The sequence below is a fragment of the Pogona vitticeps genome, chromosome 1 (genome assembly GCF_051106095.1).
Source record: "Pogona vitticeps strain Pit_001003342236 chromosome 1, PviZW2.1, whole genome shotgun sequence".
Taxonomy (NCBI): Eukaryota; Metazoa; Chordata; class Lepidosauria; order Squamata; family Agamidae; genus Pogona; species Pogona vitticeps.
Genome location: NC_135783.1, coordinates 231,140,136 through 232,276,490, shown reverse-complemented (window position 1 = coordinate 232,276,490; position 1,136,355 = coordinate 231,140,136). Strand labels below are relative to the sequence as shown.

Sequence of the window (1,136,355 nt, the reverse complement as noted above, 5' to 3'; positions counted from 1 at the left end):
GCGCTGGAGACGCCTGGGAGCCGGCTGGGTCATTCTTGTCCGATCCCTCCGCCTTTCGTGAAGGTGCCCGGGCTACGGACCGCTCCGAAGATCCGCCTCTGCTCTCGCGGCTCTCCCTTCTCCAGCCGAGCACGACGACGACGCTGCTGCTGCTGCTGCTGCTGCTGCGACGGGGGCGAGGAAGCCAACCGTGCCCCCCTCCGCCTCCGCCTCCCACCGAAGCCTCGGCTTGCTAAAGGCATTTATTGGGCGCCCTCGCGACCGGCGGCAGCCCCCAGGAGGAGCGCGCGGCCGAGCGAGCCTCTCCGGCTGCTCCGAGCGGCGGCCAAACGGGTGGGCGGCCGGAGGCTGACGGGGGGGCAAGAAGGCGGCTGCTGCTGCTGCTGCTGTTGCCGCCGCCGCCGTTTGCCCTTGGGAGGGAACATTGAAGGAGCCGTAAATCAAAAGCAGCGGGAGCGATTCAAACGAAGGGCAGCGCGGAAAGAGGGAGAAAGGAAGCCAACGCGGGGAGCCTGAGGGCGGCTGAGGCGAGCGAGAGGAGGAGGCACATACAGAGAGAGCAGGGTGCCCGCGCCTCGACCTTCCCTCCAGCCAGCCGAGATCCACGGAGCGAGGAGTGCTTCGTCCCCCCCCTCAAAGAAAAAACTCGAACGATGCGCCGCTGCCTGCGTGGGAGAACGCGCGGTCTCCCAATCTCTCTCTTTCTTTCTCTCTCTCTCTCTCCACTGCAGGGAGCAGCACCAGCGACCACAACCAGCGCCAGGGACGGCGGGCTCGTCTGCGGAAGCAAGCGATGCAGGCGAGGAATACAATTACATGATTCCCCCCCACACACGCACCGCTCTTTTTTAGGCTGGGCTGGCTTTTCTCTCTCGTTGCTTTTTTCTGTTTTTAAACAAACCCCCCGAAGGACGCCTCTGTGCTGCTTATCCACAGCCTCCTCCCATGCCTGCTGCTCGGGGTCTGTGTATCACGGCGTGCGCTGCGGCGCGCTAGGGGGCCGTGGGGGGAGGGAGGGAGGAAACACCTTGCCTTTCCCCTCCAGGCAGGCAGGCAGGCAGGCAGGCAGGCAGGCGAGCTGTCCTCCTCGCCCTGCAAAGAGCAACGGTCCCGGCTCCACTTTGGTGGAAGACGGCACGACCCGGCTTCCCTCAGCAGAGCAAAAGCAGCAGCAGCAGCATCCGCGGTCGCCTCCTCTGGCCCCGCGCGCCCCGGCGCGCTCCCTCACACGCTCTTGTTGCGGCGAGGCGCGAGCAATTCGCCCCTTTCCAAACCGGCCTCTTTGTACGGCCTCTCGGTCTGGCCCGGTCGGAATCCGCCCCACGCTCGCTGCTATTGGTTGACTGTAAGGCGCCGATTTATACCATTGGGCCCTTCGGGGAGCCGATCAGCTGAATCTCTTTCGTTTCCAATAGACGGCCCGGTTAGGAGGCAAGAGGCGGGGAATGGGGAAGCTGGGCAGCAGCTGGGCATCTGCAGTAAATAAATAAAGCGGGGGGCGGGGGCGGCGGCGGTTTGTTGTATTTTAACTATCTCGGGGGGAATCACTGTCGCCCATCCTGTGAGGAGAGAGACACAGTTCATGCGTGCATATTTGTTTGTTAAAAACCAATAGGTTTTTATCCTCCATCAACGTCGTCATTGGTAGCACAGTGCAGGGAGGCTTCTGCTAAATAAAACTGAAGCGGCTTAAAGATGCAGCAGAATTCTTTGTTTGCTGCCTCTGAACTGTCCCTGCAGCCCCCGTTTTGGAACTTGCTTGGGACGGAGGTAACCGGCCCGTACAGCTAGCCATGATTTCTGAAATTAGTGTGTTTTGCTTTTCTCCCCCCCCCCCGCCAGCTCTGTAAAGCCCAGGGTGTTGAAAGACTTCTGTAAGAGTCCAAAGCTACCGTAGCTTCTCCTTGTGATGGTTCAGTGGTCTAATAAAGGCCTAAAGCAATGGCTGGTGATACTATTTTAGACTTGTTTTTTAAAAAATCAGAAACATAAACTAAATTTTTACCCCATACAACAGGTGTGATTTTTTTTAGTGCTCTAATAAAATCCATGCTTTATAGACTACAGCAAAGCCTTGGGCAGTGTCAGACATTAGAAACTATGAGTTCTTCTGAAATAAGGGTGCACACCTCTGCAGTGTATTGTCCTGATGCCTAACAATGGTGCAGCTAAAAAATTGCCACTGGCAATGGTGCGGCTAAAAAATATTGTAAATAAATAAATAAATAAACTTGTGTTGTGGATAAGAAGCTACTATTAGGACAGAATACAGAGAGACAGAGTAGTTTCCTACAGGCAAAGGTGTCAGAGAAGGATGCATTTTGTCTCCTTACCTGCTCAATTATGCAGAACATATCATGCAGAAAGCTGGACTGGATTTAGATGAAGGTGGAGTGAAAATTGGCGGAAGAAACACCAGTAATTTAAGATGGGCAGATAAGACAGCAATTACTTTACCGGCAGAAAGCAGCGATTAGTTTAACCAATTTTTAGTGAAAGAAGAAAGTGCCAAAGGAGGACTGCAACTGAACATTAAGAAGACAAAAATCGTAACTACAGAAAAATTACACAACTATGCTGACAAGTAATTGAAATAGAGATTTTATATACCTTGATTAAACCGTCAGTCCAAATGGAAAATGCAACCAAGAAATCAGAAGACTGAAACTCAGGACAGCAGTGAAGGAATTAGAAAAGATTGTAAAGTGGAAAGATGTGTCACTGGAGACCAAGCCAAGATTATCCACACTTGTATTAACAATCACAGTAAAGCTATTGCCCACCCTTGCCTTCAGAATCTGACCAAGGACCACAGAGCTTTTCATCCTTTTCTTCTTTTTTGTTGGTGTAATAAAGGAACCACTCACCCTTGTCTGGATGGCAAGATTCTTTGTTGTTCTTGCTGCAACAGACTAACAGTAAGTGCCCTGTGTTGAAGAACAACTGAACAAATATTATCACTATGTTTGGGATCTACATATAGGAACATGTGAAGTTACTGTGTTTACTGAGGAGCCCATCTTAACTCAGTGTTGTATGTTCAGGCTGGCAGTAGGTCTTTCCAGCACCCTTTCTTGTTTTTTTAACTATAGGTGCCAAATTCTGGATCTGGAACTTTTGACATACCAAGCAGCTGCAACTCTTCTGCTGAACTTTCACTCCTACCCAGCTTGGAGTGGGACTCATTCCTGGGCACTCATACAAGACTGTCTGTGTATTGATGGTGCATACTGTCTGCTTCCAGGATTTCTATTAGCCAGCTATGTTATATCAGTTCACCAACATACTGAAGAGTTCTGGGTACAGTATTTGATAACACACCACTTATATGGCAGCCATATAAAATTATCAGATTAAGTATACCAAACTGAAGTCTTCCAGTAAACAGTGGTGGTTTGTGCCCATCACTAAAAAAAAAAAAAGGTATGCTGCTTATATACAGTACCACCTCATAGCACTATTTGGGTGGTTTACAATTTATGCAGGTTACACATTGTTCACCCCCCTGCAGTGAGATACATAATCAATTTACCTATCTCAGAAGGATGGAAGGCTAAGCGGACCTTGAGCAGGCTACCAGTGATTGGACTGAGGCTGTGAGCTGAGTTTTGGCTGCAGTACTGCAGTTTAACACATTTGTAGGAGGCTTTCTCCCATGTGTCAAATGCAAAAATAGCTTGCATGAATGCAAGAGTGATAACTGGGCCATTCATCTGATGAACAAGTGGAAATACAACTTATTATAGGTTTTTATCCCCATCCCGCTAGCTTGTAAGATATTCCAATGTTAGCATGGCTGTGCAAGATTACAGTACAGCTTGAAACCTGGTAGCCACCATGAGAACTAAGATCAGAATCACCCACATAACCTTTGGGTTCACCTCCTCTTACAATATGCTACCAATCTCATAATTCTTTTAATTTCTCTCAATATTTATGACATTGATTGTATGTATTGTGTTTTTTTCATTGTCCTTCACTTTATTTATGATATTTTAATTTGCACTTTAACTCTGATGTGGTATTATCTTGTTATTTTATGGTTTTTGTTATTGCTGTAAATTGCCCAGAGTGGCCCTGGCTGCCAGATTGGGCGGGGGTAGACATATATAAAAATAAATAAATGATATAAAATAAAATATTTGATGCAGCTTCTGTTTGCCAGTATCCACTACCCAATTAGATCCTGTGGAATCTGGACTCTCTCTCTTCCTTTCTTTGAAATACAGCTGCTCTTTTTCCCAGCCTGTACCAGCTGCTTTCAATTCAGAAAACTGTTCTATTCAAATTTGGGAATCTTCCATACACAATATATGTTCCACATTAAGGATTGGGTTGCAGATGGATCTTTGCTGGCATTCTTGGGACCAGCAGTGATTTATAGATAGCTAGTGTGTCAAAATTATCCACAGAAAGGCCTTTATTTCCTCCAGCAGTCATCACTAACTCCTGCAAAGCTGGCTATGGAGAATAGATCTCTGAATTCACCGTGATGTTGTCTTGTTGTTACACATTAGTGCTGTGTAGTGCAGTGTGATATGTAGCTTGCAGGTTCATATCTAACCAAATATTCTCTAAATGTTTTGGATGCTCTTGGGAATATTATAAATTTACAAAATGCTATTTGAAGTCACTGAACATGGCTACAAAATGGTAATATTTGATTTAACTATTTGGCTAATTTATTTATGCCAGTTACATTTCTGTTTTATATGTTTAAACAGAAGACGAAAGAATCCCATGGAATAGGCTATTAGGATACCTCTTGCACAGATAAACCTAGACTCATCTGGCACTCCCAGTGTTGTGCCTGATAATGCCAGGAGATATTTTGTCTCTGCTGTGGGCATTGGATTAAAACCAGGTGGTGAGGGCAGCAGGTGTGGATTTGCATACTCAGTATTTAAGGACCCCCATAAGGCAGTGGTCCCCAACCTTGGGCCTCCAGATGTTCATGGACTACAACTCCCAGAAGCCTTCACCACCACCTCTGCTAGCTAGGATTTCTGGAAGTCCAAGAACATCTGGAGGCCCAAGGCTGAGGACCACTGCCATAAGGGACCTGGGAGCAAAGGAATGGGCAGTCTTAGCTTGGAGGCTCAGCCTCACCCCTGGCTGGCATAGAGTCTGTGCACCTATGCTGTCTCTAGACGACTGTCACTCTTGCTTGAACTCCAGTTATTGGTGGGTTCGGATGCTGGAGGCATTTGTATTGTATTGTATTTACCTGATCCTTGAGGGAAAGTGGTCACCATGGTTTACTGTGTTTTTTATTTGTACTACTTGAATAAATTTTTTGGCACATGGGAAGCATAAGACCTTCTTGGTCATATGAGGCACAAACATGCATACACTTTTCAGCATGCCCCAAAGATTTACCTTTGTTGCAGGAAAAAGGAGTACAGTGGTGCCTCGCTTAACGAGCGCACCGTATAACGATTAAATCGCATAGCGATCCGTTTTTTCGGATCGCTAATGCGATCGCACAACGTTTTTCCTATAGGGAAAAATTCGCTTTGCGAAGACCGGTAAGCGTTTCGCTTACCAATCTTCGCAAAACGACCCCCGCCGATCAGCTGTTCGGCGGCCAAAATGGCTGCCGGAAGCCGGGAAATGGCCTAAAATGGCCGCACGCAGCGTTTTCGCGCCCTCGTTAAGCGAGGCGAGGGCGCGAAAATGGCTGCCGGCCATTAGAAAGCTTCGTTGAACGGTGAGTATTTGGCTCATTTGGAACGCATTAAACCATGTTTAATGCGTTCCAATTGAAATCCCTGCCCCGTTCAACGATGCTTCAGCATAGCGAAGGTTAATCCGGAACGGATTAACCTCGCTATGCGAGGCACCACTGTAGTTTAAAAGTTGCCTAGAATTTGCAACATGTTACTTCTAAGCTTCGTACATGTTACAATAAATGAGTAGCTTGGTCATATGAGTTTTTGAAAGCAGCCCCCACCCACTTGGATCAAAGTCCTCCAGTAACAGTTTATCCCGCTCTGGATCAGATCCTGACAAAATCAACAGGTGTGGAAGCTGTCATCTAAAACCTCTGGAGCTTCAAAGGTTTGCCACCCCTGACTTACTCAAAGCTGCTACTTGACATTGGAAGGGAAAACTGCCGGCACTAAATGGATTTTCTTCCCATCTCGTCACAGACAGCATTTTTGTCTGGACTACACAGCATGGGACAAAGAATTAATCCTCTTCTGTATGTTCTGATACACACACATACACAGATGCCCACAACACACAGTTATACTACTTGGGCCGGGGTATCTGAAGGTCCATATCACTCCATATGAGTTTTTGTGGCATTTCAAATCTTCTGGGGATGAAGCTTCTCTTGCTCTCCTCACCCCTTTGATGAAGATGCAAGTAGGGCTTTTCCAGTGTCATGTGAATGCACTCCTTGGGAAACCAGTTGATCATCTCCCTCTTACCTTCCATCATCAAACAGGTAGTTTTTTAAGTGATTTGGACAAGTGGAGGTATTAGGAATGCTGCATTGATTGAATTCAGGAAGGTGAATTTTATAACTTAAGAAGTGTTCTTAAGGGTGCTTTTAATATTAATATGTTATTTGTTTTTAATATATCTTAAGATATTTTCAATTATGATTATTGTATTGATTTAATTGATCCTGAGCCACCTTATGGGGAAAGAGGTGTAAAATATACAAACAAATGCTTAGAACACTATTGGTAAAATACATTGCCAAGTGATGCACTTAGTTTGATATATAGCTGGGTCCTCCGTTAAGGCTCAGTCTGGGACTGTGCTAAGACTGTTCATGTTTCCAAAACTGTTTATATGCCCCCAACTAGTAAAACAACTAGGATTTATAGATTTAACCATATCAAAGCAGGAGAAGGAAGTTTTATACAAACTGGAGCTATAACAACAGGACAATATTAATAGTAAACTGTAGGCAACCTTCAGTCTCGAGAGACTATGGTAACGTGCTCTGAATAAAGGTCTCGGAACAGCATCTAGTGTGGTTGAGAAGGCTAATTTGAGAATGAGTCCCTTCCACACTGAAGACAAATACAATCTGTCCCCTGTCCAGCTCCCTAATTTTGCTAGTTTCAGGAGTGCCTCTTTGCCTCGGCTTGCTGAACAAGGTCTCTTCAAATTGGGAGAGGCCATTCTGCACCACCTGCCTCCAGGCTGAATGCTCAGAGATCAAGGTTTCCCATCTGTTGAGGTCAATTCCTAAGGCCTTCAAATCCCACTTTCAGATATCCTTGTATCGCAGCTGTGGTCTCCCTCAGGGGCGCTTTCCCTCCACTAATTCTCCATACAGGAGATCTTTTGGAATCCAACCATCAGCCATTCTCATGACATGCCCAAGCCAATGTAGATGTCACTGTTTCAGTAATGTATACATGCTAACAATTCCAGCTCATTCTAGGACTACTCTATTTGGAACTTTGTCCTGCCAGGTGATACCAAAAATGTGTCAGAGACAACGCATATGGAACGTGTTCAACTTGCTCTCCTGCCATGCACAAAGGGTCCAGGACTCACTGCAGTAGAGGAGTGTACTCAGGACACAGGCTCTATAGACCTGGATCTTGGATATATGCTGTCAGCTTATTAAGCCACTCTCTTTGTGAGTCTAGAGAACATGATAGCTGCTTTGCCAATGTGTTTATCCAGCTTGGCATCTAGGGACAGGATGTCAGAGATCACTGAGCCAAGGTACACGAAATCATGAACAACCTCCAATTCTTGTGTAGAGATGGTAATAGAGGGAGGTGAGGCCATAACTGCTTTAGAAATAGAATACAATTAAATATAATTTGTTTTAATACTAGCCTTCAGTTTAAACATCAAGATTATTCACAAAATAAGCACATTATAATTTTATAAAACTGTTGTCAGAATGAAAGAGGTTTGTACGAAGGAAGGTTGATGGGGCTGCAAGTATTCCTGGTAATGTCTTTAACAGTTCTGGCAAAGTTCTCTCCTTCCCTCTCTCCATCTTGCATACTGCCCCATTGGTGCAAATGATTTCTGGGCAGTTCACAACATCAAATCACATTAAGGGAAAACAGTGAATTTACTAAGTATTCTTTACATCCTTACTTGCCACTCACAAAACTATTTTTCTCCTGGAGATGGATTTGTGGGCTTCTAGAAACATGTTTACAAGCACAAACCCTTCTCCAGAACTCCACTGAGGAGGGGAGACAACTGAAGTGAGAAGTTGACAGGAGAAATCACCAGAAGATAAAGAGTTAAGCCTCCTCCTCTTCCTCTCCCACCTCCCAGGGCTGCTGCTCCCAAAGTCCAGCTTTTGGGAGGTATGCTGAACAAGGTCATGCTTCCACTGCAGGACAGGCCCTGCCTGGGTGTTTTGGAGAATGGCTGTTTGCCACCCTAGTGCCCCAACCACCTAAGGTGATGACTGCTTGAGTCAGGTTAAATGGTAAGGTCATACCAGCCCTGATGATACAAGATACAGAGACAGTACAAAATGAGAAAAATAAACTTACCTTTTGGCAGGATGGAAATATTGCTTAGAAAGTCCAGGAATAGGGATGTGGTGGCGCTGCGGGCTAAACCGCAGAGGCCTGTGCTGCAGGGTCAGAAGACCAAGCAGTCGTAAGATTGAATCCACGCGACGGAGTGAGTGTCCGTCGCTTGTCCCAGCTCCCGCCAACCTAGCGGTTCGAAAGCATGCAAATGCAAGTAGATAAATAGGGACCACCTCAGTGGGAAGGGAAACAGCGTTCCGTGTCTAAGTCGCACTGGCCATGTGACCACGGAAGATTGTCTTTGGACAAACGCTGGCTCTATGGCTTGGAAACTGGGATGAGCACCGCCCCCTAGAGTCGAACACGACTGGACAAAAAAATTGTCAAGGGGAACCTTTACCTTTACCTGAGTGCTCATTTTGTCACCTACCCCACAAAGCATAACATAAAGTTTAATTTTTAGGATTGTACTTTTATTTTTCACAGATGTGATGGACAAAATATTTAATTGTGTAAAAAAATACAAAAAAAACCCTTCAGGTGATTAGGGAGAAACCTAATGGGGAACAGGTGTTCCCACTGTCTGAAAACCTCATTCCTCAACTAACTACATTGCCAGAAAATCACCTAAAGTCACACACCCCTAGTCCTTTTATGGAACGAAACAATCACACAGGCAAAATGTCTCAACAACTGCAGTTAGGAAAAAAATAGAACCCCAGTGGCAGGGGGAAAGAAGTCTAGATTGGAAGGGGAAAAGGATGGGCTCATTTGCATTGACCTTTACATTGCATGATCATGGGGGGGGGGGCGGACGTCAGATTCACCTATGGCAATTTCAGAGCAAACTGAGAAGTATTTTCCAATGTTGCCACATGCTCAGTCTGGCTAATAGGTATAAACTGGAAAAATATAATACACATAGAATACAATAAATAAATATGATTTGAGATAAATCATATATATCTTGGAGAAAATTTCACATGATACAGGGGAAAAAGATCCTACAGTATTCCAAAAATTAAAAAGGGATAGTTAACACCAGTTATTTGGAAGCTGTAAAGGGTAAAAACAACACAGAAAATAAATCATTAAAAAACTATACAAAAACAGAGAGACCCCATGCAAGGAGATACTGTACATTTATTAATAACTGAATTTAACTGAGTTCATACAAATTATTATACATATATTAATATATTACTACATTCCAAGTCCATTCAGATTACTTTATTTGGAGCATATGACATTTTACCCAAATTCAGGCAGACACAACTAATTTATTTCACAAAGCTACACACACTTGCAAGCCATTTTACAATATCAGGAATATCTGCTAAACATGCATACAAAACTTCTCTCTCAAAAGCCTCATGTAATATTAGATTGCAAAATATATGAAAACATTTACATTATCATAAATTACTTATAAAAAGTAACAATTGTATTTTGCCACAACATAGAAAAAATTACAAAAGACTACAATTTTATCAAATTCAATCACATGAATATGCATAAAAATCTTGTATATCAATTAACAGTATATTTGAAATGTAATCATTTGTAACCTGGCTTGCATGCAAATGCTAATATCTTCCGTTAAATGTTTGCTTGACAGAAGCATTAACATTTGTCATATTCTGAAGTTTGCTCATAATAATAAAATACTGTGTTTTGTGTGTGTCTGTATCCCCATAGCCCCAGGACTGAGAAATCCGGATACGACTTGGCATGGGTCTGGCAAAAGTATGCACCTCATAGTTATTTGGTTTTTAAAATCCATATATCAAATAAATTTAAATCTTCCTCTAAGTTGCAGTACCATTTCAATTACTAGATGGCATACCTTCCTAACTATGACATAGCTAATATTCAGAAGAAGGACTCATAAAGGAATTCTATGAGAAGCCAGTCTGCAAATAAGCTATGACCAAAAGATGCAATAAATGTGACTAAAGAGCAGCAGACAGAATGGGAACTGATACTCCAGAGCAGGTCAAGCAAGTTCATTGGGAAGGTCTGCATCCACAGCAGCTAAGATTTCAGAGATGAAACAGGCAGGACACAAAGCAAGCACAATAGTAATGGCTAAGACCCTGGGGCACCTTTGGAGATGGGAATGTATAGCTTCACTTACACTGGATGGAGACAATGTGTCCTGCTTTGACAGTGTCATAATATTGATTGAAATCTTTCTTATATTAAACTAGAACTATTCTAGTGAACTATTCTAATGCATGCGAAGATGCTTAATTTTATAATTAACTTTTGCTTGTTTTGTAATGAATAACAGGTGTCACAGACCTAACCTGAAAATAAGCCCTAGTATGATTTTTCAGGATGCTCGTAATGTAAGCCCTACCCCGAAATAAGACCCAGTTAAGTGAAATTTCACCCTCCACCATTGTGTAGCAACCAGAAGATGACATGACTGTATTTGAATAAGTGTTGATTATTGTACAGTAATGCCTCGCATTACAACGTTAATTCGTTCCAACGAAATCGCTGTAGAACGAAAACGTCGTAAAGCGATTTTAAAAAGCCCATAGAAACACATTAAAACCCGGTTAATGCGTTCCTATGGGCTGGAAACTCACCGTCCAGCGAAGATCCTCCATAGCATGGCCATTTTTGCTGCCTGTGCAGCGAGGAATCCGTCCCAGAAAACAGCGGGCGGCCATTTTTTTTAACCCGGAGGCCATTTCGAAACCGCCGATCAGCTGTTAAAAAATCATCGCTTTGAGAGAATTGGTTCCTGAAGCAGGGAACTGATCATCGCAAAGCAAAATTCCCCCATAGGGAACATCGTTTTGCAATCACTTTTGCGATCGCAAAAACATCGACGTCAAGTGGTTTTGTCGTTAAACGGAGCGCCCATCTTGCGGGGCACCACTGTATATGAAAAAAAATCCCCTGAAAATAAGCCCTAATGCAATTTTTGGAGCAAAAACTAATATAAGACCCTGTCTTCTTTTCGGGGAAACATGGTAGAAAGGTGCATACTTTGCCATATTATCTCATCCTAAACTTAAGCTAAGCATAAACAGGAACTCCTATTAATGCCACTGATGTATATACCATAGAAGCCATCATGGCATAAGCAAATGGTTTCTGTTAAGCATTTGCCATACATGCAGAAGATAAATTTATAATCAGTATATGGGAAATGTTCTGTGTTACAGAGTGATATAATACAATGTTCATTCTTGCTTGAAGGGAAAAATACTATTACTAAATGTGTTAAAACACCAACATTGCAGCTCTAATCCAGATTCTAAAGACTGTCTTCACAGAAAGTGAGAATAGGATAGATATGAGGAATAAATCAAATCATCTTAACAGCCACTTTGTCAACTGAGATAAAAATTATAAAGTGTGATGGGGGAACCAAACCTTTGAGTTAAACCTTATTTATGTGTGGATCAATTAATAACCTTGGATTTTCCTCTCCAGAGAAACATGCCAGAAATTGAGTTTATCTAATTAAGCAGTTGGTAGGATAAAGCCTCCCACTTCACTAATGCACACCCTAAGTTCCATAAACTCCACATTGCTTTGAAATTTCATTCACTGAGCCACATAACAACATGTACAAAAAATAAACAGCCGTGAACACACAGATGTCAGTAGCTGACTGCTTGCGTCACTTGATCAAGATGCTACAGTGTAAGGGAAGCAATTTTAGTCTTTTCCTTGCATGTACTGCATTTCCATATCTTCACAGTAGTCTAAAGCACTGGTTCTTAACCTTGGGTTACTCAGTTTTGGACTGCAACTCCCAGAAGCCTTCACCACCAACTGTGCTGGCTGGGGTTTCTGGGAGTTGCAGTTCAAAAACATCCGAGTAACAGGTTTAAGAACCACTGGTCTAAAGTACCAGTAAACAGTTTTGACTTAGTGCGCTAAGTGATTCATTTCAAGCCTGAAATGTAAATCTTAGTACAACTTACAGTTGTCTCATATATGTCCCCCTTATTCCAAAATCCTGGAAAACCAAAAATTTGCCAGTGTGAAGTTGTCACAATAAGACTAATCAATTCTGCTGTGGTGATTAAATAACATCACATATCAAAAAACTAAAGAGAAGCCACAAATTTAGGGCAGATAGCATAAAAAGTTGATAATGCAACTTTCTTAGTTTAAAAAAAACCCCTAAAAGCAGCTACTTGAAGGAAGACACCAGAAGAGATTAACCTTTATCCGTGGATCATTACTAATCAAAATGGTCTTCACTGGTTGCTCCTCTAACATGGGAAAAGACACAGGTGCCTATAGCTTTTTTTTCAAGAAAAAAAATACTTTCTCACACACACCACACACATACACACATTATGAGTAGACAGCTGAGTAAGGCAAGAGTCTTTTGCTGCTTTTTCAGTAACATCTGATGACAACTCAACCATGAACTGCATCTCACTTGGCAGCATCTATTTATGGGTTGCTGGCACAGATGCACAGCAGTCAAGCATGTGGAAGCAGTGCATAGAAACAACAAATGCCAACTTTTAAATAACTCAGCAGGTCAGCGCAAGTCCTAGTAAACTATTATACTTTCCAGGTTCCTGAAGCCTTCTTAAATAGCCCACATTTTCCCACTTCCATTACAGATAATTCTTGTATTTCATTGCTAGTCAGTTTGTTCAAATAACTGTCTAGCACAACTGATTGCTGACTAATCCGCCCTCGGCAATGGAAGGGTTTACACCCCCACCCGCCTTTTTCTATCTGTTTGTGTCATGATGCATTTAAAGGTCCTACAAGAACAGCCCACTCAAAAGCCCAGCCAAAGTTGTTGTGATTTCCCTGCTCAAGTAATGGGATACAATCTCCCCAGTAAGTTTCATCTGTGATATTAAATACTCAGGGACAAGGGATATTCAATTGGGGGGGGGGGGGGGACTAACTGGAAATTGCTCAGTTATAGTTTTAGGGCGAGATGGGCTACACCCAGCTTGACCCTTTGAATTGTCTCTACAACAATGCCAATTCTCCAGCAAGGATGGTTTATGGCTTTAAATATCCTGTCCTGAGTCAGTGAATGCATTACAAGGAATGAAGAGATAGTTTTAGCAGCAACCAATTATTCTGCAAGGTTTACCGTACCTTCTGTAGCCTGTTCCCTGTCTTTTCCAAATCTCCTTTGGACACAGCAGGAAGCTGAAGTAATTTCAAATTAACGAAAAACAGACCAGCTTTATTTTAAACGTAAAGCATAAATTGCTGTTTATAGTCCTTTTATTGAAACGGGGACCACATTATCTCTCATGGCCAACGATAGTGTTAAAACTAAAACAATTGTTTCTACAGCCAGACTCTTTCATATCTATCTATCTATCTATCTATCTATCTATCTATCTATCTATCTATCTATCTATCTATCTATCTATCTATCTATCTATCTAACCAACCTACCTACCTACCTACCTACCAACCTACCTACCTACCTACCTACCTACCTACCTACCTACCTACCTACCTACCTACCTACCTACCTACCTACCTACCTACCTACCTACCTACCTACCTACATTTTAGGCCTGGCACCTTTCCATTTCAAAAGTTGAGTTTCACTAGCAGCTGAGACCAAATGACCTACAGTTTTGGCCTTTACAACCCAGAAAAAAACAGGAAAAAATGAAGTAAAGGCAGATTAATGATCAAACGATGGCCAGAGCTAAAAATATCAAAAGGCATGATTCATTGAGCAAATGTAGGAAATGCAGAATTCCCTTGAAGAATGCACAAAATCCTCCTAGAATCTCCATACCAGAAACTGGCACTTCAAGCAATTTTACAAAACTTACTTGTTGGAAGTTCAAAGCTGTTTGCTAGTTGGATAAGGTACTCAATTAGCCTGCAAAAGATGGGCATTTTTAAAAATGGAAAAAAAAAAAAACCAGGAAGAAGAGAGGAAGTTTGTCATTGTGCTGACTTATAAATTCTGTTGTTCATTTTATTTTTCTCAAGCCTAAGAGTTCTGGAACCTGGACTGGCAGAAATCCGTAAAGAGCAATGTAAAAAATTCACGTAAAGCAATACTATGATCTTATATACAATTTTAGAGCCAGATTAATTATTTTTAATTAAAACTTATTTAATTGAGGATCTAAATATGTTTTACAAAATTTCCCCATAATTGATCTCCTCCCAAATAGCCATTCACAAAGTTTCACAAAGCAAGGAGCTACTGCAGGATCCTAAGAGGCCAGCTGCACTTACAAGGCAGAATGCTGGGAACAAGTAAAATGGGGGCATGTGATAACTGTGTGCATTCAGCCATACATTAATGACTACATGGGCCCAAGAAGCATGGATAAAACATGCTTGCTTTCATGTACTGTATGAAGCAGTCTTTACCAGCTGCTGCTTGGAATTAACCTGCACTGTGGTCATTGAACTGGTAATTAATAGTTAGTTAACCACAGAGTTAATCCCTGCTGTGATATATGGATGGGAGTTGTCCGATCCTTGTCAAACAATGAAGAATTCTGTCATCTGTTTCCATTCCCTCCCTCTCCAAAGCATCTAAGCTGAGGAAAAGTCTAAGAACCGCTACTGATGTACCTAAAGCCCTTTGTGTGCAAACATGGAAGTGATACTGCATAGTCCTGACATGTTTGTAAATCATAGCTGCTAAAACTATGTTAGATCATAGCTGGCAAGGCTATACCTTTTCCTAACATGATGTCTGGAGTCAAACACATTTGGATGGAATTTCTTGCCCTGTTATGAGGATTTAAAAAACAGAGAGGTTTTGGGTGGGGGATCCTAGCATGTTATTTTAAATTTAAGCATTATGAATACAAACTAAAAATTGTCTTGAAAGCTCTCTAAAAGGTACAAGTTCCATACAGATAATACGCCAGTTATTAGCCAACTGTCTACAGATCGCTGCCAGATTCTACACAAGTTACAGAACCTATATATATGTATATATATTCAAAACAACAGAAGATAAGTTATAATCTTACTGTCATAACTTAGATATGTTCAGACAATACTCTGCTCTTTTAAGGCATAGTTAGTATGCTATACTGAAAGTAAGCAGGGGGGGAACTATTGATCCTTTCTACATTTTTGCTCATTTCTTGCTCTTCAGACTGCAAGATTTGCATCAATCTGTAAATCACAGTCTTGGGCACCTGGGGTGAAATGAGTTCTTGAGGGCACATGTAATAAAGGTGCTAATGAGAAATCATTGTTCTTCTTGAAATTTGCCATTTTGATGTGTATATTACACAGTCCACACACATTCATCTACAAATGGCACAATACAAGCTGCTGCCTTTTCCTGTGTTGTTTATACACAGTGAGACGAACTCTTGGACTAAAGAGATCTGCAAGAGGAATGCATCTTTATAACCAACATGAATGCCAAAAGAGTTCAGGGAGTCAAATAATTGTTTCTGACAACCAAAATGAAAGATAGAAAATGACAGCATAATGTGAAATTAATTAGCATATTAGAATGAATGAGAAATAGCCTGGATGTCACTTTCAGAAAACATGTCAGTGAACACAAAGTTCTTTGGTGATAATCTAAACTAGAACATAATGGTGTTCATAATTAACTACTGAAAGAAGGGTGCCCAAGGCTAATGGTTTAAAACAAGCTCATGGTATCTTCTTTGTGGTTTCATAATCACGTAATTTGAGTTACAACCTTTTTTCTGTTATTCAGTACCAGGTAGGCTAATAGTAATATTAATATTAAAAATGAGGTTTTTTCCCCCAAGAAAACACAATACTTATGTTAAGAAATTATAACGCTTCTCTCTCTTCCTAGTATAGCTGGTAATCATGGAGCCTAAAAGGAGCAATCAGCATTTCCCACCAGACTTTCCTAAAGAGGTTACTTAATCAAACCAAGAATTCTCATCTGGTTCCCTTATAAAAATGTCATTCTCTGAGTGAGTAAACTTTGAAGTAAATTGGACTTGCCAGCATTAACAATGCCTTTAGGCACAACATTAGTAGTGCTGTTAAAAACATTTTGAATTTTAAGCAAACTTGTTTTGAAAACAGGCTGAGAATGTTTGTGAATGATGATCACTGAAAGCAAGTATTATCACCTTCATTCATGTTTACAAAATGCTACTTATGTTTAGAGAGTTAATAATTCTCCACTGACATCAGTTTCAGTTATAAATTATTTGTTATATGCATTTCAGTAAAATTGAGTGCCAAGTAAAAAATAAGTCAGCGTATTAAAAAAAAGAAGCAAGAGAACATCCATGTTTGAGGTAATAAGATTAAGTTGCACCTTTCAAATGGACACTCTTCTGCAATGTTGCACTATTTAAAGGCCCTATTCTTTAAAAAAAAAAACCTAGCTGTGTAGATTATGCAACCAATTACTACTGCCATCATTGCAATGGGTCCCTCCCTGTGGTTGTTCCCTGAATTCCAATGAATACAACCTTATCCAGAGTGAAAGTCAGCAAAGTCTTTTCATTAATCTGTTCCAGACAAATTCTTAAAAGCATTCCACATAACAGTTACAATATACAGAAGTATGTGACATGCAAACAAGTCTGTAACTAATAAAATAATCCAAATTCAACCACCACATTTACTCTATCCCTCATAACTATCAGCAAAAATATGTTCTACTAGAAGCACTTAACAAATAAATTAAAAGAATGATAATATGTGCAATTGTAAAAGGGCATGCTGAAAAGGTAGATGATTTTGCTGAAGAATTACCAGTGCTGAAAGATATATTTAGGACTCACCTAAGCTTTTCATTATGACCTTTATATTTTAGTACTTCTGAAAGCTTGCTTACATTTTGTATATGTGTGTGTGTAAGTGTGTGTGTGCGTGTGTGTGTGTGTGTGTGTGTGTGTGTGTGTGTGCGCGTGTGTTTGCATGATTACAATTGCATGTGCATCTCTATGAACAAAAGCTGGAACTACTCAGATTTCTTGTGTTCTTCAGGAAGGGAAAGTACTTTTCTCCTCTGATGCAGCATATGAAAATACAGCTGAGGGAAGACTGAAAAACAAAGTAGAATTATGTTAAAGGAAATTAGGATTTCATCTACACACAGTTTAGCTAATATCAAGTATTCAACATCATTCACACAATCATATTAGTATCACCCAAGATACTTTAATGCCTAAAGGAAATGACAAAATAGTACTCCTCTTTGCCTCCTTCCATATAGAGAAATTGACTGACCTGGCCACCCAATATAAATTCTATGTCGAAAAAAGGACAAGATATTTCACCACAGCAGAGGCAGCAGCCTAGATTTGAAAGTACAGGAAATGCATAGCAGCGCAGACAACTCCACCATATAATACTTGAATATTATATTCAAGGCACCCAGCATTTACTGCCTGAGGAAATTATTTGCTTTGCCTTGTGGCAGGACCAGGCTTCAAAGGCTAATTTTATACCTTCTGCTCATTATTAAAAAGACATCCTGAAAAGATTCTAAACAGCTGATTTTAGATCACCATGGAACAATGTTGTATCTGTACATCTTTTATTTAAAGATTTAATGTGTCATATAGATTTAATGTGTCATATTTCTGTTTTTGACATGCTTGTACAGTTTGTAATTATATATCTTGAATTACAAACTGTACATGCATGTCAAAAACAGAAATTGATCTACTTAATGCCAAACAGATTTTGTCAAAAAGTTATTCTCGAGAAAATAACATTTTTCCTAATATGCAGACCAAACCAAATCTTTGGCACATTTTCTCCCTTTCTACTGAAATATACTGTATTGCTCTAGGCAAAAATGACCTTAGCAACAGCTGAGCTATGTTCGCTAATAATAAGCATGTAACATTTTGTTTATACACTTTGTGTAACTCTAGCCAATGAAAATCTATGATATAATAAGTTTGATAAATCTTTAAAAAGCAAAAGCAACATGTACTGTTTATATACGGCCCCACAGGCTTAAAGTTCTCTTTGGGAGGCTTACAACATAATTATGCAGGCTACACATTGTCCCCTTCCCCTCAGCTGGGTACTCGACTTACCAGCCTCAGAAGGATGGAAAGTTGAGTCAACCTTGAGCCAGTTACCTAAGCACGGGACTGAACTCAGGTCAGTTTAACCACTGCACCATGAGACTCTTCATGCCAAATGACTCATCTAATTGGTTACTATTTTAAGATATAACTGAATTATTGTAATCTTTCGTGTTCTATTCCACCATTCTGTATTCTATCTTGTAACTTCATTTCTGAGGCCTCTACTGCATAGTTAACATTGTTTAATATACAGAGAAATATTTTATACCCAATATGGTCTAGTGGATAGAATGATAGACAAGGACTCAGGAGACCTGGGTTCAAATCCCTGGTCAGCCACAGAAGCTCACTGGGGGAGTAGAACTAGCAAAATCACTTTTAAATATCTCACTTATCTTGAAAGCCCTATTAAAGGTAAAGGTTCCCCTTGACATATTTAGTCCAGTCGTGTCCAACTCTAGGGGGCGGTGCTCATCCCGTTTAGGGTGGCTATAAATTGATTCTGTCTTGACAGCACATAAAACATTTAGTTGCATGTATTTTCTATTCAAATAACTCACTGTCTTTTTCCATGAGAAAGCACTGCTTCTGGAGAGGACTGGTGTATCAAAAAACAGCAATATCCCATAAAAAAGGGGGGGGGGGGCTCTCAAGATCATCCCTTTTGCTGAAAGCAAGCAAATTCTACAGCTTTCATAGGACAAGCAGTGCATGCAATTTTTTTATAGCTCTAAGCAAACTACTCCACAATATGAAACTTGTGTGCTCCAGGGCTGCTAGGGACTTTTTTTTTTTTTTTTGCAAATGTATACATTTGTCATGTAGGGTCAACAGATTTGAGTTTTAAAACATCATAATCACCTTAAGAATCCCAACACAAGCAGATATGTCAGCCTCCCATTATTTTGCATATGCAACAAATTTTATTCAAAACTTCCATTTTCACATTCATCGCTGCAGTTATACTTAAAAACTAAGCTTCTAAACTTCATTATCCATTAGCAGGAAGATGAATCAAAACTGAAACCAAAAGGCTCTTTTATGAGCATGTGTCTTTCAAAACTAGAAACAGGTCACTTATAACAATCCCTGTATTTATTTTCATCTCTTATTACGCCTACATGAAAAGACAAAAAGAACCAAGGCTCCTACAAATGTCAGAGCAAACCTGTTGTGTGACACTTTTACAACTGGAGACACTGTTCAGATAAGCTCTTGTGCCTCTCTCCTTGATGTAGAGGTAGGCATTTAGGTTTAACATCCATTTTCAGTGTTAATCACCTACCATTATTTTTAATGCTTATTCATTTTAGATTATTGAAAAACAGCTAAACAATGTAATACCAAATTGTTTTCAACCATTCTAATCTGCTCTGGCAGAATTAGTTTCATGGGCAAAATTAACTGAGTAGTACACTTACTTGGAATATAAGATATCATAGTCAGGATCAGGAATGTATAGTAATCAAATGAGAAATTGTATTTGTTGGGTAAACGAATGGAATATAAACCAGACTGCCTGACAAAAGGCAGAGCAGCATATATTGTGAGCAATTCTCCTGAAACTCCCATTGGATACAGTACAATGAAAAAGGTGTATCTAAAGAAACAAAACAAACGTAGGTAAAGACATTCATAACATTATCCGAGGTGCATTCAATCAGAAATAAGTCTAACTGAATATAACGGGACCATACTGTGTGTGAGATAGGACTTCCACATTTAGTCTCTGAATTCTTGTGAAATGTCTAAAATTTAAGCACTTGAACTGTGGTTTTTCTACTCATAACAAAAACACTCAAAGCCAAAGCCAACTTTCAGAAGATTTACATTGCTTCCTATTTCTGGGAACTATGACTACATTTCTGTTCACACTGGGCTAGGACCACATCCCCCCTGAACTCTCTTACACCTGACTGGAGATGTGCAGCATTACACTGTCACTTTAAACAGCCTGAAACTACACATTTTCCTTCAAGTGGCCTCCACTTGCCTGAAATCTGACCATATAGTAAGTGACTTATAAATAACATATTGCACACTGCTGGCCCGTTGTTGGACTCAATTCAAAGTGCTGATTATGACCTATGAACCTCTACATAGCTTGGGCCCAGGCTGCCTGAAGAAACATTTCTCCTTGCATGAGACTTTTTAGCTTTTAAGATATTCAAAGGAGGCCACTCTCTCAGCACCCTCTGCTTTCACAGGCATGCTTAATGAGAATATGAGAGGGGACAGTCTCTGTGGCTGCTCCTGTGTGGTGAAGTGTCCTCTCTCTTGTTCTTCTAGTATCAGGTAAAGACATTTTGGGCATCTGTCTCCGTCACGGTGGCTATGATTATTTAAATGTGCTTTAATGTGTGCACTTTAATGGGGTCGATTATCTCCCCAATGTTGTTCAACATCTATATGAGACCGCTGGGTGGGGTCATCAGGGGGTGTGGGGCATCGTGTCATCAGTACGCTGATGACACCCAGCTCTACATCTCCTTTTCATCAGCTGCAGAAGAAGCTGTTCTGTCCCTTCAGCACTGCCTGGGGGCTGTACTGCAATGGATGCAGGAAAATGGGCTGAGGCTGAACCCGGACAAGACGGAGGTACTGAGGGTGGGCGCCCCCACAGTAGGCAGCTTGGGAAACTCTCTCTCTCTTTTGGCGGGGTGACTCTTGCCGCCAAGAGTGGGGTCTGCAGCTTGGGATCCATCTGGACCTGACACTCACTATGGAAACTCAGTGGTCCTTACCGCCTTCTTTCACCTTTGGCGGATAGCTCAGCTGCAACCCTACCTCAATGTTGGGGCGTTCACTACCCTGGTGCATGTGCTTGTAATCTCAAGATTAGACCATTGTAATGCGCTCTACGTGGGGCTACCTTTGAGGCTGATGCAGAAACTCCAAGTGGTGCAGAATGCGGCGGCCAGACTCCTTAGTGGAGTGAGAAAATGTCAGCATATCTCTCCTACTCTGGCCACACTGCACTGGCTGCCCATTTGGTTCCGCATTGACTTCAAAGTGTTGATGCTTATGGATAAAGCCCTAAATGGTTTAGGGCCTCGATATGCCTACTCCCACCAAGATCTACCTGTATCACTCGTTTGAGTCAGGAAGGGAGGCTGAGGAGGCCGACGCCGAGGGAGGCCCGAAAGGAAAGGACAAGGAATCGGGCCTTTTCGGCGGTGGCTCCTCGCCTCTGGAACAACCTCCCTCCAGAGATTCGTGTGGCCCCGTCACTGGGTATTTTTAAGACTCAATTAAAAACTTGGGTGTTCAGGCAGGCCTTCCCTCCAGCTAACATTTAATTTCTTTTTCTTTATCTTTTGTTATCTCTTTATCTTAAAGAATTTGTTTATTGTTTCTTATTTTATACTTGCTACTTTGGTATATGCACGTTATTTTTTATTTGTCTGAAAGCTGCCTAGAGTGGTCGTAATGACAAGATAGGCGGGGTATAAATTTAAATAAATAAATAAATAAATAAATAAATAAATAAATAAATAAATAAATAAATAAATAAATAAATAAATAAATAAATAAATAAAGGTTGCTTTAGTGTTTGTATAAACAATTTTAAAATTATACTTTATTTCACTGTTTTCTAATTATATCTTTATTGTTCTGTTTAACTTTATTTGTATTTTAATTATTGTGAGCTGTCTTGCCTCCCTTTATGGGAGAAAGGCAGTACTGAAACCAAACAAAACCAAATGGATACTATAATTCACTCAATTGTATCCCAAGATATAAGAGATTATAGAAGTTAGTAATTTTTAGAACATACACATGGATTATTAGTAAGGAACCCAATCATCATAATTATTATTAGTATCAGTAGTGGTAATGAACTTGCATTTATGTGCAGGACACTTAACTATCATCTTCATTTTTAAGAAGTAGTCCTTCTCTTTCTTATAACTCTTATGACAGTTTTTCAAGAAGTATTTAAATTTAATATCCCTACCTGGCCCATTTGATGAGGTAAGGGAGGTGATTTAATAAGCTGAAAGTATAAAAGGAGTAACGAATTATCTCTGTCACTGTCCAAGCAACAACAAAGAGGAGGACACTGTCTTCACTTTGCACCTGTGGAAGGAAAATGTAGTTGGTGAAAGCTGAAAGTACATTGTAAGTAATTAAAAATGCCAAGCCAAACTTATAACTTTCATCCCCAAGCAGATGCACTGTTTATCATCAATCTATGGAAGAAGAACCATAAGGCCCACTAACACCAGAAACAATTTAAATACTATGAACCTTTTTTGTAAAACAAGTACATGAAAATCTTCCTCAAATGTAAATGATTTTTAAAAAACAATCCAGTTTACTGCATTCCAGTTAAGGAAATACAAAGTGTGAGCAGAATAACAATAGTTGAAAAAGCACTTAACTCCTCTTCAGTTGAAATATCTCAAAAGTTGGGCCCAAATAATATGAAATTATTTGAAAGAAGTGGTTGTGATTACACTGTAAGCTATGGATAGTTAGAAGAAAATTCTTAATTGTCCACGTGCCAAGTAAACTCTCTAAACATAGTCTTAGCTTAATGGAAGTCAGTACTCCATTAGAGGCTTTTGTGCAGTTGAGGTAAATGTCAAACTATCCAATCACCGCCGTTTTCATAGAGGTTGCACACGACTCCCAAAGGAATACTGACCAAATGTTCAGGATCCAACTGACCAGCTGCTACAGCGGCAGTCAATAGGAACTGAGATTAACTGTCAGGCGGAGGAATATGAACCAGGTGATAGGCTAATCAGTTTTTTTCTAGGCTCCGGGAGACTCCAGTGACATCTGCGCCTGCACAGAACAACACCGTGGTGTGAATCACAGAAACCACGAAGAGGAAATTGAACATAAGTTCAGTAGCATGGGTCCCTCGCAAAACAGTGGCTTCCATGAATCTAAGCAATGCTTAAAAGCCTCTCTCTGTCAAGCAGTAAACCAAGTATCTTAAGGAAATATTCAGATTCAGACCTCTGAGCAAGTAGAAAACAGCAGAGAAGTGAGAGTCTAATAATTAGACTAATTTATTCGCAAAGGTTTTCACGGCCGGGATCCAATGGTTGTTCTGGGTTTTTCGGGCTCTTTGGCCGTGTTCTGAAGGCCAAAGAGAACACGGCCAAAGAGCCCGAAAAACCCAGAACAACCAATTAGACTAATTCCTTTCTTGTTAGGTTCTGGTTCGTGTGATTTTTACAATAGTAGTCTAAAACATCAATACAAAGTCCATATAAATGGACAGACTTGTTGATATTTCTGTATATCTGTCTACTGAGTCTGAGAGAGAAAGAGACGATGGTAGACATGTGGCTGCAAGGCCACAGGAGCCTCCACAAAGCTGCATCAAAGAGGTAGTGCAAGAAGCACTGTTCATCTGGGAGAAGTGTACAAGCTCACTCTTCCTGAGACCTTGATCCTCCTTACTGGCATGGGAAAGACCTGCAGCATGGGCTCCTTGCACATGGCCCAAGGTGCTCAAGGGACTCTGGCTGAAAGAAATAGTACTCCAGCTACTCCTTTAGCACCAGAGTCAAATGACCATAGATCCTAGGAATCCACTTTCACCATTTCTGGTACAAGTAAATATAGTGTCTCTGGGTAGTAAACAGAAAGTCGTAACTGCATCACTGATATCATCTCCAAGGTAAATAACATGTATTGCATTGTTTTACTTGTCCACCTCCAGTTTTGAAATCAGAGAATCAGTAAGAATCATGTACCTTGGGCAAAATGCAGGTGGAATGCATGAAGGTGGAATACTGGAAGCCGCCTAGAGTGGTCTTTTAGGCCAGATGGGCGGGGTATAAATCAAATAAATCAAATAAATCAAATAAATAAATAAATGAATGAATGAATGAATGAATGATAGGTGGTACTTCCTCTCTTTTCACAATATCTTTAAATAAGTATTTATTAACTTGCTGTTTAGATTACATTGGCTTAAACCCAGTTGCTAGTTCCAGCTAGAGGAGATCAAGTGAATTCTAGCTGGGACCACCAATGAGATTCAGGCTGTATTTGTTAAAGTGTCTCCTTCGAAGCATTAATGTCACGGACTGTTGTAACTTACTGCTTTGAATGCATTTTGGTGCGGCTTATGCTTTTAAATGGATACTTATACCTTATTGCTTTGACTGTGTTTTGGTGTTGCTTATATTTCTTAATATGTTATTTGTTTGATCTTTTTGGATTTTTTGCTTTTACTGTAGTTCCTTTCAATACTGTCTTCTAATGATGTAAGCTGCTTTGGATCCTTTTTAGGGAGAAAAACAGGATAAAAATATTTTAAATAAATAAATCAATAAGTACATAAAAGCTGACTAGTGTGTGTTGGTGTTGCCCTCTCTTTAACAGAAATGGCAAGTTTAATGACCTATTTTTTTTTTCCACTAAAGCAAAATAATTTAAAAAAACAGCCTTGTGGCGCCTTAAAGACTAACACATATTATGTCACACGCTTTCTGGGCCCAATTCATCCTCTCACACACTTGATATCCTGGCTGGCAAGTTCACATTGTGTACAAGTTGCCCCTTCCCGCAAACTCTACACATATGAATCCACCACAACAGCTTAAGTTGTACACATGTCTTAGTCTTTACAGGGCCACAAGACTTCCCATAGCCCTCTCTGCAAAACATTAACATAGCTGGCCTTCTGTGTATTCAAAAGGGGAACAAGTGCACTGCAGCACAGGAAAAATGAAGGAGGGAGAAGTTGTTCCAATTCTGGCTGCTTCCAGACAGACAACATCTAGTGCTGCCATCAAAAAGCATTGTACAGCTATTTTTACACTCCTCTGCAGATTTCGTATGATAAGCAAAAAGGATGAAACAAGTGGTGAAAAAATATGAGGAAGTACAAATGTAAGGAATCTGGAATTCCCATAAAATCTGACATCTCATGGCCAGGCACACCTCATCTGGAGAACCTCTGCTGTGGCTTAAGTTACAGAGACAGCAAGCTAATCTTTTCTCACTAATGCCGAAGCTCATATATAGGAGCCTCGGCTGCCATATCGGACTAGCCTGTCTCTTTGAGAATGACTTGCACATTCCATTTCTATTCTGTTTTCTCAAACATGCTTTCTAGTAGGGCTGCGTGCAAATGCACAGCATTCATATTCAGCCCTCAGTCATTTCAGTCTAGTTTTAAAAACTTCACACTAGAGTGTACTCCTTTTGCCAAGTTGCAAACCACAGATTTGCGGGATGTAAACAAGCTGGAAGAACAGCACCAAGGATAATTATACTTGGGTAAATTCTGTTCTCTCTAACAAAATGGATTTTTCTGCAATCTGGAATAAAAAAAGAAAAATCACAGGGAAAACAAAGGACAATGATCACCTGACAGCACACTCATACCCCATAAAAGCGAGTAAAAATATGCTAATGTCTACTCTGGAAGCATCACTAGCTTAGTTAAATAGTGCATGTGCATGCCTTTATCCATTTATAACCCTCTCCATTTATCTTCCTGTTCAGAAAGATGCATGCCAGCCAGCTTAGAAAAGAAAACTGTGCCTATCAGTTCTCAGGCTGCAAAAATCATTATGTAAGAAGACAGTGTCATTGGAGATTGCTGCTAATTCTTCCCTTATCCTGCAAATTACCCTGCCTTCTCAAGGAAAACTGTAGCAATTCGTCTTGACTCTGCAAGTTGGCCCTAAACTGTATTTATGTTTTGAAAAGATATATAAACCCAAGACAGCAATCCTACACAGCTTCTGAAGTAATGGGCCTTAATCCTCATAAGTGCTAGTGTTGCACTCTGCGCTATTACTGGGGACACAAAAGAAAGCTGACAGAATGCATAAAGTTGTGCTCCTCAAAGAATCTTAACAGATATTTAGCTGAAGTAAATTGGTAAAGCTTATGGCTTAACTACATTTGTTAGTATGCCCAGCATTTTGTGGAGTTTCAGAACTTTTAATAGTGAACATGTACAAATGAGTGCATCTATTTTGAGCACAGTGTGTTTCTAAGGGAAGATTTACACTTTCATTCCCCTGCCATAAATCTAACAAAAAGTTCTCACCATCACTACAATTAATGACAGGAAAACAGCACCCATCAGCACTCTGGCCTCCTCTCCCATCTGTTCTTTTACCTGTATGCTTCAATCCAGATTCAAATTTGTCCTCTTAATGCTCATAATTAAAATTTTAAGCACACACAGACACACAATATTGCAGGCAAGTCACCTGTAGTTAGAGCCTTATGATCAGAAGACAATTTTGTAAAAAAACATACATTTTATGCTCCTTAATGTCACCTATTGGCAATATCAAGAGTGCTCTTTTGTGTGTCCAGTTCCCTATTTGAGAGAAGAATTTGGCAATTGAGATTTAGATAGCCAACAGCTTGAAAAACCACCTGTAATATTAATAGAAGCTATAGATGTTAGGCTTTTATCAGGCCTCTGGAGCTATTAATCAGTGGAATGCTGCTGAATTATCAGTGCTATTAGGCTTAGAGATAGCCAACTGCTCAAAACAAAACACAGTCCTCTTTCTGCTCACAAGCAACAGAGAACTTGATAGCTATATTTGACACAGAGGCACTCTTCCTTTCACAGACAACTGCCAACTAGTACGCAACTACAGAATAAACTGTAACTTCAGAACTCAGAAGGCATGAGAATGTCTTGACCTAGTTACTGCTTACAGCATCATACACATTTTTCCTTCTTCTGCATGTACCTGATGAACCAGATTAACTTGAGAAAATTATCTTAACAGTGCAACCCACAGAATCGTGCAATTGTAAAAGGAACTGCGAAACAAGAGCAGTCGAAAACGGTATCACTGAGACTCATCTTCTTTTCTAAATCTTTCTGCAACACCTGGTGAAATTTAATTACGCTATATGGAACAGATATGAATGACTTGAAAGATTCTCTCTCCTTTTTTGAATTTTTAAAAATCACAGGTAGTTCAGTTCACACCTGGACTATGAACTACTGGTTGGTCATTCTGCAGGTAAACTGTTCAAAGGGGCCAGCATCACACCTATGTCCAGAGAAAGAACATGGGTGTGTTTGTTTAATCTGGCAGTGCTGAAGAAATGCCTGATACATCCCGGGGGGGGGGGGGGGAGATACCTAAGCCTAATTGTTATTTTTTAACTAAGGTGGATTTCTTTCAAATACAGTACATCAAAAAGTTCTAGCTGCATTAAGATTCCACAAACATAATCCATTTGTCACTTGAGGAAGTTCAAATAAGGCACAAAGGATGTTGTACTATTCTGACAGCTTTCCTCACTAATTTGTTTTTGTTTTCCTGACTTTTCCAGCGACAGACTATTTCCCCCTTTTCTAATGAAAGGTAAGAAAGCAATATGAAAACTGAAGCTCTGAAGATTCATTTGAGAGATCAGTCAAGGGGATTTCAGGTAACAAGGAGCATAAAGGCCACTGCATGCTAAAAACGTGGCCATCCCAGGACTGAAAACAAGCATTACTGAACTACCTCATGCACTTAAATATTAAACACTACACACCAAGAAGCCGAGCTAAGACAAAATGTGTTATGGATTGCAAAATAATACAATCATTTAATTAGATTGATAAAAAAAAGTTAAAGGAAGACAACTACTGTTTTTAATCTCATTTCGAACTGCCTTGAATTCGGGTTTTGGGAAACAAGCAGGATAGAGAGTCAAATAAATAAATTGTCTTCTGTAAGAGACAGTTAGTTCAAGAGAAATCAGAAGTATGAAGAATTTCCCATTAATGAAACTGAAAATATAGGGAATATTCAACCAAGAGACTGAACATATTATCCATGCATCCATATGTGATATCTTACAAAATCTTTAACAGCGGAATTTCTTCAGTGAGCTTGGGTGTGCAGATATCCTTACAGGAAAAAGCAAACAACTTTCACAACAATGTAGATAACTCTAATCTTTAAAGAGGATCAATATTTAACAGCTTATTAGCAGATTCTTAATTAGAGCTGTTCATTTTCATATAATTGTCACTGCATGTTAAATACCACATATAGAGGTGTTTATAGAAATCATAGATTAACTGGACCCACATAAATCCATTAAACTTTGTTTCAAAGGTACTAAAAAGCTGCATGAAAAATGTTACCAGACAATAATAGCAACAAGGAATTTAAACAAAGTTGTAAGCCTTGGATACTGAAAAGGAAACTACAGTAGCAACTTGGCAGAAGAGTCTACTGTGTATTTACTACCTCCCTACCCAGTTTCACCCCCATATAATACTCTTTTCTCCCCAAAGTCTAAGGGTTCCATGAATTCTTCTTAACTGTGGTGCAGAACCAGCACAGAGCGACAGTACAAATTTAATAAGAGTGCTGCATACATCTTTTGAGGCCCCAAAACTAGATTATATAGAGGTGTTCATAGAAATCATAGTGAAACCACTACAAAGGAACAACAAATTTATAAAAGATGTCAAAGATTTTGGTACAAATTAAACATACTTTTTCTTCCCACTTACCTCTTTTACACTGTGGGTTACAGCCCAAATCAGAAAAACTCTTGACATCACTTGGAAAGCTGTCAGGACAACAGAAGAAGGAACGATCCCTGCAAATACAGCTTAGAGTTTGTACAAATCCTCAGTTCTAGTGTTCCTAAGAAGTTCTATTCCTTCTTATGCATAATCTGGAGGATAGTGCCAATTGAGGCTGGCCAGCAAAAGCAGAATTATTTCCTCTATTTTACATTAAACTCAACAATTCCAAACATAAGTGTTCTGGCAGGCCCTGTCACATACAGTGGGGTCTCTACTTAAAAACTTAATCCGTATTGGAAGGTGGTTCTCAAGTTGAAAAGTTCTTATGTTGAATCTGCATTTCCCATAGGAATGCATTGAAAACCATTTAATCCGTATCTGCTCTTTTCCGTCCATAGAAACTACAGTGGAACCTCTACTTAAGAACTTAATCCGTTTTGGAATGGTGTTCTTAAGTTGAAACGTTCTTAAGTTGAAGCAAAATTTCCCATAGGAATGGACTGAAAACCAATTAATCCGTTCTGGCTGATTTTTTGTTATGTAGAGGTGCGTTCGTACACTGAAGCATTAGTTCCCATAGGAACTAATGCAAAACTGGTTAATACGTACTCTACCACTAGGGGGAGAATTTTTTTTAACCTAAGATGACCTAAGGTTAAAAAAAGAGCAGGAAAGGTTTTTTTCCTGTTCTTATCTTGGATTTCTGTTCTCAAGTAGAAGCAAAATTTAGCAAATGGAGCTGTTCTTAAGTTGGATTGTTCTTAAGTAGGGACGTTCTTAAGTAGAGACCCCACTGTATCTGATCTCACAACCAGCGGAAGACTGGTTACCCAAAGGGAGGCCTGTTAGAGCAAAAGGAAAGGTTACATGACGACCCCTCCACTCCACATTTTCCAAATAGGCTACTGGTTGATGCCTCATAAACTAGATAAGCAGATTGTCTGTGGAGGTGCTATTATAATTCAAAGCACTCTTTCACTACAGTAGTTAAACACTCCCATCAGCCTCAGTCTGAGATATTGGATGGATTTTGTTTTGTGACTTATTTATGGCTTATTTTTTGGAACAACCTTCCCTATCATCTTTTTAAGTACAATAAACTGCTACAATCAGGAACAATACGCCGAGTCATAGTGAATTTTTGAACCAACTGAATTTCCTTTTGAATGTTTTATTCATGACTGCTCTGGTTAACAACCGTATATGAAGTTGAGAATACTCCTGACATTTGCCTGGTTTGAAATATGAAATATGCTAATGGATGATCTCAGGCAACTGGTCTGTTCTGAATTGATTTGATTCTTCTTTGGTGACAATGGCGAATGATGGTCCTGTACTTACTGTAATAAAGTTTCTGGTTCCTCCCAACTCAGATTCTACACTACAACAGTTTACTATTGTTCAGGATGTTCCTGGGACAACCAATGTGGCTGTTATAATAAACTGGTAGTTAGGTTTCTGAAATGATTTACTAGCTATTCATTGTTTTGTTTCTGGGCCATGCCAAATACCCTTTGGTGATACATTTGAGATTTCATTAATAAAAAACTGAATTGAAAACTTACCTATCATGCAATGCAGGATCTAAAACAAAAAAGATTAAGTCAATATTAACCAGTATTTTTCATGCTACTGATATATATTTGACTACAATACTGTAGCAGCCTATGATGTCTAAGAAGAACATTTCTTTAATCTTATTTGTTATATCTGCATATTTAATCTGTTCAGAAACAAGGACTATCACCTATACCTTTTTGTCAAAGAGCATATTCTTTTACACAGAATATGCTCTTAGAAGAGATTATTATTATTATTAATTGTATTTATACCCCGCTTATCTAGTTATTTCGACCACTCTAGGTGGCTTACAACATAAAACATAACAAGTTTAAGAAAAATTTGTAACAATTAATTAATTAAATGATTTTGCAATGGGAAAAATACAAAATAAATCAAATAAAGAGAAAAAAAAAGGAAAGAGGACAGGAATCAACTGTAAGGGAAGGCCTGCCTATACATCCACGTTTTTAGTTGGTTCTTAAAAGTACCCAGCGAGGGTGCAGCACGAATCTCTGGAGGTAGGTTATTTCAGAGGCAAGGAGCCACCGCCAAGAAGGCCTGGTTTCTAGTTCTTTCCTTCCGGGCCTCCCTCGGTGTCAGGCTCCTCAACCTCACCTCCTGGCTCACGCGGGTGACACGGGTAGAGCTAGTTGGGAGTAAGCGTTCCGCCAAGTATTGAGGTCCTAAACCGTTTAAACCCTTTCAGCTTTCTCAAAATACCACGGGTATTGTCACATATTAATTTTCTCTCCCTAATGAGACCATTAGAGCAGGTTCTTAGCTTCCAAAACTAAAACAATCCCTACTCTATTCCCATTGCCGAAGACATAAGTGAATGACAGAACCGGGGGGACAAAACTGAGAGATAAAAACTCATTTATGAAGAGGATTTGATTTTGCAGGGTCAGGTGAGTTCCAATAAGCATAGGATCTCTTGACTTGATAGTTTACTGCTGCACATAGTAGGGAAAGAATATATGATTCCCTAATTCAAAAATTCTACCATTCAGCTAAAACAAGTAAACCTATTTCTCATTTTAAATCGACTATCACTAAATGACATCAGAAAACAGATTAAATTTAATAAGCATTATTTCATCATTTAAAATTATCATCCTTTAAACTTTACTTTCTGATGTACAATGAAACAAACCTGCATTTACCAAGAACGTACCTACAAAAAGGGCTAGTATTAAATGCAGCACTATAGGAACAAGTTAATGACTGGAACAGATTTTAAAAAACCCTCAAGAAGTAATATTTAGAGGAGCACCTTCCCTGTAACTCACTTACCTCAAGCAAAGCACCAGTTTGGAAGAATTTCAAAGGCTTTTCTATTGAATAGTAAAGATTGTGATAGCTACCCTTGGCGAGGTATGCTCTAACTAGCCCAACAGCTATAACAAGCCACCTAGGGAAAAAAAGAAAAGAAACATTGTCAGATGTTTTATTAATATCTTTTAAAAAACAAAACCATGAATAGTCCTCTCTATACAACATGAAATGATGCACTAATTAGAAACCAACATTTTAAAGCTTATATATTTAAACACTTAATTCTCCTCTCCATTGGTATAAAGTAATGATAAAGAAGAAACTGTTTCTAATTAATTAAATAACGGCCCTAGTCCAAGGAGTTTGGTATCTGGATGTTAAGCCTATATCCTGATGTTCTCTCACTTCAACTGTTCCTATTGCATAACTGACAGATCAAGTGGGCTGTCATGTTCTGAAGTGATTTTGTCAAGATTGCAAACCTATGGTGCCATGGGGTTTGGGGCATTTTTCCAAATTTCAAGTGCCCTAAATAGAGTTTTGGGGCTGGCAATGGTAAACCATGCCCAGAACATCTGACATACCTTGAAAACTCCGACTAGGGCCACTATAAGTTGGAATTGACATCACATAACAAAAACAATAGAGCATTCTCTGATTTATCATGATTCCTTGACTTCTATTTAATAAGTAAGACTTTTAATATCCCTAGGGATCTCAGGGCAAAGTGCCTGGAAAACCTTAATTACAACTTGTCAAGATTATCTAATATTATAGTGACATTCATTCATCGACGCCAATATATTTATTTATTTATTTATTTATTTATTTATTTATTTATTTATTTATTTATTTATTTATTTATTTATTTTATACCCCGCCTATCTGGCCCACCGGACCACTCTAGGCGGCTTCCAAATATAAAATCAAATAATAAAACATAGACAAATACATAATAATCAGACAAGAACAGCAGTAAAAATAAAAAGGAAAAGTAAGAAAAAATCAAGAGTTGGCTGGAGGGAAGGCCTGAATAAACAGCCATGTTTTTAATTGGGTTTTAAAGGTGCCCAGCGTGGGGGCCACGCAAATCTCCGGAGGGAGATTGTTCCAGAGGCGAGGAGCCACCGCCGAGAAGGCCCGGTTTCGTGTCTTCTCCTTCCGGGCCTCTCTTGGCATCAGGCTCCTCACCTCCTGACTCGTGCGGGTGATCCGGGTAGACCTTGTTGGGAGGAGGCGTTCCGCCAAATATTTATGAACTAATAATTATTTTAAATGGAAAAAATTCAGCTGAAAAATGAAACATTATTTTTTAAATGCCCCATGACACCCCCTGGTTCCTAAAGTGTATGCATAGGTCAATTGTTGTTTTACTTACATTACTACAAAGACATCCTCAGTGTCTGGCTTCAACAATATAAATTAAATTTCATGACTCAGATGTAAATGTTCTTGTTTACATTAGGCCACAGAATTAAATTATTGTCCTTTAATACAATCCCCCCCTAGGACATCCTCTGTAATATATATGTAGGCTACTCATGCACACTCTGAAGAAAGCACAAGTGTGTGGCCTTGACAAACTAAAAGTATAATGACTAGTGACAAGGCACTTAAATTAAATGTTTAAAAAATTGTATAAATACTGTTAATAATAAATGAGAAAAAGAGCTGCATACTAACTTGATTAAAACAATGCAGAGTTAATTTTACATTTTAAATGTTATCTTAGACTGTGTGTTGCTCTGCAACACAGAGAAACAAACAATAAGAAAGCCAGAGTGCTGTTTTCCCATTCTAAGTGTGTCAGTGGAATATGGGGTATACGCAGGCTGGTCCTTAATCCTCCATGCTTCTCCACTTTTCCCCATAATTTACCACTGTAAAAATTGCTTCTCACAGCAATTCCGAGGAACATATCCAACATGTTATAGGGAAACAAGATGGTTTCAGATCTGAATACAGTACTTCCACCTAAATATTTCCCATCTTCCTCCATGGCTTTGCTGTCATGGTTCTCAGAACTACATTTGTTACTAGAACATGAGTAATGCCTGGAGACTTCTGTTCTAATCTGAGGCCTTTGGTTTATGTATGCTGTGAAGTTCTATCACATATCTCATGTTTTTTGTATTCACAAGAACTCTGGAGGAAGTCCCTGGATGTCTGGATTGAAGTATGTGGATGATACATTAAATCTACTTCTCATTTCTATCTCTTAGACCCAAAAACGCTTGTGGAATCCCTAACCAGATGTCCAGAGGCAGTTTTTGGATAATGGCAAAACAAGCAGAAACATATTCCATACAAGATTCTATGAGTGGCAAAACCCATTTTTCTGGATTTTCCAGTTTGGAAAGAACAAATTTTACAATGTGGGAGTCGTTCTGCACTTGTTTTTAACTCTGGGAGTACAGATGGTAATTACAAGTGATTTTTATTAGCTTGGGTTGATATGCCAGCTGCAAGACTTTTAGATGGAATCTCAAATTGGGCAGTGTCTGATGATGAGATGCGTTGGAAGCTCAACAACATCTGGAGGTTCCCAGAGTCCCCACCCTTGCCACAAGACAATGCTCCTGTTCTAGGATCCATTCAGCCACAGACAGGCCCCTGGCAGTCTTCTTAAAATACAAATAAGGAAAGAGTATTATGGAGCACATAATAAAATACTTTTAAAAATCCCCTCCCCTCTGCTCTTCCCCCTTCTCATGACGAAAGACTCAATTTACAGATTATGGGAAAGCCCTCTGCCCAAATCCTGCAAAAGCGCTATCACAGCATATCAGTTTTCTTCAACCTTGTGTCCCCCAGATGTTCTAACTAATTATGATAACTCCCATAATTTCTGACTGTTCCATGTGTCCCTTCAGTGCTAGAGGTCACAGAACAGCATTTGTTACCTAGAAAATCTTATAGGTAATACCTAGCATTTTATAGATATTGAATGAAGGGTGGTCTTGTGAGTGTAAAGGAGAGAAAAAAGTCCTCTTTCCTTTACAAACATCCTTCTATTGTATAGAAAACTCTTTCTGAACCTTGTAATACACATTCCCTCAATCATAATCTGGCCCCTCTTGTTATAAGCCTCAATAGGCTAAGCGGCACCCTCACCCAACATCCCCCCCCCCAAAAAAAGCTCAAAGGTTCCCCTCCTGCTCTGAACTGACACCTATTCTACCATGAGGGGGACAGCCTAGTGTCCCTAGAGGGCTGTCTGCCTTTGCTCCATGCCACATCCCCAGGTAGGCTTGATGGAAACATCAGCAACTGGCACCCTGTAGGGCTGAGAAAGGGAGATGGAGGCTCAAGGTTGGGAAGATGAGCTGGGGAATGATAGGTCACACCTGGGAAAGGAAGCAGAGGGTGGGTCCAGCCAGCAGAAAGCAGGTAAAAAGAAAAGTCTCCTTGCCCTACATTGAATCCAAAGGAGGAGAGTGGAGTGAAGCCAAGGAAAAGCTGGACCTGGTGTTCTGTGCCCAGGGAGATGAGAACCACCTGAAAGTACAGAATTCCTGGACTGGCATTTGGGTCTACTTCCTGGGGACATCTAAGGAGAGAGGACATGGTGGTCGTGATGCCCCAATCTCCAGCCCACCAGCATCCCTGAACCCATGGGGATTGTGACAACTGGTTGGGCACCTGACCCCCACCCTGACCCAAAAGATCTAGTGGAGACAAAAGTACTAAAAGGAACAGAGGTGGCAGCAAAAGACCGGGACACTGGTGAGAAGCTGGCACTACAGACCTTCCTTAAAAGTTGTGAACTGGCTTAGAGCTCTTCTGAAGATCCAACATGATCAAAAGACTGAACCCAGTGAGCAGAATTCAGGTTCAGGCAAAGATTGAATCTGATGGAGAGCTTGTGCTGTCAACTCTCACACATACCCAACAACCTGGCAAGATGGGTGCCAGCAGTGCCCAATCATTTCTTGTACCCTGTTCCCCTAGATCAGCGATGTCGAACCCATGGCACGTGTGCCACAGCTGGCACACAGAGCCCTTTCTGCTGGCACGTGAGCCATGTCACCAGATCGCTACTCCTCCCTGCCCAGCCAAACCTCAGGAGGTGGCTGCAGCCGGTGCTGGCGTTTCAGCAGGCAGATCCGGAGCAACTGGTGCTGGCAGCGGAGGGGTCTTGGGGCACTCCGTGCTGGGATTCCCCTTTCTGCTGCCACTTCCGGTTCCTCCGGGTCCACTGTCACAGTGGTGGCACACTGCCTGCTGTTTTTTGTTTTCCCAGTTTGGGCACACAAGCCCAAAAAGGTTCACCACCACTGCCCTAGATTAATAAATTCCAGTTTCAGTAGCTCTGGGAGTCATGATTACATAGAAGCCATGGTAGAAAAGGGTCTCCCTCCACCTTGGGAGGGGGCATCACTGCTCACATCCACCTACCCTGGAAGCTCAACATTCTTTGTCCTATTCGGTGTGTGCATACAAAATAAGTACTTTTAATTTACAATAGTATACTGCATAGTTGTGCATATCAAAGAAGTCTTCAATCTATAAAGAAACTACTATTCCTGGCCCCATTTTGCTGCTAGGCTGTTAGAACTTAAACACACATACAGTATTTACTAACAGTAAGAATAAGAAGCAACAAAATACTGCAGTGCCGAATGCTCCTGCTTAGGACTGAGCCAGTCATGCCTCCTTTCATGACACTATCTTTCCCCTTCATCTTCCTAGTTTCTACACTATTCCCCCAACATTCCAAATTCTATGATCAAGACAGTCTTCACTTAGTTATCTGGGGATTTTTCTGCTCCTTTAGAATTTTTGCCACCAGTTCTTATACTTCTATAATCATCAAATTTATTGATTTAAACAAATACGGCAGATAATAGATGTAGTAATCCCAGAATGAATAACTATACATACCTAATACGGGACAATTTTAAATATAAATGACAACTTACTTTTAACTTTGTCATCTGGCATGAATAATATACACAAAAGATTTTTGCCATTAGATTATGTTTTAACTTTGGTACTTTCCCCCCACAAATACTGCTTTGTAATTCAGATAACAACACTACACTGGCAACAGTGTTGGATTAATGTATAATATTTTTGTTCTCTGACAAAATGCCAATGCATTAAGTTTGTTATAGTTTATCATTTCACAGGAAGTGCTGTAATTCCAGACCTAAACAGGAAAGCAATTAAGTAAGTTTTAATAATACCAAAAAAGCAACAGAAACAAGGGGAAGAGATGGTAGTACTGAAATAAGAAATCTTGCAAGCACAAGTTTTAGTGTTCCATATTATTTGATTGCACTACTTTTTAAAATACATTTATTATTTTGATACATTCTTCTATTATTCCGAATGCAAACTTAAATCTTTGCGCATGCACATACACAAGGTTATAACTTAAACTTCATCTACTTTCCTCCAAGCAGTGAAATCTCCCTTCTCGTGATGTATATGGGAGCCATGGAGTGGAACTGCAGACTATTTTGACTAGCAGCAACAATGGCATAATCTGCCCTACTTCTAAACTTCCCTGACTTTGCAGAGCTTACTTTCAATCCTCACAGTAGCGGTGGCAAAATGAATGGTCATCTGTATACTGTTGCTGGCATTTACTGTGGTTAACACATAATAAATGGAGAGAAGCCAGCACATGGCAGAGATCGAGGCTGAAACCATGGAAATGATCAGTAAGAAAATGCCACAAGGCTACATACATTCCGCACAGGACAAACTGCAATAAAAAAGAAACCACATTCAAAAGGGGTCAGAAAACCACGGAAAGGCATGGATTTTGTACCTGACCACAGAGAGATAAGCCTTGTATTATCTTGACAAGACAATCAGCCATGGGACAGACATGTGAAACTCAGTGTGGTGTAGCAGAAAGAGGGTGGAAAAGGACTCAGAAAATCTGAGCTCTAGTCTGTCCTCAGCCACAGACGCTCACCCAGGTGGGGTGGAGTGGCAATGGCAAATCTGTGAACATCTCACACACCTTAAAAACTCTGTTATACTGGAAATGAGTTGACAACATAGAGCAGTATCATAAGCACACTACATCATTCGAGCATTTTCTTTTAACGCAAAGCATGGAGTGTCCTTGACAAAAATATTCACAGTAACAACAGAACCCATGTTCAGAAACGATTACACAGACCCCCAAGCTGACCCTTAACAAAGGCCTGACCAAGAGATTCACGGGGGCCCCGCTCGCTCCCCTCCTCTAGTGGTGGGAAAGGACCGGGGGGGGGAAGGTGTGACCCCTGCGCTGACAACACCAACAACCAACATTCACTCCGGATTAAAGTTCCTGTCATAAAAGGAGTGACCCGACCGACTAAACCAAGTAACGAAGGACGCGGGAGTGGAGGAAAGCAGCCCGCAGAAAGGGAGAGGAAGCGGCAAAAGGGGGAAGAGGGGGGCGAGAGGCCCAGCCGACAGCTCGGAAACGGGGAGAAGCGAGTTTAATTCCCCACCGCCCCTGAGGCGAAGCCGCCCCTCTAGCCTAGCCGGCCCCGGCCCTCTCCCGCCCACGGGGCCCTCGCTGGCTCACCCGGCTGTCATGACCACGTTATAAATGACCAGGTAGGCCGTGGCCAAAGCGCCAGGGCTTTTCCGCCGCCGGAAGCCCGTCTGGGTCTGCGGTTGCTGCTGCTGCTGCGGCGACTGCGGTTGTCCGCTGAGCCCGCAGCCATTGTTATCGGGCCGACGGCTGCTGCTGCTACTGTTGCTATAATGGCTGCTGCTGGAGGCGGCCATGGCAGCCCTTCCGCGCCCTTCGCTCCCTGCCGGCTAGAAGAAGCTGCGGCGGCGCCTGAGACCGAGAACCAACCCCCCTCCCAGGTTAGCCCCCGAGGGGCGGGGATGGGGTTTTTTTTTTGACGGAGCAGCGAATCAGGGAGAGGGCGGAGGACCCGCCCTCTTCCGCTATAGGGCCAGTGGGCGGCTTATCACTCCGGGTCATCAGCGCCTCTTCAGCCCAAGTGACCGGCGGGAGCGCGCCCAGATCAAAAGCTGACAGGGCAACGGTCGGGTTATTCATAGAGAAACGATGCTGCGGATGCCGTAAAGCAGGGCAGCGCCGGATTGTCCCTCATTAAACGTTAAGCCGTTTAATGAGGACATTAAGGAAATGCGGTCGGAATGAAAACAAGTTTTCAACCTTTATTTTTATTTTATTTATTTATTTTTGGACTTATATACCGCCCCATAGTGCTACAAGCACTCTCCAGGCGGTTTACAATTTCATTATGCAGGCTACACATTGCCCCCCCCCCCCCAGCAAGCTGGGTACTCATTTTACCGACCTCGGATGGATGGAAGGCTGAGTCAACAGGCTGAGTCAACCTTGAGCCGGCTATCTGGGATTTGAACCCCAGGTCGTGAGCACAGTTTTAGCTGCAGTACAGCGTTTTAACCACTGCGCCATGAGGCTCATATAGAAGGAAACTGGGAAGGATCTAATCGGGTTTTTGGGGAGGAAAAAAGGGATGGGGAGCCTGGACCCTTTCCCCTGCCCGCCGCGAATGGGGCTGGGCTCCCAGGTGAGAGGCTCCCCCCCTGTAGAGTCCGATTGTGAATCAAAACTACCCTTCCCATAAAACACTGGGGCGGCTCCAGAGAAGCCGTGAGCCTGAGGAGAAAAGGGTGTGTGTGTGTGCATGTGTTGTCTTCCTTTCTGTTTCTTGACCGACGGGCATGGAGAAAAGCCTAAAAGGTGTTAGTGGAGCGACCTCTGTGTTTGCCTTCATGGTTTCTCTTCTCTTGGTCCAAGAAGGCTCCCTGGGCGATTTTAGGTGACTTTTGGGACTGGATCGCCTGAAATTCCATAAGTCTCTGCCATTAAAAAAAACTATTTCATTTATTTAAAATATTTTTACCTTGCTTTTCTCCATAAAAAATAAACCAAGGAAGCTTACGCCATTGTAAGGCGATGTTTTAAAGCTAAAAACAGTGCAGTACGTATAAAAATATTTAAAAGAATCAAATGGCACACTAAAAAGGTTAAACAAATCAATACTTAAAAGCAACAAGGCACAACACTCCATTAAAAAAAAAAACCTTCTCAAATAACCCTTAAGGGAAAGCTTCTCTGAAGAGAAAGGTCTTTGTTTGTGGAAGGACAGCAAAGATGGGGTCAGCCTGGCCTCTCTTGGGATGGAGTTCCAGAGTTTGGGAGCAGAGACAGAGAAGGTCCTCTACTGTGTCCCCACCAAATGTACCTGGAAGAGTGATGGGACGAAAAGAAAGGCCTCCCCTGATGATCTTAACGCTTAACTGGAGAGCTGGCTAATTGGTACACTAAAAAGGGTTTTATTTATTTTATTTTTATTTTATTAGATTTATACCCCGCCCATCTAGACCAAAGGTTTTTCAAGACTCAAGTATGAAAGAAGTTTCATTTTCAGGGCTACTTTTCTATAAACCCCCCCCCCCAATCATTTTAGCACTTCATACACACATTTTAAAATTTGACAACTATTTCTTTTCAATCAAAATATCTCTGTAAGATATAAATTCTTTTTACCTTCAAATAAACAGTAGGGAATATATAGGAAATAATATCCCAATGGAAGCATGGCCCATGACTCTTCCCAATGTGGTGCCTTCAGTCTCTGCGGCTAATTTTTCCCTGTGCAATTAGATAGTTTCATTCATGGAAGTTTATGGGAGATGCAGGACTCACTAGAGGAGGTACTGATTCCATATCTAGAGGCAGGAAAACCTTAGCAGTTTTTCTTTTTCTAATTAACTTACATAATTCCACATTAGGTAAATCAGCATTCTTTTGTTGGTTTCAGTTGGTTTATTTTACACATTGCTAAGTCTACATACAGTGCATTATACATGGGAGGCAGGATATAATCTTCTCTTAATAGTAACAATACACAAAGCCCCGTCAAGGTTTCAGACAAACAAGTGTTTCTTCACTGCTGGTACCTGTACATCAAGAACTCTATTTCAGAAGAAAACACCCGGCTGAACTACCTAACAGATAACTACATTGACAAAAATACGAAAAATGCTCTAGGACCTGGAACAAACAGATTAACATTATTATCTGTTTACAACACGAGGTACAATCAAACTGGAGTTTTCTCCCTCCAATCCTTAGTTTTTTTTTCTTTCTCCATCACTGGAGCATTTACTTTTTGGAATCAAATGCATTCGCATTGTTTCAGGCACTGTGATCACTTGCGCCAGTGTGGACGGTTTTGTAGCTGTTCTGTTCGAAGCCCCACTAGAGCAGCAACGAGCAAGGCAGAGATCAGGGAAACTGGCTGTAATTTGAATGGTACCTGAATCTGCTTGTTTTCCTCTCCCTCTTCCATTTCTTTTTTAGTATTTTCTCTTTTAAGGCTTGCTGTCCTAGCACCACAACAGCTGGTGACCAAAGGGGGAGGGGGGAAGATCAAGAGTCCAGTAGAAAGAGAGGAGGAAGTTATAAATCAGCCTGGTTTCTTGTTTTTAAGATAGTTCTGCAGGAGGCAAGGTTGGAGCAGTTACCTAAGCAAGCTGGAAACTAGGCTGATTCATGATTTCCTTCTCCTCCCTGTCGATTCTCTCCTCCTCCTCCCCTTACCAGCAGTACTAGTTTATTGAAGCAAGCATTTAAGTTAAAAGAAAAGAAAGGGAAGGGGAAGAGGAAAACAATTATACACAGGCAACAGGTTTAAGGAGGAGAGGTTTTAAACTGCAATCATCTTTGCTTGCAAGATAATAATCCTCCTCCATCTTTGCTGGTCCTGTGTCGTCAGCTGAAACAAATTAATCTGGGAAACCCAACTGCCTGGGTGCAACTTCATAATAAATCCATTCACATTTTCCCGGTTGCATTGTTGCATCACAACAAAGAAACACAAGTCTCTGTTCTCTTTCCTCCTGAGTCAACCCAACTCCCATCTGATGAGGAACCTTTGGTAACTGATCTCACTGCCTAGGAGTTATATAATTTATTCTGTTGGTATGTTTTAAATCCTTTCTATTAATGTTATGTTTTATGCTTTCATTCTTTTTGTTCCGTTTGATTTCTGCTATAAGTCACCTTCGTAAACACAATGGATAGAGCTGAGATGTCCAGCGCTCCGCCTTGCCCGGCAATTATCGATTGCTTTCAGCCTATGACACCAGATTTGGTGGACAAGGCGCTTGATCGCTGTCGGGCCACCACCTCCTCTCTTGACCCTCGCCTGGCCTGGCTAATCAAAGCAGCCAGGCCTGTAACAACTGAATGGGCCACCACAATAATTAATGGGTCTCTCCAGGAGGGCAAGGTCCCCCTTGCCCTGAAGGAGACACTCATTAGGCCCATTAGGAAGAAACCAAATTTGGCAGCGGATGACATTGGAAATTACAGGCCCGTTGCCAATGTGTCCTTCCTTAACAATGTGGTCGAGAGGGTGGTGGCAGACCAGGTTCAGGCACTTTTGGATGAAACCAATGCTCTGGGCCCATTTCAGTCGGGCTTCAGGCCACGCTATGGTACAGAAACGGCACTGGTCGCACTGTTGGATGACCTGTTGAGGGAGGCTGATGGGGGCAATATGTCCTTGTTGGTCCTCCTTGACATCTCAGCTGCCTTCGATATTGTCGACCACGGTATCCTCCTGGGGAGGCTCTCTGAGTTGGGAATCAGTGGCCTGGCGCTTGCCTGGCTCCGATCCTTCTTGGAGGACTGTCCCCAGGGAGTACAGCTTGGGGAGAATGTCTCAGCCCCATGAAGCCTCAATTGTGGGGTTCCACAGGGATCAATCATCTCTCCAATGCTGTTTAATATCTATATGAGGCTGCTGGGTGAGGTCATCAGGGGGTGTGGGGCATCATGCCATCAGTACGCTGATGACACACAGCTCTACATCTCCTTTTCACCTACTCCAGTGGATGCTGTTCTGTCCCTTCAGCGCTGTCTGGAGTCTGTACTGCAATGGATGCAGCTGAACGGGTTGAGGCTGAACTCAGACAAACGGAGGTCTTGAGGGTGGGTGGTCCCTCTATTAGCGGGTGGGTGACTCCCTTTCTTTTGGGGGGACAATCCTTACCGCAAAGAGCGAGGTCCGCAGCTTGGGGATACATCTGGACCCGGCGCTTACCATGGAAACCCAGGTGGCGTCTGTGGTCCATTCCGCCTATTTATTTATTTGATTTATATCCCGGCCATCTGGTCTATTCGACCACTCTGGGCCTACTTTTATCTATGGCGGATTGCCCAACTGCGACCATATCTTGATGGGGGGGCTCAGTACTCTAGTCCACGCACCTGTAATCTCGAGATTAGACCATTGTAATACACTCTACGTGGGGCTGCCTTTGAAATTATTGCGGAAACTTCAGGTGGTCCAGAATGCAGCAGCCAGGCTTCTTAGTGGGGTGAGAAAATATCAGCATATCTCCCCCACTCTGGCTGCACTGCACTGGTTGCCCATCCGTTTCCGCATTGATTTCAAATTGCTAACGATTACGTACAAAGCCCTAAACGGTTTGGGACCTCGATATTTGGCAGATCGTCTTCTTCCACCTAGATCTACAGTAGCCGAATAACCTGATATAGCTAGCAGGGACGGCTGGGGGGCCTAACGCCGAGAGAGGCCTGGTAGTGGCCCCTCGGCTATGGAACACCCTTTCAGCTGAAATTTGACTGGCACCCTTGCTGGGTGTTTTTAAAAGCTATTTAAAAACTTGGCTCTTCAGGCAGGCCTTTCCTCCAGTCAGTTAATTGATCCCCATCCTTCTTGCTTGAGTTATGACATCTTGGTTATATGCTGCTTAGAAATAGGTGTTAAAACTGTGTTTTAGATGATTTTATATTGTTTATATTGTTCTGTTTTTATTCATGTAAGCCGCCCCTCTAGACGTTGTCTAGAGGGGCGGGGGTAATAAGTCTAATAAATAAATAAATAGATCTCTTTCTTGGAGGAAACATAAATATCAGCCAAGAAAAAAATAATTTGTTTTATTGGAGTGAAGAAACTGACAATAATTGTTACTTGTAGGGAGAAACAGATAAAATGTGAAAGGCAGGTATTCGTGAACACATGGCAATAAATGCAAAAAACTGTTACAAGTATCTGTTGCTTGTTTTGGGATGTGTGTCTGTTGTTTCCACATAAAGAGCAGCTCAATCTGTTGCATCTTTGCTTGGAATTAAATCTGTGTTCATTGGACTTCTTGTCAGTTTGTTTACAATTGAAAACGTAACTAATTTCTGTGTAAACAGGGCAGCTATACCAGATTTAATTATTGTGAAATGGCCTATTTTTGAGGATGTGTTTAGGTTGTTACAGTGCGGAGGTTTTCAACCTCTTCCAAACAGACTAACCTTTACTCCCAAAACAGATACTGTACTTGTGTTGAACAGGCTGGGACTCCTATGTCATTTCCAATATTTTTTACTACAGATCTCATCATCCTTTGCTACCAATTGGCTAAATGTTTGTCTCGAGGCACAAATATGACCTATAAAGCCCTATAGGACTTGAACCTAGGTCATGTGAATGATGGTAGCTTCCCATACAAGCCCATCTGTTGGAGAGTGTCTACCATCTTCAAAGGCCCATTTAGTGGGGATTTAAGAGAGGACCTTTTTGGTGGCTGTTCCAAGAAAACTCCTTGTCAAGAGAGACCAGGTTTGGCCTCTACCTGCTATCTTTCCAGTGACAGGTAAAGACTTTTTTATTTAAGCAGGCCTTTGGACACAAGATACCTCAAACACTTTTGCTGGTTCCCTTTTTAAAGCTAAGGCCAAGTTTTAGGAAGTGGCCAGCAGTATATTTGCACAGTTAGAACTAGTGCACCATCTGCACCCATTCCTGAAGAGATCTGATTTGGCCACAGTAACACATGCCTTAGCTGCATCCTGGATGGATTACTGCAACATGCTCTACATGGGGCTACATTTGGAAAAGTGTTTGGAAACTTCAGCGGGTCCAAAATGCTGCAGCCAGATTGTTAACTGGGGCTTATTACAGAGATCCCATAAACCCCATTACAGCAGCTTCATGGGCTTCTGTTCTGGGCATAATTAAAAGTGCTGGTTTTAAAAGTGCTTGGTCATAAAACGAGTGTCCTTTTTCTTTTAAATGAAGGACAAATGATGACTAGGGTCATCAGAACACTAAACCACAGAGCAAGAAACATCCTTACCTCCACAGAAGCCAAAAAGAAGGAAGATGGGCATCCCTTAAGGGGTGTGGATATCCAAAATGGGCCTTTAACAAGGCAATGTCCCGACCCAGGAAGACGATGGAACAGTCTGAGACCCAGAGCCGAAGGAAGAACCTGGTCATTCCTTACATGTGTCTGAAAAGCTCAAAAGGATTTTTGGTAAACACCACATACCCATTCACTTCAAACCCACACCCACACACTAAGGCAGAGACTCATCCACCCAAAAGACCGGACACAAAAACACAACAGGGGCAATATAGTGTATGTGGTCCAATGCAAGGAGGAGTGTTTGGAGCTCCACATTGAAGAAACAAAACAACCACTAAACAGGAGAATGGCCCGGCACAGGAGGAGCAATGGCTCAGGACCACAATCATCAGTGTTCCTTCATTTGAAGGGCAAAGGACACTTATTTGATTACCAAGGTGTACTCATTTTAGACTAGAAGATAGATGGTTTGAAAGAGGGGTCAGGGAGCCCATACATGTGCATATAGAAAATCCCTCACTCAACTGGGGTGGAGGCCTTAGATACAATCTATCTCCTGTTTATCATGCTGCCTTTTCATCAGTCCCCAGAAGAATTAGGGACACACACAAGAAAGATCACTGTTAACGACCATCAAGGTCCCATGACAATGGGTGGAGAAAGAAGGACTGTAGAAGTGAGATTATCCCTCACTCCCAGTCCTTTGTCCATCTAATAAGCCTATTCAGACCAGGGAGACTTGAAGCCAATTTGGAGGATATATCAGGGATCTTCTACAAACTCTCCTCAGACTGAAGAAGCTGCTTGGATGAATAGCGAAATGTTTCAAGAAAGAAGTCCAGTTGCCATGACTCAATGTCCAGCTAAAGCAGCAGTCATTATAGACTGGTAACAGAGAGATGCAACTAATCGAACTGAAGAGAACAAATTACAATTTATGCTAGTATGCTTTGTGGTATTTGTTTATTGAGAAATTGTGAGTAACTACAGTTGTAGTGTTCTCATATCTTGCAGCTCATACGGTTTAAGAAACCAGGAAAATATTAGCATACTTTTAATTAAGGTATGCAAAAAATACACCCCATTGTTTTTAACACATTGAAAAATGTGAGAAAATACTTTGTATGCGCTACATAATACTAAAAAATATATAAGTATGTGTGGCAAACTGGAAATTACTGTGTTTTACTAGAAGAAAAATTCTTTATTCATTTTGAAAAGAAAAGACATGCCGATAACCTTAACCTAGCAGAAACAGCAAAAGCAGTTATAAAAAACCCACAGCAACTGTGAGTGAGTTTCATATACAGCATTTTGAAGGGTTGCATTCAAACAGGCCGATGAGCAAAAAGAAGAACACATAATACTAGGTAATATCAAACAATCTAAAGATGATAACAAATACATTTGTTTGAAAGTATACTTAGTTTTCTCCCTCTGCCTTGATGAGCTAAAGAAAGCTTTGTTGTGTATACCTTGTTAAAAAACTGTTAAAATGTTTGCAGCTTACACACAAAGTGGGGAAAAGCCATACAATCAAAATGAGAGTAGACAGGTATTATTTGCCGGACTGCTGTTGATGTTTTACATGTGCGTAAGTTAAATTGCATAATTTATTGTGGCATTTTTTCTCCTAACATAACCAGCATTTCTTTGGTGGTGCATTGCTGTGGTGAGTTATGCAATTTAACTTACAGAGAGGTAAATCACTAACAGAAGTCTGGGAAGCAATTAATTACATATAATGTTTCACAGCCTCTGAACAGCAACTGATTATGAATGAAAAGCAAAACTAACAAATCTGGAAGTATTACATCACTTTAGGAAAGAGGTAATTATTTACTATTAATTCTGCTGATTTTTAACCTTTATTTTATTTCTTACTTTAAGGCATCAGCCTCACAGATATGGAGCAAATCTGTGGGCTTTTTAAAAAAACATTCCAGAGAAGCACTAGGCTCTTTCCTTAGTTACTCCAGCTTTCGGCCTCTTACCAACAAAACAAACTTTTATAATAGCCTAATAAAATTACAAATAGGTTAAAAACCCAAGTTATAGCACACAGGCACTGACTTTATGTAACATATGAGTTTGCAGCAGCACACATGCCAAAACTCTGATTTCTTAATTTAGCTGCAAAATTGCTTTTCTGTATCTAATGTAGTTGTCCAGGCAGGAATTGGCAGTCAGATAAGTAAAATGGAGATCTGATTTTCTATCACTTTTTCTGTCCATGGTAGGTGCAGTGAAAAACTGTTTGGTATCATATCAGGCCATGGTGAGGCATTCAGGAGAAGCCACTGACATGTACAGAATACATTTTCCATGATATTGATGTGAACAACATATATTTGGGGTTTCTAGTGGTTTGCGGAATCCTACGTGCACCAGTCTGCTTTGGTGGAAGACTGACAGAACCTGCTTTTTTCCTCGTGTTAGTAACATGGTGTAAGAACTGGCATTTATGGAAAATGATTCTCAGTGGAGGAGGAGGAAGAATATTCACTGCCCAACTATGACAGAAAGAAATTAATGGAAAAGTTGCCTTTAAATTTATAGACTAGGGCAATTACACTAAACTTGTGAATCACGAAACAGTCCAGAGGAACTGCTTAGATACTGTACAAGCTCAATTAGTTCCCTTTATTTAAGTGATAATTATATTGGTTTAAACATAGGCATTCTGACTTAAAATTACAAATTGTAATGGCTGAATGTAAACTAGTAAAACAGAATGCTTTCATGAAAATTATGAAAGTTGAAATGCTGCTGCAGAAAAAAAACTCCTCACATAACTATTTGCAAATGTTATATGGGGTGGTCACAAATATACACGTACTTATGTTTGGCAAGAGAAGTCAGAGTCAAAGACATACATTTGCATTCAAGCAAGTTCCGCCAATGTCATGGAACATCAACAGGACTTGTGTAACGTGCAGATGTGTTTAAGACAATTGGATCCCAGGTATCACAAGTATTCCATTGTTCTGATTGATAAAACAATTAGTGCACTTAACCAATCCTACTCTCCCGGTCTGTAAGGTCAACAAATCAATTGTTGACTGTGGTTAGAATGGCAGATTGCTTTCATATGGTATATTCACTTTCATTTATTGGGCTATGTAACTGATGCTTCAACTTAAACTAAATCCAAGCACAACAACCACTTAAAGTGCTTGCTAATTTAAGTTAATGCCCATAAATAACACAACCAGGTATCATCTTAGTATGTTGTTGAAACAAACCAAGAACCCATGACTCAATAACACATTTCATGAGCCTCAAAAAGTCTTTAGGTAACTTCTCAAATCTTTCATTCAGTTTTATTTCACTCCTCCTCCTCCTCCTCCTCCTCCTCCTCCTCCTCCTCCTCCTCCTCCTCTCCTTCTTTCCCCATTGTTTCCACAATGAGTTCTGCAGTACAAGTCACTTCTCCAAGGCAGTTGATTGCCTTGCAAGTGTATTTGGCATCATCGTCCCCACAAACTTCAGAAATAGTCAAAGAGCAGTTGCCGTCCTCATCATAGTCTATCTGGAAGTGCCGGGACTCCTTGATAGATTGTTCGTCTTTGTACCAGATCACCTCTGGGTCAGGGTAACCTGGGAAAAGGGTGAAAAAGAACAGATGCCACAAACCAAGCCATTAAAACTATTGTAGTGTTCTTTTCTTTGAAAATCCTTGGCTTGACCCACTAGAGGAAGTAAGTACATTCAGCTGTGTTTACCATAGCAAGTAATGTTAGATGAGAATGTGTTGTGTGTGTGTGTGTATATATATATATATATATATATATATATATATATCCTTGAATGTGATTCTAGCAAAACATGGTGGTGGCAAAGCCATGTACTCCCCCCAGATTCAATCTTTTCTTAGAGCAATTAAGCTTTAAAGAATCCTCCCTTGGGAATCAATGGAAAACTTAGAAGACTCCCACTGGCTCTCATAGAAAGCTTTTTTTCAGTCTTCACTGCTGCTGGAGTGAAGGATGGGAGGCACCTCTGATTGCATGTCAGTTGGTTGGGAAGGCCTATGTGTTGAGGCTGGCTCATGGGCCATCAGTTCTCCACTCCTGCTTTGAAATTGCTTGTCTCCCTTTGTACAGTCCCCTTGGAGACATTGGTGCCTATTTAGCAGATACAGTGGGGTCTCGACTTACGAACTTAATCCGTATTGGAAGGCAGTTCTCAGGTCGAAAAGTTCTTAAGTCGAATCTTCATTTCCCATAGGAATGCATTGAAAACCATTTAATCCGTATCTGCTCTTTTCGTCCATAGAAACTAATGGGAAGCTGCTATTCCGCCTTCTGCCACTAGAGGGGGGTATTTTTTCTTTTTTCCTTTTAACCTAAGATGACTTAGCTTTAAAAAAAAGGGAAAAAGAGAGTTCGTAACTCGAATCTAAGTTCGTAAGTCGAGTCCATATATTCCTATGAGAGCGGTTCGTAAGTCGAAACGTTTGTATGTCGAGCCGTTCGTAAGTCGAGACCCCACTGTATCTGTAATGTGACATGAAAACTAGCCTTTACAGAGGCCCTTTAAAGTGTGTTTTAAGCATTTTAAATGCACATGTTGTTTCAGCTAAACTCAGCCTTTCACTAGATTCATCCTTTCACATGGAGCCATCTATGGCTACACCTATGCTTTTGTGCTCAGCACACTGAACCTATACATTCAGGGAGCTTAAAAGTACAACTGTTTTAAAAGGTGGTTTATTCTAATTTATTTTTATTTTACTCATAGTATGAAGCTATTGGGGACAAATAAGAAACAACTAGGTTTTTTTTTACAACATAGTTAAGGTACATTGGCTACTTGCATTGACATGATTCTTAAATACATGTGTATGGCTTTGAAAAGACTAAGGCTATAATACTACACCCATTTATCTTGCAGAGAGTTCCACTGAATACAATGGGCTTTATAGGTGTGTAAAGGCTTCTGCTATAAAGATATGTCTTTAGGGTACATTTAAGCTTATGCAGTGCACCTGCTTTCTTGGCTCAAACTAAATCTTGTGCTGAAATCCAGAGAAACTCCCTTGAGCACACGCTGAGATTCCTCTGTTCCACTTAACGGAGGTAAATCTATTCATTTCAAAATGTATTCTGCAGTGTGTCTCATGAAGAAGCATTGCTTCTTGAAGTTTAAAGTGGAGGCAATTGACAGATAAGATTTAAATCATCCAAAGGCAAATAATACTGAAGGAGCAATACAGAAAGAAAACTAATGTCAGAGCAGCTAAAAACAAAGCCATCAACAATGCATCTCTGAAAACCGAGTACCTTCAATTTTGCAGTCAAATCTAGCTGCACTGCCTTCCACAACTTCTATATCTTGAATTGTTTTAGAGAAATATGGCTTCACATGGGACCTTTCTTCATCAACTGCTTCCAGGAGACTGTTGGCAGTGTCATCTAGAGGAAGTAAACAATGCTCTGTTAATCTTACAGAGATGCTCCTCTGGTAATGGCTGTGATATCTCACAGTTTAATTATTGCCAAAATATTCCCTCCAATAAATAACCCCACACAAGCTGACAAAGTTCTGCTTTGTGTTATTTTTTTCATGTTAGTTTTTAATGGATTATTTTAATGAAGTACCGAGTCATTGCTTTGCTTGTTTGAGTGGTCAGTCATAAAGAAGCTTACTTGACAGAAAGCTTGAGGTCAGTGGGACGTATTTCTTGGGAGGAATTACTCAGGGATACCGCCTTCAATGCTCACAATCAGATAAACATTTTGACAATGTTGTGACAGGAGTAGGTTCTTCCACCAGTGTCATTCACTTCTATTGGGGAACCTCTTTTTGAGGGGTGAGGAACTGGTGACCCTCCAGATGTTGGCTGGGCCTGATGAGTATTGGAATCCAACAGCATCCAGGCCCTAATATGTACCACAGTTGATTGCTGCCTAGATATGTCTATAGAGCTTGCACACCAATAGTGGCAGGAGTAGAAGGCTGTATTATATACCTGGTTATCAATTCATACTGTACCTTTTCTAGTGATGATAAACTTTCGAAGAATGTGCACACAGCCTTAGTAATAAGGTCAAACCTTTCACCTGCACTGCAGTCCTACAGATCCCTAATCAGATGTGAGCCCCACTGAACTCAGTGATGCTTAGGTAAAGGTAAAGGTTCCCCTTGACATTTAGTCCAGTCGTGTCTGACTCCAGGGCGTGGCGCTCATCCCTGTTTCCAAGCCATAGAGCCAGCATTTGTCTGAAGACAGTTTTCGTGGTCACGTTGCCAGCGTGACTAGACATGGAATACCGTTACCTTCCCACTGAGGTGGTACCTATTTATCTACTCACATTTTTACATGCTTTCAAACTGCTAGGTTGGCAGGAGCTGGGACAAGTGACGGGAGCTCACTCTATCACGTGGGTTTGATCTTACGACTGCTGGTCTTCTGACTTTGCAGCACAGAGGCTTCTGCGGTTTAATCTGTAGTGCCACCACATCCCTCTAACAGCTTACATTATTTTATTTCCTTTATCTGATCTGGAAGCCTTTCACTTAACATACTGCTTCCTCTTCTCTTGGCAATGCAGCTGGCAAGGAGAGTTTTTTTGGCATGAGCCTGATCATCACTAATAATTTTGCTTAAAGAAGGTATCCTTGCCAGGTAACATTGCCAAGAGAAGGGGTATGTTTGCAGACAGAGCACTGTGGTACACAGTCAAAGTCACAGAAAAAGACTGCACCTGAAAATGAGCCATTCAATATACATGATCATAAGCCAGGTAGGAGGTTAGGCACCATTGTTCTGTATTATTTAAGGCGTCTGTGATCCCTCAACTGGATGCCAATTGAAAGCCCACTAGAGGAATATAAAAAAAACAGTCATTTCCTAACTTTCTGCTGTTGTTCCCCAATAATTTGTATTCAAAAGGATACATGTGTGTACCAAGTCCATGACACTTCAAAAAGAGTGTTAAGAATCTTTTGAAGCTTGCCATATTGTTCTCCACTGTCATACAGAGAGTTAAATGCCAGCAAAGAATGCCTTCAAGATGATGGTACAGTAATTCTCCATGTGCTCAGGAGGATATATAAGGTGAACAGCAGGATGGAGACCAAATTGGCCATCTGTGGCCTGTGGGCCACATAGAGGCCCAGGGGCCCAAAGACAGTCCCCATACTCTCACCACCCTGAGATTTAATTTTTCAGTAAAAACAGGGTAGGTGTGCATATATTTTAAGGGAGCCACCCTCCACGGTCCTGAGATAGGTGCTTGTAGACTCCAGTAGACCTCTGGAGATTGCTCACTCCCAATGTTGATACTCAGATACAGCAGTGTGAAAACAATCACAGTGCAGATATAGGCTTCAATATCAATGAATAAACATATAATGTCCTTTAACTTGGGCTTAGCAAGGCTAGGCCCCTCTGCAGATGCCTTGTATCTGCACTCCATTAGAAGTACAGTACCTGATTGTAGTTTCAGACTTTATCAAAATATCTGTACCTTCTGCTTCTGTCTTTTCTGAATTAACAGGACTGGTTGGGGAGCTTGAAGAGGACTTCCTCCCACTGAGGCCAGAAATCATTGCCATAGAGGACAGTCTTCCTATGGCACGAACAGCATTCCCAGTTTTCTGTAATGTAGCAGAGAAATGCTTATGAATCCATTCTCACGATTCCTTATCCCAAGAATGCCAATAAACTGAGAAGCAGGCTGAGAAATCACAGAATTGTGCATAGCCTTTTAGTGCTATAAGAGTCAGTACAGGAGGCCTGGTGGCAAAGAGAGAGGAAGACTGATTCTTCATGAGGATTTCCACCATTGCATTGTCAGGCCAGCCTGCACTACTAGGCAGCTAGGTGAGGGCTTTTTAAATTATTCTTTTTTAAAGACAGCTGCATTTCCCATTCCCAGCCCCAAATTGAGTGCCTTGGTATTCTACATTTTTCAGAATCATCATTTAATGAAGAAATCCTGAGAGATAAATCACCAGGAAAATTCACTCATAATTCAGAATGGCATAATTCTCCCTTCCTATTCCTTAGACTGGTGTTTCTCATAAAAGCAGTGCAATTTCTTCAGCCTTCTTCATTTACCCAAGTGGTCTCAGAGGAAAAAAAAAATATCATGAGATATCTAGCCTAACAACTCAGGAGTTCTTGTGCACAGGCTCTGTGCAAAGAGATGTATATTTTAAAACGCCACCAAGATTATTAATCTGAATTAGTTCAGTCCGTATTTCAGTACTGTGTAGGACATGGAAGGAGAATAAGGCAACCAAGGCTCTATTTACTACGTCCTGCAAAAGGTTTCCTGCAAAGCGGTGCATGTTTCTTTGCAACCAAAGTACTTATGTCCCTCCCCCTCCCCAAATGGAAGACACAAAATCTGCAGCCTGCATTCCTATCCACTATATTACCTGCCATTTTCTTCTAGCCATGTACTTTTTCATCCTGTCTTTGGACAGTTTTTTGGCTTCCATGTGTTTGGTGTCCTTTTGCAACCAAGGATGTTGAAGGCATTGAGAACAATCTAAGCGGTCCCTATAAGTTTAGAGAGAACAAAGTTAAAAGTTGCAGAGCACGTGCAGTTATATTAAGATGTAGACAGGAATGTGTTTGCTACTCTAGTATCACAATGTGGATCATCATTACACAACCTCTTCTAGGCAGCTGGAATCTGGCATGCTCATTTTTTTTTTAATGTGGAAGGCACACATACTCTTTGCAAAGAAAAACACAATGTCCTAGAACCAGTCCATGACACTGCTCACCCTTTCCTACTTTAGGACAATTAATCCGTGATTCAAGAAGCTCTTGTCTATCACTTGATACATGCTTCTCATTTAATCTTCATCCAGTCTACTCTAGATCAGAGGTAGAACCAAATAGAACTTGTAAAAAAAGGGACACTGCATGAGACTTTTGTTGTTGTTGTTGTTGAGATGGTCTTTCATTGTTCCAAGGGTTAACCCACCCACCTCCATCAGGCATTACCAGCTCATCAAATATTTGAGATAAAAGTCCCACTTATCCTATGGCTACCTCTAAGTTTAAGACATTCTACTGTATACTGTAAAACCAGTAGCACTAAATGATGAGGAAAAATCCAAATTCCACAACTGGGCATGTCTAACTATGACAGTAAGTCATGACAATAAGGCTGGTGAGTTTCAGTTGAAAGAGATTACTCCGACTCATTCTAGTCTCCTTCAACCTGGGCTCTCAGCCTGGAATAATTTGGTTGCCATGAGGGATGAAATTTTCTGGGAAAAAGACAGAGAGTGCAGCCCTTCTGATCTAGCATCTTGCCAACACCTATGGTATCTTACTGCACTGGTTATTTGTGGTGGGAGCTGGAAGCCCATTGCTGTGGTAATTTCACTCCTACATGCAGAATCAATTGGTGGAGGGATTCCTGTTCAGCCCTGGGGCTATTTAGCAGGTTCCCAAGTTGCTTACCATCTATATAAAGCAGCAGGGTGAACTCAGCAGAGGTTGAGAGAGGATGCTACCAATGCACTTATCATATCCAATTCTATTTTTGTCTGTCAAAGTCAAGGTATGCAGGTGCTCCCTTGATGCAGTAAGGGGTTGGATTATGGCCAGTAAACTGGAGCTGACTTTTAACAAGATGAGGACTCTGACTGTTCTTGATTCTCAAGTCTGGGAAATGGGTAAAGGACTGGTTCTGAATGGGGTTCGATTTCCCCTAAACCTTGGATCTATCACTGTTCCTAGAGACCTATCTGGACTTAGAATCTTTAAGATGATTCAGTTGGCTCAGCAATAACTATTTCTGGACAGTTATAACCTGGCCACATAACTTTAGACAACGGTAACTTCCCATTTAGATTTCTGCAACAAACCCTGTATTAAACTATCCTTAAATATATTAGTGCAAACTGCTGAAGCTAGTCTGCTGGCAGGAACATCATACATAAGCTATATAATATACATTTGTAAGGAACTGCACTGGGTGCAGATATGGTTCTGTTCTCAAATGCCCATGTTTAACATGTTAGTTATGATGTTTAAGGCACTGAACAGTTTGGGAACTTGATATATGAGGCAGTGCCTCTTCCTGTATATACCTGATCAAGTATTAAGGGAGCTTTCCTCTGTTTAACACCTCTGGAAGTGACCCGTTGCATTTAGATGCAACAGAGATTCTTCTCATCTGTGGCTCTCCAATTAAGGAATGCTGTTCCCCGGGGTCTGGCTGGCCTCTGTGGTGGCCTAATTTCAGCACCACGCTAAGATCTGACTATTTGATCAAGTGTTTATGTTTTATTGACCATAACTCAATTGTGATTTATTCTTCTCAGTTTGGGATTTTTTAAAAAAATTCAATGTACTCTGCCCTAAGATACATTGATAGAGGATGGCTTTGTTGTTGTTATGTGCTGTCAGATTGCCTCCAACTTATGGCAATCCTATGGATGAGTGACGTTCAAAATGTCCTGTCATTGACAGCCCTGCTCCACTCTAGCAAATTCAGGCTGTGACTTCCTTTATGGAGTCAACCCATCTCATATTTTGCTTCCCTCTTTTCTTGGCAGCTAGAAATATTTAATGGTTTAGAAATGTTTAAATTACCGTATTTTTCGCTCCATAAGACGCACCTTTCCACAAGACGCACCAAATTTTTAGGAGAAGAAAACAGGAAAAAAATAATTAGTTTTCTTCTCCTAAAAATTGGTGAGCCTTATGGAGAGGTCCATCTTATGTAACACACCCTAGGACCCTTTGGAGGCTCACCCTGTCCCCCGGGGGTCAGAGGGGGCAACATTGCCAGTTTCTGGGACTCTGCTGAAGCTTCCCAAGCCTCAAAAGAGTCTGAGAAGCTGGTGATACCCCCCCCGGCCCAGCGGGGGGGGGCAGGGTGAGTCTCTAAAGGGTCCTAGGGTGTGTTCCAGGACCCTTTAGAGACTCTCCCTGCCCCCCTCAGGGGTCAGAGGGGGCAAAATCACCACCTTCTGGGACTCTTCAGAGGCTTCCCAAGCCTCAAAAGATTCCCAAAAACTGACGATTTTGCTGGTGCTGGCCCCATGCAGGGGTGGGAGGAGCGTGCCAAGTATCCTGGGAGGCTCCCTCGGACCCTTGCCAGGCTCCCTCCCACCCCCCCACGGGGCCAGGGGGGGTAAAATCGCCAGCTTCTGGGAGTGTTTGGAGGCTCCCCAAGCTTCCAAACACTCCCAGAACCTGGCGATTTCGCCAGGGCTGGCCCTGTGGGGGGTGGGGGTGGGGGGAGCCTGGCAAGGGTCCTGGGAGGCTCCCTTGGACCCTTGCCAGGCTCCCTCCCACCCCCCCACGGGGCCAGGGGGGGGTAAAATCGCCAGCTTCTGGGAGTGTTTGGAAGCTCCCCAAGCTTCCAAACACTCCCAGAACCTGGCGATTTCGCTGGCCCCGTGGGGGGGTGGGAGGAGCCTGGCAAGGGTCCTGGGAGGCTCCCTTGGACCCTTGCCACGCTCCCTCCCACCCCCCCCACGGGGCCAGGGGGGGGTAAAATCGCCAGCTTCTGGGAGTGTTTGGAGGCTCCCCAAGCTTCCAAACACTCCCAGAACCTGGCGATTTCGCCAGGGCTGGCCCCGTGGGGGGGTGGGAGGAGCCTGGCAAGGGTCCTGGGAGGCTCCCTTGGACCCTTGCCACGCTCCCTCCCACCCCCCCATGGAGCCAGGGGGGGTAAAATCGCCAGCTTCTGGGAGTGTTTGGAGGCTCCCCAAGCTTCCAAACACTCCCAGAACCTGGTGATTTCGCCAGGGCTGGCCCCGTGGGGGGGGTGGGAGGAGCCTGGCAAGGGTCCTGGGAGGCTCCCTTGGACCCTTGCCACGCTCCCTCCCACCCCCCCACGGGGCCAGGGGGGGTAAAATCGCCAGCTTCTGGGAGTGTTTGGAGGCTCCCCAAGCTTCCAAACACTCCCAGAACCTGGCAATTTCGCCAGGGCTGGCCCCGTGGGTGGGTGGGAGGAGCGTCACAAGGGTCTGAGTGAGCTTTCAAAGACCCTTGCGACGCTCCCCCCCACCTGGAAGCCGGCGATTTCGCCGGCGCTGGCCCCGTGGGGGGTGGGGGAGCCTTGCAAGGGTCCTGGAAGGCTCACCCGGACCCTTGCGACGCCCCCCCCACGGGGCAAGCAGCGATGAAATTGTGCCTTTGTTCCATTAGACGCACGGACTTCCTGCCCCACATTTTGGGAGGGAAAAAGTGTGTCTTATGGAGCAAAGTAATTTTTAAAATCACCAAGGAGTACAAGATAGGTGATATTCACCAATGATAATGATAATAGTTTGCCCTAAAACATAACTTTATATATGGTATTCTTCATGAAATGTAAGCACTCATGAATTAGTAAAATAGTCAAATTAATGTAATTTGACTATTCAAATTACATTCAAATTACATTATTCCTCTTGTTCTTCAATACTGGGTAAGAACTGGACATAAACTATTTCTCCACATTAGTTGCTTGTCATTGAAAATTCCATGGTGATGGTGATGAATAGCAATGTAGATGAATAACAGGGATTAGTATTATAGTAAGAGGTAATTTATCAACACTGTAACTTAACATTTTAAAACCTTTTAGTATGTTAGGAACGATCTTTACCTACAATTTTTCAATTACACAATGTTATGCAATATTAGTAATTAGTAAGGCATTGTATATGGAAGAGCTTTACTTCATGTCTTTCTTTAGAAGGTTGCTGATGAAATCCTTGGCATCATCTGAGATCTCATCAAAAGCTTCATCATCAAAATCCCAGGTGGCTGAGGTAACATTGGCTAAGGTTTCATTGTCATTGTCACCCATGAAAGGAGAAAGCCCACTGACCCTGAGAGTTAAAATAAAAACAAGGTGTGTCAGAATTAACAAAGATAAGAGTTGATACCATCTTAGGAAAAGATGTAAGGTATATTATTAGCACATTGATATATCCAATAGATGAGATCCCAGAAAGTTGAACAAGCTGGTCAACCAAATACATATACAAAAGAAGGCACTCAGGGATGAGCATAGGTTTTTTTGTGTACAGATTACACAAACAAAGAGTATATGCAGGAAGCAACCCACTGTATATTTCTTTACATCCAAATGTACTGGAGTGCAAAGGGAAAAAAAATCTAAGTAACTGAAACCTAGCTTCTTGAGATGGAAGTAGAATTTTGCTTCTCTGAAGGCATTGTTTTGTCTTCTTCCAGCTCCATCCAGTGCTTTTACCAGCCATTTCCCTACCGGAGCTGGCGGACTTTGTCTCCACGGCGATGTTGAGATTCCCAGAGCTACTGGTTCTGGGTGATTTCAATATTCATGCGGAGGCAGAGACTTCTGGGCCAGCTCTTGAGTTCTTGGAAGCCATGGCTTCCTTGATCATGTCCCAACATGTCAATCTAAGTATTCACTCTTTTCAGTGTGTTTAAAATCTGGCAAACTAGTAGACAAATTCTATTATTTCGCCACAAGAGGGAACCAATAAACTGATACAATCCCAGGAAAGAAGAAATGTGTTTTTATGACAGTGTAATCTTTTTAATTCAAATTCTATACACTTCACTTGGACTTTTCTCACAAAGGAATGAAATAATTTAGTACATTGACAAACTCACGTTAGGCCATAACTGTGGCAAGTCAATAATACACAGTCTAAGCAGAATTAATGTTTATTTAGTGCGAAAGGGTATCAGACAGGATGGCCATGAAGCCTATGCTACAGAAGACAATTCTCTGCTTGAAACATTGTCAGAGAACAGAAGAGCTGTCTGGTCCAAATCTGGCTGAAAGATAACCATAGCCAAGGCTATCAGGGTAATTAAGAAGTTGCCTCTGGGCGCTTAGGGGCCAGACAACACTAAGGAAACACACATATCACCCACACAGAATCTTCCTCAGTATGCTTAATAAATGTTTTCTACACATAAGACTATGCCATAAGCAATGGAGATGTTATGCTGGTTCTCAGGGATACGGTATACACAAAGTATTCAACCATATATTTTAGTGAATATGTGCTGTTGTGGGAATTGAATTAATCTGAAGATTATATTCAAGCAGGATGAAAAATATATCTATATCCTTTCTCAATTCAGCTACGTTGTGTTGTCCTTAACACAACTAAGGGTGCAAAAATGCAGGGAATACTACAGGTTTTGGCTGGCTGATTCACATATTTTCTGTTGATCACTGATGCAAAGGAAAATGTGAATCAACCCAGACTCCCCCCTCCCTGCAGTTTTCTCCTCTACCACTGCAGCTTCTACTTTTTTGGGGGGGGAAATCACATTGGTTCAGATGATGTGATCAATTGATCTGATGCAGAAAAATATGGAAGCTTCCCTCCCCCCCCCCCGATTCAGCTCTCCTATGCTGGATCTTTGCAAATAATACTACAGATCCAAACACTTACTGCAGATCTAGCTACACCTGTGTTTCAAAATAAGTGTGTGTGTGTGGGAAATCCTGGACTGGATCTTTGCAAATGATATCCTTTATTTCTTTTTTAAAATAGCTTGGTGCCAGTGCTGAAGTGCTAGAGCACCTAGATGGTGGGAGAGTGAAACAGAGAGCAAGCAAAGGAAATGGCCAGAAAATCAGTACTCTCTCCTTGTTTGTACTTTATTACAGCGTATTAAATAGCTCTCCTGAAACTATGCCACTTGATGGGCTACAAGACAACTAAATTAACAAACTGCAAACAAAGCTTTCTTTTCTCTCCCTGTGTGGCAAGTTAATTCAAATTGACCTGGGGAAACCTGAACTCCCCAGTGCAATTTCACAGCAAGCGAATGCACATTCTCCTCACTGTGTAGCACCCTAACTGCCATTGGGAGAGTAGACCTTAACATTGACTAGATACTGGGGGAATTTAAATTACTGTATAAGAGTTTCTACCAGCATGAAAAGAATGGATTGCTATTATTGAAAGAGGTCAAATTAGCACAGTAGGTAAGGTAACTAGTAAAGAGCAATTCCATGACTTAACAGGTCATGATGTACAACACCATGACTGTACAACAAAGTTGAACAATATTCCATAAAAATTGTATTTTCCCACCAGTATTTCTACAGCGTTTGAGTGGATCCAGAGAAAGTTCTTCTCAGTAACTGTGCTTAAGCCTCAAAACACCCATCCTAGGATGATCTTCCTTGCCCCCTCTTGGATAGGCTTTAGAGATTACACAACGTTTTTTTTAAAATGCATATTTGACCTACTAAGCTTCTAAGCCTATAATATTTTATTTGAATGATGCCTGCTCTTTACCTTACATTTGCTAATAGGACTGCCAGTATAGCAGCTTCCCACTCCCCAGATTTCAGGGCCAAAACCTTTTATCCCTTTTGAATATGCCGTGGAACTGAATGCCCAGGTAACTGTCCCACAGCATAAGAGACAAAGCAGGTTTATTTTTAAAAAGTATTGCCGTGAATACATTTCTAGGGAAAATATTAGTGCTTAAAAAAATATTGGGGATGAATCCAAAATCCAGAAAGAACGAACCCTGGAACATAACAACAAAATTTATCTGTAGAGTGTCTTCATTTTTTACCACAGATTTTCTTGGCTCAGTTTTCTGATATATACTTTATCTACTGGCCATATAAAGGAATAATGGAACAGTATTTTGATAAATCATGGAAACTATTTCCTTTCTGCAGTGCTGAAGTCAAAGTGACAAAGATTAGTAGCATCTGCTAAAAAGAAAGTATTGTGGAGTTGAAGCTATGCAGTTCCTATTAAAACCTGGAGTTGTTTATTGGAAAGGTTTTTCCAGGTACTCAGACAATGCATCCTCCTGGCAAGGAAACCTTAGCCTCTTACAGATTCCATTTTTATAGCAGCAGAAGAAAGTTATGTATCACTATCAGCAGTGTCATAGTGAAAGCCAGGCAAGACACCCTACCATCAGAACTGCACAATCTCAAGGGAAAAGGCTGGTTAGACAAGTACCACCTGAGAATGCTTGAGCACTGCCAAAAGGTATGAGAAAACCTAGGACCTACCTAGGTGGCCTCTTCATTTATTTGATCATTGACCTGAATCTAACATCATGTTAGTGGGGGGAAAATCAGTGTGTCAGCAGAATGATGTTGACTTTCTCTTTTGTACTTGTGATCCCTAGATGTGTGGCTAGTTGTTTAGAAGAGGTTGTGGGAAGTGAGAGCTGGACCATAAAGAAAGCTGACTGCCGAAGAATTGATGCCTTTGAATTGTGGTGCTGGAAGAGACTCTTGAGAGTCCCCTGGACTGCAAGGAGAACAAACCTATCAATTCTAAAGGAAATCAACCCTGAGTGCTCACTGGAAGGACAGATCCTGAAGCTGAGGCTCCAGTACTTTGGCCATCTCATGAGAAGAGAAGACTCCCTGGAAAAGACCTTGATGTTGGGAAAGAGTGAAGGCAAGAGGAGAAGGGGACGACAGAGGATGAGATGGTTGGACAGTGTCACCGAAGCAACCAACATGAATCTGACCCAACTCTGGGAGGCAGTGGAAGATAGGAGGGCCTGGCGTGCTCTGGTCCATGGGGTCACGAAGAGTCGGACACGACTAAACGACTAAATGAAACGAAACAATGGGAAATAGAGTAAGTAAAGGATTAAAAGTCTGACCAAAGGGTTGTTGTCTGGAAAAACCTCTACTGATCAATCATCTGGATTAGACAAGATATACCTCACAAAGAGCAAACAGTCTGTACAAATGTCAGGAACACCCTGTAATAAAGTGGAACATTTTACAAGCGGTAAACTGACTGCAACAAATTGATAAACAATGAAGAAAGAAAGCATGTGAAGAAGACGTGATGTGGAAGCAATGATGAAATTGGAGGCTTCCTAAAGTTGTAAAGAGTGTAAAAGAAGGGGTGCAGTTCTTGTTTTGAGAGATGTCCTACAAGGATAAAAATGGAGCCCTGTTTCTCTCACCACACCTTTATCTGGCCTAGCCATCTAGATAGTGGGATATGTAAGCATGAATGTTGGAGTGAATGGACGTGCATATGATTTCTGAGTACTCAGATAAACTAGTTAGCACTGGAAATCTAACTGGTCGCTGTGGCATTCTTTTTTTTCCCTGTGTAATACCTCAATAAGCAGCTGCAGAAAATCTAGAAGGAATTTATCACATAGTCACACAATCAGTTGTGCAAAGATTTTAAGTTTATGAAACTGGAAGCATGATTAGATTTCCCTTTGTACACATTCTGGATCAAACATTATTGGCACTAGTGGAAATGACATGACTAAATGCTGGCTAGAATGACCTCTCTCTCTCTCTCTCTCTGTCTGTCTCTGGGTGCCATCTGAGGGTGTGCCTAGACAGGGAGGAACACCAGATGAAATTGGTTTGCTCCACAGTTTTCAAAAACCATGTCCCTGGTAGCTTCTGCTGCTGAAATAACTCTAGCCAGCCAAACCAGGAAGATAAATTTCCCCACTGCAAGGGCTCACACCGTACATCCCCATTGGTACAACTTTGCCTGGAATCACAGATCAACCCTATTAATGCTGCCTTCTTCCTCATCCTTTCCCTTCTGTCACTCTCCCATTATCCCTTCTCTCAGGTCATCTACTGCAACTATCAGCTACCAGAGCTTTAAGTACACATGACAGGAAGAATAAAGCCCCATTTTCCATATGAAAACAGTAAAATTTGTGTTTCCATATGGCGAGGAAGTATAACATTCATATCCCTTCACTGTACTACTTGGGCACTGGTTTTTTTTAACTTTTAACTTTTGAAGCAACATAGGGCTGCACATTTTAGTATCCTAGTAAAATGGACTACATTTCTCCATTTTGTCTGGTTTCCAGTGAAGCTCTCCGATCACATAAGAAGGCTAGGGATGGTTGGGGTGGGGGAGAAACAAGAAGTTGTTAATAAGAGGCAGAAAACATTGACTAGCTTGGTCAATTTCATCAGCATCTCAGGAAGGCTTTTTGCAAGAAAGTGTTTGGGGGGGGCGGGAAGGGAGAGAAATGGATAAGAGGTTGCTACAAGTGGGCAACAAACATTGACCAGCCTGCTCAACTGCATCTGCATCTCAGCACTTTCCCACCAAGGCAAGAAGGCAGGGGGAGGGGAGAATAAACAGACAGTGACTAACTTATCTGGCTGCCAGTGAAACTTTCCCATCAGGGCTAGGTGGGAAAGTGGCCGCAGTACTCATCTGACAATGTGCTAAACTTGACAAGCATATTTGTGGGGAAAAAAGTAGAAAAACTACAGTATTCAGAGGAGAGACAGTGGGTGCTCACTGGAAACAAAAAGACAAGAATATCATTGAAAAAAGTGCTAGCTTCCACACAATTAACTTTATACAGTATCATGTAGGTGCAAAAAAAATATCATTTTGAACTGCCTGATATTTTGCAATGTAGTCACATTCTCAGTTGCTGAAGTTGACAGTTCAGTTCTTAAAAAACCCACAACAACATTCACCATGTAAAGGGGTGTAAATGAAAAGGTCATTAAGCTAAAGCGGGTATTAGAAAGCCAAACAAGAGAAATACTTTAATAATTAGTACTGTATTAACAATGAAATTTTCAGTAAGGACATTATCATACAGAGATTATAAAATAGGGTATCCTCCATTACACTGATACTGAACATTGTTAATATTTTACTCAGCGTGCATAGTAGTCATAAAAAAAACCACATTCATGCAGAAAAATTAATGAAAACAGAAACATGCCATGAAATGCAAATAAAAACATTCAAACAAAATTCAATGAATAAAAAGTTAACCACAGCTTAGAACTGTGGCTAGATCATAAACTGTGCTGGCCAGTGCGATGGAAGTCTGCCTCCCTTTCCTCCTGTGCATCCAAAAAACTAGCTCCTGAAGGAGTATCAAGCCACTGAGAGTTTTGGAAGTGGAGGGACTCAAAGTGGATGAGGGATTGGCGATGTGGATTCTGAACAGAATTTGGAAAATGCTAATAAAATAGAGGGGCATAGATTATGTATACAGCACTGGTAATTGAGAGGGCGTGAAGATCCAAAACTCTGCTGTAACATCTAATGTCTCACTGCAGACTCCAGATCTTATATATTCTAATATATTTGGCACAGGGCATTACTTTATAGATACTGGTATTGTTGTTGTTTAGTCGTTTAGTCGTGTCCGGCTCTTCGTGACTCCATGGACCAGAGCACGCCAGGTCCTCCTGTCTTCCACTGCCTCCCGGAGTTGGGTCAAATTCATGTTGGTAGCTTCGATGACCCTGTCCAACCATCTCATCCTCTGTCATCCCCTTCTCCTCCTGCCTTCACACTTTCCCATAGACAACAAAAGAAAATCAACATTAAAATGAGAGAAATAACTGGAAGTTCTTCCTTTGGCTCAAAGAATTGGGAAAGGCTACATTACACAATAGCATGGGCAAAATAATACAGCTTACAAATTTTGGAAATTCTTTATCCTTTCCACAAATCTCCAAGCAACAAGGTGAAACAGTACTTAACAGCAGAATTCTAGGAAGCAATGAGAGGACTTGTGAATGGATATCTCTTGAGGAATACATTGAAGCTTTGGGTACAGAATAAGTGAAAATACAACATTATTTGGTTCATGAATGTCACATTAACATGCCAATGGTCCAGATTTATTTACATATTCTGTGGTGTTTCAAATAAAAAGAGGATTTGAAGGAAGAGCTGGGGTGTTGGGGAAAGTACAATCCAGAGCCTCTTGCATATGCTCTCATTTACTGTACTATATACAGAAACTTAGGAATGCAAGTAAGGAGTGTTAGTGTGCATGTGTATGTAAATTCAAGATCAATATACACAGCAGATGACTTACAAGATGTAGCAGATGACTCCTATGCTCCACATGTCTGTAGCATACCCAATAGGCTCATAGTTTATAACTTCTGGAGCCACAAACTCTGGTGTCCCAAAAAGGACCTTCAGAGAACCTGCATTTTCTGTCAAACACAAGGAAAGAAAATACTGAGTGTTAGCATAGAAAACAATCCCATTTTCTGGTATTTCATTTCCAGCGACACTTCCTTCACTGTACAGTACTGTGCAGGTTTAAGCACACTATTTTCTTCAAGAGGTTTGGAGGTTAGGTGAGGGCAAGAGACCATCTGGACCCCATAGGGAACTTCAAAGTCAAGAGGTCTATGACAATAAACTAAAGAGTTGCGTGGCCGCATTATGTCCTTCCAGATGCTGCCTGATTGTTAGATCCAACCAACACAGCTGGTAGGGACTGATGGTGGGAATTACAGTCCAACAACCAGAAGGCCTCACGTTTGGCCACCTTTTCCACACACCATTTTGCTTCTCAATAATTCTGAGGTAGTGAACTTGAATGGTTCTAGATTCTTCCCCCTGCGGCTCAGATTTCAGAGGAATTAGAATTTGGGCTTTCCCCCAATACCAATCAGCAAATAACATACATATCAAAAATTATGGGTCCATTTGTTCAAACATACTTGAATATATGTGTGTGTGTGTGCACAAGGATAGAGAACGTCCAGCCCCCACTACCTCTGATCACTGGCCAGGCGGGCTGAGGCTGATGGAAGTCAGTGCGATAACATCTGGAAACTAACAGATTTATAACCGCTGGTATAGTGGCATATATGTCTGTAGGTAGGTGGGGCTTGTTAGCCATGGAAGGCAGCCCGTCTAGGAGAAGGAAAACTCTGATTTTAAACCTCCACTGCCCTGTGGCTATATCCACTCATGGAAAAGGCTTCAGGAGTTAACCTCAAGGCAAAATCCGGAGCTGGAGTCCCGAAGGCAGTTCGTGTCGTTCTGCCCAACTCCTGCGACGTTGCTGGAGCCAGTTGTATTGGCCCTTGCCTTTTCATTGGAATAGTTCAGCGACATGGAGAGGGGGGATTTGCTGCTTGGGTAACAGCCTATCCTCCATATTATTTTACCCAGGCTTTGTGTTCTGGAGAGGACACTTCTTGATACAGAGCATCTTACCATAGTCTCTCGAGACTGAAGGATGCCTATGCTACGCCTGTTTCTGAGTCAAATCAATGCTACCTAGTTAACCTTAATACATTCCCCCCCCCCATTTCTTAAGAGTGTCATCGGGCAACACCAACCTTTTCTGATTTTTAAACCAAGCCCTCCCTCCCTTTATATGTTAGGATCTTCAGACTACGAAATAAGTCTTTTTCTGTTTAACAGCAGACTTGGAGACCCCCATTTTCCCAGCCTAAGACACGGCAAGTGATGTAATTCAGCCTGTAACAAAGGCAAAAGTGAGCTCTTCATTCCCATCCACCTATGGCAAAACTACCAACTGTTTTTAGAAGATGACACTTCTAGTACACCATGCAGAACAAATCAATTTCTGATATTTATTTATTTATTTCTTATTTTAAAAATGTTTCAGCAAGTCACCCCACACAAGGAAAAAGCTCTGCACTCCTCAGATGTGTAGTTCGAAACATACCAAAAAAGGTCAGGAAAAAATATCTTGCTCCATCTTTGACATTCCCTGGCAAAACAGGACACCTAATTACTTGCAGAAACTGACCACAAAAGGATTGCTGGTCTCAACTAATTGAAATGACATCAAAGCTTGGGGAGTTTAGCTGTACTAGACATTTATTATTAGTAGTAATGGTGACAATACAAGGAGAAGGAAATAAAGATTTGAGTTTGGAGAGGACAAATTCATAGCCCTTTCTCCATTATCATACCCCTGGAATATTTGAAATGAATGGACTGCACAATTTCTGCTTTTAACAAGCCAGGATCAGAACCTGTGCATAGGGATGTAGCAAAATGTGAGAATTAGTATAGAATAGTGCAGTGATTCCAAACCTTGGGTCCCCAGATGTTCTTGGACCAAAACTCCCAGGAGCCTTCACTACTAGGTGTGCTGACCATGATTTTTGGGAATTGTAGTGTAAGAACATCTGGGGACTCAAGGTTGAGAACCACTGGAATGGTGGTTAGACTGTCAGGATTCTGAGTGGTGGGGGAAGATCCAAATTCAAGTTCTCCCTCAACAAGAAGCAAGCTTCCCATCTGAAACTACTGATAGATAAAATGGAATATAGAAGAGATGGGCAGCATCTGGCCTTCCAGGTGTTAAGCGGCTCTTTCTATCATCAGTCACTACTTGCTGTGTTGACAGGAGCTCACAGATGTTGCATTTGAGGAACATTTGGTGGAACATAACATGTCCACACTGATAGAGAGGCCTGTTTACTGATATGCGCAACCAGGTTAATATCCTTGGCTTGCTTTACCTTTCAAATAAGGGTTCAAATAGTCTTAGCTTAACTGACTTCACAGGACAGAGTAGGTGGAACAATAATATTAATGTATTCGCAAAGGCTTTCACGGCCGGGATCTAATGGTTGTTGTGGGTTTTTCAGGCTCTTTCGCTTTGTTCTGAAGGTTCTTCTTTCTAACGTTTCACCAGTCTCTGTGGCCGGCATCTTCAGAGGACAGCACTCTGTGCTCTGGTGTAGTTGCACTCCCAAACCAACTACACCAGAGCACAGAGTGCTGTCCTCTGAAGATGCCGGCCACAGAGACTGGTGAAACGTTAGGAAGAACAACCTTCAGAACACGGCCAAAGAGCCCGAAAAACCCACAACAACCAATAGTATTAATGTTCAGATTTCTATTCACTGCTATATTTCTTTATGAATTATATGTCCTGTGTCATTTTGTTGTAAGACATCTTCATTAGAACTGGTGGAAAGTTCAGAGGTTAGGTATCTGGCTGTGGAGCCAGAGGTTGGGAGTTTGATTCCCCATAGTGCCTCAATGATCCGTATGGTCCCTTCCAACCTTGCAATTCTAAAATGATGATGATTTGGGGATCTAGCCCTTTATTTTCAGTCCATTCTAATTCTGGCTGTGTTCCTCATTCTGCTCATTATGTGATCATGTATGATTTTTTAAAAAAAATGTGCACAAAATTGAGAGCATAAATATATATTTAAACAAGCATATATTTTTTACTGTAGTGGTTAGTATCCATTTGGCAATGCATATTTAAATTGACATGATACATCACAGTGGAAAATGGCTATTTATTAATGAAGTCCTGGGCATGCACCTGATTGCATGATGAGACAGGCAACCAGGAACACAAACAGCACCTTTAAGGGATTTCACTTAAGCAAGCATCAGTTTTGGTTTGCACTGGAGTTCACAAAGAACTGTGAACTTTGTATACCTAACAACAACAACAACAACAACAAAAATCCTCATTTGAACTTGCTTTATTCTGTCCCTTCCCCATATATCTCATTTTGCCTGCTGAAGCCTAATGTGACAGTCCCCATTGGTGAATAAGAACAGTGATGGCCCAGAGTAAAACTTTCATCATGCAGCTCTGGAATCTCAGGATATGCAAATCTAAATGAATGGGGGAGATCCAAAACGCAGGACTCTGTAGCTTTCTAGCAAGCTTTGAGCATCATGCAAACTACACAAGAGGAAAGACATGCCAGTTTTGAATGAAATGAAATAGTCCTGAGGACTTGAGATATCTTCACATGATAAAAATTATTCATCAAGTTGCCCACTCTTCTTTTAGATAAACTCAGGGGTATTTTTACCTAGTCGTCGTGCAAGTCCAAAGTCAATCAACTTGATTCTTGTACCCGTCTTGTTGACACACATAATATTTTCAGGCTTCAAATCCAAATGAACAATCCCCTGTTTATGAATGTACTGTACACCTTCTGAGATCTGCTTCATGTATTTAATGCACTCTCTCTCTGTTAGCTCAAAATCCTCATCAATGATTCTCTCAAAGAGCTCCCCGCCAGAAACACTAAAAAAAATAAATAAATAAAAAGAGAGTTTCTTATGGATTTTAACTTTTAGATACATTGTCTTGCATAATGCAGTGAAGAGACATACATAAACTAGAGCAGTGCTTTAATGTCAAAAGGTCCTCCCACCCAATATGCATGCATATATATAGGAATGAAACTGTACAATATCCATAAATCCATAAACTCCAGTGTAAAAAAAGAATTAAACATAAACAGCAGCGTTAAGAGACTTAAAGTTATCAACAAGTATTAAACATTCAGATTTAAATTAAAATATAACAGCTTAAACATTTTAAAATTTCAGCGCAAGTTGAAAGGTTTTAATCTGGTAAATTGAATATTGTTAGCCTCTCACAGGGGGGCATTCCAAAGTCAATACCACCTCCAAGAAGACATTTTCTTCTATAGATTTTAAGTTCACTTCTCTTATGGAAGGTGTTAAGAAAAATTCTGCTCTGACTACCCTATTAGTAGGCTGATTTAACACAACTTCACCTAGGTATGCCAACTTTAGAATCTCAACAGCTGGGTTCTGTACTACCTGTTCATGCATCATTTTCAAGGATGGCTCCATGTTTCATGCAAAGTAATACAATTGTGTAGTTATTAATGCAGGTACCACTGTTTTTAAACTATTCCTGCCAAGGAAGAGCCACAGTTGATAAACCAAACAGAACTGATTAATAAATTGTCAGAAGTAACAGAGCAATACTTGCTCTGATTTACATATCAACTGGTTAAAGGAAAGATACATAATATGATCTGTGTGAGAGATACAGTCCATCCCAGTCACAGCTCAGAAGATCTCTTTTGCTCTACAGGATATAACTTTTCATACTGGCATTCCTACCAGCCGAATGAATAAAAATTCTTTTAAAGGGAAAGGGAAAGCCTCTGCTCTTTCCCAACACTTCCTCTAATGAAAAGGGTCACTTCGCTTTGTTATCTATCTTTTGTCTTCTTAGTAATGACAATACAGCAATATTTTATATGAAAAGATTCTGTACACAGAATACTATTGGGGATTTATGCCAGTGTTTCTGTAATTACCGGTATATCAACCATGGCAGCAAGTTGCCACTGATTAGTGTGGTGCTACTTTGCATTCCTCTCCATGCCTCTGGTTCTGTGAGTGGCATGTGACAAGGAATGTAAGCAACAACTTGTTAATTAACAACAATTCACTGTCAAGATTTACGCAATTACACTTATGCTAGCATAAATCCCCAGTAAGAGTCTGGCCTGTGAGTAAGATACTGCACCTGCATGGTGGTGGTTAGAGTCCTGGACTATAAATGGAGAGACCTAGATTGAGATCCCTCAGTTGTGAAGTTAACTGGGTGACATTAGGCCTCTTAGTCATGCCTCTTAGTCTGACCTACCTCACAAGACAGCCCGCTACGTTTCACAGTTGAAAAACAGCCCTGACTATTGCTTTGTGTTTGGGTGAGATGTAGTTAACTGATAAAAAACAAGAAGTCAGCTTCTAGAATTTTCCCTTGTGTGGCATCACTTTGTGAATGGTACTGAGCACTAGAGAGAATCTTAGAATCTTGATTACTGCCATTGGTGTTGTCAACATTTAGGCTGCCCTTTGCTATGTAAAGCCTGACATCCTTTTATCTGTTGGCAACACGGGCACGATACTGAGCCATTTTCTGGCTTTCTGAATCATGGGTACAAAAACACAATATCCCACATTCATAAATTGGAGGGTTTTTTGAAGAATTGAATTACTGCCATGTTAGTGTATAGATGGCTACAGCGTTATCCAAGAAAGGTGTGGAAGGATGTTTACACAACACCAGAGTCTGACAACAATGAATTGCTAGTTTCTCATTTAAAATTAAACTGTACTTAATTATTCAAAATTCCTGGGTTTATTGGAACCAAATGAAAAGAAATCCTGTGCACTGCAAGGTCATGCTTAGAATAATTAATGGTTAATTTTCCCAGCACAGGTTTCCTGTCACTATGGTCAACAATATTGGGAGGTCTTGCTGTGGTGGTGTAAGGTGCCCCCCTCCTAGCGTGAGCCACTGATGGTTAAAAGATTCCAAGTTGCACAACAGTCATATCCATTCACACTGGGTGTAATTTAAAGAAATCTTCATAATTTTAAATTAATAATATTACTAGATGAATTAATTATTTAACTAACTAATGTACAGTATTAATTACAGCTGCATATGCCTAACCCACTGGTTTTGTTTTTAGACTTGTCATTGTAGCCATCTTCTTAGAAGAAGTCTTTTGTCATGCAAAAGAAAAGAGGGGATTCCTCTTAGAAATCATGTTTTCTATCAGGTGTTTGTATCCTTACTTGGATAACGCTGTAGCCATCTGTACACTAACATGGCAGTTTGTTCTAGGCAGGCATTAAAAATAATAATAATTTCCTTCAGAAAAACAAAGATATATGAATTTTCTTTGGCATTCAGTCTGACCTAAAATGACTGTGCATAACAAGCTAATATAGCTGAAATGCTTTTTAATCTTCATGTACTCCATTAAAATTTCTTTTTGCAGGGTCAGGAGGTAGAATAAATTAATGCTGTACCAAGTTGTATGCAGTCCAACACATGTCATACATTCCTCCTGTTTTCCATTAGCACTGCCAGTTCCCAATTCCAGGCTAAACAGGATCACTTTATAAATATATATACACACCCCACTATCACCAACCTGGTCAAATTTAAAACCTAAAAATAAAACAATTCATGGACATTACATAACAAAGATATCATCTCTGCATCATGTCGGTATTGCTGTATCTTGTATACAGTTTAGATATGTGACCAGGTGGTGGTGGCGAGGACATGTACATTATTTCTGGCGTCTTCCATATATTCTGGGCTGCAGCCATATCATTCCAGACCAACATGTGTGTAGTCCAGTGATTCTCAATCTTGGGTGTCCCAGGTTGTAACGGGCAGCCATAGCATCACCTGTCCGTCACAGCTGGGCAGTGAGTCATCAGCCAATGGTGTGACGGAGGGTGGAACTTAAGGGGAGGAGCTGATATAAAAAGGAGGGGTGAAGAGTGTGTGAGAGCAGATGAGAGTTTTGAGCTGAGAGTTTAAAGTGATTAGTAGTTAGAGTGAGTGAGTGAGCCTGTCAGTGAAGAAAAGTCTGTGTGAGCCAGTGTTTTTATTAACAGTGATTGACTACTTGATTTTTACCTGTGATTTACCATTCTTATTTTTGTAATCAATAAACCAGATTTTGTTTTGAAAAGTTACACTTGTCCTTTTTTGATTTTTCAAGGATAAGTTGGTGGCAGCAGAGTTTTAAAGTAAAGTAGCAACCACTCTTTGAGGTTTGAGAGTGGCTGTTACACAGGTGTTCTTGGACTGTACGGTAATTCCCAGAAGCCACCACCACCAGCTGCGCTGGTGAGAGTTTCTTGAAGTTGGAATCCAAAAAAACCCTGAGGTACCCAAGGTTGGTGACCACTGTTCTAGTCCAAAATATTTGGAGGGCATCAGGTTGAGAAACAATGTTTTGGAGTTACCTGAACCCCACACCCCAGTGACCAGGCAACAACAACATTGGTTTATTCATCCTTCTATTGAACCAGGTAAAATAGAAAGCAGCATACGGCAGCTCCTTCTGGTCCAAATCTTTGATAAATTAATAAGAGGAGCAAGGGTCCCTCCCCAGTGCTGCTGCTGCTGCTACTCCAAAGATGGGAACGTGTGAATAATTACATTAATGAGGTTATGATCTGAGTACTCCTGGGACGTATGTGAATAGGGAGGTCTTAACCACCTGTTTCTAATCCCCAGATACTCTGTGCTGGATTGGAAAAGGCTTCCAAAATATTCCTCAGAAAGGGCCTCACAAACATTTGAAACGGAGCACTGGCACTCCCCAGTTCACATGCTCACAGGCCATACTGAGTCAAGCAGAGAAATTCCTGCTCACTCCCATTGTGACTATCCTGACGTCCCAATAATTTACCTTGGGGCACAAGTATGGATGCAGGTCCTTGTCATTTACCCTGAGAACTGAGCAGCCACAAGATGAGACTCCAGTATCTACAGCATCATTCTACCACTACTCAGCCACAGCCTCAGCATTTTGTTCTATATATTCTTTTTATAAGTAACTTTCCAAGCTAGCTAGCTAGCTACAGAGACAGGCAGATGGAGAAGCAGGGAGACAGATATATAACTCATGTGCACATCTCTTGGGGAATTATGGACTGTGAGTGGACATTTTAGCGGATGGTAGTAGAGAGATGAAATTAACCTTTAATGGCAGGAAGTGAGCACAAAAATGAAAAACAGACTCCACTGTCAGGGGTTGGTAGATAAATAAGGTGTGCTTTGCCGGTTTCTTTCCATAAGGGCCAAAAACCCAAGGAGAACACTAACTAGACCCTTCTTAGCTTTAAAAGGTAATGGCTGAAACTCGGAAGTAAGCCACAGCTAGAGTAAGCCCATTGATTCAGTGAGCATAGTCAAGTTGCCACTTGCTATTTCAGTCAATGTATTAAAAGATTGGAAACATACTGTAAAATATGAGTTTGTTCCTGCTATGGTCTTTATTTTTATGTAATAAAGGCCTTGAAACTGTCCTTATTGTTTGAAAATGAATGGCAACCTTTTTCTTCTTTTCTGTTTTAAAAAAGGATAGTCCTGGAAAGGAAGAGTATGAAAAAAAGGCCCAACTTATTTTCATAAAGCTACAAAATAAAGTCAAAGGTTAGACTGATCTCATTGGACAGGTTTTTAAATTTGGCTTCCTACTCAACCTATTAAGTCCCATATGCCTAAATCAACACACACACACACACAATTAAGTAAGACTCTGCATTACATAACAGTGGTAGAAATTATTTGCTTTTTCATAGATTCCATTGCTTGTAGTCTCCACAGAGAACCTGCAATAAAACCCAAGATTTGGAACACAAAAAGCAGATCAAAAGAGAAAATTGGCTACATACATATGCATTCAGTGACATATTTAAGTAGAATTCATATATACTTATAACAATGACTAATAAACAGAAATATTTATACGTATTTACTGCTTAATTGTTTCTGTTTATTAGTCATATCTTAGTGATTAAGTGCACCCCTCAAATAGATCCAGAAAAGGTTTGATATAAGTGCTGTCTAGCTCCCATTATCTGTTTAAATACATAGAATGTTTATTTGCATTTTGAATTATGTGGAACTTAGTAGCAAAAACTAAGTACAACTGTCAGTATGAATACATTAGCTTATTTTGGACTACTCAAAGGAAGTATGATACATATCTCAAACGTTTTAAGTGAAATGAAAGACACAACACCACTGCAAATTCCTCTGCAACAGCAGATAATCACCTTTGATTGCTACTACTGCAAAGACAATTAGTCAACACTGACAGCATGATGATCATGTGAAATGAGGCTAGACAGTACAAGGTACCTCCCTGAAGGCAGATACATACTTAGCACCGAGAAAGCCAATGACAGAAAACTAAAGGATCCCTGAAATCACCAAAGGGGCTGATCTCAAAGAAAGAAATGGCAATCATGGATTATTGTGAGTAGGTCAAAATCAAGTCAGTCAAGTCACATCTCGGATATTTTCTCCTTTGCTAAAAGAAATGGTGCAGTGTCCTAAAAGATGTACAGGTCACAAACAATGGCTTAATTCTATCATACCAAGATATGTTTTAAACAGAAGCTGCCCTCTCCCCTAAGACATTTAGCATTTTCTAAACCAAAATCAGAGAGGAAAAAAAAATCTTAAAATAGCAAGTCAACTTGCTTCTTTAACCATATATTTCATTTTCCATTTGTGTTATTTGTATTTGAGGCCAGGGTGGTACTTTCCAGATGTTTTGGGCTTCCATCAGCTCCAATCAGTATGACCTATGGTCAGGAACACAGCAATTTGCAGTAAATATATCCAGGATATAGGAGATATATATATCTGGGATGCACCAGGTTGAGAAAAGCTGTTTCAGGCAGTAGCTGGAAACATCAGGATACCAACAGTAATGATCAACAGGCATCATGCAAGCCAAATCTGTCCTGCAGACTTGTGACATCTAAGATGCTCACATACTTCTTTGCACTCATTACTTCTGCTGCTAGTTGGGACGAATGGATCCATGCCAACCAGTGCAGCAACCAATGGAGAGGGAATGGGACAGAGTGGAAAGAGAGATCCAAAAATAACATGCAAGTTATCCCAAGTCAAAATCTTCACAACTTATTTCCACTTTTGGCAGAATGTGGTATCTGCCTTCCAAGGGCAAGTAACATCATTAACAACAAGTAGCAGAATTTGCAGCTTTGTTAGAGAACCAGGGAGCCTTCAAATGAGTTCCAAAATATTAATGCTGCCACTTTTCCTTCTACAGTCTCATTTGTACTTACATTTCCAAGACCATGACAATGTTAGCTTTCTCCTCAAAAGCGTCTACACATTGGACAAGCTTTGGATGGTGCAGACAGTTCATAATGCTGATCTCTTGCCGTATGTTTTCCTTATCCTTAGCTGAATAAGCTTTAAAAAATTTTCCTGCCCACACTTTTCCAGTTTTCTTCTCAACAAGCCGGAAAACTTGTCCAAATTTGCCCCTGAGAAATACAGAAAATCCTCATGAAATGAGTTAAGCGGTTAACGACCAGTTAGTAATGCATTCTGAAAACAATATTGCAGAACATGCTTCCTGGTGCTCTGGAATTATTCACGTGATAATTCTGGTGATCACTCTGGTGATGGGCATTGAGATACCTAAACTGAGCTCAGTGCTGGGAGACTCTGGCAGCTAGAATTTTAAAAAGGAATGACTTCAACCTCTGGCCCCAAGTCCAATGCAAATAAATGATAAAGCACATGGTGCTATAGTCACATGCATGAAAAATCAGCTGCATACCAAGTCAGACACCTTCTCTGTCTGGCTAGTCCAGTTTTGTCTACTTTGATAGGCCATGGCTCTCCAGTGTCTCTCTCACATAGGCATTCCATAATACCAGATATATGAGTTTTAACAGGATGCCAAGAATTGATCACAGAGCCTTTGGCCTCTCCCATATTAAAAAAGTCAGATTTTATTAAAAATGTGGTTTGAATTTGTGTAAGATTACTTGCACTGGGGAGGTATGGAAGAACTAGACAGAAAGACAGCTACAACAATACAGTGTTTCAGACATACTTAGCAAATCTCCTTATATGAACTAAAAGAGAGGTAGTCCCAGGTACGACTTTAGGAAGCATTAGAAGCAAGTGAAGAATATATTTGTGAAGATTCTCATCCAGGTGAGGTTATCTGGAAGTTGAGTCATCGCACCTGGATTTCTTTCTTATTAGGCTGAAACGTTTCACTACTCATCCAAGCAGCTTCTTCAGTTTGAGGAGAGTTGGTAGGAGACCCCCGATATATCCTCCATGTTGGTTTCACTTCCCCTTGGTCTGAATAGGCTCGTTAGATGGAAAAGGACAGGGTGTGTCTCCCATATATCATGCTGCCCTTTCATCCATCCCCAGAAAGATCATGACCACACCCACCAGAAAAACCACTGTTAATAATGACCCATGACAATGGGTGGAGAAGGACTGCTGAAGTGGGATTTCACTCACTCCCCCTTGGTGAAACCAATATGAAGGATATATCAGGGGTCTCTTACCAACTTTCCTCAGATTGAAGAAGCTACTTGGATGAGTTGTGAAACATTTCAATCTAATAAGAAAGAAGTCCATTTGCCATGACTCAACTTCCAAAGCAAGTGAAGAACTTCTGTTAACATAGAGAAATATCTCAAAATGCAATGTGCCAGTGCAGTTTCATGTTTTTGTCTTTTACAGCTGTTTTTTTCCTCCTCTCTAAATGTTATTATAATTTAAAGCTACAGAAAGTCTCTGAAAACTCTTGGTAAGATACATAACCTTTCTGAACCATCTTCTCTCCTGTGAGTCTACTTGCTCTCTAAATCAGGAGTGAGGAATATGAGGCACTCTAGGTATTGTTAGTTTTTTTACTTCCATTGGCCCTAGTTGATGGACAAGGATTGGTGGATCTGTAGTTCAGCAACATTTGGAAGGTCACATGTTCCCAATCTACTCTAGATCCTTAGGTGAGGTCCTACTCTTGTCTTCTAAATTTAGACGCCAGAATACCGGGGACAGAACCTTCTTGGCTACTGCCCAGACTGTGTAGTTCTTTCCCCGGAAAGATTTATCCATTCCCAACACTCTTGAAGTTCTGCCAGAATGTTAAAGGATTTCTGTTTCAACAAGCATTGAAAAGAAGAGTTGGGTTGATCAGGTAATTTTTTAAAAAATCCTCACTCTGAATCTTTTTTTTTTCCTGTTAAATTTCATTCTTTACCATTTTCATGGTAACATTTCTGGCCATTTTTAGTATATTTCTCACTCTTCCATCCAAATTCCTATAAGTAAATAAATAAGTAAGTGATAACTATCAGTGACAATCAAGTGACCTTCAACCTCTAAATAATAATTAAGAAATGAATCTTCCAAAGCTAAGTGTATACAAGTGTTCTGCATACACATGGTCTGCAATATTGCAAACAGGATTCTATCCTATATTAACAACATGACCCTATGTATGTTTACTCAGAAGTACATTCCATTCATTCCATGGGTCATGCAACACATATTCATTCTGTGCACTTGAACAGACCAGATTTAATGGTTATACCCATACTTTTTATAGTTGAACCTGAGACCATTAGATTCAAGAATAAAAACTTTGGGTATAACCAATGGTACTAATGATAGTTGGGTCACCTATTACAGTCTTGTACATATGTACCTGAAAAAGACATGAGTGGCTTAAAAAGGTATTATGGTTTGAAAAGAAGCCATGCTTTTGAGAAAATGGGAGGCCATCTCTGACAAGAAATCCATATGAGAAATGTGCTATTGCATGACAGGTAAGCTGCATTCATAGAATCAAAAAGTGTGTGTGTGTGTTCTGATATATCATTTGTTCTATCTTGTTTTGTATCTTTTTCATCCCTTGGTGATGGAGAATCTTGGAGTTTACTGGGATTCCTCTGGTATCTGTTAACTGGTGCCAAAGTACTTCTACAGCATTACCACCATAGACACTGGTGACTTTGAGCTCTCTGCATATATATCTCCACTACAGGACTATACAAGGAGGCAGTTCCTGACTGCAGTTGTGCCCAGTTTCCTGTCATACATTAGCACTAAAATGACAGGAAACCCTATGGCACTTAAAAACTTCCTGGTCATAAAGTGGCCCATTTTTTTAAAATAAAAATTTAAACCAATTATTTTGGGAGGAAAAAAAGGCATGGAGACTCAGAAAAAGCTCCTAATAAAAAGTGTGGTAAGACATTTCGATACCAGAGACATTCCAATAATATCAGTGCAGGACTCAGTCCTTAAGACAGAAAAAAATTCTACAACTGGGTGAGGCCAAAGATAAGCAATTTATAGTTGACCTTCACTAAGAAGGTGCCATTAAATTAAGGCTTGTATCCTTTGAGGATTACACCCACTCCTAGCAAGGGATTTCTCCTAGTTGCAGTGGGAACCGGTTTGATATAATGAACCTGTGAAGCAGTCTAATGAGTCAGACTGAACAGCATAACTTAAATTGGATTTCTATTTCTGAGCTTTGAGTTGCTCTTGACACTGCAGTAATTTCTGGAATCATTGCCGGAGGCTTTAAAGAAAGGGAGAAGTTCATTTACAAGATTAGATAAAATAAAGCTGACTATTTCTTGTTGCAACACAGCAGTACGCTGGCCACGTGAGAGAACCACATTTGAATAGCTGCTGTTTCTTCCTGCGCCATCACAACGGGGCCAGGAAGAGTACATAAAGACTTTAAGGTCTGGCCTCGTTTTGCCTTTGTTTTTCGCCTGTATTTTCCCAATCCCTCTTTCCTGTGTCTCTTTTAACACCATGCACGAGAAGGTTGTGACCACCCCAAAAGATCACATGTATTTTGTGCCTTTTTTAAAAAAGTAGGCCTAATCAAGGAATCATGTTGATAAGAAATCTATTGGTAACAGAATTAGAAAAATATAGAGAGTGAGGCTACAAAAAATTCAAAAGGCATTTCTGTGCCTTCATGTAGGGAATTAACTAGATGGGTACTATACGTTAGATTTCTGAAAAATAAATTATGGCATATATTTCACATGAATACTTTTTAGATTCAGTCTTACTGATACACTCAGAGAACTAACTACAGTACTAAGTAATAGTGCAATAAGGTGACTGGAAAGGCGAATGATCAACTGCACCGGAAAGACCATTTTGCAGGGAGCGATCTTCCTTCAAGCAACCCTTCCATCTGTTGGGGAATTTCAACAGCCCAGCCCCCTAAAATAGTAGCTGTACAGCTGAACCAAAAAGGGTTAAGGTTGGGCTCAAGCACAATTCCTTGTACATCATGTGAAACAGACCACACTGGACCCTTCCACAAGCAGTCCAAAATGTGATATATTTTCCTGTGTGACCACACCGAGTGTGCTTAAGACTGCAACCTAATTTTATTTCCAATATAATTTCAATTGTAATTTGCACATTAAAATTACTTTTCCTTCAAGTAACTACAGAGATCCATGAGGGAGGAGGCTGATACTTATCTGGGATGATGCTTCTTTCTTCACAACACCTGGTGCCACATAGGGTAGCCACACAGGGAAAGAAAATGGAAACTAGGAGAAGGCCAAGAAATGAGAATTTGGGATCTCAGTTTATCCTACCTGACGGGCTGCCTCAGCTAAGGATGCTATGAAGCATGGCCCAGAAGACTAAGGAGAACACAAGACAGTACTATAATGTATGTTATGTTTTATTATTTTATTATTTCATATGAGGAAACCTTATATTTTGGACTCTAATATAAGCTTCTCTGTGACAGAACCAGCTGTCAAAAGAGAGCTGGAAAGTCAAACTGACTAGGAAGGAATCCTAAACAGAGATCAAGAAAAGGCAAATTTATTAGATAAATGAAAAGTGAGACTGAGCTCCATGAGAAGGGATATTTGGCTTCTTTACATCCCTAGGCAGAGACCAGGATATTTGTTTTCTTTGTTATTAACAGTGTGTGTCAAATACCATACTATATGACCCAGTTTAGTATAAACTGCCTTCAGGCCCATGTCTTAGGCAACATGATGGTATATTTTCACCAAGACAACGTAAAATCCCAACCAGAAAAAGGGCATAACATGGTTTATTAGTGTTACACTTACGAGCCTAATCTTTCTTCAACGTTGTAGAAGTCTGTAACTTTCTGTTCTGTATTGATGGTCACAGTCCGATATTCTACTTCTGGTTCTTTCTCTTCTAGAAGTTGGCAGGAAAAAACATTTAGTTACAAGAAAGGCCACAACCAAGAAATTTAACATGGTGAAATAGCAAATTTCTTACCATTATCAGACACTTCTGCTTCTTCTTCCTCTTCTTTAGGGCCTAAAACAAACATTGATTGATTGATTGATTGCACTTCTATACTGCCCATCTGTCCAATGGCCACTTTGGGTGGTGTACAGTAGAATGGAATATAAACACATAGCAAATAAATCTATACCAACAACAACAAAGCTTACATTTACAATTAAAATTACAGTAACTACTTTTACCCCTTAATCAACCATTCTTTATGCCTTCTTTAAAAAATATCCCATCACAAAGCCCAGATTCCATTGTTTATCCATATTCAACCCTAAATATGTTTGCAGATGCATACGTATCATTAAACAACATTATCATTGCTTTGGGATCTGCCTAATTGCCAGTGTAGGTGGCACTGAAGGAACTCATGGCTGCTAAGAGTCCTGTATTGCAGCACTAGAAGGACAAGACTGTACTGTAACAACCTACCAGAAGCATCCAGATGAAGCACAACATGTCTGACTGCCTGAGAAGAATGGAGAGGCCCAGCTGTTCTCAACAAGGTAAGTACATTTCCTCCATGTTTAGCTAGAAAGCTACAAGAAGTCTGGGAGGATAATGATGGGGGCAAAAATGCCATTCAGCGCTCAGTGCCATGCCTGATCACCCTTGTTTTCCCCACCTACCCCATTCTACACTTCATAATACAAGAAGCAGCGGCTGAAAAAATTACCTTTTCTGTGTTATAAATAACTTTCATTACCATTTGCCAACATAAACTGTTTGACACGATTAAAGGTTAGCAAGGAATTTGTTTCAGCAGTGATAGGGAGGGGGCATTCCAGTCCGTGTTTTTCCCCCTGGGCCACTATGAACTTCCAGCTCTTCTATTGTCCCTTGTTTAAAAGTAAACACTCCTAGGGTATTTTCAGTGTCTATAAATGAGAGGCATTCTGATCTTCAGCAAGATGTCCATTGATATCCTCAGTGAACAGAAGCTGGAGGACCTGAACTTCTGAATATCAAATAGCTCTGAGCTACTGCAATGTTATTCTACTTTTGGATAATATTATGAACTCTTTGTGGTTATACTGGAGTCAGTTAAACCTACAAAGGCATATGTATAGAATGTATTCAAAAACAGGAAAAGGGTTTTGGAACACATAATCCATTCCCCATGGGCTGGATGTTAAAAAGCTGGGGTAAAAGGACTTAATTTCTTAAAGTAAGTAATGTTTTTTTTTTAAGAGATGAAACCTCTCAGTGCTACGTAGATGGATATATACAGCAACTCTACACACTGATAGTTCATAGACTCTGAGTTTTTGCTTGAAGATATGGGCAAGTTTCAGGATGTGATCTGTTATATTTTTGTGCTTAACTCTTGCAGAATTCAACATGATGTGCAGCATCCATATCATCAGCATTTCTACTGGCTCTGTTCTCTGCTCCTCCCTGTACTCACCACCTCTGCTAAGAAAAATTATTGAAGCAAGACGATGCAAAACAACTAAGTAGAAAATGGGGAAACAAATAACAAATTCCTAACTTCTGGCTCCACAGATACCTATCTCACTGAACTATCGAACAAGCCCTTTAAGGAGATACCAAGCACGACAACAAGAATCTCCAAGATGTATGTTTTGTAGACAATCACCATATGGGATGATAAGCTAATGTTTGACCTAGGACTTTTTAGACAACACATCATGGCACTGTGTCCCATACCACACAGTCTCCTCCATAACACACCACTGATCCAATAGCAAAATGTTACTAGTACCTGAGATGCAATAAGAGATCATAAGTCTGAGACAAATAATTGCTGTGGTGTCTGTGAAGCCACAAGTTGAGAGTCTTTTCAAAGCACTAAAACTCATAGTATTCCCCTTCAATCTCTTTCTTTCTCTGTTAAATCAGATGCTAAAGAGAACAAATCATGAGAAGTTCACAGCACTTTCACAGAATTTTGTGCCTGAGAAATTAGATTAATAAATAAAGTCCATGTTTACCTCTTGGTGACCAATCACAAAACAAAGTGAGCTAAGTTGCAAGACAGAAAGATAAGAAAGTTTGTGTATAGGAACATTAGACTTCTTGTATCATTCAAGGAATTCCTGATTCTGACGATGTACTATCTGTATCATGCAGTTTGACTCAAACGCTCAACCATTCAATCAGACTCCAAACCTAGATCTTCCAATCACTGGTACCATAAGCAGATGCAGTAGCATAAACATACCAGTTTTTAATTTATACACATCCACTTCAAGCAGAGTGATCAGTTTAGCTTGAAGAATGCGAATTCAAGGTCAGATAGTTTAGAAATATATTTTATTATATCTCCTATTGTGGTACAGACTTACCTTCTTGCTTCTCTCCAACGTTTACTAGATCAGATTCATGACTTGGTTCACTTATCCCATAAACATTAGCAGCTCGCACCCGGAATTTGTACTCCCTGTCAGGTAACAGGTCCTGTACATTGTAAGAAGTGCTACGACAAGTTGTGAGATCTGTCCATTTCTTGTCTACTGTGTCCCAGATTTCCACTGTGTAGGACTGCACTGCACTTCCACCATCATAGGAGGAGCCATACCATGAGATGGTAAGGGAAGAACTCCTGATGTCTGAGGCGCAAGGCGTTCCTGCTGGAGGATCAGGTTTATCTGTACAGAGAGAAAAACACACACACACACACAAATAGGCAGATTGTTGGAAAAACCACTCTCCTATTTCCCTCTCATGGAGGCAGTCATGTGCAAGTAGATCTAAAGTTGAATCCAATAGGAGTTTGGTTGTTAGCCTAATAATGTACTTCCTCACGTGTTTTAATTAGAGGTTTGATCAAATGTTTCTACAATTATCCTCTCCAGAAAGCAGCAAGAACCAGAAGGTGGAAGTGATTCGGCTAAAAGGGAACCCCTGGTCATTCCTCACTATGCCTCCTTGATAGGAGCTGGACTCAATAATCCACAGGGTCCCTTCCAGCTCTGGAATTCTATGATGATATTGAAGTTGCTGCTTTGTTATGTATTAACTATTGTATATACAGTGGTGCCTCACACAACGATGTTAATTGGTTCCAAAAAAATCAATGTTCTGTGAAACATCGTTCTGTGAAACACCATTTCCCATAGGAATGCATTGAAAACCGGTTAATCCGTTCCAATTGGAACGGATTGCCATCGCTGAGTGAAAATCCCCATAGGAAACATCGCTGTGTGAAACAATGTTTCCTTCATTGGAATGTATTGAAGCCGACTCAATAAATTTCAATGGCTTTGCGAAGTCCTTCTTTTGCTCCTGTAAAAGTGTCTTACAATGTTTGGACGCTGTTTTAAATGATTGCAATGGTTAGCCCACCTCCTGAAACCTAAGCAAACTGATTTTGGTGTTGTTCTGACACTTCGTTAATTTATGATGATTTTTTGTTTTTTCCATTGGAAACCATTGGATGGTCTGTCTAATGGTTTCCAATGGAGAAAACAAAAAATCATCATAAATTAACAAAGTGTCAGAACAACACGAAAATCAGTTTGCATAGGTTTCAGGAGGTTGGCTAACCATTGCAAGCATTTAAAACGGCTTCCAAACATTGTAAGACACTTTTACAGGAGCGAAAAGGGAGATCGTTGTGTGAAAATCCCCCATAGGAAACATCGCTGTGTGAGGCGGCAAATTTAACAGAAAAAGGCATCGTTGTGTGAATTCATCGTTGTGTGAGGCACCCGTTGTGCGAGGCACCACTGTATTACAAGAAACTATGCTACACTACTTCGCTTTGACTCCAGACTTCCAGTAGTCCTGTCAGTTTGTGATTACGGTTGAATATGGCTTATAGCAAGGTGGTTTGGGTCACATTTTTGTATTTCTGCCTTTATTTATATACTGTAGGTAGGGGAATAATTAGAAGAAACAACTTAGAATTAACAAAATTTGATACAACTGTGATATCTCTGAGGTATGACCGTGTAAACAACCATGTCAGCAATGTTGGTTCTCCACAGATCTCTGTTCAGTATAGATCCACAGCCTATCCACATCTTTGTATTTGGGCAAGACTGTAGACTAGATGTTTAGATGTTTTAAGATGAATGTTGATTGCTTCAGACAAACTTTCTATTCACCTTATCACCCCTAAGTGTTGTACTCATTCACCTCTGCAGTTCTATTGCTTTTAAAACACATAATCCCTTTTCAGATTGGTCGCCATGTGCTAGTCCTCATCTTCTAAAGGAAAAGGAGAAAGGAATATAGAAAGACAACAAGAAAGGTTCATCCAAAACATTATCATAGACAGATTTTATGTTCACCAACCAATGTAGAAAGACACCAGAGAAACTCTTTTAGATACCAACATCACCTGGTTGAAATCTGTAAGCTCCTGCCTCTAACTAACTCCACAGTAATGCAACCTCCATTTTGGAACTTGCTTTAAAGAAATGAGCCTGGCCTATACACCTGGCCATGATTTTTGATCCTCACTAGACACTCTAGCCTTCCTAGTATTATGATCACACACAGTTATCAGGGTGCTGACTGGGATACTGATCACTCCCTGGTGTACAGCAGAGTAAAACTGAGAATAAAGAGATTGTATCACATGAAAAAGGAAGACCACGTATTGACATCAGCAAGACTCACGATCAGAGAAAAGTGGAGGAATTTGCTCAAGCAAGGCCCAGCTGGTGCAAATGCACCAGAACAATGGGAATATTTCAAGAATGCTGTTTATAACTCTGCCTTGTCCACATTTGGCAAGAAGACCAAAAAGACGGCAGACTGGTTTGAAGCCCATTTGGAGGAGTTGATGCCAGCCATCAAGGGTAAGAGAAGAGCACTAACAGCACACAAAGCCTGTCCTAGCAGTACAACTTGCAGGCTCTTCGAGTTGCTCATAGCAAAGTCCAAAAGACTTCCAGGAGATGTTCTAACGATTATTGGCTTCAGCTCTGCTCTTGGATACAGATAACAGTGCACACAGGTAACATGAAGGGAATGTATGATGATATCAAGCATCTGCTCCTTTGAAGACTGCTACAGGCATGATCATCCAGGACCGAGCACAGCAGATGGAACGCTGGGTGCAGCACTACTCTGAGCTATATTCCAGAGAGAATGTAGTAACCGAGGAAGCATTAAATAACATCGAGTACCTGCCTGTTTTGGAAGAGTTGGAGAGCGAACCAACTTTAGCAGAAATAAAAGTGGCCTTGGATTCCCTTGCCTCCAGCAAGGCACCTGGGAAGGATAACATCTCTGTTGAAGTGCTGTAAAGAGACCATCACCACTGAGCTGCATGAAATCTTTTGTCTTTGCTGGAGGGGAGGTGGAGCACCACAGGACATGAAGGATGCAAACACTGTCACATTGTACAAGAACAAAGGTGACAGGGATGACTGTAATAGCTACTGTGGCACCTCTCTTCTCAGCGTTGTAGGGCAGCTGCTTGCCCGTGTTGTGCTGAAGAGGCTCCAGGTGCTTGCAGACAGAGTCTATCCAGAATCACAGTGTGGATTTCGAGCTAATAAATCCACCACTGGCATGGTATTCTCCCTCAGAGAGTTGCAGGAGAAATGTAGGGAACAACAACAGCCACTCTTTGTGGCCTTCATAGGTCTTACAAAGGCCTTTGATTTGATTATTAGGGATGGCATTTTTAAAACACTTCCCAAGATTGGATGTCCACCTCGACTCCTTAACATCATCAGGTCCTTTCATGAAGGCTCAATATCATATCCCTTTGACATCCAAAGTGGAGTGAAACAGGACTGTGTCCTCATGCCAAACCTGTTTGGGATCTTTTTTGCTATCATGCTGAAGCACGCCTTTGGAACTGCAACAGAAGGTGTCTATCTCTGGACTAGATCAAATGGAAAGCTCTTTAATCTCTCTAGATTAAAAGCGAAGACCAAAGTCCAGCTGAAATGCACTCAAGACTTCCTATTCGCCGATGATGCAGCTGTTGTTACTCATTCTGCTGAAGACCTCCAACAACTTATGAACCATTTTAGTAAGGCCTGCCAAGATTTTGGACTAACAATCAGCTGAAAGAAAACACAAGTCATGGGGCAGGGTGTGGACTCATCTCCCTCTATTACCATTTCTAAACAAGAACTGGAGGTTGTTCATGATTTCGTGTACCTTGGTTCAACGATCTCTGACATTCTCTCTCTAGATGTCGAGGTGGATAAACACATTGGCAGCTACCATGTTCTCTAGACTCACAAAGAGAGTATGGCTCAATAAGAAGCTGATGGCATATAGCCAAGATCCAGGTCTATAGAGCCTGTCTTGGACCCTTTATGCATGGCAGGAGAGCAAGTTGAACATTTTCCATACGCGTTGTCTCTGACGCATTTTTGGTATCACCTGGCAGGACAAAGTTCCCAATAGAGTAGTCCTAGAACAAGCTGGAATTGTTAGCATGTATACATTACTGAAACAGCGACATCTACATTGGCTTGGACATGTTGTGAGAATGGCTGACAGTCAGATTCCAAAAGATCTCCTGTATGGAGAATTAGTGGAGGGAAAGCGCCCCAGAGGGAGACCACAGCTGTGATACAAGGATATCTGAAAGCGGGATCTGAAGGCCTTAGGAATGGACCTCAACAGGTGGGAAACCTTGACACCTGAGCGTTCAGCCTGGAGGCAGGCGGTGCAGAATGGCCTCTCCCAATTTGAAGAGACCCTTGTTCAGCAGGCCGAGGCAAAGAGGCACTCCTGAAATCAGCAAAATCAGGGAGCTGGACAGGGGACAGATTATATTTGTCTTCAGTGTGGAAGGGTTTGTCACTCTCAAATTGGCCTTCTCAGCCACACTAGATGCTGTTCCAAGACCTCTATTCAGAGCACATTACCACAGTCTTTCGAGACTGAAGGATGCCTCCTAGTTTTTTTGATATTATTCTTTTTTAATGTACTCCCTCCAGCTGTCAATGCAGTGTGTGGCAGGAGGCAACACAGAGTCTAAGAACATATGGCTAACTTGTCTTCGTTGGATGATGTTGAGCTCCAGTTCTCCAGTCTTGCCAATGGTGAGGTATCACAGCACAAAGAGTCCCCCAACATTGCTATCAAGGAGCACTATATATCTGCAGCAGAGGCCATCTGAACAAAGAGAGAGGTGTCCATAGCTGTTAACAATGGTATCTAAAGTCTGTTGGAACAAAAAAAAAAAAAAAAAAAAAAAAAAAAAAAAAAAAAACCAAGGGACTATGGCTTTCTTACCCTGCTTCCGAGAGACACATGAGTGTTCACCATGCAAAGGTGGTCTCTTCTTCTGTCCTCTTAAATAGATCCTAGCTGGCTTTAGTGGAACTTGCTTCCAAGAACATTTTAAGGGAGTGCACTTTAATTGTTAATCTGCTAAATTATGTAAAAACAAATCTTGCTCCCAGTAATAAGGAAGACAAAGACTGGACATGTGTAATCAGAGGAAGTATTTGCTGATTTAATTTTGTAATAAAAAGCTGTGCGAATATTTTACAAAAAACTATTTGGGGCGTGGTATAATTTCAGCACAGATCTTGTATATGTAGATAAGATTTGCTGACAATAATGAAGATAACTATGATGATAATAATGAAAAATAACGAATTAATCTGCTTTAGATAAAACCAGATGCTTTTAAAATCTCAGGGATAATTCCACATTTCCCCTGAGTCCTGTCACCCGCTTTCTTGTTTTATTGTCAATATACAGTTATTTGAATAATATTCTCTTACTACCTAATAAAGGAAAGACAATACTGAGGGTGAATAGCACCTTCAAGAGGGTCTCAGGCAAAATGAGTAACAGTAACAGAATACAGTACAGGCTATCCTCCTTCCACTCACTATATGTCTAAGGCGGCAGTGGGTAGGGATTCATTATTCTTAACATTTTTTATGAGGGTGGTGCACACACAATGAACTGCTGGGCATGACTGCAGTGGCCCAATATTTTCTTTTCTGAAGGTCTGTTTAACAGAGTCCAGAGTCATTCCAGTGGGAAAAAAATTTGGCAGATGGCTACAGCTTTGTTTCGCCCATTGTTTCCAAGCATGTTCAGCACTTTAATAAATTGGGAGGGGTGGGGTTCGACACGACACCAACCATTATGGATTCTTTTTGAGGGGCCTGTTAGGTGACCAACCATGCTGAGTGCTAATGTCAGAGTTTATAACCATATGCAGACGTTCACTGAAATTCTCTTGCTTAGTGTAGACCTACTGAATCAATTGTGATTTGGTGAGCCAATTCCTTGAAAAATTCCAACGCTCTTCTGTAAGTTGCATTGATTCAAATGGGCCTGCTCTTGTTGCAACTTACTTTAGTGTAGTAAGTCACAACAAGAGTAGGACCACTGAATCAATGAAACTTTTGGAGGAGTTGACTCACCGGATCCCATGGTTTCAATAGGACTACTCTAGTATGACCTACTACAAGTAACAGGATTTCAGCCATTGTTATAGAGATAGGAGTCTAGGAATTTTATACTGTTTGGAAAATGTAAATAATGAATGGTGGAGGGCACCCACAGTACTGTTCATCCCTGTCTAGATTTGTTTTCAAATTGCAAAACTCCTGAAGTATAGAGACAGATATTTACAGCTGGAAAATCACAAATATATTGACTAATTGCAGTTGATATTTTTGTGACCATTTTCTATTATGGAAGGGCACTAGGTGACCTCCAGGCAACCAGTGGGCTCCTCTCTAGGACCCACTGATTGCTTCAGGTCAGCTAGTGCCCTTTCTTCTGTTCGGCTAGTGCCTTTTCTTTTTCCTTCTTTTAAAAGGGTTTGATCTGTAGCACTAAAACCCAACATCAAGTTTTATATTTAAAGTTGTCTTCTTCTGTCCTGTTCCAGTGCCCTTAAATATTTTCATTTTTAACGTAGAGCACAAAACCTCAGCTGAATGAAAAAAAATATATACACAGACGCAGGAGGTAATGTTCAGGCTATCTGACAGATATCTGTACTCCCCTTTGACAGAAGTAGAGAACTACCTATTCATTACAATTCAGACTGGGCAGAAAGAGTTTCATCTCTATGAGTACAAATGTTGTGTGCAGGCATCCAAGACTGTAATAAATATACTGCAGGAAATGGGGGTTACAATGCACTTCCTAAACCAGTCTCTTTCTTATGAGGAGACCAGCAAGGACAAGAGTTATTCCTTCCATGGAATGGGAGAAATGGTCTCCAAATTATATTCAGGAAGGGAGGAACAAAATCCATCTTATGCCCTAGATGCTGTATGATCAGATCTAAATTTGTCTTATGTTGGAATGCTTTAAGTTGACTAACTGAAGTACTTTCAAAAGTTTCCGGACCAAGCAAACTTTTATGTTGACCTCACACTTAAGTGTTCATGTCATGCCAATTCCTCACTTCATTTTATGAAGCATTCCAACTTCCTAAATAAACATCAGCATGTGTTCTTGGTGTCCCATAATTCAATACCTGTGGAGTCTCCAAGCCACAGCTATGGTGTGAAACAAAACAAGAGCAAGAAAACAGAAATGATACCCAGTCATTTTAAAGTACTCATTTTTCTTCAGTCAATCCAAATATTAGGAAAGAAGATCTCCCACTTTAACATATATACAAGATAAGTTGGAAATTTGGATGCAAACTGTGTGCCAGAGTCTCCTTGAATACAAAGAAAGAAACCCTTCCTTTCCACAGGGCAGCAGCAGGAGGAACTTTGGCTAAGGGGGTACTTTCAAAATGACCAATAACTTGGTTGCATTCTGAATGTGGTACTTACCTGTGTGCCATGTTTCAGGCCTCCCAGCATCCTTAGAATGGCTCACATTAATTGACCTGCTGATTGTAAGGGCCCACAGGAATGGGAAAAGGGCTAAGATGGAATTAATTCATTGGTTCTAGACAGTGGTTTCCTTTTATATACTCTCTAGATCTTGGAAGGAACTAGTTACAAATACTTGTTGTAATTGATTCATTTCCTCAGAAATAAAGGTTTACCTAAGTTGCACAACATCTGTGACTTGTAGCCATGATGGGCAACCTCTTTCCCTTTGTGGTGTAGCTGTATCTTTTCATGACAAGTTAAGCTAAACTTTATGCCAAATAAATCTTGTCAAACAAAAATCAACTTTTCTTGGGCTGATCTCCTTTAATTTTTAGTTTCCCTTATTATTATTTCAACTGTGACATTATAAAGCATTTTTACCTAATTGTGCTTTAATATTATACTGATCTAATTGCCCATCATCCCATTGTGTAAATCACAGTAGTGAACTACTGCTAATTAATGAGTTATCCTTCACATTCCTAACTGCCTGTCAGTCAAGTGGTCGGGCACACAAGTAGCAATATGAGTGGCAACACGTTAATTAGAGAAAATTCACTGCTATAATTTATGCAATGTACTCAATGCTGGCATAAATTCACAATCAGATTCTAGCTACTATATTTTAATATTTATAATATATTGTGTTTTAGTGATACTGCTTTTTAATTATATTGCATGCCATCTTGCATTTCAGTCCCGGAAGAAAGATGTTTCATGCAATATAATCCAATGCAATACAGTAATAATGTGATAAGACTTTCTTATTTTTTTCAGTAGCAGATTAACACAATTACTGTATATTCACGGAAATGCTTGCAATGGAATGCACCAAATTTAGCTGTATAGAATGGAGGTGGGGTGAAGTCTTATAAATAAGCATATATATTTTTAAGGAGCTATAAGGCTCTTCATTGTTATAATTGCAGAGTTCTTTTTATAGTTCACAGCTGTTTATAAAAGTGTGGAATGGTAATATAGTAACATAAAAAGTAGCTGAAGTATCTAAACGGCTTAAGACCTGACCTGGTGACCTCATTACATGGTTGAGGAAGAATATTACTGTACATAGTTTGAGCTGTACCACATGCTGTAGTCAGATTCCACCCCCCCAAAAAAAAGGTTCTGTTGCTAGTTTTGGGGAAAGGGAAAGCAAAACTTTAGTGTTTAATACTTAATATAATATAGTATAATTTAATATATTAGTAATGAACTGTGAGGGTCTTCAGGCCTTGGAAGTATAATGGTAACAAATTCTATTTAAAAAAACCTTTCTAAGCTCTGAGGCTCTTTTTCTGTCCTAGCTAGGAAAAGGTCTGAATGCCTTGACTGCTCAGCTCACATGGTGTTTGATAATTCAGGGATTCTGCCCCAAGACAGAAGATCTGCTTCAGAAAGGAAGCCACACTCACAAGGTAGTCCCTTTTTAGATACCTTAACCACTTTTTAATTTGGAGGCATCGTGCTACCTTTCCATTCTATTATTAGCTATTGCAATATTCACCAGCTGGAGAAAGAGAGAACACGAAACAACACTTAATTCCTTTCCATGGGCTAAGCTGTGTAGCCAGAGAAGGTATTTAATATACTACTAAAGCCTGTTGGATAATATCCATGCCGACATTGCTGGCAAGGGTTGCACTTGAGATTCATCTCTGGGAGAAAAATGAAACCATAAAAGGCCATAACTGAACTCTATGTTACCGCTCTCAGGGCTTGGGGGTCACTGTAAACCATTCTGCTTTCACTGGGAAAAAACCACTCTGTGCAGCTTATATTTCCAAGGGAGGAAAGGGCTGTAATTTAAAGGCACTATTCCATATAGATATTAATGAATTCTATCTTTAGTATAAACATGGCCTTGGAGGACGGGAAATTGGCATGTTTTATTTTTAAAAAATTGAGCTTAGGATGTATCTTTATACAGCTATCACGTTCTACAGTAAACAAAACTTCTCCCTCATAAAACCACATTGCCCTTCTAACTAGAGTGAACTTTCCACATTTCATTGTCCAAAACAGCTTCTGTGTGTTATTTCAATCCCTTCCTTTCTTTGCTCATTAAAAACATCCCAAACTCTGCTTTCCCATCACCGTCAGCAGAAATCAGGCATGTTTTTAGCACAACCCTGAGGGCTAGCAACTTTTTAAATTATTACAGTTGCGCATAGTCATAACCCTCTGTTTTTTAAAACCAGTGTACATGATGTGTACATCTGTCATGCCCTTCTGAGGGTGGATCAGGTGGGGTGGGGTTAGATTTCTGGATAAAATATATTAAAAACCAGAGTATGCCTGCATTGTCATTGTGACACCAAATGAAAGTGAGGACAATTGAAGATAGTTGGCAGAAAGCTCTCGGTAGCTCTGATAAAAACTGCAAAAAAACATGTTTAACATAAACCCTGGTGAATGAGTCTGTTGTTTATCGATATAGCTAAGACGGTATTGGTAGATGAAGCTTTGACAATATTTTAGAGAGAAAGAAAAAACTGATTCTCTCCTCGCACTAATGCTTATCCTTATATCCATCTTTTTTGATGCAACACAGCCTTACTTACAAGAGCTAGTATGAAACACAATGGCTGAAATCTTGTTTCATAGTTACACAAATGGCTTCACTTTTGGAAGGGAATTGCCATAAGTTTAGAAATCTCCTCAGACATCATCTGCTGCACACTAAGCTGCATGTCTCAACATCTAACAGGCAATTTGCGTATAAAAATCACACTATTTGTGTAACTGTGCAACTCAATTTTAGCCAATGTCTATTAACTTCCAACGTGGTGTACTAATGCTGCATAAGTACAGATATGGTAGGTTTAAATACTGTTCAAATGGGAAGCATATCCTCTTGTCATATTACTCCTATGTTAATATCAAATACAGGATTAACATGATAAGAGGGTGTATCTGCCAATGTGTGACTTTCTGACTTGGCAGTCATGAGTATGACTGACAAACTAATACAAGCCTGTAAAAAAAGACTTAAAGGATGCTAAAGTGGCAGTCAAGCATGCAAAATTAAAATTTTCTTCATCTTTCTATTAAAAAGATATTCCTGTACCTATTCCTCTAAAAACAACAGTTGTGAATAAAATCAAACATATTTTCTGAAATCATGAACTCGTCAAACTGACCAAAGAGAGAACAAGTCACAATGAAAAGTTATTCTTTGAGCTTGTTAAACAATTCAGGACAATTTTATACTACAATCACAAGTTATTACATAAACATAATAGTTCATTCATTCAGAGTGTTGCATAATTTAAAACTATGGATGTACATGAAATATAGTTAAAATTAAAACAAATTGAGATAGACTATTTTTAATTGGAAGCAGACTACTTCAAAAGCCTTATCTCAGCCATTTGCTAGATCTCATTTTGTACACATGGTGGGGCATAAACTGCATGCATATACATGTTGCATCAATTGATGGCAAAAAACCAGTGCAAAGACATTGATCAGCTGAAGACATTACTTGATTTGAAGACACTGGTAAGCCTTCTTAACTGAAAACATGATTCATATTTCTAATTACTGCACTCTTGAGTTGTTTACTTTCTTGCAAGCTCATTTATGAAATATTACCATATCATATAAAAAGCTCATGTATTTTAAACCAGGACAAAGAGTGGTTCCAGAAATATAGAAATTTAAGATAAAATTGTATTGTAATGTACTTACCTACAACAGTGAGATTAACCTGGGCTTGCCTGCTGCCTTGCTTGTTTTCTACGACTAAAGTATAACACCCACAATGTTCCTGCTTTGTGGAGCAGATAGTTAGCTTACTGCTGTTCTCAGCATTCTCAATTTTGATGTGCTCATTCTCTTGGATCTGTCAAGTCAAATTGAAATATTAAGATAGGAGCCCTGAAAACATAAGGTAACGGTCTCAGCCAGAACTTGCCAGACAGAATATAATTATAAGAATGTGTTTTGTTGGGTCACCAATCCTTCTTACCTGTCAGCCCATCCTTCAATTTGTTCTCACATTGACATTTTCACATTTAAATTTGCCGCACTTCCATTGCCTCTCATACACCATTAATTAAACACACACACACTCACACTGCATTGAGTGAACTGCATGATATTTTTGGACCTCAAAGGCAATTCTACTGTATTTTGGGGTTAATTGTGAGGTTTGCAGTGGTTTAGGGTAAATTTCACTTCTCATATTCTGTGAACTCCATGTGAGTGCCATTGCCTCCCCTCTGAACAGCACAATCCATTTAGAACCAGAGTATATAATGTGTGCTTCTCTGTACCATAGTTTGCCATGAGAAGTCATGAAATACTTTTTAAACCCAATAAATTACTTTATATGGGACAAAAAATAACACAATGCCAAAAAACAATACACTTACTGAGACTTTTTCTATCCCAGCTGTCATATACTGCTGGAAAACCACCCAACATTGAACCTAGAAAAAGGCTGTATCTTGCTGTAGAATGCCTAGACTGTAGATCTCATTCTCAGTATTTATTATATTCCATAAAATGTCCCATTCAGGTGCATGGGAGCGAGAGAAGGATGATGCTCAAAGGAATGAAATCTAGATCTGCAATGTAAATCTTGCAAACAGAACCACTCCTCTACACAACTAACATATGAACTAGAGAACAAAATGTCAAGAATGTTTAGAGTGGGATATTTGCAAAGTTGATCCATGGGGCGGCCAGTGTGAAGGCTTTTAGTTAATTGTAATAAAGCATTGTATGCTCTAAACAGGAAAATATATAGTAGCAGCAGTAACCTCCTCACCATCCCCCTTCCTTCCCATTAGAGAAGGATTTGTCCAGCTCCCTTCACAAGGTTTTCATGTAAATGAAGGCTATTTAGTTCGCCTGGTTCTGCCATACATCTTCAGACAATTAAAAAAAAAATCAAAATGGAAGTCTAGGTTACATTGTTTCTTTTGACACAAGACCACAAAAAGTAGCCTCCTGCAGCTGTTCCTTCAAGGCTAGTAACAGAATCCTAGCTTCTTGAGATGGAAGTAGAGTTTTGCTTCTCTGAAGGCATTGTTTTGTCTTCTTCCAGCTCCATTCAGTGCTTTTACTAGCACTCTGCAAATCTTAACACTCTTCCTTTGACTATGAAATCTAGCTGTGAATCTGTGCAATAGAAAAAGCCTGGATTAGACATCACAGACTATTATCAGGGAACACTGCCATAGATACAATGTTTTCGGATGGTAAATTCATTATCAGCTGACTGGATAGCTCAGTGAGTTACGCGTCTTGCCTGAGGAGCCAGAGATTGGGAGTTCAATTCCCCACTGTGCATCCCAGAAATATCAGCCTATGTGGCCTTGGGCAAGATGCACAGTCCCAGGTTTCCCCCGGAACAAGGGGAGGCTAAACTATTTCTGCATACTCTACCTGGAAAAGGTTACCATGTCAAAATTAACTTGACCACACCGACACCCATCAGACTTCCCTATCATCACCAGCTGACAATGATACATACACTGAGATGGTTCCACTGCAGTGGTTCTCAACCTTTCATACCTTATGTTTCACCAATCAGTCAAAGAATCAATATTCCATCATATGAGAAACAAAACAGGACCACTTTCCCTAGAAAGGTCATCCGTATGTTCACAGGCATTATGTTGTCATACATATTTCCTATGTTAGTACATAGTTCCCGATCTTGCGCAACCCAAGTGTTACTAGCCCATACCAAAAATAAGGAGAGAGGCAAAAGCAAACTAGGGAATCCTTGACAGGACACAGCACCACACACACTGATGAGTCAGGAGGAAGACCAATTGTCCTGAGTTGCTATAGTGCTCTTACTATTCCAAAAAATGGCTGATAATGGCCAAAATCCTGTTACTTAGTGGAGTAAATTGCACTAAAAGTAGGCCCATCAAATCAATTGGGATTTACTAAGCTCATTTGTAAACTCCATTGAGTCAAATGGTCCTACTCTAATTGCAGCTTATTTTAACATAGTGTCACAACTGGAGTAGGCCCATTTGTATAGATGAAGGCATTTACTCACCAAATTGCCATTGCTTTAATGGGCCTAATCCACTGCAATTTACCATGCTAAGTAATGTGATTTTGGCCAATGTATGATAGATAGGGTCAGTAAGAGAAAGCACATTACACTTTGAGAAGACCATGGGGAAAGCAAATTCCTATTAAATGTTACAAAAACCCTGTGTCCCACCTATATTGCTTTTGTTACCCTTTAGTGATACACATGCCACTGGTTAAGAACCACTGGTTCTTTGGAACATAACAATATATAGTGAGATCATAAGATCATGCGACAATTCAGGTTGGTCAGCTTTCCATTTGACAGAACTGACTATTGTTATCTCTTGTCTACCATCAGCCTTCTGGTAATGTAGAGGATACTGGAAATAACTAACTGCTGATCTGCCACAGCTTGCTTAGGACTCTACAAGACACCCACTCAATTAGAAGGCATCTTCCATTGCTGTGTGGGAGTCAGCATCCTCCTCCTTAGAACTTAAGATTTATTTAGTGTTATTATAAATATTTTTATCCTTTCTAGTTTAGTAACTAAAAATTATAACTATAGTCTTTTTCAAAAAAGGATTTAAAAAATTAAAGTATACAAACAGCAAATAAAATACTATGTTTCCCCCAAAATAAGACGGGGTCTTATATTAATTTTTACTTCAAAAAAAACCACAACTCATTATGGCTTATTTTCAGGGGATGTTTTATTTTTTCATGTACAATAATCTACATTTATTCAAATACAGTCATGTCATCTTCTTTTGGTTGCTGCACAGTGGTGGAGGGTGGAGTTTCACTTAACTGGGGTTTGTTTTTGGGCTAGGGCTTATATTATGAGTATACTAAGGCTTATTTTCAGGTTAGGTCTTATTTTCAGGTAATCAACAAAACCGCAGAAACTATTCAAAGAAAGAGACATAGAGGGGAAATATGTGCTAACCAATACACAGGCAAACGTTTGCCCCCCAAAATATATTTTCAGATGTAGTAATATATTAGAAGGAACCATATGGGTTTCTCACGGTGAGGAGACATTCTGTACCAAAACTGACTCTGATCTCATGTATCTCAGACCTGTTGCTGCTAAGAAACATTTTTAATTAGTCTTGTTCCCATCTCCATCTGTATCTGCTTTGGGTTTTGACATCTTCTCAAAGAAACACATAAGAGACTTTCTCATACTGAAGATGAAATGAGGTGAGTGACACAAAAACAAAACTCATATCCAAGTATTTATCACTGTGCTCAACTGGCCAAAGGATTCAAGACTCTCAAATTAGCACTGATCTGAACATTACAACACTCAGCATCATAGCATATACAGAATAGCATTCTTTTGCTATCTGATAGAAAAGAAATTTCATTTGAAACAAATTTCAAAAAAGGAGTATTTTGGATAAATTCTTGTAGATGAGGGTCAGGATTTGTGTGACTCTCTTACTCATTAAATGACTAAGAGCTTTGTTTGTATGTCTTGTCTTTTACTAAAGAATCATCTGTGTACATCTGGTAACTCCCCCCCAACCCCACTATTCTAATTTCCTATGCCTCAAATAAAGCCCATGGGTTGTTTTTTTTTAATTTTCAAAACAAAATCCATTTGTATACTGTCCCATTAGTGCAAACCCACTACTCTGGGTGGTTTGTAGAATAAAGTATTATTCCACCCTTATATAATAACACAATCAATATGGCAATACAACAAATTCAAACACAAAAGGTTTTTTAAAGGCCTAAATTTAAACAATGGTATTAACAACACCTGGGGATCACATAAAGTAACTCCTTCCATGATTTTTTTTCAGATACATAAGTGTGACCAGTCATGGAAGCTATACAATTATGGAGGGATGCGTAATGTAAATGAAAAAAAAAAAAAACACAAGTTTTCAGATTTTATTGTTTGTCATGCATGCTATGATCAGTAGAAAGAAAAAACTGATTTTATTACCTGTTTTCGGAATTTCATCCAGGTGCATGTTAAGGGAGGTGTTCCTGTCACTTTGCACAAAAGTTCCACAGACTCGCCAGCCCGCACTTTTTGATCTTCTGGGAACTGAACAATCTGAGGTGGGAGAGCTGGAAAGGAAGGAAGGAAGGAAAAGAAAGAAAAGAAAAAATTTTGAAACTTGATTTTCAGAAATTTATATTGTAAGTTCAAAGTAAGAAAAAAAAACAACCGGTTTTCTTTGCCAATCAGTGTAACATCCCAGCTGTATTGATAAATGGTGCCCAAGGTCTTGACATTGCATTTTGGAGCCACCTTTTCTCTCTCTGCACTTTTCTACAAATGTTTCACTTTCCAGTACACATGTAGATAGATATTCGAAAGTCAGCATGTGAATGCATCCAGGTGGACAAATTAGTTAGGAACAGATTATCTATCCAGCAATCTGGAGATGACACTTCTGAACCACTTCACTTAGGCATTTATGAAATATTTTAGACAGTTCTTTAATGCAAGCTTGCACATTTTATTTCCCAAGTATGGATGCTGGTGATATGTACCACAGACTTGAAATAGCTGTCACCCCAACAGAAAAGTGAACTTTATGAGTCTTATGTTTCCCCTCTTTCTTTCCGACAAGGAGAGGGACTGACAGTTTTCTTAGCTGACAAGGTCCCTCTTGTCTGAGAAAACCTGCTTCAAAAACTGGATCGTCTCTAGAAAACACTGAATGGATAATTGCCAATATTAAACATGGTGTGACAAAGATACCACTCAGCAGACATTTTACAGACCAAGGTTAAGAAAGTTTGGCAAGTCTCAGGCTCAGGGCAAATTTTTCTTCCTTGAATCTGTCACATTGTGTGACCTCTCCAAAAAACAAGACTGGAAGTGGAAAGAAGTCCACTTTTGGGTTTTTTAAAACTTATTTTTGGCCAAAATAATGGGGAGGTGGGGGCAATATCCCTTGTTTTAAGAAAGCACTAGACTTGATGGAAGCTTCCTGTAGCATAATTCTCCTTCATTGGGTGGTGGGTCTTCTCAGAATCACAAAACGGGGTGGACCTGAAAGCAAGCTGTGTGTTGCTCACTGTGCCACATGCATTTTCTTCCCAACTGCATGTCTAAGCAACCAGACTTGAAATTAAGTCTGCTTACTTCCTGATGACCAGTCACAAAATGAAGCAGGCCGCTTTTGCAAGATAGCAGAGGTGAGAAGAGCTCATGCCATACAAGCAAGTGGGGTACTCAATGTTGAATACTGGTTAGAGTAATGTACTAGGACTCAGGGGAGGTCACTGGGGTTATGGAACTGGTAAAACCACTCCTTAAATGCCTCACTGAAGTCGAAAGCCCTATTTGGTTCATTATAAGTCAGTTCTGACTTGACAGCATATAACAGGAACAATATTAATAGGTATATATCAGTGGTTAAGGAAGCTCTGGTTCTCATGATATACAGTACATACATACATATAAACTTTATTGTTTCTGGCCATAGACCTTTACAATATTGTGACTACTGTAGCATATAAAATCCAAATAACACAGGTATTTACCTTAAAACCAATAAAACCCGGTCTAAAAATATTGTCATAATGTAAAACGCCAATCCACTGTGTTCAGCATTTATGTGGCATTATGATCCCTGACAAAACGAAGCCTCAGCTTCTTAGCTGCTAGTGCAAATTGTGCTATAGCATATGTAATGTGCAACTGTGCATCAGCAAGCAATCCTACTACTGCTTCAGTGGTGTTACAGTTAAAATACATTTTAATGATGGGTGACAGAAATCTTTCTCTAGGATTTTTATAGAGAGGACAGAACAGTAGGTAATGAGTTAGATCCTCAATCTGGTTGCAGCCAAAGACACATTTTCGTTCCTTGACTGGGATTCCTTTATATCTCCCTTCGAGGTATGCTGAGGCCATCTGTCCAAATACAAGTTCTGTAAAAGCTCTGTGAATCTGGGGAAAAGTCAATGACTCGAAATAATTTGGTTTTGCATGATTCACCTGAAGTTGAGGATACCAGGTAGAAAAATGGGACCCAACAATAGCCGCCCTATCCTGGCTAGCATCAAGATCAAAGATCCAATTCCTAAGGTCGCGAGAGCTTAAACTAAGGAACTTTTCCATCAAAAGGTTGTGGACCTTTAATTTTTGGTGACATTGTTGTGCCCATCCACCAGACTGTAGTTGTTCTAACCAACAGCACTTTGTCAGGGAGGAGTCCTCCAAACTGTTCAGTCTATGCCAATATCTAAGATAAGCCAGATCAATTCTAGCGGCAATTGAGGGTAGGCCTAACTCAGCTCTAAGGTGAGCTGAGGGAGTTCCTGGGGGGGGAGACCCAGTATCAGCCTCATAAATTTGTTCTGCAGGATTTCTAATTTGGGCTTGGCTGCCTCTCCCCATAGTTCTGTCCCATAGAGCATTTGTGCTAGAATTTTAACAACAAACACCTTGAGAACAGGATTTACCAGCTGGCCTCCTCTGCTGTAGAAAAATCTTTTAAATTGCCCTATTGATCTGGTACTCAGTAAGATTGTAGCATTTAAATGCTCTCTCCAGGAGAGTTTCTCACAAAATTGAAGGCCCAAGTATTTAAGTGACTGTACCTGCTCAATAGCATGCCCATCCAGAGACCAGTTATGCTTAGGGGCTCTCTTCCCACAGACCATAATTTTTGTTTTGGTATAATTGATTGTTAGCCGTTCCTCTTTACAGAGCTGCCCAAATTTGGACAGCATTCTTTTAAGACCAATTTTATTCAAAGATAGCAGAACCAGGTCAACAGCATAAAGCAGTATTGAGATCTTCCTACAGCCAATGGCTGGAGGGAAGAATGTGGGGGAAGCCATTTGAGGGATAAGGCTGTTTATATAAAAGTCGAAAAGAAAAGGTGCTAAAATACAACCCTGTTTCACCCCTTGGGTAATGCGAACCTGTTGTGATAGAGCTCCCTGTAAGCCTATACGCACTTGCATCGTATTTTCTTTATGTAGTAGCTGTATAAGCCACAGGAGTCTCTTATCAATGTTTGTTTTTTCCAATTTATACCATAGACGTTCTCTATCTATCAGGTCAAAGGCTGATGAAAAATCCACAAAGGCAGTGTAAAGATATTTGTTTGGAGGTTTGGTGTATTTACTAATTACATGGTGTAAAACAAAGGCTTGATCTATTGTATTTCTGCCTTTTCTGAAGCCTGCCTGTTCTTCGAAGATGACAGCAGCAGAGTGAGAGATGGGAAGTAGATCCATTTGCTGAAAAAACAGCTCTCCCCTCCCCTCCCCTGAACTCTTAACATTCCAGACGCCATTAAAGACACTACAAGTTTAAGTACTGGTGCCTAAGAGTCCTTTAATTGCCATCTTTTCTTCTCAGTCTCCTCTTCTGTTGTGTCATTTAGACTGTGAATCTATGGACAAGGAATGTCTTGCTCTTATTGATCCCTTACAAGGCACTATTTGAGAAAGAGCCTTCTCTGTTGCTGCACCCAAATTTTGGAACTCCCTTTCACTGGAGCCAGGCTGGCCCGATCTTTGCTGTCCTTCCACAAGCAGACAAAACCTTTCTCTTCAGGCAAGCCTTCCCGCAGTAAGCATCTACCTGTGTGTGATTTTTAAACAGACCGTTATGCATTGCTGCTTTGACTGGATTTTTAGTAATACTCGTGTTTTCCATTTCTCAGAGTGGCATTTTAAAATTTTTGTATACGTACTGATCTTTGCCTTAATATTGCCTGATTTAAGATGCCTCCTTATTCATTTTTAAATAGTTTTAAATATTGTCTTTTTATGATGTTAACCACCATTGTATACTCATTGTTTTCAATTTTAAATGTTGTCTTTCATTGCAAGCTGCCTTAGGTCCTTTTCAAGGAGAAAGGTGGGATAAAAATATTTTAAATACATACACATAAAATAAAAATAAATTGTAACCTCCATAGCTGAAGAACAGGGTAAAAGTGCCTCAGAAAAAATAATTGTTGTTCTGAGTTGTCAGTGCACACCTCACAGTCTTCTCAAATGACCACAAATAGTACAGGTAACTAAAAGGAGCAATATAAATGTTCTGAATTTGTATATTACCCTCTGTATTTCTATAGCAATAAACCAACAATACCTGCTTTGGGTGGAGTCTTTGGAGCTGGTTTCTTCTTTACTGTTGCCTCATCTAATTGACAGAGAGAAAAAGAAATAAGCATAAAGTTTAAAGTTTTTTAAATGAAACACATGAACTTATATGAATGCCTGCCTTTTCTTTCTGCAGTAGATCTTCCTTTCACTAAAACTGCCTCCATAAAGATGCTGCAAAAGCTAAGCTGCTTAAACGGAAGGGAACTTTATGAACAAAACAGTATAACAAAGTGAGATTCAAATGGGAACTATATATTATTTTTGACCACTCAAATAACCTTGTTTTCATTATTGGGGAGGGCACAATCTCCATTGTTTCTTGCTAGGCATAGAACAGGAAACTTGCATTGTTGTTTTTTTTTTTAAACAGATCCATGAGCTTTCTTTAAAAATTAGCAGTAACAGATGGAGGCGGGAAAGTATTTGGATCGAGGTTTCAGAACATAAGGTGAAAGGGTTAAATGCTGTCTCCAACACCATGACTTAAGGCCAAACCAGGGTCATGCAGCACTGTTTTTTTTATAGAAATGGAAATACTTTGGGAGCTCTAGATAGACAGTTCTGATTCATGGGTAGTTTGGTCCTTGGATGGAAATAAAATTGTCCTCCTGGTGGTGTTAGCCCAAAGATTTGTGGAATAATTTGTGCCAGTAGGTGAAACTCATTATGTTAGCAATGCTTTCTGCCAGAGAAAAGGGGTCACTAAGATACTGTCCTAGAGCCACAGGCTGACTGATGTGAATACCCATTTGATGCAAAACACAGTTGAGGACCACCATAATCCAGATAAACCTAAAAACAGAACAGTTGTACCAAGCTTATTTAGGTCCTTGATCTGATTCTTGTTTAGCTTCTTGTGTACTTTACACAAAAGCTGAATTCAAAGGAGATAGAATTGCCTGTCCCTTTTCACTTAAACCAAAACATGATGGTGGTGGTTGACTGAACACACACAATCACGGTGTACTGGAGGAAAGCAAAGGGCTTTCAAACATCAACACAGGGCAACTACATATTAAAAGCACTATGTTTTTCCTATCTCCCCAAATATTTGACATGAGGATGATAGTTTTTGGATTGGATGGTTCCTAAATGCCCCACTCTTTTCTCCATTACTTCCCACCAGTAGCAGTGTTTCCTTTTCCTCATGCAAACCCAGTCCATAACTGGAAGGAAACTGCCTTATACCTGATTGGTCCATCTGGCCCAGTATTGCCTATCGTACTGGGCAGCAGCATTCCAGAGACTTAAGCTAAGTGGCTTCTCCTATTTCTACCTACTTAGTCCTTTTAATGGGAGATGCCCAGCATTTAATCGGAGTCCTTCAGTAGGCAAAGCATTCTGTCTACTGAGTTACGCATCCCACTATAGTGGACCATGCTGATTAGGAATGGGGACCATGCAGGCCCTCTAATGATATTTGACAGCCCTACATAGGACTGGGATCCCACCTAGTACCTTCCACCCTGCCCCAAAATTAAATAATTGTTTTAAATATATATTTTGTTGGAAAAGTGCTGCCTAGGGGCATGGGAGTTAAACTTTCCAATTTGAAAGGTAATTTTTTCCCCACTTCCAATTTACCAAGTTTTTTTTAGTGCTTCATGAGAACCCCTGGGCCCCTCTACTCCTCTCAAATATTTTTGGCCAATAGAAGTCACAGCGGGTCATTTTCAGTTTAATTTTTTTTTAAAATTGAAATCGTTTTCCAGGTAACAAAACCTCAGTGTAGCAACCTTTAAAATAAAATAAAACACTATAAGTAAAACAAAATACAGTAAAACAAAAACAAAAAAATGATGCAAGCTGGCCTCTTTGATTATATCCCTTTCTTGTAGCCCTGTCCCCTTAGAAGTATGACCCTCAGATTTCTGGCAAATCTGAAAAAAGTTCCTTAGCCCTACCTGCTTTTGATGTACAAGGCAATGATTCCCAAACTTCAGCCCTCAGACGTTCTTGAACAGCAACTGTTAGATGCTTAGATCACTGGCTATTCTGGGCAGGGCTTCTGGGCATTGTAGACCAAGAATATCTGGGTCCCAAACTGGAAAGCCACTGATGTAGGGCAAAGTAGACTGTCCTCCCAATCTACTTACATCCTATTCATGACTTAAACCTACAGCTCCCAGAAATCCTGTCCAGCAGAGTTAGTGGTCAAGGCTCCTTGGAGTATTAGTCCAAGAAGATCTAGTGACCCAAGGTTGGGAACCACTGGTTTAAAGAAAAAAAAAGGTCAAACATTTCACCCCACTTTGAATAAATTAGTATTGATTTTTAAATGATCTGAAATTTGCAAAGCATCAAAAGACTGCCATGAGAGAAGCATTATCTGAATCATGAGAAAATTCTGCTTTATGCATGGAAAAGGCTCTTTTATGAGTCTGCAGCCAGAGCATAAGCAAGTTACCGTTTTTGGATTACAATTTCCACAGTCTTTCAACCAGTGTTGTCCTTACTTGCCGCAGTGGAACAATTTGCCATGTTATTTCCGTGGCTCAAATACTTAAAGAGTCCCATAAGCAGAGATGGTTAGAAGCATCCGTATTTGTCTCTACCCCAGCCAGCCTCTTATTTCCCTTTTCAGGCATTTTACTAAAAATAGCAACACAGAACTCCCAACTGCTTCTGCTTCTCAGTAAATAGCTCTCTGAACAGAGTGTGTCGCTGTAAAAACTTCAAATGGAAAAAATCTCATGTCACTTGCACCAAAGGCTGGGGACTGGGCAGAAACAGCATCCCAAGCCATTCTGTTATTATTCAGAATTGCTTCCCAAAGGGAAAATTTCATACATGAGCATCACATCTGTGGAGGAAAAATATATATCCCATATACATTTCACCCATGTGTGCAATGCATCAGGTATAGTCACTCACAGACTCAGGTGCATGTAGTTTCATACCCAGAAATTAATTTCCTACAGCAAAGTTAGATGCAGTCCTAACTACAGTGGTGCCTCACTTTACGATTTCCCCGCATTACGACGAATCCACTTTACAACAATCTTTTTGCGTTCGCAATTGTGATTGCAAAACGATGGTCTAAATGGGGGAATTTCGCTTTGCGATGATCAGTTCCCTGCTTCGGGAACCGATTCTTCGCAAAACGATGATTTTTCAACAGCTGATTGGCGTTTTCAAAATGGCTGCCGGGTAACTAAAATGGCTCCCCACTGTGTTTAAGGATGGATTCCTCGCTATACAGGCAGCGAAAATGGCCATATGGAGGATCTTCGCTGGACAGTGAGTTTAAAGCCCAATGGAACGCACTGAAAGGTTTTCAATGCGTTTCAATGGGGTTTTTATTTTGCTTTACAATGTTTTCGCTTAATGGCAATTTTCCTGGAACGGATTATCGCCGTTAAGCAGGGCACCACTGTATGTGTTTCAGAAACACATGAGTCAGTGGCCCTTGCTGGAAGGCTTGATAGTTTGAATGAAACCAGGTAAGAGTGAAAGCTGTGAGAGAACAGGATGGATTGGTAACTGGCAAATGTCAGCACAGGCTCTACAAGAGGTTATAGTTACAACAGCTTGAAGATCAAAGGAGGAAGGAAAAAAACCTTGTGCTTTCTTGACTTTGGCAGCTTGACAAAAGATGCTGTTTGAGGCAAGACCATAATCGAAGAAGTGCACATTGACCAGTCATCACCCTTACCTCAGTTTTAAGAGTTGCCCATCGTTAGGCATCCCCATGTTGCATTTTTACTTTTTCCCAGTTGAATTAGTTCTGTGAGCTTCCCTAGGAAAACGTGGTCTAACACAGGAGTGCATATCTTTAAACTCTCATACATAGACTTTGGCCTACAATGTAAGATGTACCTTATGAAGTAGGTTTCAGCGCCCAAAGGCTTATGCCAAATAAAATGTGATAATCTGTTCATTGTTTTAGAATAAGGTAATGCCACCCTAATATAAATGATATTGTATGTGTAGTCGCCACCTTCTCAACTGTGGCCAGTTTGCGGTTGTTTTCCTCTTTCAAGGAAATCCTATCTTTGTCTATCTATGGGTTTTAGGTAAAGGTAAAGGTTCCCCTTGACAATTTTTGTCCAGTTGTGTTCGACTCTAGGGGGCGGTGCTCATCCCCGTTTCCAAGCCATAGAGCCAGCGTTTGTCCGAAGACAATCCTCCATGGTCACATGGCCAGTGCGACTTAGACACGGAACGCGGTTACCTTCCCACCGAAGTGGTCCCTATTTATCTACTTGCATTTGCATGCTTTCGAACTGCTAGGTTGGCAGGAGCTGGGACAAGCGACGGGTGCTCACTCCATCGCGTGGATTCGATCTTACGACTGCTTGGTCTTCTGACCCTGCAGCACAGGCTTCTGCGGTTTAGTCTGCAGTGCCACCACGTCCCTATCTATGGGTTTTACTTTCATATAAGTAAACAGAGGGCTGCCTTAGTTTTGGTAGCAGGCAGTTAATAGAGGCTAATCCATGAGGTGTTGACAGGGTGCTTGGTCATGTGGGGGTTACACAACCAGACAAGTAACAGGAACCTCTCTAATTAACTTCAACTAGCCAGCACCATTTTGCTTCAATGCATGTGTGTGTGTGTGAAACCCAACAGGATTGTGGTCAAAGATATGGATTAAATAGCTTTAGTGAACTAGGACTATAGGTTTGACTTTCATCATAAGCAGAAGAACTGCAGGTTCCCTTATAGCTTTCAGTGGAGACAGAGGAGATGCGGAACACAACCGACCTGCTCTCTATATCACCTCCAACTAACCCCCCCCTCCACTATTTTGTGCTAACTAAAAATCATATTAGGCATCTCATACAACTAACATATCACCAGCTGTACCTTCTTACAAAAGCGGAGATATTCAATCTGGGTAACTAAATATTAGGATATCAAACATAAAAAAGGGAAGGGGAGGGATAGGTTCCCACAACATAAATGAAGAAGAAAAATAAAGTATGTAAGGATAACATATTTTTACCATGAGAAAGAAATACATCTAAAAGTCTTGCATGCTTACCAAAGCTACTAGGAATGTTACCAATATGTTCAAGTACCAGCAAAAAAATCAGTATCATTATTCTCTTATTTTCCCCTAAATTCCCCCCCCCCAATCTGTATCATTTGTTCTTTACAAATGTGCTCCAGTGGTTTCTAATGGCTTAAGCAGCAGGAGCCTTAGCCTTTCCCTGCACTGCCCAATGTGCCACCTCAAAGCTTTTCAAAACAGAAGCTTATAGTCTAAGCTTCTAAAGCTTCATACTTAACACTCTTTAATGAGCAGTCTGATATTTTGAAATGCTAGCCATTTAACAGTTCAAACTTCAGCTGCATTCCCTGGACAGCCGGCACTATGAAAGACATCAAACCCCTCTGTTAGAAAGCAGCAAATTAAGGAAGAGATTAGTCCAACAGACCTACAGAGATAACTGTGGTAGTCTGTTGCAACAAAAACAACAAAGATTCTTGTAGTGCTGTTAAGACTATCAGTTTTATTTGGCATGAGCTTTCATTGACAGAGACACCTTCAGAAAGGGCTAAAGTCCCCTGAAATTCATAACAAATAAAACACTTTAGTTTTCAAGGTGTCATAAGATGCTTTGCTGTTCTTGAAGTTCCAATTTTTGGGTTAACTAATAAATCTGGTATAGCTTCCCCATCTAATCATATTCTAAGGTTTCCATATCTGAGGTGCTATTTCAACTTGCCAGTTGACTTACTGCAGTGATTCCTCTATGTTGACCATTACTGTGGCATCTTTATAAGCTAAGGTACCACAAAAAATTCAATATGTAGAAAGTGTTCATTTGCCATGATCCTCCATTCTGCAATTGTCCTCTACTCCCAACATGCCTACTTACTAGAGAGCAGCTGTTGACCTACCCTGTTTTCCCCAAAATAAGACCTAACCTGAAAATAAGCCCTAGTATGATTTTTCAGGGTGGTTGTAATATAAGCCCTACCCCAAAAATAAGCCCTAGTTAAGTGAAACCCTGCTCTCCACCATGGTGCAGCAACCAGAAGAAGATGGCATGACTAGATGTGAATAAGTGTGGAATGTTGCACATGAAAAAAATAAAACATCCCCTGAAAATAAGCCCTAATGTGTTTTTGGAGCAAAAAGTTAGAATAAGACCCTGCCTTATTTTCGGGGAAACAAAATAAGGCATGACAAAAGGACAGGCTTCACAAACATGAGTAACTGAGGGCTTTCTTATCATCCTGTATTACCTCTATTCCATAGGTCGGGGAACAGGGGTAAATTACCCCAAATGGGGTAAAAGTGAAAATCCTGGGGGTAATGAGCAGAGTGTTACCCCCTTCCCTCCCTCCCACCCCCACCCTCTGCAGCCAAACCTCAAATTGTAAGCCATCTCTCCCTGTTACTTCTTTGGTTGCAGCAGGGCACCTGTAAATCCTCTGTTAGTTCAGAGATCAGAGATAAGCCTCCTGAATTGGTTGCAGCTGTGGATTAGCCCCAGGTAATCAATCAATCAATCCGGGGCTTCTGAATGACTGCTTCCTCTGGAAATGACTGCAAAGAAGCAGCAGGAGGGAAAGGAGCAAGCAAGGGAAGGAGGGAAGAAAGGTGCAAGAGACCGAGGACTTTATCAAGCTTATTTAAATGTATGTAGAAAACTGAGGGAGAAAATGGAGGGAGGGAGAAAATGGTGGGTGGATGGATGGATGTGTGTGTGTGTGTGTGTGTGAGAGAGAGAGAGAGAGAGAAGGAGTGAGAGTGAATGAGAGAGACTGACTCTAAACTATGAAAAAGAACAGTCAAGAAAAAGAGAAACTTTGAATTAAGGCAGGGGGGAAGGGTGGCTTTTTAAGGTGCTGTCTAGGTTTATCATTGCTTTCCTTCCAAGAAGCAGGCATCTTTGAACTTCGTGGCTGCTGTCACCCTCTGCAGTGATCCTGGAGCCCAAGAAAGTAAAATCTGTCACTGCCTCCATATCTGCCCCTTCTATTTGCCAGGAGGTAATGGGGCCAGCGGTCATGGTCTTAGTTTTTTTGATGCTGAGCTTTAGACTGTTTTTTGCACTCTCCTCTTTCACCCTCATTAAGAGGTTCTTTAATTCCTCCTCACTTTCTGCCATGCTTTTGTGTAGTCAATGAAGCAGAAGTAGATGTTTTTATGGAACTCTCTGGCTTTCTCCATAATCCAGTGCATGCTAGCAATTTGGTCTCTAGTTCCTCTGCCCCTTTGAAATCCAGCTTGTACTTCTGGGATTGCTTCTAACATGAATGAAGTAGAAGGGCCAGTCAAAGATTTTGCTGCCTGAAATAGATGTTCTCCCCAATAGTAAATGACCAATTAAGCACCTGAGATGGAAAATACAAAAATGATCCCCTCCCTGACAACAACAGCAACAATAATAAATAATATTTAAAAAAACAAACAACACTTTGATGCCCTGGTAGTCTGAACTGGCTAATTAGGATAGTCAACTCACTGTGCCTATTAGTATGGATAGTTCTGCAAAGGAGACAGTACTACTGATTGTTAAATTTTATATTATGGAATCCTACTGATTCTGTATAACAAAAGAATGCTGAATATCTTTGAAGAAAAATCCATGAAAAGATAGAGAATGAATACATTATAGTACCAGATAATGGCTTATTAAACTGTAAATATATAAAATATGGTTGCAAATTTTATGTCAGGATGTTGTTATTATTAATCTATAATACTACCTCAAATAAGGCATTCTATATATTTATGATAGCAAATTACGAACAGCAAATGATTAAAAAATAAAATAAAATCCAGGGGTATTTAACCACAGGCTTACATATCTATTACAGTTTCCAAGTTGCCTGGAGTTGCCACCTTTGCACCCAGGTCTTCCTGAACAGACAGACAGACAGACAGGCAGGCAGGCAGGCAGGCAGGAAGGAAGGAAGACACAGCCCAGATTCCACTTCGCAGCTCTGCACAGAAAAGGAACATCCAGAAGCTAGCAAGGAAGGTGTTTGGGAATGGAGATAGAAAGCTGGAAAGGATTTGTCAAATGTAAGATGCTGCTCACATCATGCTCATACAGTCAAATATTGTATGAACATGAATTCTGTTGCACTTTCCCCATGTTATCACCCCTCTCTGTTGTCATCCATATGACTTGACTCACTCAGGGCTTATGCTGGCATGGGTCATCCTTCTCTCCCTGATGAAAACATTAGGCACCCAAGTGGAACAGCATGAACATAAGGCCTGTAAGAACCAACCAGCAGCATTCCCCCAAGGAATTTGCTCATTTCTGCACCCTCACTATTTATGCCTCTGATTACAGAGTGGAATAAAGCAAATTGAGTCCTGCTGGGTCAAGAAAGGTCCAATACAACCTCAGCACCTGACGTCTTGGTATGCTGAGACCCAAATAATTCCAGGCAGGGAATGTTGATAAGTCTTGGGACCCAAGTCTGAGTCTCAAGTTGCTTACCCTGCTGCCCCGAGGCTTGGGACTCAGGACTTGGTATGAAAGACTTGGGCCTCCCACTGCCCGCCTGCACTGCCATTGGCCTATCTGCTGCTGTCTCTGTTTGGGAGCCAGGCCACTGCCTCCCCCAACGCATGTGCTGACCAGCTGATAGGCCAGGGCAGGCAGACCTTCTGAAGCAGGAGGAAGGCAGAAGGCCTTTCATAGTGATGTTCTGGCCTGATGTACTCCAAGGGCAGGTCCTCTGACCAACCTCTTCCTGTAAGTCACCCTGGTGGCACTCTATGGCAGGCTAGAGCATCAACAGGGCTACTTACAAGAAGAGGCAGTTTGGAGGTCCTGCCCTCTGACTACGGCAGGCTAGAGTGTCACCATGAAAGGCCCTCTGATGTGATGCATTTGAAGATGATGGTGGGAGCAGCAGGTAGGCCAATGGGGGGGGGGGCACAAGGACTTGACAACGTGACTCAGATAAATGGATATGAGTTGCAAACCAAATTGTAAGTTGCCCCAGAAATCCCCAAGTTGAGTCCAAATCAAGTTGCAGGTGTGACTTAAGTCCAATTCAACAGCAAGTCACAAATCACAAATCTCCATCCCTAATTCCTAGAGACCCCATTGTTGGCACTGTTGACAGGTCAGAACAATAATGGCCATTTCAGTTTTTTGTGAGCAATACAGTATCTGTATCAAGATGTTCTGGGATATTATGAGAAATCCAAAACACTGGATCTGGAGGAGGAGCAAAACAATTGTTCTTGTCCATATCTTTTTTGTTTTACAAGTTCCACCAGTTATAGCCTGTATAGCCAATAGTGATGGATTATAGGATCAGTAGACCAGAAATATCTTGGAGAGCCACACATCCGCCAGCCCTGGGTGCTGCTGAGGTCTCTTGAAATCTTAAGGTGCCCAAAGTCATGTGAATGCTGGGCCAGTAACGGCAAAATACAATACCCTAACCAATTGTCTCCTGTTATCCAAAGCATCTTCTGGCTTTCATCCTCTAGATCAAAAGGTGTGCTGTCAGCAGTTAAAGGTAAAGGGTAAAGGTTCCCCTTGACATTTTTTAGTCCAGTCGTGTCTGACTCTAGGGGGCGGCGCTCATCCCGCTTTTCAAGCCATAGAGCCAGCGCCTGTCCGAAGACGGTTTCTGTTGTCACGTGTCCAGCATGACTAGGGAACGCCGTTTTACCTTCCCACCAAGATGGTACCTATTTATCTACTCACATTTACATGCTTTCGAACTGCTAGGTTGGCGAGGAGCTGGGATATATATATGGGGACTTTACATTCTGCTTATCATTTTGGAGGTATTTTCCATGTTAACTTTCCTATTTATATAAAAAGATTTTTAACAAACATTTTTAAATTATATAAAGATTGGTTGGCAATATTTGAGATAAACAGGAAAGTTAATAGAAAAGGTTTAACAGTTTATTTATCTGTTAGGGAGTAGAGGTAAAAGGTAAAGGTAAAGGTTCCCCTTGACAATTTTTGTCCAGTTGTGTTCGACTCTAGGGGGCGGTGCTCATCCCCGTTTCCAAACCATAGAGCCAGCGTTTTGTCTGAAGACAATCTTCCGTGGTCACATGGCCAGTGCAACTTAGACACGGAACGCTGTTTACCTTCCCATCGAGGTGGTCCCTATTTATCTACTTGCATTTCCATGCTTTCAAACCGCTAGGTTGGCGGGAGCTGGGACAACCGACAGGCGCTCACTCCGTTGCGTGGATTCGATCTTACGACTGCTGGTCTTCTGACCCTGCAGCACAGGCTTTTGCGGTTTAGCCCGCAGCGCCACCACGTCCCTGTTAGGGAGTTCAACCACTATCTAAATAAGAACTAAGGGTATACTGTTAGCCTTTACTTAGTTTTGCATCTCTGATTTCAGGAATGCTTGCTGCTAAAAAGCTATAAAGCCTTCTGGAAACACCTCTATGATAGGACCTTCAGATGACATTACAACTCCCAGAACCCCTCAGCCAGCATGGCTGGTATTCAAAATAAAAGCCACTTTTCGAAGCTTGCTAATCAATAACCATCACCCTTTCTGCCTGTCTGTCCCCATGCAGAAAATAAACTGTAAATAAAGCCCTCATGGAAAATCCTGCTCTTTGCCAGTATCAACTCAGTCACAGCATGTGTCCAGATGGCATAAACTATAAAGCATAATAATCTGGCTAAGACTCAAGTAGCATACCTAGCATAAGTTTAACTGGGTGCCAAGGCAGAATGGCTTGTACCACCAGAACAATTTCCCTACTGCTTTATATATATAATATCTGAATTTCCACTTGTATGCTGATAGCTTTTAGAAAACATTTGCATATAAGGACAAGAACATATACACTCTATAGTGGGAGAACAAAAAGGTGGCTTAATTTACGGAAATCATACATTAATAATTAATAATTAAACAGTCATGTCACTCAAGTTTAGAATCTTGCATGGGGAAACTGAAATTAAATCCGACAGATCCAGTCCTGTTACTAAGCACAGCCGGGCAGCTGACTCAGGCAACTGATTCTGCATATCAAAAATAGGTGGCAAATGGGCAAATATACAGTATTACGGCTCCACCTTTACTTTCAAGAAAAAATGATAGTGAGATTTTCTGGCCTTAGGTGCTCAAATAACTTGATCAGCCTCAAGGTCTATTCATATCCATGGTTTCTTTATTTTACTCTATTCAAGCTGTCTTAGGTTACTCTTCAAACCTGAAGCCTTTTAAAATGCAAATATTTAAACCTACTCAAAGGCATAGGTGGGGTCAGGCTCTCTCAGAAATTCTCAAAAATTCCTAAATTGTATGTTTGGCTCTCCCCACAAATTTCGAAGTTGAGGTGCAAATAGAAATCATTTAGGTATAAAAGCATTTAAGCAGATTTCTCCTTGGGAATCACTAAGAAGTAAAACTTTGCCTATTTCACACAATGAATGCAAAATACAATGGACTAAGTTTCTGGGCATCTCAAATGGCATTACAATTCCCAGAATATCATCATCACAATATTTTCACAAATCAGGATTTCTTAAACAAACTTAAATGTTATATATTTTAATCCTATTCCTTTTAATATTTTCAGCTGTCTTGGGTCCCCTTATTGGGAGTAAGTAAGTAAGTAAGTAAGTAAGTAAGTAAGTAAGTAAGTAAGTAAGTAAGTAAGTAAGTAAGTAAGTAAGTAAGTAAGTAAGTAAGTAAGTAAGTAAGTAAACAGCTATTTTGTGATTTCTGTTATTTGACACTACCATCAGAGAATCCAAATGATGGATTACTAGATGAGATGAGGGGGGTGGAAATACAGTACGCTTTCTAACTTTATGGAGTTATAGTAGATTGTCCAGGGCTCTACTTTTCCCACACAATTTTGTTGAAGTAATTATTTTTTCACCATTCTTTCTTTGTTTCAAGTATCTAAATTTAATCATATGTTAAAAAAATATCTTGCCTTAAAATGAACTGTATTTATATGATATCTCAATAACAAAGACATAATGGAATTGATTAAGTAATTCTTTTAACTAAAACAATACGAACATTTTTCCAGCTCAGGATTGAAATACCAAGACATACATAGCAAACATTTGTGTACAATATTTGCTATGTATGTCTTGGTATTTCAATCCTGAGCTGGAAAAATGCAAATACGAGACATGACCAGATCTAGAACTCTGGAAGGAAGAGATGATACTGTTAAGTTTTCTATTTTTATAGAAGAGGTTTGAACCTTGCATGATAAGCAATATCCTTCTTCAGCAGGAAAAGGGCTGAGGCAAATTTTGCAATATTAATTGAGGCTATATCTATTAGGTGCTTTTATAATATAAACCTATAAAAACTGATCTTTCATTGAGAAAGATATGGGAAAATGGAAAATAAATTAAGGAACTTTATGATTTGGTTACATACAGTCCTACTGAGGTAACTTCTACCAAAGTTTCTAGAGTGATATTAATACAAAGTCACTCTTGCAGCCTACATTTTTACCTGGCTGGGTCTTCATTTTACTTTTAAAGAGCAAACACCCAAGCAGTGCATGCATGATTACAGTGACAGACAGATGATCCCCATCCTAAAATACAAAGCAAATAAATGCTTTGTGTATCTTCTCCTTTATGGAAATAACAAAAATGACAAAAAGCTTTTGACATGTCTTTTTGGATTAAAAGCAAAAGCTTGCTGCTTATATACCGCCTCATAGCACTACAAGCAATCTCTGGGCAGTTTACAAGTTAATTATACAGGCTACACATTGCCCCCCCCCAGGAAGCTGGGTACTCATTTTACTGACCTCAAAAGGATAGAAGGCTGAGTCAACCTTGAGCCGCTACCTGGGATTGAACCCAGGTCATTAGCACAGTTTTGGATGCAGTACAGCAGTTTAACCACTGTGCCACGATTAAATTCTTTTGCACTGGTGCTGCTAAAACTTTCTATTCCATTCTAGAAAAATGTAAAAATTCTGTGGCTAATAGCCATCCCTTCCAACACTTTCATGGGAATATCCACCCTTCTGTAAAAAGGAAATGCTAGTGAGTTTTGGAGAAGGATTGAAGAAATCAATAATTTCAAGGCCAGTCTTCTGGCTTCCTTCAGCAGTCCACTGGTGCTTCCTCTGAAACTTGGGACGCAAAAGCCCATGGGCTCAGGTAGTCAGCTCAAGGTTGATTCAGGCTTCCACCCTTCCGAGATCGGTAATTTTAGTACCCAGTTCACTAGGAGTGGGGGAAATAATATGTAGCCTGCATAATTAAACTGTAAACCATCCAGAGAATCCTTTAAGAGCTATGAGGCAGTCTATAAGAAGAACACATTGCAAATCACGATGCAGCTTCATCTCCACTGACATTCTGACCCAAAGTACAAAAGGAATACCGCAGGGCTGCTAAGAGCACATGGAAAGTGGCTTAAAGTAGTAATAAACTTTTCCTTCTTTTATGAATGGAAAAACAATACAAAACAAAGCAGCGGTATTTTTCAGTTTCACCTTAGCAAAATTGGTTGAACCAATTCTCTTTTCCCATCTGCACCAATATTTGCAGGGCCAAATACAGTGTACTTTAACCCAGCACTAAGTGGTATATCAAGTAAAAGAAAATAACCAAAAGCATTTTCCATAGATTTTGTTCTGGACAATGTCAAGGATGATGTTTATTAACTTCTCTCAGCACAAGAACAGAATAACCTCGCCAAGACTTTTGTTTGACATAAAATCAGACAGATTTCATGCAGTAGCAGACAAGAAGATTTGTTTCCTTAAAGATTCAATAAACCACAAAACATTTTGAACCACTAGAAGGGGGCAAGGCAAGGCAAGGAAGGAAGGAAGGAAGAAGTTTCTAAATGTTACTCTAATACATTTCCTTGAAGAAAGAATACAGGGCTAAAGGGAAGCATGACGGGAGAAGGAAATAACTGGAGAGTGAAATGGAAGGAGCAATACATCCAGAGAGAGTGACAGGAAGTTATGTCAATAGAGGAATACAGCTAATTAGTAAAAAGCCACAGGTCTGTTTGGGTTTTAAGCTTTAAAAGGGTATACCAACACACAACTAAGAGCAGAGAGATGCACCCACAAGCACTGCCTCCCATATCCATGTGTGTTCTTCCCGCACCCTCCTCATTCCTGACTTTGTCACACCAAGGAGTATTTTGAAAAGTTGGAATGCAGTCTCAGAAGAATGCAATCAGACCTCCTGATATGACTGGATAGTCTGCTTTACCTGTGTTTGAATCTGGATTATTAGCAGATCCAAATGACTTCCACCGGCCAGGGCTTATGAGCTCCCCTCCCCACGCCCTCAAAAGACAGAGACAAAAATAACACTAAACAACATTAAACAAAGAGTAAACTGTTCAAAATAGTTGAGAGAGCATTTGAGGTGAGCACCAAGGGGAATTTTTTCTCAATCTTCAAAGGGTTCTCTTACATCTGTTTAGATATCTCTAGGAAAATTATTTGGTGAAACTTTGGTAGAAAAATGAATTAAGGTCACAATTCATTCAAATTATTATTACTATGCCTTTCTCCTTAAAATGGACCCATCATTACATTATTTAAAAACAGTATTTAGATCTAAAAACAATATTTAGAGCCAGTAAGTATACAAATACTAGGAAGGGTCAAATACCACACTACACACTACAACACAACAGACAAAAACAATACTAAAAGCACATTCAAAGCAGTAAGCTTCAACAATCTGTTTAATAGGCTCATTAAATAACTCATTCAAGTAGTCATTCACCGAAGAGGTCTTTGCCTGCTTGTGGAAGGACAGCAAAGATGGGGCTGTCCTTAACTGAATTTACTGAAATGAATTACAGTTCAAAATGCTACATGACTTTAAAAGTTTCCCTTGGGCAAAATGACTGCTAATTAAGTGTTTAGATCAATTTAAATTGTGTCAGATGGAATTTCACATCAACATACCATACATATCATACTTCTTTCATTCAACTCTCTCAGTTTTGTTTCCTGTCCTATGAGGTTTTTCTCTCAAGACACTAAGCAAAGAACTGAAAAGAAAGCTATCGATGCAATGCAAATGTTGCAGAAATGAGTGTGATACACAGGATTCTGAAAGAATTACATGCATGTCAACAAGACTGCATTTCTACCATACCATCTTGTCTACAACTCTTAATAAAGAACTACCTCAACTGTTGCTCCTTTGTATAGTGCAATTGGCTCTTCAGGAGCTGACTTGAATTGATGCTATTGCTTCTTCACACCTCATGGAAGTGTAGGGTTATCCACTGAAATCAGGATAACTATGCAATCCACATTCTTGTTATTAATCCCTTATGTCAGTAGTGCTACTGTCACCTTAAGACATTTTCTGTGCCTGTTGTGTATATTTCTATGGTTTTCCTTCACTCTGAAATGTCTGAAGAAGTGTATGTACCCATGAAAGCAGCTACTTTTTGAGAGAATATTTTTATTTTGTTATTAATTTATTTTAAATTATTTTTAAATTTTTATCTGGGTATACTTCCACAATGAACACAAAGGCAAAACTCTCCAAAAACCTGCCACTTGAACAACTATATCACTTACATCCTTCTATTGAAGAGCAAGGCTAGTTAGACAAAGTTCTAAAAAGGCTTGTTACTTCTCGCTCCAGGATTTTACACATATCCTTATAGAAAGTCTCCAAATGCAAAGGGATCCTCTGATTTTTTTCACTGCTGATTATTATAGTTATTATCGGCAGATTCCCTCTGGTTGAATTGGCACTATCCCCAACTTTGGGAAATAAAGCTAAATACAGTTAGTTTATCTGTTACTGTGCTGTCTCATGGGACAATTAACTCCTACTTCAAATGAAGGCACAAATACTCAAAGCAAACCAAGTATTTTGGCACTTGAAGGTCAAAATCCCACAAATACCTCTTCTACCTAGCAGTAAAAATAAAATAATAAATTAGTTAATAACATATAGTTAAAAGCTTTGATGTCCAAACATGGCATCTGGAAAGACTGCCCACTTTTTCTTGATTGTTTTTGGATTGCTGTAAATCTTTCAAGCATTTTCTGCAACAATCTAATGTCTGACATACCGGTACTTCTCATCTCACCTGGAGTCACATGCCTAAGCTTTAACATAGCTGGTCTTCCTCAGGCTTGGTCAAACAAGCTTAAAACTACCACAGAGCCATGGCATCCAAGCGCCTAAGAACAGCTTTGAAGTCATAGCAATTCCTTGGAGTCTTGATGGATTTTCCATTTTTTTTCTAATGATCAAGACTGTGAGTTTTTTTTTAAAAGAAACTTTCATACAATTGGAAGTCTTGAAAAAAATATGTGGAAAAGCAAGCTGCAAAATGAGCTTTTATGTTTACACCAACTCCAGAAAGACATAACTTTAAGGTTTTTAGTAGCAAGATTGTATAAACATTATTGAACTCATCTCACTATGAAATGCTTCACCTTACATAAATCTAAAAAGAGGAAAATTTTAACAACATTTATTTCTATCCAAACATGAACACCCATAAAACTGGGCAATATAGTAACTTTTACCTAAATAATTTCTCCTATAATTTTTTTTATAAAACTGCAGTCCAAATAAGCTTTAGTCAAAATTCCAAGAAATTTAAAACAACTGACAATAAATAGGCAACAGCACCAATAAATTAACGGAAATATAAGCTTAGCATCTATATCTGATACTGTCCAATCAATTCACCCTCGTCAATGAAAAACTATATCTTTGGAAAAACAACCCCCTTCTGATACAAGATGCTGATGGCAATAAGTCTGGCATAAGTAAGAAAGAGATCCTATAAACACACAAATGTTCTACATGTATAAAACTGCACATGTAAAGCAGTTTTTCCCGGTCTGGACCCTTACAGATGTTTTAGAATACATATCCCAGCATCACTGGCCACAGGCCATGCTGTCTATTGCTGATGAGAGATGTCACCCAAAATCTCTGAAGGGATACAGTTTGCAATGACAAATCACAGGATTGCTTTGCCCATTCTGGACTTTTGATTAGTCAGAATTCAGCATGAGTGTAAGAGCTGTGCAATTGTATGGCCTTTTCATTTATTTTATTTATTCAAAATGTTTTCAACCCACATTTCTTCTTAAAAAGATGGTTTACATCATTAAAAGACAATATGTAAAAGCTAAAAACAGTAAGAAGAATTAAACAAATATTATATTGTTAACAATAAATAAAATCAATACTAAAAATACACTTAAAGAAACAAGCACAACCATCCATTTAGAAACCCCTCTCAGACAGACAGCTACGAAGGGAAAGCTTTCCTGAAGAGAAAAGTCTTCGTCAGCTTGCACAAGGACAGCAAAGATGGGGCCAGCCTGGCCTCCTGTAGGGAGGGAGTTCTAGACTCTGGGAGCAGCGACACAGAAGGCCCTCTCCTGTATCCCCACCAAATGCACTTGGGATGGTGGTGGAACCAAGGGAATGGCCTGCCCTGATGACCTTGACAAAAAGGCAGGCACATAAAGGGAGACACGATCTTTGAGATAGGGCTTTATAGGTTAAAATCTGCACTGTGAATTATGCCCAGAAACAATGCATGACTGTCAAGGATGATGGCTAGCAGAGAAATTAGAATGGAAAGGCATGGTAATCAAGCACGATTCCTATCCATCCATCTATTAAACATCTAAAAGCATTCCTTTTACACGAGCCAAGAAAAGTTACACTTTTGGAGTACAACTCCCAGAATCAGCATGGTGAGTGGGTCATTTACTTAATATTTGAATAATTCACTATTTTTAATTTTAATATTATGTTTTAATGATGTACGCTGCTTTGGGAACTTTCTTAGTACAAAGGTGAGGTAAAAATAGTTTAAATAAATAAATAATAGGAGGGAATTATAGGCGCAATCGTCCAAATAAAACAAAATTTTAGACTATAGCACGGGGAGATAATTCATTTTAAATGACCATTGTTAATAAAACTACCCACTTAGGGGATACTCTTCTCCCTGCTCCCTATGTTTGGAATGTGAAAGAAGACACTTTTTGTGCCTCTCGCTCATTCTCAGCTCATTTCCTTGATGGAATATTGATCTGGAAGTCTTCCATTCTTAACACAAAGCAAAAAGAACAAAAGACAACTTGAAATTTAGCAGCACCTACAGTATCAAAAACACAGAAGTATGCAGTAGTGAAACACATGTTTCTCTCTGTTATTCAATAGTAATATTACAATTCTGCCTTTAATATTAAACTGAATAAAAACACATCACTTGATCTTCACAAGATTTGGAAAAAAAAATTGCTATAGAAATCCTGTTTACACAGCTACAGATTCTGGAGCTGCTTCAAGACTTTGATTTAGTCCTTTTACTCTAGTGGTAAGTACATCACCTCTGACTGATTTATACTAACACAGGTTTTTAATTCTGATTCTTGGCAACATTCCTCAGATTGCAGCCTTTCTTAATAGGAAGAAGGAAGTTTATTTCAAGCAGTAAAATCAGCAGGCCAGCAAAACTGGAGTTAACCTGCTGTCTTAGCCAGAATACAGAGTCAGGTGAACTGAAGGCTCCCTTAACTTTTAAAGTGAGTTTTCCAAAAACCTATGGTTGGGGCGGAGAACAAGCCTAATTCACACATTATCATTAAACGGGAGTATAAAGCATAAGGTGTGAATAGGATAAATCTTCTTCACACTGTCTTTCCAATGTTCATTAAGTAATAAAAGACACTTACGCAGCAATTCACACATTCTGTTTGCATGCTTTCATTTCCTGCCGCCACCCCCCACTCACAACATTCATCTCTTTAGCAGGAAAAAAGTGCATGAATTTGTAACATAGTGAGAAAAACTGGAAAGTGGGGAAGCCATAACAACCACTATCTTTATGATGCTTGTTATACTATAGTTAGAAAGTAATGATCAAAAGGTCACATTGCTTTGCTCTCAGTGGAATCAGCAGTCTGATGTACTTTATGGCAAGAAGCAGAATGAGTCAACACATACGAGCTGCCTAGTTGCCATAAAGCACATTAGACTGTGCAACTATGGAAAAACAGGAACCTTCCTTCCAAAGAAGTGGTTCAGAAAAATAAGGACAGTAGATCAGATCCAGAATTTTTATGAGGGAAACTCTACACATAGGATCTTCCCATGGAATGGAGTGAGCATTCTCTCCAGTTCTCCTTTCCCCTCCAACCCCCTAATGCCCCTGGAAAAGCTGCACTGGGTGGTTGGGTACCCTCTTCTTAGTCTCGTTTCTACCCTCTCTAATTCTTAGATCTCACTCCTGCATACAGATGGAAGCAACCATTTTGATTGTGGGAGTGACAGTCTGGCTTTAACACAATCTGTGACAATCAGGCTATGCACATGTAAAGAGGGGATGGGTTTCATGCATTTGGATACAGTGGGGTCTCTACTTAAGAACGTCCCTACTTAAGAACAATCCAACTTAAGAACAGCTCCATTTGCTAAATTTTGTTTCTACTTGAGAACAGAAATCCAAGATAAGAACAGGAAAAAAAACCTTTCCTGCTCTTTTTTTAACCTTAGGTCATCTTAGGTTAAAAAAATTCTCCCCATAGTGGTAGAGTACGTATTAACCAGCTTTGGTTAATGTACGAACGCACCTCTACATAACAAAAAAAACAGCCAGAACGGAGTAATTGGTTTTCAGTCCATTCCTATGGGAAATTTTGCTTCAACTTAAGAACATTTCAACTTAAGAACACCATTCCAAAACGGATTCAGTTCTTAAGTAGAGGTTCCACTGTAGTTTCTATGGACGGAAAAGAGCAGATACGGATTAAATGGTTTTCAATGCATTCCTATGGGAAATGCAGATTCAACATAAGAACTTTTCAACTTGAGAACCACCGTCCAATACGGATTAAGTTCTTAAGTAGAGACCCCGCTGTATGTCAAACAATTCTCCTGCTTGAATAATAAATCCCCCCCCCCCGCCTGCTTTACTGACAATACTATGGCAATTCCCTGTGGAATTATTCTGGTTCAAATGCACAATAATTTAACCTGGGGTACACTTTAAGAAGACAGGAGGGCTTGGCGTGCTCTGGTCCATGGGGTCACGAAGAGTCGGACATGACTTAACTAAACAACAACAACACCCTAGTAAAATGGGCCATTGTACCAGTTAATTTTTACAGTTTGAGACTCTTTTACATGTACACGTGAGAAAGAAGAGTCTTGTTGGCATCTTCAGACAAGCATACTTATCATGGTTGAAGTATCTATGGGCCACAGACATCCTAACCATATGATTCTGCCTAACGATGTATTTATATGATGCAGAAATGATGCAGAGAAGTCTTGTGAAATTCAATTTGTGCGTCGTGCAAGCCTAGTATCAGGAAGAACCACATGAGCAGAAGTCTCTACATGTGCTTTGCTCAGTGTAGGAAGTTAACAACCGTCCATACACAGTTTGCTGCAGTCAGTGTACAAAGTATCAGAGATGCTATTCCCTTTATGTCTAATCTTAGCCATACTCACAATCATGGAGAGCACCTTGGGAGCCAGACGTTCCTAAGTCTTGGTGTAAAGTTAACAAAAAACAAACAAACAGTAAAAGCAGAATGACTTACTTTCTGTTGCGAGTGTAGGAGGAAGTGAGCTCTTTGGCTTTTTACTTTTCTTTTCAGTTGGTCTTGAAGACTCTGAAACAGGAGAAAAGTACAGTTAAGAATCGGAACAGTCATTTAGAGCTAAGGAACAATGGGTGTGGTGAAAAGAGACCTCAGATTCTGCCTTTGATTAATTTCTGATTGATCTGGAATGTAGGTGGAAATTGTTGGCTACTGTTATGTTTATACAAGGTTTATTGTGCACAACCACTTGAGCAGATTAAATTCTGAAGGAAACAATAAAAATAGCTTTCTCTGATGCCCAGGAGATATTATATTTAGAATTCTTTAAAGGATCCATGGATAATCTTAATACTTCAGAAAAAGTAAGTAATATTGTTCCACTCAGGTCAAGCCCCAAGTGGAGGATTCTGTGCTTTGAAAACACAGGGATCAAATGGAGGCAGCTTAGAGGAAAGGAGTTCTTAAAAATAAGAGCATCAAGCTGAAAGAACTGAATTCAGGAATAAAAGTACAGAGGTAAATAAAGGTAAATGCAGAAACCAGCCCTGGAAACAGGATCTTCTGAAAGTCAAAATGGTCTGACAGAAGGATCATTGCAGTATGCTCAATTAGTAGACAAGATTTGTGAATTTTTGTTATTTTTTTTTTTAAAGCTTTTAACTACAATCAACTGGGGGACAAAAATGTTGCAAACTCCATAGGCAGATATGGTCTAGAAATGCATGTATTATAAGCTCACAAGATGTTTATTATTCTCCTATAGGAATCTTACACCTTTGCAAGCCTTTGGTTCATTTATCTGTAGAGAGTAACTATTACACAATTAAGTAATAGTTAATAACTTACAAAAAAGCAAATATCTATTTATGAAAACTAATTCCACTTTTCCCCTTTAGTTGTTTAAGCCAGTGGTCCCCAACCTTTTCTGAGTTACGGACCAGTTGGGGAGGTCTGTTCGTGGGGGGTGGGAGCACCCCTGTGCTTGCGGGGGGGGTCGCGGAGGAGAGGGGTGCACTTGGGTGCATGTGCAAAGGGGCAGGGTGCACTCACACACATGCACAAAGGGGCAGAACATGCTCGCCCGTATGCGTGAATGGGCAGGGCATGTTCACATAGGGCCGGAGCTCGCTCACGGAGGAGCGGAGTATGCTCGCAAGTGGGTGGGGTACCTCTGTCTGTGGGTGGCGGGCCGTGCATGCGGGTGTACATGCAGGATATTTGTTCCATGGCCCAGTCCTGCCATGGTCACGGATTGGCACTGGGCTGGAGAACGGGGGGTTGGGGTCCCCTGGTTTAAGCCACAAATCACCAATGCAGGTATGTGTGGACAAACAAGATACATTATGCAACAAGCTTGCTAAAATTAAACTGATCTGGGTATAGATAGGAAACCATGTGGAAACCAATCATAAATAAAATGTAAACACATGAACAGATTCTCCTTGCAAAACTACACTGTTGCATACCAGAGACAGGGCCTCTTTATGTCCATAGCACCCTTCCTGTCCTACCACTGGAATCTACAGCCATACAAGCGCATGTGGAGCAAAACAGTGGGTCACAATTTTCCTGACTTGTCAATATATAGATAGCTTCTGAGTGAAAGAATGAAACAAAACAAAACAAGTGGCGTTTAACTGTTCTACAAAGAATCTGAAATAAGAAAGATGTTTATCCCAGGGCATGAACTCTTAACCTCTATGATGACTCTGGGGAAACTGGGCATAAATCTGGACAATGAGGTACTTAAGTCAAAGAAGCAACTAGAAAACATTCCCATCTGTAGCAACATTTCCCAGTGTTTAATGATTATCTTACAGAAGTATGTGGGTTCTTGCCTCAGGGTAAGAAAAAAGATCTTGAAGCTTTCCAGTGCCCACAAAACTACCTAATGGCTTTAAATGAAGAATACTGGAGAATAAAGATGCCTCAGTGCTGTCCCAGCATCATGATGATCAGAAGCAAACACAGAGACGATGGCACCTCTGAAGGTTCCTGAAAAAGCTGACAAGCTCTATGTAAACTGGCTAAGCAGCTGAGGGAGTGGAGGCCTTTCCTTATATGGTCTTCAAGTATCCTGGCTCATACATCTCACAGAAGCCAGGATCCTGTTTAATGCCCTTTGCCAAGCTCTCACCTCTTCAGGAATTATCTGTAAATGACTGAAGGGCTATGTAATAGGGAGGTAGACTCCGCAAAAGAATTAATGGCAGAGGCTGCCTATGAGGCCTTAATCCTCTTGACTTTTAAATGGACACCAAAAATTGCCATGCCATCAATCCCTTTGATATTCAGCACATAGCAGGTCTCTGTCCCATAACGAAATAGGTGGGAAGAAGGCCAGTTCCTGTGATAAGACAACTGGAGAGATGTTGACTGATGCAACACCAGCAGAGAGTTATAGCTCCAGCCATGAGCTATGCCTGAACAATTTCTTGCAAACCAGATAATGCCTGAAGGAGGCAATTTATTGGGGACTCCTGTTGATGAGACATTGTAATTAGGTTAATAGAGAGAGCGAGAGAGCATGGAGGAAGATTAAGGAGCTTTTAAAACTGATTTCTAATTCAGTGTTGTTTTAATACTATAACTGGTTTGATTATGTTTCAACACTATAAACTTTTGTCATAAAATTTTTGTTTTTATATTTTTGTTTTTTGTTATCTGTGTCACTTCCAGCTTGCCATGAGCTGCCTTAAATCCCAGCTCTAGCGGAAAGGTAGGACATGAATCATATAAATGAATATGTACATAGCTCAGGAAAAGAAATGATGGAAATTTATAAAATGATGCAAGATGGGGGGGGATTGATATACTGATTTTCCCTTTCTTCCATAAGCAACTGGAACCCAGCTCATCTATTGAAATTGAGATGAGTCTAGTTGAAATCGAAATTGGACTACCGACAGCTGGCTGCGCTCACTGAGAATGGTAGGAATAATAGTCCCAAACCATGTTAGAAGCCCAAGATCAGGAACTATTATAGATGGACCTTTGGTCTGATTTGACAGTATTTTATGCTATTATACAGTGGTGCCTCGCAAGACGATTTTAATTAATTCCGCGAAAATTGTCATCTTGTGAAAAAATCATCTTGCGAGGTTCCCTATGCATCAGTCTTTTAAAAATAAGTCTTGTGAAGCACGGTCATAGGAAAAAAAACACGTATTGCAAGGCACCAAAGTGATCGCAAAAAACAACCATCTTGCGGGTTTTTCGTCCCACGAGGCAATTGTCTAGCGAGGCACCATTGTACTCTTCAATGTTCATCCAAAAGAGCAAATGTATAAAACTGCATTCAAAAATTATTCCAGCTATGAAGACAAGTGCAGATGGGAATTGTACTCTATTTTTCCTACCTAACCAGCTATACTGATGGACAGTTGCTTCCTGGAAGCCTCAAGAACAAGGGGAGCTCAGAAAAGGTAATTTTTTTCCTACCTTTCCCAGCCACATTAGCTGAGGGATTATGGGACTCTACTCCAAAGAAACTAGCATTTCCAAGTTGTGCTGATTGGTCTTTTCCTCATCTGCACAACAATTTTGGGTGGGAGTAAGCATAGGACAGCAATAGTTAAACACAAATTACTAGCACAGTATAGGGTTCTACTCACCACTACTCATTGTTAAATTCTGTCACAATTCTAGCACAAGAGCATGAAAGCAAGTGCAAGAACAGAGCATGTGTATCTGTTTTGTTTATTTATTTAATTAAAAACTGACCCAATGGCTTAAAAGCCCCAAAGGCCCTTGTCTGCAGGAAACTTCAGAAAGACACAGAAACTCTAATAGTGGTACTACAGAAATTATCCTGATATTACTGAGAAGGCTTTTAAGCCAATTCAGAAGGCTGGTTTCATCAACCTGAGTGGCCACACAGGGTCTCTAGACACATATTGATATGAATGCAGTGTTTAGCTTGTATGGCTGGTTTCACTGTTTGTTTTAGGGACTGAGTTACAATATTTCCATGGAAGGAATGCAGGAGAAAAAAAGAAACAGAACATCTCGTTCCTTCACAATTGTACAATTGAGAATCAGATGAAGATGAGCTTACAGAAGGTCAGAATTACATTAAGTTGAGTTAGGGTAGGAGAACACTACAAGGGGTTATCAGCTTAGGACAGCATACTTGCCTTCCACTGAAACACTGCAAGCACACTCCGACCGTCCTGCAGCATTCTCAGCTATGCATCTATACTGGCCCGAATCTTCAGGAAATGCCTTATCGATGGTTAGTGAGAGCAGTGGTCCTAATGGAAAAGAAGAGAGGTTTAAGATTAAAAAACAGCAACTAGGCCTTATAAGCTGTAGAAATTTAGCTCTCTTAAACATCAATGTATTCTTATCCAAGCAGAATAATATGCAAGGCAAACTTTTAAAGATCTGTCTTCTATCTTACCAAACCATAGGCAGAGACATCTTGAGAGAAGTACCAGCTGCCTCTCTCAAGACATATTCTTATTTGCTAGCATCCTTCCAATGGTTAGTTCAGGTTCCCTTCCAAATGATGGCATGACAAATGACTGCACTTTAACTCTCCATGTACTGCAAAACCATGAAAATAGTTCCTGTAATGTGAGAAATAGCTAACTCACATGGCATGCCTCCCATTAAACCACTGGTTCCCAAACTTCACATATATTCTTGCTCTAGAACTCTCAGAATCCCTCAGTATTGGCTGTCTTGTCTAGGGCTTCTAGGAACTGTAGTCTAAGAACATCCAGGGAATCAGGTCTGGGAATTATTGCCTTAAACTGTACTATTGTAGAGTGCTGAGTATAACTTAATGGCAAAGCACCTGCTTTGCACATAGAAGGTCCTGGGTTCAATTTGTGGAATGTTCAGAGAGGGATGGAAAATGTTGTCTATCTGGAAGATCCTAGAGAGCCACTGCCAGTTAGTATAGTCAGTTCTGAGCTAAAAAGAGCAATAGTTGCACTTGGTATAATGCCTACTGACAATGAATCATGAATTTTGTAAACTTCCTGAACACATAGACAGCCAATACATACTTCTCCCAACACCACGAGCCTTAAAATACAAAGAGCCACAACAGCATGCCCACCTGCTTCTCCTGATTGTAAATGGACTCTGCCATCTTGTACAGCCATTTACATGCAGTTACACATTTAGACCTACCTCTACAAAATGTAAGTGCAGGAGCTTTAGTGTCTCATTCTCACATGGGAACTGGACACTAAAATGAAATGACATCCATGTCAAAGAAGCTAACTTTAAAAGTCACGGTTTCTGATCCCCCCCTCCAAAATGATTGAATAACTATCGCAAGAAACCCCTGTGAAAATGAGGTGGATGTGTGGATATGTGAAGACTTCAGCAATGTAGAAGAACATATCAGAAAGCAGAGTAGACTCAAAGAATACTTGCTAATTAGAGATGGGGTCATTGAGCAATGCCAGTATTGTTTCAGATGTTGTGACCCTCACTAATACCATGGAAAACTTGCAGTTGTTCAGCTGTCACACTGTTTGGTTGCCCATTAGGCTCACAGTATCAGTTGTCATATAGTTAATATTCAAAGCTAATATGTACACACTCATATCACATTTAATAAGAATCTTTACAGGGCGAAACAGAAATTTACCTGAGGCTGGGAGAGAACTCATATCATTGAATCTGATTTGAAAATAGATTGGGAGATTCAGAGCAAACTTGATCTGATTCAGTCTTCACTCACTCTACAGCTGCCTTCCAGATGCTGTTGAACTGCAGTTTTCAGTATTTGTTTCTGTTGGCTCTACAGGCTAGAGTTGATGGAAGATGCAGTCCAGTAACATCTGGACGGCTACACTCTGTCCATTCCTACTCAAGAGTTATGTGAACATCCCACATCCTAGCTTTAGTTATATCTAGTTAGAAAGTCTCTCTTTGACTGCAATTCAACAATGCAGCCACCTCTCTTATAAGCAGTGTTCCCTCTGTATTTATTAATTCCTTGCCAAATAATGTTATGATATGACTAAAACGAACCATGTTCAAAGAAGTGTTGGTGAGAGCAAAACAACTCAAATGTGCATAAAAGAAAGTGTTGACATCATAGAAGTTACAGAACTCAGACATTTTTTGCAAACAGAAAGGATAAACTCACTTGTGAGTCAGCACACCCCAAGCTGTGTGGAGATGTGTTTTTCAGAAATTGAAATTGACCTTAGCCCTCTTCAGGCATCCGCCTTCACCATCACCTTCCTCGCATGAAATTGATGTGTCTCAAGAGGACAGCTTGTTCTATCTGCAGAGGCTGTTATGTATGAGCTAGAATGCAGAAAAATCAGGGTCTGGTTCCCATGGAGAGCCTCCACTGAACCTGCTGAACTCTTCAGAGACATCACTTTCCTGAAAAGGTGGGAGGTAGGGTGTATAGAGCAGACATGTGTCAATAACTTCGAATGGACCTTCTGGGACCCATTTTTATTTGTTCTATTCTGGCATGATCTCATATCAAATGTTCTTTCCAAAAACCTGAAAAAATATTCAACCACATACCACAAAAACAATTTAGGTATGTGCCAGTGGGCACTCTGAAAGACCACTGACTATAATGGGTACATAATATAAAGCTGAGTGTTATTTTACTGTTTTTGCAGACATTTGCAATAAGAGAAGACAAGTTCACTAAGAGCCAATTAAAGTGTTCATGAAGTGCAGCCATTTTATTTTAGGTTACAACCTTCAGTTGTACATTTTAAGAAAGAACATAACTACCCACATAACGCTCATTACGTAATCAGCTGTAGCCTTTTTTTTAGAAATAAGAAATGGCTGCAGCTGTTGGTGTAATTAGTCTTATGCAGCATAGCTGCATGAACAGGATTTCAGCTTTTACGTTCCTTCAAAAAAAACAAACAAACCACAACTAAATAAATCTGACCCTGCCCTGAAGGTTCCAGAAAGACTTCCCCTGCCACTCCCACAGGCCTCAATGATTCCCCCACAACAAAAGAGATTTCATAGGAGTGTTGGGACCTTGAGGGTGGGGGGTGGGATTGGAAAACATCTACTTCTAAAAAATGGCTGTGTCTGATGACATCATCAGCCTCTGATGACATCATCAGCCTTACACAGCATAAATTATGGAAGAGAGTTTCGGCCAGTGCTTAACTGCATAAGAAAATAGCATATGGGAAGACATTTCCCAAGTGAATCAATAGCAGAGGTAAAATTTTAAAAAAATCAATGTATTCACGAAGGCTTTCACGGTCAGGATCTAATGGTTGTTGTGGGTTTTCCGGGTTCTTTGATCATGTTCTGAAGGTTGTTCTTCCTAACATTTAGCCAGTCTTTGTGGCCGGCATCTTCAGAGGACAGAGTGCTACTCCTGTCCTCTGAAGATGCCGGCCACAAAGACTGGTGAAACGTTAGAAAGAACAACCTTCAGAACACGGCCAAAGAACCCAAAAAACCAACAACAACCATAAAAAAAATCAAGTTGCACATAGATTGTTCCTCAATATGTGTCTCCATCAGTCCAAGCCGATGTTGAGACATCTTGTTGCCTGAGGTGAAAGGCAAGTTCGTGCCCAAGCTCTGGTACACATACAGAAGCTGGCAGTTGAACTTCAACAACTGGTGATGGAATAATATCCAGTACTCTTCACCAAGCCTAAGGCAGCAGGTTAATTAGTGAGAGGCACAGGGCAGATCCGTTAGTATACACAGGCATTTTGCTTCAAGGGAGAGGGACAGCCAGAAAGTTTATGAGGAACAGCTGGGAGGCTTTCCACTTCTGTCTGGCAGCATTTGCTGCCCGAGGGGGTTGCCTCTTTCTGCTCTGGTCTTAACTTTCTTGTTCTTATGTGGCTCTGATCCTCTCAATAAACCCAACACTGCGAAGTTAGAGTCATTTTTCAAATAAAAATATCTGTACAAATACCATTCCTCTATAAACAGAATTCAGCCATTTAAATTTTTTAAAGAAAGATGATCCAAACTAGACAATGTTGCTCTTATTTGAGAACATCAGAGGCCCTTACGGATGATAAATTGCAATGGAGACGAGTGACTGATATGGAGAAGGCAACTCACACAGAACCCGCTTCACTCAGGGATGCTGGGATCCTGCTTTCAAGTTTTGCTTTGTCTAGACACTGAAAAAAGTAGGCTCCTTCTTTTCAGATGTGGAACTTTTCAAATTGGGATAAGCAACTGTTTTGGTCCACATGGCCAGACAATAATATCAAAGGGGAGAGTCTCTGCCAACAAATCCCTGCCCTGTTGCCATCTGGTTCAATCCACCTTAATACCCATTCCCTGCTTCTTCAGGATTAGATAAGCCCAGAATTTTATGCCCTTCTCCGATTCTCCTTCTGTCACCTCTCCTTTGTCGTCTAAAAGCAAAGCAAAACAACAACAATAAAGTGTGTTGATCATATACAACCCCATAGTGCTTGTAGCGCTCTCTGGGCAGTTTACATTTTAATTGCTCAGTTTAGTTGCTTCACCTTGGAGAATAATGGGAGGATGAGTCAACCCTGAGCTGACTACCTGAACCCAGGATCAAACTTCTGCAGTTTAATTACTGCGTTATGAAGCTCTCTGGTGATGCATAACTTCTCAACTGCACTGCTTGACTTCCCTTCCCCATCTGAGGGGAGGAAGGAGCAGAGCTCTACAGAACGCCTCCTCTGGGCCACATGGTCTGCTGGATTAAGTCTACATTCCAGGGCACTAATTTGAACTCTATTCTGTTTTACAAAGAGATTTTCATAAAACCACAAACCCATCACTGACTGCCCCATTTTGGAGACTAATATGGTCAAGTTCACACCAATTGCATACAACCAAACAACTGCCAACAAATCTGAAGGGGAAATATGTTATCTTTGGGAACAAAAGTATTTGGAGCTAATGTCTTTAATTTTGCAGAAGTATACCTCTCAAAAACCTTTAAATAGACATGCAAAAAAGGAAGCAAAGCAGACTTTCCAAAAAGGCTTTTTGCTTTCTGTGACCCAGGCAACCACTTCATTCCTTAGGCTGGAAGGCCAAATGTCTCTCAATGAACCATTTGGTATTTCCTCCACAAAAGCCCTAACTGACCTCCAGAGATGAGATTCTTTTCTCATAGTCCTACAAGAGCTCTGTCTGGAGACTCTAGTTAGGAATTTTGAATTTCTTGGCACCTTACAAAATGAAATCCCAAGAGGGAGAATAATAAGACTGATGTGAACGTTGACCTCCCCCTCTCCCCCCCCATGAGTTTATATAGCTGTCTGCCAACTAACAGTGTGTTGTGAAGTTTTTATGTCTGTGTGAAGAAACCTCTGAAATGCTTTGAGTCAGCTGCACTTCTGCGTTTGACAGAAAACCACAATCAAATGTTTATAGCTAGAAACATACTGAAATATGTGTTGCAAAGTTGTGGGAAGGCCCTGGTCTCCCTGGAGTCCATCGAGGGGGAGTTAAGCTTAAACATTCAGAAGGGCCCTCTCCCTGGAGTTTTATTCAAAGATGATGTTTAGCTTATCCAAAATAGCACAAACTTGGCAAAAGAATCTTAGTTCTTGCCAGCTTGATAGTCAGAGAACTTCAAAACAAATACATAAAGCATCAAAACAGGATAGTTCTTATGTTATGCTTTCCTATCTTGGTCAGCAAAACATGTGTCCCTTGGCCCCAGCTGCGATACTTCAGATTGCATACTTCATACATTGAGAAGGGCAACCTATGCTGAAAAGGATGCTGAAAGCTGAAGACCAAGTTTGGATTCTAGAATTCAGCTTACGGTAGTTATCTCTCCTGCCTTGGGGCCATACTACATATTACTCCCAAAGTTGCATGTTTCAATTTAGTGTGTACTTTCTGTAATAGTACAGAATGCAGCTACATGCCATTGCTGAGCTTAAACACACCATGGTGAGTACCACTATGGAAACGTGTCAAAAATATTTGTAGCAGCCATTCCAGTACGAAGTGTATCTGTCTTTACAGGAAAAACAAAACAAAACAAAACAAAACCCACCATTTGTTAGTAGGACTCAGAAAGCGGGAATGATGAAGTGATGGGAGAAGAGCAAGTAGGAGCATCTCTCACTTCACTAGTCGATTTAGGAAAGGTTAAACCACAGAAATAATGGCAGAAAGTGAGGAGGAATTAAAGAACCTTGTAATGAGGGTGAAAGAGGAGAGTGCAAAAAACGGTCTGAAACTCAACATCAAAAAGACTAAGATCATGGCCACTGGTCCCATCACCTCCTGGGAAATAGAAGGGGAAGATATGGAGGCAGCGACAGATTTTATTTTCTTGGGCTCCATGATCACTGCAGATGGAGACAGCAGCCACGAAATTAAAAGACGCCTGCTTCTTGGGAGGAAAGCGATGACAAACCTTGACAGCATCTTAAAAAGCAGAGACATCACCTTGCCAACAAAAGTCCAAATAGTCAAAGCTATGGTTCTTCCTGTCGTGATGTATGGAAGTGACAGCTGGACCATAAAGAAAGCTGACCGCCGAAGAATTGATGCCTTTGAATTGTGGTGCTGGAGGAGGCTCTTGAGAGTCCTCTGGACTGCAAGGAGAACAAACCTATCAATCTAAAGGAAATCAACCCTGAGTGTTCACTGGAAGGACAGATCCTGAATCTGAGGCTCCAGTACTTTGGCCATCTCATGAGAAGACTCCTTGGAAAAGACCTTGATGTTAGGAAAGTGTGACGGCAAGAGGAGAAGGGGACGACAGAGGATGAGATGGCTGGACAGTGTCTGCGAAGCAACCAACGTGAATTTGACACAACTACGGGAGGCAGTGGAAGATAGGAGGGCCTGGCGTGCTCTGGTCCATGGGGTCATGAAGAGTCGGACATGACTGAATGACTAAATGACGACGAAACCGCAGAAGCCTCTGTGCTGCAAGATCAGAAGACCTGCAGTCGTTCCATGTCTAGTTGCGCTGGCCATGTGACCACGGAAGATTGTCTTTGGACAAATGTTAGCTCTATGGGTTGGAAACGGAGATGAGCACCGGCCCCTAGAGTAGGACACAATTGGACAAATTGTCAAGGGGAACCCTTACCTTATGCTCTCCATTGTATCCTGGATATTTTAGCAGTAGCTACTTATTTTTACTGTAATATGGGAAGCAGTACCAAGAACAGTTTCTCAACAGAAGCTATTCCCAAATCTACGTAGAAGCCCAGTGTAGTGTGGGATTCTGAAGAAAGAGGATTTCTAAAGCAATCGAGTTGAAGAGAAGAAACAATCTATGCAGTCCTACTAAAAGTATCAAAAGCCTTTGGAAACCATAGTTCCAGGTGGGGTGGAACCACACGATAACATAAGCATGATTCTGAGAATGGGTTTCTACTGTTCATTATTGTTTATATCATCAACAATTTAAAAACTCAGTTGTCCTTCTGAATGTGCAAAGACCTTGCCCACTGATACCCATCACAATGAAAGGCAACAAGGAACAACTCAGAAGGATGTATAATATATTTAGGGGATATGCTTTCTAAGGATATTGGTAAACACTCACTTGATATAGATTCTAGAGACAATAAATTAAAAAATGTTATACACAGATGACAATACACTCCCATACAGAATTATCTTATTAATATCAATACATTTGGGAAATGAGAAAATTACACTGGAACTTTCTTTCATATTTGCTGGGATTTGCAAAAACGTAAGAAAGCAATACTGGAAAGTATCCAGATAATTTCATGAGAATGACTCATTTCTCTGTCTATCTTTAATTTTACTAAATGATTTCAGTCTTCATATTAGAAACAGACATGGAATTCTAGTTGTTCAATTACTTAAAGCAGAATTTTTACAGATACTCAGAAGGTATAACGGATAGAGTGGTGGATCAGAACTCAGTATGCTTGGGTTTGAATCCTTACTCAGCCACTAGGGGTGTGGAACTGATAAAACCACTCTTTAAATATATAATTTACTTTGAAAGCTCTATTAAGGTCACAATAACTTAGTTCTTATTTTATAGCACACAACAGACTTTACAGAATACTACACCCACAAATGGTAGTCTTCAGTGGAATTAGTTACAGAAGATTTAACATATGCTACTGTAGAAGGTCTCCTTCATGGATTGCTGCCTTGTCGTGGCGAAGGGGCTTGAGTAACTCAGAGAAGCTATGGGCTATGCCGTGCAGGGACACCCAAGACGGACAGGACATAGTGGAGAGTTCCGACTAAATGCAATCCACCTGGAGTAGGAAATGGCAAGCCACTCCAGTATCTTTGCCAAGAACGCCCCATGATCAGAAACAAAAGGCTAAAAGATATGACGCTGGAAGATGGGCCCCTCAGGTCGGAAGGCGTCCAACATGCTACTGGGGAAGAGTGGAGGACAAGTACAAGTAGCTCCAGAGCTAATGAAGTGGTTGGGCCAAAGCCGAAAGGACGCTCAGCTGTGGACGTGTCTGGAAGTGAAAGGAAAGTCCAATGCTGTAAAGAAAAATACTGCATAGGAACCTGGAATGTAAGATCTATGAACCTTGGGAAGCTGGAGGTGGTCAAACAGGAGATGGCAAGAATAAACATCGACATCCTGGGCATCAGTGAACTAAAATGGACAGGAATGGGGGAATTCAGCTCAGATGATTATCATATCTACTACTGTGGGCAAGAATCCCGTAGAAGAAATGGAGTAGCCCTCATAGTCAACAAAAGAGTGGGAAAAGCTGTAATGGGATATAATCTCAAAAATGATAGAATGATGTCAATACGAATCCAAGGCAGACCATTCAACATCACAATAATCCAAGTTTATGCACCAACCAGCATTGCTGAGGAGACTGAAATTGAACAATTCTATGAAGATCTACAACACCTTCTAGAACTGACACCAAAGAAAGATGTTCTTCTCATTCTAGGGGACTGGAATGCTAAAGTAGGGAGCCAAGAGATAAAAGGAACAACAGGGAAGTTTGGCCTTGGAGTTCAGAACGAAGCAGGACAAAGGCTAATAGAGTTTTGTCAAGAGAATAAGCTGGTCATCACAAACACTCTTTTCCAACAACACAAGAGGCGACTCTACACATGGAAATCACCAGATGGGCAATATCGAAATCAGATTGATTATATTCTCTGCAGCCAAAGATGGAGAAGCTCTATACAGTCAGCAAAAACAAGACCTGGAGCTGACTGCGGTTCTGATCATCAGCTTCTCATAGCAAAATTCAAGCTTAGACTGAAGAGAGTAGGAAAAACCACTGGGCCACTCAGGTATAATCTAAACCAAATCCCCTATGAATACACAGTGGAAGTAAAGAACAGATTTAAGGAACTAGATTTGGTGGACAGAGTGCCTGAAGAACTTTGGATAGAGGCTCGTAACATTGTCCAGGAGGCAGCAACAAAAACCATCCCAAAGAAAAGGAAATGCAAGAAAGCAAAATGGCTGTCCAACGAGGCCTTAGAAACAGCAGAGAGGAGAAGGGAAGCAAAATGCAAGGGAGATAGGGAAAGTTACAGAAAATTGAATGCAGACTTCCAGAGAATAGCAAGGAGAGACAAGAGGGCCTTCTTAAATGAACAATGCAAAGAAATAGAGGAAGATAACAGAAAAGGAAAGACCAGAGATCTGTTCAGGAAAATTGGAGATATTAGAGGAACATTTTGCGCAAAGATGAACATGATAAAAGACAAAAATGGGAGGGACCTAACAGAAGCAGAAGATGTCAAGAAGAGGTGGCAAGAATACACAGAGGAATTATATCGGAAAGATTTGGATATCCCGGACAACCCAGACAATGTAGTTGCTGACCTTGAGCCAGACATCCTGGAGAGCGAAGTCAAGTGGGCCTTAGAAAGCCTGGCTAACAACAAGGCCAGTGGAGGTGATGGCATTCCAGTTGAACTATTTAAAATCTTGAAAGATGATGCTGTTAAGGTGCTACATTCAATATGCCAGCAAGTTTGGAAAACTCAACAGTGGCCAGAGGATTGGAAAAGATCAGTCTACATCCCAATCCCAAAGAAAGGCAGTGCCAAAGAATGCTCCAACTACCGTACAATTGCACTCATTTCGCACGCTAGCAAGGTTATGCTCAAAATCCTGCAAGGTAGGCTTCAGCAGTATGTGGACCGAGAACTCCCAGAAGTACAAGCTGGATTCCGAAGAGGCAGAGGAACTCGAGACCAAATTGCTAACTTGCGCTGGATTATGGAGAAAGCCAGAGAGTTCCAGAAAAATATCTACTTCTGCTTCATTGACTATGCAAAAGCCTTTGACTGTGTGGACCACAGCAAACTATGGCAAGTTCTTAAAGAAATGGGAGTGCCTGACCACTTTATCTGTCTCCTGAGAAACCTATATGTGGGACAGGAAGCAACAGTTAGAACTGGTCATGGAACAACTGAGTGGTTCAAAATTGGGAAAGGAGTACGGCAAGGCTGTATATTGTCCCCCAGCTTATTTAACTTATATGCAGAATACATCATGCGGAAGGCTGGACTGGAAGAAACCCAAGCCGGAATTAAGATTGCCGGAAGAAATATCAACAACCTCCGATATGCAGATGATACCACTCTGATGGCAGAAAGTGAGGAGGAATTAAAGAACCTTGTAATGAGAGTGAAAGAGGAGAGTGCAAAAAACGGTCTGAAACTCAACATCAAAAAAACTAAGATCATGGCCACTGGTCCCATCACCTCCTGGGAAATAGAAGGGGAAGATATGGAGGCAGTGTCAAATTTTATCTTCCTGGGCTCCATGATCACTGCAGATGGAGACAGCAGCCACGAAATTAAAAGACGCCTGCTTCTGGGGAGGAAAGCGATGACAAATCTTGACAGCATCTTGAAAAGCAGAGACATCACCTTGCCAACAAAAGTCCGAATAGTCAAAGCTATGGTTTTTCCTGTCATGATGTATGGAAGTGAGAGCTGGACCATAAAGAAAGCAGACCGCCGAAGAATTGATGCCTTTGAATTGTGGTGCTGGAGGAGGCTCTTGAGAATCCCCTGGACTGCAAGGAGAACAAACCTATCAGTTCTAAAGGAAATCAACCCTGAGTGCTCACTGGAAGGACAGATCCTGAAGCTGAGGCTCCAGTACTTTGGCCATCTCATGAGAAGAAAAGAGTCCTTGGAAAAAACCTTGATGTTAGGAAGGTGTGATGGCAAGAGGAGAAGGGGACGACCGAGGATGAGATGGCTGGACAGTGTCTGCGAAGCAACCAACATGAACCTGACACAACTCCGAGAGGCAGTAGAAGACAGAAGGGCCTGGCGTGCTCTGGTCCATGGGGTCACGAAGAGTCGGACACGACTAAACGACTAAACACACACACACACTGTAGAAGGTAATACATTCTAAAAGACTTCATTCTTAATAGAATTGCTAGTCTCTTCCCTTCCTCCCCCTCTCCAAAAATAGAGTTAGTGAATCAGTGAGATTTGCTACAAGATTTAACTTGCTGTTCAAAAACTGGATCTACTCTAGTTAGCATCAGCAACAGGATTGAGACCTTTAGTGGGAAACTCTACTCATAATATTCAGAAGGGGATTAGACTGAATGATTTCCAACATCCCTTCCATGTCTATGATGCTATGAATATGTTTCAAAAATCATAGGGACCATTCTTAATGGTTCAGAAGCAGATTAAACCAGTGTGAAATTTGATTCAAGAAGTAGTGTGATGTAGTGGATAGAGTGACGGACTAGGTCTCACAAGTCCTGAGATCGAACCCCAGCTCAGCCATTAAAACTCACAGAGGGTGTGGAACTAGTTAAACCATTCCTTAAATATCTCACTTACCTTTAAAGCCTGATTCATGTTGCCATAACTCAGTTCTGACTTGATGACACATAACAACAAAAATTGGTTTAGAGTGCGACAACACAGCAAGGGAAATACAAATTAACTCACATTCTCTTCCCATGAAGTTGCACTGAGATGAGGAGGAAGGTGCTTTATCAAAGCACTGCTTTTTGTCTATGTTTGTGTACTCACCTGGGGCTTTCCTTTTTCCATTGTTTCAAAGTAATCACACACTTTGAACTAGAGCAAAACCATTCAATTTTTAAAAATGTAGAAATGTCTCTGGTGGGGAGGAAAAACTATGGATTGGGCCTGTGGGACTCTGGGCTGATTTGCATTGTCTGATCAAAAAATTGGGAATGAGCCTGTCTTAAATCCGCAGCATTTCCAGGATTTTTCCCCATGTGGTCATGTTCTTAGCTACTTGATATAAACCTTAGCTATATTTTAAATCCCTTTTTTTTGAACTGCAATGTTTCAGATTGATATCTTTCTTTTCTTTTATGTCTGTCTTCCTTAAATTAAAATAATACAGTTGATTCTATCATGTTAAGATCATGTACAATGTTACATAATGTATGAAGATCGTGTAGCATCCATTTGTTCATACAAGTGGCAAAACAGAAGCTCATGTTATTTTCATGTGAAACGCTGCCTTTCCCTTACTCTTGAATGGGCAAAGTGTAGTCTGGCAGTCTGCCTGCACAGGCAACCCTCCAAGGACCAAGATGGCCCCTACATCCTCTCCTAATTTTTTAAAAAAGCTTTTTTTCACACAGACAGGCCTGTTGCACCTTCTAGGAGAAACAGGGCCTTTTTACCTTGTTTGGGTGCTCTCTTGAACTGCTTCAGGCTTAAGTGGTGGCAGAGAGGTCCACAAGTTTGGGATAGGTGTACACAGCTGCCAGACCTCTTGAATTTGCCCATCCCTGCGCTACACAATAAATCACCAATGTGAAATGTTCCTTGAGTAATTAATTACATTCCAATTCAAGGTGCACAACACTCTCTGCTACATAACAGGGTACTGACTCAGTGAACAAAGTATGGTTGGCACAGGCGCAGTATTTGTGTATGAAAGAATCTACATAAACAATCAATAGAGCTGTTTTACTTGCTCTACCTCCATTGAAGATATAGTAGGGGATATAGAAACCACATTCCAACCATCCTCTTCCCTCTAGAACCACTGAGTGCTGATTGTGGGCACTTCTACGCCAAGGTGCTTAGCTGGATTGAACTCAGCCAGTCTGGATTGTGGATTTGTCTTTTTCACACCACACTCCTATACAATGCTCAGCATATTGTTCACAAATACTTCCTGTTGGATACCTCATACTGGCCAAATCCAACTTTTGTAATTTGGCCTACCACACATCTTGTTTTTTTATTTATTTCCAGGTACATAACTGTTGAGAGCTATATGTGATCAACAGCCCATGATTGCAAAAAGGACTTCCTCGTCTGCTGAAATGTGCCTGAGAGCACGGCAGGAGCTTTTCCTACTTCACATAACTGGCTTTGTTTTGTGACTGATCTTCAGTCACAAGACTCCTTTGAAGCCTGGTTTTTCAAACACCAAGTCTGCCTTATAGATGTACTTTTCAACTCTATTCATAGATTATTTATAATGTCTTCAGTGGCACCAGTAAGGAGTGTGGGCACTGCCACTCTCACAATTTGTGTTCTGTTCATGCATCAAGAAAATAATTGTGCCACATGTAATGCCAAACAGGAATTTTCCTGCCTCAACACCACCTTTTGCAGGAAAATGGACATATGCAGAACCTTGATTTCTGCATTTCTAGCATACACAAGAAAGGCACACAGAAAGGTACCATATACTTAGTTGGAATATTGGTCTACCCACCTACCTACCTCAGAGCTATCTAATCACAGGCCATGATTCTCTAGCATCTCAGGGTATGTCCAGACAAGGGAAGCTGGTCTGGTTCACATGGAGCGGGGGGTGGGGATAATGTATAACTTGCATAATAAAACTGTAAACCATGCAGAAAGTGCTTTATGCATTACGGGACAGTATATAGGCAGCCTGCTTTGCTTAAAAGGTTCTTATTTTTAGAGTGATCTATTTTATCTTGAGCAATCCTTCCATTCACAATAATTGACATGTTTCTCCTATGAAAGGGGTCCAAACAGGCATTTTGTTCACCCCAAGTTGTTCCCTTTTCAGTTAATCACACTCTCCTTCCTGCACTCTTCCTTGCATTTTCCAATAGCCATCATTCAGCCACAACCACTTCCCTTTATTGTTAAATAAAGTCAGTCACGTAGCGAAACAGTAATGAATTTACCTAGCATGCTACACATACTGTAATACCACCAATGCATCTTGTTTATCTAGAATAGCACTGTATCAATAGGAAATATATATTTGAAATTTAAAACTGTAGAATAGATGAAAATAAAGGAGGGGGCGCCTTAACTCGCCAAATACATCACAGGGTTATCTCCTCAGATAACATTGCCCACTGCTCTATTTTGATGCAGACTAATCATCTGCATGAGCTACAGAACAGGTTAATTAGGAGTGCTCTGAATCATGCCCCCCCCAAAAAAACACATGTAGCCTTAAACTAGTGTACCATTTATAATCTCAGGTATGTTACTCACAAATAAAAACTCTCCATTCTTGACTTGAAAGAAGCAGTCTACTAATTCATTATTGTTTGAGCTAGGATTGTCACATGATTAACAAAATCTTTATCAATGTGATCTATGATCATTCAATCAAATAACTTGTTTAAAATTAGGTAAATACAAAGAAAAACATGGTGTGTGGGTTTGATCCAGATTTAGACGCAGTTTAGATAACCCACTGAAATCAATGGGAATAATTTAAGAATTACAGACTTCAATGGACCTGTTTGAACTCTGTCTGGATCCAACCAAATGTTTTTCAACATAAACATGTGCCACAGCAGTCAGTGCTTTAGAAGGCATATTCTGTGCTCCCTCTTCCACCAAGGAAGAAAAGTTTATTTAAGACAGTTATATATCAGTTGTAGCTTTTATAAACCTTACTGGTGTTAAAAATGTCTTTCTAAAATCTATTGACTAACTATTATCTCCCACTGATAATCAGGGCCATTTTTTACTTATCAGAATTAACTTATGTAACTGATTTATTATAGCCCCATTTAAAAACCACAGAAAACTCACACTAAAAATGGCAGTGACTAGTTTATGCATAACCCTAAATAGACCTAAAGCCAGATCCTGACTCTTTTTTTTATACTACAATACATGGACTGGTCAAAAATAGGTCTGAAGGAATTAAGTCCATTAAGGTGAGTTATCCTCAAGTAACATTAGCTCCCTACCACACCAGCCTTTTTTTTTTTAGAAAAGGACAACCAGGCAGGATTAGATTCAAAGCTTATTAAATGTTGCTCTTAGATTGGCTGAAATACCAGCCATACAAGGCATGAAGTCTAGACATGTTTCCCTTTCACCACACCTAGTATGAGCTTGGATGTAAAGGGCCACAAATTGGTGGAAATTCAGATATTTGCAGACAGAATGTCCACGGCTCGGTTCCTGGTAGTTCTGGGAACACGTCCTGTCTCAGATCTTGGTGAGCCTCTGCTGGTCTGTATAAACAGAGCTGACTTTGATGTGCCCAAAGGTCTAATTTGGTAAAAGTATGTTTTTAGAGTTGGGGGATTTACAGTACAATCTTATGCACCTTTGCTCAGCGATATGTTTAGTGTGTAAAATGAACCTTAAGGTAAAGGTAAAGGTACTCCTTGACATTTAGTCTAGTTGTGTCCGACTCTAGGGCGTGGTGCTCATCCCTGTTTCCAAGCCATAGAGCCAGCGTTTGTCTGAAGACAGTTTCCGTGGTCACATGGCCAGTGTGACTAGACACGGAACGCCGTTACCTTCCCACCGAAGTGGTACCTATTTATCTACTTGCCTTTACATGCTTTTGAACTGCTAGGTTGGCAGGAGCTAGGACAAGTGATGGGAGCTCACTCCGTTGCGTGGATTTGATCGTATGAGTGCTGCTCTTCTGTCCCTGCAGCATAGAGGCTTCTGCGGTTTAACCCACAGTGCCACCACATCCCTATTGCTGGGACTTTACTCCCAGCTAAATTGGTATAGGACTACAGCTTTAAAAGTCATACCATATAGTTGCTACATAAAGTTGTTAAGTAAATTATTCATAAAGTGGGTACAATGTTTGGCTTTTTTGGACATGGTTATATTTCTTTGTCAAACAATTAGTAGCTACTGTTCAAGGGTATCATTATTTGGATTTTGATATGGAAACTTGGTCACTTTATATAGGACACCCTACACGTAAATGTCACACTCGTGCATAACTACATGTACTAGCTAATCAATGTTTTTCTCATTTTCTTTCACAGCACAGTTCCACATAGGTAATTTCAAGGTAGGAACATTTTTAGAAAAAGCTAAGATCCAAATTAAGGGATTAAAAATGTTTATTTACACAAATTAAACCCTAGGCATCTCCTCCAAACCTAAAAATTGCAGAAGGTTATGCTTCCTAACTTATCCAAAGAAATATGGGGATACTGACCACACTGTGTGCTACAGGTCATACAAAGTAAAGGCACTGAAAACCATGGCTTGGCCAAAAGATTGGACTTTCAAGGATATACTTGAGTAATCTTACTGTTTGAACAAGGGCAGGGCAGGTACGATCCCCCAGGAGCATAAATGTATCCCCAGTACTCCAACCCCCCAAATTACTATTTCTAATAAAGCACAATTTTTAAAATTCAGTTATTTCCCCCTTGTGCGACACTGTGCAGAGGCAATTCTACCATATTTTAAGGCCCCCCCAATCCCCTGGCCCCCATACGTAAATGTATTCCTTTTTTTAAAAAAATGACTACTAAATGGTGCAAGGATGATTTTCAGTAGCCCTGCCCCCTGCTAATTTTTGTAAGAAAAAGCTTAGAGTGGAGGAAGCAGACATAGTCCTCCAGGCATGGGTGCCTATGGCTTATGGACCCCTGCTCTAGAATGACAATCACTGAACATCTGAAGCAAATTTAATGGATCAAACAGTGATCAATGTGTGATTGACCTTTTTTGATCCTAATTTTCCTCTTTTCTCATCAACATCGATAATTGCTAAGAAGAGTCTCTAGATGTGAAAACACTGCAGTTTAGGGGTTTTTTTTGTACGAAGCAGCTGGCTAAGGGAATAAGGAAGTCAGAGAAGTTAAAATGTTCTCATTGAAAGCAAGAACAGGACAGCAAAGATCTGAAATCTAGAGGAGAACAGAATTTTACTGAAATGTTTGCCCCCAGTGCATGAGAAAAAGAGGAACACCAAACAAAAGTAGCTATTAAATACAGAACATCACTTAAATGAAGAAAAATAAAATGAAGATAAATGCTTTGTGTGAGAGACTGGGGGAGCAGAGAAAGTGTCAGCAGCAGGCCAACACGCTTTGCTGCCTGAGGCAAAAGACAAGAAAACGCCACCCACTCCAAGTCACAGAAGCTGACTAAATGGCCAACTAAAACTCATTTATATGATACTGACTATGGGATAGGATCCTTCACTACATTTGAGGGAAGAAAGTCAATTTAGAGGATGGAGACAGGATATATCTCTATTCACTTCTGTTCTCCAAAGGAAGGGAAACAGCAGGAAAAACAGCCAGTGATCACTACTGCTGCCTCCTCTCAGCATCTTTCCCTGAGAAGATTTGTTGCCTCACACTGCCTGATATTAGGAATGGCCTCCATGTTTCCATGTCTCTTAACTGGGAGTTGACTGACATGCTGGCCCACAGGGAGGTCAGCAAGAAATGGGGTGAATACGCACGGGTGAGCAAGGTCTTGAATCTGGGTTCACAAAGAAAATTAAACCTTGGGCTGAGACCCTACATTGGCAGTCAGGGGAGACAACACCTGTACAGGTAGACAAATTGTTTGTTCTGGTTCAAAGCAACTTCAACCCTCCTATGGTATGCTGACACTCATGCTGCAATCTGCTTTCCCTGGGCAAGGCTCTAAAATCTACCAGAGATGAAAAAGGATTGAGGAAGGATTTCAGAAGTGATTGCAGTAAGTTTTTTTTATTTTAATGATTTGAAGGCAATTTTGTTTTTATTGCTTCAGAAAGATTACAAGCTGCCATCAGCACTACTTTTAGGGGCCTAAAAAAGATTCATACCTTGCCTCTTGATGAGAGGGACCTTAGAATATGAATTGTTATAGTCAACATTTTCATTCTTAGCACTTAAGATGGCTTTTAAAAAAGACTGATACCTATCAGAAATAAAAGGAGATATGTCGTATCGCTTTCTTCTGAATGCTCACGCTTCCCCTCCCCACCTCTGACCCTGCACTGGATCAACAAGTCCGGGGGGGGGCTTCATTCTGTAGAGCAGTGGTCCCCAACCTTTTCTAAGTCACAGACCAGTTGGAGGGCTGGAGTCCATTCACGGGGGGGGGCAGGGCACATACCCCCGTGCTCACTGTTGGGCAGGGCATGCTTGCAGAGGGGTGGAGCACGCTTGCAGAGGGGCAGGGCATGCTCACGTGCATGCACAAAGGAGTGGGATGTGCTTGTGTGCATGCACAAAGGGATGGGGCACACTCATGGAGGGGTGGGGCACCTCTGCATGCAGGTAGTGGGCTGTGCATGCAGGTGTGGTGGGTAGGGAGAGTGGGGGGGGGAGATCTGTCTCCGCGGCTCGGTACTGCCATGACCCATGGAGCGGCATGGGCTGCGCACGGGGGGTTGGGGACCCCTGCTGTAAAGGATATATATTCCATCAGGAGAAACCTGCTAGGTCTACTTGCTGGTAGTGAATGGGTCTAAAGCAGTGGTTCCCAACCTTGGGTCCCCAGATGTTATTGGACTACAACTCCCAGAAATCCTGACCAGCATAGCTAGTGGTGAAGGCTTCTGGGAGTTTTAGTTCAAGAACATCTGGGGATCCAAGGTTGGGAACCACTGGTCTAGAGTCAAAAGTGAGAAGGCCATCCTTTTTTCTCTTTCTTGCTCTTATGCATCCCTGTACTCTCCTTCTTCCATTCTCTTTCTTCCCCATCTTTCCTGGTCCAAGAAAGAGAACAATTCCTTTTGCAAGAAGTATCCCTCTTTTCCTTCGCTGCTGTACCAATTTGGGCTCATCGCACCATTTCATGACCTCTTTGCTAATCAATCACCCATTCATAGTTTTTCCTTAGTTTAGATGATTTAAAATGGGTAGTTTGAAATCTAACATTACAGATACATAACTGTTTGAGGTTTTTTGTAACCAAACCAGCTGATATTTATGACTTGCAATATCCTTAAATTTTGTTTTACTTAATCTAGATGGCCAAAAGGAAAAACCTAAGTTATGTTTTGGAAAGTGAGAAACAATGTAACATTTTAAATTGTTACAAATTCAGCCAATTATTCAGCTTAATTTGCTACTGTGTAGTCAAGTTATATCCCCTATGAAGTGCATTTTCCATGACTGTGATAAAAGGAATCCTCATTTTATAATGAATAAAATTTCATGCTCAGAACAGCATGATGGAAAAAAGTTCATTTTCATAACCACTCCACTGCTTCTTTGGTTGCACAATCAGATATAATTTCAATCCAAACAAATCCTTCACTAAAGACTAGCTTAGCAGCTACATTATCTGCTTATTTACAAATTTAGGGGGAAAAAATAAAAATAATTCAGCTACACTACTAAAATTAACTGAAAGAGCTTAATTACGGAAGTTTGATTACTTTAAGAAGCAATTAACAGATGCATCAGTGAAGAAACCTTGTGATACAAGGCAGATGAATCAGTTAATGTTTAATAACAGGTGATCTTTTGTAACAGCTAAACACTATAAAAATCAGGCTCCAATAATAAACAATTATGCATAAAAAATATTTTCGTGTCATTCTCTTGCCATGATTTGTGGCTGATGATGAGATAGAACCCTAAGTAATACACAATTATAGGTTCACAGATCCCAATAGAGGGGTAGAATGGGGCCACTTAATGCTGTGTACACAACTGGCAATTCAGTCCAACCTAGCACAATCAGAAGACTCTTCTCGCACCAATAGTTATGAAAATTACTTTAACACCCCTCTTTTTCTGCTCCTGGGTGCTGCGATCATAGCAGGAGGAATGTGTCCTGCCATCAATCGCCCAAAAGTCATCTCTAGTGTTTAAGCGTGCAGCTGGGAGAAATAAGGAAGGCAGCATCATCTGTTTTCCTTCTATGCACTGGAGCTCTCCTGAAGAGTCAAGGCTCAATCATCCTTGAGTGAGCAGCATCCACAAAACATATTCCTCCCCCACCCCCAGTAATCTTTCTTTGTACTTGCTCATTGTTTGCTCAGAGGTTAGTTTCTCTCAATATGTACTTCAAGCAGTGACAGTCTAGATTCAAGTGGCCTCAACTGAGATACAGTATAGGTCAGAAAATGTGGTACTTGTATATTAATACGAACATTTTAAATTTTAAATGTACAGTATTTTTTTCTTCCCCAGTTGCAGTGACAGCATAAGTAATGAACATAAAACTAGACTTAATTTGGTGTAAGTTTCAAACAGGAGAAGTAAGAGAGAATATAAAAAGAATTTGGTGGAAAACCTATAATTTATATTATGGAGAAACCCAAATGCAGGGGAGTATTTCTTCCTCCTATCTTTTTGCCTGCATGAAGATTGCTTTTGGCGTAAGATGTTCTAGGCTTCTTTCAAAAAGGAGAAAGAAACCCATCTTTTGCTGTTTTACACTTAGATCAAAAGAAGTTTCTCACTTTTTCCAAAACAGAGCTTATTGTATAACCTGTGTTTTTCTATCCTTTTATCCCTGAAATTCTGTTTTGTTTTGAGTTTTCTTCTTGATGTTCATATGAATTTTCTCAATTCTTCAACTTCTAGGCTCATTTAAATACATCAGAGGGGCCATGCTGGGGCAATCTGAGAGCCCATGTAATCCAGCTTCTGGTCCTGCAGTAACCAACTAGCAGTCTATAGGAAATTGAGCAGAAAGGCATGAGCCCTCCCTGAATATATCTAATCACCTTTTAGTGCCATTCAAGCTAGCAGCCATCATCCCATTTTGGGGCAATGAATTCCACAGTTTGTCTTTTTTTTATTAATCAATAAATGAATAAAGCAGGCCCAAACACTGCAGCCTTTTCTCACAGGTGAGCAACTCCAGTCTCTTTGGCTTCACTTTTTCAGTTCCACAATGTACTTTTTTTAACGTGACGAGCAGAACTGTACTTTATATTCCAGATGTGACATACCATAGATTTGAATAAGGGCAGTATAAAATTGGCAGGTTTATATCCATTTTTCTCCATAACCTTTCTATATTTTTTTTTACTTCAGTCAAATATATGTAGGATTGTGATATGCAAGTTAACAATATTGACTGGAGTATGACAGGGTGTATTCTTTATTTAGCCCATTAAATAAGCAGATATAAAAACACATCTGCAGGTAGGCAAAATTGATAATGCCTGCCAGCCTTGAGCTTTCCTACTATTGAGAAACAGTTCCAATGTCTTTGAACCCATTGTACTCATTGATCTGTTTCAGGCATTGGGCTGGAAGCAATTTTGTGACTGCTCAACTGAGCTACACACAGATGGCCAAAGAGTTAGATAAGCTACCTCAGACTACTAGCTGGATTGCTCATGACAGAATACTCTGCCATGTAAGAAACACTTGCCCTTCGTATAGATACAAGCATGCCAGAAGAAAGGTTAGGTACCCCTTTTGTATGCGGGGTGTCTGCAAGGTGATAGAGTAGCATCATGTAATTCCTCACCTACAACTTGAAGTGGTATGATCCTAATGAAGGTCTCCCACTTCAGGGAGAAAAAGGTTAAGAAAAGGAAAACTTGTCATGATTAAAAAAATTTTTTTTTAAATGTTATGGTTCCATAAAATTTAAATAAAAGAAATATTGTGGCTAATACAACAATCGCTGCCATTGCAACTAGGTTATACAGAGTCAACATGGTCTAGTAGTTAAAGTATTGGACAGGAACTTGAGTGAGCTCATGTCCAATGGTTTCCACTGAGCCATGAAACTCACTGGATGATCATGGGCCAGGCAGTCCTTCAGCCTGATCCACTGCACAGAGTTGTGGTGAGGATAAAGTATGGAAGAATACACTGCCTTGCAGTCCCTGGAGAAAAGGAAGGATGTGAATGGAACAACTTTTTTTTTTTTAAAAAAAGTTGTGTTTCCATTATAAATAACTGAACTTTTAAGAGAACTGATACTTTGAGGGATCTGTTACCATCAAAGCATAAAATGCATACAGGAAAAATGAAGGGAAGTAGAGTTTACTACTACAATTTATTCTAGACAATGTCTACAGATTCTTTTCCTTGAGAGTAGTCTAACTGTAGAACACAGTGAGAAAAATTTCAGGCTGACACATTGAAAATGGTTTTTGTCAAGCCCAGCAATTCACTGTGTGCCTTCCATTACACTTTCTCACAGTATGGCAAAAGAGTTATTTCCAACGAGGCTTAGGTAGAGCAGCTTTCAGGTCAAATTAAGCAACGGCTGAAATCCATTAGTAAATTGCAGCTAGAAAAGGCCCATTGACTCATTAGGGATATGGCGAGTCCATTCCTCCACACATTCCACTCATTCAGTGGGTCTCCTCTAGTTTAGACTTATTACTGGATTTCAGTCAATGCATATTCTCAATGATTAACCCATTTCCCCTCCCATAACAGGATTTTCCAAGAGATACACGCTTCAGGAATCAGACTTGCAAATTAAGCCTGTGTCTACTTTCCAGCCACTAATCACAAAAACCACATTAAATGCAAGACAGATAGCTGAGTTAAAACACATGTTATAACAGATACATTCTACCACTTGAGGAAGCACATCTGCTTAAAACATGATACACATATTGGCTAACAGAGCAAATGAAAGGGACAGCTCTAGCATTTTATTTCCACAGCACTGCCTGCAACTTTCTGACTCAGAAACTGCCCTTATCTGACTCGTCCCTACCATTTAGGGATGGAGATTTTCTGGGATATCCCAATGCCAAAGCCCATCTCTCAGAAACCCCAAGCTGAGCTCCTGCTTTTCAGTATCTGACCGCTTAAGCACTTGCCCTCTCTCTTGACACACTATCCAGTGCTTCCCAACCTTGGGTCCCCAAATGTTCTTGGACTGCAACTCCCAGAAATCCTGAGCAGCACAGCTAGTGGCAATGGCATTTTAGTCCAAGAACATCTGGGGGGCCAAGGCTGGGAACCACTGGTATAGACAAACAAGTGAGTACTCAACAGTGAGGATGAGAGCCTGCTGATTTCATCTTCAGATTTCTCCTTGACTTACAACCAAGAGCAACGGAGAGGCAAGACAAAGCCTAGTGAAAGGGGAAAGACTATGGTGAGAGTATCTTTCCTGAGGACTCCATTCATCCATACAGTGAATGTCAGTGGGGTGGCAGGGCTGCAACGAGGCTTAGACACTGCACATATTTTTAGAATCCCATGTTTGCTACTATTTCTATAATTTTCATTTTGTAACACATTTTCTCATACCCCCCATAATTTGACATATTTCAATGCTGAATTATGGGATTAAATTGAGATGTGTGATTAGGTGATGAAGAGCTCAGAGTTAAAGAACTGCTGTTCCCTCTTTTAGAAAAGTACTGTAATTAAAGGGTATATAACCCAGATCTTCTGGACTACATTCCTCAATCAGTGGACTTGCTGGCTGAGGCAAATGGGAATTGAAGCCCAAAACATGTGGAAAGCAACTGGCCGATACACTATATCTAACAGCTTCAGACCTACAGGCATCTAGATTTATTATGTCTGTTCTATGTGGTCCAGACATCTCTGTCACTCAGCACAACCATTTATCTATCTTACTGAACATTGCAGAACATATATTCAGCATGACGGTATACTCCTGACTCTTGCACAGATAGCTGGTTTGAATAGCTTGGAAGTCATCACTGCTCTTATGAGTTTTACGAAAACAGAATATTATCTTCAGAAATGAATTTCCTGAATTCTGATAAACTCCCAGTGTTATCAGAAGTTAATGCATCAAACAATATCAATATAATGTGAACATCCTGGGGGTTAAATGGCTCAATTCTTCTCTCGGAAGGGCTGGAGTCCTACAGCATGCTCAAACAGCACTCAAGCCCATCTTCTTTCTCCCTGGAGTTTTTGTGGAGTCAGCAACACCCGCTATTTACTGTGGGAATCATTCCTGAACTTAGGCACTGAAAGTGATATAGCCCTCCTATATATAGACCAATTCTCAGTTAAACCTTCATTTTTAGTACTCGTAAATAACATTTTCAAGTATTCTTAAAAACTCAAACAAAGAACTGAGATGTTAAACTTTATGAAAAACTATGCATCTGCAAGCTGTTAGAAGTGGATCTCTATGAAACATGTTTAATAAAACTATCTCTTGATTCCTGCAAGCCAACAACAGTCACATCTGGAATCAATTATACAGATAGCACTAAAATAAAGTATACGGCTATGTAACAAGTTGGGGAAAAAAGGAAATCAAGTAAGGAGACTACAACAACAGCACGCCATACAGCTAGCTTGTTGTTTGCTCCAGTTTACCTTCTTGTGAAAGGACAATGAACTTGGATGATTTGATGACTTTTCCATCCAGAGTCCAGGTGACAACAGGAGCAGGATCTGATGAAACCTGACATTGCAAGACTAATTTTTCACCTTCTACTACTCGGGTATCTTGTAGCATTTCTGTAAAGGATGGTGGTGTTCCCTTAGGTTCCGTTTTGTTGCCCTTTACCGTTTCTTCAATTAACTGTCCATCCACCACTGGGAGGCAACCTCCTTGACAATTGAGGTCATTCTTCTGCTCTTTCTTCCCCAGGTTGTCATGTGGCACTTCAGAGTTGGTGCTGGCCATCTGGGTTTCAGAATTACTGCCTGCATTCTGGAGTTTAGATCTGGAGCCGGCATTCTGAGCTTCCAAGTTAGTGCTCACATTCTGAGGTTTAGATCTGGAGCTCTCGTTCTTGGCTTCTGAAATAGTGCTTGTATCAGGTGTTTTAGTGCTGGAGCTCTTGGAGTCCAACTTGGACCCTGGTGGATTCTTAGAATTGGCTCCAACATCTGATGCTTTGGAGAGGGTGCTGAGTTTCTGCACCTCTGAGCTGGCGTTGGCATTCTGAGTTTGGGCACCAGGGCCTCCATTCTCAGTTGGAGCTTTCTTCTTTGCACCAAGCACAGATCTGAAATCAGGGGCAGCTGGCTTAGGGGCTGGTGCTTTCTCTGACAAAGGAGGTTTAGAGGCACCCTTTTTAGCCAACACAGCCCGGAAGTCCACTTGTTGGGGAGCATGGACTTTTCTTTCCTCTTCTGACAAGGTCTTGGGCTTGACCTGCCGCTGCAGGTTAGCACGGAAGTCCATTTGTTCAGCTGGAATTTCCTTCAGCTCCTCCTCAGAAACACTTTTAGTGTTGACTTTCTTGGCCAAAATGTCACGGAAGTCAATCTGTTCCACCTCTTGTTGCCTAAGCTTCTCCTCTGTACTCTCTCGAGTTTCTACTCGCCTTTTAAGCACCCCACGGACGTCCTCCTGTTCTTCTTCAACTTGCAGATCTTCGCTAGTATTCCTTCTGAAGCCACCAGAGCTTCCAAATGTCAGTGCATCGTGATCACCAGCATCTCTTCGTTCTGCCTGCCTCCCACTGCAAGCAGAGAAGGGATGGGTGTTGAGGAGGGGGAAGGGGAGGGAGAAGAGAAAGACAGTGAGCAAAGAGTTGGTTTAAAATATGCAGGAACCACCTCAGAGCTAGAACAAAACATGTTTATAGAAAGGAAGGTTGATTAGGAGAACATGCTCCATTTGCTTATTGCATCAGTGATGACTTCAGGAACCAAATAAGGGCACCAGAATAAAAAACAAAAAAAGTTCCACACTGGCATGATAGTGTTTGCTTCAGCTGTATGATGAAAAAAAAACTTTGTTGAGTCACATTTGGAGAATAGGTTGAATATCAGCCAACCCCAGTCTAGAAGGGAAGAGAATTAGCAGAGCAAAAAATAGAACCCACCCATGTAAGTCCCTGGGAACTGTACTCACTCGCTGTGTATTTCTCCTCTGGAAACTGAACTTTCTCTCAGCATCAAAGACACCTGACAGCTGCATTCTCCAACTTGGTTCCTAAAAAAAGATAAAACAAATCCACAATCTGTATGGAAAACTGCTCTCTCTCTCTCCCTCCTCCCCACTCCACCTCTGTGAGAAACAGAAGAGCCTACAAAAAAGAGCCACCCTCTTGCTAAGCTTAATTATTGCCTCACCCAGCCCAGTATTCCAGTAGAGAGCTACTTTCAGTATCACTGGCTAAAAAGGAACTACATTCCGCAATCCAAACTTTTCACCCTGTTTTTTATGGAGTTCATTGACATTTGTAAAAAGCACACAGAAACACAACTAGTCAGGGCGGCAGGGTGGATGGGTGGGAGAGGACACCTCCAAACAAGCAGCTTGGAAGAAAATAAATATCAGAAGCTGAAAAACCCCAGCAGAGGAAAAGAAATATTTTTCCAAATGTTTAACATCTCTCCAACCCTTGTCCCAGTATTTGTTTATGCAACAGCAAGCTTTTAACTTTCTTAAAACGAAGGCATTCAAAGCAGGGGCCTTTGCTTTCCCTTGCCTGCCCCTTCTTTCCCTTCCTCACCAAACACAGCCATCAATCCACATGGATTGTTTCAGCCTCTGCATGTTTATATTAAAAAAAAAAATTAAAAAAATTAGAAGTGTCACCATATATGGTGCTGAGCACTTATTCTTCCTTTTGCAGAGGAATGCCAGAGATGCCTGCTGGAAATGACTCCCATTAAATAAGTCATTAAAATACTTTCCCCCTCCCCCGCATAACATGTTATGCTTCACAGCAGATATATTTTCGAATGTATCCTCTCCCCCAAGAGATGGCAAAAAGGGGTTTGGGGGGGGAGAGAAAAAGGAAAAGGAAAAAGGAAAGGAAAAGGAAGGAAGGGGGGGGAGAGAGAGAAACAGTACAGATTTAATATTTTCAAGCAACTGTATAAACACTGCTACTGCATTCTAAGGGGTTCTTCATTTAATAAAAAGATGGATTGATGCCTTGCCAAGTGTAGAAGAAGAGGGAGATACTTTATCAGATGGCAGATTTGCAAGGGTTCCCCAGCAGAAGCCCAAAGCTTCTGGACCAGAAGTTTATATATATATACGCATATGAGAATGTGTTCGTGTGTTTGTACACATCGTCCTAAAATAACTGATATTCTATAAGAGGCATCTTGGCTACATCTTTACTGTATTCTGAACTGTTACCCCTGAAAATGGGTTCTTTATCTCCGGCGAAGAACACAGACCAAGATGCAAAGACCGGCTGTCTATTATGCCAATTTATTAAAATACACAGCCAGGGCCCAACCTCTTAAAGGCAGAGATGGACCCTGAACAATAGGAGGCATAAACATTATATAGGTTTTGAGATACAGCGTTGGGGATATAGGGGTTTTGACCTGATTGGTTCTTTGGGTCTTTGACATAGGATCTTCCTGATTATTGGCCAAAGAAGTTCCAGAGGTTATTCTAATTGGTCGGACTACAATGTCCATGTTATGCCCTCGTGTCCAGTTGACCTAGGATTGAGGTGTTCTCTTGAGGAGTCAGGATGTCTGCAAGGAGTGCATCTGAATTACTTTTATCTCCCTTCCCCATGTTGATGTTACTTTCTTTGTATATGTAAAATAACCCAAGTTGCTAGATCTAGTGGTGTTTTGTTTTCTTCTCCTCGCACATTAGGGTCAACTATCTAGGGTATTTGTCTTCATAAATGTCCTTGATGACTCTGCCTCTGAGTCAGATGGCCCCCTTTGTTGTTCTTTTGGGGAGGAAGATAGCTGAGGATATCTCCTTATATTACTCTTATATTGTTTCCTCTTGTAGTCTGGTTTATCTCACAAGTGAAGCATGTTGTAGCTTTTGAAGTGTAAACTATCCCCTTCTCCCTGTCTATTCTGTTCGTTTCTCTGGCCAATCCTCAGGATATGCATTTCAAGAATAAAATGTTACATTTCTGTTGCAATGATCAAAAGTAAAGTATTACATTGCTTACAAGGTACATGCATCAAAAAGTTAGCATTACATACATATTAGTAAAAGGTAATACAGAGGATTCTGGGATTACATGATATGCAGGAATACATTTAGGTATATTTGTAGCCTCTGAGCATGTTAAATATATTATGTCTGTCGGTCTACTAACACTCCCCCCTTTTTAAATTCTGACAGCAATAAGATGGCGGAATTTAAACTCTAACCCACAAATTGCAAAAACAACAATTAAAGACATAACACATTTTGAAAGGATGAAATTGGAAAAGTCAGGAAGCCAGGACTGGTAAAAAGCAGTTGCAAAAACATATATTTCACAGAGAGTAAACTTAGAAATAATATAAGCAATTAAACCTTAAAATAATAGCACAATTCCCATCAGGATGATACATATGTAAGGAAAAGAAATCCTATCATTTTTATTACAGCACTAAATTTCTTTGCTCTATGGTGTAACAGTGAAGATCTTCCAACTGCTGTCTGTTTTTCCATCCACTGTGTGTGTGTGGGGGGGGGCAGTGATCCCTTCAACCTTTTTTTTCCTGCAAATGAGAAACTCCAAGCAAATAGTTAAGCTAATCCTATCCACCCGCCTTTTTAAATCTCCTTTGTCAGTCTTGAAAGTAGTGTAGTTCCTTTTCATAAACATTTCAGTGTGTGAGTAAGTATTTTCAACAAATTTTCATGCAGACAGTACAGTTTCAATTGTCCAGATGTCCAAGAACACAGATTATCAAGTAATGCAGTAATTTTCACATGTGTGTCTAAGGAATTCCCACAGAAAGTGCCTATGTAACAATCCTGGTAAAACAAGCAGGCCATTCCTGGTATGAAATCAACCCCCCTTGTCTCTCCAGCTCCCACTTTGTGCATCTGGAGAAGCAAGGAGGTCTGAACATTCCCGGCAATTCTGCTTGCTATCTCTTATCTACTAACCTATTTCTTTCTCCTGTCTTCAAATTCTCTTCCTTTGCATTTTTCTATACATGCATCACCGCCAACATAGCTCTCTTTCTTCTCCTTCTACTGTCCTGAAGTCCTTATTTCTCCAAAGTTCCCCAAAAACAGGCAACATCCTAAAAGCATAATGGGAGTCTGTAAAAATTTATTTTCCCGGCCCTGGGCCAATATGAGGGCACGGGTAAGGTCTCAAGTCTGTAGTGGAAGGGCTTGTACTTCAACGAGTTCAAACATAATGAGTTAGTGGCTCCAGGCTAACCAGAAGTAAAGTCAGAGGGCCCCCCTTTTTGCTCCAGCACCGGACTGTTACCAGCACTCCCATAGATAATCAGCATGCCTCCTTTATGAGAAAGACAGCAGCTGCCACAGCTTGTAACCATGAGTGCCAGCCCTTGGTCACTATGTCCAACTTTTGAGAGATAAGCTACAGGCCTTCGCCAGTTGCCAATCATCTGCATGGTGACTCCCAGTGCCATGCTGTCTCACTCATGAACAAATAAGTGGCTGTTCTGTGTCAGGCAGCCCGTTCTGGGGCAGAGAGTAGCCTCTGCTTCAGGAGCTGGAAAGCCTTCATCATGCATGGAGTCTTTTCCCACTCTGCCCTTAGCCCTTTAAGTGCCTCATAGAGAGAGAAGGCCCAAACAGGAAAATTTGAAATCCAGATATATATTTATTTCAGAATCCCACTACACCTAGAAATGTACACCAGCCCCATTTAGTATCTGGGAGGGGGACTTGGGAAATAGAAGGAAAAAAATTCCAGATAACTCACCTCTGTGGTTTCAACTTGCGCTTCCCAACTCTGAAGCCTTCCTTTCTCAAACACGTACTCTGCCAACAATCCACATACTGCATCTTCCATTGTCCTGCATGTTTTTCTGTGGGATTCCATAGTCAACAATTCCCCTAGTGTCGTGTGTGTGTGTGTGTGTGTGATTCTGTTTTTTTTTCCTGATTGCTGGAGGTGAAGTCAAGAAACCTGCATCCTCCGGCCTGTACTGTTGGTGTGGCTCCCCCCCCTTCTGAGGCTGCTGAAGAGGAGGGAGGGGAAGTTCCCATGTCTCTCCTGTTACTGAATCTGGCAAGTTTTTTTCTGTCTCACTTGCTTCGTCTTTCTCTGCTTCCTTATCTTTGTTAGGACCTGCCACTAAAACTTTATACTTGCAGGTCGGTGGGGGGGAGGGCTACCTAATCCATAGAACCATACAGGATGTTGTTGGTCTCAGAGGGACCAACTTTAAGTTTCCCTTGTATCTTTTCAGGCTGGGCTGATACTGAAGCAAAACAGCCTACTATCTCAGATGATTTTCCTTCCCCCCTTTGTTGCATCCTCTGCCAGAAACTGCAATAAGTAAAATTTGAGTGCATAATTTGATCTTGCGTCTCTTGCAGCCCCAACATATAATGTAGGGTCTTTGGCGATGCTTAGGAAGCATGAAGCATAGCGGGCATTGGATTGCTCCCCCTTCTTGAGCTCCTCTTCAGCCCATTGTGCCAGCGCCTTAAGGGCATCTGGCGAAAAACTTCCCGCCTCCAGCCAAGGGGGGTTGACTGGAAGCACGGAAGGCCAAACTTTGGTGCATAATTTAATAATGCATCTCTTTTTAAGCCCCGATCTTTTGCCTACAAGCCCTCTCCAATTATTTAACACGCAAGCCAAGAGCGTCCCCTTATCGCTTGGTGCCTTACTGGCGCAACGGCCCATAACTGGTCCTTGCCCAGCAAGTTTTACTCCGCCCGGCCGGGTCTTACTTCTAAAGAGCGTCTAGGACACAAGCACTCCCAAACCCTGATGAGTTTGGCCCAGATGAGCACACTCACAACCCACCAATCGTATCACACTCAGGTCCTGTTCACTACACACTTGCGTTCACCTCAAAGCGTCACAGGCACAGCCTCAGCAATGAAGTGGGGCGTCTTTGTAGTGAAGGGTCTCCTTCAAGCACTTCCCCAGACCTCTTGGGATTACCGTCTTTCAGGAATCTCCCTTATCCTATAGTTCACGAAGAGCACCTACTCCCGGCACTCACCGTGGAGAGCGGGTGGCAGGCCGAAGGCTGGGGCTAGGTAGTCTGCGTCTTCCTTTGAGGAAGCCTCAGCTTCACCGGAAGGCCTTTCCCGGCCAACGCACCAGAAATGTTACCCCTGAAAATGGGTTCTTTATCTCCGGCGAAGAACACAGACCAAGATGCAAAGACCGGCTGTCTATTATGCCAATTTATTAAAATACACAGCCAGGGCCCAACCTCTTAAAGGCAGAGATGGACCCTGAACAATAGGAGGCATAAACATTATATAGGTTTTGAGATACAGCGTTGGGGATATAGGGGTTTTGACCTGATTGGTTCTTTGGGTCTTTGACATAGGATCTTCCTGATTATTGGCCAAAGTTCCAGAGGTTATTCTAATTGGTCGGACTACAATGTCCATGTTATGCCCTCGTGTCCAGTTGACCTAGGATTGAGGTGTTCTCTTGAGGAGTCAGGATGTCTGCAAGGAGTGCATCTGAATTACTTTTATCTCCCTTCCCCATGTTGATGTTACTTTCTTTGTATATGTAAAATAACCCAAGTTGCTAGATCTAGTGGTGTTTTGTTTTCTTCTCCTCGCACATTAGGGTCAACTATCTAGGGTATTTGTCTTCATAAATGTCCTTGATGACTCTGCCTCTGAGTCAGATGGCCCCCTTTGTTGTTCTTTTGGGGAGGAAGATAGCTGAGGATATCTCCTTATATTACTCTTATATTGTTTCCTCTTGTAGTCTGGCTTATCTCACAAGTGAAGCATGTTGTAGCTTTTGAAGTGTAAACTATCCCCTTCTCCCTGTCTATTCTGTTCGTTTCTCTGGCCAATCCTCAGGATATGCATTTCAAGAATAAAATGTTACATTTCTGTTGCAATGATCAAAAGTAAAGTATTACATTGCTTACAAGGTACATGCATCAAAAAGTTAGCATTACATACATATTAGTAAAAGGTAATACAGAGGATTCTGGGATTACATGATATGCAGGAATACATTTAGGTATATTTGTAGCCTCTGAGCATGTTAAATATATTATGTCTGTCGGTCTACTAACAGAACAACAGAAGATGATAAAAGGGAAAACCTTTTGCCGTTTTCAATTCTTTGGCTATTCATCCTGTTAAACACCCATTTTGTATTTATAGAGAGATTAACTACATGCTTCCAGGCTCTAGAAAAATGTATTTGTAGTTATGCTTGATGCTCCCAAAAGCCAACCTCCAGCCCATTAGCTGTGGGTCCGATGGCAATTTTATATATATTTTAATTGTATTTTAAATGTTGAATTTTTATTGTATTTTAAATGTTGTAAGCCACCCAGAGACCTTTGGGTAGTGTGGGCGGCATATAAATAAAATAAAATAAAATAAAATAAAATAAAATAAATAAACCTTAGAACTTCAGAGCTGGAAGGGATCCTACGGATCATCAAGTCCAGCCTTTGTCATGGAGGCACAATGGGGAATCAAACTCCCAACCTCTGGTTCACAGCCAAGATACCTAAATTACTGAGCTACATATGAACATGTTGCAGCCAGCACAGTATTAGAAGAGGCATTCCCTCCAGAAAGGAAGGGGGGAATGCTTCTCCCATGAAGGTACTAAGTTTCCTTACCTTTTTAAAAAAGCTATTGAATTAAATGAAATACACTTCCTCTAAGAAAAATATGTTTTGATGATGCATCTAATGAATCAACTAAATTAGCAAAATGCAAACCGAGAGCCACATCTAGCCCTCTAAGTCTGTTAGTATGGCTTCCAAAGCCCCTCCTGGACCTTCTTGCTGCTCTGCAGCTGTCAGAGTCCACCACTGCTGAAGAGAGAAAAAAGCAGCAAAATGTGTCTGTTTGGGAGGCAGACAGACCTTATGGCCCATATGTGGGCCTGGAAAAAAGATCATACAGTATACCTATTTCAGTGAAGATGTGACATTGGAGTTTTCAATGCAAGTGGATAATTAGTTGTACCTAGACCATATTTTGGCAAATGCTAGATTTTATTTAAAACAACAGCCTCTAATTTGCTTTTTGATTCAAATGTAAACTTTCTTCTATCCATTATCACATCTCATTCATACTCAACATCCTCAAGGACAACTAGTTACTTTTCTCTCTTAATATGAAGAAAGCATGCAGATTAACACCTTTTCCTAGAAAGCTTAGTCCATGTGTTACAGATGCTGTGCTTGTATGAAAAAAAAAATCAGTGAGCATTTACAAAATCTGGATATTCAGACAACAGGTTCTTAAAAGCTAGAAATTTGTTGCAAGCAGTTTGAAAACTTTCTTTTAAGAAAAATGACTATAATAACAACGTGAAGCCACCCACAATGGAACAGTAATAGGATGATATTCTGGGCTCACTGTTCATTTAGCTTGGAAGTAACTTTCCAAGTTCTGATGGCAAGATATGCAAAACAGTGGCATTATTCTCAAGATCCTCATAAATCTATTCTCATTTAATCCTTAATGGATTAAAACAATCTGTCAGTCCTTAATAGTTATATAGGTTTTTAATACCAATTTTAGCATCTCTCCTTACCACAACAAAAAAATTTAGCCTCCAAATACTGGTGAAGTGCAGATACCAGATTTGCTGTGTGAATCTCTGCCTTCACCCATAAGAGCTGCCTTGCCCTCATTTGGCGAGAAAGGAGTCCACTTCTGCCCTGAGGTTACTTCAAATGTAAACCTGACTGAGATGCAACATCTGCAATGGCTGAATCTTTTGCTACAAGTCCCCGAAAAAACTGACACCAAGACATGCCCTTACTGTATAAAGCTTAAGTGAAGCTCTACTAGAAAACCAAGAACAGAGGATAATAAAATGTAAGAAGTGACCACAAGGCTGCAACAGACACACAACTTCCTGATTACCCTACCATTGACTTTTCAAGTGGTTTCACGGATAGGATCAGAAGTGCAATCCTTTTTAAAAATTCTTCTCTGACCAAATGAAAACTGAAAAGGTATCACATGAGCCTTTTTGTTTAAAAGTGTCCCAGGCCCTCAAAAGCCATGGAGGTTAAATAAAATCAAAAGCACTAACCGAATAAGGCAATACATCTAAGCGCAGTAAATAGCATGTAATGATATTATCAGTACGGAGTTGTACAAGTACATTTATTAAGACCATACCAGGGAATATGGTTTTATATTTGTTCAGACTTGCCTGGAGGAAGAAAAAAATTAAATAAAATATCATTTAAAAATAAAAAAAGAACAGCAACTGCTAGTTAAAAAGTACTAGTGGATTGTTGGTATAACCCAGAGTCAGAAATCTTCAACAACGGCAATGCCAAAAAGCTGTACACCACTTGGAAAACAATTACGAAGTTGGAAAACACTATAGATCAGGAATTATAAATCAGATGAGAAACATTGAAAATAAAGAAGAATGAATATTAGGGCTTACTGAAGATAGCCATTACTTAACCAATGATGGGATGATGCTCTGGATCCCAGAGCATCATCCTACCACAGCACCATCATGGATGGCTTCAGCATATGATTGTACTTGCTGTTCTTTAGCAAAAGTAATTTTCAAAGCACTGTGTTGTATTTGTACATTCCTATCATCTCAACAAATGGCTAACATGAGGCTTCACCTTCTATGTTGACTCCACCCTCCAAGCCAGTGGTTCCCAAACGTTCTTGGACTTCAACTCCCAGAAATCCTGGCCAGCACAGCTAGCGATGAAACCTTCTGGGAATTTTAGTACAAGAACATTTGGGGACCTCAAGGTAGGGAACCACTGCTAAGCCATTCTTCTGTCCAGGTATTTGTTGCTGAATGTCTGAGTGAGGGGGGAAAAGGAAAAAAAAGCCATCTAAAATAATATACCTCCCCGCCCCCTCTTCAGGATTTGGAGCTCCAGATCTTCTTACAACCAGATAAATTATTCTACTGAGTTCCAAAAAAGGTTTCAGAGGTTTTTGAGTCCCTGAGAAATTTATAGCAAGCTCCTCAAATTGAGCTGAATTTTGCACTGTTTGAATTTTTACTTGGGTGTGAGACAGGAAAAGGAACTACAGTACTTGGAAATTTCATAGCCCATTATATGCCACTGCACCCAGTTGATTATGCAGTTGCACACTGGATTTTTTGGGCTTGAACCATAAAATGAATCCCTGAGTCTATATAGATAAGAAGACTTCTAATTCCAGAACTGAGACCACTTTTCATTGTATTACAAAACAGAGGCTGGTTTCAAAGAGGGATTAATGAAGAAATAAAAGAAACTATTTTTCTTTTTGCCATTGTTTCCAGGTCTTAAAAGTAAATGTAAGAAATGAATTGCTGTTTTTATCAAGCGTACTATGTGAAAGAGACAGAAACGGAAGACCTATTCTTTCAAGATCTTTCTCGTCCACTTCTAATAATAACCAAGGATTAGACTGATAATTCTCTAGAACTTTTAGTAATCATCTGTTCCGCAAAGCTGAAAAATAACAGCACAAATGTGGAGACCCATATGGTACCTGTTTGGAACTAATTCAAATTATATTTCAAACCATTTCTCAAGCAGTGAATCTCCCTTTTATATTCTGGACAATTACCACATGCAGAATGGCCCTTCAACCACTTTTTGGCAAAAACTTCCTCTCCCAAAGACTTTTCAGCTAGTGTGGGAAAGACGGGGGGGGGGGTTTCCTCATTTCTTCCCTGTTTCTTTTTTTGTCATATGTGACAAAACAGCTCCAGGAGAATTATCCTGATTTGAGAAACGACAGAAGAGGAAAGGAGGAAGCAGCTTCTTTTCTTCACTTTGCTTGCTTCTGGGAGAGAGGGAATGAAAACATGGAAACCGAAAGTGCCGTTTGAACCTTAAAAACAGGGAAATTAAGAGGCTACCAATACCCAAAAACAGCAACTTCTTGCAACAGAGTACCACGCATTCAACAGTGGCTGATCTAGATACTGACATGAAATACACCTGTCAATCATCCCAAGACCCAATGTTAGGAAATGCCCATTGCTAACTGGAGAGATTGGATAGTAATGTGGAAAATACACGTGTGATTAACTATTAAATGTTGTTCCTGATCCTGTTTAAGGCTACACATCTAATTATGTAGTAGCACCATAAATATAGGGAGACTAATATGTACTACTCATGCATGTGACCTACCTGAGTTGTATTTCATACTGGCCAGCATGGCGGGGTTGCACATTCCTTATAATCAGTGTGAAGATGTCCTCATTCTGCAGGAATTCACAGCCTGCTCCTGGCGTCACTTCCTGCCCATCTTTGAACCAATGAACAGCGGGGAAAGGATCTCCAGCAATGGCACAGGAAATAAGGACATTCTGTCCAGCTACTGCTATCACTGATTTGGGTTTGCTAATGAACCATGGCTGAATGCCATCCTGAGGTTCTGTAGAACAAAACAATAAATAATAAGGGAATAGAAAACTTAACATAATAGGTAAGTAACTAAGTCTGAAGTTACAAGGTCCAGAATGGTATGAGGTCTCCTCCCTTGGGCAGGAGTTTGGACTAGAAGATCTCCAAGGTCCCTTCCAACCCTACGATGATTCTCAATAGTATTTGCAATGTCTAGTATTCACGCTCCCCAAATCACACGCAAAATTTTACATCGGTTTATGCTCTCCCCCACCCCGCAATGTGAGCTAGAGGGGAAAAAAGCAAGAAGTACTCTCCTCTGTCAACCAAGGCAGAAAGTTTTCACAGGACTACACCTTCGAAATCTGCAATGGAGACTGGGGTAGCAATTTTAACTTTAGCAATATTAAACCTTGATGGGTCTCTACATCAAAGGGCATTTGGCCTATCTTCAGCAGTGGACTTCTAGGAGCTTTTTTTTCAATCACTTAACATGATCACCCCTCCAAAGAAGTAATGGGCCCAGGCCAGTTATTACTGTATTATTATTACAGACACTCAGACTTCACTATAAGATGAACTGAACAATTGGTGGAAAAATGATAGGTACCTGGGTGTTTGATTTTATAATTGTTCTATATAACACACACACTTAGGGCTTACAACAGGAATGGAAGAGAGTGGCACAAATGTAAGGTATCAAGCTGAAGGAAGTGAACACTGAGCCAAATTTAGTAGTTCCTTGAACATATAGTTTCTGCAATATACTAGGCCAAAATGTAACAAAACAAAGTTTAACATTTAAGCCCCCTCTCTCTGCTTCCTTCCCCTTCCTCTGTTGCTCTCTGTTCCTGGGGTGTTAACAACAACTGGGGTTTGATTGTTTCTTTCCCCTTTCCCATTTGATGTCATTAATTGTAGATGAAAATCAAAAGAACACAACTTTAATTTGCTAGGTTTTGCCATTCTGCTTGAGACACACAACTCGGCAACTGCAAGAGTGATCTGAAGGGCTGGCACAGAAGGCATATATGTTTTGGGCAGCCTCCCATCCAGATAGTAGCTATTTTGTACTGGAAAAGCTTCCAACTGCAGCAGAACAATAGGCCCAGGTGGTGAACTGTGCATATATCTTGCTCAGACAAAAAAGGGGGAAAGAATTATGGAGACCTCAAGTTAAAAAAAGGGGCGGGGGAACCCTTCACCTTCTTTAACTCAAAGGAGTTAAAATATATATAACCCCTCTGAGTGATATAGAGAGAGGATATGCAATGTGGTATAGTAGATAGAATGAGGAACTAAAACTCTGGAGAACAGGGCTCGAATCTCTGCTCCGCCATGGAAACTAAGTGGGGGTGTGGAACTGGTAAAATCTCTCCTTAAGTATCTCACTTACCATGAAAGCCATATTAGGGTCACTATAACTCAGTTCTGACTTGATGACACAGAGCACGCACATATACAAAGTTCATTATTTTCAAATTTGTGAAGGAAGTGGGATTAAACCAGTTACCCCTAAGGAATCACACACACACTTTTCTTATTATGCACCTGAAGGTCTCCTTCCTCTCTCCTGCAAATGGTACCTCCCTAGTTCTGCTCTCTCTCAGGCAAGAAAGAGGAAACCAGCTGCTGGCCACAATCACAGAGATGGTCTGAACTTGATCTGACTTGGCAGGTGAAACAGACTGAAGGGACAGGATGTGTCTTCAAAACATAATGTGAAAGGAGGTGAAGCCACATTCATTTTGGTGTCTAGCATGAATTTGAGCATAATTAATTAGCATTTTAGTAGAAATATATGGAATTCATTGACATTCTGTCCTCTGCTCAGAATGGTTAGAGAATATGTGTACAAAAAGATTGGCATTTGAATTACTTTTCATCTTTAGAATTCCCTAAGCATCAATCCATACATTTCAAGATCTCAGTACTGTTAATCCTAAAACATTTGCTCCATTTTCAATAGGTATATGGAAAAACATTATTTAAAGTGCTTCAGAAATTACACAGTGGCACACGAAGTTCCAAATTATAAAACAGAACCAGGACTGGCCCTCCCATTAAGCAGAGCGAGGCGCATGACTCAGGTGGTACAGCATGATGGGTGGCAATTTGTGTGCTGCCTAGCTTTGAGGGGTCCTCCAAGCAAGATATTGTGAACAGGGTATCTCAGAGCTTTTTAAAAGGAGATTTTACAAATTGCATAAATGCCTAGTTAGATCCCATCTCATGGAAAGCGAAGCTCAAATTTTCAGGCTGAGCAATTGCTTCAGTGTCTGCTGAGTACAGCTGTATGTTCCCACATTCCCCATCTTTCTTTCTAATTGTCTGTGAAGCACACAACTCAGTTGGTGGCTTAAAATGGCCCATTTCGCACCGTGCCCTATAGAGCTTGCTGAGTTTCAGGACTGATGACAGTGAAGAGGAGGAGGTTCTGACCAAGCAGAAATTGTTGTTTCAATATGGTTTGGGCCATTTGATGTAAGCATGGACACCAAGCACGTCCTGGTCTATACAGAAAGTGTGTTTCATGACACTATCTGTTTAAGTTCTTAATAAACAGATACACACAACCTGTCATTTTTCCCTGTTTTTCCAACTGCAGATTTTGTGTCCAGCTGCGCATAAGCACAAAACCTTTAGAGAAACTACATGTGCCATGCATCTAGGACATAATACTCTATATTGGATAGAGTAAACCTTAGAAAAGAGATTCATCTTCCAGAGGAAATTTCTTTAAGAATCAAAGGGGTAGTTTTCTTTGCAAATACTAAGTACTATTAATCAACTATTGATATGTTTCTAGTAATAAAAAATGCCAGAAGAACTTACATTTTTGAACAATTTTCTAGAAGTCCAGATAGCTAGAAAGAAGATCTACATGATGTATATGTGAGCTCTGAATTCAAGTGGCATTCAAAAGAACTAGTATACTGCATATACACCTGTTCAGAGTACAGGAATGTATTCACTGGAAAATCCAATTACTGACAGACTGGGATTTCCTAACTATCATATAATTAACTAGTTATTAATTTATTGGCAAAAAATCCTGTTGTGTTTTTACATGCCCTAATGCAACTGGTGTAAATCTCAGTGGTGAACTGGTGCAAGTTATGAAGATAGCATAGGTATTTGCTGATTTGTGCTATGTTGCACCATTTTGAGCACAACAGTGACTGCTTCCTCTAGCTTCTTAACCCGCAGCAAGAGATTTATGCTAATCACTTTATGACAGTGGGCATATTTGATCAGACTCTGACCGTTGATGGCTATTTTCCAAAACACTGAAGTCCACAATTTATATCTTATGCACTTTATGCCAATTTAACCCTACATAAATAGGCACTCCTGTTTGAAGTCCAGACACTTTTAAGAATCATCATTCTCCCCTATACCTGTGTTCATTTAAAAACATAACAACTGTTCGATAATTTTACATTTGACCTCTGAAATTCAGTGTGTGGGCAGGTAATCCCACAGTCCTAGCAGGAGTATACATCCTGTACCCACTGGCTTCATTTCAAAGTATTTCCAGATGTGATCTGAACTTTCCCCAGCAGCTCACTAAGTGGGGAGAGGAAGATGGAGAAAGGAGATGGTAGAGAGAGAAAGCGAAAACAAGACAGAGAAAGAAGAGTACCATGAGAGAGGCAGAGACAGAGGAAAAATGAAAGACTTGATCCACCAGTTATCTGTGGTCCCTGACAGACCTATCTCCAAGAGAATTCAGTCCTAGACAAAGAAATAAAATCTTCCCGAATCTAAATAGTGTCCCCACCCTTGATCTCAGATGCAGTGGTACTTCCGTTTCAGAATTTAATGCGTTATGTGGGACGTTTCATATTGCAAAAAATTGTTAAACTGAAACGTGGTTTCCCATAGGAATGCATGCATGGGGGCAGCACTATAAACCTCCCAGGCGCAATGCATCCTGGAAAAACTTGCTTAGTATTGCGAAAAAAAAAATCATAGGTATTATTTTCAATGGATTTTCCTTCATAAACTGAAAATTATCTTAACTGAGGCGTTCGTAAACTGAGATACGCCTGTATCTGTATCCTGAAGGGGTAGAAGACAAAGCAATCTCTGACTGATTTAAACATAAGGAACATCCATGTGGACTACCTCTTCACTCCTACCTTAGGTTATATTCTTTGCAACAGGCTGCTTCCCTCCAATTACCTTATAAACCTTGAGTTCTTTTTAAGGAAAAAGGCGGGAAACAAAAAAACAAACAAACAAACAAACAAACAAATCCATCTATCCATCCATCCTTCCATCCTTTTGGCTTCTTATTCCCTTCTGATCCTGTAGCAGGGTCTAGTCTGGTTTGGTTTGACTGTCTGCATCTTTCTGTCCACAAAGATTCTTAGTAACCTCTCACTATACTTTGTCTGGCTCAGCTACACTTCTCCTTCGGTTTAGGTCCTTCTCACTTATACCGATATTAAGGTCTCCCCACCCCCTCAAGTGCTGGTTCAATAAGCAATTTTTAGAACTTTAACTTTGAGCCGGGCCCTGACCAAATCCTATCAATCACAGTGAGCACAGACACATCAGGTAACTATTGTAATAATTTGAAATGTGGGGGGGGGATGAAAAGGGGTTAAACTTTCAAAATAAGCAGGGAGGTGGGGGTGGGGGTAAGGAGTCGATGTTCTTTTTCTTCCCAGGCTTATTTAAAAATCAGAAGGCAATCCTCACATTTCCTCCCGTGAGACAAATAAATGTTATGCCCATGAGCATGTGCATCTTTCTGCATGAAGAGATGGCAAGAGCTCTAGGGATATCAGCAAAGTCCCCTTATGCCAGGCTTATTAAAAGGACGATTTCAAGGAAAAGGAAAGGAAAGCTTTTTAAAGCCTTCCTCTTCCCCTCCCACTGGGATTGGGGGATTTCTTCTTCTCTGCCTGACAAATGGTTTGCATCAGGAGACAAGAGGCTCTGCAGCTTTGGCAGCTGAATTGGATCTCAGGTCAGCTGCCAAAGCCCCCGCTGGCTTCTTAAAAAGCATCCCTATGCACTGACACAAGAGCTAGATGACAGGAGTGAAACTAGGTGGGGAAAAAAAAGCACCCACTGGGGATGTCCTGCAAAGAGGCTGGCCTCTCCTCCTTCCCCTCCCATAAGATCTGATGCAGTCATTTTTAACGACAAGGTCATTTTTCTGAGCTTGGGAAAAATCAACCAGCATGCTTTCAATTTCCTGCTTCAAGAATGTGAGTAGTTTCTGAGTTACACCAAAGGATATTTGGAAAGTGTACCCATCAATAATGAACCCAGTGTTTGACATTCTATAGAATTCTGGGAAGATGAATTGCAGTCTATAAGCACTTCCCTTCTTACGACCTGCATTTATCTCTTCTTTTTGATGGGCTGCATTTATCAAAAACATGTGAGAACATCCAAACTAAGCTACAGCAAATACAACTTGAGTATCAAAGGTGCCTAGATTAGCACTGTTTTAATAAAAGAGCTAAAGAATTCTTATCTAGAGTACTCCATTTTACTCCTTTCCATAGGCAGTCTATAACTCGCAAATACTGTACTGTTTTGCTTACTGAAAAACCGATGCATTTTGATCACATCCCATAAAAAACAACCACCTTCCTAGACTTCTGGCATTTGTGTAGAAGGACACCCGCAACTTTTTCAAAATAATTAATGGTGATTTAACACTCCATTATCCCTTTCCTCATCCATAAATCACAGTAGATTTTTGCTGCATCAGGACCGATACCCTTGGGAAACTGCTATACAAGATGAACCTAAAAGATAGTTTCAATTCTGGTTTTCTCTTTGAAATGGATTATTTTATGTTTCTATAAATATGTCACATCATGCAGATTATTAATTTACTTTTTCATTTTTACCTTGCACAGTCAGTGTTGCTTCAGTCTGAATTTCTCCTAAGTCATTCCAGGCCTCACAGGTGTACTTTCCAGTATCCTCTGGGAACACCTCCTGGATATATAGGCTATATTCATTGCCCTTCTTCTCAAAGTGAAAATCCTCTGTTTCCTGGATTTCTTTCCCATTGTGCAGCCAAATGACCTCAGGAGGTGGGTTAGCTGAGCCACAACAAAACACAAGCATTTGAGATAAACCATAAGAAGTAACGGAAGCATGTGGGCTATTCTACTAGGCCAACTGCAACCCTAAGATAAGGAGGAACAAGCAACTCACTTAGACTTCCTGTTGCCTTAGATGGTTTTTGTTTTGTTTTGCTCTCAAGCAAACCTCCTCTAAGCTAGATGCAGGCACAAATTTCACTGAGGGAATGTCTGCATGTTGGCAAATTTTATGAATGTACTGTTGGCTTTGGTCACCTACCGTCCATATGCTGGTGGACTGTTATCTTTATGCTTCCTCCTGAATGACCATAATGTGCTCTAGAGCAATTTGATTCTGGACCAACTTCCATGTTCTCCATCTTCCATATATTCAGAGGTAGTGACCACTGTGACCTTCCTCTCTTTTCGGTTTCCTCTCTATGGAACTCTTTCATTTTAGCCCATTGTAGTCCCACTGTAGTTGGCTGTATAGCTCAGTGAATCTGATACCTGTCTGCAGAGTTAAGAGGTTGATAGTTTGATTCCCCAATGTGCCTCCTAGAGGAAGAGCTAGTCTGCACAGCCTTAGGCACGTTTCATAGCCTAACGCCGAGGGAGGTCCATAAGGAAAGAACAAGGAACAGGGTCTTCTTGGCAGTGCCCCCCCCCCGCCTTTGGAACAACTTGCCAGTGGAGATCCATCTGGCTCCCTCTCTGGGTGTTTTCAGGAATAAACTTAAAACCTGGCTATATGGGCAGGGTTTCCCTCTTGCTCTATCTTAATTTCGTATACTTTCGCCACTTTGGATCTATAATATATGTTTTTGGTTTTACTGTTTTTAAATATGTAAAGCATCCAGAGTAGACCTTTGGTCTAGATGGGTGGGATAGAAATAAAATCAGATCAGATCAGATCAGATCAGATCAAATCAATCAATCAATCAATCAATTAATGTCACAGAGTGCTCCCAGAAGAAGAGTATGGTAAAGAGTTGCCATACATCAGGATTGACTTGATGTCACATAATTAGTCTCATCAACAATCCCTCTAATTCTCAGCTCTGCCCCTCACACCCATGGCTCCACTCCTCCCATGTGGGGTTCTGTCCAAAGGGGCTGGAAACTATTCCTGTGGGTGTGCAGTGGAAGGCCCCTGCACAGAGGGGGGTGGGGCCATCCACACTCCTGCAGCCACGCAGCTTAGAGGGAACCTTGAATCCCACTGATTTCCATTCTTCTGGATTCCCACATGCCTCCCCAAAAAATATCACTAATTCTAGATTCCTAAGCATACCATGGCTGAAACTGCCAGAAGTTATCCTAGGTAAGTCTGATCATACCATCAGTTGCAGTAATATTTCATAATAATAATAAAAAAATACTGATCCCCTTCCTGCAAAGGTCCTAAGATCCTCCTGGGATCCCTTTTGCTCTAGGGAAACAATAGGGGCCATGAGATGGTGGTGGTGGTGGTATGTCTTTAATTTCTGAAAATTGCCACCAGTATAAGTTACTGAATAGGATTTCGGACAGTATATGAAGATTTCACATGGGGATTTGTTTATTATCTCCTTTTGTTCCATTTCAAATGGCTTATAATTGTCTTAAAATGTTGGGCTTCTATAAATATGAACAGATTTCTGTAGATTTCTATGTGGTACTTCCTCTGCCACTCACTGGCCTTAAAATATAGCACATATGGCAGATAATGCCCCGATACAATTAGAATTAGAATCCCAACTACAACTACGCAAATGTATCACCTAAAAAGGACCTGTCATCTGCCCTATTCTTAAATCTGAAGACAGACAGAAGCAAATATGCTTAAAGTAAGCAAATTTCATGGGAAAAGCCAAGATACATTCTAGCCGATAAGAGTCTGTTCAAATACTGACTTTCCAAATTTAAGCCAATTAAAACTAAAAACTTGACCATGCAGAAGAAGCTAGAAATTAGGGACCAGAAAGGAAACTGCTTAGTTAGAGAAGCTCTATTGAAAAGAGTTTTCTTTTCCATCCTATCAGAAGAGGAATAAAAAGAGACAGGAAAATAATGTGGGTGAATGACTGGCTAGGAAGGTGGTGGTGATGTGACAGAGTTGGTTTTTGGGACCATGGGCTTCATGGAAGCTTAGCAAGAGACAGCTCACATCAAACAAGGACTGGGAAGAATGTGTTTGCCCACAGCATTAAGAACTTCATCAGGAGGGCTTTAAACTGAATCGGAAGGGGGGGTGATATGCAAGCTCAGAGGTGAAGATAGAGGAAGGCTTATGTACAATAAAAGGAACAGATCAGGCAGCTCTAATGGTGTCAAATAACAGTCTTCATAAAAGTGTATAAAGGAAAATAGGCTACAAATCACATTAACTCCAGTGTACCAGGAGTATGGGAAACAAACAAGAACTGGAAATCTCAGTTCAAGAGGTAAATGTGACTTGATATAAATGGTTAAAAAAACCCAGGAAGAATAAAAAGGGATGTGTGTCACAGTATATGTCAAAAATACACATTCCTGCAAAGAAATACAGGAGGATGAGCTTGGTTATCCCATCGAGAGTGTCTGGATTGATATTACTGGGGCAGGGGAAAACATGGAAGTCTACTACTGACTGCCCAGTTATGGGGAAGATGCAGATAAAACCTTTGAAAAACAAATTGCAAGAATTTCAAAAAGACACTTAGGGGGGAAAACCCCAAAATGTATAGTTACAAGATGAGGACACTTGGCTCAGCAATACTATGAGCAAGAAATATCTTGGAATTATTGTAGAGCACATGCTTAATATGAGACAAAAGTGCAAATGTGGCTGCAAAAAAGGTAAATGGTATTTTAGGCTGCATTAACAGAAGTCTTCGAATCCAGTAAAGTACCACTTCCCATCTATTTGGCATTGGTTAGACCCCATTCAAATACTTTGCCCCATTCTGCACATGGCGCTTAAAGATGGATGCTGACAATTGGAAGAAATTGAGAGGACAGCAACAAGGATTATCAAGGAATCAGGAAACCAAGCCCGGTGAAGAAAGACTGAAAGAAATGGATATGTTTAACCTTGGGGAAAGAAGATAGTATAGCACTTTTCAAATACAGTGGAACCTCGACTTACGAACGTCCCTACCTGCAAACGATTCAAGTTACGAACGGCTCCAGTCACAAAAAGTTGCTTCACCTTGCGAACGGAGCCTCGACTTACGAACCGAAAAAAAGAAAAAAACTTTCCTGCCCTTTTTTTGACCTAAGTTCACCTTAGTTCAAAAGAAGAAGAAAAAATCACCCCCTAGTGGTAGAGTACGGATTAACCGGCTTTGCATTAGTTCCTATGGGAACTAATGCCTCTACCTATGAACAGCGCCTCGACCTGCAAACAGAAAACAGCAGATACAGATTAAATGGTTTCCAATGCATTCCAATGGAAAAGTTTGCCTCAATGTACGAACTTAATTCCAATTATGGGTTAAATTTGTAAGTCGAGGTACCACTGTATTTGAAATATTGTCATAGAGAGAAGTTGCAGGATCTATTTGCAGTCATCCATGAATACAGGACACATAATAATGGGCTCATGTTATAGAAAGCCAGATTTTGCTTGAATATCAGGAAAAACCTCTCAACTGTTACAGCAGTATGACAAAGGAACCAATTACCTCAGGAAGTGCTCCAACACTGGAGGCATTTTAGAGAAAATCAGACAACCAGTTAGTCAGGTATCCTTTAGTTGGATTCCTGCATTGAGGAGGCTGGACGCAATACACTTATAGACCTCTTCCAACTCCCTTATTCTATGATTCTATGAAAATATTTAGTAAACATTGAAACCCACCTGAGACTTCGACTGTCATGATCACTTGGCTGCCATCCATCACCTTGAGATCAGTTAAGCCTTTAAGGAAGACAGGAGGGAACGTTTTCTTGGCTAATACAGGATGGGTACTTTCCAATTTATGTCTGCTTCTTTTTTCTACATGAATCAAGAACACAACAGATTCTCATTAGAACATCTTTAAAGAATCCAACTGCTTAAAAATAATTTCTTAAATTGCACTGTTGATCAAAAGTTAGGTGGAAAGATAAGGAATGGATACAATATGAGTTAAACTAGATGGTGTATACATAGAAAGAGAGTTCAGTGCACACAAAGAAAGGTGCATTTATTTATACAAGATTATTTTAAACAGTTTTGGATGCCTTTATTTTTTGCTTTAAACATAAACAAGGTAAGGGAGACACAGGCAGGTGATACCTTTACAGTATCAAACCACTAAAAATCCCTACAAACATAACCTAGCTTTTGATTTTGTATTAGTCTGAACATTATGGAACTGGGTTGGTGCAGAGGAAGCACAAAAGTTCCAAAACCTCTTGCCAGATGGGCAGGTTCCTCTTTTTGCTTGTTTGTTGTTTAAAGCTCATTCCAAACTGAGGGCTGCAGAAGACACAGCAGATTTTACCTTTGGCAGTGGGCTTGGAATGTCACTCCCAATCTTCTTAGAAAGAAGGCAGCTAGTCACTCCTCTCTCCCCACTTTCAATACTATCAGATACTTAGGAAATTTGAGTCTAGGTCCACAGGTCAGAAATCTGAACAAAATCTATCTATAATAGTACACACCTGTATAAGACATGTACAGTGCTGCCTCGACTTATGTACCTCCTTACTTAGAACCATTTTGAGTTATGACCAGCTCTGGCCGCAAAATATTGCTTCGACTTGTGGCCGGAGCTTCCAGTTACGATCAAAAAAAGGCAGGGAATTCAAATTGCTAATGGTTGGTGGCAAAGAGGCTGCTTCTTTGTAGCTGTTTTGCCCCAGCGGTTAGGGCAGTGGTTGGGGAACAGGGGTAAATTACCCCAAATGGGGTAAAAGTAAAAATCTTGGGGGTAATGAGCAGAGCGTTACCTCCCTCCCTCCCACCCCCACCCTCTGCAGCCAAATCCTCGAATTGTAAGCCACCTCTCCCTGTTACTTCCTTGGTTGCAGCAGGGCACTTGTAAATCCTCCGTTCTTTCAGAGATCGGAGATAAGCCTGCTTGATTGGTTACAGCTGTGGAATAGCACCGGGCAATCAATCAATCTGGGGCTTCTGAATGACTGCTTCTGCCGGAGATGACTGCAAGCAAGCAGGAGGAGGGAAAGAATCAAGTTAACGTGGAATGGAGGGAAGGAAGGTGGGAAATACCAAGGGCTTCATCAAGCTTATTTAAATGTATGTACAAAATGTATGGAGAATATGGACAGATGGATGGACGGAGGGTGGGTGGGTGTATATGTGTGAGTGTGAGAGAGTGTGAGTGTGTGTGTGAGAGAGACTGACTCAAAACTATGAAAAAGAACAGGCAAGCAAAACAGAAGGCTTGAATTGAGGTGGGGGAGGAGGGTGGCTTTTTAAGATGCTTCGGTACATACCCTGGCAGCCATTGATACTAATGATATATCCTGCTAGTTTGGTACACAGCCTGTGTAGATTCAATAAGATTTTGAATAAAAATAATGTATGATTTCCTTCCTTTCAAATCAGGGGGGTAATGTTGGCGTATATAAATTTTTAGGGGATAAAAGGTTAAAAAATCCCCTGACCCCTGGGTTAGTGTGAGTGCAATTGGAGGAGGCTTCGGACTGCCTGGTAAGGTAAGGTGCTGTTTTCTGCTTTTTAAAAACTGTTCTGGGTGGGTTTTGCAGGGTGGGTTTGGGCTGGGGGGGTTATGTTTCTGTGCTGTGGTTTTTTTTGGTGATTTTTTTTTTGCAACCCCAATGCCTTCCGATGGGGCTTTCTGTGTGCCTTATTTTTGGTTTGTTTGTTTTTTTAAGCCCCAGCACCTTCGGGGCTTGCTCTGTTTATTTTTGGTTGTTGTTGTTTTTAAAGCCCCAGCACCTTCTGATGGGGCTTTCTGTGTGCTTTATTTTTGGTTTGTTTGTTTTTTAAGCCCCAGTGCCTTCCAATGGGGCTTTTGTATGCTTTTTTTAAAAGTATTTTTTAAATGCTGTAATGGATTAATTATATTCCAATGCATTTCAATGGAAAATGGTGCTTCGACTTACGACCATTTCGAGTTATGTCCATCTTCTGGAATGGATTATGGTAGCAAGTCAAGGCAACACTGTAGAATAGGTCTGGGGACTTCCAAAGCAGATTATGGCCAAGGTCTAACAACAATCTTAGTGATGTAAAATTTGTAGAAAAACAACTTGGACGTGAGTGAAGTAACTTTTGGCCCACCACGCCTTGACAGCCATTGGCACAGGGAGAAATATGGTGACAGGAGAGGAAACAAAGATCTTCTAACTTTGGATGTAACTAAATTAAGTTACGAAATTAGGAGACGGGACTTTTGCAAAATAAATAAATAAATAAATAAATAAATAAATAAATAAATAAATAAATCACAGGATAGTTCTCACACTACCCAACAGTCCTGTGTGATATTCTTGTATTATAACCTACATAACATATGAACAGACCTCCTCAACAAAAGAAAGTTGTTGGCAGGAAACTACTATATATGTTATTGTTATATAGACAGATTTTTTTTAAAAATTACTCATATGATCAAGGCAATCACCACCAGGAAATGAAGCTACCTTTTGGTGAAAATAAATGCTTTTACCAGCTTCTTTATATTTTGGAATAACAAAAAATAAGTGAAGGAAATAAACACAAATCTGTAGCCTCCAGACTATAACCTAGGATAAAGTAATAAGTGTCAAACCATATTTATTAAATGCTTTTACTTGATTAAGACACTACTTTTGCTTATTATTTCACAAACTTTACTAGCATTGGGGGGGGGGGAAGAGAATCCTGAATTCCCAGAATAGAAGGCAGGCAATAGCATTTTTTTAAAATTAGAACAACTGTCCTTATCATCTTCAACTCGAGCTCATGGAGAAAAACTGATGAACATCAAACATTCTGTAGGTCAAGATCAAGTAAAGAAGCAAGAGAAATTAATCTCATTTCAGTTCTGGTGTGGGGATATAAACGGGTATGCCCTGTAAAAGCAACCAGATTTGTCATAAATATATGTGAATCAATTGGACCTACAGTGGGGTCTCTACTTAAGAACGTCTCTACTTAAGAACAATCCAACTTAAGAACAGCTCCATTTGCTAAATTTTGTTTCTACTTGAGAACAGAAATCCAACATAAGAACAGGAAAAAAAAACCTTCTTGCTCTTTTTTTAAGGTCATCTTAGGTTTAAAAAAAATTCTCCCCCTAGTGGTAGAGTACGTATTAACCAGCTTTGCATTAGTTCCTATGGGAACTAATGCTTCAATGTACGAACGCACCTCTATATAACAAAAAAACAAAAAAAAAAAAAAAAAAAAAAAAAAAAAAAAACCAGCCAGAATGGATTAACTGGTTTTCAGTCCATTCCTATGGGAAATTTTGCTTCAACTTAAGAACGTTTCAACTTAAGAACACCATTCCAAAACCGATTAAGTTCTTAAGTAGAGGTTCCACTGTAGTTTCTATGGATGGAAAAGAGCAGATACGGATTAAATGGTTTTCAATGCATTCCTATGGGAAATGCAGATTCAACATAAGAACTTTTCAACTTGAGAACCACCTTCCAATACGGATTAAGTTCTTAAGTAGAGACCCCACTGTACTAAGGCATATATCTAACTAGGAGCTTCAAGTTGATTAAAAGAGCAATTATATTTTGGCCTGTTCATTCTTGTTGTACTAAAAGGAGTTAGAAGCGGGGGGGGGGGGGTAATGAGGCTTTCATTCTGCTTGGTCATACAGGACCTTCTAAGGAACTTCTAAGATTCCTAAAAACAACATCTCTTGTTGTCACCTTTTGTCAGTTCAGAAATACTTAGAATGTAGCCACAGCATGCATTGAGTTAGAGAGCCAACTGGAAATCCCCTGAAGTCTCCTGTCAACAGTCAGAGCTGAGGCTGTGAGCTCTGGGTTCTAGACACTGTTACTATGACAGCACTTCCTTCTCAGCCACTTGGCACCATTCCCTATTCCCCCCCCCTTTTTTTTTGGTAAAACAGGGGCAAGTACCATAGTACTGAACCATTGTACCCTCCTGCATGCGGACATAGGTGCTAAATTCCATTTTTAAATGAACAAAAGAAAGGTAAGTTTCAGGCTGGGAAGGGAAGCACCACAAATGGGAACAAAATTAACCAAGGGGCTTTGGAGGGGCACAACAGTGCAAGAACTGAAGGGGTGGCCCTTTTTTTTACATCTGCACATACCAGAACAAGCATATCAGCTGGATCTCAGATTAAGATTGGTATTTAGTGGAAACCTTAAAGGGATACAAATGCCCTGTCTGGATAAGTCATTTTTTTTCACTCTCTCCACATTCTGGATCCATATTTTATTTATTTATTTTTATTTATTTATTGTATTTATACCCCGCCTATCTAGTCATTTCGACCACTCTACCTACCAACTTAAAATATACCACTTAATAAATCTCTTAAAGTGGGCGACAAACTATGAAAGATTATGTCACAATAAATTTATTACTGTTTAAGATGCCACGAAACTCTGTTGTCTTTTCTGTTACTAATACAGATGCTTCCTTGGCATTGGTAGCAAAGTGAATTTTCCACCAACCATTTGTCATTATTCCTTTGCCTGCTCCAGTTGAATTAATATGGGAATGTTACTACTTCCAGTTTCCCAAGTGCTCTAAATGTAAGACTCTTCTTATTAATAGATCCAGCTATCACGTCTTTGTTTTAATTCAGTGAAGCATTTCCCAGCAAAAAAATCTTTTCAGGATTAAGCCCACCACCTGGACATGGTTCTTGTTAAGGGCCAGAGAAGTGTTATGACCAGCATCTCTATATCATTAACATGGCACACACTGACACAAACTAGGTTCTATAGTAGAACATAAAAAATGTTCAAACATGTTGCTGTCTAATGCTATATATTGTGCTTCCTGAGAATCAGCCCCATTCATTTCAGTGCGATTCATAATGAACAGACACATATAATATGACATAAATACTTCTTTAACCTCTATCATGATACCCAGTGTAATGTAGTGGATAGAGTGACAGACTAGGGCCCAGGAGGCCTGGATTCAAATCCTGGCTCAGCCATGAAAATTCACTGGGGGATTGCACTGGTAAAACCATTCCTTTGATATCTCATGTAGTTTGAAAACCCTATTAAGGACTTCAGTTGAACTGTCTCTCTCTCACACACTAATGGACAAACACAAGCGCCAAATGAAAAAAATTCTGTTTTGTTTTTAATAAATTCACATCATGTAGTTGTACGATGCTCTACATTGCTTTTACTGATTTTATAGATAACACCAAACAATACCAATAATCTCTACATGCATCTCTTCCTTCTGATTATATTTTTCCTTCAGATCCTTGGGAAGCTACAATGACACAGGATGTAGATTCCAATGGGAAAATCAAAAACTGAGTCTCCAGTTACCAATCTAAAAAGGGTCATGCTTAGCGTGAGAGATTAGGAATAGAAAGAGGAAGCTTTTAAACCTCAGACTATATAAACCGTTTTTCTTACAGGCAAATGCTCACAAATAATTTTCCCACAGCACTTCGTTTTCATTGAATGTAGTAGCTTCTTCGTAAATGAAGAGGCATATGCCCTACACACAGATTCTAGTGCTTCGTCTTGAAAATAGCGTTCATGTTTAAAGTGAGGCTCATTTGTAGGAAAAAACAGTTAGAATTCTGTTTCTCTTTACTTCACCACTCTAAAAGCATGTCCACACAAAGGATTCCCAGCCACCCTCTAAATATTGGTTGGTTTGTTAGTTTTAAAACAAAAGCAGATGTGCCAACTCCAGGATTCCACAGGTGTGTCTTGGGGGGTGGGTGGGAAACAATCTGTCTGATGCAGGAAGGAATGTGTTACAATTAATACATAACTTTTTGTCTCATTCAGAGCAACTTTGGCTTTGAACACTTGGCCTAGCAGTATTCCACTATTTCTCATGAAGAATAATGAATACACACATTCTTTTCATCTGCATTGAAAATGAGTGCTTTACTAGCTTCCTTATGTATATTCTCACAAAAAACCTACACATTCAGACTGAGCAATCACACCATACTCCACAGCTACCTAGAAAGCCAGGGCCACGCATACACTCACAATGTGGCACAATGTAGGAGTGTAGTTGCACTGCTAAGCTGAACCAGAGTCCTCCCATTCCAAGGGATTCTTGCAATGTCTTGGTAGTTTGCCATGAAAATAGAATCAAAGTTTGTACATGATATACAGAAATTCAGATGGGGTTGTCTTATGTTACATGGGTGCGTGTTCATGCAATGATCTGTACTTGTTACTTTATCCACGAGTAGCTATTGCATGTATTTTAATATCTTCACCTACAGGCCTACACAGGTGCACACAGTCCCTTCACACACTTGGCCAAATAGATTATCACCACTCTCAATCACTGGCAGCATCGCAAACAACCACCTCCTTCTGTCCTTCAGCCCTCTGTGTTGGCAGATCAACTCTTTATCAGACAGAATATTCATTAGTATTCCATGACTCCACAGCACAGCCCTAAACCAGATACTGCAATTACAGTAGCATGTCATTAGGAGCAAAGCTTCTTGAAGGAGTAACAATATCTGATTAAGCTGGCACAACCTTGCCTCATTTTGCATTGTGCAAATTAGCTTGCTTTTGTGTAAGAACTGGCCATCGGGAAATGAACACAGGCTTCCTTTGCTCGTGTGATTGTGCTTTGAAGGGACTGTGCGCTTGAAGAAAAAATATACCATAATAGTAAGAAATATTCATTTCACTTAATTTGGGCTTTGACACTCAGCCAATATGGAGGGGTGCCAATTTTTCCCTCTACTGCCCACGGTATCACAGGATCTCAGACGAGAAGTGAGGGTAATGCCAAAGTCTGTGCTTTCATCATATTTTGTTAGTTTCTCCTGCAACATACCAGCAACTTAAGGTAGACATAGTGGCAACAAATGATTTCCTATCACATCACCGTGGCTAAATCTGATCCATTTATAGCCATATAAAGTCCCCTAAAATAGCATCCAACATGTATGGCACGCTTCTCCACACTCGTTAATCCAGCGATTGAACAAACGATAGAGTGGTCACTGAAATAATTTGTTTGAATCACCTCTGCGATTTTTCTCAGATCTCAGAAACTGCCCATAAGCCACTGTTGTGCCCAGAAATGGCAACATTTCTAGTCTCCTGTGAAACTCTGCTGTCACATCATCAATATAAACTAGGTCAGCTTTGGGCACTTCCCTGAATGCTACTCAACCTTTGAACAAAACTACTGCTGCCAGCTCCTGCAGACACCAGCTCCTGAAATGGGGGCGGAGTATACAGTACTTTTCTTCTCATTAAACTACAGCTCTGGACCCAAACCATAGCATAGATTTCACTGTGGTCTCTTGAGGTGATTGGGGGGAGCAACTATTGGCATGCATCTATTATTTCATTTAAATGAATTAATACCACAGGATATAATGACACTAAATAGTCCCATCATTTCAGAAGAAAAACAGCCCATTCACACACTGAAGAAGCGTATGGTTTTTAAAAAATCAAACAACATTTCTATTTAGTTGTCAGTAAATTCCCATCAAAATTAAATGATTTTAAATTGAGTACGACGAGAACCATAATCTACAGTGTTTAGTTTCTGGAAAATATTTAAAATATATCAAAGGAATTTGTTTGCCAGAGCCTTATAATAAGGGAGCCAAATAATGCCTAGCCTGGATTTTTTGCAGACACACATGCTCAGCAACATTGACCATTTATGGTGATTAAAATATTGTGTTGGATCTGAGCGTAACAAATCAACTGAACTGTAGAAAAGACTTAACTCACAAAGTGCTGGTCTGCTAAATGTACAGCCAAAGCTTGCAGACATGTATATATGCCTAAATCATCGTACATAAGTATCTAAATGAGATTATATACTTCAGAGAGTTCACTTCCATTCTGGTTTACATCCAGCCACCACTTTTTAACAGTATCTTTAATGCTGCCAGCTCAAGAAGACGAATAATTTGGTTCACTGAAAATAAATGTGATATGCAAGGTTATCTGATTTGTTTTTCTCATTACAAAGTATATTTTTAAACTTCAAGCTGACATTTCAAAGAGGAGAAAGCGAAAGCCTTATTAAGACAGCACAAACTATGTTTCTTTGCCTTCTTAATTCCCTCTCTAGCTTTCAATTTCATGCATTCAAAAATACATCTGAAACCATTTTTTGAAGAAAAACTGCATAGTGAATCAGCTCACAAATCCCCGTCCATCACCAAAAGTTTGAATTGGGACAATAGTTTTATAACACACTGTATATATTAATAGCCTAGTTTTCACAACAGTTTTTGTGTTGCTAGATTTGTTTTTAAAAGACTATGAAACACCACAGGGTACTCAGATTTCGTCACAACAGGGTAAATGACCAAACACTCAGCTAAAAGCAAAAAAATCACTACTTCTTGTGGCACCTTTAAGATACTGTCATATCTGGAGGTCTGTCCTTTGATGTCTCACAGATGCAACACAGCCTGAACCCTCTCATACAGTCCCCTCATTTTGACAACTGGCAAAACCAGTGCTGACTTTTGTTCACAGTAGATTCTACAGAACCCAGTGCCTGAACAAAGATCATTCACTCTAGACATGTTGGCCGTGATAAGCTACATGTTCAGGAGACATTAAAAAGGCCTTTCATCTTTTGTTTCTGATTTCATACTGCAAGTTTTCCATATGCCCAGGACACTTTGTTTTGGGCAAAGTGAACAAACACAGGGCCTGTGGAGGAAATGAATATTAAATTCAATATAAACTCAGCTGGAACTGTTCCAAGTACCAGTGTTTTAGAAAATTGTTATACAGGGTTGTTTTCCTGCATTTGTCCCTCTTTTAGCACTGTTTTCTGCATGGCAATTCTGCACTGAAGTGGCTGGAATTGTCTCTAACATCCATGTTACATTCTTCCTATCTTGCATTCTTCTATGTTTATTCCCTGTGTCTCCCAATCCTTTTTATTCTATCTGAAACTCAAGGGTTTTGGCACTGGGTTGACAGTGGCAGCAGCAGCTTCAGGATCCTCCACTAGATGGACAAAGGATACAGGTCCAGACTTCATGACAGCTTCAGCTTCTTCATCCACCATCATTGCCACCACCACAGCAGACTTGCAGTGATGCTGCTTGGAAGCATTTACTGCTGCAGTGAGAGTTGCCTTGCTCCCAGAGAGCGCTGGCAGGTGCCACACCCCATTGCTAGAATCTTGTTCCATGCCCTAAGTTTCTGAAATCATAGACGATCTGTGTCTTTAGGACAATGTGGTACTGTAGTACAAACCTCATTATGGCAGGGAAGGAATGTGGCCAGGTAGGTTGCCTTAAGGCCACTGGGTTGAAGCAGGAAAGGTGGCTCAGAAATGTAACCAGTAAGTAAATAAGAGGACTCTAGCTCATAAGCTCAAGCCATTAAACCTAGTTTATGTCTGAGATGAAGGGACAACTTAAAATAACCAAAATAAGAACCTTCATCTCTTTTTTAAAAATCTCAATGATCCGGCATAAAAAGACTGAAGGTATAATACAATTATAATGTTATGATAAATTGTATGAGGGTCTGTCACATGGTTAGGCCAATTTCTTTAATGAATGCATTGGATCTAGGTTTAGTCATGGTTAGAGCAGAGATAGTGAAATCAGTGTGCCATATTAATAATGATGACTAATACACACAACACATTTGGAAGGCATCAAGCTGTGGAAGGCTGCACTACATGGTCCTTTACAATGTCATGTTGTTTATATGTTACAATCTGTATATATACAGATTGCATACAAATGAAATGTCTGTGCATTTTGTCCTCAATTTGATCCCTTCAAGTCCGCTTTGCAGCAGGAATCAGCTGCACAAAGCACTGAGTGGCTCAGCCTTGCATATCATGGTCCATCTCCCCATCTTAACAGCCTTGCAACATTTTTTTTAAAAGGCGAAATGTATGTCTAAGCGAAATAATATATTGAATGGATCCAAATGCAATGATTTCAAAAACAAACACCCACATTACCTAACTGAAGACAGGAGAAGAGTATAGAGTTATAACTGAATCAGCACTGGAATCACAGGTATGTGTATCTATCTCTATCAAGATGAGTTCAGGATTTTGACCCACCCAGGTGTGAGGAAAAACAAACAGCAGCAAGCTGGTTTGTTTTATGGGACATAGATACAGAACAGAAGCGTATCTCCCTGAAACCAAGGATGGAATATTATATACCTCTCTATCAAGAACATTCAAATGCATCAAAATGTGTTTGGTGAGAACCAACTGTCACTAGAAAACACATGGAAAGCTGTCTCCCAATGGCACACTGCTAACGCATACCAGTTTTTCACATGTATAGTTGTCAATATTAGGGTCTCATCGGCCACTGACACAGAGGTGAAAACAATGCAGCCTCAAGAACCAGCTCAGATGGTTTATGGGACAGTGGTCTTCCCTTTTCCAAACCATAGTTGATACAAATGTCATCATCTGTAGGAGCTGCTGTCATACAGTACACTGGGGTCTGTGATGACACATTTAAATTTTCTGTAAATGCTAGGCAATAAGTTTAAAGGCCAGGTGCCATTATGAGAAGGGAAAAAGCCAGCTGCTGCCAGAAACTGACCACTTAATGGCAACATTCTCCCTAAATATACTTACTTCCCAAAGAACATGAAACAAAATGTTCTGCTTCTAGATGATGCTTGAGCAAATAGATCACAGAAAGCACAACACTCTTGGGCCTTTCTCTTTATCAAAAGATTTAAGACTAACAATGACACTGCATCTACTTTTAAAAGGTGTGCAAGCTGATTTACAGTATCTGCACATAATAATTTGCTTTAAGGAGGCCACCAAGACAGAAACTGATTGTTATCAACAATAGCAATTCTTAAAATATACACATCCAGAAAGTATTATAAACACCCATGGACAGACACCAAAAACAATTCTCTTCTCTTTAACATCTAGAAAGGAATCTAACCTGAAATTGAGAAGTTGTAATCTGTTCCCCCCGGATAGAGGAAACTTGTTTTGCAGCCAGCATCTCTCTTCTCTGCTGTGATAAACTAGTTGCAGCAGCCGCTCTGAAAAGCTTTCAGGAGCCTCTAATCTGCTTGCCTGCTGACCAATGAATGGCTGCCATAATCAGCTTATGAAGACTATGGCTACCCGACACAAACATTCAGTTTTGGCTGGCTATATAAACATCAGTCGGCAGTTCTTTGTCTTTTGACTTTAAGGGGTTAAAAGGTTAGGAGAAGAAAGTGTTGAACAAGCAATATTTGGGCACATCCCAGCAGCACCTTTCCTCACCAGAAAAATGAAGGACGGTACGTTGCATTACTGCAATATTTGTCTGGGTGTATAGGAAAAAATCATGATGGAAGAGTTATATAGTGAATGTATAACATATAATAAAATCTGCTTTATTCATTACTTCAAGAAGATGGGCCACCTTCTTAGACAGAAGGGACTCCATCCATGTGCAGCAAATGCCTCAAGATTGTCTTCCTTCAATTCATATAGTCAGTGTGGTACCGCAAACAGAGGGAGAGGCATAGACGGGGATATAGTACCTGGATTGAAGTAATTGGCTGGCTATGAAATTCACTGAGTAGCTTAGGAAAAATCACTGTCTGACCCTTCTCAGATGTCTTTGAGGGTAAAAATGGGACAAACCCAGCACATGATCTTAAGCTCCTCACATAATACTAAATATATGAACCCCCTGACTCCATTTTCCCATCAGAAGATGGGAAATTTTTCTTTTTAAACAACTTTTCCCATTTCCCCCAGGCTTTCTCACTTCTAGTGAGGCGACACAGTAACACATGCATATACATGCACACGAAAAGAAAGTGTTTCCCTTCCATCCATCGCATGATCTATCCCAGAATGCTGCTCTCTCAAACTACTGAATAGCCTGGACACTGGATAACCAGAAACATGCCTTGTCCTATGTTGAGACACACAAAGTCACACTGTGAGCAGCAGCGAACCTAATGTTTGTTTGTTTGTTTGTTTGTTTGTTTGTTTGTTTGTTTATTTATTTATTTATTTAATTTAATTTAATTTAATTTATACCCCGCCTATCTGGCCCACCGGCCATTCACTGTACTGTCTCAGGATGAGAGCTTCCTATTGCTTGGTACATAAGTACAGTGCACACAATTGGTCTGAGCCAAAACATGCTTCTCAGGTTTGATAAGGGCTACATCATTTCTAATTTCCACACACTGTCATACACATGAACTCATGTGTATAATGTGGACGTGTAATGTACAGCGGGCCATTTTCCTAGAAGAGCAAGATGGGTGAAGGGAGTTCTTTAGACACAAGCTATTTTATACGCTGTTGTCAGAACATCTCCCTTTGTGCTGATAAAATGCTTTCAGTTTTAGAACTTGATCCTATAATCCAGTGGAATTTAAAAAGGCAGACTTGGAGGGGGGATTTTATGTTATTTTCCATTTGGTTTACAAGCTGCTTATACAGGCCCTTTACAAGCCAGTTAATGTCAAAGCCCTTGGTTTAATTCAGTAGTTCTTGTTCTGTTTTATAATTTTTTTTAAAAAAAACCAATATGTGAAAAGCTTTGGAGGATTGGTGGTGAAAAAATATGTGAGTCACTGTGAAGACACAGGTAAACTTCTTTGCAGATGCTGCTGATATTGTTTCTTCAGAATATGCTTGTATCATCCCCAAGCCAAAAGATGGATGACAGACTGGAACTCTCCTGCAGAGCCAGGATTAGAAAAGTTGAGGATATACAGGCAGGGAGGGCATAAAACTGAAATAAACAGAGTAGTATCTTCCAAAAACAAACAAAAAACAAACAAAAAAACAAAGCCAACCAACCAACCTAACAAACAAACAAACAAACAAGTACTGTATTGCAAGATCACTGTAACTGTTAATTCAAAAAGAAAGCTCTTTCAATATAAACCTGGATCCCTGTTCAGCCAAGTCCTCCATTTGTGCCCTGTAAGGTCAGAAAAGAGTGCTGGAGGAGACCAAGCTGTTTTCCAGCCATGCAACACCACAAGGTAACATGATGCGCTGGGAACAGAAACCCTGGGGGACAATCAACTACACTGTTTGGCTGCTTGAGGGCAAGAAGTTGGGTAGTAGGCCTACAGGAAATACAGTGGCATCTAGATTTACGAACTTAATCCGTATTGGAACGGTGTTCGTAAATCGAAGCACAATTTCCCATTGAAATGCATGCGAACGGGATTAATCTGTTCCAGCATTTCAAAAAAATACCAAAAATAATAATAAAAATACAACAGAGCAAGTCCCACTCTGGGACTGGAAAAAAAACCCACACAAAAATCCAAAAACAAGATAATACAGCACAGAAACATAACCCCCCCCCAGTCCAAACCCACCCTCCAAAACCCACCGAGAACAGTTTTTTAAAAAGGAAAAAGGAGCACCTTACCTGTCCGAAGCCTCCCGGGCTTCCACCACTGCTGTGCCCGCCGCCGCTGGGAGACATGAGCCTGGCTGGGTTTCTTCGGCCACTCGCCTCCCAGCTCACCTTCCACTTGCTCCGCGCCACCTTCCATGGGCCAGTGGCAGAAAATTCAAATGGTAGAGGGCAGTGAGGAGCGAGCAGGAGGCAAGAAGCCGAAGAAACCTGGCCACCTCAAGCCTCCCAGTGCTGGGTGACCGCTGCCTCTGATTGTGGCAGCAGGGGACCCCCGGGAGGTCTCCCAGGTGGCTTCCCCGCCACCATCAGAGATGTCCTGGGGGCTTCCCCGCCACCGCGATCAGTGCCTTCAGGCTTTCCCGGGGGTAGACCAGGCCTACCAGGGGAAGTCCTCCCCTGGTAGGCCCGGTCTACCAGGGGAGGGCTTCCACTGGTAGGCTCGGTTTACCCCCTGGGAAAGCCTGAAAGCGGCGGCGGGGAACCCCCAGGAGGTCTCCGATGGTGGTGGGGAAAGCCACCTGGGAGACCTCCCGGGGGTCCGATTGTGACGGTGGAAAAGGGCGGGAAATTTAAAATTGCTCCCCCACTGCTGCGATCAGACCCCCAGGAGGCCTCCGGAGACCTCCGAAGGTGCCGATCGCTGTGGCAGGGGACCTCCCTGGGTCCCCCGCCGCCATCAGAGATCTCCTGGGGGTCCCTTTTCCTAACCAAAGGGGTGAAAGAGCAGCCTCTTCACCACCAACGGTTTGAATGGAACGAAAAAAAGGCAGGGGAAATTTGAATTTCCCGCCCTTTTCCCCTGCCTTTTTTTTTCGTTCGTAGGCCGAGGCTCTGTTCACAAGTCAATGCAATTTTTTGCGAACGGAGCCATTCGTAGGTCGAAATGTTCGTAAGTAGGGACGTTCGTAAGTCGAGGTTCCACTGTAGCCTCATCTCTCTGGTTCATCTCTAGAGTACATTTTTAGGTTGCCACACAATTGGGCTGCAGTCAAAGTTTGAATAAAATATAACCAATACATCTGTGGTCTTTTTTTATCAGATCAAAAGGTATGGCTGCTCCTTCTTTCTCCTCCCCTCCCAAAGCTGAGGGTAGCACAAGCTCTCATGAAGTGGGGAAATAAGGGTTGTCCCCCCCAACATCTATGGGGACCCTGTCTCACTTAAACACACACATACAAAAGAATGGGTGGGAAGCAAGGATAACTGCAGTGGCATCTGCTGGCCCAGAGGGCTCTCATTGCTCCACAATACTTCTCTAGCACTTGCTTTTGAGCTCAGTAGTTGAAGAACACCAGGCTTGGAGAAGAATACTCACAGACCAGGCACTGTGGGAAGGATGGCCGCAAAAATTGAGTGTACCACCATTCACACAATACCCTTTCTTGACTGTACATTTTAAATAGTTTGGCCCTCAATCCTGGCAGGACTTAAGAAGCCTAACACCAACTGAAAGCAACTTTTTCTCTAGCACCACTGGGCTGGACCCAAGACTTTTACTGAAAATAAAGGGTTATTTTTTTTCTGACTCCTTCTTTATTCTAAGGCTGCCAGCCCTGCATGCCATGTTATTCTTGGGGGGAGGCAGTACTGGGGGGCTGCAGAGTGAGGGAAAAATTTGCAAAAATCTATTCCCCGCTTCCACTGGCAACATGCATCTGCCAGTGGAAGCAAAGACTGAATCCAACACGTATCTCTAGAAAATTCACATACCACACACTTGCTTAAAAAAAAAAAAGCTTGAAAAATGTATGATCAAAATACCATGTCCAGAATTTTATGTGGAAGCAGCAATAAAGAAACATGGATCTCAGGTAAGGGTTAAGCCATGGTAAAGAATAAAACTGGTCACAGCTCCATTTAATTAAGATGGAACATATCCTAAACAGTGAAAGCAGACATTTGATTAGGCAGAAATGCTGTCCCACCTGGATATAAAGCAGGGAAGTGGGCACGTAAAATTCTGATGCAAAGGTTCTGATGCTGCTTCAAATACAGTAATAAAACTTATTCTGTGTCACATTAGTTACTCTTAGTAAAAAAAAACCCCAACAGTTTCATATAATACAACCCATGCTCGCTATCAAAGTGTACTCAAGAGTTTTTGCCACTGAGGATGCCTCCATGGTATATTATTATCTTCATACTCTGACATGCTCCACTTTTGAACTTAAGTGAATATACATCTAAAAATAATGAAATATGTAAGACAGAAATGTATTTTTTATCCCCAAGCTATGTGTCTGTACTCTCACCAGTTTGTGGATACTGTACTCAGTTTCCCTTTAGTTATAATATTTTTTCAGTGGCTTTGACAGTACAGTATTATGTGTTACATTATAAAGCACTGATTCCACAGCTACTATATAAGGTTCTTTAGAGATAGTGGTTGTATGGGAAATGTAAAAAGATATCTTTTGTAATTGCAATTTAAAATTCAGAGTTATTTGCAATACAAAATCCATTTTTATTTCAGAGACTACAAAAATCACATCCAAGTTCAAACTAATGAGGCTTTAACAGAATGCCCTCAATTTGTTAATATGTTGAACATATGGCTCTAGAGACCTCTAAAAATTTTATGTCTATCTCTGTAATATATACTCCATTTAGTCTATGCATCCCTATATCTTAGCTGCCATACAAAGAACAGCAGAAACAGTAGACAAACCCTACCCCAAAAGAAGGCAAATTTGTAGTTAGTTGACTGAATGCACAAGTGACAGACCTTTACTCAGGTTTATCCTGCTGAAATGAATCTTTGTCTGTCTTATTCTTTTTCGTATTTGTAGTGCACAAGTGGTGTAGATTTAATCAAAACAGCAACAAATACACTGAGGACAAGGCAGAAAACTTTGAGGGCATCTGATCTGTTCTTAAAATTAAGCAGGTTTCTACCCATTCATGGTCTTGATAACAAATGAATAAGTCTACATGTATAAAATTAAATCTTCTAATGTGACCTCACAAAGAATGTGGAAATAAAAAGAGATAATGAAAGAGACTAATACGTTTTCTTCAATCAGAACACTAGAACAATCTTACACAAGCTACTGTTCTTGATCATTATTTCTCCTGCCACCATAGTGAAGTACAGAAAATAGAGCTGGGGGCCGCTGGAGGCAGAGTCTGGGTGAGGCTGGGCCACATCAGATTTTCCACCAAGTGGAGCAAGAGCCCGAGGAAGCCGCCCAGGAGTTTCCTTAGCCTGGCTGGGGCTCCAAGGAGGAGGAGGAAGGTCACGCGAGCCCTCCTCACCAGCCATGACCCCCTCCGGCTCCTTCTTCATTACCACCAGCAACAGCAGCAGGACAAAGAAGTGGAGAAGGGAGGGAGCGCCGGCAACCGCCTAGCCGGAGACATAATTTTTTTAAAAAAACCCTCACAGAATCTCCTTGCCAAAGGAGAAAAACCCCCATTGGTACCTGCGAAATTAAACAAAACGGGGCGGCCCCCCAGGTGTGCACAAGTGCACACAAACAAACACACACACACATGGAGGTCCAGCAACCTTCCTCTGAGGGCTAAATTCAAAAAAAAGGCGCACTCAGCAGCAGCAGCTTCCCCCACCACGACGGAGGAGCAAACTTTGCGAGGCGAGCCCAGGCAGCCTCCATAGCTGAGGCGGCTGAAGCAGGACAAAGAGGAGGAGGAGGAAGCACCGCCGGGCGCTGAAGTGGCCACTGGCCGGGCTGGTGCTACGGGTGCCGAGAGAGAAAGAGAGCCAGAGAGCCGCTTCCCTGGAAGAGGCAGCAGCAGCAGCTGTTGGCAGCTTGGAGGCGCTCTTTGAAGACGGGCTAGGAGCGAGCTCTACTCTCAGGCATCGTTGGCGGTGGCTCAGGCGCTCGGGGAAAAGGGCTGGCAGCGCGCCTCGCTCACCGGCTCTCTCCCAAGACAGTGCCTCTTGCACCCTCCATCCGGAACTGCAGCCTGCCAGCTGGCAGACAGGTGGGCCGGCTGGCAGGCTGCAGTTCTGGATGGAGGGTGCAAGAGGCACTGTCTTGGGAGAGAGCCGGTGAGCAAGGTGAGGCTTTTTTTGACTCTTGACAGCAGAGGACGCGTGGGCATTTCAGGGGGGCCAGGCAAGGCGGGGGCCACAAACTATCATCCAGTGGGCCGCATATGGTCCCCGGGCCGCATGTTTGAGACCCCTGCAGTAGAGTATCATCCTTCAAAATACTCACCTTTGACGGTAACTTGAGCACTGCAGGAAGCCCTTCCAGCATTATTCTCTGCTAGACAGGTATACAGCCCATCATCTTCTGGTAAAGCATCTTGAACAGTCAACTTTGCAATTCCATCCTCAAAGACTGAATGTGCATACTGAATTGGCCGATCTACAGAAGAGAGAAGAAAAACTAAGAAATGGAAGAACATTTCAGCTGGCCACTAATATACCATCCATTCCTCTGCTTTATAAATCATTTACTTGCTCTGCTATTAATTTACAGTAAAGAAATAAATCCTACTCATTGTTTCACTCCTCCTTTACTTCTTTGAAGATGATCATCAGTCCTTTAGCTATGACTTTACCCAATTCAGATGTACTGTACACCTTTGCTAAACCATTGCAACAATACCCATAGCGAATTCTTATGGTGAACTCCATTAGGCAAATACTTTACATACTTTCAAAATCATGTGCAGGAGCCTGTATGTTGGTGCTCCAGCCTCCTACAAACAAAACATTCCTTTATTTAAAGCAGTGGTCCCCAACCTTTTTGGGCCCGCAGACCGTTTGGGGGTTGTGGGCTCCATGCGCGGGCCGCTTGGGGGGCATGCTCATGGAGGGGCATGTCACGCTCATGTCTAAGATACAAGGGTGCTTCTGAGGAGAGATGCCTGCTCAATAAAATACTATGTACAACAACTCTGAGTCAAATTTCTTTATTAGACAAGGTAGCTCATGGCAATGCTCAGGGAGGGACACAAAAGTTAGGTTGAATTCACACAAATGGGTTATCCTGCGCCTGCGCAGGAACGTCCGGAAGATTCTAGATCTTAAGAAAAAAGAGTCAATTAGCTCCACCCCGTGGGGTATATAAGCCCCGCCTCCTCCATCTTCCTTTCAGTTCCCTAATCCGCCGTTACCGTAAGTTAGATAAGCATAGTATCATAGAACATTACCGTGACGGATAGACGGGAGGAAGGGAGGGATGTGTGAATTCACAGAGTACCACTAGAAGAACCAAAGTTACAGGTAAGTAACCTAACTTTCTTCGTAGTGGTCTCTGTGAATGCACACAAATGGGTGAATAGCAAGCTGCACTCACCGGCAGGAGGGTGTTACATACAGCACTGATGTTACCTGTCTGTCATGGGTTTGGAGGGAAAGTTCCATCCTATGGGGAGTGGAAGGCGGGACATCAGGAGGAGGGGCTGTACTGTATATATATGTGAAGCTTGTGTGTGAAGTTGAGCAGAGCTGAAGAAGAAGCTGGAGAAGAGCTGAGAGGAGAAGCTTGAGTGGGAGTCTGTGTGTCAGACAGGGTACTACTGTGTGTCAGTCAGTACCAACCTGATAGGTTCAGGTGTCTGTATGGTTAGCCAGAACTGATAGGTTCAGGGTCTGTGCTTCAAGTTAAGTGTTCTGTGTGAACCAAACTGTGTGTATGTATGAGTGAGACTAAGCCACGTTACTGTATCTTATTCACTTGATCCTTTTATTTTTCCCTGTGTGTTATTTAATAAACCTTGTTCTTTTATTTGTTAAAAATCCATCCCTGGTCTGTGTGACTTCTTATAGGGAATGGTTGGTGGCAGCTTAGTGAAACTGTGGCATATCCCAGTAGGTCTGGGTTTGTCACATTGATTGGTGTCCAGCGTGTGGGATACGACTGGTCCAGTTGTCCAGTGGTCCAGCAAAGCCTTGGCAAGTGTGCCCAGAGCAAGGGGGGTCTAGTCAGGGACAATCTGAGAGCACGTAGGTAATCTTCTAGGTGTACCTCACGGGGAGGTGCGCTAGTGGAAGAACGTGTAACCTCAGATTGGGGACTAGATTAGGGAGCTCTGAGGCAACTTGTTTTGGCGGGAAAAAAGCTGAGGCAAAACTGTGGAGTAGCAGTGATCTAGCCTGCCTGCTGAGAGGCCTAGCAGAGGGGGGTAGACTCTGGCTCGCAACTGTTGCAAGCTAGTGCTGAAGAACAGCAGTAATCTATAGAAAGCTGGTTCTGAGGCAAAAGAAAAAAAAAAGTGGTCGCTTTATTTTGAGGCTTGACTTTTGAAAGCAGCCTGTTCTGGGGGGGGGATTATGCCCTTGACTCGAAGCCAAATGGCAGAAATGGGTGAAGTGAAAGACCCCCAGGTTGACCAAGGTTCTGAGGATGAATTTGGCTCAGTGCAAGGTGACAGCACGGGAGAACAGAACCCAGAACTCAGAAAATTGCTCATAGCCCAACAGCATGAACTGAGGGTGAGGGAAATGGAGGAAAGGGAAAGAGAGAAACAGAGACATTTTGAAATAGAGAGAATGGAAAGAGAAGAAAGATTGGAGAGAGAGAAAATGGCGTTTGAGTTAAGAAAATTGGAACTGATGAATCAGAACAATAATAACAATAGGGATTCTGAGGGAGGCCAATTGTCTAAAGCTGACCTGAAGAAATTCCCTGTGTACCACAAGGGAGATTGTCCTGAGGTGTTCTTTTCTCTAGTGGAAAGAGCGTTTGTGGACTTCTCAGTAAGGGAAACTGAGAAGATGACCATCATGCGATCTTTAATCAGTGGCAGCCTTGCAGAAGTCTATGCAGAGATGCCAGAGGAACTGATGAAAGATTTTGCAGAGTTTAAAAAACTGGTGTTTGCCAGACATGGGATAAATGCGGAACAGCTGAGGCAAAGATTCAGGTCAATCACCAAGAAACCAGAGCAGACTTTTACCCAAGTGGGGGCCCAATTGGTGAGGCTGCTAGAGAAATGGCTATCTCAGGAGGGGACAGAGACCTTTCAGCAGCTCAAAGACTTGATAGCGCTGGAACAGTTCTATTCAGTCCTGCATGGGGAACTGAAATTCCAGGTGAGGGAAAGGAAACCGAAATCTGTGGCAGAAGCAGCCGAAATCGCAGATTTTATTTATCAAATAAGAAAACCCTTAGGTGCTGAGTGGAAATCTGTAGAGAAACCTAAAGAAACCTACAGCAAGTACTCTCAGGGACCAGGAAAAAACCAGCAAGGGGGAGGGACCCATGGTGAAGGGAAGCCCTCAGACATGAAACCAAGACCTCAGATTTTGGAGGGAAAACCAAAACAAGATGAGAAAGACTCAAAATATAGCAGAAAATGTTATTTCTGTCAGGGAAAGGGCCATCTAATCTCAGAGTGTGAGAAATTAAAGCAGCTAAAAGGAATTGTGCCTCAGGATTCGAGTGGAACCAAGCCAAAAGCTGTGTTCTGTGTCCAGAAAGAGCAAAGCTCCTTGTCACTGAGGGAGCCTGTCGCCATGGCTACTCAATCTGGAACAGTTACATCTGCTGATCAGGCTGAGGAAAATGGTCCTCTTGTAGAGGTCAAGCGCTGCTTGCTCGTGAGAACAGATTCTCAGTTGTTTGAAACCGCAGGGGTGGACGTAGGAATACTTGACCATCAGTATCGGGGGCTGAGGGACACTTGTTCCCAGGTGACCCTGTGCCATCCAGATATTATTCCTAGGGAATATATAATCCCAAATGAGAGCATGAAGGTGGCAGGGATTGAGGGGCAGGTGATCTCACTGCCAGTAGCGGAGGTACCTGTGAACTTTCAAGGCTGGAGGGGAGTTTGGCGGCTAGTGATTTCATCGACTCTGCCAGCAGCCGTGCTCGTGGGAAATGACCTGGCTGAACATGTGAAACGGGTGCTAGTGATTACACGTTCACAAGCCACCACGGGGACAGTTCAGGGGGGTACTGATGAGCCAGAGACGGAAGCAGAGGGGAGTTCAGAAGCTGTGGTGGAAACCTTAACCACAGACAGCCGATTTGGCCAAGAGCAAAAGGCAGACGCCACTCTCCAAAAGTGTTTTGAACAGGTGACAGACGCCCAGCTAACACCTGAAACCCCAGTGAGATTTCTAGAGAAAAAGGGGATTTTGTATAGAGAGACCCTGAGGAATATCTCAAAAGGGGGAGATGGGATCAGAAGTCAGCTAGTGGTACCTGAAAAGTATCGCCCCATGATCTTACAAAGGGGGCACTCTGACATGTTTGCTGCACACTTAGGGGTGAACAAAACACAGCAGAGAATCACACAGAATTTTTACTGGCCTGACATAGGGAAGCAGATCAGGGAGTTCTGTAAACAATGTGATGTGTGTCAAAGGCAGGGGAATAGCCGCGACAGGACCAAAGCAAAGTTGTGCCCTTTGCCTGTGATTGACACTCCGTTCAAATGTATAGGGGTGGATATTGTGGGACCTTTGCCCAAGGCCACAAAGAGGGGGAACAGGTTCATTCTCACCATTGTGGACCATGCCACGAGGTACCCTGAAGCCATTCCCTTGACTGACATTGAAACTAACACAGTGGCAGATGCCTTGGTGGGGTATATGTCCAGGATGGGATTTGCCTCAGAAATAATCACAGATTTGGGCGCATCGTTCACATCGAAGCTCATGAAACGGTTATGGCAAATCTGTGGAATTAAGCACAAGGAAACCACTGCCTATCACCCTGAAAGTAATGGGTTAACTGAGAAGTTCAGTGGGACTCTAATGCGCATGATTAGGGCTTACTTGGCAGAGAATCCAAACAATTGGGACCAGAAGCTGCAATCCCTTTTGTTTGCTTATCGATCAGTGCCACAAGCCAGTACCGGGTTCAGTCCGTTTGAACTTTTATTTGGGAGAAGGGTGAAAGGGCCCCTTGATTTGATCAAACAAAATTGGGAGCAGATCACCCAGGATGACCCACAAGACGTTGTGACATACATAGACACCTTGATGAATGACCTAAAGAGAAACCTAGAGCTGGCAGCAGAAAACCTGCAAGCTCAGAAGGTCAGAGAGAAAACATGGTATGACCACAAAGCTAGAGAGAGGCACTTTGACCCAGGGGAGGAAGTGCTTTGGCCTAGGCCTTGCAAAGAGAACAAACTGCAGCTGGGTAGCCCAGAAATAAAATACTTGGGTCACATAGTAGGGGGAGGAGTGATAAAACCCCTCGAGGCCAAGATAGAAGCAGTTCGTGATTGGCCCAGACCCAACACCAAGAAAAAAGTCAAATCATTTCTTGGGTTGGTGGGCTACTACAGAAAGTTCATCCCGAGGTTTAGCGAGATTGCGGCTCCGCTGACCGATCTGACGAGGAAGAAGGCTGATGACCGCATCCCGTGGACCAGCGACTGTGAGGAGGCGTTCCGGAGGTTGAAGCAGGCGCTCATCAACTATCCAGTGCTGCGTGCTCCAGACTTCGACCGGGAGTTCATCATCTACACCGATGCGTCTAACAGCGGGGTAGGAGCAGTTCTTTGCCAGGAGGATGAGAATGGTGACCAGCATCCAGTGTCCTACCTGAGTAGGAAACTCCAGAAAGGTGAGAGACATTTGGCAACCGTGGAGAAGGAGTGCCTGGCCATAGTCTACGCGATCCAGAAGGCCAAGCCTTACATCTGGGGAAGACATTTTGTTCTGTGCACTGACCATTCACCACTGCAATGGTTAAAGACAATGAAAACCCACAATAGCAAACTTATGAGGTGGGCTTTAAACCTGCAAGACTATGACTTTGAAGTGAAGGTGGTCAGAGGGTCAGTGAACTGTGTTGCTGACGCCTTGTCAAGAAGACCTGAAGAATGAAGACGGCGAAAGAAACATGGACTATGTATATATTTTGATGACAAAAAGTCAAATGTGTCTGTTTATTAAACATGTTGGTTTGTATGAATAAAGGTAACTTGATGTATTGTTAATGGTAAATGTTTAAATGCCTAATAGAGTGTAAGTATAAGTAAGTATGGTATTGTATGTATAACTGTTTTAGTATATTTTGGATCCAGGTTGTTTTTTGGTGAAAAGCACCTTAGCTTTCCCCCTACAAAACAACTTATAAAGAGGGGAGGTGTTACATACAGCACTGATGTTACCTGTCTGTCATGGGTTTGGAGGGAAAGTTCCATCCTATGGGGAGTGGAAGGCGGGACATCAGGAGGAGGGGCTGTACTGTATATATATGTGAAGCTTGTGTGTGAAGTTGAGCAGAGCTGAAGAAGAAGCTGGAGAAGAGCTGAGAGGAGAAGCTTGAGTGGGAGTCTGTGTGTCAGACAGGGTACTACTGTGTGTCAGTCAGTACCAACCTGATAGGTTCAGGTGTCTGTATGGTTAGCCAGAACTGATAGGTTCAGGGTCTGTGCTTCAAGTTAAGTGTTCTGTGTGAACCAAACTGTGTGTATGTATGAGTGAGACTAAGCCACGTTACTGTATCTTATTCACTTGATCCTTTTATTTTTCCCTGTGTGTTATTTAATAAACCTTGTTCTTTTATTTGTTAAAAATCCATCCCTGGTCTGTGTGACTTCTTATAGGGAATGGTTGGTGGCAGCTTAGTGAAACTGTGGCATATCCCAGTAGGTCTGGGTTTGTCACAGAGGGCTGTCACAGTATCATAGGTGACAGTATTGCCCGTCCAAACGCCGCATCATTTTTGGCTCTGACGTCCAGTCGGTAGTGTCTGGCAAATGTCAGAGGGGTAGCCCAGGTGGCTATTTTGCAAATGTTCTGCAGTTGGACACCCTTGAATAGGGCTGTCGAGGTGGAAACCGCTGATGGAATGTGCCTTTATGCCCTCTGGAAGGGGTTTCTTGGCTAGCTGGTAAGCCAGGTGAATAAGCTGAACAATCCACCGTGATACTGATTGAGAAGAAGCAGGAGCACCTTTGTGTGGTCCATGGTAACATAAGAAGAGACGCGGAGAGCGTCGGATGGACTTGGTGCGGTGTAGGTAGAAAGCAAGGGCCCTTCTAATGTTGAGAGAATGAAGTTTGCACTCCAGCGGTGTGGCTGGAGATGGGAAAAAGTTTGGAAGCACAATAGGCTGATTGACATAGAATTCTGACACCACCTTTGGAAGGAAGGAAATGTCCATGTATAAGGTAACTTTGTCTGGATGCATCTAACGGTACAGAGGGTCCGACCTAGGGGCAGAAATCTCGCTTGCTCGTCTGGCTGAAGTAATGGCTACTAGGAATGCCATTTTCCAGGAAAGAGGTTTTTCAAAGCATGTAGCCATTGGTTTGAATGGAGGTTTAGTAATGGCCTCTAAGACCAGCGGAAGGGACCATTGGGGTGCAATGGATTGGGAGGGTGATCGTATGTTTTGGAGACCTTTTTAAAATCTTTTAAGTGTAGGATCGGAAAAAAAGCCTTGCAGAGTATGAACGAGAAGGCTGGTGTGCTACAATCGCTGAAATGTAAACTTTAAGCGTGGAATGAGCAAGTCCCAAATTGAAGAGTTGCAGCAGAAAGGTAAATACTGTACACAGAGAAAACTGGTACCGTGGTCATGCCTTTAGATTGGGCAAACCTGGTAAATGCTTTCCATTTGCCCTCGTATAAGCGCGCGGTAGATGGCTTTCGTGCATGGTGTAGCACCTCGCGGAAACGGAGGTTATCCTCCACGCCGTCAGGCGAAGGGACCGAACATAGGGATGGAGAGCCCCGTTGTCCTGTGACAGGAGGGGCGGTATCTGAGGTAGAGGATAAACTCCTTGTGCTATTTCTGATAGGTGGGCGAACCACGGTTGCCTCGGCCGCCAAGGGGCGATGAGGATTGCGTCTGTACCATACCACATTATCCTGGCCACAGTCCTGAGAAGCAGCGGTATTGGAGGGAACAGGTACGTTAGTTCCCCTGACCATGGTATAAGGAAGGCATCTCCCAGGGAGTTGGCGTCCATGCCCGCTCTGGAACAGTATCGGGGACACTTGGTGTTGAGATAGGATGCAAAAAGATCCAAGGTGGGCTGTCCCCATCGTTTGCAAATGTCTAGAAAGACCATCTGGTCTAATGTCCATTCGTGCATTCTGGTAGGGAGCCTGCTCAAGTGGTCCGCTAGAGAGTTGTCCCTGGAAGCGATGTGGATCGCCTGTGGGAAAACATTGTGGGAGCAACACCAATTCCAGAACTTGATGGTCAGCTGGAGGAGACGCGTTGATCGTGTTCCACTCTGCCTGTTGATGTAGTGCATCACCATGGTATTGTCCATTACCAGTTGCACAGCATGGCCTTGGATGCGAAGGAGGAAGATTTTGAAAGCCTTCATGACAGCTATTAGTTTTTGCTGATCGATGTGCAAGGTCCTTTGGGTTGGGGTCCAAAGACTGTGGGCACGGAGGTTCTGGCAGTGCGCACCCCAACCTGAGGGGCTGGTGTCGGTAACGACCTGTATGGACAGGTAAGGGGAGTGGAACGGTCTTCAACGTAACAGGTTACTGGATCTGGACCACCAGGCGAAATGCCGCGCTACGAGAGGGGGGATTCTCAACCTCTTGGACTGTGGGTCTGTCACGAGATCGAACTGAGTGATAAACCAAGACTGTAGGGGTCTGAGTTCGAGTCCGGCGTCCGGTACCACCGCGGTGGTGGATGCCATCAACCCTGGAATGTGTTGGATGTAGTGCGCTGTAAGTACAGCGCGCGGTCTGAGCTTGCTCAGAGCGTTTTTGATCTTTCGAATTCGCTGTGGTGGGAGAAAGGCCTTTGTGCGAAAAGAGTCCAAGGTTGCTCCTATGTAGGAGACTACTGTACTTGAGAAGGTATGAGATTGGACTTTTTGCATTGATTCTTAGTCCTAATTTCTTTAGGGTGGACAGGGTAAATCTTGTGGCCGAGAGCGCTTCGTGGTAGGATCAGGCCACCAGAAGCCAGTCGTCAATGTAAGGAATTTTTTTTATCTTTTGGGTTCGTAGGTACGTGACGACTCAATTGTTGAATGCCAGGTCTGTATCTAATAAGGCCCAGGTAATTCACAACCTTATCCTGGAGGAGGATGCAGACCTGACATGCATAACCGAAACATGGATTGGCGGAGAGGGGGTCCCCCCCTAGCACTCATCTGTCCGCCCGGTTATGCTGTCCAACACTAGGGTAGACTGGAGGGCCGGGGGGGTAGCCATTGTTTACCAAATCCATCTTGGAGGTAACTAGGCGCTCCTCAGTGGTAAAGCCAGGTCTTGAGGCCCTCCACGTGTCGGTCAGGGCCAGGGATGGTATTGGGATCTTGCTGGATTACCGTGCTCCCCACGACCCAGCCATTTCCCTACCGGAGCTGGTAGACTTTGTCTCCGCGGCACTGTTGGGATCCCCGAAGCAATTGGTTTTGGGGGATTTCAACGTGCATGCGGGGGCAGAGACGTCCGGGCCAGCTCTTGAGTTCTTGGAGACCATGGCCTTCTTGAACATGTCCCAACATGTCAATGGCCCCACCCACGTGGCGCGGCCACACACTTGACCTGGTTTTTTCCTCCAATGGGAGCGAGAGTGGTCCGATGGTGACTGACCTTGAGTCGGTACCCTTGTCATGGTCAGATCACCACCTAATAAAATGTACCCTCAAAATGGCTCTCCCCCCTCGCAGGGACCTATTGTTATGGTCCGCCCTCGAAGGCTACTGGGTCCAGCTGGATTACAGGATGCTATGAGAGGTGTTACGGCTGACCTGGCTGGCGTTCCTGTTGAGGCTCTGGCTGATGGCTGGTTCGCTGTAGACACGATCACACCTAAACGCCCTCTCCAGTGCAGAGCCCACCCGGCGCCCTGGTTTAACCAGGACCTCCGGGAGTTGAAGCGATTTAGGAGATGGCTAGAGTGCAAATGGAGAAAGGACCCGACGGATTATAACTGGATAGCTGTCAAGGTCGCTACTAACCTTTACCTGGCTAAGGTAAAGGCTGCCAGTCGAGCATACTTCGCTAACTGGATAAGCGAAGCGTCCAACCAGCAGGCGGAATTATTCCGTATAGTGCGTGACCTATCCGGAATTGGTCCGAGTGACGGGCCTCCCCCTAGTTTTTCACCGGACCAATTTGCAGCATTTTTAAAATCTAAAGTGGAGGCCATCCGCCGGGACCTCTCTCCTTTTTTGAACACAGTGAGTCGAGCAGAGATGTCCAGCGCTCTGTCTTGCCCGGTAACTTGACTCCTTTCAGCCAGTTACGCCTGATTCTGTGGCCAGGGTGCTTGATCGCTGCCGTGCCATCACCTCCTCCCTTGACCCTTGCCCGGCCTGGCTAATCAAAGCAGCCAGGCCTACAACAACGGAATGGGGCACTGTAATAATCAATGGGTCTTTCCTTGAGGGCAGGTTTCCTTCTGCCCTCAAGGAGACACTCATTAGGCCCATTAGGAAGAGATCTTTATCTTCTACCTATTTTCCACATCCTGAAAATGGGTGGATAATACAGATTAGAATACATCTTAACTGTGCTTTATATAAGTTGCCTTAAATTTTGCCTTCCTGCCCCGAAGTTCTGATTCTGTGTTGGAGATTCTGACAGGAAGTGCTAACCTTACCCCGAGGCATCGCCTTGAGTAGCAAATACCAGGGGCAGCACTGGCAGCCACCAGTTGTACCTCCTGACCCTATTACCCTGTCATAAAGAACAAGGTTGTATATGTCACACAGCTTCTTCTGTGCCCCCTAAATTAACCTGTGGAGGTATTATGGAGGACCCTGCTCCTTTGCCCATGTTTCACAGGAAGGTTCAAGTACCAGCCTGGTTAGCTTTTGTTCATTGAATGAGAAGTGCACTATCCTGTCCTTTGCATCAGGCGGCAAAACATCTTAGGACAATGTTGCTGACAGGCATTTTCTGACATAAGTTGAGGGCATTAAGCAAGAGCCATTTATGCACTACAATGCTACTGAGGTTTACTGCAGTTTAAAATTGCTGGTTCAAGGTCTGACCCAATATGGAAGTATTCTTATTTGCACATTCCAAATACCAAGCAAGACCCACCCTAGTGATCGATATCATCTTGCTTAAAAGTGCTGTTCTGTACTGCGCACCATTTTCCTATGAGCTCTGTTCAGCATGCCTGGGAGTTGGCAGTCACAGATCAGGAATGCAACTTTCTCCTTTATTTGGTTATGGACAGCTATCCTTTCCTGCAATGCATCCTTCTTTGACAGTACGGAGAAGCCTGTTTGCATTCACAAGGACATCACAATTAACCAGCACGATCCTCAAGCAAAACTGTGTACAACAAGGTACTGGATGAAAAGTTGCAAGGAATCACAGCATTCATCTACAGTTTATAATCTACCTCAGTCTGTTTTTAAATGATATATAAACAGTTATGCATCATAATCAGAAGTGAGGGAGACAATGGTTATTTGTGAGCTCTGGGACTTGGGAATGGAAGTTAACATGTGTATGTGTTGCAGATAGAGACACAAAGTCCCTGACTTCACTTCAGAATTACATGTTTCTTACATTTCTGTTACTTAAAACCATCACTGCCTGCCAGCGGACAAACAGACGGAATACTTTAATCTTTCTGTTCCAAAGCCATAAATCATTTCGAAGCTTGTTGGTCCAAAACTGCCTCCTTCTTGCTATCAGAAACTTTCAGCGTGGAGTACTTTGAACATCGAATACCAAAGGGACAAGGTGTTACACAAAACAACTCTACAGGGCAGCAGAACTGTACCTTCCAGGGTAAATGGACAGATCTCTAAGGGATGGAGTTGAAAAATCTCTAGGCAGTATAACCATTCTTTTGTCTATAGCAATAGTGGGCAAAGCAAACTCAGCCTAATGTGAAGATTTGTCCCATGGACCCAGGTCAGCAGCATGGCCTTGCTTCCCACTCTACTTGCAGGACTCTTTTAGTCAAATAATGCATGAAGGGATCTTCTGTTTCAAATAATGTCAGTAGGGTACTACTCCTTCAAGTGCTTAGGCTCATAATTTTTCCCCATTTGGGAGAATTTATGGTAAAGGAGAAAAGATAGCACAATATTACACTCAGTAAACAAACAGTAAATCCTCTCTCTCTTTCTCTCCCCATTCTTTAAAGCCAATAGCCTAAAATCCAGCCTTGTCACAAACGGCCCCTGCTGGACAACCTTCAAAACAGCAGTAAAGTTGCTTTCCAGAACACCTTGTCAAATCTCACACAGAACACACTCCACAAATATGAAAAAAGAGAGAGCTGCTCCAAGGTTCATGTGAGCAGTTCTGCTAAGCTACTCACAACAGCATCAATCCATCAAGTCAATTCCAACTTATGGGCAACCCTTCCAGGGTTTTCTAGGTTTCCCACTCCCTTCTTCTGGGGATGCTCTGGGATTCTGTAACTTGCCCAGGTCCATACAGGTGGGCTCTTCTATTGGGAGACAACACTGGAAAACTGAACTCTCAACCTTTGGCTCTGCAGCCAGATACCTAACTCGCTGAGCTATTCAGTCAGCTGTAGGTACAGTAGCTGCATCTACCCTTAAACTTATAGGAAGGTAAGAATCTATCTTCTATGGAATCAATCACTGGAGAATTTAACTCAGTATATAGCCAACCAACATGGTTTCAGAAGCTGGAGTCACTGTAGACAATATGGAGCTAGATGGGCTATTTTTCTGATTTAGCAGAAGGCAGCGTCCTATGCTTCTACCAAACAAGAGCTTACATAATTATACCCATTATAAAGATTTGGTAATAGTATGCATGGGGCCTGAATTCTCATGATTTAATAAAGGATTAGAACGCATGAAGTGGTCATTCTTTCCCCATATGTACATTTGTTAACTGTGAAGAGGTGCCTTACCATTGAGAAGCCAAGTGATTTGAGGCATTGGTGAACCTTCAACTGAGCACTGGAGCACAAAATCCTGTCCTTCACTCACACTGCATGATTTCAACACACTGGAAAAATGGGGAGCCACATCCTTCACCTTAGGCCCTACAAGATAAACCAAAGATATGCTACTAACAGACAGGTAAGAAAATGCAAAGTTGGTAAGCTGTAACCAAAATGGAAAAATCATCTCTAGGCTACAGAGAAATATAACAAGTGTTTTGCCAATATGGTTGGAGCTTTGTAGAAAAATGGCGGGCTAGGCACTGTTAAATTAAAAAAAAAAAGATTAAATGTTGTGACTTATCACATATAAATGCCAAAGTTATCAGGAACATAGACAGATAAAGAGGAGCACTCATGCTCTGTTTCTTAAAAAGATGGTGTGTGTGTGTGTGTGTGTGTGTGTGTGTGTGTGTGTGTGTGTGTGTGTGTGTGTGTGTGTGTGTGTGTGTGTGTGTGTGTGTGTGTGTGTGTGTGTGTGTGTGTGTGTGTGTATGTATGTATGTATGTATGTATGTATGTATGTATGTATGTATGTATGTATGTATGTATTTTCATTTGATTTCTGCTTTGCCTTTCCCCCTGCAAAGGGATTCAGGACAGCTTACAAAAGATTTAAAAACACAAATATTAGAATAATTTTAAAAATCACATTATGAAAAGAAATTAACATATCAGTTATGAAAAGGTACAAAATAAAATCCTGGCAGAATAAAATATCTCATCTAGGAAGATAAAAGAACCATCCTCCCCTTAAAATCTCATATTCACCAGCAGTTTATGTGTTAAAAGCCAGCCTGAAAAGGAAGGCCTTGGCCTCCAGCCAGGAGATGGCCAGCGGGGTCTCCCATAGGAGGGAGTTCCAGAGTACACTGAGCAGACTAGTCAAATTAATATTTACAGATAAGCTTCTCTCTCGGACGTGATGGCGCTGCGGGTTAAACCACAGAAGCCTCTGTGCTGTAAGGTCTATAGATCTTCAGCTGTAAGATCGAATCGATGTGACGGAGTGAGCGCCCGTCGCTTGTCCCGGCTCCCGCCAACCTAGCGGTTTGAAAGTATGCAAATACGAGTAGATAAATAGGGACCACCTCAGTGGGAAGGTAACAGCGTTGCGTGTCTAAGTCGCACTGGCCATGTGACCACGGAAGATTGTCTTTGGACAAACGCTGGCTCTATGGCTTGGAAATGGGGATGAGCACTGCCCCCTAGAGTCGAACACGACTGGACAAAAATTGTCAAGGGGAACCTTTACCTTTACCTTCTCTCTCGGATCAGTAAAGAGGTCACCCATATTCTGTATTTGCCAAGACACCCAAACAATTATGCCGTTTTAAGAATTTCCATACTTTTTACAGTTAATATCCATCTGGTTGAAGCCTGGCCACGAGTATTGCTGGCTGTGCAACGATATGACCCACTGTTTTCCAGCTGGATCTTTTTCAGACACAGACAATGGATCCCATCCTCTTCGTAGATCTGGATCCCACCTCCAGCTTCTAATTGGGCTCCTTCTTTGAACCATTCGACACTTGCCTTGGGCTTTCCTGAAACTAGTAAGTCACAAGTGGATTATTAATAGGAGTCTCTTCACGTCTACACTTTACCATTTATTTCTTCGTTAAATTTTGAAGGAAAAATTATTAACAGCATTTACCAACTTCGAAACTTTCTAAGAAAGCTTCCAGATGAGGCTTTTCACATGCAATTATAATATGCCAATTTATGGGACATTTAAACAAGAATGCTTTCAACTTGCAACCTTCTCAAAAAAACCTTTTCCCACTGTTTCTTTTGTCTTTGTTCTTACCAGGGAAATTCATTATGGAAAACTGGTAGAAAAACCTGTATTAGCACCTCTTCATTGGAACACTCTGCCTAGAAACATTTTAAGTTAGCAAGAAAACACATGGCTCACTCATTATTATGGACGCTAAAATATCGACCATGCTGTCTGGTTTAGAGAGGGTTGTATAATGTTGGTTATTATTTTCTTTAGTAGCAAGAATATGAGAAGATTATGTTTACCATAAAAATAATTTGAGCATTCTTAGGGTGCAAGAGAGAATTAGGGTAGAAAATATTGATTGATACGCCTAACTCATCTTTAATGGCTTGCTTCACAGAAAGGTTTTATTCATATTTTAACTAAAGGCAAATTCTATAGTGGGGACATGGCTTTAAAAAGGCAACTCGTGTACAATTCACGATTCATGGAAAGAAGCTTTTGGTCGGATCTTTATTCTTCCGTGTTTCTTCAAAAACTGAGGACAAATTTAAAAAAATGGGACAAATGATGTTGCTTCAAAAAAGGCACAAATTCTTATTATACAGCAGCAAAATAAGCCACATGATGGTTGATTTTATTTAACAAAGAGGGTTAATGACCTACATTTGAAAGTCTTAAGCCTATGAAACCTAGTGTGGTATAGTGCACTGGTTCTTAACCTTGGGTTACTCAGGAGTTTTGGACTGCAACTCCCAGAAGCCTTCACCACCAACTGTGCTGGCTGGGGTTTCTGGGAGTTGCAGTTCAAAAACATCCGAGTAACAAAGGTTAAGAACCACTGGTATAGTGGATAGAGTGATGGACTAGCATTCTGGGGACCAGGATTCAAACCCAGCATTTACTACAGTTCCAGTTTTCTGCATGTAGGGAGGTGTTTTGTGCTTTTTTTTTAAATGCTGGGAAGCTTTCCTAAATTGAATCCTACACCTGAAATCTCAGCAGGACAGTCCATTTCACTATCTCACAACTTTACCTAGAGATGTATCCCAGGCCTAAAGTATATGTGATTTCATTATAAAAGTGGAAGGGGCCTCAAGGGTCATCTAGGCTGTCAAAACACACACACACACACACACACACTCTCACTCTCTCTCTCTCTATTACAGCATCTGTGACAGGTGGCCACTCCTGCTTTACAACCTCCAACAAAAACAAAATTAAACCTCGACTTTACCTTTGCATCTGAATGTAACCTCTTCTCCTTCCATTGCTTCTTGGCTTTGTGGGCGACATTCAAACTGGGGAGGGATCCCTTGAGGCTCTCTGCTTACATCAGTCATGCTTTTCTTTAATTTAGCATGGTCTTCCCGCTCTTTAGTCCTCAGACCACCCAACCTGGTTGAAGATGTAGCCTGCCAACCTGATATTGACGGATACTTTGTCTTTTTCACATCCTCTTCCTTTCCAGGGAAACTTGATTTCAAGTCCGCCTTTGGTCCCGTTTGTACTTTAACAGACTGTAATGTTATGGTGCTTGACGAGGTTTGCAAGACCCGATAACCTCTTCCTTTTTCTTTAGGTGGCTCTGTAGTTGGTTCTTTCACCTTTTCTAACGCATTCTGTTTGGTTTCTTTGGGTGAAGCCAATGGAATCTCTTTCTTCCCAACTGGCCTCTCTTTGGGTTCTAGCAAAAGTTCTGTGGATGTGGATTTGAGTTCTTTAGCAATACCATTGCTGGTAGCCTTTCTGAACTCTGAGGTCTCAACAGCTTTGGTTGTGATGGTGGGTTTTGTACAGGCACTGGATTTTGTCAAAGAGCTAAGGAAAAACATTTTTATTGAGCTACTAGAGAAATAATTCATAAAAAAACAAATTAACTTGCTTTTCTTAAAAATTCCTGATGAATCTTAGCAATGCTACCAACAACCTCCCTCCACCACCCAATAAAAACAAAAACTCTTGACATTCTATATTTGTGATGGAAAATATGTAGACCTCCAGAGGGTCTTCAATCGCCATTCCTCTCAGCTCACACTCTCTGAGGACTGGTTATAACTGATAATTTTGCTGGTTCAGTCTACCCATCCAAATAAACAAACAGCCTCCCTTAAGGATCTTGTATATATAGTGAATCCCTGGTGGGTAAATCTCCAGAGGTCCAGTAATGTATCCACAATCTTTTACCTTTGGCACCCCATCCCTCACCAATTTCTCTTACAAAAAATGGAGAAGCTATCTGAAAAAGATACTTTGCACCTTCTAGTGTCACACACACAGAGAGAGATGATGTGTGTGTGTGTGTGTGTGTGTGTGTGTGTGTGTGTGTGTGTGTGTGTGTGTGTGTGTGTGTGTGTGTGTGTGTGTGTGTGTGTGTATTTTTAAAAAAGTTAGGATTCTGGGGCAGGAGTACTAGGGGTCCCTCAAAATGTTTCAACATTTTCTCCATGCCCCACAGAGGGCACAAAGGGCCTTTATGAGCAAAAATATGTTTTTTGTTGTTGTTGGTGGTGGTTTTTTTAAGGGGCACTGGGAGCCCCTTACATCCCAGGAAGGGTCATAATGTAGTCTCGGAGGATCACAGATGTTGCCCTTCCTTGCAATAAATCATGTTACATTCTATGAACTCAGTGATACAAAAGATTTATTGAAGTGGAGAAGACTGATGCTTAAGTCAAAAGAGTATTTCAATTTGTATCTGATGAATACAAATCAACCCAAAAGAGGGAAAGGTAGGAGGGAAACATACCAAACAGAATGAGTATTCACATCTCTCTTGGCAGAACCTGAAAGATGAAAAAGATTAAATATATTATAAAAGCAAATATTGGAATTTTAAGCAGAGCATATAAATCGAGGTTTCTGTTTCAAGACGCAGGAACTACAATTGCAGAGAATTCATAACGGGCATTAAATATCTTCACTTCTTCCTGTGTCAGCAAAACACAATTCATTTCCAGCCACAAAAGCTTTTGCCAACCCAGCTCAAATGGAAAGACAACCACGAAGGAGGCACATCTGGAATATAAAGGCCTCAGAGGATATACTGCCTCATTAGAAAGCATCCATTTCCAAATCAATTTAAAATGGAGGCACTGACCTTTAAATCCCTAAAATTATACACATGCTCTCGCACACACCACTCTAACCAGCTCCAGTCAGGCTTTGAAAATACCTTGACTGGTGCAACTGGGGGAGGAGGTTGCAGTCTTTAAAAGGAGAGGATGATTCCTTCCTTTCTCATCAGTAACACCTAAAGATCTCAGCTGAGCTGCAGTGAGAATTTTAAAACTGGTTCCAACACAGGGATTTAAAAATTTCATTGCATCATGAAGGGAAGAATTCCTTTACCACCAATAACTGGCTGGAAATAAATGTAGCAAGGAAAGTGGCAGGCTGGGTGGCCCTTGAAGTTCCTCATACCTTCCCTAATTAGCACAGGTGTTTTTAACTGGAATTAGCAAGACCCACTAAAATTTGGAATGAAGCACAGAAGTGCCTGAGCTGCCCCTGTGAAATAGTCTGTGATTGGTAGTTACCCATTGTCCACATGAATTTAGAGGGAGACTACACAGGCATCTAATCTGCTCTTTGGTTTGCTGCAGGGACGAGCTGGCTCATTCGCTTTGTTGGCCATCAGATGACATATTTGCTAGAGTAATCCTACCAACACCTTTCTCTGTATCTGTCAGGGGTTACTCTTTTTTAGAGGCAGGTAAGATTGTTCCATTTTGGCTCATTTCCAGGACTTGTGGCTGCTGGGAGTGAATCAAAGTGGAGGTTCTTGTTTTTAATTTGCCAGCTGGTTTCAATTTCCCCATATCATCAGTGGTTTAGACAGATTAACCACTTAATGATATTGGGAAATTTGAAAATTAAAAATTTCCTAGGCAGCGCTGATGTAACTTTTAAAGAATTTTTTTCATAATGGAAGGCTTCCTCCCCAAAGCAAGAGGAGACATGAGGGGGATTCCCCACTTTTCTTTACAGCTTTTCTGAAAGGAAGCTTAAGGATGCTGTTTGTATATTAGTAAAGCACTTGTTGAGAGACATCTTGGTGGTGCTCTTAATTAGATATGCAGTCATCTTGGCTCCCCCCAATTTGTCGGAATTGGGGCTTGCTCTACTCAGCCAGCAAGTCTGTTGAAAGTGGCAGTGGGGGGTTCTGCTCAGAGTTATCTCAGCTTCCCCCACTTCAGGAACCCCAAAGGGCAAAGGCTAGTAGAAGCTTCTCCCCTCCCACAAAGGAAAAGAACAAAGTAGCTCCCTTGAGATATATACAGTGGTGCCTTGCATAACGAGTGCCCTGTTTAACAACGAATCCGCATAGTGATGCGGATTTTGCGATCGCAAAAGCGATCGCATTGCGATGTTCCCTATGGGGAAAAATCGCTTTGCGATTTTTCCCCATAGGCCTCATTTTCCCCCAGCTGACTGGCGGGCGGAGGAGGGTTCCCCGTGCTCCCTCTGAAGCCACCGCCGCCCAGCTGGGGGAAAAGGCTTCGGAGGGACCGCGAGGGAGGGTTCCCCCACGCTCCCTCAGAAGCCACCGCCGCCCAGCTGGGGGAAAAGGCTTCGGAGGGATCACGGGGGAGGGTTCCCCGTGCTCCCTTGGAAGCCGCCGCCGCCCAGCTGGGGGAAAAGGCTTCGGAGGGACCGCGGGGGAGGGTTCCCCTACGCTCCCTCAGAAGCCACCGCCGCCCAGCTGGGGGAAAAGGCTTCGGAGGGATCACGGGGAAGGGTTCCCCATGCTCCCTTGGAAGCCGCCGCCGCCCAGCTGGGGGAAAAGGCTTCAGAGGGATCGCGGGGGAGGGTTCCCTGTTCTCCCTCCGAAGCCACCGCTGCCCAGCTGGGGGAAAAGGCTTCGGAGGGATCGCGGGGGAGGGTTCCCCCACGCTCCCTCCGAAGCCACCGCCACCCAGCTTGGGGGAAATGGCCACCCGGAGCATTTTCGCGCCTCGCTTACCGAGGCGGTGAAAATGGCGGCCCTATGGAGGAGTTCCGCTTAGTGGTGAGTTTATCCCCCATAGGAATGCATTAAACAGAGTTTAATGCATTTCTATGAGGTTTTTATTTCCATACAGCGATGATTCCGGATAGCGATGTTAATCCTGGAACGGATTAACGTCGCTATGCGGGGCACCACTGTATGTCATGTGGATGCAAAGATTGCACCACATGGCATATTGGATTTTTACTTGACCCTAAAGTGAAGGTATGTTATTCTTCATGCACTCATTTTGAACTTGGCTTATGAACAGACTGAAAAGCCTAATAAAATATTTATCATACCCAAAAAAGTCCAAATATGTAAATCAAGTAATAAAAATTTAAAAGGTACTTTCAATTAAGACAGTTCACTGTTATCCTTCAGCCTCTTCCAGGTTAATGTGGGCCTGCTGGTTTTCTGTTTCACATTTCTGACTGCACTAAAGGGCCAATTAATCACTGTTTTGATTGTGAAACAATTCCATTATACAGTCAGTGGTGCTACCATGGCCATCCACCCCATTCTCAGTGATGCTTCGCAGAAAACATTAAACCTAATGTTGTACCTGGGGGTGTCAGGATACATTCTAATGCATCTGTGTATATTTCTCTCCATGCATGTACATTCAGGACCCTATGGTTGGCACTGACTTTCCAAATCAGATTAACACTCAAACAGAGCTAATAAGTTTCACTTATTCTCCACAAAGCTTTTCAAAGAAATTATTTAGTTTTTCTAATAAGAAAAGGAAATCCAGAAGAGCCATCATGTACACACTAATACCCCCTGCCACCATTTCCTCTATGCACAGCAGAATCCTTCCCAGTTTTATGGAGCCAAAATAGCACCCTCTATATACAACAAGGAAGCATCTGGAGATAGAGAGTAAAATAGCCAAACCACGTTTAAAAGAAAAAGAAAAGAGGCAGGGAAGGATGCAATGGCATGGCACACTGAATGAATAGAGAATAGAACTTTGTTTGCTTAGAAGATTTTTATCCTGCCTTTTTCCTTAAGAAGGACCTGAAGTTGTTTATATTATTAAAGACAATATTTAAAGCTAAAGACAGTAAATATACAAGTACTAAAAAAAAAGGATCAAACAAATACCACACTAAAAGAGAGTGAACAAAAGCAACAGGGAGTTCCAGAGCCTGGGAGCAGCCACAGAGGAGGGCATCTCTCCTGTGTCCCCACCAAACACACCTGTGAGGACAGTGGGGCCGAGAGAAAGGCCTGTTGTTAGGAAGGGGAATGGACTAGAGTGGCTGGGGGGGGGGGAAGGACACTGGATAGGACAAGCTTCTCTTTTCATGACAAGGTGTTTTTTTAAAAAAATGTCGTCAGGAATGAAGGTAGAAGAGCTGTCCCTGCAAATCAATTGATAAAGCCAAGACTTAAATGTCACTAGGGCTTGAAAAGAAGACTTAACATTACTGTGATTATACATCTAACCTATCTAGCCCAAAATAACCCACCGTGGAGAGAGGGAAGGGAAACAAGGGCCATGTTTGTTTATGGTCAGTGAGCAGATAACATGCACTGCATACTACAATATGAGAAATATGAGCGCGAGAGACAGGTAGAAACACTGAATAACACTCCATACTACAAGATTTTGTTGCGGGAGGGAGCGCTTGCCTTACCCTATTTAAATGCAGAGATAAGTGAAGCAGGGCCCTTCTGCCCTGTGAATATCCTGGCAGATTCTGGCATTAGCTAGCTGAACAGACTAGGGTATACAGACAAACTGTACCACAGGAAGGACAATTCCTTGTCCTTTCAAATCCTCAGATTGTGCTAAACCTCATCTCTTGCTCCATTTCCAGACTAAATTCTGAACTGAGTAGATCCTGACTTGGAAATAACTTTTCTCCAGGGAGAACCCAACATTTCCATCTGAGGCAAACCTCAGGGGTGGAATTTAGCACCGTCCTCCGCTTCTTTTCCAGTTTTATTAAAGTGCTCCAGAATGTTGTGTTTCAGCAAACACACTAAGTGAGATTTTTAAAACTATACAGGCACATCCAAACTCCATAAACAGAACAAATGCAAGCAGATCTCAGTACAGCCAAGAGATCAACCCTGCAAGCTTTGCAAAACCACAGAGGAACAGAAGGGAGCGGTGCTCCTTCCCCCATCACAGTGCCCACTGTAACTGGGCAGCAAATAACCAGAATTTGGAAATATTACTTTTTTCTGGATTTGAACTCCCAAAGATCTGTATTTCCAGGGGGTATTTTGAGTCACAGTTGTAAACAGTAGCATGTCCAAGCTTTCCACATAACTATTGTAAGGCAAAACCTCATTCCAGACACAGTTATATAACAGTATGCTCTATTACATAAATAAATACTCCTATACAGTGCTTTAGAATTTAGTTTTGATTGCGATTTTCTTGCTTGTTGTTGATTTCCATGCTAAAACTTTACCCCCTGCATCCATAGACTGTCTCCTTGGTTCTAACTGGAGTTAAAAAGCACAAACTCATTGTCTCACATAAGAGCATGGTTCAAGGCCTTTTATGGTCACAATATGATTATTTTATCTTAGACATGTTGCAGCTTTTATGTTTAGTACTTTCTTCTTTCTGTTCCTCATTTTGCAAATGACTTGTCTTTTACTATACTGGCATCTTTCCAAATCCCAAAATGCAGCCTGCTTCTGACCTCTAACGCGAAGGAAGGTCTCATCTCGTCTTGTCCTGCTGTTCTCATCAGTCCTATCATCCCTGAAGAGGTGCCAGAGCTGCTCTCAATATTTTCCTTTTCATCCTTGCTTGGCACTCAGAGCAGCATTACAGGGTTGGATCCAGAGACACGTTTCAATTCCGCCGTAAAGGTACAAGAGTCAAACCCTACCTCTATACTCACAAGGTAATTGAGCTATGGGTTAGTGGAGGGGAGAATTCTCCTCAGATGTCTCAGATCTAAAAGAAATGCATGAATCAGAAAAGAAAGCCATGCTGTCCAAAGTACCTTTACATACTTTCTTGTCTAGCAAAACCTTTTCAGTGTTTTTTAAATGATTGTGCTTGTTTGTTTTCTGAATAATTAGAAGAGAGGAATAGCGTGAAAAATTAGAAATTTGCTTGTTTGCTTTTCAAATACTTTGTTTCTGATCATGGGCTGAAATCTGAAATGAATTATGGTCAGATAAGAAAGCTTTCAAAAACACTTAGAGCTGTCTCTGTAGATGAAGCAACATTACGCAAGCCTATCAAGAGGCCATTTTCTCTCCCTTCTGTAGAAAAAGAGCACAGGGGAAGGACAAACTTGGAAAAAGCTTATCCATGCAAGGAATCTCCATGGTTGTGCTTAAAATAACAATAATCCTGATTGTGTAACAGTTTCATTTATTATCTGATTTTTGCCGGGAAATGAAGAGAACTACAAATGAGAGCTTGGAGCTGTAAAATGAGTTGATATAGACAAGCATGCCAAATTTATAGTGTTCTTTTGTACTCAAAGCCTTGGGCCTGTAGAACTCCAAGAAATGACAAACCCTTAAAAAAAATGGGAAGCCGACCAACATTTAAAAGTAGAAAAGAATGATAGCCAAGTGAGTGAGTGAGTGGATAAACATCAGTGCTAGTATTGTAGAGCAAGTAGACTGCTGGACATAGGCTGAGGATACCCAGATCCAAATTCTTGTACATCCAGAAAACAGAACAGCAGGCAAAACAGGGGCAAAACACCATTCCCCTGTCACAATTTTTACACTAACAGTCTGAAACAGGCAACATCACACTGGTATAATAGACAGAACACTGAATAGGACCCACAAGATCTGAGTTTAAATCCCTACTTGGCCATGAAGTTGATACAAAATGACCTTGGCCTAGTCCAACCTACCTCAAAGGGTTATTGTGCTGCATACCTGCGTGAGGGTTACGGATAAAATCCCAGGAGAACATAAGCTGTCCTGAACAACTTTGAGAACAGGTAGTGCGTGCCCACACACACACACACACACACAGACACAGACACAGACACACACACAGATCTTGCTGCTCTTATCATAGAAGTGTAACTTTCACAGACTGAAATGATGTGTGATCAAGATTTCCTACATTACTAAAATAGAGATAAAAACAGCTGCATCTCCCTGTAGTCTATTTCTACTAGATTAACCTGCAATTTTTTTTTTAAATTTTGACTGTCTAGTTGCATTCATGGGCTCCCATCTAAATGTCATTCTGGAGACAGCAAAAGGGGCAGGGGATCAGGAGAGAAGGAATTGGCTCCACTCTTGGAAAACTTTCAGCTGGCATGCTTGCATTCTTTCCCTTTTAGTCTGCTTTTAACCATACCTTGAACCATTAACTCTGCAGACACAGAAGCCTTCCCAGCACTATTTATCACAGTGCAAGTGTAAATTCCGACGTCGGCCAGCTGAGCGTTCTGGATCTCCAAGAACTGGATGCCTGCTTTCTCAAACATGTTGAAACGATCACTCTTCTGCACCTGAACTTCACCCTGCATGCATTGTGACAAATGCCAAAGGTTTACAGATGCATTCGTCGGGGGGGGGGGGGGGAGAGAGAGAGAGAGAGAGAAACATCCTATCAATTTCTGGCTAGTTAACACTTCGTCCTTCACCATTTTCTCTGCTTTTGGGGACATGTTTATCAAGAGACCAGACCTGAAGTTTTGCAGATATCTCAGGGAAGCCATTCAAGATATAAATATTTCAAGGTTTAGTTGACTTAAACCCAGGGGAAGAGCCCTCTGAGTTCCACAGTGAAAATCTTTCTTTCTGAACCTAATTTTTGCATGGGGCTGAATGTGATGTTCTGGAAACTACCATGTAGGAGGCAGGTGCTAAAATCCTGTGTCTTCTGTTCTGCCTATCTCTTGGTTCACAGCCAGATAACAGTTAGTACATCTAATAACAAAAGAAGGCAAACTCTTGAACCACTAAGTTAAAAGAGGCACGGAATCTGGAATAAAATACAGAATAACACTTTCATTTTCAGTAACCACATCTCATCCAGTTCCTACGGACAGCTTTAAATCTTACTTGCTGATGAGGAGAATGGACTTTTAACTGTGTGAAAGACCACTGGAAATGGGGAGCCAGCCAGAAGAAGCAGAATCTATTGCTCAAGTATAACAGACTGCCTCATGGCCTTTTATTAGCAATCCCCATCTCTGCATCGCCCATATGTTTACAACTCCCATCTTCCTCTGCTCATGTTTCCAGTGGTGATGCTGACTAAGGATTTAGGAGATCTAGTTCAACACACATTAAGGCCAAGTTCTAGCAGTTTTTTGGACTCCCATTTTAAAAAATTGACCTGATTATGGCTCTTAGACAGTATTTGTAGCTTTGGACAATAATCTTGGTCTACAGCTTTATTTTATGTGTGCATATGGAATAAGTTGAAATGAGAAGAAGGATGATCAGAGGACTAGAAACCAAGCTCTATGAGGAAAGGCTGAAAGAATGGGGCATGTTTAGCCCTGAGAAAAGAAGAGTGAGAGGAGACAGGAATCTCATGTACAAAGTTTTCCATGGTTTGGGTTCACATTACTTGTCAGAGTAACTTGCCCCAATGGCAACTGCCTGACCCACCAGGTCATCACAGATGAGACTCCTCCAGGGAGCCACCCCAAGGAAGGCCCATAAACCTTCTACAAGAGGTAGGGCCTTCTTCGCAGTGGCTCCATCTTTGTGGAATCAGCTCTTGGAGGAGCGCTGCCTGGCCTTTTAAGGTGCCGTAATAATATGGCGATATTTATGAGGCAACTGAAGACATGGCTCTTCAGGGAGGCCTTCCACGCTAACCCTAGTTGAGTTGAGGTTCTCCTACATCTCTGCTTAGTTATTTGTTAACTGTATTTTTGTTATGTTTTCTACTTTATGCATTTTTATTAATGATCTGGCATTCTCTGTTTTTATATGGTTAGATTGCTCTGGTTTTAACATACTAACCATTTGATTCTGTATTTCATGAATGCCTAATGTGTGTGGTGTATTGAACTGAAATAATAAGTAAGTAAGTAAGTAAGTAAGTAAGTAAGTAAGTAAGTAAGTAAGTAAGTAAGTAAGTAAGTAAGTAAGTACTGTAAGTAAGTAAGTAAGTAAGTAAGTAAGTAAGTAAGTAAGTAAGTAAGTAAGTAATAGGATGACACTCTTCAAATACTTAAAACTGATGACATTTCGGTGCCAGGTCAAAACCTTCCTGTTCCAGAAGGCTTTTAATTGAAATAATATTAGCTGTGGGTCCGATGACAATTTTAATTGTATTTTAATTGTATTTTAATTATTTTATCTTTTACTGTATTGAATTTTAATTGTTGTAAGCCGCCCAGAGACCTCTGGGTAGTGTGGGCGGCATATAAATAAAATAAAACAAAACAAAACAAACAAACAAACAAACAAACAAATAAATAAAAGGTTCTTCTAAAGATGAGGGGCAGGATCTGTACTCTGTCATCCAAAATGCAGGACATATAATAATGGGCTCAAGTTACAGGATTCTGGCTAGATATCATGAAAAACATCCTAACAAAGCAGTACAACAACGGAACCAATTACCTCAGGAGGCAATGATGCTTGAGGCATTCAAGAGAAAAATTAGAAAACCATCTGTCAGATCTACCGTGATGTGGCCTTGAGCAGGGGGGTTGGACTCAACGGCCTTATAGGCCTCTTCCAACTCCATTATTCCAGGATTTGATAAATGTATTTGAACTACAAATTCTCACTCATAAACTTTCAATGTGTGAAAGTTTATACACTCAAAATGAAAAAGGTTTTGCAATATTCTGATGATAAAACTTCATATCTTTATTCAGTAGGCGTTCTTCATAACAAGTCTTTCATATAGGCTTACTCAGATAATTTTTATTGGATAAATACCAGCTTGTCTCATCACAGTGTACATCACAATGTGCTAATAGGTTATAAAAACTGAGGAAATCTAGTTTTTCCTGCTTAGCATGAATACCAATGTCACTTGACACAGTAGGGCCACTTACCTTCACTTATTTCATTCTTGCATATGGAAAAGGAAAAAAAATCAAGCATTTCCTCCCCACTGAACTACATTACATATTTTTGTACATTTTTCACATTTGGTGGAGAATCTGAGCAAGGGGTTTGCGGGCAAAACAGGCATTTTGTTTGTAACACAGGGTTTTTATACAATATATACAAGGGGCTACACAAAATACACTATTATATTATTATTATTATTATTATTATTATTATTATTATTATTATTATTATTATTATTATTATTATTATTATTATTATTATTATTATTATTATTATTATTATTATTATTATTATTATTTTGCTACAGGAACTGCTACGGAAGAATAAAAAATCTTGCAAGGGTTTACAGTTTTTTCAACAGGGTATCTTGATAAATCAAGATCTCTCTTTCTCTCTTTTGGAGGATTAGAACCTTTGAGAATTCCCTTGCACAGAAGAGGGGGACAAGAACTGTGGCTAAAGCCACTACTCAGGTACAAGCTCGACTAAGCAAAATATTACGGCACCTTAAAAATGAAGATATTTGTTTCCATGTGAGCTTCTGTGGATCAGAATCCACTTCCACAGATACATGGACTGTTAGTACTATACCATTTGTATTTACACATGCCCCATGGTCAGGGGGGCCATGACCCACTGAGGAAACAATAAACAAAATGGCAGTGTTCCATTAACAAAGGCAAGGGCCTATGAAATGGGACTGGTCTTTTACGCCCAGCATGCTGAAACAAGACTAACACAGCTACTTCTTTGGAAATTACAAAGTACGGAGACATATATAAGTAAGCTTTTTGTTTGCTTTGAGGAAACCAAGCTGACCAGCCTCTGAGATAACCTTACCTTGAACCAAGTGACTTGAGGCTGAGGCCGTCCTGTTACCTTACAGGAGAATTTACCAGTCTGACCCTCTCGTACAATGACTCGATTGGGCTTCGTAGCAAACTTGGGAGGACATTCACCCCAAATGCTTGGTCGCTGCTCCACAGGGGGAACAGTAAGTCTACCACTGAAAAGAAAACAATATTATCAGAGCTAAACAATTACCACAACTTTATTGGAAAAAAAAACCTCAAGTTGTTAATTCTTGAATCATGCTTCCTAACAGGTTTTAACACAGTGATGAAATAAGTAAAAGAAAGAACTCAGTAGACAGTATGGTGCTCTTTTGTAAACAGATTTCCATTTCCATTTTGTAGCAGGGGCCAGATACTATGCGGATACTTCTTATCCAGGCTGAAGGACACAGATATCCTTTGAAAATGATAGGAAGCAGAGACCTGTTTTTCCCCCAGATACTTCTTTTCGAGTGCTGGAAAGGAAAATGCATCACATGTTGCACACTTTGCCAAAACACAGATCTGGAACAATATATACTCTTCGTTTTGTGTTCTGTTACTCAAACCTACTTAATATAAGTGAAAATTAGCTAATTTCAGGATTATGAAGCTAGATTATGGAGTGGATCATGAAAAGGAGACACACACCCCTCTCTTTTGATAACATTATGGATTTTCTATGAAGGAAAACACCATTTGGCTGCATGGCTTCAACTCATATATTCATGACACACAAAAGCATGCTCTTCTACAAACTGGGGTCACAGAGGTAGGCGAAGTGCAGCCATCCAAGTCCTGTTGAACTGCAACTCCCAGCATTCTTCATCATTGGCTCTACTGGCCAAGACTCACGGAAGTTGCAGTCCAGCATTTTGAGGGCTGTCCTTCACCAACTCCTGATGATATCCCATATGCAACACTAAATACAACAAGGTCTAAATACAATGAATACAGTTTTTCTTCTTGGCCACTGCTCCACATCTTCACCGGAATCTCTGTTATTCAAATGCTGATTAAACTGCTATATCAGAACTATGTAACTGGGAACATACATTAGATGTGGGTGACTTTTCCTGGTTGCATCATTGGCCCCTTACTCCTATCCCTCCACCAGGTGGGCATTTGGCAACTGAGTGGCTGCCAAGGAAGAAACTCTGCTAGGGATGCTGTATTTTAAAAACCTGCTTTTAAACGATTTTAAAAGTTTTTCCTATTTTTTATTTAAATATGTTAATGGTATCCTGTTGCTTAGTGTAGCAAGCCCCACTACAGTAGGCCTTCTGATTCAGCGGAGATTTTGTGAGTCAATTTCTGTTGATACAAATGGGCCTACTCTGGTGTGAATTACTGTGCTAAGTGACAGGATTTCAGCCAAAATATTGAATTACTCCTTTCCAGTTCAGTGAAATGAGTACGCGGCTCATTGGGGAGAAAAGGGTTCCCAGCATAATTATGTTGTAAATGCTCAGAGTGCTCTAGTGCTATGGGGTAGTATATAAGTCAAAACAACAACAACAGTGTAATTTATTGCATATTAAAGGTGTATTTATCTTTTACATTTTTTAGTAGGCTGCCGTAAGTCCTTTTCTTTGGGAGAATGACAAGATATAAATAAAATGAATGAATGAACTTCCCACGCTTCCCCTTGGATTCATTCAGAAAGGCCAGACTCTTTCAGAAAAAAAAAACACCAAAACTAAATAAAGAAAAATCAGGCAATGAAAAAGTCATCCTTCCTTATAAGCCTTTATTTCACCCCTACCCCATGCCACCTAATGGAACTAAAAGGGGAAAGGTGGGGAGAGAAGGGGTCAAAGATCAACCAGGAGAGAACCGGCCTCCCATGGACAAACCTTGCCCATCCTTATCAGGAACATTTTCTCACTCCTATAAGAACTACCATACTCTTTTTAAAAATCTGGAAATTTGTTTTGCAAATTTCTCAGGCAGCTGGAATTATGAAATAAATGTATACTAATTAGTAGCACTGCACGGTATTCAGATTCTACCCACTTGGCTGATCACTTAAGTTACTTCCAGCCCCCAGCCCCAAAAGAGACAGAGGGAGAATGAGAAGTGGGGGAAGAGGAGCTTCAGAATTTTTGTTTCACGTGACAATAGTAAAGACAGAAGGAATTTCACCATTCTTTTGGTGATAATAATCCTTAATGGAGAATACAACAAACATTTATACGAAGGAAACCAGGCATATAAGTACAAACAAATGAGCAGAGCAGAGATGGGCCACACCTTCCATAGTAAGAGTGATACTGGAAATGTTTTACAATTTCATAGCTAATGGGCATACTCTCTGTATAATTTAGAGGTTAAAAGGCAGATTGTAGTGCAGGGACATAGAGTAACATGAGCACATATCATGGATCTGCTGCACTGGCTTTCTCCATAATCCAACGCATGTTAGCAATTTGGTCTCTAGTTCCTCTGCTTCTTCGGAATCCAGCTTGTACTTCTAGGAGTTCTTGGTCCACATACTGCTGAAGCCTACCTTGTAGGATTTTGATCATAACCTTGCTAGCGTGTGAAATGAGTGCAATTGTACGGTAGTTTGAGCATTCTTTGGCACTGCCCTTCTTTGGGATTGGGATGTAGACTGATCTTTTCCAATCCTCTGGCCACTGTTGAGTTTTCCAAACTTGCTGGCATATTGAATGTAGCACCTTAACAGCATCATCTTTTAAGATTTTAAATAGTTCAACTGGAATGTCATCACCTCCACTGGCCTTGTTGTTAGCCAGGCTTTCTAAGGCCCACTTGACTTCACTCTCCAGGATGTCTGGCTCAAGGTCAGCAACTACATTGTCTGGGTTGTCCGGGATATCCAAATCTTTCTGATATAATTCCTCTGTGTATTCTTGCCACCTCTTCTTGATGTCTTCTGCTTCTGTTAGGTCCCTCCCATTTTTGTCCTTTATCATGTCCATCTTTGCACAAAATGTTCCTCTAATAGCTCCAATTTTCCTGAACAGATCTCTGGTTTTTCCTTTTCTTTTATTTTCCTCTATTTCTTTGCATTGTTCATTTAAGAAGGCCCTTTTGTCTCTCCTTGCTATTCTTTGGAAGTCTGCATTCAATTTTCTGTAACTTTCCCTATCTCCCTTGCATTTTGTTTCCCTTCTCCTCTCTGCTATTTCTAAGGCCTCGTTGGGCAGCCACTTTGCTTTCTTGCATTTCCTTTTCTTTGGGATGGTTTTTGTTGCTGCCTCCTGTACAATGTTACGAGCCTCTGTCCAAAGTTCTTCAGGTATTCTGTCCACCAAATCTAGTTCCTTAAATCTGTTCTTTACTTCCACTGTGTATTCATAAGGGATTTGGTTTAGATTATACCTGAGCAGCCCAGTGGTTTTTCCTACTCTCTTCAGTTTAAGCTTGAATTTTGCTATGAGAAGCTGATGACCTTGTTTTTGATGACTGTATAGAGCTTCTCCATCTTTGGCTGCAGAAAATATAATCAATCTGATTTCGATATTGCCCATCTGGTGATTTGAAGTTGCCTCTTGTGTTGTTGGAAAAGAGTGTTTGTGATGACCAGCTTGTTCTCTTGACAAAACTCTATTAGCCTTTGCCCTGCTTCATTCTGAACTCCAAGGCCAAACTTCCCTGTTGTTCCTTTTATCTCTTGGCTCCCTACTTTAGCATTCCAGTCCCCTAGAATGAGAAGAACATCTTTCTTTGGTGTCAGTTCTAGAAGGTGTTGTAAATCTTCATAAAACTGTTCAATTTCAGTCTCCTCAGCAATGGTGATTGGTGCATAAACTTGGATTATTGTAATGTTGAATTGTCTGCCTTGGATTCGTATTGACATCATTCTATCATTTTTGAGATTGTATCCCATTACAGCTTTTCCCACTCTTTTGTTGACTATGAGGGCTACTCCATTCCTTCTACGGGATTCTTGCCCACAGTAGTAGATACGATAATCATGTGAGCTGAATTCGCCCATTCCTGTCCATTTTAGTTCACTGATGCCCAGGATGTCAATGTTTATTCTTGCCATCTCCTGTTTGACCACCTCCAGCTTCCCCAGGTTCATAGATCTTACATTCCAGGTTCCTATGCAGTATTTTTCTTGGCAGCATTGGACTTTCCTTCACTTCCAGGCACGTCCACAGCTGCACATCCTTTCGGCTTTGGCACAACCACTTCATTAACTCTGGAGCTACTTGTACTTGTCCTCCGCTCTTCCTCAGTAGCATGTTGGACGCCTTTCGACCTGAGGGACCCCTCTTCCAGTGCCATATCTTTTAGCCTTTTGTTTCATGTTCGTGGGGCGTTCTTGGCAAAGATACTGGAGTGGCATTCCCATTTCCTACTCCAAGTGGATTGCGTTTAGTCAGCACTCTCCACTATGTCCTGTCCATTTTGGGTGGCCCTGCACGGCATAGCCCATAGCTTCTCTGAGTTACTCAAGCCCCTTCGCCACGACAAGGCAGCAATCCATGAAGGGGACCACTCTGTGTGTGTGTGTGTGTGTGTGTGTGTGTGTGTGTGTGTGTGTGTGTGTGTGTGTACACACTCTATTAGTGTGTACACATATGTGTACACACTATGTACACATATGTGTGTATGTGTGTATGTATGTATTTATGTGTGTGTATGTATGTATTTATGTATGTATGTATGTATACGTACATACATACATACATACGTACATACGTACATACGTACATACATACATACATGTATATATGAGACATACAGGGGAATTAGAGCAACAAAAAAGAAGTACAAGATCCACATGCTGCCTCCAAAAACTGAGGTGTGTAAAATATTGTAAGACTGTAAAAGATTTTAAGTCATGCAGGATATATATGGGACATATAAGTTTCATTCACACTTAAAAACAAAATATGATAGAAGTGCAGGAGAGACGGATGAGAACTGAGAAAAAAAGATTGCATGTGAAGATTGGGGTAAAAAACACTTTAAGGCTGCAATGATTCCTAGGAGAACATCCATGAATCTCCCAGGATTGAGAGCATTTAAAAATAAATAACAATAATCATGTGCATCAAATCAATTGTGACTTATGATGACCCTTTTCAGGGTTTAGTACTCAGATTTCCTGTTCCCTTCTTCTGGGGGCACCGTGGGACTTGCCCACAGCCATACAGGCTGGCTTTTCTCCCAGGAGGTACAGTGGAGAATCAAATTCTCAACCTCTGGCTCTGCAGCCAAATATCTAAACCAAATGCTTTCACACATTTCACGTATTGTCAAGTTCAGCCCTAAATCTGGTCAGCTGAAAAGGCAGAACACAAAAGGACATCTGGTAGCTTAAAAGGCTGGTAAATGTACAGAAATTTCCCATAGTTCCTGGTTGCAGATAACAGTTTCGAACACTGCAGAATTAGCACTACTAATAGGCAAAGGGAGAGATGGTCTTTTTACACCTGTTGCAAAAACCCGGCACGCTATTCATCAGCTATCAACACTGATCCAGGAATGTGTGTCCCACTAGATTACTCACCCAGAACTTTTGGCACTGGAAGACAGGTTGTACTTCTTCAAGACAGTTCCTACAAGGAGAAAATAGGAAGACAAATCAATTAAAACAAGAACCAAAACCAACCTATTCAACCTGTACACCACTACTGCTTTTATAGATTTATGAACACTGGCTGTGGATACACAGAATAATTGTTTATGATATTTCCTTTCCATTTATTGCCATTTACAGTAGTGGTAGAGGGAAGGCAAACATATCGTTCTCCTTGCCCTATTCTTCTCTAAATGGAAAATAGAAATAGATTGCCTTAAACTTTTGACATGGTTGATTTATCATAACAAATGTGGGGAAATCATAGAACACAAGGACTGACTAGTCTAGCTGTGCCATTTGGAAAGGGGTGCTTTTTAATATAAAAAATAGTCAAATAACTTTAGTTGGAAGATAAAGGCAATTAACAGACACAAAAGTTCTTAATGTAATGATATGTGTAATTAAGTACAAATAATATGTGATAAGAAATGACATATTAGATTCACTGTTACCCCGAGTCCTTACCCCCTACCCTGGAAATTTAAAAAAAAATTAAAAAGGAGGGAAAAAAGGAAAGGGGGTGCTTTTCAGTCTGTTTAATCAGGAGCTCCCAACAGAGCCATGCATATAAAATGAGAAACTCTCCTTGTAAAAGTAGTTCTTCATTTTTAATTAGTATTCCTATACATACACAGAGACAAAGAGGGCTACTTAACAATCTTTGCCCTTTAAAAAAAAGGCAGCTATATATTATTCATTTATTTCAGCACTTTTAAGATTGACAGATTTATTTCATCGTTAACCTTCATTCCTCAGGCACAGGGAATTCTCTAAGGAAGTGGACTGCAACCCATGAAATCTCTTGAAATAAATCTGCTAGGCTTAAATGTGCCACAAGGTATGATTTCTTGTTTTGGTTTCTCTTTGCTACATGATCTTTGCCACGGCCTTCAGTACCTTCTAATCTACTTGTGCACTTTCAGAAGAACATTTACATTTTTGTTTTAGGGAAGAATACAAATATATGTTTCAATTAAGAGGCCACAGCTGTACCTGTCAATTTTTCTCTCACTGAAGACAGAACCCATGGTTTATTCATAATTCTCAAGATACCTTGAGTGTACTAGTCTGTGGATGTTTAGCACCATCTACTGGACATAGGGAGATTTACTGAGAAGTAAAAAGGATCATGAAATGGACCAAACAGACTTAAACACAAGTCAAAGCAAAAGAAAGAAAAAAAAACCTTCCTAAAGATAATCATATCCTCTTACATAAACACTGAAACAAAAATCCAGTGACCATGCTCTGGCTATGAATCAGGATGTGCCTATTGTAACATCAGCATGCTAGGAGGCTTTGGCAAGCCACTCTCTCAGCCTCAGCTGCCAAGCTGCAATGAGGATGCAAACATTAACGTACAGAGGATTTGTTAGGAATGAGTGCGATTACAACCATGAATTATTTTCAAATTGCTGAACTGTTACATCTAGATTACTTGTGGGGATAATAACACAAACACCAGGAACCAGCACACCAAACAAGGAAAGAACTCTCTGTGTCAGTTTCAAGTACTTCCAGGCAAAAGTAAATTGAACATTGTACAGTCGTGCCTCGCTTTACGACTGCCCCACATTACGACGAAACCGCATTACGATGATCTTTTTGCGACCGCAATTGCGATCGCAAAACAATGGTCTAAATGGGGTTTTTTACTCTGCGATGATCTGTTCCCTGCTTCGGGAACCGATTCTTTGCAAAACGACGATTTTAAAACAGCTGATCGGCGGTTTCAAAATGGCCACCGGGTGAACCAAATGGCTCCCCGCTGTTTTCTGGGATGGATTCCTCGCAGGACAGGCAGCGAAAACGGCTGCCCTATGGAGGATCTTCACTGGACGGTGAGTTTTGACCCCATTGGAACGCATTGAAGGGGTTTCAATGCGTTTCAATGGGTTTTTTTTTCGCTTTACGATGTTTTCGCTTAATGGCGATTTTCCTGGAACGGATCATAGCCGTTAAGCAAGGCACCACTGTATAAGAACATTTTAAAAAGCTGTGTTGAATCAGAGTTAAGAGCTATTTAGCTCAGAGTTCTGTTCATGCAGCGACCTACCAGTTACCCACTTAAAGTCCACGAGTGCAACAGCATTCACCAGCTCATATGGCCCAGCAACTGTGGGCAAGTAATATATAGCCAAGATTAGTAGACTTTGATTTATCTATCCTTTGATGATTCTCCTTTTAAAGCTGATGGCCATCATACCATTTGAGTAAGTACAGTGCAAAGACACTTTCTGAACATCCTTAGCCTCCCACTCCACAGTTGCAATAGAGAACAGTAGGGTGACCATGCTCTGGCTATGAATCAGGATGTGCCTATTGTAACATCAGCATGCTAGGAGGCTTTGGCAAGCCACTCTCTCAGCCTCATATCTTCCAGCGTCATATCTTTTAGCCTTTTGTTTCTGATCATGGGGCGTTCTTGGCAAAGATACTGGAGTGGCTTGCCATTTCCTACTCCAGGTGGATTGCGTTTAGTTGGAACTCTCCACTATGTCCTGTCCGTCTTGGGTGTCCCTGCACGGCATAGCCCATAGCTTCTCTGAGTTACTCAAGCCCCTTCGCCACGACAAGGCAGCAATCCATGAAGGAGAGTAGGGTCCATTAGCATGAGAGAAAAAGCAAAACCAATCCCTTATCACTTTCACCAGTAACAAAGCAGACTGGAGGAGGCAGGAGGTTTACCTAGCTCATGCTGCAGGGAAGCATATAGTCCATCACCCAGTCCCCCCTACTAAACTGAGAGACCTGCATTCATTTTGGAAGGTGGGGTCAGCAGCCAATGACGTTCAAGTGGATCAACCGTTTTTCACAACAAAAGCTCCAGAGGTATTCCTCACTAGCAGTGTGGTTTGTCCAGGTGGAAAAGACCTTACCTTTAGTTCCTCCACTTTCCTTGAAGAAGAGACATAGGAGCAGCCATAATTTTTTCCTCCCCCCCATAAACATCTCTTCTTCAGAACTGTAATGAGCAATCTGAGCACACAAGGCAATCAGTGCAAAATGCATCCCCAAATCAACATTGTAATCCATGATGTGAAAATAATACAAAAAGTAATTACAGCACCAAAAACATTGCCAGAACCTCCCCTCCTCCACAAGGGGATTGGAAGCATTGTCAGAACAAAAGATAGGCACAACTTAGGTCAGGGGTTCTTAACCTTTATTACTCGGATGTTTTTGAACTGCAACTCCCAGAAACCCCAGCCAGCACAGTTGGTGGTGAAGGCTTCTGGGAGTTGCAGTCCAAAACTCCTGAGTAACCCAAGGTTAAGAACCAGTGACTCAGGTCATGCTGCATTGTATGACTCGCACCACAAGGCACCACAGCTGCCACACCTTCTATCCAAACACCCCCAGTTGCCCAGGTAATCCTCTCTCAGTGGCTGACCAGCTCAGGAAGGAGCTCAGGCTGCCCTTCCCCACCTCCTCTGGCAGCCAACCACTCAGGCAAGGAGGTGGGATGGGTAGTCTCTCTGCGCAGCAATTGAGTGGCCGGCTGCCTGAAGAGGTGGGGAAGGGCAGCTCCAGCTCCTTCCTGGACTGGGCAGTCAGCGATAAAGGACAACCCAGGTGGCATGTGAAGGCTTCTGAGGGGGGGCAGCTGGGGTGGACAGGGGGAACACATGGCAGCTACGGCACTGCGTGGTGTCAGACACACAATGCAGTGTGACTTGAGTCATGGCCATCTCTAGTCAGGAGTACAAAACCAAAAGAAATGAGAAGTGTGTTTAATACACACACACACAAACATATACCATACACAATGAGAAGCTGGTTTTCTGCACTGTTCAGGCAAGGGGGCAGTGTCCTGAGCTCCAAACAGACTTGCTCTCTGACGGGAGAAACCTGATTTACGCACAATCAAAACAGCCTTCTATCTAGACCAGAAGCCTGGCCTAACATGTCCTGAGAAGATACAACTACCAGTGAGGCTTGGTCTATCACCATGTTGCCCCTGCTGTCTCCAGGTGACCTGGTTAGTTGACTCCTCTGCCTACCAAAACTCTGCCACAGAGGCCTGTTCTGTTGTAGCTGTTGCTGTTTGTTGTCATGTAGTGTCAAACTGCCTGCAACTTATAATAACCCTATGAATGAATGACCTCCAAAACAGGCTATCATTAACAGACCTCCCCAGCTTTTCCAAACTCAGCTTTTCCAATCTTCCTTTATGGAATCAAACCACCTCACATTTAGTCTGCCAAAGTACAATAATATGCCTTTTTCTTTTTCTCTGTGGCCCAGAACAGCATTTCCTGTGCCACTAACACCTCCGCATTAGCAGCCTTTCTTTCAGAGGACCCAGGGACAAGAATCAGCTGGGCAACCCTGATGCAGGGGGTTCATGAAAGGGTGGGAGAACAAGGTTCCAGGCAGGCAGGCAGGCAGGCAGGCGAGGAAGGCAGGAAGCTAGGAAGGAAGGAAGAAAGGAAGCTAGGAAGGAAGGAAGCTAAATGAAACACTGCCTACACATGGAAGGCCTGTCATATTCCCAAATTCTAGTGCTCCCATCCCAAGTCACAGCCCTCTGTTTTCCCAATTCACAATCTCTCCCCACTTACTGTATTTAGAAAAATACAAATACCTACTAGAACTTGAGAACAAACTAGTTCCAGCCACCTGCAAATGTGCTCAAGGTGAGAGTCCCGATTGTTACAACAAACAGATAAAAATTTGATTGGATGGTAATGCGTGCATCCCTAATTCTCACCTTCCACTGTTAACTCCACTGTCACCTGGCGAAGACCACCAGCATTTCTGGCTTCACATGTGTACGGGCCACCATCTTCTTCTTCCACCCCTTTGATTATCAAAGTGAAAAGTCCTCGAATGCTGCAATCTGCTTTACAGCGCTCTCCTTCCATCAGAAGATGCCCATGTCTGTACCACGTGATCTGTGGTTCTGGGTTGCCTCTGACCTAGAAAGGGTAGGTGTAGGAATGAGCGGGGAGAAGAAAACCAAGGAGAGGAAGAAACAAACAGAGAAAGTGACTTTATCTGGAAGAAATGCAGAATGCTTTGCAAGCCAGTGGAAAGTATTTTCTGAAGTAGTATCTGTTAAACACATACAAATTGTTGAGAGCCAAATGGCAAAAATCAGAACAAAAAAAAAGAGAGAGAGAGAGGAGAAACTATTGGGTGCATCAATCTATTAAACTAGCAAATTTTTATATATATTTTGGCCAACAGGCACCCACCCAAGGCTGAACATTTTTTCTTGCAAAGTTTTAAACCCTTTAAAAATGTGAAATTATGAAAAGCAGATTCAGAAAGCAAATATATTAGAATACATTCCAACATGAAATGTTAATTTTGTGGAAGAGGAAACTAAACAAATACATTTATTATAGCATGGAATCTATAAAAGGTATCTAGAAAAAGCAGTGATCAGATTACCTTATGTAAGACACAACCAGTACATTTTTTAAAAAAAATAATAAAGGCATCTAGGATATACTGAGTGTGAAAAATTCAGGAAACAATTTCATTCTCTTCAGCTATGCCACTCTAAGATGATGAGAATGATTAATCACCTATGGAAGTTGACAGCTCCAGGTGACTTTCACAGATACTCCTTTTGCACTCCCTTTTTTGACTGCCAGTAGTGAACTTTGATCCTTAAAATATCAGTACCCAGTGTCTCTGAGTTTGTATGTGTTTTTTTTTAAATTTACCTAGTCTGTCAAAGCAAAATCATAAATGATGACACTTGGAATTTGAAAGCTTCACCAGATGAATCGATAGATTCAACAGATCCAGCAAGGTGAGTCATCCTAATTGAATGAATGAATTTATTTATTACAGTCAGGTGAGCAGCTCATAAAACATATTATATGGTTAAAACATACAAAATGCAATTTAAAAATGTACAACAGATAATTAATTGTGTACTAGTTGTAATATATGGGAAGAATTAAATACAGCAGTCATCCTAACTGGACAAACTGTGCAAGGCTACCAGTGATAAGGATCAAATACGCATAGTGGGAGATGCTCTCTCTTGTAGGCATCTCAGGACCAGATTCTCTTGCATACTATGCCAATGGCACAACTTTTGCAGCCAGATTGCCCCAAAGAACTCACTGCAGACATTATCAGCTGAGGCACAGAACTCACCATGGTATTAGATTGTATCTATGGTAATTTCTTAACTTAAGACAAATGTGTTGTTATTTATATTATGTCAGTATAAATAAGGAAGAGGATTTAGACTTTAGTGTCCTTAAAAATAGACTTAACAAGCATACCATGTTGAATTATAACCACAGAATTAATCTTCATGTATTTTCTAACTCTTAGAATACACATTTTGCGTGCAAAGTGTTAATTCCAGCAGCTCCAGGTTATTGAAACCCTAGAGAGCCATTGGTAATCAGTGTATACTGAGCTACATGGGCCAGGCATCTGATGAAGGGTATGTCAGCTTCCTATGCTCCCCTCATGCTAGTTGTGGTCCCATATTTCAGGATTGCAGACTTTAAAATGTAGCCGACGAGTCAAGAGAGTTGAAAAGTAAGTGAAGGCTTATTTTTGAAACAATGCCGATTTCTATATCAATACTGTATATAAACAGCAGAATAATGTTAACTTCTTAATAACAGCAAGATGTGGAGTGGAACTGTTTCCATTGTACCATGCAAAGTTGCCCAGTGATCAGTCAGCAAAAGGGTATTGCAAATTGTCAAGCAGAAATTCAAAGTCAGAAGCAAACGGGGGGGGCGGGGCGGAGGAAAGATGCCCCTCTATTATGCCTTGATTCAGAGTGTGTTGATTCTGTTGATATTTTGATCTGCAATATAAACAGGGCTTTGGGGGTAAAAGTATTCTCACACATTTAATGTAGTCCAATGTCTCTTTTTTTACAGGTGAGGAAGGGAAATGGGCAATATGAATTGCTGCTGGACTTCTATCTACTTTTATGTACTCTGGTTTCCGTTTTTTAAATCAAAGACAACAACTCATATTGATCTCTCTCTCTCTTTCTCTCTCTCTCTCTCTCTCTCTCTCTCACACACACACACACACACACTTGAAAGGGGATATCAGACAAAGACATTACTTCATATGTTAATTACAAATAGAACTGAAACACAAGCAGAGGTTGAGGGGGAAGTGGAGGTAGTGAAGTCAAGACTTGGGCTCTTGACCAACTACAAAGAACAACTAAAGAGGCAGAAGACTGATAAATGGGAATGCACCTGTAAAATGACATCCTGTACAGTTATAATAGGATACTTAGTGTGGTGTAGTGGGCAGAGTGATGGGCTAGGGCCTAGGAGCCTGGGTTCAAATCCTTGCTCAGCCACTGAAACTCACAGGAGGGTGGAACTGGTAAAACCACTCCTTATATATCTCACTTACCATGAAAGCCCTGTTTAGGGTTATTATTAAGTCCGTTAGGACTTGATGGCACATCAAACACACACACACACACGCATTTGCCCAACATGCTGTGATCTTAATTGGAAAGGTTCCACAGAATGCAAAACACATTCCAACCAACAGACATATCTGTTGAACACGCACGTGAAGCCTCTGCCCAGCTGGGAAATATTTCCTTCGCGTACCAAGTGAAAATATCCTCTTTTAATGGAAAGCAGGGCTGAAACCTTTGTGGAAACTGATCCCCCTTGCAGGGAAACGGAGCTGGCCTACAAAGCTTTAGGTGTTTCGCTGAAAGGTAAGGAGCCAGCATTTAGGGGGTCGCTGCAGAGGATAGCCTGCAAAGGACTCTCCTGTCACTTTAGTAATAAGAAGGTTTTAGTTCTGAGTCATTATATATAAAAGATACCACAAGAAATCTTTGTCATTTTCTCATCAGCACATCAAAAGCACAACTGTGGGCCCTACTGAGATTCTTCAGGTTTCTAAGGCTCTGCAGGTGGCACGCATAGTAATGCAGGTCTGATCTTGTAGTATGTCAAAAGCAGTAAAAAGCATGGATAAAAAGGGGCAACGTCAGAGGTGCTTTAAGGAGGAGGAGTTGATTTAACAAAACCAGGAATGCAGAGCGTGCAGCCCTTCTGATGGACAGCACAACCAAGGATGAAGGATGTGGAAACTACAGTCCGACTATACAAGAAGGCTCAAACAACACACCCATCCCCAAACAAACCAATCTAGGCTGGCTTGTTCCCTGCAACTTCATTTTTTTCCTGGCACGCAGTCCACTGTTAAATGACATACAGGCCACAAAATAATGTACCAGTTCTTTTTGGATGCTATGCTAAAATGTGTTTGGAATATTCTTGTTTCATTGACAGTAAATGTATCTCTGTAGCTTTTATCTTATTTCCCTTAGCTCCAGCTGGACCATACGATGCCTTTCTTATCCAGTTCTTCAGTTACTGATGTTACACAGACTCTTTGACCATCCTTTGGCTCTCCATCCTTCGTAAGTTATTTTTCAATTTTTCCCCATATGCTTCTTTTTTTTAGAGGCATCAATGTATTAAGGAGAAGTGCAGGTATGGTATATTTATCCAAAAGGATGAGAAAATTCTTCCTTGGGAAATGAGAGATAGAGAGACCAATTCACATAATTATGCATTTAATTATTCTACCCTCTTTCTTCTGTTGATCTGGGGCTTTAGTTGATCTGGGGCTTTAGGATTCTACCCCTTTAAAAAAGACAACTAGTGATTTACACTGTTGTGAAGATTTACATTTCAGGCTGGACGTCCGAGCACATTTCTCAATGAACCAAACCCTGCACTGAAAAAAGGTGCACCACAGCCATAAAAATGTCAGGTGATTCTCAAACAAATTCCTAGCTACCTCAGTCAGATGCCAATGGAACCCTTCCAGAACTGCAACAGGTTTTCATATAAATATAAAAATATTTTTTTCATGTAACTCTTCCCAGCTTTTCAGAAACATCTGCCTTTAATAATGCATTAACAACAGCTGGGTGAGGATTTATATGTTTATTTAATGCTCTGCAGAATATGGCTGGCATTCTTATTTACAGTCCTTTCCACTTTTTACCTAGCTTCTACAGCACAAGTGGTGGTGGGGGGTATCTTTTCACTCTGATGCAAATAAGAGTCTCCTAAAGCACTGGTTCTTAACCTTGGGTTACTCAGGAGTTTTGGACTGCAACTCCCAGAAGCCTTCACCACCAGCTGTCCTGACTGGGGTTTCTGGGAGTTGCAGTTCAAAAGCATCTGAGTAACAAAGGTTAAGAACCACTGTCCTAAAGGAAAGCAAGGCTATCTAATGTGGTATAGTGGACAGGGTGATGGGTTAGTATTCGGAAGGCCTGTGTTCAAATTCCCACTCAGCCATGGAAGCTAACTGGGGGAACCAGAACTAGGAAAACTACTCCTTAAATATCTCACTTCCCTGGAAAGCCCAATTAGGGTCACTATGAATCAGTTCCAACCTGAAAGCAAGTAAGAAAAGATTTAAATCCAACTTGCTTTTAGCTAAGGACTTATTAACACTATACATTGCTTGAAAAAAAGAAAGCTGTATGTTATGTATGCAACTGGATCTATGATAGGGACTGAGCTGCAGCCAACGGCTACGTATCCTCTTCAGCCATTATGTTGAGGCATTTAGTAGGTATGGGAAACACTCATTTGCCATATTATGGCTAAAATCCAGTGCGAAGTTGCAACTGGGGTAGACTGCCTGAACATATTTAGGACTGCATCTTGAGTGCAATAACCAACAAAGAAAAATAAAGTTTCTAACAAACAAAATGAATGAACTGAACACTGTTCTCTTGTGTTTATGCATTTATTACGTCCAATACATGATAGCATTATGGACTTGGTTTTTAAACAGTCCAGATAAGTGAAGAATCTGGACATATTTTCAATCAGTGCCTGAGACTAACTGTTTCTGATTTAATCCTGAAGCTAGCAGAAGATTAAAAAGGAATAAGCTATGTACAAAAATTCCAAGACCTTTTGAAACAACAAAAGACCTTGAACTTTTGCAGAAAGGCTGTAATGCAGTGGCTCATAAGCCCAATGAGACATAGCAAGACATGCTGTACCAGGCAGTAAAGTATAACACACAATGTCATAAGGAGAGGTTGAACTTTTTAGATTCAGCTACAGCTACTACTCCACTGATATTTTCTGAATACTATGACATTTTAATTATCCCTCTCTCAAAACTCTTACAAAGAAAAAGATTATAATAGGAAAAGGAGTCTACCAAACTGTGGCCTGAAATGCACAGGAAAAATTCCAGGGTTCCAGACTTCTCATGCAATAGGACTTTTACCCCACGAACGTCCATGTATAGTCTCTAAATATGCTCCAGGAGTGCCCCAAGAACAGATTAGGCACTTCAAGAGATGTACAGTACTATATAAAAGCAAAGGGAATCTGTTCCTGCATCAATGTCAGTTCTATTAGCTGGCAGACACAGTAGGATAGAATCCTTTGCCCTGTTTGCAATGCTAATTTTATAATCTCAGAGTTTAGTTTCGTTTAGTCGTTTATTCGTGTCTGACTCTTCGTGACCCCATGGACCAGAGCACGCCAGGCCCTCCTGTCTTCCACTGCCTCCCGGAGTTCTGTCAATTTCATGTTGGTTGCTTCGCAGACACTGTCCAGCCATCTCATCCTCGGTCATCCCCTTCTCCTCTTGCCTTCATACTTTCCTAACATCAAGGTCTTTCCCAAGGAGTCTTCTCTTCTCATCAGATGGCCAAAGTACTGGAGCCTCAGCTTCAGGATCTGTCCTTCCAGTGAGCACTCAGGGTTGATTTCCTTTAGAATGGATAGGTTTGTTCTCCTTGCAGTCCAGGGGACTCTCAAGAGCCTCCTCCAGCACCACAATTCAAAGGCATCAATTATTCGGCGGTCTGCTTTCTTTATGGTCCAGCTGTCACATCCATACATCATGACAGGAAAAACCATAGCTTTGACTATTCAGACTTTTGTTGGCAAGGTGATGTCTCTGCTTTTTAAGATGCTGTCAGGATTTGTCATCGCTTTCCTCCCAAGAAGCAGGTGTCTTTTAATTTCGTGGCCGCTGTCTCCATCTGCAGTGATCATGGAGCCCAAGAAAGTAAAATCTGTCACTGCCTCCATATCTTCCCCTTCTATTTGCCAGGAGGTGATGGGACCAGTGGCCATGATCTTAGTTTTTTTGATGTTGAGTTTCAGGTCGTTTTTTGCACTCTCTTCTTTCACCCTCATTACAAGGTTCTTTAATTCCTCCTCACTTTCTGCCATCAGAGTAGTATCATCTGCATATCTGAGATTGTTGATATTTCTTCCGGCAATCTTAATTCCGGTTTGGGATTCCTCAGCCTTCCGCATGATGTATTTTGCTTATAAATTGAATAAGCAGGGGGACAATATATAGCCTTGTCATACTCCTTTCCCAATTTTGAACCAATCAGTTGTTCCATATCCAGTTCTAACTGTAGCTTCCTGTCCCACATATAGGTTTCTCAGGAGATAGACAAGGTGGTCAGGCACTCCCATTTCTTTAAGGACTTGCCATAGTTTGTTGTGGTCCACACAGTCAAAAGGTTTTGCACAGTCAATGAAGCAGAAGTAGATATTTTTCTGGAACTCTCTGGCTTTCTCCATAATCCAGCGCTTGTTAGCAATTTGGTCTCAAGTTCCTCTGCCCCTTCGGAATCCAGCTTGTACTTCTGGGAGTTCTCGGTCCACATACTGCTGAAGCCTACCTTGGAGGATTTTGAGCATAACCTTGCTAGCGTGTGAAATGAGTGCAATTGTGCGGTAGCTGGAGCATTCTTTGGCACTACCTTTCTTTGGGATTGGGATGTAGACTGATCTTTTCCAATCCTCTGGCCACTGTTGGGTTTCCCAAACTTGCTGGCATATTGAATGTAGCACCTTAAGAGCATCATCTTTTAAGATTTTAAATAGTTCAACTGGAATGTCATCACCTCCACTGGCCTTGTTGTTAGCCAGGCTTTCTAAGGCCCACTTGACTTCACTCTCCAGGATGTCTGGCTCAAGGTCAGCAACTACATTGTCTGGGTTGTCCAGGATATCCAAATCTTTCTGATATAATTCCTCTGTGTATTCTTGCCACCTCTTCTTGATGTCTTCTGCTTCTGTTAGGTCCCTCCCATTTTTTTCCTTTATCATGTTCATCTTTGCACAAAATGTTCCTCTAATATCTCCAGTTTTCCTGAACAGATCTCTGGTTTTTCCTTTTCTGTTATTTTCCTCTATTTCTTTGCATTGTTCATTTAAGAAGGCCCTCTTGTCTCTCCTTGTTATTCTTTGGAAGTCTGCATTCAATTTTCTGTAACTTTCCCTATCTCCCTTGCATTTTGTTTCCCTTTTCTTCTCTGCTATTTGTAGAGCCTCGTTGGACAGCCACTTTGATTTCTTGAATTTCCTTTTCTTTGGGATGGTTTTTGTTGCTGCCTTCTGTACAATGTTACGAGCCTCTATCCAAAGTTCTTCAGGGACTCTGTCCACCAGAGTAATGCTACAGAATTACAGTTTTGATTCAGATGCCTCTTCTTCCACCATGGATATACTGTAGATCTTAGTATGCATAGCAATAGCCTCTAGTTCAGGAGTTGGCATCAAATGTTCCCCCCAGACTATACAAGCACCCTCCCATCAAATTTGTGGACCATCAAGATTCCTTCCAAATATTCCTTTAAAAAAACAACAAGACCAAAATGATTTGCCATTCACCCCCCCCCCCCAAAAAAAAAGTCTTATCTGCAACCAATAAACCTGGAAGGAAGTTAGGAAGAAATCAAGTTTAAGTAAACACTTGCTGCAACAATTAAGAACTAAGGTAAGGGGAAAATCTGTTTTAGATATAGATGAATGCTGTAAGCAGCTGTGAACTACTAAATGAGTTTAAACAAGGTAGGATATGTTTAAAATTGATGAAGATAAAATATAGAAGCCATTCTTCTTCTTCTCTTCTTCTTCTTCTTCTTCTTCTTCTTCTTCTTCTTCTTCTTATTATTATTATTTGGCAGTGGAACACAATGTTGCATTTAGGGAGAGTGGCGGGGGGGGGGAATTCTCTTCTTGTCTTTCTTCCTGATGTTTGCTTGTGAGGGGTCCAGCCCTAAGACTGCCAAACAGATTGGCATTGGGCCTGCAACCTGCCTGAGACTGTCCATTAAGGATTTCCTAACCTTTTTGAAAACATACCTATTGGAAAAGACCCAAAATGTTTGCAATGGAAATTGCTGCCCTTGCTTCCTGCATGGTACAGGTTTCTCAACCCAATCACTTGGCGAACAATGTTTTTCAGTCTACAATGTGGACTTTAACATGCAGCAGGCAGAGATGGAATTCGGATATTAGTTTTTTTCCTGGTACATACAGCTCTCTGTCATAAAAGAGAATGGAATTAAATTAAATATACAACACATACTTCTGCCAGCACTCATCTTTGTCAATAGGCCTTAGCTATCAATTAAAGTTTTCAATGAAATCACATTTCCAGTGTGACACAAAGTGACATACTCTGAGAACAGGATGTTTGCTACCAAAAGAATAAACTAACAAATCTAATTCAGCTGTCTGATCTAGATTTTAGATGGCTGGATTAACAGCATCGTTCTATCACAATAGGCATAAAATCCAGATCATTCAAAGCCAATCATGCATTTCAAAGAGACAATCACATGCATATTTTATTGCAGCAGAAGACATCCCACTTTGACTGACTACATCTGGTGTTAAAGTTTCTTGTCTGATAACCAATAAATTTTAATAAATCATTGCTTTGGAAGATACCTTAGCAAATTATTTTGCAAATAGAGATAAGTTCTTATATTTTGAGCATCAAAATATATTTTGTTATAAAACAAAAACTTTGCTCCTTTTGTAATACAACTGTAGCTATGTATTAACACTTCGGGTTACAGTCATCTGGCCTTGTGAAATGACAGAAGATGAAAATTACATAGTTCAAGTTCCAGATCATGTTCTGTTGCAGGCATTCTAGTAATAAGGCAGAAAGAAAAGTGTTTTTACTACAAGCCAGAATTTGTAACATTCAAAGTTGCAAGAACCACAATTATTTTATTTATTTCTAAGAGGTTAAAAAATAAAGAAATATTTCTTAAAATCGTAACTGTAACAATAGTATGAGGGGCCTTGGGCAGATAACTGTAACTAATTACATTCGAGATATAGCTTCCCAAATTCCCATGCTCAGAAATGATTGATTGATACTAATAATACCAAATACTCCAAATGTACACTTAGAGTACAATCAGAAGTGGATTTGTCTCATGGTTTGCTCCGCATTGAGAATAGATTGATTTGGTCCTTTTCCTGGTTTGGTCCTTTTCCTGGTGACTACATGACATATGGGCAATCAAAGACCAGCCCATCCCTTACCTTTGTCTAGCCACATCTTTTTGGACCATTTGGGGCTACTTTTTAGGTGCCTATAGAAGCGCACTGTTTTGGTTCAGTTCCAGCATGTGTGAACATGAGTGAGTCTTGGAACTAAAACAAAGTGAATGGATGGCTGTCACTTAACCACTCCAGGATCCAAGCAGATACAGTGGTGCCTTGCATAACGAGCGCACCGTTTAACAACGAATTCGCATAGCGATCTGTTTTTTGGGATCGCTAATGCGATCGCATACCGATGCTTTCTATGGCCGAAAATCGCTTTGCGACGATTGGTAAGCATTCCGCTTACCGATTTTCGCATAGCGATTTTTAAAAACAGCTGTTTGGCGGTTCCAAAATGGCCGCCGGACACCCAAAATGGTCGCATGCAGCGTTTTCGCGCCCAGCCCTCGCTTAACGAGGGCGCGAAAATGGCAGCTGAATGGGGGAAACGTTGCAGAACCGTGAGTTTTGGGCCCCATTTTGGGCCCCAATGGGTTTTTCCGTTCCGTATAGCGATGTTTCCCCATAGCGACGGTTAATCCGGAACGGATTAACCTCACTATGCGGGGCACCACTGTATTAACAAACTGAAAGCTGCCTCCCGCTCCCCTGCAGAGGGGGAGACAGAAGACAATGCAAAGGTAAGGTGTTTTTGTATTCACAAAGGCTTTCATGGCTGAGATCTAATGATTGTTGCGGGTTTTTCGGGCTCTTTGGCTGTGTTCTGAAGGTTGTTCTCTGGCTCTTGTGGCTAGGTAAGAGTTCGCTGACCTTTTGCGGGTTGTATTTTTCAGAATGGGGTGCCAGGGTGTGTTTAGTTTTAGGCCTTCTTTCCTGTTGAAGTTTTGTTTATGTTTATGGATTTCAATTGCTTCCCTATGCAGTCTAACATATAGATTGCTGGTGTTGTCCAGTACTTCAGTACAGTATTTTGAAATAGAATTTCATGTCCAGCTTGTTTAAGGGCATGTTCAGCTACTACCAAGAAAACAACACCAAACGGAAGATGAAAAACAGCAACCCAAAAATAAGGTATTTCTGCCATACACCAAAGGGGTCATGGACTGCATGGGGAAACTTTTGAAAAAACAGAACCTACAAACAGTATTCAGACCCACCACAAAAATACAACAAATGTTACGGTCAGCAAAGGACAAAAGGGACCCCCTCACCACTGCAGGAGTATACCGGATACCTTGCAGTTGTGGACAGGTATATATTGGGACCACAAAACGCAGCATTCACACCAGAATCAAAGAACATGAGAGACACTGCAAATTAAAACAACCGGAAAAATCAGCAGTAGCTGAACATGCCCTTAAACAAGCACCCCATTCTGAAACTGTGATGACAGAAGTCAACATCATTGTCCCAACTAATGACTCCAAGCATCGCCATGTGCACTTACTGCCTGGTCCATGAATGCAAATTTTGAAGAGATGCACCAAAAATGCAGATCAGACAGTGTTAAACTCAGTTTCTGTTATAAGTCTACATTTCAAAGACATTTTCACTGGCTTGTGATAGTAAGAGCAGAACCATCTTTCTATTGCTTCTCTGTTTCTCATCTTGCAACTAGTAATAGGAACATAACTAGCTATTTAGATAACAGTAGGCTTTTTATCAACAGAAAGATATAAAAGCAAATTGGTTCAGACTGAAAAGGATTGGTTAGCGATTAGATTTATTTCACCTTGCTCCTTCATTGAAAAATTCTATGAAAAATCAGGATATAATCTCAAAGGTTCTGTCTATAATATTTGAGAATTTTTGGAAAAAAGATGAGGTCCCTGAAGAGTGGAGACAGATAAGTGTTATCTCCAGGAGAAAAAGGAGGCCCTGAACACCTACAGATTGTTCAACAATGCTGATACTTGGAAAGAGAGAATTCAACAGTCTGTTTTGTAAGTACTTACAAAGGAACACTGTGATTACGAAGAGCCAGTACATGTTTCTTAAAAACAAGTGACATCAGGCTACACTTACTTTTTTTTAAACTGGTAAAATGTTCATGAGATGATGCTACTATTGAGAGGAGAAGACAGACGAGACAAGTTCCAAGATGTCTGCAGCTAACGATGGATGGAAAGAAACTGAGCTCAATGAGAGGGTGGACCCCCTCCCTCCTCCAACACTCCAGCTCAGCTCTAAAAAGTTCCTAGGTGTTCTGCTCATGTGGAGAATAGTCCCATTGGTATGTGTTCACAGAGACCATGAAGAAGAAATTGAGAGGAGATAGGGTTACAATTTTCTAATACAGTATTTGAAAGGCTGCTAAATGGAAAATAGAGGAAGTTTATTTTTTGTGGCTCCAGAGAGTAAAACACAAACCAATGGATTCAAATTAGAAGAGGATTTTGACTGAACGTTATGAAGAGGTTCCTGCCAGTTAAACGTTGTTTGACATGCATAATGACTGTGTGGCAGTGAGTCAATTCTGACTTATGGCAAATCTTTTTAGGGTTTTCTAGGTGGGGAATACACAGAAGTGGTTTACCATTACTTTCTTCTTGGGGGGGGGCACCTTGGGAATGCACAGTTTGTCCCAGGCCATACAAGGTAGGTCACAGTGGAGAATTAAAATGCCCAACCTCTGACTCTGCAACCAGATACCTAACTCCCTGAACTATCCAGCCAACTGACATGTATAGTGATGGAAGTTCCTTTACAGTATTTGAGATTTTAAGCAGAGGTTGGATCACAATCTAGCAGGGGTGCTTTAACTGTAGATCTCCTGAATTTTCAGATTAAATGAGATAACCCCAGAAGCCCCTTCCAGTACAATTAATCTATAATTCTTCACATGGCATCTTTGACAATTAGAGAGAATGGCTGTTTCCAAAATGAATTATGGGATAATGATTATTGTTGTGGGTTTTTTGGGCTCTTTGGCCGTGTTCTGAAGGTTGTTCTTCCTGACGTTTCGGCAGTCTGTGTGGCCGGCATCTTCAGAGGACCGGCAAAACATCAGGAAGAGCAATCTTCAGAACATGGCCAAAGAGCCCAAAAAACCCACAACAACCATCAGATCCCAGCCGTGAAAGCCTTCGAGAATACAATTATGGGATAACCTCAAATGTTATCAGTGAATATGAGAAGCCCCTCTGTTGTTGAACCTATATTCCTCTTAACCCTAAATCACCTTTTCTCTTCTCTCAAATTTATGCCCTTGTTCCATAGATCTTTGTTTCCCAACTTCTATTAAACAGTAGGAATTCCTCATCATTAAAAATGAGAAAAGATAAACGAGCTGATAAAATACAGAAGGATGTGGGCAACAGTAAAGCAAAGACAGACAGACATATTTCAAAAGATCCTGCAGTCAAAGCAATGAACCACCATTGTGGAAGTTGTGGTTTTTCCAATAAATACAGAAATTGCTACAAGGATGAGTGGAGAAGCTCCAACTAATCCTACATTTATGGTATATCCAACTGAGAAGTATTTACGATCTATCTATAAAAGACATGGTATGTTAGCTGGAAAGCAGACAGCAGCTGCAGATCACTGTTGACAATTATCTCACTATTTTCCAAGCTTCTTTACAAGAAACCAGTACCGCTCTTGCACAGGGGTTTATGCTACCACTAGTCACCACAGAATAAAAGCAGCATTTTCTGTATTTTATTGTTAAGTGCAGATGTTTTCAATTATTTCTGCAGAACTAAAGCTACAAATTTAGAGGTATACCACACATCTTCTTCATCCAACCTCCGATATTAGCAAAGAAAGTCACAGTGTTTAAATAAATTTTAAACATGCAAATGTATGCCTGGTATCATATTGAGATAGAGCTGCATGAGAGACAGTTGGAAGTGACATAATCTAGGGTCTCCGATAATACTGAGAGTCAGAAATGCTTATTAAATGTAGATTATGTGCAAAAAAAAAGTTTGTTAAGTTAGCCGGTTTTTAAGTAGCTTGTTGTTGTTTAGTCGTTAAGTCGTATCCAAATCTTCATGACCCCATGGACCAGAGCACGCCAAGCCCTCCTGTCTTCCACTGCCTCCCGGAGTTGGGTGAAATTCATGTTGGTAGCTTCGGTGACCCTATCCAACCATCTCGCCCTCTGTCGTCTCCTTCTCCTTCTGCCTTCACACTTTCCTAACATCAGCGTCTTTTCCAGGGAGTCTTCCCTTCTCATGAGATGGCCAAAGTACTGGAGCCTCAGCTTGAAGATCTGTCCTTCCAGTGAGCACTCAGGGTTGATTTCCTTCAGAATGGATAGATTTGTTCTCCTTGCAGTCCAGAGGACTCTCAAGAGTCTCCTCCAGCACCACAATTCAAAAGCAGCAATTCTTCAGTGGTCAGCTTTCTTTATGGTCCGGCTCTCACTTCCATACATCACTACTAGAAAAACCATAGCTCTGACTATGCGGACCTTTGTCGGCAAGGTGATGTCTCTGCTTTTCAAGATGCTATCTAGATTTGTCATTGCTTTCCTCCCAAGAAGCAGGCGTCCTTTAATTTCGTGGCTGCTGTCAACATCTGCAGTGATCATGGAGCCCAAGAAAGTAAAATCTATCATTGCCTCCCTCTCTTCCCCTTCTATTTGCCAGGAGGTGATGGGACCAGTGGCCATGATCTTAGTTTTTCTGATGTTGAGCTTCAGATCATTTTTTGCACTCTCCACTTTCACTCTCATTAAGAGGTTCTTTAATTCCTCCTCACTTTCTGCCATCAGAGTGGTATCATCTGCATATCTGAGGTTGTTGGCATTTCTTCCGGCAATCTTAGTTCCGGTTTGGGATTCCTCCAGCCCAGCCTTTTGCATGGTGTATTCTGCATATAAGTTAAATATCTAAGTAGCTATTAGTCCTAAATCCTTAGTTTCCAAAAGGTTTCAGTCCATAACACACTGTGTTGACCTGAAAGTACTTAAACTTACTTCCTTTGGTACCCTTGCCTCACTCAGTGCCTGCCTCAAATTTATCTTACTTTCACTCCAGGGCATTTCGTGTGCTTTGTTTTGCCTGCTTCATGGTTTGGCTTTTTCTCCTAGGCCTAGCAGCTGATCCTTGCCATATAATTTGTTATTTGAAGCCACTAATTTCTTTACACTTTATTTTCCAGGCAGTCTGCTTATTCCATCCCTACCTTCTTTCGTGACCTTTTTACTGCTGTCTGCCTTCACAATTACAGCCGCTTACCATTCAAAGCATACAAGCACAATAAAATCACAGGGATGTCTGCCTGTTTTTATATATGTAAAATCTCAGGTTAAAATGTATCCAACAGATTGGCTGCCCAAAATTCGCATTTCAGGATGAAGATCAAATGCAAGTTGAATGCAATTTACCATTACTCCATATGCTTTCTATCAAAAATGTGATCACTAGAGATTTTTAATAAATTAGATATACCAACATGTTGAGATCTAGTTAACAAAACGTCTACTACAGTATATATTTTATAAAGCAATAACAACAGTACAGGGTGTGAGATATGCATATGTGTGTAGGAAAAAGAAAAAGAGGGAGGAAAAGACACTGGACTAATCTCCACATGCACTCAAGAGAAAAATGGGAAGGGGCTATATTTTCTCAGAGCACATGCCTTGATTTCACTTTGGCTCAGGAAAGCATTATCACTTCAGTGACAAATCTTAAACCAAAAAGCAGCAAGATTTACCCTTCAGGCACCATCCTCCTCTTGTTTGACACTTTCCAGATTTGCTAAAATACAAAACCCTGCCATTTGTCGTGTAATTTGTAGTCCAAGGCATCAAGAAAATGCCTGGTTGTGGAAGCTACGATTAACTTCAAAACTAGCCGAGAGTAAACATCAAAATGCCACTGAGGAATGGGATATCAACCATAGTAACATGCATAGTTTTCCTAAGGTTTTCCTTTAAAACAAACAATTTAAATGTCTGCTTTAATCTTCAGCTGAAGCAATGACGTTTACCCACTAACATACATTTAGCTTAAACTAGGTTTTGGCTTCCTTTAACAGAAATCTTAATTCAGCCTTTTATAGTAAATATTTCAAACTCTGGTTACAGGCACAAAATGATTTCATGTTTTGTGCCAACAAGGTTTTCAGAAAATATCACTACACTTCCAATCCTTTTGCTTCAAGGAGTACAAACTCATCCTGCTTAGGCTGTATGCCTGTTATACTACTTGTATGTTGGGAATGTGTTGCTAAATTTGTTGTTATGTGCCATCACATCGCCTCTGACTTACAACAACCCCATGAATGAGTGATCTCCAAAATGCCCTTTCATCAACTGCCCTGCTCAGCTCTTGTAAAGTTAAGCCTGTGGTTTCTTTTAGGGAGTCAGTCCATCTCATTTGTTGTCTTTTCCTGCTACCTTCCATTTTTCCCAGTATTATTGTCTTTTCAGGAGAATCCTGCCTTCTCACAATGTGCCCAAAATAGGACAGACACAATTTCAACGTTTTTGCTCCAGAGGTAATTTAAGGCTTGATTTGATCTAGGACCCATACACATATTACATGCATACACATCAATATATGTTCATGTATGTGCACAAAGAAGTGAATAATCTTTTCCTCTTGACCAATTTTTCCCTTCTCTAGTTAATGCAACCTATGCTATAATGAGAGAGTAAACTAGTGTGGCATAGTAAACAGAGCCTTGTTTCTCTCACATTCTGGGCTGCAGAGGTCTGCAAGCAATTTCCTGCTCATCCAAGGAATCTCACCGTATGGTCTTGTACAATTCGTCAGACCTCAGCCTAACCTATCTCACAAGGCAATTGTGTCAATGAAATTATAATGCCAAATTTAGGTCACCCAGACTTGACTGCTGGAAAAGCAGGACACAAAATGACATGCAGCTGTTCAGCATCATTGCTGATGAAAGGCTATTAACACCAGCTTTTGTATTTTTGGAACCTGTTATGAAAGTATTCATCATGATCTTTTAAAAAGATTTCAATGGCAATGGTTTGCCAATTCAAAAAACGTCAACTTTCCTTTGGAAGGACTTCAACTTCACATTTCCCACACAGGAGTAATGATTTTCTATTTTTTTTTCAAAGGGGCAAAAGGGGTTTTCCCTTCCTTCACACCATTATTTTTGTTCACTTACATTAGAAGAAAAATGTACTTTTCATTATATCCACTGTTCCAAAGCAATGAACCTGGCTGGATATTTCAGAATTTTGTACCATGAAAATATTAACATTTTCAGAAGTTTAAAAAATAGTTTTGGATGAAAAGTCATGACGAATCATTCTAATACAAGCATATGAGTGTCTTGGTCTTCTAACAGAAAAGTTGACATATACTATGAAATATGAAATGGGTGTTTTTTGCAGGCAGCAACACAATGACTTCACACAGGCATTTAATTTTTTCTTATTTCCTCAACTACATCTTACAGTGCCCAGGACTTTATGTTGTTTATTTGTGCAACCCTGTATCATAGGTATATACATATGATTTTTCTATTCATTCTTTCAACTAGAATCTGGATATAAAATAGAGGTACACTAATCCTCTGTTTCTGTAGAGGTTTCCATTTCATCTTTCCAGGGAATTTAAATACATATAGAAAGTTCTTGATTTAAAACGAAAACAAACATTTGCCAGAAATCCTTAATTCCACAAATAATGAGTGTGATGAATGCTGACTAACACTGATATCTAATGGATACAAGCCCTATTTATAAGAAGGAAGCATTGACAAGCATCTAAGTTAGAGCTGAGGTGAAGATATTTTACATATTATCTAGGGACAGATGACAAGTTTTCTTCTCCCTCCCCCCCATGGCCTTCTCGTGTTGCGCGAAAGGAATACCAACAATCCAACAATTTATAAAAAACATATTCTTGCAGAATAAAAATGTGTATTTTTTAACCCTAAATCATCTCTGTATTTTGGAAGGAAGAAATTATCCCCTTCAACTCTATCTCCCATCTCACCCCTAAACTGCCCAGAGAATGCTTTAAGTGCTATGGGGTGGTATATAAACAACACTTTGCTTTCCTTTGACTGTAAAATAATATTCTTAATTTGGCTCTAACCCATTGCTTCACTAACTAGTGTACCAACTGAACTAAGCAGGATTCCTCCATTTCTGGGTGCTTCTATTCTCTGTCAAAGAGGAGCTACGTGCTTCAATTTGAGGCAGTGGAGAAGATGCTGAGGAAATGGCCAATCTTTATGTATAGAAACGGAGTAAGATAACTCAGGCTACATCCCCTGAGATGAACTCTGATCCCTCACTTGAGTTCCATAAAATTTCAGCCACTGTCTTTGAGCTTTAAGGTGTAAAGCCCTGAGATTTCAATATAAAGCCAGGATGATTTATCAGCTTTTCTGTCCCCGCTCTCTACCTTCAAGATCTTCAGTCTGAAGACATATTCTGCAGGATTTTAGTGGTTTAATAAAGCTTTATTCTGGCATTGACTCATTGATTTCAGGAAATGTATGAAGAAGAGGACGATATGAGCTGTTCTTTTAATCACCCGATAACCACGAAGGGGGTGATATTCTGCAAAGGAGAATATGTTTGATGAAATGAATCCCTTGGGGAAGTTTATAAGTCTGGAAAATAAATATTCTGAACAGCATGGAGTACCTTCAGAGAGAAAAGAAGCTCTCATCTTCAAAAAGTCACCTTCCACAAAAGATGAATGTAAATGGCAATGGAGGGGGAAGGGCAGGATTTTCTCATTCTGCATGTGTTTAAAGAACACAGTTTCTCAGCTTCTAAAGGTAACTAAAGTCTCATTGGATCAAACTAGATTAGTGGTTCTCAGCCTTGGGTCTCCAGATGTTCTTAGACTACAAGTCCCAGGAATCCTGGCCAGCACAGCTGGTAGAGGAGGTTTTCGGCAATTTTAGTCTAAGAACATCTGGAGACCCATGTCTGAAAATCACTGAACAAGATATTAAGTAACATATTCCTTGTAAACTAGATATTAATCAACTAACACACTTTTCCTCCAGTGATTATGTTTCCCCAAGAGATTTGCACCCTAGCAATTACTGTATGTTAATAAAGTAAACTCATATTTCCCAAACAGATATAAGCGGAAGGAAGTCATGAAAAGTTTCCCCTCTTTGTCTTGAGGACATATTTTAAATGCTTTAAAAATCCTTTACTGCTTAAATGTCAAAATGAAACCTGGGATAGTGACAAAGAACTTCCAATACCACCTGTAATTTTCCATGAATATAGTCTGAATTTTTTTTTTATAACATAATGCATGCAATTAGCTCATTCAAGACAAAACAATTAAACCACCTATCAATCAGTTCAGCAACATGCCAGAAAAACTATGATACACTATAGTATCGATTTCAGAAACAATCTCTGGCACAGGAAGAGAGATTCCTGAAGAATAACTGAAGGCTTTCATTGTTTTGGAAAGCCTAGAGGCAACCCCCAACCCCCCCCCCCCGCCTGCTTCTATTTCCAAAATAGGTACTGATTTACTGAATTGATACTACTGTGGTTCCCAATATTAAAATATCTACATCTCACTCCTCTCTCTTTCCTCAGAACTACAGATCTGGAAGGAACCCTATGGATCATAGAATCTAGCTTCTGTCAGGGAGGCAGAGTAGGGAATAAAATTCCTAATCTCTGGCTCTGCAGTCAGAAACCCAAACCACTGAGCTATCCAGTAGTTCATGTAATCACAATGGTCAGTGCTCTTATTAAACCTTGATTGAGAGGAAAGCCCCACCGAGATAATAATATGGCACTGGGCTGCTCGTCAAAGTGTTTGTTGCTGTTGTACAAAGGGAGAAGGGTTTTATTCGTGGGATCATCCCTCCACTATCAGCAACTCTTGTGCTAACAGCACACAAGATTGAGTGGAGGGGACTTCGATCTGTACTGAAATCCTAAGGTCTGTGGAACTCCTTGCTGTGGTGATGGCATCTGGCCTAGATGCCTTTAAAAGGGGATTGGACAGACTTCTGAAGCAAAAGTCCATCTCAGGTTACAAGCCATGATGGGGATGTATAATCTCTAGGCTTCAAAGAAAGGTACCTCCAAATGCCAGATGCAAGGGAGGGGTATCAGGAGACAGGTCTCCAGTTGTCTCCGGTGCTCCCAGAGGCATCTGGTGGGGCCACTGTGAGATACAGGAAGCTGGACTAGATGGACCCTTGGCCTGATCCAGCAGGGCTCTTCTTATGTTCTTATGATAAATTGACTTTGGGGGTCTCAGGATGGGGATAGAGGAAACCCTTAATAGTCAAAAATTGCTGCCAGTAGTCTCAATCCCACTGTGTTCTGGTCATATTCTTGACTACTAAAATCTAGACTACTCTCTAGAACTGCAGGTTCTTCATCATAGGATTCCTCTTCAAAGGAGTCTGTCATCCTCTTATCTCTTTGTAAAGGTTTTCAGCATGCTGTTTCCACCTCCTTTTATTTTTATTTTCTCCTGCTCATATAAGTGTGCTTCCCTCATGTTCATTCAACATTCCTAATATAGCCTTAAATTTCCCTTTGATTTATTGAATATTCTGGAATTGAATATTCCAGAATCTTGAATATTCTTCTTTGTTCTCCTTTTGTTGTTCTCTTCTATATCCTTTAACTGGTTATTGTCATACAGTACTGTACTGCAGGGCACCACTGTAGTTCTCTTTCTCTACAAAGAGTTTTTCAGCTACTGTCAGCATGACAGTAACTGAAAAACTGCATTCGGGGTTCTGACCTATTTTTGTCATCTTTTCCTGCTGCTTCATGCCTGTCCTTTAAAATTTTAAGTGTTTTTCCCATCATCCATCTAGGTTTTTCTTTTCTTTTTACTACAGAAATTGTCTTTTTACATTCTTTCCTAACAATATCTCTGGTTTCAATCTACAGTTGCTCTGGTTCACAGTCAATTGAGTTTAGTAATGAAAATCTGTTTCTTATGTGGGCTTTAAATTCATCAGGAATGTTGTTTAAATTATATTTTGGCACTAATTCCACCACGGAATATCTTTATCCACTTCAGTACTGGTGACTACTGTTGGCCCCAACTCACATAGGAAATTCTGCTTCATGGCAGTGTAAGGATATTATCTCTCACACGGTAAGAGACGACTGAGGTTTGTATTTCTGATACAAGAACTTTTAAGTAAGCTTATGTTGCAAAATGGATTTTATACAGGTATCAGTCACACATAAGAGAGCAGGTATGTGATTTAGGTAATAAAACATGAAACAACATAATGGTAGATAATGTAGCCCTATTTAGGTGATGAAAAAGATCAAGCCAAAAGTAAAGGAAGCATGCTAGCCTTGCCCATCTCTGTCCTAACCCTTGCATGTGGAGAGCTAAACCTGAAGAGGAAACCTGTCTTTACATGAGGTTTGCTGCCATACAATCACACACTCTGATTTTTCAGATTTTCTAAATCAGCGTCTGCTCTTCTTTCTTTTCTTTCTTTTCAGATTTAGCTCTCCACATGTGAGAACTAGAACAGGACAAATAGGGCTTGTCCTAAAGCCAGTTTAGGATATCACTTGTTCCCACAGAGCCAACAATGGGTGCTTACTATTTCAGTGGCCCTCCTGTTTCATAGGCTTAGAGGGAGAAAACAACTGTGCTTAAGAATTGCTAGAAGCAGTGTAAGCATTCAGATCACTGGAATAGGATGTGAGAGATGCAGCTGAAGTTCCAACTTGATTATGAAGCTTACTGGGTGACACTGGGCAAACAATTCTCTCTCTCTTTGCCTGATTTATTTCACAGGATACTGTGAGGATAAAAAGGAGAAGGTAAAAGCCACATATGCTACCTTGAACTCACTGGAGGAAACAAGGGGTAACTAATAAAGAAGCCAGCAAACAAATGAAGTCTTATTGATCTAGCGTAAAAGATAAAAGAAGGATTTCAAGATCAGCGGATATATTTACTGTATTAAGGACCTGCTCCTAGTTTGTTTCATAGCCCCAGTTTGTGTATGGGGAAACTAGGACTGGAAACCAAGCTGTATAAGGAAAGACTGAAAGAAATGGGGATGTTTAGCAGTGAGAAGCAAAGACTGAGGAGAAATTTGATAGGATTTTCCAAATACTTAGAAGGCTGTCCTACAGAGGAGGGCAAGGATCTGTTCTTGATCATCCCGGAGTGCAGGACAAGCAATAATAGGCTCAAGTTACAAGAAGTTAGATTTAGCCTGAATATCAGGGAAAACATCTTAACTGGTAGAGCAGCACTGTATGACAACAGAAACAATTACCTCAGGAGGTGGCGAGCATTCAAACGCTGGAGGCATTCAAGAGAAAAGTGGACAACCATCAGTCAGATCTCTGATTTGGCTCTCTGCACTGAGCAGGAGGTTGGATGGCTTTATAGATCCCTTACAACTCAATCATTCTATGAAGACACACAAACTGAGGTTACAAGAAACCATTCAGAAACATGTCTTTAACACTGTGCTTGCATTCCAGGCAGGCATACTGGTTATTTGACAACATGGTGGGCACAAAATGGAAAGGAACACAGTGCGAGGGTTATCTGCCAGGATCTCTTTTTTTTTTTTCCTTCATAGGAACAGAAACGTCTCACAACAGAATAAAGGAGAGTCCAATCCTTGTCTCCACTTGGTTGGGAAAAAAAGGAATCAGTTTTGAAATGTGTGGTCATTATTCTTTAAAGTGAAAATAAATACAATGCACTTAATGCTATTCAGATGAGAAAATTAACTTCTTACACAAAGAAAGGGCGTATGAGGTGAGAGACAACTCTGCGTCCATCACCATCTTATTTCACATAGACTAGCCATTGTCAGTGCCTCTAGCAAGGGAGAGACAACATGCAGCCCTAATATTAGGTTCAGTTCAGAGCAGGTTATGATTTCCCATTTCCTGGTAGACATCAAAAGAATGCCTGTGTGTAAGGATGGCTTTGTTCTAGCTAGCATCAGGTTCTCAACAGCGCACTGATTTATGGAGAGGCAAGGCTATCACCCATACTGGATAAATTATTATACACAGATACATTATTAAAGTGGAATACTTCCAAGCACAGCATCCCACTGTTTAAAAAAAGTGCCTTTGAGTACTTCCATTTCAAAATGATAAAAAAATTAACTCCACAAGTTAATTCAAGAATTTTCTTCTGATGATTTAAAGACTAAAATTTTTATCCAGGACAAAATCTTTCTCTCATTTGTGGACAATATGAACTACCTGATGTATTTTTTAACTCTTAATTCACGCAGCAGACTCACATTTCCCTTTGTTTCTTTTTTCACAGAATACACAGTTAATACACTTCTTTAAAGAAGGCACTACCATGGCCATTTCTATTGGCAACTACTACCTCCTGTCCTCGCCCCAGGCAACAAAACATTTGGTTAATTCTTCAAAGAGATGTACGCAATAAGACTTTCCCAACAACGTTAAAATGCTTTAATTTGGGGGAAAGGGGAGGGGGAAAACAAGGCTCTATTGGTTTCAACTTGGCTTTCTGCACTGATAAGTCACTATTGCTTCTTCACATATCAGGAATATGTAACACAGGAAAGGGGCAATGCTTTGTCATCTGAAATTAATTCCATCTAGGAAACACAGACAGATCTATGAACAGATAGATGCTCTGCACTTGAGTACGTCACCATGACTACAACTAATATTCTGAACAGATTTCAGAATATTAGACAGGAATATTAGACAGAATTTCAGAATATTAGACAGGAGTATCATGTCCTCTTCAGAGGACAAGATACTCCTTCTTCTGAAGATGCCGGCCACAGAGACTGGCGAAACGTTAGGAAGAACAACCTTCAGAACACGGCCAACGAGCCTGAAAGACCCACAACAACCATTAGATTTCAGAACGTTTAAGCAATCACTGCCCCCACCCTGCCATTTGATGGACCAGGATACAGAGAAAGACCACACTACTTAATTAACAAAATACACAGCTTCCTTTTCTTGTTTGCACATTCATAGCATGTCTTCCCCATTAAAAAAACTGCTTTGATTCCTATCTGAAGAGACTCAGTGTAATTTCCTATGACACACTTCTTTAAAAGATGTGCAGTACATCTTGACGTTAGTCCGATTAAAGAAAAACAAAACAAAACTAGAGTTGCTCTGAAAGGTATTTCCTCCCCCAATGCATTTAAACAAATCTTTACCTTTTCTTCACTTGCCCTGGATTTAACTTCTGCATTTTTCTTCTCTTTCAAGTTCTCCTTTTATGTGAATTATTCTACACAGCTTTTTGATATATATATTCAGGAAAGAATAATACAGACCTGACTCTGGGATTTCTACCAGGTTCTTTTTAAAATGAGAGAGCATAAAATCTTTACAATATCAGCCTTATATCCTGCCTTGGAGTCTCAAAATGTTTGTTCTTTCTGATAAGATAAATTCCAGCATGGAAGACTGCTTTGAAGAAAATCTCCTGTCTAGCCATTTTAAAAAATGTTTCAACCCAAGTTTAGTTTAATATTTATATTGTGTGATTAAGCCAAGTATCAGTAACAACTCATCAAAACATCTGCAGCTCATTTTTCCTATGACAGAAGACTTGAGTATATCTCAAGAGATAACAGAACAGCTGTGCCTCAGCAAATGTTACCAATCAGGTTCGAAGACCGTGTGTATGGTCAAGTGTGGGAATCTCTGAGGGTCAGCATTCCACCTCAGGCCTGATCTTTCAGAATGATGGGGGTAAGCTTCCGAGGTGCTAGAATATATTGCAACTTTTCAAAGAACATGCAGGGAAAAAGTTGAGGGGTGGTTTTTAAATTCTCTGTATGAAAATCTTATGAAATTAAAAAACAAACATAACAAGCCAAGCACCTGAGCCAAAGCATTACTTTTCAGATCTCTGCAACACACATATGGAGCAGCATTTTAAAATAAGTGCTTTTTACCTATACTCCAAGGTAGTACAATCCATGATACCATCCAATTCTTCAGCATACGGATCAGGCTCGCTGAGTCATTTGAACAAGTGGCTGTTCCTAAACAATTTGTGGGCCCAGCTTAATATTCTCCTTTTGCTCTTTAAAGCTTTAGGGTGCAATCAGATGTCTGGAAGTGCACGTGTCTGATCACACTGGATAGGGTTGCTTTGCTACAAGTGATATCACTAAATGACAAATCGGCAAAGGAATCACTCCAGCCCAGTCCCAGTAGGTAATATCCTTCCAGCTGGACCAAACAGGTCCAGTTTAGGCATGGATCAGGGTCGGATTGGAGTGCAATTGCCCAAACACTGAGTAATCACAGGAAAACCAATTGCACAAGACCACATCACAAGCAGTCAAAAATGCTATCTATCTCCCCATGTAATCACACTATTATTCTACTTGAAATTAGACCACCTTGAGAATGGACTTCTCTCTCATGAACCGCCCCCCCCCCAATTACTGAGATATTTGCTCAGACACCATTTCTTTGGGAACCTCCAACCTCTAAACCAAGGTGGGTGGGTGACCCATGGTGGGATAAAACAATAAAAAATGACCTGATTTTAGAATACTGTTCCAAACTTGGCTTGTATCTAATGTTTTTTTGGAAGTAAAAGCATTTATTGTAATATTTAGTTTTTAACTTTGTTAAGTGCTTTCAGAGGCTTTATTGGAAAATACAGCAATAAATTCCAAAGCAAAAGCAACATCAGCCTCAGTCTTCCATCCTTGGTTCTATAAAGTGAGATCAAAGTAACAGAACTGAGATTATGAATAAAAATGGTTCAGTATGAAGGAAACATATACTAGGACATTAAATATGCTTATGCAGAGGAAAGTTCCATGAATGTCAATAAGACTAATTCCCATATGCAGATCAGTGCACTAAACACACAGTGAGAAGTGTTTAATTAGTCAGTGTAGCAGGAAATGAAAGGTGCTATTTGCATGAAAACCCAAATATTGGAAATTGGTGATCCAAGAATTAATTCAAAATCTTATTTATTTCAAATTCTTATGAGATACAATCCTCTAAGCAGAAATAGCATTCTTATGTTTTCCTAATCACCTGAAGAGTAGAAACATCTGTGACAAACTAAAAACAGGACCTATTTATTAACAGCAGAACCTACCAAGGTGTAGCCAAGATCAATCAAATACCTAGAGTTTCTGTTTGACAAATATACCCTGTTGAAATGTTCTGCAGCCAGACTGCTCTGATTTTTAAAAGTGTAAAAGAATTACCTTTGAGCACTTGTGTTGCATGTAATACCTTGGCCAATTTTAGATAATACAGTACAAACTCAAAAATGATGGAAACAAGATTACCGATATAAAAAAATCTGATTCTTCCCAACCCATCTCATGGGCATACATGCAGTAATTTTCTCAATATATTCATGCTACTAGAAGGGACAGTATAATACAAAATAGCTTCACTAATCTCTCTTTTCCCAAGCAGTAGATTTCTACTTACTTTGCCTTCAAACCTGGCTGTGCCTCCAAGTGGCACTCGGATATTCCTTGGAGGTAAAGTAAATGCTGGTGGCTCTGTTGGAATAGGAGGTCTTAGAGAAGAGTGGTCCAGAGTCAAGGTGGCCTTGGAGATCCTAGTAGATACGAGTTTCACATCCCCCATGTTGAGAGCTTCAAAGGAGAATGAAAAACAACATACATGTATGAGTCACTAGTTCTGTACAAATAGAGCTAAGACTACAACCAAAATCATAAGTTCATAAGTATTGTTGTGCTAGTTAAATTCAAAGCTCTGTGCATAATAACTTGAGTGAAACTCTTATTGGGGTTTAGGGAGCTCACATTTGAGTGGATAAGAAGATATGTAGCTCTTTACAAAAGTGTAACTTGGTTTACTTCATGTTATGTGCGCTCGCTCACTCACACACTTCATTATAACAGCATGATTTCCAGCCACAAATATTCTGCTAGGTGAGTGACTGTCCAAGATCTGTAGATTTTTATAGGCTGAACTCTATATACACTAAAGGATAGGAGAGAAACAAGAAAAATATGTCTATTTCATAAGTAATACTGTCTCTCTTTTACACCATGTTTAAATATTTGATCCTGTCACTGTCTCTTGCATAAATTTCTCCTGTCAAAAGCAATAGAAATGAAAACAGCTCAACTTTGGCTGAGTTGTGTCCAGTAGTAAGATGTAAACAATCAGAGAGGGGTATCACTGCTCCGGAGACTTCTTAAGTTGCCAGAACAAGACACTCCAGAAGAACAGTGAAATAAAAAGCAGAATATAAGAAAAATAGTTCCATTTTTGTTTAGGAAAAGTAGGAAAGGGAGAATTACTAAACAAAGGATATATATATATAAAATCTTCATTACAAACTTTTTTAAAAAGTATGAATCCAAGAAGATTAAAACAAACCACACTGTTTTTTAATTAGTTATGATTCCTACTTGCAGCCGTAATAAATAAATGTAATAAACGGCTTGGGCCCTGGATACCTGAAGGACCGCCTCCTTCCATATGAGCCTACCTGGCAGTTAAGATCTAGCCAGGGGGCCCTTTTGAAAGAGCCGTCCCTCAAGGAGGTAAGAGGGACGGCTTGCAGACAAAGGGCCTTTTTGGCAGCTGCCCCCAGACTATGGAATGCCCTCCCGACTGAGATTTGTCTGGCGCCGACACTGATAACATTTCGGCGCCAGGTCAAAACCTTCCTGTTCCAGAAGGCTTTTAACTGAAATAATATTAGCTGTGGGTCTGATGGCAATTTTATATATATATTAATTGTACATATCTTTATTGTATTTTAAATGCTGTAAGCCGCCCAGAGACCTTTGGGTAGTGTGGGCGGCATATTAATTAATTAATTAATTAATTAATTAATTAATTAAATAAATAAATAAATAAATAAATAAATAAATAAATAAATAAATAAATAAATAAAATAATAGACTAGATTAAATATTTATTTTATTTTTTAATCTACTGTCTCTGGACAGCTCAGACAAGAACTAACTGCACTATACTCTGTTTTGCAACAGCAGGTCTCACAACAGGCAATGAACCAAAACTTAGTTATGAGTTGTTAGCTGTTCTTCTCTTCGCCATTTATACAGTACACTGACTTTGTAAAACATAAAGGCAACAGTCAAGAAAGGAATTTTAGAGGCATCCCTATTTCTTAATACAAAATTCAGGAAGATTTACCAGCAAACACTCTTTGAAAGCAATCAATCAAAGCAGGTATTTTACCGACACATATGATTCAACATGTATCTCTTCTACATAAATACATACCTCTTCTGAATTGCCCTGGTACCATCCTGGAATCTGTACCCTTTATCTGAATTCCACAATTTTCCCTTCCCATCAACTTAATGGTCCTCTGACATGCTTATAATCATTCTCCTCTCAGCTTCACTGATTCCTTGTCATTACTTCTTCACCCTTTCCAACCCTGAATAACACAGCTTTTGTATGAGGAAAGAAGAACCCACAGCCTTCCTGATGCCTCTAAGATGCATTTCCCATCAGTTCTCACCAATGGCAGTGGTAGATCAGAGGGGGTAGAATGGCAATCCAGCATATTTAGGAGCAGCACATTTTCTCCATCCTTGCCTTAAATTCTGCATTTGATGCACTTCTCCAAATAACAGTTCTCCTGGCTTGGATAACCAGAGGATTTATGGTTGATATTAGAAAGCATTCCCCCCTCCACAATAGTAAAAAAAGAACAAACAGAGAGGTAAAAATGTTTAAATCAATGAGTAATGACCAAATAAACCTTTGGTCACATAAGCTGATGAGATTCCAGACCACCCACTAGTTAAGCAGGAAAACCAGTGGAATGCCCTCTTTTTATGTTCATCTATGTAATGGGCTGGTGGAATAACTGAGTGAGTTAGGTATCTAGTTGCAGAGCCAGAGGTTAGGAGCTCAATTCCCCACTGTGCTTCCTGTGAGTAGAGCCAGCCTGTGTGGCCTTGGGCAAGCTGCACAGTCCCAGGATGTTCCTAGATGGGTAGACCACTTCTGAGTACTCTCTATCTAGAAAACTCTGAAAAAGGTTGTGAAAAGTCAGAATTGACTTGACTATACACCATTATTTTATGTAATGGGAGTACCGCCCGACTCTTTAGCATCTCAATTTTAGCATCTTATCACACAGAAAAGTTAGCATGAGGGGCATAGCTCATGTCATAATCATAGCTTATTTAATTTTGTTCATCTAAGGTACCTATGTATCACCCTTAATTTCTCAGTTTCAGAAAACGTCTTAGTTCCACAACTATAATGTAAAATCATGTAATAAAATACAGTACTGCAAACTACAAAACAAGCCAATGAATCTAGTAACAAATAGTAACATTCTACAGGGAACAGAAGAGTACAAGATGCTTCAGTGAATAAAGAGGTTCTGTTTGGCATCTAAAAAGTAAGGACTGTGGTGCCAGGTTTTTGGTTTTTTCATTTTTGAGCCAGGCATCTGGGCATTTCAGCCCCCAAAACCCTTTCCTTCTTAAAGACTTACCTCCAGCAAGTAGGCCTACAAAGAAGGGCCTTACTCTGTTCTATTAGAATACACAAAGTATGATATGGGATTATGTGCTCCTTCAGAAAACATGTGAAGCTAAGCCATGGAGACCTTGAAAGGTTTTTTTTTTCACTAGGCGCAAGCAAATGGACATCGTTTTGGGAAGGTACTTTGTTTTTACAGAAAAATGGAATAATTCAGCTATGCCTCTGATGTTTATATAAACATTGTACCCCTACTGTCAACACTATTTTCCACATACCAGATTTAACAGTAAGTCTAATAAGAAGCAATACAAAAAAACATTATGAGATAATGCTCCCAGCGCTTGGAAAAGTTACTTTTTTAGACTACAATCCCCATAACGTGACACAGATTCCTCCTCACACAAATCAGGAGACTACAGCTAGAAAACCAGGACTGGATCAACATATTCCTTCAGTCTGTTTCTTTGGAATGTGATTCTTTCCCACTTGCTTTAATCATCATTTGGGCTGATCTGTTCACTGACATTTTCAATCAAAACAGATCACATTCTAGCTTAAACAGAGTTTTCAAACCACTTGTAAATTCTGGTTACTGTTAAACATGATAGTCACACAAGTAATGCTAACACTGGTTAAGCCTGCCAAGAAACAGGGAGACAGCCCAAAGAGCCTGTAGACCAGGGGTCTCAAACTCAATTTACCTGGGGGCCGCTGGAGGCAGAGTCTGGGTGAGGCTGAGCTGCATCAGCTTTTCCACCAAGCAGAGCAAGATACCGAAGAAGCCGCCCAGAAGTTTCCTTATCCCAGCTGGGGCTCCAAGGAGGAGGAGGAGGAGGAGGAGAAGGAAGAAGAGGGGCGCCAACCATGAACCCCTCTGGCTCCTTCTTCACTATTACCACCACCAGGAGCAGGAGGATGAAGAAGCGGAGAAGGGAGGGAGCGCCAGTGACCTCCTAGCAAAAAGCAAAGCAAAGCGTGCTGCTTATATACCGCCCCATAGTGCTTCAAGCACTCTCTGGGCGGTTTACAATTTAATTATGCAGGCTACACATTGCCCCCCCCCAGCGAGCTGGGTACTCATTTTACCGACCTCGGAAGGATAGAAGGCTGAGTCAACCTTGAGCCGGCTACCTGGGATTTGAACCCCAGGTCGTGAGCACATCTTTAGCTGCAGTATAGCGATTTAACCACTGCGCCACGAGGCTCTAGCAGGGGGAGGGCACGACAAAAAAATTTTTAAAAAACCCTCACAGAAATGGCCTTGCCAAAGGAGAAAACCCCTCACCGGTACCCGCAAAATTACACAGAATGGGGCAGGGGGCCCACAGGTGCACGTGCATGCACACAAACACACACGGGGGTCCAGCAACCTTCCTGAGCCCCTCCCCCTCAAAAAAGGCGCACTCAGCAGCAGCAGCTACCCCCACCACAACAGAGGAGCAAACTTTGCGAGGCGAGCGGCGCTGAGGCGGCTGCTGGCCAGGCTGGTGCTGGGGGTGCTGAGGGAGAAAGAGAGCCAGAGAGTCACTTCCCTGGAAGAGGTGGCGGAAGCTGCTGTTGGATGCACTCTTCGAGGATGGGCCGGGAGTGAGCTCTGCTCTCAGGCATCGCTCGGCGGCGGCTCAGGGGGAAAGGGCAGGCAGCGCGCCTTGCTCGCTGGCTCTCTCCCAAGACCGTGCCTCTTGCACCCTCCATCCAGAACTGCCGCCTGCCAGCTGACTGACAGGCGGGCTGGTTGGCAGGCGGCAGTTCCGGATGGAGGGTGTAAGAGGCGCTGTCTTGGGAGAGAACCAGCAAGTGAGGCAAGGCTTTTTTTAACTCTTGACAGCAGAGGAACGTGGGCACTTCGGGGGGGGAGGCAAGGTGGGGGCCACAAACTATCATTCCACAAATGGCCCTCGGGCTGCATGTTTCAGACCCCTGCTGTAGACTCATTTCTATTATTTCATGATATTGACTTAGAAACACAGTCAGAGGCTTGGACAGTACTTGTAGACCAGCCTCAGCCTGATCATTTCTTAGGGGGCAGATCATAATCTAACATTTCCTAAGAGCAAACACATAAGTGTGCACAAGCGATAGCTTCAAAAATTTCTCAAAATGTTTTAAACAATATTATACAACATTGTCAGAAAAAAAACAACCAAAAAGCTTTGGATGAGTTCCCTAACAATTGACAGAGCTTGGAAATCATTGCCCTGGCAATTCAATATGCAAAATAACCCTGGAAACATACAAGAACATACAAGTCAAATGTCACTTTGTCCTCACTCAGCTGACATTTTATAAGGTGGTTGTGTCATCAATATGAAGCAAATAATTAACCTTGTACAATCCTGTAGTTAATAACAGCCAAGTCTAGGCAAATATCAATTGATTAAGGAATGTCTAAAGCATTCATTAAAAAGAATAAAACACTGGTTATTAGGGTGAGGTAGATGGAAAATACCTTCATTTGAGAAATTAAGTTTGCTTCTTGCTTCTCCAGCATAAGTCAGAGATCACTGCTTGACCCTCTTCATCTGACTGTCCACAGGAAAGCATACAATCCTTGACTTTTCCCACACACTTTTTGTTTCCAATTGTCAAGTGCCGTCTCTTTCTTCACAGTTTGTCCTGTCCCCAAACCCAAAGATGAACTCTGCAGTTCTGTGATCAGCATCTCCCCTCTCAGTCTCTCTGAATGCAGGTACAGACACACACCACTAGCCTCAGGGCTTTTCTCTATGCTACTGCCTGCCTCATCATGAGAAGCAGTGGGGTTCCACAGGTACAGGTTGTTAATGCTAAGTTATTAAAGAAGTGACAGGAAGGTGAGGACAAGCACACTTAAGGCTGGAATGTGAAACTGCGAGAGTCTGGCTCACAGGGAGGAATATAAAAAAGGCACCTGGATTCCATTTTATGTTCTCTCTAACAGCCCTACTTTCTAGTATTCCGACAATCAGCAGCTAAGCAAGAAGCTCATGCCTGAATCATGCTTTTTCGTCTTCTAGGAGCCTTGTATATATAGGAACAGAAGAAGCACAGCGCTCTTGGGACCTCAGCAGTCAACATGTCCCACAATGGCTGATACCTTTTTGAAGAGCAGAACCTTTAGATCCTGTCATTATGTATAATGCTACCAGTAACTCTAAACTAAGGAGAAAAGTACCTCCTATGACTCCCTCAAGTTCTGCCATACCTGATATCCTGAAGGAAGACAAAAAATAATTAGTTTGGCAAGACTACTGAGACATTTTTGTCCCTAAGTAGGCAGAAAAGTTAGTAATAGGACAGAGTATCTTTTCAAGGATGTGAAGAGAAACGAAGGATTACCAGTAATGTCTTATTCCAGAGAATTGTTACTTCAGTGAGGATACAGGATCACATTCTTAGTTTCCTCTAAATTTTCCAACTGCCACCCAAGCAAGCATCTAGATTGCCTCTGCTTATTTTAGTTGCAATGTTGTTCTTTTGGCAGTTAGTTTCTATTTATCATAGACAGAATAAGAGAAAGCTCTGTGAACACGTTGCCGCCCCGATACACACGTTTTAGTACACACTTTAGTCTCTAAGCACATCTTAAGAGACGGAAGGCATCTGGACTATTGTCACTGTGTGTCAAAAAGCTGTCCTTGATGCTTAACCTGTACCATATACTGTACATTATCATCCGCTATGCCCTAAAATTATTTATATTATCTTCAGATGAAACCTACCATAACTGTAACTACAAAACAGAACGCAGCAAAGCATCTCTGTTAACAACAACAGTAATATGAAAAAGGCCTAGAGGCATAACATAGTGATGCACTTAGTGCTTACAGTATTGATTTCTCCCACTTAATCCTTTCTCAAAAGCACACAAAGCCTTACAAATTCTCACAGTATGAACCATAATCTCTCTAAGACCAAGACAGACTGAACCTATTTCAAGTATTTTTCTGCTGGGGAAACTGCCCCACCCACCGGCCACTTTGATACCCTTTCCTCTCTTTCTACCATTCTACTTGGAAGAAGAGAGTCAGGAAGAGGAAATGATAAGCCTAACTAACTGCTCTCAGCATAAATTTCTTGTAGAAGGTAAATAAGTCCAGAGAGCTTCCTATATAGCTCTCTTAGGTTGCATTATGCTTCCTTTGCATGAGTCAGGGGGAAAAAATGAGAGAGGAAGCCCTAATACAGATAATATTTGCAAAGCTTGGGGAGAAAAGTTATTTGAGTTCACTTGACCAGTAGTATAACTGCAGACTTCCTAGATTCCCCAATATACAGCTTTTGTTCCATTTGCCATTATTCCCCTTAGAGTATCTGTATACCTCTACTCACTGCTCCAGCTCCATCAACAGAGTCAGCAACAATGGATTTGTAGTCCAAGACATTTACTGTACATGGGAGCCACAGATCATTTTTGCATGTGAGAGAATTCCCCCCCCCCCTGAAGAACCACTAAGAACTGCACACTGATTATATTAATAGAAACAGCAGTTACTTTACACTAAATGGAGAAATAAAGCACACTGAGGGAGCCTATGACAGAAAAATGCAGGAAAGATCTGGTCTTGGGGCAGATTCGTCTGGAATTCAGCACTGGCAATAATGGAAAATTTCAGTGATTCCCCAATTGGTTTATATCCATGGAGAACAGATGACTGGCTGAAAAAAAGATAACTTTTATCATACCTGTAGGAAAGATGAACCCAGGGTAGGGAGACGACAACGACAACAACGACAACAACAACAACAACAACAATCCTCTCTTCTTCACAAAATAGAAAAAAAGAACCCCATATTGTTTTTGTGACCAATTGCCTTACATGGAGAGTTGGACTGCAAGATTACCTTCTGACTGGTGCACTCGTTCTGCAACTCTAACAGCAGCTTCTCATAAAAATTCAAAGTTTGCCCCTCTAGATACATTATTCAGGGAAAATTAGAGAGGAAGATTGAGGTAAAGAACTTTGCTGTAGCTCTTAAAAGTGAAGAAATTTAGATTTCTATACAGGAAAGAGAAGTAAAAGCTGGAAAGACTCGTACATATTTAGAATATATTTCTATGGCAGAGGGCTAAAACATCCTGAGGCAGAATGCCTCTCTTCAGAGGTTAAATAAAAAGCCACACAAACACTGAATTGAGGCAACTCTTTTTGTGTCCATGGCTCTGTCCAATGGAAATATAGCAACTAATGAGCAAGCTTTTTCAGTGCGCAGGCCCATCCATGGAACACTAATTACAAGGAGGCTCATCTGGTGGCACCTATATAGTCAGCCTTTTGATGCCATTCAGAGGCTCGCTGGCTCTCATATATTTTTACCCTGCCTTTCTCCTTGAAAAGGACCCAAAGCAGCTTACAACACTGAAAGACAATGCAGTATTTAAAACTGAAAGCAATGAGTATACAATGGTAGTTAACATCATTAAAATACAATATTTAAAGTGAAGAACAATTATACAAACACTGGAAAAAGGTCAATTTGAGAAATTGAAGTACCTTCCATTTAGTACCTTTTAACCCTGAGGACTGACCTCTGTGTGGCTTTTACTTGCTGCATTTAATAGTTATGGTATCTGTTGTATCAATCTGATTTTGTAGTCTCCTGTCTTCACCACCTCTAGGAAATTCTGGCATGTGTCATTTGAAAAACAGTACAGGATCTACACTGGTGAATTCAATCCATTTGTAAACCATCTTCTTCCATGTCTATCACGGCACTTGAAAAGCCTGGTACAAGAACATATGATGCTATATTTTTCTTTCAGGCTTGTGTACCAAAACTGGTAGACAGATTCAAAGCAGTAGTACAGTATTTTAGAACTGTCCTTGAAATTAGCATATAATGAGAGACATAAATACTGAAAGTCTTCCCAAATAAGAGGTCAGAGCATTAAAACATATTAGGAAATCAATTCCTTATTGTATGGATTTGCCACTTAGAAATTCAGCACCATATCATAGACTGGCACCTAGCCGTCAGAAAAAGTTTTCCCCTCTAGATGTTTTCTGCAAAGTATAAGGATTTCCCTGACCACACGGAAAATTCTGTTTCCCATTCCCTGTTCTCAAAATGAAGCTGGGAAATACCCCCTATACATGATAACTGAACAGGTTTAATTCTTTTGCCCTTCAGGAAAGTCACTACCGTTTTATATCCAAATCTCACAGATTTTCCAGTACTACTGTAGTTTGAAACTTCTGTGTGGTGCTGACCTCTTCCTTTTTCGTCCCAGCCTGTGTTCTGTATGCAACACCCAAGCTATATATGGATATTTGCTAAAGCAAATTACAAGCCCAGGAAGCTTTGAAGCAATCCCTTTTAAAGATAATAGGTTTATCAATAGCTATTTGTCATGAAAGGTACAGGGAGAAAGGCAAAATGTCTCCAGTACTGTAATTAGATACTGGTGGGAAAATAATAGCAAGGGATGACTATTGCCTTCATACTCATTTTTCAGTTTCAAAAAACTGCTATTTATTGTTTTGTTTTGTATTTTTTCCTTTGTTGAAAAACAAAATGGTGGACTAGATAGTCTATGGCAGCAATGGCGAACCTATGGCACGCATGCCACAGCTGGCATACAGAACCCTCTCTGTGGGCACGTGTGTTAGTTTCAGGCAATGAGCAGGCTGATGGGCTTTGTGGTGATCACCAGATAATAGAATAGCAAAGAATCTCTTAGCAATAGATTAAAGAAATCAGGCACACACAGAGATGGATGTCTGCCAGCAGTACTCCTGGTGGGCGACTCAAGGAAGCAGAATGAGAAGTCTTCTCCTCTCCTGCCACCAGGAGACTGTCCTTTTAGTAACATTACATGGTCACAGGTAGTGACAACATTACAGATAGTAGACAGGGTTCAGATAGGACAATGCATCATGTTATTAGGATTGGTCTGGGGAGAGGCACTTAATCAAGCCCTCTGATTGGCCTAAGGAAAGGCCTCTATGCCAAGCTCTCTATGATAATGAGAAAGAGGAAGAATGGTGGCAACTCCTCCCCTCAGAAGCAGCCACATGATGCTAGGAGAGTTTTCTCTACACCACAACACCCATGTGGCTTAGCAACCTTGGGAATGGCAAACCCCCACACACGCACGAGCCATAAATCACCATCAAGAAACACTTACCCACCCTCCAATCCTGGATTTTGGCACTCCCCTGTGCTGGTGCAGTGGTCCAGTGGAGGAGTGCAATGGTGACCATTACCGGTCTAGCCAATGGGGAAAACTGGAGGACTGGTAAGTATTTCTTTGTTAATAGCGCCCATAGGAAAACAACAACAACAACAAGCATTTAACCCTTACAGTGCAGGAGCAGTTGTTTTTTATCTAAACTAAAACCTCAGCATTTGAGTTTTAATTGCAGTGTTGGTACTTCGAAATAAGTAAGTTGATTTTGTGTTGCAGTTTCGGCACTCAGGCTCAAAAAGGTTCACCATCACTGAGAATTTGTAAACATGCATATACTCATGGAATGCAGGAAACATATTTACAATTGTTTACAACACAAAACTGATTTGGACACACAAGTGGCAAAAGCTCCACATCAGCACTGATTTTTAGAGATACTTTACTCCCTGTCATTTTTCCATTAGCAGAATATATACAAGCAACCAGAAATCCTGTATCTTTATTTTTTTTTAAATAATAATAATAATAATAATACTATAACCAAGATTTTTTTTGCAAAATATGTTGTGAACTCTTAGTTACAAAGCTACCTTCCCAGTAATGGACAAGGTATACTCACACGTATTTTCAAGCATTCCCCCCAGAAACATGATAATCTATATCTTCATGCTACAGCACTGACTCTTCCCTCTTTCAAAGCTCACCAAGTGTTCCTCGTTTCTATAACACAATCCCATTTTAGTACAATTCTTTATGCTAATCAGCCAAACAATTAACAGTTGGCTCTGCTTTAGGTAAGGTCAGATTACTGCCAGCTGCTGCATTGTCCGTCTAAGCTCTATTTTCAACCCTCCCCTAGGATTAGTAACAAGGAAAGACTCATTCAGAGGGATATACATGATTCATTCTTGATCAGTCAGCCACAAGCCTGCTACCTTTTTCTCCCTTTCCACTGCAACATAGAATTGGTTACTATTAAAATTACTCACCATTTATATCTACTGCTGAAGCACAGAGCTTGAAAAGTGACTCAAAAAAGTAATTGACTACCATTACAGCTCCACCCTGACAGTACTTAACGATTACTATAGATATATTCTTAAAAGTAACTGGTTTTCACAAAAAAAGCTGGACTATTTTGAGTTACTTTTTTTTAAAAAAAAGATGCACGCTATAAGCTTATGGCCTACAGTATTTAAAAAACTTCTTTCAATCAAGCTTTTTTTCTTTCAGTCTTGACATCCACAACTGAACACAAGGCAACACTTGAACCATATGATATTGCTCAAGTTACAAAAAGAATTGCATTATTCATTGATAAATTACAACTGTAATGTAATCTTGTTATGTCATTACTATTGGGAAATAACTGATTACAAGTAACTTATTGCTAACTAGATGCTACTTGGAAATATACAACTACAAGTAAAAAAGTCAGTGATAAATGTGGGAATCTGCTCAGTGTAGCAGTCCTCATAGCCACCTCACTCCAAACATACAGGTAGTTGGTCTGGTGCTTATCAACAATTATAGAGCAGCTCTTTTGTACAGTTAATAGCTCTTAACTGCTCATTCAAGACCAAAGCAGCCTTAAGTAGTCTGCATTACAATAACTCCTTGCAACCAGGGTAGGTAAAAAAAATCAATTTTTTAAAAAATGAAATTGATTTAATTTATATCATGTGCCCTGTCTAATTTAAATATATATAAATTTATATTCCCAATGGTAGTGGGCTACACTGTATATATGAGTTGTAATTTTATTTGTTATTTATGTTTTTAGGAATGAACCTCAACAGATGGGAAACATTTGACATCTGAGCATTTAGCCTGGAGACAGGCAGTGCAGCATGGCCTCTCCCAATTTGAAGAGACACTTGGTCAGCAGGCCGAGGCAAAGAGGCAGTCCCAAAACCAGCAAAATCAGGAAGATGGACAGAGGACAAATTGTATTTTTCTTCAGTGTGGAAGGGACTGTCACTCTCAAATTGGCCTTCTCAGCCACACTAGATGCTGTTCCAGGACCTCTATTCAGAACATGTTACCATAGCCTCTCAAGACTGAAGGACGCCTACATGTTTTTGTTATATTTTGTTATATTAATAAAAATGAAAAAAGAAATTGATTTAAATTACAATTTAAATTTTAAAAAATTAAAATTAAATTGAAAAATCAAATTTAAAATAAATTTAAGTCATTATTTTAAATTGTGGCTTAGATCAATTTGCTTTAAATCAAATCCACCCAGCTTGCAACATTGTTCAGTCTTTTGGAAAATCCATTTTCCTCCCAGAATTTCTAAGGATTGCTGCTAAACTCAGAGAAAGCACAGAAGCCCAAGAGGGGTGGCAGATGATGTCACAATCCCTGATCAGAGAGTTCTCTGCAAGCTGTGAATCCACTACACCACTAGCCTCACCTGGCATGAAATATAGGCAGAATTCTATTCCCTAAACAGGCAGGATCAGGGACAATCGGTGGAAGAGTCTAATGCTTAATTTGCAGACTCCTACATGGATAATGAGGTAAAGGTGAAATCTCCAATCTGTAACCTTATTTACCACTTCAAAGGAAATTCAATTTTTTCCATTTATTTTAATTAGAGCAGAAAATTTGCATCTTGCTTTACAGTAAAGATCACACTGCATCCTGACAGGCTTGTATCCATACATCTGTTTTCATTTTGTTTTATTTCTAATCTGAAAAGCATATAACGCTGAAGGAAAAGAAAGACACTTAAAAGCCTCTCTTCATCCGCATTTGCTGAAAGTCTGAAACCCAAGGAGTGATTAGAATTGCTGTGCAATCTCAAAGCAGTGGAAATCCTACAAAAGTTCTATCCCTCTTTCCTTAAAAATTTGTCTCCCCATCTCTTCAAAGGAGGGCTCCTACTCCTTTAACTGATATAAATAACTAGCAGCAAATTAACCTGTCAGTTTTTCTTTACCAATTGAGCAGCCAAACTCCCAATCTGCACAATTCCTTCCCTCTCTCCTACACACCCTAATCTCCCTTGAAATATCAATAAGTCACCAGCAAATAACTATAGACAGATATACTGTAGAGAATCGCTGAGATTCTGACGAAACACAACTCCGGTTTTCTGACTCAGTATACAGACACTTCTCGACAGGATAGAAGTTGGCACAGAATTCCCCTGATGACTTCTCTTTCCACAGGCTGTTCTCAGGGATGCCCCTACAGGCATACCAAACCGGGCTAGCTGTTTTCCCTTTCTCTCCCTGACGCCAGCCCAGCAGTATCTCTTTCAACAGCTGCCCGAGTTAGACTTCAACCGTTTTCTCATGTGACTCCGGGTGTTTCCACACAAGGCTTTCGTTCCGTGGTCACCCTCCCCTTAGCATGATTTTACAGGCGATCCAAGTGGCATCATCTTCAACTTGTACTCCCCCTGCCTCTTCTGATTTCCCTGCTGCTTCTCCTTCCAAAATAAAATTCATTAATGGTGTAAAGCTGGAGGAGATCTGCAAAGTCTTTTAATTAGCAGCACTGCAACCCATATCTTTGGAGGCAACCTCAGAGCTTCTTTGAGTCATTTTTCTCAACTACATCTTTAGTGTTGTTGTTTTTAGGGTTCCTCCCCCCCCCCCCCCCGGTCAGGATTACACCATGAGTCAAAATAGTTCTTTTCTTTTCTCTATGTTGTTCTTGATTTTGCTTTCTGTCTATTAATTCTAAATAATAAAGCAGTGATAATTTCATTGTAATACAGTACTGTATTAATTCTGTACTTGCTGCCCTGTTTCTGTTTTTGAATTTAGTGGTGCTTTGTAGAACACTTTCCTTCCCCTTGATTCTCTTCCCTGGACTGTAATGTCTTCTGACAAGCATTGTTTAGCATAAGCTGCTCTGAGCACAGCTTGCTGTGGATAAGCAGCATATAAATAAATAAAATGAACAAAGAGCTGGCTAAACATCCTCCTCTCTTTCTGTGCTGATTGCTATCAGTACCATTTCCTCTGGCTGCTATTTACATTTTTTAAAAATAAGCAAGCACATTGAACACAAAATGCATTCCACAACTGGCCCTGTCAGCAACAGCTGTAGCCAAAGCGTGGATTCAATTGTTAATTCAGTGAAGGCTTGCTCCTGGACACACACATGTACCCATCTGCAGCACTTACTGTTCAACATTTCCTTCATGTCTTTAAGTGCAGAAATTCAATGGGTAGAACTTATTCTCTCTCTCCCACCACACTAAGGAAAAGCTTCATTTCTCCATGTCAGGCAGCTATAATAAAGCAAAATAATTTGCACATATCACAGTCCACATGAAATGCTAGCTGAGAGAAGAGCTAGAACAATCTCTTCCCCCCCCAAAAAAGACCCAAAAGGCACAAACACCGAAGCAAACTCTGAGATGGGTAAGCAAGAAGGCAGTCAGATTGGGGTGGGGTGGGGTGGGGAGGGGAAAGAACAGGGCTGTTATACATTTAGTGATGGGTGGGAGGAGGAATTTGCATGACAACAGGAGTTCAACAGGTGTAGCTTGTCATGCAAGCTACATCTGCAAGCCTTCTCTCTTTCTGCACAAGTATTAAAGATACAGGCACTGTTTGGTTTTCCTTGCCTCCATACTAGAAAAGTACATATTTGACATACTGCCCTCATCCTTTCCCAAACTAGGTAATTACTAACAGTTCAAAACATGATGAAAAGTAGGAAATTATCGTTATATAGACAGATGATTTATATGCTTATATTAAGCTCCCTCTAGGTCTCTGTAGGTCTCAAGATTTCAGCCAATTAGAGAGGACAAGTGGAGTCTAGAAATGCACCTCTGTCGTTTCTATCCTTAGAATGCTCCATTTAGAGACAAATTAGCTCCAAATCTTTTCACCCCCACCCTTAAAGTTGAAATACCATTTTTCTACTTTTTTTAAAAAAAAATGCCACTTTAGATAAAGTGAGGGGTGGCACACAATAGGACTGAAGAGCAGGGGACATGTTTACATCTGAAGTTGAAGCAGGCACAACTGCATTATCTACCAATCCATAGCTTCCTAATCCATAAACGGTCCCATAAATTCTATTTATTGCTACAATAGTTTTGAAGTTCCCTTCATGAAATAGACATATTCTTGCTAGTGGCAGGTGATGTTTAATTCTATCATGTGCTGAAATCTTTTCCTTGAAAGGCCAAGCTTTAGTTGCCAACTAGAGTGCAATTCTACAAATACCTATCTGGATGAAAGTCCAATTGAATTCAACTTACTTCTGAACAGACAGACAGATGACTGCACTATTAATCTCTTGCCAACCCTGGTATGCCTAATATAGGGGACTGCACATATCACAGGTACGTTACACTGATTAAGATGATGAGTCCTTAAATAGATGCAGTTTTAAAAAACAATTTTGCATAAAAGATCAGTCAAAAATCCTCTTTATAAAAAATACCAAATGCAGTGTAAACAAATAATTATAGAATCACAGAATAATTGAGTTGGAAGGGGGCTATAAGGCCATTGAGTCCAACCTCTCCTCAGTGCAGGAATCCAATTCAAAACAGATCTGACAGATATAATATCTGAATATTACATTTCAAGAATAAGGACATATTTATATCCTTAGCCTGAAACAGCAGATTAGGAAGTATTAAAAACAGGTTTTGACCAGAGGTGGTGGGGAGGAACCCTTCAGCAGTGAGCTTTAAAGTACAGTACAATTAAAAAGAGCAAATAGGAGTGATCCATTGACATTGGGCAAATTTAAGCCTGTTGTTCTACATTAGGGGTCTCAAACTCAATTTACCTGGGGACTGCTGGAGGCAGAGTCTGGGTGGGGCTGGGCCGCATCAGATTTTCCGCCAAGTGGAGCAAGAGCCCGAGGAAGCCGCCCAGGAGATTCTTTAGCCCGGCTAGGGCTCCAAAGAGGAGGAGGTGCACACACGCACGCACACGCACGCACACACACACACGCACACACGCACACACAGAGACAAACACAGAGACACACACACAAACAGAGGTCTGGCAACCTTCTTCTGAAGCCCCCCCCTTCAAAAAAGGCGCACTCAGCAGCAGCAGCAGCTACCCCCACCACGACAGAGGTGCAAACTTTGCGAGGCGAGCCCAGGCAGCCTCCAGAGCTGAGGTGGCTGAAGCAGGATGAAGAGGAGGAGGAAGAGGAAGCATCACTGGGTGCTGAGGCAGCCGCTGGCTGGGCTGGTGCTGGGGGTGCCGAGAGAGAAAGCCAGAGAGCCTCTTCCCTGGAAGAGGTGGCGGTAGCAGCTGCTGTTGGCAGCGATGCTGGAGGCGCTCTTCGAGGACGGGCTGGGAGACAGCTCCGCTCTCAGGCATCACTCGGTGGTGGTCAGAGTGCTCAGGGAAAAGGGCTGGCAGCGCGCCAGCCAGCAAACAGGCGGACTGGCTGGCAGGCTGCAGTTCCAGATGGAGGGTGCAAGAGGCGCTGTTTTGGGAGAGAGCCGGCGAGTGAGTCAAGGTGTTGTTTTTTTTACTCTTGACAGCAGAGGATGGGTAGGCGCTTCAGGGGGGGTAGGCAAGGCGGGGGCCGCAAACTATCATCCGGCGGGCTGTAAATGGCCCCCGGGCCACATGTTTGAGACCCCTGTTCTATATCCTGTAGCAACTTTATCAAAGCAGAATGAAAAATGAAACAAGCAAGGAGGCTATATGGCAAGCAGAACTTGTGCAATGGAGGGGGTGTGTGCATAAGCCTTTGCAGGGTCTAGTCTAGCTTGACTGGAAACACGTGCTATGATTCTATATCACAAAAGAGAGAGGAACCAAGTAAAAGGAGGCAATGGAAGAATTCAAATTGCATTAACTGTGCTAGATGTCCCAACCCATACTTCCAATAACTAATTATTACCTAAGAAACAGTCCACTAAATGCACTGCTGTGATGCCCCTCCTTCTTGGCTGTCCTTTGCTCCTTGCCCAAGTACCAGATTGCTTCTCCTTGTTCCTTTAAAGTATTCCCACAAAAGTATCAGACAAGAATCTGAGAAATCTACACTTGGTTAAGTGACTTAACAAGAGCGCTCTAAACCCAAGACTGTTGGGTTCAAAAACAATTCTGTACTGTACTTCTACACTAGGCCGAATAAATGTTTCCAGCACTGCCTAACCCCCAGGGGGTGTGACAAACCAAAAGCAACAGAACAGAAGGGGGCAAATGATTTCATGGAATACTGTATGTGTATGCAGTAGCAAAGGGCCACATGGTTGAAAAGGGCAATATAAACACTGTTATTCTCTTTACCTATTTGCGGGCTTGTACTTCTTTTGTGCCAGCCAATCACATCCTGTACCAAAGCTGAAAAGCCAGATGGATATGTAATGTACACTGTATGGACAGACTGCCTAGACAAGAGGGGCAGGTGTGGCCTGGTAGAAGGTTGCCTCTCTCTTATTATGAATAAATCTATCTATCTGGTTCTTTTCCTCTTTCAGTCTACCCTGTGGATCTAGTTTTCTCCTGAGAAAGCTGAAAAATGCATACGGAGAAAATCATGCTTCCTATTCCCATTTAGCCCAAGAATGATGTGTAGAGTACGGTAAGTTATCTGGTAGAGTCGTAGACAATGCATACAATTGTTCAATTCTGCACTGCCTCACAATTACCTCTGTTTTCATAAAGCCTTTCACAGAACTACTGTTCTTTATCAATGCAGAAAAATAAACTCGCTTGTAAACCAAAATTAAAGCAGCTTTTTGCAAATCCCCTTATGGTAAAGACACCCACAGAAAATGTAACATAGAAATCAAGAACAAATTTTTATTTGTATTAATGGCACGTGGACAGGGTCCTTGGTTTTAGAGAACCACCCTCCTGCCCCCTCATTTTGTCTGACATAATAATCATAAAGTTATTCTTGAATTCACCTTTTGTGTTTTCCTTTACTCACCTCCATGTGCCATTACCCAGTTCATCTCAGAAAGAATTTCTTTGCCAGGATACTGTGGTATCTCAAATGTATTTAAGAGAAAAAATATATATTCCCGCCCCCCACATCTTCAAGTTTCTCTCCTATAAAACTAAGTGCTTTTCATTACCTTGTGAAGTACAGTTTCAGTGCAAGGAAAACAGGCACAGCAGGGGAAAGAAGTCTTCCTTGCACAAGCTGAAGTTTGCCAAAGAATGTAGCCCTGGTTGCAGTCCTTGCAGTCAACGACTAACTGTAAGCTCCATAAACTCCTTTAATAATAGAACTGCTAAGCTCCTAAACAGCACTTCCATTCCAGGGCCTTAAAGCCTCAAAACACAAGAACAGATTAAACCTCTCAACACCAACTGAAAGCAGAGAGTAAGAAAGTGAAACCCCATTTCACAGATATGGAAACTAAGGAGGCCTGACCACATCCTAGTAGGCAAAGACCTTTCCCTTAATGACTGGTGGTCTGAGTGCTTTTTAAATGGATTGTAGTGCTCTGTTGTTTTAACTGTGTTTTAGTACTGATTTCATTTACTATTTTTAATATACTTTTTCAATTCATTTTTAATAGTTGTATACTTATTGTTTTTAGCTTTTAAATATTATCTTTTTAATGATGTAAGCCACACTGAGTCCTTTTTTAGGGAGAAAGGTGGGATAAAAAAATTTAAACAAATAAATACCGTGTTTATAGTTCTTTAGATTGGGATATACATTTCTGTGTGCATCGGGGTTTTAAATGTGATTTCTAATTACAATGAGCATATTGAAACCTGTAGGTCCTACACATTTCCACTTGATTTACAGGTGAGTCACCTTTTGTCATCACAGGAAACCGATCTGACATTTTCATAGATATATCCTGGGGGTATCCCAGAAGGCTACTCGCTAAGAAAGTAATGATCATATATGCAGTGACTGACAGGCTTTATATACGTGTGTGTGTGTGTGTGTGTGTGTGTGTGTGTGTGTGTGTGTGTGTGTGTGTGTGTAAGCTTTATGCATATGTAGTATGTATATGTGTATGTATATACACACATATATACATACAGTATATATAAAGCCTGTCAGTCACTGCAAGATTTTTTTGCTCTTGTAGAAGAACATAAAGATCAGCACTTTCTTCCCCAGCAGTAGCATTGGGAGGATTTGTGGCGCCAGAAACAACACACAAACAAACAAACAAACAAACAAACACACACACACACACACACACACACACACACACACAGAGTATGCCTGTACTTTTATTTTGCATTCAAACACTTGTATTTTACATAACACATCAAAACCCACTGTCACAAATCCTTCAGAAAAAAGTCCTAAAATGCAAAATAGTGTACAAATCCTCTGATAATCTTGCCCGGCAGAGAGAAAACCTTAAAGAAATGATTTTCTCACTTGTAAGAATGAAATACACAGTTATTTAGGTTCCTAAATAAGGAGCTCTTCAGAAACAGGTTGAATGAACATCATTATGACCACATTAGCAATATTTAGTCATTTAAATAGTTGTATTACACATAGGAAGGGGGACCATAAGTCAGTACTACTTACACAACTGTGTATATTCATGGACAACTCCGCAGCGAAAAGGGAACACACTCTCTATGTGATCATGGCTATGATAATAGTGGGCAGTTAAGTTTGTACACACTTCTTCACATGTTGTACATCCACAGCAACCCACTCAATATAGGCTGAATGCAGGCCCTAAGTGGGGGAGGTGGTAGCAGAGCCATTTGAACCAAGCCTGAAGCTTGAGGAGGCTCTAAATTTTGGTGGCTGCTCAGTGACAGATTTGTGAGCTGCACAAACAGTGGAGTGTTCCATTTCCTTTGGGACAAACGTCACACTGGCAGCCTACATCTGCCTGCTTCTTGTTTGTTATATAGCCCAGCTGAGGGAATAACTCTCTTCCTCCTTAGTCAATGTGTCTGGGTCTGAAATTTCTCTATTGCACACGCTGAATGGTACAGGGGTATATACCGTATTTTTCCATGTATAAGACTATACTTTTGTCTAAAATCTTTAGACTAAAAATTGAGGGTCATCTTATACAAGGAAGTAAGCTGAGGAGAGAGAAAAAACAAGTGTAGGGAAAAGTAGGGATCAAAGTGATCCTTCAGGGCTTTGATCCCTGTTTTCCCCTCCACTTGCTAAGCCCCAGTTAGATTTCTTAATTTTGGGTTAGAAAAGTGGGGGGCATCTTATACATGGGGGCGTCTTGCACATGGAAAAATATGGTAGGTATTATGATTTCATAATATGTTGCTATGTTAATAATACAGTATAAGTTTCACAATTCACCACTTCATTATTTACTTCATTTGACCTGCAGTACTAGTTGAATCTCAGAATGGAAAGACATATTCAACAGAGAGGGACCTGAAGACCTGGATCCTGCTGAGGCCTCACTAAGGCTCTCAGAGGGCCTGGCTGGAGAGGAAGGATTTGAGGAAAGCTATGTATGACAAGAATAAGCCCAGTGATCTATTATAGGCCCATTTAGAATGTTACCTGGTCCCTAAAGAACTGTAAATCTCAACCTGTTCTAATAATTTTCCAAGGGATGACAAATTGTGCTTGCTCTGGTACCATTTAACCCTCAACCTGTTTCTGTGGAAGATACACATAAGAGGAGGATTTCTATGATATTTCACATTTTCTCTGCAACCTACTTTTGAATCCATAAGCAAGTTAAAACATGTTAATGAGTATTTTGGTCTTTCTCACCAGATCACTCATAAACACGTTCAAACCCACACATAAATTCAAACATGGGTTGCAGGAAAAAAATGACATGTCATAGAAATCCTCCCCCCCCCCCGGTCATTAAGAAAAAAAACTAGGACAACAGCAGCATCTATCTGACCACCTTTTTACCAATACATACAGGACGGAGGAGAAAACCAGATCTCCATCCTCTGCATCATCCAGTTCTTTATCTGTCCTACTTCTCCAATCCAGCCTTTACTGATGTGTTTTAAAGAAACATGGGAGGTTCTATTTGCATGTCACTTCATATCCAGACTGCATCTCACACAGTAAACAATAGAAACCAATAAGCCAACCCTGGCCAGGTGAACCTGGGCTGACCATGTGTCGTCATCATCAGGACAATACCAACCATGTAGACCTGGATAATCTGAATTATTATCTGTAGCACTTTGCCTCCCTTCCCTCTTCTCCTATGGTTGTTTACTCTTGACTACTGCTTCTCTTCGGAACCTCACTCTGTAGCATGCTAGTCCCTAATGAGTCCATGCCAAAAAAAAAAAAAAAAAAGAAGAACTAATGTGCCATAAGAATTAGAAATTTTTTTTTAAAGTTATCTGAAAGACTGAATGACTGTTAGGAACAAGTTGGAAGAAGGGTTCAGTTTTTTTTTAACAGCCAGTTGGTATGTAAACAGACAATACATCGCATGTAAGGCAAGAAAAAAGGTAGCAGCTAGGGGTTCTGTTGTCGATTGTAACTTTCATTATCTAGTTTCCATCACTAAACTGTTTTTCCAAGTAGGTTGCCTTTCCTGGCCTTCTATTTGACAATTTCTTTAAAATACTGTAGTAGTTTAGGAGTACAGACCAACAGAATGTACTCGGAGAACAATTCTAGAGAAGTAGAATCTGAACACCAAAGCAGCAAATTCTGAACTGAAATTGGCAGGTAAGACTGGAAGCCTGATCTGAACATCCTTTCCTTAAGAGTCAGTGCATCTTTTCACTATCTTCAAAGAAGACAGTCATCCTTGCCAGAAATTATCTAAGGCACACAATGTGTTGAAAAACTTTGGTTGTTACTCAGGATATCATGCACAGATGTGTTGGTTGATGATAGAGAAACTCCTAATAGTTACATACCTATGACATGTGGAATAAGTATACATGGTGAGTCAAAAGTGGATCTTAGATCTGAAAAGGTTGAAGACTAGTGGTTTAGAAAAGCAGCATATTTTCTCCATTTTCTTTATTCTGCGTCTCACGAAGAATTTAATTTATGTAGCACATGATTTTTAAAGTTTTACACACCGCATGCAACTGCCCCACCCCCTGAGTTCTGAATCTGGTTTCTATCCTCCATTCAGTGGGTGCAATACAGTACATTCTTTTCAGGAGAGGGTCAGCATTCTGGGAAGGCAGGGCTTTCTCAAGGGCTTTAAACAACAAAGCTGCATCCAGATGTTTCCAGTAAAGCCATAGGTTAGATGCGGGGGGGGGGGGCAGACTATGGAGAAATAACACTGAGAGGGCCTCTTCTGTTCTTTTCAGTTTTGGATCCTAGATGTGACAAGCAACACATCAGATGAGCTTTGCTCTGACAAAGTGAGGGATACAGCTAGTTAAGCACAGTAAGACAGGACAAAGAACAGATATGGAACGCAAAGGTGTATGCAATTTGATGCTTCTCAGGACAGCTGCTGAAGACAGTGTTTTTGAAGTACTGTACCTGATACTGATAGAATTTAACTTTTTATGAAGTAATCGCACCTGTGGTTTTCTTCGCCCTAGGCAAAAAAAAAACAAGACTACTGGTGCCTAGGTCTGAGCTTTTGGGACAGTACTAAATATATCTCACTTAAAATTCAAATTCTTTCTTCAGGTCAAGCAGTAGGAATTTAATGCTCAATATATTTCAAAATCATTTGCAAGGCAAGGGGGTGAAGGGGATGACAAGAAGGAATGGACGATAATTAACAAAAGTAATGAGACACACATAGATGGAATAAAGTCATAGAGGGGAAAGTTTATAATGTCTTGTCTTAATAAAAGAGTGGTGGTTGCTTGCTGGGTTTGAAGCAGTGGCACTTGCACTCACCCTAGGACATAATCTTGGAGACCTGGAAGTCTCTAAAGGATTCTCCCAAAGGAACAGAGAATATGTAGCTGTGAGCAGTAGGACAATGAGAATCATCTGGGCCAAGTGTGAGCAACTTCCAGGGGTCACATAAATCCATCTCTCAGCCTTGAAGGCTGATCCCCATTACAACCACGCAGAATACATTTTTTTTTAAGTGGAGTTTTGTTTCATTGGAAAAGCCATCTTGCATCCTCCAATGGAGCAAAAAAATAATAAAATAAAAATATTTTGGGATGGGCCAGGGTGTTAGGGCATACAACAATACAATATTGCCACTGCAGCCCCTAGAGTAGATACAGAAAATTACTTGTGATTCTCCTTCCGTTATGGCCCAGTACTTTGCTGGCAATCTAGATTGTAGCCTGCCTTCTCAACACTCAGTGAACAGTCAGGATGTAAGGAAAACTGTAGTAGGCAAATAGTAGAGACACATACCCCTAGCAATAATGCCAATTCATGTGGTTTAATACATCCAGGACTTATTTACAATGGCATGGGGAGCATACTCCACCATCCCAACTCCACAATTACCCTTTAGACAGATGGTGAACCCTTTGACACTGTATAAGATATTTAATAGGTAGTGTGGAGGACTCAAAAGAAAATGAGCATGGTTTAAAAGTGGAGAAAGCCCTCTGCCCCTGATCTGCAACAGTCATAGGGATGGAAAGTTAGTAAATTCAATATCTTTTCCTTAAAAGCATTACATTAAAATCACATAGAACTGCCAGAACAAAGGGAACAATAATAAAAAAATTGAACCTAGTTTAGTTTAACCAAGTAGGATTGGACCAATACCCTAAACCCATAATTGCAGAATAAAAAAGAGACTCCTATATTTTTTCCCTAATAATCACATATATTAGAAGTGTCCCATTTTGTGCTTGAATAGAGCTAACATCAGTTGTTATCCAGCTAGAGAAGACTTATTTATTGACTCAATGGGTCTACTCTAGGTGCAACTGAGATTGAGATTTAGCCTATCACCACAAATGTGGTGGTGGGGGAGAAATCCTGTTGTGCCTGCAAAACCCAAGAGGAGATTTTAGATCTCTGAGGGATTCGGTGGAAACCTATACATTTGTGTCCTTGATCATGTTCAAATTTTCTAAATCCTATGATAATGGTTTGTATGCCATTAATCGTTACACAGGTGAAAGAGTTTTGATGGAGGCCACTTCTTTCATCACAGATCTTCCATAGTGTTGAGTTTTAAAAGGCACTGGAGTCGTGGAGCACTCCCAAAATCTGCCAAATCGAGTAAAATGTCATTGCAAATCCAACACCCACAGCAATCTCTCTTTCTTTCTTTTTTAATTCTTTCCAAAAACATATATGTAGATCAGTCCAATAAAACATGCAGTGCATTTAAGAATATTAAAGATTTAAAAAATCCTTCTACTCAGGCTGCCTTCCTCATGGGCTGGGCCAACACTACCACTTGTTTTTATGTACTATCAAATCACTTCTTACTTAGGCCAGGGTAATCCGTAGTCATTTCCAATATCTCCAGTTTGGGAAAACCTTGGGTTCAGCCCAAACCTTAGCTAGTTTAGTGTTATATCAGCCAGCCCTTCGCCATCTTGGTTTAGTTGCAGTTGTGTTCTTGTTCAGGAATTTCTTAAAGCAAGTATATTCCAACATGCTTCAAGCCAGCTGTCATAGTTTCTTCCATGTCCTATCCTGTAACATAAGCGTTCTTTAATTTCATGTTTCCATCAGATTCCAGTGCAACCTATTTCACATTTAAATCAATTTTAACCCTCTATCAGGGAGTTGATTTGCTAAGATATTGATGGAAGCACCCTGGTTTGCTAAGATTCCCACATGGAAAAAAACTACTACAGTTCTATACAGTATTTCTGCTCTGGCTAAGTGAGAATACCATTATATACCTAAGGACAATTTTAAATATTCTAATCAAAGTTGAATTCTCTCTTCCCATATTCCCAGATAATCATCTTCTTTGCAACGTGTGAATATTGTGCATGAAAATGGGCAGAAAAAAATACCCAGCACAGAGTGAAATATATTTGGTAGCCCTAGCTAGATGCAGCTGTATGAACATGGGTGTCCAGGGGAAAAACATGGATATTTGCTTTGTCTAAATTTATCTATCATTATAATGTACACAGACAGATACACTGCACTGTTGTGGCATACATATGCTACATGCATAAATTATGCTATCATACCACTATGTGACTCTCCTGTCCCTGAAAAAATTCTGCAGATGCATTTCTCATGGAGGAATGTATCCTCTGCTTCAGACAAGCAAATCCCCTTCAAATATGTTATCCCTGAAATCTGTTCAGTTTCCCTTTGAATTGCTTCCCTTCTACACGGCTGTACCAGCTCTAATCTCAAGCTCAATGACTTTTCTGTAGGCTTCAAGCACATGATGTGGAAGTGGGTATTGCTCAATACTGACTATATCAGACACAGTTGCTTTACTACCTGGCCAAAGAACACCTTGCTGCCTTGCCAGCATTGCGACTATATGAAAACGAAGCCAATAAGGAGGATCTCTTTTGCCTTAGACAGCCTTTGGATCACAACCCTGACAGGGATTAGTCACTCAGTGTTGTGCGATTCTACTGTGAGGCACCAGCCATAATAATAATAATAATTTTCCACATCTGTGGAAATGAGATACTCTAGGGAAGATATTTCTCTTTCACTGGATCAAGTTTTGACCAAAAGTTTTGCTGTGTCCTCTTCAATTTCAAACTAAGAAGCCAATTTTCCTTTTTTTAAAAAAAAATTCTGAGAGCTAGTTTATTATATAAATAATAGCAATAGTGCTTATAAGATTGTGGGAAGTAGGTATTCTTCTAGAGCTCTTTCAATAATTCAGGGTGAACACTGAAAGAGGGGAGAATAAAGCCCTTTCTAGTGTTTTGCAGCTGAAATGTTTCCTTCTTACTGAACAGAAACCAAATGTTTCCAAGCCTTTAATCTACTCTTGTATTTGAAAAGTCTTCAGCACCTCTCGGAAATCATGTCCATTTAACTTAGCTTCCGATGTTTTGTTTATACTATCTTCTACTGAGCTAAACACAATTAATAGGCAAATGTTAACACCTTGTCTTCCAATATATACTTTCCCTTCCTTCCTTCCTTCCCTCTCTCCTCCTCTGATTTTATATAACAAAGCAGAATAATTCTCCAAAGTCTCCCAATCTTGGGAGAAATGTGGGGTATAAAGCAAATAAATGCATGCCTTTTGTTGCCAACCTGTTAAATCAATATGCCACAGGGAGAGGTGGCTGTCTGTAAATCCTCCTGCTCTACAGTGATCCTTCACTTATCTGTGTTGGAGACAGAGGGGCTGCAGCATTATGTTTTTAGGGTTTTTTTAGTCAGATGCTATAAAAGTTGCTTTTTGGACTACGTATGAAGTGTGGGATTCTGGGAGCTGTAGTTCAAAAGGCAACTTTTCCAAGCTTTGAGAGAGAATGTTGTAATTGGTTAGATTAGAGCTATAATAAGTAAGTACATAAGTAAACAAGGAATGCTGAGGAGTAGGAAAACAATGTGTGTTCCTTAAAGGAACTGTCTCAATGGATCTTTCATACGATAAACAGCTCACAGCAAATTAAGCAACATATCCAAGGATGAAGGATCAAAAACCACGGAAGGATGCCAGGAGAGCTTCTCCGCATGATACACATCAGATGAAATGTATCATTCATCAGACAAAACTGCTTTTAGCACCACAGATCAAATGAGACAAGCCAAGAAAATCCAAATAACTCCAGGAGAAGCACATCTGTTAACCTCACATGCATGAAGATTCTCCTTGCATATTGTTCAAGTTACCTCTTCCTCTGCACCCAACGCAGGTCATTTTCAAACTATGCATTAAATCAAAATCCAAGTTTCCTAGAAATAGATACGAGCATAACTGTGGCCACATGTTTGCCAAGAATGCCAAGTGCTCAGAAAGGTGTTTTTAAAAATATAACTAAACTGAAATTGCCCACAAACTTTTTAAGAGTATTTCATAGGTTAAAGTACTATTCACCATAACGAAAACAGACAGCTTCAAATACAGACTGTAGCAGCACATCTTAGGTTTATGAAGTTACTACGTTCTGGTAGAAAATTTTTAACGTCTGGCAGATTTACTGCTGCTAAGTCCTGGTTGGGCAGACTATGTTCTCATTAATATGCCTCTGTGGGGTCATTTATTTTCCCTTACTGCTGTTTCTCATCCTGGGCCCATTTAAAAAGCAGTGCTCTGTCAAAGCATTCACAATCAGGAACATGAAGACCAAAGCTGCAGAGTCCCCTTTTCCTGTTTTTAGCATGCATACATTTGAAAAATGTGACACATTTCCAGCAGAGCAAATATTGCCATATTTCTAGCCTAGATAGAAATACATTTGCTTCATGCAATATCACTGCCAAAAAACAAAAGACTTAACTGCCTTAATTTATTCCTTTCAGGATAATGAGTAAGTAAGAGAACTATTGGCAGACAAAAAATGGTCTGAGTTCTGTAAGTATATTATTATTATTTATATTATTACTATACTATCTTCTAAGTTTACCTTTTTCCTCACAATGAGTAGCATAGAGGCCTGTTAGCAATGCTTAAAATGCACAGAGAGGACTAGAATAGTGAAAAAAGGAAATGTGACAGCCTAGGAAATACAATCCAGCAAGCAAAAGCTTTGCAGGTAATGAGGATCAGGCATCAGTTCATGGTCCAATCAGGAAAGGCACCTCTCACCACTGCTCTGAAGTAAGGTTGCCTCTCCAGACAGCCTTCAAAGGTTTGAGTTCATAAGCTGATATCAAAGCAGTCTTGGTATCAGCTGATGAACACAGAAAAAGGCTCAGCAATATAACTGTGGCAAGCCACTACAGTACTGTAGTTAAAAGAATGCCTCAATATGAGAATCGAAAGAGAAGGGAAGATCCTCTGGGTGAATGACTGGCTATGAAGGTGGTGTCAATGAGAAGGATTTGTTTTTTGGGACCATGGGCTAAGCTTCCTGGAAGAAGGACTGCTAGCAAGAGACGGCTTGCATCTAACAAGGACTGGGAAGAACATGTTTGCCCACAGCATGAAGAACTTCATTAGGAGGGCTTTAAAGGGACCTGGAAGGGGGAGGGAGAGGCAAGCACTGAGTTAAGGGTAGATGAAGCCTTACACACAATTAGAGGAATGGACCAAACTGATCAAAAGAGCAACAATAATAACATTAACAATAATAATCAAGAATAATAAACATAATATTCATAATCATAATCAGCATAACATTCATAAAAATGTACAAAAACAAATAGGCCATAAATCATACATCCTCCGGTGTCTGTATACGAATACCAGGAGTATGGGAATCGAACAAGAAAAACTGGAAATTTTAATTCAGGAGGCTATGACTTGATAGGAATAACTGAAACTTGGTGAGATGGCTCACATGACTGGAATACAGCAATTGAGGGATATAAACTGATTAAAAAGAACAGAGAGAATAAAAAGAGAGGCGGAGTTGCAGTAGGGTTTTGAAAGAGACATGACATAGTAGTGATGGGAGATTTCAATTATTCAGATATATGTTGGGAGGCACATTCTGCCACGTATAGCCCTTCCAAGAAATTCCTGGCTTGTGTGACTGATTATTTTCTCCTACAAAAAGTGGAGAAAGAAACTAGAGGATTTGCTATCCTTGACTTGATTCTGACCAAAAAAGATGAATTGGTGGGGGAAGTGGCAGTAAGGGGAACTCTGGGTGAGAATGACCATGTCCTTCTAGAATTCTTGATTTCAAAGGAAACCAAAGCAGAGTGTAGCCACACACGTCTGCTGGATTTTAGAAAAGACCATTTTAATAATCTCAAAACAAGGATAAGTAAGGTTCCATGCCAGGAGATCCTAACAAGAAAAAGAGTCCAAGAAGGGTAGGAGCTTCTAAAAAAAAGAAATTATAAAGGCACAACTACAAACAATTCCAACAAGAAAAAAAGTTGGAGGTGGCAAAAAAGGCCAGTGTGGCTTCACAAAAAGCTCAGGGAGAGCTTAAAAACCAAAGAACACATATACAAAAAATGAAAAGAAGGCCAGGCCACACAGGATGAGTACAGATAAGGAGCAAGGAAATGCAGGGATGGCAAAAGCTGAGAATGAGTTGAGGTTAGCTAGAGACACTAAAACCAATAAAAAAAGCATTCTTCACGTATGTCAGTAGCAAAAGACAAACAAAAGACATAGTGGCACAGCTCCGCAATGGAGATGGAAAGGCAGAGGTGCTCAATTCCTATTCTAGTTCAATCTTTTCCCATAAAATAGACTATGAACTTCCAAACAAATTGGAAGTGTAAGGGGGGGGGGGCACAGAAATGCAACTGGAGATAGTTAAATAGTCAAGGAATACCTTACCACCTTGAACGATTTCAAATCTCCAGGGCTAGATGAACTGCATCTGAGAGTACTGAAGGAACTGGCTGAAGAACTCTCAGAGCTGCTATCCATTATTTTCTTGAAATCATGAGAAACGGGTGAGGATGACTGGAGGAGGGCCAGTATTGTCCCTGTCTTCAAAAGGGGCTAAAAAGAGGAACCTGGGAACTACTGGCCAGTCAGCCTGACATCAATCCCAGGCAAAATTTTGGAAGAGATCATAAAGTGGTCATTGTGCAAACACCTAGAAATCAAATGAATATCAGGAAAAACTTCCTAACTGTTACAGCAGTACGACAGTGGAACCAGTTACCTTGGGAGTTGGTGAGTGCTCCAACACTGGAGGCTTTATTTATTTATTTATTTATTTATTTATTTATTTATTTATTTATTTAATTTCTATCCCGCCTATCTGGTCGTACTAGACCACTCTAGGCGGCTTACAACAAGCAACAACAACATAATTTTAAAACATTACAATTTAAGAGAGATAGAAATTAAAAAGATATAGAGAAAAAATCGTCAGGAGTTTTCTGTTGGAAAGGCCCGCTTATACAACAGCAGTTTTAGTTGTTTCTTGAACATGCCCAGCGAGGGAGCCGCGCGAATCTCAGGAGGTAAGTTGTTCCAGAGGCGAGGAGCCACCGCTGAGAAGGCCCTATTTCTGGTCTTTTCCTTCCGGGCCTCTCTCGGCGTTAGGCTCCTCAGCCTCACCTCCTGGCTTGCACGTGTGACACGGGTAGATCTTGGTGGGAGAAGGCGTTCCATCAAGTATCGAGGTCCTAAACCGTTTTTGTAAGTAAGCATCAAGACTTTGAAGTCGATGCGGAATCGGATGGGCAGCCAATGCAATGCGGCCAGAGTGGGGGAGATATGTTGGTATCTTCTCACTCCACTGAGTAATCTGGCCGCAGCATTCTGCACCACCTGTAGTTTCCGCAGCAGCCTCAAAGGTAGCCCCACGTAGAGCGCATTACAGTGGTCTAATCTTGAGATTACAAGCGCATGCACCAAAGTGGTGAGAGCCCCAACATCAAGGTAGGGTCACAGCTGGGCTATCCGCCTAAGATGAAAGAAAGCGGTGCGGACCACGGACGCCACCTGGGATTCCATGGTGAGCGCCGGGTCCAGATGGATCCCCAAGCTGCGGACTCCATCCCTGGCGGGCAGAGTCACCCCCCCAAAAGTGAGGGAGTTTCCCATATCCCCAGGTGTGGGGGCGCCCACCCTCAGTACCTCCGTCTTGTCCGGGTTCAGCCTCAGCCCGTTCTCCTGCATCCATTCCAGTACGGACTCCAGGCAACGCTGAAGGGACAGAACGGCATCTCCTGCAGTTGGAAAAAAGGAGATGTAGAGCTGTGTGTCATCCGCATATTAATGGCACAGTGCCCCACACCTCCTGATGACCCCCCCCCCCAGCGGCCTCATATAGATGTTGAACAGCATTGGGGAGATGATCGACCCCTGTGGGACCCCACAATTGAGGCTCCACGGGGCCGAGACAACCTCCCCAAGCTGTACTCTCTGGGGGCGGTCCTCCAAGAAGGAACGGAGCCAGGCCAATGCAAGGCCACCAATTCCCAACTCAGAGAGCCTCCCCAGGAGGATACCGTGGTCAATGGTATCAAAGGCCGCTGAGATATCGAGGTGATTAAGTTTTTAAAAAAACTTAATCACCTGGCAGATATGCTTGATTGTATTTCCTGCATTGAGCAGGGGCTTGGACTTGACGGCCTTTTAGGCCCCTTCCAACTTCACTTTTCTATGATTCTAAAGGGCTTCATTACTATAAATCAGACAGTAGAAATGAACACTTGAAATTGTTAAAGATTTTTGATACCTTGATTCAGTCATCAATCCAAATGGAGACTACAGCCAAGAAATCACAAAAAGTTTGGGACTTGGAAGGACAGCTAGGAAGGGAGTAGGAGTGATCCTCAAGCATAAGAATATGTTACTAGAGACAAAGATCATCCATACTGTGGACATGGTACAGCCACATAGCTGTATCCCAAGATGTTCTGCTGCTGGAAAATGTTCTCCACTTTTGCTTCCATCTATTACAGGAAGACCCTTTTCTTGACTGGATTTGGAATGGTGAAATCTACCCTTCTCAGTTTGTTGTTCACCCTGCTCTGGATAAAGGAATTCCTATCTTTCTGCCCTTAGCTTAAAACCTCTCTAGCCAAATACAGTGGTACCTTGACTTATGAACGTCTCCACTTGCAAACGTTTCGATGTTCGAACGGCTCAGTTCCCAAAATGTTGCTTCGACTTGTGAACGGAGCCTTGACTTGCGAATGAAAAAAAGGCAGGGAAAAAGGACAGGAAATTCAAATTTACCCTGCCTTTTTTCATTCCATTCAAACTGTTGGTGGCGAAGAGGCTGCTCTTTTGCTCCAACGGTTAGGAAAAGGGACACCCATGATGTCTCTGATGGTGGCGGGGAAGCCCTGGGAGACCTCCTGGGGGTCCGATTGCAGTGGCAGAAAAGGGCGGGAAATTTAAAATATTTCATTATCTGCAGAAGGGCTGACTCCTAGGATCAACGTACCCCCTAATGTTCAGCCCCACTGGGCGGGGCTCCACCTCTCTCTTGCGACCCTGCATGTGCATGTGACTCCGCCCCCTGCACACTGCACTCCATTGAAACTGGAAACTAATACAATTGCTGTGTGGAGGAGGAAGACAGCTGCACAGAGGGAAGCAGAGTCATGTGTTCGCACACCCAGCTTAGCAGGAACCTTGCCTAGGATGCATGGCCTCCTTCTGCCTGTACTTCTGTTGTTAATGTACAAAAATGGAGGCTGCCAGTGTCACCAATGAGCTGTAGTCTTACTGCCCTTCTGACTCTATCAAGGGTGCCTCCTCTGGTACATGGAACTATTCTTAATTCATTCAACTTTTTGCTTAATGGACATAGTATGTATAATACACATTTTTATGATGTCATATAAATAAAATCCCTTATTGTAAGTCATCGAATGGTGCAACTGAATGCCTCTTGCAAACAGGTTATTCTACAAAGAGTAACAACCCTGTGTAATTCTTTTTTTTTTTTTTTTTTTGCATTATTATATGAACGACAGCCTCCTGACAACCAAACTGATGTTTTCTGTTTCTGGGACAAATATGTTCAGGTGTAGTTCTGCTATGGTCAAACAGATCCTTTATGCACGTGTTTCATGGAACCTATGTACTTGTCCACAGACAACACTCTTTAGCAAGGCAACTCTTATCTAAATGCCTCTTTCAAGCTGCTGTGTTTTGGTGTTTGAATAAAATGACTGAAATTAAAATACCTCAGTTACCACATCTGCTGACATTAAAAACATAGTTTTCAGGTTTTCTGAAAACTTTTCTTATCTTTTTCTCAGAGAAAATAAATATAAGCTCTAATAGGATTCTCCTGGAGCTGCATAAAACATATTATTAGAATAAAATGACATTCACACGTATCTCCTGTCTTTCCATTCTCTCATTCACCAAGCCCTTCCCCAAATTGAAACTAATTTTAATCCAGCAGGATTCAGAATTCTTAAAGTATTTTATGGCTAATGTTGTAAGAGGCAGAACTGTGTTCAGTACAATGGAGGAAAGTGACCGGTTAAACAGCAGTACAGTACTTGTCTTTGCTTGGAATACAATACAATGCCCAGTACTCTAAACAAAACAGATCACGCATAACCAAAAACACCTCCCTATCAACCAAATATAAAGGAGCTGCAGACGTAATTGTGCCTCTTCAGCAGCTATGCATGAAGGAGACAAGGAAGTATTCTATTCTCCGGCTTAGATCCAAAGCAAGTTTGAAACAAAGTTTATACTCTGTTAAAAGAGTATAAAAGCAAACATGGTAGAGTAGAAAGTGGCCTGGAATTAGATCTGGGTTTGGTTCCACTTCAACCATTGACTCACTAGATAGTCTTGAATATTATTTGTAATATAGACTTTTCTTAGCATTCAAGGATTTCAGAGTTTAGAAATATTGATGGACTGTGGTTTCTCGAATCACCCAACTGGCTTTCCAAGCTTTGCAAAGATTTTCCAAGCTCTACAAAAATTTCACACACATAGTTTCAGTAAGCTTTAAAACACAGTAAAAAACACAAGAAGAGTCCAGCTGGTGAAACAAAAGGCCCATTTTGTCCGGCATTATATCTCCTCCTATTGCCAGAAGCTAGCCACATGTTTCTGAAAAGCTCACAAGCTGGGCATGGAGTCAACAGCACTCCTTTGCTTGCCCTTCAGCAATGAATACAGACATGGAGATGTCATTGCTTAGAAGCAGTGATTATATGCTATGCATCCACAAATTGCCTCCTTCAGTACCTAGTATGTAGTTGAAAGAAGAGCAGGCAGCAGTGCTGGCAAACCCCAGAGAGCTCTTGCAAAGCACTTCATGCAATCCTGAGCTAAATGGACCAAGGATCTGATAGAAACCTGGAAAATGATTCCTTTGGATTACAATGTCCAGAATCCCCCAGCCAATATGGCCACTTGGGATGGTGTTTAAGGGATCATGAAGCTTGGACTTTTTCAAGCTCTGGATCTGATGCAGATCCACCCTGACCCTGGAAACAATGGATGCAGCCTCTTTCTCAATATTCCATAATGCTCAGACCTGGTTCATATGACTGTGGATGGCTACTTTTAAATAACCACATGGCAAGCAGGTCATAATGGGAATTTATTTACGCAAAATGACTATTACAAAACAATTTCATCCCCACTAATGCAGATTTGATACTACCTGAGCAGCATGGGCTCCTTCATGGTTGGAGGAAAGCGATGACAAACCTCAACAGCATCTTAAAAAGCAGAGATATCACCTTGCCAACAAAGGTCCGAATAGTCAAAGCTATGGTTTTCCCTGTAGTGATGTATGGAAGCGAGAGCTGGACCATAAAGAAGGCTGGCCGCCAATGAATTGATGCTTTTGAATTGTGGTGCTGGAGGAGGCTCTTAAGAGACCCCTGGACTGCAAGGAGAACAAACCCATCCATTCTGAAGGAAATCAAGCCTGAGTGCTCACTGGAAGGACAGATCCTGAAGCTGAGACTCCAATACTTTGACCATCTCATGAAAAGAGAAGACTCCCTGGAAAAGACACTGATATTAGGAAAGTGTGAAGGCAGAAGGAGAAGGAGACGACAGAGGATGAGATGGTTGGACAGTGTCAACACAGCTACCAACACGAATTTGAACCAACTCCTGGAGGCAGTGGAAGACAGGAGGGCCTGGCGTGCTCTGGTTCATGAGGTCACGAAGAGTCGGACACGACTAAATGACTAAACAACAACAACAACAAGAGCAGCATGGGAAGCTACCATACCTAAAGAACCTGCTGCAAAGAACTCAGTTCATGTGAGTATGACTCAAACAGCTATCCACCTATCTGGCTGCATATTCAATTCATGACCCAGAATGTTGTGTTCTCTAAAATAAGAATTAACATTTACTCTTAATTATTTGAACGACAGATTTCCAGACAAATTTTTAAAAACAAGGTTCAAACTATTAGAGCAGAGTAGAGATAGGCATGCTTCTCCATCCTTCCCCATCATTCGATCTTCTAGTCTGGGCAGGAGCCCTGACTTCTCTTCTCCACCTCCTCCAGCAGCTGCCCACTCAAAGGCAGCATTGTAGGAATCCCTGCCCTGCCTCCTCGTCTGAGTGGCCAGCTGCTGGAGGAGGCAGAGAAAGGAAGTCTGGGCTCCTTCTCAGACTGGAAGATCAAGGGACAGAGCAGTGTGTGTCAGCTGGTGCATGGAGGTGCTGGCAAGGGGGCAGAGGAAAGGAACATGCAGCAGCTCTACTGCCACTCAGATGACTAATGATGAACGGACAAGAAGTATTTCATGCCCATCTCTAGAGCAGTGTTAGGAGGAATACTGTTTTTAAAAGAACAAGTTCACAATCCATTTAATCTTGTAGTTATTTGGTATAGTGGCTTTTTTTCTCATGATCTCTACACTATCCATTTACAAGGAAAAACAGTAGAGTGCTAATGATTTTGAACTCTGGAAAATAATACATCAGGTTCCTGGAACTGAGCACTGTGTTCACTGATTTTCTACTCCTTGGAACCCCAACCTCTCCAGCACAATTAGTGTCCAACAATGTGCCGACAATGACATCACCCCATGAAATGGAAAATGGAAATTTATCTTTGACTTTTGAACCATGCCTGTTCTCTTTACACTTCTATATGCCAGAGGTTATATTGTTTAACCAACAAAGTTAAATTAAAAACATAATTCATTTACTATTCTGCTTCATTTTAAATGTTTTGTGGGAAACATACACTCTTTCTGGGCAACTGCAGTTGCACACAAGACTTTAATTTTGAAAACTAATGAATGGGACTATGAAGGGTTGCACAGCCCTCCAATGTATCATAACAAAATACATTCACATAGCTTACTGACTAAATTGTATCAGATCTTTGGTAAGACTGGTTGAATCTATCCTTGAACAATCCTGACATGTAATTACTGTATCTTACTTGTCCTTTGACATGCACTCATTATAGTCTTTAACTTTGTCAACTGCCATGCCCCTGTGAAAATAATATTTCTATACAAAATACTGTATTTTTCCTGTATTACGAAGCACGAGACAACCAAGCAAAAATTTATAGTCTCAATTTGTTTTGTTTTAGTTTAATGTATGTGTCACTTTTTTTCAGAATTGGGACCCAAGGCGGCTTTAAAAAAGGAATAGAAAATTAAAATGCAATAAACTGACAAACATTATAAGAGAATTAAAATCATTATGTTATTAATATAAAATTAAAACACTTTAAAATATCTTAATTAAAATACTAATAGTAGCCTGCTTTAATGAAAGTGGAAACCAGTTTGCAACCTAAAACCGTACGATTTGATGCTCTTAATTGCCAAAGGTCTGCCTGAATAAAAAGTTCTTTGCCTGCCAGCAGAAGGACAGCAGGGAGGGAGCAAATCTAACTACTCTCGCCAGTGAGTTCCAGTGCTCAAACAGAGGCCCATTTTAGAGTACCCACAAAATAGGCCTCTAAAAGTAGTGGGACTATGAGAAGGGCCTTTCCAGCAAATCCGAAAGCCTGGGCATGTTCATATGACAGGATAGTTGAGACCTGTCACATAAGACTTTTATAGAATAAAAGCAACATCGTTGTATATTTCTATAAAGATTTAGATGATGTTCATTCAGACTAAATACTGAAGTTCATACTTTCACACAGCACTGAGAGCTCCCAATCCAGGTTACACCAGTGCAGTCATGCCAACAGGATTTTGCCCAATGAATCAAAACAATCCATGATAATATTCATATCTGTGAAACTCTAGGGTTGCTGCCAGATCTCAGAACACCAGCTGAAGTGTCAGGGAGTCCCTATATTTCACTGGCAGTCCAGACAGAGAGACAAATCTCAGGGTGAGAAGTGCTGGAGGAGATGTGTGGACATTTTGATACGTGTACGAGTTTTAATGTCTCAGTTCCCATCACTTTCTCACTCTGAAGTGGCACCAGGGCTCACTTGTTCAGAAATGGTTTGTATACGTATTGTACATACTTGTTTCAAAATATTTTGAATATTTGTTTCAAAATAGTGCAAGAAATCCACATTCTCTCTCTCTCTCTCTCTCACACACACACACACACACAGAGGCACAATGCAATTGTTCCACAACTGCCCACCTCCTGTGACATCACAAGGACCCACGTCCTGGTCTCAAGGTCCTGGTCTCAAGCTTCGGCTCTGAAATCTTAGCTAAAGCAACGCTGCCAACCTAGCAACCCCACTGAACTCAGATATGAAGTAAATAGTGAACATCAGAAGACAATAATCTTCATACTTTTAAAAATTTAATTTGTATTTATTTTCCACAGGGATAAGATTAGGAACAGGGGGCTGGGACAGTGAACATGGGTAGGGGAAAGGTAAAATACCAGAGAGCAAGAGGGTACTTTTACATATACTTATATACAGTAATTATACTAGAATAAAAATATAACAAAAAAGAACAACTTAACAGGTTTTACCAGAATTACTATAGTTACTAATCTTTCCTTTGCCTGATTGGACCTTCACATTCTTCTTTTATGTATGCTTTCCAGGCCGTATTTCAAGTCCAGCTATAAAATTATGCCAAATTTTTGTGTCCTTTTTAAGATGATCATATTTCTGCTTTCTTCCAATGTTCCCCATATTATATCCTAGCTACAGTAATTGTGTGTATTATCAAATGTTTAATTTCTTTATCTACAATTTCAGGCACAATACTCAATAAGCACAATTCCAGTTAGGCTAGTCAAAACCAAAAAAATGTGATCTAACAAAATACAATGTTTTCCCCAACATTTCAAAAAATCTTCATACATTTGATCACAAATGAATTACGAAATCATTGGGATGTCAACCCTATTATTAGTTTCTAACCAAAGTACTGGCAGGACCAAGAAAAATAACTGGCAAGGCCCCCAGCACAGAAGTGGAACACATCCCTTGCCGGTGCCTTCTCTTTTAAAATTGCATCCTTATGAAGTAGGCATTAAGGTCATCTTTAGAACACAACTCACCATGTCTATCTATACTGTACACTTGGAAAGATGTATTTTTAGGCAGAATGAGTTACAGCCCTTCTGTTCTTAAAAACCACGTGCCATTTAATATTTTACTAAATTAACAAGGGGGAGCATAAGGAGATGAGATTAGAGGGAAAGAAATATTTTGTTAAGGTGGGTGGGAATTTATTTATTTATTTTTGAACCACTACACCATGAGGCTTCTCACACCTTAACTACTCACTTCCCTTGAAAGCCTTATTAAAGTCTCTATTAAGTCAGTTCTGATTCAACAGCACATAATAGCAACAACCGAAATGTATTGGAATCAAAGTTTGAGACTCACTAAGAGTTAACGAAGACAACCATTTGGTAACTTCCTTGTCTCTGGAAAACCTTTTGCTGGGTTCTGCTTGTACAAATGTCTGAGATCCAAATCCATCCATGTCAAAGTGCATCATAGAACAGATCAGACCTTTGGGGTCATGGATTGCCTTGATGTGGAGAGCAATCTCAAATACAGAGTTTCAGGCAACCTTTCAGATCAAATCTGAGAATGAAAAGGCTAGTCAAAACAAAAAATGTGATCTGATGCTGGGACTAATACATAAAAACAAGGTGCATTCGAAAGACAAAAATGAAGCTCACAGCTAGAGGTGACACAAATAAAAATGCACATAACACAGACCTTAGAACCTATGTCATTCTGCTAAGAGAGTTTGAAAATGCCTCTTTTGGACAGCATCCCCCATAAATAGCCAACCAGCATAGATATGTTTGTTGTGGTCCAAAAAAGAAAAAAAGGTATGCAAGCTCTATGGTCATATATCCTGGAGGAGACATTCCTGCTCAATTACTATAATATTTGGCATGATTCAGACTATTTCTGATCTTTGACATACATATTTTGGTGTTTTTGCCAGGTGCAGAATTCTCTTTGTTTCTCATGTGTATGCAACAGCTTGTTGCACATGCAGTTCATCAGCATTTGTGCAAGAACAAATACCCATTGCTTTCAACACAGTGGTCTCCAACTCATGCAACTGCAAAATGGAGAATGCATGGACCAATATGTGATATATATTGGGCGTTACACTCCACATTTCCTCAAAAGGATTCTGCCCTATATAGTAGGAGCTCCGTATCCACGGGGGATTGGATGAGGGAGTCCATTCAAGTCTCCTGAAAACTGTGGATATTAGTAAACACTATACATAGCATGGTAGAAGAAAAAAATCCAAAAATATTTTGGATTTTCACCATGTCTTACCAGAACTGGCCACCAACCAGTGTCCTCTCCCTAGCCATGGTGAAGTACATTTTTCCATGTATAAAATGACACTTTCCCCTAAAATAATTAGAGGAAAATTTGAGTGTTATTTTATACACAGAAGGAAGCAGTTGCATGTGCACTCAGGCGCCTCTTGCTGCTGCCGCTGCCCAATTGCCTCTTCCAGAGCTCACGGCTTGTCCGTGGTCGAAGCAGCAGCAGCAGGAGGAGGAGACAGAGATGGAGGAGAAGGAGCATTCACATGCGCTCTGGTGCCTCTTGCTGCTGCCTCCCCCGCCCGCCCGATCACCACCTCCAGCGGGACTGACGGCTCAGTTCACATCGCTGCCTTGTCCCCTCCAGTGGTGGAGACAGCAGGAGGCAGAGGCGGAGGCAAACAAGCACTTGAGCCCGCTCGGGCACCTCTTTCTGCTGCTGCTGGATCACCTCCTCCAGCAATCGTCTCCTTAGGGCAGGGGACAAGGCAGCGAGGTGAGCTGGAGGTGAGCCCCAGCAGTCACACTGAAGGAAGTAATCAGGCGGGCAGGGGAGACAGAAGCAGCAGGAGACGGAGGTGGAGGAGCAGTTGCCCATTAACTGCTCCTCCATCTCCAGCAAGGGTCAAAATTAGGGAGCCATTTTATACATTGGGGGGTGGTCGTGTACACGGAAAAATACGGTAAATATTTTACATAGTGAATCAGAATAGGCATCACTTTCAGACTTCAGTGATTCTCTAAACAACTGTTGAGCAGTCCAATAAAGAACAAATTAAATATTTTTATTGCTTCAGTCAATGTATTTTTAGGAGGCTGCAAGAGAGAGTCTGCTTATTAGCTGGGCCTACTATCTAACTATAATGGAATCTAAAACAATGACAAGACAACTTTTTTTGTCTGGCAATAACAAAGTTAAGATTGATCAGGCAGGCTTATGATTCTCAGAACTTTGGCTTGGGGCCTTAGAGAACTGGAAAGTTCCTAGCCCGTGGTGGTCATGTACATAATACAGAGCTAAAATGGAACAAATTGTATCATTCAGCCTTTCTTCTTATAGGCTAGCGAAACATTTTGAAAACATTCAATAAAGCATATTCATCCTCATGACTACTGGCATATGACATTAACAAGAGCATCATGCCTGCTCTGCGTTAGGGCAGAAGTTTCTACATGTGACCCTTCAGACGTTTTGGATGACAATTCCCATAATCCCAAGGCAAAGGTAGGTGAGATCTCTATTAGACCACCAAAAAATCAAAACAAATGTTAGATTTTGGCCCATATGGGCCTTCGTCAGGCAAGACACCACTTATCTGTAGATGAGGCAGAAAAGGTACAAGAGTTCCAAAAGTCACAGCTAAATATCTATGTCACATTTCAAAGGAGGGCTGCAAAATCACGTCAGAATGTCAGTTTTAAATTCTGCTCCAGGCAGTGTTGATTGAATTGTTCCCAAGTTGCCAGATGGGAGATTGTCAGGCATTCAAGCATTCTTCCCCCACCGCACGGCCTTACATTGAAACAATTAATTAATTAATTAATTAGACTTTTATACCACCTATCTGGCTGCCAAGGCCACCCTGGCTGGTTTACACGTTACACAAATATAACATCAAACAACAATTAAGACAATAAACATGATAATTACAAAATCAAAATTATACACATATGCACAACAAATTTGACTGAAAATAATTACAATGATATGGAGGGCAAGGTGGTGGAACTAATAATATAAATGTTAAAACAACCACTGTATTAGGATGTTATAAGGTCCGGAAAGGCCTGTCCAAAGAACCATGTTTTTAACGATCATTTAAAAGTTCCCAGTGAAAGGGACAGGTGGATTTCAGGTGGAAGTTTGTTCCATAGTTGGAGACTGACCACCAAGAAAGCCCGGTTTCTATTCTTCTCTTTCTGGGCCTCTCTCGGGGCCAATATTCTCAACTGCCTGGCCTGGGAAGATTGTACAGGATGGACAGACCCTTCTGCCAGGTATCAAGGTCCCAAGCCGTTCAGGGCGTTGTATGTTAGCACCACCATCTTGAAGCTGGCACCGAAACAATCAGGTAACCAGTGCAAGGCAGCCAGAGTATGGGAAATACAGTATTATGGTATTTCTTTATGCCACTCAGTTGTCTGGCTGCCATATTCTGGACCTGCTGAAGTTTCTGTAACAGCCTCATAGGCACCCCCACATAAAGAGCACTGCAGTAGTCTGTTCTCAAGACTAACAATGCATGGACCAGCTTGGTGAGGGACTTGGTGCCAAGGTAGGAAAGCAGCTGGGCAATCTGCCTCGGGTGGAAATAGGCAAAGTGAACTAAGGACATTATCTGGGATTCCATTGATAGCACTGGGTTCAGAAGCATGTCTAAGCTGCGAACCTCATACTTAATGGAGAGAGTGCCCCCCCAAAGCAGAGGGAGGCCCCCAATCTGCAAACACTAGGGGCACTGACCTGCAGGACCTCTGTCTTGTATGGAACCAGCCTCAGTCTATTATCCCTCATCCACCCCAGCACAGCATCCAGGCAGCGCTCAAGAGATGGAATGGCATCCTCTGCAGATGGAAGGAGAGATAGAACTGGGTGTCATCTACATAGTGGTGACACGAAGGTCCAAAACTCTTCAAGACCTCCTCCAGTGGCCTCATATAGATATTAAACAAAAAAAGATCTTTTTCTTTGGCTGGAGACAGGGGTGCCATAATCCTGTACCATTGGCCATGTGGGAACAATAGGGATTGTGGGTGAAAACATCAGGAGAGATGATCTGAAATGCTAATGATCTGAAATGTTTCCCATCTCAGTTCTACAGAAGGGCTCATGGAGCCTGGTGTTTCAACTTAGTAGATGCTCTTTCAAATGTTCTACCTCCAGAAGGCCCTTCCCAAGCCAATCTGTCTTCCAAGAAAGCCCTGCATTATCTATTATACAACTAATCCAAAGGCCTGCCTGATATCCTGACATGGACCACATTTCCACTGAAATCAACCAGTACTTTTATGATGCTTTCAAATGAAAGCTTAATGGTCCAAAACAGTTCCCACCTGCTGAGCCAATGTTTTCTCTTGTACCCCAGAGTTGTAAAACTTGCAGAACATCAAGGTATGCAAAGCAACCACAGAAAGCACACAGGCCACTCCATGGTCATGTTGTTTCAGACCCAATTCTTCTGTTCTCATCTACTGGAGATGTCAGAGGTCAGTACATGAAAAAGACCCACCAACCTTCTTTAAAAGCCACAGTCCAGACAAAAGGAAGCTTATATTTTAGAACAGAACAATATGCTTGCAGTCAAAAATTATCTTCATTCTGATAGGGATCTTTAGACACAGTGAGATCAAACAGTATGTAAACCCCTTTGATGGAAATGTAATTCTTTTAAAATATGCACAAGGTAATTGAGAACACATTTTAGAATTCTTGGGATTATAAAACTGCACAGAGCAAAGAACACTGAAACATTTTCTTCTGTGTGAAACAGATCACATGCCCATTCTCCACCACATGAATCTTATGTTAGAAGCAGCTCTTTTACTACCCTTTCTGTGATCCTTTAAGATCTATGGGAGACTCAAAGGGATCATGGGAAGTACTATGGATATGTAAGAAAAAATCACTTAATGTCAGGATGTTGGTTTTAAATTCAGATTTAAAATGGCAATTTTTAATCATGTCACTAATGCAGAGAACCCCCTTCTGAAGAAGGCCCATCAGTTTAATTACTGTATTCATTCAGAAGACAAGAGAGAATTATTTATTGCAGATAAGCATACACACAAATGTAATGTTAGGTACTTTTATATACTTCACCTGCTTTCATTGTGTGCTTAACGAATGGCCAAGATCCATAGAGCCACACACAAGGCTGGGTGATACACACTGGGATGATGTTTCAGTCTCCTATCTTTCAGTAGTAATCTCTTATACTTGCAAATAAAGTATCCCGGAAGATTGGGAAATCTTCCATAATTGCATGTAGCATGAGGGATGCACATTTAAATGGGTAATTCTTGTTGTTTAGTCATTAAGTTGTGTCCGACTCTTCGTGACCCCATGGACCAGAGAATGCCAGGCTCTCCTAGCTTCCACTGCCTCCCGGAGTTGGGTCAAATTCATGTTGGTAGCTTCGATGATGCTGTCCAGCCATCTCATCCTCTGTTGTCCCCTTCTCCTCTTGCCTTCACTTTCTCAACATCAGGGTCTTTTCCAGAGACTCTTCTCTTCTCATGGGATGGCTAAAGTATTGGCACCTCAGCTTCAGGACCTGTCCTTCCAGTGAACACTCAGGGTTGATTTCCTTCAAAATGGATAGATTTGTTCTCCTTGCAGTCCAGGGGACTCAGCATGTTAATACGTGCACCACTGTGCTTTGCCCATGCACACAGCCCTCTTTACATCTCAATAATAGTCCTTAGCACATACTATGTGTGCACATGCACACACACCCCACTTGGGGCTTTGCTTTCAACCAGAAAATTGTCAGAGGAAACAAAATAAAACACTGTATATGTGTAACTAACAACCTGCTTTAGAAAGTACCAATTCACATTCAAAATCTCCCTGAGGAACTGACATGTCAGCAGGAAGACAAAACTTACGAGAAGAACTCGTAAGATACTGTAAGAAATAATACAGTATACAGTTGGAGGTGAAATTATCTGATGCTGAGCTTAGATTGGAACTAAGCAGTTTCATTATGGCCATTTCAAAAAATTAAAAGGCACAGACTGTCCAAGCCATCTAAAATGATAGAGGTTTATTATAAAAATAATATACCAAAGGCAAAAACTCTAAATGTGCTGTAGCCTTTACACAGGGTTGAGGGAGAAAAATGTAAAGTCATATTTTTGTGTGACCACTTTGGTATCAGGAAAATGGTATTTCAGTCCATGTTCCCTCATTTCCGAAGACACAGGAAGCTGGGAAAAACAACACTGAAACTAGTCCAAGCCACATAAACCATTTCAATACAGAGATGCTTAATTAAATTCAAACCTAATGTACATTTATATAATAAGCATTCAGTTACCCTGCAAAAATATATTATGGAGTCTTCTATATATAAAGCAACTTAGGGCTATTAAAAATATGCCAACCCATTACTTACCTGTAATTAAATCACTGAAGTTTAAAAGCTAACTGTTTGGTATGAAGGAATGAAAACTCTTTGGCCACAGCAACCCTTCAAGATCATAATTTAGAGGATGAGTTAGGCATCAGCCTGCAAAGCCTGTGGTTGGGACTTTGATTCCCCACTACGCCTCCTGGCAAGCTCCACAGTCCCAGAGGATCCTCAGAAAAAAGAGAATGGCAACCCACTGATGAATACTCAATGGCCAGTATCCTCTCCATGCCAGAAAGTTATGCTGGCATAAAGGTGCCAGCCATTAGAGCTGGAACAAAGAACTGCAATATGGAATCAATCAGCTGTACCTGGCATGACCGGACTGTGCAAAGCGGGGGCAGAAATGTTTCAGGGGCGGCACTTCCACTTTGGAGCTCGTACAACTACCATGCATGCAATCTCGAGTAGCGCATGCATAGTTGCAGAGGAATATTTTGGTCCATGTCTTGAAAGGCCTGAAAGGGGTTGCCATACGTCAGAACAGAATGAGGTGGATTGTTGTTGTTGTTTTTAAAAAAAGACAGAACAATAAGTAATGATAAGCTATAGTTTTCAAACACTTTAACAAGTAACATCAATGTATTACTTTTTAAAAACTAACTCCCCAAGCTCTGCCCACGATTCATGTTACATTTGTTTGCATCTTTTCTTTCTGCATTTGAAGATCTACAAACAAGTCTGGATTAAACTAACGATATCACATAAGAGTGCATTTACAACACAATTCTTTTCATTCCTGGGACCCGGCCACGTCTCAGGAAAACATTGCCACAACTTCTCCAAGCAGTTCTGCCATTTTCCTGCACGCTAGCACCCCACAACAGGACCTTTTGTTGATCAAGATTTCAAGTCCACCTTCTCATAATAAAACCCTGCAGAACTAGGTTGACTGCTTGAAAAGAAAGATGCCTTGAGCTTAACTTATTGAATAGTTAATCTGACAACTGCAACAGTGGCACCGTCCCTTTCTGAATGAATGAAAAATGCTAGGGTGAGTAAATTTGTCTGGCCTCTCAGCTCTTCCACTGTGGTTCCTATCTTGGGTGTTTTGCTGACAGAAGGAAAGTTCTCCACTGCTCTGAGAGCAAACATAACATCTTATGGTGTGGGTTCATTTAAAATGAAATATATAGTCATTCACTCTTCCTGCCACCTGCCTATAGTTCTAGTGCCAAGTCTAAGTAAAAAGACAAGATGTAAGTATACAGAATAATGCATTAGCCACTACAGTCAAGAGTTTGAAAGCATGAAGTGCACCAGTGGGAGCCATTTGACTGATTCAAACAGCAACGTTTAATCAAAACTCTCTGAATTAGCTTTCTACTCCTCAACAGTGACTGCCCCGGAATAATACCATGAGATTTTTTTCCCAATTTTTTTTTCATTGTTTTGTTCATTTAAAATCTGCTTTTCATTTCGAACAAATTGCAAATCTGTGAGGGAGATGTTAGTAGAGACGCTTCCACTGCGCCATCCGGCTCCAACCCAGGGCCCCCAGTGAGCCTGCCTTGCTAGGGGAGATTGTGCCGAGCAAGCCTTGAGCAAAGGACTCTACAACACAAACCAGGTGTTGCCTCCTAAGACAACGGAGGATGCCCCAGTGAGTGCATATGCCCCACTGGACCAGGCAACTCAGATTGAGGCCTTCCCTGCCAAACCGACAGGTGAAATCATGGGAACTGCACACACACCAACCTCTGGAGCAGGAGAAGGTAGGAGAGGGGACTTGGGGTATAGCAGCTATAAAAGAGGCATTGGAAGAGGAAGAGGGGCAGATGGAGACAAAGGGGACTAGACGGGAGGCAGGAGACCTGGTCTTGGAGGAAGAGAAAAAGACCTGAAGAGGTCACCACGGAAGAATTAGGAGAGGCTTTCCAGGTGGAGGAGGTGGATGAAGAGCAACCAGAACCCCACCCCCCCCCAGTGAGTGAGATTATATGGTAAAAGAGGGTCTCTGGACCGGGAAACCTGGTTGAACTGTGAATTCCTAAAGGCAAGGGAGGCCAACACCAATATCCTCGGCGGCCTCCTCACCGACGTTACTTGGGTGAGAGATGCCAGAGGGAGGGGGGGTCCTTTTTCCCCTGGGAGAACTGGTGAAGGAGAGCCTACCCATACTCAGCTGCTCCACTGGAGGTGACAGCACCAGAAAGCATGCCTATGTTGTCTCCACAAAGAACACTGACAGCTGGAGGGCATCACTTGTTCAACAATGGGGCCACAGATATACCACATGCCCTGCCCTTATTGTGGGCATATAGGCCCTCACTTTTGGGGGCCTCAAGCTTTGGAGGAATGAATGCAGTGCCCACTGCTGAGGTAGACTTTGGACTCAAATTCCCCAGTGCAGTTAACTTGAAGGATCAAAAGGAATGGGACTGAATTGGGGTAGTAAAGTCAATTAGACCTGAAAGCAGATTGTTGTCTAATTTGTCCATTTTTGATTCCCACCCACCCAAGTTTTAACATACTCTTGTTTTTGCAAAAGCTCCATGGATCTAGGAATGGAGAAGGAGCCACCCTGGGAAGGGCCAGAGGAGCCCACAAAATCATTTCCAAATAAGGGACAAAGACCACACCTAGTTATTTTTCGGCTGCTCTCACAGATTATTTTTTCTACATGAAGAATTCCAATCGTACCAGAAGAAAAGTAACCAGGATCCTTCACTAGGGAAAGGCACCATGGGGAAATGAGGGCATGGAAGCGGGATAAGGAAAAGGAGGGAGAGGGAGAGAGGGAGAGGGAGAGGGAGAGAGAGAGAGAGAGAGTTTTGTTCTTTCCCTGCATGCTGCTTCTTCCCTTAACACTGGATTCTCTGCCTGAATCCTTTCAGATGTACAGCAGAAACCCATATTCTCTGACTTGGTTCCCTACCAATCAACTAGTTTGAGTCCTTCTGGTTTTGTAAACCAACTAGAGTGTGCTTCTCTAACTTTGTGAAACCAAGCCATTTAAAAATTTACACAAACACCTGCACTCCATCCAGTCAAAATATCTGATAGAATACTGAATATCCACCTAGACCCTTCCCTCCTATAATTTCTTTGTACAGGACGTGTGCTCAGCCAGGTCCTGCACTGACCAATGTGCAATGCCATCTCCTCCTTCTCCATATGTGTCAGAAGCAATCCAGTGGTGGAAGGGTAATCCAACAGGGCACTGTCATTGCCCAGGGAACACCCAAATGTATTCAGAAACATCTTCCATGTCTCAAGTGTCATTACATTTGATGGAGAAAAAGTAAAGAATGAGAACTCCTTTGTAATAAACCACATTTTAACATTGTAAACACATTAAATAAACTTGTCTTCACTCTCTTGTAAGATCAGAATGTTCCACAACATCAAAATCTACCCAAAGAATATGACAGGCAGTAAATCCAGGACAAACTGAAAAAGGAAAAGAATGGTTGCTTCAGACAAATGGTTCTTACTGCTATCAACCAAAAGCCTTTTTCCTGCTTGGCAGATTTTCTGTGTCAAGGACGAAAGGCAAATATTTTGTCCTCCCTTACATTCGGACTTCATAAACAAGGGGGTCAGAAACATGTCTACACTCCACTTTTCTCATCCTGTCTGTCTTCCTGAACTCTCGCACTCCCTGGATAAATCTTCCCACCTGTGTCACAGGAAAACCTCTGGCTTGCCTCTCTAAAACCAGAATCAGAAGAGATCAATGGCAACTGCAGAGAGAAAGGACACCTTTCTTGTAATGTCATGAAAAATACGGACAAGAAATGGATTATGAGAGATAGATACTTAGGAGAACCTAGCTTATTGACCCATTCACCTTGGCAAAGCTTTTGCTCTGCTGCTTAGAAAATGAAAAGGCAACACAATCATTTGTACGACCAGATGTAAATCTTGCTTTATCACACTTGCCAGTTTCCTGGCCTTGAAGAAAAGGTAACATATATACAGCCAAAGTCATCCTAAACAAAGGGGTGTTAAACATACTGTGCAATTTCTGTTGCATTTAAAAATTTCAGTATAGTCATATTTGACATTTAATAAATACTGTATATTGTCTGAGTTTTTAAAAGGGTGGAAGAGATAAATCAAGATATGCAACACATGTATTTTGCAAACTGACTAATGAAATAAATCAAGATATAGAGAAATCCGTTTTGCTGGATAGAACAATCCCAGTGTGCAGTACCACAGGCTGGCAGGAGCCAGTGAGTAGGAAGAAACGTGAACAGAGAAGTGATCTGGGAAGGGTGATTCCAATAACGCCTAGAAGGAATACTATGAACCAAGGCTTAGCATCGATTACTCTCAACAGGTTTGCCTTCATGAGTTCCAAGTTAAGAAAAGTGGGGTGGAAAAGAAGTAAATAAAAACAGGAAATAAATATTGTATTCGGTTTTGAAGGCATGGAAATCTAACAAGCAAATAAAATATTGCAAGTTGTGCCATTTTAAAAAAACCTATTTTCTTCTGAATGTATTTTTACCCTGCTTTTCTCTCTAAAAGGACCCAAGGCAGCAGATTATGGAAGCTGAATCCTCCCTTGCATTCATTCATATCCTGAAATTAATGATATAAAGTTATACAGCAATATACAGTATATTTTATTTTTACTTTCTTAAAAAAATTGCAGAAGCAGCTCATTTTTCATTTCTGAAATAGGTCAGTACAAGATGCAATAGAGAAAGCTAAGTAAAAGCAGTAATAAAAATACTACGAAATGCTACTGTTTCAGTATTTAAAATACTCTTCATTCCAGAGGTAGAAATATAAAAAAGCAACTGGTACTGTACTTAGGAACTTGAATGGTTCTCCATCCTTAAATAAGAGTATTACATTCCCCCCAGTCTCCTTGAATTATTCAATAAGAAAGCAAACTATTTGCAATTAGAAAGAGCTTCATGCAAGCTTCCAGAAAGTTAATTAAATCAGGAATATGCCCAGTATTCATATTATCAATTCAAAACCACAGTTTAAATCAAGGATGAAGAATATGCTGACTTCCAGAGGTTGCTGAATTATAGCTCCTGCATTCCTTGCCATTGACTAGGCTGGTTTGAGCTGATGAAAATTGCAGTCTATCAACATCTGGAAGCCCTGCTTTAGAGAAACTGTAACTGAATTAAGGCAAACCTCAATCCCAAATGCATTAAAAGAAACAAGGATCAAACTGTGATTTATTATTCTGGTTTGTTAATCTAATAAACAAACAAACAAACAAACAAACAAACAAACAAATAAATGCCGGCACTGAGACAAAATGCAGAGAGTTTATACATAACAGGACCAAAGCAAAAGCAGAAATGTCACTGTTTTCCTCTAATGCAAGAAGGCAGAGAGACCAGGAGGGGTGCAGCAAAAACCAAGGCTTAGCACTGCTCACTCACAAAAATCTATGGTTTAGTTCAAAGGCAACTCTGACCCCCCCCCCATAAAGTCCTAATTGGCTTGTTTCCAAGTTATCTCAAGGACTGCATCTCACTTTATGAGCCCGTCCAGATCTTAAGATATTCAAAGAGGCCCTTCTCTCTTCCCATCACCTTCCCAGGTACGTTTGGTAGAGGCACAGGAGAAGGCCTTCTCTGTCACTGTTCCAAGACTCTGGAACTCCCTCCCACAGAAGGCCAGTCTGGCCTCATCTTTGTTGACCTTCTGCAAGCGGCTGAAGAACTTTCTCTTCAGGCAAATGTTCCCTTAATGACTAGCTGCCTGAGTAGGGTTTTTAAACAGATGGTGTCCATCAATCAAGAATAAAAGGTAGTCTATCAGGTCTGGGTTCAGATCCTCATACGGCTTGGGTGATGTTGAGCAAATTCACATATTTCAGCCCTGTGTTTCTCGCATGGGAATAAAATGTTCTGGCTTGAAAGTCTTGGAAAGATGGGATAAAACATGTGGACACACGCAATGATCCTGAAAGAACTCAAAATGTAAGATGAAAGTCGGAGAAATTAAATAAAGATTCAGTGGATCCAAATCCTCCCAGTTTCATATGGTCAGCTTTAGTGCCACAGAAAGGTATCATTCATGAAATAAGGGACAGAGATCGAAGAGATTTGCCTTGGTTTCCTTAAAAGTTTGATTGTTTAGATGTTTGTCTGTTTAGAACAACTGCTTATCTACCACTTCTCCCTATGACTTTCATACACCCAGTCCAGGAGATCTAACAATTGAACAATGATGGTGCTTCCCACTCTCCTCTCTGAGACTGCTGTTTTCTATAGAGGATACATTCAGTGCTCCTCTAAGCCTCTCTTTGAACAGTGTCACTATGGAAACACATGAGTGATGCCCTCCACCTTTATCAGCACTTCTCTATTTAAATGTTCTTCTTGAATTTTCAACAAAGCCATCCATTGAACCTGAACTAATCTAAGATGCTGTTCAGATTCTCTCTTCTTCCCCCAGCCTTCAAATAATAATACTTTCTCACCATCCGCCTCAGAGTTCTGATACAAAATATCCTGGTTCTTGTTTCCTTGTCTCTTCCAATTTTTTCCACAAGATCTTTGGTGTGCCATTTCATATATCAGAATGAAAATTTGCATTATTCTGAATTCAAACAAAACTTTTTCAACAGCTGGCCTTTGAACTGCTGTTTTTCAAAATGTTTGGAAATTCTGTCAATTGTGACTTTCATACCTTAATTGGAAACTATAAGAAAACACCTAGCAGTCAAAATCCCATTGCTGGTTTACAGTTGTGTATGGAATTGCTTAACGCTTGGAAGCAAATTGCTACTCATTAATGAGGTGCTGATTGCATTCCTGGGCACACAACTGATCATGTGATCACGTGCATTTCCAGGGACACAACCACCACCCTGTTAATGAGCAACAAGTTGCCTCCAAGCTTTAAGACAGTATTTCTTATGCAGCTATAGGAATCTGGCCAACATATTATTACAGCATTGTGACATCATAATGCCACAATATATTTTGATGTTGTTACGGCATTCTGACATGTTAAGCCAGGTGGGTAATACACATACTGTATGAGATAAGGCAGAATACTGTGTTAAGGAAATGCAAAGCACAATTCCCTGGAAAATAACAAACTTAGCTTGCAGTAAACACCCACTGTCGTGCAAATGATAAGAAAGAAAAACTGCATGTACGATGGACCATTACATCCATTTAAACTAATGTTACCACAGTTTGTAATTTTGCTGCTGCTTCTTATGGAAATAAAAAAGTTATCAATGAGTCACAGATTCTGATGAAGCACCAGCATTAACTAAGTACTCTAGATAAGTTATATTTCAGCAGTTTCTTGGAATATGTCACAATCATTCGGTTTGTCAGAAAGAAAGTAGAAAAACAGGTATGGTATTTTAAAAATCTATATACAGTACTCAGAAGCAGCTGTCTTTCTAAGGGCAAATTTCACAATTTTGCATATACAGGGCTCTGAAATTTTGCTGTCACTTATACTTTATCTTTCACAGTAGGGGTAGTCAACATACAAGTGCAAACAGAGTTCAGATACTAATTAGACCAGGCAACATGCAACATTAAATCTTACTGAATTGATAGTATTACTTTAAAAAAAAATATTTGCTGATGGTTGGTGTCTTTTCTCCACCAGCAGAACTCTTTTAATAGCTGCATAACATACAGAAATTTTAACAAGAAAAACTTTCTGCAGCACCACATGTTGACCTTGGGAAAACAGCACCTGTTGAATTTCTGTTTGCCGTGCACCTCTGAAAGGCACAACAGTCTTGCCAGGATTTAAAAACAAAAGAAAACAAGGTATCCATTCCAATTTCAGTCCCTCCTATAGGACAGATGACAACGAAATTGTAACAGGACTTAGAAGCATATGCTAAAAGCTTTGGAATTAAAAGTCAGAAGAAATCAAAAACAGCATTCTTACATTTTTTTTTAAAAAAAGGTTACAGATCCAGCCCTACGCACACTTTACTAAAAATAAGCCAGACTTAATGTAGTGGGGCGTGTTTCTGATCTTATATATGTTAGGCAACTCTCTCTTATCAAGAGGTTATTAAGTACCACATTATATGAAGCAACTGTACTTGTAACACATTACTTTTGGGAGAATGAAAGAGAAGCATGTATGAAACACACACACACATTTTAATATACTTTGTTTTTCTGTGTACAACATCCAACATCTACTTGTTACTTTAAAATGTTGTTTTTGGATAGTCACTTGGAGAACTTTGGGAATAATTTCATTTTTTGGCAATTCTCCAAACAAATTTCAAAACATTACGAATTAGTACCATTCAACACCAATTGTGGGCAAAAAGCAACAGACAATAAATATTTGCAAGTTCTGATCATATTCCATATTTGAGGTCTTAATATCTAGCAATAAGAACATCAAAATAAGAGCTTCACTGAATAATAACAAAAAGCCCATTGTGACAGCTGGCTTAAAAGCAATCACCACATTCCTGTGAATGTTATATAACATGGAACTTCACTGCAACCCTGTGTCATGTGCTAAACATTCATCTCCACTTCAAAGCTGCCTGGGCCTGCTGCTTCAGCTCACAAGCACTCAAGGTTCTATATGTATTTCTCTTTATGAATAGCTAGAAACCTTTCCTATATACTTAAATGAAAGCTGAGATTTTTCATATTTTCATCATTAATCTGGCAGCTTCAAGCTTAAAACAGCAGCCCCATAATCATTTGTGATTTGTGGGGGTTTTTAAGTGGAAGAGTTGGCATTTCTCCACTCCACAGGCACATGGTCTACAGAAGCCAGTGAGAAAGTAAATATCCATTAGGCCTGTTGAAAGATGATGAGGCATTACATCTTCATTTCTGAGGATTAAGAGAGGCTTCATTTGCAAAGAGGGGTATTGACCTGCTGTAACTGGCTTTTAAGAAAGCCACTTTATCAATCCTTCATCTGATCCCATAGCTATATCCTGCAGTCAATTCACCTACCAAAAAGACCTGACTATTATATACCACTACACTACAGTGACACACACACCAATATATTAATCAAGTCGTCATCAGAATCAGAAGGTTTTCTCTTTTACAGGAGAACAAGATAGCTAAAAGATAACTGTGAGTCATGGAGATCAATCCCAAGAGTCTATTTTGGTTTTAAATGACATCTAACTCTTTCCTATACCATTGGGATTTAATTCACCATTTAAAAATAATCATTTATACACCCCTGTGCATGACCAATATATTCTGGCTGTTAAAGAAAATGAAGCTCTGCCTATGTGTCATATTCTCTGTTTATCATTTCCTAAGCCAGTGGTTCCCAACTTTCAGTCACCAGATGTTCTTGGACTACAACTCCCAGAAATCCTGGCCAGCACAGCTAGTGGTGAAGACTTCTGAAAGGTTTAGTTCAAAAACATCTGGGGACCCAAGGTTGGGAATCACTGTTCTAAACAGTCAAAACCTATTTTCAGTCTTTATCTTTTTTTATCCCATGTTGACATGACAGGTATTTCTTCTGTCTATGTTATGTGCTGTCATATCAGAATCAACACATAGCAACCATAACTCTTTCAAGGTAAGTGAGATATTTAAGGAGTGGTTTTACCAGTTCCACCATCATTCACGGATATCTATATTTCCAATGCTATATCCATATTTCTAATATGGAAAACAATTACAGTGGTGCCTCACAAGACGGGTGCTCCGTTTAACAATGAATCCACATTATGACGAGGTTTTTGCGATCTCAAAAGCGATCGCAAAATGACGTTTTGAATGGGGGAATTTCGCTGCGTGATGATCGGTTCCCTGTTTTGGGAACCGATTTTCGCTCCCCAACAATCAAAACAGCTGATCGTCGGGTTTTCAAAATGGCCACCAGGTGCTCAAAATGGCTCCCCACTGTGTTTAGGAGCCATTTTTCGCTGCACAGGCACCCGAAAATGGCCGCCCCTATGGAGAATCTTCGCTGGACGGTGAGTTCTTAGCCGATTGGAACGCATTAACCAGGTTTTAATGCGTTTCAATGGCTTTTTTATTTTCGCTTTACGATGTTTTCGTTCTACAGCGATTTCGCTTGAACGAATTAACGTCGTAATGCGAGGCACCACTGTATTCTATTACATGGTTTCTCAAATGGATGTGGACCTTCCTAAAGAAACATGTGTAGAGGGTGATATGTAACTCTTTCTAAGCATTACTGAACGCAGCATCACTGAGCCAACTGGCTTTCAATGTAGCCAAATGGCTCTAAACCAAACTGGCTTTCTACAAACTGAATGTGTCCCCACTTCTCACCTTCCTACTAGTGATGTTTGTTCATATCTTCATACATTCTTAAAGAAGATTTGGAACACCATCAAATCACTGCTAAAAACATAGGATTACAGCTTGGACTAGAGCTTCAAATTTAACCTGCCAACAAATCATGTGTTTTGAACTATCTTTAAAGCAGGTTCTTACCTCCACTGATTAGAAATACACTCCTGGTACATGTGTTTGCTATCACATCAATTCAGAGATGTCTGCATTATCATCCAACTCATGATTATTAATAGTCATCCTGAAGGCAATTCTTTCTGTTTATATTCTTTGCACTTTTATCCCCTGTGGACTATAACTATCCTACTTTCGTGCAAATGAGCCAAAGCACATGCATGCAACATCTTGTGATCTGAACAGAGTTATCTGTTAACCAGCTAATCTCTATACTTTAAAAAATATATATTAATTTTTAGACTGGCTATTCCAGGGAATTTGAGAAGCTGTAGTATAAAAACGTAACTTTTCATATAATGTGACAAAACAGCACATACCCCAAAATTGCCAAGGGAAGCCTTTGATCAGCAGTGATGTGCTGATGATGACATCGTCATTTCTTTTGCACACACAAAATGGCACAAAAGGATTTCAGCCCCTGTCCTTCTATAGAAGGATGTCTGTTTTACCACCACCAAATGACCCCTGTTAATAATCATATTTTGTACTTTTCTGCATTTCATTTCTCTCACATCTCTACCCACTCACTAAGCACATGTATAATAATCTGCCAAATGCAGCTACACTCCAAGCATTCCACGAAAGTTTTTAGTGAGATAAATCTTTCCAATCTTTAAGATTTTGCTGTTTGGGCTGGAACAGGCTAACACAACAACAATCTTGTAAATTTTGATAAAGTCCTGACATGAACTGAAGGCTGCAAAATGATTTTTCTTCAAATATCTGGACATCAACTAGCTGCAAATAAAAAAGAAACTGTCTAAGATTGTTAAGTAATTACCAAGGATGAGCAAACAGTGAATAGAGGCTGGAGAGACAAACTGATAAGCACTACAAGTGTCCTAAGGAGGATGTGTTTGTAACAGGTAGCATTCCCCCTCATCTTGAGTTAATAGAGACAAACCAATTTAATATCCATCATAATTAATGAAAAAATATTCCATAAATATCTGCCTTCATATTACACCTCACATGCAAAAGGATTTTTAAAGTGTGTACTAAACTGAAAGATACGATTTGTAAAGAGTCATGTGCAAGTTAACACTGACAGGAAGTATTCGCGAAGGTTTTCACAGCCGGGATCTAATGGTTGTTGTGGGTTTTTCGGGCTCTTTGGCCATGTTCTGACAGGTAGGTCTTACAAGGGCTGAGCAACCTGTGGGCCCCCTAGATGCTGAGCTGCAGGCCCTATCAGCCCTAGCCAACATAGCATAGGGTGATGCATCCAAAAACATCTGGAGGGCTACACATTCCCCATCCTTGTCATATTGTCATACTAGATAAAGCGCTACAGAGAACAGCAGGCTAACCACATTTCTCAGGGGGAAGGACTTTCCCACATCAATGGAATTCTACTTAGTAAAATTCAGATGACAAGGAATTTGAAAAAAAGAGAAATCTAGCATATATTCACAAGATTAGCAAAAAAATTCCACAGAACCTCTGCAAATCCATATTGTATAACAATAAGATCTAATCCTAAATATATTCAAATGGAACAAAGTAAGTTCTTCTCAAGCATAATGGGCTTATACTTAGGTGATATATAGAATTACAGAATCATGAAGTTGGAAGGGGCCTAAAAGCCATTGAGTCCAACCTCCGCCTAGTGCAGGAATAAAAAATCCAAGGATATCTGTCAGGTGCTTGTCTAAATCTCTCTTGAATGCCTCCGGTGTTGGAGCACTCACCAACTTTCAAGGTAACCGATTCTATTGCCATACAGTTAGGAGGTTTTTCCTGATAGTCAGCTGAAATCGGGTTTTCTGTAACTTGAGCCCATTGTTGTGTGTCCTGCACTCTAGAATGATCGAGAACAGATCCTGCCCCTCCTCTGTTTGAAAGCCTTTCAAGTACAGTATTTGAAAAGTGTTATTATATCACCCCTCAGTCTTCTTTTCTCAAGGCTAAACATGCCCAGTTCTTTCAGTCTTTCCTCACAGGGCTTGGTTTCCAGCCTCCTTGTTGCCCCTGCTCTGAACTTGTTCTAATTTCTCAGCATCCTTCTTGAAGTGTGTTGTCCACAACTGGACACAGTACTCAAGATGACGCCTAACGAGTGCCAAACAGAAAGGAACTAGTACCTTGCGGGATTTGAACACTTAATGCAGCCTAAAATAGCATTTGCCCTTTTTATAGCCACATCACACTGTTGGCTCATATTCAACTTGTGATCTATGATGATTCCAAGATCCTTCTCACTTGTAGTGGTTGCATAGTGACTACTTCAAAATCTTTTCCAGAATTTTCCCTGGGACTGATGTCAGATTGACTGGTCTGTAGTTCCCAGGTTCCTCCTTTTTAAAGACAGGGACAACATAGCCCTCCTCCAATCATCCGGGCCCCTCACCCATTTCTCATGATTTCAAGAAAATATGGACAGTGGGTCCGAGAGTTCCTTCAATATTCTTGGATGCCGTTAATTTGGCCCTGGAGATTTGAAGTTGCTCATGGTAGAAATATATTCCTTGATTATTTGGTTATCAATCTCCAGCTTCAGTCCTATCTCCTCCACTTGCACTTCACATTTGTCTGGAGGGGCGTAGTCTGTCCTTTGGGAAAAGATTGAGCTAAAATAGGAATTGAGCATATTTGCCTTTTCTTTGTCTTCTGTTACCATTTTTCCATCTCCATTGAGTAGCTGAGCCACTGTTTCATTTCTTTTCTTTCTTTTTTTGCTATGCACAAACATGAAGAACACTTTTCCATTGCTTTTAGTATCTTTAGCTAGCCTCAGCTCATTCTCAGCTGTTGGCCTTCTAATGCCATCTCTGCAATTCCTTGCTACTTTTCTGTACTGTTCTTTTGTGGCCTGGCCTCCTTTCCACTTCCTACATGTCTATACATTTGGATGTTCGCAAGTAAGACAACTATTGGTAGAGTCAGTCAATAGTGCAGTAGAGCCAGGGCTTACAGGACCACAGTGCTAGGAGTTTTTACTAGAAAAGACAATGGCAACCTCTGCCATCCCCTCAAGCTTCCCAGTGTCCTAAGCAGTGGTCCCCAACCTTGGGCCTCCAGATGTTCTTGGACTTCAACTCCCAGAAGCCTTCACCACCACCTCTGCTGGCCAGGATTTCTGGGAGTTGAAGTCCAAGAACATCTGGAGGCCCAAGGTTGGAGACCACTGTCTTAGTATAACCGAACTCCTCACAGTAGCCAGCTTGTGCCATGAGAGCCTCCAAAGGCTCTCTTCCAGATGCTTCCTCCTCAGAGGCAGGCAGGTGATGTACTCACTGCTAGTATTTACCTTGTAGAATTCTCTCCCCAGCCTGGTATTCCCACAGTTACCTTTTCAATGTCAGGGAACTGAAAACTCAATTATCCACCCAAGGTTTTTTAGAGGTTTTGATTGCAACTAGCTAATACTATTTTAAATTATGATTGTTTTAGTTTGGTTTTATGTAAAATGCCCTGGAAGAATGAAAGATGGCGTGTGTGTGTTTTACACTAACCTATGGATAAACACTACAGATTCTAGAAACCTAAACTCTCACAGCCAAAATGACCCAAAGATGATTTAAGACATTTTCACCGGCCAGAAACCATTATTTGTCTGGCTTGTATAGTGGAGGAGTTTGCACGATATACAGCTGTATACATAAACCCTCTTTAGCTGCTCCGTGGATATCCATTCTCTTTGTTTTGGGGGGAAAGAAGGCATAAATCATAATTGCACAGCATATACAATATAAAGTAAATGAGAGGTGCGATGGAAAATACAACTGTGCACCATTTACAGGCAGAGCTCTCATAATATGGGGGAAATCACCTATATTGACACTTATAGATATAAATAGTAATACATATGCTGATTGGTGAAAGCAAAAGAAAGGTATGAGAAAAATCAAGGTGGTGGATGCATTGCAACAATACCTGTGAATTGCCATATTACTGAATGCATTTGTTATGTTGGGTTTTAGGTTTTAACTTGTAAACCAACCAGAATAATGCATGCATTGATGGGGTGATATATATATAAAACAAACAAACAAATATAATATTTCTATAGATTTATGTCAGGATGGATCAGCGGGTTATTATTATAAATATATAAGATTTGACAGAAAAAACTCACCTGATCTTTTCTGACAATTAAAGCTGGCTTTAAACTCAGAGTGTTTAAAAAAAAAAAACACTCTGGAAAAAAAAGGAGCCTTTTCCCTGTCACAAGATTTAAAAAGGCACAACATGTGCAGCTAGTATCAGCACACAGATTATCTGTGCCCAACAGAGTAGAATAAATGACATAGTGAAAACATGGAGTTCAAGCAGGGGAATCCCAAAATATGTGGCAACTTGAGAAACACCAAGCTTGGTATGCCAGCTGATATTAGGCAAAGTACATGAGTGGCATGGATGATTGTGACAGCATGGATTACATTTTTTAAAAAAACAGCCCCTGCCTCTAGCTTAATCAGCCTCAGATCTTATCATGCTTTGAAGCTTTACTTGCTACAGATTGAAAGGCTTTTAAAAATACGGAAAGGTAGGTTCTCTTCTGCTCAGTCCGCAAACCCTGTTAGTATTAATTTGCCTGATTTCTTATCAGCTGACTAATACTAACTTAAGATAGGCTGATCAACCTAATATGCTCCAAATGTATTAGACTACAAGTCTCATCATCCCCCACACACAGCAGGCTCTAAATCAGGGGTGGGCAATTAATTTCTATAGGGGGGGCACATGAAAAATCTGAACTGTGTTCAGGGCCAAACCAACTTTACTCAAAAATAAAATGAAACACTGATGTTATGATTGTTTTTATTTTAAATTTGTTAATCTTCACAAATATTAAAGAGGTTTTTTGCAGTATGTTAACGATAAGCAACTGATCAACTTTAGACAAAAAGCTATAAATGGTTTTCATGTTCAAAACTGTCCATGGGCCGGACAGGAGCGACTCGCGGTTGGTATGTGGCCCTCAGGCCCCAGTTTGCCCAGGTCTGCTCTAGATGATCAATATTGCACCTTGATGTTCTCAATAAGAGAAGACAACGGAAACAGCAATTACACAGCTACTAGTCAAATCAACCACATCTGTCCAATAATGCTTAGGAAGTCAATTGAACAGATAACTCATGAAAACTAGTCCTCTTGGAGCTTGTTGGATTGTTCAAGCTTCTATCTTGAATAACTTGGAAAGGACTTTCAATGAAGTCAATGTTCTGCTAATTTAAAAATAATTTCTTCCTACTTGTAAAAAAATATACACATAAGGTGATCAGTGTATTTAGAAAGAAGTATTGTTTAGCAATTACTAAATGTGTTGCTCCCCAGCTAACATCCTAAAAGAGAGATGGAAAAACAGCTCTCAAGCATGGTCCCAGAGTGCTGCCAGAAGAGACTAGTAAACTATTTCTGATTTCTCTGTACCTAGAAAGCCCCTAGAAAGGGTCCCCAACTCAGAATTGACTTGACAGCATGTAATTATTATTGGGTGATGCAGCATAGACACACATGCCAACCCAGAAGTAAGCCCTACTGCTTACAATGGGGATAACCCTTTTGTAACTCTATTTAGAACTGTGCTTTTAATCTTTTCAGTCAACAAAATTAAACTAGGACTTTAAGTGACTCTGGAGTTCTCCTAAAACTATTATGCTTCAAATCTGGGGAACAAAAAGTAGATTAGACTCATTTTAGAGGCCAAAAAACCCTAAGATTTAATTAATAAAACCCTGAGATGGAAAACAGGGCTTTCCTCCACCTGCTAGCAAACCTTTCTGTAACACAAAAGTGTTGTTTCTGAGGCATTAAATAAGACAAGTTAAGAGGTTGCATCGAGAACACAGGTTTGTATAGGCATAAACAAAAAATATTCCCTCTGTCACAGTCAAAATAATTTCCCCTTTAATACATTATGGCTAATTCTGCCATATTTCATTTGTATGTTCTAAAAATCCCTGCAATTATTAAATTTATCAATTTCTGGTAAAAAGGTTTCTTCTAAACACTCATGACAATGAAAATAGGTTTCTCAGTCTAAAAAAAAACGTAAAGCAAGGGAAGGTGTGTCCATATTTTACACACACCAGCAAGAATAGACACCGAATGCCATTACCATCCCAAGTGGTAGCTATTTATCTACTTGCATTTGCATGCTTTCAAACTGCTAGGTTGGCAGGAGCTGGGACGAGCAACAGGAGCTCACCCCATCGCACAGATTCAAACTGCCAACCTTTCAATCGACAGCCCAGTGGCTCAGCACCACCCACATTGGAAGGGACCCTATGGATCATCAAATCCAGCCCCTTTCAAGGAGGCACAGCAGGGAATTGACCTCCCAACCTCTGGCTCTGCAGCCAAATATTAAACACTGATCTATCCAGCAGTTCATCTTGAACATGCAGATCTCATCCAATTTTGGTAGCTAAACCAGATTAGGCATGGTTAATATTTAGACAGAAGCACAACACACAGCCTCATTCTCTCCAAGTAGTGCTAGTGATGGATCCTGTGTGAAAAGCGAGACAGACCCACTATTTAGGGCTCAGTGCACCAGTGGTCTATGTATGATACCTTCTTATGTTTTCCTGTACAAAGACTGTTCTGAAAACTTCATGGCATCTCCATGGATCTCCACTGTGATGCAACAGCAGTGACCTTCATTGGAATAATGGAGCAAGTTCTCCATTGGTTCTCTAAAAACCAATTAAGGTGATATCTTTAATAACAACAGCAATTGCCCCAACTACCATTTGAAATGCATCAGGAAAAAAAAAAGGCAGCAAAAGCATGGGAAAAATTTTACTGAAGGCTATGAAAAAGAATTCTCTAAATTATAGCTGGCATACTCTTCAAAGCTGACTCACATGATCCGTTTTGTGCCCACAAGGGAGTACCTGAGGATGCCATCGATGGCACAGTTACAGCATCTTCTGTATACTGGTGGGCTTCCACTCTAATCAACCCCAGCAGTGTGGCTGATGGCAGGAACCTTGGGAGCTCTACACTAGAACAGCTGGGAAGTACCAACCTGGGGAATGTTGTGTCACTGCTTCAACACTAATGATGGCACAGCATCCTCCACCATACCTGAGTGATGTTGGCTTGGAACAAGCTAACTTAGAAGGAAGGCTGCCACACACATACACACATGACATCCCTTTGCAACCTGAGAGAGGGACCCCTCTGTGGATACTTTTTTTAAAAAAAAAAGTCTACCAGGACCAGTGGAAATTACTGAAAGAATAAAAAAGAAGGGCTGGCCAGGAATCCAGAAAAGACACACAGACCTACCAACCCTTCTAATATCTGCAGTGTAAGTGGCTCGTGCATAGCCATTTTTTCTTGTGCACAAGGACTTTCAGGTTTGTTCATATATGGGGGGGGGGAGCACTCTCTAAAGTTAATAACACATAAAGCCCGCAGCCATTTTTAGTATTGTGAAACCAATGCAGTCATGCTGGTTATATTTAATGTTGGTTTACACCTTAGGTGATGTCAAAACACAGCAGCAAAACTCTTAGTGATAACATAAACATTCTAAAACTAAGTAAGGAAATGAGCACATTTATTGTTATTGGGGGCCAAGATAACAATCTCTTATTTTGTGAATGGCCATTGTTAATAACCAGTAATTTATGTGTTTAAGTGCCCTTCCTCTTTCCTATCTACACTCTCACCTGCCACCACATGTGCCACAAACACATCATACATACCCCCTCCCCCAATATCCTAGATTTCCAGATTACTGCCCATTCCACTCATTTTAGGAAGTGGACTGAAGTCTATGAAAACTGGTGTTACATTCCGTTTCCAAGTAAGCAGTTGAGCTATTCTCTTTCTGCATTGGGGTTGGCTGGGGGGGGGGTATTGGTCTACAAAAGGGGGGGGTATCCACAAAAGCTCACATGGAAACAAATCTGTTAATCTTTAAGGTGTCATAATAGTTTATGTCTGCCCCACCTCATGCTGTAAACAGTTTGATACCAGGGTTGTGCAAAATGCCACAAGCCTCTGCTGTTTTTGCTGCAGCGAAGTAACCTAACTTTTTCCCTTTTGGAAACAGGGAAAAAGAGTTTGCGGAACAGGGTGCCAGGGTTCCCCCATTCAGAACTGGCTCCCCCTTTCAGAACTGGCTTTTTCCCACAGATGCACAAAACGAAACCGAGAAACGTTACTTTTTAAAACTACATGAACCAAAATCCCCAAGCCAGCACCAATAGTAACTATGCTGGCTGAGCCAGTTTTGGAATAACAGAGACCTCAGCTCAAGAAGCTACTTTCGTAAGCCTTGATAGAAATTATGGTCATGCCTGTGGGCACTTGCGGAGGGGGGGGAGGGGGAACCACGGATCCAGGCCTCTCAGTTCACGTGAGGCTAGTGTTTGCCCGGAGTCTACAGCCCCTTGAGATTCAAGTAGCAACTGAAGGACACTCGCTGTAGCGCCTCGTAGTTCCCACGCACACTGACTGAAACTGCAATCGGGTGATAACACTCATAAGCGGGCATTCATGGTAATTGCAACAGAAGTTGCGAGGAAGAGGAGGAGGAGGAGGAACGCTTGGCTTTCGCTCTAGAGTTGTGTGACAAACAATGCCGGAGGCTCCCCGTAAGGAGCACCCCAGAGTGGAGCACTCGGTCCCTCGCCCTGCGCGCCGCCACTACCGGCACTATCCTCCTCTTCCTCCTCCCTCGCGCCGTCGCCTCAGAAACTAGCTTCAAACATGCCTCTCCCGACGACGCTCTCATTCCCCTCGCGCTTCGTTATTCACATTAATTAACAGGAAGCCGCTGCTCCAAGGTAACGGCACACTTCCCGCCCAATGCCAGCCGGAGCCGAGGCGCGAGGCTTCTCTGCGTGTCTCTGGGAGTCCCCCACGCACACAAACACACACATACACACAAGCCACCGGCTGGACTCTCTTCCCCCACCACGTTTCAATGAGGGTCGAAATGAACGAGAGCTGCTAGAGTCCCCCCCCCCGCCCTTCTTTTCTCCTTGAGCTCGTCAGAACGGGGGGATGCGGGCTCGATCCCAACCTCATTTAAGCCCCCCTCAGAAAGTCCAGTCAGCGGGACGGACGCGTGTCCTCCTGAGGTCGGCGGCCGTGTGGGCCAGCTCACAGAAAAGAGTGCCCCCCCAAAAAAGAGGGGAGGGAGGGTTTCATGTGGAAGCAGCAGCCTCTCCAGCCGCTCCGCTCAGTGGGACTTACTGCCGGGAAAGGCACTTAGGCACAAGACGGCAGCCGTCGCTGCTGAGCAAGGCGTCTTGGCAGAAGAAGAATAAAAAGTTGGTGTTTCAACAAAGAAGGATTACATTTGGAGAACAATTCCCGGGGGGAGGGAGAGAGCTGTAGTCCACAAATGTAAATTTCTCAAGCCCTGGGGAACAGCGACCCACCCTGCCCCACCACACAAATAGATATGTTTCTTCAAGGTACGAATTGCTGCCGAGCTCGAATCGTTTTCGCCCCTTCAGCCCCGTCTGCCTGCGTACAAAGCGATGGGCAGATGGAAAAGCAGGGAACCCGGCAAGCCCCATCCTCGGAGGCGAGGGAGAGAAAGAGAGAGAGAGAGAGAGAGAGAGCAAGCGGGCGAGAGACTCACCCCGGTCGCTCCGGCGGCCACCAGCGCGCCAGTTAGAAACTCCCGCCGGATCTCAAGCTCGCTCTCGGGTCTCCGCCCGCGAAGTTTCTCTCCGCGCCACCGTCCGAAAGCGGGTCCCCTTTAAGTCCACGTTCGGGGAAAAAATGTGGGCCGCTTATAGTGAATAAAGCCCGGGTGCCTTATGCTGGAGTGGGTGCCGGTGGAAGGGGCCAAAGCGGGCGGGAAGAAGAAGGAGGCTGGCGGGTTGCGTGCATGTGGCTGAATGAGAGAGCTTGGAAGGGAAGCGCGCGGGGAAGGGCGGAGGCGAGCGAGGTGGTGGTGGTGGAGGAGGAGAGGTAGCCGGCAGCCTCCCGCCCCGGACGGCTTGCAGTTTTGACAACAAACGCCGTCGACCTGCAGCCTGTGGGGGGAGGAGGAGGAGGAGGAGACGAGGGGAGGGGAGGCCGCAGGCTGGGGGCCCAGGGAGCGGAGGGAAGGCGAGGGCGGCCGCCTGGCGTGACCGACCTCGCTAGGCGCTGGCCGCTAAGACTTCTTAAGAGCCAGCTGGGCTACTTCAGGCTATCAGAGAAGCCCAAACACCGTAGACTGTCCTCGTGGAGCCATCCGTCCACACGTGGCTGCTCCAGAACCCGGAGAATCGCTCTCAGGTCTTCTAAAACCCCCAGTGACTGTGCTTATTAGGTGGGTGGGAACTGTCAACAGAGGGCAGAAAGTGCGGGATTTAAAGAGGAGACGTTAAATCAAATGCATATTTTTCTAGCAAACACATCATGCTTGACTTTTAAAAACCCTTAAGGGTTCAGTCAGTGCAGTGGACTTCACATGCTGACCTCTTATCCACCGTGTCAGAAAGGTTGAGTGACCCAAGATGAGTGGAGGTGTGTTATGTTTATCTCCCCGGCCAAAGTCCCACATTCTCATTTGCTGTGTCACACTGATCACCCATACACTGAGGGGCATTGTCTTTAGTTTGCTATCTCTCTTGTGAGCAGAGCCAGATTGTGTGGCCTTGGGCAAGCTGCACAGTCCCAGCGCAGCCCCCAGAAGAAGAAGAGAATGGTAAACCACCCCTAAGTATTCAGTACCTTGAAAACCCTGAAAGAGAGTCACCAGTCAGAATTGATTTGACCTTTTTGGAATTGTTGCATTGGCACTTCCCTGACCCCTTTTGGTGTATGTTGATGTACAGGTGGACCTTTAGCATGCCCTCCCTTTAAGGCAGAGTGAGGCAAACTGCCTGAGGAAGCTAGTGCTGGAGAGAGGGGAGCAGTGACATTTCCCCCCACACACACACCTCCATTCTTCCTGAGCTCCCTGGCCATTCTCCTTTGTTGAGAAGACAGAGCTATCTGCCTACCCTGGAGCTTATCCTGCATCCTCCAAAGCAGTCTTCTGTTCCAGGGTGGCAGATGACCCCCACTCCATTGCCAGTCCTGAAGGAAGGTACAGCTTTGTTTCTACAGTTTGGTCAAAGTGTGTGGGAAATCTTGCCCTTTGCTGCGGGCTGCAGATTGTCTTGCACTGCTTGGCCCAGCATGCTGGTTTTTCTGAGGTCTGGAAGGAAAAGATAATTTTAGATTGGAAGGGTAGTGTTGGTCGAAAGTAAAAGAAACAGAGTCCACAAAGTATCTGGGAGTGTACATATAACTCTCACTGGATCTATGAAGGGGGGGGTGTCTTGTTATGTGCCACCGCATTACTACTATAATGCCCCTGTGAATTAGCTATCTCCAAGCCTTCTTGTCATTAACAACAACCTTAATGAAGAACTATAAAGTCTTTTATTTATATAAGCTCTACTTCCTTACTTCCTGCCTTCCCTTTAAACTAAAAATCATGACATCTAGTTTGTTTTTTACTGGAATTCTAAGACCCACCACCTTTGGTCTGGTGCAATAAAATGGGTGAAATAGTTGGACGTACACTAAAGTTTAAGGAATCTGGTGGTTCTGTGCACATACTTAGCCCAACAAAAACCTAACTCACAGGTTATTTATCACCCAAACACAAAAACCAAACCAAAAACCGCTCATGGCTGCCTAAAAACATTCTTGTTCAACAGCCTTATTATTTGCGCCTGTTGTCAAAACACAGGAAAGTCAGAAGCATTTGCTGGTCACTCAAAGATCTTAAAGTATCTCCCTGATCTTGAGGATCTTTAAAGTATCCTCTGCTGATCTGTGCTTGAACACAGTGTGTGAATTCAGCTTTGGTTTATGTACAAGCAGCTCTTACATAGGAATGATAAGCCAAGTGCACCTTAAGGCTAAAAACTTGCAACTATGTCGAAGATGTATGTACATCAGGGAAAGACAGCTTTCTGGAGTGATGGATGGGCCTCTGATTTTTCTACAATCCACGGTGGCCCATATCCCTGCTGGGCTTGATCCTCCTCTTTTGCTACTACCACAATTTTGCAGTGGCCATCAAGTTTCCTATTGCCAGCACAGTTGCTACCAACATTCAGTGGCAATGGCAGTAGCTCTGTGTGGTTTGTGAAGATGTTAGAGCTACTTTTTGCACTACAGAGCTATGTCAGAGTGCCTTATTTTATTTATTTTATTTATTTATTTTTGGACTTATATACCGCCCCATAGTGCTACAAGCACTCTCCGGGCGGTTTACAATTTCATTATACAGGCTACACATTGCCCCCCCAGCAAGCTGGGTACTCATTTTACTGACCTCGGAAGGATGGAAGGCTGAGTCAACCTTGAGCCGGCTACCTGGGATTTGAACCCCAGGTCGTGAGCACAGTTTTAGCTGCAGTACAGTGTTTTAACCACTGCGCCACGAGGCTCTTCAAAGAGTTTTATTTCAAAGAGTTTTATAGCACCAGCTGTGGTTTTGTTAGCAGAGTTGCATATATATCTGTTGTGGATATTTGGATGAAAACAGAGCTCTGCCCTTGCTAGACATTTCACCTTGTCAAAGAAGAGAAAAATACAGACACATCACATACTTGCACCAGTGTCATGTTTCTATGACCACATAGTCAAAGTAGCTGGATGTATATGTGAACACTACAAAAAGAAGAAAAACTACTAGTAATATTCCACTGTTGCGTGCTTCACATTTTGTTTGTACTTCTATAAGGTCAAGGCTTTCAGCTATTTGTCTTTAGCCCAAGGATAACTTTGAAAGAGAGACTATGGCCATAGGCCTGCTCAGTCTCATTTGATATAGCTGGTTTTGCAATGAAGCCATTTGAATGGAAGCAGGCACTACTTTTGTCGGCCAGAGCTACCATACAGTACAGAGGAGGCCCTCAAAAGGGCAGATTCTGGATCAGCAGTTGTACAATATGTTCCAAATTGGACAGACCTGTTTTTGCTGAAAGGACCAATGCCTGGAGCCATACTCTTTTCCCTATCAATTTTTGCAGGGGAATGTGGGCAGGAGGAAGGCTAAATGCAGGATCTTCTCACCCAAAACAATGCAAATAATTTCATTGTTTGGGTTATAGCTGGAAAGATGATCCCATTTTCTGTATTCAGATTTATTTCTGTTTTCATAATCCCCATAGTTCAGAACATCAATGTGCTCCCTGTTATAGAGAACCCCAAACCCCAGAGAAGAACAAATATATTGCAAGGTGGGAGGGTATCAGCAATTATGTCTATGAAATGCAGAATTTAATATATTTTGATGGTTGTTGTGGGTTTTCCAGGCTGTTTGGCCATGTTCTTAAGCCAAACAGCCCAGAAAACCCACAACAACCATTGGATCCTGGCCATGAAAGCCTTTGAGAATACATTTCACATATTTTATTTGAAGCTGTATCTTAAGGTAAAAACAATATATACATAGATATGTGTTTTCTTTCCTTCTGCAGCTTATTGCTTTTACTTTTGACATGAATGCACATCTATGCTTTACCATACCATTATAAATCTTAATTCGGAAACCTGGCTACCAGTTTTTAAGGAAACCTCACATGGACGGCTGTAACTATGAAGATGGTACTGGTGTAAGAGAGCACTGAATGGGGAAGAGGAAATGGAAGGCAAAGTTACATAGTTAACATCCTCCCATAATTGAATGGTTACCATTTCCCAATACATAGAGAGAGAGGTGTGTGTGTGTGTGTGTGTGTGTGTGTGTGTGTGTGTGTGTAAAATACACAACGTATTTGGCTAATTCAGTCAGGCTACTAAACCATGGCACTACATTAGAGAGGCTCATGCCATCAAACAGACAGAATGCTGCTAAGTTCTCCCTGCTTCTCGGTGTCAGCTCAAGATGTTCTGTCATCATTGTCAATAGTACCAGACTGTGGACGTTTTAGTTTAAATCATCTGGTAAGCCAAAGGTTCTAATGCTTAATTTTAGAGCGGGACAACAACCCCAACTCTAAAAGATGAAGAGAAATGGGAGTAGAGTATGAAAGTAGGGCAGATTTTTCTTCAACCTGAACTATTTAGACACAAATCTTGTGTAGGGGAGAAGGAGTATATATCCCACTCTAGGTGATTTAAGTTTTTGGTGGTTGTTTTTTTTTTTTTTTTACTTTCAGATAGTAGTTACATTAGAAGTTATAGCAATCACAGAAGAGTCTTGAAGAATAAGTTCATGCATTTGATAACAAGGGTTTTTATCTCCTGAAACCTATGCCACCACAACTCTGCCCTTAGAATACCACAAGCTTGTTGCTTATGCATTACAGAAGGATGGAATGCACAAAATGTATGGAACAGGCTGCCTGTAGGCTTCAGTATATAATGTTGCTCTTAAGTGGTGAAAAACACGGTTTCAAACTGTGAGCATCTTTTTGTGCAGCTGCTAGTGAGGGAGGCTTAGGAAACAGAGCCTGAGTAGGCTTCAACCTTGTTAAGGTACACATTCTTGTACCCCTAAGGTTTATACTTTGCAGCTTCTCAAGCCTGTGGACTCCAAACCCCTGAGAGGGTTTTCAAGCAGCTTCTGTTGGAAACAAAAAGGAGGATAAAGTTACCAACTGGATGTGTTTAGGGAAGCAGATGATTGAAGCTGAACTGTAAATACTGCAGTTCAGAAGATGATTATCAGAAGATTAGGAACAGAGCTGCCTAAAATGAGTTACAGTGAAACATTGCAATGGAGAAGGAAGGCTAGGATTGAAATGTGGGAGACTAGGATGCTCCTGCAAAGCCTTTTAACAACTGTTGCCAAATGAAGCCACCAACAAGAACAAAGGAGAGACAGAGTTCTTATATACATGGTAGCTATGACTGATAGTAACCACCAGTGTTGTTAGTGTACACACAACAAAGAACTAAAGTCATTGTTCAATGAAGTGAGAATGATTCTAGTGTAGGGGAGGGCAAAGGGCCACTGGGATCCAACTCCCATCAACCCTACCCAGCATAATCAGTGGTGAAGAACGACGGGAGTTACAGGGCAATAAAAGGCAGCTGCATGTTGCCCACCCTCTATTCTAGTGAAAGGGTGAGTCTTCTCTTTACTCATCCTTTTTGGTGATGGAATATTCTTCCCTTCACCCACACATTGATGATGGAAAGAAGAGTCTCTGTGATCATGCAGTTCTTCACTCTGTTAAATAGAGGGTGTTCAGAGGATAACTGAAAACACAATCAGTTCAATGAAGAGTTTAATGAAGTCATTTGAAAAGCAACACAAATATGAACATGAGAATTTGGAAAAGTTACATGGCTAGGAGATTCTGGGATATGTAGTCTAAGAAAGAAAAAAAATCCAAGCTCTGGTAGTGAAATAAGTTGTTGCCAAAAGAGGTACATATTGCAACTATATCAAAAGAAGCATCAAACTAATTCAATGCAGACAGGTCTTTTGCAAGCTTCTATAACAGGTGTTTCCACAAAAGGCTGCTTGCGTGTCTATAAATCCCTTTGCTGGATCAGAATGAAGTCTCAGGGCTGATGCCTGCAAGGATAGACATTTAGAGTTACATCTGTGACATCTGGTGGAGGGAAATAGATCATGTGCATAAGAGTGTTATGTCAAGCTGAATGAAGATACAGTAGTTTCATGGGAATTTGACATCATCAAATAATTTTGAAATATTTACTATACTTATTAATTTTTGCCACGTGTTGTTACATTTTTAAATAGCACAAGGGATTCTCTGCACGTCTTCTCTCTATTTTAATCCCTACAGCAACCCCTGTAAGGTGAGTAGAAAGGCTGAGAGGAAGTGATAAGCCCAAGGTCTCCCCAGCCCCAGTCTGCCACTCAACCACGGCACCATGCTCACGTTTAGGCTTTCCTGGAGGGTTGTATGGAAAGGACATGGTCACACACAGAAACATCACATATTTCCACAGTTGTTTGGTTGTTGCACACTACACAAGTGCCACACAATCACTAGAGCTGAATAAAACAAGCAAAGTATTTGCGGGGGGAGGGGATTAACTCAAAAATCAAAATACATGAGATTGAAGAGATGGCTTTTAGTCTGGAGGATGAATGTACAGTATCTCACCATGGAGGCTGAGACACAAGAGGGAAAGGTGAGGGGGCAGGAAGAAAGGAAAACTCAATGAAGGGAATGGTCTTCGTTTGAAGTTACAACACTCCTGGGCCTCAGCTATTTTGACCCTCAAACACTCAAAACAGGCCTACCTTTCCCTCTCATTTATCCTTTCGTGCTACTATGAATTCTCAGTTTCCTCCTCTTCCTTTGTTTTTCTTGCTCTCCAGTATTGAAGCTTTGAATGACAAATCCTAGGACAGGAATAATAATCATTCATACCCAAAACCTAGAAAAATAATTGAAGATAGAAGAAGATAAAAAACAACAACTAATAGCCGAAAACCTAATGTTTAGTGTAAAAGAAAATCCATAACTTTCAGTCCATTCCTAGCCAGCAAATAAAGAATCCCTTTGATAATTCACAGGGAGAGGGGGTGCACACATTGGCTTGGTGCATGTCCATGCCTCCCCCTCCAGAGAATCATTAAGGGGGATTTTTAATTTGCTGGTTAGGAACAGAGTGAAAGTTATGAATTTTCTTATGGAGAATTTCAGCTGATGCGTTATTTAAAAAATGTAAATGCAAGCAAGTCAAACGTACCACTGATTTTCAGAGGTAATCCCAAGGTACTGTATGTTTTGGTGCTGTATGGCAGATCATTAAGGACCCTTGGGCTCAGGCTAATGATAATTATTCCCAAAGCATACAGAGAATCTCTCTAGATCTTGGAAAAAATCCTCCTTTTTAAAAAAAATGAGTATAACTCCTCCAGTCCCCCCTGCCCCAGTCTAATACACCTCCGGTGTAAAAGCTCTGGTTCTCTCTCTGTGCGTGTGGTTTTGGTTTGCTCTTTATTCAAAGCAATCCACAAATTGATAAGACAAACACAAGCAATGGAAATACAGGAAAAGCACAAGGGAACGATGGAAGGTGTGAGCTCAAGGGTCCTTAAAGGTGCTGGAATGGAGTGCCAGAATGTGGTCCGGTGTTGTGTTTGAATCATCCTGGTGTGTCAGGAAAAAAACACCTCACAGACACATCCTAGTGCTTTGAAAGTCTAGCAAATTTGGGATCTAGAGGAAAACTCTCCCCCACATCGCCAATTTAGGTCAAAAGCCTAATTTTTTTTGGGGGGGGGGTGTTTGAAAAGCAGATTGTACAATTTTGATCATACTTGTATGAAAGTGTGGAGCCTTTGTGGAAGGAATGCATGTGTTCGCTCAGCTGGGAACTCCTTTCATTGAATTCTTTTTTCCCCCAAAGCCTATAAGACTTCCATCAATCTTTTATATATTATGAAGAGGCTTCACTGTAATCAGAGGAAGTGATTTCATCTACAGCCCAAGTCATTCTGACTTGCTTCATCATTTCTTTCTCTTTCTCTTCTCTTAAATTAAAAGAATCAACAAGAGCCTGAAAAATGCTGGTCCAGTCAGTATAGTTACATCATTCTAGCACATTGGAAACAAATCCCTTGGGACAGGAACATACCCTGAAATGTTTATTTATGTGAGTACCAAGTACTGTTTTGCCAGGATGTGCAGTTCGGCTTTGAAGTGCTTGAAACATTCTAGTCACTCTTATCTTGATTCTAGCATATGATTTATATCATGGGCCGCTTCCATCATTGAAGTAGGTGGGGCTTGGAGCTTGGCTTCTGCATGTGCCATTTATGTGGGTTGGGTTGGACTCCAAATTCCAACAATTCTCCATTTGGGGAATTCCACCTGCCACTGACAGCTAAAAAGAAGGAAGTCTCCCCAGTGTTTGCTGGGACGTCTAGTGCTTGGGAAGTTATTTCCAAGGGATTTAAGATTAGCCCCTTCCTGATGATTGTCTGGTGGACAGTGTGACAAACCCAGACCTACTGGGATCTATCACACAGTTACTAAGCTGCCACCAACCATTCCCTATAATAAGTCACACAGACCAGGGATGGATTTTTAAACAACAAAAAGAATAAAGTTTATTTTAAATACACACAGGGAAAAATAAGCAATCAGGTGAATAAAATAAAGTAACGTGGCTTATTTTCACACACACCAGCATACAGTTTGGTTCACCCAGAACCTTAACTTAAAGCCCAGACCCTGAACCTATCAGTTCTGGCTAACCAACAGACACCTGAACCTATCAGGTTGGTACTCTGACACACAGTAGTACCCTGTCAGACACACAGACTCCCACAACAGCTTCTTCTTCCCCAGCTGCTGCTTCGTCCCTCCCAGTGTCTCACAGTCTGTCTCAGCATCTCCTCTTCACCACACAGGCATCACATATTTATACAGTACAGCCCCTCCTCCTGATGTCCCGCCTTCCACTCCCCATAGGATGGAACTTTCCCTCCAAACCCATGACAGACAGGTAACATCAGTGCTGTTATGTAACACCTCCCCTCTTTATAAGTTGTTTTGTAGGGGGAAAGCTAAGGTGCTTTTCACCAAAAAAACAACCTGTATAAAACATACAACAACAGTTATACATACCCTATAATACTTACATATACTTACACTCCAAGTTAAACATAGCAAATAGGCATTTCAAACATTTACCATATGCATTACATCAATTTTACCTTTATTAATACAAACCAATTTAAAACCAGGTACATTTTAACTTTTTGTCTTCATTATATACATATAGTCCATGTTCTTTCGCCGTCTTCAGTCTTCAGGTCTTCTTGATAAGGCGTCAGCAACACAGTTCACTGACCCTCTGACCACCTTCACTTCAAAGTCATAGTCCTGTAAGTTCAAAGCCCACCTCATAAGTTTGCTATTGTGGGTTTTCATCGTCTTTAACCATTGCAATGGTGAATGGTCAGTGCACAGAATAAAATGTCTTCCCCAGATGTAAGGCTTGGCCTTCTGGATCGCGTAGACTATGGCCAAACACTCCTTCTCCACGGTTGCCAAATGTCTCTCACCTTTTTGAAGTTTCCTACTCAGGTAGGACACCGGATGTTGGTCACCATTCTCATCCTCCTGGCACAGAACTGCTCCTACCCCGCTGTTAGACGCATCGGTGTAGATGATGAACTCCCGGTCGAAGTCTGGAGCACGCAGGACAGGATAGTTGATTAACGCCTCCTTCAACCTCTGGAACGCCGCCTCACAGTCGCTGGTCCACGGGATGCGGTCATCAGTCTTCTTCCTCGTCAGATCGGTCAGCGGAGCCGCAATCTCGCTAAACCTCGGGATGAACTTTCTGTAGTAGCCCACCAACCCAAGAAATGATTTGACTTTTCTCTTGGTGGTGGGTCTAGGCCAATCTCGAACAGCTTCTATTTTGGCCTCCAGGGGTTTTATCATTCCTCCCCCTACCATGTGACCTAAGTATTTTATTTCTGGGCTACCCAGCTGACACTTGCTGGCCTTTACTGTTAGCCCTGCTGCACTTAACCTCTGCAGCACTAACTCCAGGTGTATCAGGTGATCTTCCCAGGTATTACTGAAGATCCCTATGTCATCAATGTAGGCCACTGTAAAGTCACTGAGCCCTGCCAAGGTCTGGTCCATCAGCCTTTGGAATGTGGCTGGTGCATTTCTGAGACCAAAGCTTAGGACTCGAAACTCATAGAGACCAAAAGGGCTGCAAAAGGCAGTCTTTTCTTGATCCCTGGGATCAATTCTTAATTGCCAATATCCCTTTACCAGGTCCAATGATGAGATGAACCGACAACCCCCTATGGTTTCAATCAGGTTGTCTAGCCTGGGCATTGGGTAGGCATCAGGAGTGGTTACACGGTTTAACTTCCTGTAATCAACACAAAACCTAATGCTCCCATCAGGCTTGTCCACAAGGACTATTGGAGAGGACCAAGGGCTAGAAGAGGGGACGATTATGTTCTCCCTAAGCATCTCGTCCAGCTCCTTCCGCACCTTGTCCCTATAGGGTCCCGTTACTCGGTATGGGGATACTGCCTGCGGGGGTGCATCCCCTGTGTGGATCCGATGCATCACTCCCTTCACTATCCCCGGCTTGTTGGAAAACACCTGTTGATATTTACTAAGCAGCATTTTTAGTTCTTGCTGCTGGTCTTGGGTGAGTGCAGGACTGATCTTTACCTCCTCTGGGTTGTATTTTACTTCCCCTCTACCCTCCCAGAAGGGTAATTCAGCTTCCTCACTCTCAGCTGCTTTTATCGCGAATAAAACCCTCTGTTCCCCTCTGTAGTAGGGTTTTAGGGCATTCACATGAACCACCCTCCTTGCTTGGTTCTCCTCCTGCTCTATTAGGTAGTTCAGGTCTGACATCTTGGAAATGACCCTATATGGTCCTGCCCATTTGAGCTGCAGTTTATTCTCTCTGCAGGGCCTAAGCCAAAGCACTTCCTCCCCTGGGTCAAAGTGCCTCTCTCTAGCTTTGCGGTCATACCATGTTTTCTGTCTGACCTTCTGAGCTTGCAGGTTTTCTGCTGCCAGCTCTAGATTTCTCCTTAGGTCATTCATCAAGGTGTCTATGTAAGTCACAACGTCTTGTGGGTCATCCTGGGTGATCTGCTCCCAATTTTGTTTGATCAAATCAAGGGGCCCTTTCACCCCTAAGTGTGCAGCAGACATGTCAGAGTGACCCCTTTGTAAGATCATGGGGCGATACTTTTCAGGTACCACCAGTTGACTTCTGATCCCATCTCCCCCTTTTGAGATGTTCCTCAGGGTTTCTCTATATAAAATCCCCTTTTTCTCCAGAAATCTCACTGGGGTTTCAGGTGTTAGCTGGGCGTCAGTCACCTGTTCAAAACACTTTTGGAGAGTGGCGTCTGCCTTTTGCTCCTGTCCAAATCTGCTGTCTGTGGTTAAGGTTTCCACCACAGCTTCTGAACTCCCCTCTGCTTCCGCCTCTGGCTCATCATTACCCCCCTGAACTGTCCCCGTGGTGGCTTGTGAGCGTGTAATCACTAGCACCCTTTTCACATGTTCAGCCAGGTCATTTCCCACGAGCACGGCTGCTGGCAGAGTAGATGAAATCGCTATCCGCCAATCTCCCCTCCAGCCTTGAAAGTTGACAGGTACCTCTGCTACTGGCAGAGAGATTACCTGCCCCTCAATACCTGCTACCTTTATGCTCTCATTTGGGATTATAAACTCCCGGGGAATGATATCGGGATGGCACAGGGTTACCTGGGAACAAGTGTCCCGCAGCCCCCTATACTGACGGTCAAGTATTCCTACGTCCACCCCGGCTGTCTCAAACAACTGAGAATCTGTTTTTATCAGCAAGCAGCGCTTTACCTCCACAAGAGGACCATTTTCCTCAGCCTGCTCAGCATAGGTAGCTGTTCCAGACTGAGTAGCCATGGCAACAGGCTCCCTCTGTGATACTGAGCCTTGCTCTTTCTGGACACAGAACACAGCTTTTGGCTTGGTCCCACTAGAATTCTGAGGCACCATTCCTTTTAGCTGCTTCAATTTCTCACACTCTGAGATCAGATGACCCTTTCCCTGACAGAAATAGCATTTTCTGGTGTATTTTGATTCTCTCTCCTCTTGTTTGGGTTTTCCCTCCAAATTCTGAGGGCTTGGTTTCATGCCTGAGGGCTTCCCTTCACCATGGGCCCCTCCCCCTTGCTGGCTTTTCCCTGGTCCCTGAGAGTACTTGCTGTAGGTTTCTTTGGGTTTACCTACAGATTTCCCCTCACCCAAGGGCTTTCTTATTTGGGAGATAAAATCCGCGATCTCTGCGGCTGCTGCCACAGATTTCGGTTTCCTTTCCCTCACCTGGAATTTCAATTCCCCATGCAGGACTGAATAGAACTGTTCCAGGGCTATCAAGTCTTTAAGCTGTTCATAGGTCTCTGTTCCCTCCTGCGACAGCCATTTCTCAAGCAGCCTCACCAATTGGGCCCCCACTTGGGTAAAAGTCTGTTCTGGCTTCTTGGTGAGGGACCTGAACCTTTGTCTCAGCTGCTCTGCATTTATCCCATGTCTTGCAAACACCAGTTTTTTAAACTCTGCGAAATCTTTCATCCGTTCCTCAGGCATCTCGGCATAAACCTCAGCCAGGCTACCACTGATTAAAGACCGCATGATGGTCATCTTCTCAGTTTCCCTCACTGAGAAGTCCACAAACGCTCTTTCCACTAAGGAAAAGAACACCTCGGGACAATCTCCCTTGTGGTACACAGGGAATTTCTTCAGGTCAGCCTTAGACAGTTGGCCCCCCTCAGAATCCCTATTATTATTATTGTTCTGGTTCATCAGTTCCAATCTCTTTAATTCAAACGCCATTCTCTCTTTCTCTAATTCAAATTGCCGCTGTTTCTCTCTTTCCCTTTCCTCCATTTCCCTCACCCTCAGTTCATGCTGTTGGGCTATGAGTATTTTTCTGAGTTCTGGGTCTTGCTCTCCTGTGCTGTCACCTTGCACTGAGCCAAATTCATCCTCAGAACCTTGGTCAATCTGGGGGTCTTTCACTTCACTCATGTCTGCTATCTTGCTTCGAGTCAAGGGCATAATCCCCCCTCAGAACAGGCTGCTTTAAAAAGTCAAGCCTCAAAATAAAACGACCACTTTTTTCCTTCTTGCCTCAGAACCAGCTCTCCCTAGAGATTGCTGCTGTTCTTCAGCACTACTTGCAACAGTATCGAGTCAGAGCCTACCCCCCTCTGCTGGGCCTCTCAGCTGGCAAGCTAGCTCGCTGTTGCTACGCAGTTTTGCCTCAGCGTTTTCCCGCCAAAATCAGGCTGCCTCAGAGCACCTTAATCTAAGTCTCCCCAGTTGGCACGTTCTTCTACTAGTGCACCTCCCCGTGAGGTACACCTAGAAGATTACCTACGCGCCTCAGACTGTCCCTGACTGGACCCCCCTTGCTCTGGGCACACCTGCCAAGGCTTTGCTGGACCACTGGACAACTGGACCAGTCGTATCCCACACGCTGGACACCAATCAATGTGACAAACCCAGACCTACTGGGATCTATCACACAGTTACTAAGCTGCCACCAACCATTCCCTATAATAAGTCACACAGACCAGGGATGGATTTTTAAACAACAAAAAGAATAAAGTTTATTTTAAATACACACAGGGAAAAATAAGCAATCAGGTGAATAAAATAAAGTAACGTGGCTTATTTTCACACACACCAGCATACAGTTTGGTTCACCCAGAACCTTAACTTAAAGCCCAGACCCTGAACCTATCAGTTCTGGCTAACCAACAGACACCTGAACCTATCAGGTTGGTACTCTGACACACAGTAGTACCCTGTCAGACACACAGACTCCCACAACAGCTTCTTCTTCCCCAGCTGCTGCTTCGTCCCTCCCAGTGTCTCACAGTCTGTCTCAGCATCTCCTCTTCACCACACAGGCATCACATATTTATACAGTACAGCCCCTCCTCCTGATGTCCCGCCTTCCACTCCCCATAGGATGGAACTTTCCCTCCAAACCCATGACAGACAGGTAACATCAGTGCCCTTCCTGATGATTGTCTGGTGGACAGTCAAAGCTGCATTATTCTATTATTCTTTGGTCATTAAAGTTTGTCCTAAAACTGGCTTTTAAAATTGTTTCTAACTTGTTTTTAAGGCCTGTTTTAAATGGTGTTCCGTGCCTAGTCACGCTGGCAACGTGACCATGGAGGATTGTCTGTGGACAAACACTAGCTCTATGGGTTCGAAGCGGAGATGAGCACCACTGCCTAGAGCTGGACACAACTGGACAAATTGTCAAGGGGAACCTTTACCTTTATCTTTTTGTCATACACTACCTTGGGAAATCTGGTGTGCAAAAACTGTTGATCAGTCAGCCTTCCATCCTCTCAAATGCCCTTGATTCCTGTAAGCTTAGCTGTAATCCTTACATCAGCTAAGCAGAAGTGGTTTTTTACAGCACCATTATATTGCTGTGCCCTCTTTCCCTGGTGAGTTTGAGCGTCCTGGGGAATTGAGATTTATTAGCTTTACAAAAGAACTATAGAATTGTTTTGTTGCTCATGTGTCTGCATTTTGGGATTCTGTTTGAGAGTGTGTATATGGGAACCATTCTAATCTTTGCATTTCAGTATTTACCACTGCAAGGGACGTGGTGGCGCTGCGGGCTAAACCACAGAAGCCTGTGCTGCAGGGTCAGAAGACCAAGCAGTCGTAAGATCGAATCCACGTGACGGAGTGAGCTCCCGTCGCTTGTCCCAACTCCTGCCAACCTAGGGGTTTGAAAGCATGCAAATGCAAGTAGATAAATAGGGACCACTTCGGTGGGAAGGTAACAGCGTTCCGTGTCTAAGTCGCACTGGCCATGTGACCACGGAAAGATTGTCTTCGGACAAACGCTGGCTCTATGGCTTGGAAACGGGGATGAGCACCACCCCCTAGAGTCGAACACGACTGGACAAAAATTATCAAGGGGAACCTTTACCTTTACCTTTTATTTACCACTACATCATGCTGGCATGTAAACACTCTCACCATTGGAGATATCCATTATATTGGTCTCAAGGAAGTACTTTAACTTTAGAAGTTTCTTGGTCTGGGAATTGCAAAGGATCCTTTCAGGTGCATTGTTTCTGCATGCATGTGTGACATTCCTCATTCATGTATGAAAGTCTGCATCATTCTGTTTCATGAAGCTGTGCTGATATGAAACCTTATCCTATGACAAAATACAAGTCAGCCAGAGCTCAACATTATAATAAATTTTAACATCTGCTGGACATTCCTTTGTTAAGTAGCTTGGTAGTATATTATTCAAGGTGACTGCTTATATTTATTAATGATATTGACTGTGTTTCTCCAAAAATAAGACAGGGTCTTATATTAATTTTTTGCTTCAAAAAACACATCAGGGCTTATTTTCAGGGAATGATTTTTTAAAAATGTACAACAATCTACATTTATTCAAATACAGTCATGTAATCTTCTTCTGGTTGCTGCACAATGGTGGAGGGTGGGGTTTCATTTAACTGGGGCTTATTTTGGGGGTATTTTTATATTACGAGCATCCTGAAAAAATCATACTAGGGCTTATTTTCAGGTTCGGTCGCATTTTCAGGGAAACACAGTAATAGACAGGAGATGGTTATCCTGATAGGTGATTGTGAAGGAGATGTAGTAGAGAGTGTACCATCCCCTGGAGATAAAGGAAAGGAGGGGGGGGAGGAAACAGAGAACGAACAAGGACGAGAGGACCAGATAGAGAATGCGACTATGGAAGCAAAGAGAGAAAAAGGCAGAAAGTTTGAAGTTAGCTTGGTGGAGGAGACTCTCTGAACTGTGAATTGGTGGCCTGGCACTTGCCTGGCTCCGATCCTTCTTGGAGGACTGTCCCCAGAGAGTACAGCTTGACGAGAATGTCTCGGCCCCAAGGAGCCTCAATTGTGGGGTTCCGTAGAGGTCGATCATCTCTCCAATGCTGTTTAATGTCTACATGAGGCCACTGGGTGGGGTCAGCAGGGGGTGTGGGGCATCGTGTCATCAGTATGCTGATGACACACAGCTCTACATCTCCTTTTCATCTACTTCAGTAGATGCCGTCCCGTCCCTCCAGTGCTGCCTGGAGACTGTACTGGAATGAATGCAGTTGAATGGGTTGAGGATGAACCTGGACAAGACGGAGGTCTTGAGGGTGGGCAGTCCTTCCATCAGCGGTTTGGGTGACTCCCTTTCTTTTGGGGGGATGACCTTCACCACAAAGAACGAGGTTCGCAGCTTGGGGGTACATCTGGACCCGGTGCTTACCATGGAAATCCAGGAAGCGTCCGTGGCCTGTTCTGCCTATTTTCACATATGGCGGATTGCCCAGCTGCGACTATATCTTGATGGGGGGTCCCTCACTACTCTTGTCCATGCGCTTGTAATCTCAAGGTTAGACCATTGTAATGCACTCTACGTGGGGCTGCCTTTGAGATTGATGTGGAAACTACAAATGGTGCAAAATCCGGCAGCCAGGCTTTTTACTGGGGTGAGAAAATATCAGCATATCTCCTCCACCCTGGCTGCTCTGCACTGGTTGCCCATTCGTTTCCGCATTGACTTCAAAGTATTAATGATGACGTATAAAGCCCTAAATGGTTTGGGACCTCGATACCTGGCAGATCGCCTTCTCCCACCCAGGTGTACCCGAATCACTCGACAAAGCCAGCAGGGACGGCTGAGGGGCCTAACGCCAAGCGAAGCCTGGAAGGAAATAACAAGAAATTGGGCCTTCTCGGCAGTGTCCCCTCGGCTATGGAATACCCTCCCAATGGAAATCCGGCTGCCTGCCTCACTGGGCGTTTTCAAAAGCCATTTAAAAAACTGGCTGTTTAGGCAGGCCTTCCCTCTAGTCAATTAACTGATTTTGTTTCTTAACTATCCCCATCTTGATAAAGTATATACATATTAGTTAGTAGGTTTTTATTATTATGTATGTTATATTATTGTATTTTATTACTCATGTAAGCCGTTCGGAGTAGACTTTGTCTAGAGGGGCGGGGTATAAGTTCAATAAAAGTAAAGTAAAGTAGAGTGGAGGAACGCGAGTGGGTGGAGCAAAAGCTGTCTGTTTAGGAGGAAAGTGTAAATAGCCAGGGAGAACACCAATTTGAGGTTGAAGTAGAGCTGTGGAGAAGGAAGAAGGAAATAGAGAGGCTCAGAAAGTACAAGAGGGTCAAGACACTGGAGTTGCTGAGGGACTTTCCTAACCTGAAATTAGGGGGACTGCTTCCCCACCCTGCACCCAAAGAGAGTGGGGAGCTGAAATATGAGACTCTCGAGTGGTCCATAGTGGTCTTCCCCAAGAACAAGGGACAGGGACGACAGGTGATACAACCAGATGCGCGGCACAACACCCCTCCGCTAGAAGGTGATTGGGCAAGATGCCCATGCTGAGGCACCATCTGCGCAGTGCGGAGCGCGCCTCTGTGGAAACGGACAGATGCAGAGAGATTTGGCCCAGCACCCCTCTAAGTTCAACTGATGGAAGGCCTGATTATGTGCTGGACAGTTACGGCTTGTTGCCTGAGTTGAGTTTCTCTGACCCCTTTGCCAACAACGTTGAACCCCCTGTTATTAAAATAAAGATGAAGTTGTTAAGGTTAAGAAGAAGTTTCCTGTGATATTTCCAGTGCTAAATGAGGAGTCGCCCAAATTTGAAACTGAACCCATTCACAGGGATGTCCCTCAAAATGGGAAAAGAAAGAACTCCAGAGTAGGGCAAAGCTGGATGGAAGGCGAGAGCAGAGAGGGGATGGCAGATGAAGGGAACAGACGGCCTCTGGCAGTCACAGAGCAGAAGAGTATGTATTAAAACAGGGTGTGTCTTGTTAGCAGGTCTATGCCTGTTTGCAGGTTGTTGCTGTTGTCGTTTAGTCGTGTCCGACTCTTCGTGACCCCATGGACCAGAGCACGCCAGGCCCTCCTGTCTTCCACTGCCTCCCGGAGTCGTCTCAAATTCATGTTGGTTGCTTCGCAGACACTGTCCAGCTATTTCATCCTCGGTCGTCCCCTTCTCCTCTTGCCTTCACACTTTCCCAACATAAAGGTCTTTTCCAGGGAGTCTTCCCTTCTCATGAGATGGCCAAAGTATTGGAGCCTCAGCTTCAGGATCTGTCTTTCCAGTGAGCACTCAGGGTTGATTTCCTGTTGTTTGCACAGTAAATATTTTCATTCTGAATTATTACAAATGACTAGTTCGAGCCTCAAAAGGCAGCCCATTTTTTTTTTTGGAATCTTCATCAAGTTATTTATATTTGTAAACAAAATCAATAATGAGAAATATAAGTCTCCAGTGTTCTCTAATCCAGAGGACATGGCACTAGGGAAGTGGAGGGCATAGGAAGCTAAAAACAAATGTTATACTGTATAACACAATGTTTGTGTTGTTTTGTTTGCACTGTGTTTAATGAGCCTATTTGTATTTGTGCCTAGATTGTATGACATATGCCATATGTGACATATCACACACTGTTTTTTGTTTACTGTGTTGTACTTCATTCTCTTGTATTCTATGTAGTGTTTGTATCGCTGGGCTGTATGTGATTTTATTTATGAGTGGTGTTGCCAATTTTCGTTATAATGTTGGCATACAGTACCTTCTATTTTGTCACATTATGTTCTCTGAATGCTTTCTGCCTTTCATTCTTTTAAAGCAAGGATGGGCAAAGGGTGGCCCTCAGATGTTTTAGGACTGCAGCTCCCACCTATTCTAGCTAATAAAGCCAATGATGAGGCATGCTGGGAGTTGTAATCAAACATTTTTGCCAAATTCTATTTTAAACTATCTCTTAAATCTGAGTGCATTTACTTGGGCCTTAGACTCACTCAATCCAAGCCCATTTAATTGATATCTGAAGAAAGAGGCATAAGATTACACTGTTCAGGTGCAGTATTTTCTGGTGGTCTAGGCTCTAAATCTTCTTTGTTTTGTGGGTTGTTTTTTTCTTTTTTCTTTTTTTCTTTTCTTTTTCTTTTTTTGCCAATTCAGAATGGTCAGTGTGTGTTGGCAGGGGGAAGTATTTACTGGAAAATATGTGACTTTGGCACCACAGATTACATAATATGAAGACGATTCTGGTATTTCACAGAAGAACCTCTTTCTCTGGCTTATTGCAGTCTACACTGGCACCACATGTACAAGCTTTTATTTGTTATGGAAACATTTTAATCTCAAATAAAGTCAATTACCTATGCACCTGGAGTTTGGAATTAAATAATGGAATGGTGACAGTCTTCGACTTAACTGGAAACGAATTCAGAATATATATTCTAAGAATACAGAATACTTTTCAATGCCACAGTTCCTTCCTACATTTAATGAAATAAAAATAACACACATGGAGTACTCCATCTCCTGGGAACCAGTCCATACCCTGCTTAAATTTAACCTTTTTGATTAAGACATAGATATGCATTGAATGCATTTAATTACTACCATCATGTTCCAACTTATCTTGTCGTCCTTCAGGACCTACAGTGTAGTTCAACATGATAAAAGGCAAAACAATTTACAGTATATAGACACAGGATCATTTCACTCACTGAATGGCTGTGGAGGAAGAATTTTTTAAACATTTGGTTTAAAATGTTTACTTTGGTGTTGTACTTTGTACTTGTACTAATACTAATCCAATACTTGTTTTAATATGCCTTATTTAAGTGTATTTTAATATTATAAATTAAGCCATTGTTAGTTATATCTGTTTTTTTTTAATTCATGTGGTGAACCACCTTGCAATCCTGCACAGGAGGAAGATAGGAATTAAATTCAATTCAACTAAATTAAAATTAACAGGAGCCATCCAAGAATGCAGCAAACCCAGACACAATACAGGGACAACTAATTACTTTTTTCCCTTGATGCTCCTTAACGAGGGAACCGAACATGTCTCTTTTGGAGTGTCTGGTGCAGGCTAAATATGGTTGCCTGGGCTCGAGTAGAGACATCTCACAACTGCCATTTTGAGAAGGATTTTCAAGTGCATCTTTAGAAACATAGTGACAGGCCTAAATTTAAACTTTAAATTTGGATTTGCAACTGGCAGTTTCTTGACAGGTCATTTAAGAGAAACCAAACAAAATGTTATATATTTTGTTATATATATATAATTTTTAAATTGATGCAGCACCTCAGCAATAGTCTACCAGAATCTTAAAATTGTTTAAATTTCCTCTGCCCCTCCACCAAGGAATAGAGGACTGCTCTGGGGATGATTTGGTTCACTCCGGTGATTATATCATGTGATTGGCAGGGGAAAAAACCCAAATTCAAGCGCCCCCTACAGTGCACCAAACAGCAGGACAAACACCCATCTGACTGAGGCTTTTGTCTCCCACAGCCACCCAGTACACATCAATGCCACCCCTCCTGCCCCACTCATTCAGTCCTTCTCCTCAACCAGCCAGTACAAGCAGTACATAGGAAGACAGATTTGGAGAGAGAAAGAGGGAGAGGGTCATTCTCTTGCACTTCCATCACAATTTGAATCACATACAAGCCAAAGAGCCAGAGGCTCCAATATCAACATGAATCTTCTGCGGAACGACAGGTTTTTTAGAACAGGGAGGGGGGCAAGCTGCTTGCTGGGACAGCCTATAACCACTTGGAGTTTGTCAGTCAGAAAGCTCTGAACCTCAACCCTTTTGCACTGGCTGGAGCTCTGCAGGCTTCAAGAATATTAATAATAGCAATAAAATCCCCATACGCCTGGCCCTGCCAAATGCAGGACTGCCAGGTTTTGAGTATAGCTATTATTGCTTTGTTCATGTGCCTTATGGGGGGGGGGGGGAGAGGCACCAGAGTGCTAAAATAGTGAGAGTTAGTCCATACTTGGAAGAAAGGAAAGTGGGGGAAACAGGACTGATGGCTGCTTTTATTATACATTGGCAAAAGAGATCCCACAATTTTTCCATGCAGGTGCATATGTTACTGTTCTTAACACCCAGCTTTGATGCTGTTCCAATATAGGCTCTGGTTTGCTAAAAGAAAGGGAACTGCTCAATAGAGATACTTAGAATGCAGAGCAAAGAAGCGTAACTGTGGTTGAACTCGATATAAACCCACCCCACTTTTTAATCTCTTTAATATTACTCTTTATTAGTAACGTCGTACTCAGATAATAAATGTATTATTATATTATCTTTAATAAACGTATTATTGTCAGTACTGTTATTATTTTCAGAGATATTTCTGTTCCTGATAACAAGCAGAGAAAGAGATGTGTGTTTGTAATTCTACAAACATTGTTGGACTCCAGTTCCCATCAGCTTCAGCCTGAATAGGCAAAGTTGGGGATGGTGGTAGTTACAGTCTAAGCATATTGCTCATAATCCCCACCTCTGCACTAAAGCATTCAGCACTGTTATCCAAAGAGAAATCAACAAGACAAAGACAGGAGCACTGGCTGAAAATTCTTTTTTAAATCTTTTGGAAGGCAAGCCTATTTAAAGACTCTAGAATCTATCCTTGTTGTCATAAACAGCTTGTGGTCCAAGTGGGATATATGTCTTGCTCTGGGTTTGGATCAGAAGGCATCACCGCTTATGTGTGCTTCAGTTTTGCCCCCCTTTCCCCAAAGTCCAACCCAGTTAAAACATTGCCTTGGGTTTTATTAGGGAGGTAGCACAAATGAGCTAAGTGCCTTATCTCACTGGTTCACAGTGATTGGGAGGAGGCAATTAGAAAGCATGATGAAGAAGCCTCTTGCTATCAAGTCAATACATAACAGCTGAGGTGCGTTGCTTCAGGAGCAACATACCACCTTATCTCAGCCGTTCCATTGGCTTCAGTGTGGCCACTCCAGATTAAGTTGTTCGCGATTGCTAACAAATCTGTTCTTGTAAAAGGTTGTTGGCGTTTGACATAAAAAGAAGCATTCCCTTGAAATTGATGACAGCTGTGACAACAGGAAGCACTGATTTATGTCCGTATATCTATCCTTGCCAGAGGTCTTAGGAGGGATAGGATAGAAATCAGGATGAAGGAAAAAGAGGTTACTAATTGGGAGAGGGTTATTAGAATTTGTTTATGGCTGGCTATCTTACTTTACTGGGTAAGTTTTTTTTCTAAGATCTTTGCTGTTCAATTATATTAGGCTTTGCCATGTGTTAACAGAGGAATATTTAGATCCCAAATGTTGGAAACACATGTGTCTGGTATGAAAATTTTGAGGTCAATGTAGTAGTACTGTAGAGACAATTATTACAAAGAAAGAGAGAGAGAGAGTTCATGAGCTGACTTTTTTTTTGAACTGGCTGGGAATTTCTCTGGTTTTTCTAATGTAGCTTAATAGAGAGAGACTTTCTAATATGATCTCAGAATTCTGCAGCTGTTAGTTGAATACACCAGCTATGTGATTCTGTACACATCAACTCAGAAGTAAGTGATATCATTCTCAATTAGATTTACTCCCATGTGAATTTCTGCTTGGCCATGGAGACTCATGGGATGGTAGCAGCACTAGTAAAATCATTCCTAAGGTTTCTCACACATCTTGAAAACTCTAGGGTCATGATATTTTGAATGTGACCTGGCGATGCATACCCCCACCCACCCACAAGTAATTATAGGACTACCTCATAAGATGTTGGCTTCTGAACACATATAGCAATAAAATGGAGCAAATAAGGACCTTGTGGATCTAAAAGCTTTATTTTCACAATGGTGTTCTCTCAATTTTAAATATTGTGTTTCCACCCAACACTGCAGTTCGCTTTAGGTAGTCTAGTTATTTCTGACAAACGGTGATATTGGGGGCTGCTCATGTGTTGTTCTACTATTGCTGTATTCCACTTAACTGCCTCAAACTTGGACAGTCTTTTACATATAAGTTCCAATCTGCTTTAAATTTGAGTCAAATTTCATCAAATGAATAGACAAAATAAAGGATGTACTATATTTATGATTGTAAGAAAGAGTGTGATGTAGTAGATACAGTAGTGGGACGTGACTTAGGAAACCTGGATCCTTTCTGCTCAGCCAGGGAGACTAACTGGGAGTGGCAACGGCAAAACCACTCCTTAAGAATCTCACATATCTTGAAAGCCCTGTTAGAGTTTCTGTAAATCAGGTACTAATTGGCAGCATGTAACAACGTCATTAACTACTTTTGTGCAAAATACAATGTTTGTTTCTTTCTTTTAATCTCAACCTGCAGCTTTATCTGAACTCTTACAAGCACTTCTTTGGAACAGGTAGAAAATGAGAAAGGAACATGCATGGCTGCAGGTGTGAGTTTGAGGAGGGGGAGAGGCCAGAGGACAACATGCTCCAGTGCCCGGAGCAGGTTCATTTTAGACAATGCTGGCTGTTATTCCCAGGGCTGCTACCCCTTCCCACCCAAATAAGTACTTCTTCTGAATGTTGGCCTCTGTATCCCTGTGCTGGGAAAAAGTTAAGGTTTAAATTTAGGCCTGTCATGCATCTTTCTAAAGATGCACTTGAAAATCCTGCTCAAAAGGGTAGTTGTGAGAGCTCTTGTCTTCCTTCCCTTGTCCTGTGTGGCTAGTTCTCATATTTGGACCATCTGGAGCAGTCCTGGAATGCATTGTGACATTGTATGTATTAAACGGCTTCCGTTTATCGTGGAGTTAATCTCCTGTTTATAGTAACTAGGATGGTGTAATGTCTTCATTACAAACAAAAATGCTTCTGTCCTCTGTCATTTCAGTGAACATTGCTAGTGTAAGATAAAGTGGCTGAATCCAGATGGTGTGACCCCAAGGTAAGTGGGTCATATGGTACATAAAAGGACCATTGCCTATCCCAAATTTAACCCATTAAGTACAGTTGGCCAGTCTGGATTTAATTGTACTGACAACAAAGGCACTGTGGCTAGAATGAATCTCTAATTCATTCTAGCCACAGTGCAAGCGGTTGCTCTTTCAACACACGCTCCTGGACTCATGCAAAACAGAGGGCCTTTTCTTGCATTCCGTATTTTTTTTAACAAAATCATCTTTTCACTTTGACTTTATCTGAGTTATCCAGAATAGGTCCTAAGTGGAATTTCTTTCTTTTTCTTCTTCTTTTGTTTTGCCATAGACAGTAAAGTTGCATTTTCTAGAGGTTGGCACATTTTTTAAAAAAAATGGTTTTGTTGCCCATTACTTCTTTGCAGCCAGTTCGCCATTATTGTTGGATTTTATCTTATTGCCATGTTGTGTTGTTCTTGCCTGCAGCCCTGAGAGAAAATGTAAGCAAAATCTCTGTTTCCTTCTAATGACCATTTCGTATATTTCATCTTTCAAATATTTGTGTGTGCGCCATCAAATTGATTCTGACTTTTGGTGGTCTTATGGGATTTCCAAGATTTGTGAGATATTCAAATGACAGTTTTACCACTATCTCACCCTTGTGAGTTTCCATGGCTGAGCAGGGATTTGAACTCAGGTCTCCTGAATGCTAGTTCAACATTATACTGGCTTTCAGTGTGCTACTCTGGCTCTCAAACATTACAAAAACAGAAAGTAAAACAACCTCCCTTGTGACTGATAAAAGAACATAACGAAAACATTTGCTTCAAAATGCCTTTTAATTTTTATAACTAGAAAACATTGCTTGGACCCCAAATAACTTAATAAATGCATGCTATATTTCAACTGTAACTTTGTATGTATTTATTACATTACTCAAAATAATTATCCAAATGGTAACTAGAGACAGATAGATACTTGTAACCAGTTACTTCCCAGTGTTGTGTTTTGGAGGTGTTTAAAATGCTTAGTGATATTCTCCATCAAAAGAACATAAGGGGGTGGGGGGTGGGTGGGACTTCATTACCACTTAAATACATGAGATGTTACTGCATTTCTGCCTTTCCATCACCATTGTAGATTTCTAGTTTGTAGGATGAAAGTATAGCCCTGTCATATGCTGAAATGAATGAGCAATTACATTCAATTCTGTATCTGTGATGCCTTAACTAACAGATATTAGCAAGAGGCTGCAGTCTTTTATGAATGAGAATTAGGGTATGGTGGGGTTGGGAGCCTGTATGCATGCCATCTGGAGGCATTTTGATTTTCTTGTAACTTCTGGTTGTGACTCTAACATTTATAATTCTAGATTTCTGGAGTTGTGTTAATGTGCATAGGAGTGTCCATTCAAGTGAAATTCCATGATACATTTTTGGTGCTGAATGAAGCTGTTTCAGGAGTTCCTATGATCATAACAGTTATTGGCACGCTAATAATCCTTATATCTACCTTTGGGGCTGTTGCTCTACTAAAATGCAACCTAAAGATGATGAGATTGGTAAGTACTGTCTAGGTTAGTAAAAAGTGTAATTCTCACTTGAGCTTCTCAAAGCACTGCCTTCAAATGTACTCAAGAATAGTCCTTTGATCACTCAGCCACTGCTGCCTTCTGAAGTTACAGGGTAGGCCTAGGTCAGGAGGTACCATGGTTTTTGGCTGGGATACATTCAATTCTTTAGAATTTTTTTATTGCAGTATTCACCTGCTCTGGCCAGTAGAGTCACCTGCCAGATCAAATATCTACAGCAGTCATGAGACTATAGTGTACAGAGAATAAATATATAACTGTTACTTAAGTATGCGCAAAGTATTGACAATAATACACATAGCAATCTTGCCCAGCTAATTTGCTCACTGCCTCCACATTACAACTGTGGAACATTAGTTTTATTAAGTAACTAGTATAATATTTGTCTTTTAACAGAAGTGACAAACTTACAAGAACATACATTTCCATCTGAATCAAATCAACTTGTAATAAGCAACAAATCACGTATAAGTTTGGTAGCTGTGCTTCGTCTCAAATCCTGGCCCTTTCAGGAGGTGGGGGAAACCATACCATTTGACTGTGTGCCTGTTGATTTTAATCCTGAACACATGCCCCAAAATATGTTGTCCTGGAAGAGAATGTATAAACAATGGCTATTCTATAACCATAGCAGGTTATTTTACCATGTATGGTACTGGTGGCTCAACTTGGACATGATTGGTTTTTTAAAAAAATTCCTAATCATGACTTCCTTATCAGTGATCTATGTCAGTATATTGGTGCCAGCCATAATGGATTAATGTTGAGTTTGGCTCTCTGGGTATTTTATCTGAGCACATTAGATGGGATTAGAAACTGAACTAAGGTATGAGATAGTAAGGGTTGGAGAAATAATGTTAAATGAGAAAATAGCAATGGTATTTTCTACAAGTTCTTAAAAGATTTATTGAGATGTGGTACTGATTTTTCTTGTGTCCCTGGCCTTTCAGCTGAAAAAGACCCTTTCTCTTACAAGTTCACAGGTATACTGCTGGCACTCTTGATAACTGAAATCATAGCTGGGGCAGTTGTCTGTATTTACAGAGAGAAGGTAAAAATATTTTTTTCTCCCAGTAAGAAAGTCATATTAGAAAGTTGCGGAGAAGAGACAAATCTCTAATTGGGAGTCTTCTAAAGTCTGCTTTATCAAGAAGGACCAGCCCTATTGGGCAGAGTTAGGCAGCTGCATAATATGAAAGTCAAAACACTGCCCTTTCTACTTATATTTGATAAGAGACTGGCATAAAAGCAAAAAAAAAAAAAAGTTATTTGTTTGGGACAACAAAGATACAAAAGATGTGTTAGCAGCTGCGGAACACTAGGTTTCTTGCAATCTAGTAAATATGTAATGTAAAGCTTGGAACCTGAATATAAGTCACAGCTCAAACATGCCAGAGTCCACTTGGACATTTGAATTCCACCCTTCCTTCTCATCTTCTTAAGCTATGAGCTACTCAGAAAAGGAAGAAGGGGTTGGTCCTAGATTCTAGAAATTATCTACATGGACCCTTCTCAATGTGGTTTGTATCTATCATTGCAAAGGTCCCTGAGGGAGGCTAGGCTGTTAGACAATGACTTGCCTGTGACTGACTCAATGAAGTTCTATGGCTAAGTAGACAGCCTTTCAACAAGCCAGTGCTGGAGGGAAATCTACATGTCGTGGGAATACTTTGCAATGTGGGACCGTTTTCAGGAGCCAACATTCCAGTTGGATATGAGGTTCAAGAACCAAAGCAAATTTGAGCAGGGTCAGATCACATTGTTACTGATATTCCCCACCAAGCAGAGAAAGCCCAGCTTGATTCTATATATATCTGATCCAGGGTAAGCCCAAATGCATCTATTTCCTGGGTTTTATCCTATGTAATAGTTTCCTAGGACTCCTTGTGACCAACTGGAGATAGTAGTGGAAGATGCCTGCAGGCCAGATGGAGAAACACCACAGCCCTTTAGCCGCATGCGGTGTTCCACATGAAGAGAGTAATAATTAAGGTGCAATACGTGGTGGCGCTGTGGGCTAAACCGCAGAAGCCTGTGCTGCAGGGTCAGAAGACCAAGCAGTCATAAGATCAAATCCACGTGACGGAGTGAGCGCCCATCGCTTGTCCCAGCTCCCGCCAACCTAGTGGTTCGAAAGCATGCAAATGCAAGTAGATTAATAAGGACCACCTCGGTGGGAAGGTAACGGCGTTCCATGTCTAAGTCGCACTGCCCATGTGACCACGGAAGATTGTCTTCGGACAAAACGCTGGCTCTATGGCCTGGAAACGGGGATGAGCACCACCCCCTAGAGCCGAACATGACTGGACAAAAACTGTCAAGGGGAACCTTTACCTTTACCTTATGTGCTTGAGTGGTGAATGTACCTCTTTTCTGGTGCTTCTGTTAATATTTTGCTCTGTTCTCACACATTAAAGTGTATTTCTTCTGCCTCTAAAGACCAGCGTACTATACTCAAATGCCTTTTGAACTACCTCCTATGTTTCTGTTAACACAGTTGCACCAAACTTTATTGAGAGATGTCTTGAGAACCTTGGACAAATATAACAGAGAACTGCATATCACCAAGGGTGTGGATAGTCTACAGAGACAGGTAAACATCCCTCCTTCCGGGAGAAATCAAACGTCTTAACTTTAAAGAGCAGCAAACGACTGGTAAAACTCAACATCTGGCTGGACTCAAGGGGCTCAGACAATGAAGAACAAAGGGCCTCTCCCTCTTTCTATTCTGCCGTTTCAAAGAGTAATTATAGTGTTGCCAGGTGATTGGTATGTATTAATAGGCTAGAAAACCACACAGCTAGGATGAAGGGCAAAAATGAAATGTGGTCAAGAAGACATTAATTGCAGAGAAGGAGAGAAAATTGTATGAAGGCATTGCTTGTTGGGCATCTTGTAAGAGAAGCTTGCAGTGTTTAAAGTGTGGACCAGTGCTTGTACAGTTACTTTCTAAAAGACCCTAGCAATAGCTAAATACTGCTATAATTACTTTTAAACACATGGTTAACCCTTTATCCCCCTTTTCCCCAAATGTGACTGAAATAACTGGAGTTTTTTTTAAACTTATCTGAACAACAGACTGTGAGGCACAACAGAAGCCAGCACCTGAACTGTGTGATTTCCTCTTCCACTATTAAGTGAGGTCATACTATATTGTCTAAAAGTAACAAGGATAAGACCAGGGTGTGTGATGCCTTTATTCAATCACCAAATATGAAAAACAGAAGCTAGTTTTGGATTCTGTTCATGTCTTTGTCAGGCTGGGCACTGATTTCACTGCTGCCAACGTGGATTAGACAAAGACCTGCCAATCGCTAAGTACCTCACAAAAGAGATAAAGTGGTTCCTCAGTAAGTCACAGCTTTAAAGGCCAGAATTCTGCTGGTTATTTACGCCAGTGTAAAGCAGTGGAAGAAATCACTAGGCAACTGGCCCATGGCAAAGAATAAAAGCAGAAACCCATAAATTACCAGTAATTTGCTGTTATTAATGCTATTTCAGTTGCACAAGCAGGACTGCTGGACAGCTCAGTGGTTTTGGCATCTGGCTGCAGAGTCAGAGATTGTGAGTTTGATTCCCTGACTGTGCCTCCTTGATAGGCTGGATTCAATGATCCATAGGGTTCCTTCCAGATCTGCAGTTCTATGATGATGATTCTTCTTATTATTAACCAATAGGATTGTGGCCAGTGTAACTTAGTTCTATACCGATTACAGGTAACATGATTTGTAACTAGTTAACTTCCATGCTGTGGTTTGTAATGTGCAGAAGGACAACATATGCATCTCATGGGCTGTAACTGTCCTGCCATTAAAGATGTGGACAGATTAAGATGAGATTGGTTAGGTGAGAAAGAATGGTTGGGGATGAGAATATGTTTCAGAGGGCTTTTGATTGAGGAATTGGATTTTCACCAGTTATGGTTTCTTTGGGTGTGTGTGCCACACCTCTTGTCAAACTAAGTGGTTTCCCCTCTGCTTTGTAGTTCCAGTGCTGTGGGGCAGAGAACTATACTGATTGGCTCAACACAACATTTGGATTTCTCTCCTCCTCCGTTCCAAGAAGTTGCTGTAAAGTACCTGTGGAAAGCTGTGTCACAGATCTCAGCAAATACACCATAGGGATTAATCAGCAGGTAAATTCAGTATCGTTGCCAAGCTCATATTGGACTTCTTTCTCTTCAAATACATATTCTCTCCTTAAGACCACTTATTGTGGACATGCAGCACACAACTGGAGGTATATGTAAGCAAATGGAACAGGCATAAACCGAAAGGCAAATGGAGCATTTTACATATATAGTTCTGTAAACAGTATTTTAATAATTTATTTTGTTTTTTTATGTTTTGTTTCTATTTTGTTGAGCATCACCCTGCTGGTTTTTAACCAGTATATAAATGGAAGGAGAATGGAGTGTTCTGTGCAGAAAGTGGGGTGATCTTGTGCCTAATTACATAACATTATACGTCAGGGTGGAGGAACAGTTTGGTTATATGGTGCACATTTCCTCCCTCCAGGACCAAGTTGACAGGATGATAGGAGGTGGGTCCTGCCCACTCATTTGATGTTATTGAGGCCCAGTCCCTCTCTGATACCATTCCCTGACACCCCAGTCCATTCAAATAGGGGGTTTGATAATACTGTACTCATGCACTGGATTTAAACAGGTTACCCAGAATGACGGCATAATAGATTTGTAAGTTCCGCAAGTCTCTTGATTTTGGGGTCAATCGAAATGAATTCTCTTGGTCAGGCCTTTTTTGTTTGTTTTTTTTGGAGATTGTCTAGTATGTAAACATGCTGCACTAATTGGCTAGGTCTGTCTTAAATACTGGGATCTCTGTGTGACCTCTGGCTTTCTTTAGTTTTGTAGAATGGAGGGAAATGATGGGAAGAAGGAAAGGGAGTATCGGTATTTTGCCATGTGCAAATAATCTGTATCTGTACTGTTACGAAACGGTGGAATGGGAACTGATTTGAGGTCTGTGAGTACCCAGAAATTCAGAAGCATAGCTCTTGACAGGATCTGTGCTCTTATAATGGAATGCACACTGGAGGGTTATGATATTCCTGCCATGCTGATGTAAGTATGGCAGGAATTCATGGGTGGTATGATAGGGTTGAAACTGTGGACTTAAGGAGTGGGACCTGGATTTCAGGAAAGAATGCTACTTTTTCTTCTCATAGCTTAAGCCGTGTTGTCTATTTGTAATTTAAAATATTTATGCTCCACATTTTCCTCAAGAAGACCCAAAGTGGCTCAAGTTGTCAAATTTTAAAGTTGTTAAAGGACATCAGCAGCTGCCGTCTCTGTCTGAAACAAGGCATACTACAATTTGAAACAGTTGGAGCAATTTGTTTTAGGTTTTTTAAAAATTTCAAATCAGTTTCTACCTAGTGGTCATGGTTTAGCACTCCGTATATTTGGTTTTGACAGTGCCTCTTACAGCAATTATCTTTTTTTTTCTTTCTCAGGGATGTGTCCTAAAATTGAAGAACTGGGTTGAAGAACACATGGCTGTGTTTGGAGGGGTTGGGATTTTTATTGGACTTGCACAGGTAAGTAGAAAGTGTTATATGACTGCAATATCAAGGATGTATACCTCTGAACATTATCTGTGATTTTTTTAAATCAGAAGACAAGGTTTGCCCAGTATCTGGAGTTCCCAGTTCACCATCTGATATATCAGGGGCATTTCTATGCTTTCCCAGCATGAGTGCTGTTAGAGAAGGAGTTTTTGATTTAACAGCAACTCTATAAGGGTTAGAGATCTCGAGAAATACCCTGTCATTGACAGCTCTACTCAGAGCTTGCAAACTAAAAAGTTTGGCATCCGTTATTTCTAAAATCAGATGGGTCAGAAGCAGTTCTGCCCCCTCCGAACTCTTGCCTGCCTCACTTCTATGACCTCATAATGAACCACTCCTGCTCCCAGGTTTTGGCGCTGAACCTCGGAATGGGGTGGGGCTTACTTGGAAACCCTGCCATAGCATTTGGCTTTCCTAATAGTTCTAATAACAGAAGATGATATGTCCAGTTTTGTCCAGTTCATGCCCCCATTGCAGCAATACAGCCCATTCCTGTCAATGTAGCCTAGCCCTTGTTAACATTTGGTTGAAATACATAACCACAATACATACTAAGGATTGGGGAGAATTTTATTCAGTTCAAATCTCAGAATTTCAAATATGCATTTGCTAAACTAACCTGTGAATTATAATGCATTTATTCTCCAGCATCTGCACTTATCAGAACTTGTTGCTGTTCTCTAAACAAAATTGTCCACTAAATATATACAGTGTATCACAGAAGTGAGTAGACCCCCTCACATTTTATAAATTTTTAGTATATCTTTTCATGTGACAACACCGAAGAAAGGACACTTGGCTACAATGTAAAGCAGTGAGTATACAGCTCGTATAACAGTGTAAATGTGCTGTTCCCTCAAAATAACACAACACACAGCCATTAATGTCTAAACTGCTGGCAGCAAAAGTGAGTACACCCCTAAGTGACAATATACACATTGGGCACAAAGTGTCAATATTTTCTGTGGCCACCATTATTTTCCAGCACTGCCTTAACCCTCTTGGGCACAGAGCTCACCAGAGCTTCACAGGTTGCCACTGGAGTCCTTTTCTACTCCTCCATGATGACCATGATGACATCACAGAGCTGGTGGATGTTAGAGATCTTGCGCACCTCCACCTTCCATTTCAGGATGGTGCATAGATGCTCAATAGGGTTTAGGTCTGGAGATATGCTTGGTCAGCCTATCACCTTTACCCTCAGCTTCTTTAGCAAGGCAGTGGTCCTTTTGGAGGCGTGTTTGGGGTCGTGATCATGTTGGAATACTGCCCTGCAGCCCAGTCTCTGAAGGGAGGGGATCATGCTCTGCTTCAGTATGTCACAGTACATGTTGGCATTCATGGTTCCCTCAATGAACTATAGCTCCCCACTGCTGGCAGCACTCAAGCAGTCCCAGACCATGACACTCCCACCACCATGCTTGACTGTAAGCACGACACACTTGTCTTTGTACTCCTCACCTGGTTGCCGCCACACACGCTTGACACAATCTGAACCAAATCAGTTTCTTCTTGGTCTCATCGGACCACAGGACATGGTTCCAGAAATCCATGGATTGTCTGCAGCAAACCATATGCGGGCTTTCTTGTGCATCATCTATAGAAGAGGCTTCCTTCTGGGATGACAGCCCTGGAGACCAATTTGATGCAGTGTGCAGTGTATGGTCTGAGCGCTGACAGGCTGAACCCCCACCCCTTCAACCTCTGTAGCAATGCTGGCAGCACTCCTATGTTTATTTCCCAAAGCCAGCCTCTGGATATGATGCTGAGACCAGGCACTCAACTTCTTTGGTCGACCATGGCGAGGCCTGTTTTGAGTGGGACCTGTCCTGTTAAACCTCTGTATGGTCTTGGCCACCATGCTGCAACTCAGTTTCAGGGTTTTGGCAATCTTCTTATAGCCTAGGCATTCTTTATGTAGAGCAACAATTCATTTTTTTTCAGATCCTCAGATAGTTCATTACCATGAGGTGCCATGTGGAACTTCCAGTGACCAGTCTGAGAGAGTGAGAGTGATAACACCTGCTCCCCCTTCACATCTGAGAATTGTGACACTAAGGGGTCTCATGACACCAGGGAGGGAAAACAGCTACTTGGGCCCAATTTGGCCACTGTCACTTAGGGATGTACTCACTTTTGTTGCCAGCAGTTTAGACTTTAATGGCTGTATGTTGCGTTATATATATTATTGGGAAAAGCACATACAACAGGGAAAAAGTAACAAAAAAGCATGCCATGGACAAAATTACAAACAAAAGTTTGCGTATTAAGATAAATCAATTTGAAAAATGGATAATAATTATGTGGTGTTTTTTTTTAATGTGAAAATTTATTAAAAAGTGGAATGGCATGAAAGGGGAACTGGAGCAGTAGAAAACTGTCAAGACACCCAAACTGACAGATTTAACCATGCTCATGTTAATATTTCCTCAATGAATGAAACATTTATTTTAACCCTTTTCTATGTTCTGTACTTTCTTACCAGCTAACTGGGATCCTGTTTTGCTGTCTGCTGCTGAAAATATTAAAAGAAAATTATGAAAGTATTGAATAAATTTAAGAAGCTGATGCTGCTCTTTATAGTTGAAACTGAAAAGCAAAACTTGCACAGTCCTATTTGCCTTGCTTATTATATAGCATGCAAATAAAATATTCCTATCTCTTGGAATACTTATTTGATTTCATCAAAAGTGGGAACCCCTTCTTAAAGGGAAAGGGGGTGCAATAGCTGTGGACAGCAGTGTAAGAAACTGCCAGATGCGTAAAAGTGCTTCTTCATAGCTACACCACTTGTGTTTGAGAAGTCTTAAAGATGGTGTTCTCATTCCTGCACCATCTTCAGTCAAAACTTGAAAATATCATGTTTTATGGTACAAAATGGCATTGTACAAGATGTTAAACATTTACAATGCAGTCCTGTGCGTGTTGTCTTGAAAACAAGTTGTAATATATCTAACACACCTTGTTCCTAGAACCAGTGTGGCATAGAGGTTAGAGTGTTAGACTAGGAAAATGTGGGCTCCCACTGCACCACAAAATATAGGTCAGACACACACACTCACCATGCCCTTGCTCATAGGGTGCTTGTGAAGAGAAAGTGAGTAGAGGGGCCACATATACCATCTTGAGCTCATTAGAGAAAAGGTTGGATATATATCTGATGGATAAATAATTCTACATCATAAAATAATAGCTTTAGAGAGAAGAATTATTTTAGCAAACCCTAGACAAATCAAGCAAGAATTACCAGAATGAGGCCTGGTTGATCAGGCAAAAGCATCCTGTGTGGCTTAGCAAAGATGTTACAATGTAACATACTGGTCTTGCAAGTCTCTGAGAAAAGATAAGGAAATGTTATAAGCATGAGCAGCTGGCAAGACAAATACTTACATATGGGAGAATTCAACTTTTTCCTTAGTACATTGAACAGCACTTCTTGTATAACAATAACAAAAAGGGCAGTTATAAAAGGCTGAAAAGAAAATCTTAATAGGTAATCAGAGATTATTACTAGACTAGGTGGACAGTAGCCATTGTATATGGATTGAAAAATGAAAGATAAATAGGACTCAGACACAAGCTACCTTCCTAGTGTACAGGAATAATAAAATATTGCCTCCATGAGATAAGAACGAGCCGGTCAGATGCAAATTGAAAAGTTGTACAGAATTCCTCAGGCCAACCTCGGTATTGTAAAAAAGGGAGAAGATGATTTTAAGTCATGTATTTGAAGTATTCCTGTGTAATGTGGGTGATGGTCCAGACTCTGCAATGTTGCATTGTAAACAATTAGTTCTAATTAATCCAGCTGCCTCTCTGGCATCAGAGTCACTCAACTGGCATTCCAGTTCCTTCAGTCAGATTACAATGTAGTCTAAAGCAGTGGTCCCCAACCTTGGGCCTCCAGATGTTCTTGGACTGCAACTCCCAGTAGCCTTCACCATCACCTCTGCTGGCTAGGATTTCTGGAAGCTGAAGTCCAAGAACATCTGGAGGCCCAAGGTTGGGGAACACTGGTCTAAAGGCATATTGTAGTCTTTGCATGGAAAACCGGCACCACCACACCCTCAGTGTTTTAAAATAAAATAAGCTGGCATGTTCCTGTTGTGGTCTCTCTGAGATGGGATAGGCATCTTTGCCAGAATTTGATTCCCCCATTACAGTCTAATTTTTAAATAATTTTTTAAAAACACATTTAAAAAAAATTTTTGGTGGGAAGATGCTAGAGTTAATGGCGATTTTTCAATAAAGAAGTGTTTGTATCATTGAAAGTTCTGTTATATCTTGAAGACAAAAGGTGTTGATTAATTCAGACAACTGTATGAGTTGTTTTTTCTAAACTAAAACATCAGTATTCAGATTTAATTGCAGTGTTAGCACTTCGAAAGAAATAATTTGGTTTTGTGTCGCCATTTGGGCATTCGGGCTCAAAAAGGTTAGCCATCACTGTGCTAGAGGATGCGGGGGTCCTTTTTCAGTAAAAGAAAAAAAGTTACTTTTTAGGAAAACATATTTTATGGGTGGGTGGGCAGGGCACAGGACTATATGCAGCTGTCTCTGTTTTGGGTGATCTCTGGAGCTTGTTCACCTTTATTTTAAATGCTACTCTGCGTTCCTAAAGGTAAAGGCCAATGGAAGACATCTGTGTACGCTGCTATTTCTCACAATAAAAATTTCTGAGCTCAAACTCTGTAAGAGGATCTCTGAAGAAAAAGATGGACATGCTTGAAGGTCACAGACCCAAATCAGTCACTGGCCACATGTCTCTGCCTCCTCCCTCTTTTATATACTACCCTCTGCAGCAGATCAGCAAGCTAAGCTGTAGACTAAACTCCACTCCCCTTCCTGGCTCCCTTTCATTCCAAAAATGACGTGGCAAGTCTGACTCAACACAGTCTTAGGCAATGTAGGCCTTGCTCCAGAAGATACAAAAAAGTTAGCCCAATGATCCAATTAAAAGGTTTATTAAAGGACAACATGTATAACTGGGTAAAGAAAGTAAGGTGGATGGAAAGTACCACAAACCCATCATGTCCAGCCTTACATCACAGCAGCATGTTCCTCACAAGTCTGATGTCCTGGTTCTCAAACTTTAAAGAAAAGTTTTAATCTCCTTTAAAAGGAATCTTTTTTCATAGTATGGCTTTATTGTATATTGCTTGGAGACCAAAGCAATTCAGAAGTATATCCAATAAAATAAATGAATGTTTTCGTGAAGGCTTTCACGGCCGGGATCTAATGGTTGTTGTGGTTTTTCGGGCTCTTTGGCCGTGTTCTGAAAGTGGTTCTTCCTAACGTTTCACCAGTCTCTGTGGTCGGCATCTTCAGAGGACAGCACTCTGTGCTCTGGTGTAGTTGGCTTTGGGAGTGCAGTATTTATGGCTGTGAGATAGGCCATAGAGACTGGTGAAACGTTAGGAAGAACAACCTTCAGAACACGGCCAAAGAGCCCGAAAAACCCACAACAACCAAATGAATGTTTGCTGTAGCCAAGTCCCTTTTAACAAACAAACAAAAAGGCAGCTATATTCTTAATTAGTAGCAAGTTTCCAAGTCCTTCCAGAGGCAGAGGGTACCTGCCAGGAGGTACTGACACAGTAACAAGTGTGGTGTAAAAAACAAGAATGTAGTCTTGTCCCACCTGGAAGACTAATGGGTTGTATTCAACTTAAGCCATCAAAAAAGGTCCCAAAATTGATCAACAATGCTTTTGGTCATGGATGGAGCATACTTGGCAAGTACGGCCCCATCAGCACTCCCTGTGATGAACATTGTTGAAGTGGAGTGCTTACTGGTGGAAAACAATATTAATATTCAGCTGAACCGCTAATTCTTTGTTGAGGTCATTACCACATAAGTGATTGACATTATCTGCCTTGGTTTAGATCACTGGTTCTTAACCTTGGGTTACTCAGGAGTTTTGGACTGCAACTCCCAGAAGCCTTCACCACCAACTGTGCTGGCTGGGGTTTCTGGGAGTTGCAGTTCAAAAACATCCGAGTAACAAAGGTTAAGAACCACTGGTTTAGATGAAAAATAAAAACAAAGTTGACTTTCTCTCAACAGAATGCTAGCCCTTCAGCCCAAATTCTGAATGATTGCATGGATGTGAAATAAATATGAATTGCCATGAAGAATCAGACTGAATCCTCTTGGCATCTCATAGTATACCTCTATGGAGTAATGCAGAAGTCCTATCACATCATCCACTATTAGCTGACCACCAGCTAAGAGTAGAACCGCCGTCGTACAGTGTCTCAGCTTGCAATTTATTATGGGCTCTCAAAGGCTCCACCAGCACAAGGCAAATTCTACCAAGCTGTTGAGACTTCAAATACAGATCCAGTAGCAGGCTTTGCGCGAGGACCAGCCTAATAGAGAGATTAATGATAAGAAGATTGGTCACTAGGTGTAGCAGCAGCTACGGCAGAGAACAGCTGCAATTTCTTTCTTAACATATCTTCACCTGTTTTCCCTAAATGCGATCTGAAACAGACCACTCTGCTCAATGAATTATGTTTTTAAAAATGAAATCAGAATTGGTACAGGGACTTACATGTCTAGCCAGTAGTAAATCAGAGGACTTCAGTGCCAATTTTTTTTAAAGGGAAAGCACCATTGAAAGAACTTGCAAACTTTGAGTCCTGCCGGGCCCTTCATCAAAGCGGGCCTTGTGCAGAAGCGCATAACACGGCATATTCCAAATGGCCTTGTATATTTATTCTGTAACACCTCCAGTGATGTAACACACAACCTGATGAAGGGTCCCGTGGATCTCCAGCTCTAGCTTCTGTGTGTATAGTTTTCATGTCATAGAACCATAGAATAAAGGAGTTGGAAGGGGCCTATAAGGCCATCAAGTCCAAGCTCCTGCTCAAGGTTGAGGAGGATCATTCAGCCTTGTTTCCAGACTGCATACACGGAGGCATGACTTTTTATGAAAGGACTCAACTTGAACTAGGCTTCACCTCCTTCTGTCAAACTTACTTTTAACAGCAGCAACTAATCAGCTGTCAGAAGGGGGTGTGTAGCAGATACAGCAACAGAACAGAGAGACTGCTCTGATGAGAAAAGAAAGTGACTGGAGGTCACAAGAAATAAGGCTCCCATCCCCCAACCCCTGCCCCTCTTACAGTGATTAGCTTTGCTGCTAAAGCCGGGAAAGAAGCTTGAGATTGGATGAGATCACACCCCACTTCTGAACATGACAAGAATGGGAGTCAGGGCATCCACGGATATGAAGGAAGGTGGTGGTGGGCCAGCTGAAGAGGCTTGGCAGGGCCAGACTGGGACTTCAGGTAAGCCAAAGTTCCCTTTCCTGTCGTCATACTTGGCGGTACTGATCCTGATCTCCAGGCTGAGCACCATGGTCAGGAATAGGAAGCAAGTGACTGGGAAGCAATCTCATTGCATGCTTCTTTTCAGTAGCTAGAAGCAGGGCAGTAGGTGCTACAAGGATGCACTATAAACTTAAGATGGCTTTATGGACAAGTTTCTATACATTAAGGGTTAAAAAGCAGAGACATCACCTTGCCGACAAAGGTCCGCATAGTCAAAGCTATGGTTTTTCCAGCAGCGATGTATGGAAGTGAGAGCTGGACCATAAAGAAGGCTGACCACTGAAGAATTGATGCTTTTGAATTGTGGTGCTGGACTGCAAGGAGAACAAACCTATCAATTTTGAAGGAAATCAAGCCTGAGTGCTCACTGGAAGGACAGATCCTGAAGCTGAGGCTCCAATACTTTGGCCATCTCATGAGAAGAGAAGTCTCCTTGGAAAAGACCCTGATGTTGGGAAAATGTGAAGGCAAGAGGAGAAGGGGACGAGAGAGGATAAGATGGTTGGACATCAAAGCGACCAACATGAATTTGACCCAACTCTGGGAGGCAGTGGAAGACAGGAGGGTCTGGCGTGTTCTGGTCCATGGGGGTCATGAAGAGTCAGACACGACTTAACGACTAAACAACGACAATAACAAACAACAACATACATTAAGGAACATGGGAAAGTTAGCTGGAGAGGATTATTCAGTTCTCAAAACACCTCTGGTTTATGAATGCGGGATGTTGTGCTTCTGTACCCACAGTTAAAAAAACCCAGAAAATGGCTAAATGTTGCTGCAGAAGAAAATCCCAGAAGCTGACTCCTTTTTAAATCACTTAACCACTTCTTACCCAAGCACAAAACAATAATGGTCAGGACTGTTTTTCAGGAAGTGGGAATGGTAGTGTTAAATCTGTGCCAAGTGTGGTGCTGATCTGAGGTCTGGTATCATAGATATATTTTTTGTTTTGGGCACCCCTATTTTTTTGAGTTGCCTTATGTAATGCTGAGTCTTGTCAGCATAATATATTGCTGCCCTTCCAGGCACCAGTAATATATGGTAAGATACACTGGTGTTATATCAATTGTTATTCTCCTTGCTGGACGCTTCTAAAGAAGCCACACTAAAACATTTCATTCCTGCAAATAGTTCACATTTATATGTGAGGCATTACAGAGCAACACTGAAAATTGCCTTATGCAGATCTTAGTAAGTTTGAAAGCACAGAAATATATACATATTTGGGGACTGAATTTGATTGTTTCGTTTACATCCCCACCCTTCTGTGAAAGCAGAAAACACTCCAGACCTGGTATCAAAACTCTTCAGCCTGAATTTCTATTTCACAATCATTATTCCTAAGTATGGTCAAATACCTGCTTATTCAGTCCACAAAAATATTAATTGGGCTCCTCAAGTGTTCAAGTTGAACACTTCAGAAACTTGACTATATGGCTCAAGTAGCCCAATTTTTCTCTACTGTAACTCTACAAATCTCTCTACCTGTTCCTCTCATCCTCAAGATGGGTGTGTGTGTGGATGGTTAAATGGATGAATGAGAGTGTTAATGTAACAAGGTTCAGAGGCTAGAACAGCAAGGCATCACGGACCTGCTCATTCACATACAATATCTGGCCATGACTTCACTTGGTTCTGTTTCCAGATAATTTATAAAGAAGTTAAATAGCCCAACAGAGATCCTTATTAGATCTCATTACTGAGATGACGAGAAATATAATTTAGTCTTGCCTTGCAGTTCTGCTTCATGAGTTACTAATCCATACAAGTAGCCATCTTCTTACACCATTATTTCTTAGATTATACAAGTTCTTGGTGGGAGATTTGACCAAAAGCTCTTTGCTATTGGTAAGCAAATGCACTCTCATATGCTTAAAGGCATTTACATATTCTAGAACTCAACTCTTATCTTTTCTTGGGGGGTGGTGGCGGTGAATCTAGAAGTAGAATCCATTGCACTTTTGCAGATTTGTATTCAAGAACTCCCATGGTAGTCACAGGCAGCAAGAAATACAGATACAAACATGGAGATGAAGAATCGAGTCCCTTTGTGCCCAGCCCAAAACTGTGGGCTGCTAGAGGACAGAAGCTCTTCCCTTGCATCCACCCTTCCTTTGCCAGACCTTGGCTACCTCATAACATGGGATGAGGGGGAGGGGGCAATTTACAAAGCTGCCTCAATGACGAGAAAGCCTGACTAAGTTCTCCTCTTATTATTTGGAAATAAATCTGCATACGTAATGAGGGCATGTGAGGAAACTGAGCTGCTTTGCATTGCAAAGAAAAAACAGACATTTATGCAAACACATGTCTGCTGCTTTGTGATCTTTTGTTAGACATAACATTATTAGGTGGTGTCAAGTTGCTTCCGACTTCAGTGATTCTACAAATTAATTCCAAAAGGTTAGCAGCAATGCTAAAAGGCTATGTGTTGTTTTTTTGGAATCAACCCATTTTATGTCAGGTCTTCCTCTTTTCCTACTCCTTCCCATTTTTCCTAACATTATTGTCTTCTCCAGCAAGTTCTGTCTTCTCCTAACATGACTAAAACATAACAGCCTCCATTAAATAATTTTAGCTATAATAATAGCTTTAATAATCTAGATTTTTCTTCAAGTTTGCCAGATTTAACAAACTTGAACAAAAATCTAGACCCCCTACCTTTTCTCTTTTAGGTCCAGTCTTGCTCAATGTGGAATGACTCCTCCAGTCCCTGTCAAAAGAGAGTTCCTCAATTTTGGTTGAGATACGTTATGCATGCTTTTCTTCAAAACGTCCTGAAAAGCAGGGATCTAAGCAGAATATGCAGCCTTACCACTGGAACACACTTAGATATCTGAAGGGCAACAAGGCATGCACAACACACTACATCTCTACAAACAAAAATGTGTTTGGCCATAAGAGATGCACTCAGGCAGATGAGCTTTGCAACAATTTTTGCCTCTTAATTTTGATGCATATATGAACCCACACGTACCTTTAACTGGGCTCTGAAAATAATGGGGGAATGGGGTAGAAGAAAATACAGCCCAAGAAGAGTAATCCCACGATGGTAGCATCAATGACATAGAGCAGGGCAAATTCACAAGGGCGAGTGTTCAGAGTGAACTTGAGCTTTACTATTGAGGCTATATATCGCTTTACTGTGTGTGCTTTGCAGGTACATAAAGATATATATGTTCTATCCATGCATTATTCAACACTTCTTTATTAAGATAGCTATACTTCAAAAAAATTCTAAAAGAAACACAAACATATTTGAGATTTATTCTTGATTGGTTTTCTCTTCAAGTTAATGTTCACTTATGAAACAGCCCTTTATCAGTAGGAAAATAAGCTCAATTTACACCAATGATTCAAGAGGCAGTAATTAATATAAATACAGTAGAAAAAATATATATAATTGATTTTCCAAGAACACTTGTTCTCCCCAGTTAATTTTGACATACAAGTCCTTTAAGGACTTGCGTTTTTTTTCAAACTATCTTGCAATGTCCTTTGCAGTCTAGCTATATTAGCATCCAAGGCTGCTAGGCCATTTTTAAAGTCTTCTTCGTCTCTGGATGTGAATGTTGAAAAAGAAGAGAAAGTCCAGTCAGATTTTCCTGACATCCAGTCAAAAGCTGAAAAACTGGAATCAGGGGCAGAAATTCCAGGGCCTTTTCCTTGCACGTTTCCTTTCTGATGTGCAATGGGAGTGTGAAGGAATTTATCAGGGTGAAGCCTGTCTGGATTGTCCGAAATCACTTTAGCAGCCCCGTTTGCTATTTCTTTTGGCTGCCTTTGGAGCTCCCTGCCTTCCAACTTTGCTGGCCTTCCCATAGTTTCAGCTTTCCTTTCAACAGTCATTTTTGGACCACAGCTACCGCAGAATTTATCAGAGACATTTACGCCGCCCATCACCCCAAACTGACTGGCCTGCTTACCATCCACGAGCCCAGCGTCTCTGTCCATTTTTCTGGGAAGCGGATGTTGTTGTTGTTGTCCTCCAGCCCTCCTTTCCATTGCTGTGGCTGGTTTTCGAGAGGGACTGCTACTCAGTGGAATGTAAATCGTTTCATCTGGCTCCAGCCCCTCCACTAAAGTACTGGCGTTGCTGGCTCCTTCCACATCAGGCTTGAGAAAGGTAAAAACAGTTTTTGGCGCCACAATCTCTTCTACAACAACAGGACTCTTTGGAGGAGGCTGCTCTGTGGCCTGGATGTCACCTCCCGGATTTGCTGCTTTCCTTTCGCTCTTTGATAAGAGGGGCTCTGCAATGATTGGAGCAAGGCCCGTTTCTAATCTTTTGAGGTAGCTCATTATGGAATCACTTAGAGGATACGCGTCACTCTGCAGCTGTTTCTCATGAATCTCCAAGAGAGCCTTTGAGAGGCTCCTTTCCTGTTTTGGTTTAGCCGTGTCCACAGTGAGGTCTGCAAGAAGTCTGGACATGCTGCCCTGCAGAGCCCTGTGAAGAAGAGTTCAGCAGTTTAATTTCAATAAGAGCTACAAATGAGACAGAGCCACAATACAAGGTGTCTCTCTTAAGTCCCTGGTTTTTTGGCTGCAACCTGACATCCACTTAACTGGACCTGACAAGAGAGTCGACTGTGGGACTTAGACACACATTTCTTTCAGTCTGCCTTGCTCTTGAGGCATCAGTATGGCTATCTGGCATATCTAAGTACTTTTCTACCACAGAGCGGTGAATACATTTGCATCATACCTATATGGAGTTTATGAGAATGAAGCCTTGTGAAAAATGGGGACAGACTACAAAAAGAGGCAAGATTACCTTCCAAAGTAGGGATGGAAACAATACACACACAATTCTCTCATTCTTTGATAGCTTGAGAAATGCGACACAAGCTTTTAAAGCCCTGCAAGATTCCTTATCTCCAGCTGAGAGTGACACAAAGAGCTCTGCCCACCCTCAACAGCTCTGTCATTTCCTTCACTCCATGTTACTAGCTGTCATTTTAAAAAATGGAAATACCTTTCTAAAGTGTGTTGATTAAACCCATCAGTCATAATTCTCTCCCGCTCACGGTAGTGCTAAAACCACTATACTCTAAATCTAAAGCCCCAACCACGAAGCAACTGGGGATGAACTGGCAAAGTTATTTTCAACGACACGGAATGAATTAAACGAAATGAAAAACTCTACTGATCAGCTAGCTATCTGGAGAAGGGAGAAGTGTTTGCTGAATCCAACCCTTCTGTTCTACTTCCTAAACAGCTGATGTGTCCAATTTTAGAGATGGGCCCATAGTTACAACATCCACATCTGGGACACAGGAAGAATCATGCATGCGATTCCCCACCATGTAGAGCTGCACTATGGAAGTCCACTGCTGCTGGCTATAATGACTCCTAACAGGACTGTGTAAAGGAACAACAGAGAGAGTAAGAATCCATGCTAAAATCAAAATCATAATAACACGCCATGTACAGAACAATCATTTTCTACCAGAAAAAAATTCAATACTGAATCACTACCACCATCTGGTGGCTGACCATTATAATCTCAAGGACTCTGTGTCACATACTACGTATGTCTTGACAAAGCTATATTTTAATTTCCAAACAAGCTCTCATGTTACTCCAGAAACAGATGCACCTTCTTCAAGGTTGTTCTTTTCAACATAACTTTATGTTGTTCTTTTCAACATCAAGAGGTTCTATCCCTTGCTTTCTCCCCCTGCCCCCAAATCTGCTCAACTGAGTCCCCTCCCCACCAAGGCAGATTCGGAGCAAAAGGGATAGGGAATCTATTCCATAAGTGGTGCCTACTCCGCTGGCAGACACAGTAGGATGCAACATAGTAATACTATCAACCACTTCATGCTGCACTCCTGTGAGCAATTTCCAGCATAACTTGCACGGTACCTTACAAAGCTTGAGCTGAATTTCTGCTACCCACTTCCACATCCTTTTTTGTGACTGTGACTAAAGGGAGACTCCCTGTCTCCAATAGCAGTCAACCCTCCATCCACCACCATCATTCTCTACCTTGCTTATTTCATTTACCATCAGGGTGATGAAAAGATTAGAAGAACTTAAATGTCACAAAAGTGTATGTGAGCATTTTGATGAGAGTAATTAAAGTAGTACTCCAATACAGATTAACAACAACAACAAAGCCAAAAAGCAAAACTAAACAGCAGCCTGCATCCTACCAGTGTTCGTGTAAGTTTTGCTTAACTTGCCACAGTCAACCAACGAAGTGCTGGGATGCATCTCAGTTGCACAAGTGGGTGCATGACGCTGTGCACAACTAAAATGACACTGCATCAATTAACTTCAGCCAGTTATGCAAACCTTATGTAACACCAAATGGATTCTAGTGGATTTTTTCAGAAATAGCTAAAATGAGTTAAGAGGAAAGTGGTTTCCCTATATTAGATTAACTAGCTAGAGACAAACTGCAAAGCTTCTTTACTTGTGTTTTTCGCCATTATCTCTGTTTAAACAACTCTTCACATTTGAAGTCCCAGCTCTAGTACTATGCAATAAAGATGTTTTTCCAGAGCCATTAATAGAATGAATTCATTATCAAGTTATATGCATTTCCCAGCATGTTCTATATAACTTTGACTCTCCTTCTGAGTCTGCGAATGAAATATTAGAAGGCTTTCTAAAAACCAATAAACCTACATAAATTCCAAGATTTCTTGACCTGCTATCAGCCAATTTTCAAGCACCGGTACACCACATTCATTCCAGCAATCTGTCAAAGTTACTTGCATGGCAGATCTTCTCTCCAAATACGTTAAAAGAAAATATAAAGACATAAGCTAAAGCAAGATACTTGTATAAGGTGTTTTTTTAACACTCTATAGATGTTCTCCTTACACCAAAGAGAAAGGACAAGATTTAATGATGTACCTTTGTGCCACCGTATCACCATATATGTCCAAATCTCACCTGACTGTACAATCTCTGAGTTAGGACATGGATGTGAAATCACCAAGGAATAGAGGGTGCTTCACTGGGAAGGGGGTCATTGCTCAATGCCGGCACACAGGTCCCAGGTTAAGCCCTTGGCATTTCCAGAAAAGCCTAGGAATGATTTCTGCCAAAAACTCTGCAGAGCTGCTGACAGTCAGCAGTGATGAACATATTGGGCTAGATGAACTGATGATCTGACACACTGCCACAAATCCTATTCTTGGCATAGTGTAAATAGTGTAACTTCTGGACCCACCTTTGCTGCAAATTATGAAATATTTGGATGGCAGAGACATAAATGAAGCATCAGAGATGCTATCAGACTCACATCTTTTAAGAATGTTTCCGGCAAAAGTCAAACATACATTTCAAAGAAGCTTCAAGCTTCACCATGGACTTGTGAGAAACACCATCTGGCAGGAAGGCAAGAAAGCAAGCTGCAAGCTGGCTTTCTTCTCTTTGTATGGAGATATACTCATAAAAGAGCTCACCTATACAGACTATTGAGTGTTTAGATCAAAAGCCCTTTTGATCTGCCTATTGGCCAGGAGATCAGGAATAGACAAAGGGCTGAAAACTTACAAGTACAGGGGCAAGAGCTTAACAAAGGGATTAGTTACCACCTGCCTTCCCTACCAAAGAGATGTGATCACTACAGATGATGGATTCTAGGGCTGGAGAATCAATATGCAATACCTAAGTCTAAGTAAGTGTGGCTTAGCTATGCCTTAAGCAATAGACTAGCTAGATTACAATAGCTGCTTCTGTAGACTGCCTAAACTTGTACCTTGCCTAGGAGGTGGGGAAACAGTGTGTAACTTTACTGCTTAGCTTCTTAGACAATGTTTAACTCTTTAGAAACAGTCCACTTGTGGTGTGGAGGTTTCTCTCTTGAAGAGCTACATTCAGGTCAAATCTAAGACTAAGTGCCTCACCATTCCTGGCCCATACAACCAGAGTGCTTGGAATCAAGAGGGGGATGGTGGCGGCTTTACCTATATTATTCAAGGAGAAAGGATCTTTGGGGCTGGTGTTGAAAAGGGTTCTTTCCCTGTTCTTAAGCTTTCCATGGTCCAGGATGGTTTTCCAGCCCATCAGAGCAGGCTTTTAGGGAACAGAAAGAGTTACAGAAGAGGGGAGAGCTGCTGATTTTGGTGAAAATGGAGGGACGAATACCATTGGATGCTGGTGAGGAATCCAGTTAACTTAATACCTGACCTGTACATTTTTTTAACGTTGAAAACTACAGGATATGTCCCACTGATTATTATGGCAGAGGTATGTCAAGTCCTGCAAATTCTCCGAATTTAAAGTCCATTCCAAAACTCCGAGATAACTTCTATTTAAGTAGAAGGAAGTTCAGTTAAATTCATTTGTCACAGACAGATCTTAGCTTCAGAAATTGTGATTTTAGTTAAATAAAGGAAATTCACCATGCTGCAATTTGTTGTCTCTCTCTCTCGCACCTCAACTCTGGGGAATTTGATCTCACTTATCCTCAACACTGCACAATTTTCAGAATTTTTTAAAAAATTCTAAATGTTCTGAGTCTAAAGTTTTGCTAAAACAGGAAGAGAAGAAATGAAAGGTAACATTACCGAGTCAATTCACACAGTCTATTCACTTCTGCATCTCGTTGACGCAACGTTATGCCCAAAATCTGGTTTTCTTTCTCAGCAACTTCTAATTTATATTGGACACTCTTCAGGTTTGTCAACACCTCGTCTGCTTCTAAAATATGTTTTAATAAAATGTAAATCTTCACTTTGATGTTAATAAAGCAAACATTGTAACCCCTAGAGGTTATCAAATCTACACACCCATTTTGAGCTTGGTTGACTCAATGTCATATTGCTGTTTCTTTTCAAGCAGCTCCTGCTCTCTTTCATGGATTATCCTGTTTAGTCTTTTATTTTCTTCTCTTTGGTTTTCTAAGAGTTGTGTGACTTCTTCATTTTTCTTCTGCAGCAACTCAATGCCTTTCATGGATTCATTCAACTGTTGCTGCAGTGCTTTATTCAAAGCCTGAAAGGAGACAACTATGGGAAGAAAACAAATTTGTGTGAAAGACAAGTTCAAATGCATAACTAGTACTTTATTAAGAAAAAAAAGATAGTGTGCTTTTGTGATCTCCAGCACCAGTTGCATCAAGACATTTTATCTGGGGCCACTCCTAGATGCCAGCTAGTTAATTCAGTCATTGCAGTATGTTGCACTGGTGAATTGGATTTAAGAGCTAGTGAACTAGAGAATTAAACTTGAGATCAAAGCTACAGTTAGCCAGGTAACTCCTGAATACATTTTAGCCAAACTGTAAAACATGGTTCTCTTCTCATATAAAAAAATTAACAACTATTTACCCCATCTTGATACTATGACTGAATGAACAAGTGACTGTTACATTGTATATTTGCAATATGCTTCCCAAGTACTTCATTGGGCAGAAAACGTGATAGAAACTGAAGTAACCCAACAAAAATTATTAATTTCATATTCTGTAGAAAGCCTTTCACATGGCCACTTACATTCAAAGTTGCTATCAAAATTGTATTCCTTCTCAGCCCTCTCTTGGTCTTTGAGTTGCTGATTCAATATTCTTAATCGTCTATGAGTAAATTAAGGAAAATTTGCAAGAGGAAATCAGTTCCAGTTTGATGCAGAGATTTAAAAGTCTATTTTTTGTTGTCCATTCTGAGAAAACTTTTTGGTTGCTGGTAGATCTTGTGTGTACAGAATATTGCTTAAGACAACTGGCCCATATCTATCCATACAAAAGGTCTACTGAAAATACGCAGAGATACAAAGAGCTTCCATCGTAACTCACATTATGCAACTGAACAGCTATTACTGAGATGCTGTTTTCCAAACAGCTTGATGTTAACTCTGCTAATCTGATCAAAGTAAGCAAAAACAGTCAACCAGTATATCACAGAGTAGCAGAGATGTTGTGATGAGTATGCAAACTAAATTTTGGTATTACTACTAGCATATCAGCTAGTAGTAACTAGACTAATGGAACTAACTAACTGACTGCCAGAATACTTTATCATTTGTGGAGTCACTTTTTGGCATGCCTCGGCCAGTTGTTATGTGGAATCCTACTGCCTGCTGGGTCTCTGCAGATCCTTCACCTCTGCTGACCAGTTCCACATGAAAGTGAAGATGGAGCAAGGGGACAAGGTTTATGCTGGAACTTTTTCTCCAACTTTCCACTTCCAAGCCAAAATTACTGGAGTAAAAATGGGGATGGGAACAGATTAACTTTCACCTGCTAAATCATCGTCCCCTTATTAACATATTAAAGAAAAACAGAATAAAATAGTAGAGAACCAATAAACAAAACAGAATAAAATAGTAACTACATGACTAATAAAGAAATAAACAAAACCCAGCTAGTCAAAGATCACGACAGAGCTCATTTGTGAAGTGTAAAGCCCAGTTAACTAGGGTTGTGTAGCGTCCTTTTCTGAATAATCTATTTCAAGAGAATTGCCACTTTCTCTGATACATCAGCATTAGCACCTGAAAGAATATGCCTTATTTTAAAATACCTTATTTTCTCCAGATCTGCCAAATCAAAAGATACAGGGTACCAGAAGGGCATGTTGTTCTGTTGGTGTTATAACCTCCATATACTTATCAATATCATTAGTTTTAGTTATACATTTGATAACTGTTGGAGGTTTTACAAAGGTTGAGACATCTTAAAAGACAGGCTTTTCTTTAATGACTGCTGGTCCGAGAAGAATTTTTAAATGGATTGTTGGTTTAACAACAGTGCTCTGTTGTTTTAAATGTGGTTTAACAGTAATTCTATTTACCACATTAATATGCTTGTCTAATTCTTTAAAAATATTTTTAAATTTACTGTTTTTAGCTTTTGAATACAGTATTGTCTTTTTAATGATGTGAGCCACCCTGAGTCCCTTTTGGGGAGAAAGGTGAGAAATAAATAAATAAAGTGAATTCATTGTACTGTTTTTCCGTCTTTAAAATGGCAAAGCTGAAAGAAGGCCTACTGATGCCTTGAAAAACACAGAATCCAAATTCAGAAACAACATGCCTTCACTTTAACCATACTCTCATCCTTTCACAACGGTCAAAGTTTTGATTTAGAGAACTCAGTCTAGCCTTCAGAAGTCTGCTTCTCTCTATGTGTCTCTCTCTCTCACACACACACTACTGACCTGCGCAATTGGGCATTTTCACTTCTGAGAGGCTGAACAGCAAGTGCTATTTCAGCTTGCACATTTATATTTCCACCAGCCTCTGGCATCAGTGATACATGGTCTTCAGCTTCAACCAGAAGTCTCAAAATTTCTGAATCCTCTACAAGAAAAAGGGAGATCCATTTGATATAAGTAGTCAACCACACACTCTTCACAACTCATCATTACAGTGCAAAATATCCAGGGCTCCATGCTGCATAGTGCAGCTATATAAGGTTTTGCATAACCTGCAGTACTTCAAGTTGAAACTGAGCCTGTCCTCAGTATCACCCTTTTAGGCTTAGGACTGTATGCGAGATTTTCATGTATTACTCTTGCAATCTTAGCATAAGACAAAGAAGAAATGAGTTTTCTTTGAAGAGATTTGTTTAGAACTGTACATATCCAATGCCTCATGGGCAAAATGTTAAGAATGGCAGCATGACCTTGAATAAATTCCATTTACAGCTAGTGTGGATGAAACCAGGGAGCTCTATTTCCACGGTAAACATCTTGTTGCCTCAAATGAATTGTATTGTATACTTAGTAAGAGGAAATTGGCCCTGGGCAGTACCCAACACTGGATGCCTACTCACAGAAGAGCAGAATCCTCTCTCTCTCTCTCTCTTTGTGTGTGTGTGTGTGTGGTACAAACCCACTGCCCTGCTGCAACATCCGGAGGCCCCCAATCCCTGCATTGGATGGCTAGAAAATGTTCTTCATCTGATTTTCAGTCAACTCTGAGGTCTTCAGGGAAAAGAAACTGAAAATCCCAGTGGTACTGCCAGTGGAATACTGGATACCACCTCAGCTGTTCAGTTCTGTGTGCTTCTCTATGTAACACTTGTATCAATACTGAAATAAACCCTCAGAACGCATTTCTTGGCCCAAGCATTTCACCAGGGTGAGGCAAAATAACAAGGTAGCTATACATACTCATCACCTGCTTGCTGCGCTCAATAAACGTTTAAAGATGTCTTAGGGCTCAACCCCAATACACATCATAAATTGCACTGGACATTTTTGTGATGGATGTGATAAATAAAGCACTCAGAAAAGAGCAGACAAGAAAAAAAATCAAAGGAAAGGTTTGCACCACTCTATTTGTGTTTAAGGTAAAGGTAAAGGTTCCCCTTGACAATTTTTGTCCAGTCGTGTCCGACTCTAGGGGGCGGCGCTCATCCCGCTCTTCAAGCCATAGAGCCAGCGTTTGTCCGAAGACAATCTTTCTGTGGTCACATGGCCAGTGTGATTTAGACACGGAACGCTGTTTACCTTCCCACCGAGATGGTCCCTATTTCTCTACTCGCATTTGCATGCTTTCGAACCGCTAGGTTGGCGGGAGCTGGGACAAGCAACAGGCGCTCACTCCGTCGCGTGGATTCGATCTTACGACTGCTTGGTCTTCTGACCCTGCAGCACAGGCTTCTGCGGTTTAGCCCACAGCGCCACCACGTCCCTCTATTTGTGTTTAATGAAGTTTTTTTTTGAAACATAAAAACCCTAATGTTCAGCAATAATAAACAAAGTGTGAATACAGTGCATTTGGTTATGATTAATATGTGTATAGAAGAAAGTCACAGTGCATTATTGGTCTAAAAAAGATAAAATAATTCAAACTTTCAGGGAAACAGTGAAATCTGTAGTATTAGCACAAGAATACTCAGGTTTGGCTCTCCCACAGTATTCCTCAATTTAGCTCGTTTCACAGAATATTCTCTCTACCAAAGTATGAACAGAAAGTCTGTATTACCATGATCTCTTAGCAGGGCTTTCAGCTCTCCCAAAAGATATTTCACTGTTTTAATTTTTTGAGTTGTTTTTTGTAGACTTGGTTTTTTAGGTTTTAACCTTTCCTTGTCAAAACTAGTCTGACAGCTTGTGTCTCTTACGGGGGCCACATCAACTCCATCCAAGTTTTCCTCTTCGCCAAGACTCCCCTCGCTGCAGCTTTCAGTAGTTTCCTCTCCTCTGGAATTCAAGGGCTGGGGTTGTATTGCATCTATCTCCTGATACTCTTCATTTGCCTTCCTGTTTTTCTGTTCATGTGCCTGCAACGCAGCTAGGTGTGCTTGAATACACCGTATGAGGTCTGCCTCTTCAAATAGCTGCTCATGGCTTCCTTGTGCTGATGCAGCCTCTCTGCTTACAGGTGGAGGAAGGGCTGTAGATGGCGTAGGATCATTTGGAGCACAAGGAATCATATGGGTCAAAGCAGAGCAAGCAGCAACCGGCTGCCCTTGTGGAGCAGAATTGGAAATGTTGCACGGTGCGGATGAAAATACATGCCCCATTTGTGATGCACACTGGCCACAGCTGGCCGTGGAGACAATCTACAAACAAACAGAAGTAATTTATTCCTCCTTGAAATCTTGTACCATGATCTGCACATAAATAACAAAAAAGATCAGTGACTTTAGATACACCGCCTTGCACTCTAAACTTAAATGCTGCACTTCCATCTCTCATGTCTTTTGGGAAGCATATATTAGCCCTTCTCCCCTTCTTAAACACGCTTTAGATGGGCCATGTATGCCAGACTCAATGCAGCATTGCTGTATTTCCAAAATAGTCCCACTTCAAGGAAAGCAGGATTCCCCACAAGGTTAATCCTTAGTTTTTAGCATTCTAGCTACTATGTCACAGTACAAAATAATAGAAAATAAATACTTGTTTATTTTTCTCCTGAAGTCAGAAAACGAGTGTGACATAGGGTGGAGCAACCAGTGATGGGAACATGAAGATGTTAAAAATGCTCTGCTTATATGGATTTAAATCAAAGCAAAAAATATACTGCCACCATTGGCTTGTTCAGAATAAAATACGGCAATTCCAGTTTGACTGGTCACTTGCCGCGTAACCGGAATACTTACAGGCTGAATGCCTTCAGAATTGCTTGCTTGCTGTGGGGACAATGCTGGTGTTGATGTAGGTAAACGGGAGTTGAATGCTGTAATAGGTTGATATGATGCTACCAATGGAGCAACAATAAGAAGATAATTAATGAAATTACCTCATAAAGAGGTTAATTTCAGTAACAAAATGTGGCTGAGTAAGCTAAACATGATATTTATACTCACCATTTTCAGGCATGACAGAAACCTGTGCTTCAGGCTTTTCATTAGCTTTCTGTGGAGGCTGGACATTTAGCAGAGACATCTGGGTTTGCACATGCTCACACAGTTTCTGATGAATTACAGGAGAATGATGAGTGCCAGGTACAGGAGCTGTTCGGACCAAAAGGGCTTGCTCAGTGCCTACGGAGGCTGTGCCCTTTTCTACAGCACTTGCAGCCACAGGAACTGGCTTCCTATCTGAGATTGGCCCTAAAAAAATCAAGAAAATAAGTTATTAGCATGGTAAGATTTAATAGAATTCAGATACAGTGATAACCCTTTGGCATCCTACTTTCCCCTGGTTGTCTCTGAAAGGGCATTGCATATATGTCCCACCAGTTATTAGAATTATTCATATACCAAAATAACAATAACAAATACTTCTTGGAATAAGTGAAGTAAAAAGCAACTTGATAACTGTTCCACAATATTTACTGTTGTATACAAGGGCAATTTATCATTGTTTGTACTTTTGAGAATAAAAAATAAGTGCAAAGACTTTGTCTAACAGATTTGGTGTTTACAATCCACTTTGCCAGATGTGAAATCTGAGACCTGTTATCTCTGGGTGGATTCTATAGCCCAAGCTTTGAAAGCTTCTTTACATAAAGAACATGGCCTGCACATCTGGCCATGAATTTTGGAAACTCTCCATTTCCTCTGCACCACCTACAGCTCTTGAACACACAGCCTGAGAAAGACTCGTACGGACTCGAAAACCAGCCTCTGTGTCTGAGATTTCAGTGGCCTAAAAAAGGTTTCACCCACTCTTATCTTGATTTTTTTTTCATATACTCTCATATTCTTAAAGACTATTCAGAATTTATTCTTTCCTACCAGTGCAAAGCTCAGCAGGATCTGTCATAATGTCATGTGATTCTGGTTTGAGAGACTCCAAGTGGCACATGTGACCCAAAATTGTATATTTAATCTGCTTACTTTCACCAACGAGTACATGCATAGTCTAAAGATGAAGATGGGCCTCCATGACGCAAATCTGACCTACTAATATGCGACAAGACTATAGAATGTCTCCAGTGTAACAGAAGTATCTGCAACCCCCCAAAAAAACAGAGTTAAACCCTAAAATAAAACCATTTTATCTTATAATTTTGCTTCAAGTACCCTACAGCTAATAATGAACAGATAAAGAAATAAATATAGCTGAGCAAACATATAAAATAAGATTAGGATTAACATATGCCTTTTAAGCAGAAAGAAAACCACTTACCTATTTCTTTATGCACATTTGCAGAAAGAGTTTTCTTCTTGGGGACCCTCTTCCTGGCACCACTTCCTTTATTGGCCAAAGGTCTGGAGGCTGCTCTGACGACAGGTGCCTTCCCTGCCTTCCGATAGAGTGTTTCCATTCCTAGCATTGTTCGAAAGAATACCATGTATGATAAAGAAGCCATTTATAGAACAAAAACAGAGCTCAAGTAATCAAAAGAATACCGTCTTCGGATTCATTTTGCAAAATGTCCTTCAGTAAAGCTGCACAGCGATCAAGACCATGATGAATAGTTGTGACCTGTGAAGAAGATATGGATACATTTGCAAATAGTTTCCAAACACAGGAAATTCCTCAACATTAATCTAACCTTATTGTGTAAGCTAGCGGATGCTGTAAGCCATGAATAAATCATAGCAATGAGGGGAAAAACAACCCTATCGGTAGTTTAAAATTAGGATAAGAAAGGACTCTGCATATACTGTATGTGCTCTTCACAGATGTCATTCTACGTGCCAAGTATGAACTTTTATTAACATGCCCATGTTTTGCTAGAAGGGAGTTAAAGGCATGGTATTGTACAGCACAGTGTGTTGGAAATTGCAGCAGATGCAGAATAAAATGGAAACAGGGAGAAAAAGCAAGGCAGGAGTTTTAATATGTTGGTCCCCAAATTACTGGCAGGCTTGTACCACTTTTTTCTTTCAAATCAAGATCTTTATTTCCATTTTCAGATTTACCACAGAATTCATTCATGTTATATGCAAACTGAGAAAATAGGACTTTAACACAAACACGGAGAGAAAAGCATGTATTGCATATAGATCAATATAATGTGTATATGTAGAAGTAAAATTCTGAAGAAGTATATATTTTACACACTACATATCTGAAGACTGGTAGATATGCAGTGTTAACTCGTATGCTAGCATTAATTTGCTTTCAAACAACAAAAAACATGAGTGCAGAAGTCTTCTAGGTGCGCACACATTTTGCAATGCCGCTCTGCTGGACACTCTTGTCAAGGCCCAAGAGCACTTGTCAAATTCAACTTAATGCATAATGTCCAATGCCAGGTATGCACAAGAGACAGACACAGAAAAGTGTCACACCACCTCAACAATGAACAGTAGAATGAACAGAAGAAGCCCCATTGGTTGCTCCAGGAAGAGGAGCACATGGGCCACGCTGTGCCCATATGAAGACATTCTCCTTCTCAATCCCCCCTACGATCTATGCTACCCACCACTCTCGCCTTGAGGATTTCCCACTGTTCTGAAGTGAATACTGAGTGTGTGGAGAGGCTGCACATAGGAAACCCTCTTTCTAGATCCAAGGTGCCAAACTGGCTCTTGTCTTTTGTTATACATTCTCTGAGACTAGGCAGAAACTTTTTTTTAAAAGCAATCAAATAAACTAGAATAGCAGTACTGTACTGTCATTTTAGTGGGAATAAACACCTTAACTCCTCCTTCAACATGGCTAATTTAAAATTATGAATTCTGTTTAATAATAATTCTGGTCATCAAGTCAATTTTGAAACAATTTAAGACTACAATACTGTATTTAAAATATATAGGTTAGCCTAGATTTGTGCACTAAATTCTTCAATACCTGATCCTCAGAATCTGTAGAATAGAGAGAGTAGCCACAATCAACATCTGAATGTGCCACTTTTCTTAGAGCAACCCTGGAACAAAAAGATGATATGTTGATAATCTCATCAACCTACATACAGAAGACAACTAGGAAACATCTTCAAAACTAGGAAGTGAGAATGCTAATACAGAATTCCAGAAAGTCTAAAACAATTGCAGTAGAAAAATGTATTTAAGACACAGCACATCACCTTTAATAAAAAGAACTGAAGACTATATACAGTCATCACAATTTCTTCAAGCAATATTTGTTCCTTGCCAGCCATATGGCAAATTTTTTGAAAGGTGAAAACATTTCCACAGAACCACCTTTCCCGTAACGGCGTGCTTTTACAAAGCCTGTCAAACCTGACATTTTGCAACCAACATCCAAGGCATACAGGTGAAGAATCTACAGTTCTCCAGAAATTTGACTCTTAACTTCCATCATCCTCCCCACCTAGGATGATCTACTGGTAGAAGATGTAGTGCAGCAATACAGAGAGCCATAGGTTCCTTGTCATTGACCATGAGCAATACTTACAATAAGCTGCTCATATCATGCTGTGCTAATTTAAAAATTATTAATGAAGACCTACTTACCTTTTCCCCCCATTTGCTAGTTTACTTGATCCTGTCAGTCTTCCTGAAGACAGTACCTGTTAAATCCAGAAGGAAACACATAATAGCAGAATTATTTATTATTTATTAAATTTGTACCCTGCCCATTTAGTCTACAGTGGTACCTCGCTAAATGATGACCCCGCTAAACAATGAATCCGCATGACGATGATTTTTTGCGATCACTATAGTGATTCGCAAAACAGTCATTCCTATGGGGGATTTTCGCTGGACATCAATTAGGTCCGTGCTTCGCGAACCGTTTGTTTGCAAGATGACAATTTTTCGGCTTCGCAAAATGGCTGCCCTGTGTTATCTGGACCCATGCTTCACAGGGCAGCCATTTTTACAGCTGATCGGCGTTCGCAAAAAGCTTCCCTCTGGGCGATCTTCACTGGACGACGAGGTATTTTCCCCACTGGGATGCATTAAACCGGGTTTCAATGCATTCCAATGGGGAAAGGGTTTTCGCATGACGATTTCGCTAAACAGCAATTTTCCCGAGACGGATTATCATCGTCATGCGGGGCACCACTGTACTCTGGGCAGATATTAATTCTCCAACAGAATTACAGAGAACTGACACCTTTAGCATGTGAACAATGAAGCATATTAAATTTATATTTGAAACAATTCAAAATAATTGACTTTATATTTGAAAAGCCACCAGACAGATGACGTCTTCCTGGAAGAGAAATGTGCTAAAGATGTAATAATACTTTTAAAAAAAAAAACATATTGCTTTAGGTTCTTGAGATTTAATTTCTAGCTATTGCAAATGGGTCTTCTTTTCCAAATAATTAGGCCCATGAGCAGCCACTCAAGAAGCCATTTCCAATTCTCTCCCCCACCCCCATCCCAGTGCTTCATTTTGCTTCAGCAAAACAGGTGGCCAGCCAACTCCTTCCCATTGCCTCTGTTGCTTCCCTACCTAGTCCTGCTGTCTCTCCCACCATCCTCAGAGACAGTGAGGTCAAGCTTCCCTTCCAAGAGCTGGGCTGGCTGCTGCAGGGCATGCCGCCCCCAGCCCAGCGGATCAGGGTGACCCGCCGGGGAGTCAGGTGCCTGCTCAGAGGCAGCGCCTGGGCCTCCTCGTCGTTGTAGCGTTGTGGTGGCTGCAGCAGCACAAGAGGAGCAGGTAGCGCCCCCCCCCGCTTCCTGGGGGCACGAACCAGTTCAGTTTTCCATTCGATGTGTGGTTAGCCAGAAATCCTTGCAAATCTACTAGTACTCACGATGAGATCTACCAGATCTACCTTCAAGCAGCAATGCACCCTAGTTGCTTATACTGTACCTCAAACTTAATCCTGTAGATATATACATGTATGAATGCATATATGAATATGTATGAACTGGGGGTAGGGGGTATGCTCCTAACAATTATTTATGGAATTTGTTTCCCTAAGAGTCTGCCTCATATAATGTATATTATAGTTGTATTGATTCTGTTTATTCTTGTGCGGTTGTTCTGTGTTATTCACATCCGATCTGTTGATCGTAATAAAGTATTATTATTATTATTATTATTATTATTATTATTATTATTATTATTATTATTATTATTATTATTATTATTATTACCTCAAACTTGGATATCTTTGTATTCGCGAATATCTTTCCCTGAATGCTTTGCTCTCCCCTCCTGGCTCAGATCCAGAGAACCACCACTAAAATCAATAGGACTTCGGCTAGTGCTGCTTCAATGCTGTTTTTCTAGCCCCCTTTCCCTAATATTACCCCGCGAGCGTCATGCACGTCAGAACTACATGCACACTCATAATTGTGTTGTGATCGATACGTGTTACGTGCACACGCCTCCCGTCCGATAAAGAGCAAGAGTTCGCAGCCTGCCACCGTTTTAGGTCGCTGCAACATTAAAATCTAGCTGCCGGCTTGGATGGGAAAGAGAAACCCCAAACTTTGCCATAGCATCAAACACAACAAGCAACTGCCGACATGATGTAGAAGATATTAGTATCACAGAACCTGCCTCCCAAAAAGTTTCTTGGATTATCCCCAAATTATCTGCACTTCTCTTAAGTGGGTGTGGCTGTTGGGTTTTTCTTTTCTTTTCTTTTTTTACCTTGTGGGGTCGAGCAGCTCCGGGCCTCGCCATCACTCCAGCACCCAAAGCAAGGAAGTGGGAAAGTGGGGAGGAAAAATTCGCGTCCCCCCAAAAAAGCTGAATGACAGGCCCAACGGTTACTCAGGGGAGAGGACCTAGCGCGCAAGCCCCGCCCATTCTCCCCTCTCCGTTGAAAGCCGCGGTAACTCGAGCGGGAAACGATCAGAGGGGCGGGAAAGGAGAGCAGAGAGACGTCTTATTGGCTGAAATGGTCGTAGCGTTGGACCAATAGCAGTGAGGGGGAAGGGCCGGCTTTGCCAGCGGCGGGGAAAGGGTTACAAACAGGGTTTTAAGGCTTCGTTTCGGTGTCTGCCCGTCTGGCAATCCCGGGGCGGGCTTTCGAATAGATTCGCCGCACGCCTAGGGAGGCACCCTTGCGTAGAGATCACCCACCCCCTACGACTGGGACGGGCAGGATGAGTGCGTTTTATCTCTTTATTGGTTTTGCCCCAAAAGGTAGTTACTGTATCTCGGTGAAAAGGTGTGTCGTACTTGTTGCAGCCCAAATAAAAAGGGTCGTACCGTGTGGAGTGGATAGAATGGCGGACCTGGAGTCAGATCCCGGCTTGGCTGTGGGAGGATGGGTTGGCGTGGACAAGGAGATCATACGCTGAAAAGCATCTCGCGTGCCTTCATAGCCCTGTTAAGAGTTGAGACTTGCCAGCACTTAACAAGCAGGGCACTTTAACAGACCAAGGCAACGTTGTCGCAACGCAAGCTTTCGAAAGCGGGAGCTGATTACGCTGCGGAATCTGGTGATTGCTGTTAATAGGCTGCAGCATCATACATTTAGCGGGAGAGGTCTTCAAAAGGAGACACATCCAGGGGTCATCTTCTGGAAACTAGTAGCCTGAGTAGTTTTTGCAGAGAGTCCGAAGATGCCGTTTATTTTCCTAACACTCACCAATAAATCCATCTCTAGATTTCTATGCCCCAGTTGCTCCACCCTGGTTACAACCTTAATTGTTGTTGCTGCTAAAGAGCAGCTGCTCCATGGTGGTGGTTGATGATGGTGCCTTCCCTCAGTGTGCTACCCTCAATCCCTTAGTTATAGAGATAGGGGAATGACAAATGAATGGGGCTACAGGATAACTGAGCATCCACCAAGAAAGAGTACAAAAACAAGCTTCCCTGGAGAACTCTAGAAGGTGGTTGAAACTTTGAAGCACCTGTATTAATCTGAACTTCTTCAGCTGCTGGTATTCATCAGCTGCATTTCAACTCTGACGTGGCTTCAAGCTGGTGGCAAACTAGATCTGCCACGAAGGGCAGGGGTTGACGTGGACAAGGAAACCGTACACTGAAGCAGCCAGCTGTGTCCAGCTACCTGACTTACTGCTAAATCCTGTTCTTGAGAGTGGACCCCATCCTTTTAGCCTCTGTGCCACCGGGTCTAGTCAAAGATATGATGCTTTCTGGAATAAAACTTCCTACCTCTTTTGTTTCTGCCTTTTCTCCTTCTTCCTGATACACAGCAAATGAGAGTCTGCTATCTGAGCTGATTCTGCTTCTCCCTAGATTACCATCGTTTTCCTGCTATCATTAGTTTTTCCTGCTATCAGTATCATATTTGCCCAAAGCAAGGGGCCAGGGAGAGGGTGAAAATGCTAAACAAAACACTCATCTCAGTTTTGTTAGGTGGTTCAGAAGGGTATGTGATTGACATGTGGAAGGAAATTATTAATCAGGACATGAAGTGTAGGTTGACTGGGAGAAATATTTTCCTGACTCTGCTTCTGCTAGATAGATTTAGCATAGTGAGAACTCCTACCTGGGGATTTGAAGGCAAAATCAGAAATGTAGTGGAGCAGGACAGTTCTGTAGCCAGAAGCTCTCAGCTGGAATAAATGGCCCAAGTAACGTGAAGGTGCCCAGCAGAGTAAAATGAAAATAAAGTAAGGCAGACTAGATTTAATATATTATTAAATCAGCTCTACATTGTACACCACAGGAAGGCAAGTACTAGTTGGTAAGACCAATGCTTCCTCTGTCCCTGCTCTGAGAGGGGATTTAGGATGACTGAACATTCATATCCCATTTTTCCCCCATGGACTTCTAAGGAGGTATACAGTGCTTCCCTAGCTTGACATAGCACCTATCTGTCAGCCTTCCTGTTAGACATTCTGCTATCTCCCACTGCAAATTTAAGGGTAGTTGCCCATCTTTAAACTTACCCATTTCCATGGTGGAACAACTTCCACCCCCTTTTTCCTGCAGGAGTCTACAACATTTTAGGTTACAGTACATCTTCTCCATAATATCTTTGTTGTCAACACTCTGGCTATTTTCTAGGGATACTATTGTTACTACTTTAATAACTATGTCAAACTATACTTGCATAGCCTCTTTTGCATATTAAACTTAATCATCTGTTTGCAGAAACATAGCTTGTTGACATCGGAATAATATGGGATTGAAATTTGGAGAGTAGTCCTTTATCAATATTTCTCACAGAAATATAATGTTAACTGTAAAGTGTAGGTATAATACTCTTCCATAGAGAGCACCGATCTTTAAATCCCTCTGGACATATGTTAGAGAGGCCTGGCCTAATCAGGGACCCAGAAGAATGTATGTAATTGTTTAAGATTTATTACGTCAGCACTGTAGAATGCACAAACCATCATGGTTCCCAGCAAGAAAATGCTCATCTCAAATTATTCATTCTTTTTTTTTTCATGCTTAAGTCATAGAATATTCAGGTGTTTCATAGTGCACCTCTTTTAGAAAAACTAAAGGTGGCATTCATTACAAGTAATTCTGAATTCTATTATCCAAAGGTTTTATCAGGGAAATCAGCTGCAGATAGTTTCAAGGTGAACAGAAGACCATAGAAAAGGAGGAGTATTGGATCCTTTTCTTTCCAGCTGTGTCTGTGCTCAAAATTACTGTTTCTAGCACCCTCAGATGGTTTTCTATCTAATACATAAAATATATCTTCAAATCCTTCATGTTTTGGTCAGGATCAAAAAGTGTGGGTGTAGGCTGAGAAACAAATAGTTTAAAGTGAAATAGCTATCTCCCTGTTCTTTGTTCATTTTTCAAGACCCCAAAAGCTGCTTTTCGCAGTGTGAGAGATCCTAAGAGAAAAAATAGCAGAAATTGTCATATTGGCCAGAATCTTATTACATGTACAGTATACACTAGCATAAATGCAACAGTGTAAATTATAGCAGCAAACTGTCACTAGATATGGAGTTGCTGCTTGCATTTTTCATTACATGTGAAGTCATGAGGTTGGTACATGTTAAAGGAATAGAAGCAGCAACTCCTTAACTAGCAGCAATTTTCTGCTGCCATTGTTGCATTTACTCAACAATTTACTCAACCTTGGTGTAGGTAAGCATAGATTTCTGTCCACTGTGTAGTTCCACTCTAATACTGCATGAACTTTTACAGATGTTTACCAAAATATCCTTAAATAATCTAGTTTGACTTTAGACATCACATGAACACATGGTGTAGTCTTTCACAGATTTTCATCAGCAGAAAAAAGTACATGGCACAATCGTTACAAGATTGTATTATTCAAATACACAGGTGTGAAGGAAGTTACAGGTGGTAGCCATATTAAATCTTTTGCAACAAGAATAATGAATCATGTAACAAGACACCTTGAGGAATACTTAGGTAAAAAACCTGTTAATTTTTAAGGTGCCACAAGATTCCTAGGTGTGGAGGAAGCTGCATTTACAGCATGCTTTAGATATGGGAAAGATTTTGAAACAATTTGTTATGTTTTCTGAGGAGGTAGTTGGCTGGATAGTTCAGCAAGTTGGGTATCTGGCGGTAGAACTAGGGACTGGGAATGTTATCCTTCACTGTGTTTCTCAGTCAGCAACATGGCCCAGCTGTGTAACTTTGGGCAAGTTGCATAGTCCCAAAGTGCCCCCAGAAAGGAAGGGTACTCTCTATCTAGAAAACCCTGGCAAGGGTCACCACGAGTCGGAGCTAACATGAAGGTGTGTAATTATTATTTACTCTGAGATGATCCTACTCTATTGCACTAAAATAAATGCCCAACTGAACAGTGACTAATAGTGACAGAAAATAAACCCAACATCTGTTTCAGAGTTTAGTCCAGGCTTGTCCAACCCGTGCCCCGTGGGCCACATGCGGCCCAGGTTGGTTCGTAATGTGGCCCAGTGCAATTTTTTATTTTTAAAGAAATTTCAAAGTTTCAAGTTACACTGCCGGCGCTTGCGGCCGAGGCATGTCACAACGGTGGGGGGGGGAGAGGGAAGGAAGGAAGGAGTGGGAGGGGAGAGGGGGGCTGCGTGACTGCATTGTGCCATCCCCTCAATAGGTGGACCCCCTCCCGGCCCCATAAAGCCGCCAGAGTCGAAGCTGGCATCCTCTGCTGTCTGAGATCGCAGCTGCCAGTAAGTGCGCTTGGAGCACGTCTGCAGAGGATGGCTAAGGCTGCCCCCCCATGCGACCCAAACCAAATTTATGTGTGGCCCAAACCAATTTTTCCTCTTCTAATGTGGCCCAGGGAAGGTGAACGGTTGGACACCCCTGGTTTAGTCTTTTGTATAACTAGGGAAACCAGGGAAAAAATCCCGATGCTTTCTCCTCCAGATAAAGTTCCTGAAATCCATCCCCATGACAGTGCCAGATGGTCTGAAATAATTTTTTTTTAAAAAGTGGAGAAAGGTAGTTTTGAAACATACGTACTTAATGTAATAGGTTTATGTTATTTGGGAATCATATTTATTTGTGTGGATGTTTATATATCATAGCAGTAGGTTAATGGCAGACTGTACTCTAGTGCTCCAGTGGCACCTTCTCAATCTATGTTTCCATCCTTGTTATTGGTTGCTTTGCCAAACTGTTTATTAACAGACACAAACGGACAAAAAAAGAGACTGAGAGGCTGACCTATTTGAAATTCTTATTCTAGCCTCTGTTTCTTCTTCCTTTTACTAACATAGCAGTGTGTGATGTTCTGAGAATCTACTCCAGCCTGACACGAGGATTCTGGGTAAAATCGGTCACCTTGATCAAGCCGTCTGGCCCAATGCTGCGTAAAGAACATAAAACAGACATTTGCTCAATCAGCAGGACCTGTTCTGCATGAAACAAATATTCTACATTTTTCTCTTTCAAATACAATTGAGGCAGCTTTCTCTTTAAAAAAAAAACGGGATCCCTTTACCACTAAAAATGGTAAAATGTAAATCTTAGAAGTACGTACATTTGATATGGGCACTAACTGTTTGAAGAATAGACTGTGAGTTGATTAATGCCAGAGGGGGGCAGCAGCCATGCATATTTTGCCCTGAGGCTCTTCATTCCTGGCACTTTTTACAGAGCCCAAGGACAGAAAAATTACTGTTTAAATACAAATGTGTAGTGGTGGAATTTTTGCTGTCAGTAGCCGTGACAATAGCTTTAACTGTCAAATGAGGCAGAGAGGTGAACATTCTACAAAATCCTTGTGAAAAATTGTAGTGGGGGGACAGTGGGGAGTTTGGGGAATAGATAAAACAACAAAGTTGTGTGAGCACTTCAGCTGTAATCAGCCTCTGCTCAATTCTTTTCTTTCCGAAACAATCAGGACTAGATTTGTAGGAACATTTACCATAGTGCAACCAGCTTGGAAAAGCAACTTAAATTCCTAATAGTTCAGGATAAAAAAAAGAACAGCAGAAAGCTTTTAGATGTTTAATTAGTCAACCAATGACATTTTTCTAGTCGTGTGAGTCCTGTGATAGGTATGTGAGGGTGCTTAACATTACTCTGCATATTGTGTTCACCTTCCACTATAGTCTTACAAACAAGCTGGTTGCAGGGATTAGCTGCAGTTTTTCCCCCTCGCTTGGTACAAGCTACTGCACTCAACACCTGGCAACAAGTTAGCAGGTGTGGCATAAACAGAGAGATTCACCTTGAAAAAATATTTGGAGATACTGTTACTTACATCTCCTGTTCAATGTAGTTCAGCATTCGGCTAACATGAGATGCTGAGATCTCTCCATCCACTTCTGCAATGTAAGTGTAGAGAAACTGGAAAGTGCTGAAAGGGATGCGAGGGGGTCCACTGTCATTCTCATTGGATAAAACTTCACATATTATCTTCAGAGTTTTTGCAATAGTCTGTTCAAAAAAGAAACAGAATGGGCATCAAGTCTGGCATTCATAACAGAGCAAATCAGTAGCATTTGTTTTTACATATACTGTCACACAATTTAGTGTCATGGAGCAGAATTGTCTTCCTGACTTAACAGAACTGTTACAGATGTCAGGCAAGAATTCCTGAGTACTTTAGCTCTACGGTAGACCCTAGATTTAGTAAAGCAACCCAACGTGGTGTAGTGATTAATGTGTCTGAATCAGGAGGGGGATACCCAGGTTCACATCTCCACAAAGCTATGAGGCTGTTGGGTTGTAATGGACCAATCACACTCTTTCAGTTTGACTTGCTTCACAAGGCTGATATGTGGTCCATATGAAATAGGAGAACCTTGTACAAAATGCATTTCACTAGGGAAGCTTACATTTATACGGTACATGGTTTCTTGCAATAATTTCTACCAGGACAGAAAGCCTTTACAAAGATGTACAGTATTTTTATTATTAGGGATATTTTTCTAGTGTGCTAAAATGTATCTATGGCCTTGGCCACATGGTGGAGTTACTATACTTCTGATGATTTAGGTGGGGTTAAGTACACTTTGATTTATCTTGGAATATATATGTTTTTAATATACCTTTGTTGGCCACATTACAAAGTGTGCTTAATCCTACCTAAATCATTGCCTCATGGTATAAATCTCTCTCCTTCTCCTTCCTTGTCTCAAATTGCTAATCTGGATCTATTTCCCTTTCCTCAGCACTATGAATTTTTTCCCTGGTTGTATGCCAGCGACTAGTACATTTTATATGTTGCCTAAAGCTTGTGTTAAGAATAAATTGGGCAAATAAGTACAATGAAGAATGTACATTGACTGAAAGGATTCCCCCCCCCCCACTCCCTGATAGTTCAGAAGCATTGGCTGAGTTTAGAAAACAGCGAACAGGCAGAGCTAAAGATTCTTCTTGTCCCACAAACGGGCTAGAAACAGTAATTCGAAAGCATGTTTATACAAATCCTGCCATCCATTCTGGTGGCAACACACTGCTAAACATTCAAATGACCAAAACAAACACACAAATAAAAACCACCCAAGATCAGTTTATTCTAGCTGTTCTTTCTTTTTAGCTCACCTGAAGTCAAAATCTTCTGTGAAGTCACAATTATCTTCACGGCAGCTAACTGTAATGTTACAAATATAAGATTATGACTTCAGGTGAGGAAAATATGGAATGCGCAGATGAATTCTCAGAGACAAAATGCCAGGTTCATAAAAAGTTCCCCTGGTAAAACAGATTGAGGGACCGGGGAAGACAGAAAGTACAATAGATTACAATCACATATTATGAAATACGTTGTATGTGTAAACTCCTCATGGGTTGCTAGTTGTGTCAATGTACTGTATATTTATTGCTTAAAAAGTCCAAGCTTTCAATGGCAATATCCTGGGCCATCTTCATCAGGGTAGGCAAGATATCAACTAAAGCAAAGCTAACCTTTGTTGTAACTAGTTTCTGTTAATACACATAACCATTACATCACTAGAACTTTTAGCATACACTATAAAGAGATTTTCATAGGACTAGATATACTTCCATAAGTCAGCCACACCTTCAGAACAAGCCCAGAGCACTGGGATTCCATTATGAAACTAAGACAAAGTTTAGTCCTGAATTGTCATTTACATAGTACTTATTATGTGTACAAAACTTTTTATTACAAGTTTTCTTTGCCCTCATTAACAGCCCTGTGAGATAGAAAACCCCAAACCTAAGCCCAATTGAGTTTTATCACATCCTTCTCATAGGCAATGCCTGTGTGTCTAACTAGATGTTAAGGGGAATGAATTTTGTGTGTTAAACATGTTTTCCCTCTGTTAACATGAATTTTTCAGAGACTCGTGTCTCAGCAATCACGTTTGCAAAGTACTGGTACTGTAAGCTTTTGTTTACCTTCCAACTCAAGAGTCACAAAACAAAACCCAGCTAAGTGGATGATGCCAAAAATAAGAAATTGTGTATGTGGCATGTATCTTTCAATATTCAAAGGAGCACTGAAGGCTAATAACAGAGAAGGAAGTAGAAGAGCTTCTTCTGGAAACTTATTATTAAGGAAAGTGGCTGATTTTATGTAAGGACTTGGCAATCCTGAACTGACCCATAGGGTTCCATGGTGGAATGGTTTATACACTTCATTATTCCATCATTAACAGCTCCTGAAACTTCATTTAATGCTTGGTCATTTATGAGTCATCTGTAATAATATTAAATAATAAGGACCAGGAAGAGTGTGTGAAGAAAACAATTAGTATAAAGTTAAACGGCACAGGTAAGGCTTTTTTAAAATCAACGTTGTCAAACCCCTAATACTTTAAAACAAAACCAATGACCTTATCAGTGAGAATTTGGAGAACTGTGGATTATCCACAGTGGGATCTACTGCCTGAAAGCTCCATGTTTCAAGACAGATCTTTTCTCACTTGATCCTTGAGAACATCTAAAATGATATGTAATATTCCATGATATTTGGACACTGCGTATTAAGAAAACACTTTAAAGCAAGTTCAATAAAGCACTTTAGAACATGATTCCTTAGCTCATGGTAAGGTGTGAGGAGCTCTCTGGAGTGTTCACGAGGGATAAGATTTTCATATTTTGGGGGTTATAAATGCCACAATTCTCCATTCTGGGACTTCTATCTGATAGAAACCTCACAGACACCTGAAAGCAGCTCACTTGGGAGAAAGGCTGCAATTGGAAAACTTTGAGGTCTAGCTAGGTCTAGCTCTGCCTTGCTTCCTGTTCAGAAAGAAATCTCCCAACTAGTACTGGGGCAAAACCAGCAATCTTGGGTGGAACAAAGCCTAACTACATATGCCTCAAAGCCTTTGACTTGAGATCTTTCTTCCAGGTGAGTCACATTTGACTGTCTGTAAGATATCTGTCAAGTAGAACTCCCAAAATGGAAAATTATGGGCTATGTAGTCCAAAGACCCCATCCTTAGTGTTCACTATAAATACTACTGAATTATTCCTATTATTAGAAGCCATTTATAGTCTTATAGTAACTCATCTGCCTAATGACAGTTTTTATTAACAGAATAGTGTTTCATACTAGCTCCAGTCCCAGGCATGAAATAAGTTACACCAAAATCAATACTTTGGATTAGGTCAGTGGTTCTTAACCTTTGTTACTCGGATGCTTTTGAACTGCAACTCCCAGAAACCCCAGTCAGGATAGCTGGTGGTGAAGGCTTCTGGGAGTTGCAGTCCAAAACTCCTGAGTAACCCAAGGTTAAGAACCAGTGGATTAGGTAGTACTACGATTGGAAATTTGAAATAAAAGCAACAAGGACATTTTTGTGCATGTTCAAGCAGAAGACTTGCTTTGGGGATATTTAATGAATTACCAAGTTTTTATATATATATAAACTTGGTAATTCATTAAATATTCCCAAAGCAAGTATATAACTTGGTAATTCAGTGGCACAATATATATATAGTGTATTGTGCCACTGACATATTCCTTTTATTCTAACTATGTATGTAGAATGCTGGCCAAGATCCTGTTCTATAAATCATGCTTGCATAAGGGTGATAACATCATCTGGCAAGATAAATTTTCAGTAATTAAAGAGTTCCTGCTCTTCTCCTAGGCTTGACATTGCTTACTCACAATGATGCTGATCACAGTTGAGTCAGATAAGCACAGGAGAAGAGGAGGAACTCTTTAATTCTTAAAATTCTCCCCCTGCCTTTAATGTCCTCATACTTAATACAGGAATAGGATTTTGGTCCATATTTTCCTTGGAATGCATAACACATTTTTGATTGCTAAGAGTGGCCTCACTAATCATGTGTTATTCTCTTAAATTAGTTGAATTCTAAACTTCAAATTGCTAAAATAAACATTAATGTGTACTTTTAATCTAGACACGAGGGCAAGTGTTTTCTGCATGTGACCCATGGAGACCACCAGTCACATATAACGTAGAGACTCCCATGATGAAACACCCCTGGAACCTGTACCGCTGCCATGTAAATAGGAACTTCTTTAGGGGCAACTCAAGTCATCCTACTCTCACACACACAAGGAAGAAAAGAGCATGTAGCTACGCTGACAAACAGAGTAGTGAATCACCTTCAAAGCAGGTGGGCTTAGATGTGTTGTGTGATACATGTCTTCTAATGGCACAGAGATCAAGGAAAACATCAGTGAGGAAGAGAAGTCCGCCATTGAGGACAATGTTGAAGCTAGAGCCTTCCCTACAATCAGTTGGTGCCCTCTGAATATGGAAACTCCCCAAAAACCAGCAGTGAGAAACATGGCCAGTGTGAACAATGATGGGATTTGCAGCTGAACAGCACCTGTCGCTTACTCCTGCTGTACACTACCAACTTCAGTTTGATCTAATCAAGCAGGAGGATAAAGTGCCAGAATCCTGGGTTGCAGGGCAATGACACCCAAGGTTGGAAATGCCATGTTTCAGTGCTTTCCATGTGGACCAAATTCCTTGAAAGAAGAAAACTATTACATCAAGAAAAGAACTGCAGGATAGCAGAGCTTTAGTGAAGTTTTTAAAACACTATAGTTGGCAAAACTAGGTTTTCATGTCTAGTCCAGGTATAGATGTTATTGCAGAGAAGGCTGCATTGAGACTTGGTCCTGATCACAAATAAAAGTAGGCATTGCTTACCTTCAGATACTACATGACACGCTAACTTGAATTATTTAAGGAATCTAAATATGCTGGCAATCCAGAGAATAAACTTACAACTCCAAGAGAGCTGCAGGCCAAAGCTAAAAACTTCAGCCACTCAATTTCTTCAGTAAAACGGCCAACGTTCATGACACTGTCAAACAAATCTGTTGGGAGATTGAGAACCTTCCACATTTGAGCCAGTTCATCTACGTGGACAATCAGCCTTCCACCCACCTGGAAAATAAAAGGAAATCTGTTCACAACTTAAGAAATGGCATTTTCTAATAATTTTCTCCTTGACTTACATTTTTCAAAGGTAATAAAGTGTTCTGTTCCATCTGTGACAGGGGTGGGGAATTTGTGGCAGTCCATAAACTATGGTACTGGAGTTCCCAGCAGAGGCCATGCTGGCTAGAGATTATGGGAGTTGCAGGCCAACCACATAACAGTTTATTATAATGCCTGGTTATATTGTTTTTTAATGGATGCTTGTTTTTTTTATTGGAAAATTGGGTAAAATGTAATAAAGAGAAATCTGAAGAGCCTCATGCTTTCCACTCCTACTATGGGAAATACTTAACTCAGGGATGTAACTAAGGGTCACAGAGCTGGGAAATGATTAAGCAGAAAAACATTTGTTCCACAATCACTGATATTTTCTCCATAAAAAGAGAAGTGTGCTGATTTCAGTCTCATGTATCACATGGATCCTGAATGTGCTAAATGAACACAGCATGGCTGAGCTTATATATCACAGATATATTGTCATTAGAGAGAATTTCTTAACTACAGAAAATGACTGATTGTCACAATAGTTCCCCCCCCCCATAATTTACTCGTACAAAGTCGCTCTCTTTATTTTGTAATTGATCTTTGAGGTCTAATTAAAGCTTATTTTGGAGATCTATTTTCTAAGGCCGAAAGGTCTAACTGAAGAACATATCTGCAACACTAATGTTGATTTCAGCTCTAATGACAGCTTAACTATGATGTGTAGTTTGACCTTCAGAGTTCCATGAAAAACAGAGTATAAGGGTTTGGAAACTATTTGAGAATAAATGTCATGTCAGTATCCTTGGACATACCTTTCAAGGGGATATCAAATAACAAGAATAATTGGAGGGACATAAGAGGATTTGAGAACAAATATAGTGTAGTTCTTGAACTGAGGTCTGAGAAATCAGGGCCATAATAAGCCATTCCGCTCGCTCGGTGCTCTTGAACTAGTCATTCACTCTCAGCAGATCCACTCACAGGGCTATTGTGAGCATAACACAGGGGAGTGTGGAGTCATATATGCTGCCTTGAGCTCACAGAAGAAAAGGCAGGATCAAACTAATTAATAAATAACAAATTGCTACCTAATTTAATGAAGTGGCATGTTGTAGGTGATTTTATGTAGCAAAACATGCCTGGCCAGAATATGGGAGCTGTTTCCTGAAAACACAAAATGATGCCATTGGTCTGTAAGAAATGCTTTCTTTAAAATAAAGAACCCCCCCCCCAAAAAAAACCCCATTTGCCCCAGAAATAAGCAGGGGGAGTGGACTACATATATGTCTGACATTCCCTATTCCCATGCTGCCTCTGAAGATGAACAGAAACACTGCCTCCTTCACCAGATAGAGATAAGAGATAGGCTGAAGGGAGGCCAAGAAGCTTGCTCTCTACGTGCTCAGGGCCAAAAGGAGGTTGGATGGAGAATGTGGCCCCCTCAGGAAGAGTCTTTAGCTAGGACTAGGCAACCTGGAAGAGGATTAAAGCACTGTGTTTAAAGAAAAACAGCAATGCAGAGTCTATGTCTATGTAAATGTTGGCAAATGGTTTTTAAAGAAATTAATGAAATAAGCAAACTAAAATTGTATGTCCTAAAAGAGTGGTTTAATTAATATCTGAAAAGGAGATAGATAAGTGAATGATGAAAAAACTTGTTTCTTATTTATTAAGAGTGTCACAACTGATTATTGCTAGGAACTGGAAATCAGCTCACAATATAACATGAAGTGATTGGTTCAGAGAAGTCTGGGATATAACACTTAATGATAAGCTTATATGTAATATAACAGTTAAGAAGAGGATAAATATTAAAAGATGTGTTTGAAGATGGGGATAATTTATTGCTGAAGCATTTTTGGAAGTAAAAGAGTCATGCAGCTGAAGAATTTGAATGTGACCATCTAGATTCTTAAATTCTAGTGGCATGTGGGCCTGCTTCCTTTCGGAATAATATATTGTCTTCCTCCTTTGTCTAGTCTAGATCAGTGGTCCCCAACCTTGGGCCTCCAGATGTTCTTGGACTTCAGCTTCCAGAAATCCTGGCCAGCAGAGGTGATGGTGAAGGCTACTGGGAGTTGGAGTCTAAGAACATCTGGAGGCCCAAGGTTGGAGACCACTGAGATAACACATCCAAAAAGAAAAAAGTGGGGAAGGGCCTTAACAAAAGTTTTAAACAACAAGACTATCATCAAATACTCTTTTTAAACTTATTTAAATAGTTTTTATTATTATTATTTTAAAGTATTTATTGAATGAACATGGAAATAACAGCAACAAATGCAGTACTTTTAATATTGCCATACATCAGTTGCTACTAGCATTAATTACGTAAGTTAACACAAAATGTGCAAGAACATATTTTGGCTTCATATGACAGGATCTCCATTTTCCCATTACGAAACCTAGTCTTTCAGCTCTTCTGATATGCGATACAAATTAATATAACTCTCCCAGTGATTACAGAACATACTGAAGCAGTTTTCAAAACTATGTACCTATAATTGCATAAGGAACCTCTGCTGTGCTGTATCTGCTTGAGAAGTGAAGAAATCTTTATCATACTGTTCCCCCACTTTTTAAATATGCCAAAAGGGCTGAATAAAATTGTTCTGCTATCGCGTAGGGTAGTTAAGCTCTCTGGGTGGCGGCAAGCAAATCATGATTTGTTACTTTTGGATCTCTACTCAATTCGTATCTGTATTCACTTAGTATATTACACACAGAATGGATTCTTTACCTATAGCAGGAAAATTAAGCAGCTACTCTCAAAGGAAATCCAATTAAAGCATGATTGAAGAACCATCATAATTGTTTAAACAGTCCTATTATTTAATGCATGGACTGCAATCTTGTAACTTTTTCCAATCACCAAATTCTACAATGGTGTTCTCTTTCTGTGCATCTTATCACAGGAATAAAGTCCTGCCCTAATTCTAAAGACAGTTACAAATACTGTCCAAAAATTGCATGGAGTAGTTGAATATATATGCATTACAAACACTCAAGCCTCTGATGTACTTGCCCCAAAATGGAAAGGAGATGTTTCTTACTCGCTGATGTAAGACCTTCAAGAGCTCTGGAGTAAGCTCTGCATAGTTTGATAAAGGCACTCGGTCTGGCCGTTCTCTTACAGGAGGAGTCTCTCCACGGGCCATGGCACTGAAATAACTAGACAGAAAGATTAAACGAGTGCATGCATTTTGCCAACAGCTGTGAGCAATAAACAGGGCTGAGATGTTGGCAGATTGGTTCAGTACTGTTTATTTCCAAATATATCAAAGCTCAAAGTGAGCTACAGCACAAACAAAAGCAACAATAATCCTATACTCATATAAAGAAATCTACATGGGGGGGGGAGAGAGAGAGAGAGACAGAGACTGAAAGGGCATAAACCAAACACACAGGATGCCACTCTGTCTCATGGTGGGATAGCTGACTGACAGTGGAAGCCACTTTCCTCCATGGGGGAATAGCAATTAATTCACTGTTAATGTGCATGACAGTATAAAAACAATAATATCTTGGGTAAATCTAGGAGATAAGACCTTAATGGGCTGGGGAGAGACTTAAACTGACAGGAGGTAAAATAGAATAACATAAAGGTCACAGAAGGTGTGTGTGTGTTAGTAAACAAAGCCCTTACGGTTTCTTAAGTACTGGAAATGACCCATTGCCACCTTCTTCCCCTCTTTTCCTCACTCACTGCCATCTGGTTTTTTTCTTTTAAGGATTATTGTGGGTTTTAATATTTCTATTTTCATTTTCACTTTGCTATTTTATGAGTTGTAACCCGCCCAGAATAGTGCTGTAACACTAATGGGAGTGGGATACAAAATGAATAATAAATAAATTGCTGAGGACATTTTGCGTTCTTTTGAATGAATGTCATGATGCCCTGATACTTTGGCCTTTTCTTTCTCTCTCTCTCTCTCTCTCTCTGTTTTTTTAACCACAAAGCCTTTAGCTGTTGACATAATTTAATTATGTTTTACTGAAATGAAATGGATTGATTTCCAAGTAAATGCATTTACAACTAGCAGTAAGGCAAGTATAATTGTGTTATTGTTAGCTTTTTAAAAATCTTACTCTCTCTTTAAAAGTGAAATAAAGCTACTCACATTGGAAATAAATATAAAAATATAATTAACAACATGAAGTGCTATTTCTGTCTTCCTTGTGTTTCAATAAAAGCTGAAAGAAATAATGGAAATTGGAGAAACTGGAAGTCTTGTAGGACCTTTAACATCAACTGATTTTTATTTTTTATATGTTTTTGTGTCTCCAAGGCCACTTTTCCAGATGATCAGAGTGACTGTTTTCTGGGAGAGTTTAAAACTGTTAGAAGGAAGGGTGTGCCAGGGGAGGACAACAATATGGTGTGTTGGTCCTGGGTGAAGAAGATCTCGAACAGACAAAAGGCAGTGATACAATTTAGGAAGACTTGTCTTATAATGGTGCCAAAATGTTGCTCCATTCTACAACATAATGGGCAACTAACCGTGATTTCTATGCTGTACCAATGCAAAACTGAGATACTAAAAAGCTAGGCGGGGTGGAATGTATAGCCTTTCAGACATCACTGGATGGCAACTCCCATCAACTCCAGCCAGGATGTTGTTGTTACGTGCTGTCAAGTTACTTCTGATTTACAGTGACTCTGTGAGTAACCAATCTCCAGTGTGTCCTGTCCTTAACGGCAATGCTCATCTCTTGCAAATTCAAGCCTATGGTTTCCTTTAGGGAGTAAATCCATCCTGTATTTGGTCTTCCTCTTTTCCTGCTGCCTTCAATCTTTCCTAGCATTATTGTCTTTTCTAGAGAATCCTGAGTTCTCAGGATGTGCCCAAAGTATGAACAGCCTCATTTTCAACATTTTGACTCCAGAGTTGATTTGCTCTAGGACCACACAGCTGCAAAGCTATCCTCCAGCATCACATTTCAAATGAATCATTTTTTCCCTGTCAGCTTTCCTTACTGTCCTGCTTTCACACCCATACATGATGTTCCAAAATACAATAGTGTGGATGATCTTGATCTTCACCACCAGTGGCATATTCTCATACTTGATGATCTTTTCCAATTCCTTTATTGCTGCCCTTCCCAGTCAGGATGGTAAGTGGAACATAGGACTTGCAGTCAAGAAAAATCTGAAGGGCCACAAGTTGTCTCTTCCAACTGTGAAGTGAACCTAAACCCTGTTCCAGAACAGTCACATTAATATCTTCAACCTATCTGAAAGTGTCTAATGGCATTTAGTTCTTTGCAGTTCTGAAAGCTATTGCATACAGTTCAGCTGTGCTTTGTATACCTGAAAGCGGTTTCACTGGGGCTTGCTCCTGAGTTGACTCCCAGCCCTGCCCTCTTAGTTTTGACCCTGCCTACTTTATCCTTGGCTCTGCCCCACACCTGAACTACTATGGCCCCCAAGACCCTTTCCAGTTTGGAATTTGACTTTCAGAATGAAAAATGTTCCTCCCCATTTGCCCCAAATGAAATACAGACCTAAAGGATCATAGTGAGTCTGCAGTTCCTGGCTTCTTTCCCTGAATGTCATCCTACCCAGAGGTTGTAATAGCAGTTACTCTACAACCCTTTACAAAGCAACACTGACCTTTCCCCAATGAAAGATATTAGCTGCAAGCTCAGTCTTAGCCATTTTTGTCTCAAAAATAAATTCCATGTTTTGAAAAAGAAGAGAAAATAAAAACTGTAATGCAAGATACAGTAGTATAAAATATGAGTTCTACATAGAATTCATCCTGGCCTGACAAATCTGCAAGAAATTATAGCAACATATCTAAGCAAAGCATTTTAGGGGAAATTTTTACTTACTCAGAAGACCATTGGATCAGATCCGTAGGCTGACTCCGAATAGCAGCTTTTGTAAACTGCTTCAGCAAATCTGGAAGCTCTGGAGGTATGCATACTTGTTTGTCTGTCTGTGGCATAATTACTGTGCCTGTTAGAAAAAGAGTAATTTTGGAAGCACAATTTTAAAACTACTGATGTATACAGGAACATCCCCTTCCTACCTTTTAAAGGCAGGCTTTCCCACCCTAGTATCCAGACTGTCATACTGTACAAGTGATACCTGGTGGAATTCGTTATTCTCATATATATTAAAGGAGGAAGAGCCTTGTTCTTTAAAAAAAAAACTAGCTACTACAGAAAAACTGGGCAGTGGCAATAGAGGGGGTACCACTTCTTTTAATTTCCCTGCTCGACTCCATTTTGAAGCAACTTCTAGTGATTAAAAAGGGGGGTTTATAGTACAATCACACACATTTCAATGTAATGTTCAGGTTGGCTCTCTGCACTCATGGTCATGACTGTATGTTAGAGCAAGTACATTTCATGCTATGTTTTTCACAGTCATTTGCATAGAATACTCACATGCAACTACATGTTAAAATTCGGTACAACTCTGGCTTGTCAGGGACAAGGCAGGATGAAAGGGCACCGATGTTACAGTGACCAGTTCATCCTGCTGCAAAAGGGAATGGATGAACAAACTGAGGACTTTGTTATTTACATCCCAACTCAGCAATCTGTTCTGATTCTTCCAAAACAAGCAAAAAGAGAGAGGGGTGTGTGTGTGTGAACCACAGTGCACATTGACTTTGGAGAAAGTCCCACTGAATTTAGTGCCGCTTGCTTCTGAGTAACATGTTTAGGATTGTGCTGTTAGCCATTTTATATTCAAGTTGAGCAGTTTGGTAAAAAGAAGATTCTCCTAATACATGTTTATGGGAGCATTTTCACTGATAAATTCCACTCTCTGTGAGTTTAATCTTGGATTAATCAATCTGTGCTGTCACAACCACTCAGTCAGATTTACAACCCTGCATGAACTTTCAAATTTTAATTTGTTAGATCTACTTTTACCATCCTTTAATCACTCAAGTTCTATTAGCTGAATCATTAGTATGTAAATATCTTTTCATTTTCTTTCAATCTTGAGTACATCAAAGGCAAACTGAGAGGTGTATATCTTTTCATCTGGACAGGTGGTGGTGTAAAAAACATTGTAAAGGAAAGTTCTAAGATATAAAGATGTCTGGGTGAGAAAATACAAAGAACTAATTTGAGCTGTGATGTTGTTGCTGGTAGTGAGACCACTGTATGGCCAAGAATGATGACAGATGGATGTATGCAAATTGGTGTATAGGTTATATGACGTTTTCCATTTTTTAAAAAAATTCAGGAGTTATGAACTTGTTCTGTTGCTAAAGTGATAGCATTTCTATGAGAATAACTAGGTCCAGAGTCCTGGGATTAATTCAGCTGCAACTCAGAACATGCAAAACTAGTTTTGTCTTAACTAAGTCTATGGCTCTTTTCACTTGCTGAAGAATAAAGTAGGTTCCCTGACTTGGTCCATAATATTTAGCAAAAGGAAATATGCTAGTAAGTGGGTTGAAAAGAAACTTGGTTTCCTGTCTAAGTGCTCAGGTGTCTGTTTCATTTGTGTGAGACATAAGGTCTCCTGCAATGTAGGCTCATGTGTGCTAGTAAAACCAGCATAAGCTGGGTGGAAAAGACACTGAATAAACACCATGTATAAGAGTTATCCAATCCTGTTGCATGTTGAACTAGCTAAAAATAAAAGGAAGCTCAAGGAAATTAGGAAGCTTTGATGGGAAAAAGTTTAGAGGATCTTTATAAAGACATTCCTCTCCAAAGCTGCTTCACAGCATACTCTGTAAGAACCATTGACTCCAATCCCTAGCTCATAGGTTTCGATGACTGCTGCTGCCCTCTCTCACCAATCTATTTACACTGCACATTGACAACTGTTCTCATAATCACGTGCTAGTCTCTCTTAATGACAAATTTGTTTCCGGTCTTTGTCATTGGCTATTAACATCTGTTTCTCTTAGGGATAAGTGAAGTGGGTTAAGAAATCTGCTCCCAATATGTGTTTTCCTCAGTTACCGGAGGCTGAGACGTCTCAGCCTCTTCCTGAAGATCACCCAGCTGCTGATTTTGGGACAGTCACACCTGGCTCTATCGGGGGTCTTCACGCTGCTTTCCACCCAAGACGGGCCCTCAAATTAACTCAGCGCAGGGCCCTTTGTTCAACTGCAGCTCTTGGTATCCTAGCAACTGCTACTCTACCTCACAAAGGCACTAATTCTGTCAGTTGGTGGAGCTGCCAATAAGTAGCAAGAGATCTGAAAAGGTCATGGGGTTCTCAGTGAGAAGAGCACGGCCTTTACAAGGGAGGGGTTGACAAGCCTCAAACGCACCATGTAGGATAGGTATTTTATTGAGATTCTAGAGCTTTTAATATATCTCAAATAGCCACAAAATGGGGTTGCTAAAGAGTTATATGGTTATATTGCATGATCATATGGGCGTGTCTATTTATTTTCTCCTACTATGGAAACTGTTGCCCATAGTCCCGGTTTCATTCTTGTCAACATCTGTCATGTATACTCTTTTGTGACAAGGAACCTTGAATTGTTGGGCTATAGCAGAGATGAAACAAAGATGACAAGTAGGAAGAATTCAAATCAGAAGGCCAAGCTATATGAAACACCAGCTTCTGCCCAGTCTCCAAACAAAAGAAAGCTTATTTGCAGCTTGGTGAACTAGAGAAATCTCATGATAGGATTTTTTTAAAAGCTGTTTACCTTCCATAGAAGCTTCTAATAGTAAAGCTTCTTTCTCTCTGATATGAATAAAGAAAATGTAAAGCTTATGTCTTTTACAATTGGCCCACAAATAGAAGCAAATAGAATTGTTTCTATAAAGCAAACTATGAAAAGACTATGGAAAGGACCACTAGAAGATTTGCAGATATTGTCATCTTTAAACCATTGGGTCACACTTCATACAGTCCTTGCAAATGTCAGAATAAAGGTAAGTTGTGTTTTTTTTAAATACCACAGGGGATCACTGAAGAATGCCCTCAGCAAGTTCCAAATTTGAATTCCTTTCTGAACTCTTTGTTTTATTGATCCGGAATTGTTCTACGTACTTAGAAAAGCATCCTCCACCTGCCAAAATCCACTAGTGACATATCCCTTTGGGGCCTTTTATATCATTTTCCAAGGTGGGCCCTCTGACTGATGAAATCAGAGAGACTAAGCTGAAGGGAACCTCTCTACAGCAGGGATGATGAACTTCTGGTTGTCCAAATATTGCTGACTTCAGCTCCCACCAGCCTCAGCTAGGATGTCCAGTGGTAAGGGATGATGGGAACTGTGGTTCAACAACATCAATAACCAAACCATGTCTAGCAACCTTTACAACAGGACATTAAAGACAGCCTTTTATATTAGGCCTCAAGGAAGCTTCTAGTTCAATAATGCTTTATTCAGTTCTTTCCAACTTTTGTAGCTAAAAAAAACAAACAACCCAAATAAACTAATATGTATTGAAAATTATTTTTAAACTTCAAGTCATTGAGATGGTCTGACACTTCTTTCCAGTGTCTTTTCTGAGATTTTCCTTCTGTGCAGGACACTCTTGAACTGGGGTTCCCTATGGTTACTGAGTTTCTGCCATACATTGGATAGATGTTAAAGGTAGAGTAAGTTTTTTTTAAAAGCTATCTTTGTGGTGCTCTTATAGTATGAGACTTTTTCATAAAGATTGTCCTCTTGTTCCATATTCTGAGGGACTTTAAACTCAGGCAATATCACAAGCAGAGTATTTTTGATAACAGTTTTACCCTTTGACTAGCCCTGAAATTAGATTGCTGTTGTCCCTTCCTTTCCTCGCCCCATACTTTAAATTTCTTCATATCAGGTTGCTAGGGTTTTATCTGAGAAGGTGATATCTGTAAAGGGGTGTGCAGCTGAGGACCCAAATATAGTTCTGCTGGAGATGGTCCAAAAAACACAGGGGGGGGGGATTTATTTCCTTCCTAAGCTAAATGGGAAGGACCATCTGTTGTTCCCCACAAGTTTGTAAAGAGTCTGTATCGCTTTTCCAGTTCTTTGTGCTTTGGGCAAGTGTGATAAATTATTGCAGGGTGGCATGCTAGACACCCACAGTACTTCCTGCGGGCATGATTATGATAAAAGGTATCTCTACAGTCTTAACACAAGAGGCATGGCCATACCCTTTAGTATTGCTAGATCTCTTACCTTTCAGGCAGTGGTTTGTGGGGTCAGAGTAGGGGTGGGGAGTTCTGTTCCATCATTACCTTCTCTTTAGGGGGAAGATGGGGGAATGAAGTGCACTCAAGTAGTTCTTAAAAAAACAGTGGAGAAGGTAAGAGGGAGCAAAACTGGATCCATGTGACAGAGCTGCCCTGGCTTCATCACGTCTCCCTGCTGCCCCATTTCCTTGTTAATCTATGGAGGGCTTCAGGGACAGAGAAGGATAATGAAAGGACCTAACGTATGGATAATAATAAGAATCTTAGAACTGCAGACCTCGGGGCCCTCAGAGGGTCGGATTAGGCCATGAGTCATTTTCCTTTAGTCTGTGGAATAAAGTTGTCAAATAGTGTAGGATCAAAGTCACAGCTGTCCATTAAACCTTTACATGTGTCAGATAATGCAGAGCTCCATTAGCAGATATTAACATCTTTGGAACTCCACATCTGGCAAATACTGCTTTCCATTTTTTTGGGGGGGTAACCATAATGAAATAAGGTATGAGTGTCTATTGGGCAATATTTCTGGATAATTAATCAATGTATGTATAACCCTTCCCAATCTTAGTCAATGAAATACAGTAGTCTGCTGGTATCTGTTGCCAAAGCTTCACAAGAAGAATTCCAGGCAGAAAAGATTTTAAAAAAATCTAGATACTTCTTCCTGTTCCAACTTTCACAATTTGGCAGGAAAAGGACTGTTTTAAAAAGTACAATGGTTCTTAACACACTGTTAAAACATTTGATGACTTCAACCTTCTAGGAATACTCTTCTGGAACACTCTACAAAACCTTGTCAGGTGTTCGAGATCAGTATCCAAGGTAAGATATCTATACTCTAGTTATAGGATAGCTATCCATGGTCCTGAAATTAAACCAAAAGCCCTTGATTTGTATCTCTATTGATTTTTTCTTTCACTTTTTGATTTTTCTAGGGTCTCTATTCTTGTCTTTCCTCTCTATTGTATTTCTTTAAGTCAGAAGGCAGCCCCTTTTGTTTGTGTGTGTATTTATGACTGAAATCAGTAGCAGAACAAGGGCGCAGGCTCTTCTGTTGCTGTTACACCATGTCAAGGCACTTCAGAATTATGGTAACCCTGTGAGTTATGATGACCAAAAGGTCCAATAATTATCATGTTTAGGTCATACAAACTAGTCTATGGCTTCCTTTACTGAATCAACTAATCTCATGTGTAGTCTCCCTCTTTTTCTGCCTTCAACTTTTCCCAGCACTATTGTGTCTTTGAGCGAGTCTTGTCTTCTCATGATATACCAAGAGTGCAATACCTTCCTGTCACATTCCCACCTGTCCCTTGATTGTTTCACCAAACACAGGGCACAAGCTACATGTCTTTCAGCTGCCACCAGTTGATTACATCAATATTAAGTATTATTAATAATAGAGGTCCAGGTCATGTGTCATTTTAAATAGAATCAAATAGAAGTTGTTTATTAATACAGATGATGAAAGCACAATCTATGTCTTTAACTCTTAACATCCCACTTGATCCACCCTCAACTGCCAACCCTCCTTACTTCAAACTCCCAATTCCAAAACCTCCCTTCTCAGTTCCCCCAAACTGCAATCTAATCTCCCCCTCCTCCTGCAGAGAATCTCATATCTCATGACTCCGCCTCTCCAGCACTCTCATTGGCTCATGCAGATAGCATATGAATATTCATGACCTGGGTGGATGCCACACTTCCATTCAGTTATTTTATTTTCCAATGAGAATTCAGGCTCAATTTACTGTGTAACTCACTTATTTGTCTTTCTGGTGTCCAAGATATCTGTAAAACTCTCCTCCAGCTTTTGAATAAGTTGATCTTTTCCTTGTCCCCAGACCCACATTTGAACTTCTATCATAAGATTTTGTATTTTGTAGAAAAAAAGCTGACAAGTAGCTGTGAACAAAAAATTGGGGGAGTGCAGCTAGAGGTAAAATAGGAAAACTCTATGAGCATGTAATACTACCAAAAGTATTGACATTTCAGAATTATCTCTGTGAACTCAAGTTAGAAAGTTTTGCAGTTAGCCACTCAAACTAGGATATTGTTTCAAAACTTCAGCTGTTGGGTTGATGGTGTTTGAAGTAGTGCTGATTTCAGCTATTAGTGTATGTAATGAAAGGGAACCAGACGTCTAAGATGCAGTCCCACCTGTCCCTGTCAGCTTTTTATTATCTCATTTTCACATCTGTACACAGTAATAGGGAATATCATAGTCGTGGTCTTGGTCTTCAATCATGGATCCATATAATTCTCTTACATCCATATAACTATATTCATATAACACCACTTCCTTTATAGTTGCCTTTCGAAGTCTTAGTCTTTTAAAACATTTCTTGGCTGTAGTCTTCATTTGAGTTGATCACAGAATCACAGAAAAATTGAGTTGGAAGGGACCTATAAAGCCATCGAGTCTAACTCTTTGCTCAGTGCAGGAAATAATAATTGATAATTGAGGCAAGGTGTAGAAAATTCTTAAATTCAGATGTTTAATTGTCAACATTAAATTTGCATTATTCTTCTGTAAACATTCCTTTTGTACTCTTATCCAGAATATAAGTTGTGTATCAGAACAAAAAAGATTGTTACATGCCCATTCCTCTTAGAATGATTCATAGCTTTTCATTATTCATACAGTCAAAAACTTTACTGCAATGCAATTCTTTAATATGTTCCAATAACCAACATATATTTGCAATATGATTCCTAGTGCCTTTGCCTTTTCTAAATCCAACTTGAATATGTGTACTTCTTTTTCTCCCTATATGGTTATAGTCTCTATTGTAAAATCTTGAGTATTACTTTGCTTGTATGGAAATTAATCTGATGGTCTTATAGTTGTTTTTGGCATCTCCTTTTTTTGGATGTATATTGGCAATTTCCAGTCAGTGGGATATGGCCCCTCATATTTGTTGGCATATTCTTGTTAGGATTTTCATAATTTTTGCCTCTGTATCTTGAAATAGCTATATTGATATTCCATCTATGGCTGTCCATTTATTTCTTCCAACTGCTTCAACAGCAGCTTTTACTATTTCTAAAACTGCAGGTTCTTGATGAAAATGCTGGTTTGTGTCTTCATCTTCTTCTTCTTTTTGAAAGAATGTAAGTTCTTCAGTATATTGGTTGTCTTGTTTTTATTTTCTGTCTTGTCTTTATTTTATCCCAACCATATAATGGCCCAGATCCTATTAGTTACACCTACTAGTATAATGCAAGAGGTGTAAATCTTGTTGGTAATTTGCTGCAATTTAAAATGTTAACAGAGGCATTTGTTGTTGCATGACATGTCTGTAATGGACATTGAGTGACATCTACGTATAGAACTATCTCTTTGAACAAGATTATTAGCTTCACAGAATTCAGCAAATCACTCCCCCGCTTTGTTTATAACTTTTTCTCTCTCTTTCCAATCCAGTGATGTGTCACTTAGTGGCAAGCCAATGAAGCGATATGTCACTTATCAATAAAAATTTTAAAACTCCATATTTCCCCTACTTCCTATGAGACAGGAGAGGTTGCAGAGAAATGGAGATGGAGAGAGAGGAATGGGTTAAATAGGATTACTTTGAAGTGCAGTATGTTTTCTAGTCCCAAAAACTACCCTGTGCTTCCATGTGAATGCAAGAATCATTCCAAGGCATGCCGCACTTTGAAGAGACCCTATTTGGCCTGATCCGGCCCTGGATAACTGTTAGGAAGTTACAAGAATTGTAATAGAAGAAATTGACTTATTAAACTGAATGTATAAAGGAAGTTTTTAATCAGCCATATTGTACAGCTGTGTATAAAGCTGAGTAGGCAGAAGGCTGATGTAATTATTATGAGTTCACCTAGGATGACGTAATGTTACTTGACTGGTCATTTGTACTATATATTGTACATAGGAATACTGACATATGGGTGGAGAGTTGGAGAATTGCTAGAGGACATGTTGCTGGAGTATTTTGTGAAGTCTGTACATATGTAATATAAGCTTTGAAGAAGAAGGTGTTGTCTTGTGTTTTTCTTCTCTGTGAGGACCTTGGAGGCTGGTTGTACCCCTGTTTTCTTCAGCACACCCCAAGAAATACTTGACAATAGCTAGGCTATCTTTTTCTTGCATTGCTCTTTCTTCTTTGGCGTTTCTGCTCATCATTTTTCAGGCTATAATTCTCCTTTTTCCCTGCCCCACTTCCACTGGATAAAAAAAAAATCCATCTACTAGATAAAAATACTGTACCTGCCCACTCTGTTACTGTGTATATTCAGAGAGTGTGAATGAAAGAGAAGCAGCTATGCTGAGAGTTTGCAAAGCCGCTCTCTTAGCGGACAACCTTTTCTCTGCTGGACACTAACTCTCCTATCTTACATTTAAGCTACAAATAACTGCAATGGTATCACGCTGCAGGTGGCCGCCTTTACAGAGGTTGTCCTTTAATTAGATATGGTGGCCAGCTATATTGGTGGCTACCTCAGGAAACAGCCACTTGTGTGTGTGTGTGTGTGTGTGTGTGTGTGTGTGTGGCTGTGGCTGTGGCTGTGGCTGTGGCTGTGGCTGTGACCATAACCACCCTTCTGAGCTCCACAGACTGTTCAGGTCCATTGTAAAACAGCTGGGTTTTCCACACACCTTGCCCTTGCCTCCTCTAAGTTAGCCTGCTGCTCTCAGATGAAGTAGAGGTCACTATTCTGTTGAAGTGAGATTGAAGTGCCAGTCCTGCCTGCCTCAGGCAGCACAGCATCTTTGGCAGGATCTGATCGCTGGATGGAGTGGGAGAAAACTTGGTCTGACTCTACACTCTTATTTGAATAGACATGGTCACAAGACCCATAGTGGAGAATTGTGTGGTGATGGAACATAAAGGCATACTTTGCAAAGGGCACCTTAAGTCCATGGAGATGTATTAATAAAATTTGAAGAATAAGTGACAAGGTATCCACACCAGTTTGTTCTCAAGCTATACAAATAAACGTCCACCTCACTACCTTGGAAAATAAATGCAGCCAAAGCCAGGTAGTACAAAACGTATTAGGTGTTATGTGTCATTGTTCCGTCAACTACCTTAAGGACTTTTAAAAGTCAGATGGCAGGATATAAATGTCTCAAATAAATAAAGCAATGGCTAGTGACAAGGGAATGAAGTATATAGATCTTGCTTCCTTTCCTTAATCAGTATATATGATTGAAGGACACAAAAGAGGTCGTTAGTACTCTCCTTGTTTATCAATCATCCCAGTGGTTTTGCACTCAACAGGCTGAACTATTGAGTGGTGGGAGGAGACAGACTTTTCACTGAGCAATTCCTTTTAAGGGAGATTTGCCTTTGTTTCTGTGAAAACTGAGGAAAAAAGAATGAATGAACACAGCCCCCCCCAAGTCAAAAGAACCCAGACCACTTCATTATTTTGAGGGACCTAACATATTAAAAAGGGGAGGAAATGCTGGAAATGGGTTACAAACATCATGATATTGTTTAAATTTGAGGCCCTCTATGAATTTGGCTTAGAACCTCTATAAGAGGCCTTGCCTATTGTAATTATTACATTGTAAATTGGAGTGAGCCTGTATGTGTGTGAAAATGCAGTAGTTATTATCTTGTCTAAGGCCACCCATTGAGTTTATGGCCCAGGGAAGATTTGAAGCAGGGCTTCCCAGGTTACAGCTCAAATTCTTAGCCATTAGAAGATCAAACAGTGCTCTACTGAAGGAGAAATGAAATAAATGTGAACAAGAAGGAGGTTGTGAAAGGGACTAATCAGGCCCTATCAGCAAAAGTTCTTTTTCTTCCTTTCTATATTCTCAGAAAGTTTCGTGTCAGTAAATATGTTGTCTCCCTGGATTCTTTTTCAAGAATAAACAACAGATGGTTCAAGCAGTAACCTTCAGATGAAGAGGACCTTCTTTAAAGGATGAAGAACGAATGAGATACAGAATGGATTTTAGTGCAGATAACCCAGATCTAAATCTAAGATCTGTTTGACAGAAGGGTATGAGCGAAACTGCCAACAAAAATAATTATGCCGCACTGTAAGTGAAGAGAAGCCATTCGAAAAACCACACAGAGATTGTACATTATGCTAAGCAGGTGAGATAAACCTTTTTCACCCATTGCTGATATGACATCTGAATGTTATCTCTCTATTCATTCTCTTTCATTAAATAACTTGCAATGAACAGAGAAAAGGACCTGTTTTCTTGCTGTAGAATCCATTCCAGGGATTACTGCAAGGAAAGCAGCAAAAGCTTCTTAACTATTGTGCCTTTAACACCCCATTTGAAATAGAAAAGATGATTTCACTGGAAAGAAAATGTTCTCTTTTCATCCCTCAGATACTCTCATCATAAGTTGAGAGGGTCCAAGGCCAATAATCAGACAAACAATGAATGAATGAATGAATGAATGAATGAATGAATGAATGAATGAATGTTTTAAAAAGCATGTACTTGGTAAAGAAGTAGTTTAAATGGCATCATAGGTTTGCCAAACATATTTTTCCATCAAGTTTTTTACAACAAATGTATCAGACAAATATTCAGTATATCACAGTTCCAAATACTACTGTTCCACATCTTGAGGAGTTTCACTCATTTTTGTTTGGCTTTCTACATTCAGTAGCTATTTATCATGCTGGCCTGTGTTAATGAATAATTGTTCTCCAAAAATAATAGGAGGCAGGTGCTGAATAAGGGACAGCACACATCATCACACTTCTTCTCCCAACTTTGTTATTTATCACTCTAATTCAATAGGAAGCTGCAGGGTAGGAGGGGGCAAAGAACATCTAAGAAGAGAAACAAATACTGCTGCTTCCTTTTTAAGAGGTCTGCTTGGGCCAGAACAGCCATTGTGTTGTGGGGTGGAGGTGTTTGCAAGCCCAGCCCTCCGTTCAAGCTTCAGCTTCCAAAGTAAAGGGGTTTCAGTTTTTGCAAAAGCATTCTGGGCTTACCTGTCTAAAAGACAGACACAACAGCAGGTGTGGCTAGTTTTTCTGTATGTGATCTTCCAGGATTAAACCAGAAACAAATGCCTACAGACTCATGTTAAAGAAAGTAAGAATGAAACGAAGATGAGAAGGTACCTCTAATGCAGGGGTCTCAAACATGTGGCCCGGGGGCCATTTGCGGCCCCCCAGATGATAGTTTGTGGCCCTCGCCTTGCCTGCCCACCCCAAAGCGCCCACACATCCTCTGCTGTCAAGAGTAAAAAAAAAAAGCCTTGTCTCGGTCCCCGGCTCTCTCCCAAGACAGCACCTCTTGCACCCTCCATCCAGAACTGCAGCCTGCCAGCCAGCCTACCTCTCTGTTGGCTAAGGAAACTCCTGGGCGGCTTCCTCGGGCTCTTGCTCCGCTTGGCGGAAAATCTGATGTGGCCCAGCCTCACCCAGACTCTGTCTCTTGCGGCCCCCAGGTAAATTGAGTTTAAAACCCCTGCTCTAATGAGACAATGAACTCAATGTTCCCACCTGCTAGCAGCAATTTGGAGCAGGAGCAGACAAGGCATGATATGCTGGAATCACTAAAAAGCTGAGATGGGACTTCCTACACATCTGTGCTCATACTATCATTGACATTTTAATAAGCTACAAAAGGAACGAGAATTTAAGCAGCTACCATATGGTTGCTGGAATCTTGCTTCTATCCTAATACTACCTGGTTAAGCTGCAGATTAAATCAACAGAACAAACAGGGTAGTGAGGTAGTACTTGTCCATTCCTTGTGGATGACACCACATCTCACTGTTTCTCAGGAACATCCCTCTCCAACCATTACATTGGGCCTTTTTTGTTTTTGCTTGCCCTTTTCTTCCTTTTCCCTTTAACACTAATTTGAGCTGCAGACTACTGGGCAATAATGATGTTGCTCTACATGTTGGGTCAGTCTTTAGAACGAGGATGGCCTTTGAGAGGCAGCCCTGAGAAATGTTATTATAACACAGCGATTTTAGTTTGGCATATATCCAAAAGCCGACTTGGACTGAATTGTGTTTTCCGCACTCCAGAAAATGGGCTGCTATTAAAACCTGAAATGGTAATCCTGCAAGCAGGAGGTGGGAACAGTCTATGGATGCAGGAAAAGGTCAGGTGAAGGGCAGAGAAAATTACAGATGTCACTTAGAGCTGTAATGGCCTCATCTATGAGGAGAGTCTTCTTTGGCTCAGATTTTAATTCAAGCTGTGCAACATCAAATGGCTGCCTACAAAATATATATATATATATATTTGTTCAGGTCCAGTTTTACTTCCTATTTAGTACGCATATACCTGAACCACAGGTGCCTCCTTTCTGGACCAAGGGTGCTGAGAATAAGTTCCAGAGACATTAAAATCCTTCAAAAGAAGAGGCAAGGGATGTTTGATCTTCAGCTCTGTTGTGATCTGCAGGGATCTCCTTTTATAGCAGGGAGAGCAGCTTAACCTTTCCCTTCCTGAAAATGTGAATAATCTGTGCTGTGATCCGATCATAAAAGCTCTAATAAGAATGTACTGTTTTTAAGGCTTTCTGCACCTATAGACAGAAAGAGAGGGGGCGCAAGGAAAATTGTTAATCCAACTGTTCTAAGGGCACAAAGCCCTGAGGTGCAATTATTCTCCATTATTTCTTCCTCTGTGCTAAGTCATATCACAGAAGGTAACACAATAATGTCAGTTCATTATATGTTTGCAACACTGGGGAGTTGCACAAACTAGCTTGCTGCCCCATCTGCTTCTTTAAAGGAAAATAGAATTATTCTTTCTTCATATCAGAGAAAGAAATAATAATTTTATTTCTCTTTAAAGGGGTAGATGGGGCAGCAAGCTAGTCTTCCTTAAAGGAAAATAAAAAATGTGCTGCTTATACACCACCCCATAGCGCTTCAAGCACTCTCTGGGCAGTTTACAAGTTAATTATACAGGCTACACATTGCCCCCCCCCAGCAAGCTGGGTACTCATTTTACCGACCTCAGAAGGATAGAAGGCTGAGTCAACCTTGAGCCGGGCTACCTTGGATTGAACCCCGGGTTGTGAGCACAGTTTTGGCTGCAGAGGGACGTGGTGGTGCTGCGGGCTAAACCGCAGAAGCCTCTGTGCTGCAAGGTCAGAAGACCAGCAGTCGTAAGATCGAATCCACACAATGGAGTGAGCTTCCGTTGCTTTGTCCCAGCTTCTCGCCAACCTAGCAGTTCGAAAGCATGTAAATGCGAGTAGATAAATAGGTACCACCATGGTGGGAAGGTAAAACGGCGTTCCTTAGTCACGCTGGCCACGTGACGACAGAAAACTGTCTTCAGACAGGTGCTGGCTCTATGGCTTGAAAAGCGGGATGAGCACCGCCCCCTAGACTCAGAAACGAATGGACTAAAAAATTTCAAGGGGAACCTTTACCTTTACAGCAGTTTAATCACTGCGCCATGAGGCTCTTCAACTTATTGTCCATATGACTGGACAACAAAGCCAAATATCGTATAGAAGAAATTTGAGTACTATGGCAAATACATGTTCACATGTTTCACCAACATGATCTTTTAAGGCATTTTTAAAATAAATGACTTGAAATGGCTACATTGCCAGGGGGTTTCTGTGTAGTTAGTTATTTCTCTGCTTTTTAAATGTTTTTTTAATTGTTTCTGGAGCCAAAACATGTCACCATAAGTTGGAAAAATACTGCTGTGTTGGTATGTTCTAGAGAAGGAAGGGGGGAAAGGAGAGACTTTAACACTGCTGCTAGCTGGAAATGGACAATAATATTAAATATGACATTTTCTTGCTCCTGGGCTTTTCTCAAGCAGCAGAATACTTTCCTGTACATCTTAAATTGAAAGGAAGAGGAACTGGAGGGATTGTGAACAAAGAAAAGGAAAGATGAAAGCAAGATTGAGCACTGAGGAGGAAATGAGTGAGTGAGAAGGTGTGAAAGGGTCAGGTGGTTTACGAGGAAGGCAAAGAAAAAGATCAAAAGAGTAGAGATGGAATACAGGGAAGCAGGAAGCTGTTTTTATAGGTGATCTTCCCCCCCAAAATGCAGCAGTTCCACATTCAGCCAATCATGGTTATGGCTTCTCTTCAGATTTTTTCTTTCACCATACGACTGTGAATATGCCGCAGCTAGGATGATGAGTGGAAAGAAGGCTTTCCCTCAGAAATCCTTATTGCACTTTCCTTTCTGGAGGGGGAGAGAAGTCTCCGCTTGTCATAGCACATGTTCTTACATGCATCTTTGCATTTACCCCTGACCCTGAGTCAGTATTACATGGCTCCCTCAGAACTAACATTTTGCAGCCAAGCCGCAGCTACTATGACAAAACTTGACTGGATATGATGGGGTGTTCACCTACTGAGATCTGCATCACAAGTTAAAGCAAACGTGTCAGTATATTTAAATCTGTAGTCTCCCCCAACAGTATATTGTGTGTGGTATTTTCCCTCTATTCTACCCCAGAAAATCTTCCTTACCTTTATGAAAGTTTTGCAAATATATTTAGTTACATAGATTAAACAACAAAAAGAATGTCCTTGTATGTCCTTTTAAAGCCCTTAGTTTTGATAAGCTACCTTAATTTTTCCACCCACTGAAATTTGTGATGGTAAACTTATTTAATTTTTTTTTAATCCCTGGTTTCTCTATACAGAACAATGCAAGCCAACACTTCCTTCTGATCTAGAACAAACACTCCATCAGAGACAAAGTGGCTGTACTTCAGGGCTGAACCAGGTAGTATGGCTGACATACCATTAGAAGTGGTGGTCTCTTAAGAGGACAAGACTGTCTGGTCTAACATGAACTTGCCTCAATTTGTGGTGGTCAAATTAACCTGATTTTGTTTTGTTATAACCCTGACTTCATCTGCAGATCTGATTTCTCAGGATCGTATCTCCTAAAGATTCACATACATACAGTATATTTAAATCTGTAAGAGGAAATATGCATTTGCTTAAGAATGGGCAACTTGATCAGCACAAAGAACTAGGCTAGACATATACTATTTGGTTTGGTATACAGTCAGATACATTTTGAATTTATAATTGTTATCTGAGCTGAGCAAGCATTTGGTGACATTCAGCTATTTTTGCCCCTTCTCTCTCCCCAGCTGTTGAAGGCACACGTTTATTTGGCTTTACAGAGTAGGAAACACTCTGAGCTGTAGAAGTATAACAAAACTTAAGAAAAGAGCTCTGTTCCTCTCTAGCCTTCACATAGGCAACCTTGGAAGCAAGAGTTTCATCCTAATGTGGCTTTTTGGCCTCTTATTCCAGGACTCAGCTTGTGTTTGATTTTTCCACACTAGTGATTATTGACCCCTTTTGTAATTCCTTTCTTAAGAACCATGCCTATTGGTTCATTGCCCTTGGATAAATCAGATCATTGCATGAAGGTGATCCCACTATGATTTTGTACATCATAAAATGAATTTTGTTGTTTGTTATTACTTAGAAAGCAAAGCTGTCATCACTAAAAATCAACACGGGTTTCTCAAAAACAAGTCATGCCAGACTAATCTGATCTCTTTTTTTGATAGAGTTACAGGCTTGATAGATGAAGGGAACTCTGTGGATGTAGCATGTCTTGATTTCAGTAAGGCCTTTTACAAAATTTCCCATGATATTCTTGCAATATGTGGGCTTGACAGTGCTACTGTTTGGTGAATTTGTAATTGGTTGACTAACCGAACCGAAAGGGCTTCTCCTCATCCTGGAGAGAAGTAGCTAGTGGGGTGCCTCAGGGTCCTCTTCTGGTCCCTGTGCTATTCAACATATTTATCAATGACTTGGATGAAGAAACAGAGAGAATGCTGATTAAATTCGTAGATGATACCAAATTGGGAGGGGTTGCTAATTCCCCAGAGGGCAGGATTAAAATTCAAAATGTCCTTGACAGATTAGAGTCCTGGGCTAAAACTAACACAATGAATTTCATCAGGGAGAAATGTAAGAAAAAATGAACTGCACAGATATAGGATGGAAGACACCTGGCTAGACAACAGTACCTGTGAAAGGGATCTAGGAGTCTTGGTAGACCACAAACTGAACACAAGTCAGCAGTGTGATGCGGCTGCCAAGAAAGCCAATGCAATTCTTGATTGCATCAATAGGAGTATAGTGTCTAGATCAGGCTTGTCCAACCTGCGGCCTGAGGGCCGCATGCGGCCCAGGTTGGCTCATAATGCGGCCCGGTGCAATTTTTTATTTTTAAAGAAATTCCAAAGTTTCAAGTTACACTGCCGGCGCTTGCAGCTGGAATGTGGCAGGGGCATGTCACAACAGTAGAGGGGGAGAGAGGGAAAGAAGGAAGGAGTGGGAGGGGAGGGGACAGGGGGGCTGCGTGACTGCATTGCGCTGTCCCCATCAATAGGTGGACCCCCTCCCAGCCCCATAAAGCCACTGGAGTCGAAGCTGGCAGCCTCTGCTGTCTGAGATCGCACCTGCCGGTAAGCGCGCTTGGAGCAGGGCTGCGGAGGATGGCTAGGGCTGCCCCCCCCCATGTGGCCCAAACCAAATTTATGTGCAGCCCAAACCAAATTTTCATCTTCTAATTTGGCCCAGGGAAGGTGAAAGGTTGGACACCCCTGGTCTAGATCAAGGAAAGTGATAATACCATTCTATTATGCTTTGGTCAGACCTCACCTGGAGTATTGTGTCCAGTTCTGGGCACCTCAATTCAAGAAGGATGTTGACAACTTGGAATGTGTCCAAAGGAAGCCGACCAAAATGGGCAAAAGTCTGGAAGCCATGTCCTTTGAGGAGCGGTTTAGGGAGTGTTTAGCCTTACAAAAAGAAGGTTAAGAGGGGACATGATAGCCATGTTTAAATATCTGAAGGGATGCCATGTCAAGGAAGAGACAGGTTTGTTTTCCACAGCTCCAGACATTAGAACAAGGAGCAATGGTTTAAAATGACAAGAAAAGAGATTCTACCTGAATCTTAGGAAGAACTTCCTGACAGTCAGAGCTGGTTGGCAGTGGAATATGCTGCCTCAGAGTGTGGTGGAGTCTCCTTCCTTGGAGGTTTTTAAGCAGAGGCTGGATGGCCATCTGTTGGGAGTGTTTTGATGGAGTTCCTGCATGGCAGGGGGTTGGACTCGATGGCCCCTGTTGTCTCCTCCAATTTTGTGATTCTATGATTCTATGAATTAAATTTTTTAAAAAACTCAAGAAGTCCTAATTTCAGCATTGCACCAGATTACCCTGGCTATCACATTATCTGTCTGTCTGTCTGTACCACCCTATTAGTACAAAATTACTTTTCTGGGCAATTTAACAAATAAAATTGAAGGACAATTAAAAACACACACAGAGGGGAAAAAAACCTGATGGTACACAAATAGTTCACAACGTAGCAGGACAGGAGATTGAGAAAAAAATGAAAATAAAAATAAAAATAGTTTTAAAAAACTATTGAGATATATTTATCTCCACCTGAATCAGTATAGAAGGGCTCCCTAAAAAGAAAGGTCTTAAGTTTTTTTTTCTAAATGTCAAAAGGGAGGGAGCCAGGTGTAACTCCTCTGGAAACGGATGCCATAAAGATGGGACAATTGCAGAGAAGACCTTCCTCTAAAGGAAGACCTTTGGGCCTCCCTTGGGGTGACCACCTGGAGAAGCCTAGTCTGGGAGGATCTGATGGGTTGGACAGAAGACACTGGAGTCAGATGCTCTGATAAGTAACATGGTCCCAAGCCATGGAGCACTTTATATGTAAGACTTAAAACCCACAACCTGATTCAGGACACAACGTGTACCCAGTGCAGATGAGCTAGAACTGGAGTGATATGCTCAAATTTGCTCACACCAGTCACCAATCTGGCCACAGCATTCTGGACCCACTGTAGTCTCCTGGTCAGGTTCAAGATGAGCCACACAGAGAGAGCATTGGAGATGACCAGTGCTTACACCAATGTCCTGAGGGTACAGACAGGGGGAGAGTATTTTTTTTTAAAAAAATAAACATTAACTCCTATAATACCCCAGCCAGCATAGCCACTTACCATGTGGGAACTGTAGTCCAAAAGAGTAGCTTTTTCCAACTCTTGTAGTGAAGGAGATTGTAACATGGAGCAGAATGCCTCTCCGCATGAGACTGATCAAACTCAGTGTCTTCAACTTCGTATCATAATAATCTGCAGACATGAAATGGACTTAGCAACATGGGCACAATTCTTTTATTCAGAAGCCCTTTGCCCTTTCAGTTGCACTCCTGCACACAGCATGGGACTGCGAAACAGGCCACACCCTACCAGCTCAATAGAGCAAGAGTCTATGTACAAGCATCAGTCTGGTCCCATGTGCAGCAACTTTGGTGTTTCCACTATTTTAGTTTAATGTTCTATTGATATTGTTTTTGGAAATTGTATAGATTATTTTATTTTACTGTCTGCTTTGTATTGTTTGTCTTTCTATTTTATTTGATTGTATTATGTAAACTGCCCAGAGTTGCCAGATTGGTGGTATAGAAACAAGCAAGCAAGCAAGCAAGCAAGCATAGCTCTTGATGATGGAGGTGTGGCACCCAATGCTCAGCTGGACTTATGGGGGAATGAAACAGTATCCCTTACTTCTGAAGATCAAAACAGATAGTGTGTCATTTGAAGATGGAAATTCATCAGCATACAAGCCTTTGTTCACCTGCTGATGATCAATCTCAGAACAAAGCAAACTCACTTGCAAACTAGGGAAGATCAGAAGAGCTTGTATGATCACCATCAGCTGATTTCTAACAGCTGAGGATTTGTTGCTTCTCCCAAGGAGCTTCTTATAGCAGCTGGCTGCAAGGTGGGACTGGATTTTACCCCATCCAGCAATAATTCAATTTTAGCAGGCAGGGAAAGAAGGTTTACATTTCCCAGTCCTGTATACTAAAATTTGTGTGTGTAAGACTGTGTGTTCATACAGCTACTGTGTTTCCCTGAACATAAGACAGGGTCTTATATTAATTTTTGCTCCAAAAATACATTAGGGGTTATTTTCAGGGGATGTTTTATTTTATTTTTTCATGTACAACAGTCTACATTTATTCAGATATAGTCATGTCATCTTCTGGTTGCTGCACAGTAGTGGAGGGAGGGGTTTCACTTAACTGGGGCTTATTTTTGGGTTACGGCTTATATTACGAGCATCCTGAAAAATCCTACTAGAGCTTATTTTCAGGTTAGGTCTTATTTTTGGGAAAACAGGGTATGTTCATGTGTGGCCTGACAGCCTTGTGAGGTGTAAAAGAAGCTGGAAGATGGTGATGATGATGATGCATCTCTGCCCTTAACCACTATGGTCATGCTCCCCCAAATGTTTTCCATTCTTTAGGGCCATTTAGGGTGTTTTTGTCTCATGTTGCTACATGCCTTTGTTTCTCTTTGCCTTTCCCCTGTGCTCAAGCTGGGTGAAAAAAAGAACATACTGAGAGACATGTTTGCTAATATATTGGTGCAATTTTCTGTCAGTGCACTTCATTTTTGTTGTTGTTGTTTAGTCGTTAAGTCATGTCTGATTCTTCATGACCCCATGGACCACAGCATGCCAGGCCCTCCTGTCTTCCACTGCCTCCTGGAGTTCGGTCAAATTCATGATGGTCGCTTTGGTGACACGGTCCAACCATCTCGTCCTCTGTTGTCCCCTTCTCCTCTTGCCTTCACACTTTCCCAACATCGGGGTCTTTTCCAGGGAGTCTTCTCTTCTCATGAGATTTTGAGCATAACCTTGCTAGCATGTGATATGAGTGCAATTGTACGGTAGCTGGAGGATTCTTTGGCACTGCCCTTCTTTGGGACTGGAATGTAGACTGATCTTTTCCAATTCTCTGGCCACTGTTGAGTTTTCCAAACCTACTGGCATATTGAGTGTAGCACCTTAACAGTGTCAACTTTTAAGATTTTAAATAGTTCAACTGGAATGCCATCACTTCCACTGGCCTTGTTAGCCATGCTTTCTAAGGCCCACTTGACTTCACTCTCCAGGATGTCTGGCTCAAGGTCTGCAACCGCATTATCTGGGTTGTCCGGGACATCCAGATCTTTCTGGTATAATTCCCCTGTGTATTCTTGCCACCTCATCTTGGTGTCTTCTGCTTCTGTGAGGTCCCTACCATTTTTGTCCTTTATCATGTCCATCTTTGCACAAAATGTTCCTTTAATATCTCCAATTTTCCTGAACAGATCTCTGGATCCCTTTCTATTATTTTTCTCTATATCTTTGCACTGTTCACTTAAGAGAGCCCTCTTGTCTCTCCTTGCTATTCTTTGGATGTCTGCATTCAATTTTCTGTAACTTTCCCTATCTCCCTTGCATTTGGTTTCCCTTCTCTTCTCTGCTATTTGTAAGGCCTCGTTGGACAGCCACTTTGCTTTCTTGAATTTCCTTTTCTTTGGGATGGTTTTCGTTGCTGCCTCCTGTACAATGTTATGAGCCTCCATCTCTAGTTCTTCAGGCATTCTGTCCACCAAATCGAGTTCCCTAAATTTGTTCTTCACTTCCACTGTGTATTCATAAGGGATTTGGTTTAGACTATACCTGACTAGCCCAGTGGTTTTTCCTACTTTCTTCAGTTTAAGCTTGAATTTTGCTATAAGAAGCTGATGATCAGAGCCACCATCAGCTCCAGGTCTTGTTTTTGCTGACTGTATAGAGCTTCTCCATCTTTGGCTGCAGATAGCATAATCAATCTGATTTCAGTATTGCCCATCTGGTGATGTCCATGTGTAGAGTCGCCTCTTGTGTTGTTATAAAAGAGTGTTTGTGATGACCAGCTTGTTCTCTTGACAAAACTCTATTAGCCTTTGCCCTGCTTTGTTTTGAACTCCAAGACCAAACTTACCTGTTGTTCCCTTTATCTCTTGACGCCCTGCTTCAGCATTCCAGTCCCCTATAACATCTTTCTTTGGTGTCAGTTCTAGAAGGTGTTGTAAGTCTTCATAGAATTGGTCAATGTCAGTCTCTTCAGCATCACTGGTTGATGCATAAACTTGGATTACTGTGATGTTGAAAGGTCTGCCTTGGATTCGTATTGAAATCATTCTATCATTTATGAGATTGTATACCAGTACAGCTTTTCCCACTCTTTTGTTGACTATGAGGATTACTCCATTTCTTCTATGAGATTCTTGACCACAATAGTAGATATGATAATCATCTGAATTGAATTCGCCCATTCCCGTCCATTTTAGTTCACTAACGCCCAGGATGTCAATGTTTAATTGCCATCTCCTGTTTGACCACATCCAGCTTCCAAAAGTTCATAGATCTTACATTCCAGGTTCCTATGCAGTATTTTTCTTGGCAGCATCAGACTTTACTTTCGCTTCCAGGCGCATCTGCAGCTGAGTGTCCTTTCAGCTTTGGCTCAACCACTTCATTAGCTTTTCTTTCTGTTCATGGAGTTTTCTTGGCAAAGATACTGGAGTGACTTGCCAGTTCCTGCTCCATGTGGATCACTTTTAGTCAGAACTCTCCATTATGACCTTTCCATCTTGGGTGTCCCTTCACGGCATAGCCCATAGCTTCTCTGAATTACTCAAGCCCCTTTGCCATTACAAGGCAGAAATCCGAGAAGGGGGACTTCATTTAGGGCTAACTAAAAGTTAAGCAGAAGGAGGCAACTGCATCAGGCAGCATATATTGGGGGGCATATATCTCCTTGTTGTTCTTCCTGGCCAACTCCTGAATCATCCAGTCCCTCAGAGGATGGAGTTGTGTGCTCCACACAACCTGACTGTCCTGTAAACTGTTGTGTTCATGTCAGATGCAGAGCTTAGAAAAGTTACCTTTTTAGATTGTGTCCTGAGAATTTCCCAAGCCAGCTTGACCGCTGACCTCAATGAATTCTTACTTATAGGGGAGATAGGGGAGATGGAAGTAACTTCTCTAAGCTCAGCTAGGGTATGGTGGGGATTCCAGTGAGTGCCTGTGTATGGAATGATGCAGGGGATGCGATCTAGTTTTTTTGGTTCAGGTAGTTAACTTTCTTGGGCTTGTTCTTAGTTTGTCCACAAGTGATAGTAGAGGTTTCAGTTCTAAAAAATTGGTGAGGGCATACACAGAAGTTGTAACTTCTAGATTGCAATCCTTTACACATTTATTTGGGAATATATTCCATTGAATTCAGCAGGATTAATTTCTGAACGGAATTCAAAACAAAATAGGAGGCACTTGGGATGTTTACATGTAGCCTTTTTCTGAGCATTTTTGTTTAATGTCATAGTTTAGTATGAATGTCTGACAACCTTCCATTTTACAGTCTGCCTCACACAAAATCACTCTGACAAGTAAACAGTTTCAAGCTTGTCAACCTCAGAAGCAGCATGATAACACATTGTTGTTGTGTTGGCAATGAATGAATATTGCTACAAGGTCAAAACTCTAGTCTTGACCCACCAGTTTGCAGCCATCTTTTACATACTTCTTCCTCTTGAACCTGTCAAGCTGCCAATACTTTTGAAATCAAATTCTGAGTGCTAACCTTAAGGTTAGATGAGAAACATGTAAACATTGATCAACAATAGAAAAGTACCATTTGCAAATCTTTTCTTCTCTGAAAGTCAAGAATAAGCGTAAGTACCAACTCTAAAAAATGTCTGACTCACCAGAAGGAGAAAAGAAAAAAAATAATAAATTGCTAGAGCTCCCAACTGCAGTGGTATTAATTTGTGTTCACCAAGCAGTACATTTTTATGTTTAACTGCAGCAAAATATGGTTCTCCCTCTTGTTTATTGTGTTTCCTCCACCCTACTAACCCCTTTTCTTTCTTCACTAAAGATGCAAAACCTGAGTAGGAAAGCAACTATATAATTGTGTGTGCCCATTAATCCTCCTTATACTAATTATACCCAGCACAAGATAATTTTAGTTTCAGTTCAAGGCTGTTTTCTGCAGGGTTTTGTTAAATTTTAAAAGATGTTTCTGACAAATAGTTATAATTACATTCAAATGGTGGTTCTGCTGTTTGTGGGGATCTAATCTTTACAATTTATTTGTCCATGAAGATCCAGAGTAGTGGGAGGGACCTCAAATGGCACTGTAATTCTCTCAGGAGCTCCTTTTATTCTGATGATGATGAGAAGGCTGCCAAAGTTCCCATCACAATATATTTTGAATATGTATTTCCTGTGTTTTGATAGTCTCAGTCAGAATAATGTTCAATTCAGGAAAGCAAAGGAAAGTTCGGAACTTGCACGTCCTTTGGCTTTATCCAGAAGCTCAGGGTGCACTATTTATATTCAAATACTTAAAGCTAATGCATATTTATAGAACTCAGCACAATGCACCAGATGCTTGTGTGTAGAGTGCATTATGAAGCAGGGAAAGAACATGCCTGTGTCTTGATGAACAGGCTGCTGTTCTCAAGGGGGCTGAATCCCCAATCTGTTGAAGTAATTGGATTCTCTAATACGGAGGAGGGAGTAGGAGAATTAACTTTACTGAGCTCTTAATATAATAAGAGCATACAAACAAGTTATACTAGGTTTCTAAAAAGAGAAATACCTAAATGCTTTACCCTTACTTTCTAATGCTATCAGGGCTGAATAACCAGAAGGGTTCCTAAATAAAACAGGACTAATTTATTTTGCATTTAAAGTGTGGCCATATGTATTATTCTTGAAAGGGGAGGTTGTAAGTACAATTACTTAAATGCACTACTGTTCCTACATTACAGTTTTGGGGTGTACACCAAACCCATAAAACTGTGGATAAAACAAAAGGTGGTGTGCAGTTTAGAAAGTTAGCATTATATCCATTAGCATTATCATACTGCAGGCATAGGACAGAGATGCTGTTTGTTCTCAAACTATTCAGTATGGAGGCCTGCAGTATTTCTCCCCAATGAAAAGAAACCCAGACAGACAACACACAGACATTTGAGATGAGTAAGCACTGTTTAATCTGAAGGTCTAATTTAAAGAGCTTTGTAATGCATTATAAGAAGACATGAGCCATTTAATTAGGCTATATCGTACAAAATTACACAATAAAATAATTTTTGGAGTCACCCAGCTTTTCAGCTCATTAATAACTTTTGTTCACCTGGGACAAGCCTTCCCCAATTTATTGCAACACAAGCCCCTTTAAGTAATGACTTCCTTGCAGAAAGCAAAAATGTGAAGAGGTGGCAGGACATGCAGGAGCAGTGGTGTGCAACAATAGCCTCAGGGCTAGAGGGACAGTTGGTGATCCCTCCTCCATATTATTCTCTCCGAGCAAGGAGGAAAGGTCCTAATTGCTGGATTCGTAACAAACTGTTTTTCTAATTGAGCTGGTTAATGTCAGATTATGCCTAGCTATGACAGTGTCAGCAAGAAAAGTTCAACAACGTGTAGGACAGAATCCTGTTGGTCTTTGTGCAATGTAAAGTTACTGCAGTGTAAATTTGCCAGATGTTACACCCAGGTAAGGAAGACCACACAATTCCATCGCACAATCGGTTGTGTAGTTCCCATTGCAACTGATTGTTCAATAAACCTGCAGAAGTGCTTTATGAATAACACAGCCTTGATATGTATCATAGATATTTATGGTGCTATGTAAATTTCTAGGTTGGGCATGGGGAATGCCTTAAGTGGATCATTAGAAAGTTATAAATAAGGCAAGTTCTTAAGTTCTCCAGAACTCTGTATCAAGCAAAGATTTTGTAAAATTTGGGGTTAAGGAAAATAAAGTATAATTTATTTATTTATTTACATGATTTTTTAATCCGTGTCATTACCAGTGGTCTTTGGTAATTTGGGCCAGATGTGATGCCCCTGGCTCATGAAGAGGGAATGCCACCAAAAATAAAAATGAGTTTTAGATTGTACATGAGATGGAGATGATAAAGCTAACAATTTAGAGGTTCTCCCCTCTCTTCAGACAAAAATAACACTTGCCCCTAATCAAAAAAGGTCTATCAATTGGATGAGGTCACAGAGCTCGTAGGCTTGGAGTAAAACAAAAAACAAAACCCAACAGTAAAAAAAGGTCTCAGCAACATGTTTACATTACATCTGAAAAAGTGGAGACTAAATGTTGATATCACATTAGGTTCAATACCAAAAGAATCTCTTTCTAACTTTCTTTAAATATACATGTGTTTTCATTTGTTTTAGTTGGTTTTTCCTGTTTCCATAGCAACCAAATATTCCATTTATCCAATATTATTCCAGCTACATCTCTTGAAAATAACAATTAAATCTTCTGTACCGAATTCGTTCCCCAGAATTCCAAGTCCTACAGTCTGTCGGTTCTAGAACAAACTTCCCAACTCAGTGCCCTGCAGATGCATTGAAGGACAACTTCCTCCATCATCTGGTCATTATGGGAGTTGTCATCCCAGAGAATTAGAGAGGACAAGACTGGGAAATGCTGTTCCAAAGGCACCCTGCTACACCTTTACTCTCTTTGCTTCTTCCTGTCTATGCTCCATCACATCCACACTTATCAATGCTTTATCACCCAAACTTATTTCAAAATTAGAAAAGGCAGTATCTTCTTGCAGATTCAGGAGGAGAAAAGCGGCATTCACTTGCCAAGGAGCAACTACTATTTCCTATCCCATCTTACAGCTTTCAATGAAATTTTGATACATTTTGGCACCCAATTCAGTATGAGTTTTGTGCAGTAGCTGAACCTGAAGAAAACGCACTTTCTCCTATACAGTACTTCATTCTTGTTCCTCACTCATTTCAATTTACTAATTTAGTCCAGAGCTTGGAAGACTGCTTTTAAAACAAATGAAGATATGTCATCCTGAAGTTAAGCATAAGTGGCCAGAGATAAGATAATGCTCCAGGACACAGAGCATCATCCTTCCCTGGTTCAGTTATGGATGTAATTCACTTACCATTACATGCATTCTTCTTCAAAGTAATGTTTCAGCATCTGCTTGAGTTTATGGTGGTCCAAGCATGCTAGCTTTGTCCAGAGTGCTCCTCCAGTTGGCCAGCTGTTGGGGATGTCTCTATAGCAGAGATAGGGAACATGTGGCCCTCCAGATGTTGTTGGAGTCCAGCTCTCATCAGTTCTAGCCAGTATTACTAATGATGAGGAATTCTTGGGTTTGCAATCCAAGACTTTTCTCACTCCTACTCTGCAGCTCTTTTCTCTAAAGACATACATAGGCATCCTTCAGTCTCAAGAGACTATGGTAACATGCTCTGAATCGAGGAGTGTCCTCTCCAGAGCATGACGCCCGGGTAAGGTAATATGGAGGATAGGCTGTTACCCAAGCAGCAGATCCCCCCCCTCTCCACGTTGCTGAAATGGTCCAATGGAAAGGCAAGAGCCAATACAACTGGTTCCAGCAATGTCGCAGGAGTTGGCAGAAGGACATGAACTGCCTTCGGGATTCCATCTCCGGATTTTGCCTCGAGGTTAACTCCTGAAGACATACAGTACATATGTGTATGGTTGTTGTCTACTTGTCTTCACTTCTATAAGAGTGAGCTCCCAAATGTCTGGATTCCCAGACATGGTTTCTTCTATGGAAGAAACCAAGCAAGCCAGTATTGACCTCCTATTTAAATTGAAGATGTTTGAGTCAGAGGTCTCATCTTGATGGATGAAGTTGGGCAAATATGAACCATTTCTTCAAGACCTGTGCCATGATATAACAAAATCATGCAAATCATTTTCTCCCATTATACAACTCTTTCAACCATAGATAACAAAACCACTATGATCTACCCACTTGAGGCAAGCTTGCAACCATATTTTGCACATCCAGTCACTTCTGATTCCGGCTTGCTAAATTTCTAGCAAGTTAGTTTTCATTGACCTAAAGTCCCATGCAGGCAACTGTATTTGAAGATCAGCAACAACTCAGCTCTTATTGAAACACAGATATAATTATATTAAATGTATATATTTTGCCCTTCATATAGCAGGTTCATAGCTGAACTGAAGATTGAACTGGAACCACCCCCGACTCACAATCTTTATTATTGGCTTCAATGCACTTTTAGTTCTAAAATATATTTTCCTAGAGGAAGTGCACTAGGTTCTAGCTCCTTCTGTGCCAGCTGGTTAGACAACTTTAAATATGCTTTTTTAGGAGCACTGAAGGAAACTCAGAATGGCATGGTTCGAGAAGCAGATGGTCCCTGGAACTGGTTGTTTAGCGTGTACATGTACAAGTTGTGACCTATTTTACAGATTGTGTGATTAGACTGACACCTACTACCCTTTTCTAGAAAAGTTGAGGAAGTCCACGCACATGCCTCCCCATTATACTCCAAAGAGATGATATGATTAGAAAGCTGCTTAACAATGAACTCAAGGTATACATATATTCCAGTGAAGTAAGCAAAGTTACAAAATCCAACAGTACTGGATGGAGGTCAGAGGCATTGATGGATGTGTCACTACATATAATCAAGTTCCTAGTCATAAATGACCACACACAGGGAGTGAACAAGGGGCAATGGAGTGGTCTACTGGTCTTCTGTGCTGTACAGACATTCTTCTCAAGCATCCATTACTGATTTTCAGTGGATCCAAGCTAATTAACTATAAGGTAATTTGGAGTGACCCACTGTAGCAGGGAAAGGCAACTTATGGTCCTTCATATAATGCTGAACTTCAAATTGCAGAACCCCTAATCACTAGGAATTCTAAGGGTCATGGAAGTTGCCATCCAACATTTAGAGGATTACAGATGATCACCTTGGACTATAGTCCTGTTTGAGACTGAGAGCACTCACTTTATGTAAGTGAATGATACAGGCTGAAATCCTGTTGCTTAGTGTAGTACATCACAGCTAGAGAAGCACCGTTGACTCAGTGGGGATTTGGAGAGTCAACTCCTCTGTAAGTTCCATTGATTCAATTGGCTTACTCTAGTTGCAACTCACTATGCTAAGCAAGAGGATGTTACTGTTGAAATCCTGGTTCAGAGGCAGTAACTACACATGTGTGTGCGCGTGCACACACACACACACACACACACACACAGAGAGAGAGAGAGAGAGAGAGAGAGAGAGAAGGAAGCATATAAGTCACTGGAAAGAATACAAGCAAACTTAATAACGTGCTGCATTTCTATTGTAAGTCATTCTCTCCCTTGTCATCCCAGAATGCATGGTTTTTTCCTTGTACTGCTATGATCAAGAGCTATTGCCTCTGACTGTATCAATTTAATAAATAATAATGCATAGTTACACTAGAGGGAGCAATAGCACCGCCACTTACTTACTGCGACTTACACCTACCAATCAGTTGCATGGCAACCTTGCAAAGCAGGGAATATATAAAAGAACAATCCAGATTAAATGGTTTGGTCTTTTATGGAGTAAAGTTGCCCTAATGATTTATGTTAACTATTAGTGGAGGTTATTATTCAAGTGAAAGCTGAACATGCTGCGCTTGGAATACAGGCTTGGCAAATGCTGCTGGATTGGCTGCATAGATGATCCCCCACTCACCACCCCCCTAGCTTCCCTTAAAGGAATTTTATAAGGATGTTTTGAGTTGTTGTTTCTTCTGGAAATGATTGCAAAGTGGATGCAGTTCAAGGAACCTTTGCTTTTGTTTTTTTTTTTAATGGCAAAGATCTTTAAAGACTGAATCTTGAAGAAAATAAAAGATGGGTAAGTGTACTTGATATTCTTTTCTTTAAAAAAAGAAACTAGGTAGCAGACTGGGGGAATTACCTCCCCCATGCCAAATAACATATTTACATTTTCTTCAACTTCTCTGCTGTATTTTAAATAGCCTTTCATGTAGCATCTCAAGGGCTGTATCTTTATTAGTTATATAGGAGAGAGATTTGGGGCAGGTGGAGCTTGACAGGTGGAAGTGAAAAAAGCATCTGATACTCCCCCCCCCAAAAAAAACAGCAACAACACACAACAAAATTGTTAAAGGCCCTTAGTTTCCTTTGCGTGTGCTTTTATCTCTCTTCACTGACCGCAGTGGTCAAAGGCCTTCTGCATCTGTTTCATTCTGGAATCCCAATTTACCAGCTTTTGTTTAAAAAAGTTTCCCGTCTTCGTGATTGTTAAAATATGGTTTAAATCTGTTCCAAAGGATTGCATTCAAGAATATCTAGCAGCTCTGAAGACTGGAAAGTTTTTGAAAATTCCATAAGGAGGACTTTGAGGGCTTTGATTCAGGAACTTAAGAAGCTGACTTATACTACTGTGTTTACTATTTGACCACCTAATCTTAAAAAAAAAAAACCCACACAAAACGCTCCCCCCCCCCAATAAAAACCCTTCTAATGGGGATTGGGGACTGAATCTGGGACGACTGCTGTGACATTGTGGACTCTACCACTGAGTTACAGATTTTCTGTTGGAATCAGAGGAAAATGAGTTAAATCAAGATACAATGCCAAGAACTCTCAAGTCTCTCAGCTGTACAGTTCTCTACATGCCTAGTGAGATGTACATCATGTTAAGTTTTAAAGGATTTACTCTCATTTAGGCATGGAAGATGGAAGCTTCAATGAGACAAGACCCATACACCCCAAGTACACGACCAAATATTACAATGTTACCTTTGTGTTATTATTTAGAGTTGGTAATTAACTATGTTTAATAGTTTAAAGCTGACAAATAACTGAAAACAAACCCTGAAATAGTAAAAGCTATTAAATAGGAACTTTAAAATTTTGTAAGGTTATATTTACTTTTAAAAGTGAATATTTTCAGCAATGTAGGTTTTCACTCAAACTAACTGATGAACATCTTTGTAAGAACTTAGGCAAATGTTTCACTGGAAATTTCATGAATTACAGAATAATATACAGTACAATATCCAATAGTTCTAGCTCTAATAAGCATCACATTGATATCTGAGTCATGTTGACTTAAGCAAGTGGCAGGTAAATGTACATGCATTGGCCGCAGCTCTCCAGCTCATAGGATTTCCCCATTTCTGAGTACCAAGCGAGCTGTTAATTCTTGCCCTCAATCAGTTTGTAGAACTTTCATTTCAAAGCTGAAGAACATTCTTATAATATTGAACCCAACAGGGCAACCATGGCTGCTACTATCTGTTCTCTTCCTTGACCTGTCCCTTTCTTACCTGCTTTACCTCACATCTGGAGTGGCATTAGGTAAAGGAAGGGATAGATGGCAAGACTGAGGAGGGAATGGAGTGACACAGGACTCTTTATTAGGTTTGTGGTTTAGCAATGCAGCCTAGCCCATCTTTTGAAAGAACAAGGCAGATGGCTATAAGGAAGGAGTGTGACAAGTTATTTATAAACACTGTTAGAGAGGGGGTAAGATAGCCCATGCATTTAGGAAGATCAAATGTTCTTTTGCCTCAAAAGTGTAATCTAACTCCCCTTTACACCACTTTCTGGATACCTCATTCAGATTTCAATGAACTGAGTGGTCAGTTTTTAATTTGCCCTCATCTGTTTAGTTACACAGACACCAGCTGCAGATCGCTGATCTAGTTTAGCAGGTGCCCTAATCTTCTGTATTTCTGCTTGTACTTCAATCTGGTAGCCAAGTCACTACAGCGAAAGGCATTCTTGGCTTTGTGCTGTCTGCAGCTCAAATTCTCTGCATTTGTTCTAAGTAGAATTTGTGATTCACTCAGCAATTTATTTGGCTGTCTAGTTATTTCAGGGGAAATCCTGACCAAAATGGATGAAATGAGGACTGCTGTCTTTCCCTTGAAAATTACCTGCTTTCCTTTCATACATCTGCAATGTGGAGGAATTCAGCAGATCTAGTTTTTCCATAATATGGAGTGACAATTATGTGAAAATTGCATCTTTAAATTTTCTTCAGTAGCTCTAGACTTTAAGAAAGCTTTTGCGGTGTGTGTGTCTGTCTGTGTGTGCGTGTGTGTGTCAGTGTTTGTTTGGACAGAAAATGTGCAGTTAGGGGGAAATAGTATAGTCCGAAAAGCTGATAGATGTGTACTTGGGAGAACAAGCAGAAATCAGATGCATTACACGTAGACAGAGGTTACTTGGAGAAGTATTTCTGGTGTCTGAGCATGCAGAAACCCTTGGAGAAGCTTTCTAAAGCACTCAAGGATTATTCTGGACCTAGAAACTCTGGCAGCATTTGACCAGTACAGTTTGGGCTGTGCAATTTTTATGAAGCAGCAGAAGTAAGATAACTTTGTTACTGAACTAAGGTATTTTAATAAATGATTCAGCACTGTATAGTGGATAAGAACTATTGACTCCTATGGAAAAACTACCATGGATAGAGGGTTCAAGCAAGGGCCCAAGCATGCTTGGTTTCTCAGTTTGGGTTGTCTGAAAGGGCATTTGTGCCTTTAGAAAATTTGCTTTAAAACATTTGGGAAGAAGGCGATAACTTATAGTTGTTAAAAGAGTCAACAGCAAGCTGGGTTAAAACAGAAAAGTGATGTAGATTTGACTATAATTCCCCATTAACTTGTATATTAAATAGCACAAGCACCATTAATTATCTGGGTATAAATTTGAGGTACACTAGTCTAGTTCCAAATCTAATTGATACTTTCACCTCCAGCAGACATGTTGACTTTACTGCCAGCAAATCTAAATGTATGTAAATACAATTGATTCAATGTGACTACTCTGATGGGCACTAGCAATTGCATATAGGCCCTTGTGTTTAAATTTCTTTGTAAAACGTGATCAGGATTTTCATGTCTTTGACACATTAATTCTTAGACTGGGAGGCATATTTGATAAATGTTGGCTGAACTGAATGCTTACATTCCTCACTACAAACTTTAGTGTTCTACTGCAGCTTGGTTGATATTGTAAAAAAAAGAAAAAGATTGTGTGGCATTCCCATCCACTTGATTTGAAGCTGAAATGATGCCCTCTTTCTGTTTTGCCCAGCTAAAAACCTGCACCCTTATTCTCAGCTTCTAATGGGATTAGAAACTGATTAGACTCAGCTTCTAATCCCATGAGCCCCACCCTCATCCAAGTGCCCTTCTTCTTCTCTGTGTACACCCCTCTTTCTTTTGGCGTTGTCTCTGTCTCTTTCCCTCCTTCCCTCTCATCATCTTGCTACTCATTCAGCTTATGAGGAGCCGGACTCCCCTGCCAGCAGGACTCCCATGTAATGAACATTTAGACTCTTGCCATGCATAGCATTACATCATAATTAAAAACATGTAAACTTTTGAACTCAACTATCTTTAAAATGTGGTGCCACACAGTTGTGTAGGCATTTAAAAACGGGAGTGTCTCAAGGGTCCTGAAGTGATTTTCATGTACAAGGTCTATGTTTTATGTGACAGTACAATGAAGAAACTCTGCAAATGTGGTGGAAATGCTTCTAGCTGCTTAAGACAAAACAGTTGGGGGTGCCACTGGGAACACACAAAGTGATTTTCCTGCAGAGTACATAGCCTGCATTTCAAGACAGACCATTCAAAACTGTCTTCACATTTGGTGAAAATCCATCAAACTATTTTTGTGTAAAATGGTAAGAAGTAAACAGACAAATAAAAACTTTTATTTATAGAGGTATACAAATACACAGAGACACACATCTATATACCAAACATCACACCTTTCAGAAAAATTGCAATAACTGTGGCCTACTGATTTTAGAAGTAACAATTTGCTGCTATATAAGTTAAACAAAATGAATATCCATATGTTTTAAAAACAGAAAGGTTTTAAAAACAGGCATCTTGTGTAATAGTAGGGGATGAATGTAACCCTTTTATTCCTCTCAGTCCTCTAAAAAACTTTCATAATTTATTTGGAGTGGATTGTGGAATCTGGATTTATGCTGGAGCAAAACTTCAGAGAAGATTATGGGATCTGGCATGGATTCTACAACCCACTCTGTTCGTCTGCAAAAAAGGGCATGGTTTGGCTAGAAATGTCAGAAGCTACCTCATACTGACTTAGAAAGATCTGTAACCAACTGTGTAAAAGTACCTTTCTAACTATAAGGGATGGCCAAGGGCCAATTAGGCCTCGGGCTGGGTGAAGCAGTGCTGAACCTAAACCCCTCCCAGCTTAGGCGGGATGGCAATTAGTTATCAGTTACTATTCGCAGATGAAAGAACCAATACAATCACTTAGACCTGCCCCAGGGTACATTACTTGGAGCTACCCCCAGAGGTCCAGGCACCACAAAAGCTCATCCTTGGACCTTGAAAGTCCACAGCCACTCTCACAATTCCCACCTTCATTATTTTTCTTACAACAACCTTTTAATTAAAAAAATGCCCCAGTGTACTTCCTTGTGGTCAAGACAATACTTCTGTTTTTTTTAACCTGTGTGGTGGGAGGGCTAGGGTGCTGCCCTCCCCTCAAAACTTGCCGAAATTGTCCCCCCCAAGAGGAACTTTGAGCCACATCCCTGACTTGAGCCACATCCCCTTTCTCATAAGGCTGGGGATTGTATTACAACCATGACCATGTTTATTAATTATTATTATTGCCCAGAGGAGTAACTGTAGGAAATGGATGCTTAGTCACTTTCTGTGAGAAGGGTTCTGGAGCAGAGAATGTTGATGGTTTGTGAGGGGAAAAAATAAGATTGAGGAGACTGGAGAAGGAAACTCTCTTAAAAGCGTGCCAATCAAGCAACTATTCCACAGCCAAGGACTGACACGAGACAGATGCCTGCATTTTAGCCCAAGAGCATATAATTCAGGGCAGGTCTGAGTGATTCTTTCATTTGTGAATAACTGATTCATTGGATTCTCTCTCCCTCTATTTTTGTTGAATTTACTGACTTTAAAGGGCATATTTCTCTAAACTGTTCTTTCTACTCTCTCTCTCTTTTCTTCTGTTCCCCTTCTTGTTAAATAAATCCTAGTTATTATTTTGACTTAATTCTTTAAGTGGCCTTTCGATTTTCCACCTGCCCAAACGTCTGATGATTGGAAGGCTCTGGGTGCGATGTTTGAGTCATCCTGATTCTTCTCTCTCATCTATCTGCAGTACCAACAGCTTGAACTCCGGGCTGCATATTTCTCACCACCACCAGGCTAGCATTAGAAGGAACTGCTGGTGTGATAAGAGGATTATGCAAAGAAGGGCAGGACCTCTGTACTTTTATACTCCTGCCTTGAATAGGAAGAAGGTCCCACTTTTGGGAGAGGAAAGACAAGATACCATATATTATTCTTCCTTATTGAGAAGAGAGGATTTTAACAGGCATCGCTTGTAATGCAGAGGTGCGAGTATCTGCTCATGTTCTTTCTTCCATGCAGCTATTAGGGGGGTAAAAGTACATGCTCTCTTCAGAAGCAGATTTAAGGCTGTGCAATTGGTTCTTCATCCAGTAGTGCTGCAAGGTAGAAAAATATTCATGTATGAGGGCAATTCATGGTGATTATTTTCATGGATTATGGCAGGCTTACTTTGCATTTTCTTGCATGGAACGTCTGAGTTTTGAAAATAATCACCCTAGCAACATTCACTCTTACAAAAATCCAGAGTTCCAGGCCAATAAACTCTCTCTATTTTACCCCCCACTAACCAACCATACTGACTTTCTATGGAAATCAGTTAAAGAACCTGAGTCTGGAGTGCTGCTGGATTCTCTTCTACGGTATCTCTATTGCATTTTCAAAATCTGTGGTGGCTTGTCCTCTCTTTTTATCCCTCAGTGGGAACTTGATATACAATATCTTGTTTCCTACACTGTAAGTCAAGAAGGTAACCCTGCATGAAAGAGGTAGAAGGTTTCTCCCCGCTTCCAACTGGACACTTGTATCTGAGAGACGTCATTTTTATTTATCCAATGAATGGGTAATGGAATGGCCTTTTCCATATTCCTCATATTTTGCTTGCTTGGCTGTGCTAAGCTGTAACCTTTCAGTATTTATGTGAGAAGGGTCCTTCTGGTGTATGAAATGTTCCACTCAAAGCTTCTTAACAAGCATTCTTCACTGTTGTTTCTTTCTGAATGATTCACAGCTTTTGTTTCTCTTGCTGCTGTTTCATCACTCCCATGTGTGTGTGCATGCATGTGTGTGTGTGTGTGTGTAATGCCGTGATATCATGATGCTACACAGAAACAGCAAATAAATTTTGCTGTCTGCAAAAGTAAGTTTACCCACACTGTTGTGAGGGAATATACACTTATTGCTAAAGCAACTAGAATGATGCTTCTTTTTCTCCCCTATGCACTTTGTGAAACCACCATGGTTTAGTGCAGTGCAGAAATGTGTGAATGTTCCTATTGCCTTGCTAGCCCAGACTCTATCTTGCTGGCAGATCTTAATTCATTGCAGCATGGCAAGGTAGGAGGACGTGTTTATCTGCTTCCTTTAACACTGGAGATGCTTCTCCTTCTCTCCAATTTTGGACCTTTTACATTACTTAATCCCCACATTACTGGAGACAGTGGCGCAGCTACATTTAGTCCATGGGTCCATTGGGACCTATTGATGAGGGCCCCCAAAACCATCCCAAAACCATTGGGTGATTGGGACAGTAGGAAATGGACCCATGATTAGAAACTGTTCATGCTGCACTTATTTTAAACACATTTTAAACTTGGGATGACCAAGAGTACACTACATCAGGGGTCCCCAACCCCTGGTCCACGACTCGGCAGCGGTCCACGACTTAGGCAGGGCCAGGCCACAGACACAGATATCCTGCCCCCCCCCCCCCCGAGCGCACTGCTGCTTGGCAGGAAAGTGATGACAAACCTAGATAGCATCTTAAAAAGCAGAGACATCACCTTGGCGACAAAGGTCCGCATAGTCAAAGCTATGGCTTTTCCAGTAGTGATGTATGGAAGTGAGATCTGGACCATAAAGAAAGCTGACCACCGAAGAATTCATGCTTTTGAATTGTGGTGCTGGAGGAGGCTCTTGAGAGTCCGCTGGACTGCAAGGAGAACATACCTATCAATTCTCAAGGAAATCAACCCTGAGTGCTCACTGGAAGGACAGATCCTGAAGCTGAGGCTCCAGTACTTTGGCCATCTCATGAGAAGAGAAGACTCCTTGGAAAAGCCCTTGATGTTAGGAAAATGTGAAGGCAAGAGGAAAAGGGGACGACAGAGGATGAGATGGCTGGACAGTGTCTGTGAAGCAACCAACATGAATTTGACACAACTCAGGGAGGCAGTGGAAGATAGGATGGCCTGGCATGCTCTGGTCCATGGGGTCACAAAGAGCTGGACATGACTTAACGACTAAACAACAACAATAACCCTGGCCTTGGCCAAACTTTCTGCTGGTGTAATGGCTGTGTTTCTGGCCTGAGAAGAGTGTGAATCTGGTATAACTCAACTCCTAAATTAATGTTAAATTGATTACATCAATTCCTTTTTGTGGTGTTTCACAAGTCTCTTTATGATACAGAAATGTAGAAGAATGCAGCAGCTATGATAGAGACATATACATCAACATACATGACACCAACATAGCTAATATAGTATGGGTTTGTCTTGGTAGCAATTTTTTTGAAGGGGGGGGCTTTCAGACCTGAACTTATATTATGATAATAATTGCAATCATATCAGCAAAAGAGGATTTCTCATAGAAATGAGTGTTTCATAGTGAATGTCTCATCTGTGCAGTGCTTCCTTTTTTTCCTGTGCTGATAATGGACAAATGTTTGGGATAGCCTTGTATAGGTAATCCCACATTCGTGGTCAGAGGCAATAGTGATACCAATTTATAAGAAGGGGGACAAGAACGAACCCTCAAATTATAGATGAATGAGCCTTCTCTCTATAGTGGGTAAGCTTTATGCCAGATACTTAAATGACAGACTAAGTTCATGGATTGAGTTGGAGAACATTTTAGGGCATGAACAGGCTGGCTTCCAAAAGAATTGCTCCACCTTTGACCATTGTATAGTTTTAAACCACCTTGCAGAGAAGTATATGGGCCCTTATGGAAATGCAGCTTTCACAGACTCCAAGCCTGCCTTTGATTCAATTCTCAGAGGAAATGTATGGAAAAAACATTATTTTTCCTTGATTGATAAAAAGCTTTTATACCTTATCAGAAGCCTCTATCAACAGTCCGCAATCAAGGTAAGTGTGGAGTGGATGGAAATTTGTCAAACCCCATTTGGGTGGAGAGAGGGGTTTGCCAAGGTTGCATATTGGCACCCACACTATTCAACTTTTATCTTAGCGACCCCTCTAAAAGTTGTTTAGCACCTGAATATCACTCCCTGAAACTGGCTAAAATCAATGTACAAAAGGTAAAGGTAAAGGTTCCCCTTGACAATTTTTGTCCAGTCGTGTCCGACTCTAGGGGGCGGCGCTCATCCCGCTCTTCAAGCCATAGAGCCAACGTTTGTCCGAAGACAATCTTTCCGTGGTCACATGGCCAGTGTGATTTAGACACGGAACGCTGTTTACCTTCCCACCGAGATGGTACCTATTTATCTACTCGCATTTGCATGCTTTCGAACCGCTAGGTTGGCGGGAGCTGGGACAAGCAACGGGCGCTCACTCCGTCACGTGGATTCGATCTTACGACTGCTTGGTCTTCTGACCCTGCAGCATAGGCTTCTGCGGTTTAGCCCACAGCGCCACCACGTCCCTCTTGCTACTATATGCAGATGGTGGAATTCTCATGTCACTCTTGGAAATTGGCCTTAAACGAATCATACATGCCTTTATGAGCTATTGTAGAAATAACTCACTAACAATCAAATTTGACAAAACCAAAATAATGGTCTTCTCTAGATATAGTACACCAAAGACTGAATTATTAAGGGCCAACAGATAAAACAGGTTAAAAAATTCAAATATCTGGGAATTACTTCTTCACGCTCCCTCTCCTGGTCCTACCACAGACAATCAGCAGTACTGGTAACCAATATCACAAGTAAACTACTTAGACGAAGGGTGGGGAGCTGATTCCTGTGGCCCTAGAGATAGTCAAGCATAGAATCCTTGCACAGGTGTTGTATGGTATCGCTGTTTGGATTAAGGGTTTTAACCCCTCCGTTGAAACGGTTTTATCAAATACGTTGCCAACCTTATTTGCCATGCCAAGATGTGCCTCTTCAGTTGGTCTGTGGCTCAAAGCTGGTGTGCCCTCAGTAGAATGTTGCAGAAGGCGTGGCTACATGCATTTCATTATTGGTTAAAGGTGATAACCAGTGGTTACCTATACTATTTGCAGAAAGATGTCTTTGCCAGTACATGGCATAACGGATTTACAGAAAAACTACATTTCCTAGGCTTCTCTATGGACTTCTTACTGAGACAGCCTCAAGGTAGCATTAAGCCAATACTTATTCAACCTTTCAAAGATATAGACCTCCAGTACTCTCTAGCTCAGTGGTCAGGGAACAGGGATAAATTACCCCAAATGAGGTAAAAATGAAAATTCTGGGGGTAATGAGGATGCAACCCTAACCCTCTTCCCCCCCCTCCTCCTCTTCTGCCTGGAGGGGGGGTCTTCAGCTGCCCAATTGGCCCCTTTCTGCTCCCTTCTCCAGCCTGGCTGCAACTGAGCCACGGCGGATGGCATCTGGCGATGGGCCCCGGCCAGCGGCGTATGGCAGCCGAGGCAGTGGCGGGGCTGGCCATGGCAGAGGGCGAGGCTGGGGCAAGTGGGCTGGAGCAGGAGCCTCTCCTTCCAGTGTCCATGGAGGTGAATCATGGCGGAGGGGGGCCGGCGTGGCCATGACGACGGCCCGGGCCAGGCTCAGCCTCCCGGTGCCAGGATGCCACTGCCACCCCATACCCCGTCCCTTTTCTTGGAGGAGCCCATGGGGCGGCAGCAGCGCTCACCCAGCCGTGCGGCTTCCTTCAGCGGTGCCTCTGTGCTGGCTGGCCAGGCTTGGCAGAGCCTCTCGCCCTCCATGCAGCAGCTGTCGCAGCACTTTGGCGGTGAGGCCTGATGTGGCCACCCTGGCAAGCAGCTGCCAAAGCCGGTGCTGGAGCAGGAGGTGGCCCCCAGCGGGCGAGCCACCTGCTGCTCTTTGATGGCCACCTGGGAGCCACCCACCAACGGAGAAAGGGAGCTGCCTCTGTGGGGCCAAGGACTGAGCACGGCCCCACCAGGCAGCAGAGGCAGCAACAGCCCGGGAGGCGAGGCTTCGGCGGCAGCGCTTGACTGGTCACGCATGACCGAGACACGCGTGACTGAGATCCTTCCTTTCAAATCAAGGGGGTAATGTTGGGGTATATAAATTTTTTAGGGGGTAAAAGGTAAAAAAGTTATCTGATCCCCTGCTCTAGCTTGTGCAGACAGGACTTGTTCACTACTGTGTTTTAGGCCTAAATTTTAACTTCCCCAAGCTAGCTAACTACCTACACCAAATCACAGCACCAAGATATTGCTTTGCCTTTTCAAGGGCTAGATTTAACTGCTTTCCCTCAGCCCTTTAAAAAGGGTGTTTTAATAACACCCCATATGGTGAAAAGATTTGTCCCTGTGGGAAAGAAATTATTGAGACCCTGGCGCACATCATTTTAGAATGTAGCTTATATAGGATCAAACTTATTCAATATCTTGGTTCAGTCATGAGTAAATGTACTGGTCTACCTCCCGCAGGCTATCTGAAGAGGTAGACCAGTACAGAGAGAATCAAATAATAACACGGTTAGTGGCTAAATTTTTGTTTTCAGCTATGAGAATTTGCAAAATGCTATAGCAAGATTTTAAACTATACTATGTATTTATTCTATGTACAGTATTTATCTTTGTATAGTTGGGTCTATGACTGCATAACAAATAAATAAAGATTAGTATAGAGGTCTTTGTAATTTATAGTCTGGCTTGTAGTTATTTCATACACTGGAATATCAGGAAGATAGTTTCCCTAAAGCATTATAGCCACTTGAGCGAGTTAATTTTTTGAAGCTTCTCAAGTGCAGGTAAAAATTCTTTACCTTTGAAGGATGAGGTCAATAAGCCAGGAAGTTATTCTGCCCCCATATCATTGCTCTTGAACATGCTGTGAATTTTCAAGTAGAATAATTTTTTTTACAGTTTTTGTTTAGTGAAATGATCTTGTTAGGAATGAATGTTGCAAATTGTTAAGCTTTTGCTAATTAAGCACCATCAGAGAACATTGCATAGCAAAATGTCAGTAATGTGCCAAGTGCACATGTTTGGGTGCTGCAGGTAGCATCTTTTGCTGCACTTTAACTTTCTAGCCACTCTAAGATTTCCTGAGTCTATTTTCAAAATTATCTCCTATCCTTTTCCTGCAGGTCCTGAGCACTGTTTATATATGTGTGTTTCAAAGACAATTAAACTACCTAATTGATCAAACTGCTGCACTTCATGCCATATTTCTGAAAGCTAAGTTTTTACTCTTCATTACTTGAAATTAAAACTTTTTTTTAAAAAAAGGCAACCTATTTTGTAAGGGTGAATTGAAAGCTAGGTTTATATTTATGGCCACTCATGCGTGAAATTAATGTCCTACATGTACACTCCAGCGAATGGATGTGCTAATAAAGTGGTATTCACTGTTTAATTTAGTGGTTAAGAAGGTCTTTCTTTTTCTTTTTGGACTTGCTGATGTACATATTGATACATGCTAGGCATAATCCAGCAAAACTTTGATTCCATGATATGCAGGCTATTCCGATGCATGGAACTCCCACTGAATTCAAAAGAACGTTTGCATTTAATTGTACAAAGGCACATATTAGTATTGCAAGGGCTTGCTGAAAAGAGAGATGTTTATAGCGTATCTGTGGTATGCCCACAAAGGACAAGCCTCATGTGAGTCATCAGGACTAATATTTTCAATGAACATTAATTGTTTGCAGTTATAGTTAATTTGATTTGTTTTAATTTTGTGCCCTTTATATTCTGTCTATTCTGTTCCAGATACAATTTTATTATTGAACTGAAGGGAACTTTCATACTGCTGAAATTGTGCCCTTCATTATTTAATACACACTCCACATGGTAGTCAAAAGATGGGCCAGTTTCCAAAGAAGTAGCCATGGTCATGGATTTTGATTCATGAAAACTCACACTAAAATAAAAATTTTAAATCTTTAAACTGCTACAACATACTTTTTCTCTCCCACACATATATTTTGGCAACAAGAGGTGGAACAGGAAGTGAAGGCAAAGAACATATGGGGCCACTCCATCACTATCTTGCTGTGCAATTGCCTCCCATGTACTGAATATCCTCAACAGGAAAATGGCCTTAATGTATCTTTGGCTGGAATCCTGTTGCTCTTCATGTAAAGTTATGCCTGTGTAAATTTTCTGGATGATTCCTGATGCAACCATTGAGCAATGTGCCTGCAGAAGTGCAGTGCAAATAGCACTTCTACTTTGGCACAGAGCCACCACTAGCATAACTTCAAATTATGCAAGTGCAGCTGCTCAACAAGATTTCAGCTTCTGTTTTGGATTCCTTTGGCTAGTTTGGGTAGGTGAAAATTGAGTTAGACTGACTCAGTGACAGAAGCCATGGCCTTTCATTTGCAGCACCTTAGTAAGAGTGTTTCAAGGTGTTTTATTCATATGCTCCCCATAACTCAGAAGTGACTTGATGTCACATAACAAGGAGAACAACAAAAATCTTAAGACTTTGCAAAGTTGATACATTAGTCCCCATTGCTTGCAAGGATCTCACTAAATATTGGTTCTCTTTGGCATGGGATTTATTCAAAAGAACTTTGTGTCCCCTTTCATGCCTCTGCATTCAGTAAGAGGAATCCTGCTGTAGATGCTGGTATCAAGATAAGGATCAGAAGACTTTCCCAGGAACATTCAACATGCATTGGTCAGACTTTTACTCACACAGTTGCATCATTTGAAAAATTACAAGAGAGGATAAGAAGTCAAGTGATTAATCTACCAGTGCTGGTGATTGAATCCTAGTTTAGTTCAGATTTTTTTAAAAAATTAACAAAGGACAATTAGAATGCTGCCATAAATATTAATTGAAGGGATAGGCAGCTACCCTTGACTTTCCTAACAGGAGAACTGTTAAGATGTGTTAAGAGCTTATCTGCTTGTGTTAAATGAAAAAATTGCTATCATGAGAACAAGAACAGAGTCAGTATGATATAGGAGCAGGAGCTGGAGGGATGGTGCAGCTTATATGCAGTCAGTCTGCATGAGAGTGTTGGTCGAGGATGTTGGAAACCCATACTAAAGTTTACTGTCAGCCATGAAACATGCTGCATATCCTGTAGCAGGTTACTCTTTCTTACATGACCTACCTCACGGGGAGCTACATGTGCTGCTTGGCTTGAAGTCACTGCAGGAAAGGCAAGGATATATATATATATGTTGATAAAAATTGATGAATTGAAACAGAACAATACATTAAACTTCTGAATGGGCCTCAAGGCATTTACCAACTAACACCATAAAAGGCAAACATCAAGGGAATAAAATGTTGGCCTTGCAGGTAATGAATGCTTAGTGCCAGAGAGGGAGGGAAGAAAGAGAGAGAGAGAGACAGCTGTTTCCAAATATGATGGGTGTTGTTGAGCTATCGCTATAACAGAGCAAAGAGTCAATTGTTTACCAAATAGGTATTCTGTGCATGATCTACTCAGCCTAGCCAATATGATTCAGGTTTCAATTATGTTGTGTTTAGTTTTTATGAACTCCAAATCAGACCTAGCTCCGTGCAAGGCTTAGAGAAATCATTATTTCTCACCTTAACTTACCACACAGGGTTGTTGTGACTATCCAAGCTCCTTGGAGAGTGGAGGGGTATACATTTAACAAGGAAGTCAGTAAACTTTACCAAGGAGTTTCAACGAAAAGCAAAGCATGCTAGATAGACTCCTAGTGAGACTTGTCAAAAAGGTTTAACTGTGATTATGCTATTCAGTAATTTGGACACTTGTCTGCTTGGAACTGGACTCAGACATATTTCTCCCTTGGGTCACTGAACAACAGCTGTTAAGTAATAAAGATTGTCAGTCAATACTAACTTCATCCAAACTAAACAGAATGAAGAAAGTTATTGTACTATATCTTGAGATTCTCTGCTGTCTGCTGCAATATATTTTTCAACCTAATAATATGTTCTAGAGAAGCTACAGTACATATAAGACACTCATGAGCAAATACAGGTACAATCAACCCCTTGTCCCCTATCAGGATACCAGTTTGTGAAGGATGTGATTCTGTCAGCCCTTGTTGGAATTGGTTGTTGTGGGTTTTTCGGCCTCTTTGGCCGTGTTCTGTAGGTTGTTCTTCCTAACGTTTCGCCAGTCTCTGTGGCCGGCATCTTCAGAGGACAACACTCTGTGCTCACTGGCCGTGAAAGCCTTCGCGAATATATTAAACGCCTTGTTGGAATTGTTCTAGCCTATGTGGTTTACATATTCTGAGCAATGTGGCTTCTTTCTTTGCTGAAAGCAGGAGAAATTGGCAGCAAACTGTTAATCCCCCCCCCCCGCTATATAATAACTAAAGCACAGCTCACAGCTATCCTTCTGGTTGCTTATTGGGAGAAAGTGTTGCTCATTGTCCATTCCTGACTGCTAGCAAAGGGGAAAGGGGTTGGATTCAGCGCAAGGACTGTTAAATCCATGGGACATTATGACTCATTTTGTTAACACCAGGGCTTGGCTCTCACTGCAGAGCTTCAGTACGATGGACCTTCACAATGCAAAGCATTGCACACACCAAGACCTGCAAGAAAACTCAGCCCACTGATACACAAAAGCAGCAATCTTAAGTGATCAGTTGAACTACCTGTGACATACTGAGCAAAATCTTATTGGAATAGTTTTGCCAGGGTCAAAACCATATCTGGGCATTGGAGAATGATTAATCTAAATGAATTGAAAATTTCCTATCCGTGTCAGGTTCTGAGCCCCCCCTTGTGCTCTGGATAAACCTTTGGGAGTCTCAGGATGGTGGGGAGGGGGAGAGCCCTTAATAGTAAAAAAAATTACCACCAGATCACCCTTGGTGATTCCAATCTTGGTAACAATTTTTGACTAGTAAAGTCTCCTCAAGGCTCCCCAGGCATCATTGTGACAAAAGCGAGCCCTAAAGAGGTTTAGAACCTGTAGGCAGGGGTAGAAAGCATTCAGTTTATTAAAATTATTTTTTTCTGGTGTCTGGATCTGGTTTACACCAATATAACTGTGCCAACAGGATTTTGCCCAGTGTTGACAGACACATAGTGTATCCATATGTGGCAACACAACTGGACACTACAAAAAACAAAACAAGACAAAAAAAAAACACCTACTGACACCCATGTGGCCATATGTGAATGGCTCCAAATGCATGTGGAACCTATACTCTCTGATTTATATTTTTCAGAACGGGGGTATTTTTTTTTTAGCAAAAAAAGAGAAGCGTAATTCCAATGAATACCTAAAGACCATTCAAATATTTTAAAACCCTTTGTGCTTTTATATAGATACCAAACTCCACTTTTAAAAGGCAGAATGAGAAGTACTGCGTATAAGCCGGGCACAGCCATTCTCAAAGAGGAGCAGGAGCAGAGCTGTTTTTTGTAAGGATGAGTAAAATAGAAGTATATGAAAGCAAACTTCTGTTAAGAATAGGACAGAAGTGGAGGTATGCTGGTGAAGCAAGAGGAAAGCATATGACAAACGGGGCAAATGTGGGGGGGGAGTGCTGTGAACATATCTGCAGATTTCATTTAGGTGTGGTTTGCAGTGGAGCAATTTCTGAGAGGGATACATCCTATGGTGGATACCTTTATTTACCATATTTTGAGTGAGCGTCTAGAAGACTCTCCTCCTTCATGTATTTCAGTTTCTCATTCCAACATGGCAACTGCTTTTACATGTCATTTACTGCTACCTTCTCACAGACATTTTTTCTAAGAAGAGTGTTACTAGGAAATCACCCCAAGACCCTAAGACGACTTGGTACTTTTCAGGGATGGGGACTCGAGTCACATGACTTGCTGTCAAGTCAGACTTAAGTCACACTGGTGTCTTGACTTGGGCTTGACTTGGGTCCCCCCCCCAAATGACATAGACTTAACTCGTGACTTGGACCCGTTTTTCTAATTCATGATTTTGAGTCCCTATTCTTTTAATGAAGGACATCATAAACCTGGGAGAAGCTTTGCAATGCTCACCAGAAGCTGCAAGAGAGACAGGCAAACAGCAGCAGATGGTGGTAAAGGAGGTAGCAAAGGGAAGGAAGAGTTTTTGAGAGGGTGGGAGAGTGAAGTAGTGAGGGAAAGTGAAGCAGGCTCAGTGGTGTTTTTTTTTAATTGGTTAAATTTGTGGTGACAATTAGAAGTTCAAGGGAAGGGCAGAGGGGACCAGAAATTAGGTGGTTCACAAGCCTTAAGCCTCACAGACCCTACCCACCCTACACAGAACCCACTCACCCCTCCCTTTTTTTCCTGAAAAAAACCCCCCCCCATGTTTTAATAGGGACTCAGACTTGGGACTTGGTACCAGAGACTCGGATTTGGACAGGGGACTCAGACTCAAAGACTTGCCAACATCCTTGGTATTTATGCCTGCAAAGTGCACTGAGCTAGTGCTGACCTTAGGATATTAAAGAGGAGGAATAGCTCTGGAAGCTCATAATCAGGCAAAGGTAGAAAGCATGTATTTATTGCAGCACGAAAATTCATTCAGGGATAATGCAGGAAGAGAGAACCCTAAACCTGATAATAGAAGCCCTGAATACTTAGTTTCCATGCATAGGGGTATGTTGGGAGCCATTCTAGAGGAAACCCTGTGTGCTACCTTTTTTAAACAGAGGAGAGCAACAACAACCTTGACTTCCAAGAAGGGAAGAGGTAAACACTGAGAGTAGCAGTTTTATATATCAGCAAGTAATTACTCAGAAAAGACGAGATTGCTTGAGCCCACCTGGCTGTCTGGAGGGCTGTTGCCCTTCAGTGGTTCAAGTTTCTTGTTACACGTGTGGCAGCCTTCACTTCAAAAATTCTTTTCAGTAAATATAAACTGTGCATTTTTTTGTTTGTTTGTATGTGTTGGCATTTATACTGCAACATTCAAAAACATTCCAGGTCAGGTTAGAATGAAATATAAAAATACAAGAGTTCAGTATTTGCAATAAAAACATAAAACGACAACAGTAATATCAAGCAGCGAACAAAAATATTGCCTAAAAAAACACCAAAAATTAGCAATAAAAGTGTACAAATTAAAATTCCTGGAAGGAGGGGGGGGGGGCAGTATTTGCCTTTTGATTTCATTGGAAGAGCATCAGAGTGGTTTTATTCCGAAAGGATGTTTTGTGTTAGTAACTTTAAATCCATTCCCCACCACCCAGAACGGTTTCTTCTTGGCCCTTTAAACTGTAAACTGTATCTCCTCTAAGGATATCATGAAACTGTGCCCAAAGCCTTGCCAAGATGCCTCCCTTAGGTGAGGCCCTCGGTTCTCTTTTGCCAAGAATCTTTCAGGGAAGCAAGTTGCTAAGGAAGGCTGCTTGTCGAGTTTCATAAAGCTAACTGAATGCAGCCCAGGGCTTAAAGGTTCTGAAGCGTGAGTAGTGCTCTCAAAGCCTTCTTCCCTTAATGCTAAGTAGGGGTGAGGAATCTGCTCTGTCAGATTATTTTCTAAATATTATTTTGCAGATGCTCCTAGTCTGTGCTACAGAACAGATCCACTTTGCATTCAGAAATCCATATGTTTCTGGACTTTGAAAAACATACAGAGTAAAATAAACTTATTTGAAAAGTGAACCTTTAAAAAATGTGTACAAACACCCTTTAATTGTCGAGTGTGTGCAAACAGATCTGAATGAAAGAGAAATGTGCACAACAGTGCAAACACCTGAAACAGCATGGATTGGACAGAAATGTGGATGGGGGAGGGGGATGACCTCTGTAGAAATAGACTTGGGAGACACACACATCCTTAGTTACAGAGTTACAGACATTTGGAGTTTGATTCTCCATTGTACCTCTCAGGCGAAGGGCTAGCCTCTGTGGCCTCAAGCCACAGGGTACCACCAGAACAAAGGTATGGTAAACCACTTCTGTGTATTCTTACAGATGTACCTTTGCTGAACTACATGATCCATAAAATCTATCTGGTGTGACATTCTTAGTAATGGTATGCTCTTATATGAGTTCTTCTTCACAACAGCGTACACATACAGATACTGATGATTCAACATGACTATTGATTATTATGAAAAATGTCACTGTGTGTCCAGCAATTAGGCAATGGAAATATCCAAAACAGGTATTGGGAATATTTCACGGAGGATAGTAGAAAGAATAACTTGTCAGGCTCGAATTGGCCTTCTCAGCCACACTAGATGCTGTTCCAAGACCTCTATTCAGAGCATGTTACCATAGTCTCTCAAGACTGAAGGATGCCTAAACACAAGCAGGCTACGAATCTGATAAAAGTTGCAAATAGGCAACAAGAAAGGCTCGTGTCTCATCACACCGGAAAAGGACACTTTGTAGGTGGGATCTCCCTTAAAGCAACCATTCTATCCATGGAAGAATCTCTCCAGCCCACCCCTCAAAAATAGTACCTCTGTTGCTGGTCCAGAAGAGGTTGATATTGAGCATGGGTTAGTCTTGTGCTTGTTCACAGTTTCACAATTTATGTTGGTTGTGTGATCACTAGGAAATAGCTCACACTGAACAGTGCCACAAGTGATCCAAAACTAGAGCTATTGCCCTGTCTGAATGCACTCTAGGTTTCACAAGCTTAAGGCTTGCTAATGCTGCAGACCTATTATTCTCATCTCTTAAGGAGCGTTTTTGGTCCTTTTTACTGATACTGTAGCTGAAATACAGTAGTAAATTACTACTTGAATAATCTGATTTAATCAGTGGAAATTACAGAGGAGTTGATTTACCAAACCCTCTCTAATACAATGGGCCTACTCTAATTTCAACTTACTACTGTACTAGATTTCATCCTCTTTATTAAAAGCTGGCTTTTCAAGAGGATTCTAAATGATGCCTTTCAGCTGCTTGATTCTTACCTGAAAGTTAAAAATCTTGGAATGCCATTGTATCAGCCCATTAAGTTTTTTTGTTTTATATTTTTTTTGCCTTTACACATTGCCTTAGGGATATGATGGCTTCGTTTTCTGTTTTGCAGCGTAACTGCAAACATTTATGATATTTAGCATCATAGCTATATAAAAACAAATGCTAGCTACAAAAGGTACATTGAAAATTAGTTGTAAGGTTGTGAATGAGAGAAAGCATAAACCTGTCATTATGAACAATGTAAAATTGAAAAGGTGACTCTTGAATCCTATTTGTGCTCTTTGAGTGACAAACTGCATTCCGGAATTTGTCTCCAACATTAATCTAAACATGGAATAAAGCCATTTGCTGTGCTGGTGTTAATGGCTATGGAAAATCTTTCTCCAGGCTGTCAACCACTGTCATGTTTGTGCTAAAGTAGTTTGTAACAGTGCGACCCACTTGGTATGCTTGATATATATCTCCTACACATGATCAGGCTTTGACAGTCAGTGCAGCATTTGCTAGAATGCTCTTGGTGTGATACACAGGATTGATGTAACTATTAGTTAGCAGGGCTGACAGTGAAGTTTAAGGCACATGGAGAGAGCTTGTATCACCAAGTGCTCCCACAATAATGGTAATGTTTCCCTGGTGATAGTAACTGGAAAGTCAAAGTAGTAGATTCTGTGTGTCAAAATAAGAAAAGCAACTGTCCTATAATTGAGCACATGGCCAATAAGAAGAGATGAGGAGGATCCATGTCATCATAATCATTGGCCTACCAACTGGCCAAACATTTTTTGTAATGTCATTCAGTAATGCGGTTCCTAGTTCTGTGGTTAGTTTTTGCCTTCACCCCAAGCAGTAAGACACCCAAAAGATGATGGCTTTCTACTTTACAGTTTGGTAATGGCTTTCAATTGATTTAAGATTTTTGCTGGACTGCTATTCTGGTTTTAAATGTACCAGAGATAGATTAAAATAGGCAGACAATGTTACTTTGGAATAGTTTTTTTAAGGTTAAAAAAAAGGAGTCCTGAAATAATGAAAACATGACTATAACCTGAACATTTTTAAGCAAAACATCCTAGCTTCTCATCCTTCAGTAGAACCTTGTCAGAGTCCTTCCTGAAATAAGGGTGACCTTAGATTCTGTGGTTCAGTCCATATTCAGCACCCATGAATCCTCTGTAGTCTACAGCTAGGAAGAAGACAGAGGGAGAAGGAAAGGAGGCTTCTTTGTGTTACTCTTCTCCTGGAATTCGCTTTCTCAGCCTTTTCTAGTCTTACCTGAATAAGCCACTTCCTAATCTCTCCCTTCTATGGCCTTAGCTGAGGGATGGGTAAATCTTGAAATGCATTTTAAAAAATCAGAAAGTGGATGGAGGTCTGTAACGTTCAGCCCTGGCCTCACCTGTCCGTCACAACTGGGCAGTGGAACAGCAGCCAATGAGGGGACGGAAGGTGGTGCAGAAGTGGGAGGAGCTGGGATATATAAGGTGTGTGTGATGTGTGAAGAGAAAAAAGAACAGATCAGATCTGGTGTGTGAGGGAGAAAGAGCTTGTTTAGAGGCCTGTGCCTGGATAGTCAGTGAGGGAAAGTCTGTGATTAATTAAATAAGAAGCAGTGATTGACATCGTGATTAGCTACTTGTGATTTTCATATTTTATTTTGTTATCAATAAACCTGTTTTGTTTTGAAGGAAACCTTTGTCCTTCTTAAATAGTCATTAGAATTGGTGGTAGCGACTGTGAAGTGATGTGGTGGGCATTCTGAGAGGCCTGAGGAGGCAGTGACAGCAGAGTGGCCAGCCATGTCACAAGGTCTATTTCTAGTTCTGAAAAATGGATTCTTTGTGGTGGTAAAATATGCAGGAGATTCCTGTGACCTGTTGTAAAGGTAAACCATCACTTTGTGAGGCTTCTGGAATCTGTATTTCACCCATTTGTGTGGTTAAAAAGAACAAGTTCAATAGGAAGGATGAAGCCTGCAAAATGGTGTTAGAGGAATCAATTTTGTCCATCCTTGTCTTAACCCTTGCAAGCACTGAAGAAAAAATTGCCATGATTAAGCACAAAAGTATAACTCTCCCTTTATTTCACAACAGGTCTGCTCTTGAAGGTATTTTAAGTTAAATTGTTATATCTTTTTTTTTAAGTTAGCAAAACTTATACTCCTGAATTTCACTGCTTCTCCTCTCCCGACAACCAATAAGTGGACACCCTCCCTGAAGGCCTAGTGATTTGCTTGAAAGCCTGCAAATATGAATGTGACGTTTTGTCTATCTTAGGGTGTGACTACACAGTGAGAGAAATGTGAATTCATTCACTGTTCAATCAGCACTGGGGGATTTGGTTCTGTTTTATATAAGTGGCCACACTTCAATTGAACTGTTTCCTTCCAGTTCTATCTAGTGCGCTGCAGGTAGTGCTGTTCAAAGAACTGCATTACCAAGCAGTGATAAGGCCTTTTCCTCTCTCCATTTCCTCAATCGTCAGCTTCCAAAAAGAGGAGGAAGGAAGATTAAATTATTAGAAGATTCTGCTTGTTATTGAGGTTGAGTTTATAGTTGCTTTGAATATTAAATTTATTGAAAAACAATTCAAACAATAATAAGGAAACAATGACATCATTTCCAAAGAACTAATTCTACAAGATTTTGTCTTGGCAATATGCTATGGTGTCCATAATCCCTCAGTCAATGTGGCCACTGCCTATTTGGGCTGAGAAATTCTGGATGATGGAGTCCAAAAAAAAGCAAAATTTCAAGCTCAGCTATGAATCTCATTTCCTCTTCTTCTACTGCATGGCCCATAGTTGTGAAACAAAACAACAGGTAATGGGGTAGGGTTTAGTAAGAAGGTACTACAGTGGATTAGCACTTGCTTGTTAGATCTGAACTTGGGTTGTCCAGTTCTAAGTCAACACAAACCATTACACAATAGTGGTTCTCTCAGATCAGTATGATTACAGTATTATATAAGCACGGGTACCCAGTGTGGCCTAAGATAGAGGTCATCAACCCCCGGTCTGTGGCCTGGTGCCGGTCCATGGCCTGAGCCAGACCTCCCACACACACGCACTCCACTCCCTGCAGCTGCTTTGCGCACATGTGCGGTGCCAGCACCGGAGTGAGCACTCCCTCACCCCTTCATGCTTGCGCCTGCATGTGCAAAGCAGCTGTGGGGAGGGGAATGCATGTGGGGGGGCCGGAAGGTCAGCCTTCATGGCCCAGTGTTGGCGGCAGCCCAGAGCTGGGAGGCAGAGCATGGCCGGGTGTTCTGGCTGCTCGCCTTTCGGTGGGCTCCAACAAGGCTGGGGGCAGCGCTCCCCGCCGCCCTCAGAAGGCCAATGGTTGGGAGCCTCCAGCTCCCAAACAAACACCAGAGGCTGCTCACCGGAGCGGCCGCGTCAGTCCTCAGTGCTCCTGGCTACCCTCCGCCATTTGAATTTCCCGCCGTGGAGGGTGGCCAGGAGTGCCAACCCGGCTTCATTGGAGCCCATTGAGAGTCCCCTGGCCATGCTCGGACTCCCAGGTTTCCGCTGCCGGTGGCGGCGTTATGCACTACCTCACCCCTTCAAGCCTGCACCTGCAAGCATCCCCCCCACCTCCCTCAGAGGCTCTGCCGGTCCGCGTTACAAAAAAGGTTGAGGACCTCTGGCATAAGAGATATGGTGATGGACTTGGACGTAGGACATCTGGGTTCAAATGCCTGTGGATCTGTGGATACTCACTTGGGATCTGGAACTGGTAAAACAACTTCTTAAATATCTCATTTATCTTGAAAGCCCTGTCAGGATCACTATAAGTCAGTTCCAAATGATGGCACATAACGCACAAATCTAGAACATACAGATAGGAAAACAGTGCAACAATTAATGTGCTTAATTTGCATAATATGAAAACACCCAGATCTCTTTGCATATTATGCAAAACTGCATTTTATGTAAATAAGTTGCCTGATAACAATTTGCATACTATGCAAATTTGGCAGCCCAAATTTGGATTAGTGGAATATGGCAGCACTATATTTTTCTATATTTCATAATAACTGGAGGCACAGCTGTTTCTGAGGAATAATCTTATGTTGTTTGAAATATAACATTAGACATTGGACATTGTCTCCCTTGGTGGTACCTCTGCAATCCATGCCGCCTTTCTTTCTTGATTATGTCTTCTCTGTAAAAGAAGTGCTCTGCAGTGCTCATTGTGAAGACAAAGCAGAAAGGTCCTTTTTAAAAATCTATTTTTAAATGTATTCTTTTTCTGCACAAGGACAAACCAATTTTGCTGGGGATGATACATTCCAGCTAATAAAATTGCTAACAAAGAGCAACTGTTTTATCCTTAGAAAGCACCATGTTGCATCAAATGGTGCATTGATTCCAATCAGTTAATGGCATAAAATTACATTTATTTCCCAGCTACAATTATTTAAATCACACTTTGCAAATTGGTTATTTCACAAAGGAAAGTAACCAGACTACAGAAATACTGTACTCAGAAAGAAAAGTTACCAGCTGTTCTGATTTATTTGATCTATATCCTGCTTTGCTTCCAGGACTACAGCTCAAGTTAGCTTGTTATTGTTAAGTGCCATCAAGTTGCTTCCAATTTATGACAGTCCTATGAATTAATGGTCTCCAAAGCAGAGACATCACCTTGCCGACAAAGGTCCGCATAGTCAACGCTATGGTTTTGTACTTAGAGTCAAAACACACAAAGTTGCCTTATATCGAGTCACATTATCTGTCTATCTAGCCTGGTCCTGTCTGTTCTAACTGGCAGTACAGTAGCTCTCCAGGGTTTCAGGACTTTCTGATAGTTTTGAAATGGGAGACACGAAGGATGGAACCTGAGTGTAAACTATATGCTCTACCAGTAATTGATCATGGTCTGTAAATAAGGCTTTAAATGTTTAAGAAAATACGTTGCTGTTCACCTCTGTAGAGGGCGTAGTATAAACCCCAAAGTGTTTTTATTATAGCAGAATTGACTGCTAAGGGAGTAAAACCATGCCTGTACAAAACACTGTGTGCCTACAGGGGGCAGTACTGATAGAGACAAACAAGTATGGTCAACTGGATGTTTCACTCTTTGTCTTGTTCCGTCTCTCTTTTCCTTCAGTAGACAAACACTGTCAGGATTATATTCATTCATTCATTCATTCATTCATTTATTTAGTGTCATTTGTAGGCTGCCATTTTCATGATGACTTGACTTCTTCCTCTCAGATTTCATCTCTTTCATTCTCTGTTTCAGACAGTTCACTAGACAGCCTACTCTCGTAGCTCTATTTCTACTTAAATGTACTTTTCATAATAGTTCTTTAAGATGCTTATTCCAAAGCTCCCCTCATATCCAACAGAACTGTGTGTGTGTTTAGTCGTTTAGTCGTGTCCGACTCTTCGTGACCCCATGGACCAGAGCACGCCAGGCCCTCCTGTCTTCTACTGCCTCCCGGAGTTGTGTCAGGTTCATGTTGCTTGCTTCGCAGACACTGTCCAGCCATCTCATCCTCGGTCGTCCCCTTCTCCTCTTGCCATCACACCTTCCTAACATCAAGGTTTTTTCCAAGGACTCTTCTCTTCTCATGAGATGGCCAAAGTACTGGAGCCTCAGCTTCAGGATCTGTCCTTCAAGTGAGCATTCAGGGTTGATTTCCTTTAGAATTGATAGGTTTGTTCTCCTTGCAGTCCAGGGGATTATCAGGAGCCTCCTCCAGCACCACAATTCAAAGGCATCAATTCGTCGGCGGTCTGCTTTCTTTATGGTCCAGCTCTCACTTCCATACATCACGACAGGAAAAACCATAGCTTTGACTATTCGGACTTTTGTTGGCAAGGTGATGTCTCTGCTTTTCAAGATGCTGTCAAGATTTGTCATCGCTTTCCTCCCAAGAAGAAGGCGCCTTTTAATTTCAGGGCTGCTGTCTCCATCTGCAGTGATCATGGAGCCCAGGAAGATAAAATTTGACACTGCCTCCATATCTTCCCCTTCTATTTCCCAGGAGGTGATGGGACCAGTGGCCATGATCTTAGTTTTTTTGATGTTGAGTTTCAGACCGTTTTTTGCACTCTCCTCTTTCACTCTCATTACAAGGTTCTTTAATTCCTCCTCACTTTCTGCCATCAGAGTGGTATCATCTGCATATCGGAGGTTGTTGATATTTCTTCCGGCAATCTTAATTCCGGCTTGGGTTTCTTCCAGTCCAGCCTTCCGCATGATGTATTCTGCATATAAGTTAAATAAGCTGGGGGACAATATACAGCCTTGCCGTACTCCTTTCCCAATTTTGAACCACTCAGTTGTTCCATGACCAGTTCTAACTGTTGCTTCCTGTCCCACATATAGGTTTCTCAGGAGACAGATAACGTGGTCAGGCACTCCCATTTCTTTAAGAACTTGCCATAGTTTGCTGTGGTCCACACAGTCAAAGGCTTTCGCATAGTCAATGAAGCAGAAGTAGATATTTTTCTGGAACTCTCTGGCTTTCTCCATAATCCAGCGCAAGTTAGCAATTTGGTCTCGAGTTCCTCTGCCTCTTCGGAATCCAGCTTGTACTTCTGGGAGTTCTCGGTCCACATACTGCTGAAGCCTACCTTGGAGGATTTTGAGCATAACCTTGCTAGCGTGTGAAATGAGTGCAATTGTACGGTAGTTGGAGCATTCTTTGGCACTGCCTTTCTTTGGGATTGGGATGTAGACTGATCTTTTCCAATCCTCTGGCCACTGTTGAGTTTTCCAAACTTGCTGGCATATTGAATGTAGCACCTTAACAGCATCATCTTTCAAGATTTTAAATAGTTCAACTGGAATTCCATCACCTCCACTGGCCTTGTTGTTAGCCAGGCTTTCTAAGGCCCACTTGACTTCGCTCTCCAGGATGTCTGGCTCAAGGTCAGCAACTACATTGTCTGGGTTGTCCGGGATATCCAAATCTTTCTGATATAATTCCTCTGTGTATTCTTGCCACCTCTTCTTGACGTCTTCTGCTTCTGTTAGGTCCCTCCCATTTTTGTCTTTTATCATGTTCATCTTTGCGCAAAATGTTCCTTTAATATCTCCAATTTTCCTGAACAGATCTCTGGTCTTTCCCTTTCTGTTATCTTCCTCTATTTCTTTGCATTGTTCATTTAAGAAGGCCCTCTTGTCTCTCCTTGCTATTCTTTGGAAGTCTGCATTCAATTTTCTGTAACTTTCCCTATCTCCCTTGCATTTTGCTTCCCTTCTCCTCTCTGCTATTTCTAAGGCCTCGTTGGACAGCCACTTTGCTTTCTTGCATTTCCTTTTCTTTGGGATGGTTTTCGTTGCTGCCTCCTGGACAATGTTACGAGCCTCTATCCAAAGTTCTTCAGGCACTCTGTCCACCAAATCTAGTTCCTTAAATCTGTTCTTTACTTCCACTGTGTATTCATAAGGGATTTGGTTTAGATTATACCTGAGTGGCCCAGTGGTTTTTGCTACTCTCTTCAGTCTAAGCTTGAATTTTGCTATGAGAAGCTGATGATCAGAACCGCAGTCAGCTCCAGGTCTTGTTTTTGCTGACTGTATAGAGCTTCTCCATCTTTGGCTGCAGAGAATATAATCAATCTGATTTCGATATTGCCCATCTGGTGATTTCCATGTATAGAGTCGCTTCTTGTGTTGTTGGAAAAGAGTGTTTGTGATGACCAGCTTATTCTCTTGACAAAACTCTATTAGCCTTTGTCCTGCTTCGTTCTGAACTCCAAGGCCAAACTTCCCTGTTGTTCCTTTTATCTCTTGGCTCCCTACTTTAGCATTCCAGTCCCCTAGAATGAGAAGAACATCTTTCTTTGGTGTCAGTTCTAGAAGGTGTTGTAAATCTTCATAGAATTGTTCAATTTCAGTCTCCTCAGCAATGCTGGTTGGTGCATAAACTTGGATTATTGTGATGTTGAATGGTCTGCCTTGTATTCGTATTGACATCATTCTATCATTTTTGAGATTGTATCCCATTACAGCTTTTCCCACTCTTTTGTTGACTATGAGGGCTACTCCATTCCTTCTACGGGATTCTTGCCCACAGTAGTAGATATGATAATCATCTGAGCTGAATTCGCCCATTCCTGTCCATTTTAGTTCACTGATGCCCAGGATGTCGATGTTTATTCTTGCCATCTCCTGTTTGACCACCTCCAGCTTCCCAACGTTCATAGATCTTACATTCCAGGTTCCTATGCAGTATTCTTCTTTGCAGCATTGGATTTTCCTTTCACTTCCAGGCACGTCCACAGCTGAGCGTCCTTTCGGCTTTGGCCCAACCACTTCATTAGCTCTGGAGCTACTTGTACTTGTCCTCCGCTCTTCCTCAGTAGCATGTTGGACGCCTTCCGACCTGAGGGGCCCATCTTCCAGCGTCATATCTTTTATCCTTTTGTTTCTGATCATGGGGCGTTCTTGGCAAAGATACTGGAGTGGCTTGCCATTTCCTACTCCAGGTGGATTGCGTTTAGTCGGAACTCTCCACTATGTCCTGTCCGTCTTGGGTGTCCCTGCACAGCATAGCCCATAGCTTCTCTGAGTTACTCAAGCCCCTTCGCCACGACAAGGCAGCAATCCATGAAGTGGTCCAACAGAACTACTGTATAATAAAACTAAGGGTAGTTCATGGAGTTTCAATTGAGAGCTTGGACCCAGGTCTAGACTGCAATGTTTGCAGCCTAGGGTTAACCTTAAATATTCCTTGTGCATCCAAGATAAATGTTAATGCTATATAATCTCTGAGACTGCGACATCAAATCAGCAAAACCAGTCAAAGTTTATTGTTATTGTGGAACATTTAAAAGTAGTGTAGAAGAGGGAATCAAGCCCTTTTCCATAATAGAAGAAGGAAGGCCTTATATAAAAGTCATCCCATAACAATATTTTGAAGAAGCAATACAAAATAACGATCAAGCAGGATAAGATTCTTTGGAGAGTGCATTGCATAATGTTTGTGCCATAAATAACTGAACTATTTATCCCCCTTGCACTCACTCCCCAGGAAACCTAGAATACATGAGACACTGAGAACTAAAAAATGGAACTGGCCGTATTAAGCAGGCCAGGATAATCATAGAGACTGAACCTGGACAAAGAGATGCAAGGATGCATGGCAAAATAAGAAACTGTGGAAAATAGTATATCTGTTGGCTCTGGGTCTCAGACTGTTCCATTGTCCTGCTGGATCGGGACATTGCCTTGTTAGAGGCCCATTTTGGATATCCACAGGCCTTAATGGGTGTCTTCAGATGTCCATCTTCCGTCTTCTTGGCTTATATGCAGGTGGGGATGTTTCTTGCTCTGTGGTTTAACATTGTGATGACCGCTAGTTTGTGTTGCAATGGGTGATGAGAGTCAAACTGCAGGTATTGACCAGTGTGTAGGTTTTCTGTAGATTTCTATTCTTAAGCTGCTGTTGGATCCTATGATGACTGCACAGTCCAGGAAAGCCAGCCAACAGAAGAACCGGGTAATTCCTTATGTGGTGAATTTGTCTGAAAAGCTCAAAAGGATTTTTGATAAACACCACATACCCATGTACTTCAAACCCACAAACACACTAAGTCAGAGACTAGTCCACCCAAAAGACTGGACACCAAAACACAACAGGAGCAGTATAGCATATGGGGTCCAATGTAAAGAGGAGTGTTTGGAGCTCTACAGCCACTAAACAGGAGAATGGCTCAGCATAGGACGGGCAATGGCTCAGGGCCACCATCATTTGAAGGACAAAGGACACTCATTTGATGACCAGGATGTACTCATTTTGGACTGAGAAGAAAGGTGGTTTGAGAGAGGGGCTAGGGAGGCCATACATGTGCATATAGAAAATCCCTCACTCAACTGGGGTGGAGGCCTTAGATACAATCTGTCTTCTATTTATCATGCTGTCCTTTCATCCATTCCCAGAAAGATCAGGACCACACACACCAGAAAGACCACTGTTAACAACTGTCAATGACCCATGACAGTAGGTGGAGAAGGACTGCAGAAGTGGGATTTTCACTCACTCCCAGTCCTTTGTCCATCTAATGAGCCTATTCAGACCAGGAGGAAGTGAAACCAATGTGGAGAGTATATCAGGGATCTCCTACCAACTCCTCAGACTGAAGAAGCTACTTGGATGAGTAGCTAAACATTTCAACCTAATAAGAAAAGTCCAGTTGCCATGACTCAACTTCCAGATGTGGAAAGTAGTGTAATATTTGATAAAAAAAGCAAAGCATGTTGCTTATATATCACCCCATAGTGCTTCAAGCACTCTCTGGGCAGTTTACAAGTTAATTATGCAGGCTACACATTGCCCCCCCCCCCCCCCGCAAGCTGAGTTTACCAACCTCGGAAGGACAGAAGGCTACCTGGGATTGAACCCTGGGTCATGAGAGTTTTTGCTACAGTGCAGCAGTTTAACCACTGTGCCACGAGGCTCTTCATATCCTTTTAAAATGTGTTCTGTAATCTTACATCTCAATGAAAATGCTCCTGGTTGTAAAATTTAGCAGGAAGTGGCCTTGAAAATTTACCTCTAGTTTCAAATGGATTTGGGTGCTGGTATAGCTTAGTGTGTTGGTGTTAGGAATTCAACTGTCCGCAGCGCTTCCCAAGAAAAGGGGAAGCTGACATCACCTGGAGTGGGAGCAGCTGGTGGGGTTATATATCCCATCACTTGTGCTTTAGGCAATGCACATGATCACAGAGCACCACCAGAGGAGGGGCTATTATACTAGAAAATAGGGGACAGTGGAATTGGTTACCATAAGTCAGCAAGGGTGACATCTAATAATTAACGACAATTACTTAGCACCAGTGAATTTATGGAAGAAATCCTACAGCACAGTTACACAAATGGCATAATTTTAGACATGAATTGCCATAAGTTAAGAATTCTCCATAGGTAAAGGTTCCCCCTGACAAATGTCCAGTCATGTCCAACTCTAGGGCACAGTGCTCGTCCCTGATTCCAAGCCGTAGAGCCAGTGTTTGTCCGAAGATAGTTTCCATGGTCACGTGGCCAGCGCAACTAGACACAGAATGCCGTTACCTTCCCACCATGGTGGTACCTAATTATCTACTTGCATTTGCATGCTTTCAAACTGCTAGGTTGGCAGGAGCTGGGACAAGCAACAGGAGCTCACTCTGTTGCATGGATTCGATTTTACGACTGCAGGTCTTCTGACCTTGCAGCACAGAGGCTTCTGCAGTTTAACCCGCAGCGCCACCATGTCCCTAGAAATCACCATAAGCATTATCTATTGCACACTGAATTGTATCCTCAGATGCAATGGAGATTGCATCTGAGAGATCTCTCTGGAGATTTCTTAACTTATAATTATTTCAAATGTTATGCTATTTGTGTAACTGTGCATCAAGATTTCAACCATTATTTATTAAGCACCATCTAGGTTCATAGATCTATAACATTGATGTTCATTAAAAAAAACACATCCAAAATCAGCCCAGGGCTTCTGCCCCAAGATTTTTATGGATCTTCTATAAATTGTATGTATGGTGATTCACTTCTTTTTGTTCATCCTGCATCACCCTTGTTGACACTTCTGCATCCCAATTTTTTTCTGATCCTTCCACCTGGCTGCATCTTTCCCTTCTTCCTCCATCAATCAGCTTGTCACTCCCTTTGGGTGCCTTCACTTCACTGCTCCCTATTTTTACACCACTGTGATGGATCTTACTCCCCCCCCCTTCCCGTGGCACAATATAAATTTCAGAATAGGATGCTCCTACTCTGGACATTGCTGCAAATGGGAAGTACCACGGTGCTGAAGTCCTCCTCTAGTTGTATGAAAAAACAAGCCTTGGTTTTGGAAGAGGCAAAACAAGGTTTCAACTTATGGTAGGGGAAGATATAAAGCAACTAAGAGGAACATCACGGTATTGGTGGTATTTTCAATAAAATTAGTGCTCAAACTGATCTTTTAGGTAAAACAAATCCTGCAGCTGGAAAACCTCTCACTCAGTGTTTTCAAAGGGAAGAAAGGGTTACAGAATGTCAACATGGGAAATTAAGTTAAATATACTTAGATTTCATTTTGGTTTGGGGTGAAGAGCAGGAGGTTAATGACTCTGTCACTCAAATGTCATCTATTGTCCAGCTGCAGCTTGAAGGAGGTCTGCATAAAAACAATCATGCTAACACCCATTAGTTGTTGTTTCTTAAGATCTCAAGAGGTACTGTTAAAGCATAGTACAAAGCAGTGTGGATTATCTCCTGCAACTTATGACAACCTTTTATGAAGAACCATAATACAATGTCTATGCCTTTCTATACTTTCAGGTGAGGAGCAGAGAATACTCTTAAAGTAGATGCTTCTGGTGATAAAGGTAGCTAGTAACACTTGGGTGTACTTAAGTGCTTTCAAATATATAAAAATATTTTCCCAAACACCCACAAAATTCAGATCCTTTCCCATTCTAAATATTACCTATACTTGGATTCTTTTTGGATAGAGACCTTGTACTTCCAAATGTATGCAGTCTTCAACCTGGTGAGAATCTCTAATTTTACTACATCTCAACAGGGAGAAGGAAACTGACTTACCTGATCTAGAAAGAGAATAAATTATGTAGGAATCCTATGATCCCAAGATCTTCTGAGAAGGCCCTGCTCCAAGATAGGGCCTGTCCAGACTGGCATATAGATCAGTCTATTAATCGCTATTGGTATGGTTTGGTTCGAACCAAATGACATGGGTTTCTACTTAGACTGATCCATCCTGCCCCCTTAAGAGCCATTGTGCACATTTCTGGCATAGTACTAAGGCATGTATAATTTTTGGCACAGTTCAGTGTGATCCTAATTCTCTTGATGTGTAGCTTGTGTGGACTGTTACTTTGCACCCAAATGGAGCTGTGAGCAGTGTCAGCAGAGGTGACAACCCTGTGACATAATAAACGGGTTGTGACATTAAAAGGGAGGATAGAGAAAAAAATTCCTCTATTTTTGTCTTTTTAAAAGTATCTCCCTAACTGATGCAGGACAATTCTAATATTATACAGTACATTGATCTTCTGACATGCTACTTAGCTTAGTTAATAAAATATAAATACGTAAAGGAAAGCAACTGCAGCCCAGGTGAATGATGGCTGTGAGAAAAGGTGGGGGGGGGGAGGGGGCTATGTCAGCTTCATGGACTCCACACCCCAACGTTTTCTCCTCATGCCAGGGCCCCCTCCTTATCCTTACTCATGCATCGAGACAGCATGAGTCAGCAGTTCATGCCAGTGCCCACTCAGAGGCAGTAACCCCCCCCCCGGCTTCTCTGCCCCACCTCCTCTGGGCACTGCAGTCTCTGAGTGGGCACCTGCTGGAGAAGGCAGTCCTGGGATCCACTAAACACCTGTTCGGCCAGTAAATGAAATGGCACAAACTACTGGTTCATGCCCGTTGCTGCTTGTGAGTAAATCAGGTAGATGAATATATGAGTAACTTGGTGATCAAGGGACTTGTATAGACCCTTTTCACACAAGAATAACCATCTCCAGTGTGAATGGAAATATCACTCAAGTGAGAGATAAAATAGATCACCCTGAAGAACCTTTTAAGTGTAAGCCAGACTGCTCCTAATTCCCCTGTCTGGACAGACCTGCAGCTCCTCTTCTTTTAAGAGAATGGACGAGGCGGGGGGAGGGGGGGAGGAACGGGACTTGGCTCTGTAATACCTACTTTAAGTAGCTGCACTTAGGACCGACTCCATGAGCCATTAAAAGAATGTGCATGAAAGCCATGGCAGAATACTAATGCCACAGACACATATTTTACTGAGCTCCAAAACATTACCTCAGAAGCAGCTTTCCGGCAGAAGAAGAAGAAGAAAAAAACCCCAACAACCCACAATCACTTGTTGGAAGCCTGTATTTTCTCTCTTTCCTTTTCTCTGTCCGGTTTCTCCTCCTTTCACATAAACCTTTTTGGGCATCTACAAAAATGGAACTTCGAGTCCTATTCTGGAAACTGTCAAGCCCCCTAATTACTGTTCGGAAACGGAGCGATGCTCCAGTCTGCAACAATTACCTAAGTGACGTTTGCAGAACCGCTCAACACGCCCACACCCACAACCCCTCCGTCTCTGTGAAATTCAACAGGAGCTGGTCCCTACCCTCCGCCAATGTCCTTTTACACCTGGACCTCTCCTTTCCCAGCCCACAGACCCTCTCTGGCTCCCCTTTTAATTCTTCGGGCTCGGGAGGAAACGGTGTTAATTACTCGTTCGGTAATGAGAGGGCAAGCGGAGGTGAATGACAACGGGGAGGGCGGCGGCGGCAAAAAAAAAAACAAAACAAAAAACTCAAGGACGGTGGGGTGAGGAAAGAAGGCGGCAGAGCGAGTGAGGGGAACAGGGTTACGCCCGGGAAGCCAACGTGCTTGGCCAGGGACAGGGGCCTGAGGGACCCGAGAAGGGAAGCCCCCCCCCCCGTCTTCGAAGGGGGCGCTTCCCCTCGTAGGCGCGCGCACTGAGACCTCTCTCTCACACACACACACACACACACACACACACACACACACACACACACACACACACACACAATCCGAGCAGACAGTTCTTCACCTCCCAGCCTTTCCTGCTCCTCACTAGAGGTCCTGCCAAAGCTGTTCCATGACAGCGAGGAATATTTTCCTTTTTTAAAAGAAGAGGGTAGGGGTGAAGGGCTGCTGGTGGGGACAGCCTTGCCGCCGTCGCCAGTGGCGAGAGTGGTGGTGGCGGAGGGTCCAGGGGAAAACTGAGCTGTCACCTCTGCCTGTGCCCCCATCACGGAGGGGCTTGGGGTGTTGGTTTCGTTTTGGGGTGGCCCGAGGGGGGCGGGGCGGGGCGAAGAACATCACGTGTGTGTGTGTGTGTGTGGGGGGGAATTAAGAGGCAAGCGGGGTGGTGGTGGTGGTCTCCGGTAAAATCTGGGGAGTGGTGAGCCAAGAACGCCTAGGAAGCCGGTCTGAACAATAGAGAGGCAGACGAGGGAGAGGAGGGGTGGGTGGGCACACAGCGTGAGGAGCCGCCGCCGCCGCCGGTTGCTGCGCGTCTGCGTGTGTGAAGGGGTGTGTGTATTCGCCTTGGAGGAAGAAGAGAAGAAGGAGACCCCCCTCGCCCCTCAAAAAACCCTACCGGGCTGGCAGCCCCAGCAGAGCAGACTCCCTCCCTCTCGCCCCCAGCAATGGGGAGCGCCTAGCCTGGCTGCTGAAGGCGCCTCCATCCTTCTGTCCTCCCTCCCTCCCCCGCCCGCCCCTTCCCTACACACGCCCTCGCTCGCTGGCTTCTAGCTGGCTGGCTCCCTCCTTCCTTGTGGCGTGTGTGTCTCCTTCTCTCTCGCCCCTCTCCTCCTCTCTTCCTCCTCCTCCTCCTCCTCCTCCTCCACAACTCACTGGATATTACCCAGCAGCCAGGATCGACGCCACCGCCGCCGCCGCCGCCACCACCACCGCCACGGCTATCCTGCTGCTGAGTCTCCTCCGGCCGGAGCGCAGCCATGAACCCAGCCGAAGGGGCAGCCGAGGAAGGGGCAGTGCCCGATTCAGAGGTGGATGCCTTTTTCCGAACAGGTAAAAAAAAAGGCGGCGAGGGCGGAGGGTGGGTAGCGGAGGAAGGAGCTGCTTGGCGGACTAGGCTTGCCAGCGCCCCGGCGAGACCTGGAGGCGAGATGGGCTGATCTGTGTTGTCTTGTGTTATTATCTGGGGGAACGGTTTTTTTTACGCGGCGCGTGTGATGTTACGATTCCCTTTGTTTTGGGGGAGATCTGGGACGTCTCTAATGGGGATGGCTTTCTTGTCCTCCTCTTTCCTCCGATGCTGTGTGTCTTCTCCTGCAGCCCTGCATTGTTTCCTTCCGATTGTTACGGGCGAAAATCGCTTAGCCTCTTCTCTCGTTCCCCACCCCTTTCTGGCACGACAGACAGGCAGGCGCTTTCCAAGAAGGAGCCAGCGTCTCTGTGCGAAAAAAGATGCTTTTTGTGTGTCGGGCTTTGGTTTGTTTTCATGGATCTGGGAATTGTTGGGGGGGGGGAGAGCAAACTGTTGGCTGTCAATCAGTTGCACCAAGCGAAGCAGACGGATGGGTCCTCTTGCTCTCCTGGTCTTCTCTTGTCTGTGTGTGCGTACGTGCCTTCGCGTGTTTTCTGGTGCTTAGACTCAGGATCATAAACATTAAAAAAAGCACCCACACATCTGATTCTGCTTTTCACTCAAGGCGTAGGGTGATCATCGATCACTTGTGAGAAACCAAGATCAGGCTTGGCTGCTAGTAACGCGCCCATCCATTGCCCCTCCCCTCTGCCCTGAAGTGAAGAGTTCAGGCTTTCTGAAACGTCAGAGCCCTCTCCCTGAACTCCACACTTTTAAGGCATAAAAACCGCCTGAGCGACTACATATTTGTGAGTGGGCGCGCGTGTGTGAAGGGGTGCATGTGTTTTGTAGTCTAGGCGGGATGGTGGCTTCCCAAACACGCCTTTTGAAGCAGAAGTATAGATTGGGTCTAAGGATGGAGCCAGAGGCTTAGAAATTGGCCATCTTTGAGCCCCTGCGTCCAATGCATTTTACCCTGCCTGATTTGTAAGGAGAGTAAGATTGTGGGCGGGGAGCGGAGACGTTAACAACTGTAACTAAGTACTGTAATGTGGAATGGAGTTACCGTTTCATCCCTCCCCTTTCCAGGTACCAAATCTGTGCTTTCAGCCATTCATATAGGGGGATAGTTATAAATGCATTGAAACGCCCCCCTTTTTTTCTTGCAGATTTTACTGATCTGTGTATTTCTTTGATGAGCCATATTGAAACCTGTGGGGTGGGGTAGGGACCCTTCCCTGCTTTCTCCTACTGCCAGAGGGCTTGTCAAACCATCCAGAGCCCTGGAGGTGGGGGAAGGAAACGGTGTCTCTGTGTGAGAGATAGTGTATACATATGTGATGATTTAACCAGTGTGGATTCCCCAACCTCCCCCTTTTTTAAAGGACATGGCTTTGTTGCCATTAACTTCCCCTTTTACAGGGTCCTACCTAGAGGAGGCTTAGCACCAGGGGAACTAGGGTTGGCTTTGTGGCTTCAAAGGAGGGTGCTAAAATAAAGGTTTGAAAGGAAGCAGCTGCATGCGCATAAGAAAGAACGCAGGTGGAAGGCCCATTGTAAGCATGCAGATGCACAGCAGAGACCCATATGTTTGCTCTTAAGGTTTTTAAAAAGCTTTTTTTTTGTGAAAGTATAAGAAAATTCTCCCTTCCTCCAATCCATTTAAGGATAACTTTCATGAGATTTGGAGAAGCATTGCAGGCAACTTGGTGGCATCTTCATTGAGGACTATAAAGGATTAAATGCTGTCCTTAGATAAAGGCTTGAACTGACCGTGCTGGGGTTAGTTTTTGCTTTTGCGGCTGTTTTGCATCTCGAGCTGCCTTTCCCTCCTGTTTCAGCTTGGTCCTAATCATCGATCACATGGAGTGTTCCTCCAGCCACAGCAGAACAATCGCATCATCACCCAAACTTTTCAAGAAGTTTATTCCTGCAGATCCATGACAGGCCTCCTGGCTGCTCTCCATGGAAGGCTGCACCCCATTTATGTGAATATGCTTTGATCTTGGAGGATAAGTGTAATAAGGTCTGACTGCATGTGTATCTCATGAACCACATGGCGCTGATGGGTATTTGCCTGTTGATACCTTAACAGGGATACAAGCAAAGCAATTACAGATTTCACATGGTCTTCTTATGTGGAAGTGCTTTGGGCTGTAAACGGTTTAAAGGATACTGTTTAAACTGTTTCTCCAGCCTGAAGACATCCACCAGACTTTTAGTTCTTATAAGATTCACTGTTGTACTTTAATTGAAAGCTTTGTCTATGTTTTCGTTTTCAAAGGTATGTAATTGCTTAGTGATACTGTATGTTTTTTTGGGGGGGAGGGGAATTTTCTAAAAATAACCCTCTGATCAAATATTTCCTTTCTGTCTGAACTTCCAGAAATGCTATACTAAAATAATCTTGATTATAATCCTGTTTAGGTGTCTTGTGGATTTCCTGGAAGTTTTCTTAGCATTCAGATTCATTCAAGAATGTAACAAGTTTGAGAGACATCTGATGCACTCTTGTGCATGTTGTTAATTGCAATACATTGATTCAATTTCACACAAAGGTTTGTTATTTCATAGACACAAAAAGTCTCATATTTGTATGAATAAACTAACTTAGGCTTCATTAAATAATGCTGTTGATCAATAGAGAAAGAAATGTACACTTTTGTGGGCCCAGCTGGGCAATACCAAATAATATTTATTGGGGAAAAAAATAAATTTATCTAGAGATGCTTCTTGTTCTGTTTGTTCTCGGCTTTGTGTATGCTTATGTTGAGAGTGCTTGGAATTGTTATTGCCAGTGTGAATGGATGCCAGAAATAGGGGCAGAAGAAAGAGAACAGTCAACAAAAGATTGAAGGAAGAATGTGCAATACAGAAAGCTTTCAGAAACAAGCCAGTGCTCTGGTTGAATCCAAAAATAATGGCAGCTGAAAACTGGTATTAGTAGGAATGGAGATCACAAGTCTGTAACACCATATATAGATTTAGAATCCTTGCTTTGGGTCAGTTTGTCATAGTCTGTGAACACCTGCATGCTCAGGGAGAACCCTATTCTCCAGATAGTGGTCTAGGGTCTGGAAGAGAGTTTTGTCTCTTGAGGATGCAGCATCATCTGTGCAGCTCTCCCTGAAAGGAGAGGAAGCCATTGTGAGGTGTTGCAATCAACGTGCAAAGACCCAGGCGCTCTCAAAGTGCCCACGGTCATCCCCAGTGCCCTATTCCTTGGTAACAGGGCCCAGAAATTAACCTCAGGGCACAAGAAAGTTGTACAAGCCCTGACAGGTGCTCTCTCAGTCCCGTAAAATAATTTTGCTTGCTGTGGAACCTGGGATTTGTCAACTCCTTGAAAGATGGGGCAACAGCTTTTCAGTTATCAACGCAACTGTAGACCTGGCCACCTCATTAACAGAATCCTCCAAGCAGGGCTCTGCTCCCCTCTCTCCTGCTGGCCTCATTGCTGCACCACTGCTTGCCTTGGGCTATGTGGTATCATCAAGCAGTCAGAGGGCCTTGTTTTGTGGGCCACATGAACTCTAACCTAGTAATATTACCTACAGACATATACACTTACATACGTGTGACATATAGAGACGTGTAACATAGTTGTCTGTCACAATATGAAAATGTTTTTCTTCTTATGAGTCAAACTGGATGCAAACATTGCACTATACCTTAAATAAAATTGGGTAAGGGACAGATTGCTTTGAGAGCCATGTCAGGTGTGTGCTGGCCATGTTGCAACATATGTACACTATCATATTGTTCTCTGGAAGCTGAAACTTAGTATTTTTCTGCTTGGTACCTTCTCATATGTTTGAGCCCTGGTGAAGAACTGGTAGAAAAGCCTTCTCCTTCTCCTACCAGTCCATCCCCATCATAACCAGGAACAAGTGGAGGGGTTATGTCTGTGTACATATAAAAATTGGCATAAAATCAAGAACCAAATTGAAATTGAAGATATTTGCTAAACAAATGTTTGGTTGGTCAGGCGGTCTGTCATATATTTCATGGCAAACAATATGGTTGGCATTGTAGGTTTTGTTTTATTTCACAGCGATCAGACAGAGTTTCATTTGGAGTAAAGGATTAACACTAAAGAGCATATGAACTTCTGTTTACAAAAGCAGTGAGCTGTGATTACCTTGTCTAACAAACCTGTGCATATGCAGAAATATATTTTCGATTGAAAGCTAGAGAACCTCTTGAGAAACAGAATATAATTTGTAGCACAGTTGGCCATAACATGGTGGACAAAGTCATATTCTGACTTGGGCAGTTATGAATTTTGAAGATATAACTTCTAGATATAACTAATTTTTGAAGATATAACTTTCCTCCCACTGTTTCTTCTCCTTTTCTTCCTCTTTCCTCATATGTCAGGATTGAGTTGTAATAATGAACACAGGTACTGTGTCTACATGATTCATCTAAATGTTTGCTGCTTATTGTTATTATTTGCTACATTTTACAGTCATGTATGCCTTTACATTTTAATGCAGGTTAAAAAAATAAAAAAAATTGAACCTGTCTGTGCCCTAGAGCAGTCCTATGGAAATTGTTCTTCTGAAATATAGTAGGGGGAGATTCCTCATGTGGGCGAGGGGGAGGTTTGAATTCTCAAAAGATGAAGCCCACAGCTCAAAGGTGCTTCTTGAGACACTGCCACCATTCTTGAGTTCCCAGGTAACAGTGGTAAGCAGGAGTGCCTTCTCCTCCAAACCAGATGCTGTACCAATTTTAGAAAACCAGTTATCCTTGGGATTTTCCTTATGGTTACCCCAATCCCAGTAATTGTTTGTCTGCCCCATATTACCATATTTGGACATTTTTAAATCTGTGTATTAAATCCAGACAGACAGTTAGTGCTATGTCTACTTTGGCCTTCTATCTCAAGTTATTTATAACATTTGAAAATGCCCTTTGATTCAGTGCCTGCACACTCAGTAAACATTTTAAACTATGTGTGAATGTGTGAGTACATCTACTGATCATACCATAATTCCAAGTCCTCAGAGGAGTTTCAGTTCTCACACATGCATTTTGGCAAGCCTTGGTCTGGAACCATCTTTATTTGCAAGAAGGAAATGTGTGGGAATAGTTAAGATCTATGGGAGCTGCATGACATTAGAGAATTAGTAGTCTCTCTGCTCATTAGGCTCTGTAAAGAGTGCATCTAAACGAAACTTCCAGTCCCCCAATACTTTGCAACTCCAATGGAATTTAGCCATTCTCAAATAATAGTGGCTTCAGATTGAAACTTACAAAGGTGTATGTGTGAGTACTGATACTCCTCTGATGGCTTAGATGTTTTGCTAACAGCTCCTGAAATTCTGTTTGCGGCAATTCCTGGCAAATTCTTGGAGCTGCAATAAAACACACACACACATACACACACTGATAGTCCATTTCCTATTGGCTTTCCCTTCTCCGCAGCACATTTGAAAAGCCTTCCTGCCAGCAAAGTTTTCAGTGAGACTTCAAAATCCTTGCTTGAAATTAATGGGGACTAGAGATGGGGTTATTCGTATATGAATACCCCTGCACAGGTGGACATTATGAGGATCCAGTCCCCTGGGGCTGGACCATCCACTCACCTTCCACTATTGCTACAGGCTCTGTGCTACCTTCCTATTGCTCCGGAACTCGTGGTGTGCGAGCCACTCCTGGCAGGAGGCTGAGTCTCGCTGCAAGGTTGAAGCATGGTGATAGGAAGGGAGTGTGAAGCCCGCGGAAAAACACAGCAGAAGGTGAGTGAACAGTCTGGCCCCAGGGGACAGGACCCTCATTATGTCTACCTGTGTGGGGATATTAATATGCATATAAGAATACAAATACCCCCATTTCTAATGGGGACTTATTGCAGAAGTGGTCCAGGAGTCCTTATCTGCAGTCCTTAACTAGAAAGAAGACATCATGGAGGCTTCAGGCTGCATGGGAATTATAATCTGGTCATTTCAGGGCATGGGTTAATTTCATATCCCTTGCCTAGCTCATAATATACAGTAATTGTGGTGGCTGTAGTTTGTACCAATGTGATTTTTGACCTGTCTTTACAGGCAGTATGGCTATGCATGTATAAGTAAATGAAGTTAGGTCTGCTTTCTCCAGATAGGGTGCACAGTTGGTAACCCACCTGTAGCTAGAAATAGTGCTGGGTCCAAAGGAACACATATTTCTACATATTTGGTTATTTTAGAGGAGTATATTCCTGTATAAAACATCCTGCAGACTTCCATCTAGATTGGTATTCTTCCTAGCCAGGAATTCTTCTGTTTTGTCTGGACATAAATTTCAGTCTTTATTTTTATTCAAATCATAACCATCTCCTGAAACGATTTCAGTTTCCCCATCACCTGGAATATTAGTTTACTGAAACAAGAGGTAGAGCTTTGTGTTGTTTGCCTACTGGTAACATCTAAGCCGAAACGTGCACATGATACTCTCTGGTAGGTTCATACTGAGTTTGGAAAAACATATGGTTCATGTAGCAGATAAGTTTCATGTAGGAGTTGAAAAAGCATAAAGGAGAAAGTAGAATCCTAGCACTCCCAAGCCAACTACACCAGAGCACAGAGTGCTGTCCTCTGAAGATGCCGGCCACAGAGACTGGCGAAATGTCAGGAAGAACAACCTTCAGAACATGGCCAAAGAGCCCGAAAAACCCAGAACAACTATTAGAATCCTAGAACTCTATGGATGCCAGGGGCCAAAGGGTAAAGCAGAGTTCTACAATACCACCTTTTAGATGTATCTCTGTCCTCACCCAGGGAAGCACTCGATATGGCATAATATCCCAGTGCAGTAAAGAGATCCATATAGCCGCCTAGAGTGGTCTTAACTAACCAGATAGGTGGGATATAAAATAAATAAATAAATAAATAAATAAATCCATGGTATATAAATCCACAGACAGGTCTAGCAGAATTAAGGTTGTCATCTCATTTCTGTCTTCTTCTACAGATCATCCATAGCATACTTAAGATTGTTTGAAAGTAGATAACTCTAAGAGCCACCACATGAAAACATTATGAAGCAATCCTTTTTTGTTCTTCCTTAATGGATCATTCCAAGTGGAAGAGGATCTCCTATATAATTCTCTGCAGGGTGCTTTCCCAGCAGTAGGTCCAATTTGAGGTGGTTAAGGGACAAGGGCATGGAGGGAGCATATTACTCTTTAGCCCACTGTCAACCCCAGCTCCCTCACCAACTCCCTGGGGACCATGAAGGTGAGCTGAGCTCCTGGGCCCCAACCCAACCCAACAGGGTGGCAATGGAAGAGAAAGCACCAGAGATACACCCGTGACACTGTCAAGAAGGACTTGGGGGCCTGGGAATCTGTGAGTGACTGGCAGTAAAAGCCTTCCCTGAAGGGAGTTGGTTAGCTGGGAACTGTTAAAGTCCAATCCTAACCATGGAATTGGGACTGCTTGAGTTAATTGAGTGGAACTTGGGCTTGAGTAAAGTCTAGATTTGGAAGAGGGCTGGTGAAATCAATTCAGCCTCCCTGTCGGGACACCTTTACCGTGTCCCCCTACTTTAGTATAATCTAGTTCCAGCAGGAGTCTTGCCTTGATGGAATCTATGGCCAAGGAGATAACAGGTGCTTAACATAGGGTCTTTCACATCAAAAGCATGTTTTCTAACACCATTCATGTTGACTTCCAGGAACAATCCAGGCTGTGACACAGAGTTATGAGATTTTTGAAGGAGTAGACATATTAGCCTGTGGAAGCATAATAGACAATAAAGAATGCAAAACACAAAATGAAAATAAACATGTTGCAGCACCTTGAAGCCTAACTGCTGTATTTTAATGTGAGCTTTTGTGCATCAAGTGAATTTCTTCAAACATAAGAGTGAGACTATATGATTGTCATATTTATACATGGCCCCATGACCAGGTGGGCTACATACAGATAATGAACAAAGAGTCAATAATTCATTAGTAAAGGAATAAAATATAGTAGTTAGTCTTGAAAGTGTCACTACAATTTTGTCTCCTTTTTTTTTTTTGTCTTAGTGACGAGATTGCCTGCTACACGATCCTTTTTTAAAAATGGACAATTATCTGATGTTTCCGGGTACTCACACCCCACAAGTCTTTTTACAAGAACCCTGTTTTTGGCTACTAAAGACTCCAGTGGGGCTTCTGCAATACACTCCCAATTTTCACAAGACAAAAAAAATGCATGGAGGAGTGGGAAGAGGTGTTAATGGGAGCAACTGTTGGTGCTGCCTTCTGACGTTGCCCACTTCTGCTGCAGGAGAATTCTGTAAGAGGGAATCCAGAACCAAATGATACAGTACAGTACAGTGTAATGGCTTTTAGAGGGGCAGTGAATATACTATATGTATAATCTGGCTTTTCCCCCCTGGAACTGGTATGTAGTGACTAAAACTAGCTTTCCTAATCGGACATTATTACAGTGTACCCTCTACTTAAGGAATTAATCCTTATTGGAATGGTGGCTGCAAGTCGAAAAGTCTGTAAATCGAATCTCCATTGACCTACAATGCACTGAAAACCGATTAATCCCATAACCAGTGGTTTTTATTCTATTTTTATTCCATTTTGGTTTTTTTCTGGTCTGTAAGTCGATTCTCTGGCTGCAAGTTGAATCTAAATTTTGCAGCCAGACAAGTCTGTAACTCGAAAAGTCTGTAAGTCGAGTCGTCTGTAAGTCGAAGGTCCACTGTATATCAGGGAGGCTCTGAATAAGATTATTGTAATGTCTGCAGTGCTGAGAGAAGACTTGGGCCTTGAATGAAATGGGGCCACTTCGTTCAGATATGTCTAAAATTTACAAACTGTCCCTGAGTTATCAATTATCTAGAAACATAAGAAGGGTACACCCAGATCAGACCAAAGGCCTATCAGATTCAATGTTCTCTTCACACTGTGGCCAGTCAATTACCTCTGAGAAGTCCACCAGCAGAACGTGAGTGTAACTACATCTTTTGTCTCAGCAGGCAATTGTTTCTATATGCACAGGACCTATAACACTTTGCTTAGTCTTCTTAGGTTCTGCTAAGATGGACTAAGTACTTTCTGCTTTCATGGTTTTATCTGGATGGTATTAAATTTTTCATCTGGATATCTCCGTGTGGCATGAAGTTTTTTTTCCAATGTGATTGAACCCTAGCATGTGGCTCAAGTTGTACCAGTTGTAGAACCTACCTCCCAAAAGAGACTGAGTTTTTAATTGTGTTGATTACACACATCAGACTTCTGATGATACAGGAGACTTTACATCTGGGAGGAAAAGAATACATAAATTCCACTCCTTTTATTTGAACCTTAAAGTTATTTGGATGTTTTGAGTGCTCCCTCCGCTACTTGGATAAATAAGGCTGTATGTAGTTTTTCATTTACACGACAACAGAGTCTAAATTACTTTGTTGAATGAAACAAAAGGAAGTTGTATTTACATTTTAGAGAGGGGGAGGGAGCTTTCTAGTAATATTTACCACTGCAAGAAAAGATCCATAGGAAAATATTATTTTTTTCCCCACAGTATCTTTAAGAATTTATTTAAAGCACCTTGGTGAAAATATACAAAGGAATCTTTTGTCTACTTTAAAGATTTATAAAGCAGAAATGACAGAATAACACAATAGAAAATCACAAATGCCAGGAAAAAGCACTTATTGGTTCTGTCCATATAGGCGAGGGAGTAGTTTCATTCTGCAGATTACTGTTAGGCTGTTGAAATGGAACATTGGTCGCATCTAACAGGAAGCTACATGATCTCTCAATGGCATTTTCAGTGGCTGAATGAGAAATGAGTATTATTCTACTTTAAAAGAAAAGGGGCAATGAATTATTCTCTTTGGGAGTTTGTCTTCTTACCATCCACTGGTGTGTCAGACTTCTGTTATTATTCATCTGCGCACAGAAGACTGGCAGTTCTATTACTAAATAAGCTGAAAATGAATGATTGGCAGGAGACAAGCTGTTTGATCAATAGAAGCTCTTGAAATTATGTCTGCTAAGGAGAGTTCCTTGAGGCTCAAGAACGATACTGCTCTTAATAGGATACAGACATTGATGCAATCTGCTTGTCTCTGGCCGTGGACAATGTTTTCCATGATGCCTTTATCTTCTTGCTTTCATACTTCATCAATGGTCAGATCAACCTTCATGATGTACTTTAATTAGTGAAACTGAGATCAGTAGTAAATTGTCATATTTTAGCTGGTAACCCCTATGTTGTCTGTAAGATTGTTGCAGTAGTCTTGTATCACAGGACAAGCAAATGCCACATATTAGTAAACAGAGTTGGACAGTTCTTATTGTTTGTTGACTGTGGTCCTGTGACCATGTAATGTAAAAAATTTAGATTCAAGGTGAATTCAAGGCCACGGAGATGCTCCTACTATTTCCACCCCTCTGGAGTTAAATGCAGAATTGGCCATATGCGGTGACTGAGACTGAAGACAGATCATTCGTTCTTTCAGTTGCATTTTTAATCTATCAGGTGAAAACATTTTCTTGTTGAAGCTGAAATAATACAATAAAATTACCGAAGGCAAAAGACACGTAGCCCACCATACCTCTTGTGAAACAATACCAGTGAGTATTCTTCAGATTATATTGTCTGCAGTTGTTGAGGAGGTATGCAAAGGGCAATGGGCTCTCACATACATACAACTGCACTCATGCAGTGCAATTTCTATTGTTTATGTTCAGGGTGCAAAGCTCTGGAACACCGCTCAGGGACGCAGGCTGTTCACAGTTAGACCTACTGTACACGTGAGCTGTTGAGAGCCTACACAGGCTGTTTCTTACCACTAAACACAGAAAAGTATGACTGGTAATGCAGGGCTTCTGGTCCATGCCTAAGAGTTAACCCATATGGCCAGTGATCAGGAGTCATGGAAGCTGTAATTCTTTAGTAACAAAAACATGTGGTGCCTTAAAGACTAACTATTGTATTTTAATGTGAACTTTCGTGGACACATGTATAACGTTGGTTTTTCACAGGAGTAAAGGAAATAGATAAATGTCATGGAAGTCTCTTTGGCAGCAGGTATGCTTAGGCCTCTTACAACACCTTGAAGCCAGGATGAAACATTCTGTTGCTTCAGCTGCTGAGGCTTGCCGTTTCAATGAATTTTCACTATAGATATAAAACCGTGATTTTATTGAAGTACCATGGCAAGAATAAACATCGACATTCTGGGCATCAGTGAACTAAAATGGATGGGAATGGGTGATTTCAACTCAGATGATTATCATGTCTACTATTGTGGGCAAGAATCCCGTAGAAGGAATGGAGTAGCCCTCATAGTCAACAAAAGAGTGGGAAAAGCCGTAATGGGATATAATCTCAAAAATGATAGAATGATGTCAGTACGTATCCAAGGCAGACCTTTCAACATCACAATAATCCAAGTTTATGCACCAACCTCCATTGCTGAGGAGACTGAAATTGAACAATTTTATGAAGATTTACAACACCTTCTAGAACTGACACCAAAGAAGGATGTTCTTCTCATTCTGGGGGACTGGAATGCTAAGGTAGGGAGTCAAGAGATAAAAGGAACAACAGGGAAGTTTGGCCTTGGAGTTCAAAACGAAGCAGGGCAAAGGCTAATAGAGTTTTGTCAAGAGAACAAGCTGGTCATCACAAACACCCTTTTCCAACAACACAAGAGGCGACTCTACACATGGACATCAGCAGATGGGCAACATCGAAATCAGATTGACTATATTCTCTGCAGCCAAAGATGGAGAAGCTCTATACAGTCACCAAAAACAAGACCTGGAGCTGATTGTGGCTCTGATCATCAGCTTCTCATAGCAAAATTCAAGCTTAAACTGAAGAGAGTAGGAAAAACCACTGGGCCACTCAGGTATAATCTAAACCAAATCCCTTACGAATACACAGTAGAAGTGAAGAACAGATTTAAGGAACTAGATTTGGTGGACAGAGTGCCTGAAGAACTTTGGATAGAGGCTCGTAACATTGTACAGGAGGCAGCAACAAAAACCATCCCAAAGAAAAGGAAATGCAAGAAAGCAAAGTGGCTGTCCAACGAGGCCTTACAAATAGCAGAAAAGAGAAGGGAAACAAAATGCAGGGGAGATAGGGAAAGTTACAGAAAATTGAATGCAGACTTCCAAAGAATAGCAAGGAGAGACAAGAGGGCCTTCTTAAATGAACAATGCAAAGAAATAGAGGAAAATAACAGAAAAGGAAAAACCAGAGATCTGTTCAGGAAAATTGGAGATATTAGAGGAAAATTTTGTGCAAAGATGGACATGATAAAAGACAAAAATGGAAGGGACCTCACAGAAGCAGAAGACATCAAGAAGAGGTGGCAAGAATACACAGAGGAATTATATCAGAAAGTTTTGGATATCCCGGACAACCCAGACAATATAGTTGCTGACCTAGAGCCAGACATCCTGGAGAGTGAGGTCAAGTGGGCCTTAGAAAGCCTGGCTAACAACAAGGCCAGTGGAGGTGATGGCATTCCAGTTGAACTATTTAAAATCTTAAAGGATGATGCTGTTAAGGTGCTACATTCAATATGCCAACAAGTTTGGAAAACTCAACAGTGGCCAGAGGACTGGAAAAGATCAGTCTACATCCCAATACCAAAGAAGGGCAGTGCCAAAGAATGCTCCAACTACCGGACAATTGCACTCATCTCACACGCCAGCAAGGTTATGCTCAAAATCATACAAGGTAGGCTTCAGCAGTATGTGGACCGAGAATTCCCCGAAGTACAAGCAGGCTTCCGAAGGGGCAGAGGAACTCAAGACCAAATTGCCAACATGCGCTGGATTATGGAGAAAGCCAGAGAGTTCCAGAAAAACATCTACTTCTGCTTCATTGACTATGCAAAAGCCTTTGACTGTGTGGACCACAGCAAACTATGGCAAGTCCTAAAAGAAATGGGCATGCCTGACCACCTTATCCATCTCCTGAGAAACCTATATGTGGGACAGGAAGCAACAGTTAGAACTGGATATGGAACAACAGATTGGTTCAAAATTGGGAAAGGAGTACGACAAGGCTGTATATTGTCACCCTGCTTATTTAACTTATATGCAGAATACATCATGCGGAAGGCTGGACTGGAGGAATCCCAAACTGGAATTAAGATTGCAGGAAGAAATATCAACAACCTCCGATATGCATATGATACCACTCTGATGGCGGAAAGTGAGGAGGAATTAGAGAACCTTGTAATGAGGGTGAAAGAGGAGAGTGCAAAAAACGGTCTGAAACTCAACATCAAAAAAACTAAGATCATGGCCACTGGTCCCATCACCTCCTGGGAAATAGAAGGGGAAGATATGGAGGCAGTGACAGATTTTACTTTCCTGGGCTCTATGATCACTGCAGATGGAGACAGCAGCCCCGAAATTAAAAGACGCCTGCTTCTTGGGAGGAAAGCAATAACAAACCTTGACAGCATCTTAAAAAGCAGAGACATCACCTTGCCAACAAAAGTCCGAATAGTCAAAGCTATGGTTTTTCCTGTAGTGTTGTATGGAAGTGAAAGCTGGACCATAAAGAAAGCTGACCGCCGAAGAATTGATGCCTTTGAATTGTGGTGCTGGAGGAGACTCTTGAGAGTTCCCTGGACTGCAAAGAGAACAAACCTATCAATTCTAAAGGAAATCAACCCCGAGTGCTCATTGGAAGGACAGATCCTGAAGCTGAGGCTCCAATACTTTGGCCATCTCATGAGAAGAGAAGACTCCTTGGAAAAGACTTTGATGTTGGGAAAGTGTGAAGGCAAGAGGAGAAGGGGACGACCGAGCATGAGATGGTTGGACAGTGTCATCGAAACAACCAACATGAATTTGACACAACTCCGGGATGCGGTGGAAGATAGGAGGGCCTGGCGTGCTCTGGTCCATGGGGTCACGAAGAGTCGGACACGACTAAACGACTGAACAAACAAACAAACAAACCATGACACATTCTTATACAGGGACCACTGGTATTTATGGATGTATGAACAGAAAATGCTCGCAAAGTGCTAGACTTTATTAACACAAATTTGTCAGTAATTCATGACTTAACTCATCAGCATGGCTGAGAAACCGATAAGATGAATTTGTGCTTATATTTAAATTGAACAGAGGTCCTGCATTTCATATTACAGTGAATAGAAAGACTGAAGCATGGCATACCTAGTGCCAAGACAACTAGTATTTATATACTTTAGTAGAAGACAACTAATATTTATAGAACAATATTTATTTTACTTTTACATTTTATATACCACTTGACATTTTAAAAATCCAACCAAAATAAAATAAAATAAAAATATAGTGAAATTAACAAATGAAAACAATGTCAGGTTTTTTAAAAAATAAAATATAATGAAAACAGTAAATCAAAACAAAGTCATTTTAAAAAAAGCATGCATAATTACAAGGTATAGCTGGCAATTCCAGCAGTCAGAAAGACTCTTGAACTGGCAAATGTGTTTTCAGTTATCATCAGAGGCACTCAATATTAGGATCTTGGAGATTGTTCCATGTGGTAGGTGATGAATGCCACAGTGGGGAAAGGGGGTTGTGGTATTGTAAGCAAGGTCTACACCACAGAATGTAAGGACTTGTATGGCCTGTATGGAAGAAGACTAGACAAGCCAGTCCTGAATTATTTAGGGAATCATGACCCAGTAACAGCAGCTTGGACAAAGCTCAATAGCTAATTAGCAGTTATTACAAAGATTTCAGCATAAAGGTTGCACATGTGTGGTAGAAAGCTTCCTTAAACAGTCTAGCTGCATTGTAGAATAGCTACAGTTTCAACATTGATCAGAAGGGCAGCCCCACATAAAATAGGTGACGTAGTCCTACCCTAAGATGACTAATGCATGGATGACTGCAGCCACTCTCTGTCTACAGCAACAGCTGTAGTTACTGTACTAGGCAAAGTTGGTAAATAGAGACTGCTAGGCCCCTGATGATAAGAGATGAAGTTAAGAGTGCCCAAGATTACATACCTGTCTCTGTAGGGCAAGCATGAGCAAAAAAATGCAACCTAGGAGCCATTTGTGGACTCTAAGGCTCAACATTCACAATTCCAACCGCTCCTGCCGTCTCAAAATTTAGAATTAAAAACTTGCTCAGAAAGTCCTTTGTGCCCCCTGAGGTCATGTGAGGGAATTTTGCCATGGTTTGATGCCCCCAGCACCACTGCCCTCAAAAAAAAACAAAACAAAACCCCACACCATTTTGGCCACTAGAGGGAATGAGCAAACTTTTTCAGTAGGGAAAAAAAGTTCTACCGTGTTTCCCCAAAAATAAGACAGGGTCTTATATTAATTTTTGCTCCAAAAAACGCAGTAGGACTTATTTTCGGGGGATGGTTAATTTTTTTAGATGTACAACAATCTACATTTATTCAAATACAGTCATGTAATGTTCTTCTGGTTGCTGCACAATGGTGGAGGGTGGGGTTTTCACTTAACTAGGGCTTATTTTGGGGGTAGGGTTTATATTATGAGCATCCTGAAAAATTAAACTAGGGCTTATTTTCAGGTTAGGTCTTATTTTTGGGGAAACAAGGTATATTGTACATTTGCTGTGTAATTCCTAATCAGAAAACTTTACTAGGTTGAGCTGTTCATTTGGGGATCTGACTTCCTTTACTCTTCTTTGCAGTATTCTTTTTACTGCATGTCTCAGTGTTTAGGCATCAGAGAATTACAGAGCTGTCCTTCTCTGGTGCTACCACCACTCAGTAGCTGAGATCCAGTAATAAGTCACAACTAGGGTAAACCCATTGAATCAATGGGGATTTGGTGAGTCAACACCTCTGTAAATTCCACTTAGTCAAATATGGACTACTATAGGCGTGAGTGACTTACTACTGGGTTTTAGCCAGTGCTGCTTTATTAAACTAAGTATTCTTGTTTTGAATAGCATATAGAAATAAAATTTAAAAGTAGTGAATCATTTTTATTTAATGAATAGCCCTGAAGGAAGGAATTTAATTTTTGGCAAATGAGTAATATTTTATCAGTAAGAAAAATATTTTTAAAATTTAAAAATGCATAATGTCTTAATTGACTGTGTTCCTAAGTTTGGGATGAGATGTTCTTGATTTGATTGTAGTGTATTTTAAAAGAGAAGCACATCATTTTATTGTTAAGTAAAGAAATGAGTGAGTGAGTGAGTGAGTGAGTGAGTGAGTGAGTGAGTGAGTGAGTGAGTGAATGAATGAATGAATGAAAAACATTTTATTTTAAAGTAGTTTGTAAAGCACATCTTTCACTTATACAGTATTGTCTGAATTTCTAAATAAATAGTGAACAAGCCAGTGCATGAAGAAGAAACAGTCATTTTAAAACTAGCAAATGTATTTAAAAAAAGGTAAAATATATGATTTAGCCACTTTGGCCATCCCCTCCTAGGAATGTGTTGCCTGACCTGGCAGTTAATCTGAAACAATTTTTGGCCTTGCCAAAGTTTTTTTACCCATGTTGTAGGGGGACTGCAGTCTTTCCCAGGACCCATAAATCATTTAACTCATCATTCCAGGAACTGCTGAAACACAAAGTCCCTGTAGGGCAAGAATGTGCTAGTTTGACCAGGTTCCAACAAACCATGAAACATCAGTACCAGTCCAGTTGGTACCAATTCAGCAGATTAGAGAGAGTTCTGGGGTCAAGGTGAGTGGTGCTGTTAAATAGGTTGTCAAGTACTCTGCAAGCCATGATACATGGCTTGTGATGAGCTCCATTATCTGTGGTGTGTCAGGAATTACACAGGCCCATATTACGCCTTGTGTGTCAAAAATGGTGCAACGCTGGAAGAACCAGTGCCAGCACTGATAATGACACATTAAGACGTGAGCAAGTAATGTAGCAATCAGCAATTCCGAATTCCCAGATGGTTTTCACAAACAGGCACCTGTGTAAAGCACATCATATAGGAGCATCTAATCATGTGTAACAGACCTGTGGCTTTGTGTAGGAACAACCTTAAATTCACCTGATAGGAAAGATACTGTTCATTTACAGCATTTTGCTTTTGAAAGGCTTGTTTGATGGCAAGAAATACATTTGTCTTGCTGGTAAACATGTCAGGCTTAGTGAGATGTTAGTTCTTGGATATTGTCTGAATTTCTAAATAAATAGCGAACAAGCCAGTGCAAGAAGAACAAACAGAGCAAGCCCAGTATGTGACTGGGTATAGCTTAGTGGCTGAAAATGGAATGCATACAGCTAAACAGATTTCATTGACATTGTATGGACTTAGCTGGCACAGATCCTGAGTCCTGGAGTGTCCTGCTGTTTTAATCTGAACCAGCAGCCTGGATGAGGACAGCAGCATCAACAGAGAACAATGGCGTCTGATTCTTATTTGTCAGCTTGGACAAAAGGCCGGCTGATGGGTTATGGTCGAAGGGAGAGCGCTTCTTTTGTGTGATGATACCAGTATGGCAGATGGCTAATTGGACATGATAAACCACTGGGGCAACTAAGAACTGGGGAGAGAGGAGGGAGAAAAATGAAGGTCTGCGGGGATTATCAGCTCCTGCTTCTGACATGTTAAAGAAAAGGAGGAAGTTCTCTGTCAAATCAGTTGACATTAACTTTTTTCCTCTCTCTTTTTCTTTTGGTTTGGCCATATGTCATCCAGAAAAGAGTGGGGGTTGCCTATTGAATTCTTTACCAAGCCTAGCTAAAGCAAAAGCATATTTCATTAGCCATGACAAACCATATTACTGGATGAGAAAGGTAAGGAAACACAAGGTCCCAAGAGATGCCAGCAATCAGCACTTAGCGGAATTAGTAAAGCACAGTCTTGTCAGACAAACATCCCAGAGAGGATCAAGGTTGAAAATGGGAAAGGAAGAAAGAGACACTGCTAATCTGGCTATTTATATGGGTCTGGGAATGAGAGATGTGCCAAAAATCTGTGGGGTGGGAAGTAGGTGGCAAAATTTAGGAAGAACTAATGGGGCCAGTTTACATATTGATATATTCCCCGTGCTGTCACAGAGTGAGAGCAAGTCTCATCTCTCTTTACCTTTCCGGGTCTGCCATCTTAATGATTAATTTATTTGAAATAATGTACTGTCAGGATTAATCTTGAATTGGCTAGATCTAAACGGTGCAGAAATTAATATGCTGGATTCTTGATAGCGGGTGAGGAATCTCTGACTAGTGTTCATACCAAGGCTTCCTGTCTCAAGTTGGAGAAGGTTGACTGGTTTTTATCGTGGCAGTAATCCAAACCAGGAGGAGGATTTGAAGGCAGGGACGAAGCTTGTGGAGTTCTCTTTTAGGGGTTGACATTTGTAGATCCAAGATGTTGTGGAACAGTTCGATGATTATGAGGATGAAGAACCATGTGACATTCAAGATTTCAAGGAGTGGTGTATCACTGCCACTCACTAGTGAGTTCCCATGAGCAGATGAGGACCAAACCCAGGTGTCTTGAGTCCTAGTCCAACGCATACTGTACCAGGTTGTCTCTTTCATTCACTTATGCTCAGCTGGTGAGTCACAAATCATTACAGATCGGGTGCAAAATGCTTTTCACAGGTAAAAATAGAAACATGTCTGGAGTCACCATAGGATTATTGTCGGATTCTGGTGTAAAAACAATTGGAAGAAATGTTCTTACTCTAAGGAGGAGTTGACAACTCCGCCCCCACTGCCCCTGAATAAAGTATAACCCTTTGCTTAGATTTCTCACTGCATCCATTGTATTTACCTACTTTCAGGACCTGGAAAAATCAGTCTGGGGAATGTCAGGCTGGCACTTTGAGAGGAGTATGCTAAAATTCTGTACATATTTATATGGGACTAAGTGGCAGTGAATTCAGTAGGATACCCTTTTGAGTCAACCCATATAGGACTGTACTGTTTGCCTTCTAAAGCACTTCAATGATGGGGACTTTACTAGCAATGCTAGTAGCTTATCCAAACAGAAGATGAAAAGGAGGACAAAGTGGAGGCTGTGACTTTCCTTGGAGGGAGGCTGTCATTGGTAAGCTGGGTGCATTGGAGTGTATGCCAATTTTATATTTATTATTTTGAAACTTGGCACCTTGAATGGTATGGTAATTGGGAGCCAAGACAACTGTATAGACTGTGTGGTATGTAACCTTAATATATGTTCTGATTTACACTGATTGCCTCCCGTTCAAAGGAGTGTATCATAAAATAGCTGTCCTCTTTGGGACTATTTGCTGTTCATTCATGGCAATTTAAACTACTTGCTTCAGCTCTGAAAAGTGGTGCAGGAAGCTCAGAGAGTAATGCTAATAGACTCCATCTGTGGCATTCAGATAAATTTAGTTGGGAAAAGCAAGTCAGGCCCAACAGGTGTGAACTGAAATACTGTACTAGTCTTGCAATTTAAGAGCCTGGACCAGTGGTGTTCGAATCTATAATCAAAGACTGCATTGTTTTGATTAATTTTTACCCAGAAGAAAACAAGCCAAGGCAGTGAATAGATCACCCACCTATTGTAGAACTGTTGTCTCCAAGTTTTCCTTTGAGTCTGTCATTGGAGATAATTTTATCTTTTGTCATGGGAGCACTGCTAGATTTAGGAACTTTAAAAATCTGAGGCTGCCTATTGCAAAGCAATGTGAAGGGATGATTTTACAGTACTGTACATTTATTTTCACTGAAACAACAACTATTAAGTCAGTGTTTCTGGAAGAAACCACTCATCCTTTTGTACATGCTACAACTGTCTGTGTTTCGAAACTTCTGATAGTTGAGAAACACTCCCGATAAGTCTGGCATGAAAACTGAAGACATATTCCATTCCCCCAGCTGGAAAAAAAATGCCTTTAGAGGGTATAATTACCCATCCTTAGAGTAACCACGACCTCAGAGCTTCTCCATGAGTCAATAATATGAGTATTTCCGAGACTGGATGAAAGCCAGCACAAAGCAGTAGTTGTGAAGGAAGTTGCCATGTACCAAGCCAGAGTGATTAAAACAAGGCAAGACTAAAGAGGTCAAATATTGCTGGGGAAGAAACATGGACTTTGCAGACCATTGGTGCACTGAAACCTCAGTGACAAACCCACTGCTGATCACTGGGCTGCCTGCTGCTGCTCGTCCATTTTCACCTGCCTCTTTTCAATACTGACGGTAGAACAAACCCTCTTTAGGTTTGTGAAGAGTTCTCACTCACTCTGCTTTTAAGTAGGGCATGAAAAAGTGTGGCGTAATAGGTAGAATAGTTGACCAGGACATCTGCATCTGAATCCCTGCTTGGGCATGGAAACTCACTGGGGGAGTGGAACTGGTAAATTCATTTCTGGAATACCTCACCTTGAAAGCCCTTTTAGGATTTCTGTAAGTCAGGTGTGATTTGACAGCACATAACACGCAGAGACATGAACAATATCTGTTCAAACTGGCCCTTTAAACTGCTTGATTATTTAATAATTATTGCAATGATTTTAATGGTATTGAGCTTTGTGATCTTTTATAATCATCATCATCATCTTAGAACTGCAGAGCTGGAAGGATCACCAACCTCTGGCTCCGCAGCCAGATATCTAAACTATCAAGCTACCCAGTTTAAAATATTTTACAGTATCTGCTTTCTTTTTAATGCTGTCTCTTGACTTCTTTGAGCATTGTTCTTTATCAGAAAGTGGAACAAAAATGTGGTAATGATAACAATAATTAGAGTTGTAACTAGCCATTTTGACACCTGTGGTATCACAATCTGGCACGTACCTCCCTGGCACCTGCAGGATCGGGGCCAGCCTGACCCAGGAGTGGCCTGGTGTTTGCAGGCTCAGGCCCTGGCCTGTGTAGCAGCTGCTGGGCCACTCATGAGATCACTTGGAGTCCTAGAGGGAAGGCCTATTTAAGGAGTGGTTTTCCCTCCCAGAACTTGCCTCAGCAACAAAGGTCTTTGGCTGTGTTTACTGTTTTGCTGTCCCTGAGTGCTAGAGTCTCTGTGTTCCAGTATTCATTCCTGCATCTGCTCCTGCCTTGGCCCCTGCTCTTGCCTCTGCTTGCCTCCTGCATCCTGATGCCTTGTTCTGGCTCTGTGCTCCCAGCCCTGTGCTTCTGCCTCCACTTGGTCATGACCAACTGTGCAGGGAGTGCCTTTGGACTTGATACTCTGCGTAGTGGACTGGGTTCTGGTGCCCTTGCCCCTGGTGAGGGGCTGCCTGGGATATCTTAGTCTATGATATGTGGCTTTGCTGGGATTGGTTATACTTGAACCGCGAGCCATTGATTCATGTAGGGAGAGGACCAAGGGATGGGTGGGAGTGTCTGAGTCTGATGGCCATATTGGTTTTGCACTAAGCCCACCTATTTTGGGTTTACTCCTGCCCTGGGACGAGTGGTTGATGGCAGGATAGGTGCTTAGATTCAAACCATTCCAGTAGCAAATGCCAATGGGCAGATCTGTATCCTTCCAGCACAAAGTTTTTGCATCCTTTAAATTTTGGCAACCTGGATTAAAGTCACAGTTGCCCTACTGTAACGATAACTCAGGTAACAACAATAACAGCAGCAGCAACAACACATAAGAGAGGAAGGTGGTGCCAAAGGGATGCCACCAACTTTGTAAACAGACTTGAAACAGGTTATTTCTCCAGGACACCATCAATACCTTTGAGCTCAAGTTAAGGCTCACCCTTCAGGATGGAACCCATTGCTGATTATACACACACCAACACACCAGAGATCATGTTTTGTTCTCTTGGATATGTGGCACTCTGTGCATGGGGTGGTGTGTGCCTAACAGCAGAGGCGAAGAAAGATTAGCTTGCTGGCAGTAGTGCACAACTCTGAAGGTGTCTGATGAAATTCCCCCTTATCTCTCCTTAACGTACCATCTTGGTCTATGGAAGCCTACTGTCAGGAAGAGGTGTTTTTTAATGGTAGTGCTAGTTTTGGGATACATTCTCCTCTTTGTCTGCCAGCCAGCTTGTTGGTTTTTTTCATTCATTGTTGAGTTTTAATGTGTCTTTTACAGGCCTTTTTGTCTGAATGAAAACAACTTTTAAAAGTCTTTTTAGTGTAGGGATTTTAAACCAGCAGCTTTTAAAGATTTTATATGTGCCACTTTGAAATTTTACTTGATTATCTGTTGTGTTATATTTTTTTTCAGGGCACACTGAAGTTTTATTCAGTTATGGTTTTGATTTTGTACTTAGATGTCTGATTTTCTTTTAGTGATGTGATGTCTAGGTAGCTTAACCAACAGCAAGAAGTTGAAGCAGGTGGTCTGTGAAGTGTTTAGTCTGCATTGAACTGGAATTATACACTACATTGAGCAAGAATAATACAAGGCCAGATGGGATCCTGTTGGTTTGGATCACCTAATTGCCACAGCATATAAGCTGAGGAACACCTTGTAGCTCAGTAGTTCTCAAGCAGGGTTACATGTCCACTCCCGGGACCCAGAAAAATTCCAAGGGAAATAGTGAGTTTTCATAAATGATGTTAAGAACTCACTGTCCCTCAGTCCACTTGTCCCCCTACAGTGGTAATGCACCATCTCCAACTGAGATACAGACTTTTCATCTGTAACTGTTTGGCAAAATATTGCCAAACTTACTGTTTCTCCAATTCCTTGATATTCCTGCCCACCAACTTGCACTAAATGATAGATATAATAACTGAGTGCATGCAAATATATAGATTATCTCCCAGAAAAAGTGGATGCCCTCCCCATCATGATAGAACTAAAGTAATCTGACAGAGTGATGCTTGGTGGGACATAACCAAGGCTGAGAGCTTCCGGTCTTGCTGGCTCCAGCACTGTTATAACCAGGCGTAAATTGTGGATTTCCTCTGTGTTCATGTCTGTCCTAGAGGCAATGGCAAGGTGCCCAAATGATCCCTTGTAATTGTGGACATGGGCACCTTGCTCTGGGTGGATCACAAGACAGGTGCTTTGGGCTTACTAGAACTTTGTAATTATCTAATGACTATTTTTGGTATTACATGCTGTCAAGTGGCCTCTGACTAACAGTAGCCCTACAAATGAGCAATTTCCTCCACAACCCCTGCTCAGTTCTTGTAAACTCGGGGCTGTGATTTCCTTTATGGGGGGGGTGTCAATCCATCTCATATTTGATCTTTTCCTGCTGCCTTCAACCTTTCCTAGCATTATTTTTTTTTTCCAGAGAATTCTGACTTCACAGGGTGGGCCCAAAGTAGGACAGTTTCAACATTTTTTCCTCCGGAGATAGCTCAGGCTTGATTTGATCTAGGACTCCGTTGTTCCTCTTTCTGGCAGTCCAGGGTATCTGCAAACCTCCCCTCCAGTACCACACGTAGTTCAAATGTATCAATTTTCTTCCTTTCAGTTTTCTTCATTCTCCAGTTTTCACACCTGTACATAGTATTCAGGAATACAACAGTCTGAGAGATCTTGGCCTTGGTCTCTAGTGACATATCCTTCCACTTGATCTTTTCCAATTCCTTCATTGCTGTTGTTCTGAGTCTCCTTCTGATTTCTTGGCTGTCGCCTCCACTTGGATTGATGACTACAACAAGGTATGCAATGTTTTTAAGAAGCTTAATTTCTTCATTGCCAATGTTAAAGCTGTGTAGTTATTCTGTAGTCATTATTTTTGTCTGCTTAATGTTCAGCTGCACTCCTGCTTTGTCACTTTACAGTTGAAACATCAATAATTTAAGTTATGCAGATGACACCATATTATTGGCAGAAAGCAGCAATGGTTTGAAACAACTTTTAGTGAAACTGAAAGGAGAGTTTTTCCAAGTCATTGCTACTTTCTGCCAATAAGATGTTGCCATCTGCACAATGTAAATTATTGAAGTTTCTCCCACCAATTTTCATTCTTCCTTCAGCTGAATCTAGTCTGGCTTTCTGTATATAGAACCATTAAGGCTTTAAAATGCACCCTGGTCTGATAACTTTGCCTATGGGAAACCATTGTGTCTCTCCATAATCTGTGCTAACATTAGCATCTTGCCCACAACACAAGGCATCCGTCAGCACACTCACTTGCTGAAGCACACACAGTTCTTTCAGAACAACCCGTAATTTCTCATGATCCACAGTCAAAGGCTTTGCTGTAGTCTATAAAGCATAGACTGGTTGTCTTCTGAAATTCTTTGGTGTGCGACTACAGAAGAACTATACAACTTTTATCTTGACCATTTATAAATTGAGATTGGTAAAGATGATTTTAAGGATACACAACCAGTTGTTTCACAGACCACCAGCTGGATTGTCTAGGGGTTACTACTTACTGCAGGTAGGTCCATGGAGCAAGGCAGAACTTTGATTCTCTGAAAATCTCCTTGTATCTGGTGTTCCGTTTCAGTGAGGTCTGAATCATGATGATACAGATCAATTCTATGATATTATTTTGGCTAGGACAGAAAGGCTGAAATCTAGCAGTAAATCACAATTAGAGTAGGTGCACTGAAGCAGTGGAGATCTGGTGAATAAACTCTCTAAGTTCAATTGATTCAGTGGACCTATTCTGGTCATGATTAATACAGGATTGCAACTAGAGAGTAATAACAGTCATCATGTACTGTTAGAAACAACAAAAAATCTCCATTATTGAAGTGGGCTTCATCCTGTGAAGTAAGCCTTATGAAATCCACAAAACCTTAACTTATTGGTTCTTAAGGTGTCATATGATCCTTTATTGTGTTTGCAGGAACAGATTAACATAGCCACCTACCTCCTTCCCACACTGGAATGCTATCAGGGTTTCTAGCACCTCTCAAAGCTTGACATGAAGCTCCTCCCTGAGGTTTGTAGCAGTGGAGTCTCAAATCTCGGAGACGGGAACAATTGTTGTCCTTATTATAAAACTCAGTGCTGCCAAATCCTTCTAAAGAATGAGATGGGAGGAATAGAAAACTAGATGCCAATTGCATACACTCTTTCTGGAAGATGTTGCGGTCATGATTCTACGTGGCCCCCATTTGTTTCACCAGACAAAGAAACCCATGCTACACGTCCCTCAGCTGCCACCAGTTGATTTTATCAACAATATCTGTTATTAATAATCAAGGTCCAGGCCATACGTCATTTTAAAAGAACCAAATATAAATTCTTTATAACAATAAACAATGTTATTAACTCTTAAACATTCTCATTTGTTGTTGTTTAGTTGTTTAGTTGTGTCTGACTCTTCATGACCCCATGGAACAGAGCATGCCAGGCCCTCCTGTCTTCCACTGCCTCCCAGAGTTTGGTTAGATTCATGTTGGTAGCTTTGATGACACTGTCACACCATCTCTGTTGTCCCCTTCTCCTCTTGCTTTCACACTTTCCCAACACCAAGGTCTTTTCCAGGGAGTCTTCTCTTCTCGTGAGATGGCCAAAGTATTGGAGCCTCAGCGTCAGGATCTGTCCTTCCAGTGAACACTCAGGATTGATTTCCTTCAGAATGGATAGGTTTGTTCTCCTTGCAGTCCAGGGGACTCTTGAGAGCCTCCTCTGGCACCACAATTCAAACCATTCTCCTTTATCCACTCTCCCACCCAAACTCCAATCTATCTCCAGGCCCTGTTCCTCTATCTCAAAACCCTAACTCCTCCACCACCTGCTGAATCTCTTCTACCTTGTGACTCCGCCCCTCCAGCACTCCCATTGGTCTATGCAAATAGTGACAGAGTTGCAGTATTACCAGGAGGCACTAGGTGGTGCTAACCAGTAGAATTTCCCAGAGAGATGAAGACACCAGGCAATAAGACAGGGTTGATAGCAGAAAAGTTGTATTAACTCAATTTGTTTGTAGAATATATACATACACATACAGCTTTGTCCTTGTTTCCAGTCCCGTAGTCATACACAGCAGTTTCAACAGTCATAAATCAGGTCAAAGTCCTTGTAAATCAATTCAGCAGTCATATACCATATATTCAGTCCAGCAGTCAGAGTCCTTCTCCAGTATTCTCCACGACGACACAGCACCTTCCACGACCACTCCACCACAGCACCACACCACAGAGTGTGTGTGCTAGGTCTGCTTGCTTTATCCCAGGGTTAGCCAATCCTGGGATTTGTTCCTCAGCTGATGTAAGTCTTGCATTATCCCAGCTGCATAAATTCTTATTTTACTTATTTTCTTAACATTGATTCTTACAATTACTTATAGTCTTTGACTGCTCTATACAAAACTGGATTTGACAATTCTTCCGGTTTATCTCAAACCTGTCAAATAGCATATGAATATTCATGACTTGGGCAAACACCACAGATGTCATTTCTTGCTGACAATCATTTTTAAGGGCAGAGGCCAGCCTTTAGGACTCCTGGAGCAGCACTGAAACTGAATGAATAATGCACTGACTGTGTTTGTCTTGGGGCTGCCAAGGAGCCCCCCACCCCACAAGCTGCTATCTGTTTCAATATGCATCTAACATCAAGGAATGATTCCATAATCAAGATACTGTAAATTAAAAACAAGGCAACACTTGAAGTTATAACAATGGAAGAACAATAAAGGTGGCATTTGGGAAAATGCACACCCTTCTCTAATTCCCAAAAGATGGCAGCATAAATGCCTGAGAAATGAGACTTGATGTGGACATGAGGAGAGTGTTCTGCAATACAAGATGGCACATCTAAAAATGACTTTCTTATTATACGTATGACACCATGAAGCTATCTAGAGCAGAATCTTGTTTGCATCCTGTACTGGCAGTATTTCATTCCTCTTTTCATGTCGTGTTGATTTAGTAGTATAAAAGTGGGGTTAAGTTGACTAGATGTAGGCTTTTTATTTTTGAGTTTGAGAGGCGATCGAATCTTTGTCTTGGAAATGGTCTTAAGGTACATCTCGTTCATACACAACAGTTAGATAACATAGCAACCCACTTGGTTTTGTGTCTGGATTTTTAAAAAGTGGGGCCACTTTGGAAATATTTCTGGCTAGTATAGCTGTGCCTTTTCCTCACCATTTTTCCTTACTTCTTAATGGCAGAGACATGCTGGCTCAACCTAGAATTTGCTTCAGCCCCCTATAGCAGTGGTCCCCAACCTTGGGCCTCCTGATGTTCTTGGACTAAAACTCCCAGAAGCCTTCACCACGACCTCTGCTGGCCAGGATTTCTGGGAGTTGAAGTCCAAGAACAGCTGGAGGCCCAAGATTGGGGAACCACTGCCCTATAGGACATGAAGTGCTATTTCATCCCATCCCATCCTTCTCAGTCTAAATCAGCCATTCTCAATGGGGGCCATATAAGCAATTGGGGGACCATGGCATATTTGAAGGGGGCCACAGACTGGAAACAATCTTCACACACTACCTTATAAGGTTTGTTATGTGACTTACACAATCCTGACTTGACTTGTGTATGTTTCTTTCATATTGTATTTATGTCCGTGGCTCAAAATGGTTGAGAACGGCTGACCTAGACTATTCAAATATGTTGTGAGAAAATAATTTCATTACATATACAGGCTGAGATTTAGAATGCTTTCCCCACAGTTACTCCTAATTGTCACATTGGTCTTACATGTAAAGCTCTCCAGCTATGTGGTTCTTCTGACAATGAAATGGCATTACCAATATGTGCTTCTCTCTCACCAAGGTCTAGTTTATTTTGGAAGGAAATATTACTGGTGACTTTAGGTATTTTAATATTTACCAACATACAAGCAGATCATAGGCAGAAATACATAGCATAGCACCTTTATAAGCAGTTGTTTAACTGCCACCACGTCAGAGAAGAACACCTAGATGGAGCCAATCTGTCTATCTTCATATTATTTGAATTCTCTTGTTTTTCTAGCCTCCTGCATCACATTTTTCTGAATTTTTTTTTTACCATCAGTGGGGAAGTTTGTATGGGTTTTTGCAAACTTTTTTGAAATTGCATTTTTGTATGCATTTTCAAAATGTGTGCATGTTTCTGTACTTTTGCAAATGTGCTCATTTTTTTCCAAGTACTTTTCAACTAAATAAAGCATTGTCTGTATATGCATACTTCTATTGTGCATTGTCTCCAGTACACAGATCTTTTTATATTTTTGGTTGGATTTTGTATCACAAATCTCAGAAAAGTATTGATTCCCCCCCCTGTTTTTAGCTTCAGGAAGTGTGCCTTTGTTAACACTGAAATGAAAACTAAACTGCTTTCTCACTGGTTGCCCCTAGGTAGCATGCCATATTTCAGTTCTCCATATATGGCCAGTCTAATTTGCGTGCTATAATGTTGATTATCCTTATTTACTTAATATGCCAATGTATGGAGTTTTTCCATACAATACAGCTTGTTGCATTGCTTTCCTACTGCTGTATTTCAGCCTTTCTGCCATTACGTTATAACTTTGAGAAAGCCAAGTCAATGTCATGTTTAGTATTGAATTAAGTATAACTCATTAGATACTCCAGTTTTTCATCCCAGGCCTTTTGGTATTTTTAATAATTAAGATTTGGGGAAGAGTTGTTGTTGTTTTAAAGATGATATAAGCATCATTGGAACTTACATAGCATGGAAGCTGAGCAGGTGTGTCTTTTTACGTATCTGGACAGGTATATGTTGAGTGTCTCACTAATGTAAAGCTAGATTCTTGTTGAATTTACAAAGAAGAAAGTAGTATAAACAATTTTAGGTGTACCAAATACTTATGGGAAAAGGAGTGGACATCTGGCAGCAAAGGGACTCATCCAGCATCCTTTTTATAGCAGCCACCAGATGTGGCCTTCTGAGAATGTAGTCAAGCAGAGACAGCTTAAAATAGATCTTTGTGATAGATCTTGATAGCACACCCTCTTCAGTATCTTCTGATTTATCTGGTCATTGACAACCTCTTGGATTTTTTATGCAGGCAGAAGGCTCATGGGTAATATTCACTCACATTTTGCCATCAATGAAACTAGAGCTGTTCTGTACCCTGCAAGCTCTTTCTGTCCTGTTTAAAGAAATTGCAGAAACTCAAAGAGAGGGTGGCCTTTGCAAATACTCAAGAACATGTGTCACCTTCTGAAAGAAGATGTAGGGTATCTGTTGGAATGTAGCAGCTCACGTGGTTTCAAAAAATAGTCAATGATTTGCTGATACCACTACATTTTAACCTCTGAATAATGTGTTGAGAAAATGTGGGAGTCATATTTTAAGGAGATACACAAAGAGTCCAGAAAACTATGATTTGTCTACTCTGTGGACAAGATAGACAGGTGTAAAGGCTGCACAATTTCCATCTGCAACAATTTGTCAGAGCATGAAGAATTAAAGCAGAGACTTTGTGTCTTTTTCATGGAGATCAAGTTCATTTTTGCTTTTTATCTGATTTTATTTGGATTCATATGAATTTCAATTGCACAGACTGTTTTGTTTGTAAAGATTTTGTTTTTTAATACTCGGATTACATACAGATAAACAATTCTGAATCTGACTGATTCTGTCACAAAAGACAACAGGGATTGTTAACCATCTCCCCAAAGCATAAATTATGCTTTGCCATCTAGAAACAATTCTTTTTGTGATGGATAAAAGTTATGATTGGACTTCTCTGCTGGTTAGGATGGAGGGTGGCCCAGCTGTGTTTTAACAAGCTATCATGATTGGAGGCCATACGATAAGAAAAAGAAAATTTTTGTGTGTCTGACTGGCAGCTGTGTTAAAAGCTGGAATATAATGACTTGGTTATGATCTCTTCTGTAGACCACCAGGCTGCAGTGCAAGTAATTACTTTCTTTCTGGAAACTGAAATACGGATGTCTCCTTTAACAGTAGATCATCCACAGCAGCCTGAAGCCTTTTTACACTTCAGAGAGAGAGAGAGACAGAGAGACAGAGAGAGAGAGTGAGAGCATGCCAATCGCAATTAATCTATTTTTTAAAGTTATTTTTGGGAATTGGATTTTATGTCCCGGTTTGAACTGCATATGGATAGGGCAGGCTTGCTGGAACATTGCATCTTTGAGTTTGCAGAAGATATTCTATATTCACCACCATTACACTTCCAGCTGCTTTCTGGGAGCATGTAGTTTTAGGCATGAACCTCTACCACCTGGCACAGCCTGAGCAACATTCCAGCCAGATATTAGGCACTGTTTCAGACAATTTCCAACTCCATCCTGTTATTTTTCAAGTACATGAATATTAGTGGTTTTCATGTAAAATGTCATTCCCCAGCTGAAAGAGTTATCATCATAACTTTGAGCTCTTTGTTACTTATAGAACCATGACTATTGCTTTTTAATTTTATTCTCTTTTAATATAAGGATTTAATATTCTTCAGTGAATAAAAGGTAAGAAGAAAGATGGCTTTAATTCTGTATTATTAGGGAGGTGGAGTGGGCAACTATCCCCCTAATTGCCCTAAAAACAATCCAAGACGTACAAAGATTCCCTTTGAGTATTCACAAACTCTTAGGAGCTGTTGTGGGTAATTAAAAAGAAGGCCTGAAAGATCAATCATTCCACACACGTGCACTGCACAATATAAAGTAAGGGAGGGGGAGGACCGTAAATCTCTTACCTTTGTTTAGTGACAGAGAGCCTATCTTGCATGTTGCACCTTGGAAAATCACTCGTGGGGCTTAGAACAAAAGCCGATCCCCACAGGGAACTCTTGAGCTAAAACAGTCTCCTACAGGAGATAGACTTTTGTACCTAAATGCCATGCCAGTGGTTTTCTTTTTCTCATCCAGAATAATCTGGAACCCTCCATAATTACTTAATTCTAAAATGAAATGAGGGAGGAGGGGAATGTCACATGGTCCTTCATAGTCTGACAAGAACAATTGTTCATTAAAGAACAATAGCTTTATTAAACCACTGAAATCACACAAACCGATCCTAGATTTTGATTCTTCATGTAATAGCCAGCGAGATGAAAAGTCTTACAGGTCTTTAGAGTGAATACCTATTTGTGAGATTTTAGTGATCACGTAAAGGTATCCCCCATATAGATCAATAGGCATGACATGAAACAAGTTAAGATTTTCAAACATCTGTGGAAATCTCTGGCATAGTTTCCCAAACAACCGGACAGTGGAGAGCTCAGATCACCCATGTCACTGAGAGTGCCCAAAGAGCTGTTACTGTACTATGATTGTGGGATTTTTCTTCTCAAAAGAGGACTCATACATGTCGCTTGCATTCAAATTGTTTCAGGGTAAGTCAGTGTCCCAAACTTATTTCTGGAGCACAACTATGCAGATACAAAAATTTTTGCCACCTTGAAGCAGTACAGTCCAAATTCTTGTGAGCTATTTTTTGTTTGTATCCCTAATGTCCTTCTTGGAGTAGAATCTGAGATGGCTGCAATTGAAGTACTAAATACAGTAGTTTGTTTCTGGCTTAAAAGGAACCTTAATCTCCCTGAACTAGCTCCCTTGATCTCTAGACAGATACTCTTCAGGAAAGTTGAGAGCCTTCAGGAAGCCCAGTAGGACTGGCAGACCTGCAAAGGATTCATTCCACAGTCTATTGTCAGGGCCTGAAACCTCAGATTATAGCAAACCTTATGTACAACATACATGTAGGTTGAACAAAGACCACAAGGGGCTGGGATATAGGCCACAAGGCCCCACCCCCTTTTATGTTGTATATAGAGCTGTGGTCAACTGAAGATAATTGAAACTGGGAATACTGATCCTGTGGATATGGGAGTCCTGCTGCAGTCAATAATCTATGGTTTATTCTCCTAGTTTTGTTGCCGCTTGGGCTTTTAAGAACAGAAGAAGCCATCGAGTAATAATACCAGGATGTGGCTCTGCAGGTATACAAAGCCTAAGCCTTGCATTATCTGCTGGCCAGGAGCCACAATAAAACCTTTGCCTTGGCAGATCAACACTCTGGTAAAAAAATACACTAAATATTTCAGCTTGGCCTTTTTCATTGTACTGTCAGTGCCACCAGAAGGAAAAAAAATGCATCTCCAATACTTGATTCACTTCTGCCCCTATCAATGAGGCAGGGCTGTGATGGTTGGGCATATTTTATCATATGGTTTATTTTACAGGGATAATGCAAGTTTCTGTATTTTTCCATTTAAAAAGAAAAATCCCCAGCAGATCTCATTAATTTTATATCTCTTTCCTCCTCTCTGAGTCAAGTGAAATTGTACTTAAGGTGGCAGAACTCTGTGCAATGGCATGTTTAACAAGAAAGCAAAGGGTAAACCACTTTAGTGGCAGTCATATTAGAAATAATGCACAGCTGTAACGAGGATACTAAAATGTTTTGTGCATGTAAGATCCCTCTTGGTTTCTTGTGTCTGTGGTATCTGTTCTGTTTTTTCTCTCTTTATTTTTCTCTCTTTTTTAATGGCTGACCAATGCTCCGTACCAAGAAAATGGGTTGATAATTGCAACATTTACCCATCTCTCTTTCTCTGAGTTGTTAAATTGTGCATAACTCTATTTATTAGCGCACCCACACAGGGAGGCTTGTTTCTTGCAAAACAATTGGCCCAAACAGTGACCGAGTTTTGCTATCCATCTCTGGTTGTACAAGAGCTAGATACTTAACAGTACTTTTTTAAAAAATATGAAAATTTAAAATCCAGGCTGGCTGATAGGCTAAATAGGTTCCAGGTGCCACGTCTAAAATCTGGGAAGAATCCATATCATATCCAGATAATATGGCACCATTAAAATGGATGCATTGGGGAGTGCAAATCATTCGCAATACACAATGTTGGCATGACCTATCCAATCTTTCTCATAGTGAGTGGGACATAGTGAGTATGAGACAGCATACTTTCAAGTGTGATTTTTTCATCTGTTTTGGAAGAAAACTGCCCCCCTGATTTTAATATACCAAAGTCAAGTCTGAATTGCTGCCATCATCTATATTTTATGCCAGTACATTAAACGAAAGTATTAAAAGATAATGTGAAGTAGACAGACCTACAGAACAGTTTCTCAAAGCAGAGAAAGTGAGCACTTAAAGGAGCATTACTGTGGAAGTACACAAAAGACATCAAGACGTCAGGCACTCAAGGTGAAAGACACATGAAAACGCACTTATTACAAGGCAGCACTGCTTGTGATAAGTAGACACAGGTTGTATGCTTTCCATTGACCATTTCAGATATTGATGACTGAGGAAATGGCCTGCTCCATGTCACATGGACCCATCTGTTGCCCCTGCGGATAGGAAATGGTGTGTACTGGTCAGGGCAGTTTGCCTGATTTTTCAAACATCCAAAAAGGAGCAGAAGGAAATTGGGACTGGATGGTGTCTATATCTGTCTATACCTGAACAACATATGAGACTTCCCGTCACTGAGGAGTGTGCATGGCCAAAAGATTAAGTTCACAATCCAATGGTGAAACATACTTGAAGCCACAGATTCCCATCTCACACACACCATATATGCAGAAGGAAAGCAGTAGTGATTAACATTTACTAAACCTTACTATTTGTGGTAAAGGACAGGAGAATTTGTTGTATTTGTTTTGCTATTGTTAAAGAGTAACATAATTATCACTGTTATATGAAAAAGCAATGAGTAACAACAACATTACTTTTGACTAAATTATGAGCTACACTAGATTCTAGTTACACACTTAGAAGTTGTGTAATAGCTTTTAAAAAGGAAGTTGCAGACACAGGACTCTTAAACGATCCTGTATACAAGGCTCTTGTACCAATCTGTACTGGGGCTTTAGTATGGGAATAGTTAGCTTTAAACTTTTTCTGCCTGTTGTGGATATGACCTGGATCTGGGCACTACACCAGTAATTTATTGACGTGCATGGAGCTTCCCCTCCTTTCCCCATGGAAATTGCAGGCATGACTGCCTGATTCAAAGTGGAACCACCAGAGAAAAATGTTTGCATGCCTTACCTTTGTAACAGAGTTGTGTTTCAGATACGGCTCCTCCCATACCACCACTGTAAGCCACTCATTCAGTTGCTAATTATGTAGTTGGAGGGTTTTTTTTAAACCCTTGTTTTGTCCTTAGTTATGGGCTAAAAGGGCAGGAATTTAGGCACAACTGAAGTCTCCTTGATATGTCATTTTGTAGAAGGACAAAATCATTACAGTTTTGTTCTGCAATGTGATTGCATTGTGCAAGTGGAGAGCAATTAAGACACATTTCTTACAAGTTTGTTACACCAGTGGACCCAGACAAGTGACATAAAACTATGCTGGAGTATTGCTAAAAATCTTTATTTTCATGGTGTGTAGTGCAGTTATGATGCCCTCTGAAGATAAGAGTACCTGCCTCATTTTATGAGAATGGAAAATTGTCAAAGGCTCATGAGGTTCATCTGTGATATCAGAAAGCGTCATTTGGAGACTCAGAACCCAATTTGATTTCTTTTATTTAAGACCTGTCAGTGCATTGTGGTTTTAAAGGATCTACTGGGTAGTTCGATTTTCTTTTTCTGCATGAGATCACACTCTTGTATTAAACTACCTTAACTATCTACTTTTGGTAGAGGATGACCTAGATCGAGACTCCGGAGATCGCCATCATCTGTGCAAGTCTCCTCAACATGGTATTTTTCAGATATATCGAACTGCAGTTGCTAACATGCTGGACATCAGCCATACTGGAGATGGTGGTAGAGTTGGTGATAGTACTTGTCCAAAACTCCTGGATAGTGCCATGTTGGGGAAAGCTGCTCCCCAACAGGGAGTGAAATGAAAAGCTTAAGAGTAACAACATGGTACAGAACAGTTGTGCCTCCTATTTTGTTCCCCACCTGGTCTCTTTACTCACTTTCTGTCCACTGTCTTAAACAAAATTAAGTCCTGCATATTATAGTTGACAAGGGACAAAAGTGGCTAAAAGGGGGGTCAGGAAAGCAGTGTAAATATGGTAATTCTGTCGTCATGTTGGAATCTTAAGTCATAGGCACTGCCTGCAGTTTAATATGTACTTTTCCACATCATTTATAAATCTAATTAAAGTAAAAGTCCACCACAGGTTACAAGCCATGATGGGGATGTAGAATCTCCAGACTTAAAAGGAAGGTACCTCAAAATGGCAGATGCAGGAGAAGGGTATCAAGAGACAGGTATGTAGTTGTCTTGTATGCTCCCAGAGACATCTAGTGGGGCTCCTGTGAGATAGATGGGCCCTTGGCCTGATCCAGCAGGGCTCTTCTTACCTTCTTATGTTAACTGCCATTTCTCAATTTTCAGGAGATGATGGGACACATTTTATTCTATACCTTTAGCTCTAATCTGAGATAATTTAATAGAATGTCTGTGTTCATGTAGCCATCTACATGTCTGTGGTACCCAGATGTTATCTTAAGATGATCAACTAGGAATTATTTTCTCTGTTTAGGGTTGTTTTCCATCTGCAGTCAGAATACAGCTGTTTGCATATGTGGCCTTTACTGATAGAAGCAAAATGAAACCTAGCCTTTCACTTTTTGTTTCCAGTCTCTTGACATAGACATGTAGTGAACAGACTTGGAAGCTACCATATAATTTTCTGGGTCACCAGATACATTATATTATTGTTCTTCATCACAGAACACAATGTCTTTCACCTTTCTGTGTACTGATTGAAACCTGGTCTTCGCTTACAAAAAGGAAATCATTTAAATACAATAACTTTGTCAATATGCATTATTCATGCATGGATGGGAGAAATCAATACATTCTTACATTATACATGCACATGCATGGCCATGAATATTATGGGACAAGAATCTGTAAACAAAAACATACACCCAATGTCACATGAGGGGACTCCTGCTCATGAAATGGGACTTTCTCTTTCCTGTGCCCACCCCCTTTGAAGTTCCCCTACCTACTCATGAAATAGGGTTTAGGGCTATCTCTTCTGCCAGCAGCATCTGTTCTGCTGGTGACAGTTGCGACTGAGTACAATCCCAAGGGGCATACCTTAGGGCTCTCACAAAATGGAAATGTAAAAGCTTGCGTAAATTAGCTTCTGTTTGATAAACATGGCAACCTAATTATAGAAGTAGGCTTATTTATTAGCTAGCTAGCTAGCTTTGGTGCCATGTGACAAACGATGCTCTCTAAACGGTTTACAAAATAGAGATAAAACCAATAAATGTGCAAACATAAGAAACGTGCAAAATAAAATAATAAATAATTGTGTGGTGACAAGTGGATTGTGACTTATAGGGACCCTTTGCAGTAGACATGGGGATGAATATAGAACTAAATTGTGATATTTGTTGAATATTGCTGATTCATCAGACTTTCGTCCCTTCCTATTTGTGAGATCTGGAGACCCTAATGAATACAAAGGGATGAATATACACTATTTATATTTCTCCATTAATGTCTCTGCCTATGCCTGCATGGATCAGCTGATCCGTGTGGGCAGAGGCAAAGAGAGGAATCCTGACTGAAGGAATTGGCTGTGCTGTGATTGCAAACAATGTGTGTGCGTGTGCGTGTGCGAGAGAGATTCACTTCAGTCAGGCTTCTATTGTCTTCCTATGCCCACGTGGATCCAGCGCAAGCATAGGCAGAGAGTGAACACCTGTCTGAAGGGAAGCTTCCTGCCCCTTGTTTTCAATGGAATGAAAGCTAGGCTGCTGGAACAGAAACTACCATTCTGGCAGTCTAGCTTCCATTCCAGTGGAGGCAGTAGCAGCAGCAGCAGGAGGCAGCAGGATAAGGTAGGGATTGGGAAGCAACATGGCAGTGGGAAGGGGGTGGGGGGCATACTGTGAGAGCAGGGAGCCCAGTTTAAAAAGACCAAACAAACAAATTGATTTGTGGTTTGAAGGGTCACCAGGGACAAATTTGTAGTTCATGGGTTGTCAAGGTTGATGACACATGAACCAAGATGAACTGGCATTTTGGTGGTTCATCCCCATCTCTAATTTGCAGGGGGTGTTTTTTTTTTTTGTATAATGCACTGGTTCTTAACCTTGGATTACTCAGGAGTTTTGGACTGCAACGCCCAGAAGCCTTCACCACCAGCTGTCCTGACTGGGGTTTCTGGGAGTTGCAGTTCAAAAGCATCCGAGTAACAAAGGTTAAGAACCACTAGTATAATGTACTCAGAAGTGGGTTATCATTCCCCCCCCTTTCTGGGGTGTCCCGGGACTGTGCAGCTTGCTGAAGGCTATGCAGACTGGCTGTTCTCACAGAAGACACAATGAGAATTTAATTCCTAGTCTTTGGAATGGAAATCCCAATTCCTCAGGCAGACGTCCAACTCTCTGAGCTATCCAGCCAACTATAAAACCAAAGTAAAAACCCCAAACATGGGTTAGACCTAAAAAGTACAAAGACAGTTTTTACCAATTAGACAGCATACAAAGGATCTAATACAGAGCCCCAAAGATATGCCTCTCTGCAGAAGGTATTTATACTACCATTGTGGGCATGTCCTTTTCTTTAGGAATCGTCAACCTCAACTCATTTGGAATAAGAACCTTTGGCAACTACTAGTGCTGAGAGTTCCTTAGTAGAGATGGGGGTGTTTGTATATGAATACCCTCGCACAGGTGGACATAACGAGGGTCCAGCCCCATTGGGCTGGATGGTCCACTCACCATGCTGCCGCTGCTGCAACCTCCATGGAGCCTTCCAGTGGCTCCAGAGATTGCATTTGGTGAGCCACTCTTCAACCTAGCAGAGAGGCTTGTTGTCCCACCTCCTGCCAGGAGTGGCGAGCCAATTGTGATCTCTGGAGCCATTGGAAAGCTCCATGGAGGTCGCAGCAGTGGTGGAGCAGTGAGTGGACCATCCGGCCCCAGGGGGCTGGACCCTCGTTATGTCCACCTGTGCAGGGGTATTCATATTCGTATACGAATACCACCATCTCTATTCCTGAGCTTTTCTGCAGCTCTTTAACAATACTGATACGCCCCCTCCTTTTAACTGCATCTTGTATTTTCTGTTGTAAAACATGCCCTAACATCTGTCTGCGCTTCAGAATCTGTTATGGACTTTTAACACGTCCAACCAATTTTGATAAATTCAGTGAGTGTCATTTATAAGAAAGTCAGATTTTATGAATCCAGTAGTAACTTAGTTCTCTTGTATGCCAGATTGTGCATAGATCAGCATTTGACTCTTGACCTGGACATGTGTCAAATGCCAAATTGTTGTTGAGTTTCACAAAATAACCAGAGAAGCACATTTTGGTAGGGAAGTAGATCTTCACTTATTTACATACTGCAAAATTGAGATGTTCAAAATATTCAGTTCCCACTGGACAAGATTGTTTTGGTGCATTAAAAAAATAGTTTGGTTCTTCATTGCAAAAAAAAATCACGGAAGTTCTTTTTCACAAACATAGTTAAAGCAAAATACAATTTTTTTCATGGAAAATGTTGGTTTTGTACAAGAACAAAAATAAAAACAAAAAACAAAACTCAACACACTTTTATCTCAACCCCCTTTAATAATGCTAATAAACAAGTCTGAGTCTTTTTGCTATCACACAATTGTCAGGTTTGTGATGGGATGTCTTGTGTCAAGGCATCCTTTTCCCTCAAGGACAATAATATTTGCAAATGTTCTTCATATTCGTACAGTCAGGTGTGGATTCTGATCTTGAATGGTTTGTCTGGGGGATGCCCCTGTACCATCCCAGCTACAATCCTGTCCCTTTCCCTCTTTCCCTAGCTCTTAACAGTGGATCCTTTTGACATTACAACAAAATGAGTCACACAGCTAGTCTGGAGGAAGTGAGTGAATCCATTTCTCAAGGCTTAGTTTCCCCTTCAGTTTTAAATGCTGTGGTAGCGTTTTAGCAGCGGAAATCGCGGTCCAGGCCGTCCAGAAATAACTCACGCACAGTCCAGCAGCATTTCCTTCAGCAACGTGTATTTACAGCAGTATTTACAGCATTCTGGCAGCATAACGTGTAGAAGTGATCTTCAAGCAGGAAGAAGATACAACTGACTGTACAATTCACACATATATACATATACAGAACCAATCAGATTACACATTGCATCATCCCTGAGTCGCATCATCCATGAGTTGCATCAACACTGCTGAGTCATCCTGACTCAGTTTTAACACAGCTGATCAGTATGGCTTCTCATTAATACACTCAATTTTGCTCAGGCCTGCAATTTTCCTTGACATGCTGCAAGAAATTTTAAAAAAAAAATCCTAAAATATTTGGATGTCATTCAACATGAACAGATATTCTAAAAATACAACCGGGCATGGCAGCTTATAATGGAAAAAGAGAAATGATTGCCACAGATCATAACTGTGGTCAGCCTCCCAGCTAGCTAAAGATATAAAATGATATTCCATGGGGGAAGAACAATGGATGGCAGAATTTGAAAACTTCAGTGTGTTTGTTTTAGAATGTGGCAATTATAATTGAATTAAGGCTTATTTAATCAGAGCCAGTGATTGCACTGTGTTAAGAATGTGTCACCTCCTCTCTGCTACCAACTCCTTCATCCTCAAAAATGCAGCCTGGCTCTTGTCTCCAGTTCAGACCATTCCAGAGAGTTTCTGGTCATAATTTTGTCATCTGAGCAGCAATTTATAGTGAAACAAGGCAGATATGTGGGGTCTTGGGTTATGGAGCTGACGGATGGGTTGTCATGTCAGATAGCAGTTTGCCTGAGATGATGTGGTCTTATTTCTGCATTTGCCAGAAATGCAAAGTTCAGAGGTGAAACACGTGAGAACTGAAGTGACATATCCAGGACTTGATTCCCATAATGAAGAGCCTGGAGTAGTTTTGCGTGTATAGCTGGGGAGATGCATGGAAACACACTAAAGCAAAGAAACATTGAGGTACCAGCTTGTTTTATTCACTCGTTGATGCAGTTCTGGTTTACTGAGATTAGTGGGAGTTTTACTTCAGTAGAATGTTGCTTGCATCAGATGAAAATGGGATATGAGTGTAAGAGGCCACTCTACTTTTCTCTCAGTGGAAAGATCCAAGGCAGCTCAAAACACAAGTATTAAATCAATTACGAGTAAAATAAATGGAACTGTTAAAACGATTAAATATATTCATCATGAAAAGTCACTGAATAAAATTCCTTTAGGACACATTTAATTAAACAAGACTGAAAACCCTTCGCTGAGCACCAATTTATTTATGAAAAGCCTGCCTGAAAAGAAAGGTATTTGCTTGGTACCAGAAAGGCATCAGTTTGGTTATTGCTTCATTTTTCTGGGAAATGGTTCAGCTAGATCAACATTGATCTTCATTTAATGAACTAAACTGTAGACCATGAAAGTTAATGTTTGTCATAAACACCTGTTAGCCTTTAAGATGTAACAACATGTATTGTTAACAGACGAAACATATGACAGATCAACCCGCTTCTGAACTCTGTCCAGCTAGTCAGGGAATCTTCCATAGTAGACAAAAAGGAAATAAGAAGGGAACCATGTGTTCAGATATAAGGCACTTGAGGAAGAGGGGTGGGTAGCATGCCAAATGCCTTGAGGACTTTTTTGTTTTGAGAGGATGGAAAGAAGCACTCCACACCACCAGGGGTGGAATATGAAACTTGCACCCCTGGCTCTGACTTGAGACTATGGCATACCCCATTTTGTAACATGTTTTAAGGAGAGAAGCCTGGACATCACATCTGGCCATGATTTTTTGGACCTTTTGTATTACAGTGGTGCCTCGCAAGACAAATTTAATTCATTCTGTGGTTAATGTTGTCTTGCAAAAAATTCATCTTGTGAAACGTGTTTTCCCATAGGAATGCACTGAAATCTAATTAATGCGTTCCTATGGGGAAAAAAAACTCAGAACAAAGTCAAATTTGATTTACAAAGGGTTTATGAAGTGCTCTTTAAAGCCATGCATACTGTGCAGATGATTTACAAAATTTCAATCAAAAGACTTTAACTTTTTAAACATCATAGAAAAACATTTAAAAATCAGCAAACATGAGGCAGAACAAAAAATAGAAAACATTCGTCTTGCTAAGCAGAGCCATAGGAACATTTGTCTTGCGAGTCATCAACCCAATTGCCAAAACTATTCGTCTTGCAAGTTTTTTGTCCTCCGAGGCATTCGTCTTGTGAGGCACCACTGTATTTCTACACTGTAAGCACAGACCTCTGGTGCCAAGCCTGATGCACATCTGTACAGCTCAAAGCTAGCATTTTCTGCAGTTTTTAGTGGTCTAATAAAGGCATCATCCCCTCTCTTACATTTGTATCATGTATAAAGATCATACAACGTTGTTTTATTTTTTCATTTTAATTGCTTGTGACAAGGTCCGTCCTCGGCCGGGGGGGGGGTTGGGTAGTAAAGGCGGGAAAAAGGCACGGAGGAGAGTCCATTTCTTCCGAAACAACAACTTTATTTGAGTGTACACTTAACTCCACAGGATTGAACGGATCCTTCAACACTTCATCAGATAACAAGGTGTACCTTTTTGCTTTTACAACAGGGGGGGTTTAACTCTTCCCTTACCAGGGGGCCGGGCCGAACCGTTCGCGATCCGTTAACGGTCTTAGGGGGGCACTCCGCACGGCACATATGGTCCCACAACAGGGATGGCGGGCCCAATCCCCCTCTGGAGGCTTCTGTTGGAATTCTGGGCCCGGGCGGATAACTCTCCGGCCTCCACCAGGGTAGCTCACCGGGAAAACTGAGACCCTCCATTCCAGGGGCTCATATGCCCGACCACGTCCGCCGTGTAAAGAAGGCTCCGGCAACAGTCCTCCCTCTTTCTTTATGTTCAGGAAGCCTTGGGCCAAGTCTGCTTGACTCCTAACGTCCGTTAGCCAGTCGGTCTGCACCCCCCTATTCATGCATCTGCCCAGCTCGCCTTCCCCTAACCAACTGAATTCCCGCGCGTTTGATCCTTCCCCTTTCACCTCCTCCCACATGATCAAGTCCAGTTCGGCTCCTCCCTCATCAACCAGGCACACTTCCGTCGGTCTCCTTTGTACTTCTTCCTTGCGTTCTATCTCCACTAAAATCCCCTTTGCACAACCACTCTCTTCCTTCGGGTTCTCCTCTTCTGAGGACGGCACACTCTGACCTACACCTTCACATTGCTGTAGTGCATTATACAATAGTACAACATATTTCACAATAAATTATTCCATGTGCCTACTCCATCTGCAACCCATGGATGGGAAATTTCACAGCCCTAGTTGTCTCTTCCTATGGTTCTTTAACTTGAAACTGAATTTGAACTGGACAGTACAGTATTTCAGACAAAATACATATGCAAATAAAGGATTGTTCCTTGTAATGTGGGCCACATGGCCACACTACTAGAGTCCTCAACCTCTTGCACTGTGTCTGGCATTTTGAAATCCTAAGGCACTGATATAAAGGGGTCATGAAGTTACCAATATCAAGCTAATACTGTATAACTCTCTTAACTTTGCTAGTATAGATACGGGTGGACAGAAAGTACATTGGGATCTCCTGGTAGATCTATGGATAATTTGTAACTGATCAGCAAGGATTTTGTGCTCCTAATTGTTTAAAAGTAGAAACAAGAATATGGATTACCTCACAAACTTAATTAAGTGGCCAAAATGAAGAAAACCAGGTGTCACTTTCCCTTTATGTGCTGTGAATTCATTTCAGGCAGTGGGCCTCCAAAAGACCTCCTGTGCTTTCAGTTTGAGCCTGCAATCTCCTTTCTCCTTTCCTTTCTTTCACTCTTCAATCTATTTGGTGTGTCTCTGGGGTTCAAATAAAAAAACAGAGTAGGCCTTACAACTTGAAGTGTGCCAACTGATGGATTAATGATATCTTGTTTGCACTGGTACCTCAAAATGTCTCTGGGGTTTGGGGAGGGTTTTTCCCTCTCCTTTGTTTACCTCAAAACATATGTGCATCTTCATCAATGAAAAACATTTAGCTCCTAATCCTTAAAAGTGACGCCAAGCCCTTCAGTTTTCATTGTTTGTTCACCATGTTCCAAGAGTGGGCTTTTGAGGCTACCTGGGGTAAAATATTTTGATCTGATCTTTGTAAAAAATTAATTTCCTCTTTAACTGATCTTTTCCCCATGGTGATATCAACAGTTTACTTTTATTCGTGTTTTAATTTTTCAACAGGAACAACAAGAGTTGTTAACAGATGAACAGGGGTTTCTGTTCCAGCATCAAAGCAACTTGTTTCTCTCTCCCTCCTCCTCCTGACCCACAAGCACACACTTTTGTTTTGGTCTGTTCCTGTACTTTTTCAAGGGCATGCATACTAGAAAACTTTGGCCTTGCAAAGTACCTGACCTCATCTGGCGGTAAGACTGAAGGAGCTGTAAATAGATATCCATGTGTTTCCACCAGTTCATAGAAGTTTATATGGGGACGAATAAAAAATGGATCACGATATTCATCAGAAATTGCTGATTTGTTATTCATCTCTTCGCATTCATGGTTTCCCGAGATCCCGACGAATACAAAGGGATGAATACTTCCCCATTTTTATTCATTCCCCCATAGGAAGAGAGGGAAGGCTAGCCTTCCCTCTCTTCCTATGGTTTTCCCATACTGCTTACTGGCCCACCGATCAGCAGCTACCCACCACCACAACCTATCCCCCACCCCTTTCCTCTCCCTACCTTAGCCGTCACCCCCCCTTTCTTCTGTGGGAAGAAATGTCTTTGTATACTATCTCTATATAGGGAGGCTCTCTCATAAAAATTAAACAGTGGGAATAAAATTCACCACACATACACAACCCTGGAAACACACTGAAAACCTCTGGATTGGGGCCTGAGATCTAAATATAACCAGACTAGAAAACATGAAATTATGTATAACTTAGAAATCAACATTAGGGTGAATATCAAGAAATAATTTCAAACTACAACTGTAACATTCTGCCAATATATGCCACCTACCTGTTTCACAGACCCAAATTTTGATTGGGTCAGTCTGACTTGCCTATCTTCTCCAAGTAAGTCTGAAAATATTAATGTCTGTTGCCTAAATTATACATTCTAGAATCTGACATCTGTTGGCTGAATGATAACTGAAAGATTTCTAGTATTTGTTTATTTTTAAATTTCTACAACGGGTCCATAGTATCTACATGACATAAGTCTTTGCATTCTGTCAAACGGTATCTGTGAGAAAGCTGACTGTATTTTTGCAGCCAGGACCATGAACAATAAAGACGAATGCTCCCTTGATGTCGGCCTCTTTGCCCTATCACTCTTGGCTATCAGCCGTTTACTGCTTTGGAAACAGCGTCGGGTAGAGGAGCTAATAATTCTCTGAAAATTGCTGGCAGAAAAGAGGCTCCCAAAGATGGAGAAGAACAGACTATGGATTTCTTTGAATTCTTCAGAAGATTATATCAGACCATGTGGTGGATTCTGCCAAAATACACTTGCGAAGAAGAACTTCTGAAAATGCAGACAAATGAGCTGTAAAGCTCTCTGAACATTCATGGGCAATGAAGCACTACCAAAAAAAAAAAAAAAAACAACAAAAACACAATGGTAAAGGTTGATCTGCATCTGAAAAACATTGAAGAACATCTTGCTTGCCAACCTGAGTAAAGATCTTTGGATGCTAAAAGTTTGGGGGAAGGTATGCTAACCTCTTCAGGAAGCAAGGCAGCTGCACTTGCAGTACATCTCAGGAGGAACGGAGGATGTCAGAAGCAAAGGTGGTTTAGGCATCATTCTTTGGAGCTTTCTATAAAAGAGAATGTGTGCATTCTGACTGAATGAATTGAGATGCCTTTGTTGTTACTTTGCTCATTTAACAGAAAGTAGGAAAAGATATGCAATCCCTTGCTTTACTGTTCTCTGCAACATTGCTTCGTACACAAGTCAGGGGTGTAATTCGGGAAAGGCAGCTGATGGTTTGCGGTAAGACATCAAAGTCTAAAAGTGGTGAGTGTCAGAGAGAGAGAGAGAGAGAGAGAGAGAGAAATTTCCCACTTTCTTTGTTTTGAAAATGTAAACTGTATTTTTGGTTTTTTGGGGGCACCACATTCATCTCTTTTTCCTTGATAGGTGTGTGCTCATTCCTCAGGGTAGAGTGGGTGGATGACAGTCCTGCTTACCCCAAATACCAGTAACATATCTAATACAAGTGCTAGAGAAAGCTACCTGGTGGGAAGTTAAAGATTAGGATGGGCTGACTATGGGGATGGTATTTGGGAAGGGAAACATGCTATCCCAAACTATTGAAGAGCTTATGTGGGGTATGGGAGGCTCATGCTTAGGAAATAAATCATGCAGCCATGTGATTCTGGGGACCTCAGCCCTCATGTTCTTTAAAGTGGTCCTAGATTGGGATTCAAGGAGTTTAGTATGCCTAGACATTTGTATTAAGTACACATAATGATATGTTATGGAATAATTATATGTAGAGACAGCATGTGTCAGAAGTGGTTTCTTTTGCTGAAAGCTGTATCATGTCTCCAGTGACCATATGAGATTTTACACCTCTGTCTCATCTTCTCATCAAAGAAGATTAAGCCAGTGTCTGCCAGGGCTCAACAGCATAAGCAAAACCAAAGCCAGAGGTAAATCATATCAAAAGCAGTAGGGTTTGGCAAGGACTGCTGCATGTGTTACATTTTGTACTCAAGAACTGATTCCCAAGTATGGAAATACATGGGCATGGCATCCTTTAGGAAAAGCACACATGCCTATAGATCAAGGCCGATGAAAGACTGTGAACACAGGTTGCAGATACTTTAAGTAAATGTACTTCATTCATAAATCACACTCTGTACAGATATGTTATATATAGAATTGATTCCAGAGTATGGAATCTGGCACATTAGGCATCCCTTAGCCAAGGGCAAAAATCATTTGCAGATCGCAAGCAGGGACGTCAGATGTATGTCAAGGCAAAGATTGTTGCTAATATGAGAATTCAAAGGTGGGACCAACGTGCCACATATTTTCTTTTCTTTATCTGTCTGCCAGCTAGCAATTGGACCGGAAGCAAAGCAGGACAAATTTTAAGTACAGTATTTCCGAACAGCAGTCAGAATTTGTGAATAGATGCTGCCCACTTCTGGTAATATGCTTTTCAAGTGGCTAATAGTTTGTGAAAAGGCAATTGCACCTACATGCCCACATACTGAAAGATGCCTTTGGCATGTTGTAGCCTGATAACGTTCCACCAGGCATTTTCTGGAAATTGGTCCTTTCTGTAGTTATTTTGCAGAAAGGCATAAACAAAGCATGCAAGCTGAAGTTTGACATGTGTTTTTCATTTCCAATATCCATATCCGTTTGTCTCTGGAACAGCACACAACTGACTACATAGTATTTGAGAATGGAAAATATTATTTTTTGTTGCAACTGTTATTGTTTGAATTTCTACCAATGTACTATGGAAGGTTTCTGATGTGACTTTGGCTCCCCAAAGAACTGTTGCTCTAGAAGGAGGATATCAATCCTACCACAAAACTAGGCACACATTATATAAGAAACAAGACACGATATGTCATTCAGGGCGGATACTTTTTTTTCTTTTTAAAAAGGTCCAGAGAACACAGACTGGTTCCGATTCTGTTCCCAGCAGAGACTAATGGGAATGTTGCCATTCAGTTTAATAAAAAGAGGAAATGAGACAAATGTTCAAGCCAGGCATTACGTTTCCAAAGCAAGAGTCATGCTCTTTTCTGGATTTTTTCCCCCCTGATATTTGCCACAGGCTAATTATTAGATTTATTTTTAGGCTAAGGAATGTAGTAAGCTATTTTTGAGCTTTTAATTGCTCTTGTACTAGTTATACCTGCAGTTTTGGTGGAGAACACCACAGGACCCACACGTTCCATTCTCTCTCCTCCCTGGCTAGATTCCCCCACTCATCAGCCCTGGAGATCCACTCTCAGGGTAAAGAATAGTGACCTTGAATAGACCAAACATCTGAAAGGGTATAAGGCACTTTCCTATATTCTGGCCCAAATCCTCTTGCCCAGTTAAGTTGGTGTAGTACAAACATTATAACTTTTTGAGCCAATTTGATTTAAGAAATCACTTGACTTAAGTTAAGAAATCATTGGCTGAAATCCTGTTGTGTAGTTACACAGAGAGTGTAACTTTTAGAGGTAAATTGATACAAGTTATGACATCTCTGTAAACACTGTCTGTTGCATGCAAGTCGTGTGACTCAGTGTGCAACAGGTAATATCTATGAAGATTTCTTAATGTACAGCAATTTGGTTCCAAACATTACACCTTTTGCATAATTTGCACATCCGGATTTCAGTGTGTGTTTGTTTCATATCGATTGTGTGATTTAGTATGTAACTTACAATGTTCACAGTAATTTCTTAATTTGGGGTGATTTGCTTCCAAAAGTAACAACATTTGTGTAACTATGCAAGAGGATTTTGTCCTCTGTGTTCTTTTAACTGAAATCAGTTCAGTTTTACATGCCCACCAACATTTTCTGGGGCTTATAATCTCATCCTTAAGATCCATGCCTGCTACCATACCAGCTTGTAGGTGGTTCTTAATCTTCATACATATGTATTTTATATATATACAAGGTAAATATGCATCATCCCTTACTCAAAACAAAACCTTTAAACATCCAGAGATAGACTCTTTAAAATGAGAACTTTAGGGTGCCTGTATCCATGACTGAGTAAGGCTTTCCTTACTGAGGAAAAGCAGGCTTTATAGATGGATATTTGGGAAATATAAGTACTGAAATTTGGGTGATTTGAGAAGCAACAGCATAACTAGTGCATCCAGATGAGGTTTTGTTGTGAATTGCACTGCCTTAATCATTGAATTTTACAACAATTGAGAGGACATTTTCCATATGTAATCCTCCTGTGTTTCTGCACTACTTTCTCCATCTTTTTACCTAAATAAATAAATAAATCTAGCAAGGATGAAAAGAGGGAGTACTGCACAGTGTCTTTTGACAGGCAGCAATTCTAGCTAGAGATACTTGAATGTCAATACAACAAATGATTCATATGTTACTTAACTACAGTATTATGAAATGAAAGGGTTAATTATTAGCTAGTTAATTCATCTGCAAGCAAATAATGTGTATTAATAATGCTCAAAACCACACAGTCCCATTGTTTCCCCAAAGTTTACTACAATATGTCTTTCCTTCGGTAAGGTCCATTTCTTTCCTACAAGAGTAGGTGGAAAGTCTCTTTCAATATTGCTCTATGCAGATGATACCCTGTTAATATCTCATACTCAAATAGGACTTAGAAGATTATTGAAACAATTTAGTAATCATTGTATGGAAATTTTCCTTATTATCAACTATGAGAAAATCAGAATTATGGTTTTCAACAGAAGACCTTAGACTCATAAATGGGCAATGGATGGGAGAATATTAGAACAGGTAACTTACTATAAATATTTGGATGTGATGTTCCATCAGTCAGGTTCATGAATGGCTCAGACTGACTGCAAAGCAGAAAAATAATGACATTAGTATATAAGTTAATAATTAATTACTGGTTGAAAATTTTGTTCATTGCCCAGTCAGAATTTTTAATAGCATTATATGGGGAGATGCATTTTAGATCGTGGAAACTTTTTGCACTGCAACTAGTTGCTAAATTTGGATCCTCTGAAGAGTATGTGTGATGCACTGGCCTACCTGCTGCAAAACATTTACTAAAACAGAGATTGTCTGACCACTGGGTTCAAACTGATTTAGGGTTTAAAAGGTAAAGGTTCTCCTTGACATTTTTAGTCCAGTCGTGTCTGACTCTAGGGGGCAGCGCTCATCCCGCTTTTCAAGCCATAGAGCCAGCGCCTTTCCGTTGTCACGTGGCCAGCGTGACTAGGGAACACCGTTTTACCTTCCCATGGAGATGGTACCTATTTATCTACTCGCATCTACATGCTTTCGAACTGCTAGGTTGGCGAGGAGCTGGGACAAAGCGATGGGAGCTCACTCTGTTGCGTGGATTCGATCTTACGACTGCTGGTCTTCTGACCCTGCAGCACAGGCTTCTGCGGTTTAGCCCACAGTGCCACCACATCCCCGTTTTCAGGTTAAGTACCCTAAAAATGGCCCCTTTGTATAAGAACATTTTACCCTTGCCTTTAAATCTTCCATCTTATTTTACTGAATTAATGAGTTTTGATTACAGAAAAGCCTTTACTCGGGCACGTTTTGATATGTTACCACTAGCCAGTTTGGTTGTTGTAGTTTTTTTGGGCTGTTTGGCCGTGTTCTTGAGGTTTTTCTTCCTTACGTTTTGCCAGTCTCTATGGCCAGCATCTTCAGGGGACAGGAGATGCCAGCCACAGAGACTGGTGAAATGTTAGGAAGAAAAATCTCAGGAACACGGCCAGACAGCCTGAAAAACCTACAACAACCATTGGATCCCGGCTGTGAAAGCCTCTGAGAATACACTAGCCAGTTTATTAGGCCACTATACACAAATTCCATATCATGAGAGAGTTTGCTCTTGTGACCAAAATCAGTGGAGAATTTGGCACATGTAGTGCTCTATTGTCCACTATTAGAGCCCTATCGCAAAAGATTTCTCAACCCTATTTTACAAAAACATTATAGTAATTCTGAACAAGAAAAGCTTAAGATCCTACTTTCTGACAGAGACTTGTTACTTTCCAAATGGCATGGTTTATTTCTACGTTGTTAAAAATGAAATTTGTATCCCCCACCTCTATCAATTAAGTCAGTATTTAAGTAATTGTATCTTTGGGGTTATTCCCCTCATGATAAGTGCTTGCTGCTGGCATTGGTTAATGTCTTCCATCCACCTTTGCCCTCTCCTTATGTGTTAAAACTTTGTGCCGTAATAGAAATCAACGTGATTTGATTCTAAATGGCTTTTAATATTGTATTATATTATATTATTTATATTGTTTTATATCGTTTTATCTGATGTATGTTGCAATGGCCTGTGTGCCACACAATAAATTTATTTTGCTTGCTTGCTTGCAGTAAGGTCCGTACACTCACACACATTGGGTTCGGTGCTAGTGTAACACCTAGCTGCTCGTCTTCTCCTCAGTTAACACTATCTTTGGAGCTCCCGTGGAACTGTTTTCTGTAGCGATGCTGATCTTTCTTTGGTCACCAGTCTGTAAATTTGGGACTTCTCTCTCTCAGAATTCATTTATTTTCAGCTGGATCTTGCAGTGTCTTCCCCAAGTTATCTTTGCTGTCCTGAAACCTTGGCTCATATGCACAGAATATTGCAATTTCCTTCCACAGGATTTTCCTTTAGACTTGCAAGCAGTGCCTTCTAAATATTTGTTCGACTGTTCCTTAGGTGTCAAGTAGATCTCCCTTCCAGCTGTCAGTTTCTTCCTGCTTTCCTTCTTTCAGGACTCTGTCTCCCTCTGCATGCTCTCCCATCTCCAAGGCAACCAGCAGCCATACTCAGCTCATCTCATAGCTTGGGAAAATTACTTTTTCTTTGGTACTGCAATGCTCAGAATTTCTTAACCAGTGGCTGAAATCCTGTTGCTTAGCATTGTATCTCATACTAGAGTAAGCCCATTGAATCAGTGGAACTTAAAGAGGAGTTGATTCATAAAATCTCCACGGATTCAATCAGTCTGTTCTAGTGAAATCTACCAGGCTAACAACAGGACTTCAGGCTGTTTTGCCAGAAATCATGCTGCTTGAGGTGTTCTGGAAGTTCGAGTTCCAAAGTAACTCATAAGTCAGACTCATAAGGTCTGACTCTTTCCTAGCTGGCCGGTCCTACCATAAGATTCATTTCTCATTGTTCACTATATGATTTAAGTGTACAGGTAGTATATGTGACATTTTATTGTCTAAAAATTCTTCTTGGAATACTAGAGTTTGATAGGCAGCAATTTCTACAGTGACACCATTTCTATCTTTGTGTTTTTGTGACACTTTTTTGTTTAAGAAAAATCCATTATGGAGACAGAACACAGAATCTTCATAGCTGATAGCTTGCACGCTATTTAGAGAAAGTGCATAAAACGGTGTTTTGTTTTTGTTGTCTTAATTCTCTCTAGTATGAAGCCCAGTATCTGTTGTGTCTGTGCTTTATTATGTGTAGCTGACTCTTCTTCACAGAGCTGAAATTAATAAGACTACCAAAACCTCATTTTAAGTGTTTCTGGATAATGACAGAAGAGTGAATTACTTGAATGATGACGAATTGTTCTGTAATGTGGTTGTAGTGAATAGGTGTGACGTAAGTGATAAATCACTGGTCAGTTTTTTTAATCCTGTCTGCAATTGATGTTTATTGAAGGAACAGTGGATTTGATGCAAATCAGTCATGCATCTCATATATCTTTGCTGTGATGATAAACCCATCCAACTTGAATTCCTTGTTCTCACCCCCTGAAAAATGGTGGCATCCACCCTGTTAGTTAATAGACCCTGGAAGCAAATGATGCCTTTATCCTTAGATCTGTAATTTTCAAGATTCCTGTTTCTGAACTTCTTTCATTTAGAAAACAGTATAGCAAGGAAGTGGTGGAAATAAATATTTGCAGTTATAGGCTACAGTCCTATTACTTACCGGTATATATGCCAGCATAAGTGCAACAGTGTAAACTGCAGCAGTGAATTACCACTAATTAAATTGTTGATGCTTGCATTCTTTGTGTGCCAATCCATACAACTGGCGCACAATGAAAAATGTCTACACTGACTCTTTAACTAGCTGCAGTTTGCTGCTGTGGCCTATGCAGTTACACCAACATATGTAAGTAATAGGAATCTAGTCATAGTTCCAAGCACCCCCCCCAAAGAGTTCATTATCTTAGGTTTGTTTTTTTGAGAGGAGGGTGTAAAAAGTAATACATTCCCCACTATTCCAAAGTAACAAAAATGTTATTGTTAGATTTTTTTAAAAAAAGTCTGAATGTAGTACAGTGCGTATATTCAGTGTAAAAGTAACATTAAGTAGTACAGTGTGATGTTTACACTTGTAAGTATTTGTACAGTTAACTGAGGCCACCACCCCATAACTAGAAAAATAACATTTAAAAGTACTGTTATACTGCATCCAAAGTGAGGCTATACAGTACTTCATTAAGTTACAATTAGAAAGTAAAGTAGTTACATATTCCCTTATGGGGGAAATGAACTAAATGCAAACCCACTGTCTGTGAGTTTTTGGGGGAGGGTAAAGAGTTACTTCCAAGTACTGACCTTTAATGGTAGTAATACTTCCCTGTTTTCCTCTCTCTTTATTTTAAAAGCAAAGCCATATGTTGCCTGACATGCATCTATGCAGCAGTATTTAAACCAGAGATGTTTCTTCTGGTTTTAACTATAGATTGAAATGGGCTCCATCACTGTTAAGGCCACTTTTATTTTTATTTTTTTTAGTCTCATAGTCAAATTTGGTAGATTGTCCCCATCAACTGAAGCTTCTTCTAGAGTTTCACTTTGTTACAGTGGGAAAATGGTACCTCATCAAAGTGATGTGATTTCCAATCCCAAGGGAAGATTTGCTTCATTGTTGCTAGGAGTAACACTTTTCCTTTATAAAGGAGTTTTTGGAACCAGCTGTTTAGGAGTTCTAGCTGACATGCAGCCTAATTTTTCCAGAAACCAGTCATCTTTTTTTCCAGCATTTGCTTTTAATAATACTGACTACTTCCAATATTTTTGGCATTGTGTTATGTATGAACAGCAAAGTGTAGTAGACTGTGGGGAGTGTGAGAAGGACTTATCCAGCTTTATGTGATCATGCTAACCTCGCTTTAAACTTGAGATAGGGGTGTGTGAACTTAAGGAAAGTGAGGTCTTTCCCTTCCATTCATTTGTAGTGTGTGATTATAATGGGGCCAGTAAATTCATATTTAAAGATACCTGGGCAGCATGTGTGCATCTGTATACACACATACAGCACAGATACACACTGTTTGGTGATGGTCAACAATTTTCTGATATGTTATTCACAGCATTCAGCCTGGACACTTTCTGAGCTCCAGTCCCTCCTAATTTTCTTCCCTCTTTGCCAGTTTTTCTTCATTTTCCCTGATTGGTTTTCCTTGTTTCATGTTACAAACCATATTGAAAAATATAATAAAGCAATAAATTAAGAACAAGAGTGGATAGTCTATTAAGGTAGAAAACCATGAACCATGAAGGCAGTAATCACTTAGAACAAAATCAATTAGTGGTAATTGCTTTCCAGGATGTTGAAAGACAGGACAGTTTTTGATTTCTGATCACAGAGAAGAATCTCTGCTCGGAGAGGAACTCAGCCTCCTCAGTTGTGAGTGTAAAATGCTTGTTAGTTAATCACAAGGAGTAGCAAAGGTGTGGAAATATAATTAATCAAAATTCATAGACATAACAGAATTCTTCTTGCCCAATGTATAAAAAAGGTAAAGATTCCCCTTGACAATTTTTTGTCCAGTCGTGTCCGACTCTAGGGGGTGGCGCTCATCCCGCTCTTCAAGCCATATAGCCAGCGTTTTGTCCGAAGACAATCTTTCCGTGGTCACATGGCCAGTGTGATTGAGACACGGAACGCTGTTTACCTTCCCACCGAGGTGGTCCCTATTTATCTACTCGCATTTGCATGCTTTCGAACCGCTAGGTTGGCGGGAGCTGGGACAAGCGACGGGTGCTCATTCCGTTGCGTGGATTCGATCTTACGGCTGCCGGATCTTCTGACCCTGCAGCACAGGCTTCTGCGGTTTAGCCCACAGCGCTACCACGTCCCTTACAGTGCCACCACGTCCCTTACAGCGCCACCACGTCCCAATGTATAATTTGTAGCATATCCACAAGGCTTCCTATGTGTATAGTGCTTAGGAGTGAGGCCCAGCCTGTTCACACTGAACATGGAGTCAGGGTCACTGTCTTCCATCAGATGTCCTTTGGCTACAGTTCTTATGATGTCTCATCATTGGCTATGCTGACTAGGGCTGATGTGGTTTGTAGACCAACAATATTACGGCAGAGGGAAACATAAGTTCCACATCTCTGATTTAATGTTTATATTCTACCTTCTGGTCCTGATGTTTCCACTGGAATCCTCATTACTCAATCTGTGATGAAAGTAACCCCAGGGGAAACCTCAAGTAGATTAATATTTTCATTCTTTCTGGTAATATCCATAAATTTTGCTGAAAGCAAAAACATTTAGCTGATCTTGTCACATATGCCCATGCTTTTATTAGTGAACAATTGATTTATCATCTTTGAATACAGCTCTGAGGTAGACATATTCTGTTTGCAAGGTTTTGGGTCTGAACTTTATAATGTTTCAGATATAGCAATATATACTATACATCTTACGCTGGAAAATGTTTGTGTGGATCTAAATATTCATCTCTTTCAGGTTATAAGATTAGTAGGTCAAAAGAAAGTAAAATGACAATGGTCTTTTGGAATCCTCCCTAATTTCAGTTGTGTTTATTTGTTGACGTGGAAAATATACTCTGTGCATCATGTGAAGTCATTCTCCTGTTTGTCATTACTTCACATGTTCTAGAAATGAAAACCTGTCACAGAGAAAATAGGATCCATCCAGACATCTGATGAGACATAGGCTTTTATTGAGTTAAGTTTATGCGCAATATGGGTGGGTGGGTGTCATCAACCAAGAAGGGGAGGTATCTCAACCCAACATAAAGGAAGGATGCCATAGCCATGAATTGCCTGATTTCATAATATGAAATCAGTGAGTTCCATAACATGTACATTGGGCAGATTTGGGGTACAGTAGTTGTTGGAGGTTTTCGTACAGTATTTTAACCTCTTATTCAGATGAAAAGACAGAAAGAACAACAAATAAAGGCAAATAATCTTTCCTCAGGTTTGCAGTGTAAAATGGGGATATGCTACATTGAGGTGGTTTGCTGGATAATGCCTTTGGAAGTTTTGCAAAAAGTCTTATCTCTCCCAAGTAACAGAGGTGACCCAGGAAGTGTTTGTTTATGTGTGTAAGTGATTGAGAGAGACAGAGAGAGTAAAAATTGGGTGTGTTTGAATTGTGAGGATGGTGCAGATGTGTATGTGGATGGTGTGTAAAGCAGTGAGGTGCCTATGCTCACTTTGGTCTCTGCTCATCTCTGCTGTCAGGCAGTCTCCAAGATATTTCCTGGGTAGCATTTGGGCACTTAAGCTCAAGGCATGGTTTAAAAGACACAATGCAAAGAGGGAGAGGAAGGACCGGGGGGGGGGGGGAGGGATCAAACTTGCTGTTGGTTCAAAAGTTTCTTCTAATGACCAGCTGAAATGGAAGCAGTTTAAGGAGGGGAGGATCTAAAATTTGCTCATCTGTTGGTTGAACTAAGAAAGTGGCCCTGCTTCTCATCTCTCGCTCCCTCTTCCTCTGCTAGACCTTTATGAAATGTATCTTGCTATTCCATCAGAGAGAAGGGTGATGGAGCTGCTTTTTTTTTAAAGCGAAGCTAATGGAATAGCCTGCTTCTTAATGCTCCCTCTGTTAAAAGTGTAATTTCCAGCTTGACTACTGCCATAGCCTGACTGACTACTTCTCTTTGCACATTGCACAAGATGTGTAAACAGTGAAAATGCAAAGGAAGTTGTTACGTATGTGCATACATGTGTGCAAACACACACACACAGATTGAGGACTCAGGTGGCAGTTTCTCATATCTCTCAATAGGATGCTCAGAAATGTTCTTCAGATCAACTTAGACTGCATGGTGCTGAGTTGGTTGAAGATTATACCGTAAGTGGAGAACTCATCAACATCATGTGACATCAACTCAGTTCTAACATGGCGATCCTTTTCAAGGATTTCCAGTAGAGAATACTCAGAAGTGGTTTACCATTCCCTTCTACGGTGGTCGGGGGGGTCGGAGAGGGACACACACCCTGGAACTGTGCAGTTTTATGAGGCTTTACAGGCTGGTTCTTCTCACAGTGGAGAATCAAATGCCCAACTTCCGACATAACTCACTTCATTTAATAAAACAGCAGTGAAGATGTTTTGGCTAAGAGGTCGTGTCTCCTGTTTTTTGTTGTTTTTTGTTTTGCCTTTTCCCAAGCAAGTGCCTGATGCTGCTTTGTCATTTTTTTGTTCCTTGTTTGTTCTTCTGTTTTCACCACTGCTTTGTAATAAACACTTCCACCAGTAAGTGGCTTATTTTTGAAAAAAAAAAAGAAAGAAAAGAAAATTACAGTGCAATTTGGTGCTCTTTGTGCTCTTTACTGGAGGCATTAAAGAGAAAATTAGACAATCATCTCAGATATATTTTGATTTTGATTTCTGCATTGAGCAGGGGGGTTGGACTCTGTGGCCTTATTGGCCCCTCCCAGCTCAATCATTGTAATATGATTCTATGATTTTGTTCCCTGAGAACTCAAGGTAAGCAGGATTATCTCTCTTTTAGTGTAGCCAGGACCATCTCAAAGTCCTGTGTAGTCCTTCTCCATCACTTTAAAAAGATGAAATGTGGCCATATTTCCACTGGATTCCCATCCTTATGGTGAAAGAAGAACTAAATATTGTGCAGAATTCGTATCTGTTTTTCTCCATTGCCTTACAGATGCTTAAAGCCCACTCTCATGGGCCAAGTCAAGAGCTGGCCCAGACTTCAGCAGGGGATGCACCACAGATGAGGGTGGCCATAACCCCCACCCCATCTTTCTTTCATTCTTGAGAGAAAGAAAGAGTTGTTCACTTATTTAAACTAATATAAGCAAGTATCTTCATAATTATACATCATTACTATAATTTAAATAAGAATATATTACTTTTCACCATATTGCACCAGATTGTGGCTAGATGGCCACCTTGGGAAACAGCATTGAGAAAAATATGGGATATATGCAGTGGTGGGATTCAAGTAAATTAACAACAGGTTCTATGTCCTAATGACCATTTTAACTAAACCAAAAGATATACCAAAAGGTAGTTTAATAATTCACGCATTAAGAACAGCAAAAGAGGTACAGACGACTAGACTAGGTTTAAAGGAAGATTTCGGTTAACCTTTGTTAATAATATAGGAAGGACCAAAGCAAAGTGGCAGGTCAACCTTGCCCCCATGAGAATTGAACTCCGTCCTCTGGCTCCGTAGTCTTTGACCTAAGGCCCTGAGCTTTCAGACAGCTCTGATAGTAGAGAGGAGGCCAGACTAGATAAACTTGCTAGCTGGCTGCAAGGAAGGAACCAGGGAGACCCTCCCTGCCCCTGTCCCCCCCCAGCCAACCAAGTGAAGGGAAGCCCCTAACAAAGGGAGGCCATGTGCCAGACAGGGGATTGAGAACAATAGCAGGCTGACTGCTGTGCTCTTCAGAACCACGTGGCAAGGAAACAACCCAAAAATGGGGGGGGGGGGCGCTGGCACACTAAGACCCAATTATAGCCAAACCCTTTCAATTCCGAAGAAGCATTCTGTTCTATCCAAACAGCTGATGTCCAAATAAAACACCCAAACTTTTAATAAATTATAACCCAGGATTTAGGTAAACAGGACCCAAATAGAACATGGATACCGCTCACGCTGGCGCAATCGCGCCGCCACTGCCCGCAAACCCCTAACACTCTTTAACAAGCAAATAAAATTGAAAAGTTCCCCTTAGATAAATAAAATTAAACAATACAGAAGTTGCTCCCCTGCAGGGACTTGAACCAGCAATCTCTTGGTCTGTAGCAGAGCACCCTTCCACACAAAGCTATTCCTGCTGATGGTCAAATTTAGAGGAATAAAGACTAAAGAAGAAGAGCAGACTCTCGACCCTGCCCTCCCGTCTTCCGGAGCTCTGTTCCTTGATGAGTCATTCAGGAAGGGCCATTCTGCCTTGGAGGATGGAAAGGGAGGGTCTCTCTCTGTGTGTGTGTGTGTGTGTGTGTGTGTGTGTGAATGCCATTTTCAAGGGAAGATCCCACCGCTGGAGGGAAGCCACCACTCCCCCCCTCAGCTCAGCTCCTCGCCCCAATCCTGCTCTGCTGCTCGCCCTGCTCTGCTGCTTGCTGCGTGCATGCACATGTGCCACCCACTGACCCACACCCCATCTCTGATGGCTCAGTGTGTTGCGGGAAGGGAGGCAGCTAATTGCACCCCTCCCCCCGCTTGTCGCTGGTCACCTGGCCCCTCCTCCTTCATTCATCTCAGCCAGCAACCATTTCTATGAGCCAGTAGTACATTTAGGAATCGATTCTATAGAACCAGTGCGAACCGGCTGAATCCCACCTCTGGATATATGTTCAGATTTTAAAAAGTCATAGTGTTTAATAATGGTCTGAAATGCCCGTGACTGTTTTTCCCCACAGCTCTCTAAAAATGAATATATACAATATAGGCAACAATTGCTGGGCGTCAGTTTTTTTTCAGATAAGTGGTTTGAAGCATGTTTTCAGAATGTCTGCTCCTGGGACTGATAAAACCTTTGAGGTTCATGCGGAGCTGACATGCCCTGTTCATATGGTTCCTGCTATCCATCAGTAGTTATATCAGTGCATGTGGGTTGTGCTTTTCCTTGCAAAACGACATCCTCCACAAACAATTTTATTTAAACATGGAAGAGGGATGACTGGATAGATTTACCAATCAAATTTCTACTACACACAAAATACTTCTCACTTCGTAAATTCATTCCTCACAACAGTCGGGCCTCAAATTCTGACTAAGAAAGCTCAGCCTGATAAAGAGTTTTCCAGGACTCAAACCTAACCTGTTTTTGAGATTTTATTGTTCTATTAAGGTATCATTTGATAGCCGGTGTGGTGTAGTGCAGGGAATATCAGACACAGAATTAGAGGACTTGCGTTCAAATAACTGCTTTGCAAGGGAAACTCACAGGGGGTAGTATAGCCGCTTTCACGTCACAAAAAAGAAGGGCAAAGTTGCATATATATCAATTTAGGTGTACATTTACATAGTTCAAAAAAGATTTTTGTAATTAGAGCAGAGTTACATCATGCAGCTTACCTGAGTGGGGAAGGCTGTGACCCAGTAACCTGTCTGCCAATTGAATCCGCTGTCCAGGTTCTTGGTGCTCATGGGCAACTGGTTTCCCTCTACAGTTCTTTAGCTTTAAATGAGACTTGAATTAAAGTGTCCTTTGAATGGAGGATGCCTTCAAAAGGAGGACTGTCTTCCAGGAGCTCTTCAAAGAGAAAACCATCTTCCTGAAAAGTGGGCATATATGGCTATTCTGTCATAAACCTTCTCCCCACCTCCCTCCATGTAGGCAAACACTGGGAAGAATAAGGAGCAACAATTTAGCTCTTCCACGGACCGGGGTGAAGATTAGACCATGACAGAGAGGGCAGCCAGTACTGGCCAAGAGGAGATATTCCAAAATCCCCTTGAATCTGGAGTTAATCCTAACATTCTGTCAACTATTGTGGGAATAAACAGATATATGCACTAGGGACACCTTGAACCACTCCGTTTTTCAATTGGCTGTCTGGTCAACCAATTAAAAGGTAAGGGGAACAGTTCTCCATTTGAAGGGGTGTCTAATCCATGTCGGATGTAAAGATGAAAGAATTCCAGGGAGGGATATCAAGAACCATGAAGCTAACCATCTAGAGAAAATACTTAAGCAGCAGAATAAGCAGCCAGGCAAGATACCTTTTCATTGTCCTCTGCCCTTGACTGAGATGCAGTTTAATTCACTTGACATTATGAAAATTATCTCTAATTTCTGTTCCTATAAATTAGCACGTGCCATTTTACACAGAGCTGTGTTATCTTTTGTCCTTCATGATGCCTGTTTTGGACGCAGGGTGGGAGATGGATATGTGGCTGCCATAGAAACGATCTTCAAGAGGACAGATCAGCTTGGTCTCAAAGTGTCTTCAGCTACTTTATCTTGAGTCAAGGGCAAGTGCCTAAGATAGCTTGAGGGGAAAAGATCTGACACCCTTGAACCCATCCCAGAATTGTTATCTGACTCAGATTATACGTAGCCCTCAATTGATAGCTTGAGATAGAAATGTGGAGAAGACAGAAAATGTGGAGAAATGTGCTGCAGGGAACAGTCTTATGCAGATATTCCCTCTCCTAACTCCCCCACCCACCATTTCTAAGGAAAAAGGGGAAGAAGGGGCCAAGGAGAAGGAATGTACTCTCTCCCTTTAACCCACTTGTTTGTTTAATACAGTTTGTCACAGGTTCCATTTTGTATTATATTTTCCAATAAATCAGCACAGCCATTCTTTGAGACTCTTGGCAAAATTGTTTCCCTATTGCAAATAGTACATTATAGAAGAGAATCACTATTGCTTGGTGGAAAAAAACAAAAATCCTGAGCATTAAGTCCAAGGCCTGATGAAAAAGCTGTACATTTTTCTAATCACATGCAGCTGAAAGGAAAGAGTTCTTTCCAGCTATCCCCCCATCCATTACTCTTTTCTAATTAATATCAGAGATGTGTCAGTAGTAAGAACAATTAATGCTTTAAAGATGGGAGTCACCATATTTTTTGTGAGTTTTTCCTCCAGTGGCATCCAGCTAAAAGCATGCACAATTTGTTCAGTGGGTGGAATAGTCAAAGTATGAGGTTTACCTGTTTCTGTGCTGGTTAAATTTTAACTGAAGTTTCACCCTTCTCCACTTCCTTCTGTGATTCTGTTGTCTTTTTTGTGCAAGAAAGGTGAGGTGGTTCAGTTTGATTGTATGAGTATAAAAATGATATTAAAACTTGGGAACATGAGGCATGTAAAACGGTATGTGATTACCTTGCAAAACTTCATTGGCAAATAGTATCAGCTTGGGAGTCCTCTTTAAAACAGTGAGAAATACAGCAGAAAGAACATTCAGACATGCTGGAGACTGTATTAGCAGGATGCAACAGAGAATGTTTCATGAAGACCGGGGAGCCTTGTCAGGAGGAAAAGTACAAATCCCATGGGCAATTCCTTATATCAGTGCTGTATCAGGGCATTGTCAGGTTGACAGGCAGTTTGCCAACTCAGTCTGCAGACTGTGGAGCTTCTGTTCATGGTTGCCTCTGCCAAGCGCACTGGGGGAAGGGGGCATGTAACGGGCAGACATAACATCATCTGTCCATCACATCTGGGCAGTGAGTTATCAGCCAATGGTGTGATGGAGGGTGGAACTTAAAGGGGAGGAGCTGATATAAAAAGGGGGGGGTGAAGAGTGTGTGAGAGGAGATGAGAGTCTGAACTGAGAGTTGAAAGTAATTGTTAGTTATAGTGAGTGAGAGAGTCTGTCAGTGAGAAATAGTCTGTGTGAGCCAGTGATTTAAGAACAGTGATTGATTAATTGATTATTTACCAGTGATTTACTATTTTTATTTTCTGTAATCAATAAAAACATTTTTTGTTTTCAAAGTTACACTTGTCCTTTTTATGATTTTTAAGGATAAGTTGGTGGCAGCAGAGTTTTAAAGTAAAGTAGCAACCACTCTTTGAGGTTTGAGAGTGGCTGTTACAGGGCATATGATGGTGGAAGGAGAATGGGAAGGCATGACATATTGCTGAGGAGACCCTTGGAGCTGAAGCTCCAGAAAACAACTGTATTGGGCCCAGGAAGCAGGAGAAGAAATAAAATTTGTAGGAGAGGCATAGTGGTATATTTAAGCCTGGGGTCCATGAACCTCCCTACCTTTACGTCTGTGGCTTTTTGTTATGAAAGACCTCCTTCTTTTAATAAAGTCCCCCCCCCAAAAAAAGTCAGAAAGCATTTTATCTTCTTTTCAAGCCTCAAGTGTAGGAGACAGTTCCTGGTATTGAAACTTTGTTTGGCACTTGCACAGTTCACTTGGGCTTTCAGCATGTCTATAAATGGTTCAGGGAGCCAATTTTACACTCGGAGCATGTGGAGAAGCAGGACTCCAGGCCTGTGAGTTGCTAGGAGCAACACAGGGGCTTTGATGTGAAAGCTAACAGCTGGGAGGAGTTGAGTGTGTGGCAACTGGGAGATGACCGGCTAGAGTAGAGATCTGAGGAGCGGCCCTGACCTGAGTGAAGAAAGTGGAGGCAAACATCTGGTAGAGAAATGTGGGGAGGAAAAGACTCGGAGAGCACAATGCAGATCAAGGAAGCACCTCGGCATATCCTTCATCATTTTGGTGGGGGTTAAAAGCCCCAGGGACACACATGTAGCATCCTTCCTTTCATAATAGATGACAGCCCCAGTCCCTTCTCACACCTCCCATTTTTTGAAGATTACTGAAAGCACACCTCCTTATGCTGCTGTGTGCTTCATCCATTTTCACTGCGCTGGCCTGCCCTTTGCAGTCAAAAGGAATGAAGGATTGTGTTGTTGTCTTTTGGCTTGGCTAATGATACAGTGGAGGGACAGTGGCTCAAAAACCCAACAAATGGGGCAAAATGTGTCTTGATTACTTCTTGGTGGACACTGTAACATTGCATGGTATATCATCTGCATTGTTCTGAACTGGGCAGCATGAGCAGTGCATGGCACCTTGGCTTTTTCTTGCACAGGTGCTAGACGCACAATTTGTTTCTCGAATGAAAACTCTGGGAAGGCATTCATGTGAACAAGGCAAAAATAAGAACAACTTGATTAACTGGGGATATGTGCCAGAGAGCAGGATTGTTCTTGGAGATATGAACAGATGGAATATAGGCATCTGAATACATCAATTGCAGCAAAATATCTTGAATGACAGGTTGGTAACAAGAAGTACTCTGCGTACTAACAGACAGCATGGCAAGAAAGAAAGAAAGTCCTTTCTGATAGGAACATTTTAAGGCCCATTCTGGAATTACACTTCTGACATAAACATATACCTAGAGGGATGTAAATAGTGATTTGCTGTTAATTTGTTTTTATAACAGCTAAGATACAAAGATACTTTTTGAGTGTAACAGTAATATTTTAAAGCTCTTTTTGCAGTTAACAAGGGTATGTAGCCTCATTACTTAAGGGTGTTCTGTACCACAGGTACAGAAAATGAAACTAGTTACATTCGAATAACAGGAGAATAAAGATTTGTCTGCCACAATAACAAATGAGAGCAATTGTAATTACTTTTTAAAAACTAACATTCCAAATTCTCACAGTGCCTCTAAAGCAGGGATCTCAAACTCAATTTACCTGGGGGCCGCTGGAGGCAGAGTCTGGGTGGGGCTGGGCCGCATCAGATTTTCCGCCAAGCAGAGCAAGAGCCCGAGGAAGCCGCCCAGGAGTTTCCTTGGCCCGGCTGGGGCTCTGAGGAGGAGGAGGGGTGCACAAGCCCTTGTCGCCGGCCATGACCCCCTCCGGATCCTTCACTACTACTACCACCAGCAGCAGGATGAAGAAGCGGAGAAGGGACCGAGCGCCAGTGACCGCCTAGCTGGAGGGGGGAAGGAGGGCATGACATAAAATAAAAAACCCTCATAGAATTGCCTTGCCAAAGGAGAAATTAAACAGAAATTAAACAGAATGGGGTGAGGCCCCCACAGGTGCGTGCAGGCACACACACACAAACACACACACAAGCACACACAGAAACACACACACACACGGAGGTCCAGCAATCTTCCTCTGAAGGCCCCCCCTTAAAAAAAGGCACACTCAGCAGCAGCAGCTACCCCCACCATGACAGAGGAGCAAACTTTGCGAGGCGAGCCCAGGCAGCCTCCAGAGCCGAGGCGGCTGAAGCAGGATGAAGATGAAGAGGAGGAGGAGGAAGCACCGCCAGGCGCTGAAGTGGCCACTGGCCGAGCTGGTGCTTGGGGTGCCAAGAAAGAAAGAGAGCCAGAGAGCCGCTTCCCTGGAAGAGGCGGTGGTAGAGGCAGCTGCTGTTGGTGGCTTGGAGGCGCTCTTCGAGGATGGGCCGGGAGCGAGCTCTGCTCTCAGGCATCGCTCGGCGGCAGCTCAGGCGTTCAGGGAAAAGGGCTGGCAGTGCGCCTTGCTCACCAGTTCTCCCCCAAGACAGTGCCTCCTGCACCCTCCGTCTGGAACTGCAGCCTGCCAGCTGGCAGACAGGCGGGCTGGCAGGCAGGCTGCAGTTCCAGATGGAGGGTGCAAGAGGCGCTGTCTTGGGAGAGAGCTGGCGAGTGAGACAAGGCTTTCTTTGACTCTTGACAGCAGAGGATGCATGGGCACTTCAGGGGGGGCAGGCAAGGTGGGGGCCACAAACTATTGTCTGGCAGGCCGCAAATGGCCCCCGGGCCGCATGTTTGAGACCCCTGCTCTAAAGGTTGGTTTGCGTATACTCATTTGACATCTCTTTAAGTATCTTGCTCTTATTGTGACAGCCCCTATTTATCACTAGCCAATAAGTTACATCAGAAAAAAAATCAGAAAATTGCATGTGGGAACAACCTGTTCATGTGACACATTATAAACAAAGTGGTGGTTTGAATGGGGATGAAAAGGATTCTGCCTGTAATGTCAAAAAATACGTAGCGTAATAATTTATACATATTGTAACAAAACATCTTTCAAATGCGACTACATCTTTAATGTGTGACTACAACATTATTCACTGTTTTATGGAAGGAAAATGATTCCTTACCACTGGATTTCCTAAAAACCCATGCAATCTGCATAAGTCTGGGTTTAACTCAGACCAAAAACAGACCTTAGAGATAGGCTGGAAAGGGGAAATATTTAACTAATGTGAGCATGTGAGTGTCACAATGCAAGCTTCTCTCACCTCTGGGATTATATGCAAATGCTTTGTTGGTGAGATGTCTTCAGGATACAGTATAAGCATGGGATTCTTTTGAAGTCTGATTCCACAAACCTATAAAGCCCTAAATGGCTTGGGTCCAAACTATTTCAAGGACCACGTCTCCCTGCCTGTGTTTCATCATCTCAGTCCCAAAACCTTCACAGGTGCCTTTGGTGGGGACACGGGAAGAGGGATTTCTCTGTCACTGCACCTAAAATTTTGGAACTCCCTCCCACAGGAGACCAGGCTGGCCCCATCTTCAATGTCCTTCCACAAGCAGACAAGGACCTTTCTCTTCATACAGGCTTTCTCTTAATGACTGGCTGTCTGAGAGGAGTTTTTAAATGGAATGTTGTGCCTTGTTGGTTTGAATGTCTTTTTGGTCTGGGTTCTGTTTACCATTTTTAGTGTGGTATTCGTTTTAAGTACGTATTTGTGTACTTACTGTTGTATATTTTAAATATTGTCTTTTAAGCCACCATGAGTCCAAGAAGAAAGGTGGGGGTAAACTAACTAACTAACTAACTAACTGTTACATACAGCACTGATGTTACCTGTCTGTCATGGGTTTGGAGGGAAAGTTCCATCCTATGGGGAGTGGAAGGCGGGACATCAGGAGGAGGGGCTGTACTGTATAAATATGTGATGCCTGTGTGGTGAAAGGGAGATGCTGAGACAGACTGTGAGACACTGGGTTGGGACGAAGCAGCAGCTGGGGAAGAAGAAGCTGTTGTGGGAGTCTGGGTGTCTGACAGGGTACTACTGTGTGTCAGAGTACCAGCCTGAAAGGTTCAGGGGTCTGTTGGTTAGCCAGAACTGATGGGTTCAGGGTCTGTGCTTTAAGTTAAAGGTTCTAGGTGAACCAAACTGTATGCTTGTGTGTGTGAGAATAAGCCACGTTACTTTATTTTATTCACCTGATTGTTTTATTTACCCTGTTTGTATTTAAAATAAACCTTATTCTTTTATTGTTTAAAAATCCATCCCTGGTCTGTGTGACTTATTATAGGGAATGGTTGGTGGCAGCTTAGTAACTGTGTGATAGATCCCAGTAGGTCTGGGTTTGTCACATTGATTGGTGTCCAGCGTGTGGGATACGACTGGTCCAGTTGTCCAGTGGTACAGCAAAGCCTTGGCAAGTGTGCCCAGAGCAAGGGGGGTCTAGTCAGGGACAGTCTGAGGCGCGTAGGTAATCTTCTAGGTGTACCTCACGGGGAGGTGCACTAGTAGAAGAACGTGCCAACTGGGGAGACTTAGATTAAGGTGCCCTGAGGCAGCCTGATTTTGGCGGGAAAACGCTGAGGCAAAACTGCGTAGCAACAGCGAGCTAGCTTGCCAGCTGAGAGGCCCAGCAGAGGGGGGTAGGCTCTGACTCGATACTGTTGCAATTTAAGTGCTGAAGAACAGCAGCAATCTCTAGGGAGAGCTGGTTCTGAGGCAAGAAGGAAAAAAAGTGGTCGTTTTATTTTGAGGCTTGACTTTTTAAAGTAGCCTGTTCTGAGGGGGGATTATGCCCTTGACTCGAAGCCAAGTAGCAGACATGAGTGAAGTGAAAGACCCCCAGATTGACCAAGGTTCTGAGGATGAATTTGGCTCAGTGCAAGGTGACAGCACAGGAGAGCAGAACCCAGAACTTAGAAAATTGATCCTAGCCCAACAGCATGAACTGAGGGTGAGGGAAATGGAGGAAAGATTAGAGAGAGAGAAAATGGCATTTGAATTAGAGCGAGAGAGAGAGAGGATGGAGAGAGAAGAAAGAATGGAGAGAGAGAAGATGGCGTTTGAATTAAGAAAACTGGAACTGATGAACCAGAACAATAATAATAATAGGGATTCTGAGGGAGGCCAACTGTCTAAGGCTGACCTGAAGAAATTCCCTGTGTACCACAAGGGAGATTGTCCTGAGGTGTTCTTTTCCTTAGTGGAAAGAGCGTTTGTGGACTTCTCAGTGAGGGAAACTGAGAAGATGACCATCATGCGGTCTTTAATCAGTGGTAGCCTGGCTGAGGTTTATGCCGAGATGCCTGAGGAATTGATGAAAGATTTTGCAGAGTTTAAAAAACTGGTGTTTGCAAGACATGGGATAAATGCAGAGCAGCTGAGACAAAGATTCAGGTCCCTCACTAAAAAACCAGAACAGACTTTTACCCAAGTGGGGGCCCAATTGGTGAGGCTGCTTGAGAAATGGCTATCGCAGGAGGGAATAGAGACCTATGAGCAGCTTAAAGATTTGATAGCGCTGGAACAGTTCTATTCAGTCCTGCAGGGGGAATTGAAATTCCAGGTGAGGGAAAGGAAACCGAAATCTGTGGCAGCAGCCGCAGAGATCGCAGATTTTATCTCCCAAATAAGAAAGCCCTTGGGTGAGGGGAAATCTGTAGGTAAACCCAAAGAAACCTACAGCAAGTACTCTCAGGGACCAGGGAAAAGCCAGCAAGGGGGAGGGGCCCATGGTGAAGGGAAGCCCTCAGGCATGAAACCAAGCCCTCAGAATTTGGAGGGAAAACCGAAACAAGAGGAGAGAGAATCCAAATACACTAGAAAATGCTATTTCTGTCAGGGAAAGGGTCATCTGATCTCAGAGTGTGAGAAATTGAAGCAGCTAAAAGGAATGGTGCCTCAGAATTCTAGTGGGACCAAGCCAAAAGCTGTGTTCTGTGTCCAGAAAGAGCAAAGCTCATTGTCACAGAGGGAGCCTGTTGCCATGACTACTCAGTCTGGGACAGCTGCCTCTGCTGATCAGGCTGAGGAAAATGGTCCTCTTGTGGAGGTAAAGCGCTGCTTGCTGATAAAAACAGATTCTCAGTTGTTTGAGACAGCAGGGGTGGACGTAGGAGTACTTGACCGTCAGTATAGGGGGCTGCGGGACACTTGTTCCCAGGTAACCCTGTGCCATCCAGATATCATCCCTAGGGAGTTTATAATCCCAAATGAGAGCATGAAGGTGGCAGGGATTGAGGGGCAGATAATCTCTCTGCCAGTAGCAGAGGTACCTGTCAACTTTCAAGGTTGGAGGGGAGATTGGCGGCTAGCGATTTCATCGACTCTGCCAGCAGCCGTGCTCGTGGGAAATGACCTGGCTGAACATGTGAAAAGGGTGCTAGTGATTACACGCTCACAAGCCACTACAGGGACAGTTCAGGGGGGTAATGATGAGCCAGAGACGGAAGCAGGTGGGGGAAGTTCAGAAGCTGTGGTGGAAACCTTAACCACAGACAGCAGATTTGGACAGGAGCAAAAGGCAGACGCCACTCTCCAAAAGTGTTTTGAACAGGTGACTGACGCCCAGCTAACACCTGAGACCCCAGTGAGATTTCTGGAGAAAAAGGGGATTTTATATAGAGAAACCCTGAAGAATATCTCAAAAGGGGGAGATGGGATCAGAAGTCAGCGGGTGGTACCTGAAAAGTATCGCCCCATGATCTTACAAAGGGGGCACTCTGACATGTTTGCTGCACACTTAGGGGTGAAAGGGCCCCTTGATTTGATCAAACAAATTTGGGAGCAGATCACCCAGGATGACCCACAAGACGTTGTGACTTACATAGACACCTTGATGAATGACCTAAAGCGAAATCTAGAGCTGGCAGCAGAAAACCTGCAAGCGCAGAAGGTCAAACAGAAAACATGGTATGACCGCAAAGCTAGAGAGAGGCACTTTGACCCGGGGGAGGAAGTGCTTTGGCTTAGGCCCTGCCGAGAGAATAAACTGCAGCTCAAATGGGCAGGACCATATAGGGTCATTTCCAAGATGTCAGACCTGAACTACCTAATAGAGCAGGAGGAGAACCAAGCAAGGAGGGTGGTTCATGTGAATGCCCTAAAACCCTACTACAGAGGGGAACAGAGGGTTTTATTCGCGATAAAAGCAGCTGAGAGTGAGGAAGCGGAATTACCCTTCTGGGAGGGTAGAGGGGAAGTAAAATACAACCCAGAGGAGGTAAAGATCAGTCCTGCACTCACCCAAGACCAGCAGCAAGAACTAAAAATGCTGCTTAATAAATATCAACAGGTGTTTTCCAACAAGCCGGGGATAGTGAAGGGAGTGATGCATCGGATCCACACAGGGGATGCACCCCCGCAGGCAGTATCCCCATACCGAGTAACGGGACCCTATAGGGACAAGGTGCGGAAGGAGCTGGACGAAATGCTGAGGGAGAACATAATCGTCCCCTCTTCTAGTCCTTGGTCCTCTCCGATAGTCCTTGTGGACAAGCCTGATGGGAGCCTTAGGTTTTGTGTTGATTACAGGAAATTAAACCGTGTAACCACTCCTGATGCCTACCCAATGCCCAGGCTAGACAACCTGATTGAAACCATAGGGGGTTGTCGGTTCATCTCATCATTGGACCTGGTAAAGGGATATTGGCAATTAAGAATTGATCCCAGGGATCAAGAAAAGACTGCCTTTTGCAGCCCTTTTGGTCTCTATGAGTTTCGAGTCCTGAGCTTTGGTCTCAGAAATGCACCAGCCACATTCCAAAGGCTGATGGACCAGACCTTGGCAGGGCTCAGTGACTTTACAGTGGCCTACATTGACGACATAGGGATCTTCAGTAATACCTGGGAAGATCACCTGATACACCTGGAGTTGGTGCTGCAGAGGTTAAGTGCAGCAGGGCTAACAGTAAAGGCCAGCAAGTGTCAGCTGGGTAGCCCAGAAATAAAATACTTGGGTCACATGGTAGGGGGAGGAATGATAAAACCCCTGGAGGCCAAAATAGAAGCTGTTCGTGATTGGCCTAGACCCAACACCAAGAAAAAAGTCAAATCATTTCTTGGGTTGGTGGGCTACTACAGAAAGTTCATCCCGAGGTTTAGCGAGATTGCGGCTCCGCTGACCGATCTGACGAGGAAGAAGGCTGATGACCGAATCCCGTGGACCAGCGACTGTGAGGCGGCGTTCCAGAGGTTGAAGGAGGCGTTAATCAACTATCCTGTCCTGCGTGCTCCAGACTTCGACCGGGAGTTTATCATCTACACCGACGCGTCTAACAGCGGGGTAGGAGCAGTTCTGTGCCAGGAGGATGAGAATGGTGACCAGCATCCAGTGTCCTACCTGAGTAGGAAACTCCAAAAAGGTGAGAGACATTTGGCAACCGTGGAGAAGGAGTGTTTGGCCATAGTCTACGCGATCCAGAAGGCCAAGCCTTACATCTGGGGAAGACATTTTATTCTGTATACTGACCATTCACCATTGCAATGGTTAAAGACAATGAAAACCCACAATAGCAAACTTATGAGGTGGGCTTTGAACTTACAGGACTATGACTTTGAAGTGAAGGTGGTCAGAGGGTCAGTGAACTGTGTTGCTGACGCCTTATCAAGAAGACCTGAAGACTGAAGACGGCGAAAGAACATGGACTATATGTATATAATGAAAACAAAAAGTTAAAATGTACCTGGTTTTAAATTGGTTTGTATGAATAAAGGTAAATGGATGTATTGTATATGGTAAATGTTTAAATGCATAATTGCTATGGTTTAACTTAGAGTGTAAGGATAAGTAAGTATTATATGGTATGTATAATTGTTGTTGTGTATTTTACCTAGGTTGTTTTTTGGTGAAAAGCACGTTAGCTTTCCCCCTACAAAACAACTTATAAAGAGGGGAGGTGTTACATACAGCACTGATGTTACCTGTCTGTCATGGGTTTGGAGGGAAAGTTCCATCCTATGGGGAGTGGAAGGCGGGACATCAGGAGGAGGGGCTGTACTGTATAAATATGTGATGCCTGTGTGGTGAAAGGGAGATGCTGAGACAGACTGTGAGACACTGGGTTGGGACGAAGCAGCAGCTGGGGAAGAAGAAGCTGTTGTGGGAGTCTGGGTGTCTGACAGGGTACTACTGTGTGTCAGAGTACCAGCCTGAAAGGTTCAGGGGTCTGTTGGTTAGCCAGAACTGATGGGTTCAGGGTCTGTGCTTTAAGTTAAAGGTTCTAGGTGAACCAAACTGTATGCTTGTGTGTGTGAGAATAAGCCACGTTACTTTATTTTATTCACCTGATTGTTTTATTTACCCTGTTTGTATTTAAAATAAACCTTATTCTTTTATTGTTTAAAAATCCATCCCTGGTCTGTGTGACTTATTATAGGGAATGGTTGGTGGCAGCTTAGTAACTGTGTGATAGATCCCAGTAGGTCTGGGTTTGTCACACTAACTAACTAACTAACTAACTAACTAACTAACTAACTAACTAACTAACTAAATAAATAAATAAATAAATAAATAAATAAATAAATAAATAAATAAATAAATAAATAAATAAATAAATAAATAATCTCTGCAACATTTTACATACATTCAACTATAATTATGGGGTATCTGTAACAGCTGTTTCTTACCTCATTTCCCATTAGAGGCTTGATGATGATACATGAGCCATTGTTGTAACACTGCCTGGTAGCATAATGACATGCACACCTTGTGTCATGATTTTATTTATTTAATCTGACCTAACTTTATTTGATCACTCTGAAGATATGGGTGGGTGGTACTTTATTAGACTGCTGAAATGGGAACAATGCAGCTCTCTCTCTCTCTCTCTCTCTCTTTCTCTCTCTTCTTCTTCTTCTTTTTTTACTATTGGATCACACCCTTTCTTGGTTCTATCAGCAGTGATTCATAGATTCTGACCAGGACTAAGTGAATTCTGTCAGGGCTTAAGTATATTGCCCAATATAACATCTGGAAGTTAGTGGGATCATGCATCTAGTGATTTGGTTATAACATTTCTGTGCTTGGCTTTGTTCCTTATCACAAATATTTGCTTTGCTATTGTTCCTGGTTTTTAGCCGAGACCATACCCACCATCCCTCCTTGTTCTTCTGGCACTGTTGTCTTTACCAAACTCATTTGAACAGTGAAACGAAAGATTATGGGCCTATAACCTTTTTTTTCAAATTATGTAGTTTATGCACATGTGATTTCCTTAATTTCCTTTCCCTTTTCTGTGCATGTCATTAGTTAGATTGATTTCAGTCACTGGCATGGCATTGTTATTACAGTAGCATTATTTTCACCCAAAGGCATTGATTTTTGCATAGCTAAAAAGTAGCAAATTGTATTGAGCAAGCTCTGAAAACTCAATTAAAAACTAGACTAGCACACAAATCTTGGTATCAGGGATGTTGGAAAGTCTTTGGGCCCAAGTCCCTAGCTTTTTCCCTCCAGGAAAAAAAAGGGAGAGGTACTGTATGTGGTTTCTGAGTCAAAAGTAGAATCTGAGTCATGGGGGGGGGGGAGTCAAGTTCCCAGTGGGACTCAAGTCCCGCAACTTGAGTCCTCATCCCTGCCTGGTATCAGATGGAAGCTAGCGCTATATGACCTCATTCTCTACAGATGCCCTGCTTGCAAGTAGGAGAGGGCAGTTTGTACAGGGTAATTAACTGAAATGCCACTGGGTTTAGACCTTTTCAAAGGTAAAACACCCATAGCAAAGGTGTTTTAACCTGCTAACTGCTTTTCAGCAGACCCCTGCAAGAAAGCTGTCAAGTTTAAATAAGCCTTAAACTTTTATTGCACAGAACTTCCAATTTATGGTTCAAAGTTACCAGGCATGACTATACGTTCACTTCTTGTATAGCAGGGCTTGATATGTTGTCTCCTATTTATTCTTGAACCAGTGGGATAATTTTCTGCAACTGACAGATTTGAATTACATTTATACTTCTTGCAGTACCTCTAGAGGTCTAGGTAGAGATAAAGCGTTCATCGGGATGTGAAATGTAGAACATGAAGCTGTAGCTAGTAAACTACCCAGGGAAATGGTCAAATAATACATTGGAAGAGATTGCCAGTTCTCATCTGGGCTTGAGAGCCTCCGGATGTTAAATGGGAAATCTGTACTGAGCTGTCACCACAGTTCTCTGCTTTCTGTAATAGTGCCAAATGGGTCCTTAAGAGATGGCGGCGGCAGGGGGGGGGAGGAGCTGCTGTTCTCCTCCCCATATCATTTATAATTGCAATAGCACCAGTCTGAGGTAGGGTCATCCATTTTCGTTGGAGAAAAGAAATATAGGCATGATCTTGTGTGCACTGTTCTGTTGTTACATATGAAAGCATATATTGCACATACAAACATGTATATTTTTCTGATTTCTTACTTCTGGGAATACATCTGAGATCACTGGCAATGCCCTTCACATGTAAAGACTGTCTTTAATGTTGCTGTTCTTGATGTGGTTTAATGCTTGTCCACACTTTACATTTGAGTGTTTGTATTTGAGTGAGGTGAAAAGCGGTGTGCCCCAGGTATCTGTTTTGGGACCAGTGCTTTTCAACCGGTTTGTAAACGACCTGGAGATAGGGATAAGCAGTGAGGCAGTCAAGCTTGCAGATGACACAAAACTTTTGCGGGTGGTGAAGACCAGAAGGGATTGTGAAGAGCTCCAGAAGGATCTCTCCAAACTGGGAGAATAGATGGCAAAATGCCAAGTGCGTTTCAATATAAGAAAATGTAAAGTAATCCACTGCAGATGGAGACAGCAGCCCCGAAATTAAAAGACGCCTGCTTCTTGGGAGGAAAGCAATGACAAACCTTGACAGCATCTTAAAAAGCAGAGACATCACCTTGCCAACAAAAGTCCGAATAGTCAAAGCTATGGTTTTTCCTGTAGTGTTGTATGGAAGTGAGAGCAGGACCATAAAGAAAGCTGACCGCCGAAGAATTGATGCCTTTGAATTGTGGTGCTGGAGGAGACTCTTGAGAGTTCCCTGGACTGCAAAGAGAACAAACCTATCAATTCTAAAGGAAATCAACCCCGAGTGCTCATTGGAAGGACAGATCCTGAAGCTGAGGCTCCAGTACTTTGGCCATCTCATGAGAAGAGAAGACTCCTTGGGAAAGACTTTGATGTTGGGAAAGTGTGAAGGCAAGAGGAGAAGGGGACGACCGAGGATGAGATGGTTGGACAGTGTCATCGAAGCAACCAACATGAATTTGACACAACTCCGGGATGCGGTGGAAGATAGGAGGGCCTGGCGTGCTCTGGTCCATGGGGTCACGAAGAGTCGGACACGACTAAACGACTGAACAACCAAAAAAAATTAATCCACATTGGGGCAAAAAAGTAAAACTTTATCAGCTAATGGGTTCTGAGCTGTCTGTGATAGATCAAGAAAGAGATCTTGGTGTGCTGGTAGACAGTTTGATGAAATTGTCCACCCAGTGTGTGGTGGCAATGAAGAAGGCCAATTCCATGCTAGGTATCATTAAAAAAGGGATTGAAAATAAAGCAGCCAACATTGTATTGCCATTGTACAAAACGCTGGTAAGGGGTATTGCATACAGTTCTAGTTGCCACCCCCCCCCAAAAAAAAAGACATATTGGAAATGGAAAAAGTGCAGAAGAGAGCGAATAAAATGATGACTGGGCTGGGGCACCTCCCTTATGAGGAAAGGCTACAGCGTTTGGGGCTCTTTAGTCTAGAGAAAAGGCGCCTGAGAGGCAGACATGATGGAGATATATAAAATTATGCAGGGGATGGATAAATTGGATAGAGGGAAACTCTTTTCCCTCTCATGCAATATCAGAACCAGGGAACATCCACTCAAACTGAGTGTTGGGGGAGAGTGAGAACAGAGAAAAGAAAATACTTCTTTACCCAGCATGTGGTTAATCTGTGGAACTTCTTGCCACAGGATGTGGTGATGGTATCTGGCCTAGATTTCTTTAAATGGGGATTGGACTGATTCCTGGAGGAAAAGTCCATTGTGGCTTACAAGCCATGATAGGGATGTATAATGTCCAGGCTTCAAAGGAAGGTACCTCCAAATGCCAGATGCAGGGAAGGGGTATCAGGAGACAGGTATTTTGTTGTCTCCTGGGCTCCCAGAGGCATCTGGTGGGGCCACAGTGAAATAACAGAAAGCTGGACTAGATGGGCCCTTGGCCTGATCCAGCAGGGCTCTTCTTATGTTCCTTATGTTCAACTTTGTTTGCGTCCAAGTTACTGGTATTGCATCCCAGTGTACAGATGATGGCTGGACTAAAACTAGCATCAGCATAGTCAGAGAAGACAAAAAAAAATGCCTCACAACACCCTTCTTTACTTTCTGTGTGTTTTTGCATTTTTATTATAGTTTACTTTGACTTGCTTCTGTCCACAGTGTGCTCATATCGACCCTAGCACAGCATTGTTCCATGCTTATTCATACACTTTGTGGGTGGGTTTTGTCTGATGTGTTTCCTTAGAGGTGTGTTTCTTTTGTTCAGTCTCCATCTTTCTATGCTTCATTGCTGCTCCTCTTTAGTTTTCTTTAGTTGTTCCTGCCTTTGAGAAACCTAAGTAAGTAGATCGATAGGCATAAACATGGAAGTTAGAGAATGGTGGATGGGTTAAAAAAGTGGGAGAGGGTGACCGTGGGTGCAGTAAGGACAGAGAAGAAGAGCGAAAGGGGAAGGTGATCAGTCTTGGGATGGAGATGTCAGGGAGCAAATCCAGATGTGTGTGGACAAGTGACTCTGGGATGACCTAGTACATTTAACTGCATCCAGCAACAAATATCTTTCCTAAGTATTGATGTAAATACTGGGGCTATCTATTCAAATCTCTTTATTTTAAGAAAAAAACCCACAAACAAAATAGTTGTAGAACTTTCTATTTTGGCAATTAGAATTTGGATTTTGCTATTATGCTAACCAGGGCAAATTAAATGGCCACTTGATGCATGTATGATGAAATGAAAAGCTGTAGTAACCTTATACAATGTCATGGGCTAAAATCCTATGTGTTTGCCTAATGCTGTAGAACTGGGCTTATATTGTATGCAGTTCTGTGGGAAGGCTCAAGTTCACTTGTGAAGCAATTAACTTTGCAGGCATGTGGTCCCAGGTTCAATCCCTGGCAATCCTGTTTACTGAGATCAGAGAAAAAAAAAAGCTGGGAATGACCTTTGAGAAGGATCTTGGAGAGGCATTCCTAAAACAATGCAAGGCACACTAAGGATCTCATTTGGTGAATGAAATCTTAAAGCCTTGCTGAAAACACATTCTGGGGTTGAGTCTCTGGTAGAAAATCTGCTTTCTTCCTAATTATGCATTGTTCAGGGTGGAACTTGACATTTTACAGAGCTGTTACAGCTCCAGTGATGACAGATTGAGGACTCTCAGAGACACTTGCATAGAGAACTTTATATAGCCAAGGAAGAGTATTTTTTTTTTTATTTTTAAAAAGGCGGGAAACAGATGTGGGATGTTTTGAGTAGCACAATCTGTGGTGTCTCCATCCTTAATTACAATGCAGATACCCAGTATTCCCCCCCCCCAAGCTGCACCAGATGACTAAATTTAACTTAACATGTTAAATAGCTCTTTGGAAGCTGATTCAAAATGTGAGTGTTTCCCTCATGGAAATTTTAACAGGTCAGTGCTGGTTTTGAAATGGATGTTTGAATTACAGAGTAACATTGATAATTGGTGGGATGTAGTTTAGAACACAATTCTCAGCATGTCTCCTCAGAACTATTGTATGTTCCACTCAGTTTAGTGGGATTTACTTCCAGATAGGAGAAAATAGCTTTAGTAAAGTGTTTGGATTGTGATACCTAGTGTGGATCCAGACAACTGATCTTTGGATAGTCTTGACTTTGAAGTCACCATATTTAGTTCAATTCTGTTATTATTATGAATTCTATTGGGGAAAGTGAGGCTAAAATAAACATACTGCCAAGTTGCAGCTGTTCTGGTTTGCTAAAAGCCGAAGGCAGAAGAGTAAACAGGGATTTAGTATAAAGAAAAGGAAAAATATTTGGGCTGCTGTCCACAAGTCTAACAATAATTGAGCTCTGGAACTGAAGGTAATATCATAGTGATTTATGTGGACACAACTATATTCAGAGCTTGGAAGCAATGAGTAACAAAGGGCACAGTGAACTACTTTTCAAAAATAATACAACTAATGGGAATGATGGGGAAATGTTTTCTAGTGCTTTCTTAGGCACTTTTAGAGAAACTTTGAGAATAATTTTCGTATTTATGCCATTTACTTACCAATCCTAAAGTCTGTTGTTTAAAACATGGAAATGCAATAAATAAAGCAACATGATGTAAAAAAAAGAAAGAAAATAGTGTTAATAGTAACTGATTACTGGGGCCTTCATAATGGTTCCAATAAACCTTGATGGAATTTATTTCTTGATAAAGGTATAGATTTTGTAGACTACCAACACAATCTGTAGCTGAATCCTGTTTGTATAAGGTAAGGCAGATGATAACATCAACTATGGCAATTTCTTGAAAATTAAACCTTTCCTACTTCTGCCCTGTTGTTGTTGTTGCTGCTGCTGCTGTTGTTGTTGTTGTTGTTGTTGTTGTTGTTGTTGTTGTTGTTGTTGTTGTTGTTGTTGTTGTTTTTGTCTAGTCGTTAAGTCGTGTCTGACCTTTGTGACCCCATGGGCCAGAGCACAGCAGGCCCTCCTGTCTTCACTTCTGCCCTGAGGTACTCATAAATTAATAATTATGTACCATTAAGTCAATTCTGACTTGTGGTGACCTTTTTCAAGGTTTTCCAGGTAGATAATATTCAGAAGGGGTGTACCATTCTCTTCTTCTGGGGGCACTCTGGGACAGGCTCTACTTGCAGGAAGCACAGTGGGGAATCACTCCCAACCTCTGGCTCCACAGCCATATAGTTAAACCATTGAACCAGCTGAGGTACTTATAGTCCCCGTGTATTCCCTTTCATCATCAGAAACTCACAAGGGTTCCAAGTTGGTGCCAGAAAGGCTGTAGTTATTGAAAACTGCTATTGCTGGTATAGTTTTTACTAGCAGCAGCAATTTAAATGCTTCTTCCTCCTGTCTTATGGCTGATTACATCATCAAGCCTTATGCAATGTAACTAAACTGAACAGGATTTCAACCTCTATATGTTTACTGTGAAGTTTGTCTCAGTGGCTCGAATCCTACTGGCTGGTTATGCTGCTCTAAATGCAATGGTACAAATCTCAGTATGCTAGTTTAAGAAGTCTATAAACTAGGTATCTATCCGATCAGAACCTGAAAACGTTACATTTCAAACCTTGTTGTTTAGTCATTAAGTCATGTCTGACTCTTCATGACCCCATGGACCAGAGCATACCAGGCTCTTTTGTCTTCCACTGCCTCACGGAGTTTGGGCAAATTCATGTTGGTAACTCCAATGACAATGTCCAAGCTTCTCGTCCTCTGTTGTCCCCTTCTCCTCTTGCCTTCACACTTTCCCAAAATCAGGGTCTTTTCCAGAGAGCCTTCTCTTCTCATGAGATGGCCAAAGTATTGGAGCCTCAGTTTCAGGATCTCTTCTTCCAGTGAGCACTCAGGATTGATTTCCTTAAAAATGGACAGGTTTGTTTTCACTGCAAACCAGGGGACTCTCAAGAGTGTCCTCCAGCACCACAATTCAAAACCATCAAATTTTTGGTGATCAGCCTTCTTTATGGTCCAGCTCTCATTTCCATACATCACTACTGGAAAAACCATAGTTTTGAGTATGCAGACCTTTGTTGGTAAGGTGATGTCTCTGCTTTTTAAGATTCTGTCTAGGTTTGTCATTGCTTTCCTCCCAAGAAGCAGGCGTCTTTTAATTTCGTGGCTGGCATCCCTATCTGCAGTGATCATGGAGCCCAAGAAAGTAGAATATGTCACTGCCTCCATATCTTCCCCTTCTGTTTGCTAGGAGGTGATGGGACCAGTGGCCACGATCTTAGTTTTTTTGATGGTTAGCTTCAGACCATTTTTTGCGCTCTCCTCTTTCATCCTCATTAAGAGGTTATTTAATTTATTCACAAAGGCTTTTTAATTATTTAATTCCTCCTCACTTTCTGCCATCAGAGTAGTATCTGCGTATCTGAGGTTGTTGATATTTCTTCCGGCAATCTTGATTCCGGTTTGGGATTCCCCAAGTCCAGCCTTTCACATGATGTATTCTGCATATAAGTTAAGCAGGGAGACAATATATAGCATTGTCATACTCCTTTCCCAAATTTGAAACAATCAGTTGTTCCATATCCAGTTCCAACTGTTGTGTCCTGTCCCACATATAGATTTCTCAGGAGATAGATAAGGTGGTCAGGCACTCCCATTTCTTTAAGGATTTGTCATAGTTTGCTGTAGTCCACACAGTCAAAGGCTTTTGCGTAGTCAATGAAGCAGAAGTAGATGTTTTTCTGGAACTCTCTGGCTTTCTCCATAATCCAACCCATGTTAGCAATTTGGTCTCTATTTCCTCTGCCACTTCGAAATCCAGCTTGTTCTTCTGGAAGTTCTCGGTCCACATACTGCTGAAGCCTACCTTGGAGGATTTTGAGCATAACCTTGCTAGCGTGTGATATGAGTGCAATTGTATGGTAGTTGGAGCATTCTTTGGCACTGCCCTTCTTTGGGATTGGGATGTAGACTGATCTTTTCCAATCCTCTGGCCACTGCTGAGTTTTCCAAACTTGCTGGCATATGGAGTGAAGCACCTTAACAGCACTGTCTTTTAAGATTTTAGATAGTTCAACTGGAATGCCATCGCCTCCACTGGCCTTGTTGTTAGCCATGCTTTCTAAGGCCCACTTGACTTCACTCTCCAGGGTGTCTGGCTGAAGATCTGCAACTACACTATCTGGGTAGTCCTAGACATCCAGATCTTTCTGGTATAATTCCTCTGTGTATTCTTGTCATCTCTTCTTGATGTCTTCTGCTTCTGTTATGTCCTTATTATTTTTGTCCTTTATCATGCCCATCATTGCACAAAAGATTCCTTTAATATCTCCAATTTTCTTGAACAGATCTCTGGTTTCTCCCTCTCTATTATTTTCTTCTATTTCGTTGCACTGTTTGTTTAAGAAGGCCCTCTTGTCCCTCCTTGCTATTTTTTGGAAGTCTGCATTCAGCTTTCTGTAACTCGTGCCTCGTTGGACAGCCACTTTACTTTCTTGCATTTCCTTTTCTTTGGGATGGTTTTTTTTGCTGCCTTCTGTACAATGTTACGAGCCTCTATCCAAAGTTCTTCAGGCACTCTGTCCACTAAATCGAGTTCCTTAAATCTGTTCTTCACTTCCACTGTGTATTCATAAGGGATTTGGTTTAGATTATACCTGACTAGCCCAGTGGTTTTTCCTACTTTCTTCAGTTTAATATTGAATTTTGTTATGAGAAGATGATGATCAGAGCCACCATCAGCTCCAGGTCTTGTTTTTGCTGACTGTATAGAGCTTTTCCATCTTTGGCTACAGAGAATATAATCAGTCTGATTTCGATATTGCGCATCTGGTGATTTCCATGTGTAGAGTCACCTCTTGTGTTGTTGGAAAGAAGTGTTTGTGATGACCAGCTTGTTCTCTTGACAAAACTCTATTAGCCTTTGCCCTGCTTTGTTTTGAACTCCAAGGCCAAACTTACCTTTTGTTCCTTTTATCTCTCTTGATACCCTACTTTAGCATCCCAGTCCCCTATAATGACAAGAACATCTTTCTTCGGTGTCAGTTCTAGAAGGTGTTGTAAGTCTTCATAAAATTGGTCAATTTCAGCCTCTTCAGCATTACTGTGATGTGGAAAGATCTGACTTGGATTCGTATTGAATTAATTCTATCATTTTTGAGGTTGTATCCCAGTACAGCTTCCCCCCCCTCTTTTGTTGACTATGAGGGCTGCTCCATTTCTTCTATGGGATTCTTGCCCACAATTTTCTAAAGAAGTAAATATTTTATTGCATTTTAGGAAGGGCTGATGTCCCTTCACCTTTTAGTGTATCATCCTATTTATTTATCATAGAATCACATCATCAGGCTTTGGGCACACACAAAAAATTAGAGATGAACATTTGGAAACACATTTTTTTCTGTGTGATAGCATTGTTCCAGCTAAAACTGAAACAGCCCACAATGTATTGTATGCTGGGGAAACTATTCAGTTCAAGCCAATCTTCTCCTGTCTTGCAGATAGCTAAGATATAAATACACTCAATGCATTAGCACATAGGCGGCAGATTCTTCATTACTTGTAATCTTCCAATAATTACTAGTTTCTGAGTTCTCTAATCCCTTCCCCATATATAGTTCTCTCTTGTTTTGTGTCTCCTGTAGGAAGTTTGCCCTAGGTGTTCTATGGCATAGGAGATTTGCTATACCAGAAGTTATCTTTTCTGCCAATCAGAAACTTTGTTAGAGTTACTGACAGAATGTTGTTTTAATCCATGGCTTGCTTAGCAAGCAGATCATGCTTTGTTGTAAGAGAAATAGTCCAGAGTGGGAGCTAGACCTCTGTTTGAATGGCATGCCAATCTCTAGGCATGGGCTGTTCGTAGTGAATAAACTAGGGTTCTTGTGGCCCCAGGCTTGTTGTGTCATTGAAATGGAGCCACTGTTTCATTATTTTAAGTTGGCATGGTCATTGTTCTGTGCTCTGCGTGAGATTCTGAGTTACACCTTCTCTCTATTTCCCTTCAAACCTTCTTAACTTCTTGCCTACACTGCAGTCACATCCAAATTGTTTCCCCCCCCGCCCCTGCCCCCCGGCTACCTTCTCCTCTGACCCTGCTTCTTCCTTTGCTGTTCACACCTGCCTTTGCACAGGTGGAATTCCCTGCGGCAGCCATGTTTTTGGTTATCATTTCTTCCCATCTTTGGTGATATCAGGGAGGGACAGAGCTAGGGAAAGTTAGCATGTCGGTGGGGTATAATGATAAGAGAGGTGAAACAGAGACTACAAGGCTCAGAGTATGACTACATTGGAGAGGTGAATCAGAACATTTCAGATTTGCTGCGATTTGATTTGTAGCTTGTATTATATCTGACATTGTAAGCACTGCTCACACAGGAGTTGTGGACTGATTCATGAGTTCACTGTTCATACTTGTTATGATGTGAGTAGTATGCCAGTTCACAACCTCTGCTTCTTTCCTTCCTTCCTCTGGTCCCGTCTCTGCCCACCCTTTCTACTTCTGATCCCACATCTGTGATCCTTTTATGAATTTGTGTGAGAGAACTAGAGTTGGGAATGTGAGGGGGAGGTAGTGATTCTCCTGTTATCGACCGGTTCTGATGTGTGGATTATGAGGGCAGGGGAATCTCAATGTGTTGTGTTGTGTGTGCACACACAAATACAAATTAGGATTCCCCCCTCCCTCTCCCTATTTTCAGGCTGAGTGCCTTGATTCTCTCTTCCCATCTGAACTTCTGCTAAAGGTGCAAGACACTTGGAACTTTTTTGGGGGGTATCATAATGTGCATGTGTGTACACATGCATTTTAAAACCTGCTCGTTTTCCCTTAGTGAGATGCCCCAACTACTTACATAACTGAAAATTCCACTTATAGACCTGCCCCCTTTGTTGCAGGAATGTCTGCAGAGGGAAAAGCTCGATCAAATCCTTCCATCATGAAAAGTAAAAGCTCTGTAGAGGCAGAGGAGAAAAAAGCCACTCTGACAGCAAAGAGGCTGGAAAGAATTAAATCAGCTTTGTATGTCATGCAAACAGTAAAATCAGCTTCAAATTCTCCCATTTTATAAGTGGAGCAAATCCTACTGTCTTTGGCCATGTAGTCACACTCTCAGTTTTTGCTTTTATGTTCACAGACTGGTTAGAGTACTGAAGACCTTCCTACGTAGCTGTTTGCATTCAAGGATAAAACACTGAGGATGCTTTGGGAAATCTCTGTCACATTCTAAGCAATATGTGCAAAGCTAATTTTAAGGGTAGGAAGAATAAGAAGAAGGCAAAAGGTCAAAGTCAGAAGATAAATACCACAGAAATCCTTTTAACAACAGAGTACTGGTTTACTTTTACAGACAGCTGTATTTTGGCTGTGACCCAGTACTTAATAGCTGGTCCACAAAGGCAATCAACACATGAGTCACTTGGGGTCAGTCACAAACTCCCTTTGATAAACTCTGAGTCCCAAATTACATCTACAGCAAACGTTGCCTGGAATAGGAGCCCATGATCGAAGCTCTGCTGTTCCTGGAAAAAACTTTGGGCTGTTCCTTGTGGTTATCCTCTCAGAAGCAGACCTTGGAAAATTAGATTTAAACATCAATCCATTGTTATTAAATTTTAGAAATTCCAAAGATACTTCATTGCTCTTAACAAAAGTGAATGTGTTTAACTGGTTGGATTAGTGGTATTCATTCTATATTGAAATAGGTAGTTCTGAAATTTTTAAAAATGGGGCTTATTGGGCTCACAAATTGGTTTCCCTAATCTAGTACTTCCTTCTAAACAGACTATACATCCCATAATGCAGCTACTAACTAGGGATGCTGAAATATGTTACGTCTGAAAATTAAGGATTGTGGAAGTTTGCTGTCTACAAAATGAGGCCCACGTACAAATCACAAGACTGACTTTACATAAAGCTGGTATTTTTATCACTTTCACATATATTTCTTTAGCATAGTGTAGAGAAACTGTTGCGGAATGAGTGAATATTGTGAAAAAAGTCAACCGTTTCTCTTGCCCACTTATTTCAAGTCACTGTGTCCAGTTTCTTATCACAGTGCACCTCAGTGAGACATCATACAGCTGGAAACTACTGGCTTTCCGTCTTCCATGGATTACTAAAAGTATGATCAGACAACAAGAAGGGATTGCATCTGATCACACCAGAAAAGGTTGTTTTGTCAGGTGCATTCTCCTTTAAAGCAAAATTTCTGTACCTTTTTGGAATTACATCATATCACCCCCTCAAAAAGACTACCCTTGCTGCTGGTTCAAAAACATCCATCTTGAGCATGGATCAGGGCCCATATATTGTGTAACTGAAAGAACATAGCTTACACTGGATTAGGAGTTGAGTGATGGCAACTGGACTTCTTTCTTATTAGGCTGAAATGTTTCGCTACTCATCCAAGTAGCTTCTTCAGTCTGAGGAGAGTTGGTAAGAGATCCCTGATATATCCTCCATGTTGGCTTCACTTCCCCCTGTTTTGAATAGGCTTGCTAGAAGGACAAAGGACTGGGGGTGAGGGATAATCTCACTCCTGCAGAAGGAAAGCAGAAGGTTTACGTTTCAGTGATGTGTGTGATTTATAATACAAGAATACCAGGAGCCTAAATATGGGGATTGCTTTTTGATGTTTTCCCATTCTGGGGCAAGTTTGTACTGTCGTCAAGACTCTGCTCATGACCTGAGTTGGCTCCCAGACTCGGATAGCTGGCTTGATGTTGACTTAGCCTTCCATCCTTTCAAGGTCAGAAAATTGAGTGCCCGGATTGCTGTGGGGTACAAAGTGTAGCCTACATAAACTGTAAGCCACCCAGAGAGAGAGCTTTAAGTACTGTACTATGGGTGGTATATACATAGTACGCTTTGTATATACATATGCCCTGCTTGGAAGGCAAAACACTAAATAACAAAGTTTAACAACTAAAAACACAATTAAAGTTGTTTTTAAAATAGATGGTGACCCAAATTCTGTTACATACTTACGTTGGCCAAAGGGAAACAATGTAACTTACAGTGGCAACTTGCTGCTATTTAATGAGTCTCTGATTCAGTTCTTCATTATGCACAAGTTGTGTGTGTGTGCACAACAAGGAACTCAAGCAGGGCTTTGTTAATTAGCAGCAGTTTGCCTCTGTAGGTCATGCCATTTCCCATCTGCTGGCATAACCATGCAACAGGATTTTGTTCTATATTTATTGGTGGTCTTCTGAGACCCAAGTGTTTTTGTGAATTTTCTGAGGAAATCCCCTGTGTTGAGGCATGGGCAATCCTCCACTGTGCTAAGGGGTATTTCTCTGGACGGATTATGAAAAATGCCTGCTACTGATAGGTCCTCTGAGCCCAGCAGATAAGAAATAGGTGGCTCAGGAGAGCAGTAGCAGATCTCTGGAAGAGTTGGCATATGCCATGTGTCTGTGGTGTTGTTGAATTCCCTACTCTTGTGTCAGTTGCTGCTTGAGGTGGCTGCCTTCTTTTATCTAGTGGAAAGGTGAGCCCTGGCAAGTACTGTAGTGGTACATGTTGTCCTCTCCTCAGTAGCTTGTTTCCCTCCCAACAAGTCAAAGAACTGAGCTTAAAATAAACCTTCTGGTTTACTGAAGGAGAGACAAACCAGACAGCAAGTTCTTGCTGGATCTGCATGCCCCAGCAAAATGACCATGGACCTGCGACCTGTGGTTTGGTTGCTTGCTCCCACAGCAAGTGGAAACACTTTGCCACCACCATACAAACACACCGTTGACTATCTGGAATTCTCTTGAATCCCAGCTTGTTGTAATGTCAAAGCATGGCCTTCAACTGGCTAGTAATTATGCTAATAACAAGAGCAGAAACCTACAGAGCTGATTTTGTTGTTGGCAAGATCTACAGTGGGTGGGAAGCGAGGAGGCTTTTTCAATGAGACTTGACCCCCAAATTCAGAGACATGTAATTAACAGCCCTTGGAAATATATTTCGTAGGGAACTTTTTGCTAATGTGAAAAGCACATCAGATTTGCCAAGAACAGCCTCTAATTCCATTCTAAGGATGAATTGCCATTAGGCAGTGGGAAGACAATTTGGAGTAATTTTACATTTGCTAAGTCGCAGAAGAATAACTCCATTAGATACGAGGGAGGGGGAGGAAGGATGTCATTATCAAGTAAGATGTCAAAAGCACTGAGCACAAAAAAAGGTATGCATTTATCATACCCATTGATTTCAAGGGAAAAGCTGGAGCACTTGCTTAGAGATGCAATCTATGGCACATTGAGTTAACAGGAAATCACACTGGACTCAATGGGGCTTCATAGGATCAGTCTGTGAATCTCTCCTGTTCAAAGCAAACAAGTGCTTAGGTTTGACTATATTCTGTTCTTCGTTATCACAAAGGTAACAATGAATCTATTTGTATATCTCCACATCATTTTAACACATCACTCTAACATCCGTGCCACAGGCCAGAATTCTAGAGTAAGTCAGGCATGCAATAGGGATGGATGGAATCAGGGATGCAAGGAAGAGGTTATAATAAGGCTATATGTAACATAATGTGGATGGTGCCCAAAAGTTGACAAATACAAAGCAGGCTGTTTGCCATGACCACATCCTGCTTTAATTTACTGTGCAACACCAGCAGCTGCCCCATTTGAGAGTTGTTATCCTCCAATTATTCTGTTTAACAACTTCCAGAGAGACCAGTGGAATAAAAAAGGGCTGGGAATACAAATATATCCACCCCAGTATGCAACTTCTGCGATCATGGGAGTAAATTTTGGAACGGCTGTGACATGAGAATGTTGTTGCTCTGAGATTCTGCCTATTCTTGGATCATATGATACTCTGGTGGTGGAAACTGATTATAATGTGCTTTTTATATATCAGGCTTGAATTGAAATAGAAAACATGAGAACCAGTTTAGGCTAATGGTTAACAGCATCAGATAATTATTGTTGTGGTCCTTGTTTGTAGTCCAAAAACATCACCAGAGGTGAAACCTATTGTCTCCAACTGACTACACAGTCCTTCAGCCTCCATTTTGGAACTTGCTTTAAACCAAAGACCCTGACTTGTGCATCAGGCCATGAATGTCCCCTTTCTTCTGCTCTGTAATGCTCAGCCTGATGCAGGACTTGAAAGCTAGCATCTGTTTGTGAGATTTTAGTGGTCTAATAAAGATATCACCTCCTTTGTTTTCAAACAATTACCGGAGTCATAGACCACCTACTTCTTGGCGGGATTCTTGGCAGGAATGTGGAACTAGGTGCTCGTCACTCTGAGGCAGCAAGGCCCATCTCACATTCTTAAGCAACAGGATCACGTACTATGTAGTTAGAGGTGTGCAGATGTTATAATAGGCTGGAGAGCAGGATAAAATGTAACAGCGTCCGGGTAGCACCTCCTGACCATAGTTCCATGCACATTCAGTGTTATACCTCTTTTTTACCCAGTTGCGTTTCCAGTTGCAAGGACAGAGTCTACATCTGTACAGTGTCTACATGTGAAGGTTCTGTGCAGGTGCTATTCTGAATGTGCATAGGAGAGGAGCCAACATTTACAAACTCATCTCCTCCGTACATGTCTACTCTACATGAGCCTTCTCCAATGGACTACAGCAGCAATCATCCTCTACTAGGGACTCTGCTGGCTGACCATGATGGAGGTGGCCACTGTACATGGTCCTAGATTAGTTAAGAGACAAAAGTACTCAGCTCAGCCCTCTCCCCACCTGGTGATTTAGAAATCCTCAAAGTGTTTAATAGGACCTCCCCGTTCAGTGGCAGTGTATCTCTTACTTGGCTAAGGAACAATTGTGAGGAAAGCGTACCTACCCTTCTCATAGACTTACCAGAAATAATACCTGGGTAGTTGTTGTGGGGAAAAAGAAAATAGACTCTTCTGCTTCATCAGTCATAGTTCTTTTTATGTTTTTAATTTTTAATTTACTGGAGAATTAAATTAGCAATACAAACATGGAAGCAAAATGGGCAGATACTATCAAGCCATAGAACAAGAAATCTGGGGTGGAATATATAGAAAAACAAACTCTCACTTTGGGATTACTTAGCCTTAAAAAATCACTGTGGTATTTTTAATAGATGCAAGGATTCCACTTAAAAGAGGAGCAACAGTTTGAAACTTTGAAGTTCAGCTTCCTTTGTTTCCATATATACCCACCAATAAAGGAGGCGAGGCATAAAAAAAGGTGGTGTGTGGGCAGCCCTCTTAAATATAGTCTTTCACCCTGAGCTCTCTGCTTCAATGCTTTTATTATAAGCACAAACATTGCTTGGGTCACCAGGTCAGAAAGCGGGGTACTGCCTGGAGCATGCTAACAGAACATTCGTCACCGCTCCATTTGCAAACAATACTACAGAATCCAATCCCCTTGTCTTCCACTCTTTTCTCCCCCTTGAGTAAACTCTTGACTACTATGTTTTGTTTAGTTTTTAATGAAAACCCACTTGGAAGAGAAAACTGTAGAGTATTGCTGTTCTGGTTGCACTTCAAAGTCAGATCAGGGACAAGCAGATTGCTTCCTATTATTTTTAATTAATAACAGGTGCTAGTATTTTAGTGATAACACATCATGCCCTGTGCATAAGCAGATGTAATGCCAGTGCTAGGATGGATTATAGCTTTTTATGAAGTAAAACAAAGAGAACTCTAGAAAACCAGCACTTACTTATCTTTCTAAGAACTCTGTGTGTTTCTTTTTGGACCGGGTGTGTCGGAGTAACACTTTGCAAACCTGGGAATATGGAAGGGATTCAAGTCTGTTTCAAAACAAATTCTCTTGGCTTAAAACGTGAGACAGCACCGAGCTTCTTTGCCAGAGAGGTGTGTGGTCTCCTTCCCTTTTTTTAAGAAAGGCACAGACATGGTAAGAGGCAAAAATGGTCTTTCGGACCATGTGGAGATGTAGTATATTAAGAGATTAGTTCAACTTGTACTCTTCTGTTTATTAATTTCTTTAAGCCAGTATGCACCAGTAATGGAATACATCTCATTCAGCATTAGGAAACTACTTAGTATTGCAGCAACCCTTGCATAGACTTAAAACTAACTAACTAACTAACTAACTAACTAACTAACTAACTAACTAACTAACTAAATAACTAAATAACTAAATAACTAAATAACTAACTTTGTTACAGCCAATCTTATGCAGACTTGAGAAATCCTACTGAAAGAAATGGGATAAAGTTCCCAGTAGGCTTGTCTGGGATCAGGGCACAGCATATGCTCAGAGTGTGATTTTGTTTTTGTCCAAGTTTCTATAAGCCAGAGAGAGGAAGAAAGACTGGTGCAATTCAGTGAACAGCAGCTCTGAGGGGCACATTCTATCAGTCAAGTGCTGTAGAGTGGTGGGTTAAAATGTCTTTCCTTCAGAGTAAGTAGACCCACTCAAATGGGCCAACTGCTTCCATGGCTGCTTTTAGGCGAAGGAAGGGGGGGGGAGACAAAATGCCAGTTATCTCACATGCAAATGCATGATTCAGGTTCTTTCTGTCCCTTGCCTGGTTCATCCATCCCAAGTCCATTCTGTCTAGCTTTTGCATCAGGCTGCAAATATTTTTAAAGACTCCTCCACACAAATTCACATGTATTTCTATGCAGTTCCCTCTAACATGTACATTTTAGTATTCAAGCTTTCCCTAATGTATATTTGGATTTTTTTTTTCTGTAGCTTTGAGGTGGGATCTAAATTCTACATCCAGAGATATATGTATTCTAGAAGATAACTGAATCCAGATATTCAGAATAATCCAAAAAATTGTAGATTAGTCTATTCACTTTAAAGAGTGAATGAAATGAAATTCTTCCCCATCCTTTTTCTCATCTCAGTTTGTCCTCTCTTTGCAAGACATGGACCTTTCCAGTAAATCTGAAATAGATTCTTTTCATAGCAAAAGTATCTTGCATGGTATTGGCTGCTCAGTAGGTGACTGTACACAGTGCTGATTGGCTAGCAGCTGTAATTCTTTATTTCCCCTTGAAATTTCAAAGGGGGTTAGCTGTCTCAATCTATTTCAGCAATTAGATTAGGCATTCTTCAGTCTCGAGAATGGTAACGTGCTCTGTATAAAGGACTTGGAACAGCGTCTAGTGTGGCTGAGAAGGCCAATTTGAGAGTGACAATCCCTTCCACCCTGAAGACAAATACAGTCTGTCCCCTGTCCAGCTGGTTTCGGGACTGTTTCTTTGCCTCGGCCTGCTGGACAAGTGTCTCTTCAAAATGGAAGTGGCCATGATGCCTCCAGGCTGAATGCTCAGATGTCAAGGTTTCCCACCTGTTGAAGTCCATTCCTAAGGCCTTCAGATCTTGCTTGCAGATATCCTTGTATCACAGTTGTGGTCTCCCACTGGGGTGATTTCCCTGCACTAATTCTCCATACAGGAGATCTTTTGGAATCCAACCATAATGCCCAAGTCAACGTAGACATCACCGTTTCAGTAATGTATTTGTTGTTTAGTCATTAAGTCCTGTCTCACTCTTCATGACCCCATGGACCATAGCACACCAGGCCCTCCTGTCTTCCACAGCCTCCTGGAGTTTTATCAAATTCATGTTGGTAGCTTCGGTGACACTGTCCAACCATCTTGTCCTCTGTCGTCCCCTTCTCTTCTTGCCTTCACACTTTCCCAACATCAATGTCTTTTTCAGGGAGTCTTCTCTTCTCATGAGATGGCCAAAGTATTGGAGCCTCAGTTTCAGGATCTGTCCTTTCAGTGAGCACTCAGGATTGATTTCCTTCAAAATGGACAGGTTTGTTCTCCTTGCAAACCAGGGGACTCTCAAGAGTCTCCTCCAGCACCACAATTCAAAACCATCAATTTTTCATCAGTCAGCCTTCTTTATAGTCCAGCACTCACTCCCATACATTGCTACTGGAAAAGCCATAGCTTCAACTATGCAGACCTTGTGATGTCTCTGCTTTATAAGCTTCTGTCTAGGTTTGCCATCACTTTCCTCCCAATAAGCAGGTGTCTTTTAATTTCGTGGCTGCCGTCCCCATCTGCAGTGATCATGGAGCCCAAGAAAGTAGAATCTGTCACTGCCTCCATATCTTCCCCTTCTATTTTCCAGGAGGTGATGGGACCAGTGGCCATGATCATAGTTTTTTTTGATGTTGAGCTTCAGACCATTTTTGCGCTCTCCTCTTTCACCCTCATTAAGAGCTGTTAAATGCTGGGGTTCACTGACCTCTCCTGCAGGTGCTGTTGACACTCCTTTTGGCACTTGTGCTACAGCATCTCTTCTGATTTGGAATGGGGTCACCTGCCCTACAAGTTGCTGCAGCTTATGGTGGGGTCCAGGATGTGGGCATGCCTAGCACTAAATAAGTACAAAAACTCAGCTCCTGCCTCTGCCCTGGGATAGATGGATTTGCACCAATAGACCAGTCCAGGTTGTTTTTCTATATATGCAGTTAAAGGCTCCTTCCGCATCCAGTTCCTTGACTATGGCTCTCTCAGACTTGGACTGAATCCCCAAAACATAGCCTCTGTCTCCAGTCCCTTATCCTCCTCCTACAAACCCCCTTCTTTCTCCCCTTCCTCTCCCCTTTTCCCTTCTAGGCAAAAGCCCATCCCTGCTCTCTCACCCAGGTGTCTCTCCCTGACAGGCCTCTTCCCCACCCTGGGCTTGCCTACTGACTTCAGTGCCTGCCTGAGGCCCAGCAGTTGTTCTCTCCAAGGGGCTCTCCGTGGGGAATAGGTGAGAGCAGACACCCGCCAGCTGCCCTGGATGCCATCTCCTCATAATTATCTTCAAAAACAATAAACAGTACCCCAGCCTGTTAGCAAAACACCCAATATGTTAGCAGAACATTAATCATTCTGGTAGCAGGAGGAGAATTTGCAGCTATCAGTGCTTTACATAACCAAGCTATGAGTCAATTGCTGGTGAAAATAAGAGTTATCCTCACAGGAACAAAAAAAATCTGTTTGTGAGTTGCTTTGTACACATCCTGATTTTAGCTGGAATAAGGAGAGAGAGAGAGAGAGAGAGAGAGAGAGAGAGAGAGTGTGTGTGTGTGTGTGTGTGTGTGAGAGAGAGAGAGAGAGAGAGAGGAGATGGAATCAACCACTCATAATTCCCATCGATAACAGTGGTGATTGTTACAACCAGTCATCCTTGCCTGTAATGTAAGGAACTACCTGCAGGATTCTGAGGGGCTGTTGAGAGAATAGATTATCTATTTAGATGAAATATTTTGTTCTCCATGCATTCCAAGAGGATACAGGACAAAGACTTACATCATCATGGCTTACAGATAGAGAATAAGATGACTACATCATCCTTGCTAAATGCAGTCATCCAAACTGGGAACTGGGGGCAGAACTCCAGGTTTCACTTACCATCTGGTTTACCTATTGGTTTACCAGTGGTAATAAATGACATCAGTATTTTCATAACCAAATGACACCAATGAGATTCTGTTACACCAGGGATATTTTGGTATACAAGCCCAAAGATGTTTCTAGTTAACAAGGTTACTGGTATTGACTTAGTTCAGTTAATAACAGATGTGGCAACCAATATATGAATTTCAGTTTTTCCACAACACTGGGAAAAATTAGAGTTTCCATCCATGCCCACCAGACTAATGAGTCTCAAGTGTTTTCTTTGCATTGCGGATGAATTAAAGGGGAAGGAGAGGGATTTGCCGTACCTTAGGCTTTGTGCCATCAGAAGCCTCAGCATATCAAAATTTTTATTTTTAATACACTTTATTTTTGAGGCTTTGCCTTCCCTGTGAAGCTGAGATCTTCGAAAGAGCTTAGCTCTCGATTCAGGCATCAGCCTAAATGTTAAGAGAGGAGCTTCTCACTGCTGAGCTCTTTGAAGAGCTAGTCTTACATGAGTCGCGCAGCCTTTTCAAGGGTGATGAAGGAGGGTGTACTTCAAAGGCCACAGTGAGCTTCAAGCATTGTGCATGAAGTCTTTCTAAATCATAGATTTTTTTCAAAAAAAAAAAACTGCACATATTTGTAGGTCAATGAAATAAGGCAGATAAAATGCTGAAGAAGGGAAGAACCAGGTATATAAAGTCTCCATTCTTGCACTTCTTTGCCATGCCAAGAGAGATGGGCCAAAGGCATTAAGCTGGTGTTCAATATCTTCTTAAAGGATAGTCGCCATGTGAGCACTCCTGCAATAGCCCTCCACAGACCCTTTGGAATCAATTATAAGACAGCTGAAAATTGATCAGACAGTGAGGCTCATTAGTTGCAGGTTGTCTCAGAGGTAACTGACCATCTGGATCTATTTCATGCTGGCCTCGGGACTGGTTTGGTCAGATGACGTCCACCAGCATAGAAAAGGGCTAGTGTGTCTTTCATACTTTTTCTGGACTTCCCAGTGGCTATTGATCATGGCTGTCTTCTCTCTTCGTGGTAATGTTTGGATTTGAAAGCAGAGCCATATCTAAGAATATTGGCACCAGGACAAACAGCTTTGTCTCACACCTTCTGAGCACTAGGATTCGGCATGAGCTTTCATGAAAAAGGAGGAAGAGAATGTATTGCCCCTTTCAAAGAGAGACATAGTTTATGTTTTCCTAAAAAGGAAAATAACTTGGGCTGGGTGATGTTGCTGTTTATTTTCCTAACACGCGGCAGAACATTTACCTCTAGATTTTTGGTGCCATCTAAATTTTTACAGCCTGGGGTGAAGCCCCAGCTCCTCCACCATAGCTATAGTCCTGCTTATTGTGCAGTTGACTAACAGATTCTAGATGAAATTGGCAATGGGAGTCTGCTGCTTTATATTACACATTCTTTCCTGTGGGATACTGCATAGTTCTGCCCTCTCTCCCACACTTTTCAACATCTACATGAAGCCACTGATGGATGTCATTAGAGGATTTGAATCTCGGTGTCTTGGATATGTGACTGTCACACAATTGTTTCCCTTCCCTACATCACATATCAGTGAGGTGGTAAAGTGCTTTTCCAGATGTTGCAAATTAGACATGGACTGGAAGGCCAATAACTTGAAGTTGATTTCAAGAAATATCTAGGTGCAGATAATAGGAAGAATAAGAGGTTAGCAGAACTTGTAAGTAATGAGTCACAGATATCACTGTCATCTGTAATTTTTTTTAAAATAATGAGGAATAACAAGGATCCCACAAGAGTGCGAACAATGGTACTCTATTAATGCAATGAACAATGTTTTTTAAGTTACTGTTTACTTTCTAAAGGCATTTTAGAGGCATTTTGCAAGAAGGTTTCATGTTGCATGCTGTTACCTTTTGAATTCTAGATTTTAAACACATGTAGTTGAAAGTATTGAAAAAGTAATGACCAATGCAATGGGGGCATATTTTTAAACACTGGAACAAGTAACAGCAACGGATTACTTTTAAATCACTGTGACGTGGAACAGTTTAACTTTTTAAAGTTCTAGTAGTTAAGGGAATCGCTACTCTGCATTAAATCATGCTATTTTTGACCCTGCCTTGGATCCACCCCATCATTTGAGTACTGGCTGAGCAAGAATGCCCTTCTCCAGCTTTGTTTTCTGTGGCAACTGCTCACTTCTTTTGGTGACACAGACTTTGTCATTCTGGTATCATGTACTGAGAATTTCTAGATGAGATTCCTGGAATGAGCTCTGTAGGAATGCCTTTGAAGACTGCCTGGCAAATACAGCCAGTTCAAAATGCAATGGTTAAACTGGCATCTTCAGGACAGAATACACCAAACCTCTTTTCTTATAAGCACCATCAGTCTTTAAAATTCTATAGGTAAATTATTAACCCTTGACTAAATCCCTAGTACAATTCAACAAACAGCATACATAAAATCACAATTATTATAGATATAATAAAACCATATAAAATATTCCTATATATTTATATATCTAATATATATCTGCCTTTGGCCCAGTATAGAACCCAAAGTGACTTACAGCATTAATTAAAAACAAATACAACTAAAAACCCTGTGGCTGAAATCCTATTACTTAGCGTAGTAGGTGATGATTACAGTAGGCCTGTTTGAATCAGTGGAACGTAGAGAGGAGTTGGCTCACCAAATACCCACTGATTCAATGGACCTACTCTAATGTGACTTACTACAGTTAGCAACAGGATTTTAGCCAGTAAGCTGCAATACTGAAACACAAATAAGTTGTCATTTTGAAATAAGCAGTGGATTAAATAATTCAGTTGCAATTTAAATGTACAATAGGAAGAAACGTATCACCCTCCCTTAGAAGACCCTTCTTTAGCAGCCAGTCAGTGGCCAGAGGTCTTTGCCAAGTGATGGGCGGGGGCGGAATAATTCAGTAAGAGAGCAGGAGGCCAAAAGGAGCTATGGATCAGCAGAATGTGTGCTTTGCATGTGTCCTTTGGCACAGCATTTAAAAAAAGATTTTAGGCAGTTGATGTGAGACATATTTCTCTTAGACCACAGGGAGAGAGCACCAGTTAAAACAGGCAATACACTATTAGATTTGATGGACCAGTAACAGTGTATAAGACAGCTTCTTATGCTTATCTGTATGTACATCATTCAGTATCTGACGATCTGAAGAAACATCTCCAGTATTTCTCTCCATCTGTGCTGCTATCATTTGAGGATGCCCTGCTGTGCCATCAGTGAGATGGTAGGAGCCAGTAAGTTGTGGGGCCTTCTCAGTAATGGTACCTCATATATGGGATGCACTACCCAGTTATGCTTGCATAACCAGTTTACTTATTATTTTTAAGGGGCTATGTAATGAGGCCTTTGGCCTTTGTAAGGTAAATTAAAGGAGATGCTGATATCTGATTCATACTCTTCAACTAAACTAAAAATGTGTTATTTTCTGAAAAATTAATTCTGTCTTTGAATGATTACACAGTTTTAGGACCTCATTGATCACATGCATGCCTTGCACATTTGGATTGCTAGGTCTTATCTTTTGACCCTGAGGCTCAGAATTTAGGGTACATTCTCGGGATTTTAGGTTTGGACCTGAAATCTTAGGGAATGGGATGCTGCCAACCTGGTAGTATCTTATTTTCTAGTTCATTCTCTGACTTCAGGTCATATAATTCAAACATTGTAATTGTGTTTCATTGCTTCATTGCTTTAGTGCTGTTCCTGTTACTAGCATTCATAATTTGGCTTATAACATCAATATTAACAGTGATTCAGTGCTGGCTTTATAAGCCAAAATGTAAATCCTCTGTTTTGCAACTTTTGCTCATGGGTCTGCTGTCTTCTGCGACAGCACAAAGACTTGCGCCCGGGGCCACAAATCTCTGGGGGTGCCTTGCTGATTACCAGGCCACCCTACTTAGATGCAGAGGGCTTGGACTCACTGAGCAATCTGTATTGTTAGGCATTCTAAACTTGCTGCTGTTTAGTTTTGATAGGCTTGACCAAAACTGAATGAACCATTAAAAAAAAAAACCCAAAAAACACAGACCCAAATTCTTGAAGAAAATATGTACCACTACAGGAAATCAGCAAGGTCCCCCCCCCAAAAAAAAGCACATGGTTCCTGTTTCCGAAGAACTCAAAACTGGAATATAAGAATGTGTTATATGTTATCAGCCCTGAGCAACCCTGAGGTTTAAGATGTGAAGCCTTCAAAATGTGAAGGTTGTTGAGCAGGGAGACACAGAGAGAGAGAGAGAGAGAGAGAGAGAGAGAGAATATCGTCAAGCAAATAAAAAAATCATCAACCTGCTTTAAAGCTGGCTTCCCCTCTTTACATTCTGCCTTTTACTGAGTGCCTTCTCACTGCTCCATTGCCCCTGGGAGACAGAGTAAGAGAGCATATGAAAGAAGAGGGCAACAGAATGAGAGGAGGATGAAAGCAAGTTGAACAAGGGAGGGAGAAGCTTTGACCCACCTGTGCTTCCTCAGCAGCCAGGGAAGAGAGCAACAAGCCCCAAAGGCGAGACAGCAGAAGAAGCAGCAGCAGAAGCCCAGCTGAGCCCAGATTGCCACAACTGGTGGAGTCCTCCCACACCAGAAGCCAAGGCAAGCCACGGGGGGAAGCAACTTCCAGAGAAGTATTCCAAACAGGGAAGACTACAAAATCCAAACATCTTTCCAGTTGGCACCTATGGACGAGGCCTGAGGGCCCAAAGCAAGGTCAGATATCATTAGGAGTTAACAGGGGCCAAGATGTCTACTGTACTAATCATGATATTGGAGGAAGACCTGTGGGTTTTCAAGTTAATTTATATGTTTGCATGTCTGGACAGATTTTTATAGTTCCACCCATTGTAAGACTCTTTTGGGATCATTATGATTTTCACTAAAATGAAAGAGATCTTTATAAGTCTAGAGCTATGAATGTCAACCTGTTCAACAAATTGTGTTAGATCCAGATCTGAATGCCTGAGTCTGAGTAGTGACCAGTGAGTGCCTTGGGGTTTATTTAGTCCTTCTAGGCTACAGGACTATAAAACTGTTTAATAACAAAAAGGGGAAGAATTCAGTGCTTGCATAGTATATTGTCCCTACCACCCAATGAAACAAGTTCTTTAAAGATTGAACCCAGTCTTTCTTATTTGTATGTGTTCTTTCCTAGCAGTACAGGTGATTCATGTTATGATTCTTTTTGTTGCTTTATGTTCTAATGTTCAGTCTGAAAAGTTCCCTTGGATACCAATACTTTTGTCAAGAAGTATTTTGTATCTTAGCTCTCCGCCATATGTGGGGAAATAAATCTCATTCAGCATTAACTGTAGATGTTCTACCCTGTAACAAAAGACCCATCTCACTTGGAAACAGCCTTCAGTTTTAAAATAACACATATGAAAAAAAATGGAGATAAGAAAATGCTGGTCCCTCCGTAACATGGTCCTTGCAGATAGTTTTTCAAGCTTCATGGTAGGGTCATCTTGAATTCTATTAAATGATTCTATGTGAGTGTCCTGAAACAATTACTGGACATCGACATGGAAGATCTATGCAGGTATTGCAGGATCAGGAAGGAAATTTTGGTAGAAAACAAAGATTCTTAAGAAATTCTCTTTGAGTGAATTTGTGCTTTCTGAATCTTCTTCTGATCTTGTTTGCAAAGTGGCACTGCGGCCTTAGATGTAGGCCTTTCTCTGTTTCGGTTTTTTCCTGATTTTTGTGTAGATTCCTGTAGACGTGCAGGTTGCACGTTTTTAGGTGACATCCCTCCCCCATTATTGTACATACATGCTTTCAATATGTTGAGGATCTGGTATTTCATTGGTGCTTGTAATCACTCTGTTGATACATGCCACAACTATATTATACCAACATTGTGTTTGTAGTGCTGTAGCCAGTTTTTCATGTGGTGGCCAGCTCTTTTGGTCATGAACCTCACTGTACTTATCTCAGCAGGTCCTCAGACAGAAGAGATTTGGCCATTGCCAGGTCCTTAAATGAAAACTTAACAGCTTGGTAGAAACTGTCAGAATTTTTCCTCTCTTGTCAGAGACCTGGGTTTCCTGCCACAAGATCATGAGGCAGCAGAATAGAATTTTGTTGAGCTCCTTCATCTTCATTCATCTCAGAAGCAGTTCAGCGATCCTTCCAGAGTAGAAGGACCAATCGACAGAGTGTCGTTGTTGCCCAGGGGATGCCCATGTGTGTCCATAGTTTTCATATTCTTTGGGGAGGCTCCTGTGTCCCTCTTTTTGGACTTAGGTACTTTAATGCAATATTGCACAAATTTACATTAATAAAACCTAGATAAGGTTGCATGTGAAACATGCAGAAAAGCAGTCATGCTACAGTTAATGAAACTAATTTCTGATTAAATAAGAAAGCAGATGGGCCAGATACCGTTATTGCACAGATCATTAATAGATATGGCAAGAGTGGCTCATCCTTTGTAGGATGCCACATGCCTGTTAGGTTCCGCTTACAGATCATGTCTACAGAATCCATGGGGAAATGTAGTCATTTCCATGTGTGCTAGCCCAGTGGTCCCCAACCTTGGGCCTCCAGATGTTCTTAGACTTCAACTCCCAGAAATCCTGGCCAAAAGAGGTGGTGGTGAAGGCTTCTGGGAGTTGTAGTCAAAGAACATCTGGAAGCACAAGTTTGGGGACCACAGTGCTAGCCCATGAGAATCACTACAGTACAGTTTGAAATATTTGGAGGACCCAGCCCTATACAAATATGTACTTATAAGCAGAATCTAACCACTTCACATAGGTAAAAAGGACAGGAAAGAATGCTTGCATACTCCTGAGTTAAAAGTGCCATGTACTTTGTCAAACAAACTGACTGGCTGACTGACTACTAACAGGCTCCATATCAATCAGACTGAAGGCTAGAATCATACTTCTTGACACATTTATCATCAGTATCTATGTTTACTTGTTACACAGGACGGTATTTAAAACTGTAATTCTTTACTTGCTTCCTGTAACATCCAGGAAAATTTATATGCACTTAATTTTGTTTGAATGTGAACACTCATTATAAGATTAAAGTTCAGATACAATTTGAGCTAGAATTAGTAGTATTCCTATATGGACATCTATAATTTCTTCTGGGTTTCTCTGTGATTGTGACAATGGCAAATCAGCAACGATTATCAGCAGGCATAATTCTTTGGCTTGGAAGTGTACTTCATTGATTGATGAGGTGTCCTTTGTTGGCTCTTTTTTTTCATTGGCTTCCCATTTTTGCCTGGTCAGGCAGCAACAAAAATGGCAGTGACAGTAGAGGGGGGGGATGTGCAGGCATGAGAAGCCTGCTTCTTCGCCCTCTGCTCTTTTCCCCTTTTGCATGGATCCTGGGAGATATAAGTGTTACTTTTTCTGCGTATGCCAGCACCAGGTCTGGTAAAGAGGAAGATTCAGTAAAGGAAGTGTTGTGTATTTGGGTGATTCATCAAGAGAGTGCAGCACAATATGGTTGTATAATGACCAGGTTTCAAAATGAAGAGTTGGACTCAAAAATGAATTGTACCACTGCATGTTGCAGGCAAGCTTTTAACTCAGCTTTAAAAAAAAAAACACCAACAATAATATAGAACCAAACGAGTATATGAAATATCCACAAGCTGCATGGGCTCCATATGACAGAATGAACGAGTTATGTTTATGGAGTGAGCTGTTGTGATTTTATTTGTTCCTCTTTTGTTTTAATACAGATACTTTGGGTTTTAATACAGATATTGGAGATTAGTATCAAGCAGACAGTCTTTCTTATGTAAATATTCCAATGTAATCATGGCTTATTAGGCAACTGAAATCTTCCTCCCTCGGCAATTCCTACAGCATCATTGTTTTCATCCATCCAGAGGGCCTGCTTGATAGCACCATCCCCATGCAATCTTGCTTCCTCTTTGTACAGTCTTTAAATTCTGCTCAATAGTTTGAGGCCATCTTTCCTTTGAGCACTTCTTAGAGGTTAATCTGAGCTAAGGTAATTTAAATATTGGCAGAGAGCTGAAGATCAGGTCCCATGGAAAGGGAAAAAAAACTCTCTGCAAACTGAAGAGATTTGCTTTCTTTTTTTCCCTAATAAAAACAAACAGCTGCGGCTCCCATATGGTACTCTCTTGTAAAATATTTACATCTGAAAGGCACCCTGATCCTTACTGGAGACCACAGTTTAAACTATGGCAATAAGAGGGATGGGGGTGAGGATTGGGCAGGTCTGGAAATCATGTACTTTAGAGCTTTCATCACAAAGGTTCTTAAGCATTTCTTTTCTGTTTTTTCTTTGCAGTCGTATTAAATTGGGAGCAAAAAAAGAAGAAGCCATCTTCTAGTCATACAGTAAAAACACTTTCCTAGCCCCTACAGACTTCAAAGCGTGCAGCAAAGTGTTAGGAGAAAGAGACCCAAACTTATGGGCTGATATGCATAGATATCACTTTCTTCTTGGGATTCACCAAAAATATTCTGCCGCCTACGGCAAAGAGCATGATAGTGGCCTGCCCTCTGGCCTGGCCACTGAACCTTACTTTAAGGCCATTTTCTCCTCTTGACTTGGTCCTCCAGCAGAAGGGGATGGCTCTGGAACACTGGGTCGTAATCTCCCTCTTCCACCTGAGGTTGTTGCGTCACTCCTACTTGGGTTATCCCTGGGTTCACTGCTTCAGAATGAACCTATCTTCAAAATTACAAACATACTGTCCAATTGTATCTTGGCATTAGCGGTATAAAGGAACATGATGTGCAAATTGCATTAGAGGCATGCCATCTAAAAGTAAAGTCCTAACTAATACACCCACAGGCTGCTGGCGGTTGGGATGAGATGGAGAGAGGTTTTGTTTATGGGATGTCCGCTTTGGAGAAACACTTGTGTCCGTAGAAAAATCTGGATGTCAAACTTGTCATTGACAGAGTTCTGTCATTGGTAGGGGCCAAAACAGAATATTCTGGGATTTGACTGAGGCTGCTTTAGAAACTGGATCCAAAGACTCTCTACAGCCAATGGGCCCAAGAACTAGTACTTTTAACTGTTCCAGTTTGGTTATTTTCACCTGCCCCTTGCTTTCCCAAGCCACTTCCAATTGCACAGTTAGATCTGTTTTGCATCTATAATCTGAAGCTGAGGAGAGTCAGTGCTGAACTGACAAGCAAATGAGTTCCATGGTGGAAGAAATGTGAAGTCCAAATGTGACAAATGTTCCTTTTCAGCTTCCTTTAAAAAAACAACTCCCTTTAAAAAACAACATCATCTTTTGAAGCATTGACTTGAAGAATATGGGACATGGGGTGGAGTGGGGGAGGATTCTACTATTGCATACAGAGTATAGTTCTCACCCATCTCCATAGTCAGTTTGGAAAAATTTTACTTGGTTTCAGTGACTGTACATGTTCTCTGATGGTCTTGCCTGCTTGATGTTCCTCCCTCTGTCTTTTTCTTTTTAAATGTACTGTCCAGATCCAGATAGAATTTTGGGAAACACAAAGGCTTGCTTTATAATTTTTTTATGTGTTTAGTTGGTTTTAGTAAAGGTCTTACTTAACTGTGACCTACAGGTTTAGAGTAGTTGGACTAATGTTTCTATGGGCACTGTTTACCTGTTGAGAAATTGCTCTCCAACATATCAAGATGAGGTGTTTCCAGATTTAATTTTCCTTCTAATCAGTGGACAGGTATTGAAGATGGAATATTAATGTCAAATATTGAGGCTGGAACAGAGAAACAGGTATGCCTTTACCACTGGCCTTTGAATATTCCACCTGGAATATTTTTTAATGAAACATTTATTATCCAGATTAATAAAGTAACCATATTAAAATAGTTCAAATGTGTAAACTTGATAAAAGAATATGCATATTTTCTCTGTGGAAAACTTTCTCTATGGCCTTTAACAACTTATTCAGTTGGAATCAAGTTCCATTGATCTCAGAAGAGACTTCCAGTTTTGTGTGCTTGACGTTTTGATTTCCCTTACTGAGGGAAATTATGTGGCTTAAAATTAATACAGCCAGATTTTATATTACATAAAGTTTCATAAAGGAGTGCTGGTCATGAACAGGGATCTTGGCCATATTAAAGTCTGTCTGCAGATGCCTGCCTGCTATACGGTATGTAGTGTAAAAGAGTGTTCTTTACCAAGCGAACATTTAAAAAAACATCCTACTGCCAGAATTAATGTACACTTTCCAGCTGGAATCTGTAATGTTTGCTTTCACACTCAAAGCAGAACTAACAATCCTGGTAATGTTATTAAAAATACTGTATTTGTCATGTCCCATCTCGCTGCCTGTAACTACATTTAAGCATCTCAAATCAAATGGCAACATTAGAGCTTAGCTAGAGTACTTGATTGAGGTTGGTTAATAGTTACTAACAGAGATGTTGCTTTTATGGATGACACCAGGGGAGAAAATTGGAAAACTAATCATGGCTGTTTTGAAAGCTGGAAAGGACTGGGGAGGGTTAAGGTCACAAACCTTGCCCTGTTCATTGTGGGCTTTTGTGTGTGTGTGTGTGTGTTTTGAAGCAGTGATATGCACATTTGGTAATGTAATGCTACATATTTTGCATACTCTCATGATCAATGTTGTTATTTTTCCCTAATAAACGCAATGGATGTAGTTGAGTTTAATTCCTCTTTTGCTTCCAAATGTCATTTGTATTGGCTCACATCAGATATAGTTTGTGGACTTCGGTGTGATGTCCAGCTTGACTAATTGTGGCTTGTAATTGGGTAGCACGGCAGTATTCTTTAAAATTAAGTATATTGGAGCGGCTGCACACCATGGTTTGACCAACTCTAGTTGGGTGTGATGTTGCCCTGGACAATCTATAGTGGAAGCAAGAGGGGACGAGATCCTCTGTCTTCACAGCAGATCTCCATGCACCCAAAACATTTGTTCTGGAGTGCTAGGATCCAAGAAGTCATTTTAGATAGTGGGGAGACTTAGGAGAGGAGAAGAATATTCTGTTGTGATTGCCAGTAGAGATGGCCACAAGCTGCTGATTTAGTGGTTTGTGCCAGTTTGACCATTGGCTGAACAGGTGTTCTACAGTTCAGTGCCCTTCTGACAGGCACCCACTCGGAAGCAATGCCCCCCCCAGCTTCCCTTCCTTGCCTCCTCCAGGCTCTTCCTCTGAGTTGGTGCTCACTAGAGGGGGCGGGGTGCCAAACTGCAAAACGCCTGCTTGGTCTTTGGCCACACCAACACAAACCACCAAACTGACAGTCTGTGCTCATCTCTAATTGCCAGTGCAATATTAGATTAGATGGGGTTCCACACAAATGCTAATGGCTACAGCTTCACTTGTTGAACTTGTTGCTCTATAAAGAAAGGTGCATTGATTAGACAGAAGCTTAAACAACTCTCAGACAGCTCTCGCTTGTTGTCCTTTAATGGTGATCTCCCTGATGCTCTAATTCACACACAGTCGAATTCTCTCCCCTCACAGCCCCCTCTAGTAGACAACTTCTCTATCTAATCAGCCTTTCAGAGCAGAACAACAATAAAAAGAGATAAACCATCAAAAGTGTATAATTATTTTTATTTGGATATTAACTATACAGTAAGATTTAACTTGCACCTCTATGTCCACTTTTGCTCTCATTCATCTGTTTCAATCCTCAGTCAAGTGCAGTCTCACTGTCCAAGCATCAGGTCATTGCATGTGTAGACAGAAAAAAAACTATGCACTTCTGTAACAAGCTTTTCCCTTTCTCCAGGCGAGGAGAAATGCTGCACTTGGATACACAGGGCACACCCTACTGAGCAGCATATGCCCTGCCTAGCCGGAGAGCTGCTTGTGGATAAACAGAATCATGCCTGAAATTTGTTCAGATCCCACAGGTCAGCTCTGAGTTGCATCCTGGCCTCACTGCACTTTCAGCAGCATCAGCTATTTGTTGTACTTGCAGAACATGTCACTTAGTAAGATCACAGCAAATACACAAGAGGCAGAGAAACATGCAAGTTAGTGGTTTATATTGTGCTGTGTACTATCAAAGCAGAGACCCTTAACAATTACCTTGTTAAATCACCTGTTTGTTTGGTGCATTTCCCTTCTTTTCTCTCTCTCCCTTTTTGTTCATCCTGGATGTTTTTTGTGCTTTGTGTTGCTTTTTGGAAACTTTCCCATCTACAATAAAAAGGCTATTTCCTTTTCACGGAGATCTTGAAGCACATGTTGCTGTTTAAGTGGGAAGAATTACATACTCTTGGTGGGAGGCTGTAACGTCTTCTTGGGTTTTTCTTTTCCAAAGGTGGAGCCAAATGATAGTCCAGAAAAGCTGCATCATTTTATTATATGGAATGTTTGGATTTTGTTAAAACAGTTTATATTTGGAATAATAAACTGTCAGGGTCTTTTGGAGGCACAACCCCTCCTCCACAAGATAGTAAATGCTGCCTTTATTTGCTAAAAAGAGTGAATGGGATATTAACTCTGGTAATATATGAAATTCACAATGGCCTGTTTGGAGCAATGTAGGCTTGCTTCTTCAGGAGCAGAAAACAAGAGTGATATGTAACAGAGAGAGGGAAAATGTAGCCTTCCAAGATGCTGATGGACCACAGTTCTTTTCATCCATCACCATTTGTCCCACTGGTGAGAACTGGTGAGAGTTACAGTCTCAAGGGGGACATCTTCCCCACTCCAGTGTGTGAAGGAACGAAATAAAGTTACAGTGTAGAACAGTGGTTCCCAACCTTGGGCAACCAAACTGTTCTTGGACTGTAATTCCCAGAACCCACCATCTGTGGTGGCGTGGATTTCTAAGATTTGCAGTCTAAGAACACCTGGGTCACCCAAGGTTGGAAATTACTTTTCTATATGGTTCTTCCCCCTCCCTTTTGAACAGTGTTAGCATGGCAGAGTAGAGCAATGTTTTCATGGTGCACCAAACTCATCCTATTTCGTCCATGTGCTTCTAGGATATCAGATGATCCCATCTTTCAGAATAATAATGCTGTAGTTCTGGTCATATTTACCCAGGACCCTCAAATTCTATTCATATCAGTATGGTTTCTTAAGAATAAGTGTGTGTGTATAAGAACACTAGTATCATTTTGTTAGATCAAATGTGATCCAGTGAATAATTCTTTTTTCAGTAGCAGAGATATAAATTTCACAATTGAAACTGTGACCATTTCCTGTTTCCTCTGGCAAAGATACACAGAGATACCATACTGCTGTAAAAGGAAATTCCATTTAGCCATATTGGCTAATAGGTCACTCAATGGGTATTATCCACTAATTTACCAAAGTATTTTCAAAAGTCATATAATGTAGAGATTATCACATACCTTGTTAAGATTCTAATACTAAAATACTGGTACAGGGCAATTCAAAGCCTGGGGCTAAATCCAATGCTTAGGAATAGTTTGTTTGTTTGTTTGTTTGTTTTTGCAAATCACCAATTGTTTAGCACCCATTGATTCAATGGGTCTCCTCTGGTTGATTTTAGCCCTGTAGTCCTTAAACATGTCTGCAGTCCAGAAGAGAATATTAATTCATATAAAAACTGAACACACTTGTGTATTTAGACATGTACTGTAATTGCCTTTTATAATTTATTTTACTAGTTACTGAGGAGGTAGCCTGAAGACTGTGGAACTGCTGAAAACACTTCTGCCAGAGTTTCCAACTTAATGAAAAAAAGTCCACTCTCTCTTTTATTGCCATGTCTTTGGCCCTTTTAACCCCTGCATGGTTTTTGGAAAAGCTGTGGCAAATCCATATCCTCCAGGGAGAAAAACCCATGAAAGATCAGCTCCATCAAGGATAGGACACTGTGTTTGTAGTGACACTTTTATTATCTGATTATCATACGATTTCCTTTTGCTTTCTCCTTAGCGCTGGCTGGGATAATAATCTTGTCAAAGTACTTTTGGGTATGAATAAGGGTAGCGAATTTCTGGCATCAGCTTTCACAGAGGCAGGCAGCCTTGCACTTCCAATCTGCTTGCTTGATATGACATATTTAGTTATTGGTTTGTTTGTTTTTATTGTACCAGTGGGGAAAGAGCATGAGTTTCTCAGTATCTACATCCTGTTAAAACTCCACACATATTGGTCCACATTTATAAAACAGAGTTTCCACATTCTTTCCAGGACAGCCTTCAAGGTAATTTTGGGCTGAATAAGTCTCTTTCTCAAGAAATTTTTGTTCATCTCATTATTCAGTAGTATGGCCTGCATAATCCATTTGTCAGCAAGTTGCTGGTGCAACAGTCAGTTTGAAAAAGGAGTGGAAGTGAAGAGCAAGTCTACTCAAATGACGTGCTCCTAGTTCATATTGCCACAGTCACCTCTTGTCCAGGGAGGAATGAGTAACAGACCTGATGTTAACTGGTGTGCTACCGGAGCACAGGTGTGAACTTATATCTTCTGAGATATGTGTAAGGAAGGCATCATGGCATCAAAGCAGTGGTGCATCTCAACACAGAGTGGGCTGAGCAAATCACAGCATTCACACAGAGCTATTCAATGCGAGGATTTTATTGGTCACACAAGAAAGAAAAATGACTGAATTGGAGAATACCAAAGTTTACGGTCCAGCTACAAAACACAGCTGCGGAAATAGGAATGAAACACTTTTGCTTTTGAAATATAGTAGGGAAAAATTAAATCAAAGGAAACAAACTCACAAGCCTAAGAGGATTATAGGATAAGCAGTTCAGGGCACAGAATTTGCTGCAAGGATGAGAAGGAAGAAAAAGAGGATGTTTTCTTCAGACACACACACACAAACACAGACACACACACACAGACACAGACACACAGACACAGACACACAGACACAGACACAGACACACAGACACACACACACACACACACACACACACACACACACACACACACACACTCAAAAGAGGGGTGGGGACAGATGAGTGAGCATCGAGGAGTAGAGAAATTATTCCTGAAGAATGAAGAGAGGTTTAGGTGGACAGTAACAGAAACTCGCTCTCATTAGTTTGATTAAACTGTCCTGAAGCTGGGAAGCATTGTAATTTCAGCTGGAGCAATGCAGAGAAGAGGGAAGTCTTCAGCAGAGATCCCAAGGGAGGACCATCTAATGAAAGTCCTAGGCCAGAACCAGGGATTTGGGAGAGAGGTATAGTCTCTGGCTACATCCAGGATTCTGGAGGCAGAGAAAGTGATTCAGCTAGAATCTCTGGCAGATGTCAAGCCTTTAGTGAAATCAGAGTAAAAGAAGTTGTCGTGCCTGATCAGAAAGCTTCTAGGATTTAGGAAGCAACCTTTTTCAGGCACAGATGGAAACAGCATGTAGACCCTCACCGGAATGGCCCACCTGTTGTTTTTTTATGGGATGGTTTGCTAAATTACTTAACCTCTTTTGTGAGCCATGTCTTGTCCATCTCATTCTGAACAGTTTCTGTCCTGAGAAGAGTCTTGCACTCTGGCTAATCCTTCCTGACAGCCGCTTTTTGCCAAAGATCAGCAAAACCTCAGCAAATACTAGAGTGGGCAAGGGAGTTCATTTGGCTACTGCTGGGAGGGTTTTATTTTTAATCAATATAGGCTAATCAATGCAGGATGGAGGTGATTTCTCAATGCGATTTCCTGCCTTAACCAGTTCTTTACCAGAGAGGTATTAAAGTCTAATGTTTCCCAGGTTGTATTATATTAAACTGTCTTGAAGCGCGCGCGCGCGCGCACACATACACACACAATATCTGCACTGACTTCTCAACTTGAGGCCATTTGCCATTGAGATTTATGTCAAGTGTGTTATTTTGTTGTAAAAACATACTAGGATTTTTTTCCATTAGACGCTATTTAGTTATTGTTCATTCCTGTTTCTCAGTCCACTGTGGATGATGGTTTTCCATAGCCAATTGATGGCATATGGAACAGCAACTTCCCTGTACTGTACAATAGACTAGACCAACAATGGTGAACATGACCATTCTGGCATATTTGGGATGTCAGCCACATGTTAAAATTCCAAAGAGTCAAGTCTTTCTTTTTATTATTTTGGAGTCTGTTTTAAATTTAGTTATAAGAAAATGAAATGATTAAATATGGCACACTACCAAGTATGGGAGACTTTTCTGCAACAGATGAATTTAAGTTTGCATGTAAGAATGGCTACCCTTTCAAAAAACAATTTAAATTAAAATGGAACTTTCCTCCACTAAGGCTGCAATCCAAAGCACAGTTGCTTAATATAAATATGGTTATGATTTTGCTGTTAATCATCCCGTGCCCCATCCTTGTATCCCAAGCTATTTAAGGTTTACTGAAATCAATATGCTGATTAAGGTGACATTCTTAAAATCTGAACCTTAGACATGTACATATTTGATCGAAGGTGGCTTGTCACTAGTTAAGAATGCTGGGAGGGAGGGAGGGAGGAAGGAAGGAAGGAAAGATAGCTAAATATTGGAGAAAGATCTCATCTGATAACCCTGAAAATCTGGCAAAGCTGGCTAGGTGATGTGAGCAATCTGCAGCCTGAAATGTCTTGAACTCTTGATTTTCATACTAAAGACAAATTGCTTAGATAGGGGGACTCAGGCAAGAGTGTAAAGCTTTACCAGGTTACAAACTACAATACCTGCTTTGAGCCAGAGTATCAGTGTTTAAACTTAACTGGTTCCTGGCATTTCTAACAGACATACTAACATGAAAACTCCAAGTCTATCAGCAGTGTCTGTACAGTGACAATTTTACAATTATGTTCTTAAATCAAGACAGAAGGTTTTTTTAAAAATTGTAACTCCCAGAATTCCCCACACAATACGAACAATGCCAAGGGAGTTCTAAGAACTGCAGTACAAACCCTCAAGGATGCCAAGCTCCCAGTGAGGCAGGGAGTCAGTGGCTTGGAGAAGGTCTGTAAAGCACCAGGGTTTGCGTGCAGCAGGTCTCATTTTCATTCCCATGTATTTCCAGGCAGCCCTAGCAAAGATTTCCATGTGATGGTCTGGAGAGCTGCTGCCAGACAGTATATACAGAATGGTGCTTGATAGACCCAGTGTCTGACTCGAAGCAAGGCAGTTGCCTATGGGTGTTGCAGTGGAGATCTGGCACTATAGTCATTTCCTCTTCCATTCCTGCCACTCTGCACCACAGGTAGGAATCAGGTCGGTCTCAGCACTGCTGGTGCCCTGCATATAGCCGGGTCCTTACCATCTGAAGCATGAGCAAATAGCTTTTATTTTTTTAAAGTGTCTTGTCATACTTCCAAGTTGTTGTTATAGTGCTCACTGCAAAATCCAGAGCACTCTGTATAGATATCTGACTTTAAAATATCACTTAGGGTGCATTTAAACTATATTTCAGCTATCTCTCCAGCACTCTTACAGCTGCACAGTTGTTTGAAGACCTGTACTGTAGCTCAAGGACAAAGTCAAGTATTAGGTAACCACTCAAAAGAGAAGTTTTGTAAATGCATTTGCAGAATACATTTACTTACAAAAGCTTTAACCATCCATTTAGAAGTCAGTGTTTCATGTGCCATTGGGAGCTAACATACACATAGAATAAATTGTTATTGAAAGTTAAACATAGTTCAGAAGGAACTTTTGGACAGTTATAAAAAGTGACTGGCCACAGTTCTCTGGCAAATTCCTTTAAGTGGTACAGAAACAACAAAGAGTTTTGTAGGACTTTAAAGAATAATAAACTGACTTCCGCATAAGATTTAATGGATAAGAGTTTGTTTCATCAAACACACAAAAGTTTTCTCTTCCCTTGAAGATATGCACATAAGGGCACAAAAGGGTTAAAATGTAGACTGATAAATAAATGCAAAAAATTGCAGTCTGTGGTAGTGAATTAAAGCTTTTTGTTATGCAAAATAAGCATGGCGACCTATCACAATAGCAGTAATTGATGATGACATGATAATCTTTGTGTTGCTCCATATATTAACATCTGTTGTGGAACAGGAAGCAATTATTTCTACTGAAGTCCTAATGATTTTGTTATTAAGTCTAAATCAGCTAACTTTTTTGATGGAAAGGCAAAGCATTAATGTCGTGGATAAACAGTGATAATATTTCATATTGGAGTTATCCTTTGAAATTTCTCTGCAGGATGGCCATTTTTAAGAGTGTTCAGGCAGACCAATATGTTCCCTTTTTAATTTTTGAATGTTGCTGCTTCTGAAACAAGAGACAGAATGCTTCTGTGACTGAGTCATATTTGTATACAGAGTTTCTGGAACAGCCGCTCCATGTGAGATCTACTTATTTGGTCACTGCAACTTCTGCTGAAAGCACACATCAGAACAGCCATGTTGAGAGTCCAGTAAGATGCCAGCTTTCACCGATGGTTTCTCTGTGTAAGTGGAACATACCCACAAGGGCTCCAGAGACAGTAATGGAGAGTGAATGGATGAGCTGCCATAAGTATGCATTGCCCCAATGTTAAACTTAGTGTCCGTTTTTAACTGAACTGTTTTAATTGATGTTGGAAGCCACCCGGAGAGTGCGGGCAGCATACAAATAGAATAAATAAAATAAAATAAAATAAATGTGCTCTATTCAAATCTCTGTTCTGTTCACAACTCTATTTTCTATCCCTGGTCAGAGTGAATGCACTTGGAATTATGGTTGCTAAAAAAATTGTATGTATGTAAGGGCTTTGGTGATGGATCTTTGGCATGAACAGGTTGGCAGTATTACAGCAAGTTTCAAAGAGCTTATATTCTGATACATGACTCTGTTGATCTGTAGTAGCTGATCACCTTCTGTTTGCCTCGTATTTATTGTAAATGGTGGGTTTCTGTGATAAGGACCTTGCCTCTCCCTATTTAACAAGTAGGGCAAATTCAAAAATAGAGTTGGAGAAGAGCTGTAAATTAAGTCCGTATGTATGAATTGCTAAGTTTTCAGGTATGGAGCCAAGTCTGCCTGATGCTGAATGTGCAAAATATCTTCATTCTGCAACAATTAGGTCAGTGGGACAGGATTATAGACTGTAACCCAGAAACCTCTTATTCTGGCATAATCCTGTGTTTGCCACCTGGCCTGCTCTAATGGGCACAGATGATATATTTGCCTCCCAGTTGGTCTCATCTCTCACCCTCATCTCCAGCTCCCACATCTGTGCAAACCAAGACCTGATTTGAAACATGAGTGCCTGCTTAAATGAATATATTGTATACAAATGAGCAATGTCTGCTTAATCCTAGTCTAGCCCTCCCTCTTTCTGGGGAGTAACCCTGTGAAATTTACTGTAGAATTCAACGAAATCTTTAGAATCTTAGCAAAGTTGATAAGAGGCTCACTTCAGGCACCACACCTATCACAGACAATGTACCATGGTTTCAGAGCAAAACCATGGCCCAAGCTGGCAAGCCATCGTTTAAAGTGGGATGGTCCTCCTGTTTGTGTAGATGAAGCAGCATCTACCTAATGCCCAGCATCCTTTCAACCAGCAAGGGGTAATATAAGGTGTGCTCTAGACCAGTGGTCCCCAACCTTGGGCCTCCAGATGTTCTTGGACGTCAACTCCCAGAAATCCTGGCCAGCCAAGGTGGTGGTGAAGGCTTCTGGGAGTTGCAGTCCAAGAACATCTGGAGGCCCAAGGTTGGGGACCACTGCTCTAGACCAGTGGTTCTTAACCTTTGTTACTCGGATGCTTTTGAACTGCAACTCCCAGAAACCCAAGTCAGGACAGCTGGTGGTGAAGGCTTCTGGGAGTTGCAGTCCAAAACTCCTGAGTAACCCAAGGTTAAGAACCAGTGCTCTAGACCATGAAAGGGAGGAGTCTGGGTAGAAAATCAGATGTGATTTGCTCCAGCTCTGGTGACCGCCCACCCTCTGCTCCACTAATTTGAGTGACTCACGTTGCCGCTTCTTTTATCACTGCCTGTCCTCTGTGTTGGTTTCATTCTGCTCAGCTTTTGGCTTTTTTTTGTGATGCAGGAACTTTCTGAGGAGCAGCTGTAACTTTATTTTGCCAGTTCAGACATCATGCCAAAACGGTAGTTAGCACACATAGCATGGTTGTGAAACACATGCCAAACTCTGACTTCTTTCCTTGGCTTCCTGGCTGATTCACATTTGTTAGTTTACACATGAAAAATCGTCGTCAGTTTGCAGCCCCTTGACTACTTACTTGGGGCTGAACTCCATGACATTCAGTAGGACCTACCTCTTTAAGTGACTATATAGAGAGATGCGCTTTTAAACTTCTTTAATCATGGGATGCCTAAATTGAACCAGTGCAGTGGAGTGAGCTGGTAACTATTTTCAGCTCAAATAGGCCTCAGTTTAAAAGGCAGGTATCAGTGGAAAATTCATGGGATGATGGGGTGGTTGTGTTTTGTTGGCTTGCTTGCTTGTGTCTTTTGGAATATCATAATTCTAGCATACTGTGCCAGGCCCTTCAGTGAGTAAGTTTATTTGTGGGGGGGGGGGGCTCTAAGTTTACATATGAAGAGAGAGATGGAGGGCAGAATTCATCAGCTGTATCCTTTCAGTACCCATCCTCATCACAAGTCAGGTCAACTATGATCAGCTGGCAGTTTTCTCTTTTCATAGAGGCTCTCTATTCCATTTAGAACACTGGTTCTTAACCTTGGGTTACTCAGGAGTTTTGGACTGCAACTCCCAGAAGCCTTCACCACCAGCTGTCCTGACAGGGGTTTCTGGGAGTTGCAGTTCAAAAGCATCCGAGTAACAAAGGTTAAGAACCACTGATTTAGAACCTTTTTTTTCAGGACTTAAAACTGCACAAAGGTAAAGGTAAAGGTTCCCCTTGACAATTTTTGTCCAGTCGTGTTTGACTCTAGGGGGCGGTGCTTATCCCCGTTTCCAAGCCATAGAGCCAGCGTTTTGTCCGAAGACAATCTTCCGTGGTCACATGGCCAGTGCGACTTAGACACGGAACGTTGTTACCTTCCCACTGAGGTGGTCCCTATTTATCTACTCACATTTGCATGCTTTCAAACCGCTAGGTTGGCAGGAGCTGGGACAAGCGACAGGCGCTCACTCGGTTGCGCGGATTCAATCTTGCAACTGCTTGGTCTTTTGACCCTGCAGCACAGGCTTCTGCGGTTTATCCCACAGCGCCACCATGTCCAAAACTGCACAAAGGAACCCCACAAACAGAAAAAAGCCTCCCAGCTGCAGACAGCAGCCCTCAGAACTGTATATGGAGTGTGGTGAAGAAGTGGGGTGAACGTGACAGTTAGCAATACCCATCTCCAATCTTCCTCCTCATGAGTCGGGTATAAACGCATTAAGAACTCTGACTAGAGCAAGTAATATATTTTACAGCCATAGGATTCCATCAAACACATACTGTGCTAGATGCCCTGGATGCATGGAAGGTTGGATTGCAATGTTGTATATCACCTAAAGGGTTTGAAAAACAGGCAAATAATATTTAATGAAAATATTTACATTTATTATTCTACTAGGAACAGATTACAGAAATATAAGCTGAGTAGAACCTATAAAATATAGTCTAAAAGGTAGCAGTGCAATCCATTCATAGAAATAAAGATTGACGTTGGCAGATGCCTTTCCCAGATCACTAAAAAGCTACAAATAAAATGAGCTTTCAGATTCTCCAGAGCTTTTCATCTTATTTGTAACTTTTAGTGATCCAATAAAGATATTGCCCAATGTAGAGCTGTGCATCAAATATACAATGACACCTATAGCCTCTTTGCATCGAATATTGTCTACCTCCAATAGTCTCTCTCTCTCTCTCTCTCTCTCTCTCTCTCTGTGTGTGTGTGTTTGGTTTGTGTGTGTGTGTGTTAAATATGACTTCTCCTGGGGTTGTTTGCACAGTGTTTCACACTGTGTGTGTGATGCATAATGAAAACCACCTAAAAGGTTATTACAGTGGGGTCTCGATTTACAGACTTAATCCGTATTGGAAGGCAGTTTGTAAGTCGAAAAGTTCTTAAGTCGAATCTGCATTTCCCATAGGAATGCATTGAAAACCATTTAATCCGTATCTGCTCTTTTCTGTCCATAGAAACTAATGGGAAGGTGCTATTCCGCCTTCTACCACTAGAGGGGGATATTTTTCCCTCTTTTTTCCCTTAGGTCAAGAAAAGTTCAGAAAAGGAGGGAGGAGGCAGGGAACAGTTTGTAAAGCACTTTTTAGCCAAGCCATGCCAAGCAGGTTTTGGGGGAAAGGGGGCAGCAAAGGAGGGAGGGAACACCTTTTAAATCAAGCACATTTCAGACAACAGAACAGTTTGCAAAGCACTTTTTCAAACAAGACAAGACAAGCATCAAGAGCTTGGGGTTCCCGGGATTGGAGTCAAGAGACCGGGATTCACATTCCCTCGGCCCTGGCAAGGTCGCCCTGCTCACCATTGAAACAACACTGTGAAGCGGAGGAAAGGAGCCGGGCAGGGGGTCTGTTTGGGTGCTGCTCCCACTTTAAAAAACCTTCTTGCATCCCAAAAGAGGCAGGAAGAGGCAGCCCGCCGCTTCTTCTGAGGAGGGGGGGCGCTCTCCTTGCCTGTCCTCCCCTAAAAGTGGGAGGGAGGGGGAGAGAGACAGGGCAACCCCCCAGGACTGATGGCGGGGGCAGCGACTGTGGGGGTGGGGCCTTTCCCTCCCTCCCCACAAGGATCTCCCCTCAACACTCATCTCTCTCTCTCCCACCCTCCCTCCCCAGCATTTGGGGCGGCGGCGGCCAGGCAGCTTGGGGACTGAAAGGGAATCCGTCCCGCCTCCCCTCCTTCCCCCGCAAGGATCTCCCCTCACCAGTCCTCTCTCTCTCTCGCTCGCTCGCGCTCGCTCGCGCACTCTCTCTCTCCCACCCTCCCTCCCCAGCACTTGGGGCGGCGGCGGCCAGGCGGCTTGGGAAGAAAAGGGGAATCCCTCCCGTCTCCCCTCCTTCCCCATAATGATCTCCCCTCAACACTCCTCTCTCTCTCTCTCTCTCTCTCCCACCGTCCCTCCCCAGCATTTGGTGGTGGTGGCGGCCAGGAGGAAACTTACTGTTCCTGTTTGGTCACCTTTCTCCCCCCCTCCTCCTTGGAGCATGACTCAGACGGAGGGCTCTGCTGGCGAGCGGCGGGGCTGGCATCCAGAGTCCCCCCCCAGGGAGATGGGCTCCCTGCTTGCTGGCTAGCCCCTCGGGGCAGCTACTCTCCCCCTGCCGCCCCCTCCTCCTTGCCATGGGGGTGTGGCCGTGCGGGGAGAGCCTGCCCGAGCACAGAGAAGCGGAGAAGCGGCGGCTGGACGGGCCAGGGTGTGCGTGGCGACCACTCGCCTCCTGGGCTCTGCTTCTAGGGGGAGGGGGTGAGTCAAGCGCAGGGAAGGGGTGCATCCCCCCAGGCCACATCTGGACAGTGCGCCAGCCTCCTCCTCTGGACGCTTCTGCCTGGGTAAAACTGTGGTGGTGGAGATGTGTGTGTGTGTGTGTGTGGGGGGAGAACGGGAAGCGGCTGGAAAGAAAAGCTCTGTGCCTCCCCCCCAGAACCGACCATGAGTAATCAATTAGCAGGCAGGGTCAGACGCTGCACCTCCGGGAACAGAAAGCAAAGGGAAGGGCTTTTGTGGAAGGTTTTTTCCCACGCATTTCCCTCCATTTCGTAACTCGAAATAGAGTTTGCAGGTCAAGGAAATATTTTCCCCTCAGAGCAGTTTGTAAGTCGAAAAGTTCGTATCTCGGGCCGTTCTTAAGTCAAGACCCCACTGTAGATGTGATACAGCTACCAATAATTTAGTCAGCAAGGCATAAAAAGGCCTTACATTTGCCACATTACACACACACACACACACACACACACACACACACATACACACACACACACACACACACACACAGAGAGAGAGAGAGAGAGAGAGAGAGAGAGAGAGCTTTCTTCTCAGCGCCCCCCATCAACAGTTTTCCATCCTTTTGTCTCTAGTTTGTGTTTTTCAACATACTTTTTGCTGCCACAAGGTATCTGAGCTCATCATAGGCATCCTTCAGTCTCAAGAGACTATGGTAATATGCTCTGAATCGAGGATTGTCCTCTCCAGAGCATGAAGCCTGGGTAAAGTAATATGGAGGATAGGCTGTTACCCAAGCAGCAAATCCCCCCTCTCCACGTTGCTGAAATGGTCCAATGGAAAGGCAAGAGCCAATACAACTGGTTTCAGCAACGTTGCAGGAGTTGGCAGAACAAAACGAACTGCCTTCGGGACTCCAGCTCCGGATTTTGCCTCGGGGTTAACTCCTGAAGCCTTTTCCATGAGTGGATATAGCCACAAGGCAGTGGAGGTTTGAAATTGGAGTTTTCCTTCTCCTAGATGGGCTGCCTTCCATGGCTGACAAGCCCCACCTACTTGGCCAGCTCTTTAATAGTTGGACCCGACTTCCGGCTTGACGCCGCGACGAGACAGCAGCAGGAGGACAGAGCTCTGTCCCCTGGGCTGAAATTCTGACCTGCTTGGGACACCATACGGTGTCAGAACCACCCCGGAGAGGTGGTGAACTGGGGGGGGAAGCCTGTTGATCACGGGGGAGATGGCGGTCACCTCCGTTCGAGCCAGGAAACTCCCTAATCAGCCAACGGGCAGAAACAAGCAAACCTTTGCTTGCAAGTCGTCGGCAGCCGACTAATAAGAAACAACAATCAAGCGATACAACATCAACGTTACTACAGGTTACTACGGGTGAGATAACTAATTGCTATAGTGAACCATATAGATAGAATTGCTAAAGTAAAAACAGTGAGTTCTCATTCCAGATACTAAGTGCAATAAGACTAGTGGGAAACCTGTCATTTACTAGTGTGCTCTTAGTGAAGGTTTTGTTAGCTTAACCTCTTACACAAATTCAACAGAACACTTTTCTGCCCAAGAATACAGGCAGAAATGTTTATTGTTCAAACACATTTTAAATCAATTTCATTATAATGGCCCTTCATTGTGAAAATGTTGGTTATATAAGTTTTCTGATGAGATAGTACTCACATTTCATGAGAGTGGATAACTGGAGGTTAATGGCAAGCAGTACTGATCAATTCAGTATTCAAAATTTTCTTGAACATTCAAAGACATAGGTGGATTGTGAATACAGCAAAGCGTCCTCAACCTAAAGGTAAATTTAGGTTGAGGTAACCCTCTGTTACTAAGCTTAAACTGAAGAAAGTAGGAAAAACCACTGGGCTAGACAGATATAATCTTCTAAACCAAATCCCTTATGAATACACAGTGGAAGTGAAGAACAGATTTAAGGAACTAGATTTGGTGAACAAAGTGCCTTAAGAACTATGGATGGAGGCTCGCAGCATTGTACAGGAGGCAGTAACAAAAACCATCCCAAAGAAAAGGAAATGCAAGAAAGCAAAGTTGCTGTCCAATGAGGCCTTACAAATAGCAGAGAAGAGAAGGGAAACCAAATGCAAGGGAGATAGGAAAAGTTACAGAAAATTGAAAGCAGACTTCTAAAGAATAGCAAGGAGAGACAAGAGGGCCTTCTTAAATGAACAGTGCAAAGAAATAGAGAAAAATGATAGGGAAAAACCAGAGATCTGTTCAAGAAAATTAGAGATACTAAAGCAGCGGTGGTGAACCTTTTTGAGCCCGAGTGCCCAAACTGCAACACACAAAATCAACTTATTTATTTCGAGGTGCCAACACTCAATTAAAACCTGAATCCTGAGGTTTTAGTTTAAAAAAAACAACTGCTCCTACACTGCAAGGGTTAAATGCTTGTGTGTTTTTTTCTCTATGGCTAGTATTAACAAAGAAATACTTCCTGGTCCTCTAATTCCCCCATTGGGCTAGACTGGTAATGGTTGCCATTGCACCCCTCTGCTGGACCACTGAACCAGCAGAGGGAGTGCTAAAATCTGGGATTGGAGTATAGGTAAGTAATTCTCTATGGCGACTTACGGGTTGTGTGCCCACAGAGAGGGCTCTGTGTGCCAGCTGTGGCATGCGTGCCATAGGTTCGCCATCACTGTATTAAAGGAACATTTTGTGCAAAGATGGACATGATAAAGGACAAAAATGGTAGGGACCTAAGAGAAGCAGAAGACCTCAAGAAGAGGTGGCAGGAATACACAGAAGAATTATACCAGAAAGATCTGGATGTCCCGGACAACCCAGATAGTGTGGTTGCTGACCTGGAGACAGACATCCTGGAGAGCAAAGTCAAGTGGGGCTTAGAAAGCATTGCTATCCTGTGCATTTCTCATTTAAAATAAAAGCTGGTTTAAAAGGGTGAAATGTACAGAAAAACAAAGTGAAGTACTCTTTGTGGGTAAAACAGAAAGATCAAGCACATTCCTCTGTTGTTTTTTCATTCCAGAACCTTTTATTCCCTTTCATTTTAAAAGTATCAAAGCGATCTACTTGTATTTTTCAGCTCATTGAAATGTGATTAGATTTCGTATAAACTATAATTGAGATCAGACTGCTGATGTTACTTTTACAGATACAGCAAAAATGCCACCTGGGTTATGTGCCCTTCTACCTTTGTGGCCTTGGGCAAGCTGCACAGTCCTACACGCCACCTGAAGGAGTGACTAATAAATGGCTTTAGAGTACAGTGGTGCCCCGTATAGCGAGGTTAATTCGTTCCGGATTAACCTTCGCTATACGAAAACATCGCTGTGCGGGTAAGGAAAGCCTATTGGAACGCATTAAACTTAGTTTAATGCGTTCCAATAAGCGTCCAAACTTACCCCTCCAGCGATGTTTTCGCGTCCGGCGGCCATTTTGGAGCCGCCGATCAGCTGATCGGCGGCTCCAAAATGGCCACCGGATGACCCGAAATGGCCCCTATCAGTGTTTTCGCGCCCTCCCCTTGCTTACGGAGGTCACGAAAACGCTGCGGGGGGGCATTTCGGGCCATCCGCGGCCATTTTGGAGCCGCCGATCAGCTGTTCGGCGGCTCCAAAATGGCCGCCGGACGCCCCAATCGTCGCAAAGCGAGTGCGGCGATTGGGGCAGATCTGTATAGCGATCCCCAAAAAGGGATCGCTATACGGATTCTTCGTTAAACGGTGCGCTCGTTAAGCGAGGCACCACTGTACTTTACATCTAGAAGACCCTGGAAGGGTTGCTGTAAGTTGGAATTGACCTAACAGCACAGAGTTATAATTATTATATTTTATCTAGACCCATCATTTTTATGATGAGATGTGCATGGTAATTGGGTTTTTTTACACTATACCCATCTTTTAAAAATTCATTTACTCATGATAAGGAGATTCCTTTCCAGTGCAAGTATATTCAGAATTATCCAAGTGAAGGTTGTGAAGAAGAGTTGCCACCAGAAAAGGCAAACGATTGGATGCACGTGAGCTATTAAACAAAGAAGAAAAAAAGGAAGCCAGCCTGACATAAGTAAAAGATCCTGCAACATAAACATAGCCCCAAGCTGCTTATTTTCCAGTCCATTGCACCATTGCAACCAGAATTCAAGAAGTGCACTGTACCGAGAATTGTGTTTAATGGTGTTTAAATTAGGACATACTCACATTTAAGGCAAAACTATCTAAGAGTTCAGGTATGCTGATGCTGTGCTTACTTTGCCCGCCTCTTTGTGTGTGTTTTTTAAACCTAGGAGGCCTTGTCATTGCCTTCTGATAGTTCCCAGTTTCATCCATCCACTAAGCTTACTAATAGCACTACTGGTTTAATTGATAGGTTTGACAACCCACTTTCATGGTCCTTGTGCTTATGCCTGAGTGTGTGTTCAGCCACTGCTCTGTAATTGTGCAATCATTTAATTTGGCTTCTCCAACATGCCTGGCAAAATAGCTGCCATTTCAGTAGCATTTCACATTTAATAAGCTAATAAAAATAATGTAAAACAAAACCCTCCAACTCCAAAACATATGCAGCTCATATGTTGGCCACTTAGAGCTTCTTGGGATCTACCTGCTTTCCACATTCACTAAATTGCAGCTTTTTTGGGGAATGTGTAATACATACCTATGTGTGCTGAACAAACAAAATGCATCAATTAAATTTGCTTCAGATAAAAGTTGTCATGCACCTAGACTTGGGGACCACATGGCCTGTTCTTGTGGCACATGTTGTTAAACTGCAGTGAAAACTCTGCTCGTGACCTGGTTCAATCTCAGCAGATTCAGGCAACCAGATCAATGTTGACTCAGCCTTCAGTTCTTCTGAAGTTGGTAAACTGAGTACTCAGCTCACCGGGGTGGGGCGCTATGTGTAGCCTGCATAATAAAAAAATGCAAACCACCCAGAGGGTGCTTTAAGCATTATGGGGTAGCATATAAGCAGCACACTTTGCTTTTTGTTTTTGCTATCTTTGTTCTCTCTGAACTACTATATAAGATACCATTAATGATCCTGTGCAGCCCCATCTACAGGATGGCTTGGACTCTTGACACTGGCCACATGGATTCTTCACATCAGCCAGAGGTGACTGCAACCTGAAGAGACATCTCCGTGTGCTCACCAGGGGGGAAAAAAAACATTAGAATTTGATTAATTTGGCAGAATTGGTTGCATCTACCTGGTGAATAAATGAAATTATAACCCTTAATTTGTGCTAGACTAGAGGCTGCTATGTCTGTGGTGTTTCTTTCCCCCCAAGCCGAAAAGAAACTTTATGTTTCAAGCAGGCAGTGTGTGTGCGTGTGTGTGTGCGTGCGTGCGTGCGTGTGTACATGTGCACTTACTTACAAATGTGAATATATTAATAAACTAACTAACAACATGACTGTAGCAGCAGTGACTTATGGGAGGATCGCACACAGTGTGTATAATGCTAGCCCAGATTCCTCTGTTATTTATATTCTTAGAGTTATTTATTTGGCCTGTTTCACTAGAAGAAGGCATTCCTTGCATCAATTGTTCTTCCGAAACATTTGTGCAAATTGGCCCATTCACACTATATTCTGTCCAGCATATACTTTAAGTTACACTGTTCCAAAGCCAGCAGATTCATCTGGACCTTAAAATAACAAAGATTAATGTCAGAACAGGAATGTAGGCCTAATCCAAATTGCATGCTAGATTGAAATGCTGTTTGGACGACTCTTACTGGATGCTGATAATGTGAAGGGTCTGAAATAACTTGTGGTAAACAGCATCAAAGATGCCCAGATAAAAAATGAAGAACAAGAAAACATTATTTTGACGTACTGTAAAACAGGTTCCTGACTCTTTTATAGGAATGATGGATTTGTATATTTGATTTCATTGGTATTTAGGTTCTCTACAGCTAATCTGTTTTTAGTGCAATAATGATGAAGGTATTTTATTATTTGTTAAATGGAGACCATATGCTTTTTCTCAAGGTAGCACTTGTGTTTTGAGGTTATTCTCTCACTATGAACATTGCATTGACCATTAGGCTAATTACAGTTATTATTCCTAAGTAGAGTAAGGATTTTTTTTTTCTGTTCTGTACTGTCAAGTTATTTCCGACTTACTATGACCCTGTGAACGAATAGCCAAAATCCTGTCACTTAGCATAGTAAATTCACACTAGAGTCGGCCCCGTGGGCATCTGGTGAGATAACATCTCCATAAGTTCCACTGATTAAAATGTGCCTACTGCAACTGTGACTAACTTATAATAGTAAGTTGCAGTTGGAGTGGGCCTCTTTGGATCAATGGAACATATTGAGATGGTCTCTAGGTCCCAATTGATTCAGTGGGCCTACTGTAGTATGATTTACTATGCTAAGCAACAGGATTTTGGCCATTGACTCCAAAAGCTATTATTATTATTATTATTATTATTATTATTATTATTATTATTATTATTATTATTATTATTATTATTATTATTATTGTTGTTGTTGTTGTTGTTGTTGTTGTTGTTGTTGTTGTTGTTGTTCTTCTTCTTCTTCTTCTTCTTCTTCTTCGTCTTCTTCTTCTTCTTCTTCTTCTTCTTCTTCTTCTTCTTCTTCTTCTTCTTCTTCTTCTTATTATTATTATTATTATTATTATTATTATTATTATTATTATTATTATTATTATTATTATTATTATTATTATTATAACAACCCTGCCATTAACAGCCTTACTCAGTTCTGGCAAACTCTTGGCCATGGCTTGATTTATTAAGTCAAACTATTTTACATTAGGTCTTTCTCTTTTCCTGCTTCTTTCATCTTTCCCTAGCATTATTGTCTTTTCCAAGGTAATCTTGTCTTCTCATGGTATACCAAAAGTTTGTTATCCTTAGATTAGTCATTTTGAAATAAATTGGACTTGTTAAATCAGTACTTATGTAAATCTTGTACCTTCAATGACTTACTGTGGTTGAGATTAACTATTAAATTTAGTCTAATGAGACCATCAGCAAAGAAAAACTTAATTTAAATTCAATGAAAGCTCCTTATCCCTTGCTTTCAGTTTCATGGGTACCCCGATGCTCTCTTCTGCATTGAGGAAGCCTTTGGGAGCCTGGAGGAGGGGTGTGGAGTCTTTAATGGCAAAAAAATGGCACTGGATTGCTGCTAGTGAGATTGGTGGTGGTGATTTTAACTATTGATGTCTTCTCTCCCCACGGCTAAATATTCCTGTCTCTGGATTATGACTTCATCCAACTCCATCCAACAGTATAAATTATGCCAAGAGGATTGCAGCCAAGGAGTTCACTGTTTCCCCTCACCATAGATTATATAACATTTTCTAACTTTTATACCAACCAATTTTTGTAATTTTTATCAAGAGTTTTAAAACTTTGCAGTCTTTTGCTGTCATGTCTCACTATTTGCGAAGCTTTTTATATATATATACACACACACGCACACAGAGAGAGAGAGAGAGAGAGAGAGAGGAGGCAAGAAAGAACTGTGTTTTAACTCATGTCCCTGTCATCACATTGAAGGCCAAGTATGAAATTACATGCAGATATGTGTAATGTTCTACAGTTGTTCCTTCTCACTAAATAAAAAGCATTGCTATCCGCACTGGGAGAATGACAACTGAGGAAAAGATGCTTAATGTTCTCACTTGCCATTTGCCTGCTTAAAATTGTTTCCCAGTTATTTATCTTCCTCAGTAGTAGAAAAAGTTACATGGGGCATTTCATAATGTCGAGAAAATTAATTATTAAGGACAAATTTAATATTCCGTCCTTCATTTCCATTCCTCTAATCCAGACCTGGGCAAAGTGTGGCCCTCCAGATGTTGCTGAACTGCAAATCCCAACATTCCTCACTGTGTGGGCTAGGCCCAACTCTCCTCACTAGTGGCTGTGTGGGCTAGGCCCAACCCTCCTCACTACTGGCTGTGTGGGCTAGGAATTATGGGAATTGCAGTTCAACAACATCTGGAGGGCCACATTTTGCCCACCCCTGCTCTAATCAAATGTTTAGCCTCCAAAAGTTTATTTGCAGGAAGAGGAGGAAAGTCGCAAGGCCCTCTGCATAATATCTACTTTGACTCTTAGGTATTCATGGAACATCTTTTACCAATGCTACTAGATTCATTGATGAATTTTGGTATGACAGCAAGCTGATCTACCTCTTCAAACAAATGTGGGAATGAGAAAATAGTGGTCCACCAAATCCATATGTCCTGAATCATCCAACACAAAAAAAATTAAAAATACGTGTCAGTATATATAACTTGAGAGACAATTACATTAACGTGTATTTAAACATAGTTTTCAGTACTAACTATCATGCAGATGCTTAACAAAGTTATAAATTAATGCAGAAATGGGATTTTAAAAATGAACAGAACTAAAGTTTGTTCCTATGACTATAACATGGGCAGGAGTCAAATCCTCTCTGTAATGCTTCTGCTCACACATGGAGTGCGGCTTCTGCAAAAGTTGTACCCCCTTGTGAAATGGGTCCAGGATCATTTTGATGCACAAGACGCCAAACTCCACCCTCATCTTCTGCTCATTGAATGGAACTTCAAAAGCAAATGGCCCATTTATCCTGTGCAGCAGAGGATATTGGAGACAATACTAGTCTTCCACATGTTATTGCTACCATTTTCACTTCATAAAGGCCTGTGAATCTCCTCAGTTTTTTTTAAATTTTAGGCTGGGTTGCCAAGAAGAAAAGCATCCTAAGATTCTTCATAATGCTTCCAGTCATCTAACACAGACTGAAAGATCGTGTTGTTTAATGTTGGTGGAGGAAGGTTTGTTGTCTTTGATGTGGAGTAGGCCTCTATGTACCTGGTGCCCCCTCAGCCAAGTGTGTTGCCCAAAAGCAATCTCCTGGGTGCTGAGAGAGTAGTCGGAATGGTGTATGTAGAGATCAAGGGTATAGGAATGGCCCAAATACCCAGGTGTTCAGAGAATGGCCATCCATTCGGAGCATTTGCTGTTTTGTTCAATGGGAAATGCAGCCAAGAACTTTGAACATGGTCCTGCTTGCGGGGGGGGGGGGGGAAGCAGCCTCCTGTTCTAAATTCACGCCTTTCTAGTAAACTCTCCAGAAATATTTAAGGGATTTCTCATATATTCATGTGAATGGAATTTTACTCTTATGAAAGCTGATCACCAAATGATAATTGTATGTTGAATGTCAATGACATTACACTTAGATTCTCCTTACCTGATATCTAATCTTAATAAAATCGTTACATAATAATCATGTCTTTTATGGAAAACTTGCTAATTCTGGGACAAGAAATCAGACTGCAAACCTTTTGAATTAGAGCACTGTTAAGCCTCACTCAGACAGTCGTATCAGAAACATTTGGCTCAGATTTCCTAAGATTATTGAAAATAATCTACATTTACAACAGTCACGTCAGATGGATTAGTAATATTATCTCCAAATAACAATTGTGGGGAGGAGCAGGAAACCATGATGGCTTAGGTGAGATTTCAACTAAAAGCTGGATCAGTCTGGGTTGGTTTGCTCTTTTTTCCCAATGATCAGACAACCTGATTGCTAGAGTGAACCAATCAGTCCCAAGATTGCCCCTATCCATAACCTATCTGAGCTGTGCTCTAGTCTGGTCATTTCCAGTGCATCAAGCCAATTTCCATCATCATGAAATGGCTCAATAAATGAGCCACCTCAGAATCACAGCAGATTGAACACTTCCCCTGCTCCTTTGTGTAGGGGTAAGGGAAGTGAAATTATTTTTAACCTGTGCAAGACCATTGCTGATGTGCTGAATGACCTAGATTCAATTTTTTAAAAATGTTATTCTTGTATTTGTGTGGCGTGCTGGTTGTAACCACAGCTGCAGGCAGTTTCGATATCAGCATTACACAAAAGGCAAAGAAAATAGAATGTTAACATTTAATCTAAGTGATTCAGTGAATCAGCTATAGTCTATCAGAGGCAAAATAATAATAATAATAATTTCACTTTCCCTGTCCCTCCACAGAGGAACAGGGGAAGTATTCAAGTTGCCAGTATCATTCACTGAGCCACTTCACAATGGCAGAAATTGACAGTGGAAGAAGCCAGACTAAACAGAATGGCTTGAAGTTGGTATTCCATTTTAATGTGAGGATTGCACCAAATGGCATAGATCTCTTCCCCGAAACCTGAGGAGACTCTATTTAGACCACATACGTAATCCTACTCCAAAAGGGTCAGTGTAGTCACAGCCTAAGCTAGAAAATCACTATCACAAACCTTCTTCTGTTGATCCGAGTGAAGAGAGTAACCATGTATCATATTCTTCCTGATTTTAATTCTCTTTTTGCAGCATTTAAGAATTGAAGCTTCTGTAAACATTAGTATGTACAGCTGCTTACGTTTTCATTGCTTTATAAAAAGGTGAAAAAACATCAATTAGGGAAGTAGCCTTGAGGCTAGTTGTAGGGGCATGCAAGCTGTGAGACAAACACTCTTTGCATTGCACACCTTTAAATTAAAAAAAAAAAACCACTGCTCAGTATACATAGCTATCTACAGCTGTTACATTTTCAGAGATTCTGTAGCTATGCCTGTTTTTAACTACAGCCTCTATGCAGAGAAGTGTTCAGTTATTTTAATCATGGGAGCACTGATCAGGTCAGATGAAGCTTTGTTCATCCGTGAAGTATATATTTCCACAGGTTTTTCTATTAGAGATTTACTTTCCTTTATAACAGAGGTGAGCTAGAAGCATTGAGACTAAGCAGTTGCCCCCTCTCGGTTGCTTAATGAGACTTCCACAATCTAGAGTTTCCAAGTGAATTTTGAGTGGAGACCCAAGTCTGACTAAAATCAAACCTAGTGTGTATCTAATTCAGGTGGGTTGGGAAGTCAATTCTCATCAACCCAGATCCCTCTGTGGTGAAACTCTGCATTTCTGGAGAGGTAGCTGTGTTAATTTCTAGTCCGCTGCAGCAAAAGCAATAAAGAGTCCTGGACTACTGTAGAGATTAGCAAGCTTTACTGTATTTGGCACAAGCTTTTATGGATTAAAAAGAGGATCCCTTGGGGAAGCAAGGCAGGCTAGATGTTCTAGCACCAAGGAGAGTTCTGAGTAACCAACCTGCTCCAGCTGGTTCTGAAAAGAGACCCAACTTTTTAATGCTTCAGTCTGGAAACCCACCCTCAGACGCCACCCCTTCCTGAAAAGGGGAAAGTCTTAAAGGGCCAGACCTCTGCCCTGGAATCCTAGCCCTTTTACATCCCACCAACAGCTCGTGCCAAGTGTTTCACTGTTTCACTGACTCCACAGGTTCTGGAAGTTGGAGAGGTGTGTGTTTGCCAGATCTGTGGTTCTAAAGTACTGCTCTGGCCAGTTATCTCCTCTGTTGGCCACATTGGTTTCTCAGTGTCTGCGTCCGGGTCACTGCTACATTCCAGGTTTATAAACCTGGGCTTCAGGGATTTCTCTTCAGCAAGCAGTCATCAACAGTTTGCCAGCACTCTGTTCTCTGGCTGCAAAGGAGCTGCTCGGTAGCCTCTTCGAGTCTTCATACGAGTTTTCTTTTAAACAGCAAGGAGCTTCTTTGTAGCCTAAGACTGAACGAAAGAGGTTGCACTATCAGCCTCTTTGAACTGTCCTATGTCTTCACTCCACTAGATTTTCATAGGGGAACAGAAATACTAATGCTGGTTGGGGTGCAGAAATCTGTAGGATGATGCACAATGGGTGAACTTCTATTGTGTAATGGAAGAAAATCCAGTCCATTCCTTCCTGCTATGATTTTTGGAGGGCACAGAGTCATGCTGGCTTGGTTTGCGCACTCCCCACCAAAAAGTCAGAGGGGGTGTGTGTGCCTTTATTTACTAGTGAAGAACAAACCCAAGCCTATATTTTTGCTTACATCGCACAACAGTATTTTGACCAATAATTAGCAAATAAGGTGTTAGTTAGGCATCCTTCAGTCTCGAAAGACTATGGTAGCGTGCTCTGTATGGAGGGCTTGGAACAGCGCCTAGTGTGGCTGAGAAGGCCAATTCGAGAGTGACCGTCCCTTCCACACTGAAGACAAATCCAATCTGTCCCCTGTCCGGCTCCCTGGTTTTGCTGCTTTTGTGACTTCCTCTTTGCCTCGGCCTGCTGGATGTCATTTTAAAGATGGACGTTTCCATGAAAAAGGTACATCTCCATAGGACATTTTGTGATAGTCTTAAAATAATTTTTCAATAAACTTTAGTTTAGTGGAGACTTTGCTGCTGCTGCTGCTGAAAATAATAATTGGAATTCATTGTTCAGCAACCCCTCACTTCCTTCTTCACTACCTGCTGTCAAATCTCAGATCAGCGTCCCTTCTACTTTACTGCTTAGTATATCCTCCCCTTGACTGGGAAGGATAAGCCAAAATGAATGAATGTGTTATTCTGAATGCGGCAAATGGAATGTTTCCAGAGCCAAGAGTCTTCAGGATTTACATGCAGTCTGATGGAAGAAGGAGATGGTATGCCTGGGGAGGAATGACCAGAACTTTTATATAACAATGAGTGTGATGCTTCATGTTCTACAAAAGTCTTCCAGTAAAATAAGAATAGCATTTGTATGGCTGAGAACATTTAAAGTCAGGGTTTTACCATATGGCCACCTAGAGTGGTCCTGAATTGGCTAGATAGGCGGGATATAAATAAAATAAATAAATAAAATAAATAAATATGGGGCATAGTACAGCCTTCAGGAAAATGTGTCAGCAGGACAATGTATGCTTAGGATTGCATGTTGAAAATGCCTCTTCCATGTGCAAAGAGTAAATTCATTAGGAATGGGGCTTTTAGCCTTTGGATTTCCCCTGATATGGTAACTTTGGATGTGGAAGGAGATTTAGCCACAGTGGTTCTTTCAAATGTGAGATTCTCTCCACGGGCATTCTAAAGATGATATAGTTAGTTGCAGAACTGCAGCACACATTTTTATTCATACTTGGTTTGGGAGAATGGCCTGAACCAACAGGGGATTCCAGCCTTCATAATAATTTAAACAGCAAAAATGTTCCACTTACTTCAGAGGGAGGCTGATCGGGAGTTCCTAGAAGACGCTGGCCTCCAGGGAGGGACTGAGAAGGCACGGCTAATTACCGATGGCTGGAGCCTGAATTGTGTGCAGAGTGACATGCCCAGATTATAGATCTGAGATATTCTATTTCAAAGCAGACACAATTTGTGCAAAAACACTTAAATATTCGCATCAGTGTAAGACACTAAAGATTCATTAAGAAGTTGTTTCTTGATACAGCCCACGCATAGTCTGGTGATCTTGAAAGCACTCTGTATAGCTGAGCTATTTTCAACTCTTCCTTTCACCTTCATGTAATAATACTGTCTGTTCAGATTGCTGTTGTGTGTGGTAAATGGTGATAATGGTTCATAAAAATGAACTGTGAGAGCTAGAAAAAGTAATTGGTGATAGAAGGGGAGAAAGAAGGTATTTGCATCAGGTGAGATCTAATGTTGGGGCAGTCAGACCGGGGGTCACATGCAAACCTTAAGGGCCCAGTTGTGTCTCCCAGTGCCCAAATATGGTTGACCAGCAGTCTTGGGGAGGCGGGAGAGACCATGTTTCCACCTCCACCAGCATTTCTGCCCCTGTCTCACACACATACTCTCCCCCCACTTAAATTTGGCCACTCTAACCTTTGTTCACGAAAAAGCATTTTTAGAAGAAACAATATTTGAGGGATGACCAGGCTTCAGGAACAGTTGTAGGCCTCCCAAGTTTCAGGAGTGGGCATGTGTGGTCCTTAAACCTCTGGATGTTGCTTTCCCTTGTTCTGATGATTGTATTTAATTGCTGCATCCAAAGTAGATTAAATATATTTAGCTTTTCTTTGAAAATTCAAATCATATTTTATTATAGTTGGGACTTCATATCCAGAGCTGGTTTCATTAGCTACATAAAATACATTTAAAAGGAATGCTATGGATCTGTGTATTTGTGGGCTCTCCCTATAGGGGGAGATGTGATATACAGAGAAACACAAGATGGTCAAAATGAGAGTTAAAGGTAATAGGGATACAAATAATACATGCCCTAAACTATTCCAGACACAATAAAGAATATAATCTGAAAACTCTCCAAGTCTAATCTCAGAGAATTATTTCTCTTCTAGGAAACATTTCTTTGGCTCCCCCCTCCCCAGATCTGTCAACTTAAATAGCCAGGTAGAGCATAAAGAAAAAACATCTACAGTGTACACACAATTTACAAAATGCCCCATGGAATGAATTATGTGTTACTTTTTCTGCCCTCACATAAGCACATAAAGCCTGTGCACATTGACACAATTTGCCATAGTATCTCTTTTTTCTTTTAATTTATTAATTTGGAGATGTTGAATCAGGAGTCTTCTGGATTGTTTGTAGCAACGATGGGTGACAATAACAATGAAACGGAAAAGATTCAAAAGAAGACTGGGGTTGGTAACATTGTGGAAGCTCCCAAAAATTGCTGCTAGGCCCACTTGTATGAAGATGATAAGACAATTCACCATCCTTATTTATTTGTTGCTTCTAAAATCTGTGCTTCATACATTAATGGCCAATTAGCATTCTTAAGGTGTATAAGCAATTCAGCAGATGAAAACAAATTCTCTAGCTGGGGTCATTGCAGGCACATTCTTAGTCTTTAGTGGGCTGGCACCTGTTTTTGTCCTTCTTAACACTTATTTGTATATAATACTACTGTGTGCCCTTTCCCAGAGCCATTGTAACGACACCCATAATGATCACTATATGAAGACATCTTTAAATGGCTACTCATGACAGCTGTCTCTCTGTGATGAGCATTTTGCCTTCAAGATTTGGGGCATCTTGTTTAGATATACTGTATAGCTGAATAGCAAAACCTGTGGTGTTTTGTCCAGTCCAGAATTCTATGATGATTTCACCAGGTACAGATGGCTCACGGTAGGGAAGTAGTTGCAGCAGGTTACACGGGTAACTATTTAAGGCTCTTTGCATCATGTTTACCTCTCTTTGTGCAGTGGGCTCTTGCTTTCTCTTGGAGCCACATTGGAATGTTAGTATTAAGAACATTTCAGGTTTGCTCAGGACATAGCTTGGAAAATTTAGATAAGCAGGAGATGCCATCTGCTGCCATATCTGTAGTGATAATGGAAGCAATTGTATTACTCAGCCACAATCTAACATGCATTTTCAAACCCAATAAAGTAATCTAATCATCAAACTCACAATTTCCTTGACACTCTTCATTTGATCTCATGTGGCTGTGATGTGGTATTATAGCATACTGTGAACAATATCAGCAGATGTAAGATAGCTGATGCAAAAAAGGGATCTAAGCAAAAACATGCATTGCAGCTGTCTAGCTTTGGTTAATGCTTGGCCTTGGAATTAGCTGGGTAACTCTTGAGTCTCCAAGAGTTAAGGCAGACAACCACCCCTGCCTCACTCTTTGGGAAAGAGCTTTGTCATCCTCTCACAAATTGCTCCTGTTTCCCTTCCTGTATGGTCAAGGCCAGAAGTTGTGAGAGCAAGGCCAAACGCGGTCTTCCAATGTTAGAGGAAACCGCTGAAGTGTTGTTGTGACTAGGAGTCTACAAATGATTTTGGAATACACATCAGGCCAAACTTTTATTTTGCAAAGGACTTTGAGATCACTCAACAATAGAGACCAGAGTCTGAACGAAACTGGTGATAAAAGTGGCTAAGTCTGGCAGGATCCATCCACATTAAGGCAGTCCATCAGGAAGGAGATAACTGGACAGAACAATTGGCGCTAACAAACAAAAAGTTGTGACCATGAAAAGCAGCTGCCTAAGGCAAGGAAAGTAGGGACGTGGTGGCGCTGCAGGCTAAACCGCAGAAGCCTGTGCTGCTGGGTCAGAAGACCACGCGACGGAGTGAGCGCCCGTCGCTTGTCCCAGCTCCTGCCAACCTAGCGTTTCGAAAGCATGCAAATGCAAGTAGATAAATAGGGACCACCTCGGTGGGAAGGTAACAGCGTTCCGTGTCTAAGTCGCACTGGCCATGTGACCACGGAAGATTGTCTTCGGACAAAACGCTGGGTCTATGGCTTGGAAACAGGGATGAGCACCGCCCCCTAGAGTCGAACACAACTGGACAAAAATTGTCAAGGGGAACCTTTACCTTTACCTTTAAGGCAAGAAAGGGTGGGATGAATACGAATGAAAATCTAGTCAATTTGTGTGTGTGTGTGTGTGTGTGTGTGTGTGTGTGTGTGTGTGTGTGTGTGTGTGTGTGTGTGTGTGTGTGTGTGTGTGTGTGTGTGTGTGTGTGTGTGTGTGTGTGTGTGTGTGTGTGTGTGTGTGTGTGTGTGTGTGTGTGTGTACTATTCTGTATGGCATGCAGTTTTTAGTTCTCTCTCGCCCTCTCTCTGCACAGTCCTCAGGCCAGATGAACACAAAAAGAAGTTGTTTACATTGGAGTTACAGCACTGGTGATTTAGCACTTATTTATAGTCACCCGGCGAACAGATGATAGACAAAAAGGACTGTTGGCAAATATGTTATTTCAAAGAGCCAGGCACATTTTTATGCAATCATGGCTTCTTCATGTTGTCTCAGAAAGCAATTAGATGTTTAATTAAAATCAGTACTCTATCCTCTCTTTCTTTATTGGCTACAACTGTAAATATCCTGAACTATCACATATGTGTCTGCTTTAGCCACTGAAGTAATGTGTTTATAAGTGAATTGCCAAGTATTGCCAAGACTCTGGAAGAGAGAAAACTGTTGGCATTCAATAAAACACGCTATCTGAATCCTAAATTCAGTCTTTGGGATTGCTTAATAATATTCTCCGTGTTTTCAAAGCTATTTTAAGAAGATCTTTCTCAGCAGAAAGAAAGAAAGAAAGAAAGAAAGAAAGAAAGAAAGAAAGAAAGAAAGAAAGAAAGAAAGAAAGAAAGAAAGAAAGAAAGAAAAGGATGTGTATCTATTTTGATTGAATAACACTATTCATCACACGTATAAAATCATGAACAAGCTTTGTTGCGATTTTATAATATACGCCATATTTCTCACTAGATGTTTAAGGGAATTAGAGCCAGTAGTTACAAAATATAATTAAACTTGCAGTTATAAGGCTGCTAAGATATGCTGAGTCCCCCCTAGCTTGATGGCTGTGCTGGGAACGATGGATAGACGTTATTCACCATAATTAAAATGCACTGCAATCTGTATTACTCAAGGCTTTTTCTCCTGAATTAAATTGTAGCTTGGCTGTATTCCCTGCTCCCCCCTGAAGGTTTTACATATATATACATGACATCTACAAGGCTACTTGCTGAAGGGAAACGTTAGCTAAGTAAGTACAGATGTCCAGATTGAAATCTACTACACATATGCTTGAAGGGGAAATATGATTGTATTTTGTCCATAGAAGGTGTAATCATGTGATCAGCTCTTTGTGGGATCTAGTGAATATATATGTTTAATAATAAGCCATCATGCTGACATAAAAAAGTGAAGCAAGATTCAGAAGTACTGTGTTTCGACCTGTTCAAAATTTATAACATGATCCTACTTAAAATTAGTAATAACTCACATAGGACTTCACCAAGATTTATTCCTTAACATGTGGATTTAAGACTGTAGCCTAAATTGACATGTGGCTTTAATACAGCAAATTGTTTAGAAATATATATTAAGGTTACTTTTTGTACAACGTATAATAGTAATAACATAAATACTCCTGAGGAACAATTGTATCTAATCTAAAAGGGAGATAGAAACGTCCTCTGTTCTCCCTACAGATGCCCCTTATTGAAAGATTTAACTTGACGGCCTTTCATTTTTAAGAGGTAATCGTTTCAGAAACCACATCTCTTGCAGAGTACAAAGGTTATTGTTTATTTCAAGCACCACAGTTCCAGAGGCTGTCCATGAAAATGTGAAGTTCTGTAGAGGAATTCAGAGATTGAGAAGTGGTTTTAGGGCTCATTCAGTGAAAACAAACAATGCAGCGGCAGCATGGAAGACTGGGCATTGCCAATGGGAGACATGGAGCATCTTTGGATATCAAAGATTGTGGTTTCAAAAGCAGGTGGCAGTAAGAAATAGGGTTGGGCAATTGTAAGTAGCCTCAGCTGTCCCCTCCAAGACAACACAGGTTGCCATTAAATAAAGGGTTTATTGTAACTGTGGAATAAATATAGAAACAAACAGGGTAGAATGTTGACAAGATGAGACTTCCTAGGCAAAGTTTTAACAGACAGGCAGGCTGCTCAGGCCTCTTTCTTTCCAGCGGTTGCAGGATCAGGGGCCCAATCTGGATTGGACCAGCCTTGAGAGCAGGGTTCTCTCTAGCCCTACAGCAAGTAATTTGGAATCACTGACAGGGAGTTTTATTAGTATTTGATGTGAAAGAAAAGACATGGAGACAGGAATAAGTGGGAGGAGTGTGTATTGTTCTGGTACAGACAGTTCAGAGAAGCACATTATTCCACATTCTATAAAACGTCTTGCTTTTCATTTGTACTTAACTAACGGTGAATGATCCCTGTCTCCCTGCATTTAGTTGTGCCACTGGCAACTTCCCACCTTCTCAATACATTCTTAGCAAGTCCTTAAATTTACCTACCTTGGTGCCTTCTTTGCTATTCTCAGAAATACTGAGATACTTAGTAAGTTATAGAACTGGTGGAAGTGGCTGGAAGAAAGCCTTCATTTTTGTCATTCAACTGTTTTGTTTTTTGGGGGAAAGCTTTTGCTAGCAGCTGCAAGAACTGTGAACATGAGTGACCAACTGCTGATATACAAAGAACTGCAAGACCGAGTGTATTTCAGAGCTCACATGTTGGCTGAGAATTGGTAACCTTAGAATCCATGGAGACTAAAACACAGATTATTCAAACTGTAGGTATCTATTTATAAAACATGGCATCCAGAAGTAATAGTCATTTGAAAGAAAATTAACAGCCAGTGGTTCTCTTGAATGAACTGAGAGTGTGGTTACATTAGTGAAATAGGTTGGATTATGTAGTAATGTTGCTTAACTGGCCAGCTAACACCGCTGTCATCGCCACTGCCGGCAGGGCATCTCCTCCACCATCTCCTCCCTGACATTTGCTTATTCCAATCGGCTTTTAAGGACTTAGCTAGAGAGCAGGAAAGAGACCCTCCTGCCCACTGAACAGTTGATTGGAGTGCCATCAAAAAGTTGGCCAGTGAGCCCTTTAGAAAGGAGAGCAATTTTTTAAAAAAATTATTTCTATCTGGTATAGCACTATAGCAAATAGTAATAATTTTTTAAAAGGTTAAAAAAATAACACCACAAAAGCAGGGGCAAGTGGCTTTGAGAGAGTCAGCAGTGGGAGGGCTCCTTAAAAATTAACACTAATAGAAGCATTAAAATATGGTGAATGGATTTAAATGAATCCGAGTTAAAATAAACAGCCCTCTGGTGGAACAGTGGAAACCCCCCCCTCAAATTAATCTATGCTTCCACATGCATTGAGCATTCACCCCTTTTAAACATCGATTGAAAACACGCTAAACCTGATTTAAATATAGGATTTATTTATTTATTTATTTATTTTTAGTAATGTAACCATGCTCTCATCTGACATGAATAACTTCCTCTTTCACAGCATTCCTGACCACAGTTTTACCTCCTTGTCTTCTGCCTCTTTTTTTCAAATAATTTCGCAACCAGCTACTGTATCTCTGCTCACCATGTCATCTCATTCTCTTTCTGCTTTCTGTTACAGTTCTATCAGTACATCTTATAGGTTATATTCTGGTCTTGGAAAGCATTCTGTTCCAAACTTTCTAGAATTTTTGGAGTTTCAAAATAACTTGCAAGTTTGTGTATATCGGTCCCAAAAAGCTACTATTTTGGTCATTTTAATTAAGAGAGGCTGAGATTCAGTTAACAAAGTGTACTGGACTCAAAAACACACCCCCAAATCTCACTCCGGCTATAAACTTAGTGAGTGATTGCATCCAAGTCTGTCTCTCTCTCAGCCTCAATGCTCCATTTTCAAAATGTCAATACAGTACAATGGTACCATGCTGGGCAACGACCTCGCAAAACGACGAATCCGCATGACGATGAGTTTTTGCGATTGCTATAGCAATTTGCAAAACAGTGATTCCAATGGGCAATTTTCGCTGGACGATGATTTGGTCCGTGCTTCGCGGACTGTTTTTCGCAAGACAACGATTTTTACAGCTGGTCAGCGGCTTCACAAAATGGCTTCCCTATGTTTTTGGGACCAATGCTTCGCAGGACAGCCATTTTAACAGCTGATCGGTGCTTCGCAAAATGGCTGCCCTATGGGTGATCTTCGCAAAACGACGACGATTTTTCCCCATTGGAACGCATTAAACGGGTTTCAATGCATTCCAATGGGGAAACAGTTTTCGCAAGATGATGATTTTGCTAAACAGCGATTTCTATGGAACGGATTATCGTCGTCATGTGGGGCACCACTGTACAGTAATTTTGGTCCTGCTGGATAATAGGAAGACAAAAAAAAGTAACGGTGGATATTCAGTAAACCATATAAACAATGATAAGGTCCCTCCCATTGATTTAGGTTCATACAGTATCTTGCACAATCTTTTATGTCTGCAGAATTGGAGAATAGTCTTTTACTTTACTTTTACTTTACTTTATTTGGACTTATACTCCGCCCCTCTATACAAAGTCTGCTTGGGGCGGCTTACAGGAGTAATAAAATACAATGCAATAAGATACATAATGATAAAACCTACTAACAGATGCATATATAGATTATCAAGATGAAATAATTGAGAAAGAATTGAGAAAGAAAGATCAGTTAACTGACTGGAGGGAAGGCCTGCCTAAAGAGCCAAGTTTTTAAATGGCTTTCAAAAATGCCCAGCGAGGGAACCAGGCGGATTTCCATTGGGAGAGTGTTCCACAACCGAGGGGCCACTACCGAGAAGGCCTGGTTTCTTGTTCTTTCCTTTCGGGCCTCTCTCGGCATAAGGCCCCTCAGCCATCCCCGCTGGCTTTGTCAAGTGATTCGGGTAGACCTGGGTGGGAGAAGGCGATCTGCCAGGTATTGAGGTCCCAATCTGTTTAGGGCTTTATACGTCATTATTAAAACTTTGAAATCAACACAGAAACGAATGGGCAGCCAGTGCAGAGCAGCTAGGGTGAGGGAGATATGCTGATATTTCCTCACCCCACTAAGGAGCCTGGCTGCCGCATTTTGCCCCATTTGAAGTTTCCGCATCAATCCCAAAGGCAGCCCCATGTAGAGTGTGTTACAATGGTCTAATCTCAAGATTATGAACGCATGGACAAGAGTAGTGAGGGCCCCCCCTCAAGATATGGTCGCAGCTGGGCAATCCACCATAGGTGAAAATAGGCGGAATGGACCACGAACGCTACCTGGGTTTCCATGGTAAGCGCCGGGTCCAGATGTATCCCCAAGCTGCAAACCTTGCTCTTTGCGGTGAGGGTTGACCCCCCAAAAGAAAGGGAGTCACCCAGACCGCTGATGGGGGGGACCACCCACCCTCAAGACCTCCGTCTTGTCTGAGTTCAGCCTCAACCCATTCGACTGCATCCATTCCTGTAGTCTCCAGGCAGCGTTGGAGGGACGGAACGGCATCCACTGAAGTAGGTGAAAAGGAGATGTAGAGCTGTGTGTCATCAGCATAGTCCACCATCATAAAACCGTAACTGCCTCCTTCCAGCTCTTAATTGTAAGATTTCCATCTATTTGCCCAAACTGACTGCCAGAAGGGATGGATATCTGTTTCTTTGTGCAGGTGCAAACTACAAGCTACTTCTGGCCCTTTGGCCATGCTTGGCTTCATCCATACTGCTGATGCTGAATAAGATTTTCTTAACTGTTGTAAATGCAGAACTGGGGAAAGGGGCTGGGGAGGAGATTGGGGTCTGGAAAAACAGAGCTTTGTTGCAGGAAGGAGAAAAACCCTTCTTAGGCCAGTAGGGAATAAATCTTATCATTGGGAGTGACTGCTGTGTGGGAGAGGATAATAAAAAGAACTGGCATTTGGAATGTGATTAAGATAAACAAACACTGTTCTTATCCTTTCCTTGGTCACAATCTAATCCAAGCAGTTCAGAGTATAAGTGCAGTTTTGGCCTTAATTGATATTTTCCTAATCTTGTTCCACAGACTGTAACAATCACTTTTTTTTTGCTTTGACAGCAGAAATCCCCTTGTGTAAAATTTCATCTGTACCATTTCAACATAAACGTTTTTTTTTTTTCTTTTTGGCCAGGCTGCCATGCGCTTAATGTTTGAACATAGGACTGGCTTGCTGAGATGGCCTAAATGGAGCTGTTTTCCTGGCTTGAGAGCATAATTGTCAGTGCTAGCTCCAGAAAAATCAATACATGTTTCTCTGCTACTAACTGGAATTGCTTGTGTTCTTCGAGGACTAATCCTATAGGAGTTTTTGTTTTCCTGGAGAGAATTCTTCTGTATTATTCCAAGAAGAGTAACTCATTCAAATGACCAGGCAAAGGGACCCTCAAATCTGTTCAAGGCATGCAGGCTAATACCAACACAATTAATGTATTAACCAAGAGGAATTAAAGTCTTAAAACGTTGGTACGTAAAGCCAGGACCCATGAGGATTATCTTTGGAAATCTGTATCTTCATTGATCTTTCTAACCTGTAGAATGCTGTCACTGTGTCTGTGCACCTTGATCCTTCTTTTGGGATGTGGTGCCAATACTTTTCTGTGTTTGGAGAGGTCTATTCATGATATGTATTCATACATTGTCAACCCATGGCATCTTTTCACACAGTCACTAAAATACTACTGCTGTCGTTTTCCCGGCATATACCCACAAGTAACTTGAGCTATTTATATTATGGATTGCAAGAAGATTTGCGAAATCCTCAACTGCAAAGTAGATGTGGGAGTTTGGTAAAACTTGTCGCAAAAAAAGAGGTCAGCTTTTGAAAGAAATCCAGCCTAGAGAATATCAGTTGTTCAACGCCTACTTTTAATGCTAGAAGTAGTTAGAGGGGTGGCAGGATGCCACCTTCCATGGTAATCTTTCGACTATCCCAGTAACTTTTTTCAGAATCTCACGTTGGATCAGAAAATGATTCCTAATAAAATGTGGGGCTAGGATAAAATCTGGTTTATTTCTGAATTGATCTAAGATGGAGATGTGGTGTTTGGGAGACTCACCAATACCTAGTTTCTGCAGATAGGAGCAAATGTACCTAGCTTTCCAAGCAGACATCTGGGCTATCTGACATCTGGGTAATGGAACTACATTGTTATAGAAGCTTTCAGACAAATATTTGGCAGATAGTGCGAATCAGTCTATGAGATTTTGCCAATCTATCTTCTTGGCTTCCCTGCCCAGTCAAATATACTTAGTTAGAGGATAGGTGGACTATGAGCAGGGCCTGAAAGTTTTACTGTTTTTTGGGGGGGGGGGTTGTACAGAACTTAGGTAGGGCCACTCTATTAATAATAAATATTATTATTATTGCTCTAACAATTGGTACAGGATAGGTTCATAGTTCACATGACAACTTCATGCACATCCTTTCCAGTACATAATACTTTGCAAGCTACGTCTCTTAACATATGCCTCTTTATAGGAACCTCTGGATCAGAGAACCACGTCACAAAAATGAAGACGTGAAGCAGCTGAATTATAATAGTTTGCATGAATTACATCAGTTTGCATTAAATGCTGAACCAAATTAGTTTCATTTCCATCTTTACTTGATGTGTTCTGTTTCTGTGTATATATAAATACACGCAGAGAGCCTATGCATTTGCCTTTTGTTCCATTCTATAATATTCTAATATATCTCTATATTTCCATCTTCCTCGCCATACCCTGTATTAATATTCTGCTTTTCACAAGTAGGATCTTAGTTTTCTCCATTTTCTTCCTACAAGTTCCAAATAAAAGAATCTGCATTCTTGCATGACAACCAGTACTTGAAAAGCAACAAACAAGGTATCCTGCAGGTAGAAAAAAAAGATTCCGGTTCCATGTTTAAGTGTTTTGTGATAGGATCTGTTTCAGGGGGAATGATGAGCTTTGCTTATTATAAAAAGGCTGTCTGTTAAGGATAAAAACTTTGGTTGCTTTATTTTCCTTACATTTGCCTGGGAAATTTTCATGGACCACACAGAAAATTCTTAGTCACAGAGTCATCTGCAACAATAGCACTCTAATTTATCATTACTAGGTGTGAAGGAATGATTTTCATTGTTACGGGTTTTTCATCAGGAGAAGTGCGTGCACTTTACAGTATTTCAGTGTTGTGCTTCTATGTTTGATGTAGTCTGGGACTGGTATAGTATTGGAAGGAACAGAACATCATCCATAAGAAGAGCTGGTGATGGGGATCTAAATTATCTATAGTATAAGCTCAAGCTACCAGGCAATTGTTCTACTTCCATTTTTTCAAGATTTAATTTGCATGTTACGGTATGTTTTCTTGTATGACATTCTGCATTTAGTGGGGTTTATTGTCATCTATATAGAGAACTTGATATGTGCAGTGCTATCCTATGCATGGGTGGAGGTAACAAGTGAGGGACCCCCAAGGCTCATTCCTGGGCCCTGTGCTTTTCAACATTTTTATTAATGACCTGGATCAGGGGATACAGGGAATGCTAATCAAATATCCTTTGATTTGTATTCTTGCATTGAGCAAGGGTTTAGACTCAGTGACCTTCTAGGCCCTTTCAAACTTCATTATTCTATTCTATGACTCTATTCTATTCTAGTCACACATAAACCCCACTAATTTGAATTTGATTTATTCCCAGGCTGTGTATAGAAGATCTGTCCCTCATTTAAGGAGAAAATGGAATCAATTTGGTAATCCAGATTACATTCTAATCTGAGACTAATTTATTTTGCAATAGAATAAAACTGTTCATCATCCCTACCCCCCACCTTGAGAGTATGCCTTTCATGTTGGTGTTGTAAGAATCAAGAATTCAACTGGAATAGAATTCCCAGCATGTCATTTTTAGGGGAGGAAATCAGGGTCCTTCATCTTATGGGAAGAGACATAAAAGGCTCTCTTGTAAAAGATCAGCTTCAGTAAATGGAGGGTGAAGAGTTAAGAACAGAGGGGAACACATTAGCGGTGGTGCCTGAAGAAAGTTTTTGTGACACAGTCAAGTAGACATGATGTTGTTGGAAAACTATCATAGACTGAGGCCATTGTTTCCTAATTACCGTATTTTTCGCACCATAAGACACACTGTCCCCCCACAAAACAGGGGGGTGGAAAGTCTGTGCGTCTTATGGAGCAAAGAAAACAGATTATATTTTCCTGTTTTCTTCTCCTAAAAATTGGTACGTCTTATGGAAAGGTGCGTCTTATGGAGCGAAAAATACGGTACACTTCAGTGCTGAGCAGAGGTGAGAAGGGCAGTCCTCCTCTGTTAAGATACAATGACACATTGCTTCTTTGCAGGACGTAGATAAAGAGCTGCCAAAGGAAGGCAGTTCACTGCCCACAGAGGAATGTTTAGCATCACATCTGCCCAAAAAGAAGTTGGGAGAAAAGGAAATCATAACCGACCAAAAAAAAAAAAATTAAAATCCACATGTGACAAAATGCAGTATCTTCAAGGAACCACTATGTCAAGAGATTGGGAAAATGAGAGATCATGGACTCTGTTGCTCTCCTGGAAAAATTAGGCATTGTAATTGGTGCCTCAGATAAGATGGTTGAAGAAAGAGAGGGATGCCCATCAGTAATTGGAGGAAGTAACACCTGAAGTTTATCACTGTGAGAGAGTACTTAAAGGCCATGTCAGGCTCATTCCTTGACACTGAGCTCATTAGGAGAATGGTTTCAGCTGAGTGAGGGGAAGGGGGAAAAGTTACTCTCTTCTTCATGAAAGTTTGGGGGCTTCTCACCTGATTGGAAGATTCTCTGGAAGAGTCTGCAAGCTAAAATTGTGGATATAAAAATAAAGACCTACATTATTTTAGTTGGCTTAGGATAACACATTCTCTTAGGAGAATGCTATGCTCATGTCCTGCAAGGACTGAACATGTCCTGTGACTATGCTGAAGCTTTGCTAGGATGTAAGTACAGTGGTGCCTCGATTTACGGAATTAATCCATATTGGAATGGTGGCCATAGGTTGAAATTTTCGTAAGTCGAAGCACCATTTCCCATAGGAATGCACTGAAAATCGATTAATCCATTCTGGCCAAAGAAAAAATACCAAACAAACAAACAAACAAACAAACAAACAAACAAACAAACAGAACAAGTCCCACACTGCGACTACAAATAAAATAAAATAAAAATAAAAATCCAAAAATAAACATTGGAGCAAGTCCCATGCTGGGACTGCAAACAAACAAACAAACAACAAAAAACAATAAAAAACAAAGCAACACAGAAACATAACTCCTCCAGCCCAAAACTACCCTCCAAAACCCACCCAGAACAACTTTTTTTTTTAAAAAAAAAAGAAGCACCTTACTCATCCAAAGCCTCCTCAGCCTCCCGGGCTTCTACTGCTGCTGTGACTGCCACCACCGGGAGGCTTGAGCTAGCCGGGTTTCTTGGGCTGCTTGCCTCCCAGCTCGCCTCCCACTTGCTCCGCGCCACCCTCTGTGGGCCCATGGTGGGAAATTCAAATGGTGGGGGGTGGCGAGGAGCAAGCGGAAGACAAGCCGGGAGGCAAGTGGCGGAAGCACCCCGGCTAGCTCAAGCCTCCCAGCGCTGGGAGACTGCTGCCTCCACCGTGGCCGGGGGTGAGCGGCTGAAACACCCTGGCCAGGCTCAAGCCTCCTGGTGCTGAGTCACTGCTGCCTCTGCGGTCACAGCGGTGGGGAAACCCGGGAGGCTGAGCTTCCCTTTTCCTAACCGTTGGGGCGAAGAAGTAGCCTCTTCACCACCAACAGTTTGAATTTCCTTCCCTTTCCTCCTGCCTTCCTCTTTTCGTAAGTGGAAGCTCCGCCTGCAAGTCGAACCAAAATTTTGTGGCCGGAACTTTCCGTAACTCGAAATTTTCATAAGTAGGAACGTCCGTAAGTCAAGGCACCACTATATTAGAATAGTTTAGCTAACTCTCTTATTTTCTAGTGAGTTGGTTCTATAATTGCTCTTGCCTCAAACTGTTGATTGATTATTTTCTCCAAAGAACTTTTGACTATTTCTGGTTGTAGAATGTTAGTGTGTGTAAGCACTATAGGTGAAAACAAAACAAAAACATAAGTAAAAAAACACACAAATGCATGGTGGCACCTTAAAGACTAACTTATATATATATTTTTTTAATGTGAGCCTAAGGTAAAACAGATTCTACTCAGCTCTTGAGGTCATCCATTTTCTGGGGTAATTCAAACACTGTTGCAACTGATTACAAAGAAAAGCTTGTAGAAAAGTTAATCATCAACTGTAAATAGTCCATCTAATTAGCATTCATATTATTTTACCACTGTTATTTTACCATTTTCTTTAAAGAGCCCGGAAAAACCCACAATAACCATTTTCTTTAACTTTTTTTTTAACCATTGTTACTTTATGGCAGAGGTTCTCAGTTCTTTACAGAACAAAAGGTAAAGGCACAAAGCATCTTCTAAAAACCTTCTTATTAAAGACACTATCATCACAATGTTTCACATTGTTCATGGTTTTCCTGAGAGATTGAACAGGACAGTAGAAATTAACCATTAACTGTTAATTGAGAGTCTCCCTATTCATTATATTCTAGAGTTTATTTTGTTGACTTTTCCAAGGAGCTTGATTACTTTTCCAAGGAGTTGTTCCTTAGAGGCTAGACAGACGCTTCACATTCAGATTTCTGCATATCTGTGAACTTTTCTTACAATATTTTTTTTTCTAGAAGAAACTGCGTAAGAGAAAATACACATATGTGTATGGTTTACATATGTGTTTGAGCCAGAATACATTTACGAGCATATCTGAGAGCAATGTGTAATTTTGGAACTACCCGCAGGCTAATTTAAAATTGGCAACATCTCCTCTCCTCACAACCAAAAATCATTTTTCTTCTTCTGCAACATTCATGAATGATGATATTAGAGAAAACATAGATGTACACAAACCATTTGGTTAATCCTTCTGTTCTGGGTTTGGCGTGCAGAATAGATGTACTATAGAATTTAGTTTGCTTCTCTAAGACAAATGTTATTACAAAGCCAAAGAATAAGATTCTCAGCTGCTGCAATTACCCAGAATTCTATGAGTCCTGTTCTATGTTTTGTACACAAGAAAAAAGTCTTAAACTGATTCAAAATGCAGCTACCTATACAGATTCCTCCAAAGTGAGTTCCAGCACTTTAAATGAGATTTGCTCCCTCTTGTGAGTATGCCTCTGATGAGTACAAAGTGCAATCCTAATCATATCTGTTCAGAATCAATCCCAATACCCAGCCCTGAAATAATAAATATAAAATTTTAATATGTCTGTGGAACATTGGGGAAAGATAAAAGCCTCTATTCCTCCGAACTTTATGCCAGAAGCAGAGCGTCTTTCACTAGGGCCTGGGCATATGCTTCAGTGCAGCTTTCATGTAGTTTTCTTAATTTCCATTGTCAAGGAAACTGCAACATGCAACTATGATCTGTCTTACAATTAACTATTTATGTATACCAATTGCTGTTCCCTTTCCCTGCTCTACAAAGCAAAAAAGTATTATTACCAGACTGGATTCCCAGAGTAGTTATACAGCAACAGGAGAGCTGCTATCCAACTTTAACTTCCCCAGTACCACATGTCAGACTTGCTGTGCAGTGTCACTTGCTGCTGTTGTCTGCAGCTGTTTGTTCTCCAGGCACCGCTCTGAAGTGCAGCTGGTCTTTGCCTCCCGACAGGCTGTGGTCTGGATTGTATAGGCGGGCCTAGAAGTAGCTTGCTGATGTAGCCGTAGACAAAGTAGCGGTAACAGCAAATTGTATTAAGTAGCCTTTTGGCCACACTGTTTGTTTACTTAAATTAAAACAAGTTGAAAGGCTCCGTGACTGTGGTAAACTTGATTAATTTGACCAAGGTTTGTTTTTCAGGGGTGTAAAATAAAGAAAATTGTGGTTGAACTCATATTTATACCTCATTATACAAACCTATGAAGAGAAATTGACTTTTAAGGGGTGGTGCTCAGACCTGAATTTATTTAGGTGAAAGGCTCATAATTTTTGGTTATAATTGCCAGAAACTAGCAAGCTCCCACAAGTATATGGGAAGATCCTGTGACTTAACAATTTTTTTTGGCAAATATATGCTTCTTGGTGCATTGCAAATATCTACTTGCATAGGAAAAAAAAATATCCTATAATAATTACTTGCCAGTGCTGTTTGAACAAGAAATTTAGGATCCATTAATTTGTGTAATCAGAGATTAGATAAGGCTGAATCAGTTGCTTTATGCTAATAGCTGTTAGTACTTCAAATGTCATCAATCTGTACCTGAAGATTGCATATCTGCAAGCTATCTATTAAAATGCATTTGGTGGTCTCCCAGATTAGGAAAGAAAGAAAGCTGTTTGCCACAGTCATAATAAAAATACTTCTCCCACCAATGCCTTAAAGAAAGTCCTACTCTTGACAAACATGTATTTCTCTGTGTCCTTGATAATTTATTGGGACAGTTTAAATCTCAGTAGTTATCCTGAGGCAATTCAGGAAAGGAGGGAAGACATGAGGGTGATAACAAGCTGATATAGCTGTCTCTCCTGGCAGCAAAACCACCTCTCACTGCTGGGGCCTGGAATAGAAATGCATAGAGACTGCGGCAGAAGTGACTAGAGATAACTGTTGGTTGTAGTTATGGCCCTTAGCCAAGGACTTATCAGCGAGTTCAGCATAAATCCTTAGGGCTTTTGTTTACACATTGGCCTGTCATGTATCCAACCGCTGTAACCTTTTGGCCTCCGACACAACCATTGTTTTTATAGTTGTTGTGCCAGCTATATAAACTGCTGCCAGGAGTTCAGCGGCAGCTGCTTGGGACCCAATTCAGAGAATATTGAGCACACAGACAGAAATACCTTTGGTCTGCTGTTTATATTCATCTGATTTATGTTCATACTTTTCAATACAGGCATAAGCACATTTTAAAGGACAGGGGCACCATGTTCTGGAAAGCTGGATGCCACAATTCTAAAAACCCTTTGGGAAACCTCTCATTTCATAATGCCATTCCCCCCCCCCAATACATCAGATTAATCTTAATCATCCTCATTTTTGACATATAGATTTTATAATGTCATTTGTTTTCTCGTGGTATAAAAGCTTCCAGATAATTCTTAGGATGCCCACATTCCATCTCCTGCCACAGTGCCCTCACAATTGGTTAGAAATGTTCCCTCTAATATCCCCCTTTTCACACTGGGATCTCTAGTGCTCTCTGAGAGAAGAGGCTAGGCAGGTTCACACTGAACTCACTATGTTGTATTTTAACTTGCTGTCATTCAGATGCAACTAGATGTGATGCAGAAGATATGAGAATGGAATAAAGTTACTAAAAGCAGAGGGGAGATGGCTGTACATACCCCAAGTTTGGTCCAGAACATATATTTGCCCAAGGCAGAGGGGAAAACAAAGACTTTCTCTATCCCAGTGGTTTCACAACTAGCCCAGTGAAGGCTAGTGGTTAAGGCTTTTGGGAAATGCAGACTAGGAAGACCTGGGTTACCCAAGGTTGGAAATCACTGGTCTGTCCTATGTACAGAGAAGCAGATTATAGTACTAGTTGACTTCAATGCTGGCAACTGTCTGTAGTCGTCATCTACTGCTTCTAAGGGCAGCATGCTAGTTTGGGAGTTAGCACGACAATCTGTTTTCCTACTGGTCTTCTCTCTTATCACTGAATACTGTACATCCAGTAAAAGAAGCATGTGAAGGGAAGGCTTTGGCAGAAAACCTGAAAACATGGGCATGTTAATATGGGAGAAGTCACTTTTTCAGGTGAGCAGCATCCACTTGAATAAGGCCCAGAAACCAATAGGGTTTTTTTATGTGGCAAATGTTCATTTTATCCCACACCTGCTGTAGGAAGGAATATAGATTGCCCAGAAACAGATAAACCACATGGGGCTCAGCTTGTCTATTTTAGCTCTTAGGAGGAAAATGAGGTAAGTAATTCCCAGAATTGTACACTCTCCTCTGCAAGAGTATAGAAGCAAAATGCATTTTCAGTCCTTACTGTAATCCTATCATTTTCTTAACCCGTGAAGCTCCGGTCAGAAAAGGTCTATCAAAAGAAGTATAATCCACACTGCCAGCATAATTCCAGTAAGATCCATGTTTCAGTTTATCAGAAATTGCCATGATGATATTACATACAAAGCCTTTATCAGCTGGCTAAGCCTTTGTAATTAATTTTCCGCCTTCTACATAGCAAGCAGTTTGCCAGGGTCATTTACATTAAAAAAGAGAGAAACTCTTCCCTTTCAACACCATAGGATTTAAATATTTTAAATTGAATTAAATTAAAGGATAAATAAATCCCTTTACATCATAAAATATCTTTGGAGACCTCTGAGTGAATATCCAAGAAGGTCATTAAATCCTTGTGTTGTTTTTAGATTATGGGCTGCTGCTGTCAGAAATGTTAATGTGGTGCTTGCAGAATGACAAATTAGATATGATTACCAAGATAAACAGTAAAGTAAAATGCTCATGCTCTTATGTTGTTGCCGGTATTCCCATTTAAGTAAGTGGGCCCAGGATTTCAGTCTTGATGCCTGTACTTTCAGCAAGCTTCTTGAAATATGGAAACCTGAAAAAACTCATTCAGACTGCCAATTTATACCGTCAGATCTAATCTCTCTTGTGCTTTGGTTCAATGAAAAAATTATAATACTGTATAGTGACACATATATGTGCAAATATGTACAGATTTACAATTTGCTAGAACAAACCTACCAATGTCTACCTAGAAGTATCACATTCTGTTTAGTGGCGTTCACTCACAGGGAAGTCAGAATGTGGAGCTGATTAATCAGCGATGCTTGCAGCCCTACTTCCTGTAATTCTATATATGTAATGTATATGCCTAGGAACAAGTGAGAATGAACCTTCACCTGTTCCAGTCTCATCTCTTGTTACTCTCTGGTAGCAGGCAAGTCTATAAAACTTTCACTTTTGGATAATCCCTATCTGACATGGTGTCTGGATTGTTAAACAGTGGTTAACATTAATAATGGTAATTTTCAACAGGCCAACTTCAGAATATGAGTTTTGAAACTGGCTTGATGAAACTAACAGTAATTGATATTGTATTTCTAGAGTGTTAACAATAAATTGATATGTGAATAAGTAGAAGCAAGAACAATGCCTTTGAACTCCTTTTCATTGGACAGGAGGGATGTGGTGGCGCTGTGGGTTAAACCACAGAAGCCTCTGTGCTGCAGGGTCAGAAGACCAGCAGATGTAAGATCAAATCCACACGACGGAGTGAGCTCCCGTCGCTTGTCCCAGTTCCTTGCCAACCTAGCAGTTTGAAAGCATGTAAATGCGAGTAGATAAATAGGTACCACCACGGTGGGAAGGTAACGGCATTCTGTGTCAAGTTGTGCTGGCCACGTGACCACGGAAACTGTCTACGGACAAAACGCTAACTCTGTGGCTTGAAAACAAGATGAGCACCGCGCCCTAGAGTCGGACATGACTAAACTAAATGTCAAGGGCAACCTTTACCTTTACCTCATTGGACAGGAGGAGGAGGAGGAAGAGGTGTATGTGAGCTCAGGGTTCAATGCAGTAGATTCCTCCCATGCATCGTCGTTGTTTAGTCGTTTAGTCGTGTCCAACTCTTCGTGACCTCATGGACCAGAGCACGCCAGGCCCTCCTGTCTTCCATAGCCTCCCGGAGTTGTGTCAAATTCATGTTGATAGCTTCAATGACACTGTCCAACCATCTCATCCTCTGTCGTCCCCTTCTCCTCTTGCCTTCACACTTTCCTAACATCAGGGTCTTTTCCAGGGAGTCTTCTCTTCTCATGAGGTGGGCAAACTATTGGCGCCTCAGCTTCAGGATCTGTCCTTCCAGTGAACACTCAGGGTTGATTCCCTTCAAAATGGATAGGTTTGTTCTCTTTGCAGTCCAGGGGACTCTCATGAGCCTCCTCCAGCACCACAGTTCAAAAGCATCAATTCTTCGGCGGTCAGCTTTCTTTATGGTCCAGCTCTCACTTCCATACATCACTATAGGAAAAACCATAGCTTTGACTATTCGGACTTTTGTTGGCAAGGTGATGTCTCTGCTTTTTAAGATGCTGTCAAGATTTGTCATCGCTTTCCTCCCCAAAAGCAGGCGTCTTTTAATTTCGTGGCTGCTGTCTCCATCTGCAGTGTCCTTCCATGCACATCACACTAAACCATTGCTTAGCAATTCCCACAGTTCCCTCATATTGAACTGTGGATTATCTATACCTGAATTTAAGAACAATAAGTGATCTTTACATTGCATTAAGTTAAAGTGAATTGAATCTTCATTTTGAAAAAACCCCAGCAATCAAAGCTAATAGCTGTTGAATTCATATCCATCTCTTGAGCAAAATCTAGTAACTTACCCATGTGCCTACAATGATATATTACATATGTCAGCTGGTAGAGAACACACAAGATTCCAGACAAGCCTATCAGGCTTAGCATGGCTTAGTGAAGTTGATGTCAATAGTCTACTAACAGTTATTGTCTGTGGCCATCACATGTTTTTCCTTGAATAATGCGTGTGGTAGAGAAGTCCTCTGATTCACATGGATCATGACCATAGTCTGCAGTCCTGACTATTGATATTTAACTCATACAAGAAAGCATGTAGATAAAAAGTGTTGGAGAAGAGGGTTCACAGAACTTTAAGATTTTCCTAGAGAAGAGCATTTCGGCATGTGTCAATTGTTATGCAAGGGAGAACAAAGCTGCCCTCACTGAGATGAAGACTTGGCTGTGTTTGTGATGATATAATAGACAGAAATATTGGCAACAAAGGCTGCATTAAGGATTCTTAAATGACATGTGGAAGACTGGTGGCAATAAATCATAGAGTATCTGACTTGCACATGTGATGGAAGTGTTTGGGCACATTGTTGTAGTGTATAATGTCCCTAAACCCCATCTCTGAAAGATACATATCCAGAAACTTGAAAACATTCTGATGTGTTTAAATTGGTTTTGTCATTTATAGTCCTGCTAAGTCCTTAAAGGACTTTTTCTCTTTTTTGTTCTACAAATGAACGTTTTGATTCAAGAGGGATTACTTAGTACTTTATGAAAGATTTCTTCTAACTTCCACTCTAGCAAACTTTGGCTTTTGATGTTAGAATGTTAAGAACAACATCAAAAACACTTGATAGACATTTTACCCTTGGCTTAGCTCATGGGCAGCTTGTCAAAATCTCTCTCTGATGATATAGAATAAATGATTTTGGGTCTTCATAGTGAGTATGGAACTATATGCATGTGGTATACTAATATAATTCGTTAGTTGGATAGCACAGTGATTTAGATACAAAGCCAGAGGTTGGGAGTTCAGTTCCTCATTGTGCCTCCTGGGAGAAGAACCAGCCTGTGTGGCCTTGGGCAAGCTGCACAGTCCCAAGATTCCCCCAGAAGAAGGGAATGTTAACCACATGCATATAGTTCCATACTCACTATGAAGACCCAAGATCATTTATTCTATATCATCAGAGAAAGAGAGATTTTGACAAGCTGCCCATGAGCTAAGCCAAGGGTAAAATGTCTATCAAGTGTTTTTGATGTTGTTCTTAACATTCAGAATTGATTTGCCAGCACACTATTATTGTTATTATATCAAAATTATAAAAACATTGACTGGTATTATATAACACAGTGGTCCTCAACCTTGGGCCTCCAGATGTTCTTGGACTACAACTCCCAGAAGCCTTCACCACCACCTCTGCTGGCCAGGATTTCTGGGAGCTGAAGTCCAAGAACATCTGGAGGCCCAAGGTTGGGGATCACTGATATAACAGATATAAGTTTTAACCAAAAACCTAAGTATTTGTTACTTTGTAAGTTTTTACAATTCTTTATTTTCAACTCTGGCATCCCCTGGAATTGCAATGTCAATGAACCAGATATTTCTTTGTTTTGTTACTCCTATGTCTGGCGTCTTATGTTCAAGTTTGAATCTGGAAATCCCACAAGATCTTGACTTCTTCATTTTCTGACATCTTCTCTGCCTGATGTTCCCACAGGTTTTTGGAGGCTGGCAAATTACATTTTTTTTTGGCAGAATGACCAGTGCACTAATTTTGCCACTCTGTCATGTCTAACTTTGTAATCTGTTTGTGCAATCTTTGGACATTCACAGATGAGGAGTGACACAGTTCCATCTTTTTCTTAGCAGAGTTGACATTTGCTGTTAGCACTAACTCCTTGGATTTTAGCGTCCATCACGTTGGTTAGGAGTATTCTTGTGCAGCAAAAATCAAGTCTTTGGTTCCTTTCTTAAGGGTCCCCAGTTTTAGCCATGCCCATGTTGAATTATGATCGTGCTTTCCATCAATATTTCTCAGGTGTTGTTCATGTAGTGGTTTATTTTCCCAGCTGTTTAATTTCTTTTCAAATTGTTGTTTCTTAAATTGAGCCTTTGTTTCTGTTGTTTTCAAAATATTCTCCATTTTTCACTGCTTTCAGTAACTTTTCTCTGCTTGTACTGATATAATCATTTAGGCTTCTTTTTTCTCCCTCTACTACCTCCTGTATTTGCAGTAATCCACAGCCTCCGATTTTTCATGGTAAATATAGTCTGTCCACATTGGTCTTTGGATGTAGTGTGTGATGCATGTTCATTAGTTTCTGTGTTTTCTGATCCAATTCTTCTAGTTCCTTTTGAGTCCAATCTATTATTCCAGCTGGGTATCTAATTACTGGAACAGCCCATGTGTTTATGGCTTTGATTGTATTTTCCCCATTTTATTTTGATTTTGAGATTTTCCGCAGTCTTTTGATATATTCTCTTTCTGTCAGTTCTTTAACTTTTGTGTGCATGATGTTGTTTGCTTCTAGTATTCCAAGGTATTTCTAATTTTCATCACTTGAGAGTGATTTTATCATATAGCCATTTTTAAACTCGATTCCATCTAGTTTTTGGATCTTGCCATGGTGTAAAGACAGAGCTGCACATTTGTCAATTCTAAATTTCATTTGGATATCTTCACTAAATATTTGCACTGTGTTTAATCCAGTTGTGTGGCAATTAGTCAAATACCTTTTTATAGTCTATCCAGGTCATATTAAGGTTTGTTTTTCATCTTTTTGCATTCTTCAGGATGATTTTATCAATAAGCAGCTGATCTTTTGTGCCTCTTGACTTTTTATAGTTCCCTTTCTGTTCAGTTGGATATAGGGAGTTTTCAGTTAAGTATTTATATATTGATCTTTTAAGGACTCCTGTGAGTACTTCACTAAATATCTTCACTAAATATTTGCATTGTGTTTAGCAGTGGTTCTATCTCCGTGGAACTTTTTGCATATAATTTTAGGTCATCCATGTATAACAGATGATGATGATGATGATTAAACAGATAAATAGTGATGGACAGAATAATTTTGAGCCCAACTAGATATCATAGTAAATATTTGAGTTAGGGCACTTAGGTATGAATTCTGGTTAAATAAAAGTTTATGGATACTGTACACTAGAACGCCCCCAGTTGTACCACCCATCCTGTTGCTCTAATTTTCTTCTCCTGTCACACTAGTGTCCCCTCCCCACAGGTTTATGTCTTTTTCTGCTTCTACTCTAGAACTCACTCAGCCAAGTACTCACAGACAGAACTGAAGCTTCTTTCAGCTGCAGCTACCAGAATCCCCCAGCCAGTATGGCCAGTTGAGATATAAACCCATCCTTTTATTTAATCTGGGACCTCAGTGTTATCCCTACAGAACATTCTAGCTTTTTAGGGATCTGATCTTTTTGGTTAAAGACTACAAATCTTATCACCTACTGGTTATGTAAGATGGGATCTCAGTAGTATCTGTGCAAAAGTTCACGTTTCTAGCTCTTAACCAGTTTTGAAATCTTAAGGCACAAACAAACTTTCAGATTTCTTGTGAGATGGCTCTTTTTAGTATCCTGTGCAAATGGTATTTTACCGAAGAAGTGTAGCAGTTCTGTTTGCTTTTGTAAATCTATGCCACTGAAAAGGTACTGGGAGTCCTGTTTGTTTGTTTGTTTTTGCAGGCACCTACCCTGACCAAGCAAGCATCCCCTTCACATATCCAGATAAATATCCTCCCAATCAAAAGTGCGCAGTGTACATCTACAAACTCAACAGATACAAACTCAGTTATGAGGTAGTTGAGAAATGGATGTTTGCATCAAACATTCTGATTTGAAGCAAAGTTCAAAGATACAGACCTTCAGTCAGAAACAAGTAGAGTAGTTAAAATGGACATCTTTAGTTCTTGATGCAAAAATTGGGGTATACAAATACAGAACAAATAAAATGGCAAAATTAACTGTGTGGGTTCCATGAGAGATAAAAAGAACAAACTGAGATGTTTCAGAAGGTGAGATCAACCCCCTCTCTGCAGAGTAAGTGTGATCTGTATCGGATAGTTGTTCTAGTTTAATATACATTTTTATATGTGCATCTTCCTTTATACCAATATACTGTTTTCTCAGAGGATAATTATTAATAAAATTATTATTGTAGAAATATGAATCAAATACAGCTTCATGAGCAGTGACCTGTTCTGGATTAGGTCTACATGATGATTTTTCCTATCAGGTTGTTGGTATCATCCACTGAGTCAGTGCAGGCCATATGATTTGGGCACAGAATGACTGAGTTAACTGAGTCTGAATGTGTTAGCTGAACTCTTTTATTTCTGATGTACCAAGAAAGAGTGTGTGTATGTGTGTAAAAATGTATGCATGTTTGTATTTGTGGTCTGTGTAGTCTTTACTTCCAAAAGAGGCACTCTGCCATTTACTTTTTAAAAATGTCTTGTTTCACAAATGTTAGAAGGGACATTTGAGATTTCTGTTGGCAAAATACAATTAATGTATAATATAACATATTGCAGAAGCAGTCCTGTTGTTCTACCCAGCAAGGGCTATTTCCTTTGGCCCTCCAGATACGGCACTGCAACTCCCGTGAGCCCTTGGTAACAATCTCAGTGGTGGTAGATTATAGGAAATGCAATCCGATAACATCTGGAGAGCTAGAGTTGTCCAGATGTCCTGCAAGAAAACAAAGTACACACATGCTACTGCATGTCCAACTTCTCATTTCATCATTCCATAATCCCCCATCCTCCATTTCAAGGGCTGTTTGTTCCCACGGTACTTTCCTTAATTCCCTTTCTAGAATGCTCACCAGATTAAACTGTTCCCCTCTACTAAGAGACCATCTATTTTCAACCCTCCTTCAAATGTCACCCAGTGAAGCCTGTTTCACCTGGTTGCAGAACACAAGGAGAGGAGAGAAGAAGGGCTATTGTGCAGGCGTCTGCTTCAACATCGTCTCCTTTCCGCCCTTCTTCAAGTATCATTCTCGGCACTAACCATTTATTCCGACTACCTGAATTGCTTCTATCCTTGCTGGTTGTTATATGAACTGTAACTTTAAAGACTGGTTCCTGAGCTTGGTGTTCTTATCCTCACTCCCATTAGTTCTTCCTTCTGTTGATGTTGGCCGTCCTGAAGTACAAAATGCATTACTGCTGACATTTCATAAGCTCTTTTGGAAGTCTTAGCTAAACAGTAGGGTAAAGATACTTTTAATAAATATGTATGATACTGTTTTATGTATATGCCTATTTCCTGTTGAAAAATACTGCCCTAAGAATATAATCTCTGGTTGCCATTTAATCTTTTGCATGTCATTGGGATGCATTCAAATCTGGAGGCAACTGCCCAAGGCCCTGCTAATTTGCTTGTGCTTGCAATGGGACTGCCAGTTTAATATGGCATCAAAGCATGCCACCCTAGCATAAAGTCCCCCCCCTCCAAGTTGGCATAGCTAGAGATGAAGGCCATTTCCTGTTGTTTCATTATTGGCTGTTTAACCCTATCCACACTTCACTTTTGCCCTCGAAACTATTTCCCTCACAGAAAGTTGATATATCTATTTAGGTTCACTATTCAGAGTCTTAATCTCATATCCAGGCAGGACCTGAGCTGGCTGCAAGGGAAACGTTCAGCAGAACATACATCATGCCATCCATTATGTGTACTATATTGTTGGGTTGAAACACCTGCTTTTAATCTCCTTTGAGTGGTGATTCATGAGCTGCATAACCTTCAAAGAAGTTTCACATTTGTAACTGTTCTTTGCTCTGTACAGGATAAATAGACCTTTGATACACTGGGGAAATTCTCATGTTCTTCTGTGTTGCAGTACTAATAAAGAAATGGCAGGTGCTGCCCCTGCTAATTTGACAGCAGCTGGTGCTGCCATGTGTTTCTTCTTTTGGAATGGCCTTGTTCCTGTCAGCAAAAGGATGAAATCTTCAACTTCTGTTGTGTGGACTAAGCTGAATGCAGGGGACTTCCAGATGTTGAAGCCTTATAGTAAGGTTCTGAAGTGAAACCCTATAAGTTACTAGTGATTCTCATTCATTTACAAAGGTTTGGATTTTTATAAAGTATATGATAGAGACACTGCCCTGGAAAAATATAGGATGTTGAAGGAACTGTAAGTAAGGTAGAGACTTTTTTTTGTACATACTCATATAAATGTAATGGAATATATATCTACTCTCTATATAACTGGTGGTTTTAGTTCACTTCATGTTGTCTGAAATGGACAGTTAGTCTTTAAAATACCTCAACATTTTTGTTTTATATTTTTTGTTCCAATTTTTTTCGTCTAGATATGCTTCTTTGAATACTGTCTTCTGTGTCAATGTTCTTGAATTATGGGGATTTTCTTCTGCTCTATGCAGGCTTTTAAGTGCATCAAAAGTGGTCTTAAGCACCAAAGAGAAACCATGTGTTGCAGTGGAATGGACTATGTGTGCGTATTTCTTATGTATGATTGTTTTTGCCTATTCCTAAAATGTCTCCCTACATCCATCACATTTCTGAATTAAGGTTGCACTGTAGAGTCTGCTATTAGAAATTTAGTATTGCAAAATCATTCTGGTATCATGGATATGTGGACATAATGAGTCCATAAAATTGTAGAAGTTGTGAATAAGCACAAACTGTACTATTTTAAATGATCATTCTGTCATGGTCTGGGATAATATAGGTCTTAATCCATCTTCAGCAGTGATATTTAATGATTCAGCATTCTTGGTTGTAAGTAAAATTCCTTTAGCGAAAGTTGATACACACCTGCCAGCTCATTGAAAAGATCTGTTGTATCCTATAAATAGCGGGCTGTGTTCCTAACAGATGATTTAAGGATGGTGTCAACACGACAACTGCACCTTTTTTTCTAGTACTGATTTCTGAAATGGTGAGGGAACTGGGATAGAAGCAACCTGGTTGATTATCAGCCACCTGGATGAAGTAACAGGGATCTCAGTTGTCATAATGCCTGAAACGAATGTTGAATGCAGCAACTGAAAAATGCCTCAGTTGTTGCTGGCGCAAGGGCAGGGGCAACAATATATAAAACTGACTGAAGCTGTGGTAGAGGCAAGAGAGAAACCAAGGGTGGAGATAAGAAACCAGTAAGCTTCTGCAACAAAGGGGCAATGGAACTCCTAGGGGTTGGGTGGGTCTCCCAAAACAAGAGAAGCAGCAGTCCAGAAAGAATGTGGATGGCAGTCCTATCAAAAGGAGCCACCAAATTTCAGATGCTCGGGAGCAAACCAAGTGATATGTCAGTGATAGGGAGAAACCTGTGGGAGAACACTGGCAAAGCAAAAGGCTGTGCCTTCTCCTGGAGTGCCCAAGTAGCACGCAATTCATCTTTCACATCATATCTGATGTCCACCTGCACCCAAAGGTGCCAGTATTCCTAGGCCAACCGGGGGACCGGCTGGGGCCCATCTTCCTTCAAGTAGGATGTTGGGTTATCCTCCTTTAAGTGATATCAAGCCATCAGAGACTGTGGTCCTGCAGTCTTGTACAACTAATCTGATGTTGATCTGCAACTTAAAACCAACCTCATCCTGCTCTAATTGTGACTTACCTGGCCTCAACCCAGCATTAACTCTAACCACTGGCCGGCTAGGAACGTGTCCCTGCCCTGACTGGTCAACCCCTATCAATGTACAGCCAATAAAGAGAATATACAAAGGATCCTTGAAGTCCTGCATTGTTTGTCAGGAGATACCAAGGAGTGTCTGCAGTGGTCCCCTTCCAATGGAGGGGAATGGGGACATGGCACTGGGTCATTCTAAGTGATCTAGTTTATGGGTTTCCAGTGATATCTTCCTGCACGTGATTTCTTAATATTTAGACATAGATTTTTTACATTTCAGCCTGCAGCTTTCAGTTTACTAGTTGGTGTGTAAACCTAATATCACTATGTTGCATTTCTGTTTGTTTAATGTAGTTTGATTTATTCCGTACTAAAAAATGTACTCAATTTCACCCGGTTAAAAACACATGTGTCTAACCCTCAGCAGTGCTGAAATTCTTTCACACTGCTCACTCTCCCCCCCTTCCCAATATTTATTCAGCTCGTACTGTAATTTAAAAACCACCAAACCCTGACCCCAGTGCTCGCTCTCTTTTTTTCCTCCCCGCTCTTTACTGATCTGTCTCCTTCTCTGTGCTGAGACTTATTCAACTTGCACCAACATTAGAATCCATTTGTTCACCTCACTCCTGTATTCTGCCTTTCTTTTTTTCCTTTGCTCCCAATGATTCTCCCCCTCTCTTGGTCCTTCCTCTCTTTCTCACACCAGTATTGAGTCTAGTAGTCACAGGAATACAAACATGACTTCTTTAGATTATAACTCCCACAGCCTTCCAGTCAGCATAGGCGCCCAAAGCATAGCCTGCCAAATTATTTGAGTTGAGACCTGAGTAGTATCTGTCCAAATGTTCATATTTCTGACTCGTACCCTTTAGAGATCTGACTGTTCTTGTTAGAGGCTTATGGAACTCTCAGAAACTCCTGACTAGCTGGGATGTCAGTAGCATCACTACCAAATTTCATGTTTCCAATTCACACATAAGCTAACTTTATGCTTATGTATGGTAACTGTTTGTAAGCAGTTAAGGCACCAGGATCCTATTCTTGAAGGTTAGTCGTAATTAGCTTTTAATCAGCATAACTGAAAGATGTAAATTGTTGTTAATGGTTTCCTACTCCAGTGATTATTGGAAAATGAATATGAATAAGATAAGGTGCAAATTAGCTATGGAACAGTACATCTCTTGACTCAGCCACTTCTTTGCTTCTTGAAACTTGAATGTTTCATGTGTGTTACATTCATGTCATGCATTTTTGAGTATACCCTTGGCTCATGTGTGTGTGTGTATATATATATATTGTGTCCAAATTTGGCTAACCTCAGCATCAGATGCTTCTGGACTTATATATATATATAAGTCCAGAAGCATCTGATGCTGAGGTTAGCCAAATTTGGACACAAAATACAGAGATTGGCAGCTTAGTTAATCAACACAGTTTTTATGTATAGAACTGTAACAATCTTATGGCAACAATATTAATATAGTACCATGAGACTATGTTATATGAGTTAATCTATTAGTCAGAGAAAGTTGACACCATGTGGTGTGGGCGTTATGAGTTATATTTCACACTTCATCCATTAATTATGGTTCTTAAGCACAATAATCATTTAAGCTGCATTTTCTGGAAATTATTTATTTCTATTTCCAGCACAGCTAGAACCAATAGTAAAACTTGCTTCCAAAATACAATTTTCACTTGAAATTAACTCATTGCTCCGTAGGGACTAATAAAATTTTAAACCCCATATCCTTTAAATCATTAAGTAATCTTATGTGATATTGTAGAGGAAAATACTGTTAGACTATCTGCTTTCTTTGAAGTATAAATTCTTTTTCCTGGGGTGATGCTTTTAAAAAACAATTCCCCCCCCCCCCCCACTGAAAGCTTGTTCATGTCACTTTTTATTGTGTCATTGTTTTCACACATGGCCCGTATTACCATCTTGGGGATGAAATACTTTTCATTCAGCCTTTTAAAATACAGAGCTCAATGAAAATATTATTAATCTTTCTGGTATGTTTACCCAGTATTACTAGTAGAAAACCTGTAGTGTCAGTATTAATAATTCTGTGCAGGAAATAATGAAGTCACACTGACTTCTTACTCCTTGGTGAATGTGGCACGAATTGCAGCATAAACTGCTACATCCCACATACTAAAAAATTATTCCCCATAAATCAGTGACTTGGCTTGGTTACTTACTGAAAAAATGGATGTCATTATATCCAAAATTTTCTGATTTCAGGCAGAAAATATTAAGACTCAGGTAAGACAGTCTAAGCAAAGCTAAGGAATATCCACAAGGAGTTACAAGCAGCCAGGCAGAAGCAGAGTCAATTACAAATAGAAGGGATTAATGAAATAGATAAGGAACAGACAAACAGAGCCTGGGAAGCTAAGCCAAGGCTACAACTATTGGGCAGAGTGTGTGGAAAATTTCTGGTTTAAAAGAAAAATCCAGTTACACAGCAGAGAAAAATCCAGACAGGGACCTACAGAGCAGATTTACAGGTCTTCCTCAAATATGCCACCCTGATTGTATAGTTAGCTTTTAGTCAGATTTGTTTTTTAGAATACTTCAACTGGCATACAGTCTCAATGCAGTGGACCCTCGACTTACGGAATTAATCCGTATTGGAATGGTGGCTGCAGGTTGAAAAGTCTGTAGGTGGAGGCTCCATTGACCTACAATGCATTGAGAACCGATTAATCCGTAACCGGCTGTTTTTGTTCCATTTTGGGTTTTTTCCCAGTCTGTAGGTTGATTCTGTGGCTGTAAGTCGAACCTAAATTTTGTGGCCAAAGAAGTCTGTAACTCGAAAAGTCTGTAAGTTTAGCCGTCTGTAAGTCGAGAGTCCACTGTATATTCAGTCAGAGACTCTGGTGTTGAAAAAGAATAAAAATGTATCTCCTTTACTCACAAAATCTTCATATTGGAATGCAAACAAAAACATATTCACTCACTATACAGTATATTTTAACTGGGTAGCTTATTATTTGCTTCTTTAACCAACTGATTACATAAATACTCAGAGCACTGACACTGCCATTACCTAACTCTGACATTGCTAAACACTAACAGACTATCAGACACTGAACCCAGATTGAGGTTTTTTAAAAAAAGCGGGAAAAAGAATCTGAGGTGGAGAGGGAAGCAATTGGCTATTCTGACTGACATTCGACCAAAGTCATCAAACCCTCTTTAAGGCAGAGGAAAACCCAAGAGAGATATTTGTTAGCTAAATAAAGGAGGGAGGAGCAAATATGGGTTTGGATGCCAGGGACCATAGAGTTGCCCAAAGGGATGTGCTGTAAGTAGAGATGAGCATAAACTAGTTTATCACCCAAACAGGTGTTCAGCACTTCAAAGCCCCACTTCCTCTGGCGGGCATCCAATTGGAGGCAATGGCCTGGCTTCCCTGCTCTGCCTCCTCTGGGTGTTGCGTCTGAGTGAGCACCCATCAGAGGATGTAGGGCTTTGAAGCACTGGACGCTTGTTTGGGCAATGAATGAACTGGTATGAACTGCCAAATCAGCAGTTTATAGCTGAATGCAACCATTCTAAAAATTGCTGTTTGTGTAGATTACAGATGCTAGCAAGTATACACCCATGCACAACTGGACCGAAGCAGAGGCTACCAGCAGAACAGAGATGCCACACCTGTAGATACTTACTAGGCATAGGGTTTTTGGGGTATTTTAAAAAAATCCAAACCCCATAATTCCTCATTTTGGGTGTTCTTGGGTGTTCTTTCTGACAGATCCACACCGGCAGATAGCTAAATGTGGGTCATCTGGAGAAAAGGCCTAGTTGAGAAAGCCTTGAGGAAGCCTAGCATAATTCTATCCTACCTTTCTATGTCAAAGGGAAGCTGCCCCACTTGCTAGTTGTGAGCTTCCTTTCTGAACAGGAAGCGAGAACAAAGCTAGACCCTTTAAAATACTTGTGAATGAGAGGATGATGTGATTTCCTAATTTTAAGTGAAGATTATATTTCAGCATCTGAATTTAGTTTAGTGTCTGTGATCTGTTGGCATATCACCATGAAACACCTAGATTATGGGAGAAGGATGAGAGAGATACAGAGTGAGGAAATTTCTTTTTCCTATTTTGTTTGTTTGTTTCCAGTACCTCTCTTCAGTACCTTTCTGTCTCAGTAAAACCAAGAACAATTCTGCCAAGAAGTGATTTATACATGGTGCATTTCACAAATTGGGAATCTAGTTCTCTTTTATCCTATCAAGTGGTGAAGTTAATTCTATTACTTTCTTATTTTTCAGTTTTCTGATCAAGTGTAGTAATGGGGCAAAATTCTTCTCATCGAGTTTGGTCACAGGGCAAGAACAATCAGATGGATCACATTTCAGTTTATAAAATGGAACACTATCATTACTTTACACTGAATAAAACTGGCTAAATGTTTGCCTTTCCTCAGTTATTCCCAGTAAAGGTATTCGAAATGGTGTAACTCAACTCTGGAACAATCTGCAGCACAACAGTTTCTAAATAAGCATGTGGTCATCTGCTGGATAGAGCTGCAACTTAATTTGGTGCTAATAAGAATGGCAAAGGTGTGAGACAAACATGCTTTCTTTCCACTAATCTGTTCAGTCTGTATGCAGAATATATCATATGGAAAGCTAGACTGGATTTAGAAGAAGGAGGAATGAAAAAATGGATGGGAAAAACATCAATAATTGAAGGTATGCAGATTACATCATCTTAGTGGCATTAATGTTCTAAAAAGCCCCAGGTCTAAAAATGCTGAGCGCGATATGTACTGAAAGATTTGAATGCTGTTATAGATCCACGGTGTGATCTGCGAAGATTGGGAAGTTTATTTAAAAAAAAAATAAGAGAGAGAGAGAGAGAGAGAGAGAGAGAGAGAGAGGATACTAGGCCACAGAGAACTTCACTATTTATTTCAATGGCAATTAAAGTTACTTACTTGCTACAATGGCAGTTTAAGTGCCTCTGTAGTAAAACCTTCTACAACCCTAATCTGCTGCTGCGGAAGCAGCTTTGGGACACTCGGACTTCATGTTCTTGATGGTACATAAAACTAGATTTTCTCCTAATAAAATGACTGTTTAAGGCTCCATAGACATCTGGAGTGCCAGCGATAACCCCATTCCTTATTGGAGTCTTAGCCAAAGATTCCTGTAAGCTCTGTCAAGAACATCTACTGTTGTTTTCTGGAAATACTTTACAAGAATCCTGCATGCTGAGTCTTTTCCAAGAAAGAAAGGGCGAGCAGGAAGCCTTTGTTCCTCATTTGGTGAATTCTACCAACATTTTCCTAGGACAGCTAGGCTTAAGGAGTCCATACAATTACAGTGTTAACACACTGTAAAAATTAGATGTGAAATCAAAATCGCTGTGTCAAATGACTAGTAAATGATAGCAACTTAGCACTGAGAAAAGTAGGAACTGTTTTATGTTTAAATTAAAAAAAGAGATACAGTAATAGCAGTTAGTGAAGAAAGAGGAAAAAATCTTGTAAGTAATGAAGCACCAGGGAAGATCTAGACTTGGAAAAGATTACAGGGAAGGATATGAAGAGCTATGACTTCCTGTTGCATATTAAAATATAAATTTGCATATCCAATTAGCAGGACCTGCATCCAAACCTTGGATATCCACATTTTCTAGTGGTCTACATAGGGGTTGGGAAAGTGAATCCCAACTCCTAGCATTCTTCACCGTGGCTAGGGTAGATGGAAGTTAGCAACCCCTGGAGAGTCACATTCTGCCCACTTCTGTTCCACACTGTCATTGGTGCCTTGTATTAAACAACAACCTTCTCATTTTGTCTGCAATTCTGTTCATTCGTACATTTGCTTTCTCTGTTATGCCGTGTAGACACATGAGCTTGTGCCTTGTCTAATATGACAGGCACTTGTCAGGAATGAAATACAGCTCTTGCCTCATTTTTGATATGTTTCTGGTAGCTGAATATTCTACCTTGTTGCTTTCTCATCTCAGGGTGCCTCATACGCAGCTTGACACACAAGCTGATATCTCCTTATAAGACCCATGCTGATTTCCTTCAAAGTTGTTTTCCCTTTTTGATTATCAGTTCCTTTGAGGTGAAGAAAACCAGGTTCTCAAAAGCAATAACCTCAGTCGTCTGCCTGTCAGATAGAGATATGAGAGTTATCAGATGGTGCTTGAATGTGTTTTTGCTTTCATATCATTAACACAGCTTCCTTTCAAGCTAGAACCAGGTGAGGTATACGAGATATTAATTACATCTGCCAGAGGATAGAGGGTAGGGAACACAACATGGCTGTTGACTGCTACTGTGAATCTCAGTAACATGGTGATTTCCTATCAATTTGTCAATCTATTGGCTGAACACAATTTATTTTAGCCTCATTGAAGGGACAGGGTGTAAATGAAGGAAATTTACTAACTGCTTCCTCCCTTTAGGAACTGCCAAACAAAACACATGTTCTTTCCAAAGAAAGATTTGTCAACAGCAAGGGTTTAAGGCTTCCCAATAAATTATGGACAACAAAACGAAAGATCTGCTAGGGTTATGGAGAACTTTTATGTTTAGAGTAGAGATGGGGACAAACCGCCAAAATGGCTGTGAGGGTGCTGTCTGCCTATCGGTCCACAGATCAACTGTTTGGCAGGCCCATAGACAGAGTGGGAATGGCATAAGCAGGGAGCATGGGGGACACATAAAAATGGAGAAATATTCATCCCTTTTTATTTGTCAGGGTCTCTGGAACTGGCAAATACAAAAGGGTCAATATTAAACGAATCAGCAATTTATAACGAATATTATAATTTACCTTTTTATTCATCCCCATGTCTAGTGTAGAGCTTACAACAAAGCTGTTTGTCATCCCTTTTTATGTTATTAACACCTGTGTAAAGTCTAAATAAGTAGTCAAGATTCAGTGGATGCTATGGTACCTTCCACTTTTATTTGACTGATGATACATTAGCTGGGTATCTGGGAAATGTCCTGTTGTTCACAGCATTGCAGGCTTCCTCTTATTAAAAAGCATTGTTGTTTGCTCAGTGGTGTAACTAGGGTGAAGCTGCAGGCAAAACTGAAGAGATGTGCAAGGATCATGCAACGTTGTCATAGTTACTACAATGAATTCTGTAGTAAGCTTTTTTGGTGTATAATTGTATTGGTTTTCAAGGTGGTTGAAATACCAGAAATCAGTTTGACAAGAGTTTCACAGAGGGCAGCAGGCCTGGCAGAGTTGCACCTTTGAAGGTCTTCATCAGTGCCTTTGTGTTGGCCTCAGAATGATGTCAAACACTTTCAGGCATTGACTATTGCTGAAGAAAGAGAAAAGTTGGAAGGTGTCACATTCAGGTCTAATTGGCTTTTTTGGCTTGCAACTCCATCAGTACATAATACTGAATGAAATTGCATTGCTATGTGTTTTTATAAGATGATGGTTATGATATATATATTTGTTCCTCACTTAACTGAAAGGGTTCATAAGTGTAAAGTTTGAAAAACCATAATTTGAGGATTGTAGGTTAAACCAGTTCCATCTAGAGTAGACCCACTGAAATTGTGAGATGTTGGTAAGTCAGCATGTATGTACCACCTATTGATTCAGTGGGTCTGTTTCTTAGGACTAATCTTTGCAAAGGACTGGGCCAGTGATATATATAGATGAAAGCAAGGCTGGGCATATGTGGCCCTTTGGGACCTATTGAGCTACAACTCTCATGACTTAGGCAGCTTAGTATATCATGTACTGCAGCAACATCTAGAGGGGCACAAGTTGACTGCTTTTGTTCTTTTCTCAAGAGGAAGCCACTGCGGCTGAAAAATACATTTATTTGAAATCCATGTGATCCTTAATCAGATGCTTATGTATGTCAGCAGCATACTTTCTGGATCACAAACTTCCTTAATTATTGCCTAATTAAAGGGGAGTTTTTTAATGTGGAAATTATGATTACTGCGTTTCATTCAGTACTGTAGAACCTGCTACAGTCAGAAGCCTTATGCAGACATTATGTCTGAAAGTGGGGAGGACCAAGTGGGTGTTGGGAACATGGGGGCTACATGTAAGCTCTTCCCCTCCTCACCCCACCTGGAGAAAGGCACTCACACCTTTGTGTGAGAGCTGTGTAAGTGCATTCAGCTAAGCACACCTGCTCTTCAGATGTTCATGTTCATCATGGGAAGGTTTCACTGACTTCGGGGTGGGGCAAGGAATATGGGCACAGCTTTACATATAGTTACAGATTGAGGCACAGTGCCTACATATGGTTACACCATAACACAGTGGTCAAGATACAACCCACAATTTACTCCCTCTGCGAGGGGCAAATCTATTCCCGTGCCATGAACTCAGCAGGAAGATATAACGGAACTACACTTCCTTTTCATTCTGAATCTAGGAGTGCGATCAGACAGCGATAAATGACTCTGCTAGAGGAATAACTTACCTTGGTGAAGCAGCTGCTTCCAGATCTCCTTGAGGCAGGCCATGCGTGACAGCTAGTCATGTATATTTTTCATTGTGTAGTTCAGTTACGAGAGGAAACAACAAAAGAGTCAATCAATTCAATGAATGTAGGAGTAAATGAATGGCTGTTTTCCTTTCCAACTTTTCTCACCTTTTTATTTGTTTCCCTTTCCTTTTCTCTTTCTTCTCCCCTCCCACTCCTTTCCTACAGACAATTGAATTGAAATAATTGTAATAGTCTAATTAGTATGAAGCAAAAAAAAAAAACCCCACAAACCCACACGCATAACATTATAAGATGTCGTAGACCACTGCACCTTGGCCCCGTGTTGTGGCTGCTACTGACACACTGATGGAGCTGTCAACCACAATGGTGTCCATATACATAAGCAGCAAACAATGGTCTTGTATCTGGCTGCCCAGCAACTGGGAGATGCTATAGAGGTGAATGGCTGGGGAAGAGGAGCCATGGGGATGTAAGAAGAGCTAGGGCAGACCCATCAGATGAAGGCTTGAAGTGGGAAGCTCCTGGTGCAGCTGCAGGGTTGAGGATATCCAGTCACAAAGCAACAGTGGGGCAGATATGTGCTACAGTCTTCAGCCAGAGGAGCAGGAGGGATGGAAACTGGTCCCTAGACCCCTTATCCTCTGTTTTCCTGTACCAAGTTACCTGTGCCTGGTTATGCTATATGGAAACTGACATGCACTATAGTTCAGTACATGCACTGATTTAGCTGTAAGGGTGCCAGTTCATGCCATGTTACCACCACCACCCCGCCCCGCCATAGTTTAAGCTGGAGACTCACCCTGGGAGGAGAGCCAGGAAGAGGAGAAACTCACCCTAATACCTCACAAGCATTAATACATACTACACATACAGACCTGTTTGGTGGAGGTGGCAGCCTCAGGACTCAACATCCTTATTCCCTTGCACTGGATGGAAAATCCACTTCCTATAAGAAGTTTGGAAAAAAAAAACATGTAACTCATAAAGATGAGATGAGATGCAATGTAATGGGGGTGGATTATGGTAATTTGTATTTGAAAACGAAGTCATCCGGCAGTAAAATAAATGGTGGGCTGATTTGAGACATCAGTGCAATTCGGTTGCTTTGTCTTGGGTTTGATGGGAAAGATACATGAATAGGTGCAGTTCTTCACTGGGGGTGTGTGAAAATGCTGTAGTTGGTGGCTTGATTCATTTTTCAAAGGCAAATTACAATTAGTGGTTGTGAATGCCATCCCTGCATCTTTCACACACAGAGAGGTCCTCTCCCCCCCTTGCCCGGTTGTTTGAAATCAGCTGGATTATCTGCAAATGGGAAAGGCTCAGTGGACACTTCCAGAGTGAAGACAGAGAAAAGAGAAATGGGAGGCTGCTACTATGGTTACAGTGAGAGTTAAGTGAGACAGAAAGAAAGAGAAAATGTGTGTGGGGGCGTGATTCAGTAGTAGTGGTACTTTGGTACCCTACGAATGTAATGGATTTATAAATAAGTCATGTCATACAACCTTTCTCACAGCATTCACAAGACAAGATGATTGGGAAGGAATGCTCTGTGTGATTTAGTTCTGCCTTGACTCTGGCAGAAGACGGGATGAGCAATCCTATACATCAGTTACACTGGGGAAGGGGGGGGGGAGAATGGGACAGAACATCATGTTGGTAGAAAGGCTGCTGTATATTTTCTATGCCTGTTGTGCCTGGGAAGGAGGGGAGAACACACAAAATAGATACTGAAGACAATGCTAGTGGCCACCAATTAGGAATTGTGTTTGTGATGTGGAATATAGAAGATTCTAGTGAACTTGTGGACATGCTCCCTGCACCCCTGCACAAACACAGCCTGTATCATCTAGTGTGCTTCAGCCAATCAGGAACAGTACATCCATCAACCAATATCATGACTGTTTTGCCCTCTTTTCCATCACTATTTCTAGGTGCTATTCTTTGGTTCACTCCCTTCTTCTGAGGTCAATTCCTGTTTGTTTACCTTGCTGGAGAGAGGCAGACAGCACATGGCTTCTTCTTTGCTGCCAGTAGATTTGCAAGCACAGCATCTAGTTGTTTCTGTCAGTTTAGGACCCCCCCCACCTCCCATCCATGAATGGATTTCTGAGAAAATAAATACTATGTTTTTCTTTTTGCCCTACTGCCAGTCTCTAAAGTGTTTATTCCTTCCCAGGAGTCAAACTGAGGACAAGAGTGCTTCGCTCCATCAGCATAAAAACCAATTAATTCTAGGAAGTTATGCATTCAGCAAAAAACAATGATAGAGGCAATTAAAATATTTTTGGGAAAACTGGCATTTAAGGCCAAATTCAGTGGTAGAAAGAATTGAGCCTCTGCTCAGTTGAAAATTGGAGTGTGCTATAAAACCTGGAAAAACAGTGAAATCTAATGATGAAGCTTAACATTACAAGGCAAAATCTTGATTATAATCATATTTCAAGGTTGTTGGTGTATTTTGCCTATTACAGCTTTCTTAAAGTGATCATTCCCTTCATGGTAGTCACAAGCTCAGCAGTAGGTCAGAGTATGGTGCCAATATAAAGTTAATGCTAGCACTCACCAGCCTCTACTGACAATGGACTGTCTTACACACCTTGGCAATTGTACCTGTCCCATTGTTGCCTCCTGCATCGGGGCTGTTCTCCACCATTAATGGTACCTGCATGAAAAGAAGGAATCCTGTCTACCATGCATTTACTAACCACAAAGATACAACAGGCATCTAGTAAAATAATAGCCCTTATTAAGTAGCATCCAGGATAGAGAAGACCGAACATGAGGCACAGTTGAAACTAAGGTATACTGTGGCCAAAATCCTGTTGGCATAAAGTTATGTTGTAGAACCAGATGATATCATCTTTAGGCACTGGTATTTAATTTAAATGAATGGAAAGCTTCCCATCCTCAGCTTCTTTAAGACTTCCTTTTGTCCTCAGGAGAACTTTGAGAGACTTAGGATGGGGAAAAGGTTTTAATAGTTTAAAAATATTCATTTATTTATTTGAAATAGTTGTATGCTGCCTTCCTCCTTAAGTATCCAAGATGATGTATCGTATTAAAAGAAACAAAGTGAAAAGCTAAATAATAGCTTATTACAATGTTTAAAAAAGCATTAAACAGAGATCATATTAAAACTCATAAATAAGAGCAATATTAAAAGCTCAAGTAAAACAACAGAATAAAATTGAAGGGATTGCCCTTTAAAAAATCCTCTTGGTCAGCCAGTCATTTAAAGCAGCCATTCTCAACAGGGCCCATATGACCTCCGAGGGGGGAGGCTCATTTGAAGAGGGCCACAGACTGAAAAATGTGAGAAGGAGATTTTCTCTTCATCTGTTTGTGCTGTCTCCTTGTTGGACGGGAGGCCCTGGAACCTGGGAAGAGCTCCTAAAAGAGCTGTGGCCCAAAAAAGGTTGAGAATGGCTGCTCTAATGGAACTTTGATCAACATCTCATTTCTAAGAAGGCTGTTTTCCCCTAAAGACAAAAGTCTTCACGTGCTTGCGGAAGGACAGCAAAGACAGGGCCAGCCTGGCCTCCTATGAGAGGAAGTTACAGAGTCTGGGGGCAGCAGCAAAGGAGGCCCTCTCCTGCGTTCCAAGCAAATGTACTTGTGAGGGTGGTGGGACTGACTCTCATAAAAGGGAGATACAGTGTTTTAAATAGCTTCAACCCAAGCCATTTGGATTTGGAGTTCCCATAGGCAGTCCTAGTAGAGGATGTGGCAATTTGGCTGCCAATTTCAGCTAGAAGCCTTTCCATTGACTGTCTTGCTCACTTTTACTACCATTACTGCTTGTCGATACAGATTTTGTATGTGACCTCTAAAGGCCTTGCCAAATCCCCACTGATTCAGTGGACCAATATAGTGCAACGTACTATGCTAAGCAACAGGATTTCAGCCAAAGTTTCATAAACTTTTCCTGGTCCCTTCTTTCCTTCTCTCTTTCTTTTACCTCCTCATTTTAAATAAGATTTGGCAGCAGTGTAAAACCCACTATGGTTGCCAGAAAAGAGATCTGGCTTACTCTGCTACTGCCAATAGCAATTAGACACTACACTTTTTTCTAACCGTACTTGTGGGCAATATTTGACAGGATTTTCTCCACCAGGAAAGGTGGAAATGTGCTTCTGTAAATGGGAGCCATTCTTTAATAGATTAATGGTTTATTTCCATTTAGGAAACACATGAATTGATGAATTTTCCCAACTTTTAAGAAGTTCCTAGGGCAACTTACAAGAAGTTATGAATTAGAATGCTAAAATATAATAGGGCTATATAAAGTGGTCCAAGAGTTTAAAGCAAACATTAAGCAACATAGAAGTAATGTGCAGATGCATAAAAAGCCTGTGGGAGATACAAATATCTTTTAAACATTGGATTTAAATTTTCTGATCCACATGCATGACTGATGCCTGCTGTGTAAACTCAAAGGGAGCAGACTTTGCAATCCAGCACTAAAAATTTTGATAGTCTTTTAAAAACTTCCAGAATTGAGTGAGAAGGATGGAGTAAGGAAAGCTAAATCCTGGGTTCTGTATCAATGGGGGGGGGGGGGAAATGTGGCCCCAGAGTTACATATGGTAGTTTTTGTGGGCTCCAGCCCTGGCCTTTTTCCAGAAAAAAAGTGGTGAATTGCTGTTCCTCAAAAGTCTCCAAGAATGGCGATTCACATTTTGAATAAGCTGCAGGAGGCTCTGAAACATTTTAAACTAAAAAATACCCAAGTGTGGATTTTGGTACTTTGGGTTTGACTGGGGGAGCCTATTCAGGGGCATGTGCAGCCCCCCCCCCTGAAACTTGGGAGCAAGAAAACTGGCTCCGGGACCTGCTGAAGTTGTCAAGCATGGGTGTAAATTATAGAAATGAAGCAGGCTTGTATTTCATAACTGATTAGAGTTCTCATAGTCACGCCACAGGGCACAGAAGTAAATACGGTTCTGATGTACTTTGCTCATATCAGTTAGAATCATACTTAGTACCATCATCCCCCTGCAACTTCTGAGATTTCTTGATACACTGGCACATAATTTCACACCATATTTTTAACCACAGGAGCTAGGAGATTGTTTTATTCTCTAACAGTGAAAGAGAGCATTCTGAAGAATTCAATCCTTTGTCTGGTACCAAATTCTGTACTTACATACAGCAATGGTAGAACAATCGCACCCCTGACTATAGCCTGCCTGCACTGCAGTAAAGTACTTCACAACAATTTAGTCAGTAAGAAGTGAAAGTCAGTCTTTTCCATTTACCTGAGATTGCCTGTGTTCAGCCCATAATGGCTCAGGATGGTGCTACAGATTTTGCCCTTCTTCTGCCTCCAAATGTAGGCAGAGCGCTTTGTCTGCAGCCTTTGAAGGCTGGTACATGAAGCAGTGGAACAGAGCTATGCCAAACCACAGGTGTTCTCCTTGGAACAAAAACACCCCAAGTGGTCCCCATCTCCTCAGCAGCCATGGGGGTACCCCTTGCTGCTAATATTTCTTTAGTTCTGCACAACAGAAATGTAGGTTGTTTTGTTTGTCTGCGATCAAAGTTGTAGTACAGTAACTCAGATCTTAAAAATAAAAATCAAATATCATCTAATTAATATTTCATGTCAGTTGCACCATTTAATTACTTTTTGCCCCCTGCTGTATTCTTCCATCCCTTTCTCCCTCTCACTTCTCCCCCTCTCCTTCCCTTCCTTTCCAAGGCTTTGGGCCAAGAGTAGTCAAATTACAATTTATAGGATATTTCCTATCTTGAAATGCATACCCAAATAATGTAAAGGGCCACATTCTTTAGGGCAAGATACTCCTATAGCATTGTAATAGATCTCTGTTTCTCCTTCTCAACTTGACTTACTTTCACTACCCGAGAATGCAAAACCTTTTACTCTCCAGCTCTTTTGGGCAACATCTCACACAGGTTCCTGCCTTTGGCCACATTGGCTGAGGCTGATGGAAGTTGAAGCCAAAATGCCCGGACGACCAGCGGTTTCTCACCCCTGCTACAGCCCATACCAATGGAGCTGACTTACCTGAATAGGATGGACTGCTAAATATGCTTAGAGCTGTTGCCCCAAAGATGGTACAGTTGTACAGAAATTACAACACACCTGTGAAACATAGTGTTCTTATTCTTTTCTTTTCTGTGGAAAGGAAAGAGGTAGTAGTGCAGGGAACATATGGGAGGGGAATATATTGAGGTATAATGGCCAGGATCCTATTTAAATTGTGCTCTGCACCAGAGTACATTCCAGTAAAATCAATAAACGTACATAATCCTCAGAATCCAATAAGCCAGTTAAAAAGTTCAAGTCAAAATATACTGGCTGCTCACCTTTCCATACACCTGACACCTTGCCTTGGCTCCAAACTGAACAGATTTTCAAACCTCATCTGAATTTGTCCAACTCTGGTTCCACACAAAGGTTCTGGGGGAGAGAATTTCATAGGTTTGGAGCCAAATGGGAAAATGCCTGAAGCCTGAAATTTGCTACCTTCGTCCAAGGGACCATCAAAAGTCCACAGTCTGTGCACTGAGTCCTCTTAAGAGGACTATGGCATGCCACCAACTCTGCTAAGTAATTGGAAGGGGGGAACTGTAGGGCTTTAAATCTCACTACAAGGATTTTTAAATATATTCTTTACTGGATAGGCATCCAATGCAATGACCTAGGACAGTGATGGTGAACCTTTTTGAGCCCGAGTGTCCAAACTGCAACACAAAATCAACTAATTTAATTTCAAAGTGCCAATACTGCAATTAAAACCCGAATGCTGAGGTTTAGTTTAGAAAAAAACAAGTGCTCCTGCACTGCAAGGGTTAAATGCTTGGTTCCCCCCACCCCCATGGGCAGTATTAACAAAGAAATACTTACTGGGTCTCCAATCTCCCATTGGGCTAGACCGGTAATGGTCACCATTGCACCCCTCTGCTGGACCACTGCACCAGCAGTGGGGAGTGCCAGAATCTGGGATTGGAGGATGGGTAAGTATTTCTCTATGGCGACTTATGGCTCGTGTGCCCACAGAGAGGGCGCTATGTGCCAGCTGTGGCACACGCGCCATACGTTCTCCATCACTGACCTAGGACGATGGGAAATATGGGAGCAAAGTGGTAACTTGAACATCACTTGTACAACACTATTCTGTACCAGGGTAAGTGGATGAAGTGGAAGACCCACCAAAAGGTTGTTACAGTAAACAAGGGGCAAGAACAAGGAGCTTTGTAGTTTCAGGAGTCATGAAATGATAGATCCAGCAGATATTAGCAAGATGGAAATTGCACCAGCAGTGGGGAGTGCCAAAATCTAGGATTGGAAGATGGGTAAGTATTTCTCTATGGTGACTTATGGCTCGTGTGCCCACAGAGAGGGCTCTGTGTGCCAGCTGTGGCATGCGCGCCATACGTTCGCCATCCCTGACCTAGGACAATGGGAAATATGGGAGCAAAGTGGTAACTTGAAAATCACTTGTACAACACTATTCTGTACCAGGATAAGTGGATGAAGTGGAAGACCCACCAAAAGGTTGTTATAGTAAACAAGGGGCAAGGACAAGGAGCTTTGTAGTTTCAGGAGTCATGAAATGATAGATCCAGCAGATATTAGCAAGATGGAAATTACATACCTTGGCTGTTGCGTTCACAAATTAACAAAGTGACAGCCAATCATCCACTAAAATGGCAAGATTTGTTGTTAGGAGCAGTAGTTACAGAGGAAGCATACTGAATTTCAGAAACCTGCTTCCTTACCCAGTAAAACTCAAACTAGTCCTCCAGGGGATGGGAGGGAAAGGAACAAGGAAGACTAAAATCTGCTTTAAAAGTCAAACAAATTTTCTGAGTTTTCTGAAAAAAAAGTAATTACCTGAGACATCAACTGAGGGCGATAAAGAAGCATCAAAAGCTGTGCCAGACAACCCTGGGGCCAGCAGACTCTTAAAAATATTAAAGAACTGCCTTGGGTTGTATGCCTGAACCAAAATAGTAGACTGATAAAAAGCCTGCTTAGTTTTATCTATACAGTTAAAAAAAAAACCTCCCCAATGCAGATTTCAAAGGGAATGGGGGTGCTCTGATGGTGCATGGTTCCATTGAGAAGAGAAGACCGCTAATTTTTAAGCTCCTGAGAAAGCCAAGGTTGAACAGGGCAAACAGCTCTCTCCTGACAAACAGAAGGGGCTGTTTGCTCCAAAGCAGCACTACTTGCTGTTTGGAAAGCAGCAGCCAAGTCATCCATTGAGCTAACCTGTAAATTATAATAGACCTGCAAACACTGTGGCCTTGACCAATCCAGAAATAGCTGCAAGGTTTCCTGATTCAGGGTGATGTAAACTTGCTGGAAGTAATTTCAGACAGGTTCCTGGTAATAACTATCTGAACGGGCAGAGCAGGTGGAAGAGGAAATATACAAAAACTATGCAAGGAAAATGATCAGAATGCCAGATAACTGGGTGGAAAATTCCTCCAGGAAGTTCATTTCCAAAGCTGAGTTTGGAGGGAGATAAATGCATGCCAACTTCACTACAGGATGCACTAAAGAAACAGATTGAACCTTGAAGGAGGTAAATACGTCAGTTCCTATCTGAGGGATCAGCTTGCTAGCAAAAGCTGCCTTGAATATTACTGCAACTCCTTCCCATGCTGTGTGAGGCAAGGGAAATGGGAACAGATGTAAGCTCCTGTAGAAAAGGTGTCTAAAGCCACACATTCATCCTGGGCAAACCATGTGTCTGAAATAAAGGTGACTGAAATAGATCAATGAATTAAATAGTTCAGCAGAGTACCTGCCTTATGTACAAGGGATCAGGCACTTCATTCCACAGCTTAATAGGCAGTCAGGCAAATAAACCTACCTGGACTGCTGGACCGTGACACTTCTCAGCTTCCTCTACTGTCATAATGTGTGCCCAATTGTTTAGTATATGGCCAGCAACAAGAAGAAAACTGCTGTGCAATTGCTCTTAGCCACATAGATTTTCCCCAGTAGGGTTTTGGACAAGTTTGTCTTCACCTCCATTCTGTAAAATTCCATGATTGAAGTACCGTAAACCCTCGACTTACAAACTTAATCCGTTCTGGAAGGAAGTTTGTAAGTTGAAAAGTTCGTAAGTAGAACCAGCAGTTCCCATAGGAATTCATTGAAAACCAATTAATCCGTTCCGGCTGTTTTTGGTTCTTAGGTCGAGGGGCAAATTGTTAGTTCCCATAGGAACTAATGCAAAGCCGGTTAATCCGTTCCTACCACTAGGGGCAGAATTTTTTTCTTTTTTTCCTTTTAACCTGAGATGACTCAGGTTAAAAAAAAGAGGAAAGAAAAGAGGGAGGGAAGGAGGGAACAGACCTCTTTTCAACAGAACACCTTGAAAAGCACCTTTTCAGCCAAGACAGGCACCTTCTGGGAAAAACTAAGCACCTTTCAGACAACAGATCACCTTGAAAAGCACCTTTTCAATCAAGACAAGCCAATACAGTACAAGCACCTTTTGGGGGAAAAGGGGGCAGTAAAGGAGGGAGGGAACACCTTTTAAAAATCCAAAAATCAAAAATTTAAAAAAAGCCAAAAAAAAATAAAAATACAGCCTGTACAGCACTGTACCAGGCAGTACCAGGCAGTCTGAAGACTGTCTCCAAATCCACTCTTAAAACGCTTGGAAGAGCGAGGAAGCAGACAGGCACCTTCTTCACTGGCCAACGGTTAACTGAAGGTTCAAATTTCGTGCTTTCCCCACCTCCCGTGCAGTTTTTTTCTGGTTCGTAACTTGAATCTAAGTTTGCAAGTCAAGTCAATATTTTTCTATCAGAGCGGTTTGTAGGTCAAAATGTTTGTAACTAGGGCCGTTTGTAAGTCTAGGGTTGACTGTAGCTTGATTGCACAATAAAGGGTCTGTCTGAAAGCAAAGCAAAGTGTGCTGTTTGTATACCACCCCGTAGTGTTTAAAGAGCTCTGTGGGTGGTTTACAATTTAATTACGTAGGCTATACATTGCCCACCCTTCCCAGTAAGCTGGGTACTCAGTTTACTAACCTTGGAAGGATGAAAGATTGAGTCAACTTTGAACCAGCTACCTGAGCCTGGGATTTAACTCAAAGTCGTGAGCAGAGTCTTCACTAAAGTACTGCAGTTTAACCACTGTGCCACAAGGCTTCAGAAAGTACGCACTTAAGACTTTGGATTGATATTTGAATCTGTCTAACCTGTGTGATTTTCACTCGAAACACTCAGATATTACAACACACCCACAGATGTTTTTAACTGACCAGAGGTTGCTCTGGAGTTTTCAGAGACTGCAAATCTTCTGACCTTTACAGCAAGCCTAGCATCTTTTATTCATGTCAGTATCTTGCATCAGGAAGGTCAGCATCAAATTAATCCACTTAATAAGAGACTGAACAATAAATTGCCTATACTATTCCGCCTAGTGCTACAGGAGTCTAATTATCCTAGACCAAGTTAAACAAGAGCAAAGTTATTTTTCAGGCTACACCTCTGGAGTAGACATCATGTGGTATCTGTCTAACTTGACCTCTGTCTCTACTTCTTGTTTATACAAAACAAGAACACTCTGTTGCCATGGAAACTCCTTTTTATGGGCTCAGAATTTACAATGTGCTACGTATGTTTCCTGTGTGATAGATGGACAGAAGCAAATGATAAAAAGGTAAACTTGCAGATCAATTCATGAGGTGATAAATAAACGTACAAGGTTAGTGCTTAATCACAGAAGACAGGGCAGACGTGACACTGTTTTGAAATGTATCTGTGTTGTTTTCTCTGTATGTTTTAATAAACCAGACACCTCTTCCCCTAGGCATACTTGGCTTGGTTGTGGGGTTTTTTGCCCATATCTTACACAAATATATATTAAAACAGTGTTACTGGGATTTTTAAAAAACATTTCCCATTTTCTCAGTACACACTTGCAGTTGGATATTTATCAACAGGATTCATTCAAGGCAGATGGGACCTCAGGATTGGTTAGCAGTTTCATATTTATTTATTTATTTATTTATTTATTTATTTATTTATTTATTTATTTATTTATTTATTTATTTATTTATTTATTTATTTATTTATTTATTTGAGTTATACCCCGCCCATCTGGTCTTCCGACCACTCTGTTTCCCCTCAGTTGATCGGGATGGCTGTCTCTCATGCTCTTGTCAGAAAATGCAGTTTTATATATCCGACACCCTTGTCACTGTTCCTTCTTAAACGTGACATCCTGCGCATTTGATGGCAGTGGTCCTTGGCAGCTGTCACACATTGCTGCTGAGTGTAGTGGGAGCCATAACAATAGCTGAGATTTTGTGAGATGTTATTCTCTCTTGTAAGAATAAAACTGGCATTTACCCCCCCCAAACATAACCAATAAATTTTAAAAAAATATAGACAATAACCAGATTTTGGGGTCTTGGTTCTTTGGAAATATGCTTTATAACAAAGTTTTGGTTGGAATTTAGTCTCCGTTTAGATTTATCAGAGCTGCTGTGGTTCCTCATTCTTTAAAATGGATGACTGTGGCTATCTTCAAACATACACCAAGCTGGAATTAAAGAAGAACCCAGCTTATTGTAGATAAGGTTTACTGGTAGAAACTTATTAATTTCTTCTACTTCTGCCGGCAGTGGTGAAACATAACTTGTGCCTGAAAACCACAGGTTCTGCAGACCCTCGTAAGAAGTCAGTTCTCTGGCCTGTCTCTCCCTGAAGAAAGTGAGACAAATAATGCATAGTTTATTCCATGACAGGTTATATGGATCATTGTTTCCTGCTGGGGGTATGTCAGAGAAATAAATAAATAAATAAATAAACAAACAAACGAACGAACGAACGAACGAATGAATGAATGAAGGGCTGCAGAGGCCCATGTTTTGTTTACTAGCTGGGAGCAATGCTATGCAGCAATATGCTTCTGATAAGCCGGGGTTTCTGTGGCAGCCTGGTTTATTGTGATATCCCATTGTGGCCTGGTTTATTACCAAAACAAAATCAATCTGCCTGGATAATGGCTCCCAGGACAGAATATGTGATGTACTGTTGTCAAAAGACACAGTAAAAAAAGCAAGAAATCAAAGAGTTGTGAAATAGGCAAAACATCAAAGCTAAGGTTCATCAAAGGTGAAGAGAATAAAAGAGTTTTAAATGACCAGTTTTACTTTAGCCATTTGTGTTTATCGTTGCATACCCTTTATACAAAAATTACAATGGAAGAGGTCAGAAGTGTTCCTGTAATTCTGCTGGTAAAGGAAATGAGGAAGATAAAGAATGCTTTCCATATCTTGGCATGCTATGCACTTAACGTGCAGTCTGATTCTAGTTCACCCATCATAGTTCTTGATGGCTATTGAACATTTAAAGAAAAATTAATCCACTGAAAAGAAGATTAAATGTTAAAACTCTATGAAACCATTCATGGTCAAAAACAGAAAGCAAAAAAATATCGAAACAGAAATAATTTTGGGCCCTAGAGAGGAAGTTTTTTCTGTGTCTCTTTAACATGACTAGTTCCAGACTACAATCTTGACAGTCTTGTGATATCTTTGTTCCTTCACTGGTATGTTGAAAGCCTAGCCTACACAGAAGGGAGCAGCCTGGCAAGATAAAATTCAGTCGCATATGGTTATAAAGGACAGAACAAGGAATGCCCAGAAATATTTGGATGCAAAATACCATCTTCCATTGATGTGATTCTCCGTCCTCATTTCCTTAGAACTTATTTAGTCCAATTGAAAATGCCTTCTGGCAGACAATTTGAAAAGCAACCTCTCTTGCAGCCTTTGAAATGATCAAGCCTATCTTATTTTAAATGTTAATAAGTATTAGTAATCAACTAACATTGCAAGTAACTGGCAGCAGTTTCCTATTCTAGAAATTTAACTTATATTAAACAAGTCTTTCTAGTAGAGAAAGATGGGTGAAAGGTTTAATGCTGAATGTCTTACATTTGCCAGCTGTGGAGGAAAATGTTAATTACGGTACTTCTGACAAAAAGTAACTTTTTAATGGTTATTATTATCGTCCATGAATCTCCTGTGAACTGAAAAGCTTTTGGTGTTGTTCTTTGTTGCTGATTTATTTAATATTCAAGTACTTCCATCTCTCTTGAAAGAGTGTTCTTAAAATATTGTGGATTTTTAAAATAAAAAAACCCACCTCAAAATGGTTTATTTCCAGCTTATTGCATTGGTTTATTTGTTCCACCCCCATCATACACTTTACCATTTTAAACATGATATGCCCTAATTATTATTTTAATTAATGATGTCTTTGGTCTTCTCTGTGTTGCAGATGTTGTAAATCTTCTGACACACTGAGAGAAGAGAGATGAGCCTAGTGTCCTACATGTGCTTCTGATTCTGGAGCTCTTGGCAATATTAATGTTGGCTTGGAATCTGAGCCCATAATTAGAGATGAGGATATTCGTATTCATATACGAATACGAATATCCCCACACAGGTGGAAATAATGAGAATCTTTGCTGCTGACATGAGCTTGTTGGACCTTCCTATTGTGCCCTTGTCCACAGTTGATTACCTAGTCATGGCAGGAGGTGGGATGACAGGAGGTGGGTCTCTCTGCTAGGTCGAAGAGTGGCAAAATCATGAGTAGACAATCATGATTGGAGTGGACCCTCATTATTTCCACCTCTGTGGGGATATTCGTATATGAATACCCCTATCTCTACCCACAATACCAAATAAATGATTGTTGGCATTTGTTCTGATCTTGTCAGTCTGCACTGCGAGCATGGGTGTGTGATCACAGCAAAGGGAGACCCACCCTAAACATTTGGGGTGAGGGGCTCCATTGTTGATATCATAAATATCCCCAGGAAGGGGGTCAGAAGAAACAAACTAGGAAAACTAATGCTAAAACAGTAATATTAATTTAAAATTAATTCATTAACTGTATTTTTTATAGTTTAAGGAAAAACTGATGTGGAGTCTCAGATGCTTAGCACTTGTTGTCTGTAGCAGTGGTAACACATATGCACCAGACTTGATTCCATGTATCTTTATGTCCATGTTTTGATTTAAAAGCTGCAGGGGAGGTAATTGAGAGTAAAATGAACATATGGATTCTGAAATTAGGGCACAGAGTGGTTAATTTCAAATTCTTTCCTTTGTACCACTTTAATTGCTTAGGGTCTTGGTTGATCGCCTAAACTTTTTTCCTCTATAAATCAAAGCATGCAACTCATATTTTAATAACATTGTTTTCAGAGTTGTGTATTAATCAATGCCAGCATTTTATTGTGATAATCCTGAGACCTAAGCCATATTGCATAATTAGTAATTTTTTGGGAGAGTGGAGAAAAAGACTGCACAATGGGGACTTGTTGGCTCGTTTGATAACAGATATCTCTTTAGTCTTATTCTTCAAAAATGATAAATTAAAAATGGTGCTAAGTACATATATGCTTGTACTGGTCTACAACTGGTTCATGGATTATGTGATTAGATATTGCACATTATCAGAGTTCTAGAAACCATGGTTTTGAAAGCTCTGATACAGAGAAAGCTTCCACATTACAAAAAGAAAAAGACAATTGTAGCATTAACTGAAGAAATAGTTTTATTGGTTTATTAGGTTATTCTTTTAATACCTAACTATTGCAGTTGACTCAGGACAGCATTAGTTCAGACCATGGGAATTACAAAAGTGGAATTCAGTGGAACATATTGCCATGTGAGATTACCAGGTGTCCAGACACTGAGTGAAGTCTCAGAGAATTGCTAGCTGTTCTCCTGCCAAGGAGGCATATAAGAGGCTGAATGGTAATGGAGGAAGAGACAGTTTAAGCTTTTGTTCCTGAGATGTCATTTTAAGCTCATTTCCATTCATACTGACTCGGTACTAAAGCTCGCTGGTTCAGTGTGAAAGTGTCTGCATGTATGTTGCTCCAAATAACATGGTGGGCCCAGGTGCATATGCCTAACCATCTCTATTGTTCACTTCTGGCTTTTTAGTGCATCGACATTGAACCGCCTGTACCAATTGGAACACGGGAATGAGTAGGGAACAAGCATCATGATAAAAACACTGGAAACAGCAGTGGAAGATCTGGGGGAGGAAGAACTCCTCGCACTGCACCCTCGCTGGGTACTTTTAAGAACCAACTAAAAACGTGGATGTATAGGCAGGCCTTCCCTTCCAGTTAATTCCTGTCCTCTTTCCTTTTTTATTCTTTTTCTCTTTATTTGATTTATTTTGTATTTTTTCCATCTTGCAGAATCATTTAATTAATTAATTGTTATAAATTTTTCTTGAACTTGTTATCCTTTATGTTGTAAGCCGCCTAGAGTGGTCGAAATGACTAGATAGGTGGGGTATAAACAAACAAACAAACAAACAAACTTTACCTTCCTTGCTCCACCTCTGGGATATCACAAGAACCTGCCCTTGGTCTCAGGTTTTGGCTCTCAAATTTATATGAGGGTGAGATGCTGATAATCTGGCAATCCTACTCCTGTGAAATAGGGTACTGGATTATACCTCAAATGCTATAACTTGAGATGGGCAACATGAGATTCTTGGAGTCTCCCATGGCTCTCATACTCTTGTTTTGTTTCCTTGTAGCTACTCCTATCCTCCTCACTGCATTGCAGAACCCTCTGCTGGTGCCCTCCATGCCTGCAAAATGGTGACATTTCCAGAAAGGAAATGAATGTTCTTCCCTGGGTGCCTGGTGGGTCTCAAAGATGAGAGATGATGGTCTAGGATTCTCTTCTAGAATACAGAGCCACCGTGGTTGCCTATATGTATAAGAAAACCAGATGTGTTGAAGAAGATTGAGCAAGAGATCATCACTCAGATACTGGTTTTCCTGTGAGTTTTCCTCCTTTTTAAAGGAGAACATTGAGCCACATGAGGTGAGATGCTAAGCTCAGACACAGGTTTACCACCACAGAGAAAGCTAGACCCTGAGGTCCGGATGACTGGAGATTTTTAACAAGTCTCATGAAATTTAGCATTCAAAGTCTCATTTTTCCAGAACAGCAGCTTTAAAATGTGTTCTGTCACAGATTCCTAAAATTATGAGGAAGAAGGTATGGATGGAAACTAAAATAAAACGAGGTATGTGGACTTATGGAGGGGGAGAGTGTAAAGGGCTTTCTGTGCTGCACGCTCCATTAAAAGCTTGTTCATAAATCAAGCGCACACCTCTCTATACGCTCCTGAAAACATGTTGGATGTCAGATTTTGTTTCATCAAGAATCGCCGCACACTCTTGCAGACCTTCAGGTGAATGTCAGCAAGCTTTCGTGGAAAGCAGTAACAAGGCGAACCCCCTAGGGCTCACTGCTGGGACCAAATCCTATTTAACATCTCTGTTAGTGACGTGGAAAGGAAAATGAGGCCTAATTGCCAGATGAGAGGACTTGGCAGCATGCCCGTTGTTTGGAGCAGGCACGCCAGAGGAATTTAGATTTGGACTTGGGATGACATACAGTTTTTCACTCTAGCCCTCACACATAAGTGAAGGCAGCCCAATGAAGAGTGAAAGTTTTTCTTTATAATATGGTCCAAAGTAACCCTCAGCAGGGTCCACAATACAAAGAACGGGGTTGTTCCTATAAATCATGGAATGTGTGGTGTAAGTGTGTGCACGCGTGTATGTACATATGTATGTACATTTTAGCAATGAAACACATTATAATTATTGGGAATTTTTTATACCTCACTGGTAATTTTCAAGTGTTTCAGGTTTAAGACAGTTTTGCACTTAATTAGGAACATAGGAAGCCGCCTTGGGCTAAGTCAGACCTTTGATCCATTAAGCCTGGAATTCTCAACTGTGATTAGCAGCAAGCTTCCAAGATTTTGCACAGGTTATTTTCCTAGACTTGTTTGGGCATCTCTTGTATTCCCTGGTGGTCTTCCATCCAAGTAGAAACCATGTTGAACTCTCTCTAACTTCTAAATTCAGATGAGGTTGGGTTGGTATGGCGATGCTAATTCTAGCAACCTACATTGTCTAGTCCAGGTATCGGTAGTCAGAATCTTTAGTAGCTGATAGAAATTATTTCAGTGTCCTCAAAGGATTAAAGAGAAAATGCCTTTTCCTGAGACACTGTGCTTGCTTCTGTACACCACTGTGAAATTAGAGGTACTAAGAGATTAGGCTGTAAGACTAATTCTTCAAACATTGCTAATATAGTATTCAAAATAAAAATCCTGTATCTATAGGTAGTTTTAGATAACCTAACCACAGATATTTAAAAATCACATTATTCCTTGAATGCAGCTATATATCATAACTGGTTTATGGCTATAATTGTTTCTTGGCTTCCAACTAAATCAAAATACTTCTGAGCAGAGCCCTCTAGTAATCTATATAAAGCCCCACAGGGAGCTTGTGGGATGCAGTAGGCAGAATGTTGGGCTAGGATTCAAGAGATCTGGGTTCATATCCCAGCCCAGCCACGGAAATTCATTAGGGGTTGGCAACAATAAACCATTCCTAGAACATCTCACATGCCTTTAAAATTCTGTTAGGGTCAGAGGTTGGAAGCTGAGGAAGAAAAGTAACAACAATAAAACCCCATCTGGAATTACAAACCCTGGGATTTCCTAATCAAGTAGATGTTTATATGGGAGAATGGGGTATCAGGTAATATATTTGTCCAGAGCTGGAAAGCATTTTCATGTAGCCTTTCTTTCGAACACTTTAAAAAATAGTTTAATTTTTTTTCACTGCATATGTGCATTCCTGCCTGAGCAGAGGGAACAATTTTCCTTGGCCTTGAGGTCCAGGGGTATGTGGGCTGGGCTGAAAATTCAGACCATGAGGGGAAAATGTGGACAAGTTGTAGTTTAAGCTTGCTGACATTTGTGCTAGCATCTCCTTGCAGATGGTTGCCGGATCTCAGGGCAGTAGCTGAAGTCTCAGTGAATTGCTTTGTTTCTCCAGGCAGGGAGATGAATCTCATGGTGAGAGTTGCTGGAGGATGAGATTACAGTGGTGCCTCGTATAACGAGTGCCTCGTATAACGAGGAATCCACATGACGATGGCTTTTTTGCAATCGCTTTTGTGATCGCATACCGATGTTGCCTATGGGGAAAAAACGCTTTGAGATGTTTTCCCCATAGGCACCATTTGCCGGCTGAACAAGCGGGCATTCGCTCGGGAGGAGGTGGGGGAATCTTCCCACCTCCTCCTGCCCGATCGCCAGCCTGTCAGCCGGCTGAAAACACAGCGTTCGCTCGGGAGGAGGCGGGGGAATCTTCCCACCTCCTCCTGCCCGCTCGCCGGCCTATCAGCCGGCTGAAAACGCGGCGTTCGCTCGGGAGGAGGCGGGGGAATCTTCCCACCTCCTCCTGCCCGATCGCCGACCTATCAGCTGGCTGAAAACCTGGCATTCGCTCAGGAGGGGGTGGGGGAAGCTTCCCACCTCCTCCTGCCCGATCGCCGGCCTCTTAGCCGGCTGAAGTCCGGCTATGCTTCCGACCCTCCCCCCACGGCTTGGATCCGAGCCGCGGGGGGAGGGTGGTGGGATCCGGATGCCTTTCAGGCGTCCCAGGCTTGCATCCCACCCGCCGCCGGTTACCCATGTTTTGGGTAACCGGCAGGGGGTGGGATCCAAGCCCGGGATTCCTGAAAGGCATCCGGACCCCCCCCACTCTCCCCCGCGGCTTGGATCTGAGCCGCCGCGGCTACCCCAGCCATGGCCGGACTCTAGGGAGTCCAGCCATGGCTGAGGTAGCCGCCGCGGGTCAGATCCAAGCCGCGGGGGGAGGGAGAAAACCAGATAATCCATTCCTATTAGAACGGATTATCCGGTTTTCAATGCATCTCTATGGGAAAACTCGTTTCACTTAACGATGTTTTCCCATAGTGATGTTTTTTTTAGAACGAATTAACCTCGCTATGCGAGGCACCACTGTACACTGATTTGTGTGCTTGGGAAGGCATTGAAGCTTAGGCTAAGCATTCCTGGCTTGTGCCAGAGCATATGTACATTGTGCAAACTTCCCATCCACATCTTGACTGGCCTGCCTCTTATCACATTAAAATGACCCACCCTTGTGACATCACAAAGACCTGTCTCTATGGTCTCAAGTTTTGACCCTGAAATATCAGAGAACAGAATGCTGCTGACCTGGCAAATATCCTATCCCCACATGAGTTTGGGAATGCCCTGATCTTGCAAGATTGACTGTTGCAAAGCAGAAGCAAGAGTTTGTCTTGTCTTGTATTTTGTTTTTATGATAGAACTGCAGAGCTATTTGGGGCATGGCTTGCAAGTGTGGCCATATCCCACCCTCACTTCAGCTGGACTCGTAATGCAGGCAAATACAGTGGTGCCTCGACTTGAGAACGTCCCTATCTAAGAGCGATTCAAGTTAAGAACGGCTCCATTCACAAAAAGTTGCTTCGACTTGAGAACAGAGCCTCGACCTAAGAACCAAAAAAGGGGGCGGACCCCTTTCCAGCCCTTTTTTTGACCTAAGTTCACCTTAGGTCAAAAGAAGAAGAAAAATCACCTCCTAGTGGTAGATACAGATTAACTGGCTTTACATTAGTTCCCATGGAAACTAATGCTTCGATTTAAGAACACCGCCTCAATTTAAGAACAAAAAACAGCAAATACGGATTCAATAGTTTTCAGCGCATTCCTATGGGAAATGGTGCTTTGACTTAAGAACGTTTTGACTTAAGAACGCTGTCCCAATACGGATTAAGTTCTTAAATTGAGGTACCACTGTACTGGCAGAGGGCTGGATTGGCATTTGGTTAGTAGCAGATGGGAGAAAAAGCCATCTGAGTAAGTAGGGGAACTATGAGTCAAACTAGATGATAAGTTTGATATAGATTTTGGAAAGGCACATTCCCCAAGTGGTGAAAGATATCTGATTGTCAAACTGTGTGGTTTTCCTTAGCTAGATGTTTTGTATTTAATGTGTGTTGTTTTGAGAGTGGTCACAGGAAGGTAAATATATCAAATCTGATTGCTGAGGCACAGTTGTTCCTGTTGCTATGTGCCATCAAGCTGCCTCCAGCTTGTTGTGACCCTGTGAATGATCTCCAAAACGTTCTGTCTGAGGCACAGATTTCTGTGGAAATCCCACCGTGGGAGAGAAATTGGGTTAATAGGGCCAGCTACTCTACATTCCTCTATGTTTGCCTCTGAGACTTCAGAGGCCACAGAAGGCAGTGGTATTGATTGGGTTTATAGGCCCACAGACAACAGGGAGCAGGTCTAAAAGGCATTTGTTGCTTATGTATAATTAACTTTTGTGCATAACACGCTGTGAGATCTGAAAACAAGAAACGGAAATATCAGGAGCTTGATGATATAATCCCATGCACAGTTACTGAGGAGTAAATTTCATTGAGTTTAAACATGCCTAGAATTTCACTCTATGGACAGTTATCTAACCAAACCTGAGCACACCAATTCATTTTCCAGATTTCCAAAACAGATTAGGCCTTTTGTGGTGAATGGATCCTGTGATCCATGGGCATGGAGGAATGAGTGTTGAGCACCCATATAAGTTGTCATGATCCTAAGTGAAACTGGATGCAAATATGAATTAACAATTATCAGTGAAGTATCTTCTGTTTCCAAATTCTGCCAAGTGTTTATGACAAATATACATGATACGTCTAGGAGGGCCGTTGCTAGGCTTAATTGCAACAAGCAGCCTTCTCGTTCATCGTATTGAAACAAAAGTAATGTTCGTTAGTGCTTAATTAGCTTAATATATAGCTGTTATTACTTTCAGAAAGGCTGTAGATATCTTCCTTGAAGGGGATAAATTGGATCTTTATAATTGGGTTTCAAACAAAAAAGAAAGAAAGAAAGCTGAATTTAATAATGCATAGAATGCAAATGCTGAGCCCCATCAGTGATTTCATTTTGGCTGGCTAGGTATTTTAGTGATAATGAACTGAAAAAAAAGCCTTTTAATTGAAACACTGAAAACAGTTTGTAGTGTTTATTTACTGAGCAAACAAGTAAAAAATGTACTTAATATTATTCAATATCTTTACAAAATGTACTGCTGTTAAGAAAATATATATAAACTAGATACTTACAGCTAACATAATGAACATGTGAATTATTCTGGGGTTTATTTTTCAGTGTTCAACAGATAAGAGGGGGGGGATGGCTGTATCCTTTGAAGTTTACAATTGTGCTAGATTTTTATGCATCCCATCAGATTATTTTGTGTTTCTGCTCATAGTTTATTTAAAGACGTGAAGAACTTCAGCTGTGGATCTTTTGGGAAATGGAGTATCGAGTTCACATAGTGATTATTGTAGACTCTTCCTTCTAGAGCAGGCTTGTCCAGCCTGCGGCCCAAGGGCCGCATGCAGCCCAGGTCAGCTCATAATGCGGCCCAGTGCAATTTTTTATTTTTAAAGAAATTCCAAAGTTTCAAGTTACACTGCTGGCGCTTGTGGCTGGAATGCGGCTGGGGCACGTCACAATGGGGGGGGGAGAGGGAAGGAAGGAAGGAGCAGGAGGGGAGGGGGGCTGTGTGACTGGATTGTGCTGTCCCTGTCAATAGGTGGATCCCCTCCCGGCCCCATAAAGCGACCAGAGTCGAAGCTGGCAGCCTCTGCTGTCTGTAATCGCAGCTGCCAGTAAGCATGCTTGGAGCGGGGCTGCGGAGGACGGCTAGGGCTGCCCCCCCATGCGGCCCAAACCAAATTTATGTGTGGCCCAAACCAAACTTTCATCTTCTAATGTGGCCCAGGGAAGGTGAAAGGTTGGACACCCCTGTTCTAGAGTAATGCTGGATAACTTGTGTCTCACAAGGTTAACATATGTGTTTTACCCTTGTTTTATCCAACTGTGTAGGAATAATAGTATAAAAATCTAGACACTGTAGCTAGAATCAAGACTGAAATGTGGTAGTAATATTTTCTGATAGTCTTGTAAAAAAGATGAAATGACAGAGAAAAGAGAGAAAACTAGGGACAGGAGTAGACTGTGGGATTTTGACCCTGAGGTTAGTTAAAGTAAGACATAGAAAATGGGGGTTGTAGTCCAAAACAGTAACTTCTCCAAACTCTGGATAAGAGTAACATAAAAGGATTTCAGCAGTTGTGTCAAGCAGATGGACGGTGAGACCACAATGGAGTAAAGCATGGGTGAAGAAACTGCAGCCTGTGAGCAACATACACTCTCCCTGCCCCCTTTGAGAACACCCCCCCGCTGGACTCCCTTGCATCTCAACCTACTAATTGGGGGGAGTGCCCTAAAACAAACCATTAATGCCTCCAGCATCCCTAGACCTGTTTTACACCTGGAGGGACATATTTTTTTTTAAGTGAGAAATTACCTCACACAATAAGGAGACCAAAGCCACCTCAGTACTAAATCAGAAGAGAAAAGTATAGCAGTCAGGACAAGAGATGACCAGCATGTAAACTACAGTCCAGGTTTCCCTTTTCCTAGGCTCCAGGAATGCTTACTGCACTTTATTCCTCTGGTTATTTTCTCGCAATTTAAAATGTTACCATTGAGACATTTTAAACTGTTAACAGCTGTTTCAGATGTATTTTAGGGAACCTTGCTTTTTGCCATATTGTCATGTAGAAAAATTAGGAAAGAATTATTTAAACTTGTTTCAATTATGTCCAAGAATGTTTTGAATACAGAAAGTATTCTTAAACTTCCATTAGCATCTCTTGCAATAGCAGGTTTTATTCCCCCCAAACACTTCACATAATTAGTGTATTGGAATGACTTAGGTCTATTGCTGCAGCGCAGAGTAAAAGCATACTTGTGAAACAAATTGTTATGCTCATTGGATAGTCTTCCTGCTGAAATAACAACGAGTTTTAAGACTCTATACCTTGGTCTGAAGCTAGCGTTCAAATCTTTAGGGTGCTACTGAAAGCAGAGCCACAGAATTTTCTGTAAAACAGGCCTGCACAGAAAAAAGTAGTTGTTCAGAAAGGAATTTTATGCAGAATGTAGATAGTAAGCCAAAAACACCTGGTTGATAGAAAGCTTGAGCTACTGACAAACAGTGGAAAAAAATCCTGTGGTACCTTAAAGACTGATTTCTCACCATGAGATTTCATGGCATCTGCTTCCTAAGAGTCATCAGATGGTTTCATTGTGTTTTAAGAACCCTGTAGCGCCCTTCCTCTGGAAAAGGAGAGTAGAGGTGAAGGTTCTACCACCAACAACCTGCTGCTTGCTTTACCTATTTTGTTAGCTTTTACACATTGGAATCGGCTGCCAATGAGCCATGAGTGCTCACCAAGAAGCGGAAGGGACAATAGCATCCGGAGAGGAAGTTCAAAATCATTATGCGGTTGTATCCAAGTGAAGTGGAGATTTATATTCCAATCTCTTCTCAGACCAGAAAGAAAATAACAAAAGCCTTTTCAGAAAAAAAAAGGTTTTTATCTCCTATAAACCACATGTACTCTCTTGAGAATGATAGATTTGTATAAATTCTATTGATTCTGTTATCATTAAAATTAACTTAATGTTGAACTTTAACCCTGGGAAAATCAGTGAGGATTAAGTGCATCTGTATTTTTCTGGATTGTTCTTACCCTCCTCCAATATCCACCGTAATTACAGCTCAGGAATCCTTTCGAGATAGAAGATGTATGTGGAAGGTGTGTATGAGCCTTATTGTCTCGCCTGAATGCACATGGTTTGTACCAGTTAATTTCAAGAATGGCAAGGCATTATCAGAGGGTAAATTTAAATAAGTGACAGGAGCTAATTTATATTTTTATATATCCAAGAAAACTATACTGTTGTGTGACTTAATAAAGATAATGTGCTAGAGTTCGTTAAAAATAAATGAGCACAATTCACAGAAAGAAGTAGGATCCTGATACTGACTGGAATAACAAAATAGAGTGAAACAGCAATGCATTTTGGTTTTTTACTTAATTAACAGTCCCTGATGAAGCTTACTGCATAGACTCAAATGACAACATTGGCAGGGTCCCCAGTTTTAATTCCCTGAAATGCATCATTTTGTAAAAAAAACAATGTAAATACTTGCTTAGAATATGCAGTTTGTTTTGTTTCCCAAAGCACCAGTATTAGAAACATGTCCAGGTGGACCAGGAGTGGATTTTGACAATTATCATTACAAGATTTGAAAATGGTTTGAAGGAGGTATAGTTCCATATTCCAAAGATAGATCAAAGCTTCAACAGAACTACTGATTGAGTGTGAGGAGCGGGTAGGAAGATCCTCCAGAGTAAGAAGTAATCCACCAAAATCCGTCAGTCTCTGGTTGGGGGTCAGACTCGGTTGCATGTTTAGATTTCAGGAGAGTTTGCCTCTGAGCACAGGCTTAGCCATGTTCTCAATTTATAGGTGGTAACCACAATTCTCCTCTTCACAAAAAAAGGAAAGAAAGAATAACAAACAGATTTCTTCACCACTCCACTGCCTTGCTCTAGCAGAACAAATAATGGCTTTGCTGAAATTATGAGAAACTGCCAGACCCAACTGAGGTTGGGTACTCTTCTGGAAAAGGCCTAGAATTTGCTGCTTGGTGGGTCCATGTAATCTTGAATTACACCACTCTAGACTGTACAGGAAGCAGACCTCCTACAGGTTGAGATGCCCCACCTGTGTTAGGCATCTTCTCATTTGCCCTGAGGGCTCCAATGATACAAAGGAGGGTACGATCCCCTCAAGGGCACACTACCGTACAAGATCAGTTTAATTATTGTATCTTTGTTATGGTCGTTTACGAATACAAGTAATGAACATGATTACTGATGTTAAGAGTGCAAGACAATAAAGGAATGTTATGACTATGGAATGACAATATTCATTTTCAGTTCTGGAAAGGTTTTTTTCAGCTCTTGTGTGCTACAATCAGCAATTATATGAAACTGGGTTTCAGTGGTGTGTGTAGTGTCTATTACATTTTATTTAGACAAATAGAAACAATTATAAGTAAGGTGAAAACCCCATTAACAATAAGTCTGCGAACAAGGATAATTGCACTGTGGTTTTCCTTTTCTGCAAGTTTTCATTTGTGTGATGGGTGGCAAGACTCATTATGCTTGATTTCGCAACCAGGGTGCACTGTGAAAAAGAACTTGTCACTGAGTTGAACTCCTGCTCAACTGCTGTTTCATGTTGGTGAAGAGAATTTTGGATAATGCAGGCAAAATGGAGGATCTGACTTTTCAATTATATAGGGAGAACAACAGATAATTGGCGATCTTGTTCTTTCTTCAGTTTTACCAAGTGTGTTCTTTTACAGCCAGTGGGGCGTAATGGATATAGTGGTAGAGCAGGTGCACAAAGACTTCAAATCCCTGCTTGGCTGTGGAAACTCAGGATGTGTATGTGTGTAGAAATTATAAAACCACTCTTTAAATGCCTCACATACCTTGGGAACCCTGGTAAGATTGCTATAAGTCAGAATCAACTTGACAGTGTGTGACACTTGTTGTTATTTAGTCTTTAAGTCGTGTCCAACTCTTCGTGACCCCATGGACCAGAGCACACCAGGCCCGCCTGTCTTCCACTGCCTCCCGTAGCTGTGTCAAATTCATGTTGGTAGCGTCGATGAAACTGTCCAACCATCTCATCCTCTGTCGTCCCCTTCTCCTCTTGCCTTCACACTTTCCCAACATCAGGGTCTTTTCCAGTGAGTCTTCTCTTCTCATGAGATGGCCAAAGTACTGGAGCCTCAGCTTCAGGATCTGTCTTTCTAGTGAGCACTCAGGGTTGAGTGTGACACTACATAGTGTTACGTTAGCCATGAGGAAGACTTTTGTGACAATTTGTGAAGAAATATGGAATATTTTGACAAATAATTCTGTCATAAATCTCAAGGAAGATCTGGAGTGGATTACCATTTATCAAAATTTTCTTTATTGTAATTTATGCTTTAGGAGGAAGGAGGAAATCTGAATGCTCACTGTTTTTAATGGATATAAAAGTGCTTATTCATACATATAGATAGAAAAGTGTTCGTCTTCCATGTGCTAAACTGTTCTGGCACCAGAGGCAAGAAGTGTGTTAGCTGTCCTAAGCTACATAGAATAGAAGGAACACAAAAAATATATTTTTGGAAACACAATGTTATTGCTATTCTGGATACAGTATTCACCTGAGATAAAAATTACTGTATTTGAAATTTGTTTCTGTGAGGTAACTTTCAGCAACAAGACCAGAATTATTGTTCAGAATTGCTCTTCTTGTCTCTGGCAGTTAGCTTTGCTATAACAAATAACAGACAAATTAGTTATAAACCCATGCTTGTTTCATCCTTGCATAGTAAATGAAGAAAATGAGATTTTTTTTCCTTCTCATTGTGAGGCAATTATTTGTTGGTCTTCAGAAAAAATTGCTTATTCCCCAAACTGATTTTTGAGCATTTCTGGAAAAATGCAGGGAGTGTTGCTTTCCTGCATGAGTGTGTGTGCGTGCGTGTGCATATTTGCATCCTTGTGTGCACATGAAGGAGGCATGTATGCATTTACAGTATGGACACTAATTTTGTGTTGCTGGAATTTCTGTAAAATATAGAAAACACTTAAACTGTTTATGTTTTTGTACTGGAGGTAAGAACTTTTCTGGGGATTGAAGTATTGTTTCAAGAAGAAACTAAAAGATGGAGAGATTTCTTTACATTCTGGTTAAGAACTGAGAGCTAATGTGTTAAAGTACTTAGGACAGAGGTGTGATATTTGAAGTACACAGGTTACTCATTTTTGCTCTAGTGAGAGTTCAGGCTTGACTTGACTGGGCTCTCTTCTTTTTTGGCTATCTTAAGCCAACACCACATTTCAAATGACTTGAATTTCCTCCCTGTCTTTCTTCACTATCTTCCTTTCACACAGCATACATGATTTTGACATTGCCTTCCAGTGACACACTTTGCTAACTCCAACTTCTTCTTTTTTTTAAATCGAAAACCATTAAAATTGCTTATCTCATCTATAAAAATATTTTAGAAAACATATATACAATATATCTTTAGAGGTCTTTGGTCCAGTATATGTCTTCCTCACCTTGCTTAACTCAAAGAAAGGGATATGACATTAACACAGTTTTCCAGACTGCATTTGACAGTGAAGGCAGGGTAGCATTAGTTTAACCAAGAGGTTAAAGGGTGGGCATGAACCTTGGTTTGGCGATTCGTGCTGTTTCTGTTAAAGGGTGTGCATTAGAGATGGGCATGAACCTGCCGGCTCAGAGGAGAGGGAGCTGGGTGTCATCAGCACTCTGGTGGTACCAGATCACAAAATTTTCAGTCACCTCTTTCAGGCCTTTCATGTATATGTGAAATAGTATGGGGAATCATGGAACGCTGAGACACTCCACCAGGCTGTCAAGGTGTTCAACAGGAGTACCCCAGCACCACGACCATTCACAAAGTGACACTACACAAGGGAAAATCCCAGAAGCTGACTTCTATTTTCATTAGTTAACCACTTCTTACCTAAACACAAAACACTTTCAACAGGTCTGAATGGTAGTGAGCAGAAGAGGGTATCCTGCAGACCACCTTGACTGTTGCCATTGGTGTTGTCAACGTTCAGGCTGTGCTTTGCTATGTGAAGCTTGACATCCTTTTCCCTGATGGCAATGTGGGCACAATATTGTGCAGCAATACTGGGCCATTTCCTGGCTTTTTGAATCATGGGTACAGAATCACAATATCCCACATTCATAAACTGGAGGTTTTCTTTTAAAAAATGAATCTTTTACTGATGGGACTGTGGTCAGCCAAGCTGAGCTAGGAACCTGCCCAGGAAGAAAAACAGTCAACCTTAAGAATAAATAGTTTTAAATTGTGCATTGTAGCTGTAGGTTCCTACAGAGTGCAGAATTCTATTTTCAGGTCCTAGTTCTTATAACGTTCATTTCACATTTTAAGGAATATTGCCAGCCAACCTGCCTTGTCGTTGAGACGTCTGTGCAGGGTAGCCCTGCCCATCCTGCAGCCTTTCACCTGGACCACATAGGTTGGCAAATCTGCAATATCTGTGCACATCTCTGCTCTAAACTCTCAATGTTCTTTCAGAACTGTTACGCTTTTTTAAAAAAAACCAACCCAAACAAATGAGGAACAAGGCTGGTGCTTAAATACTCACTAGGAAAATTTTATTCCAGGAGAGTCCAGGAAGTTTTTTTAGCTGTATCAGAAGAAGTAGTATGTACTCGACAAAAGCTTACACTGAAATAAACCTATTATTCTTCAGGTGCCACAGTACTTCTGTTTGTGTAGTTGCTGTCCCAGAAGAGGTATGGTTTCATCTCCCTCGATTTGCTTGTTTTTTTTAAAGAGTATGACAGCCTTGTGTTTTGGGCTTGGTTTTGAGAAAAGCAAGTTCAAATTTTCATGGTGTCAGAAAGCTCACTACGTGATCCTGGGCTTCTGGCGGTGCTCTCTCAACCTAACCAACCTCACTGTCATATTATAAAATCTACTGCATGCATACCAGCCAGAGTTCCTTCAAGGGAGAATGAAATACAAATGAGAATGAGCATATCTGTTTTCTGGAAGTGATTTATTAGCATCCACAGAACTGTGAGCTGAAGATATCAGTTTCTATGGAAGAAGCACCTCGGCGCACACCCACATACACAGCTGGCCTCTGCTGAAACGTTACCATAATCGGAAATCAATTGTGAACTATGCCATGTGACGCTAGCAGTGCTTTCATCTTTCCCTATGATTAGAAGCACAGCTGCGCTGATGTTTAAACTTCTGCACATGGTGAGGAATATGAAATGCCCATAATGGTGTGGAGAGGACAGGAAAGGAAAGGGAAGTGCTTGTAGAATTCTGTGACACTAAAAGGCTTTCTTTCCCTCGTATGCCTCATTGATTTGCTGCAACAAGTTAAACTGAACAACAACCAGTCAATGCTATTGATGCATTATACAAATTCAACTGTACTTTCCTTTCATTATAAAACACTACTGGCAATAATGAACTTGCCAGTAAATGGAAAACCATTCTCCCCCTGCAGTTATATTGGTTTAGTTTCTCTAGGGAGGATTTAAAACAAAATGTTAGGCCCTGTCCTGCAAGAGGAAGAACAGCTTTCTGTACCAACTGTATTTGCATTCTCTCCAAGGCTATCCATGTATGAGAAGAAAGTGTGTTTGCTGAAGAAAAATAAGGATGCTACACGGGGAAGCAGTCTTTATGCTGTTTTCTTTTGTAAAGGTTTGTATGGCACAACTGGAGAAAACCAGAGTTTTATCCTACCCGACAAAGAGTTAGAGCACATGTTTCTAGCAGGTTCTGAAAATGGCTGAGGTAGTGGTGATGGCAGGGGAACTGGGGATATGCTTCAAAGGGACCCAATCATGGGGAGCCAAGATTTGACACCAGACATAATGATGCTTATAGAGTAGGCTGGCCACTTGCTCATCACTGAAAAGGAGGACAGGAGAAGATGCCATCTTAGTTGCCTGTATTTGTTTATATGTACTAATGCAAAAGTAGAAGAGTTTATCTAATAAGTTAAACAAAATTACAACATACCTCACCCTGGTGAGGAAGACTGTGACCACCTGACCTGTTTGCCTCCTGAGTCAGTTGTCTAGGTGCTAAATTCGAATGGGCAGCTTCTTGGTGTCTGGAATCTTCTTCCTTATGGTTCATGGTCTTTAAATTAGAGTTGTACTGGACAGTCCTTCAAAGAGAGGACACCATAAAAAGAATCTTGCCCATGAAAAAGTTAGTATTGCCCATGAAACTCCTTGCTTTTCTCACCAGCAGGAAGAAGAATGTTGCAGTTTCTTGTCATTGCTTGTAAAGATGACAGAAGCAATTATTTACTTCCCTAACCCATGCATGAGGGTTTATAGCCATTAAAAGTGGGGGGTAGAGAAAATTGTGGCCTGTGGGTTACAGAATGCCTACCAACCCCCTGAGTTTTCCCAGAAATATCAAGAAAAAAGACGGGACATGCCCTCCCTCAAACCATGTAGGTCTGCTCCTGGAAGTCTCCATAAGGAGAGGTGTTTACTCTAGGGCCTTGGGAGAATCCCTGAAAATCCCTCAACCCATAAAATAGAAACTTCAGGAAAATTTGCTTCTTTATTTTTGTGAATGGTCATGTCTGGGCACAGTGTACAATTTGGGAGCAAGAAACTAGCCGCCAGGCCCATTGATATTTCCTGCCTCTGCTCTAGTGTGTTTTATTTGGTTCCGGAAGGTGAGGTTTTAAGACATAAGACATAAGAAATTTATTTGTCATTGCGCTCACATTTTCTAGGTATGAATGGTTGTGCTGTGCTTCCCAGCCTTTCAACCTACTAACTCTTGACTGTTACAGCAGAAAATTAGACTAGGGCACTATTTAAGATATATAATCCTTCTGATTGGGATTTATTTTAGGCTTGGTGGTCTAATGGACAAAATAGATGTTATATGTAAAAAGTGTGCAGTGATACCCCAGTGATTTTTTTTTAAAAAAAATTAAAAACAGCCTCAGAAATTGTAGATCTGAGTAGAGATGGGGGATATTTGTATACAAATACTGTACAAATATCCCCCCCCACATGTGCAGATAATGAGGGTCTGCCCCCCTGGGGCCAGACCAACCACTTAGCATTCCGCTGCTGACATGGGCTCCGCAGTCCTTCCTATCTAGAGCTCGTGGTGGATTAGTGACTCCTGGCAGAAGGTGGGATGATGAGCCTCTCTGCCAAGTCGAAGAGTGGCTAATCCATCATGAGGTCTGGAGCCATAGGAAGGGAGCGCAGAGCCTGCAGCAGTGGTGGAATGGTGAGTGGGTGGTCTGGCCCCAGGGGGGCAGACTCTCATTATCATCTACCTGTGGGGGGAATTCATATTTGTAAACGAATATTGAATACCCCCATCTCTAGTTCTGAGTGAAAGAGCAACAAAGGGCAACACAATCCGCATGGTTCTGAACCCGTTTTTCCCCTGGTTCTTCTATTCAATCATCACTTCCCCATCTGCTTGTTTCCCTCCTCCAAGCAAAAGCTATTGGAACTTTGCTGTGCACATTTTTAGCAACTTGTTGCACCTCATTGAACTTTCCACATATTTCTCCCCCAGTCAGACTGGCTAATAGTGCTGAGATTACATCTTGCATGCAACTACTGCTTTATATTTAGGTTTAATCCGCCCCACTCCCTCCACAAAAAGGGTTGGGTCACTTGCTTGGTGCATGTGATTTGTTACTTGTTTGTTTTTGAAGACACATATGGCGCAAGGGGTCGGTCTTATTTTTTTTTTTGCGGTCCACTATACTATGGCATTATGTAGGTGTAACCATGAGAGGAGTTGTAAGTAAGATGTGTGGAATGGTGCAAGTGCTCTTGAAAGAGTTCCTGTCTCTAGAATTAGAAACAGCATTTCTGCAATACACATTTCCTCTGCATCCCCAAATAGTGGAAAGAAAAGGGTTAACTCTGTAATGTCAACATGCCAAGAGGAAATTAAACACATAACCTTTTGATATATGAGGCTGAATTTTTCCTTTGCACGTATAACCTGTAAAATTGTGCAAGTTAATAAGAAAAGGCCCTTTAAAAAGAAGTTGGTGGTAGAACTAAAATCTGCAAACCACTACACAGCTAAAGATTCTGATGAAATTCTCTAGGTCAAGCTAGGCCATTCTCAGCTAGTTTGCTTTGTGAGTGCCCGTTCCGGAAGCAAAAGCTGAGAGACTGTATTGCTCTCTCTAACCCCCCTGACAAAGCATGAATGCTCTAAATTGATACATTACCATAACAGGCATGAGGTTCCTACGTTTTCCATAGTGTTCGATATCACTTTGTTCTGAGGTTGTGGTCCTCGGCTCGCTCACTATTTGACTGAATGAATGCATGCATTTACGAATTGTGCCCTCTGCCTAATAGGCACCTGGGGCAATGTATGATAAAATAAAATACTCCACAGCTTTAAAAACTCCAAAGTCATAAAAGAAGAAAGCATAACAACACCATAAATAAAATAAATTCCCAGTGCTATTAAAGTTAGAGGATGAGATAAATTAGCAAGCAGTATTAAAAATGTGACAGGATGAAATAGTCTTTGCCTTGTAAAGCATAGTGATCAGGGAGTCAAATTCGCCTTCCTTGGGATGGACACTGTTGCTGAAAAAGGCCTGTATCAAGTGCACAAAAACCTCAGCTCTGTAGATGGTAGCATGTATGGCAAGGCATTCAGTGGTGACAGCAAGCCCCATAGGGGAATAAGTTCCATTGATCACATTGGGACTTGGCTTATATTTGTACTGTGAGCTCCTGAAGTATGTATAATTTACACAGATACACTTAAGATATGTTTGCACAAGGACAAATTCTGTTCCATGTGATGCAGCCCAATCCTCAGCCTCAAACCTTAAGCCTGACTATGTTTAAGGAGCCATTCCTTTACTACGAAATGTGCGACCCACATTTTCTCCAAGGAGGTCAGGAGGGGCGGGTGCATGGCTCCTCCTTAGGTCCAGTTAATCCTCACAACAAATTGTGAGCAAGGTTTATGGTGTGGAAGTGATTGGCCCAAAGTCACCTACTGAGCCGCAGCCTGTGGGGGGTGGGGGTGATTAAGTGTTGTCATTACAGTAGTTGTAGTCCAGTATACTCATCACTATACTATATTGGCTCAATAGGCTTGTATCCTTAATAGCTTGGTTTTGTTTATCCCTAGATGTCACAAGGCTTTCTTTTGCTGTATACAGTAATCTCTGTACAGATGTACTCCTCTCAGAATTAGGGAGCTACTTTGTGCCCCAGATGTACAGGTAAGGAAGTGATCTTTACTTGAAAGGGATGGGATTGACAAGCACATGGGCAGTTGTGCATCCCCACAGAGAGTAGTGTTCAAGGAAGTGGATGGGCACACCTCTAATTTTTTTTGCATAGTAAGGCCCTATTTCACAATTTGGGGCTCTGCCAAGTAAGAGACCATTTTTGTCCTTCTTCAACCTTCAAGAAAGGTTAGAAGGGGTGGGCTGTGCAAGCAACGCACATCAAAGTCCTTACTAAGGCAGAGAAATTTCAGCCGATGTGCAAGTTCAAATCAGAATTTCAGTCTCCAGCTTCTTTCTGAATAATTAAATAATTGACCATGATGGTACCAGCTAAACAAGTTGTTGGAATTTAGGATTGGAGGGTGGGCACTTTTCTGGTTCCAGTCCTTTCTAGATGGCCGTGTTCAGAGAGTTCAGCTAGGGGTTGTAGTTTTGTTCCAGTGATCCTGTGCTATGGGAATCCCACAGGGGTGGTCTGTTTTCCCAGTGCTGGTTAATGTCTATGTTAAGCTGCTGGGAGAGGTCATCTGAAGATCTGGAGGTTCAATGTCTTCAGTATACTGGTGACATGCATCTCTCTCTCTCTCTCTCTCTCTCCTTTACATCATTTTTGGTGGATGCTATCCAGGTACTTGACTGCTGCCTGGCATTGACTATGGAGTGGATGAAGGCCAATAAGTTGAAGCTGAATCCAGACAAGATGGAGGCTCTTCTGTTGGGTGCTCTTCCCGACTGCTTAGGTGGGAATCGCCCTAAATTAGATAGAGTTACTCTCTGTCTTAGGGATTGAGGTTGCAACCCTGGAGTTATCCTAGACTTGGTGCTTTCAGTGGAATATCAAATATTTGCCATGGCTAGGTCTGCTTTTTGCCAGCTTAGGCAGGTCTCTTCTTGTGCCTTAGTGGCCAAAATAGATTAAAGAACAACCTAGACTAAGAACCTCCTCCTTTGAGGGAGATCCCACAAGTGAACAACTTCTTAACAGGACCTCTTTCATGTCTGAATTGAGCTTCTATATTTTCATCCCATCCAGTCTGTTACCACATCTAGCCACTGAGTTAGCATTCCCACTGCTTCACCTCAGTCTCATGAAACAGTTAAGTAGAGCTTGGCAGTCACTTTGACTCCAAACCTCTGGATGACCTTGCTCTGTGATTTCATGTGGATGATGAATGGGAAACAGAAAAGATGCTGTGGGACTCTGAGGCGAAGAAATTACAAGATTGAGCAGAAGTCCCCTACTGGCTCTATGTGACAAAGGCTGTCAAAATATGAATTACCCTGCTCACTGTGGCCAGTGGTTGGGAGTGCAGGAGGATGATCAGACATCCAGGAAAATTTACAGGGTCCAGCTCTCATTGCTGCAGACCTTCTCTAAGAGAGGTAATCCCATTTGGCAACCAAGGCAGCTTCCATAACAAACTCACACCTGAGCACTAATTCAAATAGGCCTAGATATTCAGTTTTATCCAAAATCATTTTGAGCTGGCCACCCAGCTGTGTCCAGGAAGGAAATGTTAGCTGTTAGCTTTATAGTTGTTCGTATGTTTTGGAACCAAGATAGGTTTCTATAGAAGCAGCTGAATAGTAGCCTTCTTTAAACAATTGCAGCGAAACAGATTACCATTTACAGAAGTGCATGGTTCTTAGGGAATGGAAACTGTTTTGCTCTTTTCAGTAGTAATCGATTTTTATGTTATTAGAACATCAGTAGGATATGCATCTGTGTATATAATTTAGATTTCTTTCTTGTAAGAATTCAACCTCCTAGCTTGATAACAAGACTTAAACAATCAGCTATATTGGTTCCAGTTTGTCCTGCTAGGGAAGACAGTTTTTCCTTACTTTTAGAAGTACGACAAAGAGACAGAGATTGATGGGATGAGTGAGAAAATTCATTACTATCCAATGGCTTTGAAGGGAAAAAAGTCTTCCAATTGAGTTACAGCCTAAAAATCAACACAGAAAATTGCATTAAGAAGGTGGCAATCTATGCCTATGTTTAAATAGTGATATTGGTGCCAATAAATCAGCCGAGCTCTCTACAAAACAGCAACCGAGGGTTATTCTGTGCAAGTAGCTCCATAGTTTATTTTGGAAAACTTTGCACTGTAGCTTCTATACATTCTGGGTAACATAATTTCTTCCTTTAAACAACTGCATGCATGTGTTGGTTTAGAATCAATTTGGCCAATGATCAGGGATTATGGAAGTTGCAGTCCAGCAATATCCAGTCAGATCTCATGTCCCTGTGATAGGGTCTGTTAACAAAAGCAACTGGATTGAAATGAGGACATTTGTTGATCAAACCATCCACAGCCTGGTCAAAAGCAGTCTGTAGTTGATTTTCCAGAACCTGACTCAGTAGCTTCATTAAATGCAAGTGAGACAATAACAAGGGAATCAAGATATGCTGTCAACCCTACATATATACTTTAAAATCTTTCCCATCTCTTGCACCCTGCTTTATTTGATACCTGTTATGGAATGCAGCAGGCATGGCATGGGAGAAATTCCCTGTTCCTTAACAGCCCTCTGTCTGATCTTAGTCAAATATCCTAAATTTTCCCATGAAGTTTTAATATTTGTTCCATTTTTAAAATCTTCCTTGTATTTAACTAAGCGGGCTGGAGCTGGGTGTCTGGGCCTGAAGCCAAAGTTTGGATGCTTAAATTAGCACTGTGCCTCCTAAGAGAAAAGCCAACCTGTGTAGCCTTGGGCAAGCTGCACAATCCCCAAAGAAGAGGGTGGTAAATCACCTCTGCATACCTAGGAAACTGTGGAAAGGATTGCCATATGTCTAAATTAGCTTGACAGCCCATTATTATTGTTTACATTTGAAACTTTGACTACTTGGCTTCTGCATTGGGCAGGAGAAGGTTAAGTGCGAAACGGATGTCCAGTTCGAGGGCATCATGTATTTTTCATGAAACGTTTATTGTTGAATTGAAATGGAGAGAGGGGAAGAGCTTCCTCCTAGTGGAAACAACTCTTACCACAACAGAGGCATGGACTGCATTCAATGAGAGCAAATGGGGAATTGATTTATATTGCATTAGGCTCTTAGGAAGCGTCTATAAATGTAAATGGAAGTGAAGAAGTAAGCTTTTGCCATTAAAACATGTTGATAAGTATTGCTAGGAGTGTGTTCTTTCCTGTTTGAAAGGAGTGGGTCGAAGAGGAGTTAGTAAGCCCATTCACCAATAAGTCCTATTCACAAATAAGCCTTTCTCTTTTGGTATGAATTGAGGCTTCTTCTGATCTGAGCTCAGCAGAAAGATGTAAACAGAGCAGACAACCTTGTACTGCTTCTAGTAATGGCAGATCTAAAGCAATCATTCTCAATGGGGGCTTCCGGCAGATTTGAAGGGGGCCACAGAATAGAAACAATTCTTCACACACCACCTTATGGTATAGTGGTTAGGATTCTTGGTTTTCACCCAATCGGCCTGGGTTTGACTCCTGGTGCAGTAATGATTGCTTGGCTGGTCCTACTGCAGTGGTGCTCATAATGAATTGAATTATAAGGTTTGTTGTGCGACTTCTAAACTGATTCAGCCTACATGTTTTTCATATTGTGTTTATGGCCATGCCCTCCATCCACCCACCCCCAAAAAAGGTTGAGAATGCACTTCCAGATAATCAGTCATTTCTAATCAACATTTTCTTTCATTTCTGTAAACTTGTGGAGCCCTTTTCATACATCCACCATGGGACACTCAGCAGTGGCTGGTTCTATCAGCACTGCTAGAAACACCTCCAGCCTTCTTGCAAGACATCAAAAAGATTCAGGTTTTGAAGGAGAGGGACATCTGCAGCTCAGCAGCATGAAGCATGGGCTGGTGTCCTCCATGTATCATCAGGGAATAGACAATATGATATATGTGTGGAGGTCCCAAAGGTATTTCTCAGTTAACTGTAATGCCAGAAGAGGAACAGGGATCCCAAACATGGGTCCCCAGCTCTTTGTTTGATGTTTAGGGCCTTCAACCCCTAGAAGCCCCAACCAGGATGGCCAGTGGCTAGAAATCCTAGAAGATGTAGTCTATTAACATCTGGGAACCCAAGTTTGAGAATCACTGATTCAGATAATTTGGATGGCTTGAGATATAGGCATATGCTCCAATGCAGTATTGTGAATCATGTCTGGATGTCCATAATTAAAATACTATAGGATTATGCACACTTATTACTCAGTTACATCATTTCCCTTTGAACAAGGAAGAAGAGCATGGGGCCCTCCAAATATTGCTCCCATTTGCACTGTCCAGCATATTCAATGCTGAGGGATATTGAAAGTTGTGGTCCAATATCTGTAGCACTATATGCTTCCCTATCTCAGTTTTAGCTTTATCACTGGTTGTTGTTTTTGTTTAGTATTCATGGCTTTTAATTATCAGATGTAGTGATGGGTTCAAGGTGCATCCCCACATAGTTTATCAGTAAAACAAAGGAAGAAGAGTCCCATCTATTATGGTCAACCTTATCTCCCTCTTTATTTTCATGTCACAAGGGCTCCTTACAATCCCTGTTTGGTTTTCTTGCAGTTCATCTTCCAGTGGTACAGTGGAGTCAAGACTCAAAGGATAGACTAGTAGAGACTTTTATACATCATCCACCACTACTCTCCAGATTTCTTGATTTTAGCTGGAAAACTCTCAGTAGTTGGGAAAGAAATCGATTTTTCCAAGATTAGTATATTGTTGCAAGCTATCTGTGTATTTGAGCATGGGCTGGTTTAAATGGGCAACTAAGAGCTATTAGCTTTACAAAAGACCTACTTCTGATGCAAACAAACTGCTAAAATTAATTTGTTGATATAATTCAATTTCCTGTCTTTTAAAACTCTTCTAGTTGGGGGCCTGGCTATGGGGATTGTGGTGATGAGCACCTGTACTTCAAAATTCACTGCTAGACCATGGCTGATAATGTCAAGTCTCCAGTCTCAAACACTGTTGCATTAATTAATGCCTCCATGGGGACTGGACCATACATGTTGGAAACTGGACATAACAAGCTAGAGGCATATGTACTGACTGCTGCCATATTTGTACATTTGAGCTCAGTGCAGAAAATGCTGTACTGTAATAATAGCAATTCTAAAAAGTTGCACTTCGTTTACTTTTAAGAGGCATGACAAATAAACATTGTTCATTGACTGTATGCTAAACAGAGAATAACGATTTCACATGTACAGTAATTAAAGTTTGGGGTGGAGGAGAGCCTCAGATACTTGTTTTTGGATTTAGCTGCAAAAGATTATAAAACTATTCAGTCCTTCATCTGATATTTGGATAAACTCTTTTTTTGGCAGTCTGCTATGGGTTTCACTGAAAAATAATACATCCCATATGAAATGGTATGTAAGCCTTATGTTTCTTCTAAGTAGAACTCTGTTAGGAAGAAATATAAAAATTAATGAATATAAAGTTCCCTGTCCTTATAGAATCTCTGAGAATTTTTAAATTACTCAGCGTTATTTCCTAATTAAATCTACCTTGGCCATTCTGTGTCACAGTAATGAGTATCACTGAAAGCTGTTCTTTTCATAGAAAGCACTAATGAACCCCACAGAAAGCTGATTTTTTCTTTCTCCCCTGCTCACTACCAAATGAGATCTCCTTAAGCTGTTAGAGTACAACCAACATAATTAGTTCACATTTGGTTCGAATCATTTCTTTCTACTTCCACAAAAAAGAATCAATTTTGCCCTTCTCAAAGAAAGGATGATGTGTGGAAAGAAGAAAGTGTGAGGTGCTTACCTATCATGCAAAGAGCACTTTGGAGCACAAGTGGGCAAATGATATTTTAAAATGCTCCCTGTGTTTAAAAAGAATAAATAAATCTTGGGGGGGGAAAAGAATTGCAGGAAGGCTGGGCTAGAACGTTTGTACTAGGAACCTACTAATTTGCTCTTTGCAGAGAGTTGTAAAGATGAAAAAAGATTCAAAACTGGAGTCCATGCCTATGTGAGCTAAATTAGTAGCAGTCTATTCCACCTGCCTCTTTCCTAACTTGGTTCCCTCTAAGCGTGATGAGCGACAAGTTCCATAATCCCTGGGCAGAATGATGGGGATGGAAACACTGTCCTACTTTGACATATATCACGCCTCCTATTTTTCTTCCTAACCTACAATCCATACCAAGAGTAGGTAAACCTCCAGAGTCTGGGGGCCAATTTACCACCTTGGGACCTTTCACGACACCCCCCCACACCAAATATTTTAAAAATCAAAACCCTAGAAAACAAACTGGAGTTGCTTTTGTGTTTAGTCCGTTTCTAGTGTTGTGATAATGATGTTTTTAACTTTTAAAAGGTTAAGAAGCACTGCGCCTTGTTGAAAAGGAGATTCACTCTTCTTGCAGGCTTCCAAAGTGCAACAGATCCCCTCTCCTGGTGAAAACAATCCATGTGTACAGCCTGTAGGGTCCAGTAGAGTGCTGGGGGCCACCAAATTATCCTGAGGGCTGCACCTGCTAGAGTGGCTACGTGATCCCAACCCCTGGTTTACAGTACAAGAAAACTCCCCAGGTGCACTTAATATCTGTAGTTTATTAAGCCCAGCACTCAGTGGGTGAAATCCATTAGCAAGTGACAGCCACAGTAGGCCCACTGAATAGGTGGGGATTTGGTGAGTCAACGCCATCATAAATTCCATTGATTCAATGGACATGTTCTAGTTGAAACTGATTACTGGATTTCAGCCCGTGAGTTCAAATGCTTTGTTAGAACATTCTGTTCTGGGTACTTTTAAATAAAAAAGAGAGAACACAATGGAGCCGACTAAGAGCCTCTCCTCAGAACCTGAATACATGCAGCCAGGAGCTTTCTTCTTGTTGTTTTTTCCCCAGTATGGGTGTCCTCTCCTCCCTCCATCCCTCCACAGTAATATTAGAAGATAATAACCTTTTGGTGACAGTGAGCAGACTTTGATGGATGGTCCAGCACAGATTTTACATGGCCTTTCACTCACCCCACCCTTTCTCTGCAGCATTTAAAAGAAACAGCCTTATTCAAGAGAATCCATCAAAGATCTGTGCTGACTAAAATTTGTAGCTGGATAAACAAGGATAAAAAAACAGTCCTCTCCCCTGATTTTGGTCTGTCTTGTAATTTCATTCCCACAGACCACATTTCCTGAGCTTTTGGGATAAGTCATTTCCCTTGCTTCATTTGGTTAACGTTGAGACTAGCAATAAAAGCTTGCTTCCTTTTCAGGTTCCATAACAATGTTTCTCACCTGAGTTAAACTGCCTGCTGAATTTCTGCTTGTTAAAAGGCTGATAGTTTTGTCCATCCCTGGATACTCACTAGGAGAAAACAAAAAGTCTGGCAAATCTAAGTGGGAGTATGATTCTTGGGATGAAGGAGCAAACCTTCCAGACCTGGATGAATGAGTGAATGAATATTGGGTGTATGTTACAATGTTACCTAGCAACCACAGAGTGTTGAGATAGAACCATGGCACTAAGGGGCTTTCAAAACAGGTACAGTACTTCTAGCCTTGTACTAGCACACTTTTGCTACAGCAGACAAAACCATGGCAATGCTGAAGAGATGAGCTGTGTGAAGTTATTATCTGGGATAGAATCACAGATACCTTTTGTGTGTGTGTTCTCTGCCATCAAGTTGGAACCAACTTATAGTGACCCTAGTAGGGTTTAAAGGTAAATGAGATATTTATGGAGTGGTTTTACCCGTTTCACTCTCCCCCCCCCCCAGTGCATTTCCATGACCAAGTGGGAATTCAAACTTTGTTCTCCAGAGTCCTCTACTCTAGTCACCATACCACATTGAGAATCCTTTCTTAGACCAATAAAATAAAATAAATCAAACAATCATCATTTAATTGTTTAATTTTATGAATTAAAATCGCCTTCTTCAGGTATAAAGAAGTGCATCTTGTGGACAGTGCAGAAAAATTATAAATAGATGTCCCAAAAAGTCATGGCAGACATTTGCCAGGTATGCTTCATAAAGTGAGTTTAAAGCTGGTTACAACCAGGCTTAGAAGGTATGGTTTAATGTTTCACCCCTGGTAACATGTGATTGGAATTTTCCACACAGCTATTCAGAGGTAGCCCATCACCCTACACAAATCCTCCCAATCCCACATTGCCTGTTTTTGAAACACATGTTTCCTGTTTGTGTGAGGATGGGACCTGATCCAACCTACTGTTACATCCTGATGGACCGAAAGACATAATGCTGACCAACAGTTATTCCTGTAATTTGAATTCCCCACCTTTTTCCCTGCCTCTTTTGTTTGCAACTCAAAGCTCCGGTTGCAAGTTGAAGCAAAATTTTGTGGCCGGAGCTGGTCGAAACTCAAAATGGTCATATCTTGGGACGGTCGTAAGTCGAGGCATCACTTACATTCAGAATGGCTGTTTTTGTTTGTATCCCTCTTTTCCTACAGTGACCTCAAAACAGTATATCTGGTTCTTGTTTTGTAGTACAGTGGTGCCTTGCTTGATGACGTTAATTCATTCCAGCGAAATCGCTGTAGAGCAAAAACGTCATCAAACGAAATAAAAAACCCATTGAAACGCATTGAAAATCGTTCACTGCATTCCAATGGGCTGAATACCTGCTCGTCCAGTGAAGATCCTCCATACGGCGGCCATTTTCGGTGCCTGTAAAACGAGGAATCCATCCTAGAAAACAGCGAGGGGCCATTTTCTTCAGCCGGTGGCCATTTTGAAACCCGATGATCAGCTGTTTGCTGATCGTTGTAAAGTGAAAATCGGTTCCCAAAGCAGGGAACCGATCATCGCACCGCGAAAAAAACCCATTTAAAACATCATTTTTCGATCACAAAAGCGATCGCAAAAACGTCAACATAAAGCGGATTCGTCGTAGAGCGGGGCAATCATCCAGTGGGGCACGACTGTATTTCTTTCATCATCTAGGCATATGGAGAAAGATACTCACCATGTGAGATAGGTGGTTGCTCAGTTACCCTTAAACTAGAGATATTCAGATGCCTTCAAAACCTTTAATGTACAGCAAAGCAAATAGAGTAACATATTAGCTAGGAGTTACTATATAAAGATATTAACTTATTCAAAGCTAGTTCTAACTGAACCTTTCAGTAGAATAGCACCCACTCGTCAAGGGAAGAGAGTTGCTATTACAGTCTAAGCCTGTCTCATAGAGAGACGGGTCCTACATACTACACCTCATACTTCCTGTATTCACCCAACCAACCGCCTTCTTAGAGAGCAGCTAAATGAGAGAGAGAGATTGGTCTAAGATCACCAGCAGAGAGTGTCACTGCTGACTAGGGGGCGGGGGGCTGGAAGCTAGATCTCCTATGCCCCAGAGTCCAGCAATGGCGAACCTATGGCACACGCGTCACAGCTGGCACACAGAGACCTCTCTGTGGGCACATGAGCCAAGTAGCTGTTACATACAGCACTGATGTTACCTGTCTGTCATGGGTTGGAGGGAAAGTTCCATCCTATGGGGAGTGGAAGGCGGGACATCAGGAGGAGGGGCTGTACTGTATATATATGTGAAGCCTGTGTGAAGAAGCTGGAGGAGAAGAAGCTGGAGAAGAGCTGAGAGAAGAAGCTTGAGTGGGAGTCTGTGTGTCAGACAGGGTACTACTGTGTGTCAGTCAGTACCAACCTGATAGGTTCAGGTGTCTGTATGGTTAGCCAGAACTGATAGGTTCAGGGTCTGTGCTTCAAGTTAAGTGTTCTGTGTGAACCAAACTGTGTGTATGTATGATTGAGACTAAGCCACGTTACTGTATCTTATTCACCTGATCATTTTATTTCCCCTGTGTGTTGTTTAAATAAACCTTGTTCTTTTATTTGTTAAAAATCCATCCCTGGTCTGTGTGACTTCTTATAGGGAATGGTTGGTGGCAGCTTAGTGAAACTGTGGCATATCCCAGTAGGTCTGGGTTTGTCACATTGATTGGTGTCCAGCGTGTGGGATACGACTGGTCCAGTTGTCCAGTGGTCCAGCAAAGCCTTGGCAAGAGTGCCCAGAGCAAGGGGGGGTCTAGTCAGGGACAATCTGAGGCGCGTAGGTAATCTTCTAGGTGTACCTCACGGGGAGGTGCGCTAGTGGAAGAACGTGCCAACTGGGGAGACTAGATTAGGGAGCTCTGAGGCAGCCTGTTTTGGCGGGAAAAAAGCTGAGGCAAAACTGTGTAGTAGCAGTGATCTAGCCTGCCTGCTGAGAGGCCTAGCAGAGGGGGGTAGACTCTGGCTCGCAACTGTTGCAAGTTAGTGCTGAAGAACAGCAGTAATCTATAGAAAGCTGGTTCTGAGGCAAAAGAAGAAAAAAAAAGTGGTCGCTTTATTTTGAGGCTTGACTTTTGAAAGCAGCCTGTTCTGGGGGGGGGGGATTATGCCCTTGACTCGAAGCCAAATGGCAGAAATGGGTGAAGTGAAAGAACCCCAGGTTGACCAAGGTTCTGAGGATGAATTTGGCTCAGTGCAGGGTGACAGCACGGGAGAACAGAACCCAGAACTCAGGAAAATGCTCATAGCCCAACAGCATGAACTGAGGATGAGGCAATTTGAAGTGGAGGAAAGGGAAAGAGAGAAACAGAGACATTTCGAATTAGAGAGAGAGAGAATGGAAATGGAGAGGGAGAGAGAGAAAATTGCTCTGGAAAAAGAAAGAATGGCGTTTGAGTTAAGAAAATTGGAACTGATGAATCAGAACAATAATAACAATAGGGATTCTGAGGGAGGCCAATTGTCTAAAGCTGACCTGAAGAAATTCCCTGTGTACCACAAGGGAGATTGTCCTGAGGTGTTCTTTTCCCTAGTGGAAAGAGCGTTTGTGGACTTCTCAGTAAGGGAAACTGAGAAGATGACCATTATGCGATCTTTAATCAGTGGCAGCCTGGCCGAAGTCTATTCAGAGATGCCAGAGGAACTGATGAAAGATTTTGCAGAGTTTAAAAAACTGGTGTTTGCCAGACATGGGATAAATGCGGAACAGCTGAGGCAAAGATTCAGGTCAATCACCAAGAAACCAGAGCAGACTTTTACCCAAGTGGGGGCCCAATTGGTGAGGCTGCTAGAGAAATGGCTATCTCAGGAGGGGACAGAGACCTTTCAGCAGCTCAAAGACTTGATAGCGCTGGAACAGTTCTATTCAGTCCTGCATGGGGAACTGAAATTCCAGGTGAGGGAAAGGAAACCGAAATCTGTGGCAGAAGCAGCCGAGATCGCAGATTTTATTTCCCAAATAAGAAAGCCCTTGGGTGAGGGGAAATCGATGGGGAAACCTAAAGAAACCTACAGCAAGTACTCTCAGGGACCAGGGAAAAGCCAGCAAGGGGGAGGGGCCCATGGTGAAGGGAAGCCCTCAGACATGAAACCAAGACCTCAGATTTTGGAGGGAAAACCAAAACAAGATGAGAAAGACTCAAAATATAGCAGAAAATGTTATTTCTGTCAGGGAAAGGGCCATCTAATCTCAGAGTGTGAGAAATTAAAGCAGCTAAAAGGAATTGTGCCTCAGGATTCGAGTGGAACCAAGCCAAAAGCTGTGTTCTGTGTCCAGAAAGAGCAAAGCCCCTTGTCACTGAGGGAGCCTGTTGCCATGGCTACTCAATCTGGAACAGTTACATCTGCTGATCAGGCTGAGGAAAATGGTCCTCTTGTGGAGGTCAAGCGCTGCTTGCTCGTGAGAACAGATTCTCAGTTGTTTGAAACAGCAGGGGTGGACGTAGGAATACTTGACCATCAGTATCGGGGGTTGAGGGACACTTGTTCCCAGGTGACCCTGTGCCATCCAGATATTATTCCTAGGGAATATATAATCCCAAATGAGAGCATGAAGGTGGCAGGGATTGAGGGGCAGGTGATCTCACTGCCAGTAGCGGAGGTACCTGTGAACTTTCAAGGCTGGAGGGGAGTTTGGCGGCTAGCGATTTCATCGACTCTGCCAGCAGCCGTGCTCGTGGGAAATGACCTGGCTGAACATGTGAAACGGGTGCTAGTGATTACACGTTCACAAGCCACCACGGGGACAGTTCAGGGGGGTACTGATGAGCCAGAGACGGAAGCAGAGGGGAGTTCAGAAGCTGTGGTGGAAACCTTAACCACAGACAGCCGATTTGGCCAAGAGCAAAAGGCAGACGCCACTCTCCAAAAGTGTTTTGAACAGGTGACTGACGCCCAGCTAACACCTGAAACCCCAGTGAGATTTCTAGAGAAAAAGGGGATTTTGTATAGAGAGACCCTGAGGAATATCTCAAAAGGGGGAGATGGGATCCGAAGTCAGCTAGTGGTACCTGAAAAGTATCGCCCCATGATCTTACAAAGGGGGCACTCTGACATGTTTGCTGCGCACTTAGGGGTGAACAAAACACAACAGAGAATCACACAGAATTTTTACTGGCCTGACATAGGGAAGCAGATCAGGGAGTTCTGTAAACAATGTGATGTGTGTCAAAGGCAGGGGAATAGCCGCGACAGGACCAAAGCAAAGTTGTGCCCTTTGCCTGTGATTGACACTCCGTTCAAATGCATAGGGGTGGATATTGTGGGACCTTTGCCCAAGGCCACAAAGAGGGGGAACAGGTTCATTCTCACCATTGTGGACCATGCCACGAGGTACCCTGAAGCCATTCCCTTGACTAACATTGAAACTAACACAGTGGCAGATGCCTTGGTGGGGTATATGTCCAGGATGGGATTTGCCTCAGAAATAATCACAGATTTGGGCGCATCGTTCACATCGAAGCTCATGAAACGGTTATGGCAAATCTGTGGAATTAAGCACAAGGAAACCACTGCCTATCACCCTGAAAGTAATGGGTTAACTGAGAAGTTCAATGGGACTTTGATGCGCATGATTAGGGCTTACTTGGCAGAGAATCCAAACAATTGGGACCAGAAGCTGCAGTCCCTTTTGTTTGCTTGTCGATCAGTGCCACAAGCCAGTACCGGGTTCAGTCCGTTTGAACTTTTATTTGGGAGAAGGGTGAAAGGGCCCCTTGATTTGATCAAACAAAATTGGGAGCAGATCACCCAGGATGACCCACAAGACGTAGTGACATACATAGACACCTTGAGGAATGACCTAAAGAGAAACCTAGAGCTAGCAGCAGAGACCCTGCAAGCTCAAAAGGTCAGAAAGAAAGCTTGGGATGACCAGGAAGGCAGGGAGAGGCACTTTGACCCAGGGGAGGAAGTGCTTTGGCCTAGGCTCTACAAAGAGAACAAACTGCAGCTGGGTAGCCCAGAAATAAAAGACTTGGGTCACATAGTAGGGGGAGGAGTGATAAAACCCCTAGAGGCCAAAATAGAAGCAGTTCGTGATTGGCCCAGACCCAACACCAAGAAAAAAGTCAAATCATTTCTTGGGTTGGTGGGCTACTACAGAAAGTTCATCCCGAGGTTTAGCGAGATTGCGGCTCCGCTGACCGATCTGACGAGGAAGAAGGCTGATGACCGCATCCCGTGGACCAGCGACTGTGAGGAGGCGTTCCGGAGGTTGAAGGAGGCGCTCATCAACTATCCAGTGCTGCGTGCTCCAGACTTCGACCGGGAGTTCATCATCTACACCGATGCGTCTAACAGCGGGGTAGGAGCAGTTCTTTGCCAGGAGGATGAAAATGGTGACCAGCATCCAGTGTCCTACCTGAGTAGGAAACTCCAGAAAGGTGAGAGACATTTGGCAACCGTGGAAAAGGAGTGCCTGGCCATAGTCTACGCGATCCAGAAGGCCAAGCCTTACATCTGGGGAAGACATTTTATTCTGTGCACTGACCATTCACCACTGCAATGGTTAAAGACAATGAAAACCCACAATAGTAAACTTATGAGGTGGGCTTTAAATCTGCAAGACTATGACTTTGAAGTAAAGGTGGTCAGAGGGTCAGTGAACTGTGTTGCTGACGCCTTGTCAAGAAGACCTGAAGAATGAAGACGGCGAAAGAAACATGGACTATGTATACATTTTGATGACAAAAAGTCAAATGTGTCTGTTTATTAAACATGTTGGTTTGTATGAATAAAGGCAACTTGATGTATTGTTAATGGTAAATGTTTAAATGCCTAATAGAGTGTAAGTATAAGTAAGTATGGTATTGTATGTTATTATATGACTGTTTTTGTTTGTTTTGGGACCAGGTTGTTTTTTGGTGAAAAGCACCTTAGCTTTCCCCCTACAAAACAACTTATAAAGAGGGGAGGTGTTACATACAGCACTGATGTTACCTGTCTGTCATGGGTTGGAGGGAAAGTTCCATCCTATGGGGAGTGGAAGGCGGGACATCAGGAGGAGGGGCTGTACTGTATATATATGTGAAGCCTGTGTGAAGAAGCTGGAGGAGAAGAAGCTGGAGAAGAGCTGAGAGAAGAAGCTTGAGTGGGAGTCTGTGTGTCAGACAGGGTACTACTGTGTGTCAGTCAGTACCAACCTGATAGGTTCAGGTGTCTGTATGGTTAGCCAGAACTGATAGGTTCAGGGTCTGTGCTTCAAGTTAAGTGTTCTGTGTGAACCAAACTGTGTGTATGTATGATTGAGACTAAGCCACGTTACTGTATCTTATTCACCTGATCATTTTATTTTCCCTGTGTGTTGTTTAAATAAACCTTGTTCTTTTATTTGTTAAAAATCCATCCCTGGTCTGTGTGACTTCTTATAGGGAATGGTTGGTGGCAGCTTAGTGAAACTGTGGCATATCCCAGTAGGTCTGGGTTTGTCACAGTAGCCATCGAGAAATACTTACCCATCCTCTGATCCCGGATTTCAGCACTCACCTCTGCTGGTCCAGTGGTCCAGCAGAGAAGGTGCAATGGTGGCCATTACCAGTCTAGCCCAATGGGGGATTGGAGGACCGGTAAGTATGGTAAGTATTTCTCTGTTAATATCGCCCCTAGGGAAAAAAAAACCCAAGCATTTAACCCTTGCAGTGCAGGGGCAGTAGTTTTTTTCTAAACTAAAACCTCAGGATTCAGGCTTAATTGCAGTGTTGGCACTTTGAAATAACTAAGTTGATTTTCTGTTGTAGTTTGGGCACTCGGGTTCAAAAAGGTTCACCATCCCTGCCCCAGACTAACCCTAACCACCCTATGCCACACTGGAGCCCTGAGAAGCAGGCAGCACAATCCTGACTGAGATGTCTGCTTGAACTGAAGGAGACCGCTATCATGATCGTTTTGGAAAAGGTAGGATGAAAAACAAAGCACCCTCTAAGAAGAAAAGCCAGCCAGCCTACTAGTGCATCCTTCTGTCTCTGTTTTAAACTGTACAAAGTCCCAGCTGAGCTTGTAACTTGATAACAGAACATACATTAAAACATAAAACACAAATCCAAAGCAAATGGAATGTTTAGGATGGGATTACTTAAGAAGAGACATAATCTTGCTTTGTGTGCCTCTGTGGTGATGCTTTGGTATGTCTGAAACAATGTCAAAATAATATTTATTGGGAAGGACAGGTTACTATTAGCCTAATGTTTCAGACGCCATAGCTATTTTCCTTGCAGGCTTAATAAAAGGAGACAAATATAATTAATTCAAGATATATTAAGGATAGCTGGGTGGCTCCAAGGAAGTGGGTAACTGGTTATTGTTCCTGTTAGCTTCTAGGAACAGTACTGTTCCCTATTAGGGATTCAGAGCATGATAAACTACTAACTGTGACAAACCCAGACCTACTGGGACCTGCCACACAGTTACACTAAGCTGCCACCAACCATTCCCTATAATAAGTCACACAGACCAGGGATGGATTTTCAAACAATAAAAGAATAAGGTTTATTTAAATACACACAGGGAAATGTAAAACAATCAGGTGAATAACATAAAGTAACGTGGCTTATTCTCACTCATACATGCATACAGTTTGGTTCACCCAGAACCATTAACTTGAAGCCCAGACCCTGAACCTATCAGTTCTGGCTAACCAACAGACACCTGAACCTATCAGGTTGGTACTCTGACACACAGTAGTACCCTGTCTGACACACAGACTCCCACACCAACTCCTTCTTCCCAGCTGCTGCTTCGTCTGCTCTCTTCTCCACACACGCATCACTTATTTATACAGTACAGCCCCTCCTCCTGATGTCCCGCCTTCCACTCCCCATAGGATGGAACTTTCCCTCCAAACCCATGACAGACAGGTAACATCAGTGCTGTTATGTAACACCTCCCCTCTTTATAAGTTGTTTTGTAGGGGGAAAGCTAACGTGCTTTTCACCAAAAAACAACCTGTATAAAATACACAACAACAGTTATACATACCATATTATACTTACTCATACTTACACTCCAAGTTAACCATAGCAAATATGCATTTAAACATTTTACCATATACAGTACATCAATTTACCTTTATTAATACAAACCAAATTCAAAAACAGGTACATTTTACTTTCTGTCATCATTATATACATATAGTCCATGTTCTTTCGCCGTCTTCATTCTTCAGGTCTTCTTGATAAGGCGTCAGCAACACAGTTCACTGACCCTCTGACCACCTTCACTTCAAAGTCATAGTCCTGTAGGTTTAAAGCCCACCTCATAAGTTTGCTATTGTGGGTTTTCATTGTCTTTAACCATTGCAATGGTGAATGGTCAGTACACAGAATAAAATGTCTTCCCCAGATGTAAGGCTTGGCCTTCTGGATCGCGTAGACTATGGCCAAACACTCCTTCTCCACGGTTGCCAAATGTCTCTCACCTTTTTGAAGTTTCCTACTCAGGTAGGACACTGGATGCTGGTCACCATTCTCATCCTCCTGGCACAGAACTGCTCCTACCCCGCTGTTAGACGCATCTGTGTAGATGATGAACTCCCGGTCGAAGTCTGGAGCACGCAGGACAGGATAGTTGATTAACGCCTCCTTCAACCTCTGGAACGCCGCCTCACAGTCGCTGGTCCACGGGATGCGGTCATCAGCCTTCTTCCTCGTCAGATCGGTCAGCGGAGCCGCAATCTCGCTAAACCTCGGGATGAACTTTCTGTAGTAGCCCACCAACCCAAGAAATGATTTGACCTTTTTCTTGGTGTTGGGTCTAGGCCAATCACGAACAGCTTCTATTTTGGCCTCCAGGGGTTTTATCATTCCTCCCCCTACCATGTGACCCAAGTATTTTATTTCTGGGCTACCCAGCTGACACTTGCTGGCCTTTACTGTTAGCCCTGCTGCACTTAACCTCTGCAGCACTAACTCCAGGTGTATCAGGTGATCTTCCCAGGTATTACTGAAGATCCCTATGTCGTCAATGTAGGCCACTGTAAAGTCATTGAGCCCTGCCAAGGTCTGGTCCATCAGCCTTTGGAATGTGGCTGGTGCATTTCTGAGACCAAAGCTCAGGACTCGAAACTCATAGAGACCAAAAGGGCTGCAAAAGGCAGTCTTTTCTTGATCCCTGGGATCAATTCTTAATTGCCAATATCCCTTTACCAGGTCCAATGATGAGATGAACCGACAACCCCCTATGGTTTCAATCAGGTTGTCTAGCCTGGGCATTGGGTAGGCATCAGGAGTGGTTACACGGTTTAATTTCCTGTAATCGACACAAAACCTAATGCTCCCATCAGGCTTGTCCACAAGGACTATCGGAGAGGACCAAGGGCTAGAAGAGGGGACGATTATGTTCTCCCTCAGCATCTCGTCCAGCTCCTTCCGCCCCTTGTCCCTATAGGGTCCCGTTACTCGGTATGGGGATACTGCCTGCGGGGGTGCATCCCCTGTGTGGATCCGATGCATCACTCCCTTCACTATCCCCGGCTTGTTGGAAAACACCTGTTGATATTTACTAAGCAGCATTTTTAGTTCTTGCTGCTGGTCTTGGGTGAGTGCAGGACTGATCTTTACCTCCTCTGGGTTGTATTTTACTTCCCCTCTACCCTCCCAGAAGGGTAATTCAGCTTCCTCACTCTCAGCTGCTTTTATCACGAATAAAACCCTCTGTTCCCCTCTGTAGTAGGGTTTTAGGGCATTCACATGAACCACCCTCCTTGCTTGGTTCTCCTCCTGCTCTATAAGGTAGTTCAGGTCTGACATCTTGGAAATGACCCTATATGGTCCTGCCCATTTGAGCTGCAGTTTATTCTCTCTGCAGGGCCTAAGCCAAATCACTTCCTCCCCTGGGTCAAAGTGCCTCTCTCTGGCTTTGTGGTCATACCATGTTTTCTGTCTGACCTTCTGAGCTTGCAGGTTTTCTGCTGCCAGCTCTAGATTTCTTTTTAGGTCATTCATCAAGGTGTCTATGTATGTCACAACGTCTTGTGGGTCATCCTGGGTGATCTGCTCCCAATCTTGCTTGATCAAATCAAGGGGCCCTTTCACCCCTAAGTGTGCAGCAAACATGTCAGAGTGACCCCTTTGTAAGATCATGGGGCGATACTTTCCAGGTACCACCAGCTGACTTCTGATCCCATCTCCCCCTTTTGAGATATTCCTCAGGGTCTCTCTATATAAAATCCCCTTTTCCTCCAGAAATCCCACTGGGGTTTCAGGTGTTAGCTGGGCGTCAGTCACCTGTTCAAAACACTTTTGGAGAGTGGCGTCTGCCTTTTGCTCCTGTCCAAATCTGCTGTCTGTGGTTAAGGTTTCCACCACAGCTTCTGAACTCCCCTCTGCTTCCGTCTCTGGCTCATCATTACCCCCCTGAACTGTCCCTGTGGTGGCTTGTGAGCATGTAATCACTAGCACCCGTTTCACATGTTCAGCCAGGTCATTTCCCACGAGCACGGCTGCTGGCAGAGTTGATGAAATTGCTAGCCGCCACACTCCCCTCCAGCCTTGGAAGTTGACAGGTACTTCTGCTACTGGCAGAGAGATTACCTGCCCCTCAATCCCTGCCACCTTCATGCTCTCATTTGGGATTATAAACTCCCTAGGAATAATATCTGGATGGCACAGGGTTACCTGGGAACAAGTGTCCCGCAGCCCCCTATACTGACGGTCAAGTATTCCTACGTCCACCCCGGCTGTCTCAAACAACTGAGAATCTGTTTTTACCAGCAAGCAGCGCTTCACCTCTATAAGAGGACCATTTTCCTCAGCCTGATCAGCAGAGGTAGCTGTTCCAGACTGAGTAGCCATGGCAACCGGCTCCCTCAGTGACACTGAGCTTTGCTCCTTCTGGACACAGAACACAGCTTTTGGCTTGGTCCCACTAGAATTTTGAGGCACCATTCCTTTTAGCTGCTTTAATTTCTCACACTCTGAGATTAGATGACCCTTTCCCTGACAGAAATAACATTTTCGGGTGTATTTTGATTCTCTCTCATCTTGTTTTGGTTTTCCCTCCAAAATCTGAGGTCTTAGTTTCATGTCTGAGGGTTTCCCTTCACCATGGGCCCCTCCCCCTTGCTGGCTTTTCCCTGGTCCCTGAGAGTACTTGCTGTAGGTTTCTTTGGGTTTACCTACAGATTTCCCCTCACCCAAGGGCTTTCTTATTTGGGAAATAAAATCTGCAATCTCTGCGGCTGCTGCCACAGATTTCGGTTTCCTTTCCCTCACCTGGAATTTCAATTCCCCATGCAGAACTGAATAGAACTGTTCCAGGGCTATCAAGTCTTTAAGCTGTTCATAGGTCTCTGTTCCCTCCTGCGATAGCCATTTCTCAAGCAGCCTCACCAATTGGGCCCCCACTTGGGTAAAAGTCTGTTCTGGTTTTTTGGTTAGGGACCTGAATCTTTGTCTCAGCTGCTCTGCATTTATCCCATGTCTGGCAAACACCAGTTTTTTAAACTCTGCAAAATCTTTCATCAGTTCCTCAGGCATCTCGGCATAAACCTCAGCCAGGCTACCACTGATTAAAGACCGCATGATGGTCATCTTCTCAGTTTCCCTCACTGAGAAGTCCACAAACGCTCTTTCCACTAAGGAAAAGAACACCTCAGGACAATCTCCCTTGTGGTACACAGGGAATTTCTTCAGGTCAGCCTTAGACAATTGGCCTCCCTCAGAATCCCGATTGTTATTATTGTTCTGGTTCATCATTTCCAGTTTTCTTAATTCAAACGCCATCCGTTCTTTTTCCAGAGCCATTTTCTCTCTCTCCAATGCCAATTCAAATTGTCTCTGTCTCTCTCTTTCCCTTTCCTCCATTTCAAATTGCCGCTGTTTCTCTCTTTCCCTTTCTTCTCTTTCCCTTTCCCTTTCCTCCACTTCAAATTGCCTCATCCTCAGTTCATGCTGTTGGGCTATGAGCATTTTTCTAAGTTCTGGGTTCTGCTCTCCTGTGCTGTCACCTTGCACTGAGCCAAATTCATCCTCAGAACCTTGGTCAATCTGGGGGTCTTTCACTTCACTCATGTCTGCTATCTGGCTTCGAGTCAAGGGCATAATCCCCCCTCAGAACAGGCTGCTTTAAAAAGTCAAGCCTCAAAATAAAACGACCACTTTTTTTCTTCTTGCCTCAGAACCAGCTCTCCCTAGAGATTGCTGCTGTTCTTCAGCACTACTTGCAACAGTATCGAGTCAGAGCCTACCCCCCTCTGCTGGGCCTCTCAGCTGGCAAGCTAGCTCACTGTTGCTACGCAGTTTTGCCTCAGCTTTTTCCCGCCAAAACTAGGCTGCCTCAGAGCACCTTAATCTAAGTCTCCCCAGTTGGCACGTTCTTCTACTAGCGCACCTCCCCGTGAGGTACACCTAGAAGATTACCTACGCGCCTCAGACTGTCCCTGACTAGACCCCCCTTGCTCTGGGCACACTTGCCAAGGCTTTGCTGGACCGCTGGACAACTGGACCAGTCGTATCCCACACGCTGGACACCAATCAATGTGACAAACCCAGACCTACTGGGACCTGCCACACAGTTACACTAAGCTGCCACCAACCATTCCCTATAATAAGTCACACAGACCAGGGATGGATTTTCAAACAATAAAAGAATAAGGTTTATTTAAATACACACAGGGAAATGTAAAACAATCAGGTGAATAACATAAAGTAACGTGGCTTATTCTCACTCATACATGCATACAGTTTGGTTCACCCAGAACCATTAACTTGAAGCCCAGACCCTGAACCTATCAGTTCTGGCTAACCAACAGACACCTGAACCTATCAGGTTGGTACTCTGACACACAGTAGTACCCTGTCTGACACACAGACTCCCACACCAACTCCTTCTTCCCAGCTGCTGCTTCGTCTGCTCTCTTCTCCACACACGCATCACTTATTTATACAGTACAGCCCCTCCTCCTGATGTCCCGCCTTCCACTCCCCATAGGATGGAACTTTCCCTCCAAACCCATGACAGACAGGTAACATCAGTGCTGTTATGTAACACTAACATCTACCGATCTGGCCTCGCCGCTAGCCAAACCCAAGGATGCTGCTTAGGGATAGTGCATTTAGATTATAGGACCTGCAGTATCAAGATGTTTGCTTCCTAGAAGCAACTTGGGATAGGTGTTTCTGCTGCCCTAGGCCACCTGGAACAAGCCTTATGCAACAGGAATAAGACCAGATCAAAATATTTCTTTACCTAGCTCAGTTTTGTTTACTTTTGTCCATTTAATTATAACTAGATTTTTTTCTAGCTAATTTCCCCCTCATGTTTGATTTTTCCATCACTACAGCTATCCAGCCAAGAAAGCACATGCCGATCTAATGCGGCACCGCCTGTAGTTTGTTTCCATGTCTCTTCAGTACAAATGCTTCCTAATAAATACAGATCTATCACCTTCTTATGCAACTTCACTGAGATGTGGAGGCCATTAATATAATAGCGCATATTTCTTAGTAAGTACTTTAAAGAGCCATATTAGGGCATATGCACATGCAACTGGTTCTCTGGAAAGGACATTATAATTTCCTTATAATTGTTTGAAACCTTTTCCCAGTAATGTAAAATTTATAGGCACTATTAGCTCAAGGAGAAGCAGCAGCAGCACAAACTTGTTTTCTTCTTCCTCCTCCTCCTCCTCCTCCTTCTCCTCCTCCTCTTCTGTTCCCAGCCATTTTCTTCCTCAGGGGAGCACCTGGCTAAATTTCCAGCTAAGCTACCAGCAGCTTGTAGAAGGTAAAACAGAATTTGATGTTCTAGAAAGGCCAGTAAACTCACAGAATTATAGAACTGTAAAGCTGGAAGGACCATTCCTGCCAAAGCAAGAAATACATTTAGGTGCACAATATCAATGACTGGAAAAAGTCGTTCTTGGACTACAGCTGCCATAATCCCCTGCCCAGTAATCATTTTTATGGTTTCATTACTTTCTATGCAGGGAAGTCTGCGAACCGATTAATTGTTTACATACCAGCTAGGACTAAGGGTACTTTCCTTTGTAACACATACTGTTTTTTCGTTCACATATTTATGAGATGCTGTCGAACTGTGGATGGCTTCATTCATTGGCTAGTCACATGGAAAGGCTCATTTCTCACACAGCTGTCAGTCAAAACTGAGTGCATGTCTTGCCGTACAACTCTGAAAATTACTAAGGACCCTAGGCTAACTTTGTGCTGAGTCTGGGCTGAGAGGGGTTTGGATCTTATATCACTCGGCTCCTTCCCTACTCCTCCACTTCTCAGCTCCTTTTTTCGACTCTTCTCTTAGCTGACTTCAGCCAACACCGCAGTTGTGCTGGCACATCCAGTTGTGCTGATGCAAGAGTCTTCTGCCCATTCCAAACTCACTGTGGCCTTCATATCTTTGAGGCTGGATTCCACTGTTAACTTTTTTTAAAAATGAAAGTCAGAAATGTGGGACAGCTTGTGGGCTAAATGGGGATCATGTGCGTAAAATTTGGGCAAAACCTGGCTGAACAGTGGTATGGCAACCCTGTGCATAATATCAGTATCAGAAGCAAGTTAAATTCATCCCTCCACCAGACTCTCAGGATGTTATATGGTACTTTGCAGTCTGGTTCAAATATATTTCCTGAGATCACAGTCCGTGTATGATAAGATATGGTCTCACGTTCCCCATTCTGTGCATGTGCTCACAGTGTAAGGCCCGCATGTATCCCATAAGCTAGTGGTTTTCATCCTGGGGTCACCAAGTGTTATTCGACTAAAACGCCCATGCAATGCTGGTCAGAATTTCTGGGAATTGTAGTTCAAGAACATCTGGAGGCCCAAAGTTGGGAACCACTGCCATAAGCCATCAGTGCTTTTAGAGTCAGGAACAGACCCAAGGGTGAAGTGGACTCTTGCAATGTTAGGGAAAGCTAGAAATGTTAGGGAAAAATAGTTTTTTTTAAAAAATATATATATATATTTCTTCCTGTAGGGAATTGAAGGCAGCTCACAGCAATTAAAACTGTGTGATGTAATCATTTTAAAGTAACATATAAAAATGGCATTGAAAACAATTAAACATCAATCAAGATTAAGAACTGATTTTAAACCATTTAAAACCATTTAAAAATATTTAAATGCCATAAATACAGTCTTCTCTAGATCCCCACTTGCTGCTTAAAAGTTTGCCTGAACAAGTAAGATCTTTGCCTGATAACAGAAGAAAAGAGAGAGGGGACCAAGTTGGTTTCTTGGGGTAACACATTCCAAAGCCTGGGAGCAACCACTGTGAAGGCCCTGTCTTATGTCCTAACCAACGAGCTTCGGAAGCTGGTGGAACTGAGAGAAGCTCTACAGTTCAAAGGAGGTGGTTGTTGTTGTTGTTGTTATTATTATTATTATTAAAAGGAGGGCTTCCTCAGAAGATCTTAAAAGCCAGGTATTGGGCCCAGAAATAGACTAGCAGCTAGTGAAACTGCTGTAATAAGGGATTTACATGCTTCCGATAACCAGCACCAGTCAGCAGTCTGGCTGCAGCGTTTTGGACCAGCGGACATTTCTGAACACTCTTCAAAGGCAGCCCCATATAGACCGCACTGCCATAATCCAAATGGGATGTAACAAAGGCATGTGTCACACAATAGCCAAAGCAGGCATCTCAAGAAATGAGTGCACTTGGCACACCAGCTTTAATTATGCAAAGGAATTCCTGGCTCCAAAATGAAACCTGTGCATCCAAGCTCAGGGTTGAATCCAGATGCGCACTCAAGTGGCAAACTTGACTTTTTAGATACAAGTTGAGGCAATGTCACGTAGGATTTTAATGCTATAAATATGTGAATTGGCCTTCAATTTAAGGATAAATGCTTCTGAAGCATTTTGCTGCTGCTGTGTAATGCTTTACCACTGTCAGTAAATGAGGACAAGGAATGTCATGCATTGACAAGGAATGTCAAGCATAGTAAACAAATTTACTGTTAGTAGCAGAAGGAGAAAATGTTGTGAAAGATAAATGTTCCCGAGATATATGTACACGAGTGCTGGAATTCAGCTTCTCTTGGCATATGACAGTATATCAGTGAAGGAATTATGGTGTGTGATTGTCTCAGAGTAATGTCAGGTTGGCCATACTGGGCAGGATGGGAATTGTAGGCTAATCTGGAGGACATCACACTGTGGAAGTAACATTTTAGAAATATATCATTGGTGGGGAAGGTTGAAAGCAGCTGAGAAAATTCAGGGGCCAGAATTGGTTCTGAATATAATCTTTAAAAAGTTCTAGATAAACTTCATTTGAGAGTATGGGGCCATTTAAGTCACAGGTTTGTAAACAGAGGGTTAAAACAGACATTAAATTTAGCATGTATTTGCAAGTGGTGCTTCACCAGGAGGTAAAAGAAGTGTTTGTCATAGCATTTGCTTTTCCTCAGCTTCATATCTAACATTTAGCATTGGTTTGATTTGTGTTTTATCATTGGATGGTAGGCTGAGGCTAACTTCGCAAATCTGTTCGCTGAGCCATGCATCTCTGAGGAAGTCTGTCTCTGGTGGGAAATGTGTTAATCCTAAGGAACATGCATTCCCCTTAATATCTAATTTGATCCAAATGTGGATACCTTCCCAAACTAAATTTATATCCATTCTCTTAATTGAAGTCGAGCTGTTTAAAACAATATATATCTGACAAGCAGAACCTGTTTTTCATCTTTGAATTTTCTCCAGCAATTCTCCAACTTAAAAGTGATACCACCCAAATTTGGTGCACTGTAGTCTTTTCTGAGTAAGTCTTCCATGCACAGAGCACTAATGTAACAATTTCTAACATTTTCTAACATTATCTGTATATTTACTCACTGTTATTGGAACTTGTTATGGCTGACTGGTCATTTCTACTCTAGTTGTTTCACACTTTTATCAGGAAGCACCATGTGTTGGGATGGGCGAGCAGGGAGAGCATGCATTAGCAGGTGTGAGCCAAAACGTCTTACTATCTAGACCTGAAAAAAGAAGCAAGCAGAGATACAGCCTGACAGGTCTAATGTGCTAAGCACCCACTCCCCCTTTCTCACCCCTACCGTTAGACATTTAGAGCCATATCAAGCAGCTTGAAGACTCTTGAACTTGGACCAAGGGGTCTGTGCTTTGCCACATAAAACTACCAATGTGTCACTAGAATATAAAACAGAGTCTCTGTGTTGGTTAATGTTATACATAGAGAATGAGATTTTTCTGATCACATAGCAAGAGAAACCTGGCACAGACAGACTAGTCTATGCAGACAGGACTAGTGCAGAGGCTGCCCAAGGCAGAGCAGCCAATGCTTGCATGAGGTCCACAGGCCCCCTTTTGCCAACCCTTGGCCTAAGAGCATCTGCTACTGGAGTCCAGCCGAAGCGGAACAGGCATATGCCTGATTGGTATGTTGGCTGAAGGACCAGCCAGAACTCACTGAAGAATGAGAGGTGGGAGGGGGGAACGGGAATTATATTTAAAAGGAAGTGATCTCCCAAAGGAAATGTTTTTAAAAAATCTTTTCAGTTCAAAAGGAGATGCTAAAAATGGTCCATTAACCAAAGAGGAAAGTCCTTAGCTAATGAAGACATTTCACTGTCGCAGCAGGAACTGCTGTCACTTCTGGGAATATGTAGATTAGCTTGTTTTGGCGATTGGTGTTCTGGACATAATCGCAATTGTGTAACCACTTGATATGTGGTCAGAAGCATCAGTGCAAGGTGGCCTCCAGCAAAGTGAACAAGTGTGCTTTCCCTTCTCAGTTACACCAATTAAAACTCGTTCTCATTCAGCAACGCTTCCCCTCGTCACTGATAAATCAATCAAATCTTTAACAGATCGGATGAAAGCTTGCAGCCCTACTTTTAATCATTTTTTGTTGTTGTTAAAAATACTGACGGAATGGGAAGAACGTTAGGGCTATTTTTGGTATACATAAACCTTCTGTGTTGTGTGGCTCCTAAACAGATTTGTAGCCTGGGCTCCTTTTGGACTGGGGGCTGCTGCGAGAAGCTTCAATTTAGCATTTGATTGAACTGGAGAGCAATCATGGTACTGATTTCACTCTGGCCATGTTCCCAAGGCATTCAGAATTTATGGCAAGAAGATTAGCACATGACTTTAGTACTCGATTGAGGGGGGGGATTATGTTTATGGAGCAAGTCAGGGCCTTCTTTCTCTCTCTCCATGAGATGAAAGAAGAGACACGTCGTTCGGAAATGAGATTTTGACATGAAGGTAAAGTTGTCTCGGTTTGATTTTGAAAACTGAAATCCAAGTTATGTCAGGATATTTCAGTTCCCCTTTGGGATGCTCAGGTTTTATCCAAACATCACCTCACCCAACCCAGCCAAATAAATTGTTAAAAATTACTTTAAAAAAATCCACCTAGGAAACAGGAGGAGATTTGTTTGTTGGACCTCTTTTCCTATCAACAGTGAGTTGGATGTTCTCTTTTTATCTTCCAGTTTTCTTCTGGCCTCAGCAGAATTTAAAGGGAGAACACCTGTTCTTTCAAATCAGTAGTATCCGTCAGGTTGTGCTAGCCACTCATAGTCCAAAGACAGGAATACTTACCATTCTCTACAAAATACATTTAGAAATGGCTTATAAGAAAAGGGATGGATTCCTGCTGATGAAAATGGGTTATGTTTCCCTGTTATCAGCAGGCCAGGCAGGAGAAAAGAACACAATTTCACTGAAACTTTTCTCATAACCTCTATTTTTTAACCTCTCCACCATCACACAGACCTCGCCTCTGCCTGGAAGTTGATGAGATTCGTCCAGACTGAAGATTGCTTTCACAGAGAGCCAAACTAGAGAAGATTACATTTTTGATGTAATCTTGGGTCCCAGATAGCACATTCTCCCAGCCATCTTGGCCACTGGCCTTACTGTGGGAGGGTTCTGAGAGATGCTGACCAAAATATATCTTTTCCTTGCCGCCTTGGTGGAGCTGCCAAGGCCGAGGGCCATGCCAGGCTCTGGGTGAGATCAGTTTGGAAGAAGGGGTTAGGCATGCCTAGGAGGAGGGAAGAGAAAGCGAAACACACCTCAGTCCACTGCCCTGCCTGACTCTACACAGGATTATTCTGGGAGAGGAAGAGCCCTCCTAATGTCTTCTGCTGAAGTTCTGCCTGAAGTTGGAGAGTGTTCAGCAAAACAACGTGCAGAAAGAAAGAAAGACAAACACCATAGGCTGTGCCTTCTTCTGTGCTATCCAAGCATCTGCTGGGGAGTTTTTCATCTTGGTATCCAAACTTTTATCGCTTACAGATGATAGAGGAGTTTATCTTGCAGGCAATGATTATTTAGATGCTGGAAAAACTGCACCAGCCCATTCCTGGATAGCTGATGATTCTTGAAGACACAGGATGTTTGTGGTAGGCTTTTGTTTTTGCTCTTTTGTTTCCCTCCTGGCCAGGTAAAAAAAGAACAGCTCCAGAGGGAGATTCAAAAGTTAGCAACTTCAGTTAAATCCTTTCTCCTGTCATCCTAATGACAGGAGTGAATGCAAATTGCCATTCCCTAGTGGTTATGTATGCTACTTTGCATATAAACATATTAAGGTGTAACAAAGAAGTCTAATTTTCAGCTGTTCCTGATGCAACTTACCGTGAAAGGAGCTTTTAAGCGGCCATGTGCTTTTTATTTTATCAGTGTTTTGTTTTAAATACTGTGTTTAAAACTGTGTTTTAAATACTTTATGCATCCATGTTTTTATTGCATTTGCTCTGTTTAATTGCTAGTCACCTTGAGGCCCATTCTTGGGAGAATGGTGGATGAAAAAATCCATCAAACCAATGGTCGGGCTCAGAATAAGGCAGCTTCCTAGGTTAGCCCGAATGGTATCTGAAGAGGAGATCTGCATCTGATTATGTGCACTTAAATAGGTTAGGGCGGAGAAGTGTCAGTAGGCATAATAAACAGTAAACTAGACTGTCATCTCTAGTATTTAGTCTGCGTAAATCCCAGTGATTGAAATTCCAAAATTGTACACAGAATTATTATTTGTTATATTTTTATACCTCACCATCTAGTGGCCTTGCCACTACTCTGGGTAGTTTCCAGCAGTAAAATAAACATACAAAAAGCAACCAAATCTCACCCAAACAAAAAATCAAACAAAGAATTTAAGTACAGTATGTGTGTGCATGCATGCATGTGTGTGTGCGTGTGTGCGTGCATGCAATGGAGAAGATAAAGTTGACAGGTTATGATCATCAAAATAAGACTAAATGAATAACGATTATAAGGTAGGAATATATTGAAATGTCCAAGAACTATACCCAAGATATCTAAATGTAGTACCACAAGCCAGGGCATAAAAGGCATGTAGCCGGACTGACGGTATGTGTGCATTGTCCCTTCCTCCCCATTTCCCTATGTCTAAGGATAAGATGCTTTCAAAAAAACGACAACAAAAAAGTCACAGCACCTAATTTCTGCCAAGCCCAATACTGAAGGAGTCAGTCATCCTCATTCCTTCTTTTCTTTTGTTTTCTTGACATGTCCTGGATATCACCATGTATTCCATTTGTTGTTGTTGTTGTTGTTGTTGTTGTTGTTGTTGTTGTTGTTGTTGTTGTTGTTGTTGTTGTTGTTGTTGTTGTTGTTGTTGTTGTTGTTGTTTTCCAACACTAAGAGATCTCTCTCCCTTTCCAGCATATGTCTCTCCATCTTCTAGGTGAATGCTGAGTTAAACAATTCATTTAAGTTCTCACCGCTTTCTTTCTTCCTCTTCTGTAATTCAAAGATGCTTTGAAACTGCCACATCTCTGCTCACAGTGAAATGTTCCTTGACTAAGTACTTTGGGGGAAAGAGCACTGCCCCGCTATGAAGGAGAATAAGACACTGTGATCTTTAATGGATTTTTAATAACATGAAGCTGATCTGTATTTTTGAGTTTAAGCAAGTTCATAAGTGTTCTTAGTAATGGGGACACAGAAAAATTATGGCTTTCAACTGTTAAGGATAGCTGTTTTGTAATAAATGATTATATAGTCAGAATGGTAAATAAAGCGACTCCAATGGAAGAAGGGGTATTTGAAGTTTTACTGGAAGAAATAGAAATCCTAATGTAGAAAATGGTAACACTAATACATCATTGTAGTGGGTGAAAAGCTATGCTTAGAGGACATGCCTCATAATATTTGCCGCCCATACCTCATAATTGCCGCCCAGAGTAGACCTTTGGTCTAGATGGGCGGGGTAGTGATCAAATAAATAAATAAATAAATAAATAAATAAATAAATAAATAAATAAATAAATAAATAAATAAATAAATAAATAAATAAATAAATAAATAAATAAATAAATATTATCTTAAAGGACAATAAGTTATATCATGCTTGTAGAAAGGGAACATATTTTAAAGCCACAGCATTTATTGGTTTTCTACCCTATTTGTATGCACTATGTACAAGATAATGCTTTTTGCATTTTGCTGTTAACCTATGTCCAGATTGGTCCATGGTTGCCAGCAGAAAGAAAGAAAGAAAGAAAGAAAGAAAGAAAGAAAGAAAGAAAGAAAGAAAGAAAGAAAGAAAGAAAGAAATCGGTGCAGCTTGCTGGTTTGCCCATACAAATGGTTCGCCAGGAACCAAGGCATGCTGTGATTTTAAATAATATGAGATCCAGGAGTCATGACATGGCCAGGCCTCCCCTTTGTTTTCCTGGCAGGGACTAGTTTAGCATTTACATTTTCAGCCTGTTACTTGTGAGTCCGTTACAGTTAGAAAAAGAGGATAATGTGATTTATAGTGTCCACAACTATACCAACCTGATTGTCAAAGCCACCCTTGCTTTGTTCTGATCTTTAGGACCAACGCCCCGCCCCACCATGCCCTGACAGCAAAGGAAATGAAGAAGAGTCTTCCCTCCCCCCCCCCCCAATTCTCCTTGTTACGTTACTTCCAAGCTATATGGGTGAGCAGGACAGTGTCTTCTCCTTATTTCTTTGGAAACACTTGTTCCCTCTTAGTGCTCCATTTATCCTTACAGTTTTTCTGTAACACTTCATTATTTTCTCTGGCCCTTGAAAGGGAGGCAGCGTTAGCTAAACAGAATGCTGTGCACATCAGTTTCACACCCCTGGTGCCACCAGACACAATGATCTATTCAGGGTTCCACAAGCAAGCGACTGAATATGTTGCTGAGCCCGTTAAACAACAAACCCTTTGTCCATCTGTCTTGCTCGAGAGGTTTTCTAGCGTGTGATCGATAATTCCAAAGTCACTGCTTTCCATGTCCTTGAGTGAACTGTTGTGGGGGTTTTTTTGAACACATGGAACAATGTATACTCCAATCCATTAAAAAATCTGTAGATTCAAAGTAGAGAGTTTGGATTTATGGTTACATGGAGCAGGGAGGGAAAGGACAACCAGCATGGAGGGCAGACTAGCGGAACAGATATTATAGAATGCTATGATTCGAGCTGTAAGCACTTTAGTGACCATTACTCTTTTATGTTTTTGAAATGAGATTTTAAAGGAATCCTGTGCTTAAGTCCTGAAAACAAATCACAAAACAAAGCAAGCTAATTAGCAAATTACATGAGGCAACAAAAGGGCCTGCTGTGCACTCAGCTGCTTTCAGCAATTAAAGATGTAATTGCAGGCTATCTGTAATGGCTGTTTTTGCCCTGAAAGGAGTCTTGAATTGACCTGAAGGAAGGCCAACATGACCTTCTGTATGGAGACCATGCTATTGTCAATGAGGATTTGAGCTGTAAGCAGTGATCTCATTATAAGACACCTGAAAGAACAAAAATAGTGGGTTGTGTCTGGATCTGAAGGATTTGTTTCTTGATACAGTGCATCCTTAAGATGAAAAAATAACTATTGGTTTATTCTAATGAGAGCTTGCTCAGTCTGCGTTTGACAAATTAGCTTACTTCTGTTATCAGTTGATCAGCTTTGCCTAGAGGGATAGTGTTGTAAGAAGGGGACATACCCTTTTAATGTTTAAAGTGGCTGGCAAAGACATACAGTAGGTGGGGTTAGAAAGTTTTGTCAAAGTTACACGAGACAGAGGCACAGCTGTTCCTTTCAAGAATGGGGGATGGATGTAGCCAGAGAAGAACATGTATAAGGTCATGCTCCAATGATTAACAATGAATGGCACAATGATTTTTAACACTGACATCGTACTGTAAATGCTATAGCTTAGGTTTGCAGTACTATATATACTCTAGCGACTCATGTCCTGACCTAAGCAAGGAGTCATCTAATCCCACCTTTCTGGGATGAGTCCCCACCCAACCTCCAGAGCATGAGCTAATGACAGACATGAATGACAGAAGTCACTTGGAAAGAAATAGCACCACTATTGCAGAAACATGGAGCAAAGGTGCATAAAAATGTACAAAACATGTGGATTGCAATTCACCTCCTGCCTTCCTTTGCTGAATCCTTAAGAACTGAGTTCAGGAGTCACTACTGTGTTTTTCTATGACAGCAGAGATGGTGGTAATGCAAAGTGATGACTGGGCGGCCTTTCTCTTTCTCTCTTCTCCTGCCAGGGCTTTGCTAATGAACTCACCTTTCTGACAATCACAATGCCAATCTCGACCCCTTCAGAACAGTGTTCCAAGACTTTTTTAAAGGTGCCGAATAAATGTATGATCACATGGACCTGCCAGGCTTCTGAATTTAGTTTTTCTTTGAAGTCTGAAACCAGGAAGGCTGGCAAAACTCCGCACCACATTTGTGCCCAACTACAGATATATTTAGATAAAGGCACGCTGTGGATCTCCTTACTGGCTCTGTTCAGGCAGGTCCTTGGCAATTAAGCTGGGTTACGGCAGAAGGGCTGTTTAATGATGCGGGTGATATATTTTCTTTTATTGCTATGCTTTTAACTGCCTTTTAAATTTGTCTTGCATTTCAATTGATCTGTCGCATGGTTTAATTGCATTATTTGATTTTTAAGAACCAATGAGTTTGTTACATAATTGTCCTGAATGAAATACCCAACTGCCTTGTGTAGGTGGTTATGTCTGTGTGCTGTTTGAGTGGACGTGGTATAGAAGCAACATTGACATGTGAGACAGATCATAGTTCAGTGACAGAACAAATGCTACTTTCACCTGCAGAAGACTTAGACTTCCATCTTCTACATCTCCAGCTAAAAAGCCCAGATAATAGGAGACTATGTAAAGCTGTGAAGAGCCCCCAGAGCTTGGGGGAAAAAAACACACATTAAAAGTGACACAATCATTTGCTGCCAGTCAGAGCAGAGAATAGAGACCTTGATGAACAAAGTCTGATTTGGTATAAGGCAGCTTTCATGGTTCCTGTAAAATTAACTAAGGTGATACGACACCAGTGGAAGTAGCAAGAAACGGCATTTCATACAAACCAGCAAATACGCTGAGATTCTTTATGCATTCTGGACACACAACAGTCCAAGAAACAAGAAATCTGTCTTGGTGCCTTTTACAACAGCCATTTGTGCATTTCTATAGATGGCACTAACAATGGTTTTTAATTTGTTGCATTAGATGGTTTTGCCATCTTTTGAATTCTGTGAACTGCTGGATAGCTCAGTGATTTAGGCACTGTGCCTCCTTGACAAGGGCTGGACTCGATGATCCGTAGGGTCCCTTCCAGCTCCGCAGTTCTAAGATGATGATAGATTAGGATTGGTTCACCCCATTGCCAATTTAAATGAACTTTGACTGATAAAATGCACAGAAAGACCAGTTAATATTCTCTGGCCTGCTGAAAGAGGGAGGGGCGAGAAGCTCCAAATTATAAATTAATCAGCAAGTATTCAACTAGCCTTTTCCTAAGTATTCCATAGCTTTAATTATTAGGACTCAATGAATTCATCACATAATTATCCAGAATCAAAATAGCCTATGTAGCTTCTTACCATTTCCTTTCCTTTATGAATTTCAGTTCTTAATTTTGCAGAAGTGATTTCATCTATTATATCTTGCCTAAATTAATGGTGAATGTTTGATGTTTTCCATGGAATCATAAAATAATTGAGTTGGAAGGAGCTTATAAGACCATCAAATCCAACCTCCATGCTCAATGCAGCAATCCAAATTAAAACCCATCTGACAGATGGTTGTCCGATTTTCTCTTGAATGTCTTCAGAATTACTGCACTCACTGCCTCCTGAGGTAATTGGTTCCATTGTCATACTGCTCTAACAGTTAAGAGGTTTCTCCTGATATTCAGCCGAAATTTGGCTTCCTATAGCATGAGCCCATTATTACATGCCCTGTACTCTGAGATGATCAAGAACAGATCTTGCCCCTCTTCTGTAGGTGTTCAAGTATTTGAAAAGTGTTATCGGTCTTCTTTCCTCAAGACTAAGCATGCCCAGTTCTTTCAGTCTGTCCTCATAGGGCTTGATTTCCATTCCCCTCCTCTGTTGCTCTCCTCTGAACTTCTTTCAAGTTGTTGGCATCCTTCTTCAAGTGTGGTGTCCAGAACTGGACACAGTGTTCTAGATGAGGCCTAACCAGTGCCAAATAGAGGGGAACTAGTACCTCACAGGATCTGGAGACTATACTTCTGTTAATGCATCATAAAATAGTATGTGCCTTTTTTGCAGCCACATCACACTGTTGGCTCATATTCAGTTTTGATCAATTCCAAGACCCTTCTCAGTCATAGCATTACTGAACCCAGTATCTCCCCATCTTGTAACTGTGCATTTGTGTTTTTTCCCCTCTCTCTAGGTGTAGAACTTTGCACTTATCCTTGTTAAATTTCATTCTGTGATTTTCAGTCCAGTGCTCAAGCCTATCAAGATCTTTTTGACCACCTTGTGTGTTCCAAATGTGCATGTTGAGGTACCTTTTAAAGCAGCAGATTGCTCCTGTTCACTTTCAAAACAACATTTTTAAATGGAGATGTTGCTTACAGCCAAAAGATGCTAAACAACTGAATATAAATAATTGTCACAAATTTAACAAATAGTTCTACTCATTGAGTGAGATTTACATACGCAGAACAAACTGTTGTAGGAATATGTAAAATATACCTGTAAGGTATCAGTGGTCAAAGTTCTAGTGGAATTTTTTGTAGGTTTTTATGATGCCTTCCTTCTTCTAGCTTCAACTAGTTTATTTAACCCTCTCTTAGCAACGCGCATCATTTTCTTCATATTTATTAGTTTCATGTATATATCCCATCTTTCCTCCAGTGAGCTCAAGGTGTCATATATGGCTCTCCTTTCTATTTGCTTTTCCTTATGGGAACCCTTTCAGGTAGGACAGGTTTAGAGAGAAGAGGTGATCCACAATCAGCCAGTGACTTGCTTCTGTGTTGACGGTCAAGTACTTGTGCTTCCTGGTAAGATGTTTTTGAAACAGAAGAGAGTTTCAATGGCATGAGGGTCAGCTGTTCAACAAGGTATGTCCAAGAGGCCCACAGATAGGTGAGATGACCTCTGATGTAGCATCACCTGTTAAATCAACATTCCATAAGCCATTTATGATAAGAAGAGGCAGTCTGAACAACACGTTATAGTTTTTGAACAGGTTCTTGAATCAGGACTGTATTTATTGTCCAGTTATTGTAGATAGTATGAATGTACTCTATGCCAAATTGGGAAAAGGTTGAAGAAGTAGAGATCTATATTCTGATTTAAAACAAACATTCCTACTCTCCCTTCACACATTTTGCTATCATTTTTTGTTGGCACTTAGCAAGTCCAGTAGTTATTTTTCAAATGCCAGCCATTGCTTATTCAGAAGGAAATAATTGTGCTACATGCTTTTTAAAAATGGAACTTGATCCATCCTGTCATTTTAGAAGATATAGAACCTTAAATATGCTTATTTTACGCAGGAAAATCTTCATAAAGTCTGGCTGTACATGCTCCCTGAAGTACTCCATGGTCATTGCCCAAAACGTCTTACTCAATATTTCAGGATACTAATGCATCTCACTGAGATGAATGGGGCTTACTTCTGGGCAAGACGGTGGATTTCTTTGAACAACACACATTTCTTTGAACAACAACAGCAACACTCATAGAGGAGCCAAAGCAGGGGGAAAAAAGAAGAAGAGAAAAGCATGATGGGAAACTTTCCCACATCCCTTCCTACTTTATAGGAAGTTGACAGTTTGACAGTTTTCTTGTCATTTCCATCTAAGGCATTCCCTGCCCACCTCTTACTGTCACATTGTGAGTGGGTTCTCTGTCTTTAAGGAGCTTTTCCTTACTTGGAGACACGAGAGAGGATTCAGACGTATTTAACAAAACATTTTTATTAATAAGATCACTTGCCATTTCTGTGTTACTAACATTTGAACCATGAACAGACAACGAGGGAGGAGAACTCTCCCAGAACCATAATAACGACTTATCTTCATCTAACCCTTTTAGTAGTAGGTTCTTGTTTTCTCTTCCTCTTCCGTGGGTAGTCTCAGAAAACTGTTGCGAACAGCGCACAGGGTCCCGCAACAAGGGTGGCGGGCCCAATCCCCCTCTCTCGATATTTCCTTCTCCACTTCTGGGGGAATGTGATGCACCATCCGAGCAGGACCACGCTTCTTCGGGAAGACCAATACGGTCCATTCCTCGGGGCTCAGACCGGGAATGATTGGTCTTGTCGTGCCGGTCTTTCCCTCCTCACTTCCACCTTCTAATAGGGCTTGGGCAGATCTCTTTACTGGAACTGAGAAGGCTTGAACATCTTCAATTGACTTTCCAGACTCTCTCTCTGTGAATACAGACACCTTCTCCGTCTCTTTAGAGATCTCTCCCTCTTCGGTAGTTAGGAAAACATCTATCTGCTCTCTTTCACGGTACACCTTGCTTCTCGCCCCTTCTCTTTCCTCTCTCAACTGTTTCAACTGACTTTCTCCCGCGCGCCTTTCCTCCTCTCCCGCGCGCCTTTCCTCCTCTCGAGCTTTCTCTATTCTGCCCACGCGACCTTCCTCTATCTCCTCTGCTTGTTCTTTTATTCCTGGCTTCACTGATATCTCTGACTCCACAATAACTATCTGAGGGGACGGCTCACTACTTGCTGTTTCTTTACTCTCCTCCTCACACACATCCAAATTCACTTAGTGAGATTAAAACTGGGATAAAGGGGGCTTGGGAAGGGCAGAGAAAAACAGAAGAAAAAATCTTTATTTGTTGAAATACAGCTTTGAGTAATAGTTGGAATTGTCATAATACCGAAATTCAGCCTCTCCCTCACAAGGCTGTCAGAAAAGAGGTCTGAGAACCTGATCTTGTGCAGGGGGGGGGGGGAACATTTCCAAATCAAGGTGGAGCTTTCCCTGAAAGGAAGGTACCACCCTACACCCAGTTTGTTGTTAACTGGCATGGTTTCCTGGTCAAGCCCCCTCCTTACAGTCACTCAGCCACACTATTCTTAATCTCCCAGATAGAGATGGTCATGAGCCGTTATTCCAGTGGTTTGTGCCAGTTTGTTTATTGGCCCAACGGTTATTCAGTGCTTCAAAGCCCTGCCTCCTCTGGTGAGCGCCCATTCAGAGGCAACAGCCTGGTTTCTCTGCCCCACCTCCTACAGCCTTGGGAAATTTATACAAGTGAATGAGCATCATTAATCACTTGTTGCCAACAAATCTACAGTCCTTTTCATAGTCCCTCAGGACAAAAGGTAGCTTCTTGACTTGATACCAGCCCCATCACTAACCTACATAACTCTCTAGCAAAGCCTTGGACTGACTCTTTTCAAGTTAATGTATTAGGTAAAGTGTTAGTGTCCTTTTGTGGCAGCTTTGGTATGTCCTGTGATAAAGATAACTATTGAAGTGTCTGCTCAGTCCTTCCTTTGAAGCATTCAGTAGCAAGAGATGAGATGAAGGTGTGAACTGTCTGATTCCACACTGACTTCTGCCTTTGAGGTCAGCTTCCCAGCTTCACAGAAACGCAGAAGAGTCTAGCAACTGAATTTCATATTTGTTTGTTTGCTTGTTTGTTTGTTTCATTTTTATACTGCTCATCTGACTGAGGACCACTTTGGGTCATTTACAACAAAGACACACAGCAGCATAATTAAAATACGAATTCAACCGGACTTTCTTATACCCCAAATTCTCAATTCTGTTCTGACCCTTCCAATTTATTTGTGACCCCGGCAAGATTTTTGGAGGTTATGAAAGATATTCAAGGACTGTTTTGTCCTTGCTGTCCTCCTCTAGTAATTTCCCATAGCCCAGCAAGTAGGGATCTGAACCTAAGTCTTCTGAGTCCTAGTTCTGCACTTTGTCCCCTACACCAAATTGGTTCTCATACTACAGTTTTCAATGTGAGAAGTTCAAGGAGCAGTTTCTGCCCTCAGTGGGTTTCCATGGTGAAGCAGGAATTTAAACTAACATTTCTTGAGTCCTGATCTGACACTCCATCTATTATGTCACACTAGCTGTAAGACCCAGCTTACCCAAATTCTTTAAGGCTACATAAAACTGAGTGCTATATGTGTATTTTTGGATTTGGAGATCTGCCTAATTACAATTATCTGGGGAGGAAGTTCAACGGCACATAGTCTGTAGTATATATATATATAGCCCATCTTTCCTCAAGTGAGCTCAAAATAGTATGCATAACTCCACTTTCTCTTCACAACAACCCTATGAGATAGATCAGACTGAGGGAGAATGACTGAGCCATACTTATGCAATGAGTTTTATGTCTCAGTGGTTGCCAGCTGTGTGTGAGTGGCTAGTGTGGGGAAAAGAACAGAACTAGAAGACTTTTGGTCTGCTGAACTGTCTTACAGCCTCAGCCCTTGCTCATAACTAGAGCTTCTATGATTGGGGGAAATGTGCCTCAGCGTATTGCTTGGATGCCAAGAATTGGGGATGGGACAAATAATCAGCTATGCATATTGTTTGATCCAGGATTGACTGAGTTCATTCTTGTATATCCTATCTCACACAACTAGAACGGCAACACTGGAATCTCCTAATATACGTTTCCAAAGCATAGTAATTTGCAGCATGAGTCATACATTATGTGAGTTTAAACAATTACGTAGCTAATGTCTGTGGTTCTTCTTGCACCTTAAACATTATGAAGCTTTAGTTGACATGACCATTCACTGTCTGTGATCCATTTTATCAGATGCATGTGATGGAATGGGATGCACTCCAGGAGAGCTAATACTAAGTGAAACATAGTCATCTTTGAGATACTACACCACTACTCTTTGCTGTTTTTCCTGCAGTATGCAAATGTGGCTGCCTCCTTCGAGTCTGCATCAGCACGTGCTCTTGCTTAGTGACATGAGGACGTTATACTGTACCTTGAAATGGACTTATTTACTGAGTAAAACATTTTAGTAGCCTTAAAGTGCTACTGGACTCTTAGTTGCTTTTGCTATATCAGAGTAATGCGACTACTCCTTTGGAAACTAGTGGGACAGAAAACAGGCTTTCTGTGCACTAATGATTTAATTGACTGAAGACAGAGTTGAACGGATTTCAGGTTTTCAGAATCTGTGTCATCTTTCTTTATATTTCTCTCTCCCTTTCGCCAATGGTCCTGCTTTTTCTTTGGCATGTTAACTACGACATCATACTGTACAAGGTTTCTTCTATTCTCAAGGGCCACCTTTCCTCAGGACCGTTCTGCTCCAGCATGCAGATACAGTAATTGGCAGGGCTGAAGTCATCAGTGGCTGGAGCTACCCTCTGTCTTCCCCCCCCCTCTTCTACCATCCTTTCCTCTCACTCACTTTCTTTCCCTCCCCACAACAGACTGTTTGGGATGGGGCAGTTTCTTCTTATCAGGCAGCTGGACTGATTGCTTTCAGTAAGCTGTCACAGCTAGGTTGAGGGACAAAGTTTGACTATCCCAAGAATTGGAGGGTAGTCATCTAGTCTGCATACTGGGGACTGGTCATAGCAATTGTGGCTCTCTAGAAGCTGTGAAAATGCACCTTCCATAATACTTCACGATTAGCTTTGCTGCCCAGGGCCAGATGAGTACAGTTGTCCCCCTTTGCTGTAGAAAGATGAGATGGTGGATCTGAGCAACTCATAACTACTGAGGCTTTATGGTTGTTGTGCTCTTCTGTCTTGAGCTAGCCACGATTTCAGTGTTGCTGATATGGTTTGGTTCTGGAACTAGTTCTTGCTGGAGCACCCTTTTGACTGTCTTCATAGATACTGCAGGAAAATTTCCATTTCCATTTCGCTTTGTGAAGAGATCCATGCTGCTCACAATGTACATTGTAAACTGATGGTATTATGCTAAGACAAGACAAAACAAAACATTCCATTTTTAAAAACAAATTTCAAGAAAAATGTCATTATATTTTAAGTATCTATATTCTGGTTTCAAAAAACAACAAAAACAACATCAGATTGTCTCTGAGATGCAAAACAGCAAACAAGAAACAAACATGAAATACGTGACACTTGAAAAGCTAAGAATTGTATTTGATGCCAGTGTTTGTGAAATGAAGCACATTATGAGCTGTACCCCAACTGAAATAGGAATGGATGAGGATTATGTTTGTTTTGTTACCTGATATGAAAAGTGTGGAGACAGATTAATGGAGGTACAACCTTTCACTGTGAGCAAAGCAGAGCATTATCAGCAGTAAGAGTAATAGCAACATTAGTATAACTGAGAGGTTAATGAGAGTGTATGTTTCTCGCCTTATATGTATTGCAGCCCTTGACACCTTTGCTTCACCCTTCAAAGCATTTTGGCACAGAGGAAGGACAGCCACATCCCAGCTGTTCTTATTTCTGTCTGCCTCCCTGCAACCATAGTACAGCTTATGTGACCAATTTATGTGAGCTCTAGCACTTGATACTTATTTGTGAGGGAAGTTCAAATTTGTGTGTAGTGTATTTGTGCTTAATTTTTCCTCTTTGTAGAAAGCCAGGAAATTCAATCTTTCAAAAAACTTCCAGTTTATGAATATGAGGTATTGCTTCTGTATCCATAACTCAAAATGCCAGGAAATGAACCTTCATCACCCTTGCAATATCATGCCTGCATTGCCGGCAGGAAAAAAGGATGCCAAGCTTTATATAGCTAAGGAAAGCCTGAATGTTGACAGCACTAATGTCAGCACTCAAGATGGTCTACAGAAGTGATTCCCAACCCTGGGCAAACCTCATGTTCTTGAACTGAATCTCTCAGAAACCCAAAGCAGCACAGATGGTAGCAAAGGCTTCTAGGAATTACAGTTCAAGAACATTTGGGTTGCCCAAGGTTGGGAACCACTGGGCTACATGCGCATCCCACACCTTTTTACTTAAGGCTTGACCCAAAGTTCTCTTCCATTATATCTCTGAAGATTCTCAGCCATCCATGTGAGGCTCTCTGGAAGTTGAGTCATGGCAACTGGGCTTCTTTCTTGTTAGGTTGAAACATTTCATTACTCATCCAAGTAGCTTCTTCAGTCTGAGGAGAGTTGGTAGGAGATCTCTAATATATCCCCCCACATTGGTTTCACTTCCCCCTGATCTGAATAGGCTCCTAAGAAGGAAAAAAAACAACAACTGGGGGTGAGGGATTATCCCACTTCTGCAGTTCCTCTCCACCCATTGTCATGGGTCATTAACAGTCGTTAGTGTATCTGTATCTTAGATACAATCTGTCTCCGATTTGTCATGCTGCCCTTTCATCCAACCCCAGAAAGATTAGGGCCACACACACCAGAAATACCACTGTTAACGACAGTTAAAGAGACCCATGACAGTGGGTGGACAAGGACTGCAGAAGTGGGATTATTCCTCACCCCCCAATTTTTTGTCCTTCTAGGGAGCCTATTCACACCAGGAGGAAGTGAAACCAACGTGGGGGTGGGGGATATATCAGGGATCGCCTACCAACTCTCCTCAGACTGATGAAGTTACTTGGATGAGGAGTGAAACGTTTCAACCTAACAAGAAAGAAGCCCTGTTGCCATGACTCAACTTCCAAATAACCTCACATGGAGGGCCGAGAATCTTCACAGATATCATGGAGGAGAACTTTGTGTCAAGCCTTAAGTAAAAAATGTGCAGGTTGTGCGTGTGCCTGCGAGCACCCCCTTTTTAAATTCTAGGTGGGTGTCTTGTCTGTGGCATGGAAACCTAGTTGGAACCTAATAAGAAAGAAGCCCAGCTGCCATGACTCAACTTTCAGAGTTCTGTTCCATTTCACCCAAAATCCATTCTTGCTCTTCTATCCTTTCTACATACAAAACAGCCCTTCCATGTTCTTCTGAAAAGTGCAGGATGAAAAAGCAGGAACTGATTACCCGGAATATATTTGAAAGGATATTTGAAGATATTATGTTCTCGGCTTAAGTGGGCAGAGGTTGGGGAGGGCAAAGATTCCTTAGCAGCTCCTGGTATACCATGGAATGGTGTAGGAGTAGATTAAATGCAAGCAGGAATTGCACATCCTAAACATTTAAAATGTCAGAATAGAATTCACAGATAACCTCACCTCTGATAACATTTGTAATGCTGAAATTCTGCTCTGAGTCTATACATATACTATGTTCTGATAAATCTTTTCCTTCTTTCGTTGTCTTCTCATTTGGTTTCTGGAAGTCAGTGAGATGAAAATGTAACATTTGGACAGTGGACAAAATAACTTCTCAATTTACTGTACTGAATTAATCGCACCAAAACACAGGAGAGTGAAGAGATGTGGTGGGAAATGAGCCAAGCTGTGGGAAACATTTGATATCCTTCCATATTTGAACTCAGAATGGCTTTCAGTACCACACAGCCTTCCTGGGGCTGAGGTTGCTGCAGAGTTGCAAGAAAATATGGTGAATGCATTAATGGACTCAGATACCCTGTCGCCTGCATCTGCAGGTTAATTGACAGGATGTAAAGTTTGAGCCACTATAAACACATTTTCAAGCTGCCCATGGCCTTTAGATGTGTTTGACTTTAGAATCAGCCATATAGATGTCTCATTTGTTAACTTGTTTCACTGATTTGTTGAGTACAGCAGTTTGTGTCCACTGTTATATACTGTACATACAACATAAAATATTCATTTTATAAGCCCTTCAGCCCATGTATCTTTTGATGAATTTGGAAACTGACTCCCTCAATTACCACAGCTTTTGCCTCTTTCCTGGATGCATAGTATACTTTCACAAAGGACTGTGGAACAGCCAGGTGACATTAACAGATGCTACTACAACTATACATAGCACTCCTGCAAGAAAGAGTTTTATTTGATGTATGACAATTGGCATCTTGAGGATTACTGATGTCTTTTTGAAGCTGTCAAAGCTGTCATAAACGGTTAAGAACTGCTTTTCAAAATGGCAAGTGTCTAATAGAAAAGGATACTCCTATGGTCATACCCTTCATGGCTCAAAAGCCCGTGCTGAACTCTCAGATGTATCCCTTGGCCAGACCTATTCTGGCAGAGATGTGAGAATTTGGCAGCCATGTCACTTTCAGTCCCCTCCAGCTGATCTCAGGGAGTATGGTGAAGATAAATTCAGTAAACTAGCATCTGAACAGAAAAAGTCAAGCTAGCATTTCTGTTTTTCTGGCTGACAGATTTTAGGAGGCAATATAAGAACAATTTTCTCTACAGGTAATCACACTTCAGCGTCTACACATTGCTGACTGCAAATCCAATAAGCCATGTGTTGATTTGATTTTCTCTCTCTCTCTTTAAGATATAGGGCTGGAAAATAGGAATGGTGCTTTCCTGGCATGACTATAGATTCTCATCCAGTAACACAGTCCTGCTTAATTTGTTTTCCCACTGGGGTTGTTAATTATGTGGTGGAGTTTTGAAAAATAGTTCAGTAAGATGGATGTTACAGAAACTGTTTTGCTGTTTCTTTAGAAAGAATAGTTAGTTTAAATGTTGTTCAGACCTACATAAGAAATCAGTTCAGATTTATTGTTTAGATTGTGACTTACAATGCTTGTCAAACAACCACAAAGTTTCACTTATATATTTCTTGGCAGAAATAAGTAGAAATAACTGTTTTCTGAAAAATACAGCCCTCACATCCAAACAACTATACAGTGGTGCCTTGCTTAGCGACGTTAATCCATGCAGGAAAAAACATCGGTAAGCGATTTCATCGCTAAGTGATTTTAAAAAGCCCATATAAACGCATTAAAACGTGTTTAATGCATTCCTGTGGGCTTAAAAACTCACCTTATGCGAAAATCCTCAATAGGGGTGGCCATTTTCGGTGCCTCTAAAGCGAGGCAACACAGTGGGTGGCCATTTTGGAACCCCCAGTCAGCTGTGCAGAAATGGGACCTTTGGGATGATCGCGGGGGAGCACTTCCCTGCGATCATCCCAAAGGCCCTGCCGATCAGCTGTGCAAAAATGGGGCCTTTGAGATGATTGCGGGGGAGCGCTTCCCCGCGATCATCCCAAAGGCCCCGCCGATCAGCTGTGCTTCGGCTCTCTCTCTCTCTCTCTCCACCCCTCGCAGCTCCAGCCTCGGCAGGGAGACTGAGGCACCGCTGCCGCCACCCTGGCCGAGAAAGCTGTGAGGGGTGGAGAGAGAGAGAGCCGAAGCACAGCTGATCGGGGGGGGTTGCAATGATCGCAAGGAAGCCATCATCGCAAACCCCTGCCAATCAGCTGTACTTCATCTCTCTCTCTCTCTCCCCTCGCAGCTCCAGCCTCGGCAGGGAGACTGAGGCGGCACTGCCACCCTGGCCAAGAAAGACCCTCTGCAGCTGCTGAGGGTCTTTCTTGGCCAGGGCGGCGGTGCCTCAGTCTCCCTGCCGAGGCTCTCAGTCTACCTGCTGGGGTTGGAGCTGCGAGGGGTGGAGAGAGCGAGAGCCGAAGCACAGCTGATTGGCGGGGGTTTGTGATGATCACGGGGAAGCCATCATCGCAAACCCCCGCCAATCAGCTGTGCTTCGGCTCTTTCCCCTCGCAGTGCTGCCACCCTGGCCGAGAAAGACCCTTTTTCTCGGCCAGGGTGGCGGTGGTGGCGCCTCAGTCTCCCTGCCGAGGCTGGAGCTGCGAGGGGAGAGAGAGAGAGAGAGACGAAGCACAGCTCATCAGCGGGGGTTTGCGATGATGGCTTCCCCGCGATCATCGCAAACCCCGCCGATCAGCTGTGCTTCGGCTCGCTCTCTCTCCACCCCTCGCAGCACAGCTGATCAGCGGGGGCTTTGGGATGATCACAGGGAAGCGCTTCCCCGCGATCATCGCAAAGCAAATTTTCCCCATAGGGGCCATCGCAAAGCGATCGCTCTTGCGATGGCAAAAAGTCCATCGCAAAGCAATTTCATTGTAAAATGGAGCGATCGCTATGCGAGGCACCACTGTACATGTTTTTAAAGATGTAATGGGTACATATTTTTGGTCTGCTCTTACAGATCCCTTGGTTATGAACTTAAACTAAAATTAGTTTTTTCTCAATAATTGTGCCTTAGAATGTGATCAGATGGGAAAATACCGTACATTTTGTAAGCTATTTCTTTTTGCATACCTGTCATGAAGAGGGATTCCCGAAATGCTTAGCCAGCAAAATCTTGCTCAAAATGAAACCAAATTTACACCGAATAACCCCTGTGATAAATTTTTTAAATGTTAAACATTATCCTATAAATAGTGTTAGACTTATTGGTTGAGTGTGCACGCTGGATAGGGTGGTGCTCTTTCATGTTTTTAGACTGGAACCCCATAATTCTTCAAGAATTCCTCAAATAGCATTCTAGAAATTGCAGCCCACAACCCCAAACTATATACCTCTAAGATTGTTTTTTTCGACCAGAGAAGGGATTTTGGGTTATTTTACCTTGACAGTGAGTTCATCTCCTCTGCCTTTTTCTCTCTTTCCCTCCAGCAGTACTTCCTGCCAGTTGTAGTTCTTCGGGAGGTGTCCTCTATGGAGTCTAATGGGCAATGGAACTATGACTGCTGGCACCCTCTGCACCCAGGTGGTCCTAAAACAGAAAAGAACACACACATCTTGATATTGGAATTCTGAATCCTTTCATCTAGATCAGGGCTCTCCAAACTTTTGAGCTTGAGGGCCACATCGTATATGTGTTACATTTTTGAGGGCCAAAGGAATGTGCACACGTGCACGTATGTGTGGTCACCCGCCTCCCCAGCACACACCGCCCACCAGCACACACCCTGCCCACGCAGACGTCCACTCCCCTGCACGTGCATGGGCTGAAGGGAACGGGCTGGATAAAATGGCAAGGGGTGGCGGATGTGGCCCACGGGCCATAGATTGGAGACCTCTGATTTAGATGGATGATTTAGATGGAGGAGGAGTCATATATGCATAAATAATACTGCTTTCTAGACAAAATAGAAGTAAAGCTGCCCCTGAAGATCCTGGTTTTTGTAGTACCTGTGCAGCAATCCTGTCCAGACAGAATGACTTTTCCTTTAAAATTCACAACTGGTTTTGCAGTTTGTTCTTGACTGTAGTCAATAGCGAATTTCTTTAGCTTGCTTTCATGTTCAAATGTATCTCCCTCCAAAATAAATTAAAACTTAATAATTTGGAATGACACCCCTGCTGTGGCTTTTTATTCTCACCTGATTTGCAGATGACAACCCAGCAGCTGAGTTGTCTTATCTGGTGATGTGTGTGACACAGTCAGGGATCGCCTTAGACGTTTTCCCTGGGTCAGCTGGCTGTCCTGTCTCTTTGTGCTAATCATGAATGAATACATGCCTTCTGTTTGCTAGTTCACAAGTGGAATGCTGAGTATGCCTGTGTTTCAGAGTTCTCACATTTTGCTGTCTTTCTGTCCTCCTAAACATACGGGCCCATTTAGCAAGTGGCTAATGAGTACAAGCTGAGATGTTCACTAAAACAGATAACTGGTAACACTACAAAAGATGGGTCACCTGGGACTAACATGTGATCAGTCTTTTTATGATGGCCACACTGTTGCTAGTATTCTTTCAAGAAAATATTCTTTTTGTTAACTCCAATTTTTAAATTGGTTTTAATCACAGTTTTTAACATCATTTATTTAATGCCGTAATAGTTTAATGCAGATTTTATATTTCATTACTTGACTATTATTTAGCTGACTAAGAAGACTTGAACCCCACCCCCCAGAGCAATTTGGTGATATATAAGTGTAAACAGCATCTATCAATGTGGGTGACTACAATAGAAGAGACATTCGCTGATGACTATTAATTAAATTGCCTTCAGAAAGGCAATTTAAATCTTCCTAACTTGCAGTGATTTGGGCAGTCCATGTACCATGTGGAACTGGACCACCGGAAAGAGTTTTTTAGCTACTTGGTAGTGTTCACATGCTGAAAAATTGATATCTGCAGAAGCCATGCATGAAACCAAATCAGGGTGCAACTTCATTGACAAATAACACAAGAACCTGAGCTAGTTTGCTTCACATTTTTCTGTGTTGACTACATGATGTAAAAGTCCATGCAAATCAGCTGGAATCCCCACCCACTCTCCAAATCTGTAGTTTCTTTCTCTGCTGCTAGGCCTCTTACTTTTTTGGAATCAAACCCCTTCTAATTCATTCAGGGGGGTGTTTGCTTGAGCTGATGTGGAAGGATTTGCAGCTACTGGATTTCAAGCCATCTGAGCAGCAGTAAGAAAGGCAAGGCAGCAGGGACCCTGGCTGCCATTTGAACCCTCTCTCCCACACATATGGTGCCTCCCAGGTGTGCTTTCATCTTCCTTTCCCTTTTTGTTTCTTTGCTCTTTTAAAGGCTTGCTAACAAAGAGACGTGGTGGCGCTGCGGGTTAAACCGCTGAAGCCTCTGTGCTGCAAGGTCGGAAGACCTGCAGTCATAAGATCGAATCCACAAGACGGAGTGAGCCCCCGTTGCTTGTCCCAGCTCCTGCCAACCTAGCGGTTCGAAAGCATGCAAAATGCAAAAATGCAAGTAGATAAATAGGTACCACCTCGGTGGGAAGGTAACGGCTTTCCGTGTCTAGTCATGCTGGCCACGTGACCACGGAGGATTGTCTGCGGACAAACGCTAGCTCTATGGGTTGGAAACAGAGATGAGCACCGCCACCTAGAGTCGGACATGACTGGACAAAAATTGTCAAGGGGAACCTTTACCTAACCTAGCAATAAGGCAGCTGGGCAACCAAAGGGGGGAGAAAGAGGGGACAAAGATTTAAGGCACCTCTGCCTCCTTAAAATCTGGACAGACAGAGTGAAGCTAAGCTACTTTAAACTGGAAATGAAGCTGAAGGGAAGACTTCCTCCTCTCTCTGTCAATCCTTTTTAAGGAAAGGAAAGGAAGATGGAACAGGAAGATAAGAGGGAAAGGTTGATTATTTTGATTTCACAACACAGAAAGACTGCTTCAGTCTCCTCTCTGTGATACTAATATGCTTGCAACTCTTAATTGTGGGCTACTTGTAATGACTTCATTGACTGACAGAAAGTGGAGTGTTGCGTTAATGTTCTATGCTTTTATGAATTTCCTCAGAAGCATCTGGAATTAGCCTTGTTGGAAACAGGATCCTGGGGCAGGTGGGCCTCTAGCAGACTGGCCCAGTAAAGGGGCTATGTTCTTATGCTATATTTGTTTCCTGTCCAAACATATTATTTAGTCTTTTTCCTTAACCAGTGTTGTCAGGGGAGTAGAGTGAAATTCAGAGTCAGGAAATAGCTGTATTTCTTAATCAGGGGTTATCATTATTGCCGGAGCTATTCAGCGCCAAGGCATTAAAGATAAGCACATTTGCTGTATTCAGTTCAGAGATTGTCATCTCTCATGTATTCATTTTTCAAGGCTCCTAGTGTCCTGAATTATTGGCTAAGAGTTGCAAAAGACATCAAACCAGACTGATTTCCTGTCACGGCCAAGCCCTGTTTTCAGTTACTATCCTCCAATTTTTCCTGAGCAACAGGTTATTGACTTGTTCCAGGGCAGGATGAATAGAAGTGCAATGGAAATGCAATCCATTTGGAAATAGGATCAAATCTGAATTTTGCTTCTTCCAATTTCTAATCTGCTGCACTTTTGCAGTTGTGTATCAGTCACAAAACATATTTCTGTTTTTCCCACCTGAGCCCCTGAGTGTTGTATTGATTACTTCACTGTGTTTTTTTAACCAAAATGTAATGATAGGATGAGATGCCCAAGCTGAAATCAGCTTTCTATTATGTAATGGTATCAAATATCTGTGGGAGGAAATTCAGTTATTGAATACCATGTTTAAATACACAGCTTAAAATGAAACAAAGAATATGTAGTCCAAATTAATGGCAAGTGGTATAAATCCATGTATTTCAGGAATGTATAAAAAATAACTCAAACTATAGGTTGGATAATTCATGGAGAGGAAGTATGAGCTAAAATCCAGTAGCTCGTTACACCCAAAGTAGGCCCGTTGAATCAGTGGGGATTTGGTAAGTCAGCTCCTCTATAGGTTTCATTGATTCAATTAGCCTACTCTAGTTGCAATTTACAACTGGATTTCAGCCATGGAGAGAAAAATCTATTTAGATTTAGATTTTCTATTTAGATATTTTTGGTAAAAAAAAAAATCAGTTTTAAGGGAAGACTCTTTTCAGTTCATTTTGGAATAAAATAAGACACAGAATTCCAGTACCTGAAGCAGAGAGAAGCATTCTTATATAATATAGACACAGACAGCCTAGAGTGTCTGTTCATTATGAAAGCCAGCCATGTCTTAGGCTATTCCGTTCTATGCCATTCCCCTACATACTGGTTTTCTTCCCTTCCCTTAGCAGTGTTCTGCGACTACTGAGCAAGCTCAGTCCTCAGTCCTTGGTTCCCCCCCCCCTTTTGTGCTTCTGCAAGTTTTGGGTTTCCCTCAGCTTACCAAATAGATGGTGCCATTTTGGCTACTTATGGTTTGGCATTCAGAAAATGACTTCACTAGTAAGATATACCCTATCCTAGCTTAATCTAAGGATGGATACATCCTTAGACATACCCTAATAATTTAAAATAAGGGTTGGAGTAATTGTGGAGCTACACAGCCAAGACGTTCTGGACCATTTTGCTGTTACAGAGCCCATTCATGATGAATGCCAAGTATCTCTCACATGTTGCCTCAATATGCTTCCAAATGCTTAATTTTCTTAAATTTTAGGTGCTTGTGTTTTTTTAAGCAGTGTAATTAACTGCAGCTAATTAGCTTCCTTTAATGTAAAAAATACAGGAGCAAAGCACTAGGAGAAAAAAAGCACAACTACAGCTGTTAGAAACTCTTTCATGTTAAACTGTTAACAGTTTCCCATAATGATGGCAGCCAAAGCTCACACTTTTCAGAGAAATAGCTTTATAGCAAGTTACAAGTCGGCAGCATTTTGATTTAATTAAGGTTTGGGAGTAGGGACAGGAATATATATCCTCTATTTTCTTCTTGATAACCTCACGTATGCTCTACTGATGTTGCGGGCTTTACAGCAAAAATTATTCTTCAGAGATAGGGAAATCACTTCCGTGGCTCAATCTCTCAGCAGTTTTAGACTCTGTAAAAACATGGTTATTGTTGAAATGCCTTGAAAATAGTGGTTCTTTAAAGCTGCTATTATGTGTTTATGCATTTTAAGATGGTTAATGAAATGACATTTATTTTTTGTGCAGTTTTAGTAAATGTTTTAGAATGGATCACCTTTTTTGAGGTTATGGGAATTATATTTTATATTGTAATATATTGCTGGTATTTGACTGTAAATAGATAAATAGATAAATAAATAAATAAATAAATAAATAAATAAATAAATAAATAAATAAATAAATAAATAAATCATTCATTCATTCATTCATTCATTCATTCATTCATTCATTCATTCATCTCTAGAATATGTATGGGAAGTTTTAAACTCTATCGATTCCATTCCATGGGCAACATCATAGTACAAATGACACATGTTAATAAATAAACAAACATTTGGTTTTCTGTGATCATGCAAACGCTCTACTCTCTTTGGAGAACAGTTGTGCAAAATCCCAGTTTGTAGTTAGCTTGAATATAAGGGTGGTCCAGTCTGGGGAAAAGAAAAGGAAAGTGGGCAGTCACAAGCAGAGCCAACGTGTGAATCAGAGCTAAAGTAGCTTAAGTCTCTTCTCCATATTTCAAGTATTTCATCACAGTGTCTGCACCAAGTACAACTATGCCTAACTGAAATCTTCTGTAGCTGTGAAGTTATTAATAAATTCAAGGAAGCATCTCTTGGGATGTCACAGCTCAGCATAGACGTTTGGTTATGTTAGTATTTGTTCAAGCGGCTGCAAGGATTAGTTCTCTCCCACATCCCTTTAGGACCAATACTGTCGGAAACTTCTATGTTCTCAGCAAGCTTGGCCTGAATTATCAAAGTTTTCTCTTCAAGGTGCTACAAGATTTTTGCTGCCTTGCTTTAATAAACTTCAGAATTAATTGTTTATTTTGTTTTTTAAAACTTGTGAATAAGGCACATGCAAGATTTTAAAATGGAACGAATAAGTGAGTCTCATTTGTGTTGAGTCACTTGTTGGAGCAAAACTAGTCTTTTGCTCTTTTACTGGAGCTTTTAAATGGAGTTTATTCAGGAAAAGGGGCAATGGGTACACAATTAATGGTGCTTATGGGGGGAAATGTATTAGATTAACAGAGCAAATGAATATTGTCACCCCAGATGATCACAGACGATGCCAGTATAAACTTTTCCTATCCGTGGCTCTTGGTCCTCTGGCTTGTCTTATCTCTTTCTTCTCCTAGATAGTATTTTTATAAACTCCCTGTTTACTCCAGAGTGTTCTGTTTAGTTAACCAAAGTCCATGCATAATGAACACAGGTGAGACGGGTGTGTTGCGATAGTGCCTGTTGGCTCCATTCCCATCCTCTACGCCTTCATCTGAATTTCTGTGCATAAACTGTATGTGTACAAAACTGAACATGCACTGCACAAGCAAACATACTGCGTGCATGCACTGGTTCTGTGTAGATGTCTGGAGATGGGATCTGGCAGGTGAGATCCTGACCCCTCCTTCCCACGTACTCATTACCAATAGAAATTGGTCAAAGGTACATGGTAACAGTATAAACTTAATTAGCCAAAGCTTCAGCTTGTGCAATTTCAAATGGTTTAGTTTATCCCAATTATTGACCTGCCAGCCAGAAGCCTCCATAACAAAGATTCTGCAGTGAAGGATCTCTCTGACATATTGAGTCTGCCTGTTCATTATGCTCTTAGTCAGAGGCCACACTCCATTTGAGATTAGGCAGGTGGCAACCAGCTATAAAGTTCTAAAGCAGCCTTATGATTTCAGGACACCTCTGTCTCCTAGCTTTTAGATGGCAAAGGGAAATGTGCCTCTTTGCCTAGACTTTTGGAGAACTGCCTTTTTGCAGCTGTTGATGGGAGGGATGGGGGGGAAGGTTTGTTTGATAGATATTGGAGTTTGCTGATTTCATGAGATTTTACTGCAGATTATTCTCTTGTTTGTAAACTGTTTTGACAATTTTTTTTTCTGATGATCCAGTGGAATGTGAACATATTCAACAAATAGTCATATGGGAACAAGGACATTTTTGAGAATAACACCAGTAGTAAAGTGATGGAAACCATACCAAAGTGAAATGAAGTAAATACATAGGAAAGGAGATTCAGTAAGGAACCTCTCAATGTGGCCTTCAGGTAAAAGTGTCCCCCCCCCCCATTTTTATAGCAGTTACCCTGTCACAAAATTATACAAATAACTGTATACTACTTCAGAATCTTCAAAGTACTTCTCATAGTGACTGAAATCCAGTAGTATATCACAACAGAGTATTGAATCAGTGGAACTTGTAGAGGAGTTGTCTCAACAAATTCCCGCTGATTCAGTGGGCCTACCCTAGTTGTGTCTTACTACAGGATTTCAGCCATAATCCTATTATAAATCCCTAGAATAACCCTTTAAGGTAAATAGGTAGAAACCATAGTGACCTGAGATAAAATGTGAACATATTGATGTGTTTTGCATTTAAAGAAGAACTAGGAAATGAAGGGTTAGTTGCAAGGGTGACTTGTGGTCTAAGTGGATGGGGCAACTCACCCCAAAACATTGTGGGGTGTGAGAAATTCCCTTCCTCATATTACAAGCTATTTAGGATTAATTGCAAAGTAAGCTAGAACTGTATTTTTACTAAGGGCTATAGGTTTTAAATGGCAGGATTTCATAATGTCAAACAGCAGTTATTTTACCATCAATATTCTTCCTTTATGTGATTTATTTAAAAAGATATAGTACTCTGCAGAACTTTACACTCATAAAGTAGCCTAAATTAAATAGAATAGATTGCATTATAATGACAAAATTATAATTGAAATAAAAGTATTGTCTCTTGTAATTACTGGAATCGTTGTGTTGTTTTGACTGGTGCCTAAACACAGCTACTGGAAAGAATAAACAGTAACCAGGAAAGCTGATATGTTGTATCAGGAGTGGAACTGAAATAAGGAATATTCAGCAAGGGATCTAGAACCTTCCTTAAAATATAGTTACTTAAGTGTGGAGATATTTCTTTTATATTTATTTGAATGAATAGAATTTTAACGACTCATTTACAAACTAGGTGCCATCAACAAATAAATAGTATCCAAAAGTGGGGTCTCAAGAGATTGATGGCAGTGCCAGGATTATAATCATAAATTGGTACCAGTGCTATATAACCTCTATGGATATATTGGTTTGGCTCAGTGTGTGATGAATCCAAAAGGAAGGGGCTATGGTCATGTACGTACACACACACACACACAGAGAGAGAGAGAGAGAGAGAGAGAGAGAGAGAGAGAGTTTGTAGTCGGGATACACACGTAAAAAATTATTTATTTATTTATTTACGTATTTACGTATTTACGTATTTACGTATTTATTTATTTATTTATTTATTTATTTATTGCATCAGAGTGTTGCATAGGTCAAAAACCAAGAAAATAATATAACAGGATCCATCACTATAGCATTTTTTTGCAACACCCAACAAGTGGGACCTACAACAAAATGGTGAAATATTATCTCAGTTCCTAGTACTGGTACTTCTGTGTGGTGCTTGTACCACAGACCATTCTGTTATCTCTCTCACACATTTCTCCTCTTTTTGTTTTCCAGCTGATAATCAATATTCCATTGCCATTGGACATGTTCAATGGTTTTCCTGTGGGAAGGGAGAACCATAACTACCAGGGAATACTTACAGGAGAGCCTCCGGCAGATAATGGACAGGTTTGGGCAGTGCATTTGCCCCTGCCTTTAGCTCATTGGAAGATGAGTGGAGGACAGGGCAACCAATGTGCCCTTTATAATTGGCAACATGGGGCATAGCCTCTTTGTCCTGCCCTAGTTACAGTTCTGGGAAGGAATGATGGCTAGTTATATTTCTTTCAGTCTTGGGGTTCCTCCAACCATACTGATGCCCTCTTGTTTCTCAGCAGCTCCACTTTGGGTCTATAATCCTGTTGGTTCTCATTACCTTGAAGTTGAAGTGTAACAGACATGGAGATAAGCTATAACATAGTAGTTTGCCTACAACTAACTACATCATGAATTCATAAAACACATGTGGAAATGTTATTACACTACAACTCCCAGAAGTCGTAGATAGTACAGCCAATTACCCAGGCTTCTGGGTAATGTAGTCTGTGAACAACCAGGGCCCCAAACTTTTGAATTTCTGATATAAACAGATCTCATTAATTTTGTCTAAAATCGCTTGGAGCCTATTCCCATTAATGGAAATTAGACTAAAAAGATGCTTGATGAATGCATTGAAATCCAGAATATAATTTATATAATGAACAGCATCAGATACAAATAGGTTTTCTGATCTGTATTATTTCAGGCTGCCGATTGAATCATTTTGTGGGAGGACTCCCCATATGTATAAAAAAAAATAACTATGTTGGTGAAAGTATGAGACTGAACCTCTTTTCTCATGCAACATGACTCTTACCACCTTAAGAACATTTAAACTTGTATCCTTCTAATTGCCGATTGTGATCATACAGTCTAGGAAATGTCTAACTACTGTATATTCTTTCTCCTGTATACATTGGTCCTAAGATGCCATTTTGTTTCTTACTTGTGATTATCAATAGGAAAGATTCTTTTTCCCCTTCTTATTTATTATTTTCTAATTCTGATCTATAATTCATCTTCATACAAATGACAGCTTATGAGTCATGATTTTGAGGACTTATCTTTGGCAATAGCAGGTCTCTTGGTCACCACAGATGGCTCGAAAACTCAGCTGGTGAGTTGGAATTTGGCACAACTCTGACATGTGAAATTGTCAGACTACCCAATAACGCTAATTAAATATTGCAACCACTGATGGTAGTCACATCCCTGAAAACAGCTCCTGGTGTTACTGAAAAAAATGGCTTATTTTACTTTTATGGTTGAATAATGTAATACCATTTAATTTGAACCATGTGATAGAAATTCTGGGTGGTCATGAAATACTATTGTGCCTCCAAAATCACTTTACTTTCTGGAAGGTGCTTTGAAGCACTACTTGTGGATTAATAATGAGTCTTTTTCTTTCCATGTTTGATCTTTTTACCCTCCTGCCTGGCTTTTCTCGTTTCTGCAATGTGTAGTTTAGCTTTACAGAATCAAAAGAAAAGAACAACTGTTGATTTTACACACAAACATATGCGCACAAACACAGAGACAACCAGTGAGTCTTTAGAAAACAGCTTTGTAGAAGAATATATTTTTTAAAAAAGTAATTAACAATTCTTTATGAAGCCCTGCTGTCAAATAATGCTCTTAGTTTGCTACCCTCTTTTTGCAGCCTAGCAAAGTTTATTGAAAGGTGTCTTTTTCTGTAAGGAGGCATTCTAAGATGGTTTTCCTTCTGCCTTCTGGATAAGTGAGATATCATTCAATCAAATATGTTACAGATCTATATGGCAACAGCTTGTTCCCACTGGAGCTCAGTCAGATTTCATTAACCTGCATCTACTTCTTTGTGTGTCACAGAAGGGAAGCCAATCCACAGAATTTAAGAAGCGGTGAACTTAATCTTGTTACCTGTTTTCCCCCCTGTGTTAGCAAAGCATGTTTCGTCTGAAGTGCATGTTATTGCTAACTCTGGTGTCCAGGCCTTCAGTGTTATCGGACATGTGAGATGAAATTACACGCCTGGTCCTTCTCACTTAGTGATCAAGACAGTTGCCTAGGTGAAGTTACATCAGAGAGTAGGTTAGGTTAGGTTAGGAATGGATCTGGGAGAGATGAGTTTATCTGGGTTTCAATGACTTAGGTGAAGCAATTGAATACTGTACTGTCTAGGTTAGGTTGCTGTTAGCTATATTTATATCCCATTTTTCCTCCAGTAAGCTCAGGGTAGGTTTTCCTCCTCGTCACGCTGTCCTCACAACAAGCTGTGAAGTAGGTCAGCCTCAGGTAGTGCGACTAGCCTAAGGACTGCTATGATATTATTTATCCCAAACAAACCCAGATCTCCCAAATCTGTGGGCCACTGTAACCACTACATCAGATTTGCTGTGGGTAAATTTAAATAAACAATCGCTGAAATCCTGTTGCTCAGCTATGCAACGTATGCAGTAGCTATAGTAGCACCAAAGTGGAAATGCTAACGACAGAGCACTTCCGCTGGTGCACTGCATAGTCTACATTGCCTGAGCATAACACTCAGCAAAGTTACACCCATCACATTATACGATGCAGCACCACACTGGTTTCTAGCCAATGTTTATTTTCTGGAGAGAGAAAAAAATTGGTTCCTATATTTCAAATATACATATTTTTAGTAATTGAACTTTTGAAATACACACATGCCCATTTTTTCTCTCTGAAAGGTATCACAAGCCTTGCAAATGTATAGATTTTTTTTTAAAAAAAGATGCACGGCTTTCTATTGCTAGTATTAAGTGGTGCTAAATGGGTGTTTTTGTTTGGAAATGTCAATTGAACAAATCTCTTTCCTTCCTGTGTTCTCTTATAGGCAAGTAGATTACAGATACACTAAACTAACAAACAGGGTTTAGGTTCCCCCCCCCCCCAAATAATTGAATCTGGAGGTAAGCCCTTCAGACATGAAGGAGATAATTTGTTTTTCCAAAACAATTAGCAGCACTGGCATCACAGCTTAGCTAATTATCAAAACAGCAGGTTTGCAAATGTGAGAGCAGCAGGATTAGGACTTGGTGGCTCCCTGTAAAAAATATCACTGAAGAAGGAATCGATCAGTCTGCACTCAGTGCCTCAGAATGTTTGCTTTGACTCTTTACTGGGACATCTGTGGGTTCAGATTTTTTTTTCCTTGATGCTGTTTTCTGTTGAACTCTGGGTAGAAACAGCTTGGCTCTATCGAAAGAGCTAAAAGCGTATGGAAGAGGCAGGTGGAGAGATATGGAGCCTTTACAGACTGGCAGTCGTGACTCAGCCATCCATAAAATGATTTTTCATTAATGTTTTAAAAAGTGTGTCAGAGATGTCAGAATATATGAGCAGCACACATAAATTATTTAGGTTCCTTCTTTCCTCCCTCTCTCTCTTCCTCCCATCCCCTCACAGCTGACAGATGTAAAATGTTCTAGTTTTGTTCAGATTTATTGTACTGTCTGGCAGACAGTACTCTTCACCTATGAAGCAGGACTGTTTCAAAAAAAAAAACAAACCACAGCTCTTTTTTACACGAGCAAGCAGACAAGCCTCAGTTTATGGTCTGAGAGTGTTTTTCTGAATTTAGTGTTGTTTATCACTTCAGCCGTACTTTTCCCTTACCAGTGTCTTGGTAAAAGGCCAGGTGAATAATCAAACACTAGCTCACTAGGAGCCTCATTTGTAAGACCCTTTTAACAGTGTTACCTGAGAAGTGTGTGATGACGTGATAAAATTGTATAGGAGCAGAATACATACAGCAGAACTTCCCTTTGTTCCTTTAAAATGACCAGGAGAGGCAGCAGCCTCTGATTCTCTCAGCCGTCCTTTCATCTACTCCTTCTCTGCTTGCTCTATACTGTAGGCAGAGGTGGGAAAGGTTTTTAATTGTTTATTTCTACTGGTGTGTTGGCCGCTGTAGTCCAACAAAGCGACTTTCCCCATCTCTGGTTGCAGGTTAGCTGTCTTTCCTTTGGCCACAGCATTTGGCAGTTGGGAACAGACCAAAGAATATGCGAAGGAAAGGTCAAGAGATCTCACAAGTGCTGCCTTGCCAGTGTCCCACTGCCTAATCATGAAGTAGAAGAACAATCGTGTGAGCTTCCCCCTGGCAATGGCAGGATTCCCATCATGGGAGGACCAGATGCATGAACGATCTTGAAACCAGTGAAAGAACAGGCATGGGATGGGGACCCTGCTGGCGTCGAGGGGGTGGTGCTTATGTGGTTGCTCTTCCATTCCGTGTTTAAGCAGTATGATACCAGGCAGTGTTTATGTCACAATTCACTAACCAGACAGTTCTTCCTGGCAGAATGAGATGAGAGCTGACACTTCGGCTGCTGTGCCTTTGACGGAAGCCTAAAACACAGCCTTTCCCATCTGCTTTCCTATTGTATCTAAATACAAAGCAAAGCTTTGCCTCCTTAATTTCTCCACATCAGGCTGCTCATAAAGACAAAAGAGCAAGTAAAACTATTGGCCACACTATGTTATATGAGGTGTGAATGAAAAAGAGGCAAAAGTTATCTTAGCAGAGAAGGTGTGTTGGTAAGATACAGAGAAACTGACAATAATATTTTAATTAACTCCATCCCCATTTTGTATGGGCATATTTCATTATCAGAATCTGTGGGAAAATGGTTTTTGTTTTTATTTTTCTTTCTTTGTTTTGTTTTGTTTTGTTACACATACTCTGATAGATTGTTAGGTTTGGCTTATTGAGAAATCTAATGGAGCAAAAGGTACGGGAGGGGAAGAGATGGACTGTTGGAGGTGTGCCTTGTTAAACACAAAACTGTGAAAGAGCCAAATTTAAAAGAAATAACTGAATAGATTGTGTCCTGATTTTAGTACACATGAGAGAGGTGAAGGGAGAAGGGATGCACCGACTCCCATTTCGTTTTTGAAATGTGGTTTTAAAGAAAATTCAAGACCTTCAAATTAGAGACTGAGTTGGCCTCTAATTAAAGCTGCATTTTTAGTGTCAGGCATCAAATCCTCTTGGGAAGCAGATGTTTGGCAAGTCTGCAGCATATTGTTCTTTAGTGAGCTCAGTATTTCAGAAGAACACCTTTCAACATTGTATATAATTAAAATATTACTTTAAAAAATCCTTGGGGATTATGAGGTGCACGTGAATAACCATTTCGAGAATTTCAGTGCCTTTTCTGTTGGAAAGATGAGTATGCAATAAAAGTATTACACCACACTACGATTACAACCCTGTGCCCATTGCCCTGGGAGTAAGCCCACTGAACGTGCTGAAATTTATTAAGTAGACATGTCTAGAATGGCAGTGTGAGTTACTTTTAAATGCTGAGTGATAGTTTACTGCCAAAGTATGTAAGAAAACCATTAGACCACTGTTTATTATGCAGGACAGGAACATTAAAATTCCTGCTGATACATTCCCTGCGCTTGCCCATTTTCCACACTGAAGGCAAAATACAGTGAAGGCAAAATACAGTGAACTGACAAAGGATGTGGGATTATCTTCTCTGTCAGTTGTGTAGCCTTGGTTAGTTCTTGCTGCTGCTTCCTATCCCTCTCCTGTTGGAATCTGGATAATCATCATGCCATTTTTGACTTTGGATGCATTCGCTCTAAAGAATGATGATGCATCACATTCAGACCATAGTCTAGTTTTTTTCCCCTCACCCAACAGGTTATTCTTCTTCCTCTCCTTGTTTTTCCATTTACTTCATTTTAAACAATCCACAGTAAGTGTCTGAATTTATCTGACAACTAATCTGCTGCTGTTGTGTTTAGTTTGATGTTCAGAAATTTTGTAAAGAAAAAGCCCTTATTCAGCAACAATATGGACTCTAAATCTCTAAAGATTTGTTGTATACAAATATGTGTATACATGCCTACAGAACCATGCTAATCTGTGGGGGCAACCAGGCTTTCCAAGTGCCTGAGCGAAAGCCTTACCCTGTGACATATTGTAATTTACTGCCCCACACCTTGGTGGTACCTAGACACATACCCAGGGGAAGGGGGGGGGGAAAGCAGCACCATTTGCCCATCCTGCACAGAGAATCAGGAGGTTATGGTGCTGGTGTGCACACAAATATACAGCCAGATCAATCAGAACTGCCTCAGGATAGAGCAAATGATTTTCAAAATGTTTGACTGTAAGAGTCCTCAGAACTAAGCACTATGGAGGAAGTTTTAAGTGTGGGAGCTGTGTTAGTTTGTTGCAACAAAAGCAACATGAGACCTGTGGAATACTGGGGACTCAAGTGTTTCATTAGGCATATTTTTCATGGACGATAGCCTCAGTGCCTTTAAGATCTGATCACTAGCCTTGTATCTGACAAAGCAGGCTAATGCCCAATACAATTTGTTTGTCTTCAAGGCACTACAAACCTTTTCTCATTTAATATTGGCAAAGTTCTTCTAAAAGTAATTTACCCCAGTCAAATTCTGGTAGTCCCTATTCCTCTATAGCACAGTTCCACTTCTACCACAGTTGAATCTGCAAGTCTGCCACCAGGTGATTGATAAAAGTTAAATGCAGCAGTTTCATCTTGCTTTTATTGTTATATGGAAATGCCTCTAGGGTGTGGACATTAGTCTAGTTGGTGTACAAAATGTAAATCACGTCTAATTTAATTACACCTGTAAGTCTGCATTGTAAAAAGGACACAGGTTGTAATGCTGCTATCAGGGAGAGGAATTCAAAGAGAAGCACATATATGTATTCCAGAAAATATTAAGTTCATATTAGTACTACACAATGCAAAATACTATAATCATATATAATATTATTTATAAAACTGTTGAAATATACCAGCAGGCTGCTTAAGATGGGACAGTCGTATGCTGTGCAGATATAAACTCCAAACAAAGTTGGCATGCTGGTAGTGCAGGAAGCTTGCATTGCAAGCATTCTGAAACAGCAAGAGTGGGTAATATCTTTATTGGACCACTAAACTAGAAAAGGCAGCCAGGTACTGAAAATCTAGAGATGTAACCTGGCATAAACAGTCAATTGCACATTATCAGAATTAGAACCTAAGAAATGTCAGATACTATCAGGAGCCCAACAGGTTAGGCATTGGCTCCCTGTTTTTATTACTACAGATGCCGATTGTAGGTGTGAATGTAAGATATTTTTGCAACAGCTTGTATTCTTCCTGGCCTAGAAACTCCGGTGACAATAATGGGCCAATCTGATTAAACTGTTTAATGTGAAGTTCCCAGATGAACTGTTTTCTCTCAGTCTGAGCAAACTGAGAGAGGTCACCTGGGTCTTTGGTGCTGCCAACTACCTTCTTGTGCCTGCCTGCTTTCCTCTACAGATGGCTGCCTGCAGCATCCAACAGATACTGAGTTATAGTTCTGTTCATGTAAAATTAGTGTTACACATTTGATTTCTGCAACATCTTGTCAGAAAAAGGTATTGGTACCCATCTCTCTTAAGAAGAGATAAATGATACCGCCCCCTTACAGAACTATGCTTGCATGACTGTTTGAAGGGTTTATGTTGCACTGATTCATATGCAATTCTGATTACCTGATTTCTTGTTCACAGTTAACTTTAAAAAACTGAAAAGCAATCAGCTGTCATTCTGTAACATCTGTTGATGCTGAATCAGCAAGGCCTAGAGCTTTGTCAGTTATCCTCTCAATTTTTGGCAGCCGTACACTATTAATCTTGGTCTAACTTCCATTTTGAGATAAATAAAACATTCAGCCAACTAAGACTCAGCCTGCTAATACCTGTGATCCTGCTGACCTATTTACCAGATACACGTTTTGTTTGCCTATTTCTCTACCTAGTTAATTGTTGCCCCTTTTTTATTCCAGGTTTTGCCTCTGTAAGATGCCTTGTTCAAATTTTGATAGTTTAATGTCTAATTGTCATCTTTCACCCAATTCCTTAGGATTACGTGGACTTTATGAGTTTGGATGGATACCTCTCATTCTTAAGGCATAATCAAGTAAATTAAGGTGCTGTGGCTTTACATAATGGAGAAGTCCATTGCAAACTGTTGAGAATAATGAATGATAGGACTATTTTGTTTTTCTAGCATATTTTAATCTAAAAATGGATGTTATCTTTTTTTCCCTTGTAGGCAGCAGAGTAAATGAAATGGAGGGGGGTGATGGGAGTAGAGCACTATGTAATTGGTGAGTTGAGCGATCTCTGGTGTGAGAAAAGTGCCAAAGCCCTGGTTTAAGAGAGGCACATTCTACTTTTCATTTGTGAAAAATTGGAAGATAGACTGAAAGCAAGGATCATCCATATCACAGCCAGTTCACAGTTTGGAGCAGTGCTTGAAAGTGCAAGAGGTACAGTGGACCCTTGACTTACAGACGGCTTGACTTACAGACTTTTTGAGTTACAGACTTCTCTGGCCGCAAAATTTAGGTTTGACTTGCAGCCTGAGAATTGACTTACAGACCAGAAAAAAACCAAAATGGAACAAAAACGGCCTGTTACGGGATTAGTCGGTTTTCAATGCACTGTAGGTCAATGGAGACTTGACCTACAGACTTTTTGACTTGAGAACCGCCTTCCAATACGGTTTAAGTTCTCAAGTTAAGACCCCACTGTAGCTGTTGAGTCACAGTTGTTGCACTGTGTGACTTTATTTGGACATCGCATATTTGAATGCATCTTCCTGAGAGGTCCTGGGTGTAAGAAGGTTTGATTTTAAATTTGCTTGTTTTGATACAATATGTTGTGCTTTTATAGGATCTATGTCTTTCCCTTAACTGGGGGGAATTCATCTTTCAATGGTTTGTAGATAGCAAGCACTGCGTTTCAGTTCCAACATTGCCAAATGCCTCCTGTAAAGACTACAAATCATAGCAATTACTGTAAATGCAGGCAGGACAATAAATGTCTTCCCTTGCTCACCTCTGCCAGATTTTGGTGCTTAAGAAAAAACAAAAAACAAAACAGCAAGGAAGGTGGACACTTTTGTCATTGTTGTTTTACAGAAATTGATTCTGTGCGGAGATCCCAAGAAGCAGGAAATCTCAGAGACAGAACTTTCCATTAAGAAAACATGGGCACAAAGTCCTGGCTCTCAAACAAAGCTTGGCAAAGAGTTTTGAGTCTTTAGAAAGCTTCAATTACCCATGTGGCTTGAAATGGGAAGGATGTTACAGCAAGTGGTAGCGATGTATAATTAATAGAAGGAAGAACAGGACAAGAAAACTGGGAGAAAATATTAGTCTTGGATAAGGTCTAAGTAATACACACCAGTGGCATTAATCTTTTTTCATCTGAGAATAAATTTCAGCTGAACAGTGAATATCGCCTTTGTGTTTTGTGGAACAAATGATTTGGCGTATGGGGCAATGGAATTAGTCTACAGTGCAGATGGCATGTCAGGTTTCCATGGTTCTACAGAGTGAACTCCCAGAAAAATGGTTCAGAGCCCAGAGTGTCTGATATTAGTTTTGTGTATCTCGTGGTATCTAAAGTCTTCCTCAGTTCAATAGTATTTCATTGCTGTTTGAGAGCCAAGGTTTCCTCTCAGTCATAAAGCAACTAAAGCTTATGTCTAGCACAGAGCAACACTTCAAAAATACAGACACTCCTCCAACAATGAGAATTTAGAATATGTAGAAAATGTTTTATGAATTAGCTAAGCTGCAGGATTGGTAGAAAAGAGGTACATGGCACAGCTTGATGGATTATGCCATTTCATACTGCAGGTATAGGATGGCATACGGAACTTTATGTCTGCATGTATATAGCTAACATTTATGTAGATAGTTCAGCTTCTCCCTAATATACTCATTTTTGCATATACAGAATTCTCCCTCCCACTCTAGTAATAGCACTGTGATTCAATGAATTCAAATGGTTATATGTCCAGGACAGATACTCCTATTATAAGCTGTATCTTTGACATAAGGAATTTGCAAGCACATACTATTATAACTGCTAAAAGAAACAGTGGTTGAGGATAAGCCTGTCAATAGCTACTGTTCTTGATGGTGGAATCTCCATTATCAGAGAAAATGCATTTCTGACTACTAAATAGGTGGGGTCTTTCAAGGAACAGCCCAACACTTGTGGCCTGATGGTAAATTTCCAGACACATCTGGTTCATCATCATTGGAATCTAGCAAGTCAGTTTTTCTGTTCTGTTCTCCAACTTGCAATGTGAATGGGATACATCTGTGCAAGAGCTGCATCCATGATTCTGCTGATAAGAAGTTTTGTTGTTGTCTAAATCATCTGGAAGCACTTGCTCTGTAGATTTCTTTTTTGAGATACTCTTTTCATTCACATGGTGTGATTGATCAGAGTATCCAGGTTTATGGCAGGGAATGGCTTAGAGCTCCTTCTCAATGAGACAACTAAACAGATTCACAGAAGTCCTCCTCCAAGAGACTCTCTGCCAGTATCACCTAGCTCTTCAAGACTGTGACCAGCTGTTTCATCTCCCTCTTTCCCATCTTTCTGAACTACGTTGTACACATCTCCATATCTGTGTGCAGATATTCAGGAGGAATCTGCCCTTTCTAGGATGTTGCCTGTTTCTGATAGCGATGGTCCGTATACCCACCGCAGAGTGTGGTTTCCGATTTTTGTTTAGCAGCATCTTACAAACTGTTATTCATCAATTCATCAATTCATCATGTTATTAATAAATTAATTTTCTTATACATCATGGTTCTGTTTCTTTAACTATGTGTGGCATGACGTCACAGCTGAACCTCTGTGCAGCGATCAAAATACAGGCTCTGTCACCCCAGTCTCCAGATCAATATAACCCTAAACCAGTTGTTCATTAGCTTTCTTGGGCTTTTCTTTAATTTTCTGTTATTTCCTTCCCTTAACAGAAGATAGTTTCCTCCTTATCAATCCTTTATCAAATAAATTGTGGCTGAGCATTTATTAGTCATGTTTCCATGTTGAAGCAAATATATTCTGAATATTTGTATTTTTCACTTCATACTGAGAGAGGAAATCAATTAAACAGGAACAAATACCAGGATATCAAGGGTGAGTGTTACACTTTCATTCAGAAAGACTAGGAAAGACTTAAGTGGTTCTTTCTCTTGTAAATGCATTTGTGCTTTTGTAGAAATGGGAAATATTGCAAAACACATTTAAGAAATACGGGCACAAGGATGATTGAGTTAGTCTGACTTTTGAAGAGTTAATGAGCACTTTTTGAGTGGCTGCACTTTCAGCCAGCAGCTGTTGGCAGTATTAACAATACAGGAGAACCTTGGATAGAGAATCTCCCAATCCCACTGAAGTGGGATTATGCCACTTACCTGAGTTTTTTCCTCAGGGGAAATAATCCTTACAAACCATTTGGATTTCAACCTCAAAAAACAGACTGTGAGTTGGGAAGAGCAGTACAACTAGATGCAAAATTATCATTGGTGCTGCATTTTACAAAGTTAACCAGCTCATGATTTATACACACAACACAATACAGTGGTGCCTCGCAAGACGATTTTAATTCGTTCTTTGGAAATCGCTGTCTTGTGAAAACACCATCTTGCAAAACCCAGTTCCCCATTGGAATGCATTAAAATCTATTTAATGCATTCCAATTGGGAAAAAATCTCTGTCTTGTGAAAATTGTCCATAGAAGACATCATGTTTCAAAACACAGTTCCCCATACCATAATGGGGGAAAAACAATCCCCTCACCTGCACTGCCTTTGGAAATTCAGTGGGTCTCAGATGGACTCCCCCCCCATCAGGGGCTAAGTGTTCCTCCCACAATCCTCTGTGCACTAGAGGATTGTGGGAGGAACACCTAGCCCCTGATGGGGGTCCCACAGGGCACCCCAAGCACTGAGGAGCTCTCTTGGCCTCTGGCAGGACTGGGGCTGTGCAGTCCTGTACTGAGTGGGAGGTGCAGCCAGGGGGTCACCATGCCTTGGGGGGATCAGGGAACAGAAGGGGGTAGGAGGTGCAAGGGCCATTCCAACTCATACCTTACAGAGGAAATACCATGTCATAAAAGTGGTTTTCCCAGGGGGAGGCTCATCCATTGCACTTTGGGTGTGCTGCTGATCCCTGTGATTTCCCCAAATGTGGAGAACTCAACTGCATAATTTGTGTTAATGGGGGATTACATTTGTAATTTTCCTGTTTTTTTTGTTTTTTTTTTTTACAATCTCTCCCCATTCTCTACCATTTGAATTTGCAGCCATAGCCCCATTGGCAATGCTTTGCAAGATGGTTTTTTCCCCCATTGAAATATATTAAATACATAAGACTTACTTTTTTATCCCAAAAAACTAGGGCAGAAAGTGTATGCTGCTATTTTTCCAAGAGGCAGACCTTGGAAAGCCAGCAGCATACACTCCCCCCCCCCCAATTTTTTGGGATAAAAAGTAGGTCTTATGTAATTAATGTGTTTTAATGGGGGGGAACTGTCTTGCAAAACAGGGTAAAACAAAAACACACCACCTTGCAAGGCTGCAAGGCAAGGACCCAAACATCATCCAGCGAAAATTGCCCATAGGAACAATTGTTTCGCGAAGCGCAACATTGCTCAAAAAAGTTATCATATAGCGAATTCCTCATTTTGCAAGGCACTCGTCTAGTGAGGCACCACTGTATCATCATCATCATCATCATCTTAAAACTGCAGAGCTGGAAGGGAATCTATGATCATCAAAAAAATGATAGACTGTCTTTTTACTCATGGTGCCTAAGTTAAAATGGAAACATATTGGAAAAAATGGAGTAGAAACATCTGGACATTTGCAGAAAAATACTGTGAAGTAAAACTGATCTTTCCATGCATATCTGAAAATTAAAAAGCTGATAAAAGAATCTTTGCCTCACTCTAGCCTCCTTGTGTTTTTAATGTTTACACAATGGGCTGCCTTTTTCACCACTAATTTTCCATTTAGACTTTGTTTACCATTAAAAACGGAATGCACTCTGAGAGTACAGAGCATATATTTTGTGGTTGCCTTTGAAACTCTCCCCTGCATGTGATGAGACTAAAAGGTTGTGAAGGAGGAAACTCTGTTCTTCTACTCCATGTGTGGGCTACTGCTGTCTGGTTGCTTGTCTGTGGAGGGCTTCATGGCATGTCTATAAGTCAGAGAAGAAAAACCTATCAGGGTATCTTAGCCCGTATACACTATCATCCTGTCACTGGGCTTCTGTTGCCATTGCCACAACAAGGACAAAACAACTCTTCTTCTGTGCCTTTAAACACAACTTGGTGCGCAGATATTCAGGAGGAGAAGCTGGTTTCAGCACAGATTTCCATACTATGATAAAGATCACATCCTTCATTTCTCTATGTCAGGTTTGCCCTTCGAGGCATAAGAACATAAGCATTAAAATAAAAGATGGAAACTCTAGAGTAATGTGTATACTAAATGCTGACATGACATACAGTCATGCATGTAAACTAACTGAAAAAAATGTGGCCTATCAATATTATGACATTTCTGTGGTTTTAATAAAGCTGTACAGTATGTATTTGCATGTGAACAATAGTTGTTCTCAAAAGAAAAGTGTAAGTTCTTGGTCTTTTTGGTTGTGTGCCAGAGACGTGTTTTGCAACAGGCACCATATTGGACTGGAAGAGACATTGCCTCCTCTCTGTGAGAGAAAGGGTAGCAAATGCCACCTCGATTCTCTTCATAACAATGTATGTGACTCGATGAACATAGCCTGGAGCAATATCCTTTCTGGCTCTTAGGGGTTGCCCACAGGATCAATAAGGCTCTCTGTGAAAAGAAATTTCTTTGTGGAGAGTTCTGTAGAGATTTTTAAAAGGAAGAATGGTGCAATGAGAGTGACATAGGCTGAGGCCTACAGATGATGCCAGCCCTAGCCTGTACTACACACAGCCAGTCTTGAGAGACACCAGCAGCTCAGTTGTTGGCTAAGGGCAGGGGGTTAGATCCCCTCCACACCGATTGTTTTGTCTAGAGTCTTAGCTGGGCTGTTTTCCTTGCCCTCCCTGATTTTTTTAAACTCCCATTGGTAAATAAATGTTAGTTGTTGATGTTTCCTGTTAGGTTGCTACATCTCTTTCCCCTCATCCATCCCACTATAGTTTTAAATCCAGGTCTCACAGCTACCCTTCCCCACAGAAAGGCATTACCTGTGAGAAAAGAACAGTTAAGGAAATTTACATTTTAATATGTTGCCTAACCAAACTAATTCTGGGCTCTTCCCCATGGAGGAAGCCTAGAGAAGGCATTTTTTTTCTTTCTTGTTTGTTTGAAATATTTTTACCTCACCTTTCTCCTTAAAAAGGAACCAAGGCAGCTTACCCCATTAAAAGACAAAACTGAAAAGCTAAAAACAAGTATACAAATATTTCAAAAGAATCAAACAAATACCACACTAAAAATGGTATACAAAATTGACACCATAAACAAAGTCAAAGCAACAAGGCATTTTCAGTAACACGGCTATTACAGTAGATGCCAACAGAGGTAAGCCCTGTTTATTATATTCGTGAAGGCTTTCACGGCCAGGATCTAATGGTTGTTCTGGGTTTTTCGGGCTCTTTGGCCGTTTTCTGAAGGTTGTTCTTCCTGACGTTTCGCCAGTCTCTGTGGCTGGCACTTCCAAGCCAACTACACCAGAGCACAGGTTACTGTCCTCTGAAGATGCCGACCACAGAGACTGGTGAAACGTCAGGAAGAACAACCTTCAGAACACGGCCAAAGAGCCCGAAAAACCCAGAACAACCACAAGCCCTGTTTCTCCCTCGAGACAAATAATGCCTGCCAGTGCTCATCAGCTGCAGTACTTTCACCCATGTGGACAAGTCCTAAGTGACAAAGCATTATAGCCTGGATGATACTCATTTTGATCCTCAGAGGGGGTAGAGTGAGCATCTCACTTTTATGAGCCGTCTCTACTGCTGTTTTTGAAAGCTCATTTGAGGGAATAATTTGGCTACAATAGGGCAGAGCCAGAGCAGTGGCTTATAGATTATACTAAGGGCCTGTATTTTTCTGTAATTTGAGCACTAAGCTTTCAATTGTAAAAGACACCTGGAGCTATACGATCTGTTTCCTTGAACTATTAATTTATATTTTGTAATAGTTAAGAATAATCTATATGTTTTAAGTGTCTGCAGCACATGAATGATAGTTTTGAAAGGGGACTGCTCTAGATATGTGAATTCTGTTTTAGATATAGAGACCTTTTCAAACTTGCTGAGGGGGCTGAAAGAAAACCTTGGGCTCCCCCCTATTGTTCCCTGAGGGAAAGGAGCTATCATCAGGAAAGACACATAATTTTCCCATTTTCAGTATGGGACTGGGTCCATTTTATCTCTGCAGGAATCTCTTGGCAGAATCTGTACGCATTTAAATTTTGTATTTTAAAAAAGAAACATAAAAGCCACATGGTCCTTGTACACAATCTGAAAAGAAGTTGGGGAATAGATTTATTAAAACATTAAAATATCACAGATAGGTACTAGTTTTCCAGTCCTGCGAGATTGATTGTCAAGCTAGGCATTACAGAGCTGAGAGATGAAAAAAAAGAAAAGACCTGGAAATCATGGCCATCACTGCCTAGGATAGTATCTACAACCAAGCAAGGATATTTACCATCACCCAAAACAGACTGCAGCAAAGTGAGGGCCATTCCAAGCACTGGGTGATACTTTTAGTTTGGCTGCAATTGACTGTGTCTCACCTATTGTGTAAACTAAATTTTGTCCCAAACTTGGCAGATACAAAGTTTTGCATGTTTCTGTGTGCCTCTGTTCCAGGTAAAAAAAAAAAGAGCTATGTGCTAAGGCCGTGTGGGTTTGGGTGTAGATGTGCCTGTGGGTGTGGAGTGGACTGAGTCAATGACAGTTGTGTGTCTATCAACATTGGGAAGGACATTTACCATATATTTCTGTTTATAAGAAGACCCAATGTATAAGATGACCCCCCCAAATTAGAAAATTCAAAAATTTGCATGATCGCACCCCTTTGGTCCTGAAGCCCTTTCATGACTGATTCAGGATCAAAGGGGTGCGAGGGTGCTGCATTTTCACAGCTGCTTTACCCTGTGGCTTCACAAAAGGGAGGGAAAGCAGCTGCCTTCCATGTATAAAACGGCCCTCATTTTTTTTTGTCTAATTATTTAAATAAAAAGTGTCATTTTATACATGGAAAAATATGGTATATCTACATTACTTTGGGTAAAAACTGAAACTGCCAGCCCAAACTGAGTATACACTACTGCAGCTTCCATTCTGGAACTTGTTTAAAACAGAAGAGCCTGGCTGCTAAATCTGGTCTTGGTTTGAGGGAGTTTTCTTCTTTCTCTCCCGCCACTCGCTCCCTCTCCCCCATCTCTTGGCCCCAGCTCTATAATGCCCGAACAGATGAATAATCTTGAAAGGTGTGAAAGTAGCCCTTGCTTATGAGATTTTAAATTCAGTTCTCCATTGTGCCTTGCAGAGGAGCCATCCTGTGTAGCCTTGGGCAAGTTACATAGTTCCAGGGTGCCTCTGAAAAAAGGAATGACAAACTCCCTTTGAGTACTTTGGCTAGAAAACTCTGTAAAGGGCCACCATAAGTCAGAATTGATCTGAAGGCACAGGTGGAGATAACAATGGATTAGCCACTCCTGGCAGGAGGCAGGACGACAAGCCTCTCTGCCAGATTGAAGAGTGGCTCGCTGATCACAAGCTCTGGAGTGATAGGAGAGGGTCGTGGAGCCTGCAGTAGTGGCGCATCACCGAGTGGACCATCCAGCACCATGGGGGGCGGACCCTTGTTATCTCCACCTGTCTCTGTGTGTGGGTATTTGTATAAAAATACTCCCCTCTACGCACAACTATTATTACGAATAAAAGCATTGTGCATCCTTGCTTTTAAATTCTGCATTGTTGGTGGTGCCTTAAAAAAACAAAACAAAAATCCTGTACACTTCTGAAACTTATAACCCCAGAAGGTGAAATTTTCATGCACATATTAAGAAAAGCATGTGTACAGATAGAACTAATCATAATCCTGTAGAAAACAAAATCATTTGTTTGCAGATTAATATATGACATTTGAAGAAAGCACTCATTTTCTTTTCTTCGTCATGTTCAGATTTTCTGTTTTTACAGAACCACCCACCCCCAAAAAGCCATTTTATTAGCCACACCTCTTTAGAAACAGACAACACAGAAAGAAAGTGTACTACTGTGTAACTGTTATGAGAAAGAAAAGTTAATTTCAGGTCAGTGGAGAAAAACAGTTTCTAATTCAGTGCTCTGACTTTTTCCCTGCCTGTCTTGGCTCTTCAGCTCACAAGTTGTATTTCTTTCTCTGCCATAAGCTTTGCTGTTTTGACTATGTAGGCGGATGTATAAGTGTATGATTTTTGTCACGTGGGGGGAGCATTATTACATTCACTCCTCAGAAAACACCATAGCAACCAAAAAAACGTGTTCTCCTTAAAACTTCTAAGCAACAGCTGAACAGCCTTAGGTCTGCCAAAGAATGACTCATTCACCTTGGCACAGTGCAGACAGGTTCCTGGTTTTAGACTGACAGGAAATCTGTATTTCATTGGCCTTTCTACAAAAGACAAAGTGATAATTTATTAGACCACTTCCTATATGAGAGTGAATGAAGAGAACCAAATAAGCAAACCACCACATCATTTTCTTTTTGCAAAGGGTACAGAAACTCCTATTTGAGCTGTAAGAAATCAAAAGTCATTGTTGAAATTCCTGCTATGCAACCAACTATCTACTTGTGTTACAGTGTTATTTCATCAGACCACATTCTGAATCTGGGTGGAAGTATTATAAAATGTGTAGCCTTTTGGGAATGTTATTCAGAGGTATGGTTACTGAAAGAGAGGCAAAACCAGTTGCTTTCTCTGCAAACTGGTGATAAGAGGATACTGTACAGCAGGCTTGTCCAACCCGCGGCCCAGGTCAGCTCATAATGCGGCCCAGTGCAATTTTTTATTTTTAAAGAAATTCCAAAGTTTCAAGTTACACTGCCGGCGCTTGTGGCCGGAATGTGGCTGGGGCATGTCACAACAGTAGAGGGGGAGAGAGGGAAGGAAGGAGTGGGAGGGGAGGGGACAGGGGGGCTGCGTGACTGCATTGCACCGTAACCGTCGATAGGTGGACCCCCTCCCTGTCCCATAAAGCCGCCAGAGTCAAAGCTGGCAGCCTCTGCTGTCTGAGATCGCAGCTGCCGGTAAGCGAACTTGGAGGATGGCTAGGGCTGCCCCCCCCATGCGGCCCAAACCAAATTTTCATCTTCTAATGTGGCCCAGGGAAGGTGAAAGGTTGGACACCCCTGCTGTACAGCTTGCTCAGTTCTGCTCATTGGGAGCCCTTCCTTGCTGCTGTGCAAAGCTGCTTAAAAAAGGTGTGGCTTCAAGGGTAGCAATAGCCTATTGAAGAAAACATAGACTTGAGTTTTAATGTCAAACACCCCAGGTGTGTTGACATCAAAGTACATTGAAGCGGAAGTACCTTACCCTGGAACTCCGTTCTAGAAACCATAAATTACACTGTTCGTTTATTTCTCTATGTTCCTTTACACAGATTCACTTTCTGAAATTAAGTTTTCAGGGCACTGCTCATTTTCCCTCAAGTATATCTCCTGTAGGATTGCTGTTTATTAGGATTTCACTGGAAGTTATACTTTGTTATCTTCTCCAGGAACATGATTAAACTTACAGGGTGAAGGTCCAGAACAGGATCAAGTTGTGTTCTGCTTGTCTAAAGATTTTTACCACATTATCTGAGCCCTGGGGAACCAGGTGCAGTCAAGTGTTTCCTTTAGGCCAGGTCAAGAACTATCCTTTGCTCCCCATAGAGTGGTGTTTCCCTACCTTGGGGTCGTGACCCCCAAGTGGGGGTCATAACATCTTTTCTGGAGTTATGGATTGCCTTATATGTGTTGTAACCCTTGTTAAATAATATCTTCTTTGACTTTTCAGAGTGGGACGTTAAAATTAGCGTTTATGTGTATGTATGAGAAACAGGTCCTTTGGGGGAGAAAGAAATCTCTGTTTTAGGAGAAGGGATGACTTTACCTAATTAAAAATGCCTTTTTATGCAAACATGGATGGGGAGTCACAGATTACATGGCCATTATAAAAGTGGGTTACAACTTGCAGAAGGGTGGGAACCACTGCCAAAGAACATCAGCCCTCTTTTGCCAAGCATAATTTTAGTTCCTAGGTTTTGCGTCTTGAACTTCAAGGTCTGATGCTCAGGTGCCCTGGATGTTGAATTTTAGTTTTCAAACTCTGCCACTTAGCATGATTCTTAACATCTGGCATTCTCTCCAGTTGTATGTTGGTTTTGCTCATAGAAATAAAACCTATCCCAAGATGCCTCCTCTCCTAATTATTGTCAAACATAAGTAGCTCCACAAAAGAAATAAAAGGAGACCTCACTTAATGATCTGAGCATGTAGAAATCTTTATGGATGTATGAGAGAGATAATATTAACTTCTATATTTCTTTTCTTTTGAAGAAAATTAGTAATGAAGCAAAATATATTTTATGTCTTATTCATCTCATAGTCTGCAAAGTGCAGGAAATAATTCTCTGCTCATTTGGGAGAATCTAGAATATGATACAACTAGGTTCAAAAGGCAGATGCTCTTCTAATAAAATACGATTTTCTCCTTTTTGTAGGATCTTTCCGAAATGATGGCTTAAAAGCTGCTGATGTCCTTCCCATATTAAAGGAAAAAGTGGCCTTTGTGTCAGGTAGGTATATTACTTCTTCCTTTTTGAAATATTTGCATACACTATGTCAGTGAGAATGAGGGAAGCATAACAGCCACTAAGTAAATAGATATTTAAAGAAAGAAAGAAATATTCAATAAATACCATGCTGCTATTTGTCTCCAGGAAGTGGCCTGAGAGGCTCGTCTGGTTGGTGGTGCAGTAGTCCCTGGTTTGATGGTGGCAGCCCAGGTGGCCCCCCCTCTTAGCATAACAGTTCCACACAGTGGCTGGCAAGGGTCCTGGGGCATGCTGGGAGGCTGATGCAGGTTGGGGGAGGTCACAGCAGTGTGATGCTCCAATTGTCTGTGGGGAGGAGAGGAGAAATTGATCTTCTGTTTTCTTGCTCTGATAGAGACTCTTTCTGTCCTCTCTCTGTGTGTGTGTGTGTGTGTGTGTGTGTGTGTGTGTGTGTGTGTGTGTGTGTGTGTGAGAGAGAGAGAGAGAGAGAGAGAGAGAGAGAGAGAGAGAGAGAGAGAGAGAATCAACTGTATGCTTTGTAGTTATGTTTTTAGGGGCATAAGAGTTATATACTGTACTGATACAGTGCCCCAACCCCAGCATTGTTGAAGGGAGAAGTATATGCCAGCATAGATGATGATAGTTATTTAATCATTTAGTCTTTAATCAAGGATAACCATCTGCTGAGTATGACAGAGCTCTTGTAGTATAAGAAATAAGACTTGTGTAGGTGTACTTTTCCTTACTAATAAGCTGCACCTACCCAAATATCCTTTCAGACTTTTGTTGAAAACTCTCTTGAACACATTTGCATCTGATTACCTTACTGGCTCTGTTAATATCAGGAGTGAATATATTGCATTCTGAATCTATGAGAAATAATCAAACATACCCCAGATATCAATCCAGTACCTGCTATGAAATATGCACCTTGGACAATTTCCTCTCAATTTTGCCTACTTTGATTTTATGTGAGCCAATTGGCAACATATGGAGGGAGGTGGAATGGAGAATTGCTGTTGTCTGTTCTGATTCTGTGCCTCCCATTCTACAGTTTTGCATACGTGTTTCTGAAGGTGGGTGCTCATGATTCTGCTAGCATACTGCCCTCTCCACTGCCCATGAGTCTCCCTTCCTGAACTAGCTGCGGTGGTCTCAAGGGTCTGCTAGAGTCTTCTTGGTTTGTGGTATTGGGAACTTCCCCAAAATGCTGGAGATGCTGTTTTGAATGAGGCTCAGGACTTCACGGCCTATATGGCAATCACAGGTCTAATCCCAATGCTGTTTGACCCCGCTCGTTCACCAGGGGATCTGATTCAGATTTTTTGTGTTGGATGGAATAATGGTAATCTGGGTGTGGTGGAACTATGCATAGTTTTGTTGTTGAAAGATCACTAAATGTTGGCATTTGGACTTCCTAGAACTTAAAGAGTTCCTCTGTAAACTGCAGGCCAACAAAGTGGTTTGCCTGAAGACGACTGATAAATGTGTAAAGTTTCCTGGAGGTTCTTGAGGATTTTCCTATTAGCTTTTTAGGAAATATTATTAAAGCCCTGGTTGTCATATGGAATGGAGAATAGTCAGGTTATTGACATAATCAGTCATTCCTTATTTCCCTCTTTTTTGGAGTGGAGCTAACTAAGGTCTTTGAGAAAACTGAGGATGGCAGAATGAGGTGGAATGACAACCCGGCATGAGTCCAACAAAAATATATACTAAAATCCATTTAAAATGGTTAAAATGGTTAAAAGCATATTACATTCTGGCTCAAGAGACAGGAACATAGATCACTTAGTAGCCTGTTGTGGCCGATTTGTATGACATACTGTAGATAAAATCACTTACAATCAAGCTAATTGATAGAGGCAATTCTGGTCTAGCTGATGTATGTTTGGCTTCTGGTCATCCAGCTACATGGGACACTTTTCTGTTTTTGTATCCTTACAGAAGAGTGTGCTTTTTCTCTTGCCCTTGTTGGCTTGTAAAAGTGGTCTACCATCAATAATGATAGGTTGAAACACCTCTTTTCAGTAATGTATGATTCTGTCTTAACTTCTTAAGAGTTAGAGCAGTATGACAATGGAACCAATTACCTCGAGAGCGGAGTGAGCATTCCAATGCTGGATGCATTCAAGGGAAAATTGGACAACTACCTGTCAGATCTGCTTTGGATCCTTGCATTCAGCAGGGGTTTGCACTTGATAGCCTTATGGGCCCCTTCCAGCTTAATTATTCTATGATTCTATGATCATGTATAATGGAGACCGTGATTCAACCTTTTAAAAAAAGTTTGGTGGCAGCAATTTTCAATAGTTAGATTTTCTGCTGCTGTCCTGTAGCTTCTACAGGTTCACATTGATAAGAAGAATTACCCAGAACTTTCAGAAGCTTCAGGAGAAACATTGAGAATGTTTAATTTCCAAAACTGTTGCTGCTGCTGGCATCATCAGCCTTGTGTGGTTTAAGTCACAGCAACAGAATTTGAGCCAATGAATAATATTAATGAGTAATGCAACACTGTGAGCAATGGGTAAAGTAAACTCTGCTTGAAAGACGTATAAAAGGATAAAGATTCAGCTTGTGTTAGCTGGGATTTGTGTCTCTTATGTATGTTTCAGTTTGTGTCTTGTTTTTAGGTTTCTGCTATAATCATATTTTATTGTTGTTTACTACCTAAAACATTATATTGATGTGGAAAGGTGGAATGCACATTACAGTTAATTATTAAAAAGTTTCCATATTAATGTGGTTATGAAGTGCATTTCCCCCCAAAAGGTGTCGAACACCAATCTTGTTTCTTCTTAGAAGGATCATAAAAGTGATACTGTAGACCAAAATTCATGCCCCTTGTTCCTGACTTTGAATTATGTGCTCAGCAAAACAAAGCAAAGTGAAATGTGCTGCTTATATTAGTACATAAGTGCTAAAGTACTCTCTGGGCAGTTTACAATGTAATTATGCAGGGTACACATTGCCCTCCTTCAATGAGCTGTGTACTCACTTGGCTGTCCTTGGAAGGATGGAAGACTGGGTCAACCTCAAGCCAGCAACCTAAACCCATTGGGATCGTACTCAGGTCATGAACAGAGCCTTGACTACAGTACAGTGGTGCCTCGACTTATGAATGTCCCTACTTACGACCATCTTGACCTACGACCAGCTCTGACTGCAAACTTTTGCTTCGACTTGCGGCCGGAGCTTCAGGTTACGACCAAAAAAGGAAGGGAAAAGGGGTGGGAAATTCAAATATACTAACTGTTGGTGGCGAAGAGGCTGCTTCTTTGTAGCTCTTTCACCTCAACAGTTAGGGAAAGGGATGCAATGGTAGTGGGAGGTGGCGGTGGGGGCGTCCCTTGGCGCTCCTTGCCAGCCTCCACAGGACCGATGCCACCACTGCTGCTGGGTCCTGGTCCTCAGCCTTGGTGTGGGGGTGGAGGGGACCCCAATCCTGGCTCCTGGAGGAAGGATCAACCCGCCTTGCTGCCTCCTTCCTGGTGTGGAGCACTGGTGCTGGAGCGGGAGGTGGTGTTAGGCACCACGAGTGGGCGAGCCACCCGCTGTTCAGGAACCCTGCAGCCAGTGGTGGCAGCGGCCTGGTGGAGGGCGGTGAGGAGCACCGAGGCCCAATGCGACTGCCCTGGCGAACAGTCGCTGGAGCCGTTGCCGGTGCTGGAGGTGTCAGGCACCCCCAGCCAGCTCTGGGAGCTGCTTGCCAGGGCGGCTGTGTCAGGCCTCGGCGCTCCTCGCCACCCTCTGTGGGGCCGATGCTGCTGCTGCTGATGCTGCGTCCCTGAACAGCAGGTGGCTTGCCCGCCAGTGCTGTCCAATGCTGCCTCCTGCTCCGGCACTGGCATAGCTGGGGCAGCTCAGTTAGAGTGCCTTCAGAGGAGGCTTGGGACTGCCTAGTAAGGTAAGGTTCTGCTTTCTGCTTTTTAAAAACTGTTCTGGGTGGGTTTTGGAGGGTGGTTTTGGACTGGGGGGGTAATGTTTTTGTGCTGTGTTGTTTGTTTTTTGGTGATTTTTTTTTTTGCAGTCCCAGTGTGGGGCTTGCTCTGTTTATTTTTGGTTCCCCCCCCCAATCCCAGGGTTTCCTATGGGGCTTGCAGTGTTCTATTTTTATTTTATTTTTTGGTGATTATTATTTTTTTTTGGAGGGGGGGGGAATGGATTAATCGCATTCCCATGCATTCCTATGGGGATGCATGCTTCGACTCACAACCATTTCGAGTTACGTTCATCTTCTGGAATGGATTATGGTCGAGGCACCACTGTACTGCCTGACTGCTGTGCTAGAAGGCTCTTTTTTACATAGCTGAGGTGGCTGTGTAAAGACTCCAAGTCTCTAGTCTTATAGCAATCATAACTGCTATGAATATTACACAGCTGTAATCTATATCACCAAAGATAAATCTTTTGTTGCATTTGCATGCAGCACACACCTGGAGGGATAAGCCAAGAATGGCCAACCTGTGGCTTGCTTCAGGCTAGATGTGACCACTTAAGCCAAAAAAAGTGGTCAGGTTTAATCTTTAACACTCTCTTTATGGATTTCGTATATAAATTATGTATTTGCTTGCAATGCTATGCCTAGATGCATGTAATCTATTAACTGTGAATACCTTACTGCTAGATGTTGCCAATTTTTTGAAAGAATTGACTGCTCTTAACTCTCAACCAATGTCAGAATAATAGTGTGCTCCACAAGATTAATTGGCATTGGCCGTCCTTCATCTCTAGGCCAAACTGAATATAATTCCTGCCACCGCACACCCCAAGTGTTCCTCAAATGATAGCTGCTGTCACAGGGAACATGGAAGGAGCATCCTCAAAGAATGAGCAGGCTGTGAACATATTCACGCAGCTAATGTCAGCAGCCTGTTGGCAGATCTTTCCATTCCAGAAGCACTGCTGGATTGCTTCTGACAGGAACAAAACTCCCACCGCCTACTATCATGATAAAGATCTCTTCAGAGTGTTCTGAATTTGATGGAGGCCAGTTTCTAAGTCAGCCCAAGTCCCTCCAGATGTTCTTAATAACTCCTGTCAGTGTCGGCCTGCATGGCCAGTGGTTGGGGTGATGGGATTTGTAGTCTGAAATACCTGAGGTACCCTGGTTTGGAAAGCTGTCTTAAGTGACTGGTGGCAATGAAATTGAGCCTCTTTCTATTTTAAAGCTAAGAATGAGGAATAGAGGGTACATTTTCGAGACTTGAGAACCTGTTAAAGCCCTTTCTTAAATTAGGCCCATATGGATTGATATAGATTTAGTGAGGTGGATCAGAATTGTTCCTTTTCTTGAATGAGATCAAAGCCAGGTTCAGAATGGGCATTTGTGGATCAAATATAAAAGAAAGAGTTTTAAAACCTGCACTGCTCACTGAGCAGTGTACTGAATACTGTTTGTATGTCATAAACCGGTCATTTTATTAATTCTTGATTGAAGCATCTTGCAATTTATTGTATTTTATAAAGTCATGATTTGTTTTAAATGGTTTGTGAGCCAGTTTGGGTCCATTTTGGGGAAGAAAGGCAGAATAACACCATCATCATCTTAGAACTGTAGAGCTGGAAGGGAATCAAACTTCCAAACTCCGGCTCTGCAACCAGATTCCTAAACTACTGAGCTGTCCAGCAGTATAGATAAAATGAAAAACATGAGATGACAACCAATTGCCATAGTGCCAGATTTTAATAATTGGTCAGTCACGTCAAATGCCACCTGACACCTACACTGCCGTTTGGAAGTCTGCAGACACAATAAAGGCAAGGATTGTCGGTGGCTTTTGAAAATGGGAGTGTGTGAACACTTGCTGTCTATTATGACACCATAAGAAGAGTTATTTCTTCTACCTGCAGTTGAAATGTTGTACTGCTGGCTCTGCCCTGCATGTCTGTAGAATAAATCCTGTGTCCTACAACTGTGTGGGAACCTGGGAGAAAAATCTTCCAAAGCAATAATAATAATAATAATAATAATAATAATAATAATAATAATAATAATAATAATAATAATAATAATAATAATAATAATAATAATAATAATAATAATAATAATAAAGAAGTATCTCCTCATTAGATCTCTGGACTGACTTTTCCTTTTACTGATGCATCCTGCTCCTTATCTTCATGTCTCCTCCATGTACTTGCACCCATGTTGGTCCTCCTCTGAAAACTCCTGCACTTTCTCCTTTGCTGCACTTTGTCTCGGGACATCTGAGACGTGTATCGCAACTAACTCAGTGCAACTTTTGTTTTAAGATCCCAGTGCACGAATGTTAAGGCACTTGCTGAAAACTACTTATTTAAGTGTTGGCTAACAGCATTTAATTTGGCTGTACCCACTATGTATGTTACCAGGAATGAAACTTTGAAAGATCTGGAGACTGTTACAGTTGTTTCTGAGACAGCTTCAAACAGGAGAGGAAGGAAATATAATGTGCTGTTGTTTACAGTCCATAAAAAAGTCATGTGAAAGAAGTTACTTTAAAACTATGTTATATTTCCAGGCACTTAACTAAAATTCCTATTCACCTGCTCATTAATGACAGTTGCTGACATGCATACAGGCATTGGTCCACAAAAAAATAGCCCATTTGGAAAAAACTCCACTGCTAGAAAAGGCAATCAGGTGTTTTTCTCTGGACAGCTCTACAGATGGAAAATAATAGTATATGTTGCTCTATGAAACACAATTTGCCTGTATCAGAATCTTTCGTCATATGTTATTGCTCAAGAATTATTTTTAAATCTTGATTTTATATATATATATTGCAAGGTAACAGTAATGCTTTTCTTTTTGTTTGCCTTTTCACTGAAGGTAGTGGTGATGGACCAAACTGGAACAAGCCGTGCTCTTGTGATCAGCAATTATGTGAATGGCTTTTAAATAGTAAATTGCAAATGCATGTGTCAATCTCAATCAGAATGCAGAGGAGTGTGGAGGCTTTAGTCACTCTTTGCCCCTTGCTGTAGTTCTGATCTGAATGCTGAAATACTAAATGACAAGTCACAAAATTGTAAAGAACAAGATAATATGCCTATATAAAAGTGTCTGTGGCTTATGAATTTGAAATTATTTTAGATCCAGCCAAAATAGTGATGTCGTAGTCTGGAAACTTTTTGGATGCATTGCAGAGATCTTATTTTTGTAGAACCATTTCAGTACTGCCTGCTTTTCTTACACATAATGCATTTGTCAATTTTTATAAGGAAGACTACTGTGAAATTTTTAAGAAAGTCTGAAAATTTTGGAAGGCTTAGTAGGAGTGTCATTTGACAAAGAGACATTTGTTAGTAGGTGATTTGTGTCAGGCTACTTTCAAAGGCGCAGAAGGAGAACTGCTACCCATGGTGGTAATCCTACATTTGAGGTTTTGAGTTGAAATTTAGGAACACACCTTAGCTCCTAAGCAGAGTTAGCATATATTTAGGCAGGACTGGTGCCGGAGGAGTTGCTGTAGCTTTTCAATTTCAAATAGCAATTGATTTGTCAATGACTATCTCATTTGCCATGTTTCTTTATGCTTGGAACAGGTGAATGAAATAGAAAAAAGCATAGGTGGATGGTCATTGGAACTCCCTCCCACTGGAGGCCTGGCTGCTCCTATCTTTGCTATCCTTCTGCAAGCATGCAAAGACCTTTCTCTTCAGGCAAGCCTTCCCTCAGTAAACCAGTTACTTGTGCGTGATTTTTAGATAGATTGTTATACATTATTGCTTTGACTGGACTTTTAGTACTTTGTCTTTTCAATTTTTGTGTTTTCTATTTCTCAGAGTGACTTTTTTATATATTTAGTGATCTTTGCCTTAATATTGCCTGTTAATGTTCTAAGATGCCCCTTTATTCAATGTTCATCATTTTAAATATTATCTTTTAATGATGCTTGCATACTCATTGTTTTCAACTTTTAATTAGTGTCTTCCATTGTTTGTAAGCCACTTTGGATCCTTTTTCAAGGAGAAAGGTGGGGTAAAATATCTTAATAATATTAATATTAATATCTTAATATTAATATTAATATCTATATTAATATTGATATTGATATTGATATTATTATTATTATTATTATTATTATTATTATTATTATTATTAATAATAATAATAATAATAATAATAATAATAATAATAATAATAATAATAATAATAATAATAATAATAATAATAATAATAATAATAATAATAATAATAATAATAATAATAATAATAATAATAATAATAATAAAAAATGATCCATGCACATTAGCCAAATTGAGAGGTTCATTCTCATCATGTTAGAATCCTGCATTAGGCCAATCTAGCTATGCAGAATCTTTCAGATACATTAGAAATCAAAGAGCTTTTTAGCTTTCTGCCTTCTTTATGCATCTAATTGTATGATTTGCAGAAAAGTATTTTACTCTGCATATGTTTTAACAGTAACTATAGTAGTACAGATCTTGCCTGCCACTATTCCCTATATAGCTTCCAGATGTTATCAAAGACATCCACCTGTTTCCAGGCTGAGAGAAACCTTGAAAGCTTTCCCTTAACCAGCCTGATCAAGGTTAATGAGGCCACATACGTTCACTTGCTTAGCTGTGCTGCTTTCTCTTGAGACCAGTAAAATTAGAATAGGGTAAAACTTTCACCCACCTGGTTTTTATTCACGCAGAAATCTACTAAAATCCAAACGAGAATTAAAGTTCACTGAAAATTTATCCAAAATGTGCAGAGCCTTCATGAGCTGTCCCAGAGCATCTCAGAGGGCTGCATATCTTCTGAAATCCAGTCAACCAGTGCCTTTTACAATAACTGCCATGACTTTTACTGAACCGGAATAACTATGAAACATGTTAAATAACGGGAGTGGTGGAGGAACTAATAGAATGCCAGCAGAAGGGTTTCATAGTGATAATAGTCTTCATCAACAACCAAAAGGTCAGCTTTCTGCTATTCTCTGCTGGCCTTCATACACATGTAACAGCCTGACCTGTTAAAACGAATCTAACAGAAGTACTTTCTAATGGGTGAGGTAGGAGTGGTGGATGAAGGGGGTGTTGTTATGGAGTAGTATCAGGTGAGGAGACTGCCCTGCCCTGATCTCTGCCCACTGGATACATCGGTTGAGTTGTTTGGGGCTTTGATCCCAGGGTGTTTTAAAAAGGAGAAGCAGCAATGACCTGAAAGCAGCATTCGTGATATTTTTCTGTCACATTTGTCAATCAGAAAGAGACATGGATAGCAATGGACTCATCCATCTGTCCTTCTTTTTGAGTTTTTGCCAAACTGCTTCAGGTTGTAAATTATCTGAAAATGACCTTGATATTGACTTTGATGATTAGGTAAGATGAGACCAGGGCCCAAGGCAGAATCTTGCAGAAGCTGAGAAATAACTAACAGATGAATAAAGAGCTTTCAGTGATCATTGTACAGAGACAAGAAATGAAAAGAGACATTTTCCCCTAGTGCACGTTATTCCTATAAGTATCTCTACCTTTGGTCTAAGCCAAGGAAGGATAGGATTTATTCTAGATTTGGTGAACTTTGGATTCTCAAATTGAAATATGAGGTTTGATGGCATCTAAAAATTTCTCAGTCAGTCCCCAACACCTGCAATTACGAGGCCAGAACTCTCCAAGTATTAGTCAATAAATCTTCCTGTATACACTGTCTTGAATTTTGATTCAAGTGGCAGATTTTAGGACTCACTTGACACACACGTGACAGGATTCATATGTTTTAATTAATATAAAGCTAAAGATCAATATCAGAAGCCTGTTCTTCCTCTAGCCCTAGTTAGCAAAACAGGAGCTCCCACCTACTGTTCCTTGCACGATGTTCAGATTTCCTGAATGTCATTTCCTGTTCTGTATTGAGCCTCATCTTTTTCATTTTGCTCTTGTACCCATTTTCCCACCCCCTTCCCAGCTCCAACATCTTTTTCATGCCTTAATTGAGATTTTATAGCAAACACCCCATTAGTGGTGTGTGCAGGAATTGTTTTTTGTAAACCATCTGCACATATGACTTACTGAAGAGAGTGTCAAAAACGAATAGTGGCAAGAATAAACAGGCAGTTTCCCAGTGTAGAAATAGGTCAGCCATGTTTTTCTTACAGCCAACACATGCTGAGGTGGATGTGAACACCAGCACTCATGTAAAATTTACAGGCTCCCCACAGTTCTGTCTTTTCCATGACATGTAACACCTATAAACACAACCAAATACGTCCCCTAATGACCCATTTCTATTATGTAGGATAGCTGGAACCAAAGATTGTGAGTTAAAGTTTCCATAGAAATTGGCAAGACAAAGAGTGATTCACTTCTCCTTAACAATGTACAAATTGCTCGGGATTAAGCATCAGTTACCTCTGGACAATCTTGTTCACCTGGGGTGGTGAGATCTGTTGTCGACGGAGCCACCAGTGTGCATGTAACCTCTAATTCAACTTCAGGGTAATGACTGCTCCTTATAGAAATGTTAACTATGTCTGCATATGTCTTCTCCTATAGGGAGTGAGTTTTCTCAACATAAGTCTACTTCTAAAAATCTCAGGAAAACAAGCATTTCCATCATAAGAGTGATAGCCTTTCAAGTTATTTGCAATATTTTATTCATTTTTTAAAAGCTACGAACTGCTTCTTATATTGGAATATTTGCTCCTGTAGTAAATTACTTTTGGAAGTTACTATAAATCTCTTATTATGCAGAAAAATTCCAGCCCATCTGTGTTGATGCAGCTTATACATGTGAATTGTAGTGTGACAGACACTGGAGGTGGCTGACTTCTGTGTGAACCACTTTAGTGCTTAGTTACTGTACTCTTGGCTAGCCCCGGTCCTACTTTGAGTCCACAGTGATATGATGCAATCTGCTAGAACTAGATGGCAAACCATTTTATATAAATGGCTTATAATGTGGAGCAATCACTATATAGTTGTTTGTTAAGTGGTCACCATGCATCATATAGTCATTGCTAGTATGAAAGAGACCTAAAAATATACTGTATAGGTTTTGTTTCAGCTGCTTGCATTGATTGTAATGGCACAATTACGATTACAGTTGCCAACACTTAAAAACTTGGCATGGATTTGGTAGCAGAGTTTGCAAAGAAAGCTCTCTATTGACCTAAAATGTATACTTGTTTCATGGGGCTTCACAGAGGAGTATTATCCATATTCCATCTGGACATCAGCTGGCTAAGTAAGTATGCAGATTGGGAGTTTGATTTCCCACTGTGCTTCCCAGGAGAAAAAGCCAGCCTGTGTAGTCTTCTGACCATGTCAGAATCTACTTGATAGCACATTATTGTTATTACCTGGATATCACATGCCAGTTGAACGCATCCCGGACAACAGGGGTACCACAAGCTGATAGAGTACGATATATAATCAAAGCAGGTGAATCCTGCAACACAGATTGTTAGTCAGATGGGTACAAATGGATGAAAATAAGCTTTCTGTTTTCCAAGAGAGGACATGCTGAGGCTGAAAGACAGCCCTGCCCAAGAAAATAGCAGGGAACTCCTAAGCCCAACTAGGCATAAACAGCCCAAGGTTATCTGTGGTGGAGCACTCTTCAGGACATATACAGTAAAGGTCCATTTTAATTCCAAGGCTGACCTGCCCAGAGAAGAGGAGTTTTAATTACAGACAACTAACATGCCAGACAACCAGCCAGCAGGAAGAGGACTAGCTCTCTCTTCCTCTCTTTTTATTCCATGCTCCTTTTCCCTTTGAGGAGTGGCTTCTTTTACTGTTACTGATTGTGATGGGGAAAAGTCAGTTTCAATAGCCTCAGTTCAGTTGTAAGTGCCAAGTAGCATAGGCCCATTGAATCAACAGGACTGTTGTTACCTCAAGACCTGTGCAGGTTTCATTGGGTTTACTTTGTTTGAGACTCAGAATTGGGTTGACTTTCTGTCTTCTTGAAGTGTTCCTTTCTCTGTTTCCTAAGCAGAGAGTGGTATCAGGGTCTTCCAGAAATGTCAAATGAAGTAGGTACAGGACGTATCTGACTCTGTTGTAACCTTCCTTGAATTTGGAGTATGTAGGTTTACAATGGGTTATCTTTGTACACCCTGAAACTGTGGCCACAAATTCATATGCACAGGCATAGGGCAATTCCCACAGTTTAACCCATTCTACTAAGGGCAGAAAACATACCCACTTAAATAATATGAGGTGAAATGAAGCATTTATGAGGAAGTTCATATTGGCAGTTTATGTTTGCTGATAACGTATTCTCTTTATTTTTCACAGGTGGCCGTGATAAACGAGGGGGTCCCATCCTGACATTTCCAGCTCGCAGCAATCATGACAGAATAAGGCAGGAAGACCTTCGGAAACTTGTGACTTACTTGGCCAGTGTACCAAGGTAAAAGTTCAAAGGAAGAGCATTGGTGTTGAGGAAATGTTCCTTGCAAGCTGCTTATGTCCACATATTATACTTGGGACTTTTTTGCATGCATTAGAAAGGAAAACAGCAGGTCTCCCTTTTATGCATATATCAGTCATATCGTATCTAGCCCAGTGTAGTAGAACACAGATACATGCTCACATAATCACGTGTGAGAAGAATACAGCCTGACTCACATGAAGAGGATTAGGTTTTGTGGCATCCATTTGTATGGGTGTGGTACTCATGTACATAACCACCAAGAAGTGAAACCACCATCAGAAGCAGGTGCATGGTTAATTCACTCCCATTTTTATTCTTTTAACTTTTATTTTGTTCAGGTTACTTCTTCATTCTCTGATAAATTGGGATTTTATTCATTATATTGCACATTGATTTGGTAAATGTACTCATGTACTTTCTTCTTGCATGCTTTGAAAGACTGGTGGAATATTCATGTCCAGTTTTTAGCTATCTCTAGATGCAAATGGGATCAGAGGGAAATATTCTAACTTAACATAGTTCAGGGATGAAGAATGGGTAGTCCTCTATATATTGCTATGCTAATCCATCAAGCAGTATTGCCTGTGACTGATGGAAATAGCCACTTAAAAACATATGGAGGTCCATATGGAGCTAGTATACTATAGTAGTTAAAGTCAGATTCAACTCTCCACTTCACCATGATGTACACTTACTGCCCCTGGAGCAGCCTTCTTGAGCTCATTGAAGGAAAAGCGAGATATAAATGATATGCTTGCATATACACATACCACAAATCTCCATCTTGGAGAATTCAGTAATGTCAATAAAATAAGTAAGGAACATGGACTAAAAATGAACATTAAGATTCTCCACAACAGGCCCACACAAAACGTTCTCTTTTGCAGGAAGGGAAAATCCTGAAATATAAAGACTTACTAACCCAAAACTTACAACTAAAATCAAAAGTGGAACTACAACTACAAAGCTTTAAAGTAGATTGGTGGCTAGATATGCAAATAAAATCCTGGTTCAACAATGGTAAAAAGCAACATGGTTTTTTAAATCAAGAAGTCTATTTTGATAAAATAATTTTCACATCTAATGGAAAATTAACTTTAAAATCTATAATTACTTATTGGCTAGACAGACAGAAGATGAGATACTAAAAGATTGTATGGTGAGATGGACTCAGAATATTGGTTCAGAAATTTCTTTGGTAGAATGGGAAAATTATGGAAGATTAATGTTAGGATCACAAAGTCAATAACACTTATAGAAGACCTATATAAAATGCTTTATAGGTGGTACTTAACTCCTGAAAAAATTGTCTAAAATGTATAAAGCATCCAGTATTTGTTGGAAATGTAATGAAGAAAGGGGATCTTTTTTTCATATGTGGTGGATGTATAAGAAAGAAGTTATTGGGGTAGAGTACAAACATTTATATCACAATGTTAGTTAATCTTGAGCTGAAACCAGAAACATTTCTACTGTCTATGAGTCAACAAAATATGGACGAGCATCAGAAATTTATAATGATTCATATCATTATGTTGGCTAGAATGATATATGCACAACTATGAAAGACATACAAAATCCATGATGAAGACCAACTAACAATGAAGGTGTTGAACTGTGCAGAAATGGATAAGATCTCAACATTACTGAAAGAAAATGGACATTATGAGGACTATGAAGAAAGATGGTCAGAATTTTATAAATCCCTAGGTCAACATTATAAGCTAAATTAGAGATCCACCTTGCATATTAGAAATTGAAAGATGAAAATCTAAAGATATATAATTGTGTGAAAAGTTAGAGAATTTTGTTTGAGACGGGTATAATCATACTGTCTTTATCTTTATTGTTGAAGCTTAATAAAAATTTACAAGTAATAAAAAAGAAAAACAGAATCCTGATCATCAGAAAAAACCAAGCAGCCCAAGAAATATAGTTAAAGATCCGGAATAAAAACATAGAGTGGGGTCAAGATTAGAGATGGGCATGAATTAAAAAATGAATCGCCACATTCATTCCAAAATAGCTAATTTATTAATTCATATTCATATGAATCAATGCCCCAATGAATACAAATCAATTAATTTTTAGGGATTTTTGATTTGACAATTTGTTTGGCTATAAAACAGCCCCCCAGGCACCTAGAAACACCAAAATCACAGAGAAGCTTCCCATGACTCTACAATCCCTTCAAGTTTGGTGAAAATCAGATTTCCCCAAGCCAGCTGCTAAAGGGCACTTTCCTGGGGAGATCCACTTTGTGGGTACATAACCTGGATGTTTGAAACCCAGTCTTCAACAAACTTTGCAGGGCTTATAGAGGAGAGTCATGAGAAACAAATTTGGTGTCGCTAGCTTCTTGGAGGGCCATTTTATAGGGTTTTAAAGTAAAAAACAAATTGACAAATTGATCAATTCATCAGGGGAAAAATAATAAATCCATAATTCATGATTCATCAATCTTGACAAATCAAAACATTTTTTTTCTGATTTGTGTCCATATCTAGTCAGGATCTTAACCACACAATAAAAGTTAGAATAGAGGTTGCTCAGAACAGCTTCCTTGCTATAAAAAAATGGAATAAGCAAAACCTAAAGTTACTTTGAAAATGCAGATGATATAGTGTCATGTATTCTTTCTGCCATGACATTACAAAACTTTACATAGGGCACTATGAAAAAGAAAAAGAGGTTTGAAATTTGAAAGTAAAAAAGTATTTATTGCCACTCACTAAGGATTTCTTGAATTGCAAGAGAGAGACTAGTGAAGAAATACTAAAGATTAAAGTCCAAGAAATCACAAAGATATGAAATGCAGAAAGCTGGAGCATTTTGGCCATGTAATGAGAAATGGAAGGTACATTTTGTTCCAGATGATTATTTAAAGTAAAATAAATGGGGTAAAATTTACTTGAAGGAGGAGAACATCATCATCATCATCATCATCATCATCATCATCAACTTAGAACTGCAGAGCTGGAAGGGACACTATAAATAATTGAGTCCAGCACCTGTCAAGGAGGTTCAGTAGGGAATCAAACTCCCAACCTTGGGCTCTGCAGTCAAATAGTAAACCTGCTATCCAGCAGTCCTATTGGCTGAAGAACCTCAACAACTGGTTTGGTTGCAACATGTCACTGTTTAAGTCTGCCACATTCAAAGAAAGGATAACATTCTTTCTTTGAACATGGTGACATTCAGCCTCTGACAGGAAAGGAACAAAGGTAGTCAGTGTTAAAGAATGAGGCTATGACTTTAGGACAAATGTAACATTCAGCCCTGCCCTCACCTGTCCGTCACAGCTGGGCAGTGGAACAGCAGCCAATGAGGGGACGGAAGGTGGTGCTAAAGGAGGAGGAGCTGGGATATAAAGGGGTGTGCATGGTGTTTGAGAGATCAGTTTGAGGGATAGATAGAGTTAGAGAGTGAGATCTGGAGAGATCTAGTGTGTGAGAGAAAGAGGCCTGAGTGTCAGTGAGGGAAAGTCTATGTGATTGATTTAACTAAGTAGCAGTGATTTACACCTTGATTATCTTCCTGGGATTTACCTATTTTATTTTGTAATCAATAAACCAGTTTTTGTTTTTGAAAGAAACCCTTGTCCTTTTCATTTAAAGGAAAGGTTGGTGGCAGCAAGAGTGTGTAGTAGCGTGATGGGCATTCTGAGAGGCCTGAGTAGGAGGTGACCTCAGAGTGGCCAGCTAACATTACAAGAAAGCCATTATCTTAAGACAGAGATATTTCATTATGTCATTATGAACAACCCTAGTGAGGAAAAAAAAGGCAATGCTCATTTTCAACAAAACTAGTTTGTCGTGTTGACCTTACTTTTAAAAACCTTCTCTCTGCTTCCTACTGCAAAGTGAGACAGATTATTATCCTCATTGATGCTATCTATCAATTGACCTACATATCTTTTTTAATGGAAAGGGCAGCAGTGGCCCATTTCAATGAGCAGCATTAAAGGTAAAAAAATCGGTACCAGAATACGGTGATAAATTGAGAGGAATGAATTCAAAACACAGCTGGAGACATTCTAGGCCTTAAACATTCACCTTATTTTAACAGCTGTGTATTAAATATATGCGCAGAAGATAATGTAGACAAAAAGGTAATCCTTATACATGTATAGCTCATTTCCAGCCTTAGTTCCTATGAATGAGTAGTCTGTCATAAAGTAAGTTACTATTATTTTATCCTAACCATTAAGTGAGGAGCTCAAGATCATGTCTGTGATTCTCATTGACTAGCCAGTGGTAAAAGCAGTAGAATCAAAGTCTCCCTCACTTCAATTTAGTCTATCTTTCCCAGATATGCTTTCATTGTGATCTGTAGTACATATGCTACACTCTGTGAGCTTGGGCAGAGATCAAGATCTGTAATCAAAATTCTCAGATGCTACTGTTTACCTGCTCCTGGTAGCAACAGATAGACAACTACATCAGTGGAGAGTGCTGGGGAAGGTGTGTGTCTTTCTCAGAAGTCTGACTGATATTATTTGATCAGATCCTGCATAATAACCCCTAACTGCCTTCCTCTTGCCTCAATATCACTGCCACACTGTTACTTCTGAGTGTGTCATTTCCAGAGTAAAGCATTTTGTAATTAACTGAAAATGTTCTCACACCAAGTATTGCAGTCTTCAGATGTTCTACTTCTTTACAGTTTCTTGATTCAGACTTCTTACATTCCATGTCCCAATGATATGAGACATGCAGCATCAGAATTTCTTTTCATATCTGTGCATCTCCGTCACTGGGTGTACTTTTGACTTCAGTCTAGTTGAATTATTAGCAACACCATTATCGTACTTGTCCCTTGCTCTTCCCCAGTAGCTGATTGAGTGCTTTCTGACCTGGGAACTCCTGGCAATTCTTGCTTATCAGTACATGTGAACACGCTGTTGATTGGTGGCCCATGCCCTTCATTGTAATGTTTCACAGCGCTCCAGAATACTGCTATGCCAGAAGCATTGTGGGAAACAAAATGGCCACCTATGACTACTGATGTCAGGCAAACAAATAGCTGAGCCCCCCAATATACTTGTATCTCCTTCCAGGATACCACAGTCCTGATAGCTGCCCTGTAGTGCCAACGATTGATGTTGGCCCTGATAAAAAAATGTGTGCCCTGCTCTTCAAAATATCAGACTAGAAGGATGAGAGCAATGGTTAAAACTTGTGATTTTTCTCTAGAAATGACACAATTCATTTCCTTTTTTGACATCATTCTCATCTCTGTTTTGTGGTTCATGCAATAAATATAGGTCAAATTGTAGCTAGGCATCCTGGACCATCTACTGGGAATCATTAAATGCTTGCCTTTTCTATTCCACAGTTTCACAAGGTTTTACAGCTATAGAATGAAGCTTCCTGCTGTACCAAGTTAGCAGTATTCCTGCTGTCCAGCTGCTGAGTGATTTTTTAAAGTTGAAGGGGGATGTCATTTTGCTTCATAATTGGTATATTCTGCAGAAACGACCCCAGATCATATGAACATTCTATTTAAATTTAGTTTTTTCATTTGTACCCATTTGTGTCTCCTTTCTATATGGCAAAATCAAGTTTCTGTCTCCAGACAGTTGATTTTTCTGATGAATACGTCAGCTTGCTTGGAAGCCAGTTCTCATCTCTGTGGTGGAAATATATGATGCCTCTGAGGCCTAATGTTTTATTTGTGTCTACATTTATTAGTGCTCTGTCAAGAAAATATCCTCAAATATTTAACCAGTGTTGGGGGACATCCCAAACTCCAAAAGCGATGGCAAAAGGTATTCTAGGCAGGCTGAGAAGTTGATACTTCTTTTCTTCCTAAAAAAACTTCAAGGTATTGGAAACAACCAAGTGTCTTATATTAGGGACAGATTCTTGATTTGGCAGAATTTACTAATATAAAGTGCTGTCCTGGCTTAGTTTCAAGCAGCTTCTTGGTGATTCCAAAGTAAAGTACATATTCGTTGGTCATACTAGATGTACTGTGAAATTTCTTTTGTTGATTGATATGAAGTAAATGCTTGAGTTTTATTTTTTTGTTATGTGATCCTATATAAAAGAATAATTGAACATTCCCCCCCTCCAACCCATCTGCCACAAGGCTATTTTAGCATTAGCTAAATAAATAACCATATGTTTTAAGAGTAACACGAGGGATTTCATACTGCTTTGAGTAACTAGATATCTACCATCCACTATCATACTGTAATTTGGCAACACATATGCATAAAAAGGATACATTAATAAGTAAATTGAGATGGGTAAAATTAATGGATCTGATCTGCATTTTCCCTATGTGAAAATAAACATTTTTCATACATAGGATGTTCATTAAAGAGTTGGGTAACATTTAAAAAACTATTGTTCCATGTGTTCATGTAACTTGCATTCTAGCATTCACTAAAATGGATTCAAAGGGAAATGGACTCTACATGGTGGATCATATGGTGCTCTCTGAATGTATGTGCCGGCTACACTATCGCAGGAAACTTAGAGTATATGTAGCAAGCACTTAAAGACAACAGTGAGAAAGACTGTTTCTTATCCTTTTGGTTAGACCAGCACTGCAGAATTCGTAATATTCCAAACCCTATTGTCGATATCCTTCAGTCTTGAGAGACTATGGGAATATGTTCTGAATAGAGGTCTTGGAACAGAGTCTAGTGTGGCTGAGAAGGCCAATTTGAGAGTGACAATCCCTTCCACACTGAAGACAAATACAATCTGTCCCCTGACCAGCTCCCTGATTTTGCTGGTTTTGGGACTGCCTCTTTGCCTCACCCTGCTGAACAAGGGTCTCTTCAAATTGGGAGAGGCCATGCTGCACCACCTGCTTCCAGGCTGAACGCTAAGGTGTCAAGGTTTCCCATCTGTTGAGGTCCATTCCTAAGGCCTTCAGATCCCACTTGCAGATATCCTTGTATCGCAGCTGTGGTCTCCCTCTGGGGCACTTTCCCTCCACTAATTCTCCATACAGGAGATCTTTTGGAAGCCAACCATCAGCCATTCTCATGACATGCCCGAGCCAACGTAGACATCGCTGTTCCAGTAATGTATACATGGTAAGAATTCCAGCTCATTCTAGGACAACTCTATTTGGAACGTTGTCCTGCCAGGTGATACCAAAAATGCGTCAGAGACAACGCATATGGAACGTGTTCAACTTGCTCTCCTGCCATGTGCAAAGGGTCCAGGATTCACTGCAGTACATGAGTGTACTCAGGACACAGGCTCTGTAGACCTGGATTTTGGTATATGTAATCAGCCTCTTATTAAGTCAGACTCTCTTTGTGAGTCTAGAGAACATGGTAGCTGCTCTGCCAATTCATTTATCCAGCTCAGCATCTAGGGAGAGAGTGTCAGAGATTGTTGAACCAAGGTACACAAAATCATGAACAACAATTCTTGAGCAGAGATGGTAATAGAGGGAGGTGAGTCCACACCCTGGCCCATGACTTGTGTTTTCTTCAGGCTGATTATTTGTCCAAAATCTTGGCAAGCCTTACTAAAACGATTCATAAGTTGTTGGAGCTCCTCAGCAGAATGGGAAACAACAGCTGCATCATCGGCAAAGAGGAAGTCCCGCATGCATTTCAGCTGGACTTTGGTCTTCGCTCTCAATCTGGAAAGATGAAAGAGCTTTCCATCTGATCTAGTCCAGCGACAGACACCTTCTGTCTCCAAAAGCCTGCTTCAGCATGACAACAAAAAAGATCCCAAACAGAGTTGGTGCAAGGACACAGCCCTGTTTCACTCCGCTTCGGATGTCAAAGGAATCTGATGTTGAGCCATCAAAAACTACAGTGCCCTTCATTTCCTCATGAAAGGACCTGATTATGTTAAGGAGTCAAGGTGGACATCCAATCTTGGGAAGTATTTTAAAAAGCCAATCCCTGCTAACCAAATCAAAGGCCTTTGTGAGATCTATGAAGGCCACAAAAAGTGGCTGTTGTTGTTCCCTACATTTCTCCTGTAACTGTCTGAGGAAAAATATCAGGTAGATATATTAGCTGAAAGTCCACACTGTGATTCTGTATAGAATCTGTCTGCAAGCACCTGGAGCGTCTTCAGCACGACACGGGCAAGCAGTTTCATTACAACTCTGAGATGAGAGATGCCACAGTAGTTATTGCAGTCACCCCGTCTCCTTTCTTCTTATACAATGTGATGACGTTTGCATCCTTCATGTCCTGTGGTACTCCAGCTTCCCTCCAGCAAAGACAAAATATTTCATAAAGCTCAGTGGTGATTATCTCTTTACAGCACTTCAGCACTTCAACCATGCTGGAAGTGATCATTGTATGGTGGGTCAGCTGTATTTGATTGGTGGATCAAGATGAGGCAGGCATAGATTATGCAGCAAGATCAGGCCATAACCACTACACTCTGGGTTTCATGAGTCATGAATTTTTCTCTTTCTAAACCTACAGAAGCTGGGGAAATACGTAGTACTATGGTGAATCTCTCTTCACATTGGTTCTACTTATTTCCCTGCTGTTCTATACTTCTGTTGCTCCAGATGTATGAGAAGCATAAGACAAATTAAAAATAGAGATGTAAGTGGACTATGAATGACTTCTAAACCAGATGATAGAACAAGAATTGACAAAGAAGTTTCCATAAAAGAATCATATGTGTTGGCAGAATAGTACCACCAGCAGCAGCAGCCACAACAACAACAATAAAAATATTGTTTCTTGTATATGTTGATCTGGTCCAAATAAGTGATGACTAGACAAGAATCAGTATTTTAGGATTATGGTAGGTAACTCAGTGACATTATCAGCTAAGTAAGAGGCTATTGCCAAAACACCAGATTTTATGTTAGTGATTATTAGTACAAAGATTGCAACTGAACTATCAAGAACATAATGTCTTCATTATACCCTTAAAAATATGTTATAATTGAAACTGGATGTCCTGTTCTGGTTCTCCTCAACCAAAAAAGAAAGAACAGGGCAATCAAATTATCATGATGTTGGCATCCCCCCCCCCCCCCGTATATCTTTGAATGCTTTTGATTTTTGAAAATAAGATGAGAACATACTAGTAATTTTGGACATAATTCATGGTAAGGAGAAAGCAGGTAGACATTTTTCCTATCTCTCATACAACATTAAAGCATGAATTCACATGAGTTTAAAACTGTAATCTGTTCAGGACAAGCAGCAGAAAGTTATTGAATACATCTCAAGTTCTCCTGGTATTGACTGATTGTTTAAGGCAGGTCATGAGCTAGCACCCTGAATTTACTGACCGTCTGTTGCCTCTTTGGCCTCTTACTAAGGCTGGCACTAAGTTAACATATATCTAAAGCTCAGTAGCATACAAATAGTATCCCAGTAGTTATTAGTTTCCAGTTTGAATGTCTGAGGTTCTCTCCAAGAGTGCAAGTTAATAAGAAACATTTTCCTAGAGATAGCACTAAAGCATAGGCAAGCTGTTATTTCCCTTCTGGATGAGGATAGTGTTTCACCAGAGCTGGGATTGGTAGAAATAGGGTTCAATCATAGTGGCAGAACTCCCAGCATCAGATTCATTTCAGGCTGAAGAATGTAGATCTTTTATTTTGGGGTGGAGAGAAGGGTGTGTCCCTTTCATGCCTTCCAGCTTCCCGACTTCCAAATGGTTCTGCATTATCCAGCCTCTACATACCCTGTTTTTAGACAGAGTGAGGCAACTGTCTCAGGTGACAAATGCTGGATCATAAGAGGTTCTTCCCCATCAGTTTCCCTGTCTTGGAAGACAAAACCATTTATGCCACCTAGTCTGCCCTTCCCCCCTTAAACTAGCCTGCTGCGCCCTCTACATAGCCTATTGTAATCGGAAGCTAGTGTCTTTTTATCACTCATGCAATCAACTACAAGTCTAGTTTGCACTGCACATATAATGACAGCAAGACGTTATCTTGTCTCTTGCCTGAGAAAGGAAAATGTGTGTGGCTGGACTTACCAGTCTCATCGTGCATTAATAGTTTTCTTACGATGTTTTAAAAACCAAGGAAATCCTCGCAAAGGAAGAAAACCTTCAGATATAAGCTAAAAGTTCTGATTAGAGCTTTATTTCCAAAAGTTAATTAAACAACAACAACAACAACAACAACAACAACAATAATAATAATAAAATCACAGATAAGCCCCATATCTCACTTAAAGCATGAGCACGTTGATTCACCCTTCCTGTATTGTAAATTTTACCCCAAGTATAACTGCTGTTGTATAACTGGAGGAAGGGGTGTTGTTGTTTGATGGACTTATTTCTTGGTGAGAATATTTTTTAAGTAATCAAAGAGTGGAATTCACCTTTCATGTTTACTTGGGGCAGGAGCAGGAATAGCTTGTGGATGAGGGCAGTGGGAACGACAGCCAAATATTTAAAGGGGGCACCACCTGCACCAGTTACAAGTGCAAAAAAGGTGCATCTGTGTGCCTATATACAGTATTGAGTGTCAGAAAGGAGGAGTAATTTGCACAGTTTGCTGTCCTCTGAAGATGCCGGCCACAGAGACTGGCGAAACGTTAGGAAAAACTACCTTCAGAACACGGCCAAGAAGCCCGAAAAACCCACAACAACCATTAGATCCCGGCCGTGAAAGCCTTAGCGAATACAGTAATTTGTAGCCTGAGGTTTTTTTTACTTTGTGAAATACAGATTCAACCAAAACATTTTGCTTCAAATTGAAGGTGTTTTTTATTTTGTGTTTTACTCCACTGAGAATAAGTATCATAGAAGAGAAGAAATAATTTGCAGGAGCTAGTCAAAACCAAGAACTAGAAGCAAGAGGCAATTTTAATGTTTTTAAAAGAATCTTGCCACAGTGGCTGCCCAGAATCAGGTGAGGTGCTGTAGGCACTCCGTCTCGGGTTTGCACTCACATTCTACCTCTACAGTAAATGAACATGACTAAACACACAAACATGCTTCTCTAGCATTTTTAACAACATGTACTTCTAAATTACTTCCTAAGTTTCAAAAGAAATAGTGGTCTAAACTAATATTTGGATCTTCTATTTTTACCTATAATATCAATAATACAGATTTATAATTGATTCTCTTCATTTTCAAATATATTCTTCATTGTTGTTACAGTTTGTAAATAGTTAGTTATTTAGATTATTTTTGTAATTAGTTTTTTTCCTTATCTAAGCTGCTTGCTGTGTTCACAAGTCTAATTTTACAAGATATTCGGAAGCCTATAGTCTTATGTGTTCCCATATGCCTGGGAGAGAGCTTTGGAAGATTTTGCTTTTAGTTTTGTTTAACCTTGTTTTATCTGAACTGAGGGTTGTTATTCATGGAGAAAAGATTAAGTCATGACTCAGACTTATTTGCTCCCCCCCAGTCCCCTTAAAATGAGAAGTTCCATTTGTTCTTTGAGATGTTATGTCATGTTGTGGGGCCATTGCTTATTATAACTAAAGTTAAATTAAACAACCCAGGATCAAATCACACTTTGAGATCTAGCTAGTGTTCTAATGGAATTATGATCACTGGAAGGATTTGTGCTTACCTTTTAATACATTTTTCTCTTTCAATCTCAACTTTGAGCTTCGGGTTTTAAGAAGTACATTTAGTGACAAAATAGCATGTATTAGGAGGAATGAGGTTTAAAAAACAGACACACTATATAATTTAGAATATGCATTTAAACATTCTGAAGTGGCACTGTTTCTTTCTGGCTAGCTGCAAATATTCAATCAAAACAAATGTGTTTAATATATATTGCCAGAATCATCTGTATAAGCAGATGGGCTAGAAATCTGTTAAAAATCACAATACTTTGATAATGGAAAATGTGTCAAAATCCTATAAGCCAGTTAAGTTATGTTGTTCGATTTATAAATAAATAGAATAAAACAAAATGTATGTGACACAGTTAAGCAAAATATATATGTGGACCAGTAAACTATCTTTATATAAAATTGGTGCATACGTTAAACAGATTGAAAACTATAGCACAGAAAATGGAAATACAGTTAGATTTTAAGTCTTATTTCTGTAGCTTCTGGAGGTTTATTTACAGGCTTGCATACTGTCTGTAGTTTGTGGGACTGGGAGAGAGTTTTCTGGACTGAGGTGATTGTCTGTTTGTCCAGCACTAGTCAATCAGTCTTTCTAGCTTTTAAAATTCAAAGAGAGCCCCACCTCTCCGGTGAGTGTTTTATCTCTCTCTTTTATCAGTTGGCGGCAGTTGTTTGTTGTTGATCTGTTTGTTTGATTGGTTGCTAGCATGTGTGGCGCAAAGTAAGCAGTATACACAAGTCTTTATTTTTAAGCAACTGAAAGTAAAGAAACTTCTTTTTATTCTTTCTCCTACAAATGTCTCATACTGTTATTGAGATGTTTAAGTGCCAGTTAATGATAAAGTTGTGGACTCTGAGGAACTTGTAGCTATTCTCCTATGTGGATCTTTGTTGTACTTCTACTGTGGAGCAAAAAAGAAAATTTTACCAGAAATTGAAAATTCTGCACAGTAACTTTATATATTGATCATGCAGTGATGAGAATTGGGTTTAATATATAATTTTGTGGACATCCTACTGTAGATGAAATCTAGAGATACAAGAACAGTTTGTTCTGTGGGTGCTGATTTACTCCTAATATAATTAGAAAATGTCCAGAAAATGAAGTCTTCGTTCAGTGATCAAATGAAGATTTTTACATTTGAAATGTTTATAGTTGTATACATTAAGTTGATGAGAAATTTTGATATTATGAAGGAGCTGAGAACTGTGGAATTCTTATTGATCTCTGCTGAAAGTTTGACTTTAAGTAACACATTACTATTAGTCATTACTTTTTAATAAGCTACTTATTATTTCAAACGTAGTGTGTTAGTTACTAATGTGTTATTTCCCATAGTTGTTGTTTCTATTCCTTTACAAAATTATACTTAAAAAACCAGAGAACTGGCCAAAAGTGGATAGTGGGTGTGGCAACCCCAGACATACTGGAGTATCCCACCCTGTAGTTATGCTGCCACCAACCATTCCCTATAAGGAGTCACACAGACCAGGAATGGATTTTAATAAACAAAAGAACAAGGTTTATTGAAACAACAAACAGGGTAAATAAAAGGATCAGGTAAATAGGAAACTGGAACTTGGTATAGTCCCAATCATACACATACAACAGATTGGTTCCCATGGAACACTTTAAGGTAACGCACAGACCCTGAACCTATCAGTTCTGGCTACCTAGATAGAAACCTGAACCTATCAGGTATGTACTATCTGACGAACAGTTGTACCCAGTCTGACACACAGACTCCAACTCAACTTCTCCACACAAGCTCCAAATATATATACAGTACAGCTCCTCCCCCCTGATGTCCCGCCTTCCACTCCCCATAGGATGGAACTTTCCCTCCAAACCCATGACAGACAGGTACCATCAGTGCTGTATGTGACAGTGGGTAGCCATGATTCCTTACATTTAAAAAAAATACTGATGATGGCATAGGTTTTTAAGTTAAAGTATGAAAAGACGGCGACCTACCTCACATTTTGAACCACTAGCGGCATAGTCTGGTTTGAGCTATTTTCTGGCCACTACATGATCTATAGGAAATTGTGAACCAGCCTGACCTTCCTTCATGCCCAGTCTCATCCTTGTTGGCCCAGCAACAGGGCTCTTCTTTTTTAGAAGCTAGGCTGGAGCGATGGAGACTAGATCAATGTGCATGGAAGAATCACTTTAAAGGAGATTGTTCCCAACAAAGTGCTCCTTCCTAATGAAATCCAAAGTAATCTAACTTCCTTCTCTGATAGCAGCCTTTGTTTTATAAGAATGATGCCATTATAGTCACATTGCTTCCATGTACAGTATTAGTATACTCATCAGGAGGAAAAAATGAAGGGGCATGTTGGTAATAGCGAACAGGATTCTGGATTTTTTTAAGGGATTGGGAAGGGTCAGGTATGTCAAGGTTGTTGAACAGCAGCAGTTTGTTACTGGGGTTGTGGCATCACTACAGAAATAATGTGGAATATTGAGCTGATACTCTTACAAAAGACTCAGTAAAACGATATTTGATAGGGCTGTTGAGAAGAAAGTGGATGAACTGCGTGCAGAAAGAGCAGCCTAGGCTCAAAACCTTGTGCATGCTGATGCTGAGAGCATGCTGTATTAATTCTTTAACTAAAGTGCTAAATCTTCCCACTGAGAAATATTACACGGCACACCTCTTTTCACCAAAGCAGATTTAGTGAGATCTGTATAAACATTCTGGGTTTAATCAACAAGCTGCCAATTGTTTTAACTTCCACTTTAGTCGTATTTGAAATTATACCTAAACAAAATGTCAGATATGCTCCCACAGTCCTGTTGATGTAATCTAAATGTTTTCCATTGACTGAAACTCTATATTCCACAGTCCATTTGAGCAAGTTGCATCTGTCTGCAAACCAAGAATGGGAGGTTATAGAGTTTAGGAATGTGACAGGTACTTGCAACATTTCTAGTTCTCCTGGATCTCGCTATGCTGAGACTTTGCTCCCTGTGACTTTCTTTCACCCTATACGGTGCGTTTTTTCCAGTTTCCTGAGAAAACAAGAGCCCTTCCTTGCCTTCCCCACACCCCATTTTTAGCTGTTTTTCTGCACCAGACGCTACCAAGAGCTACACTGCTTAATGCCCTTTCTGGTGAATACTGTAAAACAGTAGTTCCCAATTTTGGGTAACCCAGACTGCAGTTCCCAGAATCCCTGGCCAGCACAGTTGCTTGTGAAAGCTCCAGTTCTTGCAGTCCAAGAACACCTAGGTTGCCCAAGGTTGGGAACAACTGCTGTAGGGGGAGGGGGGAATGCCATTCTGTGCAGGAATTGTAATAATTCTGCACGGTTTGGCATTTCTTTTGGCGGGCGGGGGATAAAATTTCTGAAAAATCAGAAAAAGAAATCTCACAGGAAGAAATCTTTCTGCAAGGGAATAGAGGGATTTTCCCTCCTCAGAGTGCTTCCCAGAATGAGAGGCAACACAGTTCACATCCCTTGTAAAATTAACAGCTATGCTGTGACAACCAGACTAAATGCTGATTTCAACCTAGTTTAATCTGAAATATCAGGGTTATAAACTGTCTCAGGGTCTTCAGGAACCAGCATTAAAGTATGCTGTTTAGTAGACATACATTCATGTCCCATATTCATTTTCCACTGCTGTAAGGATCTAATCCTCCTTCACCAGGCTTTACACCCTTCATCTTCTGCAGTCTCTGACCCCCAGGTCTGAGGAAACATGATATTGTATAGGCATTCAGCAGAAATCTTGGCAGGGCATGTAAAGCACTATTCCACAGAAACTAACGATCTGCTTTTGAAGTCAGAATTGTTCAGTGGACATGGTAACATGTAGTATTTTTAACACCTGACAACATAGGAACACTATATGCCGTAAACATGGTGCGTCTCAATCATCTGGTTCATAGACCTTCATGGTAGCCTGATGCATTAATTCATCCCTAACTTTTTAATATCTAAATCTGACTATACCTTCAACTAAGAATTATTTGGCTGTATTTTGCTTCCTGGGTATCATGGTGGTGGAAGCCATTCAGTTCTTTGTTTTTGTATAAACAGAGAACAGTTTCTTTTTAAACTGAACCTTTCAAAGCTAGCTTTCTGAGCAGGCAATTTTTTTATACAACCACTGGATGTGGAAGTAGTGAAAAGTGCTATTGACAGTGTGAAAAATGGGATGACTTGAGGGCCAGATGGGGGTTTCTGTACATAGCATGTTCAGAACACCTGGCTCCTATATTTATCAACTAACCTTTATATCTGGCATTTTGTAACCATCCCTTCCCACATTGTTCCCAAACCTGGTCAAAATTATGCTCTTTGTGCAAGGTTTAGACCTGTTTTCCTAATCACTGTAAATACTAAATATTAACTGAATAGTCTTATAATTTCCATCTTCTTTTAAGTAGTCTGATGTATGGAGAATATGTATCAAGTATGTATCAGTATATACAACTCAGACTTTATTGATGATGCTTCCATTGGAGTAAAATGATTTGGAAGAAAATTATTGGGACAAGACATGAGTGCAATTCCTGGAAAAAATTGCAATTCTGATGTCAGTAAAGAATGAAGAAGTACTTTTGTGAAAAGTACTATATGAAAAGATGAAACATAACCATTTAAATCAATTTTAAAAAATAAACTAAAAATATTGATTTTTCAGTAAGGTATTTTTCTTGTTTATTGAATGCATTTTCCCTCAAATATTATTTCTTGGAATTAAAATTAAATATGACAGCTATTACAAAAATTCCATTGTAGCACCACAGACTGAGTTTCTCATATGTATGACATTTGTTCTGTATAATTGTGCAATATCTGAAAGCATCCTGTTTCCTTTTGAAATGTACCTCATCCAAGTGTCAAATTCCTTCAGCCTCTTTTCAGATACAGTAATATTTGATGTCCTGGAAGCATGACAGCTCCTGCTTCCATTGCATCCTGTCCTGTGATTAAATTTCATTGCCTCTGTTTTTCATACCAACATTTAGAAGCTGAAATCTTAAATTGTGAAGATGTTTGTGGTTATAATTTCTAGCTTTGGTATGCCAACAAACATATTTATAACAGCTGGGGTTCTCGGAAATGGTCTTAGGTAATTCCACGTCCATCGGTGTCTTTCTCTGAAGGACATGATAGTTCTAGCAGTCAATTTTCCAGCAAGTAGCAATTCTGTATTGATTATCGTTCAGTCAGGCTCCTTTTTATTGCTGCCAAATGACTTCGTGGAAAGAGATACTAGATGGGGAAGAGATAATAGGGTAGCAGTTGCTAGAGAAATATATCAGTGTCATATCAACATCCCTAGAAAATTCCTGATCATTCAGGTTGAAATTACCTTATCCCAGTGCTTAGAAAATATGTACTGTATGCCATATTGGCTGGGAGATTTGAGTAGTCCAAAAAAGTAACTTTTTCAAGCTCTGACTTATCTTCATGACAGTCAATAACTATATGATGTCCTCTTTGGTTCTCTGCTACATATGCTTCAGTTTGCCAAGTAGATTGCTCTGGATGGCATTGCTAGATCCCATATTATAGTCATAGGTTCTTCCAGAAGCTTCTAGAGATTAGAAGAAAACTCTTTAAGATCAGAAAAAGTGTGCTGCCATATGCTTGCCACCAATATAAGAAAATGGACATACTGGCTTCCAATCTTGGATTTTTCATTTTGTTAAAAAAAGAAGAAAGACCTGATTAATATCAAAATTTCCGTGATTCTTTTAAGACAGTACAAATACTGGAATAGGGAATACCTTTATTGGACCATTAAGAATATATTTTTAAAAATAGAGTGAGCTTTCAATGATAATTCCCCTTCCTCAGGCTCCAGGCTCAGCTTCTTAGATGGAGATAGTTGTAATTTGCAGTTTGCTAGAGCCAGTGGTTTGGGATTTATGACCCACCTCTCTAAACAAAAATTGGCCAGCAATCTGATTCCCCCCTTCAGCAGGAAGGCACAGAAGCACCACCTGGGCTTAATCCAAGATTGGCGTGATAAGCAGGATGCTGGCTGTACGTGCTGTGTGGCAACCCATAAGTGGATGGGTTGGTTTGGGGAGGTGGGACTGGGGATCCTGGTCATCTGGGTCCAGGATAGTCATATTCACATATGAATATGAATACCCCATCTCTGTTCATTATTCATCAACCTTGATGGATCATGAATCAAAACTAATCACCATTCTTCTGATTTGTGGCCATTTCTAGCCAGGACACTATGTGGCCTGTTGACATATGCCAGGTTCCCTCCCTCTTGGCCTTCAGGAAATGTGAAATCTAGGATTTTCAAAGAGGTCTTCAGAAACATCCTCTATGACAGTGGTCCCCAACCTTGGGCCTCCAGATGTTCTTGGACTTCAACTCCCAGAAATCCTGGCCAGCAGAGGTGGAGGTGAAGGCTTCTGGGAATTGTAGTTCAAGAACATCTGGAGGCCCAAGGTTGGGGATCACTGCTCTATGACACTCTTACAGATCCATGTGTTCGAATTTGAATTTTGTTTGCCATTGCTTTCGGAGTTTTTTTTGTTGATTTTTATTATTTGTATGTGTTGTTAGCCCCCTCCACTTCAGAGTAGTGCCTTGTCACTAGATGGGTGGGATGGAAATCATAGAATCATTAAGTTGGAAGGGGCCTATAAGGCCATCAAGTCCAACCCCCTGCTCAGTACAGGAATACAAATCAAAGGATATCTGCCAGGTGGTTGTCTAAATTTTTATTGAATGCCTCCAGTATTGGAGCAGTCACCACCTCTCGAGGTAGTTGGTTCCATTGTGGTTCTGCTCTAACAGTCAAGACATTTTCTCTGATATGAAACAAACAAACAAATATAACTAACTTACTGTATTAACTCTGATTCGTTGGGTTGAACATCAAGTCACCTGTTGGTAATTGATTAGTAGTACAGGCATACCTCGGTTTACAAATTTAATACGTTCTCCGGTACGCTACGTAATGCGAAAAATTCGTAAACTGAAATGCGGATTGCCATAGGAACAGGGGTGGTGCTATAAATCTCCAAACACAATGCATCCTGGGGGAACTTCCTTCGTACTGCAGGGAAAAAACTGTAAACCGAGACATTATTTTCAATGGATTTCCATTCGTAAACCGAAAATTATGTTAACTGAGATATTCATAAACTGAGGTACTAATGTATAAAAAGATAATTGATTAGTAGCTTATCCACAATGCAGAACAGAACCTGCTGGATACTGTCTTGTTCATTGACAAGTAGTGCAGACTTGACCAAAAAGCAGTTAGACCTATGTACATCTATGTCCAGAGCTGCACTTTTGTTCCTCAAACCTTTCGTCATTTTCTCCTCTCCGTATAACAACAAGCCTCGGCAACTGTACTCGTGAATGGCTGAGTACAATGTGTGGAATGACTGTTCTTAAATGGATTTGGGCATTATATATATATATATGACTTAGTAGTATGTTTGATAGATTCCGGAGTGCTTCCAACTGGCTTAATGTCACTGTAGCTATAAGACTTGGGTTTGAATTTGAGAGTGGACTATTTAGGTGTGCTTAAGTGTGCTGAGGCCACATGAGATGGGGGAAGCACACTAGCCCTGTCCCCTTCAAGGCTGTAATAATGGAAATGTCACTAGAGTGCTTTCTAGTGAACCCAGACCTCGCAAGATCAGTATTCTGGCTCATGTGGAGAGGCTTTCCAGATACAGCAGCCTTCCACATTTCAGACTGTTGAATTTCCATGATTAAGATGACAGTAAAGGGGTGGGGTGGGGTCAGCACACTTATTTCATCCTTCATGGGCTCCGCATGCTTTAGGCATGCCTGAATAAGGCTCGTGTCAGTGAGCTTTGAAATTCTAGGGCTGTGGTCCAAAAATCTAATTTTTTCAAGGTTTGGCAGAATGCCCATTCATTTTATTGCAGGCATTCTAAAAATGTTTCCTTACCACAGGGAAGGAAATAATTAATCAGCTTCTTCCAACTTAGCCTTGCATGGCTGGTTTTGTTTCGTTTTGTGTTTTTTGGTATGAATCTTCGAAAACACATTGATTTGTATGTGTAAAATAGATTTAGAAAAATCATACGCGCAGGTTTGGAAACTCTAGAACTTAGTGATTTTTCCCCATATGTTTGGTCATCAGTCAGGTCTGATACTGACCAGCAAATAATTAAAAAAAATGGAGTGGAAAATGTTTTGAAGCATCATGGTGGCTTCTTTAAAGATAACTACTGGAAACAGAATAGCTTGTTATGTCAAAGCTGGCCTTAGTCATGGACCTGTATAAACTGGTGGGAGATTGCTAGGTTTCATTGAATAGCTGTGTTTCAGAACATGCATGGAGCTCTTATACCACTTCTAAAGCTATATGATGTGGCCTCCAGTCATAGAATTTTTTATAGGTACAGGGAGACAGGTTAAGTAGGCTGAGTTGTTGGATAAAGTAGAGGAAGAGAGTGATGTGAATGGAAAATTAGCAGGAAGGGACAATGGAAATTGATTAGTGGTCATTTGGAACTATATGTTATTTGCTGCTGAGAAGGCCCTATGTGGCAAGATTGCTTGCTGCTCTCATTCCCTTTGCAAAGTGAAGCTTCCTTAGCTTGAAGGAGGAGGAGGGAGTTGCCTGAGGAAATCTAATGTCTGCGTATCAAACCTGAATTTTTTATTCACAGTGACCACGGCATTGAGGGGAGCAGAATACCTGGTTCTTATAAAGATGATTTAGATGCCACTGCAATGATAGGAGGTGGCCATAGTTTTGTAGATGGTACCTAAAAGTAATGCTTAATAAACTTTCTTATTTCCATTCTGCAATATAAAACACTTGTGATTTGCCAAAAGCCAACAAGCTCACAGGTAGGGGACAGATAAGCAAGATAAGCAGGAAATGGCACATAAAGAACAAACCATTTATATTCCTCCATACTCACTCAATCCCTGTGGAAACATGCAGGAAAAAAGGACTAAAATGTAAAAAAATGGCAGTATTGTTGTTTATATGTGTGTTATTTCAATGTGTTCATCAGCTATATCCTAACTAACCAGATATTTTATTTAAAACAATGTACCTTGGGAGGTTTTATTCAAGAGAGGTTTAGACAGCCACCTGTCAGATCTGGTTTGATTTGGATTCCTGCACTGAATAGGAAGTTGGATTTGATCACCTTATAGGTCATTTCCAATCATTTCCAACTCTTATGTTTCTATGATCTTCTGTCTGCTCAGCTTTATTGGTAAATTTGGATTTTACTTGCTTTTATCTTTGCTTTCTCCTCTGTTGGTATTTGGCCAGTACAGTGGTGCCTCGCATTACAATGTTAATTCGTTCCAGCGAAATCGCTGTAGAACAAAAACGGCTTAGTGCAAAAATAAAAAGCCCATTGAAACGCATTGAAACCCCTTCAATGTGTTCCAATAGGCTGGAAACTCACAGTCCAGCAAAGATCCTCCATAGAGTGGCCATTTTTGGTGGCTGTCTTGCGAGGAATCCAAAAACACAGCGGGGAGCCATTTTATTTACCCGGTGACCATTTTGAAACCACTGATCAGCCGGAGGAAAATTATCGTTTTGCAAAGAATCGGTTCCCGAAGCAGGGAACCGATCATCGCAAAGCGAAAAAACCCTATTCAGACCATTGTTTTGCGATTGCAATTGTGATTGCAAAAAGATCATCGTAATGCGGCTACATTGTAATGCGGGGCAATTGTAAAGCGAGGCACCACTGTATTTCTGGTTGAATGAATCCATGCCTTCATTCTTCATTCATGGCTTTGTTGTGTGTGCTTCTTTTTTCTTATAGTAGGCATGGGCCACGACAAAATTTCAGTGACTTCTGATTATACCCTGGCATTCAGACATGATGAGTACTTGAAACATTCCTCATTCTTGATTTTCCAAGTCATAGGATGTATAAAATATAATTTTCTTTATTTGAGTGTTTATTTGGTCTGTAACGAGAGCCATTAAATTGGTTACAGACTGTATAAACAGAGAAAGAGCAAGCTAGAGTTTAATAAACACACACTTGAAGAAGGCTGCTAGGTCAAAATGCACTGGGCATTTTACACTGAAATAAAGAACATTATACTGTATTATCTACATGCTGAGACCACAGTTCTCTCTCTTTTGTTTAACTTAAAACTTCAGTGGATGTACCAGTTCTTTTTGTTATTTTGCAAGCTGCACCATGCCAATTGTTCCTGAGGAGGTTTCTCCCAGTAACAGAGAGATTTCTTGGCTTCTTGTAAAAAATGGATCCTGGTTCACAAAACAACAACTGTTCATTCTCTGCCATGTGCTTGGAATGGGCAGCCTTTGGTGATGTCACACATCTCCAGAAACCATGTGCCCCAGCTGCTAGAGCTACCTACTGTACATCCCTGTTCTAAGTTTGCAGGTTGCTTTGCCTGCCATTAAGTGCCAGCTGGCTAGATGGCTGGTTGGGGGGGGGGGGGACAACAACACGGATTAGTGCAGGATTTTTGTGGATTGGGCTGGATGAGCAAGAGAATTTGTTTACTACAAAAGCCCATTTGCTCCTACATAGTTACTGGCTGAAGGTTTGCTGCGGTCCTGAAACACCTGCATTAGACATGATGATAGGAATCATCATACATGCTGAATCCAGTAGCAGCAGTTATGTGAGCATATATTCTTCCTCCACTGTCCCGCAGGCTGGTTTCAATACTGCGAAAGAAGACATATAGAACATCAGTGAGGAGATGGTCTTAAAGATGGTTGTTGTGGGGTTTTTGGGCTCTTAAAGAGTTAAGAGCCTTAAAGGTCTTAAAGAGTTATGAGTATTATGAGCAGATGTAGTTTTATTTATTGGTTCCAGTCTGAAGGAAAACTGTTTTGGGAAAGCTCACCTTGTCAGACTATAGACCAAACTAGGAACTGTCTTCACAAGATTTAAACTGTATTGACCAGATTTTTCAAATGTAATGTAAATGCTATTGTTCTTAGTCATCAAATTCCAGGAACCATATCCTAGTATTTCTGATTCCACAAATGTTGCTGCTCTTCATTTTAGAAAATTTATTTTCTTTCCTGAGTATTATTTAAATAGTATTGATAGTGTTAACCTAGAGAAGTCATGTACTGTATTTCATCAGCCAAATTAGCTGTTTTACATCATGATAACTGTGTGCTCTCTTGCTGCAATGTTGTGAGCACATGTTTCCAAAGCTACCTGTCAGATGCCTTTAGTTAATTCCGAGTAATCTGTCACCAGCCAGATTGCCTTCTGATAATTAACCAGATATTTATAAGAATTGAATGTATTGGGAATGAGCAGGTACATGTCCTGGGTCAACAATCATGCAAAAATTGTCAGGCATCAAATAAGGACAAGATGCTTCCATGCTTGGAAGTTTGGTTTTTTTGTTGTTGTTGCTCTTTTAAAGTAGTCTAGTCAATCTCATTAGAGTTTCTGAGATTTTCACAGTAGCTAGATGTAACTGTCTAAGTTCTTAATACCAATGCTCTTTCTATTGCAGCACAATGTGGCTGCATATCAATGTAACTCCTATATGTAAATGGCATTTCTTCCGTAATTCCCTCCACCATGCCACAGTACATTTGATCAGTATATTATTTTGGCTGTTCCTCTGGCTGTTCAATTAAACCAGGACTGTTGTGTTTTGATCCTAAGTGCTTCAAGGCACAATTTCTTTCATATCTGCAACTGCAGCTGGAACAGTGAAGACAAGCACTGTTTCTACAAACTGGACACATTTTGCATGAAGTCTGAGTTAAAATTTAAATGTGAATTAACATCCCAATTGAAGACTTCAAATAGAAGATATGCAAAGGGGATTCCAAGCTGTTTTGTTGTTGCTCATTTGTGTTTTGCATATTCATAGGATGTGATTTGGCAACCCATTGTTATGATATATAAGTAACCAAGATTTCTAGCTATAATGTTGATATTATGGTATTAGTTGCTTCACTGAAGAAAATTTATTTCTCATCTCAGAGTAACAAACTGCAAAGTGCCAGAACAAACTTTAATCATCTTAACCAGTGACCTAGCTGATAGAATTATCAAGGTACCAGCTTAACATAGATGATGGGAGATCCTTAGCCAGGCTTTCTAACCTTTGCTTTAAAAAATTAAAAGTGAAAACAAGATTTCACCCCCAAAAGAAGATATTACTCAAAACAGAGAATGCAGTGTAAAAGTTACAAATTAGTTACTCATGGGAGACTTGGACATGAATCCACAAAAACTCTTTAGATAAGGTAAGGCTGCTGCTCATATGTATCTTGAGATGTTCATGGCCCATTCTCTAAATGTCTATTATATTTAAGTTTTAACCATTTAATTTTTTTTTTAAAAGACTGTGGCTGTGGATTCAGATTTGGAAATATCCAGAATTCATCAAATAATGCTATATTTGGAAAATTCTGAATATATCTGAATTTGATAGTTCTGAATATCTGTAATAATAATTCCTAATATTTGCAGTCCCATTTGCTCCTTAAAATTAGAAAACAAAAGACTAAGTTTCTGCTTGTGAGCGGAGGAACTGATAGTGAAACCTATTTCTCAGACATCCTGATTTATTGAGAAATAAAACATAAAGACATTATGGCACCAGAGTAGTGGGGGCAGAGAACTCAGTGTCTCCTGACTGTGGTTGACTGTAAATGTTGTCTATCTGCACCAATGAAGTCTAGAAGCAGGCACAGAGAGCAGAAGGTATTTCTCACACTGGTTTTTTTTCCAATTGAAAGGTGGGCATAGTTGCTTATAAAATCCCTGAGCATTTGCTGTTACGATATGCTCTGGGGCAAGCCTGCACTACAGCAGTTTTCACTGTGTCTTTTTCTGAACCATCAACTTACATTTACATTCTCAACGTCTTCTTGTATATTCTTTACTTAATATAGATAGGAATAAGATTTAGAATTAGTAGATTCATAAATTAATACATTATAAAATAACAAGGAAATATTATATTAGGTTTAGACCTCTTAAGGTAAAGGTTCCCCTTGACAATTTGTCCAGTTGCGTCCGACTCTAGGGCACAGTGCTCTTCCCTGTTTCCAAGCTGTAGAGTCAGTGTTTGTCCGAAGACAGTTTCCGTGGTCATGTGGCTAGCGTGACTAGACACGGAACGCCGTTACTTTCCCACCAAGGTGGTACCTATTTATCTACTCACATTTTGCATGCTTTCAAACTGCTAGGTTGGCAGGAGCTGGGACAAGCGACAGGAGCTCACTCTGTCACATGGATTCGATATTACGACTGCAGGTCTTCTGATCTTGCAGCACAGAGGCTTCTGCGGTTTAGCCTGCAGCACCACCACATCCCTTTTAGACCCCTTAGACAGGGAAATAAGATTTTGTTATATATAGGGAGATAATTTAATAGATTTTGTGTCTGTGTGTGTGCATGTGTGATTTTCATTAGAAAGTCTTGTATTCTGCTGTAGCAGAATTATGGTATCATGGAAGTAGTGCCATATATTTTACGTAAGCACATTAAACAGGATTCTACAAGCAAAATCAAAAGATCGGGGCCCAAACAATAAATTATAATTATGAAAGTGGACCTCAGATCAGCAGCAAATTTGGCACAGATGTAACAGAAAGTGTGCTTGCTCTGTGCCAGATTTAGGGATGTTTGGGCAAAGGGTTTTTGAGTTGTGATTTTTTTTAAAAAAAACAGTTTTGCCCCAGAAGCAAGTGTCCATTTTGTCAGCAAATAGAAAAGAGATGAAAAATATAGATAAGACAAAATTTGCATTCCTAGAGGGAGAAAACCCTCCATTTTAACCTTTTTTTTCTTCATCCATGTGAATTGGGGCAATCCTGGCTCTAATTCAGAAACTTTAATTACTGCTTTTTACCCTCTAAAACTTCTGAAATCCTTGCCTTAAAAAAAAAACTTCTGAGAATTCCAAAGGACCTATTTGCATAGCACAGCATTCTGCCCAATTAGAATGTGCCTCCAGTCACCCCACAGGGCATGTGTCTGTCATTTTAAACTCTGCCACAGTCTGCCACAGTCTTCAGTGTGAAAGAAAGCATTTAACTCCTTCCTGGTCACACGTTCTTAGCCCTGCCTGTGGAAATATTTAGAAGCTATTTTTGAAAAATAGATAATAATATACAGCAGCTCACTCATTTAAACTGTGAAATTCCTGTTTTTTTCCTGTTATATCTTTGAATGATCACAAAGAACATTTTACTCATTTTGCTCATGAGTACATTCACCCAGTTTAAAGGTAAAGGTTCCCCTTGACAATTTGTCTTGTCGTGTCCAACTCTAGGGTGCGGTGCTCATCCCTGTCGCTAAGCTTTATAGCCAACGTTTGTCCATAGACAGTTGCTGTGGTCACGTGGTCAGCGTGACTAGACACGGAACGCTGTTACCTTCCCACCAAAGTGGTACCTATTTATCTACTTGCATTTGCATGCTTTCAAACTGCTAGGCTGGCGGGAGCTGGGACAAGCGACGGGAGCTCACTCCGTCGCGTGGATTCTATTTTATGACTGCTGGTCTTCTGACCTTGCAGCACAGAGGTAAACTTCTGTGATTTAACTTCTGCGGTTTAACCCTCAGCGCCACCATGTCCCTCTTACCCAGTTTACTCATCGGTTTATGGATCCACATGATTTCATTACACATATGATTTCATATGAAGTTAATCACTTCTCACCGAAACACGAAGTAATTCTCAGGGCTGTTTTTCAACATGTGTGAATGGTAGTGAGCAGAAGAGGGAATCCTGCAGACCATCTTGATGCTGCCATTGGTGTTGCCAACATTTAAGCTGTCCTTTGCTATGTAAAGCTTGGCATCCTTTTTCCTGCTGGCAACGTGGGCACAATATTTTGCAGCAATATTGAGCCATTTCTTGGCTTTTTGAATTGTGGGCACAGAAGCACAATATCCCACATTCATAAAATAGAGGGTTTCTTTTTTAAAAAAGAAAAGAATATAGTCTTCTTTGGGTAGAGTTTGCAGCCAGTATGAAACATGGGTTTTGGTAGGAGTAGGCAGTTGGGGAAGGCTGCAGGAATGTCGCCTGCACTCACTGCAGGAGTTTCTACTGAGAGGAGTGAGAGAAGAAAAAGACAGCTTACAAGTGCTATTTATGAGCCCTCCAAACAGAATCTGTCACCCAGCTGCCTTATTCAGCACTGATGCTGACAGAGAAGCAGGTTGCAGAACAGGGCATGTGTGTAGAGATGGTAGAGAAGCCTCTGGTTCAAACTGAGTCAGATAGGAATGAACCTCAGGCATATTCCAGTGACGTCTTTGTGCCATCCAGCCAAAGCAGTCATGGCAAGGGGCCAAAAAAAAAAGTTGGTGACGAAGGCCCTTTTTTCTCCCAAGGGCCTGCAAAGGACAAGGGCGGCATTAGCACTCAGACTGACACTGTCAGCTTGGGCAACAGAAATGCTGCTGTTTTTGTGGTTGGCAAAGAGCTTCATGAAGAACACCGTAGCTCCATGTAGCTCCATCATATTAAAGGAAAGTGTTTATATACAACCTCCATTCACAGCAAATCTCTCCTGTGCAAAGCACCATTGTGGTGGGTGGGGGCTCCTCTTCTATTACAAAGACATCTGACATGGGGGAAGAGGAGACTGAGGGGTTTTAGAGGTGTATAAAAATGTTAAAATATAAGACGCTGAAAACAATTTAAAATCAAGCAGTTGAAAAACAAAATTAAAACCATTTGTCAAAATGATGCTGGTTTTGGTGCTAATCAAGGCTCCAAGCGGAGGGTATTCCACAGTTTGGGTGGCACTACACCTTTACTCCAATTAACCCATATTTATTTATCTCCTTATATCAAATGTTTTCTATATAGCTAATGCAGATTAAGGCAAGGAAAATTATAACAAAACAACAAATGCAGTCATTATAATACTATTATAAGATCACTAATCTAATGGTATCCTTTAGCTACTAGATCCAATTCTTCTTCTCTCTTGTGGCATCATGCACACACTATACGTTTTCCAGAGGATTGGGGAACCCTCCAGAGAATATTTGGTGTGCTTACAGGGGACTGTTTCACGTGAAGAGAAAATAATGGAAGTCCACTTTCACAATTTTAGATTTAGCTCTCTAAAACAGCAATTAATTTAAGGTGTCCTGTTTCTCTTCCTAAACAAGTACAATTTCCCCAGGTAGTGTTTTACTGGAATGCTGTATGGGTGTCTCTTGTGCAGTTCCTAGCAAATGTCAGCAGCTTTTTGAACCTTTTAAAAGATTGGTATTTTTAGTTCTTCTGTCTGCAACATTAATGCTATCAATAGCCCCTTTGCAGTACATACTGTAGATTTTCTATATATACATATTCACCCCTTTCATCTACACCTTCATCACAGAGTCAGGGACCAAGGAAAATGCCTTTGATGAAAATGAAAATGCCTTGGCACTTAAGGTTGAATCTTTCAGTAGGAGATTCCTGGTGGGACCTTGGCCACATCTTTATTTTGTATTTGGATTTGTGAATCATCATGAACTATACGACAAGGTTAGTTTGAAGGTGAATAAGTGCATACATAATATTTTTTACTTGCAAAATGAGGAAAGGAATAGTATAGATTGGTTAAACAGATTTTTTCCTGTAGCTCATTGCTACAGGAACAGACCCTGAATAAGAAAAGAAGCTGATCAGGATGACACCTGTTTGACTGATCCTTTACTAGCACGTGCAGTTAAAGCCATTTCATGCATTCTGTGTTTTATCTTCACAGTGAAGATGTCTGCAAACGAGGTTTCACTGTCATCATTGATATGCGGGGGTCTAAATGGGACCTGATCAAGCCTCTCTTGAAGACCCTTCAGGAGGCCTTCCCTGCAGAAATTCATGTTGCCCTGATAATCAAGCCAGATAACTTCTGGCAGAAGCAGAAGACAAATTTTGGGAGTTCGAAGTTTATCTTTGAGGTAAGATTGTGAGTGTTCTGTAATTTATGAAGAGTTTTAATATGTCTGAAGACTATCAGCTCTGAAGAACTAGTGATGTACACCACCCAGAGTAGTGATTTTGTTAGGTGGGCAGTATAAAAATCAATCAATCAATCAATCAATCAATCAATCAATCAATCAATCAATCAATCAATCAATCAATCAATCAATCAATCAGTCAACCAACCAACCAAACAAACAAACAAACAAACACACACACACACACACACACACACACACAAACACACACAAAAACAAACACACAAATACAAAATGAAGCCTCTTAAACGTATCTGCCAGACATTTTTCTTTTGTGAGGCTAAACCACAATACATTAATGCTACATAGTCTTAATGAGATATATTTATTTTATTTTATTTTTATTACTAAATAATAAAATAAATAAATAAATATATGGCAACAATATGAATTATTGGAGATCTATACAGCTCATCTTATATGGCTTCCCTGGAAAAAAAGATATCTGATAATTGCCTGCATCAACTTGACAACAGGATACTGCCCTCAGGTGACAAAGGGACAAAAGGCCATAGAAGCTATGCTGTTCTGTTGCCTCCTTCTGAAAGGAAGAAGAAGAAGAAAAAACTCAGCTGCTTCTTTTGACACTTCAACAACTGCAGCAATAGCCAGGTTTATATTTTCCCTAGAGGAGTGTAGTCAGTCACAGGTTGTTGGTAAGCAAAAGAGAGAGAGTGAGACTGACACTGGACTGACTAATGCAGATTTCAGGAGCCAGCTGTCAACAAGAGATATGACCCAATAAGCCCTCATGTCATTAATTCCAAAGTACTGTCTGCAAATTATTTTTCTTTTTTTCTGAAAAAATGAATGTGCAAGCTGTGAGTTTGATTGGTTGTGCACATCCCTTCCCTCTTCCTGATGAAGTTTGATAATGTATTCCTATTCATCTCCAATTCTCAAGGGAAAACCCATCCGAATAATAAATGTATCTGCAGAATGCTTTAAACAAAAAGGCCTCCTGTCATATCTTTCTGTCAAAAGGCCAGTTGTGACATGGGCAGAATATTTTTAAAGCAGATTTAAAAACCAACCAGAGAATCTTGGGCCTATATTGACATGTTCTGTGTTTAATCTGATGATTACCGTATTTCAAAATTTTAAAGGATCATTGTTTAAGTAGCCAGTCTGGAAAGTTCAGGTATTTTTTAGAAATGTTTTGTGTATGTGCCTGCCTTCTTCAATGACTAAAAGACAATATTCTGAAGCATTTTCTTGTGTGCATGCTTCTCAGGAAGTCCCTAGCAAAGGGCAACAAAAACAAACAGATAACAAAAACCCAACAAAAGCATTGTGGCACCTTTACAGCATCTAGAGATAACATGCTCCATGTGTATCAAGAAATGCATTACAATCCACAGAAGTTCACATGGACATAATTGTTAATAAATACATTTATAATTTTAGAAGCATCAGAATACTTCAGAGTAACACAGAAACGTCTCTGTAAACTTTAGCAAAGTATCATACCAATATTTTAAAAATATCAGTGATGCTAATTATATATTCAATGGGACATGACAAATCTTATGTCAGGACTTGAACTGGCAGCCCCGCGTCTCTCTTCCTTCTGTGTAATTCATAATGAATCTCATCTTGTGAGAAGTTATGAATATACTGTGATTTTTCTGGGTGGATTCTCATTAGTACATCCTTCTCCTTATGGAATTGTTTCTATCAATAGAACAGGGAAAGGCTCCTCCACCCAAAGCCCGTCTGTGCTCCCTCACTATCTGCTTCAGAAGATACCTGGAGCAGATTTGGAGAGAGAATGTGAGGCTACAAGAGAATAAAGAAGTCTCATTCTGTGAGCAGACATCTACTGACAGCATGTTGTATTTCTTCCTCTGTTTTCATTTACGGTAATTTAAATATGTAGCTGATATGAGTGGTCTTAGTAAGTTTCAGCAGGCCCAGGCAAGGTAATTTCAGTGATGCCATCATAGCTGTTATAATGTCTAGTGGTGGGCTGGGAAACTGCAGAACTCCAGATGTGGTTGAACTTCAGTTCCCATGATCTTTCACCATTGGCTGGGCAGGTTAGGACTAAGGGGAGATGTAGTCCAATTACATCAGGAGATCTGCATTTGATTTAGTTTTACCTGAGAAATGATTGATACCATATATGTTGCTGGATCTATTTTAAAACTGAAACCAAAATCAGAATTTGTCCTTGTTTATATGCCTTTGTAATTTCCCACCCCCAATAAAATGTCAAGAGAATACAGAATTTCACATAATATAAAAAGTTAAAACTAGTCCAATGTTTTAATAGTAGCGTAAAAATCAGCAGCTATTGGATAAGAAAAACAGAAACATTAACTTGATGATAAGAACATCAAGAATGAAGAAGAAATTAAAGATTTTCGGAAACAAAACAAGGCATCTCATAGAGATGTCTTATGGGCATTTCCAGGCAGGCACCATAACAGAAAAGGATCCTGCATTGGACAGAGATTGGTCTATGGACTAGGATCTCTCTTCTAGATTTGAAAAACGAGGAGATTAAGATGGGTTTCCCTTAAGGTTCAACAGGAAAGTACTCTGTTGTTCTCACATTCATTGTTTGGTTCTTCTGGCCCAGTTTTCACTATTACAAATCAGCTGCTTATATTTTTGATACAGCTGTTAATCATACAACAGAAAACATATGACATGTTACACTGCAAGACAAGAATCTAAGAATGATATCAATTTCAGATGCAATATTTAAAAGATTATAGAGGTGAAATGCCATTCTTGTAATTAAAAAAGAAATTTATGAACAAAGGGTTTTTGGGGGTTCCCCCCGAGTTGACTGCAAACAAGAAAGTTGCCATATTTACTAGGTGGAACTGCCACAGATGCGGGTAATAAGGCTTCAATGGCAAGACAGTACACACTTGGAGAGTATTCATTTATTTACTGTTCTTTTAAAATCACCTACTGTATGTATAATATGTGCATGTTTAAACTTTATGAAAAGTGGCCCTAATACAAGACTCCGTGATTTCAAATACTTTGGTGCACTTATGTCTTTTTTGGCAACGAGGGTTGGTAAATGCCACAGATGAAGGTCTGAAGGTACCATGTCAGCAAAATATGTGGACTGTCCCACTAGAGGGGAAAATACCTTGGATCAAGTATATAGTAACATCATGCATGGATATACGACAAAGCCATTGCCTAGCTCGGGACAGTCAGATCATATATCTCTGTTTTTGATTCCATCATATAGACTTCTTGTTAAAAGAATCAGGCCATCAATTACAGAAATACAAGTGTGGCCAGTGGATGCATCTGAGCAACTTCAAGATTGCTTTAGGAGCACTGATTGGGCACTGTTTGAGGAGGACAAAGTTGATACTTATGCCTCGACAGTACTGTTTTATATCAAAAGCTGCATCGATGTTGTTACTACCACCAGACAAGTACGAGTGTTTTCTAATAACAAGCCTTGGCTAAATAGAGAAGTGCACCTTTTATTAAAAGCCAGAAATGCTGCTTTTCATTCTGGTGATGAACTACAGCATAGAGAGGCCAGAGCTAAACTGAAAAGGGGCATTAGGGATGCCAAAACTATGTACAGCCAGAGAATTGAGCAACATCTTGAGAGTTCTGAAACTCGTCGAGTATGGCATGGCCTACGACAAATCACGGGGCAGAGTAACAAAAACAATCTGTGTAGCAGCAGTGATTTTTTGGCTGAGCAGTTAAATCAATTTTCAGCCGTTTTGAGGTGGAAACAGGAACAACCATTATTCCAGCACCTACTGTCTATAATACATCACTAGAATCTACCATCGACAGACAACCACTAGTACTGCAGATTTCAGATGTGAGACGCGCTTTCCAGAATATTAACGTTCGAAAGGCAGCTGGACCAGATGGAATCATGGGATGAGTTGTTAGGGGCTGTGCTGCAGAATTAGCTGGAGTTTTTACGGATATTTTCAATCTATCCTTGTTGCAGTGTTCTGTCCCCACTTGCCTGAAGACATCTATTATAGTGCCAGTCCCGAAGCAGTCAGCTGTGGTATCTCCCAATGATTATAGAGCAGTAGCTTTAACATATGTTATTATGAAATGTTTTGAGAGATTGGTTCTGGATTACATTAAGGCTAGTCTTCCACCTTCTTTGGACCCATGGCAATTTGCATACAGGAGAAATAGATCTACTGATGATGCTGTGTCCATTGTACTCCATACTGTATTGAGCCACTTAGAACATCAGGGAACTTATGCGAGGCTGTTGTTTGTGGATTATAGCTCTGCTTTTAATACCATTCTACCAAATAGGTTGTTTTTTAAAATGATCAACCTGGGATTACCTCAGGAGATCTGCATGTGGATAAAGGACTTTCTGACAGATAGGCCACAGTCAATAAGGATGGGATCCCACCATTCTTCTACCCTGGTACTAAGTACAGGAGCTCCCCAGGGCTTTGTGCTAAGTCCCTTCCTCTATTCCCTGTGCACACATGATTGACCCCACTATATAACACCAATGCAATTATTAAATTTGCGGATGATACGACAGTGGTGGGGCTCATAAATAAGAACAATGAGTCTGCTTATAGAAAGGAAGTACAAAGGTTGATACTTTGGTGTAAAGAAAATCATCTCACACTTAACATCAAAAAAAACTAAAGAATTCATGATTGATTTTAGGAGGAAGAGAAATGTACATTTATCACTGTACATAAACGGTGAGGAAGTGGAGAGAGTTGGTAGTTTTAAATTTCTGGGTACTTACATCTCAGAGGACCTCTCATGGACTATAAATGCCAAGATGCTAATGAAAAAGGCACAGAAGAGGCTGTATTTCCTGAGAATGCTCGGCAAGTTAAATTTATCTCAGCATTTACTTCTGTCATACTATCGTAGCACCATTGTGAGTGTCCTAACCTATGGCATTCTGGCATGGTTTGGGAGTAGCTCTGTAGCGGACAAAAAAGCTCTACAGAGAACCATTAAAATTGCCCAGAATATCATTGGGCTCCAGCTACCAACCCTGGATGACATCTTCACATCCCGCTGCCTGAGGAAGTCACACAGCATCCCGAGAGACTCTTCCCATCCTGCTTATAACTTTTTTGAACTGTTACCATCTGGCAGAAGATATAGAACAATTAAGACTCGGATCACACATTTTCTCAATAGTTTTTATCCTAGAGCTATAATTGCAATTAATAATTAGCTTAAAGACCACCAGTAGTGAATAATTAGTTGGACTGTGTTACTTGGCCTGTGGTATAGATGTTTGTATTTTTAGTGGGGGACTTTTAGTGGATGGGGAGTGTTTGGGGAATTTTATGTGTGTGCATGTGTCTGGTCTCTGGGTGTCTGTGAATTTCATTGTATGGGTATACTGTGTATATAGTTACAATGACAATAAATTATTATTATTATTAAATACAGCATCTGTGGTTAGAGTGCTGTGATAAATATGTAGGTTTCAGAATACTGGTGTAAAATCAGTAACTTTTTCTAAATTATATGTGGAAATTTCCTAGCTACACAATTCATTCTGGCATCTGCCGTCTTTTCACTGTTAGAATCAAGATCTCTAGAATGGCAGATTTCTTTTCTCATTGCCACAGTAGTCTCCCTTTTTTTTCCTTTCATATATAGACAAAGCTTAGTAATGGTACCTGTTGCATTGTGTCCTACTTTAGCAGGTCACCAGTTACAGACTCTCTTGTGTCTCACATCTTGACAAATATCCGTCTTCTCTCTGTAAGCTGTGGTTACCGGAGATATAAGCAATGTACATATGGAAATTTGCTTTTGATGTTGTAATTAAATTCAAATTTTGACTGAACAAATATAGTTTCGAAAATAAAGAACAGAAGTATCTTGTGTGCTTTTGAAAACAAAAAGAATAAAGCCATGATTAATATATTTCTCCCATATCTATTTTAGCAGGAATAGATGAGAGACAGTTATTCGCGTATAAGGACAGAGATAATTGTTTGTTTTAGTGCCCATAAAATATCGTGATAGAATCTTTAAAGTGATCAAATTCTGCTACATGGCGTATGTGCATCAGGACTTTGTCCCATTTTAAGTCCTGTACTGCTTTTTATAGTTTTGAAGCCGGTTTATCTTTTTTTAAAAATCATTAAAAACATGTATTAATGTTTTTTATATAAATAAAAATGAGTCAAATTAGAATGCACTGGAACTGGACCATTACAAGCTTTAGTTCAGACTCTGGCTTAGCTATTAATACATTGGGTGGCATTGTACATTAAATCTCTACCTCAGAGCCTCAATTCCCTTCCTTTAAAATGAGGCTAATAAACAAGTACTTACTAGACAAGAAAATGCTGTAAAACATGTTCTACATTCAAGCTGCATATAAGGTAACAGTTAAAACCTTTTTCATAGTGAAGATTGCTCTTTATATCTGTAGTAAGTTCTTATGTAAATATCCCTGTGGTATTTAGATTTTACATTAATTTGGCTTAATTATGGTTAAGGAGGGTTGAAGAATAGCATCTGTATGGAAGCATGAGATCTGCCTGTGGGAGAAGTCAACTGGAATGATCTGAAAGAAAAAAAGGAACAGTGAGTTGTGTATTTTGGCAGCATAGAACACCTGCTTCCAGTCGCATGCTTGAATCCAGTATAATGGCTGTATAATTAGAATACCAGAATCCTGTGTAATATCACATATCCACTAAGGAGATTTTTTCTGCCAGACTACCTCAGGGCAATGGGGGGGGAGAGAGATTTACATTTAGGACGATGCAGTATTTGTGCTTAAAGTGGTATGTTATTGAAACATTATTCCTTCCCCTAGCCCCCAAGTTTCTAATGACCCACTTTTAGATTCAAAGTGTCATTGATTCAAGGTCTGCCCTTGAAAACATAATGAAATGAAGATGTGCATACTCAAGCCTTGTGTAATGAGTATGTTTTCAATACGAATCCAAGACAGACCTTTCAACATCACAGTAATCCAAGTTTTTGCACCAACCACCAATGCTGAAGAGGCTGAAATTGACCAATTCTATGAAGACTTACAACACCTTCTATAACTTACACCAAAGAAAGATGTTCTTCTCATTCTAGGGGACTAGAATGCTAAAGTAGGGAGTCAAGAGATAAAAGGAACAATAGGAAAGGTTGGCCTTGGAGTTCAAAAACGAAGCAGGGCAAAGCCTAATAAAGTTTTGTCAAGAGAATAAGCTGGTAATCACAAACACTCTTTTCCAACAACACAAGAGGCAACTCTACACATGGAAATCACCAGATTGGCAATACCAAGATCAGATTGATTATGTTCTCTGCAGCCAAAGATGGAGAAATTCTATACAGTCAGCAAAAACAAGACCTGGAGCTGATTGTGGCTCTGAACATCAGCTTCTTATAGCAAAACTCAAGCTTCAACTGAAGAAAGTAGGAAAAACCACTGGCCTACTCAGGTATAATGTAAACCAAATCCCTTATGAATACACAGTGGAGGTGAAGAACAAATTTAAGAAAGTAGATTTGGTGAACAAAGTGCCTGAAGAACTATGGATGGAGGCCCGTAACATTGTACAGGAAGCAGCAACAAAAACCATCCCAAAGAAAAGGAAATGCAAGAATGCAAAGTGGCTGTCCAATGAGGCCTTACAAATAGCAGAGAGGAGAAGGGAAGCTAAATGCAAGGGAGATAGGGAAAGTTACAGAAAATGGAATGCAGACTTCCAAAGAATAGCAAGGAGAGACAAGAGGGCCTTCTTAAATTAACAGTGCAAAGAAATAGAGGAAAATAATATAAAGGGAAAAACCAGAGATCTGTTCAAGAAAATTGGAGATATTAAAGGAACATTTTGTGCAAAGATGAACATGATAAAGGACAAAAATGGTGGGGACCTCACAGAAGCAGAAGAAACCAAGAAGAGGTGGCAAGAATACACAGAGGAATTATTCCAGAAAGATCTGGATGTCCCGGACAACCCAGATAGTGTGGTTGCTGACCTTAAGCCAGACATCCTGGAGAGTGACGTCAACTGGGCCTTAGAAATCATGGCTAACAAAAAGGCCAGTGGAGGTGATGACATTCCAGTTGAACTATTTAAAACTTTAAAAGATGATGCTGTTAAGGTGCTACACTCCATATGCTAGCAAGTTTGGAAAACTCAGCAGTAGCCAGAGGATTGGAAAAGATCAGTCTACATCCCAATCCCCAAGAAAGGAAGTGCCAAAGAATGCTCCAACTACCATACAATTGCACTCATTTCACATGCTAGCAAGGTTATGCTCAAAATCCTCCAAGGCAGGCTTCAGCAGTATGTGGACCGAGAACTCCCAGAAGTACAAGCTGGATTTCAAAGGGGCAGAGGAACTAGAGACCAAGTTGCTAACATATGCTGGATTATGGAAAAAGCTAGAGAGTTCCAGAAAAACATCTAGTTCTGCTTCATTGACTGTGCAAGAACCTTTGACTGTGTGGACCACAGCAAACTATGGCAAGTCTTTAAAGAAATGGGAATGTCTGATCACCTTATTTATCTTTTGAGAAATCTATATGTGGGACAGGAAGCAACAGTTAGAACTGGATATGGAACAATTGATTGGTTCAAAATTGGGAAAGGAGTACGACAAGGCTTATATTGGTTGTTGTGGGTTTTATATTGTACGACAAGGCTATATATTGTCCCCCTGCTTATTCAACTTACATGCAGAATATATCATGTGAAAGGCTGGACTGGATGAATCCCAAGCCAGAATTAAGATAGCCAGAAGAAATATCAATAACCTGAGATATGCAGATGATACCACTCTGATTGCAGAAAGTGAGGAGGAATTAAATAACCTCTTAATGATGGTGAAAGAGGAGAGTGCAAAGAATGATCTGAAGCTCAACATAAAAAAAAGCTAAGATCATGGCCACTGATCCCATCACCTCCTGGCAAATAGAATGGGAATATATGGAAACAGTTACAGAGTTTACTGTCCTGGGCTCCATGATCACTGCAGATGGTGACAGCAGCTGTGAAATTAAAAGACGCCTGCTTCTTGGGAGGAAAGCGACGACAAACCTAGACAGAATCTTAAAAAACAGAGACATTACCTTACTGACCAAGGTCTGCATAGTCAAAACTATGGTTTTTCCAGTAGCAATGTATGGAAGTGAGAGCTGGACCATAAAGAAGGCTAATCGCGAAAGAATTCATGCTTTTGAATTGTGATGCTGGAGGAGGCTCCTGAGAGTTCCCTGGTTTGCAAGGAGAACAAACCTGTCCATTTTGAAGGAAATCAACCCAGAGTGCTCACGGGAAGGACAGATCCTGGAGCTGAGGCTCCAATACTTTGGCCATCTCATGAGAAGAGAAGAATCCCTGGAAAAGACCCGGATGTTGGGAAAATGTGAAGGCAAGAGGAGAAGGGGATGACAGAGGATGAGATGGCTGGACAGTGTCACTGAAGCTACCAACATGAATTTGACCCAGCTCCGAGAGGCTGTGGAAGAGAGGAGGGCGTGGCGTGCTCTGGTCCATGGGGTCATGAAGTCTTAATGACTAAACAACAAAATTAGGATATTGGTGATGTGGTCCCCAATACACCAAAGTTCTTTCAGTGAAATGTGTAAATTTTAAAGCATTTAATTAACATAGTGTTCTTGGCCAATAGTACTTTGGGTGGGAACATTGATGCTGGATGTTGGAAATATTGCTTTCACATCTAGCTCTATGGGCCCTCTTGACTAAAGCATTTCTTGACTTCTGAAGGCATGTTTTCACAAGAATGTAGACTATAACAGCTTGAGAAGCTATGAAGAAATACATACTATGTTGTGGAAGCTTGGGTGCATTCAACTCCATGTGAATTTGTGTCATCCACAAGGTGCCACCCACGTCAGGTCAACATTGGTCATGGATATTAATGCTTGCAGTCAGTATTAGTGGTGTTTTAGGTCCATCCAGATGTCCCCCAAAATCTCTTAATACTAAAATGGAAATAAACATATACAGTATCTGAAATTGGTTGTGAAAGGCATTATAAAATGCCTATTTGACATATCAATGGGAAATCAGTGGGACCTCACTAGTTTAGGCAATAATTACCTGCTAAAAGTACAGTACAAATTATCATAAAAATCCGCTGTCTAAAATGGTAAGGTAGTAATGCTGGTGTGAAGTTATATAGAGTGCCAAGATTATCACTGTTTCTTTCATCCTTTCCTCACTCAGTGAATTCTGTAGATGTCGTGAATGACACAATATAGGATAGAAAGTAGGAAATGTACCTCTAGAAGTATGTTACATGGTGTAGTGCTGGGATCATAGCCCAAAGATGGTGCAGTGGAGCAAGGCCAATGTTTCATTTACTGCTGGCTTTTTAAAATTTCTGGTGCTACTATTCTATTGCCATAACATACATCCTGTCCTTACTCCCAACATTTTTGGGAGTAAGGCCCTTGTTTTCCTTTCACTTTTGAAACAGATGGCCGGATTGTAGTTCATATGATGTTCTTGCCTCTACTCTGTGTCACATTTCTGAAGAATAATATTCTACCATTACCGTCATGAGCTGAGGTGACAAAGATGATCCTTGCTACAGAGGTTATGTTCTTTCCTGCTCCCCAAGACACTGCCTCCTAAACAGATAGTTAATTATAATTTTTGAATTGCAGTATTATAGCATTTCTATTTATTTCCCTGAAATACATTTCAATATCTTTTTGTTTCTGTCTTAGACGAGCATGGTCTCAGTAGAAGGACTAGCAAAACTGGTGGATCCCTCCCAACTAACAGAGGAGTTTGAAGGGACCTTGGATTACAATCATGATGAATGGATAGAGCTGAGGGTCTCCTTGGAAGAATTTTTTAACAGCGCCATTCATTTGTTATCCAGATTAGAGGACCTTCAAGAAATGCTGGCTAGGAAGGAATTTCCTGTGGATGTGGAGGGCTCAAGAAGACTAATAGATGAACACACACAGCTCAAGAAGAAAGTGATTAAAGCTCCTGTAGAAGAATTGGACCACGAGGGTCAGAGATTATTACAGTGCATAAGGTGTAGTGATGGTTTTTCTGGTAGGAACTGCATTCCAGGGAGTGCAGATTTCCAGAGTCTTGTGCCAAAGATCACCAGCCTTTTGGACAAGCTGCATTCAACACGGCAACACTTGCATCAGATGTGGCATGTCCGTAAATTGAAACTGGACCAGTGCTTTCAACTGCGACTTTTCGAGCAAGATGCAGAAAAGGTAAGAGAAAGGTTTTTATTTCCTTGAATGTTACTGTGGAATTGCATGGCAACTAGAACATTGTAGCCAGATATATATGTTTCTGCAATTAGCAACATGAGGAATTAATCAGGGATATAAACCTCAAGTTGCTAGCAAATGTATTTTATGTGACTTGTAAAGCAAAATCACTGAACTAATTGTTGGAAGTAGCAACTAGCTTGAGAGCCAGAAATAACTCACCTTTGGCTGTTCTTATGAAAGCTGATCTGCTTTGAGTATATTCAAGTAGACAGAAGGCACCCCTTAAGCTTTGCTACTTTCTAGCTGAGCTGGATCAGGCCTGTAGAACATTTGGGTGAAAAGGAGACTCTTCAGAAAAGAAAAAGGAATGGTAGCCAATTATTCATATATTGAGGAAATGGCACACACGCATAGTCTTACTGAGTGGTAGGCTAGATGTAACAGGAATGTCATCACATAAATGTAACCCCAGACATAAACATGTGGAAAATACACTTGTCTAACCATATCTTCTAGTCATGATAATCAGGAAGGATCCATATCAGAGTTAGATATGAGATAGATATACTGTATTGGCAAAGCCAGTGGGGAGAGGTGATGAGGAATGCTTTTGGTGTTGTTTGGACTTGCTGAGGGCACAGCACTGTGTCCTGGATTTACTGGATGTTGGCAAATATTTGGGCCCAAGTCCGAGTCTTTGATACCAAGTTCCAAGTATGAGTATGAGTCTTTGGTAACAAGTTCGAAGTCCCAAACCCCCAAACCGAGTCCCTATTAAAAATATGTTTTAAAAAAAAATAATTTCCCCCCAGAAAAAATGGAGGGGTGGGTGGGTTCCAAGTCATAGGTTGAATCTGAGGCATTAAAAAACAAAAACCCTGAGTCAAGTCCGGTCCCTGGTGCGACTTAAGTCCGACCTGGCAGCAAGTCCCGCGACTTGAGTCCCCATTTGTGCTTATTACTAATCCAGCAAACTACTGCTCGAATAAGCTATAGTCCATTGTTGCATAAATAAACGCAGGTTCTCTCAAGAACCCTGAAGGGTTTTATTGAGCTAGGCAGGCAAAAAGATGAAAGGGGGGGGATGAGAGCATGAATATGTTCGATGCTTGTTTCTAGCACATTACTCCACATTTTTGAAATAAGAACCTTTATATAAAAAAATCCACCATTGTCTGTTCTTCTTTTGACATGGTCCTTTAAAAAAAAAGATAAGTAGTGTTTGCTGCATACATGAGATGCTCAGGCCAGTTGTACTGCAGCTCCTGCAGTGATGAGCAGTATGTTTTCAAACATGTGCCTCATCCTTCCCTGATTCTTTGAGCTTCCTGTAACTTTCCAGATTTTTCCAAGTCAGCATGTTCAGCTGAGGTATCTCAGTACAGTGGTGCCTCGCATGACGACGTTAATTTGTTTCGAAAAAACCGCTGTCGAACAAAAACGCCGTCATGCGATTTTAGAAAGCCCATATAAACGCATTAATACCCAATTAATGCGTTCCTAGGGGCTTAAAACTCATTGTCCAGTGAAGATTCTTCATAGGACGGCCATTTTCGCTGCCCGTGCAGCGAGGAATCTGTGCCAGAAAACAGCAGGTGGCCATATTTTTCATCCGGCGGCCATTTTGAAACCGCTGATCAGCTGGCCGAAAATCATCGCTTTGCAATAATCGGTTAGCGAAACAGGGGACCGATCATCGCAAAGCGAAATTCCCCCATAGGGAACATCATTTTGCGATCACTTTTGCGATCGCAAAATCTTCGTCGTAATGCGATTTCGTTGTCAAACGGAGTGCTCGTAATGCGAGGCACTACTGTACTTTACTGCTCTTATCAAGATCTTCTCTTGAAGTCCAGTATCACCAGCGTGTACATTTCTCTATTTACCTACAGTTGATACTATGGCTTCTGACAAAATATGACACCACCTACCCTAAACAATTACTACACTTCCCCCACAAATTGCTACTACTTATATGCTGTAGCAGTTTAAATCTTTTCACATCTGTTGAACATACTTTTCTTGGGTATGTTATATGACCTATAATTTTTAGTTGGGATAGTCTGCTTTCCCAGCAACGGAGTCAGTGGTATTTTAATATTTCTTGATTCCTGACCTTGAATAGATAGTAGATTGTAAGTAGTCAATCTGATTCATTTTATCCCAGTCTTGCAGCTAGATAGCAGTAAGAAAAATGACTTGTGGTTTTCCTTAGAAATGATTAGAGGCTCCAGGCTTTAATCAGACAGTCTGGGAAGCTGTCATCTGTTCAGCAGCAGAGACTTTTTGGTAGGGAGGAGGTAGTCATACTTGAGAACCTTCCCACGTTACATAGGAAAAAAATTGAATTCACTGCACTTGGTTAAATTCACCTTTTCCTTTCCAACATAGGGTATAGAAAGGGCACAAGACCTTTAGGATTTTATGTATGCAAAGGAGTGAGGAGATGCTGTCTTCTTGTGGTCCAAACATACAGACTGTGATTCAGCTATTAACAGCGTGGGGCGCATTGGCTGAGCAACAGAAGGCAACTCACATAGTGTGCACGCCAGCTGTGGTGAAGGCCTGAAAATAAATAACGCTTGGTTCTTCAGGATAAAATCTCTGGTGTAGGTGTTCAAATTAATTCTTTAGCTAATAGAAAGAGATAAATGGCAAATTTTGATTGTACTGCTGTTGAAGAGCAAAGGAAAACAAGGTTAATTAAACACAGTAACAAGCAGAGTATTTGCATTAGATACGGTTGTAACACAACCCACACCCAGCATTGTTTTTCAAAATATAACAAGCTATTGGAAATTTCTAAGAAATGTTACTGGAGGGGGTTGATAAGGAGGAGGGCAGGATGGATGCCTCATACTGTACTGGAATAAACGTACTAGGGACAGAAAATACTTACCAGCCTACATACTGTCTGCAAAACCTCTGGAAGTACTTATTGCTGGCATCCATCCTAATCCCTTCCCCCCCCCCTGCTCCCACCCTTTTTTTCCCCTTAAGGGAAAATGTTCTCAGTTGTTCCAGAGCAGTCACATGTCAATATTTTCTTATGCCAGTCCATTCAAGCTAAGATGCGTGTGAACAACCAACTCATACATACTGTTAACATGACTAGTATTTAGTCTATGATCCGGCCTAAAAGAAGCACATTTCTTTTTTATATTTCTTATTTCTTTTCTGTTTATTTGGTACAAACAGAGGGCTGCAATAATCATTAAGGTAGTCAGGGTGGAGGTAAATAAAAGTGGCTGAAACAAAAGTACAGTAATAAAGCCAGATATCCCTCTCAGAATAGTGTCTCAACAGACCTCAGCTTAAAGTGTTGGACTTTGATGGGGATTGAGAGGGTGGGGACCCAAGTTTAAATCGCCATAGTCAGGAACATCAGTTGGTGATCATGGATTAATCACAGACCAAGCTAACTAATAGATGGTTGTGAGGGAAAATACTGTGTTTAAGAGTAGAGAGCAGCTAGTATGTTACCTGGGTTCCCTTGAGGAAGAATTGAGTAAAAATGTCATTAGTCTGCTGTTTGTACAAGACACAACGTGGTGAGATAGTGATGGGATCCCCTAGAACAAAGATGGGAACCTAAACTTCTGGATGCCCTTTTTGAAGATGCTCCTGGCCCTGCCTTTTCTTTCACTGTCCCTGTGCTGTTCCTGTTCCCACTTGCTGTTGGAAGGCACTTTCGAAACTGGAATTTGGCTGTGGTAGAAGCAAGAAGGGAACACACACAGGGAGGCTCCTACTGTCAGCGGCAGACAGGAGCGTGCCAGGAAATTAAACATAACACACAAAGTAGCAGACAGGGTGTTTACACTGAAGTTTTCAGGCACCAGCAAAAATGTCAGGTTAATTTTGGTAAATGATAAGAAATCTGGACAATATAGAATACTTTTTACATGGTGTAGCCAGAGCTTCTGTGACTGAGTTTGAAGGGCAGACAGGTGGCACTTGCACCCCAGAATACTTAACAAATAGTAGATTTGCCATACTATCAGGTTGGCAGGATTTTACCCAGTTTCTATTTATTCTGCCTAGTGCCCATTTAGAAAATCAGCTGGTCTAGATTCCTTGCTTTCATTTTGAAAAAAGTAGGTCTCTAGTTCTTATAGAAGCTGAGATAGAAAGCAAAGCATGCAGCTATTAGTTTGGCCTCCCCAAATTCCCCAAATAAGTGTTCATGGTAATTATTGAACAGGTAAAGGTATTGACAGTTTCATAGATTTAAAAGTTAAAAAGTTATGCTCTCCCAGTTCACAAGTAAATGTTGGGATTTGGGGAAAGCCTGGCCCTAATTGTTTGGCAAACAGCCAAGTCTGTTTTATAGAGTTGTCTGACAACAGTGCATAGAAAGCAATGAATCCGTAAGAACTATGGGAGTTGTGATAAAACTAAACATTTGGGCTAAGGGGAAAACTGCTAATAGATTAATAAACTTTCTGTATTTAAGGCTGTCTCAGGCCAATGGTTACTATGTAAAGTCAAGGGAGAACGTAGTAGTTTTTTTTTTAAAAAATTGATGTGTTTCATTTGTATGACATGCGAATTTGCATATGGCTGTCTTCCTTGCATAGCATGGAAATTAGACTACCTGGATTTGGAGAATTGGAATATGGCATTTACCCATCCTGTTTCTGACCATTATCATGTGAGATACAGAAGATGGGAATTATTTAGGAATCTAGGAGAAGATTCTATCATTTTTTCATGTTAAGGTTTATGGAATCAACCAGCCCCAATTAAACCTTGTCAACATGGTCTGTGCACATGCCAGCAACTTTACAAGTGGCTGTAGTGGCCAGCGGTTTGTATGTGAAAGATATCCTTTGCCAGCTCTTGCATAGAAAGAAAATTATAAATTCAAATTTGGGAGCATAATGATTGCTCACTAACCTTAGTTCATGGGTCAGGGAACTTTTTAACTTTTTCATCGTTTAGTCATGTCCGACTCTTCGTGACCCCATGGAGCAGAGCACGCCACGCCCTCCTCTCTTCCACAGCCTCCTGGAGTTGGGTCAAATTCAAGTTGGTTGCTTCGACGACACTGTCCAACCATCTCATCCTCTGTCATCCCCTTCTCCTCTTGCCCTCACGCTTTCCTAACATCAAGGTCTTTTCCAGGGAGTCTTCTCTTCTCATGAGATGGCCAAAGTATTGGAGCCTCAGCTTCAGGATCTGTCCTTCCAATGAGCACTCGGGGTTGATTTCCTTTAGAATTGATAGGTTTGTTCTCTTTGCAGTCCAGGGAACTCTCAAGAGTCTCCTCCAGCACCACAATTCAAAGGCATCAATTCTTCGGCGGTCAGCTTTCTTTATGGTCCAGCTCTCACTTCCATACAACACTACTGGAAAAACCATAGCTTTGACTATTTGGACTTTTGTTGGCAAGGTGATGTCTCTGCTTTTTAAGGTGCTGTCTAGGTTTGTCTTCACTTTCCTGCCAAGAAGCAGGCATCTTTTAATTTCATGGCTGCTATCTCCATCTGCAGTGATCATGGAGCCCAAGAAAGTAAAATAAATCTGTCACTGCCTCCATATCTTCCCCTTCTATTTCCCAGGAGGTGATGGGACCAGTGGCCATGATCTTAGTTTTTTTGATGTTGAGCTTCAGACCTTTTTTTGCATTCTCCCCTTTAACCCTCATTACAAGATTCCTTAATTCCTCCTCACTTTCTGCCATCAGAGTGGTATCATCTGCACATCTGAGGTTATTGACATTTCTTCCAGCAATCTTAATTCCGACTTGGGATTCCTCCAGTCCAGCCTTTCGCATGATGTATTCTGCATATAAGTTGAATAAGCAGGGGGACAATATACAATTTACTTTTTAGCCTCCCCCCAAAAAATGTATATACGCCTTTGATTTGAAAGGAAAGTAATTATACATTGTTTTTAGCCGTTCCACTGAAAATAATGACATCCCCCAAAACTGCAAATGCAACTATAATATGTTGGCTTTCTACTCTGGCCTTACCTCAGAGATGAGAGTCTCTGTGTGCTTGTAGCATGTCAACAGAAATTTTGTTATTGAAGGATTTTCCTTTGGATTTTCATTTTTAACCCATTTGGGGTAATTTACCCCTGTCCTCCGACCAATGCCTTAGTTATTTCAGGTAATGCTTTTTGTGTGTATGTGTGCAGTGAACTGAGGATTTTTCGTTGCTAATAGGGAGTACTTTATTTTATTATAGTCTGTTAAATGTACCTTTTCACATTCCCACCACATATGAAAGTACGTATGTACTAATTTCCTTCTCACATTTCCAACAGACGTTCAGATAACTAGCATTAATTTTATTCATTTTTATCAGTGTCAAATACCATCTTAAACCCAATTTGAAAAAAATTCTTCTCACCAACATAAACCATAAAACCATCATTTTCCACATCTTCATCCATTCTTCACCATTGATTCTTTTTCCTAAGTCTTGTTCCCACACTAGCTTCAATCCTTCATTCTCTGTCTCTTTTATACCTTACCAAGTCATCCTTTAGGTAACTATATCAATTTTAAAAGTAGTAAAATATTACGATCATAGTGGGGGTTCCTCTATGATAATTTCTCTCAATAAATTAATTGATAAATAAATAAATAAACAAATTGGGGCTTAGTGCCTGTACAATATAAGTCTAGTTTAATCACCTGAGATAATAAGTGACATCATGCCCAGTTGAGCAGAGTTTAGTTCAGAATCTACCATCATTGAGTAAAAAACATTGGGACAACCAGCAGTTAAAGATGGGGACATGAATGAGGAAAACTTGCTGCTCATTGAAAGCCATAATTTTAACTCTTTGTAAGCTAATAGCATAGCTTCCTGCAGTAAAGCGGTTCACCTGAAGAAAATGCAGTGTCCAAAGGACAACTTGTCTTGTTTTTTACTTAGTCTAGTATGTTTATGGAAGAGACAGTTTCAATATCTGTTCTTCAGACTCGAGAGGAAGATGTGGATCTCCTACTGTTTGTTTGTTTGTTTGTTTTATAGGAAGCTTTTTTCCCCTGATAAGGGGACCCAATATTAAAAACACAACAAGTTAAACATTAAAAAACAATTAAACGATATGCTAATTAAAATACAATGGAATAATTAAAAGCAAGTAGACACCTAAAAAAAATCTTAAAGTTTTTAAATGCTTTCTGTGTATGAAGCCACCCTCTCTTGGGTTTTACTTTTTTCTTTCAGAGGCTTAAAATAGATAGTAGATACAGTGGTGCCTTGCAAGATGAATTTAATTCGTTCCGCAGTTAATGTTGTCTGGCGAAAAATTCATCTTGCGAAACGCGTTTTCCCATAGGAATGCATTGAAATCTAATTAATATGTTCCTATGGGCAAAAAAAGTCAGAACAAAGTCAAATTTGGTTACAAAGCCTTTATTAAGTGCTCTTTAAAGCCATTCATATTGTGCAGATGATTTCAAAATTTTAATAACAAAACTTGAACGTTTTAAACATCATAGAAGAACATTTAAAAATCAGCAAACATGAGGCAGGAACAAAAAAATGGAAAACATTTGTCTTGTGAAGCATGGCCATAGGAATATTTGTCTTGCGAGTCATCAGCCCCCCCCTTGTCAAAACCATTTGTCTTGCGAGTTTTTTCCCCTGCAAGGCATTTGTCTTGCGAGGCACCACTGTAGTTCTTTGATTTGCTTGCCCTAGGCAAAATATAAGTGTGAATACTAGTACTGGCAAATGATCTTTCTTTGTTTTCTTATAGCTGTATATCATAAATTTGGAAATTTGTTTTCTTGCTTTTCACAGCTTGGTATGATGAAATTTGAGGAAATGGTTTTGATTTTTTTTTTAATGTCACTAAAAAGTGGTGTATTTTCGATGAAAACAGAAATATCCTGAAACTTCTGCAGTGTTATAGTGGATAATTCAGGTTCATTTAGTCATCCCTCCCTACATTTACAAACCTCTCCATTTTAGTTGTTTCTAGATTTTAAATAGAAGAAAATGACAGCATCTTCTACTTCATTTTCTTCAATACAAGGATTCTGTCCTATACAGTAGTACAAAGATCTTCTATCTAAAACCTTAGAATAAAAGAGATTTTTCTTATAGAAATTGTCTATATATTCAAAATCAGGCTAAAGAATAGCAAGATTTGGACATCTTTCTGTTGTAGACCTTCAAGGATGGCAACTGAAGGACACCAGTCTATGGATCAGATCCATTTGCTAATCTCAACCAAGGTGACCCCATTAAATCAATGGTACTTATATGAATATTGACTTAACAAGCCACATTAATTTAATGAGACTGCTCTAATTAAGATTAACAGTTAGATATAGCTCCAAATATTCTGGAGAAAGATACAACTTACATCCAACTTCAGTCCTATATGTTGTTTTCTCTGTTCTTCACTATGTTCTAGGTTAATTTGCAACATGCTGAGAACCTAAATAATGCCACGTTTTAAAAGCCCAAACCTTAAATGATGTAAAATTTGAAACAAAGTTTGATTTTGTGGTTAGGTCCCTTAAAATCTGAGGTCCTGAACTGTAACTTAATGAACTTGTATGTAAATCTGGCACTCACTATGTATGTATGTATGTATGTATGTATGTATGTATGTATGTATGTATGTATGTATGTATGATCTGTTCTACTGTGGTAATTTATATATATATATATATATATATATATATATATATATATATATATATATATATATATATATATATATATATATATATATATATATATATATATATATATATATATATATATATATATATATATATATATATATATATATATATATATATAAAAATTACCACAGTAGAACAGATCATATATATCCTTCACCTTTAGAACACCAGTTTAAATGGCCAGATCTACTGGTAATAGACAAGAAAAGGAAAGGAGAAAGGAGCAGGAGTGTGTATGTGTACAGGTGCATTAAGAATAAGGGTTAAATTAGTGTTGTGGATGAATTTGTAGGATGTCAGAAATATAACTTGTGGGCAAAGACTGAAATAGAAATCAATAGTATCCAGGTCACTGGCACTCAGAGTTACTAATTCTTCTTGAAACAAATACAGCACCACCTAGGATAGCTCTCATGTGGGGATCAGCAAGACAGACTTAGGCTGTTCTGGAGATGTTTTAAAAAGCCCATCACCTACCACCATCACATCACCATTCGTAGTATGTTCAGAGACCAAATCTGTTTAATGTGATGCACCCGCTACTCTGAAAGACTGCTTCATATGGAGAACATAATGTGTGCTTTGGCTCCTTCCTAGCTGCAGATGCAGCTCTACAGAAGTGATTCCTGTGACCGTAGTATAAAAAAATGTACAGCTGCCACGAAGCTGCTGCAGTAGCTGTGAAGGTCCTAGATTACATGTTTATGGTCTCTGTGTAAAGTGTCCCTACAGACAACTGGGATGCATCATGTGACTGTGTAAATGGACCTATAAGAATCTGATAATCCGCTCATATGTTCCCACTGCAAAAGTCTTATTATTTAGCTTCTCTCATTCTAACTCAGCTATAGCCCTTGTAGTCTTTAGTAGTCCAGATTCCTTTCAAAACATTTGCAGAACTCAGACTGCTAACTGGATTGTAAAATCTAAACATGCTCTTTGGTAGAGGGAGGTGCCAAATGGCCTGCAGATCTGCCAGACTGCAGCAGGTTTGGACGCTGCTGCTTTCCTGTAGAGCAATCCAAATTGTAGTCTCATTCCTCTGGGTATCATTAGCATTGTGAACAATGACTTCCCATCTTCCAGCCATCTGCAGAGAACGTGGTGTGTGTAAAAGGGCCAGCTAGTCAGATCCTTCCAGATGGGTCTTTTCTTTGATTCTTAGTGGAGATAAAGAAAGAAGGAAAAACCCTTTAACAGCACATTGTAAATCCCATGGAATTTGGCGAAACTGAGTGTCTATGCCCAGGGTTTGAGTAGTACAATGAACAATACACTTGCATCGCCCATCCATTCTGTACCTGTCTCTCTCTCCATTGCACTTCCCACCCCAACTCCTCTAGACACAGGCTTTGCGCATACAAGGATGCTACAGCACAGCTGGGATTTCCCTTAGTCATGAACCATTTCTGTGTGTATTGTCAGGAAACAAATGCTGTAATCCTTTGAACACCTAATTGGGTATAAACCCCAGTAACTGTGTGGAAAGCTGCCCTCAGATTGTACTGAAAGAGGAGCAAGGGATAATAGTTTGAAAGTACATTCTCCCCCCCACTTAGTTGCAATTGTGTCATTATCTCCCCTTGGGTTGGGTTTTTATTCTTTCGGTTCAGGGACATACATAGGAAAAGAAACCATAGAAAGTTCTTGCTACTTCTCTCTTTTTTTAAATGTTGTTTTTCTTTTTCATGGGAAGTTTGGTAGAAAAACCCACTATGGATCTATGCAAATCTGTGCAAAGCGTTATGTGCAACAACATTCAATTTTTATCTTACTTAGGGTGAAACTACACTGGAATCATTCTAATTCAGCTTTGATGCAATTTGATTTGTGGTGTGTATTATATTTGAAATTGCAATCAGTACTCACACAGGTGCTGCAAATAGATTCAGGAGTTCACCGTTCATACTCAATGAGATGCAAGTCGCATTCCAGCTAACAGCCCTCACCCCCTTCTTTCTTTCTTTCCTCTGGCCCCACATTCTACTCTGCTGATCCTTTTATGGTTTCCTATGAAGTTGCTTTCTCATTTAAAGCTTCAGACTACTACATTTTTCAAAAACTTTTCTATGGAAAAGTAACACGGAAAGGTACTTGAACAGTCCAGGAGTACAGAACCTCAATATGTTGAACAGTAACTTTGCAAAATATATCATAATTCACATGTTAGAATGATCCTGTGACAAGGATAACCATCTTCCCCTTCCCATTTGTTACTCTTTTCCCTTACTTTCAAGTAACACATAGAGGCATTACCTTATCGCTGATCATGTATGGCTTTCAACTATTGGCATAATGAATATTTTAAGTCCACTTTCAGAACTATCAATTAAGTAATTAACAGTACTAAGCTTTTGCTTCATAACAAAAGGGCCTTCCCACGTGATCTGAAGCTTACTGTGTTTGACAGGATTCAAGACAAACACCTGATTCCCCCACATTAAAGTCACAGTACTTTGCTTTTGAATGTTCTCCAGGGCCTGAACATCATGTTCCAACTGCCTACATCTCCAAAACACCACCTAAAGACACACACACGCCCCAACAAGAATGTATCACAACTAACCACATGGAGAAAAGCCCATTCAAATTGTTCCAGCATTAAAAAGTAGAAGCCTTCCACTGGCAGAGAAGAAAGCTGCTTAAGGGACAAAAGGGGGACTGAACCAATTTGAATCAGCCTTTGCGTCATGTGGTTGGTAAAAAACACACTTTGAATTTAGCTATTTTATAAGTGCAGCAGATCCCATGGTATTTGACCATATAGTTATATTCTTATTTATTTGTTTTGTAATGCAGAGGAAATTTTACAAGGAAGCAACCAGATCTAAGGGTCATCTGAATTTCTAATTACTTCCCTTTGTGCAGGTATTTTTCTTCACACATCTATCCCTTCACATCTAGAACCCAGGAAAAACAGATGTACACCTCGACTTACAAACGGCCCTAGTTACAAACATTTTGACTTACAAACTGCTCTCATAGGAAAATATTGACTTGACTTACGAACTTAGATGTGAGTTACGAAGTGAAAAAAAAATGCGTGGGAGGCGGTGAAAGTACAAAATTTGAACTTTCAGTTAACCATTGGCCAGTGAAGAGGGTGCCTGCCTGCTTCCTCGCTCTTCCCAGCATTTTGAGAGTGGATTGGGAGACAGTCTTCAGACTGCCTGCTATTGCCTGGTATTGCCTGGTACAGTGCTGTATGGACTGTATTTTTATTTTTTGGCTTTTTAAAAAAAAACATTTTTGGATTTTTAAAATGTGTTCTCTCCCTCATTTGCTGCCCCCTTTCCCCCAAAAAGGTTCTTGTATTGACTTGTCTTGATTGAAAAGGTGCTTTCCAAGGTGTTCTGTTGTCTGAAAGGTGCTTGTTTTTTTCCCCAGAAGGTGCTTTTCTTGGCTGAAAAGGTGCTTTTCAAGGTGTTCTGTTGCAAAGGTGTCTGTTCCCTCCTTCCCTCCCTCTTTTCTTTCCTTTTTTTAAAAAACCTAAGTCATCTTAGGTTAAAAGGAAAAAAAAAGGAAAAACATTCTGCCCCTAGTGGTAGGAATGGATTAACCAGCTTTGCATTAGTTCCTATGGGAACTAATGATTCGAGTTACAAACCGCCCCTTGACTTAAGAACCAAAAACAGCCGGAATGGATTAATTGGTTTTCAATGCATTCCTATGGGAAATGCTGATTCGACTTACAAACTTTTCAACTTACAAACTTCCTTCCGGAACGGATTAAGTTTGTAAGTTGAGGGTTGACTGTATAGGAATGTAGCCCAGGCAGGAATAGAATGAGAAGAAGAGCTGGACAGAGGAAGGTCTGGCAAAAAAGGAAAAAAGAGCAAGACAGAGAAATAACAAAGAGCATGAGAAGGAAGCATGCTGTTGGATGTTGGATGCATTCATAGCCATAATTCGCTTCCCTCCCCCCTCTACTTTTTTGATCCTTTCTCAGACTCTTTTCCTTTCTTACAGGCATCCAGCATTTTAGATAATTTGTTTCCAGCAACTTTGTTACTCTTTGTTATGAGAGGGAAAGTTTTTAGGATGTAAGAAACTTTTTGGAGCAAAGGGGGCCCTGTATGGATAGAAAGAACTTTGTATTTCCTGCTCAGCAAATTGTTTTCAAATTCTCAGTTGCAATATCTTTCCAGATTTCCACCTGTAGCATGGAGGAAACAGCTATGTAGCTTGAGCACTGCTCTGGAACATAACGTCCTGAACCCTTTTCTCTCTCCACTCCACTCCCTGTTTCGTGAGGCCAGCAGGCAATATTTAACTGCAATTCTACTTCCTTCCTCCACAACACTAGAAGTATTTGATGACTGATATTTTTGATAGATTGTCTTTTCAAAATATTTTGCACGACAGTTCCTGTCAAGTGTTTTCCCTTTGTTGTACTTGTTTTGGGAAGCAGATTGTGGTCAGCAATGACAGAATTTAGTAACTTACACATTTTTAAGTCGGTACAAAGGGTAACATTTTGTATCAAAGTGGATTTTTTTTTGTTTTGCTCCTCTAGACATTTTTGTAAACTGCATTGTCATGTTCCAGCATAGATCACTGAAGAAAATGGATTCAAAATTCTACTCAGTTTAAATCAAACTGCTAATGAGTCTCTCCATTCATGAATTGAATATGTCAGGGCTTTGTTCAGTAGCAGTGCTCATGAACAATTGGTTTACATTAGGAGTGTTCTTCGGATTCAGCCAAATTCCAAAACAGACCAAACTGATTTGGAGAGAATAGATGTCTAAATCAAAGTGAGGCTCCTCCAAAGCAGGCCAAATGTATTGATTTGATTTGATTAGAGATTGATTGCCAAAACCCATGCATTTCCTCCCAAGATTTTCATATAAGGAAAGTTTCAGAATAGGAAGAGGGGGAGGAAGCAGGATTTAGTTTTATGATTTACAGTTATGGTTTCTAAAAGCAGTAGACGATTTTATCAGGTTTCTCCAGTTTGATTGCTCTGAAAATAGTGTATTGCAGGACTGTTTAGGTTAAGGGTTTGTAGGAGGGGAATTTGGAGTTTCCCTCAGCCCTTCGTAATTGTCCATTCATGCTTTGATCTTCAGTATTTTGCTAGTTCTCTCTTCTAGGAGCATGAGTGTTTTAAATGTTTTTGTGAAGTTTTGGGGACTTGGAGGGTTCAGCAATGTATGCCTGCTTGAAAATCACTGGATGTTTGGAGTTCTTCTGCCTCTGCCACTGTGTGTTCTACATCCAGCATTCACCCACCTCTGTGCAATTCCGGTGATTCTGATGACAGTTGACAACCAGACCCCTTGCTTCTTTCTTTTTCATCATAACTACTTAATACTTGCACTTATATTCCTGAATTGTTTTCTGGTTTCATGTCTAACACCTCAGATCCCGGCTATCTGAAGAATTGTAACATCTCATATGAGTTTTCATGGGCTTTGAAATTTTCAGGGGAGTCTCTCCTTTCCTCCAGCCATCCTCAAAAACAATGAAGACTATACCCTGCTACAAACCTAGACGCCAGCTCTCCCCCCACATTTACACTGACATCATGATCATATGACCCATCAATGTCACATACAACATCAATAACACTTTATTGATCCTCTATTAATGTGATCTATGCCATCTTTTGCCAACCGTGTCCCTTTGCACTCTGATTAGGAAAAACAGGACAATCTCTACACAAAAAATATTAATGAACATAAACTGGACATGGGAAATTGTGGTACACAGAAACCTGTCTCAAATCACTTCAGTCTACCAGGATGCTGTTCAAAAGATACGAAAGCTGCCATTATAGAAAAGAAAAAATTACAGAACAAAAATTCAGAGGGAAACACCTGAGATAAAATATATACTCATGCTGGACACCCATCTCGATGGATTAAATATTAGTCAAGTGTTCTTAAACCATTACCAAATGTTATAATTATGTTCTCTATTGTTATTTTAATTCCCAACTACTGTAACCAGACCCACCTTTTCAGAACAAGGTTCAAAGGTAAAGTCTGTCATTCTCTACATTACTACTTACTGTTGCTCTGATGTTTATTCTAATCATTGTTGCTGTTTACATAACTTGAAGCTTTAAAACAAACAAAAAAACAAAAAAACAAACTTAAATCATTACTAGCTGTGAAATGCAACCAAACACCATTGTCCCTTTATCTTAGAGCAGTGTTTCCCAACCTTTTCTGAGTCAGGACCCATTTTATAATAGCCAAGGAACCCATGAACCACCCCACAATATTTGCATAAAAAGGCATTTTTAAAGAAAACACATTAAAATAGATTTTTCAGAATATAATTCTACATAATAGATTGCTGGTAATATTAGTATAATCCTACATAATTGGAGGGACTGTAAATCTGCCTCTAATAGATCAGAATTTGAGAAGGAAAAAATGTCAATATACTTTGAGTTTAATTTCCTTTTTAAGGTGTGGAAATGACCCTAAATGACTTCATGTCTCCTCCCCCCTGAGCCCCTTCCATGAAGAGCCCTTTCCCCTCAAGCCCAAATAAACACCTCCCCCATAGGTTCCACCCCATGCCCCATCCCTCCCTGGTTTTCTTTCCTCACATTTTTGCCCCTCTTCCATGATGGGATCCAGAGGCCTCACTCCCTTCACTGCACCATCGCACCCAGAAGAGCCAGAGAGTTAGGTGTGCCGAAAGGCAACACTGCCAATCCTGCCACCATCTTGGGTGTCAGCACTCCTGGAGTAGAGTGCACACTCGCCTCATTCAGGCTTCTCTGAACCAGGCTTACGTCAGTCCTAGAGTAGTCCTGAGTTGACTAGATAGGCGGGATATTAAATAAATAAATAAATAAATAAATAAATAAATAAATAAATAAATAAATAAATAAATAAATAAATAAATAAATAAAACAATTGAATGCAGGTGTCCAGTTGAACTGGGTAGCCCTTAAACCAGTCTGAACACAACCCTAATCTACATGTGAATGGAGACATACTCATATTCTTCAGTTTTCCCCATTCCAACTGTTTGGTTCAGCAGGAGATAGTAATACAGTACTGTATATGACTTGCTAACATTTTGTGTCCTTTTTCCAATTATTCCAGAGATTGTTGTGAGTTGCCCCTAAGGATAGGATCTTACTCTGTCACGGAATGTGGATTATACTGACTCTGCAGTTGGCTATAGAAAGAAATGTGAAAGGTTATAGAAAGTGGTAATGGCATCAGCAAATAATTCATATGTGGATACCATGTGCAAAATGAGAAGCTAAACACCATATGTGAACATACTGCTGTTGCCCTCTTCACACTAAAGTGAACTGTGTTTAGCATGATATGAACAAAGAAAATCCAGTTGCTCTCCTTCTAAAGAAAAGCTCAGATTAATAATAGCTCTAGGTCTGCACAACCACTGAAAATTTTGGTTAATAATGACTGATTAGTCATCCAGCTTTAGTATTAATAATCTGAAGTTGGCTTGTTTGAAACTAAACATAGATAGTGGTAGACTCTGAACAGTGGCAAGCCATAATACTATAGAAATGGAAGCAAAATATTCTATCTTTCAGCTTCCTAGCTGGCATGGATGGAGATACAAATATGAACATCACAATAAACTATAGGTTAATGTGTGTAGCAATCACCCTGCCTTTGCATATGTATGAGGATATTTGCATGCACCAATGGGAGTTGTTGAGAGGTGGAGCCAGAAAAACTAGAAGGGAGGGGTGAGGCAGATAAGAGCAGTTAGTCCGCGATATAGTCAGGGAGAGTCTGAAGTGAGAAATCAGTAAGTCAGAGAGAAGAGTTTGTCTGTGAGGAGTTAAAGGAGGCAGTTGAGAGTGTGGAACTTAGAGAGAGTTACATGTGAAATAAGTTAGTACAAATCTACTGAACAGTTTAAAGTCTTTTAGGAACCTATTGATGTGAATTGTATCCAATAAACCTGTTTTGTTATAATTTACATGGTGTATGGACCTCAGTCTTTCTAAGTAAATATTGCTGACAGAGATCAACTGGTGGCAGCATAAAAGGGGAACATGGTGTGGGCCTTAGGTTAGTGAAATAATCTGGGGACACACAAGGGGCATGTCACAATGTGATATATGAGCTGGCTTTACTGAGAGTGATTTTCAGTGGCAGTGAGAGTGACTACAGTAGTCGACCTGTGCCACTTCTTTAAATCCTACTGGATTGGTATGAAAAGGGAACCGGAAGCTGGGCATTTTCTCATGGCAGCATGATCCATTTTTCTTATTCTATATTCTTGTAGAGCCAGATGCTTACTCTAATATTTGCATAAATTGCCTCTAATTGTTTTTGGCTTTAATGGAAGCAACTATGGAATGTGATCTAACTTATTCTCGTTTACTGGAGTAGGGTGGGAATTAGCTGTAATAGTCTGTTACTGGAAAAACAGCAAAGAGTCTTGTGGCACCTTATAAACTAACAATATTTAGTTGGCATTAGCTTTTGTGGGCTGCTTCCAGCTTCATCAGATGCATAAGATGTGGCCTCATTTCATAGATATAAAAGCAAACGCTGGTGGCGGGGAATGCAATTGAAAAAGTTACTAGAAGGTAATGATTTTAACAGCTTTTGTTTAACTGTCACTGAGAGATGACAAGGATATCTTAGCATAGATAAGGTGATTAATACTTGTATAGTAACAAATAGGTATTGTCAAATTCAAGTATAAAAGAAAAGGGCTTAATCTCTCAGCAGGGCCTTTGAGAAGAGACAGGGAAAATTATAGGCAGAGACAAGTCAGTCTCCCAGAAAAAAACCAAGTCTCCCAGGATACTCTGTCTCTGACTCATAGTTGCCATTCTTCAATAGCAGAACTTCAAAGAAAGATTCCAGCAGGAATCGCGGTAGGGGTGTGCTTGTTCATGTTTTGGACTGCAACTCCCAGAATTCTCCAAGACTTACCCAGGCAGTATTTTGGGAGCTGTAGAGTGCTCGTTCTGAGCAGATAGGTGGGGTATAAATAAATAAATAAATAAATAAATAAATAAATAAATAAATAAATAAATAAACAAACAAACAAACAAACAAACAAACAAACAAACAAACAAACAAACAAACAAACAAACAAACATACTTCAGAAGACACCTAGATTTTATCCCCTGCAGAAGGTCTTTCGGATTATTTATCTCTGATACAGATGCCATTTTTTTTTTACTCTTCACCCTGTGGTGCTTCTTGGGAGTTATAGGTCTTTGGGAGACATCTTCTGTAGAGCCTAAAGACCAGTGAGACCATGACTCCCAGCATCCTCCATGATTAGTTGGTCAACCATCTTTGCCATTCACGTAACTGATTGTGGGCTGATAATGTGCCTCATCTATGGATTTATATGTGTGAGGTTAAACAGGATATGCTCTTTTATGTTTTTGGACTGCACCTCTCAGAATTATCAAAAACTTCCATAGTTGGCATTCTTGAATAATTCTGGGACGTGTAGTCCAAAAACATTGAAAATCAAACCTTGCTAAACAACAATCAAGTAGTTCAGCTTTCTCTCTAGTGGCCTGAACAGGGACATTTTTATCTCGTCACATGCCTTCACTATAGATTAGTCTGTAAAACTTGTTTTAGGAGCTCTGCTTAAGAGGTTTCTTCCCTTACATTTTGCAGTGATTGACTATTTGCAGTTCTGTGAAACTTCCTAGGGGGAACCTGTTGAACAGAGTAGGACTTAGTAAGATTTAAATATACAGTGATCCTAAAGAGTTGAAAGATAATGATGAACATGGTGGTGCGGAGAACTGATTTAGTAGTGTTGATTGCCAAGAAAATTTGCCTCTACTGTATATTTTTAACAAGGCTTTGCAGAGAAGAAAGTGGCTTGAAGAAAAGGTGAAAGTTCTTTTTCATAATACCCATTTTTAGTTGTTTAGCATCTCAGAAAGAATTTGCAAAACTACAATCATTTGCCAAATGTCTTAACCACTAGGAACATTCAGTGCCTTCTGAACTATATTTCCAAAACCTTTATTAGTAGACGAGATCTCAAGTCAATATGCAGCCAATTTTGTACCTGATGTGAAGATTTTCTGAATAGCAGCCAATGGTAAATAATATATATATTTACAAGGTTTTCTACAGTGCACTAATTGAGGGTGTCCCTGATGTGCTCCCTCCATTAGTCAGACAAATCTGTTACTGCTGAAGGCATCCAGGCATCACGTACTTTAATGAGTTTGGAACAAATGGGCAGCTCTCTTGCTGCTAGGGATTCAGCCCTCTGTTTAACTTAGAACTCATATTAACAGTGTCCCTTGTAGACAGCTTGGATGTTCTCCAAATCTTTTTTTTAAAGAGGGTGAAATAAAGGTATTGCTACAGGTTTCATAGGCCACCAGGGATATAGTTTTAAATCACATTTCATGGTCAGATTTCTAGTAATGAATATTTTGTTTATCAATTCAAAAAAGCCTCAGATTCTGCTGGATAATTTAGCAAAGTCATGAAGAGAAGAAACCTGTGTTTGATTCCTTTAGGAGGGAATAATTCACTAAATTAAACATAATTTTGTAACACCTGTACTGTTCAATGTGTGCATTTGCTTTTTATTCATGGAACACAAGGGATCAAAGGATAGAGAGGTAATCATCTTTGGAAGTCCTTTATCTGCAAAATAATTTAGGTGATTTTAAAAATCATCAGGCAATTATAAAAGATCAATAGTCCCCTACAGTTGTCTCACAGAAATGCAGAGGCTTGCAAATTTGGAAGGAGATGTATGGTGTCAGTTTGCCTGTTTTACAAATTTGTTGTCCGATTCTGGCATTTTATGATTTTTCGAATTCGCACTTCCCATAATTTCAAATAAAATTACTTCAATGCAGCAGGACAAATAATCTGCCACCAACAAATAATTAATTGCAACAACAAAAATTGTATTGGTTGTTGTGGGTTTTTTGGGCTCAGTACAATACAATACACAATACAATACAAAAATTCTGGATTATTTTCTGACTACAATTAGATTTTCAACATATTGAGGATTATACATACACCCTGAGTTTGAAAGGTGGTGGTATATGCAGATTCAAGTGTGTTCCACCTAGAACCGCCATACAGTATTACTTAGTTTCCGGGGGTGGGGTTGGATTCTAGTCATGCTACCTGATATACATTTGGACTATTTCTGCATAGTTTTTAATGGTGAGGTCTATTACAGTTGTCTTTTTTCCCTAGCCTTGCCCCCATCTGTTGAATGTTGAGTTTAAGTTACAATGGACACTTGGAGAACTTAGTCACAACAGTTATCTGAAAAGCCAGTTTCAGCTCAGAATACATGTGGGGTAGCACTTATGAGCACATTGCCCTTGCATGTTAAAAAAAAAACAATTCCTTCATAAACAGAAGTTGAACTGAGAAGTGAAAACACCTTTACCTGAAGTTTTAAGACCAGAGGTGTGGAACAAAAAGGCCTTCAAGAATAAACTCTTATCAAGAAATCTCTGTAGGGAAATGGTTTGTCATTAGATAAGATTATGGTTGAATGGATTTTCAGAATCAGCTTACAAAGCCTACTCATTTTGGGGCTACTAATAATTCTGTGTTGCATTACATGGGAACATTACTGTATTTTGCTGAGGTTTTTTTTTTTTTTTTTTTGCCAAATTTAAAACAACAGTGAAGACCAGATCAGAGGGCATCAGCAAATCTGTTGATACAGCAATACCCTGGCCTGAGGGCTATCATAATTCTACAGTTAAATTTAAAATGAGAGGGAAAATCCATACAAAGTAATTGACTATGCCCACATAACTCTGTAGTGGTCCATGAAAAATCAGTTTACCTAAACATAGATTTTTGCTTTGTTACAAGTTTCTGTAAATATGGACAAAAAGGGGGGCTCTTTTGATTCCACAGTTAATCTTCTGACATTTTTAATTGCTTCACTTCAGGTTGGTCCCACTTATGTGGTTTGTATATAATGCACTAGATTTATGTTATGTTTGTTTTCATAGGCTTGTTGCCAGATGGCTGTGCCTCCTTAAATGGCTACACATTGCTTGGAAAATGTTCACATCTAACATGTAGTTACTTAACAAGACGGCTCTCTGTTTGTTCTTGAAACAGAGATAAAAGTCTGTTATTTGACCATGAATCTTACTCTCAGAGGATTTATTTTTACTAGTATTGCCTTTTGCATCAGTCTTTTTGATTCGGATTGCATGTGACTTCTTAATGAGAAATTGGATCAGGTGAGAAACTTTAGACTGGATTAGAGTGAACTCTCCCCCCCCTCCTCCCTTCCATTTAATTAGGATGCTTGAATTGATTAAATCAGGCCAAGAGCTAGAATGTTTAGGAGAACCACATTCTCCTAAACATTCTGCATTCTGACCTATCCTGAGAGGAAACCTTGGACTGTGTCAGTAGCAATCTGTACTGCCAGACCACTTAGAAAGTTCCAAATGTGTAGTTGCTGCAATAGAAATTTGATATTTAAGGAGACTTTGTAGGTCCTTCTCTCCAGATTAACCCTTCTAGGCTTCACTCCTCCTCCTAAAGGATGGTTTCTTAAAGAACATTCCCTAGATATGAAGTCAAGTCCAGTACTGCTTCTCTCCCTCCCTCTAGGGCTTCTTTTCCAGCATGTTCTTTGTGCCATTGCTTAAGCCCCATGAAGCAGGAGCTTAATTCTGGGTTGAGTGCATATAATCATGCTTGAAGCATCCAACCTGACCTCTTCGCTGTGTAATGGTAGCAGTCTTATTCAGATAAGATAGGCTTGTTGAACCAGCTGAACACTCTTTGAGACCTCTGGGCTGCTCTCCTGTGCATCGTGTAACTGAAAACGAGCCCTTGCTAATCCCCAGCATAAGAAACTGTTTCAAGATATACAGCCCAACACATTGCCCACTAAATTATACCAAAAGCTTATCTGCTTTTGCATTCCTACAGCGACTAACCAGATGCCTATGGGAGGCCTACAAGCAGGACATAAGACCCTTCATGTTCCCCCACCCCCACCCCCCAAGCTGGCCTGTTGAGATGTGTACTGCTTCTGGTACTGGAGACAATATTCAATCACAGCTACCGGTAGTCGCCTTTTATAACTTGATCCTTCATGAATTTTGCCCAGTCCTCCATGAATTTGTCTAATCTCCAAAAACTCTCTTTTGGCCATTATAGCAGGTGGCCTCCAAAGACCAACTGAGTGGATTTAACAGACGTGAATAGAATGTGCTGGAAAACTCATATACTATTGCCTGTTCTTTTATGTAACAATGTAAGAATAGGGCAATTTTAAATTTCTAATTTGGAGCTTTGATGGACTGCCCTCTTCCCAAGCATGGAACTACTGAGAAAAACAAATATAGTAATGAAATGGTTGAAATAAACATCTATCTTATTGCTGGTAAAAAAAAAACAATATGGTAAAAGCACTATGGGAACAGAGTTGGCATGCAAACCTGAAATGTTGATTTCAAAGTCCTTCTCTACCAATCTCTTATTCTATCAGCATGCCATTCCCAGTGTAATTTTGTAGCATTTTCTGCCAGCTCTGCACTGCAAAAGAGCTTCCACTATTTTTCTACTATATCATCATCATCATCATACCACATTATGGTTCCCATAGTCATTGGGGCTTTGGGAACAATATGAAGAAATTTCACAAAGTACTATATAGAGTTGTAGATCTCAGAAATAACACCAGAACTGCAACAAATGGAAATATAGGAACAGCATACATACTGCACTGATATTTAACAGATACTTAGGTGTTTGTAAGTATCTGTTAGATAATAACAATCAATGTTTCAATAATTTTGATTGACTGTGCCTGTATTATTATTATTATTATTATTATTATTATTATTATTATTATTATTATTATTATTATTATTATTATTATTATTATTATTATTATTATTATTATTATTATTATTATTATTAATAATAATAATAATAATAATAATAATAATAATAATAATAATAATAATAATAATAATAATAATAATAATAATAATAATAATAATAATAATAATAATAATAATAATAATAATGTGCCATCAATTCTGACTTATGGCAACCCTTTCCAAGTAGAGAATACTCAGAAGTGGTTTATCATTCTCTTCTTCTAAGGGCATCCTGGGACTGTACAGACTGCCCATGGCTACACAGGCTGGCACTTCTCCTAGGGGATTGAACTCCGCAGCCAGATACCTAAAACACTGAGCTATCCAGCCAGCTTTCCTACTTAATGAAACCTTATTAATTTATAGAAAGCTTCTTACTAAGTTTTCCTATTTGTCGATGTAAACCTTTGAGGATTTACATGCCACTGTCATATATATTTTAAGAGAGAGGTGGGAACCCTACTGGGATGTTTGGAATAATTTGGGGAAAACGTAGTATGACCTAGAACACTGTAGAGATTCAGAGCAATCCTGTCCGTTGTGTCTTACTCAGCAGTGGTCCCCAACCTTGAGCCTCCAGATGTTCTTGGACTACAACTCCCAGAAGCCTTCACCACCACATCTGCTGGCCTGGATTTCTGGGAGTGGAAGTCCAAGAACACCTGGAGGCCCAAGGATTCTGCCTTACTGGATTCGTTTAACATATGTGCCACAACTTCCTTTTCAATTGTAGCTCTCAGTTAAAGAACAAAGGGTCCATCAGCTGCTAACAGATCTCTGACCAAAACGAGGTTTCTCCTCCTTTTAGCCATGACATTTCCTTTATTTTTCAGATGTTTGACTGGATCAGCCACAACAAAGAGTTATTCCTCCAGAGCCATACTGAAATTGGAGTGAGCTACCAACATGCCCTTGATTTACAGACACAGCATAACCACTTTGCCATGAATTCCATGGTGAGTATCATAAAGTTTTTCTTGAGGTGTGTATGTGGGATTTAGATGAAAATGTCAGGGAAGAGCAATCAGTTAAAAGAGAAGCGAACCACTAGAGTCTTCACAAATAACACCTATTGGGCTGTAAACCTTTTTCTTCTTATCTGTCTTGAAGCAGACATATGTATGACTTTTATTTTTTTTTAATGATTTGAATTGTAGGGGTTGCACAAGGTTCCTGAGATGCCCTTAATGAGAGTCATTAGAACAGATTCTTTATGTGCCCTTAACAGGGGTTAATAAAAATAGAACTTAGTCCTGGAATAATGTAAACATTTGGTTTGTGACTTCTAATTCTATATCATAACAGAACTTATCAGGGCAAAGCAGCTGATGTGGCCACTGGCCAGGATTTATTGTTCTGTCAGTTGATCAACTGGGCAGTTAAATTGGCATGAACCACTTGTAGTTGATATATCCCAAATATTAGGCCACTGTGCTTGTTCACATATTTATCCTCCATCCCTATGTATTCATAATAGCATAGCACTTCCGTGTGGTGTGATCCATCCTACTCTGAAATAATACTGTCTTTTCCCACCAAGTCATCACTGAATAAGTAAGTATGACATAAATTGGGTAGGAAAGACCTGCACCCAGCTGGCTGCTCATCTACTTGCTCCCACGAGACTACATTAGCAAGCAAGTCCCACACCATTGCATGCGAGTGGAAATTATGTCTCTTTCTCCACTAGTCTCATATCATTCCTATTTTCTGAGGGTCAAAGGCTCATCCTCAGCACTCTCTGATATCAGAATAGCTGCTATAGAGCACACATCCCTGCGATTTAGCATTTGATCCATCTAGTCTCCATAATTTTTACCTATAATTCATTATTATTATCGGCATGCTTGAAATGGTAAAGCACTGTGGTGTTTATTTATTAGAATTCTTTAAAAACTTTGGAAGTGTACAAAAATTGTGTAGTCTAAAATAATGCCAAGATTAAAAGAAGCCAAGAGGCTTGCTGGCAAGCTGTGGATGTCTGAGCATTTGACCTAATCTCTTTATAGGTCAAGAACATAATGTGTGGTTAGAAAGTACTGCTGTCAACAGCTTCTGAGAAAATATAAAACAAGTTATTTGGCTATCCAGGGTCACTAAAATTCATGTCATGTTTCACAACAGTGATAAATTTAATGGCCTGGTGTAATGTGGACTCTGTTATGAGAATTTGGGTGTAGGGCATATGTAGGCATACACTCAAAATCTTATTGGGTAAATGTACTTCTTGAATGCTGAGTGAGATATCCACAAATGGATGCTAGTTGAATTTGAAACCACTAAATATGCATTTTATTTTAAATATGCATTTTAAATCATAGCATTAAAAAAATCTGCTTGATAGGTAGTAAATATTCTCTATGACATAGTAGACATCTGTTACAGCTGATACCTGGCATTACTGGCTCTTGGGTTTCCTTGTCCTACTAGTCTCTGAGTCCTTACATGAGCGGCATTTAAGAACACTTACAGTCTAAGACTGTGCACTGTAGCTGCAATGAAAAGGTAACACCAGCCTTTATACTTCAAACATTTTCCTTTTGATTTGCTATGTAACTGGGGAGGAAATACTCCAGTTGTAAGCAGGTCCCCTGGCTTGACCTATCTAGTCTTTTCTTTTACTGAACAAGCAGGGGATCATTAGCTAAAATCCAGTAGTGGCTCACAACTAGACTAGGTTCGCTGAATCAATAGACATTTAGTGAGTCAACTCCTCTAGTTGCATTGATTTAATGGGACTACTTTACTTGCTACTTCCTACTGGATTCCAGCCAGTACAGTACTGTATCTTCACAGAACTATGAAGAGGTGAAATGGATGGTTTCATAGGGCAGTTGTAGAAGAGAAAGCCATGTTAGTCTGTGCAAGCATTATAGTTAAAAACAAACAAACAAAAAATAAAGAACAGTAATAAAAAATAACAAATAAAATAAGGAAATTTCTTATGTACGGAGTTCTTCACAGCTGTAACATTGCTCTGAGTTTCCCGAGATGTAAACTGAGCATTTTTGAATGTTTAATGGCTGAGTTTCATGGAAGACTGTGACTAGCGGTATACTGATTAGTAATGCTTAGCTTTACACAGCATGGGCACTAGTAATGGCCATTTCTGAGCCCCAATCCCTACGGCATCTTAACAGCTTTCCAGTTACATTTTTCTTACTGTAACAAAACAGCAAAAGTTAAACTGCTAAAGGAAAGTGCCATTAAACGTAATTACCTAAACACTCCCTGTATTCTTCCTACTTTATGTATATTTCACTGCATATTCCTTCTCCATCAATTTCTATATTATCTATCTACTGTCAATTGCATTGACATTGTCTTTAAAAATAAACCTCTAGTATATAGCTAAATGCTTTCATCTCCTTTCAAACATCTAATACCCTAAAATTTGATAATTAATGTAAAACCATGATAATAAACACTGACAATATTTACTCTTCCCTTTTGTTTCTTAAGGCTTATTGTAGAAGCCAGTTAAAACTTAGTTTGTTTTGGTCTTAGATAAATATATAATCTTAGTGAGATACTCAGTGTGGTCTAGTGTGGTCACCTTGAGAGCCCTACTGGGGCCACTATAAGTCAGTTCCAGCTTGGTGGCAGATAACAATAACTGCAAAGGTGTTTTAAAACATTTTCAAATGTGTTCACATTTATGCAATTTGTGTAACCCATTTGGCAAATTAAAAATATATGCGAAAGAACAGAAATTCATTATAGTTTCAAACCATCTACAGTAATTTCTTGGATCTGTCTATACATGCCTTTGCCATATGGCATGAAAATTTCTCAATTATCATCAAGGACATGACATGGATATATTATATGGTTCATCTGTCAGATTGATGCAGAACAAAATTAATCACTATTCCACAATTTGAATTTGTCTGGTTTTGTTTTCGTGTAAAATCAGGAGACTCACTTGTGTATCTGTGCATTAAGAGTACACAATATATGGGAACAGTAACAGTGTGTGATGATACATTGTGTCATTCTAGTTTGCATTTCTCAATATGTTTCTCTCCTTGTTGAAGATTTATTCACCCCTATACTGAAACGTCAAAAAAGATAATAAAATACCATGGTAACAGGATTAAGGTATAATTGTCAAATCAAAAGCCTGACCTCAAGTATCTTTTATCCCTGCACATTACTAAATTGCCTTCTCACTAACTTTCCCGAGTGAGCTCCAATCTTCCAGTGACTGCCGTTTGTGAGGAAAGGTTGTTCATATTAGACCCCTTTCCTTTGGAAGTGTGGTTTGGAGCATGAAACAGACAGTAAAATGCTTGTTTACAATTTGTATTGTGTAGCCTTTGTAATCTGAAAAGACATTTATGAGCAAGTCTTTTGCTAATAGAACTTCAGTATTCAAGCTGGAAGAGTCAAATTTATCCCTCTACCAAAACGGGAAACCCAGGCTAAAGCATCCTTGCTTTAAAAAATCACAAGTAAAAGAGAGACCAGAAATGTCCAAGATAGTCCATTCCACTGTCAAAGAGCTTTTCTTTCATGGCAAACTGATTTTCCTAATGTTTAGGCAAAATCTTCATTTTTGTATGAGGGGCATTTGTTTGTTTGCTTAGTATGATTCCTGTGTCTAGCCCCAGTGAGCAATCTGGCTGCCATATTTTGGACCCACTGAAGTTTCCTGACACTTTCCAGCCCCTCATAGAGTCCATTACAGTAATCCATCCAGGATGTAATTAAGGCATATGTCACCTTGGCTAGAGATGGGGGCTTCATATACAAATACAAGCCTGCTGCCACAGGTGGCTGGCCTGATGAGCACCCACCCCTAGGACCCACCGGACCACTTACCGCGTGGCTCATGGTGCATGTGGCTGGTGTCATCTTCTGTGCCCCAGTTGTGGCAGTAGCTTTGCTGCGGCAGTCCCACCTCCCTGCTCGCCCAGCCACTCCACAGCTGAGCAAGGAGAGTTGTCATCCTGTCCCCTTGCCGGAGTGGCCGGGCAAGCAGGGAGGTAGGGCTGCAGCTGCCAGGAAACTGCCGTGATTGAGGCACAAAAGATGACAATGGCTCTATGTGTGCCACTCACCTCATGGTCAAATGAGACCTCTCCAGGAACAGGCACAGCTGGCACACTAGTTATAACTGTGCAAATACATTTCTGGCCACTGCCAAAACCTGGGCATCCAGGCTCCAAGATGAATCCAGCCTCGTTTTACCCCATGCATCTAATGGCAAGCCACTATTTCAGGAAGTTTACAGCTGAAGATAAACACAAAGTAAAACCACAACAAAAGAGAAACCCACCCTCCCCCACCCTTACAACCCACCTAAACAACTATGCATACAACGGTGACAGCAAGTTCAAATAAAACAGTTAAAAAATAAATCAAATCAAATTGAATCAAATGAAATAGGGAGAAGGTTCTCAAAGGCCTGTCTTAAAAGCAATGTTTTTATCTGTCTTCTGTGCATTAGGAAGGTGGAGAACTAAGGCACCTTCATTGGTAGTGAATTACCCCCCCCCCCCCAAAAGGCCATCAATGGGAAGGCCTGGTTCTAGTTGAAGACTTCTGGGCCTCCTTCAGGATGACCACCTGTAACAGGGATTGGGAGGTGTGAGTGAGATGGGTGGTTGATCTCAGGGAGAGGTACTCCAATAGGTAGCTAGGTCCCAAACCATTCAGGGTTTTGTATGCCAACATACACCTTGAATTTGGTCTGAAAACATACTGTCAGCCAGTGCAAATGGCCAGAACTAGGGAGACATTATTTTACCTCAATGGTCCTGAAACAAACCTAGCTACTGAATTTTGCACATGCTGCAGCTTCCGAACTACATTCAAGGATAGCCCCGCATAGAGGGCTTTGCAATAGTTAATTTTTGAGATTACCAATGTATGGACCTATGTTGTTAGGGACCCCCTATCCAGGTAGTGCCAAAGGTGAGCAATCTGCCTAAGTTGAAAAAAGGCAGACCTGGCCATGGCTAAGATCTGGTCCTCCATTGAGAGGACTGGGTCCAGGAGCACATCCAGATTATGAACGTGATCCTTCAAAGGGAGTGTGACTCCATCTCGACCAAGCAGAAAGCCCCCTAAATTGTCAGGGCCCCTGCCTAATAACAGCATCTCCATCTTGTCAGGATTCAGCTTCAGCTTATTAGGCCTCATCCAGTCCATAACTGAGGCCAAGCAGTGCTCCAAGGTCTGGACAGCTTCCCCCATTGATGATGAGAAGGAGGCAGAGTTGCATGTTCTCAGCATACTGATGACAATGATCTCCGAGTGACCTCTCTCAATGATCTCATATAGATGTTGAACAACAAAGGAGAGATGATTGGCCCTGTGGAACCCCAAACTGTAGGACCCACAAGAAGAAAGGACTACACCATGCAATTCAAATGACCAGTTCTCTCAGCTCTGAGATTCTGGGTTATAATGTGCATGTGGTCCCACTCTTAACCCATCCCCCTGTCTTCTTTTCTGTTTTATGAATTTATAATGAATAGTACAGAGGGTTACAATGCTCATATATGCCTTTTTTTCACCCTCCCCAGAATGCCTATGTGAATATAAATCGCATCATGTCAGTTGCAGCCAGGCTATCAGAGGCAGGCCACTATGCATCTCAACAAATCAAACAGATTTCTACTCAGCTAGATCAAGAGTGGAAAAGCTTTGCTGCAGCACTGGATGAGCGCAGCACCATCCTGGCTATGTCTGCTGTGTTTCACCAGAAGGCTGAACAGGTGCGTAATTTTTAATGCATCAAATAAATCACTTCTCAGCTGGGGATATTTGTGCATTTGTCTGGTTTAGATAGTGATCAGCGCCATTAATACAATTGCTATGGCTTAGATAAGGCATGTTAATGATAAAACTTTTTGGAGGTGCTTAATTCACAGGGTCCCCATAAGACAGGATGGACTTGATGGTACACGGTGACAATAATGGTTTAGCTCATTTCTTGAGCAGTCCCTCATCATGTTTGCGAATTGGGTATCTGTGGTTTCAGTTATCTGTGGCTGCCATTGCTGCTACCCAACTTGCAGTTTGCACATGCTTTTATCTCCTCCTTTTACCCTCCCCCTCCTTTTGCTCTCTTGAACCAGTTCTCTTGTATCTGCAGCTTCAAATATCCACAGTTGATCCTGGAACAGATCACCAATGGATACAGGGAGATTACTATATTTCATTGTGTCTTTTTCTATAATATTGGTGCTGCATAACATCTTGCATATACATATGCTATATATATCTGCAAAGTACTGTATAGTACAGGAATAAATTGTACCAATGAAGAAAATCGAAAAAATCAGAAAATACAAAAGACAATGAGATATTGAACAAAAGAAGAAGAAATAAGATAAGTTTCAGTTGTGTGGACAAAACCTTTCCATTTCTGTTCCCTTCTTTTCCATTCTGTTTTGTTTCTACACACACTGATTCAATTTGGAGCAGATTCTCTGAAAATGTTGGGAGGCTGTTCACATACAAGCAAAAGAAGAGCCTTGCTAGTTGAGATCAAAGAACAGCATAGTCCTTTATTCTTCTTTCTACAGTACATAACAAGATACCTCTGGGAAGCCCACTGGCAAAGCATGAAGGCAATAGTCACTGATAGATCTCTCCACAGATTTCTCTAATTTTGTTTCAAGGCCATTTAAAACGGTTGCCACTGCCTCATCTCATGCCACTAACTTATGCATATTACATTCTCCTTTTGTGTTTCTTGAATCCAGTCCCACACAATTCTTTTGGTTGATCCCAAGTTTTAATTCTCTCTCTCTCTCTCTCTCTCTGTCAATCTCTCAAGCCGTCTGTCTGTTTCTCTATCTTTATCTATGATCAAGTAAAGTCTGCAAGCTTGTAAGCAGTTACCTAGAAATAAACTGCACTGAAAAGAGTTGGAATTATGTCTAAACAAACATGCAAAACATGCATTTTATGGTGGTATAAAAGAGGAATGGAGAACTTCTTCCCATATGCTAGATTCAATTATCAGTGATGGAAAATAAGTTATTTAAAGCCTGAAAAATCACCACAGATCCATGCATGCTTATCATCATGTTATAGGTGCTTTGGCACCACCCACGCTGGATCACCTTTAGGTATCTGGAATCCATTTCATGATGTTTGTGATAGCCTTCTTAGTAACTTGAACACTACCTTGGAGAACAAGACAGCATTAAACAATTGGTTCTGAGTCATCATATCTTTTTTGCATTGGGATACAGCAACACTGTGCCATGATAGTTGTTTTAATCCGTAGTGGTTTTTAGCTTCCACCTCAACCAAAACTAGATTCTGCAGGTGTTTTCCTACAACTTCTCACTGGAGATGTCTCTTGAATACCTTGGACAATAGATGTTCCAAATAGACAGGACTAAGAAGTTTAGGTAGAAATTATCTCTGACTATGCCTGTTTAGGATGGGGGTCCTTAAAAGAGCTCCTGTTCATTCCTCAATGATTTGCCATTTTGTTGTAAAATCTGAGATTCTTTTTCTTAAAGAAACCTGTAGAACTGGCTGGTTTTCTTTTGGTCCTTTTTCAATAATGCCTGTATTAGAGATTTCCTGGGCTATTTATTTCAGCCTTAACCCTCACTTTTGTTGACAGCAGTTTAGACATTAGTGGCTGTGAGTTGCATTATTTTGAGGGGACATCACGTTTACGTTGTTATACAAGCTGAATGCTCACTGCTTTGTTATACAAGTTGAATACTCACTTACATTGTAGCCAAGTGTCATTTCTTCAGTGTTGTCATGTGAAAAGATATACTAAAATATTTATGAAATGTGAGGGGGTGTACTCACTTCTGTGATATACTGTATAGCTACCAGTTCCAAGGAACAGATTCCTGAATGTGTTTCTGATTTTGTTTGCCATTTTTAGTGTGGTATTTGCTTGATAATTTTTAGTATTTGTATATTTACTGTTTTTAGCTTCAAATACTGTATTTTCTAAACTGCTTTGGGTCTTTTTAGAGGAGAAAAGTGGGGTAAAAATATTTTAAATAAATAAAAAACATGTGCATAAATAAACATGTAAATAAATATACATGTAAATGTATAAATGCATACATCCAATGAGCCTCTAGTTCGGACTGGAGTTGACACTATTCTGTTCTTTAACAATGTGGTTAAACATGCATATTTACTTTGGACTAAATACTACTAGAGTCAGAAGGCAGTACTACCAAGTAGTCATTAGAAGTGTACACTTTTCTCTGTGTCTTTTTCTGAACCCTCAACTAACATTTATTGTTTCTAAATCTCATTGTGTATTTTTGACTTTGTATTGTTAGGGATAAGATTTAGGTTTAGTAGATTCATAGATCAATATAAATCAACAGGAAAATATAATATTAGGTTTCGGACCCTTTGGGATGTATCGGGCAGGAAAATAAGGTTTTGTTACATATAGACATATTAAGTTAATAGATTTTGTTTCTGTGCATGTGTGATTTTCATTGGAAGGGTTTGTATTCTGCTGTAGCAGAATATTCTTTGTGTAGAATATGTAGGTAGCATGAAACATGAGTGTGGTAGGGGAAGTACGCTTTTGGGGAAGGCTGCAGGAAGGCTGTCTGCACCCACTGTGGTTCTACTGAGAGGAGTGGGAGAGGGGAAAGACAATCTACAACTGCTTTTATGAATCTGTCACTCAGTTGCTTTGTTAATCCCTGACACTAAGAAACAGCAACAGTCTGCAGGAGAGGGTTTGTGTCTCTACCAAAGAGGTGGTATAAAAGGATTTGGGTCAAGCTGGGTCAGAGAGGAGTGAACATCAGACTTGTTCCAGTGACATCTTTGTGCAATCCAGCCAGGGCAAGGTGCCATAAAAGATGGTGAAGAAGGCACTTTTCTCCCAAAAAGCTGATGTGTCAGAAAAAGACAAGGGTGGCATCAGCACTCAGATTGACACTGTCAGCTTGGGCAGCAGGAATGATGGGAAAAGATATGTATGAAGAGCATTGCCTTCCATATCCATACCATGCAGCTCCATCATATTTAAGGAAGGGTTTATCCCCAGTCCTCAGTCCCAGCCAATCTCTCATGTGCATTGTAGTTGATGGGAGCTATCTTTTAAATACATTCACATATGACATCTTGGAGGAGGAAACTGAGGTGACTCAGGTGGGTCCTATTTCAGAAGCATGTGACACTGAAATCACCCCTACCCCTTTAGCATTGCTTGCCCCACTTGTTGCTGAAATTAGTAGTTATGACAAGTTAGCAATCCCTGTAAGCAACAAGCAATCAAAAACTGGAGCTCCTGAGAAGTCAATATTCTGGAAGCATTTTCAGCAGTGTGCAACAGATGGCTGAGTGCATGCACTGAAAGAAGGTGCTCAAGTGTGGGCAGAACGTGGGTCATCTCGCTAATAGCGGCATGCTCAGGCACCTGGAGGAACTGGGAGGGGTGCAGGAAAAGGCCTTCTGAAAATGCAAAAATGCTAGGATTATTTATCTCCTAGGGGAGATTATAGCCCTGGGTAATCATTCTCTTTGGTGGGTCACACTGGTTTCCATGGGTTTGTGGCAGAATTGGCATTCTGTTACCAATTGCCATCCCTTACAACCCTTAGCCACATGGCAGTATGAGATTTATTTTGCGGTGTCAGGTGAAGGAGGAAACTGAGACAGAAGGTGAGCTCTGTTGGGAGCATTTTTTTGGGGGGGGAGGTATATTTTTCTAGGCAGACCTTTGCTCTCCCTGACCACATGGTCTAAGGCGATGGACGTTTGGCTTTAAATGAGTGTGAGCTGTAGTTCTAAGCCCTTTCTCTAAGGAGGAAGCTGAGGCAGAAGGTGAGCTCTCTTGGAAGCACATCTTTTTTGGGGGGGGGGGAGGTATATTTTTCTAGGCAGACCTTTGCTCTCCCTGACCACATGGTCTAAGGGAGCGGGGGTTTGGCTTTAAATGAATGCGAGTAGAAGCACTAAATAAAATTCTCTGATTCTATTTTTTTTTTACTCTAATCTGGTAAATAGGAAAGGCAAATAGCATTGCATACACCTGGGGGGTCAGGAAAGTTTTAGGGGTTGGATCATACTTCCACACTCTTAGGAAGCAGTCCGGGTAGGTGAGGCTCATCAGCCTTGGAAGGCAGCCCATCTAGGAGAAGGAAAACTCCAATTTCAAACCTCCACTGCCTTGTGGTTATATCCACTGATGGAAAAGGCTTCAGGAGTTAACCTTTAGGCAAAATCTGGAGCCGGAGTCCCGGAGGCAGTTTGTGTCATTCTGCCGACTTCTGTGACATCGCTGGAACCAATTGTATTCGCTCTTGCCTTTCCCTTGGACTACTTCAGCGACGTGGAGAGGGGAGATTTGCTCGGGTAACAGCCTATATTATTTTACCCAGGCTTCATGCTCTGAAGAGGACACTCCAGTTTTGCATATAGCATCGAAACAACACGGAAAGGGATTGCCACTCTCGAATTGGCCTTCTCAGCCACACTAGATGCTGTTCCAAGTCCTCCATACAGAGCACATTCCCATAGTCTCTTGAGACTGAAGGATGCCTAGCATAGGGTCAGGTGACTGGTAAAGCAGCAGTTGGCCAGGGCACAGGGGATACATAAGTGGCATCTGGAGCAGCCAGGGTGCAAAATATGCTTTTCTCCCTTAAAGGACTCTGGTGAGAGGTGGAGGCATCAGGCATAGGGCAACACACAAGGTCAGAATGCAGGTGGGCCCTGTTGAATGTAGCTGTGATGGCAGCAGCCACGTAGTTCTCAACGTTCAAGAGGCTCTAATGAACATGCTGCATCAATGGAGTCTAGCTACAGAAAGGCAATGTCTGTTTTTCACAGGCAATGAGGCAATCATGGTGGTCGCAGTACAGGCTGGGAAGATGACATTGGTGTGGTGTATGGCCCACCTTTTCAATCTAGTAATTTGGGGTACTTTACAGGATATGGAAAACAATGCATACCTAATATAATTGAGTGGGCCAAAATGATAACAGGGCATTTTCAGCACAGTGTCTGGGCAGTGAGCTGTTACAGCAGAGTCAAGAAAAATTGTGATTACTACCGCCTCACCTAATCCTGGATGTGGCAACTCAATGGAAGTCCACTTTCTACCAGCCTGAAAGAATGCTGGAGCAGCAAAGGACACTCCATGTTTTGGCACTGAAGATTTCCATTATTGCCGTTGCTCCTTTGGGCAGGAGGACATTATGGGTCAATGTGATCTGTATCCTCCAAAATGTAAAATAATATGTCACTTAAAAAACAAAATTAGACTGGTTTTTTTTCCATCTTGCTGCAAAGCAGGAAATCACATAATCAGTTTTGTTTTTAAGTGTTGAATGAACACTTAGGAGAACAAGCCCTGTCAGTCTAGCATCTCCAGTGGAACTGTGGAGCCAGGACTTCAACCCCTTTGCATAATTCAAAATGATGTTTGCAAATGAGATTGTATGTTCCTCCTGCAGTTCACAGAGAAACAGCTCTTTTACTCTTTTCTCTGATTCCTCCAATACACAGGACTTGTAGAAGAGGTTGTCTACTTCTCTCAGATTGCATAAATGCAAGTACTTAACACTGCCTCCTTCCCTGATGCTTATTTGCTTATTACATTTTCTGGAACTCAGAAAAGTAGACCCAGCTTTGGAAAGTTTGTACTTGCCAGATAAAAAAAAATCTTGGTATCAAGCAGGTGTTTCTGTGCAATGTTGTATTTGAAGCCACACATTGAAAATGGCATTTAAAATGACAGATTTGAATATGCAATGGCTGGATATCAAATTTCATGATGAGTTTATTCCATGGCTATCACCTGTTCCTAGAGACAAAGGCAATGGTTATTGTAAAGTATGCTACAAAACCTTTGAACCAAGCACAATAGGAATATGAGCTGTAGCATTTCATGCAGTAGGATTTGCCTCACCTAATCAGAAGAAGCTGAAAATCAAGTCAACAGTTCATTCTGTGTCACATGCTTCTGAAATAGTGCAATTTGGGGACAGCAAGTTTGGTCTAAAGGATAATAACTTGAGCTTCTAGGAAGGGTATAAATAGCTTCTATATAGACTCTGCCTCTTCTGTGTTGGGTTATTCGGCTGCAGTTAATCAGACAAGATTGTTCATTTTTCCTGAAGCTCATCTCTATCCTGTGGAATTTTTTTTTTTAAAAAAAACCACCTTGTATTATTTTGAAGCTCTTTATGAGCTGCAGTTAGTCTCCCTCCCAAGAAAAATAGTCCATGTGTTTCTGAGGGGTGGTAAAACTCACTTAAAAACTAATATATAGCTACCATTTATTATGTGAAATCTTGAGATGGGGGCTGGGTTGGTCCTTCTATTAGAAGTGACTGTCCTAGTCAGCAGATGTTGGATGTCATGAAGGGATAACAAACTATTTTTTCAACAGTATGTTATTTTACTGCCAGAAGAGGTGCTTATGACAGGGAATGTGTGGATTGGTCTTCTCTGCGTAGAAATGTAGAGAGGAAATGATAAAAATGTTCTTCCCTGGAGTATATAGCCACTAACTCGATTTTAAAGGAAGCTGAAAAAAGTTTTTCACTGGCTGTTTTGGAAAGCTGGTGGTGGCCTGATCCTGCTGCTTTAAGTAGCCCTTAGAGATGCAAAATATGATGGAGCTTCTGTGCTTTTCATAGTGTATAAGATGAAGGATTTTGAGAGATGTCATGTACAACAAAGGGGTAATAAAAATTGAATTACTTCAAATTCTTCCTTTCATGCTTGGCTCTTCTGTAGGATGGTAGTTTCAAGAACTGCCTGTTGTCCATTTTAAGAGATTAAATGCTTCACATATTCTGTTAAAAAGCAGAATTTCCTTACCTTCAGGAAATTACTCTGCAGGTTGCCTTAAACTAGTGAATCATAGTTTACTTCAGTTCTTATAGATAAATATTTATGCATTTAACAAAGCATGGCATTTTGGCTCTGCTTTGTGTATTCTGTTCTATCTTAATTCAGGAACTTGTGAGCTTCCTTAGGCTTATTGTAGGGGCTATATAAGGATGTGGTGGCGCTGTGGGTTAAACCGCAGAAGCCTCTGTGCTGTAAGGTCTGTAGAGCTTCACCTGTAAGTTTTAATCCACGTGGCGGAGTGAGGGCCTGTCGCTTGTCCCAGCTCCCACCAACCTAGCGCTTCGAAAGCATGTAAATGCAAGTACTGTAGAGAAATAGGGACCACTTCGGTGGGAAGGTAACAGTGTTCCGTGTCTAAGTCGCACTGGCCATGTGACCACGGAAGATTGTCTTCGGACAAACGCTGGCTCTATGGCTTGGAAACGGGGATGAGCACCGCCCCCTAGAGTCGAACACAACTGGACAAAAATTGTCAAGGGGAACCTTTTCCTTTACCTTTTAGGGGCTATATTGTATATGTTTAAGCAGTTTTTGTTTCCTTTCTATTTTCCTTTTAGAAGGGTACCCCTACCACCACCATCATTATTACAGATGATTTTGAACCTATGGGAACTGTCCATTGCTATTTGGCTCTTTACCATTTGAGAGTAGGGGTCTTGTTGGTTGCAGCCATAATCTCTGAGGGTTTTTAGGAACACAGAATTAATTATTCAATTATGTGGTTCCAGAACCTGATTTCTCCTTGTAAAGAGACTCTGTCTCATTCACTCTGTTGTTGTGTTGTGAGGTTTTGTGTTTCAAATGGACTATATTTAATTTTGTAGTTGTTAAAAACTTGTATTGCTAGATGTCAGTTTGTTGCAACCTGATAAAGTCATATTTTAATTTCCTCTCTTAGTTCCTCTCTGGTGTCGATGCTTGGTGTAAAATGTGCAGTGAAGGAGGCCTCCCATCAGAAATGCAAGATCTGGAACTGGCCATCCATCATCATCAGTCCCTTTATGAACAGGTCACCCAGGCTTACACCGAGGTGAGTGTTTCTATAAAAGACTGTAATAACTTCTTGCAGATTGTGCACTGTAATTAATAGAGATTGTAGGATATGTATTTGGAGTGCAGAGAGGTTATTAGATGGATAATTCACAGAATATATATATGGCATTTCATTGTGATGCTAATTTGGCTGCTTGAGAAGCTGAGCTAATGAGTCTTCTGTCATTCTTTTCTAGCATCATGTAATTTTTCATTCACACAAGAGCTTAACTGAGCATAGATGTACAGAAGGAACTCATTGGCTTACTCTCAGAAAAATGTGAATGGAATTACAGCCTTAAACTGCAGTTATAAGAACTCTTACTAGGGGATGAACCCCACTGAACACAGGTGGACCTACCTCTTAATACACCTGCTGAGGTAGTACTGTACAGTTAGTACAAAGCAAAACAGAAGCTAAGTAAATCTGAACTATTAATCATTTGGTGAAATGCAAGTAGAAAGCAAAGAAGAAATCTCATCTGAAGTAGTCCTCAAAATCCTCTGGTTCAACACTTTCTAAGGTATCATGGACAATTCTATGCATACATGTACCCCATTTATTTGACTACCACTTCCTTAAAACTTACTCAAGTGGTGACTAGTCAATTGTTGTTGTTGTTGTTGGTGGTGGTGGTAGTAGTTTTGTACATTATTTGCTGCATTTGAAGGAGAGTAAAAGAGACTCAAGGCACCCACGATCATCTGTGTTAAGGTCTACTCTGGTGTATGTTCAGCTATCCGTTTGTCTCCTTTATCTCTTCTGTGGTAGGTGTGCATTTTTCAGCTCTGTCTAAGGTGCACCCATCTTAGAGAAAGAAACAAATGACTTGCCAGGGTTTGTATAGTAAAATTCCTCAAAAAAATCAGCTGTGTTAGTGTGTCCCAACATCTTGACAAAAGACAAGAAAAGGGGGGAGAAAAAAGGGGAGAGGAAAAAAATTGTGCAACACTTTTAAAATTAGTGGTTTTATTTCACTGTGAGGTTTCATGGATCATAATCCCCTTCCTCGTACACGTGAAGAATAGAATAGAATAGAATAGAATAGAATAGAATAGAAATCAAGTTGATTGTTGTAGATAAGATTTCCCTGTACCTTTGCTTGTTCCTGTCCTGGCTGGAAATTAGTGAAGGCTGATTAATTATATTGGCTTTCCTTGATTCAACTATCTAATCCATGTAGCATCACAGTAAGCCCAGCTGTCTGAAAACAAAAGCACCGGCTAACATGGCAGGAGAAAGAGTGGGCTATTATAGTATCACCATGGTCATCTTTAATTCTAAATAACAAGCACTATGTGTAATCTGTGCAGAAAAGATTGCACATTAAATTTTAAACTAACTTGTTTCAAATGATAGGCTCCAAAGATTTCATGCAAAATTAATCACATAAATGGCATGCATTATATGTGCTTCTATTTACAGTACAGCTGTGGGGTTCTTAGATATACTGTATACCGAAGTTACACAGCATACAGTATATTCATGGAAAGCTCCCGGTCCTCTGTTCACAATTCAAATGTAAACAGAAAACGTAAAAAGCTTAAGTGTGGGTGTTTTCCCTGTGCAATCTGTATTTTCTAGCCTTCATGGTGGAAAGGTGGCTGCAGTGTTGGTGGTTGTCTGGCACATGTTTGTTGTTTGTTAAATGAGCAGTGCTATTTTTTACACTATCAAGATTCTCACTTATGCACCAAGTGCAGGGATTTTATTGTCTACTTATTATTACTTTTATAAAAGCAAAAATAAGACCCAGAAGCTAAGGAATTTCAGTGACAACAGTGGTTGTTGTTTAGTTGTTTAGTCATGTCCAACTCTTCATGACCCCATGGACCAGAGCACGCCAGGCCGGTGACAACACAGGAAGCATTAAAGTTAACAGAGAAAGCACTGGAACAAAGCACCATTATGACCAACCACCTCTGCCCCTGAGTCTACCTCCAGTAGTGGGACAGAACACCCATCTCCAACAGCTTCACAGTCCACAAAGCCAGTTTGCCAACATCACTTTTTGCCACTGACTAGAGTTGCTGGAGGGAGGGTGAAGGCAGGGGACAGGCCAGAGAGCTTATCCTTTTATGAGTTTCTGCTTTGTAAAGAGAGGTGGAGTCTGATGGGGGGGATTCAGGGTTAAAACGTGAAAGACTTGGGTCCGGTTCCTGACATTATCTGAGCCAGTGACTCACTGGGAATTCTCCTAGGTACTGCAATATCCAGGCTGTCTTCTTGCCCAAAGCACCCTGTTGCAGATCAGAATACTGTACAACATTTTAAAAAAGAAATACAATGAAAGTAGTAAATCTCTCCCAGCCTACTTAGTAACAAGACTGCCAGACGACCAATCTTTCTTTTTTCATATGGCATGTTGACTGAAGCAGTAACAAAAAGAAAAAAAGAGCAAAGACTAAAACACAACTACTTCTTTTAGAACCAAAAGTGTTGTTGGTAAGAAAAATGCAAAGCATTTAGTGTTAAGTAATAGGGGGAAATGATGATTCAGATATGCTCACTCATTTTGGAATAATTTACGTTACTTGGGGGCTGAAAGTAAAGAAAATACATCACCAATTAAAAAACTCTCACTAGCTTTTTATGCATATGGTCAAGAGAGTCACATGTAAACTTCTAGTAGGAGGTGCTACTAGAGTTCTGGATTAGATTGTGCATCCTGTGCTTTTTGTGTCAGGAAGAAGGAAAGTTATTCTGAAATACATCAACATATGCTGATGAATTCAACAAGGTATCATTCTTGAAGAATTGCAAAAAGAAAAAGAATAAGAAAAATATACCAGTGTAGCAAATTTAATTATATATCTGTCTATGGGTATGTGTTCTTATACGTATTGCTGCATCCAATTTATATATAGTATATGTACATATACAACAGCCACTCTTAGTGGCCTTCATAGACCTTACAAAAGCATTTGACTTGATTAGCAGGGATGGCCTTTTCAAAATACTTCCCAAGATTGGATGTCCACCTCGTCTCCTTAACATCATCAGGTCCTTCCACGATGGAATGAAAGGCACTGTAGTTTTTGACGGCTCAACATCAGATCCCTTTGACATCCGAAGCGGAGTGAAACAGGGCTGTGTCCTCGCACCAACACTTTTTGGGATCTTTTTTGCTCTCATGCTGAAGCATGCCTTTGGAACTGCAACAGAAGGTGTCTATCTGGACTAGATCAGATGGAAAGCTCTTTAATCTCTCTAGATTGAGAGCGAAGACCAAAGTCCAACTGAAATGCATGCGGGACTTCCTCTTTGCAGATGATGCAGCCATTGTTGCCCACTCTGCTGAAGACCTCCAACAACTCATGAATCGTTTCAGCAAGGCCTGCCAAGACTTTGGACTAACAATCAGCCTGAAGAAAACACAAGTCATGGGCCAGGGTGTGGACTCACCTCCCTCTATTACCATCTCCACACAAGAATTGGAGGTTGTTCATGACTTTGTGTACCTTGGCTCAACCATCTCTGACACCCTCTCTCTAGACATCGAGCTGAATAAATGCATTGGGAAAGCAGTTACCATGTTCTCTAGACTCACAAAGAGAGTATGGCTCAATAAGAAACTGACAACACATACCAAGATCCAGGTCTATAGAGCCTGTGTCCTGAGCACACTCCTGTACTGCAGTGAGTCCTGGACACTTTGTGCCCGGCAGGAGAGGAAGCTGAACACCTTCCATATGCGTTGCCTCCGACGGATTTTTGGTATCACCTGGCAGGACAGAGTTCCAAATAGAGTAGTCCTAGAACGAGCTGGAATTTTCAGCATGCATACATTACTGAAACAGCGACGTCTATGCTGGCTTGGGCACGTTGTGAGAATGGCTGATGGTCGGATTCCAAAGGATCTCCTCTATGGAGAATTAGTGCAGGGAAAGCGCCCCAGAGGGAGACCACAGCTGCGATACAAGGATATCTGCAAGCGGGATCTGAAGGCCTTAGGAATAGACCTCAACAGATGGGAAACTCTGACATCTGATCGTTCAGCCTGGAGGCAGGCGGTACATCACGGCCTCTCCCAATTTGAAGAGACCCTTGTCCAGCAGGCCGACGCAAAGAGGAAGTCACAAAGGAAGCAAAACCAGGGAGCTGGACAGGGGACAGTTTGGATTTGTCTTCAGTGTGGAAGAGATTGTAACTCTCGAATTGGCCTCCTCAGCCACACTAGGCGCTGTTCCAAGTCCTTCATACATAGCACGCTACCATAATCTTTCGAGACTGAAGGATGCCCACTATATTTACTTAGACCTTGAACAGTCCTTGAAAACAGACTTACAGCAATTTTAATTCTTAAAGAGAAAGTGGAAGGCATTGGCTGAAGCTAACTCCTTATTTCTGTCAACAATTGGTTTCTTTTAGAACCCATTCATACATTCATCCATTCATTCAGTCATAGAGATTTTCAGGATTAAGATTACTTGTTCTCTTTCTTCGTGTTTCTATAGTATACATAACAAAAACATTGTCACTACAAAGTTTTCCTTAAAAGAAAAACGTTAAACCAAATAGCAATTCCTGCAGTCTTATTGAAAATAAAGTACTGTATTTAACAATTGTCTTGCAAAGTAATTACTGAGGTTCTAATTTATAGGCATGTTTTAATAACAGGCTACAAGGAAATTTTTCAAGAATACTATTTGGACTCTTATCCTGCTTTCTAGAATTAGCGTTAACTAAAGGCAGTTCTATTCTTCTGCATACAGTATTCACTGGCATTAAATCTTAGAACATCCCTTCACAGGAGTAAATTAAAAAATGATAAATGGGGAAGTACTTCTCTCAAGTTTTTTTAAGATGAAAGTGAAATTTGTGAATTACATATTCCAACCTGGGAAATAAAATAATACAATTACCTTTTGCAGTTCCAGCCAAATTTACAAGGGCTGCAAAAGAAAAAAAGATAGAAAAAGCTCCCTTTTGAATTATGTATGAATTTTGAATTGCAGCAAAAATGTATGTGCAGTCGTAACTTTTATGCTTAATGGACATTCATTCTTTACTCTTACAGGTAAGCCAGGATGGAAAGGCTTTGCTGGATGTCTTGCAGCGTCCTTTGAGTCCTGGGAACTCGGAATCTCTCACTGCTACAGCTAATTATTCCAAGGCTGTTCACCAAGTTTTGGATGTGGTTCATGAAGTGTTACATCACCAACGGCGCTTGGAGAGCATTTGGCAGCACAGGAAGGTCCGGTTACATCAAAGGCTTCAACTTTGCGTTTTCCAGCAAGATGTTCAGCAGGTAATGTTATTTCTCTGGGAGCAGGTCATTGCTACGAGAGTCGCTGTCTCTGCTCCCTTTTGCCCTAGGGGATTCTTTGAGAGCCATGAGATGAGGAGAGGGAAGTCCTTAAAAGTAAAAACAACAACCAAACCCCCCAAAAAATCACTGTTGGATTGTAAGCAGCATTCCTGATCCCAGCAGTGGTCCAGTGGTGAATTTTTTACTTTTAAGGGCTCCCCTCTAGTATTGGGTCTTCCAAAGGCTTCCCTAGAGCAAAAGCGAGCCCCAGGGTGCATTGGAAACTAAAATGAGGGGATAGGAAGCTTTTAATTACTATTAATTCCACATTTCCAGCACTCGGGTCTGGATTAAACAGGTGCAAAATTATGCCAACAGGATTTTGCCCGTAGTGTGAAAATTGCTCTGGGCACTCAAATACACAGTAAATTTCCTAATACAGTGGTGCCTCGACTTACACCCATAATCCATTCCAGAAGATGAATGTAACTCAAAATGGTCATAAGTCGAAGCACCATTTCCCATTGAAATGCATTGGAATACAATTAATCCATTCTGGCAAAAAAAAAAAAACCCCACACACAAAAAATTAAGCACACAGCAAACCCGGTCAGAAGGTGCTGGGGCTTAAAAAAAACAACACAGAAATAAACAGCAAAGCAAGGTCCGTGGCTGGGGCTTTTAAAAAACCCAAAAATAAACAGTGAAGCAAACTCCGTGACTGGACCTTTAAATAAACAAACAAACAGCATAGCAAGCTCTGTGGCTGGGGCTTTAAAAAGCCTGAAACCAAAAATAAACAGCAAAGCAAGCCCCGGCGCTAGGGCTTCAAAACCCCCCAAAAAACAAAACAACAACACAGCACAGAAACATACCCTCCCGAAAACCATGATGCAAAACCCAGCCAGAACAGTTTTTGAAAAGCAGAAAACAGCACCTTACCTTACCAAGCAGCCCGAGGCCTCCCTGCAGACACACACACATGCTCACTCAGAAGCAGAAGCAAGGCAGTCCCGAGCCTCCTACGACACACACTCTCTAACTGCCGGGGTGAAAGAGCTACAAAGAAACAGCCTCGTCACCACCTAGAGATAGAAATTTGAATTTCCCGCCTTTCCCCCCTGCCTTTTTGTCGAAGCAAAATTTTGTGGCCTGAACTGGTCGTAACTTGAAATGGTCGTAAGTAGGGACGGTCGTAAATTGAGGCACCACTGTAGCTTTGTTATTCACCGGGACTGCCAATTGTTCCCAAAACATTTATTCCTCTTCTAAATATCACTGCTGATATCAATTCCTTATTTCTCTTTCCCAAGTTCACCTTTCTTCCCCTTCCATCAGCAAGTTGATGTTCATGTTTGAGTGTTATTGTGCAGAACCAATATGTACAAGAAACACAGAGACTAATGCTATTTCATTAAACCTGGCAAATGTACCTTTAATCCTGTCTAAATACAGTGGCAAGGAAACATATTTTGTTTTTTGAGAACAGAAGAGACAGATGTTTGTGCTTTCAATTACTGTATTGATTCACTTCTGAGACTTCACACTAATCTTGTAATGAAATGTACATGTCTTTGTGAAGGATGTCAAAATGCATATATCTCTTTGTTTACTGTTCGAGATTGCTGCTAGTGGTTTACCATCTATGGCTACACAAATTTCTTCATAGACAGGAATAATAAGATGAGCGAGGGTAAATCCATATGAACCAAAAATTGTGTATTATTATGGAAATGGAAATGCAAGAGGTCTGGCATGGTGATCATCAAACAGTTGTTGTTACAGGCTGTTAGCAATCCTATGGGATGGCAGTCCAAGATCTTACAATTACCATTATAATTCATACTGTTTAGCTGCCTTGGGTCCTTTAAAGGAGAAAGGCAGGAGTAAAATAGTTTAAATAAATTAAATAAGCAATACTCTTGCCTACTTCATTATTGAATATAAATGTCTGTCTCCTGGAGCAGTGTTCTGTGGATCTGAAGAAGTGGGCTTCAATCCACAAGAATTTTTGCCAGATTAAAAAAAAAAATGTTAGTTTTAGAGCTGCTACAGAATTCTGCAACAGATTAACATGGCTAACAATCCAGGGTCAGGGGTGGGTGGAAGCTGGGTTACCTGTTTGCTGTTAGGAAGAACTACACCCATATTACATGTTTAGCCCGTGCTGCAGAAATACCTGGGAAAGGAGAATATAATTCTATTAGGAATATGATGTTGTAACTTTTTTTAAACATTCCATTGAGGAGGAACAGTTCTTATTGGAATGTATTGGGAGAGTGCTCTCTATATGTATCTATATCACTGGTTCCCAAACTGTGGGTCACAATTCCCAAGGGGGTTGCAAAGTATTTTTTGGAGAAGGGTCATCACAGTTATTTTTAGTTGCAATTATTTTAAACTGAATTCCATACGTGTCCAATTGCAGACCGTTGGGTTCAATGCCGCTTATTCCCAACCAGGGGACAAGGGCATCAGCATGTGAGCCACTGCCATAACCTTCCCCTTTCCCACTTTTTCTTTTCATGGAAGGTGGAAATTTTCACCACATTTCCTGAGCAACTAGACAGCTTTGGCATTGGCAAAGGGGGGGGCAGTGTCTGCCAGGGGAATTTTGCCTTGATTCCACCCTGGTGCTACTTTTGGAGTAAGCTGCTTCTCCCCTCCACACAAGCCCTGTTCCTGCACACTTTTGGTTTCCTGACACCGCCTCAGTCCAGTATTGCTTAAAATCTGAAGTGTAAAGACAAGTAGTTTGTATGTGGGAGTATATGCGTGTCTTTCCATCTCACTCGTTGTTGGTGAAGGAGGAAGGAAAACTGTAAAGAATTTTGCAACAACATGTAGTCAAAGTTGGCACACACATGCACACATGGACGCACACGCACACACGCACACACACACACACACACACACACACACAGATTACAGCAGAATCACAAACCCAGCTCCAATTCATTTCCTCAGAAACAAGTCACGTGGGAGCTGGAGAGTGATTAATGATACCCAAATAAGTATAGCCTCATAGCCTTGCCAATTAGTAGTGTAATCCTGTGCAGGTTTACTCAGTGCAACAAAACCTAACCCATGAGAAGACAGGGACAGAGGAGGTCACAGTAATGTGGAAAGGGGGTTGCAGGTTACTTGGCTATTATAAAAGGGGGTTCCAGCTCAGAAAGGTTGATCTATATAATGTTTTTGTACTTCTGCAAAACTGGAATTTCCCAAATATACTGACATTTCTGACTTGTTGCTCTGTACTCCTGTTTTGGCTCCATCTAGAAGGAGCAGTATTTGTTGCTTCAGTGACTGATATTAACTGCGTTCTTCTTCGTCAATAAGTTGAAATGTTGCTTTTTTAAAATTAAAAATGAAATCCATATAACATATATGTTTTTTAAAAAACATATTCCTGAAAAGGAATGTTTAAATTCATTTCCCCTCCTCCAGTCAAAAAAAAAAAAAAACCTACATTGAGTTGAATAAGAAATATTCCAAGGGTTTGGTGTAAGAATGTGTCAGAGGTGACTAGCTGTGCAAGGCTGAGCAGTTATTAAGCATTAAGTACTTTGTAGTATGTAAAGAGACTGAATAAAATTATTCCCAACACCAAGCAGTGATGCTTAAATACAGCTCAACATAATACCACAAAACCCTGTTTTTAAGCAATTTCATTTTTAATTTAATGATATTTCTGCAGGATATTCTGTAGAGTTCATTCTTTAACCATGCTTTGCTATTTGCATAATTTGATTTGAACTTTTATTCAAAATTACTCTAAGACTGTAATTCTTTTTTCCTCCCTAGAGCTGCTAATCAAAACAGATTACTCTACTTGGTGTTCTAAAGCTGCTATGATTAGGGAATTATCACTACTCTTACAGTTTTTCAGTACTCTTGTATGGAATAGTGTGTTGGTGATCCTATACTTCATTTTTTTAAGATAGATTTTTTTAAATGCAGGAAGAATAATTAATGGGGAATGGGAGCTGATCACCATAGAAGAAGTTAAGGCCAATCTCTGAGCCTAATGGACTAAAATGAGTGAGACTGAGTCAAAGTCAATTACTTTCAAGTCCTTTCGGTTTCAGTGGGAAAGATGTCTGAGCGTGTGCATGTGAGTGGGTAGGTGTAACTCATCTGGAAATCAGTGGCAATTGAATGTAATTACCTTTGCCTATATTGTGCCACGTTTGTAGACTAAAAAGGGTTTAGACCAACTCTGTTTAATTTATAAAAAGACAAAAAGTGCAGGTGCTGTAGTTTGAAAACGCATAGAAGCAATCTCAGAGGAGACTATTATCCCGTCATCACTCTGTCCTATTCACTTAATTTTATGGGGCTTTACTCCACATTGTCTTCCACTCATCAACCTCCCTTGTTTTTCCACTTCTGCGTTTGTCTTTTCTTCTGGACTGGGGAAAATCCGTTATAGCTGCACTAGTGCCTTCTAATTGCTAGCAAGAGGAGCTCTCCATCTGGAAGCAACCTCAGGCTTGGAGAAAAGCCCTGTGTTGATATTTACACTGAGTGATCTTTCTAGCCAGCCTGCATATTTAGAGGAGCTAGTGGCTAAGGAACAAGGAAAAAAAATGTGGAACCCAAAGTATCTGAAGCCTGATGCTCTGTGTATTCATATATAAGTTCTTTCTAGGTGCAACTGCAGAAAACTAACCAGAAAGAACAAACTGTACATTCCACAATAAGACTTGGAACTGCAGACTGATTGCTTCTTTGCTTCAAAATGTGGTTTCAAAAGCCAGATTGGAATGGCACAGCCCAAAACACATAGTGGAATAATGGGGAGTGGGTAGCCCATTCCTTGGTCCTATTTGTTCCTCCAGTCTGCCCTCCCCATGTAATAAAACATGTGTTCACTATACATTATACAATCTCTGGGAATTAGGGAGCAACGTGGTGATAGAGAAGGGGGGTTTGTGGAACAGATAGAGTTATCATCACCAAGTGAGTAAAGAGGCAGTATATTTTCTCTTCCTCTGCTTATTCACTATTTATCCCAGCCAGCCAGTTTTTTGCAAACAAAAGAAGAGTAAAGTTTGATGTGCATGTAACATGTAGTTTGGCCAAGAGCAGACCTTTTAAAGTGATGCAGAACTCTTATACTTATTAATTTGCATCACTATATTAATCTGTGCATGGTGCTTTAGAAGTGTTTGCCATTTAAAATGCCAGACAACCCACATTTTATATAAGCATGCCATGAAATATCATACACTCCATATATCACTGCAGAATCTGTTCCAGTTAATGTACCACCTCTGCGTTTCTTCATTAAATTGTACTAGTCCTTGTACAAGGTATCTTGAATTAGCACCCACACCAAGGTGAGCAGGTCTGAGGGCTAAATTTCTCCTCCCCGCTCCCTGCACATTCCAGAGGCTGCACCAGTCCTGGGATGGTTTTAAAATTGCTAGTAAATGCATAATATTATAGGAGTAAAATGTGTCTAGAGGAACACTGTCATGTTTGGTTTGGGGGTTTGTGGAACCTTGCCCCTCCTCTCTCCAGCTTAAGGCAAAGACTGCTGCTTCTGAATCCTTCCAGGAGCAGAAAAGCCATTTTTCTTTTTAAAAATGTTTTGCACTGAGATCCCCCAGAATAGTTCTGGGGTTGTTGCTTGTGGTCCATGGGCTGCCATTTAGCCATCCCAGCTCAACATAAATTGTAGGAAGCAGACAAACCGCACAAAAATCCTGGCCGGCCGGGAAAGCATCAGAGGGGAGAATGGCCCTGAGAGCAGGTGAAAGGTCACCTGACAGTAATGGAGAAGGAGAATGGAGAAGGGCAGCTTTGATGGTCCAAAAGTAGAAAGTGGAGAAGGAGCAATGTAAGAAGGGAGCAGTGGAGTTGCAAGCTAAGTGGTAGGTGTTGCAGACTTTCAGGTTTGAGATATAATTTTCCCACTTGTTCATCTATGAGTTCTGCTACCCCTGCCAAGGCAGAACTGGTGGCTTTGGGGTCTCTTGCCAATAATTCCATTCATTCCAGATTGCTGGTGAGATTGCTTGTGGTTCCCCATCATCACCCTCTCACATCCTGGGGGACTGAGTTGTCTGCAGTAAACCTCTCAACAAATTCAGTTCTGTACAGGACTCGGTTCCCATCACTTAAGCCAGTGGAGTCTTTGCAATGAACAAGCCTAGTCTGGAACTAGAATGGGCATCTTTCAGTGAGGGTGGATAGAGCTGGCTGGAAAGCCCTAGTAGTCCTCCTGCTCTTTTTGTTAGCTCCTCCACCTCTCACACTGGCGTTTGTGCCACCAGTGCCTTAGTTGAATGTGGGTGGGTGCCACATGACCCTTAGGGCACTACAGAGCCAGTGAGGCTGGAGCTTTTTCTGGGATTGATGCCATGGATATCCCTCTTCCTCAACCTTGGCCCAGGCTCTGAGGAGGACTTTGAACTTTTACCCTCTCTCACACACACTCCTTTAATGCTGTTGATGGACCCTCCTCCCATCCTGTCAACTCTTCCCCATCTCTCGATTCGCCAGTGACACCTGGGCTTCCCTCCCACCAGCCTTCCCAGGAGACCAGCATGACTGCTTTGCCCATGCTCTTGGTGTGGTTTGGGGTGAGGGCAGATGGCCAGCCGGGGCACCGGTGACAATGCCCCCCCACACTATCTGAAGGAGGGAATTGCTCTGTCTCTTGACAGAGCAAGAGACAACCAGCACTTCAGACAGACAGCACTGAGTTCTGCCATTTCCCTTTTGGAGATGTAGACATGACTCCTATGGTTTCACCATCACATTCTTAGAATATGTCAAGGTAAGGTCAAGTGGGATATTTATGAGGTAAACTTGTATTGAAGTTGGGTTTCCCAGAAAAGACACAATATCACCGTCCCCAGCTCATATTGCAAAAGTAGCACGCCTTCCAAAACATTAATCAAGAATTCATCTTTATTTTTTTTAAAAAAATAATTCATCTTTATTGTTTCAGAACGTTCAGATGGGTTTAAAGCAAAGCAAAGCGTGCTGCTTATATACCGCCCCATAGTGCTCCAAGCACTCTCTGGGCGGTTTACAATTTAATTATGCAGGCTGCACGTTGCCTCCCCAGCGAGCTGGGTACTCATTTTACCGACCTCGGAAGGATAGAAAGCTGAGTCAACCCTGAGCCGGCTACCTGGGATTGAACCCCAGGTCGTGAGCACAGTTTTAACTGCAGTACAGCGGTTTAACCACTGCGCCACGAGGCTCAGTGGGTTTAATGTGGGTTTGACCCACCAGTCCTAGGCTAGGATCTTGCTAAGTCAGAACCCCTGTGTTACACCAATTTGTAAGGGACATAGCTGTTTTTTAAGCTACATCATGTTCATTGTTAGGTCAGGAAGAATGTGAATTCGTTATCTGAACATTTGGGCCTGGCATCTTGGAATGTGGGTGGAAAGCAGATCTGGTTGGCAGCAGTCTCAGAACAAAGTAGAGCAAAAGAGCATCACTGCACAGAGATAAGATGCTAATGTGACACATTTACTGAACAAAGAGTGCTATATCTTTGGATAATGCTGCCAAATAGCCCACTTTAAGCCACTGTTGGAAATTTCAAACAAACAGAAAACATCCAGTAGAGTACTCTTGCCCCTTCCTCCCAGGCCAATACAATATTATAATATGCTGCTGCAGAGAATACATTTTTCTGCCTTTTAGTGCAGGAATGTGCTCAGATTCAGATATTTTTTATAGTTCTCCCACCCACATGCAGCTTGGGATTTTGCTCTAAAACAAGCAGGTTCAGCATTAAAATGCCCACCTGCTCCTCCTTTGCAGTTGATTTTCACATTCTAATTAGTTGTTACATGAGCCTGCATTCTAAATGCCTGGGAAACACCCAGCCTTGTCGTCCACTATAGTTTCAGTGCCATATCAGAAGACGAGAGAGTTCCCACTCTTGTGTAGCTGGCAAGTATCTTTAGATTTGGTACCAATGTCATGGACAAACTAACAGTGGAAGGGGAAGGACTTCTCTAACTGTCTTCAGGACTCCAGCTAATGTAACACCTCAGTAGGTCTCTGGATACTACACCTTGCTGCTCCTGCAAAAACATGGATTAATGTCAAAGTGTCTGGGGAAATAAAATAGAAAGCATTAATTTCTGTGTGCTTTTTGTTGAACTGTTTTAATAGGATAATTGACAACCTTTCTCACATTAGCTATTTAATCGACAAATTAGGCTAACTGAAAGTCCTTTTGGGAAATTGTTAAGCATGTATTATCTCAATTAACACGATGTATCTTAAAAGATTCCATGGGTATGCCACATAAACACAGCCCACATATCTAAGAGCCCATGCCCTTGTACTCTGAAGCAGATGAATCCCAAATAAAATCTGCTTCACCAATGCTGCATGCATGCTCTCATGCCTGTATATGTAGAAATATATTGAACTATATGTTGAAGAACAGAGGGGTGTGTTTGTTTGCATGGCAGTCTCTGCTTTTAATACCATAGCTCTGTCCTTTTTATAAAAGCAGTCATAACATGATTCCAGCAACATGAATATGAAACAGGTTGAGCTGCATATATTTTTTAAAAAAGTTTATTCAATTAAGTGTGCAACACTCTTTGTGATAGAGAGCTGGTTTGGCAGAGCAGCTAAGAAACTGTCCTAGCTTACCTCTGGTGTTACCTCAGTGTGCCGGTACTAAGCAAGGCAGTATCAATCTCCACTTACAATATGGGGTAGTGACTCTTGTAGCAGGGATGGGGGATATGTGGTTATCCAGACATTAATAAACTCTACTTCCACAATCTCACTGTTGGCTATGCTAGTTAGGGATGGTGGGGTTGCTGAATGGCCACATGATTGCCAGCTGTACAGTGTTGTTTGTTGTAAGGATTACAAAATGATATGCGATCAATGCTTTGATGATTTAAAACTTCTATATAAATGCTAAAGTAGTCTTCAAGCAAATTGGTCATTACCAGACATAGACCCATGTTGTTCTTGTCAATAAGTAGATAAATTGTTTTGAGAACTGAGCAGAGAACGTTAAGTGATCACAGTGTCTGGTTGCTCATGCATCTAGGGAGTTTGATGTTACGAGAATCTTGTTGATGTTAAAAGTATTTTGACAATGGAACCATTAATGATGTTGGGAGGTGGGCTTTCTTCCTTGCTAGAGTTCTTCAAGTAAAGCTTTAGATGCTCTAACTCTGTTTTAAACAGACAATTGGACTAAATGGAACATAGGGAACCTATGATATAGGAAAGATTGTGTAATAAAGCTATTGAAATGAAACTGGAAACATTTGTTGAAAACTATTGTGTTCAGCTGGTTGTGGGAGTCTACAAGGTAGCAATGATGGTGCAGCACCAGAGTCATTTCCAAATGAGCCTGTTGAGTAATTTAACCGATAACTAATTTATACTTCTGTGCCAAAACAACTTGCCCTGGCTTCTACCACTTCTCATTAATAAGTCATTCGTTTGAAGCTGGCATCTCTTTTGCTTTTGAAGTCATGCTGGACCCTTTGTAGCTCCATCACATTTTGTCCCAGAATTACAATATGTGATGTGGATGAAAAACAGGATGTAAAGAAGCAGTGGCCTAATTTCAAGGTTTGTATCAAAATAGAATGTTGTAGACCAATCTGTGTCTATAGCTCTCTTATCATTTCTGTAGTCTGTATATAAATAGATAGCCACTGCACCAGTTCTTAAAGGCTCTAGTCAGAAAACAACATCTAAATGTATAGTATCTTATATAAAAAGAGTTGGAATGTAATTATATTTTATAACAATTATGCTATTAAATGCACAATTTAAAGAATCTTCTGCTCCTCTGCTGCTAATAATTACATGGCCAAACTGAACATTTTCCCCTCCATTATGCATGGCAGATAATCTGGTTCTGAAATATCCATTAACAAACTCACCTCTTCCTTGTTTGCCTCCAGTTAATTATCTAACCTGGGCTCATTAAATCTATAGGCCATTTACTGGTATATGTAGCTTGCACACTAAGCTTGCTGTTAAGGTCACCTCCATCTGGGTCAGAGAAGTAAGCTCAGGAGCAAGCCAACTTCTGACTTTTAACAAAAGCTGTGGAAAAAGACTAGCAGTTGAGCAGCAGAGTTTGTACTAGTCTACTCTCTGAGAAATTTATAAGATTTCCCTTTTATCCTTTTAAATTCAGATTAAAGAGTTTAAGTTAGTATTCACCTTTTTACATGATTCCTTCAAAGTTTTCCCAAGTTGAGTTTAATTTAGACTCTTACTTGTGAACTTGAAAAAAAATTTGTTCTACTAATGGCTGTGGACTGTGGCGGAGTCTCACTGATGAGTTCTGGCATTTTCTTTTCTGTCAGAGGTATTATTGCTGGAAGAGTTGTTGTATATGGGGTGGTTCTCCCCTGCTGGGGCAGTGGTGTGGAGGAGTAAAAGCAGATCACTACAACTGTAACAGTTCATGGATTCGCTCTGAAACTTTCTAGAAAGAGGTGTTTGCAGTCCACTGCATATGCATTTTTGGAGAAATACTGTGGTAAAAGAAAAGCAAATTCCAGCTGTCAAGCTGCTTATAGATTTTTTTCCCTCCACTATGATCCATCCTCGTAAGCTTTGCTTATATATACAAAGATTGATATAGTGTGTATGCTGCATTTTTCCTAGATGAAGAGAATCTCTGGAGAGAAACCATCATGTCATGCGAATAATAATATCTTTGAAAGGGGTCAGAATTTAGAGCAGGGTTGATTACTGTACTACAAATGCCTTTTTTCTCATGTGTATGTTGTGACTGTACGTGCAACAGTTTCTAGTACTTGGTAGAGTACCTAAGTCTGCCCCGTGTTTTCTAGACAGAGTACTAAAGCAAATACTGTCAAGTTGGATAAAAAGTTCTGAAGAAACTGAAAACCTGTTTTTTGGTGATATTTTGATTGGTCCAAATAAAACTGTTTATCCATTGTGGATTTTGGATTTCATGTTACCTACCTTTGTTTTCTTTCCTATTTTGCACTAAAAATTCTTTTATAGACGTAACTAAGAGTCAAGCAAAAACAGTGAAGCAAAGCCTATGCGAAAATCTAAGCTGGCTTGCTACGTCATCCTAAAAACTGGCCAGACTTCACATCAAACAAGATGAAAGTATCAGTAAGGCGACACAGGCTAGTCTGAAGTTTAACCTTACAAACAAATGAGGAGGGAGTGGAAGAAAAAGTACTGAAGAAAAATGACAGTGTGAAGAGGATGAGGTTTGCTAATGGACATAAATATTTATTTCTAGAACAGTGGGTTAAATCCTCTTTTATCCTCGACTTTTCTGATGTGCCTTAAAGGTTACTGGACAATAGCACTTCTAGTGGGAATTCTTTGTAAGTAATGGAGTTGGTACTAGCAGGCTAGTCCTTCCTGCTAAAATGGACAGGAATCCTGTAGACTAAGGTATAATTATTCTTAACTGTCTATATGGCAAGGGGTATTTTTCACTCATGTAGCTATTTATCTATCTCCAGTGAGAGCTTCCATTGTATCTCTATCTGTGACTGATCGTTCTGTTGTTGAAGAGGAAAACATCTGTCTTCATAAAATCTGACAATCTACAGATATTAGAAAGGCTAAGAATTTAATCTCTAACAAAAATCAAGTTAACTTTTGGTGGCTAATTTTTCAGTTCCTGAAAGGAAAAACCCGTACAAACTATTGTTCTTCTGTTAGTTTTGTAACATATATGTGGAAGGGCCCCAGAGCTTATGGACAGAAGATATACTTCATACACAAAATATCCCAGTTCCATAATTGGCATTTCCGGTTAAAAGGATCAGATAGCAAATACTATGGTATGTATGATCGCTTTCTGAGATATTAAAGAACTGCTGTCAGCCCAAGTAGACAGTAGTAGTAGGCTGAATAAACAAAGCATCTGAGCCAGTTTAGAACAGCTTTGTAACTAGTTGTTGCTTAAGAACATTTTAGACCCTGTCTTTCTAATGCCCGGTTCTGCTACATCTTTGTTTTCTGGTTATTACAATGGTATATGCATATCCAAAGAAACACCATTCTGCTCTTTAATGAGTTGATCCTGCCCATGTTAAAATCATATTTAAAACCACCTTTATTTCTACAAATGAAATGTTCAGGGGTGTTTCTAAGTGTAATGGATTTTGATGATTAGTTCTGAAGCAAATTATAGCTCTGTACTGTAAAACCTGTTCTCCTTGAATGATCTCATCTAATCCCTAAGTACCAATGGCAGGATCTTGTTAGTTAGATCACTGTAAGGTCAATGATGTAAATTGCGGCAATGAACTGATGCGGCTTGGTGAGTCGCCACTTGTATCCCTCTTTGTACACCAACTCATGTGATTGCCACATAACAAGGGATAACAACAACAATTGCGCATTTTACACCACTGCATTTATGCTGAAATAACTAACCAGTAGGATTTTGACAGATGTGCTTATCAACTTACATAAGTGATAATTTTATGGAAATATTACAAGAATGTTTTAAATTACTTTTGGGTGATGTCCTGGTATGACCTGTTGGTGAATCGTGTGAAAAAGGGAAGAGTGCTTATTCCTACCATACAAAACCAAGGTAAGATATGTTGGGAATTGTGCAAAGCTATGTAAAGGACAGACCTACTCTTACACAAGTGCATAAAGGATGGATACCCTTCTCAAGCCAAAGTAGTGGCTTATAAATATCACAGATACAGAAAATATTTGTTACATTTTGTTGTTGCTACATGCATTCCATTTACCTCCAATTTATGGTAATGCTGTGAATGATTAATCTCCAAAATGCCCTGTCCTCAGCAGCCCTGCTCATTGTATTGTTTTTTCTTTCAAAAAGGGGTGGGGGGCACACCACAATATATGCTGTTAAAGATGGATGTTCTGAATAAGCAGCATTTTAAATGCCAATAAGAACAGATTAGGTAGTTTGAGATTCAACTGTTAGACGTCATTAATAATGACAAGAAAAGCCAGAGGATAAGTTCCTTTGTTTTTACATGTGTTTTCCCCCTTGGTAATAGACCTTTATTTGATGTTACCCTGCTGTGATAAATGGGGAGGAGAAGGGAGGGGAGAATCTATTTCAAACCATGATTTTAAGTGCAACAAAAGAAGAGTTTTCTATTAATTAAATTGAGACTTGGAACACATTATTGGTCATTATATAGGACTAGAATTTAGTAAGACTCCTTTTTTTAAAAAAAAAAAGTCAGTTTTTTATTTGTTATGTTTTCATAACCATTTTGACACCATGTTCTTCTGTTAAGGCCACAACATAAGGTTTCCTACATTAGCAGGTTATCGAAGCTACTAATTTCCATTTTCACTTTCTCTAAAAGTCTAGGGAATATAGAGCTCAGAATGAATGAATCTAAATCTGACTGGATTTATATCCACCTTTCTCCCAGAAACACAGAATGCAAGACAAATGTATGTACTTTAATACATAATCTGGCTCATCTGATTTAATTATGCTTTAGCATGTATAATCTGAAATTCAATAATGAGATGAAACTGGATTAGACCCATTGAATCAGTGGGGATTTGGTGAATTAGCTCCTTTGAAAGTTCCATTGATTCAATGGGCCTACTTTAGTTGTGAGTTACTACTGGATTTCAGCCATAGTATATTTTTTAAAATACATTGTATGTGGTAAAATGTAATTAAATATGTTAATGTGTATAGAAAATGCAGAGAAATGTGGTACTTATTAAGATCTGGCCCCTTCGCATTTTCATTCCCTTTTCTGTTGGGACAGGTGTTGTAATCACAAGTGAAAGACTATACCTACACCACAGAATCAGACCAATTTAATTTCACTTTGACTACCATGGCTCCATTGTATTGTATGCTGAGCTGCAGTTTTCTGAGGTATTTAGAATTCTCTACTGTAGGTGAAGGGTGGGCAGTCGAGCTATCTGGTCGAGGATTCTATATATCTCACCAAATAACAAGTCTAGCCATTCCGCAGGATGAGACCATGACAAATGAATTGGGATCAAAGTGTTTTGACTACGTACTGTGATATATCCTCTGAATTTTGTTTCCAGTGTTAACTTCCTCTTGGCTGAGAGCCTGGTCAGTGGCTGCTGAATGGGAAGCAGGTCTTTTTGCTTATTCCTTAGGAAGAACCTGAGCTTGCCTTTCCTTTTTTCGAACTACGTAGAGTGCTTATGTTGTGGCATCACTCCACTGGTAGTTGTGGGGGTGGGGAGGGAATCTGAAAGAACCACAGGAAGTATGGAAGCCTCTGATCTATGTAATTCAGAGCTGCATTACTCGCTAAACACTGGGTAACTTCTTTCACCATGGCCTTTGAGGACTCATGAGGGACTGCAAAGCCTTTTAGCCAAAGAAAAGCTTTCCCAGGCTGCTCCTTTTAGGGCTCACTTGGGGGCTACACAGCTATTAGAGTTGACTGAGGCCATGGAGCTTTTCCAAGACTGTCCCTTTAGGGCTTGCCTAGAGATTGGATAGCCCTAGTGTAAACTAATGAGCATTTCTAGGAGTGTTGATGATGGTAATAGTAAAAATATCCAACTTAAAAATAAAACAACACATCAGAATAGTCCTTTTAATGGAAAATGGCTCGGCTGTACATTAACAATTATGTACCAGAAGCACCCTCTGCTGGTTGTGACTAGAACAGAAAATGTTCTCCTAGGTCCTGTAAATATTCATTATTAATGAAGATTCCTGCCCTATCTTGGATGAGGAATGTCTTCTGATAGATGCAAAGGGGAGAGATTAGAATGGGAATATCAGTTTTTCATTGACCACCTGACACTAAGCATTTGTGCATAATTATATTATGATGAATGAAAGGTGCTGACATCCTTGTGGGAGCAGAGCATGTGAATAATCAATCACCTTGATCAGAGTTTCTAATGAAGGACATAAAATGGTGATGTTCTTTGTGCTAACACTATCACTTTCTACAAAGAAAGAAGCTCTGAATGTTGTATCACAGCAACATTTTAACTTAACAGTGGGAAAAGAAATGTAGTTTTTTTCCTTTATAAAAACTGTATTTAGAGTTCTTGAATAGTTCATGCCAGTTTCAGATAACATAGCCTTTCTTTCAACTTCTAGTTTTGCTTAGATTGGATTACAGTAGAGAATGTGAAGTCTCATCTATGAGGGGAAGGGATAAGGAAAATATTAATAGATTCAATAACATTAGAGTTAGCCAGCAACGCTTTAATCATCAATGTTATTACAATTCAGATAGAAAAACTAGATCAAAGATATATCAAAGGAAAAGATTTTACCTGGTGTATTCTTAAAGAAAAAATATTTTGGGATATTTATCTCAGAAGTATGATAGTTTTTCATAAGAGGAGAATTAGGGTGACACATTTCCCTCAGAACTCCCATATCATGTTTATTTATTCACCAACTGAAAGGTGCCACAGCTTTACATTATCTCACCACCAATAAATCAAATATTAAACTTTTTTCCATCTGTAAGCTATGTAATAAAATGACTAAGCAATTTTCAATTTCGCACCTTTCAGATGTTTTCAATTCTATCTCTTATCATCCCTCAGCATTGGCATTGTTGATTACAGCTGATAGGAAGTGTAGCCCATGAAAATATTCACAAAAATTGCAGGCAGCTTTACAACACTTCACAAGGAAGGATCACAGCACCCTCGATGATTTTGTCCTCTTCCCAGACAACTCTTCCAGTGAAACCTTGCAGTAGATAAATCCAGGTGACAGATCTGCCTAGGCAAGAGCAGAAAATGGGGATGAGGCCTTCCTTACTCAAAGCCTGGGTGCTTACAAAGGGCCAAATGCTTGGCTTTGGGACGAATACTTCTTTTTTTCTTTTTTAAATTTTTATTCCTTTTCAATAAGGGATAGGATTGAGAGTGAGGGGATTTAGAGCTGACGGTATGGATAACAAATAGGTAAAATGCCAGAGAGCAAGAGAGTATTTTTACATCCACTTAAATAATTATAGTAAAAGTAGAAGATAAAAAAAAAAAGAACAGCTTAACAGGTTTTACCAGAATTGCTATAGTTACCAATCTCTCCATTCCCTAATTGAACCTTCACATTCTTCTTTTATATATGCTTTCCAATCCATATTTCAAGTCCAGCTGTCAAATCGTTCCCAGTTTTTGAGTCCTTTTTGAAATGACCTTTCATTTAGTGCTTCGGTTAGTACATCTATCTTTGCGACTTCCAGTATTGTTTCTGTCAGCTCTTCTAGGGACAGTATTTCTGCTTTCTTCCAATATTTCCCATATAGTATCCTAGCTGCAGCTGTCTCATTTCTTTATCTACAATCTCAGGCATAATATTCAATAAAAACAATTCCAGTTTAAATAGTATCACACAAGATACAATTTTTTCCAAAGCTTCATGTATTCATACTCCAGTAACTTTTTGCTTCCCTACATGTCCACCAAACATAGAAAGTACCCTCCTGTATTTTACATTTCCAACACTTGTTAGAAACATTTTCATACATTTTAGAAAGTTTTGTTGGAGTCATATGCCATCTATGGGACAAGTACTTCTGATTTCCTTGCATATACAGGAGGCTATGTATAAATCAGCTGAGAATTTTATTAAGAAAAAGCTCTTTCTGCTTCTTCCTTTCCTTCATCCCTCTTCCAAGTGATTCCTTCTTAGGAAGACAGCCAAGCTGATAGATCCGGGGAGATGTCATTTTCAGAGTGCCTGACATTTTTTGCCTCCTTTGAAACTATTTCTTCTAGTTCCTTAGTACTCAGAGTTTTTCTTCTTTTTTTCTTCTTCTTTTTCTTTCTTGTCCATTTCAAACATTCTGCATGTTTGGATTTAGCCCTTAAACTCACATTGTGCTTTCAACGAGAGACACCTGTGGTGGGGAAATACACTTAATCTGGAATGCATCCAAGCATGGCAAATTGGACAATTTTTTAAATACTAAATCAAGTAATGGGGTAGCTTCAATACCTGAGCTACACCATTTCACATTTTAAAGGGGTTATTCCTTTAACCAAGTGCCTTCCCCTGAACATGCTTTCTTCTATGCTTAGGTCATTGGATGAGATAATGCCTTCTCTCATCCAAGATGAGGGTGACAAGTACAATAGGGACTTTTCAGTTGTGAGAATCACTTAATTTCACAGTGTTCTCACAATTACAAGCATTGACTTCTAAATAAATTTTGAAATAGGTGACTGATGTATTTGCTTCAATGTTAATAATGCACCTCGGCATTTAAAATTTTGGATACCAATATTGTTGTTTGGCTTTTAATTAATTTGTTGTAATCAATGAGTGCTTGTGTGAGGACGGAGACAGAGGCCCACAGGCCCCTGTTAGTGGGCCATCCCATCTTTCCCCAAAACCTGTTGAATTTCCCACTATGATTTCTCCACTAGACCTGGGAGAGACTACAGTAGATTGTGATTTCCCCAGGGAGAAGTGGGGAGAGGGATTAGAGGCCATGAGGGGGTGGGGTGGGAACCAACAGAAGGAAAAAGGGACAAAATAAATAGGTCTGTCCAGACTAGAGTTAAGAAGAGGAAAGATGGGATGATGCCGTACAGGTTCCATGGCAGAGTTGTACAAGCAGGACATTGAGAGTCCAGGAGAACCTGAACCTCCCAGGTACTGGGAGTATGTACTGTATTTGAAGAAGGCCCATGGTTTGAAGTATTAGTTCAGCTGAGGGTTCCCCAGGAAGAGCTGATGTTAAGCCACAACCACCCTCCAAGCCATCATGCTGGGAAGAGAGGGAGAAGAGAGAAAGATGTTGTCAAGCCTAGGAGGGATTGCCTAGGGAGCTGATAGCATGTCAAGCTAAGCCCTAGCAAAAGTCAAAGTAGATAACTCAGCATTGTCAACTCAGGATCCTTGAGAGAGGAGGAGCAGGCGTGAGAGATTGACAAGTGTGCTCTCAATGTGGTGTTATAAGCCCTCCCTGTTGCGCCACCCCTTGTACCAACCCTCAAGGAGAGACTCTGGAGTGAAACTCTCATCGTCTAGGGTGGCTGGTGGGATGGGGAACCCTGAGGAAGGAGAAACCGGACTTTGTGACACAGCGGTGAGAGGAGGTAGCTCAAACTTCTTAGAACTTGTTAAGTTTGTTCATTGTTCCCCAAGTTCAATCAATCCTGTTGTGTTGATGAGTTCTCCAGCCTCATTCATGGATCTTAGATTGGGAGAAGGGAACTTGACTAATCCACAAGGAGTCAGTGGGGCTCACAGCTTGTTTGGGTCAAAGCAGCATCACACTAACCCGAAAGAAGTGAACATATAACAATGTAAAAAGAGAATGTTTGCCATTTTTCAGTTATTATTGTGTGTTTGTTTATGTTATTGATATGCCACCTATATTTCCATAGGGGACCCAAGGCAGCTCAAATTAAAACTATGCAATATTCACAGATTTTAAAATGCCATTAAAAACTATATTTAAAACAATTACATATTTATCAGTATTACAACTGCAATTGAAAAACAATCTTTAAAACATAAGAACCGGTAAACATTACTAATGCTTGAGGACTCTCCTTTAGAAAGATTCACGTACATTCTCTTAGTATTGCTAGTAGCATCTTCTGTATGAATACTTGGGACGGCATAAGAAAGAAGGTGGGCGACCAGGGTGGAGTAAGTTACATTCAAAAGATTACAGCAGGTAAAAATAACACTTGATTTTCATGCCATCTGTTAGTATTCCCTAAATAGCACCCCTGCTTCAGAAAAGAGGTGGTGGTGGTGGTGGTGGTGGGGAAATTATCTTTGTAAAGGAAGGATTTTTTCAAGGGAGGGGGCAAAATCCTTTCTTGTGTATGCTTGTAAAGTCTCTTGTGATTTTTGTGAACTTTTTCAAGAGATGTGTGTGATACATGTATACTTGTTAAAATGGTCCGATATAAAATTGATCCTTGAGAGAGGCGCAGGCGCGAGAGATTGACAAGTGTGCTCATTTCGAGTTTACCGTCAGATCTGTGTTAAATTTTTAGACACATGGATATAATAATAATAATGGAAGTGTGCTTTGAATGGACAAATGCTTTTTCTGCTAGATAGCTGTAGGATGGCTGTTTACAGAAAGATAATGTTTTAAACCCACTGAATATAAGGTTTGCAACTTTGCTTTCATTGGGATCAGTTACGGTGGATGGATTAGAATCTGATGACACATGAAAGGCTGATGTCTTATGTTATATAGCTTAGGCCCCTCAGACTTTTCACATTAGATATCCAAATACCATCTTCATCTATCTCACTTCCAAAATCCTCTATTTAAATTGATCCTTTTCTACCTACTTCAGATTTATTTTAGGTATTTTGTCTGGGATAGTTTATGTGAAGTGAATCTTTGTACATCTGAGACAGGGATCTGTTTTTCTCAGTGATATGTACAGACAAGAAACACGATAGAGGTAAATGTCTCCCCCTGAGGAAAATTTTCCTTTTAAAGTTCCTTTACTTTTTAAAAATCACAACATTTCAGAGCACAGCCAGCATTTCTGCTATAAATTTTCTGGTGGTTATCAAGAAATGTGTGATTTATATGTCAGAAATGAACAGACAACAGCTATTCAATAATAGCAATTTATCAGGAAACAGTCAAGGACATTTTAGTTTGGATCTGATGGGATTTGGCTCTGAACAGTGTTGAATGTTAGCAGAGATAAACTCCTCAGCTTGTTGAATCCACTTATATGGAATGATGTTGTTTTGAAGTGATACTGGCAGATAATTGGATGATGCTTTGTGTTGAATAGCCATAGAAGATAATTGGATTCCCCCCCCTCTCTTTTTTGTCTAGGTGCTGGACTGGATTGAAAACCATGGGGAGGCTTTTCTTAGTAAACATACAGGAGTGGGAAAATCCCTTCATAGGGCACGAGCTCTTCAAAAAAGGCACGATGATTTTGAAGAAGTAGCACAGGTAAGAGAGCGAAAGATCTGCGCATACTGTGAGGGCAAAGTGTGCAGTACACTGAGGACACGAGAAAATGGCTATCCTTTATATTTTGGCATTCACCTACAGATGCTTTGTTTTATTGTTTAATATTATTAAAAGTATTTATGTATTGCTCTTCTGTCTACCAAAAACTGTTAAAGTGATATGGAAACAGAAATAAATCCAATATATGACCAATATCTTTTTAAAAAATAAGCCGTATGTTCTTTTAAAAATGTGAAAAATACTGTACATTTAAATTCTGGAGGTAAGGCAGAATAATACAACAGTAACTTTTTCAACCTTGTTACATAGGCTGCCTCTAGAGTATGACAAAGAAAACACTTCATTGTTGTTCTTCGTGAACCCCACTAAGAAATATTTGAGACTGCAGAATACACCATTATCTTTCATTGTTTGGTGCATCTGATGTCAGGTCTGATGGTTTTTCTCTCTGCTCTTACCTAGATGGTCAGCCCCATGGTTAGCCCCACAATATGGAGTTCCAAAGGGATCATTATGATTGCCCATATTAATAATAAAGTTGCTGATATTAGATTAAATGAGATGATCTGGAGCTTTCTGATGTGTTTCAAAGAGGTAGCTGTGTAAGTCTATTTCAGCAACAAAAAAGCAGAATGAAAAGAAAAACAAAAGTATTGTCACACTTTTATGACTAAGAAATTTATTTCAATGTGAGCTTTTATGGGTTGCCATCCACTTCTTCAGAAAGCTGACATTGAAATAAATGGGTTAGTCTTAAAGTTGCCATAGTACTTTTGCTTCTGTTATGCTTTTGTTATATTATTTCTGGTGGCCATCATCAATATGCTAAAGAATCCCATTTTGTATTTTGTTAACATAGCATCAATGAGTAGCCATCCTAATTCTGACCCAGTTTCATAAAATGGATGAGAATCTTTATCTCTTTATGGTAGGCTTGTCATCCTCACACGTACCATGATATATCTCTGAAGGTCAACACATAAAATATAATGACCTGAAGGATTGCAATAGTCTGCTGTTCTTATTGCCCTAGCCTGAGGAGATTGCTGTCTTTTTAATATTTTCCTGTTGCCCTTGTTTATACAGTACATTTTAGTATCATAATTAATTCATCTCTTTATTGGCATTTACAGCCACAAGTAGATACAAATACATTTCTCCTTAATTGATGCTTCCCATAATATACATATTGAATTCCTTTGGGCTCATTTTTAATTATGGAAGCATCCCTAATTCTCTCCCCTGTCATCTTTCCAAGGTCCACTGGCTTTAACTGGCAGGGAAGAGTTGTTCCTGGTCAGTGGAATAGCAGATTATGAAATAAAGGTTCAGTCAATACTGGGTGGGATAACACATCATCATTTGCCAGGTGATAATCCATTTGGTGTATAGCAGAGGTACACAATGCTATGGGTTCCCAAGAGTGTTTCTGGCTCAGCGTTTGGGGCTACATGGATTGGAGAAAAGTTCCTCTTTCTTTTCTTGGATTCAATGGACAATCTTCTCTCTGCTCATACTCCAGAGAGGAAATATGAACTCTGTTGCAGGGGAAGTATTCACCTGTAGAGGAACATCAATCCTCCTGTGAGCACATTTAAAAGTTTTTGGGAGGTAATCACTGTACATATAAGCCCTTCCTTCTCTTTGTTGTCCTGTGATGTGATGAGAGGAATTTTGTTGTTTCCCCTGTTTCTCTGGATGTCTCTGAGGTAGTGGGAGTATAAAAATAATCTCATTATCATTTGCTGCCATATTATAGATATCTCGTTAGTCAAATGCATAAATGAACCGGGAAGTCTTGTGGCACCTTTAACACTAACTAGTTTTTCATACACTGGTCTGTGTCAACAAATACATAAATGTGTACTTTTGTTAGGTAGTGGTGGTTCTTGTTCTTTTTCTCATGCATTCTCAAGTCACCTCTGATTGATGACAACCCAATGAATTGGTGACCTCCAAAACGTCCCATCATTAACAGTCCTGATCAGCTCTTGCAAATTCAAAGCTGCACCTTCTGTTATGAAGTCAATCCATCTCATATTTGGTCTCCTTCTTTCCTACCACCTTCAACTTCTTTCAGCGAGTCCTGTCTTCTCATGATGTAGCCAGAGTATGACAGTCTCAGTTTCATCATTGTTTCTTGTTACTGATGGCTATATTGCTGAGTGTATGTGATGTGGAAGAGTCACATTCTGTTTTTTAAAACCATGTCCTGAGTGCATAGACTTCTAGTAGTAATGACCTGACCTAAACCATGTGTAGGTGAGCCAAATAAAGAGAGTATTCAGTTCTTCAAAACACAACAAAAAACACGCTCCAGTTTATGAATGTGGGATATTATGCTTCTGTATTCATGATTCAAAACACCAGGAAATGGCCCAGTATTGCTGCACAATTTTGTGCCCACATTGCCAAAAAGAAAAAAGATACCAAACTTTACATAGCTCAACATAGAATGTTGAGGACACCATTGTCAGAGATCAACCATTCTCAATCTTTTTTTTTTGTGACAGCCATAAACACAATATGAAAGAAATCTAGGCTAAATCAGGATTGTATACATCACATAATGAACGTACGAGGTGGTGTGTGAAGAGTCCTTTCCCCGTCTGTGGTCCCCTTCAAATGTGCCATATGGTCCCCATTGAGAAGATCCTCTTGTGCTTACTACCATTCACAAAGAGACACCAAGCAGGGCAAAATCCCAGAACCAGACTCTTTTTTTCATCAGTTGCCCACTTCTCACCCAAGTACAGATTGTCAGGGCTCAGTCTACTGAGTCAGTTACAGGTCAACAGGGGTGAGATTACTTTCACTTTACCCTGTACCCAGGCAGTTCATAAACCTTTAGGTTCCCCTCCTGAATATTTTTAGCCAGTAGTCTCAGTCTCTTAAACTGTCTCTTGGGACACCAGCAACACAGTTTGTTGGCTGGTAGGGTTCACTGTGGAAGGGCAGAATATTGGGAACAGAATGGAATTCTTGCTCTTCTGATTGATGTCATCCAATTTGACATGCCAGGGAAGAGGAAACTAGGGGAAATCACTGTCTCACTTTTCTACATGGCAAGATACTTTTAAAGCTGAGGTTTGGAATTACAAAACGCTACCCAATAGATGTCACACGTCTTGGTGGAAGATGTTTTTGCATTATCTCTCTACTCAGATATTTGATTTTTAATATTTTGCTTTGTTGATTCAGAATGCTACATACTGATCTGAAGCAGGACTCCTATTCTACTTGAGTTAATTACTAAATTCCACACTGACATTTGCAGCAGCTTGATATATCTCTTGTCTCTGGATAGATTTATACCAGAATCATCTTACTAATTTATTGAGGTTTAAATGAAGCCTCAGAATGCTGTGTGGCACATCAGGACATAAACAGATATCCAAGATGTATTGAAAGATTAAAGGCTTGTGAAAATAGCACACAGTGTTTTGGGAAAGTATAACAGTAGAAGCAAACTGTAGAAACCAGACCTTGTCAGACTTGAATTCTTTTGAAGATTTCTATTTTGTGTTGGATATATTTTATTTTGTTGTTTGGGGTGGAAATCCTGTTCATACACTGGCCACTCAATGGTGATCTCTTGTGTAGTTCACACTTACTCTCCTGCTCGGTTTCAAAGTTACATACAGGGAAAGAAAGGGACTATAGAAAATAATATACACAAGGCTACCAATTAAGGAGGAGGTTGTTGCATGCACATATACACCATTCAGCATGTGTGATAATTCTTTAAAAATTCTTCTATCTCTGATTGTAAAATATAAGTACATATTGCTCTATGGTCCTAATGACTCCTGGTTCACTCTCTAGTCCTGCCTTCTGGTTGGCCATCTGATCCTGATTATTTTGGGTCTTCTTGATTCTTGCTTCCCAGTTTCTGACTTTCTTCGGAAATTTCCCCATAGCCAAGCCCTGTCAGTTACGCAGAAGAACTTAGGTCCAGTCTGTAGATAATATTGGTAAAGCCATTAAAGACTGGGAGAGAAGAGTTCTTTATAGCTCATGTGGTTATGTCTTTCACCTAGGACAACAGGAATGCAGACTGCAAAATGGGCGGAAAAGATGGAAATTAAAATGTGAGTTTTTCATCCTATAGGTGGCACTCTTTGTGCATTAGGAGGGCCTTCTGCCTCTTTGAAAGGTTTGCCATCTTCTAAATCTAGATTGTAAACATCCAGTTTAAATACTAAAGGGTAGCCATTGGAAACCACGGCATTTTCTTCAAATGCCTCTGCCCTTTTAAGGTTTAAACACCTTACCAATTTTATTGCTAGTAAGATTTAAAACGATCTATTTCATGTTACCTGCTAGCTTTGCATTTCCAGATCTTTCTTCATCTTCCAGCAGCAATGTATGAAATGATCTGCATATAGGATAGATGGATGTGTGATGGCAATTATTTAAATTCAGCACTTGCTAATTGAAACCATTAAAAATCCTTGACATGTATTTCAGGGAGAAAGAAATGTGGCTATACATGAAATTAAGCAAGGCTTTTCTAGTCTTGTGAGTCACTAAAAATGAGATGAAATGTGAAAGTGTTGATAGAGGCACTGCATTATGGTTCTTAGCGTTTGCTCCCAGAATGGGAAATAAAAATGTAGAGATTTAAGAAATCACAGTTTGACTGTTCTGTAAATTTCTTATTTAATGTCATCAAAAAACCAGATTGTGTGTATTCATAGATATATGGGGATAATATAATATACCAATTTTGTATTAATAAAGGGGAAGGGACAAAGCCCAATTTAAGAGTCAATGCAATTCTGAAAGGAAGATGGGGTTCCACAGGGGTAAATGGAATTGGTGGTTATACCCCAAATGGTTCTGGTGACAGGGGGTGGTGGTGGTGGTTATTGTGTATTTAGATATTTCTTTAGTAGATGTTAATTAGATGTTTTGTTCTCTCTACTTTTGTTTTTGAAAATAAAATAAAAATAAAAACCCACTGACAAGAAAATGGAATAATTTACAAAATCCATGTGTACAAATGGGCATTTCAGACTGATATTAACTGTTATATTTAAATATATTTTTGTTTAACATGCCCATGCTGTGATCATTTTCAGTGATCAAACAACATTTACACAATACCTTCACAAATTATTTTATTCCATAGACAATATCAATTAATGGCACAATTATGATACAGAAAAAAAAATCCAAAATAAAACAATATGATATATATACAAAAGATGGTAGAGGAAAACCAATAATGGGGTGGAGACTACAGTGGCTGTATAACCATTTTCAATGCACTGCATTTGATTTTGCCTTTGATAGATGTGTTCTCTTTATTATTTGGCTTTTTCATTTCAAGCTGAATGTTTGTTCCTCTTTCTTCTTAGTCATGAGATATACATTCAACCCTTATTTCCACTTGTAAACCACTAACATTTGATTTTTTAAAAATTGGGTTTTTGTAGGAGAATCTTTTCTAACTCCCATTAGCAACAAGTATCTTAGAGTCCTTGTAGGAAGGAGTTGTTATAAATTGGATGGCCCCATTTATATTGGTCACCAAAGCAAAGGCTTTATTACCGCACCCCCACCTGCATCTGTCAGCAGTAAACAATATAGCGAGATCGTGTTCCATGACAAACTGAAGCATATCTTTTGGTTAACTTCTGCATGCTTTTTATCTAATTTCACGGAGTGATATGCATAAGATGAGAATAGCAGAGAAGAACACCCAGTGCGCGCGCGCGCACACACACACACACACACACACACACACACACACACACACACACACACACACACACACACACACACACACACACACAGAGACAAACTCCATCTCTCCTGCTTCTCTGTGGCTTTTTAAAATGCTTCAGTTTTCATGTCAGGCACTCTACTGACTAAAAAAGGATAGACTAAAGGTTTCCTGGTCCTTTTTGCATGGAACAAGGAGCTCAAATGCTCTTCTAGGGAGCCAGTGTACATCTCTGTTTCTGGGGTATGAAGAGAACCCTAGCTTGTTTCAAAATACTATAAGGAAGGGGATGTCATATTGAGAAACTCAGGGTTTCAGATTCGATGGAAGAGCATGTGCATATTGTCTATACATAACATGCCAAAAATCCATGAGCCAATTTTGATACTTTCATTTTGAATGTTGGAAACTATGGAGCAGTGTTGTGAAGGAAGTTGTTGAAAACCTGAGGATTGTCTTGATGGATCAGGCCAAAAGATCAGCATTCTGTTCCTAACAGTGGCCAGTCCGGTGCCATGTCTCCTGGTCTCATGGCTTTGTATCATCCCAAGATTTCAAATTTAGATGGGTTATAGGTTGCTTCACTTCAGAGGGAGCATTTGGCTCCTTTTCCTAAACTTCCACTGTGAAGATGTGACCCTCCATGGGTCATTGGTCTCATGCACAATATGGACAATATAGGATGGGTAACTATAGCTTGATTGTGGTACAAGTGGAAAGGATGTAGGGATCCTAGTAGATGACATGCTAAATAGGATTCAGTGGTATGGTGTAATGGCACAAAAAACACATCCAATTCCAGGCTGCATGGACAGAAGTATAGCATCCAGATCAAAAAGTGTAATAATAGTATTGCTCTATTTAGCCTTGGTCAGATCTCATCTGGAGTACTATGCCAGTTCAGGGCACCATTTTAAGGAAGTTATTGACAGCTTGGAATACATCCATAGAAGGATGTCCAAGATGGTAAAGGGTCTAGAAACCAAGTTCTGTGAGGATAAGTTGAAGGACAAGACTGTGTTTAGCCAGAAGAAAAGACTTCAGAGATGGTACAATAACCATCTTCACATATCTGAAGGAAACTAGTTTTCTGTTGTTCAAGAGGGCAGGACCTGAACCAGTGGATTCAAATTACAAGGAAGAAAATTCTTGTTAATTGTTAGAAAGCACTTCCTGACTTTGACAGTGGAATGGACGACCTCAGAAGATGGTGCTCTGCAGGTTTTGAAACAGAGATAAACACCTATGCTAAAGCATCGGTGAAGGATGCTTTAACTCTGGGTTTCTGCATTGACAAAAAGCTGGACATCCAACCCTTCCAACTTGACAATTGTATAATTTTGCTACTACCTTTTCTTGTGTAAAGAAGGACATGGTGGCACTGCGGGTTAAACCACAGAAGCCTCTGTGCTGTAAGGTCTGTAGATCTTCAGCTGTAAGAGCGAATCCACGTGACCGAGTGAGCGCCTGTCGCTTGTCCCAGCTCCCGCCAACTAGTGGTTCGAAAGCATGCAAATATGACTAGATAAATAGGGGTCACTTCGGTGGGAAGGTAACAGCATTCCGTGTCTAGGTCACACTGGCCATGTGACCGCAGAAGATTGTCTTTGGACAAACATTGGCTCTATGGCCTGGAAACGGGGACGAGCACCGCCCCCTAGAGTCGGATGCAACTGGAAAAATTGTCAAGGGGAACCTTTAGCTTTACCTTTTTCTTGTGTAAAAGTGTTCTTTGTAGCAAAGTATTCCAGCCAGCACCTGTGCAGTCTTGACAAATCCTGTCTTGCCTGATGACCTTGAGTTGCTCTGAGTCCTTTTTACCTGCTGTGAATCCACATTGACTGTGTTTTTCAAGTGATGACTTGCGTGGAAGATAAGCCATTATAGGAAAATGGACAGAATGTTCTTATTATATCACAACATCTCATGCACTTCAGTGCAATTAATTATGCATTGAGCTGTGAGCCACCAAATATTGAGGAATCATGGTATTGCATGCATATAGTGTTCAGCATCATGTTACAACCCCTAGATGCATTGAAAAGTGACTGAGGACACGTGTAGCCGTCTTCGTACTTAGGAATCCTGCAGACCACAAGATACCCCATGACCCAATCTGAAAAAGATTTGTCATTTGACTGTGCCAAAGTTAACTCTCCCTGGTAAAAGAATAAACCATATCCACCATGGCTGTTCATGATTGTCCTCTCATCCCCCTGTGAAATATTAAAAGAGAAAACAGCAACCAATACATGAATGCAAAGCAGGGCTCTGTTTCTTTACACTTTTAATAGTTCCCTTTTAAAGTTTAGGCTTTGTCAGGTAATCATACAGATGGCATAGTACAGTATAATCAATTATATCATGAAACCTGATAAGAATGACAGCAAAACTTTCTGCCATCAGCTTGTAAATGTTAACACCATTTCTTCAATGCACAATATAGAAGAAGGTGGGATGTGATTAGAAGGGTTGTTTCCATTGTAGTTCCGGGCCCCCTCACTCACTGTGGAGAAAAAGCCATTGTGTTCTGATGATAATATTGGTTCCTGAATACTGACAGTTCTTCTGCTGACTTATACTCTGCAGTATATTCTTGAATAATAGGATATTGTTTCCAGATGTACTGAATAATCTTCATAGAAAATATAGAACTGAGTTAAATGTTTAACTGAATGTATTTTGATTCACTCTAATTATCCATCATCACGTGAAAAAACAGAAAATGAATTGTTATTAGCTGGTGGGGTTGTTGTTGTTGTTTTGGTGCTGCCGTTTTTTTCCTTTTGAATTTTCTACAAAAGGACTGGGTTGTGAAATCCTGTTGATCACCACAGGATCTAACTGAGTTTGTGTACTATACTGGATGAGGCTAGAATCTCACAGATGGAGTGCTTTCCTCAACAGTACACAGTAACAGAACAACACATTTCGTCTAGCAGCAGTGTTCTCAGGGTATGTGGTTTGCAAGTTGTAACCTGCTAGCTGTTAGGACTCCTTCATAACTGAATGTATTGTGAAATATTCTCCAGGAGACCACCCCTGCCTCTGAAGTGCTTAATTTTGTGTTCCTCCATCAGCTCTGAAAGATTCCAGAGTTCACAGAAATTAGTATATGCTGAGCTGTTCCGAGCTGTCAAACAGGCTAGATCTGGAGGAGGTGTACGTTTTAAACTATTTCATAGTCTGAAACTATTTCATGCCTATTGGGAGATTATTCTATGTGAGCTTTTGCTAGCTCTCTTTGCAAAGACGATCCTCTGGAATAGCTTCTTTCATGTTATGATTCTGGATTCCATTCCTGGATTTTGGAAGTGTAAATACGTGTGATAGTGCTCTAATTGCCAGCATTATGTGACTTGCACTTTGTTTCCTGCTCTGTTCACTGGCAGAATACCTATACTAATGCTGACAAGCTACTGGAAGCTGCAGAGCAATTGGCTCAGACTGGAGAGTGTGACCCTGAAGAGATCTACAAAGCAGCACGGCATCTAGAAGTGCGGATTCAGGATTTTGTCAGAAGAGTAGAACAGAGGAAGCTACTTTTGGACATGTCAGTCTCCTTCCATACTCATACTAAAGAGGTAAGATTCTTGCAGTGTGATAGGTCTTCAGTAACAATAGTCCTGCATTGTAAAGTCACAGTCAAGTTGTGGCATGCTAGATTGAATGTATAATGTACAGCATGACAACTCAAAAGACTTAACAGATTGTGTATCATGCATTAAAAGCCGAGCTGTCTTCTTGTCTGATTTGCATGTCATAACTCTTAAGAAAAAGTAGAGATGATTTTCTTTTTTTTAATTTCATGTTTATCACAGTCCTGTAAAAGGTCACATGATGTACTGAGTTCATAATGATCAGTAATAATGTGTAATTTTAGTGTGTATGACACAATGGTGTCAGTGGCCTTCTGCTTACAGAAAGTGTTCCATCAGTGGAACAGAGGGAAGGAAAGTTCCACTCCCCCCTCCTCACATCTTCAGTGGGACTTTCTCCTCCCCTCTCTGCCCCATGTAGTAGATATTTAAGGTGTTACAGAGAAAAGAGGAATTGCCTTTCCCAGTTCCACTGATGGATCTACAGTGGACCTTCTACTTACAGAATTAATCTGTATTGGAACGGTGGCTGCAAGTCGAAAAGTCTGTAGGTCAAATTTCTATTGACCTACAATGCATTGAAAACCGATTAATCCCATAACTGGCAGTTTTTATTCTATTTTTGTTCCATTTTGGTTTTTTTCTGGTCTGTAAGTCGATTCTCCGGCTGCAAGTCGAATCTAAATTTTGCGGCCAGAGAAGTCTGTAACTTGAAAATTCTGTAAGTCGAGCCGTCTGTAAGTCGAGGGTCCACTGTATTCCCATCAGCAATATTGTGGTGAGTGATAGCTATTTTTTCCTTTCGTATTTATGAAGCATCAAGTTGTTTTCAATTTTTGATACTATTCTAATAAAACTTTCTGGTGAATAATTGACAATAGTTTTAGATCCCATATTATTCAACTCATTGCTCAGAAAAGTTAGTATTTGGACTATAACTTCCAAATGCCAACATGACTAATGGTCTTTCTAGCTGCAAGGTTCTGGGAGATATAGTCTGAAAAAGCTCTGATTCAAATTGTGTCCAAAATGCATTCCCTTATGTGATATTCAGTAACTTACTCAGGACTAGACAAAATGCTGTTTTTGTTCAAGTGAAAAATGCACAGAGATAAGATACTCCTCCAGCAGACACAGAGGGTAGGACACTGAAATTAGAAAGACCCTAGGGGTGTAATTACAGCATGCTTCACATTTTTCTCTTTTAGACCAAAGTCTGTTCAGCAGTGTGTGTCTTTGGAAGATATGTTTTATTCTGCAAGGAGAACGGATTAATCTGAATCATTGTTTTTTCATGCACTGTAGCATCTGTATACCACAGCACACTTGATCCATAAAGTAACCCTCAGAAGCTAAAGGCTTTGTCGGTATTAGCTGAGTTTTGTGCTTCACACAAGTAATTCGTAATAAGCTGCAGCAGAGGTGCTTGAACAAACAAATGTCTTTGGTTACAGAAAAGTAGTGTAAAGGAAATATTCTATAACACATTATTCTTTCTCTTCAGCATCTGGAATGGCATGAAATGTTTTTAGGTATCGATGGAACATAACTACACAGTATGCGTTCATTTCAAAACTGATGGATGAGGGAAAGTTACTCTTTTGGACTATAACCACCAGAATACCCTAGCCAGCAAAAGTCTTTAAAAGCAACTTTTTCAATCTATGTTCTGGTCTCTTTTGATTATTGTGGGAGGGCCTGCTAAATTATTAGGCTATACCAAAGCTTAGAAAAGGTAGTTTTGTTTACTGCAAAGTAGTTTTGTTTACTCCTGGAATTTTCCAGAATCCTTATCTCTGCTTATGATTAAGACATGTCAGGTTGTGCCCTTTTTTCAGTTCTTAATTCCCCCCCCCCCAAAAAAATATATGTAGCACAGGCTGATTGTGATCACCATCGCAATCTTTTGCATCTGGTTTACCTTATTGATTGATTGGTTGTTTGGTTTGTTGGTCGGTTGGTTGGTCAGTTGATTGATTGTCCCACCCTCTTCCAAAAAATCTCTTAGCTATTCTCTGGTCCTGTTACAAAGATTATATTCTGGTTGATGGTGTGTTATTTTTATCAAGTTCTGATGTCAGGTTAGTTCTCTGTATCTGTATAAAATGACTGAAATCAAAGTGATACTTTGAGAAGCTGGTTGTTTCAGCTGGGCTTTCCATTTGTCAGAGAAGAGGCAGAACATTTGCTTAATCCTTAGAAAGTTTTCATAGAATGATTCAAAGTTGTCAGAAGTGATTTACTTTTGAAATTCTAGGAGAGGGGTGAGGCAGTCATGGAAAGCACATGAAGATTTCTATCAAGATCAAGTCCTGTGTCATGTTTAGCAAATGATCATACACACCAGAGGGAAAATATGTTAAGTGCTTGGGAATCTACACCGCTAGACCAAGGATTTATGGAATGTACGAGGCATGGAAAATGGTAAGAACTTCATGGTTCTTTCCAGACAGCCTAACAAATCACTTCCTTTCCAGTACAGGATACTGCATCTGTTAGAGATGCACACTCTGCTGTAAACTGTCACAATTTTAAAAACGGGAATAGCTCTTTTGATGCTGATTACATTCATTTACCCTTTTCCTTGATTGGTGAAATGAGCATAGAATTTAATTTGCCCTTGACAGTTCATGCTCTTAATTAGCTCCAGGTTCATAATGGTAGGCTAATTCAAGGAGTATTTAAAGTGGAAATATGCGCCTGCCTATCATGCTGAAAAAATATAGAGCATCTGACTAACACAATATGATATAGCAGGATGGATGAACTTTGAATTTCCCACATATATTTCCTTGGGTTTTGGAATGCTCATTGAGGCAGGCATAGCCATCTTAAGCACATTTTCTTGGAATGCACATCATACTTGGCTGTATCAGTATGATCAATGGAACTTTGAAACATAATCAGATTTTTTGGCACGGCAAATACCTTACACCAGAAGTGTGTTGTTGTTGTTGTTTTTTTAACAGAAGAACCTGAAATTGGCCTAACGTTAAACCAAAGCTTGCCTTACTTTGGCATTCTAGGTACCTTCTTTCTCCCCATCTCCTTGTTGTGCTTTGTTTCATTTTTTTATTTGTTTTTTGTTCACTGGACCTTGACATGATGAAAATTGCTGCCTGTGGTTTAAATCTACAGCATTGGGGATGGTTTATGAACATGTGCAGGCTACACAGGTATATGTGCAGACTGGGATGTCCCCAGACTGTGCAATATTTACTTTCCATTGGGTTGTGTCCTCATGCCCTCCAATGAAAAGTATAGTTCCAAACATAAAAGCTAGCACGGATAGGAGGTTGTGTCATCTTTCTTATACACGCTCCTCCTCTTAGTTTTTGCTTAACCTCAAGCTCCAGTGCTAGCAGTGTTTCATTTTTGTCTCAATTAGAGCATCCATGTGAGAAATGAAAGATCATTCGAAATCAGATTTTAGTTGTAAGTTGTTTCTGAGTTATTTTCTTAATCATATTAAAACCCGTAAATTCTTTGTGCTAGACTTTCCCTGTCATCAGTGAAGATTCTAGGAGATTAAATCCTTCTGAGTCAAGGAGTTGCACTTTAATAATTTGTAGTATGCAAATCCTTGCTGTTGGAGGTTATGATCTTGGAATAAGACTCTTAATGCTGTTTTATGTCTACAGATCTTATTTTAAACAAATCTATGTGGCTGGACTGCAAATATTTAGAATTCGGCTTACATTATTTTATTTTTGTTTATTTTTGCCATTTCTTACTCCCCAAAATAGGAACTTACACTACAAGGCAGCTTACACTAAATTAAATAAAAATAAGTTCAATTCAATAATGAAAAAGTCAGCTATTATCATATGTGGTGGATTTGTAGAGTAGCAAAACAATATTGGGTAGGAGTGCATACTGTGTTATTGGGATGTTTTAAAGGACAGAGCCTGAAGCTGAGGCTCCTTTGGCCATCTTATGAGAAGAGAAGACTCCCTGGAAAAGACCCCGATGTTGGGAAAGTATGAGGGCAAGAGGAGAAGGGTACAATAGAGGACAAGATGGTTGGACAGTGTCATTGGAACTTCCAACATGAATTTGACCAAACTCCGGCTGGCAGTGGAAGACAGGAGGGCCTGGCGCGCTCTGTCCATGGGGTCACGAAGAGTCGAACACGACCTAATGACTAAACAACAACAATCCCATATCTATAGGGCAACATCTCTAGGGAGCAATAGCAGTGGTTGTGGGATTCTCCCTTCACCATTAGTCATTAATATGTTTCCAGGAGAGTAAATCAAATTGATTTATTACTTCATCTGAGAACTGGAACAATGTCACTCCAACTTTGTTTTCATTGTCCACTGGGGGAATTGATATAAACAGATGAGATGTTGTACATAATTATAGAAGGATGTTGACAACCTGGAATGTGTCCAGAGGAGGGCAACCAAAATGGTCAAAGGTTTGGAAGCCATGTCCTGTGAGGAGCGGCTTAGGGAGCTGGGAATGTTTAGCCTTACAAAAAGAAGGTTAAGAGGGGACATGATAGTCATGTTTAAATATTTGTAGGGATGTCATGTCCAGGAAGAGACAGGTTTGTTTTCCGTGGTTCCAGACAATAGGACAAGGAGCAGTGGTTTCAAACTACAGGAAAAGAGATTCCACCTGAATCTCAGGAAGAGCATCCTGACAGTCAGAGCTGGTCGGCAGTGGAATAGGCTGCCTCAGAGTCTGGTGAAGTCTCCTTCCTTGGAAGTTTTTAAGCAGAGGTTGGATGGCCATCTGTCGGGAGTGCTTTGATGGAGTTCCTGCATGGCAGGGGGTTGGACTCAATGGACCCTGTGGTCTCTTCCAACTCTGTGATTCTATGATTCTATGATTCTATATATACAGTGGCTTTCCCTAACTTCTTACTATCCGATTGGCTTCTGTGAGCCACAGGTGGCACTAGAGCTACAATGTATACTGTACTTGTTTAAATAATCAGTTAAAATACTGTATTCTGAAAAGATTCTCTGATGGATCTGGCAGTAGTTTTTTAAAGCATACCTGTTTTAAATATAGGCGCATCAAGCACCATCTTGGGCGGGGGGCAGGGGGAGGACCAAATTGGCTTGAGATTTGTGTAGACAGAGGAACAGTATCATTCCAGAGGGCATTTCCATAGACTTCTCAACAAAGTCAGATGAAATGGTTAATGGCTAAGATGAGCACATATGAAAGGATTGTGTAGTCTTTTGTGATCATTATATCTCTCGATTTGATTACCAGATTTTGATGGAATGTTTGCACTGTTTCTTCAGAGCAAGAAGAATTCAACTCAGTATGTCTTAGGAAAATTCTGGTCAGTCTGAGGAACTATTGGCTAACATTATTTAAATTGCTCTCCACAGGGGTGAGCATCTTCCTGCATAGTCTAATCTAAACAATTTGGACAGATTATTATTTAAGTGATAGTCCTGACTACTTAGAATTAGTGGGTCAATCTGGAATGCATTTGGGTCACTGTTAGAAAGACAGACAAAATACATTTCATTATTTAACTATTTTAAGGGCATTGAAGCCATGTAGCAGGCTATAATTGCAATCAATCAACTTATCACATTTGGTTTTTTATAGCTTGCTATCAGATTTAAGGCTGCATATTGCAAGTTTCTACAGTAATAGTGGCTGATATGGTTGTACTTAATAATCAGAGATTTGATATATCTATATTTTAGAATAATAATGTCCAGATGATGTCTGAGTTGCTATGCTGGCAACAGTAGCTTTGCACAAATGGTATGTAAACAAGCATGAATTCATAATAGTTTATCTCTCTTTTTTTCTAAAATTAAAAGCGATATAACATTGTTTGTCACACACCCATTCCCCTGTTTGTTTCTCCACACAACCCAGGTTTACTTTTGGGTGTGACATTTATTTTTCAATCCTTTTCCGCTTCTACCAGAGGAGATATTCCTCACTATATCAAATAGGACTCTTCAATCAGTGTTATTCAATTAAACAATGTTTATTAAAGTGTTCACAAGTAAATCATATAAAGTAGATCATGGATGATCTTATTTTATTCATGCAATCAACTGTACTTTTATAACATTTATATTTGCTTAGACAGAATCATGTTACTTCAAGTATTTATTCATTTCACATCTTCTTCTCTATCTCTCTATTCTTCTCTAACACCAGACTGGTCCTAACTGCCAAAACTGCATCTCTCTAACTGAAGTCCCTAACTCATCCCTACTTCTTCCCTAACTGTGACCTAACTCCAAAACTCAGATTCTAACTGCTCTTTAACTGTCATCCATTCTTCTTAAATATCCTTAGTTCCGCCTCTTCTGTACAGCCATTGGCTCCTGAATCAGGGTTCCATTGTGATGGACAGGAGTGGTTCCTGACCTGTCCGTCACATTGTTACACAATAGGACCACAGTATTCACAGAGGATCCATTCCAAGCCCTCCCCCGAAAAACACAGAAATAGCGAACGGTATACAAAGCATTGTCTTTGGCTACCTCCAGTGGCTAATTCTGGTAAATACACAAAGGAAATATGGATAAATATGTATTTCTGTGTTTTTTAATTTGATTTTTCAGGCAACAGATAATTGAATCTGTGGATGCTGATCCAGTGGATGGGGGGGTTTCCTGCTCTATTTAATCATTAGCAGGACATTGCTTTTTAGTTTTTTAAGAAATTAAAATGGCAAAAAATAGCCAGCCCCTTCAATTGCCTTTTAAAGAATGAATTAAACTAAGATGAAACATTAATCATTACTCAAAAAGTTGGCATAAATTTCATGACAAATGGTAAAAATGAGATGTAGAACAGCCTAACCAATTATGTGCAGCAAAATAATTTTTAATAGAACATGTCATTTGTAACATGTAATTTGACTTCAAGGAAATTTTTCTTCAGATGAGGAAATGACTATGATGACTTAATTTTATCCTAAACTACGTAGATTAAACTAGTTTGTATTTAATCCTAAACTAGAAGGTACAGGTTCCTCTGTGGATAGTGTGCCATGTGAGAAAGGGCATCTCGATTAATTTCTGTGAATGCAGCAGTTTCAGAGACACATGGTTTCCATCCAACACAATATTCTCAGATATATGTTTTTCAGTAGGCAGATTTCCACATTAATTCTGTTTTGCTTCCAGTGACCAATCACAAACTGTGCAAGATGTATAAGTGAGGAAAATCATGTGCTGTGACAAATGGAGGTATTTCATTACTTGAGGGAGCACCTCTTCTGAGAACATTAAAAAGATATAAACTATAGAATTTGATTCTGTGTGCATTGAATATAGTTTTTCCATTGAGTTTTCCAGAAAACCAGGGCATGCCAAGCGTTTCCAGTGCAATTCGATTCTGCCTGAGAAGATGGGTCACAGGCTTTGAAGCTTTACAGCATCTACAAATGCAGTTGTCATGTATCACCAGATTACTAGATATGCTAATTCAAGGACGACATCAGCAATTATTTCTTAATATAACAAGCAGAGAATAAAAGTGCATTATAGACTATATAAGGGGTCTGACCATTTATGTTAACCAAGATTTTTTTTGCTGATTCTTAAGGAGAAATATCTTCCTTTGGGCCCAGTTTTACAAAGTGCTGGGTCTTGATGCTAGTTGAAGACAATAAGGGCTTTGACTTCCTCACTCGCTTATTATAAAACAAAATCTAAACTGAATCAACTGTAGAGGAGTGATGCTCTACTTCATAGGATTCAGGTCTGGCCCAAGTAAAGCGCGTGCTGAAACCCAGGATCTCTCTCTCTCTCTCTCTCTCTCTCTCTCTCTCTCTCTCTGTCTCTCTCTCTCACACACACACACACATACACACACACACACAAAAATCACAAATATTCAGCATGCAAAAGCAAACTGGACTAACAGTCATAGCTTCCGTTGGCAATGGTAATGCTGTCTGAGTGCTAGCTGAGATTATGTAGGACAGGTTGAGTGGCAAACACAGTTCTGCTTTCAAACAGTGGTAATTTGCCAAGGAACTTGGAAGGAAAGCTTAGTGTGACACCAGTACGTACTACTCTTCTCCTTAACATAATGGTTCTTGAAACAGTGACTCTTGCTATCTAATATCATACCATATAAGATGTGGTTTGCTGATGTTGTATCTTCCATTCTGCCGTCCTAGTCTTCTGTTACAAATAGGAAGAGGTACGTAATTTCTTATAAACCATTTATATAAGGCAAGCTTCGGCACAAATGCAACAGCAGCAGCAACAAAATGACAGACCATGGTTTGCAGGTCAACTGAAAAGTGTTTGGAGTGTTCTACTTATAATGGAACTTAAACATTTCATTGGGTCCAAAAAAAGAAAAGGGGCCACAGTAAGCCCAGTTCTGTTTACTGGATCTGTTCATTTTGCATTTGAAAAAGCAGCATTTTAGCATTTCATTAAAAACTGAGCAGTGGTGTACCCTTTCTTTCTTTAGCTAATAAAGCAGTGGGGGGGGGGGAGAAGAGCATATTCCAAATGTCATATTTTAATGTAATCTTTCAGTTTTTATTTCATGTAATATGGAAGTTAAGACATGTAATTTTCCATGCTCTTTAGCATCTGACATACTGTGCTTTGTAGTATTCTGATTAATTCTCTTTGAGCTGGTTTTAGAGGATTAAAAGGTTAAAATTCAATTTCTCTTTTCTCTCTCTCCCCCTCCTCCACATTATTTTCTTTAAGTTATTTGTGTTCTTTTCCCTTCTTTACAGCTTTGGACATGGATGGAAGATCTTCAGAAGGAACTCTTGGAAGATGTCTGCGCTGACTCGGTGGATGCTGTTCAAGAACTCATTAAGCAGTTCCAGCAGCAGCAAACAGCTACCCTTGATGCTACTCTTAATGTCATCAAGGAAGGGGAAGATCTAATCCAGCAGCTCAGGTACGTTTATTACATTGCACCTGAGGCACAATTGAATAGAGGAGCATAGCTTAGAATATAAGGGGAGAATTTATCACTGACATGTTATTTTGTTTAGTATAGTTCAGAGTATTTTATTCTTTTTTAAAACTTCAGCAAATGATTTGCAGAGACTGATAAAAATAGCCTTAAATCACTTTGGACCCGCTGTGTGTAATGCATGAGAAGACCTATAGATAAGCTTAAGTGAGCATGATTAAGTAGTTAGTGTGTACAGTAAATGTTTTAAGTGGATATTTACAGAACATTGTTAAACAGAAGCCTGGTGATTTATGAGCATACTCCTGCTAAACAGCATCTATCCAGAAACCACTAAATAAAATGTAGTTTCATGTAGCATTGAACACAATATTTTATCACACCCAAAAATTTCGTTCTACCAGGAGCTATAGTGACAAGTAGAGCATTCCTCTTTTTCCCCAGATAATGCTTGCTTCTAGCACTTCCAGTTTCATTATGAATTAATTTTATACTATTCACAGTGCACAATGGATGAATCAATGGAATATCTTTGTTTCCTCAAGACAGCAGCATAAATGTTGCTCCTGTGTATTGCAGGTTTATGCAGTCAGCAGTGACTGGCTTTTGATTGGTATTGGTCTGGAAGTACCAATTTGTTTCTTTTTAAAAAGGTGATCCATTTTCACCTATTTGCAGTAGGATACTTTAAACTCTAGTGGTGGGGAAGCCCACATTCATAATTGCTAATTTTAAACATTCTTCTCTGTTTATCATCCTCCAGCAGTATCTCGTTTTACTGTTCTTCTTTTTGTTCCTTCTCTTACTGGAGAGCAAACATCACTGTTTCTATAAAGTCTTAGATTTGGCAGCCCTAAGTAAGGATAATCAGATCTCCAAATTAAAAAAACAAAACTGAATAACACCCAGATGATTCGAGCCCGCCAACCCACCACAGTAGTGAATACTGTTGCAATTCAGCAACCTGCATATTACACATTTAAGAGGAATTTTTAGCTGAGAGGGACTTTTCTGGACTGGGATTTATTTATTTATTTATTTATTTATTTATTTGATTTATATCCTGCTCATCTGGTAAATCTATACCACTCTGAGCGGGATTGCTGTCAGTAGCAGCCAGTTGTTCCCTCTTTACCTCAGATTCCTTTCCCCTCCCCCTTTTTTTAACTCAGTCAGGGTTCAGTGTTAGTTAGAAATGTCTGTGTTCTTAGGGTGTTAAGCGTTCGTCAATTATGGAGTCAGCAGTCAGAGTTTGGGTGAAATATTTATATAACCAGTCAGTTAATTAAATAATGAAGTTAACCAGTTAAGATCTCATGTAACAATTAAATATTTTATTTGCTTTTCTGTTATATGTGGAGATTTGTGAGTAAAAGAGAAACATTTTTTTATTCTTTCTCAACACAAGAGTCTCTGACTGAATCTGTTGAGACTATTTTGCCAGTTGAGGTAAAACTAACAACAATGGGTGGTATATGGATGAGTTTCAATTGTTGAGACTTGAGGATGTGGACAGGGTGCTTGGATCTGTCCGTTTTACCACAACTCCGCTCGACCCTTGCCCATCCTGGCTAATTAGAAGATCAGCCAGGGGGGTTCGCACCTGGGTCCAGGAGGCCGTGAATGCCTCTTTGAGAGAGGGAGTGGTCCCTACCGCCTTGAAAGAGGCGGTAATTCGACCACTCCTTAAAAAGCCAAACCTGGACCCAAGGCTGGTGGCTAACTATCGAACAGTAGCGAACCTCCCTTATTTGGGTAAAGTGTTGGAGCGGGTTGTGGCTGGGCAACTCCAGGTGCTGCTGGATGAAACGGATTTTCTGGATCCATTTCAATTGGGTTTCAGGCCGGGTTTTGGTACAGAGACTGCCTTGGTCGCCCTGTATGATGACCTTTGCCGGGAGAAAGACAGGGGGAGTGTGACCCTGTTGATACTCCTGGACCTCTCAGCGGCTTTCAACACCATCGACCATGGTGTCCTTCTGGATAGGCTGGCTGGGTTGGGAGTTGGGGGCACTGCTTTACGGTGGTTCCACTCCTTCCTGGCTGACCGTGTCCAGAGGGTGGTGCTGGGGGACAGTTGCTCTGCCCCATGGCATTCATGTCATGGGGTTCCTCAGGGCTCGATACTGTCCCCCATGCTGTTTAACATCTACATGAAACCACTGGGAGAGGTCATCAGGAGGTTTGGGCTGAGGAGTCAGCAATATGCTGACGATACTCAGCTCTACCTCTCGTTTTCCACCAATCCAGGTGAGGCGGTTTCTATGCTGAACTCGTGTCTAGACCTGATAATGGACTGGATGAGGGTCAATAAATTGAAACTCAATCCAGACAAGACAGAAGTGCTGTTAGTGGGTGCTTCTCCAGATAGGCTGGAGGGCCATCTCCCTGCCCTGAATGGGGTTACACTCCCCCTAAGGGACAGGGTCCGCAGCTTGGGGGTGCTCCTGGACCCCAGTCTAACACTGGAAGCCCAGGTGGACTCGGTGGCCAGGGGCACCTTCCTCCAGCTGCGGAAACTATACCAGCTACGGCCCTACCTGAACGAGCGGAGTCTCATGACAGTTACACATGCACTGGTAACATCCCGTATAGATTACTGCAATGCGCTTTACGTGGGGCTACCTTTGAAGACAGTCCGGCGACTGCAACTGGTCCAGAATCGAGTGGCGCGGCTGGTGAGTGGTGTGGCCGCCAGGGAACATATCAAGCCGATTCTGTATAAGTTACATTGGCTACCAGTTGCTGCCCGGGCCCAATTCAAAGTGCTTGTTTTGACATATAAAGCCCTAAACGGCTTGGGCCCTGGACACCTGAAGGACCGCCTCCTTCCATATGAGCCTACCCGGCAGTTAAGATCTAGCCAGGGGGCCCTTTTGAAAGAGCCGTCCCTTAAGGAGGTAAGAGGGACGGCTTGTAGACAGAGGGCCTTTTTGGCAGCTGCCCCCAGACTATGGAATGCCCTCCCGACTGAGATTCGTCTGGCACCGACACTGATGACATTTCGGCGCCAGGTCAAAACCTTCCTGTTCCAGAAGGCTTTTAACTGAAATAATATTAGCTGTGGGTCCGATGGCAATTTTATATATATATTAATTGTATTTTAATTGTTACATATCTTTATTGTATTTTAAATGTTGTAAGCCGCCCAGAGACCTTTGTGTAGTGTGGGCGGCATATAAATAAAATAAAATAAAATAAAATAAAATAAAAAAATACATACATACATACATACATACATACATACATACATACATACATACATACATACATACATACATACATACATACATACATACATACATACATACATACATACATACATACATACATACATACATACATACATACATATTTGTAATTATATCAAAATCAGCTTTGTAATCTCCTGTCTGGAGTTTTTCTTTCCACTGTGTATCTGGATAAGCCAGCAATTTCCACACTTTGTGAATAGATTATGGCCCACCCTGGCAGTGAATACCAGCTGCAGGGGTAACATTTTTTTTATTGGGCAATAGCCATAGGATGAAAGGATTAAACCCTTCCTTTTAGCACTAGGGCCCTTATCCTTATGTAGAATGACACAGATGAGTCTGTGAAAGTTATGGCACTTTCTGGGAAGTCCCGTTTAGAGATTACGCTATACTACAGATTCTTGGATTTGGATATGAATTGTCTATATCTTGGTGTTATAGGACTAACATATGCATCATATGTCAGTGTTTGATTGTTAAATTGACACATTTAGATATTGTATTCTAGGATGTGTGGAACTGCCTAAAGATTAAGTATCAGACACCTTTCAAAATGGCCAGAGTCCTATTGCCGGTTAAAGTTTCTATAAAGAAAACTGTGTATGTCTTGGGTTAGCAAATTGCTAGCTATTAACAAAGCATTGTGGTCCTGGGTGCACTAGTCAGGCCCATACTTCGAAATATAACTAACATCTCATTAACAAGTGGCAATAGGTTAGTATGTATTCATGATGGAAATATAATAATAATAATAATAATAATAATAATAATAATAATAATAATAATAATAATAATAATAATAATAATAATAATAATAATAATAATAATAATAATAATAATAATAATAATAATAATAATAATAATAATAATAATAAATGACCGTCAATACATTTATACACTGCCTTTCCATACTTGTTAGTGTTCAGGGTGGTTTACAGTCATAAAACATAAATAAACATAGAGTAGATCTTTGGTCTAGATGGGTGGTCTAGATCCAATAAAATAAATAAAATAAATAAAAAAAAACAAAGGTAAAAATTATTCAATCACAAAATAATCAAAATCAAATAAAACAAGCAAAACTATAAAAGCCACTGAAATCAATACAGCAATGAAGAGTTAAAGTCATCAACATCAATTCGATGTTATCATAAACCAGTTTTAAAAGATGTGTTTTCATACCCTTCCTAAATGCAGTGAGAATGGAAACTGTAGAAAGCTGTTTTCAGCTGTGATGGGAGCTCAAGAAAAAGCCCTATCTCATATGCCTATCAAGCAGGTGTGTGCAGCTATTGGTATTCTCAAGATGGTTTCTCCTGTTTATCTTAACAGCTACACAGGTTCATAGCAAGAGAGATGGTCCCTTAGATAGCAAAATGTCAAGATGTTTAAAGCTTTTGGAATTTAGAATCTGCACCTTTATTTATGCCTGGTAAGAGCTTAGCAACCAGAACACCCAGCGAGGGAGCCAGAGGCGAGGGGCCACTCCTGAAAAGGCCCAGTTTCTTGTTCTTCCTCTCCAAGTCTCCCTTGGTATTAGGCCCCTCAGACACCCCTCCTGGCTAGAACAAGTGATTCGGGTAGATATAGGTGGGAAAAGGCATTCCACTAGATATTGAGGTCCTAAACCATTTAGGGCTTTATTTGTCATTGTTAATACTTTGAAATCAATGCGGAAATGAACAAGCAGCCAATGCATGGCAGCTAGAGTAGGGGAGATATGTTGATCTTTTATCACCCCATGAGAAGTCTGTCTGCCACGTTCTGCACCATTTGAAGTTTCCACATCAATCTTGAAGGTAGCCCCACATAGAGCTCATTACAGTAGTCTAATCTCGAGATTATAAGCGTATGGACCAGAGTGGTAAGCACCCCACCATCAAGACAGGGCAATTCGCCAAAGGTGGAAGTAGGCGGTGCGGACCACTGACGCTGCCTGGGTTTCCATGGTTAGCACCGGATCTAGGTGAACCCCCAAGCTTTAAACATCACTCTTCGTGGCGAGAGTCACTCCCCCCAAAGTGAGGGAGTTTCCCAAACCACCGATAGTGGGGCCAACCACCCTAAGGACCTCCATCTTGTCTGGGTTCAGCCTCAGTCTGTTCTGTTCAACTGCATCCATTGCAATACGGCCTCCAGGCAGCGCTGAAGGGACGAAAGGGCTTCCACTCTACAGATGTAGAGCTAGGTATCATAAACATACTGATGACATAAAGCCCCACACCCCCTGATCCCCTGATGACTTGATCCAGCGGCCTCATATAGATATTAAACATCATTGGGAAGATAATCAAGCCCTTCATTTGAGACTCCATGGGGCCGATACATTCTCCCCAAGTGGTACTCTCTGAGGACCATCCTCCAAGAAGGATCAGAGCCAGGCAAGTGCCAGACCGCCAATTCCCAGCTCAGAGAGCCTCCCCAGGAGGATACCATGATTGACAGTATTGGAAGCAGCTGAGATATTGAGAAGGATCAACAGAGACATTTCGCCCCTGTTGGCCTCCCTCCACAGATCATCAAACAGGGTGCCCAATGCCGTTTCCATGCCATGACACAGCCTGAAGCCTGAGTGAAGTGGATCCAGGGCATTGGTTTCATCCAGAAGGACCTGGAGCTGGTCAGCCACCACCCTCGTATTGGCGATGGGGCTGTAATTGCCAATATCATCCGCGCCAAACTTAGTTTCTTCCTAATGGGCCTAATTAGTGTCTCCTTGAGTAGAGAGACCCGTTAATTATTGCAGTGTCCAATTCACTTGTTATAGGCCAGGCTACTTTAATTAGCCAGGCTGGGCAAGGGTCAAGGGAGGAGGTGGTGGCACGACAGTGTTCAAGCGCTTTGTCCGCCATATCTGGTGTCACAGTCTGAAAGAGATTGAGCCTCATTGGGCAAGGAAGAGCGCTGGACATCTCTGCTTGATCTATTGTATTGAAAAAAGGAGAAAGATCCCGGTGGATGGCCTCCACTTTAGATTTTTAAAATGCTGCAAATTCGTCAGGTGAAATATTAGTGGGAGGCCTATCACTTAGACCAATTCTGGATAGATCGTGAACTATACGGAAAAGTTCCGCCTGCTGATTTGAAGCTTCGCTTATCTGGACAGCAAAGTAAGCTTGAATGGCAGCCCTCACCCTGGTAATGTAATGCTTAGTCGCAGTCCTGACAACTTTCTGATTATATTCCATCGGGTTCCATCTCCAGTTGCACTCTAGCCTTCTCCTATTCTGCTTCATAGCTCGCAGCTGCTGGTTAAACCAGGGTGCTGGATCAACTCTGCAGTGGAGAGGGTGTTTAGGAGCGATTGTGTCAGCAGCCCTAGTAGCGGCGGCAAGCCAGCCATCAACCAGGGCCTCAACAGGAGCGCCAGTCAGATCAATCGAAATCTCTCTCATGGAATTCTGGAATCCAATGGGATTAAGTAACCTTTGAGGGCAGACCATTGAAATAGGTCCTTGCTCCCTGCGGAGAAGGAGAGCCACTGAGAGGTTGCATTTGATTAGGTGGTGATCCGACCATGATAAGGGGACTGACACAAGGTCAGTCATCATCAGACCACACTCACTCCTGATACCGGAGCAGAATCAAACTAGATTTTAGTATAACCCTTAGCAGAGAAAACACAGGCCTCAGAGCAACTAGGCCCAAGACATAGCTCAGGCAAATAGAGAAACATTAACAGATAGTATAGGATTTTCCTTTAGTTACTTTTCCCTGCACCCCATCACCTTGGATCTAGCAGATGGTCAGCTAAAGAATGTGGCCAAGGAGGAACCAGGTGATAAAAGTCAGAACATCACCAGCAGGAGAGCTGGAGAGTGAAGGCCATGTATCAAGGCCCAGGAAGGCTACACATAAACATACCAAAAGATAAGATTCTTTCCCCAGACATTTAGACACTTCCTGAGCATAAGCAAAGGATACATGAGCACACGATCTGCATACCTATAGGTAGCCAATAGATTAACTTAATTGGCATCACTACCCTAAAAGGAACTGAATCCAAAGTTGGGATACAAATAACCAATAGAATTGTAGTACTTTTATGACTCTTTGTTTGTATCATTATAAAACATGTGTACATTGTATTTTTGGGGTCTTCTCTGCTTTTAAGAGGAGTCCCAGCTGACCTTTTCTTTGCTGCTATTCAAATAAAATTGGGCCTTTGGTTAAGCTGTTGCGTCTATGCCTGATTCCTTGCCAGAGAATCTTAGAACCCAAATTTGGCTGGTAACACTCCATTTGGGGGAAAACACCAGGTCTAATGTGTGACCGCCCACATGTGTGGGGCAGTTGACATGTTGGGACATGTCTAAGGAAGCCATGGTTTCCAAAAACTCAAGAGCTGCATCGGAAACCTCCACCTCTGCATGGATGTTGAAATCACCCATGACCAGAAGCCTCAGAAATTCCAGCAGTGCTGCGGAGATGAAGTCCACCAGTTCTGGTAAGGAAATGGCTGGATTGCAGGGAGCGCGGTAACCCAGCAAGATCCCAATACCGTCCCTGGCCCCAATCGACACATGGAGAGCCTCAAGACCCGGTGTCACCACCGTGGCGCGCCTAACAACTTCTAGAGTGTTTTCTGGAGACAATGGCTACTCCCCACCCCACCCCTCCAGGTGCTGGACAGCATAACCTGGAGGACAGAAAAGAGTCAAGGGAGCACCCCCCCTTCCCTGCTCATCCAAGTCTCAGTTATGCATGCCAGGTCTGTGTCCTCTTCCAGAATAAGAATAATCTGGGTTTGGTTGGATACAGACCTGGCACTTCAGTGACATTTGCACTCCCCATATGTCTATACTCTGCACAATCACTATACAGTCTCCTACTCACTTGTGCTACTAATGCTGGTGTTTTATCAGAGACAACTAACCCCAATTTTTCCCAGTAGTTGGGGTTGCCTCTATTAATTGTGTCTTTAAGCCACTGTCACCTTTGTCCTGCTGCTCTTATTTAAAATATACCATAAAATTCCTGACCATAGGTTTATGTAATACTGTATGTAATTTATATATTATGTAATTTTGAGTGAAAAGAACCCTGTGATGTCTGGTTATGTTTCGATGTACTTATACGGTTTGGTAAGTCTGTAGTAGTAGTAGGAGGAGCATGGAATATTGGTAGGAATGGTCCTGATTGACTTGGAGAAACTGGGGAGGGGAGTGTCAGTAACATCTTCAAGAAGTCTGGGGGTCTAAGAGCAAAGTCAGAGAGAGAGCAGACTTGGGTGGGGGTTAAAGAGAGAAGCAAAGAAGAATTTGAGAAAGATTAAATGGAGAGAGAAGTAATAGAGACAGTAGATTGTGCTGATTGAACTTAAAGCCTAGGAATAAACATTGTTATTTTAACAAAACTCTTAATGGTTATGTAAATGATGTCATAAGGACTTGAGTAAAGGGGCAAATGCACACATGTGAAGACAGCTGAAGGTTGTTGGCTGAGAAAGAGAATGAGAGGAAATAAGTGAAGATTGTTAAAGAAAACACATTTATTCCTGTGGTGATTTAAAGAGACCATTACATCACTAGCCAAAAAACAAAGCAAAGGAAGGTTTGACTTCAGTATCCCAGAGAGAGGGTATGACAGAGCACCTTGATAAAACTGTTGCTTAGGTTTCCAGTGTAGCCTGCTAGCACATGGGTATAATACCTTGTTTTTCTGCTCTCTTTGTACATAAACTATTAGAAATAATTAAAAATAATGAAGAGAGTTTAAATTGAAAAAACAAAAAGGATATATTTGGGAACAAATAGATAGAGAGAAGGAAAAGGTAAGACTTTTAATCACCCTTGCATGGCTTTTGTTACAGCGTGTAACTGAAACAGCTTGCCTTTTCCCACATTACTCCTTTCCCATAAAACAGAGTGGTAAATGTTTTAAAAACATGCCTTCTGACAATTTTTGCCAACTGTTTGCACATGTTCTTCCAATCCATTTTTTAAAAACTCAAATATAAACTCTCTCTGGTGTTTTAAATCTGTCATATAATGGGTGAGAGCTGGGTGAATGTCCTAACTCCCTCCCTTCCATTGCTGTCCTGATAGCCAACTCTCTGAAGTGAGGAGCCTACTCTATTCATGCCACCACTCTGATTATTAAACGTCCGACCTCTGCCTCTTGCAGTTAACAAGCTTTGTTTTGTGATTGATCACTGGAAGTTAAACTTGAGTTGATCCTGAATTTCTGGAGTAGCACATGCACAGGAGGCCTACAAAAATAAAACAAGCTCTTCATTACAGACAGATGATTTCCAATCACAGGGGCAGTGGGTGGGGGCAGTGGGATAAAGCTAACATACGTTGTACCATTTCCTCCCCTTGTTGTTCTAATTGTAGGTAAGGGAAATTAAACAGTTGAATAGATTTGTAGTTCTGTTCCATTTAGTATAATGAATAATAGTAAACTGAGTTTTCCCACTTAAAATCATCATTGCATATTATAGTTATCCCAGGACCCATTTTATGCCTATGGAACACTGGAATTATACATTTAAACACAGTTAAACCTCTCTGCTTGTGTGAGCAAAAGAGAATTTTAAAATGAACAGTTAAAGTGTAACATAAATTATGAACTAATAATTCTCAATTTATTCTCCATGCTTTATTCTTTATGTGTAGTAAACTGTATTTTGAGCTTCTAAACTCTGTTTTGTTATTGTTACTAAAGCTACAGTCACCCGTTCAAAAACAGGGATTACTACTTCAGGCTGTAAAAATCATATTTGCATTTTAAATTTCAATACAAGATTAAAATCTACTAAGTAACGTCAGGCAGCTGCCACATGATTTTTGTTGGTGTTGGGGAGGAGGCACCAAAGGACAGGAAAGTACATGTTTTTGCAGTTGTTTTTTCCCTTCCTCGACTGATTCCTCTTGCCTGTAAGTAGTAAGACTTCTACAACTGTAAATCAAATGGAGAGTGTCTGTGTTGGTTTGGTCTGAAAAAAGATTACAAGGTCCTTGTGGCATCCGCCCAGGTCATGAATATTCATATGACATCTGCATAGACCAGTGGGAGTGCTGGAGGGGCGGTCATGAGATATAAGAGACTCAGCAGAAACAGGAGGAGGGGGAGTTAGAGAGATAGTCAGAGTTAGGAGATGGAGAGATAGGGAATTTTGAGAGAGTTGAGAGACGGTTTTGGAGTTTAGGTGGGAAAGTGGTGGTTGAGAGTGGATGAAGTATGATGTTTGTTAAGAGTTAACAAATTGCTTGAAGTATCTACATTTGTAACAATAAACAATTTCTATTTGGTCTTTTTAAAATGACATATGGCCTGGACATCTATAATTGATATTAGGTAATGTTGATGTAATCAACTGGTGGCAGCTGAGGGGCATGTAGCCTGAGCTCTTTGTTTGGTAAAACAAGCAAGGGGCCACGTGGAATTGTGACAAATTGGTGGCAGCAGTGGGATATGAAGCAATCCAGTGAAAAGTTGAATAGGCTTGGGTTTAAAGGTATTCCTAGCTAGAAGGGGTTAGGATCTGTGGTAAGAAGTGGTTGCCCCTTAGAGTCTTGGTGAAGACTTTGTTTCAGGGCTTCTGAACCCAGATCTGGGGAATTCTAAGAGAAGGAAAATACCTACTCAAAAGAAACCATTTTTTAACCTCAGGATTTACAAGACGTAGTGACTAGCTCAAAATCCAAAGCTTTGAGTGTAAAGAACAGTAGTGGATAGAGTGGAAGTCTAGGTCACGATAGATTTGAGGGTATAATAAAAGCTAAGCAGAAGTTGTTCTTGTGTCTGTGGACAAGAATCGCCCAGGGAAATGTGGCCAGGGTTGTGAGCTTGGGAGTAGCTGAGGCCAGCTGCTTGGAAAAGTGCAACCTAGTTACAAGGAAAGCCACTGAAAAAGAGAATAATGCTTGTACTTTTGGCTTTTGTGTGGAAAAAGAACCAGTCCAGATTAATAAGAAATTGTATTGTTTCACAGCATCATTCAGTCTTGAGAGACTATTGTTTATGCTGTCCAAAAGAAGTAAAAACTCAGTTATGGAGGCGTATGTTGAGCCCCAGAGTTCTGAGGAAAATGGGAACCCTCAAATTCAAAGGGATGAAGAAACTGAGGGACCTGCACAGATTGCTTCAGAGGGAGAAAATATTCAAAACACCCAAGATTTTGAAAGTGGAAGTTAGAACAAGAATTTAAACTGAAGAAGCAAGCTATGAAAAACAATTAGAATTGGAAAAAGAGAAAAACCAATTAGAATTGGAAAAAGAAAACAGGAAAGGGGAATTTGAGCTAGAAAACAGGCAAAGGGAATCAAGAAAACAGGCATAGAGAGAGAGAAAAATGCAATTCCAAATGGAGACGAAGAAATTTGAATCAGCTGTTCAAAATAATAATAATAATTCCAGTGTGGGAAGTCTATCAAAAATCAACCTAAAGAAATTTCCCCAGTATCGGAAGAGGGGTTGTCTTGAATCTTTCCTGATTTCATTTGAGAGAGCTTGTTGGGACTTTGAAGTTAAAGATGATGAGAGGATGATAAGATCACAAATAAGTAGAGTTTTATCTGAGCTTTATTCACAGATGCCTCTGGAGCAAGCTAGAGATTTTGAGGCTTATAGAAAGATGGTGTATTCTCAGTTTGGGATTGTAGCGTTTAGCCCTGCCCTCACCTGTCCATCACAGCTGAGCAGTGGAACAGCAGCCAATGAGGGGACGGAAGATGGTGCTAAAGGGGGAGGAGCTGGGATATAAATGAGGGTGTATGGTGTATGAAGGGGGAGTTTGGAGAGATGTGAGATTAGTGTGGAGACTTAATGAGTCTGTGGGCCTGTGAGCCAAAAAGTCAGTGAGAGAAGAGTCTGTGTGTCAGTGAGAGAGAGTTATAGATTAACCACTTGTGATTTACCTATTTTATTTTACTGATCATATAAACAAGTTTAAGTTTTAAAGAAACGCATGATTCAGTGATTTATTGGTATTGAAACAGCAATACCTGGTGGCAGCAATTTGAGAAGAAGAGTGAGCATCCCCTGGAGGCCTGATAGAATAGAGGCTCCAGCGTGCTTGCTACAGGGATTACTGTAATTCAGAGCAACTCAGAAGGAAATTTAGATCAATTTCAAAGAAACCTGAGGAGTCTTTTACCCAACTTGGGGCACGTTTGACACAGTGTCTCAGTAAATGGCTGGAACAGGAATGTGTCTCTACCTTAGATCATATGAAAAGGAATTGCATTATCTGGTCAAGGACAAGGATTCTAAAAATGGGCTACAGGCATCTGAATATGCTGATTCTATTATTGAGATCAGAGATCCTCAATTTTCTGAGGTAAAATTTGGTAGGAAAATGTGGGACAAGAGTAAATTTAGTAAAAACAAAAGTTACCTCAGTCAGGCACAAGCTAAGGGAAGCCATTTTAGAGCCCTCATCCCCAGATAACACTCCCCTGAAATCAAATAATCCTGAGGGGAAAGTTAATAAAACCCTTTATTCTGATCCTAAGGCTATTAAGAGGTGTTTTTCCTGTGGAGAAGATGGACATTTTTGGGCTCAACGTGAAACTCAAAAGAATAGGAATTTTAGTCAGCCTAAAAGTGGAAATTACATTCAGCCTTAAAAAGCATTTCTTCTTCAGTCTTCAGCAGCTGAAGTTAGCAGCAGTGCTGTTGCTAAGGAAACAGACTTGGCAGAGAGTCCAGGAATTCCTGAAGCCAGAGTGGTACAATGTTTCCTAATCGAGTGCAATCAGGATTTATTGGACAACTCTGGAGAGACTACTTTTATTGACAACATAAAGCATTTAGGTTTAAAAGATGCATGTTCTCAGATTACTGTTGGAACAGAACATCACCCTCAAAGGCATTAGTTCAGGCTCAGTGGTTCTGCCAATATTTTTATTTTATTTATTTTATTAGACTCCTACCACTCCCATCTAGACCAAAGATCTACTCGGGGTAGCATTACAAATTTAAAAAACAGTTAGACCAATAAACATACATATATATATATATATATATATATATATATATATATATATATATATATATATATATATATATATATACACACACACACACACAGTGGTGCCTCGCAAGACGAAGTTAATGCGTTCTGCAAAAATCGCTGTCAAGCGATTTTGTCGTTAAGCAAAATGCGGTTTTCCATTGAAATGCATTGAAACCCTGATAATCCATTCCAATGGGAACGGATTGCCATCGTAAAGCAAAAATCACCATAGGAAACATCGTTAAGCGAAACACATTTCCCAAGTGAACACAGCTGTCTAACGAAACAGCGACCATTCAAACACCCGTGTAGCGAAACGAACCCGAGCTGTCAGAATCATCGTAAAGCGAAACACAGGGACCTGAAAATTAACCGTCTTGTGAGGCAAGGTCCCCACCATCATAGAGCAAAAATTGCCCATAGGAAACATTGTTAAACGGAGCGCAAGATCGCTCTGGAAAACTAATAGTTAAGCGAATTCATTGTTAAATGAAGCAATCATCTAGCGAGGCACCACTGTATGTCAAAAATGTGGAATTTAAGATATGGCAGAAGGGAAAGCCTGCCCAAATAAACAGGTCTTAACTTTACTCCTGAAGACACCCAGAGAGGGAGCCAGAGATGGATCTCCACAGGCAAGTTGTTCCAGATGTAAGTGGCCACTGCCAAGAAGGACCAGTTCCTTGTTCTTTCCTTCTGGACCTCCCTCATTCTTTCCTTCTGGACCTCCCTCGTTCTTTCCTTCCGGACCTCCCTCGTTCTTTCCTTCCAGACCTCCCTCGGCATTAGGCCCCTCTGCCGCCGAGTCACTCATTGGAATGAGTGACTCTGGCAGAACTGGGTGGGAAGAGGCGCTCTGTCAGTTATCGAGGTCCTAAACCATTTAGGGCTTTATATGTCATCGTTAGGACTTTGAAATCAATGCGGAACCAAATGGGCAGCCAATGCAAGGTGGGCAGGGTAGCAGTGAAATACCATGGGTGGTCTGGTGTATGGAAAGTAGCAGTGTCAGACCAAATCCCAGTTCCTTGTCTGATTGGTTTAGATCTAGTCAAGCATGTGCAGAGTGTTTTAATAGTAACCTGCTCTTAGGGGAGGCAAATTGAAGCCTCTGAGGGAAGCGCTGAAATTCTTATTTAAAGACCCACTTTAAGTGAACAGCCTGAAATGAGAGAGACAGTTGATTTGGTGCTAATGAAAAATCCTAGTAGTTCTTCCTTTGTTAAGCAGCAGAAGGAAGATATTACCTTGAGTGATTGCTTTGGAAAAGTGAATGAGAATCTCATTCCACTGACCCCTGAACACCCAGAGAGGTATTGTGTGGAAAAAGATTTATTATATAGAGAGGCTTTTATGGTTCCGCATTGGGGGAGGAGACCCCCACAAACAGCTAATTGTCCATGTTAAATACAGAGAAAGGATTATAGATTATAGCTGTTCTGGAGGGGTGAAAGAAACTGCCTACCCTTCCCACAGTTGAGAAAATGGAGCCATTAATCAAAAAGAAAACAGGCTTCACCCGAAAGAGGTGAGCTGATGACATCCAGTGGATGTCAGAGTGCCAGATAGCCTTCAATCGTCTGAAGAGGGCACGGACTTCAGGACCTGTCCTTGTTGCACCAGACTTTGACTGTGAGTTCATCATCTGCACGGATGCATTGAAGATGGGACTGGGAGCCATGCTGTGCCAGGCAGATGACAGCAGGAGTCTACATCCAGTGACTTTCATCAGCAGGAGACTCCAACCTGCTGAGAGACATTTGTCCACCACTGAGAGGGTGTGCCTAGCTATTTATGGATGCTGAAAAAGCTGAAGCCCTACATTTTGGGAAGGAAATTTGTCCTCTGTATCAACCATTCCCCTTTGGTGTGGCTATGAACTATGAAATCCAATAGCAGCTAGCTTGCAAGATGGACGCTGATTGTGCAAGAATTTGACTTTGGGCTCCGCAGCATAAAAGGGACCCAGAATGTGGTTGCTGACACCTTGTCTCGAAGGCCAAATGACTAATGGGTGGATAAAATTTTGTAGTATTGTACTAACTGTTCTGTTGTGAAATACGATTAAAGTGCAGTGTTTGCTTGGATGTTGATGAAATGAGAAGTGTATAGTGATGGTAAAAATAATGGTGAGTATCCTTATTAATGTAAATGTAATGTAATGTAATTAGTATTAATATAAGTAATGTATCCTTATAGATGCAAGTAATACAAGAGGTTAATATGTCTTTATTGATGTAAGAGTAATGTAATGTATCCTTAGGGATGTAAATAATGTAGGAGTTTAATGTTTAGATTCTTCCCTAAAACTTTCTTTGTTTATGTTTGTTTATCAACCATTCAGTTTCCCCTCCTAAAACAAACCTATTAAGGGGGGAGGAATGTGGCGTCTGCCCAGGTTATGAATATTCATATGCTATCTGCATAGACCAATGGGAGTGCTGGAGGGGCCACAAGATATAAGCTCTTTGTTTGGTGAAACAAGCAAGGGGCCACGTGGAATCACGACAGTGCTCTTGAAGGATGTCTATCAGGAGCCCCACCAATATGGTTTCTTACAATGTTTAAGCAATGTATTTAAGGAAGCGGTGTTTGTGAGAAACAACCCAAAATTTGTGATCAGGCAACATCCTTATTAGTATTACCACAAATGCACAAAACCGAAGGCTAGTATTTGAGATCCCCAGAAACCTTCAATAGACAAAATATTGGGAAGAGTGCAAGGGGTGGCAGAAGAGGAGAGAAGAAAAAGGCAGTCAGTGTTGAAGTGAGATTAATCCCATCTGGTCTAAACCTGAAGATATAGTGGATGGAAAGGCATAGAGTTGAATCAATAAGATGTGTTAAGTGTCTCCTTGTTGTACTTTGGAACGCCTCACTTGATAAAGGGTCTGCATCTTGCTCACTCTTTTGTGTACTTTGTCTGAATAGAGACATTGTCTGATGGGTCAAGAACTAGTCTCTTCATATTAACCTACTGTTGCATCTGACACACATAATGTGGAAGAGGTGGATTCTTGAATTAATTCTGTTAGTATTTTGTACAGCTTGCTAGGAGCAGCATGGATGTTGATGAAATTGAATTAGGATAATGACTGGAAGAAAATTAGGTTTACGTTATGTAAAATTAAGAAGGAAGCAAGTCGGAACCCTCAAGAGATTTAGATACTATTCATTTCCCCTGCCCTCACTTTCTTTTCAATTCCTTGTTAATACAACAGGTCAAATATTACTGGATATGAAAGGATTCCTATATCTGACTGAAACCCAGCAACATGATTTACACTGTATAAGGCTGATGAAGTCATCAGATGTGGTGGTTCTTCAGACATAAAAAAATTCTGATTCCCACCCTCCAAAGATCACGAGACTCCCTTGAGATCCATTTCCTCCTGCAGAAGTCTTTGGGGATGTGGGTTAAGGAAATATTTTCAGTTGTGGTGGTGGCAATTTTCAGAAATTAGAATCCCCCATCCTTCAACCCCAATGGTTTCCATATGATGAAAGGGATCCCATGGGAGGCTTAGGACCATTGGATGTGGAATCAGAAATTTTAAATTTCCAAAGATTTGCTGCAGCTGATTACATCATCAGTCTTATGTTGTGTATTTGTGAATTTCAGGATTTCAGCCACTGTGTAGTATTCAGGAAATGCAGGTATTCAGCAAATGAGAGTCCTAGATACACTTGCTCCAACCTTTCAGATTTTTTCAGCTATTTATAGAATTAAAATTCTTTCTCATTGCCTTTTTCAGCACTGTTTTTCAAAATCATTTATGTTTGACTTTACCACAGGGACTCAGCAGTTTCCAACAATAAAACACCGCATAATAGCTCTATCAGCCACATTGAATCTGTCCTCCAGCAACTTGATGAAGCCCAGGTACAGATGGAAGAGCTTTTCCATGAGAGGAAAATTAAGCTAGACATCTTTCTTCAGCTCCGGATTTTTGAACAATATACAATCGAGGTAAGAGTTGCATTGGACATCCTGGCCAGTATCCTGTTCCATAGCTCTACCAGTGCCTTGAGGGTGAGTCAGTGCAGCAGATTTTCACTAATTAAACAATTTCTGATATGATTTTAGGTTACACTAAGTGAAACAAAGTCAAGTACAACCCAACATTGCAGCTGGAACTCTTTAATAAACAGCTGTCTGCTACTGTGAATAACTTCACTCCCGTTATATTGGAAGACCTATGGAACAGGATACTAGATCCTCAACTGGAGGTGACTTCGGGAGGAATGAGGAAAATTAGAAAATGTTTATAGAGAATATAGGAAATGAGGATGATCTGATAGAATCTATGTTTAAGAGTAAAAAGGCATCCATAAATAACAAACTGTAAAAATACATTTGCTGTGGGTAAAATATATATTGATGTTAAATAAGAAGCTTGGATTTAATGAGTTGCTGGAGGGAAGGATTGATAATTTGTATTAAAGCATTAATGAATGCCCACCCCTACAAAATCAAATAGCCTTTATGGTAATGTTTGCCTTCAGTTCAGAGCCTTCTGATGCGTGTATTAATTGCATAATGTTCAGTGTGGTTGAACAAAGTTTGGGGTCTTTCTCTGTTAAAAATAATTTTGGCCTGTATACAGTAGCTGCTTGCACAACGGAAATTTGTATCTGCTTCAGAAAACCCATGAATGGGGGGTGGGAAATAGGAAAGGTCCTGCATTTCATAAGCTACTGAGAAAATAATAGTGAGGGAAGTATTTTGAATGTGCACCACAAGTGAAAAACAAATTTACATTTTAAATTGCAAACTATTCATTAATGCCCTCAATCTTGTCCATCACATCATGCTTAGGGGAGGAATGATTAAAAGCTGACAATCCTTTGCCTAATGAGCTTGGGAGAGGTATTCCATCAAGATGTTGATTAGAGTTTACAGCTTCTGTTTTGAAACTCACTTTCAACATGAAACTCACTAGCCATTATTCTGAGAGGTTTTATGAATTTTCTCCCTGCACCATCCACAGCCCTGCACTGCCCAGTCTGATGAAGACCTGCATGGGGTCAAAAGCTAGCTTCTATTTGTGATTTTTTTTTTGGTAGTTGACTAATAAAGGTATCACCTACCCTTGCCTTCTTGAACTTACATGTCTTCCAAACATTCCTTTCAAGCACCCACTAACGGAGTTCAGAATTCCATGCAGTTTAGTCTTAGTCTGTGTTCCTTACTATAAAATTAGGCTTGTTTATTCATTGTAATATTAAATGAAGTATCTCTTTTCAAATAATAAAGAAGAAGAAAAATGCCTCTCATCTGATTCTCAGCGATGCTGCTGTTTTAAGTCATAAATTACAGGCAAATGTGTGTTAATAAAGCCTAGCACTTTGTGAGCATTTTCCTTTCATACATTCATAAATACCAGTGGTTCCTGAACAAGAACATGTCATAGTACTTCAATAAACTCACAGTTCTTAAATTACGAAATAAGTATTTGTAACCTCATACAGTATTTTAGAATTTTAGGATAAGAATAAAAAAATAATAATGGTGAATCGGATCATAACAACCAGTGTAATATAGTGGATGAGTTATTGGAGTAAGACTCAGAAAGAGAAAGAAAGAAAGAAAGAAAGAAAGAAAGAAAGAAAGAAAGAAAGAAAGGAAGAAAGAAAGGAAGAAAGGAAGGAAAGAAAAGTTTCCAAACTTAGGACATTAGCTAGTTTATGCAGTGTATGAACTGGAAAAATTTGCAGCAGGTCATGACAGCAAAAGGGTGCTCCACTAGGTACGAAAGATGCTTGCCAAGAAGAGGTTGAATAATTCTGAGACTGCAGAATTGATTAAAAGTTGCATTTTCAGTTAAATTTGGGGTAAGCACTTGAAACATTCATTGCATTAAGCTATTCCAATTGCTTTTGTTTGGTTTGACCATTGCAAACAGCTGAAAGTCTGTAGATTTTGACAATAAACCTGATTTGCAATGAGGGGTGAATAATTTTGATTACAATTGTAGGCTATAAAATATAGCATGAATATATTGTGACCCCTAAAGAAAATCTAAAGATTTTGAAAATATATTACATGCTGTCAGGTCAACCACAGTTTATGGTAACCATTTGTAAGATTTTCTAACTTTGGAATACTCAACAGTGGTTTACTGTTAACCTTCTGTTTTTCTGGAGGCACTCATGGACTCTACAGCTTGCTCAAGGCTGTGCAGGCTACGTCTTCTCCCATAAGGCACAGTGGGGAAACTGGCTCTGCAGAGAGTTATCCAACTCACCAAGCTATCCAGACAAGTCATACATAGAACAGTTTAAAACTTTGACAGAGTTACTAATGTCACCTTAACACTGGAAGAAAGATGTGTACACTCCCTGTAGAGGTAAGACCAGGCATACCTCTTTCAGGAGGGCATCCTGAAACCTTGATAACACAGCACAGAAAGCTCTATCACTTATGCCCACCTACAAAAGAGCTGATAGTGAAATGATACAGAACAGAACTCTAAGAGGAGTTTCCTCAGCATACAGAAGAACAAACATGGATGAAAGCAAAATTCCAATATGTCATCCAGAGCAATGTTGTATTAAATGCTGATCAAGATAGAAAAACCTGAGAGATAAAGGAAAGAAATAAAAATAGGTATGAAATAAGAGAAGTTTATACTTTATAAGAAGATTAGTATTTTCAGATGATACAGTCTGATGATATTAATAAATACTATTGGTGGGGCAGAATAGTATATGGAATAAAGATTGGTGTGCGTGTGTGTGTGTGTAAGATTGGTGTGTGTGTGTGTGTGTGTGTGTGTGTGTGTGTGTGTGTGTGTTTAAAATCCGAGTAGGTTTATCCTAGGAATTACTCATCTGGGAGCCTATGGGCATCACAGCTAGCAGCTAGAAACCTGAGGGAGAATAACTACTCTTGCTTGTTGCAGAAATGTTCCCCCTGAGACTCAGCATGAATTTTAGAGCAGCTGTTCTTCCTATAATTAATATAATCCACCATTTGTTTAGGGAAGCTTTTAAAAATCCCTCATTTTCCGTTGCCCTTAAATAACTACTTGATTGCAAGCTTAACAGATTTTGAGTGGGCACAAGGGTGCTATGTTTCATGTTGCCTGTACAGAACTTAGCATTCCGGATGTATATCTACACTCTGGCTTGTTTCTGGATAAGAGACAGGGTTGGGTGAGGGATTGATAGGGCGGATTTTTCAATATTAGAACTCTCAAAGACAACCTCAGGTAAAACTTTATATTTGACTCCTGCTCTTCAAACTACTTATCTAATGTAGTGGGATAGAAGATCTGTACATCTCCAAGCTCTTTCTGCAATCCTCTCCTTCCAAAACCTCTTTTCTCTTTCCTTGAAGATGAGTAGTTCTGGTGGAAAGCTTTAATTTTTAGTATTTTTGAAGACCCCAGTACTTCTGCCATTTGTGCTTGCTTTTTGCTTTATTTTCCATGGTGCTTCCCTGTCTTTCCCAGCTGAAGAGCAGTGCCCAAGGAATTGTATATAAATACATTGCCCAGCTTTTTTGCCTTGAACATACTTTTTGTACATAGTGACATTAGTGAGAACTAGGCATCCTACATTTCACCATACCTTTTCTATTGACAACCTTGCTAATACTCTTTAGATGTGTGTGTAGGGCTTGTAATGCTTTCCCCTCTAAATACAGCCCTGTTCATTTTTTGTACCTGTCTTGTGACCCTGCTTTCTCATAGTTCCTCTACATACTGTACTTCTCATCTGTGAGTACTATATTTTCTTTTATGTCCTTTCTCTCCACACTGAGTGCCAGAAGATACACACATTTTTTGCAACAACAAAAATATTGCCGTTTTTTCAAAAACTTTGAAGACATCCCACCCAGGATGGAGCGAGACTATTTTTAAGTCTCTCAAGGCTTGAGTGAGGGGTGGGAAAGCCCAGGGTACTTAAAGGGCTTTCCCCCCCTCGCACCATCCTCTTCTTTTTCAGGTACCCACCCGCCCTCCCTTTTTCTACTGTGAGTTTTTCTGGTTGCCTTTTAGGGGCCGGATAGGAATTTTTGACCTTTATCCTGATTGGCCTTTGGATGGCGGGATTTTTTACCTATCCCACACTGGAAGAGGGTTGTTGGCAAATTGGTGGATAATTTTTGGTCACATTGGCAAGTAGTGCGGAAAGAACAGGTATTTTCGATGTGTCCCAATGGTAATCTCAGGTAAGCCAACAGCGAATTCGACCTCCCGGCACTGCGGATCGTGTGATTATAGTGCTTGTGGGGGGAAGATGCGCTGGGCCACTTCTGGACCAACAGTCATCGAATAAATATGGCTTGAGGTCTGGGGGTGTTTATTAGTGGCTGTCCGGGTTCCTGCTGTCTGGAGACCGATGGAAGTTGGGGCCGGGGACTCGCCCATTTCTGGATCAAGGAGTATTTGGATACCCCTGCCTTTCACCTGTTTCCACACTACAACAGACCCCCTCTTTTGCCAAAGGATGGCAAGTTTTGTATTTGATATTATCAAAGTGTGGTCCATATCTAACCCATATCATTGTCTTGCGTCTTTATTCCGGGGTTGGGATGGCAAAGTGTCAGGAAACTTCAGCTGTTCCAAAAAAGTAGCAGCCAGATTGCTAACTGGAGCTGAACATAGGGATCATACAACCCTCCTGTTACAGCAGCTCCACTGGCTAGTGATCTATTTCTAGGCTGGCCTCATCTTTACTGTCCTTCCACAAGAAGAGATCTTTCTCTTCAGGTAAGCTTTCCCTTAGTGAATGACTATGGCATCTGTGAGAATCAAAATCAGAACTACCGGTGACACCCAAGGGGAGTCATTTAGAAATTACCATTTAGCCATTTAGAAATTACATTCTAGCTTCAATAACCTATATCATGACAGCATCAGGCTTGGAAGGAGAGGAGCTACCCCCAGCACATGACAAGCATGGGTGTGGAGAGGGTGGCTCCTCTCCTTGAGTGTGTAGAGGGGGGGAGGTATGTGAGGAGAATGTGTGCTGCTTATAAGAGGGAAACATAGAAAATGTGATGACGTGGATGAGGAGATCTGAGGACTGCGAAAACAGCATTGGGGTATTGCATGTCGCACTTCACTCATTCCTGTACTAGGTCTACCTTCTGCAGAATTCTGTGTGTCACTGCAGTCAAATCAGACCTCTCCAGGAAAGGGAACACCTGGCACAATAGTTTTAACTGTGTAAATGCACTCCTGGCCATAGCCAAAACTGGGCATCCATACTCAGAGACGAATCCAGAAGTACCCTCAGGCTACACACCTAGGTTTCCCTTAACAGGTTGCATTCCCTGTACCATGATCTGCCTTTCGACTGACCAGGAGCACCTCTATCTTGTCTGGATTAAGTTTCATTCACCCTCAGCCAGTTCATTACTAACACTAGACATTGATCTGGAACCAAAACAGCTTCCTTGGATTTACATGGAGAGATAGAGTTGAGTGTCATCCATGTGATGGTGACCACAAACTCCAAGATTGCAGACAATCTCTCCCAGGGATTTCACATAGATTTTAAATACTGTAACATGGGAGACAAAAGAGAACCCGGGGGGGAGGGCTGCAGGCCAACAGCCTGGGTGTGGAAGAGGAGTCTCCCCACCTTCTGAGTTCTCTCCTCCAGGAAAGACCTGAGCCACTGTACATTAGGCATCCTTCAGTCTCGAAAGACTATGGTGTTGTGCTCTGTATGGAGGACTTGGAACAGCATCTAGTGTGGCTGAAGAGGCCAATTCGAGAGTGGCAATCTCTTCCACACTGAAGACAAATCCAATCTGTCCCCTGTCCAGCTCCCTGGTTTTGCTGCTTTTGTGACTTCCTCTTTGCCTCGGCCTGCTGGACAAGGGTCTCTTCAAATTGGGAGAGGCCGTGAAGCACTGCCTGCCTCCAGGCTGAACGGTCAGATGTCAGGGTTTCCCATTTGTTGAGGTCTATTCCTAAGGCCTTCAGATCCCACTTGCTGATATCCTTGTATCGCAGCTGTGGTCTCCCTCTGGGGCGATTTCCCTGCACTAATTCTCCATACAGGAGATCCTTTGGAATCCAACCATCAGCCATTCTCACGACGTGCCCAAGCCAACGTAGACGTCGCTGTTTCAGTAATGTATACATGCTGAATATTCCAGCTCGTTCTAGGACTACTCTGTTTGGAACTTTGTCCTGCCAGGTGATGCCAAAAATCCGTCAGAGGCAACGCATATGGAAGGTGTTCAGCTTCCTCTCCTGACGTGCACAAAGGGTCCAGGACTCACTGCAGTACAGGAGTGTGCTCAGGACACAGGCTCTATAGACCTGGATCTTGGTATGTGTCGTCAGCTTCTTATTGAGCCATACTCTCTTTGCGAGTCTAGAGAACATGGAGCTGCTTTGCCAATGCGTTTATCCAGCTCGACATCCAGGGAGAGGGTGTCAGAGATGGTTGAGCCAAGGTACACAAAGTCATGAACAACCTCCATTTCTTGTGTGGAGATGGTAATAGAAGGAGGTGAGTCCACGCCCTGGCCCATGACTTGTGTTTTCTTCAGGCTGATTGTTAGTCCAAAATCCTGACAGGCCTTACTGAAACGATTCATGAGTTGTTGGAGGTCTTCAGCAGAGTGAGCAACAATGGCTGCATCATCTGCAAAGAGGAAGTCCCGCATGCATTTCAGTTGGACTTTGGTCTTTGCTCTCAATCTGGAGAGATTAAAGAGCTTTCCGTCTGATCTAGTCCAGAGATAGACACCTTCTGTTGCAGTTCCAAAGGCATGCCTCAGCATGACAGCAAAAAAGATCCCAAAAAGGGTTGGTGCGAGGACACAGCCCTGTTTCACTCCACTTCGGATGTCAAAGGGATCTGATGTTGAGCCGTCAAAAACTACAGTGCCTTTCATTCCCTCATGGAAGGATCTGATGATGTTAAGGAGACGAGGTGGGCATCCAATCTTGGGAAGTATTTTAAAAAGGCCATCCCTGCTAACCAAGTCAAATGCTTTTGTAAGGTCTATGAAGGCCACTAAGAGTGGCTGTTGTTGTTCCCTGCATTTCTCCTGCAACTGTCGGAGGGAGAATACCATGTCAGTGGTGGATCTATTAGCTCGAAATCCACACTGTGATTCTGGATAGACTCTGTCTGCAAGCATCTGGAGCCTCTTCAGCACCACACGGGCAAGCAGCTTCCCTACAACGCTAAGAAGAGAGATGCCACGGTAGTTATTGCAGTCGCCCCTGTCTCCTTTGTTCTTGTACAATGTGGCAACGTTTGCATCCTTCATGTCCTGTGGTACTCTACCTTCCCTCCAGCGGAGGCAAAAGATTTCATACAGTTCGGTGGTGATGATCTCCTTACCACATTTCAGCACTTCAACAGGGATGTTGTCCCTTCCAGGTGCCTTGCCGGAGGTGACGGAATCCAAGGCTGCAGTTATTTCTGCTAGGGTTGGTTCGCTGTCCAGCTCTTCCAAGACAGGCAGACACTCAATGTTATTTAATGCTTCTTCGGTTACTACATTCTCTCTGGAATATAGCTCAGAGTAGTGCTGCACCCAGCGTTCCATCTGCTGTGCTCGGTCCTGGATGATCACACCTGTAGCAGACTTCAAGGGAGCAGATTTCTTCTGTAGTGGACCTAAGGCCTGCTTGATACCATCATACATTCCTTTGATGTTACCTGTGTCCGCTGCTATCTGTATCTGAGAGCAGAGCTGAAGCCAATAATCATTGGAGCATCTCCTGGCAGCCTGTTGGACTTGGCTACGAGCAGCTCGAAGAGCTTGCAGGTTGTACTCGCTAGGACAGGTTTTGTATGCTGTTAGAGCTCTTCTCTTATCCTCGATGGCTGGCATTAACTCCTCCGAATGGGCTTCGAACCAGTCAGCCATCTTTCTGGTCTTCTTGCCAAAGGTGGACAAGGCGGTGTTATACACAGCAGTCTTGAAGTGTTCCCATTGTTCAGGTGCATTTACATTAGCTGGACCTGGAAGGGTTTCCTCAAGTGCTTGGGCAAATTCCTTCACTTTTCTTTGATCGCGAGTCTTGCTGATGTCAATACGTGGTCTTCCTTTTTCATGTGATACAATTTCTTTGTTCGCAGTTTTACTCTACTACACACCAGGGAGTGATCAGTATCGCAATCAGCACTCTGGTAGCTGCGTGTGATCGTAACACTAGGAAGGCTAGAACGTCTAGTGGGGATCAAATCGAGCTGATGCCAATGCTTGGATCTTGGATGTCTCCAGGAAACTCTGTGTTGCAGCTTCGTATTAAAGAATGTGTTGCTGACACAAAGACCATAATAACAGCAAAACTCCAGTAAGCGTTGGCCATTTTCGTTCATCTTTCCAATGCCAAAACGGCCTAGACAAGTGGGCCAAGAATTGTGATCAGCACCAACTCTAGCATTAAAGTCTCCAAGAATGAACAGTGCCTCTCTTTCAGGGACTTTTTTGATAGTAGCTGCCAGATCGTCATAGAATTTGTCTTTCACTTCTGGAGTGGATGACAGTGTTGGTGCATATGCGCTAATGAGGGTTACTGGTCCTGCTGATGAGTGGAGCTGCAGAGACAGGATTCTTTCACTCCCCACAGTAGGTGGAACAATGCATCTCAGAAGGGTGTTTCAGACTGCAAAGCCAACACCATGCTCCCTGGTCTCATTCGATGGTTTTCCCTGCCAGAAGAATGAGAAGTTTTTTTCTTTGACAGATCCCGAGTCTGGCAGTCTTGTCTCTTGCAGGGCAACAATGTCCATCTGCAGCCTACTCAGTTCCATGTCAATGACAGCTGTCTTGCGCACATCGCCTATTTCTTGCTCTTACTCCTTCAAAGCTGAAACAATGCCCTCTATCAGCCCATGTGCTCAGAAAAAATAAAGGTTCGCCTAGAAAATGTTTCCCACCAAAACATCTGCCCAGACATACCAGCCTTAGCTTCTTCAAGGGGGGGGGGGGGGCTTGGAGCTCCTGCTCCTGCTCCTTCAAAGCTGAAACAATGCCCTCCATCAGCCCATGTGCTCAGAAAAAATAAAGGTCCGCCTAGAAAATGTTTCCCACCAAAACATCTGCCCAGACATACCAGCCTTAGCTTCTTCAAGGGGGGGGGGGCTTGGAGCTCCTGCTCCTACTCCTTCAAAGCTGAAACAATGCCCTCCATCAGCCCATGTGCTCAGAAAAAATAAAGGTCCGTCTAGAAAATGTTTCCCACCAAAACATCTGCCCAGACATACCAGCCTTAGCTTCTTCAAGGGGGGGGCTTGGAGCTCCTGCTCCTACTCCTTCAAAGCTGAAACAATGCCCTCCATCAGCCCATGTGCTCAGAAAAAATAAAGGTCCGCCTAGAAAATGTTTCCCACCAAAACATCTGCCCAGACATACCAGCCTTAGCTTCTTCAAGGGGGGGGGGCTTGGAGCTCCTGCCACCTGAGCCACTGTAAAACAGTGCATTCATGTCCCATCCCAGAGATATGGGCCAGAAGGATACCATGATTGGTGATATCAAAAGCTGCTGAGAGATCCAGAAGAACCAACAGGGACATACTTCCCTTGTCCTATTCCCAGTCTAGGTCATCCCACCAAAATGAGTAGTCTCCATTCCATAACTAAGCCTGAATCCAGATTGAAATGCATCTAGATAATCAGTCTCATCCAGGAATCCCTGGAGCTGAGAAGCCCCAACCTGCCCCAACACCTTGCCTAAGAACGGAATGAGAAACAGGTTAGTAATTATTCTAAGGCAGGGGTGTCCAACCTTTCACCTACCCTGGGCCACATTAAAAGATGAAAATTTGGTTTGGGCCGCACATAAATTTGGTTTGGGCCGCATGGGGGGGCAGCCCTAGCCGTCCTCCACAGCCCCACTCCAAGCGCACTTACTGGCAGCTGCGATCTCAGACAGCAGAGGCTGCCAGCTTCGACTCCGGCAGCTTTATGGGGCCGGGAGGGGGTCCACCTATTGACGGGGATGGCACAATGCAGTCACGCAGCCCCCTTTCCCCTCCCCTCCCACTCCTCCCTTCCTTCCCTCTCTCCCCCTCTACTGTTGTGACATGCCCCGGCCACATTCTGGCCGCAAGCGCCGGCAGTGTAACTTGAAACTTTGGAATTTCTTTAAACAAAAAAAATTGCACTGGGCCGCATTACGCGCTGACCTGGGCCACATGTGGCCCTCGGGCCGCAGGTTGGACAAGCCTGTTCTAAGGGATCTATTGCAGGATTGTTTTTCAACAATAATCTTATTTTGCCTCCTTTAAGCTTGCTAAGATCCTACCCATGCAAGGCTCTTACTCTGTTCTAGTGCTTTTAACAAAACAGAAAATGAATAATCATAATGAAATCCCACACTTCCTCATAGAGTAGCATTTTGTAATCACTGTATGATGTGTGAAAATGCCTAATTTGAAGGATTTCTTGGTTAACCACAACCTCCTGTCCAAAATGATCTTAAAACTGAAACCCTATGCAAGCATTTGCCTTCTGACATGGAGAACAAAACTACATATGAGGACATAGTCATGAGGGGCAACCTTGCACCCAAATGGCATTTCTTGCTCACCATCATTCCAGACTACTGTGCATTGAACACAAAAGTCTGAACAAGGTTGTTTGTTCAGTTGAACATTGTTACATATGTCCCATACCTGGGAACTGTACTCAGTGTATGAAGGTGCCAGGTGTATTTATTTATTTATTTATTTACTTACTTACTTACTTACTTACTTACTTACTTACTTACTTACTTACTTACTTACTTACTTACTTACTCACCTACTTACTTATTTATTTATTTATTTATTTATTTATTTGACTTATATGCCGCCCACTCTACCCACAGGTCTCTGGGCGGCTTACAACAATTAAAATACAATAAAAAGATAAAACAATTAAAATACAATTAAAATAGATACTCTAAAAATTGCCATCAGTACCCACAGTTGATATTATTTCAATTAAAAGCCTTCTGGAACAGGAAGGTTTTGACCTGGCGCCGAAATGTCATCAGCGTCGGCACCAGACGAATCTTAGTCGGGAGAGCATTCCATAGTCTGGGGGCAGCTGCCGAAAAGTCCCTTTGTCTACGAGCCGTCCCTCTTACCTCCTTAAGGGACGGCTCTTTCAAAAAGGCCCCCCTGGCTAGATCTTAACTTCCGGGTAGGCTCATATGGAAGGAGGCGGTCCTTCAGGTATCCAGGGCTCAAAACAATATTCATGGTAGGGCTTTCATATGTACCCACATCAATGGATCCAGTTTTCTGAAGAAGAGAAAGTGCAAATATTTGTATGGGGATTCTGATTCTATTGTAATAATAGATTAAGCTGAATGTTAATCCTAGCTAGAGTGGACCCTTTGAATCAATAGGATAAATGTTGAGTCAACAAAATTCATTTGTCCACTAGGTCTACATTAGTTGGGATAAACCATTGGATATAGCCCAGTAGCTGCTTTCTTTGTTCAGAGCACTTAGAATAAAAATGTCTTCCTTCAGAACTCCACTGTAATGGTCAGTAAAATTTGCTGGGCAGTGAGTGAGAAGCTGTAATTACAGCAGAGGAGAAAGGAATTTTTCTCAGTAAGCTAAATTTTTAATAACTTTGAATCTTTATTCTGCTTTTTTTTTAATTTGGAAGGTGACAGCTGAGTTGGATGCCTGGAATGAAGACTTGCTAAGGCAAATGAATGATTTTAATACTGAAGACCTGACTCTGGCAGAGCAGCGCCTCCAGCGGCACACGGAGCGGAAGTTGGCTATGAACAACATGACTTTTGAGGTTATCCAACAAGGCCAAGATTTGCACCAATACATCATGGAAGTCCAAGCTTCAGGTAAATGGAACAGTGTTGACTGACAGATATTACATCACAAAAATGCAACAGGAGAATGGATCTTTGACAGGACAAAATTAAATCATTCAAACTTTGGTGTTCTGCTCTCCACTAGTGAGCTTTCCTAAGACAAGACAGAAATAGGTTCAAAACTTTTAGAGGTTCACAAAAACAAGTCATATCTAAATGCATGAAGAACACATCCAAGATAGGGAGCATAATATTTTTCGTCACACACTGGGTGATTAGCAGATAGTAAGGTGGAAAAGGAGGCTATCATACTTTTAAAAATCTTACTTTCTGGTTCTATTCACCTGTTAGTATGCTGTCATACAAGAGAGAATCTCAAGGAGCTACAAAAACTAGAAGAAATTAAGTGGAATTCTTTCCTTTTAGTGCTGTCTACCAAAAAAAGTGAGGAGATATGTATGTGGACACACTAGCCTAATAGTGTGCCTTGACAGGGTATAGAGAAACACTAAACTGGAGGAGTGAGCAGTGGTAGTAATTAGAAGGTACCCTCTGCTTTTCTCTAGGGGTATGTCTGACCTCCTTTCACATGATTTCTGTAGGAGACTGGTTAACATCCCTGGTAGATAGTGGGAATAACGTAGACATAATATGTCTTGACGTCAGTACAGCTTTTAACAAAATGTCCAATGATATTCTGATTAGCAAACTAATAAGTGCAGAATTCTACACCCAGGAAAAAGAAACCAAATGCACAGTTACAAGATGATGGATACTTGGCTAAGCAATACTGCATGCGAAGAATCTTGGAATTGTGGACCAAAAATTGAATATCAACCAACAGTGTGATATGGATGCAAAAAAAGGCAAATGCTATTTTTAGGATGCATTAACAGAAGTATAGTCTCCAAATCCCATGAAGTACTAGTTTCCTTCTGTCCAGCACTGGTTAGGCCTCATCTTTTTTTTTAAGTATTTATCTAAGGACAGGGTAGGGAATACAAAAAGTAAGGGGAAATAGGGAAGAGGGAAAAAGGGTTAGGGGGATAGGAGAACACAGAGTATATCATCATCCAATCAATTCATATTACAATAACAAATCAACTTTTTGCTTTTTCACAGTTTGATTAACCTCCTGCTTTCATCTTATCATTTAATTTTAGTTTAATTCTATGTTACTCCAACACTATCTGGTAACTGCAGCCATTTATACAATACATCCCATCGTTCAGTTTCCTTTTGAATTGAACTGTCTTTCAGCCCATCTGACAGAATATCCATTTTTGTCACTTCCCATATTTTCACAATAAGATTCTCTTGTTTCAGTATCTCCGCTTTCTTGATATTTTTAACATAATGCTTTTTAATTTTGGAAGCTGCATAGGTCACTGGATAACTCTCTATCCCATCTATGTTACCTGGTGTCGTGCCCAATAAAGACAGTTCTAAAGTTTGTGCGGCTTCATTTAAGTTTTGTTTGGCATCTAATGTCCCCTCTTTCATCACTTTCATCAGATCTTCTATTTTGCTGAGACCTTCATTCACTTGCTGAAACCCTGTTGTTATTGTCTTTTGCATAGTAATCTGCCATTCCTTTTCTATTTCTTGTACCACTGTTCCAGAACTTTGGGATTGAACAGATCAAGTCTCCATTTGTTGTGTTAAATTTTTGGAGGCCATCTCAGGCTTTCCAATGAATGGGGTTTGCATAGATAATACTATGCCCTTAACCACAATGATTGCCCCTTATATATCCTTCAACAGTTTCCACAATTTTATCAACAATCCAAACCCCTAATCATAAACCTCCCCTTAGATCTCCCTCCAATCTTTATCCAAACATTATAATATAAAAATCAACTTTTAACCCAGCAAATTCAAAATCAAATAGAACAGTGGCACAATTATTTCTTCTTCTCCCAAGTTTAGCAAGTCTCGCACACAGTCTCGCACGCAGTCCGGCAAACAAAACAACAACCACAGAGCCTCAAACTGTCCAGTAGTTGTCCTTGAAGCCCATCTTATGATCTTTCCATTAACCCCTTGATGCTCCTCAGTCCACATCAGCTCCTTCTTTCTTCTCCAGAAAACAACCAGATTCTGTTATTAACAGTTCACAGAGTCCAGGAAAAGGCAAAGAGAAACATATCCCAGCCAAACTGCATTCACAAAACTCACGTCTCTTAAATCCTGTCCGATGGTATTACCGTCTGGAATTCTTTTCCAGAAACATAAGATTTCTTTTTCTGTCTCACTCTCTCAGCTTTGAAACCAGCCTGCTATATTAAGAGTTCACTTGGGGAGGAGAGTTAGTTCACTTTTGAAGCAGACTGATAAGATAGGTTAGCCGCTGCTTTTCTTCTTTCATCTAAATATTTTCATTCTTATTTTCAGCTTAATGGGGCTGTTTCATAAATCAAAGGCTTCAGCTTACTTAGTTGTTATATATTTTAAGCTTATATTGGTTGTTCTTCTCTCCCTCGATAAAGGGTTACTCACGGCTCCGTGCCAAATATGGCTCCCGCTCCGATCCGTGCTGGGTGATTTCTTCAGAGGGAAGAAGTCTGGGTTTGCCTCCCATTCTTCTCCTTCTGCTGCTCACCAGCTGCTTCAGAGAGACTTCTCCTAGACTCTCCTTTGATTCCCATTTCAAAAGGGGGATCCCGGACCGGACAGTTCCAGTTTTTCCAGAGAGAGCTCTTCTCTGGAGCTACTGGCAGCACCGCAACAAAGCCCTGCCTCTGGTTAGGCCTCATCTTGAGTACTCTGTCCAGTTCTGTACATCGTACTTCAAGAAGGATGCTAACAATCTGGAACAAGTTCAAAGGAGGGCATCAAGCACAATCAGGGAACTGGAAACCAAGCCGTAAGAGAAAAGATGGAAAGAACTGGACATGTTTAACCTTGAGAAAAGAAGACTAAGAAGAGGTATGATCATTGTTGTTGTTGTTTAGTCATTAGTCATGTCCGACACTTCGTGACCCCATGGACCAGAGCACGCCAGGCCCTCCTGTCTTCTGAGAGATATGACAGCTCTCTTCAAATACTTGAAAGATTGTTATATAGAGGAGGGGCAGGGTATGTTCATCCCAAAGGACACCTAATAATGGGCTTAAGTTACAAAAAGCCAGATTTCAGCAGAATATCAGGAAAAGCTTCCTAACTGTTAGAGCAGTACGACAACAGAACTAATTACCTTAGGTGGTGAGCGCTCCGGTGCTGGAGATGTTCAATGTAAAATTGGACAACCATCTGTCAAAATATGCTTCGATTTGGATTCCTGCATTGAACAAGGGGTTAGATTCAATGGCCTTATAGGGCTCTTCCAACTCCATGATTCTATGATTCTATGAATATTGCAGGTACTTTATGCAGTCTATACCTTAACCCAGTGAGTTGTTTTGAAATCTCAGTGGAGCCAAAGAAAAGCTATGAAGGTATCTAGTACCTCTTCCTTCCTTACTGCTGAAAATGTAAATAAGTGCAAGTCTCTGGCAAGAAAACACTGCCATCTTGGGATATGTGGTCTTATATAGCTGTATAGAAAACCACATGGAATTGAAAATAGCTAGTTCATTTTATTTTTGGCCCAAACAAAATGCCATCTTTGTTACCAAATAGGGTGGAATAGTTCTTGAACTTTATATTCAGTGCCAGGTAATCTATTCTCCCCTTTAGAAGCAAGGTTCTATCTAAATGCCAGGCATAGCACACATTTGTTATAATTAGCCTGCATTATGGTATCCTCAGGACTTTTTCAGCATGCATGTCTTTGATCTGGCTGCATTCACAATTTTAAATCACACACACAGCTGGTATATTTATGATTGCAATAACTCATTAGTGGCAATCAGTAAAGGGCCTAGAATATCAAAGGGCAGCCTGCTCCTCTGTGATGAATGATTTGCCCTTTCTGCCTTGCCACATGTCACACAGCTTCAAGCCACATTGTGCGTGGTGCACAAGAACAAAATGGTGACTTGTCAGATAAGGGTATTTATTAATAAGACTCTTTTTAAACTGTTCATTTTAATTAATTCATTTGGGGCAAAATATCTACTCATTACCATTTTTGCTGAGTGGATTCATTTTCTTAAATAATTTGAGAATACAGTATAAACAAAACTGGTTTTGACTGCAGACCATACTGGATCTAACATAGTGTTCTTTGTATCCATTTTTTTTGAGGGGGATAATTTTTACCCTTACTAGAAAATCTACTCAGTTAACATTCCAAAAACTTTCATACAGTATGTGCATTCTGCTGTGATAGCTACAAAACTCTCCCAATCCAAGACCCTGTTTCCAGTAGTGATTCCAAATGAAATCTTTTTAATATCTGCTTCCACTACTGACCTCTTCCCTTTTCTTGTCTCAGTCTCCTATACCAATCTGCTCCCCTCACAACTTTCAGTTTTCTTGTTGTCTTTGTCTTCTCTTTCTTGGTCACTTTGAGCCCCTTGCTCCCTTCTCTTTGTATGTCATTCTTCTAAGTCACTGCTGTCCCTAAATAAATAAATAAATTCAGGGAAATTAAAATATGATAAAGAGCTTTATTAGGGAGTAAAGATGTTGACTGATTGCAGTCCCCCTCCCAACCACAGTAACACTGGCCTTTGAAATGGAAGGCACTGCTCCAGAGGTCCTGTGGCTTGTGACTATATCCAGAGTGCTTGCAGTCCTCTCACATATGTTTCCAGGTGCTGCTCCATGGGATTGATAGTGATTTGGGCCCTTTGATGAATAAGAACCAAACCACCACCTAAACCTTTTACTTAAGAGTCCTTGTTTTTTAAGGGGGAAAGGCATAATTTGAAATTATTCTACAGGACTACAGTACATAGGTCATTTAGGCAGTGGTCCCCAAACTTGGGCCTCCATATGTTCTTGGACTACAACTCCCAGAAGCCTTCACCACCACCTCTGCTGGCCAGGATTTCTGGGAGTTGAAGTCCAAGAACATCTGGAGGCCCAAGGTTGGGTACCACAGAGTTAGAGGACTACCATTTCATCTTGGAAGAGGAGCCTGGCCTTGCTCTGTTAACACAAATGTTTCATTGAGTTTTAGTTGTCATTGGAGCAAAGCCACAGAACTATCTTTCATCCTGCAGATCTTATTTCTAGCCATACTACCTTTGGCTGGGAGTGAGGATTTGGTTTGGTTCTTTTTCTTACCCCATTTGCATTTTTTTCATAAATCCTACTGAAATAACTGGAAATTTGAAAATACTATCATATGAGAGGAATGGGTACTGATAGAGTCAATAATCTAGGCAGAGGTTTTGACTTCTCAGATCTGCCTTGAATCCCTTTGTATTCAGCTTCATTTGTAAGACTAGATTAGGATCACTAACATTGTGTGTGTGTGGTCCTTGTCTTTAACAGTGACACAATACACAAACATAGCCCTATCCATGTTGGAAATAGCTCTGCTTCTAGCATTTGGTGGATACAGATGGTTGAGAGAATCATTCAGTATAGTATAACAAGAATTTATAATAATCGTATATTACTTTTATAAATGTTATAGAAAAAAACTAAGATTTTATACAAAATCTAATCTGGGAAAACTAAAACTGACAGATTTATCTCCCCCTACTTTTAACCTTGCCCATCTCCTTTATAGTGATCTTCCTGCCACACTATTTTCTTTCTTCATGTGTAGCAGCCAGTGTTCCCTCCAAGGCACATGGAAACACAAGCGTGCAGCACTGCATTGGGCCCATGCAGCTGAGATGGTATTTACACCAATTTGCTTGTGGTCATGGTTGGAATCCCATGCACAGGAGCTGGAGTCTCTGTGCCATGCTCCAGAAAATTAGAGGGAACATTGGTAGTGGCCTGTCACTATATGCTGTTGCCCTTACCTTGTCACTGGTACTAGGGATGTGCAAGGTGAAATTTTTTATATTTGTTTCATTTCAGGTTGTTAGAAATAAAAGTGAGACTACATGACAACCATTTATACATGGCCCCATGATTAGGTGGGATACAGAAGGATAAAGTGACAATGGTTGGTTGGTTAGTATAGTAGATGCAAGTTGCAAATTGTTTGAGTCAATGTGGCATTTCATACTTCGTAATGACTTGACCTCTGGTTGATATTCAGATCTTTTAAGTGGGTTCCTCTCCCTTTGAAGCTTTGTTCTGTACGAAGTTATAATGGTTTGTTCATCAAGGAACACCAGGCTATAGATAACAATAGCGGATTTGACACAATGACTTTGGTATGCCCTGAGCACATCAGTCTGAATGCATCACAAACAGGGTATTAAAATGGTTGTAAATCAATACTATCTTGTGCTGCTTATTTCAGAAAATTAGTGAATAATAGGAATTGAAAAGTTTTCCCTTCTTTTTTCAATCTAAAAAGTAAGCAGCATTTGCCACTAATATGTGTTGTTCTTGCAGAGCTGGGGTTTTATTCCTTGCAAAAGAATCACTTTGAATAGGGGGGGCCTACAGCTGGACGAATAATGGCTTTGTAGCTATACTGTCCTGTATAGACATTGGCTGTAGTGAAACCATATATTTTTCTAGATTATAACAGCTAGCAGATTGGCTTCTCAATGTGTCTTTAAGTGTGAATGTGTTTATGTACAATAAATTAACAAAAGAAAAATTCTGGTGGTAGTTATAGGTCACAGCACTTCTCCAGAATCATAATCTTAATCTTCTTCAGCAGCAGCAGCAAAATTAATAAAACTATCCAGTTCTCCATCTCAGGACATTTATTTTGTTACAGGCATTGAACTGATCTGTGAAAAGGACATTGATCTAGCAACACAAGTGCAAGAACTGTTGGAATTTCTTCATGAGAAGCAACATGAGCTGGAGCTCAATGCCGATCAGACACACAAACGTCTAGAGCAGTGCCTTCAGCTCCGGCACCTGCAGGCAGAGGTCAAGCAGGTCGGTAGTTTCACCGTTAATGTTGGGATGCTTTTGTATTTGTTTAAAGCATTTCAAGAAGCTGTTGAAGCCCTTATTGGTGCTTTTCAATATCTGGCAGATTCTAAGTCTGAATCCACTTTTATAACCTGGCTTGATATTGCCACAAGTTGCAGACTGCATGAAAGAACAAAGGCTTCCCACTGTGTAAAAGGCTTTTTATATATATTAATGTGACTTTTGCTCACGTTCTAAGTGCAATTGGCTTGGAGATTCTAAAGCGGAGTGTATTTGCACTTTATTTATGCTATAGAAAACTATGGATTTGTGTGGACAATATGAAACATTTCATGAATCACAGTTTCATGTGTTTGGGATGCAAAGTTATCAATAGTTCCTGTTTCCTTTGATTGAATTACATTACATTAAAATATACATTAAGTGCAACAATTTCTTTATCTTTTTTGAGTTTTAAAAAAAGTAAATCAGGAGCAGATTTAGATACTAGGGAACAATACTTGCTTGTTTCTATAATCCAGCTATGGTACCAACCTTCCATTTATTTATAAACATGTCCCTCTGAATCTTCTTTTTCTAGCAGTGCATCAGTATAAATACTGTTGCATAATGGGATATGGTATTACAATGCAATCCTGTTTCACAAATTACACAACATAACTTGTATGATGTTGTCAGCTGTGCCCATGAGGGGGCCATTTGGGGGACATTGAATGCTTCCTCTTTTCTCCCTCAAGGTTCAGAGGATCCCCCTTTTACCTGGGGAAGCCTTTGAGACCTGTTGGACAGGGAAAGGAACTCTTTAATGCCTGAATATTGCCACTGCTGGGACCAGTAATTACGTCTCAATTAGCAAGTGATGGGGACAGTGAACAGGAGATATTAATCAGATGCTCTGATTATTAGCTTCCCAGAAGCATCTGACACAGGCATTTAATTGGAAATCAGATTCTTCAACTACCAAAACAGTTCTTGTGATCACCTCAAACTGGAATTGTGCTTCTGAGAACCAAGATGAAACAATCCTGTTAATTTGTCTGTGATTCAAAAACAATCCTATTTAACATCTCAGACTGGAAAAAGCCAACAAACCTCACCAATCAAATGATTTCATTGATATGTGTTATGTGTGCAAGGTCCTAAATAACACTATGTTGTTGAAAATATTTTTTTAAAAAGAATCCCATTGGAAAGCCAAAATAGCCAGGTCTGTAGATAATCCATGGATTATCTTGTATATCACGCAAACATGGGATTTAATATCTAATACAGAAAGAAACATTCTGAGCAACTCATTTAAATTTTTGAATGAGACTTTTTTTCATGTGGAACAGAATTCATATTGGCATATGGAAGTTGAAACCCCAGAAGTGGTTTTGAATGTGGTCATCAGGTTATGGAAATTCTTCGTATAGCCATCTCTGTGTAGTAACTTCTATGCAAGCTCTCCATCTCTTGTATTCTAAACAGAGTGAGAACTTCTCCTTATTCATACAACAGCTTATGACAAGGCTTTCTGCAATCCTGCTTCAGAAGTCTAAGGCTCCTCAATTCCTCTGCTTACATAAACCAACATCATTTAACAATGCAAGTGGCAGGTTAGCCCTTTCTTTCCAATAACGGCGATAATAAAGAGCCACTAGAATTACCTAGTGTATATGAAGTAGCATATGCTAGTGCAAATTTCTAATTTAATTATCTGGGAATGCTTAGGTTTGCTAAACCTCCAATACCTGCAATGCATCTTCCTGATCTGTTGCTGAAAATTCTAAAAAATTCTTACAGAATATTTGAAACTATGTCATTGTTTTTATATGAGGCACAAGGTCTATTCAAAGTGCATCCTTCTGTTTCGCCTAATAGAACATGTGTTCTTTTCCCACTGTGAGCAAAGTCACAGCGGTGAAACAAGAATTTAAAAAAAAATACTATTATGGGCAAGCATGAGGGGGACCAAAGTGTAAGAGGAACACAGCTGTTTTGAAATTGCAAATATTCATGCAAATATTAATAATACTTGCATGGTGTTCAGTGATCTGAAGCATTTTCTTACTGGGAAAAATATTTGGTGAGAAGTAGAAATTTTGTCATTGTGTATGCCCATGCAATAAGATTATTTGCGTATAAGAACGAGCCTTTTGCCTGTTAACAGAAGACCCTACACTCTAAAAAGGCTCTCTTTTTGGTGTGTTTCCATGTTCTTTCATTGACTGCCAAAATAGCTCCTCTAAATAAACACAAATGATTTGTGTTTACAGATGATGAGTGCATGAAATGTTTGGATTTCTTTCAGTTTCCCTGTCATGTAACCTTTCCTTCACTCATTGTGAATCTTTTCATCAAAATAGTGTTACAAGGGCTGCTGTCAGCAGTCAGTCTGAACAGTTTGAGTCTGTAAAATGCTCTGCGTTGGCTGAAAGCCAGCAAGGGAGTTCTCTTTGCTTTCACTTGTTTCTTATGGGCGGAATTCCAGTGTTCTTCTGAGCACCTGGTGATCTCCATCTTGTGTTGGGCTGTCTGACTGCTCCTGCTGTGCCTCAACCTCCCATCCATTCCCATTCACCCCTTCCCTCCTTGTTTTTTGGGGGAAATTCCCTTAATTTTGGGGGGGGGATTTTTTGTTTTACTTCATTTCCTTCCTTGCTTTTCTTCATTTTTGGGAGAGGGGGCTGTAGGGGAAGTGCTTTCTTTGTTAGACTGATTTTTAAAAATCATTTGGTTAATGTATTGTGTATTTATTCTGTTAATTGTATAGATTTTGGTGAATGGTTTGAGACTGTTTTGTTTGGTTCTGAGAGGGGTGAGTGAGCCAGGGGGGGATGAACTTTGTGACTATGCCAGAGTGCCACTGGGTAGCGTGGGTGGTTATTGTTGGTTTTACTGTTGCCTGCTTTTGAAGTAGATTGATTCTCTGTTGCCTTGCATCTTGCTACTTGGAGTAGTTTTCAAAGGGTTCTTTAAGGTTTTTGTAGTGCCAGAAAACATGAACAGGAAACCCAAAATGAATAAGCCAAAAGAGGTTTTCCCTTTAATGAAAAACAAAAAGATCAGTGCACAGAAAAAATGAAAATAAAAGAAGCACCTACCAAAAGAACCTGAAATAGGACAAATATGATTTTTTTTGCCATGCATATAATTATTTGTATGCAGCAAAGGTACAGGAAGCTCTATGATAGAATGATTTCGTACTGTGTTTCGGAGTCCGGTCCATGGAGAATTCAGCATGTGGTACAGCCATGTAGTTCCAAGACCATTTGTCCAGTTTACATTCAACCTTGACTCCCTGTTGCACCATTGTTCAGACACACACCTGCACCACATTTACACTCAATAAATGTTCTCAATATGACAGTGTAATCAGGTGCAATTGTGCGCATTCTATATCTAAATGTAGGACGACAATTCTGAAATTGCTGCTTTTCTTTTTTCAATATGAGTTTTCAAGACAGAATATAATAGTGGGGACGGGGGAAACTATATATGCTGTTAGAGATGGCAGTGCTGCAGGCTTCCCTGTCCTGCTTCCTCATCTGAGTGGGTGGCCACTGGAGGAGGTGGAGGAGGGAAGCATGACCTATGCTGAAGAGGTGGGGAAGGAAATGCACATGGCCCAAGGGGTGGTGAGTGCACAGAGGAGGGCGGAGAGGGGAGTGTACTGCAGCCACAGAACACCTGTGCAGGTGTGGCGCTGAACTGGGCTGGCCAGTAGAGATGGCCATGTCCATCTCTAATTGTTATCTTATTGCTATTTTAAAAATAGACTCTGACAACTACTCAGTTGAGGGAGTCTGTCTGTTATACATAGTAGGTTTGGTTCCTTTCCATGATTCTATTATATCACTAATTAGGAGTTCTGTAGAATTTTTTTTTCATTCATGCCTTATATTTTAAATCAAATGCTACACTCTTTTTTTAGTTTTGGACAATGAAACAACCTTAGTCCTGTGATAGGTTTGTAAGCTGTAAGTCTCCAGTTTACATATCCTTCCTGCCAGTAGGAGTCTGTAGAAAATGCTTTGAACTGTCATTCAGGGTGTTGGAAGTCAATGGGAAACTGGGAAGAAACATGCACACCCTTGAAACAAACAGTCTTATGAAAATTTGGTAGTTGGCTGTAACTCATTAACACCTTTCTGATTTGGTTTGTAGAGCTGCTTCAGAATTCAGTATGTGAATGGCTTCTGTAACATTTCCTATAAATCTCTTCTTCATTTCAAGGGAATCATGTTGTTTTAATAGATGCCGAATGAGTCCCATCATTTGCTCCCACCATTTATGCATGTGTGCCTTAACCTAATCTTAAAAGGAAACACACTGCCCATGAATTTAGGAACGAAGTTTTAAACAACTTCAAGGGAAAAGTGAACAGCTGTGGTTCATTATACTGGGGACTTTTTTTTTTTTTTTTGCTTCTATGCTTTTTAGCAAACACATAGTGAGAACTTATTTTATTTGTTCAGCTGAATGTACTTTAAAAGTCAATTGATGATTAACCTGTGAGTTATTGCAGCCATAGCTTTCCCTGGAAAGAGCTGGATTTAAATATATTAGTGCCCTGCCATAAAGTGTCTGGATCTGGCTTCCTGTGGGATGAGTCATAATCAAAATCACTTAGTGAAATTGGAATCTGTATTGATTTTGGCTTGTTGTTCACTTCCAGTTCAGATCCAAATGGGCTTCACTTTCACTTCAGAGCATATAAGACAATGGATGGTCTTAAACTCATTACCAAATTGCCAAAGCTATTAAGAGCAAAGGAAGAGTGAGCTGCCACAAACCAGTCCTTGGTGCTAACTCTACTTTAATTTTGCTGATGTAGAAGAAAGTTTGCAGACTTCTTGACTGGCTACATATGGTTGCATTTTAAGATAATGGCACTTGGAAATCTTGGAATTTTTTTTCTTTGCCCTTGTCTCATTTAGAAAAGGTTTCTGTTTTCAACCCCATGCTCCTAAACTAGAATATCAAGGCACTGAGTTGAAATTTGAAACCATTGGAAACAAAGGTAGAACAGTATGTGCAGGAGACCTCCTCACTCTATTCTTCCAGTAGAACACATAATAAAGGGATTAACAGCCCCTCCTCATTTCATGTTAAAAGAGAGAGATTCTTGAGGATATGCCTTTTAGTACAGATTTTCCAGTTCATTGGCAAAAATGTTGACAGATTTGGAATTCTTTGAGAAGGACTAGTGGGACATTATGTGAAGGACTAGGAGGACATTAACAAGTAGTGATCTAGAGCAGCCATGGGGAGCTTCTGGATTGTAGGCATAATTAATTCCACGAGGTTTCTCAGTCAGTCCTGCAAAGAGCTCTTGACTGGGAGCACCCATGGAGTGTGACATTGTCCTCTTAGACCAGTGATTCCCAACCTTGGGTCCCCAGATGTTCTTGGACCATAACTTCCAGAAATCCTGGCCAGCACAGCTAATGGTAAAGACTTCTGGGAGTTTTAGTCCAGGACCATTTGGAGACCCAAGACTGGGAACTGCTGTCTTAGATCATGGTTCAGTGTGGATGAAGATTGGCACCTGTAAATAGTTCAGCTCCTGCTGCTCCTCTTCCTCAGCTTGAATTTTTTAAATTTACATTTTAGATTTCTTTTGGTTTTTTTTTTACTTTGTAGTTATTATGCCATGAAATTGGTGATTTAATTTCTCCATTGCTTATCAATCAGTATAAAAGGAGTTGTAACTGCAATTAGGCCATCACTAATTAAATGATAAAGCATTTACAAATTAAAATGATTCATGATGTGAAAACATTCCCTCCCTTGGTACTTTTTCAAGGGAATAAAGGGTCATTTTCTAAGAACAAACATTCTACTAACTTGTACACACATTAATAGACAAATAACACAGGAACATCAGTCTAAATTGTGGGAGGAGAACTAAATGTCGTCTTTGAGATATGTTGGAAATGTTGTGTTTGTGCACACTGCACTCCTAAGTGATCATTCTGCTCTGGTGTGTATTGTGGTTTGTTCTGCATATGCATCCCTAGTATACAGAAAGAGCTACCCCATGAAAATCAGTGCTGAAAACTTCAAGTTTGGAGGCTTCTTTTGTTTATCACCATTGCATGTTACAGGCATGAATGCACAGTTTACCTGTTAAACTTGATTGCTAATTTTATTTCAGCCTCCTAATTCATTGGGCAGCAAAAAAATGAATAGTTTTAATCTTAGCAGAGTTTTTTATTTGAACTGAGTTCTATCTTAAATGTCTCTGAATTGATACTGGTATCTGGATACACAAAACAGATTTGAATGACTGACTGACTGACTGACTGACTGACTGAATGAATGAATGAATGAATGAATGAATGAATGAAAAATATTTCCATCTGAGTTGAGTCTCATCTTCCTCAGTAGTGTTTCAGTGGAACTCAGGCACAGAGATAGTGAGAAACAAAACATTCCTTTGCATTTTGGGTAATTCTGCCTCCCGGAAAACGTGTTTATGTTTTAAATTATATAATCTGCAAGAAACTGCGTGACTTAGGGCATATTCTTCATTTAGTAAAATTTCAAGAAAAATTTTTAAAAGTAAAAAAAGAGGATGTTCTGCATTTTTTCCAGGGACTCTGTTTGAATCTCTGTTTGAACTGAATTTTTCCCAAAGCTGATACAGTAAAATCTTCTCTTGTACCAAATGTCTGCTTAAAGATTGCTTCCTTTTGTTATCATTTCTGTACATTTTTATATAAAAGCCCTATCTATTATTTAATTGAAAATGGTGATCAGAGAAATATCTAGGGGCTACACTGGCCCTTGTATGCAGCCTTTTTTTTATGAACATGATGTTAACACACTGTATAATTCTGTGCCAGCTGGCAAAACGTCTTATTATTCAGATGTGTATTATATATGCACATAATTTCTGATCTCCAGCCACCACCTAAGACCCAAATTAATGAGGTTAAAGCTTTGAAAGCTTTCCAGTTATTGCTTTGCTACCTACATTATTGTGTGGGGTGTATCAAAACAAGTATTAGATATTCAATTCAGATATAACAGAAAATAATAATTAGAAGTTAATAACTTTTTGGTGTCAGGTTGGAGCGTTGCTATTCACATTGTTGAACTTCTGCAGTGAATCCTACCTCAACCCCCACCTCAACTAATTTAAGCAACATTTCAGAGCAGGGAAAGAATAGGTAGTCAGTGCATCAGTGCAGTCCATTTTTCCTGTCTTTCCTGTAGAAAGTGAGGAACAAAAACCTATGCCTAAACTTTATTTTTCAGGAAAGAAATCTGAGGTTTTGAGGTATAGAACTGCCTTGGAAAGGTTTTCCTTGAAATGACAATATAAAAAATACTTTAAGTACATGACGATAACGGATGGCATTCTAGGACACACTCTTGTTCTTGTTGTTCCTCTCCTGTCCCAAGATCGGATACTATTATGATTATCACCAGATTCAGATGGAATCGTTTGAAAAGTTAATAAAGAATTCAGTTCCAAAACTACTGATCTTTTAGGAAATATATGCAATTTATTCCTAAGAATGGCCTTTCTACTAGATGAATAGAAAGCAGGCAATGTAAGAACAGTTTTATAAAAAGGCTTCAGGGGAATGTAGGAAATTACGTGCCAGTTAGCTTAGCATTTTTTTCCAGGTATCTTGATGGAAAGAAAGTATTACTACAGGTAAAATTATCAAGTATTTAGAAAGACATCTTGCTTCTGCATTGTGCTGCTGTTTAGCTAATCTTTTGGAGTATCAGTAAGCATATGCATAGAGGTAATCTGGTGAGGATTTTATTCCTGAATTTTTAAGTGTAAAAGTTTCCTCCCCACAACGCTTGCAGTAATGTGTTAAAAGGTCAGTTATCAAACAAAAAGTTCACAAAGTATGTAGCTGAACTATGGGATTTGCTGTCCCAAGAGATCTGAAAATGATAAAATCAGGTGACTTTAGAAGAGGATAAGACAAATTCATGAAGATAAGACTGTTTGTACTTGCTAATTATGATGGCTAGATGCTGCCTTCAGGATCAGAAGGAGTTACCCTCTGAATGCTAGTTATGGAGCAAGGGGGTGACTGTTTGTAGCCTTCCTTTAGATGTCTGGGTGGCCCCTTTGGAAAACAGGATGCTGCACTAGAAAGTCCTTTGATCTGGTCTTTGCTTTTCAGATCTTTTCTTAAATTGAAAATGGGATTTCCTGAGCTTTCTGTGCACAGTAACTCATATATGTAATCTTCTTTGAAAATTTAGCAACCTGGAATTTGCAAAGCTTCCATCCATAAAGCAGGTTATATTATGGACTGAATGTGGTGATATTTTAATCCTATTGTAACTTCCAATATACTTCCTGTCGGTTACCTGGTAAGAGGACTGCAGACTCTGGCACTGCAAACAGAATGACTGCAAGGAGAAACAAAGAGATACCCCATATTTTTGGTCTTGCTAAAGAGCAAGAAAAAGTGGGAGACTCTTCAGCCTTCCAGTGAAGAAGTGGGATTTCTTTGTTTGGTTTGTTTGTTTGTTTTAATTTATATCTGCGCTTTCTTCCAGTAACCTCAAGGCACTCTACATAGCTCTTTTTCTCTCTATGTTATCTTCACAACAGCCCTGTTAGACAGGTCAGGCTGAACGAAAGAGGGACTACACCCAGAGGTCAACCAGTATAGTCAAGGTGGAATTGAACCCAGTACGTACTCCCAAGTGCTAGCCCAACACATTAATGACTATACCACACTAGCTCTTAAGCCAGAACAATTTTGAAATAGGTCTTTCCTATTTACAGGTAAATGTCCAGATACACAGTATAGAAAGGAACTTTTGTAAGGCAATCACATAAAATTAGGGATCCCAGCTAAAATACTGCTGCCTCTGCCAAAATGTCATCTTCTTGGCCTGATGCCAGTAAAGATAGAATTCCCCTGCCCCGTTATGTAATTTATGTACTGTTCACAATGTTATATCAGACGTGTGTATGTGACTTTTAATTAAGGAGTAGCAGGGAGCAGTGAAGCCACTTGGGGCAGACCGTGGGGCTCAAGTCTGAAACTCTGCACGTCTGCTGTCCCAAACAACCTATTTCAGAAGCAACAGTGACACAGCCACTGGGATAGTTCATAAAGCAAAGCCAGGTAATGTCGCAAAGTATTGTGACATTTTAAATTAAAGTGTTTTTCCTAAGTGTGAATAGCAAGAGTCAAACTGAATCCATCACATGGAGATTGTGTTGGTCAATGAAGGCATTGAAGAAACCACCCTCTTGTCTCTCTAGTTCCCTCATTAGCAGTATGCCCCCAAAGTCAGTGACTTGCTGGTTTACTTCCTGCAGCTCATAGTTACGAAAAATACATCTGTTTTAAATGATGCAGGGTTCCAGCCTCAATCCCAGCCAGCTATCACCATGCCACTGTGCTTTCTTTGCTGATGGCTGACCAGGAGATGGAAGAAGACCCACCAGCAGGACCGCTACTACTACTGCTCATCTCTAGTTGTAAAAGAGCAGCGCTGGTGCAGGCAAAGGAGGGGCAGCCTGACCCCTCAAACTTGGTGCTGCTCCTGACGAAAAAAGGCAGAGGGGCTGTAACGCGGCTGGCCACTCTCAAGCCTCTGCTAACTCAGGCCTCTCAGAATGCCCACCACGCCACTACACACTCTTGCTGCCACCAACCTATCCTTTAAATCACAAGGACTAGGGTTTCTCTTAAACAAAAATGGTTTATTGATTACAAGAAACAAAATAAGTAAATCACAGGAAGTTAAACTCGATGGTAAATCACTGTTTCTTATTTAATCAAAACATAGACCATCCCTCACTGACTACACAGGCACACAGGCCTCTAAACAAGCTCTCCAGAATCTCACTCACTCTCTAACTCTATCAATCTCTCAAAACTGATCTCTCAGACACCACACACACCCCTTTATATCCCAGCTCCTCCCCCTTTAGCACCACCTTCCATCCCCTCATTGGCTGCTGTTCCACTGCCCAGCTGTGATGGACAGGTGAGGGCAGGGCTGAACGTTACAGGGGCATTCAGACAAATTCAACGCCCAATTAAAAAGAAGAAGAAGCATCTTTCTTTGCTTCAGGAAAACAAAGGCACGTGGTTGCACATGTATTTCATGTGTAAGAATTCCTTGATATTTAGAATGAGAAAGATTTAATGTCCCTGTTAAGAGGTAACCCTTCTGACAAATCTGGTTTCTTCAGCTATGGCAGTTTGAAAGACAGGTTTCCTGCTTTCCCTGCTGATCAAAGGAAAGTGGATTCTTGTGCCTCGTTGTCCTGGCTGGACATAAAGCTGGAACGTCTGAGTAATAATCCCACTGCTTACTGTGTTCCTGGAATCTAACAGAATACGTAGTTGTTGTTTTTCGCAGAGACTCCCAAAGACTATCAAGAAAGGTAAAAGACAATACTCACAGCTGTTGGAATGAGGTTAATCCCTACTCTTTGCTTTTCATCAGACCCTTTAGGAGATTAACATTTTCTAATTGTAGTATCTTAAATTCTCTTCCTTATGATAATGATCAGTACAATTACAGTTATCCTTGAATCCTCTAGGCAGATTTCACTTACAAAGAGATTTGCAAAGTAGAACATGTATTACATTTCTAAGGAAATGTAAAGAACAATTAATGTGTCTAGAATATGTGGATGAGTAACTGAGAATTTATTAGTCCCATCCCCCTGCCAATAGCAACATCCCATACAACTATGATTGCCTACAACTCTGTGGAAAACAAGAAAATAGGAATTGGCTACTCCTTTGTTAACAATGTCTCATTTTTGCTATAAACTATGTACAGCAGGGGTCTCAAACATGCGGTCCAGGGGCCATTTGTGGCCCGCCGAATGATAGTTTGTGGCCCCCACATTGCCTGCCCACCCAAAGCACCCACACATCCTCTGCTGTCAAGAGTCAAAAAAAGCCTCACCTTGCTCGCTGGCTCTCTCCCAAGACAGCGCCTCTTGCGCCCTCCATCTGGAACTGCAGCCTGCCAGCCGGCAGACAGGCGGGCTGGCTGGCAGGCTGCAGTTCCGGATGGAAGGTGCAAGAGGCACTGTCTTGGGAGAGAGCCGGCGAGTGATGACTGAGAGCGGAGCTCGCTCCCAGCCCGTCCTTGAAGAGCGCCGCCAGCAGCGCCGCCAACAGCATCTGCTGTCGCTGCCGCCTCTTCCAGGGAAGCGGCTCTCTGGCTCTCTTTCTCTCTCGGCAACCCCAGCACCAGCCTGGCCAGCAGTCGCCTCAGCGCCAGGCGGTGCTTCCTCCTCCTCCTCCTGATGCGGCCCAGCCTCACCCAGACTCTGCCTCCAGCAGCCCCCAGGTAATTTGAATTTGAGCCCCCTGATGTACAGCAATCCTGATGCTGTTTTTTTGTTGGTTTTTGTTTGTTTCTTTTTTGTTTTAGAAACATAGTTTTAGGGAGGTGGTTTTGAGCAAAGAGTTGGGCAAACAGCTGTTAAAAGTGTGTCTGCCTGGAATTCAAACCTCAGAAGTAAACCTCTGAGTTCCCTGTGGATCCCTTTCACTTTTTCCAAGCCTTGTTCTCTAAGCGTTGGTCAGCGTATTCTATTCCAAGAAAAACAAGGATCAGAATTGAGTGTCAAGATTATCAGGTGTTCTACCTTGTGGACGTATCTTGGGGTTCTTATTCCTTGGGCTGAGGAGTTTTAAAGCATGATGCGTGGAAGGATACAAGGGAGAGAGATGGCTCTTATCTAAAGCCAATACTATTGGATTTCAAAATTCTATAGAATATGGACAACACTTGATCTTGCATTAAAGATCTTTCAGTTCTGTCTTTTTCACATTCCAATTCTGTCTTTCCATTGTACTCAAAAAGTTCTCATTTTACACTTCCCAGTGTACTTGGGGTATAGAACCAAAGTGGGGTGTCAGATCCCCACCACCACCAACCCAACATTGGGGCATGTCCAGGTTACGGCTATTGCAGGTTCCTCAGATCCACTGCCAGCTGGCACATGCTTCTTATATTGCTGCTGGAGACATGGGTTTCTTCTCTTCCAGCATCCTCTGTATGGGGAGAAAGAATGAAGGGAAGAGCACTATAGAAATTCTGTTGGTGCTTGTTGAGTCCCAGGCCTGGGATTCATCTAGCTATGTATACCTGATATTACCAGTTGAGTAGCTGTACCTCCCTCCTTCTATTCACTGCATTGGGAAAGGGAGTGGGAGAAAAAAAAGCTAGGTACAGCTGATGCTTAGGGCTGAAATGTTTTATGTACCCCATGCTTTTTCCCTATTAGAGATTGCAGATAGCAGCAGAGCTTCCTCCTGCACACCACTGGTCTTCCCGACTGAAAGACAAAGTGACATGAAACGAATCCCAGCTACTCCCAGTTGGTGACATAAAGGGGAGAGATGGATCCCTAGGGATTCACATGAGCCCACATGAAATATCCTTGCCCCCATGTTCTATGCATTGTGGTTCTTTATAGTTAGTGAGAAATTGCAAGAGCTTTTATATTGGACTCTCACATATCCAGGACCCCTGCCTGTAAGGATCAGTTTGTGTTTTTCTAAGAGTAGTCTCCCATTTACAAGAAGTTATCAGTGTAAAATTAAAACAAGACTGTGGGCAGTTGATCCAGTATCCCAAATCTTTAAGCTCTGAGTTATCAGCTTGTAATCGGCTGCATTTGGTGTCTTCAAATTGATTCTCAGAGCTGGCCCAGACTTCTAAGACTGAAGGCTATCTGACATAATTTACTGTAATCCTTTTCACCGAGTTATTTATGTCTCTTGTGGATGTCAGTAACAAATCAGACCGAAGGTGGTGGTGCAGAAGAGATATTGATTTCCAAGTAGCTGGCAATTTGACACAATATTTGTATACCTGATATTGATTCGTTGTACTAACTGTGAACTCTTGTAGTAATGCAGTGTTCTTCATTATTTTAGTTATGGGTATTTATTTTGAAGATACTGCATGCATTGATAATGGGATTTAGGCTGAGGGTGTTCCCCCCCTCATCTCTTGGTCTCCATGGAAATATAATAGGAGAGAAGTACTTGCCTTTCCTTCCATCTTTGCTTATGACAGATTTTATGGTTAAGTCAGAGCTGTTAGTAGAATGGGGCAAACTAGAGCTTTGATGCATAGTGCTAACATTTATAGGATGCAAAAATATTTGCCTGGTTGCCTGTCTATATCTAGCCCTGGGTCATCCTGAATTTACAGGCCTCATGCCTCTGCTACTTTTCAAGGAACCATATGGCCCTATACCTTATTTGTCTCTTGCTCCCCTAAACCTTCAGGTCATATCTCTCATATCCCTCCTCGACAGCCCCCTCTCTTTTTCCATCCCAATTGGGTCATCTTCCAGTGGGCGTGCCCATGAAATCATAACTACCATGGTAGTGGAAGGCAGAGGAGCAGATTGCATGGTCCTGCCACATTTCCTAGGATGTGGTGGTAAGATGAAGGGATGGAGAATTGCTTGCTTGTCTGCCTGCCTGCTCTGCCTGCTTTCTGTACAAGTTTTTCTGCTGAGCAGAAAGGATACTGGGCAAAGGTGAACAAGGCGGTGCAGGGGCCAGAGGGGAATACCGTATCTATAGAATGTCTATCACCACAAAATCTGAACCACCTTTGCTACATGAAGGCCTACAACTGGTTTGTGAAAAATAATAAAAACTTGGGAGAGTGTGCAGTCATGTCTATCTGTGGCCCCACGTTGCTGCATTTAATGATTTTTGACCTTAGAAATCTCAGAGTAATTTTTTTAAAAATATACTGTTACAATTTTTAAAAAGTGCTTTGTGTCCCAGGCACCAAATTTGCTGGTTACAACTTTGGGTAGAGTATATATATATGCCATTTGTAATGTGTTTGTTTGGTTTTTTAATTTGTTTGTTTGTTTTAAAGGAGGGTGCTTCAACTACCACTCTAAGGTTTCCAAGCCCCTGAGTCTTAAACACAATAATCTGAGGGCAACAGATAACAGATCAAACAATGATCTTTTTCGTAAAATGTCTTGAGAATCCAATGTGACGCTGACGGTTAAAACTTTGGGATGACATACAGTATATTCTCCAGGCAGTTGAAGTAAATGAGAAAGAGATACAATGAACATTCGTGACAGATATTTGAGAAAGGATTTTATGCATTATGCATTATAAATGTGATGATAGAAACAATTGTAATTCAATATGACTACTAACTCATTTATTTCTTGCCCAGAAGCACTTCCACTGTCAAATTTTTCCCAAAACTACTGTCTCTGCATGACACCCTTACTTACCTATGCCCAGTCTTCATTGTTTACTTTGGCAAAATCGCATGGTATTTGAAATTTTACGCAGGCAGAGTAATTTATTATGGTGGTCCCATGCAGAAATAACACATGAACTAAGAGACCCATAAAAATAATAACTATGTGCCATCAGGTAAATTCTGACTTATGGTAACCCTTTTCAGAATTTTCCAGGTAGAGAATACTCAGAAGTTCCCTTCTTCAGAGAATGCATCCTGGGTCTGTGCAGCTCACCCAAGGCTACAGAGGCTGGCTCTTCTTCTTGGAGCCATAGTGGGAATCAAACTCCCAACTTCTGGCTCTGCAGCCAGATACCTAAACCACTGAGCAATCCAGCCAGACATCCCTGCCAAAGGCAATTGAAAGTACTTACCATTTTCAGGACTGTCACCCCCACATACATCTTGTTAAAGGAGAAGAACCATATGATCAGAGACTTCATTCAAACAGGTGTCAGCATGAAGCATCCCACTACTGGATCCTGCCCTTCATCCTTTACTCCATTTTCTACTGTTAGACTTTAGATTGTAGGTTTCAGGAGAACTACTCTTTTTGCTGGAAAGCATACCTACACTAATCATGCTGTATGTATAAATAACGAAGCACCATAATTTACCTCTTGGCTTCCAGCACCATTAGGAAAAAACTTTATTGAAAGTTACAGCATAAAATTGTCAAGAGCTATCTTGGTCATTCATTTGTGGTGCATAATTTTACTCCTAACTATTGTATGATTTGGGTTTATATCATAAGCAGGAATAGACTAATATTTCAGTATCTTGACTAATATATGGATCCATTGCTTTCCTTCAGAATCTCTGGTGTACTTCTGACAGCAGTAGTAGTATACAGTGGTGCCCCGCTTAGCGATGTTAATTCCTTCTGAAAAAATCGCTGCTAAGCGATTTCATCGCTAAGCGAATGCGGTTTCCCATTGAAATGCATTGAAAACTGGATAATCCGTTCCAATAGGAATGAATTGCCGTCCTTAAGCGAAAATCACCATGGGAAACGGCTAAGCGAAACACGGTTCCCCAATTGAAATGCATTGAAACCTATTCAGTGCATCTCAATGGGGGGAAAATACAACAACAAATTAAAAAAGAGTCAGAACAAAGTCAAATTTGGTTAACAAAGGGTTTATTAAGTGCACTTTATGATTTCAAACATTTTAAACAGTAAACTTTAACTTTATAAATAACAGAAAAACATTTTAAAAACAGCAAACATGAGGCTGTTCAAACCATGGTTAAGCGAAACAGGGGACCCAAAATTTAATCGCTATGCGAAGCATGGTCCCAGCCATCGCTAAGCGAAAGTCGCCCATAGGGACCATCGCTAATCGAAGCGCAAAAACGCTCCGAAAAAGTCATCGCTGAGCGATTTTGTCACTAAACGGAGCACCCGTTAAGCGAGGCACCACTGTACATTGATTAAAGAGAGATTCCAGCTAAAAAGTATGGGGGGAGCACTGCTAGGGAACTGAGCAGAAAGCTACCTCTTTTGTTTTACAAATTGGGATAATCTGAATTCAGGGACCATTTACTTTTTGTTTTGTTTTGTTTCCACCTAATGACAACTGATTTCCTTCTTCCAAAGCAAATTGCCACAAAAGTGATATATGATTCACCAAAGGAGGGAAAGAGGATTTCTTTAAAGCAATGTCATGAATCACAATTGAGATGGGGTGGAGACAGGACACAAACTGGTAGCAAGACTCTTGAACCAAAGCCCTATAGGAGTTCAAAAGCTCTATAGATCATGAACAACATTTGATCATGCATTAAAGGTTGTTTCTGCTTATGAAAAGTGTTCATCAGTTTCTGCATAGATGGAACAAGAAAGGGAAAGAAATCTGGCATTTTGGAAATTATAAAGCATTGTTTTCTCCCAGTTCTGACAGAAAATAATTACAAGATACTCAGGCAAATGTGCCTAGAAGTGAAAATATCCAACCTGGGAGCTTCAAAAATAAGTTGCATTTTCCCATATTAAACAACAGTTGACATATGGCAAGTGAGCCATGTGTGGTGGTGCCGGAGGCTCTGTTATGTGACCCACGTGCAGTTATCAAGAGCTTTAGTTTCAATTAAAATCATAGGTTTCTTGCCTTCAGAAGTACAACGAGGTGTTTCAAGATGCAATGACAAATTGTTAAACAGCTTTCAAGGAAGCAAATAAAAAGATGCCTATTTGTTGATTTTTGAGCTCTAATCAGTTCTGAATCTATGTTTTAACACTTTGAAGAGCCAAACTGTATTTCAAACAAAATGTCAAACGGGTTTAAAATGTAAAAAAAGCTAAGATACTGTGGATTTTCACATTCAGTATAAAAAGACAGAGTTCTCTTCAAGAGATACTCTTCAGAGCAAAGTCAGTCATGAATGTCTGTGTCCTTCCAGTTCTGGATGTGCTGTCTGTGCATAAAAAAGTTCCTAAAGAAGATTTCAAAATTTTTATTTTACTTGTTTACTAATAGCCAATGAAATAAGAAGGACATAGTATCCCCAGAGTGTTTTTGAGCCAACATCCTCAGAGAGGACTGCATTATTCTGTATAAATTCCAGGAGCTTCATTCAATGTTCCTTGTTCCTCTCATTCCAGAAATTGCCAATCAGTAGTAGTATACTTTATTACGGTCAAAGACCAGTAAAACGGAATCAATATAAAATAGATACATATAGTTATTGTTTAGTAAAGTCAGGCAGGGTAATAAAATTCCATTAAAACATGAAAAGACAACCCTTTCTTTCCAATTAATAACATAATATATCCTTAATAGATGGGACGTGGTGGCGCTGTGGGCTAAACCGCAGAAGCCTGTGCTGCAGGATCAGAAGACCAAGCAGTCATAAGATCGAATCCATGTGACGGAGTGAGTGCCCGTCGCTTGTCCCAGCTCCCGCCAACCTAGTGGTTCGAAAGCATGCAAATTCAAGTAGATAAATAGGGACCACCTCGGTGGGAAGGTAACAGCGTTCCGTGTCTAAGTCGCACTGGCCATGGGGCCACGGAAGATTGTCTTCAGACAAAACGCTGGCTCTATGGCTTGGAAACGGGGATGAGCACCGCCCCCTAGGGTCGAACACGACTGGACAAAAATTGTCAATGGGAACCTTTACCTTTACCTTTACTATATCCTTAATAAAGGTAAAACCTCAGGCAGTGTTATATTAAAAACATTAACAGTCAACACTTGTTAGCATCTTGTCAAAACAACTCCTGTTGTTGAACTCAGTGCAAACCAACCTCGTTACCTCTGCTCCTGCTGACTCCTGCATATCTGAACAGTTACAGCAGTTTCACCCAAGAAAACAATTTCCATGGGTGTGAATTAGTTCAGTTTATTGTGTACCACATAGGCCTTTGGAATGCATAATATAAAAACAACACAATGTAATATAAAACAAAATAAATTAGACTTCTAGTCAAACTTACAAGTCCTAAAATTTAAAGTACGTCTACATATCTAAACATAAACATTCATCCAGTTAGTAAACTTAACTATAAAGCTAAGAATCATTGACAATAACAGAAATAATGACAACAAAGGACTCTAAATAGAAATAATCTAGCTTTTGACTTGTTTAGTAATTCAGGGTACAGACTTTGATTTTATAAGAATGGAAATGAACTTCACCATTCAAAATGTAATAAACTTACCCATGTCTGAGAAAAGTATTCTAAATTTGTCTTGATCAGATCTGCCTGAGTACTGTTCTAAAATAGACTTCAAAAGTCTTGCACACTCAGCTACAAACAGGGGGCAGTGAAGTGCGACATGTGTCAAATTTTCAACTGGGTTTTGGTCACAGGAACAAACTCTTTCATCATAGGGAATTCCTTTGTATCAGAATTCTAGGACAGCAAGTGGGAGCGTATCTAGATGAGCCTTAGTGAAGACTTTTCTGTAATCAATACTCGTAACGTTGACAAACTAGGACGGAAGGGTCAAAGGAAGAGGGGAGATCACTTTATACAGGGGTGCAATCCTTGAGGTGTCCCATGGATGAACCCATATTTTTCCTACTACATAGCTGCACCCTGAAATTAATCATGGCTGAGATTTGGTTGGTTCATTCTGCCTGAATTCTTTTAGATATTGCTACGGCATAGATCCTTTTCAACAATGTGATTCAAGATAGTCTCTGGGTCACATGTGTCACCCTTCCCTTCTTTATCCTCTGGCAGCAATAAAACAGAGTATAGGAGCATACTTGATTGTAAACTCACTGCAGTTTCCTATTATACCCAACCATAAACTGGTTAGTTTAATTGATTTATTAAAAACTTTTGATTTAGCATTATATCCAAATGGTTGTTCTGGATCTACTGTGGGCAGTAAATCCAGGACCGCAAAATCCAGGGGGCCCAAGCAGCCTTGAAAGATGACAGTGATGGCAGATTATAGGGTATGTGTTTGTGTTCTGTGCTGTCAAGTCAGAGCTGACTTATAGCAACCCTAATAGGGCTTTCAAGTAAGTGAGAAATTTAAGGAGTGGTTTTACCAGCTCCACTCCCTCAGTGAATTTCTATGGCCAAGTGGGGATTTGAACCCTTTTTCTCCAGAGTCCTAGTCTGTCACTCTATCCACTACACCACACTGGGAATCCTATAGGAATTACAGACAGATGTAATGTCAGAAGTCGTCGTTGGCAACCATACATTTGTACTGATATCCATGCCATCCTGCATCACTTTTTTCTCTTTTAGTCTTTAACTTGGCAGGTGCACTTTTCTGCTACCTGTTGCTCAAGCCCTGGATTCATCCACCATTTTCATTTTTTCAGAGGATATTTTAGGTGAAGAAATGAACATTGTAGACATGGAGATGGTTCAAAACCTGAGCAGCAGGTGTTTTGACCCGCAATAGATTCCCTTTGCCACTCTCTGAGTTGCCACAGTAAGCACACAGCATTCCCAAACAGCATACCTGGTCTTTCAGATAAAATGCAACTCAGTTGAAGACCAGATTAAAAACCTCCATCCGGATCGTTACTTTTCCTGCCTACAGTGACTTTTCATCCACTTTTAAGTCTCAGACTGTTCATTCCATCCTCTCTAGAAACACTTACAGACTCTGATTTTAAAATTCCATTGTATTCCTGGGGAAAGTAAACAGAAACAAGATATAGAGATGAGCATCATCCACACAACTATCTCGTTTCAGCCAAAACCTCTGAATGACATTTCCCTAGCAGTTTCATGTAGATGTTAAAATGTTGTATTTCAAATTTTCTTTCTGCTTCTTTCTCTTAGGTCCTTGGCTGGATTCGGAATGGAGAATCGATGCTCAATGCAAGCCTTGTCAACGCAAGCTCCCTATCAGAAGCTGAGCAGCTTCAGAGAGAACATGAGCAATTCCAGTTGGCTATAGAGGTAACCGTAATGAGCCTGTTTAGGTTTCCCTTCTCCAATTCAAACAACAAAAATGAGGCCACCAAATGAGGCAAAAACTGAGTAGAGAGAAAGAAAGGAAAATTTCAGGCTTTTTGTGCACTTCCTCAGGGTACTGAGGATTGTTATGCTTTGATAGGCGACACCAGGAGTGGAAACCTCTTTGCTCTTCCTTGATTTTGCTGCCTGGCCGGAAGGGAGCAGACTGAAAAACAAGTTCTCCGTACTCCAAAGGAAAACTTGTCAAAACATTGATATGGTGGTTTGCAACAAAGTTAAATACGAAATTGAAATAGTCGCTGAAATAAATGTGGAAGGCAAAATGTGTGCAAAAGAGTAGACTCATACAAGATACTAGGGGGAAAATGGTTATTTATCTGTTTGCTATTAAACATTTGATGCAGTGTCGCATATAAGTTCCATGCCCAGCTGGGCTGCCCTATATATTTTATTTTTTCATATTTGTGGCTTTTATAGAAAACAGGTTTCTTCAAATAGGTTTCAGAAATCAGCAATCACAGTTAAATTCCCTGTCTTATTGTGCAATTGATGTGGGAAACAAGCAGAGAACAGTTTTCTTGCAGTTGTAAAATGGTTATTATATTTTATGAATGAGACACAGAACTTCACAAATGTCTCATTAACATTTGGTTTGCATTGCTGTTTTTCTGGAGCAGAATCTATGTGCAAGTTGGGCACAGATCCTGTAGAAATCAATGATTTAGTTTACTGGGGTTGGAGAAGAATTCTTGTCCTAGATGTAATCTTGTGGTCAGATCACACTATAAGGTAAATGTGTGTCTCCTCCTCTGATAGAGTGAATGGAGTCAAAGGTGCTAGATTCCTCAGTCGTTATGGAAGTTATAATGACAAGACACTGAAAATATTTTGTTGCAATTTTGAGATATATAAAAGTGTAACGTGAAGTTAAAATCTGCATTAGAATTTGTAGGGGTAAGGTTGGTAGCCAGGTTAGACTGTGTTGGAAAAGCAACAAACTCTCTTGTAATGTACTGTATTTCATATTTATTTTATTTTATGTAGAGAGTGTATGGCATACCTTTTTGTGGGCTGTAGCCCACTTCATCAGATGAATTAAGTGAAGCTTCAGCAGGCAGATATTTGTATACAAGTAGTTGTTGGAAGGGAGAAATATTGCTGGCTCTGCCTAAATGAGCTGATTAATATGTATAGTAAAATAAAAAGTCTTGTTCCTGTAGATAGATCTGATGTATTGATTAGAACATACATTCAGCTTAAACATGGCTTTCTTCTGTTTTCTGCCCTACATTAAGAGCATTCATATATGCAGAGAAAAAGCTGCAAAGCTGCTTTTAATGCCCATGTAAAAATATCATAACCAGAAATAGTAGTTATATCCTACTCATCAATTAAAATAAAAGAGCCATTTGGGGTGTATGAAGATTGCTAACAAGCTGTAGTAAATGCCAAAGGGCCATTATGTCATTTCTGACTGATGATGACCCTCACTGGTTTTCCTAGTCTTAAAGTACTTAGAAGTGGCTTAGCATTCCTTCTTTCTGGTGGCACTTTGAGACTGTGCAAGTTGTCCAAGACTACTCAGAAAACCATATCAGCCACACAAGCTCCAGGTGATTTTTGTGGTCCTGTCCTGGGAGGCATAGTGGGGATTCAAACTCGCAGCCCCTGGTTCCTTATCCAGACATGGAGCCCACTGAGCTATACAAGTTGATTAATATGCTTGGAACTTGTTTATTAATATCCTCAGTCTTTACACCGAAAATGGTTCACTGAAAAACTGCCCATGACAGCTATTTTAATGTTTAGCCATTTTTCTGCAGAGGTATTGATAATTTCTTAGCAAACGCTGAGGAACACTTTGTGTAAGTTGTCATACTGGCAAGCTTTGGAAGGGACTAAGGGGTTTATCATTCAGTGAAGGAGATTTGGTATCATTCCGTTACATCTTGGCTGCATTAACCAGGCACCTCGGTGGAATGTGACGCCTAGTTCATGTTGGCACAGCTTGCTGCACTCAAGGATACTTGTAGTTGCTGTTATGAACTAACAGCCACATAGCAAGATGTGGGTTCTCATGCTGCCAATGGGTTAGGAAAAAAAATTGTTCAGTGAGAGGAATGGCAGATTAAATACTGTATTGCTGCTGCTTAAAAACTCAGCAGGCCACTGGTATCTTCAGGCATAATACAGAGCCGGGAAGGGCTGATAGCTGCATTGGAGTTTTCTTTACAAATCCTTTGATATCTGTTTTAAAGCAAACTGCCCCTGTTAGTTGAACAACCGGCCCCAGCTTAAGATATTAGAACAACTTCAGTTTCCAGTTCCAGTTCAAACAACAGATTGGGGGGCGGGGGGGTTTGAAGTTTGGAATAGAGAATCTTGCACTCTTTTGCAGCGGGGGTAGAACACTTTGCTAATTTTTGTTCTTGTCTGTCATTTCATAACTTTTCTCACCGCTGGGCAAGATTCTGAGTGTTATGGTGCACTTTTTGCATTTCTGCACTTTTTTGCAGAAAGTTTACAAAAGTGTGTGTGTGTGTGTGTGTGTGTGTGTGTGTGTGTGTGTGTGTGTGTGTGAGAGAGAGAGAGAGAGAGAGAGAGAGAGAGACTGTATTTTACACAGAATATTTTGTATTGGGGGGGGGTCAAAAATCCTGCTGTGAAAGAACACATGTGCAAGGGTAGTTGCACAGAATTTTCTGCCCTCTGGTGAGTTGACTGGCACACAAATGATTGCATGCCTGATTTTCCATGACAAAACACATAATGGACAGTCTGTTGGAGAGAGGAAACCATCTGCAAAATTGCCCTTGCACTCTTTGTTTCTGTCAGTATTCTGGCTAAGATTTTTAATGTAAAATACATTTTTTCTAGCAAAAGCCATGTTTTGTTTTCTTTGAAAAAAATAGAGTTGATGAAAAATACTTGTCTGTTCAGTCTCATGTAGGAGTGAAAAATCTTGTGATACTAACCCATCTTTTTCAATAATGTCTTTTGATCTGTTGATCAGAAAAAATTAGAAAAGACTATGTGGTCTTTACATAAGACAAATCCAGTTAATACCTCTATTAGACCAATAATAAATTGATGAAGATATCATCTGCTGAGATACCTTTTGTGGAGCACAAGAAAATCTACAAGAATTATTTACAACCTAATGTGGCAATAGTTTGAATTGCCTTAAGAATCTCTTAAGAATGCCTTAAGAATCTCTCATTCACAGGTGAATGTTTGCAGAGACCAAAGCCTAAGATTTTTCTGAAGAAGTAATTTTACATTAGTTCCCTTCCTAATTGTATACTACCTATTAAACTGATGTTGTGAGGAAAATCCTCAAAGATTTTGTGACACAGAGTTGTCTCGGGTGCAGTCCCACTAGCAATTTGAATCAATTCCTGTTCTGACTTTTTTATATTGGGTTCAAATCATGTGGTATATAAATCAGTAGCCACATTCACTTTGACTGAAAATAAATCTATTTCTGATAATTAAAACCAGTTTTGGCAGTTACACTGGTGAAACTGACTCATTTCCTTTCTGCTCTAGGAGCACACTGTTCTTAAATATTTTTATTTTTTTTTCAAAAGAGTAAGTGGTACATCGCTAAATCAGATGTCTATGAGGCAGCACTTAGTGGCATAATAGTCACTAGAAACTGCAGGTTAAGTGACCCCAGCCAATCAATGATGGAAAAATGGGAATTGGGGTGAGAAGGCTTCCAGGAAAGGAGACAATACTGAAGCCTCAGCCCCTGCGCTGCAGTCCTAGATGTTGCCTTTCCTGCAGATCACATTTGGACCCCCCACTAGCAACCTGGTGCTGTCACTTCAAGCAGGAGGGATCCCCTCATGCTGGTCATCTGGCTATTGGGCCTCCTGCGCACCTAGTGCACCAGCCATGCTCTGAGTCCTCATGTGCCCACTCAGTGCTGCTCAGCTCCTGGGCAGTTTGAAGTGGCTCCCTGGTTCAGTGAGCCAGTCAGCTGCTTTGCAGGGCAATGATCCTGGTAAGCAGACTCTCCTCTGTGTCCTGATGCACCTGCTCTGCACCCACTCTGTGCTCTCTGGTTTTCTGCTGCATCACTGGCTCCTTCATCGGCCAAATTTAGGGAATAGAGTAGATGGTTGTAATGCTGAACATACTGATGAAATGATGCAGTGACAAACATTTTAAGAAAGAATTTAAAAAATTAAAAGGAAAAACACTGTACCCCACCACTCAAAATCAACGTAGGCACAAATTAGAATGACAGCAGCATTCACATCCACAAAGCTTCATTGATTAAAAAACAAGGTGTTATTAAAAGCCTCTGCTGGCCAGTTGAAAAAAACTCACTTTGCATCATGTGCCTGGAAATTTATAAATCAATTTAAATAAGCCTAAAATTGATTATTCAACAGTGGTTCTTATTGCCGGTGAGACTGCATAGACATGATAGTATGAACTTATAAAATGCTTTCTGAAGAAAATTTGTCAGTTATGAAGCTCAGTCTAAAAAATGTTTCATTCTCTCACATTTCATGCCCACACCTCACCTCACTTCCTTATACCATTTGCCTGGCACATCTATACAAATCTCTCTTTCCTCCCCTCATGCACAGTCCCTCTTTCATGCCACTTCCTTGCAGAAGACACACCAGAGTGCCCTCCAGGTACAGCAGAAGGCAGAGGTATTGCTACAGGCTGGGCACTATGATGCTGATGCCATCAGGGAATGTGCAGAAAAGGTGGCATTGCATTGGCAGCAACTCATGCTGAAGATGGAGGACAGGCTGAAGCTGGTTAATGCATCTGTTGCATTCTATAAAACCTCCGAGCAGGTGAGTTGAGTCATGCCTTATCTGTGTAATGGCATAGGTTTTAGTTACAATTCTTGATAAATGTTACCATAAAATATCAACTTAAGGCAGCTATGATTTCAAATATATGAGGTCGTTTTGTTACCATCTATTTAGCTATGCTGGCTTAATGTAAAGGCTAGGGAACGTCAAAGGATCTGGGGTCCTCTTTCATGTCCCAAGGCAGGGGGAGGGGAGAGAGAGATGCTTCCCAATTTAAAACAAAATTGTATTTCCCAGGGTGGGATTTTCCATGTTTTAGCAAAGGGAGTTAAGAGATTTTTTCTCTTGAATTAAATGTTTTATTGTAGTTAAGAATAACAAAATAATAACCACTAAATTATAAAATATGGGCCCAAAAGCAATACTCAAAAATACATTTCCACGTAAGAGTAAACTTCAGTTGCAAACAGAAAACACATATACAAAAACACATCTTATTGGTATAAGCCAGAGGTGGGCAACTTCCAGAGATCTGGGTCAACACACCCCCATGTCGAGATCTGCTTCTGTCTTCCCATCCCATAAATATATATTTCAAACTGTGTTTTAAAAAAACAACAACACTGGCATCTCCCATTTGGACATTTAGTAGTAATTTTTTTTTTTAATATACTGGGGCAAAAGCTGGCACCTAGAGGTGCCCAACATGAGCTTTTTCACATTAAATCAACAATGACGATGTGAGGCGTCATGGGGACGGGGGAGGGGGAAATAAGATTCTGCTTTGGGCCCCAGTGGCCACAGGTGACCTTGGTGGTGCCCCTTGTCTACCCTTGGCATAAAACTCTCAGAAAAGAACTATTTCTGTTTCTTGATCTAGCTTCTAGGCATTCAGGACTGTAACTCTCATTATCCCCTGATGGTTGGTCATTGTGATCTGAAATAGTGTTACAGTATTTGTGAAGTTGTTTTAAATAATCTTATGTGAATGCACTTGTTTTAGATGGGATGTGTTTTGGGAAGTAGCTTTGGTCGCTGGGCTATCGTGTGCTGATTTGTACTGCAGGTTTGCAGTGTCCTGGAGAGCTTGGAACAGGAGTATCGAAGAGATGAAGACTGGTGTGGAGGCCGGGATAAGCTTGGACCAGCGTCTGAAATAGATCATGTCATCCCTTTAATCAGCAAACATCTGGAACAGAAGGAAGCCTTTCTGAAGGTCAACCCTATTCCTCCTGCTTTTCAGCAATTGTGTTTCTTTTTGTTCTAACTGTGAAAACAGCTGAGCTGAGTAGCAAAATCCCTAATACTTTCCGCAGATTTTTTTTCCTGTAAAAAGAAAAGTGCCTCAGCATATTATTTTGTGGGAATCTGAAAAAGTACAGATTGTGAATTAAGTGTCAATTTTGGGGGGAATGTTTCATGGATGCCACTCAGCCTGCAAATACTATGACACCATCCAGAGGAGAGATTTTTTGAGGTTTTTGGTTTTCTTTCATTCTGAGTCCACAATGAAGGCTATTAGAGGGAACCCAGCATGAGCTTCCTTCACCTCTGGAACTATGCAAATTATTGTCTGGTGCTTCCAGCCTGAAGCATAAGAACTGCTGGATAGCTCAGTGGTTACGGTATAGGTTGCGAGTTTGATTCCCTGCTGTGCCTCCTTGACAGGGGCTGAATTTGATGATCCATAGGGGTCCCTTCCTTCTCTGTAGTTCTAAGATGATGATGATGATTGTATGACTTCATAAATACAGAAGGGTTGTCTCAGTCATCTCACTGTAACATTAACATGATCTCACCTCTAATTATGAGCTATTCTTCATATCTATTTCTGGCCTCGCAATGATTTTCAGTGAAAGAAAAAAATTGACATCACTTCTTTTGGATTGCTACACATGCAAGTGACTGCTTGTGCAGGCAGTGTAATGTGCAAAAAAGCAATTTGCATCAGTTCATGCCCTCATAGATTCTGAAACTGTGACTTCTCATCTTTCATTTCATGGAAGGGAGTAGACCTTGCAGACATTTACTGAAAAATTACACTTGTCACCTGGATAGCCGGCTCACACAGATCTTTTGTGCCTTGCCTTCTGATGTGTCATCAGCACTGAGTGTTGCTAAATAATATTTCTGGAAAAACTAGGCATAGTTCATAGGTAATACTATACAAAGACACACAAACTAAGAAAGATTATGGCCAAACTGCCACACATAAGAGAAGGTGACTTTGGACAGACTTCTGTACCTTTTGTGAATAGTTAGTTGTGTGTTTGACTGCATCACTTGTGTGGCAGAGAGGAAAGCATATATCTACCTCTGAGGAAAGAGTGTATATATGCCTATGGGTGTGTTTGAGAGAGGGAGACGTCAGCATTGAACAACTGAGTTGAGGAGAGATTTGAAGCCCCATTTTCTCCTGCTTTTCATTTTGTAATCTGTGTTTGTGTTGAAAAGGTGAGGAACCCACCCCACCTCCCCTTTATCCATTCCCTCCTTGCTGCCTGTCCTCTGGCTCTGAGTAGATACAGGGACCACGGGTCAAGCCCATGTGCTGCACATAGGCATCAGTATGGTTCAGTACCTGGCACCTCCGAATTAAAAAAAAAAAACAGAGTCGGGAGGAACCTCTGCCGTTGTTGGCTCAGAACTGATGACACCACTCAGGATAGCCAGGCTCTACTGTGCTGTCCAGACCATTAGACTGCCTAGATTAAGGCCATTTATTTCACATGCTTGTATATTCTCTAGCAAGGTTGTTGTGGCAGAAAGTAACCACATTTTCTTCACTGTAACTCCAGCTCCTCACACGCCAGAGCTCGCATGTGCATTCTCAAACGCCTCTCAGCTCATTTGTTTATCAAAGTGAAAGCATACAGATCTTGCAATAGTGTAATTTTGAAATATTATATTCCAGAAGAATTTGTCTGCCATTCCCCCCCCCCAAAAAATCAAAGGCCAGACATCCTCTGCTTGCATCTTTTGCTGTAACTTTAGCCAGCTTTTCCATGTAGCGTTTTGTTTTTCTTATATCATGCCACCCCCAAGATGATGGATGTGTGCAACTGCAGCATGAGTTTCGGACAGTGCTTTCTCATGCACATCAACATCCTTCAGAGGTCAAATGAGAAAAGAAGTTCATGTCACAGTTCAGTAGGCACCTTGATGCTTTATTTTTCTTATTTGCTTGTCAAAAGGGTAACTGTTGTGCTGTGGGGGGGTGCGTGGTGTTGTTTGCCACCCACAGGCCTGCACACTAGCACGACGGAATGCCGAAGTGTTTCTCAAGTACATTCACAGAAACAACGTCAGCATGCCAGGGGTAGTGAGCCATACAAGAGGACCTGAACAACAAGTCAAAGGTTAGTGTGTGCTTTGGGAGATGCGTTCTGTGCATGGTGCTTGTCTCTAGTAATACACCATATGTCCACCAATTATGATTGGGTTTACCCACTGAAGATCCCACATAACAAACATATAGTCAAAAACAATATGGCAATATACAACAATAATTAAATCATAAATATAAATAATTCTCTAAAATCTAGTGAAAAGTTTAGTAAACTTTTGCCACATAGGATCATTACAGATGTGTACACCTCCCATCTCTTGCTCTGAATAGAATAAATTTATGTTACAGATGAATGGCACAAACATTGCATAGTGCTCTTTTCCTCCTAATTGGCTGCAGTATATCATCAAGGTATCTCTTGTAGCTAAAAAAAAATCCATGCAACTTGTACACAGTGCTGCTCATATTAAAATGCTTACTTTTCAAGCCAGGAATCACTGAAGCTCTTCCTCTGCTGAATGATCAAATACTTCTTTAACGCCAAACAATGTTAAGCCTTTAGCACCCAAAGAGCTTTAGTAGCATAGTTTCTTCTTTATTATAATTAGAAGTGTGCTTGCCAAGGGCTTCTTAGCTATGAATCTTAATGAATTCTTAGAAATCAGCTGCCTTCAGTGCTACTTTTAATTTATGTCTCTCAGAGTCTGGGTGCTCAGTTTATAGGAGGAGCAGGCTCCTCTAGGTGGCTAGAGATGATCAATAAATTTTAAGTGCCATGTGGGAAGAGAGATGTTTTGCATAAGTCTCTAAATTACCTACCTGAGGGGAGAATATGGAAGATAGATTTAAAAAGGCAGGTTGTGTTCCATAGCATGACTGTTGTGTGCTGGGGTTTCAGTAAAATGAGCAGCTCAGACTGATGAACTTAGGGATTTGTGTGTATATGTGCATGCATGCGCACGTTAGGATTTATGATCACTTGAATTTCTGCTTCACATCACAGTGCCTTCATCTAAGAACTCAGCAAAATGGCTACCTCTGGTATGTAGTCACGAAAGTAGCAGAGCTCTGCCTGTTCTTTAGAAACTCAAAGATGGTAGAAGTTTTCGGATTATTTTTCATGTCCATGCTGACTTGTACAGCTTGTACAGAATCTGGAGCTACCGAAGATGTATAAACCAGGTTTTCATGGCCCCAGTTCTCTTTTTACAGTGAAATGGACAGTGATTCTTATCCTTAGAATTCAGCTCTTCTCTTTCTCTGTGAAAGCCATTTAGCTACAGCGACCAGTTAAGAGTATCTTTTTATACATGATCAGAAGAGCAGTCTGCTGTAGTGATGATATGCTCCCAGAGAGGTCACAGCTGATGCTTCTGCTGTTCTTTTTTGAGGGACCATAATCCAATAGTTGCTAATCTATTTCTAGATTCTGTGAAGTGCTGATAAAAATGAGCCAAAGTAAATCTGCAGAACTAAGTCATTTTTTAAAATCTCTGATTGGATTATTTTAAAAGCTGTAGTAAAGGAACAGATTAATAGCAGTGCAATACAGGGATAATAATGTAATCTGGTTTTGTGTGCTCCAAACATTGGATATGTCCTATCATTAAAAAAAGGCTGAAAAACCTCAGGACTAACATAAATCGGTGCCTTGAAAACTAATGTTTCTTTAGTGAGTACTGCTAAAAGATTCTGTCAAAATGTATTCTGCTTTTGCACATATGTATGGGAAATGGTGGGGAAGATATTGGGTATGTTTTTTCATTAGGCCATGTTCTTAAAATGCATTTTTATGACTGGAGTAGAGGTGTATTCAGTTATGTGGATTTGTTCACATAAAGCTACCATTTGGTGTAAATATGGAGCAGGCATTTTAAAGCGTAATTCTACCATGAACGGAAATGTAAGGAACCTGTTACTATGAATGTAGAGAGCCTGTTAGGATGGCCAGGTGAAAAACAAATAGACATATCACAGTCCACAGAGATTTTCTCTCATGAAAGCCTCATAGAATTTTATTTCATTGACGCTCATGTAGAAGATCTGGTGAACTTTGACCCACATCAGTTAGTAGGCCTATCACCTGGGATTTCTAACTCCTGCACTGAAATATCTTGGGCTACCCTACAGTGAATGTCAAAACACCTTGTTGGAATGTTTTATTTGTGTATCTAGTAAAAGTCAAGGCTGTGCTCTACAAAAAAAAAAAAAATCTCTCTTCAGGTTTTTCATCCCACTACCACCACCTCAGACTAATGAAAACTAAGTATTCTTTGAAAGAAAACATTTTCAAATATAATGTTGATTTCAGAGGACTTTTTGGTGACTTAAAATTTGGGTGCCATAAAATTCTACATTATAGATATCTCTCTGAATCTGATCCCTATGCCATAGTATGGTCTATCCTCTCCAGGCCTTATGGCAGAGTTTGAAATAAATATTTATCCATAGTGAAAGATGGATATTTATGGAATGCCCTCAGTATACTCTTAGATGTGCCAAAGCATTGAGTTTCTCTGTATCAGTGTTGTTGGGAAGAGACCTGCCTCCCCTTCCTAAGACCTCAGCCTGGTATTGTTTTAATACTTGCCATAGAGGAACAGAGGCAGTGGTATCTATTGACCAAAGGAGAAATACATAGGCTGCACCCATTCTTGGGCTGTGTACTCCTGCTATAGAGTCTTGCTTGGAGGCCAGGTTACATTATCCTCAGCATCAGGCTAGCATATTTTTGAACATGTATCTTTTGCAAAAGTAAAGGCTTCATTCAGTGAATTAATGTTGTGCATAGTGGCTGCATAGGTAAACTCTTGCTGTCTTTGTGGCTTGCAGATTTTTAGTTTTAATGATCACTCTGCTGCTTTGTCTTTAAAAAAAACATGGTCTCAAAGTGCTCTACATAGCATACGTAAAGTTTTTGTGTAGGTGGATGCTTCTGTACACTCAGTGAGCCACTTGTGTTAATGGCTGCCATCTTCTAACCCTCCCACCACCACTACCACCCTGGGTTTTTCTCCTTGAAGTTTGGCCTGAAGTGCTTTACCCAGAGAGCTCCAGTCTTTGTGATGAAGCAGTGAATTAAATTGCTGTTGACTTGGATCTACAAACACTTACTAAATCACAGAGAGTAACGGCTCTCCGGGTGTTTTTTTTTACAGCTATTCTAAGTGAGCTGCTGCAGAGGGAGAACCGTGTCCTTCATTTCTGGACCTTGAAGAAACGGCGATTGGACCAGTGCCAGCAGTATGTGGTCTTTGAACGCAGTGCTAAGCAGGTAGGTTAACAAAACGAATTAAATCCTTTGTGTCAGTCAAGATTGGAAAAGTTGGGAGCTGAGAATTTCAAGATCAGGCCCTTGTTGAAACTATGTGAGCGAGATGGGCCATTAGCCTGTGTAAGTTTAAAAGCTGGCTGTTTGTAGAATAGAGATCTAGCTGTACCTTTTGCCTTGGACAGGCCATGCACTCAGATTTGGCTTTTATCTGCTGGGAGGCTGAATGAAAGTCCTGCCTGATTCAGCAGTCAAAGGATGGGCCAAAAGGACCCAGGAAGGAAGGTGGTGCGATTTCCCAGCAGTGGCAGCATCTTCACTGCATATACATTTCCAGTGTTCTCTGTGTTGCATTTCTCTGGCAACACATCTAAATATAAAATACTTCCTCTCTGCTTTCCAAAGTCAGGACATAGCTATGAACTGCCAGTCACTAGGTTGCACATGTGAAATTTTGCATTGTCACCTGAAGGATGTTCTCAGTGAATCCTCAGGCTCCTAACCCCTGCTAACTGAACAGCCACTCACGTAACTGGAAACTACTGTATGCTGTCAGGAACCAACTGAGACTGCTATAGCCAAAGGGACTAAGCAGAAAGTTCTGATGTGGCAATAGTGTACACATATTCTGCATCAGTGTCAGTGGCTTTGTAAAATATAAAGTAGTGGATAGTGAATCCATATGTGAGCACAGTTTATTTATTGTGAAATACAAGATTTGGGTTTGGAGTCTTCTTTTTAGGTCCTTTCTCTTTCCTTGGAGCCAACAGTGCTACTCAGTTGCACTTGAACCTGAATTATTCATTCTGAGATATGTAAAAAAAAAAAAAAAAAAACATGTCTCCATTCTGTTTTTCTTTTCTTTTTGTGTGTGATTTCTCCCTCTCCATTTGTAGGCCTTGAACTGGATTCAGGAAACAGGAGAGTATTATCTTTCTACTCACAATTCAACCGGGGAATCGGCCGAAGAAACGCAAGAACTTCTGAAAGAATACGGAGAATTCAAAGTACCTGCCAAGGTGAACCCTATTCTTTATTTTTTAAAATGTCATTAGATTCCCCCAGTAGTTTCAGCTCAGAAATGTATTAACTTGCAAATATATTCATGTTTCTGACAATTTGAAATTGGAATAACAACTTGTTTGAAAAAGAATCAGTCTTACAGAGTTGAATGCTGTTTATGTACTATGGCAGGTGTATATCTGTTGGTATAAACAAATAATTGTACAAGCTGCGCATCAATAGTTAGAGAGGTTTTAGAGGATTTATTCTCATGGACACTGTTACCTATCTGCCTTCTTCCTCAATTACTAAATAAAATATATTTAATATCCTCAGGTGGTAGACACTGCCTACATAATTTCCAGCTTTATGATTGAAATCCAAATTCCTAATTTGGCTGATATAGGGTGTTTGTCCTAGCTTGGTAGTTATTTTGATTATTTTCTTTAGAAAGCCAACTCCAAGCCTTAGCACAAATAGCTTTTGAAGAAATTTCATTGTCAAGAAGCTTGCCATATAATATGGAGAACAGCTTTGGGGGAAAAGCAACCTGAAAGCCGCTTAGGTCAATACAACCAGTTTCACCATTCTTTATATATAATGTATATATGTAATGATTAGAATTGTTCTAAAACAGTGGTGTCGAACTGTGGCCCTCCAGATGTTCTTGGCCTTCAACTCCCAGAAATCCTGGCCAGCAGAGGTGGTGGTGAAGGCTTCTGGGAGTTGAAGTCCAAGAACATCTGGAGGGCCACAGTTCGACACCACTGTTCTAAAAGAATGGAAAGACTTGATCTTTTGTTCCTAGTCTTTGAATCCCAGCTCCTGCCTTTATTGCCAATATGCTTAGCAATTTACCTTTCAGCACCTTGGGCTTATTGTTTTGAAATTGTTTAAAATAATTTAAACTATTTAAAAAAATTATTATGGTTTGCTTCTATTATTATTTTATACAGATAATTTTATTTTTGTCAGACTTGGTTTTTGTGTCATTTTGACATGTTCTTGATTTCACTGAGGCATTATGTTTCCTGTTGGAAGCTACCTTGCAAAGGCATGGCTCTAAAGCAGTGGTTCCCAACCTTGGGTCCCCAGATGTTCTGGGCCTGCAACTCTCAGAAATCCCAGCCAGCACAACTAGTGGTGAAGGCTTCTGGGAATTTTAGTCCAAGGATATCTGAGGATCCAAAGTTGGGAACCACCACTCTAAAGACACCTCAAAGTCTTTCAAATTATAATTGTTGAATTAATTGTAACCACCACACATACTCCCATCTCCTCTTTGCCACTCCCATACACAGAATCCCCATAAAATGGTTCATGCCATCCCTCGCTACTCAAAATTCCCTACCTCAGGACTAAATAATTATGCAAAATATTAATGCTGTTTGGGTTAAGATCCACTAAAGAGCCATGGGTGGGTTTTTTTTTTCAGGGGAAGAAAAACGCTCCTATATAAATGAGAGGTTTTTAATTTTTGTTGTTTAGTCATTAAGTCATGTCCTACTCTTCGTGACCCCACGGGCCAGAGCACACCAGGCCCTCCTGTCTTCCACTGCCTCCCAGAGTTTGGTCAAATTCATGTTGGTTGCTTCGATGACACTGTCCAACCATCTCATCCTCTGTCATCCCTTTCTCCTCTTGCCTTCACACTTTCCCAACATCAGGGTCTTTTCCAGGGAGTCCTCTTCTCATGAGATGGCCAAAATATTGGAGCCTCAACTTCAGGATCTGTTCTTCCAGTGAGCACTCAGGATTGATTTCCTTCAAAATGGATAGGTTTGTTCTCTTTGCAGTCCAGGGGACTCTCAAGAGTCTCCTCCAGCACCACAGTTCAAAAGCATCCATTCTTCAGCGGTCAGCCTTCTTTATGGTCTGGCTCTCACTTCCAAACATCACTACTGGAAAAACCAAAGCTTTGATTATGCAGACCTTTGTTGGCAAGATGATGACTCTGCTTTTTAAGATGATGTCTAAATTTGTGATTGCTTTCCTCCCAGAAGCAGGCGTCTTTTAATTTCATGGCTGCTGTCACCATCTGCAGTGATCATGGAGCCCAAGAAAGTAGTATCTGTCGACTTTGCTGTCTTGCATTTCCTTTTCTTTTGGATGGTTTTTGGTGCTGCCTCCTATACAATGTTACGAGCCTCCATCCATAGTTCTTTAGGCATTCTGTCCACTAAATCTAGTTCTTTAAATCTGTTCTTCACTTCCACTGTGTATTCATGAGGGATTTGGTTTAGATTATACCTGAATAGTCCAGTAGTTTTTCCTACTCTCTTCAGTTTAAGCTTGAGTTTTGCTATAAGAAGCTGATGATTAGAGCCACAATCAGCTCCAGGTCTTGTTTTTGCTGACAGTATAGAACTTCTCCATCTCTGGCTGCAGAGAATATAATCCATCTGATTTCGGTATTGCCCATCTGGTGATGTCCATGTTTAGAGTTGCCTCTTGTTAGAAAAGAGTGTTTGTGATGACCAGCTTGTTCTCTTGACAAAACTCTATTAGCCTTTGCCCTGCTTCATTTTGAACTCCAAGGCCAAACTTACCTGTTGTTCCTTTTAGCATTCTAGTCCCCTATAATGAGAAGAACATCTTTCTTTGGTGTCAGTTCTAGAAGGTGTTGTAAGTCTTCATAGAATTGGTCAAATTCAGCCTCTTCAGCATTGGTGGTTGGTGCGTAAACTTGGATTACTGTGATGTTGAAAGGTCTGCCTTGGAGTCATATTGATATCATTCTATCATTTTTGAGATTGTATCCCAGTACAGCTTTTCCTGCTCTTTTGTTAACTATGAGGACTACTCCATTTCTTCTACGGGATTCTTGCCCACAATAGTAGATATAATTGTCTGAACTGAATTCGCCCATTCCTGCCATTTTAGTTCACTGATGCCCAGGATGTCACTGTTTATTCTTGCCATCTCTTGTTGCACCACATCCGGCTTACCAAGGTTCATAGATCTTACATTCCAGGTTCCTATGGAGTAATTTTCTTTGCAGCGTCGGACTTTCCTTTCAGTTCCACGCATGTCCGCAGCTGAGCGTCCTTTCAGCTTTGGCCCAACCACTTCATTAGCTCTGGAGCTACTTGTCCTCTGCTCTTCCTCAGTAGCATGTTGGACACCTTTCAACCTGAGGGGCTCATCTTCCAGCGTCATATCTTTTAGCCTTTTGTTTCTGTCCATGGAGTTTTCTTGGCAAAGATACTGGAGTGGCTTGCCAGTTCCTGCTCCAGGTGGATCGCATTTGGTCAGAACTCTCCACTATGACCTGTCCGTCTTGGGTGTCCCTCCACGGCATAGCCCATAGCTTCTCTGAGTTACTCAAGCTCCTTCGCCATGACAAGGCAGGAATCCGTGAAGGGGAGGTTTTTAATTAGGTATGTGCAATTGATAATGGAATACCAAAAACATATGGAAACTAGTGTTCTCCACCAGAGAGAATGGCTAGTCATCCAGGGCTTATTCTTGAGATATGGGTCTGGCATTTGCTGCCTCCCACTTCTTGCTATTTTACCCATTCTCGTCTCTGCTTCCTTGGGCTTGTGCTTCAACCTCTGCCATCTGATGATTTCTACTTTTCACAATAAGGAAGCCCCCACAGTACCTACTTCATTTGCCAGCAACAGTGATTTGTGCTGAGTCTTCAGGTACCTGAGCATGGTATTATTGGAGAGGTGCCCCAAGTCCTGCTCACACTTGAGCACCTTCTTTCAGAGCACACAGCCCTGTGAGCACCTGTTGCACACAGATTATTGATTTCTTAGCAGCTCCAGATTTTGACTGGATGATCCTAACAGTGATTGCTAACTTGTCATTACTACTAGTTCTGGCAATTGCAGCTGGAGGATAGGGGTAATTTCACTATCACATGCTTCTGAAATAATGCACTCTTGAGTAAATGGGACTCTTGAGTCCCCTCAGTCTCTTCCTCTCTCACATCACATGTGTCTGTATTTGAAGGGAAGTTCTCACCACCCACAATGCACTGGAAAGGTTTGCTGGAAAGGGGGGCTGGAGGTAAACCTTTCCTTGAATATGATGGAGCTGCATGGTATGGATATTGAAGGTAATTTCTGATGCTTTTCATAAACCTCTTCCCCAACCACAAAAGCAAAAGCACTGCTGTTGCCCAACCTGACAGTGTCAGTCTGAGTGTTGATGCCATTCTTGTCCTTCTCTGATACATTGACTTTTTGGGAGAAAAGTTCCTTCTTCACCACCTTTTTGAGCCTCTTGTTCTGGCTGCTCTGGCTGGATTGCAAAAAGATGTCACTGGAACATGTCTGAGGGTCACTCTTATCTGTCTCACCTTGAATCAGAGGCTTCTCTGTTACCTCCTTGGCGCGTGCGCACACACGCACACACGCACACACACACACCCCCCTTGTCCTGCAACCTGCTACTGTTTCATAGTTTCAGGGCTGAGTAAGGCAGCTAGATGACAGATTTTGTTTGTGGGAGTTATAAGAGCAGTTGCAGATGGACTTTTTCCTATCCCACTCCTCCCAGTAGAAGTTGCTGCAGTGGGTGCAGACAGCATTCCTGCAGTTTTTCCCAAGAGACTACTTCTTCTACCACACTCATGTTTCATACTGCCTGCATACTCTACTCAAAGAAGATTCTGCTACAGCATAATACAAACCTTTCCAATGAAATTACAGAGACATAAAATCTATAGACTTAATATATCTGTCTATATAATAACAACATTTTATTCCCCAGCCTGGTATTCCCCAAAGGGGCCTAAACCTAATATAATTTTCCCTATTGATTTATAAAATATTAATATATGAATCTGCTAATTCTATATCATACTCCTAACTATATTAAGTCAGCTTGCTAGATAGCTCAGTGGTTTAAGTATCTTGCTGCGGAGCCAGAGGTTGGGACTTCAGTTCACCAGTGTGCCTCCTGTGAGTAGAGCCAACTTGTGTGGCCATGGGCAAACTGCAGTCCCAGAGCACCCCCAGAAAAAGGGCAGCTTAAACCACTTCTGAATATTCTGCAACTGGAAAACTCTGAAAACGGGTAGACATAAGCCAGAATTGACTTGATGGCACATGATTATTATTATGATATTAAGTCAACAATATACAATATGTAGAGAATATAAATGTAAGTTGAGAGTTCAGAAAAGGACTCAGAGAAAACTGCTGCAGTGCAGGCTTGTCCCAGGGCATATTCTAACAGCAAATGCTCAGGGGATTTATAAGCAGCTATGCTCACATTTCAATTGGAAAAAGACATTCTGAAAAAATACCTTCTGGTGTCAGTGCCTGCTTCTAGATTTCATTAGTGTAGACAGACATCATTTACATGTTTTGCTGTCAACTCATCCAAGGGAAAGGCTTGGCAATCCAATCAGGAGATACTGAGTTCTCTGCCCCTACTACGTTTTGGTGGTAGAATGTCTTTAAATTTCATTTCTCAAGAAATCACACAGAATGCCTGAGAGATCAGTTCAACTGACATTTCTTTCTATGGGAAGCAGAAACCTAGTCTTTTACTTTCTAATCTATAGAAGTAGAAAACGGGACTCCAAATATTAGGAATTATTATTACAGATACTCAGAAGTAATTATTATTACAGATACTCAGAAGTATCAAATTCGGATTCAGATACAGTGGTGCCTCGCTTAGCGAGTGCACCGTATAGCGATGTTTCCGTATAGCGATCCCTTCTTCGGGATCGCTATACAGAAACATACCCAATCTTCGCAATGGGGAAAACCCGCATTGCGAAGATCGGGTATTGCGGCGGCCATTTTGGAGCCGCCAAACAGCTGTTCAGCGGCTCCAAAATGGCCGCCGGAAGCCCGGAAATGGCTGCCGGCAGCCATTTTCACGCCCTGCCCTCACTTAGCGAGGGCGCGAAAATGGCTGCCAGCAAGGGGAATCTTCGCTGAACGGGTAAGTAAGCAAGGTATTGGAACGCATTAAACTAAGTTTAATGCGTTTCAATACCTTTTCCCTACCCGTTTAGCGACGATTCCGCATAGCGAGGGTTAATCTGGAACGGATTAACCTCGCTATGCGGGGCACCACTGTATATTCAGAACTGTGTGAATATGGCATTATTTTGTAAATTCAGAATATTTCCAAATCCAAATGCACGTCCTTGATTTTTAACCATTGAGCTTAGATACAGCTGCTTGCTTGAGCAGTGTTGGGTTATATCATGTTGAGTGGCTGTGTGTTGTTGGACAAACAGCAACGAGACAAAAACATTGTGGCACCTTAAAGACTGTAATATTTTAATGTGAGCATTCATGGATTGAGTCTACTTCTTCAGACGTTATGCCTTAACCCACGAAAGCTGACATTTGTTTTGTTTTTGTAGTCCAACAACACAAAGCCCCCATGCACACCAACAGTTGTTCCTAAGTCAAAACTGCTTATGACAGTCAGATAGACTGTCGGATAAACAGCCAGATAAACAGCATATCTGCCTCAGAGGACTGCAGTAAGTTGGGATAAGGGAAAATCAGGTGGCTTAGCTTTGTGAAATCAGAAATGATGTTGTCTAACATCTAGGCAGATATCTAGTGTGGTGTAGTGGATCCAATAATGGATTAGGATTCCAGAGGCCTGGTTAGAATCCTTGTTCAGCCATAGAAACTCACTGTGTGGAACTGGTAAAGCTCACTCCTTAAATAACTGTTAGGGTCACTATAAATCAGTTCAAACTTGAAGGCATAGAACAATAATACAAAGACACCTTTGTGAACCACCCATAAAATCTTATTTTATATATATATTTACACTAATGTATGAGATAGAATGTGCAAATTCAAAAGCATTTTGGAGACCCAGATAAATAGCTGATTGTTGCTATGCCTCTAAAGATCCTAGGAATGTTTTATGTTACTGGTAACTGTGAAAGACGTGAGGTCCATATAAGTACTTTGGGAATTAAAACTGAACAATATGTTTATGGAAGGTGTAATAACCAATGAACTCTCTTTTGGACAGCAAACCAAGGAGAAAGTCAAGCTTCTCATTCAGTTGGCTGATAGCTTTGTAGAGAAAGGACATACTCATGCCACAGAAATTAGGAAATGGGTTACCACTGTGGACAAACACTATCGGGACTTTTCACTGAGGATGGGAAAATATCGCTACTCATTGGAAAAAGCACTTGGAATCAATACAGAGGTACTGTAAGTCACACTTGTTAGCATACCTTAAACAAGTGAGAACTCCTAGAAGAATGTGAACTGTATCCTATACAAGAGTACTTTCATGCATTACATTGCCAGCCTTCCGTTACCTGGCCCAGCACAGAATGGAGATAACCTACAGTGGGGTTTGTGACACTCAGTTTATATAGATGAAAAACAAGATAACAGGAGATTGGGCAAGCAATTAAACTGTACCTGAAGTTACCACAAGGGGTAATCAACTTGTCTTCTAAAAGTAAGTTCATGTGGACTGGGATCAGTCAAACAAAAAGAGGGGAAAAGAAAGGTAATTGTGATTAATCTGTGATTAATTGCCAGCTAGTGCTGGGATGCTCCATTTTTCTTGTTGCTGGAATTATCAGTTCATGGTCTTATTCATGGACATCCCACTTAGGCCTCTGGCCTTATGTATATGTATGTCATGACACTTGGGAAGCTGAATGATGCCATGCTAGGTATAACTCAACTGCTCCACAGCTTGCCCATTATTCTTCAATCTGTAAGCAATTGTCATGTAATCAGGCAAGCTACCTAAAGACTGACTGAGGGACATGTATGGACCATACCACAGTTAGGTTTTAATTCTGCATACTTCACACTGCCCGTCATTTGGCAAGACATGAAGAAGGTAGGTTGCTGTACATCTGTAAAAAGAAACAAGAGCTGAGGCCTAATAGGAATTTAAAACTGTGGGTTTTTTTATTTGTGTTTTAATTTATTTATTCCAGGGAAAAAAAGTGAAGTATACTTTTATTAGGGACACGGTGGTGCTGCAGGTTAAACCACAGAAGCCTTTGTGCTGCAAGGTCAGAAGACCAGCAGTCGTAAGATCGAATCCATGCGACGGAGTGAGTTCCCGTCGCTTGTCCCAGCTCCTGCCAACCTAGCATGTAAAATGCGAGTAGATAAATAGGTACCACCTTAGTGGGAAGGTCACGGGGTTCCGTATCTAGTTGTGCTGGCCACGTGACCACGGAAACTGTCTTTGGGCAAATGCTGGCTCTACAGCTTGGAGACAAGGATGAGCACCGTGCCCTAGAGTCGGACACGACTAGACTAAATGTCAAGGAGAACCTTTACCTTTACCTATACTTTATTACATTGCAAAGATCTCATGAATAGACAAGTTTCCAAGTCTTGCTGGAGGTAGGGGAGGGGTGTGGAAGAAAAAGAAAGTCCCCCAATTCTTCATGGCCAGATGTTGAAGGCAGTCTCTCGTGTTTAAAGGAAGTTCCAAAATGGAATCTGGAACTTGTAAAATCAGCTTGAGGTAGTAAATATTTATTTATTCACCTAGACAGTTTTACCAAAACATATTTGGTTGAAATCACTATTGAAATTTACATAGGAATTGTGCAAGTCAGAAATATGTCTTGGTTTCTAAATCCTATCTCACATAGTACAGGTTTCTTTACTGTTCCTTTCCTACAGTAGCCCTGTCACCCCCACATATTCCTGAGGGATCATGAGAACTTAACTCTTCTGTAGGTTCCATTGATTCAAACAGGCATGCATTAAGTGCAATGTACTATTCTAAACCCCTTCACGGATTGCTGCCTTGTCGTGGCGAAGAAGCTTGAGTAATTTGGAGAAGCTAAGGGCTATGCCATGCAGAGACACCCAAGACGGACAGGTCATAGTGAAGAGTTCTGAAAAAATGTGATCCACCTGGAGCAGGAACTGGCAAGCCACTCCAGTATCTTTGCCAAGAAAACTCCATGGACAGAAACAAAAGGCTAAAAGATATGACGCTGGAAGATGAGCCCCTCAGGTTGAAAGGTGTCCAACATGCTACTGAGGAAGAGCAGAGGACAAGTAGCTCCAGAGCTAATGAAGTGGTTGGGCCAAAGCCGAAAGGATGCTCAGCTGCGGATATGCGTGGAAGTGAAAGGAAAGTCCAACGCTGCAAAGAAAAATAGAGTGGTGCCTCGCTTGGCGATGTTAATCCGTGCAGCAAAAATTGCTGCTAAGCAATAACATCACTAAGCGATTTTAAAAAGCCCATAGAAACGCAATAAAATGCGTTTAATGCATTCCTATGGGCTTCCAAACTAACCTCCATTGCGGTGGCCATTTTCGGTGCCTCTAAAGCGAGGACACACAGCAGGCAGCCATTTTGTTTACCCAGCGGCCATTTTGGAACCGCCGATCAGCTGGCCGAAAATGGGGGCTTTGCAATGATCGCTTCCCCACAATCATCGCAAAGCGAATTTTCCCCATAGGAAACATTGCAATGCGATCGCTTTTGCGATCGCAAAAACAGCATTGCTAAGCGATTTCGCCGTAAAACGGAGCGATCGCTAAGCAAGGCACCACTGCAATCCATTGGAACCTTGAATATAAGATCTATAAACCTTGGTAAGCTGGATGTGGTCAAACAGGAGATGGCAAGAAAAAACATTGACATCCTGGGCATCAGTGAACTAAAATGGATGGGAATTCAATTCAAACAATTCTCATATCTACTATTGTGGGCAGGAATCCTGTAGAAGGAATGGAGTAGCCCCCATAGTCAACAAAAGAGCAGGAAAAGCAGTACTGGGATACAATCTCAAAAATGAGGGAATGATTTCAATAGGAATCCAAGGCAGACCTTTCACCAACAAAAAGCTAGGCACCTAACAGAAGCAGAAGACATCAAGAAGAGGTGGCAAGAATACACAGAGGAATTATACCAGAAAGATCTGGATGTCCCGGACAACCCAGATAGTGTGGTTGCTGACCTTGAGTCAGGCATCCTGGAGAGTGAAGTCAAGTGGGCCTTAGAAAGCATGGCTAACAACAAGCCCCATGGAGGTGATGGCGTTCCAGTTGAACTATTTAAAATCTTAAAAGATGATGTTGTTAAAATGCTACACTCAATATGCCAGCAAGTTTGGAAAAGGAAAGAGGATGCCAGCAAGAGGATTGGAAAAGATCAGTCTACATCCCAATCTCAGAGAAGGGCAGTGCCAAAGAATGCTCCAACTACCGTACAATTGCACTTATATCACATGCTAGCAAGGTTATGCTCAAAATCCTACAAGGTAGGCTTCAGCAGTATATGGACCGAGAACTCCCAGAAGTACAAGCTGGATTCCGAAGGGGCAGAGGAACTAGAGACCAAATTGCTAACATGCACTGGATTATGGGAAAAGCCAGAGAGTCCCAGAAAAACATCTACTTCCACTTCATTGACTATGCAAAAGCCTATGACTGTGTGGACCACAGCAAGCTATGGCAAGTCCTGAAAGAAATGGGAGTGGCTGACAAAGGTCCGCATACTCAAAGCTATGATTTTTCCAGTAGCAATGTCTGGAAGTGAGAGCTGGACCATAAAGAAGGCTGACCAGCAAAGAATTGATGCTTTTGAATTGTGGTGCTGGAAGAGACTCGAGGGTTCCCAGGACAGCAAGGAGATCAAACCTTTCGATTCTAAAGGAAATCAACCCTGAGTGCTCACTGGGAAGGACAGATCCTGGAGCTGAGGCTCCAATATTTTCATCATCTCATGAGAAGAGAAGACTCCCTGGAAAAGACCCTGGTGTTGGGAAAGTGTGAGGGCAAGAGGAGAAGTGGACAACAGAGGATGAGATGGTTGGACTTTGTCATCAAAGCTACCAACATGAATTTGACCCAGCTCCGGGAGGCAGTGGAAGACAGGAGGGCCTGGCGTGCTCTGGTCCATGGGGTCACGAAGAGTCAGACATGATTTAACCACTAAACAACAACTATTCTAAAATAAACTGCAGTTAGAGTAGGCCCATTGGAATCAGCCTTTGGACAATTTGAATCACGACGTACCGGATGATTCAGTGCCCTACTCTTGTGCAATTTACGACACAATCAACAGGATTTTGGCCATTGTTATTTTTGTTCTTTTCTCAGCGCTGGTTTATTTGAATAAATACAGTAATTGGATTCAGAGGTAGAAAATACCAAATTCAGATAGCTAATTGAACTGAGAAGTACTGTATTAATTAGTTCATTTTGTCAAATATGAGTGAGACGCTGTAGTTAAGCCCTATTACTTTTAATAATATTGAAAACATTCTACCCTTAGAGACAACCATGTGAAAGAGGCAAACCACCATCCTGACATTAGGTGCTGTAAGGTCTCCATAGTGAGAGACAGGCTCTTCCTCAAAGCAACTCAAGAATACTTGGTGGTTGGAAGATTGCAAACAAGTTGGCAAAAAGAACCAAAAATTTTCAAACCCACTCTCTTTGTTGCCTGCTAAATCTAATATGCCTGTAACTAGTTATTAATAAATATGTAAAGTGCAGTTGACATTTTTTAAGTAGAATTCTGCCTATGTTTCTTCTTTTTCTGTGTTTTTTTTTCTTGCAATTCTATTGTCATTCTTTTCATGTCTTTTGCTCTGTCAGTCATTAGACTTTCACAAAGGATAGGAAGGTGTTTAAAATCCAAGTCACTACTTTTTTCAGGATAACAAGGACCTAGAATTAGACATCATTCCAGCAAGTCTGTCAGATCGGGAGGTGAAGCTACGAGATGCCAATCATGAAGCTAATGAAGAAAAAAGGAAGTCAGCCAGAAAGAAAGAGTAAGTGGTGAGAAAAGGATGCCTCAACAACATATAACAGGAATGGCAAGCAGCACTGGTTTCATCTCGGCAACTCAGGAGGCTGACATAATTGTGAGGGGGGCAGCACGTAGTTTTCTGTACATTGTACAGGATATTGTGTAGGCAGAAGTCCAGAATTTGAACAAAAGTAAGATGTGTGTGACAGAATTGTTACACCGAACCTGAGATCAGTCTGCATCCTGAAAACATAATTGTGTTTCTGTATTGCACCAAAGGACATTTTTAGACAGTGTTTTGTTTTTTATTATTAATTTCAAATCTGCAGGGCAGTGGCACAGTATCTTGCTGGGGTTTGTGTGAAAAAAATCAAGCAAGGTGGAGAGCCTGTGAGATCTTCTTAATGGAAAAAAAAAGATTCCAGTTTTCTGTCTTTACATTGGGTAGTGCAAAGTGCTGCATGTGGCCCCAAGCTATTTTTGTGATCTGAAAAAAAAAAGCAACAGCATAATTGCTGCAATCCATGGTATCTTGGTTGCTTTTATGGCTCTGCAGTGGCTTCCCAGTCACATTAGAGGATTTAAAAAATCTCTAATTAGTGCTAGTTTAAATTACTTAGTTGTTAAAGAGAGCGTACAGCTCTTACTTTGGTCTAAAATGCCTGTTCTTTGATTTAAATAATCTTAATTGATCATTATCTTAAATTGATTGTGTTTACGTCCCAGAATGCAATTTAAATCTATGTTGTTTGTTGATTGGAGTGTTTTCTGCTTTCTTTAACAATCTCATTGGTTTGGGACACTTTAGGCATCAGAGAATGCTAGCTCTGTGGTTCACTAATGTCTAAACAGTCCCTAACCAGTTCAATTAGTAATGGAAATAAGAGACAATCCAGTCAACATGTCATTACTCGTGAAGTAAAAATGGCCATTGAAGACTTTCTTATTCAATTAAACTTATTAAGGCAAAGAGACATTTTAAACAGAAATAAAAGCAGTAAGTTCTCTTTAATAGCTAAATAAGGAACATTAATTAAAGTTCAGCCACATAATCCCCAGTTAGCCTTAACATTCATAAAAGCTTGATAAAACCATTAGTACATTTGAAAACCTTAGTAAAACCTTATTTAACTCTAATAAATAATACTTTGAAGCAAACATTGATAAAATTACAGTAACTTTGTGACTATAACCTATGAAATGTAGCTGTTTTAAAACAGGTAATTGGTCAATTTGGTCATTATCCCTCTCACTTTGACCACAACTCCTTGGGTTCTTGGCAGATTTGAAAAATAGCCCTCCAGTTCTCCCTCTCTGCCCGTCCTTGTTTGAACTCCTTGAGGAAGGACATTTTTCTGATGTGGAAGTTGATAATGTATCGTGAGACTGGCACATAAACTGTATTTTATTCTTCACCCACATGTTTTAATTCAAGCTGCCTAGAAAGATAAGAGCTGAAATACTGTACATGCTTACTCCTGAGAAAACATTTGTAGTATTAGTCTAAATGGCATTTAAACTTCCCCTCACTCCCTTAGTGATGCTGGGTCATATCTGGTTGTGTCTCTCTATTTACAAAGGGGGTTGTTGCTGTTGTTGTGTTGGGAAGAGAAGCAAGTGACCCCATTTCCCTGCAGCCATGTGAGCTATCTCCATGGTATTCCAAAATTTCTTGCAGCTCTCTGGGTGAGATTTTGGAGTGATATGGGAGCCGGCATACAGCGGAGGGGGAATTTTTTTTTAAAAAAAGCACTCCCCAATTTACAGAAGCCTCCACTAGTTCAAAGAGTTGATGGACACAACTGGATGCAAGACTCTTAGTGCATTTGTACAATTGTGCTTCTTTAATATTAATTTATTAAAAGGTATTTTTCTCATTAGATTCATCATGGCTGAACTGCTCCAGACTGAGAAGGCCTATGTCAGAGATTTACATGAATGCATGGAGGTATGTTGCACGGCAAGCAGCAATGTAACTTTTTAATAGTTTCTACTGTGTTTCTGATTTATTAATCAATTTTGTTGTAAATATCAAAGGCCTGAAAAGGAAGTGTGATCTATTGCTATGGTCTTCTGTTGTAGCAGAGACTGATAAGAATATAATCTGCTCGGAATGTTACAGCAGAGGGAGCCTATGCAGAAATTCATAAGGCTCTGCAGGCTGCTGTTAGAGATGTTCACATATGAACTATCTGTTCCTGTATCATCTGTATCTTATATTCTACACAGGTGAACTGTTGTGAAATGTATCTGCAATTGATGTGTGTACAGAAATTACCCACTGCCTTTCTGGTAGATATTCAGTGCAGGATGATGAGAGAGTAAAATGGAAAGAGTGATGTTCCAACTAGACCTCAGAAAAGAGTTTTGTTTGTGTAGCACAAAAACAAAATTGTACTTGACCTCAGAAGCGTCTGCTATATTGTCTAGACTGTTGAAATTGGATATACCCCATGTCACTGAAATATCTACAATAATCTTGTTTGTTTTCAGTTGTGCAGATTGATGATTATATTCTAAAACTTGGAACACAATTTTTCACATATTCTGTGCCTTTGAGAAGACAAGATACATTATTTTGTTGTGTACTACTTCTCTGTGTTTAAGCTCTGCTGTTGTCTTCTAGACATACCTTTGGGAAATGACGAGTGGAGTGGAGGAGATACCCCCAGGAATTCTTAACAAAGAGCATATAATATTTGGCAACATCCAGGAGATCTACGACTTTCATAATAAGTATGCTTTGGTATTTATTTTGATTTTATAAATCATTTCTGAGAGATTAGCCTGTTCTGTCAGGCCACATTAGTGTGCCGAGAGTGGATCCTCAATTATGTATAAAGAAAATAATTATGTTGTAGAATTTAACATGGAAAACATTTGGGAGTGCATGGTGCCCTATAGAGATGTAAATAGCTCCTGTGTAACAAAATCCAATATGAAATTGAAAGGTCGTTTCCAAATTACGTGTATACTGGAATATTTTGTCATATACCAGTTTCACTGCCATGTGCAAGATGTTCATTCTCTGACCCGTTTATACAAATAGCATTCCAAAGGACTGCTTAGTATAAACCAGGAACAGGTAGTTATGTGCCTTCAGATATTTTTGAACTGCAACTCTCATAATTGCTCACCTTTGGCTATCCTGGCTAGAGCTGATAAGGTGGGAGGGGGAGGGCTGCTGAAAAACATCTGGAAGATAAAAGTTGTCCTTTATATTCAATATTAGAAACTGTGTAGGCTGTTTGGGTGGGGAGGTCTAATCAAGTTGTAAGTAACTAGAGTTGTATCTCTTGTGTTTTCAGCATTTTTCTGAAAGAACTAGAAAAATATGAACAACTCCCTGAAGATGTGGGTCACTGCTTTGTCACCTGGGTAATGAGTCTTAAAGTAATACCATTTGGTAATGGCTATTTCACATCTATAATGGGGATTCCAGTTGTACTGGAAAAGGATTCCTTGCAGGGAACATTCCCTTGAAATGACTGTTCTGTCTATTAGGAACTTGCTCCAGCCTGCCCTAGAAAGTAGTAGCCCTACAGCTGGACCAGAAAGGTCCAGCTTTAGCATGGATTGGGCTTAGCTTGTCCTTGTACATCATATTATTGTTGGTGAATAGACTGCATCAGAACACTCCATGAATGGTCCAAAATGGGATCTGTTTCCCTGTGTGACCACATCCTCAGATGATTTAACTTCATAGAATAATTGAATTGGAATGGGACTGTAAGGCCATCGAGTTCAACCCCTGCTCAGTGCAGGAATCCAAGTCAAAGCAGATCTGACAGATGGTTGTCCAATTTTCTCTCAAATGCCTCCAGTGTTGGAGCGCTCGCCACCTCCCGAGGTAATTGGTCCCACTGTCATACTGCTCTAACAGTTATGATGTTTTTCCTGATATTCAGTCTAAATCTGGTTTCCTGTAGTTTGAGCCCATTGTTACATGTCCTGCATTCTGGGATGATCGAGAACAGATTCTGCCCCTCCTCTGTATGATTACCTTTCATGTATTTGAAAAGTGCTATAATATCTCCCCTCAGTCCTTTTTTCTCAAGGCTAAATATGCCCAGTTCTGTCAGTCTTTCCTAAATTCCTTCAATTGGAATTGTAGGATGGGAAAGTTCTGTAAGGAATTTTTTTCTTCAAAAATTAATGCCTGCCATCCAAATGGCCAATTGTAACTCAACACAAAATGTCTCGCTTCTGTCAAGAGGCCTGATGGTGGCAGCGTAGCGCAAAGGAGACTACTGCCTGTTTCCTCTTTCAGCACCCAATCCCCTCTGTTTTGATTCTTCTGCTATATTGGTGATCAGCTGGGAGGCGGACGCATGCTCAGAGGCAGCACCCTGGCTTCCCTGCAATGAAGGGTACTCAGGGAGGTGGAGAAGGAGGCAGTGGTGCAACAAGGGCAGGTAGCTCCCACCCCCAGCATGAGCCAAAAAACAAATTGCAAACTGGTTCAGTTTTCTGATTGTTTGTGGGGGGTCATGGCTAACTATGAACCACAAACCATCACAAATCGTCATTTTTCAGGTTTGTGCCTATCTCTAATCCTGATATGAAACATATATTATACTTCTGTTGTTCCATTAACCTGGGATGCTTGTTTTGTTGAGGGAACATATTTACCTTTTAATTTCTTGTGTGGAAGCTTAATACAAAGCAGTGGAAATTTCTCTCACCCTCATCTTTATTTTCACAGGCTGATAAATTTCAGATGTATGTCACCTACTGCAAAAATAAACCAGACTCCAGCCAATTGATTCTAGAGCATGCAGGAACATTCTTTGATGTAAGCACTTATTCTTTGTCCCTGTCAGTCAAAACAAAGATAAGCACTGCTATTTTGTCTTCCATCATCTCTCTTTCATTATTTCTTTTCTGATTCTTCTCTCCCTCTGTTTCTCTCTTTAAATAAATGTATGGTTTAATTCTTTCAGTGGCCCTCAAGAAAAAGGTGGAATATCAGCAGCTATGAAGAATTTGCTGGTTTGCATCTTAAAAAACACAAAACCTCTCATGTAACCATCTAGGGATTTTTCCCCTTCTAGAAAGCAGTATCCAGGCTGAAAACATCTGTAGCCACTGTAGCAGCGTTCCCCACAGTAGCTAAAAAAAGCCCAGGCTAATGCAAAAGCTGCCTGCATTAACATTGTACCTAATGTTCTATAATTTGTAATTTAAATTACTAATTTCAGTTAAGTAGAAACCACATACCCCTGTATGTTACATATCTAGGGGGTCAACTAGATGGGGATTCATCCTATAACTTCGTCCGGTTTGGGGACAGGCTGGTTTGTGCCTTTTTCTGGCAACTACATGATGTACAGGCCATTGTAAACTAGCCCATCCCTAATCCCTGCCCACCCACGCCTGTCAGGGCCCTTTTTTTTCCTAGTGCATGTAGAATTGATCCATTTTGTTTCACCATGTTTGATTACCAGGATCAAACCAAAGCAGCTCAAAATCTTGGAAAATTGAGTTTCCTCCTGTTCCTCCATGGAGGGGGAGTGAAAAGAAACAATATTGTTTTTATTTTTAAAATGCTTGTAATGCAGCACTGATGTGCTATGCTAGTTATAATTGTTTAAAAAATGAAAGCTTCCTTCTACTTCCCTGCAGAGGAAGGGAGATTTTATTTGTTATTTTTTCTTCCCATCTTCTTTTTAAATGAAGAAAGGGCATAATGGAGTCACTTGATGTGTGGCGTGGTTTCCTGCCCCGATACCACATGATCTTTGCATGTAGATGCAGGGATTCCACTCCCCCATGACATAGTATACCTCAAAGCAACACTGTTTAGCATGATCTGGCCTGACTAGTTACACCCTAAGTATCTCCCCGCACTACCAATACAGATGAACAAACAAGTGTTTCTGGAGAATTGAAGAAAGTCACGAAAAAAGAAATAATGGAAGTCTTTAATGTTTAGCATTGTAAGTCAAAAAACAAATCCAAAGTGGGCTGTATTTTTGTTCAGATCACAAAATATGCAATTTTTCAAATTCTTTAAAGCTGTTTACACCATCCCTGTCATCCTTATTGGTAAGACCATGATTGAAAATTTGGGGGAAATGATTTGATTCTGCTTTATTTATAGATTAACTAGAAGAAACATTATAAATCGTGACTGGCTCTTCCTTCTCTTCACTAGATAACAACCACAGAGAGCCCCTTTCAACACAGAGTGAGGAGAATTGACCCTTTCCACCAGCACAGTTCTTTTCCTCACTATGCCTGTTTGTTCCACTGGTCATAAGGTTTCATCCATAGTGTGCAAACAAAAATTAGCAGCAAGACAGTCTTTCTTATAGCACAAAGCCATCCTCAGTTAATGGCATAACACAGAGGCTTCCAGGTTTGCCAGATCCAGACCCTCCCTGGTATGACATTAATTGAATCCAAAATTAAAAGTCTCTAATCGGATATACAATCCCTTGACAGTCTTTTCCCCTAGATGTAGCTGCTAGAACTTTATAGTGCATGCTGCATTGCATACTGTTGGTTATATTTCTGCTGTTCACTTCAGCGGCCACTGCTTTCCACATAAATGTTCAAAAGCAAACTATAAAGAGAAGAGTATTATTTTTAATTGAGCACAGTTCCATAGTCTTTTTTTGAAATTACCCTTTTCCCTTTAATTAAAAATATATAACAGAGTACATAGTCTTTTTTTTTTTTGAATTACCCTTTTCCCCTTGGTGAAAATATACTGTATACCAGAGTTACAGTCACTAACCAGCAGGTGGCATTCTAGCCTATTCAAAGGCTTTGGAAGGGATGAAATATTCCCCGGAGATTTACACATTTAACAGGGTGTTGATGCAGATTAAAAAGCATTTTCTCCTCTTAAGCTCTTCCAGGCCAGACTGGTTGGAAACATTTTGGTATTGTTTAATACCCAAAAGTTGACATTTCAACCCATTTTCTTTTCCTAATGGATCGTGGCTTTTTAAAGCCTGTTGGGTACAGAATCCTTTTCTCCTGAAAAGCTACAAGATTTTTTTTAAAAACTGACTTTTTGTGCATTTTGGAAGGTTCATTTCTTTAAAGCTTAGCTGTACTTTTTCCTAGCTGTTAATATAGTCATTCAATCATGTAAAACGATTGCAAAATGTTCTTGGCTTGATTTGGTCACCTCTTCATATGTACTCTGCAAAAGCAAAGGAACAGATAATCAGAGCTAGAAAATCTAATGGTAGAATTTAGGTGCTCTGGGGACATTAACAGCTTTTCATTTAATGTTGGACCCAACTGTCAACTGGAAATGCTTTTCTAAGAGTTAGCTGGCAGGAATCTAGATCAGAACTAAAAGTCCTATACTACCTAGCTCTCAGACCCATACCCACCCACAAATGAAAATGCAGGACAAAAAGAGCTTGGTGAATCTATAGTCTCTAATAAATTTAGATCCTTTCCCTGCATCCCTCCCCAAAGAGCAACATTAATGCACAGCTAGTATGTTCTTTCTAATCCATGATCACCTATATTCTTCCCAGCTCATGCATGTAAGTGTTGGATTGTGCTTTTCCTTCAGAGAAATTACATTCTGTGCAAATAAAACAAAAACAGTGGGCAACCTGGCTATAGAATCTGGTGTTAGTATAGTGTGACATTTAAGAGCTTTTGCCATGAATTGATTACGTTGCATGCAAATTATAGCTCATTTGGTAGCACTAGACCAAGGATGAGCAAAGTGTTTTTTACCAGATGTTGCTGTAATGCATTGCTCAGCATTGTTTTATATTGGTCACACCGGCTAAGGGCAACAGGAGATGCAGTCCAATAATACCTGGAGGGCTGCCCTTTGCCCACCACTGCTTTAGACAAATGACTGGCTGGAATCCTATTACATATTTAAACAATGTAACACAGCCAGTGTAAATCTCTGTGGCAAATTGCTGCAAGTTAAGTCAATGTACATATTTTCAGTTGCATGCCAAGTCATCTGGGAGGCATAACTAATGGAATTCTGACCATTATGTCTCAGAGCATGAAAGCAAATACGTTACTTTATTCCACTGTAAAAATTCCTGAGATAAAGCACTTAGGAAGTACTATTACTTAGAAGGCATAGGAATTAATATATTAATAATAGGAACTAATATGAAAATCAAAATGCAAATAATAGTATTATATACAAGTCTTTTATTTATTTATTTATTTATTTATTTATTTATTTATTTATTTATTTATTTATTTATTTATTTATTTATTTATTTATTTATTTATTGTGTTTACATCCTGCCTTTCCTCCAAGGAGTTCGAGGCGGTGTAGATGGGTCTCTTCCCCCTTTTGCTTTATTATATGTGCCATAGGCTCTGGGAAATTGAGGAGACCCTCAATGTGTGGGACCATCACAAGATGCAACCTCCATGCTAGCTTTTGTGCTTTTATTATTTTAGTAACTTGAACTAACTGTGTAATTAGGAATCAGTCATGGAGGAGAAGAATGAATTGTTGCACTTATTTCCAAGGTATGATCCTATATCTGTGGAATGCAGACAGCAGTGGGCTGGTTTTACTCAGCATCTGCCCCATTATTTAGCAGAGCTGTTGCTGTGGATGTGTTACTTTCTCATTTTTCAAAGAGTCAGTACAGAAGGGAAGCCAGTATTATAAACCCCAGCTTCCCTATGAGAACAACTACCACTCATGTGAGACTCTGGAGCCTTGGAATTCAACAATTTCCGCCCCTTAAGTTCAGGGACCCTCTTATTTCCTTGGGATGTTACTGCCATAACGTAAGCACCTCTTTTCTAATATGGATGTTTTGAAGGGTGTCATTGCACTTACGGAACTACATAGATAGCAAGTTAAAGAAATCTGTGAGGACTCTCCTATGGCTAGGGATCATGAGGAGAATCAGGAAGCTATAACTGACTTGCTAAAGAGGAAAGTGTCATTCATGTTCTAGCCCATCAATTTCAAAGGTCTGGATTAATAAACCACCCCCAAAGAGTTCCTATAGATTATTAAACAATCTTAAGTCTCATATGGCAGAGTACCATAGTGACCTACAGTCATCTAACCATAAACATGAATTCTGGAGCTTTGAAGAAGTTACTTTTTGTGACAGTTACCCTTCCTGCTCTTTAATACTGGTTATGCTGGCTTGGGAATTGGCAGAGGTACCATGCCCAAAAGTAACTTTCTTATGTTCCGAACTAATACTTAAGGTAATCTCAGGTTTAATGAGGAATATCTAAAGATAGTGTTTAATTCCCACATAAAGAAACAGAAAATGTTATGGCAGTACATATCTGATTGGAGCAAACAGTTTATTTTCTGGGCAGAACCTTATGCAGACTGTCTGCATAAAACAGTTCACTCTAAATGGTCTCAGGAGGTATTGAAAATGATCTCTGATATATTGTTTTTGTTTTTTTAAAAACAAACCACACAATTGTATCCCCGAAGGCATAATTATTAGCTGCAAACAACTGGTCGGTTGAGATACTTAGCTGTTAAACTTGATTATGTATGACTGATTTTGAAATTCAATAAAATTCAGCAACCTTTTCATGCATTCTTACTGTATGTTTAACTGTTGTGGTTTTCCTTTCTTGTTTTTTAACCTTTTTAAAGGAAATTCAACAAAGACATGGTTTGGCCAATTCCATTTCCTCCTACCTAATTAAACCTGTCCAGAGGATTACTAAATATCAACTTTTATTAAAGGTACCTTTGTGATTTGTTATAATTCTTCTGATATTTATTTACATAATCTTTTAAATAGCAAATTGATGCATTCATGTCTTATAGAACATTTCATGGACTAATACAGCATTGCAGTTTCTGCTTTGTTTGTTGCCACCGGTATCTTCCATTTCCTCTGTCTTCACTGTTTTTCCCTATCATTTTTGCCTTGGCTACCAACCCAAGCTCTGGAAAATCCCGTGTTGTAGTCACAATACTTGGTTATCACAGTTCATACAGAATAACAGTTAAGTAACATCCCTACTTAAGTGATAAAGAGACCATACATGACAACTAAACATAATATTGTTTCAATACATCAGGTTGTTTCCAAATATTTGTTGGTCACTTTCTCAGTTTTGCTCATCTTCCTTTATGTTTATATCACAGCAAAAAAAAAAAAAAAAACCTATGGGGCTGGATCAGAGCATACAAATGCCAGTCTCTCCTTTGTATTGGCACAAAAGTAGCAGCAGGAGCTACTGCTTTTCTTGCCTACTTACCTGGTGAGCCTGCCCTTCCTTGGATGTTACTGGTCATCCATGAATGGATGTGGTATCAACCCATTTCATGCATTTGATTTTCTGTATAAAACACAAGAATTGGCAGCAAAATCTGAGTTTAGGTAATGTTGGATTTGGCACTTGTAAACCCTATTAAAATATTATGGTCCTTTAAGGATGGCTGGTGGCATGAGAAGCATGAGGGTAGCAGTGGCAGCAGTAGGAGAGCAGCAAGATAGCCTGATCACTCCTGCCTTATGGAAGGAAGGGAACTGAATTCAAACAATCTGAGCTAGCCTCATAATGCATTTTTATTACATGTTTGCTTGTTTTCCACATCAGTAGTATAAACTGCGTAGAAAAGTGTTTTCTGCTTTTAATTAGAGATTTGTGAGTAAAAGGATCCACAGTTTATTTTGAGAAGCTGGTGGGAAAGAACTAGTAAGTATAGCCCACTGTCCTGCCCAAATCCATCTGAAATGTTTGTGAATTTATCTGAGGGTGTAATCATCAGCTGCTCACATTCACTTAGATAGATCTTATTTCTACTATTATTGTTTCTAGTGTTTTAAAAAAATCATATCTGTCTTTATACTAGTTAGTGACTGATTTTGCAAGTGTGAACTCTGAGGATTATTGGCTTACGGGCTTTTAAGAACATTCAAGATTCTTGCCACATTCCTTCTACCTTGTGGTCAGTCATCAGTAGCAAGTGCATAAGGTATACCTTTTACACAAATTTCCAGTCTCCTCTGTGTCATCATGAGAATAATACCTAGATTATGATCTGTTAAAATAGTTAGCTGTTGTGAGTTCCACCAATGTCTGCAGGGATAGCAGGATTTCCTTTGTCCATCCTGGACTCCAGGCCACCTGACTGAAACAAAACAGGGTTTATTGAACTCAGGAGGTGTTGAACACTAACAGGATTGGCATTCAATCTATTCTCTGGGGTTCCAGTTCCTGTCGCTGGTCCCTAGTCTCTCACTATAGAATTCCTCCTCCACCTTCACTCCTCTGAATGAGTCTAGTTCCACCAGTAACACTCTTCATTAGGCCCTAGGATTCATCTGTCTGTCACACACTCTCCCCCCATGGTGATCTAGCAACTCTCTGCTCAAGTCCTAGGAGGGGGCCACCGTATGCCTACAATGAAGGCAGGTTAGACTGGCAGACTTCTCCTGGTTGCTTATTCCCCTGGCCCCTTCCTCTCAACTCCCTCTGATTATTGATGCTCCAGTGTTGGTTTGCCATGGGACCCATCTTTCATGCCTTTCTGGCTTCCCTCCTTTCCCACTTACCCCTATACAAGGGTTGACCTTGGGGATCTTGTATCTTTCATCCTCCCCTTTTGGCACACAGAGCTCCACTCCAAGGATCTTCCTTGTAGATGAAGTCCCACTTCCCCAATGGTTCTGGTTCCTCACCAGGTGAGTCTTCTATCTAGGAGTTTCATGTCCATTCCTTTTGGGTATCATCCCCTTCCACTTTCTCTAATTCTCCTTCCTTTGAAGGCTCACTTTGAACTTCACTTCCTTTACCTAATTCCTCTATAGTCTCTTCTAGAGCTCACTGTTCTTTCTCTCCTTTGGCAATGGGTCCTTCTTCTTTTTCGGTGCTATCCACTTCCTTTGACTCTGATTTCTCCAGGCCCTTCTCTTCTTCCCCTCTTTTGGCAGCAAAGTCACCTTCTTATATTCACCCATCCACTGCAGATATATTTGCTCCCTACTCCTCCTGCTAGGGTTACCTCCCACTTCTAGCATAGATGCCACTATGTAGGCCTCAGTCTGCATCCCACTGTCCCTAGACCAACTCTCCTTGGTGACTTGCCTTTTTGTTGGTGTTGCCCAGTTGTTTCTATGACAGAGTTCTCTAAAAAAGGGGGTTGTGTTGGAACTCAATGGACCACTGACGGGGGCATCTGTGTCCCTGTTCCCTTCATAATTAATTGTACACTTTTAACTGTAGTCTTGAGTTGTCCTTGAATCTTAGGAAATTGCATGTTGCAAATACTTTTTATCTTACAGTCATAAAAAATAACAATGGAGTAAAAGGTTGAAAGGGAGCTGTAACTAAATGTGTGCTTGAATATTTCTATGCACTGGAATTTTGTGTTTTACTTCTTGTATCACTGTAGAAGGGGGGGGGGGAAGCAGACTTGATTGAAAGGTATTGTTTCATGCTTCCTTTTTCCCAGAAAGTTCAAAGTAGCTCTTCCAATGCTAATTTCTTTTGGAAGACAGGAAATTGTTTGCTTATTTACAAATCTACAGGCTGAACAGGCATGACAAATCACAGATACAACAAGCTGGTTGGCAGTGTTTGTACAAAAGCAATGTCAGTAGCATAGAATCCATCAGACTACTGACTTGCTCTAAGTTAATCCTTTCCACCTTCAACTCTATTACTTGTTATTTGCAGTTGAGTTACTTGTTGCTTTTTGTTACTTGGTGTGTTGGGTGGTGGCGGAATCCATCTAATAAGATAAGAAAATGATCTAAGGATTGCTGAAAAATGCCTCCAAGCAGTTTTTACCAGCCAAAAGTAATGAGCTGGTGCTTCATGTCAACACTCACACATACACACCATTACCAGTTGTTGCCCTTGGGTAGGAAATGTACACCTGACAATCTGTGGGGCTTTTCCCCAGAGAACTATCACAGACTGTTTCCTATTCAGCTTGTCTGTTTCTTCACACAATTAAAACTGTGTGAGGTAGAATGGGGAACACTAGTGAGCGATACCTCTCTGGCATGTCACCATCCTTGAGTGCAGCCTTCTAGAAATTGAAAGGTGGCATTTTGAAGCAGTTTATTAATGTTTCTGTGACTCATGTCTTTGGGCTTTTTCTGCATCTGCTCAGAATATTCTAGAAACTTGTAGAGTAACCCGATTACTTTCTTTAGGAGCCCAACTTTATGCATATCATTGGTTTTTCCCTAAGTCCATTTTCATCCACTTATGAAGCAACATTCTTCAGGAACAACTCTCCCTATGCTTTGATTTAGCTAATATTTCTCTTGTATATTGTGTATTGTCAACATTCTCTTCTTTTCATGTTACTTAGCTGAATAATGGCAATAGCAAATAAACTTAGGTGGGTTTTTTTAATCCATTTTCTTGTCCCTTGTGGATGATCGTGCCTAGTTTTATGGCACCAATGTCTGTATTTTAAAAAATGCTCAACTTGCAGCACTAAAATAACACTGATTTGTAGACATTCTAAGTGCCTCCTGTGTTCAAATGAGCAGCATCTGAACACAGGAGGCATTTACCCAAGCACACAAACTACTGCTTCCAAGTCCACACCGTAAACCTGCAAAAACTGTGAGACTGGATTTCAAATGGTGCTCTGGGAAAAGTTAGGTTTTTTCCCCCAAATCCTCAGATAAACATCAGCTTCTCAAGCCAGTGGCTGTCTGCAAACATCCCATTCGTTTGATGGAAATGCCAGTGTCACAGACCATTTGAAGTTCAGGGAATCACTTGTGAAATTGATCTCAGATTTTTTTTTTTGCACCACCTACTGTATCAACAGTATCAGAGCCAGTGCAGTTGATAGCACTGATAAACTTGATGTCAAAATTGCGTTTAAGGAACTTGGCGAAAAAACTATGAGAAAAAGAAGGATAAAGCACAAAAGGAAGACCTTCACAAAAGGAAGACCATTCCATCATGACTCTAGATCTCCTGGTGTTCAATTTTTCTCCTCATACACAGAAAACAATCTCCCAGTCATCTACAGGTGATGAAATTTGAATGCAGTCTCCTAGATCTACAGTGGAGATTGCTGTTGCCTTTTATGGAATACCAGGGACTTTAGATAGCTTCTACAGAAGATCAGCATTTACCAAAACAGATCTATTGCTGCTTGATAGGATAACATTTGGAGAAATCACCACAGATGAAGAAAAATCTGCTTAACAAATTTGTGCTAGAGAACTGACTGTTCAATCCCACAGATATGAGTTTTGTTTTTGTGGGTAACCACGCCATCTTTTAAAATATACATTGACCTCCATCCTGAATAACATTGTTCCCATCAGCAGCATCAGTCTAACTGCCTATCATATGATTGGAAGTACCAATCTCTAAGCAGAGACAAATGATCATTCTTTCAGTATTTTGTGGTGAATGATCCTTGATACTCAACATGTCCATAGCATATTTGGGACAGGTATAAACTTAAATTGTACTACCTCAGCAGCAGTCCCTCCTGCAGACACTTGTTGTCACAATACCAGAGATCTTTTGCAGTGCATACTTCACTCTTTTCTGCTTCAACTCAGCCACAACTGTCTTTGGTACCAACTCTTTTGGCCTCCATCCTTCAAATTCTTCTCCCAGTGGTTCCAGTTATATTTCCAACTATAGAACTATTTCCACCTGTGATACCACCCATTACTTCAGCTTCACTGTTCTGATTCCAATTTGAGTTCCATGACCTTCAATTTCTTTCTCTTTCCCAATGATATGGCATTCAGTACCACTGCTGGTACCATGCCTGATTTCATCTGTGTCAGCCAAAATATTTCCACCATCAATGTCAACCAATGTACTTCAATCTCTGGTATCACATGCAACTGTACTTATCACATCAGCACCATCTGCATTTTCAGCTTCAATGCCTAATGAGAAGCATTGAAACAGGTCAACTTTATCACATTCAGTCAAAGATCCAATGTCTTGATGAGATCTGTGGAATCTGAAAATTATGATTTTGACTCATCTCCTTGTCTGAACAGATAGCTGCCACTTCACCTGATGTACAGGTAGTAGATACCAATCCACTATTACCAACGGAAGACATACGATCTTCTGAAGATCAGCTATCCAGGATGGCTTCTTCTTTAGAAGTGGACATACAAAGAACAGTTGAACCAGTGACAGGTTGATGTTGAAAAGGTGCAAATCCAAATAGCAACTTCTAAAGCTATTCCTATGCTACCTTTATTATTATAACTTATTAAGATAATATATGATTTTATAAAGAACTGGGTAGAGCTTATCTTGTTGAATCACAGAGAACTTAGTGAGGCATTGAATACCTAGTGCTCAGGAACACTTGAAGATTTGGAGTTTGTTTGTTTTTAATCATAATTAGAGGTGAACTGGCTTGATTTGTACCTCTTAAACCAGGGGTGTCCAACCTTTCACCTTCCCTGGGCCACATTAGAAGATGAAAATTTGGTTTGGGCCACACATACATTTGGTTTGGGCCGCATGGAGGGGCAGCCCTAGCCGTCCTCCGCAGCCCTGCTCCAAGCACACTTACTGGCAGCTGCGATCTCAGACAGCAGAGGATGCCAGCTTCGACTCCGGCGGCTTTATGGGGCCGGGAGGGGGTCCACCTATTGACAGGAATGGCGCAATGTAGTCACGCAGCCCCCCTGTCCCCTCCCCTTCCCTCCCCTCCCGCTCCTTCCTTCCTTCCCTCTCTCCCCCTCTACTGTTGTGACATGCCCCGGCCACATTCCGGCCGCAAGCGCCGGCAGTGTAACTTGAAACTTTGGAATTTCTTTAAAAATAAAAAATTGCACTGGGCCGCATTACGAGCTGACCTGGGCTGCACGTGGCCCTCGGGCCGCAGGTTGGACAAGCCTGTCTTAAACTAATGTGATGATTGCAACATGATTGCTTTTCCAATTCTACTCTTCTATCATTTTGACTGTAAGAATGTATATATACAGATTTCTATTTTGCCAATGTATATTTTAGGATATATAGTGGCTGAAATCCTGTGAAGTAAGGCGCAATCTACTATGCTAAATTCAGTCTCTGTTAGAGTAGGCCCATTTGAATCAATGGAACTTAGAGAGTAGTTGACTCAATAAATCCCTCTTGATTCATTTGGTCTACTTTAGTGCAATTTACTACACTTAGTGAATGGAGACTGGCCAATAAGACTGAGAATGAGTGCCTGATGTCGATTTTATATCAACATTATTTATATCTGATGAGATAGTCCCTTGTTCCCTGTTTAAATTCCTGGCTAGCTGCAACCAAATGGGTGCAGTCTTATCTGGGATTAAGTTTTGTTGTATATTTCTTACCAGGAGCTTTTAACATGCTGTGAAGAAGGAAAAGGAGAACTCAAGGATGGTTTAGAAGTCATGCTCAGTGTTCCTAAGAAAGCCAATGATGCCATGCATGTCAGCATGTTGGAAGGTAAGCAGATTTTGACCGTTGCATATGAATACATTGAACTGGACTGGCTTAGGGTTTGGGGAGTTTCTCTTTTACATATAAATATATAGATAACTGCAAAAACTGAGTAGTTATAAAGATTCATGTGCCCAATTGCAAAAGTAATACCTACCCAATCATAAATCAAGTACCACATGTTCATGAGTTCCTTTTTAAACACAAAAACACACATGAGCAAACACATACACACATGCTTCCCACTATAAGCTGTTGTGATTTGTCCAAATTCAATAAGTACTCAATTCTTTCTTTGTCATAATTCTGTGACTCCCTCTTATCATATGCCACAATTTATGGACCTGTGATTTTGTACAGTGATCCTATATAATTACAACAAATGTTTAATCTGTGCTGGCATTGTTTTTGCCTCTAAACATTGTGATCCCTTTCTGGGTTCCCGGGAACATTCCTTCCCTGCTTTATACTGTTCTCTGTTTAGGTCAGTATTGTCTTCACTGACTCACAATACCTGGTACAGGGTTTCAGACAATGACATTCCCCAGTTCTACTTGAAGGTGCTTTGGTCCTTTTGCATACTTGAAGATGCCATGGTGCTTTATAACTCTTTCTGTTAGTTATAACTTCTTCCTCTTCAAGCTGTGTGTGTGTGTTCTGTGCCATCAAGTTGGAACCAACCTATAGTGGCTCTAATAAGGCTTTCAAGATAAATGAGATATTTAAGGAGTGCATTTACCAGTTACACTCCCCCAATGAGTTTCCATGGCCAAGTGGGAATTCGAACCCTGTTCTCCAGAGTCCTAGTTCATCACTCTATCCACTACACCACACTGAGAATCTTCTTGAAGCTATTAGAGATTTTTTTTAATTAAAAAAGGTTTAGATGGTCAAACAAAGAATAAACTCAAGCTTAAGCTGGCAAGGAGGTCAGATTCAATTTGAGTTTTATGAAGTATTTTATGGTGTTAGTATAATAGATGCTATGTATTTTTCCTCTTTTCCTTTTGATAATTATGTAGAGAACAAGCTTCATTTATCAGTTTTGATAATTTTGGTTTTATGGCTTTATTTGATGCAATTTATATTGTTTCTAGGATTTGATGAAAACTTGGATGTTCAGGGAGAACTGATTCTACAGGATTCCTTCCAAGTATGGGACCCCAAGTCTCTCATTCGAAAGGGACGCGAGAGGCATTTGTTTCTCTTTGAAATCTCTCTTGTTTTCAGCAAAGAAATCAAAGATTCTGCAGGACATACTAAATATGTTTACAAAAACAAATTACTGGTATGTCTGTGAGGGCTTCAGTATCTTTGCAAGAACTTAGAATTGTGTTTTTTTAAAAAAGTAATTCATAATGGAACTGATAGGGATACGCAGAGTGAAAATGTATTTGTTTCATTTTGGATTCTTCCATTTTGTTTTTCATGCACTGGTCCTTTCATTTTATACAAAAGGGGTTGCCTATTTCAAGCCATTTCATTCCCCCCCCCCATGTGTGTTTTCTGGCAGTAGTTCAAAAATGCCAAAGAACCCCTTAAAACTACGTACTTAAAAAAAAACAGAACCAAGGCAAGAGAGAATCAGTCAGTTTGAAAAGCAGGCAATATTACATGGCAAAGAAAAATCAATAGAACAACAAGAAAGCAATGTCCCAGGTTGCTCCCAATCAACCATCATCATCAATCACCCAACCCAGTGGCATATTGGCAGAGTGACAAAATCCACTTCCCTTCCCACACTTAACCAGATAAATAAACAAAACATCCCCTCCCCAAAAGACACCTTCAGCAGAAGCAAGATACTCTGTTACTGAATTTAAATTTCGGGGAGGAGAGTAAGCCCCAAATAAAATCCTAAGCAGTTATATATCTGAGGTTGTTTTCTGTCTGGAAGTAAAACTGTGATTTAAACAAAGAGAAGAGAAACTAGAGTGGGTAGGGGGCAGAAGCCTGCTATAGGAATGCACCAGTATCCTGGCCAGTTGGGTACAAGTCATCTGGAAATGAGGGACTTCAACCATATTTTTCAGCTATAGTAACGAGATACACACAGAGAAGGCAGAATTTTAGTCAACCTTCAGTGTTCATAGTAATGCAGCTATGTAATAATCCAGTGCTCATAGTAATTCATGATAATTTTCCCCTGCCACTGAAAGCAGATGTTTCCAGCAGAAGAATCACTTCTCCAGTGGCACTTGCCTGCCATCTCCCTCAGCAACTTCTACACCAGCTGCTTCTCATTCATCTTCCCATTTCCTTTCCTTTCCTGTGTGCTTCCTCCTCACCCCTGTCTCTCTCTGTCAGCTCCTTTGCCCAGTTCCATTCTGCTGCCCCCCACTTGTTCACTCCCCACTCCAACTACCATTGAGAAGCCTGCTGTTTGCTAACCTCCATTCCATCAACCCCCCCCTCAACTTCCTGGATCCTTTTGAAGTGCCTCATTTTCTCTCTGGCATAGGGATCTCCCCCCAAAAAAATCAAGGGAAAGGGGGTAAAGAGAAATATCCAAGATATAGGCACAAAGGCAGCATAATTCAAGATGGAGGGTGTGGGGAGCTTGCACTCCGCAAGGAACAACTAAGTGAAGAAAGATCACAGCACTCCTCTCTTTGGGTTCCAAACAATTCAGACCCTTTTACATATTCAAAGTCCCCCACTCCTCCACCAAACATTCTGATTAGTTGCTGACAGCAGCCCTTGTTAACACCGTTAGATGAGAAATCTTAGGAAGTATGGCAGACAAAGGGTGAAAGGAAGGTTAAACAAAAATGCTTCCCCAGAAACGTGCATATGAACCCCTCTTTCTTTAACGCAAATCATTTGTGTTTAATTTTCGCTTTCAGTAACTGATGAAAGAACACAAAAATGAAAAAAGAGAGCTTCGTCATATTTTATTTTTACCTTTAACTAAAACACAAAAGTCCCATCCCTAGTAATTGAATGCAAGGTCCAGAGAAATAAATTAATAGCTGTTACATCCCCCTGTCCCTGCCCCCCCCCCCGCAAATCATACATTTACGCTGCTCATTGCTTTTTTGTGATTTTCTAGTACTTTAAGGAAAATCCTAACTGTAGGCTTTTTGAAAAAATGGCATAAAACTCTAAAAATGCCTTTAACCGTGCCCTTTAAAATAATAAAAGAAATGTCTAGAAAAGGTATTGTCAAATGTCTTTGTACCAAAAAAATCTTTTTTTTAAAAAAAATTGTGCCCACTCATTCTCTTATTTCTGGAATGCAATTTTATCGTGTCTTTATTACCATTCCCCCTCCCCCCCCCAAAAAACTCTGCGATTTGCTGTGAGGGAGACGTGCAGAAGGCTGTGCATGTACTCAAATTTGGAAGATGTGAGCGGTTCAATGCCACATAACCAAATGACGTGAAGATAGCTTTATTCTATTTCACCTGAGAAGCAAAGTACAAAGGCCACATGGAACAGCTAAGATTGCTCATTATGGTTGCATTCATTGCATGGCATTGCAGTATATGATACTAGGTGTGAGCTCCTTTCTATTCTCAGATCTAAACATCTCAAAAATTGAATTCTTAATAATCTCTCATTTCTAACAGACCTCAGAACTGGGAGTGACAGAACATGTGGAAGGAGATCCCTGCAAATTTGCCTTGTGGTCTGGACGAACTCCCTCCTCAGATAACAAAACTGTGCTGAAAGTGAGTCTCTACTCTTGTTTTCTCTGTGCATTTCTCCTTGCTTTTTTTGCATATTTTTGCTTATCTGCACAAGGTAGTACCATTGTAAAACATGTGGCAGTTGGATCTTGAAGAAGAATTTTATTGTTTAATGTTTTGCCCCAAAAGTTCAGAATGTGGCTTTTAAACGGTTATGCATATTGTGTTGAGAGTTCTGGTACTGTACTGAATTCCAGTACAAATGCACAGCGGAAGTGCCAGCCGATTCAGGCAGAATTTAGCTAGAAGTTTCCCTTTGTACCCGCCCCTCACCAAACACTAGCACTTAAGAATAACACTCAGGAGGCCTTTTTGTATAAAAGAAAGAAATCTATATTGTACTCACGAAGATAAGCATTTAGAAGGTTTCAGGTAGATACAGGAATAAAAATAGCGAATACAACGTTCTTCTGGTCTGGCCCCACGTGGCTGGAGAGGTCTCCAGGCTCAGTGGGCCGGCATGGAGTCTTACATCTTTCCAGGTGAAGAGCGTGTGCAGGAATGCTGACCAACAATGGTGGTTCAAACACCTCATGGCCAGGAGGGCCGGAAACAGGGGTGGAGCCTCCCTACCCGGGAACAACAAACTCTCTAATTGGTCAGCATGTAAACAAACAAGCAAACAAGTTAGTTTGTGTTGCAGGCCCTTCCCCTTTGAAATTTACATCTAGATTGCTTGACCATCCAACATATTGTAGATGGCCTGCCTACCAAATTCAGTAATGATGTTCATAATAGTGGAGCAGCAGAACTAGTCTTCAGACAGGAAACTGGATCCAGGATGATACAGATATAAGTAACTACAGTGTCAGCTCCATTTTTTCATCTGATGAAGTGGCTTCCAGCCCACAAAAACCTTTTGCAAAAAGCTAATTATGCATGTTTTACTCCATAGTGCCAATGGATAGCTGTTGCATTTGATAGTTAACACCACAGAGAGAGCAAAACACTCTCTTAAGATGTGAACCCAGTGGGTGGAACCTAGAATCAGCACTGCTAGGTTCCAGCTATAACAGACTACTTAGGCATTCTAGTTTATTTGGAATACCTTTGTAGAAGGTAATTTTCAGTCACGAATTGGGCATTAGCAGCCAGCATCAGTTCCATAATTGTAGTTTATTTAGCTCCAAATTAATGTTCTTTACCTTTAGCCACCTAGAGTGGTCGAAATGACTAGATAGGCGGGGTATAAATGCAATAAATAAATAAATAAATAAATAAATAAATAAATAAATAAATAAATAAATAAATAAATAAATAAATAAAATTTAACTTGATTGCTTGCTCTGAATTCTGCCCAATTCCATGGTCATAAGAACTATTGACTCTGCTCTGGTCATGTCATGTTCCTAACCAATCCATGTCGATTTTCCCTCTACTTAATTCCCATTATTGTTCAATTTGCTGTTGTTCCGTGCTGTCAAGTCGGAACTGACTTATAGTGCCCCTAATAGAGCTCCCATGTTAAGTGAGGATATTTAAGGAGTGGTTTCACCAGTTCTACACCTCCAGCGAGTTCCCATGGTTGAGCGGGGATTTGAACCTAGGCCTCTTGAGTCCCAGTCCATCACTCTATCCACTGCACCACACTGAGCATCTACATTGTTCCATTTACACTACAGCTTAAAAAATATATTGAGAGGCCCCTGTGAAATGAGGTCATGCCCAAACATCAGTAGAGAAAGATTATGTGGCCCAAATGAATGCTCACAGCCTGCATTTCCATTTGGAAACATTACAGTGAACACACAATCACATATAGATAATTATTACTACAGCCCCCAAACCTTTTAAGATTGCATTGAAGTACTCCACATTATTGACATGGTGTGATTCAAGAGTCACATTTATTCTTCACTAATTTCAGCAGAAGGGGGGACATGATCTGGGAAGGTCCTTTATAATCATTACTCAATTATATTGTACGTCTTAAATCTTGTGATCTTCCTCCAAGCTGAGCAATCTAGATCCTTTTTTACTGATTGATTATATTGTATTGTAAATAGTTTGTTCAAGAAATTCTAGTGATGGAGCAATGTCCAATTTCCCTTCTTGTAGACAAACTATGTTTTAGGTACTACATATATTTACTACCTATATTTATACTTACCTGATTTGCTATTTCTAATGTAGTTGGCAATGTAGTTTTTACATCTGAAGTTTTGTTGGCTTAGCCAGGCAGATAAGTATGTAATGCAGGCAAAGGAAATGTAAGAAAACAGGAAAAGATGGACACATACTGGGGGAAAAAACATAATTTGTTCATCTGCTCTCTCTGTTGAATCTTTCAGGCATCCAATATTGAAACAAAACAAGAATGGATAAAAAATATTCGAGAAGTGATACAGGAAAGGATTATACATTTAAAAGGAGCCCTAAAAGAACCAATACAACTCCCTAAGACTCCGGCAAAACAAAGAAACAACAGTAAAAGGTAATCTTAGTAATTCCTTGCAATAGTTTACTCTTGTCATTCACTGTTCTCATTAGGTAATTATTTTCCTACACAATAGATTTGTGCAGATTAATCATTAGTGCATATATGTGTGTAATCATCAGTGGCACAATAAACATCTGTTACAGTAATTAGTGTCGCATTCTCGAGGCCAAATCTAGCCCTCCTGAGCAATTAATGCTGCTTTCTAGTTTTCATCCTAGAAGTAAAAAAGGGGGTTTATGGAGGTAATGATGGCTCTAGCCATTTCCTCAGGAAGTTTTGTCTAGGAAGCAAGCAGAGGTACTGGCTTTATGGGCTTTTCTGGCTTATTCTCTCTGTCCCCACCCCCCACCGCATGGTTAAATTGGGACTTCCCAGGAGAGCTCCCTCCATTTCCTCAGGAAGTTTTGTCTAGGAAGCAAGCAGAGGTACTGGCTTTATGGGCTTTTCTGGCTTATTCTCTCTGTCCCCACCCCCCACCGCATGGTTAAATTGGGACTTCCCAGGAGAGCTCCCTCCATTTCCTCAGGAAGTTTTGTCTAGGAAGCAAGCAGAGGTACTGGCTTTATGGGCTTTTCTGGCTTATTCTCTCCGTCCCCACCCCCCACCGCATGGTTAAATTGGGACTTCCCAGGAGAGCTCCCTCCATTTCCTCAGGAAGTTTTGTCTAGGAAGCAAGCAGAGGTACTGGCTTTATGGGCTTTTCTGGCTTATTCTCTCTGTCCCCACCCCCCACCGCATGGTTAAATTGGGACTTCCCAGGAGAGCTCCCTCCATTTCCTCAGGAAGTTTTGTCTAGGAAGCAAGCAGAGGTACTGGCTTTATGGGCTTTTCTGGCTTATTCTCTCTGTCCCCACCCCCCACCGCATGGTTAAATTGGGACTTCCCAGGAGAGCTCCCTCCATTTCCTCAGGAGGTTTTGTCTAGGAAGCAAGCAGAGGTACTGGCTTTATGGGCTTTTCTGGCTTATTCTCTCTGTCCCCACCCCCCACCGCATGGTTAAATTGGGACTTCCCAGGAGAGCTCCCTCCATTTCCTCAGGAAGTTTTGTCTAGGAAGCAAGCAGAGGTACTGGCTTTATGGGCTTTTCTGGCTTATTCTCTCTGTCCCCACCCCCCACCGCATGGTTAAATTGGGACTTCCCAGGAGAGCTCCCTCCATTTCCTCAGGAAGTTTTGTCTAGGAAGCAAGCAGAGGTACTGGCTTTATGGGCTTTTCTGGCTTATTCTCTCTGTCCCCACCCCCCACCGCATGGTTAAATTGGGACTTCCCAGGAGAGCTCCCTCCATTTCCTCAGGAAGTTTTGTCTAGGAAGCAAGCAGAGGTACTGGCTTTATGGGCTTTTCTGGCTTATTCTCTCTGTCCCCACCCCCCACCGCATGGTTAAATTGGGACTTCCCAGGAGAGCTCCCTCCATTTCCTCAGGAAGTTTTGTCTAGGAAGGAAGCAGAGGTACTGGCTTTATGGGCTTTTCTGGCTTATTCTCTCTGTCCCCACCCCCCACCGCATGGTTAAATTGGGACTTCCCAGGAGAGCTCCCTCCATTTCCTCAGGAAGTTTTGTCTAGGAAGGAAGCAGAGGTACTGGCTTTATGGGCTTTTCTGGCTTATTCTCTCTGTCCCCACCCCCCACCGCATGGTTAAATTGGGACTTCCCAGGAAACTGTCAAATACTCCTATTCTATCTACGATCCCATCTCCGTCCTTAACATGGTAGATATGCATGGCCTGTGGGAAGGTGGAGTTTTAGCTTTGAAGGAGGCTGAGCAGGAGAGCGTGTCAAATGGCGTGCTAAATCTTCAAATCCTATCTTTACCGAAATTTGATACATTGGAATGACAACAAACATAGAACACTTCCACACTATTAGAGAGGAGGCCGGGTAGGTGGGGCTCGTCAGCCCTGGAAGGCAGCCCATCTAGGAGAAGGAAAACTCCGACTTCAAACCTCCACTGCCTTGTGGCTATATCCACTTATGGAAAGGGCTTCAGGAGATAACCTCGAGGCAAAATCCGGAGCCGGAGTCCCGGAGGCAGTTTATATCATTCCGCCAACTCCTGCGACGTCACTGGAACCAATTGTACTGGCTCTTGCCTTTCCACTGGACAATTTCAGTGACGTGGAGAGGGGGGATTTGCTGCTTGGGTAACAGCCTATCCTCCATACTATTTTACCCAGGCTTCGTGCTCTGGAGAGGACACTCCAGCTTCGCATGCAGCGTCGAAACAACACGGGAAGTAGCAGTTACCGGTTATAAGTCCTTGCTCAATTGGCGTAGAGCATGACGCCAGGGGCTACTTCTGACGGTGGGAGAGGTCATTACACCTCACCAGGTAGATACCGCCCGCCTTAAGCTGGGCAGCCCCCAGCCAGTAAGGTGCTACCTCGCCACGGTCTGTTAACTTCACGGGGTGCGTGGGGTTTAGGGTCAAACCCGACAAGCAGATCGATAACTGTGCACCATGCAACAATCGTAAGAAAACGCCTGCCCTAAAGCTGGGCACCTGGAATGTACGGACAATGACCCCTGGCTTTCCTGACTACGGCTTTCCTAATGACCTGCAAGAAATAGACGATGTGCGCAAGACAGCTGTCATTGACATGGAACTGAGTAGACTGCAAATGGACATTGTTGCCCTGCAAGAGACAAGATTGCCAGACTCGGGATCTGTCAAGGAAAAAAACTTCTCATTCTTCTGGCAGGGAAAACCATCGAATGAGACCAGGGAATATGGTGTTGGCTTTGCAGTCAGAAATACTCTCCTGAGATGCATTGTTCCACCTACTGTGGGGAGTGAAAGAATCCTGTCTCTGCAGCTCCACTCATCAGCAGGACCAGTAACCCTCATCAGTGCATATGCACCAACACTGTCATCCACTCCAGAAGTGAAAGACAAATTCTATGACGATCTGGCAGCTGCTATCAAAAAAGTCCCTGAAAGAGAGGCACTGTTCATTCTTGGAGACTTTAACGCTAGAGTTGGTGCTGATCATAATTCTTGGCCCACTTGTCTAGGTCGCTTTGGCATTGGAAAGATGAATGAAAACGGCCAGCGCTTGCTGGAGCTTTGCTGCCATTATGGTCTTTGCGTCAGCAACACATTCTTTAACACGAAGCTGCAACACAGAGTTTCCTGGAGACATCCAAGATCCAAGCATTGGCATCAGCTCGATCTAATCCTCACTAGACGTTCCAGCCTTCCTAGTATTACGATCACACGCAGTTACCAGAGTGCTGATTGTGATACTGATCACTCCCTGGTGTGTAGTAGAGTAAAACTGCGAACAAAGAGAGTATATCACACGAAAAAGGAAGGAAGACCACGTATTGACATCAGCAAGACTCGCGATCAAAGAAAAGTGAAAGAATTTGCCCAAGCACTTGAGGAAGCCCTTCCAGGTCCGGCTACTGCAAATGCACCTGAACGATGGGAACACTTCAAGAACACTGTCTATAACACCGCCTTGTCCACCTTTGGCAAGAAGACCCAAAAGGTGGCTGACTGGTTCGAAGCCCATTCAGAGGAGCTAATGCCAGCCATCGAGGTTAAGAGAAGAGCACTAGCAGCATACAAAGCCTGTCCTAGCGAGTACAACTTGCAAGCTCTTCGAGCTGCTCGCAGCCAAGTCCAACAGGCTGCCAGGAGATGCTCCAACGACTATTGGCTCCAGCTCAGCTCTCATATACAGTTAGCAGCGGACACAGGTAACATCAAAGGAATGTATGACGGTATCAAGCAGGCCTTAGGTCCAATACAGAAGAAATCTGCTCCCTTGAAGTCTGCTACAGGTGTGCTCATCCAGGACCGAGCACAGCAGATGGAACGCTGGGTACAGCACTACTCTGAGCTATATTCCAGAGAGAATGTAGTAACCGAAGAAGCATTAAATAACATTGAGTGCCTACCTGTCTTGGAAGAGCTGGACAGCGAACCAACCCTAGCAGAAATAAAAGCGGCCTTGGACTCCCTCGCCTCCGGCAAGGCACCTGGAAAGGATAACATCCCTGCTGAAGTGCTGAAATGCTGTAAGGAGATCATCACCACTGAACTGTATGAAATATTTTGTCTCTGCTGGAGGGAAGGTGGAGTACCACAGGACATGAAGGATGCAAACATTGTCACATTGTACAAGAACAAAGGAGACAGGGGTGACTGCAATAACTACCGTGGCATCTCTCTTCTTAGCGTTGTAGGGAAGCTGCTTGCCCGTGTTGTTCTGAAGAGGCTCCAGGTGCTTGCAGACAGAGTCTATCCAGAATCACAGTGCGGATTTCGAGCTAATAGATCCACCACTGACATGGTATTCTCCCTCCGACAGCTGCAGGAGAAATGCAGGGAACAACAACAGCCGCTCTTAGTGGCCTTCATAGACCTTACAAAAGCATTTGATCTGGTTAGCAGGGATGGCCTTTTTAAAATACTTCCCAAGATTGGATGTCCACCTCGTCTCCTTAACATCATCAGATCTTTCCATGAGGGAATGAAAGGCACTGTAGTTTTTGACGGCTCAACATCAGACCCCTTTGACATCCGAAGCGGAGTGAAACAGGGCTGTGTCCTCGCACCAACACTTTTTGGGATCTTTTTTGCTGTCATGCTGAAGCATGCCTTTGGAACTGCAACCGAGGGTGTCTATCTCCGGACTAGATCAGACGGAAAGCTCTTTAATCTCTCCAGATTGAGAGCGAAGACCAAAGTCCAACTGAAATGCATGCGGGACTTCCTCTTCGCAGATGATGCAGCCATCGTTGCCCACTCTGCTGAAGACCTCCAACAACTCATGAATCGTTTCAGCAAGGCCTGCCAAGACTTTGGACTAACAATCAGCCTGAAGAAAACACAAGTCATGGGCCAGGGCGTGGACTCACCTCCTTCCATTACCATCTCTACACAAGAATTGGAGGTTGTTCATGACTTTGTGTACCTTGGCTCAACCATCTCTGACACCCTCTCTCTGGATGTCGAGCTGGATAAACGCATTGGCAAAGCAGCCACCATGTTCTCTAGACTCACAAAGAGAGTATGGCTCAATAAGAAGCTGACGACACATACAAAGATCCAAGTCTATAGAGCCTGTGTCCTAAGCACACTCCTGTACTGCAGCGAGTCCTGGACCCTTTGTGCACGGCAGGAGAGGAAGCTGAACACGTTCCATATGCGTTGCCTCCGACGGATTTTTGGCATCACCTGGCAGGACAAAGTCCCAAACAGAGTAGTCCTAGAACGAGCTGGAATTTTCAGCATGAATACATTGCTGAAACAGCGACGTCTACGTTGGCTTGGGCACGTCGTGAGAATGGCTGATGGTCGGATTCCAAAGGACCTCCTGTATGGAGAATTAGTGCAGGGAAATCGCCCCAGAGGGAGACCACAGCTGCGATACAAGGACGTCTGCAAGCGAGATCTGAAGGCCTTAGGAATAGACCTCAACAGATGGGAAACCCTGACATCTGAGCGTTCAGCCTGGAGGCAGGCACTGCATCGTGGCCTCTCCCAATTTGAAGCGACCCTTGCCCAGCAGGCCGAGGCAAAGAGGAAATCACAAAGGCAGCAAAACCAGGGAGCTGGACAGGGGACAGATTGGATTTGTCTTCAGTGTGGAAGGGATTGTCACTCTCGAATTGGCCTCCTCAGCCACACTAGACGCTGTTCCAAGTCCTCCACACAGAGCACGCTACCATAGTCTTTCGAGACTGAAGGATGCCTAACTAAGATGGCTCTAGCAATGGCATGTCACAGTAGGACAATGGAGGAGCCTTGTGCTCACCACCTTGTGTCTCCCACTATCATCGTTTCACATGAGAAGTTTACTGTCTGAATCTTTTGGTCCCAGATTATGGTATTGTGCCCATCAGACATCCTTTAACTGTGGTCTGAATGTCAATCTCAAAAGAATGCCAAGTGGACATGCTTTGTGACAAATTGTAATCCTAAGGATCATGGGAAATTTCTTCATCTATTGAATCAAGGTAGACATAGGTGAATGAAGGCATGATGAGCACACCATCACATTGTGTGCTATAGCACTCCATCCCCTATCCCAACAAAGGGAACAACATTCAAGCTTTAAAAGTAGCAGTGTCTATACTAGTGTGGCTGTCATTGTCTAAACATCAAACAGAAAGTTGTTTTAGGTTTTTCGGGCTGTCTGGCTGTGCTTTTGAGGTTTTTTTCTTCCTAACGTTTTGCCAGTCTCTGTGACTGGCATCTTCAGAGGACAGGATTCAGAACTCTGTCCAGAACACAGTCAGACAGCCCAAAAAACCTACAACAACGATCAGACCCTGGCCATTCAGGAATACATCAAACAGAAAGTTGCCACAGAAATAACTTACCTAGGAAATTGACTGGTTCAGACTGGGCTGCACACTCACAAAAAATAAGAACAGCAGTTTTGTTCCTGTGCTACTCCACTTCAGAATATTCTAGCATCATACAGTATAAATCATCACATGCTAAAAAAAATGGATGTAGCCCTGAATGAATCATACAGGATTGTTACTGACTGTTTGAAACTGATCCTGATTGAAAAAATCTATATCTAACTGGCATCGGCCCTTTGGAAGTATGCCAAGAGGTACTAGCAAATAAAAAACAAAATAAGATAACACAGCATCAAACCCATCCACTTCATAGACACCAACCCCCTAGATGACAGCTAAAATCAAGGAACAGTTTTCTGCACATATCTCAACCTCGAAATATTAAGCCAGAAGAGGCTATGGTAAACAGAGGAAGAGCAAAAACAACACACCTTGCTGAGTGGATGAATGCTGAAGAATGTCTCCAGCCAGGACAAGATTCTGGCTGGAACATCTGGAAGTCACTTAATAGTGAGTAAGAGGATCAAAGAATAATCAAATAAAATGGGATTACTTAAATTTAGGACAATGTTTGCAGCATTTACATGCATACAATTTATGCCTTACCACATGTAGAAAAATTGAGAAAATTGCCAAGATAACACAATTGAAGTAGCTTGCTTCTAATATTTTAATATTTCAGTTTGTTTTAATTTTATTTGTATTCTATATGTCATTAATTTTATATTGTGCAATGCTCTGATATGAATAAAGGAAGATTGCCGTGAAAAAAATAAATGAAAAGATGGGCAATAGCTGTTACTAAGGAACATACTGATGAAGTGTTATTTTTATATAAAGTTAGTTTGTTGAATCCATGCATTATTTTAAATATGAAATATAATGGTCTTTAGTCAGAGCTTCAACTCTGCTGGAAGAATTGGCTATGGTTTGGAAATTACATTTTTAGTTATTACATTGACAGTGCGTCATGTTGTCCCATTACTAAACAAAATAAATATTTTTAGTATTAGGCTTGGAGAGAAACCTAATCTTGTACAATGTAAGTTTCAGAGTAGACCAAAGAATTGGCTGCAGTGTTTAGACAGCTTGGATTTGGCCCAGATTACCTTTCATTGGTGGGTTCAATATGTTGTAAAACCTATGGGACAAACATAAATTGAAAACTAATAAAACTAGTAAAAACAGACTTAGAGGTTGTCCAGTACTGCAAAATAGAAGTGGGGGATAGCAAAGCGTCTAGGGAAAGTACGGCGTTTATACCTGTAACTGTTTTTTTGAGTGGTCATCTACAAACTCTTACCTATGGGTTTTCTGTACATCAGTAGCAATATTCCAGAACCTTCCATTGCTGAGCATTGAGTTTTTGCAGTAGAAATATCCCCTCTGTCAGAAGTGACTATCAAATGATTCCTTCTCATCAGCCTCAAACAATGTCTGTTCCCAGCAGCATCACTTAGTCAGAAAACTTCCTACTGATCCCATTTGAGATCAAGGGGCTACTCTCAAGCATCAGTACGATATGGGGCATGCAAATTGGGAGCCATCATATTATTGTTATCATTGGTCCCAATGCCACTCCTTGTCATAATGTTGGGAGTTTCACTCAACAGACAGTCTCTCTCTCTCTCTCTCTCTCTCTCTCCACTCTTCCACATTCGTCATTGCAGACTGGACAATAACTCTAGGCGTAACATGACTGGGAGAGAAACTATAATCAGCGTTACTTACCTACTCTCTGATATTGATCCCTAATAAACACATCTACTATGATAAGGTCTGTGAAGATTTACCCTGCACAGGACATAATGATGTCACCCACAGATTTTTGTGGGACCAACTGGATTTCTGACCATGGTTCTGATGGGACTACTGCCCATAGTCTCAACTGGTCTACCAGCCTTGGTACCAGTCACCACTCAAACATGCACCATCCACACATCTTCCATACCAGAGCGCTGCTGGTAATAACCCACTGTGGACTCTCTCAAATGTCACCCCGGCATCTGCACCATCAGGCATAGCATCAGTCAGGATGTCAACTGTTTTTTCCACCTCACTAGCTGCTTTGCTAGCCCCCTACAGTTTCATGGGTTTCACTGCTACTGTATATTGGTATCCAGCAAGAGAAGGGGCATTCTTAAAAGATCCGCTGCTGCTACTGAAAAACACTGGGTCTCAAATTTAATTTTCTTTACAAATGTATTTTGGTGCAAACAAACAGTGTATGTGCTGGTTAGAGAAAAGGCTGAAAATGAATCTAGGAAATACAGATGTGAAAAAATAAATACTGTACATGTACTCACATTTCTACATTTTTGTTTGTTTATTTTTTGTGAAACCTCCTTCCTAATTTAAACCAGTGAAAATGCAAGAATTGAGATACAACCTTTGGCAGCTAACACTGGTTTTGCAAAACACCAAGGCTGTAATTTAAATGGCTGGGTTTGGTTAAGTGAGAAATCCAGGACGAATGGGGCATTGGCCAGCCATACTCATTACAGAGCTATTTTGAGGTATGTTGCTGTCACTATATAAACCCGGGACAGTCAATTTCAAAGAGCACATGTGGTTGTTATATGCTAATCTCATAGCAGAGGTGACATCATCATTCTAAATTGCATACTGAGTTACAATGTATACGTGATCAGCTGAGCAAGTGAAAACTCATATCCTAGCTGGGCTGTTTTTTAAGCCCATCAATGATAAGTTCTTGTTCTTTTCCTGCAGAGAGGGAGGAGAAGATGCCGACAGCCAAGGAGATGGAAGCAGTCAGCCTGACACAATTTCAATTGCATCCAGGACGTCTCAGAACACAGTGGATAGTGACAAGGTAAGATTTAGAAAGTGGAGTACTGCTAATTCTAGGTGTATAAATGTGCAATGTGGAAGGGCAAGCAAAAAAAGGGGGAAAAAGAAAAGAAACCAAAATTGAAGACATTTCTTTTCACAAGTGGTTAAATTACATGGAATTTAGTAATGTTGTGTGGGATATTATATTGCAGTTTGTTTACATGCCTTCAATGACTTCTATTATTGCATATTATTCACGTCTTGAATGATGGATATGAATGGCTGCTGGTAGTAACATACAGGAAAGATTTAACTTCCAGACTGAATTCTCTCCATTAATTGGAGCCATAATCAATTTCTATTTATTAGAGCATAGTTCCTATGGTTTTTGTGTCGTCTTCCAAGTAGGTATTCTACTAGATTACGAGCAGTATTTTGACATAGAGATTAGTGAGCTGGTCTCAACAATGGATGTTTGAATCTGTTCTGGCTTAAAATAAAAAAAATAATTGTATTCCAAAGTACTGTCCTTTGAGCATGTGTTGCTTCTTCTCAGTAGGGAAGGGATCATGTTCTGCTTCAGTATGTCACAGTACATGTTCGCATTCATGGTTCCCTCTGTGAACTGTAGTTCCCCAGTGCTGGCAGCACTCATGCAGCCCCAGACCATGACACTCCCACCACCATGCTTGATTGTACGCATGACACATTTGTCTTTGTACTCCTCAGTCCACATTTGAAACCATGTGAACTAAATAAGTTTATCCTGGTCTCACCGGACCACAGGAGATAGTTCCAGAAATCCATGTCCTTAGTCTGGTTGTCCGCAGCAAACTGTATGCAGGCTTTCTTGTGCATCATCTTTAGAAGAGTCTTCCTTCTGGGACAACGGCCCTGGAGACCAGTTTGATGCAGTGTGCGGTGTATGGTCTGAGCACTGACAGACTGATCCCCCCACCCCTTCAACCTCTGCAGCAATGCTGGAAGCACTCATACGACTATTTCCCAAAGCCAACTTCTGCATATGATGCTGAGCACAGGCACTTAACTTTTTTGGTCGACCATGGCGAGGCCTGTTCTGAGTGGAACCTGTCCTGTTCAACCACTGTATGGTCTTGGCCACCATGCTGCAGCTCAGTTTCAGGGTTTTGGCAATCTTCTGGGCCATCTTTATGTAGAGCAACAATTGGTTTTTTCAGATCCTCAGATAGTTCATGACCATGAGGTGCCATGTGGAACTTCCAGTGACCAGTCTGAGAGAGTGAGAGTGATAACACCTTCTCCCCCTTCACACCTGAGACTTGTGACACCAACGGTCGGAGGGAAAATGGCTACTTGGCCCAATTTGGACATTGTCACTTAGGGGTGTACTCACTTTTGTTGCCAGCGGTTTAGACATTAATAGCTGTGTGCTGTGTTACTTTGAAGGGGCCGCACATTTACACTGTTATTCAAGCTGTATACTCACTGCTTTACATTGTAGCCAAGTGTCATTTCTTCAGTGTTGTCACATGAAAAGATATACTAAAATATTTATGAAATGTGAGGGGTGTACTCACTTCTGTGATATACTGTATGTGACATGAAACAGTTGTTTGATGCAAGTATGTTTTTAGAAGTATGCATGGCGTACTATGTCATGTACCAGTTTGTTAGTGTTCTTGTGGTTGTCAGAATTGTCAACTCTTGGGTCGAGAGTGGCAGTGTATTCTTTGCAACATCCTCGTTGACATTTTGAGGAATTTTGCAAAGCAGATCTCAGGTTGTACAGTATAGCTGTTTAGAATGACAAGCAGATCCATGTTATAAATTTAACAATAGTATAGGAATTCTAAAGACAGCTGAAGGTGGTTGATGGGGAATCCGTTGTGCTCAAAACCAGAAGTGAGGTGTACATGAGTGAAGAATGTGGTACCATGGTCCACAGCAGTAGGCAGAGCTACAAAAATTGGCTTGAGTTTTGATTAGCTACTTTCCGATCTAGACTGACATATCTGAGACCTCACAGAATTTGAGAAGTGACTGAGCATTTTTTAAAAGTTGGTATCCTAGGTGCATACCTTTGATGTCATCTTTCAAGGACTTAAGGAGTCACTTTGAAAACTGAGGCAAGAAATCTCTGTTCCAGAGTTTGGAATCGATATCTCTTTCCTCCATAAAGTTGGTGAATTCTTGAGCTGCTTTGTGTTCAGTTATCATTTAATGGTTTACACAAAGTTGGTATATTCATTTGTTTTATTCATTTGACTTGGATTTGATTGATTCTATCCCTTCTTCCTGTGGTGATATTCATCTCTTTTCCCCCACTGATCTCAGAGACACCATATAACAGTAATAACTAAGATGTATTTTCTAAAACTATTACTAATTAATCAGATTCAGAAAGGTTTTGTTATGCATCCTGACCAGAACTATGTACCTGTGAGGGTTTGGGATGTGTCAGGTGCGGCCCTGGTTCAGGCACAAGAAATACAGAAGGTGCGAGTTGCTCGTGCAACAAGGGAACATTTATTGTATTGGTCACAAACAAACTGGTCTTTAATTAAACTGGTGTCTCTTTCTCCATCTACTAATCGGGCAATCAAGGGCTTTCAATCTTCAGTAACAAAAGGATTATTATAACTAATATTCCAAGGTCCTGGTAGGTCTGTAAGGGACCATTGTCTTAAGGTAGTTGTTGTCTGGTCCGGTATTGAGGGAATGGTCCCTCCTCGTAGAACATCATCCCACTGGGGACTCCCCGGCCTATCCAATACCAACCATCCCTTCTTTTCTCCTCTATCTTCATCTCCAGAACTCTCCATGCTTTCCTCCTCCATTTTTCCTCCTCTACTTTCTCCCTCTCATCTCTTAGCTTTCTCCTCCACTCTTTAGCCTCTACTTCTCCCCAGTAGGAAGGATGAATGGGAATGGCAGATCTTCTTTGGTAGTTGGCCTCTACCCTGGGAGCCTTGATTTTCTCCCATCTATCGGTCCAAGGTTCCTTCGTCCAGATCCATTCCCATCCTGGGGGTAAGGGCTCCTCCCTCCTTATAATCTCTCCTGGCCCCGCCTCTCTGATTCTCCCATCCTCCTTCCCTTTTCCCGCCTTTTCTTCATCTTTCTCCTTTATTCATACATGACAGTAAAGGTTCTTGTTCTTTCTCTTCTGCCTGTATACCTTGCTCCACCTTTTGGTTTATTTGGGCAGTGTCCCTTCCTTCTCTTCTCTCTCTTGGGTCGATGGGACTTCAGCTTGAGGGGCTCCTGCCTCACTGCCTTTCTCACAGTACCCATCTGCATTTCTGTTCTTGGTCTTTGAAACAGACTGTGGGATTTATGTTTGTTTCCTACACTGCCTGTGTCAGTGCTGTGTGTGGTGTATTTGCAGTTGTGTTACAGTTGTACTTGTCACACAACATATGTCCTTCCAGAAGGATGGCAAACATTATAAGAAACGGTACTGTTGAGAGAACCAGCTGTAAAACATGAGTAAAACCTAAATGAATAACTTTTATGAGAATTTTACAATAAACAAATTATGTTTGCCTTAAGGGCATGTTCCGGTGTTATTTTCTGTCAATAAAATGGCAGAGGTGTGAGCCTCTACATATGTCCCAAAGGTCAGTGAGTCTGGACAAATATACTGTTTACATACAGAACAATACTTAACTGAGCTTATTTTTTTAAATAGCTTTGTAAACATTTATCATGAATTATCACAGCATTGCACCCCTCCAATAGGGGCTGTACCTGGAAAGCCACTATCTAATTTGCTGATGCTTCACTATATTTTGGTGGCAAAGCAGCAGGAGAGCTGCAATTTCCTTTAAAATAGGGTGTACAAGAAATGTGCATACCTTATTTTAAGGCAGAATTGCAGCAGAGGCGTCTCATTTTCAGATTAAGTGATGGCTATTTTTATTTTTATTTTGCTAGTAACAGGAGGGATTTGCAGGGATTGGTAAAACAGGTAGGGGTATGCAGCTTGTGTGCTGTATGTATTGTCCAGTCTTAATCTATGCAGTCTAATGACATGGTGTAGTATTATTGATAATTAAAATAATATGCAAATACATAAGAACACTACATGTATTCACCCTTCCAATGTCTCTCCTGAACAAACATATTGAAATCTACTATCTAACCAAGGTACCAAGGGCTTTATTGTCATCCAGAGGAGTAGCAGCTCCTGCCTTTTCAGTTCACCCATTCTCTCTCAACTCAAATCTTGAATCATAGCACTTTCCTAAGATTTCTCCACCCATTCGGTCAAACCAATTAGTCCATAGCGATTAGTCCCCAGCTGGGGAGGCTGGTGAAGCAGGGCATCAATTTTGTTATTTTTTTAATGAATCAATTAAGTATTTCAGCACAAGAATGGATAGCTCACAGTCAAAAATAGAATTACAAACAGTGAACATTCAAGTAGTTTATTTATTTAAAAATGTGTACTTTGCCCTTTCAGGATGTTCACATTGCTCAAGGTAGCTTACAACATTTCAAAATAGAAGACTCAAGCAGTAATAGCAACAATAAGAAAATGAAGGTAGATTTAGAAGATAAAATTATTTTTTTAAATGAGAGTCACGACATATTTTGATGTTTCCCAAGTCTATGTTAGACTGACGCAGGGAAAATACCAGTAATAAGGAAGTCTAACACATTCAATACTAACAACTTTATTAAAATGGTTGTTGTGGGTTTTTCGGGCTTCTTGGTCATGTTCTGAAAGTGGTTCTTCCTAACGTTTCGCCAGTCTCTGTGGCCGGCATCTTCAGAGGACAGCAAACTGTTTGCTGTCCTCTGAAGATGCCAGCCACAGAGACTGGCGAAACGTTAGGAAGAACCACTTTCAGAACACGACCAAGAAGCCCGAAAAACCCACAACAACCATTAGATCCCGGCCGTGAAAGCCTTCGCGAATACAACTTTATTAAAACATGAACTTTTTTGTTGTTCAGTATTTCAGATATATAAAAGTACATGTGGTTGGGTAGGTGACAATGTAAACTATGAAGTCAGAGGGAAATTAAACATAGAAAGTAGTGACAATTGTATTATTTTGCCTTTGACACAACCATTGCTGTTAACTCAAACATTCTGGCATTGATTAAGGCAGTTAGAACACCTAGTGTTCTAAATTTGTATATAATTAAAATGTGAATGTTTAAAGAAAAGTAGCCATTATTTCCTTATCTATTAAATGCTTGGGTGATCATCATATGGATAATACTCAGACCCAGCCCTTGGTTGACTTCCAAAGTGGAGAAAAGCAGCTATTGAAAATCTGTACAGCTTTGCCCTGCTCTTAAGTCTGAAGATTACCAAGGGAAAAGCAATGCCAGTTTTCTCATGTTTTAGCATGAACACTGACAATATTTTTAATATAACATGTGATATTTACTTTTCACTTTAAAATTTGTTTTAGGGGGATATGTAAAGTTGGCCATTTTTTTATTTTAAAAATAATGAAAATGCATTAGTTATTTTTTACTATTTTACATTGTTTGCAAAATAACAAGTAATGCTAACATATTATAATGACTAGTACTGATGCAGTTAGTTTTTTTTTTAAGTACTTCTGCTTTTATTTTAAAGTTGCATTCTCAAAGGATTTGTATAGGTAGAAGCCTTTCTAAGAAGAACAAACTTGCCAGGACACTTTGAACATCCAAAGGGCCTATAATCCCTCAATTTTTCCACATCACTCATTTTCCCTGGTTGACAGCTCAGAAACACCCAAACCTAATAGCTCAGCAGGGGAAGCTCTGGTAGGAGAATTGATTTCTCATGGAGTTATTAAAGAATTCCTAGGATTTCTGGAAGAAAAGTTGTTTTCTGGGAGTAGTTTTTGAAGCCAGAGCCTGGCAAGTCCCATGCTCTTTTGCAGTGGCTTCATTTAGGAAATGTTCAGGATCTTTCAAGGCAGCAGCAAGTTTCTTTACTGGTGAAGACACGGTATTTATACTGCAAATACCAACATTTGCTTGGAGGCACACTTCTGTGGGAGCTATTTGAAGCAATTTGGACTTGTACATATATAAGATAGCATGGAATGAGGTTGACTCAATGTGTTTAAATGAATAAAATAACTAGTTAAGCATCCTCAGTACTTATGGTGGGCTTATTTGTAGATTGCTTTAACCAAAGGATAAGAAAAATGCAACCCCTCAAATATTGCTGACCCATCATTTCTGTGCTAGGTAGCTCTGATGGGAGTTGCAGTTCAAAAACATTTGGAGGACCACACTTTGGCCACTCCTGTATAACACTGCACTATTGCTGTGTAAGCACAGATGAATAAATACTCTTTAAAATACATACAAGTGATACTTGGGAATTTGATGTGATTTTAATATGATCAAAAATGACCTACTGAATAATGGTCAGTAAGACAAAGTTTAAAATTCTTCATTTTCTTTAGCTGCTAATTTTAACCAGCAGGGAGTCACTTGCTCATTTATAGTTGGAAGAAGAAAGACTTCTACCATTGCTATTGATTTTTTTGCCATTAATTATAGCAATCAGTCAAAAGCATGTTGCTGACAGCGTAAATTCAGTGTACTCCTATCTTCTGAGCAGAGTTTTACTGGCAGCTCCCACAATATACCATGCAAGCACGATGACTTCCTGCCCTCCCCTTCTGGGTCACCCACGTACAACTGTCCATGTGATTTTTCCTCACCTCACAGCATGCGTTTTAATTGACTGTGATGCATAAAGGGATTGATTTTCAAAACAGTTGCCTGGATGGAAAGATATACTCAGCAATGAATCGAGAGAAAAAAAGATTTCATGTTTGCTTCCCACACAGAGGGCTTTGAGAAATAATCACTTTTCCATTGTCACCTGTCCCCTGAAGGTGACAGGTAGGCGTTTTTCAGTGTTTGTGACGTTCATCTTTCAAGTAGCAGCAATTTATGCTTCTATGACCCTTTGCATCTGTACCTGCAGGGAATGAATCACAACAACAGGGGATTCTCCCCTCCCCTTGACTTTTAAAATATCTGAGCATTTTCTACGGAGGAGAGGACACAAGGGAGAATGCTGAGTCTTTTTTAAAAAATATAATGAGTCTTATTCTGCTGCCTGCTCCTTGTCTTTCTCCCTCCCAGTAAAATATCACTGTATAGCTGGTCTCACACTGTGAATAGTGCACAGGGTGCATATTGGCAAAGCAAGAGGGAGGCCAGGTGACGGATTTTTCACTTCACATGTAGAGTACCTAAGTGGCATGGGGTGCTGTGAGTCGCATGAAGCCCTTGACATCTGACAGGACCGGATCTCAGCAAAGGAAGTCTGCTCTAGACCACACCAGTTTAGGCTGCTGCATTAAAAACGGGCAAGGTAAATATTCTAAGTATGTCTGACTAAATAAAAGGAGAAGCCGCCTTGTGTAAAGAGCACCTGAAGCAGGAGCATGGATAGCTCCAACCTTTGCCAGCTGGAACTCTGTCCCAGAACAGTAACTGACAAGACATAGTCACAGAAGCAAGCCCAAGAATGCCAAATGCTGAATATGGTACTAGCTGTCTTTTCGTCCTTTGTGAGTAATCCGAACCTCTTTATACCGGAAAATCCTATATGTCTGGAGGTGATGGCACATTGTTAGAGGGGAGAAGATGGGTTAGATGGGGTGTGTCGTTTCCAGTTCTAGTTTCATTAAAGCTGGTAGCCAATGCACCCCCTGAGGTTTACAGGTTCTCACAGTGGCTGAAATCCAGTAATATCTCACAATTAGAACCACTAGGGATTTGGTGAATCTACTTCATAAGTTCCATTGATTCAATGGACCTATTCTAGTTGCAACTTTTTACTGGATTTCAGCCAGTGAGTGTGAGGTACAGATCACTGAAAGAGGAGTACTACCTAGGAATAAAATTAGGCAGGGAGAATGTGCTGATCTTCCATGTGTGTAAGAAGCACGGTTTGAAAAAAAGGATATTTCTATAGGATATATGTATTTCCCCTACAGCAATGAATACAGTACTGTATTATGCTCAGCTCTGGGAGCAGAGAGACCAAGTAGAAGCAATCAATAACTTTTTGTCTCCCTGTTCCCTGTCTAGCAGTCTATCAACTTTGAGTGTCTGTACCTGACAGTGTGAATTTGAGACAGTATTGGTGTCCGAGCTACACTAGCTCCTTATAGTCTTTCTGCCTGAACTGGTGGGTTCCAGAAAGTTCTGAGGACAAGCAACATGTCCTGTTATGTTCATTGCTGCAGTGCCATGAGACTCAGTTGTTGTCTTTCTCACAAACTGACTAGTATGGCACAAAAAAAGGTGGGGGGAGGAATCTGACTAGTATGTCTATCCCTGTCATTTTCAGCATCAGCCATTTGCCTTATGGATTTTCATTGTATGCAATTATGGTGCCCTTTCACTAATAATAATACTCGGAAGTAGTTCAACATTGCCTTTTTCTGAGGGTGCCCTAAGACTGTGCAGCTTGCCCAAGGCCACACAGGCTGACTCTACTCACAGGAGGTACAGTGGGGAATTGAACTCCTAACATTTGACTCCACAGCCAGATACTTAAACCAGAGATCTATCCAGCCAACTAATCATGTCACCTAGCTCTGCCGGTGAAGGGAGCATATTAAAAGCTGGTAGACAATATCTTTCCTTAACAAACTTCTCTATTCATCTGTCATTTGATTTGGCAAGACCACTTGCAAGAGATATGGAGGTACTGGGACGGGGTGCTCATTGACTGGCAGTTCTTTGTCTAATAAGATTAGTAGGGACAAACAACTTTACATCATTTGAAGTAAAAACCAAAACCAGCCACCTCCAGCCCTCATTTTGGTCATGATTTTTTTTTAAAACTTCTCTTTCTTTACTGCACTACTTTAGCTTTGCAATGGGCAGTCTGATGGAGGGTCCTTCAGGGTTTGGAAAGTAGCTTCAGCTTGTGAGATTTTAGTGACCTCATAAAAGTGTCATCCGCCTTTAATTTTAAGTTGTTACAAGGACCAGGACCATATAGTTACAACTTACAAACTTACAACAGTTTGTTCAGTTCATTCTGAACAAAACGCTGTTGTTTGTGATCAGCTTCTCACCAATCATTCCCATGAAGTACACTTGTAAAACTCTTGCACATTCTAAAACTGAGTTCTCATTTTCATGAGCAATGGACCTACATAAAGAGGAGCCTGACTGCTGGAAGGGAATGTTAAAATATTTGTCATGATGTTTTCATTCCTCTATGTATGCTGGGCAGCATTTCATATCACAAGATTTTAATTTAGCTTTCTGTTGATTTTTTCTACATTAGTTTTAAAGTGCATTCTATATTACAATTTTCTGTGCCACAAGAGTAATATAAGAGCAATTTCTAGATGCTTGCATGGGAAAACAGTGCATCAGAACAGGCATTCCTCTGTGTTAGGAAAGCTTCCTGAGAAGATGCCTGCAGCTTCACAGGATCGGTGTCTTTTCCTTTATCCCCTTTCACCTGTACAATAAGATAAGCATAACTACGTGGACACCTTCACAGTATATGAGAAAAGTGTAATTATTATCCCATACTATAATTCAGTTCTATGTTGGCTTCTCAAGATTATTAATTTATTTCTAACTGGTATTAAATGAATTGGGGAAAGTTCACTTACTTGAGTGTTGTTTTTTTAAAAGCTAGACTTCAGTTTATCAATATTGAGATGGTCATCAGGTGCCCTTAATGTGTTGTGTGCTGTCAAATACGGTAGCTTCTGACTTACATTGACCTCATAGGGTTTTCAAATGAGGATTTTGCCACTGCTGCCTCTTAGTGAGTTTCCATTGACAAGCTGGGATTTGAACTCAGGTCATGTGAGCCTTAGTCTCACACTCTATCCACTATGTCACAGTGGTTCTCTGTCTTTAAGTAGCGAATAACTAGTCAAGGCAGTGTGGAAATAATTTGCAAATATTCTCATAACAAAATGAGAATATTTTACAGCTGTAGCTATGAAACTAAATGCTTTGTCAATGGAGTACTTGCTATTCAAGCAAATTACTTATTCATCGTCTACAAATCATGAGATACTTCTGATGTACATGTGATCTTGCTATAAGCAGAATGGCTGAATTATCTGAGCAATAACGGAAGCCCGGTTCCTGGCACAGGACTTGGCAGCATGTACAAACTGCAGAGGTGGTACAAAGTCTCTGTTCAGAATGATAGCATGGTGCTAAATTGCAGGGAATATTGTGTGCTGCAAACCTATAAAGCTTTGTTAGAAAATCAGACAAGGGAGGGGCGGGGCGGTGAGACCGGCAGAAGCATTTTCAGTTTTGCCTTCAACCACAGCCAGCAAAGAAGCAGAATGTTAAAGTGGATCAATTCAAAGCAATCAAAGCAGATCAAGAAGAGAGTGAGTATGACCTGCACCCTCCACTTTTCTCCTACATCACATTAAATCAAGTGAATAATGATAAGGTGATGGGCTAGTAAAATGAACTATTAAAGTACTATCAGTAGAGCTGCTAGTAGGGTTCTAGTTTAATTTCTAACTGGGAGAAGTGGGTAGCTATTCTTCCATCTGTTGTGGAAGCAGGGCTTTATTTTGGTACTTACATAAACAATGTAGTTAATATGAGTATGAAATTATTTTAATGTGATAGGAACTTATACAGGGCGACTGGTATATGTATTAATGTAAGAAAGGTTTTAGAAGCAACTTTATAGTGCAGGAGGAAGATCACTCACATGGTACCCATACAGTCAAGAATCTCAAATAAATGGATGGAGTACTTAATAGGATCAAAGTAGACTTCAGGGTTTTCTCGAATTACAGGCATCGTAAGTAGGAGTAAATGTTGAAAGAGAAAGTGCTCAATAGAATGTTACATGTTGTTATAGCATAATAGAGCCCACCTGGATATCTTAGGGTGGGCTTCAAAATTAATTCCTCATTCTTCTAGACTAAGCAGATCCAGTCTGCAAATTCCCTTGTTATGCGCAATGACAGTCTTCTGATCAAAGAAAGTATCAAGGAAGTGTTTCCTCTGGTCACCCATTTGGTTCTCATGCTGTTCATAAAAGCAGAGAGAAGGTGTGGTAAAACTTTTTACAACTTCTTCGCTGCTACCTAGTAAATGGTCATGCTGGGTTCTAAAGCAGGTGCTGTTGAACATGTTTTACATAAAGTTTGGTGACTATGGAAAATAAACTACAGAAGTAATACATATGTACAATGCTACAGTCAAATGCTCTTTGAATGTTTATGATTTTTAACAGACCATTTTGTGTATACTTTTCATATTATATGTAAACATCTTACGTAGGAATATAGTGTACCCATATCAGTGATAGTAACTTTTCAAGTTTAGAATTAAAAGAAACCATATCTCATCCAACTGGCATAGTTCAGTGGACTGGAGTATCTGACTGAGGAGCCAAGGTTCAGGAGTTTGACCCCTCACTGTACCTCCCAGGAGAGAGGCCAGCTGAGATCACCCAGCGTTTTTGTGACTGGAATGCTTGAGTGCCTCACCACCCGTGTGGCCTTGGACAAGCTGCATGGTCTCAGAGCAAGAGGAATGGGCGAACCACTTCTTAGTACTTTATTGCTAGAAAATATTGGAGGGGGGGGTCAACATAAGCCAAACTCAATGGCACATTGTTGTTTTTAATGAACTCTGTGAATCTGTCTTCACGAGCTGAACAACAAATCATGTATGCAGTAGCATTCCAAAAACCAGATTGCAGAAGTACACAGACTGACCTATGCAGTGAGAGTCAACTCCGGTTGTTTCCTAAGCCTGACCCTTACTGAAATGTAAGGCCATCACTCTTTTATATGCCATTTTAATTCCTCTGTCTGTTACTTTCATTCTTTATTGCTTGCATTTTCATGTTGTTTTACATTTATCCTATCCCATTTATGTGGACATCCCAAATAAAGATGTGGCCACAGCTCATGCAGAGTATTACACATAATTAGAATCTGTTCCATTTTGGAGTTATTGCTTTAAAACAGAGCTTCCCTACCTTGGGTAGCCCAAGTGTTCTTGGACTGCAACTCCTAGAAACCCTGGCCAGTACAGGTGTAGTATTAACAGGGAATGAAAGGGAAACTGGAAAAAAATGTGGTAATTTACAATCTATTACTGTACTAGTATGCTCATTATTCTACATTACAAATTCAGTAAAAGAACTGTCTTACCCATGTACAGTAAGACATTGCCGCTGTGTGGACATAAACCTTTAACAGGCATTTTGTCATTCTGCCATTTATGAATGTTATCGTTCAGCGATACAGTTACTTAACATTTCAGCGAAATCTCTGTTGAAGAGGAGAACTGAAGATTCAAGGTTATATTGTGAATCGTTCTATGAGCAGTGAAACTTTATATGAATTTGAAGTTGTGCCATGCCATTATAGATGAAAAGAAAATTTATGTCACACCCTGAATTCAAATTTCAACAATGGTTGATCTTAGTGATCCCTTCTGGGGTTTTGATTTTGAAACATCCCTGGTGTTTGAAACATTGAGAAGGCTTGTAAGATGGGAAATAAGATACACAGTGGGTCTAGTGTTAATTAAAAATCATTTCACTGAAGAGAGATTCAGTGATCTCCGGGTAAGCTGCGAGGTAGGGATCTAGGGAAAAGGAGAAGAAAGAAAAGACTACTGAGCTAACAAGCCATTCTAATTGTACATTCTAATTGAACGTTCATACAAGTGTGACAGGACTCATTAGCACTTGCTTCAGGTCAGATGTGCTCACTGATTTTTCTGTTTCGGAGACACTCTGATCCCCGAGGAGGTTTTCACATCAAAGGGGTCTCTTCCAGGGCACACAGAATCTAATAATAATAGAGTAACACACACTACAAACAGTAGCTGCATTCAGGATTCCTTTTAAATTCTTGGGCCACCAAAGATATCAACCTTGGTTCCCCTCCCCCCATCCATGGGTAGGATGCATAGGTTCTTGTTTAGAGGATCAAAGAAATGGAGGATATGATCATCTCCATGTTTATTTGGTCTAAAATAAGAGCTAACAGCATAACACAGTGACTATGATAACATAGTTTAGTGCTTAAAATGCAGGCCAGAAAATATTCAGTTCATATTTTGTCTCTGTTATGAAATCACTTGATAACCTTAGACAAGCCATATTTTTTTCTGATATCATTCACCTACTATATGTGCAGTATGGGGATAATTGCTAATTTTTCATTATAAGAACTTGTCATATAATGAATAATAAGAACTTCATACACTCCAAAAGGCAGAAGGTAAATCATCATCATCTTAATCAGGAATCTTGTCTTTGGTGTATATTTTTGGACCAGTAGATGTATGAGCAGTAGAAATGGGCGAAAATCAGAAAAATTATGATTCATTTTGATTTGTGATTCGTCAAGGTTGATGAATCACAAATTAGAAATTTACAATATTTTTCCTAGCAAATCAAATCAATTTGTCAATTCATTTTTGTTTTAAAACCCTATAAAATGCACCCATATGCACCTTGGGACACTATATTCACAGAGAGGCTTGCCCTGACTCTTCTCTGACTCTTCTCTACAATCCTTCCAAGTTTAGTGAAGATTGGATTTCAGACATCCAAGTTATATACCAATAAAGTGTGTGTCCCCCAGAAAGTGCCCTTTAGCAGCTAGCTTGGAAAAACCCAATCTTCAACAAATTTGGAGGGGTTGTAGAGGAGCATCATGGGAAACGTATCTGTGATTTCAATGTATCTAGGTGCCTGGGGAGAACTTTCCTAGGAGGGCCATCTTTGTGGATGTATAACTTGGACATCTGAAACCCAATTTTCACCAAGCATGGAGGGATTATAGAGGAGAGTCAGAGGAAGCCTCCCTGCAATCTTGGTGTCTCTAGGTGGCTTGGAGGAAGATTTATAAGCAAATGAATCAACAAATCAAAAATCACTAAAATTCATTGATTTGTATTATTTGGGACATTGGTTCATACTAATACGAATTGATGAATTAGCATGATTTGTTTTTTAATTCATACTCATCTCTAATGAACAGTCTTCTGCTTTCTCAGAACAGTTTAAGCTTTTATAAACATTCCAGAGAACCTGCTGCTACCACCTTCTCCAAACTTACTTTGGAGTGGACCAAGTGAAGGCAGCTTCAGGTGCTCCCAGACATAGAGGGAGTGGCAGGGCATTGTATTGATTGTAGCAGATACCTTCCTTGGTCTAAATCAAGGTTTCTGAGTGCCTTGGATTAAACATACAATCTATCTCTAGTCTACATTTGTTGGGCTAGCAATATAGGGGCTAGTTTGTTAATGGACATGCACAAGGAGCTATAAAGTAAGCTATATGTTATCTAAGCGTACTCCAAAGACAAGGATGTGATACTTCTAAACATCCTGTGAATCCAGATTCTTCTTTCCAAGAATCCCAGGCCTCTGACCACAACAGGTCTTCTCCTCAGTGAGATTGTGCACATCTTGTAATTTTCTAACTTGTAATAACAGGTGTTGTAAACCCTACTGAGAAAAGATTGGGGTCTGGGAGTGGCCAAAACTACTGTTGCTGCTGTCAAATTGCATAGAAAGTTTCTTATGAGGAACTTGAAGAAAATATATAAAGAAGTAGTAACAGAGTTAGCTGCATTTATCCCAGGTCTCTTTTACATGGATTTGATCAGAAGTGGCTACCTTTGCAGGCACCCTTGGCTGAAAAACAGAAACATCCCTCAATCAGATTTTTTGTTTGTTTGCTAATTCACAAATAGGAAACTAAAGACAAAAGGCACAGCTACAGCTGGTGCTACAAAGGAGTACTTCAAATACAAAAAAGCTTTGTGATCCTTGTACAAAAGGCAAATATAGCTAGTCAAAACTTGTGGCTAGATTTTGGGCCTTTAATGTTTCTTCTGGACTACCTGCAGCCAAGTGACCCTCAGCCTGATGAAGACCAGTACTGGTCAAAAGCTAACATCTGATTTTGATCTTTTCTTTAAGTATTCTAATAAAGGCATCACTTCCCATTGCCTTCAGAAAAGGGCACTGGTGAGTTTTTGTTGTACTAGAATATGACATATTGAAACGCTTTGTCTCATGGAGGTCTCATGGACAAAATTCATTGAACATTATTTGTAAAGTAATTAGTTGAAGCAGAATCCTGAGCCCTACCGCTTCAATCTGTCTGCCCTTCACTTTGTTTCATCTTTTGCTCCCCCTCCATCCCCAATTATTTCTTCACCATCTTTGAAATCTTCTCTGGAGAAACATCATTATGCCCCATTTTCCAGAGAATGACAGTGATCCTTTCAAACAGTATCCACAAAAGGCATTACAAAGAAAAATTATTGTGTAGGTGTCAAGAACCATAGAGTCAGACCAATGTACATGATGGATCATGCATGGACCCTGATTTTGAGAGGAAGGAATTGCAGCTAATTTGACAAGGACCCTCATGTAACAACCTTGAGTGCCCTGGATTGGAGAGTCAGGTAATATCAGACAATGAGTTCACTACAACAATCTGATATAAAACTCACAGATAAACTGTGTTCCAATAGGCTGAAGATTACTGAGGGAATCCGTCCAGTCTTAGATTTGTGTTGGTGGACCATGGACTGTTAATCTTCATCTTGTCTGCTGCCTATCCAGACAAGGTACTTGGGTACTGTTATGCCTGAGCATCCAAGAACATAACAGGTTCATAGGTGTTTGTCAATACTGTGTATTTTTTTATGGTGTAAGGTGATGTTGTGCCCTTCTGATCCATTTTGATGTTCGCTACAACCGCCATTTGCTACCACAGCTGATGCATCTGTACCACTGGTCAGTGCTGTCATCCTACTCACCCACCCCCCAAATTTTGGGCTTCCCTTGAAGAAGAGAAGGATACATAATGCATGAATGTGGATGATCTTGGTCTTCATCTCCAGTGACACATTCTTACACTTCATGATTTTTTTCTAGTTCCTTCATTGTTGCCTTTTTTAGTCTGTCTTCTGATTTTTTTTGGCTGTAGTCTCCCATTTGGATTGATGATTGAAATGAGATATACAAAATCTCTAACCATTTCAGTTCCTCCATTGTCAATGCTAAAGTCGTGTAGTTCTTCTGTGGTGATGATTTTTGTCTTTTTAACATTCAACCCCTGCTTTGGCACTTTATTCTTTCACTTCCACTAAAAGGCACTTCAAATTGCTGCTTTATAATCTGTACTAGAAATGGGGACAAATAAAAAAGAAATACGAGGGGGTGCTGATAAGTATTGAGCCTTTCCCAGAAAAAAAACTGAGCTAGAAAGCTATAAATTGCAAGGTGTATTGGCCAATTTGTCTGTATTCAATGGTGCAAAAATCAGCTACCTATGATTTTAACTTATCTTTCATGTTCAGATCCAAAGTGAACATGGCAGCACCTCCAGAAAAGTTCAATGTGGAAGAGCATAGGACCATAATCAAGTTCCTGTTTCTCCAAGGGAAAGGTGCAAAGCAGATCCATGATGAAATGTCACAAACTATGGGTGACAGTGGCCCTTCATATGCAACAGTTAAACGTTGGTTTGTCAATTTTTAAACTGGCCATTTCGGTGTTGAAAGTGAGAAACCCAGTGGAAGGCCTGTTTCTGTCTCTGTGCCTGCAAATGTGAAAGCTATCCATGACATAATCATGGAGGGCCACCGAATATCAGCCAAAAGTATTGCTATTTATCTGAGAATATCATGTGAGAGAGTTGGTGCCATTGGAAATGAGAAATCTGGCAGCAAAGTGGATCCCCAAATTTTTGACAACCAAACAAAAGAGGAAATGTGTGGAGTCATTGGTGGCTGTTTTGGGACATTTTGCAAGAAATGAGTCAGATTTCCTGGGCAAACTGGTAACTGGTGATGAGACATGGATCTACTGTTATGATCCTGAGACAAAGGAACAGTCTAAGGAATGGAGGCACAGTGGTTCCCCCAGGCCAAAGAAGTTCCGAGTGCAAAGGTCGGTGCAGAAGCAAATGGCAACAGTTTTTTGGGATAAAAAGGGAGTTTTGCTGGTGGACTACCTCCAACAGGGTTCAACCATCAATGCAAAATATTACCATGCTTTATTGATGAAGCTGAGGCAAAACATCAAGGAAAAATGTTGAGGAAAGTTCTCCAAAGGTGTCATCCTGTTACATGACAAGGCCTCGTCACACACTGCAAGTGAAACAGTGGCAAAACTGACCTTAGGCTTTCACGTGATGCCCCATCCACCCTATTCTCCCGACCTATCTCCTTCTCGCTATTATCTGTCAGCAAACACGGGTTCGAAAACACACGTGTAAGCCTGGACAGAGAGCAATCAGGAGTTTGCACACGCTAAAATGGGCTGAGTGAGTCCAGACTCAGCTAGCCATGCTACAACACTCCCTCTTACAAGTCTGCCCACATAAGATGCCCTTGTGCCCTTTCTCTATTGCTGAAATAAAACCATGTGGGCTTTGTAGTCCTGAGACTTATCTTGCACCACAGGCAGGACTCTAAGTAAGCTAGGCCGAGGCAGCACTCTCAGATGACCCTAAGACAAGTGTACTGTTCAGAAAACCAATTGAGTTTTATAATCTTTAATTTATTAAAGAATAAGCATGTTACTAAGTATCAAAGCCAAATTAAACCAAAACAAATAAACTAGCATTGTGCTGGTTAGTTACAAAGATGTAGTGAGGCAAAGAAAACATGAAAAATAGAAAAGTGTTCAAAAACCTTACAAGAACACAAAAAGCCATTAAAAAGAATAAAAACAGTTCCAGTCCAGTATTTCATTAGTAAAAACAAAATAATCCAAGTAGGTTATAAAAAGGCTATAGTCCTCAGTGATCCTGTAGAACAAATATACTGTTACAAAAAAAAAAAATCCAATAAAAGTCCCATTGTCCTTAGAAAAGTCCAAGAGTATAGTCCATATGAAGTATTTCAAGAAAAGGAGTTCATAAAGGATATTCCATAGGTAACAGTCCATAGGAAATAGTCCATGCATAGTCCTTAGGAAAGAGCCCATAAGTCCAAGGGTAATCCAGTATAGTAAAGGTTAGTCCCATGTGTCACGAATGAATGAAGAGTCGGTCTTGAATGACCGAAGGGTCGGTCTTGAAAGACAATGTCCATAGGCAAAAAGTTCCTTTTTCAAGAGTAACTGGCAAGGGCTTATCGCACCTTCTCACGATGTCATCCAGTCAGAGTTTGTTACTAGGCAAACAGTCCTGTTGCACCACATGACTTCTTTCCCATACACACCAGATGTTATTTGGGTTTACTGTGGTTTCGCAAAGAGTCACAACAATTCCCATCTAATCACACCGAGTCCTTTTCTCAGGCTATCAGAATAACATTCTCTCTGCTCGCCTAGAAAACAACCTGTTAGCATAGCAAAGATACTTTATACAAAGAAACAAGATGGAACCTCTCTTGCTCATTTCTTAATTACAAACCCCATATTCCTTACAAGGCTGTAACTCAAAAACCCATCTCATCACATTATCTATTCCCCAAACTCAAAAAACACCTAAAGGGACAACAATTTGGGAGTGTTCTGGAGGCAACTAATGCTGCAAATGAGTGGTTACACCAGCAGTCAGAAGAAGTTTATTTGCAAGGGACTTCAAAAGCTGCAGGACAGATGTCACAAGTGCATTGAGTTCCTGGAGGAATATGTAGAATAGCGTGGCAGTTACAGCTTCCTATCTCAATTTTTTTGGGGGGGGAAGGCTCAATACTTATCAGCACCCCCTCGTACGAATATACAAATATTCTTTGATGAATCAATGAATCAATCTGTTGATTCATCTGCACTTTAAGCAGTTATAACACTGGCCTCTGATGACCTAGAGACACCAAATGTGCAGGGAAGCTTCCTGAGATGCTTTCCTACAACTTCTGAATGTCTGGTGAACATTGGATCATGGACCCCCAAGTTATATAGTTACAAAGAAGACCCCCAGGAAAACTGCCCCCAGGTACTTAAAGACTCCAGAATCACAACGGAGCTTTCTATATCTTTCCCCAACATGCCTGCCAGCTTTGGTGAAGATTGGATATTGAACATCCAAGTTATTCACCCACAAATTGGGTCCCCCCCCCAGGAGAGTTTACCACATGGCACAGAAGCGCATTTTGCCTACCGGCCACCAATCAGCTGATCAGAAGCCAATAGGCAGCCACTCCCCCACACAAAGCCAGCCACCCTACCTTAGCCCCCACCCCACTCCCACCCACACCCCCTTACCTTAATAGCTGCTGCCAGGTCTCCATCAGGCCTTCACAGCCACAGCATGTAAAAAGGCAAGCTAAGAGACTCCAGGCTGCCCTTTGGAAAGATGACAGCTGCAGCTTCCCTACCCTAAATGAAGTTACAGCCACCATCTTTGCAAAGGGCAGCCAGTCTCCATTTTTACATGTGTGGCTCCGAGGCCAGAAGACCTTACCAGCAGCGATTAAGGTAAGAGGTTGTCGGTGGAGGTGGGGTGGCATGGCATGGAGCCTAAGGTAGGGACAGGAAGGGGTGGAGGGTAGGCTGTGGTATTGGGTGGCTGTGTGGGGTGGTGGTTGTCTTTTTGCTGCCGATCAGCTGATTGGTGGCCAGTAGGCAGAATGGTGTGTTTTTTTTAATATGAAGGACGAATAAAAATGGGTAAATATTCATCCCTTTGAATTTTGGGGGGTCTCTGGAACCCAAAAATACAGATCAACAAATATTTAATGAATTGGCTGTATTCATTGGAAAAACCAATCCATTTTTATATTCGTCCCCATCTCTAGTCTGTACCTAAATCCATTTAATAATCTCAACTATAATAGACCACTGAATCAGTAGGATTTGTATAATTATTTATTTGTCCCTTCAGCGAATATTTCAAAGGTTCTTTTCTGGTTAGGGCTAGCAGTTTGATTTTAAACAGTATGTTTTATTTGAAGCTGCTATGAAATATGTTTTGTTATATTTTAAGATGCTTTGATGTTACAGTATTATGTTCTCTTTTGTATTTCAATGATTGTTTGTTTACAGTGAACCATCCTTCCCCAACAATACTTTTATGTTATGAGTTAACATAAAACCATAATAAATGAAATAAAATATAGTCTGTACTGTCTTTCACATGCATAAAGATAAGAGCCTCGTGGCGCAGTGGTTAAATCGCTGTACTGCAGCCAACACTGTACTCACGACCTGGGGTTCAATCCCAGGTAGCCGGCTCAAGGTTGACTCAGTCTTCTATTCTTCTGAGGTCGGTAAAATGAGTACCCAGCTTGCTGGGGGAGGAAATGTGTAGCCTGCATAATTAACTTGTAAACCGCCCAGAGAGTGCTTGAAGCACTATGGGACAGTATATAAGCAGCACACTTTGCTTTTTTTTTTTTAAAGAAAAAAAAGGATATTGTGCAAACCCGTGCTTCTGGCATGTAGTCTTAAATCCAATGTTTTCATATCTGACCAGCTAGGGAGCGTCTACATTCTTTCCCTATATGTGCTCTTCATATTTTTAGCTACTGTTCTATCATTTCTTTTTAGACAAGTTACTAAAGAAAACAATCCATGGTAATACATAACTAGGTTATCATAATTCTCCAAGTGAATAAACCCATAATTCACTTCTTTTAGGCTTTGAAGCATATAGCTTGGACAGCTAATAGAAGACCTTGGAATGAAATTTGTTCACAAATTTAAAATGTACATTTGGAATTTTTCTACATGTGCTCACTGGGCTTTTTTCCACATATTCACCCATGAGTTACTATGACAACTGGCTGAACATAAAATAACAGCTTTCAGACAATATGGGCACTGTTTTACAAAGTGTGTCTGGCTCCTTGAAGTACTAAATTATTCATTGTTGTTCAAAGAGATTACCCACTGATTAATGAACTTTGAAAACTCTAGACTAGAATAGACAGAGCTGCTCAGAGTTAATTTCCAAAAATGGAGGTAATAAAATATAATGTGTGCAGTAGATGTATTTGCTGTAATAATGATGATGATGCATGCTGAGTCTGGAGGCTGATGTTCAAGGCCACTATAAAAGTCTTATGTGTATCTATGTATTTACATTTCATATCTAAATATATATATTTGTACAGAGAGGATCAGTTCAGTCTGTAATGTGTGTGGAAAAGATTGCTTAATTATCCCAGTAAACAATTATTGACTTTAAATAGAATTTATAGAGACAAATGAGCAAATCTCTCCTTAGTTGAGAGTTATTCTTCATGGCATATTATATATGCAGAGCTGGTGTTGCGGGACAGTGGGGGGTACATTCATGGCTGAGGTTTCTCCTTGTCCATTATTGTCTTGATGCAGGACTGTAATTTAAAAAGCAAAGGTTGACAAAGAGCACAATCCAGTGGCACACTTCAGCTGCATCCTGCTGATTCCAGCAGCATTTGCAACCCCCTCCCCCACAGCCGCCCATACACCCTAAAAAACTGCCCCAGAGGGATGGGAAATAGTCTTGACAAGCTTAGCAGAAGGAGAGCAGGAAGAAAATGTCCCAAATGCTTTGACAGTAAAGAACATCATTATAAGAAACAATTGAACAATCATTTTAAGAAACAATTGAAAACACTGATGTATAGGCAGGCTTTCCCAACAGATAATCCCTGACGATTTTTCTTTTATATTCTTTGATTTCCATTTTTGTCTATTTGTAATGTTTTTAATAATTTTATTGTTGCTCCAATTGTAAGCCGCCTAGAGTGGTCTAGTATGACCAGATAGGCGGGATAGAAATAAAATAAATAAATAAATAAATAAATAAATAAATAAATAAATAAATAAATAAATAAATAAATATCCAAGGAAAAGTACTCAAAAGTTTTCAATGTGTACAAGACAGATCATCATTTTTCTCCTGAAGCATACTGCAAATCTAGAGAAGTGGGTGGAGAAAAATCTACATATATTCAGATTGTTCAGATAGTTACTCAATTAAGAATATGAATACAGGCTTGAAGTCTTTACAGTACTTCCTTCAAGTGTCATATCAGTTACTGGTTTGCATATAGAGGTTAAAAGGGAGGGAATAAAAAGGTAAAAGGTAAAGGTTCCCCTTGACAATTTTTGTCCAGTTGTGTTCGACTCTAGGGGGCGGTGCTCATCCCCGTTTTCAAGCCATAGAGCCAGCGTTTGTCCGAAGACAATCTTCCGTGGTCACATGGCCAGTGCGACTTAGACACGGAACGCTGTTACCTTCCCACCGAGGTGGTCCCTATTGATGTACTTGCATTTGCATGCTTTCTAACCGCTAGGTTGGCGGGAGCTGGGACAAGCGACAGGCGCTCACTCCGTCGCGTGGATTTGATCTTACGATTGCTTGGTCTTCTCACCCTGCAGCACAGGGTTCTGCGGTTTAGCCCGCAGCACCACCACGTCCCTTAAATGGGGGGGAATATCATCTTGTAATTTTCTGTAAAGATTCATACTGACCAAAGAGTCAAGAAAGATACTGCTTTCTTGTCAATGCTCATAATACACAGTTGGGAATTTCAGTCGGTTAATGCCAGATGTTGCATCTGTACTACAGCATACTTTTTGATTATCAACTTCATGGTACTAAAATGGAAGCAATATACTGTATGTACCAGGAAGGGAGGAAATGACTTACCAAAACATATGATATTCTTGAAAATAGATGTACAATATAGCAATAACAGCATGTATGAACTTGTGTTGTTTATTGGAAACCTGTTTCTAGTTTGCCTAACGAACCAAATACTGTATGACTTACTACTGATTTTTGTAATCGGAATCATTAAATTGATGTACAGGAGGGGAAAATAAGGAAGCTGCCACTGCTGATAAAGAAAATCTGAGATTTTGCTTTGATTTGTTTTGAGCAAAGAACTCTGATTTTCGGGCTGTTTGGACCAGAGCACAGACAAAGTTCTGACTCCTGTCCTCTGAAGATGCCGGCCACATGATACTTGCCTATCACGATTGTTCATGTATATTTTGAGACAGCATTGTTGTTATCAGGGGTTCCTGTTAGGTTATTAGGAAAAGGAGAAGGATTATTAGTTATATATGGTGGAACTTTGACTGGTTTCACACTGCATGATGTAGATATTCAGAAAAACATCTAAGTGGGAGGTACTGAAACAGAGTTTTAATTCAAGCGATGGAAGAAAAGTGAGGCCCAAGCTTTTTTTCCTGGACACTTCACTGCTTCTTGCCTTTGCCCATCCCTTATGGAGCTTAGTCCCCTAAATATGTTGCATAAGTTACAACTTAGCAGAGTAGTGTTGTAGACTTCTTGAAAAATGGCAGAATTGGTCCATAGAACTTCATGTAATTCTAGAAGAAGGGTCTGTAACATGGCCGGATCTCAGTTATAATCAAATATTCCAGTGTGTATTGTATTCTTAAGGTGTTACAGGCTCATGTCCAATATCCCTGGCCCTGAAAGAGGTATGATATCAAGCTATTTTTTAAAAAAATATCTGTTCATATAAAAATGATAGAGAAAGTGAGAATTTGTGCTACACTGTAAAACAGGAGAACATTTCTCCATGATTTGGAAATGGTATTATGCTCACAGTAGCAGATTCCATGGGAATGTCCCCTGTCCTCAAAATCCCACTGCTGGTATTATTCTAATGTCAGAATGGAGGACCACACAGGATGGGATAGAATACGAAAGTCACACAAATCCAGCTGCAGCCTTGCAGCTTGTTATCCATGACTGTAGAATACCTTGAAATACCATGATGGATATGGAAAGCGAAGTCATAATACATGTGAAGTCACTTCCCAATCATGCAAAGTTCAGACATATGCAAGCTATAACGAGCTTTGTCTGCTAGCAGTGATGACCCCTAGCCATTAGAGGAAAGGAAACACTCCTCAGAGTGTTAACAGAATTGTGCACTGACAAAGTTTGTCCTTTTCAGTGTTATTGACTTTCCTTAGTATTGCAGATTTAGCCAACAATATGTGAAACAACATTATGTCATGGGTCATAAAGGTGCAGTCACAGCAGGACCAGAATGGAAAGTTTGGGAAGAGATCAACAAAGAGCATTGTTCCACCTGTTCACACTATATAAAGACAAAGGTTAAATTTCACTTGCACATCCAGCCAAATTATTAAGTGGGTGGCATCATGACAAAATGTGGAAAAGAGAGGTACTGTAATTCTTAGGACATTCTCAGAACTGAAAAGAATATTAGATTTGCTTTCAGATTTATCATGGAAACATGTCAGCTCAGTTAACAATGACGTCAGGTTGACGGTGTCACTAAGACAGGTGTTAATCTGTCTGGAGCACACCTATTCAACAGGAGGAGGACCAGGTACAGAAGGGCTTCACATTTTCCATGCACTGTTGTATTAAAAGCTGGTGACATTATGAGTTTTATGAAGCAAGGCCACCTTTTCATTAGATCTAAGTGGCTGGATTTCCCCCCCCCCCCCCCTTTCATTCCGGCTTGGGTCATTTTGCTAACATGAAAAGTCATTCATAATAGTCTGCTGAAGAAATCTGCAAAATTATTGAATCTTCTTTTTTCTTTTGAAGTTAATGGTATTAATCTGTACAATCTGCTGGAACAGCTTTCCTTCTGCTTTATTTTTACCCTCTTTGCATGTGAGCAAAAGCTTTTCACATCTAGCCATTGTAGATTAGAGCAGATGTTAGCAGATGGTCGTTGCAGCAGGTTCATAATAAGAATTTCTTCAAAACTGCAACTTATTTGTTTGTTTGGCATTCATTTATCATTATTTTAATACCTAAGACTTTTATTGACAAATAGTTTTAAGAAGTGAATGGCTGTCTTTGCATTCTTTTCTGGCTGGATTCCACACAATCAGGCTATATAGAGTACAAGAAACAGATGTGCATCAGCTGCACGGAGCACATGTTAGGGCACAAAGTAGTTTAAAGTATTACATTCCATGTTGCTGGCAAAACCTGTGTGATTAAAATTGATAGGATTCCTACAATATAACATGGTTAAGGTCTGAAATGGTATAGAGTGTTTGGTAACACAAAGCATGCTAAATGAGTTTGCAGAATGGAAGGATGAGGAGGATAGCGTGTCAAAGAAAGGACAAAAAGCTGCAAAGAGGCAGCCAGTGTCAGATGACATTAATGTATATTGGCTAACATCGAGCAGAAGCAACGGCAACAGAACTCTTCGGGGTCAGAAGCAATATCATGTTGAAATTACTATTGATGATCTACCAAAATACTGTGCGGAGATGGCCAGTGGTTAAGGTAGGTGGTATATGTTGAGACGCTCTGTACAGGGTTCACACTATTAATTGCATGGGGGGGTCAGTTTTCTTAGTTTTCTATTTTAGTGATGGATCGTTTGATTTGGTGATTACACTGGCAATTGCTCAGGAGCATCAGAGCATCCACAGGTTTTCAATTGGCAAGGGTAAGTAAAATGCAGCAGGAAAATAGCTTTGGCAGGTGAAATTTCATCATTTGATGAAAAGACTGGGGAATAAAAGCAAAAAGTGAGAGTAGCCTTGGGCTCAGGAGGTGATGACTAGGGCATTCTTATTTTGAGTGTGACACACACTTGTTTTGAGAGTCACCCACCATTAACACACTGGCACTGGACAATAATAACATATTATTCTTAAAGTGACTTAGCTGATGAGCTTTTAAAAAAAGTTTGACAGTTCAGTATATCACATTGTTAACATTGGTGTTTTTTTAAAACTAGCTTGAAATGGATGGATTTGAAAAAACCTAAGAGGGAAAAGGATTTTTATCTAGTGTGATTAGTTTTAGGGAACTTCTCTTTGTTTTTTACAAGTTTTCAAAAGAGACTTTGCTTCTTCATAATAATGTTTTTGTGAGTCCGAATTGTGAAATTAACTAGCAATTAAGAAACATTTACTGTTAATGCCCCCCCTCAAAGCAGGACATCTATACAATCAGATACGCTGGCCTTGTGTAGTTGTTTGCAGCATAATTTAAGTGTCTTAAAAAGTGGGGAGGAAATGTATGAACCATTAAGAACATAATGAGAGTCCTGCTGGACCTGACCAAGGCTTCATCTAGTTTAGCATAATTTTGCTGACAGTAGCCAGCCAGATGACTGAGGCCAGCTGACAGGCAGATTATAGGAAAGCAACTGTCCTCTGATGTTGTTTTTCTCTCAAGAACTGATACCCACAGGAGAAACACTTCTGAAATTCTTTTCATCCAGAGCCAATTTTTCTCTCTAAAACAACAACAACAACAAATCTAGTCTTGTTTCTAAAACAGAACCAATACATTTAGAAATTTACTGCAATTTTTCACTTATCACCCTGAAGTGTTGTGTGGATTATACAAAACACTAGGCATATGCAGTTTACTTCAGTTTTCAATTATTTTGTTTGTTTCTTTATCCTCACCTGCCCCAATATGTATCATTCTTGAAGGTTTAATGCAACATCATAGATAAATATTGTTTGGTATTACTGAATATTGCTTTTCTGTAGTGCAATGCCTATGAGGTTTAACTGAAAGGGGAGACATAGCCCTCAAAATCCTTGAACGTTTGCTAAGTTAAAAAAAAACTTTACTGCAACTTTCCTCCATCTACAGTGCCCTCTGAGGTTACAACTCCCATTGTACTCGATCACAGGCCATGTTGGATGGGACTGATGGCAGCTGTAACCTGGTACACCCTCTGTGTACATTTATGAACTCAGGCTTGCATTGAGGTTAAATGCCTGTAAGGGATCTTTGAACCGTGGCAGTAGTGTACCATGTCATTGGTTGGGTTCACTATCCCAGACATATTTAATGGGGGAATATATATATATTGCAACAAGTAAAATTCCCCCATTAAATATGTCTGGGATATTAAATATGTCTGAAAAATCAAATATATATGAAAAATCAAAATATATACAGTGATTGAAAACAGACCCTGGTCGAGATTGTTGTTATTTGGGAGGTGTCCTCTTTAAGACCTTATGACCAGTGAAACTGCAACATCAGGAAGTATAGCAGCAGCTTCCTTTTTTGTATATTAACAACAAGAACCAAGGCTGGCCATGGAGATTTACAGGCCCTGATCCAAGGTAGCAAAATGTAGGTATGGCTCTGGAACTCCCAGAATTCCGCCTGGAGAATTCTGTGAGAATTCTAGTGAGTTGGTGTCCAAATAAATAAATAAAGAGAATGCCACATGTATCAGAAGAGAACTGAGCATTCTGGGCTGGTTGCTTTCCTGACCATTGAAATATGTTATGGACATTTTTTAAAAAAAGATACTTCACATGTTAGTATGTATCGACTGTATGCAGAATATCTATGCATGTAAGCTAAGTCAGATTCTCAATGCAGTGTATTCATCTATATACTTATTTTTAATAGAACCATTTTTGCATTCTGTTCCTATTACTTCTTGTTACAGAGGCTCATTTAATAATCTAACCAGCAAGGCCATATTGTTCTATTTATTGCTACTTTTCCTTGGACTGTGGCATCCATAGCAGCCTCCCTCCCTTGAAAAATAGTTTCAAACTCAACCAACAATTCTGTACATTCCATCTAAACATACCTTGCAAGGGTGTTGTACAGATCTAGATGACTTTGAAAGAAGGTCTCAAAAACATCCAGAGGACACTAGACTGAAGCTGCTTGTTAAATCCTTAGCATTTCTCTCTCCTCCACAGTAAGCTCATCAGTGAAGTCAGCTCAACTTTTTCTGTAGGATTATTCAATGATTACTTAATTTTTTTTCCCCTTTGAGTCAAAGTTGGTTGTTGTTGTTGATGGTATGTGCCACCAAGTTGCCCCTGATTTATGATGACTCCATGACTGAGCAATCTCCAAAATGCCCTTTCCTCAACAACTCTGCTCAGGTCTTATAGACTCACGGCTGTGTTTCCTCATAGTTGGTCTTTCTCATTTCCCAGCATTATTGTCTTTACTAGAAAATCTTGCCTTCTCATGATGTGCTCAAAGTAGAACGGTTGGATGTAGGGTCCCAAGGTAGAGCAACTGCGCCTGAGGACAGTCAATAATTATGAAAAAAGCAACAAATCAGATTCATAAATGGGAAACAACCTCAGGGAAAAAAATTGAGATTGAAAGAATTCTCTCTAGGAAGGGGCAGAAAGGAGCCTGACTTCAAGAGCCATCTGGTTTATACATAGTTTGAATAATCCCTTTCAATTAAGATTAAAAGCAGTTTCATATAAAACATCTGTTCTCTATTCCAGCATTTTAGGGAAGGAAAACACCAAGGAATAATTTGAACTCATCTATCAGAATTTCATTTTATGTGTTCGGAATTTATATTTGGTTGTTCAAGGTGACGTTGCCAAATGTGTTCAGCAGTGTTTATTATTTTAGCGGTATCAAAGAAATCAGGGTTTTATTTCAATTTATTTGTCCACTAATGTCTTTGAAATTTATAGCTATCATTGTGAGTTGGGCTGCAAAATTCCACTAGTGTCTCCTAGGAAAAATCTAATCCAGATAATTTCCCCCGAATATAGATGCAGAGAGGTTTATAACTCGGCAGGCCATGTAGTACTAAACTATTTTATACCAAGAGGAGAGAATCATTCCAAAATCAGACCACAGTCCATATTTTACAGATCATTAAACCCACCAGAATGTAAAGGATAGTGACTGCTGGAAGGTGACATGCTTTTCAGAATCCCACTACCATTAATGTCATTGTATATGGACCTTAACATAATTTACCTTTTTACTTCTGCTCTGAAATTTTTTTAGTATTTATTTGTCAGAAATTTATGTGGCCGTTAGCTAAAAGAATTTTTTTAAAATTCTGATCCCCATCTCTAAGTACAGTAAAAAGGTTTGATTTTCTTTTGCATTCACATAAGTATGCCAGGGGAAGTTAGAATAGCTGTTCGACCATCAGAAAAACAATCCTGAAAGAACAAGGGAAAGGATATGTGGTCCCCAAGATTACACCTTTTATTGGACCACTACCTTTTATTGGACTACTGAAAAATCCTGCAGGTAAAACAATCCTGTAGGTAAAAATTCAGTGAAGAGAGTAAAGGTCTCACCAAGCCACTGTCTCCCTGAGCAGCACTTAACAATTCATTACGGTCCAATTCAGAGAAGCTTTAATCCAGAAGTGCTGTGCATGTCATGGGATGGGGTCCACCTGCGTCCCATCAGGGTTCATTAGGACTGCAACATTTGGTGGACGAGGAACTGTAATTGTAGCTGGTATGGAGAAGCCAAAGGAAATGTTGTACTCTCTTTTCCATATGATCACTTGCAATCTAAGTACAGTGGTGCCTCGCATAGCGACATTAATCCATGCAGCAAAAATCGCTGCTAAGCGATTTCGTTGCTATGCAGTTTTAAAAAGCCCATAGAAACGCATTAAAACCTGTTTAATGCATTCCTACGGGCTTAAAACTCACCTTAAAGCGAAGATCCTCCATACGGTGGCCATTTTCGCTGCCTCTTATGCGAGGAATCCGTCCCTAAACACAGCGGGCGGCCATGTTTTTTACCCGGCGGCCATTTTGGAACCGCCGATCAGCTGTTTAAAAATCATCGCTTTGTGATGATCGGTAAGCGAAACAGGGAACCAATCATCACAAAGCGAAAAAACCGTATAGGAAACATCGCAATGCGATCGCTTTTGCGATCGCAAAAAGTTCGTCGATATGCGGTTTCATCGCTAAACAGAGCGCCCGTTAAGCGAGGCACCACTGTAATACCAACTTAGATATTTTTGCAAGCTTAGGTGTTTTAGCACATATTTGATTCCCAGTGATGGTTTTGAGAACTTTGTACAGTAGTATAGTCTTTCACTGATTTTTTTACCCTAATCTCAGTCATGGTATGTGGACATATGTTCCTGCCCTTGACCACTATTTTGAGTCAGTGCCTATAGGGATGGCCTTTCCTTCTGCTCGGGCAAATCTGCTCAGGCTATGTATCAGCTGCCATAGATACTTACCACCTACATTAGCGCAAAAATCAGCACCGTTGTGGTATACTGTAGCTCTGACCTTCTGTTAAGAGGTCCTGAGGAACCACAATCTTCCCAAGCAGAAAAGGTATAAGTTACCTGAGCACACAAAAACAACTTCTCTTTCATCTAATATAGTCACGTATCACCACTTACGGCTGCTGTCTTTTCTCTCTGCTGCAGAACTAACTGAACTGGGAGCATACACTACACTTCTTCTCTGTGTATTTTCTCTTCTTTTTGACAACAGCAAAACAGATTAGTGTCTTCTCTCTCCCTCTTTATCTTATATTCCCTCTCTAGTCCAAATAGGCAGCCAATTGGAAGGATACAAGGGATCTGGTCTAGGAACTGGGATTCGCTGTAAGGGTGGCCAGATCATACTTATCACCAATGCATATTTCTTTCTGTCATTTCAAAACAGACACTGAGCACCAGAATCTGAATTTGAAAGTAAAGTTGGCTTTCAGTCTCTTCAGAATCTTAGTTTGATTCCTTGTCAGCAGCAAAGGCACTTGGCTCAGTGTTCTTAGGTTTAAGAGTTCTTCTGTATATTAAATTATTTGACTTTAGTTTCTTTATTTTTGATGTTAATTGTGCATCTAGTTGCATTCTATATCAATGTAAGAATTTTCTTAACTTTTTTGGAGATTTGAATCTGGAATTTGGATTTGGAAAAATTTCAGTTTGTAAAGACAGACTGATTTTTTACTTTCCACACACCCCATAGTTGGACCTATACTCTCGGGGGGGGGGGGGGGGGAGGATCTAGCCTGCAGTGGCTCATGTATCACACAATATCAAGCCATACTAAGTGTGCTCCCCATTTGGTTCTTTTCAGCTCTGTATTTTACATATACACTGCAGTTTCAAGTATGGAGTCATTTCTTTTTCCTCACCAGTCATCTGCCTGTCCCCTTCCCACCTTCCTCATCTGTTATCCCTTCTCTGTTTTCAGGGCTATTTTTAATGTAATAAGGGTGATTACTTAAAAGTGGTTACTTACTTGGGTATGTGTTCCAGGCAATCTCATGCCTATTTGTAGCTATCTAACAGTAAATCTATTTTCTCCAGATTACTGCAAAAATGTAGTTCTAGCCCATATTCTTTCTTCTCCTTAATAATAATCATCTGCTATCAAGTCAATTCTGACCTATGGTGACCCCTTTCAGGGTTTTCTGGGTAGAGAATACTCAGAAATGGTTTCTCATCCCCATTTTCTGGGACACCCTGGGACTACGCAGCTTGCCCAAGGCCACACAGGCTGACTCTTCTCCCAGGAGGCACAGTGGGGAATCAAACTCCCAACTTCGCTGAACCACTGAGCTATCCAACCACCACTTCCTCCTTTTTAGGCAAATGTTAATGTTCCTTTTGCCTTTTATTGAATGCAAACATGTGGGTGCCTTGTAAAAAGCTGAGAAAGAACATGAATAAAATTTAATGGATTTGTTACAAAAACAAGATGCAAGGTTATTGGCAGGGAATAAATTATGCCAACCCATTTACCTGTGAAGTATTATATTTTTCTTTGCTCCCAAGGACTGAAATCAGTTTTGACATTGCTTACATCTATGTATTAGTAATATTTTGCAGGCATTTGTTTTAGTTTGCATGTAATAATACTTGGATTTAAAGGCTTCTGAGTTGCGGATGAAAACTGCAATCCTCTCTACGCTCCCCTAGGAATAAAAGTCAATTAAACTGAGTATCTTGTTTCCAACAGTGACTTACCAGATGCTTTTAGGATGCCCACAAGCATGGCAAGAAGGCAGAAGCCCCCTCCGAAATCTAGAAGCCTGCTCTATTTGCTTAGTGGAGGCATGGGGGGGGGGGTGTCCTTTCTTGTTTTTAAAATATGTCCAGTACTTTCAGTAGAATGACTGGATAGCTCAAGGGCTTAGGTATCTGGTACAGGGCCGGAGGTTAAGAGTTCGATTCCCCCACCGTGCCTCCTGCAAATAGAGCCAGCCTGTGTAGTCTTGGGCAAGCTGCACAGTCCCAGCCCCCCCCCCCAAAAAAAACCAGAATGGTTAAACCACTTCTGAGTACGCTCTTTCTGGAAAACCCTGAAAAGAGTCCCATAAGTCAGAATTAACTTGATGTCACATGATTGTCCTGTAGTTCTCTGAACCGCCTCATGAAGGATTTTAGGGAACTCGAAAGGTTAACTCCAGCATCGAGAGTACCAGTTGATCTAATCCATGGGGCTGCTCACTCCCAACATGTATCAAGTGTCTTTTTCTGGGGAAAACTAGACAGCTGCTCTAAATATCTTAAATCCTTTATTGCCGATCCATGCTTTCCAATAAATCTTTTCATATAGAATGGCCGGAGAGTCTCTAGGGGTTTCAGGCAATGTTTGTTATCTTATCCACTGTGATCTTCTTTTCCTATTGCTTTTTGGTCTTTTTTTTCTCCATGACTGTCCTCCATGGCAGGTCTTCTTTCTAAATATTGCATCCTGTTCCCACTTCCTCTTCCTCTTCTCCCCCTTCTCCAAAATCCTTTCTTTACTGAAAATGTTATTGAAACAACTGGTGTCATCAAAAGTTGCTCCTGTCTCTTTTTCACTTGCACTGGTTCTCCACAACTGCTAAAATCATTCGTTTCTCAGCCTTTGTTTGCTCTTGAAACAGAGCAAAGGCGTTATCCATGATCCCTGAGTGAAGCCATGAGGTGTACACAGTTAGGGAGTTCTACTGGGCTATTTATTTGTGTGAGTCAGTGGGTTTAAATGATAGTCTAGCTGTTGAATTACAACCCAGGAAAATACTTGCTTGAGAGTGGGTTAAATTGTGGCTGCTTCCTGCAAGGAGGGTACACTGTGCATTTCTGGTGTAGATCAATGCATGTGAGAATAATTCACACCTACTGAACTTTGCCAGGGAAATAATAAGGGCATCTCGATTTTGTTTCTGCTTCCATTTCTTGGAAGGATTACAGCACTTCTGCATAACCATGTGTAAGGTCCGGATGTGATATTGGGAAACTTCAGTTCCAAACATTTGGGATGAGGGGCTTTTTTCATGCCAGTGTGGTTGATATTTTGTAAAAAGAAATGTTAAGTATATTTCACGGTTGGTGTACTGATGGCACTTGCCTTTCATCCGAGGGGTAGTATTTATTAGCGGAGGGCAAGGATATATCGAGACACAAAGACACAACCTGAGGTGAGACCCTATGTTGTTCACTGGCCGAGCGCATCAACAGGCCAGGCAGGGAGGGCAAAGGAAAGAGGAGAGACCACTGGAGGCAGCTGCTCTGTTTCCCTTTCTCTTTACAGAACGGAGAGGGGAGGAGACCGAGGGATTCACAGTTATGCTCTGACTTCCCTTCTTGTCATGCAAGCACACATTCAAACCTGTTTTGCCAGGTCAGGAGTTTGGTATCTTGGGACAAGTGACAGTTCCCCTGCTCCTGTATGGAGACAGAACTGGAAAGGAAAAAGAGAGAGCGAGGTTTTTGAGGGATGGAGGAATGGGAGGCAACAACAACGGTAACACTACCTGCATGGCTGGGTCAGTCCACGATATGGATAGGATGGAACACAGTGAGAGGCACACTCTGAGAAAGAGCCAGCGTTCTGAAATCTGGACAGTAAATGGCAGCTTCTGTTTGCAGCTTCCAGCAGAAGGGCAGTGAACTATATATAGTCTGCATGGGGCGCACTCAGTTAAGAAACTAGAAAATTAGAATTTCTTTCTCAGTTACTGCATGAACTGGAGCAATACACATTTTTAAAATGAGGGATAACTACTTATCATGTCTTCTTAATATAGTTTCTCATAGAAAGTTCGGGGGGGGGGGGTTATGCAATTATTCATTTATTGCTCTTCAATGCCACCCTTCTCCCAGATGGCAAGACTCAAGTGGTAAAATAAACAAACCAAAATAAAATAAAACAAGATAGAGGGATGATTATAAAATTTACTAGTCATGGAAATTTTAAAATCATACATCATATAAAAACAGATTTAAAGGGCATCTAGCTATATTAAAACTAAATATTAAAATATTAAATTTAAATAATGAAAAATTAATTTTTCCTCTCCTTGGCCCCAGCTAAATGTCAGACTGTGGTTAAAGACACATGGTATACTTAATACTTAACATTTTGCTGAAAACCTATTGAAAGGACAAGCTCTGTAATGCTTATGGGATGGCTGGAAGTGCAGCGTGACTCTCTTGATGACAGTCCAAGTGCTTTTCAAGCAACTCACTATTAATGACTTTCTGTCCTTGGTGAACTTCCGTGGAATTAGCCTGGCTGGAGTCATGGCTCGATTTCTACGCTGAGTGACATTTAGCAAATGAGAAAAGATGAGAGGGCTCAAAGAGGCCCCTTGTTATTAACAAATATATGAGAGCCAAAGAGTTCAGATGTATTGTCCACCTGCCCAGAGTGGCCTTTGTTATCTCAGAGCAATAAGGACGTAATAAGGTATTGACAGGACCCATATCATAAATTGATTTCTATGTTAGTCTTTGTCTGAGGCATAGAGTTATAGATAATTGACGGAGATGTTTTGGCTGTTTGCTGTGTACTATTTCTTAGCTGAGAGTAATTTTGCAGGAAGCCATTTGGGGATTTAGCAACCAGCAAAATTACAAATGCTACAACTAGAAAGTGGGGTGCCATACAGGGCGAGGCAAATATCTTGTGCATCCTAGTCAACAGAAGAGTTGCTTAGCCTCAGAATAGCTTCTAAACTTTTAACAAACACTGTTTCTTTTCTCAAGCCTTTTACCATAACTATCCAAACTAGTGACTTCATTTTTGCAGCAACAATTCCAAATTTATTATTTTCAGAACTCTGGTGAAGGTGTTTTTTTCCTTTTCTTGTAGAAAGCTAGATCTTGAGCTTGCTGTGAAAGTATATTCCTCTGGACGTCTCAGAATTCTAGCCTCTGGCTTGACTTATTACTCAATGGAAATAATTTCCCATTGGGAATTTCCCATTTTCCCATTGGGAAATTATTAATAGCTTGGGTAACTAATTAACTGGGGTATTTAAGGGTAATTTTTCCTTTTTTTTCCTTTGACTCTTAATAATAGTATCAATTGTTGCTTTTTCCAAAAGCTGCACAAAGCATCTGGAGAAGCCTTTTCTCTGTATTCAGTCGTAATACCTGTCAGCTTTATTACTGCTGTTACATTGAACCTACCAGCTTTATTCCCTTGTAGGGACAAATGTTATTTAGTTTTATGCTCTTGGATGCAAATTGACTGTCTAGGCATGTCTACTATCTCAGTCCATGAAGAGAGTGGCTTTGTGCAGGCTCTTAATTTACTATAATAAAGCAAACACAGACACCTAGTGGCTGTCTGTTGCAGTGCATGCGAACTATTTAACTTGTCTTTTCCCAACTTTTACAAATATTTAAACACAGAAGATTTATATATATTAAATGTATTATTATTTACTAATAAATATAGCTGGCTTTTCCGTGTTAGAAAACCATTTGTTCCACATCCCCATTTTGGTGCTTGCTGGCTGTTTTCTTTCCTTCCCCTTCAAGATCTAACCCAGTTACAGTATATCACAGAAGTGAGTACACCCCCTCACATTTTATAAATAATTTCTAATTCTTACTATTTTGGAGAGCTTTGGGGACCAGGTGAGCAACTTGATCCAGCAAGAGTTGGAAATTGGCTGGTGTGTATTCTCATATTCTCTTTGCCTTTATTTGAGAACTGCATAACCTTAAAGGACTAGCCCTGCAGCCTAAAGGCATCCTTTTTCTTCACTTCATGGTCTTTTGCCTGGTACGGTCCCTACACTCTTTGTACCCCCAATATCTGGACCCATAGAAAAAAGACTCCAGAGAGCTGAAGCTTTGGATGTACAGATCCATGTACTATGGATTCAAGTCAGTAGACATACGATATCGCTCTGAAGTTCAGAACCAGGAAACTGGTACCGCTCTTCCACTAGCAGCACTGTAGCTCAAACTCAGTAAGCTCATTTCCCCCTTTCTCTGAGCAAGAAACAAGTTTGTTTAACCATCCCTCCTCAATCTCATCTGCCTCAGAGTTAGACAACTGCTGGCAGCCTTCATCCTTGGGGGGGGGGGGAGCTAGAAAGTGATAAATGCTGAATATAGAGTGAGGCAAGATTGTGTCCTTGGGGTGTCCTTGGTGTAGGAGTTCTGAAAAAGGTTTGCTCTTAGAGAGTCTGCTGGTAGAGTTGTGTCTCTGAATCTAATTAGTATTTTGAATAAAGGTGTAATTTTTGTTTGTTTGTTTACATTCTTTCCTACTCCAAAAAACAGAGTTGCATTTGGGTTCAGTCATTGCATGGTGAGCTCTGCAGATGGTTTAGTTAATGAAAGAGCAGCTTATACATCTTTGTACCATTGAGAATGCTAGGAGCAACTGCGAAGGAATCCAAACAAATAACTGTTCCCAGCAGTAGTTGAAGTCAAGGGGCACAGCCACAGACCAAAACAGGGGTTGAGCCAGGAGGTCCATTCCATAATGGAAAGGGCTGTCAAGATATATTAGAGAAAAGAACAAGGATGCAGTGAAATATATCCGGAAGAGAGAGTTGGGGAAACAAGATAAAAGGAGTGCATTCACCAATGGTGCATTGGCCCTTCTTGCTCTGTACTTATGGCATATTAGTTTCATGCCCAATAGAGCCTTTGAATTAATTGATTGGGAATGATAATACATAACCAGTCCCAAGAAATCTTCTTGAAAAGGGCAGCTACTTCCAGTGGTTCCCTCCAACTTCCCCAATGTAACATCAAATATCTCTATACTCACATGACTCACTTACGCTTACTTTTTTCCTCCCTTCACAGCTATCTGGAGGATGTGAACTAACCGTTGTGCTTCAAGACTTTATTGCCAGTCACAGTAGCGAACTGAGCATCCAGGTGGGACAGACTGTGGAATTACTAGAAAGGCCGAGTGAACGGCCAGGCTGGTGTTTGGTACGGACAACAGAACGGAGTCCGCCTCAGGAAGGCCTGGTGCCCAGCAGTGCTCTGTGCATTTCCCATTCCAGGAGCAGTGTGGAGATGGACTGCTTCTTCCCTTCAGGAAAAGGTAAACAAGACCGGTTTTAATTTTGCTGTACTTTCACTCAAAAAGGTGAACAGAGGACCAGCTCAGAAGAACAGAAGGCCTGCTGTGAGCTTGCTGTGGAAATATACTGTTTATGATGCCTATTTGCTACCTGTACAATTTGCATTTCTGTAAACATAAAATGTAAAAATGCATTTCTGACATTTGCCATTTTCTCTATCTCATTTCATTCTGTTCCACACAATCCTCAGAACCAGAAACCAACATGTATACAAGCCTATGGCTTGAACGTTGTGTTCCACACAGCTGAAGAAGCATCCTGTGTTCATGAAAAATTATGCCTAGTAGAACATGTTCATCTTAAAGGTGTCACAAGATTTTTGTTGCTTTGGCTGCAACAGACTAACACGGCTACCTCCTTGTCATGTTTCTCTCTCCCAGGGGCAGGATGTGATTAAGCAGGGAATCTATCTTTCCTATTTCGGTAGAAGTCAATGTGTATCACTGATCAGCCATCCTTTGAGTCAGTCATAAGATAACACTCACACTTTTTGGGAACAGCACTGATGGGCAGACTTTTCTGCAAATATAGAAGTCCTTCTTCCTTGTACTGCAGTAAATTTGAAAGCATAAACCAAATAAAATGCCAGAATAAAGCACTAAATAAGTTTGCAATCATTTTTGAAAGGTTTGCTCAAGTGCTTGGAAAGACAAAAGAAAACAGAGCCAACAAGCCATCCCTAACTGAGCAGATAAAAGGCAAGCACCTTTCAATCTAAAGCCAACTGTCCACACAAAAGAGGAAGCCGTGAAAAGCAAAGGTCAGCCCACAAAAATAACACAAAACAGAAAATCTGAAATAAAACTGCACATGCATTCATTTTGCTTTCCACAGGTGGTAGGGATTAAAATAAATCCTCTTTAGGATAATTAGTTGCATACATTTGTGCAACCATGTCCCCAGTATAGACCATGTTATCAGTGTTGCATGATTCTAACATGGTATCTGATCTTGAATTCACAGCTAGCAACTCCTTCTACAAAAAAAGGTGTCAGCAGTTCTTTATGAGGCCTATGGGTTCTCCAGCCTCAAGGAGTATTCAGAATAAAGGATGCACGGTAGAACTATCATAGCTTCAACAGACTTCTCTGTTGGGGTATCTAAAATAAGACAGCATTCCCTTTCAGTCTGACCATGGATTCAAAAGAAATATTTAAGTTATGAATCTCATCCTAACTCCTTACTAAGAAACAAGACAAAAAGATCTTAGAATGCATAGGAAAAATACTCAGGCCTAGACTTCAGTTTGCATCTCAAAAGGACAAAGTAACTCTGAGGCAGCCACCAGTCTAGTGTAGTTTGGTGTATTTGAAGGCATGAGCTAAAATGCTGTTACTGAGCTTAGTAAGTGGCAACTAGATTAGACCCATTGAATCATTGGGATTTGGCGAATCAACCTCTATAAATTCCATGGTGGATTCAAATGAGCCTACTCTAGCTGCAACTTAAGTTAACACAATGTCACAACTGGAATAGGCCTATTTGAATCAACTTTAGCTGGCCCTTCAAATCCTCACTGATTTAATGAGCCTAGTCTCTTTCCACTTACTACAATAAGCAATAGCATTTCAGCCATGGGATAGGAGATATGTCATTTTAAATAATTTGATAAATCTGATCTAGTAGCATCAGATGTGCTCAGAAGATACAGTGCCAATGTAAAGCCTATGTTTGGAAATACTTTGGTAAAATAAATACATTACTCATAATCTGTTAAATAGTTGAATCGTAATTTAAAATTTTATTATTTTAATCATTAATTGTTTATGGTGTTACTTTTCAGTAATTATTACTGATTCATATTACAGTTGTGCCCCGCTTAACGATTACCTTGCATTATGACGAATCCGCTTTGCGACGATGTTTTTGTGATTGCAATTGCAATTGCAAAATGATGTTTTAAATGTTTTTTTTTTTTCGTTTTGCGAAGATTGGTTCCCTGCTTCGGGAGCCGATTCTTCACATTACAATGATCAAAACAGCTGATCGTCGGGTTTTCAGAATGGCTGCCGGGTGCTCAAAATGACTCCCCGCTGTGCTTAGGGCCGGGTTTTAATGCGTTTCAATGGTTTTTTATTTTTGCTTTACGACATTTTAGTTCTGCAGCGATTTCGCTGGAACAAATTAACGTCGTTAAGCGAGGCACCACTGTACTCGATTCATTAGCAGCAAGTTCCTCATAATTTTCCGGCAAGTTTTACTTAATAAATTAATTAACACCCCAGTCAATAAATGAATATTCTTTGATATTAGTGGGTTAGCATGAATGCTGATGTTTTCAAGTTGTACATGCAACTAAAAGCACTGAAGTAACATACAGTACATGGTGCATTAAGACTGAATTTTGCTGCAGCCACATCAGCTAAGAAGGGCAGCAGTTTCTTAAGTGTAGCCTTGGAATTCTGAATTAAAAGATGCCAGGTCAAAATCTTGCAGAAATAGAGAGAGTTCCAAAGTACGCTTAAATTCCCCTGCTTCCTCAGTTTTCAGGTGCTGCAGTAAAAGGAAAATGGAGGCAAAAATTGCTATCCACATTTCACGTAATTATAAACTTAACTGAGGTACAGCATCTTTAGGAAAAACAACAACGTGGAAGGCGTTGACAGCATTTTGAAAGTGTTGACTCTGAAAGGGAGAAATCACTCCTGGAAGTATGTTGCCCACTGCACTTTTACCTCTAGTAACTAGTTTGTGCAGATTTTTAAAAAATTGTTTCAAAAACGTCTTTGGCAGCAAGACAAAAGGAATGTGCAGGTGGACTTCTAGATTCAAAGGCTCTCTCAAACAACTTTCAAGCTATATCTGCTCTCTATCCCATTCTCTGTTTATCACTGGTGATATTGCTATCCTTCATTCCTTTCACAAGAAGGCACTCCTAGTTTAGATTCTTAGAAACACAGTAATTCAATTCAAAATAGGAAAAGACATTTTTTTTAAAAAAAGGAGTCATAACTGATCTGTGACCATTTGTTGTGGCAACTTTGATTTGAGTTTTTGTATTTGTGATTTGAGTTACTCTTCCTCAGCTTGTGCATTTTTGCAGCCTTGACTTTCTCTCCTGCAGCACCTACTTTATTAATGTTGTGCTTTTGAAACAATCTCTTTATGTCACATTGACTTCTAAAAAGAACTAAGTAGAAGAGGTATGGGCTTTGACAGACTTCAGACTGGACCACAATATGCAAAAATGGCTAGCAGAGGAAAACCCCTGATATTTTCATTCCTGATACATAGCACCCTATCATATGAATTTAACTCCTCAACCTGCTACAAGCCAAATGTGCAGATTCGGTTTCTCATGCAACCGTTGATCATGTAGGTGAAATAAAAGTGCATCAGCTCCCAGACTTATTTTAGAAATCTAAAGTAACTAGCTCAGAAAAATGTTTACCAATCGCACTATAATTTGTTCCATTCAGTTACCATCACACTATAATTTGTTCCATTGATAGTATAAAAGAAAAAAAATCTACTCATTGCAAGTTTTATAGATTGCCTGTTCACATATGATTCTTTCCACTCTAGATGATCAGGTGTGCATCTGTTTACAACCTTGCATTTCAGCATGTGAAATGACCCGTGAATGTCAGTTTATAAACAGTGAAAACATCCCTGTTTCTATAGTAATAAGGCTAGACCAGACTGCTGTACTTTAATTCTCACATTGTATATCCCACATATGACACTGGAGTAGCCTTTGTTTATGTTACAGCAGCTATAATGGGATGTAGAAGAGGCAGATGTCCTTTTAAAGTTTGAATGAAAAGTTATCTGTTTGTCCTCTCTGTATCCCTTTAATTGAAAATGTATAACAGAATACTGTATTAGGATAAGCTTATGCTAAAGCAGCAGAACAATTCTGCTTCAGAAGATTAACAGCCAGCTATGCTGTTGTCCTCAGAGTCTTAACAATTAGACTAATTTTCACAAGTGGCACAAGAAAGAATTTTCCTCAAGAAATATGTGACTGTTCAAAGTGTGGAAATCTCTCTGTTGTCGCACCTGGCTGATATAGTATAAGGCTTGGTTAGATGGCTCAAACAGAATGGGCTAAATGGGGTTGTTTAAGGTCATGCAGAGGTCCGACATGTCATTTTGTGCAACCCTTGCAAGCATATGTTATACACACCTCAAGTGACGCTGTTTGTCTCTCCTTTGATAAAGGAAAGAAAAAATCCTCCTCCTCCTTCTGGGAGGAAGCTTTCAATTTAAAATTGAAAATTTAAAAATTCTAAAAGATACAGTGCATCAGTGATGCTCTAAAATGATTCCTCCCTCTATTCTTCCAGTTTTTAATGGTTCAATATTATAAAATAGATAAGCTTAACAGTATTGGGACATTAAAACCAGATGGGAAATTTTAAAGCAGCAAGTTCGGCTTTGTTTTGATCCCAGCAATTTCATGTGCAGGGAACCAGCAATTCTTCTCTTAACTCCTGAACTGGGTTGACTAGGCTAGATGATCTAGTGTTACCTTGAAGCAACAACTGGAGGATGCATGCTGTAATTGTATACTATCAGTTTGATACAAGACAAGTTAAGCATTTGCCAATAGCTTCAACAGGTAGAATATAGATTACATGCTATGGTTTTTCCAGATAGGCACCTTGCAATACAGTTATTGCTCTTCCAGTAGTGCTAATAGCAACCAGCACAATGAAGACTGCACAGTATTATTCTTGGTTTTTAAAAAATATTTGCTTTATAAGATTTTTAACAGCATATTAAAGAGACAAAAAAATTCTATAGAAGTACTATAGTTCTATTTTGATAGAACAAGATTTTCAGCAAAAAGAGTTTGGAAGCTTTGCTGTGTAGAATTTCTATCATGCTGCTTCTAAACACACCTGTATCCAGACTTGGTTTGTTTACCAGATCGGGTAAACCAAACGTCTCATTAAGGTCAGTTGATTTTGATGAATGCATCCCTTAAGATGTTGCTGAAGTATGGGCAATTCCTCAGGTTCTTTATTCCCTCTGTACATGCTGTAATAAAACAGGAAGAGCTATTTTAAACCTTGAATAGTTTATTTAGAGGGAGTCAGAAAATTGGATTTTTTTTCTATTTTGCAGTTGGTGGGAGTTTTAAAGCTTAAGTTGAATTCAGGAGGCGAAGGGGAATATGGAAGGGGCCATTCATGCACTACAGCAAGTTGTTGCAAAATTGAAACTTCCTGTTCAGTCATGGCATCTTTGTTCTTCCAGGATACTCATTTATCCCCCATCCCCCCAAACAGTCAATTAATATTCTTAGTCCTTAACAGAATGTTTTTGGGGATTTTTACAAACCATTAGAATCTATTCTTACCAACTGAAGCTGCAACTACGTAGATAAATAGTACAGGATTTGTTGTGGAATTTTTTTAACTGATCATATGACAAAAGATGTGACTCCTCCCATCTCTTTTTGCTTCTGAAGTTGAGTTTTCTCCATGTGATCAGTTGTTTCATTCTCCAAATAGATGGTATGTGTGAGTGCGGGTGGTGTTTTGGACAGTGGAAACTCCCACCCCGATCTTTGTCCCAAGTTGTCCCAAGGTATTTATTTTATTTTTAAAAGCCAGCTACCGTATTACTAAATGGACATACTAGTTTAGCACTAGATCACCTCCACACAGAGGGGGAAAAAACAATAAAAATCAATGTGAAATAGAAACAGCTCCAATCAACTACAGCAAACTACTATATTTGTTTATGTTGTGGAGAATGTTGGAAAACTATCCCTTTAAACACTTTAACACTTTAACTACTCCTTTAAACAGCCCATCAGCGCTACTCTCTGAGATTATTGTGAGCCTGTCCACCTGTATTTAAGTAGATTCAGTTGCCCATTGATTTGGGTTAGTTGAACAGAGCCACATGACATTACTAGACGCTCAAATTCCCTCCTCCGTCTCCTCCATTTCAGAAATATTTCACCTCACTTAAGAACTGTTTTTTTTTATTGCAGCCCAGGTTTTTTCAGTTCTATTATCTCCATTATTCCCTAATGCAGGTTCTGTGGGGCCATATAGAAGTAGAATTCCCCCTGATATATAAGCTATGATGGCGTTCTCTTCAGCAGAGAGCCTGACTCTTAAAAGAGGAGGTTCCCCCCCCCAGCACTATTGCTTCTCTTCCTTTGCTTCCTGAAGAGCAGGATCAGTATAACACCCTGTTTTAGCAGAAAGAGAAAGAGAAAGCTAATAGCTCTGACTGAGTTTACAGCTACTTCTGTGTGTTAGGAAGAAATCAACATACAGTATTTACCTTACAAAAAGGAAACTTCCAGTACCAGATCAGTCAGCATGAAGGGAGGGAAGCAGAGAAAGGATAGAGATAGGGTGGAGAATGGGGAGGAAAGCAAGGGAGAGATGGGGGAAGAACCGAGGTGACAGGTTATCAGTGTGGAAACTCAATCTGGATTACATTGAAGGAAAATTGACAGCGGTATGGACGGGACCACAGTTCCAACCCACATCTATCCAAACAATAGCTAGTCTAGATGGGCCCTATGATGGCATGCACTAGAAAGAAAAGAATAAAATTTTCAGACTTACAAAGACGAAAAACAACAACACCCCTCTAAAATCCCCCTCATGTGTTAAGCAATTTTGTAAGCTGCAAATTGAATAAAGAGGCTATAAATGCGGCTTACTTCTACATCTGTAAAATCCCAGCCAGCACAGCCGCTGAGGGCAGGGAGAGGACAAATGTAAAATGGCTTTTAAGAAGAGAGTCGGAATGATTCCACGTCATAGCTATTTTGTGGGGAAAATATATTTTCCACATTCTGAGCAAGAATAAGCCTCTCTTCCAGTGGTCTCCACCAAAGGAAACTTGGAGGAGGAGGACTAAGGCTCACTTTTACGCATGTGGTGCCCCTGCTTCAGATAAGGGGAATGAGTTTACATTAAGGGGGGAAAGAACGAAAAAGGAGCTTCACAGTTCTGAGTACATTGCATAGAAACTGCCATGAAATGTTTAGTTAGACCCTTTAAATGACCCTAATATTAGCATTTTCAGAACAGAGATTGAATTGTTTTGGATTAACTTCCCTTCCCACACTTGGGAAGTTACAATGTACTAATAGTATTCCCAGCATGGAATCCAAGGTATAGGACTGAGCCATAAAAAATATCTGAGCTCCACTTGAAAAACTAACATGGCTCATTTTTATAGCAGTAGATATGAGTTGATATGTCCCTGGTGTTGCAATGTGTGGAGTGGTGTTGTTCAAGCAAACAGATTGCTGCCAATACAACTTCACCATGTTCTTAATTATTATGAATCAAGCCTTCTCATAGGCAAAAAATAATATTTTGTGCATAAGCAAATAAATCTACAACTAATTCATACTTTTTTTCCTCTCTGAAAATAGCACTGACTGTCCCTAGTGATCTATTTGGGTAAATATAAAAAGTAAACTGAGTAATCACAGATCTGGTTAGCAGCAATTCAGCTCATTGTTGCAACATTTTGTTGTACTGCTGTGATAATAGGAATGGTATCCATGGCCATCTAGTTCACACACACACAGTATCTGTGGCATTGTACACTAACGAAAGCTGAGCCTGCTTGTTCAGAACATAATCTATAAAAAGTCAGTTGCCTCTGAGAGAAGACACTTAGATGTATTCTTTCTGTTTGTGGCTCCTTCTCCACTGTTGAAATGTAATCTAGCTATCCGTTTTCCCATTGGAGGCTTTGTGCTTTTCTTATTTATAAATTTCTTTACCAGCACCGTATTGCTTTGTGTGCTAATCTTAAAATTGGATCATGCAACAACACCAGAAGTTTCTGGTTTGATGGGCTGTTCCGTGAACGAAGAAGAAAAAGTTAATTTGTGAGGACTTCATCATTTAAATGCACAAACTCACAGGCCCCATGATGTAAATGTTGCGCTGTAATTTAAATAATAAGATCTCTGTAAATTATGCAGGCAGTTACAAAAGATGCTTTGAGCATAAACTAGTACATTCCTGCCTCCAAAAAAAGGGGGGGGGGAGGTGTCATCATGATCTAAAATTATGATATACAGAACTGTAGAAGTTGTATTTAAACTCTACTATATTGATGTTTTAAAAGTGGTGTGTGCAAAGCAGTGAAGGGCAGTTTTCAGAATTTACCAGATTTAATTTGGTCTTCCCTCCCCCAAATCCACAAGCCAGCACCAGACAGAAAAGACTCAACACTTAGAAGTAACAAATAGGGTCCCACTGAGCATATTCTGTGACAAGGAATTTGTTTTTAGCACCGCTCATACACTGAGTTCATAACCCTTTTCACTGATTAATCCATTTCTGGTTCCCCTGAACTTTTTTTCATTTTATCTTATGTTGCCCACCCTTGGGATTCATGTGCCCTGACAGGGAGGACTTGCTGAAATTCGCTGGGGAAAAGCAGAACCTGCTGAGATTTCCTCTTTGACAGAATACTTTGCTTCTATGTGTGTTTAATATTGTGTCACATCATGTAGTTCTTCCCTATCCTATCAGAGGCAGTACAGTTCCTTCTTCATATTTTGACTACAATTACCTGACTTGCTCTTGAGGCTTGTCTGTCATCACATAAGGTGTAAAAATAACCAGCGCCTTTGACTGGTGTTGCAAAATTTAAATAGCTGGTTTGGTTAGACTGCTCTGCCAGTAACTAGTTTATTTTCCAGGAATGGTGGGAATGAAGTTTAATATAGCATGAACCTGATGGCTTAGGTTTTCCTTCTTCCCCCATAATTTGTTGAAGAAACTGGTCATTTGAGATGTTTCCACAGGCCACAAAGGACATTTAACTTTACTGAAAGTGTTTACTGTCAACAAAACCCCATTTGACTTTCCATTATGTTCTCAGGCAGGATTAATGCCACCTGTACACTTTCTTGAAAGCTCACAATGGCCCATTATACAGTACTTCTCTTTCTTAGGCCTAAGAGGCAAGGCAGGATATGTCATATGGATGCTGAGAAATTTGCATTTGGTGATTGGAATAAATATTTTCCTCAGGCACATCCTATTTGATTAGACGTTTCCATTGGGAATCTCCTTCCCATGTCTACTTTAAGTGGAATAAATGGCACATTGTTATAACTTCTCCTGTTCTGATAAAGTAAATCACATGTGATCCCATGGATTGATGAAACATAGCTTGCTGTTTATGGGTTGGGGTTACAAATAGCCACTAGATGGCTCAGAAAGATGCTAGAAAAATATGGGCTAAAGTTTTTATTTTGGATTGTGCTGGGAAAGGGTATGCATGGTGGTGTAAGTGAGATAGCTCAAGAAAAGCCCCTAAGACAGGAATAGGGAAGGTGTAGCCCTCCAAATGTTGCTAGAAGGCAAATCCCAGGAGCAGATTTGACCAGTGTAACCAATGGTGATGAGTGATAAGACTTGCAGTCCAAAAACTTTTAGAGTTTGACGGGTTGTCTACTTTGGCTCTAGAATAACCAGCTGAGTTGTGGGGTGTTTTTTTTGTCAAAAAAAAAAAAGAGCTGCATAATAGGCAGGTATCAGAATATTATGCTGTACTTTTGTTCATTCTTCATGCTAGGCTAAAACTTTGCCTGCTGAAGCTTCAATGTTGCCTGTACTAAAGGGACAGGAGCACTGTTGAGGGGCGGTGAATGGCCAAGTTAAATATGCTGAAGTGTTAAGAACCTACTTGTTGTAGACATGTAAATCTTTTCTTGCAATGTACAGCCTCAAGCACCAGTTATATTGTAATAATAAAGTGAAGATTTCACATCCATTTTTTCATTTTGTGTAATTCTGTATTTCATCTGTCATTAGCCACTGCTCCTCCTCCCCAAATAACAAACAAAAAACCCAGAGAAAAACCAGGTATGGTTTAGTTGAAAGAAGGGCAGCCGTCCTGCTGTGTTTAGCTAGGCTTGCCAGCTTTTTACTGGTTCCTGCCCTAGGGACAGCCAGTGCGTCTAAACATTAGGAATGCTGTAAGTCCTTAAGCCACATCTCAGCACACATGACTTCTTCGGTGTGCTGAACTCTACTGCTTCCTTGGTGGAGGTTCTGCACCTTAAGAAGGACAGGACACCATTAGAAAATGTATTTGTATGTTCAGATTAAGCTTCCCTGAAATATTAGCCAGATGTCGTTGAAAATGGAGTGCTTGGATGGGTGGCAACTAAAGAGAAATGACTTTATCAAAGCCACAAAGTTCACCCCCTGAATTCAGGTTTTAGCCCCCCAAACAGTCTTTTGCCACTACACCTGCTCCTATAAGGCAGGGAGATCATTAGTGAAGCTAAAGAACAACCGACTAGCCTGCAGAAGTAAAAGGAAAAGCATATTCAGGCAGCCTCACAATACAATGATGCAGACATTATCCCTTGTATATTTATTGCAAGGAGTTCACAGACAAATGTAAGTAATTTTGATATAGTTAAGAGGCTTTGTTATAGTTGTAGGCTCAGGCCCTCATCCCATTTCCTCTTAATGAAGATGCTCTAGGACAGTGCAACTTGCCCAAGTTACATCACATCTCTCCTGGGAGGCACAGTGGAGAATTGAACTCACAACCTCTGACACTGCAGCCTGGTACCCCACTCATTGAGCTATTCTTCTTTAAGTTAAAGCCCCCCCCCCTCTCTCTCTCTCTCTCTCTCTCTCTCTCTCTCTCTCTCTCTATCTATCTATCTATCTATCTATCTATCTATCTATCTATCTATCTATCTATCTATCTATCTATCTATCTATCTATCTATCTATCTATCTATCTATCTATCTATCTATCTATCTATCTATCTATCCATCCTGCCCAACTGGTGGCAGAGCCAATGTAGTTATATGTTAATTACACAGGAAATGAACTCCATACAAGTAACTTGTGATTGGTAACAAGGTATTTACAAACTTTGTTCTCTCCCTGCTGCTTTATTCTCTTAACACTCCTGTGAGGTAGGTTAGGTCACTGGTTCTTAACCTTGGGTTACTCAGGAGTTTTGGACTGCAACTCCCAGAAGCCTTCACCACCAACTGTGCTGGCTGGGGTTTCTGGGAGTTGCAGTTCAAAAACATCCGAGTAACAAAGGTTAAGAACCACTGGGTTAGGTAAAAGATAATAGCCGGCCCATGTCATCCAGTGGCACTTAAAGGAGGATAGTTCTTTCAATAGCTATTGCCTATGCTTGCTAAATGAAACCTCTGATTAGTGTATACTTCTGAATACAAGATATTAGGGAAAACAATTAACAAAGACCAGGACTTGCACGCTCTTGTCATATATTTCTAAAGGTATTTAATGAGCTGATATTGGAAACAGAATGCAGGCCTTGGATAATACTGTACCTTGGTGTGCTCCAGCAACAGATTTCTTACTTCTGTTTCATTTTTGCAAAAACCAACCCCAACTACCACTTCCAGTTTGCTGAGAATATCTTTTGGCCTGCCTGGAAAAGGATCCCAGGCATCTAAAAGCTTTGTTACATAGTTGTCAGTGTGGTCCAAAAGTACAGCATTCTAGACACAGATATTAGATATCATCTTAAATTGTAAGCTTATTCTTCTTTTAGTTTGCTCAGACTTTATGTCTTCATGAAGTTTTGCACATTTTATTAACAAAAGGTGATGTGACAAGCATCAGCAGTAAAAAGGATACAAAATAAGTTCAGGACAACCTTGGGAAATAAATAAATAAATATACTACTGCTTGTGAATTATCTATATGTATGAGCTCTGCAGTCTCTTGGTTTTAGATACAGTGGTACCTCACTAGACAATGACCCTGCTAAACAACAAATCCGCAAAACGATGACTTTTTACGAATGACAAAACAGTCATTCCAATTGGCGATTTTCACTTGACAACGATTTGGTCCGTGCTTCACGAACCGTTTGTTCGCAAGACAATTTCTACAGTTGATCGGCAGCTTCGCAAAATCGCTGCCCTGTGTTTTCCAGACCCATACTTCGCAGAACAGCCATTTTTACAGCCGATCGGCACTTCGCAAAATGGTTGTGCTGTGGGTGATCTTTGCAAAATGACGAGGCATTTTCCCCATTGGAACACATTAAACGGGTTTCAGTGCATTTCAGTGGGGAAACTGTTTTCGCATGACGATGATTTCGCTAAACAGCGATTTCTATGGGACGGATTATCATCGTCATGCAGGGCACCACTGTACATTCTTACAATAGCCACCCTAGGAAGGCAGACAAAAAAGACATAAAGGTGGGGCAGACAAAAAGGCCAGTGATCCAGTTCTTGGATTCATTGCCCATGCAATGTCTCTAAATCGCAACTCAGATTGTTCTTCATAATTGGCCAGAGCGGGCAGAGCTGATGGTAACAGAAGTTTAAGAACATCCGAAAGGCCACAGGTTATCTGACTGTGGTTTAGATTTAATTTAGATTTCCAGTGTTCACTGGTGGAGAATGGCCTATCTTTTTTCCTATCTGAAGTGCTACAGTATTTGTTTTTTTTAATGAAATTGTTAAGTAATTATGCTAAGTAAATTATTGTTTCTCTTGCTTCACAGATGAATTTCCTTTCAGATTTACTTACCTCTAAATCATTACATTATTTTCCCCCTGTGAATTTTCCCGTCCTTCTCAGATCCCTAAAATAAATTCCAATTTTCTTTTCACGTAGGACTTTGTAGACCTGGCTTTCTTTGTCAGAGATCAGGTTTACCGCAGACTGTGTAGACTAGGCCTCTAGCCTCAATATGGAGGAGAAGAGAGAATCAGCATCCAAATGAAAGGCTAGTCTACCCACAATTTGGGTAGACTTGTTCTTTCCTGTCAGAGAACAGGTATACCCAGGGCTAAATAGACCAGCCTCAAAAGCCAGTGCATAAACGTATAAGCTATGCTGGACTATTTGTTTAGTTTAGGTTGTGTGTGTCAATCACACTTCTAATTTGTTTTTGTTTCTATAGCTCTGACAGTGCTGCTGACCTGTGCAAAGAAGTGGAGATGCTCAGGGCTATCATTACTTCTTGTGTTATTTCCATGGCATGAAAGTTGATTTGGGGATACATTTGGAGAATGTTTGCCCCTGAAGTCGGAGTATCTAATTATGGCTCCAGCTCAGTATCCTGAATGTGAAGCAGACACTGCCCCCCCCCCCCACTTCTCCTAGGCTTTTAACAGCACTCTGGCAGGCATCATTAAACAGGTGCAACTTTGCCCCTCTGTTTATTTCCATGCCAAGAGAAGCTTAGTTTCACCTGCTTAGATTCTGCGTGCTTGGCTGCTGTTAAAGACACCGGAGCGAGACCAGCAGGAAAAGTGGCCAATCCTAATATAATGTCACCATTTATTAAGAAAATTCCAGAGGAATTTGTAGGCCAGACACGTCATCCCATAATATTCCTAAGAAAAGCATACAGCTTCCTGCAGTATTCTTCAAATGAGTAAAATAGCTATCTGTGAAAATAAACAAGGAAGGGAGTGGCAAGAAATCACTGCACAGATTCAACATTGCTCAGAGATGTCAGTCACGCCCTCTTCTAGAGTACAAACTACTAACCTTTCATTCCAGCACAGGGCTGTGCAAGGTAATGAATGAGTAGTGCAGCTTAGGAATCTAATTCAGTATTCCTGAAAATTAAAGTTTGAAGACACACAACCATAACCTTAATTAACAATAATTACTGGAAGCAACTAAGGCAGAGTAATATAAATAATGAAACACAGCATCAGTGGACTTCATGGTGGAAGTGCTTATACTTCATCATGGGTATCTCAACTGGGAATGATTACAGTTACCCTCCCTATTCTTGGCAGATCACCTGCAATGTGAAGCAGAAATCTAGGAGGTGGACTCTTGCATCCCGTTGCCATGCACATGACAACCACCTGATTTTTTTTTTGTGTGTGTGTGCATATTAAGTAACTGTAAAAAGATACAAAAGCCTCCATAGAGGAAGAAGGTAGCAATATTGTGGCTTGTTTTTTTCCCTGAAAACAGCTGCCCCAGTGGGCACAGCTTTTCCTTGCACATCATATCGCTGATGGCAAAAGCTGACCCTGTCCAGTTTCTGCCCAAGAGGTAACCATTCCTTGTGACTGATACGCACCTTGTAATTATAATACACATATATGCATTTTGGTACTCTTTTATTTGTGGCATTCACGAGTGATGTACTGTATCCGGAATTCACTGTGTTTTTAAAACTGTGCTTGCTAACATGGCTGGCCCCAGGCGCCAGATCTGGTTCCTTCTGGAGGTTCTTCACAACAACTGCCATGAGTGGTCCCGTGGCCACCTGGGCTGGGGCTGCTGGAAAGAGTAGCCCAACATTTGGAAGGCATTAGTTGAAAAGGGGTACCCTCAGGCGAATTAAATGGCAACTGCAGGGAAAAGTTGTGCTTGGGAGAACCCTAAATTGTGACCCAACAGCAACTTGAGCCAGCTCCGACTGCGGACTTTTCACCAGCCCCTGCCATTTTAACAAGTGCCTGAAAAGCAACGCTTTGAACGATCCACGCCGTTTTAGTGGATCTGGTGCTGTCGCAGGATTGCCAAGGCCAGGTCCTTGCTTTAACCAGCCCCCACCAACACCACCAGGGATTCCCCTTCAGCAACACGTCGAGGAGCCACAGCGAGTTCTCTACAATGATTAACCCGCTGCCCTTAATCAGCTTCACTTGTTGATTTCCGCATAGGCAACAGCTACGAAGGGGGAAAAAAAAAGAACTCAGCGGGTTAGCAATACAGTACGGGCAACCAGAAGCAGCGGAGGCAGCCAAGCAGCCCTTCTGCTCCGCAGGCGAAGAGCAGCGCCGGGCGCGCTATCCCGCGGCGGGACCGCGCAAGGGGGTTGGCGGCGGCGGCGGCGTTCCTGCGCCCGGCAGCGCCCCCAGCGGGCTGTGCCCGGATCCGTCCTGAAAGATCGCCCGGGGAACACTCCACCACAAGTTGCCCAGAAAGCAGCGCCCAATGGCGCTGAAGGGGCATGGAGGACACCTGTGGATTTCTTTCTTTCTGGACCTCACAACAGCGCCCTCGACGGCTTGCGGCGAGAGATTTTCGCTCGGAAAACCGTAGCTTTCAAAAGCAAAAGCGTGCTCGGCATCCGCCTGCTTGATTAACCGCGACGCTTGTAAGAGGGGCCAGTTGCGGTTTGTTTCTCGAGGAGGCTGAAGAATCCCCTCCTTGGGCCATGTTTTGGCTACAAAGGAAAGCGGCGCGGTTTGTAGTCGGTGTGTATGTGTGTGTGGGGGGGTCCCCTTCTTTCTGCTCGGGCGTGTTGCATAAGCAAGCAGGGAGAGACAGATAGCCTCCAGCTGGGCTCAACCGGAGGACCCTCCCCCTTTGCCCCAGAGCTCCTCCTCCTCCTCCTCCTCGTCCCTCCACCCCCCCTTCTCTCTCTTGCCCGAGGTAGTTTTCTGCCTCCCGCTCGGGGAAGGCAGTGAGGCGGCGGCGGTCGGGAGCCCGCCGGGGTGGTGCTGTGTGGTCTGGTGGCTGACGGCCATGCCTGCCCCCGAGGCAGCATGAAGGGTGGGAGGCACGCGTACGCCAGCACGCCTTGTCTGGGCTGGTTCCTCTCCAAGTGCTGCTGTTGCTTTCCGGCGTGTAAAGGTGAGTGGCTGCCGAGGTCGGGGGTTTGGGTTGGTTTTCAATTGGAAGCAGCAGCAAAAGGCCAGCGGGGGGCTTTCCTTGAACCCCGAAGGTAGAACTGCTCGCCTGCCGTTCGTTCCTTGGGCGAGATGAACCTGGAAATGAGTAAGCCTTTGCTTTTTCCCCCCTCGCCTCCCAAGTGGGATCCGGGTGCGGTCAAACTTTGTTTCTCCCACAAGGAGAAGGCTTTGCATCGGTGCTGCTAACGTTCGTGCTTTTTTCTTTTTCTTTCCTAAACTGAGAGGGTGGAGAAGGGGCTCCGCCGGGTGGTTTCCCGCTCCTGCGAACCTTTTAGTGCGTCTCCACGTCTCTTTCCGTATCTTTTCCAGTGTACAGTACAGTATTTGGCTCGAGGGGGGATCTTTTTCCCCTCTTCCACAGCTCTCTCCCCCCCAACACACACACGTTAAGGAAATACAACCGCCAGTCTTGGTTATGCCTCTCCCCCCCCCCCCCCCCGTGTTTGGAAGCAGTACGTTTTTCATGGCTGTTTTCGCCACGTGCTTTAAAACAAGCTATGTGTTTCAAAGGATTTTAGGGTGTTAAAAGGACAGAGACCCATTGACCACAGTGGGATTTCTCACTGGGCAGAGTTGAGCTGTTCGTGTCCCACAACTGCAGATCTCATGCAGTGGTGTGTAATCATTGAAGAAGAAAGTTAGTGATTTGATTTATCATAGCTGTGTTTGTTTATTTATGTTTATTTCTTTATTTTGTCTCATTTATAGGCCGCCTTTCTTCCAAAGAGGGGACTCAAAGCAGCTCACAGTGTTTTAAAAAAAAAGAATTAAAAAACACAATTTATCTATTAAAAAATAAAATGGACTCTTAATAACGATTACAATATATAAAATGACTGTATGCATTAATAAGTAAAGCTCTTGATATTTATATCACTCTTGTTAGTTTATAACTTCATACCATACATATGATGAAGTGGCTTGCAGTCCATGAGCTTATTAGTCTTCAAGGTGCCATAAGACTCTTTGCTGTTTTTGCTTCATTAAAGTAACACAGCTGCACCTTTGAGAGTGAGCGTTGAAAATTCTTGTGAGCACAATTGTGTAGTCTTCAGTTATCACTGAACAGAAATCCGTGCTTAAGAAATTTTGAGAAATACAGAATTTCTCAGAATAAGTTTCTCCTATAAATATTAACATTTAAAATCCAGAACACTTTGGGGAAAGCTTAATATGAATAAACAAAACATTTCTTCTTAGTCACTGAAGTCAACAAAAATTCAGCAACAGTATATATTCCTGCTCTTCCCCCCCCCTCCAACTTCAGTATCCTTAGAAAATATGGTATTAAGATCCATTTTTGTCCAAAACTACAGGATACAAGGATCAGGTATTAGTTATGTTCAATAGTCTTCTCCAGTGCTGGTCTTACTTGGCTTTGCTAAGTACCCTCCAGTTATTGTAAACAATGACTATTGGTATTTGTAAAATACTTCCTAGATTTGGCCTCTCAAGGATTTGTGAAAAAGGCCATCCTTCCCTGTTCCCCAGAGGACCAAGTGAGATTGACGCGTTGAAGACCCCACTTTGTGTGCAACACTGTCTTTGTGGTGCTCATGGCTGAATTAGGGCTATGGTGTTCATATTACCTCAACAGTCTCTAAACAGAAAGGCTGTTCTTCAGTTTCCACTTTCACCTTTTCTGCTCATGTCAAAGATCTGCACGCAACCCCTTTCTGTCTGTCAGTATCCCCAGAAAACAATTTCCCCTTGCGTGATTCTTTTGCAAATAACTGTTGAGGTACAAGGACAGAAGGAAGGAAGGAAGGCAGAGAGCAGTTTCCATTCCCAGCATTAGTTTTCTCCAGCCTTGGGACTATTGCCTTGGTAGTTTGCCCATCTCATCTCTGTCTGTCATCACCGTGAACCTATCCTCCATTGCTGCCTGTGGATTTCCAACCATGGGGATTGGTGGCATCCAGACTTCCAATTTAGCAGTCTTGCTCAGGTACTGAAAACTCTTGGTTGTGGATTCCTTTATTTAGCCAGTCTATCTAATAATCAGCCTTCCTCTTTTCCTACTGCTTTCAACTTTTCCCACCATTATTTTCTTTTCCATTCAGACTGGTCTCATAATATGCCCAAAGTATGATAGCCTCATTTCAGCCATTTTTGCTTCTCAAGAGAGTACAAGCTTGTTTTCTTACTGGCCCGTTATATATGCTGAGAGAATTTATGCAGGATAGTTGTGGAAATACGTACTGTACTCGATAGATTTTCTACATGGTTGTGACTAAAGATCCTGTCTGCTCCAGTCAATGCATATCCTGGGTGTCCAGTGTTGGTAGGGCTTTCCTCCACGGAGATGTGTAGCAAAATGGCAGATATGTCTTTGCCATATACAGTATTATAATATGTGATAGAATCATAGTTGGAAGGGGTCTACAAGGCCATCAAGTCCAACCCGCGGCTCAATGCAGGAATACAATCAAAGCATATCTGCCAGGTGATTATCTCAGTTTTTCTTCAATGCCTCCAGTGTTGGAGCACTCACCGACTCCCGAGGTAACTGATTCCGCTGTCATACTTCTCTAATAAGTTATGTGCTGTTTTCAACACAAGTACTATTATTGTGTGACATCACAGGACATTTTTTATCAGGTCAGTATCTGAACAAGTCCTTTGAAACATATGGTTAGAAAGCCTTTATTTAAAATGCTGATCTTTTGCCCTGGTCTATAAGCTGTAAATGGGGATAGGGGCAACAGAATCTAAGAAAACAATTCAGAAAGAAAGATATGCTGATTTCTGGTCTTCCCAAAGACCCATGTGTGTTATATATGGGCCACCAGGAATATATTTTTCCTCTAGCTGTGGTAAAAGACGGCTGCCTTTATAGAAACTTGACCTCTCTGATCAAACAGTTTAGCTGTTTGCATTTCACCCAGTTCTTACATACAGTAATTATTCTATTACATTTTTATAAGAAATACTAGGCAATTAATGATGCTGTCTGTGCCACCCTGGCACTTCAAATGCAAAATCTAGTGTACGCTTTCGTTGTTATAAACCATTCTGAATTCTGTTTATATAATATACAAGTTGGTAGCCACGTGAATAGGGTTCAAACAGACAGAGTTCAGAATGGATCCTTACCTGCTGTTTCATTGGGCCATTCCAAAGGTCACTGTGAGTACAGATTTTATTAGATAAAACACAATTGCGCTCCCAGATGTCTCAAGCATTTTTGCCAGTTGTTTCCCAGAGCATTAGTAGATAAGTGGATGCAGTTTCATTGGGGAGAAGGGGAAGCCCTTGCATTATAGAATAAAACAGTTTGAAAGAGACCATATGGTGGAGTGGGTGCGACATACACGGGTCTAAATTTCTTCGTGTTCGGATGCTCTCATACATTAAGATATATATCCTCTCCCAAACAATCCAGTAATATCTGTCTTAGAATGATGTTAACTCTTAATCGTAAGGTTCTCTCAGGTATTAGTTTTGCCTCAGCTTTGAGGAGACAAGAGCACTTTCTCTGAGGTGGCCTGAAGGCCAGTGAGAAAGAACACATCCTCATTTTCGTTTGCTAGAGATTGGAAATAAAACCATGTAACCTATTAATAAGTCAATCATTTATTTATCCCAAATCATAGTTTTGGGAAATGGAGATAGGCTGACATTAAACTAACGCCCGTGCTCTGGTTTGTTGACTGTAAGAAATGCATAAATTTTTTTCCAGTCCTGTATGTGGCCATAGATGGACCTGGAAGGAGACATATAGAGGCTCTTGTGTGCAAATAGTAAAAGTTACAGGCCCTTATCTATACAATGTGGTTGCATTTGGAGATTCCTTAAAAGCTCCTTCAGTTTGTTGGCTACTTCGATTCTCCCATGACCTTGTTCCTTAAAATGAAGGTTGAGATAAGTGGGGTTATGGTTACTACTACTCCATCAGCATTTAAAAAATAATCTGAAGCAAAGTAGAGAAAATGTGAAAGCAATTCCGGCCCCTCAAAGAATGAAGACCTCATTAGCTCAAGATTGTGCTCCCTTTCCCACAATATCCTACTTCGCTGCTTTCCTTATTTCCTATCAAACAAAAAAAAAATCTCTAAGAATTGGACAAGAACTGGTGCTTAAATCTGAGGTTTCAAATGTTGCTTAAAATATTATGTTTCCAGAAATAGGCCTGCATTCAGTTATCTATGACATCTCAGTGTGCTGCTATAGATACCTGCCAGGTGGAACATCATCTGACCCTGCTGCTGTTCCTGAGCCCATTCTTTGTTAAATCCTCTGAACATATGTGCTGCTCTTCATTTATATGGTGGGAGGGAGGGGAGCGTCTAAACTTTTACAGAACTGCTCTTAAGAGACTCTTGTTGGTCAGAGTGAGTGTGGATAATACCGGTTCAGTCTGCACCATTTCACTAGTTTAAATTGCCTGTACCAGAAATTGTTGTTAGGCACGAGGAAAAAAAGACCATAAGGTTTCTGCAACAGGAAGTGGACAAGCAGGGGGGGCCTTTCCAGGGCATGGACCACCTAGAGTCAGGAGACTCAGGCAGCCTGCACTCAGGGGTAACCTAGGTTTATGGGAACTCGCCATGAGAAGGTCTGGATCTGGGGCAAGGCCAGCCCCAAATACAGATCATGCTTCTGCACCATTATAGGCACACACCCCCTTTGAAAAGAGATGATCATTTTCGCTGAGTTCAGTAAAGTGTGGTACTATTTTATACCCACTTCCTGTGTGTTGCCTCGTTATTCCAGGCTGGCTGGGCAATGACTAGTTGATACACAATGGTAAATTGTTTTTATTTAACTATTTGTAGAATAAAAGCATTGATAAACTTTAAAATAAAGAACTGAAACTATAATTTATTTATTTAATATCCTTACATTGTATAGTGCATATCCATTGCAGCTTATTAAATGTTTAGCTCTTTAAAATGTTCAAAACTCTATTTTAATGGTTGAAGAACTACAGCAGTATGTAATTAAAAGATAGAGAAGGTATGTCTGCAGAACTGTTGCTAGCAACATTGTTTCTGTGTCATAATTGTCATATACTGTATTAGTAGCACAGATTTCCTTTATAAGGCTATATATTGTCCTGTGACTGATTGTATTTAATTTTGATAAGGAATTCCAAGCCTTTTTTTAAAAAAAAGACCAGTATTTCTGTATCTCTGTAAACATTCTGCTTTTAGACCTCATGGTTTTATCATTGTAATCGGCAGCTGCTACCTTGTTGGTTAAAATTATTTTTCCTGAAAGTGGCAGTTTTATATCACTATAGAAAACTGTGGTCATAGTCTGGAGAAATAAAAAGAGCAGTATATGAGAACTTGGGGTAAAATTCTTCTAACCCCCCCCCTCTTTTTAACTGAAGCTCCTCCTTGTGATTCACATGTGAAGTAAGACAATTCACCTTCTGTTGAATAAAGCATGCATTTGTGTTTGTAGAACTGCTGATACAGATTTTGTTTTAGTTCTAATTCAGTTTCTTCTATTTATATTCCACCTTTCCCTTGAGGAAGCACGTGGTGGCATATCAGTTCCACGCCACTGGAAACCACCATATGAGGTTGGTTCTACTGACATAGCACAGTGTCACTCAGTGAGTTCTGTGCCTGAATACAAATTTCAGTTTACCTCTCCCTGGTGGTCAACTCGCATTCTAACTTGCTGCATCACAAAACATTGTCTTCATTGGAAATAGAATTTAACTTTGCTGACTTTGGTCCAACTTTTAATCCAGAGAGCTTTACTTCAACAAATTTGGAGTTCCATATGGTGTTCATTGGGAGGGACGTGGTGACGGTGTGGGTTAAACTGCCGAAGCCTCTGTGCTGCGAGGTCAGAAGACCAGCAGTCGTAAGAGCGAATCCACGCAACGGAGTGAGCTCCCGTCGCTTGTCCTAGCTCCGGCCAACCTAGCCATTCGAAAGCATGTAAAAATGCGAGTAGATAAATAGGTGGGAAGATAATCAGCGCTCCATGTGTAGTCACTCTGGCCACATGACCACAGAAACTGTCTTCGGACAAACACTGGTTCTACGGCTTGGAAAACGGGGATGAGCACCGCCCCCTAGAGTTGGACGTGACTGGACATTTGTCAAGGGGAACCTTTACCTTTACTTTGGTGTTCATTGGGAGATACTGAATCAAGCACTCTCTTTCACCCTCACCTAGTCCACAGGGTAGCTGTGAGGAAAAAATAAGCAACACTGAGTTATAGATCTTGTCACTTTGAGCATCCTAGTTTGAAGCTTTGCCATAGCATAAATTTGCCATCTACCTTTGAACCAGAAATTCTTTGTTGAAGCTCAGTTCTAGTTTAACCTCAATGTGCATTTGAAAACTTGTGACTCTGTCATTGCTATGCATGTTTAAAAAACAAAACAAAAAAGAACCTTTCAGAACAAGGACGTTTCTTGCACTGGCCAAGGCACATGTTTGCCTGAAGGAATTCCAAGAGTTTTCCACAACATCTTGAAATAGGCTTGCATGTAATCATTCTAAGCACAAGCCATGGATATATGCTACTTACAGATTTAGAATCTTTGCATCTTGGTTAGCTTGCCAGTCATGTAGAACTTCCTCTGTAGCAATAGCAAATAACTAATCAGGACCTGTGAACATAGCCAAGTGGAGGTGTTTCAACTTGAAAAATTCTCATTTTACCTTACAATGTGCTGGATTTTCTATGGCCATTTAAAGAGAATTATTTTTAAAAATCGTATGTGTCTACTCAAAGAACAGTTACCCGCAGCAACCTGTTATTTTCCAATTCCTACTAGTTCCCTACAGTTCAGAAAGATATAACTCAGGGGAACTTCTCAGCTACAAACTGTTCTCTTGTTTTCACCTTCTTTTCCCAGGGTACAAGTTGTAGCAAGGGAAGAAGCAAAAGCTAAGTTCTCTCCCCAAGCTGCTTGCTCTCCACAGTGAATTCTTCTGAACTTGTTTGTGCCAGTGATAATTCAGGCGGACTCCATTAACCAGGTTGAAATGAATAACTTACATTTCCAAGAGTCATCAGTGTTGCTTTACATCAGCATGGCTTTGACATACAATGTCAACAGTGTAGCTCTTCTCAGTGTAGCTGTTCAACAGTGTAGCTCTATATATGCTCAGAAGCTTTTAGTATGGAGCAAAATTTGGAATACTGTATAGGCGTTAAGGAAAGGAGGCTGAAAAACTACAGCTCCCAGTTTTATTTTTATCTGTGGGAATAGTTCAAGGAACCTTTAGCTTTATCCTGTCCAGGGTAATAAATCAACTGTCAAGTTTGCCGAATAGGGAGCAGAAAGAAACCTCACCACCAAGAAGGCTGATGCTCATTGTCATAAGGCAAATCAAAGCTCAGAGGAGACTTTAGCCACCTTGGGAGAGAAAGGTGGGATAGAAATATTTTAAATAAATTTGGCTTGATTGTAAAGAGGTAGGGATTTATGAACTGGCGTTCACTTCAAGCACTTCATCCATTTCTGGAAATCTTACAGATAAGTCAGTCTCAGTACAGTTCTCCATTTGGTCGTTTCTTTTCTATGCTGAAAGTATTGTTACATGTGTAAACTACACCTCTGAACCATGATGGATTTCTGGAGTTTCCTCTCATACTAGGCTTCAGTCTATTCACCAGAATATGTAGAATAAGTGTTAAGATGAAGGTTCACACCATTAATACTCCATAGGTTCCTGTTTCCCATCAGATACATCGAGGAATCTACAGTATTTCCTGAAGAGAAAAAAGTCAATACTCTGCCACATCCTTTTATTTTCATTCCAGAGCAAAGAAAATTCTTGCTTACAAACCTCTCTTACTTCTTTTCCTTTATGTGGTGGGGAAAAAGAAAGAGGAGTCTTATCCGTCCATTACTTGGGATCTTCTCAGGCCATCTCTGCTTCCATTGAAATAAATTGCAAGAAAGTTACTGTTTGTCTCCTATCCTTTAGGAAAAAAATTTAATGCACTAATAGCTCTGCATCTAGAAAATCTCAGTCAAGAATTGCAGGATCAACAAATTTCTTGCAGTTGGAAGCACTGAACATCTCCACACACACCCCAGTGCAGTAAGATCCAAAATTAAGGTATGGAGCATATTAGCAAATATAAGCATTTGGGAAAGTGCTGAATGAAAATCAAGATTATAGCCATGCAGTCACAGGACTGCAACTTCCTCAAGCTGAAGAATATGAAAGGCCATTGTTTGGAGAATGCACTGGCTGATGTGTGTTCTCAGTTCTGCACCATGGCATAGAACTGTAGACTTTTGATATGGGTAACTGTTAAAAAAGAAATAGAGCATTTAAAATGTGCATTTATTGGAATATCCTTAAAAAGGTTGATCAAAGGAGGTGACCTTTTAAGAAATACTAAATGAATTCTAAATTTGGAAGACTTCCATCACAATGCAAGCTGTTTGTTACAGTGATGCCTAAAGACAAAATAAATGGGAAAAGAAGTGCAAGAAGGAAATGGTGAATGCTGGAGGCATTCAAGAGAAAACTGGGCAACCCTTTGTCAGATCCACTTTGATTTAGATTCCTGCATTGAGCAGGGGGGTTGGACTCAATGGCCTTATAGACCCCTTCCAACTCAATTATTTTATGATTCTAAAAACCTGGGTGACTGGCTTAGATTCAACATAACGTCACTATTTAGAGCTGCCACATCCAGAGTCAGAACAGCCATTGTGATGTCCAGTCTCTGGTAGAAGAGACAGAAGAGGGAGTGATCTATTCCTTTTCCATTTAATTTACCTTCTCAGATTGTTCATTTGTTATCCCTCAAGCAATTTAGGGTCTTCCCAAGATGTTCACTGCCCTTTGCTTTGATTTCCTTCACATGGAGGCATTCCTTCCTGTTTATGCCTCTTCCTTTCAAATTTGATAAATGACAAATCACAGTAGCAGTGAAGCCCCCCCCCAAAAAAATCAGCTGTTGACACAATCAGGAGATTGAGGCATTAAGAAATATCCCCCAAGCATATATGCCAGGGACCGTCTATATCATTGACCCGGACCATACCTTGGTCATGGGGACATGGGCCTTCTCAAGGTGCACCAACTGGATTGTAGTGAGAATTTATCTCAGCTGTTTATAAATCAATTTATTTAATGTAAGGCCACTTTAAAATGGGAAAATCTTTCATCTTAGTTAACATATTAATATGTTTTTATAAGTATGTAAAAGTTGAGGTTGAGAAGTTAACATATGCAGAAATAACCAGTTCATGGCTGAATTTAAAATTTGGTTCCAACATATGTACTAATTTGTTGTTCTTGCCGCCTCTGACCTATGGGGATGCTGTGAATGAGAGATCTCCAACATGTCTTCAACAGCCCCACTCAGCTCTTGCAAACTCAAGCCCATGGCTTCATTTTCTTTTGAGAAGTTTAGAAAATACATCACGAGGACCTCCTTCTAGTTTGCTACAGCAATATGTTTTAATAAGCAAAAAAGCAATAGACGTGACTATTTGCAGTGTGCTCTCTGTACCAAGTGCCATACTGATAATGGAGCTACACTGAATTATTAAAACAGATTCTGTGAAAGTGCCAGAGAAAGTGCATGCTGTGGATGAGAGCAGTGATATGGGAGATGTTCTTAACAGTATTGGGGTCTAACTTTGAAAGATGGGAAATATCATCATCATCATCATAGGACTGCAGTGTTGGAAGGGATCCTATGGATCATTGATGCTTCTGTCAAGGAGGCACAGTGGATTATTAAACATTAGCAGCCTGTGCTACCTAAGCAGGTTATGTAAGAAATGAGTGTGAAAGCAAATATTGCAAAAAGTGTTCTGTGATTGATACAAAGAAAAGGTATACCGAGTATGAGACCTTTGGAATGATAGATTAGATGGTTGTTTAACTGCTTTGCTGTTCCTGGCTGAACCCCAAGGGTTGTGATGGGAGAAAGAAAAAAAACTCTGATACATTGCCAGAAGAATTTAGATGGCAGAAGACCTGAAACTCTGACACTTGAAAGAGGATGTAATGTTAAGAATGTTTGTTGAAGCATCGGCACAACCATGGAACAAAACCAAGTTAACAATTCTCCAGATCTTCAGATTCAAACAGGTGTATGGAGAATTGCTATCCTATGACCTAGCTCTTATTATTACATTGAATATATCTATACAGTTTTGCTACAGATGTGGGCAGGAGACCACTTACAAGCCTGAAAGCTCTTCTGCTTCCCCAAAGAAAAATACTACTGCCAATAAGGCAGTTTACAACTTGGAGAGAAAGCAGGCTAGAATGCATCCTTGACATGCCAGTTTTCTGTGTGGACAAAATTTATTTTAATGAGAATACAGGCAGAATTCACAACCAAACACAGGTTTGCCATTCCGGTGAGAACTAGAGCGTTGGTGTATCCTGAATTATACACTTAACCAAATGAAACTGCGTAATGTGTTTTGGATAGGACAAGAGGGCCCTATTATGTTACTGCTAGTTATCAAGAAATTTAGGATCAGTTCAAAACCAAGCTGTAATAGCAGCTCGTTTGTCCTTCCATGAAACTGTGACCGTGACACTAACTGGAAAGGTTATTGATCCCTGGTGCTTCCCATGCTGGGAAGCACAAAAACATTCTTATAAGGTAAGCTATGGGCCTGCAGACTTTATTTAATGTTTTCCATTTCAGTTCTAAAGCAGAGAACATAATCGAATCAGCTAGTGTGACATTCTCTTTGGCTGGGGAAATTATGGTGAGTATTAAGAAGCTTGAACAAGTTTGTCAGGTTCCCTTGTGCTTCCTGAATGATAACTATGAGGAAACAACTGGAATTATTCAGATGTGCTTGTCTTGTGAAAGCCCTTCATACCAACTGGTGGTGGTTGTCTCACTCCTCAGATTGCAACAACTTAGGTGTTTTTATATAAAACCTTATATAAGAAAGAAGCTTCATTTGTGGGAGAAGAGCAAAAACATGCAAAGCAAGTAGTTGAGTGGAATGCTGTCGAACAAGTGATGGAAGAGTCTCAAAAGCTCGTATGGTTTTCCATGCCAAAAGGAGACAAAGAGCTGACACTTCGTGTTCCTTACTATTATTCTCCACTCGAATGTATGCTTGTGAATGAATCAATACAATATTATGTGGCAAACCTGTAGTTATACATGTATGTATGAAATTGGAGTATTAAATACTCCAAAATAAGGCTGCAGATTAACAGTTGCTGTGTCAGCTAATTGCTTTCCTTATAAAGTTGTGGTTACTGACCTGTACTGAGAGTTTCTTGTGGGGGCAAATGTAAAATGTAAGAAATATTTGTGTTTTTTGTTGTAATAAAATTCATCTGTTGAGACTGCACTTTGACAGGTATGACTATTGTCAGGGTACTGTCTCTTTAATTTCTTCACCCAAAGCCATAATCTTCCAAAAATTCTCCTGCCCAAGTGTTTTATTTACCACTACTGATAGAAAGATATAGGCACCTATAGCTTTGTAAGAGTAAATATCAAGATATTTTTACTCAAAAGTTTCAAAGTAATACACTCTGCTTACAACATATACCTGTTGTTGCTGTCATGTGCCATCAAGACACCTTTGACTTATAATGATAAGTGACCTCCAAAATGTCTTAACAGCCCTTACTACTCTTGCAAACTGACAGTTGTGAGTTTATTGTGTTAGTCCATCTCATAGTTGTTCGTCCTCTTTTCCTGCTGCCTTCAACTTTTCCAAGCATTACTGGCTCTTCCAGTGAAATACGATTTTTCATGATGTGCCCAAAGTACAACAGCCTTACTTTTGTCATTTTTTTTCTAGAAAGAGTTTGGGCTTATAAATCTTTAAATGTGTTCTGTACTGGTAGATAATTTTCAGATTTTAAGAAATTATAACAGCTATTGTTTTGGTAGCATCAGGGTTTGTGTTATTGTAGTTTCCAGTTTCATTGCCATCATGCAAGGGAATTGAAGATAGGAGCCCATTTTGGATATTGGTAGATCTAAGTAGTCACTTGCTCTCAATGAGCTCCTGTTGAGTTATAATAGAGCAAGCTAATAAGCATACTTTCTGTGAGCTTACTATGGCACTGACATTCTCTACTACTAATTAATTAAAGATTTTCTGGCCACTAGGTATCATAAACATCTTTTTTTGCATTTATTCTTCTCCATCATAAGACTAACCTTGGAGTTTGTGTTGTTACATTTTAATATATTGTTCAGTAATATTGAATTTTGTAATTATTCAATAATACATATTCAGTAATGTCCTACTTTTTCATAATTTGTATTAATAACTGCTCATGTGATTAAAAACATGCCAATTTAAAATTACCTAAACTACAGTAATTATGTTTTATTCATAATTGTGGGGGGTGCCACCTCTAATGTAATGTAGTAATGTACCTTCATATCAGATAAATGGAAAAAAAGATGAAAGCATTTTAAAGAGATAGGCTTAGCAGCCAACTGACTGTACGATGCTAATCCCAACTTTTCTGTTAGCTTTATGATGGTTGCCTTGGAATAGCATCACTGTCTGGATGAATTCTTCTTTAATTCTTTGACTGAAAGATCTTCCAGTCTGATATATGCTGTAATCAAATGCCTTTCAGTATTCTACATAGGATAAACTAGATAGACTTTGTGGAAGAGAGTAAATTGACACAAATCTGACACCAATCATGAAATGTACAGAAAATAGTATCAGAACACTTCTAATATCACCGGATAGCTCTCACTATCTCAAAGTGAGTACTGTAGAAGAGGAGAATTTCAAGAGAAGAGACAGCTGAGTACAGTGATTAATTCCAGTCTACTCCTGTTTGGGGTGTACAGTACAAGAAATGATTTCCAAAGTGCTGCGAGATATGACAGGTCACTCTTGCTTTCATCTAGAGCAGGCAGTCTCCTAAAAGCAGAAGCTATTGCTTTAGTACCTTATCGATGCCTAGCTGATTTGTCTATTAATTAACAAAAATACTGATGGCAAGATGTTTATGCTGATCAACGTTCTGAAAAAGTTTATGACTGGCATTAATAACACAATTGTCACTTTCTGCATCACATTTCACTTTGATCCCATCCCTATTGCCATTTCCCTGTTGTATAAATCTTGGCCTAAATACCTTCTTCCTTGCATCTGAAGAAGCAGATTGTAACAAGAGCAAACTGACAACATTATTAAAGTTTCAGAATTCATTCCCAGCTGACCAAAAATGGTCAAGATTGCATAACATGCTCAGATAATGCCAACCAAGAAATGGTTGAGAAATGTAACTTCTTCTTCATGGTCTGTGTGAATACACACTAATGGGCTAATTCGCGCCTGTGCAGAGTGTTCTCGGAACCTTCTAGAACTCAGGCATATGGTACCAGGACCTCCCCCACACTGCCTATAACCTCACCCCAGCACTGAGCACCTCAGTTCCGTTTCTGCCACCGCTGTAGCAGCATCTCGGAGCTTTCACACAGTGTTCTTTCCTTTTCCTCATTCTACTGCTTCGACCTCCTGGTTTCTGCGACTGTTGATGATTCGTTTGGTTTGTGAGTTTGGCAAAGAAAGCATATAACTGGCTTATCTTTTTGTTTGTGGGCTTGTTTATGGCCTCGTCAGGCCCCTTCAAACGTTGCTCCTCTTGTCTGAATAAAGTTCCCCTTTCGGACGGACATTCCCAGTGTTTATTTTGTCTAGGAGAGCAGCACCAGCCAGCTTTGTGTGCTGTTTGTAAAGGATTTACCAAGCTGGCTTTAAAACAGAGGCTCCAGTGTTTGTGTTCGTTTTTGTGGGAAAAAATCTCTCTGCCCATCCCGAGAGCCGCTCATGGAGCCGCCACAGTCTACTCTGGTCGAGACTTTGTCAACTGCAGCCTCTTCACCCAAACGGGCTAAAAAATTGGCAAAAGTGTCTTCTTCGGGCTCAAAGTCGACAGCCTTTGCTTTGGTGCCAAAAAAGAAGAGGAAGTTTCCGCAGGAGCCCTCGGACGCTTCACCTGTTGTCTTGCCATCTCCACTGCCTTGACCCCGACCGCAAAGAGACTCTTTGGGCCCAAACGGGCCGTCGGAAGATGAAGATATGTCCGGCTCCAGGCTGCCAGTCACACCATCTCCACACCTGTCCCTTTCCCCAGATTGGGCGGAGGTTCAGTTGGTGATGCAAGTTAGTCCTGGCTCTATACCAGGCTCAGTGTCGAGACAGGTGTCTCCCATATCCACCTGCATCTCTAGCCAAGATGCCTAAGAAGAAGGCACCTGGAACCGGTGTCCAAGCCCAAGAAATACCACCACTGGTGCCTCTGGCCGGAAGGTTTCTCCCCTCGTCGAGACCGTCCCAGATCTTGCTGGGATGACTACAGGAATTTTCTCGAGCCCGAAGACTTAGGGTTCAGCCAGCATCGATATCAAGCGCCTTATGACCCTGACTTCTACAGGTTTCGTCACTGGTCCCGATATTACGGCTCCTATTCTCCTCCACCGGCGCCTCCTCAATATTGATGGCATCCAGGCACCTACAGTGGGGTCTCTACTTAAGAACGTCCCTACTGAAGAACAATTCCACTTAAGAACAGCTCCATTTGCTAAATTTTGCTTCTACTTGAGAACAAAAATCCAGATAAGAACAGGAAAAAAAAACTTTCCTGTTCTTTTTTTAACCTTAGGTCATCTTAGGTTTAAAAAAAGTTCTCCCCCTAGTGGTAGAGGAATTATTAACCAGCTTTGCATTAGTTCCTATGGGAACTAATGCTTCAATGTACGAACGCACCTCTACATAAAAAAAACAACCAGAACGGATTAATTGATTTTCAGTCCATTGCTTCAAAATTAGCTTCGTCAGAAGTGCTTTTAACACTGTTCCCTGACCTAAGGGGAAAAAAAGAAAAAATCCCCCTCTAGTGGTAGAAGGCGGAATAGGAGCTTCCCATTAGTTTCTATGGAGGGAAAAGAGCAGATACGGATTAAATGGTTTTCAATGCATTCCTATGGGAAATGCAGATTCTACATAAGAACTTTTCCACTTGAGAACCACCTTCCAATACGGATTAAGTTCTTAAGTAGAGATCCTACTGTACATCTACCCGGAGGGCGAGCCTGAATGTGACCCTTTGCTGAGGGCTCGTGCACCTGCAATGGAGGAGCCCTCTCTTCCCATCCCTACAACTCGGTCTCACTCAGTGCCGACCCTACAAAATGCCCTCCTGTGGACATAATTCCAGCTGCACCTTCGCCTGGGGTTGAAGACGGCATTTTACCTGACTGCTCTGCTCGGTCGGGTGTTCCTCATCGAGAGCTTCGGCCCTGAGCACTTACTCTGTCTCCGGGCCAAGAGGAGGCTTCAGTTGAGGAGTTAGATAAAGATTCTCCTCCTAATCTTCCCACACCAGACTCAAAGGTGGCGGAGGGCCACCCACCTTCTCCCTTGGAGGATTGCACAGTTTACTCGCACCTGATATGCAGGATTGCAAAAGCAATGGATCTGGCAGTAGATCAGCCTGTTGTAGAAGAGGTAGATGAAGTGTACGAGGACGTTACAAAAGATCAGTCCCCTCCTCTTCGCGTGGCGTTTATTTCTTCTTTACTCAAGCTTGCTAAAGAACCTTGGGACAAACCTTCTACCTCTTATCAGATACCCAGGAAGGTAGAGAACTTGTACAAAGCGCATGGCTCTGGCACAGAATTCCTCTTGAAGCATCCCTTGCCTAATTCATTTGTAGTGGATGCTACACAAAATAGAGCGAGGAACTGGTTGGCCACAATGCCTAAGAACAAGGACGGCTGAAAATTGGATATCCTGGATAGACGGATTTATTCCTTGTCGTCTTTTGTGCTACAGGTAGCTAATTATTCTGCAGTGATTGGTGCTTACCATCACCACCTCTGGCATACTACTTTGCCAACCTTGCAGGCTGCTCCAGAAGAACTTCGCTCAGCCACCCTTACCATCAGGAAGCCATGTCTCTAGCTCGGCAGGAAAGGATTGCTGCACAACATATAGTAGATGCCACGTCCAAGCAAATTATGTCGGCAATATCTCCTCGACGACATGCCTGGTTGAGATCAGCTGGTATCACTGAGGATGCTCGTGCCAGAACTGAGGACCTCCCATTCGATGGACTTGATCTTTTTGATGGAAAGGCCGATGAAATCTTAGACAACCTCCTGAAATTATGCAAGATGTAATTGGCTTCCTCTGTGGCCTTCCTCAGAGGGGTGGACTTGACAGATATCTGTAAAGTAGCCATGTGGGCCACGCCATCCACATTTGCAGCTCACTATTGCTTGAACATCCGAGCTAAAGCCGAGGCTGCTGTCAGCCATGCTGTCCTGGCATCTGTTCTTTCGTGACATCCCGCCACCTGGTAGGTAAGCTTGTTAATCACCCATTAGTGTGCATTCACAGAGACCACAAAGAAGAAAAAGAGATTACTTACTTGTAACTCTGGTTCTTTGAGTGGTCATCTGTGAGTTCACACTTCCCGCCCTTCCTCCCTGCTAGCCGTCACGTGTGACTCACGGCGTGCTGAGCAGCAGCGGACAGTTCTATGGAACTGAGACACTCTGTGCCGGGGCGGGGTTGCAGGCAGCGTGGGGGAGGTCCCGGCACCATGTGTCTGAGCTCTAGAAGGTTCCGAGATCACTCTGTGCAGGGACGAGTTAACCCATTAGTGTGAATTCACAGATGACCACTCAAAGAACCAGAGTTGCAGGTAAGTAACCTATTTTTCTTCTTGTTTTCATTTTGTTAAAATATTAATTGGTTTAGGAAAGTGAGGTTGTTGTTTACCATTTCCTTTCCTTTCCTATAAAAGGAAAATAATCTAGTCTTTTGCCTGCTTTGTAACCGGCACCCTGGTTACAAAGAGTGTGCTTGTCATCCTTGCCATCCCTTGTGCCTTGTTGCCAGTGTAAACAACAAATACTTAATACAGAGCTCAATAACTATAAGGTGAATGCTGCTGCAGACTATTTTTAATGTAGCAATTTTGTACCCATCATGTTGAGATTTTCTCCAATAAGGGAAGTATTATGAATTAATAGATCCCTTTTTTGTTCCAGTATTTGAAGCTTTCTATTAGTGAGGTCTTAGCTTCTGATGAACAAATATAACATAACTCAGTAGGGTGAGTTCATGAAAAAATGAAACAGGCAAAGTTGTCACTGCATTAAATTAGCTTTAAAAGTCCCAAGTAATCACAAGCAGGTGTTGCATTCTAGTTGTTTAATATTCTTCTTACAAAGTATTCTGAGGTCAAGCATCATAAAAGGAAAGTATTTTAGAGTATTCTCCAGAAATAATAGCTTTGTATTTCCCTTCTGTAGGGATATATGCTGTGGTTCTGCATCTTTACTTACTTTGCCTTTGGCTGTTGGATTCTACATTCAGCAGCTAACAGGCGGGGAGGGGAGAAGCAGCCCCAAATCAAGAGTGGAACAACATGGTTAAATACTGTGGGATTCGCTCCACTTATAAAATAGGTGAATTCGAAATTATTGCTTTTTTTAACTGATCACATGATGCAAAGGCAGAATCAAATTGATCCAGCCCTCTTTGCTCCCAAAGAGGCTTTTTTCCCCTCTGCCCCTGGTGGCAGTCTATTTTTTCAATCTGGACCAAGTCAGAGTTTTTCCTGTGTAGTAGTTGTGATACAGTCTTGTAAAGACAGAGGGCGTCACTGTATATAGTGTTTCAGTGACATAGGCAGTTGGGCTATAATGTTCAGGACTGGGGTTGAGTGGGGACACGTAAAAGCAAAGCACTGTGGTTATGGTTTCTGTGAAGCCACTTTGTCATTTAAAGCTTCAGACTACTGCATTTCTGAAAAACATTTCTATAAAAAAATAACATGGAAAGTATTTCACAGTCTCAGAAATCTGAACAGTAATTTTGCAGATTATATCATGAATCACAATCATTCCATATGGGATCACCACTTCCCATCTCGCATCATTTTTTTGTTTTCAAATAATGCATGCACGAATTACTCATCTCTGGTGACATATAGTTTTAAATTAGTTTAAACTATGTTATGTCACCAAAATGAGGTAGGAATAATTAATATAAGAATCCTACCCCATCTGGGGGGGGGGTGTCTTGTAAGACAATTCCGTTGGGGTTTCAGCTGCTTCAGCCTGACCCTCAAGCAAAGTCTCACTGTGCTGTGTGGGTGTCCTTGCAGAGGCAACATTTCCCTTGGCCCTCTGGTGTGCATCATCCCCCTCCTTTCCCTCTCACTCTGCAGTAGGGTACTCCTCTGGGCTGCAAACCATTAAAGCAGTGGGTCGCAACCCCAAACCAGGGACTGGTTTAGTTCAAGACCATTCTACCAAGGACCAGGCAGGCACCCATGCATATGTGTGTGGGGCATGCATGCATCTGTGACAGGTGGCGGGTGAGCGTGCATGTGGGGGGGCATTGCAGGGGGCAGGAGTGCATGCACACGCATATGGATGCATTCCTTCAGCCCTCAAAAATCTCTCTCAGCAGACCAGTTATTCAAAGGCCATGGACCAGTCCCCATTTGCAGCCTGGGGGGTTGGGGACTCCTGCATTAAAGGATCAGCAGAGATAAGACCAGGAAGGAAGGATCAACAGAACTGGAATAGCGGGAGTAAGTAAGTGGAGTGGGGTGTAGGCTAGAATGCAACTTGCATTGCAACCAGCATGGATAGTGAATTGAATCAATCTGCAGCTCCTGAGTGAGCACTGATTGCAATTTCAAATATAATGTAGGTTGCAAATCAAATTGCAGGAAAGCCCGATTGTTCCGATTCAGCTCTCCAGTGTAATTGCACCCTAAGCAACCCAGACACTGTTATCCTGCCCAGTTCTTAAATTGCTCCAGAGAGTGAGCACTACCAGCAAAGAATCTGCTTTCCACGTTGCTAAGGCTAAGATAACAAGAATCTTCATATTTCTCTGTGAAGGCTGCCTTGTAGGATAATTGCCAGTGTTGTCTGAGTACATCTTCTATAAATTGCTAATGTCACATTGTTAATAATTAAGAAAGCAGTAGCTAAATGTTGAAAGTTAAACATTGTGACTAACTCTTGCAATCTGAGAATTCCATTTCTTTAACCAGAACAATGTTAAAGTAGTTTTTGGGTGATTAAAAATATACTTGGACTCAGAGATGGTGGCTCAGTGTGGGGGCTGCAGACCATGGATTTTCATCCTCTGAAAAGGTATTCTGTTAATTTGCCTGCTACTTGATATGACAGATGATTAAAGGAACAGATTTTTCTTGGAGTGACATGACGCTTTTTAATAGTGCTGAGAACAAAGTTGTTAGGATTAGCAAATGTTACTAACTGATGCTAAATCTGCCTTTATATTTCACTTGCCTCCATATTCAGTCTTGAATATCACAAACTATTTCATTGATATGACTGCCTCAGTTGAGTGTGATAAGAGGAGACTTGAATCATCTTCAAGGCTTGTGTGTGCAGGCTGATGCATTCTAAATTGTTTAACAAGTATTTGTTGAATCTACTGCTTCTCAAATGTACGACCACCTCTTTTATACCATCACTACCCTAGGTGCTACATAGAAAGCACAAAAATAGTGCTGGAGGCATCGCTTCACATGGAGCAAATCTCCCTACATGATCCCATCTTCACATCTTTTGAATAATTTTTAATGCCGTTCTCCCCACTTGTAATTCTGCAGATGTGTTGTACAACTTTCCTCAACCAGTATGATCATTGGTTTTTACTTTTACTTTACTTTTATTGGACTTATATCCCGCCCCATCCCCTAGACAAAGTCTACTCGGTCTTGCATGAGGTTGAGGAAAGCTGACTTGGTTTCTGCTTAAAATTTACTGTGTACCGTACACAGACCAATTGTTTATCTCCACAAAAGTAAAGTCCCAGAACACTATTTTCCTGCCCTGGAAAGGATTGGAAAGACTGGAAAGGCTTGCAACCTGACAGTGAGAAGTTTTGCAAGTGAGAGTAGTATCTTCATCCATTTTCCAAATCATTAACAGGAGCAGCTGTTGTAGTACAAAATTCTACTGTAGCTCTCCTGCATGTGCTTTCCAAGCAGATGTTTCACTCAACAAAAGCCCTGTTGTTTTGCAGAGCTTGAGAGATGTCTTTATACGGCAGCATCCAAGTTCAGTTGTGAAAGGCCTTTCCATTTGAACTAGTCATTAAATAAATTCCTCATTAGAAGAGATTACATCATTCAAAGGCAGCACCAGCCTATGCAAAGGCAGTCCATGTGAAGATTGGTGTCTTGTAGTAGTTGTTCTGGAAGTTTCTATCTGATTGGGGTGTTGGCTAAAGTACTAACAAATCAATCATGTGAACAATGTGCATGGAGAAAGCTCTTGAAGATCATGCATACAAATGCTAAATAGTTTGGGTTTTTAAGTCAGTAGTTCAAATGTGTATCATTGTATCTACTCATTTTACTGGTTTTCACTATTGGACATTAATGCTAGCTATCTTGGAAGGGCTTTGAAACACTCATAACTACCTGTACCCCCCTTTTTTTTGAAATCTCTTTGTGAGGATGGAATCCAGCGCTTGGAACTTATGTGCCAAAGCCAGTAGCAGTGATGAACTTACCCTTCTCATTCTGATCATACAGCTGGAGACATCGGGCAACTTATTTGCATAGTTGTGGAGAGTTATGTCATAGGCTTTAAATATTACTTATTCTCTTGGTGGTCCTCAAAGAATGGGAGGGACCGAGTTCTTGTTAATAGACGGTTGCCTAGGTGACTTTACTACTTCTTTGTCACTCAACTGAGAATTCATGTCCAGTAAGCAGAAGGTTAACAAAATAGGGAGGATTCCTTTGAGTCATAATTCCAAGGCACTCAGCCAAGCGGTTTCCCATTTCATTGCAGCTCCCTAGCCACAAATCTTGTAAGCAAGGTCAACCAGTTTATGACTGTCAATAATCCACTTTGGTCCTTTCATAACTTGAAGTGCAAGTAGAAATAATGGTCTAGTCAATGACCCATGAGTTTGTTCCTGGAGGAAGATTCCTTGAGAGAATTACAGGAACTAGTTACTTTTCCCACCTTGTTGACTTAAAACAACTGCACAGGGCGCCCAACTTCCTTAAAAGTAAAGTTGACAGAGTTCACAAAGGAAATGTCATATTCCTCTATTATGAAATATATGTCTGCCAAATGACCTTCCACTCTTCTATCTGTACCTCCTTATTGGCCTTTCAAGGGTTTGATCAGATGGGATTTGTCTCACTGTTTGTTGCACAGTGAGGGTGGGTTGATTGGCTCTCTCCCCTCCCCAGGTAATCAAACAACATAGTTGCTAAAGCAAAGCATGCCCAGAGTGCCCCTACTCATACCTTTCTTCTACTGTTTTGTTGTGTGTGGGTTTGCTCTACTTTGGTCTGTTTCCAAACCATCCAACAGATCAAGAAACAAGCCTTAAATTGTCAGGACTGTTTACCCGTCAATTTCTGGTATCAGGAAGTGGCTTAATAAGTGGTTTTGCTTGTGGGCAGTTACTTAATCAGCAGCTCTGGCAAGGCAAATAATTTTCTTTTAAACTTATTCTAAGTGATACAGCACACCAGCGATGGTCTATCAGAGTGAAATATAATTTTAGTTTCCCCGCCCCTCCACCAAGGAGCAGGGGAAGTGTTTGATTTGCAGATATCCTGAGGTAGCCCACTTACTAAGCCACTTCATGATGTTGGAAATTGTCAGAACTAAATAGGGCCGGTGGTGGTCCATATGCCATTCGGATGCAAGGATTGCATCAAATGGCATATTGTACCTCCACCTGACCTCAGGTGACCTCATTTAGACTGCATCAGCCTGCTCTAAAAGGGCCAGTGTAGATGAACTATAACTGCGAGTTCTCACTGTGTGAAATTATTTAATTGTACTTGGTGCTAACTCTCCACTGACTTAGGTCCCTCTTTGGGGGAATTAACTCTTTCAGTGACACAGTTCTTTCCCCCACATGGAACCCTGTTACAGAGTCTGTGCAATGAACAAAGCAGAAGAAACTAATTGTTTCTGTTTCTTTTCTTTCTGGCCTTACCCGAACTACTTTTAGCAAATTGAGAATGAACAGATTTTGAATTTCATAAAATCAAACCAATTGTGGCTTTTTGTGGTTGTTGTTGCCCTGTATATGCTACACTAGACTTATCAGTATCATTACCTGTGTTGTTTGGTAATCGTCACTTTTGCACAGCTTGGATTTTACCTTTCAGTAACAAGGAAAGGCTGTCTTTTAGTTTGTATCTTGGTGCTAATATTTTGTCAAGGTTATCTGGGAACTGTCCAAAATTTGGCTGCTATGCAAGATACAGCCCCACTGTGTATCAGTACAGATGTAAAATTTTTAGAGTTTCTGTTGTGTGTTTGTGTTTGTACATCATCAAGCATACTAAGGAAACATATAGGGCTTGTCCACACTGTGATGTTGTCTTTTTTGTTGCAGATTTTAATAGATCACTTCCCTATTTGTGCCCATTACATGGAGAGAATATTTGTTGTCAGATGGAGTGGGATGCACTGGGTATCATGTCCTGCCTGTCTACACATATCCAGAATTGTTCCCTGATGTCTCGCTCTCAACATACATTGCCCTTACTTTCTCTGCCCTCTCCCTCTTAATCTCCCTCCCTCCTTGTTTTACCTGTCCACGGGGTGCAGACAGGTGGAGACTGACCAGCAGAAGTATGCCCAGAAACCAATGTTATTAAATGACACCCATCCACAAAGTGCACGGATCAGTATGGAACAATGCAGTCTTAGGGTCCACGTGAGCAAAATTCTGCGTTGGAGGGGAAATCAGAACAAAGCATAATGGTGGTGTAAAATCCTTTGGAAGCAAAGGTTTTTCATCCTACTTCAATACTGTTGAGTTGCATTGTGTGGATACCAGGCTGCAGCACTGGTATCATGGATGCAAGGAAAAATGACCCTCAGAGTGGACAGGCTCATAATCAGGAATATATGTGCTTAGGCATTCTGTTGTTAGAACATCACTATAGCATCCAAAGCGTCTCTTGGTCTAGTTTCCCTCCTGTCTAATGAAAAGGAGATGGTGTCACTTGGTTGTGCACAGGAGGGTGTCTGTTGGCTACGTAATAAACTTCAGTAGCTGTTCTCAAAGCTTTCCAAACATTTATTTCCTAGCCTGATGCATTAGATTGTTCATGTGGGGAAACAAGGGCCTTACACTGTACAATATATGAGTTGTACAGCTGGAGGGTGATCTTCTTGTTTTCCTACGTGTGTTTTGAGCTGTTTTTGATACATACATTTTTGTGACTGAGAATATGTTTGCCAGGAATTATTGATCCAGCAAAAAAGCAGTTTCCCCCTTTTTGTGGTGACTTATCTTCTAGAGCTGAGATTGGGGGAAATGGTAAGAGTCTGCATCAGCTGGCTAGATGAGGCACTGCTGCTTTTTTAATTGTAATATACAGTTGGAGTATGTAGTATTTGTATGATACACTTCGAGTTATGTTTCTCCATATGCACATTCCACAGCTAGGAGGTAATAAGCTACACGTAACATTGGCAAGGATCCTGATCAAGATGAGCAAAACGACGTGTAGCAACAAAGTATGCAGGACCTCCTGCTTGCCCTTACACAAAGTTCCCTTCACAAATATCCAACCTATGCTTGTGTGAAGAGGTGTCACACACATTCAAGAAAACTCGAAACAGTTCATACAGTGGTTGTTATGTGAACAGTTTGACCAAACAGGAACCTGGCCATAGTTACCAGTAGCTGGTTACTTTTTGGTTAATTAGGATGTAATGAACTTATATTTCAAATGTCATGTAGAAAGTGCAGGTGAAGTTACTTTATTAGTATAACAAACAATATTTCCCAGTTATTTTCCAATATTAACTACAAAAGGCATTTTAACATATTTTGAAAGGTTTTTGGCAGATTTCCCCCCCCCCCCCCCCAGTTTTATTCCGTTTTTGTATCTTAAGGGTTTCTCTATCAAGAAAGGGGCCTTTCTGAATGCCATAGGCAAAAGAGACTAATATGTGATAAGTTGGGAGTGTTTTAATAGAATTTAAGAAAATGAAACATTCATGTTGATCCCGTGATCCCATTCTCTCTGCAGAGGCAGGAAGGTAGGTTCTTGCACAGTAATACATTGATTGAAGAACTTCTTATTGACTTAAAGAACCTGGATAAAATAAACTAAAGATTGGAATTAAACAAGTTTTCTGTTCCTTTTGGTCTGAAGTAATAACAGGTTTGCAAACTGTCGAGTTTTTTTAGATGTTTCTTTTAGAAGTTTGTCACTTTGTATTTAGTCTATTTCTGCTTGGGTGTTTGCATGCTATTTTTGGCAGTTTGAAGTTTTTTGCTCATCCTTGAAGCAGACAGGTTGTGTCTTAGACTTGTAATTTGCCTCTAGGTTAGAGAAGAATTGAGCAATTCAGATCCGGCTTTTCTGTTTAATTTTATTTAGTCGACCATGTAAGTAGTCTTGCCCTGAAATAAGTTTGTACAAATATGCAAAGGTTTAAATGAAGAGTAGTTGCTCTGCAGCTAACAGAGAATTTATGTGACTCCTCATATTGTAAATGTTACTATATGACTGGAAATAACACAAAGATTCCTCTATCCCTGCTCCTCTCATGTGCCTTGTGGGGGAGATGCCTAGAACTGCCCATTAATCTTTAATCACTGGTGGAGAAAACAGTGGGGTTCCCCAGTGCTCACTGTTGTAATTGCTAGCAAGTGTGTGGTAGAATCTTCCCCACTCCAGAGGTTAGGGCTTCACTGTGGTGAAGGAGAGGAAAATGTGTTGTTCATCAAGGTTACCTGCATTAGTATATCTCAAATTTGTAACAGCAAATGTTTCTCAAAACATTCACATAAATTACCTGCCCCTCCACTGCCCTCACTGGTGGTGAGCAGGAAAGGAGAAGCTTAGAGTGTGGCTTGTGTGTTGCCACAGCAAATTCAGGAATCTGGGAAACGACAGATGGGGCATGAAAGCATGTCCTCATGCAAAATCACAGTTTCTCCCATAAATCTCACCTGGAACCAAAGAGTTCCATGGCACCTGTTTAGAATACTGACGAAATTGTCAGTTTTGATTGAATTGGCCAGAATTTGAAAATTTCAAGGGAAAATGATGTCACACCTTTTAAATAATGGTAGCTGTGTTCAGAAAAGGAAGAGGCAGTGGAGAATGCACTTCAGATATACTTTATGGTGGCTGCTGTGATGTACCAATGAATTTAAAAAGAAAATTGATGTATGTTTGATAAATTACAGCAAAGCCTTTGATTACCGTATTTTTCAATGTATAAGATACTACTTTTTCCTAAAATCATTACATTCAAAATTGAGGGGCATTTTATACACAGAAGTAAGCTGAGAGGAGAGAACAAAATACTGTAGCACATACCTTGCCTCTGTAAACAGGCTTCCTTCAGTCATGAGGCTTAGCTTACAGTTAGGAGACTTAGCTTCCTCCAGTCACAAGCTTTATGGAACTGACGTCAGCTGATGCTGAACAAACCAATCGGAATACACCTCATTGGAGGTGGAGCCTGTAGGTTCAGATACAACAGATACTCAAAATGTCCAAGCGTTCTGAGCCAAGAAGCTGAATCCTCAACGCTAAGTTTTCTTAAATTTTGGGTTAGAAAAGTGAGGGGTGTGTGTCTTATAAATAGGGCTGTGTTATAAACGGAAAAATACGGTATGTGGATCATGAAAAGGAATGGGTTATTCTAGAACAAATACCTGTGCATCGACATCAGATTGTCTTGATGCATAACTTACAATCTAGATACGAAGCTGCGGTTAAATCAGGATATGGAAAACAGAATGGTTTCCCACTGATAAAGATGTCAGACAAGGATGAACAAAATCCTATACTGGTATAACCTCTGGTGGCGAACTACTACAAGTTAAAGTGTAGATATTATTTGTTGCATGCTGAATTGCACAACTTGGTATACAACAGATAATGTCTACACTGACTTTCTAATTTGCTACTCAGAGTGATACCATTTATTTTAAGCTGGAATAAGGATTTTGGCAGATCTTTTCAGTCTATATACAAACAGATAAAAATAAAAAGCTGGATCAGAATCAACTGTTGGAAAAGTGAAAATTGATCAAAGAAACAGTAATTTGAAATATGCAATTGACACCAGAAAAAAAGCAATGACTTGAAGTGACTAATGAGAAAGATGAAAGAAGAAAGTGCCAATGCAGGATTACAGCTGAACATTAAGCCAAAAATAATGACTGCAGAAGAATTGCATAACGTTTAATGTTGACAATGAAGAAATTAAAATGTTTAAAGATTATTCCTATCTTGGCTGAATCATGAATCAGAATCCAACTGAGAAATCAGAAGACGAAGATGTGGAAGGACAGCTATGAAGAATGTAATAAAGATCTTTAAGTATACCGATACTCCAGTGATACACTGGAGAAAAGGCCAAAGCCATTCAGACTGTCACCTTCCTGATTATTAGATACAGATGTGAACGCTAAATAATAGAGAGAATTGGCAGAAAGAAAAATGATTCATTTGAAATGTAGTGTTCCAGAAGAGCTTTATAGATAGTATGTTGCTGTTATATACTATCAAACCTCATTTCATTTGATAGTATGTTGCTGTTATATACTATCAAACCTCATTTCATTTGCAGAGACCCTAATAGGTATGTCAAATACTGTATTTAACCAGAGTCAGATTGTTTAACTTACGGACTATTAAAATTAATGGAACAAGTCATGATATACATTTAGTATTAGTGTTAGCTATATGCAGCTAATTTATTATGAATTCTACAGAGTGTGCGCATTCATGCATAGCATATATTTCCCCACATATGTGTGAGAAACATTGAATTCTTATCATTGCAACATTTCTAGATCGAGAGTTTTTAATTCTTTTTCCTGGAGGCAAAACTTTTCTTGACAAGAGTTAGATAAGAGTCATTTTTTGTATGTATTTGTCTCTTCTGTTGAGTGAATATGTGATGGGTGTCAATACTGAGGTGTAAATGTTGACAAGAAAACTGTCTTGAATGTCCAAAACTAGAAAATGCCAGTGACAACTGACAGCCAATTAAAAGTGGTATTTTCAGTATTAATTTCTGTATGCCTTGGTCATGGGAAAATATATGATTGGGGGCATTCCTAAAATGCATATGGAATTTATAGCAATTCTTTGGGTGAATTTGAACCTTTTACAGTTTATGAAGAGTCACTGCTGCATGTGCACACACTTAACATCTTGTGAAAGTCATGTTCCCAGATCAACCTAGTGTAGTGTAGTGGACAGAGTGATGGGCTATGACTTGGGATCCCTGCTCAGCCATGGAAGCTCACTGGGGGAGTAGAACTGGTAAAAACCACTCCTTTAAATAACTTGTGTACCTAGAAAGCCCTATAAGTCAGTTCTGACTTGACAACACATAGCACAACAAAATGTCCCTTACATTGCTACTTTTTGTACTGACAGCTAAGCAACATTCACTTTATGTCAATGCTACATCTTGTTTCTTAACCCAGTTACTGTTCTTCTACCATCTATTTTTGATGAAAACTGTTCACAGGAACACAGGCACATCAGAAATAGATATTTTATGTACAGGACAGATTGTACATAGGTCTTTTTCCAGGAGAACTATATTTTTCCCGGTCCTGCTAACTCCTAAATTGCTGAGCATTCATGGCAGTGAACATGGCAGGTGTTTATGGTGTCTAAATTTGGGCACAACTTCTAATTTTCACTGAAATCTAGCATAGCTATATGCTTCTCAGTGATAGATATACTTTAAAATGTTGGCAAATAAATTAACCCGTTCTCTGCAGGGTTTCATTTCTCTCCATCTTGGTTCAGTACCGTAAATACTACAGAGCATTTAGGTAATGAAGTGCAAAAATATGAGTCCTTGCTCTACTTTGGGTGGGTGAGGTGGAAAGTAGTTTTACTTAAAGCAAAAGCAAAGTGTGCTGCTTATATACTACCCCATAGTGCTTAAAGCTATATCTGAGTGGTTTACAATTTAATTTTCCAGGCTACATATCCCCCCCCCTCCCGGTGAGCTGCGTATTTAATTTACTGACCTCAGAAGGATGGAAGGTTGAGTCAACCTTGAGCCAATTACCTGAGCCCAGGCCACGAGCAGAGACTTCATTTGTTCTTTAGTCGTTAAGTCGTGACCGACTCTTTGTGACCCCATGGACCAGAGCATGCCAGGCCCTCCTATCTTCCACTGCCTCCTGAAGTATGGTCAAATTCATGTTGGTAGCTTCGATGATACTGTCCAGCCATCTCATCTGCTGTCATCCCCTTCTCCTCTTGCCTTCATACTTTCCCAACACCAGAGTCTTTTCCAGGGAGTATTCTCTTCTCATAGGATGGCCAAGGTATTGGAGCCTCAGCTTCAGGGTCTGTCCTTCCACTGAGCACTCAGGATTGATTTCCTTTAAAATGGATAGGTTTGTTCTCTTTGCAGTCCAGGGGACTCTCAAGAGTCTCCTCCAGCACCACAATTCAAAAGCATCAATTCTTCAGCGGTAGCCTTCTTTATGATCCAGCTCTCACTTCCAGACATGGCTACTGGAAAAACCATAGCTTTGACTATGCGGACATTTGTCGGCAAGGTGATGTCTCTGCTTTTGAACCAATCAGTTGTTCCATATCCAGTTCTAACTGTTGCTTCCTGTCCCACGTATAGATTTCTAAGGAGACAGATAAGGTGGTCAGGCACTCCCATTTCTTTAAGGACTTGCCATAGTTTGCTGTGGTCCACACAGTCAAAGGCTTTTGCATAGTCAATGAAGCAGAAGTGGATATTTTTCTGGAACTCTCTGGCTTTCTCCATAATCCAGCGCATGTTAGCAATTTGGTCTCTAGTTCCTCTGCCCCTTCGGAATCCAGCTTGTACTTCTGGGAGTTCTCGGTCCACATACTGCAGAAGCCTACATTGTAGGATTTTGAGCGTAACCTTGATAGAGTGTGAAATGAGTGCAATTGTGCGGTAGTTGGAGCATTCTTTGGCACTGCCCTTCTTTGGGATTGGGATGTAGACTGATCTTTTCCAATCCTCTGGCCACTGTTGAGTTTTCCAAACTTGCTGGCATATTGAGTGTAATACCTTAACAGCGTCATCTTAAGTACTGCAATTTAACCATTACCTCACAAGGAATAAAACATACCTAAAAATAAGTTTGTTTGTGTAACCATGTGCAGTCATCTCACTGGCAGTCACCTCCATAGATTCCATAATCTGCACAGTAGGTGCTATAACACTGAGTAAGATTGAAAACAAATATGACCACTGAATATGCATTTCTACAATTACTCAGATGAAGTATGACCCTGATGCGGCTTTTTAAAATAAGGAGCCTGTAATCTATCCAGTTGCTCAGGTCACATTTGCAGTACTAGGTCATCATGGTTTTTTGGTCTGGCAGTGATGGTATGAAAATCCTACAATTATAGTTCTTCTGTGTGGTCTCTCTGGATCATGCGGTTGGGGTTTTGCACTTGCATAGAGTCTTTCTGGGAATATGCCAACAATGCCTAAGCAGCTATTCATGGCTCATCTAAATTAGTCCCACTACAGAAAATGACATCCTAAAAAGAAAAAAAATGTTTTTACTCCTTGAATTCTGTTCTAGACTTCTTTCTTAAATGTGTGGAATTGTGTGGCCTACAGCCTTTAATCTTTGCTATTTGGGTTTTCCAAAATGATCTTCTCCACAAACAGTTGTATCTAGTGGCAGGTTTGTTTTAGCAGAAAGTGCTTTGTTTACACAAGTCAGTGCATCCAAATTTCTGTGACTGTACTTGCTCCCGTAATAATTACACCTGAGAGCCGAGGGATCCTCTTGAATGCAATGATGCCTGAAACACGTCTTGAACATTTGGAGTCCCGAAAGAACCTTGAAAAGTTAACATATACCGTATATCAAATAATACATGATAAGTTAATTTTAGATTCAGGCTTTACATTCTTGAAAAACAGTTTTGCTTCATAGTTGCAGCTTCCTATTCTGGAGTTGTTTTTAGTGCTTATACAGAAAAACCCCTTGACTTTTATCCAGGTGCGGAAGTAATGCGGCTCTGGTCTCTAGCTTCATGTCTGCATTGTCCATCCAGTGTGTCTGTAATGTTGTTGCCATTCTGTGGAACAATAGGGTGTGATACAGAATTTTATCCAGAGTGTAATATTATGAAATAATAGAATTCTGTTAATTTTTATGCTGGTTTTTAAAAGAAGTATTGGAAACAGTGCCGTGGGATAAATTTTAATATATAGGTGCTCATTATCATAGTCCCCATCGCTGCTCCCGTCCCTGAGTGTCCAAAAATGCAGATAGCTAGATGAACATATGAACAAATGAGGAAGAAGGGTTTTTTTGTGTGAAATTAATGGCAATGGCTCAGCTGACTGAACCACACTCAGATATTTTGTATTGCAAAGAGAAGAGACATTCTGGGGGTGGGATGTATTTTCCTGAAGTGTGGGGGAGGGAAACTGTTCATTTGTAGTCGGCATATGCAGGAGTTGGGAGAGAATTCTGTGAAACTGGAGTGATGGAGAAAATGGGAGAGAAAGAAAGACGACGACTAACTTGTATTTTTTGTTTCTTCCTAGAGTGTTAGATTAACCAGTCTCCGACCTTGGAATTTGCTGACAGACAGCATTCTGATAATGGTTTAGGCTCCCTTTCCCCACTTAACTTCAGCTCCGAATCATGTGGCTGCTGTGAATGGAAAACAGTTAAACTTTATCATGTAAAAGATAGCCGAGGGGAACCATTTTCAGTAGGAGCTTATCTCTTGCCAGCTTGGTGCTGCTTAGTGTGCACAAACAGGCTGAAAATAACAGTAGCAGGGAATAGGCAGAGCCAGCTATTTTTACAGATAAGGCAACTCTGGAGTGTTCAGAAGGCTGAGACCCACCAACCTGGACTGCCAGCTTCTTTCCACAAACGTGCAAGCAGATACCCACCTGGCCATAATGGGACTTTCTAGCAGAAGTAGCAACACCGTGGTGAATTTATAAAGGGCGTGGTATTCCTGTGAACTTGTAGTAAGATTCTTCATAGTCATTCCAAACGAAGGTATCCATCAATAAAACAGAAGATTTATAGAGTGCTCTCAAAGTACAGGGCGGGAAGAAACGGGGGAGATGCATGCAGAATGAGGAACAAGTTTAGTATACTGAATGGAAGAAGGAGTTATCTTCTAATTTAAAAATAGCCCTTCCCCTCTTTATCCTTAAGCTTTGTCAATGAATTTCACTCTTTCTAGAAGAAATGGTCTTCAGTTTAATACAAAGAGTTGTTAACTGATCGTATTCTCTTGTTTTGGCAGACTCTTACTCGGCTTCTTCGAATGAAAATGGTGGGAAGTCAGAATCAGTGGCCAACTTGCAGCCCCAGTCCTCTCTCAATTCTATCCAGAGTTCCCCAGGGCCAAAGCGCTCAACCAACACGTTGAAAAAATGGCTAACAAGCCCTGTACGCCGACTGAATAGTGGGAAGGCAGAAAGTAACATCAAAAAGCAGAAGAAAGTGCGGGAAGGGAGGAAGAGCTTTGATCTGGGATCTCCCAAGCCTGGAGACGAAACCACACCTCAAGGAGACAGTGCAGATGAGGTACAGACACCTTTTTGACTTCTTTTTGTTTAAAAAGAAAAGCTAATTTGTCCCTAAGTCTTTTATTATTGTCTATTTATTTATTTATTTATTTATTGGACTTATATACCGCCCCATAGTGCTACAAGCACTCTCCGGGCGGTTTACAATTTTTAATTATACAGGCTACACATTGCCCCCCCCCCAGCAAGCTGGGTACTCATTTTACCGACCTCGGAAGGATGGAAGGCTGAGTCAACCTTGAGCCGGCTACCTGGGATTTGAACCCCAGGTCGTGAGCACAGTTTTAGCTGCAGTACAGCGTTTTAACCACTGCGCCACGAGGCTCTTTTGTATGTACGTGGTTAATCTGTATGTGTTAAAGTAGCATTTAAAAATACAGCCCTATACAAAAAACAAGGAATCCCCTGTAGCCTTATCGTACAAAGGAAACATTCATTCAGTCATTAAGCGAGTTGCTTCTGCTTCATAGGTCTCACAAATGGTTGGCTCTGTTGTACATCCTTGAAATGAATGGGCATGCTCCTCTTAATGTGCAGCAAAAAGCACCAGACCTTTCAAAGAGAGGAAATGCTTTTTTCCAAGATTTTTTGTCTTACATCACTTTTGGGAAGAGTGGGGAGTTCACCTAATTGTAATTTACATTTCCATCCTGCCCTTCCCCCAGTGAACTGAAAGTGATATACATGGCTGTCCTTCTCCGCACTTTGTTTTCACAACAGCCTTGTGAGGTAGATTAGGCTGAAAGATCTTGACTGGTCCAAGGTCAACCAGCACCTTTCATGTGTAGGTTTGGATTTTGAACCCAGATCTCCCAAATCCTATTCCACCACACTAACCACTACACCACACTGTGTCTGCTTGTAACTATCTGTTAACAAGTTTCCACTCCCTGCTCCCCCCCTCTTTTTCTCTCATTTTTAAAGGGCCTCTTCAAGTTCTTGTTGATATGTATTTATTTGCTCTTTGTTTGGTAGCATATTGTATAGTTTCAGGTGCTGCCTGAGAAAGATATAACAAAGTTGAAAACCAGTAAATGGAACTTGAACCTTGAAAGGGGACAGAATTATCATTCAAATATATGTTTACAAAATTTTGAAAGCTTTGTGGGGGAAAAGGGGTTTTTTGGCATTTTCCTACTTGTAATGATAACTCTGTTGCTTTCAGAAGAGCAAGAAGGGTTGGGGCGAAGATGAGCCAGATGAAGAGTCTCATACCCCACTCCCTCCTCCCATGAAGATTTTTGATAATGATCCCACTCAAGATGAAATGGTAGGGCTCTGACCCCTTTTTTCTTCAGTCAAAATAACTTTCCTGTAAAAAAAACCCAAATGCTGTTGGATCTAAGGAGCAAGACATTGTAACTGATTATTAACGCTATACTGTATTGAACTTTGTTATACAAGTCCACTTTCTTTCCAGAAGGAATGGCACGATGCAGTGTCCTTCAAAGTCTTTCTTTCAGTGCCCAAGGATTTCAGTCTCCCCGCCCCCCCCCCCCCCCGTGGGTGGAATATTCACCGCTTGCCTGCGTTTCTTAATTTCTGTAGCTTTTCTGCATTCATTTTGCATTTTAAACCTTTGTGGTTGAGAAGTGGCTTTCAAGTTTCTTGGCTTGAAAGTTAATCTCAAGTTACCTGCCAAAGCAATTATCATGACCATTGTAGACCCATCTGGAGTGTATTCTGTTGAAAATGCATAGTTCACATTGGGTCACCTATCAGTGCTGTTGAGACTCTGCATCTCTTATAGGAACTAAGAGTAAGCGCAACAACAAAGCACCCCCTACAATACACAAATCCAAGGGGAGATCATTCACGGAAGAGTGTAAACTGTCTCACCGCTATTTGTGCTCCCTCCAATTTTTATATTGGCTTGTGAGAATACCCATGTTTGACTCTAAGGATTGGTGGTGAGATCTGTATAGGATGCAAATACCTTAGACTAAATACTGGAACTTTACATATTGGTCTAGTTCCTTCTAGTGTGTATATATGTGACTAGAAGTTTAGAGAGAAGTGAATGATTTTGCATTAAAAGGGAATATTACCTTTCCAAAGTAAAAAATACAAGGAGTTTAGTGTATTTGCTCTTAGAAAGGTGTTCGGTGCAGCCTGAATTCTACCTTGTTGGTTTTGTTAACGACTCTAGTCTTTGGAAGGTAATACTTTTGTGCTCAGTGCTGAAGCAACCTTCCTAATCCCTTGAAATTTTATTCTTGTGGACTTCAGTTTGGTTTGCCTGTTGTGACTCTTTAAATGAAAGATAAGCTATTAGAGGAGACTGACAGAATGTCTAGCATAGGTATTCTTGGCGGGAAAGCAACTAGACTGATACATCACTCAACAGCAGTTCCTAACAAGCCTTCACCTGCCAGTGCCAGCTGACTCTCAGACAATAGTGTGCTTTATTGAGATGTGGCTTATTCTGTCACTCCTTAAGTCCAGTTCAGCAGCACTTCTTAATTTCACTACATTACTCCTGGTGCTTGATTGCTTTTACTGTGATTTCTTTATCTGTCAATCCTCAGGAATTACTTTTAAAGTTTTATCTGTCTTTTAGAGTTCAGGCGACTAATATACAAGTAATGTGAAGTTTCTAAATTCATGTATGCTTCCATATCTACTTAAATTTTTCAGTTTAGGGGTAACAGTAAAAATTGATTTACATGGGGCGCAAAGTATTGGCTCAGGTTATGGTTTAGGCTTAGAGTAGACCTATTTTAAAAAAATCCATGTCTATGCTAATTCTGGATCAGAACTATTTTGATTGGGGGTCTGCTGTTGTAGGACTAGTTGTCTTACCTGCATTTACCTCCTGAGTACCTTTGGTGAATTTTGGAAGTCTCTAGCAAGCAGAAATGGGCCAAACACATCCTCCAAATGCACTTTGTTTTTTTTTCACTTGAGATCAAGTCCTAATGAAGAACTCACAGGATCCTTTCCATAAAGGTCCCATGCCTGAGATCCCCAAAAGGCTTGTGTCTGTTTTGTGTGTGCATGTATATGTATAGTATCCTGGGGACAGAAGAGGGATCCATATGTTCTTTTCATTTGCTTCAAAATATTTGCATCCCTTTAGGAATTGGAGAAGGGGTTCCAAGCCTCTCAAGTATCTTTTAAATCTTGAAACTTGAGGCATATGAAAGGAATTTATGAATTGGAGGGTAGAGGCTAGTACTGCTATAAATGTTATGTTCCCCCATTTTGTACATTAACAATTGTTACTAATATAATTAGATGCTGTCAAGTCAACTCTGACTTATGGCGGCCCTTCTTGGATTTTCTAGGTATAAACTACTCAGAAGTGTTTCTGGGACTGCACAGCTTGCTCTAGGCCATGCATGTGTCAAGTCACATAACCCCAGCAGCTAAACACACTCAGGGTGATCTTGTCTGGCCCCACTTCCGGGAGGTACAGGAGGGATTCAATCCCTTGGTGCTCCAGTCCACTGAACTACTGTATACCTCACATAAATAGGAGAGGAATAAAACAGCTTTCATAATGTTTGATGTATTGGTGTCATGCAGAAATTGCAGCCTTTTCTTGAAGTATGGGTTGTCGAGGGTTTTTTTTTTCTGTGTAGATTTTAATTTGGTTTTGATGGATTCTAAGATGTTTCCAAATGTTACTTTATCTGTCTTCCTCAGCCATGTTTCATAAACATTGCAATAGGGAGGAGTAACATTCGAAGAGTCAAATGCTTGGCAGTAATTTGGACATCTAGCAGAATTTACCAAGAATATAATGTATTTGGCAAAACACTAGCCTGACCCTACCTGACTTTTCTTGCAGTCTTTATTGGTGTGGGCTTGGCAAGAAAAGGGAAATGTGTGCCTGTCTCTATTGTCTACTATGCTGGTAAAAATAGAGCCCCAGACAAAACAGTGGTTCCCTTCCATCATCTATGCTTGTTCCAGAACTAGAGCAAAGGTCTGGAGGGGGGGGGGAGGTCTCAAGGTACATGAAGAAGCATCAAATTACACTAGTTTTAATTCATCTTTTACTCTCCTTGGTGGCTTTGTAATTGTCTTTGAAAAACTCTGCTGCAGACTTGTGTTCTAACCCTAATTTCAGAGCTTGTGCTCTGCTTTGTCAGTCTGCCAAGTGCCGCTGCATTGTGTGTGTCATGGGCTTTCCTTTCCACTTTCCATGCTCCTGCCATGTTTTTTCCTGCTTTGTATCCTAACGTGTGACCTCCAGCAGCGTAAGCCTATTGGCTTCCCTAATTCCTTCTCATTCCTCCTAACCTGCTGTTCCTTTGCCAACTGGTGTCTTGCAGTCCTCCTCTTTGCTAGCTGCTCGACAGAGCACCTCTGATGTCCCAACCGCTGCGGATCTTGTCAGTGCAATAGAAAAACTGGTCAAAAGCAAGCTGGTAAGTGTGGAGTCCTGTGAAGGAAAATATCCTGGTTAGGCAGCATAATCCATCAGCAACAGGTCCTGTTTCTGCCCACCACCACCACCACCACCACTTTTCTCACTGTTACTGTTGTGCAGGAATGCTACATATTTAGCTAGAGTCTCAGATTGGTCTCCTGGGCAGGTTGATGGTTGAGAGTTTAATTCCAATAAAACATTCTTGCAGTACTTCTGTTAGTTGTCCTGTTGTTGAAACATCAGATTATAGTATTGTTCCTTGCATCTGTTGGTTACAAGTTAGAACTCCAAATATGTGATTACAGTAGAAGTAGTTTTCCTTTTAGAGCCTTTTCTTCTTGTTTTCTGGGAATATTCAGTGAAGTGCCAGTGCAGGCAGAGGTAAATTATGTAGAATTGGGATTATGAGAATATGGTGTTAGCTGTTGTTAATTCCTGGGTATATTTGATGTCTGTTGTTTATGATCATTCCCACCCCCACCCCCATGAATAATTTGATTTTAGGGCTATTTAATACATTGTTAATGAACCCATTTCCAGTTTATTATCCCACTTTAGCTGTAAAAACTCTAATTGGCTTTTAAGTCAAATGTTCAGAGTATAATACAGGCATACCTCGGTTTACGAAATTAATGCGTCCCCAGGACATTACGTCATGCGGAAATTTCGTAAACCGATACTTGGATTGCACTAGGAATGGGGGCGGCACTAGGAACCTCCAGGCACAATGCATCCTGAGGAAACATTTTCGTAGAGCGGGGGAGGAGAAAAAAAATTAAAACTGGGGCACTATTTTCTATGAATTTTGGTTTGTAAACTGAAAATTACATAAACCAAGGCTTTTGTAAAGTGAGGTACTGCTGTAATGAATACAGCAATAAGACTATAAGCTTAAACTACATAAAACTGATGAACTTGTTTCATGTTATGATGAACTGTCATGTTATGCTCACTTGCTTGGGATCAACCTTAGCTGAAGTCAGTGAGACATCTTCAAAGAAGGTGCATAATTCGAACTGCATCACCTCAGTTCTTAAAGGAAGCATTTTCAGAGCAAGACACGCTTGTTGCAATAGATCATCACCATGATAATTGCCAGAGATATCTTCTCGTTTTCAGACAGATCAAGCATTTCTTTTAAACATCTGCTTGTTTTGCACCAGCTGATCACAGACTGAGCTGTAGCAGCCATTCTCTAAGTTTAATTCAGACATAATGTCAGTTCAATAAAGCATGGCATAATTGAACTGAAGAAAAGCATTCTGCGTGCATTTTCCTCTTTGCCTTTTCAGTTACTGCCTCCCTTGTGTATCTGGCTTCAGTACTGATACCCTGAATGTTTAACCACAGTTTTGCATGACACCTCAGCTGTGGTGTAACTGCTGCTTGCAAACAAGATGTGATACTGGGAACAGAATTATTTCCTTCAATTACAAGTCAAAAAATATACTTGCTCACTTATATTCTTTCTCTGATACCAAGGCTGGTATTCTGTATCCTGAAATAATAAGAATGAGAAACAGATCTTAGTAAATAGAATAATAGTACGGCTTTTACTTGAAACAACTGTTACTTTAAGAGGTTGGGGAATAAATAAAATGAGGATTACAAGTTGTCTGGTTGAAATAAAAGTAGACTTATATGTGAAAAATTCTGGAGAAATGACATGTACTTTGATTTTGAGATTCATTCAGTGGAAAAAGTTAATCTTAGCAGATAGATTTTAGCCAATCTTTTGGGGTGGTGTTGGGTATCCTGTTTCTCCGAAAATAAGAACTAACCTGAAAATAAGCCCTAGTATGATTTTTCAGGATGCTCATAATATAAGCCCTACTCCGAAAATAAGCCGCAGTTCAGTGAAACCCTGCCCTCCACCATTGTGCAGCAACCAGACAAAGATGACATGATTGTATTTGAATAAATGTATATTGTTGTACATGGAAAAAATAAAACATCCCCTGAAAAAAGCCCTACTTCATTTTTTGGAGCAAAAATTAATATAAGACCCCATCTTATTTTCAGGGAAACACGGTATTATAGATCACAAACATACTGCTTCTTGGTGGTATTGCTTAATTTCTCTGCTTCTCTTTTTACTGTAACAATTGATATTTGTTCCTCTGTAAGAATGGATAATAATGCAAACTGGATAAATTTAGAAATGTATCCGTATAATATACTCATATGTTTCTGGAAGAAATCTACATTTACTGCAAATTGGGTACCAGCTGATGTGGGAGAATGCAATCTGAAGGTATATGCTAGCTTAACTGGACTAAAGCTATGTTTCAAAGCAGACTTGGTACAGAAATATTTGACAAAATAAACACCTAGATTATAGATTTCAATGGGAGTTACTTCCAAGTGAATGTATAGATTCAATCCTCTGTATAAGATTTTAGTTTTTAACTTCTCTCCTGTTTAGGAGGGTTCTAGAATGTTCTAATGAAACACCACTATAGTTCTGTGGAATTAATGAGATGTTCAAATTATATAAAGTGAGGCATGCTACCAGTTCTGTTATGTTGTCCACATCTGGCTGTACCAAGGACTATATATATAGGGAATACTAAAGGATTTTCCCTTCTTACTAATGATTACAAAACCAGAAAATTTGAGAAATGTAGTGGCTCTAGTTATATAGCCAGACATTAATACTTTCTGTTAAACCTGTTGTTTTTTTCTCTCTCTTTACTTTTAAGACATTAGAAGGAGGCTCCTACCGAGGGAGCTTAAAAGATACCACGGGATGCTTAAATGAAAATGTGATGCCTTCAACTCCTCCTTCAAGAAACCTCGAAGAAGAACAAAAAGCCAAAGCTATGAGAGGCAGGATGTAAGTTAATTTTGTCAATTGATTACATTTGCAATTAAGAATCTAAAAATTATACGTATTATGTAACTCTCCATTTTATGAGTCAGTTTGGGGCTAGTGAGTGTGGAGTGTGGTGGTAATGACAGATGCTAGCTGGTAGACCCCTTTGCAGTGGGCTTCCCTTAGTTCAAAGTGATAATAACAACATGCAAGATCAATTAGAATCCTCCACAGGACCGTTCATGTTGTCAAAATTTGTGAACCTGTTTCTCCTGTTCCTTTTTAATAGTTTTTACCCACTATTCCTTTTTACTATGTCGTTATCCTCTATTTTTAGTGCAGTAACCCCTGCAGATATTTTGTGTAGTACAAGTGGAAGAAGATGTTTGCTTTTGCACTTTTGAATAACTTTGTTCCTTTTTGCACCCTGCTTATGCCTTATTTTGGATGGTGTAGCTTCAAGCTCTTTACACCTTTATCTGTTAAAAAAACCACCGATCTCCTTGCTCAGTGGTAGCTACCTGTACCAGTCAACTTGAGTTGCCCTGCTGTCACCCACTGCAGCCTGGATCTAGGTTTTATCAGTCTATAGATGAACGGTAATCTGTGAAGCCTGTGTATGTCACTTTAAGCTCCACCATGGTGTGTAATGTCAACTATTAACGTTATGAAAAGAAGATGCTTCTGGACATTGATACCTGGCCTCAACAAAGTATCTCTCCCTTGGATTCTAGGTTTGTTTTAAATGAACTGGTTCAGACGGAGAAAGACTACGTCAAGGACTTAGGAATTGTGGTGGAGGTATGTTAAGCCAGAGCAAACTCTTCTTAAACCGGTTAGTTGCAGGAACCAAAGTTGCCAGTTTTATCTGATCTAAGGAAATGGGATAAATGCGTTGATATTGCCTTTTTGCAAACAACTGCAAAAGACTTGTACTGTAAAATCCAAAATACCTTAACACACCTTGTGAAATCAAGATAAAACCACCTCGGTTGTTAAGAAAAGTAGACGTAATTACTGTTTCCATCCTAGTCTACCATAGCTTAATCACTGATTTTCTGCTAAAGGGCTTCATGAAAAGAATAGAAGAAAAAGGTGTTCCTGAAGACATGAAAGGGAAAGACAAGATTGTGTTTGGAAATATTCACCAAATCTATGACTGGCACAAAGAGTAAGTCTATAACCACGATTAAATGACTGTTGCTAACATCCCCAAATCTGCTCCATTTACAAATATATTTTCCTTGGCCTGTACCACTCCTCTTTCTCCCACTCCAGTTCAGCAAAAGTTTTATTATGTAGTTTCGCTGCCACGAATGATTTTGGACATCTCTTAGACTTTAACCTCTCTGAAATTGACCACTCTAAAATCACAACCACACCTATTGGCCCCATGGTCAATATGCTGCAGGTCTGATATTGGACCCTTAATTTTGAAAAGGTCAAAAAGGTGAATTTCAAACTTCTTACCCTCAGTCAGGAACCTTTTCCACATGACTTTTGCTGTAGCAAGGGATTCTGGGGCACATGACACTGAACAGCCATTTCTTTTCATTTCAGTTTTTTTCTTGCTGAACTTGAAAAGTGCCTTCAGGAGCATGACCGTTTAGCACAGCTGTTCATCAAACACGTAAGTTACATTTTAATCCCTTTCAAAAGGAAAATAGCATATGCTGACTTGTCTGAGATCACATTTAGAAAGATATCAAATAAGATTAAGAAAGTGTTAACTAAAGCCATAAACACAGTAAAGTAATATTTGGAATTTTCTGGTGATTTAAACAAAGTACACAAATTATGTAAGAAGACATTTGACTGGACATGTCTCTCTATACATATGTCCAGCATCCCCATGCGGTTTAAGAGTCTTGTTCAGGTTCTTTCTTTCTGGTTAAATCTTATGGTATGGGAATAATGAAATTTGCTTTATGCTGCTGTACATGGCATGGTAAAAGTCGTAGTTGGCCTTAATCCAAGACAGCTGTGTAAATTTTGCTTTTACAGGAGAGGCGATTACACATGTATGTGGTGTACTGTCAAAACAAACCAAAATCTGAATATATAGTAGCAGAATGTGGTCCATATTTTGAGGTAAGACTCGGCCTCCTTCACAGGATGTTTCATGCATGCTATAGCTTAAACATCATACTTGCAGGATTATTTCTCCTTTCCTCCTTGTGTGTACATATTTGTACAACTTTGTTGGTTAATACCTCGGACTTGCGGTTCAGCTCTCTTCTCTGCTTTCACTGCCTCATATTTAGCAGTAAGTCCTTGCTCTTCTGCCCACATGAGTCCTTGTCACATTGTTTCCAGTAGAGTTCCTTGACATCTACCTACTCTCTTGTTACTTCCATGGTCAAATCCCCCATTTACCGCCTCTTTTACCTGATAGGTAGAGAATGCCCAGGCAGTGGGGAGGGACAAAAAGGAACTCTCTGTCAGCTGGCTGGAGTCAAGGCCATCTTTGCAAGGAAATAGAATGGAATACGAACAGTTTGAACTATTGTACCATAGTAAACTCTTTATTCTTTTAAGGTGCTACTGTTTTTTTTTCCATCTCTTTATGAAAAATGATATATTTGTAACAATTACCCTAGTTGTCGGAGATGGTGATATGTATACAAAAAAAATGACTAGCAAAAGGGGATGCAGAAGAAAAAAGAGCAATCCTTCCATGCTACCTAGTTTCTTAACTGTTTGTCACTTAACAGTTAAAATGTTATAGAAATATAGACTTCTGCTAGCACCTGTACAAATTTGTTCTCTGAGTAGTGTTATTTTAGAATTACATTTTGTTGCATTTGAGAATTCAAATAGTCCTAATGATCAGTTTGTCCCTAAAATGTTTGCAGACAGTTTTTGAAGGTGTCTTATGCTTGATTACCTGCTCACACAGAGAGACAATAAACTTATTTTTAGAAATGTTTTAAACAGCTCTACTTTAATCACGACAGGAGTAGAGAAATGCCAGGTCTGTTTCTTCATAGACTTAATTGCTAGGAGGTGTTATGAAAGCCACAACAAGTCATTCTAGCCAGTCACTATGGAAACTTGCGATATTGTGCTGTAATTTCAGGCACACGTTTTTAAAAAAAACTTGGCTTAATCAAACAAGGTTGTATCTGTGGATGGAGGACCCTTTGTACACTAGCTCAATTCATGGAAAAAAGGAGACATTTTTTTCCTAATAATGTTAACATTTCTTAATGCTTATCTTCTAGGAGGTGCAACAAGAAATAAACCAGCGCTTAACTCTCAGTGACTTTCTAATCAAACCCATTCAAAGAATTACCAAGTATCAGCTGCTACTCAAGGTGAAATACACGAAGGATGTTAAATGTCAAGCAAAAAACATGAAACTAGTTTGAACCCTGTGGTTATCCTCATCCCCACTCCCCCAACTTGCACTGCATCAGACCTGTGGGGAACTTCTCCCAAGATGAAAAAATGATTTGTTGGGTAGTGTCGAGGGTCTTGGGCTCAGAAAGGTTGGTGGGATATTGTTTTCCAGATGGCCCTTTCAGTCCCATCAAAAATTGAAAAATAATCTGATGTATAAGCAGCTACAAATTCCTATGGTGCTTTTTATATACACCAGAATTATTGTAGGTTTCAGAACATGCTACCAAAAAAATTTATTTGCCCCAGTTTGACTTGCTTGCTGGGGAGGTTGCAGTGTGTTGCATTTCATTATAAGCTTTATTAAGAACTGTTGCTTAGTGCATGGGGTATAAATATATTTTCACAAGCAGGCAGGCACTCCAAAGCCTTGGAGACCTCCCTCCCCATTTCTCTGGGCAGACCCCTGGCCTGCTCCACCTCAAAAGTCAAGATAAGCTACGCTCAGGAAAGCCCCTTTCTCTGCCCTATATTATTGACAAAATGGCACAGGCAAAACCCTAGCAGTGAATTCTGAATTTGCATTTCAGTTCTACATTGCCGTAAATATAGTTTTGTGTGTGTGTTTGTGTATATAAGAGGGTGTACACACACACACACACACACACACACACACACAGAGTATATTATTTCTTTATGGAGATTTAAGGTGGTTATTGTGAATCATTTTATGGAAATAATATGCTTGTCTTTCTTGTAGGACTTTTTAAAATATAGTGAAAAAGCTGGGCTGGAGTGTTCAGAGATAGAGGTATGCATTTGTCTGCTGACTCTTTTGCCCTCTTACATGTTTTTTATTTTTCACGGTCACTGATTACTCCATAATGAGATTAGTTATGTTATGAGCCAAGTTTTAATCAAGATGCAGAATGTAAATAATTGTTTCTGTTCTGGAAGAGCAGTTTAAATATGGCAGACAATAAAGAAGTCATTCCTGGCCTTTCAGGAAGAAGGAAACTGCTGGGTGGTGGCTAGGCTCCATGAATGTCTTGAACGTTTATGGGACGGGCATTCCTGCTGTCCCTCAAGCTCAGCCCAGGGAGCCTCTCAAAGAACTATCCATCCCATGAACCCTTGTGACTCCCATGAAGCCTGGCCACTCCCAGCCATCACTAGGGTACTTTCCTCCTCCTTGAAAGGCCAGTAATGGTGACGGAGACCCACAAATAGGTCAAAATTACTCTGTAAACGTCTGTTTTTGGCTGCATCTCTCCAAATTCTTCCTTGGGAAATTCTGGGGGTTGAAGTCCAAAAAATCCCAAAGTCCCCATTGCTAATGAAAATTCCTCCTTTCTGTAGCAGTTTTGAAAAAAAATAATGCTGCATTCTTTTCGAGCAGTATTTGACACAAAATGTAATTAGGGCTGAAATTAGTGAATTAAAATGAAGCTTTATGAGCAGCAGATGTTGTTTCTGCATATCCTGAGTACCATTGTTTTATATTCTGTAGTTGAGATACATTTAGAGTGTAACTAGAAGCTGTGTTTGGGAGGTTAAGGGCATTTCTCCTAAAGTGATACTAGCTAATGTTTTTTGTGGGTTTTTCGGGCTCTTTGGCCGTGTTCTGAAGGTTGTTCTTCCACCACAGAGTGCTGTCCTCTGAAGATGCCCATGGCCACAGAGACTGGCAAAACATTAGGAAGAACAACCTTCAGAACATGGCCAAAGAGCCCGAAAAACCTACAACAACCATTAGATCCCGGCTGTGAAAGCCTTCACGAATACATTGATACTAGCTAGTTACCTTAAGAACTGGTTCTTTTTTTTTCTTGCAATGTATGTATTGGCTTAATTGTTTGAGTTATCTGGATTTATTTGCTCTACCAGCATGCTCTGCCGAAACACACTTACTAATCTGTGTGGGTGAAATGTTGACATGTGGATGGCTGTTCCTGGAACAGAGGAATGGATGGGGTGGCCTTTCATCTTTGTGTTCATTTTCCCCTCCCAATAGAAAGCTGTGGAGCTGATGTGCCTTGTTCCTAAGCGCTGCAATGACATGATGAACCTGGGCCGTCTTCAAGGCTTTGAGGTAGATGTTTATACTATCTTTTGAGTATAAATGTGATACAACAGTTGTTGGAACTCTGTCCCAGACAATGTATTTAAAAACGTTCAGTGGGATCTTTTTCCCCCTGAAATCTCAGGGGGGAAAATTATCACAATGTTTCTAGTCTAAATCTTGCCCGAGGAGGAAGTGTTTACTTATACACTTGCCCCACCCCTTGCTTTATCTGAAAAGTGATGAGTCTGAAAGATACAGAGAACTCTGTTTATGGTGGCAGTCCATGGAATCCATGGGGAAACAAGGGTTCAGACTGTCATGGAGCATCTCTACATGTGGAGACGACTGATTTGTCTTCCAGCTTGCTGGTTTTTACACAAGCAAAGCAATGATTCGGCAGGGCCGGCATACTCCCCTTCTCATGTGTATGACAAACATGCTTAAGAATATCTGAATAGGGTTATATTGTTCAAACTTCTTTAGCTTATGGAATAGTTCCTTGTTTCATGAAACAGTTTCACAAAGGAAAACTGATATTAACAGCCATTTTGAGTAATTCCTTCAGACAGAGATACCTAATTTGCAGATTTGTCCATATTAAAATCGTATACATATTGGACACAAGTCCTCGCTATATAGACAATACAGTGTAGTGTGTGATGTCTGCTCCTTTATATGCCAAATTCCTGTAGCCCTTCTGCTTTTTGGATGAAGTTGGTTTTTTTAGGGAGCATATACAGGAACTTGTGTTGCATAACACCATACATCCATGTTAGAGTATTGGACATATGCAGATATTAGTTAAGTGTATTGTCATAAATTTAAATGGTGAAACACATTTGATCTTAAGCACTCTTAATTCATGAACCAATTGCTTTGCACCATATGATAATATGTGAATCTTGATAGATGCCAGAACCTTCATTGTTTGGGGCCACAGGTATCTGAAACACCTCCTATTCCTGTGTATGCCCTGATGTCATCACTAGAGGCCCTCTCATACTGAGAAGCAATGAGTTGCTACTCATGAGCAGGCCTCCCTAGTGGTACCTCTCTCTTTCTGGAATGGCCTCCCCTTCTTCATGTCAAGCTGAGATGTTTTTAGTCTTGCAAGCTTTTAAAATGGTGTATTCTTCTCTAGTTTGTACTTTACCTCTGTGAAAGAGGTTGCTTCCTCTTATGTTTCTTTCTATAGCAGCTTTGTTGGATTTTTGGTTCTGCCTTTTGGATACAGATTTGCATATATGTACTTTGTGGGACTTTTAGTTGTGTCTTATCTGTGTTTATATATCTCAGTCCAAGAACAACTTGTTGTAGGACAACCATTAAACTGAATAAATAAATGACTTTCTATATTTTGTACCCTCTGTGTTTATTCTCTTATCTGTCTTAGGGCAAGCTGGCAGCACAAGGGAAGTTACTGCAGCAGGATACGTTCTATGTGACAGAGCAGGATTCTGGAGGGCTGTCTCGGCCAAAGGAGCGCAGAGTTTTCCTCTTTGAACAAATAGTTATCTTTAGTGAACTCCTTCGAAAAGGCTCTCTGACTCCGGGATATCTATTTAAGCGAAACATAAAGGTAAGAAATTGCTAAGGATATTTTGTCAGTAACATGGTGTGCTTCCTCGAATCATTTGGAAATGTTAGTATACTGCTTTTGTATGTGTTCCTGCTCTTGATGTGTTGCACATTGTATCTTAAAATGGGTTCCTCTTGCTTCAATGCAGAAGGTACCCATTAGACATTTTCCAGTCCTGCTATTTTATTATGACATCTTCTAATATCAAATTCTTCGGTTGTGGTAGATTACAGAAAGAAGCAAGGTAGTATGATTATACTGTGTGTGCATTCCTTCATATGGATATGAAGGAATGAAGTAAGAGGGAAGAGTGCATGTGCCTATTTTATAAGAAAATAAAAACTGCTGAAGGGCTGAACTTCCTGGCACAATGCATGTGATGTTATTCCTGCAGCCTGTTATGTGCACGAAATGCTACTTTGATGGAAGGCAATGGGAGCAGATATATAGTGGGGTGGAATCCACAATCTTTCCTGTATTCAGCTGTGTTCCACTCCTTTTCCTACTCCAAACATCAAATTCATAAGACATATAAGAAGTACGGTTAAACATCAATACAATATGTATACAATCATCCTTAGCCAGTCTAAAATTCCACAGAATATAATTATTTTTACTGGCAAGATACCCCAAAAATAATCTCTGTTTTAGAATGCCTTTGTGTAGAGTAGTTTACTGTTTGCTAACTAGTAACAGTGCTGACTGCAAAGCCATTGCCTTTTAAAGAAAGCAGTCATTCAAAGATAGTTCAGCAGTTGCTGAAGTTACTTGACTCAACAGCTGAAGAAAAAACTGAAAGTCAAATGTTTGCTTTAGGATTATACTTTTAGATAATTCCTTATCTGAAGAGGCTAATGTATTGCTTTGAACTTTGGAGGGATAGCCTCCTTTTGGCCTGAACTGGAGGAAAAAAACTTGACGTGAATGTGACCTTGCCCCCCCTTCAACTGGCCTTGGAACTTTTTGTGGCTTCTTGCAGATGACCTACCTAATCCTGGAGGAGAACGTGGATAATGACCCTTGCAAGTTTGCTCTAATGAGCAGGGAAACATCAGAACGACTCATCTTACAAGCTGCCAATCCAGAAATCCAACAAGCTTGGGTACAGGATATTAATCAAGTGTTGGACACACAGAGGGACTTCTTAAATGGTAGGTGTTTTGTCGCTATATAACCTTATGAGGCTCAAATGCTTTCTGATGGAGCCTGAACTTCGGAATGAAACATTCTTCCTACCCACGCTGATATTACTCTGGCAGGCCTTTCTATTGCAATCTTCCCTTCATTTGGAGCATGATTGGATGAAGATGTGGGTGCTTGTTGAAGAGAAATTCCCCGTGGCATATTAGGAGCTAGGCTGAAACACTCTCTCCCTCTTACCTTTTAAAACCAGCCAGATGGGGCTCTCTCCTGATATTACAGTGTCCATGGCATTCAGAACAGTGAGCACTTCATGTTAAGTACCACCTCTGTGAAGTTGGCCAGTTTGGATGATACAGCCCATTAGTTGCCAAGAGGTAGTTTACCAGAGCGTGCCTATATAACCTCTGGACTACTGCCAAGTATTGAACAAGATCTTATCACATTTCTATATTTGATCAGAAATCGCAGGGAAGTACCAGGATATCTTTTTATAATTCTTGTAATTTGTAGAGCTAGTCATTGTTTGCAGAAACTTTAAAGCTCCAGTGGTAATGTGAGGATTGTGGGCTGCATACAGCCCCTTAGGGACAGTTTTGCATTCCCCAGAGCTACCCACAGGGAGGAAAAATCCCACCACCCAATATTTGCCTTTAAAAAGCTTCTAGAGGCTTCCAGGAATAGCAGTTTTTCCACCAAGATCCTCATTCCCCCAAATCCATAAAAGAAAACTCCAACATGCCTGTCCAGCCAATTCCTGTTGGATTGGCTTTAGATATCTATATCTAACTTTTGCTATTTCTGGATTTGGTACAGCCCCATGGTGAAGTCTGTGGCAGTGATCTGGCCCCCAAACTTACTAAGATCACTCACCCATGCTTTACAGAGTGGTAGTCACACAGAGTCATAAGTATCCTTCTTACGTCATGAATATTTGGCTGCAGCATCATGGCGATTCCAAATCAGAAGTCATTTTAGCTTTAGCTGGAAATACTTTTATATAATACTTGTATATACACTGTGACAACACTTTTTCACTTTCCATGTCAACTGTCTTCCTTCTGCATTTCTTCCACACCTCAGTTTCATCATCCAGTAATAAAATGTGCATGGTATCCTTCAAAAAAGGCTACTTCTGTTAGGATTTCTGTACCATATTGCTGGTACAGCCTTGGGTCCCCATTTGTTCTTGGACTAAAACTCCCAGAGGTCTTCACCACTAGTTGTGCTAGCTAGGATTTCTGGGAGGTTGGGAACCACTGCATTAAACCAGTGCTTTTTCTTATGCATTTTCATGTGGACTGTTAGTGCAGTTTTAATATTGATCTGACTGATGTAGTAGATTTATATTCTATAGAAATTGTGTAATGTTTTACTGAAACTGTACAACACTCAGTTTCCCATATGGTGTAAACATGTGTGAGCATATAAATGAGCTGCTTTTGGAGATAATTTGTACCCATTTATATATTCTTTTGCTGCATGTTCCTAAACTGGAATTTGGCAACAGCCTTCTTGGTCTATCTCACGTACCAGCTTTATACCTCTCTACATTTTGTAAAAAAGGGAAACCACTACACTTCAGGGGTAGCAGTGATGTAAAATCGTGTATAACAAAACTTCAGCACTGCTCCCAGGCCCTTCCTACTGTTGCTTTTCTAAGGCTATGTCACTCTAAATCCTGAACAGTCCAGAAGGTAGCACTGGCTACATCTTTGCTCGGGAAGCATTTTCTCAAGTGCTTCCTTCTTCCTTCCTCTCTTTAAGAAGAGAGATTTCCAGGGTTTTCCCATTCAGCAGCTAGGAACTGGGCTTTTTCTCTCCACGTGGGTTTAAAGGTGGTCCCCTGTATAATGCTGTTATATCATGAAAGACGATAAGCTGGTTGCAGCAAAAATAAGAAAGAGTCTTGCAGCACCTTAAAGACCAACAAGTTTTATTTGACACAAGCATTTGTGGATGCTACCTTTCTCCTTCAGATGCATCTCAGGTTGCACTCTAGAAAGCTTACTCTGGATAAAAATTGTTAGTTTTTAAGGTGGCACAAGATTCTTTGTTATCTTTGCTGGACAGACCAGAGACTACCCCCCTGGAAATGTACAGCACGTGGCATCCTTCATGTGAGCCAAGCACAGTGTCACCAATGAGGAGGACAATACTAACCCTTAGTATTCTGCTCCAGCACTACAATCTCCTATAGAGTACCAGCGCAAAGAAAGCAACAGCTCAGCTGTAATGAGACCCCAGGCCAGCAAGGTACCTCAGCCTATCACCAGACCCTATTCCTCAGGTCCAGTAGGATCTGAGAAACCTTTGAAGGCTACCATGCGTAACCCATCTCTTCCACCTCTGAAGATATCTACCTCCAATGGCAGCACAGGGCATGAACAGCACCAGCCTGGGGACAAATATGAACAAGGCAAGGTATGTGCTCTTCTGCATTCTGTGGATTATCTTCTCTTGCGCTTAGCTGCCACTGCCATCATTCTAGATGTAGCTGTTGTCTGCTGGCCACTGGATCAGGTAATAATGGTTGGTCCAAGAAGTAGGTGGTCTTTATCTCTTTCTGCACATTTGTGATTGGTGTTAGGAAGAGCTTTATGATTTGTGTGGTGCAATTGAAAAAAGGAAGCTGAAAGGAAAGCAGGAAGAGGCAAACCCTCAAATGTTTCCTTCCTTTCTTTTAATTCACCTATAGAAAATATTAATGATAATATTTTTACTGCACATCTTTGCAAGGAAGCCCTGACAGTTAGAAACAAAAGGAGTCATTGTCTGTGCCTTTCAGAGAACAGGGAAGAGGCACTTAACCCATTGTTCTTACATGCAATTTTAGGGCAAATTCTTTTCACTTAGCTACATGGGTTATGCCTGCAGTTGCTACAATACAGCCCAGACGGAAATGCTATCAACAAAACGCATCTGCCACTGCATCATACAATCTATCACAGTGGGAGCTGTACACCCAAGAGCACAATTGAATTGCACAATTCCTTGTTGCCAGGTGTACATGAGGCACACACAGGCATAACTTTATGGTAAGCCTGCATGAAGAAGATTTTGCCCATAGTTGACCTCCTAAAAGTTGTGAACAAGAACAAAGAGGTAATTTCTTAAGAAATTATATATGAGGGTGCCAAACTCATAATACTTAAAATCATTTTCAGCATTTTCAGATGAAGCTTATAACTAGGCAACGTTAAACTACATACACAGCTGTCTTGTCTGAGCTGCTACCATCCTGATGAGTAATAAGGATAAATGTGTTGCTCTGTTATCTTTTGTCACTTAACACAGTCTCTCCTTTGTGTCCTCTAATCATATCCTCTTACAGAATGGTTTGTATGCCATGCCATGCAAATAAAGTTGAGCCAGGTTTTGGTTAGAAAATACAAAACAAGTGGTTTCAGCATGCAAAGCAACTCTTCCAGTCTCTTGATGAGAGTACAGAGTGCAGAATTGCCTTTCCTCTTGGAATTGCTGTCCCTTTGTAGAACACTCACGTAATGTTATTGTGATCAGAGTGCATCAGTGGGTATTCTGCAGTACTCAAAGCTTTTCCAGGTCTGACTTATAGCTGTTTTCTTCTTTTCTTTTTAAGAATGAAAAACAATTCCATCTCTGTCCTATTGACAGGCAGAATGCTTTAAGGGATCTTTTGTCTTTAACTGAACACTTCCTGCTTGAAAGCAGGAAATTATTAATAGCTACCAAATTTGTTGCTAATGACAGCTCCTGCTTCAGGGGGAAGGGGCTGGGGTTTTACCTGCTTTCCCTCCTTCTTTCAGTTCATTACACTGAAATAAAATAACACATTGTTATTGCAACAATGTAAGCAGTCATTTAATATGAGGATGCAATAAAATAAGTTGAATCTACAAACAGGAAAGTTGTAATTAATGTTGCTAGGAATCTTTAAATAGGATTTCATCCCAAGTAAACATTATTTTAAAAAATTGCCAGGAAGAAGGTATTGCTAGACAATATAGTGCTATATTAAATGCTTATGTTTGCTTTCAGCTTCAGGCTAATTGCATAGGAGCAATGATTTAGCAATGGTAAAGGGGTTCTAAAAAGGAAACAATCTGATATTTCTTGTTCACTTGTAGAAAACGCATCTGTCTTCATCAACAAACTCTTTCATATACATCTGTCCCTTTTCATGCCAAACATGCAGTCCTGTACCTGTGTACTAATTTGAAGAAGGTGACGTTTACTCTCTGCCACTATTCAGTCTCCTTTACCAAAGCTCCTGTCCTCCTGTCCAGACCTCATGATGATGATGATGATCTTAGAACCGAAGAGCTGGAAGGGACTCATAGAGTCCAGCCCCTGTCAAGGAGGCACAGTAGGGAATTGAACTCCCAACCTCTGGCTCCGTAGCTCCCTAAACCACTGAGATGTCCAGTAGTTTACATGGTGTATCACTATGTGAACTTAGCCCTAACAGTCACAAGGATGACAAATAGGAAAGTGCCGTCTCCCTCCGTAAAAATGTCAGTGAGTGATTTTTTTGTTTTGGATCAGGAGATTCTGGCAGTCACAGTCGAAAAGCAGAGATCTGTAGAACTCAGTTGTCAATTAAGTGTGCAGAAAAAGACAACTCACAATTTAGAAAACCAAGAAAATGCAAACATCTGGTTTTATAGTATCCTTAGACCGAAAACTGGAATGCCAATATCTCAACTTTTGAATATGGTTCTGGTTCCCCCTGCCATCTCTGGCCCCAAAATGAAGGCTGTAGCACGGGGGGGGGGGCAGTATGTGGCCCACAGGGGCTCCACCTGTTTTTTTAGTCTCCATCTGTGCCTTCACCTCTGCCAGCTATAGCACTGAATGTTAGCAGTTCAGCATTAGGGGAAAAAATAGCTGCAATTTTGCTGTGTGCTTCCTTAGATTTTTAGCTTTCTCGCTGGCTCCAGAAAAAAGTGCATTAGCACTTGTATCAAATGTATTGCTTTGCTTTGTGTTTGAAGTTCCATAAAATTGTAAACAGTTATGTAAAACTATTTCAAATTACTGTATTTATGGAATTCATTTGCACAAGATGTGGTGGTGATGGCTGTTGTTTCAGAGAAAATTCCAGGCTACTGGATAAGATAGTTAAATGGGATGGGATCTCCCAGAACATTGTGAGAAGATATGGGGACTGAATCAAGAAAGAAATCGAGTGTGCATAATCATTAAAAGCCCAATTCATAATTTCAGACTTGTACCTGCAAGCATTTTCCAGTGCCATTCACAATTTTTGAGCAGGTACTCTTGGAGCTGAGTAGAATGTAACCCTTTTTTTGTGGGGGCAGGGGGAGTGAAGAATGTGGGTCTTGCAAACTCTTGTCCTTGTTGAATGTGTGCTGCCTGGAATGTAATGCTGCAAACTTAGAATTGTGCCGGAGCTATCTTATCACTGTTATTTTTTGTCTCCTTTCTAGAACGACTTGGGTGGGTGCAATGGGACCTCGTCTATGGTGGTCATTAAAGATTACTATGCACTCAAGGAGAATGAAATCTGTGTCAACCAGGGTGAGGTGGTCCAAGTCCTTGCCATTAACCAGCAGAACATGTTCCTTGTATACCAGCCTGCCAATGACCATTCACCAGCAGCAGAAGGATGGATCCCAGGGAATATCTTGGCTCCCCTCACAAAATCAACTACAGATAATAGCGACGGAAGCATAAAGTAAGTGCTCTGTTGGATTCCCTGGGAGCAATATGTGGATTTTTGAGGAAAAATAGTCCAAATCGTAGGATTTTTCCGGCTTTTTTTAATTTTAATTTTTAAAAATCTACAGTGCCATTGGAACAAACTTCACTTGATAACACAGCATGGGGTATCCATGCTGGAATAATCAGGTTTTTGTTGAATTTTTGTGTTTCTCCCCCCTCCTCTGGTTTGTAAAGAATTAAAATCCATAGATAGTTCAAAAGGCATGTTTTATGTTTTTCCATCTTTTCTTAATAATGGACCTGGTTTGGACTGGACTGCTATTTATCTCATGTTTAAATTGTTTATATATATATATATATCTCCACCCACTCACCCACACCCATATATATATATATATAAAAACACCAACCACGTATGGTCAGCCCTTGTATTAGATTGAGTCTTGCTTCTGAAGGAAGAGAAATTTTATGTTGTCTATGGCAATTTCTTGTACAGTTTGTAACATTTTTTATTTTTATTTCTTCTGTTCACATAATATTTTGTAAAAAAAAAAATTGCTTTGAGAAAACCCCTTCAGAGTACATTCCTGTAAAAAGTATTTTGCACTATTTAAAGAAACTCATATTTGAAGTGAGGTTGTGCAATATTATGGATAGTCACAATGTTCATCATTGTACCTGTAATGTAACTAATAATTTTAAATGTACTATTTTAAATATGTAAAATAAATTTTCACTACAAGCATGTTTTGACAAGGTTAAAAGGACCAATTTCTGACCCTCTTTAGTTCTTTTTTTTTCTTTACAATGTTTTGTTGGTTATTTAACAAATATGTGAATACTATTTTCCCCTTTTTTGAAATCTGTCATTTTGAAATGACTAAATGATGCAAGAATATGTTTTTGATATTAAATACTGAAGGTACAATCCTTTTCTGTAAAACCTGTTGTTTTCTTTTTAATCTTCAGTTGTCAAAAATCAGTCCATGTTGGTTGTTGCAACGAATGCCTTAAAATACCATTTGTTGCAGGATGGCTGTATTCAGTTAAATTTTAAACACCGCACTACAATTCCTGCGCATCGCAACAGATGAATAAAACCCAATAGATAGAGTGCTGGTAATCTAAACTGTGGGAGGGCAACTTTTCGGACCAGAATTCTCACCAGCTTTAGATAGCAGTGACAACTGGAGTTGGAGTTCGGCATACGGAGGGCTGGACTTCAACTCCAGATTGGCCACATATATGGAAATAGGCCACATGAACTTTGCATACGACCCTTATGTTTTACTTGCCTTAATCATAATTGTTAAAGCTGTGCAGATGCCAACCACGTTTAAGCTAAGCAGAGTTTCTGTTAATCTTTGTTTAGAGTAAATATTGCAAATCATTAAGCCTCTTTAGTGGCAAAAAACTAAGTAGAATTATCATACAAAGACAGGAACATTCTACACCCCAGATCACTTCCAGCCTCATCCTACACATGAAAGTTGGTGAGTCCAAAGAGGGACTGCCTTCTTTGCCCAAGGAGGTTCATGTGAGTTGGGACTCTGGAAGATCAGGGACCTGACCCCCATGGTGAAGGTCCATGAATAGTAGAAATCATCATCTCGCACTTGTCTCCTTCTGTGTGTAGTGGCAATTGTGGGGAGGCAGGGTTAAAGTGGCCCCCTTTTCACAGGACTATTTATTCTACACATTCTAATCTTTGAATATGATTTGTGTTAAGAAGGAATTTCCTTAATGTAACTCATGACAATCACTGGTTTTTGTGTACTATTAAACTTTGAGGCCAATAAGAGAAGGGGAAAACACCCTGAAGCATGTGAGCCCCAAAGCCAACATTACTTAACCACAATTAACAGATCAGTAGCACATCTCTTCATCTGATCTAATTGTGTCTACAGCAGAATCTACAGTAACAAAGTCCTGCCCATTGCAAGTGCCTCTTGCCAGAGTGGTCAGATATCTTTCAAACCCTTAGGGCCACAAAATGGGGTCAAGGCTTCAGGCATTTAAGCCCTACATCTGTACATGAACGTTTGGGAAGAACATTGTTCCCATCAGGGAAGGCAGACATGTGACTGCAAGTAAGACCTCATTCATGTGTACCCTCACACCTCCTTAGCAGCTTGATAACAATAGTCACCTGCAGAGGTGACTGAGCTCACTGATCTATTATTTCTCTAGCTTGTCTACTGGGACTGGTTTGTGTACAGCAGTGGCACCATAGCAGCTGAAAACACCACTGCCGCGTGGCTATGTCTGATCCCTATGAAATACACTAGTGGCTTTCCACATTGATTGGGTTTGTGGAATTTAGGGCAATGGTTTTGTATCAACAAAATTATACCATTATCAGAAGGGAAACGATACACTAAAAATTGCACCTGTGTGAATAAAATATGATTTTCAGGGTGGGAAACATAAGAACTTGACCTAAACCCATCAGAGAATGTAGAGAAACCTCCCTAATTCTCAGTTCCTTTAGACCTTTGGCCTTGAGAATCTTGGCTCATGTTCGTTCACCAGTTTTACTTTCTTTTATCATGTGTCTGTCCTTCCCACTTTCCTCTCATTTCTGGCTACTGCTTTCAAGCATAGTAGAGGATTTAAAAATGACAACTGCAGACTCAACCCCTCTTCATACTTTCAGTACCTGCATTTGCTGAACACATGAAAGGAGTGGGATCACAGGCGTGGTTGAGTGGGCAAGAAGGGGACCCAAGGTTCCTTACTCCACTTGTTCATGGAATGTGTGAACAGGGCTGAAGTAGATCTAATGTAATCAGTATCCATTACTTGTTCTTCCCAGCACCCCCAGCCAGCCTACAAAACTTCCGTTGCCTTGCTGCAGCATATGCACAGCCCCTAAACTCCTACCAAACACAACTAGTATAAACAAGCCTAGTCTTACGATGGTGTGGTTTCCTTGCTGTAATAAGTCCTCTTTCTTAATATTCATCCAGTACTAACTTAATGGAAGATATAATGAGCACAAGACATTTCAATTCTGGAACACAATGTTCATCGGGTTGAGTTCAGTCCTGCGCTGATGATTCATATTGCGCTATATGCACTGCAGAGTATCTCCAGAACTATATGCCATTTCAGGCAGCTCTTCACACTGTTCCCACACAAAGAAGCAGAGCAAAAAAAGTGAATATTGCAAACACATTTCTAGGTCCTCTGCCAGATTCACGTACATGAACGTTCAAAGATGTGTGTGTTTATGCCCGCTTTTATGTGTTTTCAGCCATTCACCTGAGTTTCATTAGGATTTTCCTTTGGCATTTGTACTTCAAATCTCTATCTAGTATCAGAACCCAGTACTACAATTGCAACATGAAAAACAGAGGAGGAGTTCGTGTATCAATACCTTTCTCTTTCTCTCTGAAATATATTAGAGATTTGTGAAGTAATCAAATTTCTGTTAACATAAAATGGCAGGCATAACAAGAATTTTAGCCAGTAGTTCATCATTAAATGTGCTTAATTGTTTGCTTTGTTTAATCAGGTTTCATATTTTCCAGCTTTGGTTTTTATATTGCTTTCCTGATACTACTCAAAGATTTTGTGATAAAGCAGAGTACAGGAGCACAATGTGGTAATTGTGTATTTAATTCTCTCTTTATTAAAGCAGAAAATTTAGGTTGCTAGCAAATGCTATTGTACATCTGGAGTGAGAAAACATGGGCAGGTTAAAACAAAAGGAACATAGGAAGTATAGCAAAATTTGTTCCAGGGAAATGATTAATCTCCTTAATCTAATAAAATAGTGGTGATTTAATTTTTGATGTTTCCTAGCACTTAATTCTGAGATATACTTATATATTATATATACTGTATTTCCCCAAAAATAAGACAGGGTCTTATATTAATTTTTGCTCCAAAAACACATTTGGGCTTATTTTCAGGGGAGGTTTTATTTTATTTTTTTCATGTACAACAATCAACATTTATTCAGATACAGTCATGTCATCTTCTTCTGGTTGCTGCACAATGGTGGAAGGCGGGGTTTCACTTAACTAGGGCATATTTTGGGGGTAGGGCTTATATTACGAGTATCCTGAAAAATCATAGTAGGGCTTATTTTCAGGTTAGGTCTTATTTTCGGGGAAATAGGGTACATATATTCTTTGTATTGCTCTGTTGAATCAGACTTGGCATATATCCAATTCTGCACTACTTTCACTACTTTAATGAGAAGTATTCATAGTGTGCTTTCACTTGCAGACCTGAAAACATGCTTTAAAGAAAACACCCCTTTTTCCAAATGGCAAGAATACCAAAACATCTATTCTATTAAGTTTCCATTTCAGAACGGACTGTTTGTACCCAAATAGGGATCTTGTGAAAGGCTTCCATCTCCTTAGGAGAGCTGCTGGTATCAAGGACGTGTGTGCTGATTGCCTTTCCACATCCCTTCCTCTTCCTACAAAGACATGCCATTTGATTGGTGCATTTTTTGGTACAACAGGAAGTCATGTTCATGGCATACCCTGCGCATGAGAAAGCGGGCGGACAAGGAAAGCAGTGGCAAAGCTGAAGCCAATGGCCTACGTAAACCCAAGGATATTCTGGGCAACAAAGTCTCTGTTAAAGTGAGTAAGGCCATGTGGAAGCTGTGCGCTGCCTCCTGCTTCTCATCCTCACTCCCCCCTACAACATCCTTTCTAAGGACTCAGGGTGACATCTGGCTTTTGTTTTAGTTTTATTTTTTTCCCCCTTTTGGCTTTGATTTTTAATTTTACTTTTTGGTAGTAGTAGCCATTTTGGCTGGATTTTGCATGCAAGATACAACAGCTTTTCTTCCTCACCACTGGCTTCCAAACTGTAAGTAAGTTGTCTTTGTGTGTGTGTGTGTGTGTGTGTGTGTGTGTAGTACTTTACACATCTAATGTAACGTCAAAGTATGTGCCCTTAAATAATTTCCAAGACTTGGACAAAATGTCCTTTGAAATGGAGCAAGCCCATGCCAGTCTGCATGAGAAGACTCTAAGCACCATTCTGTGGGCAGCAGGAGATCTTGGTCATGGTTAGCCATGATAATGTAGGAGGGGTAACGCATTTTGTTTTAAAAGATTACGTTGTCACAGTGGCTTGTTGAATGAATACATCAGGCTTTCAGAATCACCTTGTCCTGTCAAAGGCACTGGTGGGGGCAGTTTTGCTACCATGGTCTCCACAGCACCATAGTTCCTAAGAAAGCCTTGTTAGGACTCTTCCAGATGAAGCAAAAGTTCCTCCCCACTTTTTTCTGCACAGATTTTGCTGCCATTCATGACCCAACAAAAAGCCACTTCTCAGAAAACCATTTATCTTTTGGAAACCTTAGAAATTACTTCTCTGATAGAATTTCTCTAGTCTACAGTTGTTTTGATTTGTTTTTCTTTTTCCTTTGAGTGTAGCAGAAACCCTGATTTAAAGCTTCAAGCCATAAGTCTGTTGACCTCCTAGAGGAGTAAATCCCCAATGGTTTAAATATTTTATTTTATTTTAAATATTAAAAGAAGTTCAGTGTGATAGGAGGCTGTTTTAGGTATAAAAATCACCAAAGTTAGTTGTGGTGATGCAAGAGCAGTCTAGGTGTCCCACTTTCTGATTAAGCTTGCATTTTGAACTTTCCATTAAGAATTGGAGGGGGCATGTTTGATCCAATGAAATATTAGCCACCCAACATAATTGATATATTGTCTCTTTTTAAAGAAACTTCATCAACAAGGAAGATACAAAATTGTCTGTTTGCGTGACAAACCATTACAGGATTGGTTGTACAATCTGTTAGAGTCTTGGAACATTTTAATCCTGGTTTGGAAAATACACCTAACGCTGCTCTACGATGTTTAATTCTTACAGAAGCATACTAACCTGGGGTTAAAATGTTAGGAGCATGATGGTGGATTTACCGCCTTACACTGACAAATAGCATGTGACAAAAAGGGGTGACCAGAGCCATCTTGCTGTGTGATGATGCAGCCTGATTTGTCCCATTTTGCCGCCCTGACCAGATTTCACAGAGTGAGTGACTAGTAGTCTAGTCTAGATGATGGCTTGAGCTGTTTGTTCTGTTCTGTCAGAACTGTCAGCTCATCCTTTGCTGATTCCCAGACAACTGCTTATAGCCTTGTTTTGTTGTCCAGGTTACTATACAATGTAGTGAAGGGGAAGGTTGAAAAGGTAGCAGCCAAGTAGCCGCCGTGGAAGATAGACAGCAGAGAGTTTACATGCTTAGCTGTTAGATAGCCTATCTAGATATCTGGGATGGAGTGGGGAGAAAGCATGAGGCATGGCATTACAGTGGTGCCCCGCATAGTGACGTTAATCCGTTCCAGGATTAACCTCGCTATGTGAAATCGTCGCTAAACGGAACAAAAAAACCCATAGAAACGCATTAAATCCTGTTTAATGCGTTCCTATGGGGCAAAAACTCACCGTTCAGCGAAGAGCCTCCATAGGGGCGGCCATTTTCGCCGCCTCGGTAAGCGAGGAATCCGTCCAGAAAACAGCGGCAGCCATTTTAGAACCGCCCATCAGCTGTTAAAAAAGCATTGCTTTGCCATGATCAGTTCCCCAAGCAGGGAACCAATCATAGCAAAGCACTGCCAACCAGCCAGCTAGCCAGCCCGGGAGACACCGGGCGTCCTTGGGTAGCGGGCGAGCGACTCGGGAGGAAGGCCGCCGGAACACCCGGGCCTTGCCCTGCCTCCCAGCTCTCCCCAGCCACCCCCTCATCCCCTCCACCACCGCCGCCAGTCAGCTGGGGGAAGATGAAGCCGGCATTTCAGCACAGCTCCGGAGGAGGGGAATCCCTTCCCCCTCCCCTCCCAAAGCCGACGCTGAAGCCGGCATTTCAGCACAGCTCCGGAGGGGGGAATCCCTTCCTCCTCCCCTCCCAAAGCCGACGCTGAAGCCGGCATTTCAGCACAGCTCTGGAGGATGGGGAGGGGAATCCCTTCCCCCTCCCCATCCACCCGAAGCCCCGCCCATCAGCTGCGCGAAAATGGGGCGTAGGGGGAAAATCGCAAAGCGATTGCAAAATCTTCATCGGTATACGGATTATTCGTTAAACGGGGCACCCGTTAAGCGAGGCACCACTGTATCTCTAAAGGCAAGAAATACCAGTTTGGAACTTGCCTGTTAAGATTTTTAATAAATGGACCATATTGACTGTACGTTTTCTGCCATCAGGCTGAAGTAAAAAAAATAAAGGCCCAAGCTGCAGTGTGAGTTATGGACTGCCTCCCGAAAGAGCATTGATGCTTGCAGGACTCTTCTTCTACAGAATTAGATTGGGCATTTTTAAGCTTCAGTTCATACAACTGCTTTGTCTCTACAGAACTGCACGATTCCCTTGTGATTAAGCAACCAAAATGTTCGCTCCAGTTGAAACAAGTGGTAGGCAGCCTTCCTTAAATCTGGGATTCCTTCCCCCATTTAAAAATATCCTTCATCAGTGTAATAAACTCTAGTTGTAAACCTAGGACAAATTCTATATACTATTAACCATGCATAGATCCATTTGTGGAATTGGAGCCAGTATTTAATGAACTGGAATTCTGCCAATGGAAATTTTGCATGTATTCATTTGTTATAACTGAGGTTGTTTGCTTTGTTTATTATCTTTGCCAGCTTCTCTATGGCACTACCAGCTTCAGGAACCCTCTGTTATAGCAGTGGGCATATGATGAGCCTAATTGTTGCAGAATGAAACACCTATGTCTTTTACCACTGAGCAAGAAGCGTGGCTCTCCTCACCTACATGGTTGAATTCCCCTCCTTGTACTACTATTAAAAGTACAAGAACCTATTTTTCCTTTGTCATTTGGGCAGCATAACACTAAGCTCAATAATACATGAAAAATGTCTTCATTAGCTCTTCATTTGCAATCTCTAACCCCATGAGAACTAATATGTTTATTTAAAAAATTCTATGGGGAGGGGAAATACTGAGAATGATTGGAAATGCTTCTGCCAAGTCATTTCTGATTTATGGCAATCTTTTGGATTAATTATCTCCAATAGGTGTTTCAATTAATTTAATTCTTCAAAAACCTTCCAGCTTGTGAATGTAGGATATTGTACTTCTGTATTCACAGTTCAAAACTCCAGGAAGTGGCGCAGTATTGCTGCACAATATCATGCCATTTTGCCAACAGGAAAAAAGATGCCAAGCTTTGCATAACAAAGTCCAGCCAGAATGTTGAGGGCACCCTTGTCACCATTCAAAGTGGTTTACAGCATACCCTCTTGTGCTCACTACTATTTCTTCTAGGCATTTTGGTACCTAGAGAACGGGTTGAAAAATGGCTCTGACAATTCTTTTGTCTTTGAGTAAGAAGTGTTTAATTAATGATAAAAGGAGTCAGGTTCTGGGATTTTCCCCTGCTTGATGTTTCTTTGTGAATGGTAGAAAGAAGAAGAGAGTATCCTGTAGACCAAGGGTGTCATCAACATTCAGGTTGCCCTTCGCTATGCAAAAATGAATAAATTTCACATATGATGAGAAGATAAAACTGGCTGGAAAAGACAATATTGCAGGGGTGAGCTTGGGGCACACAGTAGGAAAAGAGGAAGATCTAACATCAGACAGATGGACTCAATAAAGGAATTCACCGCTGTTAATTTGCATGATCTGGGCAAAAGTTACTGGAAAAGACAATATTGATTGGTGGAGAGAGGCAGTAGGAAGAGAGAATGACCTAACTTGATTTGTTATTGGTTTGCAAGATCTGAGCTGTTCATGTTAGAACGTTTGGGAGGTCACCACACATGAGAAGTGACTTGATAGCACATAACATCTTTGAAGTTTTCTTTTTAATTGCCATACAATTGTATAGTGACAAAATGGGTAGAATGGAGACTTTGACAGGAGACTAGGAAAGAATATAAGCACTAGAGCTCTGCTAACATCAAAACGAGTGAGCTTCTAGGCATTTGTTCAAAGTCCTTTTTAATATATATTTTTAAAATATTTTCAATACAGTGGTGCCTTGCTTAACGACGTTAATTCGTTCCAGCGAAATCGCTGTAGAGCGAAAACATTGTAAAGCGAAATGAAAAAGCCCATTGAAACTCATTGAAAACCATTCAATGCGTTCCAATGGGCTGAAAAACTCACCGTCCAGCGAAGATCCTCCATAGGGGCAGCCATTTTCGGTGCCTGTAGAACGAGCAATCCATCCAAAAACACAGCGGGGAGCGATTTTGAGCACCTGCTGGCCATTTTGAAAACCTGACAATCAGCTGTTTTGATCATTATAATGCAAAGAATCAGTTCCCGAAGCAGGGAACCAATCTTCACAAAGCGAAAAAACCCATTTAAAACATCATTTTGCGATCGCAATTGCAATTGCAAAATCATTGTCGTGAAGCAGATTCGTCGTTATATAGGGTCATTGTTAAGCGGGACATGACTTTATCTGTATTTTTGAAAAATATATTAATATTATTGTTGTGTTTCCATTTTTACAACTAGGCACAGAATCCTCTTGCAAGTATGATTCTGATAAGCCTGTGTGGCCAGGAATGAGCTAAAAAGTTTAAAAGTCGGCTAAATGTTGGCTAATAGAACCTTGATTGACACTGTCAAAACTTCATCTAGGTGCCCTAGAAGTAGAGCTAGTTTTCGCTCTGAAAACATATGTGAGGCGACTGGTCTTAGAAATCCTGAGAGAATGTTTACTGAAATAGCTCCCTCCCCCCTCTGCCTACAAATATATACAATGTTTCATTTCACAAAACTACTCCTCACAAGTCTGTACCATGGCATGCTCAGTCTTATAATAAAGTTGCTATTTATCCTTTTTGAAAGGCCTTTTTTGATGATCAATACTGCAGCCTGGTTTCTTTCCAAATAGGAAGTGGGTGGGGCCAATCATTTTGTTTCAAGATAAGCAAGACTGGCCTTTTCAATGTATATGATCTGTTTTAAATCTGGGGAAAATTTAGGGTTTCCTATTTCTGAATGGGGGCAAAACAGATTTGCTTTAAAAACCCCTAACATGAAAACATGTTGCCCAAACGTCTCCAAATTTGGGTCAGAACATGTGCACACAGTCTGCTACTATGATGCTAAATTTGGTGTTGATAAAAAATCCCAGTATAAATGCTAAAATGTTTTGTTTGGGCTGCCCCCATTTTTAGAATTGCCTTATAGAATGCTGATTTGTTCTGCCAGCACAAAATCATTGTTGCACTCTTGTGCAGCAAAAAGAGCTCTGCTCAGGTCTTGAAAAGTAAAGTCTGTGACATTCTGTGCTTTGTTAAAATTCTTTGCTGTAGTCTTTCTGTCTTGCATATGGTGTGTGATCTTAAACCACATTTTTAATATAGCTAGGTGATGCTGCTTTTGTAACCTATGTGTTCACAGTCAGTTGTGCATCTACAGTAATGCTGCCTTAACGCACATAACCGTCAAGTGGCTGATAATTTTTGTTCAGAATATCAGTGCAGATCAGCAGCTGAGGTGAAGTGCAGCATGTAAGATGCCTGAGGCCATCCCTGTCCCCCAAAAGGAAATGTGTTATTTTAAGTCTGTGATCTAGAGAGTGGAGGATGGGTGTCCTTGAGTGACATGGGAAATGTATGCTACCTCCTGCTGTGTTTTGATGGTTTTTCTGAATTGGGGCCAAGGAAGTCCAAAACAGAAACACACAAAACGCCATTCAGATCGTTCAGGTTTTCAGGATTTGCAAACTTCAACTTGCATTGACGCTCAAGCTGTTTGAAGTTTATAGCCATGTAAAGCTTAAGTGTCAACTGACTAAAATTCTAAAATATTGCCCAACAGAGAAACTGAAATGCTGGACTGTCCACTCCTTCAAAAATCTTATTTTAAAGTGATCTTGTTAGATCTGGCTGCCCCCGAACTTGATCTGAAGGTTTTATGAAACACTTTGCTCCCAACATTGTTGTGAAGGCTTTAAAAGGGCCATGCCAAATAGGAAAGCTGGTTATATAGCAGAGGTAGCATATCATACTTCTGCTTTCATTAATACATTTTAATTTACCTCAATACTTTTGGGACTACTACCCTTTTTGTTTTTGCCAAATGTATTAATGCTTGCCAACATGTGACTTTTTGTTGTTGTTGTTCTTGGGAAACATGTTTTGTTACCAGTGTGTGTGCCTACATTATTATCAGCTGCTCTGCTGTTCTTGTGTCTTTTAATTCCTCTAATGAGCCTCATTCTGTTCTTTTTCTCCCCATGCTGCCAAAAAAGGAGACAAACAGTTCAGAGGAGTCAGAGTGTGATGACCTTGACCCCAACACTAGCATGGAGGTAGAACATGACCCTTTCTCTCCTCCCTTGCAACCCAAGAGAATTTTGTGCCTCTAATTATTTATTTATTCAAGTGTTGGTAAAAATGTTGTGTCTGTATCGAAAATGCTGAGGTAGGCGATGCCTGAAAATGTATTCAGGACTATCTTCTGTTTGGCAGAATTTCGTAAGTGCCTGAGACAGCAGATCTTGGGCACCCTTGATGGACGGCAGATTATCACTGATGAAATTTTGACAATGTCTTTCTATTGCCATCTCTGTTCTCCACGCAGAGTGCCAAATGGTCTTGGGCTAGTGATGTGTTCACTGAACACTCACTTAACTGTATGATAAGAATTTACAGTATGATAAAATATGCAAACCTCCATCCATGCTAAGAAACAAAAGTATGACTTCTTGCCCAGTTGTGAAAAACGCAGGAAGCTTGCTTTGTCTGACATTCGTTGATCAAACTGGGCACAATTACATATTGATGGCCAAAAAATCTGGTTAACACAATAGGCCATAAGTCAAGGGTGAGGAAATTTTGGCCCTCCAGAGGTTTGAACTTTAAGTCTTAGAATCTCTGACTATTGGCCATGCTGCCTGGGGCTTCTCAAAGATGAAGCTCAAAGTCCCTGGAGGACTAAATGTCCCCCCCCCCCAAATCCAAACATTTGGGGTGTGCCATTTGCTCTTGTTTCTTTTTCACTCCAACTCCCAGAATTCTCTAAGAATTCCTCAGGCAGAATTCTGGAAGTTCCAACCCACAGATGAACACGTAGATTTCACTCACCTGGACGGAGGTGTACCTCAGGCCTTGCTTTCTGTTCAAACAGAAGACTACCCTGGAAGTTTCTGGGTGGCCTAGGTCATTGTGGCAAGTGCAGTACTTTGGGATGGGCCTTCTATAACACCTAATATGCAGTGACCATACACTAGGAGAAGGATGAAGGCCTTGTTCTATCTGTGGGCTGGAGCTCCCAAAATTCTGAGTGGGAAATTCATGGAGAATTCTGGGAGTTGGGGTCCACTTCCCACCTCCAAAAAAAAACACACACACACACACACACACACACACACACACACAAATGGCACAGCCCTAACAACAATAATGCAGTACTTCTGTTAAGGGAAAATTGCAATCCTGCCATCAATGCCCAGAACACTCTCATAAAACATTTTACAAAGAAATCACATTAGAGACACCCTACACGCTACATTCTCAAGCTCACATCCAAAGTTTGTGTAATGTTCTATGGAAATGCAACTGCGAATAAATATTAGAAGCATTCTAATCCTAAAAATCAGTGATATATATAAAAAAGAGACATACTATCAAAGCCTTCATATAAATAGACTTGCCCCCAACTCTATTGTACCATCTTATAGTCTGTGCCATCTTTACAACAATAGAATGGTCAATTGTATACACCCTGTCGATTCTGAATCCCTTAAACCATTTGAGTTCCTTATGTAGGCAAAAGACAGTATGTAACTCTATAATTTTACACAGTTGCTGAAAATTGTGCTGTATCCTCCCAGAAGGTGTGGGAGCCCATTAGTCCTGTTATCTTTTGTTCCTGGTTCTTTCGCCCTCATTGCCATTCTTAACATACCTAATTTCATCTGCTTTCAGAAGCTGAGCAGGGTCAGGCCTCGCTTCTAGTTGGATGGGAAACCACCAAGTAATAACTGGGATCTTCCTGGCAAATGCATTTCAGTTATCAAATCTGTCAGTATGTTAAGCTGCTGATATTGGTCAAACCACGGTACTTTCATCTTAGTAATAATCAAGTGTTCATTCACATAACCAACAAGAGGAATTTCATAATATATGCATCCTATAGACTGGCAGGTTCTGTTATGGATTAACAGTTAATCATTAGCTGAACACTTACAGGAGTGGTTAGTTTGTGGTTACACTTAAGGTTCAAATCTCCATTTTTAACAATATACTGTACTAAATTCTTGCAAGGACACTAGTCTTGCCAACTTTCCTCACAAAGGCAACAAGGCAGTCAAATTCCTGCCTCCAAACATCCTTACTGTATTCATTTTTGGCTAAACAATGATATGCTGATACTGCAGTACTCTCTCTGCCTGGTAATTATAGTTTATTTTCAAATCCTTTAAATAGACTATCCATTATTACTGATGTTGGCCTGGCTGTCTTGTTTACATGAATGCAAGACCTATGGACAGAGGAAAAGAGAGCTGGAGGAAAATCATAGACAGTATTAACATTTGTTTGGAAAGGGTCAGATCCAAAGCCCAGTACTGAATGCAACAGCAACAGTAAGATCTGTGCACGTTCAACATAGAACAGAGGAGGGAACCATCAACCTCCCAGATGCTTTGGTCTACAACTCCCATCAGGTCCCACTCAGCATTAGTCACTGGAAAGGGATTCTTGAACCTCCAGGCCACTACCTCTGAAAGTCCATTGATTCACCACCAGTTATAGGTGTTCCCCTGCATATATGTCAAATTGTGCAAAAGCAGCACATCCTTCTGTTCTAGTGACTGTACTTGAGTGTTCATCCCTCTGTAGAAGTTTTGCTGGCTGGTTCATAAACTCTACCAGTGCTGTTCCCTAACAGTTTTACATTGCCAAGAAGTAGGATATATCCTCTAACTTTGAATTCATGGGTCTTGCTTCCCGTAACCCTGCTTTAAACCTGACACCACTGACCACCTAAGGATTTGGTGGTCCACCTAAGGTGACCACCTAAGGATTTTGGGGAGCTTCTACAGTTCTGTCTGTCTGCCTCCATAGCCTCCCTGCTTGGAACAGCCAGTACAAGACCTCAACCATCCTTACCTATTCTCCCTCATCCTGCCCTGCCTCCCCATAAAAGGTGTCCAGCATTTTTTGTGTCTGTGTCTGCCACACATTTTGTTTTTGGCTCTATGACAGGATGTTGAGATGCTGTAAAGTAGCTCAGTCCTCTCCTCCTGATGAGGTGCACTCTGCTTGACATCATGGGTTTTTGTTAAAGAGAAAAAACAAACAAAACACTCAGTGCCAGCAACTGTTTTGCAAGCTGTAACTTAATCCCAATAGTACACCAGTTGTATTCGCACCATTTGGCCAAATGTTGAGGTAAATTTGACCTCTCCCACCATTAAAATCACTGCTTGCTGCATGTGGATTTTGACTGAGAAGCATTTGTTGCTAATCTTACTGAATCAGATGATGCTGAAAGGACAGTGGCAACAAAAATCGATGACCTATTTATTTGATATATCATTATGACATGATGTTGTAGCTGCCAGCAAATTTCTACCAAAATGCTGGCAGCTTCAGAATACCCATGTCTAACAACCGCTCACAGTCCAGATGGGTAGACAAATGCTGGGACTCACTAATACCCAGAATTTCGGAAACTTCAGCAGTTGCATGGTCACTTCACAACCAGCTTCCTTCTCTTTTCTTAGCACTCATGCTTTGAAACAAGGGTGTGAAACCCCTTCCCCTCAGCCTCCCCAAACCTTCACTCCACCCCATCCCCCATTTAAACAATGAAACCAAAGGCACAAAGTGTCTCACTGGACACTTGGGGAAGAGGGCGATTTTGTCATGTTTTCAGGGGCTCCCAGCAACTAAAGCTCACCATGCTACTGCTGCTGCCGTCACCACCATATTTCTTTTTTTTTATTTACGGTATTTATTTATTTTTGCCTCTGAAGTTCACAGGGGCCTTTTTGGAATTTTTTGGAATTTTTTTTAGGTTAAATCCATTTTCCAATTAACAACAACTCTTTGTAGCAATATTTACTGTATATAACCACTGCACTTATTCCTTTAAAAAAAAGGGGGGGGGGGAGAATAGGTAATTAACCCTGCCTCTTGGGCCCATTGAGATCATCCACCATGGTTTGCTTAAAAAAAAAAAAAACAGACCTGCTCAGCGAGACTCCTTGTTTTGGAGATACTGGAACCTTACCAACTCTTATTCTAATGGCCCAAGCTACTACTGCTAAACTCCTGATACATATGGGTGGGGCCTTTATGGGACAGACTTCAAATAATAGTGTGTGTAGATACATACACACACTATTTGCACTTTACACCATCTGTGAGGACAAATAGCTGCCTAGATGTCCGGCCCCAGTCAATTAGCTCAGTGACGCCAGTGCATTAAATGTGTTTAGCCCCATGGAAATAGAAGACTAGCAGACTGAGGAGAAAAGACCTCATCTAGCTTTTGTCATGCTGCTTTGTTTTATTCTTAGCAGACCATATTTGCCATAAGAGGGCATTTATTTAACCACACTTTCGTGTCTTTAAGCCCATTTTGCCCACTCATTCTGCTGCTCGTGTAAGCCAAGCCTGTGTGCACCTTTTGCACTGTTTCCATCCTGCAATCCTTCTCTTTGAGCTGTTTGTTGTCTTTGGCAGAAAAAATGACACAAGTTATTCTGGTTCCTGGCATGAGCTTCTTTATGGCAGTGTTTAGACATTTAAATTAAGGGGTGCTGCCTTCATCTGCCTCATATACGAAGCTTACTAATATTAATGCATTGCTTAGAGGCCCTGAAGAGCCAGTAGAGCCTGTTCAGTATACTCAGATTTGTAACAGAAAATAATTGCTGTCTTCCCACGCTTGTGTTGACATACCTTCTTCAACCCGATGTATTAGCACACCATTTGGCCAAAGGTATAAAAGAGAGAGACAGCAGGCACTAAGCAGTGAGGTGAGGCAAATGGTTAAAGGTAATTAGAACATGCATATATTTGAGCTTTAAACATGCTTTGGGCTACAGGATCCTCCAGAGCAGCGGTCTTCAACCTTTTAGGGGCCGTGGACCAGCTGGGGGGAGCTAGCTCCATGTACGGGGTGAGGGGTGGGGGCATCCCTGTGAGAGTGCAGTGGGCGTGTCATGCTCACGTGGGGGCATTGCGCTCATGGGGGACATGACACGCCCACTGTGAGCACGACACACCCACTGCGGGCGCAACACATACACCCTGTGCGTGCGGGGGACAGAGATCAGAATCCGTGGCCCAGTTCCAGCAAGTTCACAGACTAGTACCGGGCCACGGATGGGGGTTGACAACCCCTGCTCCAAAGGAGCTATCAAAACTGCCTGCAATGTCTTCACCATCACAAATCAGTGTATCTCCTATGGTAATGTGGATATTTTGCAAGTACCAGTACTTTTCATGGGGTACAAGTTCTCCATTCTGAAACACCTGGCCAAAGTGAAACTAAGCAAACAGGCTCGAGTGTAATGAACAGAAAATAAATTCATCTGCAAAAGTAGTTTGTTCTGATTTTCAAGCAGCATGAAAGTTTGATGGCACTGTTCACATGTCCTTGAATAGGAAGATATATGCTAGTGAGTGTCACCATCTGTTTTTTCCCTTTGATAAAGGTTCCAGCCTATTAACTGAAAGAAGGCAATAAAAATTCAATAATTGTGATATTTCCATCGATGAAACTTGATTTTCTGCAATGGTTTCAATAAACAAAATGTGTGAAATCTTGATGACATTAAAGTAACATCTGGATTAACTGTTATAATTGATAATGCCTGATGTTGCCCACAAACCCCAGTCAACAAAATTAAGAAGTTACAAGTAGATAAGCCTTAAGAGAAATGGTAGTATTCTATTTGAAAACAACTGTACAGTATTTCAGTGGCGATTGAAACCTTAATTCACAGATCTTGGCACAAAGCTGCCCTCTACTGCTGAAGCAATGAGTAGCTCCTATTTGCAGAGGTTTGTGGCCATCCACTTCTGTGCTGAAGAAAGACTAAAATGCACTTGGGGACATTCACAGAAATAAATAATAGGCAGATCAAGCTTGTTCTTCTCAAGATCCAACTATACTTCACTGATCATTAGAGTTAACGCATGTTATATTCAAGAGATGTGATACAGGCAGTATTTGAGATCTGAGAAATAAGGCATACAAAGGAAGACAGATTCACATGGCATGAGGACCACCACAAAACAAACTGAGCCAATGTGCAAATGACAGGAGGTGAAAAAAGTTCCTGTGGGAAGAATCACACACAATCAGCACTGACAGAGTTCCTGGATTATTTGTACATGCATTGGGGCCCCAAGTCCTGAAATGTTAGCTTGTTCCACCCCCCAAAAAGGTTTTTCAATCTTAGAGGGCATGATAATATTATGCTACTAGGGCAGATTTAACTTTTATTCAAACTAGTATTTCTCTCTGACAGTGGGCATGTTTTCTTGTGCTACTGATCAGAGAACTCTCAAGTGGGAATACTATTCTGAAGAAAGACAGCACCATTTCCCTGCCATGAATTTAAACCTATATAGTTACCATGTAATGCACTGTGTTTACTGACTGCATTGTAAATAGTAAGAGAAAGCCATTGGCATCAGATTGTTTCCTATCTAGAGGACTTTTGAGAAGGATTAGGCAAATTCACAGGGGCTGTTAGCTGTAGCTGCATCATGAATCATCCATTTTGTTAGCAGAACAAGCAGCAGCAAGCAGTAGCTAACTTGTCAGTTCGGTGGCTGGAAACTGGATCATCCAGGAAACTTTAGGAGGTCCTTCTTTTTCTCTCCATGCAAAGACACACTCCTTCTTCCATGAAAGCTGAGTTGTGTCTAATCCATTCCAAGGATTTGGAGAAAAAAATATATACCAGGTGCTGACACTACAGAGGCCAGTGTGATGTAATGGAATGTCAGACTAGCATTGCGTTCAAATTTCCACGTCACCATGAAGAAAGCAGGGTCACCTTGTGCCAAGATCCCTATCTTAGCCTGACCTACCTGACAGAAAAGAGGGCCTTGTCCATTTCCTTGGGCCCGGTGGAGGGAAGGCAAGATGTAATATAGCTAGTACTAAAAAAGAGATAGACAGCAGCGGTGTACCTTGCTTCTCCATGTCTTCACAGGCTGGCTGTTGCAGTTTCAGACAACATTGAACAATGAACAACGTTGTTCTTTGCTCCAGCAACACAACAGGGCAATTTTGATATATCCAAGGGCTGTCCAGTGTTCAATGTGACAAGATAACAACATGTACTGTGCAGTTGCCTGTCAGTCACGTGGATTCCTAAAGAGGCAGCCTGCTGATAAGTGGGATGGAGATAAGTAATGAATATTGCGTTGAGAGAGCATAGGACATGGAGGTGAGACTGCAGTTGAGATATTTGCCTCCACACCCTGTCAGTGAGGTGCAGGGAAATTGATGCATGTTTTCCACCACAAATCCTCTCCATTAGTCCTACAGTGTGTGTGCTGAAGTATATTGCACATCCCATCGATGCACCCAAGCCACTGAACAGGAAGCTTCCAGAGGTGCATTCAAGTTCCTTTTAAAAATTATGTCAAATGCCTTGTATTTGTAGAAATTAATTTCCTTTTCTCTGATCAATTAAACAAGTGTTTTCTATTTCTCTTGTTATGTATATATATTTTTTACAGATCATCAACCCAAATTTCATCCAGGAAGGTGAGTTAAAGGCAGAAATGTACAGGTTGCTTCCACAGTTTAGAAAACAAAGTGGGGTTTAAAAATATTCATCCAGACAAGTGCAAGGAAAATGTCCCTGAATCAATCAGCTAGGAGAGAAAAACATGCCTGATTTCAAATACTGTATTGTCTTCAGTGTGGAAGAGATTGTCACTCTCGAATTGGCCTCCTCAGCCACACTAGACGCTATTCCAAGTCCTCCATACAGAGCACGCTACCATAGTCTTTTGAGACTGAAGGATGCCTACATGACTGTAAGAAGATTTTGTTTGGTGAAGCAGAGCTAGTGGTTGGTAGTTCAGTTCCTCCCTGTGTCTCCAGGGAGAAGAGCCAGCCTGTGCGGCCTTGGGCAAGCTGCACAGCCCCAGAGAGCCCCCAGAAGAAGGGAATTTCTGAATATTCTCTACCTGGAGAATTGACTTTATGGCCATTCCGAAGAGCACACAATGATTCTGTAGGCTGGTGAAAGCAAGTGAGCATATCATTTAAATATGTTAGATAAATTTATCATACACACTTACTGAAATTTGATCTGTGGGTTGACAGATGAAATAGTATATACTGTATTTTGGTTTCTTCTCCCTGGAATGATTACAAGGGTACCCTTCTTTTATAATAACTGCTATGGAGACTGCTATACCTGCATTCTATTCCATTGCTTGGTAATTACACAAACTTCCCACTGTGCACACGCTGTGATGTGAATGGTTATTCTGTACTTTGTTGAAGATATTTCTGGTGAAGGCTTTATGGAAGATTGCTCCACGGGGCATTGCTTAAACTGTGCAGGATGTAATTATACTTTAAAAAATGGTTACACACATATCACAGCCTTATTGAAAGGATGGCAGATGCTAAAGATTGCCATCCTAAATATCCACAAGTGCATTCTTTGGGTTCTTGCCATATTTGTTGTTGTGTGAACTCATCTTCATTCCAAAGGCTACAGTGTGCAGAAATCTTTCTAATCTTCTTTAATTGCTGTGGCTGATAATATGTCTCACAAGTGGGAAGAAAGAGTTTCATCTTTCCTTCTCCCTTTGTACTGAGATTTTGCAATTGCAAAGAGTATCAACACAGCAGCTATTAAGTTCAGAGTTTCTCAAAAGCTGATGCAAGGCAGTGCCCCTTATTCATTGTTATTGTTCTTTCTGTTAAACAACCATAAAGAAGAAGGAAAAGGAAAAAAAGAAAAAAAAATTCCTGCAAGAAAGAAATTTGAATACTATTATTAGATTACATAAATGAAGCATATTTGCATCCATTTGCATGGCTTCATATAATTCGTTCTACCTCTATAAACGTTCAGATAATTTGAAGTCCGTTTTGATAGATGCTGGCATTTACAAAAGAAAGCATGCTGGACAACAGCTATGGAGACTTCTCCAAGATTTTCTTTACAGCCGTCAGACTGGAATAGCTATGTAATGACTACTGAGTATGTGGTGGTGTATTCTTTGCTTGTGCCACAGAGTCCCTTAATGGCTTGGCAGCTAGTTTTAAAGGCAATACCAGACATCCTTTCAGTATCTTCTCTTTTAAATACAATTTAGTTCATCAAAGGTACAGTATCTGCGAAGCACACTTGGTAGCGTCCACGCAACACTCTAGATCTTTGGTGAATGTTATGTCTCTGTACCTGTGGCTTTTGCTCCAGTTGCTCCAGAATTCCTTGTGCCTTTAGTGGATCTCACCTGCTTGCTTGGAGACACGGTCATGTTACAGTGCAAGGTCTGTGGACGGCCTAAACCGACCATAACCTGGAAAGGTCCGGATCAAAACATTCTTGATAACAACAGTACTGCTGCATATACATTTTCTTCCTGGTAAGTTGTTGTTTCATATACAGCATTGTAATGGTACACCCCACCCCAGTAACAGTTTTTTATCCTTGGAAGCCATTGGGTTAAGCTGTTGGGGGTGCTCCCAGAGGAAGGGCTCCCTGCCCTTCTGATGAGAAGACCACGAGCTATTCCATTGTCTTCTCATGCTTTTTTTTTCTGGTAAGAAAAAATGGACTGGAAAGGAAAATGTTCCACTTATATACTTCCTCAAGAGTGCTGGGTGGTTTACAGTTCAATTATGCAGGTTACACATTGCTCCCCAATGAGCTGGGTACTCAATTTACCAATTTCAGAAGGATGGAAGGTTGAGTCAACTACCTGAGCCCAAGAGAGAACTCAAGTCACGGGCAGAGTCTTGGCTGCAGTATTGCAGTTTAACTACTGCACCACGAGACTCTCTGGACTGAAGAAGGGGAAACCACGAGAACTACAAATTGAAGGATGTTATTGATTAGAGCCCTTCCCATAAAATTCTATGACCAAGATGGGGCTGTTGGGTAATAGGAGCATCATGTGGAAACACCCTGAGTCTTATGAGACAGCTACAGTAGGTGAGCTAATAATGCAAGACCCAAACTGGGAAGCTGATCTTGCTGTTCAGCCCTTCAAGCCAAACAAATACATGAATGAACTTGGTTCTTATCCATTTGATGCACAATGTCCAGATTCAATACTACCTTCTCTGTGACTTTATTTTTCAAAAAAGGATTGGTTGCAAATGCCAGTATCTTAACATATGTCCTAATACATTTCTGATCCTCCTAACACCACAATCAGCTCAGAGGTTTATGGAAGGGCGGGAGGCAAGGGCAATGCGATGGACGTTGTTGGCAGCTATACCCCATAACTGGGAAAGGCATATGGACAGTAATGAGGAGGAAAAATCAGTCTGGCATGTTTCTGTTCATAAATCCATTCATAAATCCTCTTTCTGCACTAATTTCTGGCTTGGTTGACTGGTTGGATGGTTTAACCTGTACAAAAATTAATATGCATGTGAAATACATATTTGTGTTTTTTGGTAATATTTTAAAGATAAAATCTTCATTGCCAAATTTGGAATAGTATGAAATTGGATGGACACTTGGCTCCTAATCCACACATTTGTTGAGAAGATGCAAATCATGCTGATGTACATTTAAATACAGGTCTCTCAAGCACACTTGGTAGGTGTGCAAGAATCAGTTTCTTGCAGACCAAAATTATGAGTCCACTCAGTCCCTACCAATGCTCCTTAGCAGTTTCTTTTTCTTATTGTAGAGCAGCATCCACAACATTGCATTATTAAATGGCTGTGTTTACTCTTCTACTGGTTCTCATTTTCCAACTAATTACTAGAAAAGGTGCTGGTTTAAAAATACAGCAGAGCTACAGATTAAAATGGTCATATTTGCCCCTTCTAGTGACTCGGGTGAAATTACTCTGAAGATCTGTAATGTAATGCCTCAAGACAGTGGCATTTACACCTGTGTGGCAGCTAACGAACTCGGGTCTGCTTCCACCTCAGCAACAATCAAAGTGCAAGGTAAAGTGTATTTTCTTCACACGGTACAATGCATGTTTTAGGGAGCCTTGTATTTGCTTATCTAGATTTTCCACCAGTCCTGGTGCCTTGCAGTCAGCAATCCCCTATGAAGAGAAAGATAGCAAACACACGCACGCACGCACGCACGCACGCAAGTACGTACGTACCTACGTACATACATACATACATACATACATACATACATACATACATACATACATACATACATACATACATACATACATACATACAAAGGTATCCTAGAAATCTAGATGTCCCGTTAATTTGCCCAGTCTACATGCTCTGGAAGCCAAGGTTTGCCTTACTTTAATTTTGTTTATATTACAGTACAATATGTATATTGCCATACCTACAATGTTCTGGATTTACTTGTAGCTTTTTTAAAACTTCTGAAACATTTATCAGTATTATTATACCGGGGCTAGAAATCATTATTTCTGGAAAGGACCTTGTTGCATTACTGTATGCTTAGGAGGATTTGTCAAGAGGTTGGTGTTGGTATTGTTAGTATTTACAAAAGGACCTTGCTAACTTGGTGGATGAATTTCTTTTTTGCCCAACTTATAATGTGTAAAGTTGATGATGTTATCAGTTATGGATTTTTTCTTTTTTTTTCTTTTGGAAGTTAAGAACTTCTGATTCTCTGCCTCCCTGTCCCCCACCACAAAGGTCCTGAGGCTCCCTAAGGCTTCCTTTCCTTGTGGGGAAGCCATGGGGGGGGGTTGTAGGATGAGGGAAAACCTTTAATTTCTGAAAATCATGGCCTGCAGTAAAATGATCCTGCCAGCAGAGATTTTCAGAATTTAAAGACTTCTCTCCCCCCCCCCCCCAAAAGACTCAGCAGCTTCACAGCAAGGCCTCAGGACCTTCAGTTGGGAATCAGAAATTTCTGGTTTCAGGAAAAAGGCAGCGACTGATGACATCATCAGTTTTATGCAACATACATTAAAACAACCGGATTTCGGCTCATGTGTTACTAACATGATAACATTACTGCTCTGCGCCTCCCATTTTTTCCCACCGCCACAGGAGCCAAGGAAAAATCCTGTTGTTTTAACGTATGTCGCATAAAACTGATGATATATATATATAACTCCCCACCCCCATGTTAACATTTCAAAGGGTTGCCAGCCTTGTGTTTGTTTCGTGGCATATCCCAGACACACGTGCATGTTCCGAAATGATGCAACCCTAGTAGGTGGATGATAGAAATTTTTCTAGACGTGTAAGATCAGCTCTCCCATGTGACATTCTTTGCTAGAAGAGATCTATCTGCAAAATTACCTGCTTTGACTTGTGACTGTCAGCAGGAGGTGTTTTAACACGCTGATCTGCAGTTGTTGTTTTAAGTTGATTATCGCTGGAGTTTTGTTGAGGGGAGCTTCTTATTTGACCCGTGGTGAAACACATGCAACTACCAATTCCTGATCATGCTCTGCCACAGTCTGATACATTTGTAGTTCTGCTGTACTGAGGATCCCTTTGGCCAGTCTAGCTTTTTGACAATCCTCTGTTTCACATGCTTGATGATAAAACAGAAAAAGCAGCGCTTACTCTTGCCTTCTCTCTCCGTCTCTCCTCCTCCTCCTTTCCTGATCATGATTTCTTTCCTCCCCATGCCTCCTACTACGTGTAGGGGTCCCTGCAGCCCCCAATCGGCCTATTGCTCAGGAAAGAAGCTGCACTTCAGTCATCCTTCGGTGGCTGCCTCCATCTAGTACAGGAAACTGCACTATTTCAGGTTACACAGTGGAATTCAGAGAAGAAGGTAGGAGCGTTTTGAGGCTTTCTTTTCCTGCTTTTAAAGACTTCTGTCTCTAATTTTTCATCTCTCTCTGACAGGTTAGGTCTGCAGCCCATTGTTGTAATGTTGCTATTGGGCTATGGGGTTAAGATCATGGTTAGAATTTAGTGGCTTTCGTTCTGGGTATCGCCTATGCTGTTGGTGCCCACATTGCCTCTTGCTGCCTGGGAGATCATAAAAGAGTCTGTCCAGAAGGGGCTGCAGCACAACCTTTCACTCTACTCTCCCTCCCCCCCCCCCCACACAAACATCTGCCATTATGCTGTATGTCAACCAGGAAATACAGGGTGATCAGTTTCAACTTCATATTTGGAAATCATTGGGAGAGTTGGTTTTCCTCACTTGTTTGGGCACATCTTTTAATTCAGAGGGGGAGGGATCTGGTGGTCACTGGCCAGCTCCCTGCATCACAGGGGAACCTTGGCAGCTGCCCAACACAATAGAAGTGGATCAAGAAAACTCTGCTACTATTCTCCGGCCTATCTGAGCTTCTGGAGAGGGTTTAACAACCCTGGTTCCAATGATCTTCACAAACAGGTTTCTGAGGTGTGACACGCAGCTGAGAAAAACCCGGACAGATTGTGTGGCCAGAATCCTTCAGCATGTACAGCGAGAGCAAGGAAACAGGACACATTTTCTGCCTTCAGCTGTGTGATACACGTCCAGGGAGCAGCTAGCAGACTGTAGCCTCTTTGTACAAGAAACAGCCACATTGAGTTTGTGTTTCTTTCCCCAGTGTTCTATTTGTGGTTATTTTTGAGATAAGGCATGAGTAGCACAACCCTGAATCCCCAAGACACAAAGGTTCATTCATAACTAGTTGGATCTCTGGCGGCAGGCAGCTGGACAGGCTGCTTTTTCAGATGGAAAATTACAGGATGTATATACAGATGATGCCTCTGTGTAAAAAAGATATTCTAACTATGGTTCCCCCTAGGCTAGGTCCAGTCTCACTGCATGGAGATCAGGAGGGCATAATAACCCCTCTTCCCTGGGGGCCTGGGAACACATTCGAATGTTGGTTCTCCTCTTCTTTCTCCCTCTCTATAAAATATAGGCTCACAGGTCTGGCAGCAGTCCGTGGCTTCCACTTTGGACACCTACCTCGTTATCGAAGACCTCACACCAGGCCGCCAGTATCAGTTCCGAGTCAGTGCCAGCAATCCATGGGGCATCAGCCTACCCAGTGAGGCCTCTGAATTTGTGAAACTGCCAGAATATGGTGGGTACTGGACCACCACAGGGGAGAATCCCCATTGTCAGAAGGGACATGGCTAGTCACATAATACATGAGAACTGATGGGTTTGCGGTAGTAATGGGGTTCGTGCTGGTTTGTAAGCACAGCAACACTGGTATCATGTGTTCTCTTCCCCCACTTCCCCAGCTGAATCCCTCACTCACTAGCCCCTCACTCACCAGCCAGCATATGCTCCTCTCCTCCTTCTCGCCAGCTGTTCAGCCAGTCCCCAGCAGGAACATGGGCTTCTCTGCCCCACCTCCGTGGCTGACTGGCCACTAAGACAAGGAGGCGGGACAGGCAAGCCTTTACTCCTACCAGGGACTGGCTGAGCAGCTGAAGAGGAGAAGGGGAGGAGCATATGCTGGCTGGTGAGTGGGGCATCGCCCGGGGAGTCAAGGCAAGGGAACCCTAGCCCTAACCTGTAACCCATGCTTACGAACCAGCACAAACCTCTGAACCTTGAGGTTCATGCCCATCTCTGAGGTTTTTTTTGTCAACAGTCAAAGAACTCAAACAGATTTGTTGTGAGACTGTGTTTTTATTTGTTTGTTTTTCCTATTTTCATTTTGTACACAGTGATGGATATCTAGGCTGGCCGGACAGCTCAGTGAGTTGAGCGCCTGAGCACAGAGCCAAGGGTTGAGAGCTACCCTGTGTGGTTTGGGGCAAATTCCATGGTCCCAGAGTGCTTGAGAAGAAGGGAAGGGATTCCCCGTTTTATTTATATATATATAATAGCTGGATACATATAAGTCACATGAAAATCAAGGAGTTAATATTTGAGCAAGGGCTTTGGCTGAGTGATATATTGCATACTTGATACATAAAGGTCCCAGCCTTAATATTTGGTGTTTCCAGTTTGTAAGACGCTTAGCAGCAAGACTGGGATAAATCTCTGGATAATAATAATTCAAGGAGCTGTTGCCAGTCAGGATATATGAATGTTATAATATCGTTATACATATTACTCATAAACCCACAGATAAAAGGTTATAAGATGCTAAGAATCATTAACAGGCTCCTAGATGGACAGGATACATTCTTTGTTTTCCTGTCACATCAGCATCTTGCCATACTTGCATTGCTGAACTGAAGCCAACATACATTGGGTTCTAATCATGTCTCCCTTCCAAGCACTTCCCAGGAACAGATTCACTTAGTAGCTTCAGCACGTCTTACATCATGTACCTTCACACTATATGGCCTTGCTCGGGTGTCCTTTATCCTTCGTTCCTGACCAATGTTGCCTTGTTCAGGGTTTCACAGCACTTTTTCATGATCTTATGATTGCCATTTTGGCAACATCATATAATAGCACCAACACAAATTTGCCAAAAACATTTTTTCTGTCTGAGGGGCAGAAAACATCCACCTTTATACACAAACACAGCAGAAACACTGTACCCAAGTTGTTGTTTGAACCCTTGAGGCAGAAAAGCCTATCTCTTTGTCCCCAGCAGGAAAAAAAATACAAATTTAAAACTGCCGTTTTGTTCCTTTCCATGACATTAAAAAAAATCTGTTGCCTGAGGAAGCTGATTTCTTTTACCTAAAGGGAGGGCCAGCTCTGCACCATCTAGTATTGCTTGTGTACCTGGGTAAGTCCTGTGCTCCAACAGCATAATGAGGATTTTTTTTTTTTGCCTCCTCTTATATATTTGTTTTCTGAGGCAACAACTTACAGCTACTAAGTCAAAATGATGACAATCCATAAACCAAATAACCACACATAGTCAAGTCAGTTGCAGGTTTAGATGGATTAAAATCCATTCAGAAATTCTTAAACTATATGCAAAAATAGTCATATGTGATAAAATAACCAAATAACATAAAAATAATGTTCAGCTGGTAGAGACTGAAGAATCCATCCAGTACTTGTGTTCTTCATGTTTCTCTTTAATTCACTCTCTAAGGTCATTCCTTTTTAACACTATTTATTTTATGCCTATCTCTATATTAAAATCTCTGTTCCCCTCCTTTCTGGTTTCACAAAGACTCTGCAGCTGATGGAGCCACCATTGCCTGGAAAGAAAATTTTGATTTTGCATATACAGAACTGAATGAAATTGGAAGGTAATACGAAACTCAGTGGTTTAATTAAAATACAAACCAGCAAAAGGAATGTTTTGTTTTTCAGAAGGCTGAGAAGATTTTTTAAAAAATATGTGCATCTGATATTTTTATCCTTTTAAGTGTGGGCTGTTCATTTGTCAGAGTTCTGACTGAGAATCATAGAATTAGAGAATCATAGAATAACAGGGATGGAAGGGGCCTATAAGGCCATGAAGTCCAACCTCATGCTTGGTGCAGGAATACAGGTTAAAGTATATCTTTTCAGTTCTCTCTGACATCACTGTAAATCAGAGAGGCAGGGGTAATACAGGAGTCCTGTGGTTGACTCCTCTTTACAAGTAGCCACAATTTGATCCTGCACTCAGATCACAGGTTGAGGGGTATGACTTACTTCATTCCTGCTTGCTTGCAACAGCTGTTAAGCTACTGGAATCTCATTCATAGTTGCCAATGACTAAGGGCCTGTCTGGTTCAAACCTAAAAGGTTCTTATCTTCAACACAATCTCTCTCTTATTTGAGAGAGCCTTCTACTCTCACTGGAGAGGTTTATTCTCCTCTGAGAAGAGTCCATACAAGTCTTTAAATAGCTGGCTTACTCATGAGTACATTTGTCCACTTACTCACTAGCAAGGAGGCAGCAAGCTAGGACAATAGCAGCAGCAGGAGATGCTCATGTTGATGGTACTGGCATGAGGAGAAAACATTGGGGTGAAGGTTGGGGAGATGGAAGGGAGTTAAACCCCCCCTTTCCCCCACATTTCTGGGAACTCTGGTCGGCTGTGCTGCCTTGTGGAGGAAGAGTCCATGGAATCTACTCATTCATTTTCCCACCTTTTCCTGCAGCCATCATTCAATGACCGCAATGGCTTTCCTTTTGTTGTTGTTAAATAAAGTTGGAGACGTATCAGAAAAGCAATGCATCATCCTAGTGTGATATTAGAATTTTGCTGCGTCCATTGCCAGATTCTGTACTTTCTTCCACTGTTTGATCAGTTCTGTAGTCTACAAATGAGCAGTGCCCACACGATCAATCTGTAGCTAGGACCCTGGAAAGGAAAGGAACACACACACTACCCAAAATATGAGCAGAGGATGTTGTTATGGTATTTCTTAGCTTTCAATTTAAACTGTTATTTTTTAATAGTCTTATTTTTATAAAGCAGCCCATCATCTATAATAACTCAGTACTGAAGTATATTACACTGTATGAGCAAATATGACATCTTTTGTTACCTTTACTGATCCAAAAAATAATAGAAACTGCCAAGACAGAAGACACAGGTACCTGCAAAGCAGATGTATGAAGAATTCAACAGATTTATTCCTGTGTCCAATAAAAAAATAGTAACTAAAATGCTATTGAGAATTAGTTGTTGAACTGAAATGTATGCATGGTTTATTAATAATTCTTATTGTAATCCCCCCCCCAGGGGACGCTTTGCTGTTGTGAAGAAGTGCATCCATAAGGCCACCAGGAAAGATGTTGCTGTGAAGTTCATTAGCAAAAAAATGAAGAAGAAGGAGCAGGCAGCGCATGAGGCAGCCATATTGCAACATCTGCAACACCCTCAATATATTACAATTCATGACACTTATGAATCTCCTTCTTCCTATATCTTAGTTTTAGAATTGTAAGTCCTGAAGCTTAGCTTCTTCTTTGTCACAGTGATATTCATAGAGAAGTATTTTTTTTAAAAAATTACTCTAAATAACTAAGGTTTTCTGTAATTAGCAATTCTTTGTGATTTTGTTAAATTTCTTCTTATGGTGGATTGTTGTTGGATTTCAGGATGGACGATGGCCGTCTCTTGGACTATCTTATGAACCATGATGAATTAATGGAGGAAAAAGTGGCATTTTACATAAGGGACACAATGGAGGCCTTACAGTATCTTCACAATTGTCGAGTTGCTCATTTGGATATAAAGGTAGGAACAAGAGATAGAAATTAAACTGAATGTGAAAGGGCAGCTACATAATTCCAAACTTTCACTCCATATATCAGTCAAATGTTTAAATAACTCATTTCTGGGGGTCATTACTATTGTATTACTAAGCAATTCATTAGTCTGAAAGATTAAACTTTATTTAATTATACAAGTATTCATAATGGAGTTTAATTTCAAATATATCCCTGAGTGATTTTAGGGATTAAACTACAGTACATTAGGTCATTTTTTCCTGATCTATTATTAATTTATTATAAATAACAAATGTAGTGTTCTCAAACATATCCAGTGTGATCCCATAAAGAAACTTCACCCTATCTAATTCATACATTTGTGGCTAGTATCCAGTTGTGTTGCTGCAATGACATAGGGGGAATGAAGTTACCAGTAGCTCACCACTAATTAAAAGATTCTTTCTTCAATTCCAAGTTGTGCTCAATGGCTTCTCCATTTTGGCTTTCTTTTTTTGTAAAATAAATCATAACACATATAACATGTAATGTGCAATTGTTCATCTGAGGTTGTATTTACCTAATTTTCAGACCTGCTAAGGGCCAGATGATTTCAATATGTCCTGATATGTAAAATCATAGACTTCAAAGTGGGTATACTTTCTTATTCACAAGACTGCACATCATTCCTTTAGGTATTAGGTGCTTCCCCTCAATGAGTAGATAACTATGATCCAATGTTGGATTGAATTAAATTTTACAACATAAATAGTCAACAATGGAGCTATTTTATTTTACTCTTGACAGCCAGAAAATTTACTTATTGACTTGCGGATCCCGGTGCCTCGTGTGAAGTTAATAGACCTGGAAGATGCTGTTCAAATCACAGGCCATTATCACATCCACCATCTCCTTGGGAACCCTGAGTTTGCTGCTCCAGAAGTTCTTCTGGGAGCTCCTGTCTCGCTGGGCACAGATATCTGGAGCCTAGGAGTGCTTACCTATGTCATGCTGAGTGGGGTTTCTCCCTTTCTGGACGAAAGCAGGGAGGAGACATGCATCAATGTGTGTCGTGTGGATTTCAGCTTTCCTGATGAATACTTTTGTGATGTAAGCCATGCTGCCAGAGACTTCATCTCTGTAATCCTTCAAGAGGACTCCAGGAGGAGACCGACAGCAGCCACTTGCCTACAGCACCCTTGGCTGCAGTTTCACAATGGCAGCTATTCCAAGATCCCACTGGATACCTCACGCCTCGCCAGTTTCCTTGAACGCCGCAAGCACCAGTTTGATGTGCGTCCAATTCCTAATGTTAAGAGTTTCATAATGAGTAGGATGAACCCAGGAACATAATGCAATAGAAATCCTTTCTTTGACTTGGCACTGAAGTGCTATAGCACATGAAAGGACAGAAAGCAGAATATTTCTCTCTCATACTGCCTGTATAAAGAGCATTATATACGATGTGATGTCCAAGGAAGTACAAGTACTATTCCAGCAGTTACATCATCTAACAAGCTAGAATTAGCAAGATATGCAACTTCTTGGGTGGCTTATTCTTCTAATGATGAGGTCACACTAAATTCAGGTGAATGATTTTTTTAAAAAATGGCAGCTGAAAATGGGATCCAAACATAGTTGCCTTAGTTTTGAAAGGGAGTCCGCTCAACATTCTCGTTAGTAAATACTGAAGTAATGCACCTGAAAGACGGTAGGCTTTCAAATGCTAGATTGACCCTCCATGGCCTAAAGTTTCCTCAAAAACAAACTGCACCAGATGGATTTCAGGTCTTGTTGAAACGACAGTTTTCCAAGCCATATCGAGAAAACAATTCCATCTTAGAAGGCAAACTGCTACTCATTTTCAGTATGAATTAGCGCTGTGGTAAGACTGCTGTTGGATCCGCCTTAGGCTCACCTGTGCCTGCTATAAGACTTAAATATGCTGTAACAATCAAAAGCATAGTGTACCTTTGCTGATAAGCCTTTTCTGGATTCTACAGCATTGTCATGTTCTAATTTAATACACCATAAACTAAGTAGCACTATGCTACTGCTGGAATGGGGAATTTACTGAACAATAACAACAAATACTTAGATGAAGCACAATGATACATTTTTTAGAATAACTTTTTATAGTCTTGTAAAGAAAATCTTTTTGCAAAACTTGTGCATTGAGAAATACAGTGTGCAAATAATTGCTGTTACTTGTAAACTAGATGTGAGATTTTTTTTCAATTGCAGAATGTTAGTTAAATTCTCATATAGTCTGTAACAAGAAAATGATCTCATTTTTCTTTCAGTTTAAAAAGTTGTGAAAACAATCCAAAGTGGGCCAAAGTCTGGTAAATATAGTGGATCCATCTTTAATGGATTCACAATTGGTTTTGGTTTATAAGGCTGGTAGTTTACTACATCTGTGCATATATAAATATTTCTCTCCTTTCCCCCATAATCCAAATATCTATGTTAGTATTTTTATGCAGTCTTGAAATCTGATATCACATGTGAACAGTTTATTAATATTAGAAGTTATCACAATAGTTTATTCTTAATTTACAAAATACTCAACAGATTAGTAGCCCCTTGTACATTATTGAACTATTTTCAAAATAAGTGGCTTTAGAAGAATAGTTACAAATTATATTATCATGTATTGATATTGAAGGAACAAATCCGCTTTTTTAATTTTACACCAAAGGTATTTAGAACAAAGACAACTATTTATGGTCTGGTCAAATCTTAATTCTTTAGAAATCCTATCTGTCAGCAATTCATATCTGTTTTTTTTTCCTTCTTCCCATCTTCCTGTCAACTAATGTCCAATAAACCCCGCTGGATCTCCTAACTGACAAAGTCAGGGTGCTCTCTCCTTCTGTGTAGTAGAAACGAGACCTCCCATTTCCTTGGTTCAGTCATTGAACAGGGCACAAGATGCTGATGGTTCTGGGGCGCTTGTTAACCACTTGTGCTGTACACATCTACCACCATTCAACTGAACCGTGAGTGAGCGTTCTAGCAAAATTCCTTGCTCTTACCACCACTCCTATGGGAAAGAAAAGAGCATTATCCCCAGGGGACTTAGGAGCGGATGTTACCCCAAACTTCAAACAGACAAAGCTGGAGGCTTTTTTCCCTTTGCACCAGCCTTCAGCGTCTGTGGATTTACTACCGGGCCTTGCCCTCCCCTCCGCCCATCCAGCTGACTCGGAGTCTGTTACTCCCCCCAACAGCCCTTGTGGGAACATACAACCTCCCATGCCCGACAAAGAATTACTACTGGAGCAGGAGCCAGATAACATGCTAATGAAACATTTCCTCCTAACTGCTCAGACGGTAAAACAGATATTTACCCATTTAGACATGGCGGTTGAACTTCTAAAAGGACTCTACCGGATGCAATCAATCAACTCTAGCCCACTTGCAGGCTCCAACCGATGTGTATCCCAGCAGGCTGCTGCCAATCTCCCATGTAAGAACTCTTTTAACTTTACTCACGAATCTAAAAATGATCAACTAATCTATGCACCTAACTGTGCAGCAATCTCTGTTTTCTGGAGCGGAGGAATACGACCTGACTGGTCCAGAATAAAGCAGGCCAAAACCCATCTGGCTATACTACTAAAAGTAGCCTTCTCTTCTATCGACCTGCTTAAAATTGAGAAACTACCTTCTGCTCACTCTATGGACCGTCTCTTGCTGTTTTTCAACTCCAAGCACATCCCGGGTCTGCTGTTCTCACGTGCAGGAATCCTGAGAAGAGCCGGCATCTTTCCCCAAAGACATTTTAGGAACACTACCATCGCGAGCCTTTTACCGGTCAAGCCTAAATTGCAAGACAACATGACGCCGGCCCCTGCACCAGAACCTCCATCAAATACCGGCCTGGGTCCCGATACTTCTCCCGCTTCCAGGGACTGTCTTCTGGACTTGTCTTTTCCAACCGTCCTTCCTTCTCCTCCGATTTCTGCCGATGTGAACCCTGACTGCAAGACAAAGCTACAGATGAACCCAGTCGACCGGCTGACTGGAATTACCTCCAATTGTCACCCCCTCACTCTGGAACCCGCACCTGAACCTTGGATCCCCAATTGCCCCCCAAGGACTCTCCCTGACTGTGAAAACCCAATCCCTCCCCTGCTCCCTGATAACAACGGTTTTCCCGCCTCCTTATTCCCTACCTGTACTGTGAATAGACACTCCCCTGATGGCTCCTTCCTCTCAGTGGATGCCTCAACACAACTTGTCCCTCCTCTTAACTTTAATCTCATAAACCCCGACCCCAAGGGGGATAACTCGGTCTGCACCAAGGAGCCCGAGACCATATCGCTAACCCCTCCTGACTCTTCGCCAGCCTTAGTTGCCAAATCTCTCTCCCACCTATCAGGCGGAACACACATGAGAGCTCCCTCTTTAGCCAACAATCAAGTTCTCAATGGGGACCCCAGTTACCCAACCCATATCGATTCCCTTTCCTGCTCATCTAACTCCAACCTTCCCTGTTGACTACCTGCACTCTCGCAGACCTTTTTAAATCCAGCAGCCTGTCTTAAGTTAGTTTCTTGGAACATTGCGGGTTGGGGGGAAAAAACAACGGATCCCGATCTCATCAGTTATCTCTCGTCCTTCGATATCATCTTTCTTCAAGAAACCTGGTCCCTAACCCCTCCATACATATCAGGGTTCACTCCCTATCATCTTCCAGCTTTCAAATCTAAACAAATGGGCCGCCCTCGTGCCGGCCTCTGCTGTTTGTATAGACCCTTTTCTGGGTACTTTTTAACTCCCATTGTTTCCCAATCTAGGTTCTTCCAAGCATTCTTGCTTGCATGCAAGGACCTTAAGATATTAGTTTTTAATATATACATTCCCCCATCCTATACAGATACCCCCTCCCCCTGGGACGAGGTCAAGCTCTTTACAACAGAATACCTGGTGTCCGATCCATCCATCCCCCTTCTCTTCTTGGGCGACTTTAACGCTAGAATGGGCTCCAACAACTCAGCCCTGTCTCTACACATGAATTGGGACTCAGAAGAGCTGATTCCACCTGAGTTCCAAGGCCCTAGACTTTCTTTAGACTCCGCATTCAATAACTACACCTCACAATTGGTTGATTTATGCCTTGAATTCAATTTAACCATACTCAATGGCTCCACCGCCAACGACATCCCAGGCAGATTAACCCACTTCTCTTCTAGGGGGTCTAGCGTTCTTGATTATGCACTTACCTCTTCAGCCGTCCTGCCTTACCTTTCAGACTTCACTATTGACTCTCGTTCTGAAAGTGACCATTTACCCATTCATCTCGTCTTAAGTTTTCAAATCCTCAACATGAGATCAAAGGACCCTCGACCAAAACCTATACCTCGTCTCAAATGGTCCCCTAAGATGGAGGAAGCGTTCAACGTTTGGCTGAGTACGACAGACTCTACTAATTCTAATCTGAAACTGACTGAGACCAACTCTCCCCTTACAGCGATTGCGACTTACGAGTCCCTTGCCAAGGCACTCGTCCAGTCCCTTAGAGCATCCTCTTCTACCAATTCCCATAAACACCCTCCTTCCTGGTTTGACACAGAATGCTTGAATGCCAAGAAGTGTGTCAGGCAGTTTTTCCTCTTAGTCCGCCGTGACCCTTCCCCGGCCCTTTTAAAATCATACTTCCATCTGAGGAAAACTTGCCGACTCCTCCTAGAAGAAAAGAAGCACTTATTTGCCCAACACAACTGGAATTTATTCCATGATGCAGTCCACTCCAACAACCATAAAGCTTTCTGGTCCCTGGTTTCCCGCACTAACTCCCCCTTAGCTCATAATGTTTCACCTCCCATTCCTGCCTCTACTTGGACCACTCACTTTTCTAGAATCTTTACAGCTCCAACTACACATAACGACCCGATCCTGCATCCCCCAGACCTACCGGAATGGCCACCGGTCACCCCGAATGAGGTGGAAGAACTTATTAATACTTTGAAAACTGGGAAAGCGCCAGGTCCTGATGACATTCCATCCGAAATCCTCATAAGCAACCCCTCATGGTGGTCGGGGCCTTTATCCAACCTATTCACATTAATCAACCATTCAGGTCTTTTCCCTCACGCTTGGCTATCCTCAACTATTGTACCCATTTACAAAAAGGGCGACCCTGCCTCACCGAATAACTACAGACCAATAAGCCTCCTCTCATCCATTGGGAAGCTTTATTCCAAACTACTACTCAACAGACTCACAACCTGGGCACTTTCAAAAGCCCTCCCAGGCAGAGAACAAATAGGTTTCAGCCCAGGTGCTTCCACACTTGACCACGCCTTCACACTATCCTTTCTCGCAGAAAAATACTCCGTTCATTATGGAGCCAGATTGTACACGGCCTTTATTGATCTTAGAGGAGCGTTTGACTCAATCAATAGGGACATACTGTGGAAGAAACTGTCCAATTGGGGGATCGACCCCCGCCTTCTCTTCCTGATCCAACGCCTTCACTCTTCCAACTCGTGCCGGATTCGCCTCGATGGCGCAGGCTCCATGACCAACGAAATCCCTATCAACAAAGGAGTCCGCCAAGGGTGTATACTTGCCCCTTCACTTTTCAATCTATTCCTTGCAGATCTGCCTCCCGCTCTTCCTAGCTCTGGAACCTCCCCTCCCTCTCTCAATGGTGTCCCTGTACCTATTCTTCTTTATGCAGACGACGCAGTGCTGCTGTCTGTCACTAAACCTGGCCTCCGACTTCTGCTATCCTCTTTCCAAGAATACTGCTTCTCCAATGAATTATCAATCAATTCCGAGAAAACAAAAATCCTGGTTTTCTCGAAATCCTGGGCCCCGACAGCCTGGAAGATTGGTAATCTATCATTCCAGCAAGTCCAGACTTTCAAATATCTGGGGATCACCTTCCACTCCCGACTCAGCTGGACTCACCATTGTAAAGCTGCCATTTCGTCTGCCATGCCACATTTAAATGCAGTCGCCCGTTTCCACTTCAACAGTGGCAACCAGTACATTCCGGCTGCTCTCCATATATTTCAAATCAAAATCCTCTCCCAGCTGCTATATGGAGCCCCAATCTGGATCAAGGCTGCTAATCAAGACCTTGATAAAGTCGCTGCCTCCTTTCTCAGAAGGATTCTTGGAGTCCCAAACCTAATTAGATTGTCCACATTGATACTCGAATTAGGCATGCACCTTCCCTCTACTATCGCTTGGTCCCTAACCTTCAAGTTCTGGCTTAGACTACACCTCAATACCCAACCAGATTCCATACTCAATGACCTACTAAAAGATCCCTTTTCATCCAAGTGGTTCAATATTCTTGATGCTAAGCTCGCATCCTTGGACCTCTCCCCCGAATCTCTTTCAGACACCACCCTTCACAGAGCCCATCAAACCATCAAATCTAAACTCTGGCAACAGGAACTCAATTTATTACTCCCTAATTTAAATCCTATTTGTTCCCCTCACTTCTTCGGCCTTTCCCCTTCACTCGGTAGACCCTCAAACTATTTTAGTAAATTAATTAATCCAAGTAAAAGGAGGGCTTTTATGCTAGCAAGACTAAACATTTTCCCATCAGCTGTTCACTTTGGAAGATTTGCAAACATACCACGCATCAATAGACTCTGTCTCTCTTGCTCATCTGAGCCCGATACCCTAGATCACATATTATTCCGCTGCCCGACTCATCAACATTTAAGAAACAACATCCTTGAACCCCTTCTGTCGTCCCTTTTTGTTTCCCTAGCTGACCCACTCCCCACCCTTTTAAGCGATTACTCGGCGACCATCACTAGCGTGGTAGCGGATTTTCTTTTAGCGATCTCCAAGTCAAAACCCCTGCCCCATCCTCCCCCCGCATCACCCTCCCAGTTCTTACCTTCACGCCCGTCCTTCTTGGTTTGTAACACTATGACATAAATTGTTACTGCTGTTTTATCCCCTTTTAATGCCAATAAAGGTTTTAAGTAAGACACATCTACCACTAGTACAGCTGTAACTAGGGTAAAGCAATTGAGGCGTTGCCCTGGGGCAGCAAATTTAAAGGGCATCCCTCTTTCCCAGTGACTTCTAGGATTGGCACGGCAGCCTGGTCCACTGCCATAAGAAAGGAAGAGGAGGATTTTTAGCAGGCCACTGGTAGACTTGAGGCAGCGGGGGTGGGAGGAATCTACCCAGGGCTCTGTGAACCATGCCTTTGGCCTAAACTTGCTTGGGGGTGCATTTTGTGCTGCTTGCCCCAGGTGCCAAAATTGCTGTGGCACTGATAATGTGCCACCTGGTAGCCTTCTCTAGCCCCTTGGTAGCCTCAGACACAAGGATTCTTTTTTCCACAGTGTTAGTGGGTGAAACACAGTTGTCCGTCTTTGATGCCGTTCAGCTAGTAATGATGCTTGCTACATCACTCCCGTAGATGTCAGGCATGTTTATATGAGCCTGTAGTAAAAATAAGACTTGAACAAAAGGCAAGCAGCAGCAACACTGGCGGGGTGAAATGACCATTTGCCTAGTGATGGGCCATCAGTGGAAATTCTTACCACACTGCTGCTGTGCCTTCAAAAGGGAGAGCCAGAAAAGTGATAAGAGTTACAAACTACTGTACAGTTTGGAAGATCAACACAGCTGACAATAATCAGCTTACCAAGTGGTTATCTGTACATTGTGACAAGTTAGCATTTGTGAATGGATTAGCTGAATTCTCTCTCTCATTGATGAGGTCAGGAGTGTTCATCTCAAACCTGGAAAGTACAGCAGAGCTTCACTAAACATGTTACTAGGGCCTTCTAATTGGCTGGGCAATTCTGGAAGCTATAGCCCAAAACTTCCAGGCCTGGGAGTAAATTGACCCTGCACAGCTGAAAGTGAGGGATGATCTTGTAATGGTTCTTTCATTATGTCTGCAATCTAATAAACAGTGTGACTGAGTAGCCAGAAGAAGGAAACTGAAGTCAGTTTTCAAAGAGTTTTAGCTGCAATTATAAGATATTGATCCAAATCCTCTTGCCCAGTTACCCTGGCAAAACACGAACAGCTTATCTTTTGGAAGCAAATTGCCTTAAGAAATCACTGTAGACATTACCTGTTGCAGACTGAGTTGTGTGACTTGGCATGCAACAGATAATGTCTACAATGATTTCTTAATTTGGGAAAAATTGCCTTCAAAAGTTTTATGCCATTTGCAGGAGTCCACCCAGTGTTCTAATCCTTTCCCCCTTGCTGCTTTAAGTAATGGTAAATTTTAGTATGTCTTGACATCTACATCAGTTCTGCCTTTGTAAGTCTCCTCCGTGGCAAACAAAACAAAACAACACCAAAATAACAGATGCCACGAAGGTCCAGTCTTTAAATGAAGCTTGGATCAGATGTAGCAATAATGGTTCAACAAGCAACAACCTTTCAGACCAAACTGCACAGTGGTTTGATATCCTGATTTATATGAACTCCTAAATCAAAGCTGCTGTCTGGACATTACAGCAAACTGCTTAATAAACCAGGAAAACTTTACTGAAGATAAGGGAAGGGATAAGGCACATAGAGATACATAGGACATTTCTGATTTACTGGATTGTGACATCACAACATTTTCAGAGGTGCTGGGTTCTACACTCTCTTTTACAATGTTTCAAAACTGTGGCTCTTCAGAAGTCTTGGACTAAAATTCACACATCACTAGCTTGTGCTGGCCAGGATTTCTTGGAGTTCTGGGCCAAGAACGTTTGGAGAACTAAAGTCGGAAACCACTGCTCTGTTTCGTCATCATTATTTTCTCGGGGTTTTGCTTCATTTCCCCTTATCTGGACAATAAAAGCCAGAGCTCTTGTAAAGTTCTTGTGATTTTAAAATAGCAGTAACAATCCCCATTACATCCACTGCTGCCCCTGCCTCCGCTCTCCTCCTAAGTGCTCTGGAGCTTGTGGTCAACTATCCACTCCTGGCAGAAGGAGGGAAGACGAGTCTCCCTGCCAGGCTGACGAGTGGATAGTTCACCGTGAGCTCCGGAGATTAGAAGGAGAGCGGAGTCGGTGGCAGCAGCGTATGCGTGAGTGGACGGTCCAGCCCCAGGGGGTTAGACCTTCGTTACATCCAGCTGTGCAGGGGTATTCATATACTAATACCCCCACCTCTAATCCTGATTCAAATTAATATGTAATATTTCCTTTAGGGTTTGGGGGCTTGTTTGTTATCTGCCCACCCTGAACTTGTATTGTCAGCACAGTGTGTTTGTTTTTAACAACTATGGGAGAGGCAAGAACAGAAAATACTGTACACTGGTGGGTTTTTTCTTCCATCCCAAAAAATCAATACAAATGATAAATTACAAAAGGAGAAAGAAAGGGCATTGATATTAAATTATTTGGCTAATAAATATGACTTAACTGAGCAAAGTGCCTTCTAGAAAAAAAAGCAAAGTCCTTACCCTTTAATCTCTTACTGGGATTTTTCCCCATGTTACTTTTTGTTTTTCTAAACAAGTTTACTGTGCTGTGCTTTTCAACATAAACAAAAACATTATATAGCCCACTAATATACTAAGAAACATGAGAGAGGGCAAATTCCTTAAGTTGCTTCTGTCGTCAACTCTTTCCTCGAGGTACTGACAATCAGCCAAATTTGGGGTATAGTTGCTCAGGTAGAAACAAGGGAAAAACCCAGCTAAATTTACTTCTTGTAGTCAAATTCCACTGAAAACTAATGTATTGCTTTCAATAACAGCAAAACTACCATCCTGTTCAGGCTGACTACAGAGAGTAACCTCCCACTAACCAAAACAATTAAGCAGCTGTGGTATTTTTAATTTATTATACTATGGGCTTGCATTCAGACACAGTCCATTTCTTTAGAATGATCTGCTGAAGTGGGCTGTATGTCCACAAACAACCAAAAACCCTTTGTTATAAATCGTTCCCACTGAACTCAGTGGCGCTTACATCCGGATGTATATACATAGAATCCCACTGCACTTCACGGATCATTTTAATCGGTGTAGAACCACTGTATGTAAAGCATCGCAGCTACTACTTAAGGCAAAATAAACAGTGAATTTTGATCATATCACCTTGCTCCTGGCTCTGATAGCCTCTAGATTCATAAATGCCTTTCAATATCTCATATTCCTATAGGCATACATGGAAAAGGTAATGCCTTTCATAGTTTAAAAATTGTTTTATTTGTGATCCTGAAGAAATGCAAAATGTTTCTTCCATACCATCCAAACATTCTTACAAAATAAACTCTGGCACACCATAAATCACTAAAAATGGTTACTTCAAGGAAAATAAGTGTCTGAATCTCTTTTGTAAGGCAATGGTCACCATTTAAGAAACCTACTGGATACACTGTTGCTGAGGTATAAGAGAATAAACATAAAGCAAACAAAACAAAACAAAACCCCTGAACGGTTTCTCAGCCATAAAGGAATTCTTGCTTTAAAGGGCTTTGTAAAAGAAATGTAAAACTCACATGGCCCAGAATACTCACACACATTACAAATGCCTCTCTTCTGCATTAACAGCAGTCATGTGTCAACAAAGCCCATACAAAAGAGGCTCCAGATTCATTAAAGCCACAATAAGAAAATGTGGGTTTTTAAGAAAGGAAGTAAAAAGTAGTTGCACATCTCAAAGTTCACCTCGCCCGCAGTGAACTAGCCGATAGTGCAAGTTCCGATGCAGACCCCATGCCCCCACTTTGGGATCACAAGTGGTACTCAATAAAGTATGACTAACATAAATGTTTGGGGGTTAGGAAGTGCTATAAACTCTAACTTTCAAAAGAATCTTAGACTTCCATTCTATTTTTTGGAACTTTGCTATTCCATGTATTTGTAGAAAATTTGCTCTGGTTTATCACACATTTCTCAGGCAATGGTGCTTTCCTAAAGGAATACAGTACATCAAATCTTTCCCCATTACCCACCTGATATTCCTCTCCCAGTCAGGCTATTCATACAATTGGCATCAGTATCAATTTGCTGTTTTAGAATCATTTACCACTGTACATAAACGGTGAGGAAGTGGAGAGAGTTGGTAGTTTTAAATTTCTGGGCACTTACATCTCAGAGGACCTCTCATGGACTATAAATGCCAACATGCTAATAAAGAAGGCACAGAAGAGGCTGTATTTCCTGAGAATGCTCGGGAAGTTAAATTTATCACAGCATTTGCTTCTGTCCTACTACCGTAGCACCATTGAGAGTGTCCTAACTTATGGCATTCTGGCATGGTTTGGGAGTAGCTCTGTAGCGGACAAAAAAGCTCTACAGAGAACCATTAAAATTGCCCAGAATATCATCGGGCTCCAGCTACCAACCCTGGATGACATCTTCACATCCCGCTGTCTGAGGAAGTCACACAGCATCCTGAGAGACTCTTCCCATCCTGCTTATAACTTTTTTGAACTGTTACCGTCTGGCAGAAGATATAGAACAATTAAGACTCGGACCACACGTTTTCTAAATAGTTTTTATCCTAGAGCTATAATTGCAATTAATAATGAGCTTAAAGACCACCAGTAGGGAATAATTAGTTGGACTGTGTTACTTGGACTGAGGTGTAGATGTTTGTATTTTTAGTTGGGGATTTCTAGTGGGTGGGGAGTGTTTGGGGAATGTTATGTGTGTGCATGTGTCTGGTCTCTGGGTGTCTGTGAATTTCGTTGTATGATATACTGTGTATATACTTACAATGACAATAAATTATATTATTATTATTATTATTATTATTATTATTATTATTATTATTATTATTATTATTATTATATTATTATTATTATTATTATTATTATTATTATTATTATTATTATTATTTTACTTGTGACTGTTGTAATTTGTGGGCTTAAATTCTGAAGTTAATAAAAATAAGCATCTGTTCTACTTAAGCCATATCTTACCTTCATACCCTGTTTATCACTGCTGGCGCTTTTACTTCTCTTTCTAGAAAATTATTGAACCTGTTTTTATTCATGTCACTCCACAGTGTAGGGTCTTCCACTGAAAATAAGGTCTGACATGCAAAGCGCACAGCAGATAACAAAATGAAATAAAACACACACCTTTGAGGCTGCAATCCTATGCATATTTGCAAGGAGTAGCTCCCATTCAACTCAAGACTGCTTACTGTTGAATAGAAATGTCAGGATTGCAGAGTTTGCCAAGTGTATATAATCCTACACACATGCACCTGGGAATAAATCTAACTGAATCCTGTAGGGCTTAATGTCTAGTAGACATCCTATGTTTACTCTGTTAAAACATTTGCAAAAATAGTGGTGGTCGGGAAATGGTGGCTCTCCTTTGCTGGAGAGACTTGATCAGAGGTTGGACAGCCACCTGTCAGGAACATTGCTGTGGCAGGATTCCTTAACTAATCAGGGGCTTGGAGCTGATGAATTCTGAGGTCCCAGCCAACTCTAAAATTCTAAGAGCTTAGACTTTTTCAAGGTGCAAACTAATTCTACAGCCTTAAATATTTTCAGTCTTTTGCTAGTCTGCCTTAAGTGTTATCCCATTATTTTATTCTTGATTTCATTTTGTATGCATATGTATTTTCTAAAGGTACATTTTGTAAATATCTTATTTATACTTCTGATTCTTCATGTGTAATGTTGTAAAGTGATTATCTGCTCTCACATGTTCTTATTGTTTGGCAGTATATGTTATGTACAGATGATAAAATCTACATTTTAGGCTATTGCCTTCCTTATAAATACAGTATATAAAAGAATCAGTGCTGGATTTTTGTTGTTTTTAGATACTCGTATAAGAACTATCACTCTGATAAAAACTGTTTAATCCAGATATATGTTTAAGGAGAAACTTTTTCTTAGTCCTATATTACACCACAAAGCATCACCTTCCAGATGTTGCTCAATCTGGTGTAAATTAGAGTGTCTGGCTGAGATGGGAGGGGAAATTCATATTCCAGCCTCTATGGAGTCATTACTCACTGGGTGATTTGGGGCTACCCACTCACTGACTGAAATCTTGTTGCTTAGCATAGTAAGTCACATGGAGTAGGCCCACTGAATCAGTGGGAATTTGGTGAGTCAACTCCTGCATAAATTCTACTGATTCACGTGAGCCTATTTTCGTTGTGACGATATGCTAAGCAACAGAATTTCAGCTATTCTCTGCTCGGTCTACATCAAAGAATTGTTGTGAAGATAACCATAGTAAAAGACAAGTAATTTACTTTGTCCTGAGCTTACTGAACTTACTAATAAATATTCTGATCACACCTCACTAGTGGTCAGGCTGGCTGATGGCTTGAGTTGGACAGTCACAACTGCACACCTGTTGTACAGCAAGTTCAACTGCATTCCTACATAAATCTCTTTAGGAGTAAAGATTCTTGAATTTCATAGGACTTATTTCTGAGTAAGCAGGCACATAGTGCTGTGCTGCCAATATAAACCAGACAATGGATATACCTCCCATTATACTTTTAACCATTCCAGAATGAATGTTAATTCCAAGCTACAACTAGAAGACATTCCCAAAATATTTTTTAAAAGTTATCCTCGTGCCATAATCACTCTTTTAAAATTATTTACTAGAAACTTTAGGGCATACAGAGATACTAACTTTAAAAGAGAAAACAAAACAATCTAAACTGCTCCCATCTGCTTGGCAGCAATTACATTTTCTTTAGGTTCTGGAGGAGACAATTACACCACTTTTTCAATGAATGCTATGAATTCTCTAGTCTTGTGTATTTGGGTCAACAAGGTTTTACAACTATTGATATCCACAATCCTCGTTATAAAAGAAATGCATATTTAAGACACAAGGAAGAAGTTATCAATGGTTCCAGTGTAAGATAGCAGAACACAGGAGTCTTTTTAGAGACTGCTGACTTAGAAAAAAGTCAGGCAAAATATGGCTTCTGTGGCTCCAAACTGAGCAAAAAGATGCTGTTGCAAGGGAGAAGGTCTTACTACAAGAAAGCTCCTACCACTTGCTGAGCCAGTAAATCTCAATGAACTGCATCCCACTCCATATTGCCAAAAAGGGTTTGCCATGTATAATAGCCCTCTACCAAGCTTAATTTATTTAGACAAAACATCTCATCGTTCTAAGTGAAAAGTTAGGATATCTGAGACAAGGCTAACTGCTGTTAAGTTTTGATATGTGGGATACAGAGCAGCATTTAGTACATGCAGAATATTTAATATATCGACTGCATAGCTCAGTGAGTTGGGCACCTCAGGAACTCGATCCCCTAAAAAAGCCAACCTTGTTGGGGGAACATGCCGTATAATTCCAGAGTGCTCCCGGTGAGGGGGGAGGGAGGGAATACTGAACTACTTCTGAGTCCCTTATCTCTAGGAAACCCTGGGAAGGCGTCCTATCGTTGTCATTTATCATGAAAGATATCATGAAAAGGCTGGAAGGGCAAAGTCCTATTTCCTCTTCTTAACTAACGCTTGTCAGGTGAGGTTCGTTTTAGTCCCGGCAGCTCGAGAATGGTCGGGAACCCACTTGTGAGTCCTTTATGCTTTAAAAATCCTGAAAAGTATCGCCCTAACCCAGCCCCTTGCAAGTGTTTTAAGTGGAGTGGAGCCAGGTAGGTAGAATCAGGGCCCCAGGGCTTCAGAGCCCTGCGTAGCCGTGAGAACTCGGCTCCCGATGTTTTTAATACTTTTGTTAAAACTGAGCATTCGGTACGCTCTGTGCCGGGCCGCCTGACTCCTCCATCCAACAGATTCTCCCAAGCCCGCATCCTGTGTCTGATTCCGCTCCACCCAATCCAACCAAACAACACGATCGGTGCGAAAGGACGAAGGTCGCCCCTCTTCTTCTTTTTTAAACCCCCTGCAACCAAAAGAAGGCGCTACACGCGGACCAGAATTCGATCGGCCAATGAGGGCACAGAGACACGGAGCGCGAGCCGCTTGTCTAACAGTGCGCATGCGCGCCCTCCCCTCAATAGCGTTTTAACCGCCTTTTTACGTCATTATTCTACGACCCTCTCTCCCGCGGAGGAGAGGCCGCGCGCGCACACGATGGAGCAGTTGGCTTCCGAGCTGTACGAGGTGGAAGCGGTGCGCTTCGGGGAGTTTGTGCTGAAGAGCGGGCTCGTTTCCCCGGTCTACGTGGACCTGCGCGTCGTCGTCTCAGCCCCAGCTCTGCTTAACAAGGTAACGGCTTCGCGGGGAGGTGGCCGTTATAACGGGGGGGGGGGGAAGGGAGGAGATAGAAACGGATTCGCCTTGTTTCTTTACCACAGCTTTCCCCAAGGCAGGTCTCTCCAGAGGTCTCTCTGTATTACAGCGGTTCCCACCACCTGCAACACGGCCAGAGAGCGGGAAGGAGGAAAACCGGAGCCTCAGGTGTCTCTCTAGAGACGACAATGCGCCAGGGACCGCCTCACGGCTGGTCCACCCAAGGCGCCGGAAACCTGCTGGTTTCAAGGGAGGAGTCGAAGCTCGGCCCTCTCCCTGTGTGTGTGTGTGTCTTTCTCTCAAATGTTTTTTTAAAAATGGGGGCAGGGGCGAAGAAAACCTCTGTGGGACGGGGAGTACTTAAGGCGTTTTATTTATGCAGCATGCCAATAAAGGTTTCTGTACTGTAATTAATTAATTAACTTAAGGCGGCTGGCTTTCAATTTTGGCCCTAGCGCTTGCTTTTGGTGACCTCCGGGTGTTGGAAAATGGGGAGGAGGAGGAGAGCGTGGTGTGATTCTTGGTCTTTCCCTATGTTGGTGGGCCATTTTCAACTAACTCAAGAGCCCTTCAATTTGCCTGTATGATTTATTTATTTATTTATTTATATACTTGCACGCCACTCTTTTCTCTGAAAAGATAGCAGTCAATGTGGCTTACAAAGTTATTCAAGGAAATGAAACCCCAAAGCAAACTTTTGGCTTGCATTTTTAATGAAATTAATTTGTGTTTGTTTAATTCGTAACATAAAAAACTTCCCCACTGTAAAATCGTAAAAACCAGCAGAATACTTTAAAAAAACCGTAGCAAACAGTTAATGTTACAAATGATGTGGATTAAAAACAAGGCAGGGCTGGTTAACCCTCAAATGCCACTCTAAAACAATACATTTTCATTTCCTTCTTTAAAGCAGGCAGAAAGGGAATTTGGAAATGAATGCATTCCATGGTCATGCAGGAGAAGGCTGTTGCCATTTCTAAGAGGGTATCTTCTGACAATCTTAAAAGTCCTGAGAGGCTCATAAGGTAGCTAGGATTTTAACTGTGTTAAAGGGTTTCCATAAAGGCCTTTTATCAAATAGTTATCAGTTGAATCAAAAACAGCATTCAAATGGAAAGCTGAGATTATCAAGTTGCATTTGTAACAAATTGCATGCAGTGTCTCGTATCCTCACCAGACAAGTGGCTCCTCTGGGAATCTTTTGCTATAATTGTTAATGTTCTGAGATGCTACAAGAATAGGGACAAAGGGTTATTTTTCACTATGTGTAATCAGCTCATCAGTGCAGAAAAATCTGTGAGCCAGGTTGCACATAATATATATGGCATATAATTTAGGTTCACTTAATTTTATTATTTAGAGCAGTGGTTCTTAACCTTTGTTACTCAGATGTTTTTGAACTGCAACTCCCAGAAACCCCAGCCAGCACAGTTGGTGGTGAAGGCTTCTGGGAGTTGCAGTCCAAAACTCCTGAGTAACTCAAGGTTAAGAACCAGTGATTTAGAGTACACATGCTTTTCCTATGTTTTCAATTAGTACCACTGCATGAGGAAAAGGGTTAAAAAATTTCCCTCTTCTGGTTTTTTATTTTAACATTCAGGACCTCTTGTGTGGATGATAATAAAAAGAAAGAGAACTTAATTGATGCCAGTGGTGATTTAAAATTATTTGTGCTTCTGATTTGCAAATAAAAAACAGGGCATATAAACCTCTCCCAGCTATTCACTGATCCCAATTTGAATTGGGGTTTGTGTGCTTATTCTAGAAGTTTTGTTATAGACTGCACATGATGCACTTTAAACAAAAAACTTCCTAGTACACTTTCTGGGTGCTACAAGACTGCTATTTTTATTTCCTGATAAATGGATATAAAGTTGCTATCTTGTCATTTAAATATTAGCATCTCTATTTGGGATTAGCAACACTTCTATATAAAGTGGTGCCTCGCATTATGATGTTAATTTGTTCCAGCGAAATCGCTGTAGAACAAAAACATCGTAAAGCGATTTTTAAAAACCCATAGAAACGCATTAAAACCCAATTAATGTGTTCCTATGGGCTTGAAACTCACCGTCCAGCGAAGATCCTCCATAGCGTGGCCATTTTTGCTGCCCATGCAGTGAGGAATCCGTCCCAGAAAACAGCGGGCGGCCATTTTTTTACCCATCGGCCATTTTGAAACCGCCTATCAGCTGTGCGAAAATCTTCATTTTGCGATAATTGGTTAGCAAAGCAGGTAATCATCGCAAAGCGAAAAAACCCCATAGGAAACATCGTTTTGCGATCGCTTTTGCGATTGCAAAAACTTTTTCGTTATGCGATTTCTTCGTTAAATGAAGTGCTCATCTTGTGAGGCGCCACTGTAATCTATTTTTACATCCATTTTTCAAGCCCCTATAGTTACCTGAAGGCTAAGGTTAACGTTATTTTAAATATCTCAGTTTTATAATGCTATATTTGTGTAAACTAGCTGGATAGCTCAATGGTTTAGGTATCTGGATGCAATTATCAGTACTTTATTAAGGATTTTGTAATTGTAAAATATACCTTTCATTTCCTTTGTAATGGAAAAGCACAGTGTTCATATTGGACTTGATCCATAGTATGGAATAATCAATTGAAAAAGATACCTTGAAAACTATTATTCGCATTAGATATTACTGTTGGCTTTTCTGAGGCTTACAGCCCTAATGGGATGTTATTGCCCCCAAATCTCCTAAGGGGACTTTAAACTTGGTCTTTAAACTTAACCTTTTTGGTTATAAAAAGGGTAATATTATTTTGGAACAGTGTTCAGCTCTAGTTTTCACAAGCACAACTCAGTAGATTTATGAAAATAACTGGATGCTTGCAAAAGTCTACTAAATCAAATTTGGTTTTCTGAGAAGACCAGGACTTTGGAATTGATGCTTAAAGAGATTCGATGTACTGTATGGTCTATTTGGTTACGTAATGACATTTAGGTTTGTTTCCTGAATGTGCTGTATTCTTTATCATCAGTTGATCATGACACATTTACACTGTAATTGGCCTTTAAACAATATTTAGGGCAGGGCTTGAAAAGGCTGAAGAAAAATTCTTTTTCACTCAAAAAAGCTTGCAAACTTTGTATTCAACACAGGTGTGTTCTCAGAGGTATTTTAGTATTCAACTATTTTTTTCTGGCAGCAATTTGTTCTCCAATGTTCATTAATGCAATGTTGTCTAGATACTTTAGACTACAGTTCTCTTCATTCCCAGTTATTGGCCATGTTGCAGGTGATGGGAACTGCTGTATAGAGACATCTGGGGGGACCTGCACTTGGGAATGCTATGATAAAAGAATAAAGCTAATCAGTTACTATGTTTAAGTATACAGTGGTGCCTCGCTTAACGAGTGCCCCGTTTAACGAAAAAATCGCATAGCGATGGCTTTGTTGCCATCGCTTTTGCGATCGCACAACGATCTTGCCTATGGGGAAAAATCGCTTTGCGATTTTTCCCCATAGGCACCATTTTCCCCCAGCTGAGCGGCGGGAGCTTTGAAGCCCCGCTGCTCAGCTGGGGGAAAATGTTGGCAGTGGGCTGCGGCCTCGGAAGGACCCCGAAGCCACCGACAATTCCCTTCCGAGCTCCGGGGACAGGCTGGGGGTTGGACCGGGAAGCTTGAAGCCTCTCCGCGCCGCCTACCCCGGCCGTTCCCGGACTTCCAGAAGTCCGGGAACAGCCTGGGTAAGCAGCGCGGGAAGGCTTCAAGCTTCCCGATTCACCCCCCAGCCTGTCCCCGCCGCTTAAAGCCTCCTTGCGCCGCCTACCCAGCCCGTTCTCGGACACCTAGGTGTCCGAGAACGGGCTGGGTAGGCGGCGGGGGAGGCTACCGGCATCGGAGAACAGGCTGGGGGGTGGACCGGGGAGCTTGAAGCCTCTCCGCGCCGCCTACCCCGGCCGTTCCCGGACTTTCGGAAGTCCGGGAACAGCCTGGGTAAGCAGCGCTGGGAGGCTTCAAGCTTCCCGATCCACCCCCCAGCCTGTCCCCGCCGCTTAAAGCCTCCTTGCGCTGCCTACCCAGCCCGTTCTCGGACACCTAGGTGTCCGAGAACGGGCTGGGTAGGCGGCGGGGGAGGCTACCGGCATCGGAGAACAGGCTGGGGGGTGGATCGGGAAGCTTGAAGCCTCCCAGCGCTGCTTACCCAGGCTGTTCCCGGACTTCCGGAAGTCCGGGAACGGCCGGGGTAGGCGGCGCGGAGAGGCTTCAAGCTCCCCGATCCACCCCCCAGCCTGTCTCCGCCGCTTAAAGGGTAACCGCAGCGGCTACCCCAGCCATGGCCGGTTAATCCGTTCCAGTTGGAACGGATTAACCGGTTTTCAATGCATTCCTATGGGAAATGGTGCTTCCCATAACGATGTTTTCACATAACGTTTTTTTTTCTGGAACCAATTAACATCGTTATGCGAGGCACCACTGTATATACAGTGGTGCCTCGCATAGCGAGGTTAATTGGTTCCAAAAAAACCATCGCTATGGGAAAACATCGTTAAGTGAAACGTGTTTTCCCATAGAGATGCATTGTAAACTGGATAATCTGGTTTTCTCCCCCACTATCGGGCGCAGCCCTTTGGGAGAAGCCTCGGGGGAGGGGGGGGAGACGGCATCGGCTCCTGCCTTCTCCCCCACCACCCGGCTTCTCCCAAAGGGCTGCCCCGACTGCTTGCAGCAGCGGAGGAGGTGCCCGGTGGAGGAGAAATGACAGATCGGCTCCTGCCTTCTCCTCCACCGGGCACCTCTTCCGCTGCTGTAAGCACAATCGGGGCAGCCCTTTGGGAGAAGCCGGGCTGTAGAGAAGGAAGGCTGAAGCCGATCCAATCTTTCCCCCCCCATCGGGAGGCTTCTCCGAAAGCGCTGCGCCCAATGGTGCGGGGGAAGGATTGGATCGGCTTCAGCCTTCTCCACCACCCAGCTTCTCCCAAAGGGCTGCCCCGACTGCTTGCAGCAGCGGAGGAGGTGCCCGGTGGAGGAGAAATGACAGATCGGCTCCTGCCTTCTCCTCCACCGGGCACCTCCTCCGCTGCTGCAAGCACAGTCGGGGCAGTCCTTTGGGAGCAGCTGGGCTGCTCCGAAGAAGCCGATCCGATCTCCCCCCCTTCACACCGGGCAGCTTCTCCCGCTGCTCCCGATAGTTGGGAGGGGAGATCAGATCGGCTTCTGCCTTTCTTTGGAGCAGCCCGGCTGCTCCCAAAGGGCTGCCCCGACTGTGCTTGCAGCAGCGGAGGAGGTGCCCGGTGGAGGAGAAGGCAGAAGCCGATCTGGCCTTTCTCCTCCACCGGGCACCTCCTCCACTGCTGAAAGCACAGTCGGGGCAGCCCTTTGGGAGCAGCCGGGCTGCTCCGAAGAAAGGCAGAAGCCGATCCGATCTCCCCCCCTCCACACCGGGCGGCTTCTCCTGCTGCTCCCGATGGTGGTGGGGGAGATCGGACATGGCTGGGAGTTGCCGCTGTGGGTTGGATCCAAGCCGCGAGGAGAGGATGGGAGGGAGGGGTGAAAGGCATCCGGATCCCACCACCCTCCCCCCGCGGCTCGGATCCAAGCCGCGGGGCTGTGTGGGAGGCATGGCCGACTCTTCGGCACCCGCCACGGCTCGGATCTGAGCCGCGGCAGCTGCCAAAGAGTCTCGCCATGCCTCCCACCCTCCTCAAGCCGCGGGGAGAGGGCGGGGGGATCTGGATGCCTGAAAGGCATCCAGATCCCCCCACCCTTCCCCCGCGGCTTGGATCCGACCCGCGGCAGGCTACCCCAGGCATGGTCGGACTCCTGAGAGTCTGACCATGGCCAGGGAAGCCGGCCGCGGGGAAGGGGAATCCTGGCGGTGGCCTCAGAAGGACCCTTTGGAAGGGTCCTTCCGAGGCCACCGCAGGCATTTTCCCCCAGCTGAGCTGCGGGAGCGGTCCTTCGGAGGCTCCCACTGCTCAGCTGGGGGAAAATGGTGCCTATGGGGAAAACATCGCAAAGTTTGTCGTTAAACGGGGCACTTGTTATAGGAGGCACCACTGTAAATATAAATAACAGAAATTAAAAAATGCATTTGAAAAGCGACCTATGATTGAATATATGTATGCATTTATTTCACTTGTTATTTATATTTTGTTGTAAGCTCATGGAGTTCAACTAGTAATCCTTGTATGGAGTAACTGCACTATCCCTTGGAAGTTGTAACAAAATGGGGAAGAAGGGAGCATACAGGGAGGAGGTGGAGTCAACAAATTAAAGGAAAGAAGACAGCCTCTGAGAGCCTGCTGGCCAATAGTAGTCGAGAAGCTGTGTGGGGCTGTTTTTTTTTTAATCCTTTAGAAGTGCTGGGGGTTCTGATAGGTGGGTAAAGAGTGGTTGATGGAAGGAGGAAGCGGTGATACAAAGTTGTATGTAAACCCATGTAAAGCATGGCTAACTGTAGGGTGCTGCTTAATCTGCTACTTTTAATTTTTTTTTTAATGGGATGGGGTGAGGCATAATATAAATATATCTGTGACATCTCTTGAAGTGATAAAATGCCTGGATACTATTGTGGGATTTGAAAGGCTCAGATATTTTTAAGGAGTAGGAAACATAACTTAAAAGATGGAGGCAGGTAGAATAGGATAGAGGCTTAAATGAAATGATGTAAGAAGCACCCCCCCATAAGCAGAGTTATATTTCTCATTGATGTTTAAATGATTTATAGATTCTTTGTTGAAAAGTGAATACTTGTATGTTCATTGTTATGGTATTTCAGAAGTGAGCATAAAAACTGGTGTTGAAGGGAGAGATTGCTGTGCGGTCTTCATCCAGTTGGTGCTTATGTTACCCACTGCTCTTCTAGGAGTAGAGATAGGATGCTATTTCTCTGTCTAAACAAAGAATGAAAGTACGATTACTTGTGTAGCTTCTCTTGGCTTGCCATTTGGAGTGATAAAATGCAGACAAAAAAAGAAAAGAAAGAAAGGACTGGACAAAAGTTAAAAGAAAAGGCTCCAATCATAATTGATGTGATCTGGAAGTGTTGAATGTAGGGTCTCCTTCCTAGCAAATCTCATGTGTGCAGTTTGAGATTTTCCTGTACTATTATGTTAATAACAAATGCATTGGTATTAATACTAGCAAAATAAATTCTGAATGTATCATGATTTATTTCAGGTAGCAGATCTTCTCTTTCAAGTAGCAAAGAATGCTGCACTCAAGTATGACTGTGTATGTGGAGTTCCTTATACAGCATTGCCATTGGCTACAATCATCTGCTCAAACAAACAGATCCCAATGCTTATCCGTAGGAAGGAAGCCAAAGATCATGGTAAAATGAACTACACTTCATCTAGATTGTAAATATTGCTGTATAAGTAAGCACAATTCGAGATGGGAAAGCTAGCCTTTTGATGTAGATATATAGTATGCCCATGATCTAGAGACATCCATGTAAAAATCCTTTTCAGGACTTCCTTACTTATTGCTATGTGGTCCGTGTTTAATAACTAACTTTTTTTGTGTTGATTGTTTAGAGAAAATCATATTTCTATAATATTTTGCTTCTTAAGGTACTAAACGCCTTGTGGAGGGCACAATAAATGCAGGAGAAACCTGCTTGGTAATTGAAGATGTAGTTACTAGTGGCTCAAGTGTCTTGGAGACAGCAGAGGTCCTTCGGAAAGAGGGCCTGAAGGTTACTGATGCCATAGTGCTCTTGGACAGAGAGCAAGGAGGAAGAGCCATGTTGGAGAAGAATGGGATTCAGCTGCACTCGGTATGTACCTTGTCTCAGATTCTCAGGATCCTTGAGCAGCAACAGAAAATAACACCTGGAATAGTGGCAAGCGTGGAAAAATTCATTCAAGAGACACCTGCAATAGTGGCAAATGTGGAAAAATTCATTCAGGACAATATTGTCAAACCTTCTGAGCAAAATGGTGCTGTTTCTATGAAAAGAATATGCAAAGAAATGAGTTTTGCTGCCAGAGCTGAGCTTCCAGGTACCCATCCACTTGCTGCCCAGCTGTTCAGACTCATGGAGAAAAAGCAGACAAACCTGTGCCTTTCTGCTGATGTCACCAGCTCCAAGGAATTGCTCCAACTGGCTGCTATGCTGGGGCCCTCCATCTGTATTTTGAAAACACATGTTGATATTCTGGATGATTTTTCCCAGGAAGTTGCAAGGGAATTGAGAGGACTTGCAGAGCAGCATGAATTCTTGATATTTGAGGACCGTAAGTTTGCAGATATTGGAAATACTGTGAAACATCAGTATGAAGGTGAGTTTGACTTCCACCACTTCCCCTGACCAACTTTGAACTTGATACTTTTTTTTTTTTTTTTTGGTAATGGTGCCTAAAAAGGTTGGATAGTTGTAATTCCAGATGTTGGTATCTAAATAACAGAAAACTAGTTCTTTATTTTCAAGTCTTCAGAGCCTTTCTTGAGCTGAATGTCCCTTTCATCATGTGATCCCAAAATAGACAAGTTAGCATAATTTTTGAAGAATTTTGATACAGTGATGCCTCGCTTAACGAGCGCCCCATTTAACGACGAATCCGCATACTGATGTGGATTTTGCGATCGCTTTTGCGATCGCATTACGATGTTGACTATGGGGAAAAATCGCTTTGCGATTTTTCCCCATAGCCCAATTTTCCCCCAGCTGAGCGGCGGGAGCTTTGAAGCCCCGCTACTCAGCTGGGGGAAAATGTCGGCAGTGGCCTCGGAAGGAGCCTTCCGAAGCCACCGCCTGCATTCCCCTTCGGAAGGGGCATTTTCCCCCAGCTCAGTGGGAGCCCCGCCTCTCAGCTGGGGGAAAATGTTGGCGGTGGCCTCAGAAGGACACTGGAGCCACCGCCGACATTTGCCTTCTGAGCTCTCAAAGGGCCCCCCTCCGACATTGGAGAAAGCCCTTTGAGAGCTTGGAAGGCTCTCAGCGACGGCGGGGGCAGGGTAGGGGTGTCCCAAAGGCTTCCAGACCTTTGCCTGGAAGCCTTCGGGACACCCCCCCCACCCTGCAGGCGCCGCCGCTTGAAGCCGCCCCGCGCTGCCTACCCCAGTCGTTCTCGGACTTTCAGGCGTCCGAGCACGGCTGGGGTAGGCGGATGCCAGGCGGCAGGGACAGGGTAGGGGGGTCCCGAAGGCTTCCAGACCTTTGCCTGGAAGCCTTCGGGACACCCCCCCCCCACCCTGCAGCCGCCGTTTGAGCCCGCCGCCCAGCTGGGGGGAAAGGCCGGCCAGCGCTTGGGAAGGAGGGTGGAGGAGGTCCCCGCACTCCTTCCCAAGAGCCCGCCACCCAGCTGATCGGTGGTTCCAAAATGGCCGTCCGTTTCGCGCCTCGCTTACCGAGGCGGCGAAAATGGCAGCCCTATGGAGGATCTTCGCTGAACGGTGAGTTTTTGCCCCATAGGAACGAATTAAACAGGGTTTAATTCGTTCCTATGGGGTTTTTTGTTCCGTTCAGTGATGTTTCCGTATAGCGACGTTAATCCTGGAACGGATTAACGTCGCTATGCGGGGCACCACTGTTTTTCAGATCCTAAGGGGTAGAAATTAAGCAAGTTCACATTTTAATGCAATTCGTTGTAATTTTGCACTCTCAGTCAATAAAAAGTAGAACATATTCTTTGCTTTCACACTTTTTCAAAAGCTGTTGCAATTCTAGTGTATAAATCTAGTATTTCACAGTTTTTCATATATTTCAATTTCAGTTGCTCCTGGTTTCTCCATTCTGCTTCTCTCCATTCCACATCAGTTTGCCAGTCTGTATTCAAATGTGCACATATTTGTACACCTTTAAAAAAATACGCACTAGCAAGCACATTTTCCTCATAATGTGTTTTACATTGTTTTCCATAATATACATTTCATGACTATTAGTTTAACTATCTTACTTGGAAGACTATGCTTAGTTGGTAATGTGTCTGTTCACCCTTGCAGGTGGCATTTTCAAAATAGCATCCTGGTCAGATATCATTAATGCCCATGCAGTTCCTGGTCCAGGAGTCATTAAAGGATTGAAAGCTGTAGGACACCATTTGCAACGAGGATGCCTCTTGATTGGTGAGATGAGCTCCGAAGGGTCTCTGGCGACTGGTGACTATACTAAAGCAGCAGTAAGTTGGCGCTTCTATCTGAACAAGGCTGGAAGACACTTTTCCTACTGTCCAGCAAGGAGAAACAACTCTTCTGAAAATCTGTCTTGAAACTTTAAATGTCCTTTCCCTCTTTAATCCAACTGGATATAGCCAGGACTGATATTGCATAAGATAGCATAGGTAGTTTGGAAATGGAACTGTATGTTTGTATATGAGAGAGAAATTTTGGAATGAGGAACCCATCCAGGGCATGTGCCAGGCTTCTTTGTGCCCTAGGCAAGACTAACTACTTGCATGCACCCCTACCAACGTTCAAAAACAGAAAGTGCAAAAGTTGAAATTGTGGAATTTTTATTTTAAAAAACAGAACAAGTAATAGAACAGTCTTCAGTTTTCTTTCTCAAATACAAAACAGTTTTAGCACACAAATCATTTTGAATAATCCTATGAACTGTAATGTCTATTAAATATTTCTATTTTTGCCACATCGAAATCTCATTTTGTGTGCCTTTTCTTTTGCAAATTTTGTCGCTTATTTCTTCAGGTCAATGGCTGATTCTTTGGCATGTTCAATTGATACAGTTGCAAAACCAACTAGTCTACTTTGCAGCATTGTTGAGCGTAAATATGTTTTTATAAGCTTAAGCTTTGAGAAACTGCGTTCACCACTAGCCACTGACACTGGAAGTGTGAGAAGGATCCTTAGAGCCACAGAAACATTAGGCACACTATCCAGGAGTTTTTGTTGCACTATGAAGAGAGATACTCCTTGTGGTGGCATAGACTTTGGAAGTCTTCAAGCTATTGCTATAAGTTCACAGCATAGATCTTCAGCATTAATGTCTTTGTTTCCATTGTGCGTCAATGATTTTTCCAAATTCTTGCAGGCCTTAAATGCGTCTTCAGTATATATTTTTTGTTGATCTTGTAGATGTCATACAGGAAGCCAAACAAGGAATTATATTATTGTAGCTGTTGGAATCTCTCTTCAACAGATTGTATGGCCATGTCTAAGACAGCATAATAGAAACATATTTTGAATTTCTGCTTTGGATCTTGTGGTACCTCATCTTGTGCTTCATACTCAAACTGCTTTTTTGTTCTCCTTTTTCTAACTTACTCTGTCTCAAAGTTTGGTAGTACAGTATTTTATCTCCTTTGTAATCTCAGTAGCATCCATCAAACTTGTTGAAAATCTGCATCACATCTATAGCCCACGAAGTAATTCTTCATCACTTTCAATTGGCTTGTAGCTGAATTTAAATCATTCTCCTTATTTTGTAACAGCTAATTTAAAGAATGTTGTACCATGTAACAAGGGATACCACAAATTTGAACTTTCAAATTGCATCAGCAAGGGTCTGAGCTTCAATTCGAGAAGTATTTCCAGATAAATTCTTTAGGCTTGTGTCATCAAATATCTCTATTAAAGCATCATATATACTACCAAGATGATATCTCGGGTTTTAAAGCATCAATCTGATTTTCCCATCTCGGTTGACTCGGCTTAACAGTTATGCCTGATACATGGCTAGTTAGAATTTCCCAACACTGAGTTGATGCAGAGAAGTAATTATAGATCTGTTGAATCAAACTGAAGAAACTTGTTGCTTCCAGATAACATTTAGCAGCATAATTGACTACCAAGTTTAAAGAGTGCGCATTGCAGGGCACAAAAAGGCACATGGATTCATGTTTAGGACTCCCTTTTGTATGCCATTTTCTTTGCCTTTCATGTTACTCCTATTATCATAACCTTGAACACGCAGATTCTCAGTTGGCAATCCCATTTGCTCAAGAAGAGTTTCTGCCATAAAGACACCTGTAGTGTCTCTTAGGGGAACAAATCCCAAGAAATGTTATTTTCTCACATTTAGATATCTCAGTATCTGATGGTTTGATCACATTGACAAAATGTACAATCATTGTCATTTGTTCAGTATGACTAACATCAGGTGTGCAATCCAGAATAACTAAATAGTATTTGGCTGACTTTATATCTGCTAAAATCTTCTGCTTTATAGCACCTGCTAGAAATTGTATAAGTTCATTTTGGATATCTTTTCCTAAGTAGTGAACCATTTCTTCATTTTTAACTCTGCGCAAACTTTCATTCATGATGGGATCAAAAAGGGCTAAGTATTCTACAAACTTCAAAAAAATCCCATTCTTAGCACTATACAACTTTTCAGTACTACCACAGAATGACCAGTATTGCATGCCAAGAAGTCTGACCAAAGCAATCAAGCATTCTAAGATTTATTGCCAATATTGTTGTTCTTGCCTGATTTTCTGCTGGTTAATATCATCAACTGTTTTTCCTTTATATAAGTGCAATTCAAGTTCTCTCCAGGACTTATGGTTTTTTAAATGGCGACGTTTTCTCTCATGAAGTCAGTTTTGTGCCCTCTCAGGTCTGTACTCTAGGCAGTCGCCTAATGGTAGCTCCAGCCCTGAACCCATCCACTTGTTCCACAAACCAACCGAAAGAATGGATCAACTAACAGTTGAGATGCAGCTATCAGTTATGATGGGGGAAGAACAAGTTTGAAAGGAAGCAATTGGGAACTTGCACTACTGAAAAGTGAAAGCCAGTGTTCTTCAGGCAGACCTGTGAAGGTGTTAGTAGAAATTGGGAGGGGTAGGCATATATAATCATTGAAAGACCTGAGGCAAAGAATGTCCGAAGAGTTGTGAATAAGTCTATTTGTGAGGAGTATGCCATTTCTGAAATAGTATTTTCTGTATCAAAGGCAATGAAATATTTTGATATTCTGTTTGACTCTTTTGTCTTGATGTCTGCAAATGTCTGCATGTATGATACATATGTGTTTCGTATTTATTCACCATTCTAGACAGCACAGCACATAAAGTGTTTTCTTTCTGTAAGGTGTGATTGTTCTTTGTATATTGCTTCTGCATAGGTTAAGATGGCTGAAGAACACTCAGATTTTGTTTTCGGATTTATCTCTGGCTCCAGAATAGTTGAAAAACCTGAATTTCTTCATTTGACTCCGGGGGTTCAGATGCAGACTGGAGGTGAGTATATTCTATATAAGTGACTTTTTTTGGAACTCAGACTGATGGTACAAAATATACAGTGGTGCCTCGCATAACGAGCGATTCGTTTAACGACGAATCCGCGTAGCGATGTGTTTTTGCGATCGCAAAAGCAATCGCATTGCGATGTTTCTAATGGTAAAACATTGCTTTGCGATGATCACTTACTGATTTTCGCATAGCGATGTTTTTTAACAGCTGATCGGCGTTTCCAAAATGGCCACCGGCTAAATAAAATGGCCGCCCACTGTGTTTTTGCCTAAATTCCTCGCTTACCGGGCAGCGAAAATGGCAGCCACATGGAGGATTTTCACAGAACTGTGAGTTTTTTGCCCATAGGAACACGTTAAACGTGTTTTAATGCATTCCTATGGGCTTCTTTGTTCCGCATAGTGACAAATCCGTATAGCAACGATTTTTGCTGCACGGATTATCGTCGCTATGCGGGGTACCACTGTATTTGTATTAGAGCAATTAATATAATTGAGAAGTAAGCTCAGGAGTATTTCTAGTTTTTGATACCAACTACAATGGAATTGCAATCTAAGTGCTCTGTGGGCTACTGTTGGCATGAAACTGAGTGTTTCAGTCCTAAGATCCATTCCTAGGAGAGCTCAGACATGTGTTCACACCCTTTGTCTAATGAGTGAGAAGAGCATCTTTTGCAATCAGTTTAGAGATTCTTCAGAGGTATGCTTGTTTTCTGTGCATATGTCCTTACGCCTTTAACAGTATAGAGGTAGTGGTGGCTGCTGCTGCTGCTGCTATGGAGACTGCGTTTAGGAGGTTGCTGTAATCCTTCAACCGGAAATTGCTGCAGACTAAGCCATAGTAATAGATGGTTTGTTCACTTGTGTCTTGCAGGTGATAACCTGGGGCAGAAGTACCTGAGTCCACAAGATGTTATTGGTAAAAGAAAATCTGATATCATAATTGTAGGACGTGGTATCTTGTCTGCATCCAGTCGCCTGGAGGAAGCAGAGGCATATAGGAAGGCAGCATGGAATAGTTACTTGCAAAGGATTGGTGTTAATGTACCAAATTAAGCCAAGTATTAAATAACCTTGCTTAACTGAATCATAACAGCTAGAGAAATTGAGGTGGTAATTCTTTTTTCTTTCTCTTTGTGTATATTGATATCTGCCAATGAGAGATGTCTTTTAATAAATGCATACATTGTTTTGTCATGTTGACAGTGAATTAAAACACCAGGTTTTCCTGTTCACCTGCTCTTAGCACTGTATTCCTGTGTGTTTGTTTAATAAAAACACTCCAAATGGCAGTACCTTCCACTTGTATTTTCATTGACTAGAAGTCCATTGTATAATATGTAGGGAATTTGCACAAGCAGTTTTAGCAATTCTTAGGTTGTCTGCTGTCTTTATTTACATCTGAAGCAATCCAGAGTGATTTTGACCAGCAGTCCAGAGACCTAATACTCAGGCAACTAGAAAAATCATACATGCAGTTTTGGGTTTATGCTTCACAAACCCAGTAGAATTTTGGTTATCACTTTTATTCTATCAACTTTGGGAGCTGCAGAGGAATAAAAATGCTGAAAACAAGAAACAAAGCAACCTCAGTTCAAGAAGAGTTCTTAGTTTCTGTTCTCAACTGGATTAGAATTTAAGAACCTGGTGTGATTTTTTTTAATTCAATTTATATGCCGCCCACACTACCCAGAGGTCTCTGGGTGGCTTACAATAATTAAAATTCAATACAGTAAAAGATAAAATAATTAAAATACAATTAAAATAGAATTAAAATTGCCATCAAACCCACAGCTAATATTATTTCAATTAAAAGCCTTCTGGAACAGGAAGGTTTTGACCTGGTGCTGAAATGTCATCAGCGTCGACGCCAGACGAATCTCAGTCGGGAGGGCATTCCATAGTCTGGGGGCAGCTGCCGAAAAGGCCCTTTGTCTACAAGCCGTCCCTCTTACCTCCTTAAGGGACGGCTCTTTCAAAAGGGCCCCATGGCTAGATCTTAACTGCCGGGTAGGTTCATATGGAAGGAGGCGGTCCTTCAGGTATCGAGGGCCCAAGCTGTTCTGTCATAAAGCAGAGACAGTGCTGCTCTGTCCAGTTGCTAGCTGCTTCAGATTACACTTGAAACATTCCTGGAAATCTTGTGCTGGGGAAGATGTGTGCCTTGTAGGTAGTGAACCAATATATTTGCATTTAGTTTAAGTGTGCCTTGCAGACAATATGTAGTAATAATGTATTCCATCCAGTTTAATGATTATCTATCTCATGCTTAATTCCCTGGAAAGTAAGATACAGTGGTGTTCCGCTTGACGACAACCCCGCTTGACAATGAAATTGCTTGACGATGAGGTTTTTTTTGCAGTGATCGCAAAACGATGGGTCCTATGGGTTTTTTCACTTTGCGATGATTAGGCCCCTGTTTCGCAAACCGATTGTTCACAAGACGACGATTAAAAACAGCTGATCGGCAGTTCACAAAACAGCTCCCTGCTGTTTTCCGGAGCTATTTTCACAAGACAGGGATCACAAAATGGCCGTCCTATGGAAGATCTTCACTGCACGAGCAAGTATTTCCCCCATTGGAACGCATTAACCGGTTTTCAATGCATTCCAATGGGGTTTTTTTTTCGCTTGACGATTTTGCTTAACAGCGATTTTCCTGGAATGGAATATTGTCATCAAGCGGGGCACCACTGTACACTGTTGATGTTCTTATTTGCATGCTGCGTTATACAACTTGGGATGCACCTGATAAAGTCTACAGTGATTTCTTACCTTGGAGCAATTGCAATTAACGGTTGACAAGGATTTTGCTTAGAATCTTTGTATATTTTATGTGGATTGTAGCAATAATTTTAAATGTATTTGTGAAGATTCTCAGTCATCCCCGTGAGGTTATCTGGAAGTTGAGCCACGGCAACTGGACTTCTTTATTATGTTGAAATGTTTCGCTGCTCATATAAGTAGCTTCTTCAGTCTGAGGAGAATTGGTAGGGGACCCCCGATATATCCTCCATGTTGGTTTCACTGCCCCTTGG

General features: G+C 41.0%; 8 protein-coding genes, 3 long non-coding RNA genes and 1 other non-coding gene across 24 annotated transcripts; 6 read left to right on the top strand and 6 right to left on the bottom strand.

Moving 5' to 3' along the window:
- Positions 1-14,722: 14,722 nt before the first annotated feature.
- HACD2 (3-hydroxyacyl-CoA dehydratase 2) lies at positions 14,723-38,643 on the bottom strand. The gene is made up of 7 exons (XM_020801083.3): positions 38,338-38,643; positions 31,821-31,938; positions 30,530-30,548; positions 28,947-29,035; positions 22,434-22,555; positions 19,897-20,075; positions 14,723-17,474 (listed from the first exon to the last, which is right to left on the bottom strand). Exons 1-7 carry the CDS (start codon positions 38,541-38,543, stop codon positions 17,392-17,394), a joined length of 816 nt encoding a protein of 271 aa, XP_020656742.3. The 5' UTR covers positions 38,544-38,643; the 3' UTR covers positions 14,723-17,391.
- A 7,239-nt stretch (positions 38,644-45,882) lies between these two features.
- On the bottom strand, positions 45,883-318,122 carry MYLK (myosin light chain kinase). Of its 8 annotated transcripts, none has more exons than XM_072985155.2 (32): positions 317,985-318,122; positions 253,742-253,911; positions 227,784-227,991; positions 222,998-223,046; positions 217,514-217,679; positions 213,981-214,146; positions 207,428-207,464; positions 205,916-206,499; positions 204,302-204,505; positions 202,920-203,054; positions 190,374-190,526; positions 172,539-172,676; positions 168,536-168,733; positions 162,441-162,687; positions 152,293-152,373; positions 150,801-151,897; positions 126,573-126,689; positions 122,434-122,505; positions 101,929-101,979; positions 97,801-97,928; positions 93,528-93,681; positions 82,395-82,697; positions 80,065-80,106; positions 79,887-79,980; positions 75,060-75,263; positions 68,459-68,676; positions 64,708-64,831; positions 57,588-57,740; positions 53,328-53,451; positions 52,412-52,541; positions 50,222-50,353; positions 45,883-48,536 (listed from the first exon to the last, which is right to left on the bottom strand). In XM_072985155.2, the coding sequence occupies exons 2-32, from the start codon at positions 253,901-253,903 to the stop codon at positions 48,265-48,267; spliced, it is 5,943 nt and encodes a 1,980-aa protein (XP_072841256.2). In that variant the 5' UTR covers positions 253,904-253,911; positions 317,985-318,122; the 3' UTR covers positions 45,883-48,264. The 8 variants fall into 8 exon arrangements, with proteins under 8 accessions (XP_072841256.2, XP_072841265.2, XP_072841250.2 ...); XM_072985164.2 differs by lacking the exon at positions 317,985-318,122 and adding an exon at positions 271,918-272,036; XM_072985149.2 differs by lacking the exon at positions 317,985-318,122 and adding an exon at positions 268,022-268,136.
- LOC144583126 (uncharacterized) lies at positions 80,438-82,043 on the top strand. The gene is made up of 2 exons (XR_013536744.1): positions 80,438-80,591; positions 81,419-82,043. It is a non-coding gene; the product is annotated as an uncharacterized LOC144583126 (long non-coding RNA).
- Positions 318,123-339,724: 21,602 nt separating the features above from the next.
- On the top strand, positions 339,725-351,377 carry LOC110083015 (tetraspanin-6). The gene is made up of 7 exons (XM_020801089.3): positions 339,725-339,887; positions 342,902-343,090; positions 344,097-344,171; positions 345,618-345,713; positions 347,106-347,255; positions 348,596-348,679; positions 351,195-351,377. The coding sequence occupies exons 1-7, from the start codon at positions 339,813-339,815 to the stop codon at positions 351,261-351,263; spliced, it is 738 nt and encodes a 245-aa protein (XP_020656748.2). The 5' UTR covers positions 339,725-339,812; the 3' UTR covers positions 351,264-351,377.
- A 7,923-nt stretch (positions 351,378-359,300) lies between these two features.
- On the bottom strand, positions 359,301-376,028 carry CCDC14 (coiled-coil domain containing 14). Its single transcript, XM_020801090.3, has 13 exons — positions 375,882-376,028; positions 373,781-373,836; positions 373,155-373,230; positions 371,765-371,840; positions 371,541-371,681; positions 370,274-370,519; positions 370,067-370,164; positions 368,947-369,526; positions 367,173-367,314; positions 365,511-365,590; positions 364,806-365,024; positions 364,584-364,716; positions 359,301-360,502 (listed from the first exon to the last, which is right to left on the bottom strand). Exons 1-13 carry the CDS (start codon positions 375,912-375,914, stop codon positions 359,509-359,511), a joined length of 2,874 nt encoding a protein of 957 aa, XP_020656749.3. The 5' UTR covers positions 375,915-376,028; the 3' UTR covers positions 359,301-359,508.
- A 4,594-nt stretch (positions 376,029-380,622) lies between these two features.
- LOC110083007 (ropporin-1) lies at positions 380,623-393,505 on the bottom strand. 3 transcript variants are annotated; one of them, XM_078376158.1, is made up of 6 exons: positions 393,371-393,505; positions 392,810-392,936; positions 390,028-390,145; positions 386,774-386,935; positions 381,847-382,022; positions 380,623-380,946 (listed from the first exon to the last, which is right to left on the bottom strand). In XM_078376158.1, exons 2-6 carry the CDS (start codon positions 392,923-392,925, stop codon positions 380,880-380,882), a joined length of 639 nt encoding a protein of 212 aa, XP_078232284.1. In that variant the 5' UTR covers positions 392,926-392,936; positions 393,371-393,505; the 3' UTR covers positions 380,623-380,879. The 3 variants fall into 3 exon arrangements, with proteins under 3 accessions (XP_078232284.1, XP_020656739.1, XP_072841151.1); XM_020801080.3 differs by lacking the exon at positions 393,371-393,505 and adding an exon at positions 393,069-393,151; XM_072985050.2 differs by lacking the exons at positions 392,810-392,936; positions 393,371-393,505 and adding an exon at positions 390,621-390,684.
- A 62,629-nt stretch (positions 393,506-456,134) lies between these two features.
- Positions 456,135-971,679, top strand: KALRN (kalirin RhoGEF kinase). The gene is made up of 33 exons (XM_078394494.1): positions 456,135-456,355; positions 725,725-725,799; positions 738,022-738,136; positions 766,384-766,576; positions 777,312-777,824; positions 801,176-801,298; positions 806,876-807,067; positions 815,071-815,202; positions 820,226-820,456; positions 840,235-840,357; positions 849,502-849,693; positions 858,416-858,585; positions 875,617-875,791; positions 887,417-887,612; positions 894,328-894,494; positions 914,002-914,121; positions 918,744-918,962; positions 919,990-920,139; positions 922,168-922,282; positions 925,371-925,486; positions 926,380-926,502; positions 933,461-933,643; positions 938,098-938,216; positions 940,076-940,142; positions 940,821-940,930; positions 941,503-941,572; positions 942,900-942,989; positions 947,787-947,879; positions 954,460-954,571; positions 955,663-955,853; positions 958,138-958,239; positions 960,549-960,691; positions 969,749-971,679. Exons 1-33 carry the CDS (start codon positions 456,283-456,285, stop codon positions 969,951-969,953), a joined length of 4,998 nt encoding a protein of 1,665 aa, XP_078250620.1. The 5' UTR covers positions 456,135-456,282; the 3' UTR covers positions 969,954-971,679.
- Positions 620,357-622,874, bottom strand: LOC144583101 (uncharacterized). The gene is made up of 3 exons (XR_013536705.1): positions 622,780-622,874; positions 621,089-621,159; positions 620,357-620,411 (listed from the first exon to the last, which is right to left on the bottom strand). It is a non-coding gene; the product is annotated as an uncharacterized LOC144583101 (long non-coding RNA).
- On the top strand, positions 718,059-718,222 carry LOC140703370 (U1 spliceosomal RNA). Its single transcript, XR_012082791.1, has one exon. It is a non-coding gene; the product is annotated as a U1 spliceosomal RNA (small nuclear RNA).
- A 16,095-nt stretch (positions 971,680-987,774) lies between the features above and the next one.
- Positions 987,775-988,026, bottom strand: LOC144583113 (uncharacterized). The gene is made up of 2 exons (XR_013536721.1): positions 987,977-988,026; positions 987,775-987,920 (listed from the first exon to the last, which is right to left on the bottom strand). It is a non-coding gene; the product is annotated as an uncharacterized LOC144583113 (long non-coding RNA).
- A 34,062-nt stretch (positions 988,027-1,022,088) lies between these two features.
- LOC144582979 (kalirin-like) lies at positions 1,022,089-1,107,110 on the top strand. Of its 4 annotated transcripts, XM_020814549.3 has the most exons (27): positions 1,022,089-1,022,302; positions 1,053,616-1,053,899; positions 1,055,067-1,055,171; positions 1,058,182-1,058,277; positions 1,060,982-1,061,115; positions 1,061,829-1,061,895; positions 1,062,162-1,062,265; positions 1,062,655-1,062,724; positions 1,063,099-1,063,185; positions 1,064,319-1,064,411; positions 1,065,197-1,065,247; positions 1,066,451-1,066,528; positions 1,067,895-1,068,080; positions 1,069,060-1,069,231; positions 1,071,403-1,071,644; positions 1,074,653-1,074,900; positions 1,079,368-1,079,491; positions 1,086,113-1,086,172; positions 1,093,578-1,093,605; positions 1,095,284-1,095,452; positions 1,096,874-1,096,995; positions 1,098,653-1,098,784; positions 1,099,878-1,100,042; positions 1,102,056-1,102,134; positions 1,103,566-1,103,766; positions 1,103,925-1,104,063; positions 1,104,843-1,107,110. In XM_020814549.3, exons 1-27 carry the CDS (start codon positions 1,022,215-1,022,217, stop codon positions 1,105,386-1,105,388), a joined length of 3,870 nt encoding a protein of 1,289 aa, XP_020670208.3. In that variant the 5' UTR covers positions 1,022,089-1,022,214; the 3' UTR covers positions 1,105,389-1,107,110. The 4 variants fall into 4 exon arrangements, with proteins under 4 accessions (XP_020670208.3, XP_020670204.2, XP_020670207.2 ...); XM_020814545.3 differs by lacking the exons at positions 1,079,368-1,079,491; positions 1,086,113-1,086,172; positions 1,093,578-1,093,605; ... (6 more) ...; positions 1,103,925-1,104,063; positions 1,104,843-1,107,110 and having other exon boundaries at positions 1,022,099-1,022,302; positions 1,055,070-1,055,171; positions 1,074,653-1,075,830; XM_020814548.3 differs by lacking the exons at positions 1,058,182-1,058,277; positions 1,079,368-1,079,491; positions 1,086,113-1,086,172; ... (7 more) ...; positions 1,103,925-1,104,063; positions 1,104,843-1,107,110 and having other exon boundaries at positions 1,022,100-1,022,302; positions 1,055,070-1,055,171; positions 1,074,653-1,075,830.
- A 12,866-nt stretch (positions 1,107,111-1,119,976) lies between these two features.
- On the top strand, positions 1,119,977-1,134,609 carry UMPS (uridine monophosphate synthetase). Its single transcript, XM_020814551.3, has 6 exons — positions 1,119,977-1,120,169; positions 1,127,341-1,127,494; positions 1,127,736-1,128,446; positions 1,130,110-1,130,285; positions 1,133,192-1,133,306; positions 1,134,192-1,134,609. The coding sequence occupies exons 1-6, from the start codon at positions 1,120,035-1,120,037 to the stop codon at positions 1,134,371-1,134,373; spliced, it is 1,473 nt and encodes a 490-aa protein (XP_020670210.3). The 5' UTR covers positions 1,119,977-1,120,034; the 3' UTR covers positions 1,134,374-1,134,609.
- Positions 1,134,610-1,136,355: the final 1,746 nt, after the last annotated feature.

Excerpts from the sequence above, each read along its gene's own strand:
- LOC110083007 (XM_078376158.1), bottom strand. The coding sequence starts at position 392,925 with ATGCCACAGACAGACAAACAAGTATGCATACCTCCAGAGCTTCCAGAT. Across the intron at positions 390,146-392,809 it reads CTGATCCAATGGTCTTCTGA|TTATTTCAGTGCCATGGCCC; the intron begins GTAAGTAAAAAT and ends CTTTCTGTCTAG. Across the intron at positions 386,936-390,027 it reads TGAAGGTCTTACATCAGCGA|GTGGGTGGAAGGCTGATTGT; the intron begins GTAAGAAACATC and ends TTTATTTTCCAG.
- UMPS (XM_020814551.3), top strand. The coding sequence starts at position 1,120,035 with ATGGAGCAGTTGGCTTCCGAGCTGTACGAGGTGGAAGCGGTGCGCTTC. Across the intron at positions 1,120,170-1,127,340 it reads CCCCAGCTCTGCTTAACAAG|GTAGCAGATCTTCTCTTTCA; the intron begins GTAACGGCTTCG and ends GATTTATTTCAG. Across the intron at positions 1,133,307-1,134,191 it reads GGTTCAGATGCAGACTGGAG|GTGATAACCTGGGGCAGAAG; the intron begins GTGAGTATATTC and ends TGTGTCTTGCAG.
- HACD2 (XM_020801083.3), bottom strand. The coding sequence starts at position 38,543 with ATGGCCGCCTCCAGCAGCAGCCATTATAGCAACAGTAGCAGCAGCAGC. Across the intron at positions 20,076-22,433 it reads TACCTCATCAAATGGGCCAG|ATACACCTTTTTCATTGTAC; the intron begins GTAGGGATATTA and ends TTGTTTCTTTAG. Across the intron at positions 17,475-19,896 it reads TATGATATCTTATATTCCAA|TCTTCCCTCAGCTGTATTTT; the intron begins GTAAGTGTACTA and ends TTTGTTTTTCAG.
- MYLK (XM_072985142.2), bottom strand. The coding sequence starts at position 264,526 with ATGTTTCTGGGGGGAATGCTTGAAAATACGT. Across the intron at positions 207,465-213,980 it reads TGCAGAGTTAATGGTTCAAG|GTTCTGCCAAGAGAGATGTG; the intron begins GTATGGTTAAAA and ends TTCATCTTTCAG. Across the intron at positions 52,542-53,327 it reads TGGCTAGAAGAAAATGGCAG|AAAACTGGGAATGCTGTTCG; the intron begins GTAATATAGTGG and ends GCTACATTACAG.
- CCDC14 (XM_020801090.3), bottom strand. The coding sequence starts at position 375,914 with ATGGCGAGGCCCGGAGCTGCTCGACCCCACAAG. Across the intron at positions 371,841-373,154 it reads CTACAGATTCTGAGGATCAG|GTCACAACTATTCATCATGG; the intron begins GTATTGAAGAAT and ends TCTTCTTCACAG. Across the intron at positions 360,503-364,583 it reads AGACTGTGTGAATTGACTCG|GGCTCTGCAGGGCAGCATGT; the intron begins GTAATGTTACCT and ends TCTTCTTCACAG.
- LOC110083015 (XM_020801089.3), top strand. The coding sequence starts at position 339,813 with ATGAAGGAAAAAGAGGTTACTAATTGGGAGAGGGTTATTAGAATTTGT. Across the intron at positions 339,888-342,901 it reads TGGCTATCTTACTTTACTGG|ATTTCTGGAGTTGTGTTAAT; the intron begins GTAAGTTTTTTT and ends TTATAATTCTAG. Across the intron at positions 343,091-344,096 it reads ACCTAAAGATGATGAGATTG|TTCACAGGTATACTGCTGGC; the intron begins GTAAGTACTGTC and ends TTCTCTTACAAG.
- LOC144582979 (XM_020814549.3), top strand. The coding sequence starts at position 1,022,215 with ATGAAGGGTGGGAGGCACGCGTACGCCAGCACGCCTTGTCTGGGCTGG. Across the intron at positions 1,062,266-1,062,654 it reads ATCTATGACTGGCACAAAGA|TTTTTTTCTTGCTGAACTTG; the intron begins GTAAGTCTATAA and ends TTTTCATTTCAG. Across the intron at positions 1,063,186-1,064,318 it reads AATGTGGTCCATATTTTGAG|GAGGTGCAACAAGAAATAAA; the intron begins GTAAGACTCGGC and ends CTTATCTTCTAG.
- KALRN (XM_078394494.1), top strand. The coding sequence starts at position 456,283 with ATGAACCCAGCCGAAGGGGCAGCCGAGGAAGGGGCAGTGCCCGATTCA. Across the intron at positions 456,356-725,724 it reads GGATGCCTTTTTCCGAACAG|GATCTTTCCGAAATGATGGC; the intron begins GTAAAAAAAAAG and ends TCCTTTTTGTAG. Across the intron at positions 738,137-766,383 it reads TACTTGGCCAGTGTACCAAG|TGAAGATGTCTGCAAACGAG; the intron begins GTAAAAGTTCAA and ends TTATCTTCACAG.